Source organism: Bos mutus, chromosome 6 (genome assembly GCF_027580195.1).
Source record: "Bos mutus isolate GX-2022 chromosome 6, NWIPB_WYAK_1.1, whole genome shotgun sequence".
In the NCBI taxonomy this organism is placed as follows: domain Eukaryota; kingdom Metazoa; phylum Chordata; class Mammalia; order Artiodactyla; family Bovidae; genus Bos; species Bos mutus.
Window position 1 is genome coordinate 66,033,648 of NC_091622.1, and position 1,094,448 is coordinate 67,128,095.

Below are 1,094,448 nucleotides of genomic sequence, written 5' to 3' on the forward strand. Positions count from 1 at the left end.
GTCACTCAGTCATGTCCAACTCTTTGCAACCCCATGGACTGTAGCCCACCAGGCTCCTCGGTCCATGGAATTCTCCAGGCAAGAACACTGGAGTGGGTAGCCATTCCTTTCTCCAGAAGATCTTCCTGACCCAGAGATCAAACTTGAATCTCCTGCATTTCAGGCAGACTGTTTATCATCGACATGTATTGCAAGCTTAAACATTTGTTAAAGAGAGTAGACTTTTTGTTTATGTTTTTTAACCACAATTTTTTTAAAAAAAAAGAAAAAAATGCAAAGTGGTATGGCCACTTTGAAATAGTTTGACAGTATCCTACAATATTAAATACGGTTGTGCAAAATGGTTGAGCAATCACATTCCTGGGTATTAGTTTGAAAACTTATGTCCACATAAACACCTACCTGTGCATGGTTACAACGGCTATATTCATAACTGCCCCCCAAATGAAAAGAACCAATTTCCTTCAATAGGTGAGTATAAATGGTGGTATATCTATACAATGAAGTATTATCAAAGGGAAAACAGAAATGAATTATTGAGGCAAAAAGACCTAGAAGAAAACCATACTTACTGCTAAGTGAAAGAAGCCAGTCTGAAGACTATACACTATATGATTCCAATTACATGACATTCTGAAAAAGGCAAAACTATAAAGACATTAAGAAAAATCACCAGTTGTCTGGGGAGCAGAGGAAGGTGGAGAGGGATGAATTGATAAAAGCATTTTTAGGGTGTTGAACTATTCTGTAGAGTCAGAAGATGTGTTAGTTCACAACCTCAAGGGCAATCTGAAACCAGCCCCCCAACTCCCATCCACATAGGGCAAGGAGAGAACTAAGAAAGAGATGAACCACTCCAGAGTGGCAGGTGGTGGCTTTAACAAACAAGGCAATGTACGAGACTTGTCTTGGGCAACTAGATCTCTGCAACCCGCCCAAATCTTAAAAGTTAACACAGAAGCTTTAACTGAGTTTAGTTAGTTTAGTTTAGTCTCAATAGCTCATTATTATCTCAGGCAGGATCCTTGGGGCACCTTCTGGGAGTAGAAAAAGCAAGCAGAATGCATATTCCAAGGGCAGGGGTGGGGATAAGGAGCCTCTTGTTTCCTGGGTCCAGCTCTCAGGTCAACAGATGGTCACATCCTCTTGATGACCTCCCTCAACAACATGACATCAGGCATTCGTCACAACTCAGAACCATTCAACACAAAGAATAAACCTTAATATATGCAAATTTAAATTTAGAAGTTGGAGGATCCCAGTAAAGAAGATAGATTATGTTCAAAAAAAATCTAACAGCATTACAAATGTATACAACCACCTCAGGAAGGCAGTGGGAAGAAAAGGTCTTGACCTCAGTGACTTGGAAATGAGTGAAGTTCGGTTTCTAATACAATTCTTCAGTGAACTGAACCAGTGCTTTTGAAAGAAATGGTTGATTCTGGGACTCAGCAGGTCACTGACAAGATGAATGTGGAGCATCTTGTATTGCCAGAAAGTTAAGGAGATAATATAAAACAAATAAATAAAATCCACCTCCACTGACAGGAGTACGTCAAAGGGACAAAGGAACCAAGTGGAGAGCTCCACATGGCCGATGCTGGAACAATTTCAGTAATAAAATAAGTGATAATCGGATTATAACCCAAAGTGTAAAATAAATATCCATGAGTCCATACTATATAAGTATATAGTGGTATGGCCACTTTGAAATAGTTTCAGTATCCTACAAATTAAATACGGTTGGCAAAATGGTTGAGCAATCACATTCCTGGGTATTAGTTTGAAAACTTATGTCCACATAAACACCTACCTGTGCATGGTTACAACGGCTATATTCATAACTGCCCCCCAAATGAAAAGAACCAATTTCCTTCAATAGGTGAGTATAAATGGTGGTATATCTATACAATGAAGTATTATCAAAGGGAAAACAGAAATGAATTATTGAGGCAAAAAGACCTAGAAGAAAACCATACTTACTGCTAAGTGAAAGAAGCCAGTCTGAAGACTATACACTATATGATTCCAATTACATGACATTCTGAAAAAGGCAAAACTATAAAGACATTAAGAAAAATCACCAGTTGTCTGGGGAGCAGAGGAAGGTGGAGAGGGATGAATTGATAAAAGCATTTTTAGGGTGTTGAACTATTCTGTAGAGTCAGAAGATGTGTTGTTCACAACCTCAAGGGCAATCTGAAACCAGCCCCCAACTCCCATCCACATAGGGCAAGGAGAGAACTAAGAAAGAGATGAACCACTCCCAGAGTGGCAGGTGGTTTAACAAACAAGGCAATGTACGAGACTTGTCTTGGGCAACTAGATCTCTGCAACCCGCCCCAAATCTTAAAAGTTAACACAGAAGCTTTAACTGAGTTTAGTTAGTTTAGTTTAGTCTCAATAGCTCATTATTATCTCAGGCAGGATCCTTGGGGCACCTTCTGGGAGTAGAAAAAGCAAGCAGAATGCATATTCCAAGGGCAGGGGTGGGGATAAGGAGCCTCTTGTTTCCTGGGTCCAGCTCTCAGGTCAACAGATGGTCACATCCTCTTGATGACCTCCCTCAACAACATGACATCAGGCATTCGTCACAACTCAGAACCATTCAACACAAAGAATAAACCTTAATATATGCAAATTTAAATTTAGAAGTTGGAGGATCCCAGTAAAGAAGATAGATTATGTTCAAAAAAAATCTAACAGCATTACAAATGTATACAACCACCTCAGGAAGGCAGTGGGAAGAAAAGGTCTTGACCTCAGTGACTTGAAATGAGTGAAGTTCGGTTTCTAATACCATTCTTCAGTGAACTGAACCAGTGCTTTTGAAAGAAATGGTTGATTCTGGGACTCAGCAGGTCACTGACAAGATGAATGGAGCATCTTGTATTGCCAGAAAGTTAAGGAGATAATATAAAACAAATAAATAAAATCCACCTCCACTGACAGGAGTACGTCAAAGGGACAAAGGAACCAAGTGGAGAGCTCCACATGGCGATGCTCCTTGCAGTCAAGGACTCTCAGAGTCTTCTCCAACACCACAGTTCAAAAGCATCAATTCTTTGGCACTCAGCCTTCTTCACAGTCAACTCTCACATCCATACATGACCACAGGAAAAAACCATAGCCTTGACTAGGCGGACCTTTGTTGCTCCCCCAAAACCCATACCTGCAGTGTAAATAGGAGAAAAAAATTAAACTCCAATAGAGAAGCATCCTGCAAAGTATCTCAGCCATAGTCCTCAAACTGTTGAGGTCATCAAAAACAAGGAAAGTATGGGCAGTTATCAAAACAAGAGATGCCTAAGGAGACATGACAATCATGAAATGGAATTCTGGAACAGAAACAGGATATTAGGTAAAAACTTAGGAAATCTGAATAAACCATGGAATTTAGTAAATAATAATGTATTGATATTAGTTCATCAACTATAACAGAAGGCAAAAGTTGCTCAGTCATGTCCGACTTTTTGTGACCCCGTGGACTATACAGTCCATGGAATTCCCCAGGCCAGAATACTGGAGTGGGTCGCCTTTCCCTTTTCCAGGGGATCTTTCCAACACAGGGATCGAACCCAGGTCTCCCGCAATGCAGGCGGATTCTTTACCAGCTGAGTCACAAGGGAAGCCCAAGAATACAGGAGTGGGTAGCTTATCCCTTCTCCAGAGGATCTTCCTGACCCAAGAATTGAATTGGGATCTCTTGCACTGCAGGCAGATTCCCTAAGCTACGGGGGAGCCCAACTATATCAAATGTACCACACTAATATAAAATGTTAATAATAGTGGTGTTAATAACTGGATGTGGTGTATATGAGATCTCTTTGTAATATATGCTTGATTTTTATATATATCCAAAACTATCCTAAAAAAATAAACTATTAGAGAACAAGATGGAAGAGGAGCAGGTAGACGTGGAGTACATCTCTCTCCACGGATACATCAGAAATACACCTTCAGACACAGAAGTGCATGCAGAACTCCAGCTGACAGTAGACAGGAATTCTTGACCAGAGGAAAAGAATATATAGACCCACACAAAACTTGGTAGGACCAAAGAACTAGGGGGAAAAACAGGAGTGTTACTAGGACTAGACCTGCCCTCAGTGGGTGGCAGAACTGAAGCAGGGGTCCGATCCCCACATCAGGGCAACTGTCTGAGTCAGAGGAGAAACATTTAAGGCTGAGAGTGAAACAGCTGATCTGTGGCAGCCTAAATGGAATGAGAATCAGACAGTCCTAGCCGCAGCCATATGTACCCAGGGATGCAGGGCCGCTAGAAGGCGCAGGGGCTGGGAGCTGGAGCTGAGATTGAGGAGCAATCCCAAGGCAAGGGCTACTGTTGACAGACGGAGGGGATGTGAAGGAGGAGATTGTGGTGGGAAATGCCTGTGGAGGAAACCAGACAGCCAAGGAAGCAAGGCAATACTGCTGAGTCACAAGTAGAGGATAGAGCCATCACCATAGCCTCTCTGTCCCCACATGCCAGCACTGGCAGCTGAATAATAGAGGCTGGTCCCTCAGGAGTCTGACACCCAACTATAGACTAGGACCCCACCCAGTTTAGTTCAGTTTAGTCCTTCAGTCATGTCCAACACTTTACGACCCCATGGACTGCAGCACAGAGGATTCCCTGTCCATCACCAACTCCCAGAGCTTGCTCAAACTCACATCCATCTACTCGGTGATACCATCCAACCATCTCATCCTCTGTCCTTCCTATCTACTCCTGCCTGAAGTCTTTCCCAGCATTAGGGTCTTTTCCAATGAGTCAGTTCTTCACATCAGGTGACCAAAGGATTGGAGTTTCAGCTATAGCGTCAGTCCTTCCAATGAACATTCAAGTCTGATTTCCTTTAGGATTGACTGGTTGGATCTCCTTGCAGTCCAAGGGACTGTCAAGAGTCTTCTCCAAAACCACAGTTCAAAAGCATCAATTCTTTGATGTTCTTTATGGTCCAACTCTACATCCATACATGACTACTGGAAAAACCACAGCTTTGACTAGACGAAACTTTGTTGGAAAAGTAATGTCTCTGCTTTTTAATATGCTGTCTAGGTTGGTCATAACTTTTCTTCCAAGGAACAAGTGTCTTTTAATTTCATGCCTGCAGTCACTATATGCAGTGATTTTGGAACCCAAGAAAATAAAGTCTCTCTCTGTTTTCCCTGTTTCCCCATCTATTTGCCATGAAGTGATGGGACCAGATGCCATGATCTTACTTTTCTGAATGTTGAGCTTTAAGCCAACTTTTCACTCTCCTCTTTCACTTTCATCAAGAGGCTCTTTAGTTCTTCTTCACTTTCTGCCATATGGGTGGTGTTATTTGCATATCTGAGGTTATAGATATTTCTCCCGGCAATCTTGATCCAGCTTATGCTTCTCCCAGCTGGCATTTCACATGGTGTGCTCTGCATATAAGTTAAATAAGCAGGGTAACAATACACAGCCTTGACGTACTCCTTTCCGATTTGGAACCAGTCCATTGTTCCTGTCCAGTTCTAACTGTTGCTTCTTGACCTGCACACAAACTTTTCAGGAGGCAGGTCAGGTGGTCTGCTATTCCCATCTCTTTCAGAGTTCTTCACAGTTTATTGTGATCCACACAGTCAAAGGCTTTGGCATAATCAATAAAGCAGATGTTTTTCTGGAACTCTCTCGCTTTTTCGATGATCCAGCAGATGTTGGCAATTTGATCTCTGGTTCCTCTGCCTTTTCTAAAACCAGCTTGAACATCTGGAAGTTCACAGTTCACGTATTGCTGAAGCCTGGCTTGGAGAATTTTGAGCATTACTTGACTAGCATGTGAGATGAGTGCAATTGTGTGGTAGTTTGAGCATTCTTTGGCATTGCCTTTCTTTGAGATTGGAATGAAAACTGACCTTTTCCAGTCCTGTGGCCACTGCTGAGTTTTCCACATTTGCTGGCATACTGAGTGCAGCACTTTCACAGCATCATCTTTTAGGATTTGAAATAGCTCAACTGGAATTCCATCACCTCCACTAGCTTTGTTCATAGTGATGCTTCCTAAGGCCCACTTGACTTCACATTCCAGGATGTCTGGCTCTAGATGAGTGATTACACCATCATGGTTATCTGGATCATGAAGATTTTTTTTTTTTTATAGCTCTTCTGTGTACTCTTGCCACCTCTTCTTAATATCTTCTGCTTCTGTTAGGTCCATACCATTTCTATCCTTTATTGTGCCCATCTTTGCATGTAATATTCCCTTGGTATCTCTAATTATCTTGACAAGATCTCTAGACTTTCCCATTCTATTGTTTACATCTATTTCTTTGCATTGATCACTGAGGATGTCTTTCTTATCACTTCTTATTCTTTATAACTCTGCATTCAAATGGGTATCTTTCCTTTTCTCCTTTGCCTTTTGATTCTCTTTTCTCAGCTACTTGTAAGGTCCCTTCAGACAACCTTGTTGCCTTTTTGCATTTCTTTTTCTTGGGGATGGTCTTGATCCATGCCTCCTATATGATGTCATGAACCTCTGTCCATAGTTCTTCAGGCAGTCTTGTCTATCAGATCTAATCCCTTGAATCTATTTCTCATTTCCATTGTATAACTGTAAGGGATTTGATTTAGATCATACCTGAATGGTCTAGTGATTTTCCCTACTTTCTTCAACTTAAATCTGAATTTCATACCCTTTTAGAGCACTATTATTTCCTGCTGCTGAGCAGCCAACTCCCTTGAGGACCCAGTGCTGCTAGATCCTGTGACCCAAGTAGCTGCACCACCTCTGCACCTGGCCCTCACTAGGGCAGACCCAAGTCCTCCAGGGAAGTCTCTGGAGAAAACCCCATTGGACGACCCACATGCAGAGGTGGAAATAAAACCACAACTGAAACCCAGGTGCAGTGTGGCTAAGGAAGAAGACCCAAAACTTTCCCACCAGCTGTACAAGCTACAGATTAAATCCACATGATCAACTAGGCAGACTGTGTGTTTACAGAATATATAAAAGAACACTGAGAGCTCACACAAAAGAAAATGCACTTGTTCTGATAGCTGTGCGCATTGGAGGCAAGAACACACAGGAGTACGACTAGCTTAGAATCTGAGCTGCCCCTCAGCAGGTGCAGAGACCAGCAGTGCTGGAGGGTATCCTAGGGAGGCGAGGTGGACTGTGACTTCCAGCCAGATAAAGGATCCTAATAGCAGTGACTCAAGAAAAACATTTACTATTCTTTTGACTTGTTCTATAGTTTCTTTTGGATTTTTTTTTTCCTTTTCCCACCACCCCCTCTGTTGTATTTGTCAATTTTATTGGCACTATGAAATTTAATTGAGTTCTTGAGGTTTTTTTTTTTTTTTCTTTCAATTGCATGTTTTATTGTTATAAACCTCTGCCTCTACATTGGGCTTTTGTAGTTTTGTGGAGTTTCCTTTTTTTTTTCTAATTTTTTTAAACCTATTATTTTTTTACATTTATTCCTTTGTTTGCTTTTCCTATTGTTCTTTTCCTCTTACAGTTAATCTTTTATGTGTATAAATCTTTATCTAATTCGATTTAACTTTGCATATCTATTCTCTCTTTCCTTTCTGTTCAACATATTTGTTAGTTTTGCTTTCACTGCTTTATTCCCCACTCAGCACCTTGCTTTAGTTTTGTTTTCCAGTTTGTGCTTTAGTTAGTTTTGTTCTTAACTGGTATATGTAAATTGGGGTTTCCTTTGTTTACTGGGTCAATCTACTGTACTTTATTTTTGTTGGATCGTTTTGATTTTGCTTATGGATGTATATGTGTATATTCCATTATTTTAATTATTATTTGCCTGATTTTCTGGGTTCATCTTTGATTTCTCATTTTGGGTATTTGTTTTAATCTCACTTAATGCCATAACAAACCATTTGTGAAATCTTCGTACCTGACCAGAGATCAAGCCCTGACCCTTTGGAGTGGGAGCACTGACTCCAAGACCCTAGACTACCAGAGAACTAACCATAGGGAGTATCAAATAGTGAGAACTCATACAAAGGAAACCACTTGAATACAAGACCCTGCATAACCCAACCACAAGTAGCAACCTGTACAGGACGCCTCACCAAAGAACAAAACAAAAATACAAGCCCAATCATCAGCAGACAGGATTACCACCTCACTCAGCCTGGCTCATCAGAAGAAAAACAAAACAAAACAAAAACTCAGCACAAATCTCACCCTATACAAAGCTTACACAAACCACTGCACCAACCTTCAGTTCAGTTCAGTCATTCAGTCCTGTCTGACTCTCTGCAACCCCATGAATCGCAGCACACCAGACCTCCCTGTCCATCACCAACTCCCGGAGTATACCCAAACTCATGTCCATTGAGTTGGTGATGCCATCCAACCATCTCATCCTCTGTCATCCCCTTCTCCTCCTGGCCTCCATCATTTCCAGCATGAGGGTCTTTTCAAATGAGTCAGCTCTTCGCCTCAGGTGGCCAAAGTTTTGGAGTTTCAGCTTCAACATCATTCCTTCCAATGAACACCCAGGACTGATCTCCTTTAGGATGGACTGGTTGGATCTCCTTGCAGTCCAAGACACTCTCAAGAGTCTTCTCCAACACCACAGTTCAAAAGGATCAATTCTTCAGGGCTCAGCTTTCTTTATAGTCCAACTCTCACATCCATACATGACTACTGGAAAAACCATAGCCTTAACTAGACAGACAATTGTTGACAAAGTAATGTCTCTGCTTTTGAATATGCTATCTAGGTTGGTCTTAACTTTCCTTCCAAGGAGTAAGCGTCTTTTAATTTCATGGCTGCAATCACCATGTGCAGTGATTTTGGAGCCAAGAAAATAAAGTCACTCACTGTTTCCACTGTTTCCCCACCTATTTGCCATTATGTGATGGTACCAGATGCCATGATCTTAGTTCTCTGAATGTTGAGCTTTAAGCCAACTTCTTCACTCTGCTCTTTCACTTTAATCAAGAGGCTCTTTAGTTCTTCTTCACTTTCTGCCATAAGGGTGGTGTCATCTGCATATCTGAGGTTATTGATATTTCTCCCGGAAATCTTGATTCCAGCTTGTGCTTCTTCCAACCCATCGTTTCTCATGATGTACTCTGCAAATAAGTTAAATAAGCAGGGTGACAACATACAGCCTTGACATACTCCTTTTCCTATTTGTAACCAGTCTGTTGTTCCATGTCCAGTTCTAACTGTTGTTTACTGACCTGCATACAGGTTTCCCAAGAGGCAGATCAGGTGCTCTGGTAATCCCATCTCTTGAAGAATTTTCCACAGTTTATTGTGATCCACACAGTCAAAGGCTTTGGCATAGTCAATAAAGCATAAATAGATGTTTTTCTGGAACTCTCTTGCTTTTTCGATGATCCAGCAGATGTGGCAATTTGATCTCTGGTTCCTCTGCCTTTTCTAAAACCAGCTTGAACATCTAGAAGTTCACAGTTCTCGTACTGCCGAAGCCTGGCTTGGAGAATTTTGAGCATTACTTTGCTAGCACGTGAGCGTGCAATTGTGTTTGAGCATTCTTTGGCATTGCCCTTCTTTAGGATTGGAATGAAAACTGACCCTTTCCAGTCCTGTGGCCACTGGCATACTGAGTGTGGCACTTTCACAGCATCATCTTTTAGGATATGAAATAGCTGAACTGCAATTCCATCACCTCCACTAGCTTTGTTCATAGTGATGCTTCCTAAGGCCCACTTGACTTCACATTCCAGGATGTCTGGCTCTAGGTGAGTGATCACACCATCGTGATTATCTGGGTCGTGAAGATCTTTTTTGTACAGTTCTTCTGTGTACTCTTGCCATCTCTTCTTAATATCTTCTGCTTCTGTTAGGTCCATACCATTTCTATCCTTTATTGAGCCCATCTTTGCATGAAATGTTCCCTTGGTATCTCTAATTTTATTGAAGAGATCTCTAGTCTTTCCCATTCTATTATTTTCCTCTATTTCTTTGCACTTACCGTTGAGGAAGGCTTTCTTATCTCTCCTTGCTATTCTTTGGAACTCTGCATTCAAATGGGTATGCTAAGTCACTTCAGTCGTGTCCAACTCTGTGCGACCCCATAGACGGCAGCCCACCAGGCTCCCTGGTCCCTGGGATTCTCCAGGCAAGAACACTGGAGTGGGTTGCCATTTCCTCCAATGAAAGTGAAAAGTGAAAGTGAAGTCGCTCAGTCATGTCCGACCTTCAGCAACCCCATGGACTGCAGCCTGCCAGGCTCCTCCGTCCATGGGCTTTTCCAGGAAAGAGTACTGGTGCCATTGCCTTCTCTGTCAAATGGGTATATCTTTCCTTTTCTCCTTTGCTTTTTGCTTCTCTTTTCACAGCTATTTGTAAGCCCTCCCCAGACAGCCATTTTGCTTTTTTGCATTTCTTTTTCTTGGGGATGGTTTTGTCCCTGTCTCCTGCACAATGTCATGAACGTCCATTCACAGTTCATCAGGCACTCTATCAGATCTAGTCCCTTAAATCTATTTCTCACCTCCACTGAATAATCGTAAGGGATTTGATTTAGGTCATACTTGAATGGTCTAGGCACAAACCTCAGGAGGGCAGAAACCAAAAGTAAGAAACATTTCAACCCTGAAGCCTGGGAAAAGGAGAGCTCAAACACAGTAACTTTAAATATATATATATATTGAAAAGACAGAGAAATACTGCACAAATGAAGGAACAAACTAGAAGCACAGAAGTCCAAATAAATGAAGAGGAAATAGGCAAACTACCTGAAAAAGAATTCAGAATAATGAGAGTAAACATGACCGAAAACCCTGAAAACAGAATGGAGAAAACACAAGAATCAATTAACAAAGACCTAGAAGAACTGAGGAATAAACATACAGAGAGACTAACAACACAATTACTGAAATTAAAAATACTCTAGAAGGAATCTAAAGCAGAATATCTGAAGAAGAACAAATCATTGGGTTGGAAGATAAAATGGTGGAAATAATTTCTGAACAGTAGAATAAAGTAAAAAGAGTGAAAATAACTGAGGATAGTCTCAGAGATCTCTGGGACAATATCAAATGCAACAACATTCAAATTACAGTGGTCACAGAAGAAGAAGAGAAAAAGAAGGTATGAGAAATTTTTTGAAGAAATTATAGTTGAAAATTTCCCCAACATGGAAAAGAAAATAGTCAATCAGGTCCAAGAGGCACAAAGAGTCCTACACAGGATAAACCCAAGGAGAAACACACCAAGACACATACTAATCAAACTAACAAAGACTAAACACAAATAAAGAATATTAAAAGCTACAAGGGAGAAGCAACAAGTAACATACAAGGGAAACCCCATGCACTTAACAGCTGATCTTTCAGCAGAAACCCTGCAGGCCAAAAGGAAATGGCAGGATATACTTAAAGTACTGAAAGGGAAAAATCTGCAACCAAGATTACTCTACCTGTCAAGTATCTCATTCAAAATTGAGGGAAAAATCCAAAGCTTTTCAGACAAGCAAAAGTTAAGAGAATCCAATACCACCAAACCAGCTTTACAACAAATCTTAAAGTGACTTATATAGTCAAGAAATACAAGAGAAGAAAAAGATCTACACAATCAAAACCTCAAACAATTAAGAAAAACGGCAATAGAAACATATATATCAATAATTACTTTAAATGTAAATGGATTAAATGCTCCAACCAAAAGACACAGATTGGCTGAACAGGTACAAAAACAAGACCCATATATATGCTGTGTACAAGAAACCCACTTCAGACCTAGAGACACATATAGACTGAAAGTGAGAGGATGGAAAAATATATTCCATGCAAATGGAAAGCAAAAGAAAGCTGGAGTAGCAATCCTCATATCAGACAAAACAGACCTTAAAATAAGATTACAAGAAATAAGGAAGGACACTACATAATGATCAAGGGATCAATCCAAGAGGAAGACATAACAATAGTAAATATCTATGCACCCAACATAGGAGCAGCTCAATACATAAGACAAACACTAACAGACATAAAGGGAGAAATTGACAGTACACAATAGTACTAGGAGACTTTAACATCCCACTCACACAATGGACAGATCATCAAAACAAAATTGATAAGGAAACACAAGTCTTAAATGATACATTAGATGAGATGGATCTCATTGATATCTTCAGGACATTCCATCCAAATGCAGAAGAATCCACCTTTTTCTCAAGTGCACATGGAACATTCTCCAGGACAGACCACATCTTGGGTCACAAATCAAACCTCAGTAAATTTAAGAAAATTGAAATCGTATCAGCCATCTTTTCCTACCACAACGCTATGAGACTAGGTATCAATTACAAAAAAAAAAAAAAAAACTAAAAAACATGAATACATGGAAATTAAACAATACGTTTCTAAATAACCAACAGGTTACTGAAGAAATCAAAAAGGAAATTAAAAAATTTCTAGAAACAAATGACAATGAAAATATGACAACTCAAAAACTATGGGATGCAGCAAAAGCAGTTCTAAGAGGGAAGTTTATAGCAATACAATCCTACCTCAAGAAACAAGAAAAACATTGAATATACAACCTAACTTTACACCTAAAACAACTGGAAAAAGAACAACAACAACAACAAAAAAACCAAAATTAGTAGAAGGAAAGAAATCATAAAGATCTAAGCAGAAATAAATGAAAAAGAAATGAAATAATAGTAAAGATTAATAAAACTAAAAGCTGGTTCTTTGAGAAGATAAAATTGACAAACCTTTAGCCAGACTCATCAAGGGAAAGAGAGAAGAATCAAATCAACAAAATTAGAAATGAAAAAGGAGAGGTTACAACAGACAATGCAGAAATACAAAGGATTATAAGAGACTATTATGAAGAACTATACGGCAATAAAATGGATAACCTGGAAGAAATGAACAGATTCTTAGAAAAGTTCAACCTTCTAAGACTGAACCAGGAAGAAACAAAAATTATGAACAACCCAATTACAAGCACTGAAATTTAAGCTGGGATCAAAAATCTCCCAAAAAACAAAAGCCCAGGACCAGATGGCTTCACAGAATTCTATCAAACATTTAGAGAAGAGCTAATGCCTATCCTTCTAAAACTCTTTCAAAAAATTGCAGAGGAAGGAACACTTCCAAACTCATTTCTACGAGGGCACCATCACCCTGATACCAAAACCAAAGACAACACAGAAAAAGAAAACTACAGGCCAGTATCACTGATGAACACACATGCAAAAATCCTCAACAGAATTTTAGCAAACAGAATTCAGCAACACATCAAAAAGTTCATACACCATGATCAAGTTGGGTTTATTCCAGGGATGCAAGGATTCTTTCATATATGTAAATCAATCAATGTGATACACCATATTAACAAAGTGAAAGATAAAAACCATATGATTATCTCAATAGATGCAGAAAAAGCCTTTGACAAAATTCAGCACCCATTTATGATTAAAACTCTTCAATAAATGGGCATAGAAGGAACCTATCTCAACATAGTAAAAGTCATACACGATAAGCTTACGGCAAACATTATTCTCAGTGGTGAAAAACTGAAAGTATTCTGCCTAAGATCAGGAACAAGACAATGGTGTCCACTTTCACCACTATTATTCAACATAGTTCTGGAAGTCCTAGCAACAGCAATCAGAGAAGAAAAAGAAACAAAAGGAATCCAGATGGGAAAAGAAGAATTAAAGCTCTCACTTCTGCAGATGACATGATATGGTACATAGAAAACCCTAAAGATAGTGTCAGAAAATTACTAGAGCTAATCAGTGAATTCAGCAAAGTTTCAGGATACAAAATCAACACACAGAAATCACTTGCATTTCTATATACTAACAATGAAGAATCAGAAAGAGAAATTAAGGAATCAATCCCATTCACCATTGCAAAAAAAAAGAATTACGTATCTAGGAATAAACTTACCTAAGGAGACAAAAGAACTGTACACAGAAAATTAGACACTGATGAAAGAAATCAAAATGACATAAACAGATGGAGAGATATTCCATGTTCCTGGGTACAAAGAATCAATATTGTGAAAATAACTACACTACCAAATGCAATCTATAGATTCAATGTGATCCCTACCAAATGACCAATGGCATTTTTCACAGAACTAGAAAAAAAATTTTTCACAATTTATATGGAAACACAAAAGACCCCAAAGAGCCAAAGCAGTTTTGAGAAAGAAGAATGGAGCTGGAGGAATCAACCTTCCTGAGTTCAGATACTACAAAGCAACAATCATCAAGACAGTATGGTACTGGCACAAAATCAGAATATAGATGAATGGAACAAGATAGAAAGCCCAGAAATAAACCCATGCACCTATGGGTGCCTTATTTTTGACAAAAGAGGCAAGAATATTCAATGGGGAAAAGACAGCCTCTTGGGAAAACTGGACAGCTGCATGTAAAACAATGTAATTATAACACCTCCTAACACCACACACAAAGATCAACTCAAAATGGATTAAAGACCTAAATGTAAGACCAGAAACTATAAAACTCTTAGAGAAAAACACAGGCAGAACACTCGATGACATAAATCAAAGCAAGATCCTCTATGACCCACCTCCTAGAGTAATGCAAATAAAAACAAAAGTAAACAAGTGGAACCTGATTAAACTTAAAAGCTTTTGCACAGCAAAGGAAACTATAAGCAAGGTGAAGAGACAGCCTTCAGAATGGGAGAAAACAGCAGCAAATGAAACAACTGACAAAGGATTAATTTCCAAAATATACAAACAGCTCATACAACTCAATACCAGGAAAACTAACAACCCAATCAAAAAGTGGGAAAAGACCTAAACAGACATTTCTCCAAAGACATACAGATGGCTAACAAACACGTGAAAAGATGCTCAACATCACTCATTATTAAGAGAAAAGCAAATCAAAAGTACAATGAGCTATGACCTCACACTGGTCAGAATGGCCATCATCAAAAAGTCTACAAACAATGAATGCTGGAGAGCGTGTGAAGAGGGAACGCTCTTGCACTGCTGGTGAGAATGTAAATTGATACAGCCACTATGGAAGACAGTATGGGGATTCCTTAAAAAACTAGGAATAAAACCACCATATGACCCAGCAATCCCACTTCTAGGCATATACCCTGAGGAAACCAAAGCTGAAAAAGATACATGTCCCATTTTTCATTGCAGCACTATTTACAATAGCTAGAACATGGAAGCAACCTAGACGTCCATTGACAGATGAATGGATAAAGGTTTGGTACATATACAGCATGCAATTATTATTTAGCCATAAAAAGGTACGCATTTGAGTCAGTTCTAATGAGGTGGATGAACCTAGAACCTATTATACAGAGTGAAGTTAATCAGAAAGAGAAGAATAAATATTGTATATTAATGCATATATACAGAATCTAGAAAGATGGTACTGAAGAATTTATTTGCAGGGCAGCAATGGAAAAACAGACATAGAGAACAGACTTATGGACACAGGGAGAGGGGAGGAGAGGGTGAGATGTATGGAAAGAGTAACATGGAAACTTACATCACCATATGTAAAATAGATAGCCAACCAGAATTTGCTGTATGACTCAGGAAACTCAAACAGGGGCTCTGTATCAACCTAGAGGGGTGGGATGGGGAGGGAGATGGGAGGTTGAAGAAGGAGGGGATATATGTATACCTAAGACTGATTCATGTTGAGGTTTGACAGAAAACAACAAAACTCTGTAGAGCAATTATCCTTCAATTAAAATATAAATAAACTATTAAAAATGAAAAAAAAAGATAAACCACAAATTAGAAGAGAATACTTAAATATTTTCAAGGCATATATGTGATAAAATTTATATTCAGGCTATGTAAAAAATTTCCCCAAATTCAAAAATAAGAAAACAACCAAATTTTAAAATGGCAACAGATCTGAACAGAGACTTCACCAAAGATGCACAGATGACAAAAAAGCACATGGAAAAGACATTCAACATCATTAGCCATTAGGGAAAAGAATATTATTAAAACCACAATGAGATACCACAACACACCTATTCAGTTCAGTCAGTTCAGTTCAGTCGCTCAGTCGTGTCCAACTCTTTGCGCACGCCAGGCCTCCCTGTCCATCACCAACTCCTGGAGTTCACGCAAACTCACGTCCATCGAGTCGGTGATGCCATCCAGCCATCTCATCCTCTGTCGTCCCCTTCTCCTCCTGCCCCCAATCCCTTCCAGCATCAGAGTCTTTTCCAATGAGTCAACTCTTCACATCAGGTGGCCAAAGTACTGGAGTTTCAGCTTTAGCATCACTCCTTCCAAAGAACACCAAGGACTGATCTTCTTGCAGTCCAAGGGACTCTCACGAGTCTTCTCCAACACCACAGTTCAAAGGCATCAATTCTTCAGTGCTCAGCTTTCTTCACAGTCCAACTCTTACATCCATACTTGACCACTGGAAAAACCATAGCCTTGACTAGACGGACCTTTGTTGGCAAAGTAATGTCTCTGCTTTTGAATATGCTGTCTAGGTTGGTCATAACTTTCCTTCCAAGGAGTAAGCGTCTTTTAATTTCATGACTGCAATCACCACTTGCAGTGATTTTGGAGCCCCAAAAAATAAAGTCTGACACTGTTTCCACTGTTTCCCCAGCTATTTCCCATGAAGTGATGGGACCAGAAGTTGTGTTTTGTTTTGTTTTTTAACACACCTATTAGAACAGTTGAAATTAAAAAGACTGACCACACCAAGTGTTAGCAAGAAGGTGGAGGTGGAACTCTCATAGACTGTGGCATGCAATGTAAAATGGTAAAAATTAGTTTGGAATAGTTTGGAAGTTTCCTGAAAAGATAAACATACACTTACCACATGATCCAGCTATTTCACACCTAAGTATTTACTTCCAAAAGAAAGCATATGTCCATACAAAGACACATACAAGAATATTTACAGCATTCTGTGTATTTTAATAGCCAAAAATTGTAAACAATGAAAATATCCACTAACAGGTGAACAGATAAACAAATGATGGTGGAATTCTACAACAGAACAGTTCTCAAAAATAAAATGGAAATCAACTGATAAATGTTGCAATATGGATGAACTCAAAATCAAAATCAAAGAAGCGAGATTACACACAAAAAAGAACATGCTCTATGATTCTATTTAAATTCTGGAAAATGTGAACTAATCTATAGTGGCAGGAAGTAGATTAGTGGTTGTCTAGGAGTAAAGTGGGCAAGAAGCAAGGATTACAACAAAATAGGATGACACTTTCAGGAATGATTGGTTGCTCACCATCTTGATTGATGTGATGCTTTCCTGTGCTCATGTGCTCTGTCGTCTCTGACTCTTTGCAGCCCTGTGGACTGTAGCCCACCAGGTTCCTCTACCTGTCGTATTTCCCAGGCAAGAATACTGGAGTGGGTTGCCATTTCCTACTCCAGAAGCTTTCCTGGGTACGTATATGTCAAAACTGCTCAGACTGTCCACTTTAAATGTGTGTAGTTTATTTCAGTCATATTTCAATAAAGTATTTAAATATGCTGATATAGTAAAATGTAGTGAGAGGACTAAGAAGAGTAAGTTTTTTTTCCTTCTCAAAGGAAGGACTGTGTGGAGCGTTGAAATCCAGGACCTTAGATCAGTCAGTATTATTGGACGTGCTTGTCTGCAAGCTGTTACTGGTGGTGGTGGTGCTTTAGTCACTAAGTTGTATCTGACTTTTGTGACCCCATGGACTGTAGCCCACCAGGCTTCTCTGTCCGTGGGATTCTCCAGGCAAGAATACTGGAGTGGATTGCCATTTCCTTCTCCACTGTAACTTGTACATAACATCATAAGGAATTTGCTGCTGCTGCTAAGTCGCTTCAGTCATGTCCGACTCTGTGCGACCCCAGAGACGATAGCCCACCAGGCTCCCCCGTCCCTGGGATTCTCCAGACAAGAACACTGGAGTGGATTGCCATTTCCTTCTCCACTGTTACTGGTACACAGCATCATAAGGAATTTGCACAAGAAGGTAAATCAACTACTACCTCCCTAAGCACACTGGTTAGTTCAGCTGATTTTTTTTTTTTTTTTTATGGCCAAAATTTCTCAATGAAAAAGAAGTATACTGAAGAACATTCTGGCACAAACTCCACATCTAATCACCAAGCTGTAACAAACAGTTCACAGAGTGGCATTATCTAGACCACACTCACATTTATTAATCTCCCTAAATCTATATATTCATCTGTATGAGAATAATAGGGATTGCTCTGGACACCTCAAGTAACAGTCTGATGCTCTAATGAGTTATAAAGCTTGCAAAACAGCAGGTGCCAATGATGCATCATACTGCATTATGTAGGAATTAATTTGAAAATACAGCAAAACATAAAGATAATATATTTTTATGTGCTCAGAATGCTTGTTTCTAAAGGTCACTGAAATTAAAAATGGTTTGCTTTCCAATGAAGTTGTTAACATCCAGAACTTCATTAAGTTTACACCCAAATAAGAATTCACAATAAACAGGAACCTATATAGTCTTAGCAGATATTGGAGTAATAAAGTATATACTATACAGTGACACATATTCTTTTTATCAGAGCATAGTCTCCTGAACAGACACAGAAATGCAGAAGTAAGTAACAGTGTTGTTTTCACTTTTATCTATGCTCAAATATAATATTTTAGTTCCTAGAATTCAAAATTCAAAATTGTTCACCCAGATTCAGTTTTTTTTTTTCCTTCCAGTTCAAGTCTGGAGAGCTTCTCTATAAAATTTTACATTTTATAACTTATCCTTTGAAATATGAGAAAAGCATGGAATCTCCTGAGTTAGATGCAGCTTATACATTCTTTAAAAATTATTTTTAAAAAAATATCACAAGTGAACCACCAAATATATCCATAATAAACATCCTTGCTATTCACATAGTTCTTTAAGCAATATTCAAGTATATTTGTGCTTGTATGTTTACATTACTTTAGAGTCTATTTTTAGCTTACCATAAAACTCTATCTATAAAGCCTTTTCAAATATTTAACAAATGAAGCAAAACAGTCATTATGAAAATATAAACTGTGTTTACACCCTTTTCATCTTTCATGTTTTTATGCATTTCCTGTCAACCATATAATTTCCTTTTCTTTAGGGATGCTGATAAATTGTTGTCTTTGTAATCTCAACACTGCTGCTTTCTCAGCTGGCCATTCAGATTTTCTGAACACATGGTATTCTCTCTGTGCATCAGTTGTACCAGTGGAATCTGATAATGTTGGTATTCATCATTTCCAGTTATTTTAACTGCAGGACCACCTTCAAACACAAAATGGAGGAAGGGCAGCAATCAGATTATACCAGAATGATGCCAGTAGATGCTGAATGAGATGCTTTGAAATCTCTGAAGAAGGGCCTGGAGAATTGACAAGAATAACACAAAAAACACAGGCATGCAAGGATCCACGGTTCAGACTCATTCAACATTTACACCAGAACCTGCCACACACCCCTTCAGACATGCAGCCCCATCAAAAGGCAAGCCAGGCTACCAGTTTATTACTGGGCACGTGGACAAGTCATCAAGGCACTGTGATGCCCAAGTGACTGCAGAAGATGAAGTATACCGGGGTTTCAAAAAGATGGAGACAAGATGGGTCAGTGTCAAGAGAGGTGGAAAGAATAACTGACTTTAGTCCTTGAGACACAATCACTAGAGATGATGCTCAGCAAGAGGGAAAGGAACATACATAATGCAGATAAGTATTTTTTATATCTTCACAGCAGCGGTTTCTACTGTTTAAATATCATTGTTCTCATTAGTTAAACATCAGAATTGTTACTGTTATTTAGCCATTCCTTTGTAAACGCAAAGCTTTTGGTCCTTCATTAGTTTGTCTCAAACTGATATTTTCGTAACTATAAATGATATTCTGTCTCCTGAGCTTAAATTATCTACCATTTGTCCAGTTAAATAAAACAATCTTTTCTTCAAAATCATAACTATTTTTAATCATTAAATCTCTTTAGAACTAGCTAATTTCACAGCCCCAAAATTAAAAAAAAAAAATTTTATCATTAATGGGGACTAGAGCAAAACAAATTTAGCTTTTATTCCTTAAAATATAACTACTGGACAAATTATGTTCTATTAATGCAAATCAATAATAAATGTAATATCTAAAATGAGAATGCAGAACATATCAACAAAACATCTTTTGTGCTTGACATAAAGTATCAGGAACAAAACAAACTTTAAATGGAAATGATTAGCTTTTCTTATATAGCTCCAGTGGTATCAATCAAAACGTAAACATTTTGAAGCACACAACAAAATTAAAACACATACCTTATTAGCTGCTTCCAAGGAATTTATTAGCTTCTGCAGCTCTTCTTTACTCATTTCAACAGAATATGGCTTGACTTCACCATTTTCTTTTACATCCAGATAAAGGTTTAAAAGTGGCATTTGTAATGAAGCAATCTTGTCACTAGAAAGTGCAAGCTGTTTAAAATGAGAAAAACAGTAATTAATAAGTAGTTTTAAAAAGGAATATACTAAAAATGCATCAGAGCTTACGAACAACACATTAAAGAAAAAAAGAGTACTCTTGTTTGCTATGAAGTACAGGGAAATATGAAAGGAATAAAGGAAATTAAACTCATGCCAAAGCAGCACATATCTGAACAGAAAAAGAAAGGAGAGTGAATGAAAGCAAGAACATAGTTTAGGGACAACTAATTGGGATTTGTAGTAGGAGTAGATAGCTAGAGCAGTGCTATGGCTCAGAAGTACCAAAATGGGTCCAAGAAACAGAGAATTCTTAAAGAAGTGTAATGACACCAAGAGGACAAAAGTCCACATACAAAGATAAAACTAAAAACATGGTGCAGCTCAGAAATTAAGATGTGTAAATAATGAGCAGTTAACTCTCCATTAAACTAATGACAAATGTTATCAAGATACCACCTTCGATTAGAGTCAGTCAACAAAAATATGACACTTTTCCCTCTTACACTCTGTCTAAAATCAGTAGCTGAGAGGAAATGGAAGAACCAAATGTTTATGATACTGAAGCTTTTTGAAGCAAGCATCATAGTTTCACTGGCAGATGGCAAAGAGAAACTCAATTTTCCTGGAATTTGAGCCAGGAACCCATAATAACTGAATTTTGGAGTGCCAGCACTTGTAAAAATTGACTGGGGCAATGGTAAAGGACTCCTTCTGTGTGGTACATACACTGCTGCCGCTGCTGCTAAGCTGCTTCAGTCGTGTCCGAATCTGTGCGACCCCATAGACAGCAGCCCACCAGGCTCCCCCATCCCTGGGATTCTCCAGGCAAGAACACTGGAGTGGGTTACCATTTCCTTCTCCAATGCATGAAAGTGAAAAGTGAAAGTGAAGCCGCTCAGTCGTGTCCGACTCTTAGCGACCCCATGGACTCCATGCAGCCCACCAGGCTCTTCCGTCCATGGGATTTTCCAGGCAAGCGTACTGGAGTGGGGTGCCATTGCCTTCTCCGGGTACATACACTACAGGACCAAATAAACCTTCACACAACTCCTCCATTTTCTCTCTCCAAAATACAGGACTCACCATATCTGAGATTTGAAAGTATCAGCTTCAGGTTGCCCACCTCATTGTTAATTCTCTTCAGTATTTCCAATACGTGGTTTCTTAGCCTATGCTTGAGTACCAGCAATGAGGATAAGTGTGCTAACTCAAAAAGAGATTAGAATGATTTTCAGACACTCATGGAATGAGTGAGTGAAGTCGCTCAGTCATGTCTGACTCTTTTCGACCCCGTGGACTGTACCCCACCAGGCTCCTCCGTCCATGGGGATTCTCCAGGCAAGAATACTGGAGTGGGTTGCCATTTCCTTCTCCAGGGGATCTTCCCGACCCAGGGATTGAACCCAGATCTCCCGAATTGCAGGCATACACTTTAACCTCTGAGCCACCAGGGAAGCCCCAGGGGGTTAGATTATTATTTCTTAGGTTGAAATTATTGCATTGCATATACTTTAGCCTTGTCCTATCCCCCAAAGCCACAAAGCACATATCTATTCCTTCATCCACATGTCTTAAAACTTCATTTAATTAAATTTATTATAACTCTAATGTTGTTATACATGTTTTACAAGTCCACAGTGCAAGTTAACACAAAAGATGTAATTTTAATTATCTTTGATACATTTTTAAGAAAATGTATCTCAAAAACACATTTTAGATATCAGTTCAGTTCAGTCGCTCAGTAGTGTCCGACTCTTTGCAACCCCATGAATTGCAGCAAGCCAGGCCTCCCTGTCCATCACCAACTCCCAGAGTTCATTCAAACTCATGTCCATCGAGTCGGTGATGCCATCCAGCCATCTCATCCTCTCTTGTCCCCTTCTCCTCCTGCCCCCAATCCCTCCCAGCATCAGAGTCTTTTCCAACGAGTCAACTCTTCACATGAGGTGGCCAAAGTACTGGAGTTTCACCTTCAGCATCATTCCACCATCATTCCTTCCATTCTGAAGAAATCCCAGGGCTGATCTTCAGAATGGACTGGTTGGATCTCCTTGCAGTCCAAGGGACTCTCAAGAGTCTCCTCCAACACCACAGTTCAAAAGCATCAATTCTTCCGCGCTCAGCCTTCTTCACAGTCCAACTCTCACATCCGTACGTGACCACAGCCTTGACTAGACGGACCTTTGTTGGCAAAGTAATGTCTGCTTTTGAATATGCTATCTGCTGCTGCTGCTGCTAAGTCGCTTCAGTCGTGTCCAACTCTGTGTGACCCCATAGACGGCAGCCCAGCAGGCTCCCCCACCCCTGGGATTCTCCAGGCAAGAACACTGGAGTGGGTTGCCATTTCCTTCTCCAATGCATGAAAGTGAAAAGTCAAAGTGAAGTCGCTCAGTCATGTCCGACTCTAAGCGACCCCATGGACTGTGGCCCACCAGGGTCCTCCGTCCATGGGATTTTCCAGGCAAGAGTACTGGAGTGGGGTGCCATTGCCTTCTCCTTTGGTCATAACTTTCCTTCCAAGGAGTAAGTGTCTTTTTAATTTCATGGCTGCAATCACCATCTTCAGTGATTTTGGAAACCAAAAAAATAAAGTCTGCCACTGTTTCCACTGTTTCTCATCTATTTCCCATGAAGTGATGGGACCAGATGCCATGATCTTAGTTTTCTCAATGTTGAGCTTTAAGCCAACTTTTTCACTCTCCTCTTTCACTTTCATCAAGAGGCTTTTTAGTTCCTCTTCACTTTCTGCCATAAGGGTGGTGTCATCTGCACATCTGAGGTTATTGAGATTTCTCCTGGCAATCTTGATTCCAGCTTGTGCTTCTTCCAGCCCACCATTTCTCATGATGTACTCTGCATGTAAGTTAAATAAGCAGGGTGACAACATACAGCCTTGACGTACTCCTTTTCCTATTTGGAACCAGTCTGTTGTTCCGTGTCCAGGTCTAATTGTTGCTTCCTGACCTGCATATAGGTTTCTCAAGAGGCAGGTCAGGTGGTCTGGTATTCCCATCTCTTGAAAAATTTTACACAGTTTATTGTGATCCACACAGTCAAAGGCTTTGGCATAGTCAATAAAGCAGAAATAGATGTTTTTCTGGAACTCTCTTCCTTTTCCCATGATCCATATTAGATATATAATATTACAAAAAAATAACGTATTCAAAAAGTGAAACAGAAAGTATTCTCCTCCTGAAAACACTCCTGTCTGACTCTTTTTGACTCCATGGTCTGTAGCCCACCAGGCTCCTCTGCTCATGGGATTCTCCAGCAAGAATACTAGACTGGGTTGCTATTTCCTTCTCCAAATAAAAAATATAAATACTCACAAATAAATATATTCTCACCTTTATCTGCCAATCAAAATCCTGTAGTCGTGCAGAGGAAATATCAACTATTTCTTCCAACAGAGTCTTCTTGATTTCATCTTTCCTACTTTTTAAGCATTTCATGATAGCTTCTTGATGAGATGAATTCAACTGATTCAACTGTTGAGATATCTATGCAAATAAAAATAAATGGTTAGAAAATAAGTGAAAAGGCCTTTCTGTTTAAAATGTAAACAACACTTACATTGTCATTTCATATAATCTTTAAAATGGTAGTAAATGGGGAAAAAGTACTACTATGACTATAAAAAGAATAAGATGAGGATGCATAACTAGGAAACAAGAAGTTTTAACAAGGTTTTGTAAAACAGAAAGGAAAAGGGCTGACTGATGAACCAACATGGGAGTGAATACATTGGAAACCACTAAAGCTAATTTACCGATATTAACATATTAGACAAAATAGACTTTAAGGCAAGAAGACTTACAAGAAATAGAACAAGATAGTACTGGGGTTGTTCAACAGAAATACACAACAATCATAAATTTGTGTGCACCTAATAACGTGGCCTCAAAATATATAAAGCAGCAAAACTTGGCAGAAAAAGCAAAACGGGTAAATCAAGTTTCACAGAGACGCTGACCCACCTCTCAGTAATGGATGGGAAGAGAAAGCACTGTAAAGACACAGCACTGAGAAACACTTCTACTTAACCTAACTGCACACAGAGCACTACACCCTACAACCGAAAAATACATATCATCTTCTCATGTATATGGAACATTACCCAAAAGTGAACCATATGCTGAGCCATGTCACAAACCACAACAGATTTCAAAGAACTGGAATCATAGTAATTATATTTTTGAGTCATTGTGTAATTAAATAAGAACTGAACAAAACTTATTCAAATATTTTACAATTAAGCAGCATGGTAACACAGTACTAAGTGACGCAAGAAGTAAATCTTGCATAAACTCTTTCATAGGAAAAAGAAAAGAAAGTAAACAACAACAACTTCCTAATTCATTCCACAAGATGGGAATAAAACCTGGTATTTTGATAAAAACATTATAGGCAAAAAATTATGGGCCAAGATTACTCAACTATAGATGAAAAAAAATCCTAATGAAATACTGGCAAATCAAAACAAAATAAAAAAGAATAATATATCATGACCAAGTTGGATTTATTTTGGTAAGGTTACTTTAACATTCAAAAATCAGTGTAAGGCATCACATTAACAAAATAAAGGCACAGATATAAATTCAGGAAAAAAAGAATTTTATAAAATTCAATACCTACTAATTCTCAGCAAAGTACGAATCGGCGGAAGCTTCTTTAATCTAATCATTGATACCAATAAAATCATACAGCTAACATATTAAATTGTGAAATAATGAACACATACATTCTCCCTTAAGTCAGACAAGGCACTGGTTTTTTCCTTCTTTTCTAAAACTGTTCTGAAGACATTAGGCAGTGCAATAAGAGGGAAAAAAGAAATAAAAACTATTAAAATTGAAAAAGAAAATGATTACATACCAAAAAAATTCCCCCTCAAATTTATAAACCATTATATATAGTAGATAGGGGTTTCCATGGTGGCTCATATGATAAATAATTTGCCTGAAATACAGGAGACTTGGGTTTGATCCCTGGGTCAGGAAAATACTCTGGAGAAGGGAATGGTTACCCACTCCGGTATTTCTTGCCTAGAAAATTCCATGGACAGAGAAGCCTGGTGGGCTACAGTCCACGGTGTCGCAAAGAGTTGGACAAGACTGAGCAACTTACACTTCTATATAGTAAATAAATTTAAAAAGATTGTTGGACACAGAGTAAGTATACAAAAATCAACTTGGGTTTCCACATACTAGCAACATGCAATTGGAGAACAAAATTTAAGAACATCCAAAACATCAGTTACTTAGAAATAAATACAACAAAACATTTGTGAGACCTCTACACTGAGAACTACAAAATATGAGAGAGAAACTGAAGCTAATCTAAATAAATAAAGGTAATACCAAGTTCATAGATCAGAAGGCTCAATACTGTTGTCAATTCTCTCCAAAATAGTCTAGAGACTCAGTGCAACCCATGCTATGGACTTAATGTCACCTCAAAATTCATATTAAAACTCTGACCCTCAAGATGGGATCAGTTCCCTTGTAAGAAACATCAGAGAGTTTGCTCCCTCTCTCTCTGCACCTGCCCCTCGCCCCCCACAGCCATCAGAGGACACAGTGAGAAGGCAAAAATCTTCAGCAAGGAAAAAGCCCGCCCTCATCAGGGACCAGAATCAGCCAGTGCCTTAATTTTGTACTCCCTAAACTCTAGAACTGTGAGAAATTAATTCCTATTATTTAAGCTACCCATTTTAAGGTATTTTGTTGTGGCAGCCCAAGCTAATACTCTCCATCAAAATTTCAGCAGGTGTTTTGGTTAAAATTGACTGATTTTAAAATGTACCTGAAACTATGGAGGATATAGAAAAATCAAAGCTATCTTGAAGAAATATAAGGTTGAAGGTCTTCTACTATCAGATATCAAAATTTAATGTAATGCAGCTCTAATTCTACAGTAATTTAAGCCATTGTGATATGGGTAAATACAAGCAAACAGACTAATGGAGTAGAAAAAGAGTCCAGATACAGACCCAAACATTATGGTCACCTGCATTTCCAAGAAAGGCTGCACAGCAATTCTATGGGGGTAAGGATGGTCATTTCAACAAGTGGATATCATATGGAAAAATCTTAGCTTGATACTTACTCCATATACAAATAGTAATTCAAATATATCACTGACATAAATAAAAGCTAAAACAATCAAACTGCTACAAAAAAATATATGAAAATGTTTTCATGATTTTGGCACAAACATTCCTTAAACACAGTATTAACATCACTAACCATCAAAAGAAAATATTGACAAATTGGACTTGATTAAAATTCAGAACTTCTATTCACCAAAAGACACTATGAAGAGACTAAAAAGACAAGCAACATAATAGAAGATATTTAAAATACATATATCCAACGAAGAACTCATATTCAGAATATCATCCAAATCAAAATGATAAATATATATAACTTCATTTTTCCCCAAGTGGGAAACCTACACAAACATGCCCAAATTACTTTTGACAAAGGTACAAAGGAAGTTTAATGGAAAGATACCCCATGACCCTGCAGTTTTACTTTAAGACTGAAAAGCTGACCAATTTGTATATAACAAGACACATACAAAATGTTTGCAGCAGCAGTATTCATAATAATGAAAGAGGCAATGATCCAACTGGTCATCCGTAGGGAGACAGAAAATAAGTCTTACTAATGCCTCTCATCAAATACTACAAGGAGATGAAACACATAAACCAGATCAATACTTTTCAACATTGATAAATCTAAAACACAGTATTGCCGAAAAAATTATAAATGGATACATACATTACCACTCACAAGTTATACATTTAAACAGCTCAAATGATTGTATGTATTGCTTAAAGATGCAAACATTCATACATTAGAGAATATGAAACATGCATACAAATTCAATAGTGGTTTTTTCTATTGGGAGGGTGATATTTAGATGTATCTATAATGCCTTATTTCTAAAACACACACACACACACACAAACCTGAAATACATAAAGTAAAATGTTAACAGTTGTTTAATTGTGGTAATGAGAACATAGGTATCAGTTATATACCTTTTAATTTTCTTCCACATGATTTAAATGTTTCACAATTTAAAATAAGACAACCAATCAGGAACAAAAGTACAAAAACCCAAAACTTCCACAGATTTTTCCACTTACAATTATTAGGTGTTTTTTTTGGTGCTCAGCTTTCTTTATAGGCCAACTCTCACATCCATACATGACTACTAAAAAAACCATAGCTTTGGCAAAACCAATACAATATTGTACAGTAATTAACCTCCAATTAAAATAAATTATTAGGTTTTTATTGCTATTGCAAAGAGTCGGACACAACTGAGCGACTGAACTGAACTGATTTTATACACTTGGACCTCCTGGTGGCTCGGATGGTAAAGAATCTGCCTGCAATGCCGGAGAGACATGCGTTTAATCCCTGGGTCGGGGAGATCCCCTGGAGAAGGGAACGGCTACCTACTCCAGTATTCTTGCCTGGAGAATTCCATGGGCAGAGCAGCCTTGCGAATTAAAGGCCATGGGGTCGCAAAGAGTCAGATATGACTGAGTGACTAACACTGTCACTTTTCATTATACACTTACTGAGGATGTATTACACGGTACCCTAAACACCAAAATAATAATAATAAAAAAACCTGAACATGAATTATCAAGGTATCAAAATCTGGAGCAAAGTTACCTCTTCATCAGATAAATTTTTACCAACTACAGCTTTGAAAAAGGTGGTAATGTCTTCTAGAACATGCATCCATTCTGTTGAATCCCAAACACTGTGATAATCCTGGTAGAGAGGATAAGTTCGGCCACAAATGCCATCAATTATTTTGTGAAGAAGCTAGAGAGAAAAAACAAGAGAGAGTAATAAATGCAATTATAAATAAAATTATAAAACAGATTTATCTTCCTTGTAGCAAATAAATGTTATTGGCAGAAGTTCATGTTATCTGCAGAAAAGCTGAGGCTGAAAAGCAACTATCTTTAACATTATTTTGTTAACTAAAAGTCAGAGCTACACACACACACACACACACACACACAGACTTTCCATAATTTTGTCCACCTTAAAATAACTTTACAGATACGCTGTTGTTTCTAATGTTCCTAAAAGGAAGATGGTGAGTGCAGCAGTTTCTCCTTGGGATTCCTTAGACTTTATATTTATACCAATAACCAAAAAACAAGGTATGAGTCTTAGAGCAAAGTCTTTCAACTGTAAATCTACAAACCATCCACACTTCTTTCGGTCCACTCCAAAAAACCCCTCATTGACTTACTTTCTCTTTTTCACATTTCTTTCTCTCTGCCCTAGCTTAATGCCAGCAATGGAAATCCTAACACATATATAACTGAACATGTGATTAAGTCTGTGGCTTTTGGAACAAAACTGGCTAGTCTGAATCTTATTCCCACTATTTACTAGTTTTGCCAAGTTACTTACAGATTCTTTGCTGTTTCCTCATGTGTAAAACGATGATATCATCTACTCCCATAATGTTGTTTTAAGGACTGAAGAAGGATACATGCAAATCACTTGGCACACTCCTGACATTAAACATTGCTTCCCATTGTTATCCTCCTCCTTTTTACTAGTTGTAATTATCATCATCACTATTACTACTGGTACTAACATATATCATAACATCCACACCTCTAACATATATTACCTGAGTACTACTGTATCAGCACTACTCTAGGCAAGTGATCAATACGTTTTCTTTCTCAAAGAGATATTTGTGTGTTGTAAGAAGAGTACCTGAATCCAAATAACTTGGAAATGCATTTAAACAGCAAGGAGGCTTCCAACTCTTTTCTCCTGGATCATGTTCCAGTGCATTTTAAGCAAAAACTCCTTCTCTGTAACACCATACTTTTTGGAACAGAGATGACTAATTGGTGACCCTAATTCCAGATGATGGCTAATGCACTATGTGAACAAAATTTTATTTACCATAAATTAACGAAAAACATTTTCAATTTAAAATCATTCAAAATTCTCTACCTACACTTCACCTTATTCCAAACTGTCCCCAATGCTAAAGTAAAACCCAGAACTCAAATTGAAAACTAAGAGCACTATGTTTTTGGAACATAATCTTTTTAATTAATTCACAAATATGTAATGAGCACTTCATTCCAGTTATTAAACAAGTTAATGCAAATACAAAGAAAAAATAACTATAATAGCTAGCATTTATAGAGCCCTAATTATATACCAAACACTGTGCTGATCTTCACTACAACCCTGTGAAGTAAGTCTTGCTATTACGCCCATTTTAAAAATGAGGAAACTGAGGATAAATAAGATAAGGTCCTATCATATCAGAGCCTCAGGCCATTAGAGAAAACTAATATAATCAATAAGTATATGCAATTTAGGATGACAGGCGTTATAATTAAAGTTTACAGAGGGTACAAAGGAGCACAGAAGAGAAAAGTATGTCTTAAAATAATGAATAGTTAGCCAAACAGGAGCAGGGTATTTCTAGTCACAACAGCTGCACGTTGACAGGATAAAAGTGTAAAACCGCATGGCACAGTTTGGGAGATGGCAGCATACAAAGCTGGAGAGGTGGCAGAGACCAAACCATAAAGGAGCCTTGTATACAATGCAGAAGAGCCCAGACCGTTATCTGTGTTCAACAGGGAAGCAACCTCTTCATATATTTGCATTCAGTTCAGTTCAGTCGCTCAGTCGTGTCCAACTCTTTGCGACCCCATGAATCGCAGCATGACAGGCCTCCCTGTCCATCACCAACTCCCGGAGTTCACTCAGACTCACGTCCATCGAGTCGGTGATGCCATCCAGCCATCTCATCCTCTGTTGTCCCCTTTTCCTCCTGCCCCCGATCCCTTCCAGCATCAGTCTTTTCCAATGAGTCAACTCTTCGCATGAGGTGGCCAAAGTACTGGAGTTTCAGCTTTAGCATCATTCCTTCCAAAGAACACCCAGGGCTGATCTCCTTCAGAATGGACTGGTTGGATCTCCTTGCAGTCCAAGGGACTCTCAAGAGTCTTCTCCAACACCACAGTTCAAAAGCATCAATTCTTTGGCGCTCAGCTTTCTTCACAGTCCAACTCTCACATCCATACATGACGACTGGAAAAACCATAGCCTTGACTAAACGGACTTTGTTGGCAAAGTAATGTCTCTGCTTTTGAATATGCTATCTAGGTTGGTCATAACTTTTCTTCCAAGGAGTAAGCGTCTTTTAATTTCATGGCTGCAGTCACCATCTGCAGTGATTTTGGAGCCCAAAAAGATAAAGTCTGACACTGTTTCCCCATCTATTTCCCATATTTGCATTATGTTTCCATAAATCTGCCAGCAGGTCAGCAGATACAAGGAAAGAAAAGGGCAAGAGGGTGAGTCCAAAGGCCCCCCACTTCCATTTACTTACCAGCAAGAGATTAAAAGGGAGGTGATAAAATTGTTAGGGACACTCAAACTGGAGGCAGCAGAGAGGTAAAGGAGATCTGAAAAGGAGATACTCAGAATTTCAGGTTGAATGACAGGAAGTGGTGGTATCACAAACCAAATTTGAGGCTACAGCCCCAGGAGGAGAAAGTTAGGGAGAAAGACAAGAGCTAAGCCAAGTATATACTGAATTTGAGGTACCTGTGGGTGTATCTAAGCAGAAGCCTGATACTCAGAAGAGATTTTTCGATCCAGAGATTCAGGAGTCATCCACATACCTGGCAGTGAAGGTTATGGGCCTATCTAAGTAGTATGCAGGTAGGATGAAGACAGGAGCAGAAAGCTAATACAAGACTCAGAGTCAACAGATCTGAGCATCTGTTTCCACTTTGCCACTTACTAGTTTGACAACTTTGGGTACGTTACCCAAACCCTCTACATACATTTCAGTTTTCTCATTTGTACAGTCAGAGAAGAGTTAAGATCTTTTTTTTTATCCTGGCAAGATAAGTAAGTTTATTACTTTCTATCTCCTCCACACTATTCCCATTATAAACGGAACAAAGGAAAAAGAAAGGCAGAGATTTGGGGCTTATAAAAGCTGGATACCACATAGCCCTCTATCACATTAGCAGGCTAAGCCCTCGTCCCCAACCTTCATCCACTGTAAATGAAACAGATTTGGGATTTATTCAAAATTACGTATCATAGAAACTAAAAGCCAGCCCACCAGAGCCTGGGATCCAGATCTTGGTCACAATAATAAAGCTGAATTTAGTAAACATTAATTGACTCCTTCCTTTAGCAAATACTGATTAAGAACCCACCTGGGGCCAGACATAATTCTCAAGAACCAGGTATATAAACAAAGTATCTACCCTGAAGGAGTTCAGAATGAGAGAGACTAGTGGCAAGAGGACCAGTTAGGAAGTTGTGTTTAAGGAAGACTTGATTAGGCTGGAACTGCTGGGGAACAGAAAAAGATGGGAGTAAGCATCAGTTCAGTTCAGTTCAGCTGCGTCCGACTCTTTGCAACCCCATGAATCGCAGCATGCCAGGCCTCCCTGTCCATCACCAACTCCCAGAGTTCACTCAGACTCATGTCCATCGAGTCAGTGATGCTATCCAGCCATCTCATCCTCTGTCGTCCCCTTCTCCTTCTGCCTCCAATCCCTCCCAGCATCAGAGTCTTTTCCAATGAGTCAACTCTTCACATGAGGTGGCCAAAGTACTGGAGTTTCACCTTCAGCATCATTCCACCATCATTCCTTCCATTCTGAAGAAATCCCAGGGCTGATCTTCAGAATGGACTGGTTGGATCTCCTTGCAGTCCAAGGGACTCTCAAGACTCTTCTCCAACACCACAGTTCAAAAGCATCAATTCTTCCGCGCTCAGCCTTCTTCACAGTCCAACTCTCACATCCATACATGACCACAGGAAAAACCATAGCCTTGACTAGACGGACTTTGTTGGCAAAGTAATGTCTCTGCTTTTGAATATGCTATCTAGGTTGGTCATAACTTTCCTTCCAAGGAGTAAGTGTCTTTTAATTTCATGGCTGCAGTCACCATCTGCAGTGATTTTGGAGTAAGCATAGTAACATATTAATAATAATACAAAGCATGAGTCAGTTCTCTGAAGTCAGAGGGCAAAGGACCACAGCTCCCAGAGCTCAAGCTGAAACTCTATTTTGCATACATTGCCTTTTTTTTTTTTTAACAGGGCTGGCAAATTTCTTTTGAGTCTCATACTTGGGGCACCAAGGGTTTTTTAACTTGAAAGTTCAAGGGAGAAAAAACACTTCTCAGTTAGATTTTCCTCTTACAGTAACCACTGGGTTTTCTTCCGTTCACAGTTCACAGACAAAATTTCGTTGTATGTATTTACTGTCTCCACATTTCTCTCACCCTTCAAACTAAAAATCTGCTGCTGTCAAGAACAATTATAAACTGCCAGTACCTTTGGTATTAAGGCTAAACCCAGGAGTACAGTACACAGAGGCTCCTGACTGCTCCTCACTTGTTCAGCCACAGTCTCCCTGCTCTACTTCTCACTCTTAACTTTGGCCTCTAAAACTACAGCAGGTCCTAAAGCTCCCCGGGGGCTGCCTTTCTTCTAGTCTTCATAAGTGCTGTCCCTTGGCCTGAAACACTCTCTCCCCTCAGCCCATCTGGTTCCTACTCATCCTTCAGGAACTCAACGTAGAAACCTAGGCAGATGCTCTAGAAAATGTTCCCTTGCCCCTTCTAACCAGAGTTGCTACCCCTCCTACAAACTGATTACTAGATAACTCATTAATTCAGTTATCCATTTATTCAGTTTGGTTTCCTCATTAGTTGACAAGGTCCACCAGGGTATAGGCTGTCTCATTCACCATTTTACCTTATCCCATAGGGCATTAAGCACATAGTTCAGTGAAGAGTTGGCTTAACAAGTGAATAAGGCTGCTTTTTTCCAGATTCTCGTAAACTAGGTTCCTTCCTAGACTGGAGGGGGCAACGTATATGTCACGTCTTGAAGTACGGTCCACCTTGGACCATCCTACCTGTAAGTGTCCCAGTCTGGGGTAACACTTACCAGTTTTTTCTGCCACCCACAAAGAATTACGGCCTGCCTCTCTAGGTCGCCACGGTATTCCCAGCACCTAGCACCAGTGTTCCTGGTGCATGGGGAATGCTGAATGAATGAATGAAACATATACAAGAGGTTGTAAACCACCCCCTCCAGCTTTCAAGCTGGCGACTGCGCACTCCCCAGTCCAGGGTCACTTGGTCCCGGCCGCTCCCGGGAACGGATAAGTGGTCCCCGCTAGGGTGCGGGCGCGGCCCGGTGGGCGTCTGCGTGCAAAACCCCTGGAGGGGCCGCTGGAAGCCAAAGCCCCGAGCCTAAGCTCGTCCCAAGCCTAGGAATTCTCCACTCTCCAGAGAACACGGGGTGGGGCGAGGGAGCACCCAAAATCACACCAGGTCCTCTTCCCCTCCCCAGGAAGCCGGCGCGAGCCTCCCAAAGGCATTGGGATGAGGCCTACCCGTCACGCCAAGCCTTCCAGGAGCCTGGCCCGCGCAGCCGGCCCCTGCGCCCTCCTCACCTGCAAGCCTCGCTCTGCGGGAAGCTTCTGCAGCCGCCACAAGGGTGTCCCCTCTTCCGGCTCCATCCCTGCGAGAAGCTCGGAGCTGGGTCACATGACCAGTCTCGGCGTAAGAAGTGCTACGGCTCGTCCACGTGATCAGCCGGACGGGTGGGCTGGGCGGGCTCGTAAACGCTGGAGCCTTTGTGCGCGTGCGCAGAGGTGGAGGCTTCGCTTTCTCCGTAATCAAACAAAATCCTTTAAGCCTGCGGCAACATTGGTTAAACACACATTACAATGAAGATGCATTCTCAAATCTCTCAGAGCAATTTGGCAACTTTATTCAGAGTTATATTAAACTTTCTATGCACACTTAGAATGCAAAATAAGGGTAACTACATTTGGAAGGCAAATTGATTTGGAAAGTATCCTGATTTGGAAGGTCAATTTGCCTCCTACCGTGCGCGAGGTTCTTCATAGATTATCCTATGAAGTTACTATTTTCATCCTTATTTCCAAATAACAAGACCAGAGAAGTTACTAGGGTTGTCAGATTTAGCAAATAAAAATACCAAATTCCCAGTTAAACATGAAATTTCAGATAATATTTTCTTATAAGTGTGTCTTAAATATTGTATGCGACATACACTAAAAAAGTATTCTTTATCTAAAATTTAACCAGGCATCTTGTATTTTATCTGTCAACCCTAAAAGTCCCCCCAAAATCCGAGCTAAGACCTCAGCCTGAAGTAAATGAAATCAGATTCTAGAGCCAGACTCAAAGTTGGACTAAACCTAAAACCCAGAGCACCTGTGATTCCTCTCATTATAGCTTTTACTTACGCTGGAGAATTCGATAATAAATAAGGTAGCCTCTGCGAGCCAGAAGTTTCCAGGAGCACAGTAAATAAGAGACAGAAACAGGAATTACAATCTAAACAATAGCAAAAGTGGTGCAAGCTGCTAAAGCATACCACTGGAAAGTATTTTAATCTGTGGATTATACAGAAGAAGAACTACTCAATGACATCCTTCAAAGGTTAGCACAAAGGCTCTTTCTCTACTTTACGCCCACCTCTTGAATTTCACGGCTGTCTCTCTCTTTCAAAACTTAGCACTTTCTAGTTCTTAATATAGGTAGACATATATAACCTTCATTGTCCTAGCTGAAACATAATTATCTTAACACACTTTGTCTTTATGCACAGGTGCTCCCCAAGTAATAGCTGATAAGTCAGAAAGAATCTGGAAAATGGGCTCATATCCATCAATTAGTAAGTCTTCTGAGTGTGGGATCTGTTTCCTAAAAAAAAAAAAAACAAAAAGACTAAATTTTATATGTTGTAACAGAATAAAAATATTTATCAAGCATCTACTATATACCAAAAAAATTATATATTTCATATTATTAATCTTCCCTACAACTTTGTGTTGTAGATACTGTCCCAGTTTTAAAAATGAGGACCCAATATTGGTGACATAATATCAACCCTGTTCAAGGTCACAAAGGTGGTACTCATAACCTATTATGTATCCATGGACTGATAAGTCCTATGACCTTGAGTTATAATCCTAATGGCATAGAATAAAAAGCAATATTATAAATATAAAATATCAGTGAAACTTTGAAACAGCATTCCCACGTACTGCTGTTGAAAATATAGATTAGTAACATTTTTCTGGAGGGTTGTGATTGCATATATAAAGCCTTCAAAATGTACCTACTCTTGGACCCAAGAATTCCAGTTTTAGAAATATAAGACAGAAATGTTTCACTCTGAGGATATTGGTCTGTTAGTTACTATAGTAATAAATTATTGGTCTAATAAATTACAATGCAGCATAAAAATCCACAAAAAAATGATCATGTAGAAAAATCTTTGGTAAATTTGCTTGCTCTACACTACTGGGAAAAAAGTTTAGTTTCAAAACTACTTGTACTGTACAATGGTATGGTATGTACAGTATATGGTATGGCATGGATACTTGTAGTGTATAAATTCCTGGCATAGGAGTATACTAAATATTAGTTATGGTGATCTTTCATTTTGGGGATTATGGGTGACTTTCACTTTTAGTTTTTCTAAACTTTTAATCAAAAGTTTTATTTAAAGTGTTTTAATGGTAACTATGATAAATTATAATTCCATCTATTCCCTTTAATTTTGCCTTGAAAATTAGCCAAATCTTACCAGAACTTATCCTCTTCTTTCAGCATCTTGCTAAATACCACCAGTATACCTTGATAGTAATGTTTTCCGATCTCGTTGCCTAGAACAGTCTCAGTTGGCTCAGATTCTGCCTTCCAGATTTTCAAAGGCACTACATAACATGAATCATAGCTTTTCAGCCTGCCGCCATCCACTAACCATAAATCGAATATTCTAGCTTATGTTACAGTACCTCCGGGGTCTTCCCAGGTGGTGCCAGTGGTAAAGAACCCACCTGCCAGTGCAGGAGACAGTAAGAGACTCAGGCTCAATCCTTGGGTCGGGAAGATCCCCTGGAGGAGGGCATGGAAACCCACTCCAGTATTCTTGCCAGAAGAATCCCATGGACAGAGGAGCCTGGCACGCTACAGTCCATAGAGTCTCAAAGAGTGAGACACCACTGAAGCAACTTACACACATGTATAGTACTTCCCGCTCCTCATACCGATTTCTGCCTTTGTCAGAGTAGGTTAATTACTTTAACAAAACAACACCAAAATGTTAGTAGTTTATCATAATATTTACTTATTTCTTCCTAAATGTATGTCAGTTTAATACAGGTATAGGTGGTTAGGTGGCTCTTTTATTCTCTAAGACCTCAGTTCTGTCTATTCAATCAATGGGAAAAGAGCATATGAAAGATCACTGGAGTGGGTTGCCATTTCCTTCTCCAATGCATGAAAGTGAAAAGTGAAAGTGAGGTCTCTCAGTCGTGTCCGACTCCTAGCGACCCCATGGACTGCAGCCTGCCAGGCTCCTCCGTCCATGGGATTTTCCAGGCAAGAGTACTGGAGTGGGGTGCCAGTGCCTTCTCCAGAAAGATCATAAAGGAAATGTTTATGTGCCAGATTTAGAAATGGGAAGCATCATTTCTACCCATTTCTATTAGCCAGAACCCACCCAGTTTCATGGCAACAGTTAACTGTAAGAGAATCTGGAAAATATAGTTTAGCTGTGTGCCCAAAAAGAAACGGAGTTTGGCAAACAATTTCTCTCTACTACAATCATGCTTTTTAAAAGACAGCTGAGAATTTCTAATAGATATGTCAGCAGTGTTATCATTCTCCTTCACATTTTTATTTGGAACAATCATGCTTGATAGCTTCCTGTTAAAGTGGAATATAAAAGCAGGCTCCAACTGGCATCTTTACCTGCCTCACATTAGTATGGATTCAGGTTCATATTAAGAGGAGGATCTGAGAGGTTAATAATTCAATCGACTCCTTTTTGTGTTATTGCCACAATCAGGTTAGATTAAAATCTGTGATTCTAGAAGTTATATCTGAGAGAAATCAAGGAGGTGAAACTGACTAGTTGGCTATTAAGGTAAAGCTCTGGGTTATACTTATTTCAAGTCATTTCAAGAAAAGTCCCAGTCTTCAATTTTTTTTAAGGTCCCCAGACTGTATTTTGTCTTTTCACTCAGAAGATACTAACTTACTCTAACTGAACTCTCAAGAGACTGATAAACCAGAATGTTACACAATAGGAATTCCTTCTCCTCAGTGTATTCTTTCTTGAAAAGAAAATTTTTTTCTTTGGATCTTCTTTCCATTAAATGCCATACCCTTATCATTGCTTCTTATAGACTCTTAATGAAGATTTAGGAAATACTCTGTTCTGAGGATTACTCTGGGAATTTCTATTCCCCATCATTGTGGGTCAAATCTTACTGGTAAATTTCAAATCATAACTTTCTATTGTCCCTAAATTCTGAGCTCCCTACTTTCACCCATGAACTAACATTAGCTTCAGTAATTACAATTCCTGAAAAATGTTTGAGGAATCAAGAAAAGCAATTAACTCATTATCCAGAGTTGATGGCATCCTTATCCTTTAATAAGAGACATTGTAATTTTCCACATCTATTTCTCAGCTCATACCTGCTTTTCAAGTTATCCCATGCCTTAAAGTTGACTAATTTGTTCATCTTAATTAAACATGTTGCAGTATAGATGTGCTTAGTGATTTGCATTGCAATCTGTGTAAAATTATTCCTGTTCATAAATTGCTGAGAGCAAAGAGGCTTTATGTTTAAATAAGTTTAATTACTACCTTATAACTATACAGGAAATATTTAACTGTTATGTTGGTATTGGTTCTATTACACTGAAAGAAGTTATAGATAGCTAATTTGAAAGGTATTGGGTTTCATTTTGTCTCTATAAACTCAGATTTGACTGCCTAGAAAAAGTTTCTTATAAGTCAACTCAATAAACGTCTCATCTCATTCTAGTAAATGAGCTTAATAAATGGAAAGTGTATTTCTTTTTGACCTTTATGTAATGAAGAAATCCCTTTTTGTGTTAGTCGCTCAGTCTGACTCTCTATAACCCCATAGACTGTAGCCTCTATGCATGGAATTCTTCAAGCAAGAATACTGGAGTTGACTGTCATACCCTTCTCCAGGGTATCTTCCCCACCCAAGGATTGAACCTACCTTTTCTATGTCTCCTGCCTTGATAGGCAGGTTCTTTGCCACTAGCACCACCAAAGACATGCTTTTGTTTGTTAGTCACTTAGTTGTATCCAACTCTTTTCAACCCCAAGGACTGTAGCCTGCCAGGCTCCTGTGTCCATGGAATTCTCCAGACCAGAATATTGGAGTGAGTTGCCATTTCCTTCTCAAAGAAATGCTTTTAACACTTCCTTATAACATATTTATCAAAGAAATATTCTTGTAACTTAAGTCATCTGAGTTCTCCATTAAAGTGATCTTTGAAACAGACATTTCATTTGAAATAGGGCAATAAAGATTGTACATAACAGTTATTCCAGTGTAGCACTAAAGGATACAGTAGACTAAAAGCTTTGAAATCATTCTGTTAAAGTGAATTTTTTTTTTCTCACAATATTGTTTTTTTTTTTTTTTTTTTTTAATTTTATTTTATTTTTAAACTTTACATAATTGTATTAGTAGGGGAACACATGTATACCTGTGTTAGTAGGGAAACACATGTATACCTGTGGTGGATTCATTTTGATATTTGGCAAAACTAATACAATTAAAGTGAAATATTTGAGTGAACTGCAATTTTGGAACTTAGACGTAATACACTGTAATCCACACTTTGTCCTCGAGGGTTGGCAGTCTTAGAATGCCATGTCAAGTGCTCCATTAGTCTTTCTGATGAAGCTTCTATGCCTGCGAGAGCTCCCTCTTCTCAGTTGCCACCTCTTTTAATCACCGTGCTGAAAGCCTCCACATCTGTGAGCTGTTATGATTTTAGCCAGTGATTCTTAATCAAGATAGCTCGTTAGAGTCACCCTGGAGAATTTTTGAGTGATGCACTTTTTACTTTAAATGTGCTATACTTTTGTTTTTGAAATAGCTTTGTCACTCTCATACCATATATTTTGCCACAGTTCACTGGGGCTTTCCAAATTTACACAGGTCTGCAATCATCACCACAATTTAGTTTGAGAACACTACCATGGCCCCCAAAAATGTCCTTTGTGCCTGTTTGTAGATAATCACATGCACGTGTGCTCCGTCACTTCAGCCTGAGCTGGACTTTTTCGACCCCATCGACTGTAGCCCACCAGGCTCTTCTGTCCATGGAATTTTCCAGGCGAGAATACTGGAGTGGGTTGCCATTTCCTCCTCCATGGGATGCTCCTGACCCCTGGATCAAACCCACGTCACCTGTGTCTCCTGCATTGGCAGGCAGATTCTTTATCCCCAGTCATCTGGGAAGCCCAGATAATAGCGTGAGGGCTTTCAAAAAAATAATAGTCAAGCCTAACTCCTAGACCGACAACATCAGAATCTTTTTGTGGGTAAAACACCAACATTATTTTGTTGTTACAAAACACCCAAAATTATTTTAATGTAAATCAGTAAATTCACTGATTTGAACAAAACTTAGTAGAAGAGGTGAGGAACTGGCAAGTGTAATGCATGCATGCATGCTTAGTCACTTCAGTTGTGTTCGACTCTTTGCGACCCCATGGACTGTAGTCCGCCAGGCTCCTCTGTCCATGGGACTTCTCAGGCAAGAATGTTAGAATGGGTGGCCATTCTCGTCTCCATGGAATCTTCCTGACCCAGAGATCGAACCTGGATCTCTCGCATTGTGGGCAGATTCTTTACCATCTGAGCCACCAGGGAACCCAGAAATTGTAGACATGACCGCATACTAACCCAGAGATCTGGCCAACTTAGACCAATGTTGTCTCAACAAAAGCAGCAGCACAGTAGCAAAAACCTTTAGAACATCAAGGGACAGGTGTTTTTTTTTTTTTTTTTGATCACTCTAGTTTTGTTTTGTTTTGTTTCTATTGTTTAGTTTGCTTAGAATCTTCTCTCCATCCACCTGCAGCTCCCTCCATGCATATTTAAGTGCACAAGATGAAGTCAGACACATTCCCCAGAGAATTTTAATTGCTGCCTCATCTGTGTTTCCATAACTCTTTTAACAAACTTTGATTATCGTCTTTAGCAGCTGTTTGTATATAGTCTGCTTCTCCCATTGTTCCCAGAGCCCCTTGAAAAGCAGAGGCCATGACACATTCATTTCCATATTCCAGACAGTGTCTGGCATGAAGCAGACTCCCCATAAGTGTTGAATTCAGAAATAGAAGAGGAGATTAAAAAGAGAAAGTGCAAAAAGCTTAGGCAGTGATTCAAGGGAACCTTGACTGCAAATTGGAATCAACTTAGGAGCTTTGCAAACTCCCTACGACCAGATTGCACCCAGACAATTAAGTCAGAACCTCTAGGGAGGGAACTGCCTGTTCCCCCAGCAGTACTTTTTTCAGCTGCCCATGTGATTCTCCTGATGTGTAGCTGAAATTGAGAACATAGGTTAAAGACTTAAAGCAGCAGTCCCTAACCGTTTTGGTACCAGAGACAGGTTTCATGGAAGACAATTTTTCAACAGACCGGGGGTGGGTGGAGGGAGATGATTTGGGGATGATTCAAGCACAAAATATATTTATTGTACAATTTGTTTCTATTATTATTACATTAGATCCACCTCAGATCATCAGGCATTAGATCCCAGAGGTTGGGGACCCCTGCCTTAAAGGATGGCCCAAAATTGCCCCCTTGACCAAAATAGGCCGCCCCATTGCCCCAGATGCTTAAATTATTTGCTGCTAGTTTACCAGAAGAGAGCTCAGAAATATAGGTGGATTAATAGATATCTGTTTAAAATATATAAAAACCCCTAGCAAGCCCAAGAAATAACACTGGGATTCATATAAATTACTAAAGTCTGAGTGCTTCCCACCTGACATCTCAAGAACCATTATGAGACATATAGGAGTCAACTTGGGTAGAAAATTGAAAGTGTCAAAGCAAAAACTGCATGGAACAATGTTGAGCAGGCAAGGAAGACTTTATTTAGGGCTCTTACAATAGGAGAGGGAGAAACCAGAATTCAGCTCCACTGACACAAAGGGCAGGAGGATTTTTAAATGCTAGAGTGAGTCAGAACACACAGCATCTGTATTTGCTAAGGGGCTTTACCCAAAGGAAAAGTAAACTTTCTTGTATCTTTGCGAGGAGAGGCAGTTCTCGAAATTGGGCTCCTACCCTTTTACAGAGAAGGAGAGATAGTAATACTGTTTCTTTTAATGATTATATCCCAGAGAGATGGCTCACAAGCTCTTGAGAATGATATTCCTAAAATGTAAAACTGGCAAGAGACTTTTTCTTTTTTTTTAATTACTTCTCAAAGGGAAGAGAGAGTAACTACAATAACAAGTTTTCTGAATAAAATTCTCTCTGAAAGTGGAAGTCAGGGGCTTCGTCAGGAGGAAGCTTCTCTCAAGCTTAGCCAAGCTGGGAAATTTTAAGGCTGCTGCTGCTGCTGCTGTGGCATTGTGTCTAACTTCAGTTGTATCCGACTCTATGTGACCCCAGAGATGGCGGCCCACCAGGCTTCCCTGTCCCTGGGATTCTCCAGGCAAGAGTACTGGAGTGGGTTGCCATTGCCTTCTCCGAATTTTAAGGCAGTCTTGGTCAAAAGACTAATAGATCACTTTGAAACATGGAGAGTGAGAAGCCCAGAACGGCTGCCCAAGAAATGCCTCCGCACAGAGCTTGCAGCAGCTAAGTGTAGCAATGAGAGTGTTGGACAATCGGAAGAACCAAGGGAGGTTCCCTGGTGGCTCAGACAGTAAAGAATCCGCCCGCGTTGCAGGAGACCTGGGCTTGATCCCTGGATTGGGAAGATCCCCTGGAAGAGGACATGGCAACCCTCTCCAGAATTCTTGCTTGGAGTATCCCCATGAACAGAGGAACCTGGTGGGCTGCAGTTCATGGGGTCACAAAGAGTCAGACTTTGCACACAAAAGGGAAAGCCAGAAAAGGACTTAGGAGACTTTTGGAAACAAAATATTTTGCAGTTTTCCTCTCCCTAATCTGGTTGATATCCAGCAAATGCAAAAGGAAATGCTTCCTTCCTCACCTCCTCCTTCTTCTTGAAAGAACTCTCAAGTTTACATTCCACCCTGCCCTTCAGCTGTGCAGGAAAATACCCACAGCTGTAGTCACCAACTAACCTGAAAAGGTCATTCTAGCTGGTTAATTGGTTTACTTGGTGAGGTCCATTCAAATGTATCTGTCCCCATACTCATTCCAAGCTTGGTTTGATAAACCAGGAAGTCATAGGGAAGTCTGCTCTACACTTGTTCCAACAGTGTGAGCTGTTGGGGAGACTAATTTTGGTTTTATCTCAGAATCCTTGGAGTTTTGTTTTTATTTTTTGTAGGTTCTGATTTTTTCCCATCTTCTGTCTTCCTGATTCTCCTTCCTCATGGATGATTCATGATACTACTGATACATACTCTCTTCTGCCTGAGTATATCAGTTTGTAACCTTTAATCAGCTTAACTCAGCATTCCTCAAACCCAGTTGTATGTCTTCAGGTGTATAATCTTTTAAGCCAATTTACTATTCTTCTTATTTGCACTTAAAGATATTTTCTCATTTTAGTTCAAGCTAGATTTAGTTAGGGATTCCCTGGTGGCTCATTGGTATAGAATCTGTCTGCCAGTGCAGGAAACGTGGGTTTGATCCCTGGATCAGGAAGATCCCCTGGAAAAGGAAATGGCAAATCATTGCAGTATTTTTGTTTGGGAAATCCCATGGACAGAGGAGCCTGGCAGGCTACAATCTATGGGGTCACAAAAGTGTCAGACATGATTAGCAACTCAACAACAACAAACAACAAATGTAGTTAAGGAAAGCACTATTTTTGTTTTTCTTCCTGGGAAAAATAGATTATTCAGCATATTTTTAAAACTCAAGGAATTGCAGTAGGGGAGTTTTTGTTTTGTTTTAATGAACTAATTACCACGATATAAAGAGTATTTCATCAATAGAGGAATTATAAATTAAATAATGTATAGTCATATATGAGAATGCTGTATGTACTTTAAAAAATGAACTTATTTATTACATCAGTGAGAATAGATGTAGATTTTTAAAATATACTGTTCAGTTGGAAAAAAAAGGATGTGGAACTTGTTTACATAGCACATAACCATCATTTACAGTAAAGTACAAAAAAGTAGCAACATATATATATAAAAAAGGATCTGGAAGGTTACACAACACATACATGTAGCTTCTGGAAATTAGACTTCAAGTAATATTAAAAAGGACTTTAGTGATCACTATGAAAAGAACCGAGATTAGAAACACATAATCCAAAATGGTAATTGTAATTCATTCTGAAAGGTAGGATAGGTAAATTTGTTCTACCACCTTTGTATTTTTCTAGATCACTTAAATTTTACAAAAAGAAAACCAAAATGAAAACAGAGCTCATGTGATAGATCTAAGCCAGGAGCTCAGAAAAAGGGAAACTCACTATCAAGATGACCAGAGACATTCTGGTAATGGAATAAGCAGGATTTGGAAGATGGATTGAATATCCACAGGCAGAAATGGATGAACACAGCAATTTGGTTGCAAGGAATTATACGAACCAAAAAGGCAGATAATAAAATCGCATGTCAGTCTATATCCAAAAATTAGTAATTTTTAAACCAAAATTTGATACTAAAAATAAAGAAATTTCTATATAGAGTATTAGGAATATTTAGGTCCAAAGTGAAGCAGATAATTTTCTAAGCAAAAACTTCTGTTCGCATTGTGGCTAAATTATAGAGCAGAGCAAGAGGAAACAAGAACTCAGATAATTATAGTGTTAGAAGCCAAACTAACCTTGGAAGGCATCTAATTCAACTTACTTTTACAAAAGAGGAAATGGAGGCCTTCAGAAGTTCAAATCACCCAGTGGTCCAGCCCAATACAGACTCAAATAATAACACCAACATCAATTGAACACAGTTCAATAAGGCTAATCATGTCTTGACTGTCTTTGATGGTAAAGTAGTTATCCGCTTGACATGCTGGAATGTAGGGAGAATGATGAGGAGTAATTGTAGTGTATGCCATAGTAAGTCTTAAAAGTTTATGGATAAAACAAAGACACTTTTATAAATTCAATTTTGTTAAATTCACTTTAATCTATTTTAGGCAAAGAAAGATCATTTTAAAATTCAAAGAGATTTTAGCATAGATTAAATTATGTAAATTGAGAGAGAAAAAAAGGGTCATAATATAAGCCCTCTGTCTTAGCATCTATAAAAGCTCATTTAATGGAATTATGTACATTATACAACATTTTTAAGAATTCTTATAAAAACTCTATACCAATGACAGCAAATGGATTTTATGCAAACAGTAATAACCTATCACAGCTTTCTTGGTGGCACAGTGGTAAAGAATCCACCTGCAATGCAGGAGACGTGGGTTTGATACTCAGGTTTGATCCCTGGGTCGGGAAGATCCCCCTGGAGAAGGAAATGACAACCCACTCCAGTGTTCTTGCCTGGGAAATCCCATGGACGGAGGAGCCTGGCAGGCTACAGTCCACAGTGTTGCCAAGAGTCAGGCATGACTTAGCAACTAAATCACCAAATAACCTATTGAGGGACCATGTGAAAGATCACTCAGAACCTAGCAGGCCTGAAAGGCACACTGCACATCATTAGCGCCTTCTTTTAAGAAAAGAAGCATTTAAAAATCTGATACAGTAATAGGATTCATTACCAGGCTCCTCTAGTAATGAACTTCTCTAGGGTACTTGAAATAAAATTTGACATACGGAAATTCAATAAACACAATTTTTAAGAAACATTGTTTTGGTAAAGAAATAAATATTGAGAAGGCAATGGCAACCCACTCCGGTACTCTTGCCTGGAAAATCCCATGGATGGAGAAGCCTGGTAGGCTGCAGTACATGGGGTCGCTAAGAGTCGGGCACGACTGAGCAACTTCACTTTCACTTTTCACTTTCATGCATTGGAGAAGGAAATAGCAACCCACTCCAGTATTCTTGCCTGGAGAATCCCAGGGACAGAGGAGCCTAATGGACTGCCATCTATGGGGTCGCACAGAGTCGGACCCGACTGAAGTGACTTAGCAGCAGCAGCAGCAGTACTCACTGTGGGTTCAGTATGTGTCTCCTTGATGAAAGATGGTTCAAATTAGTCTAACATTAAACACTATACCTTGGGTGAACTTAAGCAGTAACTATTTTCAGAGGAGTCATCAATGCCAGCATGTGTCAACAGAAGCTGTCTCAGGCCCAGCAAGGGAGTGAGCCCCTTGACGGTCTAGCCAGCCTTCTTTCTGCCTCTCAGTTTTGCCCATTTCATCTACAAAGGCAATTGTTAGGGTATTTTTTAGATTCTTCCCTTCCCTTCCACTAATATTTCAGCAGATGCCCTGAACTTCCAATTGGTAGCTCATTAACAACCTTTTGAATCAATTAGAGATAAAGTAAGGGGTCAGATCCAGCATGTGAGAATAGAATAGGCCTGCCTATACCTTGCTCTTCTGTTTTAGTAGTGCTTGTTTACATATCTGATCCCCTTGCATTCCACAGGGCCCTTGATTTGCATATCTTTAAAGTCTATTTTCTTACTGTTGGTCCACAGGGGCTCTCACAACTGTCTTGGCCAACCTTAAGTAAGATCTTATGTTCCAAACTGTAATCTCACTGTCCAAGAGGAAGAAAGATACTGATTTTGTTTTACTTTTTAATGTATATTTACAGTTTAAAAGCAATAATAAAAGGAAGACCCATATACCCACCTGTTAGGGTAAATTTTATGTGTCAGCATGGCCAGGCCACAATACCCAGACTCTAGGTCAAACATTATTCTAGGTGTTTTTTTCAAGATTATTTTTTAGATTTGGTTAACTTTAAATCACCTTACTTTCAGTGAAGCAAACTAACCTCCATAATGTGGGTGAGCCTCATTCAATCCATTGAAAGCCTTAAAAGAAAAACATTGGTCTCCCGCAAAAGAGAGAATTCTGGAAGCAAACTGCCTTTGGACTCAAACCTCAACATCAACTCTTCCCTGGATCTCTGGCCTGCCAACCTACCTTGCAGATTTGGGATTTAACAGCCTCCACAATCACGTGAGCAACTCCTAAAAATCTTTCAATCTCTCTCTTTCCCTCATCATGTATTTATATCTATTGTATTGGCTCTGTTTCTCCCAAGAATCCTAACACAGCACCACTGAGTTTAAGAAACAATAAAACATGCTCAGTACCTTCGAATTCCACTGTGTGCCCTCCCCCTGCCCCAGTTTTATTGACTTTCTGTTGTAATTTTGCTTAGTAATGGAAAAAAAAATTTTAATATATTTAATTTTTGGCTGTGCCGGGTCTTCATTGCTGCATGGACTTGTCTCTAGTTATGGCAAGTGGGGGCTACTCTGTAGTTGTGGTTCAAGGGCTTCTCATTGTTGTGGCTTTTCTTGTTGCACAGTACGAGCTCTAGGGCATAGAGGGTTCAGCAGTTGCAGCGTGTGAGCTCCGTGGCTGTAGTTTGCAGGCTCTAGAACACAGGCTCAGTCGTTGTGGTGCACAGACTCAGTTGCTCCGTGGCATGTGGAATCTTCCTGCACCAGGGGCCCAGTCGGTGTCCCATGCGTTGAAAGGCAGATTCTTAACCACTGGCCCACCAGGGAAGCCCCAGTAATGGAGATTCTTGATCAGCAAAATCACTCAAGGAAGGAATCTGCTATTTTATCCAGTAGATGACAGGAATGTCACTAGATTCAGCATGGAAACTTGCACTATTTAACAATATTGTGTTAGTTTCAGGTACATAGCAAAGTGATTCAGTTACACATATACAAGTATGTATTCTTTTTCAAATTCTTTCCCATTTAGGTTATTACAGAGTGTTGGGCAGAGTTCCCAGTGCTATACAGTAGGACCTTGTTGGTTATGTATTTTAAATATAACAGTGTATACATATCAATCCAAACTCCCAATCTATCCCTCTCCCCAACTTCCTCCCCGCTCACCATAACCAAGTTAGTTCTCTAAGTCTGTTTCTGCTTTGTAAATAGGTTCATTTGTATCATTTTTCTTAACAGATTCTGCATATAAGCAATATCATATGATATTTGTCTTTCTGTCTGCCTTATTATAATAATCTCCAGGTCCATCCATGTTGCTGTAAATGGCATAATTTCATTCTTTTTAATAGCTAATACTCCATTTTATGTATGTACCACATATTCTTTATCCATTCATCTGTTGATGGACATTTAGGTTGCTTCCAGGTCTTGGCTATTGTAGACAGTTCTGCAATGAACATTGGAGTGCGTGTATCCTTTTGAACCATGTTTTTTTCCTTTTGATAATGTCACTTTTTAATCACCACTTAAGTTGTATATTATCTGTCAGACCAAAAATTCAGCAGCTAGGATTCTGCTTGTCAGCCTGCCCAGGTTGGGTTTCTTCCCAAGGGCTCAGGACCCTTTGAATGACCCCATTACTCAGAGCAGTATCATCCCTGCAGGATACACAACCTCGATTGTCAGCTGGAGCTCTGACAAGAAAGAAACAAGAAAGGTTGGACCATGCAAAGACTCTTGAATGCACCACTTCCTTTCCACACCACTTCCTTGTTTCAGGCCTCCGTTTCTTTTCTCTCATTCTGCAGTATCTCTCCTGCTCATCACTTTTAGATCAGCTTATTATAGCACAGGTGTGACCGCATCACTCACTCTTCTTGAAACCTTCACAGTAGAGTCCTAATTCTCTTTCTCTCCTTCTCTGCTGGTCACATAAAACTTAAAAAAAAAAAAACAAGCACGCGAATGTGCCATATATGCCATTGTCTTTGTGTTTTTCCTCTTGTTTGCTTTGTATTTTGTCAGAGGCGGCATTCCAACTCATGATATCCATTCAGATGACATCCCATATAAAATTTTTTCTAGTTACCTATCATTTGCACCCCCATAACACCTGAATCATACCTCCGTTATAAACACTTATTCTATAAGCACCGTGCAATCTGGTGTTAAAGTTCTGTAGTGGTATTTAAAGGGTGAGGGTAGAAGGTGACCCTTAATGAAAAACATCATGCTCTACTTGGAATTATCCAGCCCTTACAAGGGTTTATTTTGTTTTTTTCTAGGCCAATCAAGTGGGCCTGGAATTTTCTTTTCTAATGATTAGTCCCAAGAGGTTCCAGAGTCTCTTGCTAATCAGCTTCTAGTGTGCTGCGCCACTAGTTGCCAGAGCTGCCTTGACATGAGTGAACCCCAGCTGTGGGCATCTCAAAGCCTGATAGAGATATGGGAAGGAGAAACAAAGCAGCAGGGTAGAAAGAAGGGGACACAGCCTTGGAGGTACCAGGATGACTTTGCCATCAGGAAGAAGTTGTGGGCTGACAACTGGAAATGTACATATAAAGCTCAGTAGAGGGCAAAAGAAGTTTGGAAGTCCTCGGCCTAGAGACCAAAACTAAATTCATGAAAATGAATAGATCATCAAGATAGTCTTTAGAAATATCACTTTGCTTTTGTTGTTGTTTGGTTTCTAAGTCCTGTACGACTCTTTGTGACCCCCGCCCCCCCACCATGGACTGTAGCCCACCAGGCTCTTCTGTCCATGGGATTTCCCAGGCAAGAATACTGGAGTGGTTTGCCATTCCCTTCTCCAGGGGATCTTCCTGACCCAGGGATCAAACCCATGTCTCCTGCATTGGCAGGTGGATTCTTTACCACTGAGCCAATGGGGAAGTCCCAGAAATATCACTTATATCTAGGGTAAAAGAAGATGAGCCAAACAAGTCTAAATTTTTTTCTTTAAAGTGAGAAAGAACACCAGAAACTCCTTGTGGGGCGGGGGGAGTTCCTGTAATGTGGAATGGTTATCAGTGAGTTCTGACAATGGAGACTGTGAGAAAGACAGTGAATTGGACAATTGGAATTGTGACCTCTGATAAGTTTCAGGGGAGAAAAAAGAAACCAGACCACAAGGGCTTAAGAAGTTAGGAAGTCTTTAAGACACGTTACAGTGAACTTTGGTAAGGTAGTAAAGAGATTTAAAAAAGAGATAAAAATCATAGTTTGTTCTGAAGGAACAGCAGAATCAAGAGAAAGTTTTTTTTCTCTCTTTCAATAAACTTCCTGCCTTCTCTTCCTCTTTTTTTCTTTTTTCTCCTCTTCCTCCTTCCCCTCAGTGTAAAGAACCTATATATTCCACCTCTAAATTAAATATTTGTAGGCTGATGGGAATAATCCAGAGAAAAAGTAGTGATTGAAAGAGAGATAATAGTTGATAACATAAATCCCTGGCCAAGAGCTGGCAGCCAGAGATAACTGACTTCTTTCTCTAAATAAGGAAGGATGCCTTACACTGAAATCTAGGAATCAGCAAGATTCACACACCAAGGTGTCTTAGATCCATTTCAGTACATTGCATAATTGCATGTCGTGAATGAAGATGGTGAGACTGAGTTTAGGCTGGTGCCTGGCACTTGATGGTGCTCAGTAAATATTTGTTAGAAGAGGAGGGCTTGGCTCAGAATGTGATAAGGAATTGTTTAAAGACAAAAGCAGAGCCAAAAGAGTGTGGATTCTATTGAGTTAACTAAAGTTTTCAGAGGAGCCATTTGGCTTATTTTCATCATGTTCTCCTGCAACACAATCCAGATTCATACAGGGAAAAGCGGCTGGTAGTCTCCCCAGGGTTGAGGACTGACAAGGTAGATTTGTGTCAAAGAAAAGGGGTAGTGGAACCAGGAGCTGACTGTGATCCTGTAGGAAGTCCTTGAGATATGGAGCCAAAACTGTGAAACCATCATGGAGATGACCAACTTTGTCAGACCAAAGTCACCAATACCTGTAAAAATCTCCATGCTGATCACATGAAGATAAATGTAAGTCCTACTCTGTGGGAGAGGGCGAGGGTGGGATGATTTGGGAGAATGACATTGAAATATGTATAATATCATATGTGAAATGAGTTGCCAGTCCAGTTCGATGCATGATACAGGATGCTTGGGGCTGGTGCACTGGGATGACCCAGAGGGATGGTACGGGGAGGGAGGTGGAAGGGGGTTCAGGATGGGGAACACGTGTACACCCATGGTGGATTCATGTTGATGTATGGCAAAACCAATACAATATTGTGAAGTAATTAGTCTCCAATTAAAATAAATTTATATTTAAAAAAATAAATAAAATATTCTGATCAGGGATTTAAAAATATGCTGGAATTTTAAAATAAAAATCTACATTAAAAAAATGTAAGTCCTAAATATGACAGCCATTTAACCTACTGAATGTTTCCTCTATCTGAAACACTTCCTCTTATTTCTCCTTTCATTTGGCTGATTTCTTTGCATCCTGCAGATATCAGGTTAGGTATCATTTGCTCCAGGATGTCTTACCTGCCCATATCTAGCACATAAACTTTTCCCATTATAGCAGTTTTCATCATACATTACGATTGGCTGACAATTGCTCTTGTTTTTGATGAGGCTACAAACCAATGACATCAAAGACTTCTTTTACTCTTGGGTCCTTAGCACCTAGCCAGCCACACAGTAAGCTGTTGGTAAGTATTGAATAAGTATACAAAGCCCCTGCACACTTTTTGCTAGCTGGAAAAGATAGTCAGTGATAGGCTCCCAGAGAGGAAGATATTTTAAACCAGGGGTAATGAAAAAAGACTTATGAGGTTTAGACATCCTCCTGGATTGTGGCTCAGTCTCTGGCAGTGTAAAAGAAGACCTCTTCCAGGGTAATAGACTCCAACATAGAATTGTATAAAAGAAGACCACTTCCAGAAGGTCTCCAACATGGAATTGAAGTCCATTTTTTCATTTTCAAAGTGCCCATCTCTCAGTGGTAAATATAAGAGCTTGAGTTTGAAGAACAGGGAATCCCTGTTAACTTCACAAAGCCTTGTCAAGAAAGGAAGGGGTATGGGTGAATTTGGTCATCTTTCTCTCCTGCTAAAAGTGGGATTACCTTGCTATATCTCATTTTTAAAAATTCTGGTATTGAGGTATATAAATATAAGTCAGTGTATCTGGCCCTCTGTTTCATTTCTGAGCATCTAACGTTAAAAAAATTTCAAGATGTCTGAAATCTACATTTGTCCCCACAATACTTGTGCTTTGAATGTGTCATTGAACTGCCTGATGAGTGTCTAGGCTGGGAAGCAAGTGAGGTTCTCAAAAGGTTAATAAAGGAGCAGGATCTATGAGTCTGTGGCTACAGAGGGTGATTTTCAGAGTTCCAGAACTTGGATCTTTCCACCTCCAATATTGACAGATGATGGAAACTAAGGTTGTGGGTGACAGTTCTGCAAACTTCACTTTGAACTTTGAAATCATTTTTAAATTTTGGTATATTTTACAAGATTCAGTAAAGATAATAGGTTTAGTTGCTAAGTCATGTCTGACTCTTGCAAACACATGGACTGCAGCCTGCTAGGCTCCTTTGTCCATGGGATTCTCCAGGCAAGAATACTGGAATGGATTGCCATTTCCTTCTCCAGGGGATCTTCCCAACCCAGGAATCGAACCCGAATCTCCTGCATTGCAGGCATATTCTTACTGACTAAGCTATGAGGGAAGTCTTAAAGATAATTAAAGACTGAAGTATTTCTTAACTTACTAAAGTATATAAATGAGAGATAGAAGGCAAAATAAAAATTTACAACTATATAATAGGCAATCCCAGCTGGTGACACTGCCTCATGTCTATCATCTTTTCTCTGGTTGCCTCCTCTCAGGCATAGACATTCCTCTTCAATTCCCCTGATTCTATTAAAATAAGCCAGTGAACATAACAGACTTTTTTTTTTTAAATAAAGGTTTGAGTACAGATTTTTGTCACTTTTCATGTGTTGCATACACAGAAAATAATACCTGTACAGCCTAATGAGATAAAATAATTTGATCTACATAGGGCTTGGTATAAAATTCCATTGCATTTTAAACTATAACAGAATCATAATAGATTTTAAAATTCCAAGTATTGGGGAAGATTTTAAAGATTTGACTTTATATAAAATTTTTATGAAACATTTAAAATTTTTATTGAGTATCTCTTGCTTGATTTGAACCTTTTTTTCCTTGTAGATATTTTTTAGTTGGGATATAATTCAGGTAATATAAAATTCACTTGTTTAATGTAAATATCCCTTTTAAGTATTTTTAGTAGACTCATACACTCACCATCACTATCTATTTTCAGAACATTTTTTTCACCCCAGTTAGAACCCTTGTAAGTCATTGGCAGTCACTGCCTATTCTCCTCACTTCCCAGGCCCTGGCAACTACTATTCTACTTTCTGCCTCTGTGGATTTACCTATTCTGGGCATTTCATAAAAACAGAATCATACAATATGTGGCCTGTTATGTCTGGTCTCTTTCTATGGGCATTTTTATAAAAGGTTTTCTGTTTGAAATGGTCACATATAATTTTGGGTAAATGTAAAATTTCTTCAAATTCTTGATAATTGCCATCAGTGAGAAACTATTTTTAAAACCATATCAGAATTTGTAAGAGTAGAAATTATATTTCAAGGCACTGATAGTTTTTCCTTTAATTAGTCTAACCATATGAAATTGCTATTTTAGGATGTCAAAACTGGTTGAATATTGGCAGTTGCATATGGATCAACCTTGTATTTCACTGGAAAATATTGAAATTCTTTGTGATAATGTGAATGGATTTTGCATCCAGTTCAGTTTTTCACGTCAAGCTCTAATTTGCAGAACATATGTCTTAAGGACCACGTGGGCCACAGCCTTGTCTAACTCAATGAAACTATGAGCCATGCTGTGTAGGCCACTCAAGACGGGGGGGTCATGGTGGAGAGTTCTGACAAAACGTGGTCCACTGGAGAAGGGAATGACAAATCACTTCAGTATTCTTGCCTTGAGAACTCCATGGATAGTATGAAAAGGCAAAAAGATAGGACACTGAAAGATGAACTCCCCAGGTCAGTAGGTGTCCAGTATGCTACTGGAGAACAGTGGAGAAATAACTCCAGAAAGAATGAAGAGACGGAGCCAAAGTGAAAACAATGCCCAGTTGTGGATGTGACTGGTGATGGAAGTAAGTCTGATGCTGTAAAGAGCGGTATTTCATAGGAACCTGGAATGTTAGGTCCATGAATCAAGGTAAATTAGAAGTGGTCAAACAGGAGATGGCAAGAGTAAACATCAACATTTTAGGAATCAGTGAACTAAAATGGATTGGAATGGATGAATGGAATTCAGATGACCATTATATCTACTACTGTGGGCAAGAATCCCTTAGAAGAAGTGGAGTAGCCCTCATAGTCAACAAAAGAGTCCAAAATGCAGTACTTGGATGCAATCTCAAAAACGACAGAATGATGTCTGTTCGTTTCCAAGGCAAACCATTCAATATCAGAGTAATCCAAGTCTATTCCCCAACCAGTAATGCTGAAGAAGCTGAAACTGAACGGTTCTATGAGATCTACAAGACCTTTTCGGGATAACACCCCAAAAAAGATGTCCTTTTCATCATAGGGGACTGTAATGAAAAAGTAGGAAGTCAAGAGATAACTGGAGTAACAGGCAAATTTGGCCTTGGAGTACGAAATGAAACAGGACAAAGGCTAACAGAGTTTTACCAAGAGAATGCATTGGTTAGCAAACATCCTCTTCCAACAGCACAAGAGAAGACTATACAGATGGATATCATGAGATGGTCAATACCAAAATCAGATTGATTATATTCTTTGCAGCCAAAGATGGAGAAGCTCTATACAGTCATCGAAAACAAGATCAGGAGGTGACTGTGGCTCCGATCATGAACTCCTTATTGCCAAACTCAGATTTACATTGAAGAAACTAGGGAAAACCACTAGACCATTCAGGTATGACCTAAATCAATTCCCTTACAATTATACAGTGGAAGTAACAAATAGATTCAAGGGATTGGATCTGATAGACAGAGTGCCTGAAGAACTATGGATGGAAGTTCTTGACATCGTACAGAAGGCAGTGATCAAGACCATCCCCAAAAAAAGAAATGCAAAAAGGCAACATGGTTGACACCACCCTTATGGCAGAAAGTGAAGAGGAACGAAAGTGTCTCTTGATGATAGTGAAAGAGGCGAGTGAAAAAGCTGGCTTAAAACTCAACATTCTGAAAATTAAGATCATGGCATCCAGTCCCATCACTTCATGGCAAATAGGGAAACAATGGCAACAGTGGCAGACATTATTTTCTTGGGCTCCAAAGTCACTGCAGATGGTGACTGCAAGCCGTGAAATTAAAAGATGCTTGCTCCTTGGAAGAAAAGCTATGACCAACCTAGACAGCATATTAAAAAGCAGAGACGTTACTTTGCCAACAAAGGTCTGTCTAGTCAAAGCTATGGCTTTTCCAGTAGTCATGTATGGATGTGAGAGTTGGACCATAAACAAAGCTGAGCACCGAAGAATTGATGCTTTTGAACTGTGGTGTTGAAAAAGACTCCTGAGAGTCCCTTGGACTGCAACGAGACAAACCAGTCAATCCTAGAGGAAATCAGTCCTGAATGTTCATTTGAAGGACAGATGCTAAAGCTGAAGCTCCAATACTTTGGCCACCTGATGAGAAGAGCTGACTCATTGAAAAAGACCCTGATGCTGGTAAAGATTGAAGGCAGGAGGAGAAGGGGGCGACAGAGGATGAGATGGTTGGATGGCATCACCAACTCAATGGACATGAGTTTGAGCAAGCTCTGGGAGTTGGTGATGGACAGGGAAGCCTGGAGTGCTGCAGTCCATGGGGTCGCAAAGAGTTAGACATGAATGGGGGACTGAACTGACTGACGTCTTAAGCAGCAATGGGCCTCCACATCTGAAAATGGAAGGAGGTATCAAAAGAAAGAACTGGGAACAGGCCTATGCTTCCGTACCCTCCTCACCAGCACCACCTTACATTCCCTGAGGCCAGCTGCCATGTTTTTAGAACCTTGAAAACAGGTTACCCTTTCATCAGCTCCATGGGTTCCTGTTCCATGATGAGTTCTAGACCCCATAGGTCCCACGGAGCTGCTCAGGGGCTGAGAGATTATCTCACAGTACAACCATAGCCTATTGTCTGGGGAGCTCTGATTTGTAAGGTATATAGCACCACAGCAAAGGAAACAGCTTAATAGTGGGTTTTAGATATCACTTTCTTAAGCTCCAACAGTTGTAGCTGCTCACAGAATTTATCATTGGCCTTCTTACACATCTGACTCAAGATTGTATGCCATTCCTTAGAGGCCAGATCCCATCTTCTTTCTCTCTGGGTAGAGTTATTGCTTATCCTCTTATCTTTCCAAAGCCCTCACACTCCTACCTGGTCTGGCCAGTGGGGGAAATACATCATATTTAGAGAAATGTACATGTACTTCTTTATCTCAATTACATCTAAATTCAGAATAAAGCTCTGGAGCCAACTTTTATATAAGTAAGGGACTGAGGGATTGTCTTTCTCCTGCATTGCAGGTGAATTCTTGACCACTGAGCCACCAGGAAAGCCCGAATTATCTTTCTTAAAGTAAAAGACTATCAATCCATGTGAGGAATTCTGCTACCATCCTATCAAGCACTTATCACATTACAAACAGGTTTCAGAAGAAGTTAATGGACATATCTAGAAGTCTGAGACCAGCTTGAATCGCTGCCATTATGGAGATTCCCTTGTTGATATTCTGTGTGATCATTGCATTTCAAGGGTTTTTATAAGATGAAAAGCCAATGTTCTTATGTGGAACAAAGTGATTCAGCTGATGAAAAGGGAAAGTGAGAGTCACTCAGTGGAGTCCAGCTCTTTGCGACCCCATGGACTGTAACCTGCCAGGCTCCTCTGTCCATGCGATTCTCCAGGCAAGAATACTGGAGTGAGTTGCCATTCCCTTCTCCAGGGACCTTCCCCACTCAGGGATCGATCCAGGGTCTCCTGCATTGCAGGAGGATTCTTTACCGTCTGAGCCACGAGGAAAGCCCAGGTAAAGGGAAGGAAATTTAATTCCTCTTTTAAACAAATGCACAAATATAAAATTAAGGCATAAGTTTACAATCAGTAATAATGATGTATATATTATTGTTGTTTCTTAAAAATATAAATTTCTACTCTCATCAAGGTGGTTATAGTCATAGCATGGTTTTTACCTCTCCCTGTCCCCCCAAATCAATTAATATGCACCTTCCTAATTCACCGAATGCTATGCTGAATAGTCCACAATAGAATATGGGTTCTCCAGCCTTTCACTTACTAGCTTTTCTGTCTTGGGGAAGTCAGTTTCTCTCTCTGTACCTCAGATTCTTATCTCTAAATAAACACTGAACTCATAGGGATAATATGAGGATCAAATGAGGTAGTAGATGTAAACTCTGGAGAACTGTGCCTAAAAGAATTGTTTTTACTAGTGCTCAGCAAATATTAAGGAAAGGAAAAAAGAGAGAAAAGAAATCTGGTGATGATGTTACCAAAATCAGGGCCCATCTATGAGGCATACGCCCTTATTGCTTGAGGCATTGAACTCTTTTTTTTTTTTTTTTGGCCAAAAGTTGGAAAGCCAATCCTGGGAAATACCCATCTGTCCTTGGGTCATTCTTTGTTAATAAGATAAGTAATACAGAGAAGAAGTGGTTGATGAATCCTGAAAAATCAGCTGTGTCACTTTAGGGAACACTGTTACATGTGAAATATTTGGAGGCAAACAAAAAAGAACACACAGTTTCATGTGTTACATGTTACAGTAGTGGTCTGAAAGGATGAATGTTTCTCTTTCACATCTATCTGGATAAGAGGCGTCATCAGTCATAGGAAGAATCACGATTACTGTTTTGTTTTAAAAAAAAATGTTTTCTGATAAAGTCTAAGCCAGTTCACTGCTGCCATGGTAATCTTTGAGTATGTTTAAGAGGGGAAAGTAGAAGTCAGAGAATTGATAACTATCATATATTACGTTCCTACTTTTTGCTTTACACAATGATAAGCACTGCAGCTATATGACTTGATACAATCTTACACTGAGGTAGGTATTATTGGAATCATTTCACCTGTGGAGCTTAGCGATGGTACCCAAGAATATCCATCTAAAATTAACAGAGCTAAGATTTAAAGCCAGGTAGGACCTAGGCACTTGACTACTATGCCATGTTTCCTACTGGCAGTTGGTTACAAAGTTGTTGATACTGACGTACTACTAATTACAAATAATTCTCCAGTTGGAAAAGATGAAATTTCCTTACATCCATACTATATATTTTGAATATTTTCTCCTAAAACTTCATGAGGAGATGGGCACATAAAATTTGAAAATATTTCTGAAATTAAAAGAAAATAAACATTTTAAGTTTAGCAATGGTATATGGATTAATACTTACATTTCGGTAGCCAATGGATTTAATCAAAGATTTTATGGAATTTTTAAACAAAATGGAAGCAACCCTATGAGAAATGTTAGATACTAGAGGAACATTTGGAAAAAAAACTGAAACTCGCATTAATAGTGGTTATTTGCAAATATATTCGTAAGTATTGATTTCTTCCAATTTTACTGAGACTCAATTGACATACAGCATTGTATAAGTTTATGGAGAAGGAAATGGCAATCCACTCCAGTATTCTTGCCTTGGAAATCCCACAAACAGAGGAGCCTGGTGGGCTACAGTCCATGGGGTCTCAGAAGAGTCGGGCACAGACATAGGGACTAAACAACAACTGCAACAACTGTATAAATTTAAGGTGTGCAGCATAATGATTTGACTTATACACATCATGAAATGAGTACCGCAATAAGTTTAGTGACCACCATCATCTCATATAGGTAGAAAAATAAAAGAAAAAATAGTTTTTTCTTCTGATGAGAACTCGTAGGATTAGCTTTTAACAACTTTCATATATATAACATGCAGCCATGCGGCCATGTTAGATGTATTAATCATGTTGTTCATTACATCCCTAGGACTTAGTCATCTTATAATTGAAGGTGGTACCTTTTGACCTCCTTAATCACCATACAAAGATATTACATTATTACTGACTATATTCCCTGTACTGTGCATTTCATCCCTGTGATTCATTCCATAACTAGAAGTTTGTAGCTCTTAAATTCCCTCAACCATTTCACTAAAGTATTAATTTTTAAAACTTAATTAAGTACATTTAAATCAAATGGGACACATGCTCCTTGCATTCAGTCAAATGTTACAGAAACAAAAAAAAAGCTGGTAATGTCTCCTCTTCTACGTCCCCTCATTCTTCATCCTTTTCCTCTGAGTAAACAATTTTGTGTATCTTAACATCATATTTTATGTTTATTTTAAGTTCCATTTATTATAATTTTATATTTAATATACATTTTATAAATATATATGAACAAATTGTATTACAAAGTGTTTTACATTATCCTGCTACTGCCTTTTTTAACTTAAATATAATGTAGATTTTCATCTAAGACAATTTAAATCTAAGCCAGTGATTCTCAACCTTTGCTGCAGATGAGAATCACATGGAGAGCTTTAAACAAATAAAAGAGATTGCTTGAAATCCATCCCCAGAGATTCAGATTTAATTGGCTTGGGTGGGGCCTTGGCATCAAGCTCCTCAGTTGACTCTGATGTGTAACTTGTGAGGACCCGATTTAAGCAATCCAAACTGGCTGCAAATAGCAGCTGCCCGCCTGAATTGTCCTGGTATGCATCCTCTCAAGAAAGCCCTCCACTGAGATTATTTCAGCATCAGTGCTGAGGGGAGATTACGGAAAGCCCATCTTAAACTTTGTCTCCCCAGGAAGTGTGGCTATCAGATGGGAAAATTGCTTCATCTTTTATATCACTTAGAGAGAGTCTAATGACTGCACAAAGGGTTACCAGGGCCAGGAATTTCAGAGACCATGAGATTGACACTCTGCTCTACTAGGCTAGGCTTATCCCAGAACTGACAAAACTTGCCTGCAAGAAAGAGTTTCCTGAATTGGCCATCGCAGGAAGCCACACCCAGAACTTGTTTCTCCTTGTCTGGGAGAGGCACCTACTCTGTAGGTGCAGGAACTTGTTTGGCCTCTCCAGCTTGACCTTGCAAGTCTCCTAGCTCCATGGTTCTGTCCTGATGGGCTCTTCACTATTAGCGAAACGTTCGTACTATCATTTAGTTTTCTTCACTCTTGCCACATATTTAAACATTTGAGAAAATGGAAGATAAATATACAAAAAAATAGTTGTGGAGAGATTTGCCCTTCTTTATCTTTGTAGGATAAAACAATTGGTAGCCAGTGATTCAGACCAAATAGGTCTGAATTATTAATAGTCACCGCTGGTTCTGCCTTCTTTGCATGCCCTTTCCCTTCCTCAAGGCACTTCGCGGGTAAGAAGTGTTGAGAGAGTAGACGGGTTGTTGGAATTTACTTGGAAGTAAAATATTTTTTTAAAGCTGTGAATTTTAAGCTAGCAGACCATGGCAGCACAGAGCCACATCATTCTGGGTGAAGAAGGGGATAGAAGGTCAAGGAGTGAGAAAAAAGACCAAATAATTTTTCTTTTTTTTCTCAATCTCTTTTCTAGTTAACATCAATATTAAGTATTTAGATTTGACCCTTTTACCCTCCAAAAATAATTCCCAAGAATTTCAAGTTTAGGTAAATGAATGAACTGTTAAAACAGAATTTCAGGGATACAAGAATGAACCTAACACCCAAGCAGGCAGATTCTGGGTTACTGGGAGACAGCTGCATCAAGCAGACAGGAAGCTCGCACCAACAGCAGGAGCTGGGAAACCCCTCGGCGGCCAGGCCCCTCCCCTTTCACCTGACGTCATGAGAGGTGGGGCGGAGAGCGATTGGCCTTCCGCGGAAGCTCGGGCCACTCTGCATCCCCGCGGAAAGGGGAGGCGGAGCAGCGGGGGCGGGCCGCCAGGAGCAGAAGGTTGCCAGCTCGGCTCGGGCTGGGCTCGGGTTTTGGCAGCTGACTTTGAGAGCCGTCTGAGAAGTGTTTTGTTGGTTTTTTTTTCCTTCAAAGTCAAATGGCTGGCGTAGAAGCATAACCCGCCTCCTCTCTTCGGATCTGTGCTTGGTTCTTCTCTTGCATCTTGGGACTTGTGACCGTCATGCTGTGATGTGTGCCCAGAGAGGAACTGGTAAGGGTGAACCAGCGAGCCTCTTTGACGGTTTCCCTGCCTTTTCACTACTCTTTCCCTCTGTTTCTTTACTCTCTCTGTCCTCTCCCTCCCACAGTAGTGGTGTTCAAATGGGATGAAGTACCTCAAAACTGGACTTCGTAGCTTTGTTAAACTTTAAAAAGAAGAATCTTACACCATTTTCAGTCACTTGATTACAGGAGAGGGATGACTATCTTTTCTGAATGCTGGGTTTTATGAAAAGATAAGTTATGCATACACACCCTTTGTCATCTCATTGTGAAATCAAACAGTTTAAAGCAATTTTGGCTCTGTTTCAAACATAATGAATAGAATAGGGATTGAAATTTTTACCCAGTAGATAAACCACGGATTGATTCCTTAGGAAGAAAAAGGTGTTTGTGTTGGAGCTTGCTCAGAAATAGTTTTTACAGGAGCCCTACCAAAAAGCCCTCAATTTTCCATGCAAACACTGATTTTACAGAGCTTCATTGTTGTTTGGGGCACCCTTTACATTGTACAACCTGTGATTATACTTTATACAGCAGAGAGACATCTAGTTGGTTAATGAAACCTTCCATTCTGGAAGGTCAGGCTCCCTGTGCCTTCAGAAATTATGTATTTAAACTACTCATAATCATAAGGGCACGTCTACTCGGGTATTTAGAGTGTTATCTAAATAAAACCAAAGATTTTTCTTGCTTCTTTTCTCAGAAGTTCTTTTCAAGGAGAAAAACAATTCTGTAGTCTGAGGGCAAGTCTCTGACTCTAATCAACCTTGAAAGATGACCCACAAGGATAGGGCACTCCTTATCCACCAATGTTACTATATCCAAAAAGTAACTCCAGAGTAGATAAATATTTTGAAATTTGGCTAGGTCACCGTTTCTGGGAAGAGTACCATCAGAAAGATATTTGGTGGCTTGTTTAGAGCCAATGTGTAGCACATGATCATTATAACGGTAAATTCACTCAGTGCCCAGGTGTAAGCACTCACTCCAGTTAACCCCACAAGGTAATCTCTCTCCTTCTGAACTCTTCTGTCCATGATACAGATACATATTACCTACATTGGGATAGTTTATCACAAAGAGATCATGCTATATAATTTGAAAAACAACTCTCCAACATTCAAAAACTTTTAGACAGTTTTAAAAAGTAACACTGTAACTGCTAAACATTTGTTAAGTTGTATGAAAAAGATGGAGAGTCTGAGCAGTCTAAAATAGAATGTCAATACTGTTTGACTTTTGCCTAATAACTGAATATTTGTTCAATACAATTGCTTAGTGACTAAATAGAATTTGAATGGGATATCTTTTATTTTGATGTCAATAAATGGAGGAAACGTTTAGAATTTTATTATAATTTGTAATAGAACAGAGATGATACATCTATTAGACAAGTGGACTTAGAATTAACTTGAAAAATTACGAGGTAAAAAATGTCCACATATTCAAGCCGTCTCTACAGACCTTATTGTCTGATCTAGTTGAAAATAGTCTTTTTAATGAGGCAAAACCAAAGAAAGTGCTACAAACAAGATCACTTGGGGATCCTCAAAACCCAAAGCATTAGCAGCTGTGCAGGTTTCATTTTCAGCTGAAAGAGGTTTGTTGTGAGTATATTCTCTTAAAACATCATTCCCTTCCTCACTACTGTGAAAGAATTTCAAGCTGAAATTGATAGAATGAATGATCTCCCTCATGTGCCTTTAGGAAAGCGAAGCTTAAAGACTGGGAGACCAATTTCCCATAAATGCCTGATTTACAGAGGGCTTCCCTGGTGGCTCAGAGGGTAAAGAATCTGCCTGCAATGCAGGAGACCTTGGTTTGATCCCTGGGTTGGGAAGATCCCCTGGAGGAGGACATGGCAGTCCATCCAGTATTCTTGCCTGGAGAATCCCCATGGACAGAGGAGCCCGGTGGGGTACAGTCCATGGGGTCACAGACACCATGGAGCGACTAAGCACACACACACACAGAAGTCCATAAATTGGAATTTTCTTAAATGTCAAGGAGTTAATCAGAAGTTTTGCCTTTTATCAGCATTGGAAAGATTTGCTTATGATTTCCAGAGTAAAAAATAAATGACCCAAGTCGGGTTGGTGTCCAAAAAATGAGTTACATTGAGTTTCTCTTATATGATTAGTCGTATCTGCTCAGGGAATTTTCAAAGCAGGTCTCCATTTCTTTTGACTTTTTAGCAGATACTCACTGAACTGTCTCCTTGTTACATGCCCTGCCCATAAACACAGCCTATTCCAAACCCTGCCGGCTTCCCCAGTGGCTCAGTGGTAAAGCCTGCGATGCAGGAGATGTGGGTTCAATCCCTAGGTGGGGTAAATCCCCTGGAGAAGGAAATGGCAACTGACTCCAGTATTCTTGCCTGGGAAATTCCATGGACAGAGGAGCCTGGTGGGCTACATTCCATGGGGTTCCAAAGAGTCGCACACGACTTAGCTTCTAAACAACATTCCAAATCCTCAGTGAACTCACTTCTGGCTTGCTATAGTTCAAGTGTCCCAAATTGTAATTCCTCTGTTATTCCTGAGTAAACTCATTTCTTTGAGCATGCCTCTCAATTTACCTCTTTACTAAAATGGACATTTCTACTGTAGATGGATTTATTTCATTTTAGAAACCATCTTAGTCATAGAAACAGTACTTTTCACAAAGCTAATATCACAGTTAGAGTAAAAATAATGGTGGTACTAGTTTTAAGAGTGTGTCCCTATGGACTGCAGCCCATCAGGTTCCTCTGTCCATGGAATTTCCCCCCTTAATTTATTTCGCTGCTGCTGCTACTGCTAAGTCATGTCAGTCGTGTCTGACTCTGTGCGACCCCATAGACGGCAGCCCACCAGCTCCCCCGTCCCTGGGATTCTCCAGGCAAGAACACTGGAGTGGGTTGCCATTTCCTCCTCCAGTGCATGAAAGTGAAAAGTCAAAGTGAAGTCACTCAGTCAAGTCCGACTCTTCATGACCCCATAGACTGTAGCCTACCAGGCTTCTCCATCCATGGGATTTCCCAGGCAGGAGTACTGGAGTGGGTTGCCATTGCCTTCTCCGAATTTATTTCGCTAAAATCTCCTTACTCCATTTAAGGCCATTCTGAAAGAGGAAGATGAGTACAACTACAGTTCTGTTAAAAAACAAACTTACAAAATTTCAACTCTTTATGTAGGATAAATAATTTTAAAAATCTTATTATCTTGGTTATATGGAAGGTGAAAATTAGCTTTAAATTATCCAAAAATGTGAAATCTTTCTTCAGTTTAGTGAGTGAAGTCGCTCAGTAGTGTCCGATTCTTTGCAATTCTATGACCATAGCCCGCTAGGTTCCTCTGTCCATGGAATTTTCCAGGCAAGAATACTGGAGTAGGTTGCCATTTCCTTCTCCAGAGGATCTTCCTGACCCAGGGATCGAACCCAGCTCTCCCGTATTGAGGACAGATACTTTACTGTCTGAACCACCAGGGAAGCATTCTTCAGTTTATAGTACTCGTAATTTCTTAGCACTGTGTTTAAAAATTCTCATTCCTCTTACAGACTATAATAATATATAGAAAGTTCTACTAAAAATCTTAACTGTCCTTTCTTCTTTGCTAAAGTATTCCATAGAGAGGTAATCTCAGATAGTTTAATGACACATTCCAGTAATCTGTGATGTCCTTCAGCCAACAAGTTAACCTTGCCATGTTAGAAAAATGCCTGTCTTTTAAAAAATTTTTATTGAAGACTAGTTGACTTACAATATCATTAGTTTCAAGTGTGCAATATAATGATTCAGTATTTTATACATTATGCATCAAGTTATTACAATATTATTGTTTTCTCTGTGCTATGCACTATATCCCTGTGACTTATTTATTTTATAAGGTAGTTTGCACCCCTTAATCCTCTTCACCTGTTTCATCCATTTCCCCTTCCCTTCCTGCAACCACTAATTTGTTCTCTATATTTGAGTCTGTCTCCGCTTTGTTATATTTGTTGCTTTATTAAATTTCATATATAACTAAAAACATACAGTATTTCATCTTTTTTCTGACTTATTTTACTAAGAAAATTAACCTCTTAGGTCTATCCTTGTCACAAATGGCAAGATTTCACTATTTTTTTTATGGCTGAGTAATCTTCCATTGTGCATATACCACATCTTTTGTATTCATTCGTTTATTGAGGAACACTTAGGTTACTTACACATCTTGGCCATTGTAAATAATACTTCAGTGAACATTGAGGTGCATGTATCTTTAGTGTTTCAATTTGGGGGGATAAATACCTAGAAGTGGAATTGCTAAGCATGTGGTAGTGGTTGTCGTTCAGTAATGTCTGACTCTCTGTGACCCCATGGACTGCAGCATGCCAACCTTCCCTGTCCTTCACTATCTCCCGGAGTTTGCTCAAACTCATGTCGATTGAGTTGGTGATGTCATCCAACCCATCTCATCCACTGTCACCTCCTTCTCCTCCTGCCCTCAATTTTTCCCAGCATCAGAGTCTTTTCCAATAGAGTCAGCCCCTCGCATCACCAAAGTGTTGGAACTTCATCATCAGTCCTTTGAATAAATATTCAGGATTGATTTCCTTTGACTGACTGGTTTGATCTCCTTGCAGTCTAAGGGACTGCTTGCAGTCTTCTCCAACACCACAATTCAAAAGCATGAATTCTTTTGTGCTCAGGCTTCTTTATGGTTCGTCTCTCATCCATACATGACTACTGGAAAAATCAGAGCTTTGACTAGATGGACCTCTGTTGGCAAAGTTATGTCTCTGCTTTTTAGTTCTGTTTTTGAGAGGACTCTGTATTGTTTTCCAGAGTGGTAATGTCAATTTACATTTCAATTAACAGTGCACAAGCATTCCCTTTTCTATACATTCTCACCAATACTTGATGTTTCTTTTTGATGATAGCCATTTTGATAGGTGTGAGGTAATAGCTCATTGTGGTTTTGATTTGCATTTCTCTTTTGAATAGTGATGCTGAGCATCTTTTCAAATGCTTAGTCATCTGTATGTCTTCTTTGAAAAATACCTATTTAGATTCTGTGCATTTTTTAGTCAGACTGGCTTTACTTTTTGATACTGAGTTGTATGAGTTTTTTTAAAAATATATTTTGGATATTAACCCCTTACAGACGTATCCTTTACAAATACCTTCTCCCATTCAGTAAGTTGTATTTTCATTTTGTTGATTGTTTCCTTTTTTGTGAAATAGCTTTTTCATTTGATGTGGTCCCACTTATTTTTGCTTTTTGTTGCCCTCTCCTAAGGAGACATATCCATAAAAAATATTTCTAGGACTGATATAAAAGTATACTGCCTATGTTTTTTTCTAGGAGTTTTTGGTATCAGGTCTTAGCTGAAGCCTTTCACTTTTCAAGTTTATTTTTGGTTAATTTTTCATCTTTTTACATGTGATTGTCCAGTTTTCCTAACACAACTTATTGAAGAGGCTGTCTTTTCCTAATTGTATATTTATGTCTCCTTTGTCATACATGTTAAGTCGCTTTAGTTGTGTCTGACTCTTCAGAACCATTGTAGCCCACTAGTTTCCTCTGTTCATGGGATTCTCCAGGTGAGAATACTGGAGTGGGTTGCCATTTCCTCATCTAGGGGATCTTCCTTACCCAGGGATCAGACCCATGTCTCTTACATCTCCTGCATTGCCCAGCAGGTTCTTTACCACTAATGCCGCCTGGAAAGCCCCCTTTGTCATGGAGTAATCAATTGACCAGATGTGGGTGGGCTTCTTTCTGGGTTCTCTATTCTGTTCCATTAATCCATGTGTCTGTTTTTGTGTGAGTACCATACTGTTTTTAATTACTGTAGCTTTGTAGTATAGTCTGAAGTCGAGGAGCATGATGCCTCCAGTTTTGTTCTTTTTCTCAAGATTGCTTTGGCTAGTCAGGATTTTTTGTAGTTCATACATATTTTGGGATTACTTGTTCTGTGAAAAAATGCTGTGGATGAGATTGCATTGGATATGTAGATTGTTTTGGATAGTACAGTCATTTTAACAATATTCTTGTGATCCATGAGCACAATATATCATTCCATTTATTGGGGTCAACTTCAGTTTCTTTTATAAAGGTCTTATATTTTTCAGAGTAAAGGTCTTTCATTTTCTTTGGATTTATTCCTAGCTATTTTATTCTTTTTGATGCAATTGTAAATGAAATTGATAGCTCATTTTTATTGTATAAAAATGCAACAGGTTTCTGTATATTAATTTTGAATCCTAAAATTTTACTAAATTTATTTATTCTAGGTTTTTTTTTTTTGGTGGAGTTGTTAGAATTTTCTGTATCTAATATCATGTCATCTTCTAGTGACAGTTTTAATACTTCTCTCCCAGTTGTATATCTTTTATTTTTCTTTTCTGATTATAGAACCTAGGACTTCCAGTACTATGTTGAATAAAAATGGGAGTGTTGTCTTATTCCTGATTCTAGAGGGAAAACTCATAGCTTTTCACTATTGAATAGGATTAGCTGTTGGTTTGTCATAAATGGACTTTTCTATGTTGAGGTATGTTCCCCTATACTCACTTTTTTGAGAATTTTTATCATAAATATATATTTTTAATAATATCCTATTCCTTTGAATATAATTTTTTTTATCTTGGTAAAGACTTATTACTAGATATCCATCTTAATTTCCCATCATTCTTTAATTTGTACTTGAAATGCAAACCATATTGAACTACAGTGTTATGTAACATGGGGTTACAGGGTTTTCCAGCTGCCTTACCTTTATTCATATTTTCTTTTCTAAGATTTACAAATCTCATATCTGATTCTAGACATTTCCCAAGACTCAAAGTTCTGTCTCTTGGGCAGCCTACCCTACATTTGTCTTCCAGTCTCATGTCATGTATTCTCATAAGATGTTCTAGTTCCAGAAAGGAATGTACTGCATGATTACTCTAGTGTTATTTATTTATTTATTTAATTTTTGTCAAATTGAGTGTTTTGACTGGTTCTGGGCATGTTTATTCATTCTCAAAGGACCAGCACTGTGCCTATAAGACAAGGTAAAGGGAATGAACACTCAAAGGTAAGCTCCTAGAAGACAGAGATTTTTGTCTGGTTTGTTCTCTGATTAATCTCTGTCACCTGTTATAATGCCGGCATAATAGTGGAAGCTCAGCAAACATTAGTTGGAAGAATGAAGTTGAGCACTTTCAGTGTGCTGGACAAGTACTGCTACACTGATTTCATAAACCTCCTTTTAAAACAGTGAGGCTGAGTAGTATTCCATGGTGTACAGTACACATAAAAAGGAACACATGTGAGTCAGTTATAATGAGGTAGATGGATCTAGAGCCCATTATGCAGAGTGAAGTAAGTCAGAAAGAGACAAGCAAATGTATATTAACATGTATCAGTGGAATCTAGAAAAATGGTACTGATGAACCTGTTTGCAGGGCAGCAGTGGAGACGCAGCCATGAAAAACAGACTTGTGGACACAGTAGGGGAAGAGGAGAGAGGGTCGAATTGAAGGAGTAACACTGAAACATGTACTTTACCATATGTAAAATAGACAGCCAGTGGTAATTTGCTGTATGATGTAGGGAGCTCAAACCTGGTGCTCTGTGATAACCTAGAGGGGTGGGTTGGGGTGGGAGGAGGAGGGAGGCTCAAGAGAGTGGGGACATATGTATACCTATGGCTGATTCATGTTGATATTTAGTGGAAACTAAGACGATGGTGTAAACCAATTGTCCTCCAGTTAAAAAGCAAAAAATTGTCATTTAAATGAAAAAAAAAAAAAGTATGAGGTCTGTGATTTTATTTCCATTTTACAGATGAGGGAACTGAGGCTCAGGCTAAGAGCTTGTGATACTGACTGAGAATCTGAGCATCAGTACCACTAGAACTTTTTAGAGCCTGTGTTCTTTCTACTATCTGCAAGTGCATCTGCTGTTTTGAAAAAAGCTGATTATAGTATCACTTTTAATTCAAATGTATGTGTTTTGGAGGGTGGAGAGCATCTAGTAATTATTGGAATTGACCACTTATCATGAATCCAATTTATAATTCCAGTGAACACCATCCGTTTCTTTTTAATACCATTTGTAGTTTCCATCTATTTCTTATTGCTGTGTATATACTGTATTTAATAACACTTAACTTGCAAACTTTGGGGACAATTTAAATGCAGTCATCCCTCCCTGCCCTTAGCGGCTCAGACTGTAAAGAATCTGCCTGCAATCCAGGAGACCCAGGTTTGATCTCTGAGTCGGGAAGATCCTCTGGAGAATGGAATGGCAACCCAATTCTCTTTTTTTTTTTTTTAATTTTATTTTATTTTTAAACTTTACAATATTGTATTGGTTTTGCCAAATATCAAAATGAGTCCACCACAGGTATACGTGTGTTCCCCATCCTGAACCCTCCTCCCTCCCCATACCATCCCTCTGGGTTGTCCCAGTGCACCAGCCCCAAGCATCCAGTATCATGCCTCGAACCTGGACTGGCAACCCAATTCTTATCTGGAGAATTCCATGGACGGAGGAGCCTGATGGGCTACAGTCCCTGGGATTGCAGCTGCTGTTGCTGCTGCTAAGTCGCTTCAGTTGTGTCTGACTCTGTGCGACCCCATAGACGGCAGCTCACCAGGCCCCGCCGTCCCTGGGATTCTCCAGGCAAGAACACTGGAGTGGGTTGCCATTTCCTTCTCCAATGCATGAAAATGGAAAGTGAAGGTGAAGTCACTCAGTCGTGTCCGACCCTCAGCGACCCCATGGACTGCAGCCCACCAGGCTCCTCCATCCATGGGATTTTCCAGGCAAGAGTACTGGAGTGGGGTGCCATTGCCTTCTCTGGGGATTGCAGAGTCAGACACAATTGAGCGACTAACACTTACTTACCTATCCCTGCCTATCTGTGCAGGGTTGGTTCCAGAACCCACTGTGGATATCAAAATCCACAGGTGTTCAGAACGCAGAGTTGACCCTTCATATCATCAGTTCCGTAATTCAGCGAGCCATGGTTGGTGTAGTACTGTATTTATTGAAAGCCATCAGCCTATAAGTGGACATATGCAGTTCAAACTCATGTTGTTCAAGGGTCAAGTGTATGTATGTTGAGACAGTTTAAGTAATTGACATATGTAATCTGTGCTTGTGTTACTTTGTCATGTGCTGAAGTTATTTTTATCCGTTGTGAAATTATCTATGAAATATTTACATCATATTTTAAGTGACTAAAATACTTCCAGAATTGAATCTTAAGAAAAGGTTTTAGAAATGAATTAAACCTCTCGTTCATTATACTGGAATATTCTTTTAATAATTCAACTAAAGTAATACCTGTCTTCATCATTTATCCAGTAATGCCACAAACTTAAAAATTATAGTCTTGGATGTGTTTATTTGGTTTATAATTTAATACCTCAGGTTCATGATCTGCAAGAGGCCTTTGGAAAACATTTGTTGTCTGTTTAGTTTTATGAGTATATACATTCTTTAAATGCCTAAATTCTTTCCATTTTAGCTGCAAATAACTCCACTTCCCAATTTACACTTTTTTCTTCTTATTATTCCATATTCTTTTAAGCGTTTTATTTTCTTTTGCTTTTTACAAATTTCCATGATGACTAATCCAGAAAATAATTGCCCTACTTTTTGTGTATAAAAAAGTAGTTTCACTAATTATTTAAATAATATATGCATCATTGGGGAGTAAATGAATAGTTGCATAAAAATGATACTTAATAGTAATGAGGAGGATATATACTTTAAATGAAAAATAAGTCTCTCTAAAACAGTCACAGATATAGAAAACAAACAAACTTATGGTTACCAAAGGGAAGGAGGTGGGGGGAGGGATAAATTCTGTAAATTATGGAATTAGCAGATACACACCACTCTGTATAAAATAGATACGGATTCACTGTATAGGGCAGGGAATGGTGTTCAGTATCGTGTAATAACCTATAATAGAAAAGGATTTTTAAAAAGGAACTATATATATGACTTAGTCACTTTGCTATACATCTGAAACTAACACAATATTATAAATCAACTATATTCAATAAAAAATAACTTTTTTAAAAGGTACAAGAAATAAATCTCTTCAGAGCAAATTTGGGTTGCCTAGGCTCATGGTTTTAAGTCTGGTCCCCAGAGTGAGAGCATCAGCATCACTCGAATTTATTAGAAGTGCCAGTTCATAGGCCCCACTGCAGACTGACTGAATCAAATTGGGGCGAGAGTGTGTGTGTACCAGGTGGAATCTGCTTTCACAAGCTTTCCAGTGATTCAGATCTCTGGCAGTTTGAGGACACAGGCTTAGGCTTAGAATCTTAAGATTTCTTTATTTTGTTATTTTACTTAATTTCAAAATTGTTATTTGATGTACAGTTGATTTACAATATTCATTTCATGTATCCAACATAGTGGTTCAATATTTTTATCGAGTACACTCCATTTAAAGTTGTTATAAAACGTTGGCTATATTCCCTGTGCTGTACAGTCTGCCCTTGTAGCTTTTTATTTTTTCCTTGTAGCTTTTTTATACATAGTAGTTTCTGTCTCTTAATCTCCTACCCCTGTCTTGTCCTTTTTCCTTCCCTCTCCCTATTGGTAACAACTAACTTGTTCTCTATATCTGTGAGTGTTTTTCTGTTGTTGTTTTTTTTTTTCCAACTATAATGTTTTTTTTTTTTTTAATTTTATTTTATTTTCAAACTCCACACAATTGTATTAGTTCTGCCAAACATCAAAATGAATCCATCACAGGTATACATGTGCTCCCCATCCTGAACCCTCCTCCCTCCTCCCTCCCCATACCATCCCTCTGGGTCATCCCAGTGCACTAGCTCCAAGCATCCAGTATCGTGCATTGAACCTGGACTGGCATCTCGTTTCATACATGATATTTTACATGTTTCAATGCCATTCTCCCAAATCTTCCCACCCCCTCCCTCTCCCACAGAGTCCATAAGACTGTTCCATACATCAGCGTCACTTTTGCTGTCTCGCACACAGGGTTATTGTTATCATCTTTCTAAATTCCATGTATATGCGTTAGTATACTGTATTGGTGTTTTTCCTTCTGGCTTACTTCACTCTGTATAATAGGCTCCAGTTTCATCCACCTCATTAGAACTGATTCAAATGTATTCTTTTTAATGGCTGAGTAATACTCCATTGTGTATATGTACCACAGCTTTCTTATCCATTCATCTGCTGATGGACATCTAGGTTGCTTCCATGTCCTGGCTATTATAAACAGTGCTGCGATGAACATTGGGGTACACGTGTCTCTTTCCCTTCTGGTTTCTCAGTGTATGCCCAGCAGTGGGATTGCTGGATCATAAGGCAGTTCTATTTCCAGTTTTTTAAGGAATCTCCACACTGTTCTCCATAGTGGCTGTACTAGTTTGCATTCCCACCAACAGTGTAAGAGGGTTCCCTTTCCTCCACACCCTCTCCAACATTTATTATTTGTGGATTCCATGTATCAGTGATAACATACAGGATTTTCCCTGCCTGACCTAATAGCATAATAACCTGTAGGTCCACTCATGTTGTGGCAAATGACAGAATTTCACTATTTTTTATGGCTAAGTAATATTCCATTGTGAGTGTGTGTATGCATGTGTACCACATCTTTATCAGTTTATCTGTTGATGGACACTTAAGTTGGTTCTATATTTTAGCTATTATAAATTCTGCAATGAACATAGATCTTTTTGAATTAGGATTTTCATTTTCTTCAAATATATAGTCAGGAGTGGAATGGGTGGATCATATGCTAGTTTTTTGAGGAACCTCCTATACTGTTCTCCACTGGGCTGCTGCACAAATTTACATTCCCACTGAGAGTGTACCAGGATTCCCTTTTCTCCACATCCTCATCAACATTTGTTACTTGTAAACTTTTTGGCGATAGCCATTCTGACAGGTGTAAGGTGATACCTCATTTTAATTTATATTTCTCTGATTAGTGGTGATGAGTGTGTTTTCATGTGCTTGTTGACCATCTTTGTCTTCCTTGGATTTCAAAAATCAGGTGGAATTGACCAAGTAGAGTCACACCAAAGCACCCTACTCAATCATTCAACAATGATTTTTCCACACTTTTTTCATTGCTTGACTCTTATCCTCTTAAAAATCAAATTCTTTTTTGATGATTACTCATTCCCTGGATTCATAGTGTACCACAGTGAACCTGACTGGACATTAATTTATTTTAAAAAATACTCATTGAGTACTTGCTATGTGCTGGGCATTGTCCAGTTACCGGTTAAAGCAGTGTACCAGATGATCTCATAGAGGAAATAGACATGAAAATAATAATTATAGCTCATTCCTCTTTCTTTTGGATAATCTATTAAAGCTTATCTTTAGGATCACAATACAGTGTGTTTATTATGTTTTACACACACAAAAATACACACTTCATCACATAGAGCTGAAGGTTGCAGTCTTTGTATGAATGAATAAAGATAACACACTAGGAAATTTGTGTTCTTATGCCAGTTTAAAAAGATACTTTGTAGTTTTCAAAATGAGCACTTATCTGGGGTTTAGCTCTACTTACTTATCTATTGGTTAGTGTTTTAATGCTCTCAGTATTTGTTGTTCTGAAGCCTGGCCATAAACATGTCAAAGTTTGTCCCAAGGCAATTGATCTCTGAAGTATTTCAGGCAATGAGGTGAATCTCATGAACTTCTTGCAGGATCCCTCTCCTGAACTGTGTGGTCTTTGAAGACAAGAACCACAGAGTTTACACATAACTTTTAATCATTTTGGTTGTAATGCCTGGACAGTACTTTGCTGACATATGGTAGCCTTTCAGTAGCTATTTATTAAACAAATGTAAGGAAAAGCAATCTCTGAACAGTGAGAATAGTTTTCACTAAAATAAGTCTTCTGTTTCTGTAGGTCTTCTGCTTCCTGAAGACCACTGAGGTGGTTAATTCAGTTTATTTGTTCTAAAGTAGTTGGGAATATGAGTTCAAATTTCATAAAGGCAGATATTTGGTCAGTAAAGTGAGACACAAACCTATGAAAATAGTCATGAACATTCAAAACAAGGTCTTCAACTGCTGGTTGAAAACCTACAGATATGCCTCTGAAGACCCTGAAGGCATCACTATATAGAGTACTTTACAATAATTGGTGCTTTGAGCATTTTGGTGATGAATTCTCAGAAAGAAAAACTTATTCAAAATGTTGTATAAAATGTAGGAAAATTGAGAACACACAATCATTTCTATCATGAAGTTATTTTGGTATTTAAGGGATAAACTTTAAACCTCTTGAAAAAAAATAGGGTACTCAGAAGAACTTCCTTCCTGAGAGTTTTAGAACAATGAAATTCAAATACCTCAGCTATTTTTAAAAATAGGTTCTATTTCCCCTTTTATGTCTTTTTTGTTGCAGAGTCTTATTAGCAGCCATTTTAGGCTTACCTGCTAAAGATCTTCATTCAAAGTATAATAATTTTAGCATATATAATAAAAGCTATAATATCATGAGATAACTAAGCTTATATTACTTCTAGAGTTGGTATGTGTAAGATTGTTAGAGGTATTCTGGTTGTTACTGCATATAAGAGAGGTGTTATTTTAGTCATTCATTCCTATGTCTATTCCACAAATATGTGTTGGAAGTCTGCTCTGGGTCTGATACTGTTCTAAGCGTAGGTTACATCAGTGGACAAAGGAGATAGAAATTTCTACTCTGGAAGGGGAGACAAGAACTATAATACAAAAAAAAATTATAGATTGTTAGAAAATGACTTAAGTTTATGAAAAATAAGAAAGGGAAAAAGAATGAATTGCTGAGACAAGGCTGTGTTAGGAGTGGAATGAAGGAGGGGCAGAGGAATAGATTGGAGAGGACATTGGGAGGTAGGTGTGTGTGGCCTTGGTGGCTTTTATTATAATTAACGTGGTAGCCTTTCAGTTCAGTTCAGTCGCTCAGTCGTGTCTGAGTCTTTGCGACCCCATGAACCACAGCACGCCAGGCTTCCCTGTCCATCACCAACTCCCAGAGTTTACCCAAACTCATGTCCATTGAGTCGGTGATGCCATCCAACCATCTCATCCTCTGTCGTCCCCTTCTCCTCCTGTCCTCAGTCTTTCCCAGCATCAGGGTGTTTTCCAATGAGTCAGCTGTTCACATCAGGTGGCCAAAGTATTGGAGTTTCAGCTTCAACATCAGTCTTTCCAGTGAATATTCAGGAGTGATTTCCTTCAGGATGGACTGGTTGGATCTCCTTGCAGTCCAAGGGACTCTCAAGAGTCTTCTCCAACACCACAGTTCAAAAGCATCAGTTCTTCAGCGCTCAGCTTTCTTTGTAGTCCAACTCTCACATCCATACATGACCACTGGAAAAACCGTAGCCTTGACTAGATGGACCTTTGTTGGCAGAGTAATGTCTCTGCTTTTTAATATGCTATCTAGGTTGGTCATAACTTTGCTTCCAAGGAATAAGAGTCCCCTTTAGAGAATTTTAAATTGTGGAAGGAATTTGAGGTTCCAAATGAAGTGTTAACAGGGCAAGTTAGAGTGTTGGACTCAGATGATAGTGGTGGAGTGATGCCAAGTGGTGAGAATCCAGAAATACTTGGAAGGTGATGGTGGTGGTGCTCAGTCATGTCCAACTCTTTGCGGCCCCATGGACTATAGCCTGCCAGATTTCTCTGTCCATGGAATTTCCCAGACAAGAATACTGGAATGGGTTGCCATTTCCTACTCCAGGGGATCTTCCCAACCTAGGGATTGAACCCACGTTTCTTGCATCTCCTCCATTGGCGGACAGATTCTTTACCACTGAGCCATCCTGGAAGCCCCATATTTGGAAGGTAGAGTCAACAAAATCTACTGACTATGTGGGTTGTGAGACACAGGACCCTGGATGATCCAGAGGCCTTTGGGCTCAGGGTCCTAGAAGGATGGAGCTGCATTCAACTGACAAAACTAATCTGTGGAATAAGCAGGTTTTGGTGGGGATGGTATCAGGAGTTCCATTTTGCACATGTTACCATTTGACGATGAGCCCAAATGGAGATGCGCTGACTAGTTGGCAATCAGAAGTACATATCTGGAAATTAGGAAGAGATCCAGTCTGTGCTGGAGGGTAGTTATGTGGTGGGGAATCTGTAGAAGTTCTCTTCTGAGGGCTTTGACTTTCCCAGTAAAATAGAAATATGGTCTTCAGCAGAGAGGGAGTTGTTGGAAATTAGAGAAGAAAGTCTGAAACAGTTGTCTGTAAAAGTGGGAAAGTGAAGAGACTAGAAATGCTGTATGATTGCAGTTGGCATGTCTGGTCAACTAGTAGTTCACGGTCAAGAATTTAAAGTAACACTAAGCCTGCTTATTTGCCACCATATCTTTACACAAGTTCTTACTTATTTTTAGTCCCCTGGCATGTTTATGAGAATATTGCTGCTATCACAAAGGCAAAACATAAAAAAATAAGGTGACACTCTTCAGGGACCTTGTGTATTTCTCTTAGCCACTTTCAACTTTTCAGTATTGGAACAGTATGTAGAGATTCAGATCAAACTGATTTGAGTTGGCCAGGAAGTTCATTTGGGTTTTCTGTAAGCTGTAACTAGAGTAAGGGTTTGGCCAAGAAGAAGTGAAAGAGGAGCTGAGAGGCTGAGAGAATATACAAAGAATGAGAGCAGTGTTGACCACAACATTCAGACTAAGTAGGGAAGTGTAGCCACGCAAGAATGAAAGGCAGTGAGAAGGTGGCGGGGGGTGGGGGGGAGCAGCTGCTTGGAGGTCCCTGTGGGGTCAGAGAATATGGAAGGCAGAATAAAAATGAATCATTTATTTTAAACACATGTTATGTGTATATAATGAATTGTATTTCAGATATATGGGAAAAACTTTCTATTGAAGGCATCTAATAACATTTTTTAAACTTAAATGCAAATATCTGAAACCTTTAACTTCAGTTTTTCAAATGAAGTATGCCTTCAGCATTTTTTCCTTCTAAGTGACTTTTCCTTATCCTAGTCCTGTTCTTCCCACCCTCACATTCTTTGGAGGTGCTCTGTGCCTCTGCCAACCTGTTGCTCAAGTGCTTTTGCCCTGTGTCAGAGCCTCCTAATAACCACAGAAGCTTATTTGCATTAGACTTGGGTGAGTTTCTCACTCTGAGCCTCAGTTTCCTCATTTAAGTGGGGATAATAATTTGTACTTTATTGTAAGAACTAATGTTAATGTGTATTTATCCCTTGCACAGAACTTGGCATGTCTTTAAAAATGGTAGATATTGTTATCATCTTAGGCTTATTGAATGAATCATATGTTATTAGAGCTGAATAACTGAATCTCAAAAGCATGCTGTTCTGTCATTTCAATAACATGTTATTTTAGAAGCATCTAGGATTATCAGTGGCAAAACATTGTGTTAACGATTGCTATCATTAACCTTTTAAAAATTATTTTTAATTGGAGGATAATTGGTTTACAGTACGGTGTTGGTTTCTGCCATACAGCAACATGTATTAGCCATAGGTATACATATGTCCCCTCCCTCTTGAGCCTCCCTCCTGCCTCCCACCCCAACCCACCCCTCTAGGTTGTCACACAGCACTGGGTTTGAGCTTCCTGCATCATACAGCAAATTTCCACTAGCTCTCTGTTTTACATATGATAATATATATGTTTCAAAGCTACTATCTCAAATTGTCCCACTCTCTCCTTGCCCCACTGTGTCCACAAGTCTCTTCTCTATCTGTCTCCACTGCTGCCCTGCAAATGGTTCATGTAGTACCATTTTTCTAGATTCCATATATATGTGTGTTAATATATGATATTTGTTTTTCTCTTTCTGACTTGCTTCACTCTGTGTAATAGGCTCTAGATTCATCCACCTCATTTGAACTGACTCAAATATGTTCCTTTTTATGGATGAGTAATATTCCATTGTATATATGTACCACAGCTTCTTTAGCCATTCCTGTGTTGTTGGGCATCTAGGTTGCTTCCATGTCTTGGCTATTGTAAATAGGTTTGTGATGAACATTGGGGTACAGTTATGATTTCCTCAGGGAATATGCCCAGTGGTGGGATTACTGTGTCGTATGGTAGTTTTATTTCTGGTTTGTTAAGGAATATCCATGCTGTTCTCCATAGTGGCAGTATCAATTTACCTTCCCACCAATAGCACAAGAGGGTTTCCTTTTCTCCACACTCTCCAGCATTTATTGTTTGTAGATTTTTTGATGATGGTCATTCTGACCAGTGTGAGGTGATGCCTCACTGTAGTTTTGATTTGCATTTCTCTAATAATGAGCAATGTTGAGCATCTTTTCATGTGTTTATTAGCATCTTTATGTCTTCTTCGCTTCCCTGATGGCTCAGTTGGTAAAGAATCCGCCTGCAATGCAGGAGTCCCGGTTCGATTCCTGGATTGGGAAGATCTGCTGGAGAAGGGAAAGGCTACCCACTCCAGAATTCTGACCTAGGGAATTCCATGGACTGTATAGTACATGGGGGGTTGCAAAGAGTTGGACACAGCTGAGCAACTTTCACTTCACTTCATGTCTGCTTTGGAGAAATGTCTGTTTAGATATTCTGCCCATCTTTTGTTTGGGTTGTTTATCTGGTATTGAGCTGCATGAGCTGCTTATATATTTTGGAGATTTATCCTTTGTCAGTTGTTTCATTTGCTGTTGTTTGCTCCCATTATGAGGGTTGTCTTTTCACCTTGTTTATAGCTTCCTTTGCTGTGCAAAAGCATTTAATTAGGTCCCATTTGTTTGTTTTTATTTCCAGTACTCTAGAAAGTGGGTCATAGAAGATCTTGCTGTGGTTTATGTCCAAGAGTGTTGTGCTTATGTTTTCCTCTAAGAATTTCATAGTTTCTGGTCTTACATTTAGGTCTTTAATCCATTTTGAGTTGATCCCTCTGTATGGTGTTAGGAAGTATTCCAGTTTCATTCTTTTACATGTAGCTGTCCAGTTTTCCCAGCACAGTTTATTGAAGAGACTGTCTTTGCCCCATTTTATATTCTTGGCTTCTTTGTCAGAGATAAGGTGCCCATTGGTGCTTGGATTTTTCTCTGGGCTTTCTGTCTTGTTCCATTGGTCTATATTTCTGTTTTTGTGCCAGTATCATGTCTTGATGACTATAACTTTGTAGTATAGTTTGAAGTTGGGGTGGTTGATTCCTCCAGCTCCATCCTTCTTTCTCAAGATTGCTTTGGCTATTTGGGGTCTTTTGTGTTCCCATACAAATTGTGAAAAATTTTTTGTTGTTGTTGTTCTAGTTCTGTGAAAAATAGCATCGATGCTTTCATAGGGATTGCGTTGAAAGTATAGATTGCTTTGGATAATGTAGTTGTTTTCACAATATTGATTCTTTCAACCCAAGAACATGGTATATCTCTCCATCTGTTTATTTCATCTCTTTCTTTCATCCGTGTTCTATAGTTTTCTGCATATAAGTCTTTTGTCTCTTTAGGTATGTTTATTCCTAGGTATTTTATTCTTTTTGTTGCAGTGGTGAATGGATTATTTCCTTAATTTCTCTTTCTGATATTTTTGTTGTTAGTGTATAGGAATGTAGGGGATTTCTTTATATTAATTTTTATATCTTGTGACTTTAATAGATTCATTGATTAGCTCTAGTAATTTTCTGGTGGCATCTTTAGGGTTTTCTATGTATAGTATTACTTCTTCTTTTCCAACCTGGATTCCTTTTATTTTTCTTCTCTGATTGCTGTGCCTCCAAAACTATGTTGAATAATAGTGGCAGGAGTGGGCCCCCTTATCTTGTCCTTATTAACCTTTTAATGTATGTTTATTTTTTTTCAGCTTTAAGAATAAACTGAGAGTGGGAACTCACTATGAATATAGGTGAGTTTTTTTTTTAGTTCCCAATAACAAAGGTACATGCATATACTTGCATCACTTACCTGTAGGTTTGCTAGCTTAATTCAGTTTTGAGTCAAAGCATCAGACAGAGGTGACTCATTTAGGTGTGTGATCCCTTCAAAAAAAAGTTGAGGTATATTAGAGATGGTAGATATTTAAGTGTCTATATATTGACATATATGTTTCAGTGTCTATATATTGGGAGATATATATATATATGTGTGTGTGTGTGTGTGTGTATACGGTTTATTCTCACACAGGAGAATTGAAGAAACTCTTTATATTTAATATGTTTGGAACACTAAGAATGGATACATTTTTCTATATAAAACAATGCATCTGTTTACCCCAGTTATATTTTATACTGCTGTCTTCTTTATGGGGCTTCCCTCATAGCTCAATTGGTAAAGAATCCACCTGCAATGCAGGAGACCCCAGTTCAGTTCCTGGGTCAGGAAGCTCTCCTGGAGAAGGGATAGGCTACCCAAATAAACATGTTGTATTTGAAAATTCTAATTTGACTCATCAACAATGATATAAGCCTGTCACCTTTTGCTCTACTTGGTCCCCTCCCTTAATCTGGGCTAGAGGCTGCTTCTCTGATGTAAATAGAACAGTATTTTCTGTTTCTGTCTCCCCACTATCAACCATTGAGTCTATTTTTCAGGCCATGGTTCTTGAATGAATTGGGACTGAGTGAGCTTGATTTAAGCATTCTTTTCTAGAAAGGGGTATGTGCTTAAGTAAAATGGACTTTTTCCTGTTTAGCATCCTAAAAATGATAGAACTGTCACAAAGATTTTTTAGTGGTCAAAGTGAAAGAGACTTAGTTTCTTATATTCTCATGTAGCACTTCCTTTCATGATACTAACCACCAGGTATCAAAAGTAATAGTTCAGTGCTTTTGGTGATGTATTACCCTTGCCTGGCCTTAATATGGAGCAAGCATCTTATCTGCAGTGATTTTGGAGCCCCCCGAAATAAAGTCTGTCACTGTTTCCATTATTTCCCCATCTATTTGCCACGAAGTGATGGGACTGGATGCCGATCTTAGTTTTTTGAATGTTGGGTTTTAAGCCAGCTTTTTCACTGTCCTCTTTCACTTTCATCAAGAGGCTCTTTAGTTCCTCTTCACTTTCTTGACTTCACACTCCAGGATGTCTGACTCTAGGTGAGTGATCAGACCATTGTGGTTATCTGAGTCATTAAGATCTTTGTCTTTTGGGGCTCCACTGCAGCCATGAAATTATAAGACGCTTGCTCCTTGGAAGAAAAGCTATGACCAACCTAGACAGCATATTAAAAAGCAGAGACATTGCTCTGCCAGCAAAGGTCTGTCTAGTCAAAGCTATGGTTTTTCCAGTAGTTACGTATGGATGTGAGAGTTGGACCATAAACAAGGCTGAGTGCTGAAGAACTGTGGTGTTGGAGAAGACTCTTGAGAGTCCCTTAGATTGCAAGGAGATCAAACCAGTCCATCCAAAAGGAAATCAGTCCTGAATATTCATGTGAAGGACTGATGCTGAAGCTCAAACTCCAATCCTTTGGCCATGTGATACAAAGAACTGACTCACTAGAAAAGACCCTGATGCTGGGAAAGATTGAGGCAGGAGAAGAAGGGGATGACAGAAGATGAGATGGTTGGATGGCATCATCAATGCAATGGACATGAGTTTGAGCAAGCTCTGGGAGTTGATGATGGATAGGGAAGCCTGGCGTACTGCAGTCCATGGAGTTGCAGAGTAGGACACCACTGAGTGATTGAATTGAGCTCTGTGTATTCTTGCCACCTCTTCTTAATACCTTTTCCTTCTATTAGGTCCATACCATTTCTGCCCTTTATTGTGCCCATCTTTGCATGAAATGATCCCTTGGTATCTAATCTTCTTGAAGAGATCTCTAGTCTTTCTTATTTTATTGTTTTCCTCCTTTTCTTTCCATTGATCATTTAAGAAGGCCTTCTTCTCTCTTCTTGCTGTACATTGGAACTCTGCATTCAGATGGATGTATCTTTCCTCTTCTCCTTTGCCTTTTGCTTTTCTCAGCTATTTGTCAGGCCTCCTCTGACAACCATTTTCCCTTTTTTCCATTTCTTCTCTTTGGGGATGGTTTTGATAACCACCTCCAGTGCAGTGTTACGGACTTCTGTCCATAGTTCTTCAGGCACTCTATCAGATCTAATCCCTTGAATCTATTTGTCACTTCCACTGTATAATTGTAAAGGATTTGATTTAGGTCATACCTGAATGGTCTAGTGGTTTTCCCTACTTTCTTCAATTTAAGCCTGAATTTTTCAATAAGGAGTTCAATGTCTGAGCCACAGTCAGCTCCCAGTCTTGTTTTTGCCGACTGTATAGAGTTTCTCCGTCTTTGGCTGCAAGGAATATAATCAATCTGATTTCAGTATTGATCATCTGGTGATGTCCATGTGTAGAGCCTTCTCTCGTGTTGTTGGAAGAGGGTATTTACTGTAACCAGTGAGTTCTCTTGGCAAAACTCTATTAGCCTTTGCCCTGCTTCATTTTGTACTCCAAGGCGAAACCTTCCTGTTACTCCAGGTTATCTCTTGACTTCCTAGTTTGCATTCCAGTCCCCTATAATGAAAAGGACATCTTTTTTGGGTGTTAGTTCTGAAAGGTCTTGTAGATCTTCATAAAACAGTTCAACTTCAGCTTCTTTGGCACTTGTGGTTGGGGCATAAACTTGGATTACTGTGAATAGAATAGTGTTAGAATAGCAGAGAATGGTGTTTCTCAAAGTGGGTCCCAGGACTAGCATACCAGCACTACCTGGAAACTTGTTAAACATGTAGATTCTAGATCCCCACCTGAGATTTGCTGTATGAGACTCGGGTGTGTCTCAGGACTTTCTGATGAATCCTGGTGTTTGACGTCCACAAAGGGCACCTTGAAATGACTATGCACAAACGTGTTTTTCTTTTTAGGACGAGTGAGCTCGTGTATATATTTCAAGTTGTTTGTTGGCTGGTGATGGGATGATCTCAGAAATTTAAAAATACCTACTGGACTCAAGGGAGTTCATTATCCTATATTTTACCTTTGGTAATCTGCCCTGCTGCAAGCTTCATTAAGCATTCATTAAGGGAAACGGGGTTTTTGAGAACTGACTGCTTTCAAGTATGTTTATGTACAAGAGGGAACATAGTATGATATTGTAGATATGCTCTTATTGAATGACTGTGGCTTTTATATCGTCTAGAAAAATATACCCTGGTTAGAAATAATTTAGCTTAAAATGATTATATTTGATTATTTTTAATTTTATATATAAGTAGGATTGTGTAGTTGGAAAGGCATGGCTTTGGAATAAAAAATTGTATGCCTTGAGTTCTGGAAACCTTCCTTGACTTCTTGTTTCTTCTTCTGAAAAAATGGAAAGAAAACTCCACACCACGTTGTGAAGTTTAAATGACATGCAAAATGTATTTCATAAGCAGTAATAATCATTGCAGAATTGCTTGTACTTATTCTATTCTTGGTTTATGTTTATTTCTGAACTTAATTGATTTTAGGCTTAAAATTGATAGCTTGTAATTTTCAGAACTTCGTTTATTTTTTAGCCTCTGTGAGTAAAGAATATTGGCTCATGTAGCATCATGCAGGCCTAATGTTAAGCACAGCTGCTTTGTTGTTCAGTCACTCAATCGTGTCTGACTCTCTTTAACCCCATGGGCTGCAGCACTGCAGGCTTCCCTGTCCTTCACCATCTCCTGGAGTTTGCTCAAACTCATGTCCATTGAGTTGATGATGCCATCCAACCATCTCTTCCTCTGTCGTCCCCTTCTCCTCTTGCCTTCAGGCTTTCCCAGCATCAGGGTCTTTTCCAGTGAGTCGGCTTTTCGCATTAAGTGACCAGAAGTGTTGTAGCTTCAGCTTCTGTATCAGTCCTTCTAATGAATATTCAGAGTTGATTTCCTTTAGGATAGACTGGTTTGATCTCCTTGCTGTCCAAGGGACTCTCAAGAGTCTTCTCCAGCACCACAGTTCGAAGGCATCAGTTCTTTGGCACTCAACCTTCTTTTATGGTCCAACTCTCATATCTATACAAAGGCAGCTTTAGACTGTTTCATAGCTATTATTTACAACTTCTTCCTTCAAAAAGTTGATGGGAACAATAAAGGACAGAAATGATAAGGATCTAAAAGAAGCAGAAGATATTAAAAAGACGTGGCAGGAATACACGGAAGACTATACAAAAAAGATTTTAATGACTCGGATAACCACAATGGTGTGATCACTCACCTAGAGCCAGACATCTTGGAGTGTGACGTCAAGTGGGCCTTAGGAAGCATCACTAAAACAAAGCTAGTGGAGGTTATGGAATTCCAGTTGAGCTATTTCAAATCCTAAAAGATGATGCTGTGAGAGTGCTGCACTCAATATGCCAGCAAATTTGGAAAACTCAGCAGTTGGCCACAGGGCTGGAAAAGGTCAGTTTTCAATCCTAAAGAAGGGCAATGCCAAAGAATGCTCAAACTACTGCACACTTGTAGTCATTTCACATGCTAGCAAGGTCATGCTCAGAATCGTCCAAGCTGTGCTTCAGCAGTGCATGAACCGAGAACTTCCAATTGTATGAGCTGATTTAGAAAAGGCAGAGGAACCAGAGATCAAATTGCCTACATCTGCTGGATGATAGAAAAGCAAGAGAATTCCAGAAAAACTACTTCTGCTTCATTGACTATGCTTAAGCCTTTGACATGTGGATCACAGCAAACTGGAAAATTCTTCAAGAGATGGGAATACCAGACCACCTTACCTGATTCCTGAGAAATCTCTATGCAGGTCAAGATGCAACAGTTAGAAATGGACACGGAACAATGGACTGGTTCTAAATTGGGAAAGGAGTACGTCAAGGCTGTCTACTGTCACCTTGCTTATTTATCTTATATGCAGAGTACATTATGCGAAATACCGGGGTGGATGAAGCATAAACTGGAATCCAGATTGCTGGCAGAAATATCAATAACCTCAGATATGCAGATGACACCATCCTTATACAGAATGCAAAAAGAACTAAAGAGCCTCTTGATGAAGGTGAAAGAGGGGAGTGAAAAAGCTGGCTTAAAACTCAACATGTAAAAAACTAAGATAATGGCATCTGGTCCCATCGCTTCATGGCAAACAGGTGGGGAAACAATGGTAACAGTGCCAAACTTTATTTTCTTGGGCTCCAAAATCACTGTGGACACTGACTACAGCCATGAAATTAAAAGCCGCTTGCTCCTTGGGAGAAAAGCTATGAGAAACCTAGGCAGTGTATTAAAAAGCAGAAACATTACTTTGCCAACAAAGGTTCATCTAGTGAAAGCTATGGTTTTTCCAGTAGTCATGCATGGATGTGAGAATTGAACCATAAAGAAGGCTAAGCACCAAAGAATTGATGCTTTTGAACTGTGGTGTTGGAGAAGACTCTTGACAGTTTTTTGGACTGCAAGATCAAACCTGTCAGTCCTAAAGGAAATCAACCCTGAATATTCGTTGGAAGGGCTAATGCTGAAGTTCCAATCCTTTGGTGACCTGATGCGAAGAGTCAACTCATTCTAAAAGACCCTGATGCTGGGGGAGATTGAAAGCAGGAGGAGATGGGGATGACAGAGGATAAGATGGTTGGATGAATCACCAACTCAATGAACATGACTTTGAGCAAGCTCTGAGAATTGGAGAAGGACAGCGAAGCCTGGTGTGCTGTGGTCTATGGGGTCACAAAGAGTTGGACACGACCGAGTGACTGAACAACATCACATTTTTACTATAACAAAAGGAAAGTTAACAATTTCTGTTTTCTTTTTATTCCCTCCTCGAGATAACCAATATTAATAGATTTGTGTGAATTTTTCTGTACTTTTATTCATGTCCTTGCAGATGTGTATGATCATGCACGCATTCAGGCAGTTTGTGTTAAGGCTGGTCAATGGAAGGTTCAGTGATGCTGTAAGAAATAAAACCTAGACCTATGAATCTGTGCTGCAGGAGGACCAGTCCTTGGTTACTAATCAGTAGACTCTTTTGTGTCAATGTGACCGTCTTGCAGCCTAAGAAATTGAAAAGGCTTAATTCCAGGTTGACGTTTGATGGGCTCCTCATTCTCCACAATTGACAAAGCTCCTAAATAGTCATAACTTCATGAGAAACTAGGCAGGTGATAGGAGCTACAGCCACTCAGGTGTATCCTACATCTTTGCAGATCTGTTTACTGATTAGGGCGGTAAACCAGAGTGAAATTTGAACTGTGTCCAAGTTCTTCTCACTATTCTTTGAATCCAGGTCTTTCATATTAGTCTGTTCTTCATTCATTTTTTACAAATTTTGGATTATTACATTTACCTCTGTCATTTGTTTTATTCCTTTTCTGCTTTAGTACCTAATAGTTATCAGTCCAGGTCAATGGTTAGAGAAATGTTATTTTTAATACATGTATAATATCCCAGAATGTGGATGTTATAATTTAGTTAGCTGTTCTCCAGTTGACTTTCATGATATTTACAGGTTGTTAGTGCCAAAAAAACCCAACTACAGTATACATTCTTGTACATATAGGTAAGACTCCCCAAAGTGGACTTGCTCTGTTAGTTGCTGGTACTGTTGTTTAGTCATTCAGTCTGACTCTTTATGACCACGTGGACTGCCCCATGGACTGTAGCTTGTTGGGCTCCTCTGTCTATGGAATTTTCTGGGCAAGATGACTGGGGTGGGTTCCATTTCCTCCTCCAGGGGATCTTCCCTCCCCAAGAATTGAACCTGCATCTCAGAGTCTCCTGCATTACAGTGGATTCTTTTACCACTGAGCCACTGGGGAAAGCCCATTGTTCTATCAGTATTCATGTGTATTTAAAATTTTAAGAGATACTGTCAATTTGGGGGGCATGAGAGAGGGTAAAAGAGGAGGAAGATAGTAGCAGTTTTCACTCCCATTGTCTGGGGGTTTGTTTATACCTATCCTCACCAGCACAGGCTATAATTATTTTAATATTTATCAGTCATATGGATAAAAACAGTATCTCATTATACCTTCAGTTTGCAACCTTCTGGTGACTAGTGAGGCTTGAGAGTCTCTTCATATTTATTGGCCCTTTGGATGTCCTCTTTTGAGAATTGCTTATTCATATTCCTTACCCAATTTTATTGGCCTTTTTATTTTTGTCTTATAAATTTGTATGACTCATTTGGTTACTAGGAATATTAAGAGCTTGCCATCATTAAGCGGAGAAGGCAGTGGCACCCCACTCCAGTACTCTTGCCTGGAAAATCCCATGGACAGAGGAGCCTGGTAGGCTGTAGTCCATGGGGTCGCTAAGAGTCAGACACGACTGAGCGACTTCACTTTGACTTTTTACTTTCATGCATTGGAGAAGGAAATGGCAATCCACTCCAGTGTTCTTGCCTGGAGAATCCCAGGGACGGGGGAGCCTGGTGGGCTGCCATCTATGGGGTTGCACAGAGTCAGACATGACTGAAGCGATTTAGCAGCAGCAGCAGCCATCATTATGAGCTGCACTTGTCTCTTGATTTTATTTATGATTTTTGCTATGTAAGATAGATGATAGGTAAGTGAATAGTTAAATCATTTGTCTTTACTAACTTCTCTCTTGCTTTGGAAAGTTTTTCTCAGCTAACAGTAATAAAATATCTTTCTAAATTTTCTTTTGGTAAATTTATTGTAATTTTTGTATTTAAGTTTTTAATCTAGAGATTTGTTTTTAACTTAAAAGTTATTAAATTAAAAATTTATTAATATTTTAATAAAAGATGTATTTTTAATGTATAGAGTAGGAATTTAGCTTTCTGTTTTCAAGATGAATGTCAGTTTATTCCAGAGTTGTTAAATTACCATTTTCCAACTTGAAATTCCACTTTTCCATATGTTATTTTCCTGTTTATAAAAGCAACTAGTTTTGGACCTCTGCATTAATTTCTATAGATTACCACAGTTTAGTGCTTAAAACAACCCCAGCTTATTAATGTATAATTCCATAGATCAGAAGTCCAGGAACAGTGAGGCTGGGTTTGTTGCTCAGGTTCTCAAAGTCTGAGGTTAGGACAGGGAAGGATCCACTTACAGCCTCATTGAAATTGCTGGCAGAATCAGTTCCTGTGGTTATAGGACCTAGGTCTCTGTTTTCTTGCTGGCTGTCAGTTCAGGATGCTGTCAGCCCTTTGAGACCACCAGCAGCTGTTCTTTTGAACTGTATTTCATTTGCTAAATTTTATTGTTTCCCCATCAATATTCATGAGCGAAAGTGGTTTATAATTTTTTTGTGGCAGTTATACATGTTTTAGTACATACAGATATTTGTATGATGGTGATAAATAATTATTACAATAAAACATTTTTTTTTCCAACCATATAGTTGCCTTGCTGTGGAGTAGTGTTGCAAGTTGGGTATATGTAGCATTTGTTTTGTATTCATCTCATGCCAAATCCTCTCTCCTAGTATCAACATGTATTAGGAATCTTGATCTTTAGGATCTATGGTCATATTAATTAACTTTTAAATCCCAGATAAAATGCTAATGTGTGAGTTAAAGCAAGGTGTACAGAGTCAGGTGGCCTTTGACACCATATTTCTGGGTAATATTAGGCTTCAAGTGGCCATGCTGAGCCCAGGAACATGCAGTCCTTTTCATATAGTTAATCTTTTTTAAAAAATTATATTTGTTTTTAATTGGATGATAATTGCTTTACAATATTGTTTGTTTCTGCCATATATCAACATCAATCAGCCGTAGGTTTATGTATGTCCCCTCCCTCTTGAACCTACCTCCCACCCCATCCCACCTCCATATAGTTTAACTTTGAGTGCTATTTTTCCATCACTAACCATCAGCAAATTTGTTGTAATCCATTTTACAACAAACTACTACTAATTTTCATATAGTAGTAGTTTGCTCTTAAACTAAAAATGAAATTAGAAATGTAGATTTTAATAAAACCTATGTAAACTATAGTTTTTTTTTTTTCTTTTTTAATGAAATAATCTATCTTTTAAGGACAGAAGGTCATTCAGGAGTGATGTATCAGAATCTAAAACGTTCTTTCTTATTCCAAGTGATGATGAATGACCTTTAGGCACCTAGTTCTTGGTATGTTTAAAAAATTGTGTTAATTTTCAAGGGTTAGTGGCAGAGGATGAGGTCAAATAAAGCATGGAGCCTTTTGGTTTACTAGTGGAAAACCATGACAAATCAGCTCTTCATGGAGTGGGAAAAGTCTTTGAATTATGAATGCTGTTCTTGAAAAATTCTGAAAATGCTTCACATGCAGTTGCTTGTTAGAGCTCTGTCTGTCAGAGTGCTCTCTTTATCCTTTGGGGATAGTTGAGAGCGTGTTGCTCTGCTCAGCTACTTGGTTGCCTGGCAGACTCTCCAGCTCAGTGAAAGAACTAAGTTGCTAAAGCTGTGTGACCAGGTGGTTGAGTGTGAGTTACATGCGCTTTAAGAAATGAAACATCAATGAGTAATTTGGTATCGTCGTTACTATCAATACTATATATAACATTGTCAACACTTGTGAAAAAATACTATGGTTGAGAGAACATTTCCCGGATTATCACTACAGTTGTTAATTTTACTTAACACTTGCATGCTTCCCACACTGCCCTAAGAGCTTTACATATATTAACTCACTGAATCCTCACAACAAGTCTTAAACTGAGGTTAGGTGGCAAGTGGAGGTGCCAGGAATTGATGTTGGTGTCTGGCTCTTGAGTCTATGCTCTTGATCACGATTATACACGTATTGATCTTACAAATCTAGGACAGAATGATTTCCTAAAAAAGTCCTTCAGACTTGGAGAAGCAGACTCCTTCTACTAATAAAGACAGAATGGTGCAGTCAAAGCTGAGAGTGAATTACTTCTGTTGCCTTAAACTTTCATCTTTTCCTTTTGTGGAAGGCAGGCCAGGCTGAGCCATGAAAGAGGAAACAGTGTGTTTTTGTTTCTGTTTCCCTTCTATTACTTTTCTGTAAACTTCAGTGATCAGCCATTTGTTGATCATCTCACTTTGAGCAAGCATTAGTTAGACTCTGTGGAGTCTGGAAAGGACTTAGCTATGTTCCCTGACTCTGAAAAATGAAGCTACCTGCAGCCCACTGTAGAGACTGCAGTGCCTGAGTCATGCTCAAGTTTGTAATGAGAGCAGAGAAGGAATCAATGTACCGTATCTCCTGTGTGGATCCTTCTCCATCTCTCCCTCTCAAAGGTAAAGCCAAAAGTCTAGAGGGTGAAGAGAGGCTCATGTGGTGAGTTGGTATATGATTGATCAGCCTGCCACAAAGAGAGGGCAGATTTGCAGAGGTGCAGGGTGTAGGTTATACTTGGCAACCTCCTTGATAAGTCACCTGGGTACTTATTAAATTCCACATTTGTGGGCCCCATTCGATAGCCTCTGAATCAGAATCTCCAGGGGAGGGGCCTAGGGAATGCTGATTAACAGGGCCCCCAGGGAATTCTTGTTGGGGGAGCTTGGAAAACACCGCAGGAGTGGAATACAGTTTGTTTACAAACATTGAATTGTAGAGTTAATGGTTGAGGATGAGATCAGATGATATAAAGGTCATTTTATGTCTTGCCCGTCTTTTGTGATTGGATCTCTATTTGTATCCGACTGAATGTTGCTTACTTTGCAAGTATCATTAGATATATTGAACAGAGCATTTACTTAGACTTGGACAACCTTAATGTGCAAGCAATATGTTGAAAGTTTGGACTTCAGCCCAATTTACAGGGTTTGCAACCTTGACTTATGTTGAGAAACAGCCAAGGAGAAGAGTGGGGAAAAGAATGAATGTTGTTAATCTACTGTGTGCCCCATGACACTTCATGGTGCCGCCTTGTGTTCCTTAGCCAGGTGAGGCTAATAGGTTAATTATGTGGGCCACATAGCTGTTAGTGACGCAACTGACATTCAAACCTGGGCCTATAGAGGAGAAATTTGATTTGTCAAAAAGTGATGATCAGAGTGTTCATTCACTCAATTAAAATTGATGAACCAGAAAAAGCAGGGTTAGGATGAGGAGCTATGGTAAAAAACTTCGATGTTTGCTACCATGTGAAAATATATGCCCAGTGTTCTGTACTTTTTTCATTTTAAAAGAAGTCAGTTGTCAGCATTTTATGTGAATTTCTCTATTTTAAAATTTTAGTCCTATATTCAAAAAGTGTAAAACAATGTGTTTGCCAACACCGTGATACAGAATACATCATTAGGTAGAAATTTGCTTAAGGGCTTCTGGCTTGTGACTTCTAGATTAAATAATCTATCTAAAGTCTAAACTTTAAAATGTCAAGATTCGTGCTGTGATTTACTGATTTGCTGTCCCTTCATATCTTAAAGGAAAAATTTCGTGAACATTTATGTGAAAGTAATAATGAAGCCTTTTCTAAATATTTGTATGCTTTTAACTTTGCTGAGGTAATGGAGAAAGATGAAAAAGCTACTTCTGGCTTCTTGCACTGGGGAAGGTATTGCCCTCTCCTGGGCCTTTAGTCCAACTACTGTGTTTTGGTTGCCTTCTACCATCAGGAGCTAAAAGTGGATCTGTCTATTCGTATGCTTTGAACCCATGCGGAGCCGTGTGCAACTGGTGTCTTTCCAAAGCGTATAGAGCAGCATATTGCTGCTGCTGCTGCTGCTAAGTCGCTTCCGTCGTGTCCGCTTCTGTGCGACCCCATAGACAGCAGCCCACCAGGCTCCCCTGTCCCTGGGATTCTCCAGGCAAGAACACTTGAGATCAGTATATTAGTGGACCTTGAAACCAATTTGGTGCCAGCTTGACCAGTATTAAAATGAGAGAGATTGAGAAAGAGAGCAAAGTAGGATAGAAGATGCTTGCATGGCAAGTAGGAAGGGCAAGAATTGCTTTGTGGTACTATTGTTTCAGCTGTATACGTGTGTGTGTTGCATAAGAGAATGTATTTCCCACTGTTAGATTTTGAAAGCACTGACCTAGAGTGACTAAGTAGATTCCTTGGTCATTCTCCTGGGATCTAAGATGGTATAAATTCTAAACTGGAAATTTGAAAGGATTTTCACCACATGTTAATTACATCCACACTTGTGACTCCATGGACTGTAGCCCACCAGGCTCCTCTGTCCTTGGGATTCTCCAGGCAAGAACACTGGAGATCAGTCCTTTAATCCAGTCATTACTTTTCAGGCAAAGAGTGGCCATGACGAAGGGAAGGAGGGTCATTACAAGATGGTAAGTCACATAGCCTTAGAGAGTAGGACAGAGACTCCATGACTAAGAGAGGATGCTAAGGAGGACACTGAGTCAGTCCCAGTTCTGTGTTTACAGAAATTCCTAGAGGATGAAAAGGAGAAAGGGGGAAGACAGTATGAGTAAAAAGAACACCTAATGCAAGTTTAAGGGCACTGGAGAGGCTCAGACGAAGGTGGACCTGGGGATACTTTGACAATGAAACATTTTCCATTGGTAGAATTGCCTCTTTGGAACTGAGTGAATGGGGAAAGGTGACCTGAAGTTAACACTCTCCACGTGTTGTATTTGCTTCATCATTTCTAAGTTTACATTCTCAAGAAACTCTATTGTGAAATTTAATAATCTAAGTAGAATCTAGATTGTTGTATGAGATTGAGGGGCCCTAGCAGGATGCACACTCCTGTGTCTTAAGAGTTTAATTGTAAATGCAAACTCTTAAGGTTTTCAGAAGTAATATAAAGTTGTATTAGTTTCAGCCTGCTAAAAATTAAGTTTTGTCATAATGGCCCCCTGATGGGATGAAATACATGAAAAGTGTTTAGTGCTTATATTAAATATTTTACATTATCTACTGATTCATCGATAAAGCACTATCTTACATCCTTATTCTGGGAAGATTTCTGGATATCTTATGAACTACTTTAAGCTCTCTTAGCTCTCATTACTCGGAGAAGGCAATGGCACCCCATCCGGTACTCTTGCCTGGAAAATCCCATGGATGGAGGAGCCTGGTGGGCTGCAGTCCATGGGGTCGCTAAGAGTCGGACATGACTGATCATCTTCACTTTCACTTTTCACTTTCATGCATTGGAGAAGGAAATGGCAACCCACTCCAGTGTTCTTGCCTGGAGAATCCCAGGGACGGGGGAGCCTGGTGGGCTGCCATCTACGGGGTCGCACAGAGTCGGACACGACGGAAGCGACTTAGCAGCAGCAGCAGCTCTCATTATTACATATAGGTTAAGAAGCTAATTTATATACAGTTGACTCTGGAACAGTGCAGGTTGGAACTGCAGGGATCCACTTAAACTAGGATATTTTTCAGTAGTAAATGTTTACAATATTACCAAATCCTGGTTGGTTGAGTCTGTGGATGCCTGGAAACTGGAAATGCAAGGCCACGTACAACTTATATGTGGATTTTCTACAATGAGGAGGGTGGGCACCCAAGCCCCCATGTTGTTGATGCATCGCCTGTACTGAAGTGAAAAATAGGCTTTTCAAATTACTTGAGAGATAGATTGTTAAAACATGATATTAAAAGAGGACTAGTTTGACCAGTCAGTGTACTTTGTTTTAGCTCTCTATGGACAGATATTTGAGAGAGCAAACTCCAAAGGACAGCAAACCGATGGGATGGAACTTTTTTTGTCTTGTTTCTATTCCTAGTATACAGCTGATGAAACTGACTTTTTTGGCCATTTTCTCTCACTGATAGTAGACGCTGTGTATTATGGGTCCAATATCCAGGCACAAATACACACATTTGGAGGCTATTGTGTTCTTCCCATTAAAGGGGATTTTCTGCCTCTTACTTGTTTTTATTGTTTTAAGTTTTAAAGATCTGATAAATTTTTGTGAGATTATTTGTAATTCAACTTACTTTCTATAAGTACAGTGATGGTGAGGCTGTGTAACTGTAATCTCTTGGATTGCTTAAGGACCAATATAGAGTAAATAAGTGTGTTAGCTGAATGGATTATTAAAAATATCGATTCACTAGAATTACTAGAATAGGACCAAATCTTCCACTGCTGCTACGTATTGATTTATGATTTCAGATCCATGAAAGCTGGATATAATTTTAATATCCTTAGGGGGATAATTTCTATATCTGATTAGTTATAATACTTTAGAGAAAATAATAGACATGTTATAAACTTAAAATGAAGCTTAGAAAGGAAGAAAGCTTAAAGAATTTACCCAAACTATTTTATTACCTTGAAGACTCTTTTGCACTTGGGATTGCATTTATATATTTACATACATATTGCCTCACCTAAACCCTGAGATTCTGGAGATGAGGCTCCAGGTCTCTATATTTCTAACCTCATGTACTTTCCACCACATAACCTAGTTTTTCTGCAGATGCAGTCATGGACCACCTGAATCTGATTCATCAGGGGAGTTTTATTACCAATACAGATTGGTACCCACAGATTTGTGGGTATCTGTGACATACCCACAGATTTACTAAAAATCTCCAGAAGTGAACTCCACCCTAAAATGATCAAGTAAATGCAATGACATTGATAATGCAGGAATAGACATCAAGGCTTCCAGACCTTGCCCTCCACTCTCCTCGCCTACTCAGTGAACTTTTACTGGCCATCTACTAAGTACCAGCTACTCTGGATGTGAAGTTAAATGAAGCACATTAATAGTTAAAAACAGACTGACTTGGAAAGATTTGATTTGAATCAACCTTATCTACATGCTAACCACGTAAATTTCAGCAAGTCACTTAACTTCCCTAAACCTATTTCCTCTTTTGTCAAGTAAAATAATGACTGTCATAAGATTAAGGTAAATACTAAATAAGATCAGTTTAGTTCAGTCACTCAGTCGTGTCTGACTCTTTGCAACCCCATGGACTGCAGCACGCTAGGCTTTCCTGTCTATTACCAGCTCCTGGAGCTTGCTCAAATTCATGTTGCTGATGCCATCCAACCATCTCATCCTGTGTCATCCCCTTCTCCTCCTGCCTTCAATCTTTCCCAGCATCAGGGTCTTTTCCAGTGACCCTGACGAGTCCAGTGAGTCAGTTCTTCACATCAGGTGGCCAAAGTATTGAAGTTTCAGGTTCAGCATGAGTCCTTCCAGTGGACATTCAGGACTGATTTCCTTTAGGATTGACTGGTTGGATCTCCTTAAATACTTTTGCAAAGTGCTTGGAATAGAGTGTGCTCTTAATGAACATTAGATTTTTTTTTTCTTAAATTAATGAGCTCATGTTCTAGGAAGGGCTGAATTTCCTGGAAAATACACACTCGAAAATAGAGAAAATAAGGGAAGGGATGTAAGAGATTTTGTTTTCTATCAAACCACCCCAAAACGTGGTGGTATAACTTTTATTGACTCACAGTGTGGTGGGTTGACGGTGGGAGTTGAGTTCAGTTGGGACAGCTTGTCTCTGCTCTAGATTGTATCATCTGGGTACACTCAGGTGTTGTCAGTCTGCTGGCACTCAGTGGCCTCACTCCTATGTTGATAGGAGCAATAGTTGCTAAGTGGGTCATGAGTACTCATCATGAGTACTACCAGCCTGGGCTAGATACGTGGTAGTGGCCGCAGGGTTCCCAAGAGCAGTGGGAAAGGAGTTGTTAAGGGAGTCCCATGAGCAGGCACTTTGCAAGCCTCTGCTTGTGTCAGGTTTACTAGTGATTCATTAGTCAAAGCAAACCACGAGACCAACCCTAGATTCAGCAGGTAGAGAAAGACTTCACCACTTCATGGGTAAAGGGATGTGACTACAGGGATGGAAAGCATTTGTGGCTATTTTTGTAATCGTCACAGGCTTTACTGATTGCTTCATGCTAGGTGATTTATGTTATTCCCTTAATCCTCCCAACAGTCTCCTGACATGTGTGACAATCTCATTTCAAGGATGAGAAAATTGATTAGATAAATTGAGACTTGTACACATGAAGCACAAACTTCTTGCCTCAACTTGTGGAGTGGCCTTTTGGGTGCTATCTCTTGTTGGTTAGGTGATCAGCCCACAAGGCAGAAGGTGTATGCTCTATTTCGTTAAGATTTGGTTAAAATGGAGTTTTAGTGACTTGTTTTACTCTCATATTGCTACCTTCTAGACTAAATAAGACTTCTCAGGTGGCTCAGAAGTAAAGCATCCACCTACAATGTAGGAGACGTGGGTTTGATCCCTGGGTTGGAAAGATCCCTTGGAGGAGGAAATGGCAACCCTCTCCAGTAAACTGTTGAGTCATTTGTTTAGTATAGAAAAAATTTAATCTTACTAACATTACTGTTCTTTAAGACTTTCCAGAAGTTTATGAGAATTGTTTTAATGGACTTTTCTTTGTTTTGCCAGATCACCTATGCAACCTGGATCTCACCGCATTTTGGACATGACCGAGCCTCTTCAATGGGCCAGGTATCACTGGCAGCGGCTGATTGGCCGTACGAACACAGACGATGACGAGAGACCATACAGCTATTCCTCTCTGCTTGCCTGCGGGGGCAAGTCCTCCCAGACCCCCAGACTGGCAGGAAAGCATCGGGTTGTTGTTCCCCACCTCCAGCTCTTCAAGGAGGAGTATGAAAAGTTCTCTGGAACCTACGTGAATAACAGAATACGGACAACAAAGTACACGCTGTTGAATTTTGTGCCAAGAAATTTGTTTGAACAATTTCACAGGTAATTTTATTTTTGCGGGGAAAAAACTTAAAATGTTCTTTGTCATTATGATTGATATATAAGATTTTTCATTTTCATAATGTCTGTTACCTAAGCCTAACACTTGCGACATTATCTTTGACAATTCTGGTAGGGTCCATTGTGGAATGATGAGTCCTTACATTCATATAACACTTTAGGACTAATAAAATGCTTTCTTGTGACAAGAAAAGATATTGTTATCTTCATATTACAGATAAGGAAACTAAGTTTGGCCCTGTAGTTTAACCAGTGTCCTGCCAGAGGTGAATGAGGGGCTATGACCTTCAGTCTATTCACTCTTGCTTTTGTGTTCTGTCCATTAAAAGAATGTTAATGCTGTGTTTAAATTTGACTTATAGCCTTTTCTTCTTTTTTAAAAAATATTTATTTATTTACTTCTTTGGCTGCTCTGGGTCTTAGTTACAGTACATGGGACCTTAAATCTTCATTGTGGCATAAGGAATCTTTAGTTGCAGCATTTGGGATCTTGTTCCCTGACCAGGGATTGAACCCGAGCACCTTGCATTGGGAGCAGGGAGTCTTAGCCACTAGCTCCTAGCTTTTTATTCCTCATAAAAGAAGGAAATGGAGCTCTGAATTAAATACAAATGTAACCTGTAAGATTAGGTAAAGCAGATATAATTCAGTGTAATATGTATTTGCTGAAGCCCTTTCATCAGGTTAAGTATTGAAGGAAATGCAAGGTTACATGAAGCTTCTTTCCTTATGGAGCCTTATGTTTAGCAAGGGCAGCAAGATGTGCATACAGTGAAAAGACACGGTGGATGTGATGAGTGCTGTAACGTGCTGCCAACTAGGATGGAAGCCTCAAAAAGAGAAATACTACTGTTAGCCAGAGCAGTAGAAAGAAAGTGGTATGTGAAGTTAATTATGAAGGTTGAGATTTTCAAGGCAGAGATGTCTGTAAAGCACATTTCAGATGGAGGAAGGAATACAAAGAAAAGCAGAATGGCAGTGGCATAGAAGATTTGCTGGAGGCCTGGGAAGTAGTCCTCTGTGACTGATACTGTTAGAGGCTAATTGAAAGCAGGACAGAACATTTAGGAAGATGCTACATATATCTTGGCAAGCTGTAATAGAGACCTGAACTTAGAACAAAGTGGGGATGAGAAAGAGGATAGTCTATTACAGATACTATGGATAGATGTAAGGAATTAAGTGAAAGGAGTGAAAAGATGATGTGAGCAAACTGAGTTATGATGACCAGGATTATTAACAGAAAAAAGACAGACAGGAATAAAAACAAGCTTGGCTCAAAGGTTATGTTTATGTTGTTTTTGTAAATGTTGAGTTTGAGATGCTAATGTGAGTATAGAGATTCTCAGCATTTGTTATTTTTTCCAGTATTATTCATTTCATATATATTCATCCTCATTTTTTAATCTCTGTATATTCCATGTAGTTATGAAACAGTGGATATGGTTAAAGAACAGACGTGAATTTGTCAAATTAATGGTTTTAACTACTATGGATGTTTCTATCTTGTATGGGGTTTGCAGTTGTGCCCATGATAGAATTAGAACCTGGAACCTGAATAGAGTTCAGGGCCCGGCCCTATAGATAGAGATGCAGTTAACCTGGTGTGCTGCAGTCCATGGGGTCGCCAAGAGTCGGACATGACTGAGCGACTGAACGGAACTGTATATGCAAATCATTGAAGCCACAGAAGAAGCAAAAAGGGTTGCAAGTAGCCAAAAATTTCAGCATAAGAGGAATTGGAGGTGAGAAATGAGGAATATGTGTAGATTATTTTGAGAAGTTTGGCTGTGGGAAGAAAATGTGATAAAAATTCAAGGGACCGTGCAAAACTGAGATTTAGTTTCTTTCTTTTAAGGAAAGAGACTGCTTGCATTTGCCTTAGAGTCCAGTGGGAAATATTTGATTATATAAAAGGGACGTAGTTCCTTAAAAAATAGTTCTCAGTAATGTGAAAGCAGAAATGGAAGTGTTGATCTCCGGGGAAAATAAACCCTCAGGGTTTTCTAATTATTTTGAACCTTGTTTGAACCTAATGATTGGACAATCAAGTTAACTTCGGAAAGTTTGAGTTAATTTTTTGTTTTTGCAATGCATTAACTTTGAATTTCCTCTTAAGGTTTTTGAACTTTTTAAAAGAAAGTAGTACCTCCTATTGTGCTTTATTATGTTACACAACTCACAATGGTCACACTGCAATATTGACTATAATATATTTAATAAATGATACCTCACATTTATTAGAGTACGTCCACCAGATGTCTGCAGGGATAATACATCGTTAATTCAGATTTGTTAGATATCACTAGTTCTGTTGTGTAGCATCCAAAATCAACTGATAGGAACTTGTGGAAAAAGGCCACCAGGTCTTTTGCCTCGTTTGTTCCAGGCTTCGCTTGCTTTGTTAACACCTCCTTGTGTGTGTTTGGGTTTCAGAGTCGCCAATTTATATTTCCTGTTTCTAGTTGTTCTGAACTGGGTGCCTTTGGTAGAAGCCTTCCAAAAGGAAATTACTATGCTGCCTCTGGTGGTTGTCCTTACAATTATTGCAATTAAAGATGGCTTGGAAGATTACCGAAAATACAAAATTGACAAACAGATCAACAACCTAGTAACTAAAGTTTATAGTAGGTAAGTGTAACAGGAGCTATGCTGGGGAATATACATGCATCATTTAGAAACATGCAGAATGTTACTCTCCACTCCTTAGATGTGACTAGGACACTTTTGGGGGTGGGATGGTGTTTTGAACTAATATTTATTAAAATCCTAGAGTGCATTTACATCAGGATCATAGGAAAACAATAAACACATTAAACCATTGTCAACCAGATGTTGATAAAGTAAAAGCTTCTATAATTTAGGTGTAAGTAGAGCTGAAAGAATTAAACTTCAAACCATAAGAAGGAAAGCAAGCAGATAGCTTTTAACCCTAGATATTTACAATTTGGGATTAAGAGGATGGGATATGAAATGTATGAATGAATATGAAAAACAAGATGGGATATGAGAGAAGGTGAGTTTCTTGTGGAGGAAAGGAATTGTGAGATACAGAGAAGTGCATTCTTTTTTGTAAACAAGCAAGAAGCCTATAAAACACTTCCTGTTGCAGCAGCAACTGAGGGCATTCGTAATAGGAGGACTTATAAGGAGCATACTTGCTCTGTTGGAGACTTCTATTTCAAGTATTTATGAAATAGCCTGTGTAGCCAAGAGTGAAGTCCATTAAGGTGAATGTTTAACTGTGCTGTGTATTAATGACTACATTTACAAATTTCAATGCTAGTGTCCAGAGACAACTATTTATAATGCTGTGATGTGTTCCTTGAAGTCATACATATTTTGTGTGGTAGGAAAATGTAGGACAGTTTACAAAATTGGGATTGTACTACATATATTGTTTTTATTCTATTATTTTAGCCTAATTTACATCATGAATATTTCCCATGTCTTTATCCATCAAGAAAGCACTTTTAATAGCTACATTGTAATAAGACTCTAAGATAATTTAAACATTTCCCATATTTATATAAATTAAAAATATATCAGTGAGTATTCTTACACAGAAGTATTGAAGATCTATGATTATCTCCCCATTATAATTAGGAATGGAATTAATATATCGAAGAGGAGAATATATTTTTTAATTTATTAAAGTATCAGTTTAGTTCAGTCGCTGAATCGTGTCTGACTCTTTGCGACCCCATAAATCACAGCATGCCGGGCCTCCCTGTCCATCACCACCTCCCGGAGTTCACCCAGACTCACGTCCATTGAGTTGGTGATGCTATCCAGCCATCTCATCCTCTGTCATCCACTTTTCCCTGCCCCCAATCCCTCCCAGCATCAGTCTTTTCCAATGAGTCAACTCTTCGCATGAGGTGGCCAAAGTACTGGAGCTTCAGCTTTAGCGTCATTCCTTCCAAAGAACACCCAGGGCTGATCTTCAGAATGGACTGGTTGGATCTCCCTGCAGTCCAAGGGACTCTCAAGAGTCTTCTCCAACACCACAGTTCAAAAGCATCAATTCTTCGGCGCTCAGCCTTCTTCACAGTCCAACTCTCACATTCATACATGACCACAGGAAAAACCATAGCCTTGACTAGATGGACCTTTGTTGGCAAAGGAATGTCTCTGCTTTTGAATATGCTATCTAGGTTGGTCATAACTTTTCTTCCAAGGAGTAAGCGTCTTAATTTCATGGCTGCAGTCAGCATCTGCAGTGATTTTGGAGCCCCAAAAAATAAAGTCTGACACTGTTTCCACTGTTTCCCCATCTATTTCCCATAAAGTGATGGGACCAGATGCCATGATCTTCATTTTCTGAATGTTGAGCTTTAAGCCAACTTTTTCACTCTCCTCTTCCACTTTCATCAAGAGACTTTTTAGTTCCTCTTCACTTTCTGTCATAAGGGTGGTGTCATCTACATATCTGAGGTGACTGATATTTCTCCCGACAATCTTGATTCCAGCTTATGCTTCCTCCAGCCCAGTGTTTCTCATGATGTACTCTGCATATAAATTAAATAAGCAGGGTGACAATATACAGCCTTGACGTACTCCTTTTCCTATTTGGAACCAGTCTGTTGTTCCATGTCCAGTTCTAACTGTTGCTTCCTCACCTGCATATAGGTGTCTCAAGAGGCAGGTCAGGTGGTCTGGTATTCCCATCTCTTTCAGAATTTTCCACAGTTTATTGTGATCCACACAGTCAAAGGCTTTGGCATAGTCAATATGTATAGTCTATGTATATGTATATTGACTATGTATATACATAGTCAATATTCAGTTATACGTGTATAGACATTGTTTTTCATATTCTTTTCCTTTGTGGTTTATTATAGTGCTTCCCTTGTAGTTCAGTTGGTAAGTGATTTATTATAGAATATCAAATATAGTTCCCTGTGCTATCCAGTGGGACCTTGTTATTTATCCATTCTATAAATAATAGTTTGTATCAGCTAATCTCAAACTCTGAATCCTTCTTTCTCCCACCTTCCTCCCCTTTGGCAACCACAAGTTTGTTCTCTGTATCTGTGAGTCTGTTTCTATTTCACAGATAAATTCATTTGTGTTATATTTTAGATTCCATATATAAGTGATATATCTTTTTCTTTCTTACTTCACTTAGTATGATCTCTACCTACATCCATGTTGCTGTAAATGGCATTACATGGTATTTCACTCTTTTTTGTGACTGAGTAGTATTCCATTGTGTGTATATGTGTGTGTGAATATACATATTTTACCTTCTTTATCCATTCATTTGTCAGTAGACGCTTAGGTTGCTTCCATGTCTTGGCTGTTGTAAAGAGTGTTGCTATGAACATTGGGATGCATTGTATCTTTTCAGATTACTATTTTCTGTGGATATATGCCTAAGAGTGGGATTGCTGGATCATATGGTAGCTCTATTTTTAGTTTTTTAAGGAACCTCCATTCTGGTTGCATTAATTTACATTCCCACCAACAGTGTAGGTGGGTTCCCTTTTCAAGGAGCAATATTTTTAAGTCCTTATTCAGGTGGCTTTTGTGAATGCCAATTACAAAGTTTATAAGGTTAATTCTCTGAAGTTCTTTTTCATGAGAAATGTATCTACTTCTTAAAAAGTTATCATTAAGGGTAGATTTATGAAATTCTCATTGTGTTTACTGCTTTACAAATAAGGTTTTGGTGTCACTTTTTTTCATTTCAGAGTTTGGAAGGTTTATGGAGTATTCTGACGATAATGAGTAGGTTAATTTGGCCTGAGGGTAGTGGCCCAGTAAAAGGGCTGTAATTAGAAATAAGGGGATCCCCTGGTGACTCGGTGGTAAAGAATTCACCTGCCAATGCAGGAGATGTGGGTTCAATCCTTGGGTCAGGAAGATGCCCCAGAGAAGGAAATGGCAACCCATTCCAGTATTCTTGCCTGGGAAAACCTATGGACAGAGAAGCCTGGCAGACCACAGTTCTTGGGTTGCAAAGAGTCAGACACGACTTAGCGACTAAACAACAATAATAAGAAATAAAAGGGGAGTTTGAGGCCTGCTGTGGCGGGATGTCATGCCCAGGCTACTGCTTACACACTGAATAAAAGCTCTCCAGAGAAATACAATCAATAGGAATAAGATTTATTACAAGGAATTGGCTCATGGGATTATGGAGGCTATGAAGTCCCTTTGCGACTCTTTGTGACCCCACGGATTGTAGCCTGCCAGAGAATTGTCTGTCATGTAGTTTGAAGGCCAGAGAGTGATGGTGTAGATTCCAGTCCATGTCTGTAGGCCTGAGAACCAGGAACGTCCAGGGAAGATCAGTGTACCGGATCAGTCAGGCAGAGAGTGAACAAATTGGATGATGCCCACCTATACTGGGAAGGGCCATCTGCTTTACTCAGTTCACCAATTCAAATGTTCATCTCTTCCAGAAACACCCCCAGAGACACTTAGAAATAATATTTAACCAGGTACTTGGGCATCCTTTCAACCAGTGAAGTTGACTCATAAAATTAACCATCACAGATATTTTCCTTGAGTTGTACAGAATCCATGTTTTGAGCCAAGAAACAACATAGTAAAAGTTGTGCTTTAAGGAATACTGGTCAATTCAGATCATAAGAATGGCTTCTTTATGAATCTGCCTCTGCTAATTAATCCGGGGCACAAAAGGAGTATGTGCTAAGTGCAGGAAGGGATTCATAGAATAGATACTGTATAGAAGGGCCCAGTGGAATTTGGTAAACTTCTGTGATTTTTTTTTTCCAGATTTGTAGGGTAAAAATATCATTGATAGAAATAGGGAGTGTTATGGCAGAAAGTGAAGAGGAACTAAAAAGCCTCTTGATGAAAGTGGAAGAGGAGAGTGAAAAAGTTGGCTTAAAACTCAACATTCAGAAAATGAAGATCATGGCATCTGGTCTCATCATTTCATGGGAAATAGATGGGGAAACAGTGTCAGACTTTATTTTTTTGGGCTCCAAAATCACTGCAGATGGTGACTGCAGCCATGAAATTAAAAGACACTTACTCCTTGGAAGAAAAGTTATGACCAACCTAGATAGCATATTCAAAAGCAGAGACATTCCTTTGCCAACAAAGGTCCGTCTAGTCAAGGCTATGGTTTTTCCATTGGTCATGTATGGCTGTGAGAGTTAGACTGTGAAGAAAGCTGAGCACCGAAGAATTGATGCTTTTGAACTGTGGTGTTGGAGAAGACTCTTGAGAGTCCCTTGGACTACAAGGAGATCCAACCAGTCCATTCTGAAGGAGATCAGCCCTGGGATTTCTTTGGAAGGAATGATGCTGAAGCTGAAACTCCAGTACTTTGGCCGCCTCATGCGAAGAGCTGACTCATTGGAAAAGACTCTGATGCGGGGAGGGAGTGAGGGCAGGAGGAGAAGGGGGCGACGGAGGATGAGATGGCTGGATGGCATCACTGAATCAATGGATGTGAGTCTGAGTGAACTCAGGGAGTTGGTGATGGACAGGGAGGCCTGGTGTGCTGCAATTCATGGGGTCGCAAAGAGTTGGACACAACTGAGCAACTGAACTGAATTGAAGTTCATCTAAGGTAGAATGAACTAGAAATGATAGCAAGACAGGCATCCCAGGGGAATGTCCAGTGGGCAAATAGGAACAATTTCTAGAGGGAAGGAAAGGCTGCAGAGAGAAATTTCAAAGTCATCAGCCCATTTAGAGGTGATTCTGAAGTTAGGAGTTTGACTTAAATTCTCAAGGGAGAACATGTGACAAGGTAAAAGACTGAGCTTTGAGTTCAAAGGCACCTATTTCAGCCTTTGGAGAAACTTCACAGGCTCTGTTTGACAAGTGCTACTCTTCTGAGATCCCAAAGCATGTGGCATATTTCTTGGGTTGACTTCAGTGCTCTGATACAGAGCCAACTTTCATAAGACAGTAATTCCTAATCTGCAAACTTATAAAATAACCTGTTATATTTTAGTTTGCAAGTCAGAATAAAAGATATCTCGGTTTAAATGTATAGTTTTATAATAAACAGAAGTATATTCTGAACAAATTTAAGGCTCACTTGACTGAGAGTTCAACCAGATGACATAATTTTTTTTGTTTTGGGAGAAAAATAACTCAAAGCCTTGTCCTGATAATAGAGCTGTCTTTCATTTTATATGAGCAAATGATTAGGGAAGGCTTCTCTGAAGAAGTGATACTTAAGCTGATATATGTAGAAATCTGAATTTTTTTGTTATTAGAATTCTTCAGTGGCTTTCCCAAAATTTGTTTTAAAGACTTATTGAAGCAAAGTAACTTTTTTTCCTCTCTTGTGAGATGCTGTGTATGCTCTGTGTGTGTGTGTGTGTGTGTGTGTGTATGTATGTATGTGTGTGTATTAGTTGCTCAGTCGTGTCTGACTCTTTGTGACCCCATGGACTGTGTAGCCTGCCAGGCTCCTCCGTCCATGGAATTCTCCAGGCAAGAATACTGGAGTGGGTTGCCATTCCCTTCTGCAGGGGGTCTTCCCAACCCAGGGATTGAATCCCGGTCTCTCTCATTGCAGGCAAATTCTTTTCCATCTGAGCCACCAGGGAAATCCCAAAGATGCTGTGAACTGTACTTAAATAAGAAAATATTCTGTTTTTTCTTATATAGTCTAAGGGGAACCAGAAAAAAAAATGATGTGTTGTATAGAAAAATAAAAAAAAATAATAAAAGGCCATGGTTTTAAAATTCATAGATCACTTTACTGAAACAGTGCTATGAATCATTCAGTGATGTTTAAATGCTTTCATATGCCAGGGACAGAGAGATGAAATGTTGATACAATCCCTGCCTTCAAAATATAGCTATAGGAAGTAGAATTTTACAGTGATTATCTGATGAAAAAAATCCATATTTTGACCAATTTTACAATTACTCAGTGTCAAATTTAGCAAATGGAAAGAATATTTCTTATATATTTCTAAATACAAATTCTTGTACATAAATTCTAATTTTTAGTGTGAGTTTAGAGTTGATGCTGTATATTTGCTTTTTAGGGTTGCTCTAAAAGTTCTGGTTCTCATACTTAGTAGCTGTGTAGTCTTGGGAAAAATTATGTAAACTAGCTAAATTCCAGTTTCTTTCATTATGAATAAAATAGTATCAAACAGTAAGCATAGCGCCTACCCCTTTCTAAGTGCTGAGTAGTGTGCTCAGTCACTCGGTTGTGTCCGACTCTTTGTGACTTCCTGGACTGTAGCCCCCCAGACCCCTCGGTCCATGGGGATTTTCCAGGCAAGAATACTAGAGTGGGTTGCCATTTCCTCCTCTAGGGGATCTTCCCAAATAGGGATCAAACTCACGTCTCTCTCATCTCCTGCATTGGCAGGCAGATTCTTTACCACTGCACTACTTGGGAACCCCTTTATTACAATTTCCTAATGGGAGACATGGTATAATTTTTTTCTCAGGTGTCCTTTGGATCTGTTTTAGATGATTTGCATATAAACTTGAAGATGAGAGGCAATATTCTTTTCAGTTGTTTTAAAGTCTAGTCCGAGATAATCACTTTATGATTGCATTTCATAATGGAATCTGCTAATTCTTTTTTATTTATTAACTGTTATTCTATGTAATTTGCCTATTTTTTGGTGCTATAGAAGAAATAATGCTTACATCCCAATGCCTACCCCTCACTGTTCTTGGAACAAATTATAAGAATATAGAGAAATAAAGATTGTCTATTTATTGTTATTCATTTAAGTTAATGTACTAACTTAAATTCCTGTGAAATACAAAGAAATTACTTTAAAGTACTAATTATTTCTCAGTAAAAGTAAGTTGAAGATATGGGATCATTAAACTTTGCAAGCTTTTGCAAGAAGCATTAACATTTTTATGCAGATAATTTGGTTCTTATTTGTGAAAGACTGTGGTCTTTCACAAGGTGCTTAATTTTATTTGGGAAAGTATCATTGGGAAATAACAAATGCTGGAACAGAAAGTAAACATTTAAACCCTATTACACCTCAATTAAGTTAGAATGAACTATTAGCAAAAACCTCGCGTTCTTAAGATTGCTTTTAAAATGGCAGCCATTTGCTAAGGTTTTAAGATTTGCTTCAAGTATATTAGAAGCGTGCTGAAAATAAAACTATTAATCATCTGACAAATTTAGCTGCATACTGTGTTGCAGGCACTGAGAGATTTAGAGGTTTAAACAAAAAACAAAGTGCCTGCCATCCAAGAATTTACATTGTTTTCTGATCTTTAAAAATCACCGTGTTGGTGGTGTTTTGGTTTGTGTGCTTCAGTTCAGTCAGTTCAGTTCAGTCGCTCAGTCGTGTCCGACTCTTTGTGACCCTGTGAACTGCAGCACACCCGGTCTCCCTGTCCATCACCAACTCCCAGAGTTTACCCAAACTCAGGTCCATTGAGTCGGTGATGCCATCCAACCGTCTCATCCTCTGTCGTCCCCTTCTCCTCCTGCCTTGTCTTAGTTGTGTCTCACTCTTGCGACCCTTTGGACTGCAGCCCTCCAGGCTCCTCTGTCCATGAGATTTTTCTAGCAGGAAAACTGGAGTGGGTTGCCATTTCCCTCTCCAAGAGATGTTCCCAACCCAGGAATCGAATCGGCATCTCCCATGTCTCCTGCATTGCAGCCAGAGTCTTTACCCACTGAGCCATTTGGGATGTTGGGAGTTGAAAAATACTAGCTGATGTTAATATTTTAGCATTATCTCATAAAGCCATGGTATTTCATTATTCTTGAAACTAAATTTTAGTGGCCTTCTAAGGTATTAACCTTATTTATGTGTGACATTTTCTGAAGTAGTTCTTGAAATTCACTTTCTAATACATGGTTAATCTGTATTCTATTTGGTGGTCATTGGTAAGTTGTTATAACTGGGAGTAAAGTCCAGTATTTGAGAGGTGGAGCTTCTTGTTCTTGCCTTGTTTTAATCCCAGAAATACTAGAAACTGTGTGACCTTGAACTAGTTCCTTAACCTCCCTAAGCCAGTTTTTCTCATTTGTAAGAGGTGGGGAGTGGGGCATAGTGCATTCATAGTACCAACTACATAACATTGATTGAAAATTAAATGATTTATGAATTGATAAAGCCTCCAATAAATCTGTCTAGGTTGGTCATAACTTTCTTTCCAAAGAGTAAGTGTCTTTTAATTTCATGGCTTCAGTCACCATCTGCAGTGATTTTGGAACCCCCCAAAATAAAGTCGATCACCTAGACGGCATATTAAAAAGCAGAGACATTACTTTGTCAATAGAGGTCCGTCTAGTCAAGGCTATGGTTTTTCCAGTAGTCATGTATGGATGTGAGAGTTGGACTATAAAGAAAGCTGAGCACCAAAGAATTGATACTTTTGAATTATGGTGTTGGAAAAGACTCTTGAGAGTCCCTTGGACTGCAAGGATATCCAACCAGTCCATCCTAAAGGAGATAAGGCTTGGGTGTTCATTGGAAGGACTGATGTTGAAGCTGAAACACCAATACTTTGGCCACCTGATGCGAAGAGCTGACTGATTGGAAAAGACCCTGATGCTGGGAAGGATTGAGGGCAGGGAGAGAAGGGGACGACAGGATGAGATGGCTGGATGGCATCACCGACTCAGTGGACATGGGTTTGGGTAAACCCTGAGAATTGGTAATAGACAGGGAGGCCTGGTGTGCTGCTGTTCATGGGGTCACGAAGAGTCGGACATGACTGAGCAACTGAACTGAACCAATAAATCTGAGCTGCTCTGTGCCAGTGATATTCATTATATAAATTGTTTTTAGTGTTTTTTTCAGAGAAGTACTAATGAACGTCAAAAAGAAAAATTCATTCATAATCCCACTCTTTGTTTAGATTTGTTAAAGTAGGAAGTAGCAGTCCACATTTTCCACCTTTTCATCTCACTGCAGCCAACTCCCACCAGTGGAATTACTATTAATAATCGAATATATTCTTCCCAGATTTCCCCAGTGCTTATATATTGACATAAAAGCTGGGCAACTTTGAACAAAATGGGGCTAGAAAATGGGTAGCTTTCCTCAGCAATCAGTGCAAAGAAATAGAGGGAAACAATAGAATGGGAAAGTCTAGAGATCTCTTCAAGAAAATTAGAGATACCAAGGGAACATTTCATGCATAGATGGGCACAATAAAGGACAGAAACAGTATGGACCTCACAGAAGCAGAGGATATTAAGAGGTGGCAAGATTACACAGAAGAACTACACAAAAAAGATCTTCACGACCTAGGTAATCACGATGGTGTGATCACCAACCTAGAGCCAGACATCCTGGAATGCCAAGTCAAGTGGGCCTTAGGAAGCATCACTACAAACAAAGCTAGTGAGGTGATGGAATTCCAGTTGAGCTATTTCAAATCCTAAAAGATGACGCTGTGAAAGTGCTGCACTCAGTATGCCAGCAAATTTGGAAAACTCAGAAGTGGCCACAGGACTGGAAAAGGTCAGCTTTCATTCCAATCCCAAAGAAAGGCAATGCCAAAGAATGCTCAAACTACCATCTCACACACTAGTAAAGTAATGCTCAAAATTCTCCAAGCCAGGCTTCAATAGTACGTGAACCATGAACTTCCAGATGTTCAAGCTGGATTTAGAAAAGGCAGAGGAACCAGAGATCAAATTGCCAACATCCATTGGATCATTGAAAAAGCAAGAGAGATCCAGAAAAACATCTTGTTTCTGCTTTATTGACTGTGCCAAAACCTTAGACTGTGTGGATCACAATAAACTGTGGAAAATTCTAGAAGAGATGGGAATACTAGACCACCTGACTTGCCTCCTGTGAAACCTGTATGCAAGTCAAAAAGCAACAGTTAGAACTGGAAATGGAACAACAGACTGGTTCCAAACTGGGAAAGGAGTATGTCAAGGCTGTATATTGTTACCCTGCTTATTTAAGTCTTATGCAGAGTACATCATGAGAAATGCAGGGCTAGATGAAGCACAAACAAATCAATATTGCCAGGAGAAATATCAGTAACCTCAGATATGCAGATGGCACCACCCTTATGGCAGAAAAGCAAAGAAGAACTAAGAACCTCTTGATGAAAGTAAAATAGGAGAGTGAAAAAATTGGTTTAAAACTCAACATTCAGAAAACTAAGATCATGTCATCTGGTCCCATCATTTCATGACAAATAGATAGGGAAACAGTGGAAATCATGACAGACTTTATTGGGCTCCAAAATCACTGCAGATGGTGACTGCAGCCATGAAATTAAAAGACAGTCTTGGAAGAAAAGCTATGACCAACCTAGACAGCATATTAAAAAGCAGAGACTACTTTGCCAAAGGTCCGTCTTATCAAAGCTATGGTTTTCCCAGTAGACATGTATGGATGTGAAAGTTGGACTATAAAGAAAGCTGAGAGCCAAAGAATTGATGCTTTTGAGCTGAGGTGTTGGAGAAGACTCTTGAGAGTCCCTTGGACAGCAAGGAGATCGAACCAGCCCATCCTAAAGGAAGTCAGTCCTGAATATTCATTGGAAGACCTGATGCTAAAGCTGAAACTCCAATACTTGGCCACCTGATGCAAAGAACTGACTCATTGGAAAAGACCCTGATGCTGGGAAAGATTGAAGGCAGGAGGAGAACGGACGACAGAGGATGAGATGGGTGGAAGGTATCACTGACTCAATGGACATGAGTTTGAGTAAACTTCCAGGAGTTGGTGATGGATAGGGAGTCCTGGCATGTTGCAGTCCATGGGGTCGAAAAGAGTTGGACATGACTGAGCGAATGAACTGAGCTGATTGAGTTTACATGAAGGATGGATTATAAGTGCTATATCCTAAATGGTGAGAGTAATACTGAAGCAACAAATAACAAGTAGATGCAGGAAATTCTGGCTGTATATTTAGGCTGTGAGGGAAGAAGAAAGTTTCTGCTAGTTTTAGTTCTATGTCCAAGAAGGAAATACAACCTCATTTAGAGTCTACCACATTGATAGATTCTCAAAGCTAGTTAAGATTGGCAATGAACATTGTCGCTTAGCTTGCAGTTTTAAAACATCGTACACACCCATACCCTGTGGCATTATGCCTCTACTGTCACTCTTGACAGTTACACTGCCCCACTTTCTTCACATGACTCTAGATCATCCTGCAAGATGCACCTCCTCCAGAGGTCAGTGTCCCAGCTATTTGCTTCCAAAAGAGCCTGAGCATACCTATCTTATAAAATTGCTGTTTGTGGTTCTTTTTCACATTTTGACTATAGCTTTCTAGGGGAATGACTAGTAAGTAATTTACTTACTTAAATTAAAAAGTAATTTAATCACTTTTGTATTCTTAGCATCTAACATGGTAACTGGCATAAATTAAGATCAGTATGGCTCAGTGGTCAAGAATCTGCCTGCCAATGCAGGATACACAGGTTCAGTCCCTGGGTTGGGAAGATCCCCTGGAGGAGGAAATGGTAACGTACACCAGTATTCTTGCCTGGAAAATCCCATGGACAGAAGAGCCTGATGGGCTCCAGTCCATGAGGCCTCAGATAATCGGGTACCACTGAGTGATTAAGCACACACACAGCCAGCTATTAGGGACATTAGCCACTTTTTAAAATCTAGTATGAACTCCAAATCAGGAATAGTGAAGTTAATTCAGTTGTAAAATTAACCTCATTTGGATTTTGTTCCAATGTAGAGTGGAGAGTAAATAAACTTGTCCCTTAGAAGAATTCTATTTACTAGGTTTGAAAGAAAAATAAAATCCTTAACCTTAGCATTCAAGTCTGTCTTCTCTCCCTACTTTCACAAATTCTCACCAACTTTCCTTATACCTTTCTTCATAGAAAAAGTAGAAGTCATTAAGCATGAACCAGGTATCTCAGTTCCTTCTTATGTCATCTTCACCTGCTTTCTTCTGACTTTACATGAAGCAGTAACCCCCTTCCTTGTAATAGTAGTCCCTTCATCTGTGTTCTTAATTCCGTTCCTTGTTACTTCTCGATAGCTTCAACCAACACTGTCCATTCTCTCTCCTATCCCCTACCTTGCCTTCTCCATGGGCTTCTTCCTTGCATGCTGTGTGTGTGTGTCCAGTTCTTTTTTTTCTTGCCCGGTTCTTTCATCCTTACTGCCCTTTGCCTTCCCTTCCCTTGCAGTGGCTACTTTCACCCTTTATTCCTTTCAGACCTAAACTTGATGAAGTAGACTCCTCCTTCAACTTCTAATCATGCCTTAACCCACTGGAGGTCTCACTTTCTTCTTTACTCTCCATGTCAACAATTTCATATTCCCTACTTAATAGCAGACATCCTAATAACCATATACCACAGACACAATCCCTTTGTGGCTTTTGTTACTCTGATGACTCCCTTTTTAAAAAATTTTTATTTTTAATTGAAGGATAATTGCTTTACAGAGTTTTGTTGGTTTCTTCCAGACATCAACATGAATCAGCTATAGGTATACATATGTCCCCTCCCTCTTGAACCTTCCCCCCGACATCTTCCTCCCCATCCCACCTCTCTAGGTTGTTACGGAGTACCTGTTTGAGTTCCCTGAGTCATACAGCAAGTTCCCGTTGGCTATCTATTTCACATATGGTAATGTAAGTTTCCATGTTCCTCTCTCCATACCTCCCACCCTCTCCTTCCTCCCTCCCCCACCCACCATGTCCATAAGTCTGTTCTTTATATCTGTGTCTACACTGCTGTTCTGCAAATAATTTCATCAGTATCAGCTTTCTAGATTCTATATATATACATTAGTATACAACATTTATCTTTATTTTTCTGACTTCACTCTGTATAACAGGCTCTAGGTTCCTTCCATCTCATTAGAACTGACTCAAATTGTTCCTTTTTATGGCTGAGTAACATTCCATTGTTATATCCATTCATCTGTTGATGGACATCTAGCTTGCTACCATGTTCTAGCAGTTGTAAACAGTGTAAATATTTTGAAATTTCCTGCTTTCTTGATTTCTCCAACATTTCCTCTCGAATCTTACTTCACTTCCCTATCACCTTGAAGTTTCTTTCCCTAAGGAATCCCATATCCTTCAGTCCAGTTCAGTTCAGTCTCTCAGTTGTGTCTGACTCTTTGCGACCCCATGAATCGCATCACGCCAGGCCTCCCTGTCCATCACCAACTCCCAGAGTTCACTCAAACTCACGTCCATCGAGTCGGTGATGCCATCCAGCCATCTCACCCTCTGTCGTCCCCTTCTCCTCCTGCCCCCAGTTCCTCCCAGCACCAGAGTCTTTTCCAATGAGTCAGCTCTTCACATGAGGTGGCCAAAGTACTGGAGTTTCAGCTTTAGCATCATTCCTTCCAAAGAACACCCAGGTCTGATCTCCTTCAGAATGGACTGGTTGGATCTCCTTGCCTGGTGTCAATTGCTGTCTCTGTGGCTAGGAGTTGTAGGTACTATATTTCTACTTGTGAACTTCTGATCAAAACCCTCAAAATGCTGGACCTCTTCAATTTTATATCCTATGTAAAACTTTTCAAACTAGATTTATTATCTTCCCCATGATGCATCCAGTTACTTCTAAAACCTGGGACATGGTAAAAAAGACCATTCACCATGAAGGTTTGAAACCACAGCATCATCCTTGATAACTTTTTTGTGTATAATAAGTCAGAATACTTGTCTCTGTTACCCAGATATTGTCTTGATTTAATCTCATTTTATCCATCCTTTTTGCTACTGTCTTGATTGTAATCATCTTTATCCCTCCCCTGAATTATTTCAGTATCTTTCCATTGGTTTCTTGCCATTCCTATTTCTAACCAGCCTGCCACCCAACAGTCCATCCATTACTCTGCAGCAGGATTGAGCAAGTAGAAATAGGATCATACTCTTCTATGAACCTTTAGTGATTTTCCTTTTTTTTTTTTTTTTTTTTTAATGAAATGAAAATCCTTACTTCTAGGAATGGCAGTAGGACTGAACCTTCAAAATGTGATTCCTGCCTACCTTTTGGGTCTTCTGTTTCTTCCTTCCATGGAAGAGTAAACTGATATATTCAAACACTAAAGAAAAATTGTTAAAGCAAAGCATTGATTTATCTTTCGTGGTAAACTAACAAACTCTTTAGGTAATTAAGGAATTCTTTTAGTTGGATTCAACTTTGTACATAAGGTATTTTGGGAGACTATATCCTGAAAATATTCTTCTTAGGTAGCCCTTTGGATGAATTATTTCTTGAAATAACAATATAATTCTGTGTAGCAGAAGTATGTAAGTGTTGGCTTCATGTAGCATTTCTATTTAATATGATGCATTCATTTTTAATATATAGGTCATATAGCTTTTAGAATATAGCTATCTCCTAAGCTTCTTGACAACAAATTTGAGTATTTAGCTCCATAATAGAAAATAAATCTTTACTTTAAAATAAGTGCCTTTTTATGACAAATACTAGTTCTTTACAGATACATGGGAGACAATAAGGAAATGAGACAGATCTTTTTAAGACCTGTTGGAATCACTGGATGGGAAATGCTGCTTAACTAGTTACATGGTTTTCTATGATACAAATTTACTATTCTACTCTTAAGGAAAACGCTTTGTGGAATCCAATTCATGCCATTTTTTATGAAAAGCCATAAAAACTTTGGTAAAACTTTAGCACAAAGCAGGAGATTTAAGGTAAATCAACCTCAATTAATGTGCCTTTCTTTTAAAAAGAATTGAATATATAGAATGAAAACCTGCACTTTCAAAAAGGGTTAAAAATTCTCATTTTCCTTTCTAGGGATCAGCTATAGCCAACTCAGAACTGTTTTAACCAGTATTTCTATTAAATGATAATTAAGGGTGTTAATGGGGTTTCCGAGGTGGCTCAAGCAGTAAAGAATCCGCCTGCCAGTGCAGGAGATGCAGGAAACAGAGGTTCAATCCCTGCATCGGGAAGATCCCCTGGAAAAGGAAATGGCAACACACTCCAGTATGCTTGCCTGGGAAATGCTATGGACAGAGGAGTCTGGCAGGCTAAAGTCCATGGGGTCGCAAAGAGTTGGACTCAACTTAGTGACTGAATACATACACTGTGGGTGTTAATATGCTGGTATAATGATTTTTTAAATGTCTGGGTATTTATTTTCTTTTGAGTTTATTTTACTCATCCTATCTACCAGATGAGAAGCTCTCCAAGAGCAGATAATGTGTCTTGTGCACTTTTGGATCCTTGATACCTGACATGGAGAGCATGCAGGAATTGCTTCATTTATGAATAAACCCATCCAGTGTTAATTTTAATTTTATTCCAGAATTACTCAATTAACATAATGGTTCAAAATCTCACAGGAAAAAAAGAATTGAAAAACTTAGTAACTAAATTTTCAGATAAAGCAAGCTGTGGAATTTAAGTTTTACAAATTCTCTGGCTTCCCCTTTTAGCATTTAACAGATCACCCTAAATTTTTAAATCACTTTAAGTTATAAACTAAAATTAAAAAAAAAAAAACTATTATGTGAGTTTTGGGCTTGAGATTCTTTTTAAACTTTTTTTTTTTTTTTTTCAATTTTAGGAAAGAGAAAAAATATGTGGACAGATGCTGGAAAGATGTTACTGTTGGGGACTTTATTCACCTTTCCTGTAATGAGGTCATTCCTGCAGATATGGTTTTACTCTTTTCCACTGATCCAGATGGAATCTGTCACATTGAGACTTCTGGTCTTGATGGAGAGAGCAATTTAAAACAGAAGCAGGTGGTTCGGAGATATGCAGAGCAGGTAAAAAATGTGTTCTCCATTGGTGATATTAACATTTTCTTTTCAGAAGATGACTGAGCTCATTTTCACATGTACAGATAAAGAGATGTTTCAAATATATTTTTACCTTTACAAAATAGAAGTCTCGAGGGCTTAATGTAATTCCAGATATCAGTAGAAGTGTGCCATGTTTCATAGATAATAGGATATAATGACTTCGAAGTTCAGACATTTCATTCTGACAATCACATTTCTGGGAATTGAATTTACGAAACCTAACAGTTTTGGAAAATTCTTTTGTAATAGAAATGATCAACTTCTGTTTTTCTTAAGCTTCTATTTGTATGTTGTTTTATTGAAGCTGGAGATATCATTTGGTTATTGTTCCTAAAATCTGGTAATTACTTACGTATCAAGGCCTTTTAAGACTTTCATAACTTCTCATGCCACAGAGCTCTGACTCTTCATGTACTGTGGAGAGGGAAATAAGAACTTTGAATTTATATTAACACAAGTTTGAGTAACATTCAAACAGTTCTGTCATTTAATTACTGTGTGGTTTTGGGGAGGTCACTTAAACACTTTATGCCTCAGTTTATTAAAGTGGAAATGATGACACCTCCCTCATAGCCTGTTGTGTGACAAAATGAAGAAATATATATAAAAACATCATGCAAAGTGCCTATCAGTTTTTCTTTCCTTTCTCTGGAAGCACTTAAAATGAGGTATTTTATTTTATTTTTATTTTATTTTATTTTTAAACTTTACAATATTAGTTTTGCCAAATATCGAAATGAATCCGCCACAGGTATACAAAATGAGGTATTTTAAAATATAACTTTTTTTTTACTTGAACTACTATTAAGTCACGTTTCTTACAAACCAAAAATATTGTAACCTCATTATATCCTTTGGTAAATTTGATCTTGTCACATTAAGTCCATCTTTCTACCTATAGATTAATTTAGATCCTCTGATTGTTATGCCTCTCAACTTCCTGTCATTGTCACATTTGTAAGCATTTTCACACTTAAAACATTGGTAAAAATCCTCTACCACTTGGAAATTACATACCACTAAATACCTACTTTGAGGGGTGATACCAGTTGATTAATCAGCATACTTTACATTCAGTTAAGGGTAAGCTCTCCAGACTCTTATGGCCTCAATTATAATCCTGACTCTAAAAACCTTCTTGTTTTGAAACCTTTAGCAAATTATTGGTCCTCTTTGTGTGTATCTTTCCTCATCTGTTAATTAGGCCTAATTATAGTATCTAGTGAAGAAGAAAATAGTTAAGATGTTTAAAGGGCATAATATAGATTCTAACTCATTAGAAGAACTCAGTAAATATCAATTATTAGCAAGCCAAATCACACGATCATATGACTCATTTTTCAAATGTTTGCTGATACACATATCAATACTTTGAGATGTATCAGTAGCATTTATCTTATCCAAAAAACCATATAAAAAAAGGAAAGGATATAAGATTGATGTGGCTTGTTCTTAGTGAATCCATGCATTATACAAGCCATGCCTATTTTCTGTAAGACACTGTTTATTCACTTGTTGGTTTCATAAAGCATTTTAAAATTATTTTTTGACCTATTACAGAATTTTGTGAGATCTATCTAGATTTAATTTTTTAAATAAAATTTGCTGAGATTAAATGCATGCATGCTCAGAGTACTTATATACAGTATGCATGCATGCTAAGTCACTTCAGTTGTGTCTGACTCTTTGTGACCCTATGGACTGTAGCCTGCCAGATTCTTCTGTCCATGGGGTTCTCCATGCAAGAATACTGGAGTGGGTTGCCATGCCCTCCTCCAGGGGATCTTCCCGAACACAGAGATTGAACCTGTACCTCTTATGTTTCCTACATTAGCAGGTGGGTTCTTTACCACTAGTGCCACCTGGGAAGCCTATATTACATGCATATGTGTGTGTGTGTGTGTGTGTGTATAGATATACACTTAATCTCAGAAACTACCTATATGTGTAAAGAACAATAAGAAAAGTATTTTCAGCTTTTCAGTGTCTTTCGGATAAAAGAGTGTGTTTTGTAGAAGAAGCTCCCTCCTGCAGGGAGTCCTGCATGAATTTCGGTGTACAGTTCAGCCATTCTTATCACCTGAAGATATTTATTAATGCTCTAGGACCATTCTCATCTTATCTATTCATTCATAATTATGTGTGTACTTTCCTTCATTTGGGCAATTTTTGACATATATTTTGTGACATGAATACCTTTTATCTTAGTGAAAGGATAAACACTTAAATCTCAAGATTTAACCTTTAATTTTTGTGTGGTAATTTTTGAAATATATATATTTTTAGGACTCTGAAGTTGATCCTGAGAAATTCTCCAGTAGGATAGAATGTGAAAGTCCAAACAATGACCTCAACAGATTCCGAGGCTTCCTGTGAGTGATACAAGACTTTTCCTTTGTGGGTGTGAGTGGAATTGTATGTTGCAGTTATATTTAACTGAAAAAAAAAAACAAAACTTTTGTGTACTTATACCCAAGTTAAATCACTAAGGGCTGTAAGTTAAGCTACCTATAAATTTGGCTTATTTTAATTATTTGATAAATATTTACCTATGTATATTTTTAAAACAACAACAAAATCTTGTTCTTAAAATAACCCTAGAATCTCTTTCAGTGATACATGAATGATTTACATGAGCTCCATGTTAAGCCCAAGACATCTTAGTTATTTGGAAGAAAGTGTTTGGACAGACATAGCAGCTTAAGTGACATAACAGGATGGTGTCCTTCTGTCCTATTAGAGTAGGTGGGCAACTCAGTTGGTAAAAGTTAGCCAATGACTTTGAAACACATTTAAGAAAAACTATGGGAATCCACAACAGCATCCATCTGGAGGCTTCCTATGGCATCTGTATCCCTTTCCAATGGAAGCTAGAATTTAGGGTCTTAACCTGATTTCTGGCTTGCTTCTGCCATTTAAGTGCTTTATTTTTTGATCCAAGTTACCGACTGCGGACCCCGGCTGATCCAGGGTGTTCGAAGCAGGGACGGCGTCGGCAAGCATCAGGATACAATAGCTTCAATTAGGTATTAATTAGAGATGTAAAGAGTAATAGAATGAGGATAGCTCAGTAGGAAAATTCAGTGGAGAAAAGAGGCTGAGTAGCTTGGTTTACGCGGGAGACCAATAAAACTTCAAGACAAGAAGTTTGCACCACTTACGAAGGCCGCAGGCGTCCTTCCGTTCTCCCGAAGGAGAGGAGACACTGAGGCCTCCCCGGTCGGATCTTAGAAGCCCAGGCATAATTAGTAAGCATGGCAGGTTCCTCACTCCAGATGGAGACTCAGCCAGAGTGAGAGAGCGAGCGACATGGGGAGACCAGTATTTCGAGAAACTGATCCCAATTCTTTATTTTCCATGGTCTACTTTTATACACTGAGATGTTATGCAAAAGTCACAGGGGGTCAGCAGTCCTGACTTTTATCAAAGTCAGGTGCTTCATACAAATGTATACAGAGGTCTTAGGGGTGTTACATCATCTTCTGGCCAGGGGGCCTGCTGACAATTTATGACCCTCTCCTTGTGACAACAGTCAGTCAACCAGGACACTTATTTCTCCAGGGGTGATTATTCTTAAAACAGATGCCACTCAAATAAAGTTACATTCCTATAGGGTAAGGGTATAGTGGGTTTTAGTTAAGGAAAGAATTTACTTAGCCTAAGGTCTAATGTGATTAATATCTAAGGTTAATACTTATTTCTTCTATATATTCATTAATGTGTATAAGGGCAGGAGATGTGGAGACTTAGCAACAAACATTGGCTAAACAAATGAAAAACCCTTCACCAATACAATTTCTAATCAGCCCATTATACTTATACTAATAGTTTTCTAACTTTTCTAAGGAACCTGTTTTTAGAAGGCTTAAAGCATCTCGTGCCTCTCACGGTTGGGAGGCTGTGAGCAATCACATGTGGCCGGACAAGCCTGTCAGGCAGGCTAGAGAACCTTCAGAGTAGTTTGTAGGTTGAAACACTCCTATCACGCCCAGGAATTATTATTAACTGGAGCTCTAGGTTAACTCCTTCTCCGAAAGAGGTGGTGGGGGACAGCCCCCTGTAAAGTCAGAGGTGTAGGTGAGAGCACAAAGTAGTAAAGTAGGCAGGCTCTGGTTATGGGGGTAGATGCTCGAGGATTTCCAGGGGGACTCCTGAGGCTTGATCCCACCTTTGCGTATGTCGAGCCTCCTTCCTCATGACCTTTGCCACGGGCGAAGTACCTCACTCTGGCCCCCAACCACCGACTCTTTTTATCCTTCCTAATGTTTAAGAGAAGTCAGTTAGACCTACTTCATAGTGATGATCTTATAAGAAGATGGCAGAGAAAAAAAAAAGTTCCTAAATCATCTTTTGACACCAGAATCATCCTGATACCAAAAGAATACAGAAACATTTAAAGGAAGGTGTATAGCCCTCGTGATCATAGATGCAAAAAATTTACACAGATTAATAGCAAAGCAAACCCAACAATATATGAAGAGGAAAGTAATAATGACTCAGTAGGACTTACACCAAAAATGCAGTGTTGGTTAACATTAGAGGATCAAACAATGTAATTTATAATATTAGCAAACCGTAATTAACAAATGGAAAAGAAAAACCAGGTGAGAATCTCCTGGACATAGAAAAACTTTGACAAAATCTAACTTCCATTTTTGCAAACTGAAAATATAAGGAAATTTTCTCTTCTTATTGACGGGCATCTATAAACACCACACAGCTAGCATCATGCTTAGTGTGTTGTGTGCTGAGTTGCTCAGTCGTGCCCGACTGTTTCTGAAGCCATGGACTGTAACCTGCCAGGCTCCTCTATCCATGGGAATTCTCCAGGCAAGAATACTGGAGTGGTGAATAGTGAAGGACTAAACATCCTTCCCCTAAGATCAAGAACAAGACATGAATATTATCTCTTACCACTTTTATTCAAGGAGCTCCTAGCTAATGTAAAGAAAATGAAATAAAAGCAGTAAGTGATAAAGCAGTAAAACTGTCTTCTATTCATTGATGAGATGATAGTCTTTGTAGAAAACGTGATGAAATCTATTAAAAAGCAACTGGAATTAATAGTTTAGCAGTATTGTAGGAAATAAGATCAATATAAAAATATTAATGTATTTATGTACATACCAAAGAACATTCAGATATCAAAACTTTTTAAAAAATCAATTTACAATAGCATCAGAAAAAATACTTAAGAATAAACCAGACAAAAGATATGAAGGACCTACATATTGAAAACCACTGAACATGGTTGAGATAAACCAAAGATGTAACTAAATGGAGAGATATTTGTTGTTCATGCATTAAAACTCAGTGTTGTCAGTTTTTCTCCCAAAATTGATCTGTAGATTCAGTGTAATCCCAATTGAAATTCCAACAAAGTTTTTTATTTTTGAAAGTGAAAGCTGCTCAGTCATGTCTGATTCTTTGCTACCCCATGGACTATATACTCCATGGAATTCTCCTGGCCAGAATACTGGAGTTGTAGCCATTCCCTTTTCCAGGGGATCTTCCCAACCCAGGGATCGAACCTAGGTCTCCCACATTGCAGGTGGATTCTTTACCAGCTGAGACACATGGGAAGCCTAAGAATTCTGGAGTGGATAGCCTATCCCTCTCCAGGGGGTCTCCCTGACTCGGGAATCAAACCGGGGTCTCCTGCATTGCAGGCAATTCTTTACCAACTGAGCTATCCAAGAAGTCCACCCCCATCCTTTTTTAAATTTCATTTTTGGAAACTGGCAAGTTTATTCTAAAAATTTATATGGAGATAGAATCATCTAACTAAAACAACTTTGAAAAAGAAGAACAGACGTGGAGGGCTAAGAACACCAAATTTTGTTTTTGACATAATGATAGACCCAGTAGGTCAATGGAGTAGATTAGAGTCCAGAAATTGGTCCAGACATTTATGGGCAGCAGGATTTTTACAAAGATGAAAAAGCGGTTTAGTGGAGAAAGGTTAGTTGTTTCAACAAATGCTGCAACAATTACACATCCATATTAAAAAAAATAAACTTCAACACAGACCTCTCACCACCAAGATTAATCACCAAGATTAACTAAAAATGGATCCTGTACTTCAGTGTAAACCTGAAATTATAATACTCCTAGAAGAGAACATAGGGGAAATATTTGGTATCTTGTGTTAGTCAAAGATTTCTTAGATATAACTCCAAAAGTGCAGTTCATAAAAGGACAAAAATAATTAATAACTTTGTCAGTATTAGAAACTTATTCTTTTCAAATGACACTGCTAAATGAATGAAAACGTAAGTTTTCATTCAAACTGGAAGAAAATAGCTTGCAGTGTGTATATCTCATGTAGGACTTGTGTTCAGAATATATGTCTTTATTATTAAATAAAATCTTTATTATTTGCTTATTGTTCAATAAGCAAATGAACAGTACAGTTTTTAAATGATCGAAAATATTGGACACTTCACCAAAGACAATACATGAACTTTAGATATCTGCGTGAAAAGATGCAAGTTAAAGCCTTAGGAGTGTAACTCCTCAATTAAAAGGACTGATATACTAACTTTTCACAAGAATGTAGAGAAACTAGAATATGCATATACTGCTGGTGGGAATGGAAAAAGCACGATCACTTTAGAAAATAGTTTGGAAATTTCCTTAAAAAATTAAATACACACCTACTTTATGATCTGGTTATTCTACTCCTAAGTAGTTACTTAAGGGAAAACATTTGTCCGTATACTAACCTGGACACTAATGGTCGAGCTGCTTTATTTGTAAGAGCCCCAAATATTCCATCAACTGGTAAATGGATAAACAAGTGATAGAGCCATACAATGAATACGACTCTGCAGTGAAGAGGAATTCACTAGTGATATATGCAGCAACATGGATGCATCTCAAAATAATGTTGAGTGGAAGAAGCCAGACAAAAAAGAATATATACTATATGATTTGATTTATATAATTTCTCAAAAAAGAAAGCTAACTCATAGTGATAGCAAGCAGATAGTGGGTGCCTGGGAGAGGGAGGAGAGGAAGAAAAGATTACAGAAACACATAAGGAAACCTTAGGAAGCAATGGATTTGTTCATTTTTCTAATTGTAGTGATGTTTTCACAAAGGAAACATGTCAAAACATCAAATTTTGCACTTTAAATGTGTACAGTATATGTATTTACTGTATGATTCTTGTTATTCTTCAATCAAGTTGTTTAAAATTTTAGAGAATTGTCAAAATGGAAGTTTAGAACATAATGGTAGCATCTTTAAGTAGCATCTGATACAGATGGATGTTGGTGCAGGGACAGGAAGCTATGCAGTGGGAAAAGGGAAAGGATTTAGTCCAGATAAAGAGATAATGCCAGACTTAAACCATCAAAAATAAGATACCAGGCAGACAACTAAATACAACTAAATACAGAGAATTACTGACGTTCTCGGTTGAGGAACCAATACAGGTTATAACACAGGGGCCTGAGACCACAGTGCCTTTGTGGAGTCCTAAGTGGTTTAAGTATGTTTGGAGGGTCGGTGAGCTATATAGAAGATCATAGAGAGGCGAGATGATGAAGGGGAGTTAGCAGATTCTCCTGCCATCAGAAACATGCTTGTAAGTTTAAGAAGAATCATTTCTAGTATTATTTTCTCAACTGCTGACTATTTATACATTTCCTGTTGTAATTGGAAGATTTAGAGGTTGTCATTTTTTATGACCTGTACTTCAACACCTGAGGTCTGGGTCAAAAAATACCTTAGAGTCCAGTTTGTACAGCCCCTCACTGGGAACGCTGACTCCCCTGACAAGCTCAGACTAGATTCTGGCACAATTCTGGACAGAAAAGAACAGAACTTTAGTCTCTTTCTGTGTGGTCTGGAATATAGTACTCTGCACAGAATCTGAGTCAGAGCATGCATATTTAGTAGAGTCAGCCCAGGTGGATACAGTAATTTTTTGTGAAATAGTTTTTATCTGCTGAACTAGATCCTTACATTTTTCCTGCTGTGTGGCCTATTTTCTAAAATTAACAGAAATTGAGATGTTCAGGCTCACTCTCTATATTATTGATGGCTTCTATGATCATCTTACTCTCAGGAAGCACTGACTTTTCCCTATTTGTGCCCAAGTTGTATGCTGAATATCAGATTTCTATCATAATAACTATATTATTGTTATTATACTTAGACGTTTCTATATGAATCATCTCATGTTAAACCACAGAGGCCAAGACTATCTAAGTTTGTTTTTCTGTTCTCGGCATTCAGGTGGGTGTGCTGGGCATATGGTACATCTTGAATGGATGAAGGCTGTAATCAGACAGTCCATGTCTTGCACAGAATCTGAAGGTCCCATATCATACGTGCCAAATACACACTCATCGAGTGCAGGATGTTTAGAGTTTGGAGCCAGTACAATCAAAATAAAAGTTGGGCTTTAATGTAAAGGTGGTAAACTAGAGTGATGTAAGGGTGAAAAATGAGGATCCTCCAAAATTTTAATACACTAAGAAATTTTGTAACTGATGCTTTTGTATATTATATCTGTTCCTGTAAATGTTTTAGGAATAATAAATGCTATGTTGTTGTGGAGCCTAATCAAGCCTGGGATACATGCCTGAGAATGCTACATGGGAATGTAAATATTGGGATTAATTTCCTCATCTGTAAATCCAGGAAGTATTGATAGAATTAGGTTAAACCCAAGGACACTGCTGGTTCTGACTATGACCCCATGGGTCTCTCTTTGTGCATAAACCCATATATATGAAGGAATGTAAACACATACCTCTTAAAAGAAAATACTTTGCAAGTTAGAGGAGTAAAATGACAAAGCAGATTTGTCTATTTTCCTCATCATTTGAAGAGTAGGAAAGCTCTTCAAACTTCTCTTGAAGAGCTTTCTTTTTTCTTTTCCTTGCAAGATAGCATGGATAGCAGATATAATGACAATTTCCCTATATATAAAGTGTAATGAACACCATGGGCCCTCACCCAGTTTTAGCTATTTTATACTTTGCCAACTTTGTTTCAATTATCCTCCCACTTCCTTCTCTATATGCCCCTACATCACATCATTTCACTGTAAATACTTCAGTATGAATATACAACAGAAAAAAGCTTTATAGAAAAATAGTCATAGCATCACTATAACATTTAAGTAAATTAAGAACAATTTCTTGGTAGTATCTAATACCTAGTCTTTGTTTCAGTCAGTTCACTTGCTCAGTCGTGTCTGACTCTTTGTGACCCCATGAATTGCAGCACGCCAGGCAATGGCACCACGCTCTAATACTTTGCCTGGAAAATCCCATGGATGGAGGAGCCTGGTACATTGCAGTCCATGGGGTCGCTAAGAGTCGGACACAACTGAGCGACTTCACTTTCACTTTTCACTTTCATGCATTGGAGAAGGAAATGGCAACCCACTCCAGTGTTCTTGCCTGGAGAATCCCAGGGATGGGGGAGCCTGGTGGCTGCCATCCCTGGGGTCACACAGAGTCAGACACGACTGAAGTGACTTAGCAGCAGCAGGCCTCCCTGTCCATCACCAACTTCCAGAGTTCACTCAAACTCATGTGCATCGAGTCGGTGATGCCATCCAGCCATCTCATCCTCTGTCATCCCCTTCTCCTCCTGCCCCCAGTCCCTCCCAGCATCAGGGTCTTTTCCAGTGAGTCAACTCTTCGCATGAGGTGGCCAAAGTATTGGAGTTTCAGCTTTAGCATCAGTCCTTCCAATGAACACACAGGACTGATCTCCTTTAGGATGGACTGGTTGGATCTCTTTGCAGTCCAAGGGACTCTAGAGTCTTCTCCAATACCACAGTTCAAAAGCATCAATTCTTTGGCGCTCAGCTTTCTTCACAGTCCAACTCTCACATCCGTACATGGCCACTGGAAAAACCATAGCCTTGACTAGACCGACCTTTGTTGGCAAAGTAATATCTCTTTGTTTAAATTTCTCCAATTATCTCAAAATTTTTTTATAGTTAATATATTCTAACCAGGATCAAAACAAAGGTGTACATGTTGTATTTAGTTGATATGTCTCTAAATTTCCCCTCCCATTCCCTCTTCCACCACTTCTGCTCCCCTCCCCCCACCCCACCACATGACACTTGTTAAATAGACCAGATCGTTTTGCCTGCAGAGCTTACCCCTGCAGATTTCATAGATTTGGCCAACTTCATCCTTGGGTGATGGTTAACATGTTTTTCTGGCCTTGTTTCCTGAAAACTCTTCACAGACATTTAGAATCTGATGAAAGAAATACTGTCTAGAAAATGGCAGATGTATATGAATGTACATACATAGATGCACACAGGGAAATACTGTATACAGTTTCAAAGGCTTCACAGATCCCCTGATGCCACAGACCCCTGTGTGATTCATTCTCATAGAAGCTTGATTAGATTCCCAGGGGGTGAGCAGTTTCTGTCCCTAAACTTCTGGAGGCCTTGATGTCCTGTAGTTATGTTAAGATTGGTATTGTTAGCCTTACCCTTTCATTATAAAGTTCCCCACCAGCCTTCTACCTAATGATTTTAGTAGCCACTTACTATTATTGCCCAAGAATAATCCTTGATTTCACCAGGGCCGAGATAGTAAATTTCTAATTCCATTAAGAACTTTTCCCTCATCAGCTATTAAGTTACTCCCAAATACAGTTTCTACTACAGAAAATAGTTTTCTTATTTGGATTATCTTTTAGTTTTTGTAGTACTAATAGTTAGTAAACAATGAATGATAGAAAACAGTGTTAGAAACCAGTTGTGTCTTTTTTCCCAAAGTGGGAAATAATTAGATCAAGTACATCCAGATTTGAAACTTTTCCTGTGAACTGCTTAACTTTATACTCAATCAAGAAAACTCAAAATTCATAGTGTTTATTTTTCCATTCCCATTTTTGCTATTTAAAAATAAATCTATATGCTGTCTTTTTTATAGAGAACATTCCAACAAAGAACGCGTGGGTCTCAGTAAAGAGAATTTATTGCTTAGAGGATGCACCATTAGAAACACAGAGGCTGTCATGGGCATTGTGGTTTATGCAGGTTGGTTACCCTTCTGACTTTTGACCATCGTCTCCTCTGTGCTTTTCTGCAAGTTAACATTTTCCACTTATTCAAATGCAATCTCTAGCAGCAGAAAGGAAATTTTGTCTTGATAGTCTTAATCATTGGTCTCTGTTTTTCTAAATGGATCACAAATGGAAACTAAATTTAACAAAGTGTATTACATAACTACTTTTCATTAAATTGTCCGCCAGAGAGACTTTAAAATACGATATTTGCTACTTGGCTTTAATTTCCACATTTTCTGAATATTTTGTTACCCATGTAGGCCATGAAACCAAAGCAATGCTGAACAACAGCGGACCAAGATATAAGCGCAGCAAATTAGAAAGAAGAGCAAATACAGATGTCCTCTGGTGTGTCCTACTTTTGGTTGTAATGTGTTTAACTGGTGCATTGGGTAGGTAGAATTTGATTATTTGCTGACATCTTTCCCTCAAGATATTCATTTTAAAGTATTATATTTTCAAAATGATATTTATGAATTTAAGTTTGACTCCAGTAAGTGGGGGTGGTTATTGGCCAATAATTATTTTCTTCACATCTTCATCTCAAAAGCATTAATATTGATTACATGTGGTCACAGTAATAAAGGGACCTGGGAAGAGATGTAAAGAGAGAGAGAGGCAGGAGAACATGTAGTCTTTTGAATTTGAATTTGTTTCTCAAATAGCTGGTGTTCGACCAAAATAAATACTGTCATCTCTCTCTCTTTAGAAATAAAGTTTTATATTTGCATAACATATACATAGCATCCTTTTGATGTCTGTGCATTTTTTGAAAGGTCATGGAATCTGGTTGAGCAGATATGAAAACATACCCTTTTTTAATATCCCTGAGCCAGATGGACATAGCTTATCACCAGTGTTGGCAGGTTTCTATATGTTTTGGACCATGATCATTTTGTTACAGGTAATTTCTATTGAGCTCATCATACAATTTTAAAATCTTTCCTACTTATCTAGCTCTGTATGGCTTTTCATCCTTTCTTTTCTCCCTTTAACGTTTTTAAATTGTTTGGTTCTTCTTAGGTCTTGATTCCCATTTCTCTCTATGTTTCCATTGAAATTGTGAAGCTTGGACAGATATATTTTATTCAAAGTGATGTGGATTTCTACAATGAGAAAATGGGTTCTACTGTTCAGTGCCGAGCCCTGAACATCACTGAGGATCTTGGACAGATTCAGTACCTCTTTTCTGATAAAACAGGAACCCTCACTGAGAATAAGATGGTTTTTCGAAGATGTAGTGTGGCAGGCTTTGATTACTGCCATGAAGAAAATGGTGAGTGTTGAGTTTCTGTGAAAATCACCCTTGAGGTTTGTCTTTTTTGCATCCACTTAACAGTTCGGTAATTCTGGCACAGAAGTTCGATATTTAATCATTGTGTACTTAATTCGTCCAGGTGCTCATGGAGTTTCATTGTTGTCTCTTTAGAAGTTAGTAGGTCAAAAGTTAGTCGAGAGTTGGTGGGTTAAAGTCAAGGCTCTGCCTCCGTGATTTTTTTTTTTTTTTTTTTTTGACCATGGTTTCTCTGAAAGGAAAGGAAATTGCTAGCAATTGTAGAAGGTTTGGGGTTAGATATGGTGTCAGTGATACTGCATTATAGATATTTTTGAGAATCTCATGAAACTCTATGGACCATTTGTGTATTAGTCACTCAGTTGTGTCCAACTCTTTGTGACCCCATGGACTGTAGCCTGCCATGCTCCTCTGTCCATGGGATTCTCCAGGCAAGAATACTGGAGTGGGTTGCCATTCCCTTCTTCCTATGGACCATATCCCTTTAAAAAAAATTTTTTTTAATAATTCCAAAGAGACGACAGTCTTCCCTTACCCCATCACTCAGCCCATAAGTAACCGTTGGTCCCTGGCTAAGAATACCTATTTTAAGAAGAAATAAGATAAGTAGATAAGAGGAAGTAAATATATAAATTGCAAGTTTTCTTTTAAGAATTAAACTTCATTCATTTTATTATTTACAAAAGTAAATATACTCTTATAAAAATAATTCTGAGAAGTGTCCAAAACAGATTAACCTAGAGGTGAACCACTGTTAATAATTTGAATATATAACCATCCATTTCTTTATGTATGTTCTTATATATGTGAAAATAAATGTTTGCACATTTCTTTTGTAAGTTAAGTAATAATATTATTTTGGAATTTGCTTTTTTTATTCCTCAATATCTCATGGGCTTTTTTCTAAGTCAGTTCATGAGTTAACATGAAATTTATAGTATCGCATTGTACGTGATCAAGCTTAGTTTGCTATTATAGCTGTGTGTGTGTGTGTGTGTGTAAGTCTATGCAGTTGTGTCTGACTCTTTGTGATCCCATGGACTGTAGCCCTCCAGGCTCCTCTGTCCATGGGATTCTCCAGGCAAGAGTACTCATGTGGGTTGCCATGCCCTCCTCCAGGGGATCTTCCCAACCCAAGGACTGAACCTGTGTCTTTTATGTCTCCTGCATTGGCAGGCAGGTGCACTCAGTTGGTAATTATCCACCTGCAATACAGAAAAAGGGTTCGATCCCTGGATTGGGAAGATCCCCTGGAGAAAGGAAAGGCTACCCACTCCAATATTCTGGCCTGGAGAATTCCATGGACTGAATTATATCGTCCATGGGGTCACAAAGAGCTAGACGCAACTGAGCGACTTTCACTTTCTTTACCACTAGTGCCATCTGGGAAGCCCGTTATAATAGTACTTGCAATTAACATCACTTATTCATTCAGCAAATATTTTGTGAGCTTCTAACATGTGACATGAGTTTCTGATGTAGCTTACAGTATAAGGCAAGAAGATAGACAAGATATAATGTTCAAAATAAAATTCATCATGCAATATCCATTTCTGTACACATATCTAAAGTTGGTTTTGCTAGATCCAGAAGTATGCACATATAGAATTTTTATAGATCCCACAAAATTTATATCTAAAGCATTGTGCTAATTTACATTCTCATAACCCAGAAGAATAATATCTATTTTTCATACCCAACCATAATGGGATGAAGCTATTCTTTTTAATTTGTGAGTTTTGTAGATGCAGTTAGCGTTTCATTGTCTTAATTTTTCTATGATTAGCAATGAGATACTAACTTTTTATGTTTTTAGCCATTTGAATTTCCTTGACAAAATCTATTTTACACGTCTTCCTATTTTACAAATGAGTTTTTCTTATTCTTAGTGATCTGTAGGAGGATTTTATCTATTAAGGCAGGGTTGGTGTTCAGCTTGTATGTCCCTGTCTAGGTTGTCTCTGGCCAGTGTCCATTTTCATTTGTGCACTTGTATTGAACCTTTGTTCAATAATTTGAATTATTTGGAAAACAATAATTTGAATACCAATGCTGACATAATTCTTTTCTTCTACATGTGGCAAATACTTCTCTGGTTTGTTATTTATCACTGTATTAGTTTTCTATTGCCACATAACAAGTTACCACAAATTTGATGGCTTCAAATAACATATACTGTCTTATAGCTTCTGTGGGTCAGGAATATGGGTCCAGGTAGCTATGTCCTCCCTGAGTCTCTCACCAGGCTGAAATCTAGGGGTTGGCTGGGGCTGTGATCTTACCTGAGGTTCAGGGTCCTCTTCTTAGTTCCCCAGTTTTGGAATTGTCCAAGTCTTGAGGTTGTAGGACTGTGGCCCTTGCTTTCTTGCTGGCTGTCAACTTGGGTCTGTTCTGAGTTCATGGAGATAGCCCATCATTCCTTGCCCTTTGACCTCTCCACAGCATGGCAGTCGCTTCTTCAAGGCAACCAGCAGAACCTCTAGTTTTGAATCTCTCTGACCTCAGGGATGTTCTGACACCTCTTTGTACCTGATGAGGTCATATCACTCTGACTGGACCACTAGTAACATTTTAGTGCTTTTCTTTTGAGTATTTTTTCCTGTAAACATTAATATATGTTTTTTAAACAAAGTGACATCACAGTGTGCTTTGACTTTTATAACCATTTGTCTCGAGACTTCATCATGATTGCCTTTCCATTCTCTTCTTATTTTTCTAATGGTTATGCTGTATCGCAGTGTAATAATTGCCACAATTTATGTAACGGATCAACCATCAGTTTAGCTTATCAACAGTCATTTGCTGTAGTAAACAGTACTGCAGTGAACATCACTGGAGTTAAACCCCTATGTCCATTTGTGAGATTAGTCTTTTCCAAAATTATCTGACTATAAATTCCTATTTTGGGGAAGTATCTTATAGCAGTCATGTTTCACAAAATATATGGTTGGAAACACTGTATTAGTTTTTGTATTTGTGGGATTTTAATTTTGTAGCATCTAGGAGAGCTGACCTCTTGCCCTGTCCCTCAATATATATAGTGCTGCCCAATGAGTACTTTTCTTCTGTAGCCCCTTGTGCAGGGAAGATGCTAAGTGACTGAGAATCAAATGCTACCAGGACTGAACTGTAATTGGTAAGATACCTGTCTGTGAACCAAGGAGTGTTACACCACCTCTGGGAGGTGTTGACATTGCCTGTCCACACGTTTCTACCATATATACATTCATAGCTCTTAATCTCTTGTCTGTGAAAGTGAAAGTCGTTCAGTTGTGTCTGACTCTTTGTGACCCCATGGACTATACAGTCCATGGAATTCTCCAGGCCAGAATACTAGAGTGGGTAGCCATTCCCTTCTCCAGAGGATCTTCCCAACCCAGGGATTGAACCCAGGTCTCCCACATTGCAGGCAGATTCTTTCCCAGCTGAGCCACAAGGGAAGCCCAAGAATACTGGAGTGGGTAGCCTATCCCTTCTCCAGGGGATCTTCCCAACCCAGGAATCAAACTGGGGTCTCCTGCATTGCAGATGGATTCTTTACCAACTGAGCTATCAGGGAAGTGCTCAAGAGACAAGTCTCGGCTTAAAAACAAGCATATGCATACAAGCACACACCATCCTCCCTCTCTCTCTCTCTCTCTCTCTCTCAGTGCTAAAGGGGATAATGATACAGGCTAGTTTTCCTCAGAACTTAACCCTGAGGCCTTATATTCACTGAAATGAAAATCAGTTAAGCCTTCAGGATTTTCTGTCAAAAGAATTGCCTATGAGATATTCCCATTGAAAATGTTACTGCTGCGAAGTAACCCCTTACTCTTATTAAGTAAGAGCAAGTACTCTTAGTTCTTGCAGTTGAACTGAATACATTTGATGACACCATTTCTTGTTTTAAAACCTTTCAACTTATAAATTTGGTTCATGGACTAAGCATCAGCAACACCCAGGTATATCTTAGAAATGCAGAGTCTTGGGCCCCTCTTTAAAGTTTCAATTAAAATCTTCATTTAACAATACATCAGGTGACTTATATGGATATTAAAATTTTTTAAACTCCCTTAAAAGATTACTGAAAAAGAATGTTAATAATAAACATTTTATTTTAGAATGGTTTTAGACTTACAGAAAAGTTATAAAGATACTGTGCATTCCAGTATGCTCCTCCTGACCACTTTCCCTTGTCTTAACATTTTACATTAGTCTTAAGATACATTAGTCACAAATAATGAACCTATATTGATACTTCATTGATAACTAAAATCCAGACTTTATTGGGACTTCCTTTTTACCAAGGGTCTTTTTGGTCTCAGACCCTGTCCAGGATACCACGTAACACTTAAGTCATCATTTAGGTGGCTCTAGGTTTTGAGTTTCTTGGCCTTTCCTTTTTTGGGTGACTGCTCAGATGGTAAAGAATCTGCCTGCAGTGCAGGAGACCTGGGTTCAAACCCTGGGTCAGGAAGATCCCCTGGAAAAAGGAATAACTACCCACTCCAGTACTCTTGCCTTAGAGAATTTCATGGACAGAGGAGCCTGGCGGGTTACAGTCCAGGGGGTCGCAAAGAGTCGGACACGACTAAGTGACTAACGCTTTCACTTTACTTTTCACTTCAAGAGTTCTGAGGGGCACTCTTTAGGGATTTTGTAGGGTGGCCCTCAATTTGGGTATGTCCGCACAGTGCCTTTATGATGAAGCTTGTAAATCTGATGGATGTAGTGGCAGCCTTTAGTGGTTTCTAAAAACAAGGATTTTGGAATCAAGCCTCCTAAACCTGACTCCCATCTTCACTGCCAGCAAGCTGTGTGACTCTGGGCAAGTGATATAATTTCTCTGGGCTATGATAAAAACCGATTGGTGATATTAATAGTATCTACTTTATGGGGATGATTAAGAGGATAAGAGAAAGTAAATTATGAAAAAGCAGTTGGAGACTTCCCTGGTGGTCCAGTAACTAAGACTCTGCACTCCCAATGCCGGGGACCCAGCTTCAATCCCTGGTCAAGGGAGCTAGATCCCACATGCTGAAACTGAAAGATCCCATGTGCTGCAACTAAGACCTCAGTTCAGTCGCTAAGTCGTGTCCGACTCTTCGAGACCACATGAATCGCAGCACGCCAGGCCTCCCTGTCCATCACCAACTCCCAGAGTTCACTCAGACTCATGTCCATCGAGTCAGTGATGCCATCCAGCCATCTCATCCTCTCTTGTCCCCTTCTCCTCCTGCCCCCAATCCCTCCCAGTATCAGAGTCTTTTCCAATGAGTCAACTCTTCGCATGAGGTGGCCAAAGTACTGGAGTTTCGGCTTCAGCATCATTCCCTCCGAAGAAATCCCAGGGCTGAACTCCTTCAGAATGGACTGGTTGGATCTCCTTGCAGTCCAGGGGACTCTCAAGAGTCTTCTCCAACACCACAGTTCAAAAGCATCAATTCTTCGGCGCTCAGCCTTCTTCACAGTCCAACTCTCACATCCATACATGACCACAGGAAAAACCATAGCCTCGACTAGATGGACCTCTGTTAGCAAAGTAATGTCTCTGCTTTTGAATATGCTATCTAGGTTGGTCATAACTTTCCTTCCAAGGAGTAAGCGTCTTTTAATTTCATGGCTGCAGTCACCATCTGCAGTGATTTTGGAGCCTAAAAAAATAAAGTCTGACACTGTTTCCACTGTTTCCCCATCTATTTCCCATGAGGTGGTGGGACCAGATGCCATGATCTTCGTTTTCTGAATGTTGAGCTTTAAGCCAATTTTTTCACTCTCCACTTTCACTTTCATCAAGAGGCTTTTTAGTTCCTCTTCACTTTCTGCCATAAGGGTGGTGTCATCTGCATATCTGCTGCTGCTGCTGCATCGCTTCAGTCGTGTCCGACTCTGTGCGACCCCATAGACGGCAGCCTACCAGGCTTCCCGTCCCTGGGATTCTCCAGGCAAGAACACTGGAGTGGGTTGCCATTTCCTTCTCCAATGCATGAAAGTGAAAAGTGAAAGTGAAGTCGCTCAGTCGTGTCTGACTCTAGCGACCCCATGAACTGCAGCCTACCAGGCTCCTCCGTCCATGGGATTTTCTAGGCAAAAGTACTGGAGTGGGGTGCCATTGCCTTCTCCATGCATATCTGAGGTTATTGATATTTCTCCCGGCAATCTTGATTCCAGCTTGTGTTTCTTCCAGTCCAGCGTTTCTCATGATGTACTCTGCATATAAGTTAAATAAACAGGGTGATAATATACAGCCTTGACATACTCCTTTTCCTATTTGGAACCAGTCTGTTGTTCCATGTCCAGTTCGAACTGTTGCTTCCTGACCTGCATACAGATTTCTCAAGAGGCAGGTCAGGTGCTTTGGTATTCCCATCTCTTTCAGAATTTTCCACAGTTTATTGTGATACACACAGTCAAAGGCTTTGGCATAGTCAATAAAGCAGAAATAGATGTTTTTCTGGAACTCTCTTGTTTTTTTCATGATCCAGCGGATGTTGGCAATTTGATCTCTGATTCCTCTGCCTTTTCTAAAACCAGCTTGAACATCAGGAGATTCACGGTTCACATATTACTGAAGCCTGGCTTGGAGAATTTTGAGCATTACTTTACTAGCATGTGAGATGAGTGCACAGCCAAATAAGTAAATATATTTTTTAAAAGGCACGTAGAGCATAGCACAGAATAAATTCTTTATAAATACTAGTTGCTAGTATTGTTGTTGTACCTGGAGGAGGAAATGGCAACCCACTCCAGAATTCTTGCCTGGAAAATTCCATGGACAGAGGAGCCTGGCGGGATGTAGTCCATAGGGTCACAAAGAGCCACATATGACTGAGTGACCGAGCACATTGTTGTCGTGTCAAAGTAGGACATAGGCTTGTCTCTTGAGAAGCTCATGGTTCAATGTGGGAGGGACACCTGGAAACATAAAAATACCTTTTTAAGTGTCGTAGGTTTAAAGTCAGCGTTGCCTTTCTATATTGTTTTGATTTTTCAGCAGTCAGTTTTGGAGGTGGATTTGCACTGATCAAGGTTTGGGGCTTTGAAGATATTGGCCTAGAAATTCTTGGAATGCTGGAAATATGAGGAATTAGAATAAAAGGCTTTGTGTCAAGGCTATGTGGATGATACAGTTGAAAGAAACTCAGCTGAGTGTGTTGTTTACAAGCAGGTGAAAGTTGGAATGCTGGAAATGTTTGTGTAGTTAGTTCATAGCAAAATGTTCAGTGGAGGATATGGGGATGATATAGTTGAAAGAAGTTTATCTGAGTGTCCTGTGCTTTTCAACCTTGTGTTTGGCCCTTTGGAGAGCACGTTGAAAAGTGTGATAAATGTTTTGTTCCATAGGCTAATGCTCACTTCTTCCAGATATCGCATAAATGTAAATAATAGGTCGTGAAAGGTTACTGGATGTTTGAACAGGAGCATTGGAAGAGAAAAGAGATTAGGATTAAATAAGAGAGAAATAAAGTAGGTAATGTAGCATCTAACATAGTACCTACCTTGAGACGAAGGAAACATTACAGACTTTGTATATTTTCTCTTACCAGCTGGAAGGCAAGAATTCTCTTGCCACTTTGAGGTATTCATGGAACTTTTCAAGTCTACTTTAGGAGACATAATAAAAGTCTTGATGATCATTTGGATGGATTTTATTTATCAGTATAATAATAAACCTTTGCTTCTCATGCTCAATTAAAAAAAAAATTCAGAGTCTAAAAGTATGGCTCTTAGTAGCTTTGTTTTGTGAATCACATTGTAACTTTACTGGTCTATTTATTTCTCATCGCTTCCCACAAATGATTAAAGATTGAGTTACTCCATGTCTTTTCTTATTTCACTCTTACAGTTTTATCAGTCCCTATTGAGCAAGTTCATCCTAGAGGAACAGCTCAGCTATCTGGCTCTATACTAATTCCACAGTTTCTTGATGAATACTTTCCCTACTGATGACTATGAGAAATTCCTAAAGTATAACCTTCATGTTTATATATGTTGTATAGTATTTTAATTATTTAAAAATGGTATCACATTGTCAATATGTAAATTTTTTTAGCTACTCAAGCATTTATCAACCTAGCACTATTGACATTTTGGGCTGGATGACTTTGTCTTAATGGGGAGTTGTTTAAGATATTTAGAAGCATTCTTGGCCTTTGCCCATTGCATGGCATAGCACTCCCCCAAAGATGTAATAGCTAACTTGTGAACAGGCATTGCCAAATGTTTGCTAGGGGATAAATTTGACCCTCCTTCAGAATCACTGAGCTAACCTCTTGTATACAAGTAACTATGTGCGGTACTGTGCTGTGCCGTGCTAAGTCATTTAAGTCGTGTGTGACTCCTTGCAGCCCTATGGACTGTAGCCTGCCAGACTCCTCTGTCCATGTGATTCTCCAGGCAAGATTACTGGAGTGGGTTGCCACGACCTCCTCCAGGGGATCTTCCCAACTCAGGGATCAAAACCCACCTCTCTTTTGTCTCCTGCATTGGCAGGTGGGTTCTTTACCACTCGTGCCACCTGGGAGGCCCTATAGGTAACCGCTAAGGACATATAGCAGATACTTGTCTGACTTTGGAGTCATGATTGGAGTCATGAAGACTCAAATTCAGATCCCAGCTCTACCCACTCTGAACTGTTTACTGTCTTAGTCTCCTTAGCTGCAAAGTGGAACAGTGATAATTTCTAGCCAATAACATTCTTTTAAAGATAAAATATATAGAGATACAGCTGTATGTAATTGTTTATATAAAGGACCTAGCACAGCATGTACAATCACAGGCAGTGGTCCTGGCAAGGTGGCCAAGGGTCAGCAAAGAAAGCTAGGGGAAGTGTGAAAAAGGAAGGGAAAATAATAACAATAAAAAATTAAAAAAAATAAAGGACCTAGCAAGATGCTTGATGAAAAGGAAGTACTCAGTAAGTGCTAATGCTCTGTCCTACAGTGGATTTTCCCTTGACGCTAGGCAGGTTATTCATACGTCTATTCATACCCTTATTCATTATTCATATTAATATTTAAACTACAAAACATGGACTCAGTGAAATCAAGCAGGGAATATTGACCATTTTAATTTTTTGGCTGTATTTAATAACAGTATAGCATGAAGACTCACAGCACTGGCTGTGGAGTTTAATAAACTGGAGTTTAATCGAACTGTATCACTCTCATGAGATGGGGAAACTTACTTTAATTTTTATTTCTTTATTTATAAAATGAAGGTATTGATAATATCTACCTCAGAAGGTTGTTACAGGGATTAAATGAGACAAATGGCTGGCACATAGTAACATTTAGCAGTACGTCTAAGCTATAAAGTGGTACCAGTGAGTGGGATGAAGCAGAGGTCTTCAGTGAGGAACTGGGACTGAGGTAAGTAGAAAGGAGGAGAATGGCTGTCTTGAGCAAAGGCATGGGTAAGAATGGAGAACCTCAGGGTATTTGGGATGCAATAAATATATCTGTTTTTGAAGTTCAGAGGACATATAGGGAAATAGTCTGTATTTTTTTAGGCAGAGAATATAATAAACTTACAGAACTGCAGAATTGGAAAGGATCTTGAAGTCATTGAGTCCAAATCATTCATTTTTCCAGTAAGAAAACAGAGGCCTAGAAAGTGATTTGCTGGAAGCCACTTTTTGAAAGAGTTAGTCCTAGAACACAGAATCGCCATGTTGCCTCTTAGTCTCTCCTCGTCCTTAAAAAACATAGACAAAAGCTGTTAAAATAAATAGAATATGCAGATGCTCTTTATTTTATAAATCGACTTCCTGAAAGCCATACCTATTCAGTAGCTAGAATTGGCATGAATACTTCAGATAACTAGCAGTCCAAACAAGCATGTAGTTTTTGATTGTCTACTCTCTATTCCAGACACTGGACATAATGATAAACAAGACAGACAAGGCCCCTCCTCTCATAGAACTTCTGTTGGAGAAAATTATCACAAGTTAGTTAATTTTTAAATAAAAAATATTAAAAATTGTTTTGCAGAGAATTAAAATTGGGTGATTGGGCTTCCCCCGTAGCATGGATGGTAAAGAATCTGCCTGCAGTGCAGGAGACCTGGGTTTGATCCCTGGGTTGGGAAGGTCCCTGGAGTAAGAAATGCCACCACACTCCAGTATTTTTGCCTGAAGAATCCCATGGTCAAAGGAGCCTGGCGGGCTACAGTCTATAGGGTCTCAAAGAGTTGGACACGACTAACATTTACTTACACTTTATGATACAAAATGAAAAGTACTTTGAATGGGATGGTTGAGCAAGGCCTTTCTAGGGGGGATATCAGAGCCTAGATCTGAATGACTTGGTTTTTGAATTCAGGAGTAAAAGCCTTCCAGTCAGATGGAGTAGCTAGTATAGGGGCCCTCAGACAGAAATGAGCTTGACAGTTTTCAAAGTAAAGAAAGGCCAGTGAGGCTAGATTTAGTGTGGAAGAGGGGCCAGAAAAGTTAGGTCATCAGAGGCCAGATCATTTTGAGTTATGTATGCCAAGAAAAGGAATTCAGATTTTATTCCAAGTGAACTGAAAAGCCACTAGAAAGTTTTGTGTGGGCAGTAGTCTGATCTGCTCTATCTTTGAAAGATCACTCTAGCTACTGTTTCAGGAGTAGAGTACATACAGCAGGGAGGCCAGTCAGGAGGCTATTGTTCTGGTCCATTTGGGAGATGATGGTGAGTTGGATTAAGGTGTTGGAGATGAAGAGAAGTTTAGGTATTTGGGATATATTTTAGATGAATAATAGACAGCTGTCGGTGATGCTTTCAATACTAGGGATAAGGAAGAAAAGAGAAATCAAGGATAATCCTAGATTTTTGGTATAAATAGCTAGGTAGATATTTAGGTTTCATTTACAAAGATAAGAAAGACCAGAGAAAGAGTGATTTGATGGGAGCCTGGGGGAATAGAAAGAGCAGTCTACATTTACCATACCAAATTTAAGACGTCCATTATTTATTCAGCTAGTATTTTTTGAGTATCAACTCCTTCCCTGGATTTTAGGAATATCATATTAACAAAAGGCAAAATTATCTGCCCTTCTGGAGTTTATATTCTAATGGATTATTCAAAGAATTAAAAATAAGGTCAATGATGTATAGATGGTGGTAAGAACAGTGTGGTTAGATCTGAGAAGTCTTCACTGACAAAGGACCATGACTTCAAGGAGACTTGAAGCGGGTAAGGGAGTGAACCATGCAGATATGTGCCCAAAATGTGCACAGAGATAATAGTTTAAAGATGGGACCAGATGACGCCACAGAGGAAGAGTATGTAGGAGGTGAAGGAAGGAATTCTTGTGGCCTCTCTCATTGCTGCTACTTTTCTCAATGATACAAGTTCATTAACTCAGTGTATTGGAGGAGTTTGGAAGCCAAGTTTTAAAAAGGAGGGGATCATGTGAAATAGCTGTTTAAGAAAATGCTTGATATATTCGACCTGCAAGTGTTTCATCTCAGGGAATGACCCAGTGTGGTTTTCTTTCCCTCAGCCAAGAGGTTGGAATCCTATCAGGAAGCTGCCTCTGAAGATGAAGATTCCGCCGACACTCCCAGTGGCTCCCTCAGCAATATGGCGAAACCGAGGGCCCTCAGCTGCAGGACAGTTCACAGTCGGCCTTTAGGAAGTATCTCCTCGAATCATCTTACTGGGAGCTGTTTCGCCCTAGAAAGTAGAGAAGGAGCCAGTGAAGTGCCTCATTCCAGACAGGCTGCTTTCAGTAGCCCCATTGTAAGTGTGAATGCGTGACTTGAAACTTGTCTGTCTGTGCTGAATAATGAAAGAACATTCTCATAATTAAAATAGACCACACACTGTTGTCTTTTCTCCCTGAGAAGAGACTGTGTAAGTTCAGTCTGATTGCCACACATTCACAATATCTTAATTTTGGAGATCAGTGTCAAGAGATAGTATACCATTTCTGAAAAACATGTTTCTGGTCAAGGTCAGTCACTTCTGAGCCTGGAGAAAGCTGCCTTGCTTTAATGATCATGGCTCACTTTCAGAACCAGCACAACTTACTGGAGGTATCTCATACACTGGTAAGTGTGTCTAATTGATCGGGAAATCAGAGGCCTTTCAGTATCCTCCGAGGCCTTTTTATCTCTTTGTAATCCTCCCCGAAATCCCACCAAATATCTGTCCTCTTCTCCATTCCTAGTCCTCAGCAGATCATTTTCTAGTGTTTCTATACAGAGCTCAAGAGGGTGTGTGTTCTTAAGTCCTGAGAGGAAAATATGGAGGAAGAACCATGTGGAAGATGGAAAAGAGGAAAGATACTGGTGCGAAAGAATTAGAAATCAAAACTTTTGCGGCACTTAAAATCACTTTGATAAAATTTCAGCTGCCTTCTCTGCCCTCCACATTTCATTAACTTCTCCTTATCCTCATTCAAGATGAGGATTCCCTAGCCATGAGACTGGTAAGCAGTTGGTGATCTCTGAAATAGGTGACATAACAAGAAATAAACAGTTTTGGGAAGACTTTTGTTCTACAGTGAATTTATCTAGACTTTCATAGTAGAGATGCGATCTGAGTATACCCCAGGGATCTCATTTGTCCTGGAAAGGCCTTGAGGGGAGTCTGGCTCTTTTCAAAGTTCCAACAAATAGAGCAATTTAGAATCTAGGAAGATCATTTCACTGAAACTCATCCAATGCATTTCTTTGGCTCTAAGTATATAATGCCTGTTATATCCTATCATTACCATATGTCAAGCTATTCCAAACATCTGGACTTAATTTTTCTCCAGTCTCTGAGGAAAAAAAAAAAAAAAAGGTAAAGAATGCATACAACCTCTTTTCTGTACTCATTTTCAGGCTATATCAGAAGTAGATATCTGTTTTCTTCTGTTTTATCAATTTTGCCCATTACTCTGCTGATCTTTTACCTTTTCCAGCCGCCTGCAGTTAACCACATGTTGACTCATGTTTACTTGGAAGTCAAGGATACTAATGACCAGGTGGGCCTGTGCCATGGCCTCCCTCTCAGTTTCCCAGTCCAGCCTCACTCTCTTCGTGGAACAGAGGATTATTTCCTAATTTGGAGTCATTATGGTTTTTGTACCATTTCCCCTGTCTAAAATTCATTCTCCCCTCACCACCTACTTCTATCTACCAGATCTGATGAAATACTTTTTTAAATATCATTTCTTCTGAAGACTTCTCAGACTCTGTGTTTCTAAGTTCTGTTTACACAGTCCCTCCTGCCCTTCAGTCCGTTAGTCCTCATGGCATTGGCATTATTTCTGCCTCTGATGTGGACCTTGCTCCTTGAGAGCAAGGACTTCATCACCTTGAATCCTCAGCATCTAAGGTCAGAGTCTCCCATGTCTGCTCTCCGTGAAGTATTATTGGAAGCCGCTCAACAGGCTCAGTTTTCCTGTTCAATCTGTTTTGTTTTGACTTGCCTTGTACTCCAGTTCCATGCATTGTGCTGATTATACAGCTTCTCTGGGGTTGCTGCATTGTTTTGTGTTTTGAATACCAGACCCTTACATACAGGATGACGAGGTCTTCCTTGAGATCCGAGACCATCTCTCATGCTTGCTCTAGACAAGCCAATTCTATCCTTCTTGTAGACTAAAGATTATTTTGAGAAAACTGTAGATCCTTTAACCTGAAAGCTGACATCTGTGAGAATTGTACATATGATACTAAAAGTCTGTTCATGTATCCCAGGTCATAGAACACCAGTGTGAAAGCATAGTGAGGGCTGTGAGGTCTGGAAGTGAAAAGTTGTTAAGGTGGTGCCCTTCATGGGGGAGGCAAGGGGAGAGTCAGAGAGGGTCCAAGGTAGAGTGCTGGCAAAGGTGTGCCAGCTTCAGGAGTTAGAATGACATTGAGGACCTTGAGTCCTGGATTCACATGACCTACTTTAGAAATAGAAACCTTGACTTTGTGAGTCAGTGTTTTTATGCTTCTTTAATCCTCAAGAAGTTTTCATTCAGCAAGCATGCTATTCATTCTACCTGGAGTGCTATCCTCCTAGATCTTTATATGGCTGTTTCCTTTCTTTTCACTGAGGTCTCAGCTCAGATGTCACCTCCTCAGTAAATCTTGTTGTTCAGTTGCTAAGCCATGCCAGACTCTTTGTGACCCCATGAACTGCAGCTCGGCAGGCTTCCCTGTCCTTCACTATCTCCTGGAGTTTTCTCAGACTCATATCTATTGAGTCAGTGATGCTATCCAACCATCTCACCTCTGTCATCCCCTTCTCCTCTTGCCCTCAATCTTTCCCAGCATCAGGGTCTTTTCCAGTAGTTAGCTCTTTGCATCCAGTGGCCAGAGTATTAGAGCTTCAGCATCAGTCCTTCCAATGAATATTACAGGGTCGATTTCATTTAGGGTTGACTGGTTTGATCTCCTTGTTGTCCAAGGGACTCTCAAGAGTCTTCTTCAACACCACAGTTCAAAAGCATCAATTCTTCAACATGGTAGTAAGATTCAGTAAATCTCACTGACCACCCAATCCAAAGTATGTTCCATCTCCTGCACACTTGTCTGAATAGAACCATCTTGTCTTGTATAAATAGAACCATCTATTTATAGGTTAATTATCTCCCCCACCTAGGATGTCAGTTCCATGCACCCAGGATCCCATATATTCTGTGCACCCATCTTTCCTTGAGGTGTTGCTGATACCATAGATCAATAATAAATATTTACGGAGTAAATATTCCATAAATGGAGTAATATCCCATTAATGGAGTAATGGAAGACAGTGACATAATACTAGAGCCTGGGATGTAAAACGGATAAGACACATCCCCAGCTTTCCGCTTTGCTTTTGATAGAGGAGGCAGACATATAAGTAAATAGAAGTAATCCTGTATTGAAGATGCAGTAATGGTAGTTAATCCATAGTATTAAAAAGGCACAAAGAAGAGAGTCATCAACTCTATGGGGATGAGAAGGGATCAAGAAAAGCTTCACAAAAGAGGTAAAACTTATTTTATGATTAAACTAATGAGTAGAGGGTTCACAGTAGAAAAGGAAGGAAAAGCACTCAGGGCAGACAGTATATAGTGTGTGCAAAGGCTCAGAACCACACAACCAGGGAGAATGTAGTGGGGAGGATGAGCTGTGCATGTGTGGCTGTTGGCCTTTATCTTTTCTCTTAGGTCTTTGGTATTTAGGAATCTGAGGCAGAAGGCATTTGTATCTATATCTGTGCCACAGTTGTCCAGATGGAGTGCTGCGTCCCTAGGATTGGAGTGAGGGTGGAGCAGGAAATGAGATAAACACCTTGGGTGCAGGTGACAGAGGAGCAGAGCAGTGTTGGGCTTCCCAGGTGGCTCAGTGGGAAAGAATCGCCTGCCAAGCAGGCGACATGGGTTTGATCCCTGGGTCAGGAAGATCCCCTGGAGAAGGAAATGGCAACCCACTCCAGTATTCTTGCCTGGGAAATTCCATGAACAGAGGAGGCTGGTGGGCTACAGTCCATGTGGTTGCAAAAAGTTGGACACAACTCAGCAACTGAACAACAGGGCACAGTGTTAGACCTTGGTCAGTGTTATCTCCCACACGGAGTATCTTTGTTCATTCTTTAACTTTGGACATTTTTGAATTTGCATAAACAAAGTGGGTCCAAGTCATTCTCAGTTTGAAAACAGAGTTAACATTCAGTACATAGTAAGACTACACAAAAACTTTGGCAGACACTTTGAGAGAGCAAAGAGAAGTCTTGGCCAGTGTTTGTTTTAATTGGATTTGCACAGGGGGCAAATACAGAAAGAAATGAAGGAAGGAAAATAGGAGAGGGAGAATGGGGAGGGAGGGAGAGAGGGAGAAAGAAAGGTGAATGTGAAATCTGCAACCTGGTAAGAAGACATTATATGAATCGTGGCAGCAAATGTAAGGTTTCAAATAGCCAGATGCTAGGACTAAGACGTTGTACTCCCACCATGAAACAGATAAGGCTTACTTTAAATATGGGAAGCTGTCTACATCATGTTCTGTAGTCTCTAATTAAGAGTATACAATTTTTCACTGCATAAAATAATGTCTATTTGAGGTCAAGTGGGAGGGGGTTATGTCTTTGTTTTCTAAGAATAACATCTTTTTAATGTTATCCACCCCCTTCTTTATGGAATATAAAACCAGCAAATGTTTATTAGTAATGTACAGCAATAAAATTTTATAGCTTATCCACGTGCCAGGTACTGACACAGCTACTGAGTTAGGAATCCAAAAATCCATAAGATATGTTAAAAAAAAATCCATAAAAAAATAATGAAATAATGCCTTTTGCAGCAACATGGATAGAGATTATCATACTAAATGAAGTCAGACAAAAACAAATATCATATGATATTACTTATTGTTTAATCGCTCTGTTGTGTCCGAGTCTTTTGTGACCCCATGGAATGTAGCTCTCCAGGCTATTCTGTCCATAGGATTTCCCAGGCAAGAATACTGGAGTGGGTTGCCATTTCCTTCTCCCGGGGATCTTCCTAACCCAGGATCAAGCCTGAATCTCCCGCTTGGTAGGTGGATTCTTTACCACTGAGTCACCAGGGAAGCCCGATATCACTTACATGTGAAATCTAAAAAAATGATACAAATGAGTTTATTATGAAACAGAAATAGACTCAAAAATGTAGAAAACAAATTTATAGTTACTAAAGAAGAAAGGGGGAAGGGATAAATTAGGAGCATGGGTTTAAGAGATCAAGCTACAATACATGAAAAGGTCTTGGAAAAGACCCTGAAGCTGGGAAAGATTGAAGGCAGGAAGAGAAGGGGACAACAGAGGACGAGATGGTTGGATGGCATCACCGACTCAATGGACATGATTTTGAGCAAGTTCCGGGAGTTGGTGATGGACAGGGAAGCCTGGTGTGTTGCAGTCCATGGGGTCACAAAGAGTCGGACATGACTGAGCAACTGACCTGAATACATAAAATATATAAGCAACAAGGATTTACTGTATAGCTTGGGGAAGTATATTCAATACCAAATAATAACTTAGAATGGAAAAATTTTGAAAAAGAATAGATGTATATATAATTGAATCATTTTTTTGTATACCTGAAACATTGTAAATCAACTGTTCTTCAATTTTAAAACATATGCAAAAATCTATAAGATATAGGTTCCTTCCTTTAAAGGAACTTTCTCTGTGGGGAGAGAAGTACATATACATGGAATTATTTAAAGCTGGATGGTGTGGATTTGGTTCTTGGGTTAATTCAAGTTCAGAGAAGACAGGAGCTGTCCATCACAGAAAAAAAAAAAAAAGAGAGAAAAGTCAATTTTGAAATAGAAGGTAGCCATGAGGAAGATTTGGATCTTAGAAGAAAAAAAAAAAAAAAACCCTGTCAAACCATCTTACACATAACAATTGTGTGTGATAACTCTATACTTCTCCTGAGTTCAGGAACTAAACACCTTAGTCACTCAGGGTTAACTTGTTAGAGACACCAACTAAAGGGAAGAATATTTTGTTCTTGCAGCTTCATTTTGACATGGCTCATTCCTTAAATCTTCTGGGTTATTCTTTATATATATATGTTTATGCTTTTAGGGTCTTGTATGGTCCTGAGTTCCTCACGTCTATTGCGACAATTCTTTTTGTAAATACAGTTTCCAGTCAGAGTCCCAGCTTTGGTCAGCTCCATGTCTTCTTTTATTCTCATGGCCACAGCATCGGTTCTTAAATTCCCTGAATGACCCATTAGGTTGACTTATGTCAACAGTGTTTGTCACCAAGATGGACCTTACAAACCTGTCATTAGTCTTAGAGGAACTTCAGAATGAAGTAGAGTCCTGATGTTCTGAAGCCAGTTACTCATCCGTGTGGAGATCATCAGTACAATAAAATCACTGTTTGCTTCTAAGGTCTGTAACTCAATCCTTATCGTGTTCCAAAGAGCAAATGTCTGTTAGAGATAACATTACCAAAACTTGCATACTGGCTTCTTCTTGGAGATTCCCAGTACCTTTTAAACACTCTTAGAAGTGCTACAATAGAGAGACCTATTTAAACATTTCTTAAACTTATTTTAGTATGGGACTCTTTGGAGTTTTGCTTAATATGTATAAACATTTTGAGAAGGATGCCTTTGGAAATACTGCTCCAGCCTGTGGCATCTCTCACACTCACTAGATGCCAGTATCATCATAGCCTTCATCAATTCCATGCAGCAAGGTTCCCAAGCATCAGACCTTGCCACTCTCTTGTAACTAACTTTGGCAAGGGGATCCTCAAGGAAGGGATGGTTCTCCAAGTAACTGAGGACGCAGCACAGACTCTTGCTGGCTCAGTGTTACTCTGTGTGAGTCTTGAGAGGGAATGTGGCCAACTAGTTAATGAGCAGTCGTCAGATTACAGACATTTACAAGCTCTATCAAACACAACATGGTTCAAATTTTGCTGAGTAAACTGTCTCAGAACAATAGATGCTGCCTTTAGGTAGAAATTTAAGAATGTCTTTTGACAGCAGAAAACTGGGACCTTTGAAACCCACTGTGAACCAGGTAGAAGGCAATGGCACCCCACTCCAGTACTCTTGCCTGGAAAATCCCATGGACAGAGGAGCCTGGTAGGCTGCAGTCCCTGGGGTCGCTAAGAGTTGGACACGACTGAGCGACTTCACTTTCACTTTTCACTTTCATGCATTGGAGAAGGAAATGGCAACCCACTCCAGTGTTCTTGCCTGGAGAATCCCAGGGACGGTGGAGCCTGGTGGGCTGCCGTCTATGGGGTTGCACAGAGTCGGACACGACTGAAGCGACTTAGCAGTGAACCAGGTAAACTGCCTGAAAATGAGTGTGTCATTCCAGAAGAAAAAGGAACATAAAATTATTTCAGTTTCTGTTGTGCTGGTCTCGTCTCACTTGTTGTCTTATTTACTTTATACAGCCACCCTCTGAGGTAGGTATACTTGTTAAGATTATTCAGAAGAGGGAAATGAAGCTCAGAGGGTTAAATAAGTAAGTTGCCTGAGGCCCCTAGAGAGCATGTAGTGGATCTAGAGCCTGAGCCCAAACCCATATGATTTCCAGCCTGTGCTCTTTGCTTGTTGAGCCTGTGTTAAAACTTACCGGACTCCTAAGTGTAAAACGCAAGCCATGATCACTAAGTCTAACATCAAGCATCTCCTTATTTGAGTCTGTTCTCTCCATCGCCTCTCTCAGCTTTCCTGAAGTCAGTATGCTTTGCCAGCATCCTGGATTCCTCTAGAATACAGTGGCACTTTTTTGAAGACTTGATTCAGAGTTGATGATCCCTTTTTTGAATCATCTGAAAAATTTCTAAAGCAGTTGACTACATATTACAAAATTATAAAGAAATTTCTACAACAGTATTCTTTCCTTAAAGTTGGTACTTCTAAATAAGTGTGCAAAGTACTGTGTTAAACAGAATGAAGTATTTTCCCCCAATAATCAAACTTCTTAAAGCCAATTTGTAAAAGGAATTGTACAAAAGAGAAAGGCATAGGTCACAGTTGCCAGATATATTTGATAATCAGAAATCTCTTAGAGGGACCCTTGAATGTTCATCGCTGATTCTGTCTCTGGGTCGGGAAGATCCCCTGGAAGAGAGAATGACAACGCACTCCAGTCCAGAATCCCATGGACAGAAGAACCATGAACAAGGGGGTACAGTCCATAGGGTCGCAAAGAGTTGGACACATCTGAAGCAACTTAGCATAGCAAGCATGGATGTTCATGGCTTGTAAGGTATTAGTAGGGAAATACAGATACACTCTGTTAACTTGCTTATAGTAGTTTTTATTTTGCAGGGTTGGTTTTTAAACAATAGTAGTGACTTGAGCCATAAAATATTTTGTTAACATAGTATGAATAACATGCTCAGTTTTAAAAGAATTAATATTCATCAGTTGCTGTTGGATGAATCTATGCCCAAAGTAGAATCCTACAGTAAAATATAGCTCTGTACTGTATATTTCAAAATAAGGCAAGGCTCATTCAATTAGAATTTGGTGAAAGGCATTGTCTCTATCTCTTACTTTAATAGTCAAGGTAATCTCCTTTCATATCTGCATTCTAGATTTTGCATTTAATTTTTTGTCTTTTCCTTTTTTTCATTTCCCATGATACCATGTACATTAAATTTTATTTTTAAAGAATACTGTCTCATGTTTCATAGATTCTGGTTAGAAATCATCCTCCTTGTGTAGATTTAAAATTCATATTTTTAGATGCTTATTGTGACTACACTTTGTCTCATTGGATATTCAGGAAACAGATGTGGTACCAGACACCAGGCTTTTGGACAAGTTTAGTCAGATTACACCTCTGCTCTTCACCCCAACGGATGAGACTATCCCAGATCCACCACTGGAGACTCTGTACATCATCGACTTCTTTATTGCATTGGCAATTTGCAACACAGTAGTGGTTTCTGCTCCTAACCAGCCACGGCAAAAGGTAAGACTAATGCAAACAAGGGTCACCTTCCAGAAGAGAACTGTGGGTTTAAATATATTTGTTATGTGCTCTCACTGTGCATGCATGCTAAGTTGCTTCAGTCGTGTCCAAATCTTTGCAACTCCATGGACTGTAGCCTGCCAGGCTCCTCTGTCTATGGGGATTCTCCAGGCAAGAATACTGGAGTGGGTTGCCATGCCCTCCTCCAGGGGACCTTCCTTACCCAGGGATCGAACTGGAGTTTTTTTACGTCTAACCTGCATTGGCAGGTGGGTTCTTTACCACTTTTGCCACCTGGGAAGCCCCGTGGTCTTATATGGATTGTGATTAACAATAGTAACAGGTAACATTTATACATCACTTAACCTGTACTCTGAATTTATGATGTTCTAAGCGATTTGTTGGTATTAATAGGTTTAATACTCCCAACAGTTCCATGAGTTAGGTACTATTACTCTACTACTCATTTTACAGGTAAGCTTAAGTAACTTGCCCAGGGATACAGGACCAGTTTATTGGGGAAATAGGCTTGAACCCAGGGAGTATGGATCCATGCTACTACACTACTTTGCTTCCAGGAGGGTAGCTAATGAGAGCAGTTCTTGGCAAATGTGACTCTCTTCATTTTGCTTTACTTTGCCTAACAAATTGAAGCTTTCTGTGAAACTTCTGAACATATGCACTACATCAAGCAAAATATAAAGTATCAGATTCATTATCATGTTTAATGATAATATACCTTTTCATATGCCACTTGGGTAATGTAAACTCAATCGCTGGAAGATCCAATACATCTATAATATACCAAGGTTCTGCTGTTCCCACACAAGCTGAATCTTTAAAGTCTCTTTGTAGCTTAGAATTCATGGAAAATTCATTTTCAATTAAAAAGGAAAGCTTGCTTTAGAGATTGGTGATTCACCACTCGCTGTGCTGTCTTCCTTGAGTATAACTATTTCCCCTTTTGCACGCATCCACTTAAAATTCAATTTGCAGCTCAACCCAATTAAATTTTCATTTTCTATTAGATCATTTTCTCTTGGCAACTTCAGAGGTGGTCAGTTTTAACATAAAAATAACTTCTCATTAAGCTTTCATTTGATCAGAAACTATATTTTTATCAGATTTCAATTAGAAACTTGCTCTTTGAAGTTATCTAGTTAGAGGATAAATCACTGGTTATTCTGTTTTTTTCCCTCATACAACACCTTTTGATATACATCTATTTCCAATGCAGACATCTTTTGGTGTTTTCTGCTTAAGAAATATAGTTGTCTTATCCCCAAAGAATGTAATATTCCGTGGCCTGAAAGAAAATCTCTGTAGGCATATAAAAGCCTAAGCCTCATGATATTTTAAGGTGGTACCTTAAAATAGGTGAATAAAAGCAGTAAATAAAGAGCTCATTGAAATTCATATGTAATACAGAAACGTCATCTGTAGTTGAGTTCACTTTTCATTTTTGAGTTGCCAGTAAGTTTGCAAATTGACCAACATGAGTCCCTCAAACTATCATAAAATTAATAATTATTAGGAGAAAATTCTTTAATTCTTTGGACATTCTATTGTGAAAATTTTAGAATTCAGTTAATTGGTCTTTCCAATTAGTATTCTAAATTGAATCACTGATAAGAGTTCTAGAAGAAATCAGAATATGAACAAGAAAAAGTTCTATAAAAGTAGAAATTTGAATTCATATCATGATATTGATAGTCTTTCATAAACTACTTTATTGGCGTATTTTTCTTAAGTCAAATTAACAACCTTTTTTATAATCTGAAAAATGAAAGAAAAAACACATTTTGTTAGTCTTTTGATTTACTTTCTTCTAGTGTTTTAAATGTGTATTACTCATTTGTTTTTCTGCTGCTCATACTGTTTTTATAGCTTTTTCAGTATGGCCCTGTAATCTTTATAAACTTGATATTTAAATATTATATAACATTTTAAGATGTTTCTAATTTGTTATTGAATACTTATAATTTTTAAATTATTATTGCTAGGATGCATATAATAAAGATAATTTTTTTTATATTAGGTTATATTATCAGAAAAATTTGCTAAAAGTATGCCCACTGCTACCAATATTAGCACACTTCATATCTTTTGCTATGAGCTGTCAGATTTCTTCCTAAATGGTTGTAGAAATTCGCAGTGCTATCAACATTAGCACATCTTTTTCATAACGGCTGCTTTTATTTTTATTAATTTTTTTGCAGCATTGTGCAAAACATGAAACAGTTTGCTATGTAAGGGAGTAGTAACTTTTCATTGTCCTTTTTGTCCCCTAGTTTGACTTCATAGTTGTTATCAACTGCTTTTGACTGTTTTATTGAGACCTTCTCATGTTATCTTTCTTAGGTCGGACTCTCTTCTCTGCGTGGAATACCCATTAAATCTTTGGAAGAGATTAAAAACCTCTTCCAGAGACTGTCTGTCCGAAGGTCGAGTTCACCGTCTCTTGCCAGTGGGAAAGAGCCATCTGGAGTCCCAAACGCCTTTGTGAGCAGACTCTCTCTGTTTAATAGAATGAAACCAGCCTCACCTGTGGAGGAAGAGATCTCCCAGACGAGTGAGAGCCTCCAGGGCTCTGATGACTCAGCTTGTCCCACAGAAATTGAGAAACAAAACAGCGATGCAGGCATCGCAAATGGCAAGGTGGAAGCCCTCCCCGGACAGCCCTTGACCTCCAGCCTGTGTTATGAGGCTGAGAGCCCCGATGAAGCTGCCTTAGTGTATGCTGCCCGGGCTTACCAGTGCACTCTGCAGTCCCGGACCCCAGACCAGGTCGTGGTGGACTTTGCCGCTTTGGGACCATTAACATTTCAACTCCTACACATCCTGCCCTTTGACTCAGTAAGAAAAAGAATGTCCGTGGTGGTCCGGCACCCCCTTTCCAACCAAGTGGTGGTATATACAAAGGGTGCTGATTCTGCAATCATGGAGTTGCTCTCTGTGGCTTCCCCAGGTGGGTTCATGCAGGTCTGAGAAAGAAGTGATGGGAAGGGCTTGGTGATCACAGGGCTACTCTCAATGGTCTTGTAAAGGCAAACAAGCAGATCTGTGAGGATCCATCACACTTGATGAAGTAGGGAAAGTTGCCTAGGATTTGGTGAGAAAGCACCTAAGTTTTGGGGTTCCGTAGACCAGGGTTCAAATCTGTATTCTTTCTTTTGAAAGTAAGAATGTTGTGTAACTCATGGCAGAGGACACAAACATTTAAAACAACAGAAGTTACACTCAAGTATAGGGTTTCACATTTTTATATAATTCTTATGCAATATTAGGGTTCTCAAGTATAGTCTTTCACATTTTTACAAAAACAAATAACGTTTGTCCATAGTATAATCAGCAGATAATGGATCAAAGGGATATACTATATGCAATATATGCAGTGCCTCTGCTCAGAGCCTAGAAAATGGTAAGTGCTCGGTGGAAGACAGCCAGCATCAGTATAATCATTGTTACTGTCATTATCACTGTTGTGGGAATGCTATTTATATTAATTTGGGGGCCTTTTTCTCCCCAAGGAGAAAGGAACAAGGGAAAAATTTATTCTGAGGGGGTCCCTTTTATAAATGCACATTTAGGGTTCAAAACTGTGAGGCCTTTTGTTTGTTATGGATTAAGCTTCCATTATTTTTAAAAAATGTCTGTCGTTGGATAAGCTGGTAGGAGCACTTGTGTGTCGTCAATTATTTCAGATGGACCAGGTCTGGAAAAACAGCAGATGATGATAAGGGAGAAAACCCAGAAGCACTTGGATGACTACGCCAAACGAGGCCTGCGCACTCTGTGTATAGCGAAGAGGGTGAGGCTGCTTGGGGCACCCTCTGGCTTCCTTCTTTCCTGTGTTCGACCATCATTTAATGAAAACAAGCATGTATCAAACCCTGATCCAGATATCTGAGAAAGTTCCTGGGCCAGTGGCTTTCTTTTCATATAGCTTCTTTATTCCTTATATATTAGTTGGTCACTTTGTTCTCAAAGTATTTTGCCAGAAAAGTTTTCAATAGATTTGAGTATTTTCATTTGGAAACTGCAGTATGGCTGGGAATAAAAATTCCTGGATCCTACTCTCTGCTCTCAGTACCTTGTAAATGTCATTCCTCTGTCTTGCAGCATTTTTAATGAATGAGGCCAGAGACTGGCCTTTATTTTCACCGTAGAAGTTCTTGATATTTTTTCCTTGTTTGCTTGTACATCTTTATCTGTAAATCCAGATAAATTCCCTAAATATTATCTCAGTTTTGATTATTGTCTATGTAGAATAATCCTGAGACCTAGTTTTTCCTTTCTACATAAAAAATTATGTAATAAGAAAGTCGAGTTCCAGAAGTGATTTGAGGGGTGTTACTACCAAAACCATCCCTGGGAGCCTGGGAGAAACTGAGATACAGAGTCTTTTAAGAGTAAATTCGTTAAGTTTTTTTTGTGCCCCTTGGCCAGTGGGGCATGGCTTCTGTACTGACCAAGTCCAGCTGCTCAGCTGTAATGTGTGCTATGTGCTAAGTTGCTTTAGTTGTGTCTGACTCTTTGCAACCCTGTGGACCCACCAGGCTCCTCTGTCCATGGGCCTCTCCAGTCAGGAATACTGGAGTAGGTTCCCATTTCCTTCTCCAGGGCATCTTCCTGACCCAGGGGTTGAACCCGCATCTTCTTATGTATCCTGCATTGGCAGGTTCTTTACCACTAGTGCCACCTGGGAAGCCCACTCAGGTGTAATAAGCCTATGCAAAACCTTACACCTTGAGATCCCCCCCCTTATTAATAAGCCAAGACATGCCAAGTCCCATCCCTACAACTGTATCCCCAAATGCACACCTAGGTAATGTTTCTTCCTTCAGTGGAGATTCAGCTAGCTCATTGATGAGAGCCCTGGCAGGAGAAGATGGGGAAGTCTAGTTAAGGTAGGGAAGGAGAGTCTAGTAAGGCCTAAGGCAAGGGAAGAATGTACTTATGGGGAAGGGAAGGGAGTCTGCTATCAAGATATAGCTAAGACTTTGTTCCTTGTTTCTTGTCCTTCAGTGTTTTATCTGTCAGCCCACACAGGGGAAATACTGGAGGAGAACCAAGAAGGCTGCTCTTGCCAACTCTCTCTCTCCTCCATAACTACTTCCCACTCATTCTGTCATCCTCTCCCTCCCTGGCTCTGAGCCCTGCAGTTAATTTTTGCTGTGTTAGAAGCCAGAGTGTCAATTTTCTGTCCTTCATTGTGATCTCTAACTAGTAGAGAAGATGGAGAGAGTTGTGTAGATCAAAGTATCCATTCTTTAATGGCTGTCCGATAATACCTAAACGATAGAGCTCCTGAGAGAACTGCGGATTGAATTGGAGTCTTAACTGAATTGGAGACTGTAACTAGGTCCTGAGGCCAGTGCATGCATCTCTCATTTCTTTCCCAAATTCTAATTCTTGGGAACTGCCTTAGGGAAAGTAGCATATTTTATAGACTCCGAAGCACTTAATTTCAGCTGCAAGGATAATCAAAAGCCTGTCTCACACATGGTTGTAAGAGTGAAGAAATTAAGATCAAAACAGAGCTTCTGCCTTTTCAGTGGAATGATTCTGTCCTAATAAAGATATAGCCCAGCAAATGTCAGATTCTCCCAAATCAAATTACCTTGTGGGCAAGAACGAGTAGAGGAATTGGCTCACCCCATCAACTGCATGCTGCTTTATAAGAATTGAAAGTAGATTTCTTCTCTATAGCAAGCTGAAGACAAAGGAACATGTGGCATTGGTTCTTTCTCTAGGAATTCCACTTAATGTTTTGTTTGGAAGAGAGCTTTCTTGCTTTAATCATTTGGCTTCCTCTTTCTTTTAACCCCTATGAATAACTCACCCCATAAACCAACCATCAAAAGAAATCAAAGGTGGGACTTTCCCAGTGGTCCAGTGGTTAAGACTCCAAGCTTCCAATGCAGGGAGTGTGGGTTTGATCCCTGAGTGGGGGAACCAAGATCCCACGTGCCGCATGGTACGGCCGAACGAAACAGTGCTGCCCTATAGTTCTGTGACACCTGAAATTGAGTACCCAACGCCACTTTCTCAACTGCACCATTAGAATCCCCCTGGATTTCACTTTCCAAGTGGTTCCTTTCTCCTTTCTCTCTTCATAGTTCCTGGTTTAATTAAATGGATTAACCCACTTGCATCTTATGAGTAGAATTTCCCAGAGATACTGAGCTACAGGGTCCATCCATCCTCAGGGTTTTACTAGTCTGATCACAGAAAGGTTTGCTACTGCGTATGGTATTTGGACCTGGCCTGAGTGAACCCAGAAAGAGGTATACCTAAAATGAGTTCATGGTTTGATATTTTTCTAGGGTGGGTCTTGACAGGTTTATCACATAGCCTGCCTCATAGCTTTTTTCCCCCTCCATAGGTCATGAGTGACACTGAATATGCAGAGTGGCTGAGAAATCATTTTTTAGCTGAAACCAGCATTGACAACAGGGAAGAATTACTCCTTGAATCTGCCATGAGGTTGGAGAACAAACTAACTTTACTTGGTAGGTGGACTACGGTGTATTGTCTTAATGGAGAATTTTTTTAAATGCTTAATGTCTCTGTATTAGTTATTTATTCACCAGTGCCTTTTTTTCCCACTTTAATCCAATATATATTTGTGGTTCTATCCACCCTGTCCAGTTTGATTTCTACCCACCTTCCAATCTTTCCCAGTCCATTTTCAACCACAATAAACTTGACTTCATTTGTGGTAGGGTCAGGGTGATCATCCTTAAGATCATTTAACAATTCAACACTTAACATAGACTATAAAGCTGAATAAATACTCTTGTTCAAGAGAAGAAAGCTAGAGTTTCTTGCCAGGTATTGGATAAGGTTTTTTAATATATGTTGTCTTTTTGAATCCCACGCTACAGATCTGTTGTATGTAGAAGAAACTTGGGGCACAGAGCAGTTTAATGACTTGTTCAGAGTCACAGTCTAGTCACCGGCAGAGCTGGTGAGAAGCTCAGAGCTATCCATCCCTCACTCTAGGGCCCATATTCTTTATTCTGTGCCTGCAATTGGACTAAAAATTTTTTTCTCTCTCTTACTTTTTGGTTTCAGCTAAAAGTTGCACACCTGACACCTCTTGTTTCAGATTGAACTGCATCTTAAAATCACCTGGAGCAGTTTAAATAGTACCAGTGCCTACCCATGGAATCTGATTCAGTTGGCCTGATATGTGGCCGGGGTATTTGAATTTTTCAAAGTTTCCCAAGTAGTTCCCAAGAGGAAGTCAAGATTGAAAAACACTGTTTTAGAGTCTGGACCTCTAGATACTAATATAAATGCTAACACACCAAAATACCAGTCTCTAAGCTCCATTCCTCAGGTTCAGAGAAAAGCAATGACCTGACTTGGTCTCTAGCCAGTGGAGTAATGATCTTCCTCCCAAGTCATTTCTCCATGACAGTGTGAATGGTCTATAATAGATCCACTTTTCCTCATCTGCAGTCCCAAACTCAACATGCTCTGTGGGTTTAGCGCCAAAACTCATTTATTGGCAAGATCAGGCCTCATTTGATAAGACAGTTTAAAGTGTTTATTATCCTAATTAGTGTGATTGTAATTTATAAGTTTTGCTAAAGAAATATTAATATGCTTGATTACCAGATATTATAAGATATGACACATGTACCGTGTTACTTAAAAATCTGCAGAGCTTTTGAGTTCCAAAATATAGCTAGTCTCAGTTGTTTTAGAAAAGGAAATTATGGACTTATAGTATGAAAGAGCATTAAAAATAGATATTGTGTGTTACTGACCAGAACATTCTTTAAAAGCCTGTCTTTACCCTTGGGAATTATAGAATTATAAAATTGGGGATTAAGTTTATATAAGTAACTGAGTGAAATCCCCTCGAACCCCCTAGAAGAAAGCTAGCCAGAAGGAGAGCAAGTGAGTTTGATAAACTCATTGATTGCTAAGGCTTTCCTCCCCCAGTATTACTTTTTTGTATATGATTTTGGTCTGAGGGGTCAACATTTCATTTGGACCCCTTGAAGCTACTGGAGTGGTTTGCATAGTTCAGGACAGGATCAGCTAACAGATAGGGTTCCATCATAGTTTAGGCGGGCTTCAGCTGGCTTTTGTTTCTTACAAGCCCTATTGAACTCCGGTTATTTTCTAGGTGCTACTGGCATTGAAGATCGTCTGCAGGAGGGGGTCCCTGAGGCTATAGAAGCCCTTCACAAAGCTGGAATCAAGATCTGGATGCTGACAGGGGACAAACAGGAGACAGCTGTCAACATTGCTTATGCGTGCAAACTACTGGAGCCGAATGACAAGCTCTTCGTCCTCAATACTGAAAGTAAAGTATGTACCCTGAGATTAGCCCAGTCTCCTTTTTTTTTTCCCAAAGCCAGTGGAATACTTGTGATTTCATGACTGTTAGGAGAAAGAAAAACCAATAACCATTAGCTCCTTGATAATTAGTTCTTCTGTCCAGCAGTTGGACTTCCCTGGTGGCTCAGTCGGTAAAGAATCGGGGCTGCAATGCAGGAGACTACTTGTAATGCAGGAGACCTGGGTTCAATCCCTGGGTCAGAAAACTCCCCTGGAGAAGGAAATGGCAACCCACTCACAGTATGCTTGCCTGGAGAATTCCATGGACAGAGGAGTCTGGCAGGCTACAGTCCATTTGGTCAGAGGAGTCAGACACGACTTAGCGACTGTACTGCTACTACTATCCAGCAATGTAGCTTGTTTAGTTATTTTAAAGGCTTGGAAAATATAATGATTCAAAGGAAAAAATTCCCATTAAAAGAATTTACATTGTATTTGCTTCTCCCTTTACCCCCATATTGAATTATCACTGAATTGACCAGATTTAGCCCATGATGACAAAATATGTCAAGCTGTGAGGCAGGCACCTACCTCCCTTTCAAGCTGAGGGGAAGTGATTTCTGGTGTAATCTTGTATTTTCCTGGTAATTCTAAAATTAGGCTCAGAGGATAATCTTGCCCTCTAGTGGCAAATCTTATATAGTGCACCTGAAAATATCAAAAGTTGAAAGAACTTGAAGGGAAAAAAGTTTTTTCTTCTCCTTTTTTAGGGAGAAGGAATTTAAAAGGTTTGGATTCAGCCTATATTTTCCAATACCCTCTTCCCTCCAGCCCTGTCACTCATCTCTAACACAAATAATCTAATTAGTTAAACAGGCATTTTATTGAATATTCTTAATACAGTGATACTAAGAATTTGTGCGTATTGTATAATTTGCCTGGAAAACCTTCCTCCTTCCTTCCTAAGTTGTCAGACTCTATCAGTCACGTTCATTTTGGCATAGCAACCTGCCTCTCAGAAATTCTCTGAAACTTGTCACCCGGATCATGTCTTGGGTCTTGGTCACAGGCTACCATGTTTGATTAGCCATGTTTTTATGGTCAGTCGTCAGTCAGTACCCAACTAGATGGTACATTTTGAGGGAGGAGAATTTTCCTTAATACAGACTTAGTTTTCCTTGGCAGTGGACAGTGGCTCAGGAACCTATAAGCAAAACTAGCAGCCAGATCCCAGTATCAGCTAGGGAGTTAGCACCAGAAAATGCCTGGTGATTTTAGTCACTAAAATGGATGTGCCCTTAAGTCTAGTAAGACCTGGATTCAAATGCTTAGCCTGCCAGTGACCAGGTATGTGACCTTTGGGAGTTAACCACCTGAGTCATTTTCCTTACCTGTAATTTGAGAGTAATCCCTATTTTATAGCATTGTTGTGTGTATTAAATGGGGAAATATACATTATTTAATATGGCCCCTGGCAGATGTAAGGGCTCCCCTGGTGCTTCACTAGTAAAGAATCCGCCTGCCACTGTAGGAGACGTGAGTTTGATCCCTGGGTTGGGAAGACCCCCCAGAAAAGAAAGTGGCAACCTACTCCAGTATTCTTGCCTGGGAAATCACCTGGACAGATGGGTCTGGTGGGCTACAGTCCATAGGGTTGCAAAAGAAGCGGACATGACTTAGCAACTGAACAGCACACAACAGGTTAATAGATCTTGATTTTCAGTGACTGCAGAGTATGTTACCTTCCACATGTACCATTTTAGTTTAACCAAACTTCAGAGGGTTTTTAAAGATAATTTTTTACTATTACATTTTGAGCCTCTAATGAGCATATTTGATTCACTGGGGACGTTTGAGGTGTATGGGATCAGATTTGTACCCATGGTAAAGGTTGCCAGGTAGCTCCATTTTGAAGTTGACTCTCTTGTTAATTGTGTATCCATCCCTGTTGTTAAGTAAGGTTGTTAAGCCTTTGTTGTGTCCATGTGTGCCTACATATCCATACCTACTATAGTCTATTTTATTGTGGGTTGAGAAATACTTGATAAAACAGCATTTGAAATAAGAGAAAATGGCCTCTGAGTGAGGGACTCTTTCCTGAATAAACTGTTTTAGACCGAGTGTATAAACTTAAATGCAGTGCTCTAGGCTTTTGTTTGTCTCTGTCCTTTGTGTCATTTGACACTGTAGTTTCTGGTTATATTGTTCTTGTTTTGAGTAGAATTCATCAATGAATATTTATTGAGTGACTAACTTGGTCCTCTTTTAGGCGTTATGATGGTTTCAAAAATAAATTAAAAGTGCTATCTGTCTTCAGAGACCTTCCTAACAAGCCGGGGGTGAGGAGAGTGGAGGGGATTGTATGCAAACCAACTGTGTTGAGGCCGCTGAGAACAGGACCAGAATGTTAGCTCGGTGAGGGTGGGGACTTCCGGTTCATTGACTTGTCCCCAGCACCTAGAATTCTCAGTAAATAGTAAGTGAATGAGTGAATAAACGAGTTGAATCAAAAAGAAGAGAAAAATAATAATTACTGTTTTAAATTCTGAGTATTGTGCTTTACACTAGGAGCTTTGCGTGTATTATTTCACTTACTCCTCACAACAACTTTATAATGTAGACATTTGTATTTTTCAGATTAGAAAGTTGAGGGTGAGAGAGGTTATATAATTTGCCTAAAGCCAAGCACATAGAAAATGGAAGAATGAGACGAGAGCACACTTGAGATTTATAGTTTGAGAAGTAAACTGCACAAATATTTGTAAACTGCACAAATAAACAAATCTTACACCTATTTCTCAGTTGTGTAGTTGGAAGTGAGATGTTCCTCATCTATTTATCCCCTTCCCACATACACACAGAAGTCTCTGCAGAAGAGCTGTGAGGTCTTCAAAAGGAACCTGTTACTCCCTCCCTGGGGTTGCCTGGATGCGGCAGATGTTAAAGAATAGCAGTGATAAATTTAGCTGAAGGTGGCCAGCAAGGGAGCCCCGAGGCTAAATGTTTGTGCCTCTTGTTTCAAGAATGCCTGTGAGATGCTGATGGATACAATTTTGAAAGAACTTCAGAAGAACCCAGCTTCTCCAGAGCAAGCATCCTTGAGTGCGAGTTTACACCAGCCTCCTCCCACCCTGCAGGGCTCAGGGCTTCGGGCTGCACTCATTATCACAGGGAAGACCCTGGAGTTTGCCCTGCAGGAGAGTCTGCAGAAGCAGTTCCTGGAGCTGACTGCTCGCTGCCAAGCTGTGGTCTGCTGCCGAGCCACGCCCCTACAGAAGAGCGAGGTGGTAAAACTGGTTCGAAGCCACCTCCGGGTGATGACCCTGGCCATCGGTGAGTGGGAGTGGAACCCAGCCCCATGCTTCTCCCTTTCGTGTCACACCAAAAGCTGATTCTTCTGTTTGTCCTTTCTTCCGTACATCCCTTTGCCCTTCTCTGGGTCTGTCGTTCTCCTCCCTTCTTTCTCTCCATCCCCGACTGCCTCCCCGTTCCCCTCCATCACCTATTTGGCCCCCTGTTATGAATCAGGTGGTAGAGATGTGACATAGAAAACAACATAATAGGAGTCTGTGTTACATATCAGATCACCTGGGTTAGAAGGGTTATGTAGTTAAACGTAGACCTGATAAGTCCCTGAGTTCTACCTTCAAGAAAGTTAAACTCAGGAAAATTAACAATTCATTTATTTGTTCAACAACTGTTTACTGAGTGCCTTCTATGTACCAGGCATTTTCCTAGGCAGTGGAGAAAGACAAGTGTACTAAACCGACAAAGTACCTTTTCTTAAGGAGCTTACATCTAGGAGGAGGGCAATGCAGTAAAAAGTGAAACAAAACAAAAAGGTATAAAGATTTAAGATGTCAGATAGTGACAAGTGCTATTGAAAAAATTAAATCAAAGTCAAGGGATGAAGAGCATTGGGGGAGAGGGAAGGGGCTGCTATTTAAAATAGGTTTTTCAGAGATAGTCTTACTGATCAGGTGGCGTGAGCAGAGACTTGAAGGAGATGATAAAGCAGCCATAGGAGATCTGGGTTGGGGGGAGTTTCTGGCAGAGAAGACAGTGAAATGTCAGGATGTGCACCATGCTCAGCGTGTCAAACCCAAAGCGGGTTGAGCAAAAAGAAGGGTCTTCTGCAGGTTAGTGAAGGGCAGAAACATGGCAGGCAACCAGATCATGTAAAGTCTTGGAGGCCATTAGGAATTTTGGCTTTTATCTGTAGAGATAGGGAGCCACAGGAGGACTTTGGGCAGAGGAGGGACATGATCTGCCTTAAGTTGAGAAGGGTCACATTGGCTCCTGTGTTGGGAGTAACCACTGGATCACAAGGACATAAGGAAGACCAGTTGAGCAGCTGTTGTAATAATTCAGGGAGAAGAGAACTGTGGATCGAGCCCAGGTGGGAGCAGAGGAGGTGGTGGGATGTGATCAGATAATGGACATGGTTTGAAGAAAGAGCTGGTTAAATTTGCTGATGGCTTGGATGTGTTGAAGAATAGTAGGCGTCAAGGGGGAGGTCAAGGGTTTATCTCTAAGAGTATAAAGGATGGAGCATCCATTTACTGAGATGGAGTCAGGGAAAGCAGGAGTTGGGGCTTACACACATTAAGTTTGAGAAATCCATTAGCTGTCAGCAGTGATGTTAGGTAGGCAGCTGGAGATAAAGTCTGAGATTTTAGCAATGAGGAATTGGCTAGAGACATAAATTTGGGAATTGTAAGTCTAGTGATGATATTTAAAGCCTTGATATTAGATAAGCTCACCAAAAATGAATATAAGTGGACAAGAGAAACAGGGTGAGATTAAGTTCTGTGACATACCAAAATTCAGACATTAGCACAATGAGAACTCAGTCTTCCCTTATAGTCTCTGCTTCTACCTGGATTATTTTCAGTCTCAGGTAGCCTCTCCCCTCAGGATGCTGTTCTAGCCACTGAAAATTCCCACCTTTATATCTCATCCTATTAGCAACCTGAGAGAAATAATAGTACATGTTTTCAAGTTGCTGGAATAAAGTATCAGGGTTACGGTGGAATTCTGTTCAACTGTCCTATTGAAAGAACATATAAATGAGTGAATTGTTCAAGGCCCTGGATCCGTATGTTCCTGAGGCTACAGCCCTGGACATGTCAATTGTATCAATTAAGTTGAATCATGTACCCATCTCTGAACCAATCACTGAGGCCAGGGAACAGATGATGCTAATTTCCCAGGCTTGCTTCAGTTGCCCATCCCAAATCTGGAGATTTGGGTTCATCCTAACAAAACACATGGACTCAGTCCCCAGGAAAAGGTAGGATACTTCATTAGAAAACAAGTAAAGTTTGCTGGGCAGTTGGGAACAACCAATGTTCATTACCAGTGGGAATGTAATAACTCCTCTTAAGAAGCTTCCCCTGTGTTGAGATAAGGAAATCTATAGCAACCATAATAATACCACGCGACAGGTTTACTAGAGACACACTCAGTGGTACTTGAAACCTAAGGAAGGGGCATCATATCTAAAAGAAACATGACGACTTCCCTGGTGGTCCAGTGGCTAAGAGTCCACCTGCGAATGCAGGAGACACGAGTTCAATCCCTGGTTCAGGAAGATTCCATATGCTGTGGGGCAGCTAAGCCAGTGTGCTGCAGCCATTGAAGCCCATGCTCAGTAGAGCCTGTACTCCAGAAGAGAAGCCACTGCAAAGAGAAGCCCACGCATCGTAACTAGAGAGTAGCCCTTGCTCACTGCAACTAGAGAAAGCCCACACATAGCAACAAAGACCCAGCATAGCCATAAATAAGCAAATAAATAAGTATTATTTAAAAGGAATATGAGAAGGATTTCCCAGAGGAAGTGATATCTAAGCTGAGAGAGCAATTAAAATCTAGCAAGGTGGGGCGGGGGTGATGAGGGCAGTGTTATAGGAATAGAGAAACACGAGGTGCAGGGCTAGAAGAAGCAGAGTATATCTGGGAAATTGGAAGTAGAGTAAGTGACATAGACAAAGGGGAGGCTAGCCCAGGCAAAGGATTTTCAAGTAGTACTGATTTGGAATTCTTCTGATGGCAATGGGATACCACCTTGAATTCCTGCTTAGCCAGCTTCCAGGCAGCTTGGAGACATGGGATAAACCTTGAAGGATTAGTTTGTTGGCTTGAGAGGCTGCTACTGATTTGTAGTTTGCATCTTTTCTTTGCTCCTCATCTGTTTCTCTTCTCCTGTCTCACGAAGGTGACGGTGCCAACGATGTCAGCATGATTCAAGTGGCAGACATTGGCATTGGCATCTCTGGGCAAGAAGGCATGCAGGTGAGTAGATGTTGCACACCCGAATACCATAAACTTGACCTTCCCATCCAAAGGTAGCCTTCTCCACGGTCACATCTCTGTGGTAGAGTGAGGCTGTCTGCAGCTAGCTCAGAAGTGAGTGACAGGGCATTTATCCATTCATTCGCTCAGTGATTATTTACTGGGTGAGTATTATGGTATTTTCCTGGGTAATTTTAACTCACTTGTTCAGTTTTAAAAATATAACGTATCTAAATCATAAGAACATATGTGTTATCTCTGCAATAACTATGACTTGATGCTGAGAGCTACTGAGGATTTGAATAAAAGACCTGAAGATCCTAAATAGGGAGATGCGAAGAGAAGATAGGAGAGGATGAGGGAGGTGTGACTGCCAGTTTTCATGTGTATGCACTGGATAGTGTTGTAGGCACAAAATTCAGATAGAGGCTTGGACAAAAGACTGCTTGTCATGATTGGAGCAAGTACTGTCAAAAGAAAGTGGGCTGTGAGGCTGAGGGTTTCCTGAGAATTGTAAATTATGATGTCTTTACAAAAGATGAGAAATTCAAATACCTCCTTTGCCTGCCGCGTTGTTAATAGTCAAGTGAAGTCATAACTGTATGCTTTTATATTCTCTTCGTTGAGGAGAAGCAAATGCTCCCTCGGAGTTCTTTCTGAGGGGGCTGCTTTCTAGGGAAAGCACACTTGCCGAAACTACATCATGAATAGTAGACCAGAGAGAAGTCTTGTTTCATGGGGTCATGTTGGAAAGCTGAGTGGTAACTCCAGGCAACCCATTAACGCTCTGTATGCAGGCGTTTTTGCTTGTTTGGAGAGGGTTATTTTTTTTTTTTTTTTGGCGGGGGTGGGGATCTGCATGTAAGGCTTAACCTACATGTTTAAAAAAATTTTTTTATTTTTATTTTTACATGTATTCTCCTTTCATTTCCATCTTTTCTTTTTATTTTATTTTATTTTTAAACTTTACAAATTGTATTAGTTTTGCCAAATATCAAAATGAATCCGCCACAGGTATACCTGTGTTCCCCATCCTGAACCCGCCTCCCTCCTCCCTCCCCATACCATCCCTCTGGGTCGTCCCAGTGCACTAGCCCCAAGCATCCAGTATCGTGCATCGAACCTGGACTGGCAACTCGTTTCATACATGATATTATACATGTTTCAATGCCATTCTCCCAAATCTTCCCACCCTCTCCCTCTGCAACAGAGTCCATAAGACTGTTCTATACATCAGTGTCTCTTTTGCTGTCTCGTACACAGGGTTATTGTTACCATCTTTCTAAATTCCATATATATGCATTAGTATACTGTATTGGTGTTTTTCTTTCTGGCTTACTTCACTCTGTATAATAGGCTCCAGTTTGATCCACCTCATTAGAACTGTTTCAAATGTATTCTTTTTAATGGCTGAGTAATACTCCATTGTGTATATGTACCACAGCTTTCTTATCCATTCATCTGCTGATGCACATCTAGGTTGCTTCCATGTCCTGGCTATTGTAAACAGTGCTGCGATGAACATTGGGGTACACGTGTCTCTTTCCCTTCTGGTTTCCTCAGTGTGTATGCCCAGCAGTGGGATTGCTGGATCATAAGGCAGTTCTATTTCCAGTTTTTTAAGGAATCTCCACACTGTTCTCCATAGTGGCTGTACTAGTTTGCATTCCCACCAAGAGTGTAAGCAGGTTCCCTTTTCTCCACACCCTCTCCAGCATTTATTGCTTGTAGACTTTTGGATCGCAGCCATTCTGACTGGCATGAAATGGTACCTCATAGTGGTTTTGATTTGCATTTCTCTGATAATGAGTGATGTTGAGCATCTTTTCATGTGTTTGTTAGCCATCTGTATGTCTTCTTTGGAGAAATGTCTCTTTAGTTCTTTGGCCCATTTTTTGATTGGGTCATTTATTTTTCTGGAGTTGAGCTGTAGGAGTTGCTTATATATTTTTGAGATTAGTTGTTTGTCAGTTGCTTCATTTGCTATTATTTTCTCCCATTCTGAAGGCTGCCTTTTCACCTTGCTAATAGTTTCCTTTGTTGTGCAGAAGCTTTTAAGTTTAATTAGGTCCCATTTGTTTATTTCTGCTTTTATTTCCAATATTCTGGGAGGTGGGTCATAGAGGATCCTGCTGTGATGTATGTCGGACAGTGTTTTGCCTATGTTCTCCTCTAGGAGTTTTATAGTTTCTGGTCTTACGTTGAGATCTTTAATCCATTTTCAGTTTATTTTTGTATATGGTGTTAGAAAGTGTTCTAGTTTCATTCTTTTACAAGTGGTTGACCAGATTTCCCAGCACCACTTGTTAAAGAGATTGTCTTTAATCCATTGTATATTCTTGCCTCCTTTGTCAAAGATAAGGTGTCCATATGTGTGTGGATTTATCTCTGGGTTTTCTATTTTGTTCCATTGATCTATATTTCTGTCTTTGTGCCAGTACCATACTGTCTTGATAACTGTGGCTTTGTAGTAGAGACTGAAGTCAGGTAGGTTGATTCCTCCAGTTCCATTCTTCTTTCTCAAGATCGCTTTGGCTATTCGAGGTTTTTTGTATTTCCATACAAATTGTGAAATTATTTGTTCTAGCTCTGTGAAGAATACTGTTGGTAGCTTGATAGGGATTGCATTGAATCTATAAATTGCTTTGGGTAGTATACTCATTTTCACTATATTGATTCTTCCAATCCATGAACATGGTATATTTCTCCATCTATTAGTGTCCTCTTTGATTTCTTTCACCAGTGTTTTATAGTTTTCTATGTATAGGTCTTTAGTTTCTCTAGGTAGATATATTCCTAAGTATTTTATTCTTTCCGTTGCAATGGTGAATGGAATTGTTTCCTTAATTTCTCTTTCTGTTTTCTCATTATTAGTGTATAGGAATGCAAGGGATTTCTGTGTGTTGATTTTATATCCTGCAACCTTACTATAATCATTGATTAGTTCTAGTAATTTTATGGTGGAGTCTTTAGGGTTTTCTATGTAGAGGATCATGTCATCTGCAAATAGTGAGAGTTTTACTTCTTCTTTTCCAATTTGGATTCCTTTTATTTCTTTTTCTGCTCTGATTGCTTGGCCAAAACTTCCAAAACTATGTTGAATAGTAATGGTGAAAGTGGGCACCCTTGTCTTGTTCCTGACTTTAGAGGAAATGCTTTCAATTTTTCACCATTGAGGATAATGTTTGCTGTGGGTTTGTCATATATAGCTTTTATTATGTTGAGGTATGTTCCTTCTATTCCTGCTTTCTGGAGAGTTTTTATCATAAATGGATGTTGAATTTTGTCAAAGGCTTTCTCTGCATCTATTGAGATAATCATGGTTTTTATTTTCAATTTGTTAATGTGGTGTATAACATTGATTGATTTGCGGATATTGAAGAATCCTTGCATCCCTGGGATAAAGCCCACTTGGTCATGGTGTATGATCTTTTTAATGTGTTGTTGGATTCTGATTGCTAGAATTTTGTTAAGGATTTTTTCATCTGTGTTCATCAGTGATATTGGCCTGTAGTTTTCTTTTTTTGTGGGATCTTTGTCAGGTTTTGGTATTAGGGTGATGGTGGCCTCATAGAATGAGTTTGGAAGTTTACCTTCCTCTGCAATTTTCTGGAAGAGTTTGAGCAGGATAGGTGTTAGCTCTTCTCTAAATTTTTGGTAGAATTCAGCTATGAAGCCGTCTGGACCTGGGCTTTTGTTTGCTGGAAGATTTTTGATTACAGTTTCAATTTCCGTGCTTGTGATGGGTCTGTTAAGATTTTCTATTTCTTCCTGGTCCGGTTTTGGAAAGTTGTACTTTTCTAAGAATTTGTCCATTTCTTCCACGTTGTCCATTTTATTGGCATATAGTTGTTGATAGTAGTCTCTTATGATCCTTTGTATTTCTGTGTTGTCTGTTGTGATCTCTCCATTTTCATTTCTAATTTTATTGATTTGATTTTTCTCCCTTTGTTTCTTGATGAGTCTGGCTAATCGTTTGTCAATTTTATTTATCCTTTCAAAGAACCAGCTTTTGGCTTTGTTGATTTTTGCTATGGTCTCTTTTGTTTCTTTTGCATTTATTTCTGCCCTAATTTTTAAGATTTCTTTGCTTCTACTAATCCTGGGGTTCTTCATTTCTTCCTTTTCTAGTTGCTTTAGGTGTAGAGTTAGGTTATTTATTTGACTTTTTTCTTGTTTCTTGAGGTATGCCTATATTGCTATGAACTTTCCCCTTAGGACTGCTTTTACAGTGTCCCACAGGTTTTGGGCTGTTGTGTTTTCATTTTCATTCGTTTCTATGCAAATTTTGATTTCTTTTTTGATTTCTTCTGTGATTTGTTGGTTATTCAGCAGCGTGTTGTTCAGCCTCCATATGTTGGAATTTTTAATAGTTTTTCTCCTGTAACTGAGATCTAATCTTACTGCATTGTGGTCAGAAAAGATGCTTGGAATGATTTCTATTTTTTTGAATTTACCAAGGCTAGCTTTATGGCCCAGGATGTGATCTATCCTGGAGAAGGTTCCATGTGCACCTGAGAAAAAGGTGAAATTCATTGTTTTGGGATGAAATGTCCTATAGATATCAATTAGGTCTAACTGGTCTATTGTATCGTTTAAAGTTTGTGTTTCCTTGTTAATTTTCTGTTTAGTTGATCTATCCATAGGTGTGAGTGGGGTATTAAAGTCTCCCACTATTATTGTGTTATTGTTAATTTCTCCTTTCATACTTGTTAGCATTTGTCTTACATACTGTGGTGCTCCCGTGTTGGGTGCATATATATTTATAATTGTTATATCTTCTTCTTGGATTGATCCTTTGATCATTATGTAGTGACCATCTTTGTCTCTTTTCACAGCCTTTGTTTTAAAGTCTATTTTATCTGATATGAGTATTGCTACTCCTGCTTTCTTTTGGTCCCTATTTGCATGGAAAATCTTTTTCCAGCCCTTCACTTTCAGTCTGTATGTGTCCCCTGTTTTGAGGTGGGTCTCTTGTAGACAACATATGTAGGGGTCTTGTTTTTGTATCCATTCAGCCAGTCTTTGTCTTTTGGTTGGGGCATTCAACCCATTTACATTTAAGGTAATTACTGATAAGTATGATCCCATTGCCATTTACTTTATTGTTTTGGGTTTGAATTTATACACCATTTTTGTGTTTCCTGTCTAGAGAATATCCTTTAGTATTTGTTGGAGAGCTGGTTTGGTGGTGCAGAATTCTCTCAGCTTTTGCTTGTCTGAAAAGCTTTTGATTTCTCCTTCATACTTGAATGAAATCCTTGCTGGGTACAATAATCTGGGCTGTAGGTTATTTTCTTTCATCATTTTAAGTATGTCTTGCCATTCCCTCCTGGCTTGGAGAGTTTCTATTGAAAGATCAGCTGTTATCTTTATGGGAATCCCCTTGTGTGTTATTTGTTGTTTTTCCCTTGCTGCTTTTAATATTTGTTCTTTGTGTTTGATCTTTGTTAATTTGATTAATATGTGTTTTGGGGTGTTTCACCTTGGGTTTATCCTGTTTGGGACTCTCTGGGTTTCTTGGACTTGGGTGATTATTTCCTTCCCCATTTTAGGGAAGTTTTCCACTATTATCTCCTCAAGTATTTTCTCATGGTCTTTCTTTTGTCTTCTTCTTCTGGAACCCTATAATTGAATGTTGTAGCATTTAATATTGTCCTGGAGGTCTCTGAGATTGTCCTCATTTCTTTTAATTCGTTTTTCTTTATCCTCTCTGATTCATTTATTTCTACCATTCTATCTTCTAATTCACTAATCCTATCTTCTGCCTCTGTTATTCTACTATTTATTTGCCTCCAGAGTGTTTTTAATTTCATTTATTGCATTGTTCATTATATATTGACTCTTTTTTATTTCTTCTAGGTCCTTGTTAAACCTTTCTTGCATCTTCTCAATCCTTGTCTCCAGGCTATTTATCTGTGATTCCATTTTGATTTCAAGATTTTGGATCAATTTCACTATCATTATTCGGAATTCTTTATCAGGTAGATTCCCTATCTCTTCCTCTTTTGTTTGGTTTGGTGGGCATTTATCCTGTTCCTTTATCTGCGGGGTATTCCTCTGTCTCTTCATCTTGTTTAAATTGCTGGTTTTGGGGTGTCCTTTCTGTATTCTGGCAGTTTGTGGAGTTCTCTTTTTTGTGTGGTGTTTCCTCGCTGTGTGTGGGTTTGTACAGGTGGCTTGTCAAGGTTTCCTGGTTAGGGAAGCTTGTGTTGGTGTTCTGGTGGGTGGAGCTGTATTTCTTCTCTCTGGAGTGCAATGAAGTGTCCAGTAATGGGTTATGAGATGTCTATGGTTTTGGGGTGACTTTGGGCAGCCTGTATCTTGAAGCTCAGGGCTGTGTTCCTTTGTTGCTGGAGAATTTGCTTGGTATGTCTTGCCCTGGAACTTGTTGGCCCTTGTGTGGTACTTGGTTTCAGTGTCGGTATGGAGGTGTTTGATGAGCTCCTGTCAATTAATGTTCCTTGGAGTCAGGAGTTCCCTGGAGTCAGGGTTTGGATTTAAGCCTCCTGCTTCCAGTTATTGGTCTTATTTTTACAGTAGTTTCAAAACTTCTCCTTCTATACAGCACCATTGATAAAACATCTACGTTAAAGATGAAAAGTTTCTCTACTGTGAGGGTCACCCAGAGAGGTTCACAGCGTTACATGGAGAAGAGAAGAGGGAGGAGGGAGTTAGAGGTGACCCGAATGAGATGAGGTGGAGTCAATAGTGGAGAGAGTGGGCTAGCCAATAATCACTTCCTTATGTGCACTCCACAACTGGACCGCTCAGAGATGTTCACGGAGTTATACAGAGAAGAGAAGACGGAGGAAGGAGACAGAGGTGGCCAGAAGGATAAAAGGGGGGAATGAAAAGGAGGGAGACAGATCCAGCCAGTAATCATTTCCCTAAGTGTTCTCCACCATCTGGAAGACACAGAAATTCACAGGTTGGGTAGAGTAGAGAGGGGTTAGGGAGGAGACACAGGAGACCTGGTGGAGAAAAAGGAGAGTCCAAAGGGAGAGAGAGCAGTTAAGCCAGTAATCTCGTTCCCTAGTGAAAAATGGGTACTGAAGATTGGGTTCTTAAAGGTACAAAATTGGTAACAAATACATAAAAGCAAAAATTAAAAATCTAGAGTAGAGTTTGGAATTTTAAAAATACGATGTTAAAGAAAAGAAGAAGGAAAAGAAAGAAAAAACGAACAAACAAAAACAAACAAGGTTACAAAAATTATAAAGAAAATATAGGTAAAAATAGATAACTAATACCAAAAAGCAAAAGTTAAAAATCTAGAGTAGAGTTTGGAATTTCAGATATACAATGTTATATAAAAGAAGAAGAGAAAGAAACAGAGAAAAACAAAAGTCACAGAAATTAAAAAAACTATAGGTACAAAATTGATAACAAATACCAAAAAGGCTAAAATTAAAAATCTAGAGTAGAGTTTGGAATTTCAGAAATACAATGTTAAAGAAAAAGAAAAAAAAAAAAAAAACCAAGGTCAAAAAAATTATAAAAAATATATATATGAAGTTTGCTGAAGAAAAAAATAGGTTTTTTTTTTTTTTTTTGCAAAGTAATAGGTTATAAAAGTGAAAATTAAAGGAATAAAAGAGGACTTAAAATTTTTTTTAAAAATTAAAAAAGAAAGAATGATCGTAAAAATAGTAAAAATATATCGAGGACTTTCTCTGATTTTGTTGTGAGTATGTGGGTTCAGCTCATTTTTGGCTAGTTCCTTGGTCTGACTTTTATTTCTCAAGATCTATAGGCTCCTTCCTATGTAGTCGGTAGTAACCACAGGGTTTTAATCTATTGCCTGTAGCTTCCAAGGCGGTTCCCTCTGTTATAGCTTCTTCTGTTTGCTGGACTCCAGTGCCTGGTTTCCACCCTGACACAAAGGGGACGGTGGAGGACCCTTTTTTTTTTTTTTCTTTTTAGGCTCACTTGTTCAGTCGTGCTGTGGGGAGGGAGGGGGGGATGCTGCAAACAAGTAACACTGGCCTGTGGTCGCAGTGCCTCAGCCACACTGGGTCTGTCCCCGCTCACAGCGCATGTAGCCTCCCTGCCCACACTGCTTAGGCTCTAGGTTGTTCCTCCGGGAACCATCCGTGGCCAGCCCTGGGCTGCCTGCACCTCCCAGGTCCAAGCCGCTCAGGTTCAGGCACTCGGGTAGTCCTCAGAGGCGCAGACTCGGTTGGGCCTGCATTTTATGCCCTTCCCAGGTCAGAGCAGCTCAGGTGATGAGGTGTTTAGCGAGCACGATTGCTGCGACCTATCGCCTCCCCGTCGCTCAGTTATCTAGGTGTACAACTGGCGCACCTTTTCAGGGAGATGTTGACCGTCCAGACCCCCCAAGAAGTTTTAATTCGCAAAGAAGCCTGCTTACAGTTTTATAGATAATGTCTCTGTGGTGCTGCGATTGCCCCCTTCCGGCTCTGGCTGCGTGTCACCAGAGGGGGAAGGTCTGCAGCCAGCTATCTCTCTTCAGTCCTTTGTTCTCTGCGCGGGCCTGGTGGTGTCTTAGGTTAGGGCTGGCTTTTCGCGTGGCAGATATCCCACAGTCTGGTTTGCTAGCCCAGATTTTTTCGCTCAGATAGCGCTCAGGGTTTTCAGGCCAGGTCCTTACTCTAAGCGATGCAGCCCGCGCCGCGCCTCCCTGCCCAGCCCCCTTTTGCTAATGGCGTGTGCAGGCATCTGCGCTGCTCCGCTGGGGGAGTTACCGTAGGGCTCGCAATCTGCGAGTTTTAATTGTTTATTTATTTTTTCTCCCTGTTATGTTGCCCTCTGTGCTTCCAAAGCTCAGCTCAGATTCGGCAGTGAGAAGGTTTCCTGATGTTTGGAAACTTCTCTCTTTTTAAGACTCCCTTCCCAGGACTGAACTCCGTCCCTCCCTCTTTTGTCTCTTTTTTTGTCTTTTATATTTTTTCCTACCTCCTTTCGAAGACTTGGGTTGCTTTTCTGGGTGCCTGATGTCCTCTGCCGGCATTCACAAGTTGTTTTGTGGAATTTACTCGGCTTTTAAATGCTCTTTTGATGAATTTGTGGGGGAGAAAGTGTTCTCCGTCTTACTCCTCCACCATCTTGGCTCCTCCCTCCTAAAAATTTTTATTTAAGTATAGCTGATTTACAATGTTATGTTAGTTTCAATTTTACAGCAAAATGAATCAATTATACATATACCCAACTGTTTTTAGATTCTTTTTCCCAGATAGGCTATTACAGAGTATTTAGTAGAGTTTCCTGTGCTGGGCAATAAATCCTTATTAGTTATCTATTTTATATATAGTATATATATCAGTCCCTATCTCCCAGTTTATCCCGGTGCCCTTACACCCTGGTAACCATAAATTTGTTTTCTACATCTGTGACTTTGTTTTTGTTTTGCAAATAAGTTCATTTGTACTCTTTTTTTTTTTTTTTTTTTTTAGATTCCCACATATGTTTGATATTTGTCTCTGTGTGATTTACTACATTTAAACCACATTTTGACCAGTCTGAACCTGCTGGAGGTCAGGTTGCCATGCTATGTCTATTCTAACATGTTCTGCTCAGGGTGACATTCTCTCCATCGTCCCCACAGGCTGTGATGGCCAGCGACTTTGCTGTTTCTCAGTTTAGACATCTCAGCAAGCTCCTCCTTGTCCACGGGCACTGGTGTTATACCCGACTTTCCAACATGATTCTGTATTTTTTCTACAAGAACGTGGTATGTAGCTCCAGAGAATTCATCCTTTTCCCTGTGGCCCTTCCTCTCCTGCTGGTGTAAGGGGTGAAGAGGGAGGGCCCAACGTTAAGCTTACTTTGCTTATTGATGTTTGGGAAGCAGCCAGGATGACTCCTGCTGTCTTACTAGGAATAATCTGCTATGTTTCAGCAGCTGACAGCAAATTGCAAGGCTTGTCCATCTGCTAGCATTTTCTATTCCCTATGCATTTAAATTCAATTTAACCCTGTCTGATTCATTTAGAATCCAATTTTTGACCTGCTGTAAAATGACTGTGACAAGCAGAATTATGAAATGTTTAATGCTGTCTGTCAGTAGAGAATGAAAAGGTTTGCTTCTGTGTTACAGGCGATTACTAAAAAAAAAAATCTGTTGTCCCTAATGGATGTCCCATGTGGTATATTGAAGATGCAGATACAAATGAAATCCTAGAATAGTGCCTTAGCCTATAGAGCTGGCTAGTACCACTAGATAAAGAATTCTATGGCAAGCCTGTAAAAGGTGTTTGTACTTGGTAGGTGTAATTCTGAAAAGGGCAGAATTTGATTGGTAAGCGTCTTGGCTTTTAATCTTCAACTTATCGCTTAAATTTCAGTTTCCTCTTTTATAAACCTATGTTGACCTTAGGTTGCTTCACCTGAATCCCTTCTTAGTGGGGTGATTAGGTAAAATGTCATGATTTTCAACCAAATTTATTCTTGGTCTTTTAAGTCCATATGTAGCAAGTTAGTAGTAAACAAAAATTTACATCACTAATAAAATACCATCTTTAGGGAAAAGACGACTTTGGGTCATTTTTAGATCTGTGCATGTGTGTGTGTGTCTATCATCAGCAGGAACATTTTTTTTCTTCTAGCACAGTGAACTTTTCAAGAAGCTCTTGGTACTTTACTAGTTAGAATTAGCACACTTAGTCACCAGAGTACATGATGCAAAATGCTGGGCTGGATGAAGCACAAGTGGAATCCAGATAGCCAGCAGAAATATCAATAACCTCAGATATGCTGATGACACCACCCTTACACAGAAAGCAAAGAACTAAAGAGCCTCTTGATGAAAGTGAAAGAGGAGAGTGAGAAAGTTGGCTTAAAGCTCAACATTCAGAAAACTAGGATCATGACATCCAGTCCCATCACTTCATGGCAAATAGATGGGGAAACAGTGGACACAGTGACAGACTTTATTTTCTTAGGCTCCAAAATCACTGCAGATGGTGATTGGCTCCATGAAATTAAAAACACGCTTGTTCCTTGGAAGAAAAGCTATGACCAACCTAGACAGTATATTAAAAAGCAGAGACATTACTTTACCAACAAAGGTCCATCTAGTCAAAGCTATGGTTTTTCCAGTAGTCATGTATGGATGTGAGAGTTGGACTATAAAGAAAGCTGAGTGCCGAAGAATTGATGCTTTTGAACCGTGGTGTTGGAAAAGACTCTTGAGAGTCCCTTGGACTGCAAAGATATCAAACCAGTCAAACCTAAAGGAAATCAGTCCTGATATTCATTGGAAGGACTGATGCTAAAGCTGAAACTCCAATACTTTGGCCATCTGATGCAAAGGACTGACTTATTTGAAAAGACCCTGGTGCTGGGAAATATTGAAGGCAAGAGGAGAAGGGGACGATCGAAGATGAGATGGTTAGATAGCATCACCAACTCTATGGACATGAGTTTGAGCAAACTCCGGGAGCTGGTGATGGACAGGGAAGCCTGGAGTGCTGCATTCCCTGGGGTCGCAGAGTCAGACATGACTGAGTGACTGAACTGAGCTGAACATTCAGTCAAAGTTTTAATAAAAAACTTTACAAAAATATTTGAAATGCACAATGTCTCTGTCTGAGTGTTGACTGTAGGTTAGGCTGTGATTTTAATGTAAAATTCCAGGACTTAGTGGTCTGTGACTTTAAGAAAGGAGCCCCTCTCCTAGGTTTCATTTTCATATCTTTGCATTTTTCTACTTCTATTAATATTATAATGCCCTGATTCAGCAGTGAAAAATCCACCTGCAATGTAGACACAAGTTTGATCCCTGGGTCAGTAAGATCCCCTGAAAAAGGAAATGGAAAACCCATTCCAGTATTACCAGGATAATCCCAGAGGAGGAGCCTGATGGGTTACACTCCAGGGTTAACAAAGAGTCCGTTACGACTTGGCGACTAAACAAACAGCAGGAGTTATGATGCAGCCCACTCCACCACTCCCTCCTTTTAACTCCATATTTCTAGCTAATATTAGAAAGGGATGCCTCATGCTCTTGGAGAGAGAGAATGTTTATTTGTAGAAAGCACATCACCAGGGAGCAGGGACCCCACGGTCTTTCTGCTCTGTAAACCTTGATGGCTGTTCACACTGAAATCCTCTCTACTTGTTTTGCCTCTTTCTTGCCTAGCCAAACAGGGACTGGTTTGTAAACTATGGAGAATAGGGCCAGTATCAGAAGCCATTTGAGTAGCTTAGCTTTCTGAGACTGTGGTTCTTTCATCTTGAACAACTTTTGAGATAGTAATGAAGGCTATGGATTCAGTCCCCAGAATAGAACCCCAAACTGCACATACCCTAAACCACTGTGTTTTCAGGAGTGATTCATAATGTATATCCATGGACCATAGGCTAAGAAACTCTATTCTAAGGATTGTGGCCCCCATCCTAGTGTTCCAAGGTATCTGTGGTGCCAATAATAATATTTTAATCAATTAATGTTAATTAAAAGTCATGTTATTCTTGCCTTGAGAACCCCATGAACAGTATGAAAAGGCAAAAAGATAGGACACTGAGAGATGAACTCCCCAGGTCAGTACGTGCCCAGTATGCTACTGGAGATCAGTGGAGAAATAACTCCAGAAAGAATGAAGGGATGGAGCCAAAGCAGAAACAACACCCAGTTGTGGATGTGACTGATGATAGAAGCAAGGTCTGATGCTCTAAAGAGCAATATTGAATAGGAACTGGAATGTTTGGTACATGAATCAAGGCAAAGTGGAAGTGATCAAAGAGGAGATGGCAAGAGTGAACGTTAACATTCTAGGGATCAGCGAACTAAAATGGACTGGAATGGGTGAATTTAACTCAGATGACCATTATTTCTACTACTGTGGGCAGGAATCCCTTAGAAGAAATGGAGTAGCCGACAAAGGAGTCAACAAAGGAGGCCGAAATGGAGTACTTGGATGCAATCTCAAAAACGACAGACTGATCTCTGTTCGTTTCCAAGGCAAACCGTTCAATATCACGGTAATCCAAGTCTATGCCCCGACCAGTAATGCTGAAGAAGCTGAACTTGAATGGTTCTTTGAAGACCTACAAGAGATTTTAGAACTAACACCCAAAAAAGATGTCCTTTTCATTATAGGGGACTGGAATGCAAAAGGAGGGGGTCAAGAAACACCTGGAGTAACAGGCAGATTTGGCCTTGGAGTACAGAATGATGCAGGGCAAAGGCTAATAGACTTTTGCCAAGAGAACGCACTGGTCATAGCAAACACCCTCTTCCAACAATACAGGAAAAGACTCTACACATGGATATCACTAGATGGCCAACAGCGAAATCAGATTGATTATATTATTTGCAGCCAAAGATAGAGAAGCTCTATACAGTCAGCAAAAACAAGACCAGGAGCTGACTGTGACTCAGATCATGAACTCCTTATTGCCAAATTCAGACTTAAATTGAAGAAAGTGGGGAAAACCACCAGACCATTCAGGTATGACCTAAATCAAATCCCTTATGATTATACAGTGGAAGTGAGAAATAGATTTAAGGGACTAGATCTGATAGAGTGCCTGAGGTTCATGACATTGTACAGGAGACAGGGATCAACACCATCTCCAAGAAAAAGAAATGCAAAAAAGCAAACTGGCTGTCTGAGGAGGCCTTACAAATAGCTGTGAAAAGAAGAGAAGTGAAGTGAAGTCACTCAGTCGTGTCCGACTCTTTGCGAGCCCGTGGACTGTAGCCCACCAGGCTCCTCCATCCATGGGATTCTCCAGGCAAGAACACTGGAGTGGGTTGCCAAAGAGAAGCAAAAAGCAAAGGTTAAAAGGAAAGATATACCCATTTGAATAAAGAGTTCCAAAGAATAGCAAGGAGAGATAAGAAAGCCTTCCTCAGAAACCAATGCAAAGAAATAGAGGAAAACAATAAAATGGGAAAGACTAGAGATCTTTTCAAGAAAATGAGAGATACCAAGGGAACGTTTCATGCAAAGATGGGCTCAATAAAGGACAGAAATGGTAGGGACCTAACAGAAGCAGAAGATATTAAGAAGAGGTGGCAAGAATACACAGAAGAACCGTACAGAAAAGATCTTCATGACCCAGATAATCATGATGGTGTGATCACTCACCTAGAGCCAGACATCCTGGAACGTGAAGTCAAGTGGGCCTTAGGAAGCATCGCTATGAACAAAGCTAGTGAAGGTGATGAGCTATTCCAGTTGAGCTATTTCAGATCCTAAAAGATGATGCTGTGAAAGTGCTGCACTCAATATGCCAGCAAATTTGGAAACTCAGCAGTGGCCACAGGACTGGAAAAGGTCAGTTTTCATTCCAATCCCAAAGAAAGGCAATGCCAAAGAATGCTCAAACTACCGCACAGTTGTGCTCATCTCACACGGTAGCAAAATAATGCTCAGAATTCTCCAAGCCAGGCTTCAGGAGTACATGAACCATGAACTTCCAGATGTTCAAGCTGGTTTTAGAAAAGGCAGAGGAACCAGAGATCAAATTGCCAACATCTGCTGGATCATTGAAAAAGCAAAGAGAGTTCCAGAAAAACATCTTATTTCTGCTTTATTGACTATGCCAAAGCCTTTGGGTGTGTGGATCACAATAGACTGTGGAAACTTCTTAAAGAGATGAGACTACCAGACCACCTGATCTGCCTCTTGAGAAATCTGTATGCAGGTCAAGAAGCAACAGTTGGAACTGGACATGGAACAACAGACCGGTTCCAAATAGGAAAAGGAATGCAGTAAGGCTGTATGTTGTCACCCTGCTTATTTAACTATATGCAGAGTACATCATGAGAAACGCTGGGCTGGAAGAAACACAAGCTGGAATCAAGATTGCTGGGAGAAATATCAACAACCTCAGATATGCAGATGACACCAACCTTATGGCAGAAAGTGAAGAACTAAGAGCCTCTTGATGAAATTGAGAGAGGAAAGTGAAAAAGTTGGCTTAAAACTCAACATTCAGAAAACTAAGATCATGGCATCTGGTCCCATCACTTCATGGCAAATAGATGGGGAAACAGTGTCAGACTTTATTTTTTTGGGCTCCAAAATCACTGCAGATGGTGATTGTAGCCATGAAAATTAAAAGACGCTTACTCCTTGGAAGGAAAGTTATGACCAACCTAGACAGCATGTTAAAAAGCAGAGACATTACTTTGTCGCCAGAGGTCCGTCTAGTCAAAGCTATGGTTTTTCCAGTAGTCATGTATGGATGTGAGAGTTGGACTATATAGAAACCTGAGTGCTGAAAAATTGATGCTTTTGAACTGTAGTGTTGGAGAAGACTCTTGAGAGTCCCTCAGACTGCAAGGAGATCCAACCAGTCCATCCTAAAGGAGATCAGTCCTGGTGTTCATTGGAAGGACTGATGTTGAAGCTGAAACTCCAATACTTTGGCCACCTGATGTGAAGAGCTGACTCATTTGAAAAGACCCTGATGCTAGGAATGATTGAAGATGAGAGGAGAAGGGGATGACAGAGGATGAGATGGTTGGATGGCATCACCGACTCAATGGACATGAGTTTGGGTAAACTCCAGGAGTTCGTGATGGACAGGGAGGCCTGGCGTGCCATGGGGTCGCAAAGAGTCAGACACGAATGAGCAACTGAACTGAACTAAAAAGGCACTTTATAGTTCATGAGCAGTTTCTAACTGGATCTTGATATTAAGACCTGATGTGGTATAATTCTCTAAGTCTTTTCCAGGCATAGAAACCAAAATTTATAGAGGTTTTTAAAATGACCTAAAGTTTTTACAGTGGTCATGTATGGATGTGAGAGTTGGACTGTGAAGAAGGCTGAGCGCCAAAGAATTGATGCTTTTGAACTGTGGTTTTGGAGAAGACTCTTGAGAGTCCCTTGGACTGCAAGGAGATCCAACCAGTCCATTGTGAAGGAGATCAGCCCTGGGATTTCTTTGGAAGGAATGATGCTAAAGCTGAAACTCCAGTACTTTGGCCACCTCATGCGAAGAGTTGACTCACTGGAAAAGACCCTGATGCTGGGAGGGATTGAGGGCAGGAGGAGAAGGGGACGACAGAGGATGAGATGGCTGGATGGCATCACTGACTCGATGGACTTGAGTCTGGGTGAACTCCAGGAGTTGGTGATGGACAGGAAGGCCTGGCGTGCTGCAATTCATGGGGTCGCAAAGAGTCGGATACGACTGAGTGACTGAACTGAACTGAACTGAAAGTCATATAGTCGTATAGAAAGTGTCCCCTTGGACTTGAAACAAGACCCCCTAAATCTGAGTTGAATGACCTTTCCTGTGTCCTACATTGCTTCAGGGCAGAAAGCTTTTGCTATTGAAGACTTACTGCACATGAGACAAAATACTGAAACCATGTTGAATGTATGTGCCTGCCTCTGGGATGACCACCTGTCCTGGTTTGCCTGGGTCTGCCCTTGTTTAAGTCGTAAGAGTACTATGTCCTAAGAAACTCCTTTGCTTCAAGCAAACTGGGATGATTGCCCACCCACTGGCACCATCCCACTTCACCACGAAAAGAATAATTGAGAACCCAGAAAGCAATTGAATGAACATGTGTTGTGATGGCTGCCACCTACCAGCACGGGTCCAGCTTCTCTTCATCTGAAACTGGAATGTCTCTATTTGAATCCTGGCTCTGCCACTTATTTGCCGGCTAACTTTAGGCAAGTTCCTTAGCCTCTCCATGCCTCACTTTGCTCATCTGTAAAAATAGGAACAACAATAATTTCCAAGTTGTTACGAAAATTAAATGAATGAATTATAAAGCTCTTAGAACCATGCATGCCAGCACCACATAGTAAACAGTCTGTGTGTGTGTGTGTGTTTTAATAAAACATTTACCAAAAAAAAGCTGTAAGGTCAGCTGTGGTTCTCTATTCTGTCAGCAAAGAAGCTGTACTGAGAGGCTGAGATCACACCATTCAGAACAGCACTGCGTGGCATATGTGGTCATGGCTCTCATAGCAGACTCTAAGATGTGACTTTTTCTCTTTGTGTCCCTAGGCCTATGTGAACCTCCTTTTCTGGTACCAGTTCTTTTGTGGGTTTTCAGGAACATCCATGACTGACTACTGGGTCTTGATCTTCTTCAACCTCCTTTTCACATCTGCACCTCCCGTCATTTATGGAGTCCTGGAGAAAGACGTGTCTGCAGAGACTCTCATGCAGCTGCCCGAGCTCTACAGGAGTGGCCAGAGGTCAGAGGTGGGTGCTACAGCAAAAACGTGCACACCAATACACAGCCGTCGTCAAAGTCAGGCATCTTCCGGGGTGCTTGGCTCAAATACTCTGGTGTATTGAAACGTATCTGAATCATCTGTGTTTGTTTCCAAAGATCTCTACTAATACAACAGACATAAAGTTACTCATTTCTGAGAGAAAAGAAAACTTTGAAAGACCTCAGGTGCTTCTAAGAAGAAATCCAGTCTTCAGACCTTACAAATAACATTATCTAGTATTTCCTAAACCCCCGGCGCCTTCTCTTAGGCAAACTATAACATATTCACAGTCCCATTTATCTTCACAAAGCACTTTGAGAGAGAACCTGGTGGTGTTCCCATTCTAAGATGAAGAATCTGAACTTCAAAGGGGCTGATGAATTTTTCCAGAAATCTCATAGCTATGAAAAAAAAAAAAAAAAAATAGCAGAACTGGGATGGGAACCCTTCTTAGTCTGGTTCTGAAGCCAAAATTAAATTCTTCAGGTTTTACTGTCATGTGAAATATTGGCATGATCTTACTGCCTCCCTCTCCCTAAACCTGTGTCCACCTTCCACTTAATTAACTTCTCAGTCCTGTCCACCCACCTCCGATATATCCCTTATATCTGTCCCCTCTCCATCCTTCTCTCTGCCCTCATTACCTCTTACCCAAAATATTATAATCACCAATTGAGCTAGTTGTCTCAAAACTCTTTTCATTTGTCCAGTTCATCTTTTACAAAATTAATAACTATTTTTGAGATAGCCTTATGAACATTATGTAATGCCTCTTATATGCCAGGCATATATATATGCATACATACATTTATGTATGTAAGGTGCTTAGCATACATAAATGTAATTCTCAAAATGACTCTGCAGAATAGGTGCTATCGTTAGCCACTCTGTAGATGAGGAAAGTAAGGCACAGGGAGGTATCTTAAGTAATCCACCCATGTCACCAAGCTCATGGGTGGCGCAGATGAACCCCAGTTCCCAAGCCTCTGCTGCGTTGCTGAAAGAACATTGATGTTATCTTCACTCCCTGGGTGCTCCCAACCCCTTTGCTATTTAATGGCCAGAAATCCAAAGTGCTCTCACAAGTGCTCAGGATCACAGGGACTGAGGTGGACCAGCAACCTGTAGATACCTGTAAATGGACAAAGCTGAGGGCTTAGTCTGGTAAAATATTCTAGCCTTAAGAAGAAGTCTGTGTTAGTCAGGACTCTTCGGTTTCAGGTGACAGAAAACCAGCTCAAATTGGCTTAATGAAAAAGGGAAATATATTGGCCCCATAACTGCAAAATCGAGGACTAATGGTGACATCTATTATTCTTTTTTTAATTTAATTTTTATTTTGTACTGAAGTGTAGTTGATTTACAATGCTGTGTAAGACACCATTATTCTTAAATCAGATGTAAATGTGCTGGTTATGACTCCGTGGCTCAGCTGACGGTGAGAGTGTTAGTTGCTCAGTCACGTCCAACTCTTTGCAATGCCGTGGACTGTAGCTTGCCAGGGTCCTCTGTCCATTGGATTCTCAAGGCAAGAATACTGAAGGGGGTTGCCATTCTCTTCTCTAGGGGATCTTCCCTACCCAGGCATCGAATTCAGGTCTTGTGTGTTGGGATTTGAGTCCTATGCTTTTCCCTGTGTGTATCGTTGTGACTAGAAAGATCATTTTCTCACCAACCAGACCTGGGATATGGATCTTTCCTGAGGGCAGAGCTTAACCACGTGGACAGGATTGGGAAAGAGGATTTCCTGTCAAAGGGCTGGAGAAATGAAAATGAGACCCATGGTAAAAATTCATGCATTGGGTTTCACTGGACTCACTATTCTGAAGACACTGACCCAGAACAGCACATGTTACAAATGATGGGTGATGGTTAGCCTGAGTTTACATTCTGGCTCAGTGGTATGTGACCTTGGTAAGTTACTTAACTTGCCTGTACTCCAGTTTCTTTATTTATGGAGATTATGTGAAGATTAAGTAAGATAATATGTATAAAAGTTCAGCCATATTACACTCTCAATGTTGTTTTTACCCCACCCCTAGACTTAACCAGAAATTTGAGGAAATCCTAAATATAAAATGATGCTTTATTTTTGTCTATCCAACTTTCTTCTGGCTTGAACTGCCTTTCCAGACTGGAAAGTAAGTTAATATCCTTAGGCTCATGGGTATGGGCTTCCCTGATAGCTCAGTTGGTAGAGAGTCTGCCTGCAATGCAGGAGACCCTGGTTTGATTCCAGGGTCAGGAAAATCGGCTGGAGAAGGGATACGCTACCCTCTCCAGTATTCTTGGGCTTCCCTTGTGGCTCAGCTTGTAAAGACTCCGCCTGCAATTCGGGAGATGTGGGTTCAATCTCTGGTTTGGGAAGATCCCCTGGAGAAGGGAAAGGCTCATGGGGCAGTCAATGCAAGGAGAAGTCAGCTTCCAGGGAGGAGGAAATCCTTACACTTCTTCAGTTTCATCCAATTCATTTCGATCAAAGAACCAAATGGGGTATTCTAAAAAAGTCCAATCTGACTTAAGGTTCAAAGCCAGGGGTGCAGAAATGTGTGGCTGACAGTAATGAAGTTGTCCTGCACCCCAGGTCTAAGTAAAATTCCAAGTCCATTGAGGAAAGAAGGATAGAAGGGAGATCTTTAATGTTTTTATAGCTGGTGTTTCAGAAGCCCATTTGTACAGCCTGAAGATTGTAATTGGTCTTTACCCTGGAAGAGTTGAGGTCATTGTTTCCTGTTGTTGAGCCCTGCTATCAATTCTGTGCACACAGTGTTCTACTGAGCTGGCCAGTTTTGTAATACATGGTGATTGCAGGCAGTGTCCCAGCATGTGGCTATTGATAAAAGGTAATTGATTTCATTGATTTACCTTCCGGAAGAGCTGTCCTTTCTGTGAACTTGGCCTCCAAACAAATTCTGTTTTATGTTTGGGCCATTTCCTGTCTTCGGTGTCATGAAAGATAACTTTCCAGGGTTATAGCATCTCTCTCCTTGAAAGGAGATGGGTCTGGAAGGCCGCAGTGAGAGGTGTCCCTTCCAAACAGCTGTCATCTATTACCATCTTTCTTCACCCACACAGCCTTCTGGCTTTAACCTCATGTCCAGATTTTTGCCTCTCAGTTTCCAGGGATCTCATGAGTTACTCCTTTCAGCCTCTCATCTGTCTTATCTTTGACACTTCCCTACCCCGAAGTCCCCTAATTCACATGACTGTGAAGAAGGTGTACTTGTTACCTTTTGGCTCTAGGTATTTTGAGCAGCCTCCATTCCCCTAGAAGCATGGAGCTATATTTTAACTTACCCTGGAATTATTCTCTCTTGTCCAATGACATTTTGGTGGCCCTTTTGACTCCGCTGCATTCTCTTCCACCCATTTGATTGTGCTTAGTTTATGGACACTCGAAGAAAGGCAGGTAGAAGATTCCATCATTCCAATGAGAAATTGTAACAGAAGATACAGGGGAAAGTAGACTGGAAACCATCACTCTTCATCACTTTGATTTTTCCAGAGGACAAAGAAATTAAAAAACAAAAGAAAAAAAGATAGAGGCCTCAAACTTCTTTTGAGGGCTGGAAGAATGTATATGGAATTTCGAACACTTATAAAGTTTTAGAAGACAGCTACCCATTTTGAAGAAAATTTCAGCCTCTTTTTTCATTTTAAAGGAAATAAGACTATAAACATGTTAAGAAAAGGAAAAAGTAGCTCAAAGATATGATATATGTGTTGTCATTTTTGTCCGTGGCAGACATCACTAATAAACCATAGCCCTCCATCCTTCCTGTCAGGTCTGAATGGAGCCTCAGAATCCTTCTGTACACACAGTATTATTTGTTCAGAATTATCTTTTATTTGAAAACCTGTTTTCAATCATTTGGTATTTATACTTGATCTTTCTCTTTCTGCAGGCTTCTGGTAGGAAGCAGTTTAGCACATGAAAAGTTAGGTAAAAATAGTTTATTAATCCAAGAAATATTTGTTGGGTACTTGCTGTATACCAGGCACTGTTTTAATCACTTGAATAAAAGAATCTAGGTCCCACTTTATGAAGCTTGCATTCTGTTGAGAGAAACAGGAAATGATTAGGTAAACAAGATGATTTCCGATTGTGAGGAAAGATTTCTAAGGATCCCTGGTGTTAATAGTAAATGATAACTGAACATAACTTTTAGATTGGTCTGGGGTCTATGCCTCTATGAAGAGTGATATTTGAATTAGGGTATGAATAATGAGGACCTGGTGTGTAGGAGGTCTAGGAAGAATTTCTAGCAGAGATAACAGCACAGGGGAAGCCCTGAGGAAAGAAGGGATTTGGCATATTTGAGAAACAGATGAAGTCTGTGTGTTGGGAGAATGGTGAATGAAAATTAGACCAGGAGGGTGTGACCCTGGAGAGCAGGGATTTCAATGAGAAGACCACACAGGACCTCCTAGATCATGGGAAGGGACTAAGATTGATCCAATGTTAGAAGCAATACAAGTTGAGGAGTTCCTTCAGATTTTTTTTCACCTGTGAACTCATTTTATTCAATTGTCACCCCCTCATTCTTTCACTATTACTTACAGATCTGACCTTTGTCATGAATGAGAGACTGAAGGAGTAGAGTTTTCTCTCAGAGAAGCAAAAACAAGCCCTGGCTGGGGGTGTTCCTTGATTTTGCTTTGACCCTTATTAATCTTTCTCCCTCCCCAATGTCTTCTTTGTTTTCAGGCATACTTACCCCTCACCTTCTGGATCACTTTGTTGGACGCCTTTTATCAGAGCCTGGTCTGCTTCTTCGTGCCTTACTATGTGAGTCCTTGTTCACTCAAAGGATTTGTTGTTAATGAATAAATGGTGCCTCTTTGTTCTCTGTCACTGGTGTCAGCATTTAGAGTAGGTATACGAGGGTAGATTGCTCATGGAATTAAGTTATTAACTAAATATAATGCTTCTAAATATATAACTAAACTAAATATATAACTAAATATAATGCTAAATATAATGCTTCTCTCAAATATGGTAGGGTAGTGGGTTAAATTTGAAGAGAGGTACCTAGATGGTAGGTAACGGGTTAAATTTGAAGAGAAGCGCCTAGCTGCATCCTTTTGGTTCTCTTTTTAGCCCTGTACTGCTTGATAATTTTCATCAATGACTTGAATAAAGTTGAAAGCCTGGCGTATAATTAGATGAGTCAAAATCAGAGAGGCAAAGTCAGAATATGAAAGCTATTATTAGTCAGTGCTGGACTAATTCTACCAGGATGACATTCAGAGTATTAAATTTAAGTAGTATCCCCCAAACTAAAAATTTAATAAAAAAAAACAACAACACCCTGTTATTGCAGGTAAAAAATGGAAAAAATATGACTAAACAAAGAATTAATTTAAAAAATTTAGACCAATTCCAAGCAGCATGATATAGTTGCCCATTCACCCACCTCCCTCCCCAGAAGAAAACGCTAATTTGATCATGGATGGTTAACAAAAGTTCATTAACAAAAAGGGAAAAGGTAATAGTCTTTAACAATTTTCATTCTTTATTCAAATAAAACTACTTGAATTTACCCACCTAGAATATTCAAGGTATACTGTTTTTCAAGAGGAATATAAGTAAGGCAATCTAAAGTATATTTAGAAAAGAATGACTAGAATTGTAAAATATCAGAAACCTGTGTCATGTGAGGAGTACTTTAAGGACTTGAAGACATAAGCATATGAAAGGGGTGGATATTTACTTAACCATGATAAAAACTCAAGTTAGTCATAGTATCTGCTTCAAAGGTTTGCAGCTCTGTTAAGTGGAACATATTTGAAATTTCTCTGTACTTCAAAGAATCAGAAGCATAAGTAAAAGAATCAAGGAAGATGAATTAAGATTCAGAATAAAAAATAATTCCAACTGAAAAATCCAAAGATTAGCTGGCCTGTCTGGGATTCAGTCTCTTTTTCTAAAAATGTTCAAGTTTATTCTAAATGACCAATTATTAAGAACACTGAAGAAAGGGACTCAGTCCTCATTTGGGCCATGGAATAAAGTGATGATACACCAGAGTGTGCACAACTCTCCAAGATCACCAACTTTTATCCTCTCTTTGTAGACCTACCAGGGCTCAGACATTGACATCTTTACATTTGGAAACCCCCTGAACACAGCTGCTCTGTTCGTCATTCTCCTCCATCTGGTGATAGAAAGCAAGAGTTTGGTGAGTGGTTTTTCTGCCTCTGAAGTAGCCTGAAACTGTTCTTGGGGAAATGTCTTCATGCCTAGAAAACAAATGGTAAAGAGAAGAGTAATGACTCCAAGGAAGAAGCCACTCTCACAGCCACTCTTGTGGATTGTTGAGCCACCGGTGTTACGCTAAGGTTAATGTGCAGCCAGGGGCAGTGGGGAACACCTGCCTGGTCCGCTTGGTGGTGCTCATGGTGTGAATGGTTCATGGTGTGAGTCAGGCTGGAGAAATAATTACTAGCATTGGCCAGCATTCTTCAAGACCAAGCTGATGCCTTTCAACTAAAATGAAAACAGGTGTTGTGCCATAATCCTGGTATAGTGACTTTTGTAAGTAATGATTTTATGCTTTTCTCATAAACAAAAAAAATTTTTTTTCTCCCTCCAAAAGTTTTACCATCCATTTCATTTATACCTAGGTCTTTTTGAACTTAGTTGTCAACTAAATGATAAAGTTAAGTCTTTTCTTCAAAGTGATTGCAGGATAGCTATGAAACAAAGATAGTATGGAAACTGCCTCTGTAATTATTTATGCTGCTCATTCACTTCCATTGTTTCTGCTGTCGTCAAAGCCTCTGTCATTTCTTCCTGAATTATAGCTACGGCCTCCTTGATCTTCTCACCTTGACTCTTGACTCTGCTGGCCCTTCTCTACAAAGCAACCAAAATCATCCTTTTGAAATATAAATCACACCTTTTTGCTCTCCTTTGGGTAAAACCCTTCAGTGGCTTCCGATTTTACTTGGAATAAAATCTAAAAGCCCTAAGACAGCCTATTATGCTTCATGCAGCCATGCCTCCTCTTCTTTCTCCAATGTCATTTCCACTTATTTGTGGACTAGCACCACACTGTCCCTCTTTTTCTCAGGTACAGTGAGCTCATTAGCACATCAGGGTCTTAGCACTGACCATATCTTCTGATGGGAGCATCCCTTGCTTACTTTTGGATCCCTGTACTTTACCCAGATCAAAAGTTTTTGTTTCTTTAGCTTTTTTTGGTTTCAGCAAAAATGCTGCTTCTCTCAAGCAGCATTTCCTTTCCTAACCATCCATCTTCTCCTATTATCCTCTTACTTTATTCATAATCCTAATAATAATTTATAATTCTTCATTTAATTATGTGATTATACTATTCATGTTTGTCTTCTACATTAGACTGTAATCTTCTTGAGGGCAGAATTCATGTTTTGTTTACCATTGTATACCCGTATCTAGGACAAGGCTGGCACACAGTAGGTGCTCAAAAAATATTTGAATAAATAAATGAATAATTAAATAACCAATGTTTGAGGTGATTTAACATCTTACTGGTGATGCATTTTATATAGGAAATAGCTGGGTGAAATTACAGTTTTAAATGATATATGAGGTTATATCATGAGATTATAATTTTTTATAATCTCATGATGTAATAATTTTTTAGGTAGGGCTGAATATTTTTGGCATCACATGCTTTGCTTATAACCTTCTATAACCAAACTTTATAAGCCTAAAGTATTATAAAAAGTTAATATCTACAGATACCAGATGGGAAGAGTAAAGGGAATTCTAGAACTAAAATATTGGGGATTATTTTAGTATGTATTTAATTTCATTTTTAAACTCTTATGTAGATACTTTTGGCTACTACCTAAGGAAATGTCATAAGTTCTGATGTCAAAAGGTGTTGCAAAGATGCTAATATGCCAAGTGTCCGTTTGGGTTCAGTGGTTATGAGCAACAGCAATCTATTTTAGCTAACCTGAGCAAATAGAAAAGTTATTAAAAATATATTGAAGAATCATAGTAAAACAAACAAAAAGATGTCCTGAGGATTCAGAGTGACTCCAGAGATCCAGGGAACAGAAAGCAATGGATAAGCTTGTCAGGGTGGCACTGCAGTCTGAACTGGTCCCAGTCATTTTCTCTCTTGCCTCATTCGTTGTGCTCCAAATTCAGTCCCTGTTGACAGAATTCTATTTCCTTAACTCCAGTCACAGGCTTTGGCGAAAGAGGAAGGTTTTGTCAAGATTGCACATAATCCTGGGAGTCTTCACTAAGAGAAGGGGAGCAGAAGCGAGGTGCTAAGAACAATGAGTACTATATAAAGAATGTATCATTAAAGGATTGTTTCTCACACTGCAGGGTGGGATAGAGCTCATGGCCTCCAGAGGTCTACTGTCAGTAACAGTCATTCCGAGAATATGAGTTGGTTTCCATTACCTTTTACTCACCATCTTACTGTCACTTCTCCCCTCTCCCTGTTGGTTTTTACCCAGCATCCCTTGACTTTATCTGCATCCATTTGTTTAAACAAGTCAACTCCATCAAGTTACTTCTCACTTGCCAAAAGTACTTCTTAAAAGGAAAAAGAAAACCCTGGCAGTAGGGCTCAGTGAGAAGGAAAAACATTTGATAAAGAAAAAAAACCATTGTCTTTGGAGGCATAAAGATTTTTTTTTTTTTTTTCCCTTGTTGATCAAGGGTCAACTACAAAGTACAATGTGACTTACATGTACACTTTGAGTAGAATCTAAAAAAATCATGGGGTTATTAATGTCAGAAATAAAAATTCAGAGATACACAATGGCCTACTCACCTTCCAAATGAATATTATGCCACTTAGTTTGTATTTAGAGAAATCTCAGATTGTGTCTCTATGTGATACTGAGTCTCATTTGAATATCATTATTAAATGCACATGACAGGAAAGAAGCAGTTCAAATATTTTCCAATATATTCATTATTTTAATTATATTTCAGCCATGGCTGTGTGTGCTCAGTCATCTCCAACTCTTTGCAACCCCATGGACTGTAGCCTGCCAGACTCCCCAGTCCATGGAATCTTCCAGGCAAGAATACTGGAGTGGGTTGACATTTCCTTCTTCAACCATAGTCTTGTATATTTTTATACATCCCCTTAATAGTCACTTGTGCCTTGTTAATATTTGCTGTTATCAGAGGATTCTTTAATTCAGGTTCATAATTCTTCATATTTATATATATTTTAACAATAATCACTCCTAGCAATCATGTACACATACGAATACACAGTCTCACATCCCATAGCTATATATTCCTAAAATACAAACTTTTTAAACTTCAAAATAGAACAGAAGTCCTGATTAAAATTAGACATGATGTCTTTTTTTATCAATGAGAAATCAAATATTAATATGTTTTCATTTTTTTTTTTATCTTTTTTTTTTTCTTTCTCCCTGTATACGAGACAGCAAAAGAGACACTGATGTATAGAACAGGCTTATGGACTCTGTGGGAGAGGGAGAGGGTGGGAAGATTTGGGAGAATGGCATTGAAACATGTGAAATGTCATGTATGAAACGAGATGCCAGTCCAGGTTCAATGCACGATGCTGGATGCTTGGGGCTGGTGCACTGGGACGACCCAGAGGGATGGTATGGGGAGGGAGGAGGGTTAAAAAGAAAAAAACAAACAAACAAAAAAAAAAAGATCTTTTTTTTAACCGGAGAAGCCCTAGTTGCTTTACAGTGTTTTATTTTCTGCTGTACAACAAGGTGAATCCGCTATGAAAGTGAAAGTGTTAGTCACTCAGTCAAGTCCCACTCTTTGTGAACCCATGGACCATAGCCTGCCAGGCTTCTCTGTCCATGGAATTTTCCAGGCAAGAATACTGGGGTGGGTAGCCATTCCATTCTCCAGGGGATCTTCCCGACTCAGGGATCAAACCCGGATCTATATTTATACATATATCCCCTCCCTCTTGGAACTTCCACGCATCCCACCCCTCTGGGTCACCATGAGCACCGAGCTGAACTCCCCGTGCTATACAGCAGCTTCCCACTAGCCATCCGTTTACATATGGCACTGCTCGTATGTCAGTCCCAATCTCCCAATTAACCCCCCTCCCTGTGTCCACATGTCTACTCCCTATATCTGCGTTGGCATAAGGATCTTTTTTGTTTGTTTGTTTTTGGCATAAGGATCTTAATTGAGGATTCATCCAACATTTTCTGAGCATTTTGTGCATGTTTACAAAATATGAACTGTTTTGTGATTTTTGTGAAGATATCTATCCTGGGAAAATACTTTGCAAGGTGAAAAAGAAAACAGAAAATTGGATCTTGTTTGAGAATTTTAGGCCTAGAAAGTAAAGAAGATTAATAAAAGCATTCTTCCCCCAAAAGACTAATAAATACCACCATGGTGTACACAGTGATTTTAGGTGGGACTGTACACTGCACTAAATAACACTGACGACTAGATAATGTGAAAGTGACTCTCTTTCATACTTTAGATTATGTTAAACAAGTCTGTTTGGGGCTATCATGTTTTATCACAGTAACTCTTGCTAATTTCCTTTTGTAACAAACATAGATCAGACTCCAGACTCAAAGCTGTTATGATAGGAAATGCAGATATTACATTTAAGGTAGTGATCTGCTTTTCTTTCTAAATAAAGTTATTTAGTGAGCCTGTTTATAGCAAAATAATAAAAATAATAATGCAAGCTCTGTGTAGTTATGAAGGTGGATGGTTTATAATGTGATATACAAAGATGTGTATCTTGTTCATGTAGAGTTACTAAGGTTGCAGAGAACTTCAGAGCGATTATCCTCCAAGGAGTGGCTCAGTGACCCAAGCCATGTCTTGTAGCTGTACCACCTGAAATTATTCCCAAAAAGCACATCTTGGTCAAACATGGAAAGAAAGGAGACAGTATGGAAAATTGCACGTCTGCTCTTGCATGCTTCTAACTGGAAATTTTTGCACATCCCTTCCATTCATATTTCTTTGGTCCAAGCAAGACATAGCCATGCTTATTTCAAGGGAGTGGGGAAATGCAATTCTTTTGAGTGTTTATTAGAGGCAGAGAATGAAATATTGGTGATCAACAGTGATATCTACCACCTACTTAAATGGATAAAGTTTGAAGTTCACTGGATTAAGGTATTATCTCAAAGAAGAAACAGACCACTAAGTGACTATGTGGAAAAATAAGGAGAAAATCCTAATACCTCATGGAGCATGTGTGTATGTTAGTCACTTAGTTGTGGGACTCTGCGACCCCATGGACTGTAGTCCACCAGGCTCCTCTGTCCATGGGGTTTCCCAGGCAAGCATACTGGAATATATTGTCAGTCCCTTATCCAGGGGATCTTCCTGACGCAGGGATCGAACCTGGGTCTCCCACACTGCGGGCAGATTCTTTACCATCTGAGCCACCTGGAAAGCCCAAGCATGGACAATACAAAATGAGCTAGTCATCAGAGTTACTTTTTGGCATTTGATTTCATTTTATATAACTTAAACAGTGATATGAACTATTCATGAAGGATGCTCTTGTGCTTCGATATTTTGTGTTTTGTTCACTGATTTGTTATACCGTTTACCCACTGCTTAAATAAATGTTTCTTCAAAAGAGCAGATTTTGCCAGACTGTGAAACCATCAGAGTGTATTCATTTCCCTTGCTCTTCTTGTCTTGCAGACTTGGATCCACATGCTGGTCATCGCTGGGAGCATCGTGTGCTATTTTTGCTTTGCCTTGGCTTTTGGAGCCATGTGTGTGACTTGCAACCCACCGTCCAACCCCTACTGGATTATGCAGGAGCACATGGCAGATCCAGTGTTCTACTTGGTTTGTGTTCTCACAACCTGTGTTGCTCTACTGCCCAGGTATGGTATTTGTTTTATCATCAGGAGAGTAAGCAAAATCATAGGTTTAGAATTCTTCTAGCCACTACTAAGAATAGATGGTTAGACCGTCATGTTTAGTAGTAGAAAAGTCGGTCTGTGTGGTAGTTAAAATATTGGTTTTATCTCTTTTACCAGAGTACAAAAGTGGCTTAAGCAAATGAAAAGATTTATTTCTCTTTCAAGGAAATTTCTAGTCTGGTTGATAGTCCACAGGGATAGGGCAATTTTGCTTCCCAAAGTTATTGAAGGACTCAGATCCTTTGCTTTGTCTTTTGTTCTGCTGGCTCCCAAGGGCGTTGCCTTCATGTGCATGACTGAAGCTGGTCACCACCAGTACACTCTGGTCCTGGATCCCTGCCCTGCATCTCTGCCTTCAGGAGGGAGAAAGAGAAGATGGAGGGCGTGTAGCTTTCCAACTTTCCTCTTTTTATTCTTTTTCATAATGATATGACCCAGATGTAATATCCATCACTGCTCATATCTCATTACCTAGAATCTGCATATGCAGAACTCTGAGTGGCTAAAATCTGGTGGTTTCTGAAAAAGGGGGGAATGGGTACTGAGAGACATGTAGCAGTCTCAACTAAAACCTATAAACTTTGAAAGCTTACCTCCTTTTGGACTTCAGTTATCTTCCTCATTTAAGTTTAACTCAGTTTCTCATGTGGATGGAAATGGCTAAGATGTGTGCCTGGGTTTTTACTCTGTAGGTTCTTCAGACTCTTTAGAGCTTTTCCCCTTTGTAGTTTTATGTAGCTGTTTAGCTGAAAACACTATAGCAAAGAATTGTTCTCCCTTTATAAATATGATATAAACATCAAAATGATGATTTCATATTATTTGCTCACAGGGTTGACAAATTGGCTCACAAGCAACTCTGACCTGCTGCCTGTTTTTATAAATAACATTTTATTGGAACATAGACATACTTACTAATTTATGTACTGTCTATGGCTGCTTTTGCACTATAATAGCAGAGTTGAATAGTTCCAACACAGACTGTCTGGTTCCCCAAGCCTTACTGTCTGGCCTATTGGGTGAAAGTTTGCCAACCCCAATCTGTCACATCATCATAAGTAACAATGGGCACAGACCTTTTGTTGTGGATAGACATCCCTTCTAGAAATGCATAAGAAAAACCCATCTGAGTCATTCTGGGGTGGCTACAATTATATACTTAACTCGGTTTGCCAGGGATATTGTTGCTTCTGTAGTTCTCAATGTAATTACCAACTTTCAGATTAAAAACTGACAAGATGAACATGTAAAATTTATGAAGAAACACTTACTTTAAAATTGGAGCCTGAACATTTTTTTCAAGTGCATTAACAGTACAGTTTTACTTATTATTGTTGTAGTAACCTGAAAAAACAAACAAGCCCCTAACCCAGCAATCCCACTACTGGCTAATATACTCTGAGAAAACCATAATTGAAAAAGTCACATGTGCCCCAATATTCATAGCAGCACTATTTACAGTGGCTAGGACATGGAAGCAACCTAGATGTTCATCGATGGATGAATGGATAAAGAAGAAGTGGTATATATACACAATGAAATATTCAGCCATAAAAAGGAACGAAATAGTGCCATTTTCAGAGAGGCAAATTTGCAGAGGGGGAGATTTGACACAGACAGGAGAATGCACTTTGACCATGGTAACAGAAATACCTTGGTCACAAGGCAAGGAATGCCTGCAGCCACCAGAAGCTGGAAGAGGCAAGAAATGAATTATCTACAAGAGGGAGCATGGCCTTTCCGACACCTTGATTTTGTTGTTCAGTTCAGTCACTCAGTCATGTCCAACTCTTTGCAACCCCATGGACTGCGCATGCCAGGCTTCCTTGTCCATCACCAACTCCTGGAGCTTGCTCAAACTCATGTCCATCGAGTCAGTGATGCCATCCAACCATCTCATCCTCTGTCATCTGCTTCTCCTGCCTTCAATCTTGCCCAGCATCAGGGTCTTTTCCAGTGAGTCAGTTCTTCACATCAGATGGCCAAAGTATTGGAGTTTGAGCTTCAACATCAGTCCTTCCAGTGAATATTCAGGGCTGATTTCCTTTAGGATGGACTGGTTTCATCTCCTTGCAGTCCAAGGGACTCTCAAGAGTCTTCTTTAACACCACAGTTCAAAAGCATCAATTCTTCAGCACTCAGCTTTCTTTATAGTTCAGCTCTCACACCCATACATGACTATTGGAAAAACCATAGCTTTGAGTAGACGGACCTTTGTTAGCAAAGTAGTGTTTTTGCTTTTAAATATGATGTCTAGTTTGGTCATAGCTTTTCTTCCAAGGAGCGAGCGTCTTTTAATTTCATGGCTGCAGTCACCATCTGCAGTGATTTTGGAGCCCAAGAAAATAAAGTCTGTTACGGTTTCCATTGTTTCCCTGTCTATTTGCCATGAAGTGATGGGACTGGATGCCATGATCTTTGTTTTTTGAGTGTTGAGTTTTAAGCCAGCTTTTTCACTCTCCTCTACCACTTTCATCAAGAGGCTCTTTAGTTCCTCTTCTCTTTCTGCTGTAAGGGTGGCATCATCTGTGTATCTGAGGTTATTGATGTTTCTCCCAGAAATCTTGATTCCAGTTTGTGCTTCATACAGCCTGGCATTTCGCATGATGTACTCTGCTTGTAAGTTAAATAAATAGCATGACAATACATAGCCTTGACGTACTCCTTTCCCAATTTGGAACCAGTCCGTTGTTCCATGTCCAGTTCTAACTGTTGCTTTTTGACCTTCATACAGATTTCTTGTGAGGCAGGTAAGGTGGTCTGGTATTCCCATCTCTTGAAGAATTTTCCACAGTTTATCATGATCCACACTGTCAAAGGCTTTGCCATAGTCAATAAAGCAGAGGTAGATGTTTTTCTGGAACTCTTTTGCTGTTTTTGTAATACAGTGGATGTTGGCAATTTGATCTCTGATTCCTCTGCCTTTTCTAAATCCTGCTCAAACACCTGGAAGTTCATGGTTCACGAACTGTTTGAAGCCTGGCCTGAAGAATTTTGAGCATTACTTTGCTAGCATGTAGGATGAGTGCAATTGTACCTTGAACATTCTTTGGCATTGCCTTTCTTTGGGATTGAGATGAAAACACAGATTTCAGAATTCTTGGCCTGCTGAACTGTGAGAAAATAAAGTTCTGTTGTCCTAAGCCAGCACATTTATGGTGCAGCAGCTATAGAAAACAAATGCAGACTTGTATAGGAAGGTGGGTACTGCTGTAATAAATACCTAAAAATGTGAAATAGGCTTTGAAATTAGATAATGAGCAGATCCTGGAAAAATTGTGAGGTACGTAATAGACTGTTGAATTTTGAGGCATGTATGCACTGTCAATAGAACTATGGACCTTCAAGTATCTGCTGGTGAAAATTCAGAAGAAAGTAGAAAGCATGGTCAGAGAAAGTGATATCTTGGAAAATACATAAATGGTCATTAATGGAATGTTGCTAGAAATGTGGGGAGAAGGCAATGGCACCCCACTCCAGTACTGTTGCCCGGAAAATCCCATGGATGGAGGAGCCTGGTAGGCTGCAGTCCATGAGGTCGCTAAGAGTCAGACACGACTGAGCAACTTCACTTTCACTTTCCACTTTCATGCATTGGAGAAGGAAATGGCAATCCATTCCAGTGTTCTTGCCTGGAGAATCCCATGGACGGAGAAGCCTGTTAGGCTGTAGTCTATGGGGTCGCACAGAGTTGGACACGACTGAAGTGACTTAGCAGCAGCAGCAGCTAGAAATGTGAGTGTTAAAGGTACTGCTGGCAAAGTCTCAGAAGGAAATGAGAAACATTATTGGAAATTGGAGGAAAGGGAGTCTTGGCAATATAGTGGCAGAGAGCTTAGCTGAAGTGTGTTCTACTGTTATGTGGAAAGCAGAATTTGTAAGTGATGAACTTGGGTATTTAGCTGAGGAGTTTTCAGTGTTGAAGGTTTGGTCTAGTTTCTTCTTGTTGCTTATTTATAGAAACTTGGCAACTGAACAACAACCTGGAAAAATGTGAAGGAAAAGAGATTGAGGGAAGGTACTATTAAGTCCAGAGAAACTAGATTTAGAAAATCCTCAGCCCACCCAGATTTCAAAAGTTGCTAAAATTAGGCAATTTGCTATTGGGAGTATGCTCTCGAAAGAGAGGGCCAAGAGTGTGGCTGAACAGCCTTTGCTGGTGCTGAAGAGATTGGGTGTGTGACTCATGGATCCTCTCAGTCACCTCAGCAGTCACCAAGGAAGCAGGTGAGATACACAGGAAAGATCTGTGGCGGACCCTCTTATCTAATGGCATAAATGCCCATTAGATACATTGGAGACTCAACAAGGTTTTTGCAAATGTTCTTGTTATTTAGTTGCCAAGTCATCTCTGACTCTCTGTGACCCTATGAACTGTAGCCCACCAGGCTCCTCTGGCCATGGAATTTCCCAGGCAAGAATATTAGAGAGGATTGCCATTTCCTTCTCCAGAGGATCTTCCTGACCGAAGGATTGAGCCCATGTCTCCAGCACTGGCAGGCAGATTCTTTACTGCTGAACCACCAGGGAAGCCCCTAAATACTGTCAGCTTGGTCTGAAGGGGTGAAGTTTGTGGTAATTTGTTACAATAGCCATAGAAAACTAGAAGCTAGCATTTTAAAAAATACTGTGCCAACGCTCTGCCTGCTTCACATGTATTGTCTCATTTAACTTAACAGACTATTGACTAGGGGATTGTTGAAGAAACTAACACCTATGGCATTAGTACATCTCTGGTCATTAACATGAAAACATTAAGACTGTAATGTAGCTCTGTTGGTATCTCTACTTTTATTACAGATTTTATTTTTTATTGGACAATCAGGAACTCATTATTTTCTCAGTGTTTAATAAACATTAATTTCATGTTATCTCCATTTTATAGTTCACTTATCCTCCTCCTTTACCTCAAGAAGGGCCACCAGACCTTTTTACTTTTTCTAATCGGTGAGTATTTTTTGTGGTCCATAATGCATTCGAGGTGAATGTAATTCTGTGATGCTTTTTGTAACCTAGGTTTATATACAGAGTTCTTCAGGGATCCCTCTTTCCATCTCCAATTCTGAGGGCAAAACACTTGGACAGACTTCCTGCAGAGGAGAGGATTGAAGCTCTCAAGAAGTGGAGAGGGACTGGGCAGATGGATCAGTTGACATCTAAGTATGCTGATCACTCAGCTGTTGAGTCAGAGAGAATACCCATTTATGACCCGTCTGCTGTCTTTGCAGTGATGTCGGCAACTGCTTGTGCTGTTGAGAAAGGAAACTTACCTGTATGTGAAACTGCTTTAGACTCGGACTTCTCTGAAACTAAGGCCTCAGGGATGGCTGGACCCTCAAAGGATTAAAAAAAGCAGGATATCCTTCTTGGAGATGCCAGTATTCCATCAAGTTTGGGAAAGCAACTTTGAAGAGGCTCCTTTGCCAAAGCAGCATGACTTGATTTTTCCTTAAGGGACGGGAACATTTTACTGGAAATGTTTGGAAGAGCCTATGTGATGACCTTTACTGTTGGTTTGTGGATCCATGTGTAATGGACGTTAGAATTTGACCTGGACAGAGTTTAGAGAAGTGAAATATTTAATTCAGATTCAAATGCTTTCATGAAACTTTTTGGATTTTGTGAAAGCATTTTAGTTGTTCTATAAATGCACATATTTTCAAGGATTCATTTGGGACATATATTTATTTGACTCTGCTCAGTGTTCTCCTGAGGTGGAGTCTTCCTGAGAAAGGCGCAGCGGGGATACCAGGGGTCCATGGAGATGCATTCCTCTCTTGGCTTCTAGTCAAAAGAAGACTTTTTATGAGGTCTGCCTCTGTACACATGCTGTCAGTGAAGTGATAGAGGCCATAGGTAAGGGAAATGGAATCAGTTGAGTCCAGGCCACCTTGGCAATTTCCTGTATTCTAAAACTGACAGTAGCCAGATCAAAATGAGACAATCAAAGCAATCTTCAAGAGACCATTTGAGGGTTTATCGTCTTTACCCTATAACTTTCCTGGCATGCAAATACTTTCAAGCTCTTTTCAACCTCTAAAAATGAGGTATTATAAACTGACACTGATACAGGTGATTCTCAGGAGAATTCTATGAGGTTCTTAGATTTGCTTTTAATTACATTTAGGACATGAAAGTCTATACCAAGTCCATTGCTGTTGCAAATCATGTATGCTGGCTTTAATTGAAACAAGGAAACTAGTTTCTACCATAACTGCCAGGTATTATTATAAGATCATGTATTCTTGTCGAGTTCTTTTAAAATTCTGTATCCATTCATCTGAAAATTATCAGCCAACCCAGAACTTCCTTCATGAAATCTCCATGCTAATGTTCTGTGTCTGTATCAAGCTCTTCTTAATGACTATGCAGCTGTGTTCTCAGGGCTTAAGTTTCTACCTGTTGCCTACTGTTCTGGTCTGATATTTTTTGTAGCCTTCTAATATTATTGCAAATGGTCTTTTATACAGACTGATTTCTAGCATATCCAAAATCCCATATGGCTAATGGAGGTAGCTATCTGCTTTCTTATGATTTTTTTAAACTTTTTAATAAATAACATATATTAAAAGCTGTCATAACTCTGATACTCATCAAATCCAATAGTAATTGGTACCAGAACTGAGAAGGAAAATCCCAAAGCAATACCTTTAAAGAGTATTGTTTGACCTATCCTTATATGGTAAAGTCAGTGGTGTCATATCATCTGTTATCTTCATAGCAACTAGCATTTATTCCTTGAGATCATCATCTTCTGATAAATATTTAGAGAGATATTCACTTAAAAAAGATTAGAATCTAAGGAATGAGTCCAAAAGACTAAAAAAAGGTCAGTCTCTCTGATATAAATTATCTGTACACAACAGTTCATGTTATGGGTGTACAACTTCTTGCCTACAATTCAGCAATCCCAGGAACTCTGAAAATTAAAAAAGTTTTCATAAATTAAGCACAAATACAATGGGTTAAACAGATACAAGACTATTTATTTAATATAGTTATTCATATATTTTGCCACAAAAGTATTAATAATTTTATTACTGTGCTACTAAACATTTTAATATGCTTTTTAAATTTTTTAAAATTCTGGATTCTGAGACACATCTGGTCCTCAGGCAGAGATTTGGGGTCTTTATAAAGCCTTTAAAGATTCTCATTTCCAAGTGAATAACTCTTATGCAAAGTTTCCTAAGCTAATGTTCCAGCATTTTCGGTAAGTATTCAGCATATTTTACCAAATTTGAGGGAGCCCAATTTGCTCCTAGTAGCCAAGAAAAATTAACAGTATATATTTGTGATTTAATTTTTACCCCAAAAGATTTATAAAGGAATTGGATTAGATTCCCAAAATGTGTTCTAGAAGACAAAAATCCTTATCCTCTTACCAGGGCTAAGGTTTTCCTTGGACACTCAATGGGTGATTAGAGATTATCGCAGACTCTTTCAGACTAATCAAATAGTGGCATTTAAAAGAGCATGTTCCTGGGGGAGTGAGATAAAAGACAAGTAAATTTTGATTGGTGGGAAACTGACTGCCAACGTATAATCGTGGGAAACATTTTCTGGGGCTTGCTCCATGTTTTACATCCAATTCAAATTATACCATTTTATTTGTATTAAGGGTTATTTAAAATAACTACAGTATATACATTTCACTGAACATAAGTTGAGCATAGTTGTTCCATTATATGACAGAACTGATGTATGTTCTTAAGTTTTCATACAGTTGTGACCATAATTTCAGTTGCTGGATTTTACATTCTCGATAGGTTTATACAAACTACAGAACAAGAGATGAATCACATGGAAAGTGTCAAGACAGCTTTGCGAATGTCACCTATGCAAACACATAGAAGAGAGTACAAAACGACGTGTATAAAACTGCAGGTAGTCTCTGGGGGTGCTGGGGCAGCCCAGGCTGTGGGGGAAATCCTTTGTTGTTGTTTAGGTGCTTAGTCGTGGCCGACTCTTTGAGACCCCATGGACTGTAGCCTGCCAGCTTCCTCTGTCCATGGGATTTCCCAGGCAAGAATACTGGAGTGGGTTGCCATTTTGTTCTCCAGAGGATCTTCCCAACCCAGGGATTGAACCAGTGTCTCCTGCATTAGCAGGAAGATTCTTCACTGCTGAGCCACCAGGAAAGCCCATAAATTAAATTAGGTACATGTGAATATTTGTGTTTTGAAGGTTTTTAGTGGGGAAAAAAATACTTTAACCACCAATTACTTTATAAATTGATGTGCATCATGACATAGTACTTAAAAGCATATTTAATTTTTTAATTATCAATGGGAAGAAATGGCAACACCAGCTATTAAATATCTTTTAAGAAAAGTTACAAAATGTTTTTATTCATGCAAAAAGTTTACTGTGCTTTGAAATACATCTCTGTGACCTTATTGGTATGGCTGGACAGAGAAAAACTGAAAAATACTTAGGTGTGGGGTGCAATTTAATTTCCTTAAAAAATTGCATCTCTCCACTCTATAGCAAGTCCTCCTTTAGCAAAGTTTAACCTCAACTTCATTGTCACAAAGACAGAAATTTTTCCCACAAATAGTTTCCCAGTTGTCAAAATCTCAGTTGGCTAACTGATACAGAGTGAACAAACCCTAACTCTGGGAAGGGTCTATGGAGACTTTTCTATGCAATTACAGCCTGGATTTAAATTCCAAATGGGCAGTCTTTTCATATCAAGTGCTAATATTGATGTGAAAAGAACTTTGTGGTCAATGGGATTTGCTCTTTCAGCTACCTAAGTGGATGCTCTGTCTTTCATAAGTTCTCAGAATTATGCAAACTTTAGAAGAATAATAACTTAGGCATGTAAACTATCTTGGCTTTTCATAAATCAAAAGCAAGCCTCTGATGTTGTTATTGAAATTTGCCACTATGCTCTTATGCTGGAGAAATTTTCATTTTGCTGGCAAAGATTCATTAGCCTGGATCTCAATGTCCTTTTGCGACTGGACAAGAGGGAACTTTCTCTAACCCGTTACCCTGGTGCCTACACTCTTCTCTTTCCCAAGTTGACCATTTCACTTTACAGTTGAGGTTAGGCCTGCCTGGCAGAAGAACAAACTCTGTTTTGCTTTGGTTTTTAAAAGATTTTCATTCAACTTGAAGTAAGAGAAAAACAGAACTGGAAAAAAAAAAAAAAAACTGCCTGAAATTCGACTGAGACAAACATGACCATTTGCAGTGCACTGTGGAGCATCCCTGTCTATGAAAAGTGCTCCTGTACAGCTCTCTACAGGACGTCCTCCACCGTCGGAAAGGCCGTTTTCTTTGAATGTTGCTGGAAAAAGTCTCTGATCATCTTTGGAATTAGTTCAGGAGAAAGGTACGGATGTATATTTGTCTTTCAATCCATTTGACAAAGTATGTCACGTTGCTGTAAACTCCAGGCCCCAGGACTTTGGAAAAGCAGACGGAGCCCCATGAAGTTAAGCCAAACAATGTCCACTGTCCTCCCGGCTTCTCACAAACTAGAGGCCCACCACTGTCACCCTGTAATGAAGAGCGGTGGATGTTAGTCACTGGTATATCAGAGCCCTCGTGTGTCCACGCTATCCTGAGGGTAAAACAAAGCCCAACCCAGCTTAACCAATGTCCTGAAAAATTTCAACAAAGGTCTCATTGTTAATGTGTGAAGGGAACATGCTGTCCCCTACATAAACAGAACTTCCAAATGAACATTTTAAATCTTGATCTTTTAAAGAATAGAGGTGGCTTGGGAAAGGGCTATATTCTTTTTTTTCTGTGAAATTGGAGGACATTTTGTCATTTCTCACACTTAATCAAAATATATCAAACTTTTTTTTTAAATTTAAGTATATCAGGACTGAGTCCCTAACTGATCTAATTCTTTTAATTTTGATCCAGTTTATAAATGTAGAACATGTTCAAGGATAAAGTTTTCTCACAAAAAATAGTGCTAGAAAAATCTAAAAATAAGTCACTTCCAGGATTCTTGCTGTGTGAATGAATGTATTAAGTAAAACACACTCAGGGTAAGAAAAACTTAATACTTACTGTATTTAATAGAAAAGAATTAGCATGCTTAAATAGAAAATACCACATAATAATTACAGTAAAACTTATTATAATGCAGACATAGAGATTTCATTTGCATAGAGACGTTCATTCTTAATATTTAAGTCTAGGTATTATAGTTAAGTGAAAGTGAAATCGCTCAGTCGTGTCCGACTCTGCGACCCCCATGCACTGTAGCCTACCAGGCTCCTCTGTCCGTGGGATTTTCCAGGCAATAGTACTGGAGTGGATTGCCATTTCCTTCTCCAGGGGGTCTTCCCAACCCAGGGATCAAACCTGGGTCTCCCACATTGTAGACAGATGCTTTACCATCTGAGCCACCAAGGAAGGCTAAATATTTCTTTGAGCCACTTTTTTTTTTTGCGGGGGGAAGTTGGGGGCAGGTGGCGGCAAGAATACTGGAGTGGGTTGCCATTCCCTTCTCCAGGAGATCTCCCTGACCCAGGGATTGAACCCGGGTCTCCCGCATTGTAGGCTGATGCTTTACCATCTGAACCACCAGGGAAGTTATTACAGTTAAGTTTTATTCACTTTTCTTTGTCCACATATAATTAAAACACTATGGCTTTAAAAATGCTAATATTTTCTACATCTGAAAAGATGAGACTATGAGAGATGTGTTCTGCATGGCTTCAAAAGAGAAGGATAGATACTGTAGAAAATAAGTATGTGGACTCATGACAGATATTTACAAAATACTCCTTGCTTTGCAAGAATTTCAAACTTGGAAGTGTATCTATGGTCCTCCCACTTGGTAATGTTGAGAAATAGAAATCATGTTTATCGATGCTCTCCCAAACACCTTCCCTGTGTTAGTTTATTTAATTCTCATGAAATAACTACAGGTTAATAATTATTATTTACATGTTACTACTTATATAAATATAAATATTTAAATATATAATAATAATTGTTATAATTTATCCCTCCCTGCTTTGGTATCTATGTTTGTTTTCTATGTCTATAAATCTGTTTCTGTTGTATATATAGATTCATTATTTTTTCAGTTCAGTTGCTCAGTCATGTTCGACTCTTTGCAACCCCCATGGACTACAGCACGCCAGGCTTCCCTATCCATCACCAACTCCCAGAGCCTATTCAAACTCATGTCCCTAGAGTCAGTGATGCCATCCAACCATCTCATCCTCTGTTGTTTCCTTCTCCTCCTGCCTTCAGTCTTTCCCAGCATCCGGGTCTTTTCCAATGAGTCAGTTCTTCTCATCAGGCGCCACTAGTTTGCTTTTGCTTCTATTTCTTTTGCTTTGGGAGGCTGACCTAAAAAAGTATTGCTACAATTTATATCAAAGAATGTTTTGCCTATGTAATCTTCTAGGAGTTTTGTGGCATGTCTTATATTTAGGTCTTTAAACTCTTTTGAGTTAATTTTTGTATAATTATAATAATTATGTATAATTTTTGTTGTAATTTCATTGATTTACATGTAGCTGTCCAGCTTTCCCAACACCACTTATTGAAGAAATTGTCTTCTCTGCATTGTATTCTTGCCTCAGAGATTTACCATAAATGTGTGGGTTTATTTTTGGCCTGTATCCTGTTCCACTGATCCATATGTCTGTTACCATGCTATTTTGATTACTGTAGCTTTGTAGTATAATCTAGAATGAGTATGTCTCCAAGTTTTGTTGTTTTCTCAGAGTTGCTTTGTCAATTCTGGATCCTCTGTGATTCCACATAAATTTTAGAATTTTTTTTTTTTTTTTTTTACAGAACTAGAACAAATAAAAGTCACAAGTATTTTGATAGTTCAGTTCAGTCGCTCAGTCATGTCTGACTCTGCAACCCCCATGGACTGTAGCACACCAGGCCTCCCTGTCCATCACCAACTCCTGGAGTTTATTCAAACTAAGGTCCATTGAGTTGGTGATGCTATCCAGCCATCTCATCATCTGTCGTCCCCTTCTCCTCCCACCTTCAATCTTTCCCAGCATCAGGGAAAGAGTCAGTTCTTCACTGATCAGGATATTTTAACAGGGGTGGCATTAAATATGTAGATTGCTTTGGGTAGTATGACCATTTTTACAATACTAATTCTTTCAATCCTAGAGCATTGGATATCTTTCCATTTCTTTGAATCATCTTCAGTGTTCTTTACAATGTTTTAGTTTTCAGTACATAGGAGTTTTCACCTCCTTGGGTAAGTTTATTCTAAGGTATTTTTTAACATGATTTTAAAAATGATTTTTTTTTCAATTTTTTCTTTCTGATATTCCATTTAGTGTAAAGAAATGCAATAGCTTTCTGTATATGAATCTTGTATTCTGTTACCTGGCTGAATTCATTTATTAGTTCTAATAGTTTTTGTATGGAGACTTTAGGATTCTCTATATAGAGTATCATATCATCTGCAAATAATGACAGTTTTCTTCCCCTTCAAGGTTTTCAGTTTTTCACCATTGAGTATTATGCTGGCTGTAAGTTTGTCACAAATCACTTTTATTATGTTGAGATATAGTCCCTCTATACCCACTTTGTGGTGTGAACGTTAGCAAGTTGAACAATAAAAACCATATTATCATCTCAATAAATGTAGAAAAAGCTTTGGACAAAACTCCATACCCATTTTTTAAAAGTGGGCATAGAGGGAACATAACTCAGCATAATAAAGGCATATATGGGCTACCCTGGTTCAATTTCCTGGATCAGGAAGATCCCCCAGAGAGGGGATAGGCTACCCACTCCAGTATTCTTGGGCTTCCCTGGTGGCTCAGTTGGTAAAGAATCTACCTGCAGTGTGGGAGACCTGGATTCAATACCTGGGTTGGAAAGATTCCCCTGGAGGAGGACATGGCAACTCACTCCAGTATTCTTGCCTGGAGAATCCCCATGGACAGAGGAGGCTGGCAGGCTACAGTCTATGGGGTCACAAAGAATCAGACACAACTGAGCACAGCACAGCATGTGACAAACCCACAGCTAAACATCATACTCAATGGTGAAAAGCTGAAACCATTTCCTCTAAAATTAGGTACAAGACAAAGATGTCTTATCTTGCCACTTCTACTCAACATAGTTTTGAGAGTCCCAGCAATAGCAATCAGAGAAGAAAAAGAATAGTAATCCAAATTATGAAAAGTAAAATTGTCACTGTTTGCAGATGACATGATAACTACATGTAGAAAATCCTAAAGATGCTACAAGAAAACTATTAGAACTCATCAATGAATTTGGTACAGTTGCAGGATACAAAATTAATACACAGAAATATGTTGAATCTCTAGACACTAACAATGTAAGGTCAGAAAGAGAAATTAAGGAAACAATCCCATTTACTGTTTCATCAAAAAAATAAAATACCTTGGAATAAACATACCTAAGGAGACAAAAGACCTCTACTCATAAAACTATAAGATACTGATGTAACAAATTGAAGAAAACACAAATAAATGGAAAGATATACCTACCATGTTCATGGATTAGAAGAATCAGTATTGTCCAAATGACTATATTACCCAAGGTAATCTACAGATTCAATGCAATCCCTATCAAATTACTATGTCATTTTTTGCAGATCTAGAACAAAAAAAAATCTTATAACTTGTATGGAAACACAAAAGATCCCAAATAACCAAAGCAATCTTGAGAAAGAAAGAAAAGCTGAGAAATCAGGCTCTGTTACTTCAGAATATATTGTAAAGCTACAGTAATCAAAGCAGTATGGTACTGGCCCAAAGACAGTCTTATAGATCAATGCAACAGGATAGAAAGCCTAGAAATAAGTCCAAATAACTATGGTCAATTAATATGACAAAGAAAGCAAGAATATACAATGGAGAAAAGACAGTCTCTTCTTCAGTAAGTGGTGCTAGGAAAATTGGAGAGCTACATATAAAAGAATGAAATTAAAATACTCCTTAACACCATGCACAAAAATAAACTCAAAGACCTAAATGTAAGACTGGATATTACAAAACTCATAGAGGAAAACATAGACAGAACACTGTTTGATATAAACCACAGCAAGATCGTTTTCAATCCACCTCCTATAATAATGAAGATAAAAACAATAACCAAATGAGATTAATTAAATTTAAAATCTTTTGCACAGCAAAGGAAACCACCAAAACAAAAAGACAACTTATAAAAATGGGAGAAAATATTTGCAAAGGATGCAACTAACAAGGAATTAATCTCCAAAATATACAAACAGCTCATGAAGCTCAATATCAAAAAAATCAAACAACCCAATCAAAAATGGGCAGAAGAGAAACATTTCTCTAAAGAAGTTACAAATGACCAAAAAGAACATGAAAAGATATTCAACGTTGCTAATTATTAGAGAAATGCAAATCAAAACTACACTGTAGTATCAACTCAGACTAGTCAGAAGAGCCATTATCAAAGTCTACAAACAACAGATGCTGAGGAGGGTGTGGAGAAAAGGTAACCCTTCCTGTACTGTAGGTGGGAATGTAAATTGGTACAATCACTATGAAGAATAGTACAGAAGTTCCTTAAAAAACTAAAAGTTACCATGTGATCCAGCAACTCCTGGACATAGATCTGGGGAAAAAATTCAAAAAGATACATGCTGGACATACATCTGGGGAAAAAATGCAAAAAGATACATGCACCCCAGTATTCAATTGCAGCACTATATACAATAGCCAAAACATGGAAGCAACCTAACTGCCAATAGAATGATAGGTAAAGAAAATATACTACATATATATGATGAATTATTATTCAGCCATGAAAAAGAATGAAATAAAGCTATTTGCACCATCATGGATGGACCTGGAGATTATCACACTAATTGAATTATGTCAGAGAAAGACAAATATCACATCACTTATATTTGGAATCTAAAGAGATGATATAAATGAACTTATTTACAAAACAGAAATAGACCCACAGGCTTAGAAAACAAACATAGTTATCAAAGGGGAAAGGTGGGGAGGGGGACAAATTAGGAGTCTGGAATTAACATATACACACTACAATGTAGAAAACAGATCACTAACAACGACCTACTGTATAGCACAGGGAATTCTACTCAATGTTATGTAATAGCATACATGGGGAAAGAATCTGATAAAGAATGGCTATAACTGAACCACTTTCCTGTACACCTGAAACTAACACAATACAGTAACTCACCTATACCCCAATATAAAATAAAAATATATATGTACATATTACCATTTTAAACCTTATTCCAGTTGTTTTTATAGTTCTTTGAGTTCATTTCTTTTTGTTTTTCCTTTTGTGCTTTGATGATTTTCTTTTGAAGTATGCTTGAGTTCCTTCCTTTTAGGTTTTTGTGAAACTATTTTCTATGTGTTTAATTTGTGATTACTATGGCGTTCAAATATGTTGACCCATTACTATAGCTACTTGTTTTAAATTTATTATAGTCACTTTTACAAAAATTCTGATTGCTTTTTAATCTCTGTACTTGCATATTTAAGTGATCTTCAGTCCTTTTCAGTTTCAACATCAGTCCTACCAATGAACGAATACCCAAGACTGATCTCCTTTAGGATGGACTGGTTGGATCTCCTTGCAGTCTGAGGGACTCTGAAGAATCTTCTCCAGCACCACAGTTCAAAAGCATCAATTCTCCGGTGCTCAGCTTTCTTTATAGTCCAACTCTCACAGTCATACATGACCACTGGAAAAACCATAGCCTTGACTAGACGGACCTTTGTTGACAAAGTAATGTATCTGCTTTTTAATATGCTGTCTGGATTGGTCATAACTTTCCTTCCAAGGAGTAAGGGTCTTTTAATTTCATGGCTGCAGTCACCGTCTACAGTGATTTTGGAGCCCAGAAAAATAAAGTCAGCCACTGTTTTTTTTTTTTTTTTTTGTGGCAAAAACAAGTTTATTGAAGAAAGAGAAGTGGGCCAAGCCAAGAGAGGCACAGATACCAGAATGATGAGGTACAGGGGTTTTCAAGACAGGGCTTTTGCATATTCAACTTGGTGGGCATGGACTGACAGTTTTGATTGACAATTGGAAGTTACATAATTATAAGCTCCATTGCATATGTCTTCCCATAATTCATTCTGTTATAATAAGATGTGTGTATATATAGACTATTTATGAACCCTTAGTAGGCTTCCAGATGCCTAAGGTCATTTGAGGACACAGCAGCCTCTGTGGTTATTTTGCAACCTATCTGTGAGTTCTCCTGGGCCTCATCTGGGGTGAGGTTTAGAAATCAGCTTGGATCTTTTCAGCTGAAAGATTAGGTGTCGATTCTTTTCCATCTCTCATTGCTGATACCTAACTTTCTGTAATGTCTTTTTAAATGTTTATACTATTTCCCCATGAAGTGATGGGACCAGATGCCATGATCTTAGTTTTCTGAATGTTGAGCTTTAAGCCAACTTTTTCACTCTCCTCTTTCACTTTCATCAAGAGGCTCTTTAGTTCTTCTTCACTTTCTGCCATAAGGGTGGTGTCATCTGCATATCTGAGGTTATTGATACTTCTCCTGGCACTCTTCATTCCAGCTTGTGCTTCCTCCAGCCAGCGTTTCTCATGATGTACTCTGCATAGAAGTTAAATAAGCAGGGTGACAACATACAGCCTTGATGGACTCCTTTTCCTATTTGGAACCAGTCTGTTGTTCCCATGTCCAGTTCTAACTGTTGCTTCCTGACCTGCATACAGGTTTCTCAAGAGGCAGGTCAGGTGCTTCGGTATTCCCATCTCTTTCAGAATTTTCCACAGTTTATTGTGATCCACACAGTCAAAGGCTTTGGCATAGTCAATAAAGCAGAAATAGATGTTTTTCTGGAATTCTCTTGCTTTTTCCATGATCCAGCAGATGTTGGTAGTTTGATCTCTGGTTCCTCTGCCTTTTCTAAAACCAGCTTGAACATCTGGAAGTTCACAGTTCACATATTGCTGAAGCCTGGCTTGGAGAATTTTGAGCATTACTTTACTAGCATGTGAGATGAGTGCAATTGTGCAGTAGTTTGAGCATTCTTTGGCATTGCCTTTCTTTGGAATTGGAATGAAAACTGACCTTTTCCAGTCCTGTGGCCACTGCTGAGTTTTCCAAATTTGCTGGCATATTGAGTGTGGCACTTTCACAGCATCATCTTTTAGGATTTGAAATAGCTCAACTGGAATTCCATCACCTCCACTAGCTTTGTTCATAGTGATGCTTCCTAAAGCCCACTTGACTTCACATTCCAGGATGTCTGGCTCTAGGTGAGCCAGATCACACCATCATGATTATATGGGTTGTGAAGATCTTGTTTGTATAGTTCTTCTGTGTATTCTTGCCACCTCTTCTTAATATCTTCTGCTTCTGTTAGGTCCACACCATTTCTGTCCTTTATTGAGCCCATCTTTGCATGAAATGTTCCCTTGGTATCTCTAATTTTCTTGAAGAGATCTCTAGTCTTTCCCATTCTGTTGTTTTTCTCTATTTCTTTGCATTGATCGCTGAGGAAGGCTTTCTTATCTCTCCTTGCTATTCTTTGGAACTCTGCATTCAAATGGGTATAGCTTTCCTTTTCTCCTTTGCTTTTTGCTTCTCTTCTTTTCACACCTATTTGTAAGGCCTCCTCAGACAGCCATTTTGCTTTTTTGTATTTCATTTTCTTGGGGCTAAAACTCCAGTACTTTGGCCACCTGATGCAAAGAGCTGACTCATTTGAAAAGACCCTGATGCTGGGAAAGATTGAGGGCAAGAGGAGAAGGGGACAACAGAGGATGAGATGGTTGGATGGTATCATCGACTCAATGGACATGGGTTTAGATGGACTCCAGGAGTTGGTGATGGACAGGGATGCCTGGTGTGCTGCGGTTCATGGGGTCACAAAGAGTCGGACACAGCTGATCGACTGAACTGAACAATCCTTTTACATATTTGCTTCTCCTCTTGTGATTTTTTTTTTCCTTTCCAATAGATTGTTGCTTCTTTTCTACTTAGAGAAGACCCTTTAATATTTAAGGTTGGTTTAATATTGCTCAATTCTTTTAGTTTTTGCTTGTCTGAGAGATTCTTTATCTTTTTCTATTCTAAATGATAATCTTTCTAGGTAGAGTATCCTAGATTGAACATTTTCTCTTTCAGGTTTGAATATATCATGCCATTTCCTAGAAGTAGTGATCATCATATTCATAACTTACCAATGCCATAAACCTAACTAATGAGAAGCCCTGGTGGCTCAGTGGTAAAGAGTCTGCCTGCCAAGGCAGGAGACATGGGTTCAAACCCTAGGTCAGGAAGAGCCCCTGGAGGAGGAAATGGCAGCCCACTCCATATTCTTGCCTGGAAACATCCATGGACAGAGGAACCTGGTGGGCTACAGTCCATGAAGTCACAAAGAGTCAGACACAACTGAGCACACAAACCCAGCCAATAAGCATAGGCCTTTCAAGGGGCTGACTAAATTGTTCTGTCTGAAAGCCTGATTGATTTTTAAGCAAAATTTACTGGAAACATTTTGATTAGACATATTCCAGTCTTTTCATCTCCTCTTATATAAAAGAATTAAGATCCTGATTTATGCTGTGCTACACAACTTAGTGACTGAACCACCACTACCACCACTTATTTAGGCTAGTTATTAAAATGGGGTATGTTTACAGCAACCCTACGTTTCCAGATCAGAAACTTAGCCACATAATTATTTAGAATCAATTTTTTGGAGGATTCTGTGCTAATGTCTAAACAAGTAAGGAGCTATTTTTACCATAAAAGGGCCAAAAGTCCACTTGGATAATGAGAAAAACTTTACATGAAAGCAAAATCTAAGGGCTATAAATAAAGGAGTCTTCAAAAGAATGAGCGATTGCTTCCAGCTGGAGGGGAACATAGGATCCCCTTAAGAGTAGATTTTGAGCTAAGCTTAGTGAGATAGGTAGACATGTTAGCTGGAAAACAAGTGAAGCAGCAGCAATTCGAAATGAAAGAAGGATACAGAGATAAAGGCACAATTTGGTCCTCTTTTCCTTTTCATAATATTAGACTTCAGGCCAAAGTTTGGTTTCAATATTGAGTCCCATGGTTTCTAGACCTTAACAGAGGACCATGGCCTGCGATGTGTCCTGTTGAGGCAGTTGAGGAAGATAATGAGAGGTTCTGATGAATAGACTTGGTAAAAAAGTAGCCTTTTGTCTCTCTTCTTTTCTATCTGGGGTTTTGTTAGAGAGCGTCTGGTATGTGTCTAAGATGCCCACAGTGTGGAACTGCCACCACTAAAGAAGTTGACAGGACCCAGTTCTTATTAGACATTATTATATGAGCATGACCACACCCATGTCTATGTTGGGCCTTAATTTCTCTTTCAAGAATCAGCCTTCCATCCCCTCCCTTTAGCAGTTACCATTTCATTATACAGTTGAGGTTAGGCCTGCCTGGCAAAATAACAAACTCTGTTTTGCTTTGGTTTTTAAAAGACTTTCATTCAACTTGAAGTAAGAGAAAAATAGAATTAACAACAACAAAAAAGCTGCATAAAATTAGACTAAGACAAACTTGAACATTTGCAGTGCACTGTGGAGCATCCCTGTCTGAAAAGTGCTGTAGAGAGCTGTCCTGAGGCCCTAGTTCTTAGTGAACCTCCAGGTCATATTGGCAATACAGAGAAATGTGTTCACATTAATCCTTGCTTCTAGGATAGTTAGTGGCCAAGCACATTCATAACTTCATTCTACCACCTTAGTCCTGGGTGATATGAGGTAAATTACTTAACCTCTATGGTCCCTTGTTCCACAAGTGATGATTGTGAGAATTCAGTGAGTTATTAAAAAGTATTTAGAAGAGATACTGGAAACATAACAAATTATTTTCAAAAAAACTTTCCCAAAGAGCCACACATGAATAATAATGAGCCTATATGGACCCACTGAACCTATTGCAGAATTGAATCTCTTTGGTAAGCACTGAGCAACTTACCATGCATGAGTCAACCGTGCCAGACTCATAGCCAGCACAGATCATCCGGTTGGTGATGGTCTTCATGTCAAAGTAAGACTGACATTGTTCCAGAGAAATAACACGTACTTCTCCCTCTTGCAGCTTAAAAGGCACTGGATTTTTTTTTTTTTTTAAGAGAAAGAAATAAAACATGAGGGTAAAATGACTCAAAAATTAGGCTAGTCATACAGGAAATCATTACATTTTTATATCAAGAAAACCATATTCTTAGAATGTTATTTCAAAGACAAAGCTCATTTAGACTCAAACTTTTCCAATTAGAAGTGCTGATAGTCATTCCATTAGTCAAATGCCTCCATTTTGTTAATGAGAAAATGGAGGCACAGACTGGTTAAGTAACCTGGCTCATGGTTTCCCTTTCATTTTTTACAAATGGGTTTTCTAATTTATTTTTTGTGTTTTGGTTGCACTACGCAGCATGCAGGATGGATCCCCTGCCAGATATGGAACCCAGGCCTCTGCAGTGTAAGCACTGAATCTTAACCACTAGCCCCACCAGGGAACTGCCTCCCTCTCTTATTACATGTGGCAACATAAACAATTGGTATTACAATTAAAATAATCAAGCCAGAGCTCTGCCCCAGATGGAGGCTGTCTGCTGTGTGACAGCTAAGCATGTGAGTCCATTCTGCTAAAGTTCAGATCATCTGTTCAGAGTAACAGGGGAATGGTTGCCCCATCCTTGGTTTAAACAATGTTATCTCACCACGTGCTATAGTAGCCATCATTAGATCAGGACCTTTAATCCTAGAAGATGTGTCAGAAAGATGTCCAAAGGGAAAAGTGTCCCTTAGTGTCAGCAGAGAGAATGTGTGATTTCCAGCTTGTCTGAAAGTTCTTGCCTGGGAAATCCCATGGACGGGGGCCCTGGCAGGCTACAGTCTATAGAGTTACAAAGAGTCAAACACGACTTGGTGACTAAACAACAAAAGGTGGGTAACAGGACACCGACATGTATCATCATCCCTGAGAGCTACAGTACTACCCTGACATAGTTGGCATGGCCAGTGCTTACTATTAAAGAAAATATCGATTAAATTCTTATTCTAAACTTTTAACAGGTCAAGCAAAGTAAGAGTCCTTTACAGGCAGCTGAGAGACAGCAGTACAAAGTTCTAAATTTCTGTATGTTCTCAATGGTGAAAAAAAGAGTATTTCCTCTAAGATCAGAAACAAGACAAAAATGTCTACTTTCGCCACTATGAATAATCACCATAGTTTTTAAAGTCCTAGCCACGGCTATCAGAGAAGACAAAAGGAATCCTCATTGGAAAAGAAGAAAAAACTCTCACTGTTTGCAAAGTCACTCAGTCGTGTCCGACTTTTTGCGACCCCGTGGACTGTAGCCTACCAGACTCCTCTGTCCATGGGATTTTCCAGGCAAGAGTACTGGAGTGGGTTGCCATTTCTTTCTCCAGGGGATCTTCCCAACCCAGGGATCGAACCTTGGTCTCCTGCATTTCAGGCAGACGCTTTAACCTCTGAGCTACCAGGGAAGCCCTGATATTATACATAGAAAATCCTAAAGATCCTACCAGAAAACTACTAGAGCTTATCAATGAATTTGGTGAAGGTGCAGGATATAAAATTAATACACAAAAATCTCTTGCCTTCCTATACACAAACAACAAAAGATCAGAAACAGAAATCAGGGAAACGATCACATTTACCATCTCATCAAAAAGAATAAAATACCTAGGAATAAACCTACCTAAGGACACAAAAGACATGTACTCAGAAAACTATAAGACACTAATGAATGAAATCAAAGATAACACAAACAGATGGATTGGAAGAATCAATATTGTCAAAATGACTATCCTACCTAAAGCAATCTAGATTCAATACAATCCCTATCAAGGCAGGGATGACTGATCTTGCATGTCAGCTCCAACCATCTGTAGGGGCTCCCTGGAGAAATGAGGTATAGAGAAGGACTTCTGAGGTTTCCTTTGGGTTTGCAGGTTTAAGGGCATGATGAAGTATTGACTTCTGCAATTTGCATGGAAGGGGGAGTGACACATATGCTATTTGTGACTCTCTGTTATAAGTGAAAATGGGAAATGATTACCAAAGGTTAGGAAGTACCCTAGTGTTTTCCAGTTAAAAGCTGAAAGGTGAATGCTCCCAAGAATCTTGACTTACTTTTGTTGCCCATATGTCCCCAGCCTGTGATATAGCAATAAGTATCAGGTTCTAAGGACTGATCCGGGCTGGGTAAGCAGACGGGTCGGACATAGCTTGTTTCATTGATATCTTGGCTTAGCTCCACTATGCTGATGTCGTAGTCCACCACCGCTCGACTGTAGCGAGGATGCAGGATGATGGTTTTCACAAGGCGCATCTGCATGAACGTTGATGGGTGGTCTAGGTTATTGATGCCAAACACCACTTTCCAAACGGCAGCATTCTCTCTCCTAAAATGATGATTCAAGAGCTATTGGCACCTTAAACTCAGACTTATCTTTTAAAATTTATATATGATTTTTAAATATTTTTTTTAAATAATTGCTCTTTCCACTCCCATATCCCATGTATTCATATAAAAAGCATTTATATAACCCTTGAGCATTGGTAAATATCGTATTGTTCTGGAAACCAAAACTTGGGCTTCCTAAATGGGGCTGCTCTGGAAAATAACACTTGTTCACTTTGAAAGGGAGACAGAGTAGTTACTTGCTTCATTGAGTGGGGAAGATGATGAAAAGTCATGAAGAATAGACAAGAGAAAAAAAATAAAAGAGAATGAAAATCAGAGGTTAAGTGATCCCTCCAAGGAGGCAGTGCTTCAGAGAAATGTCAAGTTTTCAAGAAAGGTTTCTGAAAATTTCAAGCTAGCAACTTAAAAGGTCACCCACAACTTATAATGGGTAGTCTCAGACGTCACTGTTTTTGAACACTTGACAGCAATGGTCTAATTCCACTTTAAAACACTTTTCCACTTTAAAACACTTTCCCACTTGACTTCGAGGACTCCCCATGCTCCAGAATTTCCTCCTGTCTCTGGGACCTCTTCCTCTCTGTTGCATCCTCCTCCTCTGCTCTCAGTGTCTTCATTGAAGTGACCCAGAGCTCTGCCTTTAAGTCTTCTCATTCTTCACTCGCCCCTTTGAAGAGCTTATCTAGTCACATGACTTTAAATGCCACCCGAATGGCATTTGTAACTTTCAAATGTGTATCTCCAGCTCCATCCTCTCCTTTGAGCTATACAATTCATTCTACACTTATTTGCTATTTACAGCTACCCATTATGTAATATTGGATCATCTCTCTTACACCCAACACTGAATGCATCAGCAAGTCCTCACTGCTCCACTTTCAAATATATCCTGAATCTTGTTTCCCCTTCTGCCACCACTACAATCCTAATCTAAGCTACTCACCTCTCCCAAATAGTGGCCCTTCTTTTACTCTTAACCCCTATAACCCAGTCTCCTCACACAGAGTGACCTTTTAAAAAATAAAATTATATAAAATTTGTTTCCTGTTCATAATTCTTTTCAGATTCTTTTCCACTATAGGTCATTAAAAGATATTGAATTCAGTTTCATGTGCTATACAGTAGGTCCTTGTATAGTCAATACTTGAAAATAACTAAATAGAATATAGCCTTTAAAAATTATGAATTGCTATGTTGTACACCTGAAACTTATACTGTACATCAATTATACCTCAATAAAATTGATATTATTTGAATATATATAATACCCATATAGAGACAAATATAGCTTTATAGATATATAGATATTGTGCTGGGGATTTCAGTAATGAGCAAGAAAGACATGATCCCTGCCTATACAAACTTTAGGATTGAGTGAAGATAAACAGTAAAAGAAACAATTATAATAAAATGCAAAAAGTGCTATGGCATGAATATTACAGGATAATATTACAAAATTGTTTTTCATTAAATAAAACCATCCGTTGCATAACATGTCATTCTTTCTCCTTTTTCTTCCTTCCTTCCCTCGCTCCATCTCCCTGTTCCATTTTTTAGTTTAGAAGAGTAAGCATATGACCATCTGAGAAATTCAACACTCACTCGAGATTCTATTATTTAAGGCATCTGAAATAGAACAATTATTGATCTCAAATGTCTACCTGTTTGATAGCTTCTTACCTCAATTCAAAGCTACTAAATTTTGGTTACAAAAAATATTCATCTATCTGCTTAAATCACAGGTAGTATGACAAACAGTTGAACACTGCAAACTATTTGTAACAAAATGAAATTGAGTAAACTTTACAGACTTGATTGCTATATACAGGTTAATGTAATTCTAACTGTAAAATATGTGTCAGTAAAACTGCTAAATGTTATTATATTCAGTAGCCTCTTGTGACACAAGCTATTGTCATTATGGCATTAATACCCACCAAAAGCAAAAAAAAACCAAAAAACAAAACAGGAAATTCACATACTTCAATATTCAGTAAGGAAATTGTTCTGTTTTCTTTTTTGTTATAAGGGGAAAAATAAAGTCTCTTTAAATCTTTTTTCCAAGTCTGGAAAAAAACAAGGGAAACAATAACCTGTTGTTCAAAAAGGGTACATGAAGTGAGGGAGACGTGTCAGATCAGATCAGTCGCTCAGTCGTGTCCGACTCTTTGCGACCCCATGAATCGCAGCATGCCAGGCCTCCCTGTCCATCACCAACTCCCAGAGTTCACTGAGACGCACGTCCATCAAGTCAGTGATGCCATCCAGCCATCTCATCCTCTGTCGTCCCCTTCTCCTCTTGCCCCCAGTCCCTCCCAGCATCAGAGTCTTTTCCAATGAGTCAACTCTTCCCATGAGGTGGCCAAAGTACTGGAGTTTCAGCTTTAGCATCATTCCTTCCAAAGAAATCCCAGGGCTGATCTCCCTTCAGAATGGACTGGTTGGATCTCCTTGCAGTCCAAGGGACTCTCAAGAGTCTTCTCCAACACCACAGTTCAAAAGCATCAATTCTTCGGCGCTCAGCCTTCTTCACAGTCCAACTCTCACATCCATACATGACCACAGGAAAAACCATAGCCTTGACTAGACGAACCTTTGTTGGCAAAGTAATGTCTCTGCTTTTGAAAATGCCATCTAGGTTGGTCATAACTTTCCTTCCAAGGAGTAAGCGTGTTTTAATTTCATGGCTGCAGTCACCATCTGCAGTGATTTTGGAGCCCAGAAAAAAAATTCTGATACTGTTTCCATTGTTTCCCCATCTATTTCCCATGAAGTGATGGGACCAGATACCATGATCTTCGTTTTCTGAATGTTGAGCTTTAAGCCAACTTTTTCACTCTCCACTTTCACTTTCATCAAGAGGCTTTTGAGTTCCTCTTCACTTTCTGCCATAAGGGTGGTGTCATCTGCATATCTGAGGTCATTGATATTTCTCCTGGCAATCTTGATTCCAGCTTGTGTTTCTTCCAGTCCAGCGTTTCTCATGATGTACTCTGCATAGAAGTTAAATAAACAGGGTGACAATATATAGCCTTGACGTACTCCTTTTCCTGTTTGGAACCAGTCTGTTGTTCCATGTCCAGTTCTAACTGTTGCTTCCTGACCTGCATACAGATTTCCCAAGAGGCAAATCAGGTGGTCTGGTATTCCCATCTCTTTCAGAATTTTCCACAGTTGATTGTGATCCACACAGTCAAAGGCTTTGGCATAGTCAATAAAGCAGAAATAGATGTTTTTCTGGAACTCTCTTGCTTTTTCCATGATCCAGCGGATGTTGGCAATTTGATCTCTGGTTCCTCTGCCTTTTCTAAAACCAGCTTGAACATCAGGAAGTTCACGGTTCACATATTGCTGAAGCCTGGCTTGGAGAATTTTGAGCATTACTTTACTAGCATGTGAGATGAGTGCAATTGTGCAGTAGTTTGAGCATTCTTTGGCATTGCCTTTCTTTGGGATTAGAATGAAAACGGACCTTTTCCAGTCCTGTGGCCACTGCTGAGTTTTCCAAATTTGCTGGCATACTGAGTGCAGCACTTTCACAACATCGTCTTTCAGGATTTGGAATAGCTCAACTGGAATTCCATCACCTCCACTAGCTTTGTTCATAGTGATGCTTCCTAAGGCCCACTTGACTTCACATTGCAGGATGTCTGGCTCTAGGTCAGTGATCACACCATCATTATTATCTGGGTCGTGAAGCTCTTTTTTGTACAGTTCTTCTGTGTATTCTTGCCATCTCTTCTTAATCTGCTTCTGTTAGGTCCATACCATTTCTGTCCTTTATCGAGCCCATCTTTGCATGAATTGTTCCTTTGGTATCTCTGATTTTCTTGAAGAGATCTCTAGTCTTTCCCATTCTGTTGTTTTCCTCTATTTCTTTGCATTGATCACTGAAGAAGGCTTTCTTATCTCTTCTTGCTATTCTTTGGAACTCTGCATTCAGATGTTTATATCTTTCCTTTTGTCCTTTGCTTTTCGCTTCTCTTCTTTTCACAGCTATTTGTAAGGCCTCCCCAGACAGCCATTTTGCTTTTTTGCATTTCTTTTCCATGGGGATGGTCTTGATCCCTGTCTCCTGTACAATGTCACGAACCTCATTCCATAGTTCATCAGGCACACTATCTATCAGATCTAGGCCCTTAAATCTATTTCTCACTTCCACTGTATATTCATAAGGGATTTGATTTAGGTCATACCTGAATGGTCTAGTGGTTTTCCCTACTTTCTTCAATTTAAGTCTGAATTGAGGGAGATGTGTAGAAATGCTATATTAGTATATTAAGTGTGTGCTAGAAAGAATGAGTCACTCCCATCTGGGTAGAAGCAAAAGAGGAAAGAGGACACAGGGCTACATGAAGGCCCCACGAATCTAGTTTCAGTAAAAAGTACCCAGTGGAGAAACACAGGAACAAGCTATGTTCATGTGGTCCTTTTAGTAAAGAGTTAAATTGGGCTACAAAGATGAAAAACCAAGTCGAACAGCTGAAAATCTTCAGCATCAGGGGGATTTTTTTTCTCAGTGCTGTCAGACTTCAAAGCAACAGCAGGAAAAACTGGCCAATACTTAAAGAAGTTTGTACAAAGATCCTCATGCTCTGAGAGTGAGGAAGCAGGCAGACTGAAGCCAGGTGAAAAAATTCACAATAACAATAAAAAATGACTGAGGAAGATGTTAAGAGACATTTTTCTTCTTTAATTCTCGCTCTAGATGGCATTTCATTACCAGAAATTCACATTTAATTTGCTTCATGTTTATACTCCTGTATTAATGATGAATACACATTATAGATAATGTTGAGATAATATGATTTCAACTCCTAATTCTCCAGTGATCACTCTAGAGAGAATACACAACTACTTGTATACTTCAGATACATTATGATGTCCAGGGGAATTTATACAGAATTGAAGGCATGAGGTCTCTGGATACAATAACCAATTTCAGTTTGCAATTTTCCACACTCAACTCTAGCTTAAACATAAACTCACCACATTTGCACTTAATTCAGCTGGCCAGGTTTAGAGATTTTCTTCTATCTTTGCCTCTTCTTAAGAGCACAGAATTTCCCCTTTTTTTAATCCTGAGTTTACTTTGAATAACTTATACTATTTATCCTTTTTCAGAAAATAAAAATATATTTATAATTAATATTTGTGATAGAAATCACTCTGTTTTACAAGACTTACTCCATAAATAGCACAGTCAGATGGTGACTTGGAAGTATTAATGGTTTGAATAGCATCATTGCTGTTCTACAAATCTTAGGAGCCTCTTACTTTTAATATTGCACCTACCCTTGGTAATTTTTTTAAAGAATTCTCTGCAACACACACAGTGAATAGACTTTATAATAGAGTGGCCACAAAGCAAATGCATAAAGGGCTGAGTATAAGTCAATAATAGCGAGTGTCACATCACAAGACTTGCCATCTCCAGGGCCACCTGCCTCTCAGCTCCCACTCACGGCTGTTGCGTTGGAATGTCCAGTGAGACCTGACCTTCAAATTGTTTCAGAGAAGCCAGAGTTCTGGATTTTATGTAAAGCATACATAGTTTGAAGTGCTGACTGAAAGTTTTTAAATGCATCCAAGAAGCAAAAGAGATCAGATCTAGATTCTTCTTTAGTGTGAGATCTCTGTGGTTTCCAAGTATTTCTACATGTCAGTTAAATCATCTTCTCCCCAGTTATGTGGTGTAAATAGGAATGCTTATTCCATTCCAGAGTAGAGAAAGCAGTGACTCAGAGCAGATGAGGGACTCATCTAAAGTCACAGAGATACTAAGTGATGGTAACAGACCAGAAAGCCTTTAAACCTCTAACACAACCTTTATACTAAGCTTCTCTGAAACAAAGAGGAGGGTTCACAGGCATCAGCACAGGAATCAGGTGTCGGCCACAGAGGGGAAAGCATGCACGATGGGTGGAGGCTGGCTGATGAGTGATAGGATGGCAGACATCAGGAAGATACCTTCTCTTTCCTGAGTGTGTCCCCCAGATACGATGGAGATCTAGCCTTCAATGATGAACTTAAAGAAGTGAACAATTCTATCATCCCAGGGGCCAAAACAAGCAAGAGAAGGGGATAGTCAGATACACATCCTAGACCCTGAGAATCAGATTAAAGAATGTTTTGGGTAAAAGGACAATGTGTCCAGAGATTCGTGAAGCAAGTACAGCTAAACAGAGAGGGGAGAGTTTGAGTTCCAAATTCTGAATCAGCTAATAAAGTAAATGTGACAACATATGACTCTCAGAGCTTTGAAATTGGAAAGTTTATCACAGAACAGTGGCACAAAATTGTAGCAACTGTCAAAAAATCTTAGTCATAGAACCCCCTTCCACCGTTGCTGGGAATGTAAATTGGTACAGCCACTAAGTATGGAGGTACCTTAAAAAATGAAAACTAGAGCTACCGTATGATCCTGCAGTCCCACTCCTGGGAATATATCTGGAGAAAACCATAATTTGAAAAGATACATATACCCCAATGTTCATTGACACACTCTTTGTAATAGCCAATACACGGAAGCAACCTAAATGTCCAGTGACAGATGAATGGATAAAGAAATATGAATAATAGTCATAAAAAAGAATGAAATAAAATCATTTGCAGCAATATGGATGAACTGAGAGATTATCATACTAAATCAGACAGAGCTTCTGCACATCAAAGGAAACTATTAGCAAGGTGAAAAGACAGCCTTCAGAATGGGAGAAAATAATAGCAAATGAAGCAACTGACAAACAACTAATCTCAAAAATATATAAGCAACTCCTACAGCTCAACTCCAGAAAAATAAATGACCCAATCAAAAAATGGGCCAAAGAACTAAATAGACATTTCTCCAAAGAAGACATACAGATGGCTAACAAACACATGAAAAGATGCTCAACATCACTCATTATCAGAGAAATGCAAATCAAAACCACTATGAGGTACCATTTCACACCAGTCAGAATGGCTGCGATCCAAAAGTCTACAAATAATAAATGCTGGAGAGGGTGTGGAGAAAAGGGAACCCTCTTACACTGTTGGTGGGAATGCAAACTAGTACAGCCACTATGGAGAACAGTGTGGAGATTCCTTAAAAAACTGGAAATAGAAGTGCCTTATGATCCAGCAATCCCACTGCTTGGCATACACACTGAGGAAACCAGAAGGGAAAGAGACACGTGTACCCCAGTGTTCATCGCAGCACTGTTTATAATAGCCAGGACATGGAAGCAACCTAGATGTCCATCAGCAGATGAATGGATAAGAAAGCAGTGGTACATATACACAATGGAGTATTACTCAGCCATTAAAAAGAATACATTTGAATCAGTTCTAATGAGGTGGATGAAACTGGAGCTTATTATACAGAGTGAAGTAAGCCAGAAGGAAAAACATAAATACAGTATACTAACGCATATATATATGGAATTTAGAAAGATGGTAACAATAACCCGGTGTACGAGACAGCAAAAGAGACACTGATGTATAGAACAGTCTTATGGACTCTGTGGGAGAGGGAGAGGGTGGGAAGATTTGGGAGAATGACATTGAAACATGTAAAATATCGTGTAAGAAACGAGTTGCCAGTCCAGGTTCGATGCACGATACTGGATGCTTGGGGCTAGTGCACTGGGACGACCCAGAGGGATGGTATGGGGAGGGAGGAGGGAGGAGGGTTCAGGATGGGGAACACATGTATACCTGTGGCGGATTCATTTTGATATTTGGCAAAACTAATACAATTATGTAAAGTTTAAAAATAAAATAAAATTAAAATAAATAAATAAATCAGACAGAAAGACAGATATCATATGATACTGCTTATATGTAGAATCTAAAAATAAAGTATACAAATGAATGTATAAACAAAACAGAAATAGACTCACAGACACAGAAAACAAACTTATGGTTACCAAAGGGGGGAATAAGTTAGGAGTTTGGAATTAATATATACACACAACATGTAGAATAGATAACCAACAAGGACGTACTATTTAAGAAGAGAACTATACTCAGTATTTTGTAGTAATCTCTAAGGGAAAAGAATATGAAGAATATGTATATGTATAACTGAATCACTTTGCTGTACATCTGAAACAAACAAAACATTGTAAATTAACTTATTTCAATAAATTTTGTTTTTGGCCATGCTGTGTGGCTTGTGGGATGTTAGTTCCCTGACCAGTGATTGAATCTGGGCCCCTAGAGGTGGAAGAATGGAGTCCTAACCACTGGACCACCAGGGAATTCCTTCAGTTCAGTTCCATTCAGTCACTCAGTTGTGTCTGACTCCTTGGGACCCCATGGACTGCAGCACACCAGGCCTCCCTGTCCATCACCAACTCCCAGAGTTTACTCAAATTCATGTCCGTTGGGTCAGTGATGCCATCCAACCATCTCACCTTCTGTTGTCCCCTTCTCCTCCCGCCTTCAATCTTTCCCAGCATCAGGGTCCTTTCAAATGAGTCAGTTATTTGCAAAAGGTGGCCAAAGTATTGAGTTTCAGCTTCAGCATCAGTCCTTCCAATGAATATTCAGGGCTGATTTCCTTTAGGATGGACTGGTTGGATCTCCTTGCAGTCCAAGGGACTCTCAAGAGTCTTTTCCAACACCACAGTTTAAAAGCATCAATTCTTCTGTGCTCAGCTTTCTTTATAGTCCAACTCTCACATCCATACATGACCACTGGAAAAACCATAGCCTTGACTAGACAGACCTTTGTTGTGAGGGGGGGCTACCCCATGTCCAAGAGCAAAAGGAATTCCTTATACTTCAACAAATCAATCAATAGGGGGGAAAAAAAACAGGAAAAATTAAAATGGTTCTTAGCAAAATAATGTGTGGGAAGAACAAGAAAAGAGGATTTCTATCTGGGTAAATATTTAATATTAGTAGTAAACTATTTGAACTTTCCTTAAAGTTCAAAAAGATCATTAAAAAATTAATATTAAAAGTAAACTATTTGAACTATTTGAACTTTCCTTAAAGTCCAAAAAGCTAAACTATTTGAACTTTCCTTAACTTCTAATACCTTCATTCAAGGAGAATGATCTTCAGAGAACATCCCAGAAGATTCATCTTCCATGTGATAAAACTGTTAAGTGGTTAATACACTGAAGTGTGGAGTTGATGCCTGGTCTAAGACTATGGGAGGAGTCAGTAGTAGATAAGGTAACATTTCTAGTTCCACCATAGACTGGGTGGTTTAAACAACAAACAGTTACATCTCATAGTTGTTGAGGTTAGAAGACAAAGATTAGGACGCTAGCAGGGTCAAGGTCTGATGAAGACTCTCTTCCTTGCTTATAGATGGTGATCTTGATGTATCTTTACAAGGCACAGGGAGAGAGGGCCAACTTTCTTGCTCTTCTAAGGACACTTAGGCCATTCATGGGGTTTTACCTTCATGACCTAATCACCTCTCAGGGGCCACAACTCCTAATACCACCCTCTTGGGGGTTGGATATTAAACATGGGGACACAAATGTGCTGTCCATAACACACCTGGAGAACTAAAATGTTCAGTATCCTAAAGAAGGAGAAGCTGCAAAAAAAAGAGAGAGAGAGAGGTGGGTGGCGGGATAGGTCAGTAACACAAGAATTTTCACTGTTGTTTTAGAAGAAAAGTGAATAAAGTATTTCAAAAAGGATGTAGTCCTCAAATACTGGGGAGGGTTCCAGTAAGTTGGCAACTGAAAATTCACCATTGGATTTGACAAGATGGAAGTCACTGAGGACTTTGGTAAGTGCCATTTCAAGTGACCTTGATGAGAGCGCAACCGCAGGGACCTGAGGTGAGTATAGGAAGCGTAGGAGTGGAGACAGCGACTGCAGGAAACCCTGAGGAGTTTTACTGTGAATAATAGCTGAAATGTGGCAATAATTGAAGAAGGATGTGAAGTCAAGAGAAGGAGGTTTAAGTTGGAATACTGAGACATGTTTGCTGAAGCGAATGATCCAGCAAAAGGAAAGAAACTGATAAAAAAAACAGCAGTGATAATTTGAAAAACTGTCTTTGGAAAGATGAATGGAAATGTGGTTATCTTTAAATAGGAGCAAGGACACATCCTCCACCATTACTCAAGAGAAAGGAGGGAACATGGCCACTGGCATAGACACCTTGTTGGGATTAGGGATGCAGCAAGGCCAAAGATATAATGATGTCTGTTTTCTCATAAAGAGTGAGATGAGACCAGTGGAGGGTGAAGGACATTTGGGGAGAGAGGAGACGATGTCAAATAATTGAGAATGGAAAAGTGGCTTTACTGTGAACATATATTGATGGGTACCACGTTGTTAGATGCACATTTGAGATTCATGATCATACATTTGACACGAGCTTAGGTAGCAGTCAGGTGTGTGATATTCTCCAGCGATGGCCAGCTGTTTGGCTACAGGTGCAGAGTATGTGAATAGGTAGCTGCAAGACTAGAAGAAACAATAACTGCAAAGGTTGGAAGTGGGAGAACTCTTTAATGAGTTTCTGCAAGCCCCAGAAATGATAGGGATTGGCCCAAAGTTTAGGCCACCTGCTTGCCTAGATCCTAGACCCAGACATCTGCCACTGGAGTGGGTAGAATGCAGAGAATGCCTCTTTAGGGACAGACAAGTTGGGAGCATGGAGTCAGGTTGGGGTCACCACCATTGCTCACTCTCTGGTGATGCTGGAAAACGGCACCCCAGGAGACGTATGGATCCCAAATGGAGAATTCCTGTTTTAGTGGACATCAGTACTTGATGGGAATGGGTCAAATCTCTCAAGGTGACAGAATGGAAAGAACAGACTGTAAATGACTAGCATAGTTTATAAGTACCTAGAAGATAAAGAAGTGACCATGAGGACACCATGTGGGCTCAGTAATAAAAAGTCAGACCCAGCCATTCACTTCTTTTCCTGATTGTATTAAAACACTGTTAGATCAGTACAGGTGGGTGAGCACAAGGGTTTTGTTCTATGGGGAATGAGAAAGAGAGCTGTCCAGAAATAGGTGAAAACATTATTGAGTACTATTAAGAGTCCAGTGGGTGCTGAAAGTCAGACATGACACTAAACTGCATCGTTGGGTAAATGTTCTCAGTTCTAAAGAGCATAGGATTGAAAATGTGCTATTCACATTGACTCTTAGTTAGAGGTCCACCTGATGTGTATGGCAGAAAGATGTAGGGGTAAAGAAGCTGAAGGTCCTAATGGGAGGACTGAATGATACCAGGGTACTAGGTTAGCTGGGGAAAGAAAGAAAAAAGATGAGGAAGAGGCAGAGGACTGAGATAATAGGAGACATACAAATAAGCAAATGCAAGTCTTGGAGTAAAGAATTGGTGTGGTAGAAATCAAGATTTGGGTTACCAGGCAGGGTTAAGGGTTGTGATCATATAGTGAAAGGATAGTTTTTCATGCAGGTTTCCTGGAGAGGAATCAGACACTTCTGAAAATTATGAGTTGTGTGCCAGCCTAAGAAGTTCATCCTTTAGCCTTTTGGAGATGGAATAAGGGAGGAAAATTGCTTGTTAAATTACCCCTGAAACTCAATGTCTTTCTTCCTTAGAACTGTGGAAGTTAAATTGTTATTAGGGCATCTGGGACTTCATCTAATCAACTTAGTACCTCAAGTTTTTAATTTTCCTTTGGGATTTTTAAATACTTCTCCATGGAAGAGCAAGACAACCTTGCCTTTGTTCCCCCCATGAATATAATTAAAAGAGACAGGCTTGCAAAGACCTACTGATGGGTCACACTGGGCCCTGCCAAAGTATGGGATCAGGATATGAAGCAAATCCCATTAATTATAGCAATCAATGATTCCTCCAGAGAGTAAGGCTTACAATTAGAGGTTTTCAAAAACTTTCGAGGCCACTGGAGAGACTGTAAAATAGAATCAAATAGATCAGCACCCATTCAAGCAAAGACTTGCTTGATACTGGGCAATTTCTAACTTTGTATGGATAGGCCAGGCCCCACTCGACAGTTCTGTGAAATTCAGTTCCATAAAATTTCATCAGGGCCTTTGATAGAATATCCATGTCCTTAATTATAAACACATATTTCTTTTCTATTGCAAGGTTCCTCCTTAACTTCACAGATGTATCAGTGGATCTGACATAAAGAGGAAATTCGGATACCACATATGGGAATGACAAAAGTGGCATGTGAACTGAGTGAACTAGCGCATAAAGGGTGTTGTTCCTTTAAAGAGCTGTTGGATTTGTTTAGGTAATCACCTTTTGATGAATGCACTTGCTAGCACAATCTTCTGCTTATCAAGGAGTTATAAATCAGAACTGGAAAAGACATCTGGAAACATCTGGCCCCTTCCAAAGCAATAACATTCCAGTGTATTTCCTGACATACTACACAGACTCTTCCTATCATTTGGTGTCGCTCTTACACACTAAAAGTTCTCAAGAGGAGGTTCTGGTTGGACTTTTTACATTATATTTTCCCCAAAAGAGCAATCAAATAGCTAGACATACACGTTTCCCTTTTATACTCAATTCTTATGTTATATTCTAATTATTTGTTTAGATGTCTGTCTCCTCACTGGCTTAGAATTTCAAGAAATTAAAGATGTGTTCATTTCTTTAACCCCCACCTGAAGATGAATATATGTTCTGGGACTCTATCCTGTAGAAACAAGGGTACTAATAGGTGAGTAGCTTTGTATAAGAAGATGTATTAAGTGTTGTTAAAATGAGAGTAAACTGGAACTAACGTGAATGTCCATCAACTCAGGAATAATATTAATAGAAAAAGTTATTGTGAGTCTCTGTGATGGAGTGTCATTTAGCTTTGAAGAAGAATGAGCTTGCGCTGCATCCATTGACTTGAAGGGGATGTCCATGATGTACTGCCACATGAGAAAATCAATCAGCAAACAAAAGTACAGAGTACGATTTCAAATTGTAAAAATAAACGACACCCTGTGAAAAACAGGTGTTTATATCTGTGGAGGAACAATCGCTAGGGGTTACCTTGAGGATGATGAGAAAGTATAAGACAGAGTGTGTGGAAGGAGATAAAAATAGTCTAGCAAAATGCAAAAATATGCCATAATGCTAAGGGAAAAGTCAGAATGCATGTTTATAGTAATAATATATTAAAAATAAATATTTACCTTTATTGATGTCTTCATTGGTATCTGGCATAATTCTTAAGGCATTACAGAGACTATTTCAGCTGATGCCTCCACCAACACTGTGAGGTCAGGATTGTTATTTTCCTCATTTCACAGATGAGGAAACTGTAGCCCAGAGAAGTTTATAAATTGACCCATGGTCATACAGTAAATAGCAAAGCTGAGGAAATCCCCAGTGGCTCAGTGGTAAAGAATCTGCCTGCAATGCAGGAGACACAGGAGACAAGGGTTCAGTCCCTGGGTCAGGAAGATCCTCTGGAGAAGGATACGGCAACCCACTCCAGTATTCTTGCCAGGAAAATCCTATGGACAGAGCAGCCTAATGGACTACAGTCCAGCCATAGAGTCACAAAGAGTGGGGCACGAATGAGTGATTGAGCATAGCACTGAGCACAGAGGAAAAATAATAATAGACAAATAGGCAAAAAAATGAAACTGCATTTTTTCCCTACAAATTAGCCTGGTTAAATGACAATAACCAATTTAATGAAGTGATAGAATTGTGAGTTTTTTAAAAAATATTTGTTATTATTTATTATTGCCATGCTGTGCTTAGTCACTCAGTCATGTCCGACTCTTTGCAACCTCATGGACTGCCAGGCTTTTCTGTCCATGGGGATTCTCCAGGCAAGAATACTTTTAAATAAAGTAAAATTATTAAAAATAAAGGGAAGAAATGGGAAGGACGGTGGTTTTTAAAACAAGTCCTCAAATACTTTGCCATTCCTCTCTGAGAGAAGAGCTCCATGTTTGGGCCCTTTGAATGTGGGTGGGGCTGTGACAGCTCTCATCAACCCCATAGCAGAAGGGGGTTGTGTGTCTTTGGTGGCTGGATCAAAAACGGTGACACAGCTTCCTCCTGGCTTCCTGTTTTGGGACTCTTGCTCTGGGGAATGCTAGCCACCAAGCTGTGAGTCCTACTTGGAGAGAAACAAAGGCCCCTGCCAACAGGTACAATCTACTCCCGGATTTCAGATGGCTCCAGCCCCAGAACCTTAGAACCTTCCAGCAGAAGCCCCTGACATTGCCAAGCAGAGACAAACCACGAGCTATGTCCTGTCTGGATGTCTAACTTCCAGAATCCTCCATGGGCATAAAACATGGTTGGATTTCATCGTTGTTACTACTGTTGTTATTGCTTGGTTAGGGCTTTTTTTGCTCAGAAATTATATAATAACAATCTAAACCAACAAGGACCTTCTTCAGGGATGTTTGTCAATCTGGCATAGATTTCCCCTTGGTCTTATTTTTCTGCTCCCCTTAGGTATATTTTGATGATTAATTTTATGTGCCAACTGGCTGGACCATGGTGCCCCAACATTTGGCAGACCACCCTCCCTAATGTGGGTGGGCCTTACCAGATCAGTTGGAGACCTTCATAGAACAAAGACTGATTCCCTCCCAAAGCAAGACAGAGTCGCTAGCCAGCACACTGCCTTTGGACTTTTACTGCAGCTCTTACCCGAGCCTCCAGCATGTCTGCCATCCCTTCACACTGTACATTCACCAAATCTCCAGTAACATTTGCCGATTCCCTGAAAACTCTTTCTCTCACTGGTCTGTTTCTCTGGGCAACCCTGACTAATACACATATTTTTTCTTTTACTCTGCTTCCCAAACTCCTCACCAATTCCTCTAGCCTCCTAATGTCACTATGCTGCTGCTGCTGCTGCTAAGTTGCTTCAGTCGTGTCCGACTCTGTGCGACCCCATGGACTGCAGCCTACCAGGCTTATCCGTCCATGGGATTCTCCAGGCAAGAACACTGGAGTGGGCTGCCATTGCCTTCTCCAATGCATGAAAGTGGAAAGTGAAAGTGAAGTCACTCAGTCGTGTCTGACTCTTAGCTACCCCATGGACTGCAGCCTACCAGGCTCCTCCATCCATGGGATTTTCCAGGCAACAGTACTGGAGTGGGGTGCCATTGCCTTCTCCCAATGTCACTATAGCATCCAAGTAAATCCCCACTGTTTAATTTCATATGCATTTGATGTCTTTAAGAGGGCTAGAAAAGAGACTAATGCTGGCTGAAGAGTCAGTCTTCTTTACTTCCTCCTGCCCCTCCCTCTTCAGGACATAAATCATGATTAATACACATCTATTGCCAATAAATGAGCATGATAACACCAAAGGCAGAAAAATCTAAGCAGACAAAGGCCAGGGAAGGAGATCAACTGTGACTTCTGCATTGAATTACGGAATGACATATGCCATTAAGAATGCCCAAATGACAAAAGATCAGATCCAGGCAAAGCAAAAGAAAAGGTGCAGCTTACCCCTCGAAGCAGTGGGCGACCGTCAGAACCCATTTCTTGGCAATGAGGACACAACCACAAATGTGCCCACTGGGTTCACTCTGCAGGGAACACTGCCAGGGCCACCTTCCTGGGCGACTCGTCCGACCCCCTAGAATCCTCTTGTTCATTCGGGCAGCAGGGCGGCGCCCACAGTCTGCCAAGGAGCAGGACAGAGGACAGACAGATGTGACTCATCGCTAAACCCAACTGGATGCCTGCATCTTGGCTGTCATGTACACGAGATCATTTTTCCCCCAAGCCAATCCAGTTAGGTTCATATACCATTGTTATACCACAAATTCTCTCACCTTGTTTAGTACACAGAAGAGAAATCTTACTTCTGCTGTAACAGGACTGCCTAGATTTGGAAACAAAAAAATGGCATAATATTAAGTTACGTATTTATTGTTTACTTCAAACACTTTACCAGTGGAAAGGAAAACACACGTTGTACTTAAGACAGGAACTCTCAAGGCAGGGCTGTGGTCAGCTATCACTTTGGGGTGGGGGTATAGGAAGGATGTACTTTTTTAGTGTATTTAACATCATGATAATTTCACATTTGTGGGAAGAGAAACTACAGTTAGCCAGGTTTCTCCTATCACCTTAGCTGTTTGCACCACCCAGAATATAAACTCAATGATTTTCAAAGTAGGGAGAGGAAAAGGAAAGGAACTAGACTGCTTCTCAGAATGTGTGATGAGGAGGGAGAATGTCAGATTTTTATGCTTATGGAGAGGGCATGTATGTCCAAAAGAAACTGAGAAATGGTTTGAGAGAAATAATGTATTACTTCAAAAAGGTAGAGAACAGACAAAGGAACTGAATATTTAGACTAGAAGAGAATCTTGTAGAGACTTTATTACCTTTTAAAAAACTGTAGTTGATTTACAATATTGTGTTAGTTTCAAGTATACAGCACTGTAATTCAGTTATTTTTCTGATTATATTCCATTATAGCTTATGATAAGATGTTGAATATAATCCCTCATGCTATACAGTAGATCTTTGTTGCTTATCTGTTTTATGTACAGTAGTTTGTACCTATTAATCCCATATTCCTAATTTGTCTCTCCCTGCTTCCCTTTCACCTTTGGTAACCATACATTTGTTTTCTATGTTGCTGAGAACTTTCAGTGTTAAACTACGTATCTATGATTAGCTGACAGGAAGAAGGGGGATTAAATCCATGCCATGTTACTCTAGGTGGCAGGATCAGAATCAATAGGTGGAACTTATAGAAACAGTGCATTCAGGAAAGCAAAGCTTTTTAAAAATCAGAGTTAAATTTTGAAGGAAAACACATGGCCATGTTTAAGCATCTATCAATGTGGCTGCACAGGAGAATTCAGTTCAGGGTGTGATAAGTTTATATCACAAGGTTCTCTGCTAAGCATTTATTCTACAATGCAAATTTAAAGGAAAAAAAACAACACTTTGAGGCTATCAAATATACTAGGATGTGCGTAGAATCCTTGATCTGTCAGGAAAAACAAAAACCCTAAGTATTAATTTCCACATTCCTTTTTGAAGACCTGCTATATTTTCTTTTGTTGCTAAATTTGCATGTGGATCTATGTGTACAATAAATTATATAATACAGAAAAAGCACATATACGTTTTACCTTCCCATAACCTGAAGTCCTATCTCCTCCTCACTCTCGTCTCATTATCCTTAGTTTCTTTGTAGCACTTCCAAATATGTGAAATTCATTGTTTGTTATTGCTTATACTCTCTCTTCTCACCTCTAAAGTGTATGTTTCCTGAGACCAGGGTTTTTGTCCCCCTTATCACTTCTACATCCCCTCAGAGCTCAACAATAAACCTGGCATAGAAAAGATAGCAATGATTAGCTGTTATCTATTAGATCTTAAAATCATAGCTTTTAGGAATAGGGAAAGATCGAAGACTATCTATCTGTCTTAACTCTTTTATTTTAAAAGGAAATTGAGGTTGTGTGGGATCACACATCTAGGTAGTAAGGCAGGACTAGAATTAAATCACTGACTCCTCATTTCAAGTGACTTTATCTATCTATCCATCTACCTATCTATCTATCTACCGACCTAGAAGGGCTTTCCTGGAAGTTCCAGTTTGGGAGAACAAACCACTCTGTTGGAAGATTCAGGTCATTGTTTTGGAGAAGGTGCTTCAGTTGACAGAAGCAGAAATTTTCAGAAATTTGGTCACAGTTTTGTCTATAGGGAAAATGTCAAGACATCTAAAGAAAAATGACCCACCTTTTAATTTTCTTCTTTGAAATTCTTAAGAGGTGGTTTCCCTAGCACTAATTAAAAGCTTTGGAGTCACAAAAACTTGGTTTGAGTTCAGAGAATAGCACTTACCATTTGTGGGCTGTGAATCTGAGCAAGTTTTATGTAAATATTCTATAGCTATGCCCCTATAATGTCATAATCACTAGATGTGTTGCAGGGGGAAAGACAGGCGGAGAGGCCCCGCGGACAGACCGAGAAGAGCGGACGCGCTCACCGGAAACGCCCGTCCCTCATCCGGCACCGCTTAGGCTCGGCCCAGGAGAGCACGACCACACCACATCCATCAGTTGCACTTTCATGCTCCTATAATGTCATAATCACTAAATGTGTTAATTCCCTCAATGTATCTTTCTCCTGCACCCCTGCTCATAGATGAGGGAGCAACGCTTTTTAACATTCCACGATTTTTTTTTAGGGGAATTTTTTCAGAAGTGAATTTTCAAGGTTACTTGATTACAATTTCTTTGTGTGTGTGTTTTTTTCTCAGACTTTCCGAGTTTTATCAGCTGTCATTACTTCAATTTCTTCTGTTAACTAGTTCCATGTAGCATCTGTAGGAAGTGTAGACATTAAGAACTTATTTCAAACAGGATGTGAAAAAACACTCTAAGATTAGAACCCGAGCTCCTCATCCTACACTATGATAGTTTCTGTAATCGTAATTTAAAAACGCAGTTAGCCAAAAGAAAAAGATGTAAGTCTACAAAGAAGGAAAAAAGCCAAATGATGTTGAAATACAAATGTCCTTAGGTAGTCTATGGAAGTTCCTCTTTGATGTGACACATTTAGAATACCTTAGATTTGAAACAGAAGCAGGGCCTTGATGATAGACCTTTGCTCCATAATCCACTCTACACAGCTCTAGTAATGGGTTGTCTTACCCTTTTACCAGTAGTTCGTGCAAAGTTGTTGCATTAAGGCTCTCCCAGTTGGAGTGTAATGTAAGCCACTGTTGGTCTTGCTCCTGTTCCTCTATCAATTTGGTCATAGATGGTTCCCTAATAGAAAGACAAATACCAGATAAATATTCTAGTGCAATGATCTTTGACCAAGCAATATCATTATTGAGCACTTACTTCTGCCTGCCAAAGTAGAAGATGTGGGCTCGATCTCTGGGTCAGGAAGATCCCCTGTAGAAGGAAATGGCAACCCACTCCAGTATTCTTGCCTGGAGAATTCCAGGGACAGAGGAGCCTGGGGGGCTATGTCCATGAGGTCATAAAGGAGTCAGATAAGACTTAGCAACTAAACAACAACAATAACAACTCTTACAAAAAAGAAGCATTAAATTAATAGTCAATATTTCAAGAGGGGGATTAGTATTCAAAAAAGTTTGCTATGGAATGTGATCAGCAAGAGAAGTTACTAAAAGTATCCTGAAGCAATAAAGATCCACAATGTTATAGCTATTTTAGTCACTCTCTGCGGAAATGTATTTGTACATCTGAGGTGTTGGAATTCTAACATATGCCATGTAAAAGCCAATACCTGAAAAACAAGAGCAAGTTTTGGAAGGAATCAAAAGTAAATAAAATTTAATTGCCTGGAGTATTTTTCATCTTTTCTTATCTAGTATAATCTTACAATAAAGCAATATCTTACAATAAGTAATAAGTAGAGAAAATCAATGGCTATTTAGTGTCTGTTTAGACAGTATAAAATTGTAAGTGGGATTTTTTCAACATACTGCAAAATATTTATGCAGTAAAAATTAGGAAGGACTCTAGGAAGCAGAGATAGTGGTGAGCATCATTTTGCTGTTTACCTATATTCTCACTCAGCTTCCACCACTACTCTGCTTTGAATGCCTCATTCAGGTATCACATAAATACAATTGGCCTGTAGCCAAGCTTTAAAATTTTAAGTTTCCAAACTGTTTGGGTTTTTATGTAAAATATCCTATACTTCAAGAAATAGTTGGTTCACTTAGGCAATCCATATTTGAAGAAAATCTTTTGGATCTTTTTCACCTGATGCTATCATGGGTCGATGAGGTGGTGGAATTCATTTTAGACAGGAGGAAGGAGGGTTCCTTCTGAATCTGGAAGAAAGTAGGAGAGAAGGAAATAGGTACTTGGATTTGGAGATGGGGAGAGAATTCAAGAGAGTTCATGAGAGAATGCAAATCAGATAATCAGATGAGTTCAGTTCAGTTCAGTCCCCCAGTTGTATCCAACTCTTGTGACCCCATGGACTGCAGCATGCCAGGCTTCTCTGTCCATCACCAACTCCAGGAGTTTATCCAAACTCATGTCCATTGAGTCAGTGATGCCATCCAACCATGCTTATCCCCTTCTCCTCCCACCTTCAATCTTTCCCAGCATCAAGGTCTTTTCAAATGAGTCAGTTTTTTGCATCAGTTGGGCAAAGTATTGGAGTTTCAGCTTCAGCATCAGTCCTTCCAATGAATATTCAGGACTGATTTCCTTTAGGATGGACTGATTAGATCTCCTTGCAGTCCAAGGGACTGTCAAGAGTCTTCTCCAACAACACAGTTCAAAAGCATCAATACTTTGGTGCTCAGCTTTCTTTTATAGTCCATCTCTCACATCCATACATGACTACTGGGAAAACCATAGCTTTGACTAGACAGATCTTTGTTGACAAAGTAATGTCTCTGCTTTTTAATATGCTGCTAGGTTGGTCATAACTTTTCTTTCAAGGAGTAAGCATCTTTTAATTTCATGGCTGCAGTCACCGTCTGCAGTGCTTTTGGAGCCCAAGAAAATAAAGGCTGTCACTGTTTCCCCATCTATTTTCCATGAAGTGATGGGACCAGATGCCATGATCTTAGTTTTCTGAATGTTGAGTTTTAAGCCAACTTTACACTCTCCTCTTTCACTTTCATCAAGAGGTTCTTTAGTTCTTCCTTACTTTCCGCAATAAGGATGTTGTCATCTGCATATCTGAGGTTACTGATATTCCTCCTGGTAATCTTGATTCCAGCTTCTGCTTCATCCAGTTCAGCATTTTGCATGATGTACTCTGCATATAAGTTAAATAAGAACGATGACAATATACATCCTTGATATACTCCTTTCCCAATTTGGAACGAGTCAGTTGTTTCATGTCCAGTTCTAACTCTTGCTTCTTGATCTACAAACAGATTTCACATGAGGCAATTCACGCGGTCTGGTATTCCCAACTCTTTAAGTATTTTCCACAGTGTATTGTGATCCACAAAGTCTAATGCTTTGGCACAGTCAATAAAGCAGAAGTAGATGTTTTTCTGGAACTCTCTTGCTTTTTCAATGACCCAATGGATGTTGGCAATTTGATCTCTGGTTCCTCTGCCTTTATTAAATCCAGCTTGAACATCTGGAAGTTCACAGTTCATGTACTGTTGAAGCCTGACTTGAAGAACTTTGAGCATTCCTTTACTAATGTGTGAGATGAGTGCAATTGTGCAGTAGTTTGAGCATTCTTTGGCATTGCCTTTCTTTGGGATTGGAATGAAAACTGACCTTTTCCAGTCCTGTGGCCATTGCTGTGTTTTCCAAATTTGCCAACATATTGAGTGCAGCACTTTCACAGCATCATCTTTTAGGATTTGAAATAGCTCAACTGGAATTCCATCACCTCCACTAGCTTTGTTTTTAGTGATGCTTCCTAAGGCCCACTTGACTTCACATTCCAGGATGGCTGGCTCTAGGTGAGTGATCGTACCATCATGGTTATCTGTATCATGAAGATCTTTTTTGCATAGTTCTTCTGTGTATTTTTGCCACCTCTTCTTAATATCTTCTGCTTCTGTTAGGTCCATACCATTTCTGTTCTTTATTGTGCCCATCTCTGCATGAAATGTTCCCTTGGTATCTCTGATTTTCTTGAAGAGATCTCTAGTATTTCCCATTCTACTGTTTTCCTCTATTTCTTAGCACTAATCACTGAGGAAGGCTTTCTTATTTCTCCTTGCTATTCTTTGGAATTCTGCATTCAAATGGACATAGATTTCCTTTTCTCCTTTGACTTTTGCTTGTCTTTCTTTTCATAGCTATTTGTAAGGACTCCTCAGACAACCATTTTGCCTTTTTGCATTTCTTTTTCTTGGGGATGGTCTTGATCACGGCTTCCTGTACAATGTCATGAACCTCCATCCACAGTTCTTCAGGCACTCTGTCTATCAGATCTAATCCCTTGAATCTATTTGTCACTTCTACTGTATAATCGTAAGGAAATTTATTTAGGTCATACCTGAATGGTCTAGTGGTTTTCCCTACTTTCTTCAATTTAAGTCTGAATTTGGCAATAAGGAGTTCATGATCTGAGCCACAGTCAGCTCCCAGTCTTGTTTTTGCTGACTGTATAGAGCTTCTCCATCTTTGGCTGCAAAGAACACAATCAATCTGATTTCGCTGTTGGCCATCTGGTGATACCCATGTGTAGAGTCTTCTCTTGTGTTGTTGGAAGAGGGTGTTTGCTATGACCAGTGCATTTTCTTGGCAAAAGTCTATTAGCCTTTGCCCTGCTTCACTCTGTACTCCAAGACCAAATTTGTCTGTTACTCCAGGTATTTCTTGACTTACTACTTTTGCATTCTGGTCCCCTATAATGAAAAGGACATCTTTTTCTGGGGTTAATTCTAGAAGGTCTTGTAGGTCTTCATCAGCTCAGTTCAGTTCAGTCACTCAGTCATGTCCGACTCTTTGCAGCCCTATGAATCACAGCACCCCAGGTCTCCCTGTCCATCACCAACTCCCAGAGTTTACTCAAACTCATGTCCATCAAGTCAGTGATGCCATATAGCCATCTCATCCTCTGTCGTCCCCTTCTCCTCCTGCCCCCAATCCCTCCCAACATCAGGGTCTTTTCCAATGAGTCAACTCTTCACATGAGGTGGCCAAAGTACTGGAGTTTCAGCTTCAGCATCAGTCCTTCCAATCAACACCCAGGACTGGTCTCCTTTAGGATGGACTGGTTGGATCTCCTTGCAGTCCAAGGGACTCTCAAGAGTCTTCTTCAACACCACAGTTCAAAAGCATCAATTCTTCGGTGCTCAGCTCTCTTCACAGTCTGACTCTCACATCCATACATGACCACAGGAAAAACCATAGCCTTGACTAGATGGACCTTTGTTGGCAAAATAGTGTCTCTGCTTTTTTTTTTTTTTTTTTTCATATTGGATTTATTTATTTTGGAGGGACTGGTTATTTCAAAAAAACATTTATCAATTTTCAGTATCAAAACAGTTACACTATTGGTTTTTTTTCTCCCAATTGGTCCCCAAAGAGACCACACCAAAGGAGAGAACATTTTAAGCCAATTAAGCTGCAGGATGCACCCCTAACAGACCTCACTGAAACCTCATCAAAAAAGGGGGATTGGGTAGGGAAAGAAACTTTAAAAGATCAGCACACTGCTAGCCCACAGACTGTAGAGAGCTCTCACAGGCAGAGGGGTGACCAGTTTGCCTCAACCCCAAAGAAGCAAAGTTCCAAAATATAAAAATTTACAAGTTTTGTACATACGCTTTTCAAGATTTCTCCAGCACTAACCAATACAAAGCACAGTGAGATGGCACTTTTAGAGACAGCAGCTTCAGACCCAGAAAAGGGTGATGAGATGAGTTTCATATGGCTAAATCAGTGGCAAAACATAATTTTCTTTCCTTTCTTTCAAGGAGGCAGGAGAGCAAATAAGTGGTCACTTCAATATAAGGGGCACATGATCCATTCTGTGAGCAGTTGGGAACAGGGTAGAGCTGGGACAAGGATTTGGTCTCAGAGGTTTTACCATCTTAATTGTTTGGTCACTTCTGATGAAAAAAAAAAAAAAAGTTGTCCAAAGATACCGTAAAGCTGAAAACCTGAACAGCACTTTTTTTTTTTTTTTTTTTTTAACTCCTTCTGGAATCATCTTTCTGCTTTGGCAGGTACTTTTTTACAGGGCAATGAGGTTTCCCCAAATGGAGCCTTTCTCTGGGCTGCTAGGCTCTCAGTAAGGCAGGCCCAAACCTTTTCCCTTTCTCTCTGGAGAAGGCAATATGCATTAAGCTGAAATGTTACCTTCCAAAAGTGAGAAAGGGATTAGACTGCTGCTTCAGTTCTACGAAATTATCTGGAATGTTTTTTTACAAATGGTTGTAACATCAAGAACATAAAAGGTAATTACAAAATGTGTACATCACAACATGCTTTTAAAGACACTTTGCATTGTGCTCACATTCCCTTAAACGTTGTTCCCAAAGGTGCTCAGCCTCTAGCCCAACTGGAATCTCTGGGAGAGGCAGAGACTGTTTTGAAAAGGACACAGGAGTAGGGGGGTGGGAGAGGTGGCGAAAGGAGAAAGCAGCCTTCCAGTTAAAGATCAGCCCTCCGTTTAAAGGTCAGCTTCGGGCAGGCTGGCCCCAGTGGAGTCGGAGTTGGGGTGAGAGGGAGGAGCAGCGGCAGGGCGGGGCTGGGGTGCTCTACATTTTATTCAGGTCAAGCAGAGTCTGGTTCAGCATCCTTTGTGTACAGAGGTCCTCCTCTTTGGTGCATTTCAGTTTATCTTCCAAATCAATTGTCTTTTCCAGCTTGGCTACTGATCTCTCAGCAAACTCAGCACGAGTCTCTGCCTCCTTGAGTTTATCGGTAAGAATCTTTATCTCTTCCTCATATTTGTCTTCCTTTTGAGAGTACTTTTCTTCAGCAGCACTCAGACACTTCAGGTGCTGGTCCATCAGTCTGATTTGCTCACCCGTCTTTCGGCAACGGGACTCTGCCAGCTCCGCTCGCTCCTCTGTGCGCTCCAAGTCTCCCTCAATAATCACCAACTTGCGAGCCACCTCTTCATACTTCCTGTGTGCCTCTTCTGCAATGTGCTTAGCTTCTTTGAGTTGGATTTCCTGAAGTTCCATTTTTTCTTCATCTTTTAAGGCTTGGTTTTCAATAACCTTCATAACTCTCTCGCTCTCATCAGCAGCTTTCTCAGCTTCCTCCAGCTTTTGCAGCTCAGTGGCCAGGCGCTCTTGAGCTCGGTTCAGCTCCTCTTCAACCAGCTGGATCCTACGGTTTAAGGAGACCACTTCAGCCTCAGCCTGTTCTCGGGCCCATCTTTCTCCCTCCACTTTCTGCTGGAGGCACTTGGCCCTCTCCTCTGCATCATCGGCCTGCTGCTGCAGAACCTGGATCTTGCACTTCATTGCCTCGGTGACGGCGATTGCGGCCATGACAGTGGTCCCGGCCATGGTCCCCACCCAGCTCCTGCTTGCCTTCGGGTTCCTGCCTCCTCCGCTCGGCGTTGCAGCCGCTTGGTTCCTGCAGGGTTGAACTTGTGGCCCACACTAGGCGAAGAGCATGAGCAGTCGAGGCTGACAGTAGGAAGCTTGGGATCTCTGCTTTTTAATATGCTATCTAAGTTGGTCATAACTATCCTTCCAAGGAGTAAGCGTCTTTTAATTTCATGGCTGCAATCACCATCTGCAGTGATTTTGGAGCCCCCCAAAATAAAGTCTGACACTGTTTTCACTGTTTCCCCATCTATATCCCATGAAGTGATGGGACCAGATGCCATGATCTCAGTTTTCTGAATGTTGAGCTTTAAGCCAACTTTTTCACTCTCCTCTTTCACTTTCATCAAGAGGCTTTTTAGTTCCTCTTCACTTTCTGCCATAAGGGTTGTGTCATCTGCATATCTGAGGTTATTGATATTTCTCCTGGCAATCTTGATTCCAACTTGTGCTTCTGCCAGCCCAGCGTTTCTCATGATGTACTCTGCATATAAGTTAAATAAGCAGGGTGACAATATACAGCCTTGACGTACTCCTTTTCCTATTTGGAACCAGTCTGTTGTTCCATGTTCTGTTCTAACCTGCTTCCTGACTTGCATATAGATTTCTCAAGAGGCAGGTCAGGTGGTCTGGTATTCCCATCTCTTTCAGAATTTTCCACAGTTCAAGTTCAGCTGCTTCAGCATTACTTGTCAGGGCATAGACTTGGATTACTGTGATATCGAACGGTTTGCCTTGGAATCGAACAGAGATCATTCTGTCATTTTTGAGATTGCATTCAAATACTGCATTTTTGACTTTTCTGTTGACTATGATGGCTACTCCATTTCTTCTATGGGATTCTTGCCTACCATAGTAGATATAATGAGTTAAATTCACCCTTTCCAATCCATTTTAGTTTGCTGATTCCTAAAATGTTGACGTTCACTCTTGCCATCTCCTGTTTGACCACTTCCAATTTGCCTTGATTCATGGACCTAACATTCCTGGTTCCTAGGCAATATTGCTCTTTATAGCATCAGAGAGGTTAAAACGTCTGCCACCAATGTGGGAGACCCCTGGGTCGGGAAGATCCCCTGGAGATGGAAATGATAACCCACTCCAGTATTCTTGCCTGGAGAATCCCACGGACAGAGAAGCCTGGTAGGCTACAGTCCATGAGGTTGCAAAGAGTCAGACATGACTGAGTGACTTCACTTCACTTTACTTCCATCACCAGTCACATCCACAACTGGGTGTTGTTTTTGCTTTGGCTCCATCCCTTCCTTCTTTCTGGAGTTATTTCTCCACTGATCTCCAGTAGCATACTGGGCACCTACCGACCTGGGGAGTTCATCTTTCTGTGTCCTATCTTTTTGCCTTTCCATACTGTTCATGTTTGGGTGTCTCCTGAGGAGGTACAGGTCAGCAGTGGACTGCTGCAGGAGCAGGGGCTCTGGGTGCAGTAGACATGGGCATAGCATAAGACCTCTTGGAGGAGGTCTCCACTGACCCCACCAAAGAGCCACCAGAACTTACACAGGACCAGGGAAACAGACTCTTGGAGGGCACAAACAGAATCTTGTGTGCACCAGGACCCAGGAGAAAGAAGCAGTGACCCCACAAGAGACTGACCCAGAATTGCCCATGAGCGTCCAAGAGTCTCTCACGGAGGTGTGAGTCAGTGGTGGCCTGCTGCAGGGTTGAGGGCACTGAGTGTAGCAGTGCCTGCATGGGACATTTTGAAGGAGGTTGCCATTATCTTCATTACCTCTATCATAGTTTGGCCTCAGGTCAAATAACAGGGAGGGAACACAGCCCCACCCTTCAACAGAAAATTGGATTAAAGATTTACTGAGCCCATCAGAACAAGACCCAGTTTTCCCCCTGTCAGTCTCTCCCATCAGGAAGCTTCCATAAGCCTCGTATCCTTCTCCATCAGAGGGCAAACGGACTGAAAACCACAATCACAGAAAACTAACCAATCTGATCACATGGAGCACAGTCTTGTCTAACTCAATGAAACTATGAGCCATGCCATGTAGGGCCACCCAAGTCAGACAGGTCATGGTGGAGAGTTCTGACAAAATGTGGTCCACTGGAAAACGGAATGTCAAACCACTTCAATATTCTTGCCTTGAGAACCCCATGAACAGTATGATAATCAGATAGTCTCTACTTTTCATTTCAAGAAGGAGGGGAGATCCTCAGATGAAAGGTGTGGGGGAGGGGCAGTGGCAGGGGTGTGCAATGGTAAGGAAAGTGACATGTATATGAAGTTGCTCCCTGGTGGAGGTATTTGGGAAAACATATCAAACATAAAAGTATGGTGAGCAGCGGTGAGGATTCAAATGAACCTGGAAACCTTGAAGTGGTAGTAGCACTAAGTCTGTGAGCTTAGCGACTTGCTCTTTTGATAATGGAATGTCTTTTTTTTTTTGCAAAAATAGGGAGAGAGCACAGGAAGGGAAGGAAAGTTAGATTCGGTGGCATTGAAAGAAAAGTTACCATTTCACCTGGTTACCATTATTTAAAAATGACTGTAATCACAAAATAGAAAAAAAAAAAAACCTCATCAAATGCAGTTATTTTTAATAAAACCCTCTAACGACTTGAGGATAGAATAAGAGCCAAAAAACTAAAAACAAAACAGAGTTCTTCATAACAGATGAACTCTAATCATTTGATTTTTTTTAAATGGCATAACCCCCTCCCATACTTTAAGAAGCATTGCACAAGCTTTAATTGATTTAGGATCTTGAATGAACTGTTATATAATCTAATATGCCACAAAACTGACTGGAAAATGGGAATTTTTTTCCTTCATCAAAATGAGGCTGTGGCTTTCCAGTAATCCCAGAAGTGCTGTTTTTTGGAAGTGTACAGTGGGATGGAAGTAGAGAAATCAGAAGTCATGCATCCACTCAAGGTTTCAAGGTTTCTCTTAATACCTGCATCCTGGGAATTTCTGTCTGCAATAGAACAATCTGTGGCCTCTTAAATCCATGTATTTTATTGGCAAAAAGCCAAAGGAAGATCGGCTTCAGATCTGTTATTTAATGAAAACAGTCCTTAGGCAGATATTCACAGGGCAACAGGGACTCACATGAGGATGGTTTGGCGTAAGCATAGGATTCACACTGAGGCTGGTTGGGAAAATCACTGCAAAGGAACCAAGGTCCCTTCAGTTGCCTTGAGGGATGTTTTTATTCGATTAGCCTCCAAGAAAGGCAATTTAGCCTGAACCTCTCAGTTACGTCAAGTGGAAATCCTAAGAAATTCATCAAGAAGAAGGGAGTATCATTACGAAAATTAGTTTCCCATGAAACTCTTAAACACTAGCATGCTTCTCAGCACTAGAAATGTCATCTTATCACCCATTAAAAAAAAAAATCGGTGAATCCATATGGCTCAACTTCTGCCATCATACAGAATCTGAGCATCTGTGTGGTTTCAACATTATTTCTTTAAATAATTTAAAAAATCATAAAAGTAACACTTACACATGGAAAAAATCCAAACATCATACAATGAAAAAATATTCTTCCCATCCCAGATGTATAAAATCACCACTGTAAATAGCATTTGAGTATCCTTGCCAAGCACTGTCTATAATGCTTGTATCCCTCTTTTTTTAGTCTATATACATTTCTGGGAGATAGTGACAGACAGGGAAGCCTGGTGCGCTGCAGTTCATGGGGTCACAGAGGGTCAGACATGACTTAGTGACTGAACAGTATTGTTTTGTATGGTGTTGACGCTTTCATTTAAGGACCTATCTTGGAAGTCTTTGCATAGTAATAGATAGACAATATTAATAATGATGATATTAATAACTATTACTTATTTTCTATAGGCAACACACTATAAGATTAACTTGTTTTATATTATTTAATCCTCTCAACAACTTTGTGAGTTATGTATATGTACATGTGAAAGTCTCTCAGTAGTGTCTGACTCTTTGCAATCCCATGGACTGTAGCCTGCCAGGCTTCTCTTTCCATGGGATTCTCCAGGCAAGAATGCCGGAGCAGGTTGCCATTTCCTCCTCCAGGGGATCTCCTGACCCAGGAATTGAACCCAGGTCTCCCACATTGCAGGTGGATTATTTACCGTCTGAGCCACCAGGGAAGTATACTTTATTGTTATTCACCATTTTGGAGATGAAAAAATTGAGGCAAAGAGAGAATACAAAATTTTCCACAGGTCACACAGCTCTGATATTGCATCCCTTGGTCTGACATCAGAGTACCTCTTCTAACACTGTGAGCACCATGCAGCCCTCTGCTTTATTCAGAGCACACACCACGTTCTCTCCATAGCTGCATAGTGTTCTGTTACATGCACGTACATTTACTTCACCAATCCTCTATTGTGACCATTTCCAATTTGGAGTTATAATGAAAAAGCAGCAGTTAACACCTTAACCACTCACCTTTGCCCACATGCACAAATGTGACTTGAGAATAAATTCCTAGAAATAAAACTATTGAATCAAAATGTAAATTTTTTAGGAATAGTATGAATTTCCCCTTCAGAGAATAATGCCAGTTTACAAACTTAACAAGACGAGGTGTGCTTATACATCTTAATTTTTATAACTACGCATATAATGTAAGCCATGCTATGAAAATACATCTGGAACTTAACTACTCAAATTTTGTTTATGCATTGGTAATTAGTTTGATGTATAATTTTCATTTTATATCAAGAGAAAAAGATATCCTTTTGAGTAGAGACCAAAAGAGCAAAACAACACCTTTCAAGTGATGAAACATCAGAGTCACTATATCTTAAGGTGTCTATGCAGGGAATGAAGTCTCATGCTTCTAGAGCAACCATGAAATCATATGCAGAGATGAAAATTCAAGCCACAATCTATTCCAATGCCCTCTTTTAACTGTGTGAGAAAACTAAGACCTAGGTATAGACCTTTCCCAAACACTTGTGGGGCCCAGAGCAACAGTATAGATAGAGGCCTATATACTATATCATTCTCAAAAATTCTCCAAGCGAGGCTTCAACAGTATGTGAATCAAGAAATTCCAGATGTTCAAGCTGGATTTAGAAAAGGCAGAGAAACCAGAGATTAAATTGCTAACATCCACTGGATCATAGAAAAAGCAAGACAGTTTCAGAAAAACATCTGCTGCTGCTGCTAAGTCGCTTCAGTCGTGTCTGACTCTGTGCCACCCCATAGATGGCAGCCCACCAGACTTCCCCACCCCTGGGATTCTCCAGGCAAGAACACTGGAGTGGGTTGCCATTTCCTTCTCCAATGCATGAAGGTGAAAAGAGAAAGTGAAGTCACTCAGTTGTGCCCGACTCTTAGCGACCCCATGGACTGCAGCCTACCAGGCTCCTCTGTCCATGGATTTTCCAGGCAAGAATACTGGAGTGGGGTGCCATTGCCTTCTCTGAGAAGAATACTTCTGCTTTACTGACTATGCCAAAGCCTTTGACTGTGTGGATCACAATACACTGTAGAAAATTCTTAAAGAGATGAGAATACCAGATCACCTTACCTGCCTCCTGAGAAATCTGTATGCAGGTCAAAAAGCAACAGTTAGAACCAGACATGGAACAATGGACTGGTTCCAAATTGGGAAAGGAGTATGTCAAGGCTGTATATTGTCACCCTGTTTATTTAACTTATGTACAGAGTACATCATGCGAAATGCCGGGCTGGATGAAGCACAAGCTGGAATCAAGATTGCTGGGAGAAATATCAGTAACCTCAGTTATGCAGATGACACCATCCTTATGGCAGAAAGTGAAGAGGAACCAAAAAGCCTCTTGATGAAAGTGAAAGAGGAGAGTGAAAAAGTTGGCATAAAACTCAACATTCAGAAAACTAAGATCATGGCATCTGGTCCCATCGCTTCATGGCAAATAGATGGGGAAACAATGGAAACCATGACAGACTTTATTTTCTTGGGCTCCAAAATCACTGTAGATGGTGACTGCAACCATGAAATTAAAATACATTTGCTCCCTGGAAGAAAAGCTGTGACCAACCTAGACAGCATATTAAAAAGCAGAGACATTAGTTTGCCAACAAAGGTCCATCTAGTCAAAGCTATGGTTTTTCCAGTAGTCATGAATGGATGTGAGAGTTGAACCATAAAGAAAGCTGAGCACCAAAGAATTGATGCTTTTGAACTGTGTTGTTGGAGAAGACTCTTGACAGTCCCTTGGACTGCAAGGAAATCCAACAGTCAATTCTAAAATAAATCAGTCCTGAATATTCATTGGAAGGACTGAAGCTGAAGCTGAAGCTACAATACTTTGGCCATCTGATGCGAAGAACTGACTTATTTGAAAAGACCCTGATGCTGGGGAAGATTGAAGGTGGGAGGAGAAGGGGATGACAGGATGAGATGGTTAGATGGCATCACCGACCTGATGGACATGAATTTGAGCAAGCTCTGGGAGTTGGTGATGGACAGGGAAGCCTGGTGTGTTGTAGTCCATAGGGTTGTAAAGAGTCAGACATGACTGAGTGACTGAACTGAACTGATACTATATCATATTAGATAATATATTAGATATTATAATTTTAGTTAAGAAGCTGTTAAAGAAAATTATTCTATCTTCCCATTTTGATCAAGATAACTTTCAAGTCAAATATAGAAAGAAAGCTTGGACTCCTTAAATCAGTGGTTTTCAAACCTGAGCATTCATTCGAATCACTGGAGGACCAGTGACAACAAAGGTTGTTGACCCCATACCTAGACTTCTAGGTTTGATAAGTCTGAGATGAGGCTCCTAAATTGCCCTAAGATGACCCCAGGTGATACAGATGCTGTGGCCTGAGACCACACTTTGAATACAGTGCATCAGACTCCAGGTGGGCACACCTCTTGATGGACAGACTCTATGCCCCATGAGGTGAGGCATAGCTGAGGAGAAAGACCACAGTGGTCCCTCTAAACCAGGCTTTCTCACCCTTGGCACTACTGACATTTGATGCCAGGTAATTATTTGCTATATGGGGCTGTCCTGAGCACTGTAGGGTGTTTAGCATCACCCCTGGTTTCTACCCACAAGATGCCAATATCTCCATACCACTCCTGGACTGCCAATCAAAAGGTCTACTGACAATTCCAAATGTCCCCTTGGGGCAACCGCTGGTTGAGAAACACTGCTCTAAGTCCTGGGCTCCAGCACAAGGCCCCTCTGCTCTGGATCTAAAGGCAGCACTGCACACAAATGCAAGAGATTTTCACTCCAATTTGCTTCTTGAAATGTGTGGCCATAAGACACAAATAAAAATTGTATAACATAAACCCACCCCACTTCTACTGAAATGAGAAGATACAACATACCTAGGATTCCAAATCATCCTGATATTCTGAAAGGAATTCTGTAAGGCTTAGGTGAATAATCAGATCTCTAGATTATTTTTGTCCTGTTTTTATCTGTCCTATTTTTTTTTTAATCTGTTTAATCTGTCCTATTTTTATCACATTCTCAGGTTACTTGGTATTTAGTAATAAGGCATATCTTCCTTGTGTTACAATTATGTTAGGACCGATTACCTAAAAAATGAAGCTCAGCACAAACCCCTTAAAGTCGAGGGCTTCTTTATTTCTGACAGCAACACAGTAGCGCAGGACTTACCTAGACTTACCTTCCATTGCAGTGGAAGGACGAGGACTGCTCTATAGTATCTGTTGCTTGGGGAAAGCATGAGTCTTCGACCTTGGGAACTGATGGTTAGTCTTGAAATATAAATGCCTTGTGTGGTGGATATATTATTTGCAATTCTAAATATCCTCTTCAGAACTTGGAAAATTTCTATTAACTATTTTATATCTGATTTCAAAAATCTTTTCTTATACCCTGTCATGTTATTATCTCTGTTTGGTTCCTATAGATAACATGTTAGTAGTAAAAGATAGTAAAATTATTTTGCCAGGTAGAAGGATGGTTTAGAAATACTGATGGAAAGGCATCATGAGTTTCAAACACATGCCAGTGAACATGACTATAGAATCATTTGTCTGGTTAGATAGCTGAGCTTATGCTTTATACAACAAAGACTGCCATCAACAGAAATGTTTCAAAGAAAACCATAAAGTCTGAATTATTTTCCCAGTAAATTAAGTAGTTAAAAATATTTTTATTGTATATAATCTTTACTGAAAAAATATATTTTCATTCATTTGTCTACCTCAGAGGTAGAGTATAATAATTGTATTAGGCCATGATTTATAGGTAGAAGTGACAAAAACCATCTATAAACAAGAAGAAGAAGTAATAGATTATAAAATTAAATTATAACAGGTTCATATTTCATAAAATAAATCAATGGAACTAAATAATTCATTTCTAATATAAAGTTATAAAACTGTACCTATTAAATATGCATTATCATTTAATATAAATTAAAAAATAAAACTAACACATAAAGCACTATTTAAAATAAACACCGGTAAAAGTATAAAAATAAACCAGTCATAAAATTTTAAAGTCATTTATTTGATCATCTATAAGAATTCAAACTTATAAAACAAACTCAGTAATTGGTGTCAGACTGTAAGTATATTTTTGAGCATAAGTACATACCTCTTTCAGAATCTATAGTAGACCAAGTATTTCCTTCTAGCTATTTTATCTCAAAAAAAAAAAATCCCATTTCTTTTTTGATACGTTGGAGGAAAACTTTGGGGACAGTTATATTTTTTCTTTTTTAAGAGACAGAGACTCAGTATTTTCTTGACAGCAACTTATTTAGTTGTTTAGAAAGTGTTTCCTGTTTGTCTTTGCCTTCTATCAGTTCATGAGTGTAGAGATTACCAGGTTTAATTGTAATATGCCATTTTTTATTCCACTGGTTCAGAAAGTCTGGGAGCCAAGGTAGAATTTATTTTTCTAATAGGATCCTTGCTATGTCAATTGCTCTTTTCTCTCTTATCTCGAGATCATAGGTATATAGAAAGTGTGTGCATGCTGTTCAGTTGCTGAGTTGTGTCTGACTCTTTTTCAACCCATGGACTGTAGCCCACCAGGCTCCTTTGTCCATGGGCTCATCCTGCAAGAATACTGGAGTGGGTTGCCATTTCCTCCTGCAGGGGATCTTCCCTATTCAGGGATCAAAACTGTGTCTCTTGCACTGGCAGGTGGATCCTTTCCCACTGAGCCACCTGGGAAGCCCACAGAAAGTGTACCTTTACTCAATTCAAAATGTTAAGACAGACTATGATACTGGGTGTGCTACAGTATAAAATAACGCAAATTTCAGGGCTTAAAAAAATTCACTTATTACATCAACAAAAAAAAAGAGCATTTTAGAACCCAAAATAGTGACAGAATAGCTCAATATCAAAATGTGGAAATGCAGTCAGCCACTAAAGCGATGGGGAGGACCTTTAGGATAGCTGGTGCCTGAGGACCAAGTACCTTCAGGACCCTCCATTTCTCATATCCACTTCCATCAGTGAGAAGGAGGGAGAAGGGATGGGAGGGTGGTTTTAGTGACCTCCAAGTGACTTTTCCACAAGCTAGGGGACAGGCTGTCTGCAGCTCTAAACTCAAATCCATTCATCTTTGTGACCAAAAAGGAGTCTTTTTGCCAATGTCTACTTAAATCTTATTGAAGGACTTTATCACAAAACCAATCACTGTTGCCCAAGAGTGAGGTTCTTTGATTCGTCCAGCTTGAGTGAGGTATCACCTACCCTTCTACCAATCACTGAAGTCAAGAAAAGTGGATCATGTCTAAAGATGGCAGCTCCCTTTTGGATCCCAAGGATCAAATGGGAACTAAAGTAAGTCCCCAAAATTAAGGGATGCAGGTCCCCAAGGAAGGGAGGAATGCAGAGAAGCAGCACAACAAAAGTCTGCTCCAAGTGACTTCACTTGAAATTTTTAGTTCAAAAGATTATTATGCCTCAGAGTCAAGATCTACATGTTAGTTTGTTAGCTTTTGGAAGATGTAGGAAGGGTACACAATTGGGTAGAAATTAGACTTGTGTTCATGAATGAAATAATGGGTTAATACTCAGTATTAAGTAAACTTGCTTTACTCAGTGCTGAAGGAATATCACCCTAACAGAATTTAAACAAATGACATAGTCAGATGGACAAGGATTAAAACTGATAATTAATAAGGCTAATATGTTAGAATGGAAATCGAGGCAGCACATTGGTGTTATATCAGATAGAATGGCCCTCTCAAGGAGCTATTTTACATACTTTAGTGAGAGGAACAAATTACAAATATGTGAAAAAAATAGTTTCTGATACTGGTAGATGCTGTGAAGAAGACAGTGGAAGCAAATAGAGAGTACCTTGGTAACTGTGAAAGCTGCTCCAATGAGGGTTGTCAAGACCTTTGTAAGCAGTTGATATTCAAGCTGAGACATGATTGATGAGATGGATGTGATCCTGTTAAGGTCTAGAGACCAGCTTTCTGAACAAAGTAACAGTGAAGCCGAGGCGTCTGGGATGGGAATAAGTTTATAGCACTGGAATATCAGTAATAAGGTCAATGCATCTAAAGTTTAGCAGACAAATGCAAAGTGCTAGAAGATAGGTCAGAGAGGGAGGCAGCTTCCAGATTATGCCTTGTAAGCCAAAGTAAGAAGTTGGATTTTGATTCCAAACTGTACAAATTAAAAGAAAAGACCAGTGGGTTTGGCATTTAGATAATATTGCTATAAACTCTGTCTTGGGAGTAAAAAGCAAGCCAGATTGCAGTAGGTTTCAAAGACAACATGGAAAAGTCAAGTCATCTCCGGGAATCTCTGGTACAGTTCCAAAAGGCACAGGCTGCCATATAAGGACTTTTAACAGAGATAACACAGGTCTTTCTGGTCAATTTCTGATGGATTCTCAAGATGTAAATCATGTTCTTATCTACCTAGGACCCATTCATATTCATGCCCAACAGCAATATGTAATGATGACTAGAGAATCTGATGCCCCAAAGACTTCAAAGAAATTGCTTATTCCCCATTCCAAGACCTTCTTGCTCACAAGTAGCCCTGTATTTTTGGTGGAAAGGTGTGTTTTGACAGTACTTAATTCTGGAGAACTCATGGAAACCATCTTTGGCTTTACAAATCCTGATGTGAGTCCATTTTTAATGATGAACATTTTTTATCACAAAATGGAAAGTAACAGAGTAAATAAAAATGTGATTAACCCAGGATCTTACATAGTTTATAGTTAATAATGGCAAATTTCCCTACACCACTGAGAAGTTTCCATTTCATTTCATAAATTATTCATTAGCCCAAAGGAGACAGTTTGAGATTCAGTTTGCTAACCAATAATCTGAATTCTTGGCATAGCTTGCTAATAGTGATCATGTGGACATGCTCTTAGGACAACTGGTAGGCTCACCTTGCTCTCGCTTATTAAAGCTTCATACCTAGTGGTCTCATTTGTTGTTGTTCAGTCACTCAGTTGTATCTGACTCTTTGCAACCCAATGGACTGCAGCATGCCAGCCTTCCCTGTCCTTCAGTATCTTTCAGAGTTTGCTCAGATGCATGTCCATTGAGTTGATGATGCCATCCAACCATCTCATCCTCTGTCACCCACTTTTCCTCCTCTCCTCAATCTTTCCCAGCATCAGAGTCTTTTTCAATGAGTCAGTTCTTTGAGTCAGGTGCCCAAAGTACTGGAGCTTCAACTTCAGCACCAGTTCTTCCAATGAATATTCAGGGTTGATTTGTTTTAGGATTGACTGGTTTGATCTCCTTGCTGTCCAAGGGATTCTCAAGAATTTCTCCAGTCTCAAAGTTTGAAAGCATCAATTCTTCAGCACCCAGTTTTCTTCATGGTCCATCTCTCACATCGTACATGATTAATGGAGAAACAATAACTTTGACTATATGGACCTTTGTTTGCAACGTGATGTTTCTGCTTTTTAATATGTTGTCTAGGTGGGTCATAGCTTTTCTTCCAAGGAACAAGTGTCTTTTAATTTCATGGCTGTAGTCACCATCTGCAGCAATTTTGGAGCCCAAGAAAATAAAGTCTGTCACTATTTCCATCATTTGCCCATGTATTTGCCATGAAGTGATGGGACCGGATGCCATGATTTTCCTTTTTTAATGGTGAATGTTAAGCCAGCTTTTTCACTTTCCTCTTTCACCTTCATCAAGAGGTTCTTTAGTTCCTCTTCGCTTTCTGCTGGAAGGGTGATGTCATCTGCATATTTGAGGTTACTGATTTTTCTCCTGGCAATCTTGACTCCAGCTTGTGCTTCAACCAGCCTGGCATTTCACAAGATGTATACTGCATATTAAATATGCAGGATGACAATATAAAGCCTTGATGTACTCCTTTCCTAATTTTGAACCAGTCCGTTGTTCCATGTCCAGTTCTAACTGTTGCTTCTTGACCAGAATACAGGTTTCTCAGGAGGCAAGTAAGGTGGTCTGGTATTCCCATCTCCTTAAGAATTTTCCACAGTTTGTTGTGATCCACACAAAGGCTTTAGCATAGTCAATGAACCAGAGGTAAATGTTTTTCTGGAATTCCTTTGCTTTTTCTATGGTCCAACAGATGTTGGCAATTTGATCTCTGGTTCTTCTGACTTTTATAAATCCAGCTTGTATCCCTGGAAGTTCTTGGTTCATATACTACTAAAGCCTAGCTTGAAGGACTTTGCGCATTACCTTGCTAGCATGTGAAATCAGCACAATTGTGCAGCTGCTTGAACATTGCTTGGCATTGTCTTTCTTTGGTATTGGAATGAAAACTGACCTTTTCCATTCCTAAGGGCATTGCTGAGTTTTCCAAATTTGCTGGCAAATTGAGTGTAGCACTTTAACAGCATCATCTCATGGAAGATTCTTCTCATGGAAGAACTTAAAAAATATTTCCTCTTCCTTTAGGATGCAGCAACTTTTCTGGCAAATTATTCTTCTTGCTCGCCCCAGTAGAGCATATTTCAGAGAATTTTACATTTACACGTTGGACTTTATGATTTTCTTCTCAGCCAGACAGTCATATAACCAGCAGCTTCTTGGGAATGTGTTAAGAATTTTTTCCCTGTGCCCAAACCACATATCTGCCAGAGAAGTTACGAAGCTACATGTAAAAGAAAACAGCGTTTTGTGGATTTGCTTCACCTGATTTCTACTTAGAATAAACCAAGCATGTACTTATTACTATGTGACTTTCCAAAATGTGAGAAACATTTGGATCATGGTCCTGCATGATGAATTTGCACCACCATTACCACCTCCTCACTGCTATTTACTTAAAAATCCTACAATGATAAGATCACTAGGTGACCTTTTTATTTTTTTTTTTAAAGCCAAATAAGTTTGGACTATTTTCCTCAACTGGTAGGGCTGCTATAAACTAGCTCATCTCTCTTTCTTGAAATTCATATCCTTATACATGCTCTTTCATGATAAGATCACTAGGTAATTAAGACTTGCCACATAACTCCCATACAAGGCAATACTAAATGAGGTTTATGTTTGAGAAGCTGGGTGACCACATCAATCATGGCATGTTTACTGAAGAACTGGGTGCCTCATCAGATCTACTCCTCACATCAAAGAGGTCTTTTGCCCTTAGTTGGACTTACATCCTAGCTCTGTATTTTTCTGCAACCTAGCAAGTTCCTTGACTTTTCTTATCATCAGTTTCTTCATTATGTAAAGTAGAAATAACAATACTACTTGTCTTATAATAATGTAGATAAATTGAGATAATACGTATCAAGTACTCAGAACAGCCTGGCATATAAGTAAGGTTGGTCATTATTATTCTGTGTAAACTATTCTGGGAAATAAATGAAGAATCAAAAAATGTGAATGATATATATCATTGTAGAATTAAGAGAGCTATCATGTTGTATTGATTTTTAAGTAACCACAGGAAATTTAGGGACAAAAGAAGTCAAGGGGATGAGAAAGGCTTCATAGAAGTCATGAGGCTTGAGCAAGGCCCTGAAGAATTTGAATAGGAAATGTAAAAACAATCATCTGTGGACCCAGAGGCAGCAGCAGGAAGGAATGTGCCTGTAAAGCACAGATAAAAGACCAGTCTGGAAAGAGAAGAAGAATGTAAAAGGATATGAATTTGAAGAAAAAGAGATGATCTAGCTTATAGCAGGCCTACCAGATGAGGAAAACAATCTAAATTTATTTGGTTTTAAAAAAAATGGAAAGAAAGAGGACTTTTGACCAAAAATAATTTATTTCTGTCTCTCAAGAGTCCCTTGGACTGCAGGATCAAGCCAGTCAACCCTAAAGGAAATCAGTCCTGAATATTCATTGGAAGGACTGATGCTGAAGCTTAAACTCCAATACTTTGGCCACCTGATGTGACGAACTGACTCATTTGAAAAGTCTCTGATGCTGGAAAAGATTGAAGGCAGGAGAAGGGAACAAAGGATGAGATGGTTGGATGGCATCACCAATGTGATGGACATAAGCTTGAGCAAACTCCGGAAGACAGTGAAGGACAGGGAAGCCTGGCAGGCTGTAGTCCATGGGGTTGCAAAGAGTCAGATATGACTGAGCAACTGAACTGAACTGAAGGCCCATTTCCTCAATCATAGATGGCCATCTTGTTGTGTCATCACATGATGGAAGGCTGGAGGGAACTCTCTGAGATCTCTTATATAAGGGCACTAATTCCGTTCTTGAAGGCTCCACCCTCATGTACTAATCACCTTCCAAAGCCCCACCTTTTATCACCATCACATTGGGGTTAGGATTTCACTTGGGAATTTAGAGTGGACATAAACATTCAGTCTATAGCAATTGGACATGATTGTACTATAGCAGGTAGGCCTTTAATAGAATTCAGTCATGGAACAGTGAGAGCTTTCAGGGAAATAGAGGCACCAAAGATCTCCTAATGCTATTTCCCTCACCACGCACTGCCCATGTTTCTTTGCTTCTCCTTTTGGCAAAATTGCTCAAAAAAGTTCTATACTTACTGTCTTTTGTTTCTCTTTTCTTATCATACTATCTCTCAGGCTTTTGCTCCCTTGCTCTATTGAAACTGCTCATGTCAATGACATGCATGTTGCTGACTAATAGTCATTTTCCGTCCTTATTTTACTTCTCAACAGCATTTGATAGAACTGACCATCACTTCTTCCTTTATAGACTTTCCTCACTCAGTTTTCAGGATACAACATACTCCCACCCCACTGGTAATTCTTTCTCATCTCCTTTAGCTTGCTACTTCTCTTCTCTGATCCTCTTAATGTGAGGGCTCAGCTCTTGGTCTTCTTATCTTCTCTCTATACATTCACTCTCTTGGCCACCCAGATCAAAAAATGAACAATATCATTTTTGAATACACTGAATACTCACAATCAAAGATATGAAAAAGTGTTGGTGAGGAGATGGAGAAATTTGAACTCTTCTGCATTGTTGGTGGAGTATAAGATGGTGTGGCCCCTTTGGAAAACAGTTCTGTAGTTATTCAAAAGTTACACAGAGTGTTACCACTTGACCCAATAATTCTAGTCTTAAGATATATACCCAAGGGAATTGAAAACATATGTTCACACAAAAACTTATACATAACTGTTCATGGTAACATCATTCATAAGAGCCAAAAAGTGGAAACAACCGAAATGGCCACCAATTGATGAATGGATAATCAAAAGGTGGTTCTATCTACTCAATAGACTACTATTCAGCCATAAACAGGATTGACAAACTGATACAACATACAACATGGATGAATCTTAAGAGATTATGCTATGCTGAAGAAGCTAGACAAAAAAAGCATATATTGCATGATTCTATATGTGAAATGTATACAATAGGCAAGTCCATAGATACAGGAAGTAAATCAGTATTTTTCAGGGGCTGAGGAGAAGAAATGGGGACTGACTGCTATTGAAAATGGGGCTTCTATTTTGACGAAAATACTCTGTAATTGGTGATGACGGTTACAATAACCTTGTGAAGATACTAAAAACAACTGAATTGTACACTTAAACTGTGAATTTTATGGTATCTAAATTATATCTTAATTTAAAAAAAACTACAAGGCTTTGAGCTTCCTTTTCATAGTTTACAGGTACAGGCCCAGCATCCTGGGCTAGATTTATTACTACAGGTGACTGGATCTGTCTTTGAGGTTCATGGAAGTCAATCAATAAGGAAACCATCCTGGATTAAACAGTTCATACATGACAAATGAATTCTGAAGTTAGAAACTTTGTCCTGGGAATACACATTAGGAAAAATTATGATGTGAATCTTATATCAGGGGCTATTAGGTAATACAATAGATGCTGTCTTTGCAGTTTTGCCTAAGACACAGAAACATTCTTTGGAAGGATGTTTCTTCTACTGACCAACTCTAAAGGATTAGGGCATAAAATCAAATTGCAACTAACTCTATAAAGGAATTTTTGCCAAAATAGTATAGCCTATTTCCAGATGATCTAACTTTTATAAAGATAAGCTGATGAGGCCAAGAGACACAAAGAATCACATTTCTTTAGACCAACTTCCCCAAATACCAGATGTCTCAACTGAACATTTGGCAAGCATTAGGAGGCAGTCTAAATTCTGATTTGTATTGCTGATTAAATAAATGTCCATATGTTTTTGATACTGGATACGCAGGTAGCAAAGTCAATATACTGTCATGAGAATTTAGGGGCTTGATTTATACCCTTATCCAATCAAAGAGCCATCATACTTCCAGCTGGGGTGAACTCCAGAGATACCTACAGATGGAGGTAAAATGTCTTTCAGCTTCAGAAGAGAACTCTGAGTCCTCTCATTTGGACAAGCATTTAGTTGAGAGTCTAGCATTTCTGCTGTCAGACATGGGAAGCATAATTTTGGTCTGAGAAAACTCTAAGTGCAGGTGTTTTTAATCAACTGCTTCTATCATGAAAGCATTTCAATAGAATCCCTGCAAAACGTGTCACTTGGTGTAGATCTGCATTTTTAACAAACTAGCTCCAAAATATACCCCCTCAAGTAGATGAATGATCTCTTTGGATTTAAGGTATGTTTGTTTTGGATACTATACTACAGTGCTTTTCTCTATAAATGTTTACTGAATGAGTGAACGATTTAATGAATCTATATTATATTATCAAGGTAATATTAGAGTTGAATATTTTTCTTATACAATTTTAATAGGAATGCCACGCTATAAGTGAAGCTTTCTCAGATGACAAAAAGATTTTCCTTTTAAAAACTGATTATTTACTGATATGTCTTCCCCATTATGTTATAAGCTCTTTGATGATGTTATTGACCTTTGCATCCTCCACACAATGCCTACTCCTGTGCAAGGTCCATAAGCAGATGCTCAAAAAACAATAGGAGAAAGATATGGAATAGAACTAGTTGGGATTATTTTTTACACTTCAAGATTTGGATGCACACTCTGTTCAGCAGTACCAAGGCAGGTCCATAGAGTGACTACTCCACCCCAGAAGCTAAAGGAGGACAGCTCTTTCCTCTCTCCTCTCTCTGACAGCTGGAGTATAGGTCAGTGACTAGTCATGGCCAACGAGACCTTAGTAGTAGGGACTTTGGATCTGGAGGGAATGACTCAAAGATGCAGGATTACTTAAGTGTTAATTTGAAATACCAGTGGCAGAACTGTGAGTTTGCAGCACAGCAACTGGTCTCCAAGCATAGTGGTAACCACAGCTTCCTAAGTATCCTAGTCCCATGGTAAGAATTTGGCCTTGTCCTGCCAATGATCTTTATTCCTGCCCCAGCCTGACTTTCTAGATATCTGTCAATTCATGAGCCACCCATGTACACTGAAGAGTAAATTCAAAGGCAATCCAAAAGTATATTAAAAAAGAAACCTAATATTACCTTTTGTACTCACTTCCTTGGAAGATGAATCACTTCTTACCCATTAACTCAGGCATATAACAATTATGGTTTTTCAACCATACTGTGCTCTCTCAAATTTTCCTATCCCTCCTATGAAATACAGTTATCTTTTAAAAAATCCAAACGTCTATCTAGATTTTAAATATCCAAGATATTGCAAAGATTTTCCCACTATGTTAAAGAAATGAAACAATGGAGTAAAGAGATTTTTTAAAACTCCTATATACACACAATAGCCAAAACCAGAAACCACTAAAATGAATACTTCATCAATGGATCAATAGATTTAAAATAAGGGGCTTCACTGGTGGCTCAGTGGTAAAGAATCTGCCTGCCAATGCAAGAGACACTGGTTCTATCCCTGGTCCAGGATGATCCCACATGCTGTGGAGCAAATAAGCCCATGCATCACAACTACTGAGCCTGTGCTCTAGACCTAGGAGCTGCAGACGCTGAGCCCGCATGCTGCAACCACTGAAGTCCACATGCCCTAGAGCCCATACTCTGCACCAAGAGAAACCACTGCAATGAGAAGCCTGCACACAGCAACTAGAGTAGCCCCCACTTGCCACAGATAGAGAAAGTCCATGCAGCAACAAAGACGCAGCACAACCAACAATAAAACTAGATAAAGCAATTTTTTAAATATGGTGTATCCACACAATGGAATATTATTCAGCCATAAACAGAAATAAAACACTGATACATGGATGCATGAAAACATTATGCTTAGTGAAAGAAGTCAGATAATGATGATGTTTCCACAACATTATGAATACACTAAATGCCACTGAATTGTACACTTTAAAATGGTTAAAATTGTGAGTTTTATGACATGTGTTTTTTCCACAATAAGAAATTTAAATTTAGTATCCCCCAAATTAGGAGAAATATAAAGCAGAATATTTTAAAAATGATTCCTTCTGTTTACAACAGAACAGAGTGGCTTATCAAGAGAATTTTCTGGTTATAAAATCTTTGTAGTTCCAACTTTCCCTTCGAACTCTCAGTGGAGTTGTGTCATTATGTAATCAGGTTTCCATATTAAGAAATTACCCTGTGTCTGGCGAGAGGAAAGTAACGCTCTTCCAAAAGGCATTTAATTTATCTCTGATCACAATCACAACTCCTTTCATTTAGACACAATGAGGAAGTTGTGAAAATGAAGTACCGTTTAATGGATCTTGACAAATATAATTTTTCCACTCTGGCAAAGTTTAAAGCTCTCTTATTACAACAGTTACTCAATTTTCCAAAGATGTAGGACTTCACATGGGAAGAATAGGCTGAAGATGCTAGTATTTACATAATTCTTCAAACTGGGATAACAAGAATGTGCTGCAGGTTGCTACCCCATAATTAGATGGCTCATTATTGTAAAATATTTCAAGTTTGCTCAGTGGAATACTGGGAAATGACATTAACTCAGTCTTTTACTCTAGAATTTTATAACTTTTTATTTCTATCATTTCTATATTTCCCCCAAACCTCACATTCATCATCAGTAAAAGAAAAAAATATGTGTGTTTATATGTTTAATTGTATAAACACACACACTTACACATATATTCTAAGACCTTTCAATTATTGTTTTCCAATCCCAACAGAACTAGAAAAGAAAGCCTTACACACCAAGAATCCCACTTTCAAAGTATTGATTTCAGTGTGTGTGTATCAAAGCCAGAGTGATTGTCTTTTCATTCTAACAAGCAAAAATGGTGAACTCCTGATTTACATTTTCTGCAATACATAGGGTAAATTGAAATACCAGCAACTTCATGTTCTATTTCTCAACTTATTGAAAAATGTGTGTTGCTTAAAAATGCATTTTCAATACTCTCTTGGGGCAACATTGCAAGATTTCTCCATCAGATTCCTCGGAAGAAACCATCTTAATGCTTTTATAAATAACAAAAGAATTTCATTTCAGAAGTCCTTAAAATACAATCACTTCATTTACTTTTAGAGGCTTTATTAAAGTAGGTTTTCAACCCACACTCTTCAGAGCAGGTGCCTGTAATTAAAAACAGCCCTCTCACCTGATCCATTTCCTATGCTTTTTGGGTGTGAGAGCACTAACTCACCCGGAATTCATAAGGAAGACATTATTGCCAAGTCCCATGAAGCCCTCTGAGAAATTCATCAGGGCTACAAACTACTGACCTTACCCTAAACCCATCTGCTTGCAGGCCAGCTGACTCAGGGTCTCCTGCCAGCCATCCGCACACACGTGGTGTTCCATGGCAGATCTGCGAGCCATCAGGAATGAGGAGTTCACGTTTGCAGAGAGGGTCACTGAGTGGGGAAAAAAAGGAGGGGCACTCTAATTTAAAACATCTCTTCTCATGAAACCACATGATAACATGGCTTTATTTTACTTGCAGACATTTATTTTTATTTCTTTTAGCTAAAAACTATTTGGTGAATTTTTCCACTCTGCAAACCATAGTGATCACCACGTGGCAGAGGACTAGAAAATGAGTTAGATGTGTTGTCTGTCCTCCAAGAACTAGAGACTCAGGGAAATGGACAGGCAATTCTCAACTTTTTATTATGAGTTAGAAGATGGCCAGAGGCAGTCCCATTCCCATGAGTTTATCCAATGATTTGCATAAGAAGGAGCTAGTTGTAACATCATTCAAATTGTTTCCTTTCAAGAAGGTCTTTGAGAATGTAAATGTGTGAGTGATGTTAATTTGGGATTAATGTGGCATATGGGCTAATTCTTCTTTTATAAAAGAGAATCCTCTGTACTTCATACACCACAGATCATTTATGGAAACATTGCACAATTAATGACAATACATTTCATAATTATGATTTGGCCAGACGATGCCAAAATAAGGACCAAGGGAATGGAAAGAGGGATAAGTGTAGGACGACAGAAAGAACCAAACTCAAGATTATAAACTGCAACAGTGGAACACCAGTGGGAGATGCCTTTAAGTCCTGTGCATGGAAGGTAGTAGATAGACAGAAATCTCATCTGGATTTGGAGCAAGAATATAGGGCAGACAGAAAGGCCACGCTAATATCTTATTCCAGGTAGTGTCAGTGATATAAGAATGACCAACTATTGATAAATGTTAAAGTTGGGGGATGATAGAGTTTAAAATTATATTCATATGGAAAGTTATATGATCATAAAAATTTGAACCCAAATATTTTCATATGTAAGACACACAATAGAGAAGTAACCTGGGGGGATGTGTTCTGTGAGTTGGAAACGGCATTACAAATCACGGCTGACTGCTTTTACAGTAGTAAAGTAGTATAGATGAACTTGGTTAGTAAGATCCATAAAACCAGTTAGGATTCATTTAACTTAAATGGCTGCCAGGCGTCAGAGCAGATGGCAGAAACAAGCAGCTCACCACAGTCCCACTCATCGGAACTGTCTACGCAGTCGGCTTCACCGTCACACCACCGGTCACGTGACACACACTCGTGGTTTGCACATTCTAGCTCATCAGCTTGGCAAAATGCTGGTAGGGGAACAAGAAGGGAGGAGACAAACATTTTAGGAATGGATGGGATTTTCACTAACAGGCATCTCACGGTTTGCCAACAGGTGCATCAAAGGAGGAAAAGATGTGGTGGCCGAGGCCTTCCAGTAAGAGTCAATACAGAGGAGCAAAGCTGGTACGATCTCATTTCTGAGATGTCCACCCACACAAACAGCAAGCATTTAAACAGCTCTACTATCTCCAGTGACTAAGCTCTCTAGTTCTAACCACAGGATTGAAAAAGTGGCACCCAGAGCAGCAGAAATCCCAAAGATGACAGCACAGAACTAAATTCTGAAGTGGCTTGAGCTGAGCACTGGGCATGAGCAGACTGGAGTCACTCTAGGATGAAACCCAGCTCTGTCCACATATATGGTTAGTTTTATCTTTTTTAATCTCTAGTATTAAGTGACTCTCAGAGTCACACACTAATCTTCTCTTGGGTTTTTAAAAACTATAGCCAAACTCCTTAATTGCCTATCTAACATCTATTACTTTTCTTTCTCCTTTCTTAAGGGAATCCGATTTTTATTCAGGCCTCCACACCAGCCCCTGTCCAGGGAAAGAATCCTAAGTCGTTTAAATAAGACATGGCATTTTTCTCACTACAATTGTATTTTCCTGAGTACAGTTATTAGCCCAGGAGCAAACATGGCATCTCAAATCAGCGTTTCGGCTTGTGGTTTTGTAGGTTGTACTTTACAAGGTGGTTCCTGACCAAACCCTGCCATCCAAGGCTTCGTGTCCTAACCTGGAAGAGAAGTGGCCCGGAAGAGACACCTTCTTTTCTTATTGGTTCTCCCTAAGGATGCTTCTAGACCAATATCATCATGCATATGTTTTACACATTTGATTGTATTTGGCATATATTTTTCCAAGTGAAGTTTTAGTCAAAAAGTCTGAAAATACAAAAAGCTTTTGACATGTATTTCCAAATTTCTCACTTATCCAAAATGAGGGGTAATTAATGTTTAAAATAAAATGTCAAAAAAATAAAAATAAAATAAAATGTCACATTGACAAATGCCCAATAAGTACTTACAGCAGTTTTTTTCATCCATGTTATCAGGGCAGTCTGGAAACCCATCACAGATGACTGTGTGCTTCAGACATTGTTTACTGGATGGACATTCCCAAAGATCTCTCTCCTTACACCCTGGAGACAAAAGGAAAGGTAATTTGCAATAGATGTGAAGGTGAAATAACTATGGCTTTGATCAAACAAAGTAAAAAAAGAATGACAATATAAAGGGAGGATTTCTTTCTTCTTAACAAGTTTTGACTCCTGTATACCATGGAAAATGTAATTTTGAAAGTATAAATGCTTGGTAATCTCCATATTGCATTATACATAGTACATCTCTTCCAGGAGAAGATCAAAAGTGACATATGGCAAACAGGAAAAAAATGAAAAAGCAACTGTACAGTAACGTTCATCTTTTGCTGTTCCTTTTGCTTTCTGAGCCAATTTGCCAACACATACAACTCATCTCTAAAACGATGAGCTACACTTTTAAGCAAATATGCCCAAACCTAGTGATCTAAATGTATATTATCTTAAAATGTAATTTCAATCAACAAATGGTAATGCCATCTGTGTTTTAGCCAAAGAGGCAACTCCTATGCCAAATATCTACAAAACTAGTTTATGAGCCAGGTATGAAAGCCATTACCCTCAGTAATGTAGCCAGAAATCTAAGATTAGAAACTATCTATTGTATGAGAAATAAACACAAAGACTATAAGCTTGAATGGTAATTTGTCTATAAAATAACAAGCTCTTGCAATGAACTTAATAAATGTCATTTGATTCACAGATAGTGAATTTATATGTTCGCTAAAACATGCCAAATGTCTAATTGTTCTTGCCACTCAGGTTGGACCCATGACTGTCACCATGTTGTGAGGGTGTGGAGGAAGAGACCACATATATTCATCTTCGAGCATCTTGACTCCCCTGCCTAGAATGGCAGCTAGCCCTCAGTAGACGCCCAACACATATGAATTTTAAATGGAACTTTATTTCATGTAAGAAACAAAAAATCTCTTGTTCCTAGAAAAAGGTAGTTTAGTTTACAGTGAATGAAACACCAAGCAGTGAAAATAAGGAGTGTCTTTAAAGACACTATTTCTCATCAGCTGCTACTGCTGCTGCTGCTAAGTCACTTCAGTCGTGTCCGACTCTGTGCGACCCCATAGACAGCAGCCCATCAGGCTCCCCCGTCCCTGGGATTCTCCAGGCAAGAACACTGGAGTGGGCTGCCATTTCCTTCTCCAATGCATGAAAGTGAAAAGTGAAAGTGAAGCCGCTCAGTTGTGTCCGACCCTCAGCGACCCCATGGACTGCAGCCCACCAGGCTCCTCCGTCCATGGGATTTTCCAGGCAAGAGTACTGGAGTGGGGTGCCATTGCCTTCTCCGATTTCTCATCAGACCTGGTACAAATCATTCAGAGAAATGGCATGGATGATTGACTCAAGTTTCTTGGAGTCCCTCATAGGAAAATAATCTGCTTTAAAAAAGAATTTTCATTGAAAAATTATCAAAATAAATTCACAGAAGAGAGATTTTTACTACGGGAAAAGTTAGGTTTAAAGTGTTTCAGATGCTTAGCAGGTAAAGAATCCACCTGCAATGCAGGAGATGTGGGTTGATCCCTAGGTCACGAAGATCCTCTGGAGGAAGAAATGACAACCAACACTAGTATTCTTGCCTGGGAAATCCCATGGACAGAGGAGCCTGCCAGGACGCAGAGTCAGACACAGCTGAGCAACCAACCATGCATGGTCGCACCATTCAGGGCCTCCCTGGTGGTCCAGTGGTTAGGACTCTGCACTTACACTGCAAGGAGCATGGGTTTTATCTCTGCTCAGGGAACTAAGATCCCACATGCCACACGGTATGGCTGAAAAAAGGTGGGGGGGCGGTTAATGAAAAGTACAATAAAATATTTTTAAAATAAAGTGCTTCATCATTCAAACATATAGGACCCTGGGAGAGTATCTGACCACAGAATTGTATAGGAAATAAATAGTGAGAATCCTTCACTAACTATCCGGAATTGTCTTAGGCCCAGGGACATCTATTCTAAGAACTCATGGGGATATTATTTGGAGTTTTCAGCTAACCGAGAATATAGACGTCATCTGGAATGTTCTGACAATGAGACTGTCATCACAAACGACACCACTTGCTAGCAGATGATGAGAGAAAACAGCATGAGTCTTTCTGACTATTCACAAGAGTACAGAGAAGAACCTGAACACGTGGAATGAGCTGAGAAAAGACCACACAAGTCAACCCACTGGTCTAGAAGATCTGCATCCTCACTGAGGGTAGTAATAGGAACTAACACTGATTATCCACCCTAAATCCACATTCTAGATAATAGTTTTAGTTCTTAACACCACAATGTCAGAATTACAATCATCATTTCCTAAGTGAGGAAACTGAGAGTTAGAGAAAATAAATTGCTCCAAACGCAGCCTTATGGAGAAATCTCCAGTTGGGAAGAAGGTCCAAGTCCTCAGTTGTAGCCGTCTGTTCGTTGAGAATACATAGCACGTGCCAGGGGTAAGAGCAAAGGAAACAGAGCTTAGAGGCAGACACCTGGATTTAAACCCCAGCTTCAATCTCATTAGCTGTGTGACCTTGGATAAGTTTCTTAATGTCTCTGAACCTCTGTTTCCATATCTCTAAAATAGGAATAATAACACCTGCTACAAAGGGTTGCTATAAGGGAGAAATGAGTACTCTCTGGTCAGTAATTTCCCTTCTGTATATTCTCTTTTCTAATAAAAGTTTGTGCGGCCTAATGCCCTCTTCTGTGGAGTTATGATGAGCATAAATGAATTAGGATGAAAAAAGGTCAGGACATGAGTCCCATGGAAGACAATACTGTGATTTTGTGAAGAAACCATTCTCTCTTTAAAGTGACATTTTTGGTGTAATTATGCTTTAAAAGGAAGAGGGTATAACTCCATTAAAAATGAAAAACAGATACGGATAGGATGGGATGTCTAATGCAGCTGTAGGTTATAAAATCAAATAATTGTTGATGTCAGGATAACAGCCACCCCTGCGCAGAGTCCATGGCCATGACCACTCACAGTGCCCACTGTGTGTTGCTAAAGTGGCAGTTAATCCCAGTTTTCCTGGGACTTTGCAGGTTTGAGCATCAATCTACCCCACTTCCAAGGAACCGCTCGCAGTACCAGACAAACCAGAATGGTTCATCACCTAAGTGTGCTAAGCATTCTGCTGGGTTCTTATTCATTCTCATTTTCACAAAAATTCTGTGAAGCTGGCTTCCCTGTCTTGGGCAGATCCCACTTGAACTGGGGAACCTTGTCTCTTCATCAAAAAAGTTGTCATTCACAGACATAGGGAACTGACTTATGGACACAGTAGGACAGGGTAAGGAAGGAGAGGGTGAGATGTATGGAGAGAGCAACATAGAAACATATATTACCATATGTAAAGTAGATAGCCCATGGGATCTACTTTATGACTCAGGGAACTCAAACAGGGGCTCTGTATCAACCTAGAGGTGTGGGATGGCAAGGAAGGTAGGAGAGATGTTCAAGAGGGAGGGGACGTATGTATACCTATGGTCGATTCATGTTGATGGTTGGCAGAAACCAACACAATGCTGTAAAGCAATTATCCTTCAATTAAAAATAAATAAAATTTTAGAAAGTTGTCATTATAGGTGAAGAGAGCAAACCACCTTAAAACAGATGCTTCTTGTACTTTACGAAGCTCTCAGTTATGCAAATATAAGGTAATTAGGTCTGTTCATCAGGGCTGCTAACTTGATCAGTATATCAGATAAAAAGTATTGCCACAAGAAAAGAAAAAAGTATTGCCACGGAGGAGCTGCTCATGAGAGCAAGGAAGAAAGGCCCTTCTGCATCCTGGCGCTAGTAGAGGCTGGACTGGGCTGGATGTAGCCATCTTCAGCCAGCAGCTGTCCCAGTGGCTATGGATGTGACCTCAGGGCGGAACACGGCAGCTGAACAGTGAGGTTCAGGCCTGGCAGGTATGACGGCCCCTCCAGAGCCTGGGACCCCTGACTATGGAGCCCAAATCTCAAACAAAAGCCATAGTACCTGTGGTAACAGCCGGGTCAAAAGGACGTGCCTCCCACTCCTCCCCCAGACTCCAGGCCTAAGCATCAGGGGCAACCAACACCAGCACAAATCATAGAGCTCTCGTCTCTGACCAGAAAACCCCAGTGGACTTCCCAATTCCTGAGTCACCTCCCCCTTTTAGGGGTGGCATCTTCATGCCATCCTCTCCACATGTGCTGGCCCAGCACCCTGGGAAGAGGCAGCCTGAAGAAACTGACAGGGCTTTATATCGTAGCATTGCGGTCATCCTCCATGTGTCATCCTGGAGATGGAGACATTCACCATCCAAACAGGCACTTCCTCCAGGACAAGGTGCCACCCTGATATCCTGTTCACTGTGTAAATCAGGGACTTCACCCAGCCTGCTCTCTTCTGCCATGTATAAGACCTGCTCGGTCAGAGACCAAGCTAGACGAGACTTCTTCCCTCAAGGGAGATCCCTGAGGTGACCTGGGGGTGGGGGGACATGCCTCCTGGATTTCCTAGCACTATGCCAGGTGGGCTCTTGGTTTTTGCCTTCTGAGGACTGAATAAGGCTTGCTATAAGCATTCCAAGCTGTGAGGGATAAAGGAAGGTTTCTCTAAATGTTACAGGTGAGAAGGCTGAGGCCCAGAGAAGTTACGTAACTGGTCAAAAGTCACACAGCCTCCAAGTGCTAAATCAGGATTTAAATCCAAGTCTAGGTCTACATGGGCTTCTCAGATGGCACTAGTGGTAAAGAGCCTGCCTGCCAAAGCAGGAGACATAAGAGACATAGGTTCAATCCCTGGGTTGCGAAGACCCCCTAGAGAAGGAAATGGCAACCCATTCCAGTATTCTTGTCAGGAGAATCCCATGAACAGAGGAGCCTGGCGGCCACAGTGCATAGAGTCACAAAGAAGTGGACACAACTGAAGGAACTTAGCACTCTAGGTCTACATGGACTTCCCTAGTGGCTCAGCAATGAAGAATCCCCTGCAATGCAGGAGACCTGGGTTCGATCCCTGGGTCAGGTCAGGAAGATCCCAGGAGAAGGAAATGGCAACCCACTCCAGTATTCTTGCCTGAAAAATTCCATGGACAAAGGAGTCTAGTGGGCTACAGTCCATGACGTCACAAGAGAGTCAGGCGTGACTGAGGGACTAAATACACACTAGGTGTACATAGAGCATGCAGTGCCATTCCAGGCTGCCTGTCCCAGATACCAAAGGAGACATCGAAGAGCTAACAAGCAGAAAACTCCCTAAAGGGAAGGAGAATATCTATTCCTTAATATGCAATAATTAATTTAATCAGAGATCAGGCCTAAGTCTCATCCTGAAAGTACATTTGCAGACACGCAACATGAGATGAACACAATGACCCTCAATCTGCCTTCTAGTCACAGAGCAGGAAGTTAGTCTCTTCTACCACAAAGGAACAAAGAGACACAGAGGCATGGAGACTGGCTCTCTGCAGTGTTAAAAAACATAACAGTTAAGTTCTTCTTTGGACTCCTTAAAAGTATTTATGTATTTCTTACAACAGAAAAAAAAAAAAAAGTCTTTTGGAAAACCTTTAAAGTCAAGCTGTAAACCCCACCAATATCAGAGCCAAAGGCTTTAAACACAGCTATGGGGGTGTTGGGGCTTCCCTCAGGCTCAGACCGTAAAGAATCAACCTGCAGTGGGGGAGACCCAGGTTTGATCCCTAGGTTGGGAAGATCCCCTGGAGAAGGGAATAGCAATCCACTCCAGTATTCTTGCCTAGAGAATTCCATGGACAGAGGAGCCTGGCGGGCTATGGTTCATGGGGTCACAAAGAGATTAAATTCTATTTCTTTAAGGGGGTTTTGACTCCAAGAAGAAGTTCAGGTTAGAATAAAATGTTTTATTACATTTTATCACCCAAGAGGAGATCAAAGATAGATAATGAAATGGTTTTTAATCATTTGAAGATAAACAGAAGGTCCCTCAAGACACTCACATTTGTATTGTTGTCCATCTTTCCCTGTATGCTGAATGCCTTTTATGTAGAGTAGTGATCGATTAGTAATTGTGAAGCTGTATTCATGTAACAAAGGGTTTTATTTCTCCAGTAGATGTGGAAAAATTGTTCGAACTCTATTCTCATTTAACTGCCCCATTGAGAGGACCTGCTGCTCACATCACAGCCCAGGAACCACCTTACTCCTGCCGGCAGCTTACCTCCTTGTGGACACAGACCTAAAAAAGCTAACCTCAGTCTCACAAGCTCAAGTTCAAATCTATAATGTAAAGGCAAAGCTCAGAAGTATAATCTTGCTGTTACTTTCTTTAGCTTGCCATTCCTTTATGCCCCTCTTATTCATTTCTCCACCCAGATTATATCTCCATAGCTTAGATATCAATGCTTAAGAAAGGTTAGAATGAAAATAAGCCTCTTTAATCCACTTGCTAGACATACAGCCAACTTCATCTACATAGTAAAGGTTCAACTAATGACAAATTATTACTTTAAGACAAGAAACAGCACTGACTCTGCAAACCAATCCTACCCTTTAGGCTTCCCTCCCATGAAGCAATTCTGGAATGATGTGTTCATATTTACATAATGCTTCCAAACACTTGCTGAAAACATTTCTAATAATGCCAATATTTCCAATATAAATGTTGTTTACATTAACAATTACACAAGCAGTGCAACTTCAACAAAAATTTACAAGAGCAGGAGCTACTTCAGAATTTAGCATTACCCATTGCTAAATGCTTAATGTGTATATTTGACAAGTATTTACAAACGGCGTGCTCTGACCACCATGTTTTCCTGCTGCATAAGTGTCAAAGAAACAGCGTAAATTTCCAACCCATCAATTCTTTTACAACTAAGTTAAAGAAGTATTGCTCTGAGGGGAAAACCTAGTTATGTTGTTAGAAGTTCTGGAGGAGCTACAGATATGTGAAAGTGAATAGTTAATTGTCACATTATTCAGTAAAGCCCAAGCATGTAAGTGCCCTCCACACCACAATGGGCAGAGTAAATCAGAAAGACCTGAAGCATGGCGTGAAATGCTGCTTTGCTGGAGCTGGCGTTTGTATTACCAGACGGCATGCCTGCCCACGCCCATGGAAACAAAGGGACAAACTGAGCAAGGAGGCAAAATCGGGAGTGGATGGTTTCCCAGGAGTTCTCTCTGCGCTGGGCCTTCCTCTGCTTCCTCATTTGACTTTAAGTGCTGTGTTCTCCCAAAGCATGGGGCATGCCCACTCAAACCCCTGCATATGTTCCGAAGGGGATTGTACATAAAATATTTATTATAAGTCATTTTGAAAAATATGATGAGAAATTAATTTCTCATGAACTAATACTGTTGGGGGCAATTAATACCCTCAATATATTAATTTACTACCGACTTTTAACTTTCCTCAACTAGAACTCTCAATAACATCATCAGTATTTTGAGTGTTTTATAGAGATTAGGTAATTTATTCGATAGTTCTGGTGAGCCTGTAATTGTGAGATTAGAGTATGCACAGAAACTTATAGCTTACCTAGAAATCTGACATTTTAGGATCATTTGTAATGAACAGAGCTTTAAATTTCTTCTTCACCAAATATACTCTAGACCTTAGACCATTTAATCTTCCGAAGTCTTTTTTTGAGACTAAGCATTTGCATTTCTCAAATAATCAGTCCCCTATTGCAAATTTCGATCTAGCCACCCAATGGAATATCATGTAACCTCTTTGAACAATCTAAGATAATTTAGTTTAAGCTGCACCTCAAAATACCATAGCCCATAGTTAGTGAAAAGAAAATCCAATAGATTCTTAATGAGTTATTTATATAGGGGATTGTCAATGAGTATTGACTTATTTATTTATATAAAGACCACAAACAAAGCAAGCAACAGCAGCTTCACAAAAAACTGTATGTTCCTCCCTAACAAAATTACCCCTGGTCATTGGACCATCATTCTGACAGCTCTGATTTTCTAGAAAATGCACTTATCCATATTTATCATAGCTGATAGGATTTCAGTTGATTGCTTGTGACATTTTGTCTAGACCAGAAGGGCAATGTCTACTATGGAAAACTCATTTTGGGGAGCAAGGCAATATTTCATCCTTCAAAGGCCAAAAGAATAAAATGATTTCAAAAGATGCATTGCCTCATGTGTTTTCAATAGCAAAAAATGTCAGGTTTTTTAAAGCAGAACAACCTAAAGAGTCATAACCAAACTATTCTTTGGCTAGCCCTTCAATCATTTTGCTTTACTCCAGCATATTACTTAGTGAAGAGCATTGTCTGTTTTCAATTCCCTGATACATTTTGAGGTTCCAAGTACAAAGGTAGCAGGGAAGTAAAATGGGAATTAGCTCCACTTAAATTGCCGTTGGCATTTCCTGCCTTTGCCATGGTGATTTTGGAACTCTAAGGCAGAAATGCCAGGAAGAGTTTTATCCTCTGTGGGCAGAGACAAAAATCATAGAGGGCATGAAATTTAATCCCAATTAAACTTAAACTTTGGAGCCTGCAGTCTGTCTTTGTGTATCTAGATGCCTGTTTAACAGTATGGGAATTATAAGTAAGGACAGCATTATCCTGATCTTATAACAGATGACAACTGCTTTAGAATCTCTCAATAAAAATAATCTCTTACATTTGTGAAGAGCTTCTCATTTTACTGAGGGTTTGCAGTATGTCATCAAGGTTATATACAGAAGTGTAATTTAGGGAAAATCAATGGAATTAACAGGAAAAACACTTATAACTCATGTCTTGCTGTTTGATAATTTAAGAAGTAAATGTCTTAACGTTCAGTCCTGCTGCTGCTACTGCTAAGTCCCTTCAGTCATGTCCGACTGTGTGTGACCCCATAGACGGCAGCCCACCAGGCTCCCCTGTCCTTGGGATTCTCCAGGCAAGAACACTGGAGTGGGTTGCCATTTCCTTCTCCAATGCATGAAAGTGAAAAGTGAAAGTAAAGTCGCTCAGTCGTGTCCGACTCTTAGCGACCCCATGGACTGCAGCCTACCAGGTTCCTCCACCCATGGGATTTTCCAGGCAAGAGTACTGGAGTGGGGTGCCATTGCCTACTTAAAACTGTCAGTAAACAACGGACATATCTTAACACAACCCCTTATCCTAGTGTATGTTTGAGAAAAGTGCCATCTCACATACATACCACAGTTTTCTTCATCACTATCATCATCACAGTCAGCCTGGCCATCACATCTTCTGGAAGCCAGAACACACCGTCCTGAGCGGCACTTGAAGTGACTAGGTGAGCATTCTGTAAAAAGCAATGGGCCATATTACTGCCAACAAACAAAACCCAGACTCATCAGCTATGTTATTCATTTACGTGTCGGATGATGTGGAGAAGATATCACTGAAGATAAGGATGGTCCTTCACCAGGCTGAAATCACCAGAGTTTGCTTGGTTCTCTTCTGTCTGCCCTCAGCATCTTTTTCCTTTATCCTTGGCATCATCTCTCCAGATTAGCTGTTTTGTGTCTTTATGCTTTCCAACAATTACCTCTCTTTCTGAACGGACAATTGCTGGAGCCTGAAATATCCTAGGAAGCCAATGCTTCTAACTGCCCTCCTTTCATTTGTCAAATTGTTTCCCATTCTAATCTTTCCACCTGGTGAGCAGGCATTTCTCTACCTGATCATCTCACATGGCCAAGGTATTTGAATGCTTTGCACTTGAAGCTGAGCGCCGAAGAATTAATGCTTTTGGATTGTGGTATTGGAGAACACTCTTGAGAGTCCCTTGGGCTGCAAGGAAATCAAACCAGTCAATCCTAAAGGAAGTCAGTCCTGAATATTCATTGGAAGGACTGATGCTGAAGCTGAAATGCCAACACTTTGGCCACCTGATGTGAAGAACTGACTCATTGGAAAAGACCCTGATGCTCGGAAAGACTGAAGGCAGGAGGAGAAGGGGATGACAGAGGATGAGATGGTTGGATGGCATCAGTGACTCGATGGACATGAGTTTGAGCAAGCTCCGGGAGTTGGTGATGGACAGAGAAGCCTGATGTGCTGCAGTCCATGGGGTCACAAAGAGTCGGACATGACTGAGCAACTGAACTGAACTGAACTGAAGGAGTCATGGCTTTATCTTCACTGTTACCTTCAATATCCTCTAGTATAAAAGCAGCTTCCATATATAATGGACTCTGTGAGTTGTGTTTACAATAAACACGGAGATTATTATAAAGTCATCTCTGCAATTTATCTTTAAAATGAATACAGTGTCTAACAGATGAGTATTAAATTCTTCAATGTAATCAAGTTTATAGATTCACCACCTACATAGCCTTTCTATTGGCAATCAAATAAAAACAACAACAAAGAAACTTCTAAAGGTAGCTGATTTATTCATTCATGTTAGATACTGCAGTGTAATTGATTTAAAAATTAACAAAAATTAACCTTCGACTTCATCATCAGGCATTAGGCAGGTTTGATTGTCTGCATTTTCCTCTGGAAATTGATTGCAATCTGTGTCTTCTGGCCACTGTAGACCCACAATCCCAAGAACAGACTCACAGCGTTCTTTGGAATACTCACAGAGAGCTCTAAAAGAGCAAAAAAGACAACATTACAGGCAGAAATAGCTACACCAAATGTTAGGCATCTACACAGGACTCTTAATTCTGTACAGCGTGGGTCAGTGTATGTATGTGGTGTGTGTATGCAGTGTGTGTACGTATCAATGTATATATGGATGCACGTACACATAATAGGTATGTGGGAAACCAAAATAAGGGATATCATGACAAGGGAGATAGATTCCTGAAACACAGTTTCACCAAAAAAAACCTCTACTGCAGGAATGGAAATAGCGTTGTTCCCAGAACATGGATTCCCTTCTCCAGTTTACCTTTCTTGCTTTCTCTTTTGTCTTTCAGGCAGACACATTCTCCAACATTTTTGTTTCAAGCAAGTCCCCAACATCACTTTGGGCACTCTCTCACCAAAGGGCATTGAATCTACACAACACCCGCAGCCCCTTCTGGTGCCCTGTGACGGGGCCATTTCAAGTTTTAACCTGGCTTCCCTAAAGGCAATACTTCAGCTTACACTAATATGGTTGAAAAACTTGGTGCTTCTCCCAAACCCATCTATGTTGAGCTCAAGTTGGTAAAAAATTAAATGTGTTGGCTTTTGTTAAAGAAAAGATATACTAAGCATTGCTCTAGGTGTTTCAATGTGTGTTACTTCATTTGTACCCAGAATATTTTAAATCGAGGCATCAGCATGTCTCAAAGAAGATGTTTTTTACTTCAGATGGGAAAAAAAAAATGTAGTTTTGCCTCAATATATAACCAATAAATTAGTTTTTTAAAATGTTAAGTAGACATAACCAAAGTAAGTTCCTAGGCAAATTTCTCATTTCCTTTTAAAGACATTCTCATTTCTCAAAAGTTTCCAACTTTAAACTAAGTTAATATCAACAAGATAAGGAATGGCTTAGCAATTGAACAGAGAAGTTTCTGAAAAGTCTCCATCTTGATTTAACTGTCTAGATTTAAGACAGAGCATAACTTAATGCTGGTTTAGCCTAGGAATCTGGGGCAAAGACAAAGCCATGGCATTCCCATATGAGGCAAAAATGAGAAGCTCAACAGTGTTTAACAACTATCTGTTGGATTGAATAGTTTTGTTGCAGATTAATAAAAGGTGTATATAACTCAATTGCTGCTGCTATTCTAAATTAACCAAAATATACCTATTTCAGATAGAAGTCAGGTACTGCCTGACTCTACCACTTTTTTTTCCCCTATAAAATAGAATAAAATAAATGGCACTACAACTCCATGGCACACCTGCTCATATCATAATCTGTGTGGTGTTCAACCACAGAGACAACAGTCCCAAAAGATTACTTTGAGGATGACAATTAAAGTATTTAGCACATTATAAGGGCTCAATAACATTAGATTTTTTCCAATTCATAACTTAAAAACTGAATTTTAAGATCAATAAACAAACCTGGCAAAAGCAACTATGTGCAACCCCATGAGATATCAGTATATTACTCTCTTTACACAAAAATATTTTCTTACAAATATCATAAGGTCAAATTCTCTTTGATAGCTACTAAAAATGAAAGACTGCAGCCTAGCAGGCTCCTCCATCCATGGGATTTTCCAGGCAAGAGTACTGGAGTGGGTGCCATTGCCTTCACCAAAAATGAAAGATGTATATATGCTAAGAAACAAAACTAAAATACCTAGAATCAGTTCACCAAATTGTTCACTGTATAGTATTTCAGGACCCATCTCATCTTAGGCATTTAAATATGAAACCTAAATCTTAAAATTATCAGTTATATGTGGATATAAATTTGTTCCAGAGAACACTATGTTAGGGAAATGTTTATACACATATGAAAAGAAAATCAAATACAAGAATTTGTTAAGTACTATTAAAAGTAAGTATTCACTTCATCAACCTTGCTTAGCAAAAATGGAATAAGATTTACAAATAACTTGTTAACATAAAACTGGTAGATGTTTTATTAGTAATATTTTAAAAGGCATTTAACAGAAATTTTCAGTATATTTACACAAGCCTACATTGTATTATTCTATTTGTACTTTTTGTTCAGTTTCCCAAGTCATTTTGAAATTTTATTGTTTTCTGTCCTGACTCTATAGATGACCCTTCCTTGTCATCCATTTGATATTCAGTATTTAATTTGTTTTCTCATCTGTTCACTGTTTTGATATTACTGCTTTTTCTTTAAGTTCTGAATGACTTTTGATCCAAACATATGGTTTTCACAGTTACCACTCACATTTAGGCAGGCACATCTGTGTATTCACTCCGTGATGGAAAGCAGCCTGAGAGCAGCCCCACCTCTGTGACAGCCACTTTGCATGCGCACATTCTCTGACTATAACCCAGAACACACGGCAGGGAAGAAGGCCAAACCACCACAAAGCAGGGAGCTGTGCTCCTTCCTAACATCAGAGCAGTGTTTAGTCTGGGCTCACAATCGACTAGCAAAGCTTCACTTTTTTGTACATTCGTCTGATCTTAATCTCACAATAACTCAACCCAACCATCATCACAATCGTGATCTTACAAGTAAAGGAACTGGCATTGGAAGAGCTCAAGGAAACGGTCTCAGGCTACAAGTAGCTAGAGAAAGAGCCAGGACTTGAATCAGAAGGTGGACTGCAGTGTCGTAGTCTTAACCACAGGACATCACTCATATCCTAAGTCCAAGCCATCCTCTTGAAATGCTGTCCTGAATTTCACCCAAGCAGGTAGAAAAACTCTGTGTTCATCCCCTGTCTATCCTGAGAGGTTGGTGTGATGTCTCCTAACTTTTGACACAGTTAAAAAGCAGCATTTTAAATATATCAACACTGCTAGATCAAGAGGCAGACAGATCCCTCCTTCTGCTGTCTCACATTTAAAAAACCACTTCTTGATCCACCATAATGAAACATGTGATTTTATTTAGTTAAAGTCCATGAACTATTATCAAAGGCAGTTCATACCCCTCATTTGGTTCTTCAGTAATGACTTCTCACTTAGATACTCATTTTAGAATTCTACTTCTTTACCATTTTAATATGTCATTTGTTAAACACAGAGCTTCTTAGCAAAGTAGGTACTTTGTCTAAACTCAGACTAAATCTCCATTTCCTTGGTTCTCCCTGAGGGACAATGAGGATGCCTGGGGGAGATGCCACTGTGTTACCTGCAAGGCGGGATACGCTGCTGTGTATCCTCGTCACACTTTGGTACCAAGATGGTGCAAGCAAAGAACATGAGGTATTTGTAACAGTTGGTTTGAACAAGTGCAGGGAAAAGAGAAGACTCCCAGCTGATGGATGCTTCCTTTTGAGTCCTGTGGCCAAGGTAATTCGGAAAATTTGTATGGTTGTAGGGCAAATTCAAGCAGAGTTCCAACGTAATTGGTTCACACTGACCTAACAATAACAACAACAAAAAGCCACATATACAGATACATATTATATATTTTTATTTATAAAATTTCATTTTGTTTATATTTATAATATAAATATAAATAATGTAAAATATATAATATATTATATTAAAATAATATAAATAATGTAAAAACAACTTTCTTCCACATGTAAAACAACTTACAAAATTAAAGTCTATTTTAGAATCTTTCTTAAAAGTATTTAAGACTAGAACGTAAGCAGTACATGAGGTTGCCATCAAAAGATAGTGTGGTTCATGAGGTGTCTTGACAAGCCAAGATTCATTTCTATATATGCATCTGCCAGCACACTGCCCTGAATGAATATTTCAGAAAGTCTTCCTCATTTTCCCCTTGGTTTCACTTATCTGAAAGTGACTCCTTTTCCTGCTTCCTTTACTTTAATTTGTCATCTTCTGATTTATCCATTACTTCTAAACTAATGCATTCCCCATCACCCTGCGAGCCACTTTTAAAAATTAATGAATTTAGCTGAGGAGGCAAGTAGATGACTTTTTCCTATGTGTTTTGTGGTTAATAAACATATGAAAGTGAAAAGTGAAAGTCACTCATTCGTGTCCGACTCTTCGCAACCCCATGGACTGTAACATGCCAGGCTCCTCTGTTCACGGAGTTCTCCTGGCAAGAATACTGGAGTGAGTAGCCATTTAGCCATTCCATTATCTAAGGACTCTTCCCAATCCAGGGATTAAACCTACGTTTCCTGCATTTCAGGCAGATTCTTTACTGTCTGAGCTACTAGAGATTCACTGATCAACGTGTAAAGCTACACAATTCCAGGGCAAGAGGAGGCTGAGGTCCATTAGATAGCCATTGCCAGAGAGATGGTCCCTAACCCTTAGCTTGGCATCCAAGGCTATTTCACACTCCAAACCACAGCCTAACTTTCTAGCCTCATCACCCATCCTATCTCATCAGCAATATTTGCTTGATGACACCAGACATTTTAAGAATTGCATGACTTCATGATTCCTGTTAGTTTTTATCTCTTTCTTTCCTTCACACACTTGTAATCACCCTTCAAATGCAATCATGTTTCTACCTGTCAGCACTTGCTTCCTGGAATAATCCTTTCCCATCCTCCTCACCAAGCTAATTTCTCCTTGGTCTGCAGCACGCAGCACAAACATCTCTACCAGGAAGCCTTCCTGGCCAACCACTCTCCCTCTTCCACTCCCAGAAGGAGCACCAGAGTATCTCCAGGACATACCTGCCATGCCCACATGGCCCTCTGCTCTATTCACTTACTTACTTGTCTTCCCCACACAATTCTGAGACTTCTGTGAAATGAGACTTTCTTTTTTTAAAAATTGAAGTATAGCTCATTTACAATGTTGTGTTAGCTTCTGGTGTATAGCAAAGTGATTCAGTTTTACATACATAATTAAAATGAATTCTTTTTCAGATTCTTTTCCATTATAGTTTATTATAAGATATTAAATATAGTTCCCTGGAGACCTTATTTCTTGATCTCATAGTCTGCACCAAGCATAGTGTGAGAATTAAGGGAGGAAAGGAGGAAGAAAAGTGTCAGAAACCATCCTGAAAGTGAAGTCACTCAGTCATGTCCAACTCTTTGTGACCCCGTGGACTGTAGCCTATCAGGCTCCCCCGTCCATGGGATTTTCCAGGCAAGAGTGCTGGAGTGGATTGCCATTTCCTTCTCCAGGGGATCTTCCCGACCCAGGAATCAAACCCGGGTCTCCCGCATTGCAGGCAGACACTCTACCATCTGAGCCACCAGGGAAACCATCCTAGGCATTTTAAAATGTAAAAATAATTCAAAATATAGTCCAAGCCATTGAAGCAGTCTAAGTCTCCAGGGATATAACATGAACAGGTTAGGCCAGCAGGACTGGACAAAATGCTTGAACCCAGAGGGACAAAGTGGACAGAAGCAGCTTGGGAAGACTTCCCAGGACAAAAGGAGTTTGGACAGATTTGGGGGAAAGCAGCAGCAAGGCTTTCTGTCCTTTGTCTGCTGTAGACATGCCTCATTCCCAGAGGAAAGAGGTGATCAACAGAGTGTCTTTGTAGAATCAGGCCGGGTCCACCAAAGCCTTCATGCCTTAAGGGTAATTATTCAAGTTAAATTTAATTATTTAACTAAGAAGGGAAACAGATTAGCGATTAGGACTGCAGTGAAATAGTAAAACAGCTCTGGGATGATTTCTCGATTTAAAGAATCTGAGGGCTTTTCAGAGACTATGCTATAGGAATCTTGACACTGATCAGATTAAAAAGCTCATGACCACATATATAAGACTCAGTTTACTGGGGAAGAAGTAACTCTCTAAAGCTGGTGTAATCCTGAGGATGCCTACAGTGTAGAGAGAAGGAGATGGAAGAGGGATGGGGTTTGTCCAACTTCTGAAAGAGGAGTAACATGAAATGTTTGATTTCAGATTACACACAAAAAATGCATGTTCGTTATAAAGACAATAAAAAGATGCATATAGGAAAAGTTCTCCATTCCCCACCTCCCTTTCTCTTAACTTTCCTCAAAACTAAAGACAGTTTTAATCCTTTCAGGCCTTGCACTTGCTCATGTTTATACACGTAAGAATTTACACGCATAGGCAGAGATATGTCTATGCTTTCGCCAAAGGATAACTGTACTATCGCTAATACCTTTCAACTTGTTTTTGTTGCTTGATAACCTATAATGACCAAGCAGCAGAAACAGCTCAACCTCTATGTTTTTCCTAATTTCTTCAATATACTTAAAATTTTACCCCCCAAAATGGGATCATTTACACATATTTTGATGCAGTCTTTTTTCCCCTGTAGACACCTTTTCTTTCTCTTTTCCTCAACCACCCTATCAAGTTTTGACTTTCTTATCTGTTCATTTCATTGAGATTAACTAATAAACATATCGCGTGGACAACTTTTCTCTCTTTTGATATGTAGGGGCTGTATCACTTTTGATTTGGGATAAGATACGAGCTTTAAATATTTCAGTGTCAAGGGAAATGAAAGGATTAAGTTATGATCATATACTACTCTGAGATCTTTATTGAATGCGTTGAGGTTGATTGAATCCTGTGTTTTGTTCCTTCATAATGGCATTCTTCAAGGAGTGCTAAGCTAGATAAACTCTCAAGATATCTGGCAACCTCCAATTCTGGGATTTATGGTACCAAACTTTTTTTTATCTTAAGCATTAGACTCACATATGAGCCTGATTTACAACAGCCACTAGAGGGCGATCATGTCACAAACATGTGAGGACGTTTAGCAACCACGGGGCTGTTTCCAGTGTTTTCAGTGCTCAACAGGGCATCCTGAACATAGACGAGGTTTAAAAAGATATCTGTTGAAAGAAAGGTCGTGATGGAGTCCCAATGATAGCCCACCTTTCAAACTTAAACAAGATTTGTTAAATTCAACCCACAGACAGCATTGTTAATTAAACAATGTTACATCTTGGTGGCAATAGTGGTAAAGAACCGGCCTGCCAAGGCAGGAGACATAAGAGACGTGGAGTTCATCCCTGGGTCAGGAAGATCCCCGAAGGGGGAAATGGCTACCGACTCCAGTATTCTTGCCTAGAGAATCCCACGGAGAGAAGAACCTGGCGGGCTACAATCCATAGGGTCGCAAGGAGTCGGACACGACTGAAGCGACTTAGCACACACCCAATACCTTAAGTCATTGGGAATCATGTATTAGGTTATGGTCATTTACATGAGAAAATGTCACGTCCAACATCCATTGGCATATATATGATCCTCAGATTCACCTTTGCATCAAACTTTGTGGCTCAGACAGTAAAGTATCCATCTACCATGCAGGAGACCCAGGTTCGATCCCTGGGCTGAGAAGATCCCCCGGAGAAGGAACTGACTACGCACTCCAGTATTCTTGCCTGGAGAATCCCACGGACAGAGAAACCTGGTGGGCTACAGTCCATGGACTCCTAAAGAGTTGGACATGACTGAGTGACTAACACTTTCACTTTTCATTTTAAATCTCTATTATTTTCAATAATTTGAAGAGCTATTATAAGGTGAACACCCTTGTAACCACCACTCAGGTCAAGAAATTGAACTTTACCAGACAATCACAGGTGCCCTTCCATATACCCTGTCATATGTCAACCTTCTCCTTCTCCCACAAAGTAACTACTGAGTTTCAGAGTCATTACTTCCTTGTTCTTCTTTATAGCTTTATTACCTAAGTGTGTACCACAACCTACATACTACAGTTTGACTACCCATTTTTGAAAACCTATTTAAGTCTCTTATAATAGCTATGTTCCCCCGCTATTTCTTTATTTTTCCTTATTATTTAAGTATTGAAAAATCTGGAGACTTGACCTTGGAGTGCGCCAGTCTGGATTTTGCTAATGGAACACTCTAGGCAGGTAAACATGTACCCCTGTACTCCTTGTTACCTGAACACTGGCACCTGAAGCCAGGAGGCTAGTTAGGTTTCACCAGGACTTGGACAAGGTTCTGGGTGCTGTGATGTTCTTTCATCAAATGATACATCCACCGACTTCTCTTTGTGATGTCTACAGCTGCATGTCCATGCTCAATGTCTTATCCTATTAATTCTCCTGTTTACCATATGGTAATATTCTAATTCAATCAATTACTTTTTATTTACTCCTTGAAAATGCTTTTAGAAAGAGATCATTCTTCTCAATTGACTCTCTGATCACACTTCTATACTCTCTGTTCCTCCAACTAGAGACTGCAAAGAGAGGCCAGAAAATTGACATGCCCCTGAGAAATTATTTGAATAACCAAGCTGTTACTTCTTCCTGGATTTAACTTTTCAGTGGGAGGATCATACTGCCATCTTCCCACTCATATATACGATTTTGGTTTTCTTTTTATGTTCTTAAAACACACTCAGCACAGTTTCCCTAGCATCTCACGGTCTCATCAGTTTCCTCTTTCATCACAGATGTTCTTGCCAGGTCCTTTCCATATATATTCAGCAAACGTTTGAACATCCCCTCTTCTGAATGTCCAGCACTGGACTAGTCACTTGTCCCCATTCCTTCTGTGTTATTAAAAATGAGTGTTGGAGGCTAACGTACATGGGCAAACATGTAGAACCAAAGACTGCTGGAACACTATGGGAAACTCAGGAGAGGCCCTGAGGCATGATAGTCATTTCTGGCTTCGCATGGCCACAGCGGTCATGGGTGCAGGGAGGCAGAGAGAGACACATGTCCAGGAGCTGCTCCCTCCACCAGGCTTCCCAGCTGTCTGGATCGCACGTTGCAAGGTGCAAGTGATGGGTTAGTCCCTACACCCCAGACTGAGGGGATATTACATCCCTGTTCCTACTCCCTAAGGCAAGGAGCTATCTGCTTTTGCCTCCCAGCAGAGTGCAGACGTATTACAGATTCTGGGCTTGAGTGGATAAGGTGACACTAGCCTATCACTGAACATTATTATCTAAAATATATTGCTTAGGCTTTTATTTTTTAAATTGTAGCCACTTCTGGGAATCTGAGATAAACCAGGAAACTTATCCATTGAAAAATACAAAAACCATGAAGACATTTTTCACACCCTCTTTCAAGATGTCACTAATTTCTGCAGCTTCATCAGGCCACAAAGCAGTCATTCTCAACTTGCACTGCACACTGGGGTCACCTGGGAGGTTTTAAAAATACTGATGCCTGGGCCCCACCCAGTATATCCTCAGGGACAATCAGGAAGTTACATAATTTTTTAATGGGACAACAAGAACCACTGCCTTTAAGAACTAGCCTCCCAGCAACTCCAGTGAGAGAGGCTGACTCCACCAGACAAAACATCCACATTTTCCAAACCCATATTCTCCACTGGCAGGAAGCCAAGGAATGACAGTGTTGCTCACTTATGCCCCAGAATCTAAATAACAACAGTGTCTTATTGGTAGCAACAAAGATTTTTAAGTGATTAATCACATTTTCAAGTGATGAAGAGTTTTCTGAAGGGAGATGTTGCTTGTCCATGTTTTTATAGAGAACCAAGTAGACACACACCATTCTGAAGCTCTTTGAAAAATAAGGAGTAGCATCTTTACTCTCAACTGGAGGTTAGGCTTATACACTGTTTTTAATCACACACAAGGAATGGGGATGAGTGACTAGCCCAGTGCCTGATACTCAGAAGAGGAGGTGTTCAAGTGTCTGCTGAATATACATGGAGAGAGCCTGGCAAAAACATTTGTGATGAAAGAGGAAGCTGCTGAGACAGTGAGATGCTAGGGAAATTGTGAGCGTATTTGAAGAACATAAAAAGGAAACCAAAACCATATATATGACTGGGAAGGTGGTAAATGATCCCCCTACTGAAAAGTAATCTCCAGGAAGGCTGAAATCATGTCTCCTTTCTTTTCCATCAAAGTGCACAGTCCCTGGAACATCACAGGCTAAGTACTGGTTGAATATATATATGAGCCAAGTTATCTAGTGCTCTTCCTACAAATTCTTTTGACAGATGAAAAGATATTTAAATTTTTAATCTTAAAATATTTCAAGTATAGAGAAAACAGGAAAACATACAGCTAGTGAGTCCCCACCTAAATGTGATATGGGCTAACATTGCTCTCTCAAGCTTTTTAACCTAACAGTGCCATGCTATGTCAGATAACCCTCAAAACTTTAGTAAAATACACATGTCTGAGACAACACTGTCACTCTCCAAAATTCTGTAACCCAAGTTCAAAGTGAAGTAAAAAAAAGAAGATTCTGAAAGAGTTCCAAGGAAGAGTCCGAGATAAGCAAAGTCTAACCATATACACACATACACATATATTTAATGGAGTTTAGAGTGAATAAAATGGTAATATGTCTTAGTAGTCAGACTGGTAACTATCTGCACTGCTCTCTCCCTGTGGGAAGTGGAGGACTGGGAATTGTGCTTTCAGCCAAACAGTTCTTAAGTGCTCATGAAAATAAAAAATCTTGTCAGATGGGTTATTAAGTGGCTGTCTCCCTCACTCTCCTATCCAGCCCACTGTTTTCACCCCTAAAGGTCCTCTGAGGGGTATGGGCTTTCCCCACCCATAAGCTCTATGCTGACCCAGAAAAGTCACGAGTAGAATTAGGATCCAAAAACTTGAACAAATCCAGGGACCTGAACCCTTCAGCTTTTCAACCTCCCAGCCTCCAGGACCTTCACTGCCAGGATCAGTGCTAAGAGGCCACACCTTCTTGTCAACTGAAAGCTTGACAGACCTCTTCTGAATCTTAAGCCCAAGCTGACAGGGAGGCCAAAAATTAGTTCTAAAGAGTGTAAGAAGGGAGTAGACTATGAAGGCAGAGTCCAGAAGTAAGATACCATTACTAGAAATCAGGGTCTTTGGGGACTTTCTGATTCATTTTAAATTCCTCGGGAGAGTCTTTCTGCTCACCCTGCCCATTCCATCTTCCCCTAATTATCCCTCCTCATAAGCCAGTTTGGACAAAGCCACCTGTCTACACCATTTGGAGCCTTTCCCTTGTCACCAACACAAATGAACACAAGAGCCACAAGATTGTTCTAGGTCAGCAAAGTTCCTGGAAGGGTGAGAATACACTTTATTATAAGAACAGACCGCCAAAGTTTTATGTGGTTGTTTAGATGAATTTTATGTCTGCTTCTCAGATAAAGTTTCCACTTTTGAAGCTGGGCTTTAAAAAGGAAGAACGATAGCATCTGCCTATAGATGGAGCCAGGAAAATAATATATAGGAGCTGATGCTGAGTGGAAAGTCATGCCAATGATATTAAACAACATGGATTTATAGCCCATTCACAGTGACACATTTGTTTATGATTTCAGTTAATTAAGACCACTTTGCTTCTTTTCTGCTACCACATGTAACCTTTTTTTTTAAAAAAAGAAAAAATGTATGCATATACATATTTTGGAGGGATTCCAGACTTCAGCATTTTAACATCAATGAGAGAGGAAAATGTTGAATGCATATCCTGACAGAGTGATTGCATTTGTCAGAGGCTGTACTTACTACAATTATTCACACTGTTGCTGGGGTCACAAAGAGAGTTACCACCACATGAATCAAGGCAGGAACTGTAGAGGCATCTTTGGTCTCCTTCTTGACACAGAGTCTGACCTACAGAAGAGAGAAAGGCGCATTCACTTTCATCAGCATCCGTAAGTAAACTCCAAGTGCTAGTTTCTGAAGGATCCAGAGCCGAGGAAGGACACAACTCTAATTTCCTTCCAGCATCTCCAAAAATATTGAACACAAGCTGAGTAGGTACTTTCTGGATTAATTTTCCTGCAGCTAAATACAACACTGTTATTTCAGAAGGAAATTAAGAAGGAATTAAGAAATTCAGAAATTTCTTAATTAAGAAATTAAGAAATTCAGAAGGAATTAAGAAACTAAGGGGCAACCCAACCTTTAAAAATAGGTTGTTATAGTTTTTCATGAAAAAGATAGCATCTTGTATTTACACGGGTGCATATAGCTGATGACAAAAGAAAACTCAAGTAATTTGAGGGAAGCGCCAATATTTTAAAGTCTCATTTGATCCCAGCTCTAGTTTTCCCTCTAAGGAAAATGCTCTCCTTAATAATAAATAGGGCATCAACATTACTATAATAAGGGTACTTTATCATGGCAGGATTGTAAGCAGCTGTTATCCATATTTTTGGTGTGTCTCTGGAAAGTAGCACTGCCCAGCTGCAATGACCTGAGAATTAGGTTTCTTGTTTCCAAATGAATGACAACAGTAATGTCAGCCTAATGGCTTTTCCTTAAGGTATATGGAGAGAAAACTGCTTTTCCCATTGATTTCCTGGTCATTTGTAGATAAATGGAAAAGGTAATAAATTACTGCCCATTCTCTTTCTATCTTGCCCCCCTTATAGTCAATTATTTTTAAACACATCATCTGGACTCTACAATATCTTGCAAGGCATTTTAAAATATAAATAACAGTATAGGTATACATACAATCATTCTTACCTATAATTATGACAATATTTATTATACTGGACTTCCTTATCTAGCATTCTAAGTTATATCTACAATCTTACCTATAATTCTAAATATAATATTTAATATACTGGACTCTCTCTCCCTTCTAGTACCATTAATGAACAACACTATATATCATAGCCTTGCAAAAAAGAGATATTGCTCCCTTTTTTTCAATATTTAGCAGATAAAAGGGTTTTTTTGCAAGGTAAGTCAGGCTAAGTCCCATGAATATTAGTCTCTTAAAAAATTTTTATTCAGACAGCATGCATTCATTATTTGAGCCAATATTAAGTGCTTGCTATGTGACAACTTAGTTTGCCAGCAAGGCATTGAGCATTAAAAAATAAAAAAAGTCTGATAGTTTCAACTCTAATTAGGGATATTCTTCATGAGCGAAATCTTATAATGCCATGTGATCATTGCTCCCTGAAGGTACATGTAAAAAGCAGTAAAAGCAAATTAGGGCAGTTAAAAGAAAGCTTCTCATAGGAGTTTTTAGGCAGATGGGATAAGCTGGGGTAAGAGGGAAGGATGGGTTTTCCAAGCCAATAGCAGGATGTACAAAGGGCTGGAGTCACTCCCTTTAGTTAAGGGAGACTAAGCAGGAAGGCTGAGAGTGAGGCTGAGGATTGTAAAGGCCTCTATCTTGAATAGGGCTCCAAGCCCTGGGAGAAGCGATCCCAGCCCTCCTCCCAGCCTAGTCGAGCATAAACAATCAGTGATTACTGCTGACAGCGGCTCTGCAGTGTTGTAACTCGCTGCCCTTCACTCTCAGCTCTCTAAAGGCAATGGCGTTCTCCCACTCCTCTGTGCTACCTTGCTCTTTCCACCTTGGGGCCTTTGGACAAGCAGTTCCCTGTGTCTGAAAGGCTTTCTCCATTCCCACTCTCCTTTGCTAATTCCATTCATTCTTCAGATAGTAGCTCCAACACCTCCTCCTCAGGGCAGCTTCCCAGAAGCCCTTTACCAGGACACGCATCCATAACACGAATCCTAGTACCTTGAATTTCCCTCCTGGCCCGCATCCCTCCCTGGTTACCAGACCTACTGTTGCACACCTATCTCCCCCAGAAGCCTGCCAGCCCCATGAGCTGTTCTGCTTGCCACTGAATTCCCAGCACCACAATATACTTTTAGTATGCTGAATTTAGAAGAGTGAATAATCTAAATTCACTACAATTCTACTTTCCTTTTTTTTATATTTACATTTTATCATGTGACTTTTCTTAAATCTCACAGATATAAAGAAATACTGGCAAATCCTGCCACTGCATAGTAAAGAATACAAAATTATTTCAAACAGCATTGAATTATGTAGAGAGAAAGAACTATCTGATCAAAAGGGAGCTTCTTGGCTGATATGGAATAACTCAAGGCCAGAAAAGGATTTCCTTCTGAATTTTCAAAACTGGTAAAACAAAGCTATCCTTATCTAGTTTTTTATGGAATAAATCTGTGATTAAAAGTCTCTCTCTTTTGGTCTCCAATGCATTCTCATTAAAACTATTCTAATATCAATATACATTATGGCAAATCTAATTTAGTTACAGGTGACCAATCTCATTAGCTGATGTGGGATACACACAGCCTACAACAGGCTTTCAGGTACCAGCCACAGAAAATAGCTTACATTTACATTTATGGAGTACTCAACACACGTCATCTCTATGAAGTAGTTATCATTATTCTGAGATTACAGACACAGAAACAGAGAAGTAACAGGTTAAATTACTGGCCTAAAGTCAACCAGGGAGTAAGTGGGAGCTGGGATCCAAACCCAGGCAGCTGAGTGGCAATCTCCACATTTCTAACAACAAGGCTATGTACTAAGACGCAAGTAAGACAAACGTAGTGGTTTTTGGAGAAGGCAATGGCACCCCACTCCAGTACTCTTGCCTGGAAAATCCCATGGACGGAGGAGCCTGGTAGGCTGCAGTCCATGGGGTTGCTAGGAGTCTGACACGACTGAGCGACTTCACTTTCACTTTTCACTTTCATGCATTGGAGAAGGAAATGGCAACCCACTCCAGTGTTCTTGCCTGGAGAATCCCAGGGACAGGGGAGCCTGGTGGGCTGCCGTCTATGGGGTCACATAGAGTCGGACATGACTGAAGTGACTTAGCAGCAGCAGTGGTTTTTAAGTCAAAAGATACTACTAGCCCTGTACTGAGAGATACTTCTACACAAACTGAGGCTTAAGATAATCAAGGTAGAGCTTTCTTTTCCAACAGAAAACCAATTTATTTGGCTTACTTTTTCTTTGGGGGCTTCACAGATAATAACAGACTGCTTTTAAAGTGTGTTCAAGCATATTGTTTGGCAATGGGAGGCATTAAATGGCTTCTCTGCACATGGTTAGTTTTGGAAGCCATTGCATTCAATTTCAGAAGCCATTTCCTTCTAACTGGAATCTAATTGAATTGAATAGTATGTGCTACACTTTTCTCTCTATTGTAGTGTTTCCCCATAAAACAGCTAACTGAATCTACCTGTGCTGTTTAAGTGTTTAACCACTAATTTTCACCCTTAGGAATGTTTTCAGTGTAAGTTGCATGAGACTTGTATTTACCACAAAAAAAGGTTTCTGGCTGACCGGAACTGTGGGGACCAGTGCATTAGGCAATCTGAAATTATTTGTGTGGGAATCCTTTAAGCACTAGGTAACTTCCAACGTTTTGTTTTGCTCCCAAGGAAAGACTATTTCTGGGGTTGGAGCACACACTTACCATCACTGCAACTCTCCTCATCACTTCCATCCTTACAGTCCTCGTCTCCATCACACTGGAAAGTGCTGGGGATGCACTGTCCATTTCTGCATTCCACCAGACCCTGGCTGTGACACGCTAGGGAACACCAAAATAACATGCATTTTAATTATCTGTATTTCTTTCAGTGTCCGGATCATATCCATGATTCCTGTTTATCTGGCATCACCAAGAAATGAAGTGTTCTAAACATCTGAACATTCTGCCCAAATGAATGAATGTGTCATTAAGTTTTTTCATCCCAAGTGTTCTTGGAATGCAAGGTTGTCTATCTGGAATATCTCTTACCCTATTAAGTAGAACTTACTTAAAACTAACCTTTTCTAGATCACTGCATAAGTGAAACTAGTATTAACAATGATAGTAGTTATACTGGGCTTCCCAGGTGGCTCAGTGGTAAAGAATCTGCCTGCAATGCAGGAGACGCGGGTTCAATCCCTGGGTCAGGAAGATCCCCTGGAGAAGGAAATGACAATCCACTCCAGTATTCTTGCCTGGGAAATCCCATGGACAGAGGAACCTGGCGGGCTACAGTGCATGGAGTCACAAAAGAATCGGATGTTACTTAGTGACCAAACAACAAGCAGTTTAACTAATGATATAAAAACTACAATTTCTTAAATGTTTACTTTATGGCAATAGCTGTGCTAGGAGTATTACATATCTAATCTCAAACCCTCATAAGAAATTTGTAAAGTGTGTATTATCAACCTAGTTTAGAATAAAGAAACTGAAGCTTAGAGACTTTAGCGTGTGTGTTATACTCTCAAGGCTGTTGACAAGTAGGGCCAGAATATGGAAGGAAGATTTTTTAACCCTAAGCCCCAGGATTTCACTCTGCCCTAACCTGACCCAATGCACCAATGAAATGCATAATACCTACCCCACAATAAACACTTTATTTCAAAACTTGCTTATGACATCTGCTATTTAAAAGGATGATCTAGTGACCATTAACCTTTCAGGAACCGGTTGTCTTAATTCTATCCCTATTGTCTTTTAAAGCATCAGAAACCCCTGTATCATGTGACCTCAGCCTTCACAGAGTTGCTGTCTACATACACGTGAGCACCATGTTCTTGCTTTTCCAAGATCCATCAAAATACAGTCCACTCTGTTCCACAATGTCCACTCAGCTAGGACTCAGATGATATTCCAGTTCAAATATAATTCAGGAAAGAGGAAAGCCGGGCATAGTGTTTGCTAATTATTTTAAATGAGTTTTCTTGTCAACATAAAACCCATGCAACTTACATTTCTATTTATGCCTTAAATTACAAGCAAATTAAACAGCTAATCTCATATGTAGCCACTGTTTCTACTTTTATTAGACAGTAAAAGATGGAATAAAAAGTTTAATTAGCTCAAATATGCATAAAATGCACCTTATTAACTCTTTCAGGTCAATATTACTCTTCTTTAGTTCAGTTCAGTCGCTCAGTCGTGTCCGACTCTTTGCGACCCCATGAATCGCAGCACACCAGGCCTCCCTGTCCATCACCAACTCCCGGAGTTCACTGAGACTCACGTCCATCGAGTCAGTGATGCCATCCAGCCATCTCATCCTCTGTCGTCCCCTTCTCCTCCTGCCCCCAATCCCTCCAGCATCAGAGTCTTTTCCAATGAGTCAACTCTTCCCATGAGGTGGCCAAAGTACTGGAGTTTCAGCTTTAGCATCATTCCTTCCAAAGAAATCCCAGGGCTGAACTCCTTCAGAATGGACTGGTTGGATCTCCTTGCAGTCCAAGGGACTCTCAAGAGTCTTCTCCAACACCACAGATCAAAAGCATCAATTCTTCGGCGCTCAGCCTTCTTCACAGTCCAACTCTCACATCCATACATGACTACAGGAAAAATCATAACCTTGACTAGATGGACCTTTGTTGGCAAGGTAATGTCTCTGCTTTTGAGTATGCTATCTAGGTTGGACATAACTTTCCTTCCAAGGAGTAAGCGTCTTTTAATTTCATGGCTGCAGTCACCATCTGCAGTGATTTTGGAGCCCCCAAAAATAAAGTCTGATACTGTTTCCACTGTTTCCCCATCTATTCATTTTATTATTCCCTATCAAGTATAATATACTTTCTAGGAAAAAAATGTGGCAAGCCATACGCTATTTTACTAGGTAGTGTAACAGCTACCTGAAGACTCTTTAAAAAAAAAAAAAAAACAATTGAAGCATAGTTGATTTATAATATCTTGTTAGTTTCAGGTATATAGCACAGTGATTCAATTATACATATATACTTCCATGTATATGTACCTATTCCTATTGGTTACTACAAAATATTAAGTATAGTTCACTGTGCTACACAGTAGACCTTGTTGGTTACTTATTTTATATACAGCAGTGTGTCTATGTTAATCCCAAAGTCCTAATTTATTTTTCCTTTTCTTTCCCCTTTGGTAACATAACTTTGTTTCCTGTGTCTGTGAGTCTGCGTCTGTTTGGCAAATAAGTTCATTTGTGTAATTTTTTTAGATTCCACATACAAGTGATGTCATATCTACTTGTCTACCTCTGTCTAGCTTACTTCACTTAGGACGATAATCTATAGGTCCATCCATGTTGCTGCAAATGGCATTATTTCATCATGTTTTATGGCTGAGTGATATTCCACAGTATACACAGACCACATCTTCTTTATCCATTCATCTGTCAAGGAACATTTAGGTTGCTTCCATGTCTTGGTTACTGTAAATAGTACTGCTATGAATATATGGGTGCATGTACCCTTTTGAATTTTGGGTTTCTCCAAATATACTCACCAGAAATAAGACTCAGAAATAAGGCTCTGAAGTAATAATACCATCACACACTCTGTGTAACTCCATCAGCCCTGAAGGCTCTCTTCTCTCTGTCAGTTCTCCCTATGCTCTCTCACAAATGGTGCCTGTGGGCACGTGTGGAGGCTCTTGCTTAACTGCTAATATACTGTTTGCAGACAGAAAGTTCCCAGTCTCTGGGAAGAATATCTGCTTTGACAAAGTCACAAAAGAAGATTTGTGAGTAATGTGAGAGAAAACAGCCACCTGCTTGGCCAGAGTGGCCAAGTCAGGCTCTGAGTTTTGGAAAGAGAAATTCGGACATCAGGTATACTACCCTGTTATTGTCATCATACCATTCAATTATCATCTGTATAGGCCAGGACCAAAGTGTAAAAACCTGTTTAGATAGTGAGCCTTGAGTGTATTTGACTAAACAGACAGAAGTGGGAAAATGAACAAGATGAAAACCTTCAGGGCACTCACAGCAATTGACTTCATCGGATTTATCCACGCAGTCATGGTCCCCATCACACACCCATTCAATGGCAATGCAGCGCCCGTCTCCGCAGCGATGTTCCTCTATGGGGTTGCAATCTGGAGGAAGCAAGCACTCAGGAGGATGGAGAGAACCAACATGACGAACACTTGGAATGTATGGCCCATAGTGCCAGTACAAGTTAGAAAGTTCTTCTGTCACTAAATAATACACTACCAAAAATTTGAGAGCTAATCACAAAGTCAAAATGGTAAACAAGCAAGAAGAATTCAGCCGGTTTTATTAAAAATTCAGGAGAGGACATTCAGAATTAAACACAGTTCTTTAAAATGTGGTGGCTCAGTGGTAAATCCATCTGCTAATGCAGGAGACATGGGTTCGATCCTTGCGTTGGGAAGATTCCCTGGAGAAGGAAACTGCAACCCACTCCAGTATTCTTGTCTGGGAAATCCCATGGACAGAGGAGCCTGGTGGGCTACAGTTCACAGGGTCACAAAAGAATCGAACATGACTTAGCAACTAAACAACAACAACTTTAAAAGGTTCATTCCTCTTTTTAAATGAGATATAATTGACATAAAATGCTGTGTAAATGTATGCTAAATGAGATAAGTTAGAGAAAAATACGGTATATCACATGTGGAAAAAAGCTGAATTTGTACAACATAGACAAGTGGCTAGCAGGGGCTGGTGTGGGCTGTATTGGAAAGATGCTGTTTACAGGTACAAACATGCAACTAGTATGTGGATTCCTTCTTTAAAAGATAAGATGAGTTTTGAACGTAAAACAAACCCTTGATGTCTCCACTGCAGAAGTCGCCCTGTAGTGCATGGCAATCAAATACAGGAGAGGTCTTTGGTTATATATAACAAGAGGATCAAGCACTGCAAGCAGAGTTTTGCTCAAGAGCTCAAATCTAACCATGAGCCACTGACTCCAACCAGAGAAGAAACACTTTCAAAGAGACAAAAACATATTAACTCCCATTTCCATTCCACTTCTTTAACGTTTCTTTAGTATGACTTTACCCAAGAAATATTACATTTACATATAAGACATGACAGACTAGTAATTGGAAAAGCCTCCTCTTCCTGAAAATTAAGAAACCATTTTGTAATTTAACTCTCTAACCACACTAACAATGAACTACAAGGTTTTGATTATACATTCCTATAATTTTAAATGAAAACCTTTAGGGAAATAATGTTACTTACCACAGTTTTGTTCATCACTCAGATCTCCACAGTCATCATATCCATCACACACCAGGCTATAATTAAGGCACTTGCCTGTGTGACAGTGAAACAGATTCTCGCTGCAATCTGAAAAAAAAGAAAAAACAGAAGCCACTGATGGGTCACCAGAGCAGAATAGGATGTTACCGTAGTAGCTGGTATAACAGAATCGTATCATGGGGGGGTGGGGGGGATCATAATGGTGACCTGGTCCATATCTGCTGTTTCCCAGGGGAGGAGACTGTGGTGCAGAGGGAGCCACTGACGTGCTCAAGGTCATATAACAAGTAACTGTAGAACCATGATGAGGACCCACTGGCTCCCAAGCCAATGCTCTTATCACTTCCTGAAAACGCCCACATTCCACGCTATGTCACTTGAAAGCTTCCTCATAGCCAAATATGAGAAAAGACATTCTCAAACCACCATAGTTTCTAGTGAAGTTCACTTTCATACAGAATGAATACTTCATAGACAGTGAGTAGTTATTTCTTTAAAAAGTTTACTTTAAAATGTAAGCCTAGTTTTGTCAATGGTAAACATAGACATAACAAAGAGAAAAACTCATTTACATTACAGAGTCGTTACTCACATTACTCACACAACTTTACCACTTAAGTCAACTGACTGTTTCATAGCATGACCCTCAGATAAGCAGTACTGTCCTAGATTATGATGCCAAAATAAGAAAAAGTGATGTAATCCTTGAAGAAAATAGGTAAAAACACTAGACCATTCAGGTGACCTAAATCAAATTCCTTATGACTATACAGTAGAAGTGAAAAATAGATTTAAGGGACTAGATCTGATAGACAGAGTGCCTGATGAACTATGGACGGAGGTTCATGACATTGTACAGGAGACAGGGAAGCCAGACCATCCCCAAGAAAATGAAATGCAAAAAAGCAAAATGGCTGTCTGAGGAAGCCTTACAAATAGCTGTGAAAAGAATAGAAGTGAAAGCAAAGAGGAAAAGGAAAGATACACCCATTTGAATGCAGAGTTCCAAACAATAGCAAGGAGAGATAAGAAAGCCTTCCTCAGTGATCAGTGCAAAGAAATAAAGGAAAACCATAGAATGGAAAAGACTAGAGATCTCTTTAAGAAAGCAAAGACAGGCTCAATAAAGGACTAGAATGGTATGGACCTAACAGAAGCAGAAGATATTAAGAAGAGATGGCAAGAATACACAGAAGAACTGTATAAAAAAGATCTTCATGACTCAGATATCGTGATGCTGTGATCACTCACCTACAGCCAGACATCCTGGAATGTGAAGTCAAGTGGGCCTTAGGAAGAAGCATCACTACAACAAAGCTAATGGAGGTGATGGAATTCCAGTTGAGCTATTTCAAATCCTAAAAGATGATGCTGTGAAAGTGCCACACTCAAAATGCCAGCAAATTTGGAAAACTCAGCAGTGGCCACAGGACTGGAAAAGGTCACTTTTCACTCCAATCCCAAAGACAGGCAATGCCAAAGAATGCTCAAACTACCGCACAATGGCACTCATCTCACATGCTAGTAAAGTAATGCTCAAAATTCTCCAAGCCAGACTTCAGTAATATGTGAATCGTGAACTTCCAGATGTTCAAGCTGGTTTTAGAAAAAACAGAGGAACCAAAGATCAAATTGCCAACATCCGATGGATCATTAAAAAGGCAAGACAGTTCCAGAAAAACATCTTATTTCTGCTTTATTGACTATGCCAAAGCCTTTTTGTGGATCACAATCAACTGTGGAAAATTCTGAAAGACATGGCAATACCAGACCACCTGACCTGCCTCTTGAGAAATCTGTATGCAAGTCAGGAAGCAACAGTTAGAACTGGACATGGAACAACAGACTGGTTCCAAATAGGAAAAAGAGTATATCAAGGCTGTATATTGTCACCCTGTTTATTTAACTTATATGCAGAGTACATCATGAGAAACACTGGGCTGGAGGAAGCACAAGCTGGAATCAAGATTGCCGGGAGGAATATCAATAAACTCAGATATGCAAATGACACCACCCTTATGGCAGAAAGTGAAGAGGAACTAAAGAGCCTCTTGATGAAAGTGAGAGGAGAGTGAAAATGTTGGCTTAAAACTCAACATTCAGAAAACTAAGATCATGGCATCCAGTCCCATCACTTCATGGCAAATAGATGGGGAAACAGTGGCTGACTTTATTTTTTGGGGCATCAAAATCACTGCAGACAGTGACTGCAGCCATGAAATTAAAAGACACTTACTCCTTGGAAGGAAAGTTATGACCAACCTACACAGCATATTAAAAAGCAGAGACATTATTTTGTCAACAAAGGTCTATCTAGTCAAGGCTATGGTTTTCCAGTGGTCATGTGTGGATGTTGAACTGTAAAGAAAGCTTAACATGGAAGAATTGATGCTTCTGAACTGTGGTATTGGAGAAGACTCTTGAGAGTCCCTTGGACTGCAAGGAGATCCAACCAGTCTATCCTAAAGGAGATCAGTCCTGGGTGTTCATTGGAGGGACTGATGTTGAAGCTGAAACTCCAATACTTTGGCCACTGATGCGAAGAGCTGACTCATTTGAAAACACCCTGATGCTGGGAAAGATTGAGGGAAGGAAGAGAAGGGAACGACAGAGGATAAGATGGATGTATGGCATCACCAACTCAACGGACATGAGTTTGGGTAAACTCTAGGAGTTGGTGATGGACAGGGAGGCCTGGAGTGCTGTGGTCCATGGGGTCGCAAAGAGTCGTACATGACTGAGTGACTGAACTGCACTGAACTGAACCTCAAGAAGCTTACAGTTTGATGTTGGAATAAACATCATGGAAGGAAATTTTAATAAGAAGATAGATCTTGTTCTTGAGTAAACCAGAACTCCTATCCTAGTTCTTCCATCTATTGGCTATGACGTTGAGTGCATTAGTTAAAATTTGCATCTGTAAACTTAATTATGAACTTATGATAAGAACAACTACTTAATAGAGTTCAGTTCAGTTCAGTCGCTCAGTCGTGTTCAACTGTTTGCGACCCCATGAATCGCAGCACGCCAGGCCTCCCTGTCCATCACCAACTCCCAGAGTTCAACCAGACTCATGTCCATCGAGTCAGTGATGCCATCCAGCCATCTCATCCTCTGTCATCCCCTTCTCCTCCTGCCCCAATCCCTCCCAGCATCAGTCTTTTCCAATGAGTCAACTCTTCACATGAGGTGGCCAAAGTACTGGAGTTTCAGCTTTAGCATCATTCCTTCCAAAGAAATCCCAGGGCTGATCTCCTTCAGAATGGACTGGTTGGATCTCCTTGCAGTCCAAGGGACTCTCAAGAGTCTTCTCCAACATCACACTTCAAAAGCATCAATTCTTCGGCTCTCAGCCTTCTTCACAGTCCAACTCTCACATCCATACATGACCAATGGAAAAACCTTGAATAGCCTTGACTAGATGGACCTCTGTTAGCAAAGGAATGTCTCTGCTTTTGAATATGCTATCTAGGTTGGACATAACTTTCCTTCCAAGGAGTAAGCGTCTTTTAATTTCATGGCTGCAGTCACCTCTGCAGTGATTTTGGAGCCCAGAAAAATAAAGTCTGACACTGTTTCCACCATTGCCCCATCTATTTCCCATGAAGTGATGGGACCAGATGCCATGATCTTCATTTTCTGAATGTTGAGCTTTAAGCCAACATTTTCACTCTCCTCTTTCACTTTCATCAAGAGGCTTTTTAGTTCCTCTTCACTTTCTGCCATAAGGGTGGTGTCATTTGCATATCTGAGGTTATTGATATTTCTTCTGGCAATCTTGATTCCAGCTTGTGTTTCTTCCAGTCCAGCGTTTCTCATGATGTACTCTGCATAGAAGTTAAATAAACAGGGTGACAATATACAGCCTTGATGGACTCCTTTTCCTGTTTGGAACCAGTCTGTTGTTCCATGTCCAGTTCGAACTGTTGCTTCCTGACCTGCCTACAGATTTCTCAAGAGGCAGGTCAGGTGGTCTGGTATTCCCATCTCTTTCAGAATTTTCCACAGTTTATTGTGATCCACACAGTCAAAGGCTTTGGCATAGTCAATAAAGCAGAAATAGATGCTTTTCTGGAACTCTCTTGCTTTTTCCATGATCCAGCGGATGTTGGCAATTTGATCTCTGGTCCTCTGCCTTTTCTAAAACCAGCTTGAACATCAGGAAGTTCACGGTTCACATATTGCTGAAGCCTGGCTTGGAGAATTTTGAGCATTACTTTACTAGCATGTGAGATGAGTGCCATTGTGCGGTAGTTTGAGCATTCTTTGGCATTGCCTTTCTTTGGGATTGGAATGAAAACGGACCTTTTCCAGTCCTGTGGCCACTGCTGAGTTTTCCAAATTTGCTGGCATATTGAGTGCAGCGCTTTCACAGCATCATCTTTCAGGATTTGAAATAGCTCAACCTGAATTCCACCACCTCCACTAGCTTTGTTCATAGTGATGCTTTCTAAGGCCCACTTGACTTCACATTCCAGGATGTCTGGCTCTAGGTCAGTGATCATACCATCGTGATTATCTGGCTCATGAAGATCTTTTTTGTACAGTTCTGTGTATTCTTGCCACCTCTTCTTAATATCTTCTGTTTCTGTTCGGTCCACACCATTTCTGTCTTTTCTCGAGCCCATCTTTGCATGAAATGTTCCCTTGATATCTCTAATTTTCTTGAAGAGATCTCTAGTCTTTCCCATTATGTTGTTTTCCTCTATTTCTTTGCGTTGATTGCTGAAGAAGGCTTTCTTATCTCTTCTTGCTATTCTTTGGAACTCTGCATTCAGATGCTTATATCTTTCCTTTTGTCCTTTGCTTTTCGCTTCTCTTCTTTTCACAGCTATTTGTAAGGCCTTCCCAGAAAGCCATTTTGCTTTTTTGCATTTTTTTTCCATGGGGATGGACTTGATCCCTGTCTCCTGTAGAATGTCATGAACCTCATTCCATAGTTCATCAGGCACTCTATCAGATCTAGGCCAAGAGAAGACTCTATACATGGACATCACCAGATGGTCAACACTGAATCAGATTGATTATATTCTTTGCAGCCAAAGATGGAGAAGCTCTATACAGTCAGCAAAAACAAGACCAGGAGCTGACTGTGGCTCAGATCATGAACTCTTTATTGCCAAATTCAGACTTAAATTGAAGAAAGTAGGGAAAACCACGAGACCATTCAGATATGACCTAATAGAGTTAGGGGAAGACATAAATAATAATGTCTGTAAGATGCCAAGGTAATTCAATGGGAAAAGAATACCCTTCAACAAATGATGTGGAGACAACTGGATTGCAAGTATGCAAAGTTAAACTCTGATGTTTATCTCAAACCATATCAAAAAATCTCAAAATGGATTATAGATTTCAATGTAAGAGCTAAAATTATGAAGCTTCTAGAAAAAAAATAAGAAAAAAGTCTTTCTGATGGGGGGTGGCAAAGAATTCTTGGATATGATAATAAAAGCACATACCTAAAAAATAATAAATGATATTCATTAAAATTAAAAAGATCTTCCCAGTTACTAAAGAATATGCCTATAATGCAGGAAACCCGAGTTTGATTCCTGGGTTGGGAAGATCCCCTGGAGAAGGGAATGGCTACCCACTCCAGTATTCTTGCCTGGAGAATCCCATGGACAGATTCTTGTGGGCTGTTACAGTCCATGGGGTCACAGAGTCAGAAATGACTGAGTGACTAAACACTTTCACTTTTAAAATTAAAAACATTCATGCTTCCAAAGATGCTATTTTAAAGATGAGAAGACAAGTCACATGCTGAAAAAAAATATTTTCAAAGCATGTATCTGATAAAGGACTTATATCCAGAATATACATAGATGTCTTATACTCAATAATAAGACAAACCACCCAATTACAAAGAAACAAAAGAACTTGAATAGAAAGTCTTCATGAAGGATATACAAATGGCTGATAAGCACATGAAAAGGTGCTCAATGTAATTAATCATTAAGGAAATGCAAATAAAACCACAATAAGATACAATTATATATCCCCTAAAATAGCTGTAATAGATAAGACAGACAATATCAAGTATTATCAAGGATTCTGAGAAATCGAAACCCTCATATATAGTTGGTGGGGGTATAAAATAATAATGGCACATTGGACAGCAGTTTGACAGCTTCTTATAAGCTTAACTATGACTTCATGAGATTCATGAATTCCACTCTTAGAAATATCTACCCAAGAGAAGTGAAACATATACTCACACAATGACTGGCATGTGAATGTTTATCACAGTATTATTCATAATAGCCAAAGCCTAGAAAAAATCCAAATGCTCAACAACTGGTAAATGTACAAGCGAAATGTAGTGTATCCATACAATGGGATACTGGTCAGCAATTTAAAGTATCAAACTACTGATGCATGTGACAGCATCGATGAAGCTCAGACTTTTGCTAAGTGAAAGAAACCAAATACAAAAACTACATATTGTGTGACCCATTTATAAAGTTTCTGGAAAAAGCAAACTTACAGAGACAGATGTGGCTGTGGCTGGAGATGTGGGAGTGAGGACTGAATGCAGATAAATAGGAGGGAAATGTGGGGAAAGATGGGAAAGGTCTAGAAGTGGATCGTGGTGAGGGTTTCACAGTCCTATAAATTTACTAAATAACTTTACAGTATATAAGTTATACCTCAATAAGGTAAAAATGTTTACATGTAAAGGCTGTAGTTAGTAGCAACTAGACTTCTTAAATGTATTGGATTGGTCAAAAAGTTCATTCAGGTTTTTTTGTAAGATGTCATGGGAAAATCCAAATGAACTTTTGACCAACCCAATATTATCTTTTCCCTTGGAGTGAATTAAGTTCAAAAACAGATTCTTAAGGCTGGAGAGGGATCATGGAAGATGTGCAGAATTTTAGTAGAGTGGATGGAATGAAAATTTCAGCATGTTTCAAGTAGAAGGAAAGAACAAAGCAAGAACAAGCAACAAGAACAAAGCAAGAAAAGCAAGAAGCAAAAAAAAAAAAAGAAAGAAAGAAAAGCAAGAAGCAAAAACAAAGGAAAGAAGTGAGAAAAAAAGCCACATATGAGGATTAGTCTGCTTGACTGATAACGATCAAGAATCTAATGGTAAACATTCCCGCCTCCTGAATTCCAGCTAATTGTTTCTCCTGAAGCAAAAGTCTGCCTCTGATACAATCGGTGATGGGTACTTCTTTACCATGGGGCTTCCCAGGTGGCATTAATGGTAAAGAACCCGCCTGCCAATGCAGGAGATATGAGATGTGGGTTCGATCCCTGGGTTAGGAAGATACCCTGGAGGAGGGCATGGCAACCCACTCCAGCATTATTGACTAGACAGAGGAGCGTGTGGGCTACAGTCCTTAGGGTTGCAAAGAGTCAGACATGACTGAAGCGACTTTGCACACATGCACCTCTTTAAACATCCCAAATTCTGTAACAATTCATTATTAAAAATCTTGGGCACTGACTAGTGAAACAGTGAGTCACATCAAAATATTATACTTGTTATTTACATGAATCATCAACTTCTATTTCAAACAGCACTCTTCTAAGAAGTCACTTAAATACTTTCAGAATCACACCATTTTAGGAATGGAATGTGCCTTAGAGATCATCTGTTCAGTACCATCATTAATTGGGTGTACACACGTGCACACACATAAACAGATACAGAAACTTGTAAGTCCTTTTTTTTTTTTCATTTCCCCTGGGCCAAATAATTTTCAAATGAGGACAATCATCATAAGGGAAAACATAAGGACTAAAAAGAGGTGCCAGTCTTCACCTTGACCGTACTATTTCCCCCCATGCAGCCTAGGGTGCTAACTCCCCATCCTGCACCCTATTGCCAGCTGAGCTGACCACACACATACCGGCTGAGTCAAGAAAGGTTGACTGAGGTTCTCCTGCCCGCTGAGCTAAGTTGGGGAACTTGTGCATCAAGATATATACATTTCCTCGGGAAATGTTAAAGATCTTTTTTTTGTTTTATTTTCATCTCTTATGAGAAGTTTCGAATCAGCATTACGGGGGGATCTTCACCTTGACCATCAGTGCAGAAGTACTTACATCACCAGAGGGAGGAGGCAGTGTGAAGGGGTGATAGATTTTAAAATATGAATTAATATTTTTTAAGCAGTACACTTCACTTTTTTGGATGGTAGGACTGGAGAATCAAATACTTCTTTCAGAATCTGATTAACCTGAGAACACTTAAAATATTCCCAAGGTCCATTCTGGGATCCCTGGTAATTCATACAAAAAAAAACCTCGTCGGATGTATTTTGTAAATTAATGCCGTCATTGATTAACTTATTTCATAAATGGAGATGATTCAAACATTTTTTATAATTCCTCATTATTCATACAGGTACAGGCTCAACTTTCCACTGCTATGACTTTCTTGGTTAGAAGCCATTCTCTGACGTTAGATACAAAATTAGCTGCATTTGGAAAACAACTTGTTACCTCCCTAAGGTCTGTGTGATTAGTAAACACAGAAAACCTTAACCAGAGGCAGTGCACACCCAGAAATACATAGCAAATAGCAAAGATCACAGTGCTTCCTTTTATTGGAATAAATGTTTGTTTCACCTGAAAAGAGATGCTATAAGGGCAATTTGGGGCCAACAGATCAAAACTTACAGAAGCTGCTTGCTGTGCTTTTCTTGCTCAATACAAGCATAATTTTGCATAACCTAAGGTGGGTATTTTTCTAGATACAGATCTTTTTTTTTTTTCTGAATGAGAGTTTTGATACAAAAATGCTGCTTCTAAAGTTCTTGCATGGTAATATTTATTTCAGTCTGGCATCTTACACTATTAACTTTTATCCCTCAAAAATGTCATTAAATGAAAAGAGACAGCTAAGGAACAGAAAATCTTTTTTCAAGAGCTTCATTCAATTTGCTCAGTCTCTTGAGTCTATAAACATAATCATGTTGCCTCAACTCAGGATTCAAGTAGGGATGCTCAATTTCCACCCAGAAACAGCCTTTTTTTGAGATGACCAAGAGGTTAACCAGTTTGCCCACAGTTTTCCAGCTTGTTACAGTGACCTGGGCTTCTTGATGTCCTGAGGGTTTTCAGCTATTGACTTCTAGCTCCAAAATGGGATTTCTCAACTGCAGTACTGTGGACACGTGGGGCTGGGTGACTCTGTTGTGGGGAGCTATCCTGTGCGCTGCATGTTTAGCAACAATCCCAGCCACTGCCCACTAAATGCCAGTAGCATCCCCTTAAACGTCCCCGGTGGTTACAATCAAATAGGTCTCTATATACTACAAAACATCTAGAAGGGAATATTGTCTCCAACAGAGAGCCACTGTTCTGGAATATCCAAGCATCACCTTATTCCAAGGCCAGTTTTAATCCTGTCTTTCCCGTTGGCTCTCTCATGCCAATCTGGCAACCAGTGATCTGTGCTCTTCTCTCTCACAAGATCTTTCTGTTTACACCATCTTTTGCTTTGCCCTACCTATTATATTGGGCTTCCCAGGCAGCACTAGTGGTAAAGAACTGGCCTACCAATGCAGGAGACATAAGAGACATGGGTTCAATCCCACAATTGGGAAGATCTCCTAGAGAAGGGCATGGCAACCCACGCCAGTATTCTTGCCTAGAGAATCCCATGGACAGAGGAGCCTGGCGGACTACAGTCCATAGAGTCACAAAGAGTCAGACACAACTGAAGTGACTTAGCGTGCACATCTATTATATTGTTCTAAAATACGATATTTAATTATCTCTGTGTTTATGTTATGATCTCTATGCCATTTCCCTGATTAGACTAAAAGGCTCATGAAGCAAAAAAATCATGTCTTAACAGTCTTTATATTTACTAGGTATCTAGAATGTTGCACTCATCTCACACACTAGTAAAGTAATGCTCAAAATTCTCCAAGCCAGGCTTCAGCAATACGTGAACCATGAACTTCCTGATGTTCAAGCTGGTTTTAGAAAAGGCAGAGCAACCAGAGATCAAATTGCCAACATCTGCTGGATCATGGAAAAAGCAAGAGAGTTCCAGAAAAGCATCTATTTCTGCTTTATTGACTATGCCAAAGCCTTTGACTGTGTGGATCACAATAAACTGTGGAAAATTCTGAAAGAGATGGGAATACCAGACCACCTGATCTGCCTCTTGAGAAATCTGTAGGCAGGTCAGGAAGCAACAGTTAGAACTGGACATGGACCAACAGACTGGTTCCAAATAGGAAAAGGAGTATGTCAAGGCTGTATATTGTCACCCTGCTTATTTAACTTCTATGCAGAGTACATCATGAGAAACGCTGGACTGGAAGAAACACAAGCTGGAATCAAGGTTGCTGAGAGAAATATCAATAACCTCAGATATGCAGATGACACCACCCTTATGGCAGAAAGTGAAGAGGAACTAAAAAGCCGCTTGATGAAAGTGAAAGTGGAGAGTGAAAAAGTTGGCTTAAAGCTCAACATTCAGAAAATGAAGATCATGGCATCCGGTCCCATCACTTCATGGAAAATAGATGGGGAAACCAGTGGAAACAGTGTCAGACTTGATTTTTCTGGGCTCCAAAATCACTGCAGATGGTGACTGCAGCCATGAAATTAAAAGATGCTTACTCCTTGGAAGGAAAGTTATGACCAACCTAGATGGCATTTTCAAAAGCAGAGACGTTACTTTGCCAACAAAGGTCCATCTAGTCAAGGCTATGGTTTTTCTTGTGGTCATGTATGGATGTGAGAGTGGGACTGTGAAGAAGGCTTAGCACCGAAGAATTAATGCTTTTGAACTGTGGTGTTGGAGAAGACTCTTGAGAGTCCCTTGGACTGCAAGGAGATCCAACCAGTCCATTCTGAAGGAGATCAGCCCTGGGATTTCTTTGGAAGGAATGATGCTAAAGCTGAAACTCCAGTACTTTGGCCACCTCATGCGAAGAGTTGACTCATTGTTAAAGACTCTGGTGCTGGGAGGGATTGGGGGCAGGAGGAGAAGGGGACGACAGAGGATGAGATGGCTGGATGGCATCACTGACTCAATGGACATGAGTCTGAGTGAACTCCGGGAGTTGGTGATGGACAGGGAGGCCTGGTGTGCTGCGATTCATGGGGTTGCAAAGAGTCGGACACAACTGAGCGACTGATCTGATCTGATCTAGAACATGCTTCACACACAGCAGGAATTCAAAACTATTCAATAATTTTATTGATTCCATATCATCAGATGGCCTCAAAACAGGAGTGAATTTTCCAGACATCTGAAACTTCTTCCATTAGGGTAGAATGAAATATTTTTATTTTTATTAATTTGGTAGAAATTTTTCTAGTATTTATTTGCTCCCCTGTCCTAATAAATATAGTAGCTACAGTCATTTTTGATGATTCAGAAACATTATTTGGAATATCAGTTTTTATTCTGTGCTACTTGGGTGGCCTCCTTTCCAAGATAGCTTCATGTGGTGCTGTTTTTAAAATCATTGTGCATATTGTAGTATTTCTGTCTCCTCCACAATGTATCACCTGACCTTTGGTGGGGCAGGAGTGGGAGGGATGTTGGAAGGATGGCATGGAGAATAAGATAACAACCACAGTCACAACCATAAATCCTAATGCCTTTTGAGAATTAATGCATGCCAGGCACTGGTCTCTGTACTTGACATCTAGTGATTCATTATTCTGCTCAACAATTCTAGAGATAGTTAGTATAATAGTATTATTTATTGTCTCCACTTTACTGATGAGGACACTGAGACCCCAGAGAGACTGAGTACCTTGCCATATTTACAGAGGCAGGAAATGATAAAGAAGAAATAGGAGGAGCTTCCCTGGTGGCTCAGTGGTAAAGAATTTGCCTGCCAATGCAGGAGACACGGGTTCAATCCCTAGTCCTCCTTGGAGCAACCGTGTCACAACAATTGAGCCTGTGCTCTGGAGCCTGGGAACTGCAACTACTCAGCCCACATGCCTCAGCTACTGAAACTTGCATGCCCTAGAACCCATGCTCCACAATAAGAGAAGCCACTGCAGTGAGAAGCCTGCAGCTAGACAGCAGTCCCCGCTTGCCACAGTTAGAGAAAAGCCCAACAGCAAGGAAGACCCAGCACAGCCAAAAAGAAAGAAAGGAGGAAAGAAAGAAATAGGAACCCAGGCAGTCTGACTCAAGACCTCGTATTATTATCTGTGTATAACTAATTATGCTAACTAGTATATTTAGTTAACTCAGTATAATTAGTGTACCACAGTACACAAAAATAAATGGGGTAACAAGCAATGTTATCCCAAATTCAGAGTGAATGACTCCTGAAATTATTTGACATTGGTTTACATGGCATAAAGTATGAGGACTTTGTGGCAGTTCTTTTCCCTGTGACAACCCACTTTCTGAGGCTTTTTCATTTGCTAAGCACCTGCTACATATCGGATGCTGTTCTAGAGCTGGTTATAGAATCATAAGATGATAGAATATTAGCAACAAAAGAGACACCAGACACCCTCTAGTGCAGTGGTTTCAAACCTGACTGCACACTAGAGTCACTGGCAGAGTTTCACAAAGGGACTGCTGTCTGGGCGCCGCCTCCAGACTGGGAGAGCTAGAATTTCTGCAAGTGCGGCTTCCTGGAGATGCTACTGTGCTGCCGGTCTTGATGACAAGGAAAACCAGGGGGTGAGATGTAGCCTATTTCAAGTCACAGAACTAAAAATTTTAAAATCACGTCCTAATTTTCAAAAATTTTTTCTCTATATGACAAAAATCCTTCTCAGCAGTTGGATACCTGTCCATTTTACCAATACTTAAGTAAGAGACAGGGCTTCCCTGGTGTCTCAGACAGTAAAGAGTCCACCTACAATGCAGGAGACCTGAGTTTGATCCCTGGGTCAGGAACATCCCCTGGAGAAGGGAATGGCAACCCACTCCAGTGTTCTTGACTGAAGAATTCCATGGACAGAGGAGCCTGGTGGGCTACAGTCCACAGGGTCGCAAAGAGTTGGACATGACTGAGCAACTAACACACACAAGGAAGAGATCAACAAACACAACAAAATGAGTTGTGAGGAGGTCAGTAAGCAGTCCCAGATACCTGGTGAGCCACTGTAATAGACAATTATCTCCCTCAACGTAACAGAGCACCCAAACTAAACATTTTCCTGTCATATGAATGATCTGAGAACAATCATTCACCAAATTTGCACTTTCTGGACATTGGCAAGTCAAAAGCAGCATTAAGAGAAATTAATTTAATTTGGACCCACTCGGGAGTGGGTTCAAATCTGGCACTTTGAACCACTGGCAAATTATTTCATTGCCATGAGCTTCACCTCTGTACCTGAACAAAAAGGAGTAATACTTCCTTTGCTGAAAATTAAACCACATCATGTAGGTAAATGCTTCCCCAGCACACTTGATTTGAGAACTCACTCAAACAGCAAACCCCTTCCCTTCCTTCCTAGGAAGGCAGTCCTCCTCCTGTACCTGTCAGAACCCTCAGAACATGGTAAATCCTTGAGCTCCAACTGGGAATGTCCAGCAAAAACCTCCTTCTCCCCTTGGGAGTATCTGTGGGCTGCATTCCAGCTCTGATCCATGCCCTAAGTCAGACATGACACTATACCTTCACTTCAGCACGGTGACAACAGGAGGGTGGCCCCTTCCATAAACACACACGCTGCAATACCACAGGCCCTGGCGTGCTAAGTTGCAGAGGCTGATGTCCTCGTAAGGTCAGCAACAATTGCATGCAAAGCTTTCAATGTCTAACTAAGTATTTTCATGAACAAGTATTCTGAAGGGATGTATTTCCTCAACGAACAAAGCCAAATGGTTTTTGAAGTATGTTCATGAGGAAGGAAAGCCTGTATCTTCCTTAATAAACTCTTCCACTCCTGGGACATTGCTGACTACCTTACAGAATAATAATAATACCTTCTTGTTCAGTGACTGACTGGGAAAATGTACTCTTTCAACAAATGCAGCAGAAAGCTCCTCTTACTGTTTAGAGTGTAATGTTCCATGCAATGGGAGACGAAGCCAGTGTTGGTCTACCTCAGAGGTAGAGGCACCTGTAGAGTTTGAATATGACACAACAAGGGCCATAATTAGGGGATAAACAAGATATTCCACTGTAACTCCCATTACTGTATATAATTCTATTGAACCACTTAAAATCACTACTGTAGGTGCTTTGTATAATATTTGCTCCCAAATCCATAGCAATATTCAGTTCAGTTCAGTCGCTCAGTCGTGTCCGACTCTTTGCAACCCCATGAATCGCAGCACACCAGGCCTCCCTGTCCATCACCAACTCCTGGAGTTCACTCAGACTCACGTCCATCAAGTCAGTGATGCCATCCAGCCATCTCATCCTCTGTCATCCCCTTCTCCTCCTGCCCCCAATCCCTCCCAGCATCAGAGTCTTTTCCAATGAGTCATCTCTTCGCATGAGGTGGCCAAAGTATTGGAGTTTCAGTTTTAGCATCATTCCTTCCAAAGAAATCCCAGGGCTGATCTCCTTCAGAATGGACTGGTTGGATCTCCTTGCAGTCCAAGGGACTCTCAAGAGTCTTCTCCAACACCACAATTCAAAAGCATCAATTCTTTGGCGCTCAGCCTTCTTCACAGTCCCACTCTCACATCCATACATGACCACAAGAAAAACCATAGCCTTGACTAGACAGACCTTTGTTGGCAAAATAATGTCTCTGCTTTTGAATATGCTACCTAGGTTGGACATAACATTCCTTCCAAGGAGTAAGCGTCTTTTAATTTCATGGCTGCAGTCATGAAATCTGCAGTGATTTTGGAGCCCAAAAACATAAAGTCTGACACTGTTTCCACTGTTTCCCCATCTATTTTCCATGAAGTGATGGGACCAGATGCCACGATCTTCATTTTCTGAATGTTGAGCTTTAAGCCAACTTTTTCACTCTCCTCTTTCACTTTCGTCAAGCGGCTTTTTAGTTTCTCTTCACTTTCTGCCATAAGGGTGGTGTCATCTGCATATCTGAGGTTATTGATATTTCTCTCAGCAATCTTGATTCCAGCTTGTGTTTCTTCCAGTCCAGCGTTTCTCATGATGTACTCTGCACAGAAGTTAAATAAGCAGGGTGACAATATACAGCCTTGACAGACTCCTTTTCCTGTTTGGAACCAGTCTGTTGTTCCATGTCCAGTTCTAACTGTTGCTTCCTGACCTGCCTACAGATTTCCCAACAGGCATGTCAGGTGGTCTGGTATTCCCATCTCTTTCAGAATTTCCCACAGTTTATTGTGATCCACACAGTCAAAGGCTTTGGCATAGTCAATAAAGCAGAAATAGATGCTTTTCTGGAACTCTCTTGCTTTTTCCATGATCCAGCAGATGTTGGCAATTTGATCTCTGGTCCTCTGCCTTTTCTAAAACATCTGAAAGTTCACAGTTCACACATTGCAGAAGCCTGGCTTGGAGAATTTTGAGCATTACTTTACTAGCATGTGAGATGAGTGCAATTGTGTGGTAGTCTGAGCATTCTTTGGCATTGCCTTTCTTTGGGATTGGAATGAAAACGGACCTTTTCCAGTCCTGTGGCCACTGCTGAGTTTTCCAAATTTGCTGGCATATTGAGTGCAGCGCTTTCACAGCATCATCTTTCAGGATTTGAAATAGCTCAACCTGAATTCCACCACCTCCACTAGCTTTGTTCGTAGTGATGCTTTCTAAGGCCCACTTGACTTCACATTCCAGGATGTCTAGCTCTAGGTCAGTGATCACACCATCATGATTATCTGGCTCGTGAAGATCTTTTTTGTACAGTTCTTCTGTGTATTCTTGCCACCTCTTCTTAATATCTTCTGCTTCTGTTAGGTCCATACCATTTCTGTCCTTTATCAAGCCCATCTTTGCATGAAATGTTCCCTTGGTATCTCTAATTTTCTTGAAAAGATCTCTAGTCTTTCCCATTCTGTTGTTTTCCTCTATTTCTTTGCATTGATTGCTGAAGAAGGCTTTCTTATCTCTTCTTGCTATTCTTTGGAACTCTGCATTCAGATGCTTATATATTTCCTTTTCTCCTTTGCTTTTCGCTTCTCTTCTTTTCACAGCTATTTGTAAGGCCTCCCCAGACAGCCATTTTACTTTTTTGCATTTCTTTTCCATGGGGATGGTCTTGATCCCTGTCTCCTGTACAATGTCACAAACCTCAGTCCATAGTTCATCAGGCACTCTATCTATCAGATCTAGGCCCTTAAATCTATTTCTCACTTCCACTGTATAATCATAAGGGATTTGATTTAGGTCATATCTGAATGGTCTAGTGGTTTTCCCTACTTTCTTCAATTTCAGTCTGAATTTGGTAATAAGGAGTTCATGATCTGAGCCACAGTCAGCTCCCGGTCTTGTTTTTGTTGACTGTATAGAGCTTCTCCACCTTTAGCTGCAAAGAATATAATCAATCTGATTACAGTGTTGACCATCTGGTGATGTCCATGTATAGAGTCTTCTCTTGTGTTGGAAGAGGGTGTTTGCTATGACCAGTGCATTTTCTTGGCAAAACTCTATTAGTCTTTGCCCTGCTTCATTCCATATTCCAAGGCCAAATTTGCCTGTTACTCCAGGTGTTTCTTGACTTCCTACTTTTTCATTCCAGTCCCCTATAATGAAAAGGACATCTTTTTTGGGTGTTAGTTCTAAAAGGTCTTGTAGGTCTTCATAGAACTGTTCAAGTTCAGTTTCTTCAGCATTACTGGTTGGGGCACAGACTTGGATTACTGTGATATTGAATGGTTTGCCTTGGAAACGAACAAAGATCATTCTGTCGTTTTTGAGATTGCATCCAAGTACTGCATTTCGGACTCTTTTGTTGACCATGATGGCTACTCCATTTCTTCTGAGGGATTCCTGACTGCAGTAGTAGATATAATGGTCATCTCAGCTGAATTCACCCATTCAAGTCCATTTTAGTTCGCTGATTCCTAGAATGTCGACATTCACTCTTGCCATCTCTTGTTTGACCACTTCCAATTTGCCTTGATTCATGGACCTGACATTCCAGGTTCCTATGCAATATTGCTCTTTACAGCATCAGACCTTGCTTCTACCACCAGTCACATCCACAGCTGGGTATTCTTTTTGCTTTGGCTCCATCCCTTCATTCTTTCTGGAGTTGTTTCTCCACTGATCTCCAGTAGAATATTGGGCACCTACTGACCTGGGGAGTTCCTCTTTCAGTATCCTATCATTTTGCCCTTTCATACTGTTTATGGAGTTCTCAAGGCAAGAATTCTGAAGTGGTTTGCCGTTCCCTTCTCCAGTGGATCACATTCTGTCAGATCTCTCATCTAGCAATATTACTTAATGTAAATATGTGCTCAGACACTCAGTGGTATCCGATTCTTTGCAACCCTGTGGACTGTAGCCTGCCAGGCTCCTCTGTCCATGGGATTCTCCCAGCAAGAATACTAGAGTGGGTGGCCATGCCTTCCTCCAGGGGATCATCCCAACCAGGGAGTGAATCCATGTCTCTTAAGTCTCCTGTACAGGCAGGTGGGTTCTTTACCACTAGTGTTACCTGGGAAGCCCAGTGTAAATATACGTCCCATAAAAAATGTTTTTTATGTACAATCATGTACCATAGGTTTTTCTGAAGAGAGAATTCCAAATTATAAAAACAAATATCTTAGTGAAAACATTTCTAACAAAATATGAGCAACATAACTGAAATTCTATAGGATGTTAGATATTAGATAAAATAAATAAATGCATGAATAAATGTGAGGTCTGCTACTGCTAAGTCACTTCAGTCGTGTCCGACTCTGTGTGACCCCATACACGGCAGCCTACCAGGCTCCCCCGTCCCTGGGATTCTCCAGGCAAGAACACTGGAGTGGGTTGCCATTTCCTTCTCCAATGCATGAAAGTGAAAAGTGAAAGGGAAGTCGCTCAGTCGTGTCTGACACTTTGTGACCCCATGGACTGCAGCCTACCAGGCTCCTCTGTCCATGGGATTCTCCAGGCAAGAGTACTGGAGTGGGGTGCCATTGCCTTCTCCAATGTGAGGTCATATGTAAACAAAGAATTTTGAGGAAATACCAAGTTAAGATAAAATTAATGTTTTAAAAAAAAACCTGGGATTTATCAGAAACTTTAGTGAGCAAATATGTACTCTAAGTCTCTAGGAAGTAGATCAGGGCTTCCCAGGTTGCTCAGTGGTAACTCCCCTGCCAGTGTAGGAGTTGCAGGAGACATGGGTTCAATCCCTGGGTCAGGAAGATCCCCTGAAGGGGAAAACAGCAACCCACTCTTGCCTGGAAAATCCCATGGACAGAGGAATCTAGTGGGTTACAGTCCATGGGGTCACAAAGAGTTGGACATGACTGAAGCAACTGAGATCTGACAGACATCATTTCTCATGCTTTTTTCCAGGCATTTTTCAAGACTCAGGTACTATAAAATACCAGTTTGGGAAATACTGACCCTAACTAAATATTACCACAACATACTGCCTTTCAAAAGTTATGGCAAATAAATGTCCTAGAAGCCTTCATGTGGAAGAAGAGTTGGCCTGCCTGGTAAACACACCAGAGGAATCTTTCAGTTGAGGTGAGCAATTGAGAGGAGCTCTTATAAAGCTTTGGCAACTCCTTCAGGAAGGAAAACACAGCTTTTCCTATAGTAACAATTGCTGGTCATATAACCATTAAAAAGCAATTCAAACACCATTGCATATGGGCTTGTTTTGGAGGCAGATCCTGCAATGTATTCTTGAGGCTAATTTTTCCATTTTATCTGTTGCATAATTGCAAACCAATTTGAGATCTGAATATATATTTGATGTGGACTGAAAGGCTGTGTCCTCCCAAAATTTATAGATTTGAAACTGTGTACAAGCCCTGTGCCCTTGTCTTTGTCTGACTCAAGAGTTAATGACTGGGAAATGTGAAGATGTAGAAACAAAGAAGGCAATGGCACCCCACTCCAGCACTCTTGCCTGGAAAATCCCATGGATGGAGGAGCCTGGTGGGCTGCAGTCCATGGGGTCACGAAGAGTTGGACACGACTGAGCGACTTCACTTTCACTTTTCACTTTCATGCATTGGAGAAGGAAATGGCAACCCACTCCAGTGTTCTTGCCTGGAGAACCCCAGGGATGGGGGAGCCTGGTGGGCTGCCGTGTATGGGGTCGCACGGAGTCGGACACGACTGAAGTGACTTAGCAGCAGCAGCAGAAACAAAGAACAGCTATTGGGCTGGGGAACTGGTAACAATTTAGACTACAATTCTGTCACAGAACAGAATTACCAAACTCCCAGTTCCCTGGAAGGTACAGATAAATGCCTGACACACACTCATAAGTTGCTTTTACAGGAAGAAGACCCCCTCCAGATGAAAACTGCTGACCACAAGAACACAGACCTTAGACTGGTTGAAACCAGAAGGTTGATAAGGCTTGAAACTTACCTGATGCCAACCAATCCAAGACCTATCCATGAGCTGATCATGTCCTAAGCACTATAAAACTCCTCACTACCCGCTCCAGGGTGGGTCACACAGTTCAGGGCATTAGTGCACTGAGGCCCCCTTTGCCTGGCAAAGCAATTAAAGCTACTCTTTTCTATTTCACCCAAAAGTCTGTTCTGTGTTTCTATTCTGTACCAGTGAACAGAGGCTGAGTTTCAGCAACATGTTGAAGCTTTAATCCCCAACATGAGGGATAGGGCCTGTGAAGTAGTGATAAAGATCAGTGGGTGGGACCCTAATTCAACTGAGCTGATACCCTTATAAGAAGGGGAAGAGACACATGAGAGCTCTCTCCTCCCTCCTCTCCCCTTCTCCCCTTCTCTTGCATTCCCCCCAAAGAGGTTATTTGACTACACAGGCATATGGCAGTTACCTGCAAACCAGGAACAGAACTCTCATCAGAAACTGAACCCTGTCGGACCTTGATCTTGGACTTTTCAGCCTCCAGAACTGTGAGAAAATACATTTCTGTTGTTTAAGTCTCAGCCTGTGGTATTTTGTAAGGCAGCTCAAGCAAACACATACAATATTGGACAAACCACCGTTTTTGGTCAAAACAACTAACTAAATCAATGATAAGAAAGTGGAGGATGTTTAAAGGCTGAATCTACCGATCCATAGATGCAGAACAGTTGGTTCGTGCCTTAATTCTCTCCAGGCTGAGAGGAAGCATAAACAAACAAGACATTTTGAGTGTTCTGTGTCACGAATGTTAAAAATCATGAGGGTAAAAAATGTTCCTATTAAAAATATCCTTCTTTTTTTTAAAAAAAAGTTGACCTTTATACTCTTAGAACTTTAAAAACAAAAACCCTCACCCAAAGAAAATAAATGAAAAGCCTTTTTCCAATTTTAAGATACTTGAAGGAAAAACACTTCGAGCCCGACCTGTTCCAAAGCACATCTAGCTGTCAAGTTCCTAATGGAATCAGGCTTTTGAAGGTGTGCAAACATGCAGCTGTCATGTGGGGCGGGGGAAGATAAACACTTTGCTCGCCAAAGAAAGGCAAACTAACAGCAGTCCACCCAAGCACCGGGTGGTTGTCAGGACTAGACAACGGAATGCTCTGGTTTCCAGGCCCCTGAATAGAAGCCATAACCCTGCAGACAACCCCCACACCGCCTGTCACATACTGCAATGAGCCTCGTCACTCCAGTCATCACAGTCGTTGTAGCCGTTACACTGCAGTTTCCTGGGGACGCAGATGCCACTGGTGCACAGAAAGCTCTCGCCCCCTCTGCAGAGCACTAAAAAAAAAGGAGAGAGGCAGAAAAGCAATGTCAAAATAAATAAGAGGGTTTGTTTTTTTTTTTTAATTAGGAGAAATAAAGAACAGAAAGAAAACCTTCTCTTGATGTTCAACAGATGTGTTTCCCAACTCCCTCGGTTTCATTGTCACCAATTCCTCTCTGGCTTTCCAGAACATTAATTGTAAAATTACCTGAGAAGAATACAAAGTGTTTGCCTGAGAAAAGTGAAAGGAAATTCGCCAGTGGGCTTTCATAGCACAAGGGAGCAGCCTCGTCTATTGCACAACTTATGTGCGAAAAGATACTGAATGGGAGTATTTTTTTTAATAACCGAAAATTATTTCAAAGTGAAATTTATTGAACAAACATTTAAAATCCTTCTACAACAATGTCATGCAGAGAAAGTTAGTTACAAATAGTTGATATGTGCTTGAACACAGGCATAGAGACCCTATGCCTTGTACTGAAATGTATTTATTAACTTGGCTTAATAAAAATGCCAGTTAAAAATGTCAGAGCCTATTTTGGCATAAGGAATGTGAAACAACATTAGCTAATAATATTTTCTTTCTTTTCTTTTCCTTAACACGGTTGCACTTTGGTATTCTTTGCTTTAAATATTATGTTCTTTTTCTTCTCAAAATTCAACAAATATTCAATTATTTCAAAATTACATTAGACACAAAATGTGGGAGAAGAAGCTAGAAAGATTTTTCTAAGGGAGACCATTACTTAAAGGACAAATTAATTCAACAAAATGGGTGTTAAAATACACTTCAATATTTAGCAATTTGTATCAAATGCCTTTTAATTGTGTATAACCTTTGGCCCAGCAATCTTATTTCTTGGCCTTCACACAAAGTAAATCATCATGAATAAGTCCAAGTTTTTATATTTAAGGGTATTAATACCATCATGGTTTATAAGACGAAAACTGAAATAACAGCTATGCAATAATAGAAGATTGGTTACATAAATCTTAGTACTACATATAAGGGATACCATTATAGCCACTGAAAATTATATTGCGAAAAATAAAGTCCTGGACCAAAGTTCAGGATAATTTAATTGTAAAAACACCATCTGGTTCTAAAAAAGCATAATACAATTTGGCCTAGAAAGAAGTATTAACATATCTAAGTTTACTCTGATTATCTCTGGTATTAAAATTGAAAGCAATTTTTATTTTCTTCATTGTATTTTATTCTGTATTTTATAAGTGTTCTTATAATGATCATGTCTTATGTTTATAATCAGAGAAAAACTCAACTTATTTTCATGAGATCCGAATTCAGAGTAATGGTAAAATAAATATAAGCCTCCAAAATATTTCTCTCTCCCTTCCACAAAAGTTAGCAGAATCAGCCTATGGTCACCTGCCTGGCCACTGTCACCATTCCCTGAACTGTGTATTCCTTGATGAGATGAATCTTGTTGTCTAACTAAAGGGAAATAGGAAATAGGGAACATTTAACTCACAAACTGAAATACAGAAAACTTCAGACAGAACATTCCAGGCAGTAAGGTCCATGACGCTTACATGTTCCACATTCCCCAGCAGAGTGGTTGGCACTCAGGAGGTTCTTAATTAAAGGGAAAAAGTCACTTCCATCTCAGTGGAGCACAATATATTGCCACAAGGCAAAGGAAAAATGCAATTAATGGATTATCTTGCAATGCTATCAAAGAATCAGAGTTTCAATTTGTTGAACATTAAGTGAAAGTGCAAATGTCTTAGTCACTCAGTTATACATGACACTTTGCAGCCCCATGGGTATAGCCTGCCAGGCTCCTCCACCCATGGAATTCTCTAAGCAAGAATGCTGGAGTGGGTTGCCATTTCCTTCTCAGAGAATCTTCCTGACCCAAGGATCAAATCTGGGTCTCCTCCATTGCAGGCAGGTTCTTTACTATCTGAGTCACCAGGGAAGCCCTGTTGAACATTAACTACCAGTCAATTTGGTATGTTTCTTATGATGGTAATTCATGTGTAACCTTCAAAATATCAACAATGAAAATCTGGATTTCCATTATATCCCATGATTTCTGAATCAATACAAATGGCATCTATGGATTTCAACTGCCAAGACATGCAACAAGCTTAAGCTTTATAGGGTCTTAGAGGAGGAGAAGGGGATGACAGAGGATGAGATGGTTGGATGGCATCACCGACTTAACGGACATAAGTTTGGGTGGACTCCGGGAGTTGGTGATGGACAAGAAGGCCTGGCATGCCTTCTTGGGAAAGTTCATGGGGTCGCAAAGAATCAAACATGACTGAGCGACTGAACTGAACTGAACTGAGAGGACTCAGCCCAAAATTGCACTCCTCTAGCTACAGACAGAAACTCCTCAAGACTATACAGGAAACCAGATATAAAATGAAAAACCAAAACAGTAAAGATATTACTGGCCAGTCTATACAATAGCCTCTCTTTAGGGTTAAGAGAAAGTTTTCAAGAAGTGTGCATCCTATTGTGAGATTGTTTCTGTACCACACTAGAAAGTGCAGAAATTCCATCTGTCTGCATTTCAGCAGCTGCAACCCCTCAGAAGAATGACTGCATTCCCTACATTGTGGTTTGATGATTCCTTGGGAAATGTGGCTCAAAGTTCAACATTAAATAGCTCCTAACATCTAGGCTTCATCTCTAAGACCCCCATATATTTTACTCCAATAAAGCCATTCTTGTGTAAGGTTCTATAAAATCTGGATCAAATTTAAAACATGGAATTGCTGACATGTTTTGATTACTGATATCCCGTGTCTTTGTTGATTCAGCAGAAACTGACTTCTTTTGTGTGGTTTCTCAGTTGGAGAAGTGGCTGTCCCTGATTTTAAGACACTGAAAATTGTTTCTTTATTCTTATTCTCCCTTTGCAAGTCCTTTGGATGTTCGTTCACAGCTTCATTAATCAATATTCTCTGTACAGTTAGGATAGCTTTGTACTTTCTCCTTCTGTTTGATGTCTTCTTAACCTGTATTCAGAATCTTAACTTTCGTGTAAAACTGTTTGCATTTGTGTAAAACAGTTCAACTAGCAAAACATTTCAGACATATCTCATTTAGAAGTTCTAAAGAGCTCAATAACTACACAAGTAAGAATTCTATCACAACTTCCTCAGGGTAAGTGGTAGTTTACAAAAGAGAAACTAGAGCATTGTGTGCTTAAGACTGCAATTGCCCAAAGCCATGGAGCTAAGAATACATGAAAACACCCCAGAGTTGTGAGGTGCGGGCTCTAGATCCAATCCTTCACACCATAGCCACTCTCTGCACAGTTGACAGGCATTCAGTTCAAGGACACCAGGTTCAGGTAAAAACTCAAACTTGCCTTTTTCTTTCTAAACAAAAGATAAATAATCTGTCCTTCAGGTAAACTAGACCAGATGAGATGACATTCTTTGTGAGCTCTCAATTTTTTAGAAAACACCCTGAGAGAGCTCTTAGCATGTTTTTGGAGAGATTTTCAACCATAAATGTCACTGTCTTGTAACAATCATCTTCCAATAGCCTTTAGACTGAGTCCTTAAGATGACAAAGGGATATTCCCAGAGGTGAAGTCATGCTATCCAATCTTGACATCATTTTCATTAACATCATCTATAATTCTGTGTATAAATTGGACTTTAGATCAATGGCAGTTTCATTCATTGATTGAGAAAATATTAACTAGCTCCTATATGCTAAGCATTACTCTAGCAGTAATGCCAGATACAGCAGTAAAGAAAACAAAACGACTTCACCTTCATGTAGCATATATTCTACTGAACATCACCTAATAAAGAAATTTTACTAACTAAAGATGCTTCATCACCAAAATTACTTCCATTTATACATATGACAATTAATATTAATACACTAATAGCAGTATACAAAGATATATTGCTTAAGATAGTTTACATATCTTAATGAAGAGGACTATTATGAATCACTTGGACTTCAGAATCTCATGGATTCTGAAGAGTATATACCCCTGAGGATGATCCGCTTTTTTCAGTCTTTTTGCTTCTGATAACAAACTGCTGAAATAACACCTATAGCCTGAAACAAACTTCAGATTTTCTGCAATTGTTTCCAGGCCTCTCAGGTCTCTCTGTCTGTAATACAGCATGTATATCAGCAAATCCTCTCATTACTTTGCTTGTTAACTTTTAGAGTCTTTTCTCAGAAAGTACTCACTGGTGTCTGCCTGCAAAGTATCCTCATTCACCATGCCTTTGAGTCCTTGCTTAAAGCCTAAAGCTCAAATTCAACTCTACCTCTGAAGAGTAAAGCAACCTGGCACACATCGCCTGAGCCTCTACTGACCGAGTTTGTCAGCCCTTCATTCCACATGCTGCTCAAAATCAAGTTACTATAAACCACCATTGCTCTTACCTTTTACAAAGCTACTCGACCATATGAAAAAGAATGAGGTGAGACAAGAATACTTCTTGGAGAGAGAACTGTATTTCCCTACAATAGGTTGATAAAAGGAGTGCAGTGAAAGGTAAGAGGTGAGCGTTGTAGTTGTTTAGTCGCTAAGTTGTATCCCACTCTTTGCGACCTCATGGACTGTAGCCCGCCAGGTTCCTCTGTCCATAGGATTTCCCAGCCAAGAATACTGGGGTGGGTTGCCATTTCCTTCTCCAGGGCATCTTTCCAACCAAGGGACAGAAGCCCAAGAGGTGAGAAAGGAGAGAGGAAATCCAAGTGGGTGCTCAATAATTAACTTTGTCTTTACTCTGCCCTCTAAGTCATGTGAACTGGAAGGCCCTTCCTTTTGTTGGAAGCCACAGTCCATTGGGTCTCAAAGAGTCAGATATGACTGAGAGATTCACACTTCCACTTTCAAGAAATCTAGAGTAGGTATGGATGGATTACAGAAAGCTCTGTATGAAAAGAATGAAATCCGCATAGAGAGAGAGGAGCCAGTGAAGTCGGGCAATGTCTTGGAGGAGAGAAAGAGAGATTAAAAACTTGGTTGAATCTCCCCGAGGCACAATGTAGAGAAGACCTTTTGGAAAACAGAAATATCTAAAGGGACATTTCAAGTTGTCAGTGGGAGGTGTAATCACTTCCCCTATCTGCCATATGGAATTGACAAGGATTATGTTGCTTTCTAAGTTTTTTCCACTCATTTATTTAACCAATTTGTCATTCCTCTAGGAGCATGAATACAGAAAGATCCCTTGCTTTGTAAAGACTATATTCTATGGAGAATATAATATCAATGAACATAATAAATAAGAAAATTATTATATATTAGGTTAGAATATGATAAGGGCCATAAAGCAAAAGAGTACAACAGAGAGATAGCAGATGTGGGTGTGGGGTAGGATAGGCCTCCAAGTTAATTAGGGTGCCAGGGCAGGCCTCATTGAAAGCTGACATCTGAATAGCACCTTCAAAGATGGAGGGAGTTAATGAAATCTCAGGGGAAGATTTCAGGGCAGAAGCAAAGACCGTCAGGCCAGAACACAGCTGGCAGGTATGGGGAACACCAAGGAGACCAAGTGGCTAAGGCAGAGACAGTAAAGGGGTGAAGAAGCAAGGGATGAGGCAGAGAAGACGGGAAGGCCCAAACACAAGCCTCTGCAAAGATTTTGTAGTTTAGATAAAAAGAGTCATTACACAGTGACTTGATGAGTGAAGAGTGGCATGATCTGACTTATGTTTTCAAGGATCTCTGCTTGTTGTGCTGAAAATATTCCAGAGAAGCCACAGAAGCAGTAGGGATAATAGGTAGGAGCCTACTGGATTTAATCCAAAAAGAGATGATAGGGGCTCAGAGGGGATAATGGTGGAGAGGCCAAGACATCTTTAGATGCTGGACATACTTTGAAAGTAGAACCAGCAGGGTTTTCTGGCCCATTAGATGAGAGTTGTGAGGGAAAGACAAGAGCCAATGGTGTCTTTAAGTTTCCATCCAGCCAAACAACAGGAGCTGTCATCTGCTGAGATGGGGAAGACAACTGAAGGAGCAAGACTACAGGGGAAAAAGATCAGAAGTTACAATTTGGACATGTTGAGTCTGACATGTCAAGTAGACACCCAAGTGGAAATGCTGAGGAGAAAACTGGATACATAAGTTCAAAGTCCTGGAAAGAGGACAGGACTACAACTATAAAAGTATGAGTCATCAGCAAATCAATTTAAAGCCAGTAATGCCTGGCTGAGATCATGAGGGGAATGGTTCGTGGAGAGAGAGAAAAGTGAGACTCAGCGAGATGGGGCAGAGAAGATGAATGAGGGCTGAACTACTCCATGAGTAACGGGTACAGGGAAGAGGAGAAGCCAGCAAAGAGGCTGAGAAGGCAGTAGGAGGAAACCCAGCACGTGATGTGTTATCCTGGAAGCCAAGTGAAGGAGAAGATATCAAAGAGGACGAAGTGATCTGCTGTGCCAGAAGGGACCTGCTGATGGGTCAGGTAAGACGAAACTGAGAAATGGGGACACAGGTAAGAGCAGTTTCAATGGAGCAGTGAGAACAAAAGTCTGATGGCATACGTTCGAGAGAGAATGAGAGGAGAGGAAGTAACTCAGAATGAAAGGACATGTTTGCTCCAGAAGAGAATAATCCAATGGGACAGTAAACTACAAGGGAAGTGGGGCAAAAAACAAATGTGCTTTTTAAAATGGGAGTATTATTGCTTTACAGTGTTGTTTTGGTTTTTGCTGTATAACAATGTGAAACAACCAAAGTATACATACATCCTTTCCCTATTGAGCCTCCCTCCCACCCCACCCTCATCCCTCCAGGTCATCACAGAGCACTGAGCTGAGCTCCCATTCTACACAGCAGTTCCCACTAGATAGCTATTTTACACATGCTAGTGTGTATATGTCAATGCTACTCTCTCAATTCTTCCCACCCTCTTCTTCCTCTGATATGTCCACAGTCCATTCTCTATGTCTGCATCTCCATTCCTGCCCTGAAAACAGGTTCATCAATATCATTAGAAATGTGGTTTTTTTGTTAAACATTTTGTTAAACATTTTTTTTAATTAATTTTATTTTATTTTTAAACTTTACATAATTGTATTAGTTTTGCCAAATATCAAAATGAATCCACCACAGGTATACATGTGTTCCCCATCCTGAACCCTCCTCCCTCCTCCCTCCCCATACCATCCCTCTGGGTTGTCCCAGTGCACCAGCCCCAAGCATCCAGTATCGTGCATTGAACCTGGACTGGCATCTCGTTTCATACATGATATTTTACATGTTTCAATGCCATTCTCCCAAATCTTCCCACCCTCTCCCTCTCCCACAGAGTCCATAAGACTGTTCTATACATCAGTGTCTCTTTTGCTGTCTTGTATACAGGGTTATCGTTACCATCTTTCTAAATTCCATATATATGCTTTAGTATACTGTATTGGTGTTTTTCCTTCTGGCTTACTTCACTCTGAATAATAGGCTCCAGTTTCATCCACCTCATTAGAACTGATTCAAATGTATTCTTTTTAATGGCTGAGTAATACTCCATTGTGTATATGTACCACTGCTTTCTTATCCATTCATCTGCTGATGGACATCTAGGTTGCTTCCATGTCCTGGCTATTATAAACAGTGCTGCGATGAACATTGGGGTACACGTGTCTCTTTCCCTTCTGGTTTCCTCAGTGTGTATGCCCAGCAGTGGGATTGCTGGATCATAAGGCAGTTCTATTTCCAGTTTTTTAAGGAATCTCCACACTGTTCTCCATAGTGGCTGTACTAGTTTGCATTCCCACCAACAGTGTAAGAGGGTTCCCTTTTCCACACCCTCTCCAGCATTTATTATTTGTAGACTTTTGGATCGCAGCCATTCTGACTGGTGTGAAATGGTACCTCATAGTGGTTTTGATTTGCATTTCTCTGATAGTGAGTGATGTTGAGCATCTTTTCATGTGTTTGTTAGCCATCTGTATGTCTTCTTTGGAGAAATGTCTATTTAGATCTTTGGCCCATTTTTTGATTGGGTCATTTATTTTTCTGGACTTGAGCTGTAGGAGTTGCTTGTATATTTTTGAGATTAGTTGTTTGTCAGTTGCTTCATTTGCTATTATTTTCTCCCATTCTGAAGGCTGCCTTTTCACCTTGCTAATAGTTTCCTTTGTTGTGCAGAAGCTTTTAAGTTTAATTAGGTCCCATTTGTTTATTTTTGCTTTTATTTCCAATATTCTGGGATGTGGGTCATAGAGGATCCTGCTGTGATGTATGTCAGAGAGTGTTTTGCCTATGTTCTCCTCTAGGAGTTTTATAGCTTCTGGTCTTACATTGAGATCTTTAATCCATTTTGAGTTTATTTGTGTATATGGTGTTAGAAAGTGTTCTAGTTTCATTCTTTTACAAGTGGTTGACCAGATTTCCCAGCACCACTTGTTAAAGAGATTGTCTTTAATCCATTGTATATTCTTGCCTCCTTTGTCAAAGATAAGGTGTCCATATGTGCGTGGATTTATCTCTGGGCTTTCTATTTTGTTCCATTGATCTATATTTCTGTCTTTGTGCCAGTACCATACTGTCTTGATAACTGTGGCTTTGTAGTAGAGCCTGAAGTCAGGTAGGTTGATTCCTCCAGTTCCATTCTTCTTTCTCAAGATCGCTTTGGCTATTCGAGGTTTTTTGTATTTCCATACAAATTGTGAAATTATTTGTTCTAGCTCTGTGAAGAATACTGTTGGTAGCTTGATAGGGATTGCATTGAATCTATAAATTGCTTTGGGTAGTATACTCATTTTCACTATATTGATTCTTCCAATCCATGAACATGGTATATTTCTCCATCTATTAGTGTCCTCTTTGATTTCTTTCACCAGTGTTTTATAGTTTTCTATATATAGGTCTTTAGTTTCTTTAGGTAGATATATTCCCAAGTATTTTATTCTTTTCGTTGCAATGGTGAATGGAATTGTTTCCTTAATTTCTCTTTCTGTTTTCTCATTGTTAGTGTATAGGAATGCAAGGGGTTTCTGTGTGTTGATTTTATATCCTGCAACTTTACTATAATCATTGATTAGTTCTAGTAATTTTCTGGTGGAGTCTTTAGGGTTTTCTATGTAGAGGATCATGTCATCTGCAAATAGTGAGAGTTTTACTTCTTCTTTTCCAATTTGATTCCTTTTATTTTTTTTCTGCTCTGATTGCTGTGGCCAAAACTTCCAAAACTATGTTGAATAGTAATGGTGAAAGTGGGCACCCTTGTCTTGTTCCTGACTTTAGAGGAAATGCTTTCAATTTTTCACCATTGAGGATAATGTTTGCTGTGGGTTTGTCATATATAGCTTTTATTATGTTGAGGTATGTTCCTTCTATTCCTGCTTTCTGGAGAGTTTTTATCATAAATGGGTGTTGAATTTTGTCAAAGGCTTTCTCTGCATCTATTGAGATAATCATATGGTTTTATTTTTCAATTTGTTAATGTGGTGTATTACATTGATTGATTTGCAGATATTGAAGAATCCTTGCATCCCTGGGATAAAGCCCACTTGGTCATGGTGTATGATCTTTTTAATGTGTTGTTGGATTCTGATTGCTAGAATTTTGTTAAGGATTTTTGCATCTATGTTCATCAGTGATATTGGCCTATAGTTTTCTTTTTTTGTGGGATCTTTGTCAGGTTTTGGTATTAGGGTGATGGTGGCCTCATAGAATGAGTTTGGAAGTTTACCTTCCTCTGCAATTTTCTGGAAGAGTTTGAGCAGGATAGGTGTTAGCTCTTCTCTAAATTTTTGGTAGAATTCAGCTGTGAAGCCATCTGGACCTGGGCTTTTGTTTGCTGGAAGATTTTTTATTACAGTTTCAATTTTCGTGCTTGTGATGGGTCTGTTAAGGTTTTCTATTTCTTCCTGGTCGAGTTTTGGAAAGTTGTACTTTTCTAAGAATTTGTCCATTTCTTCCTCGTTGTCCATTTTATTGGCATATAATTGTTGATAATAGTCTCTTATGATCCTTTGTATTTCTGTGTTGTCTGTTGTGATCTCTCCATTTTTGTTCCTAATTTTATTGATTTGATTTTTCTCCCTTTGTTTCTTGATGAGTCTGGCTAATGGTTTGTCAATTTTATTTATCCTTTCAAAGAACCAGCTTTTGGCTTTGTTGATTTTTGCTATGGTCTCTTTTGTTTCTTTTGCATTTATTTCTGCTCTAATTTTTAAGATTTCTTTCCTTCTACTAACCCTGGGTTCTTCATTTCTTCCTTTTCTAGTTGCTTTAGGTGTAGAGTTAGGTTATTTATTTGGCTTTTTCTTGTTTCTTGAGGTGTGCCTGTATTGCTATGAACTTTCCCCTTAGGACTGCTTTTACCGTGTCCCACAGGTTTTGGGTTGTTGTGTTTTCATTTTCATTCGTTTCTATGCAAATTTTGATTTCTTTTTGATTTCTTCTGTGATTTGTTGGTTATTCAGCAGCGTGTTGTTCAGCCTCCATATGTTGGAATTTTTAATAGTTTTTCTCCTGTAATTGAGATCTAATCTTACTGCATTGTGGTCAGAAAAGATGCTTGAATGATTTCTATTTTTTTGAATTTACCAAGGCTAGCTTTATGGCCCAGGATGTGATCTATCCTGGAGAAGGTTCCATGTGCGCTTGAGAAAAAGGTGAAATTCATTGTTTTGGGATGAAATGTCCTATAGATATCAATTAGGTCTAACTGGTCTATTGTATCGTTTAAAGTTTGTGTTTCCTTGTTAATTTTCTGTTTAGTTGATCTATCCATAGGTGTGAGTGGGGTATTAAAGTCTCCCACTATTATTGTGTTATTGTTAATTTGTCCTTTCATACTTGTTAGCATTTGTCTTACATACTGCGGTGCTCCCATGTTGGGTGCATATATATTTATAATTGTTATATCTTCTTCTTGGATTGATCCTTTGATCATTATGTAGTGACCTTCTTTGTCTCTTTTCACAGCCTTTGTTTTAAAGTCTATTTTATCTGATATGAGTATTGCTACTCCTGCTTTCTTTTGGTCCCTATTTGCATGGAAAATCTTTTTCCAGCCCTTCACTTTCAGTCTGTATGTGTCCCCTGTTTTGAGGTGGGTCTCTGGTAGACAACATATGTAGGGGTCTTGTTTTTGTATCCATTCAGCCAGTCTTTGTCTTTTGGTTGGGGCATTCAACCCATTTACATTTAAGGTAATTACTGATAAGTATGATCCCGTTGCCATTTACTTTATTGTTTGGGGTTCATATTTATACACCATTTTTGTGTTTCCTGTCTAGAGAATATCCTTTAGTATTTGTTGGAGAGCTGGTTTGGTGGTGCAGAATTCTCTCAGCTTTTGCTTGTCTGAAAAGCTTTTGATTTCTCCTTCATACTTGAATGATATCCTTGCTGGGTACAATAATCTGGGCTGTAGGTTATTTTCTTTCATCATTTTAAGTATGTCTTGCCATTCCCTCCTGGCTTGAAGAGTTCCTATTGAAAGATCAGCTGTTATCCTTATGGGAATTCCCTTGTGTGTTATTTGTTGTTTTTCCCTTGCTGCTTTTAATATTTGTTCTTTGTGTTTGATCTTTGTTAATTTGATTAATATGTGTCTTGGGGTGTTTCGTCTTGGGTTTATCCTGTTTGGGATTCTCTGGGTTTCTTGGACTTGGGTGATTATTTCCTTCCCCATTTTGGGGAAGTTTTCAACTATTATCTCCTCAAGTATTTTCTCATGGTCTTTCTTTTTGTCTTCTTCTTCTGGAACCCTATGATTGAATGTTGTAGCATTTAAATTGTCCTGGAGGTCTCTGAGATTGTCCTCATTTCTTTTAATTCGTTTTTCTTTTATCCTCTCTGATTCATTTATTTCTACCATTCTATCTTCTAATTCACTAATCCTATCTTCTGCCTCTGTTATTCTACTATTTGTTGCCTCCAGAGTGTTTTTAATTTCATTCATTGCATTATTCATTATATATTGACTCTTTTTTATTTCTTCTAGGTCCTTGTTAAACCTTTCTTGCATCTTCTCGATCCTTGTCTCTAAACTATTTATCTGTGATTCCATTTTAATTTCAAGATTTTGGATCAATTTCACTATCATTACTCGGAATTCTTTATCAGGTAGATTCCCTATCTCTTCCTCTTTTGTTTGGTTTGGTGGGCATTTATCCTGTTCCTTTATCTGCTGGGTATTCCTCTGTCTCTTCATCTTGTTTAAATTGCTGAGTTTGGGGTGTCCTTTCTGTATTCTGGCAGTTTGTGGAGTTCTCTTTATTGTGGCTTTTCCTCGCTGTGTGTGGGTTTGTACAGGTGGCTTGTCAAGGTTTCCTGGTTAGGGAGGCTTGTGTCGGTGTTCTGATGGGTGGAGCTGTATTTCTTCTCTTTGTTCAGTCGCGCTCCTTTCAAAGAGTTGAATTGCTTTTCTGGGTGCCTGATGTCCTCTGCCGGCATTCAGAAGTTGTTTTGTGGAATTTACTCGACGTTTAAATGCTCTTTTGATGAATTTGTGGGGAGAAAGTGTTCTCCCCGTCCTACTCCTCCGCCATCTTGGCTCCTCCCCAGAAATGTGGTTTTTAATGCTTTTGTGTGAGTACAGTCTTTGCAGGGAGCATGGAGTGGTATTAAGTTCTGCCTCCAGGTTGCCACAGGTCAAAAAAACTATTACCGCTCTTGAAGATACAGGAGCTCAGGGATGGAGGATCATTAACATCAGGAATATATTTATAATATAAATTGAAGCCTGTATTATAGCTGCCTGTCCCTTTAACCCCATCACTGCAATGTGACTTCCTCAGAAGTATCTATCTTCCAAGGTTTGTAATCCTTCTCATTCTCTCCTTCCTCTTCTTCATCTATTAGACACCCATTAAATGTGAGGTACATGTGCTAGTCAGTTCTAATAGCCCCATCAGGACTCAAATGAATTCCTATTACTTCATGACTCATATAATTGATATTAGCAGAAGATATGTATTTGTTTGCTTATACTCTCTCCTTTCTAGAATGTAAGCTCCTTGAGAGAAGGAGCTTCATCAGTTTTTCTCACTGTTGTGTACTGAGTCTAGAGTGGAATTAAATATTTGTTAAATGAGTAAATGAAGACTGAGAATTTAAGGTACCCAGCAGGACTACATGATTGCTCCTATTTATTGGTTCTACCTGGATAAGCAATAGGTATCCTACAATTTTGTCCTTTTAACTGCTAGAGGAATAAACTGCTGGTGAAATAGGAGAGTTGTGCTGTGTTCTAGCAGGACACTCACTCAAACCCACGGACAAGTCTGGCTTCTGAGCAGCATCTGTTCCTATGTTAGAACAATGAGTATCGAAGGCCCTTCTACCTAAAATAATCTTCCCCACTGACCTGTGATAGTGTGTCTAACATTCTCCCAACACCTCCACCCACAGTACCCATTCCTTGGGCTAACATGGTGGCTTTTAGATGAACTCCAGGGTACCAAGGAAAGGGAATTTGGGGCCACACCATGGATGAAGGGGGTGTCTGAGTCACCCTCCTCCACTTCAACCACAGAGTTCTACCAGAGAGTTCAACTCTCTGATTGAAGTGGAGGAGGTTTATGTATTTGAGTCTATGTATAATTTCCTTTGAAATGGGTTTCTGCTGCCAAAAACAAATTTGAAAACCCCTTCACCCTTAAGATTTTAAGTGTTCAGTTCATGTCTAAGAGAGCTTACATTTTACTTCATTTTCTTGGCAATGAATACTCAGCCCTGAATTTAATTATAGACTGGTTTTTCATTTTACTTAAACTTGAAAGAAGGGGATACAAGATAAGTAACCTTCAGAGTGGGGCGGGTGTGGGAGGCGGGGAGTTCAGGAAAGGTCTAAAACAGGAGAAATACATGTGAGAGTTGAGACCTAGGGCCACAGTGAGCTCAGAGCAGCCCTTCCTGAAGGAGCAGTGGGTGCGGGTCTAACTCCCTCACACTACGGGGCAAGAAATGCCGTGTCACTATTTTTCTAAATCAAATTAATACATACTCCCCCACTCAAAAAAGTGCAAAGAAATAGTACTCAGGCATGCTTCAGGGGGCCTCTCCCACCTTAGGTGGTACAAGGATTAAAATTAGAGGAAGGGGCTTAGCTTTAATTCCTTAGAGAATAGCTGAGGGGTTCATGATGCTAAGCCCTCATGGTAGACAGGGTGCTCTGCCATGTCACTGCCTCACCACAGTCGTGCCAGGGCCCTGGTCCCTGATGTCAGCTTTCCTGGCTGCCCCACCGAGCTGTTCCTCTCTGAGCCCTGTCCTTCCCCCCAGCAAGTGCTCACCAGTCCCTGCTACATAAGGGACAGGCCAAAGCCCAGGCCCCTTCCAAATCTTGGGAGATGTCTCTACCCCTTCACACACTTCCACCATGCTGCCTTGCCCTGGGTGATCACACAGTCTCTGCTCAATCGTTCTCTCCTCAAGGCTGCTCTTCCTTTTCTGAGAATGCACAGATGATAACACACACATCTATTACACAGATTTTTTCATTCATTGCAGAGGAAGCAAATGTTTCCATTAGTACCTTTCAACATCTTTGTTCCAAGGTAGTATATCTTAGGTGGTCAGTAATGCCTGTTGTATAAATGCACTGAGAGAGTTCTTAACTTAGATATTCTAAAAATAGAAGTGCCACGTGGTTTCCTCCTTTAGGATCTGATCAAACACCTTGCAGCAAAGACAAGGTAAAACCAATCCCCTCACTACAGTCCAACTCAGCGCCTATTATATAACTTGTTTTTATTAGTGAGAAACCATCTCTGCCAAACCAATGTTCAAAGCAAGTTCAAAACAACTCCCCCAATTAAATGTCCTTAAGACTGAGTTACTCCTTGACTCATTTTTTTTTCCCCCCTCTGAAATAAAGCTATGCTTTGACTGAGTGGAAACTTTGCCAGCTGGCCTTCACCTTAAATTTCTGAAAATAGAGTTAAGTGTACTTATTGCCTGTCCAACAGCATGAAAGATCTATCATTCTGGAAAAAAAAATAACAGTCATTGTAAAATTATCTAAAAATCATTAGCAGGACACAAAAATAGATTTGTAACTGGAAGCACTCTGATAGCAGAAGGGATAGAAATAGAGTTTAGAAAGCAGCTCATGTCATCACCCAACACAAGTAAAATCAAGTAAAATCACAGTATAAAATAAAGTTAGACAAAACTGTGGCCAGTGGATTTTAAATCTAATTAGACAGGGGAGAAAGTAAAGAAAGAGCAGAGTAAAAAGCAGGAAGTCAAGCTTTATGGTCAGAGACTGGCAGAAATAGACTGCCAAGCAGAAGTCTGAAGAAACTCTTTGAAAAGGAATCTCTATTCATTCAACAGTTGAGAAAGAGAAGAGAAAGGAAATTTTCTGAAATGAGAGAAACAACTTTCAAATAGATATTGTCTAATTAAGGGAATATACAAGTTTACTACCTCAAGTTTTAGGGTCTAAAAGTCTTAAATAGGGCTCTAAGAGCCAATTTTGTAAAAAAAAAAAAAAAAAAAACCCCACTGGAAAATAAGATATATGACAGAAATCTGCTATTTATTATTTCATGCAAATAAATGCAGAAACATAGCTTCCAAAGAACATAAAAAATTTGGAAACTCAATGTTTATAGTTGACCCTCCTGTCAGGAATTATTATCAGGCAGGCAGAGATTTCTAAATTCAGAGATAATTACTCCAACATTTAGGGGAGTTATACTTTATAAACTTGCTTTGGGAAATAAAACCTACATCTTATACACAAGTAATTCTCAGTGGCACTTCAAAGTATTCTTGAGGTTTTCTCCAAACATATGGCTGTCTCAAATCACATTTTGCCATTATTCATTATGATTCATAAAACTGAAAATGACGGTACACTATACACACTACCTTTGACAAATTTCAAACAAAGGTAGGATGTCTTCTATAAAAGAGTTAATGCGTGCATATAAACCTAAGAGAAATAAAGGAGATTATATATGACTTGGAAAGAAAATAATAGTCTTGTGTATGCACATGGTAGTATCTAAAATGTTATACATATTAACATTTTTCAGATCTTTATTAAATGTGTAAAACTCAGTCACAATATCTATGGAAAGACATAGAAGAAAGAAAAACATAGAAAAATAATCAGATTGAAGAGCCATCGCAGGGTATTTTTCTTAACTGTTGGGCTATACAAACTGAACTGATATCATTTTATAAGTTCACAGGTGCAAATGCCATTTTTAACTCAAACCAAATTTCTTTTTAATCCCAGTTTCTTTTACCTTTGTCCATTTTATGTACTAACAATGTAGAAGTTTGAATAGATTATCTATGACTTTGCAGTACTGTGGGACTTGAGACCCAGAAATAGAATCAACATATACATGTTTAGAAATTCCCGAGGAACAAACTTTGAAAAAATATCTTTCAAGAACACATTACAGGAATAAATTAGGAGATTGCTATTAATATATGCACACTACTATAAATAAAACTGATAATCAACAAGGACCTACAGCACAGGAACTATATTCAAAATTTTGTAATAAACTATAAAGGGGAAGAACCTGAAAAACTATATATATATAGAGAGAGAGAGAGAGAGAGAGAGAGAGCGAGAGAGCGAGAGAGCGAGCGAGCTTCCTTGTAGCTCAAATGGTAAAGAATCTGCCTGTGATCCAGGGGACCTAGGCTTGATCCCTGGGTCAGGAAGATCCTCTGGAGAAGGGAATGGCAACCCACTCCAGTATTCTTGCCTAGAGAATCCCATGGACAGAGGAGCCTGGCAGGCTACAGTCTGTGGGGTTGCAAAGAGTCACACATGACTAAGTGGTTTACACTACTATAAAATATATATAAAATATATATATATATATATATATATATGAGAATCACTTTGTTGTACACCTGAAACTAATACAACATTGTAATTCAACTATGCTATGTTATGCTATGCTAAGTCACTTCAGTCGTGTCCGACTCTGTGCGACCCCATAGACGGCAGCCCACCAGGCTCCCCCGTCCCTGGGATTCTCCAGGCAAGAACACTGGAGTAGGTTGCCATTTCCTTCTCCAATGCATGAAAGTGAAAAGTTAAAGGGAATTCGCTCAGTCGTGTCCGACTCTTAGCAACCCCATGGCCTACAGCCTACCAGGCTCCTCCATCCATGGGATTTTCCAGGCAAGAGTACTGGAGTGGGGTGCTATTGCCTTCTCCGCCATTATTGTTAATTATTGTTAATTACTGTAACAGAGTATTCCAAACATTATCATTATCTTCAAGATACTGTAGGATCTATCAATTTGGCAGATCAGATCGCTAGTAGCTGGATGCAAGATTCTGAACCCCTGGGTTGAAGCTCTGCCTAAAACCCTCTCTACTCTCCATCCTCATAACTGATCTTGGCAAACTATTCACTTGCCCCCACGCAGGAGACCATGGGAACAGCAAATATTCCATCGTTTGGGTCAAAGCAGAGTTGGTAAAACCTAGATCCTTCTAGCTACCTGACCCTTCAAGTTTAAACCACCCCTGATAATCAGGTCACTTCATTTCTAAATGCTATTATGATTAAAAGAAAATTGTGAGAAAATTAATTCATAAATACTCATCCTAATATCTTGACATAGATTGGGTCTACAGACAAGAAATGCAATTACTCATAACAGTGACCTTATGGTACCAAAATAAAAGTCATTTTGTAGAAAAGGTACAAACTTGAATTTAAATTAGGCTACCTGTGCTGCTTTGACCAAGTTATTTAAGTTTTGGGGGCTTTGGTTTCCTTATCTGAATTCTACCTGTTTTGGAACTGTCTTTGAGTATACACGAATCAGTAACAGATGTAAAATGCCAAGCACCAAATCATGTAAAGTCCACTGCGTTCCGTTTACTAAGGCTGGGAATTGTGTAATTCGCTTCCCAAAGACAGCCATCACAAAGTGTTGAAAAATGCCTTGTGCTTAAAGAGTTAACCTGCAAATAACTAGAGCATGTTACTCGCCAATCTTGCAGATATAATACTGCCCACTTAGACCTGGAAGTGAAGGCAATGTCATTCATTGCAACAACCAAGATAACCGAGAAAGAGCATTGTCTGAAGAGATCAACACCCATAGGAACCAATATAACAACATTAGAATTACTAACTTTTCTTTGGCTCATAGACCAAAAAAAGGAAGTCAATTGCTCCAGGAAAGTTGACTTTCACTGTTAAATCGTTTGTGTCTTCTTAAATGATTTACATGCTGGTGGAACACAGAAGTCCCTGAACTCTCTCTCCCGTGCTTCCTCCACTTTCTTCTCTGCATGCCCTTCACAGCACAGCTTCGTAAAATCTCTCCTAGTATCCCTAGTTACCAGTATTATATATAACAAAGCCACACAGACTAAACCTGACATGGAAAAATCAACCTTGCCTAAAACTAAATATAAGCACAATTTAATTAACTTGCATTCCACAGTCATAGCTGCCAACTTACTGAGACTAGAAGACTTGGGTACACAGTACCCAAGAGCTCAGAGGGAGGGGGAAAACATGAAAGTTTTCTCCAAAATCTTCATATGTTCCTTTGTAAACAGTAAACAGGAATAATGTCTCCTGTACACAAGATACAGTGATCCAGTCAATGGTGGAGAGTGGGGAGTAGTGGAATGAGCCAAGGCAGAAGAGAAGAGAGTTTGAGAGAGGCTGGAATTTCAGGAGAGACAAACAGAACTAGAAATGAATGACAATCTGACAACAAGGTCAGACCTAAGTCAATTAAAGAAAGGTCTACTTTACCCCTAAAAGGAGGAAAGATGTTGCTGCAGATAATGGAAAGTCAAAAACTACGTGCCTGTCACTTTAAACTCTCAATACTGCAAACCGAGTAGTGATGTAGTCTCCTCTAAAAATACTCCACTGACCAACCTCCTGTGCTTAGGTTAATACTGGGGAATGTTGCAACACAAGTACCATCCAGTGGTGCATGGGTTAGGGGGTACTGAGCTCTCCTGGGGTGCCGTCCCTGGGGAAATGTCCATTTTCTCCCACCTGTCAAAAGGATATGGAGCGTGCAGTTGCCAAGCGGAAGCACAAGATGGCGGCCGTACTCAGTATACAGACGCTGTTGGCGCCAGAGGGGAGAACTCAGCCTGGGACCTTCACCACCTGACAGGCTGTGGAAATTCATAGGGAATTCCAGTTGGGAGGCTCCTCTTTTCTAAAAGGCATCCTTTGCTCGTGTCTATAACTGGGTAAATTTGAAATCACGGTATCGCACTTCTGCCAATTCTTACTACAGAGGAATAAAAAGTTCTTCCTAATTGTATCTTTGGCACATTTTACTATTGGTTTTCTTCCTTATTGATTTATTGAGACTCCATCTGCTTCAATTATTTTTCCCTAGACCATCACTTACTGGTCTTTTAAATTCACAGTCTTTTCAGCTGTAGAAACGTTTTACATGTATGTGAAGTCAACTATATCAGCCTTTATGGCTTATGTCTTCATAAACTGGGTCATAGGACAGAAACTCTAGGAGGGCAGAGATTCAGTCTGTTTGGTTTCCTGCGGTAGCCATAGGCCATAAAGAGCAATGGACACAGAGTGTGGCTAAATAAACTTCGCACTCAGCCCAGAACCTATCTAGAGTAGAAGGAAAATACCATGGCCAAAATTAAGACTGGTCAAGGCAGGCCAAAAATAGGCCACAGAGATACAGAAATCAAGTCAGGCTTCCTAATAGTCAAAACTGATTTTGCCATGGCCTATATGGCCATAGGTGAAAGGCTACAGACTGACTGACTAATTTTTGCTAGGGTATCATTCCTGATTATCATTTCATATGATACTACTTCTCATATTGCTGAAATGGTCAAAATATTATATACACAACCTGATCTGTATTTAGTGGAGCAGAATAAAAGAACTCTGAGGTGCTTTCCAAATTTAAGCTTCAGTAAAACGGCAAAGGGAAGAAGTTGGATAGTTACTTTCAGCCAGTCACTTTCTTAACACTGACCACCAGAGGGAGACCACATCCTGAAGCAAAGCAAAGCACAGAGCCCATGCTACTACTATGACAAGTGTCTGGATGTGTGACAGGGATGGAAAACAATTGTATTTTGCGCATCTGTACTAATTATGTTCAATAAGATAATGGGACTTCCCTAGCAGGCCAGCGGTTAAGACTCTGCACTTCCAACGTAGGGGGAATGGGTTCTATCCCTGGTTGGGGAAATAAGATCCCACATGCCATGCAGCCAAAAAAAAAAAAGTTAAAATTAAAAATAAAATCACATTAAAAATCATTTTTACTTCAAATACAGACACAAAAATAAGAATTCTCACAGACCAATGCATTATATGGAGCAAAGTACTTGGTGCAATTATGTCAGAATTGACTTCTTCCATTCTCATAGCAACCAATAATTTCAGAAATCCAGTTATTAGCTTTATTTCAAATGGATTTATGTACATTTTTAGAATTGTCACTTGTACCTAATGTGATTTTTGTGGAATGGAAATGATTTTTCAGCAGGTGATCTCATTACCAGATAATCTCATTTACAAATGCCTTTAGAAGGTCTCACCATGGCACCCACATTGAAATAAAAGGCTTCCCCACTGCAGAAAAGTTATTCTGACATGTCAGTCATAAGCTACAAACTTTTCTGCTCTAAGAACTGTGAAGAAAACTGCCAACTTTTCTCTGCAACTATCCCCCTTAGAAAATGGCCATTCCAGGGCCATTTACAAGTAGACAGAAAAGGAGGCCAAATACTCTGTAAAATTTGGCTTGATTCAAAGGGCCCTTGGGAGATCTCACTGCCTAAAATATTTCCCAGCTGGATTTTATTCATTTAACTTATGCCAATACTCGACCATTAAAAGGCAGTTCCGGGGGACTCCTCATTTACTCAATCAACTTAGAATTCTGGGGTCTGTCAGCAAAAAGCACAGTGAGGGGCATGGCAGAAAGCATAAGGCCTTATGGACACTACAAGAGACAGGTCATTATCAATGATCAATACCTCCAGAGAGAGCACTTTGTAAATACTTATATATATATATTTTAAGATATTTAAACATTACTATAAAAAATTAGAAAAATTAGTATAAAAATTAGAGGAAAATCTAGACTGGGCCCCAGCAAGGACATACCTGGGTACAAAGGCCCCAGAGGAATGAGGGTCAACACGAGAGCAGTAGGGACCACAGAAGCCGGGGCAGTGAACTCCACGGGAATCAGAGAGGTGAGAGATCCTCTCTTGCTAAAAATCCCACCCAGGATTAGATACCCACGACTATAAACTAATACTGATCAAACACATTCTCTTTACCAGGCAACGTCTGAAAAGCTTTGCCTTAATTTATACCTAAGAACTTCATGGCAAATACATGGGAAAGCAATGGAAACAGTGACAGACTTTATTTTCTTGGGCTCCAAAATCTCTGTGAATGGTGACTGCAGCCATGAAATTAAAAGACACTTGCTCCTTGGATGAGAAGCTATGAAAAACAAAAAAGCAGAGACACTTCTTTGCCAACAAAGGTCCGTCTAGTCAAGGCTATGGTTTTTCCAGTAGTCACGTATGGATGTGAGAGTTGAACCATAAAGAAGGCTGAGTGCCAAAGAATTGATGCTTTTGAACTGTGGTATTGGAGAAGACTTGAGAGTCCCTTGGACTACAAGATCAAACCAGTCAATCTTAATGGAAATCAATCCTGAATATTCATTGGAAGGACTGATGCTGAAGCTGAAGCTCCAATCCTTTGGCCACGTGATGCGAAGAGCCGACTCACTAGAAAAGACCCAGATTCTGGGAAAGATTGAAGGCAGGAGGAGAAGGGGACAACAGAGGATGAGATGGTTGGATGGCTACACCAACTCAATGGATGTGAGTTTGAGCAAGCTCTGGCACATGGTGAAGGCCAGATAGGGAAGCCTGGCATGCTGCAGTCCATGGGCTCACAAAGAGTTGGACACGACTGAGGGACTGAACAACAACATACCTAAGAACACAGCCATGAGGTGATAATCTCATCAGAGGATGAGACCAAGACTTAGAAAAGTCGATCACTTTTTCCCATTACATACCTAATAAGTAGCAGAAGTGAAGTGAAGTGAAGTCGCTCAGTCACTACTTACTAAAACCCAAGCAATTTAATTCCAAAGCCCATGCATTTAATATAAACACTCAAGGGCTCTGGATTAGTTTTCAATTCTGTTGTAAAGAATTATCCCAACTGGGTGGCTTAAAACAGAAGTTTATTGTCTCACAGGTTTTGCAGGTCAGAATTCTGACATGGTTCTCACTGGGCTAAAATAAAGATGCTGGCAAGTGTGTCTTCCCTTCTGGAGGCTCTGGGGGAGAATCTGTTTCCTTGCCTTTTCCGGTTTCTAGTGGCTGGGCCCCCCTTCCCTGGCTTTTGGTCTCCTTCCTTCACTTTGAAAGCCAGCAACAGAGCATCTCTCTAATCTTGCATGGATGTTCACATCTTTCTCTGACCCTCCTCTTCTGCTTCCCTCATTCACTGTTAAGGACTCTTGTGATTACAGTGGGCCACTCAGATAGTCCAGGAGAATCTCCCTGTTTTAAGGTCAGATGAGAAGCACCCCTATTTCCATCTTCAACTGTGATTCCTCACTGCCATGCAAATTCATGTATTCACAGGTTCCAGGGCCAGAAGAGGGATATCTTTGGCGGCGGGAGCATTATTCTGCCTACCACAGATGCTGTGATATTTTACTATTTTTTTTCTCTGCCTCTTACATATAAAGATCCACCTGCAGATGACTGGCTCAGGGAGGTGTGCCTTCTCTCCCACCTCCTCTTCCCATTCCCTGTGTCAGAGATGCCATGACTTGGTATCTCTCTCTAGTCACTAGTCGTGGTTCCAGGATAATTCAGTCAGTTCTACTGCAGGAGGAGACCACGGTGACAGGCATCTTGTGCCATGCAAGTTCACTAGGGGAAAATTGCTGTTCAATTCAACTCCTCTAATAAAAGTGTTCAAGAGACTCAGGAATGATACTCTAAAGGTAAATGAATCTGATATCAGGCTTCGGTGCAACCAAGAGCCATGTGGGCTTTTGGAGCTATCAGCCACATGTGCTTCTGACTCTCCCAGGAGGCAAGAAAGCCGAGCAAACAACCAGAAGAGGACAGAGTCCTGACCAGAAGCTTGGCCTTGTCCTCCCTGTCTTTCTCATTCATCATCAGTAACCAAAGTCCCTTTTAAAAACTCATAAGAGCTACATGTGTGAGGGCAGAGATGCCACGGGACTTCACACTCTTCTGTAGCAGGCATAGAAAAGGCAGCCAAGAGGTAGCCGCAGAAAGCTGAGCAGACAGACTAGTTCCCCTGCTGGGATCAGCTACACACACGAAAGTGAAGACGTGGGGTGGGAGGGTGGGGGAAGGACATTAAAAATACCAAAACATAAGCATATTTTCCATTATTTTATCAGTTAAAATAATAAGAGCAGCATACTACTCAAAGCAATCTACAGATTCAATGCAAAGTTAAAACTGCTCAGTCGTATCTGACTCTTTGTGACCCCATGGACTGTAGCCTGCCAGGACCCTCTGTCCGTGGAATTCTCCAAGCAATTCTACTGGAGTGGATAGCCATTCCCTTCTCCAGGGGATCTTCCCAACCCAGGGATCAAACCCAGGTCTCCCCCATTGCAGGTGAATTTTTTACCATCTGAACCACCAGGGAAGCCCAAGAATACTGGAGTTGGTAGCCTATCCCTTCTCCAGGGGATTTTTCCAACCCAGGTAATTTGACAGGGTTTGCATTGAATCTGTCCAAGCTGATCACATTGGGGTCATGTCAGGGTCAGCTTGGACAGATTCAATGCAAACCGTATCAAATTACCAATGGTTTTTTATCACAGAATTAGAACAAAAAAACTTTTACAATTTGTATCGAAATACAAAAGACCCTGAACAGCCAAAGCAATCTTGAGAAATAAAAATGAAGCTGGAGGAATCAGGCTCCCTGACTTCAGACTATACAGTCATCAAGACACTACGGTCCTGGTACAAAATAGATATATAGGTCAATGGAATAGGGTGGAAAGCCCAGAGATAAACCTATGCACCTTTGGTCATGTAATCTATGACAAAGGAGGCAAGAATATACAATGGAGAAAAGACAGTCTCGTCACAATGGTGCTGGGAAAACTGAACAGCTATATGGACAGGGAAGCCTGGCATGCTGCGATTCATGGGGTCGCAAAGAGTCGGACACGACTAAGCGACTGATCTGATCTGATCTGATATGTAAAAGAATGACAGAACACTCCCTAACATCATACACAAAAATAAACTCAAAATGGATTAAAGACATAAATGTAAGGACGGACACCATAAAACACTTAGAGGAAAACATCGGCAGAACACTCCTTGACATAAATTTCAGCAAGATCTTTTCTGACCCACCTCCTAGAGAAATTAAAATAAAAACAAAAATAAATAAATGGGACCTAATTAAATTCAAAACGTTTGCAGAGCAAAGGATAGCATAAAGAAAACAAAGAGACAACCCTCAGAATGGGAGAAAATATTTGCAAACAAAGCAACTGACAAGGGATTAATCTCCAAAATATACAAACAGCTCAAGCAGTTCAATATCAAAACAAACAATTCAATGGAAAAAAGGGCAGAAGACCCAAATAAACAGTTTTCCAAAAAAGACATACAGACAGCCAACAAACACATGAAAAGATGGTCAACATCACTAACTATTAGAGAAGTGGCAATCAAAACTGTAATGAGGTATCACCTCACTCCTGTCAGAATGGCCATCATCAGAAAGTCTACAAACAATAAATGCTGGAGTGGGTGTGGAGAAAAGGGAACCCTCCTACACTGTTGGTGGGAATATAAATTGGTATAGCCACTATGGAGAACAGTATGGAGGTTCCTTAAAAAATGAAAAATAGAGCTACCGTGTGACCCAGCAACACATTCCTGGGCATAATACCCAGAAAAAACCGTAATTCAAAAAGATACATGTACCCCAGTGCCCCAGTGTTTACTGCAGCACTATTTACAACAGACAAGACATGGAGGCAACCTAAATATCCATCAACAGAAGAATGGATAAATAAGATGTGGTACATGTACACAATGCACTACTACTCAGCCATAGAAAGCAACAAAATAGTGCCATTTGCATAGATGTGGATGGATCTAGAGACTGTTAGGCAGAATGAAGTAAGTCAGAAAGAAAAAACAAATTTTGTATAATATCACTTATATATGGAATCTAAAAAATGGTACAGATGAACTTACTAGCAAAGCAGAAATAGAGACACAGACATAGAGAATAAACTTCTGGATACCAAGCGGGGAAGAGAGGATGGTGGGATGAATTAGGAGATTGGGATTGACATACGTGTGTGTGTGTGTGTTAGTCACTCAGTCATGTTCGACTCTCTGCGACCCCATGGACTGTAACCTGCCAGGTTCCTCTGTTCGTGGAATTCTCCAGGCAAGGATACTAAAGTGGGTGACATATATACACTATGTATAAAATAGATAACGAATGAGAACCTACTGTATAGCACAGGGAACCCTACTCAGTGCTTTGTGGTGACCTAAATGGGAAGGAAATCTAAAAAAGAAGGGATATATATACATATATAGCTGATTCACTTTGCTGAATAGCAGAAACTAACAATACTATGAAGCAATTGTTCTCCAGTAAAAATTAATTTAAAAAATACTAGCAGTCATTGTGGTATGTGATAAACAATAACTTATAAGTTAAACAAAAAATATTTTGTATCATAATTTAAGAAATAACAATACAAGATTAACATGATTTTTCTGACTCATTATTCTGCAAACTCATGAACTCATCAAAATGTATATTTTTAGCAACATTATTTTCAATCTATACAGTGGAAGCTGGTATAAATAGCTTGACAGAAAGGCAAGATTGCAAACAATGTTTGTTAATATTTAATTTTGACAAGGATCTTTTTTCTGATGCAACTTTCCTTGTTCCTTTATGGCTATTTTATACCCTGTGACAACACTGGGGTGTATTTCTGATTAGTTATTTTAAAATACAAATTTTAGCACATCTAGAGCTGATGATTCTCATGGAGCAATTAATGAAAAGGTTGAATTCTTTATATGAATTAGTTCCAGGTAAGTCTGAATTTAATTTTAAATGTAAATTTATACAATGGTATTTTAATGTTTATTCTGTTATTTCCTATAAATTGTGGCGATCATAAAAGAAATAAAAAGTGACTTCAAAATCTGCATACAATTCAAAATATCTGTTTATACATTCTATAGCTATATCATCGATTTTAAGGAAACTTTCATTTTGTATCTTCCTCATTAACAAGTGGTGGACACAAAAATAGTGCACCCCATTAATAAGGGATGCACGTAAAGTAGTGTTCTATTCCCAAGGACAATGGTTAACTGTAATTTCTATTCCCAAGGCCATGGATGTTTGTTTTTGCAATGTTTCAACTTTGAAAACCAAGGATTTTTAAATCTTTGAAGAATTCTAATAACTCCTTGATAAACGCTTTATTGTAATGCTCATGTGTGTGCTTTTATTGTGAATAATTTACTAATAAAGTCTGCTGTTCGAGCACTAGTAGCTTCTGTCTCGAAATTCGGGTAGAGAGTTAATATCTGTGCAGACGCCATTGAGACAGGCTCCAGGGACCATCCACCAAGCTGGTCTCCCAGAGGATCCCATGGGGAGGCCCTCTTCTTCCCCGGGGCCAAGCCCACCACTGCCACTCTCAGAACCCACTTTTGTTGTTGCTTCTGTGTTGCGACACCATCATGGCCACCAATCTGGGTCAAGGTCCCAACCCAGTCACTTTGGGGCCCTATGGGTTCCCAGAGAGTCCTCAAGCACATGCTTTGGGCCAACAAGCCAATTGTTCAGCACCCACACCTCCCAACCATCATGCATTTGAATGTGCACACACTACCACCTAGCATATCCCTGCCTTACACACTCCATGCATGCTCGTTGTCCCATCGAATCTCACAAACACAGTATAAAGATAAAGCTGTTAATTTCAAGACAGTGGCAGCAGAGCATTAAACCAAGTGTGGAAGTCTTCTAAGCACAGGGCCCTGCGCCACTGCATGGGTCACCAGCCCATCAAGCCAGCCCTGCCCCAGCCTTTCAAAGCAAAGAGAAAGGCAAGAAGGGTGAGATGGGGTGAAAACCAGTGACAAGTTCTTTCAAGATGTTACAAAAGCAGGGGTTCCAGCATCCCAGGAGGTCACCATATACATCCTCCACCCACATCTCTTCTACCACACCCACCAAAGTCTATCCTGTTGGAGTCACTGTCTAGACATGGGAACCACGGCAAAACATGGCAGAGACTGCTGGCTGTCCATCATCCTGTGCTCTCCATGTCTTCCGTAACAATGGAGTTTAAGGTGAACCCAAGATTGCCGAACTGAGGACTACATTTTCCAGCCCCATATTACTAAGTGGTCCACAATAGAAAATAAGCAGATTCTTCTACTTTGCCTGCTTTAAAAGGGACTTGCTGCCATTTATTTCCTCTTTGCTCTCCTACAAGCTGAAGCACAGATACAGGGTTCAACCAGCTTCTATCACTTAGACAAGGACCGTGGGCTAAGGACTGGTGAAATAAATATATAAAATAGATAACCAACAAGGACCCACTGTATAGCACAAGGAACTATACTCAATATTTTGTCATATATATATATCTGAATCACTTTGCTGTAGACCTGATTTAAAACACAACATTTGAAATCAACTATACCTCAATAAAAATAAATTTTAATTTAAATTAAAATTTAAAAAGACAAAACCAAGAAGTGAGTATAAGAGAGAAACAAAAAAGCTACCAAATTCACTCCTCTCAACCCCACAAGAGCCTGGCAGTAGAAATAAGTTCACCTTCTTACAAGATTAACTTTACAATCAACAATACACAATGGATCAGTGCAAGACGGTTTTTTAAAACTCAAGAAGAAAATGGGCTTCGACTTTGAAAAAAAATTAAAAAGCAAAAGGAAAACAATAAACCTTCTTGAAAGCTATTGGGAATAAAAAGAGATAATGGAAAACCTTGAGACTTAATTACGTGTGGAGAAAATCTGGTAATAGACGAAACTGCAAAGGCAGACTTTTAATTAATTACTTATCTCTAGAGTCCTGTTTTCAGAGAGTGAACAATGAATAAGACAATAAAAAAGACCAGAAAAAGGAGGCAAAATAGTGAATATCTGCAGAAAGATTTCTTAAGTCTGGACATTTGTTCAGCATTTTTAAGGAAGAAAATATTTCACATAGAGAAAAATTCAAATAGCTAAAGTGTTTCTCTTCAAGATTCCTAACATCTTTCATAATTTTATTAAAGCTCAGTAAAATAGAACATTGTTCTCCACCTTATTAAATGGAGAGTGCTAAGTTATAACATTTCTTTGCTGCCCCAGGGTCTTTACAATGAGCAACACTTCTCAGTGCCAGGCGGAGAGTTACTGGGGGGAAATCAGGTCCTATGCTAAGCTGCCTAAAACTGCTGCCTGCTTTAGGCTCTTGCCGTAGTTGTGTCCGACTCTTTGCAACCCCATGGCCTGTAGCCTACCAGGCTCCTCTGTCCATGGGATTTTCCAGGCAACAGTCCTGGAGTGGATTGCCATTTCCTTCTCCAGGGGGTCTTCCCAACCCAGGGATCGAACTCGGGTCTCCCGCATTGTAGACAAATGCTTTACCGTCTGAGCCACCAGGGAACTATGTATCAGTTCAGGGGTCAGCATCTCTACTGATGTAGAGATACATGCACCAGTAGTTCTATCCACCTTCATTTACAATTTTTTGCCATTAATTACGGATCTGGGAAACCAAAAGAAAAAAAGCCAGTTTTTAGATTTGTTTCCAAAGTAAAAGTGAACATGTTATGAAAGACCTTGGGAAATATTTTTAATGGTAAAGTGAACATCTGTTTGGTTGTTCACCTTTTATGCATTTTTACTTTTTAATTATTGATTGTGTTCTGAATAATTTGGGTGGTAACCTCTGGATAAGTGAGCAGCTGATTTATATAGAAATGACTGAACTAAAATAGAGATAGCACAGGAAAAGAGATCATTTTGCTACAGTGGAAAGAGCATGGAGCTTTACCAAAACTGGATTCAAGTCCCAGCTCTGCCTCTGATAAGCAGTGTGAACGTTCATAGCCAGTATAGACAGGTATTCTGAAGACTAAAACCAAACAAGGTGAAGTGCCTACCCCTATATTTGGCACATGTAGAGCTCATACAGGTGAGCTACATTATTTTAAAATCATGGAACACGTATGGAAATTTTTATGTACATCTAACATGCTCAAGAGGGATTATGAAAAACCCAAAATTCAATCCATAAGAAAAAAAAATCAATTTTAACTTATTTTAGGTAAAATAGAGCTAATTAGGTTTTTGGAATTTTAAAACTGGAAGAGACTCGCAATCCTACAGTCCTGCCTCTCCCTCTCCATCCTAAAGATGAGGAAATTTGACTTGGCCAAAGTCACAGAGCTAATTAGAAAGAAGAGGTATAATTGGAACCCAGATTTTCTAGTGTCTAATCCAAGGCTCTCAAGCAAATACGAATTAATCTAGAACGGAAGTTGGCAAATTTTTTCTCTAAAGGGCCACAGAGTAAATTTTTTAGGCTTTGCAATGAATACAATCTCTATTTCAATTGTTTATGCCATCGTGGAGCAAAAGTAGTCATAGATAATATGTAAATGAAAGGGCATGGATGTGTTTCAATAAAACTTTATTTACAAAACAGGCTGCAGGTTGTATCTGGTTCAGTGGTTGTAATTTGCTGTTCTTAATCTAGAACAAACTGACAGACTCTTTAGATAAAGGAAAATGATGGGTGTGAATTCAAATCAACAAATCTATTCATACAGTAAAAAACTGGATGACAATAAAAGAACTCAGAAAGTTGATTTTAAGAGGAACTAAAAAGCCTCTTGATGAAAGTGAAAGAGGAGAGTGAAAAAGTTGGCTTAAAGCTCAACATTCAGAAAACAAAGATCATGGCATCTGGTCCCAACACTTCATGGGAAATAGATGGGGAAACAGTGGAAACAGTGTCAGACTTTATTTTTGGGGGGCTCCAAAATCACTGCAGATGGTGGTTGCAGCCATGAAATTAAAAGACACTTACTCCTTGGGGCTTCCCTGGTGGCTCAGAGGTTAAAGCGTCTGCCTGGAATGCGGGAGACATGGGTTCAATCCCTGGGTCGGGAAGATCCCCTGGAGAAGGAAATGGCAACTCACTCCAGTACTCTGGCCTGGAGAATCCCATGGAAGGAGGAGCCTGGTAGGCTACAGTCTATGGGGTCGCAAAGAGTCGGACACGACTGAGCGACTTTACTTTCACTTTCACTTTCGCTTTACTCCTTGGAAGGAAAGTATGACCAACCTAGACAGCATATTCAAAAGCAGAGACATTACTTTGCCAACAAAGGTCTGTCTAGTCAAGGCTATGGTTTTTCCAGTGGTCATGTATGGATGTGAGAGTTGGACTGTGAAGAAAGCTGAGCGCCAAAGAATTGATGCTTTTGAACTGTGGTGTTGGAGAAGACTCTTGAGAGTCCCTTGGACTGCAAAGAGATCCAACAAGTCCATTCTAGAGGAGATCAATCCTGGGTGTTCTTTGGAAGGAATGATGCTAAAACTGAAACTCCAATACTTTGGCCACCTCGTGCGAAGAGTTGACTTATTGGAAAAGACTCTGATGCTGGGAGGGATTGGGGGCAGGAGGAAAAGGGGACGACAGAGGATGAGATGGCTGGGTGGCATCACTGACTCGATGGACGTGAGTTTGAGTGAACTCCAGGAGTTGGTGATGGACAGGGAGGCCTGGCGTGCTATGATTCATGGGGTCACAAAGAGTCGGACATGACTGAGAGACTGAACTGAACTAACATATATATATATGCATATATATGTTGCTATTGTGACTAATATTTTTAAATGATGTTTGATAAGAATCAATCCTGGCCTTAAGACCATTATAATTCTTGAGTAGTTATTGGGATAATGCAAGAAAGAAACTAAGAAAATAGGAGGCCTTTCAAAGAGTGGGGATTTTAAATGATCTTGTCTAAATAAGATCCATGAAGACAGCAAAATAGTAAATGTTAAATGATATAATTTATTTCAGTTAGAATATCTAAAACATAAAACACTAGGGAAAAAAGCAAAGTTCTCTAACCTGCAGAAATTAATACTGAAAACACATCACTATCTCACCAAGGGAACATCTTTAATATCAGAATCAAGATTATGATCATGCAAATAGGAATCATTTACTAGAAACAAGAATCAAAGAGTACGATCATGGACATAGGAATAATCTACTAGAAACAAGAACACACCTAAAGTATATCTGGCCTTGTGTCAGGACCACCTGGTGATACTGGTTTGATAACATAATCTTCATAATATTCTTTAGACACATAAAGGAGATCTCATGGAAGAAGGTGCCCAAATGCCTTTTCTGCTCCATTAAGAGCTAGTGCAAAAAAAAAAAAAAAGCTGCAATAAAAGGCAGGGGCCAATTTCCTATTGCTAAAAAGTATGACAGATTGGAATAGGTTTGCCAAGGAATATTGTTCAAACTTCCTCAAGGGAGCCTTTGAGAGTAGTTTAAACTCTGCATCTGTTTGGCATAACGTATCCTCCCTGAAGTGAAAGGAAAGAAGTAGAAGACTTTTTCAACATCTGAATTTTAAGGAAGCTATTCAAATTGTCATTTGACATACTCAATTGAACTAAATGTAGTACTCTGTTTTCCCTACTGTTTATGTTGCTGCCTAGTAGTAAATTGGTTGTATAGAAAGCACATCTACCCTTGGAGGCACCAAAGAATAACCCAATGATATACGATGAAAATGAGGTTCATTACAGCGTGCCAACTTGCTCCCAACATCTGTTCAGTTTATACAATGACTCATTTGGAGTATTCAGGGCTTAGTGCAAACAACTGTGATTTTCCAATATTTGATTTGTCCTTGGGCTTTCCACACACCTAGACTTTGGTTTCACTGCATGATTTTGGAAGAAGAAAGGCATATGAAGTTGCATCAATAAACAAGAGAACTGACTTGCAAATATGAAAGTTTTTTCTTTTATCCAATGTGTTTTAATTATTTGCCTTTGTAAAATCAACTCTTTAAACAATGACACATAGAGTTGTATAAGCGACTCTATAAAATAACAAACATGATTGTATATGTACACAACTTCTGCAACTCAACAGTTCTGAGTCAATAGGGCTATATTAGTCAAAAAGCATTTAAACACCTTTGTTTTCTATCAGAAACACAATTAGAGTCATTGCCTGGGTATTTTAGTCCAGTGTCATTTCCTTTTTGATCCAACTCAATGTTAAATCACAGAGAACAGTATTTTTCACATATATATGTGTATATATATGAATGTATATATAGTTCTTTTACTATTTATAATTATTATTATCATAAATGATAATTAATGATTTATAAATTGCAATCAGTTATAACTTATAGCTAAATACACGTATGAGAAAAGTTTCAGTTTTCCAACCTAGATAATAGGCATTTATTTCTGTGCATCAGCTTAAAAAAAGATGGCTTCAATTATCACACAAGAATGCTAATGCTTTACAAATATTACTAAAAAGTAAATGAAAATAAGCCCACTTTTAAATGTTAACTGAAAGGATAATGTGTTGGAAAAAACAGAGAATATATTCTTTTAAATGTTAACTGAAAGGATAATGTGTTGGAAAAAACAGAGAATATATTCTCTACAATACAAAGTAGAGAAATCCCTATTAGCTCTGATGTTACAAACAAAATTCCTATAGAAATAATATTACAAACATCACAACTAAAGCAAATTTTCAAAAAAAATTAAATTGGCCAAGTCCAAAAAGATGCTTGCCTTTGAAGAAGAAGACAAGTTGCGATTAGTTTCCTTAAGGGAAAAGTAATGTTTTTGTGTTGAAACTCAGAAATCTCAGAACCATGGATTTTTCTCATTTATTTTCTATTGTAATGTCCTTCAGGGTTTTTCACAGCAACAACAATGGCTCTAATAGACAACTCAAGCATGCAAAACCGGTACATATTCAATTTACCGGTTGGTAAAAAATGTTTTTTCTCACCCACAGCTTTGACCAGGTCACCCTACCCCGCCAATGGCCTCACTATTGTTCTCCTTATCAAGTACAGACTCCCAATTCTCCACTTCAAAGGCCCCCTCCAGTTTTCCCAGCTTTCATTTCCTCTCTAACCAGTCTGTATTCTTCCAGCAGAGAAATCCTTCGTTCAGCCCTTCCTTTCACTGGTCCCCATCCTTCATCCATACTATGTCTCACGCCTCCAAGCAGGCTCAGATCACTTTCCACAACCTACTTCTTTCCTTCAAATGAAATCTAAGTTAAACGTGTGAGGTTAAATGGCCAACTGCTTTTATTTCCTTGGTTTTATTTTGTAATCTAATGGTATTTGCCCTGTACAAAAAATATTGGGATCAGGAGCCCAGTGACAAATTTCTCCAGTATTTTAGTCATTCAGGTTCAATCTATGAGACCTATATGAGGCATGACACAGAATAAAAGATAAAGCATTGGCATGACATTTAAATATAGGGGTAAAGAGACACCCCTATTACATTTTGTGACTGCTGATTATAGGAGTTACAGTTGATATTGTTTAGGGAATCATGCCAGGACCGGAAGAAACTGGGAAGGCTAAGTACCAGATATGAGAGGAACAAAAATACAGACAGCCCTGTACACAACATAAGAGTGATAAACTGGCAATGAACTTTGGAGGGGGAACAGAGACAGCACAGGGGAGGGAGAACAAGGCTGCAAATGAGCACAATATCCCAAGTAGAACAAGGGTAGAGTTCAGCCAGCCAGGCAGAATGGCCTTTGGGCATCTGCTGCTGCTGCTGCTAAGTCACTTCAGTCGTGTCCGACTCTGTGCGACCCCATAGACGGCAGCCCACCAGGTTTCCCCGTCCCTGGGATTCTCCAGGCAAGAACACTGGAGTGGGTTGCCATTTCCTTCTCCAATGCATGAAAGTGAAAAGTGAAAGGGAAGTCGCTCAGTCTTGTCTGACTCCTAGTGACCCCATGGACTGCAGCTCCTCTGTCCATGGGATTTTCCAGGCAAGAATACTGGAGTGGGTCGCCATTGCCTTCTCCGTTGGGCATCTGACTCAGGCATCTGACTTGGCACCAAATGCTAAGATGGACACACAACATTAGTGACACAAATCACTATCTCACTAGACTTAGCTTCTCAAAGTCCATTCCCCTTTCTGTAATATACATTGCTATCAGTTTGTTTATTTTGTTGCTCATAATACTAATCTTAATGAGACTCCCAGCTGCAATGTAAAAGCCTGGAATAATTCCATGCCCTTAAGTTACTTTCTTCATTGCTAAAAGCACCTTCATTCATTCTTTCATTCAAAAACATACTCAGTATCATGGTTGTTTTGTCAAGAAATATCCTGAAATGATGAGCCTCAGTGTCCTTATCTTACAGATAAGGATAACAGTATACATCCACTATATTACTTAGAAAATTAAGTGAAAAAAAAAAAAGGAACTTAAATGAGACTTAGTAACTGGCACCCAGCATGCATGCATTAAGTTAGTTATTATTATTTTTGGTGGTGCTATTGTTATTACTATATCTATTGTTTTTAATAGATGACAGTTGTCACTGTAACCTAACTTGAGCTGTAAACCAATAAAATCTAATTTTTAAGCCAAACATGTTTATTTACACACATTTTCTATTTTTCTATAGAATATAATGCACCATGTTTTTTATACAATTTCCCAGAGTCCCATTGTGACTTCACTCCAATTTTCCTGAGGCCAGTAGGGCACCAACCTGTTTCATAATCAACTGGGGAAAAAATAAGAGCAAGGAAAGAAAACGACTAAAGCAGAAGATTTAACATTCCTTAGCCTGTGTTATAGTTAAAAGATGAGTCAGGTCATTTCTCACAACTCATTTGAATCTCAGAGGAAGACAGATGACATCAAAACTGTTTTTGCAATTTGCCCTTTAAATGTCCTGAAGTCTGTCCCCTTTCTGCGTCCTTCCTCTGTGCTTCACATTCACCCTCCATAAGCTCATACACCTTCTTTGATTTCGGCCCAACACATGCACCCAAGCTCTTGTTCCCCCAGCTCAAACCTCTCTCCTGGTACCCTCCACGCAACGACCTAACCAGGAAATTCACAAGTCCAAATGGTTCTTTCTCCCGAACTGTTCTGTTCCCTGTAGCCTCTATTTTGACAAATGGTACAACCACTGAGGCAAGAGACAGATGGGCCCCAGGCTCAGCAGCTGGAGTTTGTGCCTGTGGACAAATAATCCAGGATGAAGAGGAGGAGGCGCTGAGCCCTGCCCAGATAAAAGACAAAGACCACATATTTCTCATTCTCAAGGTCAAGAAGACCTTCCCAACTATACATGCACAGAAAGGCTCCTTGGAGATCAAAAGAGAAGTGATGTCAACCTACCCGTAAGCCTCTTCACTAGACTCCATCTTGGCTAAGCGATGTGTGCAGACAAATGGGGGGGCCTTGAGATACACCAAATATGAACTCAGAACCGGGTAAAGCAAGATGACTGATCGAAGAAAACTCAAAAGAAATAGTGATTCAAACTACCACAAGAGTGGAACTTTCTCTCCGAACCAGCCTGTGTGTGCCTATTCATATGTACCCTTTTTCCTCCTAATAAACACTTTACTTGTTTCATTACTTTCCATTTCTTTGTGGAAAATCATTTTCTGCAAAGCAGTACGGGACAGGGCCTTGTCACTGGCCACTGGTCTAGCGGTTAGGATTCAGCACTCTCACTGCCGCAGCCTGAATTCAATCTCTGGCTGGGAACTAAGACCACCACTACCTTCTACCTGTTTCCAACCAAACATTTACTTATTATCATTCCTTCTGCCTTTTCCTCTCCCCAGTGGATCACAAATCTCCAGTGTATGAGTCCTTCAGCACAAGGACTTTGCCGTGTTTACTCCTGAATCCCCAGTGCCAGAAACAATCCCAACACACAGTAGGCATGCCAAGCCCCTTTGCTGCACACATGAATGGCACATAGGTGATGCTCCATAACTGCTGAAAGAAGGCGTGAGTGCATTTCTTTTAAGCTGAGTTCCCAGAAAACAGAAGGAACATAAAAATAATTCCCCTTTACCTAAATTTTTCTAGTAATTTGCTCTTCTAAATGGGCTATTACATCATATGAAACAGTTGGTTTTCTATCAGAACAAGATAAATATGTTTTGTTACAACATTCAAATGTTAATCCCCTGGCTGTTGAGTTTTGCAATTAAGCAAGAAACTTTCCAGGCTTCAGATTGTATCCACAAAAATCTGTAAAAATCCTCTATTCAAAAGTTACTCTTAGCAGAGGGTCTTCTGAAATCCAAATTGAGAAAATTGGAAACAGCTTAGCCACTCCGAAGAATAGTATTTCATAAAATCCTACGGTGTAAAAAGCCAGGTCCTGTGGGGCCACTGGCTGGGTACATGAAGTAATTTCAGAAAACATTAACTCTTTAAGACCTTCCATATGCTACTGAGTGGACAGAGTAACTGCCAAAGACTCTAAAGATTTTTGAGTGATGAACTTTACACCTCATCCAGAACATTCTGTTTTTCACATTTGAGTTGATTTTAGTGGACCAGGGTCCGAGATACAGCTGTTGCTTTCTTGCTAGAAAGTATGTTGTCTTGCATCTTACTTCATATTGCTCCAGTCAAATCAACTTGGAAGGCTTTGCTTCATAAAAATAGCAAAAATGTGCTACAGATAACAGAAATAAATAAAAGGTCAGTGCATTCATATCTGCCTCTGTATTTGACTGGCAGAATAAAAGATTTCATGAAACAAAAATATTTTGAAGCTCTTTGATTTTGATCATTTCTATTCTATACGGGGCAGATCTGAGCATTGTATGTTTTCTTCAATTAGAAGACTACCAGCAGGCACTTACTTTCAGTGCAGAGTCTTAGCCTGAATTAAGCCACACATTTCTGACATCTTGTTGAAGGAGCCTGAGGGCAAAACTCTAAACTTCTCCTTAGAGTTCAGGAGAACTGCTATTAGGTCAATAGCAGCAGTTATAAGCTGAACAGCCAATTTTGTCCTGTGTTGAGATTTATTCAAAAGGCCAACCATGAGAAATAAAAAGAAAAGTAGAGACATTCCCATAAAGAATACAAGAGACAGCAAAAGAGACACTGATGTATAGAACAGTCTTATGGACTCTGTGGGAGAGGAAGAGGGTGGGAAGATTTGGGAGAATGGCATTGAAACATGTAAAATATCATGTAAGAAATGAATGCCAGTCCAGGTTCGATGCACGATACTGGATGCTTGGGGCTAGTGCACTGGGACGACCCAGAGGGATGGTATGGGGAGGGAGGAGGGAGGAGGGTTCAGGATGGGGAACACATGTATACCTGTGGCGGATTCATTTTGATATTTGGCAAAACTAATACAATTATGTAAAGTTTAAAAATAAAATAAAATTAAAAAAACAAAAGAATACAAGAGAGAGAAGCTGATGGGGTATGTACAGGTAACCATTGCATATCTAATCACAAATTATTCAGTTCAGTTCAGTTCAGTCGCTCAGTCGTGTCTGACTCTTTGCGACCCCATGAATCGCAGCACGCCAGGCCTCCCTGTCCATCACCAACTCCCGGAGTTCACTCAAACTCATGTCCATCGAGTCAGTGATGCCGTCCAGCCATCTCATCCTCTGTCGTCCCCTTCTCCTCCTGCCCCCAATCCCTCCCAGCATCAGGGTCTTTTCTAATGAGTCAACTCTTCGTATGAGGTGGCCAAAGTACTGGAGTTTCAGCTTCAGCATCAGTCCTTCCAATGAACACCCAGGACTGATCTCCTTTAGGATGGACTCGTTGGATCTCCTTGCAGTCCAAGGCACTCTCAAGAGTCTTCTCCAACACTATAGTTCAAACACATCAATTCTTCGGTGCTCAGCTTTCTTCACAGTCCAACTCTCACATCCATACATGACCACTGGAAAAACCATAACCTTGACTAGACGGACCTTTGTTGGCAAAGTAATGTCTCTGCTTTTGAATATGCTATCTAGGTTGGTCATAACTTTCCTTCCAAGGAGGAAGCGTGTTTTAATTTCATGGCTGCAGTCACCATCTGCAGTGATTTTGGAGCCCCCCAAAATAAAGTCTGACACTGTTTCCACTGTTTCCCCATCTATTTCCCATGAAGTGATGGGACCAGATGCCATGATCTTCGTTTTCTGAATGTTGAGCTTTAAGCCAACTTTTTCACTCTCCTCTTTCACTTTCATCAAGAGGCTCTTTAATTCCTCTTCACTTTCTGCCATAAGGGTGGTGTCATCTACATATCTGAGGTTACTGATATTAGGTTAAGGTATTTGCTTAATATATGCAATTGTGTGTTTTATATAGACACACGTACATATACACAGAAATGTCCCTATACAACATATACTTTCTGCATAAAATAAACCCTTTCCTTGTTTTGTGGGCCTAATGTGATAGGTCTAATCTTTATTCTAAGTACCTGCAAGGAGTGATTTTTAAATAAGTAGTCTTCACACACAGCACTTTGCGCTCATTCTGAATGCTATCAAGTTAGATGCACGTAGAAATCCTCTTTTCTTCTCTTAAAATGAGTGCACTATGTTATATAACAGGGTCATTCTAAGTCTTTGAACTCTTAACAGGCCCAGATCAAAACAGGTTCAAATATCAGCTCTGTCAAGTCCTGCCTCTATAATTTTGAGCAAGTTATTTAACCTCTCTAAGCATCAGCTCTCTCACCTACAAAATGAGCAGTGTCTCAGCCAGTTCATGTGGCCATAACAATCTGCAAACTGGGTTGCTTAAACAAAAAATATTTATTTTTCACAATTCGGGAAGCTTAAGATCAGGGTGCCAGCAGGGTTAGATTCCTGGTGAGGGCCCACCTGATTTATGTTCTCACATGGCCTTCCTTGGTGTGTGCTCAGGAAGAGAGCAAGTTCTGGGCTCTTTTCTTAAAAAGGACACTTTTGCTTCTCTTCAGGGTTTGCCACATTTCTCTAAGCACTAATAAATATTGGTCTTTTTATAAAAAAAAAAAAAAAAAAAAAAAAGGTTACATCCCATCATGGGATCCACCCTGACAATCTCATCTAAACCCAATTACTTCCTCAAAGTCTCCACCTCCTAATACCACTCCACAGGGAATTAGTTTCAACATTTGAATTTGAGAAGGGGGACACAAACATTCAGGCTGTAACAGGAAGAATAACCATAACCCTCACAGTGCTGCTGTGAGAAAATGTCTTTAAAACACTTAGCACACAAGATGGCGGAGGAGTAGGATGGGGAGAACACTTTCTCCCCCACAAATTCATCAAAAGAGCATTTAAATGTCGAATAAAATCCACAAAACAACTACTGAATGCTGGCAGAGGACATCAGGCACCCAGAAAAGCAACCCAAGTCTTCGAAAGGAGGTAGGAAAAAATATAAAAGACAAAAAAAGAGACAAAAGAGAGAGGGACGGAGCTCCGTCCCGGGGAGGGAGTCTTAAAAAGAGAGAAGTTTCCAAACACCAGGAAACCTTCTCACTGCCGAATCTGTGCCGAGCTTTGGAAGCACAGAGGGCAACATAACAGGGAGAAAAAATAAATAAACAATTAAAACTCGCAGATTGCGAGCCCTACAGTAACTACCCCAGCGGAGAAGCAGTGCAGACGCCTGCACACACCATTAGCAAGCGGGGGCTGGGCAGGGAGGCGCGGGCTGCATCGCTCAGAGTAAGAATCTGGCCTGAATACCCTGAGCACTATCTGAGCAAAATAATTTGGGCTAGCAAACCAGACTGTGGGATATCTACCACGCGAAAAGCCAGCCCTAACCTAAGACACCGCCAGGCCCGTGCAGGGAACAAAGGACTGAACAGAGATAGCCGGCTGCAGACCTTCCCCCTCCGGTGACAGGCAGCCAGAGCCGGAAGGCGGCAATCGCAGCCCCAGAGAGACATTATCTATAAAACTGTAAACAGGCTTCTTTGCTAACTAAAACTTCTTGGGGGTCTGGACGGTCAACATTTGCCTGAGAAGGTGTGCCAGTTTTACACCCAGATAACCGAGTGGCGGGGAGGCGATAAGTCGCAGCATTGGCGCTCGCCAAACACCTTATCACCTGAGCTGCTCGGTTCTGGGAAGAGCACAAAACGCAGGCCCAACTGAGTCTGCGCCTCTGAGGACTACCCGAGTGCCTGAACCTGAGCGGCTTGGACCTGGGAGGTGCATGCAGCCCAGGGCCGGCCTCGGATTGTTCCCGGCGGAACAACCTAGAGCCCGAGCAGTGTGGGCAGGGAGGCTACACGCGCCGTGAGCGGGGGCAGACCCAGTGTGGCTGAGGCACTGCGAGCGCACGCTAGTGTTATTTGTTTGCAGCATCCCTCCCTCCCTCCCCACAGCGCGACTGAACAAGTGAGCCTAAAAAAAAAAAAAAAAAGTGTCCTCCACCGTGCCCTTTGTGTCAGGGCGGTAACCAGACATTGAAGAGACCAGCAAACAAAAGAAGTTATAACAGAGGGAAACGCCTTGGAAGCTACAGGCAATAGATTAAAACCCCGTGGTTACTACGGACTACATAGGAAGGGGCCTATAGATCTTGAGAAATATAAGTCAGACCAAGGAACTAGCCAAAAATGAACTGAACCCACAATACTCACAACAAAACCAGAAAAAGTCCTAGATATATTTTTACTATTTTTACGATCATTCTTTCTTTTTTTTTTTTAATTTTTAGAAGAAAAAAAATTTTTAAGTCCTCTATTGTTCCTTTAATTTTCACTTTTATAACCTATTGCTTTGCAAAAAAAAAAGACCGTATTTTTTTTCTTCTTCAGCAAACTTCATATATATATTTTTTATAATTTTTTGACTTTTTTTTTTCCCCTTCTTTTCTTCTTTTCTTTAACATTGTATTTTTGAAATTCCAAACTCTACTCTAGTTTTTTAATTTTAGCTTTTTGGTATATGTTATCAATTTTGTACCTATAGTTTTTTTATAATTTCTGTGACTTTTTTTTTTTTCCTGTTTCTTTCTCTTCTTCTTTTATATAACATTGTATATCTGAAATCCCAAACTCTACTCTAGATTTTTAATTTATGCTTTTTGGTATTTGATATTAATTTTGTACCTGTATTTTCTTTTTATAATTTTGCAACATTGTTTGTTTTTGTTGGTTTGTTTGTTTTTTCTCTCTTTATGTCTCTTCTTCCTTTTTTTTTAACATTGTATTTTTGAAATTCCAAACTCTACTCTAGATTTTTAATTTTTGCTTTTTTGGTATTAGTTATCAATTTTGTACCTGTATTTTCTTTATAATTTTCATGACCTTGTTTGTTTTTTTTTTGTTCGCTTTTTCTCTCTTTCTTTTCCTTCTTCTTTTCTTTAACATCGTATTTTTGAAATTCCAAACTCTACTCTAGATTTTTAATTTTTGCTTTTATGTATTTGTTACCAATTTTGTACCTTTAAGAACCCAATTCTCAGGACCCATTTCTCACTAGGGAACGAGATTACTGGCTTGACTGCTCTCCCTCCCTTTGGACTCTCCTTTTTCTCCACCTAGTCGCCTGTGTCTCCTCCCTAACCCCTCTCTACTCTACCCAACTCTGTGAGTTTCTGTGTGTTCCAGACGGTGGAGAACACTTAGGGAACTGATTACTGGCTGGATCTGTCTCCCTCCTTTTCATTCCCCCCTTTTATCCTTCTGGCCACCTCTGTCTCCTTCCTCCATCTTCTCTTCTCTGTATAACTCCGTGAACATCTCTGAGTGGTCCAGTTGTGGAGTGCACATAAGGAAGTGACTACTGGCTACCCCACTCTCTCCACTATTGATTCCACCTCATCTCATTTGGGTCACCTCTAACTCCCTCCTCCCTCTTCTCTTCTCCATGTAACGCTGTGAACCTCTCTGGGTGACCCTCACGGTAGAGAAACTTTTAATCTTTAACGTAGATGTTTTATCAATGGTGCTGTATAGAAGGAGAAGTTTTGAAACTACTGTAAAAATAAGACCAATAACTGGAAGCAGGAGGCTTAAGTCCAAACCCTGACTCCAGGGAACTCCTGACTCCAAGGAACATTCATTGACAGGAGCTCATCAAACGCCTCCATACCGACACTGAAACCAAGCACCACACAAGGGCCAACAAGTTCCAGGGCAAGACATACCAAGCAAATTCTCCAGCAATAAAGGAACACAGCCCTGAGCTTCAAGATACAAGCTGCCCAAAGTCACCCCAAAACCATAGACATCTCATAACTCATTACTGGACACTTCATTGCACTCCAGAGAGAAGAAATACAGCTCCACCCACCAGAACACCAACACAAGCTTCCCTAACCAGGAAACCTTGACAAGCCACCTGTACAAACCCACACACAGCAAGGAAAAGCCACAATAAAGAGAACTCCACAAACTGCCAGAATACAGAAAGGACACCCCAAACTCAGCAATTTAAACAAGATGAAGAGACAGAGGAATACCCAGCAGATAAAGGAACAGGATAAATGCCCACCAAACCAAACAAAAGAGGAAGAGATAGGGAATCTACCTGATAAAGAATTCCGAATAATGATAGTGAAATTGATCCAAAATCTTGAAATTAAAATGGAATCACAGATAAATAGCCTGGAGACAAGGATTGAGAAGATGCAAGAAAGGTTTAACAAGGACCTAGAAGAAATAAAAAGAGTCAATATATAATGAATAATGCAATGAATGAAATTAAAAACACTCTGGAGGCAACAAATAGTAGAATAACAGAGGCAGAAGATAGGATTAGTGAATTAGAAGATAGAATGGCAGAAATAAATGAATCAGAGAGGATAAAAAAAAAAATGAATTAAAAGAAATGAGGACAATCTCAGAGACCTCCAGGACAATATTAAATGCTACAACATTGAATCATAGGGGTTCCAGAAGAAGAAGACAAAAAAGAAAGACCATGAGAAAATACTTGAGGAGATGATAGTGGAAAACTTCCCTAAAATGGGGAAGGAAATAATCACCCAAGTTCAAGAAACCCAGAGAGTCCCAAACAGGATAAACTCAAGGCAAAACACCCCAAGACACATATTAATCAAATTAACAAAGATCAAACACAAAGAACAAATATTAAAAGCAGCAAGGGAAAAACAACAAATAACACACAAGGGAATTCCCATAAGGATAACAGCTGATCTTTCAATAGAAACTCTCCAAGCCAGGAGGGAATGGCAAGACATACTTAAAATGATGAAAGAAAATAACCTACAGCCCAGATTATTGTACCCAGCAAGGATATCATTCAAGTATGAAGGAGAAATCAAAAGCATTTCAGACAAGCAAAAGCTGAGAGAATTCTGCACCACCAAACCAGCTCTCCAACAAATACTAAAGGATATTCTCTAGACAGGAAACACAAAAATGGTGTATAAATTCGAACCCAAACCAATAGAGTAAATGGCAACGGGATCATACTTATCAGTAATTACCTTAAAACATAAATGGGTTGAATGCCCCAACCAAAAGACAAAGACTGGCTGAATGGATACAAAAACAAGACCCCCTACATATGTTGTCTACAAGAGACCCACCTCAAAACAGGGGACACATACAGACTGAAAGTGAAGGGCTGGAAAAAGATTTTCCATGCAAATAGGGACCAAAAGAAAGCAGGAGTAGCAATACTCATATCAGATAAAATAGACTTTAAAACAAAGGCTGTGAAAAGAGACAAAGACGGTCACTACATAATGATCAAAGGATCAATCCAAGAAGAAGATATAACAATTATAAATATATATGCACCCAACACAGGAGCACCGCGATACGTAAGACAAATGCTAACAAGTATGAAAGGAGAAATTAACAATAACACAATAATAGTGGGAGACTTTAATACCCCACTCACACCTATGGATAGATCAACTAAACAGAAAATTAACAAGGAAACACAAACTTTAAATGATACAATAGACCAGTTAGACCTAATTGATATCTATAGGACATTTCATCCCAAAACAATGAATTTCACCTTTTTCTCAAGCGCACATGGAACCTTCTCCAGGATAGATCACATCCTGGGCCATAAATCTAGCCTTGGTAAATTCAAAAAAACAGAAATCATTCCAAGCATCTTTTCTGACCACCATGCAGTAAGATTAGATCTCAATTACAGGAGGAAAACTATTAAAAATTCCAACATATGGAGGCTGAACAACACGCTGCTGAATAACCAACAAATCACAGAAGAAATCAAAACCAAAAGCTGGTTCTTTGAAAGGATAAATAAAATTGACAAACCATTAGCCAGACTCATCAAGAAACAAAGGGAAAAAAATCAAATCAATAAAATTAGAAATGAAAATGGAGAGATCACAACAGACAACACAGAAATACAAAGGATCATAAGAGACTACTATCAACAATTATATGCCAATAAAATGGACAATGTGGAAGAAATGGACAAATTCTTAGAAAAGTACAACTTTCCAAAACTCGAGCAGGAAGAAATAGAAAATCTTAACAGACCCATCACAAGCATGGAAATTGAAACTGTAATCAAAAATCTTCCAGCAAACAAAAGCCCAGGTCCAGACGGCTTCACAGCTGAATTCTACCAAAAATTTAGAGAAGAGCTAACACCTATCCTGCTCAAACTCTTCCAGAAAATTGCAGAGGAAGGTAAACTTCCAAACTCATTCTATGAGGCCACCATCACCCTAGTACCAAAACCTGACAAAGATGCCACAAAAAAAGAAAACTACAGGCCAATATCACTGATAAACATAGATGCAAAAATCCTTAACAAAATTCTAGCAATCAGAATCCAACAACACATTAAAAAGATCATACACCATGACCAAGTGGGCTTTATCCCAGGGATGCAAGGATTCTTCAATATCTGCAAATCAATCAATGTAATACACCACATTAACAAATTGAAAAATAAAAACCATATGATTATCTCAATAGATGCGAGAAAGCATTTGACAAAATTCAACACCCATTTATGATAAAAACTCTCCAGAAAGCAGGAATAGAAGGAACATACCTCAACATAATAAAAGCTATATATGACAAACCCACAGCAAACATTATCCTCAATGGTGAAAAATTGAAAGCATTTCCTCTAAAGTCAGGAACAAGACAAGGGTGCCCACTTTCACCATTACTATTCAACATAGTTTTGGAAGTTTTGGCCAAGCAATCAGAGAGAAAAAGAAATAAAAGGAATCCAAATTGGAAAAGAAGAAGTAAAACTCTCACTATTTGCAGATGACATGATCCTCTACATAGAAAACCGTAAAGACTCCACCAGAAAATTATTAGAACTAATCAATGACTATAGTAAAGTTGCAGGATATAAAATCAACACACAGAAACCCCTTGCATTCCTATACACTAATAATGAGAAAACAGAAAGAGAAATTAAGGAAACAATTTCATTCACCATTGCAACGAAAAGAATAAAATACTTGGGAATATATCTACCTAAAGAAACTAAAGACCTATATATAGAAAACTATAAAACACTGGTGAAAGAAATCAAAGAGGACACTAATAGATGGAGAAATATACCATGTTCATGGATTGGAAGAATCAATATAGTGAAAATGAGTATACTACCCAAAGCAATTTATAGATTCAATGCAATCCCTATCAAGCTACCAACAGTATTCTTCACAGAGCTAGAACAAATAATTTCACAATTTGTATGGAAATACAAAAAACCTCGAATAGCCAAAGCGATCCTGAGAAAGAAGAATGGAACTGGAGGAATCAACCTGCCTGACTTCAGGCTCTACTACAAAGCCACAGTTATCAAGACAGTATGGTACTGGCACAAAGACAGAAATATAGATCAATGGAACAAAATAGAAAGCCCAGAGATAAATCCACACACATATGGACACCTTATCTTTGACAAAGGAGGCAAGAATATACAATGGATTAAAGACAATCTCTTTAACAAGTGGTGCTGGGAAATCTGGTCAACCACTTGTAAAAGAATGAAACTAGAACACTTTCTAACACCATACACAAAAATAAACTCAAAATGGATTAAAGATCTCAACCTAAGACCAGAAACTATAAAACTCCTAGAGGAGAACATAGGCAAAACACTCTCTGACATACATCACAGCAGGATCCTCTATGACCCACATCCCAGAATATTGGAAATAAAAGCAAAAATAAACAAATGGGACCTAATTAACCTTAAAAGCTTCTGCACATCAAAGGAAACTATTAGCAAGGTGAAAAGGCAGCCTTCAGAATGGGAGAAAATAATAGCAAATGAAGCAACTGACAAACAACTAATTTCAAAAATATACAAGCAACTCCTACAGCTCAACTCCAGAAAAATAAATGACCCAATCAAAAAATGGGCCAAAGAACTAAATAGACATTTCTCCAAAGAAGACATACAGATGGCTAACAAACACATGAAAAGATGCTCAACATCACTCACTATCAGAGAAATGCAAATCAAAACCACTATGAGGTACCATTTCACACCACTCAGAATGGCTGCGATCCAAAAGTCTACAAATAATAAATGCTGAGAGGGTGTGGAAAAGGGAACCCTCTTACACTGTTGGTGGGAATGCAAACTAGTACAGCCACTATGGAGAACAGTGTGGAGATTCCTTAAAAACTGGAAATAGAACTGCCTCATGATCCAGCAATCCCACTGCTGGGCACACACCGAGGAAACCAGAAGGAAAGAGACACGTGTACCCCAATGTTCATCGCAGCACTGTTTATAATAGCCAGGACATGGAAGCAACCTAGATGTCCATCAGCAGATGAATGGATAAGAAAGCAGTGGTACATATACACAATGGAGTATTACTCAGCCATTAAAAAGAATACATTTGAATCAGTTCTAATGAGGCGGATGAAACTGGAGCCTATTATACAGAGTGAAGTAAGCCAGAAGGAAAAACACCAATACAGTATACTAACCCATATATATGGAATTTAGAAAGATGGTAACAATAACCCTGTGTACGAGACAGCAAAAGAGACACTGATGTATAGAACAGTCTTATGAACTCTGTGGGAGAGGGAGAGGGTGGGAAGATTTGGGAGAATGGCATTGAAACATGTAAAATATCATGTATGAAACGAGATGCCAGTCCAGGTTCGATGCACGATACTGGATGCTTAGGGCTAGTGCACTGGGACGACCCAGAGAGATGGTATGGGGAGGGAGGAAGGAGGAGGGTTCAGGATGGGGAACACATGTATACCTGTGGTGGATTCATTTTGATATTTGGCAAAACTAATACAATTAAGTAAAGTTAAAAAATAAAATTAAATTAAAAAAAAACACTTAGCACAGCATTTCATATATAATAAATACTCAGCAAGTGTTATATATCATTATTGTTACAGCTATTCCCATTAAATATTATTATTAAGACTCTCTTATTTCGATTGGAAAGTCTGACCACTATATCTTTGTGGATTTTTTTTTCTTGTTTAATTTCATAACTGCCTTTAACCATATTCAGTCAAGAGAAGCTTAACTTAAAAGTAATTGATCATCCCTTCTACAAATCTCTATCAAAATGCCATTTCTATAGATTAGCCCCACCAGCCTCTAACTATTCCACCTTCACAATTACTCAGCACTTTTCTGTGCTTGATACGTGCATGTGTGCTAACTTACTTCAGTTGTGTCTGACTTTTCGCGACCCTATGGACCATAGCCCGCCAGGCTCCTCTGTCCATGGGATTCTCCAGGCAAGAATACTGGAGTGGGTTGCATGCCCTCCTTCAGGGGATCTTCCCGACCCCAGGAATGGAACCCTGTGTCTCTTACATCTCCTGCATTGACAGCTGGGTTCTTTACCACTAGTGCCACCTGGGGAGCCCTGTGTGCTTGACACTTATCACATATCACTAATGTTATCACTTCCACATATACTAATATCGTCACTTGTACATGCACATCCTTTTCTGTCACTTGTGACTCATATCTACACTAAATGTGTCTGTTTCCAACTTCAGATTATCACTGAAGAAGTAGAAACAGGAGAGTAGCCAGGCCTTTATCATTCTACAACAGCCATCTTCTAAGTGCGGCAGGTCCTTCCCTAGGGGTAAGCAAAGACTTTCCATGGGCACATACAGGCAGATTTTTAGGGAATCAATTTCCATGTCCTTAATTTCCCTCTCTACTACAGTTGCCTTTACTTGAGGCCACATGCAAGAATGAAATCATCAGTTTTTCTTTTCTCACCTCCCCTTTTGGAATGTCCTGTGAATGACTTGAAACAAATAAAAACACATCTCTTATCCATTCCAAGCCTGCGGTCGTATATAATCCTACAGTGTGAAACCTCTGGAGTTCCGAACAGTAGACAATACAAACTACCTTCCCTTTAGCTGTCTTGCATCCTCACCCCTCAAACGTCAGAGAATACACTGTCCTAAGGAAAACCTCTTGATGGGCAAAGCTAAAAGAGCACAGAGAAGAAGCACTGAAGGCAAGAGTGCTTATTTCCTTCAGACAGCAAATGTGTGTCAAAGCCTTGAGTTTTGTCTGTCTGTCTACTTAAATACGTATCTTAATATTAGAGATAGAGAGTGAGAGTCTAAGCTTCTAGCTCCAGTTAAGATGGAAGAAGAATATTCCACCTCATTACCCCTCTGATTATAACTGAATATTGTCAATAAAACACGTAAAGCAAGTTATCTTTGGTATCTGAAAAGGAAGGAATAACAGGCAGATTGAAAAGGGAACTTAACTTAAAATAGACTAATATTAAGTCATTACATTGTACACTTGAAACTAATATAATGCTATATGTCAAATATACTTCAATTAAAAAAAAAAAGACTAATAACGAAGTGTGTTTTCTAGTGTTTTTCTTTTTCCACCCATATTTTGCAACACAGAATCAGGGTAGTAAAATTATGGAACTATGTAGCAGGCATGGTCAAGAGAAACTCTCTCCCTGGTCAGAGAAATGGGAGGGAGGGTCCCTGCCAAACAGAAGGGGAAATCCCCAAGGTGTCTTTTCTCTTGACCCTACTTTGGAGGGAGGTCCCAGTAATAAAGCAGCATGTCTGCAACAGGGGAGGCAGCGACAGCCTAGGCTGTGTATTTGCCCCAGAGGTGGACATGACACTGAATGGATGATGAAACTACAGCTTTTTAAACAAAAAAACAGGAGGAAGGGTCCCTGGGAGTTAGGGAGTTTCCAGGAGGCCACCGAGGAGGAAGCTGTGTATGAAGTCCTGAGCATATTCCCCAGAATGAATCCATAAACATGGTTTGAAAAATAATACCAAAAGCTTTGAGAAGTAAACTGCAATGTCGGCATGGCCCAGCTACCAGACTGGTCCACAGGAGGCATACATGCAGGAAGGATCCAAGAGGCACAACAAAGTCTTTAAAAACTAAACTGACATTGGAACCAAAGCCCACAGAAGGTATAATGGAACTTATGACCTGAACCCCAGTGGGTCAGGTGACTATGAAACAACAAAACACAAATGGAAACCAACATCCTCCAGAGAATTTTAGCAAGGCCTAGAATCTCATAATGTACTCAAAATGCCGACTTGTTACTCCAAAATCGGTTGACAAACTAAAAAGCAGATCATTCTCAGTAACCCCAGTGAAAACATACACACCAACTCATCTCACATGCTAGCAAAGTAATGCTCAAAGTTCTCCAAGCCAGGCTTCAGCAATATGTGAACTGTGAACTTCCTGATGTTCAAGCTGGTTTTAGAAAAGGCAGAGGAACCAGAGATCAAATTGCCAACATCCGCTGGATCATGGAAAAAGCAAGACAGTTCCAGAAAAACATCTATTTCTGCTTTCTTGACTGTGTGGATCACAATAAACTGTGGAAAATTCTGAAAGAGATGGGAATACCAGACCACCTGATCTGCCTCTTGAGAAATCTGTGTGCAGGTCAGGAAGCAACAGTTAGAACTGGACATGGAACAACAGACTGGTTCCTAATAGGAAAGGGAGTTCGTCAAGGCTGTATATTGTCACCCTGCTTATTTAACTTCTATGCAGAGTACATCATGAGAAACGCTGGACTGGAAGAAACACAAGCTGGAATCAAGATTGCAGGGAGAAATATCAATAACCTCAGATATGCAGATGACACCACCCTTATGACAGAAAGTGAAGAGGAACTAAAAAGCCTCTTGATGAAAGTGAAAGTGGAGAGTGAAAAAGTTGGCTTAAAGCTTAACATTCAGAAAATGAAGATCCTGGCATCCGGTCCCATCACTTCATGGAAAATAGATGGGGAAACCAGTGGAAACAGTGTCAGACTTTATTTTTGGGGGCTCCAAAATCACTGCAGATGGTGACTGCAGCCATGAAATTAAAAGATGCTTACTCCTTGGAAGGAAAGTTATGACCAACCTAGATAGCATATTGAAAAGCAGAGACATTACTTTGCCAACAAAGGTCTGTCTAGTCAAGGTTATGGTTTTTCCTGTGGTCATGTATGGATGTGAGAGTTGGACTGTGAAGGAGACTGAGCGCTGAAGAATTGATGCTTTTGAACTGTGGTGTTGGAGAAGACTCTTGAGAGTCCCTTGGACTGCAAGGAGATCCAACCAGTCCATTCTGAAGGAGATCAGCCCTGGGATTTCTTTGGAAGGAATGATGCTAAAGCTGAAACTCCAGTACTTTGGCCACCTCATGCGAAGAGTTGACTCATTGGAAAAGACTCTGATGCTGGGAGGGATTGGGGGCAGGAGGAGAAAGGGATGAGAGGATGAGATGGCTGGGTGGCATCACCGACTCGATGGACATGAGTCTGAGTGAACTCCGGGAGTTGGTGATGGACAGGGAGGCCTGGCATGCTGTGAATCATGGGGTCACAAAGAGTCGGACACGACTGAGCGACTGAACTGAACTGAACTGAACCCTCAGATGACGTAGATGTTGGAATTATTTGATGAAGCCTTTAAATTAGCTATTATACACATGCTCCATGAAGTAATGGTCAACAGGTTTGAAATGAGTGGAAGGACAGAAGTTCTCAGTAGAGAAATAACAACTTCAAGAAAGAATCAAGTAGAAATTTTCGAACTAAAAAATATGGTAACTAAGTTCCTTTCTTTTTAAGAGCCACAGAATGGCAGAACTGAGATGACAATGGAAAGAGCCAATGAACTTGAACATAGATTAAAAGATTATCCAACCTGCATGAGAGAGAAGAATGACTGGAAAAAAAAAAAATGAACATAAGTTTAGGGACCAGTTGGGTACTATAAAAAGATCTAACATTGATGTCATTAAAATTCAAGAAGGAAATGAGAAACATTTATTCAGAAAATTGAAAAATAAATGACTATAACTTCCTAAATTTAGTGAAAGATATAAATTTAGACTTTAGAATCACAGCTGCTGCTGCTGCTGTTGCTAAGTCACTTCAGTCGTGTCCAAAGCCCCCTAATATTGGGTTGGCCAAAAAGTTCGTTCGGAATGAATGAGCTTTTCCGTCAACCTGATAGAATAAATTCAAGGAAAATCATCTTTAGGCACAAAATAATCAACCAAGTGGGGTTTATCCTCAGAAGCAATGCTATTCAACATCCAAAAAATTTTTTAAATGTAATCATCTGATTACCAAACTAAAGAAAAATCAAATGATCAAAATAACAGACTCAGAAAAGAGCATTTGATAAAATTCAGTATCTTTCATAATAAAAACGATCAGGAACCAAGAATAGAGTTTAAGGGTTAAATGATTATGTCAGCCCTTCCATTCATACTCCACCTTTCTCAAAGTTGGCTGGGACATATAACAGAAGTGACTATCATATCATATACACAATTCATGTCCACATTCAAAAGTAGGGAAATTATACAGGTACAGTGAGCATACTCCAGGGGAATGGAGATTATCTTATAATTCTGTTTACCATAACAAACAATGAAAAATAGACCAATATCATAAAAACAATACTTTTTACAACAGCTCTAAAAGAATCCAAAGAAATATGTGCAAAATCTATATAACGAAAATGTTGATATCAGAGTCAAGGAAGACCTAATAAATGGTAAGATAAACCAAGGTTATGGTTTAAAAGATTCAATATGATTAAGATATCAAATTGACATCTTTCTAAACTGATTAATAGCTTTAACACAATTCCAATCAAATCACTGCAGGATTTTTTGACAAGCTGATTCTAAAATTTATACAGAAAGGCAAGACACTAGAACTTAAAAATAAATTTTGAATAAGAACACAGTTGAAAAATTCACACCACCAAGATATTAACACTTATGATAAAGCTATAATAATTAAGATAGCATGGTTTTGGATAGATACAGAATGGAACAGAGTAGAATCAAGAAACAGACCCACATGAATATGGTAAATTAACATAACAAAGGTACAAAAGCACTTTAATGAGGAAAGGATAGTCTTTTCAACAAGTGATCCTAGAAAAATTGGATATCAATTTGCAAAAAGAAAATACCACTTGACCTGTACTTCACACTTCATGCAAAATTTAACTCACCATATTTCAAAATAAAACAAAAAGTATAAAAGTCTCAGGAGAAATTATAAGAGAAAATCTTCATGCACATATGTAAGGCAAAGAGTTCTTTGATACAAAAGCATGTAACATACAAAAAAAGATTGATAAATTAGACTTCATTGAAATAAAAATGTCTGCTCAGTGAAAGACAATGTGAAGAGAATGAAAAGACAGGTGTAGGCTGGGAGAAAATATTTCCAAATCACATAATCAATAAAAGATTTGCCACCGAGAATATACAAAGAACTCTCAAAACTCAACAATAAGAAATACAACCCAAGGGGGAAAAAAATGAGCAAAGGAAATGAATGGGCACTTCACCAAAGAAGATGTACCAATGGGAAATCAGCATGTTAAAGATGCTCATTCACTAGTCAACAAATAAATGCAAATTAAAACCACAATGAGATACCTTTCCATACCTGTTAGAATAGCTAACACAAAAGCAATACAAATCAACCGGACAATACCAAGCACCGGTGAGATTATGGAACAACTGGAATTCACATACATTATTGGCGAGAAAGCAAAACAAAACAGCCAGTCTAGAAAACAGTTTGGCAATTCCTATAGAATAAAGCGCTTACCAATCTAGGTGTTTATCCTGGAGGAATTTGCTTAAAAAAATTTAAGTAAATGGCTGGCAATAATACTCATAATCACTAAAAGTTGGAAATAAAAAATATCCTTTAGGCCGTAGCTGGGAATCTTGCAGAAGAGGCAGCTAAGAGGACATGCCAAATCAGGGGCACTGAGTCATGGGGGCCACGCAGGATGAGGTTTGGGAAAACTTGCTTGAGCTTGGGGTACAGGCATGCATTAAAAATAAATGTCCTACAACAAGTAAGTCATCATACATAGAAATCAAATACTAATAGTAAAAATAATACTAATAGTGGATACAAGTAACAACATGAATTAATCTTAAAGGTATCACTGTAAGTGAAAGAAGTTTAGTCTCAAAAGATACTGTAATTCTATTTACATGACATCCTGGAAAGGTATGACAAAGTCTGAAGAGCAGATCAATGGGGTTGGAATGTGGGTTTGATCACAAAGAATAACATGAGTACACATTTTGGTAATAGAACTATTGTGCATCCTGATGTGTTAATGGTTATAAGAATCTATGCATGTGTTAAAATTCACAGAATTGTACACGAGAAAAAACTGAATTTTATTGTGTAAATTAAGAAGTTAAGTAAGATACTTTACACAGGGACACATACTAACACACTAATATAAACTAAAAATCAGCTTATTTCTGTCAGAAAGTCACTCTAATTTGGCCAATTAGTTTGACAGTGAAGTTTGGTTTTACCAATTAGGTAAATTCTATGTCAATTGAATAAACCAAATAAACAGCTTCAAAGTTTTGATGTATATATTTAATGCATGTGATAGCATATAAAGCTTTTCATCAAAATTTTTGTATTATCAAAGATAAATTGAAATTAACAATATTTCAGTTTCCCAATTCTTTATCAGTATATGGATTTAAACAAAGTGATCTAACTGAAAGATGTTAGATAAATAAAATAAATAGATGTTTGATAAATCCTGGTAAAATTATCAGAAATTGAGACCATGAAGACTCTAATGACAGGATAATAAATTCATGGGCAAGTAAGGTGCTTTCCAATTTTTACTTTCAAAAATAGGAGAAGAATCAAACCAAGACTCTAATAATTTTAATGGTAGATTATTACTATGTGACTTTTGATATTAACCTGGAAAGTTGCTCAAATAATTGAGGACCATTATTATGGTAAACTCCTTTTATTTCCATGTACTTAATTATATGAATCGGAGAAGGCGATGGCACCCCACTCCAGTACTCTTGCCTGGAAAATCCCATGGACGCAGGAGCCTGTTAGGTTGCAGTCCATGGGGTCGCTAAGAGTCGGACATGACTGAGCAACTTCACTTTCATTTTTCACTTTCATGCATTGGAGAAGGAAATGGCGACCCATTCCAATGTTCTTGCCTGGAGAATCCCAGGGACGGGGGAGCCTGGTGGGCTGCCATCTATGGGGTCGCACAGAGTCAGACATGACTGAAGCAACTTAGCAGCAGCAGGAGCAATTATATGAATAAGTCTTCAAGTCATTACAATCCAGAAGACAAAAAAAGTACAAATGGAATTGATGCCAAACCCTGTTCCATTCTACACAAACCAGTTTTAAAAGAAATCATCCCATCTAACACAATGAGAGATGAATTTCCAACAAAAGTCACATTTAAGCTTAGTAATTATTTATACATAGTAGACTTAAGTCACAATTACTACAGAAAGTTAATCAAAATGCTAACACTCAGTCTCATAAATGAGAGAAGTTTTTTGTAAGTAATAATTTCCATTCTCATATGTGGCTTTTTTCTAGGGTGATAAAAATAATTATAAGCATTAAAAAGAATACACCAGAATGAAATTCTGTGAGCAAAGGGAAATAGAAGTGTGAAAAGAGAAGCTATGTAATATCTGTCCAATATTAAAAGAAGAGCTTGCAAATTTTGAATGGCTGTGAGTGCCAAGTCACTATGGTATTTAAATTCCACTGAACACATTTAAAAGAGTAATATAACAGTTTCATTTTTAAAATGTCGATTATTATAATATCCTTTAGATTGTATTCTGTCAACTGCTTACATTCATGATTTAAAGTTTTTAAATATTAACTTAAAATCGTGAAAGGGATATATAATTTTTCAAAATCCTTTTAGGGTCCCACAAGCAAAAATATTTGGAAGACCATACCTCTGAATACTATGTTACATTCACAGCCTCCTCAATATGGATTTAGCTCATTTTGTTTAAATGTGCACAGAGGTTTAGACACCAAATAAACATATGGATTGAGTGGATGAAATGGAGATGGCAATTGCTTCCCAACTGCTGAGCTCAATGGAATTGAAGTTATGAAGATCGTGATGCTATTTGGCATAATGAAGTCGCAATTTCAGGAGAGATTCAGACTTTGATGAGATGATTCTGAATCACGCGTTAGTTTCAGTGGGTGGCCCAGAGTGTAGAGTTCAAACTCTAGGAAGTCTGAATTATCAGGAAATTGCCACGTTCCTGGAGCTCAATTTCAAGGATAACTGACTGAGTGTAAGGAGTTATGTCCATCAAAAGGACTGAGGTAGTATCCAGTCTTGGGAATTTTTAGACAGAAATATGAAACAGAACTAAGCTAATATTTTTATTGTGTGGAAAAAAAAAAAACCAACCAGCAATTTTATTCAGCTACCTGGTTCTATAAAGATGTATCTGCTGTGATTAAATTGATCAACATAGAGATATAAAGCTGGAGATAGAATTAAAATAGATCAGGCTTTGAATTGTTCACATGTGAATTACCAGCATTCTTGTTAGAGTGGTCAGACCAAATATTGACCAAAATAAAATAGGCTTAGCGCTATGAATTTATAATTACATATATCAAAAAAATCAAACTTTTGCTTTGTTGATAAACATTTCTGTATTTTATTATCATCTGTAAGACCACAAATGTGGATTTCTGATAGCAAGAGGCAATACTGAACAAAAAGTGGATGCCCTTGGTCTCCAGCCACTGAACAAAATAATATTCTGTAAGATGCACAGAGATCAACCCATGATATTGGGTTTCTGAGTTACCAACTTCCAAGCCATGCTATTAACTCGAAAATAGAAGAAGAATGAATGAAAGCAGGTGAGGAAAGGACATCTCTCTATTTCTGTTTTAGGAACCACTGTGCCATCTCAAGCAAAGCAATATCTGGCAGAGAATAGACACCTAATCTCAAATGATCTATAAATAAGAATTACTGAACCCAAAGAGAAGAGCTAGTACTTAGGCTCAACAAGAAATCTGTTTTATTTGGCACTGCTTCTTTAGCTGGCATGGGAAGGAGGGAAGTCAAAACAAGACTGGCTTTCACAGAAAACAGAGGAAATCCACAAGCTGAGCATTCCTCATGGTTCATAGATGGAAAGAGATTGTTAGGGACTTCAAATGATTTTTAAAACCTTCAAGTTTCAATTCACAGCCAAACGAAATTCAAGTACTGGACAAGTTGATTGTGTAGTTTATTAAGAGTTCTTCCAAGTCTTTATCTCTATCACTGCCCTAATAACCACAACAGTAACAATAGCTGTTATTCCTATGGCTTCTCTTCCTTCCCTTATCTGTGATCACCCTCCCTAACATGTTCTATGTTACAGCCCTACAGACAGATGCTTTAAAGAACTGAGAAGATATCTCTAGGAGAAGAGCATTGCAGGCAGAGGAGTTGGAACCTTAAGAGCAAAAAGGCAAGTATTCAGAGAAAAATCAGAGAGATGATATGGGCCAGATAATGAAGGGCAGGATGTTTGTGTTGTACAACTCTAGCAGGCACTGTTTACCTTGAATTCTGTGTGACTGGTGCCCCCCTGGAGTCATGAGAGGCAATGATACTGATGGAGTGCCCTGAAGGTTGTAGGGATAGTGGCTTTTATAATTGAGGGAGATGGGAAAACTTGGACAGGAGAGATGTAAATGTTTAAATGATCCCTTTTGCTTCCGTATGGAGAACAACCTGCTGGGGCAAGCAAGGATGCTAATAAGGAGGTGGAAGGATAATCCAAGCAGGAACTGAAATGACCAGAGCCAGGGGTTGTCATGAAGATAGTGAACACTGGTTGGATTATGTGTACATTTTGAGAGTAGAGACAGTAAGATTTCTGAAAGATCAGATATGGTATGGAAGAGAAAGAGAAAAGTCAAGGATGGTACAAGGCTTTTGGCTGAAACAACTAGAAGAATGAAGTTGTTACTAACATGAGGAGGGTTTGAAGGAGAGCAGGGGTGGGGTCAATACTAGATCAGGGTAGTATGTAGGACCTACTATGCTTAACACATTTTGCAGACACTCAAGTAGAAATAACTAGAAAGCTGAAAGCAGTGTGTGTGTGTGTGGTGTGAGTATATAGCACAAGCATACATATACATGCAAGCCCAGAGTTTAGAGGATGTGCGGGTTTGAGATCCATGCTGGTAGATGTCAGTGTCTGGTGGTATTTCAAGCCATGAGCCTGAATTAGATCATCAAAAAGAGGAGTGGTCCAAGAAATGAGCCCTGGGGCACTCTAGTGTTTAGAGGTGAGAGAAATGAGGAGAAAATATCAAAGGAGGCTGAAAATAGGTGGCCAGAGTAGAAAGAAATTCTGTTGGTGGCTCAGACATAAAGAATCTGCCTACACTGTAGGAGACTTGCAGGAAACACAAGTTTGAACTCTGGGTCGGGAAGATCCCTGGCAGGAGGAAATGGCAATCTACTCCAATATTCTTGCCTGGAAAATCCTATGGACAGAGGATCCTGGTGGCCTACGGTCCATGAGGGTCACAAGGAGTCAGATGCAACTGAATACGCACACAGTCCAAAAGTAGAAAGAAAACCTCCCTGGAAGCCTAGAGGGTTTATCTTGGATGAAGAGAGTGATTAAAGGTGGCAAAAGTTGGAGGAGGTCAAGTCAGGGGAAGACTGAGAACTTCCCATAGAATTCAGCAACATGGATGACAATTCCTGAAGATCTAGGGGAAAGTAGCTTTGCTTGAGAGGTTGGAGCAAGGACTTCGGAATACAGGTTGGAGGCCTGAGGGAGTGGAATAAGATTAGGGATGAAGTACAGATTTAAGAGTCATTAGTACTTATGTGGCTATGAGCAACTATGAGGTTTCCTAGACAAAATGAACAGACTATTGAGAAAAGAGGGTTGAGACCAGAGTTCTGTGGAATATCAATATTTCAGGAGCCAGGAGAGGAGGAGAGAGACTGATGTGTGGCCAGAGTATGGGAAGCAGACCAAAACAGAGCAGTGTTCTAGAAACAAAGGCAAAGAGAGTGCCACAGATGAAGGAGAAATAACCAGAGACAAAGGCCTTCCTCTGTGGGGTGCAGCCAGGTTTCGGACTTCCTCCTCCACAATCCCATGTCTCTGCTCTTACAGGACATAGTACTTATAGGCTGTAGTAGATCCTTATCAGCTTCAAAGGCTAAAGGAAGGAAGGGTATCCCTCAGTTCCTCATCCCTCTAGTGGGGTAATTTGGAGCCATATTGTACAAATCATACACTACTTCCCAGATTTTACCATGACATTAAGCCCCAGTTGACCACAATGGTAGCTGAATTCATAATTTACCTTTACTGGCCACCTTCCATCCCTTGAACCACCTTCCCACTCCTCCACTGGTCCACACTTCTCCCAAACATACGATTTGTGCTCAGATCCTTGTCTTAGGCTCTGCCTTTGTACTCATCTGTCTAGCTCTCCATGGGCTTATGAGCACTTTAAAAAGTCTGCATGCCAGCATTTCCCTGGTCCAGTGGCTAAGATTACATGCTCCCAGTGCAGGGGGCCTGGGTGGGATCTCTGGTCAGGGAACTAGATCTCACATGCTGCAACTAAAGAGATCCCATGAGGGGCAACTAAGACCTGATGCAGCCAAATAAATAAGCTTTTTTAAAAATTCTGCATTCTGTCTTTCCTTCCCAGTTCCTCACTGACTACATGGTCCATAGAACATGTAGCTTCTAAATGTCTGTTATACTGAAGCGTTTACATTTTCATAGTGCGTTATGGATTCCCAAAATGTTTTCAAATACAGTATTTTATTTAGTCCATAAAACCATTCTACCACCCAGGTATTATTCCTACTGTAAAATAAAATTGAGGAAAGAGAAATAAAAAGGGTTTATGAAACTTGCTTCAAGACCACCCAGTTATTAAATAAAACAACTAGGGCTTGAAAACAAGTCTTCAGATTTAGGTTTGGGGCCCTTAAAAGAAGCAACTATATATCAAAGAAAGAAAATGCTTTTACAACTTAAGCTGTCAATAATTTAAAATTATAAATGTTACAAAATTTGAGGTTCTAGGCAAATCTCATTATATTTGACTATTCATTGTAATGAAAAGTGTGTGGCTAATTTTGGTAACTCTACTCATCTGCCTCTGGCAAAATATTGACACTACATTAAAGTAATTTTCCCAAGTGAATTCACAACACAAAATGAGAAAGGGGTATTATGTTTTACTAAGATCTTGAGACAACAATGTACTGGGGCTAACATACTGAAGTGGTTTATCTCAACAACCAAAGCTAAGAAAGCAAATAAGATATTCGGAAAAGGAAGAGGAAAATGAAAGAATAAATAGCTGAAGTTCTTTCATGGCACCAGAGATCTATTTCTAAACTACTTTCCATACACAATTTCAGACAAGGTAGAGTAAAGGACTAGTCAGAAAGCTCAGAATGATTGATGGACCTTGACCTTTAGCCCTCTGAGTTCTCACAAGTCAACTATGGAAACACACACTAATGTTTATTTTAAAAACCTCTGAGAATAGTTTCCACAGCATTATCACGTTAGCACATTATTTACTTTACGGGACCAGGCATTGGTATAAGATAGAAAGGGTAAGACAACTGAGTATCCTTCCATATGAGAACAAAATATCTTCAGAGTTATGACTGATTGAAAAGATGCTATGACAAGATGAGTTAAATTTACAGAGCTGTGCATTGGGAAAAGCAGCTGTTACAGGTTGTGAGTTTTGGCTCAGCTCAGTCTAAAAAGGCATTTGAAAGCTCTTGTGAGAAGGAGGCTGTAACAGAGGGGAGCATTAAAAGATTAATAATCAAATCCCAGGACGGTCCCGGGATGAAAACAGAACTGGGGGGCTGATTTAAAATAATCTTGGGATAATCTTCCTGAACCTCAGTTTCCTAATTTATAAAATGAAGATGATAATACCTCAGAGATTTACTCTGGAAGCAAAGTGAGCTAACAGCTGTGAAAGCACTTTGGAAAGGAGAATGGGGTTCACAAGGTAAAAGCGAGGCTGCTGTTTTCTTGGGCAAATGACTTGACGAGTTGGAAGGAGAAAACTAAGATGGGAGTCAACTTTTAATCATCATTTGTTTCATGGGCTAAATAGACACCTGACACCCAATACAGGTCCGCAGTGCTGAATGCCTACCCAGGACACCCCCTTGCTTCCTCTGTGTCAAGTGAGACCCTTCATTTTTCAAACATTCAGAACTCCTTTATATCATTGACTCCACTTCTATTCCATTGACATTTAACTTGTGTTCTTCTACAGTTTCTGTCTGTCAGCATGTTATATGGAGTTACTAATGTTCTTTTTACATTGTTTCTCACATTCTTATATATAGATCTACCAAATTAGGCTTAACACTCCTTAAAGTATTAAATATTACTCCTTAAAGGTCAGGAGTATGAGAAGTATTATTATTATTACTAGAAAGTGAGTGAAGTCACTCAGTCGTGTCCGACTCTTTGCGACCCCATGGACTGGAGCCAGCAGGCTCCTCCATCCATGGGATTTTCCAGGCAAGAGTGCTGGAGTGGATTGCCATTTCCTTCTCCAGGGGATCTTCCCAACCCAGGAATCGAACCTGGGTCTCCTGCATTGCAGGCAGCCGCTTTACCGTCTGAGCCACCAGGGAAGCCAAGTACCTTGCAAAACATCACGCCTAACCTAGAGTCTCTCAAAAGGAGCACTACTGGCATTTGGGACCAAACAGTTTGTGTGGGTAGCTGCCCTACACCCTGCAGGATGTTTTACAGTATAGTGGGTCTCTACCTGCAAAATGCCAGTAGCAACTCTTTCTGTCCCCAGAGTTGTGACAACCAAGTTATCTCTAGACATTGCCAATGTTCCCAGGTGGAGGGGTCGCAAAATTATCTCTGGTTGAGAACCATCACTCTAGGTGGATATAAACCAACATTATCGTTACTGTAATTCCTTTTATTTTTTCATATTACCTGCAATAATGCTCAGAACTGAATACTCAATGAATATTTACTAAATAAGTGAAAAAATGAGAAAAAGACTTTCATGAGTTATATTCATAACTGGTCTTACAACATAAACCCTTATACGATTAAGGCAATATTATATAATTGATACTTTTCTACCTGGCATACAATATTCTTAGTATATGAACATTTTTAAGTAACTATGTGTGTGTGCGCTAGAAATTATATTCTCATGCATGCATAAATATCACAGCTAACAGTGGTTTTTTCCTAGCACATGCCCTATGAATATACCTGTGATGGCTAGCATACCGCTTATCTATCAAGCATGAGATGGAAAAATTATTTTAAATTCCTGGAAAATACTGCATCAAACACCGATTATCAGACTCATTTTCAGAGAATTAACTCTACATGGAAAAAAAGAGTATAAAGAATTCTAAAAAGGTTGACAAATAGAGGGTCTCAGATGAGTGTACTTAGGACATTTCTATTCTCTTAAAATGTAAGTTTTTTTTAAATATATCTTCCCAGATCTTTTCCAAAACCATCAATCTTTTCCAAGATGGAAAGATTTGTACTATCTTCTGATATTTGAGGAACACATGTGAAGTGGCATTTCACCTAGAGCTATTAAAGAATATTGGTATTACTTTGATTTTAAAAACTGATACTTTAGGACCATCATGTTATGGAACACTGATGATTTTTTATTTTCACCTCAGTGGATTCTTAAATCCTATATCAACAGGCTACTTTTTCCAAATGATGAGTAATAAAGTGTTCTTATTAAAATGGGAGAAATGTAGCTGAAAAAGAATTAAAAGGGCTTCTTTTTCATGTACACTCACTCATCATTCTGGTAGTTTATTGCTATATACAACCTTTTGGAGGGAATCCTAATTTAGTAGTAGACCTCTACTGTACATTGTGTTAAAAAGAAATAAACAAACCCTTACTTTAGGCTTGGATGAGTAACTTGTGACAGGTTAATGTCCCTCCCATCAAGTAAAACTGGAAAAGCCAGATGAAACACAAGAAACATCCATTTAAAGGCCTCTGATAGCTGGTGAGACTATTAAGAGGTGAGTGGCTAAGATCCAGAGAGAAGACAACTGTAGAACAAACAGTCTACATTCTATGTATGGATGCTTTTACCCCTTGGAACTTGCCAATTCTTGGCACAGTACTAGAAACTGAGAATCTGGACAGAGGGCCACTGCAAAGAGGCAGAGAAGCCAGTAGAACTTTTTGGTAATCCCACAGAGGTAGACAGACAAAAATTCGAGTTTTGGTGCTACCAGAGGAGTGGGAAATAAAGGCGCCGAGGATGTAGCAGGGAAGGAGACACAGAGAAGGGCAGGCCTATTGTGTGGAAGGATTTCCCCTCAAGGCTTCTGCTGTAAAGAACAAGCCAAAGAGTTAGGTAGAAAACCTCTGCAAAGCCAAGTGGAAATCTAGCAATCTTTCTGCTCTACCAAAAAAAAATAAAAATTACAACTTGGGACTGCCAAGGAGGAGCAGAATGCAAGAAACACCTTGGTTTCTCAGCAAGGCTCACCAGAGAAACGCACTCTCAGAATGGAAACAAACGAGAGGGAGGTGGAGTCTTACCGACACTGTCTTATAAACAGAGAGCAAAATCAGTGCAGTTCTTACTGGATCAATGTGGTCTGTTCCCACTCTACACTCCTGCCCTTCAGGAGAGGATCTGCTTCCCCCACTGTCAGCCAACAGAGAACGGCCCTAAACAAGGGCACATCCTTCCCAAGAAGGATCACATCCAGTGGTGGCTTCAGGTGGGGGTATAAAGACCTGGCTGACTTGTCCCAACACGGAACAAGTCTCTGAGACCATATGAGCCCCAGAACTCCCCGAGGATTTAGCTAAAGCTTCAGTGGGCCTGGATCACATTTCAGCTTCTGCCTCCACCTAATCCTGCCTTCTCTCTCCTCCTTTACATAAGTGCTGATACCTAATAAACACCCTGTACAACAAATTCCATCTCAGTGACTGCTTCTGAAAGACCCAGCTTGTGACAGTTGCAGGAGTGGTCCCAGAAAGCAGGCAGTCTGATGGGGTTATTGATCTGGATCACTCACTGCTGGCATAAGTGTGAAGTTGCCATTATTGATGGTAGGTGGAGACAGACATTCCCTGGCATCAGGGGGTGGTCCAATTGCTAAAATCATTATCAGAAGTGAACTGGAATACTCTACCTAAAGAAAGGAATGCACTCAATGGGGTGACACACCAAGTATTTGGCAAGTAACTATAAGGACAGTGGATTGGATGACTTAGTGCTAAGCACCAATATTCTAGAAAAAGAACTCAAAACTGCAGGCAACTGTAACTCATGTTGTGGAAGCCAAAGGGCCCTCCTAGTAATTTAGAAAGAGGCTTTCACAGCCTCTGAGAATCTGGAAAACTGAGGATTGGAAAAGATTAATAATACTAACCCATTAAAATTAAGACTTTCTATTCCATAATAGACACTAACAGAAGAAAGGAAAGGTAAGCCAGCCAGTGGGAGATCTTTACAATGCATACAATGCAAATTAGGAACAGACAGACAGACTACCCAATCAAAAAATGGGCAAAATACTCGGACAGACACTTCACAAAAAAGGATATTTAAATAACCAAAACAGCTTGAAAATTCAGCCCCAATCATTAGGAAAATGTAACTTAAAACCACAAAGAAATACCACAACATTACCATCAGAATCGCTCAAATGAAAATGATTGGCAATACCAAGTTTTGGGGAGAATTTGGAGCAAGTGCAACTTTCATAGCTAGGAGGAATATAATGTCCATAACCACTTTAAAAAACTGTTTTGCTGAACAAATACATAGCCATGTTCCATCAAAGACATGTACAAGAATAGTCCTAGCATCACCATTCACAGTAGCTGGAAACACCTCATATGTCTGTCAACAGCAGAGTAGAAAAATATATTGTGGTATAAAACATATTATTGTTTAGTCACTGTCATGTCTGACTGTTTGCAACCCCATGGACTAGCCCACCAGGCTCCTGTGTCCATGAAATTTCCTAGGCAAGCATACAGTAGTGGTTTGCCATTTCCTTCTCTCAGGGATCTTCCCAACTCAGGGATGAACTTGCATCTCCTGCACTGGCAGGCATGGGCAGGTGAATTTTTTACCACTGAGCCACCAGGGAAGCCCATAAAATATATTAGAATACCATAAAAAATGAGAATGAATGAACTACAAGAAGATGAAAGTACAGTGAATCTCTAAAACATAATGTTGAGCAAATGGAGTTAGACAAAAAAGGCATGCATACTGTACGATTGATACCACTGATATCAAGTTCAGAAGTTGGCAAAATTACCTGAGGTGATGGAAGTCCGTATAGAGGTCTCTTTGGGGAGGGTCAGATCACTGGTAGGAAGGTTGGGTTTCTGGGTTGCTGTTACTATTCTATTTCTTGATCTGGGTGCTGGTTACATGAGTCTGGTCACTTTATTAAAATTTATTGTACTAAATGCGTTATTTGTGTATTTCCTAGCATGAATTTCAATAAAAACTTTAAAAAATGCAACAAAATGCAGACACCTACATTGCTTTTCGTTTTCCTGCTGTGGTGAGAAGCAAATCCTGCTGACATTGCTGTTTTCACTTTGGTTTCTAAACTGTGAACATTTGAGGAAATCGGGCCAGGAGGCATTCACCATTCCCAGGACTGACTCACAGCCCTCTTTTGCAGACTCACAGAAGGATCTACAAGGCAGGAGTCCATGACTAGAAGAAAAGAGAAAGGTGGAAATTAATGTTTTTACAGACTGTTTCTCAAAATAATAATTAAACTAAAGAAAAGTTAGCCACCCATGCTACAATAATACCTTAATTTATATTTACTATAATCAACAATTTGAATTGTCAACAACAACCTTCAACCCTGTAACAAGCATTTTAGCCACCTCACTGTCATGATTCTAGAGGGAATAAACTAGTTCCATAACAGATCATCTAACTCTCTCTTGTAGAAGGATTTATCCAAAATGATTTTTTTTTTGAGATTTCTTGTGTTAAGTAAACCTGTCAACCAAAAAAAAAAAAACCACTCTACTTACTGCCATAAGGAAAAAATTAACATGAAAATGAATGTCCCCAAAATGAAAAGGCAGAGTAGATCACAAAATAGGTTAATCTCATTTCTTTATCAAACCTCTGAGAAATTCAAATTATCTCTGAGAGGCAGACAGAGAGAAAGCTGTTCCTTAACCTACACTGTCTCCTTAGAAAAGAAAATATTACACAAACAAATGGCAACTCTGAAACCTTGTACAGTAATTTATCTTCTCATTTCTATGCTATCTTCTGCAAAATAGCAAAACACAAACAATTGTCCACTAGCAGTAAGGTAATGATGCTTTGGAGTTTGTCTTTATTCATCTGACATGCAATCAAACACTGCTGGATCCGAGTTCCTGTGTCTGGGGATGGGGACGCTACAATGTCAAGGTCATGGACTTGTTCTCCTGCAGATCCAGGCAGCTTTTTCTACTTTGCAGCTATGGGTTGCACCTCTCACCCTAGCTGGTCATCTGGCAAAGGCATCTCAAATGATTTTTATGAAAACAAGGAAAGAAAATATATATGTCAGTCAAAGCAAAGCACACACTTCAAAAATGCAGGGTCAATAAGAAATTTCAGAATCATATAGTATCAGATTTGTAAGAAATCTTAATCAACACCTCATTCAAATCCTTCATTTGAGGGAAGTCTAGGGAGATTCTGAGACATACAGCTTTGTAACAGATGAAGTGGGAAGAGAATCCAGATTTTTAACATTCAACTCATGCCCTATCTACCATCCCGTATCATTTATTCTCACATAAGGACCTAATAATTTGGCTTTAAGAACTCCTTGATCCAACAAATACACTTATAATTCCCCACTCATTCATCTATAGATCACTGGAACATAAAGGGATGTGCCAGCCACTGAGTTAAAACAGAAAGGATCAAGTCTATGAAAGGATCTTGAGAGTGAGACCTTGTTATACATAAAAATGTGGGAAAAGAGTACTCAACAATTACATTTAGATACAAACATTTTTGTCCTTCTCAGAAACTTGTCTTAAAATTAAGTAAATTTTAGAATCCTAATATTCACATAACTATATTAACATGTATCCAAATTTGTTAGTGAAGATGTAAGAAGAAGTTTTGCATTTGAAAGAATTAGCTTTAGACATAAAATATGAATTAGTCCAAGCAAGTATCTCAGTGGAAAGGAGACACCTGATTGCCATTCAGGAAATAAATTAGATATTCATAGAACTGAAAATTCTGCTTAAATAACATTTTTGAGAAGATTTTCTTTCCTAGATCTTATTCCAGAGACCTTACATATTTTCTCAAATAAAACCGAGAAACGTGGTTGAGGAGTGTGGGGAACACAGAATTCCCATGCAATTGCTTCTACTTTGCTAGGCTCTAAGTGCTATATACACATTAACTCATTTCTCACTACAGTACTACACCAGCAATACCATTACTGTCATCTCTACTCTACAAATAAAGAAACTGAAGCACAGAAAATATATGAGATTCTTCCAAGATCACTGAGTTAGTGAGTGTCCCAGCCAGCATTCAAACCCAAGCCAACCGATTCAAGGACTATTAACTACTCTATTACACATGAGTCCTTACTTTAGGAATGTATGTCCCAAAAGCATAACTCAAGGTTAATTCAAAACCTGGTATGCACTTTCCCAGTGAACCAACCATATACACAGTGGTTGGGTTCTCCCATCACTCTACAAACTTCTACTTAATCTCCAATCAATCAGTATTTGCCAAAGGGGCTAAGAAACACTAGGACAGGGTGAAGGCTTTTCTCTTTCTTTCCCAGGTGTAAGAGCCCACAATAGAGCTACACAGCAAGCTTGGTTTGGTTTCAGCATTCTTCCTTTGCTTCCTAGTCCCTGACCTGTGTTTCAATGTCCTGACACCATCCTGCCCACCCCACTCCAGCACCCCACCTGGAAAGCCCCCTCCACCAGACCATCATTGTTTTAGTCACTTGGTCATGTCCAACTCTTTGTGACCCCAAGGACTGTAGCCCACCAGGCTTCTCTGTCCATGGGATCCTACAGGCAAGAAAACTGGAGTGGGTTGCCATTTTCTCCTCCAGGGGATCTTCCCAACTCAGGAATGAAAGTTGTGTCTTCTGCTTGACAGGCAGATTCTTTACCATTAGCACCACCTGGGAAGGTATCAGTTCAGTTCAGTTCAGTTCAGTCACTCAGACTCTTTGCGACCCCATGAATGGCAGCACGCCAGGCCTCCCTGTCCATCACCAACTCCCGGAGTTCACTCAGACTCACGTCCATTGAGTCAGTGATGCCATCCAGCCATCTCATCCTCTGTTGTCCCCTTCTCCTCCTGCCCCCAATCCCTCCCAGCATCAGAATCTTTTCCAATGAGTCAACTCTTCGCATCAGGTGGCCAAAGTACTGGAGTTTCAGCTTTAGCATCATTCCTTCCAAAGAAATCCCAGGGCTGATCTCCTTCAGAATGGACTGGTTGGATCTCCTTGCAGTCCAAGGGACTCTCAAGAGTCTTCTCCAACACCATACTTGCTGCTAAACATTTTTCCCCTTCCTACCATCAAAGCTACATTCCCCAAGTGAGCTGATTGAAATGAGACTTTCAAAGAAGAAAAGAGATGAAAATAACACAGAGTAGTACATAATAATAGATGGACACTTCACCCTCCAGAGGTTTTTGGCATCATTAGAAGATTGCTTGCTGGACCAAAGGAATCTCTGATGGAATTCCAGGTGCCACTTACAGAGGGAAAAGTCATCCCACATTGTCATGGGGGGAAGATCACTGTGAGGCTGAGTAGCACTTGGGGCCCAACTCTCCCAGGTGTTTCTTGGACCTTTCCTCAGTTCTGAGCCCACATATTCTTTGATCACTCCACATCTTCATTCAGAACCTTCTATGGTAAAGGCGATGAAGGTTCACACAGGGGTCCAGCAGACCATTTTCACTCTAAAGCTGAGTCTATAACTCAGAAGCTCACTTCTTGTCATTGACCCTCATCTGAGTTATTTTCTGCAGGAAATCACAAGCTACCCCTCTGAACTTTTCATGTTGCCCACGCCTCACTATCTGATCTTTGGCCAACAGTTCATTCATACAAGACTCAGTTTCATCATTTGAAAAGTGAGGGATTTGGAAGAGCTGATTTTTCATAGTCCTTTTACCACTGACATTCTGTGAATCAAAATTCACTCTTTATAACACAATACTTCTCAGAGGAGTGGTGATAATCCCACCAGCTTTGCTAAATTTCAAAAGGTAACAGATATTTTTTTTTTTCTCGAGACTTGATCTGGGAATATATAGAGACATTAAAATACCATTAGGCCTTCCATTCTAAAAATAGGGCCTAAGAAAAATGTCTAGAGTGTTTCCAAATAGCTCTCTTAAGAGGTGTAACCAACCAAGACCCATAGGCTTTAAATTGCCAGATGAGGACATGTGAAATAGTGATGGGGTATTAATAACTAGCAGCCCTTTCAAACACTGAGCAAAATGAGGAGCCATTTGTTCTTGCTTTGCATGAAATTCAAGTGCCTACAAGGGGTTGAAGCATTTTGCTTTTCATCACATGGAACAGTGTGTTGAGACAGACCACACTATTTTGGAATATAAGTGCTGATATCCAAGCAACAAGCAGACTGACATCTGAAAACAGTGCTCAGAACAGGGAAGGAGTCAGATTTGGCTATCAGGACACTATTTTAGAAAAGGTGATTATTTTAAATGGACATTTGAAGGGTATTTCATGTTGTGCAAAATCCCCTTAAAACATTTCAACTAAGGCTTAAGCAGAAAATTCTTACCTCTGTAATTTTGTTGAAACAAATACATACAAATATAAATACTTCTACTATATATTAATAATGAAGTTTTTAGGGGATTTCCATTAGGAATACTACTCAAATTATCTCTCTGTTAATACAAAAAATTATAGACTTTACCTATACAATTTTAAGCAAATTTATCTACTAAATTTCCTGTATTTACAATTTTTATATATATATATATATATATATATATATATATATATATATATAGTACCTTTGACCAACATCTCCCCATTTCCCCACCCACAAATTTACAGATTTTTACAAAAATAGCTCTGATAAAGACATAAAGTTAAAATTATTGAATAAGCTATAGCCACATTGTAGGCTTATATAATAGCTAAAGGATTTTTAGGTTTTATAAATCACTTTTTTCTAACTTTTAGGTTTTTTTTGAAATATGGCTCATGTACAATATTATATAGGTTACAGGTGTACAATATAGAGATTCAAAACTTTTAAAGGTTATATTTGATTTATGGGCTTCCCTGGTGACTCAGATGGTAAAGAATCTGCCTGCAATGCAGGAGACTTGGGTTCAGTCCTTGTGTTGGGAAGACCCCCCGGAGGAGGGCACTCCAGTATTCTTCCCTGGAGAATCCCCATGGACAGAGGAGCCTGGCGGGCTACAGTCCATGGGGTCCCAAAGAGTCGGACATGACTGAGCAACTAAGCACATGGTGCTTGATTTACAGCTATAAAATATTTGCTATATTCCCCATGTTGTACAACATATTCCTGTAGCTAATTTTATCTAATATTTAACTTTTTACTTTAAACTACTTTTAGAGACTTACAGAAAAGTTTTAAAAATAACACAGAAAGTTTCCATATGGCCTTTATCCAGGCTCCCCCAAAGCAAACACCTTACACAACTACAGTACTATTATCTGAACCAAGAAATTAACACCATACAATATCTTTACCTCAAGTAAAGACCCAATTCAAATATCACCAAGATCTTCATTTAGGATCCCACACTGCATTTCATTGTCACTTTTTACTTCTGACAAATAAACTAACTTTTGAGTGTATCAGAAAAGCTCAGGATTTAAAACTCTTTTCCCATGGTGGAGGAGCAGTTCTTGTGAAAGGCTGAGTTTAAGATGGCCCCCAGTGACCTCTACCTCATACTGTTTATGCTCTGTATAATCCCTCCCCTTGAATGTGAGCTGGCTAGTGACCTACTTACAATCAGTAGGAGGTAATGGGATGTCACTTGCGTCATTAGGGTACATAGGACTGTGACTTCTATCTTGCTAGCAGACTCTCTTCCTCACTAGTTCTGTTGAAGCAAGTTGCCATATCCGATGGGCTTACTGGCAAGGACCTGAGGTTGTCCTCTGGCCAATAGCCAGCCAGGAACTGGGACCCTCCACCCTTAAGGAATTGAAATTCTTCCAACAATCACAGGAGCCTGGAAGTGGATCCTTTCCTAGGCAAGCCGTCAGACAAGACCCCAGCCCTGGCCAATACCATGACTTGTACCCATATGACACATCCTGAGACAAAGGACCTAAGGTACTCTCAGGTTCCAAATTACAGAATCTGTTAGATAATAGATGTGTGCTGTTTTAAGCTGCAAAGTCTATGGTAATCTGCTATGCAGCAATAGGTAACTAAAATATTTCTCTTTGATATATCACTTGGTAAGAGACATGCTATTGAGTTAGATGTACTATTCACTGATGAGATTTATACAACCTTTTTTTTTTTAATTCCTAAATTTGTCTCTGGTAATGACCAACCTAGACAGTATATTAAAAAGCAGAGACACTACTTTGCCAACAAAGGTCCATCCAGTCATCTAGCTATGGTTTTTCCAGTGGTCATGTATGGATGTGAGAGTTGGACTATAAAGAAGCTGAGTGCTGAAGAGTTGATGCTTTTGAACTGTGGTGTTGGAGAAGACTCTTGAGAGTCCCTTGGACTGCAAGGAGATCCAACCAGTCCATCCTAAAGGAGATCAGTCCTGGGTGTTCATTGGAAGGACTGATGTTGAAGCTGAAATCAATACTTCGGCCACCTGATGCGAAGAGCTGACTCATTTGAAAAGACCCTGATGCTGGGAAAGATTGAGGGCAGGAGGAGAAGGGGACGACAGAGGATGAGATGGTTGGATGGCATCACTGACTCAATGGACATGGGTTTGGGTGGACTCTGGGAGTTGATGATGGACAGGGGGGCCTGGCACGCTGCGGTTCATGGGGTTGCAAAGAGTCGGACACAACTGAGCAACTGAACTGAACTGAAGCCAGAACAAGTTGTTCAGTAAATAGCACTCACAAGGTCATAGTCATAGGGAGCTCCCAGAGCTGCAGACCTTAGTTATGAAGAGAATGTTAAGGACTGATGATCTTGCAAGAAAAGCTACTATTTCCTCCTTTTAATTATGAGAAAACTGAAACCTAAAAAGATCTCATAGCCAGTACTATAATGCCAGCCCAGTGCTCCAGAATCTCACCCAGGTGACCTCATCTCATAAACACGAGTCCACAGATAACACAGGGGTATAAACTCACAAATCACACAGGAGCATGAATTCATCAGCACTGCCAGAAAACACAAATAACAACAGATGGCTCTTTTCTCTCTCTGACGGACCAATGGCACCAGCTTCCTCCGTCTAGATCTCTGGTGGCCTCAAGTGACCTCATGAGATGTATGGCTTAGGTGGGGCATAATGGGAGCAGGAAAGAGGTTCCCTTGCTTCCCAGCTTCACTAGGCATGGGCATGGAAAACCATGCTGGTGAACGTTTATGGGTATCACTGTCTCACACCAGAAGAGAGCTCATGGGAGAAGTCAAGGTATTTTTTGGTCGCATTAGTCTGAAATTCTTAAAAATCCAGGACTGTGTCTTATTTTTCATTTGCAATAATCATAGTTCCAGCATGAAATAAACAGCTTGCTCAGGTAGGGTCACTGCAGAGCATTTAACGAAAGGCCCGTTTACCAAGATGCTGGAAAGGTTTCAAAAAACCAACTAGGGGTAGTGCAACCTGTGGGGACAGGTTGCTGCTGGCATCCCAGATTCAAGGGAAAAGGTAAAGTAGCAGTTACTGGAACTCGGAGAGAGCTGTGTGCAGAAGGCGGCCTGATAGGAGCCACAGCCCTTCACAGTGAGGCAGGCAATTCCAAACTGTGTAACCAGGTAAAGAAGAAATGAGGGGATCAGCACTGCCTCTCTGAGCCACCAGAAGCTAGAAAGCAGACCTACTGTTAAAACTAACCTGTGGGGAAGAGTGGGCTGGAGGAGGGTGGGAAGTTAATAAAGAGAAATACAGGAGAAAGAGCCAGCACGCGGCTGCATGCCTCACACCAAGGGGAGCTCAACAAATACCTCTCAGGGGACAAAATTAGTGCTGTGCGAGGAGACTGTTCAACTATTATTAGCTTGAAATCTAGTAGGAATCTTTACACCACAGAAATCAGCAAATGCTACAAATAATAGTTTTGTTTTTCAGGGAGCCAATTTACCAGCATAGCACTGGATGATAGTACAAATCACATCATCTCCTCCAGAAAGAAAGCTGCTTTTATCTCCACTGAAAGGAAAATTATGGTCATGCACTTGTTGAACCAGATGAAGACATTATGTCAACAACACCCTGCTATCTCCCACCACCACCATAGCCACAAGTCTTCCTTTGAGATAAATGACTTTCTTGGTGGTAATACTGTCTACCCAAGTCCCCAAGCCTACAAACCTTTGCTTCACCCTCACCATTCATATGCAATTGATTACTAAGTATCACTAATTTTACTTCCCCAACCTCCCTCACATCCATTTATTCTCTTATTTTTTGTTCTCATAAAATTAAGCTAGTTGTAGTTCCCCTAATACAAAATAGATTTAGGCTGCTCTCTTTTTCCACCTTGTCCACATGGCAAACTTCTGTTTATCCTCCAAAATATAATTCAGCTATTACTTCCTCCCTTGGAGCAGCCTTCCCTAATACTGCCTAATGGAAAGAGACCCTCTGTGTTGTCCCCATAACACACACCTTTTTAAACTGATTGCATTGGACATTAATGTAATTGTTTTCATGTCTGGTCCCTTATTAGGCTGAGTCCCTTGAAGGCAAAACTGTGTTTTATTCATCAAAGTATCCTCAGCATCTAACAATGTACCTAGTACATTGTAGGTGCCAATAAATGCTTGCTAAAGGAATATATTAATAACTTTCCTAACATCCTTGTTGAAAAAACTGTCAGAAGCTGAAAGGGAGCTCCCAAGCTCTACACGTGCCTGGCAAGACCCTCCAACTCTCCCTTATATCTACACCCCAACACTTGCATCCTTGCCAACAGTATCTGCTTTCAGGATTGTTTCCATCATGCCCTCTTTCTCATTTGGGGCACTTATCACAGGACTCAGGATATCTGGCTCTCCTCACTTCCTGGATTCCCATATCTTCATGGATCCTGGGTTTCCACATCCTTTTCTCAGTGAGATTTTCCTGAATGACACTTTACTTAAAATCTAACCCCTTGCCATCATACCGACACTCTCCAAAGCTCTCCACTTCTTTTTTTATTTTTTCTATTGCATTTAATCAATAGTATATCTGTACCTGACATAGTATTATTTTTAAAAAAATTTTAATATATTTATTTGCTCATTGCTGATCTTCCTCCAATATAACATATGGCTCATGAAGTCAAGGATCTTGTATATTTTGTTTGCTGCCAAATACACTATACAGTAAGCACTCCAAAAATATTTGTTTGCGAAGTAAAAGAATCACATGCAGAGAATAATTTGGTGGCCTCTTGGAACAAAGCTGTCAGTAGCAAAGTTGGGAGCAGAATCACCACTACCTAACTCCCAACTTAATGGTTTGTACAAAAGCTCGCTCTCTCCTTGCTCGCATGTTTCCTCCTCCCCTACTGCCCCCAAATTCTATGTGGTTGGATCCTGAAATAATTCCCATGTAAGGGCAAATGGCAGTAAAACTTCTATGGATGAAAAGAAAGTGAAGTCACTCAGTTGTGTCCAACACTTTGTGACCCCATGGACTGTAGCCCATGTAGCTTACCTGTCCATGGGATTTTCCAGGCAAGAACACTGGAGTGGGTTGCCATTTCCTTCTCCAGGGGATAAGTGCCTTGCTTATATATCAATAGTAAAATGTCACTTTTAAAATAGAGAACTTCAGGAAATGCCGACAGATAAACACAGCTCGAATTAAGACAAGTGTGAATAATGTAAAACCATACAAACACCCCTAAAAGAGAGTATAAAATTCCATAACCTTCTACACAACACGATCCTGATTCTCATTAATACTTGACATACTTACCAGAGCCCATGGGATAGAGAATTAACAAGTTACAAAAGAAATTTTCAATCATTCAATTATTTTTTGCAGCTGTTTTGATTTTTTTGCACATCACGAGGTGATGCCTGATATAGAGATTTTTGAATGCAGTGAATCACTATCACTAAATCTAAATTCTAGTCACATCCATATAATTCCCTTGAGTTATTGAGGACAAAAGTAAACAAACTACTCCACTGAGTCTGATGAAATATGTGTGCTTGAGACTTTGTCAGTAATTTGACAAGGCATTTTCAGGGAGATTTGAGCTCCTGTGTCCTCATTCAACAGCTTTGTGTCTTTGTAAAGCAAAAATAATACGAGTTATCTGACTATTATCCATACTTTGAGCCATTCTGGCACATAAAATGGAACCTTACTTATCATTTGATGTTTTATGTGTAATGGCATTAAGCAATTGCCATGTTGCCTGATGTTGAGAAGTGACCTGTGATACAACTGACCACCTAAACAGCCAGGTAGACAGCACAGCTGCAGCTGAAAAGACTGCTGTTTCCTAGTTAGCAGATAAAATCAGGGAAATAAGTGGCAGATGACTTTCTGAATTTTTACTTGGTATTAGCAACAAAACCTCTTTTTTCTTTGACTACTGACCCATAAAAATTCTTTAAAAATATAATCATGAAAAAACTTTATTTCTGTCATGTTTCCATTTATTCTCAAATGTGACACAATTCAAATTCTTGGGACATAGACAAAAATCTCTAATAATCAAATTAGCAGTAAAAAAAAAAGTAAGTTTATGCAGACTACCTGATTTATGAATTCTTCAAAAATTGTTTCAACCATACTTTTCGATTGGCTTTTAAGATTATTTCAGGGTCACATTTCCATAGGCGAGTGGCACATGCTTTCTTACAAAATCATGTCTTTAAGACTACAGTAAGCCTTCTAAAATTACATTATACAAACAAATCTGTTGCTTTTTTTACTAAAAGATTAGCAGTAGAAATCAAACTCAACAATGTTGTAGTAATTTAATGTCATGCAGTAGTAGCAATTTTGAATATAAATTGGATGGTGGAGAAGAGGTTTTGTAATTCCAGTATAGCAAATATTTTTGAAAACTCATTCCTATATCAACTTTGGTGCCTGTCTTGACTATTCACCTAGAGGCTATCTTGGTGATTTGGCTGTCTTTAGTAAATGGATAGAGTTAAAACAGGACAACTTTATCTGTGTATTTGAAATGACAGGAAACTTTTACTGTAACTTTAAATAATGGGGCTAGAGTATCGACTCATTATTCTAGGGAACTCTGCTACTTCTAAAAAGGAAGCCTAGGGCACTGATAAAAAGTGAGTCAACTGTGTCTTCCAAAAACAGAAATCTTAAATACCTCTTGTTTCTGTCAACACTTTTTTTTCTCCTCTAGAGTGGCTGAAACAAAATATGCCTAGAACTTTTATTTAGCTACCAGGATTTTAGCAAAACCAAAAGCTTAAAAGATGAACACAAGGTGAGTAGAAGATAGCAACACAGAATTCCAATCGTGATTTTAGAAGCAAAACACAGAATTCAGGGTGAAAAGCAGGCAGATCGTAACACAATATTGACTGGGAGCTTTTTGCAGAAACTAATTTCTATGGCCGGTGACTTGTTATGTAAGTGAATATTGAAACATCTCTGGTGATCACATTCAGGTAACAAAAGATATATTAATATATCTTCTGTCAATAAATTAAATACCTAGAGTCAAAAGTTCTACTTTCTACCATAAACCTTTCAGCTCTGAGCAAGAGCCAAGCCAATCAAGACACAGAGGTGTTTCCAGCAGATAATTTAAAATTTCCCCAAGGTGATACACTGAAAGTATTTCTTTGACATTTATTTAGGGGCGAACCTGACAGTTACAGCAGAGAGAAAGAGGCCTTTGCCTAGCAGGGTTCCAGCATACAAGCCCCACTGGGCAAAAGAGAAGTCCTGCAGGTAACTCAGCTCATCCTTTCTAAAGACATTTGCAGCTACTGGATCCATCGAATGTCAACACAACCCCCACAAGGCCCCCCAACTGAATTGTCTATTACTCTCAAAGCAAATATAAAAGTGCCCCTGAAAAAAATCATGGTAAATTTAATTTTTTTCATCTTTTTTCATAGGTTTTTAGAGTTCCTTGAATTAGAACCATGAGCCACTGTTGAACCCATCCACAAGAAACTAATTAACCATAAGATGCTAGAGTCCTTGTCACAGTGACTCCACTAAGTCCTCATCAGTTGGTAGAGTTTTGCCAAGAAAATGCACTGGTCATAGCAAACACCCTCTTCCAACAACACAAGAGAAGACTCTACACATGGACATCAACAGATGGTCAACACCGAAATCAGATTGATTATATTCGTTGCAGCCAAAGATGGAGAAGCTCTAAACAGTCAGCAAAAACAAGACCAGGAGCTGACTGTGGCTCAGATCATGAACTCCTTATTACCAAATTCAGACTTAAATTGAAGAAAGTAGGGAAAACCACTAGACCATTCAGCTATGACCTAAATCAAATCCCTTATGATTATACAGTGGAAGTGAGAAATAGATTTAAGGGTCTAGATCTGATAGATAGAGTGCCTGATGAACTATGGACTGAGGTTCGTGACATTGTACAGGAGACAGGGAGCAAGAACGTCCCCATGGAAAAGAAATGCAAAAAAGCAAAATGGCTGTCTGGGGAGGCCTTACAAATAGGTGTGAAAAGAAGAGAAGCGAAAAGCAAAGGACAAAAGGAAAGATATGAGCATCTGAATGCAGAGTTCCAAAGAATAGCAAGGAGAGATAAGAAAGCCTTCTTCAGCGATCAATGCAAAGAAATAGAGGAAAACAACAGAATGGGAAAGACTAGAGATCTCGTCAAGAAAATTAGAGATACCAAGGGAACATTTCATGCAAAGATGGGCACAATAAAGGACAGAAATGGTATGGACCTAACAGAAGCAGAATATTAAGAAGAGGTGGCAAGAATACACAGAAGAACTGTACAAAAAAGATCTTCACGACCTAGATAATCACGATGGTGTGATCACTGACCTAGAGCCAGACATCCTGGAATGTGAAGTCAAGTGGGCCTTAGAAAGCATCACTACAAACAAAGCTAGTGGAGGTGATGGAATTCCAGTTGAGCTATTTCAAATCCTGAAAGATGATGGTGTGAAAGTGCTGCACTCAATATGCCAGCAAATTTGGAAAACTCAGCAGTGGCCACAGGACTGGAAAAGGTCAGTTTTCATTTCAATCCCAATGAAAGGCAATGCCAAAGAATGCTCAAACTACCACACAATTGCACTCATCTCACACGCTAGTAAAGTAATGCTCAAAATTTTCCAAGTCAGGCTTCAGCACTACGTGAACTGTGAACTTCCTGATGCTCAAGCTGGTTTTAGAAAAGGCAGAGGAACCAGAGATCAAATTGCCAACATCCGCTGGATCATGGAAAAAGCAAGAGAGTTACAGAAAAACATCTGTTTCTGCTTTATTGACTATGCCAAAGCCTTTGACTGTGTGGATCACAATAAACTGTGGGAAATTCTGAAAGAGATGGGAATACCAGACCACCTGACCTGCCTCTTGAGAAATCTGTATGCAGGTCAGGAAGCAACAGTTAGAACTGGACATGGAACAACAGACTGGTTCCAGATAGGAAAAGGAGTACGTCAAGGCTCTATATTGTCACCCTGCTTATTTAACTTATATGCAGAGTACATCATGAGAAACGCTGGGCTGGAAGAAGCACAAGCTGGAATAAAGATTGCCGGGAGAAATATCAATAACCTCAGATATGTAGATGACACCACCCTTATGGCAGAAAGTGAAGAGGAACTAAAAAGCCTCTTGATGAAAGTGAAAGTGGAGAGTGAAAAAGTTGGCTTAAAGCTCAACATTCAGAAAACTAAGATCATGGCATCCGGTCCCATCACTTCATGGGAAATAGATGGGGAAACAGTGGAAACAGTGGCTGACTTTATTTTTTTGGGCTCCAAAATCACTACAGATGGTGACTGCAGCCATAAAATTAAAAGATGCTTACTCCTTGGAAGGAAAGTTATGATCAACCTAGATAGCATATTCAAAAGCAGAGACATTACTTTGCCAACAAAGGTCCGTCTAGTCAAGGCTATGGTTTTTCCTGTGGTCATATATGGATATGAGTTGGACTGTGAAGAAGGCTGAGTGCCAAAGAATTGATGCTTTTGAACTGTGGTGTTGGAGAAGACTCTTGAGAGTCCCTTGGACTGCAAGGAGATCCAACCAGTCCATTCTGAAGGAGATCAGCCCTGGGATTTCTTTGGAAGGACTGATGCTAAAGCTGAAACTCCAGTACTTTGGCCACCTCATGCGAAGAGTTGACTCACTGGAAAAGACTCTGATGCTGGGAGGGATTGGGGGCAGGAGGAGACGGGGACGGCAGAGGATGAGATGGCTGGATGGCATCACTGACTCGATGGACGTGACTCTGAGTAAACTCCAGGAGTTGGTGATGGACAGGGAGGCCTGGCATGCTGTGATTCATGGGGTCACAAAGAGTCGGATACAACTGAGCGACTGAACTGAACTGAACTGAACTGAATAACAACTCACCATTTCTTGAGACAACATTTCCATATATATACAACTTTAGTAGGGCTTCCCTGCTGGCTCAGATGGCAAAAATCTGCCTGCAATGTGGGAGACCTGGGTTCAGTCCCTGAGTTGGGAAAAGCCCTTGGAGAAGGGAATGGCTACACACTCTGGTATTCTTATCTGGAGAATTCCATGGACAGAGGAGACTGGAAGGCTACAGTCGATAAGGTTGCAAAAAGAGTTGGACATGACTGAGCGACTAACACAATGACAGGACAACTTTAGTACTCATGAAGTTCTTAGCTAAGTTAGACTTTACTCCTTTATGACTTTCAGTTTTGGTTTTCTCTTTGCCCTGTGGAAGTATAGAGAAAAACTGCTCTTCTGGTCATGACCCAGGAGCATTTGAGGGTGGCTGTGGTGCACACTCAGGGCCCTCACACCACCAGGTGCCCCAACTATTCTTCACATAAACAGATTCTGAATCACTCAGTTCAGTTCAGTTCAGTCGCTCAGTTGTGTCCGACTCTTTGCGACCCCATGAATCGCAGCATGCCAGGCTTCCCTGTCTATCATCAACTCCCACAGTTCACTCAGACTCACGTCCATCAAGTCAGTGATGCCATCCAGCCATCTCATCCTCTGTCGTCTCCTTCTCCTCCTGCCCCCAATCCCTCCCAGCATCAGAGTCTTTTCTAATGAGTTAACTCTTCGCATGAGGTGGCCAAAGTACTGGAGTTTCAGCTTCAGCATCATTCCCTCAAAGAAATCCCAGGGCTGATCTCCTTCAGAATGGACTGGTTGGATCTTCTTGCAGTCCAAGGGACTCCCAAGAATCTTCTCCAACACCATAGTTCAAAAGCACTATTCTGGTAATTTTTCTCTAGACATACTTATCATTGTTTTGTTTCTGCTCCATAAAAGAACCTTAAGTCTAAGATTTTCAACTACAGTTGACCTAAAGTCTTTTTTAACTGATGCATATGAGTCAATATTAAAAGGAAAGCACTGAACCACCAAGCCAACCCTCAGGTATATCTAGTGTTTCCTGATCTATTAGATCCGGGATTCTGAGAGCAATGAAGAACAGCAAGTTAATGTATTTTAGCTAATTGTTCTGCCAAGTGAAGCTCACTCAGAAGGAAACTAAATCATTTTTGGAATACCATCAGTTCCATTCAGTTGAGTTCAGTCGCTCAGTTGTGTCCGACTCTTTGCGACCCCATGAATGGCAGCACGCCAGGCCTCCCTGTCCATCACCAAGTCCCGGAGTCCACTCACACTCAAGTCCATGAAGTCAGTGATGCCATCCAGCCATCTTAAAACTGTAATTATTTAACATATATAGAATGATTTAGGCATGAATTTTCAGGAACATATCAATTATAAAAAGCAATCCCCAGCTACTGTCAAAGTACTTTGAACTCCCGTTGACCTAGACATTTAGGAGAGCTCACGAATTGAAGAGTTTATTTATTGATACATTCATTCCAGCAAATATTTATTGAGTGCCTACTATAAGCTAGGCACTGCTCTGGACATTGGCTATACTACAATGCAGAAAGTCATAAGTTCTCTGCCACTGTGGAGCTTATAAAGTTAGACAGAGGATATACAGACAAGTGAAAAGGGACATAGCCAGGCTGCAGTGAAAGACAATAGAATCACCAAGGGTGACCAGAGATTTCTCTGTGGAGACGTCTTCTGAGCAGAGGACATAGTTCAAGGAGATAGATCCAACCTGATGAAGGGAGAAGTACATGCAAAGGAAGTTGGGAAAAGGTTGTCATTTTTGAGAAAGGTCAGTGTAGCCGTGGTAGGGTTGATGACACCAGAGAAGCAAGAAAGTCTTCAAAAGCCACAGCAGGAAGTTGAGCTTGTAATCTAAGTCTAAGGGAAAACCTTTGAAAGGGTAGAGACATCACCTAATTTGTGTTTTTATTTTTTCCCCTTTCAGTCTTATTTAGACACAACTGACATACAGCACTGTATAAGTTTAGGATATACAGCTAACGATTACCACAATAGACTTAGCAAGCGTCTATCATTTCATATAGATACAAAATTAAATAAATAGGAAAAAATTCCTTGTGATGAGAACGCTTAGGATTTACTTTCTTAACAACTTTCATATAACATACAATAGTGCTAATTGTGTTTTTAAATCGTCACTTTGGCAGCTAAGAGGAAAATGAATTAGAAGACGAAAAGAATGAGAAAAATATGCAAATTTTGTATCTGTGAAGGAGGTGAAGAAGTTTATACCCTCCCAGAAACTCACATACCATCTTTGACTACCACATCAATAATAACATTATTTATAGTTAAAAATAATAATTTACTTATTATTTAATAATAATACTATTTATGGAGAACTTACTGTGTGCTAGAGTATACAGAGCATGTATGAGCACTGCGTATAAATCATTCTTTTTGATACACACAAACAAACCCTTGTTGTTCAGTCACCCAGTCGTGTCCGACTCCTTGTGACCCCATGGACTGCAGCACCCCAGGCCTCTCTGTCCCTCACCATCTCCCAAAGTTTGCCCAAGTTCATGTCCATTGCATCAGTGATGCCATACAGTCATCTCATCCTCTGATGCTCTCGTCGCCTTCTGCCGTCAACCTTTCCCAGCATCAGGGACAGAGGAGTTTGGAGTGCTATACAGTCCGTGGGGTTGCAAAGAGTCAGACACAACTAGAGCGACTTAGCCTCTTGGGTAGGAACCATGAACATCTTCACCGTATCATTTGAATATGGTATACGAGCTGCCAAAATAAACAGTAAATAAGAATTATTTCCTTTCTACAGATGTAAAAATATCTGCTAAGAACCGAGAGGCAAATCAACACTCCAGAGGAAAAAATCAATAGCAAACATCCCATTTTTTAATGTTAATAATTTATTTCATGAGTAACGTCCCTCTGCAAAGTACTAGAAGGTGTAAGTGGGGTAATGAAGATTAGCAGGATCTCCTGGGTGTCTTCTAAAAACAAAGCCAAGGCTGCACCTTTCAGGCCATTAACCCTGCTTCAGCTTTGTAAAGTCATAGGCCTATTATTTCAACTCTTTAGGAAAGGGTGATGGTTATATATCAAAAGCATGTGGCTGCAATGGCTGCTTCCTCTTCCAAACACAGAGACTTAAAGTGTGTCAAAAGTCATCCAGAAACAGCTGTCATTCTCCTGGCCTAGGAACTGCTCATTTCTCTCTACCAACTTTCTGATATTTTTAAGCTATTCCTTCTAAGCCACATAATATTAGGGCTACCTAAATCATTTATCAGCCAAATCTCTATACCTTGAGATATATTTTATTGAATCAATATAACTGTGGATTATCCTGTGTTATAAGATATCCTTTAATTATCCTGTATTATAGTCCCTGATACACACATTTATTCTTTAGTAAATGAAACTATTAATGAAACTGTTCAATTAAACTGTTAAGTTTAATTGTTATATAGTAAGTTCATTGCTATATAATACAGTTGAGTATAGTTGAGATCTTAAAGGGACAGGTTAAAAAATATACTACTTACATATCACAGTAGATCTTTTTAAACTTAATTCTAAATATTATTAAGTATCTCTTTTCTCTAGGATAGCATAAAAGCAATTTTCTATTCTTTGAATCCCTGGAGAAGGGAATGGCTACCCACTCTGGTATTCTTGCCTGGAGAATCCTATGGACAGAAAAGCCTCACAGAGTCCACGGGGCTGCAAAGAGTCAGACATGACTGAGTGACTGAGCACACGTTATTTGAATAGTAGAGAAAATCAGTAAAATAAATGATTCAAAAAATAGTAAAATATAAGAAAAATATTTGATATATAATAGTATAAGAATTATTTTGTATGTTTTACCTTTCTGAACTGATTTTTGTTTATTACATTTAGCTTGCAGATCTCATGCACACTGGTCTGAAAGTACAATTAGAAAAGTAAATATAATACAATAATAAGTGTTATAAAAAGTAGGATAAGTCCCCAAAAGATACCTGAAAATTGACTATAAATTATTATCCATAATAACAGAGAAAATAGAAAACTCTCATATGAGAGTATTTCTCAGGATGAACTAGGTCAGGAGAAAAACAAATTTTACCTAAAAGTGCCCTGCAGACTCTGAGCTGCTTAACTAGAATATTACAACTGATTTAGATGAGAGTAGAGATTGAATTATCATAAAAAGATGATCAAAATGAGCTTAAGAGTCTCCTGGAGGCTGAATGTACTCTCTTTCTTTATTTACATACTCATGAGTCCATAGAGAAATTAAAGCAAAGAGATATAAGTGAAATTGTTGAAATTATGGAGAAACAGAATCCAACTCCAGCAGCCTTGAGTATTCTACCTAATTTTCTTTCCATTCATACGATATCTTACATTTTTTCTGCAATCCTTCAATATCGAGCATATAGTAGAAATACTCTGTGTTCTCAGTGTCATCATACTGCCTCTTCTTTTTGATCCACTGAGAGCTATTGCTGACTTCTACAGAGCTCTTCATAAAAGCCTCACACTGTCATTTAATCCTCACGTGAACTTTGTAAAGCACGATGATTATCTACATTTTACAGACAAGTAGGCTCAGACACACAACTTATAGCCTGTGTGTCGAATAAGTTCAGTTCAGTTCAGTTCAGTCACGCAGTCGTGTCCGACTCTTTGCGACCCCATGAATCACAGCACGCCAGGCCTCCCTGTCCATCATCAACTCCCAGAGTTCACCCAAACTCATGTCCATCAAGTCAGTGATGCCATCCAGCCATCTCATCCTCTGTCGTCCCCTTCTCCTCCTGCCCCCAATCCCTCCCAGCATCAGAGTCTTTTCCAATGAGTCAACTCTTCACATGAGGTGGCCAAAGTATTGGAGTTTCAGCTTTAGCATCAGTCCTTCCAAAGAACACCCAGGACTGATCTCCTTCAGAATGGACTGGTTGGATCTCCTTGCAGTCCAAGGGACTCTCAAGAGTCTTCTCCAACACCACAGTTCAAAATCATCAATTCTTTGGCGCTCAGCTTTCTTCACAGTCCAACTCTCACATCCATACATGACCACTGGAAAAACCATAGCCATGGTGGCCCCCAAAAGACATGGCCAGGTCTTAACCTTGGCAATCTATGAATATGGCCTTATTTGGGAAAAAAGGGCCTTTGTGGATGTAAAAACCTGGCGATGATGAGATTATCTTGGCTTATCTGCATGCGTAAGCCCTAAGTCCAGTGACAAGTGTCTTCAAAAGGCAAACACAGATACACAGAGAAGGCGGCAATGCGAAGATGGAGGCAGAGACTGGAGTGACATGGCCACAAGTCAAGAATGCTTGAAACCACTGGAAACCAGCAAAGAAAGGAAATGCATTCTCTGCCTGGAACCCCCAGAGGGAGCACAGCCCAAACAGATTTTGGACTTCTAGCTTCTAGAACTGTGAGAGAATAAATTTCTGTTTAAGCCACCCAGCCTGTAGTAATTTGTTACAGTCACCCTAGGAAATTAAAGTAACCACCACCACATCATAATTCCACTGTTCTAGGAACATAACTTTCATGCATTGGAGAAGGAAATGGCAACCCAGTCCAGTGTTCTTGCCTGGAGAATCCCAGGGACGGGGGAGGCTGGTGGGCTGCCGTCTCTGGGGTTGCACAGAGTCGGACACGATTGAAGCGACTTAGCAGCAGCAGGAACATAACAGATAGTTCTCTGCCACTATTCCACAGTTTGACTCATAAGAAAGACCTAACAGAGTTTCTCTATTATGCAAACATTCTCTGCAAATGAGTCTGTCAAGGAAACATTTTTCCGAAAACTGTGTCTGTTAACAGTGCTTGCATACTTACTTCTACAATTTAGAATCTATTGTTTCTTCTCTACTTGGTTTTTATTTTATGGTAATGTAGGCTTTTTCCAGTTAAAATAATAAATACCTTTGTTATACTCAAAACATTCTTTATACATTAAATTGGTACAAATAACATAAAGTCTATTTGAATTTAAAAATACAATTCATTCTCTCATTACTACCCTGACAAGTTACTAACATTTTAATTCAGAAAATAATTGATGTTATATAAGATTATTTACTTAACAATGCTTTGAAATTTAAAAAGCTGTATACTATTTCAAATATTCCATAACATATTGATTTACTTTTATAGAAAATTATTTAATATAATTGGAGAAGGCAATGGCACCCTATTCCAGTACTCTTGCCTGGAAAATCCCATGGACAGAGGAGCCTGGTAGGCTGCAGTCCATTGAAATTACACTATTTCAATATAATATTGAAATTACATTATTTCAAAAATGGGGAACATAGTCAAAGGTATAAACTTCTAGTTATAAAATAAATAAGTCATGGGGATGTAATGTAAGCAAGGAGACTATGGTTAATAATACCACATTGCATGTCTGAAAGTTGTTAAGAGAAAAGATCTTAAAAGTTCTCATCAGAAAAAAAAAAAGCTATTAACTATGTGTAGTGGTGGATGTTAACTAGACTTACTGCTGTGATCACTTTAGAACATACACGTATATTGCTTCTGGTGGTACACCCAGAACTAATGTTACATGTCCATATATTTCCATTAAAAAAAAAATGAGCTTACAAAACGTCTAACTCACATGTTCTCCTGCAGGGCCCTCAAAAGAAAATTATTTCTAGTCCTATTTGATATCATGCTGGACAGCCTCTGTCGCTCTGCTCCTATCCTTTGTCCTCCTCCTCAAACTGCTGTGGGTTCAAGTGTTGACCATAAGAATCACCAGTGTCTTACCCAGACCTGATTTAAATGAGATTTGGAACTTCTGAGCTGATGATATTGGGATGAGATTTTGGATCTCATCTATTGTGCTCACATCAATTACTTGCCCTTGCCCAGTGGTTGTGGGCAAGTTCAATTGGTGTGAGGCCCCAGAAGACAAGAAGGCAGGAGGAGAGTGAGGTCAGGGCATTCATGCCCACTTCTGTCTCCCTGCAAGAACAACTGGCTGGCAGTGTCCATGCTCCTTGGTCTTAAGTGACAGCATTTGACTTACTGGGAGACCCCTTGCCCACAGCCCTCTCCAGGTCTGTCTGCTCTTTGACCCTCCCTTGTTCTCTTAATCTTGCCCACACCTCCAAAATTCCTCTCTTTGCCATCACGCTTTGAGTGTGCTGTCTTCTGCTGGAAGACCAAAACACTTTCTGACTACTACGACTGATGGCCTCCATCCACCAGCCTGAATAATTTCTTGCCATAAATAAAATTATCCCAGATTTTCCAAAAATGTCTACTTCAAAAGAATTACCACTGGCTATGACTGGTGTGGGATTTTTTTTTCCCTCCTTTAACAACAATCAAAACAAAAGGTGGTAGCTTGAGATGACTCTCAGACACTCCTGCTGCCACTGACTCTTATCACTAAATGCTTTTGGTTCCAAAATACCTGTCAGCACCATCCCTGATGCACTTGGGAAAGGCCAGGCTGCAGCCAAAAAGCATGATATGTTGATAGCAACCGAGGCGATGGAGGTACGTGAAGAATTTGAGGAACTTCTCCATTTCCATGCTTTTGACAATGGAGAGGGGAGATGTCAGCGTGGTGTAGTAGGGCAATATCTGACACTGGCTGTGGGTGATGTTCATGCAGGCACCTGGGAAGGTGAGAAAATTACATTTAGGAGAAGACACATAAGAATTATATATTTATAAACTCATTTGATATGATAGACTAATGTGTTCATACCATAAAATAAATCTGCAAGTCAGAATAATTATGGATGTACAATAAGACACAAACATACATAGCAGCACTATTTATAATTGTCAAGATATGAAAGCTACCTAAGTGTCCATCAATATGAATGGATAAAGATGTAATGTGTGTGTGTATATATGTATACATATGTGTGTGTGTATGTATATATATAATTGAAATCTACTAAATCATCAAAAAGAAAAATTTGAAATTTTGCCATTTGTAACAACATGGATGGATTTGGAGGGTACTGTGCAACCTAGGTAGCATATTCAAAAGCAGAGACATTACTTTGCCAACAAAGGTCCATCTAGTCAAGGCTATGGTTTTTCCTGTGGTCATGTATGGATGTGAGAGTTGGACTGTGAAGAAGGCTGAGTGCTGAAGAATTGATGTTTTTGAACTGTGGTGTTGGAGAAGACTCTTGAGAGTTCCCTGGACTGCAAGGAGATCCAACCAGTCCATTCTGAAGGAGATCAGCCCTGGGATTTCTTTGGAAGGAATGATGCTAAAGCTGAAACTCCAATACTTTGGCCACCTCATGCGAAGAGTTGACTCATTGGAAAAGACTCTGATGCTGGGAGGGATTGGGGGCAGGAGGAGAAGGGGACGACAGAGGATGAGATGGCTGGATGGCATCACTGACTTGATGGACATGAGTCTGAGTGAACTCCGGGAGTTGGTGATGGACAGGGAGGCCTGGCATGCTGCGATTCATGGGGTCGCAAAGAGTCAGACACGACTGAGCGACTGAACTAAACTGAACTGAACTGTGGTAAGTGAAATAAGTCAGAGAAAAACAAATGCTATATGATATTATGACATGTGGAATCTAAAAAAATACAACAAACTAGTGAATATAACCAAAAAGAAGCAGACTTACAGACACAGAGAACAAACTAATGGTTACCAGTAGGAATGGAGTGGAATACAGGGGTAAGGGAGTGGAAGGTACAACCTACTAGGTGTAAGATAGGCTACAGAATATACTGTATACACAGGGAATATAGCCAATAGTTTGCAGTAACTACAAATGGAGTGTACTCTTTAAATATTGTGTAACAAATTTTTCAGAAAAGAAAGCGAAAAGAAGTATGTTTGTGATCACAAAATCAAGCTGCTAATATTCACAGAGGGATAACATCTGTGTACTGGGAAAATGTGTGGAGAAAACACTCTCACCTAGCCAGAGGGCAATCACTATTCTAGATCACAGCTGGGCTGGGCAATATGTATCAAAAAAATATGTATTTAAAAAATGCATATCCTTTGACACTGTAGTATTTCTAAAAATTTATCATAAAAAAAAATCACAGTTGTGCACATGGATTTATCTACAGGGATCTTCATCTCTGTACAGTTTATACTTTTTAAAAGATAGCAATCACCTAAACATTCAACAAAGGAAACTGGTTTAAAATATTATGGAACAAACAACAGAATACTCAGTTACATGAAAGATGCTTTAGAAGACTATTAATCACATAGAATGATGTCTATAATAAATAAAAGTTACTAATCACAAACTAATTGTTATACCATGATCCTGTTTCTTAAAATAGATGATTATCAAGAGTTTCCAGTCCTGCCCATGTCAACAGTTCAGGGTCAGCTCAGAGACTCTGACCTTATTTTCCTCCAAATTGTGATCCTGAGAAGGATCACTTTCATGGCTTTTTCTTCTCCTTCAGGCTATAAATTTGCACGATTGGCCAAAAAATGGAGGCACATTTTTTTGGACTTCATCAAACTCATAATGCAAAATGGGAAATAAATGAATCAGAAAGGAAGAAAAACCCAAACTAAAATATGTAGACAGAACACAAATAGGCATAAACATGCATTCAGCTTCACATGAGTGCCGAGGTGGGAATTCTGGGCAAGTTTCACAAATATGACACTGAAGTCTTTCAGGAGGGAAGTTAAAACGCATTGGTGTGGGAGAGCATTACAAGCCAAAAGGAGGTACAGACAGTGGACTTCAAAATGACACAATTCTATGTATTGTGCTACAAGCAGAAAAGCTTGCTTACAAGAGGTAAGAGTAAATTTATGCCCATCCAAAATATGAAACAATTCATGAAAAATTCAGTATCAAGAAAACCGATTACAAATAAAGTTTGTGTCAGGCACCAAAATAAGTGCTCAGATCTCCTCGTTCAGAATGATCTCATTTCTACAACCCAGGAAAGTGATATCATTTCTGTATTATACACAAAGCCAATTTTGGAAAATCTAAGATATCTGTTGAGGAGAACACAGCTATTATGTGGAAATTCTAGATCTTCAAATTTATGTTTTCTGAATAACTTCCATTTGGAGCTACCTTAAGCTAACACAAAGAGGGTTATAATGTTAAAAACAGTTTTTAAAGAAGGTAATTCCTAATGGCCTATGAAAGAAAGAGGCCAAAAAGCATATAATGATATACCACAAGATCTATATTTATATTCATAGATAATATCACATGTTATCCTTCATTTTACATTATTTTCTTTAGGAGTCATCAGCTTTAGGGTTTATACACTTGATGATAAACCATATTGGATGAGATCATCAAAAGGCTCATTTATGCCACCAAGGCAAAGAAAACACAGAATACTGAGTGATCATTTTAAAAATACAAGATAATGAGGAAAATCATACTTTGGTTGGCTCTATTATGTTCATGACAGTGTGAGCTGTACAAAAGAAAAAAAAAAAGATTTTCTAGTAGCAATGATAGATAATAGCCTGAAACCTTAACATATGTCTCAAAATAATTGGTATGGACAAAAATAATCATGTTTTATACTTATATAATGGTTTTATAAAGTTTTCCAAAGCAATCCTATTAGGATTATAATCTCTCATTATAAATGAAGGAACTAAGGCCCTCATAGATATGTAGGTAGATGGAAATGTGATAGATGGATGGACAGGATAGATAGACAAATAGGTAGCTAGGGAGATAGACATAAAGTGATTTGCAGGACACTCAGTAAGTAACTAAAGAGCCTCTTGAGGGTAAAAGAGAGTGAAAAAGGTGGCTTAAAACTCAACATTCAAAAAATGAGTATCATGGCATCCAGTCCCATCACTTCATGGCAAATAGAAGGGGAAAAAGTGGAAGCAGTGACAGATCTTCTTTTCTTGGGCTCCAAAATTACTGTGGATGGTGACTGAAGCCATGAAATCAAAAGGCGCTTGCTTCTTGGAAAGAAAGCTATGACAAACCTAGACAGCATATTAAAAAGCAAAGATATCACTTTGCCAACAAATGTCTGTCTAGTCAAAGCTATGGTTTTTCCAGTAGTCATGTATGGATGTGAGAGTTGGATCATAAAGAAAGCTGAGTGCCAAAGAATTGATACTTTTGAACTGTGGTGTTGGATAAGACTCCAGAGAGTCCCTTGGACTGCAAGGAGATCAAACCAGTTAATCCTAAAGGAAATCAATCCTGAATACTCATTGGAAGAACTGATCCCGAAGCTGAAGCTCCTTACTTTGGTCACCTGATACAGAGTCAACTCATTGGGAAAGACTCTGATGCTGGGAAAGATTGAGGACAGGAGGAGAAGTGGGTAACAGAGGATGAGATGGTTGGGTGGCATCACTGACTCAATGTATGTGAATTTGAGCAAACTCCGGGAGATATTGGAGGATAGGGAAGCCTGGCATGCTGTAGGTCCATGGGGTCACTAAGAGTCTGACACACCTTAGTAACTGAACAACAACACTCAGTAACAGAGGTGGGACAGATACACAGGTGCTCCATCTCTCAGGCCAGCATTCATCCCTCTATACCACAACTGTCAGTAACACAGCAAATGCCAAAGGAATTCAAAAGAGCAAGAACTCAATGTAGTGTGAATGACTAGGGAAGACTTAACGAAGAACAACTTGATTTGCTGATCAAAAGATATCTGACAAACGATAAAAACAGGGTACGTACTAACGGTAGGGAAAAAATTACTACAAACACAGAATCATAATTGCACGTGACACAATGACTAAAAACTTGAATCTGGGCAGAAAAGCACTCAACTGAGAATTTGCTAATAGCCAAAAAATATAAAAGGGAATTACTTTTTAAGACTCTTGATTTCAAGCCTTTTATATTCAAAAAATTGTATAAATTTCCTATCACCCCTTCTGCCTCAGTGTTCATGTCAAATGTTCTTTTTTCCCCAGAATGTTCTTGCCTTTGAAACATGTAATTCTAGTCTTGAATTTGTGCACATTCTCATGAGGGGCAAATGATTTTGCATAAGCCAGCTACATAATAGGCACCATGCAGAGCCATTTCTCTGAGGGAAAAGGAAGGGCACTTTTGGAAATGGATTCATTTATTGTTGCTGCTTTTCTAACTTGATTTTCATAAGGTAGAGAAAAGAGGGGAATGTTTGTTTTTCTTCCCTGGGCATTTACTACTGACTCCAATAGAAATTAGAAGGCAAGGTTGTTGCTGTGTAAGAATAGATAAAATGATACAATAGATATAATTAACCATAGTGTTCCTATAAACATTATTATTCAATTAAATGTGTCTTTTAAATAATAGTTACTTTAAGTTGGGGAACTTGAGGAGGAAAACTTAGAAACAGATTTTAAGAGCAAAATTACTTCTTGATGCAATGTATTTCTGGTCAACCAGAAATATTTATTGTAATTAGTTCCTAAATTCTAAAACAGCATTGCCAATAAGGCATGATTTAATAACAAGTCACCAAAGTATCTGCTGATTAAAACACAGGTCCCAATTTCAGGGAAAAATTAAATATGAAAAATAAAATGCTGCTTGTATTGAAGAAGATATTGATTTTTTTTGTTTTCTTAATCTGACTCAATAGTTTCTAGATAAAACTGGGGCTTTCTCAACTCATATCACATTGCTAAAACTTCTAGATACTGGAATGAGGGAAGAGAGATGGGTCTGTTTTAAGAGTTTTCCTTATGCTCATTTGGGAATTAGGATAAATTCTGTATTGTCTACTTTTGGGATTAGGTAATGTGGAGCTAGAAATTCTTACTTATATGATTATTTTTAATGCAAAATTAACTTCAGAAAATTCTTGCACAGAATTTAACAATGGGTTCTTTTTAAAAATCCCTGAAGACCAAATAAAGATCATTTTTAAATAAAAGCAAAATAGTATCTAAACCATGATTATCACATAATAGTGCTATTTGACAGGAAAAATCTTCTTAAATTAAAAATAATAAAATGTCAACTTTCTAAAGTACTTTGCTATCTTTTCTGGACAAAAGATAACCTTTTGTAGACATGAGCTAACAAGAAACCGCAGTAACCTTTCTGACTTCCTATGTATGATTTCACATTTAATTGAAGGGCTACTTATAAGGATTCCATTGTATCAGAAGGGAATATTTTATCAGAGTTTGGGTTGGTTTGCCCTAACTTACTGACTTATTTTAACTCATGAATTTTCTTCACAAGACTTCCTTGTGGATGCTTCAACATTTGTTTGTCTGACTTTCAGATCTTGAGAATTTGACAAGACTGTAAAGGCAAGTTCTCTATACACAGCCCGCTATAGTGATTTGGGAAGAAAGTCATGGCAGCACTGGCCCTCTTCACATGTTTTCCTTTATCATTCCTTTCATGCAGTCTGTCATTAATTTTGTTGCTGTTTTCCCAGACGATAACTCTTATTCCTACCTCTGTAGTTTAAATTCTAGCTTTCTATGGTTGCATATGCCACTTTTATCTGCATATTTTTATCTCCACTATTTACTGAAAAACTGTAGCATTGTTCTCTGCCCTTTCATGTACTTTACCCTCCTTGCAAGTAACTCTGTTTCACAGCTGAGGAAACAAGGTTTGAGTAATTTCCCCATAAGATTCACATCACTAAACCTAAACATCCATCAACAGAAGAATGGATAAAGATGTAGCAATGTATACAGTGGAATATTACTCAGCTATAAAAAGAATGGAGCTTCCCTGGTGGCTCAGATGGTAAAGAATCTGCCTGCAGTGCAGGAGACCCAGGTTTGATCCCTGGGTCAAGAAGATCCCCTGGAGAAGGGAATGGCTACCCACTCTTATATTCTTGTCTGGAGAATCTGATGGTCAGAGGAGCCTGGCGGGATACAGTCCATGGAGTTGCAAAGAGTCTGACATGAATGAGCAACTAACTAAATAAAAAAGAATAATGCCATCTGCTGCAATATGGATGGACCTAAAGATTATCATACTAAGCGAAGTACATCAAACAGAGAAAGATAAATATTATATGATGTCACTTATATGCAGGATCTAAAGAAATGATACAAATATTTACAAAACAGAAATAGACTCACATAGAAAAAACTTACAGTCACCAAAGGGGAAAGCAGGGGGAGGAACAAATTAGGATTGGGGGATTAACATATACACACTACTATATATAAAATAAATAAATAAGAAGGACCACCTATATGGCACAGGGAACTACATTCAATATCTTATAATAACCTATAATGGGAGAGAATCTGAAAAAAATATATATATACATACACACATATAACTGAATCACTTGCTATATATCTGAACCTAATACAACACTGTAAATAAACTATTCTTCAATAAACAAGTTTAAGTTTAAAAAAATTAAAGATTCACACAGCTAATAAATGACAAAGCTAAAATTCAACTCAAATCATCCTAACCAAGTCCAAGTCTCTTTCCATCAACAGCTGTGCCCATAATCCAAACATTAAAATTGATATTTCCTCCCCGGAATTTCTACCACATTGGTTGGGGCCCCATGAGTTCCATGGAGGCTGGTGGGCTCTTTTTCACTACCCATTCAACAAATATTTATTGACTCCTTATCTGTGTCAGGAGAAGGCAATGGCACCCCACTCCAGTACTCTTGCCTGGAAAATCCCATGGACTGAGGAGCCTGGTGGGCTGCAGTCCATGGGGTTGCTAAGAGTCGGACACGACTGAGCAACTTCACTTTCACTTTTCACTTCCATGCATTGGAGAAGGAAATGGCAACCTACTCCAGTATTCTTGCCTAGAGAATCCCAGGGACGGGGGAGCCTGGTGGGCTGCCGTCTATGGGGTCGCACAGAGTCGTACACGACTGAAGTGACTTAGTAGTAGTAGTAGTATCTGTGTCAGGCACTGCTTGAGGAGCAGAGCAAATGTGCATGTGTGTGTGCTTAGTCACTCAGTCGTGTCTGACTCTGACACCATGGGCTGTAGCCTGCCAAGCGCTTCTGTCTATGGGACTCTCCAGGCAAAAATACTGCAGTGGGTAGCCATTCCCTTCTCCAGGGGATCTTCCCAACCCAGGGATTGGACCCAAGTCTCCTTCACTGCAGGCAGATTCTTTATCATCTGAACCACTAGGGTAGCTTACAGAGCAAATGACATGATGCGAAACAAAATCCCTGCCCTTATGGAGCTTTTAGTCTAGTCAGGGGAGACAGACAACAGACACTTTACTGTCTGGCATTGATACACACAGTCATAGTACTAATACTCAGCAAGAACCAAAGCAGTAGATCTGCCTTAATGGAGAGACTAATACTACAATAAATCCTTACTTATTAGGATGGGACAAAGGAAAGTTAGTTTTGAAAGTGAACTCCTTTCTTAAGAAATATACCAGAATCAAATATTCAGGCAGCACAAATATGTTTTCTCAAATTCAAATGTCAGTCTTTTGATTTTCAATAATTTATATTCAGGCTCATTGAAGACAAGCTTGCCTGTCTTCATTGTTCTTATTATAATATTTAAGTTATCATTTCATATTTATAAGAGATTTGTAGCCATCAGATAAAAGTATCAAAGGAAAGCAGTTCCCTTCTCTCCACTAGATTAATCATAGCAGCTCAGTTTTTCTGTGGGGTAAGAAGCCACAGAAAAGGCTTGCTTCGGAGAACCATCCTTCTGGGGGGGTTCCAGCAAAGTTCCCATAAGCACACCATTGAATTACTCCTGGGCCTCTCTATAACATTATCTTAATTTGTTGTCCTTACAACAATTGGACTAACTGATAAGATATTGTTTATTTGTGTTTGTTCTCAGCATCCTTCCACATCTATGGAGAGACTTCGTCTTGTGACTAGAAATCACTGGATACCAAACAGTATACACGCAGTTCAGTTCAGTCCCTTAGTCGTGTCCGACTCTTTAAGACCACATGAACTGTAGCACGCCAGGCCTTCCTATCCATCACCAACCTCCAGATTCCACCCAAACCCATGTCCATTGTGTCAGTGATGCCATCCATCCATCTCATCCTCTGTTGTCCCCTTCTCCTCCTGCCCTCAATCTTTCCCAGCATCAGGGTCTTTTCAAATGAGTCAGCACTTTGCATCAGGTGGCCAAAGTATTGGAGTTTCAGCTTCAGCATCAGTCCTTCCAATGAACACCCAGGACTGGTCTCCTTTAGGATGGACTGGTTGGATCTCCTTGCAGTCCAAGGGACTCTCAAGAGTCTTCTCCAACACCACAGCAAAAGCATCAATTTTTCGGCACTCAGCTTTCTTTATAGTCCAACTCTCACATCCATCCATGACTACTGGAAAAACCATAGCCTTGACTAGACAGACCTTTGTTGACAAAGTAATGTCTCTGCTTTTTAATACACTGTCTAGGTTGGTCATAACTTTCCTTCCAAGAAGTAAGCATCTTTTAATTTCATGGCTGCAATCACCATCTACAGTGATTTTGGAGCACCCCAAAATGAAGTCAGCTACTGTTTCCACTGTTTCCCCATCTATTTGCCATAAAGTGATGGGACCGGATACCATGATCTTAGTTTTCTGAACGTTGAGCTTTAAGCCAACTTTTTCACTCTCCTCTTTCACTTTCATCAAGATGTTCTTTAGTTCTTCTTCACCTTCTGCCATAAGGGTGGTGTCATCTGCATACACCCAGTAGATATTCACTAACCGAATGAGACTAAATGGAACAATGTCTTCACTACAAGGTTTCTTACTGAACAAGATGGAAACATCTTGATGGAACATGTCTTGTTCAGACATGAGAAAGCAAATTTATATAAGACTCTAGGGCACTAATGATGATGGCTAATCTTTCTACAGATGTTTTTAACAATCTGTTCCCTAGATTTATCACGGCACAGGGAACCATCCCATTCAGTTCCCTCCACCAGGTTGATTCATACCTTGGGCTCCACTAGTGCAGCAGCTAAAAGTAAAAGAGTAAGAATTACCCTTCTATCCTGTAAAAGGCAAATGTCCCATTATCCTTAAGCATACTGAATTGTATTAAGAGCAGAGATCTTACCATAGTAGAGAGAAAAAAAATGAAGGTGTGCTTCTTACAAGCAGAAAAGGCTGGAGAAAGATCAACAGATGAGCAGCTATACACCAGAGCTACAAACAACTCTGAGAAAAGTGAGGGTAAAAATGATGACTGTAGCCGACAAGACTAGGTGCACACTCGGTAAGCTCTCAGAGTTAAGTGAAAGTCAGCTACTCCAAGACGGAGAAGCAGAAGCCAGAATCTACCTTGAGCCTCAGTCCCACCCACAAGGGCAGGGGTGGGGTGACCTTGGGGAAACTACCTAACATCTTTAAAGCCTCAGTACCACCCACAAGGCTGGGGGTGCTGGTAACCTTGGGGAAATTACTTAACATCTTTAAAATGTCCTAATCTTTAAAGCAGAAATAATAATGTGAATCAGAGGGTTGTGAGGATCAAATCTGTCAACAGAGATAAAGAGCTTAAGACAGAGCCTTCATGCTGCTGAGGTTAAACTGATATTTCAACAGCACTGGTACCTTTAGCAAGAAGAAATATAACCATTCAAACAGAGGCTAGGATGAGGTAACTTCACTCTGCAGTAAAAGCCTAAGCAAACTATAAGTAAGTATTCAAGTTCTCCTTTAACAAAAAATATATATATTAGTGTACATGTCAATTCCAACCTCCTTAACTATCTCTTCCCCCAATTCTACCCCCCCACCTCCCTGCAACCATAAGTTCATTCTCTAAGTCTGTGAGTCTATTTCTGTTGTGTAAATACATTCATTTGTTTATCATTTCTTTTTAGATTCCGTATATGAGGGACGTCATATTTCTGCTTTTCTGTCTGGCTGACTTCACTCAGCATGACAATCTCTGGGTCCATCCGTGTTGCTGCAAATGGCATTATTTCATCCTTTTTAATGATGTGTTCCCTGGTACGTCAGATGGTAAACAAATCTGCCTGCAATGCAAAAGACCCAGGTTTGATCCCTGAGTCAGGAAGATACCCTGAGGAAGGGAATGGCAACCCACTCCAGTATTCTTGCCTGGAGAATTCCATGGAGAGAGGAGCCTGGCAGGCTACAATACAAGGGGTCATAAAGAGTCGGAATGACTGAGTAACACTTCACTTTCACACTCTGCTATATTTAAAATGGATAAAACCAACAAGTTCCTACGGTATAGAATAGGCAACTCTGCTTAATGTTATGTGGCAGCCTGGATGGGAGCTTAAGGAGGAGTTTGGGGGAGAATGGATACATGTATCAGTAAGGCTGAGAAATCTGTATGCAGACCAAGAAGCAACAGTTAGAACTGGACATGGAACAACAGACTGGTTCCAAATCAGGAAAGGAGTACGTCAAGGCTATATATTGGCACCCTGCTTATTTAACTTCTCTGCAGAGTACATCACGCAAAATGCTGGGCTGGATGAAGCACAAGCTGGAATCAAGATTGCCAGGAGAAATATCAATAACCTCAGATACGTAGATGACATCACCCTTATGGCAGAAAGTGAAGGGGAGCTAAAGAGCCTCTTGATGAAAGTCAAAGAGGAGAATGAAAAAGTTGGCTTAAAACTCAACATTCAAAAAACTAAGATCATGGAATCTGGTCCCACCACTTCATGGCAAAAAGATAGGGAAACAATGGAAACAGTGACAGACTTTATGTTTTGGGGCTCCAAGATCACTGCAGATGGTGACTGAAGCCATGAAATTAAGACACTTGCTCTTTTGAAGAAAAGCTATGACCAACCTAGACAGCATATTAAAAAGCAGCGACATTACTTGGCTGGTAAATGTCCATCTAGTCAAAGCTATGGTTTTTCCAGTAGTCATGTATGGATGTGAGAGTTGGACTATAAAGAAAGCTGAGTGCCGAGGAATTGATGCTTTTGAACTGTGGTGTTGGAGAAGACTCTTGAGAGTCCCTTGGACTGCAAGGAGATCCAACCAGTCCATTCTAAAGGAGACCAGTCCTGGGTGTTCATTGGAAGGACTGATACTAAAGCTGAAACTCCAATACTTTGGCCACCTCATGAGAAGAGTTGACTCACTGGAAAAGACTCTGATGCTGGGAGGGATTGGGGGCAGGAGGAGAATGGGACGACAGAGGATGAGATGGCTGGATGGCATCACTGACTCTATGCACATGAGTTTGAGTAAACTCTGGGAGTTGGTGATGGACAGGGAGGCCTGGCCTGCTGCGATTCATGGGGTCACAAAGAGTTGGACACAACTGAGCGACTGAACTGAACTGATACAATATATACAATAAACTATAAGTGTTTGCTATTATGATCTCATTTGTGACTCACAAAATTGGTTTTGCTTACCTGCAAAATAAAACAATGCTAAGTGTTATATAAAAAATACTCCTTGCTTAAAAACCTTAGTTATTCATTAAGAAAACATTTATTAAGTCTCTGTTAAGCTTGGGGCTGTGAATTTAAAAATAAGAACTTGAAATTAGACCACATTTTATTTATTTAGCCAAACTTTTCTTCAATACATATGAAAATTATTTGTTTTCTAATACCAAGAATAGTACATATAGATTCTATAATAACGAGAGTATAAGAAATTATTTAGTGACACATCATGTTCACTGAGGTCAGGGTTTAGTGTAAACTCATTGCCTCACTTGTGGTTAGTTTTAAACTTTGTTGTTCACAAAGGCAATGAGATCTCAGTGAATCCCCCAGCCTTGTTTAGTTTTACTGGGTATCTTATTTCAGGTTTAGTGGCAGTCATAACTTAAGTAACAGAAGAATAAATGACAGGGCAGACCTGCATACTAAAGTTTGGATTATACCAGCTAGGTATTGTGATTCTTAATAGATTTATGAAATGTTTGCTCAGATAACCATTTTTAATCTGTAATTCTCTAAACTGAAAATCTGTAAAAAGTCAACCTCAAGTTGAGCTGATATTTACCCTTCTTGTTCTATGAATTTACAAAGGAAGATTTTACAGAGAATAAGACGGTAAGGCAGCTTGTCCTACATGCTCAAAAGGAAATATTTAAAATAAAATTTCTAGTACTATTATTGGAATGCATATAACATACTATTTCTTATTAATAACTATACCTTTTATCTTATTATAAGGAAGTGCAATATTAGAAAGTAAAGTAAAACATAGGCAACCACTCAACAAAAAAGACGAAGGGAGGAGTGGAACGTTTCTTGTCAGTTACAGCCTCAGCATCAGCTCCCCATCTCTAACTGAATAGCAGCCATGCAGTCTGGGAGGCCTTTCCCTTCCCACCAGCTCCAGGTGTGCGTCCAGTGACAATCAGCTGGCCAGTGACAATCAGCTCATGGTACTGCCTGGCACTGTGTTTACTTCAAAGGCAGATATGATAATGAAGTTGGTCTCATCACAGTAAAAACCCAAAAGCAGAACAGGCTGCATAATTTGGGCACACCCAGGATAAAATGAAAATGTGGGGGCCCTTGGTCAAAAATTATTTTTGTATTATTTCATTTATATCATTCATAATATTGATATTTTTATTATTGCTAATAAATTCAACAAGGCAACAGCAGAACAATTAAACAGAGTATAAAGTCCTTTTATGCTCAGGGCTCTATGCAACGACACGGGTTAGCATGCTGAGGAAGCTGGTCAACGATCAGAGGAGGAGTCCAGCCTCCAAGACCCTCAATAGATCTCCATGTAGGGATATTTGAGCACCAGTCTCAGGATCTCTCTGTAACTTCTGGTAAGAACTAAAGATCATCAATTTAAGAGTGTTGAGGCCTCAAATTCAGTCTGAGGACTTCTGTCTTTGTATATGACTTTAAGGTGTCAGAGGCAGAGAAGATTAAACACACAAGCATCCCTGGGTTTGTATACATATTCAAACATTGCACAAAAGCAGTGCCTCTTCCTGAGAAACCAGGTGTCTGCTCATTGCATTTCAATTCCAGCTTGCACAGCAACACATTTCTCCAGGGAAACTGGTCATACTCAGGACTGGTGAGGAGCTCATGCCCTGCCCTTATAAGTAGCTCCTTCTTTCCCAAGGATAGCTAGGATGGAAATCATGATAGAATGTCAGTGTTCCAACTGCTGTGTGGGGAAGTTTGCTGCCTTATACCTGCTTCTAACCTGGAAAAGGAAATGGCCACCTTCTCCAGTATTCTTACCTGGAAAATTCCATGGACAGAGGAGAGCCTGGCGAGCTATAGTCCATGGAGTCACAAAGAGTCAGACACGATTGAGCACACACACATACCCACACACATCTGCTTCTAAATTGTAATGTACACAGCAAGGCCAATCCATTACAAAACAGTCATTTTGCTTCCTTGATACACAGTTTCTCAAGAAAATATTAATGACTATATTATATCTCTACTATGGATAAATTAGGGGAATTTTTCAGATTAAAGTTGAAGACATTTGTTGGACATTAAAGTCTTCTTTATCAATAATATACAAGCAAGAAACTGTGGACTAGTTTTTTCCTAAGTGTTACCAACTATAGTAGATAACAAGAATACGTTTGTCAATGACAAAAAATATGACTGTGTGATAAATCTGGCCTTGAAAAATGTAAATTCTGAAACCTCTCCACCCCTGACTTTTTCACATTTGGATGGCTATGAAAATAACTAGAATAGAAGGTTCTGGGATAATTAAGCCAAAAAAGATAAACACAGGAAGTTTAAACACAGGAATGAATGTAGAGTTAGAATAGCCAAGAACCCAAATCAAAATGATAAAGCTGCCCCAGCTTCAAATGGGGCAGATATAATGTGAACCTAAAGAGGTAGAGATCTGAAGGATGCTGTGGAAGGCAAGAAATACCCAACACAAGAAGGGAATGTTGAATCAATTTTGTTTCTAATAACTGGAAAATTGTTGAATATGAATTTTAATAATGAGGAAATATTTAATGTAGTTTAACACACTGCTTTATAAAAACTATGGTTTCTCCAGGTGATTTCCTAAAACTATGAAGTAGAATATTTTAATTACCAACTGGTTAATATCAAAATTTTCTGTGCAAACAATACAGAGAAGAGCCTAACTTTCAACAATGGAGGCAAGTTTAAACACTACTACAAATCGTGCGAGAAAAAATGCTTTACAAAAGATCCTGAGAAAACTAATAAAATGTTGATAAAGTAAAAGAGGGCATATGTGCATTCATGTACTAGTCTCTCTACTTTTGTATGTGATTAAAAATCTCTGTATAAAATTATTTTTTGAAGAAAAGATTCTTAAATATTGCTGACTAAGTAATCTGAAAGCCCACCCATTATAAACCTTTAGAAATATTTGATAAAATAAAATAAACAGTTTTATGTAAACAGCTGAATGCTCCATATAGAAAAGGACATCTCAAGATTGCAGAAATTCAAGGGTAAACCAAAACCAAGAGCAGTGAGTAGGACATCACAGGAATGAAGAGCATATGGGTGAACATTTCATGAGCAGATACTGTAATGATCCTGTCTTGAAGGAAGTCATCAATCTCAACAAACAGCTGAGGCTTTGAGTCCATCAGTTCAGTTCAGTTCAGTCACTTAGTCATGTCCGACTCTTTGAGACCTCATGAATCGCAGCACGCCAGGCCTCCCTGTCCATCATCAACTCCCGGAGTTCACTCAGACTCAACGTCCATCGAGTCAGTGATGCCATCCAGCCATCTCATCCTCTGCCGTCCCCTTCTCCTCTTGCCCCCAATCCCTCCCAGCATCAGAGTCTTTTCCAATGAGTCAACTCTTCGCATGAGGTGGCCAAAGTACTGGAGTTTCAGCTTTAGCATCATTCCTTCCAAAGAAATCCCAGGGCTGATCTCCTTCAGAATGGACTGGTTGGATCTCCTTGCAGTCCAAGGGACTCTCAAGAGTCTTCTCCAACACCACAGTTCAAAAGCATCAATTCTTCGGTGCTCAGCTTTCTTCACAGTCCAACTCTCACATCCATACATAACCACAGGAAAAACCATAGCCTTGACTAGACGGACCTTTGTTGGCAAAGTAATATCTCTGCTTTTGAATATGATATCTAGGTTGTTCATAACTTTCCTTCCAAGAAGTAAGCGTCTTTTAATTTCATGGCTGCAGTCACCATCTGCAGTGATTTTGGAGCCCAGAAAAATAAAGTCTGACACTGTTTCCACTGGTTCCCCATCTATTTCCCATGAAGTGATGGGACCGGATGCCATGATCTTTGTTTTCTGAATGTTGAGCTTTAAGCCAACTTTTCACTCTCCTCTTTCACTTTCATCAAGAGGCTCTTTAGTTCCTCTTCACTTTCTGCCATAAGGGTGGTGTCATCTGCATATCTGAGGTTATTGATATTTCTCCCGGCAATCTTGATTCCAGCTTGTGTTTCTTCCAGTCCAGCGTTTCTCATGATGTACTCTGCATAGAAGTTAAATAAGCAGGGTGACAATATACAGCCTTGACGTACTCCTTTTCCTATTTGGAACCAGTCTGTTGTTCCATGTCCAGTTCTAACTGTTGCTTCCTCACCTGCATACAGATTTCTTAAGAGGCAGGTCAGGTGGTCTGGTATTCCCATCTCTTTCAGAATTTTCCACAGTTTATTGTGATCCACACAGTCAAAGGCTTTGGCATAGTCAATAAAGCAGAAATAGATGTTCTTCTGGAACTCTCTTGCTTTTTCCTTGATCCAGCAGATGTTGAGTCCATAGGAAGTACTAATAGGAATCGAGACCCCCACAAAAAGCAAGAACTCCCAGGTAGCGCTAGTGGTAAAGAACCCACCTGCCAATGCAGGAGATGTGGTAATGTAATGTAAGAGACGCGGGTTTGATCCTTTGGTTGGGCAGATCCCCTGGAGAAGGGCAGGGCAACCCATTGCAATAATCCTGCCTGGAGATTCCCATGGACAGAGGAGCCTGGTAGGCTACAGTTCATGGGGTTGCAAAGAGTCAGACATGGCTGAAGTGACTTAGCACACATGCATAACAGATCACACTAACCACAAAATTTAGGGCTTCCCTGGTAGCTCAGCTGGTAAAGAATCTGACTGCAAAGCTGGAGACCCCAGTTTGATTCCTGAGTAGCGAAGATTCGCTGGAGAAGGGATAGGCTACCCACTCCAGTATTCTTGGGCTTCCCTGGTGGTTCAGCTAATAGAGAATCCACCTCCAATGCAGGAGACCTGGGTTCCATCCCTGGGTTTGGAAGATCTCCTGGAGAAGGGAAAGGCTACCCACTCCAGTAATCTGGCCTGGAGAATTCCATGGTCTAGTCCAAAGGGTTACAAACAGTCGGACATAACTGAGCAACTTTCACTTTCAACTAGCTCAGCTATATGATCAGGGAGAATCTCTGACTGCCTAGAATCTGGTTTGAAACAAAAACCTTTCTTTGGGCTCTTCTTAATACAACTCTGGAGCTCCCATGGATTTGAATTTACCACTACATGTGTGATCCAAGAATCCCCCAAGCCAAAAATTAGCATAAAAATTGGCTCTGAGACAGTGACATCTTGGAATGACTAGCCAAACCGAACATAAAATTGTCCTAAGTGACATGCCCTGAATCCAAAAAGTTTATAATCCAAAGTCATAAAATAAACAGAAAACAATTCACTTGAGGAAAGAATAATAAGTCATTAGTGACAACCAGCAACAATAACTAAAGTGGAGAACTTCAGACAATTGAACAATCTGACAGAGGCTATTAAGAAAGAATAAATAAAACAACTAAAGACCAAAATGTAATAATTGAAACCATTTGAAAAGAATGACACACTATAAATAAAGATCTGGAAGACTGAAAAAGAAACCAAGTAGAATCTCTAGAAATAAAAAGTATGTATGAATATTATAACTGAATTAGCAATAATCACATCTCAGATAAACATCCTTGGCTATGAAACTGTCACTGTGCAAAGGTGGATATTATGATTTAAAACTCAGTGAACTCAATTCATATGGAAACACAAATGACCCCAAATAGCCAAAGCAGTCTTGAGAAAGAAAAATGGAACCGGAGGAATCAATCTTCCTGACTTCAGATCATACTACACAGCTACAGTCATCAAGAACAGAACTATAGACCAATGGAAAAAAGATAGAAAGCCCAGAAATAAACCGATGAACCTATGGGTACCTTATTTTTGACAAAGGAGGCAAGAATACACAATGGGGAAAAGACAGCCTCTTCAATAAGTGGTGCTAGGAAAACTGGACAGCTACATGTAAAAGAATGAAATTAGAACATTTCCTAACACCATACACAAAGTTAAACTCAAAATGCATTAAAGACCTAAATGTAAGACCAGAAACTATAAAACTCTTACAGGAAAACACAGGCAGAACACTCAATGACATAAATCAAAGCAATCCTTTATGACCCACTTCCAAGAGTAATGGAAATAAAAATAAATGTAAACAAGTGGGACCTGAGTAAACTTAAAAGCTTTTGCACAGCAAAGGAAACTATAAACAAGGTAAAAAGACAACCCTCAGAATGGGAGAAAATAATAGAAAATGAAACAACTGACAAAGGATTAATTTCCAAAATATGCCTCTTGAGAAACCTGTATGCAGGTCAGTAAGCAACAGTTAGAACTAGACATGGAACAACAGACTGGTTCCAAATAGGAAAAGGAGTACGTCAAGGCTGTATTTTGTCACCCTGCTTATTTAACTTCTATGCAGAGTACATCATGAGAAACGCTGGACTGGAAGAAACACAAGCTGGAATCAAGATTGCCCGGAGAAATATCAATAACCTCAGATATGCAGATGACACCACCCTTATGGCAGAAAGTGAAGAGGAACTAAAGAGCCTCTTGATGAAAGTGAAAGAGGAGAGTGAAAAGTTGGCTTAAAGCTCAACATTCAGAAAACAAAGATCATGGCATCCGTCCCATCACTTCATGGGAAATAGATGGGGAACCAGTGGAAACAGTGTCAGACTTTATTTTTCTGGGCTCCAAAATCACTGCAGATGGTGACTGCAGCCATGAAATTAAAAGATGTTTACTTCTTGGAAGGAAAGTTATGACCAACCTAGATAGCATATTCAAAAGCAGAGACATTACTTTGCCAACAAAGGTTCGTCTAGTCAAGGCCATGGTTTTTCCAGTAGTCACGTATGCATGTGACAGTTGGACTGTAAAGAAAGCTGAGTGCGGAAGAATTGATGCTTTTGAACTGTGGTGTTAGAGAAGACTCTTGAGAGTCCCCTGGACTGCAAGGAGATCCAACCAGTCCATCCTAAAGGAGACCAGTCCTGGGTGTTCATTGGAAGGACTGATGCTGAAGCTGAAACTCCAATACTTTGGCCACCTGACACAAAGTGCTGACTCATTTGAAAAGACCCTGATGCTGGGAAAGATTGAGGGCAGGAGGAGAAGGGGAATACAGAAAATGAGATGGCTGGATGGCATCACCGATTCAATGGATGTGACTTTGGGTAAACTCTGGGAGTTGGTGATGGACAGGGAGGCCTGGCATGCTGCAGTTCCTGGGAGTGCAAAGAGTAGGACATGACTGAGTGACTGAACTGAACTGACAAGCAGCACATACAACTCAATACCAGAAAAACAAATAACCCAGTCAAAAAGTGGGGAAAAGACCTCAAAAGACAGTTCTCCAAAGAAGACACACAGATGGCTAACACACACATGAAAAGATGCTCAATATTGATCATTATTAAAGAAATGCAAATCGAAACTACAATGAGACATCACCTCACACTGGTGAGAATGGCCATTATCCAAAAGTCTGCAAACAATAAATGCTGGAGAGGATGTGGAGAAAAAGGAATGCTCTTGCACTGTTGGTGGGAATGTAAATTGATATAGCCACAATGGAAGATGGTATGGAGATGCCTTTAAAAACTAGGAATAAAACTACCATATGACCCAGCAATCCCAGTCCTAGGCATATACCCTGAGGAAACCAAAATTGAAAAAGACACATGTACCCCAGTGTTCACTGCAGAACTCTTTACAACAGCTAGAACATGGAAGCAACCTAGATGTCCATCGAAAGAAGTTGTGGAACATATACACAATGGAATATTACTCAGCCATAAAAAGGAATGCATTTGAGTCAATTCTAATGAGGTGGATGAATCTGCTGCTGCTGCTAAGTCGCTTCAGTCACGTCCGACTCTGTGCGACCCCATAGATGGCAGCCCATCAAGCTTCCCCGTCCCGAGTGAAGTAATTCAGAAAGAGAAAGATAAATATCATATATTAATGCATATATATGGAATCTAGAAAGATGGTACCAAAGAATTTATTTGCAAGGTAGCAATGGAGAAACAGACATAGAGACCAGACTCACAGACATGGGGAGAGAGTGGGGAGGGTGAGATGTATGGAGATAGTAACATGGAAACTTACATTACCATGTGTAAAATAGATAGCCAACGGGAATTTGCTGTATGTCTCAGGAAACTTAGACAGGGATTCTGTATCACCCTAGAGGGGTGTGATGGGGAGGTATATGGAAGGGATATTCAAGAGGGAGGGGACATATGTATACCTATGGCTGATTCATGTTGAGAATGAATTTCATTCTCTCATTCATTCATGAAATGAATGAATTCAACAATTCATTTCACAATGAAATTCTGTAAAGCAATTATCCTTCAATTAAAAAAACCTTTTTTTAACTCAGTTAACAGATTAAAACAGAATACCGCTGAATTAGATACCACTGAAGAAAGAACTTGAGAATTGAAAATAAATCTGAGAAAATACAGAAGAATTCATTCAGCACAAAGATTTATAGAGGATGAATGAGAATGTCCTACATAAGAATAATTAGAGTTCCAGAAAGAGAGAAAAGAAAAATCAGGAGTGAGGATACAGTCACAGGATTAATAGCTGAGAATGCTCGCAAACTGAAGACCTGAATCCTCAGATTCAAGAAGCATACCTTGTAAACAAGACAAACAAAAAGAAATATACAATAATAAACCCTGGAGAGAGCATGAAGAAAAGGGAACCCCTGTGTACTGTTGGTGGGAATGTAAATTGGTGAAGTCATATATAGAACAGCATGGAGGTTCCTTAAAAAAGTATTGATAAAGATGAGTTTCTATATGTTTCAGCAAACCCACTTCTGGGCATATACCCAGAGAAAACTCTAATTCAAAAAGATAAATGCACCCCAGTGCTCATAGTACAGCTATTTACAATAACCAAGATATGGAAACAACCTAAGTGTCCATCGACAGTTGAACAATAAAAGAAGATGTGGTATATATACAATGGAATATTATGCAGCCATTAAAAAGAATGAAATAATGCCATTTGTAGCAATATAGATAGACCTAGAGCTTATCATATTAAGTGAAGTAAGTCAGACAAAGAAATCCAAATTTTAATAATATATGATATCACTTACACATGGAATCTTAAAAAATTATATAAATGAACTTATGTATAAAAATAGAAAAAGACTCACAGACACAAAAAAATAAATGTATGATTACCAAAAGGGATAGTTGGGATAGAGGAAAGAGGGATAAATTAGGAGTTTGGGATTAACGTATACACATTGCTATCTATAAAACAGATAAACAACAAGGATTTACTGTAGAGCACAGGGAACTATTTAATATCTAATAGGTTATTAGATAACCTATAAGCAGAAGCTCCTGTATTTTGGTCATCTGATGCCAGCAGATGACTAATTTCAAAAGTCCCTGATGCTGGGAAAGATTGAGAGCAGAAGGAGAAGAGGGCGTCAGGATGAGACAGCTGGACAGCATCACTGATGCAATGAACGTGAACTTGGGCAAACTCCAGGAGATGGTGAGGGAGAGAGAGGTCTGTCCATGGTGTCACAAACAGTCAAACATGACTGTGTGATTGAACAACAACAACAATACCTTACAATGGAAAAGAATATATATATATATTATAGAGAGAAGGGAAGCAGACAGAAAGACAGAGACAGAACTGAATCACTTTACTGTACACCGGAAACTAACACAACATTATAAATTAACTATGCTGCTGCTGCTAAGTCGCTTCAGTCGTGTCCGACTCTGTGTAACCCCATAGATGGCAGCCCACCAGGCTCCCCCGTCCCTGGGATTCTCCAGGCAAGAACACTGGAGTGGGTTGCCATTTCCTTCTCCAGCGCATCAAAGTGAAAAAATAAAGTGAAGTCGCTCAGTTGTGTCCGACTCCTGGCGACTCCATGGACTGCAGCCCACCAGGCCCCTCCTTCCATGGGATTTTCCAGGCAAGAGTACTGGAGTCGGTCGCCATTGCCTTCTCCGAAATTAACTATACTTCAATTTAAAAAAAGAAATCTACAATATATTCACTTTAGTGAAACCAGAACATGCAAAAAAAAAAAAAAATACATGTTTTTTAAGATTCCAAAGACAAAATGCAAGTTGCCTACAAAGAGATAAAAATTAAATTTGCATTAAAGCTTCTGATGGCATCACAAGAGTACAGAAAAATGTAAAACGAATTTTTTTAAGTTGATGGGTGAAAAAAAAGTTGATCTAGAATTCTGTAACTAAACCATAATATTGAGGGTTAAATAAGGTAATTTTAGACAAAAACTAGAAAGATTCCACTGAAAGAACTTCCAAGGAGTATATTTAATTAAGGAGAGACCCAGAAAGAAGTAGCAGAAAGAAAAGTACCCAGAAAGAAGTTATTACTAGCAGGATGTAAGAAGTTATGGTGATTATTATATTATGTATATTTGAAATCTCTTATAATATTGAAAAAAAGTATAAGAGCCTTCTTTGTTTAAAGATTTCTTTAAATTGTCTCAAAATTTTGGAAGTTGAGTACCACTGGCTACAGTATTTGTTCCTATAGAAACCAGAAACCTAGGGCTTACTGCCTTATTTGCTCAACAATAGAGAAAAATAAAAGTGTCCTCCAAATTTTGAAATTTGAAAAAAAAAAAAAAGAAAGAAACCCTATACTTTGGATGCACAAAGGAACTAAGAGAGAAAATGATATAACTTAAATCATATTATTGAATTATCTGACTTCAGAATTTTAAGCTATATTTGTTTCTTATATTTCCATATCCTATGTAAATCAATTAAGATTTTATATTAAATAACATATGCAAAACTATCTATGCAATTTAGCTATGAAATGAGGTAAGCAGAAGTGGAAATGTATTTTTAAAGACTTATGGTGATATCACTATTTAGTCAGTACATACTATTGTTTAGAGTCTTTAGTAGATATTTATTTTATTATAAGGCCATAAGTGCTTGCGAAAGGTGAAAGATATGGGAAATACAGAGCAGTGCAAAGAAGAATATAAAAAGTTAACAATAGGGACTCCTTGGTGGGCCAGTGGCTAAGACTCTGTGCTCCCAATGCAGCGGGCCTAGCCTTGATCCCTGGTCAGAGAACTGGATCCCACATGCCCCAACTAGGACCTTGTGTAGCCAAATTTAAAAAGTTGTTTTCTTAAAAAGAAGTTACCTATAGTACTACAACTCAGAAATAACCACAGCAAAAATTTAGATATATATAATCACTGAAGTCAAATAAGCTAAATACATCTGCCAGCTTCCTTACTATCTTTACAGATGATATTTAAACTCTCTCAACATTCATTTCTTTACTGTAACATGGGGGTATGAATAGTATCTACTTAAGGGTTTTCATATAGGGTATATACTGCAATACTTATTAAAATTTGACTTATTTTACTAGTCTTTTTCTTTCAAAATATATATCATATATATTTAACATGAATATATTTAACATTACAATTCATTGTACATATTCAATATGCATACTATTTAACAGCCTGCTTATTTACTAATAGGTCTTGACATTTCTACATATCAGTATGTATACTTCTACAACATTATTTTTAATGATTGCACATTTATCCAACATAGGATGGATTAAGAGGAAGAAGGGGAAGAAGAACAAAAGATTGATTAAAAATCCAAAGGAAAGAAAACATAATACAAAAACAAAACACACAGACCTTTAAAAACTGCTATGTACTATAAGAAAGCAATAAGAAAATGAGTTTATCAAAACAGGAACATAAAGACACAAGAAAAAAAGGCTGGAATAAAAGAAAATGAGTCTGTAATACTAAAAAAATTAATTTAATGTTAAGAATATTTAGAAATAGTATGTAAAATTTAAAGAAACTAATGATAATCATTATGAGCATAATTAAGAAGATAAACATAAGGAAGACAACAATGCAACAAAAAAAATGTTCTGAATTCAAGAACCCAAAAGTGGAAGAGAATAGACTTGAAAGATGTTATATTTTTTTTCCTGAAATGAAGGAGTAAGTTAGTTTGCATATGAAAAGGGAAACTGTATCTCATTATGACATCAGAATCATGAATATCAAAATATAAACTAAGTAAGTTTAATAGTTAAAAAAATGTCAAAATGACTTTTCATTTTAAGACTGAATGTTGAACATAAAATGTAAAAATTAAAAAAAAAACACGTAACATTTGGTTAATAAATACTAATTTTTGGAAAAAAAAACAATTCTTCAATAACTAGCCATCAGATGTGTTCATTGTTCATGGGCTACCACTTCTTAAAGACTTCTTGTGGTAAACTGAGATAAACTAGTATATATTTTTAAAAGAGAAAAAAAAATACTGAATTTATACTGACATTACTGACTCAAAATTAAGGTTCAGATCAGATCAGTCGCTCAGTCGTGTCCGACTCTTTGCAACCCCATGAATCCCAGCACGCCAGGCCTCCCTGTCTATCACCAACTCCCGGAGTTCACTCAGACTCAAGTCCATTGAGTCAGTGATGCCATCCAGCCATCTCATCCTCTGCCGTCCCCTTCTCCTCTTGCCCCCAATCCCTCCCAGCATCAGAGTCTTTTCCAATGAGTCAACTCTTTGCATGAGGTGGCTAAAGTACTGGGGTTTCAGCTTTAGCATCATTCCTTCCAAAGAAATCCCAGGGCTGATCTCCTTCAGAATGGACTGGTTGGATCTCCTTGCAGTCCAAGGGACTCTCAAGAGTCTTCTCCAACACCACAGTTCAAAAGCATCAATTCTTCAGCACTCAGCCTTCTTCACAGTCCAACTCTCACATCCATAAATGACCACAGGAAAAACCATAGCCTTGACTAGATGGACCTTTGTTGGCAAAGTAATGTCTCTGCTTTTGAATATGCTATCTAGGTTGGTCATAACTTTCCTTCCAAAGAGTAAGCATCTTTTAATTTCATGGCTGCAGTCACCATCTGCAGTAATTTTGGAGCCCAGAAAAATAGTCTTAAAGACAATCTCTTTAACAAGTGGTGCTGGGAAAACTGGTCTACCACTTGTAAAAGAATGAAACTAGAACACTTTCTAACACCATACACAAAAATAAACTCAAAATGGATTAAAGATCTAAACGTAAGACCAGAAACTATAAAACCCCTAGAGGAGAACATAGGCAAAACACTCTCTGACATACATCACAGCAGGATCCTCTATGACCCACCTCCCAGAATATTGGACATAAAAGCAAAAATAAACAAATGGGACCTAATTAAATTTAAAAGCTTCTGCACATCAAAGGAAACTATTAGCAAGGTGAAAAGGCAGCCTTCAGAATGGGAGAAAACAATAGCAAATGAAGCAACTGACAAACAACTAATCTCAAAAATATACAAGCAACTCCTACAGCTCAACTCCAGAAAAATAAATGACCCAATCAAAAAACGGGCCAAAGAACTAAATAGACATTTCTCCAAAGACATACAGATGGCTAACAAACACATGAAAAGATGCTCAACATCACTCATTATCAGAGAAATGCAAATCAAAACCACTATGAGGTACCATTTCACACCAGTCAGAATGGCTGCAATCCAAAAGTCTACAAGCAATAAATGCTGGAGAGGTGTGGAGAAAAGGGAACCCTCTTACACTGTTGGTGGGAATGCAAACTAGTACAGCCACTATGGAGAACAGTGTGGAGATTCCTTAAAAAACTGGAAATAGAACTGCCTTATGATCCAGCAATCCCACTGCTGAGCATACACACTGGGGAAACCAGAAGGGAAAGAGACACGTGTACCCCAATGTTCATCGCAGCACTGTTTATAATAGCCAGGACATGAAAGCAACCTAGATGTCCATCAGCAGATGAATGGATAAGAAAGCAGTGGTACATATACACAATGGAGTATTACTCAGCCATTAAAAAGAATACATTAGAATCAGTTCTAATGAGGTGGATGAAACTGGAGCCTATTATAAAGAGTGAAGTAAGACAGAAAGAAAAACACCAATACAGCATACTAACACATATATATGGAATTTAGAAAGATGGTAACAATAACCCTGTGTACGAGACAGCAAAAGAGACACTGATGTATAGAACAGTCTTATGGACTCTGTTGGAGAGGGAGGGGGTGGGAAGATTTGAGAGAATGGCATTGAAACATGTATAATATCATGTATGAAACGAATTGCCAGCCCAGGTTTGATGCACGATACTGGATGCTTGGGGCTGGTGCACTGGGACGACCCAGAGGGATGGTATGGGGAGGGAGGAGGGTTCAGGATGGGGAACACAGGTATACCTGTGGCGGATTCATTTTGATATTTGGCAAAACCAATACAATATTGTAAAGTTTAAAAATAAAATTTAAAAATAAAAATGAATAAAATTTTAAAAAAAGAAAAATAAAATTTGACACTGTTTCCATTGTTTCCCCATCTATTTCCCATGAAGTGATGGGACCGGATGCCATGATCTTCGTTTTCTGAATGTTGAGGTTTAAGCCAACTTTTTCACTCTCCACTTTTACTTTCATCAAGAGGCTTTTTAGTTCCTCTTCACTTTCTGCCATAAGGGTGGTGTCATCTGCATTTAGGTTACAGGTTTTTAATTTGTTTTTATATTTATACCTCTTTTATGTTGAAAATGCTGGTTCCTAAAATCATGAATATAAATACTTATTTGTTTTCTCCTAAAATGTGCAAACAGTTCCAAAATAAAAACCCCAATATAATAATAAGACTACCTAATGGAATCTTGAAATGGATTAAAGATGTAAATGTAAGACCTGAAACCATGAAACATCTCAGAAAAAAACATGAAAAAAGCTCCTTGACATTGGTCTTGGCAATGATTTTTTTGATAAGATGCCAAAATACAGGCAACAACAGCTAAAAAAACAAATGGAACTACATCAAACTAAAAAGTTTGAAAAGATAATGGATGGAATAGGAGAACATATTTGCAAATCATATATCTGGCAAAGGGATTAATAATCAAAATACATAAGGAGCTCATCCAACTCAACCCCCAAAAATCTTTAATAACCCAATTTCAAAATAGGCAGAGGACCTGAATAAACATTTTTCCAGGGAAGACATACAAATGATCACAAGTATATCAGGGGCCAGGGCCTCAATATATGAAATATTGGAGGAATTTTGTTGTTCAGTCACTAAGTCATGTCCAACTCTTTGAGACTCCATGAACTGCAGCACACTAGGCTTCTCTGTCCTTCACTATCTCCTGGAGTTTGCCCAAATTCATGCCCATTGAGTCGGTGATACCATTCAACCATCTCATCCTCTGTCACCCTCTTCTACTGCCCTCAATCTTTCCAAGCATTAGGATCTTTTCCAATAAGTTGGCTCTTCGCATTAGCTGGCCAAAGCATTAGAGCTTCAGCATCAGTCCTTCCAATGCATATTCAGGATTGATTTCCTTTAGGATTGACTGGTTTGATCTCCTTGCAGTCCAAGGGACTCTCAAGAGTCTTCTCCAACACAACTCAAAAGCATTAATTCTTCAGTGGTCAGCCTTCTTTATGGTCCAACTCTCACATCTGTACATGACTACTAGAAAAGCCATAGCTTTGACTATACAGACATTTGTTATCAAAGTGATGTCTCTGCTTTTTTAATACACTATTTAGGTTTGTCGTACACTCAATTGATAATATTCTAACCCTGGCTCCCCAAAACTCATTGTCCTTCCCACAAGTAAATGTATTCACTTCACCCCAATAGCTCAAAAGTCTTAAGTCATTTCAGCATCAAAATCTAAAGTCTTACTCAAACAGAGACTTATGACTTACTCAGACATGAAGACTTAACTCAGACTATTGACACAGCAGGGGCAGAAGAGGATGGGATGAATTGATAGAGTAGCATTGAAATATATACATTACCATCTGTAAAATAATGACTACTGGGAAGTTGCTGTATAACACAGGAAACTCAACCTGGTGCTCTGTGATAACCTAGAGGGGTGGGTTGGGGTGGGAGGTGACAGGGAGATTCAATACGGAGGGAACATATATACCTATGGCTGATTCATGTTGATGTATGGTAGAAACCAAGACAACATCATAAAGCCATTATCCTCCAATTAAAATAATTTTTTTTATAAAAAGGAAATCATAAGGAAGAGAAAACACATACACATAGAAATCTAAAGTCTCATCTAAATGTCATCTAAATCATCTAAATATGGGTGAGACTCAAGATATAATTGATCCTCAGGCAAAATTCCTCTTCAGCTATCAATGTGTGAAACTAGACAAATTATGTGATTCTAAAACAAAATTGGGGGAGAGGCACAGGGGGGACAGGCATGGGGGGGCTTTCCCATTCCAAAAAGGAGGAATAATAGATAAGGAAGGGGTGACAGGTCCCTACTGAATACTGATGGTGTCCCCACATCTCACTACCTCACCTGTCTCATTGCCTCTTATGGTCAGCCACAATATGACCACTTGGCAAGCCCCAAACTCTAGAACAAGCAAAGACTTTTGATTTTAGGTCTTCTTTTCCCTCCCATAACCAACCCTCCCCTATTAACATTTTCCATTTTTGTTGACTTTCAAGGACACATAATATGGTAACATGGTCTGTGGCTTAATAACCATAAGACTGATCATCATCACTCTTCTGAAACGTATATCCTAGAGGCCTTTGTCTAGTGCGTATCTATGAACGTATAACCACAGAAGAAACTAACCCTCTGCCTTTAATAAACAATGGAAAAATTGGAAAGCAATTTCAAGGAGAGAATTATAGAATTCCAGATCTCCCATTTTCTGAGATGATGAAATTCTCATTTTGGAGAAGGAAATGGCAACCCACTCCAGTATTCTTGCCTGGAGAATCCTGTGGACAGGGGAGCCTGGTGAGCTTCCGTCCATGGCGTCGCACAGAGTCGGACACGACTGAAGCGACTTAGCATGCAAAATTCTCATTAGTACCTGTAAAAGCATAGTGGGCCATCCATAAAACTGATAACAAAAGACTCTATTCAATGTATCTAAAAATTATATTATGTTTTTGAATCTAAGAATGAAACAGTATAATCTGATTAAAAATGGAAAATCCATGACAGAGCTTCAAAATAAAACTTTTATAACTGTAAATAAAACTTTTATAACTGTAAATAAAATTTGATGATGTTTCGAAGAAAGATTTATTACAGAAAAAAGTGGTATGAATTAGCAATCTTGTCTTTTAAAGAATTAACAGTTGAAATGAATTAAGTCTTCTTTATTCTCTTAACCTCCCTTATAAATTTCTCAGGTTATAAATAAAATGTTCATGTCTCAAGGCAGTTACTAGACACTTGGCTACTTGAGGACAGGATTTCTATCTGATCCACCATTGTACTCTACAGAACCAAACCTCAGAGCTTGGCACCCAAAAATAGCTGTTTAAGAGCCAATGGTGATTCCTAGTATTAACATAGCCTCTCAGAAATTGAGATGTCTCACAAAGCTTGTAAGATACTGGTGTCTTACAAGACTTGGTACGCTGGTGTCAGAATGAGATTACACCAATTAAAATAATCACAAACAAGTACTGTAACTTTTATCAGTTAAACACCTCCTGCAAGTATTAATGATGCACAGCAGCAAAAAATAAAATACATTAACACTAAGAGACAAGGAATGGTTTGCATCACATGTAAATTGATGCAAAGCTTTTGGCTTGGAAAAGTCATTACCATATTCATTTCAACTACAAGTAAGTGAAAAGGCATAGTCTCCAAAGGCACAAGTAACAGCAAACAGATTCCTGCTGATGGGTTTCTTGCTCTCAACACACAGCTGTACAAAGACTAGAAACCTGAGATAGCAAATTGAGCGATTCAGGCAAAAGAATACATACAGTGCCAATTTGCTTTCAGAATCATGGAGTAAATTAAATTACACACTTTTGAAATAAAACTTTTACATGCGAATTCGGCTTTTAAAAGATCATTTTTGTCCTTGGATTTGATCAGGACTGTTTTGGTAATGCTGTTATCAGTATGCTACTTTTTTTTTCTCTACATGGATCAAATGTATGGGGTTGTTGTTCCTGAAGAGGAACCAAAAGCCTTTTTGAAGTGGCAATTTAACTCTAACTCTCGTTTGCTGTAATAAAGTATTATATGCACATTACCTTTGCGGGCAGATGTCACTGCGGAGGACTGCAGGATTCATTTTGGAGAAGGGGTCTGGAAGTCTTGCCCAGAAATCTTTGCAATGGGAGGAATGGGATTGTAGCCAAAGGAGAGTGAACCAAGGACTGGAGCCGAAGGAGAATGAACCAGGCACTGTTCCATCATCCCTTTCAAAACCCTAGTTCTGCAAAGACTGAGTTTGCTCTCTCTGGGAGGAACCCAATACATCCCAGGGACAGAGTCCTCTACAGATGGAATGAGGAAAAAGGAAGGAGAGTGGGGAGGGAAAAAAAAGGAGTCCATCCCTATATTCAAATTTCCTTTCTCCCTCTCCTAAAAATTTAGGAGGTCTTTATTAGAACACTACCACGCCAACCAGAGAAGCAGGCAAAAATTATTTAAAATGCTTAGTTGTTCTTGCTTGGATGTTGATAGTAGCCAGAACCCATGTCTGAATCTCATAACTGTTCTTTAAGCCTAAAGAATATAATTTAGTATATGGAGAGAGCAACCAGCTATACTTGAGGCTTGGAGTCTAACATTGGTGGCCAGCAGAGCACATAAGGGATGGGGTCCAGGGTCATGACTACAGTAAATTTTGAAAGTAGCAAATTCCTAATGAAGTAGCTTAGGCAGATCTCAGACTCTCTCATAAAAAAAAAAAAAAAAAAAAAACACTAATTTCCTCTAAAGCATATGTTCTTAATTATAATCCAAAGACATCAATGGTTTCACGCATAAAATTTTTGCTGTCAATCCCCCTCCGAGGCATATATCTGGAAAAGATGAAAGCTCTAATACAAAAATATATGTGCACCCCAATGTTCAAAGCAGCATTATTTACAACAGCCAAGACATGGAAGCAATCTAAGTGTACATCAACAGATGAATGGATAAAGAAGATGTGATATATATATATATATATATATACACACACACACATACATACACACACACATATATACAGTGGAATATTATTCAGACATAAAAAGAATGAAGTAATGTTATTTGAAGCAACATGAATGGACCTAGAGATTATCATACTAAGTAAAGTAAGTCAGACAAAAAATAATATTATATATCACTTATATGTAGAATCTAATAATATTACAAATGAGCTTATTTACAAAACAGAAACAGATCCACAGACATAGAAAAGAAGCATATGGTTACCAAAGGGGTAGGGGGATAAACTGGGAGTATAGGATTAACAGGTGCACACTCCCATATATAAAATAAAGAAGGATTTACTGAATAACACAGGCAACTATATTCTATAACATAATGAATTATAATAGAAAAGATCAAAAATAATATATACATATTTACATACATATATATATACACAACTGAATCACTTCGCTGTACACCTTCAGATCAGATCAGTCGCTGAGTCGTGTCCGACTCTTTGCGACCCCATGAATCGCAGCACATCAGGCCTCCCTGTCCATCACCAACTCCCGGAGTTAACTCAAACTCACGTCCATCGAGTCGGTGATGCCATCCAGCCATCTCATCCTCTGTCATCCCCTTCTCATCTCATCCTCTGTCATCCCCTTCTCCCCCTCCCAGCATCAGAGTCTTTTCCAATGAGTCAACTCTTCACATGAGGTGGCCAAAGTACTGGAATTTCAGCTTTAGCATCATTCCTTCCAAAGAAATCCCAGGGCTGATCTCCTTCAGAATGGACTGGTTGGATCTCCTTGCTGTCCAAGGGACTCTCAAGAGTCTTCTCCAACACCACAGTTCAAAAGCATCAATTCTTCGGCACTCAGCCTTCTTCACAGTCCAACTCTCACATCCGTACATGACCACAGGAAAAACCATAGCCTTGACTAGATGAACCTTTGTTGGCAAAGTAATGTCTCAAACAATATTAAAAAACAACTATATTTCATTAGAAGAAAATTGCTGTCTATGAAGAAATTGGACAGGAGAAAAATATTATCTCTATTCCCAATAAGCTTCAAATGAAATTTAGCTTACTTAAATTATCAATGTAGACAACAATCAGAAAAACAAATTAGACATCATAACTGTTTTCATATCAACATAGACTTATTACAGACATTTCAAAGTATTATGTATGTTCATCCATGTTATAAAATTACAGTTATTGACCTAGGCTAGATATCATTATTTAATGTGTTAAAAAATAAACACATGTATTACTATATCATGAATTTATATTTATATTTTGATAACTAGATATTCATAAAATTGCTTTTCTTTCTGATTCTGTGTGATACGCTTTAAGCATCAAAGAATTATCTGAGAAAGCAACTATAAGCTTGACCAGATTGTCAAAGGAGTCCCTGGCACAAAAATGTTAAGAAGCTCTGCTGTAGAGTATCACTGCTTTTCCAGAGAATATGTCACAAATAGCAAGAATTCAGGTACCCTAGAGCAGTATCTCACAAGCTGAAGAATTGTACAGGCTTTTTCACAGAGAGAAAGTTATGCAGGTATACATAAAAATTAAATATAAACCCCTTTATACCTATAGATCTAACATGAAATAAAGTCAATATATATAAATTAAATAGAAATGAAACTACAAAACTAGTAAGATTTAAGTTAATTACATTAATAAATTAATGTTAACAGTGCTCTGATAAAGGAGAAGGCAGTGGCACCCCACTCCAGTACTCTTGCCTGGAAAATCCCATGGATGGAGGAGCCTGGTAGGCTGCGGTCCACGGGGTCGAGAAGAGTAAGACACGACTGAGCGAATTCACTTTCACTTTTCACTTTCATGCACTGGAGAAGGAAATGGCAACCCACTCCAGTGTTCTTGCCTGAAGAATCCCAGGGACAGGGGACTCTGGTGGACTGCTGTCTTATGGGGTCGCACAGTCAGACACGACTGAAGTGACTTAGCAGCAGCAGCAACAGCTCTGATAAAATACTATGAATATGGCGCTAACTCCTAAAGCACAAGTTTTCCTGTATTTAGGAAGCTTATGCTACCATGTATCCCCACTGAGTTAGTCAGTTTTCCTCTATTTTAACTGCCACAAAGGCATCCTTTGTACAACACGCCAGTATATACTTTAGTTCCACAATTGAGAAGACTCTCAAATTGCCTCTGTTCTTTTCTTAATGGCTGGACAAATGTCTAAGAAATAAAGCTTAGCAGCAACTTTATCATAAATAGAAGCTCAAATATAGGCATCAAAATTTCATATCAGTACTTGTTATAAGACAGTTATCCAGGTTATCAAGAATAGGTGTACATTAACTACTTATCATTGAAATAGAAGGCTACATTTAAGAAATTCTTTTTTTTTTTTTAATTCTTCTCTAATTTTATTTTATTTTTAAACTTTACATAATTGTATTAGTTTTGCCAAATATCAAAATGAATCCGCCACAGGTATACATGTGTTCCCCATCCCGAACCCTCCTCCTCCTTCCCTCCCCATACCATCCCTCTGGGCCGTCCCAGTGCACCAGCCCCAAGCATCCAGCATCATGCATCGAACCTGGACTGGCAACTCGTTTCCTACATGATATTTTACATGTTTCATTGCCATTCTCCCAAATCTTCCCACCCTCTCCCTCTCCCACAGAGTCCATAAGACTGTTCTATACATCAGTGTCTCTTTTGCTGTCTCGCATAACGGGTTATTGTTACCATCTTTCTAAATTCCATATATATGCCTTAGTATACTGTATTTATGTTTTTCCTTCTGGCTTACTTCACTCTGTATAATAGGCTCCAGTTTAATCCACCTCATTAGAACTGATTCAAATGTATTCTTTTTAATGGCTGAGTAATACTCCATTGTGTATATGTACCACTGCTTTCTTATCCATTCATCTGCTGATGGACATCTAGGTTGCTTCCATGTCTTGGCTATTATAAACAGTGCTGCGATGAACATTGGGGTACACGTGTCTCTTTCCCTTCTGGTTTCCTCAGTGTGTATGCCCAGCAGTGGGGTTGCTGGATTATAAGGCAGTTCTATTTCCAGTTTTTTAAGGAATCTCCACACTGTTCTCCATAGTGGCTGTACTAGTTTGCATTCCCACCAACAGTGTAAAAGGGTTCCCTTTTCTCCACACCCTCTCCAGCATTTATTATTTGTAGATTTTTGGATCGCAGCCATTCTGACTGGTGTGAAATGGTACCTCATAGTGGTTTTGATTTGCATTTCTCTGATAATGAGTGATGTTGAGCATCTTTTCATGTGTTTGTTAGCCATCTGTATGTCTTTTTGGAGAAATGTCTATTTAGTTCTTTGGCCCATTTTTTGATTGGGTCGTTTATTTTTCTGGAGTTGAGCTGTAGGAGTTGCTTGTATATTTTTGAGATTAGTTGTTTTGTCGGTTGCTTCATTTGCTATTATTTTCTCCCATTCTGAAGGCTGTCTTTTCACCTTGCTAATAGTTTCCTTTGATGTGCAGAAGCTTTTAAGGTTAATTAGGTCCCATTTGTTTATTTTTGCTTTTATTTCCAATATTCTGGGAGGTGGGTCATAGAGGATCCTGCTGTGATGTATGTCGGAGAGTGTTTTGCCTATGTTCTCCTCTAGGAGTTTTATAGTTTCTGGTCTTACGTTTAGATCTTTAATCCATTTTGAGTTTATTTTTGTGTATGGTGTTAGAAAGTGGTCCAGTTTCATTCTTTTACAAGTGGTTGACCAGATTTCCCAGCACCACTTGTTAAAGAGATTGTCTTTAATCCATTGTATATTCTTGCCTCCTTTGTCGAAGATAAGGTGTCCATATGTGCGTGGATTTATCTCTGGGCTTTCTATTTTATTCCATTGATCAATATTTCTGTCTTTGTGCCAGTACCATACTGTCTTGATAACTGTGGCTTTGTAGTAGAGCCTGAAGTCAGGTAGGTTGATTCCTCCAGTTCCATTCTTCTTTCTCAAGATCGCATTGGCTATTCGAGGTTTTTTGTATTTCCATACAAATTGTGAAATTATTTGTTCTAGCTCTGTGAAGAATACTGTTGGTAGCTTGATAGGGATTGCGTTGAATCTATAAATTGCTTGGGTAATATACTCATTTTCACTATATTGATTCTTCCAATCCATGAACATGGTATATTTCTCCATCTATTAGTGTCCTCTTTGATTTCTTTCACCAGTGTTTTATAGTTTTCTATATATAGGTCTTTAGTTTCTTTAGGTAGATATATTCCTAAGTATTTTATTCTTTCTGTTGCAATGGTGAATGGAATTGTTTCCTTAATTTCTCTTTCTGTTTTCTCATTATTAGTGTATAGGAATGCAAGGGATTTCTGTGTGTTGATTTTATATCCTGCAACTTTACTGTAGTCATTGATTATTTCTAGTAATTTTCTGGTGGATTCTTTAGGGTTTTCTATGTAGAGGATCATGTCATCTGCAAATAGTGAGAGTTTTACTTCTTCTTTTCCAATTTGATTCCTTTTATTTCTTTTTCTGCTCTGATTGCTGTGGCCAAAACTTCCAAAACTATGTTGAATAGTAATGGTGAAAGTGGGCACCCTTGTCTTGTTCCTGACTTTAGAGGAAATGCTTTCAATTTTTCACCATTGAGGATAATGTTTGCTGTGGGTTTGTCATATATAGCTTTTATTATGTTGAGGTATGTTCCTTCTATTCCTGCTTTCTGGAGAGTTTTTATCATAAATGGGTGTTGAATTTTGTCAAAGGCTTTCTCTGCATCTATTGAGATAATCATATGGTTTTTATTTTTCAATTTGTTAATGTGGTGTATTACATTGATTGATTTGCGGATATTGAAGAATCCTTGCATCCCTGGGATAAAGCCCACTTGATCATGGTGTATGATCTTTTTAATGTGTTGTTGGATTCTGATTGCTAGAATTTTGTTAAGGATTTTTGCATCTATGTTCATCAGTGATATTGGCCTATAGTTTTTTTTTTTGTGGGATCTTTGTCAGGTTTTGGTATTAGGGTGATGGTGGCCTCATAGAATGAGTTTGGAAGTTTACCTTCCTCTGCAATTTTCTGGAAGAGTTTGAGCAGGATAGGTGTCAGCTCTTCTCTAAATTTTTGGTAGAATTCAGCTGTGAAGCCGTCTGGACCGGGCTTTTGTTTGCTGGAAGATTTTTGATTACAGTTTCAATTTCCATGCTTGTGATGGGTCTGTTAAGATTTTCTATTTCTTCCTGGTCCAGTTTTGGAAAGTTGTACTTTTCTAAGAATTTGTCCATTTCTTCCACGTTGTCCATTTTATTGGCATATAATTGTTGATAGTAGTCTCTTATGATCCTTTGTATTTCTGTGTTGTCTGTTGTGATCTCTCCATTTTTTCGTTTCTAATTTTGTTGATTTGATTTTTCTCCCTTTGTTTCTTGATGAGTCTGGCTAATGGTTTGTCAATTTTATTTATCCTTTCAAAGAACCAGCTTTTGGTTTTGTTGATTTTTGCTATGGTCTCTTTTGTTTCTTTTGCATTTATTTCTGCTCTAATTTTTAAGATTTCTTTCCTTCTACTAACCCTGGGGTTCTTCATTTCTTCCTTTTCTAGTTGCTTTAGGTGTAGAGTTAGGTTATTTATTTGACTTTTTTCTTGTTTCTTGAGGTGTGCCTGTATTGCTATGAACTTTCCCCTTAGGACTGCTTTTACCGTGTCCCACAGGTTTTGGGTTGTTGTGTTTTCATTTTCATTCGTTTCTATGCAAATTTTGATTTCTTTTTGATTTCTTCTGTGATTTGTTGGTTATTCAGCAGCGTGTTGTTCAGCCTCCATATGTTGGAATTTTTAATAGTTTTTCTCCTGTAATTGAGATCTAATCTTACTGCATTGTGGTCAGAAAAAATGCTTGGAATGATTTTCTATTTTTTTGAATTTACCAAGGCTAGCTTTATGGCCCAGCATGTGATCTATCCTGGAGAAGGTTCCATGTGCGCTTGAGAAAAAGGTGAAATTCATTGTTTTGGGATGAAATGACCTATAGATATCAATTAGGTCTAACTGGTCTATTGTATCGTTTAAAGTTTGTGTTTCCTTGTTAATTTTCTGTTTAGTTGATCTATCCATAGGTGTAAGTGGGGTATTAAAGTCTCCCACTATTATTGTGTTATTGTTAATTTCTCCTTTCATACTTGTTAGCATTTGTCTTACGTACTGTGGTGCTCCCGTGTTGGGTGCATATATATTTATAATTGTTATATCTTCTTCTTGGATTGATCCTTTGATCATTATGTAGTGACCTTCTTTGTCTCTTTTCACAGCCTTTGTTTTAAAGTCTATTTTATCTGATATGAGTATTGCTACTCCTGCTTTCTTTTGGTCCCTATTTGCATGGAAAATCTTTTTCCAGCCCTTCACTTTCAGTCTGTATGTGTCCCCTGTTTTGAGGTGGGTCTCTTGTAGACAACATATGTAGGGGTCTTGTTTTTGTATCCATTCAGCCAGTCTTTGTCTTTTGGTTGGGGCATTCAACCCATTTACATTTAAGGTAATTACTGATAAGTATGTTCCCGTTGCCATTTACTTTATTGTTTTGGGTTCGAGTTTATACACCGTTTTTGTGTTTCCTGTCTAGAGAATATCCTTTAGTATTTGTTGGAGAGCTGGTTTGGTGGTGCAGAATTCTCTCAGCTTTTGCTTGTCTGAAAAGCTTTTGATTTCTCCTTCATACTTGAATGAGATCCTTGCTGGGTACAATAATCTGGGCTGTAGGTTATTTTCTTTCATCATTTTAAGTATGTCTTGCCATTCCCTCCTGGCTTGAAGAGTTTCTATTGAAAGATCAGCTGTTATCCTTATGGGAATTTCCTTGTGTGTTATTTGTTGTTTTTCCCTTGCTGCTTTTAATATTTGTTCTTTGTGTTTGATCTTTGTTAATTTGATTAATATGTGTCTTGGGGTGTTTCTCCTTGGGTTTATCCTGTTTGCTACTCTCTGGGTTTCTTGGACTTGGGTGATTATTTCCTTCCCATTTTAGGAAGTTTTCCACTATTATCTCCTCAAGTATTTTCTCATGGTCTTTCTTTTTGTCTTCTTCTTCTGGAACCCCTATGATTGAATGTTGTAGCGTTTAATATTGTCCTGGAGGTCTCTGAGATTGTCCTCATTTCTTTTAATTCGTTTTTCTTTTATCCTCTCTGATTCATTTATTTCTACCATTCTATCTTCTAATTCACTAATCCTGTCTTCTGCCTCTGTTATTCTACTATTTGTTGCCTCCAGAGTGTTTTTAATTTCACTTATTGCATTATTCATTATATATTGACTCTTTTTATTTCTTCTAGGTCCTTGTTAAACCTTTCTTGCATCTTCTCAATCCTTGTCTCCAGGCTATTTATCTGTGATTCCATTTTAGTTTCAAGATTTTGGATCAATTTCACTATCATTATTCGGAATTCTTTATCAGGTAGATTCCCTATCTCTTCCTCTTTTGTTTGGTTTGGTGGGCATTTATCCTGTTCCTTTATCTGCTGAGTATTCCTCTGTCTCTTCATCTTGTTTAAATTGCTGAGTTTGGGGTGTCCTTTCTGTATTCTGGCAGTTTGTGGAGTTCTCTTTATTGTGCGTTTCCTCACTGTGTGTGGGTTTGTACAGGTGGCTTGTCAAGGTTTCCTGGTTAGGGAAGCTTGTGTCGGTGTTCTGTGGGTGGAGCTGTATTTCTTCTCTCTGGAGTGCAATGAAATGTCCAGTAATGAGTTATGAGATGTCTATAGTTTTGGGGTGACTTTGGGCAGCCTGTATCTTGAAAGCTCAGGGCTGTGTTCCTTTGTTGCTGGAGAATTTGCTTGGTATGTCTTGCCCTGGAACTTATTGGCCCTTGTGTGGTGCTTGGTTTCAGTGTCGGTATGGAGGCATTTGATGAGCTCCTGTCAATGAATGTTCCTTGGAGTCAGGAGTTCCCTGGAGTCAGGGTTTGGACTTAAGTCTCCTGCTTCCGATTATCGGTCTTATTTTTACAGTAGTTTCAAAACTTCTCCTTCTATACAACACCATTGATAAAACATCTACATTAAAGATGATAAGTTTCTCTACAGTGAGGGTCACTCAGAGAGGTTCACAGGGTTACATGGAGAAGAGAAGAGGGAGGAGGGTGTTAGAGGTGACCCAGATGAGATGAAGTGAATCAATAGTGGAGAGAGTGGGCTAGCCAGTTGTCACTTCCTTATGTGCACTCCACAACTGGACCACTCAGAGATGTTCACGGGGTTATACAGAGAAGAGAAGAAGGAGGAAGGTAACAGAGGTGGCCAGAAGGATAAAAGGGGGGAATGAAAAGGAGGGAGACAGATCCAGCCAGTAATCAGTTCCCTAAGTGTTCTCCACCGTCTGGAACACACAGAAATTCACAGAGTTGGGTAGAGTAGAGAGGGGTTAGGGAGGAGACACAGGCGACCTGGTGGAGAAAAAGGAGGGTCCAAAGGGAGAGAGAGCAGTCAAGCCAGTAATCTCACTCCCTAGTGAAAAATGGGTCCTGAAGATTGGGTCCTTAAAGGTACAAAATTGGTAACAAATACATAAAAGCAAAAATTAAAAATCTAGAGTAGAGTTTGGAATTAAGAAATTCTTATAGAGAATTCTTTGATCCCCCAGAAAACATGTGAGGTTCCTCAGGCTCCAGATAGAGAAATACTGTCCAAGAAACAACAGAAGAATGATAAGCCATTGACACATCCACATTTACATATAAGCACAGATTCTCCCTCCAAACTGCACAATAACCTACAGTCAGTGATCTACAGAGGTGGGTACATGACTCTAAGGACAGCAAAAATGACCCCCAAAGAATATAAAGAAGACATCCAGGATTCCACTCTGGCAGGATTAGAAAATGCCAGGGGAAAAGAAGGAACTTTACGTGATTTCGGATGTCTAAATTAGACCCGTTTAACTTATATGCAGAGTACATCATGAGAAATGCTGGGCTGGAAGAAACACAAGCTGGAATCAAGATTGCCGGGAGAAATATCAATAACCTCAGATATGCAGATGACACCACCCTTATGGCAGAAAGTGAAGAGGAACTAAAAAGCCTCTTGATGAAAGTGAAAGAGGAGAGTGAAAAAGTTGGCTTAAAGCTCAACATTCAGAAAACGAAGATCATGGCATCTGGTCCCACCACTTCATGGGAATAGATGAGGAAACAGTGGAAACAGTGTCAGACTTTATTTTGGGGGGCTCCAAAATCACTGCAGATGGTGACTGCAGCCATGAAATTAAAAGACGCTTACTTCTTGGAAGGAAAGTTATGACCAACCTAGATAGCATATTCAAAAGCAGAGACATTACTTTGCCAACAAAGGTTCATCTAGTCAAGGCTATGGTTTTTCCTGTGGTCATGTACGGATGTGAGAGTTGGACTGTGAAGAAGGCTGAGCGCCGAAGAATTGATGCTTTTGAACTGTGGTGTTGGAGAAGACTCTTGAGAGTCCCTTGGACTGCAAGGAGATCCAACCAGTCCATTCTGAAGGAGATCAGCCCTGGGATTTCTTTGGAAGGAATGATGCTAAAGCTGAAATTCCAGTACTTTGGCCACCTCATGTGAAGAGTTGACTCATTGGAAAAGACTCTGATGCTGGGAGGGGGAGAAGGGGATGACAGAGGATGAGATAAGAAGGGGATGACAGAGGATGAGATGGCTGGATGGCATCACTGACTCGATGGACATGAGTCTGGGTGAACTCCGGGAGTTGGTGATGGACAGGGAGGACTGGCGTGCTGGGATTCATGGGGTCGCAAAGAGTCGAACACAACTGAGCGACTGAACTGAACTGAACTGAACTCCCCATATTACCCGTTTGGATAGCTTCCTAATGCAGAGTCATCCAAGTATAATTTCAGATCTTGCTCTGATTCTCTTAGCTTCATATTCTTGCAGAACTCACTTTCAAGCTAATACTGTGTTAAAAACAGAAAACTAGGAAGAAAGAATAAGCTTAAGGTTTTTGATTGGTGTATAAACTTTCTACACTCAACAAATTCAGAGTGCGTGTTTAGGGCATTTTGGTACAGAGTTATCAGTGTTAATAAATCACTGTTGTTTCACTGTCATGATCCAAGTCATTTTATCTTCAGAAGAGAGACTATATAGTTCATTGAGGAGAAAAATATGTATATAAGGTGAATGTCATTGTTAGGAGAATGGTTGAAATAAATTATGGTGTAATGCCAGTAGAGAATGTCATTTGATCATTGTAATAATGAATTAGAGCTAAATCACTGTCTTGGAGATACTTACATCAAGTATTCTTTTTTGAAAATTCATTTTATTTGGCTGTGCTGGGTCTTTGTTGCTGCACTGGGGCTAGTTGTGGTGCACAGACTTCTCACTGTGGCAGCTTCTCTTATTGTGAAGAATGGGCTCTAGAGCATGGGCTCAGCAGTTGCGGTGCACAGGCTGAGCGCCACTGTGGCATGTGGAATCTTTCCAGACTAGGGATCAAACCTGTGTCCCCTGCATTGGCAGAGAGATTCTTAACCCCTGGAGCACTAGGGAAGTCCTACATGAAGTATTCTTGAGTGAGAAAAACATTATATATAAAATTGTATGTAATAAATGTGAGCTCATTTTTTGAAAAACAAAAATGAGTTAGACTTAAAAAATATTCACAACCTAAAAGTTGGAAGTTATGTTTTACTTGGCAGGAATTTTTAGGACTTCAAGCCTAGGAGGTAGCATCTCAAGTAACTCTAATAGAACTGCTCTGATGAGGTGCGGAGGTGAAGAAGCATGAAAGTGTTAGCTGCTCAGTCCCATGTCTGACTCAGCATTATATAGGAGTTTTCCAACAAAGAGCAGGTAGTCTGAATGTCAAAAGATTATTGTTAATTAAAGAAAACCAGATGTCTAGTTAAGGAATTTAGTGCTTTTCTATGTATGAGAAAATGCAAGAGTCTGGGCTTACTGAAATCATTCCTTTCCCATGCACCTCACCTATATGGGGCCGTTGCCCTGTGTTTTCACATCCTGTGTTTCCTCAGGGCTCACTGTACGGAGTGGCTACAGTCTCATAGTTGCTAGGCAGCCGGTATTCGTTCCTTCCTGAGTTCCTTCAGGGTTTAGCAACTCACCATGGGTGGTGGCTGCACCCACTGTGACAGTGACATCCTTCATTTACTGATATGGCACGAAATATTCCATTTCTCAAGACAGAAACACTCCAGGGTATATGTTATTCTGTATACACATTTGAGTATATATGTTTATATGATTGTATGAGCACAGAGAAAATCACGAAATCATATACACTAGGGTAACATGGGTTAACTGTGGGCAGAAATAGGGTAATATGATGCAAAAGGAAGAAGAAGTGAAGTGATTTATTCAAAAAAGGGGGAGAAGAAGATCTTCCATTTAAAAATAATATATAATGTGATCATACTTATTCATCATAAAAAGAAGAAAAATCAACTGTCAATGTTGGAGGACATGCAAAAGAAGCAACAGAGTAGATAAGGAAGATAAAAGCAGGGTTAGGAAACAGTTCCAGGACGGCACAGTAAGATCCTCCAAAAATCTGTTTCTCCATAAAAGCAATAAAAACACTGGGTAAAAATGTCAAAAATCATATTTTTCAGAACTTTGGAATTTAACTAAAGGTCTGCATTAATTAGAGGAACATTTGTTTCCAGAAAAATGGTGGAATCACAGTGAGAACTAAGAACTTTGTAGCTTTCCAACTTGCCCTATTCACATCACCCTCTCCTCAGGTCCACAGAAGCCTTGAAAACCAATGGCTTCACAACCCTGGTAACTGTGAAAACCAGCAAACTAGAAGGAAATGGAGGGGGAAGAATGAAGCTTCCCAAAAAGCTGTCTCCAGAGAACTGTCACCATTCAACTTGTCTAGAAGCTCCCTGAAAAGGATTCATGCTCAGCATTTGTCTTTACTTGATTTAACTCAGAGCTTTCTCTTCACAAACATTTCTATCCTCAGGGTACTAGTTGAAAACAATCTATGGTAACTGTTTAACATCATAGTTACCTTCGGCAAGGATACAGATTGACCAAAACACTTCAAAGGAAAAACTAGGGAATGAGATGTTTGAAGGGGCCTTTGAAAAGCTCCAACATATTCCCTGGGAAACTAGAAGGCCAGCGCTGTGCCCAAATTCAGGAAAAATATGAGAAACCAGTCACAAAAGCCACATATTTATTTCATGATGCCCTTTATATGAAATATTCAGAACAGGCATATCTATAGAGACAGAAAGTAGATTAATTTCAGATACAGGCTGAAGGAGAAGAGAAATGGGCAATAATGGATACAGCATCTCTTTTTGCAGTGATGAAAATATTCTAAAATTAGGTGGTGGTGATAGTTGCACAATTCTGTGAATACATTTTTAAAATATGCAATTATTAGGAATTCCCTGGCAGTCTAGTGATTAGGACTCAGTACTTTCACTGCCATGGCCCAGATTCAATACCTCATTGGAAAACCAAGATCTCACAAGCCAATTGACATGGCAAAAAAAAAAAAAAAAACAACCTGATTTATATATATTAGAGGTCAAATTTTATGGTATGTGAATTATACCTCAAAAAAGATTTTTTCTAAGTGAATGAGAAGTATGATGATTTTTCACCTGATATAGAAGATTTAGGAGCAGTTAAGAGTGGGCTTCCCTGGTGGTGCTAGCACTAAAGAACCTGCCTGCGGGAGACATAAGAGATACAGGTTCGATCTCTGGGTTGGGAAGATCCCCTGGAGGAGGAAACGGCAACCCACTCCAGTATCTTTGCTTGGAGAATTGCATGGACAGAGGAGCCTAGCGGGGCTACAGTCCATGGGATTGCAAAGAGTCAGACACAACTGAAGTGACTTAGTGCACACACAACAAAAAGCACACTAAGAGAACAAAATGTGTTTTCAGCACATTAGCCCACTCTTGTCACTAATTCCTAATTAGAGCTTGTAGGTTATTTTATTTTGTGCCGTATTACTGTTAACCCAAATGCTCTTGGTTGGTAAAAGAGTTTTCCCTTTCCTTAAAACTCAATATATCCTTGCTTAAATATTTATAATATATATAAGAAGAAAAGATGAAAATAAAAATCCACATATAGAACATAATCTAGAAAAATCCCTTGCTGAAATATAGCATGAAAGATAACTGTGGGCCTTTTACCTTTCTATATTACAACTGATTTTCAAAATGCAACTGATGAAACTCCAAATGTAACAGATGTCACACAAAGCCTATTTCACATTTACAAAGCCCAACTCTGCCGCATAGTGTAACATAGGAGGTATTCTGGTTAAATTTTACAAACTGCAGTATTCTATGCTTTGGTATAATATTAAGGACCCCCAAAAGAAAATGTCTTTAGGAAGGGCTATTTCCTGGTACTTTTTCAGGAGTTCTCCCCTTGTTTTTTCTACCCAGGATATTGGATAGGACAGAATGTCTAGCCACTGTATTTTTGGACTGAAGTAGACTCAAATAGCTTTTACATATGCCAGAAATTTAAAAGGACTTTTAATTAGAGAATAATTTTTTAAAGGAATAAAAGGAAATTCTCTGCTATGTGTTAATAGAGATGCTGCTGCTGCTGCTAAGTCGCTTCAGTCGTGTCCGACTCTGTGCGACCCCAGAGACGGCAGCCCACCAGGCTCCCCCGTCCCTGGGATTCTCCAGGCAAGAACACTGGAGTGGCTTGCCATTTCCTTCTCCAATGCATGAAAGTGAAAAGTTAAAGGGAAGTCGCTCAGTCATGTCCGACTCTGTGCGACCCCATGGACTGCAGCCCACCAAGCTCCTCCATCCATGGGATTTTCCAGGCAAGAGTGCTGGAGTGGGGTGCCATTGCCTTCTCCGGTTAATAGAGATACACAGCATTAAATGATACTTTAAGTAAAATTGACTAAACAGATACCAAATACAGAAGTGTGATTAGGCATTACCAATAAAAGTAATCAGGTATTAAATTTTTGAAGTGACTGTAGTTTATCTATTTATTCATTCAAAAGATATTTTATTGAGCATGGGCAATAAAGCAGTAAACAAAGCAGATTACTTTCTCTACTCTCCTAGACCTTAAAATTTGCTCAGAAATGCTCCTGCTATTGCAAAGAAAGCAGTGAAATTAAATAAGGAAGCATGATATTCCTGAAAGAACACCGGTCCTGGAGCCCCAAGATCTGAATCCCAATTCCATGGTTACTGACTTGTAAACAAGTGACACTGGATACATCAACTTGATTTCCCTAAGCCTCAGTTTCATACCTTGAAAAACGGTGTATATATCTGTCCTGTATACCTTATTAATTATAAGGGCCACAGAGAGATAAACAAGGTCCTACTGTATAGCACAGGGAACTATGTTCAATACCCTTATGGTAAACCATAATAGAAAAGAATATGGAAAAGTATGTATATATATGTATAACTGAATTACTTTGCTGTACAGCAGAAATTAACACATTGTAAATCAATTATACTTCAATAAAATGTTTTAAAAAAAGAACCACAGAGAAAATATTCAAACATGTCCCCAAAACTGTCCAAAGCTTGATACTCACAGGCTAGTGATATTATTGAAATGCATGATAAACTATCAAATCCCTTACAGTAAATAATTTTAGTTAATATAGATAGTCTATTGAGAGTCTTTATTATCAGACAGTACAGCTCAAGGCTAACAGTCAAATACATTAAGAACACAGAATGACACATATTCAAAGGTTTTGACCTTTCTCCAATTAAGCATTTTAATTTCACCTGGATTTCCTTTACAAGTCAAATTATGTTCATATTCTCAAGCAATGTTCCAGCCATAGGAAGAGAAAATGAGTCAAACAGACTCCCATCAAACTTCCAAACTGAGCGACAAGGATAAGACCATATGTTTCTTTACTCTTCAGGATATGTTTGTCACCTCAATTTGAATCTTAACAATGATGGAACTTTCAAAATACCAATTACTATCATTGTAACCACATTAACTGGACTGAATTTTTGCTTAAATTACTTCTGTCCTTCTGTTGAAAAACACAGTACTAAGAATAATGAGGTGTTTAAGACATGACCAAAATATTAAAAATTTCAAAATTAAACTCATAAGAAAAATACAATTTACCTGGCATAATTTGGGTTTGCAGTATTACTGTCAGGTAATGAATATGAATCTGTAGGAATCACTGCTGAATACAAAGCATAGGAAACAGTTAACATCTATTGGTGCCCCGTAGAATGCAAACATTCTGACTCTTTGGGGTTAGAGAAACAGAATAATCCTGCTTTTCTTCAGATGCTGGCAAACTTATACTGTGATAGCTTAACAGTCAGCTTAATCCTTCCCTTCCTGGCTCAGAATGAAAGTAAATACTCTTTCCTAGACCCAAGATGTGATTCTCCCCTGGAGGTTTTGATGAAAGAGGTAGCAACAAACAGGAACGTGATCAGGGATGAACGGGTTTTGTCAATCACACAACACTGTTTTAGGAGGCAGAAAGTAAAAATCAAGACCATTGCAGAGAAACCTTTTACCAGTGACTGAGCTCTGATTATGATGTATGAGTACTGACCGGGTCATTTCCATACTGATCCACTCCCACTAGCATTCTAGAAGGTTAGGAACTTTCCTGAAAGAACTAGAGAGGGACAGAGTTACATTCCAGAGCATATCACCTGCCACCATCTCAGACCCAACTCCACACTTTCTGTCTTCCCTCTCTCCCTCCCAGCTCTTTTTCTGGAATAACTGACAAATACCTCCGTCTGTCCTCAAATAGAAGTTTTGCACATGCCATTTTCCTCAAGGTATGATTATTCGTCAGTCAATAAGTAAAATAAATGTCACAGCTGAGAAAACAGGGAAACAAGAAAGAACATATAGACACCTGGAAAACGAATGAGGGGATAAGCCTCAAATTCCTCGGCATTCAATTACAGAACCGTGTGCCTGGTATTCTCACTATAAGCATCTCTGTCGCAGACATTTTCACATGTAACTGACTGACTGTATGCCAGTTTTGCAATGAAAGATAAATGAATGGTTGACAATTCGGGGCCTGACAACATGCTTTCAACGAAGTGAAATGTGTTAGCATTTCTTTCAGCTAGAGATGATATTGATAGCTTTAGTGAGCTGAGAGATGACAATGATTTGCTTCAAGATGGTTTCTTATTTTGAAACACACTACACTGGAGGAGAGGAGGCTGAGGACCTCAGTGGCGCAGAGTTGAACCCACATTTTCCATAGAACTTCAGAAAGTCTATCAACAAACATGTGACACTATGCCAAGAACATACAACACTGTAGAAGACTTTCACAATGCAATACAGGACTCAGTTACAAATATACATCCTAGGATTTGGAGACTGATGCCTCTCTTAACGAAGGGACAAATTTTAGCAAAAAAGGAAAAGCCCAATGCCAAGTGAAGAGAAATGATCATGCCAAAAAAAAAATAAGTATATAAAAATACTATAAACAGAAGACTTTGAAGACCAGGTACAACTCACAAAATCAGTTATTTGTGCTGTGTCACCATGAATCTACACATATTTCAAACGTATTCAAAATTTTTTTATTTAGCCATGAAATTTTTAAAATTATGTTAATTTGTTTTATTAAATCTTTTTAAATGTCCTTTATTTTTCATTGTTTTATCTTTTATGACAAAATTAACTTGTAACTAATTAATTAGGAGGCAGAAATGTTTGTAGCAAAGATGTCTAAGGCAAAGGTGCTGACAGTGAAAATACCTAGAACCATAGAATTGGGCTACCTGCTACAAGGTACCAATAACAAAATAAGTAACTTAATTTACTTATTAACTTAACCATCTCAAAATAAGTAACCTAAAACTTTAAAGCAGAGGCACAAGCATTCAGAGGTGAGAAAATCAACACCATTATACTAATGCAAGCAGCATAGATTTTTATGCTTCAAAAGCATTGAATGGCACTGGTACATTTTTATTTCTTACTTCTGTCCCCTTATCTGGATGGCTGAACTGATGGTATTTCATGTTTAGAAAGAGGACACTCAGCTATGCTTGCCAGATAAGGGAACAGAGCTTTTGCTGTGTGACTAGTAAGGGATTGTGAATTAAGAGCATCAGTCGCCATGCTTCAAAAATCTACCTGTGGATTCCACAGATGTTAAAGGGCCCAGGCATTCAACATCTTCAGACTTACTTGTGTTCCTGTGATTCTGGTCTGCTGAGAGAGAAGCATCCATAGTCCAGGCTGGAATGTGTTGGGTGGGATGGGCAGCAGATGTCACAGTGCTCTCGTCGTTGTAAGTTGTATTAAGAATAACATCAGACACGTGGACTTTACTATCAGTGACCAAAGGTTCACTCCCATTTGATTTAAAATAGGCCTTTTTTAATGTTCCTGAAAGATCAAAAAAAGATATTTTAAGACATTATTAGAGGTATTTATTAAAAAAAAAAACATATTAGGAAAACTCTAGAGCTGCCCTCTTGGGCAAGCAAAGAGAAAGATGATGGCCAGCAAATCCACCCACATCATTGGGACAAGCATAATCTCTTCTACCATAAATCACATAACCCTGTGAGGAGACTATCGCTTCTCAAGAGCTAAAGGTTTAGAAACTAGAGTCTCCACCCAGGTTTCCTAGTGCCCACCTCACCTGAGACTCGCCACAAATAAAACATGGGGAATCTTAGTGTTTCCTTCCTGCTATCACGGTGTTTAAATTTCACACATCATTTTATGCTACTCTGTACCCAGGACACAGCTCTCCATCTCTACCTGCCACAGAGGACAAGAGCGCCAGCATACCTCCAGCCTTCTATTTCTCCACGTTTGACACTAGCTTTCCATGAACTACACTCAGTAGATAGTGAAAATAAGAGGGCTCACCATTTACCAAGACTTACTGAAATCCAAAAAATAACTGCAATTCCAACAAAACTAAAAGAAACTAACTCATCTTTGTCTTTGACCAGAAACTACAAAACATGATGATAAGAAACAGGCATTAAAATAAGATTATCAACTGGTCACTTTCTCAAGGTATTTACTCATGAACAAAACAAAGAGCCCAACCTAAGATTGTTGGGAATCCTTTAGCATTGGCTTTAGGCAGAGAATCTGAAAACTTTGAAAGAGATCATGTATTTTTAACGTAGTCAAAATAGACAACAGAGTGTTTCCAGAATACAGCTCTCTGATTGAGTATACCACTAAAATAAATGAATATGATATTGATCCATTATACAAACACCCAAGGGAGTTTTTTTTTTTTTTTTTCCCTAAAAGCATTTACAGTGAATGCTCTAACTGGCTCTCACTTTTCTAAACAGCTCATGGACCATTAAAAATAAAAGAAATATAAATAAAATGTTTAATATCAGTCTATGGAAAAAATTTCTCTACATGTGCTTGACACTTGGAAAACATTAACTACAAATCAAAATAGAAAAGCAGCTGTTTTCTAGCTAACTAAGGTCAACAGTTTCATCTGCCAAAGGACTCTAAATAAAACAGTGGAGTATAAAAGCTAAAGCATGACCATGTGGTGCAGGTAACGCTCCCCAAACTGTCTGTGATTACGAGTAAATATTAAATGCAGTAGGTGAAAGAGAAGACTTCATTTAATTGATTCTGATTTTCAAAGTGATTTAGAATTTATCATAAAAATGTATACAATAGACTTGATCACTATAAAATACGTATTACATTCATGCAAAAAATTACTAATTAGATACAATTTTATTTTTAATTTACTAATTTGCTCTGTTCTTTGCTAATTTTGGCATAAAGAGATGTTCTTGCACATGACATGTCATTTCCACTAATGTGGCTGTGATGAATATATAAGGTCTGTAAAGTCAATTTACTTATCGCACTAACCCTATGATCAGTATCCATCTTCGTTAACATACTTTGAACACATGCCAGTTCCTCAGTCATATCCTTGTGTGATGCACTTAAATCGGGTTCCTTATCATGCAAAATACTTCAACAGTTGTTCTTACCATTTTGTTTGTAATGACTGGCCTTATTAATCATCTTTAAGTTTTTCACCTAGCCACAGTATTGACAGTGTTAATAACATGTTTACTCTAAAATATTCTGTAAACACTGACTTGGAGAAGACAATGGCACCCCACTCCAGTACTCTTGCCTGGAAAATCCCATGGACGGAGGAGCCTGGAAGGCTGCAGTCCATGGGGTCGCTAAGAGTCAGACACGACTAAGCGACTTCACTTTCACTTTTCACTTTCATGCATTGGAGAAGGAAATGGCAACCCACTCCAGTGTTCTTGCCTGGAGAATCCCAGGGACGGGGGAGCCTGGTGGGCTGCCGTCTATGGGGTCGCACAGAGTCGGACACGACTGAAGTGACTTAGCAGCAGCAGCAGCAGCAAACACTGACTTTTTCAGGAAACACGACTTGAATAACAACTTTCTAAAGAAAAAAAAAAGGCAGATTCCTGGCTCTTAAACTCTCCACATCAAAGCAAGTTGACAGAAAAAAAAGATAACACATGACATATGATAGTTGCTGCAGCTAATGTCCTTAAACTATATTTTTTGAGAGAAAGACAACAGACAGAGACAACAAACTTAAAGGACCTGTTTTTAAAAGCCTGAACTCACTAGACAATATTTTCAAGCATCTCTGGAAACTGACTCTCAACTCACAGTTGGCCCTCTATTATGCATTTTTTTTCAAAGCACAAAAAATAGAATTCATAAAACTAAACACTCTCAAGCTACACCATGATGAGCTATAAAAATGCTATGAGTTATTAGCCCAGAGTAGAGTGTTCATTCTTCGAGTGTTGCCACATCCTTCTCCACATTCCTATTTTTATAGTGCTGTGGTTAAAAGTATGGGTTCTAAAGCCTGACCACCTGAGTTTAAATCCCATCGCTAGTACACACCAGCCCCGAAACTCTGGGCAAAGTCTCAACTGACGCAAAATAAGGAAAGTAAAAGCATCTCCCCTCAGTGGGCTGTATTTGTCAATACACACATAAACACTTGGAACAGTTCCTGGCACACAGTAAGTTCTCAGTAACTGTTAGTCATTACTGCACAGTAATAGTAATAGAAGTAAAATAGTCTTCTTTAGGGCTTTAAACGAAAGTTGCTCAGTCGAGTCCAGCTCTTTGCGACTCCATGGACTATACAGTCCATGCAATTCTCTAGGCCAGGATACTGGAGTGGGTAAGCCTTGCCTTTAGGGGATCTTCCCAACCTAGGGATCAAACCCAGGTCTCTTACATGGCAGGCAGATTCTTTACCAACTGAGCCACAAGGGAATCCCAAGCCTACTGGAGTGGCTAGCCTATCCCTTCTCCAGCAGATCTTCCCAACCCAGGAATCGAATCAGAGACTCCTGCATTGCAGGCGGATTCCTTACCAACTGACAAATTAGGGAAGCCCCCTTAGGGCTACAAGGTACTTATAAATAAATGCCAATTTCCTTTTACTCTAAATGTATCCCAGCATAATAAAATGACTAAGGAAATTTTCAAAAGTTAATCACTTAACCCTATTTTAGAATAAAATAACTGTGGCCCTTTCATGCTAAGTTATTAATAGAAGGCCACACTGTATCAAGGTTGTATGTTCCAAAAGTGTTTCAGCTATAACACAGTTCTATTTAACAATGTTTAGGAGCATTCAGATGCTCAGTCATGTCCGAATCTTTGCAACCCCCATGGACTATAGCCTGCCATACTCCTCTGTCCATGGCAAGAATAGAGGAGTGGATTGCCATTTCCTCCTCCAGGGGATCTTTAGGACTCAGGGATCAAACCTGCATTTCCTGCACTGACAGTGGATTCTTTACCACTAAGCCACCTGGGAAGCACAATGTTTAAGAAATGGTCTGCAATTCCAATAATAAAAACCAAGTGTTACTGATCACTTATCAATACATCTAGCAGACTGAGCACTGGCAGCCAAAATGATACTCCCCCAGAGATGTCCACATCCCAAGTCTCAGAGCCTGGGCATAGGTTACTTCACACTCCTTACATGGCAAAAGGGGTTGCAAATGTAAGTTATGGAGTCTGAGATGGAGAAATCATCCTAGACTATCTAGGTGAACCCAAGGTACTCACTGGGTCCTTATAAACAGAAGAAGGTAAGAAAGTGCATGTCAGAGCTATAACAATGTGATAAAGACTCAATGAGCCATTGCTCATTTTGAAGATGGCAAGGGGGCCACAAACCAAGGAATGTAGGAAGACGCTAGAAGCTGGAAAAGGCAGAAAACAGACTGGTCCCCAGAGTCACCTACCAACACCTTAATTTTAATCCCATGAGGCCTATTTTATACTTCTGACCTCTATAACTCTAAGCTACTACATTTGTGTTATTTTAAGCTTCATTACAACATTAATATTACAGCAGCAATACAAAACTAATACAGGCACTAGACTAAGTATCTTTACTAGTTAGACTTCCAACAATCCTATGATACAGATGCTATAATTAACCCTTCTTGATGAAGTTTCAGAGAGAAGAAAACTGAAGCTTACATTAACTTAGCCCAAGAATTGAGTTGGGATAAGATATATACCCATACTCAGAGAGTCACACATGCTTTTCACTTTGGACAAGGTATACAAGTTAAAAAACTCAACCATCATAAGCATGTAAGAAATTTATCTTCCTATGAGTTTGAAATAAACTCCTTATCCTTATATCTCTTATTGTTCAGTCACCCAGTCATGTCCAACTCTTTGTGACCCCATGGACTGCAGCATGCCAGGCTTCCCTGTCTATCATCTCCCCGAGTTTTCTCAAACTCATCTCCATTGTGTTGGTGATGCCATCCAACCGTCTCATCCTCTGCTGTCCCTTTCTCCTCCTGCCTTCAATCTTTCCCAGCATCAGGGTCTTTTCCAAAGAGTCAGCTCTTCATATCAAGTGGTCAAAGTATTAGAGCTTCAGCTTTAACATTTCTAGTCATGTGGTAATACCTTTATGGCTCAGCAGTAAAGAATCTGCCTGCCAATGCAGGAGATGCAGGCTTGATCCCTGGATTGGGAAGATCCCCTGGAGGAGGAGACAACCCACTCTAGTATTCTTGCCTGGGAAATCCTATAGACAGAGGAGCCTGGTGGGCTACAGTCCACGGGGTCTCTAGGAGTCAGACAGGACCTAAGGACTGAGTACAAGCATGCATCTTCTATGTTCTAGGAGCGATGTATTTACTCTCTGCTGAGAGCAAGTCACAAAATTGAGTTCGAGGTTTTCATCAAGATGTTTACAGATTAGCTGAGAGAGACATGTATGTATGTAAAAATACAGACCATGAAACAAATGCTTTGAGAATGATATGCATATGACAATCTGTTGACAAAAATTAGAGAAGAAGCTGAGATTCCATTAGAGAAGAAGCTGAGATTCCATTAGAGAAAATTAGGAAAGATTTCTTAGGGGATAATGATCCTCCATGTGAATCTTAAAAGATAATTAGGGATTTTCTAGGTTTGAGCCAAGCATTTATGGGGAAACAATTTCCTGCATTAAGGAATAGAGAACTTTTTAGATAGAGCAAGGGGATATGCAAAAGCTGAGCAGCAAGTAACTAAACACGGCTAGCACACAGGGAGCTGACAAGAGCAAAGGAAGTGGAGCCAGACTGTGAAGGGTATTCCTGTTAAAGCTTTGGAGTTATCTTGTCATGATAGAGAACTTCTGAAGGGTCTTAAATGGGGTAGAATGTTAAAATGACCACTCAGACAACAGTGATGCTTGAAAGGGGCTAAGTCTAGCAGACAGTTAGAAGGCTACTGCAATAGTCCAAGGGAAAAAAGATGGACTGAGCCAAGGCAAAAGCAGTGAGAGCAAGGGGAACATTTGAGAGAGAACTTTCAGAGGCAAAATTATAAGAACTTAACAAAAAGTATCAGAGGTCCCTTAAATGTTTCCAGTTTGAGTTATGGGTAAAGATATTTACCGAGGTGGGATGATTGTCATTTGAGTTATTCATCAAATATTTCCAACTCTCTCCCATTCTACTAGGACACATGCTGGTTTACATTCTCTGCCCTCATTCTCTGTCTCTTGACATCTTTGATGCTGATCAAAGTGTACAGACTTCCAGTTATAAGATGAGTATATTCTGGGGGTTTAATGTACTGCATTGTGATTTAGTTAATGATGCCACATTACATACTTTTAAAAAAGAACCTCTAGGGCTCTTTTTCTTTCTCTCTGACACAATAACCACAAGGTTCAAGATGATGGCTAGTCCATCAATTTAGTCCCTGAGTGACCTAAATGAGCACAGCCCCCCTGCCATCTTGTAAAGTATGTGCTGCAAATGAGAAACTTACTTTCAGTGTTGTTAAACCACTAATATATTATGATTATTTTTGTTACACAGCATAGCATAGCCTGCCCTGACTGATACAATAGATAATAAAGAATGAAAAATAGACATTGTAGAAGTTTCCTTTTGTTATTGTAATTATTATGAATACATTGAGTGTAAAATGCGATGAAACACACAAGGGGAAAGAAATCTAAATCCAAAGCAATCTAAACATTTCTTCCAGAAGGTCTTACCAGACTTCCCCACAAGTGTGCATCTTCTTTGTGTTCCCTGATCACACTGCCTATATCACTAACACACTCAAGTGAAATTGGCTGTTTCTTGTCTGCCTCTTCCAAGTTAAGAAGGTATAGTATTCATGACTGCATTTCAAGCACACAGTAGAATGCTTGGCACCAGTGTAGGCCTCAATAAACACTTGCTGAATGCATGAATGATGAAAGAAGTCATGGGAGAGCACAATACTGTCTAGAGAAGTATGGGTGCTAAGTGAGAAGAGAGCTAAGGTAGACACTCCCAAATTTACTGGCTAGGTACAGAAAGGTGGTGCTAGTGGTAAAGAACCCTTCTGCCAATGCAGGAGACATAAGAGATGAGGGTTCGATCCCTAGGTTGGGAATAACCCAGTATTCTTGCCTGGAGCATCCTACTGACAGAGGAGCCTGGTGGGCTACAGGTTGCAAAGATTTGGACATGACTGAAGCGACTTAGCACATAGAGAAAGACGAGCTTAAGGACACAGAGAAAGACCAGACAGAAATAGAACGAAAATTAGAAATGATAATATCCAGGCAAAGCAGAAGAGCATTTCAAGAAGAAAGGAGTAGTCAAAGCTGAGCATGCTCATTGTGACCAAATATAAACAAACACAGAGGGAAAGCAGAGGCTCTCCAAAATCTTGTTCAAACACACACAGGTTCCAAATGCTGCTCTTCAATGAAAGGACATTGGGGCCCTGGGGCAGAACAGACATAGTAGTATGAAAAGAAGAGAAAGAAGAAAAGATCAGATTACAGTGGATTAAGGACTGGATGAAGCACAGAAATGACCTGGGAAGCTTGTTTGAAAGTAGATTTGGCAGGTCTGGAGAGGGGCCCAGGATTCCAGATTTTGCATTTCATACAAACTCCCAAGTGATGCTGATGCTGCTGGTCCACTGACTACACTTTGAATACAAGACTTTAGACGGCCTTTTCCAAAACATCACACATTATGCATAACCTCAGACCCGAGGAATTAAAGAAAAAATATTCTCAAGTTTGAGAACTGCATAGAAAAATCTTAAGGTTCTGGTGGAAAAAAAACTAAGGATCTGAGAGGTTTGCCCTTTTAAAATGATATTCAAAACCCAACATTGTACGTTACGAAGTTCAGATTCTCATCATTCCAAATTCTTATAAAAGCCACAGCTGCTAAGAAATTTGGTAAGAGAAAAGCTATATTTAAATCCAATGATCTCTAGCTCATCTAGAAGTTTTGAAGAGGAAAGTCACTTGAATTCAAGAAAAACAGACTACTTATATTTCCTATACTTCCATGATAATTTCTTTCTTCTTCACTGAGTGACAAAAATTAAAAAATTAATAGGCCCCACATAGGTTTTTTGTAGTTTTGAGAAAACTAGGATGGTAACCTTAGGCTATTCTTCATAAGCGTAAGGCTGGAACAGTTTGTTTTAGATGTGGATGAATGGATAAAACTTTGAAACCAAGTCTTCAGCTATTAGCAAGAAAAAGTTAAGAGCATTTTAAAGAGATTTTTTTTTGGACTTTAATTTTAGTGAAATAAATTGAGATGAATAAATTTTGCAAAAATCAGTGTAGATCATATTCTAAAGCACCACATTTGCAGGACTCTTGCAATAACTGTATTTCTTCTCCCTGTCACATACTCTACCCACTTCAACCCTTTCTCCAGACAAGTGTTAAAGGGACTTTTTAACAGCCCCAACCAGATCAATTATTCCACTCCCCTACTCCAATATCCCCATGGTTGAGGTCATGGGTAAAGCGCTCCCCCATCAACGAAGGCTTCTCAGGCTGGGTTCATACCCTGTCTCAAAGAAACTGTCTCTTCCCACATAGGAGCTACCTCTGTGATAATTAATCAATTATGTGATCATTTTCTATGTGCCCCTCCCTCACTGAACTGGGAGCCCCATGGAGGAAGCTTGATTTAGGGCTGTGCCCAAGACCCATAGGTTATCACTTTGCATTTAGCAAAAGTGAACGTTGCTCAGTCGTGTCCAACTCTTTGCAACCCCATGGACTATTCAGTCCATGGAATTCTCCAGGCCAGAATATTGGAGTGGGCACCCTTCTCCAGAAGATCTCCCCAAACCAGGGATCGAACCCAGGTCACCCACACAGCAGGAGGATTTTTTACTGGCTGAGTCACCAGGGAAGCCTGCTTTGCACTTAACAGTCACTCAATAAATGCCTGTTCAAGGAATGAATGGTATCAGATTATACCTACAATTTTATGCTTGTTCAATGTCACTCAACATGTCAATATAATTTTACTTAAAGTGTTGCATACGTAATATGTTGCTATATGATTTATAAATAATTTGTTAGGCATTGGTTCAAGCTCTGATAAAGCATCTCATGGCACAGGCTGACTCCTGCGGTCATGTGATGGCAGCACAGCCCACTGCCAGTTCAAGCTCTTATACGAGGAATGAAAGTAGCTCTCAGGCATAAGCAGAAGAGTCAAGTGAAACTTGGCATCATATCACAAATCCAACAGTCTACCAACTTTATTTCTTCCTAGTTACTTTATTGGCAATTAAACTATACTATGGCAATGGCTTGCTTATAGGGTTATGGGGTTATGGAATATGAGATTACTAAAATGATGGCCATAATACACAGACTTCAGTTCTTATAGAGTTAAAATGAGATAAGAACAATTTTGGCCAATTTTTGAGTGTTGTTCAGTCACACAGTCATGTCTGACTCTTTGCCACCCCACGGACTGCAGCACACCAGGCTTCCCTGCCCATCACCATCTCCCAGAGCTTGCTCAAACTCATGTCCATTGAGTCAGTAATGCCATCCAACTATCTCATTCTCTGTCGTCCCCTTCTCCTCCTGCTGTCAATTTTTCCCAGCATCAGGGTCTTTTCTAATCCATTGACTCTTTGCATCAGGTGACCAAAGTATTGGAGTTTCAGCTTCAGAATCAGTCCTTCCAATGAATATTCAGGATAGATTTCCTTTAGGATGGACTGGTTGGATCTCCTTGCAGTCCAAGGGACTCTCAAGAGTCTTCTCCAACACCACAGTTCAAAAGCATCATTCTTTGGCACTCATCCTTCTTTTTGGTCCAACTCTCACATCTATACATGACTACTGGAAAAACCATAGCTTTGATTAAACAGAACTTTGTTGGCAAAGTAACGTCTCAGCTTTTTAATACGCTGTCTAGGTTTGTTCATAGCTTTTCTTCCAAGGAGCAAGCATCTTTTAATTTCATGGCTGTAGTCACCATCTGCAGTGATTTTGGAGCCCAAGAAAATAAACTCAGCCACTGTTTCCATTGTTTACCTATCTACTGGCCATGAAGTGATGGGACCGGATGCCATGATCTTAGTTGTCTGAATGTTGAGCTTTAAGCCAACTTTTTCACTCTCCTCTTTCACTTTTATCAAGAGGCTTTTTAGTTCCTCTTCACTTTCTGCCATAAGTGTGGTGTCATTTGCATATCTGAGGTTATTGATATTTCTCCCAGCAATCTTGATTCCAGTTTGTGCTTCATCCAGCCCAGTGTTTCTCGTGATGTACTCTGCATATAAGTTAAATAAGCAGGGTGACAATATACAGCCTTGACGTACTCCTTTTCCTATTTGGAACCACTCTGTTGTTCCACATCCAGTTCTAACTGTTGCATCCTGACCTGCATACAGGTTTCTCAAGAGGCAGGTCAGGTGGTTTTGTATTCCCATCTCTTTCAGAATTTTCCACAGTTCATTGTGATCCACACAATCAAAGGCTTTGGCATAGTCAATAAAGCAGAAATAGATGTATTTTGGAACTGTCTTTCTTTTTCGATGATCCAGCGGATGTTGGCCATTTGATTTCTGGTTCCTCTGCCTTTTCTAAAACCAGCTTGAACATCTGGAAGTTCACAGTTTACGTATTGTTGAAGCCTGGCTTGGAGAATTTTGAGCATTACTTTACTATCGTATGAGATGAGTGCAATTGTGTGGTAGTTTGAGCATTCTTTGGCATTGCCTTTCTTTGGGATTGGAATGAAAACTGACCTTTTCCAGTCCAAACTAGAATAAATTAAACTGAACAAAACCTTTGTAGCTCCAACTTCAGTTTAAGGGTTGAGGAGAGAAACAATTTGCTATTGCTCTTTTCCATAGCCTGCTGCAGAAATAATTATTCAGAAAGTCTAACTCTCTTATCTTCAGAAATCTCTTTGCCATCTTGACTTTATGCATGCCAGAAGCCCAAACAGACAAAATTAGAGAGGCACAATGCATCTGTGTTTGTAAGCACAAGGCTTTTACTATCTTTTCCTAGTCAATAATCCTCTCACTATCATCTCTTCACCTTTTGAAGCCAAAGCTCCTGCTATTTGTACACGGCATTCCAGCATCTCTTAGAGACCCAGAAATAACTGCAAAACTTTGAAAGAGCACAAATTATAAACTCAAATCAAACAGAACATTCTTAAAAGCAAGCAGAATCTAGTGAGGTTTTTTTAAACAGAGATATAAGATGATTTTATCGCTCACTACAACAGTAAATATCTCAGTTATAAAACAGGAAATGTTTATCTGGGCAGAGATTACTTAATGTATCTACATGAAATCATCTGGTTCAGAACATATGAAAAGAATGCTTTTGAAGACAGTGCCAGAAAACACCCACTTTCTAAAAGTTACCTACATAACAGCCAAAATAGTACTAAGAAATGGTTTCAAATTGGTTAGTTTCCTAATTTCATACTGCTACTGCTGCTGCTGCTGCTGCTGCTGCTAAGTGGCTTCAGTCATGTCCAACTCTGTGCGACCCCACAGACGCCAGCCCACCAGGCTCCCCCATCCATGGGATTCTCCAGGCAAGAACAATGGAGTGGGTTGCCATTTCCTTCTCCAATGCATGAAAGTGAAAAGTGAAAGTGAAGTCGCTCAGTTGTGCCCAACTCTTAGCGACCCCATGGACTGGAGCCTACCAGGCTCCTCCATCCATGGGATTTTCCAGGCAAGAGTACTGGAGTGGGGTGCCATTGCCTTCTCTGGTTATGACAATGAGAGCATTCCAAATGACAGATGTATGACCAAGGGAGCCTCTACCAGACAGATTCTCCCAGAGGTAACAACTACAAACTCTGGACAAAATATAAAAAAGCAACTACTGGAAGGCACAGGAAAGGAAACAAAAGCAGGCCAAGGCTGGAGGGGAGGGAGTCCTGGCAGAAGAGAGGGGCACAGGTCAGTTTCAGGGTTTGTCCTGCCTCTAGCCCAGAGCAGACCACAGCGGGCACAATGTGGGGCAGGGCGACTGAAACTCCAACAGAAACCTGCGGTTTTCCTGCCCTCTTCTTACTTGTCACCCTGTGACCTCTGACCATCTCTGCCCTAGGCTTCTATGAAACCCAGCATCTCTGGGATCCTTTCCTTCTTGTCCAACAACTTGGGTATCTCTTGATCCTTCCTCTTTTCTCATCTCCCCTGAACACCAGCATCCCCCAAGGCTTTGTCCTCAGCTTTGAATCAGAGCACTTTCTCCTCAGTTCATCTACCCCTGCTACTTCCACTGAGACTCCCACCTTCACAGATACAGGCAGGCTAGGCTCCCTTCTCAGCTTCCCTTCCTGATGGTTCCAGCTTCCAACCAGTAACAGCAGGATGAGAGTTAAATTCTAAAGTGTACAGAAGCCAAAAAAATCACACAGACTCACAATTTTCCTTGAAATTTTCTTAGGAAGGAAGAAATTCTTACAGTCCATTTCTTGGCCCAGCCTGCACTGTTGAATTTGCTCATGATAAACGCATTTAAACTATGGTTCTACTGTATTTAGTTGTCCATAAAAATCTCCAACTTAACATGTCCTAACTGAACCTCCAGCCTGACCTCCATCTACCTGCATCTCACTCCTCTGCTTTTTCTTGCCATGTTAACAGATGGCACCAAAGCCAACCTGGTTGCCCAAGCTAGAAATCCGAGAGTCAACCTTGACTCCTCTTTCTCCTTCATGCCAAAATCCTAAGCAGTTTGATTTCCATTGATTTTCATGCACCAAATGCTTTAATTCAAGCTCTTGCTATCTTTTACTCAGATGATAGCCAGTCACCAAATTGATCTCCCTGCCTTCCTTTCTTTCTACCATCAGTTCCCTATAATGTATCCAGGTCTTTTGTCTTTTATAAATGCAAAAGCAATCAGATTTCTCCCTGCCCAGAAAGATCCTCCAGTAGTAAACCATCCAGAGCAGCAGAAACCACTCTTACAAATCATACTAATGTTAATTTTAACTTCATTTTTTCTTTAATAATGGCATCACTCACCAACAAAGGAGAGCAGGATCACCAGCAAGACAATGAGAGCACAGATACATGGAATCAGGACCAGCAAGAGGAAACGAAGAATATTCACAGTGGTCAGCTTCCGAGAGCAGCCACCACCCATGTTATCATCATCAGCTCCCAAGACCTAAAGTAGAAGATGAAAATGAAACATGGTTTTAATATTGCAAAGCAATTCAATATACTGCATGACATTTTAGAGGACAGCTGTCCATTTAGAGCAGTAGCATGCCTAAATTTTCCTCTGTGTACTACATAGCATGAAATGAGTTTAGTCACCAAATCCCTCTAATAAATAAACAAATAACTGTACAAACCATATTCAGGACAGAGCAAACCATCTATTTCTGAAATGTTTTTCAGGAGTATATGGACTTACAACCATATTCCATCTTAAATTTGTTTAAACTTATCTGCTAATTTGGTATTATTCCACAGAAGAACTCACCTTGACCTAGAGCTCTAAGCAAACTGCCTAATGCAGTGATTAAATACTGGTGAGTAGTGTGGACAAGGCATCATCCAGATTTCATTCTTGTTTGTCTCCTTAGTCCTAACCCAAATGTGAATGAGTCTGGATAAAATCAAGCTTTTAACCATTAATAATTTAGCAAGATTGAATATTACTTACTATGTATTAAGTGGCAGGCTCAGTAATGAAAGACAGCCTGTTCTGCTGGCCACTGACAATCTCTCTGCTGTCCACACCACCCCTTCAGCCCATCCATGTGAGAGAGAATGATGAGGTACAACAGTGATGATTCAGGTTGGAATTCTTATCTTCAAACTTTAAATTTTCCTAGCTCAATCTCTTGTCAGAAACAATGTCTGGAAATTCATGTATGTTACATCCACTGTTCCCACAGCCAAAGCTGTTTTCAAGGATGCAGCCTTGAGTGAGCAATGCGCTGCTGAGACCATCCAGATGGTACACATGACTGAATTCCATTATATGATTCTGGCAGGTGTGGGGATCTAATGACCTTGTAGTCACCCAAGACAAACCTTGCAAGTAAGTTACCTTGGTTATTGAAGCTGCCACCTAGTAATCTGGAATGATCTACCTCTTTCTTCAGTCTCTCCTTGTCCTCCGTATATGGGGGCCAGTTTCAGATTTCACTCGACGTGAATTAACAGAATGACACAATATAATATCTTTATAACACACTGATTATAACAGTGATGGGTGGTATCCTTTGAGGCTTGGACATAACATTTACCTGCAAAAAAAACCAGTGTGGAACTACAGCTCAGAGACCATAGTAGAACTGACTTTTTTGCTTCATTTACTCAAGAAGTGGTTATTGATACATCTACTAATTATAATAAGCACAGTGATGAATTTAACAATAGTCTAAGACCAACTGTTCCTCCAAAGTTCACAGTCTTGTAGGAGAGGTAAGATATGGACATAAATAACTACATTTTGAGATAGCAAATGATCAGCACTGTGAGGCTTACAGGAATTGAAAAGACAGGAAAACAATTTCTTGCTAGAAGATCACTTAAGACATTGTAGAGAACTAGCACTTGAACTAGCCATGATTCTCAGAAAAGTATCACTGAAAAGTCCTGTTATAATTTAAAAGAGTGATAAAATACACCCAGAGAGGTAAGGAGTTATGAATTTTCTTTGGCTTCCACAACAATGGAAAAGATTTCTTTGTTAAGGAGGTCACAAGAGCGGTGTAGGAGTGATCTTCTTGGGTGGCAAATGCACAGTGGCCTCAGTGCTATCTGAAATCCTATGGCCAAATACATCCCATTTAGTATTCATAAGTGAAGAATCAGCAGGGAAAGTGCCAGTGGCTCGTTTTATTATCTTATATAAGTTTATCAACAAGTGCCTGATCTCCAGAAACCATATTCATGATTAGTGCAAATGCTTTCTCCAGTGACTAGGAAATTGATTCCTTTTATGGAGGGGAGAAGAGGAAGAAATACTTAGAAGAAATTTAGAACTAAGAAATACTCAGAGGAAACCTCAGCCCTTTCCTCAGGTGTTTAACTTTTCTCTAGCATTCATAGCCACTTAAGACTATTACTGTAAATGCTGCATTAGTCAGAGGCCCTTTGAAAAGTGAAAGTGTTAGTCACTCAGTCTTTTTTTTCTTTTTTTTTTTTTTTTTTTTTTTTTAAATTTTATTTTATTTTTAAACTTTACAAATTGTATCAGTTTTGCCAAATATCAAAATGAATCCGCCACAGGTATATATGTGTTCCCCATCCTGAACCCTCCTTCCTCCTCCCTCCCCATACCATCCCCCTGGGTCGTCCCAGTGCACTAGCCCCAAGCATCCAGTATCTTGCATCGAACCTGGACTGGCAACTCATTTCATACATGAGATTATACATGTTTCAATGCCATTCTCCCAAATCTTCCCACCCTCTCCCTCTGCAACAGAGTCCATAAGACTGTTCTATACATCTGACTCTTTGTGATCTCTTGGACTGTAGCTCACCAGGCTCCTCTGTCCATGGGATTTTCCAGGCAAAAATACTGGAGTGGGTTGCCATTTTCTTCTCTAGGGGATCTTCCCAGCCCAAGGATCAAGCCCAGATCTCCTGCACTGCAGGCAGATTCTTTACCATCTGAGCCACTGGGGAAGCCCTTGAGGTTCCTCTGAATATAATGCAACTTTCAGACTTTACTGTTGGGAGAATGAGGCCGGATGAGCTAAACCACTAAGACAATTCCTAAGTTTTATTTAGGTGGACTCAACAACCCTCTCTGCAGAAGGTACCCTCTTCAAGAATCTACCCTGCACATACTTGAAACTGTAAGCCAAGCATTCCAACAGTGCAAGTAGGGAGCAGTGCAACCGGTTGACCTGCACACATATTTCAAATATGTAGCTCTTATGGTTTACTAATCTTGTTGGTAAAGATTCATTTCTTATGTCTTAAAGACTACATTTATTTTAAAAGGTATCATGCTGGCTTACACATGCTGAATATAATCTACCTAACTAGAATATCTCGAGTCTCTGGTTCCATTGGGATATCTTCTCATTCATCTCTTTTACACTTTTAATACTATTACGCTTGCCTCCTGGCATACTGATTAAACTATTTTCACAACAGCCATTCTGTCTCTTTTTTAAAGCATATAGTTTGCTTATAATGTGTAAGTTTCATATGTATAGCACAGTGACTCAGTTAATTGTGTGTATATACACACATACATATTCTTTTTCAGATTCTTTTCCCTTATCATTATTACTGAATATTGAGTATAGATCCTTGTATTATCTATAAAATAGATAACCAACAAGGACCTAGCTGTTGGTTATCTATTTCATATAAAGTAGTTTGGCTATGTTAATCCCAAACTCCTAATTTATCCCTACCCACCCCCTTCCCCTTTGGTAACCATAAGCTTGTTTTCTATGTCTGTGAGTTCATTTCTGTTTTGTAAATAAGTTCATTTGTATTTTTTTAGCTTCCACTTAGGAGCAATATCATATGATATTTGTCTTTGGCTTAATTATCATACTTGGTATGATAATTTCTAGGTCCATATGTTTGCTGCATGTGGCATTATTTCATTCTTTATATCTGAGTAATATTCCATTGTGTGTGCATGTTGAGAGATAGATATCACATCTTTATCCCTTCATCACAATAGCCATTCTCTGACACTTGCAGGACTTTGTCCATTGAATCTCTCTTCTGCCACTCTATCAACTCTCTCCTTTCTTCATTTCCCCTACATACCTTCTTTAAAATCTTTGGATTGTTATTTCAATGATACTCTTGCTAATGCCCTGAACCACTTTGCCCCCACTGGATTTTCTTCTCTCTAATCTTATAAAGGTCAACATGAGATGAATTCAACAATCTTCTCTATATATCTACACCTGGACAACTGAATGTGTGGCTGTAAAAAGTTACTCAACGGGACTAACTGATTGCTAGTTTAAAGTCTTCTCTATTCTCCTCAAACTATCTTTCTCTACTCTTCTGCCTTCTGCCCTCACTTTCAGAAAAGGATCCATCCCAATTCCCACCGAATGGAGAAAATAAAAACCATCAAATGGGAATTGCCTCAACACTGCCTGTTTTTACCATAAAGTTTTATTAGCAGACAGCTCTGTTCATGCATGTGTACACTGTTACAGCCGCTTTCCTGCTACAGCAACAGCACTGAATGGTTGCAACAAACCCATGTGGCCCACAAGGCCAAAAATATTTAGTATCAGGCCCTTTATAGGCAAAGTTTGCCAACTCCTGATACAGAGTATCACTGTATCCCTGCATCCATGGCCATTTTAATTATTATAAATCTTAATATGTTAGCCAAATCAAATTATAAATTCTTTTAAGAAAATCACATTATCTCTTACTAGGGCCCTTAGTAAAACCTGATACAATTGTACTGGTGGCAAACTGGCAATAAAAAAAGAAATTGCATAATTATTGCTGTAATACATGGTTATTTCATAAAAACGTTCAAAGATAATCTTCAAAAAAAAATTATCCAGACTTTTAATGCATTAAACTTGAAGAAGAAAGGAAAGCACTAAGTTTCAGGGACGTTCAAACTTAAATAGGACTGCAACATGCATTATAAACTCTAAGGACCAACAGATATTCAGAAGATTATAAAGGAGAAAGTACAAATTTATTCCTGCTTCTGCAAAAACAGACAAAAATAATAGCATACAATGTACTTAATGTGCTTAGTCACTCAGTCATGTCCGACTCTTTGCTACCCTTTGGACTGTAACCCGCCAGGCTCCTCTGCCCATGGGATTTTCCAGGCAAGAATACTGGAGTGGTTTACCATTTCCTTCTCCAGGGGATCTTCCTGACCCAGGATCGAACCCACATCTCCTGTGTCTCCTGCATTGCAGGTGGATTCTTTTCCCACCGAGGCACTGGAGAAGCCTCAAATAATAGCATAAATAATACTAACTCAGTTGTATCTCTCTATATGTAAGCAAATATTGCCCTTTCTCATTAGTGTATGCCCAGCATTTAGAACAGTCAGGAATAGATTAATACCTGTTGAATAAATAGCTGAACTCAACCACCTAAACAAAAATTCTCTGTACATAACTATGTAAATAATCCCTTTTTAAAAAATGATATATGCCTCATAAGGCCTATTCTTAAATCATCCAAAAACACTTTAGGGAAGAGAATATATTTGATAAAATAATAAAAAATATTTCCTTTCAGGGAAAATATACTGAAATTTATAACATCAGTTTTTACTAGGACTATTTATTAGTACTTCTCCATACTCAAATTTCCTATCATGAACTTTGAAGTCAGTTAGAAAATGTTGTTTTAAAGTAAATCGTCATGGATTTTATTATCAGTCAGTTCAGTTCAGTCGCTTAGTCGTGTCCGACTCTTTGCGACCCCATGAATAGCAGCACGCCAGGCCTCCCTGTCCATCACCAACTCCCAGAGTGCACTCACTCTCACGTCCATCGAGTCAGTGATGCCATCCAGCCATCTCATCCTCTGTCGTCCCCTTCTCCTCCTGCCCCCAATCCCTCCCAGCATCAGAGTCTTTTCCAATGAGTCAACTCTTCGCATGAGGTGGCCAAAGTATTGGAGTTTCAGCTTTAGCATCATTCCTTCCAAAGAAATCCCAGGGCTGATCTCCTTCAGAATGGACTGGTTGGATCTCCTTGCAGTCCAAGGGACTCTCAAGAGTCTTCTCCAACACCACAGTTCAAAAGCATCAATTCTTCAGTGCTCAGCCTTCTTCACAGTCCAACTCTCACATCCATACATGACTACTGGAAAAACCATAGCCTTGACTAGATGGACCTCTGTTAGCAAAGTAATGTCTCTGCTTTTGAACATGCTATCTAGGTTGGTCATAACTTTCCTTCCAAGGAGTAAGCGTCTTTTCGTTTCATGGCTGCAGTCATCATCTGCAGTGATTTTGGAGCCCAGAAAAATCAAGTCTGACACTGTTTCCACTGGTTCCCCATCTATTTCCCATGAAGTGATGGGACTGGATGCCATGATCTTCATTTTCTGAATGTTGAGCTTTAAGCCAACTTTTTCACTCTCCTCTTTCACTTTCATCAAGAGGCTTTTTAGTTCCTCTTCACTTTCTGCCATAAGTGTGGTGTCATCTGCATATCTGAGGTTATTGATATTTCTCCCGGCAATCTTGATTCCAGCTTGTGTTTCTTCCAGTCCAGCGTTTCTCATGATGTACTCTGCATATAAGTTAAATAAGCAGGGTGACAATATAGAGCCTTGACGTACTCCTTTTCCTATTTGGAACCACTCTGTTGTTCCATGTCCAGTTCTAACTGTTGCTTCCTGACCTGCATACAGATTTCTCAAGAGGCAGGTCAGGTGCTTTGGTATTCCCATCTCTTTCAGAATTTTCCACAGTTTATTGTGATCCACACAGTCAAAGGCTTTGGCATAGTCAATAAAGCAGAAATAGATGTTTTTCTGGAACACTCTTACTTTTTCCATGATCCAGCGGATGTTGGCAATTTAATCTCTGGTTCCTCTGCCTTTTCTAAAACCAGCTTGAACATCATGAAGTTCACCGTTCATGTATTGCTGAAGCCTGGCTTGGAGAATTTTGAGCATTACTTTACTAGCATGTAAATATTTTTCAACACTACCTATGTTAAGGACATTAAAAGAAGTAGCCTTGTAACTCTGTTAACCCCATACATCAGTGATCCCCAGACATTCTATGTTCATGGTACCATCAGTGTCTAGATACTATTTTCAGTGGACCTAGGCCAAAAGAAGTGCCTAATGGTTCCATTTGTTAAGTAGCTTCATCCAACAATTTTGTAAGTACTTATATCCTAAAAATTTGGTAAACATTTGAAAAACTACTACACATAAGTTAAAATTTTTAAATATTTTCATGCCATTCTTAACCACGATTACTTCCCATCTTGGGATGTATGCATCTGTTGAGCACTGCTCAACACTTTAACCTCAGAATCAGATTGAAAAACACCCCCACACATTGCCTGTTCCGAGTCGATTCTTGCCTGGTACAACTTTCTACACAGCAACCACCAAGCACCCAGATTTACGAAGATAGAATGACCTCAAAAGGAATAAAGCACAATCCCACATTGAAAGTGTGAACTATGTCAAGCTAGTATTTCATTTGGTAACCAAAAAATGTCAAGTATCACCAGTTTTCCCTCAAAAATTGAAAACTACCAGCAGCCTCTGTGAATCACTGCAGTGTCACGGGGTACTTTATCACATAGTTTCAAAATCATGGTTCAAGACTATTTCTCCCACATAAATCTACATAAATCCCAATCCTTAAAGAAGTAACTCAAACTCCATCTCATTCAGGAAGCCTTCCTTGACTACCCAGACAGAAGCAATCTCTCTCTGCCTCATCTGAGTTTCTGGTAGAGAAAGAGACTGACTCCCAGCATCTATTCTTTCCTTTGATCTTAGAAACAGAACCCTACATTTAGAATAAAGACACCATTTCCCAGTCTCTTCTAGAGTTGTGTGAGGCCATGTGGTCAAGCTCTGGACCATGGGATGAATTTTGAAATGGTCAATGTGACTTCCAGGAAGTATTTTCCAAGACAGGGGTATTGTCTTTCCTCTTTCCTGTTGGCTGGAATAAGACGAGCTACCCACTCCAGTATTCTTGGGCTTCCCTAGTGGTTCAGATAGTAAAGAATCCACAAGCAATGTGGGAGACCTGGGTTTTATCCCTGGGTTGTGAAGGTCCCCTGGAGGAGGGCATGGCAACCCACTCCAGTATTCTTGCCTGGAGAATCCCCATGAACAGAGGAGTCTGGCGGGCTACAGTCCATGGGGTCACAAAGAGTCAGACACGACTGAGCAACTAAGCACAGCACTTATGTCATCAATCGGGATAAGTCAAGAAGAAAAATTTACAACTTAGTGATTTGTAAATGAAAATTGCAAATCTGTAATTTACTAAGTAAAGTGTGACAGCCAAAATGTTTTCAAATAGGGATTAGTAGACAGCAAACCATACAAAATAAGGTTGGTCCTACCTTCTTTCCCCACATCCTCACCTTTCCCCTTCAAAATGCCACACTGACCCAAATGATCTTTTCAAAACGCTCATGTGGATGCGTCACCTGCCTACATAAAACCCTCCAGAGACCTGAAAGACAAAAACCAGTTTTCCTAACATGTTCTGGAAGACAGTGCTTCTCAGACTTCAATGGGCACATGAATCACATGCAGAGAGTCTGATCCAGTAGCTTTGGGGGTGGTGGGGCGGGGCTTGAGATTCTGCATTTCTTACCAGCTCCCAGATGATGCTGATGAGGGTGGTGTGAGGACCACACTTTGAGTATCAGGATATGGAGACTCTCTAGGTGTGCCCCGCCTACACCAGGTTAATTACAGCAGTTCATTACTTTACACCACTCAAGCCCATCCCCTTCTCTCCATACCAGCCACCTGGGTCCTCTCAGTTCCCCATTATCACTCTTTGCCTGGACTGGCCTCCCTCCATCCCCAACCTTTGGTAGTCACACAGCAGTCACCCTTACACATCAACTCATGACCCACGCTGGTTCTGGTCTTTCTGTCCTATATCCCAGTTATCATTTACATTTATTTGTTTGAATATTAGATTATGTTGATTATTCCTGGTAGACTGTAGACTCTATGAGGTCAGGGACCAAGTTGGGTTTTGCTTCTCATTGTAGCCCCAGTATTTTTAAAGGGCCTGGCTTATAGCACATACTTCATAAAAATATCAAAAATAATGGATAAACTCTTCTACTACACCTGCCCATTGTCAGAAGAGTCTTAAAAATACAAGGAATTGAATGCTGCTGCTCCATGTGTGAATAACTATTACAGTAATTATAATAGTAATAGTATAGGCAGAAACCCATTGACCTTTTTCTGTGAGCCAGGCATTCCTCTAAATGTGTCAGATACAGAAATACTCAGGACAGCTCTACTGAGTGGGTGCTATCACCATACCCATTTACAGAAGAGGAATGTGAGGGTCTTTGTAAGTAATTAAAATAATTCATGCTAATCAACAAAAACTGCAGAATCTAAACGGATTCCCTTTGCTGAAATTCTGAAGGTGGCTAGAGATCCATGGTTTTTAATTTGGCTTGAATTCTAGATCACAGCTTTTGGAGCTTCCTGGAACACATCATCTACCCTCCAGATCTGTCTACAAAGACAGACTGAGGTTTTCCCCACTGAGCCACGCAGAGCTGACCTCAGGTGACCCCAAACCTATGCAGGACCAGATCTCATAATGGAGCCATTGCAGGGTAAGCAAGACTTCTTCCTGAGTCTCCATGCTTCTGCCCCTCCTTGCAAGTCAGACACAGCCTAATGGAGGATGACCACTCACGGCAGTTGGACAATGAGAGCTACGTCTTAGAAACAGCCTCTCTGTGGTATTATTTCTAGAGCTCACATTTCAAAATTATTTTTAAAACTAATCTAATTATCTAATAAAGTCTTAATTATGTGGAATCTTTACAGAAGTTTACTATTCTCCACCTTTTGTAGACATGGAAAATAAGAAAATAAGCAAATTATAAAGAATTTATAAAATACTGCCAGAGAATGAAATGGAATTCCAGAAAATGTGAAATCTTCTACAACTTCCACAGCTTCAAATGTTTTGCCCTGAGAATGACATGTAAGTACTGGCCTTGATCATCAGTTCCCAAAGATGCTGGATGCTTTAAGACAGTGCAAGAAAAATCATTTTCAATAGCAAAGATTGAAACAGAAAAGAGGTTCAAGTTTATATTTAATAACATCAACAACAATTAACAACAACAACAAAAATTCCAAAGTTTGGCTAAACATATGCAATTTCAGCCTACAAGAGCTCTAGAATTTATAATATTCACCAAATGATACCATCCACAAAGAGATTAACATCAGCTTACTACTTTTAAGGTACAGCATCAAATATAAGAGATATGCTAATATTTTTATTTCAAATAGGACATGTTTAAATTACAAAGATCAGACAAACTTGAAGTTGTATATAAACTGTTTCTCATCAACAGAATATTTAAAAATGTGAAGGGTAATTCTACCTTTATAATGTGATGCTATATTATGGATTTTATGAAATAAATGATTATATTCTTAAATCCAATTGTGAAATTATGTATACTTGGTTAGTACAGGATGATTAAGTAACAGTCTGAACTTCAGGTGCACAAATATTACTGCACAAAGTTTATCCTAATCCATACATCAATCTGGATTTAGTAAAATTCTATTCATAGCTGTCAACTTTATGATATGGTCAAGTCAAAATAAGAAAATATTCTTAAACCAAAATGAATGTGCACATTTAATGGATGGGGTTGTATGTAAAATCATGGTAGAATTCTGTGACCATCTGTCCTACACAAAAAATTTGCTTACAATGTTAAAAACAATTAAGAACAATACATCCAAAGGCCATACCATGTACTTGGTTTGAGGCTCACTGAGCACCCTGATTCTTTAGACAGGAAGGTGGTGGACTGCACAGGCCTTCATACTTGCTGTTACCAGAGAACAGCCTGCCATGAGCACAAGGTCACTCCAGCTGGTGTAGCCTGCACCAGGCAGGGAGCTCCCTCTAAACTCTGTGGAGATGTTACACTGTCATATCATGGTCCTCATGGTCATGGTCCTGAGAAAAGGCAGACACTAAGACTCCCCCAGCTGCCAGCCAGCCTGGAACAGTATCCTGCACACAATCACCAGTCCCAAATGTGATGTAAATTGTTGTTTCAGTGTTAGAGATGGAGTATCTCCAAACTACCTCCACTCTCTGTACACGGAGTAAAAATGAGCCAATGTTATCCACTTATTTTAGAAAGGAAAATCTGCCCCTGCTAGATGCTTTCCTCTGTCCTCAATAAACTGAAACCACTCCTTACATGAATCAAGAGTAGATTGGCTGAATATAAGATCAATCATCTAGCTATTTCTCAAACCAGGCATCTCTCAATCCTCACTTCCACTGTCAAGAAGCAAAAGGTCTCCCAAATCACCCATCAGTGAAGCACACCAAACCCAAATGTCTTTTGTTGTGATGTTTGTTTTTAATGCCCCAAGAGGCCTGAAGAACAAGCATCTGGTTTCTGGTTTTTAGTAAGTCTTTTCATCCCATTTTCTGGCATTTAATTGAAGTATATAAAGTTCAAATAACTCATGCACTCTTTCAAAATGGAATTACTCAATTCACACCAGAACACATGGTTCTGCAAGCCAATCTTGCCCACATTTTCTCCTTTGAAAATTAACAGCATCAACTGGTCCTCCCTCGAGTTTCCTAGTCACACATCCCAGAATAGTTGTTCAATATGGAGACTAAATATCAACACGATATTTTTCCTGTCAAGAAGACCTGGTGATAATAATCCCATATCCAGACAGCATATCAATTCAGTGTTTGTTTGGAGGGCAGTGCTATTTAGCTCAAGTCTGAAACATGAGAGAAAAGACTGGAATGCTTCAGAAGCAATTTCTATGATACTGTCTCCACCACTGAAAATCTAGGTGAGCTTATAAAGTCATCGCCCTGTCCCAACCATATATTCATATCTGTAAATAAAGGATAAAAAATAAATGCCTTGCTCCAACCACAAATATTCCAACAATAAAATGAAATTGACAAAGCAAAAGAAAAGTAAGGAAATAGTGATAATAACATTTCTTTCAACTTTAGAAAGCTGTAGGAGTCTTGATTTTTCTTGAACACACAGCATGAAATTTGTTCAAATCAGTCTCCCTGGAGGAAAGTTATAACCTTTGTTGAAGTGAGGCGATGTCTTCAAAGGCAACATGAGAACTTTGAAGGTAAACCCCATTTTCTTTAGAGTCCAGTGGGAGTGTCACATGCCTGTGATAGTTTCTGAAGATGATCTTGGAAAGAAACAGCAGGCAACCCCCCACCTAGATGAGGCAGATAAATGAGACCCCATGTCCTCTTTTGAGATGGCTTTGCCCCCAATCTCAAATATGTCAATGATATCATTTTATAGCAGATACAAATCTTGAAGTAATAAAAGGCTCCTGTTAAGACAGATACAATATCAGAACTCTTTCTGCATATATTGCAGAGTCTTAAAGGTCCCTCCTTTTTTTCAGTATGTATTTTTTGAAACAATGAAGACTACAGAGTGGGGGGGAAAAGGAGAGTTGTGCTTTCCATCCTTCAGGAAATTAAATATTTGACATTTACTAATTAAAATATTCTGAATTTCACATCCTGATTACAAGTTATTTCATTTCTAAGGAAGCTGTGGCATAATTCAGAGGAACCTCAGATTTCCAAATGAAGCCAAACCTATCTTTTGTGTAGCATGAAGGAAGCTATTGAATTTGTGCCCATTGTAGACACCGAATTGACTCGCTGATCTAATAATGATGGAAATCTTGTGACTTTCAAAAATTGAAACTGATTGGCAGAGTGGAGAACTACAAACCTAACTTTCTACAGCTGAAAACAATCAGGGAATGCATATAAGACAAAATAGATTTATACTCTACAACAATTCATTTCAGGCATTTCAATGCAAAGTAAAACATAAACAGATGTTGAAGACAACCTACTGAACCTACCTGCTGAATTTTGTAGTAAAGAAAAAAAAAAAAGTACAAGTAAGGTTCTTATGCATTAGATGGAGCAGCAATTTCTTTCTGAATACCTGGAGCAAAAGGGTGGATTTCAAACTCAACATTCATCATATATGTTGCTGTATTTCATGAAGATCTAATTGGACAATATAGAGATGGTATGCACGGAGGTTTCCATTACCAAAAAAAAAAAGCCTGTTTCATGTTAGACATCTCATGAATTTGGTTTAGTCCATTCATGCTTATTGAGCACCTATTTTGTGCACAGCCAAGCTGTAAGTATAGAAGACAAGAAAGACGGTCCTCACCCTCTGGGAGCTGACAGCCTACTTCCACCATATACAGCATCATGGGTAACTTCAAGACTGTATGACAGGACAGTCACACGGTTTGCAGAAAGGACTACAAGTTAACCATGGGGCAGAGGGAACCAGGACACGCTTAGTCCACGTTGTTATAAGCTGCATTCAGGTCCATGGAAAGAAATTAACAAGAAGTGGAACCAATTCTTCAGATACACAGAGCTTGTTTACAAGTGTTGCAGTCCTCCATTAGTTCAGTTCAGTCGCCCAGTCCTGTCCAACTTTGAGACCCCATGAACTGCAGCATGCCAGGCTTCCCTGTCCATCACCAACTCCTGGAGCTTACTCAAATTCATGTCCATTGAGTCAGTGATGCCATCCAACCATCTCATCCTCTATCAGACCCTTCTCCTCCCACATTCCATCTTTCCCAGCATCAGGGTCTTTTCAAATGAGTCAGTTATTTGCACCAGGTGGCCAAAGTACTGGAGTTTCAGCTTTAGCATCAGTCCTTCCAATGAATATTCAGGACTGATTTCCTTTAGGATGGACTGGTTAGATCTCCTTGCAGTCCAAGGGACTCTCAAAGTCTTCTCCAACACTACAGTTCAAAAGCATCAATTCTTTAGCGCTCAGCTTTCTTTATAGTCGAACTCTCACGTCCATATATGACTACTGGAAAAACCATAACTTTGACTAGACAGACCTTTGTTGGCAAAGTAATGTCTCTGCTTTTTAACATGTTGTCTAGGTTGGTCATAACTTTTCTTCCAACGAGCAAGCGTCTTTTAATTTCATAGCTGCAGTCACCATCTGCAGTGATTTTGGAGCCCAGAAAAATAGTCTCTCACTGTTCCCATTGTTTCCCCATCTACTTGCCATGAAGTGATGGGACCAGATGCCATGATCTTAGGTTTCTGAATGTTGAACTTTAAGCCAACTTTTTACTCTCCTCTTTCAATTTCATCAAGAGGCTCTTTAGTTCTTCTTTGCTTTCTGCCATAAGGGTGGTGTCATCTATATATCTGAGGTTATTGATATTTCTCCTGGCAATCTTGATTCCAGCTTTTACTTCATCCAGCCCAGTGTTTCTCATGATGTACTCTGTATACAAGTTAAATAAACAGATTGACAATATATAGCTTTGATGTACTCCTTTCCTGATCTGGAACCAGTCTGTTGTTCCATAGCCAGTTCTAACTGTTGCTTCTTGACCTGCATACATATTTCTCAGGAGGCAGGTCAGGTGGTCTGGTATTCCCGTCTCTTTAAGAATTTTCCAGTTTGTTGTGATCCACACAGTCAAAGGCTTTGGCATAGTCAATAAAGCAGGAGTAGATGTTTTTCTGGAACTCACTTGCCTTTTCAATGATCCTAACAGATGTTGGCAATTTGATTTCTGGTTCCTCTGCCTTTTCTAAATCCAGCTTGAACATCTGGAAGTTCATGGTTCACATACTGTTGAAGCCTAGCTTGGAGAATTTTGAGCATTACTTTGCTAGTGTGTGAGATTAGTGCAATTGTGCAGTAGTTTGAGCATTCTTTGGCATTGCCTTTCTTTGGAATTGGAATGAAAACTGATCTTTTCCAGTCCTGTGGCCACTGCTGTGTTTTCCAAATTTGCTGGCATATTGAGTGCGGCACTTTCACAGCATTATCTTTTAGGATCTAAAATAGGTTAACTGGAATTCCATCACCTCCACTAGCTTTATTTGTAGTGATGCTTCGTAAGGCCCACTTACTTCACATTCCAGGATGTCTGGCTCTAGGTGAGTGATCACACTGTTGTGATTATCTGGGTCATGAAGATCTTTTTTGTATAGTTCTGTGTATTCTTGACACCTCTTCTTAATATCTTCTACTTCTGTTAGCTCCATTTTTGTCCTTTATTGAGCCCATCTTTGCATGAAATGTTCCCTTGGTATCTCTAATTTTCTTGAAGAGATCTCTAGTCTTTCACATTCTATTGTCCTCCATCTCATGGTTCTAATTCACTCTAAATGTGTTCATTAACCTCTGACACTGGTTCTAGATTTTAGAGACCTAATTCATCGATTTCATCAGAGAATGGCAGTTGGTTTTGCTACAAAACAAACAAAAGAGAATGCAAGCCTTTATCTTCATGTAGTCCATCTTCTTGACGTGAAGTAAGAACACAATTCAACAAAACTTTTGCAAATACAAAGCTAAAACAGCAATTCAAAAGGCCTGTGCAATTGAATGTCCTGACTCTACAGAAGCAGTTTAACTCAGGAAGTCAATGTGGAATGGTTTGAAAAACACACTTCAGTCTTATCTTCAGACCAATGAATTGATGAAGTGAAGGAAGAGATTTCCTTAAGAGAAAGACTGAGGTTTGAGCAGATAGGCGGAGCAGATAGGAAGGAGAAAATGTGACTCTAAAGATCTAAACATATCAATATAGAAAGACAAAGAGTTATAACCAGTCTAATACCCTTAGACTGTTAGAAAGAGGAGATGTTCTTAGCAGTTACTAGATGATAATATATGGCTGGAACCTGAAGAAATCAAACAGAGGAAGAAGGGCAGGCTCTCAAAGAATAAATGAATTGACTGCCCCCAAGGAGGCAAGAACCTGAGAAATTACTGAAAGCCTCTTAAAGCTTCCCTCGTAGTTTAGATGATAAAGGATCTGCCTGCAATGCAGGAGACCTGGGTTCGATCCCTGGGTTAGGAAGACCCCGTGGAGAGGGAACAGCAACTCACCCCAGTATTCTTGCCTGGAGAATTCCACAGACAGAGGAGCTTGGTGGGCAATAGTCCATGGGGTTGGAAAGAGTTGGACACGACTGAGCGACTAACACTTTCACACTTTCTTAAAGCTGCAGATAGTTCATTACAAGAATAATTAGGGGGCTTTCCCAGTGGCTCAATGGTAAAGAATCTGCCTGCCAATGTAGGAGATTTGATCCTTAATCAGTGAAGATCCTACATGTTCCAGAGTAACTAAGCCCACACGCCACAACTATTGAGCCTTTGCTCTAGAGCTCAGGAGCCACAACTACTGAGCCCATGTGCCACAACTATTGAAGTCCACATGCCCTAGAGCCCATGCTCCACAACAAGAGAAAACACTGCAATGAGAAGCCTGTGTGCTGCAACTAGAGAGCAGCCCCTCACCCCTACCCTGCTCTTTGCATCTAGAGAAAAGCCCCGTGCCCCAGTCATGATCTAGCACAGCCAAAAATAAAATTATTTTTTAATAAAGAATAATTAGGGAACCAAGCCTTCAAGACTGGACAGCTAAGTCAAGCAGCTATTGAAAATCTAGATATACTGGATGGGGTAAGATTTAGAAAATCCAGATAACATATATCCTTCTAAAAGTCTTTAGCATCAAGTTTCAGTCTGACAGAATTATTATAGGTGAGTACATAAATATTGTGTATATACTTACTGAATGTTATAGAAAATTGATAGAAATAAGAGAAAACACAGCGAAGATGAAACACTTTAAAAGGGAGCTGGGCAGTCCATAACAGACTGAGTCCAAGCCTAGTTTAGAAGAGGACCATCGAAGAACACCTCTTGGATAGAAATTAATGAACTGGGGAGGTTTATTTGAAATGGAAGGTTTTGGCAGACCCTGAATTCACTGAGCATATTTCTGGCTATGGGAGTCCTTGTAGGGGAAAGTTTAGAAGAGTAAGAAAGGGAGAAAGTGTTGGCCAGGAAGCAAAAAGCAAGCCCAGCAAGGAGTACAGACCTACATGAAATACAAATGAAGAATAACCAAACTCAAACAGGTTGAAGGCTTTCAAACTTAGTGAGGTCTCCCTAGAAGAGGAGGGAACAAACAGAGACAAAAACAGTCTAGGAAAGAAAATATCTTTCTAATTAGTAACATAGACTCTAATATGAGGAAATGACCATTCCTAGCAAGCAATACCGGAGAAGGCAATGGCACCCCACTCCAGTACTCTTGCCTGGAAAATCCCATAGATGGAGGAGCCTGGTGGGCGCAATCCATGGGGTCACTAAGAGTCAGACATGACTGAGCAACTTCACTTTCACTTTTCACTTTCACACATTGGAGAAGGAAATGGCAACCCACTCCAGTGTTCTTGCCTGGAGAATCCCAGGGATGGGGGAGCCTGGTGGGCTGCCATCTCAGGGGTCGCACAGAGTCAGACATAACTGAAGCAACTTAGCAGCAGCAGCAAGCAATACAATGATAAGGGAGGGATAAGGAGGGAATCAGAGTCCTTAAAAAATGTGAAAGATGATGGGAGAGGAGAAATGATCCCATCAACCTTACCCCGATGAAGGGTTTCACATGGTCCTGATACAGAAGCAAAGACCAGAGGCACAACACATGTTATCTGTGGACACTGAATACCCACAACTGAGTGTGTTCTTTTTTGTAAGATCCCACCAGCCTCTAGTTCATCATTCTGGCTGGCTTTCCTGCCCTTAGCATCTGTGAAACACCAAGGAAACCCAACACAGTCATGTCCTCTTTGGTTTAGCCAGTTCTAGGTTTTCCACTTTGGAGAAGGAAATGGCAACCCACTCCAGTGTTCTTGCCTGGAGAGTCCCAGGGACGGGGGAGCCTGGTGGGCTGCCGTCTACGGGGTCACACGGAGTCAGACACGACTGAAGCAACTTAGCAGCAGCAGCAGAGAAGGCAATGGCACTTCAATCCAGTACTCTTGCCCGGAAAATCCCATGGACAGAGAAGGCTGGTAGGCTGCAGTCCATGGGGTCGCTAGGAGTCGGACACGACTGAGCGACTTCACTTTCACTTTTCACTTTCATGCATTGGAGAGGGAAATGGCAACCCACTCCAAGGTTCTTGCCAGGAGAATACCAGGGATGGGAGAGCCTGGTGGGCTGCCATCTATGGGGTCACACAGAGTCAGACAGGACTGAAGAGACTTAGCAGCTTAGCAGCAAGTTTTCCGCAACTTATAAGCAACGGAGTCCTATCAAATATAGAATACCTCCCAAAAATTTTAGACACAGTCCAGGAGATTCCAACTGCCATGACCACCTCAAGGCTAGAAAAGTAGTCTCTCTCAGGATGTTTTCTGAGTCTACAAAGTACAAAAGTGGAACCAAGAGTGTGGACTCCCAGAAGTGTAACTTCCCTCCCAAATCTAACCACCAATGGTTCCTTCAACTATTGTTTAGGCCAAAATTAGGCCAATTTAAATATATAGCTGCATTCACAAGAAAGAATGAAATCCTTTAGGGCAAGAAAAGACAAGGAAACTGAAATCCAGGGCATGAAGTGTGAAAATTGAGGCTGAGAGTTCTGGCAATTAGGAGTGCAGGGAGAAATGGGTTCTGGACCTCAAAATAGGCCCAGTTCACTTGGGTCTTCGGTTTGGATGCTAAGGAAGGAACCTGAGAAAAGGTCTAGGCTGAGAGTTGGAGCTGAGAGCCTTGACTCAAGCCAGGATGCCCAGAGGAAACGTTTCTAGAACACATTCTAGAAACGTTTCCTCTTGGTTAGCCCAAGAAAAGGACCAAAAGAAATATACCTGTAAAAGGGAAACAAGTTAAAAGCTCTTATGAAAATATAAAAAAATTCCTAGCCTGTCTCATGAGCAGGGCTTGGCATCAAATTTATATGATAGTCAAGGTGTACAATTCTGAAGCTATGAAACTAATATAAAAATATATTAGACTGGAGATTCTACTAGGTGCCTGTCAGAAGAAAACTAAAACCACTCTGATATCCATGTAACCCTTCCCCATCCTGAAAAATTAGCTCATTAAAAAAAAAAAAAAAATGACTAGCTCATGAGAAAGTGATCTTCCAAATTGTGTTAAGATGTGAAGGTAGAGAAATGGGCAAGCAAATAGCTCCTGTCCTCATGGAACACACACTCAACCAGAGAAGAAACAGTAAATAGCTATACAAATAGTCACCTAATTCCAATTGTGATAAGTGCTATATAGACAAAACACTAGGTACAGAATTTGTGGTAATACAAAAAAAAAAAAAAAATCCCCAAACTTGCCTTTTTTGTTAAAATGTAATATGTTCTTTGTAAATGACATGACTAATAAGGGAGTTAATATTTAAAATATATAAACAGCTCAACATCAAAATAACAAGCAACCCAATTTAAAAATGGGCAGAAAGACCTGAATAGACATTTTTTCCAAAGAGGACATGCCAATGGCCAACAGGTACATGAAATGATGTGCCACATTGTTAATCATCAGGGAACTGCAAATCAAAACCTCAATGAAAAGAAAAAAAACCCACAATGCAATATCACCTCACTCCTGTCAGAACGGTTATCATCAAAAATAACAAATGTTGGCAAGGATGAGGAGAAAAAGAGACCCTCGTACACTGTTGGTAAAATATAAATTGTTGCAGCCACTGTGGAGAATAGCATGAAAGTTTCTCAAAAAACTAAAAAAAAACTACCATGCTGCTGCTGCTAAGTCGCTTCAGTCGTGTTCGACTCTGTGTGACCCCAGAGACGGCCATCAGTTCAGTTCAGTCACTCAGTTGTGTCCGACTCTTTGCGACCCCATGAATCGCAGCACGCCAGACCTCCCTGTACATCACCAACTCCAGGAGTTCGCTCAAACTCACGTCCATCGAGTCGGTGATGCCATCCAGCCATCTCATCCTCTGTCATCCCCTTCTCCCCCTCCCAGCATCGGTCTTTTCCAATGAGTCAACTCTTCGAATGAGGTGGCCAAAGTACTGGAGTTTCAGCTTTAGCATCATTCCTTCTAAAGAACACCCAGGACTGATCTCCTTTAGAATGGACTGGTTGGATCTCCTTGCAGTCCAAGAGACTCTCAAGAGTCTTCTCCAACACCACAGTTCAAAAGCATCAATTCTTTAGCACTCAGCTCTCTTCACAGTCCAACTCTCACATCCATACATGACTACTGGAAAAACCATAGCCTTGACTAGACGGACCTTTGTTGGCAAAGTAATGTCTCTGCTTTTCAATATGCTATCTAGGAGACGGCCATATGACCCAGCAATTTCAATTCTGGGTATATATCTGACAGAAACAAAAACACTAATACTAAAAGATACAAGCATCCCAATGTTCATAGAAGCAGTGTGTATAAACGCCAAGATACAGAAGTAACCTAAGCATCCAGCAACAGATGAATGGATACAGTGGTATATGTATATGGGAATATTACTCACCCATAAAAAAGAATGAAATAATGTCATTTGCAGCAAGATGGATGGACTTGGAGGGTATAATGCTAAGCGAAATAAGTCAGAGAGAAAAACAAATACTGTATGTATTCACTTATATGTAGAATCTAAAAAATACAACAAACTAGTGAATATTGACACTAATGAAGCCAACTTACGGCAAACAAACTAGTGGTTACCATGGGGACAGGGAAGGGAGGAGGGGAAGTGCAGGGGTGGGGAATTAAGAGGTACAAACTATTATGTATAACACAAGCTACAAGGATATTTAAAAGTGGAGTATAACCTTTAAAATTGTGAATCTATATACTGTATAGATTCTATATACAGGTGTACTATATAATATTGTACATCAATTATACCTCAGAAAAAACAAGACCGAAAAACATGTTCAACTTAACTACAAGAGGGAGCAGTCTAATAATGAAAATATTTCAACGACAAGTAATATTAATGAATGCTTACATACAGACATTCAAAACTGAATTACTAGAATTATGATTTCATTTACAGTCATTTACCTTCTCAGATTCTTTCCACATGTTTCCCAATGTGTTTTTTTTAATAGATTTACTTATTTTTAATTAAATGACAATTGCTTCACAATATTGTGCTGGACTCTTCTATGCATCAACAGGACTCAGTCACTCAGGACATAGGTTTACATATGTCCCCACCCTCTTGAAACTCCATCCCATCTCCCATCTCTTCCCTCATCTTTTGGTTGTTACAGAGCCCTGGTTTGGGGTCCTGGAGTCATACAGCAAATTCCCATTGGTTATCTATTTCTCATATGGTAGTGTATATGCTTCCATGTTACTCTCCATTCGTCCCATTCACTTCTCTCTCCCCTCCAATGCTTTTAATATGTTAATACATACATTATAAACTGTGCTAAATGTTTAATATTGATCATGAGAGTCCTAAGAAAAGGGAACCCTCTTACACTGCTGGTGGGAATGTAAACTAGTACAGCCACTATGGAGAACAGTGTGGAGATTCCTTAAAAAACTGGAAATAGAACTGCCATATGACCCAGCAATCCCACTGCTGGGCATACACACTGAGGAAACCAGAATTGAAAGAGACATGTGTACCCCAATGTTCATCACAGCACTGTTTATAATAGCCAGGACATGGAAGCAACCTAGATGTCCATCAGCAGATGAATGGATAAGAAAGCTGTGGTACATATACACAATGGAATATTACTCAGCCATTAAAAAGAATACATTAGAATCAGTTCTAATGAGGTGGATGAAACTGGAGCTGATTATACACAGTGAAGTAAGCCAGAAAGAAAAAAAATGATAACCCTGTATGCGAGACAGCAAAAGAGACACAGATGTATAGAACAGTCTTTTGGACTCTGTGGGAGAGGGAGGGGGGGAATGATTTGGGAGAATGGCATTGAAACATGTATAATATCATACAAGAAACGAATCACCAGTCTAGGTTCGATGCAGGATACAGGAAGCTTGGGGCTGGTGCACTGGGATGACCCAGAGGGATGGTATGGGGAGGGAGGTGGGAGGGGGTTCAGGATGGGGAACACATGTACACCCATGGTGGATTCATGTTGATGTATGGCAAAACCAATACAATATTGTAAAGTAATTAGCCTCTAATTAAAATAAATAAATTTAATTAAAAAAATAATTACTTAACATTTCCTAAAATTATAAGTTGTTATTTTAAAAAGGCTTTTGAGAGTACAGATTTCATTGGTATATGCATACTTTTAAATTTTGTTTTGATATCTTTCCACAGTTAGTATTCCCAAGTAAAAAAGCATTTTAAAAATCAAAATGCAGTATTTCACAAAGAATAACACCTTTCAAGTCTCTGGACTTTCTTTTCAATGCTAAAGTCATCTGTACTTTGAAACAAAAGAAAACACATAATTGACAATTTTTTTTTAATGTACAATATTGTGGATATGGGCTTCTCAGGTGTCATAGTGGTAAAGAACCTGCCTGCCAATGCAGGAGACATAAGAGATATGCGTTCAATCCCTGGATCAGGAATATCCCCTGGAGGAGGTCATGGCACCCCACTCCAGTAATCTTGCTGGGAGAATCCCATGGTCAGAGGAGCCTGGTGGGCTACAGTCCATGGGGTCATAAAGAGTTGGACACAAATGATGTGACTTAGCACACACTGTGGATATATCTAATTTGCCCATGATGAAGCAAACCTCTGGATCCCAATTAAGGCAGTCTAATCTAATGAAGCTGCTGCTAAGTCGCTTCAGTCGTGTCCGACTCTGTGCGACCCCATACACGGCAGCCCACTAGGTTCCCCCGTCCCTGGGATTCTCCAGGCAAGAACACTGGAGTAGGTTGCCATTTCCTTCTCCAATGCATGAAAGTGAAAAGTGAAAATGAAGTCGCTCAGTCGTGTCCGACTCTTAGCGACCCCATTGATTGCAGCCTACCAGGCTCCTCCATCCATGGGATTTTCCAGGCAAGAGTACTGGAGTGGGGTGCCATTGCCTTCTCTAATCTAATGAAGAGATGTCTTTAAATGTTTGTGTATGCTCAGCCACCTCAGACTCTTTCTGGCCCATGGACTGTAGCCTACCAGGCTTCTTTGTCCATGGAATTTTCCAGGCAAGAATACTGGAGCAGGTTGCCATTTCCTATTTCAGGGGATCCTCCTGACTGAGGGATCGAACCAGGGTCACCTGCATTGCAAGCAGATTATTTACCTTTAAATGTTTAATAATCACCTAATCTTGATACATTTATTTTTTTAATGGAAAGGATAAAAAACAATATATCATCAAGATTAGATGATTATTAAACATTTAAACAATATATCAAGATTGATTATACATGTTAAACAATATATCAAGATTGCCAGGAGAAATAACAATAATCTCAGATACACAGGTAATACCACCCTCATGGCAGAAAGCAAAGAATTAAAGAGCCTCTTAATGAAAGGGAAAAAAGCGCCATGTCCTGACTGCCATTGGCCGCACATGGTGGGGTGTTGCTCCAGAATATTGCTTCAGAAAAAGATCAAGCTCTGAGCCTTTGGAGTGGGAGCAATGACTCCAAGACCCTAGACTACCAGAGAACTAACCCTAGGGAATATCAAATAGTGAGAACTCACAGAAAGGAAACCACTTGAATACAAGAGCCAGTATCACCCAACCACCAGTAGCACCCTGTGCAGGATGCCTCATCTAAATAACAAACAAAACAAAAATACAAACCCAATCATCAGCAGACAGGATTACCACCTCACTCAGCCTTGCCCATCAGAGGTAAAACAAACAAACAAAAACTAAGCACAAATCTCACCCTATAGGAAGCTCACACAAACCACTGGACCAACTTTAGGAGGGCAGAAACCAAAAGGAAGAAAGAATTCAACCTTCTTCAAGGAAAGAATTCAACTTTCCTTGAAGCCGGGGAAAAGGAGACCTCAAACACAATAAGTTAAAAAAATTAATGAAAAGGCACAGAAATACTGCACAAATGAAGGAACAAACTAGAAACACAGAAGTCCAAATAAATGAAGAGGAAATATGCAAACTACCTGAAAAAGAATTCAGAATAATGATAGTAAAGATGATCAAAAACCTTGAAAACAAAATGGAGAAAATGCAAGAATCAATTAACAAAGACCTAGAAGAATTATAGAATAAACATACAGAGACAAACAACATAATTACTGAAATTAAAAATAGAAGGTATCAATAGCAGAATATCTGAAGCAGGAGAACGAATCAGTGAGCTGGATGATAAAATGCTGGAAATAACTTCTGAAGAGCAGAATAAAGTAAAAAGAATGAAAAGAATTGAGGACAGTCTCAGAGATGTCCAGGACCATATTAAATGCACCAACATTCAAATTATAGGGGTCCCAGAAGAATAAGTGAAAAAGAAAGGGTATGAGAAAATTTTTGAAGAGATTATAGTTGAAAACTTGCCCAGCATGGAAAAGAAAATAGTCAATCAAGTCCAAGAGGCACAGAGAGTCCCACACAGGACAAACCCAAGGAGAAACATGCCAAGACACATACTAATCAAAGTAACAAAGACTAAACACAAAGAAAGAATATTAAAAGCAGCAAGGGAGAAGCAACAAGTAACATACAAGGGAAAATCCCATACACTTAACAGCTGATCTTTCAGCAGAAACTCTGCAGGCCAGAAGGGAATGGCAGGATATATTTAAAGTACTGAGAAGGAAAAATCTACAACCAAGATTACTATACCCAGCAAGAATCTCATTCAGAATTGATGGAGAAATAAAGCTTTTCAGACAAACAAAAGTTAAGAGAATTCAGTATCACCAAACCAGCTTCATAACAAATGTTAAATGGACTTATATAGTCAAGAAATACAAGAGAAGAAAAAAGATCTACAAAATCAACCCTAAACAATTAATAAAATGGCAACAGGAACATATATATCAATAATTACTTTAAATGTAAATGGATTAAATGCTCCAACCAAAAAATACAGACTTGCTGAATGGATACAAAAACAAGACACATATATATGCTGTCTATAAGAAATCCACTTTAAACCTAAAGACACATACAGACTGAAAGTGAGAGGATGGAAAAATTTATTCCATGCAAATGGGAAGCAAAAGAAAGCTGGAGTAGCAATCCTCATATCAGACAAAATAGACCTTAAAGATAGTTACAAGAGATAAGGAAGGACACTACATAATGATCAAGGGATCAATCCAAGAGGAAGACATAACGATTGTAAATATCTATGCACCTAACATAGGAGCAGCTCAGTACATAAGACAAACACTAACAGACATAAAAGGAGAAATTGACAGTAACACAGTAATAGTAGGAGACTTTAACACCCCACCCACACCAATGGACAGATCATCAAAACAGAAAATTAATAAGGAAACACAAGTCCTAAATACATTAGATGAGATGGATCTCATTGATATCTTCAGGACATTCCATCCAAATGCAGAAGAATCCACCTTCTTTTCAAGTGCACATGGAACATTCTCCAGGATAGACCACATCTTGGGTCACAAATCAAACCTCAATAAATTTAAGAAAACTGAAATTGTATCAAGCATCTTCTCTGACCACAATGCTGAGACTAGATATCATTTACAAGGAAAAAAATGTAGGAAACACAAACACATGGAGATTAAATCACACATTTCTAAATAACCAATAGGGTACTGAAGACATCAAAAGGGATATGAGAAAATTTCTAGAAACAAATGACAAAGGAAACATGACAACTTAAAACCTATGGGATGCAGCAAAAGCAGTTCTAAGAAGGAAGTTTATAGCAATACAATCCTACCTCAAGAAGCAAGAAAAAGATCAAATAGACAACCTAAAATAACTGGAAAAAGGAGGGAAAATAAAACAACCCAAAATTAGTAGAAGGAAAGAAATCATAAAGGTCCAAGCAGAAATAAATGAAAAAGAAATGAAACAAACAATAGCAAAGATTAATAAAACTAAAAGCTGGTTCTTTGAGAAGATAAAGAAAATTGACAAACCTTTAGCCAGACTCATCAAGGGAAAGAGAGAAGAATCAAATCAACAAAATTAAAAACGAAAAAGGAGAGGTTACAACAGACAATTCAGAAATACAAAGGATTATAAGAGACTATTATGAACAACTATATGGCAATAAAATAGATAACCTGGAAGAAATGGACAGATTCTCAGAAAAGTTCAATCTTCCAAGACTAAACCAGGAAGAAACAGAAATTATGAACAAGCAAACTACAAGAACTGAAATTGAAGCTGGGGTCAAAAATCTCTCAAAAAACAAAAGCCTAGGACTAGATGGTTTCACAGGAGAATTTTATCAAACACTTAGAGAAGAGCTAATGCTTACCCTTCCAAAACTCTTTCCAAAAACTGCAGAGGAAGGACTCAATGACATAAATCAAAGCAAGATCCTCTATGACCCACCTTCTAGAGTAACAGAAATAAAAACAAAAGTAAACAAATGGAACCTGATTAAACTTAAAAGCTTTTGCACAGCAAAGGAAACTATAAGCAAGGTGAAAAGACAACCCTCAGAATGGGAGAAAATAATAGCAAATGAAACAACTGACAAAGGATTAATTTCCAAAATACACAAACAGCTCATACAACTCAAGAAAAACAAACAACCCAATCAAAAAGTGGGGAAAAGATCTCAGCAGGCATTTCTCCAAAGAAGACAGATGGCTAACAAACACCTGAAAAGATGCTCAACATCACTCATTATTAGAGAAATGCAAATCAAAACTACAATGAGATGTCACCTCACACTGGTCAGAATGGCCATCATCAAAAAGTCTACAAACAATAAATGCTGGAGAGGGTGTGCAGAAAAGGGAATGCTCTTGTACTGTTGGTGAGAATGTAAATTGATACAGCCACTATGGAAGACGGTATGGAGACTCCTTAGAACACTAGGAATAAAACAACCATATGACCCAGCAATCCCACTCCTAGGCATATACCCTGAGGAAACCAAAATTGAAAGAGACACATATATCCCATTGTTCACTGCAGCACTATTTACAATAGCTAAATGTCCATCAACAGATGAATGGATAAAGAAGTTGTGGTACATATACACAATGGACTATTACTCAGCCATAAAAAGGAATGCATTTGAGTCAGTTCTAACGAGGTGGATGAACCTAGAACCTATAATACAGAGTGAAGTGAGTCAGAAAGAGAAAGATAAATACTGTATTCTAATGCATATATATGGAATCTAGAAAAATGGTACTGAAGAATTTATTTACAGGGCAACAGTACAGAAAGAGACATAGAGAATAGACTTATGGACCAACCTAGACAGCATATTAAATAGCAGAGACATTACTTTGCTAACAAAGGTCTGTATAGTCAAAACTATGGTTTTTCCTGTAGTCATGTATGGATGTGAAGTGAAGTGCAAGTCGCTCAGTCATATCTGACTCTTTGCGATCCCATGGACTATTCAATCCATGGAATTCTCCAGGATACTTCGGGATACTGGAGTGGGTAGCCTTTCCCTTCTCCAGGGGATCTTCCCAACCCAGGGATCAAACCCAGGTCTCCCACATTGCGAGCAGATTCTTTACCAGCTGAGCCACAAGGGAAGCCCTTGTGTCTCTTTCAATTTTGGTTGCCTCAGGGTATATGCCTAGGAGCTAGGAGTGGGATTGCTGGTTCATATGGTGGTTTTATTCCTGGTTTTTAAAAGAATCTCCATATCGTCTTCCATAATGGTTGTATCAATTTACATTCCCACCAACAGGGCAATGGATGTGAGAGCTGAACTATAAAGAAGGCTGAGATGGTTGAGTTCAGTTATTTATTCAACAGGTATTAATCCATTCCATTCCTGACTGTGTTCTAGATGCTGGGCATACACTAAAGAGAAAGGGCAATATTTGCTTACATATAGAGAGATACAACTGAGTTAGTATTATTTATGCTATGATTTGAGGCTTCTCCAATGGCTCAGTGAGAAAAGAATCCACCTGCAATGCAGGAGACACAGGAGATGCGGGTTCAATCCTGGGTCAGGAAGATTCCCCTGGAGAAGGCTGAAAGACGAAGAATTGATGCTTTTGAACTGTGGTGTTGGAGAAGACTCTTGAGAGTCCCTTGGACTGCAAGGAGATCAAACAGTCAATCCTAAAGGAAATCAGTCCTGAATATCCATTGGAAGGACTGATGCTGAAACTGAAGCTCCAATACTTTGACCACCTGATGCAAAGAACTGACTCATTGGAAAAGACCCTGATGCTGGGAAAGATTGAAGGCAGGTGGAGAAGGGGACGACAGAGGATGAGATGGTTGAATGGCATCACTGACTTGATGGACATGAATTTGAACAAGCTCCGGGAGTTGGTGATGGACAGGAAAGCCTGGCATACTGCAGTCCATTGGACATGACTGAGCAACTGAACTGATCCAAAAAACTGCAGTGAAGGATGATAATTGTGAGTAAAATGATTATAAAATAATCCTGTTTCAATTGTAAAAGATAAAAAATATTCTACTTTTGGAAATATAAGAGCAAACTGTATGTTAAACATATACTAATTGTTTACAGATTTCAAAAACAAAGAAAGGTTGCCAAAAGGTTAGTGATTACAAATAAACTTTGTTAGTGTAGATACAAACATAAAATTCTTGAAATCATCAAAATTTCTTTTCCTTTTATAAAACTTTGAAACAACTACATATTTATAGAAAAGTTGGAAATATGATAAATACAAAGAGTTTGTTTTTTGAACCATTTGACACTAAGTTGCTAACTGGATGCCCCAACTCTCTAGGATCGGTTTCTCCTATGAACAAGGACATCTCCTACATAGCCAGAGGAAATTCCATGGACACATCGTGCTGTGCTTCGTCGCTCAGTCCTGTCCGATTGTTTGTAACCGTTTGTGATCCTGTGGACTGTAGCCCTCCAGGCTTCTCTGTCCATGTGGATTCTCTGGGCAAGAATACTAGAGTGGGTTGCCATGCCCTCCTCCAGGGGATCTTCCCAATCCAGAGATCGAACCCAGGTCTCCTGCATTGTGGGCGGACTCCTTACTGTCTGAACCACCAGGGAACCCCAAGAATACTGGAGTGGTAGCCTGTCCCTTCTCCAGGGGATCTTCCCAACCCAGGAATTGAACCAGGGTCTCCTGCATTGCAGATGGATTCTTTACCAGCTGAGCTACCAGGGGAGCCCATGGACACATTGCCACCATCTAATTCTCAGAACCCTTTCCAATCTTGCCAATGCCCAATACTACCCCTTAAACGAAAATGATCTAACTTAGAATCAGGTATTGCATCTAACTCTCATGGTTCTTTGGTTTCCTTCTGTCTTCCTTCCATTTCCTTGACTTTGACACTTTGAAAATTACAGGTCAGTTATTTTATAGAATATTCCTTAGTTGTGGTTTAAGGCTAAATTATGATACCTTTAGCAGAAATATCACAAAAGTAATAGTACATTCTTCTCATTGCCTCCTATTGATTTGTCCCTTTGCTGATGATAATTCCATTAATCACATGATAAAGATGATGACTGCCCTGTCCCCCTGTAATACTATTCTCCTCTACTATCCATGTAATCAGTAAATATCCCAGCTTATTCTTTTGTGGACATATGCATGGGCCATGTCTTCATTTATGGACAAATGAATACATACACATCTTCATTTTCTATCTTATTTAACACTTTGTCACCTGTACTATCATTATTTATTCTGATGCTCAAATCTCACTCTGTTTAGCCAGTGGGAGCCAATTCAAGCTAGCTTCTGTGTTTTGAACATGCCTACATCATTCTTTGAGCACTTTCTTGCTTTCTGGAATAAGATGTTTTGGACTCATCTTGTACTTTCCTTGTCTCACCCTTGGAATTAGCCATCTCTCTGAGGAGCCTGGTTTCTTTTGGTAGAAAATGTTATTTGAAACCAAGATCTGGGGGCCCCGTGTTTCTCACAGGGCATGTGCAATGCTCTTCGCCTGTGGCTATTCCCAGTCTCTTCTCAGCTGACAGAGTTGAAGGGAAAATGTATTTATACAGTGTGTACCCTCATGTGTGCATGTGCGTGCACACATATAGACATTGACATCTACACTTATTTCCAGATCTCTACCTTTGTATGTTGAAACATATACGTTTATATCCATATTTCCAATTCCAATCCCATCAGGGTTATAAGTCTAGCTTTCTGCCTTTCCCTATTTTTAACCTTTTTTTCCCCAACAATAAGAAACCTGGCTTGTTCTGAGCTTATTCTATCAGTCACCCAGACTGTAAAGAATGCCCCAACTTCATCACCTGCAGGGGTGCCATGCTCACCCTGCAGGGAACGCTGACATTCCTCCCTGGCTACTCCGTGTCTACGCCTTCCTCATCCTGCTCAACTCTGACCGCTCCCCACCCCAGGCCCCCCTCCCTCACACCCTCTTCACCTTACCTGGACTCAAACATCCCACTGGCCACCCCTCCACGGTGATGCTGTCCTCAACCGACGGGTTCTAAGCCACTGTGCTGCCCCTCAGGGCACCTTGCTCCACCCACCGACCAGATTCCAGACTCAGCTACTCAGCACAGAACCAGGAAAAGGAAAATCCACAGAATGGTCTGAGGCCTACAGAAAGCAACCCATGTTATTTTTTCACTCTTTTCTCACTTATAACACCCAGAGAAGAGGAATAAAATGCCAGATCTGGCTCTTGCAGACTTCTCAGCTACTTTTCAGTCAGTCTTTGTGAGGATGTGTGTTTTGTGTGTGTGTGTAATGTTTTCTGCTACAGCAGCCAGACCATGACAAAAGCTCTGCGCTCATTACTTCCCATCAGAGTTGACCTATTTCCCCACCTCACAAGAAGCATCTAGAAAAGGCAAATTTGGATAATTTGTTGTATTTCTTTTTGTCTTGGGGAAACAAGGCCTATTAAGGAGTAAAAGGCTAAGTAGGATAATTTGTTATATTTTCCCTTTGCCTTGGAGAAATGTGAGTGGAGAAGCAAACATTTAAAAAGAAAAGCCTACTTTGGCAAATTAAAAGTTTCTAAAAATGTAATTAAAAAATTAAAATAGTTATTGTTAATTTCCAATAAAAGTGATGAAAGTGAATCGCTGTCGTGTCGGACTCTTAGGGATCCCATGGACTGTAGCTCTCCAGGCTCCTCTGTCCATGGAATTCTGTAGGCAAGAATACTGGAGTGGGTTGCCATTTCCTCTCCTTCTTCTTACTTCCCATAGGGAAAGTAATTTTTTCTGGAAAGAAGATATTTCTCATCTGTTAAGAAAACTTTAAGGAAGGAAGGAGGGGAGAGGTGCCAGTTTTTTGGAGTTTCTGACCCAAAATGATTAAAGAATATTGTTGCTGCTGCTACTGCTGCTAAGTCGCTTCAGTCATGTCCGACTCTGTGCGACCCCATAGACAGCAGCCCATGAGGCTCCCCCGTCCCTGGGATTCTCCAGGCAAGAACACTGGAGTGGGTTGCCATTTCCTTCTCCAATGCATGAAAGTGAAAAGTGAAAGTGAAGTCACTGAGTCTTGTCCGACTCTTAGTGACCCCATGGACTGCGGCCCAGCAGGCTCCTCCACCCATGGGATTTTCCAGGCAAGAGTACTGGAGTGGGGTGCCATTGCCTTCTCCGAAAGAGTATTGCTAGGAGTATCTATTTCTTATCCAGAGAGCATTTTTGTTCCTGTTACTGACATTCAGCTAACAGAGGTAAAGTTAAAACAATACAAGTAAAACTTGGTGCACAATGTTCATTGCAGCACTATTCATCTGCAACTGCCAAGACAGAGAAGCAACCTAAATGCCCATTAAAAGATGAATGGATACATCTTTGTGAAAGAAGAAACAAAAACTCCTAAAAATAAAAAAACAGATTTGGAAACCTCAGGTGAATCCATCAAAGACAGGAATATGCAACTGGGTTCCCAGTGCAAACATATACTGATTTCAACTTTGATTCAATTATTGTAATTTATCTTTCCAATACTAAGTCCTCCTCTTTAAATCAGCACATTAGAATTGAAAGTTCATTGAGTTTTGGCCAAAATTTTGTTAATCAACTTTGTATCATAGCCATTGTTGCAAGGTTCCTGTCCAAATCAGCTTTTATTAGGGTGCTTTCTGGTGCAGTGAGTTGGCCTTAAATAAGGCCACATCAGGAAAAAAAAAGAATGGATAAATATGTGATATATATATAACAATGGAATATTACTCAGCCATAAAAAGGAATGAAATAAAGACATTTGCAGCAACATTGATAGACCTAGAGACTATCATACTAACTGAAACAGTAAGTCAGAAAGCTATCATAGGCTATCACTCCTATATGAAGTCTAAAATATGATACAAATAAACTTATTTATGAAACAGAAATAGATCCACAGACATAGAAAACAAAATTATTGCCAAAGGAGAAAACGGAAGGATAAATGAGGAGTTTGGGAGTAACAAACTACTATACATAAAGCAGATAACCAACAAGGACCTACCATAACGACACAAGGAACTATACTCAATACTTTGTAATAACCTATAAGGGAAAATAATCTGAAAAAAAATAGAGATACACGTATGTATAGCTAAATCACTTTGCTGTATACCTGAAACTAATACAACATACTAAATGAACCATATTTTAATTAAAAAAAAACCCATGACTCAGACAGTAAAGAATCTGCCTGCAATTCAGAAGACCTGGGTTTGATCCCTAGGTTGGGAAGATCTCCTGGAGGAGGGCATGGCAACCCACTCCAACGTTCTTGCCTGGAGAATCCCCAGAGACATAGGAGACTGGCAGGCCACAGTCCATAGGGTCGCAAAGAGTCAGACACGACTGAGCGACTAAGCACACACAAAAAACAAAACAAACAAAATGAGCAAAAATGTTGGTTCCATGGGGAAAGAGTCAATAGGCAAGCTGGGGTTGTCCCCAGGGACCCAGACCTCAGACCTGGGCACATACTAATCTGCTCCTTCCAAGGGACCACTCCATTTTTAACCAAGGACACCTTCAGAAATGTTCATCTTCATTTTAATTTCAGGAAGGTCAGGGAGCTCAATTGTTATTCAGAAAAAGGCAGAATAAAAATCAGGATAGGCCAGGTTTAGAATGATAGTTACCAAGTCTAGAATTTACATTTAAAAAAACCAAAAACACAAAGACCAGAGGAGAAAGGGAGCTGGTCTCTCGAGTTTGGCAGAACTTTCTACAGAATGAAACTGAACAAACACAGCCGCTCCTGGCTTAATCCTCCCATGTCCACCCTCGGGGCCTGGAATTGGCCACCCCAAGTAGGCAGCTGGGGTGAGAGCTTTCAGGGGCCTCCCCAGAGCTTTTTTTAACCTGGCATTTTCTGCTTATGGACTTTCCACTAGGGCAACCCTAGGTCCGGGGATTCACTTCGGCTGGGAAACCTGAGACGTCAGCTGGTTTGTGGCAAAGGAGGTATTTTTAGCTGAGACTTGGGGATTTCAGGATTGATACCTACTTTAGACCTCAGGGTGGGAGGCAGAAGACAGAGCCAAGGAAGAGCAGTGGGTGACTCTGCAGTTTCGTGGCCACGACTGCAGAGCTTACCTTGGAAGAGGAGGTTGTGTGCGTCCTGATTGGGGAGGGCAGGCCGGCCTGGGAGGTCTCAGCAATGATGCTGCACCTTCCCAAGGAGGTGAGGCCTAGAAGTCTTACCTTCATGCTAATATTCAGAGAGACTCTCCCAATACCTACCTGCCCACCCATCTTCCTCCCTGCCTGCTGCATTGGCATCACATGAAACCTATTAGAAATGCACATTTGGGGCCCCATCAACTAAGTTAGAAATTCTGGCAGCAGGATCCAGCAGTGTTGCATCCGGCCCTGCAGGTGATTCTCATGCACACTAAACCTTACTGATCTAATCACACCCTCACAAACATTCCTGGATAAAGGTACAAGAGCAAATTTTGACCCCTATCAAACCTACACAACAGTACATCTTTTTTAATTGACATTATTTTTAGCATATTTGTAGATTACAGCATTGAACAGATCAGTAAAGACAGCCAGTAATTCTTTCTAAACCATTTTTTTTTCTCCAGCATGTGCTGTCCTAAGTCACTTCAGTTGTGTCTGACTCTTTGTGAACCTAGGGACCATAACCTGCCAGGCTCTACTGTCCGTGGGATTCTCCAGGCAAGCATACTGGAGTGGGTAGCCATGCCCTCCTCCAGGGGATCTTCCCAACCCAGGGATCAAACCCACATCTCTTACGTTTCGTGCATTGCCAGTTGGGTTCTTTACCACTAGCGCCACCCCTTACCCTAATGTGAAAAGACTTTTTCCCTTGTGCTTTCTTCCAGGGCAGTGACAAGACACCAGGTGAGTTTCGTTATCAAAGGTTGCAAATTGAGTCAGAGTAAGACATAGCCCCCAGTGCTTGGGGAGGAGAGCTGTCCCATGCAGCAGCCCTAGAAAGGGGCAGGGGAAGCTGGGGGAAGCCAACTGAAATTATCTAAGATGCTGTAGCCAGGGGAACACCCCCTCAAAAGAGCCTGGGAAATAATATTTGAGCATTCCTAATGAAGTAGCTTCCTATGGCTGCTGTAACAAATTACCACCATAATTACAACAACACAAATTTATTTCCCTCACATTTATGAAGCTCAGAAGTCTGAAATTGGTTCCACGGGCTAAGTCAAGGTGTCAAGGTATCATCAGAGTCGCTTCCTTCTGATCGCTTTGAGGAGAGGATATATTATTTCCTTGCCTTTTCCAGCTGTTAGTGGCCGGCTGCCTGTATTCCTTGGCTGGTAGCCCTTTCTGCATCTTCAGAGCACGTCTCTCCAGGCTCTACATCCATTGCCTTCTCCTCTGACTGACCCTCTTGCCTCCCTCCTATAAAGACACCATGGTCTCATCAGTTCCTTCCAGATATCCAGGACAATCTTCCCATCTTAAAATCTTAGCTAGTCACAGTTGCAAAACCCCTTTGGCCTTAAAAATGGTATTCACAGGTCATGGGGATCAGGTCGTGGCTATACTTGGGGGTCCATTATGCAACTTACTACACTCCACATGGCCCTGTACTGTCTAATAAGGTAGAGACATTGGCCACATGTGGGTATTGAGCACTGGAAAATGCAACTCATCTGGATTGCTGTGCACTGTAAGAATATTGAAATTTGAAGACAGTCTGAAAATAATAAGGTAATATATTGCATTCATAACTTTTATATCGAATTCCATATTAGAATTGGGCTTCCCATGTGGCTCAGTGGTAAAAAATCTGCCCTCCAACACAGAAAACACAAGAGATGCAGGTTCGATCTCTGGGTTGGGAAGATCCCCTGGAGGAGGAAATGGCAACCCACTCCAGTATTCTTGCCTGGAGAATCCCATGGACAGAGGAGCCTGGCGGACTGTAGTCCATGGGGTCACAAGGAGTCAGCCACAACTGAGCACACAGGCACTGTACACATGTTTGAATTACAAAATCTTGGACAGAGTGAGTTAAATAAGACATATTATTAAAATTAATCTGGACCAGCCCATCCTCTGCCAGAGGCAAGGAGGCAGGCAGGTGACAGCCAGAGCTGGAAGGCAAGGGGCAAACTCTGCCCCAGAGATGGCATGTACTAACAAACTGCGAGCAGGCTCCCAGTTGCTAACCAAGTCTTCCTGGGATCCTGGACGGTTGACATCTGCCAGGAGGGTCGCAGCCAGAGATCAGCTCCACAGAGGAGACACACGACACACCTGAGAAGGCACTCCCACTGCAGCACCCAGGAAACCAAGCAGCTGGGATGGGGGAGGTGATAAGATGTACCCCTCTACCCAGGGAGAGTGCTCTTGCCAAGCACCTGGTCGCCTGAGCTGCTCTGACCTGGGAAGGGCACAAAGTACAGGCCCAACCGAGTCTGTGCCTTTGTGGAGTACCCCAGAACCTGAACCTGAGTGGCTTAGACCTGGGAAATGCATGCAACCCAGAGCCCGCTTTAGACTGTAGAGCAACCTGGAACCTGAGCAGTGTAGACCGGGAAAGCACAGGCGCCGTGAGCTGGGGCAAACCCAGTGTGGTCCATACACTGCGAGCACTCCCTACACATGCCAGTGATATTTGTTTGCAGTGTTCCTCTCTCCCCGCAGCACAGTTGAACAAGTGAGCCTAAATAAATGACCATCTTTGCACCCTTGTGTCAGAGTGGAAATTAGACACTGAAGAGACTTGCAAACAGAGGAAGCCAAAATAAACAGAGGGAACTGCTTTGGAAATGACAGGTGCAACAGATTAAAACCCTGTAGTTAGCATTGACCACATTGGAAGGGGCCTATAGACCTTGAGAAAAAATATAAGCTGGAACAAGGAACCATCTGAAACTGAAATGATCACACACTGCCCTCAACAGCTCCAGAGAAATTCCTGCTAAGTCACTTCAGTCATGTCTGACTCTGTGCTACCCCATAGATGGCAGCCCATCAGGCTCCACCATCCCTGGGATTCTCCAGGCAAGAACACTGGAGCAGGTTGCCATTTCCTTCTCCAATTCATGAAAGTAAAAAGTGAAAGTGAAGTCACTCAGTCATGTCTGACTCTTAGCGACCCCATGGACTGCAGCCTACCAGGCTCCTCCGTCCATGGGATTTTCCAGGCAAGAGTACTGGAGTGGGGTGCCATTGCCTTCTCCGAGAGAAATTCCTAGATATATTTTAATACTATCATTTTTTAATTAAAAAAATTTTATTTTTAAGTTCTTTATTACTCCTTTCATTTTCACTTTTAAAACCTACTATTACCTTGCAAAAAAAAAAAGACCCTATTTTTAAAGCAAATTTCATATATATATTGTTTTAATTTTTGCGATTTTCTCTGGTTTTTTTAATATTGTATTTTTGAGAGTCTAACCTCTACTCTTGATTTTTAATCTTTGCTTTTTGGTATTTGTTATCAATTTTGTACCTTTAAGAATGCAATGGGAGAAGGCAATGGCACCCTACTCCAGTACTCTTGCCTGGAAAATCCCACGGATGGAGGAGCCTGGTAGGCTGCAGTCCATGGGGTCACTAAGAGTTGGACACGACTGAGCGACTTCACTTTCACGCATTGGAGAAGGAAATGGCAACCCACTCCAGTGTTCTTGCTTGGAGAATCCCAGAGATGGGGGAGCCTGGTGGGCTGCCGCCTATGGGGTAACACAGAGTCGGACAAGACTGAAGCAACTTAGCAGCAGCAAGAATGCAATCTTCAGTACCCGTTTTTACTTAGAAGTGTGATTACTGGCTTGAGTGCACTCCAGAGAGGAGATCCAGCTCTACCCACCAGAACACTGATGCAAGCTTCCCTAATCAGGAAACCTTGACAAGCCACTTGTCCAAACCCATCCACAGGGAGGAACCTCCACAATAAAGACTTTTTCTCTCCCAGGTGACCTCTATCTCCTCCCTCCCCCTTCTCTTCTCTACTTAACCCTGTGAATCTCTTTGGGTGTTCCAGGCTGTGGAGAACACTTAGAGAACTGATTACTGGCTAGATTGGTCTCTCTTCCTTTTGACTCCCCGTTCTCCTCTCCTGGTCACCTCTATCTCCTTCCTCCCTCTTCTCTTCTCTATTTAACTCAGTGAACCTCTCTGAGTACACCAGACTATGGAGAGAAAATAGGGAATTGGTTACTAGATGGATTGTTCTTTTCCCTTTTGATCCCCGCCTTCTCCTCCTGGTCACCTCTATCTCCCTCCTCCCTCTTCTCTTCTCCATGTAACTCTGTGAACCTCTCTGGGTGTCCCTCACTGTGGAGAACCTTTTCACCATTAATCTAGATGTTTTATCATCAGTCAGTGATGTATGGATGGAGAAGTCGTGAGGCTACTGTAAGAATAAGACTGAAAGCCAGAGGCAGGAGGCTTAAATCCTAAACTTGAGAACACCAGAAAACTCATGACTCCAGGGAACATTAATTGACAAGAGCTCATCCAAAAGCCTCCATACCTACACCGAAACCAAGCTCTACCCAAGAGCCAACATGTTTCAAAGCAAGACATACCAAGCTACTTCTCCAACAATGCAGGAACATAACCCTGAGCTTTTAAAATATAGGTGGCCAAAAGTCACACCAAATCCACAGACACCTCAAAACTCACTACTGGACACTTCATTGCACTCCAGAGAGAAGAGATCCAGCTCCACCGACCAGAACACTGATGCAAGCTTCCCTAATCAGGAAACCTTGACAAGCCACTTGTCCAACCCCACCCACAGGGAGGAACCTCCCCAATAAAAAGGAACCACAAACTTCCAGCATACAGAAAGTCCACCCCAAACACAGTGATCTAAACAAAATGAAAAGGCAGAGAAATATTCAGCAGGTAAAGGAACATGATAAATGCCCACCAAACCAAACAAAAGAGGAGGAGATAGGGAGTCTACCTGAAAAAGAATTCAGATTAATGATAGTAAAAAAGATCCAAAATTTTGAAAACAGAATAGAGCTACAGATAAATAGTCTGGAGACAAGGTTTGAGAAGATGGAAGAAATGTTTAACAAGGACCTAGAAGAAATAAAAAAGAGTCAATCAATAATGAATAATGCAATAACTGAGATCAAAAACACTCTGGAGGGAACCAACAGTAGAATAACAGGGGCAGAAGATAGGATAAGTGAGGTGGAAGATAGAATGGTGGAAATAAATGAAGCAGAGAGGAAAAAAGAAAAAAGAATTAAAAGAAATGAGGACAGCCTCAGAGACCTCTGGGACAATGTCAAACGCCCCAACATTTGAAACATAGGAGTCCCAGAAGAAGAAGACAAAAAGAAAGGCCATGAGAAAGTACTTGAGGAGATAATAGTTGGAAACTTCCCTAAAATGGGGAGGGAAATAGCCACCCAAGTCCAAGAAACCCAGAGAGTCCCAAACAGGATAAACCCAAGGTGAAACACCCCAAGACACATATTAATCAAATTAATGAAGATCCAACACAAAGAACAAATATTAAAAGCAGCAAGGGAAAAACAACAAATAACACACAAGGAGATTCCCCTAAGGATAACAGCTGAACTCTCAATAGAAACTCTTCAGGCCAGAAGGGAATGTCAGGACATATTTAAAGGGATGAAAGAGAAAAACCTACAACCCAGATTACTGTACCCAGAAAGGATCTCATTCAAATACGAAGGAGAAATCAAAAGCTTTACAGACAAGCAAAATCTGAGAGAATTCAGCACCACCAAACCAGCTCTTCAACAAATGCTAAAGGATCTTCTCTAGGTGGGAAACACAGAAAAGGTTTATAAACTTGAACCCAAAACAACAAAGTAAACGGCAACAGGATCATACTTATTGATAATTACCTTAAATGTAAATGGGTTGAATGCCCCAACCAAAGACTAAGACTGGCTTAATGGATACAAAAACAAGACCCCTATATATGCTGTCTACAAGAGACCCACCTCAAAACAAGGGGCACAAAAAGACTTGAAAGTGAAGGTCTGGAAAAAGATATTTCATGCAAATGGAGACCAAAAGAAAGCAGTAGCAATACTCACATCAGATAAAGTACACTTTGAAATAAAGGCCATGAAAAGAGACAAAGAAGGACACTATATAATGATCAAAGGATCAATCCAAGAAGGAGATATAACAATTATAAATATATATGCACCCAAAATAGGAGCACTGCAATATGTAAGGCAAATGCTAACAAGTATGAAAGGGGAAATTAACAGGAACATGATAATAGTGGGAGACTTTAATACCCCACTCACACCTATGGATAGATCAACTAAACAGAAAATTAACAAGGAAACACAAACTTTAAATGATACAATGGACCAGTTAGACCTAATTGACATCTATAGGACATTTCACCCCAAAACAATGAATTTCACCTTTTCCTCAAGTGCACAGAGAACCTTCTCCAGGATAGATCACATCCTGGGCCATAAATCTAGCCTTGGTAAATTCAAAAAAATTGAAATCATTCCAAGCATCTTTTCTGATCACAATGCAGTAACATTCGATGTCAACTACAGGCAAAAAACTATTAAAAATACAAACATATGGAGGCTAAACAACACACTTCTGAATAACCAACAAATCATAGAAGAAATCAAAAAAGAAATCAAAATATGCATAGAAACGAATGAAAATGAAAACACAACAACCCAAAACCTATGGGATTCAGTAAAAGCAGTGCTAAGGGGAAAGTTCATAGCAATACAAGCCAACCTCAAGAAACAGGAGAAAAATCAAATAAATAACCTAACTCTACACCTAAAGGAACTAGGAAAAGAAGAAATGAAGAACTCCAGGGTTAGTAGAAGGAAAGAAATCATAAAAATTAGGGCAGAAATAAATGCAAAAGAAACAGAGGAGACCATAGCAAAAATCAACAAAGCTAAAAGTTGGTTCTTTGAGAAGATAAATAAAATGGACAAACCATTAGCCAGACTCATCAAGAAAAAAAGGAAGAAGAATCAAATCAACAAAATTAGAAATGAAAATGGAGAAATCACCACAGACAGAAATACAAAGGATCATAAGAGAGTACTATCATCAACTATATGCCAATAAAATGGACAACTTGGAAGAAATGGACAAATTCTTAGAAAAGTACAGCTTTCCAAAACTGAACCAGGAAGAAATAGAAAATCTTAACAGACCCATCACAAGCACAGAAATCGAACCTGTAATCAGAAATCTTCCAACAAACAAAAGCCCACAACCAGATGGCTTCACAGCTGAATTCTACCAAAAATTTAGAGAAGAGCTAACACCTACACTACTCAAACTCTTCCAGAAAATTGCAGAGGAAGGTAAACTTTCAAACTCATTCTATGAGGCCACAATCACCCTAATACCAAAACCAGACAAAGATGCCACAAAAAAAGAAAGCTACAGGCCAATATCACTGATGAACACAGATGCAAAAATTCTTAACAAAATTCTAGCAAACAGAATCCAATAACATTAAAAAGATCATACATCATGACCAAGTGAGCTTTATCCCAGGGATGCAAGGATTCTTCAATATTCGCAAATCAGCAATGTGATACACCACATTAACAAACTGAAAGATAAAAACCATATGATTATTTCAATAGATGCAGAGAAAGCCTTTGACAAAATTCAACATCCATTTATGATAAAAAAAAAAAAAACTTCCAGAAAGCAGGCATAGAAGGAACATACCTCAACATAATAAAAACCATATATGATAAACCCACAGCAAACATTATCCTCAATGGTGGAAAATTGAAAGCATTTCCTCTAAAGTCAGGAACAAGACAAGGACATCCACTGTCACCACTACTATTCAACATAGTTTTAGAAGTTTTAGCCACAGCAATTAGAGCAGAAAAAGAAAAGGAATCCAGATTAGAAAAGAAGAAGTAAAACTCTCACTGTTTGCAGATGACATGATCCTCTACACAGAAAGCCGTAAAGACTCCACCAGAAAATTACTGGAGCTAATTAACGAATAGTAAAGTTGCAGGATATAAAATTAACACACAGAAATCCCTTGTTTTCCTATACACTGACAATGAGAAAACAGAAAGAGAAACTAAGGAAACAATTCCATTCACCATTGCAACGAAAAGAATAAAATACTTAGGAATAAATCTACCTAAAGAAACAAAAGACCTATATATAGAAAACTATAGAACACCAATGAAAGAAATCAAAGATGACACAAATATATGGAGAAATATACCATGTTCATGGATCAGAAGAATCAATATAGTGAAAATGAGTATACTACCCAAAGCAATCTATAGATCCAATGCAATCCCTATCAAGCTACCAACGGCATTTTTCAGAGAAGTAGAACAAATAATTTCACAATTTGTATGGAAATACAAAAAACCTCGAAGAGCCAAAGCAATCTTGAGAAAGATGAATGGAACTGGAGGAATCAACCTGCCTGGCTGGCTATACTACAAAGCTACAGTCATCAAGACAGTATGGTACTGGCACAAAGACAGAAATATAGATCAATGGAACAAAATAGTCCAGAGATAAATCCACGCACCTATGGACACCTTATGGAGAAGGCAATGGCACCCCACTCCAGTACTCTTGCCTGGAAAATCCCATGGGCGGAGGAGCCTGGTAGGCTGTAGTCCATGGGGTCACTAAAAGTCAGACACGACTGAGCAACTTCACTTTCACTTTTTACTTTCCTGCATTGGAGAAGGAAATGGCAACCCACTCCAGTGTTCTTGCCTGGGGAATCCCAGGGACAGGGGAGCCTGGTGGGCTGCTGTCTATGGGGTCGCACAGAGTCGGACATGACTGAAGCGACTTAGCAGCAGCAGCAGCATGGACACCTTATCTTTGACAAAGGAAGCAAGAATATACAATGGAGAAAAGACAATCTCTTTAACTAGTGGTGCTGGGAAAACTGGTCAACCACTTGTAAAAGAATGAAACTAGAACACTTTCTAACACCATACACAAAAATAAACTCAAAATGGATTAAAGATCTAAACGTAAGACCAGAAACTATAAAACTCCTAGAGGAAAACATAGGCAAAACACTCTTACAGAGGAAGGTAAACGTCCAAACTCATTCTATGAGGCCACCATCACCCTAATACCAAAACCTGACAAAGATGCCACAAAAAAAGAAAACTACAGGCCAATATCACTGACGAACATAGATGCAAAAATCCTTAACAAAATTCTAGCAATCAGAATCCAACAACACATTAAAAAGATCATACACCATGACCAAGTGGGCTTTATTCCAGGGATGCAAGGATTCTTCAATATCTGCAAATCAATCAATGTAATACACCACATTAACAAATTGAAAAATAAAAACCATATGATTATCTCAATAGATGCAGAGAAAGCCTTTGACAAAATTCAACACCCATTTATGATAAAAACTCTCCAGAAAGCAGGAATAGAAGGAACATACCTCAACATAATAAAAGCTATATATGACAAACTCACAGCAAACATTATCCTCAATGGTGAAAAATTGAAAGCATTTCCTCTAAAGTCAGGAACAAGACAAGGGTGCCCACTTTCACCATTACTATTCAACATAGTTTTGGAAGTTTTGGCCACAGCAATCAGAGCAGAAAAAGAAATAAAAGGAATCCAAATTGGAAAAGAAGTAAAACTCTCATTATTTGCAGATGACATGATCCTCTACATAGAAAACCCTAGAGACTCCACCAGAAAATTACTAGAAATAATCAATGACTATAGTAAAGTTGCAGGATATAAAATCAACACACAGAAATCCCTTGCATTCCTATACACTAATAATGAGAAAACAGAAAGAGAAATTAAGGAAACAATTCCATTCACCATTGCAATGGAAAGAATAAAATACTTAGGAATATATCTACCTAAAGAAACTAAAGACCTATATATAGAAAACTATAAAACACTGGTGAAAGAAATCAAAGAGGACACTAACAGATGGAGAAATATACCATGTTCATGGATTGGAAGAATCAATATAGTGAAAATGAGTACACCGCCCAAAGCAATTTATAGATTCAATGCAATCCCTATCAAGCTACCAACAGTATTCTTCACAGAGCTAGAACAAATAATTTCACAATTTGTATGGAAATACAAAAAACCTCGAATAGCCAAAGTGATCTTGAGAAAGAAAAATGGAACTGGAGGAATCAACCTACCTGACTTCAGGCTCTATTACAAAGCCACAGTTATCAAGACAGTATGGTACTGGCACAAAGACAGAAATATAGATCAATGGAACAAAATAGAAAACCCAGAGATAAATCCACGCACATATGGACACCTTATCTTTGACAAAGGAGGCAAGAATATACAATGGATTAAAGACAATCTCTTTAACAAGTGGTGCTGGGAAATCTGGTCAACCACTTGTAAAAGAATGAAACTAGAACACTTTCTAACACCATACACAAAAATAAACTCAAAATGGATTAAAGATCTAAATGTAAGACCAGAAACTATAAAACTCCTAGAGGAGAACATAGGCAAAACACTCTCTGACATACATCACAGCAGGATCCTCTATGACCCACCTCCCAGAATATTGGAAATAAAAGCAAAAATAAACAAATGGGACCTAATTAACCTTAAAAGCTTCTGCACATCAAAGGAAACTATTAGCAAGGTGAAAAGGCAGCCTTCAGAATGGGAGAAAATAATAGCAAATGAAGCAACTGACAAACAACTAATCTCAAAAATATACAAGCAACTCCTACAGCTCAACTCCAGAAAAATAAATGACCCAATCAAAAAATGGGCCAAAGAACTAAATAGACATTTCTCCAAAGAAGACATGCAGATGGCTAACAAACACATGAAAAGATGCTCAACATCACTCATTATCAGAGAAATGCAAATCAGAACCACTATGAGGTACCATTTCACACCAGTCAGAATGGCTGCGATCCAAAAGTCTACAAATAATAAATGCTGGAGAGGGTATGGAGAAAAGGGAACCCTCTTACACTGTTGGTGGGAATGCAAACTAGTACAGCCACTATGGAGAACAGTGTGGAGATTCCTTAAAAACTGAAATAGAACTGCCTTATGATCCAGCAATCCCACTGCTGGGCATACACACTGAGGAAACCAGAAGGGAAAGAGACACGTGTACCCCAGTGTTCATCGCAGTACTGTTTATAATAGCCAGGACATGGAAGCAACCTAGATGTCCATCAGCAGATGAATGGATAAGAAAGCAGTGGTACATATACACAATGGAGTATTACTCAGCCATTAAAAAGAATACATTTGAATCAGTTCTAATGAGGTGGATGAAACTGGAGCCTATTATACAGAGTGAAGTAAGCCAGAAGGAAAAACATCAATACAGTATACTAACGCATATATATGGAATTTAGAAAGATGGTAACAATAACCCGGTGTACGAGACAGCAAAAGAGACACTGATGTATAGAACAGTCTTATGGACTCTGTGGGAGAGGGAGAGGGTGGGAAAATTTGGGAGAATGACATTGAAACACGTAAAATATCATGTAAGATATATACATATATATATGTAGCAACTTGTGTTCTTACAAAGCACTTTCATAAAGCATTATTTCACTGAGCCATCAATCAGAATCCTGAGAGAGGAATATTGTTCCCATTCTTCCAAGAAAGAAATCGAGCCTAATGGGAATTTACCTGTTACAGTGGCCCCCAGCTAATAAGTGATGGGAAAGTACCTGAGCCAGGTCTGTGTGCCACAGCATCCAGGGCTGCCCTGAGCTTATCTTGGCTCAGGTTTAATGATTTAATCAAGCTTACTCTACTTCCTGAGTTCTTTTATATCTAATTCTTTCCAAATTTCAGAGATCTCAGAATTCTCTTCACCTGGAAATTTTGTTCCCTTGCCACTCTGAACCTATTTTTATTATTTTTTATTTTTTTAACTGTGAACACAGAGGAGTGTGTATCCTACCTACCCAGGTGAGAAAGGATTTTATCCTGTGTTAAACTCCTGCTCAGCTAGAGGCATACTTGGAATCAAAGACACTACCAAAAGTCAAACTACAGACCAATATCTTTGATGTTATAGATGCAAAAACTCTCAACAAAATGTTAACAAACTGAATCCAGCAACACATTAAAAAACAAATCATACATCACAATCAAGTTAGATTCATCCCAGGGTCAAAAAGATAGTTCAACATACACAAATCAATATGATACAGCACATCAACAAATGAAAAGACAAAAACCACATGATCAACTCAACATGCAGAAAAAGCATTTGATAAAATTCAACATCCAATCATGATGCCACTCTTGCCAAAGTAGGCGTAGAGGGAACACACCTCAACATAACAAAAGCTGTTTCTGATAAACCGGCAGCCAACAATAGAGGCATGCCTGGCTCCCAGCTTGATGTGGACCACCTGTTGCGAGGCCCTCAACACCAATGACTGTCTCTCTACATCTTTTCTACCATGCACAAGCTGCAAGCCTGGGTGAAACACAGATCTGACTTAGAACCAAAGAAGATATCCCCAGACAAACCTGGCTTCTGGTGAGCAAATTTCCTTTGCTCAGTCTTCCTTGGAGTTGAACAGGCCATCCTGCACTTTGGCAGAGGTCGCTGTGAAAAGAAATGGCAAAGACCCACAAAGAGAGAAGCAGATACCAGCATCGGTTCAGATGCCCTTCACCCAGCAGCACTTCTCAATTGAAAGGGAGGAGAGAAAGAAAAAGGATAAGGGTACAATGAGCTCCTCGTTTTTTCTGCAACATGAAAATCTAGTTTTTAGATCTAGAAAGGCCCTTGGAGAGTGTCTAGTCCTCATTTTACACATGAGGAAACCAGGATCAAAAAGTTAATTGACTTTTGTAAAGTCTCACAGCAACTCAGTATCAGATAAAGACTAGAGCTCCCATTTCTGATTGTGTCAAATTAAACAAAATTGCTTTAAAGGATCCACAGAGAAACATTAAGTGCAATCATACAGTTTTGACCCAAACTGCCTACATTTTGTGGATGAGAGCAGGATGAGACTGAGAGTGAAGGTAAGTGGTTTCTCCTGCTGCTGTTGCCTCAGTTCTCAGATCTACATATTCGACCCCAGTCGGCAACATAGGCTCCTCTGTCCCTGGGATTCTCCAGGCAAGAATACTGGAGTGGGTTGCCATTTACTTCTCCAGAAATAGGTACACAACCCTGAAAATCATGTAGTATCGAAATAATCCTTGAAAATCCTTAAGAAAGTGCCACGTTGGAGACCAATATAACGTCTGTCAATCAATCCCACATGGTTAGTTTTTCCAGAGATGGATCAAGCTCAACAGTTGAGTACCAGATTAATTAATTGGCCTGAGGTTAGAAGAAAAAAAAAAGGCATTGATCTTTAAACACAGGATCACTTGTAGGCCCGCAAGCTGGATACATATAAAAGGCACTGGAGTTCTGAAATTAATAGCAGATTCCCTTCTCTTCATTTGTGCTCTCACTCCAGGGCACTGAGCAGAACAACAGGCAAAGTGACTCATACAACATCAATAGTTCTCTCTTCCCTGCGCTCCTGATAATAGTGTTTACCATGTAATTAGAAACGAATTTGCTTCACACACACATGAATCTCTGTTTGTTCATTGGTGCATCCCAAGTGCCGAGTACTGTGCCTGGCACATAAATGTTTGTTGAATAAATGGATGAATCTGCTCCTCTTTCTGTCCAGGTGATGCAACTGAATTCTTACAAGGTTATCTTGTTCTAGCATGTGGCTCTTAAGTTCTCAGAGAGTTATATTGCCCTGGCCAGAAAAATTCACATTGAACTGTTCATAGAGATTGTTCAGTACTCATGGGGTTCATGGACACATGATTAAAATTTTCTGGTGCTATCAACCTTTAAGATGCAGCTGTGACACTTTAGCAGAATGACCTTCATGGTTCTGGAGAGCCTAGCATCGTTTACTTTCATAGCTGCATAAGAACTTTTCTTTAAAGCTCTCTCAAGCGCTAGAAACAAAAGGTATTCTCTAAATCCTGTCAGCCCAAAAGTTCAAAGGAGAGCCAAGCTAAGCTCAAACTAGTGGCACCAAAACAACCTTTACAACCCATAGCTATATTTTCTGCCCTACTCTTAAACCAGAGTAGGCCCTTTTTCACAGACGTCCTCTTGAGCTGCTTGTAAGTTTCAGTACTGATACTGAATGGCCAGATGGATGATGCCCAGGAGCACCCTGGATCCCCAGCTAGCCCCGACCAGCTCTGATACTGCACTTGTCACTACCAGCTCTGATGGTTTGAACATGGAGAAATGTACAGCAGGAGAATATTCAAACAGCTGCTGAAAGGTGAGCTAAGGGAGGTCACTGCCAGCAGACTCAGAGGAAAACATAATTTATAGGCATCCTTGAGCAGAGCTCAGAGCTGAGCAAACACGGCTACAGAGTCCTCAGCAATGTGGCCACCAGATACACCAGTGCTCTGGGACAACAGCAGCTCTTTCTGAGCAAAGAGAAAGAAGTAGAGACAGGAGGCTGGGCTGGGGACAGTGACAGGCTTAGGAAAGGGCAGCTGACTCAGCGAGCCAGCCCATGTACTCTACACCCATGTGGAAAGCACACATACTCTCCCAACCTGCATGGTGGTTGCCTATAAGAATAATGAATATTATGGACTATGCACTAAAGCAGATTTAGCAAAGTCCTAGGAACAGAATAAACTTAAGGCAGGGAAAGGATTACCTGTCTGCATATCTGCACTGGCTTGAATAATGTCCCTCAAAAATTCATGTCTACCAGAACTGATGCTTCTGAATTGTGGTGCTAGAAAAGACTCTTGGGAGTCCCTTGGACAGCAAGGAGATCAAACTAGTCAGTCCTAAAGGAAATCAATCCTGAATATTCATTGGAAGGACTGATGCTGAAGCTGAAGCTCCAATATTCTGGCCACCTGATGTGACGAGCCGACTCATTGAAAAAGACCCCGATGCTGGGAAAGATTGAGGGCAGGAGGAGAAGGGGGCCACAGAGGATGAGATGGTTGGATGGCATCAACAACTCAATGGATATGAGTTAGGGCAAACTCTGGGAGATGGTGAAGGACAGGGAAGGCTGGCGTGCTGCAGTCCATGGGGTGGCAAAGAGTCAGACACGACTAAGTGACTAAAAAACAACAAAATGAAGGGTTATTGGGACATAACCCCACTGTAAGTGAAAATAGATCAATATTGTTATTCTTATGGAAAATCATACAACACATAAGGGTACATATGGGTACATATGGAGAGGGAAATGGCAACCCACTCTAGTGTTCTTGCTTGGAGAACCCTATGGACGGAGGAGCCTGGAGTGCCTCAGTCCATGGGGTTGTAAAGAGTCAGACATGACTTAGCAACTGAACAATGGGTACTTAAGAGTGAGAAGCTGCTGCTGCTGCTAAGTCGCTTCAGTCGTGTCCGACTCTGTGCGACCCCATAGACAGCAGCCCACCAGGCTCCTCTGTCCCTGGGATTCTCCAGGCAAGAATACTGGAGTGGGCTGCCATTTCCTTCTCCAATGCATGAAAATGAAAAGTGAAAGTGAAGTCACTCAGTTGTGCCCGACTCTTAGCGACCCCATGGACTGGAGCCTACCAGGCTCCTCCATCCATGGGATTTTCCAGGCAAGAGTACTGGAGTGGGGTGCCATTGCCTTCTCCAGAGTGAGAAGAGCCTCCCTCTATTATATCAGAATTTCTGCTCTAAAACCAGGAAAACCATCAGCCATAAATCTCACTGTGAAAGGAAAAGGATGCTACATTAGCAAAAATCATCAGCGATGGGAGACTTTCTAAGGATTTTGTAACTAATACACACTCTTGACTGATTTATAATAAAAATACTATGTATCATTTATTCTATAATTATATAAATTATGCCAATTATAAACAGCCATCTACCGTTCAACAAATGCTCTGGCTGTGACACAATAGAAGGGATTCAGCTATACAAAACAAAAGGAAAAGCAAAGGGAAGTGATGGACAGAAAAACCTTTATCATCTAAGAGTCTCATTAAATTATCACTCAAGCAAAGAGCTCTAGAACTAAGAAAATACTCCTCAGTGAATTAGATGTTCTGTCTACACTACCTAATACAGTAACCACTGGTCACATATGATTACTGAGCACTTGAAATGTGGCCAGTGAGACTGGAAAACTAAATTTTTAATTTAATTTTGGTTCATTTAAATGACCATAATAATTAAATAATCACATGTGGCCAGCAGCTACTCTATTGGAGGGCACTGCTCTAGAATCACAGAAGGCTGGCTGTGGAGACAAATCTGAGAGCCTCAGAAATCTGAGATGTGACCAGCCCCACAAGTAAAAACAGGGGAGGAAGCCTTCACAGAAGATACAGCTGTATGTAGAGTATTTCTAGGACATATTTGGGCTTCCTTGGTGGCTCAGATGGTAGAGTCTGCCTGCAATGCAGGAGACCCAGGTTTGATCCCTGGGTCAGGAAGATCCCCTGAAGGAGGAAAAAGTAGCCTACTCCAGTGGTCTTACTTGGGAAATCCCATGGACAAAGAAGCCTGGTGGGTTGGCTACAGGACATATTTATTTCCTTAATCTTCACATGCTCTTATAGTCAGTGATCATCCCCATTGGTTGGATGAGGAAATCAGGGTTCAGCAAGATTCTCTGACTTGCCCAGGGCCTTACAGCTTTTACAGGCTAGGGCCAGAGATCTGAATATGGCTTTGACACCAAAATCCATACTCTAGTCATCAAGGCACTCCATTTACAGCACCTTTCACTCTTGTGATGTCTTCCATTTCCATCCTCTCTGAAGGGTCTGAAACACAAAAGTGGGTATGCATGGATGAGTGCATATATGTGTGTCTGAGTAGATTTTGCAGAATAGGTACAGGTCTGAGAATTACTTGAGTGTTTAGTGTGGATCTAGTATTCCATACAACAAATCAGTATCCTCTAAGCAACCAGCCCCATTTTCCACTTAATCAGGAAGAACAGGAGGCAAGAATGAGTACCTGCTGACTAACTTATTAAGGCCAAATTGGCAGATTAAATAAACCTTCTTCCTGGGACACATTTAGCACTATTACTATCATCCAGCTTTCCTGGTCCTCAGGGAGCCCCCATTTCCCTGGCCATAGTGACACTTAGAAACCCCAAGACTACAGGTCTTCACATCAGGGGAGGCTGGAGGTAAGGGAATGAGGAAAACGGAGAGACAGGATACCTAAGAAATGGTATGTAGGTTTGAAAATAACTCGTTTCAAATCAAGAGTGACAATGTTAAATCTGGGCTGCTCAGCTTCTCCCCCAATCTATTTGTCTCCAGCAGTGGAAAAGGGCAAGTGCGGGTCATTAGATACTGCAAGTGTGGAAGTCAGGTGAAGCCATGGTGGGAAAGATGGCCCTCCCAAGACAAAACCACAGGTCGATGTGGATGGCTGCTGTGCTAATAATAAGATTTCTGCAGTATTATGAAGAATGTTTCTAATGGAACTAATTGTGCCTCCCTTTAAAAAGTTTCATTATGCCTGGAAATAACACTTGATGAGATTAATAAAACAATTCTTATTTGTCTAACCTCCTGGAAGTTTAACTGAGCCTTTCATCCTTGTCCTGTGCTCTGATCCTGCAAGGAACCCTCTGGGAAGAGCCCCTTCCCCCTAAATAAAGCTTTACAGCATTTTGAGGTTGTGAGACTTATGTAATTCCACACCCAAATAACTCTGAAAATAGTTTATCCCGTGCAACCCTTGGTGTGTTCTGGGAAGAATTCTATGGAAAACCAGCTTAGCCCAGTAATCACATTTGTCTACCCAGACAGCTAGTCTAACCTCTCAAGCTCCAGGAACCTGGCTGTGGGGAATGATTTCTAGCCTAAGTTTACACAACAAAACTATTAACACCAAATAATACAACCTAGCAGGTGATTGTTGTGTTGTGACAAAAACTGATTTTATACCTTTTTTAAAAGCCATTGTTTCCTCTCATTTTCTCTGGGCTATTCCCAAAAGTGGGGCTTCCCTCATAGCTCAGTCGGTAAATCATCTGACTGCAATGCAGGAGACCTGAGTTTGATTCCTGGGTAGGGAAGATCCCCTTCAGAAGGAAATGGCAACCTACTCCAGTATTCTTGCCTGGAGAATTCCATGGACAGTGGAGCCTGGCGGGCTACAGTCCATGAGGTTACATGGGGTCGCAAGAGTCAGACACGACTTAGTGACTAAACCACCACCATTCATTCCCAAAAGTAATGTGTTGTGACGTCTTTAATTTCTAACACCTTCAGCTAAAATATATGTGTCTTTGGGAAATGACCACCACTAAGTCCTGACTTCACTCCCTTTCTGGTGGCAGTCGGCATTCCTTTGCAGAGTTTTGCTTCCAAGGGTAAATTACTTTACCAAGGAGGGGTCAGGGGAGACTACAAACTACAAACGCACACAGAGAAGTCGTCTGGTCTTATTCAAGAGTGAGTTTGTCTTTGTGGTACATTGTTCTCAGAATTTTCCCGCGGGAGGAAAGCTCCACTTTGAATTGACAGGATAGCTTCCCTGGGAATGTCCCGCCGGGCGGCTTCCCTTATGAGCTCCTAGCTCTGAGCGCGCAGAACTGTCCTGGGAATACCGAGTAGTGCGAAAAAGCGCCTACATCGCCATCCATCGGCCGGGAGAGGGTGGCATCCGGAATGCAGAGCTCGCCGCAAGAGCTGGGGACGAGTCCTGGCAGGATCCGACCCAATAACACCTAACCCGCGCAGCCCTCCATCCCCGCCCAGAGAACAGTCTCTGGTACCCGGCTCTGCGCTGCCGGGACCCCGCAGCAGCAAATGGACTCCGGGACCCTCCTGACATCGAACAAGAACAGCGCGAGAGATCCAGTTCCTGGGGAATCAGGCCAGTGAGGACCTTCCGTGTTCCTCTTCCCTACCTTTCTTCTCCCAAATCAGGGGCAACGCTGTCCCTTCCCAGGACAGGATCAGAGCCCGCCGAACCCAAAGTAGCTGGAACCTGCGTCCCCCGGCGGCCCCGCGCTCCTTGCGCCCAGGGCCGGTACACGCCGCCAAGTTTGCGCACAGGGGATGCAGGAGTTGCCAGCACCCTGCAAGTCAGACCAGTCCTAGGATGCCCACGCTCAGATGGTCCCGTGATCACCGGCACCACTGGTGGCAGGGGAACTGAGGGTGAATCCGGGAGCTCGGAGGGACGGAGACTCAGGCGCGCGCAGTTGAGAGAGGAGGCTTACGTCTGGGACTTGCGATGCTGCGCGCTCCTTCCAGATGCACAGAAAAGAAGCCTTGGACCCCCAAGGGGTTGTTTCCAACGGCTCCTTCAGCAGCCTCCTCAGGAGCCCGGACGCCACCGAGTCCACTTGATGCGTGGAGGACTCCGTGTTGAAGAGGGGCAGTTGGGGGGGGGGGGGTGTGTACCTGGGACATGACGACGCCCCTGGCAAGGAGAGCGTGGTCTCTGGACCGACCTGGCTCGAGGGCTAAAGGAAACCCTATCCATGACCCTGCGCCCAAGGACTGGTTATAGCGTGGGGCTGGGACAGCTGAAGCTCACCGACGGTGGGGGAAGGTGGCACCCAAGGGGAGGAGGGGGCGGGACAGGAAGGATAGACCCTGAATCCATCCGGACTGAGAGGTCATCCGACCTATCTGGCGGCAGGATCTTACCCGCTCCGGGGCCAGGGCTGGGCGGTAGCGCTCTTCCGGAGCCAGGGCAGGGGACTGTTTCGTGGAGAGCATGTCTCGCTTTTTCCTCCGTCCACTCTTGGTCTGTTTTCTCTCCTCTGCGTGCCCCTGGGAGAGGCACTACGGATTCCTTGCTCCTCGCTCAGGAAGAGACAAGTTGCCCTTCAAGGGACAGGGGCCCCACATTTTGTCTGCTCGTCAGATCCTACCCGCGGACCACTCCCTCCCTTCCCTCGTGTCCCTAGGCCCCACCCATAAAAAACCCTTGATGACAGATCCTCCGCAACCCCACCTCTTCTAGGCTGTTATTCAAATAAGTTATTCTTCAGGGGCTGGGGGGGAAGCCAAGTGGACTGCTTGGTCCCCTACCCAAACCCTCCCCCACACTTAGGACCCGCGACGGCAGCATGGAGAGGGCGAGACCTGAGTGTTTGGGCTGGGGGAGACAGAGTAACTGAGAGTAAAGGAATTGCTTCTCATCCCTCCCAGATCTCATCACAACTAGACCAGTCTCTTGGCCCCAGCGTAGCCAAGTAAAAATCAAAATAACGGCAGCCACTGGCAATTAAGGGCCAAGTTTGTTATCTCAACAAAAACGTATGTTTTCTAGGGTAAGCATTGTTTGCTTTAGGCAAATAGAATCGAGATTCTATGTTTAGGGAAGAAACTGCTTTTGCAAGACTGCCTGAGACTTTGCTAAGGCTGCAGGGACCCAGGAGTAAAGCAGAGTCAGCTTCCAAACGCCTGGTGGCAATTTCATGCCCAGGGCTTCCACAAGCTGAACCCTAGAGGCCAACAACTCTGTGCGTTTCGGCCACTTCTCGTCAGGCAGCTTCCAGGAGAGCACCGCAGGTATTTACAATGATAAACACTATCACCTGAAGCCCAAGAGAGTTGTCATAGGCTTGGCAGAAAAGCACTACATTGAGTTTTGCTGAGAAATATTTTTTTGTATCCAACCTCAGTCAAGATCTAATGAAAATTTCACAAATCACTCATGAGGTTATTGAATAAATTCATCTCTGGTATTCTGGAGGCAGCTATGAATAGTCAATAAAAATAAGTACCATGCACCTGTTCCCCCAATATTACAACTGGAGAGGAGGATAACTTGTAAAACTGGGGGTGAGGGAATCAGTATTTTGCTTCTGAAGTGAAATGAGAAAGTAGAAAATGTAATAAGTGCATCATACAATAGTTGAAATCGGGAGAGAATCAAAGTAACCAGACTAATTTTAAGTTTACACAGTTTTAAGTTTAGCAAATACGGAGCTGGAATTCTGCAGAGGCAGGGTAAATTCAGGACTACGTTCTAAAATATTGTCTCATCACACATCATCATTACCATAGGAACACCAGCCTGAAATCAAGAGCCTGAACAATTGTCCATTAGCAACCCCCTTAGTCTTTCATTTCAGTCAACTCCATCTATAAAATGAGGGTTGGATTCAATCCTCAATGTTTCTACTGGCATTCTGAAGCCAAGGATGGACTGTTTATTCATCGTTCATTCCTCTTTTCGCTTCCACTTTCTGCCCTCTGGTGGAGGTGCTACAGAAACTGACATTCAAGTAGCTACATTAGGGAATCTGAACTAGCCACTACTATACAGGACCATCCTTCAGAGAACTAAAGCTGACTGCACTGATAGTGTAAAACAGCATTTTCTAAGCTTCCTTTTAGCAAGAAAACCCAACAAATTCTAGGTACCAGTGGCAACAGAGTAAATATCTGAGGTAGTCTGCATGAAGGTAAACAGCTATTTTTATATGCTTTGTAACAAACTTCTTTGATGTAAGGAATCATAGCAAATGTTAGAAACCTCATAACATAGGTTATATTATGAACCAACTTGAATTTGCAGCAAGCTCACAATAATATTCAATGACCTATGAATTATTCCTTTTTAAAAAATTTGCCACATTTGCTTTTCAACTTAGAGTGAAAACCATCACCTAGTTTCTTGTAATACTTTTCATTGTACATAAAGAAGTATTTACAGCCTTTTGAAATTTTTATTGTCTAATATTTCAAACATATATCTATTTGGATGGCTTAAAAGAAAAAATCTTAATGGGATTTGTGGGCAAATTAACTTAAAAGTAGAGTATACCTCTGGAAAGGGTGACTTTACAGATCAAACGTGGGTCACATTGCATATTACAGACTAATTTCAGTGCTTAGTACTACAAATGAAGGCCATTTGAGAACAGGAAAGAGACATTTCAGAGAAGCAGCCAGTACTCCAGGATGAAAACAGGAAAGCAGCAGCTAAAATAAATATGTTATCCCAAGACTTACCAATTTATCTATTCATTCAACTAACACTCTAAGATTTGTTAGCTGCCAGATGAACAAAATCGAGTTCCTGCCCTTAGAGAACTTTCTGAAATAATAAATACATTAAACAAACACACAAATGTAAATAAACTATGGAAAAATACTTGCAAGTAAGAATGTATTTTAGGGAGTTTAAGCTGAGATCTAAAGATACAAAGCCTTTAAAATAAAAAATATATGAAGAACACAGCAAGAAATAGGCAAACTGGACATTTACCTACTGCAGGGAGAGTTTACTTAAGAGGCAAAAACAACATACCCGTATCTGGAGTAATATATTCCAGCATTCTGAAATGAATGTTCTGTATATGATAAAAATAGCCCATGGAGATACTGTTTGCTGTATATACTATTTCTGGGGTATTAATCCTTTATTCTATAAAGTAGTCCCTGGGAAGAAGGTAGTAAGAACTGGCCCATAAAACGTTTCAAGGGACTTTTATTTCTAACACCCTCACATACCTAGTGTTAGTCTTCCCCACCTCTAGGGCTGCCATTTGACTGCCCACATCCTGTCTAGTTTTCCTAAGAATGCGCGTTTATTCTCACTCAGTTGTGTCTCTGCAACCCAATGGACTGTCGTCTTCCAGGCTCCTCTGTCCATGGCATTTTCCAGGCAAGAATACTGGAGTTGACATTTCCTTCTCCAAGGGATCTTCCTGACCCAGGGATCGAACCTGAATTCCTGCACTGCAGGCGGATTCTTTACTGCTGAGCCCCTGGGGAAACCCCTTCCTGAGGATACCCCCTCAATGATAATGACCACATGAGCAAAAACTGAGATGTCCCAGTTTACAATTCATTTTTCTGATTTGTGAATCAATCTGTAAGAGAACTCACGACATTAAGTCACATTTATCTATCATCATAGTTAAGAATTTCTAAGCACTGTATGCCAGACACTTCACAAAGTAACGTGTATTTTTTCAGTTTTGAATTCTTGAAGCAAACCTATTTCCTCTGTTGTAAAATAAGAACAGCCCCACTGCCTAAGTTGTCATGGGGGTTAAACAAACATAAGAAGTGCTTTAAACAGTTGTAGACATAGCTAATGGGAACCTGCTGTATAGCACAGGGAATTCAGCTTGGTGCTCTGTGATGACCTAGATAGGTAGGATGGAGCAGGACAGGGGGAGAGAGGTCTAAGAGGAGGATATATGTATACATATAGCTGATTCATTTCACTGTACAGCAGAAACTAATGCAACATTGTAAAGCAATGATACTCCAATAAAAAAAAACAACACACATTTAAAATAGTTGTAGACACATAATCATCTACTATTTCTCCTTGTTTCTGTTTTACAGATGAGGAGTAAATGAAGTCTAAGAGAAGTTAAGTAATTGCCCAAGACCTCACAACTAGAAAAGGACAGAACCAGAACTGGAGTACAAGCAATCTGGAACTACACCGACCTCTTAACCCCTACCTCCTGCAGTACATTAAGACAGTGATGAAAAATGCCCCCAAAGTTTACAGCCCAGAATTACACTGTGAATCCACTCATTCATCCATCAAATGTTTACTGAGCACTGCAGTGAGTTAAATAGTGTCCCCCCCCCCACCCCCCGCAAAATTAATGTCCACCTGGAACTAAATATATAACTTTCCTTATTTGGAAGTAGGGTCTTTGCGGGTGTAATTGGGTAAAATGAGATTATACTGGAGTAGCATGGGCCCTAACTACAGAGTGTTCTAAGGAGTCAGAAAAGGACACACATAGACAAGAAGGCCATGCGGAAACGGGGGTGACACACTGATGTATCCACGAACCAAGAAACGCCAAGGACTGTTGCCCTAAACTGGAAGCTAAGAGAGAGGTGTGCAAGGCTTTCTTTCTCTGAGTCTCCAGAAGGAGCCAACCCTGCTGACATTTTGATTTTGTACATCTGACCTCCTAAACTGTGAGAGAATAAATTTCTGTTGCTTCAAGCCACTCTGTTTGTGATAATTTGTCATGGCAGCCCTAGAGAACTAAAACCAGCATCTGCTATGTGGCTAGGCACGGTTTCCCATTCTACAGTTACTGCAGTAAGCAAAACTGCACCCCTGGCCTTGTGGAGCTTTCCTGCTAGTGAAGGAGACAGATAATAAACAAATAGAGAATTCAAAGATAGGTAATGTGCAGCGTTATGAGGAAAAAACATTGTGTGAGGATACACAACAGCCAGATGAAGTTAGTTAGGGATGTCTAGGAAATTTCTCCCTACAAATGTTTTAACTCAGATGAGTCTAGACTGTGGAATTTCAGGCTATATTGGATAATTCCTCATAGTACCACTGAAATACATGTCTTTGCGTTAATTGGAAAGAAAACTTAGCAAGAACAGCAGCTTGGCAAGCAACAGACCTAAACTTGCTCAACAGACCAAGATTCTGAAACACAAGAAAAGGATGGACACCCTTAAGAGAAAGCAGAGCGGTTTCTGGCTTCTCTCAACCCTCCCAAATTCACATCTCTTCTCAGAGGTAGTCACCAGTATTCTGCCCTTTCCTCCTCCTACCTCCCAGGAAGACCCTAAGGTCCAAGGCTTCGTGAGGTCTAAAGCACTGTCACTCAAAAGAGAGGCACCTTCCACAGACCAAAGAGACGCAGCAACTTTTACATCAACTCTAGCTCCAGAGCTCAGGCTTCTGTTTCACTTCCTAGCACGCAGGTATGGGCAATCCTAACAGCTGGAGCCGTCCTTGGGTCATCAGAAATAACATGAAGAGTCAAAAATTCCTACAGGATATCTTTAAACACTAACACGGACGCTTACCTCTGTTTACAAAGTTTAACATTCATAGCCATGAAGTTCAAGCATCAGACTTCTTGGCAAAAAGCAAATATTTTCCATGTTTTGCTTCAATAAAGTTCATTTGGCAATTTAGCAAAGATTTTACCAACTTATTTGTGATTGAAAGTGAAATTGAAGTTGCTCAGTCGTATTTGACTCTTTGCGACCTCATTGACTGTGGCCTGCCAAGCTCGTTCCTCTGTCCATGGGATTCTCCAGGCCAAGAGTACAGGAGTGTGTTGCCATTTCCTTCTCCAGGGGACCTTCCCCACCCAGGGATCGAACCTGGGTCTCCCACATTGCAGGCAGACTTTACAGTCTGAGCCACCAGGGAAGCCCTTATTTGAGATTTTCTGAATTTAACTTAGATTTGAGGAGTGAAATTAACTGAAATACAAACATTAGGTGTTGCTCAATCCCTAAAACTGTTTAAACTGAAAAACTAAAAGATTTCAACATAAATATGCCTCAAATTTCAAAAAGTAAACTAATAAACTTTTATAAGGACCCAAGTAAATAGGAAAATAAGACCATCACATTCACATTTTTATTTGTGTCATTCTGAGTGGCTATTTGGTAACTTTTCCATTCCTTCTCTAATTAGCTCAGACTGAAGTAAAAAGGTCAACATGTACCACTCTAATAACTTCAAAACAAATTAGCGTTAAGCATTTGGACAAAATTTAATTTTGACCTTAAAGAATTTATTTCCTCCCCTTTGACTCACTGCACAGCAGTTTCTGCAGTGTCCTCAGGTCACTCCTCCAGGGCAACAGGGAACCGTGGGAACTGCAGGCCTGCATCACTGAATCCCAACATAACAGCCCTTCCAGCCTCAGCTGCCTCTCACCTACCTTGCTCCCTGCTTTCACCCTCGTCTGCATAGTCTTTTCTCCACACAGAAGACAGTTATCTTAAAAGAACAGTAACAAATTATTCAGTTCAGTTCAGTCACTCAGTCACATCTGAATCTTTGCAACCCCATGGACTGCAGCACGCCAGGCCTCCCTGTCTATCATCAACTCCCTGAGTTTACTCAAACTCATGTTTGAGTCGGTGATGCCATCCAACCATCTCATCCTCTATCGGCCCCTTCTCCTCACGCCTTCAATCTGTCCCAGCATCAGGGTCTTTTCAAATGAGTCAGCTCTTTGCATGAGGTGGCCAAAGTACTGGAATTTCAGCTTCAACATCAGTCTTTCCAAAGAACACTCAGGACTCATCTCCTTTAGGATGGACTAGTTGGATCTCTCTGCAATCCAAGGGACTCCCAAGAGTCTTCTCCAGCACCACAGTTCAAAAGCATCAATTCCTTGGCGCTCAGCTTTCTTTATAGTCCAACTCTCACATCCATACATGACTTACTGGAAAAACCATAGCTTTGACTAGATGGACCTTTGTTGGCAAAGTAATGTCTCTGCTTTTTAATATGCTGTCTAGGTTGGTCATAACTTTCCTTCCAAAGAGTAAGCATCTTTTAATTTCATGGCTGCAATCGCCATCTGCAGTGATTTTGGAGCCCAGAAAAATAAAGTCAGCCACTGTTTCCCCATCTATTTGCCATGAAGTGATGGGACCAGATGCCATCTTCATTTTCTGAATGTTGAGCTTTAAGCCAACTTTTTCACTCTCCTGTTTCACTTTCATCAAGAGGCTCTTTAGTTCCTCTTCACTTTCTGCCATAAGGGTGGTGTCATCTGCATATCTGAAGTTATTGCTATTTCTCCCAGTAATCTTGATTCCAGCTTGTGCTTCATCCAGCCCAGTGTTTCTCATGATGTACTCTGCACAGCCTTGACATACTCCTTTTCCTATTTGGAACCAGTCTGTTGTTCCATGTCCAGTTCTAACTGTTGCTTCCTGACCTGCATACAGATTTCTCAAAAGACAGGTCAGGTGCTCTGGTATTCCCATCTCTTTCAGAATTTTCCACAGTTTACTGTGATCCACACAGTCAAAGGCTTTGGCATAGTCAATAAAGCAGAAATAGATGTTTTTCTGGAACTCTCTTGCTTTTTCCATGATCCAGCGGCTGTTGGCAATTTGATGTCTGGTTCCTCTGCCTTTTCTAAAACCAGCTTGAATATATGGAAGTTCACGGTTCACATATTGTTGAAGCCTCACTTGGAGAATTTTAAGCATTACTTTACTAGTGTGTGAGGTGAGTGTAACTGTGTGGTAGTTTGAGCATTCTTTGGCACTGACTTTCTTTGGGATTGGAATGAAAACTGACCTTTTCCAGTGCTGTGGCCACTGCTGAGTTTTCCAAATTTGCTGGCATATTGAGTGCAGCACTTTCACAGCATCATCTTTTAGGATTTGAAATAGCTCAGCTGGAATTCCATCACCTCCACTAGCTTTGTTCGTAGCGATGCTTCCTAAGGCCCACTGGACTTCGCATTCCAGGATGTCTGGCTCTAGGGGAGTGATCACACCATCATGATTATCTGGATCGTGAAGATCTTTTTTGTACAGTTCTGGGTATTCTTGCCACCTCTTCTTAATATCTTCTGCTTCTGTTAGGCCCATACCATTTCTGTCCTTTATCAAGCCCATCTTTGCATGAAATGTTCCCTTGGTATCTCTAATTTTCTTGACGAGATCTCTAGTCTTTCCCATTCTATTGTTTTCCTCTATTTCTTTGCATTGATCACTGAGGAAGGCTTTCTTATCTCTCCTTGCTATTCTTTGGAACTCTGCATTCAGATGCTTGTATCTTTCCTTTTCTCCTTTGCTTTTCGCTTCCCTTCTTTTCACAGCTATTTGTAAGGCCTCCCCAGACAGCCATTTTGCTTTTTTGCATTTCTTTTCCACAGGGATGGTCTTGATCCCTGCCTGCTGTACAATGTCATGAACCTCTGTCCATAGTTCATCAGGCACTCTGTCTATCAGATCTAGTCCCTTAAATCTATTCCTCACTTCTACTGTATAATCATAAGGAATTTGATTTAGGTTATACCTGAATGGTCTAGTGGTTTTCCCTACTTTCTTCAATTTAAGTCTGAATTAACAAATAATTATTCCCCACTTAAAACCTCCAATGGCTGCCCACTGCAACTAGAAATAAACTCCAATTCCATACCACGGTCTATCAACCCTGCTAGGAACTGGCCCTGGATCCTCTTTCCCTGTCACTCACTAAGCTCCAGACACACTGGCTCTTCCACCTATTCCTCAGCCAGGCCAAGCATCTCCCAACTTAAAGACTTTCTTCTTGCTGCTTTCTCTCACTCACAGACTCTTCCCTCAGAACATCAACTGAAGGTCATTCAGGTCACAACTCAAATGTCCCCACCTCAGAGGGGCTTTTTCAATTTAAGTAGTTAGTGCCTTTACACGCTCCCCGCGCTCCCCCAACCCCATCACTTTCTGTAACATTTCTCTCATTTTTTTAACACCACTTACCATACATGAAATCACGTTCATTTTATTGTGTATCTATTTCCTGCCTGCTTTCTTCTACTCTTTAGCAGGTCCCTGAAAGGACCACCATTATTTCCAGTACCTAAAAAGTACCCATCACACAGTAAAAGCATCTGTTGATTGAATAAATGAATGCACAGCTGTGTGACTCTGGGCTAATTAAGCTCTGAGCTACTAGCCAATCAAATAAAAAACAGCAAACTGTGTTATTCACTGTCTTCTTCTGCTCACTAAATTCTTCTGCAAAACTTGGAAAGAAAACTTAGCAAGAACAGAAACCCAGCAAACAGACGTAAACTAATCTTCAGGTCTGTTTATTAGGCCAAGATCTTGAAATACATGAAAAGAGCTTCCAATGTGGACACCTAATCATTTAATTAATATTCATTTTAGATTAGAGTAAGGTAATGACTTGAGTGTAAGAGCTCTGAATTAGAGCTTCTAAGACACCAACCCAGTAACTCTAACATTGGGAAAGATAAAAAAGAAATCTAAAATTAAAACAAAAATACAATAAAGAAAGGAATGACTGCCTTCCCACTTTAGACACCAGCTAATACTTGACTCAGGAACGCAACATTAAACAAACTGAGTTAAAGGAAGCAAGATTTTAAAATCCTTCTTAGTACTTCTACCACTTTTTAGTACCTGTCGATTACTATGTTTTGTAACAAGCAAGAGTTTTATATATTGATAAAATTATAGGCTCCTGAATGCTTTAAATAGTAAATATTCTACATTAAAAATTTCGTATGAAAAATTTTAATGAAAACATTAATCGTACAAAAATTAAATATCAAAACCATTTAAAATGACTTATAATTCAAAGAGATTCAGCTTATTGATACTTCTCTATTAGCTTGTTTTCATAAGAATTGATTATTTCCAGCTGAAAAAAAAAAATCTACCAATAGGACTGTGGTAAGAAGAAATGAGAATAACATACATAAAGCTTATAAGCCTGTGCTCAGCATATTTTGCTCATAAATACTAGTTTTTCTTTTATTATTACTTTGAGAAAAACACATAAAAGTTTTACAGAACATGCCAACTTCAGATAGAAGCTTCTTACATGAGAAATAACCACATGTAAGGAATCTAGCCTAGCATTTTTTTAAAACAATTACATTTTCTTCTGAGGAATATACTACATAAAATTGTAATAACTGATAAAAATTCCTCATTAATAAACCAACTTCTAGAGTCTAATTATATAGCTTCATGTTATAATTTAAGAGGCCCTTTAGAGAATATATATTTTTTAAAAAGTACAAAGTTACATGATCAGGAAAAGTACCTTTTAATAAGTAACCACAACATTGTGAAATATTCCTCTAATTACACATATGGCTCAGTTTCATCTTAATTTTGCCAAAAAAGAAAAAGATGGCTTGAAACAGTAAATGAAATAGGTATGTTAATACAAGGAAGCACAACAAACAACTGACATGTTGCCTTGCCACTATCCACATCTTATGAAATATTTTACAATTTCAGTCATGCTTTTACTATTAAATACTGTTATAGTGCCACTTTTAGGATGTTACTTAAGGTAAAGCTTAACATTCTATCCTTCTAACAAGAGTTCAAAGAGAATACAGAGATGAATGTGAATATATATTGTGTTCTACAGCATCTGCTTTCTAATATTCCAAATTTAACAACTTATCTAAATCTAATCTGAGGTATATTAACAAGTCAAACATTTTTTAATCCACAGCATTGGCTATGTACCATGCAAACACTACTACCACAATTGCACACAGTGGAAAGAGGTAATATTTATATTTCTGCCATAGGGTTAGCTCAACTGCCACTTCATCTCTCTTTCTGTTCTTCTTCCGACGACCCTTCAGTCTGTTTTCAAAAGCTTCCAGTTCAGCCTAAATCAAAACAGTATCATTTTTATTAAATTCAATACACACACTGACTTGAATTTTTCCACTCAGACAAAAATAAATTGGGGAAATGTTTTAATAGTAATGGTATATAATTAATATACAGATTTGATTTTTTTAAAATACTATCTTTCCACTACTGACCTTATTCAACAAATTCAGAGTTGAGGTAAGAAGAACTGGAACTAGAGAGTGGTGAAAGAGACTATTTCAGACTGATGGCCTGCTTTTGATACTAAATACAGAAACATCTGATTTAAAATATAGACATTAGTTTTATATAGCACCATTAATCTGTAGTTAATGGGGCTCTATAATACAGAGCTTCCAGCTAGTGCAAACAGACAACCCATTAGGATAAAGATACCTCTAATTCTAGTTTTACACAATGCTGGTAACAAATATTAACGACTTGTATGGAAGACATTCAAGTGAGTGAATAGAAAAAGCTGCTAGAAATTGATTCCTCTCAATCAAATACATTTAAAAACAGAGTAAAAATTCTTCAGGGGAAAAATGTTTCATACTTTAAACCAAAATGACTCCTTTAGAAAGTAAAATTACATAAAATTCCTTCTAAAAAATAACTTTAAAAAAAGGATACCTAGATGACACTCATTATAAAGTGCAGATTTTTAGTCTATTGTAAAGAACTTACTTATTAAGCTTTAATGCATGACAATATAATATTATACACTGCACTGTTATTAACTAAAGCCTGGTACTTATTAACATATATGTAATATTCATGAAAATCTATATATGTTCATTTAAAAGAAGGAAATAGAAACTTCAGTTAACATATTCATAACTTTTCTCATAAACTGCATCTGAAGACCTAACATATATTCAATACTTAATTTAACACAAAGTGACATTCTTCAATGAACCAAAATATCAAAATATTCTCAAGCAGTTGTGATATACAGCAAAAGGTCAAAATATATTAAAAGCAGTCAAACTTGAGAAGCACTGACACAGTAAAATAACTGATGCATAAATGATGACTCGCAGTTTTCAAAAGTGGTTTAAATTATGTTCTATACACTGTTTAAAAGGCAGTAAATAGAGACTATATTTAAGATTTCTCTCCATAATGGCTTATAAAAAGGAGAAGAAGGGACACTCCGGACTATTAATAATAATCTCCAGGATTCCAGTCAACCCATGTTTTATTGCATTAGCTCTGATAATTTATTTTTTGATATTAGGCAAATCAACTTTACAGAACATAAAACACGAGAGGTTATTTTATCCCACCTTGCTACATGAGTTATTTTTAATGCCCTCTCTCAAGACATGGAAATTTCAGTTTCTTCATTCATAATGGTGGTAGTTTACATACAATGTATACTACTTGCTAAGCACTGAAGTATCTCAAAATGCAAACTGACAAAAAATTGTATGTCACTATTAGAAAGTTAAGCCACTCTTTGGAATATATGATCAATAAATATAGTATTTGAGCAAACAGGAGGTACAAGAATATACTTGTTATCTAGGTAACACATTTTATCTTGAATGCAGATAAAAATTTAAGAATTCTTGAAGGCATTCAAGAGTCTAATGGGGAAATAAGAAGGTGTATTATTAAAACAAATGCATTGGTTAGTAAACAGCACTTGTCTGTCACAGACAACCTACAACTCAGTAACATGAGTGAAGACGTGCACTCCAGGGGATGCCTTAAAACGGATGCTGCCATGTCCTGACCCCCCGTCACTCAAACCAAAAGAGGCATTATCTCTGGAGAATGGATGAAATCAACAAGGAAGTAATTGGGAATACACAAAATACACAGAATATCTGGGCACATACAAGGTCCCATGCTTCCTTCAGAGGTTCAGGATACCTGGACTGAAACAAACAGATAATTTTTGTTTTACAAGGAACTATAGTTTCAGTCCAGAATTGAGCTGACCTAGTTTCTATGTTATGTTTATATGTTTCCACGTATCTTGTATTTGCATAAAAACTAACAATTATGCAAAAAGACCTAAGTTTGGGTGTTTTCTGTTACCTGTTGTCTTCGTTTTTCCTCTTCAAGGGCAGCTTTGGCTTCTGCTTCTTTTAACTGTTTATAGACATTTAAAACTAAATTAACATTGCAATCACCAAGTTTTATACAGAATTTTAACATCTTTCCTTCCAGGCTCCACTAACCTATAACAACTTCTGAGAGCTTCATACTGAAAATTATTTAAAGAACCATAAATGTTATACACTGAGAAGTGTTACTAGGGTACTATCTAACAGGGTGTGAGCAGAAGTAGAGTGTTATATCTTATTCAGCTGAACAACTATAAGATACTAGATCATAATACACAGAGTTACATCACTGTAAACTGAAACACTTTTAAAACTGGACTTTTACTCTTAAGTTACCACATTAAGATTATGATCAATTATTAAATATTACTGTTTGCCTAGGGATGAAATTGACCATTTTCCTAAAACGCCCTCTCTGGAGGGGAATCCTTCGTTTCAAACAAAACCAAAAGTTTATGCACTGATTGGGTTAATGGAGGGAAATAGTGACACTTAAAGTAACCCAAACAGCAAAGAATCCTAAAATTTTATTTTTGTATTACTTTAACATAATTTTCAGGAAGCTTAAACTAACATTAAGATGAGTAACTATGTTCCAGAGTACATCCACTCACTGGTACAGAGTATGGGAAAATCTAGTACATCCCAGACAATAAAGATTATATCTAGCACACACCAGCACATCTGAGAGTTTTAAAAAGGCCTACACACTAGGCTTTTATCACAAAAACAAAAAAGGATGAGATCTCAAGTTCTTCATAATAAGCATCTAAATTTAATGTACAAAATAAATAAGGAAAGGTCACTAACACATTAAAAATGACATTTAACGTGACATTACCTCAGATGCTTTCTGCTTCATTTCTTTGCATGTTGTGTCACATTCTATGGAAATCTGATTTTCACGTACTTTGTTGCACTGCACTTCCTACAAATAAGATTTTTAAGATTTTTACTTCAAAAGATGTCCCTCAAAGTTGTAGTAACTGCATGCCATAAAAAAGCAAAATTTATCTAGCAGCTTAAGATTATGCCTATTATTTCATTTTTATTCTTCATTTCTCTTTATCGCTTCCTATTACTCTTCTGAAGCCTCCAGGGAGGTGTTAGAGTAGTGCCATCCAACACAGCTAGCCGAGGCAATGGAAATGTTCTATACTCACAGGGGTAGCGATTCCCACAGGTGGTGCCTGAGTACTCAAAGTGTACTGAAATCAAGGAACTGAATGTCATGTCACATATTATTTAATGTTGATTCATTAAAATTCTAATTTAAATAGCCATAAGTGGCTAGTGGCTATCACCACAGTGTAGCTCTAGAGAGTCTTTTGGAGAACTACAAGTTTTTCTCTCAACCATTTATCTTTTTAAAAAAATCTGAGGTGAAAATCATTCTAAACTTTCTGTACCTCACTGACTCCTTAATGAAATAATAAAAAATACAGTTTTATTGATGAGGTGACATCAAGACTATAATCAATTTGTGCACTAGTCAAGTAATGGTTAAAATTCTCCAAGCCAGGCTTCAGCAGTACGTGAACAGTGAACTTCCAGATATTCAAGCTGGTTTTAGAAAAGGCAGAGGAACCAGAGATCAAATTGTCAACATCCACTGGATCATGGAAAAAGCAAGAGAGTTCCAGAAAAACATCTATTTCTGCTTTATTGATTATGCCAAAGCCTTTGACTGTGCGAATCACAGTAAACTGGAAAATTCTGAAAGAGATGGGAATACCAGACCACCTGACCTGCCTCTTGAGAACCTGTATGCAGGTCAGGAAGCAACAGTTAGAACTGGACATGGAACAACAGACTGGTTCCAAATAGGAAAAGGAGTACGTCAAGGCTGTATACTGTCACCCTGCTTATTTAACTTATATGCAGAGTACATCATGAGAAACGCTGAGCTGGAGGAAGCACAAGCTGGAATCAAGATTGCCGGGAGAAATATCAATAACCTCAGATATGCAGATGACACCACCCTTATGGCAGAAAAGTGAAGAAGAACTAAAGAGCCTCTTGATGAAAGTGAAACAGGAGAGTGAAAAAGTTGGCTTAAAGCTCAACATTCAGAAAACGAAGATCATGGCATCTGGGCCCATCACTTCATGGCAAATAGATGGGGAAACAGTGGGTGACTTCATTTTTCTGGGCTCCAAAATCACTGCAGATGGTGATTGCAGCCATGAAATTAAAAGACGCTTACTCCTTGGAAGGAAAGTTATGACCAACCTAGACAGCATATTCAAAAGCAGAGACATTACTTTGTCAACAAAGGTCCATCTAGTCAAGGCTATGGTTTTTCCAGTAAGTCATGTATGGATGTGAGAGTTGGACTATAAAGAAAGCTGAGCACCGAAGAATTGATGCTTTTGAACTGTGGGTTGGAGAAGACTCTTGAGAGTCCCTTGAACTCCAAGAGATCCAACCAGTCCATCATAAAGGAGAGCAGTCCTGGGTGTTCATTGGAAGAACTAATGTTGAAGCTGAAACTCCAATATTTTGGCCATCTGATGTGAAGAGCTGACTCACTGTGATGTGAAGACCCTGATGTTGCGAAAGATTGAGGACAGGAGGAGAAGGGGACGATAGAGGTTTAGATGGTTGGATGGCATCACTGACTCAATGGTCATTAGTTTGGGTAAACTCCGGGAGTTGGTGATGGACTGGGAGGCCTGGCATGCTGTGGTTTATGGGGTCGCAAAGAATCAGACACGACTGAGCGACTGAACTGAACTGTAATAAAATAAGTGGTCTTTATTTTAAATAGTCTAAACTCTGCTTCTGTAGATCTTCTGTCTGCCTTTTATTCATTCCATATTTCTTGCTGCCAGATGTCATTTTTGCTGTAAGGGTACCTATTGGTACCAAGTTGCTCCTTTCTCACCACACCCTCACCACACTAGTTTTTTAGTTCAAATCTACCAGGGTAAGGAAATGAGATCATCAAATCCTGAGCAAAGGACATACACTTCAATGAAAGGACTTTATAGCAGAGAATTCTGGCTGAGGTTGGTGATAAACAGAGTCTTGTCGTCCAACAATAGTCCAAAGGAAAAATAACATGGACAAACATTAGAGACAAAAATAAATGCTGCATGTTAGTGGCTATTAAGTCTATCAGTCTGGAAGAAAGATCACCATATCTTTTCTCATTCAAAAGGTACTTATAGAGTACCTATTACATGCCAAGCACTGCATTAGGAACAGGGGATACAATAAGGAAAAAATTAATATGGTAAATGCTAAACTGATAATAATAATCATAGCAGCTGCTATTTATTAAACATAGAGTAGTCATGGTGCTAAATGCTATATAAGCATTATCTCTTTTATTCCTTTCAGTAAGTCTATGTAAACAAGGTTACACACATCCCTATAATCACAAAGCTCTTGGTCATGAACCTAGTACAAAGTATAAAGGAAGTCAAGAGGAAGGAGCACCTAAGTCCTTTCAGAAGGAAAGAAAACCTTCCCAAACCAAGAAATGCTTGCATTTATGCTAGTAAGCATAAACAGGATTCTACAAATGGGACAGTAAAGGGAAAAAAATATATATTCTATACAGAAGGAACATAAATAGTATCACATATTAAAGCGGAATATAGCTAATGTGTCAGTGCACTTAAGAAACAAATCACAGAAAGGACTAACAGGGGATATGACTAAACAAGCAGGCAAAGATAGAGTCCCCTCCTATGTCATAATTCTGTATTTGTATACCTTATAAAATGCTTATTTTTAAGAAACAGTGAAGAACTTGGATTGGAAATATTATGACTAGAGGCATGGAAATCCGTTATGAAGCTGTTTTCAAAGTCTAAGAATAAGCTGTTGCCAGTTCTAAGGGGTGGCAAATTGTACTTGGATAGTAAGATGAGGTTTGAGGGAAAACCTGAGAAACATTTCAGATTAAAAGTGATTTGACTGAGTATTGATTTTCATATAGAGGTGATCCATTTAAAAACCAAAAACTTAGGGATCCAACTCCAGAAAAACTTAGGCCTATAAATTTAAATTCAGAAATTAACCTTCCCAGGAAATGATAGTTGGAGCTGTAAAAGCAGAAGAAATGCAAAGGTCCTCAATAAAAGCAAAAGATTTTCAATAAATATTTGCTGAATAGATGAGTAAATGAGTAAACTGAAAGAATAGCTTTAGCGAACAACCATAATAATGTGAAGAAAACAAGGAGTTACAACTATAACTGAGAAAGGGAAAATCAGAAGTAAAGAAATCTTCGTAAGAGTCCAGAGTGTAAACAGGGAAGTCAAGGAAAAGGACAACTGACCTGAGTCCTTTCTAAGTTTTGCCAAACGGTGTGTAGTTTGCTATCACTGAGCTTTCCAACCATTAGCTTTTGCCCTTTCACTCCTCCATTACCATAACTTTATCTTTTTTTTTTTTTCATTTCAACCATAACTTTATCTTAAAATTAACTCTCTCCAAGTTTGAATGTTACTTTATAATTTTATAAGGCTGAGTACGTGAGGTCTTTTTAAGGTAACATTTTCACAACAGAATACTGATTATAAAAAACTTTAGTAAGTAAGAGCAACAAAGGTTCATTCCAGACCATTTCTTAAATCATGAAACTCACTTCATTACTCACACTGTCACTTATGTGGAGACCTCAAATCTAGAACATGGATTCTGTCCAAAAAACAGCACTGAACTCAGTTCCAATATAAAATAATCCTCTTTAACTATTAAATTGCAGAAAACTAAGCTGCCAAACAATGCTGATTTTTAAATTAAGCATTTACAGAAATAGATAGGCCAATAATGAAAAAACTCTAAGAAATAAGAGCTTAAAATTAAAAGGCAAAAAATTAAAGTCAAAGAACTACCAAAACACACTCTCCCCACCAAAAAAAAGAAAACCAACAAAAATGTACATAGAAAAGAATTTTTAAGAACTTAAAATATTTACCTTTTTTATTCTTTTACAAGGACATCTAAGTTTCACCTTTTGGTTGCAATTAAAGGGACATTCACCAGGATGACACATTTCTTTGCATCTATGACCACAAGGAAGCTAAAATAAAACCAAAATAAAACAATTACATATTTATAGTCATACTCTACTTCCCCTTCCCCCCAACAACTATTTTAAGAAAAAGTCCATTACAATAGGGTCGATAAATCTTGGACAACTGGCCAAGTTTTTCATTTTTTTCTTTTAGATATAAATAATCTTAATTCCCAGAAATGTTCAATGTTCTCCCTGGTTCCACTCCAAGAGTACACCTTACATCTTGGTAAGTTAGAGCCCTGTGACTAAGCTCTGGCCAATGGAATGGAATCAAGTGCACCTCCATGCCTTAAAGCTTTTAAGAACACAGGTCCATGCTCTTCCCTTCCCAGTATGCTAGAAATGAGGATATCTAGAGCAACGATATTTTCATGCAAAAATGGGCTCGATAAAGGACAGAAATGATATGGACCTAACAAACAGAAGCAGAAGATATTAAGAAGAGGTGGCAAGAATACACAGAACTGTACAAAAAAGATCTTCAAGACCAAAATAATCAAGATGGTGTGATCACTCACTTAGAGCCAGAAATCCTGGAATGTGAAGTCAAGTGGGCCTTAGAAAGCATCACTACGAACAAAGCTAGTGGAGGTGATGGAATTCCAGGTAAGCTATTTCAAATCCTGGAAGATGATGCTATGAAAGTGCTGCACTCAATATGCCAGCAAATTTGGAAAACTCAGCAGTGGCCACAGGACTGGAAAAGGTCAGTTTTCATTCCAATCCCAAAGAAAGGCAATGCCAAAGAATGCTCAAACTACCGCACAATTGCACCCATCTCACATGCTACTAAGGTAATGCTCAAAATCCTCCAAGCCAGGCTTCAGCAATACATGAACTGTGAACTTCCAGATGTTCAAGCTGGTTTTAGAAAAGGCAGAGGAACCAGAGATCAAATTGCCAACATCCACTGTATCATGGAAAAAGCAAGAGAGTTCCAGAAAAACATCTATTTCTGCTTTATTGACTATGCCAAAGCCTTTGACTGTGTGGATCACAATAAACTTGTGGAAAGTTCTGAAAGAGATGGGAATACCAGACCATCTGACCTGCCTCTTGAGAAACCTGTATGCAGGTCAGGAAACAACAGTTAGAACTGGACATGGAACAACAGACTGGTTCCAAATAGGAAAAGGAGTACGTCAAGGCTGTATATTGTCACCCTGCTTATTTAACTTATATGCAGAGTACATCATGAGAAACGCTGGGCTGGAAGAAGCACAAGCTGGAATCAAGATTGCCGGGAGAAATATCAATAACCTCAGATATGCAGATGACACCACCCTTATGGCAGAAAATGAAGAGGAACTAAAAAGCCTCTTGATGAAAGTGAAAGAGGAGAGTGAAAAAGTTGGCTTAAAGCTCAACATTCAGAAAACGAAGATCGTGGCATCTGGTCCCATCCCTTCACGGGAAATAGATGGGGAAACAGTGGAAACAGTGTCAGACTTTATTTTTCTGGGCTCCAAAATCACTGCAGATGGTGATTGCAGCCATGAAATTAAAAGACGCTTACTCCTTGGAAGGAAAGTTATGACCAACCTAGACAGCATACTCAAAAGCAGAGACATTACTTTGCCAACAAAGGTCCGTCTAGTCAAGGCTACAGTTTTTCCAATAGTCATGTATAGATGTGAAAGTTGGACTGTGAAGAAGGCTGAGCGCTGAAGAATTGATGCTTTTGAACTGTGGTGTTGGAGAAGACTCTTGAGAGTCCCTTGGACTGCAAGGACATCCAACCAGTCCATTCTAAAGGAGAGCAGCCCTGGGTGTTCATTCGAAGGACTGATGCTAAAGCTGAAACTCCAATACTTTGGCCACCTCATGCAAAGAGTTGACTCATTGCAAAAGACCCTGATGCTGGGAGGGACTGGGGGCAGGAGGAGAAGGGGATGACGGAGGATGAGATGGCAGGATGGCATCACCGACTCGATAGACATGAGTTTGGGTGAACTCCGGGAGTTGGTGATGGACAGGTAGGCCTGGCATGCTGCAATTCATGGGGCTGCAAAGAGTCGGACATGACTGAGTGACTGAACTGAACTGAGGGCAACGAGGATCCCATGAGTCAAAGAGAACAGAGCTGCCCTGCTAACTTGGGTCCCGTGGAGCACAGTGACACATCTATATTCCCTTTCATTGTTATGTGAGAAAGAAAATTTCCTTGTCCTTAAGCTACTGTATTGTAATACAAATGCTTAGCCTTTTACTCTAAAAGGCTTGCCACTCTGAATTAAAACATATGAAATAGGTAGCCAAACTAATTCAGTAATTGCTGTGATGTCTATGTGCTCCTTGACTTTATATACTATTTTCTTATCTTAATCAAGCTTTCAAATCAAAGGGTTCTCTTCTTTTTTCTATTCAAATCTTATACAAACTTGAAAATACAGCTTAAATCATCATTAATCATGGCATGAGTTTGCTTACATTTGAAAAATAATAATCTATTTCTAAACTGTTGTGACAATGCCTGTATTATTTTCAACTTAAAAAACATTTTTAAAACCACTTCATATTTTTCTGTCTCTCCAACCAGAATATAAAAGACATCCACTGGCTAAGGGTTAAATTTCAAAATCATACTGCCTACAACTGAATCCCAGATGCCCTGTTGACTAACTATGGGACCTTGGGTAAGTCACCTGACTTTTCTGTGCTTCACATCTAAAAATGGGAAGAGTAATAAAACTTTATAAAGCTGCTGTGAGGATTACATGGGCTTAATATATTTAGCTATCATAATAAAGGTTGTTATTACAAATTAGTTAAGAGCAGTGGTTTTATATTTCTTTTTGTCTCTCATATTCATTAACAAAGATATTTACAGATAGTGGACACCTCAATAAATATCTAAATTCTCTGAATTCTAGTCTTTATGATGCACCAGACTGATCTTTCAAATTCCTGGCTCTACCACCCATTTTAAGAAATTCAGAATCCTTTTCCATTGTCTTTAGTCTCTCTAGAGTATGCAACCAGCTTTCAAATTTTTAAATTTTTAGCTGAGACATTCATACCGTCAGGCGAGTGTATGCTCCTCGGTTCTGTCTCGTCACAACAAAGATTTGGAGTGACGGACATTAAAGCCCTCGGTGAGTCACAGCTCCCGGGTCTTGGGCAGACCGTGTTATAGCTCTCAGGTCTTGAACAGACCATGATATAGCTCTTAGACAAATCAGTGTTACAGCTCTGTGTTACAGCTCTATTTTACTTAGAAAATAGCAGGAAAATCCATTCTCGAGGCATGAGGACATGTCGACCCACAGATGTGAAGAGAAGAGTGTCCCAGCGCGCAGGGGAGAGAGAGAGAGAGAGAGAGACCCCTTTCCCTTTGGCTCCTCTTTTTATATATCTTTTCTTCCCCCCTGGGCCTGCCCTATGTAAACTGGGCTAGCCAGGAGTGCTGCTTGTTCTACCTGAGGTCCTCACTCCAGTCCTTGGACCTTCCATTGTTCTATTTTCATGGGCTTTTCCCTTCCTTGTCTTTTAGCCACCGCCATTCTGGACTCCTGTTTCCTATTCTAACTACCTAACAATACCAAAACTAAATTTGGATCATTCACACTGCATTTTCACTAATCCTAGCAGAGTGCAATGCTACCTACTAGAATGAGTTCCATCCACACTAGGCATTCCTGGGCCACTTCAGTCTTGTTTTTCTCTACACCTAATACTAGGCCCTCAACACAACTTAACAAGCACAATATTTATTCACTATCAAACACCTGTCTCAGAGTATTTGTTTCAGGGACTTCCTCACTTCTCTCTCACCTCATTCCTGCCAGTGCCTCTAGCCTGTCTTCATAAACAAGACAAACACTTGGCATTAGCTCACCACCTATCCTTTTTTCCCTTCAAAAGATGTCTTTACAGCATCTTGTTCTTTCCTTAATCTTGGATGTAATTACATCAGTCATCTTCTCTGAAAGTAATTAAGCACTCTACTTTAAATCAGTGATTCTGAAGTGGAAAGTGAATAGGGAAACATATCAGAATCAGTAAGGGAAGATGTTTTTGAAATTATATAGACTCATGGCTACAGTGTGGTCTCTTACTGATCATTATTCTGTCTCTTCAGTGTGCTGGAGAGAAAGGGAACTTTGGTAGACTTCTAAGATGCTATATTTTTTGACCTAGGTAGTGTTATACGATGTTCAGTTTTTAACCATTTTTTATACTGTACATGTGCATTCTATGCACTGTTGAGTGTGTAATCATTTCATTATTTAAAAAATCAAATCACGTAACCGTTTCCCTGTTAGATGTGCAGGCATGTATTATCTCAAAAGCCAGATTATATTCTCAAAGGGCAAAAAAGTAGTCCCAAAGAAAATTACTTAGAATGTAAAATATATACAATGACTGTATCTTCATTACAGATTTCACAGCAAAAAAAAGACATCTTTTAAAAACATCCAACCCTGGTATTCATTTAAAGATGAGATATCCTACACCCTTCCCATTTAAAGTGAGATGGTTTTCCTCTACTCTACTCAGCCCTTAATATCATTTGCTAGCACTTTGGTAAGTCAAAATAAATGGCTTACCAACAAGCAATATTGTCTAGTTCAAAATGTTTCATTTTAATCCCAGTAATTTTAAAAGCTCCTTAAAAATAATTAAAGAAACTTTGCATACCAATATTATTTGTGGATAAATACCCACATCATCATCACCATGGCTGGAACATCCATAGCATTTACCGTATATTAAGATCTTTACCTGTTACGGATTCATTTAATATTCAGCACTCTGAAATGAATATTGCTACTGCCTCCATTTTACACATGAACAATCTGATATACAGAGACATTCAATAATGTGTCTAAGTAAAAAACAGAAAAGCTTGCATGGGAATGATAAACCCAAATTCAGAAATGATTTTTAAAAGCAGAATTGTATATGTGACCCACAGTTTAAATAAAGGTTCAGTTCTTCACGCTATCTTTATGTATTTCCTTTAAGTTTAATTCAAACTTAACTGAACAATCCAATAGACACATGGAGTGTATATCAGAGAAGCAATGTAACTAGAACACATTTATGCCATCCCCACAGTTCACTCTTACACTCACACTCATTAGACATTTACCAGCTACCTAGTAAGTACAACCAGGGACTGGATACAAAGACAAATATGACATAGTCGCTGCCCATAGGAAATCTATAGTATGGTAAAGGGAAGAGAAAACAAACAGAAATTTATCAATGCATCAGAATTTGTCATAATCCTGTATCTTCAGTCTGAGTCTAAGATTTCTGTCTTTCTGTTTAAGATTTCAGAAAGACAGTTCTTGGTTGATACCATCATAGTCTACTGGTTCAAACTGTACCAGACCAATATTATCGGCCTTATGTAAGAGCTTATTAGAAATGCAAATTTCTGAACCTCCACTCCAGGCCCACAAAATCAGGAACTCTGGCGTGGGGCCCATTAACCTGTTTTAACAAGCGCTTATAATGATTCTGATGCACATCAGAGTTTGAAAACCACTGCTGTAGCCTTATCAGAACATAAACTAGATTGAATTCTATTAGACATAATAATGTTCACCTGTCTACTCTGAGACTGTTCTAAACCTTAATAACCATATGGACTGTTCCCAACCTAAGGATATATTTTTCAAGAAAGTCCAAGGAGACACTAGCAATACCATGGTCTCCAGAATGTCCTAGAATTAAAAAATGATGAGCATGGAGGAAAAATTTCTAAATAAATAGTGCATATTCAGCTCGAGTCCCACCCTAATGTCATAACAGGATCACAAACAAATCATAACCAAGGCAATGCTAAATTGCAAATTAGTGATCCCTGAATTAAATGTTTATTTCTGACAGCAATCTCATCCCAAATTACTGTTGTCAGATTAAAAATAAAACATTCTCAACTACTTATTACCTGAAACTTGAATCTGAACAGAAGAAAATTTATTTTAACAAGGGGAAACTTAGAATTTGAAGAATTCAGAAAATTAAATTTGAAATATCCCATGCCTCATGTTTCACTTATATAACAAAGACAGGATTATTAAAATAAGCATGTATTGCTTGAAATTTCTCCCTTTTATAATCTCACATGACTTTTAAAATTCCCAGGTCCAATTTCCAATAGTTCTTAAATAAAAACCCACAAATGTGTCCAAAGTTTTAGTTAAAAGGAAATGCTGTTAATAAAAAGGCATATCATGCATTGATTTGCTTTTTCTTTAATCAAAGAGACAGACTGACTATGGTTAAGACTTTGCTGTCATCTCTTCCTGATTCTAAATAGGATAAGAAACACTTAGGTAAATATATAAAGACAGAGAATTAAAGAAAAAAGGTGCTACTAGTACAGTTATAAGTAAAAAGAATTCCTTTATAAATCAAATAACTGTCACTTCCCTACTCCAACGATCAAAAAAGGACTGTCTTAACTTTTAAGTTGGTCAGAGATAGACTGCTTTGGTTTCTCAAAATTACTGCCAGTGATACTCAAAATTATTCCCAGTGAGTTTTTACCTTTTCACTCTGAACAATTTTTCTGAACTATTTTTGATAGTTTTAGCTTGAAAACAATGCATGTACCAGCATCATAATCTCTAAAAGCAAAACTTCATACATGAATGCTTTATACGAATTCAAATAATGAGCTTTAAGGTTTATACACACACACACATGCGATCTGTTTTTTCTACTGTAGATTTACTGTCCAACTGCCCATGAGCCACACAGTTCCTAATCTACTTATATTTCAAGATGGGAAAACATTAGGTCATAACAAAAATCTTCAAAGGGTCATTCCTTCTCCTACTATCCCAAAATTTTACAAAGAGATGTGCACCGACCCTAACTACAAGTTTCTACACATATCAATCACATTTTGCTTTCTGGGCCCACATATCTAGTGGGTCCAGAAAAGACCTAAAATAGGACGAACAAACAACAAAAGAGAAACAATGCCCAAGAAATACAATGTAAAAAAGTTGTATTAAATCTTACCTCTTTAGGACACTGATTTTTGCAACAACTCAAGAGATTCTTTTCATTTACATCAGCTGTGGTTATTTTTCTAAAAAGATGAGAGGAAGTTTTAATGACAGTCAAAGCAAAGTCCGTTTTATAGTATGGTTTTTCTAAAAACAGCTCACAATTTCAAACAGCAATGCAATAAGCTTATCAGAAAAACTTTTTTCAGTTGATTCTGGATTAAGCTATTTATTAATGTTAGAAAATGATTTAAAATCATTCATTTAATTCACTTAAAATCAGTTAGTTCACTTAAAATCAGTCTGTGCTTTTATATCTGATGCAGGGGGTAACTCTGAAGACATAAACATCAATGAATAAAACTACTTTCTAACAAAGAGCTGAACAGTAGATAGATGAGTCAGTAACCAATGACAATCTAAAAATCCCCATAATACATATCCCACTTTTCTCTTCCCTATTACCTTTCTTCTCTTTTCCTTTATTCTTTCTTTTCCAATTCCCTTCACTAGACATAATTGCTAAAATACACTGTAAGTTTAGCCTCACTAATGTTAAAACTATTATCTTAAGTATATATATCAAATTAGCTAAAACCTGTACCCTAGATAACACAGGCAATTTTCTTGACAAAGTTTCATGTAACAATAACATAGTTTTTATACTGGCTCTACAACTAAAGTTTTCACACTGGCTCTATATTTTCATTCTTACAGGTAAAGTGCTCCCCTCTGAACTTAAAGAGGTAATATTATTTTGTTCCTGTTTCTCTATAATTAGAAACAAGTTTTTCAAGGCCTGTATCTTTTATAACTAATTTCTACAGAAGAAACTGCATGAAGCAGAAAATGACTAAAAGGAAAAGATGACTTATGAAATGGAAAGTAAATGAAATTATCAGAAAAAATACTGAGACTGAAGAATTCTGTATAAAAACATGGATTCAAGAAAAGGAAAAAAGAACTCAATAGCTGTGGTAATGGAAACCACTTCCAATCCATCTACCTCCAAACATTTCTACCCAAAATCATTCAGCTCATTAATAACAATCACCGAAATTCCATGATGTCAGCAAAACTAGAAGATAGAAATTTCTACAAATTGCAAATGACCTGTAAGTAGACAAATAAACACCAACTCCTAGCAGAGCTATTTCTCAAGCTCCCATAGCAAATCTTTACAGACAGCTTGGTAGAGTTCTGGAAAAAATGAGAGATGTACCAAGAAGAAAAAGTCCACCACAAATGTAAAAATACTGAAAAAGTCTTGGTAAATCAAAGCAAGAGAAGACACTTTTAAAAAGTAGGCAAGAATCAAGGAGCCAGTGTCAGAAAGGCAATGCTTTGTGGAAGAAGGTAAAAAGAGAAGGTGTCCTTTGGAGACCATATGACAAAGGAAAAAGAAGCAAGAGGGGTAAATTTAGGACACTGCAAGACCAAAGAAAACAAATTCTTGGGACATTCCTGGCAGTCCAATGATTAAGATTCCATGCTTCCACTGCAAGGGGCATGGGTTTGATCCCTGGCTGAGGAACTAAGATTCACAGAGGGCACAGTCCCAAAAAAGGAAAAAAGAAAACAGCCTCTTTTCATTCAGTAACACTCATTAATAAAGCAAAATTTTCCTCCTAACTCTTCTTACAAAATTTCTAAAACTAAAAATTGTAATTTTTTAATTTCAACAAAATATTTTTAGTATTTGAAAAGAATAAAATCTGACTTCCCCATTTAAGTGGGAGAAGGAAATGGCAACCCACTCCGGTATTCCTGCCTGGACAATCCTGTGGACAGAGGAGCCTGGAGGGCTGCTGTCCATGGGGTCACACAGAGTCGGACATGACTGAAGCAATTTAGCATACATGCATGCATTGGAGAAGGAAATGGAAACCCACTCCAGTATTTTTGCCTGGAGAATCCCAGGGACAAAGGAGCCTGGTGGGCTACCGTCTCTGGGGTCACAAAGAGTTGGACACGACTAAAGCGACTTAGCAGCAGCAGAGTATAAGTAACAAAAATATTTTTAAGAAACTATCAGCATTTACTCTGGCCACCTGATGTGAAGATGACTCACTGGAAAACACCTTGATGCTGGGAAAGATTGAAGGCAGGAGGAGAAGGGGAAGACAGAGGATGAGATGGCTGGATGGCATCACTGACTCGATGGACGTGAGTCTGAGCAAGCTCCAGGAGTTGGTGATGGACAGGTAAGCCTGGTGTGCTGCAGTCCATGGGGTCACAAAGAGTAGGAGACAACTGAGCAACTAAACTGATTACCATTTTTCTGTATGGTAATGTATGGTCCAAAAAGTCAGAAATAAACTCATATTCCCAAATTTAATCTGAGTAAAATATAAAAATCTCACTTTACAGACTTAAGTGAAATGGTTAATTATGTCAGAGCATCATTAAACAGAAAAAAAATGAAAAAAATTTTTTCCTCCACATAATCCACAAGCAAAAACTTGCATGTTTAAGTAAGGAAAATATAGAAGTCATATCCTAGTATGATAATAGCCATAACAGTAACGTCTGCAATAAACAAAAGCCTACCTTTTAAATCTACGATTTAAAAATTGTGCCTAAGTAACTATACGCAAGTCAACTTTGAACCAACAAAACCCTAGCTGACACTGGTATTTGAACAATTTGCTATAGGAGTGCTTCTGCTGTTTTTCTAAAAGCAAGTTTTTTCCTAACAAAATCTTACATGAAATACCCAAATGGAAAAAAGAGAATTTCCCTGATTAAGATCAAGGTAAAGTATCTGGAAGGTGAAACAGCCTACATTTCTTCCTTCCAGATCTCTACCGGAAAATCAAGGCCTCCAGCCTCTAAGGACCACACTGAAAAAATATTCCTTAAAGTACTGTATTAAAGGTTCTGAATTATAAAAAAGATAACAGTTAAAATGGCTGGTAAAACAAGAGTATTTCTTCAGTCTACTTACCTACATTCCACATAAAGACTTGTGATCTTGCAGTGACATTTTATTCTAAGCATCTGAACACATGGAGGGCACTCTCCAGGGTGACATGGCAGGACACACGGATGAGGACAACCTGATGGCCGTGATTTAGAGCACCCTTCTTCACAGTGAAGGCATTCTGGGCCAGCCTGGTAAGTACCAGGAAATACATCACTGAAATACAGAAATCTAACATTTCTATACAGCTAAACCTATAAAATGTATATATCTACATCTGCAGCTCTCAGAAATTCAGTTAATAAAATGGTGCTATGCTTTCACTCTTCTAAAAATATTCAAATGAATAACAGCAAGATTATCAATAGGACCATTACTCACAAAGATTTTTGTCTGCCAACCTCATTTGATCAAACTGCTTCACCTTTAAAATGGACTAGATTACACGAAGCTTTCCTACTAAAATGTAAATTACTTCCTAGTCAGTGGTGGGGGGTGGGGGGGAAACAGTAAAAGCTTACCAATTTCCACTCAAGAAGTATGACCATCATCTAACTAAAGAAATCAACGCACTGTTAACACACAAATAAAAATCACCAAAGCATTCAATGTTCTAGGAATGTTAATTGCATCTGGCCAAGGAGAAACACATACAGAAGGGAGAGAAAATGACTAGCAGTCTAATTTATTTTTTAATGCACTTCAGTAAGACAAGATTAAATTACATTTACAAATAAATGGACCTTAATGTAGCTCAACAAAGTACCTCTTTTGTAATCATGGCTGAACTTGGAAATGATAATAAAAATGTTTAACCCTCATAACTTAGTATCCATGTCAGTTCAGTTCAGTTCAGTAGCTCAGTCATGTCCGACTCTTTGCAACCCCATGAATCACAGCACGCCAGGCCTCCCTGTCCATCACCATCTCCCAGAGTTCACTCAAACTCACATCCATCGAGTCGGTGATGCCACCCAGCCATCTCATCCTCTGTCGTCCCCTTCTCCTTCTGCCTCCAATCCCTCCCAGCATCAGAGTCTTTTCCAGTAAGTCAACTCTTCGCATGAGGTGGCCAAAGTACTGGAGTTTCAGCTTTGGCATCAGTCCTTCCAAAGAACACCCAGAACTGATCTCCTCCAGAACGGACTGGTTGGATCTCCTTGCAGTCCAAGGGACTCTCAAGAGTCTTCTCCAACACCACAGTTCAAAAGCATCAATTCTTCGGCGCTCAGCTTTCTTCACAGTCCAAATCTTGCATCCATACATGACCACTGGAAAAACCACAGCCTTGACTAGATGGACCTTTGTTGGCAAAGTAATGTCTCTGCTTTTGAATATGCTGTCTAGGTTGGTCATAACTTTCCTTCCAAGGAGTAAGCGTCTTTTAATTTCATGGCTGCAATCACCATCTGCAGTGATTTTGGAGCCCAGAAAAATAAAGTCAGCCACTGATTCCACTGTTTCCCCATCTATTTGCCATGAAGTGATGGGACCAGATGCCATGATCTTCGTTTTCTGAATGCTGAGCTTTAAGCCAACTTTTTCACTCTCCTCTTTCACTTTCATCAAGAGGCTTTTTAGTTCCTCTTCACTTTCTGCCATAAGGGTGGTGTCATCTGCATATCTGAGGTTATTAATATTTCTCCCGGCAATCTTGATTCCAGCTTGTGCTTCTTCCAGCCCAGCGTTTCTCATGATGTACTCTGCATATAAGTTAAATAAGCAGGGTGACAATATACAGCCTTGATGTACTCCTTTTCCTATTTGCACAGTATCCATGTCAATTGCTCTCCTTTATTCATGTGAAATGCTAGGCTGGATGAAGCACAAGCTGGATCAAGATTGCCAGGAGAAATATCAATAACCTCAGATATGCAGATGACACGACCCTTATGGCAGAAAGTGAAGAGGAACTAAAGAGCCTCTTAATGAAAGAGAATGAAAAAGTTGGCTTAAAATTCAACATTCAAAAAGCTAAGATGATGCCATCCAATCCCATCACTTAATGGCAAACAGATGGGGAAACAATGGAATCAGTGACAAACTATTTTCTTGGGCTCCAAAACTACCATAAATGGTGACTGCACCCATGATTTTAAAAGACGTTTGCTCCTTACATGAAAAGCTATGATAAACCTGGATAGCATATTAAAAAGCCAGAGACATTACTTTGCCAACAAAGGTCTATATAGTCAAAGCTATGGTTTTTCCAATAGTCACGTATGGATGTGAGAGTTGGACTATAAAGAAGGCTGAGCGTAGAAGAATTGGTGTTTTTGAACTGTGGTGTTGGAGAAGACTCTTGAGAGTCCCTTGGACAACAAGGAGATCAAATCAGTCCATCCTAAAGGAAATCTATCCTGAATATTCATTGGAAGTACTGGTGCTGAAGCTAAAACTCCAATACTTCGGCCACCTGACACAAAGAGCCGACTCATTGGAAAAGACCCTGATGCTGGGGAAGACTGAAGGCAGGGGAAGAAAGGGACAGAGGACGAGATGGTTGGATGGCATCACTGACTCAATGGACGTGAGTTTGAGCAAGCTCCAGGAGTTAGTGATGGACTGGGAAGCCTGGCGTGCTGTGGTCCATGGGGTCGCAAAGAGTCGGACACGACTGAATAACAACCAACACAAACTCAGTTCTTTAGTAGATACATATTAGTTAAATTATTAAATTACTAGACCAGAGAGGTCTAATAATTTATTGAGCATCTCTATGTCTTTTTTAATTGACATAAAATTCTAATCTATTTTTGACATGCAGGATTACAAAGAAAAAGTGTTTCAATTATCAAACATTCCTCTATAATTTCTTTTTTAAAAAAATACATATTAACTTATTCCATTAATACTTATTCAGCATTATGTGCCAGGTATTGTCTCATATACTGGGAATATGCAAGATTGGAGAGGGTTCCTGGCCCAAGAAATTTATATTTAAGTAGGGGACTATAAAGAACTTGTAACAGAATATTTTCATATATACTGAGAAAAGATAAAGCAGAACCTATAGGAGACTCAATTGAAATGTTACAGTAAAGAATTTTAAAAGTTTCTGAATTATTTAATTTTCAATACATAAATTAGAATGATTACAAAGTTATCTTCCAAAATAATTTTCATTCACGCACACTGCAGTAGCCTTCCCTGAATGTGAGACAGGGATGAACTTGTAGCTACATCGAGAAGAATTGCACATAACTTATAACTCGTATTTTGCCAGAGCAATTCACTGCCTAGGAAGCCATGTCAAGTAATCCAAGGTAACTGTAATTCCCCACTTCCTTAAATGAATTTTTTCTGACTCAGTTGATATTCTGGCCATACATCATACATCAGCTATTCTCTAAAGAGATTCTGAATCATTATATTAGTTTGATTTTATAAGTCCAGGATCTTCCTCATTTTATCATGACAATATTTTTACTAAGGATCAAGGTATAGCTCGATGAAAAAATTATAAACAATACAAGTTACATATATATTTACACACGAAAAAGAATATACTACAGACATTTATGTTGCCATGTATTATAATTACCAAATCAAAGATCAAAACATCTAACAATGCAAGAGAAATTTTCAATAACACAATTCATATAATAATTTAAACATGTTAATGTAACATTACTTAGTAATGAAGCTTAAAAATGTTTGACTTATTCCTTATTAAGCACACTACTAAATTAGGATTCTCTACAAAATGGACACCTAAGAAAAAACACTATTTAAAAAAAAAATTTTATATTATTTGAAATTTGATTAGCTACATTTGTTTTTCTATGTAAAATGGCAATTTTTAGACTTTTTTTTAAGGTTGATATCACATATGCTTGTAAAATGCTAATTTTAGTAAACCTCACACAATTTACACATATCCCATATTTGTGATGTTATTTACTGCCAACAGAGAATTTCTTAAAATCGTGAACATCGCCTACTACCAATTTTAGAGTTAAAAAACAGCTGAGAGCAAATGCTCCAGACAAAACTTTGAGATATAAACGGATAGCAGTAGAGGTGATACTGCCGCTATTGTCTAAAAAGGACAATTTCTGTACTTTTATCATAAAATCAAATCCTATGTATTAACACAGGTACAGCATGTAAAGAGTACCAAAGGAAAAGTCGTATTATTTTGAGCTAGCACAAAGATACAGAGACATATACGCCAAGTGTTAAAGCTGGTTGTCTTAGGAAAAGCAAGGAAGGAGAAGGGATGAGGGCAAGAAAAGAGAGAAGAAATTATAGCAAAATATTTATGGCATAATTATTAAAAGAAAGTGTTTTAAGCATATCATAACCATGTATACATTCAATCCAAGGACATTACCTTTTTTTTGTCAGTGCAGGAATCTGTTTCAGTTACTTTGTGACACTCTTTCATACATGTATGATTCTGACAGGTTAAGGTTCGTCCGCAAGCTCTTTTACAAGAATAAGGTCCTACAGCATGACATGGTAGAGGGCTCACCTTAAAATTTAAGAAAAAAAGGAAAATTAGCAATATACACCAGAGAAGGCAATGGCAACCCACTCCAGTACTCTTGCCTGGAAAATCCCATGGAAGGAGGAACCTGATAGGCTGCAGTCCATGCGGTCGCTAAGAGTAAGACACGACTGAACATCTTCACTTTCACTTTTTACTTTCATACAATTGGAGAAGGAAATGGCAACCCACTCCAGTGTTCTTGCCTGGAGAATCCCAGGGACGGGGGAGCCTGGTGGGCTGCTGTCTATGGGGTTGCACAGAGTCAGACACGACTGAAGCAACTTAGCAGCAGCAGCAACGTACACACATACACAGCCTACTGGAAGCATGTTTCCAAAATGATTGTTATTCATTTGAGAACAAGTTCTATCTGATATATTTCATTAATAATTACTATCAAAATCAAAGTAATCTATCAAAAAAAAATCCAAGGAATGAATGCCAAAAAGCAAAATATCCTATTCCTAAAAGGGAAACTCAACAATATAATGCTTCTGTAGTGAATGCATATTCATAGGCTAATTCTCAAATAAAAGCACTGTATATTTTTGAATACTTAGTAGACAAACTCGTATACTCTTTAGAGCACTAAAAAGACAATACATTGACTTTGTTATTTCTAATACCCATCATATAGAAGAGGAATATATTAATAGATTGTAAGCTTTAGTTAAAGCTTGTGCCTGTAACTCACCTCATGTTTTCCAAGACATTCCCTATAAGAAAAAAAATGAAAACATTATACATTCTTCAAAAAGAATATTTTTAAAGCAAAGATGCTAACTCTACTGGTTTTTAAATTAACAAAAAATAAACACATATGGAAATAATAAGTGATTACAGAAAGATTCCAGGATACAAAGTTAATATACAAAAGCCAACTGCTGAACTGGAATTTGAAATTAAAAACACACCACCATTTACATCAGGGCTTCCCTGATAGCTCAGTTGGTAAAGAATCCACCTGCAATGCAGGAGACCCCAGTTCGATTCCTGGGTCAGGAAGATCCACTGGAGAAGGGATAGGCTACCCACTCCAGTATTCTTGGGCTTCCCTTATGGCTCAGCTAGTAAAGAATCCGCCTGCAACACGGGAGACCTGGGTTCAATCCCTGGATTGGGAGATCCCCTGGAGCAGGGAAAGGGTACCCACTCCAGTATTCTGGCCTAGAGAATTCCATGGACTGTATAGTCCATGGGGTCACAAAGAGTAGGACACGACTGAGCAACTTTCACTTTCACCATTTATACTATCACACAGAAAAATGAAATACTTAAGATATAAATCTAACAAAATAAATAATAAGATCTATATGAAGAAAACTATAAAACACTGATTAAAGAAATAAAAGTAGACCTAAATATATGAAGAGATATTTCATGTTCATCTTTAGAAAGGTGCAATGCTGTTAAATGTCACTTCTTCCCAACTTCATCTAGATTCAACACAATTACAATCAAAATCCCAGCAAGTTATTTTGTGGATATCAACAAACTGATTCTACGATCTTTATGGAAAAACAAAAAAACCCAGGATAGCCAACACAGTACTGAAGAACAGAGGCAAAGAGCTGACACTACCCAACATCAAGCCTTATTATAAGGCTACAGTGATTAAGATAGTATGGTATTAGTGAAAGAACAGACAAACACATCAATGGAACAAACAGAGAGCCCAGAAACAGACTCACACAAAGATAGTCGATTGATCTTTGACAAAGGAGAAAGGCAATTAAACGATGAAAGGACAGACTTTTCAGCATATGGCTGGTGCTGGAACAAAGGAACATCTACATGGAAAAAAATACAAACAGACTTTACAACTTTCTGAAGTTACGTCAAAATGGATCAAAGACCTAAATGTGAAACGCAAAACTATAAAACACAGGAGAAGATCTAGGTGACCTTGAGTTTGGTGATGACTTTTTAAATACAACACCAAAAGCACAATCCAGGAAAGAAAAATGGCTAAGTTGGACTTCATTAAACCCAAAACATCTGCTCTGCCATAATCACTTAAATAAGAACACTTAAATGAAAAGATAAGCCACAGACTGGGAGAAAATATTTGGAAAAACACAGCTGGTAAAGGACTTTTATGCAGAATATAAAAGAACTCTTAAAATTCAATAATAATAAGTCAAACAACTCAATTAAATCAATGGGCAAGATCTGAACAGAGGACACTTTATATATATACAAATGGCAACTGAGCATATGAAAAGATGTTCAACATCATTTACCATTAAAGAACTGCCAATTAAAACAGCAATAAGATGTTGCTATTACTACACACCCATTAGGACAGCTAAAATTCAAAACACTGACAATAATATTTGCTGGTAAGGATGCAGGGCAAAGGGAACTCTCACTCACTGCTGGAGAGAATGCAAAATGGCGCTCTCATATAGGTAAACATAGGTCTACCATATGATCCAGAATCAGCACTCCTAAACATTTACCCAAATGAGTTGAAAGCATATGACCACAAAAAACTTACACATGAACGTTTACAGCAGCTTTCTTCATAACTGCTACAACTTCGACAACCAAAATGTCCTTCAATAGGTGAATGAATAAACAAACTGTGGTACAATGGAATATTGCTTAGCAATAAAAAGAAATGAGCCATCAAACCATAAATAGACATACAGGAAATTAAATGTAAATTATTAAGTGCAACATGCTAAAAAGGCTATATACTGTAGGATTCCAACTACAGGACAATTTGAAAAAGGAAGAATTCCAGAGACAGTAAAAGAAAGAAAAAGATGAACAGTTTCCAGGGGCTTGAGGGACAGGCAGGTGAGGGATGAACAAGTGTAGCACAGGATGTTTTTAGGGCAGTGAAACTATTCTGATGCAGGCAGGACATTATGCACATACAACTGAAAAAGTATATCCTAATGTAAACTATAAACTTTAGTTAATAACAATGTATCAGTATCAGTTCCTCAGCTGTAAAAAATTCTGCTCTAAGAAAGAAATTATATTACCTGGATAGTTCATGTGACAAATAATAAATTTCAACATATACCTCATAATAATAATTATGTTACACATGCCACTGAAAAAGCATTATGTCAGAGTTAGAAAGACCTTTATATATATGTTTTTGGTTTTTAAACTGAGATAAAATTCACATGCCATAAAGTTTACACTTTTAAAGAATTCCACACTAATGTATTAATAACAGGGGAAACTGTGTGTGAATGGCAGGAAAACAAGACCTCTTTGTACTTTCTGTGAAATTCTCCTGCAAACCTAAAAAGTCATCTTTTAAAAAAAGTCTATTTAAAAAAACAAAACAAATATTTTATATCCCTTTCGAGAGACTAGTTTAGAAATTGTCATGTGATCCAACTCTGGCCAATGAAAAGTGAAAAGAATTTTATTATGGGAAAAATTTCCTCAGTCTTAAAAGAAAAGGATGGCTGAAGGCACAAATATCTTCCATTTCTCCCTTTGGAAACTTCACTAACTGGATGGGAAGTTTATCAGAAAGGAAAATAGCCAGAGAGCAAAGACTATATAAAGGGTACAAAGTAAGGACAAAATTTGGGCCCTCAATGAGGTATCTGAATTAATCAGATTAACCAACTAGGAAGCAGTTCTAACACCAGTCTAACTGTGCAAGAAATAAATGTTACCATGTTGCTTTTAATTTAGAGTTTCTGTTACTTGAAGCTAAAGGCACCCTAAATGATACAGCACATATTATATATATTATACATACATATTCAGAATTCTTATACCACACGGCCAAATTATTATCAAATGTAATGTTATTTTTAACAAGAGGACAAGAAAACAAAAACACTGTACAATAATAAGAAATTATATTGCCTTGATAATTCATGTGACAAGTAATATTTTTAATATATACTTTACAATAATTTTGTTATGCATGTTACTAAAAAATCATATCAGTGTTAGAAGGATCTTTATACATGTTCTTCTCCTTTTTAAAACTGAGATAAAATTCACATACCATAGAATGTAGACTTTTAAAGAGTACAATTCAGAGGTGTTTAGTGTACTCACATGGTTGTGTAACTAAAATCACCATGACTTAATCCTAGAATATTTTTATGACCCAAAGAGAAGCCGTGAAACAATCAGAATCATTCTCCATGGTCTCCTATCCCCAGACTCTGCAACCACTAACCTACTTTCTGTCTCTATGGATTTGCCTACTATGGACATTTCATATAAATGTATTATGTGGCCTTCAGTGTCTAGCTTCTTTCATTTATTTTTTTTTTTTTTTTAAACTTTACAATATTGTATTGGTTTTGCCAAATATCGAAATGAATCCACCACAGGTATACATGTGTTCCCCATCCTGAAACCTCCTCCCTCCCCATACCATCCCTCTGGGTCGTCCCAGTGCACCAGCCCCAAGCATCCAGTATCGTGCATCGAACCTGGACTGGTGACTCATTCCACATATGATATTTTACGTATTTCAATGCCATTCTCCCAAATCATCCCACCCTCTCCCTCTCCCACAGAGTCCAAAAGACTGTTCTATATATCAGTGTCTATTTTGCTGTCTCGTACACCGGGTTATTGTTACCATCTTTCTAAATTCCATATATATGTGTTAGTATACTCTATTGGTGTTTTTCTTTCTGGCTTACTTCACCCTGTATAATAGGCTCCAGTTTCATCCACCTTATTAGAACTGATTCAAATGTATTCTTTTTAATGACTGAGTAATACTCCATTGTGTATATGTACCACTGCTTTCTTATCCATTCATCTGATGATGGACATCTAGGTTGCTTCCATGTCCTGGCTATTATAAACAGTACTGCGATGAACATTGGGGTACACGTGTTTCTTTCATTTCTGGTTTCCTCAGTGTGTACGCCCAGCAGTGGGATTGCTGGATCATAAGGCAGTTCTATTTCCAGTTTTTTAAGGAATCTCCACACTGTTCTCCATAGTGGCTGTACTAGTTTGCATTCCCACCAACAGTGTAAGAGGGTTCCCTTTTCTCCACACCCTCTCCAGCATTTACTGCTTGTAGACTTTTGGATCACAGCCATTCTGACTGGCGTGAAATGGTACCTTATAGTGGTTTTGATTTTCATTTCTCTGATAATGAGTGATGTTGAGCATCTTTTCAAGTGTTTGTTAGCCTTCTGTATGTCTTCTTTGGAGAAATGTCTATTTAGTTCTTTGGCCCATTTTTTGATTGTGTCATTTATTTTTCTGGAATTGAGCTGTTGGAGTTGCTTGTATATTTTTGAGATTAGTTGTTTGTCAGTTGCTTCATTTGCTATTATTTTCTCCCATTCTGAAGGCTGTCTTTTCACCTTGCTTATAGTTTCCTTTGTTGTGCAAAAGCTTTTAAGTTTAATTAGGTCCCATTTGTTTATTTTTGCTTTTATTTCCAATATTCTGGGAAGTGGGTCATAGAGGACGCTGCTGTGATGTATGTCGGAGAGGGTTTTGGCTATGTTCTCCTCTAGGAGTTTTATAGTTTCTGGTCTTATGTTTAGATCTTTAATCCATTTTGAGTTTATTTTTGTGTATGGTGTTAGAAAGTGTTCTAGTTTCATTCTTTTACAAGTGGTTGACCAGTTTTCCCAGCACCACTTGTTAAAGAGAGTCTTTAATCCATTGTATATTCTTGTCTCCTTTGTCAAAGATAAGGTGTCCATATGTGTGTGGATTTATCTCTGGGCTTTCTATTTTGTTCCATTGATCTATATTTCTGTCTTTGTGCCAGTACCATACTGTCTTGATGACTGTGGCTTTGTAATAGAGCCTGAAGTCAGGTAGGTTGATTCCTCCAGTTCCATTCTTCTTTCTCAAGATCGCTTTGGCTATTTGAGGTTTTTTGTATTTCCATACAAATTGTGAAATTATTTGTTCTAGCTCTGTGAAGAATACTGTTGGTAGCTTGATAGGGATTGCATTGAATCTATAAATTGCTTTGGATAGTATACTCATTTTCACTATACTGATTCTTCTGATCCATGAACATGGTACATTTTCCATCTATTAGTGTCCTCTTTGATTTCTTTCACCAGTGTTTTATAGTTGTCTATATATAGGTCTTTAGTTTCTTTAGGTAGATATATTCCTAAGTATTTTATTCTTTTTGTTGCAATGGTGAATGGAATTGTTTCCTTAATTTCTCTTTCTGTTTTCTCATTATTAGTGTATAGGAATGCAAGGGGTTTGTGTGTGTTGATATTATATCCTGCAACTTTACTATGGTCATTGATTAGTTCTAGTAATTTTCTGGTGGAGTCTTTAGGGTTTTCTAAAGGATCAGAGGATCATGTCATCTGCAAACAGTGAGAGTTTACTTCTTCTTTTCCAATTTGGATTCCTTTTATTTCTTTTTCTGCTCTGATTGCTGTGGCCAAAACTTCCAAAACTATGTTGAATAATAATGGTGAAAGTGGGCACCCTTGTCTTGTTCCTGACTTTAGGGGAAATGCTTTCAATTTTTCACCATTGAGGATAATGTTTGCTGTGGGTTTGTCATATATAGCTTTTATTATGTTGAGGTATGTTCCTTCTATTCCTGCTTTCTGGAGAGTTTTTATCATAAATGGGTGTTGAATTTTGTCAAAGGCTTTCTCTGCATCTATTGAGATAATCATATGGTTTTTATTTTTCAATTTGTTAATGTGGTGTATTACACTGATTGATTTGCAGATATTGAAGAATCCTTGCATCCCTGGGATAAAGCCCACTTGGTCATGGTGTATGATCTTTTTAATGTGTTGTTGGATTCTGATTGCTAGAATTTTGTTAAGGATTTTTGCATCTATGTTCATCAGTGATATTTGCCTGTAGTTTTCTTTTTTTGTGGGATCTTTGTCAGGTTTTGGTATTAGGGTGATGGTGGCCTCATAGAATGAGTTTGGAAGTTTACTTTCCTCTGCAATTTTCTGGAAGAGTTTGAGTAGGATAGGTGTTAGCTCTTTTCTAAATTTTTGGTAGAATTCAGCTGTGAAGCCATCTGGACCTGGGCTTTTGTTTGCTGGAAGATTTTTGATTACAGTTTCAATTTCCGTGCCTGTGATGGGTCTGTTAAGATTTTCTATTTCTTCCTCGTTCAGTTTTGGAAAGTTGTACTTTTCTAAGAATTTGTCCATTTCTTCCACGTTGTCCATTTTATTGGCATATAATTGTTGATAGTAGTTTCTTATGATCCTTTGTATTTCTGTGTTGTCTGTTGTGATCTCTCCAGTTCCACTTCTAATTTTATTGATTTGATTTTTCTCCCTTTGTTTCTTGATGAGTCTGGCTAATGGTCTGTCAATTTTATTTATCCTTTCAAAGAACCAGCTTTTGGCTTTGTTGATTTTTGCTATGGTCTCTTCTGTTTCTTTTGCATTTATTTCTGCCCTAATTTTTAAGATTTCTTTCCTTCTACTAACCCTGGGGTTCTTCATTTCTTCCTTTTCTGGGTGGTTTAGGTGTAGAGTTAGGTTACTTATTTGACTTTTTTTTTTGTTTCTTGAGGTATGCCTGTATTGCTATGAACTTTCCCCTTAGGACTGCTTTTACAGCGTCCCACAGGTTTTGGGTTGTTGTGTTTTCATTTTCATTCGTTTCTATGCAAATTTTGATTTCTTTTTTGATTTCTTCTGTGATTTGTTGGTTATTCAGCAGCGTGTTGTTCAGCCTCCATATGTTGGAATTTTTAATAGTTTTTCTCCTGTAATTGAGATCTAATCTTACTGCATTGTGGTCAAAAAAGATGCTTGGAATGATCTCAATTGTTTTGAATTTACCAAGGCTAGATTTATGGCCCAGGATGTGATCTATCCTGGAGAAGGTTCCATGTGCACTTGAGAAAAAGGTGAAATTCATTGTTTTGGGATGAAATGTCCTATAGATATCAATTATGTCTAACTGGTCTATTGTATCGTTTAAAGTTTGTGTTTCCTTGTTAATTTTCTGTTTAGTTGATCTATCCATAGGTGTGAGTGGGGTATTAAAGTCTCCCACTATTATTGTGTTATTGTTAATTTCTCCTTTCACACTTGTTAGCATTTTTCTTACATATTGCGGTGCTCCCGTGTTGGGTGCATATATATTTATAATTGTTATATCTTCTTCTTGGATTGATCCTTTGATCATTATGTAGTGACCGTCTTTGTCTCTTTTCACAGCCTTTGTTTTAAAGTCTATTTTATCTGATATGAGTATTGCTACTCCTGCTTTCTTTTGGTCCCTATTTGCATGGAAAATCTTTTTCCAGCTCTTCACTTTCAGTCTGTATGTGTCCCCTGTTTTGAGGTGGGTCTCTTGTAGACAGCATATGTAGGGGTCTTGTTTTTGTATCCATTCAGCCAGTCTTTGTCTTTTGGTTGGGGCATTCAACCCATTTACGTTTAAGGTAATTATTGATAAATGATCCCATTGTCATTTACTTTATTGTTTTGGGTTCAAATTTATACATCCTTTTTGTGCTTCCTGTCTAGAGAATATCCTTTAGTATTTGTTGGAGAGCTGGTTTGGTGGTGCTGAATTCTCTCAGCTTTTGCTTGTCTGTAAAGCTTTTGATTTCTCCTTCATATTTGAATGAGATCCTTGCTGGGTACAGTAATCTGGGCTGTAGGTTATTTTCTTTCATCACTTTAAGTACGTCTTGCCATTCCCTCCTTGAAGAGTTTCTACTGAAAGATCAGCTGTTATCCTTATGGGAATTCCTTTGTGGCTTCTTTCATTTAGAATGAAAATTTTTCAAGGTTCAGCCATGTAACATGGAAATATATCAAAAAATCATGCATTTTTATGGCTGAATCATATTCCATTGTTTGTTGTGGTCCACACAGTCAAAGGCTTTGGCATAGTCAATAAAGTAGGTAATTTTCCAACACTCTCTTGCTTTTTGGATGATCCAATGCATGTTGGCAATTTGATCTCTGGTTCTCTGCCTTTTCTAAAACCAACTTAAACATCTGAAAGTTCATGGTTCACGTACTGTTGGAAGCCTGGCTTGGAGAATTTTGAGCATTACTTTACTAGCGTGTGAGATGAGTGCAATTGTGCAGTAGTTTGAGCATTCTTTGGAACTGGAATGAAAACTGACCTTTTCCAGTCCTGTGGCCACTGCTGAGTTTTCTAAATTTGCTGGCATTTTGAGTCCAGCACTTTCACAGCATCACCTTTTAGGATTTGAAATGGATCAACTGGAATTCCATCACCTCCACTAGCTTTGTTCATAGTGATGCTTCCTCAGGCCCACTGGACTTCGCATTCCAGGATGTCTGGCTCTAGATGAGTGATCACAACATCATGATTATCTGGGTCTTTAAGATCTTTTTTGTGCAGTTCTGTGTATTCTTGCCACCTCTTCTTAATATCTTCTGCTTCTGTTAGGTCCATATCATTTCTGTCCTTTATTGACCCCATCTTTGCATGAAATGTTCCTTGGTATCCCTAATTTTCTTGAAGAGATCTCTAGTCTTTCCCATTCTATTGTTTTCCTCTATTTCTTTGCACTGATCACTGAGGAAGGCTTTCTTACCTCTCCTTGCTATTCTTTGGAACTATGCATTCAAATGGGTATATCTTTCCTTTTCTCCTATGCCTTTCGCTTCTCTTCTATTCACAGCTATCTGTAAGGCCTCCTCAGACAACCATTTCGCCTTTTTGCATTTCTTTTTCTTGGGGATGGTCTTGATCACAGCCTCCTGTACAATGTCACGAACCTCTGTCCATAGTCCATCAGGCACTCTATCAGATCTAATCCCTTGAATCTATTTGTCACTTCCACTGTATAACAGTAAGGGATTTGATTTAGGTCAAACCTGAATGGTCTAGTGGTTTTCCCCCTACTTTCTTCAATTTAAGTCTGAATTTGGCAATAAGGAGTTCATGGTCTGTGCCATAGTCAGCTCCCGGTCTTGCTTTTGCTGACTGTATAGAACTTCTCCATCTTTGGCTACAAAAAATATAATCAATCTGATTTTGGTATTGACCATCTGGTGATGTCCATGTGTAGAGTCTTCTCTTGTGTTGTTGGAAGAGGATGTTTGCTATGACCAGTGCATTCTCTTGGCAAAACTATTAGCCTTTCACCTGTTTCATTCTGTACTCCAAGGCCAAATTTGCCTGTTACTCCAGGTGTTTCTTCACTCCCTACTTTTGCATTCCAATCCCCTATAATGAAAAGGACATCTGTTTTGGCTGTTAGTTCTAGGTCTTGTAGGTCTTCATAGAACTGTTCAACTTCAGCTTCTTCAGCATTACTGGTCAGGGCGTAGATTTGGATTACTGTGATACTGAATTGTTTGCCTTGTAAACAAACAGAAATCATTCTGTCATTTTTGAGATTGCATCCAAGTACTGCATTTCAGACTCTTGTTGACTATGATGGCTATTCCATTTCTTCTAAGGGATTCTTGTCCATAGTAGTAGATATAATGGTTATGTTAGTTAAATTCACCCATTCCAGTCCATTTTAGTTCACTGATTCCTAGAATGTCAACGTTCACTCTTGCCATCTCCTGTTTGAACACTTCCAATGTGCCTTGATTCATGGACCTAACATTCCAGGTTCCTATGCAATATTGCTCTTTACAGCATCAGACTTTACTTCCATGACCAGTTACATCCACAACTGGGTATTATTTTTGCTTTGGCTCCGTCTCTTCATTCTTTCTGGAGTTATTTCTCTACTGATCTCCAGTAGCATATTGGGCACCTACCAACCTGGGGAGTTCATCTTTCAGTGTCCTATCTTTTTGCCTTTTCATACTGTTCATGGGGTTCTCAAGGCAAGAATACTGAAGTGGTTTGCCATTCCCTTTTCCAGTGGACCACGGTTTGTCAGAACTCTTCACCAAGACCCATCCATCTTGGGTGGCCTTACATGGCATGGCTTATAAGTTTCATTGAGTCAGACAAGGCTGTGGTCCATGTGATCAGACTGGTTAGTTTTCTGTGATTGTGGTTTTCAGTCTGTCTGCCCTCTGATGGAGAAGGGTAAGAGGCTTATGGAAGCTTCCTGATGGGGGAGACTGACTGAGGGGGAAATTGGGTCTAGTTCTGATGGGCAGGGCCCTATTCAGTAAATCTTTAATCCAATTTTCTGTTGATGGGTGGGGCTGTGTTTCCTCCCTGTTATTTACCTGGGGCCAGCCTATGGTGGAAGTAATGAAGATAATGGCGACCTCCTTCAAAAGGTCCCATGCATACTGCTACACTGAGTGCCCCTAGCCCTGCAGCAGGCCACTGCTGACCCACACCTCCGCCAGAGACTCCTAGACATTCACGAGCAAGTCTACTTCTGCTTTATTGACTATGCCAAAGCCTTTGACTGTGTGGATCAAAACAACTGCAAAACATTCTTAAAGAGATGGGAATACCAGACCACCTGACCTACCTCTTGAGAAATTGTATGCAGGTCAGGAAGCAACAGTTAGAACTGGACATGGAACAACAGACTGGTTCCAAATAGGAAAATGAGTACATCAAGGCTGTACATTGGCACCCTGCTTATTTAACTTATATGCAGAGTACATCATGAGAAACGCTGGGCCGGAAGAAGCACAAGCTGGAAACAAAATTGCCAGGAGAAATATCAATAACAGCAGATACGCAAATGACACCACTCTTATGGCAGAAAGTGAAGAAGAACTAAAGAGCCTCTTAATGAAAGTGAAAGAGGAGAGTGAAAAAGTTGGCTTAAAACTCAACATTCAGAAAACAAAGATCATGGCATCTGGTCCCATCACTTCACAGCAAATAGATGGGGAAACAATGGATACAGTAACAGGCTTTATTTTGGGGGGCTCCAAAATCATTGCAGATGGTGATTGCAGCCGTGAAATTAAAAGACGCTTGCTCCTTGGAAGAAAAGCTATGACCAACCTAGATAACATATTCAAAAGCAGAGAATTACTTTGCCAACAAAGGTCTGTCTAGTCAAAGCTATGGTTTTTCCAGTAGTCATGTATGAATGTGAGAGTTGGACTATAAAGAAAGCTGAGCACCAAAGAATTGATGCTTTTGAACTGTGGTGTTGGAGAAGACTCTTGAGAGTGCCTTGGACTGCAAGGAGATCCAACCAGTCCATCCTAAAGGAAATCAGTCCTGAATATTCATTGGAAGAACTGATGCTGAAGCTGAAACTCCAATACTTTGGCCACCTGATGCGAAGAACTGACTCATCTGAAAAGAGCCTGATGCTGGGAAAGACTCAAGGCAGGAGAAGAGCATGACAGAGGATGAGATGGTTGGAAGGCATCACCGACTCAATGGACACGAGTTTGAGTAAATTCCAGGAGTTGACGATGGACAGGGAGGCCCGGCATGCTGCAGTCCATGGGGTCACAAAGATTCGGACACATCTGAGCAACTGAACTGAACTGATATTCCATTGTATGGCTAAACCACATTTTGCTTATCCATTCATCAGTTGACAGACAATTGAGTTGTCTTCACTTTTTGGGCTATTAGTAATAATGCTGCTATGGACATTCATGTTCAAGTTTTTGTGAACATATATTTTCAATTTTCCTGGGTATAGATCTAAAGCAAAATTGCTGGGTCATATGGTAACTTTCTGAGAAACTACCAAAATGTTTCCAAAATAGCTACACCATTTTACAATCCCAATAGCAATGTATAATGGCTCCAATTTCTCCACATCTTCACCAACACATCATATGTCTATTTTATTTTAGCCTTCCTAGTGGGTATAAAATACTATCTCTTGGTGGTTTTGATGTATATTTTCCTAACTGGTGACATGGAGCATCTTTTCACATGTGTTTATTATCTATTTGTAGATCTTCTTTGAAGAAATACCTGTTCTAAGTCTTTGACTATTTTGAAATTGGATTATTAGTCTTTTTGTCTCTCAGTCTAAGAATTCTTTACATACTCTAGATAATATACTCTTATAAGATACATATTTACATTTTCTCCCATTCCGTGAGCTATCTTTTCAATTTTTTCATAGTGTCCTTAACGTACACTTTCTTGATAATGTCCTCTGACTTACTTTTTATGAACTCCAATTTATTTTCTCTTGTTGTTTATGTTTTAGGTGTCATATCTAATAAAACAATCCCTAACCCAAGGACACAAAGATTTTATTCTATGTTTTCTTCTCAGAGTTTAGTAGTTTTAGTCCTTAATTGTAGGCCTCTGATCCATTTTGAGTTACTATTTACATATGCTGTGACGTAAGAATCTGAGCTAATTTTCCATGTGAATATTCAGTTGTCCCCAAACCATTTGTTACAAAAAGCATTCTTTCCCCTATTTAATTATTCTGTCGCCCTTGCCAAAAATCAACTGACCATAAATGCATGCACTTACTTCTGGGCTGTCAGCTCTATGCACTTGACCTTTATGTATATCTGGATGTCAGTACTACAGTTTTTGGTCCTCTTTAAATTCTAACAATGTTTTATAGTTCTCAGTGTGGAAATCTTGGATTTCTTCTATCCAAATTTATTTAACAATTTGTTAAATAAACAAAATGTTTATTCTTCTTAATGTTATTGGAAATGGAACTGTTTCCTTAGTTCAATTTTCAGACTGTTCATTGTTAGTGGATAGAAATAAAATTGACTTTTGTATATTCATGCTTCTTATAACCTCATTAAACTCATTTAATATCTCTAATAACTTGTGGAAAGATTCCTTAGGATCATCCATACACATGATCATGTTATCTGAAAATCCAAACAGTTTTACTTCATTTTCTAGTCTAATTGCTCTAGCTAGTATGTTTAGTATAGTATTGAACAGAAGTAGCAGAACAAACATCCTAGTCTTGTTCCTGATATTCAGGGTGAAACCTTTAAATCTTTTACCATTAAGTGTGATGTTAACTATGGGTTTTTCATAGACATCCTTCATTAGGTTGAGGAAGCTCCCTCTTACTCCACGACTGTTGAGTGTTTTTATCAAGAAAATGTGTCAGATTTTGTCAAATGTTTTTCTGCATCTATCAACTGCCTTTTACTCTACTGATGAAGTACTAAGTTGATTGATTTTAATCAATTATTGATGAATGAATGACTGAGGTTGATTCAAATTCATATTTCTGGAATACACACATTTGGCCATGGTATGTAATTCTTTGTGCACATTGCTGGATTTAGTTTGCTAATATCTAGCTAAGAATTTTTGTATCTATATTAAAAAGGGGATATTGGTCTGTATTTTTCCTGTCTTTTTCTAATTTATTATCAGGGAAATTCTAGCCTCACTGAATGCATCAGGAAGTGTCCCTCCTTAGTAAAACACTGGTGTTAACTCTTTAAAAACTAGTTATATTCAGATCTCCTACTTCTTTTTGGGTCAGTTTCAGTACAGTTATGTGTTTCTAAGAATCTGTCCATTTTCCACACAAACAGTAACCAAAAGAAGAGTAGGAGTGGCTATACTGACCCATTAAAACTCTAATTGGGGAAAATGACTCAAAAAAAGTTATCTAGAGGAAGATTTTAAGCAGTATGCAAAATATATTTGGAAAAGAATGAAACAGAAAGACAGACTACTTTACAAGCTACCAGGGAAGAGATACCAGGTTACCAGAGCCACCAGGGAAGCCCACTTTACAGGCTAGGCCTGACATAATGATGAACTACAAAAAGAAAAAGGGGAGAAGTTTCTTAAGATATGCTTTGGACTATGTCAAAAGGTCTTAAAGACTCTGCTCCCAATGCAGAGAGCCCAAGTTTCCAAGTCAGGGAACTAGATCCCACATACCCCAACTAAGAGTTCACATGCTGCAACTAAATATCTCACATGCCACAACCAAAATAAATTAAAAAAAAAAAAAAAAAAAGCTAAAATTCTAATACTTACATAGGAATAGGAACTTGACATGGAGGACAAGGCAATGCAGTCTGAATAAATGCTGGTTCAGAAGGCTGTTCCCAAGGGCCTGTAGGCTGGTGCTACAAGTAAAATACACACCAATTTTAAGTCAGAAGAGCTAAACTGTATGGCCAGTTTAAGTATCTAAGAAAACAGTTCCAAAAATCCTCTGCTCAAGCAGGTTGAAATTTTTTCAAGTCATCAACAAATTGTGCTTATTGAAATATTTTACTACATCCTTAAATTCCATTACATTGTTTCCTTCTAACACATTTATATTAAAAATTGAGGCAGACTGCAGTTTTTAAATAACAGAACAAAGGCAGTATAGCATCCTCCACTTCTTATAAGCCCAAACAAAACAAAACAGAATCACAAAATCTAAATTCCACCAGTAGAATTTAACCTCCATTGTTTGGTTCACTACTATCTCCCCAGCACCTAGAAAAATGCTTAACATGTAGTAAGAATTCAGTAAATATTTGCTGAATGTGTGAAGGAATCTTTGAAGAAATTAGGAGATATTTATAACCCTACACCACAATATATGGAGGACTCACAAACTCATCTGCAAGATTATAAAATGACTATCATGCTGTTCTTACAAACATTTGTTTATTGGTTTCTTTTCTATACTGTAAGCTTCTAAAGACAGAAGGTCAAGTCTTAAACCTTATGTGAAAGTCACTCAGTCGTGTCCGACTCTTTGCGACCCCATGGACTCAGGCCAGAATACTGGAGAGGGTAGCCTTTCCCTTCGCCAGGGGATCTTCCCAACCCAGGGTTCAAACCCAGGTCTCCTGCATTGCAGGCAGATTCTTTATCACCTGAGCCACCAAGGAAGCCCAAGAATACTGGAATGGGTAGCCTATCTCTTCTCCAGCAGATCTTCATGACCTAGGACTCAAACCAGGGTCTCCTGCATTGCAGGTAGATTCTTTACCAGCTGAGCTACCAGAGAAGCCCTATACCTTATGACCCAGCTCCTATCACAGTGTTTAATATCCAGTAAGTAATTAATCATCGCTTGTTGTATGACTAAGTAAAATTAAGAAAACCTAACCCAGAGAAATGCATTATCTCTTAGTAATATTTGTTCTCTTACCCTGCCAGTTTGCTTTATTAATGCTTGATCATGACACGGAGCAGGACATAAGTGACCGCATTTCTCCAAAACCTTTTGGCAAGGTTGATGACATGGAGGACAAGAGCCAAAGTGACAGCGATGTTTTTCTTGACTTGTATGATGGCAAGTTGGTGGCCGACTAAATTATAAAATACAATTTTTTTAATTACTTTGATCACTGAACAATTGTATCTAAAGTACAATTATTTATTCATATATATATATATTCTGATTCCACACAGAATGATCATACTGTGAATATTAATATTTTAGAACATTAAAGCAAAACTGAAAATATTAACAAAATTAAAAATCAATATGAATTTAAATCTCTAAGGTATCAGATGTAAGTCTATGCAGAGCTTTGTACTAACCTGCACTGCTCTTTGCACTTGGGGGGTCTTGTGGTACGTTCTCGGCCACAGGGTACTGTCACCTTTGTATTACCACAATTGCACTTCACATCTACAGTTTCTGGGCAAGGGTAACAACTACCTAGAAAAAAAATGTCTGAAACTTAAAGAGAAAGTTCCTTAACTATCCAAATTCCCATCAACAGCAGAATCAATAAGTTTAGTATATTCACAGAATGGGATTCTACTATGAGAATAAAACCAGTATGAACGAACCTCACACGTAACACTGAGCAAAAGAAATTCAACACCAAGAGTATGATTCCATTTACATAAAATGAACAGGAAAAACTAAATCTACTCTGTTTAAAATCAGGATGATGATTACAAAGGACACAAAAATAGTTTTGGAAATGCTGGTAATGTTCTGTTTAGTAATGTGAGTTCTGATTATATGGGTAGGTTCCATTTACAAAAAGTCATCAAACTGTACACTTGCTATCTGTATACTTTTCTGTACCTACACTGGTACTTCAACAAAAAGTTTTAGAATTTCACTTAAAATTTGCTAAAAGTTCTAAGTAACAAATAACACATTATTAAAATTATATAAGCAAAATGGAGCTAAGTCTGTGGAAAATCTGTTAGCAATAATCTTTTTGGCTTAATTTCATACATACATTTATTCAAGTACATTATTTTAAGATAAATTCCCCAAAATGAGTGACTTCTTTCATCAGATTATTAACAAGTACAGTCAATTTTCCATTAGTCATGCTCTGAGAAAAGACTAAATTGTAAAATCTCATTTTAGGCTATAATTCCAAATAATTCTCTTCTAAACATTTCAAAAGCAAACATCTTTAGAGTTTTAGTTTTTCACCTTCTTTTGTTATGGGTTGGTAGAAACATGCAAAACCAACTGAAAAGAAATCTTTTAAACTGGGCTAAAAAGTTCCCCCCAAGGCTTTGACATTCTCTTAAGGGCTTTCTTTCTACTCTGTTTTCCCAGTAGGGCACCCCATTAAAAATGAAATAATAAAAAAGGAATAAAGAGTCTTCAACTAGGAAGTATCTCAAGACACTGCTGCCTAGGTGTCAGACCAAGCAAAATAATGAACAGCAGTTAACCTAATAAAAAACAGATTAAAGATGACAAACAGCCTGGTTAAAGATTCTATAAGTTCAAAACAAACAAAAGTTAAAAATATTTAATAAGTTAAATAATGACCACAGAAAACGAAAACAAAAATCATCATAGGGAAAAAACACACATGTATCATACAAATTACCAAACTTAGACTTCAGAGTTTTCGTAAGTATAATCCAATGAAGTATTATCCTGATGGTAATGCAAACCAAGTCATCCTGACTCACCTGAACAAACTTTATTTTGTTCCTTCCAAAAGAATGACTAGATGTCACATTTTTTAAAAGTTAATAGCAATATTTATGTCTGTTCTTACTCAGCACATTGTATCAATTTCCACACTTAACAATGATCATTTTCATTCATCTTCAGCAATTCAGAGAGGAACTTATCAAACAATATCTTTTCACCATCCTAAACTACCGTATTAGTTTTCTTTTTTTTTAATTAAATCTTGAGAATAAGGGATAATTTCCCTAAACAGTCTTCCTAATGAACCCATTACAAATACTTGTACAACATGACAAATAAACTAAAATAACTTCAGTTACAGTATTTTTTAAATGAAAAAGGAGCATTGAGTTACAGTGATCAGTGGGTCAAAAGCCCAATAATTCTGGAATCATAACCATGGATGGTCTTAAACTTAAAAGAACTATAAATTGAACTTTCATATATTCACAATGCAAACATGCAGACAGCATGCTCTTCCTATGAGTTACCGTATAACTTAAGATTATGAAGGTGTCTAGAATAATGAAAAATGACATAAAATAATGATTTTACATATCTTATGCAATTGTGGTAAGAGCTGGACAATGGTATTTTCATACACTTTCCATTAAGATAAATTTTGTTAGGGGCTAGTAAACTTTTTTTAAAATAAACATTCTGCCAAACAATAATAATAATAATTGAACCCAGATCTGATCAAACCACTAGTCCCACTAATAGTTTATAGGAAATACAGAGGAAAATGCCAAAAATTCAATAATACCACAGAGATGCATTCTGAAAAATCCAGACTCTATAAAACTGCATAAAGCAATCTAGTTTCTTAAGTGACAAATGAAAAAGATGGAAAATCATAGAAAAAGAGGGAAATTACAGATTAACAGACTTTAGAGACATAAACCAACTACAATGTCAATCTTAGTAACATTTCTGAGTCATACAAACTGAAGTAAAAAAATAAAGGTATTTATGAAACAAGATATGTGAACACCACATATTTGCTGATATTCAGAAACAGATTACCTATTTTCAGGTTAAGAATCCATCTTTTAGAGATGCACATTGAAGTATTTATGGGATCTACTTCAAAGGAGTACAAGATGGGGATATGCTTTCAACATTTCTCCACTAAGTATGATGCTTGCTTTATGCTTTTTGCAGATACTGTATAAATCAGGTTAAGGATGCTCTCCTCTATTCCTGGTTAAGTTTTCATCATATACAGATTTCGAATTTTATTAATGGTTTCTCAGACATTTACTAAAATGATCTCATTTCTCCTATAGTCTGTTAATGTGGTAGAAACATATTACATTTACTAATCTTAAACCAACCATATATTATTGCATGGATATCTTAATACCATCTAGCTGGATTTGAGTGGTTAAAACTAATTTCACAAACATGTTCATGAGTTAGATTGACCTGTAATTTTCTCTTACTTTCTCTGTAAGATAAATAACGAGCTGGGGCACAATCCTTTTTTATATATACTATCAAATAATTTACAAAGAGATTAAACTTATATATACCTTAAATGTTTATTTGTTAAAAATCAAGTGTAAATATCAATGAGACCTTTTTTTTCTTGGTGAGAAAATTCTCAACTACTGATCTAATTTCTTTGATGGTCATACAACCAGTCAAGTTTTCAACTTAAAGTGAAGGTCACGTTTTAACAGTGGCTTCTAAAACCCTAGACATATTCTCCTTTCCTCAGCAGTCCTTTATCCCACCATTTTTCTGACCTCATCTCCTTGGACAATCACTTCAGTCCTCTCAAACGTTTCCGTCTTAAGGCATCTGCAATCCCACCGCCCCATCCCCATTTCCACAGCGTCTGATCCCTACGTCTCTCAGGGTCCCCCTCACACATCATCCTACTTGACCATACTATGTAAAGCAGTATATATCATCCACTAACATGATTTTAATTTCACTCTAATTCTCTTATTATACTTGTCACTATCTGATATTCTGTACTAATTTATTTATTTTTATTCTAATTAAGGGAGAATTACAAAATAAGTTCCATAAAAGCAGGTACTCTGTCAAATTGTTCACTCATGTAATCCCAGTGCCTGGTACTTAGAAGACACTCAAAAATACTTATTGAAGTTTTGGGTTCACATCCTGACTCTGTAACTAGTTCTATAACCTTGGGCCAATAGTCTTTGCCTTCTTCCTCCTTACACAAAACACTAATGTCATTCACCTTCCAAGATTCCTGAAAGAACGAAGACATTAAGAGAAATATCTAGCATCCACCTAATCCCAAAGGAAAACAACAAAAAACAGTACAGTAGTTTGTCCAAGGTCATATAGCTACTAAGTCCAGACTTGACTCAGACCTCTTAATTTAAGTCCATGCTCTTCCCACTACCATATACTATCTTTCAGGAGATTTCACTTCATACTAACATACTCCAAATGAGTAAAGTTAACTCAGTCTTCAACGTCTAATAACTTAGGGACTCCTGAGACCCTTTCAGGTGGTGTGCAAGATCTCATATACATAGATTAGAATTTTCCAGAAGCTATGTGACAAGGGATATCACAACAGATCGAATGCAGAAGCAGATACATGAATCCAGTTATCTTCTACTAAGCTGGACATTAAAGAAATCTGCAAAAATACAAAATACCATTCTTCCCACTAATTTTTTTTTTCCAGAAAATATTTATTTTTCACACAAAAAAAGTTACTGTAATAAGATGTAATGGATTATTACTATGTTTAAATAAAATAATAAATGTTATTATATTTTAATTTTAAATAGAATAAATATCAATAGATAAAACCCATATTAACAAAAGGTCTTTGGGTCCAAAAAGAGTTTAAAGGGGCCTTGAGATTAAAAATTTTGAGACCCACTGGAAAGAATATATCCATTCATTTACTAAACTTAATTTCATATAAATGTCTAAAATTCACAATAGTACTGAAAAACCTATTAGCTTAAGAACTATATGGGGAAGGTTGGGTAGAAGAAAGGAAACAATATGGTATTACAGAAAGAACTAAAGTTTATATTTAGAAGGCCTGTGTTCAAATCTTGGTTATGGTGCTTTGCTAGAAAATTCCCTAAGGAAATCACTGAATCCTCTTCAGCTTAAATGTCCTCGACCATAAAATAAGGATACTAGCGACTACTCTAACGTCTCAAGATTGTTAAGAGTAAGATAATAAATGTGAAAGCTCTCTATCAACTATAAAGCACTATGTAAATATAAACATAAAATTACAGCTGTTATTAAATTTTACCTCTATGGCAGACAGATGGACACTTATGGTTTCTACATCCTAAAGTCCGTCCACAGTTTTGATCACAAGGTGGACAGTTTCCAGGGCAACACTGAAGGGAAAGCAATATATAAAGAACAGATAATTTGAAAATCATACATAATATGAATGTCATTACTAGTTATTCACAGAACTTAGGGAAATCAAAAGATTGTTCTTTTCACTATAAGAATAAGAATATTCAAGAGTATTAACATTCTTGTGTAGAATACATTATACTAAGAACTTGTAAGTTTAAATAGACAATGACCTAATTTAGTGAAATCAAGCTAAATTTACGTGCCCTTTGGTTAACTATTCTATAATCTAAAATAGTTCCATAAGAGATTCTCTTCTACTTATATATGCAGAGACTGACAACATTAACCATAGGAATGCATGTAGTCAAACTCTATAATCAATTTAGGCAAACAATCTGCCTATTTTTAAGATTTAATTATAATAAAGCCAGTGCATTATATAAATTAGGTGGGGAACTATTTTCAAACCAAAGAATCAGAGTCTAACTAAAGGAAAGAAGCAGAGACAGGCTAACTGATTTCAGCACTCTCTCGTTTGTTACTTCTTAATTTTCAATCTGTGAGAAATACAGCTGTCTAAGACTTGTCCCAATTTTCATTCATGAACACAAAGCAACTACTTAAAAGTTCTATCTGCCATTCTAACTCCTTGACTTCTCATATATCCAAACCTTGGAAACAAAATACAGACTACAATTGTCTTAAAGAAATATGGGTTTGTAACCTACTTAAGAAAAAGTTTCAGGATAAAAAAATAGCTCAAAACAAAATATACATTACTGAAAAGCAATTAAAAGTTAAAATAGTTCACTCAATTCAATAAGTATTTACCAAAAAATACTATGTGCCTATCACTTTCCCAGTGCCAGTGGGGGAAAAGAAGATTATTGCGATAAGCCTTTTAGGTGTTTGTTTCTCACCACTGATGAGCAATAATGACCAGATTTACTCTCCTGCTTTAAACAACTAGAAAATCAGACAAAATATATCCAACAACAGTTTTCAGATTTTGGACAATTAGGCAACACTGGACAGAAACCCTATGAAAAGATAAACAAAAAAGGTGAGTCCTATGATAGCACAAGTTTAGACCTGGAAGTTTCCACACTGCAGCACAAGGAGAAAAATCACAAGCAAAGTCCAGTGGTCTCACCAAGTTAAGGAGACAAAATTCAAGGTTCAGAGGCCAGTATGGTTAGAATTTGTGGAGAAATGGTAGCACAAAATATAAAGTTCATAGTATCTGGAAACCAATCAAAAGTCACCCAGGAGGAAAGAATAACCCAAAAGGAAAGCAAAATTCGATCAACAGAAATAGACCCAAGAATGACAGATGACAGAATTAGTAGGTAAGTACATTAAAATAAGCCTGTGAAGTATAGCCCATCCACCTATACTGATGACAACAGAAGAAAGCATGAGCATGAAAAGGACAGACATGGAAGTGATGAAAAAGACCCAACTCCAAGACTCAGATGAAAAAATACTGTCTGAGAGGAGAAAATACATGATGGGATTAAAAATGGGATTATACAATGCAAAAGAAAACTTGTTGAACTTGAAGATAAAGCAATATAAGCTAACATAAAATATGAACATTAAAAAGACTAAATAATAAATGGAGCATGAGTGAAGCATTAGAACTATAGGCCCTCAAGTAGTTTGACATATACATCACTGGAGTGTCATAAAGCAAAGAGTAGGAGAAATATTTGAAGAAATAAGGATCGAAAATGTCCTAAGTATGATGAAAACTATAAAGAAATACAAGAAACTCAACAAAAGCCGAGCAAAAGAAACATGAAGAAGGCAATACAAAGGAAATCACTAATAAATTCCTGAAGACTAATGATAAAGAGAAAAATCTTTTTAAACAAAGAAAAAAGATACATACAGAAGAACAAAGATAACAAAAATAGTTTAAAGTATGGGGGGAAAACTGTCAAATAAAAATCATACAGTAAAAATATTTTTCACAAACAAAAGCTAAAGAGAGTTTACAAAAATTGAAAGACTCCATGACCAGCACTCAAGAGGTGTTAAAGGAAGTTCTTCAGATAAAAGAAAATGAAACCAGATAGAAACCTGAATCTTTATAAAAGGATGAAAAATGGCAAAAGTCATGAGTTTGATGATAAATATAAAAGATTACCTATTTTTTTCAAATTCTTTGACTAAAGCAAAACAACATATTTAAGATTATTTTAAAAAATAGTATAAAATGTGTCGGAATTAAATAAAGGAGGTAAAGTAGAATCATTGAAAAGCAACACTCAATCAAATAGAAGACACAAAAGAAGGAAAAGCAACAAAGAGCAGATGGGCAAACAGAAAATAAATAGCCAATGATAGATTTAAATTCAACCATTTTATTAAAGATCGTAAGAAATGTAAATGATCTACACTCAAATTAAAACTAAAGATTGAATAAAATAAAAAATCTAAGTGCTCTGCATAGATGTTCACTTTAAATATAAAGATATGAATAAGTTAAAAGGATGGAAAAGATATACTGTATTAACACTATGAAAAACAAAGTTGAAATCACTGTATTTAATAAATTTAAGAACAAGGTATCTTACCGGAGATAGAGGGATAATTTATAATAATAAAAGAGGCTTGAAAAAACTGCAAATCTACAGACTCAAAAAAATACTCCTTATACTGAACCAAGTTTCTACAGATAAGATCTGAACAGCAGAAGTTAAGCCTCTACAAAACCAAATGACACTGCTAACACTGCTATGACGTTTTAGTCAGGGAACAGAAATAGCCAGATAATCAAGACAAAAGAATTATGCACAGGACAAAAGGACACCACTGTTATTTAAAAACATTGATAGAATTTCCACTAATACAAACAATATATTTATTAATATTTCACATAGGAAGCAAAGAATATGTCTAAATACCTGAAGAACAAGTCAAGATGGCACTTATCATAGGCCCCAAAAGGAAAAACTCAAAAGAATTTTAAAATCAGTTTTCCAAGCTTATTACCTTTCTCCTACACTGATGCTTCTGACAGTCCCGCATCTTAACACACTTAGTTTCACAAAGATAAGGTTTATGGCACGGCATTCGTTTTGTATGCTTCCCACAGCGACAATGCTTTTCCACTTCCTGGAAGAATCAAATGCTATTGACTTTTGTTGATATGATTTTTTCACATTGCTATCTCTATAATTACTAAAAAATGAAAGAGAAAAGTTTTAAGAGCCTTTTGTATTAAAGACTTAAAAAAAAAAGGCTGAATTTTCTAAGACACTTGTTTCAAAAAGACTTTACAGAATTTCTATTATTAAATTTAGTAAAAACTTGATATTAAATAGTAAAACAATTAAAATCTCTTATATCTAATTACACCATAACATCTATACATCTAGTTTCAATAAAACAAGAAAACTGGATTATCTGGTAGCATGTCAAAACCAAAATGACATCTAGGCATTTTTTTCCATCATCACTAAGCCTAATTCATTGTTGCTTTGAATGTCTACTGAGAACAAACAAGTCCACACTAGTCTAAAAATGACAACATTCAAACTTTTACCAAGGAATACAAAATAAATGGTAACTTCAGATTTAACTGCTGGCATACTCTCCTGTTTCATCATAATAAATGTTAGATCATGACAGCAGATGTTTAAGAGAACAATTATAAAACAACCCCATTTGACATATTATGACAGCTGTTAAAAAAGTAATCATTACAGGAGATGACTAACTTGTCTACATGTTTCACAAGGGCCTCGGTGACAACGCTGTGAACATCTATGGATTCCACATTCAAGTACTTTGTCACAACTGTCTCCACAAGTTGGTACATCTTCTGTACAAGGCAAGGAAAATTCTAGAAGCAGATAAAAAAAAAAATCAGTATTAGTAACAACATATATTATTATAAAACACTAATAATGTGCCATGTACTTCTGGTTCCCTAAATGACAGGCCTTTCTGACATGAGTTTTTGCATCTACATAATTAATGGAAAAAGTTCACTTTAATGAAAATAACCCCTAATATTTGTAAAGTTTATGCTTTAAAAAAAAAAATTATTTCAGTGCATCGGATCTTAAGCTGCGGCACGTGGGATCTTCGTTGTGGCGCACAGGCTCTCTAGTTGTGGCACTCAGGCTTAGCCGCTCTGTGGCATGTGGGATCCTAGTTCCCAAACAGGGATCCAACCCAGGTCCCCTGCATTGCAAGGAGGATTCTTAACTACTGGACTGCCAGGAAGTCCCAAAGTTTATGCGTTTTAAAAAGAATTCGACACATGACATGTTACCATACTCAAGAAGCACATTTTTATGAGCTAACTACTTCAGAAATAACTTTTCTAAAGAAATGAGTAAGTCCCTGGAAACTACTAGGAAGAATTCTACAATATACAGAATAAAAAAAAAAAAGAAAATTGCTCTAAACAAGCTCATAGGATGAAAAAAAAAAAAAAATCTAGATTTTCAAACTATGAAATTGGCCTTTAACATAAATATTTTATAACTAATGCTGGCAATAATCTCACAAATATGTGTGCTGGTATTGGTGCTTAATCAAGAAAGTGAACGTCAACTGAAACTCTTCTATGCCTTCATCTCAAAGCAGTCAAAACTAAATTCACCTCTAACACAGAATAATGGCAAGAGTTTATAACTATTAGGTTTCCTTCATGTGCTGGCCACTACACTAAATAATTTATGTGCATTTTATCACTTAATTCTCACAATTATCTTATGAAGAAGGTACTACTATTGTCCCCATTTAACTTGAGAAAAGTATATTCAAGAAAGTGGGATTTCAACCCAGATACGCTTAGTCTTTTTTTTTTTTTTTTTAATTTTAGCAGAGATTTATTCAAGCAAGGAAAGAAAGAAATGGGATCAGAGGAAGGAACTAAATCAGGAATACATCTTGTAATACTTATATTCATCACAGTCTTAACTCACCCAGATTTATATATGTTGGCACGCTATTCAGAATGGTGACCCTTATATAATCAAAGATCATATTATTATCACTCCAGTTTTTTGTTTGTTTTATCAGCATGCAGCACAGGATATTGACATTTACTTCCCTCAATCACTTCTCTTCACTGGTCAGGGGTTGAAAGAATAGGGGAGTTGGAAGAGCATTCAGATGGAAGCCGAAGATACACCTTGAATGTGCTTTGATGGGTTGAAAAGAGGTTGGTCTGAGCTTGACAAGACACCCGTTTCAGAGGCTCAGGAAGTTTGGGGCCAAAATCTGAGTTCTTAATCCACCTGTTACCCAGGTGTGTAGAAATCTAATACTGAATTTATATTATTATTGAAATGACATTGTAAGTTTCCAGAGAAGACTAATTGGGAAAATATAATAATTAGCATAACAAGTAATCATAATCTGATTAAAGATTTTTTAGAAAGCCTTACTTGACTTCTGACATGGACAGAACCTTTTCCCAGATCGAGGACAATCTCCACAAGCACCTACATGGCAAACTTGCTCACACGTATGATTACCACATGGTAGTGTTTTCCCACATACCTAGAACAACATGCAATAAATGCTAAAGACTTAAAAGTTAACAAGACTTTGTATACGACATAATAATTTCTCAATCACAAATAAGCAACTTCTTTATATTCCTCATATTATTATGCTTTCTCTCTCACATAGGTATCATGAATGTGCATAAACACAAACACACATTTCTTTTGTGCCAGAGTATATTTTTAAAATACAACAAAGGCAAAAAGAACATACAGTTTCATGTGGTCATCCACCAAGATTTCCAATGGTACTAAAGCCATGCCAATTCTAAGACAAGCTACAAAATCAACCCTACTTCCTCAAGTGGATTAACTCAAGAAGAGGGAAAAGAGGAGAAAAAGCTAGCAAGAAAGAGTACATATGTACTAAATCTGAAATTCAACAAGTCGCTGTTAATTTGAAAAATAAATTTCTCCTGGTAATTAAAATGATACTAAGTTGAAAAGTTTCCTAAAACATGAATAAAATTCATCTGAATTGCTGTTCTTCCTCTCTTTTTATCCAACTAAATCTAACTAGCATTTCTAATTGTATATGCTTTGGTAGACTTTAACACCCACTCCTCAAAATGCATATACACTTACTTGATCACAGTGCCACAGTGGACTTGCACAGCTTCTTTCAGCTACTCGTTTGCCACAGACACACTTTTGTCTACTAACTCTTGGACAAGGTGGGCAACTTCCTAAAATCAAAACGATAAATAAGCACGGAACATCATAAAAGCAATGGCGGCTGCTTTGACTTCTGCTTAAGGCTGGAACATCTAACACTTATGACCTTTTACCTGCATGACAAGGATTTTCACATTTATGTTGTCCACAAAGCAATTTCCGTCCACATGGCAGCTGACAGGACCATTCCTTAGCACTGCACCGGCGAGGGATAGGTTTTGCTTTCTTACAATAACAAGTAGTTGTGACCATCTTGGGACAAGGGGGGCAAGGACCTAGAATCCAATGAAAGGAAAAAAAATCAGAAGCCAAAAATTAAAAATTTCAGTTCCTACACCTATCAGTAATTCCTAACACTTTCCTGATACTTTAAAAGGCAATCCCTTCAAATATTTTCTTATGTACACTTAAGTTCTGGATTCAACTTTCACAATGATTTTTTTGCTTCAATGTAAGAAGAAATAACTACCCACAAACAACAAGAAATATAATATATAACTCACCCGGATGGCAGAGGAGTAAACACTTATGGCCACAAGAAGGTTTAAAATCTCTCTCACATACTTGGCCACATGAATGAGGCACAAGCCACGGATCTAAAGGTGGATCTTCCACTTTTCCACAATAGCAATAGTACCTGCTAGGTGTGTCAGATCGTTTGTATTCAAACCTACATTTGGGACTACAAAGAATGAAATTCCTGAAGTTAATTTCATTTATAAAAGTGATATGAGATGGGATATAAATATACTTAACAATGGAGTATATACAATCAGTTAATGTACCCTCTGCTCCATCTCTATATTAGTAAGAAACATGATTTTACTAAAATCAACTTCAACCATCTAGAACAGCTCTGTCCAATAATTTCCTGAGACAATGGAAGTGTTCTACACCTGTCATGTCCAACACAATAGCCATTAGCCACATATGGCTAGTGAGCACTTGAAATGTGGCTAATACATACAACTGAGGAAGAAACAATTTTTTATTTCATAATTTTTAAGAGTATAAACAACTGCATGCGGCTACTTGCTACTGTATTAAACAACACATATCTAAAATACAGCTATACAAGAAAGCAACATTAGCTTTCTACTAACCACCTGAACTTTATTCTTGAGTTATTCATTCCAATTTTATAAGGCTCACTATTTTAAAAGTTTGGTTGGGTGGTCTACAAATAAGCAAACTATATTAGGAATAGCAAGCAGAAGAGAGAAATCAGGTTACAGGTAGGTAATATAGCAGCAAGAAACATGGCAAAATCTAGAAAGGGAAAAATATTTGAAAATAAAAAATATTCATATTTAACATCTAATACAAAAATATATATATTTCAAATATGCCTAAGTCAAAGAAAAGTTCAAATACTGCTTCACATTCTCTACTAAAACAAATTTTTACCCAGCAAGACTAAAATAAAGCAGTTTTGGTCCTAGAAGCCAAACTAAAATAATAAATGTAGAAAATTTAATGAGACTGGATAACCTGAAGCTTTGATAGATTTTGAGGCTAAAACTAGGAAGCCAATGATCAAAATGTTAGATGTCAGTCTTGTACAATGTGACACTAAAATATACAAACAGGAGCTCCTGAGAGAAGCTGCAGAATTTCAATGGATTCTAGTCAGAAAGAAATTAAAAGTTCTTTAAAAAGATAACTAAGGCGTTGCTTTGTGGTGGGGTGGGGGGGGGGTGGTGGGGGTAAGAATCTAAATGATTTAGTAGTTACCAAAGGAACTATTAGTTAATACAAGTTGGGGCAATGGAGGGAGCCATTAGTAGGTTTCATCTCTTCACAAACCAAATGACTACTTGAAGGCCAAGCATGGACAATGAAATTGCCAATAGAACAACTTAGAAGCTACAATTTTCATTTATTTTACTACTAAACACTCCAACTAAATTAGAGAAAGTTACCAAGGCCAGGGATAATCTCTCTTTCCAAAATCATCATCCGTCAGAGAAGATACCAGAAACTGGCTGTCTTTAGCCCACTTCTGGATACAGGGCATGTGAAATATACAGAAACATCCTGAACAACTCCAAACCTAAGACAAAGGTATCAGAGATTAACAAACACAAAATGATTTTTCTTTGATAATTCCACAATACTTTAAAATAAGTATCATTTTCAAGAACTAATTACAGAAAAAAACCTTCCTCTAGCATAATAGAAGAAATGTTCTTTTAAAAAATTAATTTACATGTAGAACACTGTAAAGAAAAATAATATTAACCATCCAGATTCATTCAGCTAGAAACTACTGCTAACATTCTGAAAAAAATCTCTAATATTTTTGTATATATTTCATACTTTTTAAAAAATGAGGTCATACTGCAGTTACTGATAAGTAACTATAGCCTTTTTTTTAACATAGTATAAGCACTTACCCTTATCAAATATGTTCATACAACATGATACTTATAGCTGTATAGCAGGTATCACGTTGATTTATATACCATAATTTAACAAATTTTGGGTCGTTGTACATTTAGGTTTTTCTAATTGTAAATAACACCACAAAAGGAATCCTTAAACACAATATGTACTTATAATCTCTGTTGCCCCATTGTTATTAAAAATCTATTAGTCTCACAATTAATGCTAAATTCTAAAACTTGGGTGAACAAAGAAACTTGAAAATATATATATAAATATCATAAGCCAGCTGAAGCACTGAAAAAAAGCCAACTTCTTCCCCCAAAAAAGCAGTGCCTAAAAAAAGAACTGGGATATAGAAGTAAAAGGTCAAGAGAGGGAAAAGGAAATGCGAATAAACTGCATATTACTCAGCTGATTACTACTAAGGGCCAAAGTTCAGTCCTGTTAGGAATGTTCTGAAGAACCACATAAAACATGCCTAGGACAACTCCAGCCCCAACCACTAGCAAAGAGGAAGCTAGAGCACTCATCCCTTAACTCCTTATGGTGGAATGTTGCCCCAGTGGGGAATAACTCTGCCCTACTTCGGTACTATACCCACTTCCTGCTGAGTTAGTTCCCAAAGAGAAAGCAGTGAGGTTGGGGAAAAAACCCACAGACAGCAAGTGTTTAATGCAGAGACTATTCCTCCACTGCAGCTGAATTCACAGTAAGCCAACCAGAAGCACCAAAGGCACCTGCAGCTGCTATGCCATCCTATCTGATATAGCTTAAATTTCTGGTTCATTCTGCATGACCCATCCATTTCACATCTGACCTGACTGCCCTTCTCTAGGCAATGGTGCTACAACAGCAGAGGATTAGCTTGAGGTCTAAATGGTGAGTCTATCACATTCAGTCATCACGTCCCCTTAATTGCTTTATTAATGCTCTTTAAATTTACATATATATTAACTTCACCATTAGGCCATAGAATCTCTAAGTACATAAGTTATCTCTGAATCCATCTCTCCCCATTAACCTAGCCACTTTCCAGAAGCACCTTCAAGACAAGAGAAGCTCACTAATAAACCATAAATGTCACTGCTAGGTTTTACTTCCTTGAAGGCAGGGAACATAATGATATTTTTTAAAACCTGGTGAAAGTAATGAAATGTAAGTTATTTAACATTTCAGTACTTGTGAGTCTCTATGAAGTACTAATGCTAAAAATGCTTTATCAACATGACATATGCATTGACACTGAAAATATTTGCTTCAGTTTTATTAATAGTGCTGAAAATATTCATTGCTCATTTAGAGGTATTTTTCTTTTAATCACAGATTCCCCAAAACTGAATATCAATTTATAAATAGAATTCTCAAATGAAACATTTTTTAGCAGAAACAGTAATAAATGATTACAAAGTATACATGCAAAATAAGATATTTGACGGCAATAACATTATTTTAGATATGGACAAAAACTTACTGCTTGGTTTCTCTTCACTGAAGCAATACAAATTAAGCATGTCATAGCCCCGGCTTGAAAAGCTTCATTTACGTACTGTTTCGTTCGCTCTAATTCTCGTACATCTCCATCTTGAAATTTAAAAATTGAAAACTTAAGGTTAAGCAACATCTGAAAATAACACAAAGTCACCAACAGCACCACATTACGTGAGAACTGTCTAGTATTATCAATTGTTCAAACTACAGCTAAAAAAAGGAGAAGCTAAAGGAAAAAAGCAATCAGTGAACTGCAAAGAGGTCACAAAGTCCATGCATTCTATTTTGACCTTCTCTCAGAGTTCACCTGCTGTTACAGTCCTTAACAAATCCGGTGGGGGCAGAGCCTCAGGCAAAGGCAGCAAGATGCCAAGTAATAAGAGAAAGCATACCTAAAGCGAGGTGAAAGGAACTGAAAAGCAAAAGCTCAGGAGAGCCACTGAGCCTAAATATAAGCATATGTCTATCAATGTGTAAGTGCATAAGAGTCTGTGTATATGAGTCTGTTTGTCTGACAAAGCATGTTCTTAGTAAAAATCTGTCGAATGAAAAGATCAATACAGTACAATAACCTTGTTTCATTAAATTATGCTATTTCTGCTTAAAAAGGAAGCATGACTTAGAAAAAAAATTACTACACCGTATTTTCTTTAAGCAATCATTAAGCATTTACTTGGTAGACACTGCACTATTTGTATTTCAGTAAGATTAAATAAGATGTTTTTAATTTCATTTTACAGATGAGAAAACTGAAGCACATAACATTTAAGTAACTTCGGTATGGCTCCAAAGTGAGCCCTCTTGACCACTATGCTATGCTGCAGCAAGGGTTTAATACAGGAAGGTCCAAGAAATAACAGCACAATGAAAGGCAGAAAAGCAACCCTGAAGCTCACATGACACCAAAAGGACAATAATCTGAGTCACTTTAGTATAAGAAAAATAAACCTACAGGCCTTTAGTATAATAAAGATTATTCAATAGAGGTTAACCAAGTCTCCAGGAAAAGTACACTACTGGCATAAACTATCGTTAAGTACAGAACATGGCAATAAAATTGTACAAGCCAAAATTTATGTCATCAAAAAGAAAAATAAGAAGGACACTTGGATAATTCTTTACTTTCTAAGACCATCTAAGTAAACACAAAAGTCACAAAATCTTGTTCTACCATACTATAAACACAAGTATAATTTAGGTTATTCAACAAAATATATATAAAATCACTCCCAAAACTATAAAATACTATAAACTTACTAAGACAATTGTTTTGAACAAACATCAAAGTTTGACGAGAATCCTTAAAGACAGACTTAATAACCATATTCTATGTATTTATTTTGCTCTTTGACATGGCTGGCTCTAACAAATGTAGAGCATTTTAAAATTTCATCTAATTTAACAGCTACCATGTAACATAGAAGATAAAAACAAGATGAATAGACTTTAATAAAGTCTAATCTTATATTTATAAAATTTATGTAAGACTTCTTTGAAAATTGTGTTAAAACTTGGCTGCAGCAATAAAGTATAGTGCCCAAGGTGGACAGGATGGCATTTGAAGTCATGCATTTTAACAAGATCACTCTGGCAACTGAAGAAAAATGACTGTGAGGAGGCCAAGACTGGAAACATGAAGTACCAGAGAGGAGGTAGTTACAGCAGATGAAGCAAAAAAGACATTTAGTAAGTCAATGTGTCCATCTCAGCTTTCTCATCTTTAAAATAGTAGTAATAATAATATCTACCCCACAGAGCTATTATGTGGATTTAAATAACTATTATTTAATAGCTATTAAACCTATTAAACAGCTGTAGGGGCCTGAATTAAGGTGATGACAGTATGGGGAAAGGTGGGGTGAATTTAAGAAATTTAGGAAGTAAAACTCAGCAGGACTTGGTGACAATGAGATTGTGTTGCTTTGAAAAGTCAACGTTCATGCCAAGATTCAGAAGGAAAGATTGCTGTGCCTGAAGAGCTGTCTGACATAGGCTGAGGGGAGGAGTGGGAGCAAATAAAATATACTCATGTCATGTATATGCCAACCCTGCTCCCAGATTTCTGCCTTAGGTGGGTGACTGGGAAAACTGTGGCACTACTAATTAATATAAAGAAAATAAGACAATAAATAAGTTATCTTTCAACATATGTTTATGTTTCCATAGGCCAGCAAGACAGCAATACCCAACAGGAAGCTGCCATTAAAGTCTGAAACTTGACATGGAAGTATAAGGGCTGTGAGTTCTGGTGTTCAATTCACTAACGTGAGATGGGAACCATCTCATAACTCTGGGATTTACTGTACTAGTCAAGTTTCCTGACTTTGGTAGAGGCAAAGTACAGAACACAATGGAATGGATATCAAAATACTTATGGATTTGACACAATACAGCGTAAGAAAATCGCCTTAACACTTTGAGATGAAAGCCGGGTTAAAATTAACAATACTCATAAATGATAAAAGTTTTCTAAACACTAGACAGAAATACTTGGTTATATCACTGGATTTCCTATTTAAAAATAACACCTGTACCTAGAATGGTTTAAGTGAGGTCTTCTTGAAGGAAGCCTGAAGTTACTTTCTATGAAATCCTTTAAAAGCAAGAAACCTCAAGGTTCCTCTTTGCCAACTTTTACCTGGCTGAGTCAGACTTCTCAGTCAAGCTTCCTAATCTTAATTCTTTGCCAGACAGGGTAAATTCCTTGGAAACCATTTTGATGATATGTACCCAGGCTCATGATGCTATCAATATACTCAGCAACTACTATGGATAATACCTTCAAGAATGCTTCCAGCAATGACTGTAAGCATAAAATGTGGAATATGTAAGAGCACTTCACAGAAAATAATCTATTTCTACACTTAGTACCAAATCTTCACAGCAACATCACTTTGCCCCTTGCTCTCATAAACGAATGTGGTTAAGTAACCCAGATATATACAACATACAATGTGACTGTACACACTGAACCTGAGGAGACTAAGATTTTTTTTAAAGCATAAACATCAGAAGTTGTAAGATATAAAATAAAGGAATAAAGTTAAGAAATGAAACTGACTCCAAGATACATTTAACATAATGAAAAAGAGAAAAATGAAGAATCAATTTAAAGGAGTATTCAAAGTCTTCAAGTGCAATCAAACCATCATCAGGAACAACTGGACCCAACTCATCTCTCAGGGAAGATCCCCCATCCCCACCACCCAGGCATACTAATGAGATGCCAATGAAACACCAAAGAGAATTTCTAAGGCTATAAAAGACATTGCCATCCTATTACTGTGATAAAACATATAACTCAAATAGTAAACGGAGAAGGCAATGGCACCCCACTCCAGTACTCTTGCCTGGAAAATCCCATGGACAGAGGAGCTTGGAAGGCTGCAGTCCATGGGGTCGCTGAGGGTCGGACACGACTGAGCGACTTCACTTTCACTTTTACGTATTGGAGAAGGAAATGGCAACCCACTCCAGTGTTCTTGCCTGGAAAATCCCAGGGATGGGGGAGCCTGGTGGGCTGCCGTCTATGGGGTTGCAGAGTCGGACACGACTAAAGCGACTTAGCAGTGGTGGCAGCAAATAATAAAAGGTGTAAAAATTCAACTCCATAGCATAAGAATGTTCATTCTTAAGATACAAAAAGTATCCCACACAGAGTAAAGGTGTTAGAAAAAGTCAGGAATATATTTTTCATTTGATGTAAAAATATCAAAATTTAAAAGCTCATACAGTACCTGTCTGAGTAGTATAAGTTATAAATGTATTAGCAACTATTTTTCCTCTTTTTCCTTCAAAATCTTCATCCCCTTCTTCTTCAGATGAAGAGCTAAAGTGTTCTTCAACAATTTTTTTGGCTGCAGCCTGATTAGCCTTCTTGATTTCCTCAAATTTCTTTTGAGACATTAGCTCTGCTTAATAGAAAAAAAAATGTTTTTCATTTCTGCAAAACAATCTCGCAAAAAGAAAGACATGATATACCAACACATTATTAAAATACAGATTTAAAAGTCACCTTTGGTGCATTCTATTTTACTGTCATCTATGAAAAAAAGTATTTTCAAATTTCTTATCATATAGGTAAACAGAATACCACAATATAAACTTTCACTTTTGTTAAATATTCTGCTAAATGCAACAAACTGTTCTAGAGTGACTAACAAATCAATTTTTTAATTTACAAAGGCATGTTAAAGTATCAAAAAACTGGTGATCAACCTCAAGACAAGGACATTAACAAAATTAAAGTGAGATGTTTAAAAATAAATGGTAGGAAAGTCCAAGAGGGAAGGGATACACATAGCCGATTCACTTTGTTGTACAGCAAAAACTAACACAACAATGCAAAGAAATTATACTCCAATAATAAAAAAAAGTTTTAAATGAATGAATGGTACACAGTGATTCTTAAGAGGTGGGAAACATACCCACTGGGAGCACATCAAAATCAGCAAAGCCACGTGCTTTTTCAAATCATCTTCTTCCATACTACAAACCCAACATGGCTTGGCCCACCAAAGACTTAGCACAAGCAATATTCACTGTATACTCACTATGTTTACAATTCCTGCTTAGAAAGCGCAAGAACTTTTTTGTCTTTATTAGCATGTGGTCACAAAACACATTTACTGAACATTAATCCCACACAAAAAGTGACTGACGGTAAAGAATCAGACAGACTGTAAAGAATCAGACCGTAAAGTGCCAGACAGTAAAGAATCTGCCTGCAATGCGGGAGACCTGGGTTCGATCCCTGGGCCACAAGAAGATCCCCTGGAAGAGGGCATGGTAACCCATTCCAGTATTCTTCCCTGGAGACTCCCCATAGCCAGAGGAGCCTATCGAGCTACAGTCCACGGGATCGCAAACAGTGATACACGACTGAGTGAGTAAGCACAGGAATCCAACACAAAATACTGCTAACATGGAAAATGTGCTTCTCACAACTTCATTCCAAGAAGAAACGTTAAGTAAGTTTTGAATTAGTTCCGTTATTCTGCTTAGCACTGTCTGTACTTCTGACTTTGTTACTGTCTTAAATAATGCAAAAAAGAATTAGACTACTTCATAGCACATTCCCAATGAGACTTCAAACTCCTCAAGAGCAGGACTATCAGAATTCTCTACAAGCATTATTAATAAACCCTTCTAGACAGCAACCACAGTTCAAGAAAGGAGCCACAAACATACTGAATTGATCTTAATTCATGAGTGCCTTAATTCATCAGTGCACTAAGAAATGCACTTTATGCTTGAAACTGATGAGTCACTACTCATAAAAACTTTCCTATTTTAGGTGGTGTACTTGTATTTAATGATGTTTTATCTTTATTTTCCTCATGAAATCCTCTCCTTTTCTTATTGCAGCTGGTTTGGCTGGGAACTCCTGGATATTTCAAGTAAAACTGGAGGAAAATGTACAGAGCTTACATAGGAATCTTTGAGTACTAGTAGAAAACTAATTGATATAAGATATATGACTCAAAATTTTTTTAAAGGTTGAAGCAGATATAATAAAAACATTCATAACCTGATCAATAGACCCAGATCAGATCATCTCAAAGACAGCTGACAAAGCAACCTTCCCATATATTATTTTTTACAGTCAAATCTCAATTATCCAGTTGAAGGATGCTTGCTTTTCTCTAACCACAAAATCCAAGGAAGTTCACCAAAACTGTTCACAAGTCTCCCTCTTGCATACCTCACTACCACCAATATCATACTCAGTAACTCATCACTATTCTAAACTCAGAATTTTCTATCACCTAACTTTAAAATTAGCTGGAGGAGGTATAACATTCAGAAGCTCAATTTGCTCCTCCACCCAAAAAAATATATTTTGAAAAATACAACAATAAAATGATTTCCGGGATTATTCTCTGACCCCCTGCACTCTTTCACTGCTGTGGACAACTGAAAGCTGCATGTGTGCACGCCACCAAAACACTGCTTTGTTGTTCAGTCACTAAGCTCTTTGCAACCCCATGAACTGCAGCAAGCCCGGGTCCCCTGTCCTTCACTATCTCTTGTGAGTTAGCTCCAACTCCTGTCCGTTGCCTTGGGTGAAGGATACTGACAAGCTGAAGGAGGCCACACCAGATATATCCAGGAAAGGACATGAAATTTGTGACCCCAGTAGAAAACAGTACCACAAACTTAAGTGCATATAGGGCATAGATAATTAAGGTCACTAAACTAGGCAATCAAACAAAGATGGAAAATGACAAACAGCCCCAGAAGTAGGAGACACAATGCGAAGGGGAAAGCCTAAATCCAATCTAAAAGGGACTTCTGTAACTCGGCCCAACCGACTGTTGCCACGCATTAAAGTACCAAAGCCACAGTGTTTGAGAAGAAAAGTTGCTAACCGGGTTTTTATGAAATTTTAAAAAGAAAAACCAAAAAACTGCCGGCAATCAATTCAGATTTAACGCATTGTGTTAACCAAACTATACGCTAAATCAGACCGCTGGGCTACGATTTGCAACCTTGGGAATTCAATAGACAAGAGAGAAGAGAAGACTACGGGACGGAGAAATAATAAAGATTAATATCAATTAAACTGATGATGAATAAGGTGTGATGGGAATTGGCCTAGAATGAACAGTTGCCTGAAAGCTTTGAGAAGTGAGGCCAATTATAAACTCCTGAAGAAGGAAAGTAGTGAATGCGGAGGCAGCTCAGACTAGGCAGTGCCTTAGGAGGTGGGTATTCAGGTGAGCCCGAGAACAGGAGCCATTCTCACCACCGGCCACGGAAGTCTGAGGCGCTTCAGACCCCGCGGGGCAGCGCCGCGCTGAGCTACCTGCAGCCGCAGGGGTGGCCGCTCCTCCGGGGCTGAGGCCAGGAACAGCAGCGCCCACCGACCCCTTCTCTCGCCCTCCTCCGGCGCCGCGGAGATGGACTCCATTTCCCGAGGAGGGGGCCGCAGTGCCTCGTCCTCGGGCTCGGCCTCGACCACCGGCTACCTGGCGCCAGGAAGCTTCCATCCCTGCAGAGGAAAAAAAAAAAAAAAGAGTGGAAGGAGCGTGAGGGCTGTGGTGCCGAAGAGTCTGGGGAAAAGGACAGTGAGGGAAACCGAGATGAGGGTGAAATGAGGAGGGTCTCCGCCGGACCGGGGCCGGATTTGAAAAGGTCGCGGCCCTGTCTCTCCCAGAGGGCGAACCCCCGCTACGCCCAGGCTTTGGAGATGGCTAGGAGAGGGAGAGAGCTAGGCAGAGAAATGGACTGCAGAGCAAGGCGCATACAGCCACGGAGAAAGAGTCGAGAGAGAAGGAAGGAGCCTCCTGGACCTCGGAGTAGCGCGGTGATGGGAGAACAACCGACTAACCCGGCGTATCCCGCCGGGAAGCAACTGCAGTAGCAAACCCCAAGGAAAGCTACGTCTCCTTATCGACGGCGCCCGCCTCAAGCGACTACAATTCCCAGAAGTCCAGGCTCACAAATCGCAGAACGCGTGGCATCACCGGCCGCTTCCTCATCCGGGACCTTTTCTGTGTGTTGGCCAGCCCTCGGAACGCATGCGCCAACTGAACCGGGCCTTCGGAAACCGGGCCTACAGTTCCCGAAATGCTCTGGGGTTCGGGCTTCCCTTGTGGCTCAGCTGGTAAAGAATCCGCCCGCAATGCTGGAGACCTGGGTTCGATCCCTGGGTTGGGAAGATCCCCTGGAGAAGGGAAAGGCTACCCACTCCAGTATTGTGACCTAGAGAATTCTTTGGATTGTATGGTCCATGGGGTCGCAAAGAGTCGGACACGACTGAGCGACTTTCACTTTCACTTCGGGCGGGCAGGGCGCAGAGAGAGCGAACTAGATGGGGAAGTGGGCGGGCCCTGAGGTGTTCAGGACACCGAAGGTTGCTGTTTTTTTCTCGAAACTTCCCTGAACCTAGCTGGAGTCTGTACCAGTGGTCGTAATTGACTGCCCACTGTCTTTGGTGCCAGGGAACTTTTCTCGCAGACAGGAAAAAGCATTTACGAGAAAAATACTTTGAGGTCGGGGAAGAGGGAGGGAAAGCCGAGGGAGTGCTGCGGTAAAGTGGCTGGAGTGGAGAAAACGCTCTTCTGAATTACTAAAGGGATGTAGAAGATAAATCTAACGGCATTAGTATCAAAGTCCTTTATAGTTTATAATGTACTGTTTCTGAAGCAGGCCGATTTTTACTTTCACAACAAAAGGAAAAGTAGTTAAGAGCCAGGTCTGGTCCTGATTCTTCTGGCTTTGCTGTTTTCAATAATAGATAAAGAGAAGAGTGGAAGAAATTTTAAAAATTCAGGCGTCTGTCTGGGATTGAGAAATATATTAATTGCTGTTTGGGACTACACGGCCCTTTACAACTCTTCAGCTTAATGAATACCTAATATTAATATAGCATTTATTAAGTTCCAGGCACTATGCAAAGTGTTTTACATATATATGTATTTTAACAGTGTGATACTCAATAATGCTATTTTTATCCCCATTTTACACTGTGGGATAGAGAAGTTAAGTTCCTTGCCCTTGACATAGCCTGGTGTTGTTTTCTCTTCCATTTTGTAAATTAGAAAATAAAGACACAGAAAACTTTATTATTAAATATCCTAGCAGAGCCAGGACTGCAGCTGAGCTGTGTGACTCCTGTACTATACTCTTAAAAACATCCTACTACTTAATTACTGTGAAAAAGTAATGTTTACATAGAAATTCCACTTAGGTTTAGAGGCCCTAATCAGGCAAAAGGCTCAGTTGTTCAGAGTTTTTCCCTTGCCATTTTACAATGATAATTGATAATCATAATAACTACTGCGGAGTCAAAAAGAATGTTATATGCTATGTGAATGAGCAAGCATTTATTATATTATTCTCAAAAAGCTTAGTGGAGAGCTGATGGATTTATAATGTGGAAGTATAGGTAAACTTAGAGCACATTTCAAAATACCATTTTCTGCTATTTTCACTTTGAAATATCAGATAACATTTGAAGGAAACAAGTTCTATTTATCAAAGGGGAACATGAGAAATACATGAAGATGATAAATATTATATAGTTAAGATTATAAAAGTGATAAATATAATTGTATAGTTCTAATTAATCTTAATTATTAAAAATACTACCCTCAAGAAAAGCTAAAAACAAAAGATGCACCAAGTACTGGCAACAATATGGAGCAATTGGAACTTTCATGCATTTTGGTAGGAGTGGAAATTGGTTCAAACCTTTTAGAAAAATGTTTGGCATGTTCCAAGGCCCACGTAATTCCACTTCTGAATATATACCTGAAAGACCTGAGTGCACAGCTTCACAAAAACTCATTTTATAGCAGCTTTCCTCATAATAGTCAAAAACTAGGAACAAACCACATGTCTATCAACAGGATAGAAAAATTGTGGTATATTCATATAATAGAATGCTATGCCAAAAGAAATACTGATATGTGAAGCAAGATGAGTGAATCTCAAAGATACCATGTTGAACAAAAGAGGCCAGACACAACAGATGACTCTCTTGTGAATCCAATTTCATGAAGTTCCTGAACAAGTAACAGAGGCCAGATTAGTGCATACTCCTGGTAGGGGTGGGAGAATTTTAATTGGGAGGAGGAATAAGGTATCCTCCTGAGTGGTGGGAAAATTCTATCTTAATCTGGGTGGTAGTTTTACTTGTGTGTACATGTGTTAAAACTCAAAATATTATACATGTATGATTTGTGCAACTTACTATATGTATGACACACCTCAATTTTTTAAAGAATCCTAAAATATAGAAAAATTTGGATATCTGAATACCCCTATTGTCCAGTCATTTAAAAAATTATTTGTCCATTACTGACATGTCTTCCTGATATGGATTCATTTTGCCAGTGTTTCAATATAGCTCCCTAAATACATTGATCTTTGACAAATACATCTAGACTCAGGTAAACACTTTGCCTGTTATCAATACATTGCCCCTCAGCTCCTATTCACCCTTCAGTATATGCTCTGTGACAGGACACAACTTGAAGCATCTCACCAGAGATGTTAAGTTTTCTCGGCAGAGGGCACTGGAGAAGCATTGGAGGAAGCAACACGCTCTCCTGTTATTTCCTGCTGCTGTATAGTAGGTCAACCACCTTGCAGCATTTGCCTGGCCTGGAGATAAACTTCCAAAGCAGCCCTCTCAACATGGAAACCTACCTTAAGGTCTTCTGCTCACCACTGATCCCCCTGAGTCACCATTCCCTTTGCAGCTGACACCCTCCTCATACCTGCCACAGCACCCCTGAGCCTTGGCTCCCATCCCCTCTGCAAACTCACCCCTCTGGTTTCTGATCACTGCACTCCGCAGGAGACTGCAGAACAGCTGTGGCCTGAACAAACCAGCAAGCTTCTCTGCTATCTAGTGGGCTGAACTACACCTTCACCAGTAAGACTGAATCAACCTTGGGGAGGGAAACTCTTCCAAGTTTGTCCTTCCTTGGGTATTCTCCCTCAGTCCTAGAACACCATACATAGTTTCCTTCTAGTCCTTCTTTTATAAGAGCTTAATAATTCTTTATATAAAACTTGACCCACAAAGGTCCATCTAGTCCAGGCTATGGTTTTTCCAGTGGTCATGTATGGATGTGAGAGCTGGACTGTGAAAAAAGCTGAGTGCTGAAGAATTGATGCTCTTGAACTGTGGTGTTGAAGAAGACTCTGGAGAGTCCCTTGGACTGCAAGGAGATCCAACCAGTCCATTCTAAAGGAGATCAGTCCTGGGTATTCATTGGAAAGAATGAGGCTAAAGCTGAAACTCCAGTACTTTGGCCACCTCATGCGAAGAGTTGACTCATTGGAAAAGACTGATGCTGGGAGAGATTGGGGGCAGGAGGAGAAGGGGACGACAGAGGATGAGATGGCTGGATGGCATCACCGACTCGATGGACGTGAGTCTGAGTGAACTCCGGGAGTTGGTGATGGACAGGGAGGCCTGGTGTGCTGCAATTCATGGGGTCGCAAAGAGTCAGACACGACTGAGCAACTGAACTGAACTGAACTGAACTGAGTGGTTTCTATTGTTGATTGGACCAAGACCAATACAAGCACTGAATACATTTTACTTGACATATTGGATATCATCCAATCACATTGACAGCAAAAATAAATATAGTTAACAAGGAAATAAAGAGGGAAAGTGTTAAGAAGAAAATAAAGGGTACAACATAAAGTGCAAAATACACCAGTTGAAATAAGTGGGACAGAAGTGCTATCCGTGGGACAAAACAAAATTAGAAAATTGAATAATCAGGCTGATTTCTCTAGGCAGGTTAAACACAAATAACTTTCAAGGATAGATTCTTATTTTGCTTTAATTATTAATACTGAGAGAACTGAGTGATAAAAATAGTATTGTATAATGTTAATTTCATTAAAATAACATAATTTTTAAACTGGGTCATCAGTTTCTTTTTCCAGTAAAACCTTCAAAAACAAAAGTTAACCAAACATTTATTCATATTTCATGTAAACTATTTCTAATATTCGGCTAAATAACCCATCCATCAATCAATAATTGAGTCTGGGGCTTCCCTGGTGGCTCAGTGGTAAAGAATCTGTCAGTCAACACAGAAGACACAGGTTCGATCCCTGGTACAGGAAGATGCCAAGTGCTCCAGAGCAACTAAGCCCAGGTGCCTCAACTATTGTGTCTGCGCACTAGAGCCCAGGGAACCAAAACTACTGAGCCCACATGCCACAATCACTGAAGCTCACGTGTCCTAGAGCCTGTACTCCACAGCAAGAGAATCTACGGCCATGAGTAGCCCGTGCACAGCAACTAGAGTAGCCCCTGCTCAGCACAACTAGAGAAAAGCCCACACAGTAACCAAGAACCAGCAGAGCCAAAAATAAATGAAATAATTTTTTTTATAAACTGACTCTGGCAGTTATCCAATATTGTCAGGCATTACATATTTGCACTCAGAGATGGGAAGGGTTCATTGTAAATAAAGAACCAGAATAGGAATGAGAAGGTTCACTGAGATGCTGAGAACTGAGAAAACTATTAAAGGCAGACTAAGATGTGGATGTAAGTGGTCAGTCAGTTCAGTCGCTGAGTTGTGTCCGACACTTTGCAACCCCATGGACTGCAGCACACTAGGCTTGCTGTCCATCACCAACTCCCGGAGCTCACTCAAACTCATGTTCATCGAGTCAGTGATGCCATCCAACCATCTCATCTTCTGTCATCCCCTTCTCCTCCTGCCTTCAATCTTTCCCAGCATCAGGGTCTTTTCCAAGGAGTTAGTTCTTCATATCAGGTGGCCAAAGTATTGGAATTTCAGCTTCAGCATCAATCCTTCCAATGAATATTCAGGACTCATTTCCTTTAGGATGGACTGCTTTGATATCTTCCTGCAGTCCAAGGGACTCTCAAGAGTCTTCTCCAACACCACAGTTCAAAAGCATCAATTCTTCGGCGCTCAGCTTTATTCACAGTCCAACTCTCACATCCGTACATGGCTACTGGAAAAACCATATCTTTGACTAGACAGACCTTTGTCAACAAAGTAATGTCTCTGCTTTTTAATATGCTGTCTAGGTTTGGCATAGCTTTTCTTCCAAGGAGCAAGGGTCTTTTAATTTCATGGCTGCAATCACCATCTGCAGTGATTTTGGAGCCCCAAAAAACAAAGTCAGCCACTGTTTCCACTGTTTCCCCATTTATTTGCCATGAAGTGATGGAACCGGATGCCATGATCTTACTTTTCTGAATGTTGAGCTTTAAACTAACTTTTTCACTCTCCTGTTTCACTTTCATCAAGAGGCTCTTTAGTTCTCCTTCACTTTCTGCCATAAGGGTGGTGTCATCTGCATATCTGAGGTTATTGATATTTCTCCTGATAATCTTGATTCCAGCTTGTGCTTCATCCAGTCTGGCATTTGGCATAATGTACTCTTCATATAAGTTAAATAAGCAGGGTGACAATATACAGCCTTGACGTACTCCTTTCCCAATTTGGAACCAGTCTGTTGTTCCATGTCCGGTTCTAACTGTTGCTCCTTGACCTGCATGCAGATTTCTTAGGAGGCAGGTAAGGTGATCTGGTATTCCCATCTCTTTCAGAATTTTCCACAGTTTGTTGTGATCTACACAGTCAAAGACTTTGGCATAGTCAATAAAGCAGAAGTAGATATTTTTCTGGAATTCTCTTGCTTTTTGGTGATCCAACAGATGTTGGCGGTTTCATCTCTAGTTCCTCTGCCTTTTCTAAATCCAGTTTGAACCCCTGGAAGTTCGTGGTTCACATACTGTTGAAGCCTGGCTTGGAGAATTTTTGAGCTTTACTTTACTAGTGTGTGAGATGAGTAAAATTATGTGGTAGTATGAGCATTCTTTAGCATTGCCCTTCTTTGGAATTGGAATGAAAACTGACCTTTTCCAGTCCTGTGGCCATTGCTGAGTTTTCCAACTTTGCTGGAATATTGGCTGCCGCACTTTCACAGCATCATCTTTTAGGATTTGAAATAGATAAACTGGAATTCCATCACCTCCACTAGCTTTGTTCATTGTGATGCTTCCTAAGGCCCACTTGACTTCACATTCCAGGATGTCTGGCTCTAGGTGAGTGATCATAGCATCGTGGTTATCTAGGTCATGAAGATCTTTTTCTATAGTTCTTCTGTGTATTCTTGCCACCTCTTCTTAATATCTTCTGCTTCTGTTAGGTCCATATCATTTCTGCCCATCTTTGCGTGAAATACTCCCTTAGTATCTCTAATTTTCTTGAAGAGATCTCTAGTCTTTCCCATTCTATTGTTTTCCTTTATTTCTTTGCACTGATCACTGAGGAAGGCTTTCTTATCTCTCCTTGCTACTCTTTGGAACTCTACATTCAGATGGGTATATCTTTCCTTTGCCTTTAGCTTCTCTTCTTTTCTCAGCTATTTGTAAGGCCTCCTCAGACAACCATTTTTCCTTTTTTGCATTTCTTTTTCTTGGGGATGGTCTTGATCCATCTCCTGTACAATGTCATGAATCTCCATCCATAGTTCTTCAGGCACTCTGTCTATCAGATCTAATCCCTTGAATCTCTTGGTCACTTCCACTGTATAATTGCAAGGAATTTGACTTAGGTCATACCTGAATAGTCTAGTGGTTTTCCCTAGTTTCTTCAATTTAAAAATTTTGCAATAAGGAATTCTTGATTTGAGCCACAGTCAGCTCCTGGTCTTGTTTTAGTTGACTGTATCGAGCTTCTCCATCTTTGGCTGCAAAGAATATAATCAATCTGATTTCGGTATTGACCATCTGGTGATGTCCATGTGTAGAGTCTTCTCTCATGTTGTAAGTAAGAGGCACTATATTTGGTAGGGATGGAATGAGCCAAGGTTTAGAAGTGAAAACAAACAAAGCACATGTTTGAACCAGACAGAAGAAAATTCTACTGAATCCCCAGGCAAAAGTGATTAATGGGGTTGAACACTGTGAAACAGAAGTAGAAAATTTTGGTTTCAATGTTGACACTAAGTAGCCACTGTGAGGTTCAAGAGAAGGGAGATGACATTATAAAAGGGAGATTTTTCAGGAAAATGAATGTAGAAATAATAGGAAAATTTGAGCTAGGAAGAGCCTTGTAAAAGAATCGCTGCTGTTGCTGCTTCTAAGTCGCTTCAGTCATGTCTGACTCTGTGCAACCCCATAGACAGCAGCCCACGAGGTTCCCCCGTCCCTGGGATTCTCCAGGCAAGAACACTGGAGTGGGTTGCCATTTCCTTCTCCAATGCATGAAAGTGAAAAGTGAAAGTGAAGTCGCTCAGTCGTGTCTGACTCTTAGCGACCCCATGGACTACAGCCCACCAGGCTCCTCCATCCATGGGATTCTCCAGGCAAGAGTACTGGAGTGGGGTGCCATTGCCTTCTCCATAGAATTAAATTGTACTTGTAGGATTCAGTTTACAAATTCAGATGTGCAAATAATCACACTACAGTAATCATAATCTTTCAGTTACCTTAATTTGAACTCTTGAGTTATATCTCCCAGGATTGGTTGGAAAAATGCATTTATTAATTCACTCAACAGACCCCTATTATGCCTAGACATTTTCTATATACTGGAAATAGAGCAGCACATGAAATAAAGTACCTGTCCTCATGGAACTTACATTTGAATGGGGAAAGCAGATAGCAAACAAGTAAAATATAAATTAAGATATAATATGAAGCAGTGATCTGTGTGGGGAGATGCGGTGAAGAGGTTTTCAATTTAGACTGAGCAAAGAAGGTACTCTACCATGGTGACGTTTGAGCAGAGATCTGAACGAAGGTGCAACACCCACTGGATACTGGGGAAAGAATTTTCCAGGGAGAGAAAAAGAAAACAAGGACCCAGAAAAGGGGGCATACTTGGTATGTTTAAGGACCAACAAGGAGGCCAATATAACTAAAAGAGTTTGAGCAGGCAGAAGAGCAGTAGGACACCAAATCAGAGAGATGATCGGGGCCATTTCACGTAGGGCTATGGTGAGGACTTTGGATTTAACTGTAAGCAAGCTGAGGCAAGGAAGCAACATGATCTGATTTTGTTTTTGTAAGATCACAATGGCAGCTCTACCTCGAAGTGGGCTATTGGGGAAAGGGGAGCAAGAGTTGCAATAGACACCTTTAACATGCTGTGTATAGTCCAGGTGAAGATGGTGGCTTGGATATGAGGACTTACAGTGAGATGCAGGATATGTTTTGAAGGTTGAGCTGACAAAGTTCACTGACAAATTATGATAGCGGGTGTGAAATTAAGAGGAACTGAGCCAATGGAATGCCCTCTTATGAGAGAAAGAATATTAGGAAAGGAATATATTTGGGGGGAAAAATCATGAGTTCTGCTTAAAACACGTCAAGTCTCCACTAAAAGCTGGCTCTCCCATTTCTCTTTACGTCCAGCAACACTTTTGATACCAGATGTGTGGATTTTTCCCCACAAAATAATTCTTCAGTTCTCAGTGGGTACCAACTGGATGTCCTACATTTAATTCAGCTCTGACACTAATTGCCTGGAGAGTTCAGATCTCACTGGTTAAGGGCTCAATCCCACAAGACTGGCCCCCTCACTTCAGATGCCAGTCACTGGTCTCATGGCTGTCACTTTTACTCCTGATCACGCAGCTGGAGACCCACCCTCCCCTACCTCTGGACCGTTCATTCACATGTGGCAACTCTATCACCCTTTTAGTCAGTCTCTAGGGCCCATCCACATCTAATAGAATACATTCTGTTCACTAAACAGAAATGCATACAGTATTCTAAGTTCAGACGCCCCATGATTTTCTACAAAGGCAAGAGCATGTTTCTTCTTAAAACTTCCCAATTAAATCCAGTCTTTTTTGATCTTTTTGTAATCTCCACTGAGAACATTACTAGCTGCAAAGTCCTTATATAAGCCTTCACTGCCTTTGATTACTTAGAGCCAATTATTTTAAAATTATAATGTTCATTATCTTATCCCAAATGTACTCACTCCAGTAGAACTTACCCCTACTGAAGCCCATCTGCTGGTTTTAAGATGATGTTTAATTAAACATCTTAAATGGCTCAGATGGTAAAGCATCTCTCTGCAGTGCAGGAGACCTGGGTTCGATCCCTGGGTTGGGAAGATCCCCTGGAGAAGGAAATGGCAACCCACTCTAGTACTCTTCCCTGGAGAATCCCATGGACAGAGGAGCCTAGTAGACTACAGTCCATGGGGTCGTGAAGAGTCAGACAGGACTGAGTGATATCACTCTCACTTTCAAATGTGACCAGTCCCATCAGAGTCAATACCTAGGGAATCTATTTATCCTCACCATTTATTGTATGATATCTGTTCTAAGTCTACTATAAAATTCAAAAAATAATTATGGTAATCATTGTTACAATAACTTTTAAAAAGTTTAAATAAGTGATATCTACTGATTTCCTTTTGTTCACAAATTTATTTACAGCTCAAATAGATTATTCAGTTATGGCTTCCAGTTTGAGAGGCTCAAATAATTTGAAGAAAGTGATTATAACTGGGCTCAGGAAGCAAAGGCTCAATCTGCATTGCTTGTATCACAGTATACTACATTTGATGGCAAATAGGTATTTGAAATATGGTTAATCTATATTATGTATTTGTATTTGTGTGTGTGTGTGTGATTTATTTTTGGTTACTCTCTTTGAGCTTCAAAAAAGCTTTCTGGTTTGGCATGTGGGCCAGCAGAGCAGGGAAGCCTGGTGTGCTGCAGTCCATGGGGTTGCAAAGAGTTAGACATGACTTAGTGATTGAACAACAACAACCAGTGAAGAAGGCCACCTCTCAAGGTAAAAGAAATAAGACTAGGTCAGTAGCATTAAATAAAGAGATCTATATTAAAGAGTTTAGCACTAAAATTTATTTTTAAAAGACCTATCCATTATTTCAGTTCATTAATAAAACAACTCTCATTTTTCTACCACTGAGGAGTCCTGTCTCTCTTTAATCAATGAATTTCAAATGCCCAATTCTTTTAGACAGAAAAATAAAAGGAGTACAATCAAGGTAAATTTCATGTTACTTTACTGTAATATGCTTCTTTGGTGATTTTATATATTTTATGCTTTTTTAGGCACTTTGAAATTATATCAGAAATGGAGCAATGGAAAAAGCCATAAATGTAGATCTATTAATTATCCTTATTTTTAGCAAACTAAGGAACTAGGGAGAGAGGTCTATTACACTAAAATCTGAGTGGAAACAAATTACATTCCTATCCTGGAGTCCCCCTGGTAATGGTAGACAGATGGTCATCCTTCAACACTCTTTCTGCCACAATGAGGCCATTGGAGGATATCAGGGAGCACTATGGACTTGGGTGCCACCAGGATACCTGTGCTCCTCAGCATCATGAATCTTTGTGACAAACCCAGGAAATAGGCTCCCTGCTCTCTGAAGACCTAACTCAAGTAGCTTCTTGGACCAAGTCCAACTGGCCGAAGCTCAGCCTAGATGAAACAAAAAGGAACCTAACTGAAAAGAGGAGAACTGGCAATTTGACAAGAAATCAAATATCAACTCTTTTTAAGGGCCAGCATTGTCAGGCTGATGAGTAATTTTGTGGTAAATTGCTATTTTCAGAATCCCAAAGGAATACATGGGTGAAAAATGCATTCTTTCACCTTGAACTCATCAGGAAACCAAGAGCCAGACGTGGAATGTAATTCTAGAAGGTATTGTCTCCAAGTGATTTAATATGCACTCTGACTAACTTCAAGTGGAAACACAGGTAATTGGCATGTAACCACCAAGTAGAGCCTCATAAAGCACTCAAGTTCATCTGTGTAGAAAGCAATCAAGTACAATCTCATGGTGAAGTAAACACTGAGCCAAGGGTTAAAAGTCCAGGCTTTGCCACTAAACTAGCTGTGTGAATGTATACTTAACTCATCTTTTTTTCTTCTTGTGAAATAATTCAAATATACCAAAAATTATAGAGAATATATGTCCGTATTTGTATGTAGGTTTGTCAAATCTTAATATTTGGACTTATTTCCTTCATATTGTTTTAAAATATATAAAACATATAAATGAAGTCCTCTGAATTTTCCAGTTTCTCTTCCATCCCATCCTCTCCATTCAACACAGAAGTAACCACTCTCCTGATTTCTGCTCATTCCCCTGCCTGTTATTAAACTGTTATATCATAGGTACACATCAGTAAGTGCTACCTAGTACTTTGCTGTATGTTTGTAAGTTTTGTATAGATAACAATTATATGTACATACAAGAGTGCACAAATGAAAATGTTAAGAACAAACACAATGGAGCCTCAGGGCTTGGATTCAAATAATGGTTGTGTAACTTTCTTCTTGTGGGCATCAGGCAAAATAAGCAAACTCTCTGTGGCTCCATTTCCTCATCTGTTAAACAGGAGACATAAGAGAACCTAACTTCTAGGTTGTCCTGAGAATTAAATGAATTGACATCTGGAAAATACTTGGGACAGAGCCTGGCACAAACTCAGCACTACATAAATGTTCAGTTCAGTTCAGTCGCTCAGTCATGTCCAATTCTTTGCGACCCCATGGACTGCAGCACACCAGGCCTCCCTGTCCATCACCAACTCCCGGAGCCTACCCAAACTCATGTTCATTGAGTCGGTGATGCCATATAACCATCTCATCCTCTGTCGTCCCCTTCTCTGACTGCCCTCAATCTTTCCCAGCATCAGGGTTTTTTCAAATGAGTCAGTTCTTCACATCAGGTGGCCAAAGTACTGGAATTTCAGCTTTAACATCAGTCCTTCCAATGAACACCCAGGACTGATCTCCTTTAGGATGGACTGGTTGGATCTCCTTGCAGTCCAAGGGACTCTCAAGAGTCTTCTCCAACACCACAGTTCAAAAGCATCAATTCTTCGGTTCTCAGCTTTCTTTAGAGTCCAACTCTCACATCCATACATGACTACTGGAAAAACCATAGCCTTGACTAGATGGACCTTTGTTGGCAAAGTAATGTCTCTGCTTTTGAATATGCTGTCTGGCCTGGTCATAACTTTCCTTCCAAGGAGTAAGCGTCTTTTAATTTCAGGGCTGCAGTCACCATCTGCAATGATTTTGGAGCCCCCCAAAATAAAGTCAGCCACTGTTTCCACTGTTTCCCCATCTATTTCCCATGAAGTGATGGGACCAGATGCCACGATCTTCATTTTCTGAATGTTGAGTTTTAAGCCAACTTTTTCACTCTCCTGTTTCACTTTCATCAAGAGGCTCTTTAGTTCTTCTTCACTTTCTGCCATAAGGGTGGTATCATCTGCATATCTGAGGTTACTGCTGTTTCTCCCGGCAATCTTGATTCCAACTTGTGTTTCAACCAGCCCAGCGCTTCTCATGATGTACTCTGTAAATAAGCAGGGTGACAATATACAGCCTTGACGGACTCCTTTTCCTATTTGGAACCAGTCTGTTGTTCCATGTCCAGTTCTAACTGTTGCTTCCTCACCTGCATACAGGTTTCTCAAGAGGCAGGTCAGGTGGTCTGGTATTCCCATCTCTTTCAGAATTTTCCACAGTTTATTGTGATCCACACAGTCAAAGGCTTTGGCATAGTCAATAAAGCAGAAACAGATGTTTTTCTGTAACTCTCTTGCTTTTTCCATGATCCAGCGGATGTTGGCAATTTGATCTCTGGTTCTTCTGCCTTTTCTAAAACCAGCTTGAACATCTGGAAGTTCACAGTTCATGTATTGCTGAAGCCTGGCTTGGAGAATTTTGAGCATTACTTTAGTAGCATGTGAGATGAGTGCAGTTGTTGGTATTCAAACATTTTATAGAATGCATTATATGAATATATTCTAATTTATATGTCATCTCCTTTCCATGATCATTTAAGTTGCTTACATTTTTTTACTATTACACCCTTCAACATGTCTCACTGTTGAAGAATGTGGCCAATATTTGTAGTGATTATAAACACCTAAGAATGAACTTTCTGGGTTTTAGGTTAACCCAACTTGCAGCTCTAGCAGATATCAGCATATTGCTTTCCAACATATGGCAAAAATTTCCAGTCTCATTCAAAGTTCCCATTACTACATACTCATCAGTTTTACTGTCGTCTGATCATCATTTCTGTATTTTCAAAATGAGGAGGGATAAATAAGATGATCCGTAGAGTGTGCATTTTCTATATTCTCTGATTCCCTTTCCTTGAATTTCCCACTTTCTCTCTTCACCTTGAGATAAACTAGTCCAGCAAATAGCAAACTGTTTCTTCTGAGTCTATAAGCCTATTTTTTTTGTATTTTATATTCTGAATAGTCTATAAACTAGGACATCCAATAATAAAATTTCAATAGTCATAAGGAAGAATATAACTTAAACTGACAATGTCCAAGCCAGGCATACATACATCCAACACTATTAAAACATATCTGTGGTTTTCAAATATTTTAAAGCAGTGGACTTTTTAAAAAATAAAAGTACAAAATGAAGCTCAATATAAATGCTGCTTGCTCCTTTTCTCCCCTTTTTGCTTACCTTTAAAATGCATCTTACACATTGGTAAAAGCTTCTTGCAATGAAATTATATTAGTGCCTAGATGAACTTCCTGAAAATAAGAAATATTAAAATGCTTCCATTCATGTTGTTATTTTACCCATTACATTTGTATTTTATACTTTATTTGATCATGCTTTCATTTTAGACTAATATATAGTCTATACTAAAATCTTCTGGAAATATTCATGTCAGAGAAAGACTGCCTATTGTTACCAAAGAGCTCTGATTTTACTACCTACAATTTCTATGAGAAAAAAAAAGCTTCAGGCTCTGAAGTTTATAATTATAGGCCAATATTGCCTCCTAATAGTAAGAAGCTTAATCACATCATATTTCAAGTTAGAAAAGTTGATTTTTAAAAATTCTGCAAAATCTTGAAGTAATCTCTTCCTATATCATAATAGATTTGGGAGGAAGGCAGAATACTTACCAGACACATTGGCAAGCCTGGGTCATATTCTCTCTGATCTGCCGTCTACAAGTCCCAGAATTCTCCCTCTCGTTTCCTCTCAGATGCCATTACTAAAGATCTTCCAACTTCAGCCAGCCTTCACTTGTCCTTACATCAAGCCTGTTGTAGTCTTAACATGTTAAGATCCTAGTCCCAGACAGCCACTGGAGTGCGGGATCAGGCTGGAATGTGGATGGTCTCTGGATTGATAAAAGAGAGCTCCTGCTTTGACATCCACATGTACCCAAGTCAGCACACTTACCATCAGTCTCACCAAAGCCACATGTTCCCTGTCTTTTTTTTTTTTTTTTTTTTTTAATTTTCTCATGAAGCCAGCAGAGAAGGCAATGGCAACCCACTCCAGTACTCTTGCCTGGAAAATCCCATGGAAGGAGGAGCCTGGTAGGCTGCAGTCCATGGGGTCGTTAACGACTGAGCATCTTCACTTTCACTTTTCACTTTCATACATTGGAGAAGGAAATGGCAACCTACTCTAGTGTTCTTGCCTGGAGAATCCCAGGGACAGGGGAGCCTCAGGGGCTGCAGTCTATGGGGTTGCACAGAGTCGGACACGACTGAAGCAACTTAGCAGCAGCAGAAGCATGAAGCCAGAGCTCAGTTGTGAAGTTCTGCTTCACACTCCAGGTGTCTAAAACTGGAGTCTTCACCACCTGGAAGAGTCATGAAAAAGGATTTGGCTAAACCCTCCTTAGCCCAAGGCTTTGCACCAAGAACCTGCTACCTATCTGATGTAAGCTCAGAGCTTGGGGTCAGAGGTCATCAAATCAGAACCCTTGGATACGTCTCTAGCCCAGATCAGATTCAATGTGCCCCCCACTGGATGCTGTGGTTGGGGCTGCTTCTCCTTTGGGAGACAGCCCTGAGCCAGGTGTGCAACCCTCACTTATTCCCAGCAAATCTGCTGCTATGAGGAGCCTTCAAGCCTGTTTACAGTGTTTTAGAGGTTTTTATAACAGACAAGAAGGAACATAAAGAAAAGAATAAAACACAGATGAAGGAAAAGGAATAATAAGAAAGAAAAGAGAGGAAAAGGAGCACTTGTCTCAAGAAAAAGCCGTATTTTTTTATTACTTATGATTCACCCACTCCAGGACTAACCACTTCCTCTGCAGTGAAGTATTTGCCTGTTGATATTAAAGATATAGGTAGGATGTTGAAGGGAAGGCTTCAAAGGCTTCAAGGCAAAAACAACATTTAGTTCAACAAATATCCTATTGGTAGAGTAGGATAACTTCTACCATGGGCATACACTGATTGAGGTCCATAGAGATATCTGAAATGTCAAATTAACAAGTCATATTATTGTCATATTAAGCCATATTATGTCATATTAAGTCATGTTAAGTCATATTATTATAGGCATGGATAAAAATCTGAAGTCAGTCCAAGTGATCTGTGGTAAGAATTTACTGAGCCACATCTGAGTTTAGCAGTAGAGTTATATAACTGATTGTCAGTGTCTTCTGTGAGCAGACACTTCCGTTTCTTTTCTAGACCCATCCTCCTATTAACTCCTTCCTGGCTCTCTTCTCACGCTTTAATGTATGAATTACCTAGGGGTTTGCTAAAATTTGGATTCTGATACAGCAGGTCTGGAGTAGGGCCTGAGATTCTGAATTGCTAAGAAGCTCCCATGATGCCCATGCTGGACTATAGTACTTCCAGCTCTCATTTTCTAACAATTTCCTTTGTTCATCACCCAGCAAAATATTAGCTTTATCTCCTTTTCTTATTGCTGGTCAGTCAGAGAATAGGAGATAGTAGCCAACTTCTATCAAGCTTTAATAATCATGAATTTTAAAATTTATGTAATTATATATATATATAATTATATAATTAAAGATTCTTCTAATATTTTATGATTTTCAATTTCCCAGGTGGTTCAGTGGTAAAAATCCTGCTTGCAATGCAGGAGACGTGGGTTTGACCCCTAGGTCGGGAAGATCCCCTGGAGAAGGAAATGGCAACCCATTCCAGTATTCTTGCCTAGGAAATCCCATGGACACAGGGCCTAGTGGGCTATAGCCCATGGGGTTGCAAAAGAGTCAGACAAGACTGAGCAACAAAAACAACAAGGCTTACTCGATGGCTCAAGTAGTAAAGCATCCATTTGCAATGCAGGAGATTCCGGTTCAATCCCTGGATCCAGAAGTTTCCCTGGAGGAGGAAATGGCAACCCATTCCAGTATTCTTGCCTGCAAAATTCCATGGACAGAGGATCCTGGCGGGCTATAGTACACGGGGTCACAAAGAGCCAGACACAACTAAGCACAGCATAGTCATATGTGTGTGTGTGTGTGTGTACAGAAAAGGAAATGGCAACACACTCCAGTATTCTTGCCTAGAGAATCCCACAGATACAGGAGTCTGGCAAACTTCAGCCCATGCAGCTGCAAAGAGTCAGACATGACTGAGCATGCACACACCATGTGTGTATGTATGTGTATGTGCATATGTACATATATATACACACATGCACATATATACATACACACGTATATAAATATGATTTGTCATGCTTATATCAGTAAGAAGTTTCTTTCAACCATTCTTCCCAAGCTCTAGCATAAATGATTAAGGTCTTTAAAATGACCTGGAAGCTCTAAAATGTCCTAAACTCTCGACCAAATTATCAAATAAATAATATTCGCTATAGCTTTAGGATTTATATCACTTTATTGCATTCTAATTCTTTTTAAATAGTATCCTGAACATGAGGTACATGATAATTTTCAGTTGCCCCTGAGCAATATAAATTGTCTGAAAGTGAGAGATGCTTGTTTACTTTTATAAATAGTGTTACATAAAAGGACCATATGTGAAAAAATTAGAAGATAAGAGATGCTGACAAGTTAATTGGTTCTTTGCAGGTCATCCATTGTGAAAAATTCTAAGTGTGATGATTCTTTAGCTATAGTACCTCACAAGCAAATGTATGGCTTTGTGCCCTGTACCAAAGCACATTTTCCCTATGGAAAAATTCCCAGCTGAGTCATCCTTGTCTCCCGGCTTACAGGTACTTTCATCACATCACCAAAAGGATCCTGAGGAATGTCCTTATGAAAAACCAGCTTTTCAGTCCTGTGTAGAGTCTGTGGGCCCACTTTCAGTTCCAGATCCTTCGATAGCTGAAAATTCTGTGTCAATAAGTGGTTTCAGGAATTTCTCAACCTTGGTTAGCCTCTGCTTCAGTTTCTGCTGCATTGACTCATACTCAGCCAGGATCCGAGCAAACCTTGTTTGCAGGAGGTCTACTGAGCTCTCCATTCGGGTGACCTTCTCTTCAAGATCTTTAGGATCACTTCCAGCATTTGCAATGTTTATGTCCAATAGACCATCTTTCATCAAGATTTGCTTCCCTTTCTCTTCTAGCATACCTTTGGCATCTGGGTACTCAGTTAGAGCTTCCATGAGGTCATCTTTTGAGAGACAGAATAGATCTGAGTAGCCAATGCTTTTAATATTGGCTGTTCTTCGATTGCCAGCTTTGCTACCTTTAATATTAAGGATACTGATTTCACCAAAGTAGCTGCCATCACTCAATACTACAAACTGAGTGATCCCGTCATCAGCCACCACGGCAAGTTTGCCTTCCTTGATGATGTACATCTCTCGGCCAATATCCCCTTTCTTGCAAATGTAATCTCCAGGACTGTAGACTTGGGGTTGTAATTTCAAGACCAACTCCACCAACAGACCAGCTTCACAGTCTGCAAAAATGCGCACCTTTTTTAATGTGTCTAAATGAACATTGATGGCGATCTCTGCTCTTAGTTTATCAGGTAGATACTTCAAGACTTCTCTCTCATCCACTGTTTTTTTGTTGGTCCACAGATAGTCAAACCATTTAATAACTCGCTTTTCCATATCTTTGCTTACATTTCGAAAATGCATGTATTGCTTGATCGCATCAATTCTTGCTTGAAATTCTGCCCTGGCCGCATTCATGTTGGAAATCATAGAACCTATGTTACCGACAATGGTGGCAAAAATTAACACTCCAATGAGGAAATCAGCCACCACAAAGAAATACTCAGAATCCCTCACAGGAGGTGGTGTTTCGCCAATAGTGGTCAAAGTCAGTGTAGACCAGTAAAGACTGTACACATATTTTCTAGCCAAACGGCCAAAATCAGGATCATTAACATCAGGATAGACCCATGTGTCATTTCCAAACCCAATAGCTTTGGAAATAGAGAAGTACACACACGCATTCCAGTGGATGATGATGATGATGTACATGACAAGGTTAGAGATCCTGAAGATGTTTGGGTAGTTTGTCCGTGTTTCTGTTCTCTGGAAGAACTCAAACATTCGAGAGATCCTTAACAATCTGTTTAATCTAATTTCTGGATAATTCCAGCCAAACTTAATATACAGCAGATCAGTTGGGATCACTGATAGAACATCCAGTTTAAATTGAAAGGTTGATTTATACTTGTCTATGAGTTTACGCTCTTCCTTCACCAGTAGTCCTTGTTCTAGGTAACCTAAAATAGAAAAAAAAAAAAAATGTTTTTCCTTTTTATGCCATTGTGAATTTTTCTAAAGTAACTTTCAACCAACTTTGCTGAGTTCAAAACAAGAGCTCATTTCAATAAATACACTTTCAGCAATGTAATGAGATCAACATACGGCTGTGGAAAATGTTCTTTGGCAGAAATAAAAAATCTAGCTTTATAAGTACAAAAGTGAGAGATTATATGCAATGTATATATATGAGGTATATATGCAAATTTCTCTAGGCTCAGTGTCTTGTCCAGGTTAAGCTATTCTTTTTATAAACAGTGTTCATACAAAGTTTTCTGCATGCTCTAGCACTGTGTTTAATTCCTCATGCCACTCTTTTGTCAGAATCCCAGCCTCACCCTTGAAGCTTGGGTACCTCCTTGCTGTTTGACTGTCCTGCATAGTCTTACCTTACCCTTTCAATGTGAAGCATATCTCCTTAGAGGCTTCATTTTCATATCTCTTTCTTGACCTTCCCCAGGCTAAATTAGACATCTGGGATCTTCCTTTCACTTAAGCTGCTACCACGGGCCCTGTGTATTAAACCCAGAATTTCAATGCTCTGATATATTTCACTAGGGAAAATTTTTATTTCTCTTCCTATTTTGGTTACCAGACCTGTGCATAGAACAGAACTGAAATATTATTTCAATGCACTGATACTAGAGAATGTCACTATTTTACATAATGATTCTTAAAAGCCATTCTCTGCATACATAGGTTACCTTTGCATGTAGAGAGTAGTATAGAAACAATAAGCTTATACCTATTTAACAAGAATACTTCAGTAAGAAGCTATCAGATCCTGCCCAGATTATTGGTCAATAATGCCTCCCTATGAACCATAAAGTTGAATTAAAGATGTATGTCCTGTTTCTTATAATATTTCTAGGACAGCTCTGCTAAGTACAATGACCTTTTCCCCCATGTCTCTTCAAGGTACCTCTGTTAAGTAGCAATTACCCTTTCCTCACAGAGCTGCAGAATATTTCTGTTCTCTCTGTTCCTCTTGCCTGGTATGAACCCAGTGAACAGGCTAATGGAGGAAAGCCATCAATCCATATCCAGAAGGTTGCTAGTAATGTCCTTCTGAATCAGTTGGAGTAGCCTAAGCCTGTGGGTTGGGCTTCCCTGGTGGCTCAGATGGTAAAGAACCTTCTGCAATGTGGAAGACTCAGGTTCAATCCTTGAGTCAAAAAGATCCCCTGGAGAAGGCAATGAGAACCCACTCCAATATTCTTGCCTGGAGGAGTCCATGGACAGAGGAACTCGGCAGGCTACAGTCCATGGGGTCGCAAAGAGTCAGACACAACTGAGCAACTAACACACACCAGCCTGTGGTTGAGTATATGGTACTCTTGCTTTCAATGGTGCCTTTTCTTCTCAAAAAACTCTTTGTTTTCTTTAAGAATACTTGAATTAATAAATTTCAAATTAAACAGAGACAAAAGCACAAAATTGCAAAATATCCAAAACTAAACATATTTACCTGTCCTTGTTCGTACAAACATGTCAAGAAGATAGACTACATCTGATAAGTAATCAAAAGCAAGCCAGTATTCTAGGTAATCAGACTGAAGTTCATCAAAACATGCTCTGTAAAAGAAAAACTTGTATAAATAAAATGAAAGGGGACCAATTTAAATAAATTTAAATAAAAGTCCTCTTTGTATAATTTTTATCATGATGAGAAATATAATACACTAAGGTGAGGAGGGGTCCTTAGAATCCATTTACTCAACCATGGTTTTCCCAAATTTATTCCCAAATCTGAGGGTTAGATTTAGTTTTTTCACATTTCTGAATTTCAACATTCTTTCCATTATACCAGTCAGCTTTGTGAAAATATCAAATGAAAATAAATGGCTCAAGCTAATGTCAAAATACTGATAATTTTTGGTGATACACATTGATAACCAGGTTCATACTGACTGTTTACACCCAAAGTGCCTCAGGAAATCACACTTGGCCCTAGGTGACTGAGATGTTCACTGTCTAAAAGACAAGGAACCATAGATACTACTTGGGAAACCCATCTTGCTCTATAAAACCTAGATCTTTGATCTTTTTCCAGTCTTGGCAATTTTCTTTTTCTTGCAGGCCAAAGAAAATAAAAAGTTTCTCCCCAAACTCTAATTAAATGATTGAGCAATTAAAAAGTTTAAAAGTATGCCCATATCCCCCATCCCAGTTCTGAATTTCCAGGGATATTGGAAACCAAATAACTCTTGATCTTAGGAAAACACAGAGAATGATGTAACATCTAGAAAACTGGTGGTGGAGAAAGGTGTGTCCTAAAGACTTCTAAGCCAAACTGTTAAGTCAGTGAAATTGGAAACTAAAAGTGGGTTGAGATCCATAAAAATATATAGACACCTTGCAATAATCATGGTCCAGTTATACATAACAGGTAAGGTGATGCAGAACAGCCAGTTGTAATACGTATTTCCTGAGGGATCAATAACCACGACTTCCTTCTTCTCTCTACCAGCAATTAGAAATAAAGGGAAGGTTACCAAGAAACAAGATTTTTATTTCACATATCAAATATGGTTACACCCATCACCCACAATTAATGATATAAAAACAAGCTGGAGAAGCTCACTCCACAGTGGGAAGACTAGTTTGACATAGTGCATTAATCATAAGAAACTGGTTAGTGAGGGGTGGATAGTTAAATTATTAGTCTCACATTAAACCATACTTTAGACTTTATCCAAGCCCTTATTTAACTGTGATGCTGCGGACACTTCTATCACTCCAGCTACTGAGAAAGAACAACGGCATAGATCATGCCAGACTCTGGATATTCCACAGATCCCTTTGGAGGGTTACGGGTGGTGGGAGAATGATGGTTTTGCCACTCCCCTTACCAGGTAATATAACAATCAGGGACCACATTGTGAGGGGGAACTCATGGCTTCTTTCTCATCTGTATGGAGAGAAGAATATAACACAATCTAATAAAACGTACTCGTCCTTAAGTGTGAATGAAGAATTGAGAAGAAGTAGAGGACAAGAGAAAGAAGAAAGGAAGAAACTATACCATCAAATGACATTTTTAAAAACTTTCTGGTATCAAGTCTATTATTTTTAAGGATTTTTCCCTATATACAACATCAACAAAGTGCTAACAGGCACAAATAATTAAACCATTGTCTGATAAAGAGTTTTCTTTGAGTAAGTTAAACGAACAAGTTTTTCTTTAATTATAAAGTAAAAAGATAGCTCAGAAAACATCACTCAGTCTTATTCTTATGAAATTTTAACTCTTAAGCATGGCTTTTGTAATGAGACTACTTTACTTTAGATTATTTGCCATATAGTATAGATGACTCAAAAACATTAATGAAATTATTAAATTTTTACTTCAAATAAAAAAATGATGGTAAGAGCCTAGAAATGCAATTTTCTTTGGATCCTAAATATGTCCCAATAATAAGTTTATCTTCATCAGTGCTTGAGGAAGGAAATTAACTATGACACTGAAAGTTCTTGATGAGAAAATTGAGATTAAGACTACCATTGCTAATTTTAAGGAAATTGGAAAAAAAATTAATTCACATTTGACAACAATTTATTTAGCCTTTACACAGGGCCTCTTTCCTGTGAATTTCTGGGAAATTATCTCTGCATTCAAAACCTATCACAAATTTACTTCTAATCTCAATGCCATTAAAAATACTTACTCCTCTTTCTTATCTTTGCCTTTCTCCTCTTTCTTTTTCTTGTCTTTGTCCTTTTCTTTCTTCTTTTTCTTTTCTGGGTCCTTTTTATTTTCATTTTTATCATCTGGCTTGCTGAAAAAGTGAGCAATATAGTTGGTAAAATACAAAAATATTATGGGCAGAAAAATTTGGGGTCATTCAAGGCAAAGTCTCACTTACCTCTTCTTTTCTTTTTTCTTTTTCTTCTTTTCCTTTGGTTCTCTATAGGAAAAAACAGCATCTGCGTCACATAAACAAATCACATTCCGACTTCCATTCTTATTCACTTTTCTCTTCATTGGGCAAGAATTCTGAGCTTTGTGTTCAAGGACACACCCCCATGTTCAGAGACCAGAAATCTGATCTCTTAATGGAGTGTTCAACCAAAAATAGACACATACCCAGATAAGAAGCAAATAAAAATTCCCAGGAATTAGTGCATGTAGAAATTTGGAGAAAATGGAGGTGGATAAAGGCATAAACCCAGGGAGGGAAATTTACAAAATAACAGATGTAAGAGTGCACTTTCAAAGTCTCAATACATATCCAAAAAATGATTACTTAAACTTTCAGCTTCTTGATGTCACTTAGATTTATGCTTGAATAAGAACTTTGAGAATTTCCAGAAAATGTCATGACATTTCTCTAGAGGGGTAATCCTGGCTGAAGCAATGTTTTATGAGCAGTCAAAAAGTTCTGTGGTAACAGAATTAGAATTCCAGTTCTTAGAATCATTCACTGGATTTGAGATCATCTTCTATGTACTGTTTCTTCTTGAGTGGAGAGTATGTGATTAGAGGCCTCTTTCTGCAGTTGGCTTTCTCTGTCAGCAGAAGAATGGATTCTGGAGTCAGACAGAGCAAAAGTAATCGTAGGCTGTCACTGTTGGCTCAGATGTCTTGGGAAAATATAATATTCAGAGTTGAATGAACAAGCATCTCATTACTACTGGGATAGTCAGAGAATGCTGTTAAAGAGAAGTAGGAATAAACTAGGCATCCAGGTATGGGTAAGAGTTGTAGAGGCTGAGAAGAAGAGGAAGAATGCTAAAGGGAGGGAAACTTTCAGGTGCAAATATACAAATGAACTTCATCTGGGTAGGAACGGCCCAGCAGAAGTAGAAAACTGCTACCAAGGAGAAACAGGAGATAAAACTGACAAGGAGCCGGGACTTGGCACCTAACAGGAACAGAATATAAAGTCAGATAAGAAGGAATTTACAGCTATAGGAGTACATTCCTATGATACAGGATTTCACATCCTCACACAGACCCTGGGAGATGGTGCTAGCACCTTCTTGGATGGCATTTAAAAATTTAGAAAAGGTCAAAAATATACAAGCAACTCCTACAGCTCAATTCCAGAAAAATAAATGACCAAATCAAAAAATGGGCCAAAGAACTAAATAGACATTTCTCCAAAGAAGACATATAGATGGCTAACAAACACATGAAAAGATGCTCAACATCACTCATTATCAGAGAAATGCAAATCAAAACCACTATGAGGTACCATTTCACGCCAGTCAGAATGGCTGTGATCCAAAAGTCTACAAGCAATAAATGCTGGAGAGGGTGTGGAGAAAAGGGAACCCTCTTACACTGTTGGTGGGAATGCAAACTAGTATAGCCACTATGGAGAACAGTGTGGAGATTCCTTGAAAAACTGGAAATAGAACTGCCTTATGATCCAGCAATCCCACTGCTGGGCGTACACATTGAGGAAACCAGAATTGAAAGAGACACGTGTACCCCAATGTTCATCGCAGCACTGTTTATAATAGCCAGGACATGGAAGCAACCTAGATGTCCATCAGCAGATAAATGGATAAGAAAGCTGTGGTACATATACACAATGGAGTATTACTCAGCCATTAAAAAGAATACATTTGAATCAGTTCTAATGAGGTGGATGAAACTGGAGCTGATTATACAGAGTGAAGTAAGCCAGAAAGAAAAACACCAATACAGTATACTAAGGCATATATATGGAATTTAGAAAGATGGTAACAATAACCCTGTATACGAGACAGCAAAAGAGACACTGATGTATAGAACAGTCTTTTGGACTCTGTGGGAGAGGGAGAGGGTGGGATGATTTGGGAGAATGGCATTGAAATATGTATAATATCATATATGGAACGAGTCGCCAGTCCAGGTTCGATACACGATACCAGATGCTTGGGGCTGGTGCACTGGGACGACCCAGAGGGATGGTATGGGGAGGGAGGAGGGAGGAGGGTTCAGGATGGGGAACACATGTATACCTGTGGCAGATTCATTTCGATATTTGGCAAAACCAATACAATATTGTAAAGTTTAAAAATAAAATAAAATTAAAAAAAAGTTTAGAAAAGGTGATGGCTCACACCAAGTGACATAAAAATTACAAAATGTCATGGCAGATGGTGGAAGAAGGTATCAGAAAGATTTAGAGAAGCAGCATGCTAAAATGAATATACTAAGTAAGCAAACTAGCCCAGCAACTGATTGTGTTCCCTAAGAGGGCTGAGAGGATACAAAAATGATAGGGACTGTGCTGGTGAGAGGGGCACCAGCATCACTGAGCAGCTCAGTGGTATTGTCCTCTGTTTACTTTAGCGAGCAGTGAGAGACACTGACCTGGGTATAGAACCAGATTCCCTGAGAGCAATAGGGATGGCAGGATCTAGAATCATGGAGATCAGCGGCAGTGCTTACCCATCAGAAAAGAAGTGGGCCTGATTGTTGTAATTAGCAGTTAAGTGCACATAGTAGCTGGAGAAGGCAACAGCACCCCACTCCGGTACTCTTGCCTGAAAAATCCCATGGACGGAGGACCCTGGTGGGCTGCAGTCTATGGGGTCGCGAAGAGTCGGACACGACTGAGTGACTTCACTTTCACTTTTCACTTCCATGCATTGGAGAAGGAAATGGCAACCCACTCCAGTGTTCTTGCCTGGAGAATCCCAGGGATGCCAGAGCCTGGTGGGCTGCCATCTATGGGGTGGCACAGAGTCGGACACGACTGAAGCAGCAGCAGCGGCAGCACACAGTAGCCAGGGCCTTAACCCACAGAAAGCTATAGAAGGGATTAATAGTCTACTGCGTTCCTAGATAGGTGGGCATCCCATTGACTTGTTAGGGTACTGTTTAACATTTACAATAAAAAAAAAAAAAACCAGGAATGGATGATCAGCAGGTTGAGGGCAAGTTACACCAATAAAAAGTCACAACCCCTTGAACAGTTTCTAAACCTGAGTAAGCTTTCAAAAATGAAACCCCTGACTGGAGGAAAAGCCAAGCTCCCATGAAGAAAGACTACAACAGCAATGACAAGTATATTCAGTAATGATTTCCCCAGTCTTTCGCTTAAAGACAATCAATGGTCATTTACTTAGGTAACTGTACCCTAGTGGGGCTTCCCCGATGGCTCAGCAGTCAAGAATCCACCTGCAGTGCAGGAGTCATAGGAGACACAGGTTGGATCCCTGGGTCAGGAAGATCCCCTGGTGGAAAGCATGGTAACCCACTCCAGTATTCTTGCCTGGAGAATCACCATAGACAGAGGAGCCTGGTGGGCTACAGTGTTGCAGAGTCGGATACGACTGAAGTGACTTAGCAGGCAGACACGCACCCTGGGGGATAAAAAGAATGCCTAGATACGTTAAAGACCACTTGGCAGAGGACCCAAGTTTTGTTATTGAGACCCAGGAACTAAAGCATTATCATGCCCCCTTCCATTAAAATGGGGGACATATGTGGTTTGGTAGTAATTTGTGGGGCCTCCATTGGGTCTGAAGATGCGCCCTTGTGGTCATTTCTCCAGTTCAGTTCAGTTCAGTTCAGTCACTCAGTCAAGTCCAGCTCTTTGCAATCCCATGGACTGCAGCATGCCAGACTTCCCTGTCCATCACCAACTCCCAGAGCTTGCTCAGACTCATGTCCATCGAGTCAGTGATGCCATCCAACCATTTTATCCTCTGTGGTCCCCTTCTCCTCCTTTGAAATCCATTGATTCTCTTTACGGGAAAGACTGGGGAAATTATTATTGAATATACTTGTCATAGTAGGTGTCATGTGTTTATACTTTCTCCAGTAGAGGATGAGATGGTTGGATGGCATCATTGACTCAATGGACATGAGTTTGGGCAAACTCTGGGAGATGGTGAACGGCAGGAAAGCCTGGCATGCTGCAGTCTATGGGGTCAGAAAGAGTCAGACATGACTGAGCAACTGAACAACAACAACAACGTCTGCACAAGTTTATTGGCTTGTGGAATATGAGCTAACGTAGTGAGGAGGACCAAGTGGAAGCCATAAAGCTGTTTCCTACCTTCTGGCAAAAAACAAACAATATTGCATCCTGGACAGGAAAGGAAATCAATCCTTAAAGACCTAATGCATGCAGGGGTGGTGTTTCCCCATCACATCCTCATTTAATCCAATGTCTGACCCCTACTACAACCAAATGGATCCTGCTGGACAGCAGCAGACTACTGCAAAATCAACCAAATAGTAGCTCCCATTGCAGCCACTCTGGTGAATGTGAAAAACAATGCACTCACCCAATCTATACCAGATCCTAAGATTCTGGGTCAGTGTTATATTCGGGGAGAATGCGTTATATTTAATCACTCTCAGGGAAGAAGGTCATAAACAGTCCATATCCGCAAGGGATGGACAACAGTATGTCATCTGCAGTATTTTCCAGGGCTATGTTAACTCTCCCACCTACTATCATGACATAATCTCGAGGGACCTGGGCCATCTGAACATTCCTCAGATTATCACATTGGTCCACGATATCTGTATCAATGACATCAAGTTAACTGGGACCTTAAGGAGGATTATCTAACCATAGGATAGACAATGACCGCTGACCATGAGCTGGATCTTGTCAGAACTAATAAGTCCTAAAGTTGTATTGCAGTCTATCATATGATAAAGTGGTATATATGGGATTGAGCAGGTGGCTCAGCACCTTCTCCCCGTATCATCTACCACTGCTGTCTCAAAGCTACTCCTCCTGCCCTATCATGGCCATATATTGGCTTTGTATGAGCAGCTGAAAGAGCATGATCTATGATGAGTCAGTTTGACACTTTGGATTAAGCCAAAATGAGCTGTTGTCTACAGAAAAGCACTATGGAGAGGTGGCCTTAAAAGACAGTGAGGTTAATCTTACCAATGGGACAGTGTCAAACACTGCATAGTCATCCACTTTGTGGGAAAAAAAGAAATGGCTCAAATTAAGAATGTACAAGGATTCATGGACAGTCACAATGCATTGGCTGGTTGGTCAGGGACCTGATGAAAAGATACTTAAAGATCAGCAAAAATAATTCTGGAGAACAGGCAGACTAAATGGACTTCAGGAGCATGGGCACAAAGTTTTAAAATCTCTGTATCCCATGTTAATGCCCATCAAATATCAGGTGCCATGGAAAAGGAAAATAAAAACAAGCAAGGAGAAAAAAACCTGCCTGCTGATTAAGCTACCCTCTGTCACTGGCATTTTCAATGATGCTGACACACATGGACATGAATGGAGCAACCATGGTGATAGAGATGGAGATGATGTATGGGCCCAGCACAGAGGTCCCATTCACCCAGGTGATTTAACTGCTGCTAATACTGTCTAACCTTCCAGTTACAAAGACTAATCCTATGACTCTAAAACAGCACCATTACTTGAAGAAAGTGGTCACTTGGTGGCAAGTTAATTACACCATGGAAAGGGTATCAAATAATTCTGACTTGAATCAATGTATATTATGGATGCTGTGCTTCTCTCTCTACCCAGTCCTACTGCCTTAACTCCCTTCTAGGTGTCATTTCTGAAAGCACTCCCAATAAACCTCCACATACAAGCCTCCATCCCAGAGACTGTCTCCTGGGAAACTTGACCTAAGACATATTGACTCAGAATGAGAACGATTAATAACGTTTCATTTATTTGGTCAGCCACCCTAACCCTAACCACATGGAAGTGCAATTGCACATATGCTCTAGACAAGGGTTTCCTACATGTATTCAAATAAACACATACTACTTTTAACATGGCTAGGTCAATTTTTCAGAAGGAAATAACCAAATGACAAAACAAAAGAATATCTTTGCAATTGCATTAGATCAGATCAGATCAGATCAGTCACTCAGTCGTGTCCGACTCTTTGCGACCCCATGAATCGCAGCACCCCAGGCCTCCCTGTCCATCACCAACTCCCGGAGTTCACTCAAACTCACGTCCATCGAGTCAGTGATGCCATCCAGCCATCTCATCCTCTGTCGTCCCCTTCTCCTCCTGCCCCCAATCCCTCCCAGCATCAGAGTCTTTTCCAATGAGTCAACGCTTCACATGAGGTGGCCAAAGTACTGGAGTTTCAGCTTTAGCATCATTCCTTCCAAAGAAATCCCAGGGCTGATCTCCTTCAGAATGGACTGGTTGGATCTCCTTGCAGTCCAAGGGACTCTCAAGAGTCTTCTCCAACACCACAGTTCAAAAGCATCAATTCTTCAGCGCTCAGCCTCCTTCACAGTCCAACTCTCACATCCATACATGACCACAGGAAAAACCATAGTCTTGACTAGATGGATCTTTGTTGGCAAAGTAATGTCTCTGCTTTTGAATATGCTATCTAGGTTGGTCATAACTTTCCTTCCAAGGAGGAAGCATCTTTTAATTTCATGGCTGCAGTCACCATCTGTAGTAATTTTGGAGCCCAGAAAAATAAAGTCTGACACTGTTTCCACTGTTTCCCCATCTATTTCCCATGAAGTGATGGGACCGGATGCCACGATCTTCATTTTCTGAATGTTGAGCTTTAAGCCAACTTGTTCACTCTCCACTTTCACTTTCATCAAGAGGCTTTCTAGTTCCTCTTCACTTTCTGCCATAAGGGTGGTGTCATCTGCATATCTGAGGTTATTGATATTTCTCCCGGCAATCTTGATTCCAGTTTGTGTTTCTTCCAGTCCAGCATTTCTCATGATGTACTCTGCATATAAGTTAAATAAACAGGGTGACAATATACAACCTTGACAAACTCCTTTTCCTATTTGGAACCAGTCTGTTGTTCCATGTCCAGTTCTAACTGTTGCTTCCTGACCTGCATACAAATTTCTCAAGAGGCAGATCAGGTGGTCTGGTATTCCCATCTCTTGAAGAATTTTCCACAGTTTATTGTGATCCACACAGTCAAAGGCTTTGGCATAGTCAATAAAGCAGAAACAGATGTTTTTCTGGAACTCTCTTGCTTTTTCCATGATCCAGCGGATGTTGGCAATTTGATCTCTGGTTCCTCTGCCTTTTCTAAAACCAGCTTGAACATCAGGAAGTTCACGGTTCACATATTGCTGAAGCCTGGCTTGGAGAATTTTGAGCATTACTTTACTAGCGTGTGAGATGAGTGCAATTGTGCAGTAGTTTGAGCATTCTTTGGCATTGCCTTTCTTTGGGATTGGAATTGCATTAGATAGAGTTTGCCAAATAAGTATTTGGAGTCTAACACATTCAGACGTCTTTATGCCTTTTTACTGGTTTTCTTTAAAAACAAAAATTTGGCTTTCTATTGCCGATATACTTACTGCTCCTTATTGCTGCTGTTGTTAACATTAAAAAGTGCAATGGCTCCAGGCAGGTATTGCTCCCTGGGAAATGAAAAAGTACAGTAAAGTCTTAGTAGTTACCATATATACAATGTCCATGGCAAGCAAACAGTCTTAAAGAACAAATGCTTTCCAGTTTCTACCCATTACTAACCAGTGCCTAGGCAATTTTTGAAAATAGAGAGCTTCCATGAAGTGTGAGTTGCTGAATGTTAGTGCCGTGAATCAAAGCGATCGGTAAATGTCTATTCATCAGTGCTTACAATGGATCACATTAGCATTCTTACAACCTGAGTAAGCCAAGTTGGATGCTACTAACTCTCAGCAAGAAATCTAAGTCTTAGACTGTCATGGAAGACAAGAGAAATGAAAACAATAGGAAAGGTGAAGGTGGTCAGTGGGGAAAGAAAGAGGAGAGGGGGAAAAGAGAGGGATAAAGCCAAAGAAAACGTGAATAATCGTGATAGAATGGGAACCCCTCATCCACACCAATACTACACTTCTTTTACACTCTCAGAGTCAACAGTTTGAGGTGGATTTGTTAGCTTTTCTCTTCTCGATACTCACCCTAGTGCTTGCCTTCCCTGAAAGTAGGGTTGAAGGGGACAGAGCATTTTAGAGAATGACAGCTAATCCCTCTCACATACAATTGCTTGGAAGAAGTATCAGAGAAGAGGAGGAAATCAGAGAGGACTCAGGCATGAGATTTCCTAAGGGATAGACACAGGTCTCAGGGAAACTGACTGGAAAGTGTGTTTATGACTTGGAGCCCCGTAAACATGAATCATCATCAAGCAATGGCAGTTTCCCAAGAGAAGAAAAAAGTAAGGAACAGAATGTACTTCAGAGTAGCTGGGCAGCAGGAAGGTTTGCCAAGCTTATCAAGGTTACCAAGCCCACCAAGTGGAAGAATAGTGCCTTTCTTTCATCTAAATAATAGTTTAAAAACAAGTGTGGAGGGACCGATCTCATTGCTCACCTCTGTGATGGTTGTCCGCTTCCGTGTGTATTACTTCTAAAGGAATCCCTTGCGTGGGGGTTCTCAGTCTCTGATTCTTCAAACATAGAGGCACTGTCGTCATCATCACCAGAAAAGGAGCTACGGTCCAAAAGGTGGCAAAGATGAATTGGATCAACGTTTTGAACCATTATAGGGGAACAACACTTCTCACTGGGGGATCTCTTCTCCTTCTCTCTCAAACAAACACATACAACAATGTGTAATAAGACTGAAATGCAAACTGTGCAGAAGTAGCAATTTACTCTCAAGAAGAACAGAATTAGAGTATATGCACAATCCAGCACAATGCGTGTAATTAAGAAATTACTCTCTAGGACGCTCATATTTGTATTGTTTGATGAATTGATGACGATAATGTTAGTATTTGTCAGAAAGTATGATATCTATGTGTGCATGTATGCTCAGTCGCTCAGTTGTGTCTGACTCTTTGCTATGCCATGGACTGTAGCCCACCAGGCTCCTCTGTCCATGGGGATTTTCCAGGCAAGATACTGGAGTGGGCAGCCTATCCCTTCTCCAGGGGATCTTCCCGACCCAGGAACCTACCAGGGTCTCCTGAATTGCAGGCGGATTCTTTACCAGCTAAGCTACCAGGGAAGCCCCCTTAATATCTGTGTGTTTAGTCGCTCAGTCGTGTCCAAATCTTTGGGACCCCATGGATTGTAGTGTGCCAGGCTCCTCTGTCCATGAGGATTCTCCAGGCAAGAACAGTGGAACGGATTGCCATGCCCTCCTCCAGGGGATCTTCCCAACCCAGGATCGAACCCAGGTCTCCCACATTGCAGGCGGATTCTTTACACTCTGAGCCACCAGGGTAGCCCTTGATACCTATACTTCAGGTCAAATAATACAGGTTTTTTAATTAACTTGTAATAACATTTCAATTCACCAAAAATAAATTCAACTTATTTATACATGTTTGCTTCATTTATAGGGTGACCACTTTAAATCATACTCTTAAAACACATTAGCATTTCACACTATTCTTTTTCCCCACATTTCTCCATGGCACTGTTGTCCCTTTAGATGTGAAATGTTTCATGAGGAAAGGTCCTGCCAGTGACAAAGGAAATATTTGGCAAAGGTGCTTCTAAAGAATGCCCACAATAATATCTATGTTCATTTGTTAGACAAGTGACGCTACAGCTGAAACTCCAGTACTTTGGCCACCTCGTGCAAAGAGTTGACTCACTGGAAAAGACTCTGATGCTGGGAGGGTTTGGGGGCAGGAGGAGAAGGGGACGACAGAGGATGAGATGGCTGGATGGCATCACTGATTCAATGGACGTGAGTCTGAGTGAACTTCGGGAGTTGGTAATAGACAGGGAGGCCTGGCGTGCTGCGATTCATGGGGTCGCAAAGAGTCGGACACGACTGAGTGACTGAACTGAACTGAAGCTGTCACAAAGTAGAAGCAAATTCACTAAATTAAATAAATTATGAAGTTCAAGGTTTGAAATTAAAACTTAAACTGCAGTTAAGCCCATTCAAATTTAAGAATGGTGGCTGGTATTAAAAATACATAGAAGAAAGTGTGCATTTACCTGCATGCTCCATTTTCCATCCTTGTTATTTCCTTTTCAACATCTGGTCCAACCACATTGGGAATATTTACAAAAGAGCGCCATGTATTGATAATCACTTTCTTCATGGTTAGTTTAATATCTGGGAGGAAAAAGTTTTGTTAGCAGGAAGACTTTTTATATACTTACAGATATAATCCGAAGTTTCACTCTATCATTCTTCTGAGGCTGTATTAACAATCTTATTTCTAGTTATAGGTAGAAATTATTTTTAATATAGTAATGGTCTAATACTTAAATTACCACTAGATAGGTTTTTGTGTATTTTTTTAAAATTCAAGAATGTACCAGAAGTGTAGAACTTTTTAAAATTTGGATTTGCCCTAACTTTAAAATATTTAGACAATGTAAGTGTAGAACAAAACTATAGGGACTTCACATACACATCCAACAATGAAGTATGAATAAGAAGCTGTAAAATAAAATACCAAAATGGATGTAATCAGATGTGAATTTCTACAGGCATTCAGAAAAAAACAGTGAGTCTCAAGTGGGATTCAAACTTTGGAGTGAATAAAGATGAGACTGATCCACATTTTAGCAAGTTTACTGTGTTATTCTGGTATACATACCACTCAGCTTCCATACAACCAGTTAAGGCATCAGCAAAACACCAAGAACAAAGCAACCCAACCTTGTGGTGGCTGGAGCCCAGCTTTATACAAAGTGAATGGCCAGCAGGCAAATCAGCTTTTGCCTTCTTTCCTGATGTTCTGCCAGCACCCAGAGGTGCATGCATGCTCAGCTGCTTCAGTCACGACCGACTCTTTTTGACCTTATGGACTGTAGCCTGCCAGGCTCTTCTGTCCATGGGATTCTCTAGGCAAGAATACTGGAGAGGGTTGCCATGTCCTCCTCCAGGGAATCTTTCCAACTCAAGGATCAAACCAGCTCCTTTTATGTCTCATACATTGGTAGGTGGGTTCTTTAACCACTAGCTCCATGATGACACCCCTGCAATCGTGACTGATCCAAGTTCCTTACTGGGTCTCCAGGGTGCTGCAGTGACATGGCTGGAAACAAGTTCCTGCTGGGCCCGGACAGTGTGCCTGTGTGCCCATGGACATGAAGTCCCATGTTGAAGCTCTGCTGTCCCAAGGGCCCAGCTGTGTCCAGGATCCTCCCCTTACCCTTGCTGCTTGGTATTCACAGAGCTACCCTGTCAGGATTTCATCCCTAAGGATGTTTCCTTTAAAGTTGCATAGAGTCAACATCTGATACCCAGAAAAATGAGCCTAGATGGGCAGTAGGTATCCATACCAGCTCCTCCCCCAGACCAAGACTCCCCACTAATAAAGTGCTGCTGCTGCTTCTAAGTCACTTCAGTCGTGTCCGACTCTGTACGACCCCATAGACGGCAGCCCACCAGGCTCCCCCGTCCCTGGGATTCTCCAGGCAAGAACACTGGAGTGGGTTGCCATTTCCTTCTCCAATGCATGAAAGTGAAAGTGAAGTCGCTCAGTCATGTCTGACCCTCAGCAACCTCATGGACTGCAGCCTTCCAGGCTCCTCCATCCATGGGATTTTCCAGGCAAGAGGACTGGAGTGGAGTGAAACAGGCCACTGGCCTTAGGTAATTAAGATGCATAGCAAAGGAATCATTTCAGTAAGCCCAGACTCTTGACACTTCCCATACATAGAAAAGCACTAAAATCATTAACTTAGGAAGTCTGATTTTTGTGATTCAGTTCAGTTCAGTTGCTCAGTCGTGTCCGACTCTTTGCGACCCCATGAATCGCAGCACGCCAGGCCTCCCTGTCCATCACCAACTCCCAGAGTTCACTCAGACTCATGTCCATCGAGTCAGTGATGCCATCCAGCCATCTCATCCTCTGTCGTCCCCTTCTCCTCCTGCCCCCAATCCCTCCCAGCATCAGAGTCTTTTCCAACGAGTCAACTCTTCGCATAAGGTGGCCAAAGTACTGGAGTTTCAGCTTTAGCATCATTCCTTCCAAATTTTTGTGATTAGCAGTAATCTTCTGATGTTCGACAACAAGATTTTCTTTCCTTTTTTTTTTTTTTTTCCAGCAAAAACTCGTATATATATCCTCGTTCCCTCCCTACCTCTTTGGATCAGTCCCTCATAGCCATCTGCAAGGTTGCCTCTCAGACTATAGCTCTCAGTAATGTCCCCAAATAAAATACAATTCTCAGCTTTTAAGCTCTATGTTTCTTCCAGTCAACAAAATAAAAACACAGTATCTATTCATGGGCTCTAAGAACATCAGTTCTTGTACTGAATACCACTTGCTGCGGTCCTGCTGATGAAGACCCAAAGAAGGCCAACGTGAGAGGATGACTGGGATGCGAGACAACTTCAACAGATCCCAAACCTCCATCTATGCTCCATGGCTGGTCATCCTGCCATCCCTCTCCTCTCACAACACCACCCCCCACTTCCCTGCACTCCCAGGTTTTTATTATATAGATTGGGAATTTTTCCTTTGTTATTTTTCTACCACTGATCTCTGGGTTTTATTGGGAAACTTGCCTTTGTTATGAATAAAATAGAAAAGCAAAAATTTAAAAAAAGACACCATTTCATGTGAGAAACTGTATAAAATACCCTTCATTCTTTAAAATGTTACATCTTCTAGTGAAGATGGCAATAAATAATGTTCTTTATTTCACCCTACTATTCATACAACTAATGAAAATAACTAGTGATCAGTAGTCAAAAAATAGTAAACAGGATTTTTGTGATGCTTGTTAATAAAAGTGTGCATATTTATTTAAATATGAAGCAATTTTTAAAGAAACAGCCACTGAGAACTATCTCATCGACTCCTTTTCAATATTAACATGGATATTCTGGTTATATTTATAGCATGCTGGCTTCCTATTGTCGTCAATTTCCACTCTTTCTGAGAGATCCTGTACCTTAGGATTAACAAAAGGAGAATATATGATTATTTCATTCATCTCAACATAGGAAAAACTATGTGTGAGTAAAAAAGATTAAATAAGGACAAATAATATTATCCAATATGTCAGAATGAACCAAACCAGGACTTTGCTTGCACCTGAAGAACAAAGAATCACTTCCCTTCTCCCATAATTTCTTGTTGGCCTAAGTGTTGTATATAGGAAAAAACCTTTTTTATATCACACAATCACTTTTTAATACATCTTCACTCTAGGAAAAAATAAAAATATATAAATAGAAAAATAAAATACACAAAATTCCACTCTAGACCTTATAATTATTTATCAACACATTTTCTCCACTGTTTCTATGGTTTCCTTTTTCACATTTAAATTTTAACCTATCAAATTTATTTTGGTGTAAGGTGTGAGGTAGGGATTTAACTTTACATTTTCTAAATGGCTAGTCAATAGTCTAGCACTAAATCAATAATCAATAGTCCATCTTTCCCCTACTAGCTTGAAATGTCATTGTTCAAAATTTGTTTTGTCAACCATAAAGATTTTGGTGGAGTTTGCATTAAAATTATAGAAAAATTTATAAAATTATTTTTCTTTATGTTTTTGAAAAAGTTTCTAAGTACACATTCTATATTTTTATTAATTTCTAGATATTTTGCATTTTTGTCTCTATCAAGATAGTCAAGACATTTTCCCCTTGCTTTTCCCTTTTTCCCATTGTTTTTGCTGTATCATTAAAAATATTTATTTACTTATTTTAAACCAGCAAACCTAACTGACCTTTATAGTTAAAGTTAAATAATTAAAAATATTTCTAATAGTTTTTATGCTAAACAATTTCTGCCTCCAGTAATGAAATCATAGAACTTACACAAATTATTCTTTGTCTTTTTCATGAGGTATTTAGCTTTTTTATGTCTAGTTACCTTGACTAAAAATTCCAGAACATACAAGTAACAGTCTTGATATTCTGATATTAAAACTATTTTAAGAGACACCTAGTATGGTTCCTGGCTTTATGAGAATGTTTTATAGGTTCACTCTTAAGCATATTACTGACTGTTAGCTTAAGAGAAATGTTTGATACACGATAGCAAAATCTCCATTTATTCATATTTTATTAATTTTTAATAATTAGAAATTGGAATGAATGTTGATTTTTATTAAGGCTCCCTTGCTTTTATAGAAAAAAATCATATTTTTCCTGTCAATTTTCCCTATTAATATACTGAACTATATTAATAAATTATTTGAATAGTTATGGAATAAAATCTCCTTGACTATGGTAAGTTATTCTTTTCATATGTATTGAATTTTAGCTGCTAATATTTAATTTTGAAATTTTACATTAAAGATTTTTACATATTAAAGGCAAAATTTGTAGTTTGAGAAAGGGTTTTTAATGTTAGCAACAGTTGATTTTTTCCATATGCTTTTCAACTTTTTTGGTATCATAGGATAATTAGTAAGACATCTGAACAAAAAACAAAAAATTCTTTTAGAGAATTCATTCCTTTGTTGGTTTTCAAACATGAATCTTTGCATCAAAATGAAACAACTGTTTTTACAAAGTTTCCACTTTCATTTTTAAATGAATAACAAAATTTTCTCACTTAAGCAAGGCAATAAAAAAACTTCACGAAGAAACCAACACAACATTGTAGAACAATTATCCTTCAATTAAAATAAAAAACGAAAACGAAAACTTCACTTAGATAAAGCAAAGTAAATGATTGAGAAACCTGATGAACAATTCAGGCAAAATTAACTTGGAATATAAATTGTGAATGACCAGGAAGCAGTCTGACTTGGGTTCAAAATCTACTTCTACCATTTATTAGTTGAATGAACTCAAGTGAGATTTTTAACCTTATTCAGCCTTGGTTTTACATCTGCAAAATCAGAATAGTATCTTTTTTATATCAAATATCAGAAAGATATGCTGTGTACTCACACACATGAACATAATTAACTATGAAGCAGTGGTTCTCTAAATTTAGGATGAATGATACCTGTAAACTTTGTGTAAAATACAGATTCCCCGGTCCTGCTCTCAGAGTATGAATGTCATGGGGCACAGGAATCTACAATTCTATCAAGCACCTTAAGTAATTCTATTTCAAGCCATTCCTAAATTACATTTAAAGAAACATCACTCTATGTTATTTACCCTACTGCTGCTGCTGCTGCTAAGTTGCTTCAGTCGTGTCCGACTCTGTGCAACCCCATAGATGGCAGCCTACCAGGCTCCCCCGTCCCTGGGATTCTCCAGTCAAGAACACTGGAGTGGGTTGCCATTTCCTTCTCCAGTGCATGAAAGGGAAAAGTGAAAGTGAAGTCGCTTAGTCGTGTCCGACTCTTAGCGACCCCATGGACTGCAGCCCACCAGGCTCCTCCATCCATGGGATTTTCCAGGCAAGAGTACTGGAGTGGGGTGCCATTGCCTTCTCTGATTTACCCTACACTAACCCAATAATATTTGAATTTCTGAATACAGCGGTGGGAGAGATAAAATAATGGTCAAGAAAGACTTCAAGGCTGATGTTATTACCTCCCTGACAGTTCAGATCTGCAAATCTGAAACATTTAGGATCAATTCTCAAAGACAAAACTCACAAACAACTAATATAAGAAAAAGTCAACTTCATAACTTAAATGAAAAATATAAATTTAAATTTGAAAAACAATGAAACTCTCTATATTAACAGAAAAAAGTAAGAAAACAATCTGATCATTTCAACAGATACAGAAAAATCATTTGACAAAATTTAATAACTATTCACAATAAAAACTTTTAGCAAACCAGGAATAAAAGGACATTTCTTCAACCTGATTTAAAAAAAAGTACAAAAAACCCTATAACTGGCATCATACCTAATGATGAAAACACTGAAGATATTCTCCCTAAAGCCAAGAATAAGGCAAAGATATTCTAGTGATATCCAAATTGTACTGGAGGTCCTAGCTCTTGCAGTAAGACAGAAAAAGAGAAGAAGAAGGAGAAGAAAGGGGGAAAAAAAGCAAGGTTCTATATTGGAAAGGTTTTATATTAGATAAAAATGAAACTATATTTTCAGAAATGATAGATGATAGATATCCTTATTTTCAGACATGAAATTGTAGTATCTGTAAACAACACTAAAGAATCTATAGAAAAATATTAAAACAAATAAGTGAACTTAGCGAGGTCACAGGACAAAAAGTCAATGTAAAAAAATTAATTTTATTTCTGTATATTAGCAATGAATAACAGGAAAATGAAACATACATTCCAGGAAATGAATGTAAATGTTCAATTCAAAACATAAATACTATGTACAAACTTCTCTGTCAGCTGCTTTGAGAAAGAAGCCCAGATATGACTACAACCCTGAAGAGCTCACAACTAATAATGATAAAAAAGATAAGAGCACCACACTGAACAAAATGTTTCAGACTCATAAAATAAACTGCTGCTGCTGCTAAGTCGCTTCAGTCGTGTCCGACTCTGTGGGACCCCATAGACGGCACCCCACCAAGGCTCCGCCGTCCCTGGGATTCTCCAGGCAAGACTCTTTCAATTTCTAAGGTTATTTTCTCTTTGTTTCAAAGTTAGTGGCCATTTTAATAGTGTTATACCATGAGAAAAAAACTGATAGCTGGAAATGGGGAAATTTGAGCACAGAGACACTGACAGAAGGAAGACTGTGGAGATACACAAAAAAAATACCATGGGAAGATATATCCACATGTTTGGATGGCGTTACTGATTCAATGGACCTGAGTTTGAGCAAACTCCAGGAGATGGTAAAGGACAGGGGTATGCTGATGAACATGATTTAAAAAAAAAAATACAAAAACCCTATTACTGACATCATACCTAATGATAAAAACACTGAAGATATTCCTCCTAAAGCCAAGAACAAGGCAAAGATACTCTAGCGGTATCCAAATTGTACTGGAGGTCCTAGCTCTTACAGTAAGACAGAAAATGAGAAGAAGGAGAAGAAAGGGACCTTCTTTGGGTCCCATGGGGTCACAAAGAGTCAGACACCACTGAGCGACTGAACAACAGCAATCCACGAGCCAAGGAATAGCTGCAGTAACAGAAGCTAGAAGAGAGGTATGGAACAGACTCTTCCCTTGTGCCTTCAGGGGGAGCATGGCCCAACTAATACGTTGATGTGGCACTTCTGGCTTCTAGAACTGAGACAATGATCTCTGTATTTTTAAGCCACTGTGTTTAGGTAAGTTGATTATAGCAGTCCTAGGAAACTAGTACATGGTGAAAGGGGATTCAGGGAGTAGTCAGGCCAGGGGTGCAGTGGGAGCCGAGAGAGGATGTACTAAATCCTCTGCAGGGAGCCTGAGATAAAACTTCCTAAAAAGACAAGGCTAATCCTTGTACAAAGAGCAGGCACCCACCAAGCCTATTACAACATGGAACAAGATTGTAGGTAGGAGCAGCAAGTACAGAAAAGCAAGCATGTGAGACAGCAGAATGCCTTCAGGGAGGCACAGCAGATCAAATCATGCAGAATACAGTTGTGTGAGTAAATGACAAGAAAAAAAGGGAAGAGGGAGGCAGGGGTTAATTCATTACCTGCACTGAATGCTGTGTTAACAAGGATGAGGAGTCACTGGAGGATGCTAATGGGGCCATGGTCAGCTTTCCAACTGGGTGAGGCGACAGGAAAAAACTGGGGTAGAAATCTATGGAAGGATTACAGTTATCACTGGGTCCCAGCACCAGTGCGCAGGGTGCTATGATGTCTCACCACACCTAGTCGTTCAGGAAGAAAAGAGCCCAAAAGGTATCTGCAATGATCTGAGACTGGTGTCAGCAACTGAGATAAGGAGACTGTGAGAGATAAAACATCACAGAGCTTCAGCTGAAGGAGGGAGAGGGATGATAGGAATGGAGGATTTGTTAGGAAATTAAAGGTTAAAGGGACAAATGTCTCAGTAAGGCTGAACAACAGGTTTAGAGAGTAAGAGCAGGAAGCAGAGGGGCCTGCGGTCAGGAAATAAGAAGTTGCACTGAAATTTACAACTGTGGAGGTGAAGCAGCTATGAGTTAAAGTTTCAGGTGACCACAGTGGAAAGGTGGAAGAAAAGGGAAGGAAAGACCTTGTGAAGCTAGGAACTCAGATGTCTCGAATGCATATTTCATAGGTGTGGAAGTTGCCTGGAATGACAGGGAGACACAACAGGAGAGGGACATCTGAACGGTAAGTGCCAAATTATTTGATGAAACTGGAGCAGCAACAGGGGGTCAGAAGATGCTCAAGATATGTTCCAATGGGAAAAGAGTAGAAAAAGAAAAGGGTGTCGTGAAGGATTTAGAATAGGCAGTTGAAAGGTAAGAAAATGTCAGCCTCTTTCTAAGAGGATCAGGAGCATCTAGCCTGTGCATCATCAGAATCTGACCAAATTCTAATCATTTTTTTAGACATGAAATGAAGCATTTCTGACTGCATTGGGGAGAACGTCTCTGTGAAATACTCATGACTCCTTGCCATCGGGTGTGACAAAGGTAGGCAGGACAAGAACAGGCAAGTGAGAAAGAACTATATGTTGTCCATTCTCTGCATCAGTCTACCTCTCCCAGCCTCTGTGTGTACTTGGGGACCACAGAGACAAAAAGACAAAGGTGAGAAGGATTTATTAAACACCTGCTACAGGTCAGGCGTTACACCAGTTTAGCTTATTTAATCCACATAAGAATCTGAGGCACAGCTTTATCTTCTCCATTTCACAGGGGAGGATATGAAGCTCAGAGAGGTTAAAGTTTTGTTCACGTGACTTTTATTGCAGTGCCGGTATGCACACACAAGCTGTAAAGCTCAAGCTCTTTCTGGCACAGCTCAGGAAAGGCATGATATGGGAATTTAGTCACCAATGGCCCCAAGTGACACCTGTCTGTCCCTGCTTTATGCCTATCAGTGTTGTCTTCTCCAGGGAAGTGTACCTTTTGGATTCAGTCAGTTATTTACAAGGCAGTGAGATAGACTCAAAACACATGTCTTAAAACACTGACTTCAGCAAAATGGCAGCCTTGGGGGTTCTAACTTCCAAAGACGTCCTTTAGCAGCCAAGCTACCACCAAAAAATATACTTCAAAAAACAAAACAAAAACAAAAAACAGTTAATTTGGTAAATAAATATAACTTTAAACTAAGTTCCTAGCCACCACCTCTTATCAGACAGCATCAACCCCATAGACAGCAGCCCACCAGGTTCCGCCATCCCTGGGATTCTCCAGGCAAGAACACTGGAGTGGGTTGCCATTTCCTTCTCCAATGCATGAAAGTGAAAAGTGAAAGTTAAGTCACTCAGTCGTGTCCGACTCTTAGCGACCCCATGGACTACAGCCTACAAGGCTCCTCCGTCCATGGGATTTTCCAGGCAAGAGTACTGGAGTAGGGTGCCATTGCCTTCTCCGCCCTAAACCCTTACTGTGTAGAAATTCTAAATCCACTTAGGAAAAATACCAGACAGGATATTCTATAATTTCACTAGATTGAACTCTTTAAGAGAAGGGCTTGCTTTTGTTTTGTGTTTCATTCATATATATCCTTAGCATTAAGAATAGCACTTCAAACTCTGCAAGTACCCAATGATGTTTGTGGAAAGAATGAATGAGCAAATGAATCAATGCAGGTCAGAGGAAGCAGGGGTGAAAGCAATGAAGAAATAAATCCAAATCTCCTTGTTTGCTCCTGTTCCAACCTCTTTACTAAAGTCTCATTCCCCACCTCCTCTGTTTATCACTTTCTCCCAACTCTGGTGTAGCGCATCAGGACTGTAAGGACAACTGAATCTGAAGATCCTGTAGCCACTAGCAACGTGGCATGGATGTGGATCTCCTTTTTTCATCAATGAGTAATAGGCTTCCCAGGTGCCAGTGATAGTAAAGAACACGCCTGCCAATATAGGAGACATAAGAGACTCGGCTTCCATCCCTGGGTCTGAAAGATCCCCTGGAGGAGGGCATGGCAACCCACTCCGGTATTCTTCCCTGGAGAATCCCATGGACAGAGGAGCCTGGGCTACAGTCCATAGAGTCACGAAGAGTCAGACATGACTGAAGTGACTTAGCATGCACGCGAGAAGCTCTAGACCTCCAAAACACCAGTGCTCTGTCTGCTCCAGTAATTTTTTCCACTGTGTCTTTCCATTTATACTAGTAATGTCACATATTACGTAGAAATCTGTAGCATGCACAGTCCTGCATTCAACATCCTGTACTGTTGAGAAACAAAGGGACTCATACTTTCACCCATCTTCTTGCATAAAATTCTACCTTCACTTCTATGCAGATATCTCCAAATTTCACATAAATAGCCCTGACCATCTTTCTTGGCTTCAAACTGCATTTAATTCATTAATTCATTTCAAATATTTTGAATACCTCCTATTAGCCCATCTCTTCTCATTTGTTTTCTGCAGCAGCCACTTCAGAGCCCTGCGTCCAATGTGTTCAAAAGTGGACTTTCACTTCTTTCCCTGTCAAACCAGCTCTTCTTCCTGACTTGCCTATTTCTGGTCATAGAATCACTGTTCTTTCATGCACTTAATTCTCTGAGAACTTGGAGTTCATTGTCTTTGACTCTTTCCTTCCCCACCAAGTCACCCTATCAAGTCTTATATATCCTATTTTACAACCCCCACTTTTTCATTCTAATTATCACTAGGGGTTTGTCAGGTGCTTGTTGCCACTTACCTTTGACTAAGTCTTTTAGCTGATTTATTTATCCCCAGCCTCACCCTCCCCCCAGTTCATTCTTCAAAGTACTCCCAAATTAATCTTCTTAAGGAGCATATACATAGCATATTCTTGTTCTAGAATCTTCAAGACTTCACCATTGTCTACTGAATTATTACCCTTTCTTCTGCAACAAAGTCCCAATTTCCCTCCCTCCCTCTCAATTTCTTTCTCCCTTTTTATTACTTCAAAAAAGACAGGATGAAATACTATATAGTTATTAAAAAGAACAAAATACTTCTGGATGAACAGGTATTGTAAGTTCTTAAAGATATAGTATATTACCATATGTCAGAAAAGATATATATATACACATACATATATATATATATTCATGTGTGTATATGCATGTGTGTGGAGAAAGAGAAAAGAAGATGCAACAAGAAAGTGGTAACAGTTATTACCTGCCTCTGAAAAAATAAAACCATGGATGAAAATGAGCAATAAGCATAGAAAGGGGACTATTGCATTTTCTGAATATTGTACAATGTACATTAATAAATTTGAGGATATGCATAGTGACCCTCATTTCAAAATGCAAAACAATGTAAAATTATGTTACCCATAGTTCCACCACCAGGAATTAACAAAGTTAACTTTTATCTTTTGTCAAACTTGCCTCCCACATTTGATGACATTTGAAAATAAAATTTTATACCTGGGTGGGAAGGAGTTTCAAGAGGGAGTCACATATACTTATGCTTATATGTTATATACTTATAACTTTTATGTTATACATATAACAATGCTTCACATTGTTGTATGGCAGAAACCAACACAACATTGTAAAGCAATTATCTTCCAATTAAAAATAAAATTAAACTTTATATCCAAACTTTAGGTCCTTTTACCAAGCTGTCACTACGAAGTTCCAACCTTGTCTTCCCTCTACCCTCTACCCAGAAGCAACCACCATGGGTGTGTATCTTTCCAGCTCATTCCATCGTTTTCAGTTCAGTTCAGTTCAGTCACTCAGTCGTGTCCAACTCTTTGCGACCCCATGAATAGCAGCACGCCAGGCCTCCCTGTCCATCACCAACTCCTGGAGTTCACTCAAACTCATGTCCATCGAGTCGGTGATGCCATCCAGCCATCTCATCCTCTGTCGTCCCCTTCTCCTCCTGCCCCCAATCCCTCCCAGCATCAGAGTCTTTTCCAATGAGTCAACTCTTCGCATGAGGTGGCCAAAGTACTGGAGTTTCAGCTTTGGCATCAGTCCTTCCAATGAACACCCAGGACTGATCTCCTTCAGAATGGACTGGTTGGATCTCCTTGCAGTCCAAGGGACTCCCAAGAGTCTTCTCCAACACCACAGTTCAAAAGCATCAATTCTTCATTTTACATAGATATATAAGCATCCATAACCAAAGCATAGTTTGAGACACTTTAAGTGTATAATTCTGACTTCCTATTTCATTTTATAATATTGTTTGTTAATACTGTAACCTGTATAGATTATATTTTGTTCCTTTTTTCTGTTTGTACCTCTTCTTTATATTAATGAAAAATTGGTTCTTTCCAGTTTTTTGCTATTATGAACAATGCTACTATAAAAATCCTTTGCATGTTTCCTTAGACGCCTGTGCAAAAGTAGTTCTTATGTCTATGTCCAGAAGTGGAATGGCTGGTTCTACTTTCAGCTTACGAGATCAGCCAAATTGCTTCTCAAGGTTGTGTATCATTTTACATTCTGTGACTCCTATACAGATATATCATTTCCTCCACAACAGACCAACCTTCATATTGTCAGATTTTAGGGTGTTTTTTCTGAATCTGATGAGACAAATTTGTTTGCACTATGGTTTTTGATTTGCCTTTACTGAAGAAGTTGGACAAACTCTCATGAGTCTATTAACCATTTGGATTTATTAGAAGTTTATATTCTTAGTAACATTTTTTCAGTTGGGTTCTTTCATTCATTCAAAACATATTTAATGCCTGCTAGTTGTTAGGCATTATTATTACCCTCCAAGTGAATATGTACCCCTGGTCCTCTGTTAACTTCACTTTAAATTTACCTTTCTGAACTAAGCATAATAGTATAAAGCATAAAAATCCAAAATTAGTGCTCTACTAATGACATTCATTAAAAAGTAGAGACATTACTTTGCCTACAAAGCTCTGTCTAGTCAAAGCTATGGTTTTTCCAGTAGTCATGTGCGGATGTGAGAGTTGGACTGCGAAGAAAGATGAGCGCTGAAGAATTGATGCTTTTGAACTGTGGTGTTGGAGAAGACTCTTGAGAGTCCCTTGGACTACAAGGAGATCCAACCAGTCCATCCTAAAGGAAATCAGTCCTGAATATTCGTTGGAAGGACTGATGCTGAAGTTGAAACTCCAATACTTTGGCCGCCTGATGCAAAGAACTGACTCCTTGGAAAAGACCCTGATGCTGGGAAAGATTGAAGACAGGAAGAGAAGGGGATGACAGAGGATGAGATGGATGGCATCATAGGCTCGATGGACATGAGTCTGAGCAAGGTCCAGGAATTGGTGATGGACAAGGAAGACTGGCATGCTGCATTCCGTGGGGTCACAAAGAGTCGGACATAACTGAGTGACTGAAATGAACTGAACTGAATGCCATTCATGAGGCTTCCCTGGTAGCTCAGCTGTAAAGAATTCACCTGCAATACAGAAGATCCTGATTTGATTCCTAGACCGGGAAGATCCCCTAGAGAAGGGATAGGCTACCCACTCCAGTATTCATGGGCTTCCCTGGTGGCTCAGATGGTAAAGAATCCACCTGCAGTGCAAGAGACCTGGGTTTGATCCCTGGGTTGGGAAGATCCCCTAGAGGAGGGCATGGCAACCCACTCCAGTATTCTTGCCTGGAGAATCCCCATGGACAGGGCTGGTGGGCTACAGTCCAGAGGATCTCAAAGAGTCAGACACAACTGAGCAACTAAGCACAGCACAGCACAGCAATGCTATTCATGTACTCTACTAACATGTGAATCCCTTAAATTATTTACCAAGAAATATTTGTTTATCAGTGTTTGGCCTACTAAGCAATCTAAATCCTTTAATCTCATTTAATTATCATCACAACTATGTTTTGACCGTATTATGCCACCCAAGCAGTGAACTACTTCTGGATAAAATTGAAAACTGAACTGAGCAATCCAGTTTCTAAGTTTGGCAGAGCATGCAGACTTTAAAGCATCATCTTTAAACAAAGACAGTTGCATATTATGCAGCTCAGAGCACCCACACTGTAATTATTTGTTGTTCATTCGCTCAGTCGTGTCTGACTCTTTGAGATTTCATGAACTGCAGCATGTCAGACTTCCCTGTCCTTCACCATCTCCTGGAGTTTGTTCAAACTCATGTCCATTGAGTGGGTAATTCTATCCAACCATCTCATCTTTTGTCACCTCCTTCTCCTCCTGCCTTCAATCTTTCCCAGCATCAGGGTCTTTTCCAATGAGTAAGCTCCTCGCATCAGGTAAACAAAGTAGGTTACCTTTCAGTTCAGTTCAGTCTCTCAGTCATGTCTGACTCTTTGTGACCCCATGGACACCAGGCACACCAGGCCTCCCTGTCCATCACCAACTCCCGATTTAGCATTAGCCAAAGACCATTCAACTTGTATGAGGATTCCTATATGTTGGTGCTTTCTGGAGTAGAATTCTTTGTGAATGTCCCAAAAAAAACTGAGAAAAATGATGTATTTGGTATTCATCTATTATTTGTATGTATGAAGACAAAGAAGGCAGAGCACTGAGGAACTAATACCTTCAAACTGTGGTGCTGGACAAGCCTCCTGAGAGTCCCTTGGATAGCAAAGAGCTCAAAGCCGTCAATCTTAAAAGAAATCAACCGTGAATATTTGTTTGAAGAGCTGATGCTGAAGCTCCAATATTTTGGTCATCTGATGCAAACAGCCGACTCACTGGAAAAGTCCCTGATGCTGGGAAAGATTGAGGGCAAAAGGAAAAGAGGGCATCAGGGTCAGATGGCTGGATGGCGTTTCTGAAGCAATGGACATGAACCTGGGCAAACTTTGGGAGATGGTGAGGGACAGGGAGGCCTGGCACGCTGCAGTCCATGGGGTCATAAAGAGTTGGACACGACTGGGAGACTGAACAACAACAACAACATTATTTGTTATATTGACACTAAGTAAATAGGTACCTTTTTAAAGAGAAATGCTTTCTCCTCCATTAGTGCAAAGATATTCTAAAGAATGTACTCTAATCTGCCAATGCAACCAGTAAAACTCAAGCCTCAAAAAAAAGTACAGAACAACATGCAGTAAACTATAAACAATAGTTACCTCTGGAGACTAGATCTTTGCATTATTTGAACTTTATACAATATGCACGTATTAACTTTATAATAAAAGGATAAATTTCAGTATCTTTTCTCAAAAGAATATTACTAAACAACTTGTAGAAATGTTCATGATATAGTGTTAAACAGAAAAAGCAGATAGCTAAACACTATTTATGTTACACTATTTATGTTATCATCCTGTCTGATTAGAAATGTTGCATATGTGCATGGAAAGGATAAATACTTTAATATTAAACATTTTAAGTTTTTAGTGGTAGGATCATCAGTATATGGATTTTTCTTTGTATTCTGTAATTTTGCCTAATTTATTTTCTTAATGAGAATAAAAAGGCAGTATTTATAAATTTTGTTTAGTAGCAAAAATAATTTATGTCAGCAGTTTTGCTTTAAAATAATGTTTTCCAGCCCTTGCCCAATCTCAGTATCCTACTGCAGAGCCTAGGTTCTTTCTTAATATTTAACAATGCTCCCAGAGTTGTGTAACCATCCAGAACAGGCTTTGCCAGCTCCGCAATAGAGAAGCAGCCAGTGCCTGAAAACAACCATCTACTGCTTGGCAAAGCTTAGGTTCTAGCCCCAGCTCTACACCAAATTGCCAGTGAGAACTTGGCAGAGATCTTTCTGAGTTTCGTTTCCCCTTCCATAGAGTGGAGATGCTAAAACCTGTCCTGACTTCTATAGTGATTCTCTATGGGGAGTTAATGAAAAATACACACAAAGTAATATTGAAGGCTGTGAAGATTTACACAAATTCAAGTTGACGATCAGAGAAGGCAATGGCAACCCACACCAGTACTCTTGCCTGGAGAATCCCATGGACGGAGGGGCCTGGTGGGCTGCAGTTCATGGGGTCACGAAGAGTCAGACACAACTGAGCGACTTCACTTTCACTTTTCACTTTCATGCATTGGAAAAGGAAATGGCAACCCACTCCAGTGTTCTTGCCTGGAGAATCCCAGGGATGGGGGAGCCTGATGGGCTGCCATCTATGGGGTCACACAGGGTCGGACACAACTGAAGCGACTTAGTAGCAGCCAAGTTGATAATGTAATTATATAACTACCAAGCTCAGAAAGAGACAACCATCAACTTTCTAAGGGAGACAAAGAGAGCTAACATGCTTAAAGTAATCTTTCTTTAAGCCTTCCCTCCTTGAACTGTCACTTTGAGAACTCAATTTTGTCAGAGCAACTATTTAATAATTATCTTTAGAGGGTCATAAGCTAACTGTAATTGCCATGAAGACCAAAACAGAGCTGAACAAAACTGTCGCTATGTGTGCCCGTAGCAAACAAACACAAGGAACGATTGTTAAAACGACTGTTATCAACTTACAGAGAAAATACAACACTTCCTCAGGAAGCAACAATTTCACTAAGGAGGTCGTTATTATCCTAGTCATTATCATCACCTTTACAATTCACAGAAAATTCGCAAAGGGGCCATAATAAAGTAAAATCTCAATTAATCAAAAGGCAGTTAATAAACCATCGAATAACCAAATATATTCTCCAGACTCATTTTTTTAGCCAAACATTTTACAATAAAACAGTGATATAAATGCCAGAAAAATAAAGGTCCTAAGAGCAAAACTACTACTTTTTGAATGAAGCTACTCCATTCCCAATGACCAGAACTAGGAATATTTTTTAAATAAACTTAAAGTATGGATTATAACAATAAAGTCATATATATTAAAACCCTAGAGCACCACAAGACCCTACATCATCAAAGAAAATTTTCTCTAGAATCGATGTGTTATACTGATCAAGGGTAAGAATGAAGACTTTCTGCAATGGTTGGAAGCCTTAATGCGTTATCCTCCCCCTTTTACCCACTCAATCAGAAAGTATTCTGAATTCTAAAAATTGACCATAAAAATTAATAAATTATGATTACCTGCAGGTTTCCTTGACCTTTATGTTAGGGTACCTCACTCAAATATTTGTTTCTCAGGAAATGCAATCTGATGAGAATGGAATTTCTCAGAAAATGGATGCTGATGAGAAGCCTTTGGGGAAAGTCTGAATTAGAGTTTCATCTTCCATAAAATCTGTTGTGATTTCACCATCTATTACATGTATTGACTATATTTTAAACCATTATGTTAGCCATAAGCATTTATTTCCTTGTACATACATCTACGTTTGCATATGATTATTCCACTTTACCAATTCTTCTCTAAGCTTCTTAAAAGCAGAGAACTTTCTCTGCTCTTTACATCCTTGGGACAAAGCAAATACAAAATTTGATGGAAACAATAATGAGTAAACATACAAAGAGGCAAATAAGTATTTCTAACCCAGCACTTGAGGTCCCCTGGATTCTAATTACACAGGAATTTTGTCAGTCACAATGTCTATTTGAAATTTAGGATAATTTTTTCCCTGCTTTTCTTACAAATCTATGTCTTATACCCAACAGAACACATTAAAACTACTGATATTTTTACTTTAAACAATGTGAAGATAGCATAATCTAATCTTTACTTAATATTTTTGTTTCTCAACCCTTGTTGAGCATGTGCTATATGCCATATAGCTTGCTGCAGTGTGAAGGCAAGGAAGAAAAGAGGAAGGATGGAAGGCAGGCTTCCAGCCCTAAAGAAGTTAATAAGAGAGCCCTGTAAGTAACAAAAATCCAACATGACAATTTTGTGTGTATAAAGGCCAACTCTGTGGAGTCAGGAGATTCATGAAAGCTCTCCAAAGCAGGGAATATGTGACTGGGTTTTGAAGGATGAGTAGGAGTTTACTAAGGTAGTGGTGGAAATGAGTACTCCTGGCAGAAGAAACACCATCTGAAGAAGGTAAGGAATGAAGAAAAGAGCAAATATTTCTAATGACTAGAATTAGGATGCCTGGGTGCTTGTGGCTTCCCCTCAGCACTCATGTAATGTGGAACACTTTTCGTGAGTGCCCTGACCCATTATTGTATTATGATCCAGTTATCAGTGTCTGTCCCAACAGACTTGAGATCAGGTACCAGTGAGCTCTGATTTTTATGTTTCCAGCAACTTACATAATGCCTGGCTCATAAAACCTTCCAAAAAAGTTTTGCTTTACTTTTGATATTTAGTTTATTGCACAAACACTACTCTCAAAACCTAAACATCTATACTCTATCATCATTGTGATGATCACATTTAAATACTATTTTTTAACAGCACAATGTGTACATTTCTTAATCCCAATTTCCTTTAGAACAATTTTATCAATTCCCAAGAATGTGCTTTGAAAAGAGATTTCATTCGATTTATGGATTTATTTTGAGAGAATCAACACACCTAATACATTAAAATTTTTAATTACCTGACAAGGGACATCTCTTCATTTATTGATAGCTTTTAAAGTCTACTATATATGTTTTAAGTCTTTATAATTTTCATTAAACAAGCTATGCATATTTCTAGTTAAATATATTCTATGTATTTAAATTTGTATTTGTAAATAAGATTTTTTTAACATATTGTCTCACCAGTTACTACTGATTTATAGGAGAGGTGTCTATATATGTATTTTGTAGCCTATCATCTTACTGAACTTTAGCTTTAATAGTTTTAAATTGATCCATTTACATTTTCTAGGTAGACGATACCTTAAGTAATGATAATTTTATCTCTTCAAAATGTGTATCTTGTTTATTTTTCTCATTTCATTCTACTCATCTCATGAGTAGAAGTTATAGAACGCTGCTAAATAATAGATACTATATCCTGCTTCTGTTTCAGTCCCTAGAATTTCTCCTATTTCTCTCACTGGTTCCAGATAAATTTTCTTTATTGTGTTAAGGAAGTTTTCTTATATAAGTAATTTCCTCTTCTTTCAAGAATATACATTAAACTTCACCAGTTACCTTTCATCAGCTAAAGCTAAGTTTATTTGTAACTGGGAACATTTGTAACATTTGAGAACTATTACATGTAATTATAAGTACTTGCTTCACACTCTAGAGTATCTATATTACCATAATTCAAAATCTTGGCATAATGGTTGTCTGCTGATGGGAAGGTACACGCTATTTTTCCTTTGAGGGAATGTAGGAAAGTGCCAGCTGTTTGATTACTGCCATAGCCAAAACTTAAAATATGACAGTCTAAATTCCCATGCACTCTTATGTCAGGTGATGGGCTCTAGCACTATGTGGATTTATCCCGCTGAACTACTGATGGGGACACAGTAGGAAACAAAGCAAAGTTTCTATCTAAGACAATCACTGGCACATAATAGGTACCAAGTAAGTCTTTATTGAATAATACATAAAAATATCTAGGGTACAGTAGCTTTTTTGGAGGTAGTTTTGGACCCCTTTTTAAAATCATGTCCATAAGTTTTAGTCAATTTAAGTTTTACTTTTCAATTTAAATTTAGGCATTTGTTTATGTAGAAAATAATCTATTTTATCCAGACTTTTAAGTTTTTAGCACTATTAATTTCATAGCTTAAAAAATTACCTCCATGAAAAAGAGAAAGATCTATAATAGTGTCTTGCTATTATCGTCAAAGAGTTATTTGATATTTCTCCCCCTTCCCACCCCTTTTTTTTTTTTTTTTTTTTTTTCATTTCTAAGGGTAGGGTCCTTAATTTATTTATTTATTTGTTTATTTATTTTTTTACTAGCCCGCCCCGGTCCGCGGGCCGCCTAGTCGCGCTCGGGTCCCGCCCTGCGGGCTGCGCAGCCTGATGACGTCAGGGCAGCCGGCTTCCCTCCTTAATTTAAACTTATTAATTTTTAACTTTATTTGACTGTGACCAGAGAATGTATACTTTTTTGCCTAATTGAGATTATTTTTGTGATCAATATGTACCAATATTCTAAGAGTAGGGGAAAGAGGGTGTATTTTCTATGCAGCGGTCCCCAACCTTTTGGGCACCAGGGACCAATTTCGTGGAAGACAATTTTCCCAAGGACCAGGGTCGAGGGGGATGGTTTGGTAATGATTCAAGGGCGTTACATTTACTGTACACTTTATTTCTATTGTTACTACATCTGCTTCACCCCAGGTCATCAAGCATTAGATCCTAGAGGCTGGGGACCCCTGCACTATGGGATATAAAGTATAATCAATAATTATTAGGTCTTTTATTTACAGTTAACACCATGATGCTTAACCACCACCATTCTCTTTTATCCGCCTGCTTCATTTAACAAAACTGTAAGTAACATTTATAGAAAGGACAGTAAGTGAAAGAATGAATATAGTGGAACAAATTGACTGAGGGATATATAAACAGAAAAGGTCAAGGAGTGAAAAGCTAGTTATAAGATATGTCTTTAACAGTAGGAACATTTTAAAAGCTCAGTTTAATAAAGTCTAACTTTCTGATACAGAATGAAAGCACAAATATTTAAAATCCTGTAATCTTGGCATTATGTATGTATGTATGTATGCATACATTATGTATGTATGTATATATATACATAATATATATATTATGTATGGACGGATGGATGGATGGATGGATGTGAGAGTTGGACTGTGAAGAAAGCTGAGTGCCGAAGAATTGACGCTTTTAAACTGTGATGTTGGAGAAGACTCTTGAGAGTCGCTTGGACTGCAAGGAGATCCAACCAGTCCATTCTGAAGGAGATCAGCCCTGGGATTTCTTTGGAAGGAATGATGCTAAAGCGGAAACTCCAGTACTTTGGCCACCTCATGCAAAGAGTTGACTCATTGGAAAAGACTCTGATGCTGGGAGGGATTGGGGGCAGGAGGAGAAGGGGACAACAGAGGATGAGATGGCTGGATGGCATCACTGACTCGATGGACGTGAGTCTGAGCGAACTCCGGGAGTTGGTGATGGACAGGGAGGCCTGGGGTGCTGCAATTCATGGGGTCGCAAAGAGTCGGACACGACTGAGTGACTGAACTGAACTGAATCTTGGCACAATAAACATGATAAAGAGTAGTTTTAAGTTTATAAAAATAAAGTGAAAAAAGTGAAAGTGTCAGTCACTCAGTGGTTCCTGACTCTTGGTGACCCTGTGGACTTCTCCAGGCTTCTCTGTCCATGGAATTCTCCAGGCAAGAATACCCACAAGAGTGGGTAGCCATTCCCTTCTACAGGGCATCTTCCTGACTCAGGGATCAAACCCAAGTCTCCTGCCTTGCAAGCAGATTCTTTAGATTCTTTACCTTCTGAGCCACCAGGGAGGCCAGGAAAATAAAACTATCAAATAATTGATAAGTTTTTTAAAGTCTAATTAAATTATACATGCCTATCATGGAGAAATAAAAGAAAGCAAGATAATTTAAATTCTGGCTCCATCACATAATAGTAATATGTTACCTTGAGAGAGTTATTAAACCTCTTTAGACCACTTATCTCTAAAAGGAAGTGTGCAGGTTGCTACAATAATGTTTGTAAAGTAACTAACATTTAAAAAGTTCTTAAATGTCTCCAATGAGTTGGAGCTCATATTTTCAGGGAGTTTTATTAAGATTTACATGAATTTGACAGTGTTCCATCTTCAAATATCTTAAAAAGAAAGAAAACCTAGTATATGATACTTCCTTTGAGGAAAGACACATCTGAACAAAGGTATTGTTTTGACTTCTAAAAATGAACTTGAAGGTAAACAACAAGGACCTACTGTATAGCACAGGGATCTCTACTCAATATCTTTTAATAACCCAAACGGAACAGAATCTGAAAAAAAATATATATATATGTATCATATGTATATACATACATTCATATGTTTTATGTATATATATATAACTGAATCATTTTGTTGTACACTAGAAACTAAGACAATATTGTAAATCAACTATACTTATATTTGTAAAAAATAAACTTTAAATTTGCAAAAAGGCAGTATTTACTATGCTATGATATTCAGATTAGCAGGACCATATTGCCAGACTTTATTTAGTGTTATTTTTAACTAAAACTGTATCTTTAACTAAACTGTGTTTAGTAGAATACTCATTTATCTGTCAAAAATACAGAGAAATCAATAAAAATAAAACCATCAGTTGTTGCTAGAAAGCATATACCATGGAAAACAAAGCAAATGCTGATGCATTAATAAATCAAAACAGAGGTATAAACATATGTGAAAATATAATTTTAATTACCACTGAGTTCTTACCTTTGGTTGCTTAAGCACTGTATCTGTGTCTTCCAGAAACAGAAGTCAGTGGTGTATCCAAAGCAAACAGGGATATAGTGTAAATCCGGACATTGTCAAAATCCAGGTCCTAATTTTTAAAAGAAATAAATATGCTGATCTTTTTCCTTTCTTTAAACATGTACAAACAGCTAGTTTTCTTAATCATTCCCAAGGAAAGAAACAGTTCTGTGGCATTGACAAAGGAGGATTTTCATGAGCCAGTATTGGATTTGCGGATTTATATACAGATGAAAATAACAGCAAAGCACCATTATCCTTTGCTAGAGCCCAAGCTTATTAATATGTGACAGATTTAGGAACAAAAGGGGTTTTCTTATACTATACCTCTTAACAAATTTGCAATTAAGCTTAACCAAAGGTAATATCGGCTAATGAATTTTATTAAAGTTCTGTTTTCAATTTATCCAGCATTACAATCTGGATAGAATTATAGGCTTTTACAAATTATGACTAAAATTTTAAATATAGTGCCATCATAATAAAACTATTAAAATAAAAATAAGGTGTACTTATTTATTCATTGACCCATTTAATGTGTGTTTTGTGGAAGAGCTGCATGTCTCATATCTAGTCAGAAATAAAATTGGATGAGTCTGAGCATCCCTGAATGAGGCATACTTTAGGTGTGGCAATAAGATATGCCAGTTAGTGTCCAAATATTATTCTAATGACCAAACAGTAAATTTTCCTCAGAGTTTTTAATCCAATATTTGATAGTTTACATACTCACTAAGGGCTTCCCTGGTGGCTCAGCTAGTAAAGAATCTGTCTGCAAATGCAGGAGACCGTGGTTCAATTGCTGGTTTAGGAAGAACTCCTGGAGAAGGGAATGGCTATCCACTCCAGTATTCTGGCCTGGAGAATTCCATGGACTCTATAGTCCATGGGATCACAAAGAGTTGGACATGACCGAGCAGCTTTCACTTCACTTCACATACTCACAAAATTTTTTTCTGATTTATTACTGTAGACTTCCTTAATAGCTTAGTTAGAGATCTCTTCTTGGAAGTAAGGATTTTTCAGAAAATTATACTTGTCTAATAATAAAGAACCTTTTGTTCTTAAATTCAATGTTCACTTTACTTCCGTCTCTCTTACAGGAACTATGGCTCCCTTTAGGTTGGGGTGGTGTCTGTGACACCACACTAAGTTTACACACAGAGGTTTTGGAGTCACAGGCCTGGTTTGAACCTCAGCTCCAAGTTCACCAGCTCTGAGACTAGAGCATGGTAGTGAACCCTCTGGGCCTCAGTTTCAGTTTCCATGGAATGGACATGATAATACCTTGAAGATCTGAGGATTAAAACGAGATATAGTAATATGAAGAGTTTATTACACTTTCTAAAACATGGTAAACACTTGATAAGTGACTATTAAACATTTTTAAAGATAAATAGCAGAGTTAAACTTTATTTTACAATAATTGGTCTACTATCAGAAATGTGTATGCTTTCTTTTAAAAGTTGAAAATATATTTTCTTGAAAATTCCCTGACTGTCCAGTGGTTAGGACTCCACACTTCCAGTGCCAGGAGCCCAGATTCTATCCCTGGTCAGGGCACTAAGATCCTATACGTCACATGGCATGGCCAAAAAGAAGTTAAAAAAAAAAAAACATTTGCTGCTCAGTAAATATCTTATTTAGAGTAATCTTTTTCTAATCTTACCTCATACACCAAGTGAAAGTCATGCCCAGCGCTTTGTGACTGACCCCACGGACTGTACAGTTTATGTAATTCTCCATGCCAGAATACTGGAGTGGATAGTCTTTCCCTTCTCCAGAGGATCTTCCCAACCCAAGGATCGAACCCAGGTCTTCCACACTGCAGGCAGATTCTTTACCAGCTGAGCCACAAGAGAAGCCCAAAAACACTGGAATGGGTAACCTATCCCTACTCCAGTGGATCTTCCCAACCCAAGAATCAAACTGGGGTCTCCTGTATTGCAGGAAAATTCTTTACCAATGAGCTATGAGGGAAGCCCAAAGATATAACTAAAACAAATATACCTAAAAATAAAACAAGATGACAAGATTAGGAACTCCTTCCCTCATAGTGCCATTCATTTTCCCCTGGATTGCTTGTTAGTTGAAATACTCTTAGAATGATTCAATGAATTAAATAAGAAAGTTGAAGCAATAACTCTGATACCTTTCTTCCTCCTGCCAACTCAACCCCTGGTTGACACAAAACTTCACAGAACTTGCCATTATAAAATAGCTATTCCCCAATGAATCACACACACACACACCCCATAAGAAGCTCTCGTTTATTTTATCTTCCCTTACTAGCTTACACTGCCTTTGTGCACCTTTCCTACTCCAAAACTATAATTAAAGATGAAGTGAATATTTTTGATTCTTGGGATGACACTTACTAGTTGTGCAGTCTTGAGAAAATGACTTAATCTTTCTGAGCCTCAATTTCCTTATCTGTAAAATGGAAATATAATACCTCCCTCAGTACATTTTTGTGAGAAAAATGGAGCAAGATTACAGCATATGATACACTCATGGTGTATATAAGAGGACACTTAATAATGCACTCTCTCTCCTTTCGCTTTCCTCTAAACTGGAGCTTTGCAGCACATTGCTTAGGCCTTACCTGTATTCAACATGTTGCAGTTGGACTTTTGATAGCAGGTACATGTGGCTATTAAATAACTAATAGGTAAAGATACAGAGCTATTTTTTATACCTTGTTTCTAAACAATTTATTACATAATTCTAGCAGAGTGTGACCAAATAAAATAATTCTCTTTAGTTTTTTAAAATGAAAATCGGTATTTTCTGTGTGTACAGTACTTAACAATGTGAAATAATAGTCCTTCACAAAGGCGTAGAATTCATTCAACATGTAATTCCCGAGCACCACACTATGCTGGGTGCTATTCTAAGGTCTGGGAGCACACCCACAAGCCCTTTCCTTAGAGATTATCCACGAGAAGGAGACAGGCAAAGCAAGAGGTGCTTACGAAAGAGTGTGAAAGAGAGCTAAGGAAGCACACCAAAGAAGCCCTAAGATTGGGAGAGGAAAAGAGTTGGTCAAGAAAACTTGTGGGGGAAAATTATCTCTGCTGAAATTGAAGGTAAGTAGGAATGTTGTTTTTGTATATACAACACACATACCAGGATACTTTTCTGATTTACCCAAATTTAAAAGGGTAAAAGCATGTTTCATCTTATTTCATTTTGTTTTCGCCTCCAAAGTACAATTAACTTGACCCAGTCTACCAATGGGTTTCTTTTCCTGGGACCTGCAGTAACCTTGACTGATGGAAAGAACATAGCCAGACTGGATTATCTGTTTAGTAGGCTACTTTTAGTCTGGTTCCCAGCCTTGCTTTGTCAGCTCCCTCTAAATCTTTATAATCCTATTTAAACTGCCTCTAACTGTAGATGCTCATTTGTGTGACATTGATTCTTTTGCATTTTCATTTCAAAAAAATTGTGTGATGTAAAGGATTCTGGCACTTGGCCCTAAATTATTAAATATTTGATAGTGTGTCTTCCAGCACACCAAGACCTGCAGTGAGAATGGTCTGAGATGTCTTCTCAGCACTTATAACCATAATAATTAAATCTGGTGTAAAGTAAAAGTCACTAAGTAGTGTCTGACTCTTTGTGACCCCATGGACTATACACTCCATGGAATTCTCCTGGCAAGAATACTGGAGTGGGTAGCTTTTCCCTTCTCTAGGGGATCTTCCCAACCCAGGAATCAAACCCAGGTTTCCTGCATTGCAGGCAGATTCTTCACCAGCTGAGCTACATTGTTTAATGTCTGTCTCTCCTATAAAAACTGTAAACTCCACAAGGGACTGTGTCTGTGTTATTCACGACTGTATCTTTAGTGTTTAGCTCAATACCATGCATAATCATTCATTTAACAGATATTCAGTGCCAGGCTCCTTTCTAAGCACTAAGAAGTTTAATAGTAAACAAAACTAAGTTCCCACCCTCATAGAGGGTACATTCTAATGGGATAGGATGGCACAAGACAATAAACTAAGCAGTAAACACAGAAGTCAGACAGTGATTAATAATATGATAAAATAAGGCAGTGGGGAGAAGATGATTTGGAGATAAGGCAGGACAGTTTCAGATGGGATATTCAAGGAAGACCTCACCTAGCTGAGACCTCAATATAGGCACAGAGCTAGTCAAGCCTAGTTCCGGGGGGACAGATCCTGCCTGGCAAGAAAACATGTGCAAAGCTCAAAAACAGGACTGCCTTAGAGTATTTAAAGAACATCAAAGAGGTCAGATGGCTAAGTTAGAGGAAGCAAAGACAGGAGGGGAAGGAGTTAAGGTCTTAGAGGACAGATCATGTGAAGAACAGTTAGGAGGCTATGACAGCAATTCAGTGAGAGATGGCAGTGGTTCAGACCAGGATGGCAGATGTGGAGATGATGAAAAGGGGATGTATTTTTAAGACAGAGACAATAAGATTTGCTGACTGACTACATGGAGGCAGGGGTGGGGGGCGGTGTGAGTGAAAGAATGAAATCAAGGTGGACTTTAGATTTTTTGATCTATGAAACCAAATAATAGGTTGTAATTTAATGAGATAGGAAGGCATCATGAAGAACAGGATGGGGATAGAGGGAGATTGGGGGTTCTGTTTGGAAAATAAGGAGTTAGTGCATATCAGTGCATCAGTAATATTCATTGAAATAGATGAATGAAAAACTTACGTATTTTCCTGTACCAAATTTACTTTATTATTCAGGATTCCAGAAAGAGAAAGTAGAGGCTGTACAGTTTTGAGAGTAGCAATACTGATAAACAGTAGAACTGCCTTCCACTGCCCTTTGAACACAAAAGTTCTTAAATCCCATTAGCATAGTTTGGGGGTCCAGGACCCCATGATACTATAACATGATGTGGTATATACATGAAAATATGTTCTTTTCTGAAATGATCCATGATTTTCATCAATTTACCACTCCCAAATAGCTAGTATGTATCCACATTAATATAACATACATTTATTAAATATCTTTTCACTCTTCTTCATTCAGTAAACTCAGAGTTCAAAATACATAAAATGTGCAAGATTGACAAAATGCTAGTGTCCTTATTCAGTTAAGAAAAAAATGGGGAGTGTTACATGCCAGGCACTGGGATAGGGAGTGTGCATATCACTCCCTATGAGAAGCAATCTGGCTTAATAGTCAGGAATATCAGCTTTGGATGTCAGATACACTTTGGTTCAAAATCCAGTTCTTCTACTTGCTAACTGTGTTACCGAGGCAAGTTATAAAACTTCTCTATTTCATATATCATATAATAGGGAATCTGAAAAAGTGACACAAATGAATTTATATACATACTACTATATATATAATAGCTAAGCAGTAAAGACCTACTGTATAGCAGGAGAACTACAATACAATAACCTATAATGGAAAATAATCTGAAAAAGAATATATGTATAACTGAATCATTCTGCTATACACTTCAGTCAGTTCAGTTCAGTCACTCAGTCGTGTCTGACTCTGCAACCCCATTTAATGTAGCATGCCACGCTTCCCTGTCCATCACCAACTCTCGGAGCCTACTCAAACTCATGTCCATTAAGTCCGTGATGCCATTCAACCATCTCATCCTCTGTCATCCCCTTCTCCTCCTGCCATCAATCTTTCCCAGAATAAGAGTCTTTTCAAATGAATCAATTCTTTGCATCAGGTGGCCAAAATATTGGAATTTCAGCTTCAGCATCAGTCCTTCCAATGCATATTCAAGACTGATTTCCTTTAGGATGGACTGACTGGATCTCCTTGCATTCCAAGGGACTCTCAAGAGTCTTCTCCAACACCGCAGTTCAAAAGCATCAATTCTTCAGCGTTCAGCTTTCTTTACAGTCCAACTCTCACATCCATACATGACTACTGGAAAAACCATAGCTTTGACGAGACGGACCTTTGTTGGCAAAGTAATGTCTCTGCTTTTGAATATGCTGTCTAGGTTGGTCATAACTTTCCTTCCAAGGAGCAAGCGTCTTTTAATTTCATGGCTGCAGTCACCATCTGCAGTGATTTTGGAGCCCAGAAAAAAAAAGTCTGACACTGTTTCCACTGTTTCCCCATCAATTTACCATGAAGTGATGGGACGAGATGCCATGATCTTAGTTTTTTGAATGTTGAGTTTTAAGCCAGCTTTTTCACTCTCCTCTTTCAAGAGGCTCTAGTTCTTCATTTTCTGCCCTAAGTGTGGTGTCATCTGACACACACAGTAAATTAACTATACTTCAATTTTTTTAAATATTTTTAAGTCTTCTCTATTTCTTAGTTAAAAGATATATCTAACATAGTAAGTAACCTTTCTTCCACAATGAGGTGTTCAATATATGGCTATGTGTGCAGGCTCAGTCACTCAGTCCTGTCCAACTCTTTGTGATCCCACGGACTGTAGCCTGCCAGGCTCCTCTGTCCATGGGATTTTCCAGACAAGAACACTGGAATGGGTTGTCATTTCCTACTCCAGAGAATCTTCCCAACCTAGGGATCAAATCTGAATCTCCTGAGTCTCCTACACTGGCAGGTGGATGCTTTACCACTGAGTCACCTGGGAAGCCCTCAATACGTGGTGAGATTCCTGCTAATGAGCAAACTGACTCCTTAATTATAATTTAGGTTTTCAGGTAGATCTGTTTATAGGGAGAGCACACACTAATTACAGATCATAAGCATCCAACCTGTAAAACCAGACCTACTGAATGAATATAATAGGATTTTAGAGCCTACAGAATCACAGCCCTACCCATAAGAAGTGTACGTACCTAAGTTACCATTGTGCTATTGTAACTGAAATTACACAACTCTTCATAAACCATCATGCAATTTAAAGGAAAACATTTATTATTACTGAATTTAACTGATCTTAAAAAACTGATCAAATTTTGATTAATTTTCATATATCTAAAAGAAGCTGAGTAGTAAAATTTTAGCATCTGATGTTAACAGTTGCTTAGAATACCAAACAGACTTTGGAGTCAAACTAATGTAGAGTTGCACACTGGCTCTGCCAATTAGCAAGTGTTTGTTTTTATCAGTATAGTTGATAGTTGAAGGGATCCTTTTTATCAATTAGTGGTATGGCAACCCACTCCAGTGTTCTTGCCTGGAGAATCCCATGGACAGAGGAGCCTGGTGGGCTGCCGTCTATGGGGTCGCACAGAGTCGGACACGACTGAAGCAACTTAGCAGCAGCAGCAGCTGCAGAGATATTCTACACAAAACTCTTCCCACAGGTATAGCATACATTAGAACCTCAATTATGACAACTATTAAGATATTATTTACTAAAAGGTCCTGGAGTTCACTATTAATTAATAATTACTGTTAGAGTATCAAATTTATGGTTATGTGTGGGGTGTGTGTGTGCATGGAGGACCATTTCCTACTCGAGGGGATCTTCCCCACCCAGGGATAAAAGCTGTGTCTCTTGCATCTCCTGCATTGGTAGGCAGATTCTTTACCACTAGCACCACCTGGGAAGCCCACAAAATTTCTAGTTAAACAACATAATCAAATATAGAAGGGCTCCAAAGGATTCAGAGTAGGGAAGGAACCTATCACGGAGGAGAGAGGGTTGTGTATTACTGACAGCAGTGCCAAGAGAAATAACACTTGAGTCATCACAGATTATCAATTTCTATGTGGAGAAACTTTGTACTGTTTGCTTGTCAATACAAGTCATAAAATGATGCTTAGATTCAGAAATAAATCATGAATTTTAAATATCATGTTCAGGGACTTTCCTGGTAGTCCAGGGAACCAGGTTCAGTCCTTGGTCAGGGAACTAAGATCCCACATGCCTGGGAACAGTTAAGCCCGTGCACCACAACTGCTGAACCCAAATGCCTTAGCTACAGAAGCCTGTGTGCCTGGAGCCCATGCTCTGCAATAAGAGAAGCCACCACAATGAGTAGCCCCCACCCTCCACAACTAGAAAAAGACCCCCGCAGCAATGAAGATCCAGTGCAGCCAAAGATAAATAAGTAAATAATAAAAAATTTTATTTAAAAAAGCAGAAAAATGTGATCTATAATCAGGAGGAAAACCACTCAATAGTTGCAGATCTAGATTTATATATCATCTCAAAGATACATTTTTCATTAAAAAAAAAAATCCAATTAGCAAATGGGTTAAGAGCACAGACTCTGAGGCCTTAGTTAGCATCCCAGCTCCACCACTTACTAGCTATATGTTCACAGGCAAGTTTTTGAATCTCTATGTGCCTCCCTTTTGTTATCTGTAAAGTGAGGATTAAGAATAGTTTCTATCTATTATGATAATTTAAAAAGCAAATATTCATAAAGGTCTCAGAATATTTGTCCATATAAATGCTACATATGTGTCAGTTAACTAAGTAATAAATAAATAGTACTTTAGATCCCTGTTGACTCTCATCACCAATCTTTGATAAGGTAAAATTTTCAACTCTAAGGTATAAACAAAACATTTAAATAGAAATCTAAGCTTTACAGTAATCCAAGTTTGGCATAAATCTCCCTTCCTTCCAACTTTCACCTCCCCATGCTATTCCTTCTCCACCAAGCCAATCACATGTGAAAGTGTGTACTTTGTATTGTTTTGTTTCCTGATCTTAGCATCTTAACTCCTCATCCTCCTCCTGTTTCAGCCTAAGAATAAGAAAAGCAAGATCGAGCCTCTGCTATGCAACTCCTAGGTAACAAATAGCGCTGCTCATGATTACCTACAGCAAAGGTAAGATAGGCAGACAAGAGTATTTCCTTCCCTGCCGAAGCCCCATAGCACAGAGGCACCCCATTCCTGTGGTGAGAGTTTTACCAGGAATTATACCCATATCTGCATAATGGTGCATAATGCTGCATAATGACCTGCTACCAAGCCTTCCAATGTATAGCTGGTTAAATTACTTAATCTCATTCTTTTCCTCTGATCTCTCCTCTGTAAACTAGGGGTTAACAGACTATGTTGTGGGATATAACGAGATAATACACATAAAGTGCCTACATATGCATGGTGAAGTAAGACTATCATAAACGTTCGGTTCAGTTCAATTCAATCGCTCAGTCGTGTCCAACTCTTTGCGACCCCAGGAATCGCAGCAGGCCAGGCCTCCCTGTCCATCACCAGTCCCGGAGTTCACTCAGACTCACGTCCATCGAGTCAGTGATGCCATCCAGCCATCTCATCCTCTGTCGTCCCCTTCTCCTCCTGCCCCCAATCCCTCCCAGCATCAGAGTCTTTTCCAATGAGTCAACTCTTCGCATGAAGTGGCCAAAGTATTGGAGTTTCAGCTTTAGCCTCAGTCTTTCCAATGAACACCCAGGACTGATCTCCTTTAGGATGGACTGGTTGGATCTCCTTGCCGTCCAAGGGACTCTCAAGAGTCTTCTCCAACACCACAGTTCAAAAGCATCAATTCTTCGGCGCTCAGCTTTCTTTAGAGTCCAGCTCTCACATCCATACATGACCACTGGAAAAACCATAGCCTTGACTAGAAGGACCTTTTTTGGCAAAGTAATGTCTCTGCTTTTTAATATGCTATCTAGGTTGGTCATAACGTTCCTTCCAAGGAGTAAGCGTCTTTTAATTTCATGGCTGCAATCACCATATGCAGTGATTTTGGAGCCCCAAAAAATAAAATCATAAACGTTAGTTATTACTATTTTGTAGGAATTAGTCGTTTCAGTTTGAGCATTGCCTTTCTTTTAGGGTTTAGGGCAATAACTATATGACTTAGGAAAGGGAGAGACGGAAGGTGGCAGTTTGAGCCTAGGGATTTAGGGAAAAGCTGATAATAATACAAAACAACAAACTCTCTTCTCAAGCCGCCAGAATAAACTTTACTTGGTAATCAGAGCAGAATCCAGGGGCCACAACTTCCCTGCAAAGCCGCGAACACCCAAAGCAGGGCCCTCAGAATCCCCCGGCAGAAGGCATTTCGACCAGGGAAGAGCCTGAAGTGGGCCTCAGCACAGACTTTTACATCACAAAATTTCCAGGGAGTTGACCTGGCTGGCGACTTCCACGCTCCGAGAGACGCTTTACCCCGCGAAGTGTGCCTGTGCTTCTGTTCTGCTTGGGTCCAGCAGCGGTCCCCAGGGGGCGTCCTCGCACCAACCCTCGATACCTGCGCGGGCGGACTGCAGCCTCCGCCCGCTCTGTGGGAATCAGCACCCAACCCCGCGGCTCGGGGGCGTGGCTCTAGCGGAGGCCCCACCCCGCCGCCCCCATTGGCTGAGGCTGCCTGGGGCCGGGGTCTGCGCGCCACAGTCCGAGACCCTTCAGCTCCGCCCCAACGCGGTTACATGGGGAGCAGGAGAAGACCGGTTGCTTGAGGAGCGAGCTTCTGCGCCTGGGAAGCCCCGTCGCGGGTCATGGGGGGACAGGTGAGGCTGCCGCCCGGAGAGCCCTGCCGAGAAGGTGAGTGTCTGCTCCGGGCAGGAGGACTTGGCGTCCGGATGGCGATGAGACCCGGCGGGCGGTCGCGGGTACTTGTGGAGTCCAGAAAGGGAAACGCCGACTCTTAACGTACTCATTCATGCATTTATTCATTCTCTCAGCTGTCTACAGATATTTATTGGTGCCAACAATATGCCAGACTCTATGGGAATGCCTGAGTCGAACAAGATATACGTGGCTTCCCACTCCCACTCTAGAAGACAGGTCCATGTAAATTATGAAGAGCTGAGTGTCTTGACGGGGTGTTCAGGGTGTTGTGGGAAGACTCCCAAGTTTCATCCGAGAAAGACGCTTCCACTGACTCGGACTCACTTCCAGAGTCCGTGGTCGACGTCATCCCGTGGGCAGAGGGCGCGGCCGTGGACCCGGGGTGGGGGGGTCCAGTCTTGCGCCCCGCACTGGCTTGGCGAAGCTCAAGAACGGTAGAGGGTCAGGCGCCCTGAACACCCTCGGGGGAGGACGCTGAACAAGGCTGGGCTGCCCACCTCCCTCCTCTTTCTTTGAGAGGTGAAAACGCCTCCAACCTCTGTAGCCTCGCGTCTGAGTCGCTGCAGTCACTTGGCTGCTTAAGGCGAGACCGGAACTGGGCGCGATCATTTGTAGGTTTCTCACTGCTCTGTGGCCTAGGTTTTTGCCTCCACCCTCTTCGGCTAAAGTCTTAGGGCGCCGCCCCTTGCTCTTTGCTCATGGGCTTTCTACAACTTCAGTACCGAAGGCTCATGTAACTCGGGATGAAACTAAGGACCTGGGGACCAGGCAGGCGGGGAGGGGGCGCGGGCGGACAGTTTGTATCAGGTGAAATCACAGTTTTCAGTTTGTACAGAGTCCAGAGGAAAGCTGATTTCTGGTTTACCCAGTAAGGATGTAAAGAGGGAGGGGGCAATGAGAGGCGTGGCAAGAACTCTACCTTCCCAAAACTGCAGGCAAATCCCCCGAGTTTCTCTTCCCTTGGCTCTCCCAGCTTATTCCTTGATGTGGAGAGGTATTGTTTGTTTTGTTTTTAAGGTAGAACGCAGTGAACTAGTCAGAACGGTGCCAGGAAGAGAAAGAACGAACACAGAGTAAAATGCCTGAACAATTCACAAACTATTAGAAAGTTGTAGTTTTGAAAGTGGTTATGAGGCAGTAGGATCTAGAATTATTTCCTAGATAGTCAATCTTTGTCTAAAGAATTCCTAAACCAGTAAGTCAAACTGTTACTAACATGTCCACTGTTACTAACACATCCACCCAAGGAGGATGTGTGAATTAACCTGCTTGTTTGAACTTAGGGATGATTTTCCTGCTTTGCTTGTATATTTAGTTCCAACAAGAAATGTTCAAGCTTCATGTTTAATCATTGTTTTTTAGTCATTAAGTTCTGTAAGACTCTTTGTGACTCCACGGACTGTAGCCACCAGGCTCCTCTGTCCGTGAAATTCTCCAAGCAAGAATACTGGAGTGGATTGCCATTTCCTTCTCTAGAGGATCTTCCCAATCTAGGGATGGAACTCAAGTCTCCTGCTTTGGCAAGTGGATTCTTTACCAATGAACCACCAAGGAAGCCCTCCATGTTTAATACCAAGGGTTAACTGTAGTAATTAATTGTGTGGGACTCTGGTGGCATCACGAACTCAATGGACATAAGTTTGAGCAACCTCGGGGAGATGGTGAAGGACAAGGAACCTTGGCGTGATGCAGTCCATGGGGTTGCAAAGAGTTGGACACACGACTGAGCACGCGACTGAGACTGAACAACAACTGGGGGAAAAGACTTGAGAGAAACCAGAATTATCAGTGAAACTTCCCTGGTGACTCAGTGGTGAAGAATCTGCCTGCAATGTAGGAAATGCAGATGACTCCAATTCGATCCCTGGATCAGGAAGATCGCCTGGAGGAGGGAATGGCAACCCACTCCAGTCTTTTTGCCTGGAGAATCCCACGGACAGAGGATCCTGGTGGGCTGCAGTCCATGGAGTTGCAAAGAATCCGACATGACTGAAGCAGCTGAGAACACAGGCAGTCTTCTCAGCTATGACACCCTCCTTAAGTCTTTCTTCGTCTGTAAATTGAGAATAATTCCTACAGTTTAGTTTGAGGAGTAGATGCAGGTGGGATTTTATATGAAGCAAACACTTCAGAGTCTGACCTGACATGGAGTAAAGGATCCATTTTTCATTTGTTCACTTATTCAAATGACATTGACCTAGGTTCTATTAATAGAACAGAGAGATTTGCAAGACAGTCTGGGCCTAGAGGCCCAAATAATTGAATAAGTCTTCATAATTAGGAATGAAACCAAGTACAAAATTATTTGAGACTTTTTATTTTTGTGGGTACCCATCCGCATTCTCTGGCCTCTTGGATGCAATGGTATATGTTAATGATTCTGAGATTTTACTTTTTTTTTTTTTTAACTTTACAATATTGTATTGGTTTTGCCATATATCAAAATGAATCTGCCACAGGTAGACATGTGTTCCCCATCCTGAACCCTCCTCCCTTCTCCGTCTCCGTACCATCCCTCTGGGTCGTCCCGGTGCACCAGGCCCAAGCATCCAGTATCCTGCATCAAGCCTGGTCTGGCGACTCGTTTCATATATATTATACATGTTTCAATGCCATTCTCCCAAATCATCCCACCCTCTCCCTCTCCCACAGAGTCCAAAAGACTATTCTATACATCACTGTCTCTTTTGCTGTCTCGTATACAGGGTTATGAAATGTTCCTTTGGTATCTCTGATTTTCTTGAAGAGATCTCTAGTCTTTCGCATTCTGTTGTTTTCCTCTATTTCTTTGCATTGATCGCTGAAGAACTCTTTCTTATCTCTTCTTGCTATTCTTTGGAACTCTGCATTCAGATGCTTATATCTTTCCTTTTCTCCTTTGCTTTTCGCTTCTCTTGTTTTCACAGCTATTTGTAAGGCCTCCCCAGACAGCCATCTTGCTTTTTTGCATCTCTTTTCAATGGGGATGGTCTTGATCCCTGTCTCCTGTACAATGTCAGGAACCTCAGTCCATAGTTCATCAGGCACTCTATCAGATCTAGGCCCTAAATCTATTTCTCACTTCCACTGTATAATCATAAGGGATTTGATTTAGGTCATACCTGAATGGTCTAGTGGTTTTCCCTACTTTCTTCAATTTAAGTCTGAATTTGGCAATGAGGAGTTCATGATATGAGCCACAGTCAGCTCCTGGTCTTGTTTTTGCTGACTGTATGGAGCTTCTCCATCTTCGGCTGCAAAGAATATAATCAATCTGATTTCGGTGTTGACCATCTGGTGATGTCCATGTATAGAGTCTTCTCTTGTGTTGTTGGAGGAGGGTGTTTGTTATGACCAGTGCATTTTCTTGGCAAAACTCTATTAGTCTTTGCCCTGCTTCATTCCGTATTCCAAGGCCAAATTTGCCTGTTACTCCAGGTGTTTCTTGACTTCCTACTTTTGCATTCCAGTCCCCTATAATGAAAAGGACATCTTTTTTGGGTGTTATTTCTAAAAGGTCTTATAGGTCTTCATAGAACCATTCAATTTCAGCTTCTTCAGCGTTACTGGTTGAGGCATAGACTTGGATTACTGTGATACTGAATGGTTTGCTTTGGAAATGAACAGAGATCATTCTGTCGTTTTTGAGATTACATCCAAGTACTGCATTTCATACTCTTTTGTTGACCATGATGGCTACTCCATTTCTTCTAAGGGATTCCTGCCCGCAGTAGTAGATATAATGGTCATCTGAATTAAATTCACCCATTCCAGTCCATTTCAGTTCGCTGATTCCTAAAATGTCGACGTTCACTCTTGCCATCTCTTGTTTGACCACTTCCAATTTGCCTTGATTCAGGGATCTGACATTCCAGGTTCCTATGCAATATTGCTGTTTACAGCATCGGACCTTGCTTCTATCACCAGTCACATCCACAGCTGGGTATTCTTTTTGCTTTGGCTCCATCCCTTCATTCTTTCTGGAGTTATTTCTCCACTGATCTCCAGTAGCATATTGGGCACCTACTGACCTGGGGAGTTTCTCTTTCAGTATCCTATCATTTTGACTTTTCATACTGTTCATGGGGTTCTTAAGGCAAGAATACTGAAGTGGTTTGCCATTCCCTTCTCCAGTGGACCACATTCTGTCAGATCTCTCCACCATGACCTGCCCATCTTGGGTTGCCCCATGGGCATGGCTTAGTTTCATTGAGTTAGACAAGGCTGTGGTCCTAGTGTGATTAGATTGACTAGTTTTCTGTGAGTATGGTTTCAGTGTGTCTGCCCTCTGATGCCCTCTTGCAACACCTACTGTCTTACTTGCAAGAATACACAGAAGAACTGTACAAAAAAGATCTTCATGACCCAGATAATCACGATGGTGTGATCACTGACCTAGAGCCAGACATCCTCAAATGTGAAGTCAAGTGGGCCTTAGAAAGCATCACTACGAACAAAGCTAGTGGAGGTGATAGAATTCCAGTTGAGCTATTCCAAATCCTGAAAGATGATGCTGTGAAAATGGGGCACTCAATATGCCAGCGAATTTGGAAAACTCAGCAGTGGTCACAGGACTGGAAAAGATCAGTTTTCATTCCAATCCCAAAGAAAGGCAATGCCAAAGAATGCTCAAACTACCGCACAATTGCACTCATCTCACACGTTAGTAAAGTAATGCTCAAAATTCTCCAAGCCAGGCTTCAGCAATATGTGAACCATGAACTTCCTGATGTTCAAGCTGGTTTTAGAAAAGGCAGAGGAACCAGAGATCAAATTGCCAACATCCGCTGGATCATGGAAAAAGCAAGAGAGTTCCAGAAAAACATCTATTTCTGCTTTATTGACTATGCCAAAGCCTTTGACTGTGTGGATCACAATAAACTGTGGAAAATTCTGAAAGAGATGGGAATACCAGACCACCTAATCTGCCTCTTGAGAAATCTGTATGCAGGTCAGGAAGCAACAGTTAGAACTGGACATGGAAGAACAGACTGGTTCCAAATAGGAAAAGGAGTACGTCAAGGCTGTATATTGTCACCCTGCTTATTTAACTTATATGCAGAGTACATCATGAGAAATGCTGGACTGGAAGAAACACAAACTGGAATCAAGATTGCCGGGAGAAATATCAATAACATCAGATATGCAGATGACACCACCCTTATGGCAGAAAGTGAAGAGGAACTCAAAAGCCTCTTGATGAAAGTGAAAGTGGAGAGTGAAAAAGTTGGCTTAAAGCTCAACATTCAGAAAACAAAGATCATGGCATCTAGTCCCATCACTTTATGGGAAATAGATGGAGAAACAGTGGAAACAGTGTCAGACTTTATTTTTCTGGGCTCCAAAATCACTGCAGATGGTGACTGCAGCCATGAAATTAAAAGACACTTACTCCTTGGAAGGAAAGTTATGACCAACCTAGATAGCATATTCAAAAGCAGAGACATTACTTTGCCAACAAAGGTTCGTCTAGTCAAGGCTATGGTTTTTCCTGTGGTCATGTATGGATGTGAGAGTTGGACTGTGAAGAAGGCTGAGCGCCAAAGAATTGATGCTTTTAAACTGTGGTTTTGGAGAAGACTCTTGAGAGTCCCTTGGACTGCAAGGAGATCCAACCAGTCCATTCTGAAGGAGATCAGCCCTGGGATTTCTTTGGAAGGAATGATGCTAAAGCTGAAACTCCAGTACTTTGGCCACCTCATGCGAAGAGTTGACTCATTGGAAAAGACTCTGATGCTGGGAGGGATTGGGAGCAAGAGGAAAAGGGGATGACAGAGGATGAGATGGCTGGATGGCATCACTGACTCGATGGACGTGAGTTTGAGTGAACTCCGGGAGTTGGTGATGGACAGGGAGGCCTGGCGTGCTGCGATTCATGGGGTGGCAAAGAGTCAGACACGACTCTGATCTGAGCAACTGATCTGATCTGATACAGGGTTATTGTTACCATCTTTCTAAATTCCATATATATGCCTTAGTATACTGTATTGGTGTTTTTCTTTCTGGCTTACTTCACTCTGTATACTAGGCTCCAGTTTCATCCACCTCATTAGAACTGATTCTAACGTATTCTTGTTAATGGCTGAGTAATACTCCATTGTGTATATGTACCACAGCTTTCTTATCCATTCATCTTATGATGGACATCTAGGTTGCTTCCATGTCCTGGCTATTATAAACAGTGCTGCAATGAACATTGGGGTACACATGTCTCTTTCAATTCTGGTTTCCTCAGTGTGTATCCCAGCAGTGGGATTGCTGGATCATAAGGCAATTCTATTCCCAGTTTAAGGAATCTCCACACTGTTCTCCATAGTGGCTGTACTAGTTTGCATTCCCACCAACAGTGTAAGAGGGTTCCCTTTTTTCCACACCCTCTCCAGCATTTATTGCTTGTAGACTTTTGGATCACAGCCATTCTGACTGGCGTGAAATGGTACCTCATAGTGGTTTTGATTTGCATTTCTCTGATAATGAGTGATGTTGAGCATCTTTTCATGTGTTTGTTAGCCATCTGTATGTTTTCTTTGGAGAAATGTCTATTTAGTTCTTTGGCACATTTTTTGATTTGGTCATTTATTTTTCTGGAATTGAGCTGTAGGAGTTGCTTGTATATTTTTGAGATTAGTTGTTTGTCAGTTGCTCCATTTGCTATTATTTTCTTCCATTCTAAAGGCTGTCTTTTCAACTTGCTTATAGTTTCCTTTGTTGTGCAGAAGCTTTTAAGTTTAATTAGGTCCCATTTGTTTATTTTTGTTTTTATTTCCAGTATTCTGGGAGGTGGGTCATAGAGGATCCTTCTGTGATGTATGTCGGAGAGTGTTTTGCCTATGTTCTCCTCTAGGAGTTTTATAGTTTCTGGTCTTACGTTTAGATCTTTAATCCATTTTGAGTTTATTTTTGTGTATGGTGTTAGAAAGTGTTCTAGTTTCATTCTTTTACAAGTGGTTGACCAGTTTTCCCAGCACCACTTGTTAAAGAGATTGTCTTTAATCCATTGTATATTCTTGCCTCCTTTGTCAAAGATAAGGTGTCCATATATGTGTGGATTTATCTCTGGGCTTTCTATTTTGTTCCATTGATCTATATTTCTGTCTTTGTGCCAGTACCATACTGTGAGATTTTACTCTTAAAAAAACCATATCATAAACGTTTCTCAAAATTCCACCAAATGAATATAATTTTATTAGCAGGGCAAGCTGTATTTTCTATATAAAATATAGCTTCTTTTATATTACACTAAAATAGACATTCTCCAGATTTCTACAAGAAAGTTAAAAGCATAAGTTTTTTTTTCCAAGTTTAAGTGCTCTAAGTGCTGAAATTTAAGTGCTCTAAGCTAGTAAAAATTCTTCACTTAAGGTTGTTCAGAAAACAATATGTTTGAATTGCAGCAGTTTATGTAGGAAATCTGATGGTCAACAGTCCTCATAGAGTATTTGGCTTCCAAACATACTGATAGTGGGATGATCTTGTTTAGAGATACAAATTTTTAACTTAAAAAAAATCAATAGTATCTGCTCAGTTTTATTTGGATTAATTGAAATAATGGGCTTCTTACCCAGTCCTGTCACAGTTTATTTCCAAACTTCCAGTTTATAGCAAAATTATTTCTCATTCTGCTCCAAATTTTCTCTCCATTTCTCCCAAAATTTTTTCTCATTCCTATTCTACTCTCCTTATTCTTGTCTTTTTGTTAGTTTTCTCAATAAAATTGTCAGTTTCCGTGAGAACAAGACCTGTTTCAGTTTCAAGACCTGTTTACCTGCCTTGTTGATCACTGTCTCCCACATTCCTAGAGCAGGCCGGGCACACAGAAAGTATAATAAGAATTTAAGTGCTGATGAATGGTTGCCCAACATGGTGCTTTGTATGGTAGTTTGGGCTCCCCAGGTGGTGCTAGTGGTAAAGAACCTGCCTGCCAATGCAGGAGACACAGGAGATGCGGGTTCAATCCCTGAGTCTGGGAGATCCCTTGGAGAAGGAAATGGCAACCCACTCTAGTATTCTTGACTGAAGAATTCCATGGACAGAGGAGCTTGGCTGGCTACAGTCCTTAGGGTCACAAAGAGTTGGACACAACTGAAGTGACTTAGTACACGCATGGTAGTTTGTTGAGTAAATGAAATAGATCTGTGGATATACAGTGTTGTTACAAAGCCATAATTAAGCTGTAAGAGGACATTTGTTTGGTTGGCAGTGTTTAATTATACAGTGGAAAGTGAGAAATTAGGTTGGAAAGGCAGAGAAGGCTTTCCAAGGAGGTGAGAGTTCAGTGAAGACAAGGAGCTAGCCACACCAGCCACTACTAGGAGTAACAAGTGAAGGCTACTTAATTAAAAGCTTCTAAGATGAGAAGAAATTAAGCCTATTAAAGAAAGAAGGGAGAAAATTAGGAAATGAGGTTACAGAGATACATGGAGATAGGATTCTATAGGCCATTTTAGACTGTGGTGGGGATTTGGAAAGGGAAGCCATTGTAGAATTTTGGAAGGAGAATTTTGGAAGGACACAAAAGGATGGACTTAACTAAAGGCTTATTTCACCTGAGCTTATGTCTTACTACTCTTTGACCTCATCTCATACCATCTCTCTTCTCTCATCAGCCAACCTGGCTAGTAAAGTTCCTTTTACCCTCCTCAAGTAAATTCCCACATCTGGGTGTTTGCATTTACTTTTAGCAGAGAGGTTTTTCTATTCAATGCTCTCTTAAAAAATACTCCTTTATGCTGCTTTTACTCCTTTCCATGGCAGTCAACATATTCTGTAGTTTTTAGTTCACTTGTTTATTTTCCCCCATTTAGAATGACTGTAGTAGAGCAGGAATTTTACTTTACTCACAGTTGTAACCCCAGCTTCTAGAAAATGCCTGACAGATGGTAGATGCTCAATAAAAACATATTGAATCAGAGAATGAAAAGTGTTGTTTCAGAGAATGAGTGAGAGAGAGTAATGCAACGTAATGTCAGAGGTGAGCAAGCTTCAGAACATGTAAACCTCTTTAAAAATTAAAAATTCAAATTTTGTTACAACTGCCATGAAAAATCATGGGGAATTAAGCAGGGGAGTGATGTAATCTGATTCACACTGGTTGATATTTGGAGAATAAATTGTAATAGACAGAAGAGATTTCATTCATTCTTTCCTTCGCTAATATAAACAGGCAAGTGTATCAGTCAGCTAGGGGCTTCCCTGGTGGCTCAGCAGTAAAGAATCTGGCTGCAAGGCAGGAGATGTGGGTTTGATCCCTGAATCGGGAAGGTCCCCTGGAGAAGGAAATGGTAACCCACTCCAGTATTCTTGCCTGGGAAATCCCATGGACAGAGGAGCCTGGCTGGGGTTGTAAGAGTCAGGCACAACTTAGCGATTAAACCACCAAACCACCACTATCAGTCAGCTATCGCTGTATTACACACAACCCAAATTCTAGGATGCTCAGGCTTCAGTTGTTGCAGCTCCCAGGCTCTAGAGTACAAGATCAATAGTTGTGGTGCACAGGCTTAGTTGCTCCAAGGTATGTGGGATCTTCCAGGAACAGGAAGATCCACCTGTGTCTCCTACATTGGCAGGCAGATTCTTTACCCCTGAGCCACCAAGGGACCCCCAAATTATTCTTTATAGACAAATAAGACTTGAAAAAGCTGTTCAAAGCATTTCATCTTTGTATAAACAACAATAAATTTTAACTGACTTTATTTGTACTTTTTGTTCTTATGTTTCTGAAAGAGAATAGTAGTCTGGGAATTGGATTATTTGGCCCTGATTTTGGCTGTTACGTGGCTTTGCCAAGTCACTTAATATCTTGGCATCAGTTTCTTTAAGATATCTTCCAGATACAAGTGCCTATGAATTTAAAGCTGGTCCATCAGCAATATTTATGAACTACCAGAATTATAAGTAAATTACTCTGGGAACCAAGATAGCTTATTATCAAACCCAAAAGTATTGAAGGGATCTTTAGACTCATTGAGTCAAACTCCCTCATTTTAGAGATGAAGAAACTGAAGTCAAGAGTGATGATTCAATTTTCCCAAGATTATAGACAATTAGTAATGGAGTTTAAGATGGGAAAAGGCATATAATCCTATAGAAAATTTGACTTTGTTGTTAAATTTTTAAGTGTGTGTAAGAAGATATTCACACCTGTACCTAGAAGATACATCTTAAGTTGAATCATATGAAACTGCTATTTTTGGGGGGTAAAAAATTGTCAAATATCATCAACTTCATTTGGTTTAACATAATTGAGAACATTAGCAGCACTGTTTGTAAAAACAAAAACACAGCAAATTACCCAAATGTCCACAAACTATAAAATATAAAAATTACTGGTGAGATAGTCATAAAGGGGAATTCTATAGAACAGTAGGGAAAAAAGCAAACCTTACAGTCAGAGCATCAAGAATGATAAATCTCAAAAGCAAGCAAATCACCAAAGAATGCATACTATATGATTACATTCTTAGAGAATACAAAAAGAAGAAAATGAAACAATTTATTATTTAAAGATAATCTTATAGGGCAAATTTCTTTCTTTCTTTTTTTTTTTTTTTGGCCATTCCCCATGGCATGTAGGATCTTAGTTCCCTGAGCAGGGATTGAACCCATGTCCCCTGCAGTGGAAGCTCCAAGTCTTAACCAGTGGATTAGCAGGGAAGTCCCGAGAAATCATTTTTTTTTGAAGCAAGGACTATTAAACAGAAAATCAGATTAATTGTTACCTCTGAGAGATAATGTTTTATTTCTTAAATTAGGTGGTTGATACTTTGGTGTATATTATTTTTTTCTTTATAACTGACACATATTTCCTAAATTAAATTATTCAATATTTAAAACAATATAACATTAAAGAAATGACACATGCTCTTTGCTGACAGGAGTATAAATTGGTATAGACACTTGAAAGGGCTATTGGCAGTGTCTATTAAAATGAAAAAGAAGGAATGTAATAGATTTTCTGTGTTAGAGAAAGTTTGGATTAAACTCCTGGAGAATTACTTTGCTTACTATAATCTTAAGAAGCTACCTGAATTTTGAGATCTCTAATTGCTCTGAAATCCTCCAGTGTCCCTGCCCACATATTCTGCTTCCTCCATCCCTCCCCTCCTGCCCTACAGCACTCCATACCCACCTACCCACCAGTCACTCCCTCATTCGTTCATATCACATGCCCTCCCTCTTTCATATGCTCCCCAAACATAAAACAATTTAAGTTCTAAGGTCAGTAACTAGACAAGATTTTATTATTTTTCCTGCCATAAAACATGCAACATTAATGTTCATTTACAATGAGAACTTACAAAAGGCAACAAAGATTATTTGCACTCCCTTATCATCCTCTGCCCCACGCCCCCTAAAATGTTGGAAGCATTTTGCTGTGTAAACAGTTCAGAGAGAGTATTGTTTCACTGGAATGAGGTCCACCCACACTGTTTCCAGAGATAAAGTTTTGGAATGGTTAACTACATAGTAAATGATACTGATGCAGCCATGGAATTTTCTGTCCAGTTCAATCAGATGTTTTCACAAAAATTCATATAATCAAAATTCTTACTACTAAAAATTACTTTTGTAGTAATTGGGGGTTAGATGAGATGAACAGTGTCCAGGACTAGATTGCCTACGGCTAGCTTATGTGAAAATTTGCAGCAATTCTTACTAAAACAACCAGCCTAAAAAATTCCTCAGTTACGGTAAACTATCCCTGAAGTAATATAATTCTCCTTGGAATATTTAGAAGTTTTGTCTCAGAATTTATCCTGTATCTCTGAATCAAAGTTGGTTCATTTTCAAATTACAGAGATAAATGAAATAATAACCATGAAAAAATTGAATTCAATTATTTTACCTTTTGCTAGACTTGAGCTTAATAGTTGTTTCTCACCTGTATGTGTGGTAAAATTCACATAACTCAATACTGCTTTTAGGGCTTCCCAGGTGGTGCTAGTGGTAATGAACCTGCCTGCCAGTGCATGAGACAAAAGATGTGCAAGTTTGATCTGTGGGTTGGGAAGCCACTGTAGGAGGACATGGCAACTCATTCCATTATTCTTGCCTGGAGAATCCCATGGACAGAGGGGCCTGGTGGGTTACAGTCCCTACAGTTGCAAAGAGTTGGACATGACTGAAGCAACTTAGCACACACACACACGCACGCATACTGCTTTGCCCCAGAGACACAGATCCCACTATTAAAGTTTTGTTTCTAAGACAACATTTAGTCAAACTATCTTTTGTTGTTTTCTTGCTTTCTTAAGATTTTTGAGATGTAAAGCTGACTTTATTTCACTGAATCCTAAAATTTGTTTTTGCCCATTTTTGTTCAGGGTAAGTAACACTAGGAAAATAAGCCTTTCAAATGGAAAAAAAAAAAATTGAGAAGATAGAAAACCTAGTCACAGGGTCACTGTGTTGGTAGCTTTTCAAATGGAGAATAGATTATAAAAATCTCTTAAACAGTATAAAATGTTGTCATTCTGTGTTTTAGTATTTAGCTCCCCCCCCCCCCAAGAAAAGGCAGTTACAATAATGGGTCTGGTTCAGTGGATTTACATGCTTATTTGAATCCTCTTCAAGGGGGAAAAAAAAGGCCAACTGATATTTAATTCATTTTTCTATTAGAGTCTATTTTATTAAGGAGGAAGTGAATTAGACTTGAAAAATTATTATCTCTGGGAAAGTGGTCTAGTAAACTAGACCCACTTTTAAACACATTTTCTGAAATGCACATCAAGTGGGTTAGCTCAGTTTCCTGTAACGTGGTGATTTCTAGTCTGGTGGGGTTGCTGTGCTCTTTCCTACTTTCGGGCATTATACACACACTGATGCTTTCTGATGAAACACAGATGATGAAACATACTGATGGAGAGAAGTGGATGTGCCGGGGAGGGGGCTGTAATGAACTGCTGAGCCCAAGCCAGTGCACACAGCTCCCTGATGCTCCAGCAGAGAACCAAGTATTGGTAGACTTTCCATTCAATAAGCGGAATCCAGACTTTGATGTGAAGTTTGTCATGCTTAGATGATGACAGCTAAAGCACTTTGCAAACACTGTGAAGAACTTGTGTGTGTGAGCCCAGCAGAACGTGTCTGCCAGCCCGTGGATCAGGTGCTGGAGACTGCCCATCAGGCAGTAAAAAAGTATATTAGTGGAGAAAGAAAGTTTCTATTTCTTGGAGAAAGAAAGAAAATGTTAATGCATCTCCCTTTCGTCGGTTGACATCTCCCTCTTTCCCTTTTTCCAGGCTATGTGCTGTCCCTGAGCTGTCCGAATACCTCCCAGGCTTGGTGTGAGATCACACGTGTGTCACAGCTGCTGGCTTCTCCTGTCCTCTACAGGGACCTGAATTCCAGCATAACCAACCTGAGTGTTTCTACAAATACAGAGAACAAATACAACCTTTATATAGGCCTGGTACTGGCAATAAGTTCCAGTATTTTTATTGGCTCCAGTTTCATCTTGAAAAAAAAGGGCCTTTTGCAACTGGCCAAAAAGGGTGTCACTAGAGCTGGTAAGAGACAAATGCAACTAACAAATTCAAGTTTCTAATTGCAGAGATAATCGTATTGTAAGACCGTGGTGCTATGAGAATTTCAGAGAATTTCCCTGTCTCTGTCTTAGCCCCTATCTCTGTTCTCAGCAGTTTCCAGGATTGAACCAGTTATGTCTCCTTTAGGTTGAGACTAAAACTCAAAAGATTTAGCATGTGGAATGAGTTATTCTTTCATAACCTTGTTGTCGTTCAGTTGCTAAGTCATGTCTGACTCTTTGCGACCCTATGGACTGCAGCATGCCAGGCTTCCCTGTCCTTCACTGTCTCCAGGAGTTTGCTCAAACTCACATCCATTGAGTCAGTGATGCCATTCAACTATCTCATCCTCTGTCACCTCCTTCTCCTCCTTAGTCTGAGATTTCAGGATTTAAAGTCAGATCAGGCTAAACACATTAGGGGGTTTTGTTTGCACTCAGAGTAAAATCCAAACATCCTTGCACAATCTCTGACCTCACCTCCTGTCTAAAGTGTCCCATGCTACCTCTCCAGCTTCATCTTCTGCTACCCTCCCTGCCACCTGCTTTTCTCTGGTTCTTAGAATTTACCAAGTTCTTTCCCACCTCAAGAGACAGGGGTTCAATCCCTGAGTCGGGAAGATCCCCTGGAGTAGGAAATGGCAACCCACCCCAGTATTCTTGCCTGGAGAATCCCATGGACAGAGGAGTCTGGTGGGCTACAGTCCATGGGGACAGCAAAGAATCAGAAATGACTGAGCGCAGCATGGCTGGGACAGCTTCCCACCTCAAGGTCTTTTCCTTTGCCTGCAACTCTCTTCTTCCTGCCTGTCACTTGGTGACTCATACTTCAGACTTCAACTAAAATATAACCACTCCAGAATGGCCTTCTTGACCATCCTCTTTGGGAAGGTCTCACTCACCTCCACCCCTGCTATTATTGCACTAAGGGTTTCCTTCAGTGTCCCTGGAATAATTTGTCATTGTACATTTATTGTTTATTTACTTGTTGTCAACAGTCTTGTTTATTGATAGTAGATTCACAAAAGCAGGAACCTTCCCTAGCATAGAGGTTGGCACCCAATAAGTATTGTCAAGTCAATAAATAGATAGCAGTAGAATTAGGTACTATTTGCAGTGACATTTCAGAAGCTATTAGCTCTGCTTGACTGTCCTTTATTAGCCATGAATTTTCTATTCATTCTTATCAAGAAAAATGTCTTTAAAAAGCTAAATATTGTTCTAAGATCCATGGAGGATAATAAATGGTTATGAATTACACAAACAAGTTTATAGAAGAGTACTATTGAGGGGACACTGATTAAAATAGTTTAGCATTTAAAAAGATAGACAAAATAAAAGATAATTGAAAAGTCGAATAAGTCCATGCAGCAGTTTATTACACAATTTTTAAAGTGGCATTTCAGTCCACTAGAGAAAGGATGAATTATTCAATCGGAAGTATAGAGACAACTGTCAAAAACTAGAGCAGAAAAATGTAAGAGTCCTACTTTATTCCATTTTTCACAATAGATTTCACATACTTTAATTTAAATTTAAAATAAAGTAATTTTTTAAATCCTAAAAGAAAGTCTTCCTAAGCATAAAGATAAAGGAGGAAACAATTCTATATGAAGAAAGAGATTATCTGGATTGACCAAAAAAAAAAAAAATCCTACTTGAAAACACCTGTAACTGAAACTGAAAAGGAAATGACATGTAGGGGAGAAAATTTCAAAATATATGACAAAGGGTATTAGGATCCACAGTATGTAAAGAGTGACTACAGCTGATAATCCCAGGAAAAGGAAATGGCAACCCACTCCAGAATTCCTGCCTGGAGAATCCCAAGGACAGAGGACCCTGGCAGGCTACAGTCCATGGGGTCTCAAAAAAGTCTGACATGACTTAGGTGTGACTAAACAACAACAATAGTTGATAAGAAAATGATTAGTACCTAACAGAAAAAGACAAAGCACATAAACAAGGAACTCACAGAATAAGAATTGTAAGTGGCCAATAAACATACTTAAGTAAATGTTAATTCACTAGTACCCAAAGAGATATCAACTATATAACAATTGGCTCCAGGGTTGTTGCCTACTATTTTAATAAGATTTGGTTTTTCTTTAAAAAATAATGCCCTATGCTGCTAAGGGAACTTGAGAAATAAATAGCTTTCTTAAACATTGCTGGAAGCAATATAAATAGGTACAAACTTTCCTGAGAGAAATTTGGGAAAGTTTAAAATGTTACCATCTTAAAATCGAATAATTCTACTTCTGGGAATTTATCTTAAGAAGTGAATGAAACTACAGTAATAAAAACAGCATCATATTGGCACAAAAACAGACATATAGATCAATGGAACAGAGATAACCCACACATCTACAGTCAATTATCCTATTATAAAGCAAGCAAGAATATATAATGGAGAAAAGAGTTTCTTCAACATGTGGTGTTGGGATAACTGGACAGCTACATGTAAATCAAGGAAATTAGAACATCCCTCATACCATATACAAAAATAAACTCAAAAAAGGTTTAAAGACCAAAATATAAGATGTGACACCATAAAACTCCTAGAGGAGAACATAGGCAAAACATTCTTGGACATAAATGGTAGCAATATTTTTATATGTCTCCCAAGGCAAAAGAAATAAAAGCAAAAATAAACAAATAGGACCTAATCAAACTTAAAGCTTTTGCATAGCAAGGGAAACCATCAACGAACAAAAAAGACAACCTATGTAATGGGAGAAAGTATTCGAAAATAGTGTAACCAACAAGGAGTTAATATCCAAAATATACAAATAGCTCATACAACTCAATATCAAAACAAACAACCCAATCAAAAAAATGGCAGAACACTTAAATAGACATTTTTCCAAAGAAGACATTCATATAACCTATAGACACATGAAAAGACGTTCAGTGTCACTAATTATCAGGGAAATGCAAATCAAAACTATAGTGAGGTATTATCTCACCCTGGTCAGAATGGCCATCATTAAAAAGTCCACAGACAAATGACTAGAGAGGGTGTGGAGAAAAGGGAACCCTCCTATACTGCTGGTGGGAAGGCAAATTGGTACAGCCACTCTGGAAAACGACTGGAGGTTTCTTAGAACACTAAAATTAGAATTACCATATGATCCAGCAGTCCCATTCCTGGGCATGTATTCAAAAAGACAAAAACTCTAATTTGAAAAGACATATACACCCCAGTGTTCAAAGCAGCACTATTTACAAAAGCCAAAACATGTAAAAAACCCAAGTGCCCATCAACAGATGATTGGCTTAAGAAGATGGGATATATAAATATAATGGAATATTACCCAATCATAAAAATGAATTAAATCTTGCCATTTACACCAACACAGATGCACCTAGAGAATATAATACTAAGTCAAACAGAGAAAGACAAATATATATTACTTATATGTGGAATCTACAAAATAATGCAAATGAGAACCAGACTCATAGACATAGAAAACAAATTTATGGTTACCAAAGGGAAGGGGATAAATTAGAATAAATTAGAAGTATGATATTAAGAGATACAAACTACTGTACCTAAAATAGATGAGCAACAAATATTTACTGTATAGCATATAGAACTACATTCAATATCTTATAATAACCTATAATGGAAATTAATCTGAAATATATATATATATAAAAAACTGAATCACTTTGCTGTATACCTGGAACTAACACAAAATTATAAATCAAGTATATTTCAATTTCTAAAAAAGAATTAAACACATCCAATATAAGCATTATGGCCTATAAAGTAAAAAGAGTTTAAAAAAAAAAGAGTAAATAAGAATTCAACCTAGATTTACATATCTGGATGTTTATAATATTTAAGGCTTTTATATAATGATAAGAAAAAAACTAAAAACAATATATATATATTGTTTCCAGTTTTATATATATATACACTCTATGGTTATATATATATATATATATATATATATACACACACACACACACACACTCTATGTTTGAGTGTCTGTATGATCTCATACAGGTTAATAATAATACACCAGACTTTGGAATGCTCAATTATTAATTAAGGGCTGACAAAGTATTTCTGATACTAAGTTTTTTAAAAATAGCATATGAAATCATATTTTAATATTCCAATTTAGTTATTTGCAAATTTTGTAAGGAGAAAATCATAAATGGTTAATTCATGTGGTTAAGGTCAAAAATTACAAGAGTGGGAAGATAATTCTCTGAGTATCTTAGGAAAGGTTTTGTCGTTTTCAGTAGACTAGACACAAATAGATTCAAGGGATTAGATCTGATAGACGGAGTGCTTGAAGAACTATGGACAGAGGTTCATAACATTGTACAGGAAGTGGTGATCAAAACCAACCCCAAGAAAAAGAAATGCGAAAAAGATAAAATGGCTGTCTGAGGAGGCCTTACAAATAGCTGAGAAAAGAAGAGAATTGAAAGGCAAAGGAGAAAAAGAAAGATACATCCATCTGAATGCAGTTCCAAAGAATAGCAAAGAGAGATAAGAAAACCTTCCTAAGTGAACAGTGCAAAGAAATAGAGGAAAACAATAGAATGGAAAGACTAAAGATCTCTTCAAGAAAATTAGAGATACCAAGGAAACATTTCATGCAAAGATGGGCACAATAAAGGACAGAAACGATATGGACCTAACAGAAGCAGAAGATATTAAGAAGAGGTGGCAAGAATACACAGAAGAATTATACAAAAAAGATCTTAATGACCCAGATAACGAGGATGATGTGATCACTCACCTAGAGCCACACATCCTGGAATGTGAAGTCAAGTGGGTCTAAGGAAGCATCATTACAACCAAAGCTAGTGGAGGTGATGGAATTCCAACTGAGCTATTTCAAATCCTAAAAGATGATGCTGTGAAAGTGCTGTATTCAGTATCCCAGCAAATATGGAAAACTCAGCAGTGGCCACAGGACTGGAAAAGGTCAGTTTTCATTCCAATTCCAAAGAAGGGCAATGCCAAAGAATGCTCAAACTACCGCACAATTGCACTAATTTCACGTGCTAGCAAAGTAATGCTCAAAATTCTCCAAACCAGGCCTACAGTACTTGAACAGAGAACTTCCACATGTTCAAACTGGATTTAGAAAAGGCAGAGGAACCAGAGATCAAATTGCCAACATCCGTTGGATCATAGAAAAAGCAAAAGAATTCCAGAAAAACATCTACTTCTGCTTCATTGACTATGCTAAAGCCTTTGACTATGTGGATCACAACAAACTACGGAAAATTCTTAAAAAAGATGGGAATACCAGACCACCTTACCTGCCTCCTGAGAAACCTGTGTGCAGGTCAAGAAGCAACAGTTAAAACTGGACATGAAACAACAGACTGGTTCCCAATTGGGAAAGAAGTACTTCAAGTGTGTATATTGTCACCCTGCTAATTTAACTTCTATGCAGAGTACATCATGCAAAATGCCAGGCTGGGTGAAGCACAAGCTGGAATCAAGATTGCCAGGAAATATCAATAACCTCAGATATGCAGATGACATCACCTTTATGGCAGAAAGCGAAGAGGAACTAAAGAGCCTCTTGATGAAAGTGAAAGAGGAGAGTGAAAGAGCTGGCTTGAAATTCAACATTCAAAAAATGAAGATCATGGCATCTGGTCCCATCACTTCATGGCAAATAGATGGGGAAACAATGGAAACAGTGACAGACTTTATTTTCTTGATTTTCTCCAAAATCACTGCAGATGGTGACTGCAGCCATGAAATTAAAAGATGCTTGCTCCTTGGAAGAAAAGCTGTGACAAACCTAGACAGCATATTAAAAAGCCTAGACATTACTTTGCTGACAAAGGTCCATATAGTTAAAGCTATGGTTCTTCCAGTAGTCACGTATGGATTTGAAAGTTGGACCATAAAGAAGGCTGAACACCGAAGAATTAATGCTTTTGAGATTTGGTGTTGTTGAAAACTCTTGAGAGTCCCTTGGACTGCAAGGAGATCAAACCCGTCCATCCTAAAGGAAATCAGTCCTGAATATTCATTAGAAGGACTGATGCTGAAGCCCCAATACTTTGGCCACCTAATGCAAAGAACTGACTCATTGCGGAAAAAAAGACCCTGATGCTGGGAAAGATTGAAGGTAGGAGAAGGGAATGACAGAGGATGACATGGTTGGATGGCATCACTGACTCAATGGACATGAGTTTGTGCAAGCTCCCAGAGTTGGTGATGGACAGGGAAGCCTGGCATGCTGCAGTCCATGGGGTCACAAAGTGTCAGACACAACTGAGCGACTGAATGACAGCTGACACAAATTCAGTTTCATGGTGCCAAAAGGTAGAGAATAAGTAGAGTCCAGCTGGCTAATGCTGGTTATTCTCTCATTGACTATCCAAAATTTCAAAAGCTCTTATGTCAACCATCTTTCCTTTAATGTCTTCATTAGGTACTAATCTAATTTAATATTTACGGGGTTCTGTCTTTAACTGTGGCCAAAATAAAGCATTTAGGGCTTATAATACTCTATCTACACCTCTGAATGGCATAAATAGTTTACCTTCCATATCAGTAAACAAAGGATACTGCTGACATCAAGACAGTAGTGACTGCCCCCACCAGCAGTCAGTGCAGCCTGAGGGGATTTGAGATGGAGAGCACTCGATATTGGCCCTAAACAGTTAAGGTGCATACCAAAGGAATGATTCCAGTGAGCCAGACTCCTACATCTTCCCATACAAATAGAAGTGCTAAATTCATTGTTTAAAATTAACAGTAATCTTTTGATGTTCCAACTACCTGTTTGTTTTTTTAATTTTTTTTGCAAAACTCCTATATATCCTGGCTCCTCCCTTTTCTATTCAGAGCAGGCCCTCAGAATTATCTGAGAGGCTGCCTCCCAGACTTAAGCCCTCAGCAAATCCACCAAATAAAACATAATTTTCAGTTTTTAGGTTTGCATTTTTTTTTTGAGTTGAAAATAATAAACCTCATGACTAATTTTCCTGCAAATGAAGAAAACATTTTCTGTAGAAATCAAAGGCAATGTAAAGGAGATCTCTAGAAATGACTGAGTAAGTAAGCTAAAAGATCAGATATACTGAGTAGGCCTTAAGTCTTGCTTTTTCTAACCATATTCCGGTACCTTTTATAGAAGTTAATTCCCCAAACCCTCTTCTTCCACTTTAGAACTTAATTTCTATTTTCATCATTTTCCTAGGACAAGGTGGACATTCTTACCTCAAGGAATGGCTCTGGTGGGCAGGATTACTCTCAAGTGAGTCCATAATGCCAAGAATGGTGTTTGCTTGCAAAATGATGAATAAATTACATGCAGTTGTTCAAACTGATCAGTTTATCCAACTGGTAAGGCTGGCATATCAGTCTGGAAGTTTTTGTGTGGGCATAATGTCTCATATATAAAGTAAGTCCTATGAATTTAGAATTAATTTTTATTCTGTCTTCCTCCCACCCTCATGTTCTCAATACTGTCTTGGATAGCCAAGAAAAAACTTACCATCTGAAATCTTAAGTTTTATCACTAACTTCTCCTTCTTTTGTATTTTATTCCCCATAATAATTGATGAAAATGCTTCCCTCCTGTATTTCCCTGGCTCCTAATTCTATATGTGACTATTCTAGCTGCATAGAGTGGGTAAATTTCCTAGCAAGGACCAAAACGTGGATAAATGAAAGTCCCCTCAGGTTGCTTGGTTCTGAACAAACAGAGAGGAGATGAAGATTGTCAGCATCTCCCTCCTCCTAGACTTGCCCGGAGGATTAAATGAGACTCTGTATGAAGTGAAACCACTTTCGTTAATGTGATGTCCAGAGAGAAGGCGGTGTTATCTCTCAAGCACTTTTGCAGATTTATATCTCCCTGCTAATTCCTCTGAACTTTCTCAAATTCCAAGCCTTAAACTTCCAGAGAAAGGACCTCATAAATTGTAGTTTCACATACTTGCCAGCCATCTCCCTCTGCAGCCAGAAGCCTTAAAACTTCCATCGGTTTTCCTGTACCACGTAAAACATTTCAGTATTTTTGAGATTCTCTTAAAGAATTGGATAACTTTTTCTTTAAACAAATGGTGGTATCTAAAAGGCTTGTTACGTCAAAACTTGGTTTCGCCTCTTGGTGGGTGTCAAAAGACACAACCAAACCAAAGATAAGAAGAAGAAAGGATTTGTTACTTGGAGCAGGTAAGGAGAATTCTGGAGATCTTTCCCAAAGTGCTGTCTCCCCAAACAGCAAATTGGGAAAGTTTCAAGCTCAAAGTATGTGCATATTCATAGAGGGCTTGAGCAGAGAAGAATCGAACATAGAAATGGGATGAAGGTTGATAAAATCCAGGCTAAGGCTTCTGTCTAGTTTATAGAGGTCATGAGGGTTGGGCAAGTTCAACATCATTCCTTAGGTTCAAATGGACTTAGTGGTGGAGGGGATTTAAATTCTGCAAAATAGCTCAAGAAAGTACTTTAGGCTAGCCTTTCCACTGAACCAGAATTGGGAGTCTTTACAACCAATTTATCATCTTTGCTGTTGTGACTTTTCTTGCCTGATAACAGTTTGTCCTTTTGTTCCTTTAAGATCATTAATTATTGAGCCCTGTTCAACGGCAAGCACTGTGGCCAGGCTTAGAGCACACAATAGCTTAGGCCTAAAATGGCTTCTCTTACATCAAAAAGCTGTATCTCATTCTTTTCCTTTGGGAAACCCATACCCTATCTGCTTACAAGATGGTGAATAAAAATAATTTCAATTTATATAGCGTTTTTTCAATTTTTAAGGTGTTTTCACATTTGTTTTCATACTTCATTTGAGTAACTGTTGTCAGGGACCATACTGGGAAGATTCCAAATAAATACTTGGATGATTCTCTCCCTTTACTCTCTCTTTTTCTCGTATCTTCCCACCCTCTGCCTATGCGATAGAAAGTAGAAGAAGAATATTATATGGCTACATTTGTAATTGTATTCTCACCATGCACATGGTTTCAACAAGTATTAAAGACAGAAAAGCATTGTCTTCAACATTAGAGATTTTTACCTAGAGACAAACACACATTACTTCATGAAGTCAGTATTTTCCTGGAAAGCTATCGTGATAAAAATATAAATAATGAGGTATTCAAGAAAGCTTATGTTGATGAAAAATTAACTAGTCAATCTAAAAAAGAAATGGAAAATTTTTATTCAAGTCAAATTAAGAATTATAACCTGAGAACAGACTCTCAGCAAACTATTCTGTACGTTAGAGATCAAATCACAGTTGTATAAGTTTTTCAAGACAGGAGGCTGTACACTAAATGCTGTATAATGAACACTTTACACAATCCAGAGGTGCACATACAAAGAAGGTCGTGGTCCCTTCAAGATTGAGGAGGAAGGATATCCGCTAAGGAGTCTGGCTAATGCACAAGACACACTAAAGGGGAGAGGGGAGGCCCAAATGGGGAAAAAAATTGTGTACATTTTTCTCATCTTGCCATAAAATGTGAATTTTATTTCATTGCTTATGATTCCAAGAAAACTACCATTGTTGCTGTTATGCACAGTCTCCTAATGTTCCATTCTGTATGTTTCTATTTGTTTTAAGATGTTTTGAAGCTGATTACTCTTGCAGATCTGGCTGGGGATGGGGTAGGGGCTGGGAGTGGAGTGGATAGCAGCCAGGGGGAAAAAGAAAAAGTGTACTGGTGTCTTTTATCTGTTCCAGAAGCTCTCTCAACAAGAAGTATGTGCTTGGCATAGCTGCAGTGTGAAATACTACATTCTGTGGGCAAGCATTCAGTTGTGACCCAGGAGAATAATCTGCCCTCAATACAAGAACCCAACTCTTAGAGGGATTTTCCATTGCTCTCGAAGTTAATTGCATCCCCCTATCTCATGGAAGTCTGGAGTTGCTCAGATAAGAAAAGGCCTCCAGGAGCACATTGTTAGGACTTGAGCTACTAAGATACTGTTACTTGCTTGTAGATCCCCTGCAATCCAGGGCTGCCTGACTACACAGGCCTGTGGGTATCTCTGCCTATCCCCTGGCTGGACTATCCCCTGGCTGGACCTCTAGAAAGCATTCTAATTTTACAAGTTGCTTTATTATTAATTTGCCCACAGTAGGTATTCTTGAGCAAACAATAATTCTCTGCTCACTTCAAAGCCTACCTCTGCCAGATTTCAGCAGAGTGACCAACTATGTTTCTGGTACTAAAGTAACTGAAATCTTTATTGAAGGTCTTTTAAAATAGATATTTCCCTGTCACCACTTTTTGCATTAGTGAGTTTGCATCATCAGGTAATTAAGGTGCATCTGCAACCTTTGAATACCAAACTTTCCCCACCTTCCCTAAAAGAAGTTAAATTATTCCTTTTCATTAGTTGTGAGTGTCTTCAGAATAAAAGACTACTGTTTTGCCTGTGTCCGTTGTTGAATACATGTGCCTATCCTTCATATTAACGCTGCTGCTTGCTTTCCAGTGGGAGCAGGAGAGGCTGTGAATTTTGCAGCTTATGCTTTCGCTCCTGCCACTCTGGTCACCTCACTGGGCGCTCTGAGTGTTCTTGTCAGGTACGTGAGCAGTAAGGAACTTGGCTTCTGCAGAGATTTTAATACCATGATTCACATAACCCACAAGAAATAGATTACTAAGCGTATCTCAAAGAAAATTTTGAAAATCACAAAAATAATTTAAGAAGATTCCACAATAAATAGCAGTAGAAATAAGAAACAGAGTGTCTTCCTGCTAAACTTAAGGTAATTGTGTGTTTTCTTTGTGATGATTCAGTGAAGCCAAGCAGTTTTCCCCTCTCACCTGAACAAATTGCCACAACCCTCTTTATGCTTTCTGTTGCCATAGTGGTTAATGACCATAGTTATCAGAGGACTTTAAAAAGCATGATATTTGGTTTAAATTTCAGCTCTTACTAAAACTCTTGCATTGATGCTGAATTACTTCTGTTTGGAGACATCTTAGTTTCTTTTAGTCCTGCAAGCAGGAGTCATTTTCCTGTCAATAGAAAGTGGATCTAATATATCTGAGTTGATCGTTATTATGATCCCAAATGAATGTGTTCCATGAACCCATGAACTGTTTTATTTTGTAACTAAGCAACTATTGTGTTTTTGCCTTTTCCTTTTATCTCCATTATCAACCTCTAGAAGAAGGTTTATGACTAGGCCTACCCACTGGTGGGAGTGCCAGGGCATAAGGAGAAGGGACCACAGCCGACCTAGTGGTTGAACAGCAGGATGGCATAATCTGTGTCCATCCTGGTGCCAATCTAGAACTCCCTGAGGCCATAGCAACCAAAGTAGTGGGAAAGTATCAGGGCAATAGCAGTTGGTAAGGAAATATTTTAGTATTTTGACAACCCATTTGGTTGTACTTGTGTGTACCAGCTAAATACTGGCCCTGAAGAGCAGAGTTAATTCTTCTTTAGGCTTATATCTTTCTTTGAAGCTTTCATGAGCATGCATGTTCTAAATGTATCATGCCAGTAAGATGTAAAAATATCTTCTACTTTGACTTTACAGAAAAAGATGGGGAAATTGAAAACAAATTGAGTGGGACCTCTTAGAAGGCCATGGGAAATTTTCAGGTGTACAGAATGCCTATTATAATATTTTAGATAGAAAAGCAATTTAAGCAGATTTGATTAATCATCTTTTCTGAGTTTTAAAGCTAATCAGAGTACAGATGTAGAAAATAAAGTTACCAGAAGGTGAAGGGAGAAGAAGGGATAAATTGGAAGACTGGAATTGACATATATATATATACTATATATAAAACAGACAACTAATAACCTACTGTATAGCACAGGTAACTCTACTCAATACTCTGTAATGGTCTATATGGGAAAAGAATCTAAAAAAGAGTGGATATATGCATATGTATAGCTGATTCACTTTGCTGTATTCCTGAAACTAACAGAACATTGTAAATCAACTATACTCCCATGAAATTTTTTTAAAATAGCAAACTACCAATGATTTTTAAAATGTTAATCTTAAAGTTTGACAAATGGTAGAAATTTTTCTAAATACAAATATAGTAATATATAACAAACTTCACACACATACATAAAGCAAGCAAGCTAATTGGGGTTTTCAGTGTCATGTAGCATATTCCAAGCAGTTGACTGAGATACAGACTGGTGCACACCATGGCGTGACAACTGAGCTGCTGTGGAATCCAAAGGTAATTGAATAAGAGTGATTTTTTTCCTTCTTCCCACAGTGCAATATTGTCTTCCTACTTTTTAAATGAGCAATTGAACATTCATGGGAAAATAGGCTGCATATTAAGTATATTGGGATCAACTGTGATGGTTATCCATGCCCCACAAGAAGAGAAAGTTGCTACTCTGCATGAAATGGAAATGAAATTGAGAGACCCAGGTCTGTAATTCAACTGAAAGAGACACTCAAATTCTGCTCCACTTTCTGTCATCACATGAGTTTGTAATAATATTGTAATATGCTTCCTGCAAGCCTGTCTGTGGCTTGAGATATAGTACAAGCCTTCTGAGTAGTACAAGCCTTCTGAAAAGGTGCCACAACTAATTTCTGTGTCCGTGCTTCGCTTCCTCAGAATGAAGGGAAGAGATGGGAATTGGAGAGGGGAAAGGCTTATATTCCAACCCAAACTTTGACATCTTCCTCATTCTGAAAATAAAGTCAATCGGGCAATACCTGCTGTACCTTATAGTGTTGTCTGTGAGGTTCAAATATGTCTGTGAAAGTCCATTATGAGATATCAAAAGCCATGCAGTAACATGTTGTTGCTGTTCCTGTTTTTAATTTAATCACGGTTCTCTTTCTAAAACACTTATGCTCCTAAACTCATGACTAACAAGATTTCACAAAGACCTGACCCTATTGGCATTTTCTAAAGTCTAATTCTTTTCTCCTTCTAACAGGATTTATCTGCTTTGCTGTGATCATAACTGTGATCTCCTTGGTACTAATTTTGATTGTGGCGCCCAAGAAAGGACAGACCAATATATTGGTCTACATATCAATCTGTTCACTGATTGGAGCATTTTCAGTTTCCTCTGTCAAGGGCCTGGGAATTGCCATTAAGGAACTACTGGAATGGAAGCCCGTTTATAAGCATCCCCTGGTCTTTGTTTTGTTGGCTGTACTTGTGCTTTCGGTGGCAACACAGATCAACTATCTCAACAAGGCACTGGACACCTTTAATACATCTCTTGTGACTCCCATTTATTACGTGTTGTTCACATCCATGGTAGTGACTTGCTCCGCCATCTTATTCCAAGAATGGTATGGCATGAATGCTGGAGATGTCATCGGGACTTTGAGTGGATTCTTCACCATCATCAATGGCATCTTCCTTCTACATGCTTTTAAAAACATTGACATTACCTGGAGTGACCTGACATCCACTACTCAGAAAGAAGTCCTCTCTGCGAATGGCAGTGAAGACAAATATGTCTTACTAGAGAACACAGACTGTTCAGTGCCAGGATTCGATGATGACATTACCTTGTATAGCAGGACTGGTCAAAATCCCTAGAAACGTGGACTTTAACCACCAGGAGACACTTGGAGAGGAGAAGGAATACCTGATTCTTGAAAGAAATATTAGGAAAGCTGGCATTTTTAAAGTTCTAACTAATAATGTACACATGAGGCCAAATAAGCCATCAAGTTTGAAAAATCAAAATTTTGGTCCAGAAGACTTTTGCTGTTTTTCATTTCTGCAAACTTGAAACACTCCCTAAGCATGAAAGAAGTCAAAGAATTAGATAACTCTCAGAATAATCTCTTTCTTTTGGTCACAGTGTGTGTGACCTGCCAGGTGGCTCGTCATTTCTTTGGCTGCTATTCTTAGTTTCTCAGTAATTCACAGGTAAACTCAACTGTGTACTGATAAGCAGAATATCAGTCTTCACTCTAATGAGTCATAGTTTCAAATTATTAAGACTGAGAAGCGAGATCACTGATGCTTCCCCTCGCTCTACAACTTCCTTCTTTCTAAACTAAATAGCTAAAAGGAAGAGTGTTAAAGAACACACACATGTTGGAAATCTGCTCGGTGGTATGCTAGACTGTGCAAGACACATGTGCCCATGAAGGGCTTATAAGTTGTAATTTATTGGTATATCATAGAGGTTTATTAACAATTAAAATGGGAGAATGGAAGAGAGAAATACTTAATACCTTAGGTAAATGAAACTATTTTTCCTTTTCACAAAAACAAATGCACATGATTATGTTCATGGGTTAATTCAGACCTGAACAACACAGGACACAACTGAGTTTCTGAAGAAGCACAAGTGATTTTGGCTTTGGAGTTCTTTCTATTCATTTTGTTCTTTACTTTTATTATTATTATCCCAAGTGTCATTTTTCTTTTTGATGTAGAGACTTTCAAAGAGTAATTGCTGCATTGTTTTAGCATTATATTGTACACTTCAATTTTTCTCAAAGGTTTAATCCCCAAAGGGTGGGTTTTCCACAAACTAGAAACAAATAGAAAAATCTTTATGAAAGACCTGAATGAGTTATCATAATTGTCCTCTTGAAATCTGGCACTTTCACCTTAAGGAAATTATAATTGGTTACTAACCTTTTAAAAAATATACATATCCTACCACAATAAGTGGTAGATTGTCTTTTTCTGTTGAATTTCATCCTGGCCATGCTTTCCATCCATTTTATTGTAATTATCTGGGGAGAATAGGAAGGTGGGTTAACTTCTTAGAAAACAAAATACTAAGACCTCGGGGTAAAATACTAAGACCTTAGTACAGGGAAATATATTTTCATGTTAAAGCATGCATAAAATTTTCCTATCTCACTCCAAGTGCATGGGAGAAGTAACAATTTTGGTGATCTTTACTGTTTATGGGTAGATTACTCATCACTCATTGATTTAATGGAAAAGAAACTAGCTATATTATTTCTAGACCAAAGTTATTTCTCTCAAAAAAATCCTAAGCCCAAAATTATGACATGAAAAAAAAAAAAAAACCCTTCAGTTTGACTGGATTTTTCTTCTCTAATGTCAAATGTTAATTTGTTTGTAATCTAGCTCAAGTCTATCCTGGGTAATAGTAGTAGATTCTTTCCTTCAGAATTCCATTAAAGTGACTTGAGCATTTCCACAGTTTCGTTGAACTATGACTGACATCCACAGTGATGACCTGAGATGATTGCAAAATTCTAAAGTGCTGGTATAGTCTCTTTGGCATAGGGCTTCCCAGATGGCGCAATGGCACCCCACTCCAGTACTCTTGCCTGGAAAATCCCATGGACGGAGGGCCTGGTGGGCTGTAGTCCATGGGGTCGCTAAAAGTCCGACACGACTGAGTGACTTCACTTCACTTTCCCAGATGGCGCTAGTGGTAAAGAACCAGCCTGCTAATGCAGGAGACATGAGAAACACGGGTTCAATCCCTGGATTAGGAAGATCTCCTGGAGAAGGGCATGACAACCCACTCCAGTGTCCTTGCCTGGAGAATCCTATGGACAGAAGGGACTGGCAGTCTACAGTCCATGGGGTTGCAAAGAGCTGGACACAACTGAAGTGACTTAGCACACAGGCAGTGTTGAGTGCAATTCAGTGCCTTCCAAATTTTTGAAAATTGATAATCCATGGAAGATTCATGGGTTGATACCTCAGGTCAAATATATGTTTACTCTGTTGATTGCTGTTTCATCTAAATTGTATATCAGATACATAAGTTATGAATATAAGCTTGTGTTCATAGAAAACATGGTTTCTAAAAAGGTAGGTGTTAAAAGTTGTAGAAACTCATTTAAAGTTTTTCTTTTTTTATGTTGAAAACTGTTGCTTTCTCCAGGACACCTTCTTAGTGAGCAAATTCATAGCGTCCAACCTGACTCCAAGGTAGTCCTCCGTTTAACTGAATCTTGGTTTCAGGTATTTCCTCAAGGGCACCTGTTACAAAGCTTTGCCCTTGGTATATTGTGCCCAGCTTGAAGGTTCCTGGAATACAAGAAACCATGTGTACCCTGGGATGGATAATGAACTGGTGTTGACACATATGCCCAGGAGAAAGTCTCAGAAAAATCTAATAAGTTGAAATATATTGAGAAACAATGAAACATTTGAAAAACTCTAAAAATCTCTGGCGGGCATATGCATTGAAAAACCAAAATTTTGCAAATCCAAAACCCAGAATACTTTTTCCCAAATAGGAAGATGTTGTCTAAGAAGGAATACAATGCTGGATCCCTATATTCAGACTAACTGTGTTAGTCTAACTGGTACTTTCAAATGTATATATTTTAATATACATACACTTTATCTCAGATACCTTAAGATTTATTATGTGAAAAGCCTTTTGTAATTCTGTAAACATAATAGTTTCATTTTATTTTCTAACTTACAATTTTATTCCTAGATCAATGGTTAATTAATTTTTAGTTCAGATTTCCAAATGTTCATAAAGCCTCTAGATTTGGCAGCATGCAATTAACATTTTTAAGAGTATGAAATCAAATATGTGTGTATGGAAAGCACTCACATTTATCCCTGACATTGAGGCATTCAATACAATTCAGTTCTCTTGGAAACATTTTAATTCTCATAGTCTTAATATTGGACTGATAAGGACCATTAGTCATCAGTTTTCATAAATTCTTTTTTGTTCTCAGTTTGTCACTTTAGTTCATTTTTAATAATTCAAGTGAAAATGAATTCTATTAGTGTATTATCAACAATACAAAATGTCAGACAAAAATATTTTTCTTAATAAAACCAAACTAAATACACTTTTCACATCCCAATAAAGCTTTGTAGAAAATAACTTATATCAATATATATTAAATATTTTCAAATTTAAAAAATTATGATTATGAAATTTTCTATTTTTCTAATGTTTATAAATACTGTGCATTTTAGAAAGTTTACAACTTTTGATGTTTCTCTATATCTTTCATTTGTAATAAAATAATGTGGCTTACTTATCCTTGTTGAAGTTCTGTTTTGAGTTTCTTGAAGTTAAGTTTATGCCATGGCAAAATTAAAAAGAAAAGTTCGAGGTTTAAAATGCTTTGTGCTTAATGCTTTGTCATTTTCCTTGAAATTAAAGTCTATGTTTTAGAGAAAGGCTCTGCACAAAACCATCTCCTGTATAACTAACTGATCTGGCACCTGAACAAAAAGTAGAAGAAACTGTCTTATCTTTTGATAATTTTGTTGAACAGTCAGTGTAATGGTATCACCTCTCAGTTCAGAAATTTAAAAGAAAAACAAGAAAGAGAAAAAAATATATAACAATATTTGGTAGCACTGCATTACATTAAAATTTATATTCTCAAACCCTCTTTCTGGCCCCAGGGGAACTTGACCACATGCCTTTATCAACTTTATCAGTATTGACCATATCACCATGACTTTATCAACTTTCCTTATTTTAATTTGATTTCATGTTTAAGAACAGCTCTCTCAGTTGTTTCTAAGGAAATGAATTGTCTAGGGTACAAAAGCCTCTTTCTTACCTGTGTCTTTTTAAATGAACAGAAATAATTTGCAGTTCCCTAAATCACATTGCTACTTAGGGCCAGAATGAGGACCAAAACCCAAGCTCCCCAAACTACCCACTCCACAGTATGCAGGCACATATAAGGAGGGCTTGGTGGAACACATCTCCCCAGAGTTAGAATGAACTACAACTGCCCCCAGCAAGCCGTGTTAGCGTAGACCAAACATGACAGTACCCTGGCTGCAGTGTACAGGAAGCCTCTAAGAGGTAAGCTTAGGTTACAAAGAGTCTTAAATTTTATCTACAACAATGAACAATATATGTTTCCCAACTAGAATTTGTTTGCCAAAAAACAAGCAGAAAAAGCTTTTTGAGAGGGCTGACCACCTGAGACACCTTTTCCCACTTCAGTTACAAATCATGAAAAATCTTTCTTCTTGAAGGAAAACTGAGTCTCCATTAACGCCTTTAATATGGGAGAAAACCTCTGAGTTCTAAAGCACTTTTGTTTCATATGGAGAACTCCCCCTGTGGCTGGGAATGGAGCCGGCAGGAACCTGTAGGCCAAGCGTCACTAACCTCAAGCTTGTCCAGTGGTCAGGAGGCAAGTCTTCACACCAGTTTTCTGCACTGGGGTGCTCTTAAGACCATGTAGGCCTGAGCAACCACTTGACGGGGCAAGGGGCGGGGTCGGGGAGAGAGGTGTGCGGTGCAGAGGGGATGACAGATGGAGGTAAAAGCCATGAGTACCATATTCTCAGAATTCCCTCCCACACCCTGCTTTCTGTGATCCAGCCAGAAATTTCTGACCACCAGCGTGAAACTCAATCTGTTCCCACAGCTTGTGGCATTATTTATAACAGCCAAGATGTGGAAGCAACCTAAGTATCCATCAACAGATGAATAGATAAAGAAGATGTGGTATGTATACACAATGGAATAGTACTCAGCCATAAAAAACAGTGAAATAATGCCATTTGCAGCAATATGCCATTTCCCTGATAGCTCGAAGATCCCCTGGGGAAGGGATAGACTACCCACTCCAATATTCTTGGGCTTCCCTTGTGTGGCTCAGCTGGTAAAGAATCCACCCACAATGCAGGAGACCTGGGTTCGATCCCTGGATTGGGAAGATCCCCTGGAGAAAGGGAAAGGCTACCCACTCCAGTATTCTGACCTGGAGAATTCCACGGACTACAGTCTGTGGGGTCACAAAGAGTCAGACACAACTGAGCAACTTTCACACTTTCAGAGATTATGATATTAATAGGTCAGAGAAAGATAGACATCATATGCTAATATCTTACTTGTGGCATCTTAAAAAAAATGATACAAATGAACTTATTTACAAAAGAGAAACAGACTCACAGACTTAGATAACGAATTTATGGTTACCAAAAGGGAAGTTGGGGAAGGTAGGGGAGGGATAAATCAGGAGATTGGGATTAAAACGTACACAAAATACTGTATATAAAATATATAATAACCAACAAGGACCTACTGTATAGCACATCAAACTCTGCTCAATGTTATGTGGCAGCTGGATGGGAGGGGAGTTGGGGGGAGTATGAATACATGTATATGTATGGCTGGTTATTGGTTTTTATTTTTTTTGCTATTCACCTGAAAATATTACAATGTTATTAATCAGCTATACCCCAATACAAAATAAAAAGTTTAAAAAAAGAATACATATATAAAACTGAATCACTTTGCTGTATACCTGAAACTAATACAACATTGTAAATCAACTGTATTCCAATACTTTTTAAAAAGAAAACTAGGTACAATAGTATTATACTTAAAAAAGCTTGTGGATTGCATTGTAAATGTCTTCTATAGACTCACCAACCATGGAAACCAAATACAGGGCCTGACTCTTTAGCATCTATGAATCAAGTCTCTAGATCTTCCCTGGAATGGATCTGGGTGAAGTATATGGCTCCTCCTTGAGTTAATTGTGCACAACAAACATTCAGAAAATAAACTCAAACACATCCCAATGAAATAAATTGTTTCACAGACCAAGAAGGGACAAACTAGCTCTCCGACTCAGAAAGTCTCCTTGTTTTTCAATTAGTTTTTGCCTTTGTTTTCACTATAAACATTTCATCATTTCACTAGAAGAGTTTAAATAAAGTACATTTGAATAAAAGAGTTCACACTTCTCCCAATCCAGGGAATGGTAAGTCTAGGTTATAATGGACAAGCCTTGCAGGAAACAGAAATTTAATTATTATGGATAGAATGTGGTTTTATTTACCCTTGTTATCTTACTTGAACTTAATTCCTTCTGAGTAATCTTGCATGCACAGGAAAAAGGGCAAGGCTCTTTGAGAGTCTGGGATCACAGGATCGCAGCGTGTAAACTTAAGGAAGGCAGTGATTCAATCTTTTCAACAAGTACTGAGACAGACTTTCTGCAAAGGTAGGCTGCTGGATTGAGTTCACATGGGCAAGAAGGAGGGTCAACATTGGAGACACCACAGTATGGTTTCACTGTGAGAACCAAACTGGTTTAGGTCAGGTGGACTTAAGGAATTCAATGCAATTCAGGTTACAGGCAGCATTTCCACTTCTTATGGGGAGGTGCCTGCTGATAGGAGATTACCCTGCTGCTCGAGGAAAAATAAAAGGCATGGAAGAACTGGTCAAACAAGATCAAGTGTTATATTATTTGTTTTGCTTCATGGTGTGGCATAGCTGGGGCTGGAAGAAGCATGTCCCCACCAACGACCTGAGCACGTGATCTTACCTTCATAACATTGGGATAATTTACAGTCTAGCCAAGTGAAGATTAAACCCTTCTGACAAACTCATCTGTGTGTCCAGTGTCTCTGAAAGACCATGACTTCAGAATCATCAATGAGACATAAAGGCTGAGCTCTAAAACCTGTAGCTGAACAGAAACACGTCCAGTTGGGTTTCCAAGCAGACAAGAAAACAAGGCTTAATTTCAGGGTCAGAAACTCACTTGACTTTCACTTCCCCCAATCAACCAGCTGATTCCACAAAACAACAAAGCCCTTCCTAAAATACATGAATTTCTGGCTCTTTTCCTGAGATTTCATGAATTCTGTATGCAGAGTGCCCCCCACCCCTCCTCCATGAGATATAAACAGTAACTCCTCAGGACTTGTCCAGTGGTTAAAACTTCACCTTCCAATGCAGGGGATGTGAGTTCAATCCCTGGTCCGGGAGCTAAGATCCCACATGCCTTTTGCCCAAAAATCCCAAAACGCAAACAATATTGTAACAAATTCAATTAAGATTTTAAAAGTGGTCCACATTTAAAAAAAAAAAAATCTTAAAAATAATTTTAAAATGAGTACATCCTCTCTAGGTTCTCAGCATCTTTAACATCTTCCCAAGAGACCTGGGAGCACTGCCATCCAGAGAGGAGAAACTGTAAACTTCCTGCCTCTGGATTTCTGGCTCTTTGTAAAAAAAAAAAAAAAAAAAAAAGTCATTGTATTCCTTTTGCCCTCCTTGGCTTTGATTTCCTGGCCATGCTGGTGGCTAAAGGAAAGCTAACTAAAGCATCTGATGTCTTAGTAAGGGGCCCCCCTGTTGAACAGCTGTTAGTCATCAGGCATCACTGAGATATTTTTCTCCCTTTTTTCCATCTTTTAAAAAATCTTCACAATAAGTCTTGACCCAGAGAAAACATACATAAAGTATTTTATCTCATGCAATGATTTTTGACCCTGACTGCACATTACTTTCGCCTGAGAAGGCTGTTTTACCTTCCCAAGACCAGGCCCCACCCCAAACCAATCAAAGAGAACACGTGAGGGTCGGGGTACAGTCATGCTATTTTGTTAGAGGTTCCCCCAGTGATTTTAATATGCAGCCCGGCTTGAGAACCACAGATCTAATCTAAGACCCCACCTATCCAAGTCACAGCCCCATGGCAAAGCTGTTTTTTAAAAAGTGCTGAAATATAGCATGTATATTCTGTGGCTATGGTTGTTTTCAATTTCTTAGATTTCAATGATCTTTGAAGTGAACTACATAATTGGGACCTAAGAAACACATAGTAAGATAGCTGCCAATAGAAGAATCAGTAGACATGTATCATTTAGGAATAGGTTTGGCTTCTGGTAATTAAATGACTAATATTGGCTTAAAGAAATAGGGATTCATTTGTTTCATAGAATAAGAAGCATAGAAGCAGGCAATGCAGAGCTGCCACAATGGAGAGATTCATGCCCTTTGTATCTCTCTGCTCCATAGACAAGGCTGTCAGATTTAATAACAACAAACACCACCCAGCTGAATTTGAACTTCAGACACACAATACCTCAAATAGTATAAGAATATCCTTACAATCTTTGGAACACACTGTTATAAAGAGTTTAACTGATGACAGTTTTCAAGCCTCATCACTGCCTTCTTCCCTTCTGCCCACGCCCAAGCAAGCTGATAGGAACCGCTGCTCCTTCTGTAGCAGCTGAAGTTCAAACTACACCAGCCCAGCCCCTTCCTCTCTGCCCCACCCCTCCTCGCCACAAAACCCCAAGGAAACTGCCCCTCCCTGCTCTCTCAAGTCAACTTTTGGGTCTGCTGGGGAGCGTGTTCACTGATGTCCGCAGAAACCCTCACTCTGTGAGTCATAAACCTTTCACACTCTCTCGATGCGTGTATGACAGCGGCAGTCTCAACATCTGAACCAAGTTTGGGATAGGGGTTCATCCATTTCTGAGGGTGACCACAACAGAAGAGACTACAACACACTGAAAAACTGTTTGTTGGGAACCCCCTGGGGGTCCAGTGGTTGAGTCCACACTTTCAGTGTCCATCCCTGGTCTGGGAACTAAGATCCCTGCAAGCCATGCACAACGTGGCCAAAAAAAGAAAAAAAAGTCAATTATCCAAAATTCAAATTTAACTGGTCCTTCTGTGTTTCATCTGAGAACCCCATCCACGGTCACTATACCTACTATACCTCCAGATCTCAAGGCCATGCTCCAAGCAGGAAGAAGCGTAAGTTTTCCTTCTTGTTTCTTCCTTTGGGAAGGGAAGCTATCCTTGGGTGCTTCTGGCTGCATCTCATTAGAACTTTCTCACGTGGGTAAGCTTGCCATGGGGCTTTAAGAACGTATCTGCCAATGCAGAAGATGTGGCTTCGATCCTTGGGTTGGGAAGATCCCCTGGAGAAGGAAATGTCAACCCACTCCAGCATTCTTGCCTGGAGAATTCCACGGACAGAGAAGCCTGGTGGGCTACAGTCCATGGAGTCATAAAAGAGTCACATGTGACTTAGCAACTAAACCAACAAGCTTGCCACAAGACAGCCTTAAAAATTGAATTTTTCAACCTTTCATAACAGGAATAATAAAGGATCTTACCTGACTTTTGGAAGATAAAACCCCAAAAACTACCAGGACATATGTAATAGGCATAATAACTTTGAAATACGTCACTCACTCACAAGGCCATTTCCCTCTCTCTGAATCCAGTTAGTCTGTGGGGGTGGGAAGGCAAATGTCCTTTGGGAAGAAGGATATGGTCTAAAGACCTACACTATTGACATCAGCTGGGAGCTTTTTAGTAACTAAGACTCTGAGGCCCCACCTCAGACCTATTGAATCAGAACCTGCATTTTGACAAAGGCCGTAGGTGATTGTGCATACATTAGCGTTTGAGAGTAACTGACCTGGAAGAACAAGGGTTGTCACATTTGACTCCTATTGGAATAAGCCAAAGAACTTAAAAAGTCCTGTGCTAGTGATTCTGATTTCATTGCTGTAGGATGTTGCCTGAGCATGAAACCTCCCCAGATGGTTCTAATAATCAGTGAACACTGAGAACCACTGGGCTAACAACTGCGGTTCTCAACCCTGCATGAGAATCACTTGGGGCACTTTGTTGTAAAACTACCAATGCCTGGGTCCCCTCAAAGCAGTTAAATAAGATATTTTTGGTGAGCTCTTGGATCATTCTAATGTGTGAGAACCAGGGCAAGGAAGTGAAAATCTCATATTCTTTGGGAGAGTGATGTTAGATGGGTTGATGATACCACCGAGGCAGGGGAGGCCAGGTGGACACTGCCAAGGGCAGTGGGGGGCTTTTACTGTGATTCATATTTCAGACTCCTGGAGGGGTTCCCTCACAAACAGTCCCTGCCCAAGTCTGGCAAGCAGTCATAGTAAGATAAACTCTGCTGCACAACAAGGTCAGGCAGGGTGGTAAGGGGGAGGGGTGGGAGTGCACAGTTGCAGGGTTTCAACTTTCTGAGCTGTTCTACCCTGAGTGATATGAACAAGACCCAGAAGTTCCCACACACACTCAAGATGAGACTCAGGAACTCAATGAACTGACAGCAGAAGCACTGTCATGGTGCCCATTGTTCAAGAGCCAAGGTGACTGGCAGCCTCTGCTACAACACGCCCAGGCCGAGGGACAAATGGAACTCAGAGCAGAGCCTAAGAGGGGCCCACAGTGCCACCAAGAGCTGGGATGAGGTTTTGGCAGCCAGGAAAGGCTTCTGTATCCTGAGCTAGTCAAGAGAGGCCAACCTACTGGCCTTTGCAGCCACCAACATGGTCTGCAAAGGCCAGTAGGACAAGCAGCAACCAGGCTGATAAGCAGTGTTGCTGAGACCAGAGGTGCCAGGGGACACTGCTCCAATCCAAGCAGCCCTCCTATTCACGTCAGCACCTCACGGTCACCTCGCCAGGGCTGATAGTCATGGTCTCCATCAGCAGGGCTGGACTGATTACCGGCGGTCAGCATCCATTCTGATTGGTGTCTGCCTGTGAGAAATCAGTTGGTAAATATTTTGAATATCACCCCCTGGATAAAGTCACCCCTCTCTCTTCTCTGCCCAGATGCTACCTTGTCAGAAACAGAAGGAAAGGCAAAATCTGAGAGACAACCCACTTCACCCACAGAGAATATTCTCATTTTTGCCCTGGACTAAAGTCACAAGATTAAGCTAAAATTTCCCAGCACTCCTAAGCAGGTAGGGGCACCTGAGGAAAACAGGATAATTTCAGATAAAATAAAATAGCTGCAGGCTGCTTGTACATCTGGTAGGAGTGTGAAGAAACTTCTATCCTTGTGTAGACACAGGATAATCTACTTCCTCTATTAAATATTGATGTGTCTATATGAATTTATATTTCTCTATAGATTTATTCAGGAATATTTTTTTTCTGTTAATCTGAAGTCAATCCCTAATAAAACATAATTTTCTCTATGTAAACAGGGAAAAGGAGATATAGAAAATTTCTGGGTAAGTCAAATTGTTCTGGAAAAAGTAAGAATTCTACCAAAAAGAAGAGTGGATGAACACCTGAGATTATACACTACAACCAGAAGGAAAAATGGCCCACTATTGTGTGGCAAAGCAATGGATTGGCCAAGAATCCCAAGAGGAGAGCTGTTTACCAGACTGGATCCCCACCTCTGGAAGATGAAGCCTCTGGATAATTCCAGCACTTGTATTTCATTGGGTTATTCCATGAGTATTTAGCTTAACTCTGTGTCGGGCCCTATTTAAGGACCTGGGGATATAGCAATGAACAAAACAGACAAAAATGCCTGACCTCACACATGTTACAGTTTCAGGGATAATGAGACAGACAATAGACCAAATAAATAAGTAGAAATATGTGATTTTTTTGTATAGTGTTAAGAGCTATAGATAAAAAATTATATGGAAAAAGGAGACGGGGAATGTCCATGGTGGGGTTATTGTTTTAAATAGGATGATTCAAGAAAGCGTAACAGAGAGGGTGACTTTTTAGCAACAGTCTTGAGATGAGGAGGCAAGCCATGTTGCTATCAAGGAGAAGCACTCCTGGCAAAAGGCAGGCAGATGCAAAAGCCCTGAGGTGAGGAGGTGCCTGGAATGTTCGAGGGACAGTGTGTGTTAACAGGGGAGGAGCAGGAGATGAGTCAATAAGTGGATGCGCACAAGTGCCAGAAGGAAACCACTCTGCTTCAGTCCAAGCCGATTCACCTGCATTTTCAGCTTTCCCAGACAGCTTATCACACAGGAAGTCACCAAACCCACCACTACCGGCACTAAAAGAAGGCACCTATAAAGGACTTTCAGCTTTTTCTTAAGATCCTCATTTACTGCGATAGCTTTCTCGTTAGTTGTGAGAAAAATTACCCCAGATTACTTCAAAACATTAAAGTGCTGGAGAAAAACAAACCTGGCCAACTGGCACTTAATACTGACAAAGTCCGCCAATTTATCAATCATGCTTTAAGGAAATAGGGATCATAGCTGAACAGCTCCAAGTAATTACTAGTGAGGATGCTGGACCAAGTGTTAAATGGCCAAGAAAGCAAGAGAGTCACTGGGAAGAGAAGAATGGTGGATGTTTTCTGCTTATCTTTCCTGCATCTATTACTCCTCCGCTGCCCTCCCCAGAGCTCTCAGTTTCTATTTCCAAGTGCGAGTGTGCTCAGTTGTGTCCAGCTCTTTTTGTGACCCTATGGGTTGTAGCCTGCCAAGTTCCTCTGTCCAGGGGATTCTCCAGGCAAGAATACTGGAGTGGGTTGCCATGACCCCGCCTCCAGGGGATCTTCCCGACCCAGAGATCAAACTCATGTCTCTTATGTTTCCTGCATTGGCAGGCGGGTTCTTTACCACTAGGTGCCACCTAGAAAGCCCCTCCCATTGTTAAACTTCATGGTAATGACTCCCGCTTTCTGCAGCACCCTTTCCCCTATGCAGCTTCCCCTTTCTGAAGCACTGAGGATGACGAAGATCAATTTCCAGTCATTCCTGCAAATGGTACGTGAAATATTAAGGTTTAATGGTGATTACTGGTTGTTTCATTTTGAATCTAAAACCCTGGACTTCAGAAATAATGGAACTTTGATGTAACATTTGAATATCTTGCTTTTGCCACCTTTTATTCTTATGGAAAAAGCAAGTCATCTTCTAGAAGGTGCCAGAGGTACTCTCTATGATAAAATGAGGCTTCCTCAATTATTCAATTTCACAGGTACCAAGGGTGAAATCTCAGAACTGAGATGCAGGTTCTGAATTGCCCTGGACAATGGATCTCACTAGAAACAGAAACTTCACCAGGTCCTGTTCAAAGGACTTTCTCCTGTAACAGTGTTCAATACTGGAGCACAGGAAACTGCTGAAATAATTAAATCTGTGCAAAAATAGTTTATTAAATAACATAAGGAAGATTATGAAGGACAGTTCCAGAATGCCCACTCATGTGGCTTGTAAAGGTGCATTTTTCATAAAGATCTGTACAGCTCAAAAGCACAACATCCTGCAGGGGAGGCTCCTTTATTCCAGGATTTGGCAGAATTTATTTTCATCTTCTACACATGAACCACCAAAGTAAAAACGAAAGTCACTCCTCTTCAGTAAAGCAGTGTCCTCAGTTAAGGATAAGGTTTTCATGTAACCTTAGGGCTCTCAGGGCGCTTCTCGTGAAGAGCAGCCACTATAAAGACGACTATGGAGCAATTTTTTCATTCTTCATGCATGAGACATAAAGAATATTATAGAATAGTCCAAGTTTAGAAGTCACTCTCAAACATATACGTAGAAAAGTTATTGTCAGAATACTCTCAAGCTTTAACAAATTGGAAAAGCCTGTAATCTTTGCACTGTTTCTTAGAGTCAGTGGCTCTAAAGGGTGATATTCACCATCAGTGACTTCACCCAGGGTTTCCTTTCATGACAGTCCTGCAGGATGATCCTCTGGGTTGGCAGTCCCTTTAGGTCACCAGGTTTCTGCAATCTCTGTAAGAACCTGTAGCAGCTCAGCAAACGTCGGGCGGCCTTTAGGTTTCTGGAAAAGGGAATTGGAGGCAGTCAACTTAGCTTAAGACTCACACGGAGACCAGCTTTGGACCCGGATCCAGGCTAGCTCACCACGAACAGAAGAGACAGATATCTTGGCTGATACACAGGGCATGAATGGCAGTTGAGCGAGGCAGGGGTGTGAAAATATAAGGGAAGAGATCGCTTCAAAAATAAAATGGCTAGAGCTGCGAACACTAGCCGCACGTGGCTATTTAGATTAACTGAAATTAGATACATCTTAAAATTCAGTTCTCAGTCACCCTAACCACTTTTCAATTCTTTGATAGCCAGGTATGGCCTGACCTATTGGACAATGCAGATAGCGTATTTCCATCACCACAGAGCGTTCCACAGCTGTGCCCCAGAGATCTGTTTGCATGACTTGATGTGCATGGAATAAAGGAAGAGCTGGGAGAGAGGGGCCTCTGGAGTCCCAAGTCCCCAAGCTCAGCCCCAGTTAGTCACTATACCTGACCCCTGTAGAAAGACAGATTTTAGTCAGAAAGCAAAAGGCATATTTCCATGAGGGCCTTTTCAGGTCTTAAAGCACTGATTGTGCTGTCTTAAGGCTCAGTCAATAAACTCCCAGCCATGAAGATTAGAGCCTTTTCTCTATTTCACAGTGGGATGTGGTTTGACTTTGACTCCATGAGGAAGCTCCATGGCATCTTTGAAATCCATGGGAAATAGAAATATTCATGGTAGTAGAGGTCCCTGGCAACAGGGTTAGTAGGGAGACACCACCCCTAGTGGCTTGTAAACCGATGGCATCAATAAAAGTACAGAGTAGGAGACAACCTAAATATGCGTCAATGCAGGAATGGATAAAGAAGATGAGGTACGTATATACAATGGAATACTACTCAGCCATAAAAAGAGAAAGTAATACCATGTGCAGCAACATGGACGGACCTAAAGATTATCATACTGAGTGAAGTCAGTCAGAAAGAGAAAGACAAATACCATATGATATTACTTATATGTGGATAAACTATGAAACAAATGAACTTATCTACAAAAAAGAAGCAGACACACAGACATAGAGAACAGATTTATAGTTGCCAAGGGGGAAGGTGTGTGGAGGAGGGATGGATTGGGAGTTTGGGATTAGAAGGTGCAAACTATTATATACAGAATGGATAAACAACAAGGTCCTACTGTATACACAGGGAACGATAGTCAATGTCCTGTGATAAACCATAACAGGGAAGAAGAAGAATGTACGTATATGTATAACTGAATCACTTTGCTGTACAACAGCAATTAATGCACAACATTGTAAGTCAACTATACTTTAATAAACTAAATTTTTTAAATAGAGAAAATCTAACAATTAAAGGACGGAATAGAAGAATATGTGAGCACATGTGAGGGTCTTCCTTGAGACTTCAAGAATAAATAGTGGAGCTTGTTGCTGGTGCTGAGGTTGTGCCAGTAGTAGAGCCAATGAAACAAGTGTGCTGCTGCTGCTAAGTCGCTTCAGTCGTGTCCGACTCTGTGTGACCCCAGAGACGGCAGCCCACCAGGCTCCCCCGTCCCTGAGATTCTCCAGGCAAGAACACTGGAGTGGGTTGCCATTTCCTTCTCCAATGCATGAAAGTGAAAAGGGAAAGTGAAGTTGCTCAGTCATGTCCGAGTCTTAGCGACCCCATGGACTGCAGCCTACCAGGCTCCTCCGCCCATGGGATTTTCCAGGCAAGAGTACTGGAGTGGGGTGCCATTGCCTTCTCCGGAAACAAGTATAACCATGCTAATATAATCATGTTTGAGTCTAGAGATGCTTGTCTAAGCACCTTGTTTACTTGGTCCTCTGGTCAGCATCTTATTTACTCCTTTCTCTGTCTCCTCTCCACAGATATGTAAAATCTCAATAAGTATTATATTGTATGTGTATATGTACAAGTATATTGCTTTAAACATGTACATTCCTGAGCTATTTACATGATTATTGCAAAGATGCTCTTCAGACATCTGTTTGTTACTAATAGCTTACTTAATATTTTTTTTATGTCTTTCAAGATTCCTTGCATAGCAGTTAATCATATGTAAAGTATTTTCATACACTGGGGATCTTTATAAAATTAATACTTCTCTGGAATGGAAACAACCACGTTACTTTTGAAATACTGAATTTTTTTAGTGTTTGTGAATTGGAAGTCGAGTGACTTCTTTTTTGGCCAGGAGGAAATCCTCATCCAGCTGTAGTTATTCTGGGCTGAAACTGTCAACTGGAAAGAGAGAAGAACTGTCACAGTCACAGAGGAGTCTGATGATGGGGAGGGGTGTGTTGAGTTGTGCCCAGAAAAGACAGAGGTGGGATGTAAACTCTTCTGGCTTTGTTTTTAAGGTTGGCATTTCAAGTAAAAGAGAAACTGGCCTCCTGAGAGAGAGTTTTCTGAGTACAAGTTCCTGGCTCACTTCCTGCCTTCATTCCTATTCTTGTTTAATCTCTCTATCAGTCTCAAATGCCACAGGAGAGATGAAACCCATTACTCTTAGCCTTGGAAAAGCAAGATGAATTATAGTAGAGTGAAGTAAATAAGAACACCATCCTTCTCTTTCAACGTGAAAATTGAACAAGTTTCCACCCAGAAGTTCTTAAAAGGAGTAAAACCTCTCATCACGGAGGCTTTAATAACATCAAGAGTTTCTGTAGGAACCAATTCTGGAAAGATAAGAATTAGAAAAGCTACTGAATTCCTCAGTTGAAAGACCACTATTAAAATGGGTTGATGATTTTTGTTGTGGAATTACTTCCAGCTCTCAGGGATCATTACCAAGAAATAGAAACCGTTTCCTGCCATGACAGAGTCCTGGGGTAACATGGGTGATAATCTGCTCTTAGATGCAGGAACTGCCAACCTTTGTAGGAAAGTAAGGGCACTCACCTCATGCCAGCAGCTATACATGACTTCATATATGGACATTGGTGCCAGGTAAGGTCGGTACAGCCTGAAGCCTTTAGAAATAGCTTCCACGACTTGCAAATTTGACCTATTTTCAAAAGGCATTTTTCCTTCTGAGAAAACTTCCCACATCAAAACTCCTGAAAATAAAACACATTAAAATAAGAGGTTAGAGACAGGTGGTTACTTGGAACTGAAAGAGCTGTTTCCAATCACAAGGCATTATTTCCCTCCTGCAGCCATGGAGTTACGATCATCCAGAATGACTGCAGTTCTGTCCAGGAAGCAGATACTGTGCATTGTAGGTTTTGAACTGAATATATTCCAAGGGAAAACAATTTATTCCCTTTTCTGTTGGTCCTGACTGCCTCCTTATTGGAAGAAAATGCTGGCAGCATCTTTATTCAAAGTACTATTCATGTCTCCACACCCTGACATCAATGAAACTTTCTACCATTCCATAGAAAATGACAATATTGTGTAATCCCCTACTGCCTGCTAAGGCTAGGAAAACTCCTGTCCAGGAGGAGTGCATTTCCCTCTTTCCACTGAAAGACTGCTGAGTAGAGTCCCAGAAAAGCTGGCAGGGGTTCTGTTTATATAAGCAGGTGTTCAAAACTCATTGATGATTGATGAAGCTCCTTCAAGTCTCTCACTTTGAGTTCATTTAATTATTCACTTATTCTACAAATATGTATTATGTATTGATCAGATTCCACCCTTATGTTAGAGCCACAGAATTAAGATTGAAACCTGTCCAAGTTCTTAAGAATTTAAAAAGCTCACTGTTCAGTGATGAAGAAAGACAGGTGGTCAGGTAAAACTCAAGGGTTTCTAATTGTTCTACAACCACCATTGATGAGATCCTTATGTTGCTATCATTGGTCTCACAACTCAACTGCTCTCCAGCAGAGCTTAAAATGTCACCAGCCAAGACTATCACATGTCAGTGGAGAGCTAATGAGATCAATACAAGCTAAACCTTATTGTGGGCAATAACATTCACACCCTTTGATGGTACAGATGTCTCTCAAAACCTAAGAAGGCACCCAGGAAGGCCCAGGTAAAAGAGAATAGATAGATTATTTATATATTTACTGCCATTTTCTGGAAGTCAACTCAAAGAACAAATTCTATCAGACATGGGTCCACAGTATCTCTTTTTCAATGAAGAACATTACCCAATATAAATAGCAATTGATAGACCCCAAGGAAGCCTATGTCTAATTTCACAAAATATGGGAATAATAATGTAAATGAGATGGCATCACTGATAGTCAAGCAATGAAGGTTCTTAATTACACTCAAGAATAAATGACACTGTAAGATCAGTTTTCCTTGCAAGTCTCTGTGGTGTGGGAAGTTTGGCTGAATTTGTTTTCTAAATCAGTAGACTCTGTAATGGTTTTACAGCAAGTGCTCGGTGGGAAAGAGAAAGATCCCAAAGGCAAATTTGGTAAGAAGGTTACCAGTTGCCAAAGACAATCTGATGTGTTAGAACACCCGAGACAGAAACACAGTTATAAGAAGACTTTTAGCTAGATAATATCAAGAAATCAACGTTAAAAGAGCAATCTCTATTTTATTCAATAAAGCTCCAACAAATGAACATCAAATTCACTCACCGAATGACCAGACGTCAGATTTGCTGCTGTATCTGTTGAAATGAAAAACTTCAGGAGGGGACCACTTGACTGGGAACTTGGCTCCAGAAGAACTGACATATTCATCATCCAAAACGTACCTGGGGCCATCAGAGTTCAGAGCACATTGTGTTAATCACCCCTAAGTTCTGTGTACTTCTAATCCTTTTAGTTAACTCTGATTTCTAAAATACAAAGTATTTTGCCACAGAAAGGCTAAGGATACCTTCTCTCCTTGCTATCAAGGTGGGAAAGTAACCTTTATACAGTTTCCTCCTTAAACCAAACCTCCATTGTGTTTATATTTGAATCCCAGAAAACCATAGCAATTCTTCAGTCTAAAACAGGCCTGTGGTTTAATAATGCCAGGCATGAAGGAATCTTGCAGACAGAAATTCAGGATGAGTCAGCAACCACCTGTGTCAAGAGTCAGACCAGGACAAAACAGGAAGATGGTGGCTGCAGGGAAGCCAGTGTCCGTGGATAGCAACAGGGACCAGTCAGGCCATCTCTAGTATGTGGCCCCATGAGACAGAAGGAGTTTGGATTTTGACCCTGAAGAGAGCCAGGGAGAAACCCTGAAATCACTAGGATTAAATTTCTAGCAACCTGAAGAGAGGCAGACTCAAAATATAAATTGCCCTGAGTTGTTGAAAATAAGGTTTTCCAACCTTGTTTTCACACCCTTGCTGTCTGTAAGCTACTACAGTTGATAAGAGAAATGCAGGAAAAGGATAGCAAAATCAGAGCTGAGTAAACAAATTCTTTTTGTTTTTTTTCTATTTCAGAAATATATAAGGAAAACTTTTCTCTTAACCTTCTACATATGATAAGTAGACTAAGAAATTCTTTTTATTCTTAAGGGATGACATACTTTTATTAATAATGACCTGACAGATCAGAAGACTAACCCACAGTCTCAGTTTCCCTTATAGCTCAATTGGTGCATGTGCTAAAACTCAAAGTGGGTCAGCAGGATATCCAACCACATCAACACTTCCCTCAGGGAAGAAAGAGCAATGCCAGTAACACCTTCAGCTTGTCTGTAGACGAACATAAGAGTCCCTACTATGAGCAAAGAAAGAAAGAAAGTATATCATGTACCTTGTCATTCCAAAGTCCGAAATTTTTACTATACATGTAGAACTGACCAAACAATTCCTTGCTGCCTATAAAAAGAAGAAAAGAATTCAGGTTTGAATACAAAGTTTTTTCTTTACAGAGTTTGTACTCTTTTCCTTATTTCGTTTGTGGCTCAGCACTACATCTGAGTGAACAGCCATGTTACTTCATGGTGATAACTGTCGATGCTACATAGGATTTAATGTATCTGCCCTTGTGAAATGGATTTTAGTGTTTTTTTTTTAAGAAATGATAAAAAAGAAAAATTTTAACTAACTTTTTTCCTTTTTAAAATGTGTAATCTTTCTCAAGAAGTATCCTTGACAAGTATCAGGAGAAACTCAACCTAAGAGGTAAAAAACTATGGATCTTGATATAAAAAACAGTGTGTATTTAAAACTTTACCTTTATAAGTAAAAAGAGGAAAGTCCAATATGCATGAAAAATAAAAGATCATTATATATCTTTGGGATATTCATTATATAAAATTATTTATAGAAATTAAGAAATTGTATTTAAAATTTACATTTCATTGAATGTAACATCATGGGGTCGCAAAGAGTCGGACACAACTGAGCAACTGAACTGAACTGAACTGTTTACAATTGATATTTTCTTATTTATTAAACCACAGTGAACTAAATATAGTAGTATATAATGCAGAAACTATTTGATGCCAAGACAATCTATTTTCAGTCAGCTTAGTCAGAAAAACCATTGACTTGATTTTTTAGCCTCATGTAGGTCAAAGGTTTGACAGAATTTTTCTCTTTTGAGCTAATTTGTGGTTCAGTTAGTTCAAAAACAAAAGAAAAAACTTGAAATGGAGAGCCAGTCTGGAGCCAGTCTGGAAGATGTTGTCAAGTGCCAGCAATGATCTCAAAGTCAAACCACAAGGCAAGCCCTCGACAGAGAACACACGCATTGTTAGCTAATATATCTTGAGTGGCATGTAGGTGGAGAAGACAGGACACAAAAGAAAGTGATCGAGGAAGGAACCAAGACTAGGCAGGTCTGCAAGAAGACAGCTGGAGCAAATGGAATTACCTCAACCATCACCTGACTGAATTTTGAATTCTAATCTTTATGGGGAGGACAAACCACAGAGACTAGGAAGGTGAGTTAGGTGGAACTGATACCATATCCATCCAACAAAATGTGCGCTCAACGGCAACTCAGTCTGGCTCAACGGCCAGACACTGGGGAATGTGTCATGAAGCGTGTAAAACAATGGTGGAGCTTTTGCTTTAAGTGCTTACACATATTAATCCACGTAATCCTCCCAGTAAGCCCATAGGAAGGAGGTGCTATAATTAACACCACTTGACTAGTTAACTAACTTAAGGTCACATGTCTAGTAAGAAACAAAGGTGAGATTTCAACTAGCTGAGGCAGGGTATGCCATCTTGACTACATAACAAACTTATCAGGGAAATTTTCCAAAACAGTTGATCACTAGATTTTAGCCCCAAAGATTCTAATTTCATTGGTTGGTGGTATGGGCTCGGTACTGTGATGTTTTAAAGCTCCCAGATGATTCTAATGCCCAGCTAAGTTTGAGAGCCATTGCTCAGCAACTTGCACTCTAATGACACTGAACTGCAGCTCAGAAGTCTACGCCTTGATGTCAAGGAGTCTGGAGTCTAATATTTGCATAAACAATGTAAACAATTATTAAAGGAGGTAGTAAATAATAAATGCCAATGAGAGCTTTAAATCATGTGTAGGACAAGCAATGGTGTGCTGGGGCTAATGAAATTATGACCCCTTTCTTTCCCCAAAATAGTCCAGCCTGAATGACAGTCCATTGGGGTCGCTAAGGGTTGGACATGACTGAGCGACTTCACTTTCACTTTTCACTTTCATGCATTGGAGAAGGAAATGGCAACCCACTCCAGTGTTCTTGCCTGGAGAATCCCAGGGACGGAGGAGCCTGGTGGGCTGCCGTCTGTGGGGTCGCACAGAGTCGGACACAACTGAAGCAACTTAGCAGCAGCAGCAGCAGTCATGGCTGATGAAAGTTCAGGATTACCTGTAAGTGTCAGTAACAGGGACTTCTCATAAATTCTCAAATTTTCATTGGATTTAATTTAGGAACTTAGAAACGAGACATGAAAGGACACAGAAGGAATAGTACGAATATCATGAATAAATACGGAGCAGACAGAAAATGTTTTTCAAGGGGAGGTAGCAAGGCAGGGAAGCAGAGCTATTTGCTTCTGAGGTAAAACAAGCTTTGATCTTGTTTGTTGGAGGGTTGTTCTGAGCGATACAGAACAGAATGGTTTAACATTTCGAGTCCCTCTCAATAATGCCAGTGGTGCTTTTATGATGCTGTAAGAACCAAACCACCTCCACCTGGAGGCAGTTTCGCCCCCTGGGTGAGACCCACTGGGGCTGGGGCTTCAGCATGGTCCTCCAGCACCTGGCAGAGAGCTTGTCATATACAGGCACTTAATATGTATTAGATTATTAGTTGAAATAAAGATAGCAGTAAGAGAAGGACAAAGAAAGGGGGAGAGAGGAAAGGAAAGTAGTTGATTTGTTGGTGAATAATTAGTTCAAGACATATGTAGAGTAACATCTTACTTGGTTACAGCATCAGTAGGCAATAGAAAATTAAGCTACATTTCCCAACAAATTACACAAATAGAAAAATGTTTTAAAATTAAGCCAAAGGATGCATTATTCAAAGTGTTGAAAGTCCTAACTTATCATGTCCTTCTGAATATATGTTTAATACACAAAATAGTCAGCAAATTTGCACTGTACTTACTAAATCCCTATGGATAAAGCAGTTTCTCTCCAGATACTCCATTCCTTCACAGATATCTTGGCACACACTCAGTAGTATCTCCTTGCTGAGCTTTCCTTTTCTCTCTCTCAGATAGTTAAGCAGGCAGCCATGTTCCATAAACTCTGTCACAATGTAAAGGGGCTTCTGCTGTATACACACTCCATAAAGCTGAACCAGCTTCGAATGAGATAACTTCCTGTGGAAGAAAACATAGACCCATGAGCAAATTTGTGTTTTCAAGTGTTTGAACTCAACTGGTGATATTTACCATTTCCACATGATGTTCATCATCAAGCTATGATTGAAACTAACCCAACCACAGAGCAAGTAGGACAGTTTCTTTTCCACTTTATGTGCTAAAAGAGTGGGGTCAAGAGGTCATGCGGTACTACTTCCTAAGTTGTGATACATACAGGATAGTCCATGCCCCATATTCTGTTTTTCTTTTTTCCATTTTGTAAGCCTTTGTTTCCTCTTTACTGCTACCCCTTGCCCAGTTCCTGGTCCTTGAGTTTCAACCTCCCCAATCACAGCTGTCTAGACAAAAAATTCAGGACAGACAGAGGGAAGAAAGAGCAATTGATGTGAATTTTTATAAATTGAGAAATTTTAGAAAATTGAATTATAACTAATAAATGCATTTAAAGGAAATTTTTAGATTAAGTTGAAGACTGAAAAACATTTACTGACATGAAACTCTTCTATGTATTTAGTAATCACACACATACACACAGACACACCCATATCATACTTTTATGTCTCTTAAAAGGGTGATGGCTGTGACACCTCATAGAAATGAGCTTTGAACTGTTGGATAACTTAAAGAAAATTTCACTTTAGAGAATTAAAACATTCGTGCTCAGCTGCTTGAACTTTTCTCTCCTCTCTTTTTCTCTTTTCACACACACATACCGTGTTCTTGAATATTACCTACTAAAATACACTAAAATAAAGTTTTTAAGAAATGATACATATGAGGGGCTTCCCTGGTGGCTCAGTGGTAAAGAATCCACCTGCAAATGCAAGAGACACAGGTTTGATCCCTGATCTGGGAAGATCCCACATGCCATGGAGCAACTAAGCCTGTGCGCCACAGCTATTGTGCCTTTGTCTGGGAGCCACAACTACTGAAGCCTACATGCCCTAGAGCCTGTGCTCCGCACAGGAGATGCCACTGCAATGAAAAGCATGCACACCACAGCTAGAGAGCAGCCCAGGCTCACCGTTACTAGAGAAAAGCCCGTGCAGCAACAATGACCCGCATAGCCAAAAATAAAATACATTTAAAAAAATCTTGTTTAAAGAAATGAAATGATACAAATGAACTTATTTACAAAACAGAAACAGATTCACAGACTTAGAGAATGAACTTTTGGTTACCAGCTGGGAAAGATGCGGAGAAGGGATAGTTAGGGAGTTTAGATCCACACGTACACACTGCTATATCTAAAATGGATAACCAACAAGGACCTACTGTATAGCACAGATAACTCTCCTCAATGTTATGTGGCAACCTGGATTGGAGGGGAGTTTGAGGGAGAATGGATACATGTAAATATATGACTAAGTCCCTTTGCTGGTCACCTGAAACTACCACAACATTATTAATCGGCTATGGTCTAATATAAAATAAAAAGTTTAAAAAAAGAAAAAAACTTTTTAGTCATCTATTTCTCAAAAGTTTATTGTTTCTTTTGTACTGTAATATTTAGTCCCTAAAGCCCTTTTATGCCAACTTGAATATGGAATAGAATATTCAAATTAATGTTTGTAATTTTAGGAGGTGTATAATAAACTAACATTTTGTTAGTCAAAAGTACCTTGAAATGTTACTTCTTTCCATTCATAAAGATAACACAAGATCAATGCATCAGGGAGATTAATTATATTAAAACAACATGTATGAGTGATTGATACATTCCCATATAATGAGCAAACAGAAACACTCCAGTTAGTAGGGGAGAAAGCTATTCAAGCAGCTCTACATGATTTTAATTTGTAGATATATGTATTATATGGTGGCACTAGTGGTAAAGAATCTGCCTGCCAGTGCAGGAGACACAAGAGACGGGTTCCATCTCTGGGAAGATTCCCTGGAGTAGGAAATGGCAACACACTGCAGTTATTCTTGCCTGGGAAATTCCATGGATAGAGGAGCCTGGCAGACTACATTCTATGGGATCACAGGAGTCGGACACAACTGAGCAACTGAGCACACACATGTACATATTATATGTGTAGATTTTGTCTGATTTACCTTTCTAATTCATGAAGTGTATTTTCACTTAGGGGATGCAGCTTACATGCGTGCAAAATAATGGCAGGAAGGTAATTCTTGAAATGTAAAACTAATTTTCCACGAGAAAGCTGCCAAATTGATACTCACATGTAAGCATTTGAGAATTAGAACATTACACTGTATTTGCTCAGTAAGATCACTAGCAAAAGTTTATCAGAAAAAAAGAAATAACATTTATCAGAAATAAGGCAAGAACAAATAAATAAACCTTCACTTGTATAGTTCAGTCTAACAAATAGAACAAATATTTTTCAAGGGCACAGAAAGATGCAAACAGAAAAAGAACATTGTTTGCTATAACTTAGGACGCATTAATACACATTCCTTTCTCATCTTAGAAAAATGCATATGATTCATTGTAGAACAAACATGTCATATTTATGTAAATTTGTTACTTAAATATTTTCAAACTCTGTAGTCTTCTTTTCTTCTAATTGTTCTTTTTTCCCATGTGATCAGATCAAGTTTCAGAGTTTTTAATGTCATCTGTGGTGACCAGGCTGACCTCTCTCCTGAACTCTAGACTCATTATGCACTTGACCCTTGGTCATACTTGGCTACCCAATAGGTCTCTCAAATTCAACATGTCCAAAGCAGAATTACTCATTTTTCCTCTAAAACTATTCCTCAGCCAGTCTCTCCCATTTCAGTAAATGGTGCCATTCTCTGCCTAACAGTGCACCCAAGACCTTGGTTTTCACTTTTTGGTCCCGCAGTCTCCTTAAGTGATTTGTTACATCTAATTTATCAGCAAGTCCTGATAATTTTATCTCAAAAATGTATCCTGAAACTTTTCTCGTCTCTCCATCTCTGCTATCACCCCTTTCACCATCATCTTCCACCTGCTTTATCGAAAGGGTTCCTAAAAATGTATAATGAGATTTGAAATAAAAGTGAAATATTTTTCCCAAAGTTTAAATTGCTCAAATTATATTTAAACATCTCAGAAGACGGATTTAAATTCTAATTCCTTCTTTCTGATAGAGATTCTAGGTGAGATTTTACAGGTGAGGAAATTGAAGCTTAGAAAAATGAAATAACTCAAGCCACATAGAAGTCAAATAATTTGCCCAGGTCCCACAACTAGCTTGGGCAGAGTTGTGACACAAATCCACTTGTGACTGACTCCAAAATCCATGTATTTTCCATGACACCCGGATGTTGTGCCTACTTGTCTGGGTTTTGTGTATACTTACATCATCACTTTAGCCTCTTCAATGAAATCCTCTTCAGACATGAAGCCTTCGTTGATGGCCTTGATAGCTACCTGGACATGTGCTCGCCATTGGCCTAAATAGACCACCCCAAACTGACCACTTCCAATCTGCTTCACAAAAGCCAACTCAGATGGATCTATCTCCCACTTTTCTGGAAAAGTAAAATATCCATGTTACAAGTAAGGAAAAATGTTAAATTTTAGAGCTAGAAAAGATCTAGGAATTATCTCGACCTATTTTATTTTTCAGAGAGGTCGAAAACATTTATAAATGAGTAGTAAGGACCTGTTACCATTTTTAATACTATCATTGTGGCTTAAAAGTGTAATTCCAGAATTCAAGTTTAAATGCAATAAGTTCTAAAGGAATTTTATATGTTGAGTCGTGCCATATAAACACATTATTTTAAATAAATAAAAGCAAACAAAGATACAAATCTCACTTACTTGGAGAGAAATTATGGCTTATCAAAACAGGCTTTTTCCTTCCCGAGAGATCCAGAAGGAAACACAGTTCTGTGTCTTTCTAAACTAAACCTGCCAAAACCAGATGTGGTCCTAAATATGTACATCCCCACACTGTTTTTGTTCTGATAAGTAAACTTATGAGGTAGATAAAACCTGGGCTCCCCCCACCCCCATCCCAGTTTCTTTTACTGTTCCTCTGCCACTCCCACTCCAAAGGGCTTTTTTGCCCTTTCTCTTTTGCAAAAAGCCTAATCAATTCATCTAATAAATATTTTCAATATTAAGATTCTAACCTATATCTAAGTGTACATTTGAAATGAGAATTACATTACTGAATATGTCTCATCCTATAGAAGCAAATCAGTGGTGGGGTGGGGGGGACTATTTTTAAAATAATGCTTTGGAGAACTCAGAATCAAATCTTAACTTTTTAGTATCCCCTTTTATATAGCAATGCCACCATCTGCTGGAACTTTAAGATAATGCATTTAAAAGAATTGAAGGGAATTCCCTGGCTCTCCAGTGGTTAGGACTTTATGCTTTCACTGTTCAGTGCCCAGGTTCAATTTCTGGTCAGGGAACTAAGATCTCACAAGCTGTGAAGCACATTCTCCTCTACTCCCCCCAAAAAAGAATTATAAGGACTAATGGACCCTTGTATCTGGCTTTGCAAGGTACTCTCCTTTCCAATAGTAGGTGTGTTTTTAAAGTAACATAGGAGAATATAGTCATGACCTTGGGATTGGCATAGATTTATTCAACAGAATATAACCATAGAAGAAAATATTAATAAATTATACTTCATAAAATCTTATTTATCAAATATAGCCCATTAAGAAAATGAAAAAGTAAGCCACAGACTGGGGAAAGATATTTCTTAAAATACATAACCAACCTAAGACTTCCTTTTCAAAATAAGAATAAATCAATTAGGAAAAGGCATATAATCCTATGGTTAAGTGTTAAATAAAAACTTCAATAGAGTTTTCTCTCACAAAAGAGAATACCCAAAATGGCAACTGAACCTATGAAAAGTTGATCAGGGAAATTGCATATTTAAACCAAAATGAGATATGCACACATACACTGCTAAGTCTCGTCAGTCGTGTCTGACTCTGTGTGACCCCATAGACGGCAACCCACCAGGCTCCCCCGTCCCTGGGATTCTCCAGGCAAGAACACTGGAGTGGGTTGCCATTTCCTTCTCCAATTCAGGAAAGTGAAAAGTGAAAGTGAAGTCGCTGAGTCTTGTCTGACTCTTAGCGACCCCATGGACTGCAGCCTACCAGGCTCCTCCGTCCATGGGATTTTCCAGGCAAGAGTACTGGAGTGAGGTATGAACAAAAACCAAGCCAGAACAAACAAAACCACAAGAATACGAAACACTGGCAAGGACAAAGATGTGGAACAGCTGAAACTCACATATGTCATTGATTGAAATATAATTTGGGATAAGCTCTTTGGAAAACTGACTAAATCTGAGTGTGTGCATACTCTATGACCCAGCAAATCTACTTCTAAGTATACATCCAACATTGTCTGGCCATAAATGTGATTAAACTTTATCAAAAGACATACAAGAATGTTCACAATAATATTATTTAGAAAAGCCAAAAACTGGTTCAACCCAAATGGCTATATAAAGAAAAATGGGCAAGCCCATTGCAGTATAGTCACAAAACAGCAGTGCAGCGCCACACAGATGAACCAACCACAGTCGACACCACGAGTGAATCCACTCATGGACCCGTTGGAGAAAGAAGCCAGACATGGATGCACGGTGTTGAATTTTGTTTATATAAAGTAATCAAAATTAGACAAAATTAATCAGACTCTAGATCTATGAACTATATACTGTTAAGAATATTTAAATATTGAAAAGTTTATTTTTTTAATGAATGAGGACCATATTTAACTTAGATAAATTGCTAATGATAGAATTTTTAAACATGTAGTATTTATGGGGTAGCAATGGCACCCCACTCCAGTACTCTTGCCTGGAAAATCCCATGGATGGAGGAGCCTGCTAGGCTACAGTCCATGGGGCCGCTGAGAGTTGGACACGACTGAGCGACTTCACTTTCACTTTTCACTTGCATGCATTGCGGAAGGAAATGGCAACCCACTCCAATGTTCTTGCCTGGAGAATCCCAGGGACGAGGGAGCTTGGTGGGCTGCCGTCTATGGGGTCACACAGAGTCGACAACGACTGAAGTGACTTAGCAGCAGAGAAATGATCTAAGCACACATAACACTCTGGAATCACTTTTCCATCCCAATTCAGAGACTGAGTCCTGGGTACCTGCTACACAATAATTGTGTTTTGTTGTTTTTTTTTTAAGCATATTCTTAGTCCCCATAGTGAGATAAATTTAAGGAAATAAAATATCACCAAATTAGAAAGAAAGATTCTTTGGCTCTTATTTATTCTTATAGATTCATAACTACCACATTCACTAGAAAATAGTTCAAACTTCACCCAAGTTCTATTTGAAAAGGTGAAAAGGACAGATTAAGCAGTTTATTTTAGTAGATCCCATTGGGAAGAAGTCATTTACCAGTCACCCACATAACCAGAGAGCAACAACCCAATCATTCAGATAAAAAGAATTGGAATTTATCAAACAGGTTCCAAATAATGTGTAATGAAATTTGAAGGAAAAGTGAAATATTTCCCCCCAAAGTTTAAATGCCCTTATGAGATGCATTTAAATCTCAGAAAGGAAATTTAAACGTTGAGGAGAAAACATTTTTCAAGACAGACATCTCAAAAGAGCTGAGAATTTAAAGAACATAGAGAAAACTTGGGGTAGACTCTTTACTGGTTTGATTTTTACTTGAGCACACATGCATACTTTACCATAACTAAAACCAGCTGTGGCCGGCAAACAACTGCCCATCAGACCAACTGGGTAACGGAGACGGGACATGAGTCCTGGGGAGAAAGAGAAACCAGCATTTCAATTCTAGTTCCTGGTACAAGAGAAAAAGCCAAATATACCAGAAGATGGAACCATTCCCTAAACAGATCAGCCAGAGAAAGTATTCTACAGCTAGTCTGTTTGGTTATTTTTCCTATTTGAAAAAGACTTTTCATAATATAGTATATGCTCATTGAACACAAGTTAAAGAAGCCAAGAAAATACAAAAATGAAAAGGTCCCTTACAAAATCTTAGTATCCAGAGATACTTTGTTATCATTTTTGTGACCATCTTTGCAAAAATCTCTATATTTGAACATATATACACATCTGTATGTTTCATGGAAATGGAAATGTTTTGCTATAAGCTTCTTACACTCAACATATAATCGATGTACATCAATGACTATAAATCGACCTTAAAATTATTTCCAAGATTTCACTATAGAAAAATATGCTGTATGCTGGAGGGAGTGAGATGAGGGTAAGAGCATGGCAAGCAAAAGGATGAGATTGAGATAGCTCATGTTTGGTGACTTTGATGTTCTTTTAATTTTTTAAAACAGAATATAGTTGATCCACAATATTATATAAGTCACAGCTGCACAATATTATATAAGTCACAGCTGTACAATAAGGTGTTTCACAATTTTCCAAGGTTATACTGCATTTATAGTCATAAAATATTGGCTGTAACTCTCTATGTTGTACAATATATCCTTGTAGCTTATTTTATACATAGCTTATACCTCTTAGACTTCAATTTTCTTAGTGAAGTAGAGAGGCAATTTGCTGATGGGCAGTGGGTAATACTGGAAAGAGGGTTTTGAGGAGAATGGTAGAAATTTGAACAGAAGAAAGCACATGCCTACTAGTGACTCTGAAGACCTAGTTGGAGTTAGAGCCCTCATTGAGTTGGGACTCCATAACACATAATCCAAATAAAAAACACAAGAGGAATTGCTTTAACACCCTAACACTTCCCTCTGAATTCAAAGTTTTTGTTTGCAAATATTTTTATTTTGTGAATTACTACCAACAGTTTCAACAAAGGTCCGTCTAGTCAAGGCTATGGTTTTTCCTGTGGTCATGTATGGATGTGAGAGTTGGACTGTGAAGAAAGCTGAGCGCCGAAGAATTGATGCTTTTGAACTGTGGTGTTGGAGAAGACTCTTGAGAGTCCCTTGGACTGCAAAGAGATCCAACCAGTCCATTCTGAAGGAGATCAGCCCTGGGATTTCTTTGGAAGGAATGATGCTAAAGCGGAAACTCCAGTACTTTGGCCACCTCATGCGAAGAGTTGACTCATTGGAAAAGACTCTGATGCTGGGAGGGATTGGGGGCAGGAGGAGAAGGGGACGACAGAGGATGAGATGGCTGGATGGCATCACTGACTCGATGGACGTGAGTCTGAGTGAACTCCGGGAGTTGGTGATGGACAGGGAGGCCTGGCGTGCTGCGATTCATGGGGTCGCAAAGAGTCAGACACAACTGAGCGACTGAACTGAACTGAAATGAACCAATAGTTTAGTGACAGTGTATCTCTCTGATAGAAACAAAAAAAGTCTGTCACTCTCTTTGCACTGTCCTTACTTCTGGTAAGGAAATGGATTGTTATGAGCTAAAATGACCAGAAGTCAAAAAGTAGATGGGCTAGTCATGGGTTTCAAGCCTCTTCTAAAATGGTCTCTCCAAAAATCTAATTTACTTCTTTCTGGAAAAGACAGCAGGCATTAAACACAGACTGTGGAACCAGTGGGTTGAATGACTCCAGTGGTTTCATAGATTTCTGTGGTTTCAAATCTTGGCTCAAATACCTATTAATGGTGTGACCTTGAGCACAACTTACGCCTGAGTTTCCTCACCTGTGAGATGGAGATGTCAACAGTATCAACCTCATCGGATTTCTCTGAGGATTAAATAAATAAATAGACATAAATAGGGTCTGCCCCAAAGTAAGTCTTCAATAAATACTAGTTGTTTCTGGATCCTGTGCCTTTCCTCTTATCATTTTTCTTCCTCTTTGTCTTATCTCTTTTCTACTTTCTTTTCTCTCTAACAACAGCCATAGTTATTAGTTTTCAACTCCTATCTTTCATCTTATTATTGTTTGATCTAACTTTAATTTTAAAAATTATCTGTATGGTATTTCACACACTGTAAGAATAATTTATATATGTATATTGTAATTTAAAAATCCCTAGGGCAATCTACAAAGCAGAAAATAAAATTTTCCTTACCCTCAGTCTCCTTCCGCAGAGGTAAACATTAACAGTTTATAGTCTGTTATCATCTTATTAGTTTAAAAATTATTATCTAAACTTTAACAGAATTTTCCTAGGCACACATGTCTGTGTGAATGTGTATTACTCTACAAAAGTGAGGCTATAAATATACTGTTTTGCACTTTTTTTTTTCCTTTATGAAACAATTTTTCACTAACATCTTTTTAGGTTAGCACATCCTGATCTGCCTCAGTACTTTTTTTAACCTCACCACCACAAACACTCAGTTTCTTAAATTTCTTCTTTGAAGGAAGAGGAAAGAAGAGTGTGAAGAAGAAAACTCAGACCTGATCTGATTCTAAGGGTTTCCATCTCTGGCCACAGATACGTCCTCACTGGCCTCACTCAAACACGTTGCCACTTCCTCTCTAACCAAATGCCCAGTGACCACCAGGAATATCCAGGTGGACTCAGCCCATGAGTGCATAAAATTTCCATGGATTTATTCCTGATATAAAAAACCAGTGTAATGGAAAATTGACTGCTTTCCAAAAGGGAATCTTTTTGTCAACACAACTTTTCATGAGAAAAATCTTAAAAAGTACTGCGCATCAAGAAATCAAAACAGTATGAAAGTTGCACTGGGTTCCCAATTCTATAATGTTGAGGTAAAGAGATTCCCCTTGGACTCAGAGTAGTCCAGGATAGACTGAATGAGGGCTGAAGGTCAGAGCTGCGATTGTAATTGTGATGGAACTTTCTGGAATCTTACATCTTTCCACAGATGATAGGTTTGCAAAAGTAGCCATTATTGCAAATAACAGCAAGAGGAGGGGGTTAAATATGACTCTGATATGGTATACTTAAGTCAGATTATAACTGTGAAAGACTATGCCTGCTCTCCAAACAGGAAATACAGAGAATGAGACATTTAAGGGTAATTTTCTACTGTAACTGTCTAGAGAGCAAATTTATAGGGGCAAAGGAAAAAAAGCATGATTCTTTAAGACATTTGAAATTTTATTACATTTAGCGCCATGTAAATTTCAAGAACAAACGTGTAGTGACTAAATGGCCTTTTGAATCTTTGTCATGTATCTTTCTTCTAAACTGGCAGAAATGTGGAAAATCAACCTACCTCTTGCCCCTCTGACTAGAAAAACAAAAAAACATTTCCACCTCTCCTGAGGAGGAGAACTTCTCAGAAGACAGGTTGTATTTCAAGCTCTTAAACATTTCTACGGGGACATTTGCTCCTGTTAAATGTCTGACCAAAGACACATAACCTGCCTGGGGCCTGGCTCCCCAAGTTTCCCAGCCTGAATTTTCCAACTTACCAGCTGCATTGTGCTGGTGATACCAGATCAACTCGGGGATTGATTGAAACAGGTGTCTTTCAGCCACATACCACTGTCCTGAGTCATTCCTTTTAATTTGATAATGCTTGATGGTAGCCTCCATATCTCTACAACCAATAAAATGTGAGTTCGTAAACAAGCAAAAGATCACTTTGGAACCAAGTCAATCATTAAGCAACAGGACTCGACTTTAAAACCTTGTATCCTCACTACACACTGAAAAGTAGATAGGATTACAATAAACAGGTGGCTCACCATTGCTAGGAAAGTTCCACAGCTATGGTATTAGGGTCTTAGATTCAAATATAACTTCAGCCAAAGATGTCTAGGTAACGTCTAGTGTTCAAAAACGTACAGCTCGTAATGGACACTTATAAGTATCTACTGAATCAGGTATCAGTCCAATGAGTAAACAAATGCACTGTGAGAGATGTGAGACAAAGAAAAGAGGAAAACCAGCATAGGGTGTCTTGATGAGCAGGTTTGTTATGGGCAAGTGGGACTTAAACCCTTTAGGAAGCCATGAGAGAAATGTGGAACACACCTCGGAGTTGTCCCACTAAAGTGCAAAGAAGCTGAGGAATTTATCCCTTATTTCACATGGATGGAGGGTCACTCCTACAATGTTCTTAGTCACTTCTAGCCCACCACGAGAACCCGTAGGCAAAGAACATTCTCAGGAAGAAAGAAACAGGAAGCTTTCTGCAGACAAGAGAGCTCTCTGTAGGTAAACCCTGGGGTTAAACAAGGGATATGAGGAAAGCATCAGCAGTGTGTGCTACAACTAATCAAATCTCCTTACCTGATACTTGAGAAAAGGAGACGAGAGAGTGTAAGTAACTTATATTTAATATCACACACAGAGCTTCTTAGGGGATAAAATTGGAACCAATTAGTTGTCCCAACATCCAGGCCAGCAATTTTCTATGTTAGGCTCTCACTTCCATTCTCTATGCGATGGTGTCTCCTTAACAATGACTATCCCAGTGACTGTTATTTCTAAAGTGACCAAAATCACAATTGCTTACCTCTTATCTCTTATAAACACAGAAATGGTGTAGGATCCCAAATGTCTTGAATCTCTGACAATAAATGCACCTTCTTTAGACTGCAAAACAATTCATTCATTGTACATGTTTATTCCTTATTTGGAAGAAAGACAAATATCTCCATAATGAAAACTAAAGCTATACTGACTTACTATAGAAGGATGATACTGTTTTTATAAGTACACACAATCTTATCTTTTAAATTCTTACAGATTTAGATGTCATACCTATAAAATAAAATAAAATTGGGATAAGAATCTGCAATGTGCGAGCATTTTAAAACTTCGCTCATGATTTTTTCTAATACTTCATTTGACAACCTTGTACCCCACCATTTAGTTATTTTTATATACTGATTAAGTAATAGATAAAAGAGCTGATGAATAAGAAGAACTCTGAGACAGATGGACAGGATTTTTCTTTACAGGAAAAGAAACAATATGGCAAGTGGGGGTGAGGGAGGCAGGGAGAAATACATCTGGGAAGCTGAGGAATGGGGAAAAAAGACCAGTTCATGATGCAGATGGAAAGAGAATAGACTTGGAGAAGTCTTGAGGGAAGAGCAAGGAGAACCATTTTGTTTGCTCTAAGGATACAGGCTTCCCAGGTGGCACTACTGGTAAAGAACCCGCCTGCCGATGCAGGAGACACAAGAGATGCAGATTCGATCCCTGGGTCAGGAAGATCCTCTGGAGAAGGGCGTGGCAACCCACGCCAATATTCTTGCCTGGAGAACCCTATGGACAAAGGAGCCTGGTGGGCTACAGTCCATGGGGTTGCAGAGTTGTATACAAGTGAAATGACTTAGCATGCATGCATGCAGGGACATAGGAGACACAGAGGGAGACATGGCAAGAGGGGAGAATATTGTAGTAAGTTTGATGTTTTCATTATCAATTGGATCCCCAATGACATTCTTTGGGCTTCCCTGGTGGCTCAGATGGTAAAGAATCTGCCTGCAATGTGAGAGACCTGGGTTTGATCCCTGGGTCAGGAAGATTCCCTGGAGAAGGGAATGGCAACCCATTCCAGTATTCTTGCCTGGAAAATCCCAAGGACAGAGGAGTCTGGCAGGCTATGGTTCATGGGGTCGCAAAGAGTCAGGCAGGACTTAGCAACTAACACTTTTGACATTCTTTGAAACTGCTTTTAAATAAACTTGAAGCTTGGACTGCTTGGTTTGGTTTGTTTGATATTATTTTCTAAATAAATCTTTACCTCTATTAAGTTTGCTTACATTCATGCAGAGGAAAATATCTCAGATCTTGTCAAACTCATGAACATTTACGTTTATGAAGTACTGGTGAGAACTGCACAACCCTAACAGCATGATGTGACCCCTCAAGAGGAACATAATACATTGTCTCCTCCTTCCAGATGCTTACCAAGAGACAAGGCTTTTTAACCAGTGGTACAGTAAAGAGCCCAGAAATAAACCCATGCTTATATGGTCAAATAATCTGTGACAAAAAAAGGGCAAGAATACACAATGGGAGAAAGACAGCCTTTTCAATAAACTGCAATGGGAAAACTGGACAGCCATGTGCAAAGGAATCAAACTGGCCTACTTTCTCCCACAATGTACCAAAATAAACTCAAAGTGGATTAAAGACTTAAATGTAAGACCTGAAACCATCAAAGTCCTAGGAAAGAACATGGGCAGTATGCTCTCTGACGTTGGTCTTATCTACATGTTTTTTGGATTTGTCTTCTCAAAAGGAAGACAAGGAAAAATGGAAACAAAGCAAAGGAAACAAGCAAAAATGAACAAGACAACATTAAACTAAAAAGCTTCTACATAGTGAAAGAAATGATCAACAAAATGAAAAGGCAGCTTACTGAATGGGAATAGATATTTACAAAAGATATATCTGATCAGGGGTTAGTACCTAAAATATACAAAGAACTCATACAACTCAACATTAAAAAACAAACAATTCTGTTTAAAAATGGGCTGAGGACCTGAAAAGACATTTTTCCAAAGAAGGCATATAGATGGCAAACAGACCTGTGAAAAGATGCTCAACACCACTAATTATCAGGGAAATGCAAATCAAAACCACCTTGAGATATCACCTCACACCTGTTAGAAAGGCTGTCATCAAAGAGACAAGTGTTGCCAAGGATGTGGAGAAAAGAGAACCCTTGTGTACTCTGTGGGATTACAAATTGGTACAGCCACTATGGAAAATAGCATGAAGATTCCTCAAATAGAACTACCACATGGTCCAGCAATTCTACTTCTGGGTATTCACCCAAAGAAAACAAAAACATTAATTTGAAAAGATATATGTTCATAGCAGCATTATTTACAATAGTCAAGATATGGAAGCAACCTAAGTATTCATGGATAGATGAATGGCTAAAGAAGATGTGGTATATATATATACAATGGAATATTACTTAGCCATAAAAAATAATGAAATCTTGCCATTTGTGACAATATGGACAGACCTAGAGGGTATTATGCTAAGTGAAATAAACCAGACAACAAGAAGGACATATACCATATGATCTCACCTATATGTGTAATCTAAAAAGCAAAGCAAACAAAACAAAAACAGACTCATAGATACAGAGAACAAATGGGTGGTTGCCCAATGGGAGGCGGTGGTAGGGAGCATGAACTAGGTGAAGGGGATTGAATTACAAACCTCCTGTTAGAAAATAAATAAGCCACAGGGATGTAATATACAACATAAGAATGTGGTCAATAATATTGTAGTAATTTTGTATGGGGACTGCTGCTGCTGCTGCTAAGTCGCTTCAGTCGTGTCCAACTCTGTGCAACCTCAGAGACGGCAGCCCACGAGGCTACGCCATCCCTGGGATTCTCCAGGCAAGAACACTGGAGTCAGTTGCCATTTCCTTCTCCAACGCATGAGGTGAAAAGTGAAAGGGAAGTCATTCAGTCGGGTCCGACTCTTCACGTCCCCATGGACTGCAGCCTACCAGGCTCCTCCGTCCATGGGATTTTCCAGGCAAGAGTACTGGAGTGGGTTGATATTGCCTTCTCCGGTATGGGGACAGATGGTGACTAGATTTACAGTGATCATTTCATAATGCATGCAAATATCAAATCACTATGTAGTACACCTGAAACTAATACAATATTGTAAGTCAACCGTGTTTCAATAAAAAAGGAGATTCAAGTACAAATGAAAAAATCTAGAATACGGACACACTACTTATTAGGACCTCTGCTATATAGTTCACGCAATACTCAGAAATAAATTCACAGTCTTATTATATCAATAAATGAGAAGAATACAAAATAAACATATCCAACTCAAGTAGGTTAAGAATTATAAAATAAACTCAGGTAAAGCAGAAGAAAAGAATAAAGGCAAAATCAGAAAATAACAAATTACAAAAACAAAAGTATAATATAGATAGTAATTACATTCAAAGTCTGGCTGTCTAGGGGAAAACCATAAAATAGGTAACCTACTAGTTAACCTACTAGTTAACCTAATTAATAAATAGTGGAGGAAATCTATTAAAAATGTCACAAGGATTCAGAAAAAAATTAAAGGATCTTCTTGGCTCTATGTAATATATTTGAAAACTTGAATAAAATGGATAATTAGCTAGAAAAACATAAAATTTGTTAAAATTGATTCCAGAAAAGCTAGAAATCTAATGGACCTAATAAATTGAAAAGCAGATAAGGTTTTATAAGGGCTTCAACATTAAAAAGCACTACATTGCACTGTGATGTTACTAAATCTTTAAAAAAAGGTAGATAGATCAATTAAATAATTCCAGAGCTTATGAAAAGAAAAAATCTTCCAGATCATACAAAGTAGGCTCAATATCCATACCATAACATAGCAAAGATTGTGCACAAAAGGGAAAACTACCAACCAGTCTTCACTCGTATCAAAGCAAAAACCCTAACTGCTGCTGCTGCTGCCGCTGCATCGCTTCAGTCGTGCCCGACTCTGTGCGACCCCATAGACTTCAGAAGCCCACCAAGCTCCCCTGTCCCTGGGATTCTCCAGGCAAGAACACTGGAGTGGGTTGCCATTTCCTTCTCCAATTCAGGAAAGTGAAAAGTGAAAGTGAAGTCGCTCAGTCGTGTCCGAGTCTTAGCGACCCCATGGACTACAGCCTACCAGGCTCCTCCATCCATGGGATTTTCCAGGCAAGAGTACTGGAGTGGGGTGCCATCGCCTTCTCCGAAAAACCCTAACTAAATACTAACAAACCGAATCCAGCAGCACAACAAAAGAATAATACACCATAACCAAGAGGGATTACATATAAGAATGTAAAAGTAATGTAACATTAAGAATTGTATTAATATGATTCAACATGTAATAGATCTGAGAAGAAAAATCGCACGAAAATTTCCATAGATGTTGAAGAAGCACTTAATTTCAATTTCTATTATCAAGGTTTTTTTATTCTTTATAAAATGGGAATATATGTATATTAACACAATAGCCCTTATTTACTTTGGTCCCAAGTCAAGCATCGTGCTTTATGTGGAAATCATTCTAACTAAAATTAGGAAAAAAGAAATGGCCACTGTCAGCAGCGGTATTTAAAACTGTTCTGAGAAACTAGCCAGTGCCATTAAATGAGGCAGAAATTAGAACCCTGAATTAAAATTGTAAAAGAGGGTTGAAATAATCTGTTTGCTACTGCTAAGATTACATACCTAAACCTAAGAGCATCAACTGAAAAACTACTACAAAAAAATATTTGAGCCACACTCGCCTTCTGTGATGGCCCATACTCTCTCTGTGGAGTGTGTCTCTCTCTAAATAAATCCACTTCTTATCTATAAAAAAAAAAAAAATTTTGAATTCATCAAAGTCATCAGTTACAAAATTAATTCATAGAAATCAAGAGATTTCAAAAGTAAAAATAAAAAGATATGCCCATTTATAATAGAAACAAAAAGATAAATTATTTTAATATAATTTTAAAAATACATGTGCAAAAGTTAAATGAAGAAAACCTTTAAATTCTCCTGAAAAATACAAAAGCATTTGCTTTTTCTAATTAGGTTTTTCATCCATCTAATATCAATTTTTGCTTGAGGCTTGGGTCTAATTTTGATTTTTTTCTATGTGAATAACTAATATATACGTCCTGGAACAAACTGGTCCCCAAACCACACTGATTTGTAATGCACAAATAATTTTCCCTAAATTAATCTTTAAATTTAATGCAAACAACAGGAAGGTTTCTTAAACAAGGCAAAGTAATTCTGAAGTTCATACAGACAAAACATATATTTTCAGAAAGTTTCTTAAAAAGGGAGACTAGCCAGAGAAACCTTCATTGTTTAAAACAGTAAAATGTACTTTGCTGTACAGCAGAAACTAACACAACATTGTAAAGCAACTATCCTCTAATAAAACTTTTAAAAATAAGTAAGTTTAAAAAATTGACAACTGTATCAATATCTCCAATGTTAAGATAACTGGGTGCCACCTAGTGCTTGATTATTGCAGCTTCTAACCTTACATATTCAAAATTGCTACTATTAATAAAGCCCAGGTTTTAAAAACTGCAGTTTGGAAACAACTTTTTTGTTGATATGTTTATAGTGGCAGAATAAAATCATGAAAAGAATGCATATGATATCAAAATTAGTATGAAAATAGCCACATGCCCCTTAACTATGAAAAACAGACCAATCATTTTTTTACTGCAAATGCAGATTTCTGCCTCCCTTAAATTTCACCAAAATCTCAAGGGAACATCTATGTAACTGGAATGTACAAAAACTCACGGTATGGTCAACAGGCTAGTCAAAACGAGAGCTTAATTATAATCCATGATGAGTGTACAGCAAATGGTTTCTTCAAAACTTCCATTTACTTACTCAAAGTGGTCAAAGTGAAGAAGGGAGTTATGTATTTTTTTCTCTTTCTTAAAAGGGTAGATGTGGTCTTTGCCAGACTATTTTATGAAACTTTAACTAACCTTCAAATAACATCTATCTGATATAAACAATTTCAGAGACTAGAAAAAGAGATTAAAAACCCCACATTCCAACTCATTTTATGATGCTAGGATAACATTTATACCAAAACCAGACAAAGAGAACAGAAAATTAGAAGCCGGGCTCACTTTGAACTTAACAGGAAAAATGCTAAATTGAGGATAGCCAAACTAGCAATATATATTTTAAATGACTCATAACCAAATGAAATTTAAGCCAGGCATAATTTTAAAAATAAAAATTGGAAAATATGTAAATTACACAAATATTTTAAGATATATAGGAAAAATATGTGTGTATTTAAAACATCATACATACATTCTTCAGACAGATTAAAGACCTAAATGTGAAAGCACATCTTTAAAACATTTAATGAAAAATATAAAATTCCTTTATTACCTCGGAAAAGAGAGGAATCTCTTAAATAAAAACAAAAAGCAGATATCATAAAGGAAAATATTGAGGGATTTGACATTAACATTTAAAAATTTTTGTATACAATAGTCTAAAGTTTACAGAAAGCCAGAAATCCAAAAAATATCATTGTAACACATAATGCCGAAAGATTGGTATTAGGAATATATTTCTTAAGTACAATACATATTGATCAGTATAAAAAAAACCAAACACATTATAGAAAAATGAGCAAAGGATATTAACAGGCATGTAACAGCAGAAGTAGGACAACTGGTCAAAGACAAATGGAAAGTTACTTCAATTGAACTGTTTACCAAAGAAATGTACATTTTAAAATACAGAATTTTTCACTCAATGAATTGGGGGAAAAATGTGAAACTACCCACTGTTAGTAAGAATATGAGTGAGTGTTAATCACTCAGTCGTATCTGACTCTTTGCAACCCCATGGATTGTAGCCTGCCAGGCTCCTCTGCCCATGAGATTTTCCAGGCAAGAATACTGGAATAAGTTGCCATGCCTTCCTCCAGGGGATCTTCCCAACCCAGGGATCGAATCTCAGATCCCTTACCATCTGAGCCATGAGAAAAGCCCATGTAGGAAATCAGCTTTTTCACTCCCTGTAAGAGTATAAATTGGTCTAAGTACTGAATCCTGATTTGAATACACAGTATCTAGTAATGTTAAATCTGCACATATCCTCTGACCAGATGATTCCATTTTGGAGTGTAATTCAAAGAACCCCTTGCCCTTGTATAAAAGATGACATGCACAAGGATGTTCTTTGCAGCACTGTTTGTAAGAGCAAAAAAATTAGAAATGATTAGAATGTTTATCTATAGTAAAATTGATACATTTTTATATAATCATAATGAAATAGTACACAATACTTGAAGGTATGTGTTGATCCTATATGCCTATGAATTAAAAGGAAAATACAATGTTTGGTTAAAAAATCAACATATATGTGCTCTCCTTGACATCAAATATTAAAACACATAAAATAGCACTATAGGTTGTTTATACACATACATGTGATAAAAGTATAAACCCATGGACAAAATGGGAACATGCTCCTCTATTGTGGTTGCCTCTGAGAAGTGAGGACCAAAAAGATAAGGGAGAGGGTGGGCCTCAACAGTTTCTGTAATGTCTTATTTTATTAAAGAATGTTATGATCAGTGCTACTATTTGTGATATCTGGGTTGTGGGTATGGAGGTTTTGCTACAAAATGCCCCATTCTACTCTTGGTAGGGAGGTCAGATTCTCACCCTGTTCTGGCTTCCTCTCAGATGCAGAACCTCATGTAGAACCCGCCCAGCCCAGTGATTCGGGCCATATTGCCTGTGACAAGCTTGCTTTCTGTGGACCGAATTGTCCACTTCCTTTCTTCAGTTCTGTCTGCTTATCACTACATCTTCCTTGTCCGTTCTGAACCAATATATAATGTCACCATGCCAGGCAGATATCACATTTGCTGTCATGTTCCCTTTCCTTGTAGCCAATGAGACCGGGCCAGACCTCCAACCTCCATCCCCACCAGCCCCTGAGAGGTCTGTGTTCCTCGTACTCAGCCTATCCCCCAAATACTAACTGCATCTTCCCTGTGTCATAGGTCATTACTGGCACTGAGTTTTGAGTTACAGAACTGATTTTTTTCTCACTCATATTACTAGATTTCCTCAACATCCAACATCAGGTCATAATGACATGCATACTTCTCAGCTACTTTCTAGTTTTGACTATGCATTTACCCACAGCTGATACTTACCGTCAGTTGGAAATTTAAACTACACTCAGTTTTGTTTTGTTTTGACCTAAATGAGCAGTTTTGATCTAAGTTTGATATTTTGGCTGCTCCACTCTTCCTTTTGTTCCCAAAGAATGAAAGTGCAGCTGCATGTATTTTTCTGTATCTGTGCTTTTTACGAGTCTAAGCTAAGCTCAGGAGGACAGAGAATCTATTGGACTGACATTGATGCAAATGTATACAGGCAATTCAAAGAGACCCTTCTGGCAGAATGCACTTTGGAGTGAATGAAGCAGTTTTGGTATGTTAGAGATGAAATCATTTCAGGAGAAAGATATGTGAAATTGTGGTGAAAATCAATGGAAAACATGATTTGATATAAATTAATCTATTTTAATACAAAATGTAGTAGCAGTGAAGTTGTAATAATATTTTAGAACTAAAAAAAAAATCAGGAAGTAATAAAACATTTTTAGCTGAGTATTTATAATTCACCTCTCTCAGAAATTTTGAAACTATCCACAAAATGACTCATGAATAAATTACCTCTTGTCTCAAAAGACGTTCTGCCTGATTTCTAGTAATATTCCTATGGTACCACCTGTAAAAGCAATAAAAATAATTTTTAAGTGTTATATATCATTTATTTCCAGAAAAATACCTGTTCCATTTCCTTTATTTTAAAAAACACACTCCAGAACTAATTTTATAAATGGACTGATTAATTCACATAAACAATCATGTACTATAATAATATATCAATTGATTTTTTAACACAGTTATATTAATTGCAAGCCAGTATCTCATTTTTCTACCATATTTCAATTCAACTTTCTGAAACACACTTGGTTTAACACACTTAATTTTGAATGGTTTAACTTCCTGAAAATTTCCATGAAATGTGTGTGGTTAAAAAGCCATCATCTTCGATAAACACTTTCCTGAGCTTTGGTTAAACCCAACTAAAACATACACATTTCTTTCCCCTCAGGAATATCTTATTTGCATGCTTTTACATGTGCTGTTACCTTTCCAAACTTAAAACTCATACTGACTCATCTGATTCTCCTAAATATGTTGTTGTTGCTGTTTAGTTGCTAAGTCATGTCCAACTCTTTTGCAACCCCATAGCTCACCAGACTACTCCGTCCTTGGGATTTCCCAGGCAAGAATACTGGAGTGGGTTGACATTTCCTTCTCCCAGGGATCTTCCCCAGTCAGGGGTTGACTCACATCTCCTGCATTGGCAGGTGAATTCTTTACCACAGAGCCACCTGGGAAGCTCCAAAGTATGTCACCTTGTAGTAAACTCAGTAATTTACTAGAGTAAATGGAACAACCAGTATACTAATCACCCCACCCACACCCTCCTGGGCCTCATATTCTCCTCATTCTGCCCTCACTCACTAAACTTCCATCACATTGGATTTCTTTCCTGGCTGAAATTCACCAAGCCCTTTTCTGCCTCCAGCCTTCCTGTTGTCTCTGCATGAAACACGTCATTAAATGACCTTAAAATATCAGACGTTCACACAGTAATCATAATTAATGAACACTGTAATTTAAACATATGGTTTTGGGACCTCCCTGGAAGTTCAGTGGTTAAAACTTCATCTTCCAATACAAGGGGTGTGTGGGTTTGATCCTTGATCTGGGAGCTAAGATCTCACATACCTCAGGGACAAAAGACCAAAAACAAAACAGAAGCAATATTGTAACAAATTCAGTAAAGATTTCTTTTTAAATGGTCCACATAAAAAATCTTTAATAAAAATTTTATTAAAAAAAAAATAAACAAATGGTTTGATGTGACAGCACCTAAGCAGTAAGCAAATGTTGTACAGGAAAGAGAGAGGAAGTGACAATAGAACAATGGAGAGGAAAAGAAAAATGGAAACACTTTCATTTCAAAACAAGATTTTAAAAAGAGGTTAATCTAATATTACCAGAAATACTATTTTTGTGGACAGCGGAAGAAAGGGTGTGTGTATAACCAGGCATTAAGTCAAGTGAGGGAGTCCAGTGGTGGCTGAATAAGACTCATACCTGCCTGGGACAATGGAACCTATCTCCTCATGTGGACTTCCCCTAACCTTCTATAGTAGAGGTTAGGGGAAGTCTTTCTACTTTCTATAGTAGAAAGCTGCCACTAACTAGCATGGCCAGGTTTTTAAAATATTAATGCGCTTCAATTGAAAATGGTCTTTTAAAAAGATGAACCACAGAGAACAGGAGATGATTACAGATGATTCTAGTCAAAGTCATATAACTACCTATTGCTAATGGGAACAAGAGTAACTGTGAATTTAAACTGTGCCTATCATTCAATACTTGTTAATGAATATTCTTATTGTGGGAGGGAATTTCAAGATGAGTCTGAGACCTCTTGTTGTAGAAAGAAGAAATTCTTTCAAAATAAATGAGGCAGAGTTAAATTCAAGGGGACCAGTTTAAACAGGCCCCCATACTGGCTAAGTTATGAAATATGGGTCTAAAAAGAGACTAATGATTATAGCTCACTGAAAGAGACTGAAGTTGTGAAAAGAGAAGACTGCATAATGACACTCAAAAAGGGAGGAATTAACATAAACTGATTTTTTTCTAAATAATGTTTCTTTACCTGCTGTCATGTTGGTATTAATTTTGTTGCTTTGTATTTATTTATTATAGTGATAAATAAAATATATTGTGATTAAATATAAATTAAAAATCCATCCGTGTGGAAGTCATTCTCAGAATGACTTCAAAAAAGTAACAAAAGAACCAGATAGAAGTATATGATGAATTTAAGATCAATTAAAATAAGGCAGAATTCCATCTGCATTATGATAATGATAAGTAAAAGGCAGAAAAAGGATAAATGTAATTTAGAGGAGGTTGAGGCATGGTATTTCAGAATTTCAACTATTTAAGTCAGATGATAAAAGGTAGAAGAGTTTTTTGTTTTGTTTTATTTCAAATAGGTAAGGCTGCAACTTCTTTACTGAGACAATACTGATTATAAAACTAACATTGAATGATGTCAGTAGAACCCCCAATACACAGGATTGGGGTGGGGATTCTATTAATACATTTTTTAAAATCTACTACATCTAACTGTGGTTGACTACAACCATCACATATGGAACTTATATGTAAGCCTCCCATGCGCCAGTCTTAGATGTCTAATCAATAAAGAACAGTATTGTGGCTTTGAGTTTTAGACCTGGAAACCCTATTAGATCTGAGAAGGTTAATTTGCTTCACTTGGTGACTTTCTGACCCTGAGAAGATTTAAGCATTTAGTGTAGAGAAAATGAGGTAAGTCACATTCATAGCTCAGGATAATCAATGTCTGCTACTTAAAGTATCAAAAATTTTAAGAGAATCTGGCATATCAGATTTTTTGTCTTTGCTTGAAGATTTATAACTAATCTTCAACTTGTTTACCAGCTGAGCCACAAGGGAAGCCTCTGATAGCTCAGTTGATAAAGAATCCCTCTGCAATGCAGGAGACACCAGTTCAATTCCTGGGTGGGAAAGATCTGCTGGAAAAGGGATAGGCTACCCACTCCAGTATTCTTGGGCTTCCCTGAGACCTGGGTTTGATCCCTGGGATGGGAAGATCCTCCAGAGTAAGGGAAAGGCTACCCACTCCAGTATTCTGGCCTAGAGAATTCCGTGGACTGTAAAGAGTTGGACACAACTGAGTGACTTTCACTTCACACTTCAACTTGATATTTGAAGTTTGAGAATAACTAATTTTTAAAATGATATTCACATGGTTAAAATAACTCAATTCACATTATGTTTAATTAAACATTTATGTTTAATTTATTACATTTCCAGGATCATGTAAGGACGTACAAGGGACTATTACAATTGCAAATTTGACGGGTCAGGCATGTCCTTTATAAAGAAAACTGAATTTATTCAGTTTATTAATGCAAGTTAAATGTTTCAGGAAACTTAATTAACTGAGTTTGTAAGTAGGATGGATTGTTTAAGGATATTTTTATGTCGAGTATACATTTAGGTAATTGTTCTTGTTTTTTAGATTTATAAATAGTATATCAAGATTTTAAAGTTCAATTTGAAGGCTTACTGAAAACAAAGTTTTTTCATTGTAATGTTGATAATTTGGATATTAATTTCAAACCAAAGTAGCCATAAACATTTCTCTGTATAAAGGTTCCCCAGAGATGTCAGAAGCCCACGTGGACAGCATTCCTTCTTCCATCAGCCCCCTATCTCCTTCCTTTCTCCTTTAGGCCTCAAGTCACATCCTCAGAAAGGTCTTCCTCACTCAACATGCTCATTTAAATTATATTCCCTCCCCTCTTGTTTCCTTCCCATGCCCCATACTACTCCTTCATAACACCACAATTTAAAATGATGTATTTGTGAATTCAGGGTTGCTTAATGTCTATTTCCTTGTGAAGCTGTAAGTTCCATGAAAACCAGGACTCCTTCTGTGTATTCCATATTGTGTTTCCACTGCTTACAACAGCTAACATCTAACATTATCCTAAGTACATAATGATAAAGATCAAACAAATTAAGTGGAGGACTGAAGTAACTCTGAATGTAGTGTACCAGTTATACTAGGCAAGGTGGACAAAGCTGTCAATGTCTTTCTTGTTTCACAGTTCAAGGAAATAGTCATAACTTCTAGAATGTATTGAAGAGCTACTATGTACCGAATGAGACAGGCATTATTGTCCCCAGGGTTCAGATCATTCAGAGATTTAACGGCATTAGGTAACTTTGCTCAGAGCTGAACCATTAGTCAAGAGGGATGCCAGGATTTGAACCCAGATTTCTCTGATTTCTAAGCCCGTACTACTGCACTTCAATGTGGGACAGTAGTTTCTGTACAGTCAGTAGAATGGTGCTTGGTGCATAGTAAGTGGTTGATCAATTTTAGTGATTTATATTGATGATCTATATTTTAATAACCTTCTTGAAACCATAATAAAATTTAAAATTGGTCTTTTCATAATTAAAGTCATTATAAAAGAAGGCTTACAGAAACATAAATCCAGGCTAAGGAAATGAGATGATCAGAGTGGTTTAATTTGTGATCCAGTATCTGCAGTATAAACAAGTTGTTAAAGCCAGACGCTAAGCCTGGTCTAAACAGGGGAAGCAACAAGCACATCAATTCATAACAGAAGGAAGAAAAGTAGCCCTGCTGATTACTGAGCATCCACTTGCTAACCACCAGGCACTGTGTTAGGTACCTTCACACAGGTCTCCTTTAATTTCCAGGAAAATCCAAACTGAAGTTAGAATATGGTGATAAAACCATCTTATTTTTCTGGTTTTTCTTAGCAGGAGATTTTCAAACAAAATTTTCCCTGACCTGGCCTTCAAAGAGTTCAAAGAGACCTGTTTGTGCTGAGCAGCTTCAGCTGGGGCTAGTGGTGAGTTCCTCTCCCCCACCACACCCCCCTGCCTACTCCCACCCCCAACTCCATGCATGGGGCATGCCTGAGCAACTGTAGAGAGTTGTGGGGCTATTTGCTAAGGAAGGCGGGGTCAGCCACCTGGGGGCTTTGAGTGGAGAAGGAATTTCAGGGTAGAGCTAAATGACACAGATCAAGAGAGGGGTTATGACAAGCTAAGCAAAGGAGAGGAAGAGAGAAGAGACACTGTGATGGAGCTGAGGACAGAGACTTGAGGAGAATGGAAACAGACAGCAGAAAGGTCTGGTAAGGTTATGGGTGTTTTCAGTGACGGATGTGCTGAGTCTGGAGTTTCCCAGGTGGCACTAGTGGTAAAGAACCTGCCTGCCAACGCAAGAGATATAATAGACGCAGGTTCTATCCCTGGGTTGGGAAGATCCCCTGGAGGAGGGCATGGCAACGCACTACAGTATTCTTGCCTAGAGAATCCCATGGACAGAGGAGCTTGGTGGGCTAAAGTTCATGGGGTCACACAGACTCAGACATGACTGAAGCGACTTGGCAGGCAGGCAGGCATGCTGAGTCTGGCCTACAAATGGGCTTCAATAAGCAGCAAGGCAGTCCAAGGCTGAGTTCTCTTTTAATTTGCCTGGTTCTCAGGCAGGTACCTGTTCTAATGCCTCAACTCACATCACCTAATACAACCTACTAGAACATATGCTAATTGCAAAACCAGTATCTAAGCCAGGGGAGGGCACTCAAGTGCTCAAACTGCAAACCTAAATTTATAAAAGACTAGGAAACCAACCCAGAATACTCTTTGGAAGGAGTGATGCCGAAGCTGAAACTCCAATACTTTGGCCACCTGATGCAAACAGCTGATTCATTGGAAAAGACCGTGATGCTGGGAAAGATTGAAGGCAGGAGGAGAAGGAGGCAACAGAGGCAACAGAGGATGGATTACCAATTCATGGACATGAACTTGGGCAAAGTCCAGGAGATGGTGAGGGACAGGGAAGCCTGCCAAGCTGCAATCCCAGGGCTCCCAAAGAGTCAGACATGACTTGGTAACTGTACAACAAGGACCACTCCTAGCCCTGTCACTCTCTATCTATACATTAATATCTCAACCTTATTTTCTGATCTGCAGATTGAGGGGTTAAATAGTGCTTGCTTATGTTTTATCTTCTAAATCCATTAATATATTGTAAAAAGAATGCATTTCTAAGCAAAACTCTAGTGAACATATCAAAAGTTCTTCTGAACTATAGCATTAGCCTATTTCTCATCTTCAGTGATTTCTAAACACTTCAAAACATGAGTCAAACTATAGTAATATGTCTGTATATTAAGTCTAACTTAATTAATGAACAACTGATGTCACTTTTTATTTTTATTTTTTATTTTTGGTCAAGCTGCACAGCATAGAACATCTTAGTTCCCCAACCAAGGATGGAACCCATGCCTCCTGCAGTAGAAGTGTAGAGTCTTAACCACTGGACCACCAGGGAAGTCCCCATTTTTAAAATAATAACTTTTCCACTTAGGACATGCAGTAAAACAAGTGCAAGATGAGTGTTTGGTTTCTTGTAGTCACTGTTAAAATTTTCTTTAATTGGCCATACAAAACAAAAAAAAAGTAATTTTAAGAAAAAGAAGTTTCTGAATCAGCCATTATTAAGATCAAAAATCTAAGCTAAAGCTTCCAAATGTGTTACTTTCTTTTCCCTTTTCAGACCCAAAACAGTATGTATACTAATAAGTTACCCAAATGTACCTGATTTTTATAGATTAACCATGGGACATATTTTGGAGGACACTTACTCATATATTTCTAAATTAGTTGGTTTGTTTTCGGTCACATAGTTGCTTGGAATTAAGCCTTCATTCCTACAAACACAAAGCAAAAATCAAAATTTTGACACATCTGTGGTATTATTGTGGCGAAGATCCCTTTAAAAAACCTCAGGGATGCAGAGGAAAATCAAATTCATTTGACTAATTAAATTGTCGAGAGAAGAAAAAACTTTTTTTCATTTCAACATTCAACTAAAATCTTTGCACAACAAATACTAAGTTTCTGATGTTTAACATTAGTAGTTTAAGATGTTTTCTGACACAGATATCTTTGCAAATAGGAAAAGGGCCACTTAACATGATCACTGGGACATCATAGTGACTAGATTAAAAACATACCAACTACAAAGATATTGACGTAATTCTTTTTCATTGCTGCAGAGCATCCCACAGAATAGATATCCTAGTTTAGCCATGCCTCCATTACAACAAAGCTGTACAGAAATACTTGAATATGCCTTCTTGTGCACAAGTAAGAGTATTTCTCTAAGACAGATACAAAGTGGGGGAATTGCCGGGTTGCTGATTAAGCGGTTCTTTTCAGTAGATACAGCAAATTGCTGTCGAAGGGCAACAATTTTCACACTTATCAGCAGGGGAGGAGTTTTTCTTTTCCTATAACTTCACCAACAAAATCTGAAATTTAAAATCATGAAAGATCTCCAAGACATATTATTGAGGAATACAAGCAAGTTGCAGAGCAATGCATAAAGTCTAGTCAGATTTAAGTAAATTAAATCTTCAGACAATACCATATTTTTAATACATCCAAGAAAGTGCATTGAAAGCAATCTGGACAGGAAGATCATTGAAATGAATCACTAAATGGATAATGGTGCTTACTTTTGGGAAAGAGTCTGGGTTTGGAGGTGTGGCAAAGCAGAATTTGGGCACTATTTATCATGTTTGAATATTATTTTTTTTAAACCTATATTCACTTATTAACTTTGAAGTTAAAAATTGGTGCTATTTAAGTCTGAGTCATGACAACACACCACCTGCAAGGGTAGTTAATTATACAGCCCTGAACCTACTAACTCATATGATCACTGGGACATCATTCCTCTCTACCCGCTGAAAAGCCTCCAGCATATGTTGAGTCTTAATGAAGAACTGGTAAAAGAGCCAAATCATTAAGAAAACATAAAGAAAGAGATTTGTATGTACTTAGATACTTATAACCTTATACCTTAGATACTTATACCTTAGATACCTATAACGCTTAGATACTTATAACCTCAAAATCTTGACAAGGATCAGAAATCAAGGCCAGAATTCTCTCCCTGAAAGTAGACATACTCCTCAGAATTCTTTTCTACCCAGGACTCCAGTCTAGAATTAACAATCTATCGCAACCAGTACAAAGAACCGATACAAAGGCCCTTTGTATCCCAGGGCCATTTTTTCTAATTTCATTCAGAAACTACTGCAATGTTTACTTCCAAAACTAGTCATTGTAGAAATATGAAAATGAGTAAGACACTGTTTCTGTTTCTATCTTAGAGCTTAATGGAAAAAAAAAATTCAAATTGCGAAAAAAAAAAAAGCATAAATTAGAAGAAGAACTTGTATGGTAGAAACTAGTATTATGCTTATTTACAAATAAAATTCATTAAAAACAGAACTATCATATGATCCAGCAATTCCACCTCTGGGTATTTATCTGAAGAAAATGAAAACACTAACTTAAAAAGATACCTGCACCCCCATGTTCACTGTAACACTATTTATAACAGCCAAGATATGAAATATTATTCACCCATAAAAAAAAATTTTGTCATTTGCAACAACATAGACGGACCTTGACAGCATTATACTAAGTGAAATAAAGAAAAACCATGTGGTCTCACTTACATGTGAAATCTTTAAAAAAAAAAATGAAAAATTGAAACAAAACAAGCTCAAAGGACAAAGAATACACTGGTGGCTGCCAGAGGCAAGGGTGGTTGCAGGGCGATAAAATGGGCGAAGAGGATCAAAAGGTATAAACTTCCAGTGACACAATAAATGAGGCTTGGGGATATGATGTATAGAATGGTGTCGAGTTAATAGTACTGTATTGCATGTTTTAATTCTACAGTGATAACAGAACAGACTTCTGTAAGATTTCAATACATTTAGACCATGAAATTTTTGCACCCAGTCTTATGTCCCTGAATATGTTCCAGTGTCTCCTAGTTTATTGTCTTATCAATTCAGTTCAGTTCAGTAGCTCAGTCGTGTCGGACTCTTTGCAACCCCATGGACTGCAGCACGCCAGGCTTCCCTGTCCATCACCAACTCCCGGAGCTTGCTAAAACTCATGTCCATCAAGTCAGGGATGCCATCCAACCATCTCATCCTCTGTCGTCCCCTTCTCCTCCCACCTTCAATCTCTTCCAGCATCAGGGTCTTTTCCAATGAGTCAGTTCTTCGAATCAGGTGGCTAAAGTATTGGAGTTTCAGCTTCAGCATTAGTCCTTCCAATGAATATTCAGGACTGATTTCCTTTAGGATTGACTGGTTGGATCTCCTTGCAGTCCAAGGGACTCTCAAGAGTCTTCTCCAACACCACAGTTCAAAAGCATCAATTCTTCAGCACTCAGCTTTCTTTAGAGTCCAACTCTCACATATCCATACAGGACTACTGAAAAAACCATAGCTTTGACTAGGCGGATCTTTGTTGGGAAAGTAATGTCTCTGCTTTTTAATATGCTGTCTAGATTGGTCATAGCTTTTCTTCCAAGGAGCAAGTGTCTTTTAATTTCATGGCAGAAGTCACCATCTGCAGTGATTTTGGAGCCCAAAAATATAGTCTCTCACTGTTTCCATTGTTTCCCCATCTACTGGCCATGAAGTGATGGGACCGGATGCCATGATCTTAGTTTTCTGAATGTTGAGTTTTAAGCCAACTTTTTCACTCTCCTCTTTCATTTTCATCAAGAGCCTTTTTAGTTCTTTTTATTGTCCATAGGAACTTGAATAGAGTTTGTATCCTACTGTTGTGTGAAAGTTGTATAAATTTATATTATGTTGAATTGATTCATAGTGCTTTTCAGGTCTACTATATCCTTCTACTTCTCTGTATATTCATTCTATTACTTTTTAAGAGTTTGATATTGAAACTCTAACTAAACATCTTAATTTACCTACTTTTAAAAAATTATAATATATATAATAGAACTATATGTAACTTTGTTCTATATTTTCCAAGTCTCCTGTAAATGTGTTACCTTAGTTTCATAATTTAAAAAAGTTAAAAAGCATTAAAAGTGAAAAATAGTACCATATTGCATGTCTGATTGCTAAGACAGTAAATCATAAAAGTTCCCATCACAAGGGAAAAAAAATTGTAACTATGTATGCTGCCGAATGTTAACTAGACTTGTAGTGATTATTTCACAATAAATACGAAGAGCAAATCATTATGTTGTACACCTGCAGCTAATATAATGTTCTATGTCAATTTTAGAGACTTCCCTGGTGGCTATATCTGAGAAGAAAGAAAGAAAGGGAAAAGGGAGGAAGGAAGGGAAGGAGGGAGGGAGAAAGGAAGGAGGGAAAGGAAACAGAGAGGGTAAGTAATTTGCCCCAAAACACACAGCAGTGTGTGGCTACATCAGGCTATAAAGCCACATGTACCTAGTTTGGAGAGTCTGCCTGAAATCACAGCATTATAATGCCCATTCATACAGACGGAGAGGTGTGGGAACAGCTTCTGTTTCATTTACAAGGGAGAGTTATAAACCTTGAGAAAATAAACAGAGTCTGTTTCTCTAATAAACTAAATGGAGTCTATTTCACACTTCGGAAGTCTGTAGGGACTAAAAGAGGAAAGATTTGGTAAAGACAAACCACCAGTCTTACCCCAAGCGGTCTCTTGCCTTCCACCAGTGAGGATCATACTTCTCCAAGATAAGGTATTCCTCTGCTCTCTTTAAAGCTAGATCATAGGGCTCTCTGGGCAGGAAATCGTACAGTGCCTTAACATGGATCTTCTCTTCAGAAACCTCAGAGGGTGGGAGGGGAGGCAGTGGCTTGCGTTTTGATGGTTGCCCATGGCCCCTGTTGGACTGTAAAAAATTAAGGAATGAGTCGTGGTACTATTGTTTAAGTGATCTGAGCTAAAAAAGAATAAGGGTAGAGAGCATCTGCCTGCCGCCTTGTTTCTCCCAGCTAGCTGCAGTAAAGCAGAAGCCTGGGTGGTATAAACATAGGAAATGACTAACTACAAAACAATTTTCAGATCCAGCAACACACTCATCATTTTGTAAATTCTCAAGATCACAAATTCTCTTGCCAGCATGGCACTGAATATTTTCATGTCATAATTCTTAAAATGTTATTTTCTCCGTAATAATTTCACTTTAAGGATTTTTCTCCTTTAGAAAAAGAGAGAGAGAGGAAAAAAAAAGCTTTTCCCTTTAATATGCTGTAAGCTTGTGTTTGGGCTTATCAACTTCCCAAGAAAATTTATTTTCTAACACTGAACTGAAAATTAATCCTGGCCTCAAAATGGTGATAGCCAGAAGGCATTTTTTCCCCAATTTCAAATTCTGCCAAAATATTACAGAATAGGCCATTTTAACTGGTCTTATTTTCTTTCCCTTTCTTCTAGGCTGTTGATTCACTAAAAGTTTATTGAAAACTTATTATGTGCCAAGCATGACATTAGGTTCTGGGCAGGGTAGCAAACGGTACCTCAAGAAGCACAGACCCTAAAAATGCCACCTTCCTCTACCCCTTCTCCCCCTTCAAAATGATACTCACTTGCTTCTTACTTGGCAAGTCACTGAACCACGGTCTGCGACGCTGTGTGTATTTTTCTGAAAGTTCTTCATCTTTGCTAAGGCTTATTTGTGTCCTCACTTGCCTGTCATTGAAAAATAATCACGTTACAAAGGATTATTTTACTCTTAGCTATAAATCCACTAGACTATAAACAAGCTAGTAGTGAAGTCTTCTTCCTATTTTTTATTTAGAAGACTTCCTAACTCCATTTCCTTGGGCAAGGTACTCTGGGACCTCTCAGAACTTTATTTTACTTTTTTTAATCTAGGACTAGAGACACTAAGAGCATATAGAGTTGCTATGAATAATAAAATTGAGAAAATACATGTCACACGGGCAACACAGAGTCTGGTGACTATTAAGGGCATACAGTTAAATCACGATAATGAAGACCTTTCTGTGTCAGGCAGTGTTTCACATTTCACATGCATCGCCTCATTTGAAAGCATCTATTGTTAAAAAGTAGACATGGTGTAGCGATTAAGAACATGAGTTTGGATCCCAGATCTACCATTTTTATAGTGTGGCCTTGGGCAACGTAACCTCCCTAGGCCTGCGTTTCTTCATCTGTATAATGGGGATTGTAAAAACAAACAAATAAAAAGGGTGGTTTTGAGAGTTACTAAGAGCTAAAAAAAGTAAACTGTTTAATACAGTCTGACATACAGGACTCCCATTAAATGCTGGCTGTTACTATTATCATGGCACCCTGGATTTTTATCTTTATCCATCATTTACTGGGCACCAGAGTATAAAACACATTGGTAGTTTCAGGGAGAACCTCAAATAAGACAGGATTCTTGCCCTTAAAAGGTAAAAATTACAGAATGAGACACAGACACATAAATAGCACACATGAAACAAAAATCAAATAGAGAACCAGGCCGCATGCTCTGGGAACACAATGGAAGGAGCAATTAAGTCCAAGAGGATCGAGAAAGGACCATGGACCTGGCACATGACCTATCGCTAGCTTTAAATGAATGGCCATTCAGTAGGGAAAAAATGGGAGGAGTTTCCCAGGCAGATGAACAGCAGATTCAAAGAAACATGGAGATTCCACCCAAGAAGTTGCCCTCGGACTTACCGCTTCTGCACGGAACAGCAACAGCAGCAGCAGAAAATCGACTGGATGGTGTTATCTGAAAAGCAGATCATTTTCAACTGTTAGAAAGCCATGAATCCATGATATTGGAAAGAGGAGGCTGCTGGCACTATTCCAGAGGAGGAAATCTCTGAGGGCATGGGTAATAGAAAGTTTCCTACACATGCAAACCTTTACCCTGCCCTTCTTCACTAGTAGAAGATGAAAGATTGTCACTAACACGAAAATAAGTTACTGGTACCCTGGCCACTGTGGTTTCCCTTCTCAGGCTCTTATCTCTGGGTCTGGTTTCATGCATTTCCTCAGTCAGTGGATGAAAAATGACCAGTGTATTCACTTTACATTGATAAGGGCTGATGTCGGCTGACAAATGTACCAAAGAATATGATTCTGAAAACAATGTTCCCTAGGGAATCTGCTAGCAGGGATTTTAAATTAGGTCCATTACATTTCTTCAAATATATTTTAAAATATATTTATATAAAGTAATATAAATATACTAAATATATTTATAATATTATGTAATATATTATGTAATAATATAACTTAGCATGTTTATTCTATTTTTATATTTTGTGTATAAAAATACACTTACCTTTTTGGATCTCAAACTTTCTATGGATTAGGTTCAAACAAATGAATATTTAAAGAAAGCACTAACTACTTAGTGCTTTATTAAATCTGGGTCATTCTTACACTTCTTTTGTCAAGCTTAATCTTTATTTGTTAGATTATTTGCCTATTTTCAAACCATAAATAAATTCTGAATATATCAAAAGCTGTTTTATGTGCACAGAACCTACATTTCACAGCAACTCTTTCTCATACTGGCCCCTGAAAATGAAATATTATTAAGAAAGCAGAGTACATTAGACATGAGCATTAGCATTAGTCTAACCTCATTTGAGGTTAGAAAGGGCTGCATATGAATTCTAGCTGGAGGTGGGTGGGGTGCTGACTATATCAGGAATAAGTCCCTTTACTTCTCTAAGTCATTGTTTTCCTATCTGTAAAAACAAGAAAATCATACCTATCCCCTTTGAGAAGCCTTCAGGGGCAGAGATTAATCTCTGCCTTTGTGGGTTTGGGCAAGCTAGTTAAGTGTTTCGTGCTTAGGTTTCCTCATCTGTAAAATGGGAATAATAGGATACTTAGCATGTAAGGCTACTGTGAGGATTAATTGAATGAGTTCCTATACAACACCTAGAACAATGCCAGGTATGTTTAAGAGGGCAATCAAGATCTATTATCATTACAGTTTTGTTGAAAAGGTTAAACTAGATGTTTTCTCTAAAGTTTCTCTCCTGGAACACACGAGAGGGACGGATCCAAGCAGAAGCCACCCAGTACAATCTACCCCTCAGCATCCACTCTATGCCCTCAGAACACAGGATGCAACAAAGCCCTATCAGCTAACATATTATCACCAGCTGATGTCAATTTGATTATACTCCCACCTGAAACTTGGTACATTAACCATCATTAGGATTCTTACATCAGATAAAGAAATGAGGTGAAAACAAGAGTAACAGAGGACATGGTTGCTACAATTTCCACCTTTACAGCTATCCTGCGTCATAAGTTGATCACAGGTGCCCTCTATCACCTTCCATTCCTTGTGCCCTCTTGCCTTTGCTAACACTTTGGTGGAAGGAGCTTTCCTCTGCTGGAATTGCCCAAATGTTCATTCCTGTAGGATCTGGTCCTTAGGTGTTCTTAATGGGGTTGTTACAATTTTCTACTGACCAGGACTATTTTGAATACTAAGAAATGAAGCTAGTGGCTAGTGTTGCCTCCTGAGGTGGCCCACACTCTGTGGAGTGTGTTTCTCTCTAAATAAATCCACCTCTTACCTATCACTTTGTCTCTCACTGAATTCTTTCTGTGATGAGACAACAAGACTGAGCTTCATTAGGTCCTGAAACCCCCACCAGATGGAAGAAGTTAACTTCATGCTGCCCACAAGCACGTAGTCCCCAGACCTGTTGGAACCAGAAGTTGATGATGCTGACTCACCACTAGCCAATCAGAAGAATGCCCATGAGCTGATCATGCCCTGCTCCTTGAACCATTCCTATAAAATTCCTCATTACCGCCTCCAGGGGAGAAACACTGTGACCTACCCACCCATCCCCCTCCTTGCCTGAAAAGCAATAAAGTTATTCTTTTCTACTTCATCCCCAAAAGGAAAGAAATGAAGCTAGTATGTCCCCTCAGTTTCCAAGTCCTCTTTGTCCTCATTGTAAAGAATGAACCCAGTTTCTTCCTGGAAATTGGGATACTCATCTCTGATACATTGAATCCTTTCTGTGCCCATCAACTCACTGATACCAAGAATCCCACAATGGTCAGAGGGCAATCTTAGCTCCCAATATTCCCTAAGAAAAGGATTCTTCTCTGGGGCACTGGTATCTCCAAGCTCACCAAACACAAAAGTCACAGGGAAAGAAAATAACAATATTCCAGTGGGCTATTAGTTGGTAAGAGGGGCCACTCCAATCTCTTCTTCCTCAGTTGCCAGACTCATGTATCCTAGCTTTATGAAGACATCACCACATTTGCTGCTGGTTTAAGACATTTACTGTATTCTATAGAACATCTTTCCAACTTTGCAAGATGTTGTCTCCCAGATGTCATAGGAATTGATGCTTTAGCAGGCCATTTAGCAACCAGAAGCCAGAGAGCTTGGAAGCATGTTGAACTAAGCCCTACAGATAACTTTTCCAGGAGAAGAAGGAATACCAAGAAGCCAAGCTCACTAAGCCACCATGGAGGCTGGTTCTACATTTAACTCCTACTGGTCATCCTTCCAGGATAGAACAGGGTGAATAAGAATAAAGACACCCAGGACAGTAATCAATTATATATTGTTTCCTTTTCCTTTCACTGAAATTGACCTTCAAAACCAGATTCAGGTATTACTAACACGCCTTTCTCCGATTTGGACCTGCCATTATTCTGTCTTTGGGCTATAGACACCTTGGGAGTCCAGTGGCAAACACCTCATTTCCATCAGGCAAAGATTCACCTTTACCCCTATGATTTAATAGCTTTCTTCCTTAGCCAAGAAACCATCTGTTCTCCATCCCAAAGTTGATTTCTGGAGACTCAAATAGAGTCCCCCCCCCCAACAAATTTGCACTACACCGTGTATTATTAGGCTTTTGGGTCTCAACTGCTTCTGTCAGTTTTTAAAATCTTACTGTTTTTCCCCACCCTTCTGTTACTGCTGCTGCTAAGTCACTTCAGTCGTGTCTGACTCTGTGCAACCCCATAGATGGCAGCCCGCCAGGCTCCCCCGTCCCTGGGATTCTCCAGGCAAGACTTCTGTTACTAAAAAGGTCTAAGTCTCCATTATCTGAATTATACCAAGAGCCTCCTAACTTCCTACTGCTCTACCCTTAACTCCCCCTATGGTTTCTTTTCCGCAGTCGGAGTAATTAATTTAAAACCTAGGTCAGATCATGCTACTCCTTGTCTCAAAACCCACAACGGCTCTCCGTTTCACAGAGTGTTTTAGCCAATTTTCTCACAATAGTCTCGAAACCTTCTGTGGTCTGGCCTCCTGGTGCCTTCTCATCCCTCTCCCCAGTGCACTCATACTCATTTACCCCCCACACTGGCCACACTGGCCCCACAGTGCTTCCGGGCCAGGCCTGCTCTCGGAAAAGGCTCTTCACCTCTGTTCTGCCTGGACCATTCTTCCCTCAGGTGTCAGTCTTCCCTCTCTCCACTCCTCAAGTCTGCTCCAATCTCACCATCTCAGTGAAGAGTACCCTGACCCATGACTATTGACCTGCTAACTTCAGGATTCCTGACTTTGCTCTATTCTTTTTTTAAATAGCATTTCTCACATTCTAACATGATAAGCAATTTATCATTTTTCCCCTTTCTGTCTCCTCAACTAGAATGCAAACAGGGATCATTGTCTACTTTGTTCACAGTTAGATCCCAAGAGGCTGGAATAGTTTTTGACACCTAATCATTACTCAACAATTATTTGTTGAGCAAAATCAATATATGAATGAAAGAGTTTGAAGGAGCATCAAATGATAACTTTTTCAAAGCACCCACCTGCTTTGCTTCAATCCCAACAGGAAAATGAAAACTGAATGTGTGGGGGACAGAATAAGCAGGTGCAACTAAATAAGCAGCAGAACAAGTAGTGAACTGTAAGAGTGGGGATGTAAGATTATGAAAGTCCTTGAAATAAGAGAAGATAGGACCTTGACTGTATTTGTAGAACAGAGTCACTAACTACTGAAGACAGAGAACAATTCAGTCACAATAAAGCAGAATAAACTCTGTACGCAGCCTAGAAACCTTTGTAAGATGGTCTGGCAAGGTAAGCGATGATCTTCATGGTCACAGGTTCTAATATAAGCTAGAACATTGAATATCATTGAAGCTAAGTATTTATAATGGTTACGTTACTCCTTGAATAACTGCTGGCATGCTATATTTATTCTCTATAGTTTTCTGTACGCTTCAATACAGAATATATAAAACTAAAATTTGTGAATTAAAAAAAAAGCAAAGACCCAGAAAATCAGGTAGGTCTGTGACTAGTTAGATACCTATTCTAGGATTGGAAACTTTTTGAATGTATATGATTTTTAGTGATAGATACAAAGATTTTTTATTTCTCTAATTCAGCCAACTGTCTCACCTTTTACCCAATCAGAATTATCATCTTCCTTGCAAGCCCTAATAAGAAAACTAGCCAATCATTTCCCCTTTCCAGTTTTCCTATGTCTGTGTATGAGTCCATCAAAATCATGGATTCTGTCCAAGCCCCATCTTTATATCCAACTTCCATGATTCAGTTCAAATTATTCCGCTTTTTACTTCTTCTCTGCCCTGCTACCAGCCTAGTCCAAGCCCTCATAAGCCCACACCTATAATTCTGCATTAATTCACTTAATTCTCACAATGACCCCATGAAGGAAGTCCCATTTATCAGATGAAGACTCTGAATCACAGAGATGTTGAGAGTCAAGGGCTTATAAGCGGAAAGCCAGGACTAGAACCCAGGCAGGCTCACTCCAGAGTCTGCTCTGAACCTGTTTCAGTGACTGAATAAACTGGTCAAATTCCCCACTGGTCAAATTCCTCCCCTCAGTACATCCTATATACTCATTTCCCTAAAGTCTATCTTAGCCAGCTGCTCTACATCCTCAGCATCTAAAATGACTCTCCGGTGACTATAGTTAATAATACTGTATTGCATTTCTGAAAGTTGCGAAGAGATGAGATCTTAAAATTTCTCATAATTCCACTGTAACCAGGTATGCTGACCGACGTTAACTAGACTTATTGCGGCGCTCACTTTGCAGCGTATACATGTACCAAATCACTGGGCTTCCAAGGTGGCGCTAGTGGCAAAGAACCACCTGCCAATGCAGGAAGCATAAGAAATGCGGGTTCAATCACTGGCTCGGGAAGATCCCCGGAGGAGGGCATGATAACCCGCTTCAGTATTCTTGCCTGGAGAATCCCAAGGACAGAGGAGCCTGGCAGGCTACAGTCCACAGAGAGTCAGCCACGACTGCAGCAGCAGCTTAGCCCTGCACAGTGCAGCACCAAAGCACTATGCTGTACAGCTACACCTGATATATTGTAGGTCAGTTAATCCTCAAGAAAAAATTAAATTGATAAAATGGATTCTCAACAACATATGGCAACAAGATTGTATCTTTCCTTATTTTCAGGGCCTTTCAAAATCTGATCACCCATCCTGACTCTTACTGTTCACCAGTTCCTATCACACCAACTTCTTCTATTTGCTGTTCTCACAGACATCTTGCCTATTTCTGCCTCCAGCCTGAAAAAGGCTTCCTTTGTACTTTACTCCCATCTAATCTTCCTTCAGGCTCCCAAAGCGCTGTGACCTGTCTTGCCCTGTGGCTCTTAATTAGGTACCATCTTCCATGGTCATTTATATTTCTTTGTGTAGCCTTCATCGCTCACTGGGCTTCTCAATCGCACCACTGTTGATACTTTAGACGCTTTAGATGGATGAATTCTTTGTTGTGGGGAGCTGTCCCGTATATTGCAGGATGTTTAGCAGCATCTCTGGCCACTATGCACCAGGTGCCAGCGGCAACAGCCCCATCACCCCTCTAATACCCACCTCCCCCTCACTGGTGTGAACACCGCAATGTTTAGCGGCATTGTCAGATGTCCCCTGAGGGCAAAATCACCCTTTGTTAAGAACCACTGATTGAGCTAGATTGTAACCATTGAGCTAGATTCATGGTCTGTGTTGCATGCTTTTTTGTCTTGTCCATAACATCAGAGGCTTGTTTAGAACAAGAACCTGATAGATAACTGTTAAATAACACCTTCCTGATCTCTACACCATCATATTACATTTAGGCTCTATTTCTCAGTAACTCACTCTACCACATGGTATCTCACAGCTTGATGCTGGCCGCAGAGAAAGCTAGGTTGACCACGTCCTTTTCACTAAGTGGGACAGCAAGGCTGAAGAAGACAGCTTCCGGAGCTTATAGTAGGTCATGAGTCTAACTAACATTTTGTTCCAGATATAATAAAAGAAGAAGAAGGAGAGGTGGGGGGAGAAAAAGAAACAGCAGTTTATCCGAAATCAAACATCAATCCATGAGATGCTAAACGAAATGGTGAAACTGGTGTTCAAATTTTTTTTTCTCTGTTAGGACAGATATGGAGTTGAGCGATCATTAGGGTCAGAGTAACCTGAAGTCACATCATGTCTCAATTTTCTTGTAGCAATAATATGATGTGGGGCAACTACTCAGGAAACTCACCTGGAAACCTACCTTCTAAGAGAGGCAGTTCCCCACTCCTACCAACAAAGCCTTTACCATATGCAGACACTACAGTAAGATCTTATTATCATATACTAATTCACACCCTATGGGAGTGACGCTACTGGTAAAGAATCCCCCTGCCAATGCAGGAGATGCAAGGAGCTCGGGTTTGATCCCTGGATCAGAAAGATCTCCTGAAGTAGGAAATGGCACCCCACTCCAGTATTCTTGCCTGCGAAATCTCATGGACAGAGGAGTGAAATCTCATGGACAGTCCATAGCATCACAGAAAGTCAGACATGACTGAGTGACTGAGCACACACACATATACACACAACTCACTCCCTACACTATTTCAATGTGTAATAGTAAGATCTTACTGTAATAATAACGTAATACTGTTATTATTAATGTTATTATTACCTAGAGCCAGATATCCTGGAATGTGAAGCCAAGTGGGCCTTAGGAAGCATCACTACAAACAAAGCTAGTGGAGGTGATGGAATTCCAGTTGAGCTATTTCAAATCCTAAAAGATGATGGTGTGAAGTGCTGCACTCAATATGCCAGCAAATTTGGAAAACTCAGCAGTGGCCACAGGACTGGAAAAGGTCAGGTTTCATTCCAATCTCAAAGAAAGGCAATGCCAAAGAATGCTCAAATTGCCGCACAATTGCACTCATCTCACACGCTAGTAAAGTAATGCTCAAAATTCTCCAAGCCAGGCTTCAGCAATACATGAACCATAAACTTCCAGATATTCAGATTGGTTTTAGAAAAGGCAGAGGAACCAGAGAGCAAATTGCCAACATCCACTGGATCATGGAAAAAGCAAGAGAGTTCCAGAAAAACTTTGCTTTATTGACTACGCAAAAGCCTTTGACTATGTGGATCACAATAAACTGTGGAAAGTTCTGAAAGAGATGGGAATACCAGACCACCTGACCTGCCTCTTGAAAAACCTGTATGCAGGTCAGGAAGCAACAGTTAGAACTGGACATGGAACAACAGACTGGTTCTAAATAGGAAAAGGAGTACGTCAAGGCTGTATATTGTCACCCTGCTTATTTAACTTATATGCAGAGTACATCATAAGAAACACTGGGCTGGAAGAAGCACAAGCTGGAATCAAGATTTCCAGGAGAAATATCAATAACCTCAGATACGCAGATGACACCACCCTTATTGCAGAAAGTGAAGAGGAACTAAAGAGCCTCTTGATGAAAGTGAAAGAGGAGAGTGAAAAAGTTGGCTTAAACCTCAATATTCAGAAAATGAAGATCATGGCATCCAGTCCCATCACTTCATGGCAAATAGATGGGGAAACAGTGGAAACAGTGAGAGACTTTATTTTGGGGGGCTCCAAAATCACTGCAGATGGTGACTGCAGCCATGAAATTAAGATGCTTGCTCCTTGGAAGGAAAGTTATGACCAACCTAGACAGCATATTAAAAAGCAGAGACATTACTTGGCCAACAAAGGTCTGTCTAGTCAAGGCTATGGTTTTTCCAGTAGTCATGTATGATGTGAGAGTTGGACTATAAAGAAAGCTAAGCGCTGAAGAATTGATGCTTTTGAACTGTGGGTTGGAGAAGACTCTTGAGAGTCCCTTGGACTGCAAGGAGATTCAACCAGTCCATCCTAAAGGAGATCAGTCCTGGGTGTTCATTGGAAGATCTGATGTTGAAGCTGAAACTCCAATACTTTGGCCACCTGATGCAAAGAACTGACTCATTGGAAAAGACCCTGATGCTAGGAAAGATTGAGGGCAGGAGGAGAAGGGGACGACAGAGGATGAGATGGTTGGATGGCATCACCGACTCAATGGACATGAGTTTGTGTGAACTCTGGGAGTTGGTGTTGGACAGGGAGGCCTGGCATGCTGCAGCTCATGGGGTTGCAAAGAGTCGGACACGACTGAGTGACTGAACTGAACTGAATGTTATTATCCCCATTGAACAGAAGAAACTGAATAACAGAGAGGTTCAGTAATTTGTCCAAAGCCACATACCTAAAAAGCAACCAAGCACAAATTTAAGGCCACAGAGCTTGGTTGAGTCCATGAGCATAATGATGAGCCTCCTCTTGTGGATGAGAAGATTGGGTAAGTTAGCAAAGGGGAATGCCTAGAACAGAGCAGTTAGCCATTTAATTTCGCACCTTTCCCATCACTCAGCTTCCTAGAACTCATTCATGTACTGTGTATTTGCAGGGTGGATTGAAGGTAAACAGATAGAAGCGGACTGCGGTTCTCCCTCTGAAGACAGAATGGGAAGAAGGCCAAGTAGGTTAGAGCTGACCTTCAGTATTCTCTACCCTATTTGCCCCACTCAGGACTCTAATGGTCCCTCCTCCAACTATCAACAGCTCTCCAGAAGGTGTAAATGATATGAGAGTAAATTGATGTAACAGTAAACATTCACTGCAGGGCTTCTTTTAAAGGCATTTTCACGTTTGTAGGCATGACACTCATCTTTATCAAAGTGATCAGAGACAGAGAGAGAGAGAGATTGATTTAAGGAATTGGCTCACACAGTTATGAGGGCTGGTGAGTCCAAAATCTGATGAGGCAGACTGGAGACTCAGGGAAGAACTGCAGTTTGAGTCCAGAGGCAGGCTGATGGCCCACTTTTTCCTTGCTTAGTGGAGATCAGTCTTTGCTCTATTAAGGCCTTCAACCGATTAGATGAGGCTCACCCACATTGTGTAAGGTGGTGCTATCTAACTATCTCATCCTCTGCCACACCCTTCTTCTTTTGCTTTCAATCTTTCCCAGCATCGGGGTCTTTTCCTTAAATTAAATATATAGACCTTTCAAAGGGAAATTGCTGGTATTTGTCAGCAGACATAATATCTGGGGACTAGGAAAAGGCCTTGCCCTCTTCACTGAATTTATAATACATGACTACACAGTAGCAGAGTGGATAATAAATCCAGCAACAATCTCTCAGTTATCTTTACTCTCTTCTGCAGCCTAAAATTTAGGAGGAAGATTATTCAGAAATACTCATTTGATTTGCAAAGCAGAAGTAGAGACATAGAGAACAAACATGGATAACAAGGAGTGGGGAGGGAGGTGGGATGGACTGGGATATTGGGATTGCTACATACACTGCTACGTACAGAATAGATAACTAACAAGAACCTACTGTATAGGGAACTCTCCTAAATACTCTGTGGTGACATAAGTAGGAAGGAAATCCAATATCCATATATGGGATATATGTGTATATATATAACTGATTCACTTTTCTGTACAGCAGAAACTAACACAACTTTGTAAGACAACTATACTCCAATAAAAAAAATTATTTGTCCTCATTCAATAGCAAAGACAACTGCCTTGAAATAAAGGTCCGACTCTGCCATGACTTTAGTCACAATAAGGTTTTGTTCTATCACCGCTGAAGGCCAAGGACAGCTGAGAGCAGGGAGGCCCACTTCTGCCTTGTTTATGGTTCCAGTTCTGCACAAAACAGTTACTAGCAACTAGTTGCTGCCCAGGGAATTATCAATGAGTGAGTGAAAAACAAACTGTAAAAGCCAAACAGCTTCCTGATGATCCTTGTTTGGCATGACTCTCAAGACACTTGGCATGTCTGCTTACAGACTGAAGTGTTGATTCATGCCAAAGTAAATGACAATGATTATTGGATTCATGGTCATCTTCTATTTACAGCATCACAGGTCGTCCAGGTGAATGAATAAACGAAGTCACTGCCAGATGCCCACAGTGATTACAGAAGCTATTCTTTGAATTTTTTCTCATTAACCTGCAAAGAGAAAGCCTTTTTGCGCCTTTGTAAAATTTCCGATTTAGGCAGAAATTCATGCATACCTGGCCTTTGCCAGAGACTGTCTAAAACGCCCCAGAGACAGACAATGACTATTTGCCTGCTGGAAGGTTATACTCAGGGTTGAGGATTATCACTGGAAGTAATCAGAGCTTCCTCTCCCAGGCTTACATCTGCGCTGTTCTTTTCATCTGCTGCTTATTCCCCAGCAAATGTCTTTAATTATCTATCGTGTACCAGCAAATCAGGAAAAGGGCATCACATCCCGGCGTAATCTCTGTGACCTTTAGGAACTGGCACGTCTCTCATGGATAAGGGAGTTGGGCTTCTCATTTTATTTGATATTCTCGTTCTTTCCTGTGAAGGCTTGCTCCCCCTTCTCCCATCCGCGCAGGTCTCCTTTCCACCTCTGGCCTTGCGCACATGGCTGAGGCAGGGCTCGGTTTGGGGACGGGTTTCCACCAGGGGGCGCTAGAAGGGAGCAAATGGAAGAAGCACCACTGTTCACATCTCCCGAAGGCTCTCAATCCCACAGATAAGCCCAAGTACAGGAGCTGTTGGGCCATTGCTGTCTGGGAACAAAGCTGGCGCGTTTCTAATGTTTTCAGGTTTGTATGTGTATAACTTCACGTTCATCTCCGGGCGTTTCCGATGGCAGAGTTTCGTTTTGAATCAGTGCGCCAAGTGAAATTCACTCCTCCTGAGTTTGCTTATAACAACTGGCTGGTTGCTTATAACAACTTTGCTAGTAATAGATGGCTGGTGACTTTTATTTGAAAACGTAAATAACTGGCTCGTTTCAAGAGCTGCCTCGAGCCAAAGACTAGGCTAGTGGCCCAGCCCACACGATCCAGGTTGTGGTTTTAGGACCAGGAATTCTAGGGCAGCTGCACTCACAGCTGAAGAATTCCAGGAATGGCAAAGTCTGGAAAACTTTGGCTTTGGAAAAATGGCTCTGGGCTATTGGAGCTGATCCTCCTAAGTCCACTATAAGAACCACCTTTTTTTCCCCCCAGAAATTCACAGAAAGGGCACACCTCTTCATGACTGCAGTAAACTTCCACCACTAGATCTATTTCTGGGACTTTCCAGTAGGTCAGACAGTAAGAATCTGCCTACAATGCAGGAGACCTGGGTTTGATCCCTGGGTCGGGAAGATCCTCTGGAGAAGGAAATGGCAACCCACTCCAGTATTCTTGGCTGGAGAATTCCTTGGACAGAGGAGTCTGGCGGGCTACAGTCTGTGGGTTTGCAAAGAGTCAGACACAACTGAGGGACTAACACTCCACTCCAGATCTATTAAGGGACTTTTAAAGACAGGTACATTTTAGTGAACTTAACCCCACGCCATCTGGGAGGTGTGACACATAGCTAGCTTTTTTCTAGCTTGGATTTCTACCTCTGAACAGGCACCGAAAAAAGGCTTTGTGTTCACCAAACTAAGAATCCACACCAATGAGGGAAAGACAGAAAAGAAAATAGAAAGAGAGGGGAAGGGGAAGAGAGGGAGGAAACAAGAGGGAGAGAAACACATTGAGTTTTTCACAGAAATATTTACTCAATGTAAAACATTATCCTTGAGACAAACTTATGGTCACCAAAGGGGAAAGGTGAGGGCGTGATAAATTAGGAGTTTGGATACACATATACATACTACTATATATAAAATAGATAATCAACAGGAACCTACTGTATATATATAGCACAGAGAACTTTTACTCAATATTCTGTAATAATCTATATGGGAAGAGAATCTGAAAAAAAAGTTGATCTATATGTATAACTGAATCATTTTGCTGTATACCTGAAACTAACACAACATTGTAAATCAACTATACTCCAATATAAAATAAAAATTAAATTTAAAAACATTTCAAAGATATCCTCAATTCTGAGTTTATGCTCTATGTATTTGAAACCTTACATTTCCCTTGTTATGTGTGTGCGCCTCCTCTGATGTTAAAAGGACACTCCTTTCACAGAATTAAGAAACAGTGTGTTTCCATTCTTCTAAAAATAGCAATCATCAGAGATGTTAGTGTCTTTTAAATGTATTGACAAAATAAGTCAGCGACTCTGTATTAGATCCCAAACTGGTTTTTGGACATTATCCTGTCTGTTAAAGCTTCAAGTTATTCCACTAAGGGATTCGCTGGTTCCTAATAGAAAACAGGCAGCTAGCTCGTGGGACGGTATGTGATACTCTGGGTGAAGGACAAGCACAGTGCTGGCCTGGCGGGGCCTGAGAGGCTGCTGTGTGAGGAAAAGGGCGAGGGGACTCTGGAAGCTCGGGGAAGCTCTGCACTGGGGCACTGGGCACGAGGGGAAATGGTGTCCTGGGAGCAAAGATGCTAAAGGAAAAGACGGAGTCTCCCTGAAGACTGACAGCCCATCCGTTCACAGCTTCAGCCAGCAAAGCCCCGGATACCAAACATTCCAGCTCCAGAAGCCCTTGTTTGCTCCAGGAAAGAACTTTATTTCTTCTCAGTTCTGAGCTAGCATGAGAAGGGCTTTGCAAGCATCCTGCACACAACTCCTCCATCCCCAGGTCTCAGAGTGGTGTTTCCTAGGAGGTTATGGTCTATGAGCTCCAAGTGCACGAACAGCTCACAGACATCACATGCAGACATCTGGCCAGCTTGGTGGCCACCAGACCTGCTGGCAGCCAGCACTGGGCCACGCTCTCCAAGGGCAGGGAGGAGACAGATGCTGGTCAGTGGGCTTCACTGCACAGCAGGGCATCTGCTGGTCACACACAAAAAAGTGTGGAAACCTCACAAACCCAGTGCCAGTCAGTGGCTGCTGTGGGCATTATTGCTTTTATGCAGCTGTGAGGGGATAAAAATGAAATTATTTAGAAACAAAAGGAAAGACATGCATTCTAGTGTCCATATTAACACTGAGCCTATTTTTCAGAAAGAGGACCAACTCCAGCCTGAGGCAACTGGCCAAGTCTTCTTTGGGTCCATGGCTGTCCTAGGTTTTGCCACTGGTTTAGCTAGTCATTGTTGGATGCCAAACCTCGAGGCAGAAACCATCTCACAGTTTCTGTGGGTCGGGAGTCCAGGCACAGCTTTGCTGGGTGCTTCTGAATCAAGTTGAAAAGTTCACGAAGCTCGTGACATTGTGGTAAAGGGGAGTTGGGTTAAGTTGGAGAATCTTCTTTCAAGTTCACTCACACGGCTGTTGCTGGCTTTGGTGGCATGGCTCATGGGGATGGGGATTCTCATAGGGTGTCCAAGAGTGCTCACAGCATGGCAGTGGGTTTTCCAAAAGACAGGGAGTCTGAGAGCACTAAGACAGAAGCTACAGTCTGCTGCGAGCTCATCTCCCAGGAACACTCTATCCAGCCCAGCTACCATACTCCATTCATACTAGAGAAGAGGGATCATGCAAGGGTGTGGACAGCAAGAGGAGGCATCACTGGGCCACCTTAGAGATGCCCATGCAGCCACCCTCCTTATCTTCATATTAATTGGAAAAGAAATAACAGAGAATATTAATTTAAAGGGGTTTGTGTGGGACTCAAATACAACGAGGAATGTTGTTTTTCAAGTTTTGTTTGTTCAGTTGTTGTTTTTCAGCTCAGTCATGTCTGACTCTTTGTGACCCCATGGACTGCAGCACGCCAGGCTTCTCTGTCCTTCACCATCTCCTGGAATTTGCTCAAACTCATGTCCATTGACTCGATGCTGCTATCTAACCAACTCATTCTCCCCTGTCGCCCCCTTCTCCTCCTGCCTTCAATCTTTCCCAGCATCAGGGTCTTTTCCAGTGAGTCAGCTCTTTCCATCAGGTGGCCCAAGGAGGAACAAGAAGGAATAAGAGGGGCTTTGAAATCAGAGGCCCAGGAAAGGTAGAGTGACCGCGGGGTCCTTACCTCGCACCCCACCCCCGCCCCAGATCAAATTATGAGTCCAGAAAACTGCCTTTTAACAGTATCCCAGGCACACTTTGGACACACTAAGACTTAAGAAGCACTCAAAGATTACTTTCCTTCTACTCTATAAACTGGAAAGAAACGAGAAATAAGGTGATGATGAAGTGGAAGGGAGGGCGGTGGTCAGCTACATGAGCCCCCAGCATTTCTCCCTGGTCCCTGCGCCCTAAATAATTCCCCTGGGCTGGGTCTGTCCTCAGACCAGCCGTTAGTTGTCGTTTCACAAACCGACCCTCACTGGAGCAGGGCCCTGGCACCTCCCTCAGGCTCTGCCCACCAGTCTGTATGATCAACACTCACCTCCCACCTTCTCCTGTCCCACAGCAGCCTAGGAGGCCAGACTTCTATGACAACCCTTAAAACAACCAGTGTGTTTCGCAAATGACTCTGGTCCAGCAAATACTTAGAAATATGGTTTCAGCTGGTATTAACACATCTTGGGGCACCCCTCAGTTTTCGCTCATCAGCAGTAAACACTCATTTGTTTCACCCAGGAGAAAACAGAGCCACATCTAAGTGCAATTTGTTGGAATAAATAAATCGGTGATTCTCACCATGCAATCAAATTATCAGAAGCTGGAAAGGACAGTGATAGTTCATCAAACCCATGCCCTTCCAGACCAGACAGAATGATCCTCAAAATATCCCCACAAATAGGCAACCTCTTATTCAATCCTTTGGGCAATCTAATCGTTGTCTCAACCCTCACTGTTTATTTTATATATAACTGAATCCTTCCTGTTATTTACAACCTTTTCTCTAGTTCTGATCTCAGGAGACATGAAGAACAGATGCCCACATGGCTTTTAATAAAAGATTTTTATTAAGTCACTGCTCATCTTTGTCCTGTCGCCGGGGGAGGTGAGGACACAGGCTGTTGCTTCTTAGCTCTTAATGCTTCACTCTGCTTTGCCTGTAAGTCTGATAACAGGCATCCATCTTTATGTGTGGATCCAGACAGTAAGTTATAGTTCAGGTAAGTACAAGTGGGATAGCCTGGATTATTATTTTTTTTTACAAATCTTATCAACGAGTCCTATGAGGTGATTTAGTTTAAACCCATGACATTTTAAAAACTGCAAACAACTTTTCCTAATGCAACTTAAAAAATCAGAAATGCAAAAACTGTTGTCAGCTGGCCTTGACGGCTTTATTCTCATGTGACTGAGTGTAGTTTTCATAGTCATTCAGTATTCAAATCAGTGTCTTTCTTCCCAATTTTTTAATTTCTTGCATAACAAGACTCTCTGAGTCTTCAAAGTAAATTAATATGCATTTCCAAAACTTGTACATGGGACTGAATAGTCCTCCAAAGCAATTCCAAAATTAAGTTCATGAAGAACCTGTCGTTTTAATTTCTTGTTTCTCTAATATACTGTGTTGGGTGGTAGGCAAAAAGAGGGTCCCTGTTGTACAGATGGGGACCTCACATGAGGAAGTTGCCAAAGGTGACCCCCTAAGGTTGCAGCAAATCCTGAACTAGAATTGGGATCCTAGACTTCTGCCCTCAGTTCTCTACACAATATTCTAACACAAATACTTTTCAAACTGATCACATTTCTACACACAGCAATTTTGGGGTTTTTTGTGTGTTCTTAAGGCTGAACATTTTCTAAAATGACATCATCACCATGCTTATTCAAATAACAAAGAAAACCCTGTCACAACATCTGGGGAAACTATCTTCCAAACATCATAATTTCTGGCTTTCAAGAGTGAGAATCAAGCCCAGAACAAGCCCTGAAGATAAAGGCCCGAGCCATCTTACTTACAGGTGGAAAGAATCATGCTGCCTTATGTGGGGAGCATACAAACAGCCTTCTGGTCTCCAGAGATGCTCCTGTCACAAAAACACATCTTTTAACTGAAATCATAGCTCACTGAAGACGTTTCTCACGGGCAAAGTTAACCCCACCTATTTTCCTGTTCTAAAAACCTCAGCGAAGTGTGTGAATGACAACCTGATGGCCTATATAAGAGAAAGCTGAATAATCTCCATCCGGATCTGAGGGTAGCTGCTGTTCGCTCCTCCTTCCCGACTGTGTGGGTGACCCCACCAAACACCATTTCAAGAAGTCACAAGGTTTGGGCAAAAGGGACCTTAAAAAGAGCATGAATGCAAACTGCTATCTCTGAACTGAGGAGGAAACGGAGGCACAGATGGGATAAGGGGCACAGTTCATGGTAGAAACAGAACTAGATTGTCAGTTTTAAAGTACCGTGTCTAGAATGTTCTGTCCTCCGGCTCAGTACTAACACTTTTTGGCACCATCAGAAGAAAATTTATTCCGTGGGGAGAAGGGAAAACCAACCCATCCCCAGGTAACTGGGGTGTGGTAACATTATCAATGATAAAAATGCACTTGGGAGTTTCACTTTATCCCATTGAAAAATAAACAAAAAGTAAGTAAACTAAAGGGAACAAGTGCGCTGAAGACACAGCAAATTCACATGGCCCTTCCTATTTCCTGCTTTATAGATTAAGATCTCTTTACACATTCTGGGTGGATTCTTCTATTTTTAATTCTTTTGCTGCAGCTATATATATATAAAGCTATATATATATAGCTTTAAAAAAACATTCCAGTGAATGATTTAAAGATTTTTTAAGATGTTCCCAAATGTAGCCAAAGCTTGCTTTCCCATCAAAAGTATTCATCAACTGTTAGGGCAAGGGCTATAGCTTCTCCTTTTTCATCAAAGCCCCCTAGCACTTTCAGTGCAGCTCCTCAAGGTCAAAAGGGAAACACGGGATGTGGCTGGGAGGCGCAGGAGTCAAGGCGAGGAAGGAAGGAAGGAGGAAAGCGTGAAGATGACCGTAAGGTAGGCTGCACCTTGTGCACAGCCAACTCCCTGAAGGAGCTACAGTTAACAGATGCATATGTTGTTGCGATGAGGGTACAGTTAGACAGGAAGATGAGGAGGAAGGCAAGAAACAGACTGTGACAAGACTCAGGACAAATGTTTTATTTTTTCCCATTAGACAAGGAACAGGGAAGGATAGAAGACAGCTGAACTGAACAGACTGGAAAGATGATTCTCCAGGGTCATATTAAGGTGCTGCTCAGAGAAGCCAGCCACAGCTTGTGTTCCTTAAAAGGTCTTGTTTTCCCATATGTACAGCATGTATAATAATCTTTTTTAACCATTTAAGCACTTTTTCAATTAAATGGTTCTAGCACCACTGTGTGGAGAAGGCAATGGCACCCCACTCCAGTACTCTTGCCTGGAAAATCTCATGGGTGGAGGAGCCTGGTAGGCTACAGTCCATGGGGTCGCTAAGAGTCCGTCACGACTGAGCGACTTCACTTTCACTTTTCACTTTCATGCATTGGAGAAGGAAAGGGCAACCCACTCCAGTGTTCTTGCCTGGAGAATCCCAGGGACGGAGGAGCCTGGTGGGCTGCCGTCTCTGGGGTCACACAGAGTCGGACACGACTGAAGCGACTTAGCAGCAGCAGCAGCACCACTGCAAGACCTGGGTTTGATCCCTGGGTTGAGAAGATCCCCTGGAGGAGGGCATGGCAACCCACTCTGGTATTCTTGCCTGGAGAATCCCTATGAACAGAGGAGCCTGGTGGGCTACAGTCCATGGGGTCACAGAGTCAGACACGACTGAGTGACAGCACACACAGCACACAGTACCACTGCTGCAGTATTCAAGTCAGTGCAGTCAACAAAAGAGGGTAGATGGGTCACTCACCTTGACTTTGCCTGCTCTTGCCTCTAGATCCTCAGAGTAAACAGGGAAATGAGACGTCACATGTAGAGGACATGCTGTCTGGGTCCCAGCAAGCTGGCATGTGCCCTACAAGCTGGCATGTGATAGAAGCAGCCCCACCCTTGTTCGTGAGACTTGCAAGATGGTAAAGGAAGTGGGTCTTGAGTGTGTAGTTTAAAAAAAAAAATTAAATATGGAGGCCTCAGCTCATTCTTAGAAGCAAGAGCCATAATAAATCCTTTGAAACCCAAGTCTTGCAGTACACAGGTTTCTTTGGGCCCCGCATAAATAAGACATTTTAGTGCTTCAAACATATGAACCACAGAGGTGCCTTTTTAATGTCCCTAGGTCAACAGGGAGTCCTAGAGGAAACAGGTAGCTAGGGAACAGTATTTGCACTATTCTGAGGCCATGGGCTCATCTTCTGGCCTGTTACTTGCTTAGGGAACCAGTGGGGTATACTCCTGAACACAGCATTGCCCTCCTGTGAGCTGTTTCCTTGGCAACACTGTGGTTTAGCCTCTGCAGCTATTCCTGGGGAGGGTTCTATAGGATGTTGCTGGCCAAGACAACTCATTGCTGGGCATTAAGTAGCTTCTTCACATAACAACTGCTGTGTGAATGCTACATAAGGAGTGTTCACACAGTGCAGCACAGAACAGGGTCAAGACCAGGGCCCCTGGAGCAGATGAATTCCTGAAGCAAGCCCCTGTGTCCTCCTGGGCTTTCTATGCCTTCAAAACGAACAATCCTGTGTGCAGCAATACATGGCCTTTGCTTTTATGATAGAGACTGTGTTTCTTTTCCCTGGGCTTATGAGGAAATGAGGTTCTAATTCAGATTGTAACCTCAATCACAGAGTCTACTATAAAGCAATAATAGACAATTTCTCTGACACAGGAACTCAAGTCCAAGCAGGCCTCCTGAAAACCAGCTGCGAGACAGCTTAGTATACCATGCTCTCCATTATTCCTGGCTGTTTCCTGGATTCTGCCAGAACTTGGCTTGCTCCTGCATCTTGCAGGCAGTGGGGACAGCCATTGTGTTGAACATCACTGATCCTTCTGCTCCAGAGTACACCTCCACTCACAGCATTTATGTCCAGGGACAGAGTCTTAGGACACAGAGACTAACTGAATGGCCAAGTTCAATTCTCCATACAACTCCAATTAGCTGTGGATATCATAGACAGGACCTTTCAACTCTTTGTGATCCCAAGGACAACAGCCCGCCAAGGCCCTCTGTCCATGGAATTTTCCAGGCAAGAATACTGGAGTGGGTTGCCATCGCCTTCTCCAGGGGATCTTCCCAACCCAGGGATCAAACCCAGGATCTTGCATTGCAGGCAGATTCTTTACCATCTGAGCCATCAGGGAAACCCAGTTCAATTTTCCATCCAACTTCAATTAGCTGTGGATACTGTGGACAGGACCACTTAGCCCAACACAAACCCTGCTGGGGGCTTAAACTGGACAGGCACCCCAAACATGGCTACTCAAGTAAGGAGCGGGCACAAGCAATAGAAAGGTCCCGACATTCCTCTTCAGTAGGGAATGTTTTATCCTTGGGGGAAAAGGAATTAAGACAATCCATGTCCTAATAAGGCTGGCTCATGTATTACAGAATTAAATGTTTCAATTAAATGACAACTCATGAAATCAGCTATATCCCAATAAAAATTAAATAAAAAAGACAACTCACGTTTCTTATAAATATATAACTTTATATATTATATATATTTATAATATGTACAGCATACAAATATGTTTTAATGAAATACTAATGGCAATCTTGAAAACAGATGTTTCAAAACCTAAGATGGGTACCGATCCATCCAGAACCCACATTCTAGACAAAACCCTGGCCCAGAGTTTTGTAAAAATCATAGGGCAGATGGGTAGCTGGACTGCAGCTCTGACGCCCTTCCTCCTCCCCATTACCCTGGCCTTCCACTGATGCCAGCGGACATGACGCCACGTACACCCGAGAAACGGACTGAGTCCGGGGGCCTGGGTGCAGTGCCTGGCCCACAGTGGGCACTCTGGCACTTGTGAAATGAATGAAAGTGGGTGCTTTTAACCACTTTGTCTAAGCCAGCATTTCCATTAATCCAGAAGATTCAGTCACAGAGCTATGGCTGGTCATGAAGCAAATGCATCAGATGTTTCCACTTTATAAGTACAACAATCTTCCCGTCCAAGTGCTAAATAAATTAAGAGCCTGCCACGAAGTGCCATTTCATCCTTGTGCTTTGGAATCTGGAAGCCGTCGGTCACAGCACCACTCATCTTCCAAAAGTTTCTCCACATTCGACTAGTTCATCTATCGTGCGCAGCAAATCTTCGAAGGAAGGCCTTCCCTCTGGTTTCTATAATTCAAAAAGCAAAGAGAAGCTGTGGGTTCCAGAACCCATCCCCAAAATGAGTTTTCACTGTTCAAACTCAAATGGCACAGCACACCAGAGCACACATATATCCCATCAGGTCTCACTGATCCTGCGCGTGCTGCTGCTACACTCATCTTTCTGCCCCACAGCTTTTGCATCCAACTCAAAAACCTAGTAGAGATCCCAGCTACCTGTAAAATCAAGTCCTGCTAACCTGCAGTGCCCTCTACGACCTGTTCCACCCCCATGGCCTTGCTACCCAGTTTTATTTCCCACAAAAACCCTCATATGGGCTCTATGCTGAAGCAGAACAATCTCCACCCTTGTGGACACAAAGTCCAGTACCACCACCCTATCTTTGCTCACACTATCCCCTCCTGGCCAGTGCTACTTCTTGGGCAGTAGGCCTCTTCCCATCCCAATCAATGCTCTTAGGAGGCAAATTATAGCAAGTGACTGAGGGCATGGGCTTTGGAGTTGGACAGGACTCTGTTTCTCTACAGTGAAGTGGCCTTGGGCAGGCATTAACATGGTATCCCCATCCACACCATGGTCAATGTATCCATACTTCAAAGGGTTACTTTGAGGACTAATCAAAAGCACTTAGCACAGTGCCTATCACGTAATAATTGTGAGCTAATATCACTGTTATCTTTCAAAAGTCACTTTCGTGTCTAATCTCTTTCTGTCATTGTTGCTGTTTAATTGTCAGTCAGGTCCGACTCTTGTGACCCCATGGACTGTAGCCCGCCAGGCTTCTCTCCATGGGATTCTCCACGCAAGAATACTAGAGTGGGTTTTCATTTCCTTCTCCAAGGGATCTTCCCGACCCAGGGATCAAACCCACGTCTCCTGCATTAGCAGGCAGATTCTTCATCACTGAGCCACCAGGGAAGCCAATCTCTTCTATGAGGTGACATTTCAACACAAGGAAAAGGAAAACTTTCAAAGACCATGAGTAAAGTAGACCTGAGGAATTTGAGGCTTGGAGAAAGAAACTCTCTCTGGTGAAAGAGTAAATATTTCAATAACACAAGAGGGCCACTGAAAGAAGAGCTACTTCTCCAGGTGTGTTCCCAGAGTCTCCAACTCAGGCAACCATGGAAGGATGCCCACTTGGGAGGGAAGGGGCAGCCTGAATTTACTATCTTATTATTAGCATTTCCACATCTTCACATCTTCTTCCTGTTATTCAGATTGAGTTGAGAAGAGCAGCTTCCTACTTAAGAGTCTGAAATCATGTAAAGTATGCACTCATTCACTAGGCTATAATGACCACACATTAAATTAAAATCTACCAAGCCCAGATCCCTGAATGCTTTAGAGTCTGAGGAAGAAAGCACCCCAAAAATGTTATACCTCCTGCCAACATCTCAGCATCACCTCGTATACATATCTGGAGGCCAACTTTGGCTGGTGGAGTCGGTGGCCGCGAGTAACCATGGTTACCACTTCATAGTTGGTGTTTTTCTCAAAGGGCATTCTGCCTTCAGTGAATATTTCCCACATTAAGACACCTGGAAGATGAGAAGGATTGCCAAAAAATGCACCCACTTCCTCTTCAGGGCAGTGTGGAGGGGAAATGGAGCGTGAGTCTTACCAAATGACCACACATCTGATTTGCTGCTAAAGCGGCTGTAATTAAACACCTCAGGTGGACACCACTTCACAGGAAATTTAGCACCAGAAGAACTCGTGTACTGATCATCCAGGACATACCTAGAGTACGACACTGAGTTATGATCTCTATTTTGTACAGGTTCTTTAATCCACCCCCCTACCTGCCTCCCTCCACCACAGCCCCCGCCCACCACCACCTCCCCCCCACCCACCCCAGAATCAAAACACAGTTGATTGAAGTCCAACAAGCATCCGGTTGAAGCTGCTTGCCTCTGCAGCCACGCCTCTGCGATTGTTGTCTTCCTCTGAGTGCTTGAGATGGAAACACTACCTTCTATCTGTACTTTCACTTTTCTGTTTTTCTTTTTTATAAGGCAGTGGAGGCAGCACACAATAAAAGCTTGCAAACTGTTTTTTTAAATAAGCAATTTTGTCCTTTAAACCAAGTTTTGCCCAAAGGTTCCATTTGTAAAACATCTAAAGCAGAGCTGCTCTAAGGAAGTAGTGCAAAGAGCTTGGAACATGTGCTTTTGCCCCCATGATTCCACAGAGCACAACTTAAAACTATAGCAAATAAAAAGAGCAGAATGATGTATGTACACTGTGGTGTATATACCATGACATCCCTCCTCCATACACACACACTCAAAACAATACCATGTAGGACACACACAAGCTGGTAACACCAGTTACCCCTGGGGAGGATCCTTAATTGGGATGGTAAACCTGGGTTCTTCAGCCCTTTCTATAATGTGTTCAGTATGTATTTACAAGAGGAAGGTAGGGACATATAAAGTTAATTTATACAAACTCCATGGGAAAATATTCAAATACTTGCACTAACTTCCTTTGCTGTATAGACAAAGCTGGTGAAAATGCCACCGTGGGTGCCTGTCAGTCAAGAGAGTTTGAATTGAGTGTAGAATGAGTGTTTTAGAAGCAGGGATCCCCAGCCTCTGAGGTCCAATGCCTGACGATCTGAGCTGGAATTGATGTAATGATACTAGAAATGAAGTGCACAATAAATGTAACATGCTCGAATCATCCTGAAACCAGCCCCACCCCCGGGTCCACGGGAAAACTGCCTTCCACGAAACTAGCCCCTGGTGCCAAAAAGGCTGGGGACCACTGTGTTAGAGGGACTGATGCAAAAGCACAGGTTTTTCTGAAAGCCTGACGTATATGAAATTCAAGCATGAAATGGGAGGTCTGCCTGGCAGATACAGAATGTCTTCACAGAATGAAAACAAAGAACACTGGGTCATTACTTCCTGAGAGTCGGCAGTTCTGGTCCCATTTCTGACAGTAAAGGCTTTCAAACCTCCCTCGGCTTGAGTTTCCTTAGGAGAGAGACCTGCCTGTATGACCTGGCCTTGCCTGCTTTATAACCATTCCTCTTGCCGACCATGGGCCAACCACCCTGACCCTCTTCTGACTCCTGAGCAGGCCAAACTCATCCCTAATTTCAAGCTTTTGGACTCGCTGTTTCTTACCTCCTGGATTATTTTACGGTCAGATTTTTCACCTAATTGACTGCTGCCTACCTTTTGAGTCTCTTTCCAAATGTCCTGGCCTCAAAGAGCCTTCCAGGGCAATAGACCTAAAGGAGTAACTATCACCCCTGCCCCACATATCACTCAGCATCCCCCACCGCATGAGCCCCAGCTTATCACTATCACAGGGGTTGGCAAATGTTTTCTGTAAAAGGCCAGATGATGAATATTTCGGGTTTGCAGGCCTCTGTCGAGTGAAAGCAGTCAGACGAGTCTATGTCCTAATAATATCATATTTATGGACACTGATACTGGACTTTCAGATCATTTTCACATGTCATAACATTTTTTTAAGTTTTCTTCCGACCATTAAAAAATGTGAACCCCGTGGGTGGCTCAGGTTGTACAAACAGAGGTGTCAGGTCAGATGTGGCCCGGAGGTTGGTGTTTGCGAACCCCTGTGCTGGGACCTCACTCTGTTCTTTTCCCCTTAGTGCTTCTCAGGTCTTATACTTCTCTCTCCTCCTGAATTAAAGCTGCACGTGGGCAGGGACTCGAATGTCTTAGCCTCTGCTGGCTTCAATCTCTAATGTTGTGCCTAGCGCAGCACAAGCACCTAATATTTTTATAGATGGATGTACAGATGCCTGGAGAATCCCATAGACAGAGGAGCTTGGCAGGCTCCAGTCCACAGGGTCGCAAAGAGTCGGACATGACTGAAGCGACTTAGCACTCACACACGTACGGATGAATGAATGAAAAGAAGGAAGGAGGGAAAGACAGGACAAATGAAATGCTTTTTAAAGGTCTTTTATAACACACTACTAAAATTACAAAAATTAGGAGAATAAAAACACTACAGATTGGTTATTCTAAAAACTGTACCCCAAACACATTTCTATCAAAACAAAAGATTCTAGAAATTTAATCCTCACGAGGGAGAAAAGAAAGCAGTATATTTAACAGGCTATACTACCACCTAGTGGAGAGAATGGTTAACAATGATTAACACAATGTATGGTTTAGTGGTGATTTAGTGGCTAAGTTGTGTCCGACTCTTGCGACCCCGTGGACTGTAGCCCGCCAGGCTCCTCTGTCTATGGGATTTTCCAGGCAAGGATACTGGAGTGGATTGCCATTTCCTTCTCCGGGGGATGTTCCTGACCCAGGAAATGAACCCAGGTCTCCTGCATTGCAGGCAGATTCTTTACCGACTGAGCTATGAGGGAAGCCCTCATATACAGTACTATTATCTTTAATACATTTATCTTTATCTCAGGACAGCTAACAGGATTTCCTTTTTGCTTTATCAGTACAGATTATTTCCATGCTTATCAATTTTATGAACTAATGTGACTATCAACTAAAGCCACATAATGAAGCATTGCTGCTGCTGCTGCTGCTGCTAAGTCACTTCAGTCGTGTCCAACTCTGTGTGACCCCATAGACGGCAGCCCACAAGGGCCCCCGTCCCTGGGATTCTCCAGGCAAGAACACTGGAGTGGGTTGCCATTTTCTTCTACAATGCAGGAAAGTAAAAAGTGAAAGTGAAGTTGCTCAGCTGTGTCCGACTGTTAGCGACCCCATGGACTGCAGCCCACCAGGCTTCTCCATCCATGGGATTTTCCAGGCAAGAGTGCTGGAGTGGGGTGCCATTGCCTTCTCCGAATGAAGCACTAAGTAATCATAATTTCTCAACAGTTTACCTGAGAAAAAGTCAAAGCTAACAATAAAAAGACAAATTCAGCAAATAAATTTTTCAAGATATAGATTATCTAATTTATTTTCTAACCTTATATCAAAAACACTAAGAAGCAGAAAAATCGATCTGTACAAAAATGATGGGTACTTCTAATGTTTTGCTAATGGAGAAAAAGATATTTCAAAACAGTTCTTAAATAGGCTTTAGAGGAAGAAGTTGACACAAATTGCAAAGAAAAAGTCAAGTACTTTAAAGGGAAAGGCCACAGCCTTAATTTAACCCCAAATTTAGAGAAAATGGTCACATATACTCAGTCTTACCTAGCCATTCCAAAATCAGACACTTTCACAATTCCTGCCTCATTTACTAGACAATTTCTGGCAGCCTGGAAAACAACATTAAAATGGTATATTAGTGTAAAAGTTCAATAAAAATAGAAAAATATAAGTTCTGTGTATATTAAATTTACTATAAGCCAGTCAACATTTGCAGAGGTGTCTTATATGAAATTTTTTTTACCCCTATGGAAATGTCTTCAACATATATGTGAAAGAATGGATAGAAAGACAGGTCAAAAGTCTCATGTGCAAACAAGGCACTATTACATAATCTTTGCCAACTGTCGCAGCTAACGACTAATAGAAGGGTCAACCAGCTTTTTGCTATTCTTATTAAATTACCTGATTTTCTTATTGATAGTAACAACATCTCTTAAGGTCCTTAATTCAGGTTCTTACTAGGTGAGCTATATAACACACAACCACCACAGTGATGGGTGAAAATCTTTTACCCAGTGGTTTTGCTCAATGATTGGTCTTCCCTACCCCAGTCAAAAGAACAGCCCTGCATAATATAGTTTGCTTTATCACTTATGACAAATACAATTCTAGATTATTTAGATTTTCTTGCCCATGCTTTAAGGTTACAAGGTTCAAGAAAATAGTTTGGAATAACACATAGTATCTCTCAGAAGGAGGACATGATGACAATCATTTAAAATGCTAAAGCCATAGGGTAAGAATGTATTTTTCTTCCTGTTGCTTCAGAATTTTGTTCTCTGTGCATGGAAAATTCCACTTAAATGAGGTTATTTCCTGTTGAATGTGTTTTAAGTGTTTCTTTTAAAGTATTACTTAATGCCCATTCTCTGGGTTATCTCCATCTTCCTGTAAAGATATCCTATAGTGCCTTTACATGATGGTCACCAGGATTCCTCACCCAGGAGACAGAACCATCAGAATCTTCCTTAAGGGATGATAAAAACATACCCTACTGATGTCAGTATCACAGGCACAAAGATATCAAAATTGCCTTCACCAAGATGTGATATGTATAAAGAGGTGTAATCTGTCATACCCATGTAGACTACAGATTTCCATCAGTTTTACAAGTGTAAGAAAGAGGAAGGTGCTAAGTTCACAAGTTTCAATATGACAAAGAGATGTTCTTTATCATCACTGCACATAATAATAACAATAACTAATGCTACACATATCACATCTTCCTTTTAAATTTTTTAATTTCTTTATTTCCTGGCTGCACTGGGCCTTCGTTGCTGAGCATGGGTTTTCTCTAGTTGCAGCAAGTCGGGGCTACGCTCTAGTTGGTGGTGCACAGGTTCTTACTGCAGTGGCTTCTCCTGCTGCGGGACTCTGAGACTCGAGGGCTCTTGGGCTCAACAGTTGCAACTCGCAAGCTCCAGAGCGTGGGCTCAGTAGTTGCAGCACTCAAGCTTAGTTACTCTGCAACATGTGGGATCTTCCAGGACCAAGGATCAAACCAGTGTCCACTGTATTGCAAGACAGATTCTTAACCAATGGACTACCAGGGAAGCCCCCCCACCCCACCACCTTTTCACATCTTCAAGTTTGAAAAGTCCTTTGCCCCTATCATAAAATGTAGTCTTTAAAAGTTTTGTTCAGTGATTGGGAATCCGCCTGCCAATGCAGGGGGCGTGGGTTCAATCCCTGGTCCGAGAAGATCCCACATGCCATAAAGCAACTGAGCCCATGTGCCACAACTGCCGAGTCTGTGCTCTTAGGCCCCTGCACAGCAACTACTAAAGCCCACGTGCCCTAGAGCCCACGCTCTCCAACAACAGAAACCACTGAATGAGAAGCCCATGCAGTGGACTAGAACAGACCCTACTCAGCACAGTTACAGAAAGCCATGTGCAGCAATGAAGACCCAGTATAGCCAAAATAAATAAATAAATTTTTAAGTTTTGTGAAAGAAAAGCCCAGGGCTAGATGATTTCACTAGTGAAATCTATCAAACATTTAAAGAAGAATTAACACCAAATTTGAGTTCTCAAGTTCTTCCAAAAATTTTTAAAAGGTACACTTCCAATCTCATTTAATAAGGTTGACATTACCCTAACACCAAAGCAGGATAAGGACACTAGAAAACAAAATTATAGGCCAATATCCCTGGTGAACACAGATGTAAAGATCTTCAACAAAATATTAGCAAACAGAATTCAATAGCACATTTAAAATGATCGCATGCTATAATCCAGTGGTATTTAATCCTGAGATACAAGGATAGTTCAACGTATGCAAATCAAAAAATGCGAGGAACCACACTAACAGAAGGAAGGATAAAAATGATTATCTCAATAGACACAGAAAAAGCATTTGACAAAACTGAATATCCCTTGATTTCACGATTAAAAACTCTCAACAAATTAGAAGTAATGTACTTCATAGAAGTAATATACTTCAACAGAATAAAAACATATATTACAAGCTCACAGATAACAACATACTCGATGGGGAAAAGCTAAAAGCATTTTCTCCAAGATTCAGAACAAGACAAGGATGCCCACTCTTGTCACTTCTTTTCAATACAGTACTTGGGAGTCGTAGCCAGAACAAGAGGAGAAAAGAAAATAAAAGGCATCCAAACTAGAACAGAAAAGTAAGACTGTTGCTGTTTGCAGATGACATGATCTTATACATAGAAAACTATAAAGACTCCACTAAAAAACTGTTAAAAAAATAAAAGAATTCAGTAAAGTTGTCGGATACAAAATAAACAGAAAAATCAGTTTTGTTTTATACACTAACAATGAACTGAGAGAAATTAAGAAACCAAGTGAATTTCAATAGTACAAAAAACATTAACATATGTAGGAATAAATTTAAGAGAAATTAATAAACCAAGTGAATTTCAATAGTACAAAAAACATTAACATATGTAAGAATAAATTTAAGAGAAATTAATAAACCAAGTGAATTTCAATAGTACAAAGAACATGAACATATGTAGGAATAAATTTAACCAAGGAGGTGAAAGACTTGTACATTGGCAACTGTAAGACTGATGAAAGAAACTGAGAAGACACAATTAAGTGGCAAGGTGGCCCGTGTTCACAGAGTGGAAGAATTAATAACTGTCAAAATGTCCATACTACCTAAAATTATCTACAGATGAAATGCAACCCTATCAACATTCTACTGCATTTTTCATAGAAGTATAAAAAATCATCCTAAAATTCATATGGAACTACAAAAGATCTTGAATAGCCAGAAGAATCTTGAAAAATAATAAAGCTGGAGGCATCACACTTCCTGATTTTGAACCAGATTACAGAAATACAGTAATCAAAACAGTATGGTGAAGGCACAAAAAGAGAAACATAGACCAACAGAACAGAAACAGAGAAACTGGAACTAAACCCACACATGTACGGTTACATAATCTTTAACACGGGCACCGAGACACACAATAGGGAAAGGATAATCTCTTCCACAAATGGGGCTGGGAAATTCAAATATCCATATGCAAAATAATGAACTTGGACCCTAACCTTACACCATACACAAAATTAACTTTTGGATATGACACCAAAGCATGGCAACAAAAGCACAGATAAACTAACTAGGCTACACCAAACTGAAAAGCTTTTTCACAGCAAAGGAAACAAGCAGCAAAATGAAAAGGCAAACTACAGAATAGGAAAAAATGTTTGTAAACCATTCATCTGATACAGCATTAATATCTAAGATAAATAAGGAACTCATTCAACTCAATAGCAAAAAAAAAAGCAAATATTCAATTGAAAAATGGGCAGAGGACAGAATACTTATTTCATCAAAAAAGACACACAAGGGAATTCCCTGGTGGTCCACTGGTTAGGACTCTGCACTTGCACTGCAGGGAGCATGGATTCAATCCCTGGTCAGGGAACTAATATCCTGCATGCCACATGGCACAGCAAACAAAAAAAAAGACACACAAATGGTCAACATATATACGAAAAGGGGCTCAACACCACAAACCATCAGGGGAATGCAAATCAAAATTACAATGAGATATCACTTCATACCTATTAGAATTACTACAACAAAAACACAAGATGACAACACTAGCAAGAAATATAAAAGGTAGACAAAGAGGAATCCTTGTATGCTGTTGGTGGAAATGCAAATTGGTACAGCCACTATGGAAAGCAGTATGGAGGTTCCTCAAGAAATTAAAAATGGACTACCATATGAACCAGCAATCCCACTTATGAGTACATATCCAAAGGAAACAAAATTAGTATCTTAAAGAAACATCTGCACTCCCATATACATAGCAACACTATTCACAATAGTCAAGATATGGTAACAACGTAAGTGTCCATCAATGGGTGAATGAATAAAGACAATGTGGTGTGTGTGTGTATATATGTGTGTGTGTATGTATATACACATCCATTCTGCATGCATGTGTAGTGTATGTGTGTGTATACACCTGTGTGTACATATACATGCATACATATATATATATATACACACACACACACACACGTATATAACTACACACACACAGGCATGCAGAATGGAACATTATTCAACCATAAAAAAGAAGGAAATCCCATCGGTTGCAACAACACGGATGAATCTGGAATAAACTATGTCAGGTGAAATAGGTCAGTCAAAGAAAGACAAACACTGTATGGTATCACTTATACATGGAATTTAAGCGGGGGAAAAAGAACAGAACTCTTATAAAGAGAGAGTATACTGGTGACTGCCAGGGGTGCAGTATAGGGGAAATGAAGAGCTGTTGGCCGAAGGGTTCAAACTTTCAGTTATAAGTTCTGAGTATCTAAGACATAGCATGATTACTACAGTTAATAATAGAGGGTTGTACACTTTAACAGGAACTAACAGTTCTACCAACATACTGAAAATAGACACACTGGGCAATAACAGGCAGAGAAGAAAAAGAGAAAGAAAAAAGAATGGAGGGGAAAGGGAGACAGAATAAGACAGAGGAAAATCTAGAAGTGTCTCTATCATAATCATTTAGAACCAGTACAAGATTACTGATATTTTCTGGAGTTATTAACATGGCCCTCCATCTCTTCCCAATGAAGAAAATGAACCAAAGGATTTCTGTTACATAATAGTTTCTTCTTCTAGTCTAGAAAAGACCTTAGTATTAAGTCAAAAGATGAGTCAACCCTTAACTTACCCATTTTTCACCATATGCAAATTATCTCATTTCTCTGATGCTAATTTTCTTATATAAGACAATGGTGGTCAGAAAATCTGTTATCACTGGCTACCTCATGAGATTCTTGTGAAGATCAAATATCAGTGCATGGTTATTAACTTGGAAATACGACCTCTGTAACTATATATACTACATGTATTAGATTTAACAAGATCTTTCTGTTAAAACTATCGGGCAAGTTAAATTTACCACATTTAAAAATAATGGCGAAATACTGTTGAGAACAAAACTTGGGTATGAATAAATCATTGCTTGTCTGCTGACAAAGCTATGGTTTTTCCAGTAGACTAGTCAAAGCTATGGTTTTTCCAGTAGTCATGTATGGATGTGAGAGTTGGACTATAAAGAAAGCTGAACGCCAAAGAAATGATGCTTTTGAATTGTGGTGTTGGAGAAGACTCTGGAGAGTCCCTTGGACTGCAAGGAGATCCGACCAGTCAATCCTAAAGGAAATCAGTCCTGAATATTCATTGGAAGGACTGATGCTGAAGCTGAAACTCTGATACTTTGGCCACCTGATTCAAAGAACTGATTCATTGGAAAAGACCCTGATGCTGGGAAAGATTGAAGGTGGGAGGAGAAGGGGATGAGATGGTTGGATGGCATCACCGACTCAATGGACATGAGTCTGAGCAAGCTCCAGGAATTGATGATGGACAGGGAAGTCTGGCATGCTACAGTCCATGGAGTCGCAAAGGGTCAGACATGACTGAGCGACTGAACTGAACTGAACTGCTGACCCAGATTACAAAGGAATTTGGCCAGGGACAGGAAAGCAGGTGGTATGATTACCAGGTCTCTGTGGATGAAGCTGTTTCTCTCCAGGTACTCCATCCCTTCACACACATCTTGACACATGCTCAGCAGCATATCTCTACTGAAATGGCCTTGTCTCTGGCGGAGGAAATTCAGAAGGCATCCCCTCTCCATGAACTCGGTAACAATGTAAATGGGTTTCTGCTGTGTGCATACACCATAAAGTTGTACTAACTTCGGGTGTGTCAGTTTCCTGGGAGGGAAGTTAAGCATACAGAGAGTTACTGCGGAGAAAGAAACCACCAGGGGTGTTAGCTGGCAAGGGGCCACTTCTGAATACAGAAAGGGGAACCAGAAAAAAACACAGAAACGTACATCATCACTTTAGCTTCTTCTATGAAGTCTTCCTCACACATGGCACCTTCCCGAATAGCTTTGATGGCTACTTTGTACTGAGCTCGCCACTTGCCAAGCCTTACCACTCCGAACAGTCCACTCCCCAACTCCCTCATAAAGGTCAGCTCTGAAGGGTTAATCTCCCATTTTTCTGTGAGACAGAAGGAGAAAGTGGTTAAAATTTAAGCAGGAGAACACAGTAAAAATCAGTGAGAAACAAACTATAACTGAAGTCAATCTAAAAATTATACAATTAATACTAGTACTGGTAAAACAGCGAGCAGACTTGCAACCTGCAGGTAAACCCCAGAAGGTGGCTTTCTACTCTAGGAGGATGGACCCATTCTCAGCTGTCGCAATAAAAGCAAAGTGAACTGAAGAAGGAAAGAAGATGCTGCATCATCAGCTAATAATGGAGCATGAAAGAACGGTACCTCTTTTTTTTAAACAAATACCTCCTCCTTTACCATTCCTCTCCTTCAGTTTTTTTTTTTCAAGTCCATCAAGTTGGAAAGAGTTTCGCCAGTAGCACAATCAAGTTGGATCTCTTCTCTACTAACCTCCATCTTTACATTCCTGTGAGTAGCCAACCGAGCCCACTGAGACCCAGGAAGACTTTGATATAATTTAGAAGCAACATGGTAATGCTTCATTTTCACAAACAGGCGGGTTGTTTTTTTTTTTTTTTTTGCCAAATAATCAATAATGATGAAAACAGAAAACCTAGGGTTACTACAGCTCTTAAGTATAATCATCTAACATTTCAGACTATAAACTTCTATAAAAACAGTTCCGTATGTGGAATTCTACACATCTAAACTGGCCTTGTGATAATGGGTTCTTTACAAGAAAAATGACCCACACAACTGCGAAAGGAGTTACCGTAGCTGAACCCCGCAGTGGTTGGTGCATTCTTCCCCTTTGTGCTGACTGGGTACCGCAGCCTTGTGACAAGTCCTAGAAATCAAAGAGAAGTACTGCAATTGAATTCACTCTGAATCATTCTGCATAGTAAAACACTAAACTAGAAATTCACCCACAGAAGTCATTCCTTTATTCACTTACTGCTCGTCTTCTGTATGTACATACAGCCCTGTGCTATATCCCGGCAAAAAGTAAAGGAAGGAGGGAAGGAAGATGATCCTACGTTGTCAAAAGCAAGTCTGTGTGGCTGATGCATAGTGAGGCCAAACAAATCAAAATGTCAGGGTTTGGAGCAGATAAAGGTTTATTGCAGGGCCGAGCAAGGAGAATTGGGTGGCTTGTGCTCAAAAGACTCAAACTCCCCAAAAGCCTTTCAACAAGGGTTTTAAAGACAATGTTATGGGAGGGGATCATCTAATGAGTGATTAGTTCATGGACCTTCTACTGATTGGTGGTAGGTAACAGCGTGATGTTTCAGGAATCTCAGTCATCAGCCTTCTAGTTCCAACCAGTCTGGGGTCTACCTGCTTGGGGTCAGCAGGCAGTCACCCTCCTCCACCTGGATGGGGGTCTTAGTTTCTGCAGAGCAACTCAAAGGTATGCATCCAATTGTTATCTATATCCTTTCAGGAGGAACTAGGAGTCCAGTAACTCTAATCATGAACTGCTTGAGCCTCTCCTTGGGAATTCAGGGGAGGCTTTTTTTTTTTTTTTTAAAAACAAACAAGAAATGGCAAACACACAGGGGTTTTTGTACCCAGGAAGGCCCCACAGGGTTCTACTTGGTTTCACTACTGAGTTGACAATTTCATATTTTTTAAATATACATATGTTTTTATTCATTCAACATTATTTTTTAAAATGCAGTGTTTATCAGGCACCATGCTAACATACTGTCTTTGCAAACATTTTAAAGGATGTTTAGTTTCCAAAAATTATTATGAATTATTGTATCATGTTCTTTCCCAGTATGAGATTTGAATTATAAAATGGAACTACAGTAGTCTACTAAAAATTAAAGTGATTCACCTGCCATAACTCTGTATTTGTAATCTCAGCATAAAAACTGGGCTCTATAGGGAGGGAGATGGGAAGGAGGTTCAAGAGGGAGGGGACATATGTATACCTATGGTTGATTCATGCTGATGTTTGGCAGAAACCAACAAAATTCTGTAAAGCAATTATCCTTCAATTAAAAAATAAATTTAAAAAATAAAGCATTTCGTAGAGAAAAAACAAAACAAAAAGTTGGACTCTACAACATTAACAACTGGGAATACCAGCTACTGGAAATCAGAGATGTACATTAAATCCTTTAACTTAAGTTGCTTAAGTACTAAAAAAGAAATCCCAGGTATTTCACCTATAGGTACCTTGTAGCACAATGTATTTTCTCTAATATACGATATCTCATAGTAATTTAATATTATTATGTACTTCTGTGTCTCCCCCACCAGATGTTGAGATTAATAACATCTAGTTCACCATAGTCTCCCTACAGCCTGACATAGTTTACTGGTATGCACTAGGCATTTAATACATGTTTCTGAAATGAATTAACTGAGATAATGATGAAGAATAAAATTCACACAAGAACAAAAAGAAAGAAGGGAATGTGAACACTGAAAAAGCATAGAATAAAAGATAAGAAAAAATTCTTTGGGGGATAAATTGATATGAAATTAGTTCATCAATATTAAACACAGAGTTGCTATATCATCTAGCAAATCCATTCTTAGGTAAGTACCCAAGAAAAATGCAACATGTTCCCAGGCAAAAACTTGTACACATATGTTCATAGCAGCATAACTGAAAACAGCCAAAAGGTGCAAACAACCCAAATGTCCATCAACTAATGAATGACACAAAATGGATAAACAACTACACAATAGATGATTATTCATCAATGAAAAAGAATAGAGTACTTATAGAGGCTCTGACATACTATACTCAAAGAAGCACAATAGACCACATATAGTCACAATACACCACATATTGTATGATTCCATTTACATGAAAATCCAAAACAGGCCAATCTGTAAAGAGAGAACATAGACTAGTGGTTGCCTAGGGCTGGACTGGTGAAGGGGATTAGGTGATGACTATTAACCACTTCAGTATTCTTGCCTTGGGAACCTCATGAACAGTATGAAAAGGCAAAATGATAGGATACTGAAAGAGGAACTCCCCAGGTCAGTAGGGGCCCAATATGCTACTGGAGATCAGTGGAGAAATAACTCCAGAAAGAATGAAGGGATGGAGCCAAAGCAAAAACAATACCCAGTTGTGGATGTGACTGGTGATAGAAGCAAGGTCCAATGCTGTAAAGAGCAATACTGCATAGGAACCTGGAATGTCAGGTCCATGAATCAAGGCAAAGTGGAAGTGGTCAAAATGAGATGACAAGAGTGAACATCGACATTCTAGGAATCAGCGAACTGAAATGGACTGGAATGGGTGAATTTAACTAAGATAACCATTATATCTACTACTGTGGGCAGGAATCCCTTAGAAGAAACGGAGTAGCCATCATGGTCAACAAGAGAGTCTGAAATGCAGTACTTGGATGCAATCTCAAAAATGACAGAATGATCTCTGTTCGTTTCCAAGGCAAACCACTCAATATCACAGTAATCCAAGTCTATGCCCCAACCAGTAATGCTGAAGAAGTTGAAGTTGAACGGTTCTATGAAGACCTACAAGACCTTTTAGAACTAACACCCAAAAAAGATGTCCTTTTCATTATAGGGGCCTGGAATGCAAAAGTAGGAAGTCAAGAAACACCTGGAGTAACAGGCAAATTTGGCCTTGGAATACGGAATGAAGCAGGGCAAAGACTAATAGAGTTTTGCCAAGAAAATGCACTGGTCATAGCAAACACCCTCTTTCAACAACACAAGAGAAGACTCTACACATGGACATCACCAGATGGTCAACACTGAAATCAGACTGATTATATTCTTTGCAGCCAAAGATGGAGAAGCTCTATACAGTCAACAAAAACAAGACCAGGAGCTGACTGCGGCTCAGATCATGAACTCTTTATTGCCAAATTCAGACTGAAATTGAAGAAAGTAGGGAAAACCACTAGACCATTCAGGTATGACCTAAATCAAATCCCTTATGATTATACAGTGGAAGAGAGAAATAGATTTAAGGGACTAGATCTGATAGAGCGCCTGATGAACTATGGACAGAGGTTCGTGACATTGTACAGGAGACAGGGATCAAGACCATCCCCATGGAAAAGAAATGCAAAAAAGCAAAATGGCTGTCTGGGGAGGGCTTACAAATAGCTCTGAAAAGAAGAGAAGCAAAAAGCAAAGGAGAAAAGGAAAGATATAAGCATCTGAATGCAGAGTTCCAAAGAATAGCAAGAAGAGATAAGAAAGCCTTCCTCAGCGACCAATGCAAAGAAATAGAGGAAAACAACAGAATGGGAAAAACTAGAGATCTCTTCAAGAAAATTAGAGATACCAAGGGAACATTTCATGCAAACATGGGCTCAATAAAGGACAGAAATGGTATGGACCTAACAGAAGCAGAAGATATTAAGAAGAAGTGGCAGGAATACACAGAAGAACTGTACAAAAAAGATCTTCACGACCCAGATAATCACGATGGTGTGATCACTGACCTAGAGCCAGACATCCTGGAATGTGAAGTCAAGTGGGCCTTAGAAAGTATCACTATGAACAATGCTAGTGGAGGTGATGGAATTCCAGTTGAGCTATTTCAAATCCTGAAAGATGATGCTGTGAAAGTGCTGCACTCAATATGCCAGCAAATTTGGAAAACTCAGCAGTGGCCACAGGACTGGAAAAGGTCAGTTTTCATTCCAATCCCAAAGAAAGGCAATGCCAAAGAATGCTCAAACTACTGCACAATTGCACTCATCTCACATGCTAGTAAAGTAATGCTCAAAATTCTCCAAGCCAGGCTTCAGCAATATGTGAACTGTGAACTTCCAGACATTCAGGCTGGTTTTAGAAAAGGCAGAAGAAACAGAGATCAAATTGCCAACATCCGCTGGATCATGGAAAAAGCAAGAGAGTTCCAGAAAAACATCTATTTCTGCTTTATTGACTATGCCAAAGCCTTTGATTGTGTGGATCACAATAAACTCTGGAAAATTCTGAAAGAGATGGGAATACCAGACCACCTGATCTGCCTCTTGAGAAACCTGTATGTAGGTCAGGAAGCAACAGTTAGAACTGGACATGGAACTACAGACTGGTTCCAAATAGGAAAAAGAGTACATCAGGGCTGTATATTGTCACCCTGCTTGTTTAAGTTATATGCAGAGTACATCATGAGAAATGCTGGGCTGGAAGAAGCACAAGCTGGAATCAAGATTGCCGGGAGAAATACCAATCACCTCAGATATGCAGATGACACCACCCTCATGGCAGAAAGTGAAGAACTAAAAAGCCTCTTGATGGAAGTGAAAGTAGAGAGTGAAAAAGTTGGCTTAAAGCTCAACATTCAGAAAACGAAGATCATGGCATCTGGTCCCATCCCTTCATAGGAAATAGTTGGGGAAACAGTGGAAACAGTGTCAGACTTTATTTTTCTGGGCTCCAAAATCACTGCAGATGGTGATTGCAGCCGTGAAATTAAAAGACGCTTACTCCTTGGAAGGAAAGTTGTGACCAACCTAGATAGCATATTCAAAAGCAGAGACATTACTTTGCCAACAAAGGTCCATCTAGTCAAGGCTATGGTTTTTCCACTGGTCACGTATGGATGTGAGAGTTGGACTGTGAAAAAGGCTGAGAGTCGAAGAATTGATGCTTTTGAACTGTGGTGTTGGAGAAGACTCTTGAGAGTCCCTTGGACTGCAAGGAGATCCAACCAGTCCATTGTAAAGGAGATCAGTCCTGGGTGTTCTTTGGAAGGAATAATGCTAAAGCTGAAACCCCAGTACTTTGGCCACCTCATGCGAAGAGTTGACTCATTGGAAAAGACTCTGATGCTGGGAGGGATTGGGGGCAAGAGGAGAAGGGGACGACAGCGGATGAGATGGCTGGATGGCATCACTGACTTGATGGACGTGAGTCTGAGTGAACTCTGGGAGTTGGTGATGGACAGGGAGCCTGGCATGCTGTGATTCATGGGGTTGCAAAGCGTCGGACACAACGGAGCGACTGAACTGAACTGAACTGATTAATGGGTTCAAGATTTCTTGTGGGGGATAGTAAAAATGACCTTAGATTATGGTGACAGTTGACACAACTCTGTAAATTACTAATTTATGAACATATCACACAGATGAACTTTAGGATGTGTAAATTATATTTCAATAACGGTTTCTATCATTATCTGAGAAAAGTAAAGAGAGTCACAAATATCAACATTCTTGGCAAAAGCCTTCAATAAAGTATCTATAAATTGGGTTGGATGCTTGGCTCTCTACTCAGTTATACCTTTGAAGTCAAAAGCTAGAAACCTCTCTGTTTCATCCTGTGGAGCCTCAATGGGCAAAACTGTGGTCTCTGGTTTTATTTTTGGTGTTTGGTTTATTCCCATTCAGTGGCAAGTGTAGCAGAGATTCAGAAAGATGGGAAACTTGTCTGGGACACTATTACTCTAGTTTCTAGAAGCCTCTAACATAGACCTAAACCCAAGCTGCTCATCTGGTAGCTTCTGTGACAACTCTGACACAGACATATGTTGAATTTTAGTCTGGTACTGTTAAAGGAAAAAAAAAAATATTCAACGACACTGTCACAGATGGTTCGGCAGGCTTCAATCAGCACCACTGTGACAGGTATAGGGACCACAGCAATGGGATTTTAGAATAGGGGAGAGAGATGGACTCAACTCCAAATACAGCATGGGTAAGTGAAAGCTTACAGCCAAGGAGAAGGGTGGGGTTCAGTGGGTGGAAAATTACTAAAAGAAACACCAGTGGAGGGAGGAGTGGGGATGGTTCTAGCTAAGCCCATCTATCAGGAATCTTGCAGCAAGATTATTCTCACTGAAGATAAGCCAGGGTGCCGGACTATCACGCAGGGGATGACTGGAGATGAGGAACTCAATCAGATACTGAGGGTGCTTAGATATGTATCAGATCTCAAGGTTAAGAGGTTCTGGTTAAACTGACATAGCAGTGTTATTGCTAAAATTGGATTTTATAAGAAAATATACTGATGGACCTAGGAGATGGTTCCAGACCCTGACTAAAGTTTGGTCAAGCAAAGAGTGTTTGTCAGCACCAAGGGTATAAACCACAGAAATGTGAACCTTTGCCACCTACAACAAAAATAACTTGCATTTAAAGGTCAAGACTGCACTTCTTTAGTCATTATTTCTGATTTTTCTTTGTATATATCATTTCCTTAATATGCAACCAATGACATTCTACAACTAACTGCAATATAAAATTGCTCCAGGAAGAACGCATCACAATGTCTAATTATTCTAAGCATATTTGAAATAGGTTTTAACAGCTTACTTACCTGCTGCATTGTGCTTATGATATTCAATAATCTCAGGAATTGAACCAAAAGCATGTTTTTCTGCCAGATAATACTTCTTTGGAGATGTCATTGTTTCCTTTATATGGTAATGCCTGAAACCTGAGGAACCTTCGCTATAACAAAAATCCAAATGTGTTAGAACTAAGTTGGAATAACATAACTTCACTTGTAAGATATTTTCTACCAGGGTCCCTACATATAGCCCCATCTAGTCTCCAACACAAATTTTATTTTTCCCCATGTTCTTCTTAATTTCACCTTTCAAATTAGCAGATGGGATTTAAAGTGGTCACTGATAACATCATTGATCTCTTGCATGAGAATGTAAAAAAGAATTTCTACCAACTCTTTACTAATAGTTTAAAGTCTTAAAATAGCAATTAGCTGGCTACTGCTTTTTGTCCCTATTATTGATGTTACAAATGTTCAGAGGACCTCTAAAAGTGAATAAACTGAACTTATAAAACATGTACAACTTCTGTTTTAGATATCTTTCTGTAACACAGATCTTCTTGAGTCATCTGCTAAAAGTCCTTTTCAGAGAACTCTTGCTGGTGTTAAGATAAAGCTCAGACTTCACATTTCCTTCTCAGGTTCCTCTCTCCTCCCTTGCCCCACCCCTCCCATTCTACAATCTAGTTACAATACACTTTCCTCAGCTTGCCAAGTGCTCCTTCACTTCTGGGTCCAGCAATTTCCTGTGTCAGAAACACTTGTTCCCCTCCCTCCAACCTCCACCTGCCTCATCCATCAGGTCTCAGATTGGATGTCAGTAGGTAGTATTAATGACTAACTCAGATGTGTCTGGGCTATGTACCCCACTACCCTGCCACACAGGCACTCTGCCCAGCACTCACTCATATATACCAGCACTGCCTGTTTGCTTCTCTGAAAGAAATCCCCACCAAGCAACTGGAAGCAACTCAGTGTGGTAGCCTTACCACTAGCACAGTACAAAGTAATTATCTGTGGAATGTTGCTAAGATTTCTATGTGTGTGTGTGCTCAGTCCCTCAGTGGTGTCTGACTCTTTGTGACCCCATAGACTGTAGCCAGTCAGGTTCCTCTGTCCATGAAATTTTCCAGGTAAGAATACTGGAGTGAGTTGTCATTTCCTACTCCAGGGGATCTTCCAGACTCAGAGATCAAACCTGAGTCTCTTGCATTGGCAGTTGTATTCTTTACTGTACCAGCTGGGAAGCCCCAAGGTTTCTATAGCCATTCTCAACAAATACATATATAGAAAATGATGAGGACAATTACTAGATATGAATACAAAAATGTTATAGAATTTAGGGCTTCCCTGGTGGCTCAGACAGTAAAGAATCCACCTGCAGTGCGGGAGAACTTGGTTCGATCCCTGGGTCAGAAAGATCCCCTGGAGGAGGGCATGGCAACCCACCCCAGTGTTCTTGCCTGGAGAATCCCCATGGACAGAGGAACCTGGTAAGCTACAGTCCATGGGGACAGAGTTGGACATGACTGAGCGACTAAGCACAGCACAGCACAGCACATAGACTTTAGAAATCAAGTTCAGATTTTAAAATTCTGAATTGCAGCTTATTTTTCAGGAATCCATGCAAGCTATGTAAGAACTGCATTCAAAAATTCTGAATTAAAAGACAGAGAGATTACTTACCCTCCAAACTTTGTATAAAGGGAAACTGTGTACATGCCTGGTTGACTGGAATCTCTTACCATAAAACCACCTTCTTTATCCTAAAATCCAAGTTAAGAAAAATTTTATTTCAATCCAATATCAATGCCATACAGAAGATCCAAGAACCCAGTCTTATGATTTTATGATTATTATCCTCTGCCTAGAAAATCTGGTTGGAGAAGCACAACTTAGCAACAGGTAAGTCATCCACGTGATGTTTCACTTCACATTACTGGACCGTGAGATTAGTTAAAGAAAGTGAAAGTGAAAGTGAAGTCGCTCAGTCGTGTCCGACTCTTTGCAACCCGTGGACTGTTGCGACCCATGGACTGGTTAAAGAAAGCACACTCATAATTCCCCATAGCTGTAACTCTTCACACACACGCTGCTGCTGCTGCTAAGTTGCTTCAGTCATGTCCAACTCTGTGCGACCCCATAGACGGCAGCCCACCAGGCTCCCCTGTCCCTGGGATTCTCCAGGCAAGAACACTGGAGTGGGTTGCCATTTCCTTCTCCAATGCATGGAACACACACTAGTAGGAGACATTTCAACAAGATAATCTCTCAGGGCCCTTCCAGAACTGACAGACAAGTTTTGCAATTCCTTTACTTCCTGGACATATGGGGAAACAGTTACTGAAAACGGCATTTCTTAACAACTGGGTTTCATTTCATACATTTTTTGTATTTTCTAGAAGTCGTGAATCCTAACTCTATATCATCTTTGTCCACATAGCATTTTTCCTATAAACATCTCAGTGCTCTTTATAGAAACACTTTAAAAAGTCCTTAATTCCCCTAGAAATCTATGTTAAATATCACTCTTTACAAAAGGAGAGACGGAAGCACAAGCAACTTAAGCAGAGAAAACCAAAAGGCAGAAACACAGTGAATGGTCAAGAGATAAATCCTCATCAAGTTCTAAGCCTAAGAGCAAGAAACAGAAGCCAGGAACCTCAAACACCTCTCCACCAATAGCACCACAGTCAGTCTCCAACACTGAATCTGCTTGGAAAGTGTGCCTAGCAGATGAAAATAAAAACAGTCTTTCCTTATTCCTAGGAAAGACAATGGAATGAAATAAAGCCCCCAAAATAAATCTGATAAGAACAATTAGGGACAATGATCATAATAATTTATTGGTCAGTAAACTTTGTTTCCCGATTTATGTTTCCCATGAGTTAACATTATTTGCTTACACAAAATTTCCTGGAAATGATTTTACTCTATAAAGCAGAACTATTCCTTTATCTTTGCTGGAAGATTTTCTAGTAAAACACATTTTGTTTGTCTGTGTGCTTATTTTCTTTTGTTTTTGGCTGCACTGTGTGGCATGTGAGATCTCAGTTTCCCAACCAGGGATCAAACAGGTGCCCAGTGCAGTGGAGAAGAGAGTCTTAACCACTGGACCACCAAGGAAGTCCCTGCTGCTGCTGCTAAGTCGCTTCAGTCGTACTCGACTCTGTGCGACCCCATAGACGGCAGCCCACCAGGCTTCCCCGTCCCTGGGATTCTCCAGGCAAGAACATTGGAGTGGGTGGCCATTTCCTTCTCCGAGGCATGAAAGTGAAAAGTGAAAGTGAAGTCGCTAGAGTCGCTCAGGCCAACTCTAGCGACTCCACGGACTGCAGCCCACCAGGCTCCTCCGCCCGTGGGATTTTCCAGGCAAAAGTACTGGAGTGGGGTGCCACTGCACATACTTATTGAAAACTTACTCTGCTTTGATATATTATATGTGGATCTACTCAGTCCTCAAAATAGTCTTTTGAGGTAGGTACTGCTATTATCCCCTTACCTGTTTACAGGTGAGGAAATGAAGCACAGAAAGGTTGGAAATTTACCCCAGGTCAAATGGCTAATAAAGAGCAGAGCCAGGATTTAGACCTCAAGCCTTCTAGGTACCCACTGCCCTACAGCGGCCTTTCACTGTGGAGCCACCCACAGAATGGGAGGAGAGGTGACATGTCATATGAATCAAGCATGAGTTGAGTTCAGTTCAGTCACTCACGTGTGTCTGACTCTGCAACTGCATGGACGGCAGCACGCCAGAATTCCCTGTCTGTCACCAACTCCTGGAGCTTGCTCAAACTCATGTCAATAGATAGAGTCAGCAATGCCATCCAACCATCTCATGCTCTGTCGTCCCCTTCTCCTCCCGCCTTCAATCTTTCCCAGCATCAGGGTCTTTTCCAATGAGTCAGTTCTTTGCATCAGGTGGCCAAAGTATTGGAGTTTCAGCTTCAGCATCAGTCCTTCCAATGAATATTCAGGACTGATTTCCTTTAGGATCTACTGGTTTGATCTCCTTGCAAACCAAGGAACTCAAGAGTCTTCTCCAACACCACAGTTCAAAAGCATCAATTCTTCGGCACTCAGCTTTCTTTAGAGTCCAACTCTCACATCCATATATGACTAATGCAAAAACCACAGCTTTGACTAGATGGATCTTTGTCAGTAAAGTAATGTCTCTGCTTTTTAATATGCTGTCTAGGTTGGTCATAGCTTTTCTTACAAGGAGCAGATCAGATCGGATCAGATCAGTCGCTCAGTCATGTCCGACTCTTTGTGACCCCATGAATCCCAGCACGCCAGGCCTCCCTGTCCATCACCAACTCCCGGAGTTCACCCAGACTCACGTCCATCGAGTCAGTGATGCCATCCAGCCATCTCATCCTCTGTCGTCCCCTTCTCCTCCTACCCCCAATCCCTCCCAGCATCAGAGTCTTTTCCAATGAGTCAACTCTTCACATGAGGTGGCCAAAGTACTGGAGTTTCAGCTTTACCATCAGTCCTTCCAAAGAAATCCCAGGGCTGATCTCCTTCAGAATGGACTGGTTGGATCTCCTTGAAGTCCAAGGGACTCTCAAGAGTCTTCTCCAACACCACAGTTCAAAAGCATCAATTCTTTGGCGCTCAGCCTTCTTCACAGTCCAACTCTCACATCCATACATGACCACAGGAAAAACCATAGCCTTGACTAGATGAACCTTTGTTGGCAAAGTAATGTCTCTGCTTTTGAACATGCTATCTAGGTTGGTCATAACTTTCCTTCCAAGGAGTAAGCATCTTTTACAAGGAGCAAGCGTCTTTTAATTTCATGGCTGCAGTCACCATCTGCAGTGATTTGGAACCCAAGAAAATAAAGTCTGTCACTGTTTCCATTGTTTCTCCATCTATTTACCATGAAGTGATGGGACTAGATGCCATGATCTTAGTTTTCTGAATGTTGAGCTTTAAGCCAACTTTTTCACTCTCCTCTTTCACTTTCATCTAGAGGCTCTTTAGTTCCTCTTTGCTATCTGCCATAAGGGTGGCATCATCTGTATATCTGAGATTATTGATATTTCTCCCAGTAATCTTGATTTCAGCTTGTCCTTCAACCAGCCCAGCATTTCACATGATGTACTCTGCATATAAGTTAAATAAGCAAGGTGACAATATACAGCTTTGACATACTCCTTTCCCAATTTGGAACCAGTCTGTTGTTCCATGTCTGGTTCTAACTGTTGCTTTTTGACCTGCATACAGATTTCTCAGGAGGCAGGTAAGGTGGTCTGGTATTCCCATCTCTTAAAGAATGTTCAAGTTTTTTGTGATCCACACTGTCAAAGGCTTTGGCGTAGTCAATAAAGCAGAAGTAGGTGTTTTTCTGGAACTCTCTACTTTTTCGATGATCCAGTGGATGTTGGCAATTTGATCTCTGAATCAAGCATAATCACCTGCTATTGCTCTCTTCCAGTATGGGCTTTCCAGGTGGCAATGGTGGCAAAGAACCTGCCTGCCAATGCAGGAGATGTAAAAGACATGGGTTCAGTCCCTGGGTCCGGAGGATCCCCTGGAGGAGGAAATGGCAACCCACTACAGTTTTCTTGCCTGGAGAATCCCATGGACAGAGGAGCCTGGCAGGCTACAGTTCATAGGGTCACAAAGAGTCTGACACAACTGAAGCAACTTAGCATGCATGAATGTACTGATCTCTTAACATAAACTATAAGAAATAAGCACCCAACCAAACCTCAACTAGGGATAATAAGCAGGAGACAAAATGAGAAAGCACAGGTTTAACAGAACTATTACTAAATAGAATAACTAGGTCATAAATGCAGAGAACTGTAGAGGTCATCTTCTAATACAACATTTTGGCCTTACAGATGCCAAAAATAGACTAGAAAAGTCACAGCTAGACTTGGATGGGTCTCCTTATTCAGTCCACTTAGCTTCCTCTAGACTAGATTTCATCTTGCCACTGTAATTATTTCTAAAGTGCAAGAATTTTGGCACATTTCTAAAGGCAACTAAATACTGTGTTAACACTTCATTTATAAAAGATAGCATGTAATATTGATGTTAAACTGTTTTAAAACAACTTGAAGCAAAAAAAAAAAATACATATAAGTACTAACATTAAGGTAGCAAATGATAAATCAGTAAGAAACAGTAAAGAAAACGTTGGCCATGTATAGCTATTATCCATTGTTATAAATCTGTTCGGAGAAGGCAATGGCACCCCACTCCAGTACTCTTGCCTGGAAAATCCCATAGACAGAGGAGCCTGGTAGGCTGCAGTCCATGGGGTCACTAAGAGTCGGACACGACTGAGCAACTTCACTTTACTTTTCACTTTCATGCATTGGAGAAGGAAATGGCAACCCACTCCAGTGTTCTTGCCTGGAGAATCCCAGGGACGGGGGAGCCTGGTAGACTACCATCTATGGGGTCACACAGCGTCGGACACGACTGAAGTGACTTAGCATAGCATAGTATAGCATAAATCTGTTGACAGGAGTTTGAGCAAACTCCTGGAGATGGTGAAGGACAGGGAAGCCTGGCCTGCTGCAGTCCATGGGGTCACAAAGAGTCAGACACGACTGGGCGACTGAAGAACAGGGACTTTCTTTCCCCCTTGAAAAACATACACTGGAGTTCTGATCCCTGGTGCTTCAGAACGTGACCTTCTGTGGAGATGTATGGAGGCAATCAAGTGGAAATGAGGTCATGGGGCAGGGAGCCCTAATCCTATGTGGCTGGAGTCCTTATAAAAGGGAAATCTGGACACAGAGCCAGATATGCATAGAGGGAAGAACCACAGGGAGAAAGGGAGAGAGGCCTCATTCAGATCCCTCCCTCACAGCCCCCGAAGGAGCCCAGCCTGCTGACATCTGGATTTCAGGTTTCTGACCTTCAGATCCGTGAAACAACAAACTTCTGCTTGTGCTACTTTGGTACAGCACTCAGTTTGTGGTACTTTGTTTACAGTAGCCCCAGGAAACAAATATGGCAGCCTTCGCTTTTAAATTTTTTTTTTTTTTAATTTGTACGTACATCATGGTATTTTTTTAGGCTTTGGTCACAGAGGTAGGTGGAATTTCTAATCGGGAATTAATTTCAATTGATTCTGTGCTGGAACCAAACCCACAAAACAAGTACAAACACTTACCTCACTTCTAAGGAGTTGCTCTGCTTTGCTCCTATTCATATTTCTGCAATACCATCTGAACAGAAAAAGATATGTTTAAGACCTCAGGTACTTTAATTGTTCTTTTTTCTTTTTAGAATTAGCAAGGCAATACTGCTCCCCAATGACAAACAATAAATAAGAACAAGATATCATGCATGATCTCTATAAAATAGAAAACCACTAGTAACATTTGGATGTACATACTTGCAGACTTTTTCTACCCATATTTTTATAAAGACCCATATGTATGCTAACATTCTCATTTTCATTATTAAAGCTGATCAAAGTATACTTGCTGTATCAGAACCTGGATTTTTTCACTTAACAGTGTATCACACACATCTTTGCAAAACAATATAGTTCACAGTCTGGATGTGCCATAATTTATTTAAGCTCTTTTTTATTAGTTAACATAAAAATCATTCCTATTTTTCACTATTATAATAACAGCAAGAATGAATTTTACCCCACAGACTCAAATATGCAGGAAATATCACTACATTATTGTCTTTAATTCAAATTAAATCTAATCCTAAGCCTCCATCCCACCAACAGGCAGTAGATTTCATCTCAGCTTATCAGGAAGACTCCCCTAGTGAACTTCACAAAGGTCCCAAGTGTTGAAAGAAACAGAGCAAAACAGAAGAGGCCTCCTGGGTCTTCCCGACGTACTGCTTCTAGCACAGTCCTAACCCCTGGGAGCCTCCTCAGGTGTGCTGTAGGAACTCCGCCAGGGCCAAGCAGTGGCGCCTGCCCTCCCCACTCTGTGCTAAGCCCCTGCATATCAGCGCCCCTTTTACCCCTTGGGAAATTTTTCCTAAGGAAAGATGGATACTGCCATCTCCCACTTCATGCTCAGAAGTACACCCCTTCCCTTGCTTTCCACAGCTCAATCTCTCCATGGGATTATAATCAAGTTGGCCGAAGAAGATGAACTCAAATTGTCAGGTTTATTTATATTTCTGGCCGTGTGACATGTGGAATCCTAATTCCTGACCAGGAATCCATGCCCACCACCCCACTCCCACCACCCCGCCCCGTGTAGGAAGCATGTTAACCGCTGAACCACTAGACAAGTCCCTCAAACTGTCAGCTTTACACTTGGGTTTTTGCTCTCTGCTGTTTTGTTTTAGATGGCCTTTCATGGGCAGAACCCTCCACCAGTCATATTTCCTGAGGGTTCCAATATTACAAAACTTAGCTTGGCCCCTCTAAACACGTGAATTTTTTGTCACTGTTTCAGGCTTTTATAAGAGGATGAGCACCTATTTTTGGCCCAGCAAACACTGTGAGACAAGCAAATACAAAGGCCTTCCCTGACTGAGGAAGAGAAAAACACAAAGAAAAAAAATACAAGATCTTTTCTCATCAAGATTCTTTTAAGCAGTTGTAGCAGCCAAACACAAATTATAATCTCAGTACAAGCCAGTAACTTATTTTATTTGGAACCTGAAATGATTAACCAGGCCTCAGAATTGTGGGTATTAAGATCTCACTTCTGTGGGTCCCACTTTATGAACTGGGACCACATTCAACAAAGCTATAGTTCTGATCAATTTCTGAAAGTAATTGAGAAATGAAATAAAGGAGGAGGGGACTTTCCTGGCTGTCCAGTGGTTAAGACTTCACCTCTCAATGCAGGAGGTGTGGGTTTGATCCCTGATTGGGGAGCTAAGATCCTAAGTGCCTTGCAACCAAAAAAAAAAGAAACATATAGCAGAAACAACATTGTTAACGAATTTACTAAAGACTTTTAAAATGGTTCACATTAAAAAAAAAAAAAAGGAGAACAGATTGGATTCTGTCCCTAAAGCTTTCTCATTGATAGAGGAAATATTTATCTTCTTAAAAACAGTCATAAGAAATAATTAAGAACAGTAACTGGATCTCTCATTATGCATTATAAACCAGCAGGATCTGAAAGACTGAAAAATATTCTCTTAACTAATCACAGAAAATCCAAGCCCATATTCTCACAGCAAGAGTAAACAATGGAGGATTAGTCTCACATTCACATGCAAGTAGTCAGTAAAACTAGACTGTGGCTTTCAAGAGGAATTAGATATAAGAAACTCGGGGGAAAAAAAGAGGTCCTTTCCTCACTTAGTATATTCAAGCTCCTGCTGCTGCTGCTGCTAAGTCACTTCAGTTGTGTTCAACTCTGTGCGACCCCATAGACGGCAGCCCACCAGGCTCCCCTGTCCCTGGGATTCTCCAGGCAAGAACACTGGAGTGGGTTGCCATTTCCTTCTCCAATGCATGAAAGTGAAAAGTGAAAGTGAAGTCGCTCAGTCGTGTCTGACTCTTAGCGACCCCATGGACTGCAGCCTACCAGGCTCCTCCATCCATGGGATTTTCCAGGCAAGAGTACTGGAGTGGGGTGCCACTGCCTTCTCGGATTCAGGCTTCTAGGAAGGGATAAAGAAAATAAGGAAAGAAAAGGAATTCACAGCACAAATCCTGTTCTAAGCAGTCATTTTTAAGGCATTTGCAGGTTCCCCAGAAAGGATGCTTTCTTTCCCTAGAATAGAAACTCAGACACTAAAGTGGAAGGAAAACAGGAAGGAGTGATGAGCAAATCAAAAGAGGAATCAACCTGTGGCTCTTGGTGAGTATTTCGTAACGGTTCTTTGTGGCCTCTTTGTCTCTTCTATGATACCTATCATAGAAGGTATGGGCACGGAGGTACCGGGCACGGAGGGACAGACAAGAGGGAAAGGATGCTGAACGCATCGTATGGGAAAGAACGATGCAGAGGGTGGGAATGTGAGGAAGCACACACGGTGAGGAGAGTTACAGCTCTAGGACGCCAGCACACGCATCGCTCACAAGCCTGGTACACAAATACCTAGGGAGATCAGTTAGTTCCCCTTGATGAAGGTACAATATATCTCTAGAAACAACGTCAGGATTTGTAAGTAACTTGTCATTCCCTTCTTAGATATCAAAACCCTAATGGGAATGAGGGTTTCAGACTGGCTAGTCACTTCAAACACTTAAATGGATAGGACTTCATGGTGGTGTCTGAATTGAGGGGAAAAGCTGATTTAGGGATACTGAGTCCTTTCTGGAAAGGAAAGATCCTAGCCAAGCTTCTTGGGGAGGGTAGGCTGGGTAAATTATAAAAAGGAGGCAACAGGTATAAAATAACAAAAAAAGAATTGAAAACAACCAATCAATGAGCTATAAATCTTAGCCGGTTCTCAATTTGGTCCTTGCCTCCTGGATCACCCATGCAAAGTCTTGTTCTGGACTTTTCCCGTCTAAGGGCCCTTGCATTCCTGTCACCTTCTTCCTTTAATGTGTTTCCATCAAGAATATATTCCTGACCACCATAATGAGTCCAGTTTCTTTCCTGCAACACTTCTGCTGGTTCTGTCCTCCCCCAACTGGGACCTGATGTAGAGGTGAGAACCAGGGTACTGATACTCCGGGAGCTGTAGGCTGGCAGTCCTGAGTCCAGCCCAGGGGACAACCATTGCCTAGGGCTCCTCCTCCTGCCCCCAAACAAACAGCAGAGGGGCTCTTGATTCAGTTCAGTTCAGTTCAGTTCAGTTTACTCACTCAGTTGTGTCCGACTCTTCGTGACCCCATGGACCACAGCACACCAGGCCTCCCTGTTCATCACCAACTCCCAGAGTTTATTCAACTCATGTCCATTGAGTTGGTGATGCCATCCAACCATCTGTCATCCCCTTCTCCTCCTGCCTTCAATCTTTCCCAGCATCAGGATCTTTTCCAATGAGTCAGTTCTTCACACCAGGTGGCCAAAGCATTGGAATTTCAGCATCAACATCAGTCCTTCCAATGAACACTCAGGACTGATCTCCTCCAGAACGGACTGGTTGGATCTCCTTGCAGTCCAAGGGACTCTCAAGAGTCTTCTCCAACACCACAGTTCAAAAGCATCAATTCTTCGGTGCTCAGCTTTCTTTAGAGTCCAACTCTCACATCCATACATGACTAATGCAAAAACCATAGCCTTGACTAGATAGACATTTTTTTGGCAAAGTAATGTCTCTGCTTTTCAATATGCTGTCTAGGTTGGTTATAACTTTCCTTCCAAGGAACAAGCATCTTTTAATTTCATGGCTGCAGTCACCATCTGCTTAATTTTTGAGCCCCCCAAAATAAAATCTCTCACTGTTTCCACTGTTTCCCCATCTATTTCCCATGAAGTGATGGGACCAGATGCCATAAATCTTCGTTTTCTGAATGTTGAGCTTTAAGCCAACTTTTTCACTCTCCTCTTTCACTGTCATCAAGAGCCTCTTTAGTTCTTCTTCACTTTCTGCCATAAGGGTGGTGTCATGTGCATATCTGAGGTTATTGATTGATATTTCTCCCGGCAATCTTGATTCCAGTTTGTGCTTCATCCAGCCCAGCATTTTTCAGTGGTAGGAGCTAACAGAGGGCATCAGAGGGCAGACAGACTAAAACCACAATCACAGAAACTAGCCAATCTAGTCACATGGACCACAGCCTTGTCTAACTCAGTGATATTAAGCCATGCTGCATAGGGCCACCCAAGACGGATGGGTCTTGGTGGAGAGTTCTGACAAAATGTGGTCCACTGGAGAAGGGAATGGAAAACCATTTCAGTATTCTTGCCTTGAGAACCCCATGAACAGTATGAAAAGGCAAAAAGACAGGACACTGAAAGATGAACTCCCCCCCAATATGCTACTGGAGATCAGTGGAGAAATAACTCCACAAAGAATGAAGAGACAGAGCCAAAGCAAAAACAATACCCAGTTGTGGATGAGACTGGTGATAGAAGCAAGGTCTGATGCTGTAAAGAGCAATATTGCATAGGAACCTGGAATGTTAGGTCCATGAATCAAGGCAAATTGGAAGTGGTCAAACAGGAGATGACAAGAGTGAACACTGACATTTTAGGAATCAGTGAACTACAATGGACTGGAATGGGTGAATTTAACTCAGATGACCATTATAACTACTACTGTGGGCAAAAATCCCTTAGAAGAAATGGTGTAGCCATCACAGTCAACGAAAGAGTCTGAAATGCAGTACTTGGTTGCAATCTCAAAAATGACAGAATGATGTCTGTTTGTTTCCAAGGTAAACCATTCAATATCACACTAATCCAAGTCTATGCCCCGACCAGTAACGCTGAAGAAGCTGAAGTTGAATAGTTCTATGAAGACCTGTAAGACCTTCTGGAACTAACACCCAAAAAAGATGTCCTTTTCATCATAGGGGACTGGAATGCAAAAGTAGGAAGTCAAGAAACACCTGGAGTAACAGGCAAATTTGGCCTTGCAGTACAGAATGAAGCAGGGTAAAGGCTAATAGAGTTTTGCCAAGAGAATGCACTGGTCATAGCAAACACCCTCTTCCAACAACACAAGACTCTACATGTGGACATCACCAGATGGCCAACACCAAAATCAGATTGATTATATTCTTTGCAGCCAAAGATGAAGAAGCTCTATACAGTCAGCAAAAACAAGACCAGGAGCTGACTGTGACTCAGATCATGAACTCCTTATTGCTCTTGGTTCAGCACCTGGCAAAAAGTTTTTTAACCCTGGAGATATTTGAGATGTATTACAAGATGGGCTTTAGCAAAATCCAACACCAACCGTGGCATGGAAAGATAGCAGGAGTCAGCACTGAGAACAGGTTTTTCATCTCTCATGCAGCCAGAACTGGCACCCTGTCACGTGGTATCCCCAACCTTGGGCAGAAGCCAGCTGAGGGGGCTCCCACAGCAAGTCCCCTTAGTCATGCAGAGGTGGAGTCAGGCACCCAAAAAATGCATGGCAATGCACCATAAACTTTCTAAAGCCCTTATGTGTAATCCCGTGAGTCATAGGGGGTAGCTCTTACATTCAGATAAGGATTATCTAGTTTCCAAGCACTTCCTTCCTCAATTATCAGTCACTTCTTTACCAGATCCCTTTAAAATCAAGTCCAAGTTTCTACCTTTAGCATCTTCCCCAAATTCTAAATATATGCTCTATTTTCCTAAAACTTATTTCAGAGCAAAAACACTATTTTAGTTACATGTTTTTTATACCCTCACCTACTTCTAAAACACCTTTGAAGGGGTCACACCACTGGGAACTACGACTTTTGAATCTGTTAATCCTTTTCTAGACTTTTAAGGTACACTCATATTACAGGAAGTGACATGGACAGAGGAAACAGCTTTGTGTTGGAGGTGGTGGTGATGGTGTTGTTTTTAAAGAAGTGAATGAAGCATCAAAATACCACCTCAGAATGACCACAAACAGTGTTTGGTATATTTGAGCCTCTCACTAAAACCTGGCCACACACTGCTAGTGGGCGTATGAACAGCAGCCCACTTGCTTTCTCTGAAAAGTAATTTGACAGCATGCTTTAGAAGTCTTAAGAAGTTCAAAACTAGCCTTTAGCCCAGTACATAGGTTTTTAAAGATCTAGTTTAAAACAATAAGCAGAAAGAGGTATCCCAGTATTTTTACATAGCAAAGATGCCAAAACATTCATGTCACACAAATAAGAAAATGATTTTATAAATTACTGCACATCCGTGTGGCTATATGCCTGGTTGTACTCCTTAAGATCTCACACAGTGCAGGATACATACTAAGGTCTCAGTAAATATTTGAAGAATGAAACATAGTACAATTATGAAAATGTTTTTGAAGAACATTCAACGGTATGAGGAAATATATTGTTAAGTGAATTAAACAGGATATAAAACAGTATATACAGCATGATTCTATTTTTTTAAAACAGTGAAAAGATTGAAAGAAAATATACAAATGTTGACAGAGTTCAGATCTAGGTGATTTATAATTTTTTCCTTATTAACATTTTTCATATTTTCAAACAATTTTAAAACAATAATCACTTATTATAGTTAGAAAAAATAAACAATCAAATGCTTTTTTAAAGGCAACTCTAGGAAACTGTATTTTCATTTCTTGAATGAACAATGAGCTGTATTTCAAAGCCAGTTAAGCTGTGATTTGTTTAAAATCAATTTAATTATATTCATTTCTGTAACTCGATTCACACATAGTATGTTCAGGTGAAGTGTATAATAGAAACTAATTATACACTAATTACAGCATCATTTACCACCTTATACAACTGAGTTAAGAATAAGTTGGTATCACCTTATAAAGACAGTGAAAGATAACCATTAGTCTCCCAGATCCCTTACATAATTAGGAAAAGAAAAACAATGTCTGGTTCTCCACATTCACAAAATATCTTTTACTTACTCATATTGATCTAAGTTGTTTGATTTCTTTCCTGTCACATAATTACTTGGGATATATCCTTCACTCCTAGAAATAAGAAAAACACTTTAGATAAACTGAAAATATTTTACTGACAGTATTAAGAGGAAAATTACTGCCCTTCTGGAATAATTAAAGTATAATATTGCCTAAAGCTTATAAGAAAGATTGGCTGACCCTCAATAAGTCAATGTATCTACAGTATTTGATGCTTTACAAAGGATTTCCTCATTGGATCCTTACAAAAATTCTGAGGTAGGCAGACATTCTTGTACCCACTTTTCAGTGGGGAAACCAAAGCTTAGGAAGATTGAGACTTCTTCAAGGGCTCAGAACTAGCCAGCAACAGGGTCAGAATGTGAATTCTGAACTTGTGACTCGGTTCAGGGCCCTTCCTAACGTTCTATGGTGCTTCTCTTGAATTCACCCTTTCTGGGGATGTTTTAAAGAAACCACTACTTCAGGAAAGTGGCAGTGTGGGATGAGAACAACTGCCACTGCAACACCGCGACAGTCTGTGCAGTGCACGCTTTCAGAGAGTAATCCCTAACATCTGCATCAGCATCATCTGGTCACTCGGTAAACGACAAATTCCTGGGTCCCACCCAAGAGACATGAACTGAGGAGGCCTGTGTGGGGCCAGGGGACCTTGCATTTTTACCCTAGATGACTCCTGTGCACATTAAAATTTAAGGAGCAGTCATAGTAGGTAGAATCTTGGCTGGAACCAAGAATTTCAGCAGAAAAAGAGACATAGGTATAAAATTTCTACGTTGAGTAAAAATACTATAATTCTGAATTTGAACTGCTGGTTTAGTTCAGTTGCTCAGTCTTTGCGACCCCATGAATCGCAGCACGCCAGGCCTCTGGTAACAACTCATAATATATGCACACATAAGAGTGTATATATGTGGCTCTGTGCACTGAGAAAGGCCTAGAAGCAAGGACAATCCAGCAGCAATAGAATCTTAGTACCCCACCTGTTGTCTTTAAATATTATTTCGTATGAAAAGGAGCCAGAACTCTATGGGGAAATGGCAAATTGCAGGTTTGACCAGGAAGAACACAAGAATGAAACTGAGCTCTTTTATTTTCTTCAGAAAGCAAGGAAGCTGAGAAAGAAAGGCTAAAAGGACCCCTAACAAAAATAGTTACCATTGACGCATGATGGGACAATCCAAGCAAAAAGAATAATGACAGCAATAGAAAAAAACCAAATATGAAACTATCCATGCTTCTCCTTCTGTTTGGTCGCTCAGTCATGTCTGACTCTCTGCAACCGCAAGGAGCCCACCAGGCTCCTCTTTCCATGGGATTTCCCAGGCAAGAATACTTGGAAATGGATTGCCATTTCCTTCTCCAGGGGATCTTCCTGACCCAGGGAGTGAACCCACGTCTCCTGCATTGATTGGCAGGTGGGTTCTTTACCTCTGAGCCACCTGGGAATCCCAGAAGTATCCATAATAACATTTTTAAAAGTATTGGTTACCATTGTTATCAGCAGAGGAAGCTTGGTCGTCAGAATTAGAAAAATCTCCATTTTGCTATCCTGAAGGAAATAATAGATCTAAGCAATAATCATCAATGGATGCTAAAATCATTAAGTGAAACATTGACGAAGAATTTTATGATGGAGGAATAAAGTTGACAAACATACCTCCAGTGTGTTTACCTGCGTAACCCTGGCATCGTAAGAAGTGGAACCACCAGATATAGGGGACATAGATACATATTCAACAACACCATGTGGAAGCAAATTGCTTAGTCTAGATTGTGGCTCACTATAGAGAAAAAGATCTGGTTTTATCAATAAATCAAAAATGGGGGGAAAAAGGACAGGGATTGTGGTAGAATAAAAGAGAGACAGACATGAGACGTGTCAGCAAAATGCATTGTGTGGACCTTGTTTTAATCTTGAGTAAATTGTAAAAATACAGATTAGAGCTAATCAAGGAAAACCAGAATTACAGAGTTGGTACTATCCTTAAACCTGGGCCAGAAGGGCCCCTGTTCTGACCTCACACTTTCGAGGGAATGCTAAAGTCCATCATTCCTCAGCTGGACCATCATCTGAAACTATGGCCTCAGAATTCGCTGCCCATTGCCAAGCCCTACAGGGGCCTTTCCAAGGGGTTTCATTCTCTGGAAACCAAATGATGCTGCTCGCATGCACTCCTCCAGCCCAGGTCCAGGCAGTAACCAAGCTGGGAGGTGGCTTTTGCCAACCAAATGGACAGAATTTGGATGTGTAGCTGGGAGACGCACATGGTGCATGCGAGACGGAACCAGGGACAGAAGGGAAGGGAGAAGGGCGAGACCCTGAGACGGCCAGCCCTCCGGGCGCTGTCACATTCTGGCACGGAACTCCAAGCCAGACCTTGCTTTCCTTGTCATTTTGGAGGTATGTTTGTCAAGTTGGGGGATAAATTATACCTTATTCACTAGTTTGTCAGCCTGACTTATAAATATTTAAATATTTGATATCTGGGCTTTTATTTTATTTTTTCTAGTCCTGAAAATGCTGGGAGAAAGCCTACAGAGGAATTTTTTAAATTATTATTCTATTATAATATTGGGGTTCCCTGGTGGCTCAGATGGTAAAGAAACTGCCTGCAATCAGGAGACCCAGGTACATCTCTGGGTGGGGAAGATCCCTTGGAGAAGACAATGGCTACCCACTCCAGTATTCTTGCCTGGAGAATTCTATGGACAGAAGAGCCTGGTGTGCTATAGCCCATGGGGTCACAAAAAGTCAGACACGACTGAGCAACTAACACACGCACACATGCTAATGACACAGCAGTTGTTTAAAAACATCTTTAGCAATTAGACTTGGGGGTGAAATTTCATGATGATTTGAATCTACTTTTAAATACTCAAAAAAAAAAAAAAAAGAACAGTTGGGAAGATTTTTTTTTTGTTTTAATGGGAAGATTTTAAAATTATGACCGACCAATTTCTGAAGTCAAGTGACAAGAGGCTCCGTTAAACTATTACATATCTTTTGGATATGTCTATAATTTTAAAAAAAAATCTTGTTTGGCAAAAAAAAAGCAGTGATGACCTTCCTGTAAACACAGATGAACAGGTTTCCATAAAGGTACTAATGCACAGCACTCAGGAGATGTACCACTGCCAAGAAGTGAGCAGCAGGCATGGGCCCTGCCCAATCCAGAGGCTTCCACTGCTTCTCCAGCAGTGACCCTGGAACTGCGGGTGGGGCAGGAGGTAAGAAAGTGGATTTGCATGAAAGGAATGCTCTAATCAGGACAAAAAGTCCTCCTCTTCTTATTCACAGGAACTCAGAATAAAAACAGGGTTATACTACAGAGGTAAGCACAGGATATAGAGCTTTCCTAATGAAGCTTAAGATACACCATCCCCCACCCCCGCCATATCATATTTACCCATTATTTACCAATAATAAGGTTGAAAGGATTATTCTCTTTAAATCCTATTTAGTATAAATAATGTTTGTTTTTAAACTTCTTGAATGTATGTATTTTAGACATAGGCACATACACACATACATATAGACAGACACACACTCACATTCTCTCTTTCTACAACCAATCTAAGATTACTTATTTATTTTGAGGGGGAGGGGGACAGAAAGAGACCTAAAATGTAATTTCCCCCAAGATCAAAACAATCCAGTTCAAACATACAATGGATGAGAAATAGACCAGTGTAATGGATTCTAATTTCTGCAAAGAAGTGGTTGATCTATCTACATTTATTGAGTCCCTAAGAAGACACTGTGCTACTAAAAGGTAATAATGTATATTTTCATTTACGGCTGCTGAACTGGTCTCACTACATAGCAGTTACAGATTATCATCTTCTCGCTCAGTATTTAACTCCCAGCCACCCACTGTGTATCATCCACAGGGAGGGAATACCTACCCGTATTTATCTCTTGCTTTCCACCAATGAACGTCATTCTTTTCCAATATGATATACTCCTGGCCTCTCTCTAGCCTGAGATCATGTGCTTCTGTCGCTTGGAAATCATACATGGCTACAACTATTTCTTCACCATTTTCTTCTTCAGGCGGAATTGGTGGAGGAGGCCTTCGCTAAGAAATGGAAATGTGAAAGTTTAGTCTTCTATGTGAAACTGGGTGTGAAGTAAACACTAAGCACTGCATACCGCCACAGAATAAACTCTACCTAAAGTAATCTGGTGACTCTCCGCCCATGAGTTTGAGGATGTTGATGCTACTGGGCCTCTCATGGGTTTCAGAATACAGGACAAGAGCAAAAACTGTCTTTAAATATCAGAAGGATTCTTCTTGGGGTCAGGATTAACTTACCAGGGAGAGGCAAGGGTAGAATGTGAGTAGAAATCACGACTAAAAGCAGATCCACCATTTAATGGCCTACAATGGGAAAAAGACCTACTTTCGTCAGGTCTCCCACTTGAAGGAATCTACTTCTTCATGCCTACTATGTGCAAGGTACACTCTAAGTACATAGCTGGCATATTTTTTCTCATTTATTCTTTTTTTTTTTTTTTTAATTTTAAATTGAAATATATAGTTGGGCTTCCCTGGTAGCTCAGCTGGTAAAGAATTTGCCTGCAATGCAGAAGACCTCTGTACAACTCTTGGGTCAGGAAGTTCCCCTGGAGAAGGGATAGGCTATCCGCCCCAGTATTCTTGCCTGGTGAATCCCCATGGACAGAGAAGCCTGGTGGGCTACAGTCCATGGGGTTGCAAAGAGCTGGACATGACTAAGGGACTAAGCACAGCATAGCACATAGTTAACTTACAATGCTGCATTCGTTTCTGGTATACAGCGAAGTGATTCAGTATATACTCTTTTTCATACTGTTTTCATTATGGTTTATTATAGGATACTGAATACAGCTCCCTATGCTATAGAGTAGGACCTTGCTGTTTATCTACTTTATATATAATAGTTCCTATCTGCTAATCTCAAAAGCCTAATTTACCCCCATACCCTGCCTTTCCCCTTGGGCAACCCTAAATTTCCTTCCTCTGTGAGTCTGTTTCTGTTTTGCAAATAAGTTCATTTGCATCCTCATTTATTCTTAGTACTAATTCCATAAGAGTATATAATTTCCATTTTATAACTAAGGAAACAATGGCTTAAAGTCACCCACATCAGATTCGTGCTGGATCGGGTCCCTCCCAAGTCCAAAGTATATGTTTTGTACCATACTTCACTATTCATAGGTATATCATTAAATCAATAGAGTCATCCCTTTGTCATAATACTGTGGTCTCAGGACTGAAATATTCCTCTAAAGTCCCCCATTGCTTGAATAATATTCAAAGCCAAAATATAGGCAGAATGCCAGATGATAATAGGGCCCCCAGTGATAATTTCTGATACATTTAAATAAATATTATTTGACACCAAAAAAAAATCAAGTTAAGCCATAATCTATCCATTTCTGATAGAAATGTAGGAGGCAATATCACAGGACTGAACAAAAACACACTTGGTAAACACACGCTTAAAAAAGTTAGGGGCTTCCCTGGTGGCTCAGACAGTAAAGAATCTACCTGCAATGTGGGAGACCTGGGTTCGATTCCTGGGTCAGAAAGATCCCCTGGGGAAGGGCATAGCTACTGACTCCAGTGTTCTTGCCTGGAAAATCCCACGGATAGTGGAGCCTAGCAAGCTACAGTCCATGGGTCGCAAAAAGTTACACATGAATGAGCAACTGTCTCTTTCATCACTTCCAAAAGTTAAAGACCACCTTACTTTCTTTATTTCTGGCGCTGGTGTTGGAGGTAGTGCTTTTCTTATACCTAAAAATACAACAATAAGATAGGTTAAAATGCCATCTAACAGTGATCGACAGTTTTAAGGAAAACTAAACATAACAAGACGGAGAAGGCAATGGCACCCCACTCCAGTACTCTTGCCTGGAAAATCTCATGGACAGAGAAGCCTGGTGGGCTGCAGTCCATGGGGTCGCACAGGGTCAGACACGACTGAAGCAACTTAGTAGCAGCAGCAGCAAACATAACAAGAAGTCCACTCTGACTCTCTCACTCTGGTGCATGTTGCTTGCAATACTATTTTAGAACAGATTTCTTGAACAGACTGTAAGTGCCATAGGGATTGAGGCCATGTGTTATTCATTGTAAGCAAATGGGATTACAACAGAACCAAAAATTTTCTGCTCAGCAAAGGAAACCCATCAACAAAATGAAAAGGCAACCAACAGAAGGGGAGAAAATATTTGCAACCCACATATCTGAGAAGGGGTTAGTATCCAAAATATACAAGGAACTCATACAACTCAATAGTTAAATAATAACTCAATTAAAAGTGGACAAAGGACCTAAACAGACTTTCACTTAAAGAAGACATACAAACAGCCAAGAGGTACTTTAAAAGGTGCTCAGCATAACTAATCATTAGGAAAATGCAAATTAAAAGCAGGAATAAGATACCAACTCATACGTACTGGGACAGCAATTATAAAACCCACATGTGACAGTGGGTACCCTTGTCTTGTTCTTGACTTTAGGGGAAATGCTTTCAATTTTTCACCATTGAGGATAATGTTTGCTGTGGGTCTGTCATATATAGCTTTTTATTATGTTGAGGTATGTGCCTTCTATTCCTGCTTTCTGGAGAGTTTTTATCATAAATGGATGTTGAATTTTGTCAAAGGCTTTCTTTGCATCTATTGAGATAATCATATGGCTTTTATTTTTCAATTTGTTAATGTGGTGTATTACATTTATTGATTTGCAGATATTGAAGAATCCTTGCATCCCTGGGATAAAGCCCAGTTGGTCATGATGTATGATCTTTTTAATGTGTTGTTGGATTTTGATTGCTAGAATTTTGTGAAGGATTTTTGCATCTGTGTTCATCAGTGATATTGGCCTGTAGTTTTCTTTTTTTGTGGCATCTTTGTCAGGTTTTGGTACTAGGGTGATGGTGGCCTCATAGAATGAGTTTGGAAGTTTACCTTCCTCTGCAATTTTCTGGAAGAGTTTGAGTAGGATAGGTGTTAGCTCTTCTTTAAATTTTTCGTAGAATTCAGCTGTGAAGCCGTCTGGACCTGGGCTTTTGTTTGCTGGAAGATTTCTGATTACAGTTTCAATTTCCATGCTTGTGATGGGTCTGTTAAGAGTTTCTATTTCTTCCTCGTTCAGTTTTGGAAAGTTGTACTTTTCTAAGAATTTGTCCATTTCTTCCACGTTATCCATTTTATTGCCATATAATTGCTGATAGTAGTCTCTTATGATCCTTTGTATTTCTGTGTTGTCTGTTGTGATCTCTCCATTTTCACTTCTAATTTTATTGATTTGATTTTTCTCCTTTGTTTCTTGATGAGTCTGGCTAATGGTTTGTCAATTTTATTTATCCCCTCAGAGAACCAGCTTTTGGCTTTGTTGATTTTTGCTATGGTCTCTTTTGTTTCTTTTGCATTTATTTCTGCCCTGATTTTTAAGATTTCTTTCCTTCTACTAACCCTGGGGTTCTTCATTTCTTCCTTTTCTAGTTGCTTTAGGTATAGAGTTAGATTATTTATTTGACTTTTTTCTTGTTTCTTGAGGTACGCCTGCATTGCTATGAACCTTCCCCTTAGGACTGCTTTTACAGTGTCCCACAGGTTTTGGGTTGTTGTGTTTTCATTTCCATTCGTTTCTATGCATATTTTTATTTCTGATTTCTTCTGTGATTGGTTGGTTATTCAGCAGTGTGTTGATGAGCCTCCATATGTTGGAATTTTTAATAGCTTTTCTCCTGTAATTGAGATCTAATCTTACTGCATTGTGTTCAGAAAAGATGCTTGGAATGATTTCAATTTTTTTGAATTTACCAAGGCTAGCTTTATGGCCCAGGATGTGATCTATCCTAGAGAAGGTTCTGTGTGTGCTTGAGAAAAAGGTGAAATTCATTGTTTTGGGATGAAATGTCCTATAGATATCAATTAGGTCTAACTGGTCTATTGTATAATTTAAAGTTTGTGTTTCCTTGTTAATATTCTTTTTAGTTTATCTATCCATAGGTGTGAGTGGGGTATTAAAGTCTCCCACTATTATTGTGTTATTGTTAATTTCCCCTTTCATACTTGTTAGCATTTGTCTTACATATTGCAGTCCTCCTATATTGGGTGCATATATAATTATAATTGTTATATCTTCTTCTTTGATTGATCCATTTCCCCTAAAGTCAGGAACAAGACAAGGGTGTCCACTTTCACCATTACTATTCAACATAGTTTTGGAAGTTTTGGCCACAGCAATCAGAGCAGAAAAAGAAATAAAAGGAATCCAAATTGGAAAAGAAGATGTAAAACTCTCACTGTTTGCAGATGACATGATCCTCTACATAGAAGACCCTAAAGACTCCACCAGAAAATTACTAGAGCTAATCAATGAATATAGTAAAGTTGCAGGATATAAAATCAACACACAGAAATCCCTTGCATTCCTATACACTAACACTGAGAAAATAGAAAGGGAAATTAAGGAAACAATTCCATTCACCATTGCAACGAAAAGAATAAAATACTTAGGAATATATCTACCTAAAGAAACTAAAGACCTAAATATAGAAAACTAGAAAACACTGGTGAAAGAAATCAAAGAGGACACTAATAGATGGAGAAATATACCATGTTCATGGATCAGAAGAATCAATATAGTGAAAATGAGTATACTACCCAAAGCAATCTATAGATTCAATGCCATTCCTATCAAGCTACCAATGGTATTTTTCACAGAGCTAGAACAAATAATTTCACAATTTGTATGGAAATACAAAAAACCTCGAATAGCCAAAGCTATCTTGAGAAAGAAGAATGGAACTGGAGGAATCAACCTGCCTGACTTCAGGCTCTAATACAAAGCCACATTCATCAAGACAATATGGTACTGGCACAAAGACAGAAATATAGATCAATGGAACAAAACAGAAAGCCCAGAGATAAATCCACACACATATGGACACCTTATCTTTGACAAAGGAGGAAAGAATATACAATGGAGAAAAGACAATCTTTTTAACAAGTGGTTTGGGAAAACTGGTCAACCACTTGTAAAAGAATGAAATTAGAACACTCTCTAACACCATACACAAAAATAAACTCAAAATGGATTAAAGATCTAAACATAGGACCAGAAACTGTAAAATTCCTAGAGGAGAACATAGGCAAAACACTCTCCGACATAAATCACAGCAGGGTCCTCTAGGATCCACCTCCCAGAATATTGGAAATAAAAGCAAAAATAAACAGAAATAAACAGTTCAGTTGCTCAGTCGTGTCTGACTCTGCGACCCCATGAATTGCAGCACACCAGGCCACCCTGTCCATCACCAACTTCCGGAGCTCACCCAAACCCACGTCCATCAAGTCGGTGATGCCATCCAGCCATCTCATCCTCTGTTGTCCCCTTTTCCTCCTGCCCCCAATCCCTCCCAGCATCAGAGTCTTTTCCAATGAGTCAACTCTTCACATGAGGTGGCCAAAGTACTGGAGTTTCAGCTTTACCATCAGTCCTTCCAAAGAACACTCAGGACTGATCTCCTTCAGAATGGACAGGTTGGATCTCCTTGCAGTCCATGGACTCTTAAGAGTCTTCTCCAACACCACAGTTCAAAAGCATCAATTCTTCGGCGTTCAGCTTTCTTCACAGTCCAACTCTCACATCCATACATGACTACTGGAAAAACCATAGCCTTGACTAGAAGGACCTTTGTTGGCAAAGTAATGTCTCTGCTTTTTAATATGCTACCTAGTTTGGTCATGGAGAAGGCAATGGCCACCCACTCCAGTACTCTTGCCTGGAAAATCCCACAGACGGAGGAGCCTGGTAGGCTGCAGTCCATGGGGTCGCAAAGAGTAGGACATGACTGAGAAACTTCACTTTTCACTTTTCACTTTCATGCATTGGAGAAGGAAATGGCAACTCACTCCAGTGTTCTTGCCTGGACAATCCCAGGGATGATGGAGCCTGGTGGGCTGCCGTCTATGGGGTCGCACAGAGTCAGACACAACTGAAGCGACTTAGCAGCAGCAGCATGTTGGTCATAACTTTCCTTCCAAGGATTAAGTGCCTTTTAATTTCATGGCTGCAATCACCATCTGCAGTGATTTTGGAGCCCCCAAAAATAAAGTCTGATACTGTTTGGAACATAATTATAATTAAAAGTTTCTGCACAACAAAGGAAACTATAAGCAAGGTGAATAGACAGCCTTCAGAATGGGAGAAAATAATAGCAAATGAAGCAACTGACAAAGAATTAATCTCAAAAATATGCAAGCAACTCCTGCAGCTCAATTCCAGAAAAATAAACGACCCAATCAAAAAATGGGCCAAAGACCTAAATAGACATTTCTCCAAAGAAGACATACAGATGGCTAACAAACACATGAAAAGATGCTCAACATCACTCATTATCAGAGAAATGCAAATCAAAACCACAATGAGGTACCATTTCATACCAGTCAGAATGGCTGCCATCCAAAAGTCTACAAGCAAGGAGGAGCTAAGATGGTGGAGGAATAGGACGGGGAGAACACTTTCTCCCCGACAAATTCATCAAAAGAACATTTAAATGCCGAGTAAATTCCACAAAACAACTTCTGAATGCCGGCAGAGGACATCAGGCACCCAGAAAAGCAACCCACCGTCTTTGAAAGGAGGTATGAAAAAATATAAAAGACAAAAAAAGAGACAAAAGAGGGAGGGACAGAGCTCCGTCCCAGGAAGGGAGTCTTAAAAAGAGAGAAGTTTCCAAACACCAGGAAACATTCTCACTGCCGAGTCTGTGCCGAGCCTTGGAAGCACAGAGGGCAACATAACAGGGAGGAAAAATAAACAATTAACACCCACAGATTACGAGCCCTACGGTAAGTCCCCCAGCGGAGAAGCAGCGCAGACGCCTGCATCCACCATTAGCAAGCGGGGGCTGGGCAGGGAGGTGCGGTGCGGGCTGTATCGCTTAGAGTAAGGATCTGCCCTGAATACCCCGAGCGCTACCTGAGCGAAATAATTTGGGCTAGCAAACCAGACAGTGGGATATCTACCACACAAAAAGTCAGCCCTAACCTAAGACACCGCCAGGCCCACACACGTAACAAAGGACTGTACAGAGATAGCCGGCTGCAGACCGTCCCCCTCCAGTGACAGGCAGCCAGAGCCGGAAGGGGGCAATCGCAGCCCCAGAGAGACATTATCTACAAAACTGTAAGCAGGCTTCTTTGCTAACTAAAACTTCTTGGGGTTCTGGACAGTCAACATCCGCCTGAGAAGGTGTGCCGGTTGTACACCCAGATAACCGAGTGGTGGGGAGGCGATAAGTCACAGCAACCACGCTCGCCAAACACCTCATCGCTGAAAGACAAGTATATGTCTTGTCTTTCTTGTCTGAGCTGTTCGGACCTGGGAAGGGCACAAAACGCAGGCCCAGCTGAGTCTGTGCCTCTGAGGACTACCCGAGTACCTGAACCTAAGCAGCTTAGACCTGGGAGGTGCAAGCAGTCCAGGGCTGGCCATGGATGGTTCCTGGCGGAGCAACCTAGAGCCTGAGCAGTGTGGGCAGGGAGGCTACACGTGCTGTGAGCGGGGGCAGGCCCAGTGTGGCTGAGGCACTGCGAGCACACGCCAGTCTTATTTATTTGCAGCGTCCCTCCCTCCCCACAGCACGACTGAACAAGTGAGCTTTAAAAAAAAAAAAAAAAGGTGTCCACAACCGCCCCCTTTGTATCAGGGCAGAAACCAGACACTGAAGAGACCAGCAAACAGAAGAAGCTATAACTGAGGGAACTGCCTTGGAAGCGACAGGCAATAGATTAAAACCCCGTGGTTAGTACCGACTACATAGGAAGGGGCCTATAGATCTTGAGAAATATAAGCCGGAGCAATGAACTAGCCGAAAATGAACTGAACCCACAATACCCACAATATCAGAGAAAGTCCTATATATATTTTTACTATTTATACGATCATTCTTTCTTTTTTTTAATTTTTTTAAAAATTTCAAGTCCTCTATTACTCCTTTAATTTTCACTTTTATAACCTACCATTACTTGGCAAAAAAAAAAAAAAAGACCCTTTTTTTTTAAAAAGCAAACTTCATATATATATTTTTTATAACTTTTGTGACCTTGGTCTTTTTTTTCCTTCTTTTCTTTAACATTGTATTTTTGAAATTCCAAACTCTGCTCTACATTTTTAATTTTAGCTTTTTGGTATTTGTTATCAATTTTGTACCTATATTTTTTTTTATAACTTTTTGTGACTTTTTTTTTTTCTCTTTCTTTCTCTTCATCTTTTCTTTAACATTGTATTCTGAAATTCCAAACTCTCTACTCTAGATTTTTAATTTATGCTTTTTGGTATTTGTTATCAATTTTGTACCTATATCTTCTTTATAATTTTTGTGACTTTGTTTTTGGTTTTTTTTCTCTTTCTTTTTCTTCTTCCTTTCTTTAACATTGTATTTTTGAAATTCCAAACTCTATATTTTTTTTTGATTATATTGCTTTTGTTTAATAAATTCCCTCTTAGTCTCCATACTCTGTTTAGAACAACACATCAGGGACAAACTTTTTTTTTTTTTGTAATTCTTTTCTTTTTTTTCTAAATTTTTAAAAGAAAATCCATCCTGAACGCTCCTCCCTCCTCCCTCCCCATACCATCCCTCTGGGTCGTCCCAGTGCACCATTCCCAAGCATCCAGCATCGTGCACTGAACCTAGACTGGCATCTCGTTTCATACATGACATTTCACATGTTTCAATGCCATTCTCCCAAATCTTGCCACCCTCTCCCTCTCCCACAGAGTCCATAAGCCTGTTCTATACATCAGTGTCTCTTTTGCTGTCTCGTATACAGGGTTATCGTTACCATCTTTCTAAATTCCATATATATGCGTTAGTATACTGTATTGGTGTTTGTCCTTCTGGCTTACTTCACTCTGTATAATAGGCTCCAGTTTCATCCACCTCGTTAGAACTGATTCAAATGTATTCTTTTTAATGGCTGAGTAATACTCCATCGTGTATATGTACCACTGCTTTCTTATCCATTCATCTGCTGATGGACATCTAGGTTGCTTCCATGTCCTGGCTATTATAAACAGTGCTGCGATGAACATTGGGGTACACGTGTCTCTTTCCCTTCTGGTTTCCTCAGTGTGTATGCCCAGCAGTGGGATTGCTGGATCATAAGGCAGTTCGATTTCCAGTTTTTTAAGGCATCTCCACACTGTTCTCCATAGTGGCTGTACTAGTTTGCATTCCCACCAACAGTGTAAGAGGGTTCCCTTTTCTCCACACCCTCTCCAGCATTTATTATTTGTAGACTTTTGGACTGCAGCCATTCTGACTGGTGTGAAATGGTATCTCATAGTGGTTTTGATTTGCATTTCTCTGATAATGAGTGATGTTGAGCATCTTTTCATGTGTTTGTTAGCCATCTGTATGTCTTCTTTGGAGAAATGTCTATTTAGATCTTTGGCCCATTTTTTGATTGGGTCATTTATTTTTCTGGAGTTGAGCTGGAGGAGTTGCTTGTATATTTTTGAGATTAGTTGTTTGTCGGTTGCTTCATTTGCTATTATTTTCTCCCATTCTGAAGGCTGTCTTTTCACCTTGCTAATAGTTTCCTTTGATGTGCAGAAGCTTTTAAGTTTAATTAGGTCCCATTTGTTTATTTTTGCTTTTATTTCCAATATTCTGGGAGGTGGGTCATAGAGGATCCTGCTGTGATGTATGTCAGAGAGTGTTTTGCCTATGTTCTCCTCTAGGAGTTTTATAGTTTCTGGTCTTACGTTTAGATCTTTAATCCATTTTGAGTTTATTTTTGTGTATGGTGTTAGAAAGTGTTCTAGTTTCATTCTTTTACAAGTGGTTGACCAGTTTTCCCAGCACCACTTGTTAAAGAGATTGTCTTTACTCCATTGTATATTCTTGCCTCCTTTGTCAAAGATAAGGTGTCCAAACTCTAGATTTTTTAACTTTTGCTTTTTGGTATTTGTTATCAATTTTGTACCTATATTTTCTTTATAATTTTTGTGACTTTGTTTTCTTTTTTTTTCTTTTTCTTTTTCTCTCTTTCTTTTCCTTCGTATTTTCTTTAACATTGTATTTTTGAAATTCCAAACTCTACTCTAGATTTTTAAATTTTGCTTTTAGGTATTTGTTACCAATTTTGTACCTTTAAGAACCCAATCTTCAGTACCCATTTTTTACTACGGAGTGAGATTACTGGCTTGACTGCTCTCTCCCCCTTCGGACTCTCCTTTCTTTCCACCAGGTCGCCTGTGTCTCCTCCCTAACCCTTCTCTATTCTACCCAACTCTGAATTTCTGTGTGTTCCAAACGGTGGAGAACACTTAGGGAACTGATTACTGGCTGGATCTGTCTCTCTCCTTTTCATTCCCTGCTTTTATCCTCCTGGCCACCTCTGTCTCCTTCCTCCCTCTTCTCTTCTCTGTATAACTCCGTGAACATCTCTGAGCAGTCCAGTTGTGGAGTGCACATAAGGAAATGATCACTGGTTAGCCTGCTGTCTCCTCTCTTGATTCTACCTCATCTCATTCGGGTCACCTCTAACTCCCTCCTCCCTCTTCTCTTCTCCATGTAATGCTGTGAACCTCTCTGGGTGACCCTCACGGTGGAGAAACTTTTCATCTTTAACCTAGTTATTTTATCAATGGTGCTGTATAGAAGGAGAAGTTTTGAGACTACTGTAAAAATAAGACCGATAACTGGAAGCAGGAGGCTTAAGTCCAAACCCTGACTCCAGGGTACATTAACTGACAGGAGCTCATCAAGTGCCTCCATACCTACATTGAAACCAAGCACCACACAAGGGCCAACAAGTTCCAGGCCAAGACATACCAAGCAAATTCTCCAGCAACACAGGAACACAGCCCTGAGCTCCAATATACAGGCTGCCCAAAGTCACCCCAAAACCATAGACATCTAATAACTCATTACTGGACACTTCATTGCACTCCAGAGAGAAGAAATCCAGCTCCACCCACCAGAACACCGACACAAGCTTCCCTAACCAGGAAACCTTGACAAGCCACTTGTACAAACCCACACACAGTGAGGAACGCCACAATAAAGAGAACTCCACAAACTGCCAGAATACAGAAAGGACACCCCAAACTCAGCAATTTAAACAAGATGAAGAGACAGAGGAATACCCAGCAGGTAAAGGAACAGGATAAATGCCCACCAAACCAAATAAAAGAGGAAGAGATAGGGAATCTACCTGATAAAGAATTCCGAATAATGATAGTGAAATTGATCCAAAATCTTGAAATCAAAATGGAATCACAGATAAATAGCCTGGAGACAAGGATTGAGAAGATGCAAGAAAGGTTTAACAAGGACCTAGAAGAAATAAAAAAGAGTCAATATATAATGAATAATGCAATAAATGAGATCAAAAACACTCTGGAGGCAAAAAATAGAATAACAGAGGCAGAAGATAGGATTAGTGAATTAGAAGAGAAAATGGTAGAAATAAATGAATCAGAGAGGAAAAAAGAAAACGAATTAAAAGAAATGAGGACAATCTCAGAGACCTCCAGGACAATATTAAACGCTACAACATTCAAATCATAGGAGTCCCAGAAGAAGAAGACAAAAAGAAAGACCATGAAAAAATACTTGAGGAGATAATAGTTGAAAACTTCCCTAAAATGGGGAAGGAAATAATCACTCAAGTCTAAGAAACCCAGAGAGTCCCAAACAGGATAAACCCAAGGTGAAACATGCCAAGGCACATATTAATCAAATTAACAAAGATCAAATACAAAGAACAAATATTAAAAGCAGCAAGGGAAAAACAACAAATAACACACAAGGGAATTCCCATAAGGATAACAGCTGATCTTTCAATAGAAACTCTTCAAGCCAGGAGGGAATGGCAAGACATACTTAAAGTGATGAAAGAAAATAACCTACAGCCCAGATTATTGTACCCAGCAAGGATCTCATTCAAATATGAAGGAGAAATCAAAAGCTTCTCAGACAAGCAAAAGCTGAAAGAATTCAGCACCACCAAACCACCTCTCCAACAAATACTAAAGGATATTCTCTAGACAGGAAACACAAAAAGGGTATATAAATTCGAACCCAGAACAATAAAGTAAATGGCAACGGGATCATAGTTATCAGTAATTACCTTAAACGTAAATGGGTTGAAGGCCCCAACAAAAAGACAAAGACTGGCTGAATGGATACAAAAACAAGACCCCTACATATGTTGTCTACAAGAGACCCACCTCAAAACAGGGGACACATACAGACTGAAAGTGAAGGGCTGGAAAAAGATTTTCCATGCAAATAGGGACCAAAAGAAAGCAGAAGTAGCAATACTCATATCAGATAAAATAGACTTTAAAACAAAGGCTGTGAAAAGAGACAATGAAGGTCACTACATAATGATCAAAAGATTAATCCAAGAAGAAATAACAATTATAAATATATATGCACCCAACATAGGAGCACCGCAATATGTAAGACAAATACTAACAAGTATGAAAGGAGAAATTAACAATTACACAATAATAGTGGGAGACTTTAATACCCCACTCACACCTATGGATAGATCAACTAAACAGAAAATTAACAAGGAAACACAAATTTTAAACGATACAATAGACCAGTTAGACCTAATTGATACCTATAGGACATTTCATCCCAAAACAATGAATTTCACCTTTTTCTCAAGCACACACGGAACCTTCTCTAGGATAGATCACATCCTGGGCCATAAAGCTAGCCTTGGTAAATTCAGAAAAATTGAAACCATTCCAAGCATCTTTTCTGAACACAATGCAGTAAGATTAGATCTCAATTACAGGAGAAAAACGATTAAAAATTCCAACATATGGAGGCTCATCAACACACTGCTGAATAACCAACAAATCACAGAAGAAATCAAAAAAGAAATCAAAATTTGCATAGAAACGAATGAAAATGAAAACACAACAACCCAAAACCTGTGGGACACTGTAAAAGCAGTCTGAAGGGGAAGGTTCATAGCAATGCAGGCGTACCTCAAGAAACAAGAAAAAAGTCAAATAAATAATCTAACTCTACACCTAAAGCAACTAGAAAAGGAAGAAATGAAGAACCCCAGGGTTAGTAGAAGGAAAGAAATCTTAAAAATCAGGGCAGAAATAAATGCAAAAGAAACAAAAGAGACCATAGCAAAAATCAACAAAGCCAAAAGCTGGTTCTCTGAGGGGATAAATAAAATTGACAAACCATTAGCCAGACTCATCAAGAAACAAACGGAGAAAAATCACATCAATAAAATTATAAGTGAAAATGGAGAGATCACAACAGACAACACAGAAATACAAAGGATCATAAGAGACTACTATCAGCAATTATATGGCAATAAAATGGACAACGTGGAAGAAATGGACAAATTCTTAGAAAAGTACAACTTTCCAAAACTGGACCAGGAAGAAATAGAAACTCTTAACAGACCCATCACAAGCATGGAAATTGAAACTGTAATCAGAAATCTTCCAGCAAACAAAAGCCCAGGTCCAGATGGCTTCACAGCTGAATTCCATCAAAAATTTAGAGAAGAGCTAACACCTATCCTACTCAAACTCTTCCAGAAAATTGCAGAGGAAGGTAAACTTCCAAACTCATTCTATGAGGCCACCATCACCCTAGTACCAAAACCTGACAAAGATGCCACAAAAAAAGAAAACTACAGGCCAATATCATTGACGAACATAGACGCAAAAATCCTTAACAAAATTCTAGCAATCAGAATCCAACAACACATTAAAAAGATCATACATCATGACCAATTGGGCTTTATCCCAGGGATGCAAGGATTCTTCAATATCTGCAAATCAATAAATGTAATACACCACATTAACAAATTGAAAAATAAAAACCATATGATTATCTCAATAGATGCAGAGAAAGCCTTTGACAAAATTCAACATCCATTTATGATAAAAACTCTCCAGAAAGCAGGAATAGAAGGAACATACCTCAACATAATAAAAGCTATATATGACAGACCCACAGGAAACATTATCCTCAATGGTGAAAAATTGAAAGCATTTCCTCTAAAGTCAGGAACAAGACAAGGGTGCCCACTTTCACCATTACTATTCAACATAGTTTTGGAAGTTTTGGCCACAGCAATCAGAGCAGAAAAAGAAATAAAAGGAATCCAAATTGGAAAAGAAGAAGTAAAACTCTCACTGTTTGCAGATGACATGATCCTCTACATAGAAAACCCTAAAGACTCCACCAGAAAATTACTAGAGCTAATCAATGAATATAGTAAAGTTGCAGGATATAAAATCAACACACAGAAATCCCTTGCATTCCTATACACTAACACTGAGAAAATAGAAAGAGAAATTAAGGAAACAATTCCATTCACCATTGCAACGAAAAAGAATAAAATACTTAGGAATATATCTACCTAAAGAAACTTAAGACCTAAATATAGAAAACTATAAAACACTGGTAAAAGAAATCAAAGAGGACACTAATAGATGGAGAAATATACCATGTTCATGGATTGGAAGAATCAATACAGTGAAAATGAGTATACTACCCAAAGCAATTTATAGATTCAATGCAATCCCTATCAAGCTACCAATGGTATTCTTCACAGAGCTAGAACAAATAATTTCACAATTTGTATGGAAATACAAAAAACCTACAATAGCCAAAGCAATCTTGAGAAGGAAGAATGGAACTGGAGGAATCAACCTGCCTGACTTCAGGCTCTACTACAAAGCCACAGTCATCAAGACAGTATGGTACTGGCACAAAGACAGAAATATAGATCAATGGAACAAAATAGAAAGCACAGAGATAAATCCACACACATATGGACACCTTATCTTTGACAAAGGAAGCAAGAATATACAATGGATTAAAGACAATCTCTTTAACAAGTAGTGCTGGGAAAACTGGTCAAGCACTTGTAAAAGAATGAAACTAGAGCACTTTCTAACACCATACACAAAAATAAACTCAAAATGGATTAAAGATCTAAACATAAGACCAGAAACTATAAAACTCCTAGAGGAGAACATAGGCAAAACACTCTCTAACATACATCACAGCAGGATCCTCTATGATCCACCTCCCAGAATATTGGAAATAAAAGCAAAAATAAACAAATGGGACCTAATTAAACTTAAAAGCTTCTGTGCAACAAAGCAAACTACAAGCAAGGTGAAAAGACAGCCTTCACAATGGGAGAAAATAATAGCAAATGAAGCAACTGACAAACAACTAATCTCAAAAATATACAAGCAAATCCTACAGCTCAATTCCAGAAAAATAAATGACCCAATCAAAAAATGCACCAAAGAACTAAATAGACATTTCTCCAAAGACATACAGATGGCTAACAAACACATGAAAAGATGCTCAACATCACTCATTATCAGAGAAATGCAAATCAAAATCACTATGAGGTACCATTTCACATGAGTCAGAATGGCTGTGATCCAAAAGTCTACAAGCAATAAATGCTGGAGAGGGTGTGGAGAAAAGGGAACCCTCTTACACTGTTGGTGGGAATGCAAACTAGTACAGCCACTATGGAGAACAGTGTGGAGATTCCTTAACAAACTGGAAGTAGAACTGCCATACAACCCAGCAATCCCACTGCTGGGCATACACACCAAGGAAACCAGAACTGAAAGAGACACATGTACCCCAGTGTTTACTGCAGCACTGTTTATAATAGCCAGGACATGGAAGCAACCTAGATGTGCATCAGCAGATGAATGGATAAGAAAGCTGTGATACATATACACAATGGAATATTACTCAGCCATTAAGAAGAATATATTTGAATCAGTTCTAATGAGGTGGATGAAACTGGAGCCTATTATACAGAGTGAAGTAAGCCCGAAAGAAAAACACCAATACAGTATACTAACACATATATATGGAATTTAGAAAGATGGTAACGATAACCCTGTATGCAAGACAGCAAAAAAGACACAGATGTATAGAACAGTCTTTTGGACTCTGTGGGAGAGGGAGAGGGTGGGATGATTTGGGAGAATGGGATTGAAACATGTATAACATCATATGTGAAACGAATCACCAGTCCAGGTTCGATGAATGATACAGGATGCTCAGGGCTGGGGCACTGGGACGACCCAGAGGGATGGTATGAGGAGGGAGGTGGGAGGGGTTTCAGGATGGGGAACACGTGTACACCCTTGGCAGATTCATGTTGATGTATGGCAAAACCAATACAATACTATAAAGTGATTAGCCTCCAATTAAAATAAATAAATTTATATTAAAAATAAAAAAACAAAAACAAATAAAAAACAACTAAGGAAAAAAAATACCCACATGTGATAACAAATGCTTCTAAGGATGTAGAGAAAAGGGAACTCTTGTGCACTGTTAGTGGGAATGTAAATGATGTAGCCACTGTGGAAAATAACATAGAAGTTCCTCAAAAAACTTAAAAATAGAACTACCAGATGATCCAGCAATCCCACTTCTGGGTATATACACGAACGAAAGGAAATCAATACCTCGAGGAGACAATCTGTACTCCCATGGTCACAGCAGCATATTTTACAATAGCCAGGAACAGAAACTACCTGAGCATTCACCAACAGGACTGAATACAGAAAATGCAATGGGTGTGTACATATGTACATATATACATGATGGAATATTCAGCCTTAGAAAAAGAAGGAAATCCTTTAATTTGTGACAACATGGATGAAGCTGGGGAGCATAATGCTAAGTGAAATAAGCCAGACTTAGGACAAATAGCACATGCTGTAACTTATATGGGGAATCTTAAAAAAAAAAAAAATTCATAGAGAGTAGAATAATGGTTGCCAGGGGATGCAGGGTGGGGAAAATAGAGATGTTGGTAAAAGAATACAAGTTTACAGTTATTCAATGAATAAGGTATGTTAATTATTACTCAATTTATATACATATATATTATATATAAAACTGGAGAAGGAAATGGCAACCTACTCCATATTGCCTTGAGAATCCAATGGACAGAGGAGCCTGGCAGGCTACAGTCTATGGGGGTAGCAAGAGTCGGAAACAACTGAGCAACTAAGCATGCACACACACATATATCTAGAACTAACACCCCCCAAAAGATGTCCTTTTCATCATAGGGGACTGGAATGCAAAAGTAGGAAGTCAAGAAACACCTGGAGTAACAGGCAAATTTGGCCTTGGAATACGGAATGAAGCAGGGCAAAGGCTAATAGAGTTTTGCCAAGAGAACGCACTAGTCATAGCAAACACCCTCTTCCAACAACACAAGAGAAGGCTCTACACATGGACATCACCAGATGGTCAATACTGAAATCAGATTGATTATATTCTTTGCAGCCAAAGATGGAGAAGCTCTATACAGTCAGCAAAAACAAGACCAGGAACTGACTGTGGCACAGATCATGAACTCCTTATTGCAAAATTCAGACTTAAATTGAAGAAAGCTGGGAAAACCACTAGACCATTCAGGTATGACCTAAATCAAATCTCTTATGATTATACAGTGGAAGTGACAAATAGACTCAAAGGATTAGACCTGATAGGCAGAGTGCCTGAAGAACTATGGATGGAGTTTCACGAGATTGTACAGTAGGCAGTGATCAAGACCATCCCCAAGAAAAAGAAATGCAAAAAGGCAAAATGATTGTCTGAGGAAGCCTTACAAATAGCTGAGAAAAGAAGAGAGGTGAAAGGCAAAGGAGAAAAGGAAAGATACACCCATCTGAATGCAGGGTTCCAATGAATAGCAAGCAGAGATAAGAAAGTTTTCCTCAGTGATAAATGCAAAAAAATAGAAGAAAACAATAGAATGGGAAAGACTAGAGATCTCTCAAGAAAACTGAGATAGCAAGGGAACATTTCATGCAAAGATGGCCACAATAAAGGACGGAAATGGTACGGACCTAACAGAAGCAGAAGATATTAAGAAGACATGGCAAAAACACACAGAAGAACTATACAAAATAGATCGCCATGACCCAGATAACCATGATGGTGTCATCACTCACCTAGAGCCAGACATCCTGGAGTGCAAAGTCAAGTCAGCCTCAGGAAGCATCACTATGAACAAAGCTCTTGGGGGTGATAGAATTCCAGTTGAGCTGTTTCAAATCCTAAAATATGATGCTGTTAAAGTGTTGTACTCAATATGCCAGCAAATTTGGAAAACTCAGCAGTGGCCACAGGACTGCAAAAGGTCAGTTTTCATTCCAATTTCAAAGAAAGGCAATGCCAAAGAATGTTCAAACTACTGCACAATTGCAGTCATCTCATACACTAGCAAAGTGATGTTCAAAATTCTCCAAGCTGGATTTAGAAAAGGCAGAGGAACCAGAGATCAAATTGCCAATATCCTTTGGATCACAGAAAAAGCAAGAGAGTTCCAGAAAAACATCTGTATTGTTGACTATGCCAAAGCCTTTGACTGTGTGGATCACAACAAACTGTGGAAAATTCTGAAATAGATAGGAATACCAGAACACCTGACCTGCCTCCCAAGAAATCTGTATGCAGGTCAAGAAGCAACAGTTAGAACTGGACATGGAACAACAGACTGGTTCCAAATTGGGGAAGAAGTACGTCAAGGCTGTATATTGTCACCCTGCTTATTTAACTTAAATGGAGAGTATATCATGTGAAATGCTGGGCTAGATGAAGGACAAACTGGAATCAAGACTGCAGGGAGAAATATCAATAACCTCAGATATGCAGATGACTCTACCCTTTTGCCAAAAAGCAAAGAGGAACTAAAGAGCTTCTTGATGAAAGTGAAAGAGGAGAGTGAAAAAGCTGGCTTACAACTCAACATTCAAAAAACTAAGATCATGGCATCTGGTCCAATCACTTCATGGCAAATAGATGGGGAAACAGGGGCAACAGTGACAGATTTTATGTTTTTTGGCTCCAAAGTCACTGCAGATGGTGACTGCAGCCATGAAATTAAAAGGCACTTGCTCCTTGGAAGAAAAGCTATGACCAACCTAGACAGCATATTAAAAAGCAGAGACATTAGTTTGCCAACAAAGGTCCATCTAGTCAAAGCTATGGTTTTTTCATTAGTCATGTATGGATGTGCGAGTTGGACCATAAAGAAAGCTGAGCACCAAAGAATTGATGCTTTTGAACTGTGGTGTTAGAGAAGACTCCTGAGAGTCTCTTGGACTGCAAGGAGATCAAACCAGTCAATCCTAAAGGAAATCAGTCCTGAATATTCATTGGAAGGACCTATGCTGAAGCTAAAGCTCCAATACTTTGGCCACCTGATGTGAAGAACTGACTCACTGGAAAAGATCCTGATGCTGGGAAAGATTGAAGGCAGGAGGAGAAGGGGATAACAGATTAGGGGTTGGTTGAATGGCATCACCAACTGGATGGACATGAGTTTGAGCAAGCTCCAGGAGTTGGTGATAGACAGGGATGCCTGGCATTCTGCAGTCCACGAAGTCGCAAAGAGTCCGACACAACTCAGCAACTGAACTGAACTGTGTGTGTATATATATACACATAATATAAAACAGGAAAAAAGACAAAGTCTAAGGATCTTGTGTATAACATGGCAACTATAGCTGATAGCTTTGTAATGTAAATTGAAGTTTTCTAAGAAAATAGAGCTTAAGTGTTTTCATACATACACACACACAAAGGTAAACATAAGAGGTTTTAATCAGCTCAATGAGAAAAACCTTTTCCAATGGAAAAGCATATCCAATCACCTCACTGTAAATTTTAAAGATGTTGCAATTTTGTTAATTATACCTCAGTAAAGCTGGGAGGAAAGGAGAGAAAAAGTGCTGACAGTCCTTCCTTAGGTTCACACTTACCCTTACAAAATAGACCTACCCTGAAAGTTTGAAGGCCATATTTAACCAGCAGCAAAATCAAAAACATGTCACTTTCTCCCTTTACGAATAATATGTACATCCTGAGCACAACATAGTTATAGAATAAAATGAATACTTACTACTTTCAAAAAGATTATATTTTTCACATCCAGGTGCTAGTTTTTCAGTTTGTCTGCAACACTGATAACTTCCATCTGCCCAAAATTTAGGATGATATTTAATCATAATATTATTGTTGTTCTTTATTTCTGTAATTCAAAGATACATTAAACAATCAGTGAAATAAAGCAGAGATGACAGAATGTTTCCTTGAATAACACTGTTGATCACTCTTTCTCAAATTCATTGTTACAGTTTAGACACTAAGTCGTGTCTGACTCTTTTGTGACCCCATGGACTGTTTATTATGAGGAAATCCTCATAACATAAAATCAAACATTCAGAAGATGCATACAGTTCTCTTTTGCCTCCTTTTTTTGGCGAGGCACCCTTGTGCTAACAAGGTGAAACAATCTCTGCTACATTGTGATGGATAAACACAAAAGTCAGCCCATCACCATTTTGTTCTTCAGAGGAAGCAATGAGGATTATGCAGGACAAATTACAAATGAACATTCTTCACGTGCAAGTCAATTCCTCCATATCACATGTTGACTACACAATTTCTTAGAAAATACTAAATCCTGCTATCGTAAAAGCCCAGTGGTTAGTCACCTCCAAATGTATTATATATTAAATGAAAGCTTGTTTTTCTTAAAAAACTATGTATAAGCCACTAGAAGGAAGCAGATTATAAAAAAAGGAAGTTATCGTCAATGTGTGTCACTTACAGGAAAAGAATGACCTTGGAGAATCACTTACTGTAGATTAAAAGATTATAAATATAAGATAGTTCTGTCCTAGTGATAAGAATGTTATATTCTGAAATTATGTACGGATTCATATTTCATGATATGAGCTTACCTTCTTTTAACTTCTTTACCCACCGGTCCCTGCTTTGTGCACTAGGTGCAAAAATGTAAAGTGTGTTAGCATCATGCACAACCTGAAATAAAACAGAAGATGGAGCAGGTGAGAACAGCACTCCTGCCCAGCACAGAGCCCTGGTACCATAGGGACCAATAAAAGACTCGGAAACTCTTTAAGCAAAAGTCAATTGCTTTCAGTTCAAAGAACCTAGATTACCTTCTTACAAAAGCAAATATATTTCTTCAGGTCTACATCAGGTGGGATTTTGCAAAGGATTGTGCTTTTACAGGACGAAAAAAAATGTACAGAGGCCAGGATGCTTTGCCAATCTTATTATTTCTTGCAACGTAAGGAACTAAAGTTCCTTAAGTAAACTTGGTACAACAGGGATTATTCCAATCAAGTATTTTTCTGAATAATATTTAGATGAATGGACTACTCTTTCAGCATCACTCCTACACCTTCCTTTTGCCACTACAAATAACTGCAGTAGGTAGCTTAATTAAGCACGGACTACTCCAACTCTAAACTTCATGCTTTACAGACATCAACTCAATCAATCCTACCATCAAGGCATTAGTATTCCCATTCTGCAGAAGAGGAGACTAAGGCCTATCCAAGACATCAATTCTAAATAGCTCCCGGAGGCACCACTCACACAGAATACACTGCAAATGGTACCCTTTAATTTACCTGCTCATCAGCATGTATCTGGTCATCCAGAAAGCCAGGATCCTGACTCTAAGTTCCAAACTTTTAACCACAGTACCTCTTTTACAGTTACCTCCAGATGAGCAATTAGACAGTCTTATTCCTAATATTTTTAATAGCAATAATAAAATTAAGAATGGGAAGCTAACCCAAGAATTTTGGTCTTCACTTTACCCTTGGTGGTCAGTCACAAGGCAGAAACACCCTGATTGACCGAAAAGAAATATCTGGCTAGAAACCTCTCTTTACTATGTCAACAGCCACTAGATTGAACACAGATAGCTCTTTTATCAATAGATGGTTCTTCCTGACCATATTTAGTAGATAATCCTCAGAAATAAAAATCATATTTTTATGGCAAGACAAGAGAAATGTAAACAAAAATTTCTTCTCTGCTCTTCAGCCTCCTCTCTCCCCCGCTGTACATTGTGTAATTCTGTGATGCAAAATCAAACCTCCCCATGGGCAGAAATACCTGCTCAACCCTAAAGAGCACATCATCTTCCCAGCAGGAACAATATAGAGCCTTAAAAGATAGCATTCCTTCTTGATCTTGTAAGGGGTCACATGACCCACTACAATGCTGCTCAGTTCTGGATTCTGTAAAACTGTCAATAATATGTCACATGATGTCCAGCCCTCTGACTCAAAAACTGACGTATCATTAACTGTGTCCTGACTTGTAGAGGGTGGAACAGTTCTCAGAGCTTTTTGAGATGCTCCTCCCAGGTTATAATCCTCAACTCTGGCTCGAATTAAGTTTTCCATTTTTTTTCAAATTCTTTTCCCATGTAGATTGTTACATACATTGAGCAGAGTTCCCTATGCTATCAGTAGGTCCCTGTTGGTTAGCCATTTAAAATACAGCAGTATGGGGACCTCCCTGGCCATACAGTGGTTAGGACTTCACCCATGCTCTCACTGCCAAGGGCCCAGGTTCAGTCCCTGGTCAGGGAAATAAGATCTCACAAGCTGCACGGCAAAGCCAAAAAAAAAAAAAATACATACACACACACACATACACATAGCAGTGTGTACATGCAAATCCCCCAAAAGAATAGATACATGTGTGTGTGTATATGTATATATAACTGAATCATTCTGCTGTACACCTGAAACTAACATGACATTGTTAATCAATTATACTTCAATATAAAATAAAAAGTTTTTAAAAATCCCCACTTCTTTCCTAGATCGACTGATTAGTTTTTTGTCAACAATCCCTCCTCATTCATTTGAATCAAATAAATGTGGTCTAATAACAATGGGAACACCATAGAACAGTTCAGTTCAGTCACCCAGTAGTGTCCAACTCTGCAACGCCATGGATCGCAGGACACCAGGCTTCCCTGTCCATTGCCAACTCCTGGAGTTTACTCAAATGCATGTCCATTGAGTCGGTGATGCCATCCAACCATCTCATCCTCTGTTGTCCCCTTCTCCTCCTGTCTTCAATCTTTCCCAGCATCAGGGTCTTTTCCAAGGAGTCAGTTCTTTGCATCAGGTGGACAAAGGATTAGAGTTTCAGCTTCAGCATCAGTCCTTGCAGTGAATATTCAGGACTGAGTTCCTTTAGGATGGACTGGTTGGATCTCCTTTCATAGAACAAATATTGCTATATTCTACTCGGTGATTAATTCATACAACTAGCACTTTGCTGGGACTACATGAGATACAGACACGAATCTAAGAAATACCTTATGACAAGACAGAAAATGAGATGTACTAAAGAGGTAAAGATAAAGCACTAAGAGAAAGGGCTGTATGCTGGGGGTGTATGCTGCCTCATTTGGCCCATGATTTTCATACCTGTGTCAACCTTGAAAAGATATAATGTGAGAGCTGCAAGTTTTATTTAGGGCAAAATGAGGACTGCAGCCCAGGAATCAGCACGTCAGATAGCTCTGAGAAGCTGCTCCAAAGAAGCAAGGGGGATGGTCAATATACATGTGATTTTTGCTGAAGGGAGGGTACATGCAATGAAGCACATATTTTGCCAGAAGGTTTCTGCTAGGCTCGTTAAGCAGTCATCATTATGAAGGATTTTAGTGCTTTTCCAGATATGAGGAGATACAAGAATTGTGCTCATAAAATCAGCTCCTGAAAATATCTAACTATCAGAAGACCTGTCTTGCCAGTTTTTCCTAAAACACAGAGTACTTCATTTCCGCCCTATACCCTGAACTTCTTTCAGGGGTTACTGAAGGTCAGCAACTGCAGCAGCATCTTGTAGAGGTAAATGGCAAGTGCCCATGACAAGTGCCAATTTGCAGCTGACACCTCTGATATTGTGATTTATAACAACAAATACATATTTGGTCTCTGTTCTGGTTCCTGGCACAGAGCTCCTAGAAACCCCTTGGAATTTCCTGGGCTGAGAAAAGGGGTATCTTTTATTATGCTAATGAGGTGACAATCCAGGAGAAGGTTGGGGAGGGTGCTGGTTGCCAGTGAAGCCAACCCTGTGATTACAGTATTGGAACTTTCAGTCCCACTTCTCAGAGGTGGAGAGCTCCGAGAAGGGCAGTGGAGCTGTGACTGAGTTCAATCATCAATGGCCAATGATGTAATCAATCGTGCCTAAGAAATGGAGCCCCTAAAAAAACCCAAAAAGGAGAGGGGTCTGAGAGCCATCTAGTTGGTAAACATGAGGAGATGTCCACAGACAAATTAATGAATAAAAACAATTATTTTATACACACACGTATATATACACATACACATATATATAAACATACATATACACAGTGGAATATTATGCAGCTTTAAAAAAGAAAACCTGGTCACTTGCCTCAACATGGATGAACCTCGAGGGCATTACGATAAGTAAACTAAACCAGACACAGAAAGATACACATTGCATGATCACAGATGTGGAATCTTAAACACCCTCATAGAAACAGCAAGAGTGGCTGACAGGGGCAGGCAGGAGGAGCGCTGGGAGATGTTGGTCAAAGGGTACAAAGATGAAGTTATGCAAGATCAATGAGTCTGGAGATCTAACGTACAGCATGGGGATAGCAGTTAACAACACTACATGCTTGACTGCTAAGAAGGTAGATAAGTGCCTCACCACTGAAGGAAAAAAAAAGGGAGAGGAGAAGGAAAGAAAATGGTAACTACGTGAAATGATGGATATGTTAACTGGCTTGATTGTAGCAATCATCTCACAATGTTGAAATATATCAAAACATCAAATCTATACCTTACATATATATGATTCTTATGGGTCAGTTATATTAATACTTCAACAAAGCTGCAAGAAATCAATCAACAAAGCAAGGACAGGAAACTTTAATGTGAAATAGTAAACATGACTAAAAGCCCAGAAATTCACTGTCAGAAAAATACGCCAGCTCACCTGAAATGGATATTTATTTTGACAGGGAATGACACCATCATCGTTCTTCACTATTTCCACACACTTGATTTTTGACACATCAATAAATCCCTTTCTGTACTTTTTCTGTTAAAAAAAAAAGAGAACCATTTCAATCATAAGTTAAAGGAAAAATGTTATTAATAGCAATATTTGTTTTAAAAATCACTGATTCAAAACATTACAATTTCCTTCATAATTATATAAATCATGCCTCCCTGTATGGCTAAAATTATTCAAAGTACTAACATATGAGGATTATAATCAAAATAATTAAGCCCTTTAATTTTCAAAGCTGAAATTGCTCTGTCCTTGCCCTCTCCAGAAAGGTCTAGAACTGAGAAAGAGACTCCCTTTGATTGCTGTCTTCCTCACGGACACACACCTTAACTTCTGGATGACAGCCAACTCTCATAACCCAAAAAAGAAAGCATCAGAGACAAACCAAGCAAAAGTCCATGCACTCGATCACAGATGCAAACTCCAGCCAGTGACATCTTCCACTCCAGCACACAGAACTCAGGAGGATGTGAGGAGGATGCATGCTCGTGCAAAGCCTCCATTCAGAATCTATGTTTGAATTTTCTTTTCTTTTTTTTCCTTCCCTATTGCCCTCCCTCCCTGCTCACTGCAAATCTCCCTACAGCAAGTAACTAATGACACACCAGGACTTCTCCCTCTAAAACATCAACATCCATGAACATAATGATCTCACATGTGAGAATTTATCCCAGGGGAAAAAATCCAGAAGAATACAAAGTAGTATGTGCAAAGACAAGTTGGCATAGTGTATTCCTTAAAAATGATTTCAAGCACAATGTAGAAATAAAAAATGTTTACTGAATAATATTAACTGATACATCCCATATAAAAGCTGCACAAAGACTAAGATTACTTTAGAAGAGAATGTACAGAGTCATATGACAAAGAACAGAAGAAGAGAAATGAAGATGAAGAACACTGTAGTATCTGGGGTGACCCAGGCATGCCCTGGCCCTGGTCATTCAAAACTGCTTCATCTAATACTTTGAAACTCCCCGCTGGCCACAGCCTTTGGAGTCCCTACCCTGCTCCTTATAAGCAGCTCTGTGTTTCACTACCACCACCCTTAGACCAGACCACCCTACCAGACTATCAGCTCCCATTTGTTATCTGGCCGTCATTTTACCAGGGCATCCATCCTCCTTGTCTCCCTCCCTCCACCCCCATCTCTCTCTCCCTCTCCCCAACCCACCCCACACAGGAATCCCCATCCCCCAATGACATTTCCGTCAGTCCCCAGTTCTACCCACGCCTTCTGCTCCTGCATGCCTGGCAGCAGCAGGTCACAAAACAATCCTACCTGTCCTCTCATACTTAGCCAGGTCTTCACAGGTCTTGTCTGTCTCCAGTGGACAGAAGCTGGTGGCCTCCGTGGAGACCACCAGTCTCATAAATGCTACAGAGCTACAAACCCCACCCATTCCCCTCGTCCCAGTGGACCATCCCGGTCACTACCTCATGGAGAAGAGAGAAGCCATCCCACAAGCACACCCCTGACTTCTTACTTTTGCAGGCCTAAAACACCCTAAGATTCACCCTTCTTTTTCTTCTCTTTCATCCTGTCTCTATGAGAAGGTTAAAAGGACACAACAGCTAAGGACACAGTAGTTGGCACTTAACAGACCTCATTTCTTTCTATGCTCACCGAATTCTCACTTTACAGATGAGGAAACTGCACCTCACACAGGTTAAACACATCACCCAAGGATTGCAAACAACTCCTAAAGCTCTCTCAACCTTGGATGCCCCAGCTGCAAACAGGTGACAAAATTAATGGAGCCAAGTCCTCGATGGGGCAACATGGATTCTGAGCATGGACTGAGCTTCCGCCCCAAGAGCCAGAGGAAAGTTCTTTACAGCCATACTCTTCTGAGGCCTTTGCTTCTCCTGCCTACAGACCAGCGGTCCCCCACCTTTTTGGCACCAGGGACCAATTTCATGGAAGACAATTTTTCCAGGGACCATGGCGTGGGGGGATTTTTCAAGCGCGTTACATTCCCTGTGCACTTTATTTCTAACCTAATGTTGCCGCCAGCAATTAGACAGCAATTAGCGATCTGACGGCAGGTACCGGTCCCAAGCCTGGAGGTTGGGGACCTCTGCTATAGCCACCTTCAGGCCTCTGCCATCCACACCAAGGACCTTCTTCTGGCCTTCCCTTCCTAAAAGAGAGGTATTACACCTTCAGCCTTCATTTCCTTCCCACCCACGCCTCCTTAACCACGTGCAATCTGCCTGCCTCCCTTCTCACCGCAGCTGCTAAAGTTGTTCTCAAAAACACCGCTCATGACCAAACCCAATGGCCTTCACTCAGCTATCTTCCGCTCAAGCCTTTATGAGGCATTAAGGGGGTGCTGCTGCTCTCTCCTGCAGAGGCTCTGACTTTAGGTCACTCTGGTTTTCTGTCTCTTCCACTCAGTTTCTCACAGAACAATACCTGCTCTGTGCCAGCCACTGTGTTAAGGAACACACTAAGTCCAGAGATAGAAAGTGCATTTCCTGAACATACAATCCAAATATTGTGCCATTTCTGTGAGTTAACAGTTAATAAACACATCTTACAGAAGAAGGAAACAAAAGTTAAGTAACTTGCCCAAGTTTACCTGTGGGAGAGACATACATGGTAACACAGCAATACATAGTAAGTACTGGATATAAAAAAGATGCTAAGAGAACACTGGGGAACCAAGGCTTATATGATTAATTTCAGAAAAGAAATTCTGATAATATGGTAGGAAGGGAATGAAAATCACAGCACATGGGATGAAAAACATATTCCAGAATGACCTCAGCTGCCTCATCTATAAAATGGGAATAATAATAGTACCCACTTCATAGAGATTATTAGATAGTTATGAGATTGAAATGAGTCAGCATTTGCAAAATGCTTTAAAGAGTGATCTGTAATATGCTATCCGTGAGTGTTTGCTATATAAAATAAATAAACAGGAAAAAAACTGTGGCTGAAGCCCAGGGTACATGAGGCAGGTGAGCAGGGCCAGCTTGTAAAAAACCTGGTGCACCGTGCCAAGGGGGCTAGTTAGACAAGGCCACCTACCCCATTCCTGGGCTTATGCCAGTTAGTGGGCAGAAGAGACTGCGATCCTATTAATAAGTCACAGAAACCTTGGAAAATATTTCACTGTAGAAACCTTAGAAAATATTAATAGCACAAAGAAAATCAAATGACCTTTAATCTCCCAACCCTGGAGAAAATCCCTGTTGATACATCATAGAGTTTTTTCAGACACTGCTCTGGGGTCATTTATCACCTGCCAGCTCTCTTAGCTCTGGAGCAGCAGACCATCATCAGTTTCTAAGACGCCCATCTCCACTCACCACCTGCCCCCGGGACTAAAAGCGGCTGACAGATGCCAGTTAATCTATATAGGAAAATTGGGGGTGGGCTGGTTTATGGCCCCCTAAATACACATCCTATGATATATAATCTATTGTACTATACTAACATTTGGGTTTATTAATTCAAATACTTCACTATGAAATTTACAGATAAAGGTTCACACTTAAGTTGGTCATTCATTACTTTACCTATCCTGCTGGCAAACACTGATCAGACACCAAGCACAGCGCTGTGTGCTGCAGTCTCAACATTACGGAAGAGGGTTGAGAGTCCCCTCAAGAGGAGCTCACAATAATACGGTAGGTGGAAGGGGAAGAGGAGAATGACTCACAATCAAATAAAGATGAAGTCATGTGTCATGCTATGCTATGGAATGAGCCGGGAAAAGCCAGGGAAGTTTCAGGGAGGAACTGATATTTTCATTTGGTTTTTAAAAGATAGTACGAGTTTTCTTTTAGAGAAAGTGGAGAAGAGAACTCAGGCGAAAAAAAAAAACAACAAAGCACCGATTCAGGGAACAGAAATTCATTGGGGCTGAAGTTCAAAGTGGTTCAGGGGAAGTCTAGGAAAGGACACAAAAATGATTATTTGAGACCAAATAAGGAATAGGTAACTAATGGTCATTTTGTCCATTGTTTAAATAGGGAAACTAGAGAGACAGATGAAATGTGACGTGTGTAAAACAACACACCAACAGAACAGTAGAACTGGGAATTAGATGAAAGAGAATCTGCCCCTAGGAAAGTCTTACAACATACACTGTTTTCCTTTAATTTCTAGAATTAAAATATTTTTTAAAATATCAATAACAACTCTAAATTAAACTAAATTTTTATGATTATATACAAATATCCAGAGCTGGCCCCAGGTTTATGTGCAAAACACCCTCAGGTCCTCCTTTCTACACCCCTCTCCTAAGACTTACTATGCGCAATGAGTTTCCTTCCGATATTGTTCGTGGTTCCTCCCTTTCCCCCTGTATCACAACTTTTATTCCTAATGTGGCTATTCTCAGCTGCCTGCCACAGAAGAAAGTACTGGATGAATCACCCGTGCACTGCAGGGACCTCAGGTCCGGGGCATGAACTTGGAGGCAGGCAGATCCTGAGTCCAGCCACATTCTGCCTTCTCTGGGTTCCTCTGTAGGTATAGGATAATTTCACTAAGGATAAGGGATAATTTCACTGCTCATTTCACTAAGCTCTAAGCAGGAAAAAAGATAAGGCACAAAGGTGCTCGGTACAGTGGCTGGTACAGGGAAGTCACTCTCTAAATGGCAGCATCTACTCTTAATTCATCTTCACAACAACCCTGGGAAGTTGTTAGGAAACTGAGTAGCTGAGAGGTAATGAGTGGCTGAGCTAGAACTGAAACCACATCTTTCAAACTCACAGAAGCTCTTACCTGACTCCTGGTCTCTCAAGCCTGAGTATTTGTGAACACTTATTTTAAGAAAATAAAATTATCTTATGTCAAAACGTAACAATTACTCTGAGCCAGGCACTATGTGCACCTTTAATGGTAACTCAGTGAATCCTCACAGCATTATGAGAGCTGCCACCCCACTTTACCAATGAAGAAATCAAGGCTGACAGCGTATAATTAACTGGGCAGAAGTCACACAACAAACCAGGGCCTTAACTCTAATTCCAACCCTGAATTCTCAAGTGCCAGGTACTCTTTAGTAACTTGATATCACTTAACTGAGCACAAACTAACTCAGTGGAAATTTCTCGTGTTTATAACTCTTAATAGGTATAAGATCAAAGCAAGTTCACCAATTAAATGCAAACAAAACTGGACAGTAAGTAAGATTCAAACCAACAGCTTACTTGAATGTGAGGGCTGGGCTATTTGCTGGAATTGAATCTCTCTCCCCAAACCATGGAATTAAAACTCCATGGACAGAGAAGCCTGGTGGGCTACAGTCCATGGGGTCGCAGAGTCAGACACAACTGAGTGACTGAACACACACACAGCACACCTCAAAAGCACACCTCAAACCAGTTAGTTGCACACACACTGCCACGCTTTGGTTAGGACTCCATCTGGTCCAGTTAAGTTGTTTAGTGTTCAGTCAGCTTCTGTTTTCTCCAAAGGACACAACAATTAAAACAGACCGTAAGTACAAACCCAAAGATGGCTGTTGACATGGCATGTTTAATGACAAAGGACCTTCCAGAGAATACAGACAAAAGATATGTTTTATATAATAATAGTGAAGTTCTTAAATCTCACAGTCCTCAGCAGATGGGCAGCATCAAAGCTTACTAGTGACATTCACTATATTCTATCATGACCATTTCTTCACTCAGTCACATTAATTAAAGATTGATTTTAATCTTTAATCTTTAAGATTGATTTTTGGTATCTCTGTACCACCAGGCACAGAGATACCAAAGAACCATGACAGAGATTTTAAAAGCACAGAATTTCTTGCCCTTATGGAATTTACAACTAGCCATTTGCTAAGGTAGGGAAAGGAATAATCAAGCTGACACTGAAAGTTCAGAGGGGTCAATACTAAGAGGCCATAGAGTTTTCAATCAGCTCTTGAAAAGGAAAGAAATAAAATGATATATTCTACCAAAAATCTCAAATGAGTAAAAAGGCCTATTTCATACATGAAAGTTGTTTTCCCTTTCCACTCAGAACAGAGCTGAAAGAATGGGCCTCAAGAGCAACAGGACACATAAATCATAAGAAACAAGGAAAACCTCAGGATGGTTATGACCGTGTGCGTGTGGATACTGGGAATAATTCTGATGTAGGCCTTTCTGGTATCAGGAGAAGTAGAATAAATAAAATATAAAGTCATTTCCAACTTGGTAATTCTATGGTGAAATGTCCCCACTTTACTAAGTACTAAATTTCAGTGAAAAACTAGAAGAAAACTAAAACAAAAACTTGGCATCTTAATATTTTTGTCCTCCCTTTTAATCAGCTCATAATAATAACTGACATAAGGGCCTTACAATTTACAAAGTGACTTTAATCAAACAAACAAACAAAAAGAGTACTTTTACATTAAGAAGCCTGTAGTTACATACACAAGCAAGGCTCACTTATGAAGATTATGGTTTCTAACATAACATCCAGAACAAAAACAGGATAACTTATAAGGAATTTGAAGACAAAAAAAAATCATTTCCAAAATCACATAATAATCTTCAAATAATATTGTGCTGATAGAGATGTTTCTATACTTCTGGTACCCTTTTCCTAATACCCTTTTGCAACCCAAAGGCACTTTTTAAAACTTATACCAGTTATGTTTTAGCATATTTGAAAGCAAAACCTACTAACACAAATATTTGCAAGTAAGTCTAAAAGTAATTTACTTAAATTCTTCAAGTTAGTAAAAACTGGAGTGAGTTATGTAGAAATCAACATATATAGATCTCTTACTTTATAAAGTTCATGTGACAGACATCCAAATTCAATGAACTCCAGGATTAATCAATTCAATCCAAAGACTATGAGCCCCAGGGAGCAGAGACGATGCTAGTGATCTCAATGTTTTCCCCTTCTTCCTGGGTGCCCAGCTAGACTGTATTTTCCTATCTCCATGCATTTGGGTAAGACCATGTGCCCAATCTCTGGCCAAAGGAGTGCAAGTGAAAGTAATATCAATGAGTGTTTATTGTATTATACATAAATTTTTCAGTTTTTAGAACTATTAATTGCCACATGCAAACACTAAGATCACAAACAAAAGACTAACAAAGCTCTCTTACTCCCAAACATCTGCTAAAATGTTCTCCCCAGCAGTTTTATTTGTATTAGCTGAAAACTGGAAACAATTTGAATGACCATCAACAGGTGACTGGACAAACAATGAAATAGTTTACAGCAATAAAAAGAAATGCAACATTGATACAATAGAATGGATGTATTTCAAAATAATATGCCAGGTGAAAGAAGCTAGCTTTTTAAAGAGTAAATGCTATACGAGTTTATTTCAAAATGCCCATATATTCAAACTAATCTATAGTGCCAAAAATCAGATAAGTGATTACCTAGGGACAGTGAGATAGAAAGGGGGTATGAATTACAAAAAGAGCATGAGGAAAATTTGAGGGGTAATGGATATGTTCATTATTGTATTGTAGTAATGGCTTCACAGGTATATACATACGTCAAGACTCCTCAAATAATACATGTAGTTTGAAAGTGAAAGTCACTCAGTCACGTCCAACTCTTTGCGATTCCATGGACTATACGGTCCGTGGAATTCTCCAGGCCAGAATACTGGAGTGGATAGCCATTCCTTTCTCCAGGGGATCTTTCTCAACCCAGGCATTGAACCCAGGTCTCCCCCATTGCAGGCAGATTCTTTACCAGCTGAGCCACCCAAGAACACTGGAGCAGGTAACCTATCATGCAGTTTACTATATATCAATTATAACATACAGTTTACTATATATCAATTATAATCTCAACAAAGCTGAAAAAAAAAAAAAATATGGCCCCTGCATTCAGAGACCTTGAAATCTGGGAACATTTAGAAACTAAGAAATTCCTTGCTAATAATTTACTGTTCTAAATCATAGACTTCAAATGTTCATGCAGCTCAATAACAAACAACCCTGGGACTTCCCTTGAAAGTCCAGCACTTCAGACTTTACCTTCCAGTGCAGAGGATGTGGGATGGACCCCCAGTCGGGGAGCTAATATCCCACATGCCTTGAGGTAAAAAAACCAAAACAATGGAAGCTATATTAACAAATTCAATAAAGACTTTAAACATGGTTCACAGAAAAACAAACCCTTAAAAAAAAACACCCAATCAAAAAATGGGTGGAATATCTAAATAGACATTCCTCCAAGGAAGACATACGGATAGCCAAAAAAGTACATGAAAAGATGCTCAATGCAAATCAAAACTACAATGAGATATCACCTCACATGGTCATAAAATAATCTACAAATAATAAATGCTAGAGAGGGTGTAGAGAAAAGGGAACCCTCCTACACTGTTGGTGGGCATGTATATTGGCACAGCCACTATGGAGAACAGTTTGGAGGTTCTTTTAAAAACTAAACACAGAGTTACCACAGGAGCCAGTAATCCCTCTCTTGGCATCCACTCAAAGGAAACCATAATTTGAAAAGATGCATGCATCCCAACGTTAATTGCAGCATAATTTACAGTGGCTCAGAAGGTCAAGAATTCACCTGCAATGCAGGAGACCCAGGTTCAATCCCTGAGTCAGGAAGATCCCCTGGAGAAGAGAATGGCTTCCCACTCCAACATTCTTGCCTGGACAATTCCATGGACAGAGGAGCCTGGCAAGCTACAGTCCATCGGGTCACAAAGAATCAGACACGACTGAGCAACTAATACTTTCACTTTTTTTTTTCACTTTCACAGGACATGAAAGCAGTCTAAATGCTCATCGACAGAGGAATGCATAAAGAAGATATGGTACATATATGCAATAGAATATTGCATGCCCAGTCATTCAGTTGTGTCCAACTCTTCAAGATCCCATGGACTGTAGCCTGCAGGCTCCTATGTCATAAGATTTTGCAGGCAAGAATACTAGAGTGAGTTGCCATTTCCTCCTCCAGAGGCTTTTCCTGACCCAGGGATCAAACCCACATCTACTGCATTGCCTGCACTGGCAGGCAGATTCTTTACTGCTTGGGCTTCCACGGTGGCTCAGACAGTAAAGATTCTGCCTGTAATCTGGGAGACCCAGATTCAATCCCTAGGTAGGGAAGATCCCCTGAAGAACGGAATGACAAGCTACTCCAGTATTCTTGCCTGGAAAATTCCATGGACAGAGGAGTCTGGAGAGGCTAGTTAATGGGGTTGCAAAGAGTCAAACACGACTGAGCAACTAACACTTAAGCCACTTATTCTTAGTCTTCTTTACCACTTGAGCCACCTAGGAAGCCCTACAATGAATATTATCAGATCAGATTAGTTGCTCAGTCGTGTCCGACTGTTTGCAACCCCATGAATTGCAGCACGCCAGGCCTCCCTGTCCATCACCAACTCCGAGAGTTCACCCAGACTTACGTCCATCGAGTCAGTGATGCCATCCAGCCGTCTCATCCTCTGTCGTCCCCTTCTCCTCCTGCCCCCAATCCCTCCCAGCATCAGAGTCTTTTCCAATGAGTCAACTCTTCACATGAGGTGGCCAAAGTACTGGAGTTTCAGCTTTACCATCAGTCCTTCCAAAGAAATCCCAGGGCTGATCTCCTTCAGAATGGACTGGTTGGATCTCCTTGCAGTCCAAGGGACTCCCAAGAGTCTTCTCCAACACCACAGTTCAAAAGCATCAATTCTTCGACGCTCAGCTTTCTTCACAGTCCAACTCTCACATCCATACATGACCACAGGAAAAACCATAGCCTTGACTAGACGAACCTTTGTTGGGCAAGTAATGTCTCTTCTTTTGAATATGCTATCTAGGTTGGTCATAACTTTCCTTCCAAGGAGTAAGTGTCTGTTAATTTCATGGCTGCAGTCACCATCTGTAGTGAATTTGGAGCCCCCCAAAATAAAGTCCCTGACACTGTTTCCACTGTTTCCCCATCTATTTCCCATGAAGTGATGGGACCAGATGCCATGATCTTCGTTTTCTGAATATTGAGCTTTAAGTCAACTTTTTAACTCTCCACTTTCACTTTCATCAAGAGGCTTTTTAGTTCCTCTTCTCTTTCTGCCATAAGGGTGGTGTCATCTGCATATCTGAGGTTACTGATATTTCTCCTGGCAATCTTGATTCCAGTTTGTGTTTCTTCCAGCCCAGCGTTTCTCATGATGTACTCTGCATGTAAGTTAAATAAACAGGGTGACAGGATACAGCCTTGACGTACTCCTTTTCCTATTTGGAACCAGTCTGTTGTTTCATGTCCAGTTCTAACTGTTGCTTCCTGATCTGCATACAAATTTCTCAAGAGGCAGATCAGGTGGTCTGGTATTCCCATCTCTTTCAAAATTTTCCACAGTTTATTGTGATCCACACAGTCAAAGGCTTTGGCATAGTCAATAAAGCAGAAATAGATGTTTTTCTGGAACTCTCTTGCTTTTTCCATGATCCAGCGGATGTTGGCAATTTGATCTCTGGTTCCTCTGCCTTTTCTAAAACAGCTTGAACATCAGGAAGTTCACGGTTCATGTATTGCTGAAGCCTGGCTTAGAGAATTTTGAGCATTACTTTACTAGCATGTGAGATCAGTGCAATTGTGCAGTAGTTTGAGCATTCTTTGGCATTGCCTTTCTTTGGGATTGGAATGAAAACTGACCTTTTCCAGTCCTGTGGCCACTGCTGAGTTTTCCAAATTTGGTGGCATATTGAGTGCAGCACTTTCACAGCATCATCTTTTAGGATTTGGAATAGCTCAACTGGAATTCCATCACCTCCACTAGCTTTGTTCGTAGTGATGCTTTCTAAGGCCCACTTCACATTCCAGGATGTCTGGCTCTAGGTCAGTGATCACACCATCGTGATTATCTGGGTCTTGAAGATCTTTTTTGTACAGTTCTTCTGTGTACTCTTGCCATCTCTTCTTAATATCTTCTGCTTCTGTTAGGTCCATACCATTTCTGTCCTTTATCGAGCCCATCTTTGCATGAAATGTTCCTTTGGTATCTCTGATTTTCTTGAAGAGATCTCTAGTCTTTCCTGTTCTGTTGTTTTCCTCTATTTCTTTGCATTGATCACTGAAGAAGGCTTTCTTATCTCTTCTTGCTATTCTTTGGAACTCTGCATTCAGATGTTTATATCTTTCCCTTTCTCCTTTGCTTTTCACTTCTCTTCTTTTCACAGCTATTTGTAAGGCCTCCCCAGACAGCCATTTTGCTTTTTTGCATTTCTTTTCCATAGGGATGGTCTTGATCCCTATCTCCTGTACAATGTCACAAACCTCATTCCATAGTTCATCAGGCACTCTATCTTTGCCTTGGAAACAAACAGAGAACAATGAATATTACTCTGCTATAAAAAAAGAACAAAATAATGCCATTTGCAGAAACATAAATGAACTCAGAGATTGTCATACTGAGTGAAGTTAAGTCAGACAGAGAAGGACAAATATGGTATACTGTTTACACATAGAATTGAAAAAAAATGGTACAAATGAACTTATTTATAGAACAGAAAAAGAGTTACAGATATAGAAAACAATCTTATGGTTACCAAGAGGTAAAGGCAGGAGGGATAAATTGGAGATTGCGACTGACATGTATGCCCTACTATATATACAATGGATAACTAATAAGGACCTAATGTATAGCACAGGGAACTCTACTCAATACTCTATAATGACCTATATAAAAAAGTTTTAGATAAATCAAAGACTTAGAAAACTTAACAACAAAGAAAAAAATTGTTATAAAAATGAAGTAGGCAATTAATAGGCTCTCAATTAAATGAAGGCTCTGCCTTAGTATTTGTTTTGATTTAGAAACAACTCATCCACCCACCTGATTCATCCAGTGCTAAATTTTTTCTGGTTAAGAAATAAAATTAATTTAATACCTTCCCCTAATGCTGTTTCCCAGCCCTAAGCTCCTCTTTCTCCCTTTCTCACCCACTTCTTCGAGACAGGCAGGATAAAGGTCACCAACTGGGAAAGACACACCCACCTTCTCCGCAGCACCTGACATGTGGCAGGTGCCTGATGACTTGTGCATGAATGAATGAATGAATGCTTCCCAGGTGGCACAGTAGTAAAGAACCCACCTGCCACTGCAGGAGATACAAGAGACTTGGGTTCGATCCCTGGGTCAGGGAGATCCCCTGGAGAAGGAAATGACAACCCACTCCAGTATTCTTGCCTGGAGAATTCTATGGAAGGAGGAGCCTGGCAGGCTACAGTCCACAGGGTCACAGAATGAACATGGACATGAATGAATGAAAACATGAATGAACAGAAGCGGATTCAGCTAAGCAGGGAGGAGGCCTTCCTTGGATCTGATTTCACAATATCCTGTCACAGCCATCACTTTTTTTTTCTAATTAGAGGATAAGTGCTTTACAATGTTGTGTTAATTTCTGCGACAATAATGTGAATAAGCTAAATGTATACAGATATCACCTCCCTCTTGAATCTCCCTCCCACACTCACACCATCCCACCCCTCTAGGTCATCACAGAGCACCAAGCTGAGGTCCCTGTGCTATACAGCAGCTTCCCACTAGCTATCTGTTTGACTATGCTATTTTAGAGCAGGGTTTCAGCTAGTGGGTTGGGAAGATCCCCTGGAGAAGGGAAAGGCTACCCACTCCAGTATTCTGGCCTAGAGAATTCCATGGGCTGTATAGTCCATGGTGTCGCAAAGAGTTAGACATGACTGAGCAACTTTCACTTTCATTTCAGCTAGCTTTATTTCTGCCATTGCTGTCTCAGACATACACCACCCCAGATGGGCACAGGCACACCACAAATTTCCAGGACCTAAAAGGCCCTTTTTCTGCCCTCCTGTTCAGTCAAAGCACATTGCTGAACGTGTGACTACAAATGAACACAATAACTGTCACATTACAGTTCTCAGAAATACAGCTCTGTCAAGGGACCCCTCCTCAACCACAGAGAAGGTAATCACTGGATAAGCCACTGCAAATCTTTTTTGTTTGTATGTTTAAGTAGTAAAAGAGAAGGAAGGGGATAAAAGAAAGAAAATCCTTTAACCTAGGTTTCAGTTTTCAAGTTTCTACAATTAACAGTGACAAGCAGAACCTTGCTTCTGTCCTAGGGGTTCCGTGCACACCCGCACGTATATGACTGCATGTATGTTTGCTCACACGTGTTCTGAGGCTCTCCAGTAAACACTTCATGTGTTCAGGTTTTTTTTTTTAATGACATTTTATATCTTTTTGAAAGTATAAATAACTAGAATCACAACAACATGATTTCTAATCAAGAGGAACTTAGGAGAGAGAAGCTTTATGAGTTTCTGGTGGGTGAAAATTACAGACAGCAAATGGGGCAAAATTGAAAATGCAGTTTCCGGGATAAGTGGTGGGTGGCAGGGCAATGAGTAATGGCAACACACACAGCAAACTCTGTGGCTTTTGCATGTGGCATGAACCTACTTCTGCAGCACAATTAGGGGTATGATTTCCACCCCTACTCCCAGTATCCCCATCATGGCCAAATGGATTGATGAAGTGATCGTTCAGAGAAAGGATAGCCCCAGGGGTGGGAAACCCCTGTGGTAACTGCCCCCAGCCTCATCCTGGAGGCTGACCTATGACATGCAGGCAGGACTGGGTTTCTGAGCAAGGGGAATATGTTAGGAGGCTCACAACCTCTTGGGAACTTTATCTCCACACTGCCCACGCCAAACCTCCAGGTCCTCCACTAAAAAAAAAAAAAAAAAACCTTCTCTCTGCTTATCTGATGTGAGTGGACCACAAAAGTGTTTGCAGAGAAGTATGATTTGGAGATAAGATTTTTTTTAAATAAACCTAGCTGTGCTAGGATCCTGTAAAACAGTGCATGAACTTGGTCTTTAAATAAGTTTCTACTGAACCATATATGACATTTTTCTAGTTTGCTCCAGTGTTAACAGGACCATCCTGTAGTCTGTTCACTAAAATACCTTTAAAATATTCAACTACATATAATGTAGCTTCCCTAGATAGCTTGCTGACCCCAAGAAAGCAATATCCTTGCTTTTTTCCAGTAAAGATAATCAGTCATGCTAGGGAAAGTTCCTTCCTTTTGCTTCTCGGGGGCCTAAGAGATAGGGGTGAAGGGAAGGCGAGTGAGGAGGTGGACGTGGGGAGAAGGAATCATGTGGGACAACACCAGCAAGAGAGAGAAACTGTGTGTCTTATATCGAGATCTCTCGTAAGAAAAGATGAACTGTCTGTCAATTCTCCCCACAGTAAGATATTCAAAGAGAAATACCCAAAATTGCCTAGTTCCACGGATTTGTGGAGGCCTAATGGGTGATGCACAGGGAGGCCTGGCGTGCTGCAATTCATGGGGTTGCAAAGAGTCGGACACGACTGAGCGACTGAACTGAACTGAACTGAATGGGTGCTAACCACTGCTTTTACTATGGTTTCTATAGGAATATTCACTTTGTATTACAATTAATTTACAGAAAATGTTGGTAGCACAGTTTCTTAATTGTGAACATTCTACAGATAAAACGATTTTCGAAACAATTTCTTCCACTAACTGGGCCTGCTTCATGCCATCAAGGAAGTTGTGTTGATATGTTTTGAGATGTGTGATAGTATTAAGGTTCTAACTAAGACGCAGACTTTGTTAAAAAAAAAAAAATACGATACAAATGAACTTACATACAAAACAAACAGACTCACAGACAGAAAGCAAACTTACGGTTACCAAAGGGGAAAGGCATGGGGAGAGAGAAACTAGAAATTTGGAACTAACATATACACACTACTATATATAAAATAATCAACAAGGACCTACTGTACAGCACAGGGAACTATGCTCAATATTTGTAATAAGGGGAAAGAATCTGAAAAAGAATATATATATATGTGTGTGTCTAGCTTTGCTGTATTCCTGAAACTAACACAACACTGCAAACCAAATGTACTTTCATAAAAACACAACAGCAAAAAGATGGGTCCTCTGTGTCTTTTGGGGATGAATACTGAAGCATCTGTAGAAGAAACTATGTGATTTCTATGAGATACTGAGAGTGGGAAGGATGTGCCACAAGATAACTGAAGTGGGCATGGGGAGTATGACTTGGGGTTATTTAGCCAGGTGCTGGATACATACGAGTCAGTGCACTGTTCTGTCCACACTTGAGTATGTTTGAAAAGTCTAAAAAAATATTTCTTCCCATCACATTTTTAAAAATCCTGATTAAAGCAGTTGTTGAATATACTTACAAAAATTCTTTGTGAAAATACAGAAAGTCTGCATTATAAACAGGTAAAAAAGTAGAGATGAACAAATTGCTTAAGTGCTGCTAATAAAGATTTAGCTATCCTTGTTGGTACTGTGAACAATGGATTCAAGAGAGGAACGAACACAATTCCTGATGTTCACACAGTGCTCTTAGAGGTCTCATTTACTCAACTCTTTGCATCCATCAATCTCTAAGTGCTTCAAGTCTAATTATAAAACTACTGATCTTACTGAAAAAATGAGTTACTTAGCATCTGCACTGTATAATTAGGTACATGGGGGCACTGACATTAAACCAATTGGCCAAGAGCAAATGAAGACAGAGTTCTAGACTGCGCTACTCTACTCTTTATTGGTTATCACAGCTGGGGGCCATCCTTAAACTGTTCATCCTCTCTTACTCTGCTATTGCTAATACAATTAACTCTCAAATAATCTAATAAAAATTAATCCATGTTGCAGAATATATGGCCATTCCAAGAGATGCTCTCCAATGCCAAATACATGACCCCCACAGCCCAAGAGCCAGGCTATACTCACTGTGGGCCCACCAGCACCTGGGAGGGGGCATTATCTGTTTGATTTTCTCTTCTAAAGGGATATAAGGGTAACCCTTTAGCTCCCTTCCGAGCACAGAGGGACCATTTCACACCACCTAAACAACAACAGGCTTTGTGAGACTTTCAAAGAACTTGTAGGAGTTTCTATAGCAAATGACTTCAAACCTCCATATTACCAAGCACAGGCTTTTAAGTGGATTCAGAAAGAGAGGTGGCTTTTCTCATCAATTCACAAAGGTAATATTAGGTCATAAGAAACTGCCCTTTTAGAAGTGAAAAATGATCAAATAATGGTAATTGCAGGTGGTTCCATTTAATACATTTTGTACCGTTAGAACGTTTTGGTCCTACTCACATACCTCACACTCTGAAACAAAAGCAGCCTGTACTTTTTCTGAAAGTACTTTTTCTAACTTCTACATATCATAATATGTAGTTAACTGTGAGACTCTCATGGAGTACTCCACGTCCATAATAGATGGGTAAGGGATGGGCGCCTGCCTCGTGTGGTCGCCACCAGCACAGTGGGAACTCAATGGATATGTGGTATGGGCAACCCAGGAAAACAATGGAATTGAAATGAGACTTAACTTAATCAAATTAAAACATCCGACAGTTAACCTAGAATCAGCACAATTATTTTAAATCACACACACTATTTCAATTGCCAAATCGAAGAGTTATTTCACTGTTGCTTGTTTCATGGATATCACGGTTGTGAACAATGTAATTCGTATACTTCTCGTTTCGAGTTATGAAAGAAAGTATGAATAGGTCACAATGAATAGTTTATGTCCCCAAATCAAAAATCCTTACATTCCATACACAGGATATTAACTATCTGGAATTAACCCAGGTCTAATATCCTCAGACCTTTCAAGTATCTCACCTGCACCTCCTCACCCCTCCAGCTCTCACAGTCAACATTTATGTAGCATCTGCTCCTGTTTCCAGGAATTTCCAGCTGATTGGGAAGAGATGATTACTCATGAGGCAGTGTGGAAGGTTCTTTCCTGAACAAAATGTACTGGGACACAAAGGAAGAAGAGGTTGATTCTTCCAAGAGAAGAGTCAGAGAAGGCTGCATGGAGAAGGTGCCTCTTTGAGCTGCACCTTGAGTCCTAAAGAAGAGTTTTCCAAGCAAAGAAAAAGAGTATTACTGACAACTAGAATATCATAGGCTAAGGAGCAAAGCAGATTTAGGGATGTCAGTGTACCTGCATGTTCAGATAACTGAGGAGGACAAGTGGAAGGGGCAGGAGAGGAGAGTGGGAGGGTGAGAAGGGACCAGATTATGGAAGGCTCTGATATAGGGGTTGCACTTAACCTTAAAGGAAATGAGGAACCATGGCATTGAATGATTATATTTTGGCATGCAAGGGCCCAGGCTGCTAAAAACAATACACTGGGATCTCTCTGGTGTCCAGTGATTAAGACTCTGAGATCCCAATGTAGGAGGCCCAGGCTCGATCCCTGGTCAAGGAAGTGGATCCCACAGGCCACAACTAAAGATTCTGCATGCCACAAAGAAGACTGAAGATTCTGTGTGCTGTCACTAAGACCAGGTGCAGCCAAATAAATAAATAATAATTGAAAATAATAATAAAAGGAAAAATCATTTTTACTTTTTATTATATATCTTACACCTCATTAGACTAAGAACCAGCAGGACTCTAACAAGAGCTTACTGCTTAAGAGGCAAGACTCTGGACTCTGATTCAAACGCCTGGGTTTGAATCTCAGCTCTGTCACTTACTTGCTCTGTCTCCTTGGACAAGTGACTCGACCTTTCTGAGCTTCAGTGCCTTTAGCTATACCATAGCTATAACAGCACCAGAACCTCCTAAGCCTGCTATAAGAGTTGAAGAGTCAATTCATGTTAAGCTCTCAAAACAAAGCTGACAAATAGCCAATGTTTGATCAATTTAGCTATTAATGTTATTTTAAAACAACTTTAGTCCTTAGGGAAAATAAAGGAAAAGTTTCTAGTTCTACTAAAAGAAAGACTCTCACACCTACCTTCTAGATGCCAGGAAAGGTCTTCTGAGAACTGATATCAAATTTGATTGTATCTTAGAAAATAAAATGGCATGAATGAGATTCTTCCCTGGGTCAGGACAAATATCAGTTCCCTAACATTACAGAAGGATAGAATAGAAATGACCAGTATCTACCAACATCCACTCTTTTCATCTGGAAAAAGAGATTAACCTCTAATTCACAAGTCTGATAATTCTGTTTTTTAAAAAGGACTATTGATGCTTCACGTGACTGTACTATTTTTGCCCTGTGAGGCTATTTTAGCTCTGTCTTACAGTATGAAACCAATACTGAATCTGCAAACTACTATATTAGCACTTCCTTTTTACGTTAGAAACAGTTGATCTCTGGTAGCTCACAGCCTTTACACAGCACAGAAGAGAGCATCTTTGGCCCAAAACTGCTCTTTCTTCAAAGTATACTATTGACAGTAGTTACTACAAAGGCACACTTGAACCAGTTTCCTAGGCTTTCTTGAGGAAAAGTTCCTTTTTCTGCTGAACATAAAGATGAATAGAAGCCTGATCCTTATGTATGAATCAGACAGCTTCAGCTGGATTCCTGCCTCTGCAACCCTGGGTGAGGCACTCAATCTCCTTATCCTTCAGTTTCCCCATCTGTAAAATGGAAATGATAGGTGCATCTACCTTATAAAGTTCAGAGGATTAAAGTTAATGCTTGAAAAGCACAGAAGACCATGACATATGGTACACACTACGGAAGTATTTGGTAAGTTACGTTCAACAAGGACCTACTGTACAGCATGTGGAACTCTGCTCAATGTTATGTGGCAGCTTGGATGAGAGGGAGTTTGGGGGAGAATGGATACATGCATACATATGGCTGAGTCCCTTTGCCATCCACCTGAAACTATCACAACATTGTTAATCAGCAATCCTCCAACATAAAATTAAAAGTTATTTTTTTTTAAAAGCCTCCAAAAAAGCCCCAAAGCCCTCTGTTCCTAAGCCCAGAAGGCAATTTGATTTTCACTGTGCAAAAAGGATGTGCATTCAAGATGACCAGGAAATGATTAAAAAGGATAATGTTTTCTATCATCTCTGTTTATTTAAGTAGCTATATCTTCCTTTTTAATAGTGAGGTGTATCTTCCTTCTTAATAGTGTTTTTTTAAGACTAAACAGAAGAGTTCAAAATATTTTGGCTACATGTAAATGTCCTTGCAGGCTATGTATTTTCTCCATTTACACAAAAGGAAACAGACTTAGAGAATTTTATCAGCTGACCAATGTCATAGCTAGTGAATGACAGATCCAGGATTCAGAGCAAACTGTCTGGATTTAAAGCCCCATTGCACATCCCCTTAGGAAGCTACCTCCTTCTCAAATAAAGAGAATTAAACAGATTAGATATGATTATTTCAAAATTAGTTCTCTAGTCCCAACTTCTTACTGTGCCTGATTCAGTATCTCTGACTACCTAGCAAGCCACTTCTCTTTACAGTTTTTATTTACATCTCTTTATCATCATCCAGAATAAATTCATAACATCCATCCTTGAACCTCAATCACATTCAGTCATTCAACAACCATTTATTACCTACCACAGGTCAAGAACTGGGCTAAGAAATGCCTTCATCTGCCTTGCAAAAGATTAGTTAAGAGAGAGACTGCAAAAACAATTGCACTAAAAATTTATTAAGCAGAGATAGGTGGTAAAAAATAGTAAAAGCTCAAGTTGATTTTATAAGTGGAAAACTAATCTAACCTGGAAGAACAGTGAAGTTATACTGAGCAAGTGATATTTAAGCTGAAACCGGAAGAAGTTAGCCAGTCAAGGGAAGGGAGGGATGGATTCTAGACAGAGGACATAGCTAAAGCACATGCTCTAAGGTGGAAAGGAGTCAGGTGCCTAAAAGGAACACAAAGACTGGTGACCTGGAAGGTCAGAAGTGAGGAAGAGAAAGAAGTGCAGATAATGCAGGCAGATGGGCAAGCTGCTGGCCCAAAGGCCGGTTGAGGACTTTTGAGATTTAAATTGGAGATAATGATTAGTTTCTGAAAGATTTTAAGCAGAGGAGGAAGACTGTGTTTTTAAAAGATCACTGTGGCCAAGATGTACACAGACTGCAGAGGGCAAGAGCAGGAAAAGGAGCTATTAGGACGCAGCAGAAATCCCTACTTGTCTAGTCATAATATCCATTTCTCAGCAATAACGGAACCCTAACTCTTAGTTGGGTATACTGATATTAAAAATAGAAGACTACTTTCCGGCTCCCTTTGCAGCTAACTTGACCATGCAGCTAATTTATAGTCAATGAGATACAGGTGGAAGTCTTACACAGAACATAAGGAAAGGCTGTTAAAGGAAATCAACTCGGGTGAGAGAAGTACCTTCTTTTCTTTCTTCCTTCTTACAACCTGCAATTCAGAAAAAATGGCTGGAGCACCAGCAACCATCGTGGGCCAAAGTAAAAGATATAAGCTAGGACGATAAAAGAAAAAGACAGGATTCAAAATCCCTAGGTTGGATCTACTGTACCAGTTCAGGGCAGCTTGCTTCCAGTCTTTGTCTTTTTCCACACTGAAAGAAAAAAAAAATTTCTAGTACATTTAAGCTGCTATTAGTTAGAGGTTTTGTGTGATACATAGCCTAACTCAATCCTATATGATACAGAGGCCACTATATTTACCCAAGAACAGGCAGGGGTGGTTTGGATCATGGTGGTGGTAGAGATAAGAAAAAGTGGCAGAATTGAGGTTATATTTAGAAGATAGGATCAACAAAATCTGTTGAGAGTCCAGACATGACAGAGGGTGAAGGGTAAGGTCAGACTGACTTTCAGGTTCCTGGCACAAGCAGTTGGAGAGACCATGGTACAATTACTGAGGCAGAGATGGTGGGCACAACCTGAGTTTCTTTTCAGACAGTTTGAATTTAAGGTGGCGATGAAAATTCTTAGATCTCAGTATAGACATCAGGCTGGGAACCACAGTAGAGACATTATTCGCAAATAGATGCCAACCCAAAGCCACAGAAATGAATGATGTCCCCTCAGGCAAGTGTGGAGTGAGAAAAGAGACCTTAAAGAGCAACCTTAAGGAACACTGACTCTCGAAGGAGACAAGAACAAGCAGCCAGAAAGGAAGCAGGAAAACCTTGGAGTTCACAAAAGGAGAAAAACGCCATTACTCACTGTATGAACAAGAAGGGTTAGGGGTCAGGGAGTCTGGGATGGACAAGTACACACAGCTATATCTAAAATGGACAACCAACAAGGACCTACCATATAGCACAGGACCTCTGCTCAAGTTACGTAATAACCTAAACGGGAAAAGAATCTGAAAAAGAATAGGTACATGGATCAATATACGTAAATAAATTAATACATAAGAGCTGCTGCTGCTGCTGCTGCTGCTGCTAAGTCGCTTCAGTCGTGTCCGACTCTGCCGACCCCATAGACGGCAGCCCACCAGGCTTCCCTGTCCCTGGGATTCTCCAGGCAAGAACACTGGAGTGGGTTGCCATTTCCTTCTCCAATGCACGAAAGTGAAAAGTGAAAGTGAAGTCGCTCAGTCGTGTCCGACTCTAGCGACGCCATGGACTGCAGCCTACCAGGCTCCTCCATCCATGGGATTTTCCAGGCAGGAGTACTGGAGTGGGGTGCCATTGCCTTCTCTGACATAAGAGCTAGGGGGTCATTAAAGAGGCAGGGAGATCACATCCAAATGGCACTGTACGAACAAGGAAGCAGGATCTAAAAGACGGAGTTGGGCCAGGAGGAGGAGAAGAGGAGGAGCAAGGAACAGGAAAAGCAGAATGGTGGGAGGAAGCTGTGAGCCTGCAGAGAGACTTTGGAGGGGCCTACATTCTGAGGCTGGAGGGGCAGATCACGCCCTCCCCACCCCCACCTCAAGAATCAAAAGCCCAGTTAGTGGTCCCTCTGCTCACATAGTCAGAGAATGGTCTCAGGTGGACCCCAGGCTGCCCAGTCCCAAAGCCCATAACTTGTTTCAAGGTAAGCAGGCTTCACTCACCACACTGGAACTCCTTTCAAACAATTTTCTTAAAATTTTCACTGTCAGTTAAATAGAGTTCTAAAGGAGTGTGGGGTAGAGGGTCAGGGTGTTTATTTACTCAAATCAGTATGAGCAGTCAAAACGAATGATTTTTTTATACCAAGAGTTAACTAAAAGATACTGACTTTTCTTTTAAAGTCAAAGTCGCTCAGGATACTGGAGTGGGTAGCCTACCCCTTCTCCAGCGGATCTTCCCCAACCAGGAATCGAACCAGGGTCTCCTGCATTGCAGGTGGATTCTTTACCAACTGAGCTAGGCTCACTACATGGTGGATTGTGTTTTAAATTCACTTAGTGCCCATTTTAAAGGCATTCTCTCAGACTTCCCTGCTGGTCCAGTGGCTAGGACTCCATGTTCCTAATGCAGGGGGCCTGGGTTACCCCTGGTCAGGAAACTAGATCCCACATGTCACAAGTAAGAGTTCACATGCCTCAACTAAAGACCCCACATGCTGAAACTGAGACCCAGTGCAACCAAATAACTAAGAAATAAATATTAAAGGCATTTTCTCAACTGATTCCCACAACAACCCTATGAAGTAGTAACTATTATTGTCCCCAATTCACAGATGAGAAGACTGTGGCACAGAGCAGTTAAGTTCACTCACCCAGCTTCATATGAGCCAGTGAGGGACAGAGTTTGGGACTGAACACTGGCCATCTGACATCTGAATCAGTGCTTCCTCTTTTAGTTAGAAAATTTGCTTTTAACTCCAAAAAAGAATATTTCCAGCCATAATGTTAAATTAATTAGTGGAAAAAATAATTATGTAAAGTCATAGGCAGAAAAACAACTACTTCACCTGAAAGCTGAGGGAAATGGTCAAAGAAAGGTAAGTTGTTTGCTTTAACTGATCTGTCTGGTGACTCAGAATGAGAGGAACTGGGTTTTAGTCAGCTCGTAGCAGCCGGGTCTGCTCTCTCCCAGTACTGTTCATCTAGAGCAGAGACCCCCGAATGTGCTGGTAACAACTGGACACAGTGCAGACAACTCACTCTGTCAGTGCCCATAAGAACAAAAAGAAGGTGTGACCCCAACAGATGACCATGACAGAGGAAGTCAGGTGGAAGAAACTGTTTCAATTTTAGTTAAAGTTCACAGAAGTAAAAGTGAGTCTGAGGCAAGGTGTCTGGGGTACTGGAACAAAAGAACCATTGTTTCCACTGGAGATACAAATGTAGATCTCAGTGATTCAAACGAAGGCCTTACAAGAAAGAATAGTCGCTGAGAAGTCAGAGTAGGGGTGTGAAGCTACACAGAGATATCTGGGAGAAGCAGTCATAATTAGTCATAATTAATCATGATCTGGAGGTTCTGGCTGAACCCAGAGAACCTTTCGAGCACAGAAGCCTTACAGAGGGCACAGATACACAGGGGCTGAGCATCAGTGAGGATTTGCATAACTCAGGGCACCATTATTAGAAACCCAGCTCATATCAAGTCTGATGCAGGCACCAGAAGCGGAAAAGGGATGAAATGATAAGCAGATATGGTCTCTGCCCTTTCTCAACCTTCTTCCCTATTTTTGCTTTGGGGTTAGTGTGCAGAAAACAGTTAATACAGCAGACTGGAGACTGTTATTCTTAGAAAGGCCTACTGGCCTTTCTGCAATTGGCCTGGGCTGGCATTTAGGAACTTGGAAAGGTCCCGTCATTCCCAGCACAGATAAGAATGGCTCACTGAGATCCAGTGCTTGAGACCACGCTTCCACTTGCAGGAGGCATGGGTCTGATCCCTGGTCAAGGAACTAACAGCCCACATGCCACAGAGTCAGAAAATAAAAGAAAATAAAACATGGCTCACTGAGTCTAAACTGTCTGTACAAACAACCTGGTTTACACTGAACACCTGTTTTCCTCCTGGAATTTGGAGTTTTGGCTCATGCTAGGCAGAGGGTGCCAATATAACCAACCAGTGCCCTAATGCATCTTTAATGAGCTTCCTGTCAGGTAATATTTCACACGTTGTCAACTCACCACTAGAGGTTTAGCACACTCTGTGTGACACCACAGAAAAGGGATTCTTGCAAGCTCGAGCCTGGTTTCCTCTGGGCTTCACCTCATGTGCCTTTTCCCTTTGCTGATTTTACTCTGTATCCTTTTGCTATAATAAATGAGAGTCATGGGTACAGTAACATGCTGCATTGAATGAGTCCCCTCAGCAATTAATCAAGCCTGAGGGCGGTCTTGGAGATCTCACCATCTCTCCAAAACAGTTAGTAAACTGGAATCCTAATCTAAATTCCAAGGATGACACTGAGCTGTGAATCACTGAATTGGTTAATAGTTCCCTAAGCCTTGGATTTCTCTGAAAATAAGATAGTAAAATCTGCCTCAGGAGACTGTTGGGAAGATTAAGTACATGGTAGACACTCAATGAACATTATACATTTTTCTCTTTAGGCTAACATGAGGATGGCACCCCTTCCGATGTGCAGGGCCCAGCCTGCACTCACCAGGCAGCCCGAATGAGGTTCACATCACCCGTTCCTCTCCCCACTGATATGCTGGAAGGAGTCAGCTCATGCCAGCTCATGAGAGCGTACTGTGCACACCATCTCCCTGCTCCACGTTCAGTGGCTCGTTGATGGCTGGAAATATGCCATAGTAGGAGTGTTTAAACCACAGAAACTGGCAAACACTAAAAATATGGGCTTCCCCCTGACCTCTAGTTGCGAAGCATTTACTAGGACACCACTGTTCCCTTCATTTAAAAATTGAGTAAAGATAAAGTTCCTGCCAGACAAGCTTTACTGTCTAACCAAAGAGAGCAAGCATATATGCATTTTAAAAAGCAACAGGCTACATGAAAAGATGCTCAGCATTTTCAGACAAAAGAGAAATACAAATCAAAACCACAATGAGATGCCACTTCAACTAGGAGGACTTCAAACAATAAAGGAGATTTTAACAAGTGTCTTAAGAAGGATGTGGAGAAACTGGAACCTTCATTCTCTCCCAGGTGGGAATCTAAAATGTCACAGCCCCTTTGGAAAACAGTCTAGCAGTCCCTCAAAATGTTAAATATAGTTACCCAATGACCCAGCGTGAGAAATGAAAATATACCTCCACACAAAAACATGGACATGGATATTCACAGCAGCTCCATTCAAAAAGCCACAAGGACCTACAATGGATTAGTCTCCAAAATTTACAGACAGCTTATGATGCTTAACGGCATCAAAACAAACAGCCCGCTCAAAAAAATGGGCAAAATACCCGATAAGCCATTTCTCCAAAGAGGACATACAGATGGCCAAAAGGCACATCAAAGATCTTCAACATCACTAGTTATCGGAGAAATACAAACGAAAACTACAATAAGGTATCAGCTTACATCGTCAAAATGGCTACCATCAGAGAAATTCACAAACAACAAACACTGGAGAGGGTGTGGACAGATGGGAACCCTCCTACACTATTGGTGGGGATGTGAACTGCTAAAGCCACTATGCAGAATTCCTTAAAAAACTAAAAACAGAGCTGCCATGGGACCCAGAAATCCCTCTTCTGGGCATATATCCAGAGGAAAACATGATATGAAAGGATACCTGCCCCCCCAGTGTTCACTGCAGCACTGCTTACAACAGCTAAGACATGTTGTTCAGTCACTCAGTCGTGTCTGACTCTTTACGACCCCACGGACTGCAGTCTTCCCTGTGCTTCATTAACTCCCAGAGCTTGCTCAAATTCATGTCCATTGAGTTGGTGATGCCATCCCACCATCTCATCTTTGTCATCCCCTTTTCCGCCTGCCTTCAACCTTTCCCAGCATCAGGGGCTTCTTCACATCAGGTGGCCAAAGTATTGGAGCTTCAGCTTCAGCATCAGTCCTTCCAATGAATATTGAGGACTGACTTCCTTTAGGACAGACTGGTTTGGTCTGCTTGATGTCCACGGGACTCTCAAGAGTCTTCTCCAGCACCACATTTCGAAGTGGTGCTTTGACACTCAGCCTTTCTTTATGGTCCAGCTCTCACATCCATACATGACCACTGGAAAAATCATAGCTTTGACTAGACAGACCTTTGTTGGCAAAGTAATGTCTCTGCTTTTTAATATGCTGTCTAGGTTGGTCATAGCTTTTCTTCCAAGGAACAAGCGTCTTTTAATTTTATGGCTGCAGTCATCATCTGCAGTGGTTTTGGAGCCCAAGAAAATAAAATCAAATAGGTCAAACAGGAGATGGCAAGAGTGAACACTGACATTTTAGGAATCAATGAACGAAAATGGACAGGAATGGGCGAATTTTATACAGATGAACATTATATCTACTACTGTGGGCAAGAAGCCAAGACTTGGAAGCAACCTAAACATCCATTGACAGAGGAACGGATAAAGAAGATATAGTACGTATATACAGTGGAATATTACTCAGCCACTAAAAAGAATGAAATAATGCTATTTGCAACATGGCTGGACCTAGAGAGTGGCATATTGAGTGAAGTCAAACAAAGAAGGAAAAATATTGTATGACATCCCTTATATGTGGAATCTAAAAAGAAATGATACAAATGAATTTACTTACAAAACAGAAAGAGACTCACAGACTTAGAAAATGAACTTATGGTTGCTGGTGGTGGGGCGTCGGGGGGAGGGATAGTTAGGGAGTTTGGGAAGGTCATGAACTCACTGCTATTTGCTATTCAAAATAGATAACCAACAAAGGACCTATTGTATGGCACATGGAACTCTACGCAAAGTTTTGTGCCATCCCAGATGAGAGGGGGCTTTGAGGGAGAATGAATACATGTATATGTATGGCTGAGTCCCTTCACTGTTCACCTGAAATTACCATAACATTGTTAATCGGCTATACCCCAATACAAAATAAAAAGGTTAAAATTTGAAAAAAAGAACAAAAGAGCCACAAAGTGGAAACAACTCAAATACCCATCAACAGAGAAGTGAATAAGCCAAACGTGGCATATCCTTATGATATAATATTATTTAGTTATAAAAAGGAATGAGATCTGGGTGTATAGACAAAAAAATAAAAACACTAACATGAAAAGGTACAGGCACCATAATGTTCACAACAGCATTGCTTATAACAGCCAAGACATGAAAACAACCTGTGTCCATCAACAGGTGAATGGACAAAGAAGATGTGATCTATATATACAACGGAAGACTATGCAGCCATAAAAAATTTTGCCATGTGTAACTAACATGGACAGATGAAGACGGCCCTATACTAAGTGAAATGAGTCAGATGGAAAAAAATAAATACTGTAAGGGATTACAGTATTAAGGGAATGGGGACTAACTATTTAATGAGGCCAAGGGTGGGTGGGTTGTTTGTTTTTGTTTTAAGGACCCACTGCTCTCCTTTGTTGCCTTTCCCTGTATCAGTCTTTAGGATTCTATAATGTTTAGTCTACTCTTTTACACTGGAAGTTCTTCCCTTTGAAAATTTTAATGACCCTTCTTGATCATTTCCAGCTAGTTTCCAGTTTTTTTACTTTGAGGAATGACCAAAACTACATGCAGTTTTTCAGAAGTTAATTATGTACTAAATAATTCTGCACCATCTGGATTTACCTGACCTAATACAGCTTTTCAGATGACTGATAATGACAATTAATTTAGAATCATAATAATATGTGTGCTCACTCAGTCAGGTCAGACTCTGTACAGCAGGTCAGACTCTGTACAGCCCCATGAACTGTAGCCCTCCAGGCTCATCTGTCCATGGGATTCTCCAGGCAAAAATACTGGAGTGAGTTGCCATTTCCTCCTCCAGGGGATCTTTCCGACCCAGGGATCAAACCCACATCTCCTGTGTCTCCTGAATTGGTAGGCAGAGTTTTCACCACTGAGCCACCTGGGAAGCCCGTATCATAATAATAATGATAGCTAATTTTTTAAAGATGCAAAATAGTTTCACTACCATTTTTTTAAGTAGATATTCACCAATGTATAAAATAGGTTAAGGCAGATGCTACTCCTCCTGCCCCACCTGCACCTTTTTATGCATAAAAGTACTGGAGTTCAGAGTGATTAAGTGACTGCTTGGATCCACAAACCAAATAAACACTAGACCTTGGGTTTACTGATTCCCATTTTTATATTTGATAGTCTTAAAAACTATCAAAAGTTAGAGGTAGATGTTTCTGGTGGTCCAGTCATTAACAATCTACCTGCCAAAGCAAGGGACACAGGTTCAATCCCTGGTCTGGGAAGATTCCACATGCCAAGTCTGTACACCACACCTACTGAAGCCCTCATGCCCTAGAGCCCCTGCTCTGCAACAAAAGAAGCCACTGCGGTGAGAAGCCTGAAAACCACATCTAACAAAAGCCCGAGTACAGCGAAGAAGACTTAGTGAAGCCAAAAAAAAAAAAAAAAACAGAGGTGAAGTGCAAGACATTATGTGTAGTTCAGGTCAGTTCAGTCGCTCAGTTGTGTCCAACTCTTTGCTACCCCATGAACTGCAGCACACCAGGCGCCCCTGTCTATCACCAACTCCCAGAGTTCACCCAAACTCATGTGCATTGAGTCGGTGATGCCGTCCAACTATCTCATCCTCTGTTGTCCCCTTCTCCTCCTGCCTTCAATCTTTCCCAGCATCAGAGTCTTTTCCAATGAGTCAGCTCTGTGCATCAGGTGGCCAAAGTATTGGAGTTTCAGCTTCAGCATCGGTCCTTCCTATGAACACCCAGGACTGATCTCCTTTAAGATGGACTGGTTGGATCTCCTTGCAGTCCAAGGGACTCTCAAGAGTCTTCTCCAACACCACAGGTCAAAAGCATCAATTCTTCGGTGCTCAGCTTTCTTTATAGTCCAACTCTCACATCCATACATGCACTGGAAAAACCATAGCCTTGACTAGACAGACCTTTGTTGGCAAAGTAATGTCTCTGCTTTTCAATATGCTGTCTAGGTTGGTCATAACTTTACTTTCAAAGCATATGGACACCTTATCTTTGACAAAGGAAGCAAGAATATACAATGGATTAAAGACAATCTCTTTAACAAGTGGTGCTTGGAAAACTGGTCAACCACTTGTAAAAGAATGAAACTAGAGCACTTTCTAACACCATAAACAAAAATAAACTCAAAATGGATTAAAGATCTAAATGTAAGACCAGAAACTATAAAACTCCTAGAGGAGAACATAGGCGAAACACTCTCTGACATACATCACAACTAAATAGACATTTCTCCAAGAAGACATACAGATGGCTAACAAACACATGAAAAGATGCTCAGCATCACTCATTATCAGAGAAATGCAAATCAAAACCACTATGAGGTACCATTTCCACCAGTCAGAATGGCTGCGATCCAAAGTCTACAAGCAATAAATGCTGGAGAGGGTGTGGAGAAAAGGGAACCCTCTTACACTGTTGGTGGGAATGCAAACTAGTACAGCCACTATGGAGAACAGTGTGGAGATTCCTTAAAAAACTGGAAATAGAACTGCCTTATGATCCAGCAATCCCACTGCTGGGCATACACACTGAGAAACCAGAAGGGAAAGAGACACGTGTACCCCAATGTTCATGCAGCACTGTTTATAATAGCCAGGACATGGAAGCAACCTAGATGTCCATCAGCAGATGAATGGATAAAGCTGTGGTACATATACACAATGGAGTATTACTCAGCCATTAAAAGAATACATTTGAATCAGTTCTAATGAGGTGGATGAAACTGGAGCCTATTATACAGAGTGAAGTAAGCCAGAAAGAAAAACATCAATACAGTATACTAACACATATATATGGAATTTAGAAAGATGGTAACAATAACCCTGTATCTGAGACAGCAAAGAGACACTGATGTATAGAACAGTCTTTTGGACTCTGTGGGAGAGGGAGAGGGTGGGAAGATTTGGGAGAATGGCATTGAAACATGTATAATATCATATATGAAAGCAGTCGCCAGTCCATCCTGAACCTCCTCCCTCCTCCTCCCTCCCCCTCCATCCCTCTGGGTCGCCCCAGTGCACCAGCCCCAAGCATCCAGTATCGCATCGAACCTGGACTGGCGACTGTTCCATATATGATATTATACATGTTTCAATGCCATTCTCCCAAATCTTCCCACCCTCTCCTCTCCCACAGAGTCCAAAAGACTGTTCTATACATCAGTGTCTCTTTTGCTGTCTCGTATACCGGGTTATTGTTACCATCTTTCTAAATTCCATATATATGTGTTCGTACACTGTATTGATGTTTTCCCTTCTGGCTTACTTCACTCTGTATAATAGGTTCCAGTTTCATCCACCTCATTAGAACTGATTCAAATGTATTCTTCTTAATGGCAGAGTAATACTCCATTGTGTATATGTACCACAGCTTTCTTATCCATTCATCTGCTGATGGACATCTAGGTTGCTTCCATGTCCTGGCTATTATAAACAGTGCTATGATGAACATTGGGGTACACGTGTGTCTCTTTCCTTCTGGTTTCCTCAGTGTGTATGCCCAGCAGTGGGATTGCTGGATCATAAGGCAGTTCTATTTCCAGTTTTTTAAGGAATCTCCACACTGTTCTCCATAGTGGCTGTACTAGTTTGCATTCCCACCAACAGTGTAAGAGGGTTCCCTTTTCTCCACACCCTCTCCAGCATTTATTGCTTGTAGACTTTAGGATCGCAGCCATTCTGACTGGCGTGAAATGGTACCTCATAGTGGTTTTGATTTGCACTTTGCTCATAATGAGTGATGCTGAGCATCTTTTCATGTGTTTGTTAGCCATCTGTATGTCTTCTTTGGAGAAATGTCTATTTGAGTAAGTGTCTTTTAATTTCATGGCTTCAATCACCATTTGCAGTGATTTTGGAGCCCCAAAAAATAAAGTCAGCCATTGTTTCCACTGTTTCCCCATCTATTTGCCATGAAGTGATGGGACCAAAAGCCACTTAGTTTTCTGCATGTCACTCTCCTCTTTCACTGTCATCAAGAGACTCTTTAGTTCTTCTTCACTTTCTGCCATAAGGGTGGTGTCATCTGCATATTTGAAGCTATTGATATTTCTCCTGGCAATCTTGATTCCAGCTTGTGCTTCATCCAGCCCAGTGTTTCTCATGATGTACTCTGCATATAAGTTAAATAAGAAGGGTGACAGTATACAGCCTTGACATATTCTTTTCCCGATTTGGAACCAGTGTGTTGTTCTGTGTACAGTTCTAAGTGTTACTTCTTGACCTGCATATGGATTTCTCAAGAGGCAGGTCAGGTGGTCTGGCATTCCCATCTCTTTCAGAATTTTCCACAGTTTACTGTGATTCACACAGTCAAAGGCTTTGGCATAGTCAATAAAGCAGAAATAATTAAATTTATAGACTAGAAACTATTAGCCAAGAATGTAACTAAATTTCCTTCTAAATAAAAACAAAAAACATTTCTAGTGGTGTGCCAGTATCCTCACAGTGGAAATGAAAGTTACAAGTTGACATACTAAGTCAGCTTCATTTAGGTTTCTTTTGTATACTGTTTGAGATTCTTAATTTAAAAAAAATTTTAATCACAATTTAGGGACGAATTTAGGAACCAGAATGTATGGGAAGCAGGCAGCTCACTTTCATTTTCAAAAAATGCCTTAATGGATTTACTTTTTTAAGGAAAATAAGAGAAACTATGTATTCTAAGTTTTATTGTCATTTCTTTTTTCCCCTGATCAATTTATGTTTTCATTTTTTAAATATTTAAATACCTTTGTACCTATTTTTCAAACCCTGCACCCCCTACTTCTGGCAACCACCAATCTGTTATCTCTATCTATAAACTTGGCTTTTTTTTTTTTTAGGTTCTACATACTTAAAAAATCACTCTGTAATCCCAGAGAAAGGCAATGCCAAGGAATGCTCAAACTACTGCAGAATTGCACTCATCTCACATGCTAGTAAAGTAATGCTCAATATTCTCCAAGCCAGGCTTTGGCAGTGTGTGAACCATGAACTTCTAGATGTTCAAGCTGGTTTTAGAAAAGGCAGAGGAATTAGAGATCAAATTGCCAAAAATCTATTGGATCATCAAAAAAGCAAGCAAATTCCAGAAAAACATCTACTTCTGCTTTATTGACTATGCCAAAGCCTTTGACTGTGTGGATCACAATAAACTGTGGAAAATTCTGAAAGAGATGGGAATGCCAGACCATCTGACCTGCCTCTTGAGAAATCCATATGCAGGTCAAGAAGTAACACTTAGAACTGGACACAGAACAACACACTGGTTCCAAATCGGGAAAAGAATATGTCAAGGCTGTATACTGTCACCCTTCTTATTTAACTTATATGCAGAGTACATCATGAGAGACACTGGGCTGGATGAAGCACAAGCTGGAATCAAGATTGCCAGGAGAAATATCAATAGCTTCAAATATGCAGATGACACCACTCTTATGGCAGAAAGTGAAGAAGAACTAAAGAGTCTCTTGATGACAGTGAAAGAGGAGAGTGACATGCAGAAAACTAAGTGGCTTTTGGTCCCATCACTTCATGGCAAATAGATGGGGAAACAGTGATAGATTTTATTTTGGGGGGGCTCCAAAATCAATGCAGATGGTGACTGCAGCCATGAAATTAAAAGATGCTTACTCCTTGGAAGGAAAGTTATGACCAACCTAGATAGCATATTCAAAAGCAGAGACATTACTTTATCAACAAAGGTCCATCTAGTCAAAGCTAAGGTTATTCCAGTAGTCATGTATGGATTTGAGAGTTGGACTGTGAAGAAAGCTGAGCACCAAAGAATGGATGCTTTTGAACTGTGGTAGTGGAGAAGATGCTTGAGAGTCCCTTGGACTGCAAGGAGATCCAACCAGTCCCTCTTAAAGGAGATCAGTCCTGGGTGTTCATTGGAAGGACTGATGTTGAAGCTGAAACTCCAATATTTTGGCCACCTGATGCACAGAGCTGACTCATTGGAAAAGACCCTGATGCTGGGAAAGATTGAAGGTGGTTGGAGAAGGGGATGACAGAGGATGAGACAATTGGATGGCATCACCGACTCAATGGACATGAGTTTGGGTAAACTCTGGGAGTTGGTGATGGACAGGTAGGCCTGGCGTGCTGCAGTCCATGGGGTTGCAAAGAGTCGGACGCAACTAAGCAACTGAACTGAACTGATCTGTGGTGTTGGAGAAGACTCTTGAGAGTCTCTTGGACTGCAAGGAGATCCAACCAGTCAATCCTAAAGGAAATCAGTCCTTAATATTCATTGGAAGGATCGATGCTGAAGCTGAAACTTCAATACTTTGGCCACCTGATGTGAAGAAATAACTCATTGGAAAAGACCCTGATGCTGGGAAAGATTGAACGCAGGAGGAGAAAGGGACAACAGAGGATGAGATAGTTGGATGGCATCACCAACTTGACAGACATGAGTCTGAGTAAACTCTGGGAGTTGGTGATGGACAGGGAGGCCTGGAGTGCTGCAGTCCATGGGGTCGCAAAGAGTCGGACATGACTGAGAGACTGAACTGAACTGATGTCTTCTTTAACTGATTTTTACTTAGCAATGCCCTTGAGGTCTATCTCAAGTATTCAAGTGTTAGTTGCTCAGTCGTGTCCAACTCTTTGCAACCCCACAGACTGTAGCCTGCCAGGCTCCTCTGTCTTTGGGATTTCTTAGGTAAGAATATTGGAGTAAGTAGCCATTCCCTTTCTCCAGAGGATCTTCCCAACCCAGGAATCAAACCCAGGTCTCCTGCATTGCAGGAAGATTCTTTACTGTCTGAGCCACCAGGGAAGCCCCGAGGTCTATCTACATTGTTGCAAATGGCACGCTTTCATTTCTTTTTTTATGATTGAGTAATATTCCCCTATGTGCATGTATGTCTCTGTATATCACAATTTATCCATTCATTCATTTATAGATATTTAGATTGCTCCTGTATTCTGGCTACTGTAAATAATACTACAATGAATACTGAGGAGTGTATATCATTTTGAACTAGTGTTTTCCATTTCTTTAGATATATATCCAAATGTGGAACTACTGGATCATATGGTAGCTCTATTTTTAATTTTTTGAGAAACCTCCATAATCGTCTTCTGTAGTGGCTGCACCAATTTACAGTCCCACCAACAGTGCACAAATGTTTCCTTTTCCCCACACCCTCACAAATGTTTGTTATTTCTTGTCTTCTTTAATAGCTATTCAGACAAGTGTGAAGTGATATCTCATTGTAGTTCTGATTTGCATTTCTCTGATGATTAGTGATGTTGAACTCCTTTCCATATATCTGTTGGCCATCTGTTATGTCTTCTTTGGAAAAAATGTCAATTCAGACCTTCAGCCCACATTTTTTTTTTTTTTTTGGCCACTGACTTGTATGAGTTATTTCTACATTTTAGATATTAACTTCTTATCAGATATGTGATTTGTAAATATTTTCTTCCATTTGGTATGTTGCCTTTTCATTTTGTTGATGCTTTCCTTTTCTATGCAGAATCTTTTTGGTTTGATGAAGACCTATTTGTTTATTTTTGCTTTGTTGCCTTTTCTTTTGGTGTCAGATTTAAAAAATCATCAAGACCTATGTCAATGAGTTTACCACCTAAGGATTTTTACATCTGAATTTATCAGGGATATTGATCTGCAATTTTCTTTTCTAGCAGCATCCTTCTCTGGTTTTGATACTGGGGTAATTCTGGGGTAGTTCAGTATAGCTGAAGTCCTGAAAGAAGTAAACTTCAAACCAAGAATACTTAATTGACAGAGTTATTCAGAATTAAAGGAGAGACCAAGAGTTTTCCAGACAAACAATGCTAAAGGAGTCACCATCACTAAACCAGATGTGTAAGGGCTTCTTTAAACTGAAACATTCATATGTTGCATGAATGAGCAACAAGAAAATACTCGGAAGGATAAATCTCATGGGAAATGTAAGTATAAAGGTAGTGGTGAATGGAAACCAAAGGAAAACTTGGGTTTTACCAAGTTTTGGGTAAAACTTGACAGCTTTACCCATGTCATACAAATAGACTTTGAAACAGACTATAATAAAAGGTGAAGAATATGTAATTATCATTACCTAATTATAAAGACGTCAACCCAACAAGACGATACACCATTCATAAGTAATTATGTACCCGACATCAGTTCAGTTCAGTTCAGTTGCTCAGTCATGTACAACTCTTTTCGACCCCATGAATCTCAGCATGCCAGGCCTCCCTGTCCATCACCAACTCCCGGAGTTCACTCAGACTCATGTCCATCGAGTCAGTGATGCCATCCAGCCAGCTCATCCTCTGTCGTCCCCTTCTCCTCCTGCCCCCAATCCCTCCCAGCATCAGAGTCTTTTCCAATGAGTCAACTCTTCGCATCAGGTGGCCAAAGTACTGGAGTTTAAGCCTTAGCATCACTCCTTCCAAAGAAAACCCAGGACTGATCTCCTTTACAATGGACTGGTTGCATCTCCTTGCAGTCCAAGGGACTCTCAGGAGTCTTCTACAACACCACAGTTCAAAAGCATCAATTCTTTGGCGCTCAGCTTTCTTCACAGTCCAACTCTCACATCCACACATGACCAGTGGAAAAACCATAGCCTTGACTAGACGGACCTTTGTTGGCAAAGTAATGTCTCTGCTTTTGAATATACTATCTAGGTTGGTCATAACTTTTCTCCCAAGGAGTAAGCGTCTTTTAATTTCATGGCTGCAGTCACCAACTGCAGTGATTTTGGAGCCCAAAAAAATAAAGTCTAACACTGTTTCCACTGTTTCCCCATCTATTTCCCATGAAGTGATGGGACCAGATGCCATGATCTTCGTTTTCTGAATGTTGAGCTTTAAGCCAACTTTTTCACTCTCCTCTTTCACTTTCATCAAGAGGCTTTTGAGTTCCTCTTCACTTTCTGCCATAAGGGTGGTGTCATCTGCATATCTGAGGTTACTGATATTTCTCCCGGCAATCTTGATTCCAGCTTGTGCTTCTTCCAGCCCAGCGTTTCTCATGATGTACTCTGCATAGAAGTTAAATAAGCAGGGTGACAATATACAGCCTTGACGTACTCCTTTTCCTATTGTTTTCCTGAACAACATTCTGTTGTTCCATGTCCAGTTCTAACTGTTGCTTCCTGACCTGCATATAGGTTTCACAAGAGGCAGATCAGGTGGTCTGGTATTCCCATCTCTTCCAGAATTTTCCACAGTTTATTGTGATCCACACAGTCAAAGGCTTTGGCATAGTCAATAAAGCAGAAATAGATGTTTTTCTGGAACTCTCTTGCTTTTTCCATGATCCAGTGGATGTTGGCAATTTGATCTCTGGTTCCTCTGCCTTTTCTGAAACCAGCTTGAACATCTGGAAGTTCACGGTTCACGTATTGCTGAAGCCTGGCTTGGAGAATTTTGAGCATTACTTTACTAGCATGTGAGATGAGTGCAATTGTGTGGTAGTTTGAGCATTCTTTGGCATTGCCTTTCTTTGGGATTGGAATGAAAACTGACCTTTTCCAGTCTTGTGGCCACTGCTGAGTTTTCCAAATTTGGTGGCATATTGAGTGCAGCACTTTCAGAGCATCATCTTTCAGGGTTTGAAATTGCTCCACTGGAATTCCATCACCTCCACTAGCTTTGTTCATAGTGATGCTTTCTAAGGCCCACTTGACTCCACATTCCAGGATGTCTGGCTCTAAGTGAGTGATCACACCGTCATGATTATCTTGGTCTTAAAGATCTTTTTTGTTCAGTTCTTCTGTGTATTCTTGCCACCTCTTCTTAATATCTTCTGCTTCTGTTAGGTCCATACCATTTCTGTCCTTTATCAAGCCGATTTTTGCATAGGAGGACTTAAATATATAAATATTAACCAACCCAAAGGGAAAAACCACAATGCAATAACAGCAGGGGACTTTAACACCCCATTTACATCAATGGATAGATCATTCAGACAGAAGATCAATAAGAAGCCATCTGCCTTAAATGATACTTTATATAAGATGTACTTAACAGATATACACAGAACATTTCATCCAAAAAGCAACATAATACATGTTCTTCTTCAGTGCACATGCAACATTCTCAGTTTCTGTTTGGAGAGACGAAAAAAGTTCTAGAATTAAATAGTGGTGGTTGTTGCACAACATTATTAATATACTTAATGCCACTGAATTGTACACTTTAAAATAGTTACAATGGTAACTTTTATGTTATGTGTTTTTACCACAATAAGAAAAAAGATGCCATGAAGAGAAGACAAGTCACAAAGCACAAACAAGTATTTGCAAAGCACATACAGATAGTGGGTTTGATTCAGAATATGTATTTTATGTATTCTAAAAGTACATTTTAAAAGGCAGAAAACTTAATAGAAAAAAAAAAAGGAGGAAAAAAATCGAAAGGGGCACTTCAACAGAGAGTAAACACCGACAGTAAATGAAAATAGGTAGACTTGCTCACCCTTTTTAGTAACCAAGGAAATATACGTTGGAAAAAAAAAAAATGTTATCACCACTCCACACTCACCAGAATCTGGCTACCCACAGAGGCAGAGGTGAAGCTGAACAGGGAAGGAAAGTCCAAGTCTGAGCAGGTAGGGGAGGTGGGGACACTGCCGATACATGTTTAATAACTATTTTAAGACTTGAGAATCATATTTAGCCACGAAAAGGACTCTATGACCACACAATCCAACTTCTTCATTTTAGGGTTGAAACTGAGGTACTGCATGGATAACTCACCTCCTCAAGATCACACTGGCTGCTACTGCTGCTGCTAAGTCACTTCAGTCGTGTCTGACTCTGTGTGACCCCATAGACGGCAGCCCACCAGGCTCCCCCGTCCCTGGGATTCTCCAGGCAAGAACACTGGAGTGGGCTGCCATTTCCTTCTCCAATACATGAAAGTGAAAAGTGAGAGTGAAGTTGCTCAGTCATGTCTGACTCTTCTCGACCCCATGGAATGCAGCCTCACATCAGCTAGCAGAGCCAAAACAACCTCACACCTTCTAACCACCAACCCATGTTGCACTGAGCCCCAGTATTCTGATGTGCATGAATGTCAGGGCCAAACTATGTCACTCCCCACTCGTAACCCTCCAATATCTTGGTGCTCGGGGCTGGTGCACTGGGATGACCCAGAGGGATGGGATGGGGAGGGAGGTGGGAGCGGAATTCAGGATGGGGAACACATGTACACCCATGGAGGACTCAAATCAATATATGGCAAAACCAATACAGTATTGTAAAGTAAAATAAATAAATTAATTAATTTTTTAAAAAAGAAGAAGAACAAAATTCAGTCTTTTCCATGGTTGACAACAATCCATGTACAAACTTGCCCAGGTCACCAGCCACCTCCCCCACCCCCACCAACCCCCCCACCCTGCCAACTCCACTTCAGTCCCTCAGCCTCTCTGCTGTTTCTGGAGCAAAGAAGTACCCCATGTCTCCCTTGGGGCCTTACTTCCTGGATTCACCTGCTGGAACACCCTCCCCTAGGCTTCCATGTAGCTTTCAAGTATTCCTGCTTAGGATTTTAAATACTTTTATTTTTCTTAATATATTTTTAAAAATTATTTTCTTCTCATAATTGGATTAAATTTAGTAGAAAATAACCCTTTTATAGCAAGGTTGGTAATATAAAATTGTGCCCCAATGTAAGTACTTAGAAATAATATAGTATACTGGTTGGTTACAAAACAGATATATAAAAATCAAGAGCTTGATTACATATCAACAGTATCTAACTATAACACATCCTAAAAATTCACCTGTTCATAAGAGTAACTACAACCATAAAATACTCAGGAATATATTTAGTATGAGACTTTTTAAAAACAATGCTAAAACTTTAATTAAAGAAAAATAAATTGACAAATTTAAATAGATAAACTAGCTTGATCTTGAAAGAAAAATTTAAGAGCATAAACTATAAATGTGCTTCCTTTACAGTGGAGATGTCTGGGGGTATTTCACTCGCAGATTTGTAGTTATTATCAGATACTAGAACAAATAGTGTCTCACAAGTTCTGCAAAAGCAGATCCAAGTCTTGAGAGGCTTGAGGCTTACACACCTTGGGGAGAAGATTCTTATTTTCAGTGCAAAATTATAAATGCGAAAGTGCTAGGGCCCTTCTAGGGGCTTTACAAATCCAATTCTATGGAATTGAAAGGTTCTAATGCTTACTTTTCTTTACCTTCCCAGTCGATCTACCTCTAGTGTTATGAAATATAAAACTGAACAACACAACATTCATCAAACCAGCATTCATTCTATCATGTGCCAGTGGACAAAAGAGACACAGGGTAAACGCAATGAGAGCACCACCAACAGATGCTCAGAGGTGCCAAAAATGAGAACTAGCCCTATCCCAAGGTATGCATGGTTTCCCAGGTAGCAGAGTGGTAAAGAATCTGCCTGCCAATGCAGGAGATACAAGAGATGCAGGTTCAACCCCTGGGTCAGGAAGGTCCCCTGGAGGAGGAAATGACAACCCACTCCAGTATTCTCGCCTGGAGAATTCCATAGACAGAGTAGCCTGGCAGCTACAGTCCTGCCAGGGGGGTCACAAAAAGTCAGACATGACTGAGCACACACACACACACACACACACACGCACGCACACACACACGGTATGCATCTCCCCTAGTGATCAGACTCTACAAATGCAACTAGACTACAAGGAGCAAAGATCAATGAAATCACCTGTGATTAGTGACTTATTAGGAAAATGAAATGGTTACACTTATTGCAAAAAAAAAAGTCTGTATCTGGGAAAAGCCAGATGCAAGACAAAAACTCTGAAATACATTATACTAAAAAGACAGAAGTGGGTAGACAATGCAATTTACTTATAACAACAACAATCACTGACACTTGGAATGGCACCTACTATATGCCAACTGTCCTAACTACTTCATATGCAGGGGAATCCATTTACTCCTGACAAAAACCTTTAAGGAAGTACTATTATTTGCCCCAGTTTAATGATGAGGAAAATGAGACACAGAGAGATTAAGTAATTTGACTGAGGTCACACAGTTAATAAGTAACAAATTGAGAATTTGAACCCACACGATCTGGCTCCAGAGTCCATGATCTACTCTCTAACTCACAGAAAAGCAATTAATTCAAAGATGGACCTCAGACCACAACAGAAGTTCCCTACAGTGAAGAAGGAATAGAAAACCGCCGATAAGCGTGTTCTAGAACCTCTAGAAATATACTCTCTCATCCAGTAGATATTGGTCTTGTTTCCTACATATATTTTAGTCATAATACCTATCTTAGAAAGTGATTAAGTGTGATATCTGAAAGTAAAAGAATCACTTTGTTTAAAAACAAATTTTAAATTCCATATTTGACCTTTAGCTTCAAGCTGCTAAATTTTCCAAGAAAATTCAAGTCTCTACCCTTTTTTTGATGTTGTACAATAATCAGTGCTTCCTTGATGGCTCAGACGGTAAAGAATCTGCTTGCAATTCAGGATTGAACCTGGGTTCAATCCCTGGGTTGGGAAGATGCCCTGAAGAAGGGAATGGCTACCCGCTCAAGTATTCTTGCCTGGAAAATTCCATGGACAGAGGGGCCTGGCAGGCTACAGTCCATGGAGTCACAAAGAGCTGGAGACGAGTGAGCAACTAACACTTAGCCAGGACTGAGTTAGCCTAAAAATCAGCTTACTTAACTATTTAGAAAAAATATTTAACTACTTATCTACTACTTTAAAAAGCACTTAACGTCTTACTGCAATAGATTTTATGGGTTCTCTTCAGCTGTGATAATGTTCTCTACTTGTTGGGATAGAATATGAATATGAATAAATTCATCTTTAGTTGAGTTACCTGTGAGTTTTCTTTGTGAAGAAACATTTGACCATTCATACTTTTGAAATGAGGGCTTCCTGGGTAGCTCAGCTGGTAAAGAATCCGCCTACAATGCAGGAGACCCAGTTCAATTCCTGGGTCAGGAAGTTCCCCTGGAGAAGGGATAGGCTACCCACTCCAGTATTCTTAGGCTTGCCTGGTGGCTCAGATGGTAAAGAATCTGCCTGCAATGTGGGAGACCTGGGTTCGATCCCTGGGTTGGGAAGATCCCCTGGAGAAGGTTATGGCAACCCACTCCAGTATTCTTGACTGGAGAATCCCTATAGACAGAGGAGCCTGGTGGGCTACAGTCCATGGGGTCACAAACAGTCAGACACGACTGAGCAACTAAGCACAGCACAAGCACTTTGAAATGAACTATTTAAAGTTAAATAAAATGAATTATTTAACCAAACCCATTTTAAAGTTCTGAAGAGTTACAACTTCAGTTTAGCCCTTTCCATTTCTTTCATCTAAGCATTCACAGGAATGTGCTCTTTCTGTGGGTCCCTTTTCTGTACAACTATAATTCACTGAAATGCATAGGGTTCCCAGCATCTCACAGGGGTACAATGAGGAAAAAAGCAAACACAATTCAACATCTGCTAAAAGAACACCCTTTCAAGATCTTATATATAAAGCTACAGAAGGAAAGGAGGAAGGAAATGTATGTTTAGAGGCGGTCAGTGAAAACACTATTTAAGGAAGTCCCCCTTCATGGGAAGGAACATAATGTGGTTTAACAGCATGCTAGCCAGAAAGATAAGGCATCTTGGTTCACCTAGTCAAATGGGATCTCACTTCAGAGAAGGTACAGGACTTAGTTGTTCCTCCTTCAGTGTCTTCACTTGTGAAGTAAACGGTGGAGAAATGGTTATCTACACATATACTTTATGGAGATGCTATGGAGAACAGAATATTGCAAGTGTGTATGTAAAACCCCTCTACGTTTGTGAAATCTAGGCTACGTAAAGTCTAAGAACAGAGGGAAACCCAAGGGCGAGGGAAGTTCAGAGTTTCAGGTAATCCAGAAAAGTATGGGCGAGTGCAAATAACTGTGGCATACAAGGACAAGAACTCCAGGTGGCAAGAAGTCCCCTTTGAAACAGACTGGATGCAGGATAGGAAAGTCTACCATTATGAACCCAGAAAGGCAGAACTATAACTTAATCAGATTGTAAGCTTAACAAAACCAGGATCATCCATTTTTTGGTTTCCCCATCCCTATCTTATTGTGTGTGTGTGTGTGTGTGTGTGTGTGTGGTCAGTCATTTCTGACTCTTTGCAACTCATGGACTATAGCCTGCCAGGTTCCTCTGCCCATGGAATTCTCCAGGCAAGAATACTGAAATGGGCTGGCATTTCCTTCTCCAGAGTATCTTCCCGACTCAGGGATCAAACCCGGGTCTCCTGCACTACAGGCAGATTCTTCACCATCTGAGCTACTGGGAAGTCCGTGCTTCCTCTACTCATTTAATTTGGCCTCTTTTCTAATTGTCCTTCAGGACAAGTGATATCATATCTATCCTCATCAACAAACACTTAATAGAAACTACTAATTACAGAACTAGCTTCTAAGATTTCTAAGGATCCCCAGACCAGCAGCTCATGATGCAGAGAACAAAACTCATCTTACAAAAACCATGATGTCAAATACAGTTCTTTAAAAAAAAAAAAAACTGCAACAAGTGACATACACTTCTGGTTAAAACAAGTTTCTTTTAAGACAGGCAGGTGGGAAAGGGGGGTACAGAGAAACACTGTTTCCACTATACTGCCATTTCCCAGACATTCTGGGAATTGGTCTTTTCATAATTGCCTTCAGTGCCTACAGCACAGTTTTCTGAATATATTCAGTGCTAAAATAACTATACAAAACTTTGATGTAAATTTTATTTTTTGATAACACTAAAAATTGCTGAAAGCTATGAATAAATTAGGTAATACCATTTCTGAACAGAAATGCTAATTTTTTCTTACAGGTTTTGTCTTTCTCATCATGATACAAATAATTAATGAATAAATCACAACTATTATAGCCAGATCCAGAAGTGTTTTTGAGACCTAGAATTCTTTTATTATTTCTACTTTTAGGTAGCATGAGGACCAAACCTTTGATTAAACTCCCACTTCATTTACTAGAAATTACTCATACTGTAATGTTCTCCATAAAATGCTTTATATGACTAGTAATTGTTTAACACAGAAAAATAAAAAGTTAAAATTGAGGAGGGGGCGAGAGAAAGGGAAACAGGAACAAGTGATTTCTAATCATCCCAGGGTACCAGGCTAAAATAATTTATTTCATGGAAAGGTGATCTTCAGCTCCTAATGATGACCATGAGAATGTGAGCAAGGGAATAACTTATAATGATTTTAAATCTGATTTCATGCATGTGGACTCTCATATACAGTCACTGAGTATTCATGATATAGTTGGCATTTTACAACAAAGAACAGTATTTCCTGTATACCGTTCTCTTCCTTGCACCATGAACATTTACAATTTGTATGTCTTGACCTACTAAACACAATGCATGATCAGGGATTAGATGCTGGACTTGGGAGGGGAGGTTTTGAAACAGCTATGAAAACATCAGTGGAATGATGAATGAAATTTGACCATGGCTGCTGCTGCTGCTGCTGCGTTGAGTCAGTCGTGTCCGACTCTGTGCAACACGGCAGCCCACCAGGCTCCTCTGTCCCTGGGATTCTCCAGGCAAGAGTACTGGAGTGGGTTGCCATTGCCTTCTACTATTTGACCATGGACTCTGGACCAAATAATAGTATTGTATCAGTGTTACATGTCTTGACTTTGACCATTGTACTGTTGTTCTAAAAGAGAATATCCTCATTTTTAGGCAATATACAACAACCCATTTAGTGGCAAAAAGGGATTATCTACATGGGCCTTTGCTGTGATCCAGTTAAGACTCTACACTTCCACTGCAGAGGGCACAGGTTCTATTCCTGATGCGGCCACAAAAAAAAAAGAAGAAGGGGACTGTCTACAACGTATTCTCCAGTGGTTCAGAAAACATGCATAGGAAGAGAAAGAGACCAAGTAACAGACCAACAGAATGACAGAGCAAATGGGGCAACCAGAGGCAATTTGTGAATCTAAGTAAAGTTTATCTGAGAATTCCTTGTACTAGTCCTGCAACTCTTCTATCAGTTTGAAACTATAGCAAAATAAAAGGTTATAAAAATACTTTAGGAGAGTGGATAGAACAAATGGTGTTATCCCCCTCTTCAGTCTTAAATACGTTTCTGCTTCCTAGAGGAAAAAAAAGAAAGTGAATACTGTTCGATGGAAATAGATAAATTGGCAAATAAAGAGGGTAAATCAGACCCCTAGGACTTCAGATCTACATCTTGGCTGTTTTAAGTGATGAAGAAGGTCAGATCCAGGAGAGTAGAATAAGAACACAAATACGAATCAAGAGTGGGAGAAGAAGAGACAGAGAGGAAATTAAGACACAAGACAGGAAACTGATACAACCTTATTTCAGAAACATGGAAACTCAACTACCAGTGAGAAAATGAGTTTTCATGGGATCACAGAGTTGAGACTTTTCAGAGCCAGAAAAATCCCCTAGTACACTAGCCACTTTACTGTTTATGGAGTATTTAGAGCTGTCTCACTTTTTATAAGCTGGAGAATTGTCTGGAAACCTCTAAAGCCTGATGCCAATGCTCCCAATTGTCCTGAAGTAAAAGAAACTATATCTTCTACTCCATACTCACCCCCCAGAATCCTAGAAAGTGCTAGAAGATACAAATCTTCAGGTAGCAATAAGAAGGATCCTATAAACTTATACTTTCCCCTAGGAGTCCACCTAGTCAAGGCATACAACTAAGGGAGAAATAACCAATAATCTCAGAAGCTTACAAGCTCTTATGCCTGCATCACTAGAGTCTCCAGGTTCCCAGGGTCAGTCAAGCAAACAACAATATGACCCAGAAGACACAGAAATACGGGAGATGGCCCAGGATATTCAAGAGACTCATGCCATCATCTTGTAACTTCCTCCAGCATCAAGACAGTTAAACTGGCTAAAAGGTTAAATTTTCAATCATCTCATCACATAGAATGTTTGATTTAAGTACAAAGTAATAAAATGAGAAGGGAGGCATTACAGAAAGAGCACTGAACTTACAGTTAGAATACCAAGGCTCTAATCCTGACTCTTATTCTTACTAGCATCATGATAACCTTTTTGGTTGTCCATGATATTTTTTGGGCTCCAAAGTCACTGCAGATGGTGATTGCAGCCATGAAATTAAAAGACGCTTACTCCTTGGGAGAAAAGTTATGACCAACCTAGACAGCATATTCAAAAGCAGAGACATTACTTTGCCAACAAAGGTCCATCTAGTCAAGGCTATGGTTTTTCCAGTGGTCATGTATGGATGTGAGAGTTGGACTGTGAAGAAAGCTGAGTGCCGAAGAACTGATGCTTTTGAACTGTGGTGTTGGAAAAGACTCTTGAGAGTCCTCTTGGACTGCAAGGAGATCCAACCAGTCCATTCTGAAGGAGATCAGCCCTGGGATTTCTTTGGAAGGAATGATGCTAAAGCTGAAACTCCAGTACTTTGGCCACCTCATGCGAAGAGTTGACTCATTGGAAAAGACTCTGATGCTGGGAGGGATTGGGGGCAGGAGGAGAAGGGGACGACAGAGGATGAAATGGCTGGATGGCATCACTGACTCGATGGACATGAGTCTGAGTGAGCTCCGGGAGTTGGTGATGGACAGGGAGGCCTGGCGTGCTGCGATTCATGGGGTCGCGAAGAGTCGGACACGACTGAGCAACTGAACTGAACTGAACTGCTGTCTGCATAGGATAAACCTGCATAGGAAGCCCTGCCTTCTTTGAAGGGTTGAGGTCTCCCCAAATCTCCTTTGAACCAACCAGCCATCCTACTGGGTACTGAGGACTCAACTCTCCACTCAACTCCCGAAAATTCGAAAATAGGAAAGCTTTGAACCCTGCCCTCAAAGAGCTTGAAGTCCAATGGGGGAACAGACACATAAACAAAGTCAAGCAACCAAGATGTCTCAATAAAAATATGGGACAGGGCACAGAGGGCTGATGGGGGCTGGTGAGTCCACCACTGGTGTGAGGATTACAGAAAAGGCTTCAGAGAAGGTAAGGACTGAACTCAGTCAGAAAAGATGAGCAAGTGTTGACTAGGCCTCTCACCATATTTTTGATGGATAAAATGTAGATAGATAGACTGATCCTGGCAGGCATGTGGAAGAATATATCACTCCAAGCTGATTGAACAATACTAATAAAGGTACAGTGTGAAAGAGTACAGGTAGAAGACACAGCTGGAGATGGAGGAAAGACAGAGGGAAGACAAGGAAAAATGGCATCAAGTACCTTGTATTCCAATCTAAGGAGTTTTAACTTGATCCTAGAGTAGATGCAAAGCTATAGGTTTTAAGTATCCTTCTGAAGTCTGTATAGTTGAAAGATGAAGATTCAAAAGTAGAATCAACTAGGGCAGTGATCCACCAAAAGAATGAAAGTGGGAGCTGGAATAAGACTCTGATGAAAGAAAGGAGAATTCATGAGACTTGGTAACAGACTGGATGTGTGTTGGGTTGAGCAGTCATGGCAAAGGAGTTAAGGGTGTAAAGAGACAATATATATGAAAGTAATTTCTAAACTACAAAAACAATTGAAAAACATTGTTTTATAAAGTCTAGGTAAATAGTGACAGAATCAGACAGAAACCTTAGTTTTGTCTGATGTTAATTTTCTTCTACCACAAACAAACGGTTTTAAAAAATCATAACTGAAAGTAAGAAAAATTTCCTCAAAACTTTTAAAATAAAAGTTTATCTGTACTATAAAGAGATTTAATAGATTTTTTTCCTTAATTTTCCCTGGAGTATCAAGGTTGTTTCAAAGATAGGCTTTGAATAAATAGTCCTGTAATTCATCGGTATTTGATTGACCTAGTGTAAGTTTTTATACATACAAGTCTCATGTTGCTCATTTTTTGAAATGGGAGTCCTAATAAGATGTAATACACTATTCTTTTGAGGAATAAAGAAAATAATGCATGTACTTAGCACAGTAGAACAGTACCTGGCCATATCTGGTACTCAATAATTTGTGCCATAACTACTACAAATGTGTCGGGAAAGAGCTAACCTAACAGGCCTGTGAGGCTGAAAAAGGTCTGCTTACAAGGCTGGTCCTTGGCTGGCATCTGGGAACTTGGACTTTGGGAGGGGGAGAGCTCTAACATTCCCAGTGCTGATAAGAATAGCTCACTGGGTCTAAATTGTACAATCTGGTTTACACTGAACACCTGCTTTCTTTCTGGAGTCTGGAGTTTTGGTACATGCTTTGACAGAGGGTGTCTATGTGACCAGCCCAGTGAAAACCTTCAGCACTGAGTCTCCACTGAGATTCCCAGTGAGAAAACATTTCACAACTGTCACAACGGGAGCTGAAGGAATTATACACCCGCTTTGTGACTCTACCGAGAGAGAACTCCTGCAAGCTTGTGCTTGGTTTCTCCAGACCTGCCCCATGCACCTTTTGCCTTGCTCATTTTGCTTTGTCTCCCTTTCACTGAAATAAATCATAGCAGTGACCTCAACTCTATACTGAGTCCCATGCAATCTACTGAATCCCTGAACCTAGGGATGGCCTTAGAGATCCCCAGCACAACTAGTCTCCCTGTTCCTCAACCTCATAAACTACTGGCCAGTTTTCAAACCAGAGGAGTATTACAGACAACAAACCAACCAGATTGATAATTTCAAAGTCGAATTATAAAACTTCCTGATTTCTCAAGTAACAATAGTTGCAGATTTATATACAACTTGAAATTTCTGTATTCAAACATCTCATCATATAGAAATCTCACCATTCTTTGTTTTCTATTATTTAATAGGTCATTTTTCTGATTAAACTCCAGTCCTATTCTTCCCTAGATTCCATCTCAAAACCAAGTGGAGGCTCCAGCAGAATATGAGGTGGTCTGATCTATGTGATTAGTTCCCTAATCAGAAAGCAAGATCACAGTGTCCTCTGTGCTGTGTTATTACAAGAAGAGCAAACAATATAAATTGTCAGTAAGATCATTTATCAGTTCACTAGAAGATGCAGAAATATGAGCTAGTTGAGAACGAATAAGAAGGACAAACCAAAAAATGAACCACAGCAGAAACTAAAACACAAGTTTTCCAACATCACATTTGGAAGAAACAGCTTGACTGAATTTCCCAATGAATTTCCCAGAATTCCTGGGCATACTTCGAAAAGTACAATAAACTGTACTTAGGGTACAAGAAAATTTTCAGTAAAGTCCTGCTGCCATCATATCAAAGGAGCTGGGAAGTAGAAAACCTGGAGAAGACTGATGTCTGACTCACACTGTGATTAACTGAGACTTTTAATAAAGGATAAGAGTCACTTAATAGCTATAAAGAAACCACGTAGCTACTAGATCAATCAGTAGCCTACCCACTGTTTCTCTTCTAAAACAGAATATGAACAACTAAAATAAATATATCTGGGGCTATCCACTTAAAAGAGTTTTATATTTGTAACAAAATAATATTTTTAAAATACCTGTTGATTTCCATGGGTTACCCACATTACAGCCCTTCTTAGATCACAGCTTCTAAGGTAAGGGAGATGGTAACAAGAACACTGATCCACGGAAAACAGAAAACTGGGCACATTAACCCAAACAGGGAAGAAACACTACAATGACATGCTACTGGGCTTACCTAGAAGCCAGGTTCAGAGCTGTCATGAAGGAATTAAGCCCAGTATATCAGAACCTTTACTTTATGAAGAATTCAGATTCTTATCTTAAAATTCCAAACTTTTTAATATAGGTAAACATTTGTTTTTAATTGTGGGAGGAAAGCAAATCTGTAATCATATTTTCAACTGAAGGTCATAAGTGTCCCAATGAACATCAGTTCCTGAGAAAAGAATCCAGGAGGGATAAAAATGCCCAGCTCCTGGGATAAGTAAGGGCTCAGGCAGAACTAGCTAATGCGACTAGGCTCCCTGGGCCAGTCATCAGTAGCCAGAAAGGAGATGAATTCTTTTTTTTTCCCATTAAAGTATAGTTGATTTATAATATCATGTAAGTTTCATGTATACAGCATAGTGGTTCAGGTTTTTTGCAGATTATATTCCATTATAAATTATAAAATATCGAGTATAATCCCCTGTGTGTCGGTGTGTGCGCTCAGTTGTGTCCGATTCTTTGTGACCCCGTGGACTAGCCCATCAGGCTCCTCTGTCCATGGGATTTTCCAGGCAAGGTAATTCCCTGTGCTATACAGTAAATCGATGATAAGTGTCAGAGGCTGGGCTTTTTTTTACATGTTGTGACAACTTCCTCATTCTGTCCTTTCTGGTTCTCATGGTGGCTGAAGCTGCTTCCAGGAAAGACAGCAGGTCAGGTTGTCAAACAAGAGGGTTTCCACTCTTCTCTTTATTCTCCCTAAGCTAAAGCAATGAGGGCCTTTTTAACTTTGTATCATCTTTGTATTATCATTTATCATCTTCAAAGTGACTTAACAATTACAAAGAATTTCAACTGTAACAGTCCATATCTCTAAACACGTAAAGTAGGTTTCCAAGGCTTTCTTGGTTAGTAAAGGACCACACTTTCCCATGTTTACTTTTTTTTTTTTAACACTGTGAAACATTTATTTTTGTTTGCAGAATTAAGCATGATTTTAAAACCAGTACAGAAAAATATTAAGTTATGCTGGGCAAGAGGTGAGCAAGTTGTTTCAGTATTTGTTTTCTATAATTCAGTTAAGGAGCACAAAAGACAGCATCATTAACCCATGTTTACTGTAATATTTCTATTCTTTTCTTATTATACTATTCAAACTATAACAGATCATTATCATACAGCAAAAATGTATTAATGTTTCCCTTAAATTTTATTTTAGATTTTAAAATAATTCATATTTCTAGTCTTACCTGAAACTCTTTGGAATCCTGAATTTTTCAGATTTAATAAATGTATTATACCTCATATACCACACATAACACTCACAGCAAGAACTAGGACAGCCCCACTCAATTAAACACATGATTATTACCAAATATACCCATATCCACTAAGATAAAAACTAAAAATAGCTTCATCTAAGGTCAGGTTTTACAACTGAGTTTTTGAAGTTTGGGTCTTCAGCATTATGGGGATTTAGGAAGGTGGATAAAAGACTGAATTATATGAACCTGCAGAATTCCACAGGTCACAATGACAAGCCACAACAGAAATTAACAGAATTGAGGGCCACCAGTGAAAAGCAATGTCATTCTGTCTGTACTGGGGGAACCAAAACACAGAGAAATCAGTGGGAGAAATTAGTGGAAGTAAAACAAAAACAAAAAGAAGCAAATCCATTTCTGAAGATGGTACTCCAGAAAAAAAGTAGAGTAAAATAAAACAAAACATCAAGATCACCAACAATCTACTAGTAAACAACTAGACCACGGCATGTGGTAAACAAGGGTGACCCAGTCTCTCCAGCCATCCCCTGGGACTCGAGAAAATGTCTAAAAGGGAGAACATGGCTGGACCTGCAGTACTGGATGATGAGTCCCCAACACGGCAGGAAGAAAAAGGTGGGTCAGAGGCTACTCTACACTCACACACCTCATCGAGTGGTAGAACCAGAGGACAAACCAACTTAAGAGCCAGGAGCTGGATGACAACATGAACCCCATGCCAGCTGCTCACCAACCAGGTTCTCAGTGAGCCACTGTCCCCTGCTCCCATCAAAGGAACTTTGTACTAGCTGCTTAGCACCAAAAAAGTTGAACAGTTTTGCTGCCAGTCAACTTCATCAAATCACTAACCAGTTTTAAGTGACTTCCACCGAGTAGTGAAGAAATATTCATATAGAGTGATGGACATAGACACAGTTTGTATGTGCTAATAAAGAAGACTTTGATACATAATATGAGTTTATGCGAAAAGGTCATTTACAAAACATACCTAATGAATTCCACAAGGATCTAAAACTGATGTAGGAATTTATTTCCTCTAACAGATTAATTCAGTAGGCCAACATAAAATGTATACCCACGTATACTAAACCCATAATTAACAGACGTGTGAAAATGTCCATCCATATTCTAAACTTTTTCTTTCAAATCATTAGCTTAACTTCATTAGCTAACAAATCATTAGCTTAACTTCATTAACCTAAAGCTTATTGCATAAGATTTGGAGGGTGTGAGGAATGTCAGTGTCAAAAGGCAGTATCAACATAGAAAGCAGCAAAGTAAATTTTGATTGTCTCCTACCTCTGGGCGACCCTCGTAGTAGGTCAACATGGACTTTGTGAGCACAAAAAGTCTCTCTTTGTAGTTTAAGGGCGACGTCTTCTTTTTCTGCTGTGACCTCTTAATAAGAATCTCTTCCAGAATAGTGTTAAAATTCATCTCGGTCTTCTGATCACTCTTTCTCCTGCCATTGAAGATCCCAGTGTTCTAAAGTAAGAAAATTAACAGTTGAAATAAAATGCAACATGTTAATTATCCAAGGACGCCAGTCATTCCAAATTACAAAAACAGATTTTACTCTGACAGCTGGAGCTGAGGAATGTTACTCTATGCACCCGGACAGAAAGTGCCTGGACAGGGCATGAAAGCTCAACCTCCTCTTCTTCCCTGCTGCTGCTGCTGCTAAGTCACTTCAGTCGTGTCTGACTCTGTGTGACCCCATAGACGGCAGCCCACCAGGCTCCCCCGTCCCTGGGATTCTCCAGGCAAGAACACTGGAGTGGGTTGCCATTTCCTTCTCCAATGCATGAAAGTGAAAAGTGAAAGTGAAGTTGCTCAGCTGTGTCCCACTCTTCACGACCCCATGGACTGCAGCCTACTAGGCTCCTCCATCCATGGGATTTTCCAGGCAAGAGCACTGGAGTGGGTTGCCATTGCCTTCTCCCTAGCCCCATCCTTTTCCTCCAAGTCCCAGGATTTGATAAGAAAACCTAATCCAAACCGCCATGATGATCCACTCCTTTGTCCCTCCCTGCCAATCCCTTGGTTTGCTGGCACACTCTACTGCTATTTGATTGCAGAGAAACAAATATCTCAGAGGGAAAAGTACATTTCATCACCTGCATGGCTAGTTTAGGCTGGTATTTAAATTGCCTCAGGATCTTGGTACACAAATAGACAAGCACATAGGCATGGCAGACTTGAACAAAATGAATTACCACAGTGGTGTATGGCATCAATTTCCAGTTGTAACAAGGATGTAATCTTAATAAGCAACCTCACCACCAGAACTACAAGGATGCTCTCTGATACCTACACTACCATTCCCCACTTCTCTTCCCTGTGGCTCCTGTCTCAATCACAAGAGAAAACGATTCCCACCCAGTTACAGCTTATGCTACTCAGCTACCCTACCCTACATGGCTGCCCCTCAAGGCAGAGCTCCTCTGTATGAGGTCCTCAGTCCTGTATTTGGAGCCCCCACATCTAGACTATCCATGCCCAGGCTAATAAGCCTTCCAAAATCCAACAAAATTTCACTTTCTGAAAACCAAAGACACTCAGTAAAGGGCTGGACATTTTTATCTGAGACGAGTTGAAAGGACAACAGCCCTTTCTTCCCTTCCTTCCACCACACCCTGACAAGAAGTTACTGTGTATAAAATCATAGAGGCAGGGACTTCCCAGGTGGTCCAGTGGCTAAGACTCTGGGCTCACAATACTGGGAGCCTGGGTTCGATCCCTGGCCAAGGAACTAGATTCCACATGCAGCAACTAAAGATCCTGTATGCCACAACTAAGACCTGACACAATTAAATAAATTAATAAAATATTTTTTTAAAAATCAGAGAGGCAACAGGAGTCACGTGAAGAAAATAAGTGGTTATCAGAGAGCACAACTGGGAACTTGCCACTGAGTTTGGCAGTGAGAAATTTACAAACTTTTTGGCCAACCCAATACCAACCTCAGCCAACATGATACCACCCAAGCTGACACCCTGGCAACTTCCTTGCAACTCCCTACTACTGATCTTTCATTATCCAATCAGGCCCTCTGTTTTCTGTAAAGTTACTTTACAACAGCTTAACCTCTGAACATCAGTTTCTTTCATTCATAAAACATGGAGCTAAATATCACAAGGTTACTGTGAGGTTTAATGAGATGTGAGAGAGAACTTACTTATTATGAAACACTGTACAAATGTTTATTATTGTTATTTTTTAATTCCAGTGTTCTTTTTTTAGCTTGAAGAATTATCATCTGGGCCATGAAAATAGCTTTCCAACTGGTCTTCCTTTCACCCCAGCTCCTGCCTCCTTTTATTCAAACTACATGCCCTTTATTTTCATTGGCTCAGCCTTCAAAGACACCACTGTCATCATGCCATTATTCCCACTGGCTCAGCCTCCAAAGACATCACTGTCATCACACCACATTCATTCACTGGAAATCCTCCATGCCTCCCCAAAGTCCTCCTCATCACCTGCAGGATAAAGTAAAAATTCTTTAGCCAAAACACTAGACATGGTCCACAATTTAGCTGCAACCTAACATCCAACCTTTACTTTTACTGCTCTCCAAACACTCCACCGGAGAAGGCAACGGCACCCCTCTCCAGTACCCTTGCCTGGAAAATCCCATGGATGGAGGAGCCTGGTGCACTGCAGTCCATGGGGTCACTAAGAGTCAGACACAACTGAGCGACTTCACTTTCACTTTTCACTTTCATGCATTGGAGAAGGAAATGGCAACCCACTCCAATGTTCTTGCCTGGAGAATCCCAGGGACGGGGGAGCCTGATGGGCTGCTGTCTATGGGGTCACACAGAGTCTGACACAACTGAAGCGACTTAGCAGCAGCAGCAGCCAACACTCCACATCCCAGTCAAAATAGTCAGCATTCATTCCCTGGCCTAGAGAACCCCCTCTCTCCACCTATGAAAACTACTAGCTCAAAACTCACCTCCCTGATGAAGCCTTTCCTGATGGTCTCAATTAATTAAAACCTACCTGGTTCCTGGGCCCATGATCTCTGTATCACCCATCACAGAGCTCATTGTTGCCTTGCATGGTTTAGAGAATCGGTGTTGCTCTAAATTGATATTCTAACTCTCACCTAGATTTTAAGCTCCTGGAGGAATAATTATCAACTTTAAGTGCACATCAGAATCACACAGGGAAGTTTTTTTCAGAATTCAGACATCCTGAACCCACACCCAGGTACTCTGAATTGGTCTGGGGTGGGGTCCAGGGCATCATGATTTAATGTGCAGGTAGATTTGAGAGCCACTATCTTAAATGAAGAGAAACTGGGCTCTGACACAAACTCTTTATACCACTCTTAGTGCCTCTCAATAAGAGGTGGATAACAGGTCTATTTGACCCATTATCCTAAGCTGAGAAGTCAGAGAAAAAAGCTCTTGCTCCTTTGCATCTAAGTTGGTCCTCCTTAGTTTAAACTATAAATTTGGTACTGACCCAGCAAGCCCACTACACAGCAAATACCCTGAGAAAACAATAATCAAAAAAGACACTTGTACCCCAATGTGCATAGCAGCACTATTTAAAATAGCCAGAACATGGAAGCAACCTACATGCTTATCAACAGATGAATGGATAAAGAAGATGTGGCACATATATACAATGTGATATTAGACATAAAAAAGAACAAATCTGAGTCAGGTCTAGTGAGGTGAATGAACCTAGAACCTGTTATACAGAGTGAAGTAGGTGAGAAAGAGAAAAATAAATATAGTATATTAATGCATAAATATGGAATCTCAAAAATGGTATTGACAAGCCTATTTGCAGGGGAGGAATGGAGACACAGATGTAGAAAATCGACTTGTAGACACAGCAGGGGGGGGAGAGAGTGCGCCAAATGGAAAAAGTAGCATCAACATACATACGCTATCAGATGTAAGATGGGTAGCTGCTGAGAGGTTCCTAAGTAGCACAAGAAGCCCAGTCTAGTGCTCTGTGAGGACCTGGGGGGATGCTATGGAGGGAGAGGATGGAGGTTACGGAGGGAGCGGATGTATGTATAATTACGGCTGACTTGCACTGTTGTATGGCAGAAACCAACACAACATTGTAAAAATTGTAAACTACATACTTAAATAAATGAAAAAAATAGTTCATTGTTGTTGTAATAATCTGTTGGTCAATGGGAAATCCTGGCCAAAGAATACTATGAAACTTCATATAAACAAAGGAAAGTTCTCCTCACGTAGATTTTCAGTTAAAGATGGAGGGCTGAATGTACACATTAGCCCAGGCTCCGTCCTAAAATCCTAGTGTTAAGAGAAGACATTGCATGCATAACACAAGGTCAGGATACAGCCAAAATAAAGTACACAGAACCAAAAGAGAGAAACACGGGGAAAAACAGATATGAAAAGCGCAGTAGAAGAGTCAGAATATAAAACTGAGGAAATATCCCCAAAATATGAAACAAAAAAACAAAAAATAAAAATAAAAACTGGAGAGGAAATATAATTTTCTGGATCCATCCAGAAAATTTAGCATTTGAAAAATAGGAGTTCCAAGATGAGAAAGCAGTGAGAAACCAACCAAAGAAGAAATTTAGGAAAATTTCCCCAAATTAAAGATTACTTCTCAATTTAAACAGAACCAAATCAGCAGAGCTCATAAAATTTCAAAATCACAGGGACAAGCAGAAGATTCAGCAAGCTTAAAAATAGGTTTCACAGAAAGGATCAAAATTCATAATAGCAATCATCAAGGACAATAACAGAAGCTAGAAAATAATGGAGAATTTTTTTGAAGAAAATTTATTTCTAACCTGAGTCTATAGCTGTTCCCTGGTGGCTCAGAGGATAAAGCATCTGCCTGCCATGCAGGAGACCCAGGTTCGATCCCTGGGTTGGGAAGATCCCCTGCAGAAGGAAATGGCAACCGACTCCAGTATTCTTGCCTGGGAAATCCCATGGACAGAGGAGCCTGGCGGGCTACAGTCTACAGAGTCGCAAAGAGTTGGACACAACTGAGCGAGTTCACTTCACTAAGAGTCTATCCTCAACCAAACTATCAATACAATGACAAGAGAATAAAAACATTTTTCAAATATTCAAGGTTTTAAAATTTTTACCTCCCATTCACCCTCTTCAAATAGCTACCTGAGGACAATACTCCATTAAAATAAAAAAACTATATCACAAAATACACGGAACCCAGGAAACAAGGGTTTCAAAACAAAAGAGGTAAAAACAGTCTCCCAGACAATGGTGAAGGGAAATCTGAAGCTGACATTGGGCAGCAGACCGAAAATCACCAGGCCAAATTAGACCAAGGGCAGGTCAGGAAGCAACAGTTAGAACTGGACATGGAACAACAGACTGGTTCCAAATAGGAAAAGGAGTACGTCAAGGCTGTATATTGTCACCCTGCTTATTTAACTTATATGCAGAGTACATCATAAGAAACACTGGGCTGGAAGAAGCACAAGCTGGAATCAAGATTGCCGGGAGAAATATCAATAACCTCAGATATGCAGATGACACCACCCTTATGACAGAAGATGAAGAAGAACTAAAGAGCCTCTTTATGAAAGTGAAAGAGGAGACTGAAAAAGTTGGCTTAAAGCTCAACATTCAGAAAACGAAAATCATGGCATCTGGTCCCATCACTTCATGGGAAATAGATGGGGAAACAGTGGAAACAGTGTCAGACTTTATTTTTTGGGGCTCCAAAATCACTGCAGATGGTGATTGCAGCCATGAAATTAAAAGACACTTACTCCTTGGAAGGAAAGTTATGACCAACCTAGATAGCATATTCAAAAGCAGAGACATTACTTTGCCAACAAAGGTCCATCTAGTCAAGGCCATCGTTTTTTCCAGTGGTCATGTATGGACGTGAGAGTTGGACTGTGAAGAAAGCTGAGCACCGAAGAATTGATGCTTTTGAACTGTGGTGTTGGAGAAGACTCTTGAGAGTCCCTTGGACTACAAGGAGATCCAACCAGTCCATCCTAAAGGAGATCAGTCCTGGGTGTTCTTTGGAAGGACTGATGCTAAAGCTGAAACTACTTTGGCCACCTCATGCAAAGAGTTGACTCATTGGAAAAGACTCTGATGCTGGGAGGGATTGGGGGCAGGAGGAGAAAGGGACAACAGAGGATGAGATGGCTGGATGGCATCACTGACTCGATGGACGTGAGTCTGAGTGAACCACGGGAGTTGGTGATGGACAGGGAGGCCTGGCGTGCTGCAATTCATGGGGTAGCAAAGAGTCGGACATGACTGAGCGACTGAACTGAACTGAACTGAACTGAAACAGTTCTTGGAAGGAATTATTCCAGGAAATGAACCTGAAGGTATTGTTAGAAGATCTATAATAAATTAGTTAAAATGTAGCAAACCTAAAAATAATAAATCAATTTATGGAAAGTAAGAAATTATACAGAAAAGGAAAAATAATCACAGTTTGCTACAGAGTTTAGCCATATATAACATCTAGAACATCATAATAAAATAGACTATAAGTAGTAATCTTATCTTTAAGATCAAATTAGTCAATCTGAAAGGAAATCAAGCCCGAACACTCTTTGGAAGGACTGATGCTGAAGATGAAGCTCCAATACTTTGGCCACCTGATGTGAACAGCTGACTCATTAGAAAACACCCTGATGCTGGGAAAGATTGAAGGCAGAAGGAGAAAAGGAAGACAAAGGATGAGATGGTTGGATGACATCACTGATTCAATGAACATGAACTTGGGCAAACTCTGGGAGATGATGAGGGACAGGGAAGCCATGGGGTCGCAAAGAGTCAGACACAACTGAGCGACTGAACAACAATAATCTTACTACTAGCATAAAAATATTGGGATAAGGGAATGCAGGAAATATGCTTCTTTGTGGATCTCAAGGTATGTTGTGAAAGAGAACTATGTCCTCCATAGTACTAGGAGGAAGTCAGTGCATCATACCTAAAATTGAAAAAGCAAGAAGTGGCAGCGTAAGTACATCACTTAGAGATTTACGTTACTAACATGTTGTTTTAAAAATAAAAGTGGTTGCTTCTGGGATCAAAAAATTATTAGAAGATGGCAGTGGAAAGAGTATTAATATGTTCTCTACTCTCCTTCCCTAAAATTCTATGCAAGCAATAAAATACTCAAATCGGAGAGGAAGATAATTCCTACCTCCAGTGAACAAAAAGATGGCTATGAGCTGCAAACTATGAAACACATATCTGCCAAATACTGTGAAAAGTACATGAAAAGAGGAGAGGAGGCTGAGTAGATTTCCCTTATAGTTATGTGTATACCTGAATCATTTTGCTATACACCTGAAATTAACCTCATTGTCCTGAAAGGTCAATCTAATGACCTTTTGATAAGATCAATGAAAGCCGGAGGAATAAGCAGACTATAAGAGAATCAGGGAGTATCCCTGTAGAGTTACTATTTACACAGAAAAATAATAAAAAATATAATCAAGCTTCCACTATTTTGCTACGTGTTGGCATAGCAAACACATAGCACTAAGCACTAAGCACTAAACACTAAGCACTTCAGATGTAACAACTCATTTAATTCAACAACCTACTGAAGGTAACATTCCCTAGTCATATGGTAAGAATAAGAGCCAGATTTTAATTCAGGCATTCTCACCACACAGCCTGCACTATTAACCGCTACACACACAACCTCTCCAGTGGAAAGGAAAAGAGAACTAAAGGGAAAAGTATATGATGCGTCATTATCGGCCTTCTATTTAGGCAGATGGCTAAAGGCAATTCGACACAACCTCCAAATTTCAACAGATAAAACTGACTCCCAAGGCATCATTAAGAAGGACACCAATCTCTCAATACCAAAAACTAAAGAGAACAAATGAATTTATAATCAAACAGAAACAGACCCACACATTCTACCAGAGGAACAGGGAATGGCAGGAGAAGTATGAGCTCTGGCTGGAACCAGCCAAATCCGGGTACCAGGTCAAGTTAGGCTTCTTCAGCTTTGTGAATTTGGGAAAGTCCCTCAACTTTTATGAAACTGAGTTCTCCCTTGGGATAGGGGACTGATGATAAGAAATGTAAATGTAACGTGCATGTCAAAGTCATTTGATCACTGCAAGTTTCAATAACAGATCTAAGAGATTTTTTTTAAAAAGAAAAGAAAGAGACCATAGAACACAAACTCATGGTTACCAAAGGGGAAAGGGGTAGGGGAGGGATAAATTAGGAGTTTGGGATTAACATACATACACTACTATAAATAAATAGATAACTACCAAGGACCTACTGTATAGCATAGGGAACTATACTCAATATTTTATAATAACTTGGGAAAAGAATCTGAAAAATACATATATATATGTATACCTGGATCATTTTGCTATACACCTGAAACTAACACAACATCGTAAATCAACAGGACTTCAATAAGAATACATACATACATACATACATAATTAATTTTTAAAACCTGGAGACAATCACTCTGAATGAAAGAATCCGTTTGATGCTCCAAAGTAAAAAACGAAGATGAAACAAAATTTCAGAGTCCTCCAGCTGATTCTCCCATTTTCCACACCAAAAAGGACTGAGCCATTCAGACAAAAGAATCACAAATGAACCAACTCTGGGTTACAAGTATCTTTTTAAAATAAAACGAAGAGCTATAACTTAAGACCCTTTTCTCTGTGTCTCCTTAACAGTGAACACAAGAACATTCTTTCCTTTACTCTGACTGCTAATTGTTAAAAGCTTGAAAAATAACGCATTAGTCTTTGAACATCAATATTCTTTTTTTATTAAAGTATTAGTTGATTTACAATACTGTGTTAGTTTAAGGTGTACAGCAAAGTAATTCAGTTATGTTTTTCAGATTATTTTCCATTGTAAGTTTTTACAAGATATGAATATAGTTCCCTGTGCTATACAGTATATCCTTGTTGCTTATCTGAATACCAATATTCTGAAGTAGACACTGTTCACTGTTTCACCAATGAGAAACCCAAACCACCATGAAGTTGTATTCTCTGTCTAGTGTTACAAATCTAAATACCAGACTAATGGTTCTTGGTTTCATGGTCTACCAATTTTAGCCAAAAGATCTAAGAACTCTTTTATCATAAAAATTCTGCTGAAGAAAAATATGTTTTTTTTAATGGCTACTAAGGTTACCCAGCCTACTTTATACATCCTTTCACAATATTTTTAATCACGGGTACAGAGGTGATTGTGAATTACCAAACATGAGGATGGTAAGGAATATAGTAAAGAAGAAACAAACAGCCTACTTGTCAGGGTAGAGAAAGGATGAACTCCTTACAGAAAGAAGCAGAGTGATCAAAGGTTGTTAAAATTCTCATCTTACTATGTTAAGCCATATGAAAAGGTCAATGTTTGGCAATATTTTACCTATACAAATCAACAATATTATCTAACTCAATCTAATACTTGTCAATGCTCTAAGAGTAGTAATGGAGTTAAAGCTCTCAATTTCAGAATTTTACATCAGAACACAGTGGCTATTACACATTACATCATAGGTTTACCACAAAGTTTCAGCCTGTTTGTAATGTTAAGAAATCTAGCATGAATAAACATCAGACTGACAATTATCTGAGAAATCAAATGTTGTATGTCTGCCAACAGTTTCTGTGGGTTATATTTCAATTCAAAAGTATCTAAAATGGGTAGGTACTATATAGTAACAAACCTTATTCTGCTCTCTTCTACAATGTAAACCCCAGCTTAAGCCCCAATTTTCTTTTGTAAAAAGGGAACCGAACAGCAGAAACACAAGCAAAAAGGAGGGAAATGCTCGGCTGACTTTAATAAGAATAAAGGGTACATTCTAGGCTCCCCATTTAACATCATGAATTGGTGCTATTCCAGGATCAGGCACTTTTTTAGCTCTCAGATGAGAGTAAAAGTTTAGCCTGCAAGTCTTCCTTACCTACTAAACAAGGCACCCAGGGATAAACTGTATTTTCTTAAAGTCTTGACTGTGTCTCCTTTCAGCTAGTTGCTCAGTAACAGGCCACAAAGTTTTGAGTAGTTTGTTGATCTACTGAAACTAGGTCTAGATTAGACTCAAAAGGTCAAAAGGCAAAAGTTACAGAAGTCAGCTGACTTATCTCTCCTGGGTAGGTAGTGCCTGTCCAGCCACATGGTGGGTGACCAAGATGTTGGACTGGGGGCGGACTGTGCAGTACTACACTACAGAGAGTGGTTTCTTACTGTCCATATAATACACGTAAATGCAATAATTTAACATATACTCTTTAAGACAACAGGTTTGGGGTTCACAACGAAGGACCCCCTGTGGTATTTGGCTATGATTGTGGCTGAGGGTCTCCTGGCTAATAAAAATGAAGAGAAAAAAAAAAAAGAGATAAAAAGAACAGTGGATGGAGAAAAAAGTTCTGACAAAAGAAACCATGAGCAATACTATTACAAGGAAATTGGTTTCACCTCTTGGCAGGTATCGAGCCAAAAGACAGACTCAAAGAGAAGAGCAGAAGGAAGGATTTATTACTTGCAGCAAGTAAGGAGGACAACAAGGACACTTCCCAGAGCATTATCTCCCCAAACAGCAAGATTGGGGCTGGAGCAAAGAGAAGTCAGCATAGAACTGGGGAAAGGTTGACAGAGTCCAGCACAAGTTGATGGAAGTTGGGAGGGTCAGCAAAGGTCACCATCATCATTCCTTAGGTTCCAACGGATCTGGAAATTGTGCCCTCGAGAGGGGTTTGCATTCCGCAAAACAGCTCAAGAATGTGCTTCAGGCTAATCCTGACCTTTGAAATGGTACAACTGATATATTATGGTTAAGTTACCTCTCTGGCCTGATTATATCTGTTCAGTTTTACCTTCTTTTGCTCCTATAAAATCATTAACCATTGAGACCTATTCTTCTGCAAGAGCAAGCACTGTGGCCAGGCTAGATCACAAAATGACTTAGGCCTAGGAGGCTGGGTTCTCTTCCTCTGAGGAGCCCCACCCTATCTGCTTGCAATACCTCAACGCATCATCACATATACTTACACTACAGGAGATTCAGAGTTAAGTATTCTAGAGAGAATCAAAAGTTGTCTTAACATAGAAACTACTCATTGATCAACTGACCACATAGGCTCCAAATATTCCTTCCACATTACTAGGTTCTGCTTCTTTGTGGGTCTGTTTCACTCACTGAATGAGGGAATGCAACAGTCAACAACATCAAATGTTCAAAAGATGAGGGTTTTCAAAAAGTCAATAATGAAAATAATGTTAAAGAATTGCTCCCATCACACTCAATGCCACTGGCAAATAAGGATCTTGCAGTTAGCTGGTAAAAATAAAAAAAAACTTGCAACATTGTTAAGTAACTATACCCCAATAAAGATTAACTAATTAAATGCACTGAAAAAAAAACAATAAAATAACACAAGTATCAAAAATGACTTACACTTTAGAAAGGGAAATATAAATATCATATCAGTTCAGTTCAGCTCAATCGCTCAGTCGTGTCCGACTCTTCGCGACCCCATGAATCACAGCACGCCAGGCCTCCCTGTCCATCACCAACTCCTGGAATTCACTCAGACTCATGTCCATCGAGTCAGTGATGCCATCCAGCCATCTCATCCTCTGTCGTCCCCTTCTCCTCCTGCCCCCAATCCCTCCCAGTATCAGAGTCTTTTCCAATGAGTCAACTCTGCATTAGGTGGCCAAAGTACTGCAGTTTCAGCTTCAGCATCATCCTTCCAAAGAAATCCCAGGGCTGATCTGCTTTAGGATGGACTGGTTGGATCTCCTTGCAGTCCAAGGAACTCTCAAGAGTCTTCTCCAACACCACAGTTCAAAAGCATCAATTCTTGGGCGCTCAGCTTTCTTCACAGTCCAACTCTCACGTCCATACATGACCACTGGAAAAAACCATAGCCTTGACTAGACAGACCTTTGTTGGCAGAGTAATGTCTCTGCTTTTGAATATGCTATCTAGTTTGGTCATAACTTTCCTTCCAAGGAGTAAGCGTCTTTTAATTTCACGGCTGAAGTCACCATCTGTAGTGATTTTGGAGCCCAGAAAAATAAAGTCTGACACTGTTTCCACTGTTTCCCCATCTATTTCCTATGAAGTGATGGGACCGGATGCCATGATTTTCGTTTTCTGAATGTTGAGCTTCAAGCCAACTTTTTCACTCTCCACTTTCACTTTCATCAAGAGGCTCTTCACTTTCTACCATAAGGGTAGTGTCATCTGCATATGTGAGGTTATTGATATTTCTCCCAGCAATCTTGATTCCAGCTTGTGTTTCTTCCAGTCCAGCATTTCTCATGATGTACTCTGCATAGAAGTTAAATAAGCAGGGTGACAATATACAGCCTTGACGAACTCCTTTTCCTATTTGGAACCAGTCTGTTGTTCCATGTCCAGTTCTAACTGTTGCTTCCTGACCTGCATACAGATTTCTCAAGAGGCAGATCAGGTGGTCTGGTATTCCCATCTCTTTCAGAATTTTCCACAGTTTATTGTGATCCACACAGTCAAAGGCTTTGGCATAGTCAATAAAGCAGAAATAGATGTTTTTCTGGAACTCTCTTGCTTTTTCCATGATCCAGCAGATGTTGGCAATTTGATCTCTGGTTTCTCTGCCTTTTCTAAAACAGCTTGAACATCAGGAAGTTCACGGTTCACATATTGCTGAAGCCTGGCTTGGAGAATTTTGAGCATTACTTTACTAGCATGTGAGATGAGTGCAATTGTGCGGTAGTTTGAGCATTCTTTGGCATTGCCTTTCTTTGGGATTGGAATGAAAACTGACCTTTTCCAGTCCTGTGGCCACTGCTGAGTTTTCCAAATTTGCTGGCATATTGAGTACCCCATTTTCACAGCATCATCTTTCAGGATTTGAAATAGCTCAACTGGAATTCCATCACCTCCACTAGCTTTGTTCATAGTGATGCTTTCTAAGGCTCACTTGACTTCACATTCCAGGATGTCTGGCTCTAGGTCAGTGATCACACCATCGTGATTATCTGGGTCGTGAAGATCTTTTTTGTACAGTTCTTCTGTGTATTCTTGCCACCTCTTCTTAATATCTTCTGCTTCTGTTAGGCCCATACCATTTCTGTCCTTTATCAAGCCCATCTTTGCATGAAATGTTCCCTTGGTATCTCTGATTTTCTTGAAGAGATCTCTAGTCTTTCCCATTCTGTCGTTTTCCTCTATTTCTTTGCATTGATCGCTGAGGAAGCTTTCTTATCTCTTCTTGCTATTCTTTGGAACTCTGCATTCAGATGCTTATATCTTTCCTTTTCTCCTTTGCTTTTCGCTTCTCTTCTTTTCACAGCTATTTGTAAGGCCTCCCCAGACAGCCATTTTGCTTTTTTGCATTTCTTTTCCATGGGGATGGTCTTGATCCCTGTCTCCTGTACAATGTCACAAACCTCATTCCATAGTTCATCAGGCACTCTATCTATCAGATCTAGGACCTTAAATCTATTTCTCACTTCCACTGTATAATCATAAGGGATTTGATTTAGGTCATACCTGAATGGTCTAGTGGTTTTCCCTACTTTCTTCAATTTCAGTCTGAATTTGGCAATAAGGAATTCATAATCTGAGCCACAGTCAGCTCCTGGTCTTGTTTTTGTTGACTGTATAGAGCTTCTCCATCTTTGGCTGCAAAGAATATAATCAATCTGATTTCGGTGTTGACCATCTGGTGATGTCCATGTGTAGAGTCTTCTCTTGTGTTGTTGGAAGAGGGTGTTTGCTATGACCAGTGCATTTTCTTGGCAAAACTCTATTAGCCTTTGCCCTGCTTCATTCCGTATTCCAAGGCCAAATTTGCCTGTTACTCCAGGTGTTTCTTGACTTCCTACTTTTGCATTCCAGTCCCCTATAATGAAAAGGACATCTTTTTTGGTGTTAGTTCTAAAAGTCTTGTAGGTCTTCATAGAATCGTTCAACTTCAGCTTCTTCAGCATTACTGGTTGGGGCATAGAGAGATCATTCTGTCATTTTTGAGGTTGCATCCAAGTACTGCATTTCAGACTGTTTTGTTGACCATGATGGCCACTCCATTTCTTCTGAGGGATTCCTGCCCGCAGTAGTAGATATAATGGTCATCTGAGTTAAATTCACCCATTCCAGTCCATTTCAGTTCACTGATTCCTAGAATGTCTACATTCACTTTTGCCATCTCGTTTGACCATTTCCAATTTGCCTTGATTCATGGACCTGACATTCCAGGTTCCTACGCAATATTGCTCTTTACAGCATCGGACCTTGCTTCTATCACCAGTCACATCCACAGCTGGGTATTCTTTTTGCTTTGGCTCCATCCCTTCATTCTTTCTGGAGTTATTTCTCCACTGATCTCCAGTAGCATATTGGGCCCCTTCTGACCTGGGGAGTTCCTCTTTCAGTACCCTATCATTTTGCCTTTTCATACTGTTCATGGGGTTCTCAAGGCAAGAATACTGAAGTGATATATAAATATCATATACTGAGACATATATATGGAATCTGAAGAAATGGTACTGATGAATTTATTTTCAGGGCAGCAGTGGAGAAACAGACATAGAGAACAGACCTATGGGCAGTGGGAGGAGAGGAGGGAGAAGGGGAGATGTATGGAAAGAGTAACATGTAATTCACAAGACCATATGTAAAATAGACAGCCAATGAGAATCTACTCTATGACTGAACTCAAACAGGGGCTCGGGGACAAGTGGAAGGGTGGGATGGAGAGGGAGATGGGAGGGAGGCCCAGGAGAGAGGGGATATGGGTATACCTAAGGCTGATTCTTGTTGATGTACAACAGAAAATCACAAAATTCTGTAAAGCAATTATCGTTCAATTTAAAAAAAAATTTTTTTAATGAGTTACACTTAAAATACTAAAATACACTGCATCAGACTGCTTTTTGCTCCCTTCCCCACTTGTAACCCCATGCCCTACTCATCCTTCCCTTCTTTCCGGATGTATGGGCTAGAGATAATATTTCCCAGCCTTGGCAGCAAGCTGTGGCCATCTAACTGAAAGCCAAAGGGATGTGTGCAGACATGATATGTTGACCAGCTTCAACTTAAAGACAGGTCACTCTCCCCAGATTTAGAGCACTGTCCACCTTCTCAACAGTTGGAAAGTAGACACGGCAGACACAACTTTATGCGTTCAACACATGACCGTAGGGAGTAGAGGGGAAGAAGAAGGAACCTAGTCCTTGAGTAACTTCATGGATCAGAGCTGCTCAATCAGCCTAGACTTGTGCTACCCTTCTTTGTGAGGGATTAACACACTTCTGTCAGATCTTAGAAATGCCATATGATGGTTTCTTTGTTATCATGACTTAACCTTTAATCTACCTCGGGATACACCCTTGCAAAACCTGAAAAAGCTTGCTAATGCTTTCCCAAAAAAGGGCCTTCTTTAGATCTGTGCTGACAGATGCAAATGTAAAGGGAAGGAAGTCAAAAATCTTTATCATGCATTTTCATCAGAAAAATAATTTCAAGAAAACTAATAGTTGATTCCCTCTTTGTTCAAAAGTTACAAATTATAATCTAAACGGTACCATATATGAGATAAAAAGACATATATTCACTTTATTTTTCATGATAAAGTCTGAATCATAGTGGGTTTTTTGTTTGTTTACTACTTACTATGAAATGTAAGTGGATTCACTTTAAGTGACGATACTCTGGCACTAGTTCTCCTCACATGAGGGAATTTCTGATACACAAAAAATATTTCTCTTTCTGCTTCTTGCAAATTCATAAGGAAACAATAACCAGTGAAAACAAGGCATGAATAACAAATTTCTCAAGTAGGTCAAGTGATTTTCAGCAACTTTTACTAGGAGAAAACATGAAAGTAATTTGGAAATTATATATAAAATAATTTATACCAAAATATGTTCCTTGACTACATTAATCTAGATTGTTTTTAATTTGAAACATTCATCAATGCCAACATATTATTTTCCTATTGTTTTCAAAATAGGAATAAAGAACTCAAGTCATTATTGCATTCAGTTGTTTTTACAGGAAAGTAAGCTTAACAAAAAATTGCAAGAACAAAAACACTGAGAATGAGAAGGAGTCAAAAGCCTTTTTAACAGTCTTAAGAGATATCTCTTAAATGTGTGAGACAACTCTTAACAACTTGACCACTAACTATATATTGGTGATATATAGTTTGTGGTAAGATTTATTTTATGATAACAAAATAGTACTAGGTCGTTTTGGAATTTTTTTGGTGAGATGATGCTACTGTGATTCTATTTTTAAGAGTTATCTTTTAGAGACACATACTGAAATTTTGCAGACAAAACACTGTATGTGATTTGCTTCATAATCTGGTAAAGGGGATATGGGGGTGTAGACAAAATAAAACTGTTCATGAGCTGATAACTGTAGAAGCTGAGTGAGGCACACAGGAGTTCATTACAGTTTATTTTTGTCTGCATTTGAAATTTGTCATAATAAAAACTTTTTGAAATTTATTTAAAGGAACAGCATGGTTTTCCATGTCCCTGTCATCCAACCCTTTGCAACTGGTAAGAAAGAGTACATAAAAAGATGAAAAAAGGAAGAGAAGGGGGTGGGGGGAAAGACAGTCAAATAAAAGTGGAAAAAGGTGGGCGGGCTCTCATTCGAGGATATTATTACCACGCTATCCAGCTCATCACAGAAGCTCTTCCAATGATCCCAATGATTCATTGAGTCAGAAAAGCCTCATGATAATGTAATGTGATACCATTTCTTCCCCGACAAACAGGAGTATGTGGTTTCCAGGGCCAAAAATAAAACCACAGTCTACGTAACATTTGTCCTTGTTATAACTCCTCTTCTTCTATTTCCTGTCCTTTCCCCTGTTCAAACTTCATGAAAGCAGAAGTTAGCTTTTCAAGCCTAAAGCACAATAAAAAGAAAATTCTATACACATTAACAAAGCACCAAAGCACAGTGGACAGTCAGATAAAGTGAGTATATCTGAATCGTAGCCTTTTTAAAAAGAATCATTAGAAAGTTTACCAAAGGTGAGCATCACAATTGAAACTACAGAGCACCCTAAGATAAGGAGGCAAATTTGACCAGAGAATTATTTACCCTTAATTCTAAGGCTTGTGGAGCTCAGTTAAAGATGAATTTCCCAAAGTGAAATGCCAGCTGTTATATACCTGATCTCTAAAAAGGATAAAATTAAACATCTAAGAATACCAATTCCATAGAAAACATTTTTTTCATTTTTTTATTGAAGGAGAAACATTCTTACACATCACTTGCAACAATTAAAAACTGTAAACTACATTCAAAAAGTATCATGAATATAAGCCATGATCTAATTACTGAGGAAAATGTCCACTGACTTTTGCTTATGGGATTATAATTAGTACACAAGAGTACTGGAGTGGGTTGCCATTTCCTTCTCCAATTATATTAGTTTCGGGTATACACCAGTGATTCAATATTTTTATACACTATGACATGATCGCCATAAAAGTCTAGTTATTATCTGTCAGCACACAAACTTATTACAGTATTACTGACTGTATTCCTTATGCTGTATGTTACTTTCCCATGTCTTATTTGTTTTATAGTTGGAAGACTGAACCTCCATCCCTTCACTCATCCTTCCACCCGCCTCCCCTCTGGCAACCACCAGTTTGTTTCCTGTATCTGAGTCTGTTTCCATTTTGCTTTTCTTTGTTCATTTGTTTTGTTTTTTAGATTCCAAATAAAAGTAAAGTCATAGTATGTGTTTTTCTCTGTCTGATTTATTTCACTTAGACCTGGAAGGTAACCAGGTCCATCCATGTTGCTGCAAATGGCAAGATTTCATTCTTTTTTATACCCAAGTAGTATGGCACCCCACTCCAGTACTCTTGCCTGGAAAATCCCATGGGCGGAGGAGCCTGGTAGGCTGCAGTCCATGGGGTCGCTAAGAGTCGAGCACGACTGGGCGACTTCACTCTCACTTTTCACTTTCATGCATTGGAGAAGGAAATGGCAACCCACTCCAGTGTTCTTGCCTGGAGAGTCCCAAGGACGGGGGAACCTGGTGGGTTGCTGTCTATGGGGTCGCACAGAGTCGGACACGACTGAAGCGACTTAGCAGCAGCAGCAGCAGCAGTATTCCACTGTGTATATATACCACATTTTCTTTATCCATTCATCTATCAATGAACACTAGCTATTCATAAATAATGCTTCAATGAAGACTTACAGGTATATGTCTTTTTGAGTTAGTGTTTTTGTTTTCTTCAGATAAAGACCCAGAAGTGGAACTGTTGGATCATTTGGTAGCTCTATTTTTTAACTCTTTAAGGAAACTCCATACAGTTTTCTATAGTAGATGCACTGATTTACATTCCCACCAACACAGCACAGGGGTTCCCTTTCCTCAACATTTGTTGTTTCTTCTTTTTGCTAAGAGCCGATCTAACAGGTGTGAGATGATACCTCATAGTGGTTTTGATTTGCATGTCCCTGGTGGTGAGTGACAATGGAGCAACTTTTCCTATGCCTTGTTTATCTTCTTTGGGGAAATGTCTATTCAGGTCCTCTGCCCGTATTTTAATTGGGGCTTTTGTTTGTTTTTTGATACTGAGTTGTAGGAGTTCTTTGGATATCAACCCCTTATCAAATATATAATTTATAAATATCTTCTCCCATTCAGTGGGTTCTCTTTTTGTTTTGTTGACTTCATCAAAGGCCTAGTTTGATGTAGTCCCATTTGTTTATTTTTGCTTTTGTGGCCCTAGCAGCATATTAAAAAAATATTACTAAGATCGATATAAAAAAAGATTACTGCCCATGTGTTCTAGGAGTTTTGTGGTTCCAGCTCTTATATTCAAGTCTTTAATCCACTTTGAGTTTATTTTTTAGTATGGTATAAGAAAAGCAATGTACATAAATCTGCTGCATTCCTGTATACTAATAACAAACTATCAGAAAGAGAAATAAAGCAAACAATGCCCTTTACAACTGGAATAAATTTAACTGATGAGATGAGAGACCTATACTCTGAAAACTCCGAAGACACTGAGAAAAGAAACTGAAAACAAGACAAATAAATGGAAAGATATACCATGCTCATAGATTGGAAGAATCAATATCATTTAGATGTGCTACCCAAAGCAACCTACAGAGATTCAATGTAATCCATATCAAAATACCAATGTCATTTTTCATAGAACTACAACAAATAATCCTGAATTTGTTTGCAATCACATGCATGCTAAGTCACTTCAGTACAATTCTTTGCGACCCCGTGCTCCTCTGTCCACCAGGCTCCTCTGCCCATGGGATTCCCTAGGCAAGAATACTGGAGTAAATTGCCATTTCTTCCTCATAGGATCTTCCCAACTGAGGGATCAAACTCGAGTCTCTTACATCTCCTGCACTGGCAAGCAGGTTCTTTGCCACTAGCACCAGCTGGAAAGTTTGGAACCACAAATGACCGCAAATAGACAAAACAATTTTAAGAGAGAACAAAGCTGGGGTATAACACTCCCTGATTTCAAACTATACTACAAACTTACAGTGCTGTAATCAAAACTGTATGGCACTGACACAAAAAGACACACAGATCAGTGGAACACAACAGAGAGCCCCCTAATAAACCTACACTCACACAGTCAAGCTACAGCAAAAGAGGCAAGCATATACAATGGAAGAAAAGACAGTCTCTTCAGTACGTGGTGTAGGGGAGATTCCCCGAGGCTCAGTGGTAAAGAATCCACCTGCCAATGTAGGAGACAAGAGTTCAATCTCTGATCTGAGAAGATCCCTCATGGCATGTGGAGCAACTAAGCCCATGCACCACAGCTATTGAGCCTGTGCTCTAGAGCCCAGGAGCTGTAACTACTGAGCCCACGTGCCACAACTACTAAAGTCGGGCACCCTAAAGCCTGTGCTCAGCAATAGGAGGAGTCACCATAATGAGAAGCCCACACACTGTAATGAGAGAGTAGTCTCCATTCCCCACAACTAGAGAAAAGCCCATGGAGTAACAAAGAGCCAGCACAGCCAAAAATAAATACATGAAATAATTTTTCCAAAAAGAAAAGAATACAAATAAATAAATGGTGTTGGGAAAACTGGATAGCTATACACAAAAGAATGGAACTGGACCTTTCTCATACACACTCTCCCTAATGAAGTAAATTGATAATGTACTTCCCTGTTTTATGGCTCTACCCATCACTGCCATTGTCTGAACCACTTATGACATGTAATACAGCTGTTTTTAAAATCAGATGCAAATTGACTTACACTCCTCCCATGGAATTTGAGTGGGATTTTGATTCCTTCAACTAATAGAGTACAGTGGAAGGGATACTGGGTAATCTGTGAGGCTAGGCCAGAAAAGGCCAAGTAGCTTCTGTCTTGTTTTTTCAGACTTCTCATACTTGGGACAGTCTTACTTGGAACCTAGCTACCATAATGAGAGAAGCTCCTGCCAAATAGAGAAGTCACATACAGGGTGTTCCAGTGGAGAATTTCTGCTGAGCCCAGGCTTCAAATCATCCCAGCCCAGACGCCTGAGACAGATGAGTGAAAAAACCCTCAGATGATTCCAGCTCTGAGCTGTCCAAGTTGCTCCCAGATACCAAGTTTTACAAGCATCAGATATTGTGGAGTAGACATTCCCACTGTGCCCTAGTCCAATATTTAGCCTACAGAATCCATGAGTGTAATAAAGTGGTTGTGATTGTGTGCTGTTAAGTTTAAGGTGGTTGGTTACACAGCAATACATAACCAGGACATATAATTAATGTACTTTATCATTCCTGATCATCTCATTCTCATTTCATTCATTTCTAATCCCTGTCAACCCTCTTCCTTCCCTTAAATGTTTCCTCTTCTTCACTCATCCATCTTTTCACCATGTTCAGTTGATGACATAATCTGTCCACAATAATAATTCCAGACATTCATATATGATCATTCATTCTGGCATTTATTGCGAAGCCGTGATGTATGAGAACTATGCAGGAGGCACTGAGGAGGTTACAAAGGTTAGCAAGACAAGAACTCTGCTCTAGGCAGGCATAGGGAAAAGCAATTTTAAAACAAAGAGCTACAATGCAGTCTGTTGAGGGCCATACAAGTGACATGGACAAAGCTGTTTTGGAACACCAATAGACCTTAAAAATCACTAACATGTAATCACTAAAGAAGAACAACTACCCCTCTTCAAAATATGGTAGACCACATCAATGAGGATATTACAGAATTACAATCAAATTAACTGTAATTTAATGAAATTACAGAATTAAAAATATCTTTCCATGGGGGAGAAAGATTTATTCAATACACATACTACAAATATTTGGAAAGAAACAAGGCCATTCTAGGTCTTAAAGAATTGAGAAATGGTTTCATGGAACTTACAGAATTCTGACAGATAGCTAGATGTACACCAACACATGAATAAAAGTATTAATAGATGTTAATATTCTGGTCTGTATAATCACTTGCACATATTAACAGATATGAAAATGTTCTTATCAAGTTGCTTGATTTTTATCTGAATCATAAACAAGAAAGAAAAGTTTAAAATGGCATGTGTTCACTCTCATTTTCAGAAGTTATGTACTGGCTCTCCATCATGAGATTTACTTTTGCCATGTTTTGTTGTGAAGAAAAGAACTTAAAGAGAAAAGCAGAAGTCTTGGTTACAGAAGAATGACTCTTTTAACTACATATATCCTTTACTTTACAGACCAAATGCATTCCAAGTATATGACTGAAATTAAAATAAAATTTAACTAGAGTAACATGTCTGTCTGAATTCAATTACAGAATTAAAAACACATTTCCATGGGGGGCAAGATTTATTCAATACACATACTACAAATCTTTGGAAAGAAAAAGGCCATTCTGAGTGTTAAAGAATTGAGAAATGGTTTCATGGAACTTCCAGAATTTGTCAACAGCTTGAATTGAAATTTAGTAGTTACAGAACTTTCACTTCATCATCATCCTACTATTTTCAACTACTTTCTCCAAAATAAAAGTTTCCCCCACATAAGCATTCCCTAACCATACAAAGATTCTGAAGCTAGATACTTCTCATTTTGGGGAGACAGCCAAGCATTAAATCTTAACATCATGTTTAGCCAACAGACGGTTGCATATTTCAGTGCAACTGAAAATTTCATTTGAAAAATTATATTCTATTAAAGAAACTGATGCCCAATTTTTTTCCCAGTGCTGTGTGAAATTGTAAAAATCAACTTGACATAAACAAGCAATACTGGGACTTCCCTGGTGGTCCAGTGGTTAAGAATCTGTCTTCCAATGCAGGGGATGTAGGTTCTATCCCTGGTCAGGGAACTAAGATCCCATATGCTACGGGACAACAAAGCCCTCGTTCCACAGCCCCTGATCCCCTGCGTTATTGAGCCCACATGCACAACATGAGAAGCGCATGCACCATGGCGAGCAGCCCTTGCACTGTGACTAGAGAGAGCCCGGGTACTGCAATAAGAGCCCGTGTATCACAATGAGGCCCATACACCACAGCCAAAATTTAAAAAAAAAAAGGCAATTCTGATATTTAGGCAGCCACAACAGAATAAGTTAGTTGATATCTATGTATGTATGTATATATATGTTGGAGAAGGAAATGGCAGCCCACTCCAGTATTCTTACCTGGGAAATCCCGTGGACAGAGGAGCCTGGTAGGCTACAGTCCATGGGGTCATAGAGTCAGACACGATTGAGCCCACGTGCACATACATACCCTATACAGATATATAAATCTCCATTCCATTCCACAGCAATTCTCAGAAGCATATTACCAAGTATTTCTCCCACCCTGAATAATACTCTGTCTTAACAGCAAATCAAGCAAAACAAAGTATAACATTTGGCAGGATCCAGCAACCAGTACTTCTGCCTGAAATACAACAGGTATTCAATAAGTACTTGATAGCTTAACAATTTCACTCTGTTTAAGCCTTGGTGGTATTTACCTCAGAAGCCAAACCACAAAAGTAACAGAAGTATCTACTTCAGATCCTTCACCATTTTTAGTTTCTCTTATTGTCACTGGACAGACTTGCAGGAAAAATCTTTTTCAAAAGTACATCTATCTGTATTGCAAATCATCAGGGTCTTTGTCTTTTAATCATAAATCACCAAAAAACTAACAGGATCTTTCTGTCCTCTGAGATGTTCCGGAGGATTAAGTCTGACCTAAGCAAGAGGTTCTTTTTCCTGACAGGGTTAGCAGCTCAAAGCTCCAAGTCTCACCCATCTCTGAGGCTGGGAAATGACGGTGTTTCCTCCCAGCTCTCCTGCTCTGTCTCATCAATGTGGCGGGTCTTTGTCTGCCACTATTCTGAATCCCTTGTTACAATATAAAAGTGAGCCTCACGGTGTAGAAGAATCTTCTCTGCCCTCAGTTGACAATGCAACTGAAAGCAAAACTCACAAACTCTAATGTCCTATGACGTTATCTCTAAGATTAATGCCTTGAAGCTGAGGAACTCTAATGTTGTCAGCCCTAAAATTCTATGTAGCTCAACATTTTGGAAACCCACTTGTTCCCTATATTACCACTGTACTCAGTTCAGTTCAGTTCAGTTCAGTCACTCAGTCATGTCCGACTCTTTGCGACCCCATGAATCGCAGCATGCCAGGCCTCCCTGTCCATCACCAACTCCCGGAGTTCACTTAGACTCATGTCCATCGAGTCAGTGATGCCATCCAGCCATCTCATCCTCTGTTGTCCCCTTTTCCTCCTGCCCCCAATCCCTCCCAGCATCAGAGTCTTTTCCAATGAGTCAACTCTTCGCATGAGGTGGCCAAAGTATTGGAGTTTCAGTTTTAGCATTGGTCCTACCAAAGAACACCCAGGACTGATATCCTTCAGGATGGACTGGTTGGATCTCCTTGCAGTCCAAGAGACTCTCAAGAGTCTTCTCCAACACCACAGTTCAAAAGCGTCAATTCTTCGGTGCTCAGCTTTCTTCATAGTCCAACTCTCACATCCATACATGACCACTGGAAAAACCATGGCCTTGACTAGACGGACCTTTGTTGGCAAAGTAATGTCTCTGCTTTTCAATATGCTATGTAGGTTGGTCATAACTTTCCTTCCAAGGAGTAAGCGTCTTTTAATTTCATGGCTGCAATCACCATCTGCAGTGATTTTAGAGCCCAAAACAATATAGTCTGACACTGTTTCCACGGTTTCCCCATCTATTTCCCATAAAGTGATGGGACCAGATACCACAATCTTCATTTTCTGAATGTTGAGCTTTAAGCCAACTTTTTCACTCTCCTCTTTCACTTTCATCAAGAGGCTTTTGAGTTCCTCTTCACTTTCTGCCATAAAGGTGGTGTCATCTGCATATCTGAGGTTATTGATATTTCTCCCAGCAATCTTGATTCCAGCTTGTGTTTCTTCCAGTCCAGCATTTCTCATGATGTACTCTGCATAGAAGTTAAATAAGCAGGGTGACAACATACAGCCTTGACGAACTCCTTTTCCTATTTGGAACCAGTCTGTTGTTCCATGTCCAGTTCTAACTGTTGCTTCCTGACCTGCATATAGGTTTCTCAAGAGGCAAGTCAGTTAGTCTGGTATTCCCATCTCTCCCAGAATTTTCCACAGTTTATTGTGATCCACACAGTCAAAGGCTTTGGCATAGTCAATAAAGCAGAAATAGATGTTTTTCTGGAACTCTCTTGCTTTTTCCATGATCCAGCAGATGTTGGCAATTTGATCTCTGGTTCTTCTGCCTTTTCTAAAACCAGCTTGAACATCAGGAAGTTCACGGTTCCCATATTGCTGAAGCCTGGCTTGGAGAATTTTGAGCATTACTTTACTAGTGTGTGAGATGAGTGCAATTATGCAGTAGTTTGAGCATTCTTTGGCTTTGCCTTTCTTTGGGATTGGAATGAAAACTGACCTTTTCCAGTCCTGTGGCCACTGCTGTTTTCCAAATTTGCTGGCATATTGAGTGCAGCACTTTCACAGCATCATCTTTCAGGATTTGAAAGAACTCCACTGGAATTCCATCACCTCCACTAGCTTTGTTTGTAGTGATGCTTTCTAAGGCTCACTTGACTTCACATTCCAGGATGTCTGGCTCTAGGTCAGTGACCATACCATCATGATTATCTGGCTCGTGAAGATCTTTTTTGTACAGTTCTTCTGTGTATTCTTGCCATCTCTTCTTAATATCTTCTGTTTCTGTTAGGTCCATACCATTTCTGTCCTTTATCGAGCCCATCTTTGCATGAAATGTTCCCTTGGTATCTCTAATTTTCTTGAAGAGATCTCTAGTCTTTACCATTCTGTTGTTTTCCTCTATTTCTTTGCATGATCGCTGAGGAAGGCTTTCTTATCTCTCCTTGCTATTCTTTGGAACTCTGCCACTGTTTAATACCACCGTATAAACACAGGAAATTCAACCATCTAGAAGGCAAGCCTATATCTTTTGACATATTAACTCTAAAAATTTTAATATGTCCCCTGACAGAGCTGTAGAAGATATAACCAATGGTTCTTTATACATTATCCTAACGATTTCTTTCCCTATGTCACCCTCCGTCATCTTATGTCACCAATTACTTACATTAGAACTCCTGGTTTAAGCAGAATGATTTAGTAGAAAGAACCTAACTTTTTTTCTATTGTAGTATGATTGATTTATAGACTGTGTTAGTTTCAGGTGTACAGGAAAGTGATTCTGTTATACATATACATATATGTAGTCTTTTTTCATATTCTTTTCCATTATAGGTTATAAGATATTGCATACAGTTCCCTGTACTATATAGTATGGCCTTGTTTTTATCTATTTTATATATAGTATTGATAGTTTGTATCTGCTAATTTCAAACTCCTAATTTATCCCTCCCCCACCTCCTTTCCCCTTTGGTAATCATAAATTTGTCTTCTACATCTGTAAGCCTGTTTCTGTTTTGTAAATAAGATCATTTGTGTCATATTTTAGATTCCACATATAAGTGATATCATATATTTGTCTTTGTCTGACTTACTTCACTTAGTTTGATAATCTCTAGGTCCATCCACGTTGCTGCAAATGGCATTATTTCATTCTTTTTACAGCTGAGTAATATTCAATTGTATATACATCCCACCTCTTCTTTATCCATTCATGTGTCAATGGGCATATATGTTACTTTCACATCTTGGCTATTGTAACTAGTGCTGCTATGAACATTGGGATGCACATATACTTTGTCCTAGAGTTTTCTCCAGATAAATGCCCAGTAGTGGGATTGCTGGATCATATGGTGACTTTATTTTTAGTTTTTTAAGAAACTTCCATACTAGTTTCCATGTGGGCTGCATCAATTTACCCTCCCACCAACAGTGTAGGTTTCCCTTTTCTTCACATCCTCCCTAGGACATTCTGACTACTGTGAGATAAGTAGTTTTGATTTGCATTTCCCAGATAATTAGTGATATTAAGCCTCTTCTCATGTGCCTTGGGCCACCTGTATGTCTTCTCCGGAGAAATGTCTATTTACGTCTTCTGTCCATTTTTTGACTGGGTTGTTTGGTTTTTTTGTTATTGAATTGCCTTGGCTGTTCGTATATTTTGGAAATTAAGCCCTTATCATTCGCATTGTTTGTAAATATTTTCTCCCAGTCCATAAGCTGTCTTTTCATTTTGTTTATGGTTTCTTTCGCTGCACAAAAGGTTATACATTTGATTAGGTCCCATTTATTTATTTTTGCTTCTATTTCTATTGTCTTGGGAGACTGACCTAAGAAGACATTGCTACACTTTACGTCAAAGAATATTTTGCCTACAAGAGCCTGAACTTTTAAGTCTCACTGACCTGGCTCTAAATCTTAGCTTTGCCATTTATTAGTTGTATAACTTCATACAAGTTACTTAACTCTTTTGACACTATTCCCTTACCTTCATAATAAGGATAATGGTACCAACCTTAATGGAGTAACATGAGGTATAAATCAGAAAAATCCACATAAAGTTTCTTATACATAGCCAACAGTCAGTTCATTTTGCCATACCTTTGTTTTGAACTGATACATGTCTTCATATTCAACAACTGTTAACTGAGTATCTGCTAAGTGCCAGATACGCTATCAGGTTCTGGGAATAAAGCAGAAGACATAGCCGATAAGGTATCCACAACGTAGGAGAAAGGACATATATAACAGAAAGTAAAAATGTCATTAACCATGTGGTAAGTGCTATATCACAGATGGATACAAGGTTCAGCTCTGCCCAAAGGTAGAAGGTAGAAAGATAATCAGAGAAGATGATGTCTGAGCTGGGGTAAGGGCTGAGTTAGTTGTCACCCATGGAAGATGGTTGAACAAGGGCTCAGCCCCACTAAATGCAAGGTGAGTTTGAAGAAAAACAGTAAAAACAACTTCCATTAATTTAAACATATTCTATTTCAATAATCCTTTCTCTCTTCCATTTCTACCCAAATACACACACATATTCCCAAAGGAGAGAATGGTATTTCCACTATCAAAAAGAAATCAAAATCCAAACTGATTCTTTTTCAGCCTTGTATTCATTTGTTCATTAATTTTTCAACCAAATAGTTTGTTTAAAATCCACTTTACATCTAATGCTGTGAGAGGATTACAACAGTGCAATGGAAAACACAGGCCCCACCTTCTTCGAGCTTATACTCCAGCAGAGTTTCTGTCTAAAGCTTTAAAGAGCCCTCTCCTCCAATATCCTTCTCAAGTGCCATACAGAGGACTGTGATGTTTACAGCTTATTCATATTCAAGTTATTTGTTTACAGAAAATGAGAGCTGGGTGCTCCAATAATTAGAATCATCGGGTCCAAACCTCTCTACCAATAATTCAGAGTACACAAAAGCTAAGTTGACAAATACTACTTCCCTCTCTTTGTTCATTAATACTATTATTAGTATCTTAATTTTTAAAACTAACAACTCACTATAGCTATTTTTAAGAACTCTAGATTAAAATTATGTTTTTAAAAATGGCATTCAAATGTAAAGTTTCATACACACAAACTCACAGGTCATTAAATGAGTTAATACATATAAAGCACTCAGAAGAGTACATGGCACTTAAGTGTCATGTAAGTGTTTGCTCTTAGTCTTACCATTTTAATTTTTCATAGTGTTACTATTATCCCTAAGAAGTTAAAATGCACAAGAGTCCCATAGCCAGTGCAAGTACCACTTTATAAATAAATAAAGCAAAGAGAATGTAACCAATTTAATAATAATAATACCTTTGAGACTAGAAATCTTGTGTCCTTACTCCCAGACTTTTGTAGTAAAAGTCTGACTACATTAGATAGCTGACAAACTACATTAAAAAATTTATTTTCATTGATTTATAATTTATCCCTTGTGTACATTCAGAGAAAAATTGAGACACCTTACAGTAAAAATACATAAACAATAGCCACACTATTCACAATAGCCAAGACGTGGAAAAAGCCTGAATGTCCATCAACAGATGAATGGATAAAGAAGATGTGGTACATTACTCAGAATGAAATAATGCCATTTGCAGCAACATGGAGTAACATCGATGGGCCTAGAGATTACCATACTAAGTAAAGTAAGTCAGAAAGAGAAAGACAAATGCCATATGGTGGCACTTATATGTGGAATCTAAAACATGACACGAGTAAACTTACCTGTGAAACAGAAACAGACTCACAAACCTAGAGAACAGACTTGTGATTGCCAAGTGGGAGCAGTGTGGGGGGAGGGATGGATTGGGAGTTTGGGGTTAGCAGATGCAAACTATTATATATAGAATGGATAAACAACAAAGTCCTACTGTATAGGACAGGGAACTGTATTCAATATCCTAGAATAAGCCATAATGGAAAAAGGATATGAAAAACTATATATATGCATGTATAACTGAATCACTCTGAATGGCACTCATTATCAAATGGCTCTACAGATTCAACATAATCTGCATCAAAATTCCAATTGCCTTTTTTGTTTTTTCTTTTTTTGCAAAAATGGACAAGCTGATACTAAAACTCACACAGTAATGCCAAATAGCCATTTAATCTTGAAAAACAAAAGGCTGGTGGTCTCACATTCCCAATTTCAAAGGGAATGGCAACCCACTCCAGTACTCTTGCCTGGAGAAATCCATGACCAGAGGAAACTGGTGGGCTACAGTCCGTGCGGTCGCAGAGTCAGATAAAACTGAGCAACTAACACTTTCACTTTCACTACAATATTACAGGAATCCAAACAGTGTAATATTATATAAAGATAGATGTACAGATCAACAGTGTAGAACTGGGAGTCCAGAAAGAAACCCCACACATCTATGGTTAACTCATTTTTGATGAGCATGCCAACACTATTCCACAAGGAAAGAGCAGTCTTTCCAACAAATGGTTCTGAGACAACTGGATATAAGTGAATTGGGATCCCTACTTCACACCACAAACAAAAATGATTTCTAAATGGATCAAAGACAATGTAAAAACTAAAATTACAAAAACTCTCAGAAGGAAACATAGCAGTAAGTTTTCATGATTTTAGTTCACACAATGGCTTTTTAAACACAACTTCAAGAAGAGCACAAGTGACGAAAGAGAGAAACTGGACTTCAACTCAAAAACTTCTGTATGTCTAGGGACACTACAAAGGAAGTGAAAAGACAACCCACATATGAGAGAAAGAATTCACAAATGACATACCCAATAAGAGTCTGAAGTGAAGTGAAAGTCACTCAGTCGTGTCTGACTCTGTGACCCATGGACTATACAGTCCATGGAATTCTCCAGGCCAAATACTGGAGTGGGTAACCATTCCCTTCTCCAAGGGATCTTCCCAAACCAGGGATTGAACCCAGGTCTTCTGCATAGAAGGTAGATTCTTTACCAGCTGAGGCACCAATAAGAGTCTAGTATCCAGAAAATATAACACTTACAACTGAATAATTTTTTTTTAATTAACAGGTAAAGGACTTAAGTAGACATTTTCCCAAAGATGTCAAAAGGCTAATAAACACTTGAAAAAATGTTCAACATCACTAGCTTTTCAGTTCAGTCCAGTCACTCAGTCATGTCTGATTCTTTGAGACCCCTGGACTACAGCACGCCAGGCCTCCCTGTCCATTATCAACTCCCAGAGTGTACTCAAACTCATGTCCATTGAGTTGGTGATGCCATCCAACCATCTCACCCTCTGTTGTCCCCTTTTCTTCCCACCTTCAATCTTTCCCAGCATCAGGGTCTTTTCAAATGAGCCAGTTCTTTATATCAGGTGGCCAAAGTATTGGAGTTTCAGCTTCAACATCAGTTCTTCTAATGAACACTCAGGACTGATTTCCTTTAGTATGGACTGGTTGGATCTCCTTGCAGTCCAAGGGACTCCCAAAAGTCGTATCCAACACCACAGTTCAAAAGCATCAATTCTTCAGCGCTCAGCTTTCTTTACAGTCCAACTCTCACATCCATACATGACTATTGGAAAAACCATAGCTTTGACTAGGCAGACCTTTCTTGGCAAAGTAATGTCTCTGCTTTTTAATATGCTGTCTAGGTTGGTCATAACTTTTCTTCCAAGGAGCAGGTGTCTTTTAATTTCATAGCTGCAGTCAGCATCTGCAGTGATTTTGGAGCCCAAGAAAATAAAGTCTGACACTGTTTTCACTGTTTCCCTATCTATCTGCCGTGAAGTGATGGGACTGAATACCATGATCTTAGTTTTCTGAATGTTGAGTTTTAAGCCAACTTTTTCACTCTCCTCTTTCACTTTCATCAAGAGGCTCTTTAGTTCTTCACTTTCTGGAGTAAGGTTGGTGTCATCTGCATATGTGAGGTTATTGATATTTCTCCCAGAAATCTTGATTCCAGTTTGTGTTTCATACAGCCCAATGTTTCTCATGATGCATTCTGCATTAAGTTAAATAAGCAGGGTGACAATATACTGCCTTGACATACTCCTTTCCCTATTTGGAACCAGTCTGTTGTTCCATGTCCAGTTCTAACTGTTGCTTCCTGACCTGCATACAGATTTCTCAAGAGGCAGGTCAGGTGGTCTAGTATTCCCATCTCTTTCAGAATTTTCCACAGTTTATTGTGACCCACACAGTCAAAGGCTTTGGCTTAGTCAATAAAGCAGATGTTTTTCTGGAACTGTCTTTCTTTTAGGAATACATAAATCAAAAGCACAAGGAGTTCCTACTATACACATACTAGGCTAGTTATAATCCCAAAAAAAGGAAAATAAGGATTGACAAGAATATGGAGAAATGGGAACCCTCATCCATTGTTAGTAGGAATGTAAAGTGATACAGCCACTGTGAAAACCAGTTTGGTAGTTCCTCAAAAGTTAAACATAGAGTTAAGCTATGACCCAGCACTTCCACTCTTAAGTACATACCCAAGAGAATTGAAAACATATATTCACAAAGAGGCTTATAAACTACTGCGCATAGAGGTATTAGTCATAATAGCCAAAAAGTGGAAACAACCCAAATGTCCATACACTGATGTATGGAGATATATATAAACCCATACAACTGAATGTTACTCCACCAGAAAAAAACAATGAGGTACTGATTCATAGTGCAACACAAATGAGCTTTGAAAATATTATACTAAGTAAAAGAAGCCAAGCACAAAAGGCCACATTATATTGATTCCATTTATGTGAAATGACCAGAACACTGTTTATGTGAAATGTCCAGAACAGGCAAACCCATAGAGAAAGAAAGTAGACTATCATTTGGCTGCAATGAAGAGAGAATGGGGTAGGGTGGGTGTGTACAGTTTTTTTTTAAGTGATAAGAATCTTCTGGAGTTAGATGGTGGTGGTGGTTATACAACATTGTATATATATTAAAAACCACAGGATTGTACTCTTCAAATTGGTTCAAATGGTGGTTACCTGAATTTATTCTCAATTAAAAAAATTTAAGAAAAATATAAATGTACAACATGTAAATAACATACAGATGAGAATCAAAAGTAGAAGGAGAAATCACAAACCAGAAGGAAGGAATAAAACAGAGTGAAACCAAGCAAAACTTATATGGAAGTTGGTTCTCACATCAGTTCATACAACAGAAACTCATTATAATCAAAATTAGCCTTGAATGTTCCATAGAAGACACAGCCACACTGTGTCCAGATGAGCCCAACACAGCATCAGCAGAAACGTCCACCAGCACTGGAAGCTGTGTCCATTAGCTTCTGATGAGAAAAACCACCAGCAAAATACACCCCATTCCATAATTATGAACTTAAAAACAATTAAAATGTATTCTTCCTCCTGATTCTGTCAGGGGAACAATTCTGCTCAATGTCCAGAATGGCCTCACTCACATTTTGAGCACTTGCAGGCTATCAGCCAGGGCACCTCAAGAGAAATGGGTGGCAGAACTAAGATCCCATAAGTCACAAAGCATGGCCAAAAAAAAGAAAGAAGAGTCGAGTACAGAATTAGATAAATAGATATGATCCTTGAGCCATATCTGATAAACGCGCTTAAGTTCATTTTCAATAAAAATTAAATGAAATTCAGACTTACTCTCCAACATGTGAAAGAAATGTAAATATTACATTAATAACATAATAATCAACATATTTGCTGTAAAAATTTTTGAAGGCTAAGTATTTTCAGATACACCCTCCTGAATGATCTAAGATAACAGAAAACACCAACAATTCCAAAGATCTACAGCTTCACACTAGAAGCATTTACATTTTGAGATTCTGACTTCATCTGATTTACGTCTTGCTTCTTGACTTCCTAATATTTCTGCTAACTTTGAACTAACAGACTGCTATATATAAGAATTACTAAGGCCCTGCTGCTGCTGCTGCTGCTGCTGCTGCTGCTAAGTCACTTCAGTCGCGTCCAACTCTGTGAGACCCCATAGACGGCAGCCCACCAGGTTCTGCCGTCCCTGGGATTCTCCAGGCAAGAACACTGGAGTGGGTTGCCATTGCCTTCTCCATTGTGTGAAAGTGAAAAGTGAAAGTGAAGTCGCTCAGTCGGTCTGACTCGTAGCGACCCCATGGACTGCAGCCTACCAGGCTCCTCCATCCATGGGATTTTCTAGGCAAGGGTACTGGAGTGGCTTGCCATTGTCTTCTCCGACTAAGGCCCTAGCAGATGTCTTTTTCAGTATTATTTCCACCAAATCAGAAAGCAATAAAAAACAGAGTGGTGACTGATGTGGTTCTCAGTTCACAATATGAACTGCACAAGTAAGCACTAATATTTTAAATCAGTAAAATAGGAAAACAGATTCACAGCAACTGAACAAAAATCTTCGAAGACTGGGAAGATACTCTAAGACAGAGTACTACTTTTTTCAACACCACCATCCTCACCCCACCACACACAGAGCACAGATTCCAGGAAGGCTGGTGAAAATAGTTGCTTAAATATCACCAAATGTACACATGAACTTCTACAAAATACATTTTAAATTACCATTCATTTAATATATTTGCTTTATATTATAGTTCCAAGTTGAAGTTCAGTTCAGTTGCTCAGTCATGTCCAACTCTGCAACCCCATGAACCGCAGCATGCCAGGCCTCCCTGTCCATCACCAACTCTTGGAGTTTGCCCAAACTCATGTCCATTGAGTTGGTGATGCCATCCAGCCATCTCATCTTCTGTCATCCCCTTCTCCTCCCAACCTCAATCTTTCCCAGCATCGGGGTCTTTTCAAATGAGTCAGCTCTTCACATCAAGTGGCCAAAGTATTGGAGTTTCAGCTTCAACATCAGTCCTTCCAATGAATACCCAGGACTGATCTCCTTTAGGATGGACTGGTTGGATCTCCTTGCAGTCCAAGGGACTCTTAAGAGTCTTCTCCAACACCATGGTTCAAAAGGTAAAGTTGAAGTTACCTTATCTTAAAAAGTATAAAAGGCAATTTTTATCTCCCAGCTGGAATTACAGAATGCATATCTGGTCTGCAATCTACTGAACTGATCAAAACATCAAGTCATACTGTTATAAGAATCTGGACACTGTCATTCACATTCCCTCCCTAGCTTTGCTCAAGAAGTGCCAAACTTGCTACCCATATCAAAATCTAAGAAACTGAATTTATCAGTTTTTCTATCATTATAGGAAACGTGGAAGGCTTCCCTGGCAGTCCAGTAGTTAAGACTCCATGTTTCCACCGCAGGGGGAGAGGTTCAATCCCTGGTTGGCAAACTAAGATCCCACATGTCAGGCAACACAGCCGAAAAATAAAAATAAGTAAAAAAAGAAAAAAGAAACACTGAGCACCACCTACAGAAATAGAATACTTCCAAAGAAGTCTCTGCATCTCTCCTCTACGATGGTAGCTGAATGAGCCTAATACAGACGCATTCCCTCTGCCCAGTGTTACAGCAGAACTCATATTCTTCCTTACCCTGGCTGAAACGATTCACTTCAATGGTAAATGTTTCATTCCAAAATTAGAAATAAAACAGAGTACCCAAATACCCCCAAAGAAGGTAACACACTAATTATTCTAAATTCTCAATCCCGTCCTCTCCTGCCATCTCCAACATTTGTGGCCTGTAGCTTTCCCTTCTTTGGTGTACCCGATGTCTCTCTACTGGATCATCCCCTTTGGTACAGAAGCATCACATACATTCCCAAAAATAAACCTCTGCCTTGACCCACAGTCACCTCCAACTACCGTATCACCTGAGTCCCTTTACAGCAAAAGCTCTTGAAAGACAGGATTAGGGTTGCTATCCCTGCTCCTCAACTCATGTGCTGGCCTCAAACTGCTCCAGGCGCGTTTCTGTCTCATCAGGCCACTAAGATTTCATGTGTCAAAATCACCAAGAACAGCCTTGTTGCCAGAACCCGTGATCACTTCCCAGTTCTAGTCTCTCTCCCCTGCTGCCCTAACAGTGTTAACACAGCTGACCATTCTCTCCTTGAAATGCTTCGCTTCTGTTGGTTCTCTGTGACACCAAAGTCTCCTTGCTTTTTTTCCAATCTTAGAGGCTGAACCTTCTCAGTCTCCTTTGCTGACCTCTGTTTTCCTCCTTTACTTCTGAACACTGGTGTGCACCAGCACTCTACCCTGGGCTTGTTTTGCTTCTTCATCTATGAATCCTCCTCGGAGGCAGCCTCATCCAGTTCCACAGCTTGACATACCGCCTGTGTGGTAATAACCCTGACATCTCCATCTTTAGCCCTGTTGCCAAGAACCTCAGATTTATATATCCAACTGCAATCCTGATATCTTTATTTAAATATTTAGCAAGTATCTCAAATGTAACATGGCTACAATGGAGTGCTATATAGTCCCCGAAAATTTGCTCTTTATCTAGTCTTTGATGTCTGAATAAATGGCCTCACCATCTCCCCAGCTGCTCAGCCAAAAATCTAAGAGCTATCATTGATTCATTCCTCTCTTTCATACCTCAACTCTAATCCATCAGCATGTTCTTTTGACTGTGGAAGTGGAAGTGTTAGTCACTCAGTCGTGTCCAACTCTTTGCAACCCCATGGACTGCAGCATGCCAAGCTCTTCTGTTCATGGAATTCTCTAGGCAAGAATCCTGGAGTGGTAGCCATTCCCTTCTCCCGGGGATCTTCCCAAAACAGGCATCGAACCCACATCTCCTGCATTGCAGGTGGACTCTTTCCCACTGAGCCACCAGGCTCCAAAATATTCCAATATCCTATGAATATTCAAGACTCCACTTCATACTTTTCCCTTTAGTGCAACAGACTGATTGCACTAATGGCTCTTATTGTAATGCCTCCCTGAATCTTTTCATACCTCTCTGTATACCTGCTCTTTGGCAATGCCCCTCATACTAGCTGTCGATGTACTCAAATAACCTGCCTTGACCAATGTGACAGTAGCAAATGGAACACCAGCTAAGGCTTAAAAATCTGCCTGCCCATTTCTACTTCCTTTCTTGCTTCTTTATTATGACCATGAGACTAGGACTGGGCCAGCCTGAGAATAAGAATAGAGTCATGTAACAACACCACACAGAGGACAGCAGAGTTGTCCCAGCCATCTGAGTTGAGGCCATCCTAGACAATCAGCAACCAGCTGGCCCTCCCAAACATATCAGGGAAAGCAGGCAATATGGCAGAGTTGCCTACCTGACCCACAGCTGATCACAGACATGCGCAAGCTCAGTCAGGATCAGCTGAGCCTGGCCCAGAAGAGCCGCATTACCCAACCATTCCACTGACTGAGCAAAAATAATCCTTTTTTCTGTATGTCACTAAGTTTATGGGGATATCTGTCACACAGCATTACTGTGGCAATAACTGATATAGACACCATCATCCCTTGTCAGGACTATTGCAATATCCTCCTGTTAGGTCTCACTACTTCCTTCCTCATCTTCTTACAATCCTTTTTCTATTCATCAATCAACACAAACTTTTTTTTGGTTGCATTGGGTCTTCGTTGCTGCACACAATCTTTCCCTAGTTGCAGAGAGTGGGGGGCGACTCTTTGTTGTGGTGTTCGGACTTCTCATTCCCGTGGCTTCTCTTGTTGCAGAGCACGGGCTCTAGGCACACGGGCTTCAGCAGTTGCAGTGCACAGGCTCAGTAGTTGTGCCTCGTGGGCCCTAGAGCACAGGCTCAGAAGTTGGACACACAGGATTAGCTGCTCCAAGGCACATGGAATCTTCCCAGACCAGGGATTAAACCCATGTCCCCTGCTTCAGCAGGTGGATTCTTATCCACTGTGCCACCAGGGAAGTCTCAATCAACACAAACTTTTAAAAACATAAACCAGCTTATGTCCTCAGTTCTGCTTAAACCCTCTAATGGATTCCCTGAACTCAGACTAAAAATCTCTTAATTTAGGACACCACCTACTTGTCCAACCTCATCCAGTACCACTCTCTCCTTGGCCCACTATGTGTCAACCCACAAAAGCCTTCTTCCTGTCCTTTACACATAGCAAATCCATGGCATGTTGGGGGGAGGCGGTCTTTGCAAATCATGTTACCTCTATCTAGAAAATCATTCCACCTGCTCTCTCTTGCTCACTCTTAACCAATAACTTCTTGTAACTCAAATTCAACCTATATGCCACTTTCACCAAAAGACCTTTCCTTGACTGTTGTTGTTTAGTCGCTAAGTCATGTCTGACTCTTTGCGACCCCATGGACTGTGGCTCCTCTGTCCATGAAATTCTCCAGACGAGAATACTGGAGTGGCTTGCCATGTCCTCCTCCAGGGGATCTTCCTGACCCAGGGATGGAACTTGTGTCTTCTGCATTGGCAGGCAGATTCTTTACCGCTGAACCACCACGGAAACCCTCCTTCCCTTGACTACACAATCTAAAATAATCAGTCACCCTGATTAAATTAAAATACGGATTTTAATTCTCTGCATCATACTTATTACTACGCAGGATTTCTGTTATTTGTTTTTAATCGTGCGACCTCCACACTGACTCTAACTTCCTCATAAGCAGGAACCTAGTCTGTGTGTTCACCACTGGATCCTCAGCTTCTAAAACAGTTCCTTCACACAGTAAGCACCCATTAAATACTTGATGAATGTTACCTGACATGGAATAAATAAAAGATCAGATCCTTTCTGAAATCAAGTTTTTTTCACACAGAGAATGGGCTGGGCAAGCTGAAATGGCAAGGGAGAAAAGACAGACTGATTCTGAGAAGGAATTTTAGAAGCAGAGAAAAAAACTCACCTAATAGAAGATGAAGTTAAGCATGTGGACTCTGAAAACAGCCTAGAATGGAAGCCTGGCTTTGTTGCTTCCTAGCTATGTAAACATGGATATATCACTTACTTTTCTGAGCTTGCCTCCTCATCTATAAAATGGGGTAATAATTACTACTTCACAGAGTTATTGTAAAAATTAAATATGTGTAAAGTGCTTAGCACAGGACATGGATCATAGTAATTACTCAACATTAGTGATGATGATGGTGGTGGTGCTGGTGATATCTAAATCAGCCCTGATATTGATTAAACTGGCATAATCCATAGTATCTCATCTCACTCAACCTGTTGAGTCTATCTAATTTTTTTTCAATATTTAGGCATTCCATATTGTCCCTTCTCACCAAGAATGGAATGTGCATAGGACCTAGAGCCTGAAGAGCTGGGTTCTGGCTCTACCACTAACTAGCTGGGTCACCCTGAGCAAGTCACCAACTTCCCAGAACTGAAAGTTAGCCTGTCATCAGCTCTGTCCATCCCCGAGGCAGAAGGGGCAGGAAACAGTATGCAAAAGTAGAGATACCGGTGTAACATTAGAGACACAGAGGCAGAGTGATGGGACAGGAGGCAAGCACGCTGCTCAGGGGCTTCCCTGGTGGGCCAGTGGCCACGACTCCAAGCCCCAAACCCTGGTTAGGGAACTAGATCCCACCCCCTTCAGCTAACAGCATTCAAATGCTGCACCTAAAGATTCCGCAAGTCCCACATGCCACAAGGAGGACTGCGGATTCTGAGTGCCACAACCAAGGCCTGACACAACCCAATAAATAAATATGTATTGTTTTAAAAATCACTCCTCTACTCCAGAGCACAAACAAGAATGTCTGCACACCTTAACTCAAAGCTTCCCAAACTGTTTCAGAACACTACGAACTTGTCAGATAATACCAGGCCACACTCTCACAAGGGCAGGCACGTGGGCTGATTTTATTCTTACTGACCAGTGGCCAGCACAGTGGCCAGATCATACTATTACAGTGTGTGTTGATCACATCCTTGCTGAAATGGACAAATTTATTAGGGAAATCAGGGTTAATCAATGTCTAAATGGTTCCCTGTGTGCACTTCACAGAACCTCTTAAGACATGAATAGGCTCTGTGAATCATATAGAATACTTTCCAATCTTATTTGATCACAGAACTCATTCCATTTCCCTTGAACCTGATTAACATCTCCCAGAGTTGTAGTATTCTACAGAACAGTTTGAGAAACACCTTAACACAATTTTTTTTTTTCGGCCATGCCGTGTGGCTTGCAGGATTTTAGTTCCCTGACCAAGGACTGAACCCAGGTCCCAGCAGTGAAAGTATGGAGTCCTAACCACTAGATTGCCAAGGAATTCCCAAGCTTACATAATTTAAGTTGTTTTTACCATCATGATATAAACATCTTACTCTTAATACATAAGATAATTAAAAGGCCAATTGTACTTTGATTCACATCTAGTACATGGTTGTTTCACACCAAATCCTGTACCTCTAAATCACCCATCACCAAGCAGACCTCGATCTCTCCCATCTCCTAAGAAGCAGATGTCCTGCTGGTTTCTCTGCCTGCTCCCAGCACCCTCACAACCAGTTTGCTCCACAGATTCTCCCACCTTTTCTTCTACCACCCACCCTCTCTACATCCTTAGTCTTACTATGAACTTCCTTCAACTGCTTTAATTACAACTCTTCTCCTTTTATAATCAACCTAACAGGTTTTTATCTTATAATCTGTACTATCAACCTATGCCTGAAAACTTCAAAGTACTTCTCCCTTTAATAATAAAGGCTGGTCCGTCGCTTGCTTTCTCCACACTGGATCCTCTTTTGGGTTATTCCTTAATCTTAACTACATATCATCATGTCAAATTCTACCTGGGTTCCCTCTTCCCATCCTACCATCTGTTTCCAAGAGCTCAAGGACATAGATGTCTTCCTTTCCCTATGCCTTTGTTTGAGTTCTCTCTGCCTAGAAGAGCACCTGTTGAAATCCGGCCCATTTGTTAAGGTCCTGATCACAGGTAATCTCTTTTAAGGAGTGTCCCTGATATACCACTCTGGTCACAATTAGCTACTCCCTTTAAGTACCTCAAGGCAACTGGACAACTTATCACAGATATATAAAGCTAGTTGTACAGATGAATGCAGAGACGGCAGAGTTGGGAGAGAAAACCATGAACCAGGTGAGTCTAACAAGCAGCATGACCATGAGGTCAGTGACAAAAGGAGAAATCAGAAGGGTATTTGCATGAATGGCTTGAATGCTAAAGGAGAAAAGCTTTTACATGTCCTGGAAGGAACAAGGGGAAGCCAGGAGAAGGCTACAGAAGAGCCAGCTGCAGAGAAGGGAGTGTTCTCACTCTGTGTGGCTGGGCTGTGGGAATGCTGATTCACAATGGAACAATGCCCTCAGAGGGCCACCGGAAAGATGTGGGCAGGAAGCCAGTAGAAGGCTGGAAGCTCAGAATCACAGGGGAGTTGAGAATACATAAGAAGGCAGCTAATCAGAAAGGCTGGGAGCCAAGGAAGCTAGGGATAAGAGGCAACGCTCTGGCCTAAACTGGCTGAGATCCCAGAGTGTCAGGGGCCAGATGAGTTAAGCATTCAACAATCTTTGATCAACACTCAAACGTAGGTTGATGAGTAATTGTTCTAATGTCTACAAAGATCCGATTTCCCTAATGTTCCACTCATGGCACAACTGACATCTCCGTGTGTGGGCTGTGCCACAGGGGTAGTGGATTGGGGGGAGTACCAGGGAGGGGCTGGGTGTGGAATCTCCCTTCATGGGGGCAGGGCTCACAGACTGAAAAGGGAAGAAACAAGCTGAATATGTACAGGGTCTACAGGGATCAAAGACCTCCAAGCATAGAGCAGACCACAGTAGGCACCCAGGCCCAAGAAGTAGTGAATTCATCTAGCTGTCAGACAGAGAATGGCAACAGGAAATGCACGACAAAAATATCTTCTAGTCTGTCTATTAGTTAGCATTTTCAATTCCAAACAACTAGATTTGGACACACAACAACAGCAAAAAGGAATGTATTAGCTCACATAACCAAGAAGTCCTGGATGCTTCAGGCACATCTGAATGCTGGGGTTCAAATGCTGCAATCTGTGCTCTCACCACCACTTGGTACTTCTCTCTGCGTGTCAGCCTCATTCATTCCCTCCTCCTTCAAACAGCTGCCTCCATATAGTAGAAAGATGGCCACCAGAAGTTCTAGGTTACATTACTTCAGCAGCCTAAAAATCCCAGAGGGGAAAAAAATGCCTCCTCTCTTAAACTGAACCAGAAAAAGAGCCTGAGTGAGTGAGTCTAGGCCATGTGCTCACCTCTGACCAATCACCTGGCCAGGTAAGGAGGAACTTCTCAGATTGGCCAAAGCTGAGTCACATGACCATCCTTGGCATTGGTGTCAACCCCACCCAAACTACATGGACTGTGAATAGAAAGTTCCCCAAAGGAAGGAAGTCTGGGCAAAGACAGTGTAGTGACTTGTCAGTCAGGCCCCAGATACCAAAAGAGAAGCCCAGTTTTGTCACTTAAACCATTAGAAGGACTTTGAAGTCAGAACTGGTTTTAAATTTCAGTTTTGACACTGACTAGCTGTGTATGTATATATGTTCAGCCGCTCAGCCGTGTCTGATTCTTTGGGGCCCCATGACTGTATCCCACCAGGCTCCTCTGTCCATGAGATTTTTCAGGCAAGAATAGTGGAGAGGGTTGCCATTTCCTCCTCCAGAGGCTCTTCGACCCAGGGATTGAATCTACATCTCCTGTGTCTTCTGCATTGCAGGTGAATTATTTACCACTAAGCCACCTGTGTGACCTCAAGTAAATTACTTAATTTCTCAGTGCCTCAGTTTCCTGCTTATAAAACAGTACCTACCTTCTAGAGATGTTTGGAAAGATTAAATGAAATAACGCACATAAACTGCTAAGCATAATGCTTGATGAACACGGATCAATAAATAGCAGCTATTATCAGTAATAATAAAAATCATGACAATTATTATTCAGAACAAGGGCGCCACATGAAGGATTAGTTGTGACTTGGTGAGAGAGAGAGCCAGGTCAGCAAACTTGGATAAATCAGCCTCAGGTCAAGATTCATTAAGGGCAACTCAGGCTACAATACAGGGGCCCTGAATGAACTCTGAGATGATAATTCAAATCAGTGAATGTGTTCAGAACCTATATACTATGTGCCAGCCACTGAGGATAGAGTGATGAGTGAGTGAGATACATGGCTCCAAGGTAAACCACCATGAAAAATGACTATGGCTTTGTAACATGATTTTGGGGAGAGGAGAGGGTGACTGAAGCTGCTGCCTTACTTTTAGCCGTAGGCTGTGAACACTGGAAGAGTCCTGAGCATACAGGAGAAAAATGTCAGGCCCCACTGCCGGAATGCTAGGAAGGTATACAAGCACTGCAACCACTGCCCCTCCCCAAAAAACGCCTTTGCATGAATTAGGAAATTATGTCTCTTCATTTAGACACTTCACTTCCATCCTCACAGTAAACACATCTACCAAATTGTCCACCTGAATGACATCCCAGAGTTTTGCCGTGAATAACTTGCACAACAGTACCTGGTAGCCCTGGGTATAGGCAGGGAAGATGACATGGGGGCTTGAAGGGATCAAGGAATAGGAGGGATAGAGAATCTGGAGTCTCCAGGCTTTTGGAGACAGAGAGTAACTTTTGCTATGGGGCTGCTCCATTTAATATGGTAGACACTCACCACAAACAGCAATTAAGCATTTGATATGTGGCTATTACAACTGAGGACTAATTTTTAAATTTCATTTTAATTAATTTTAATGTAAAATGTAAAACTGAAGTGGTGTAAAATATGTTTCCTAACTTTGTTTGATAGGATTACATTTTACTTTATCCACTGTACTGCATAAGATATTCTATTGAATTGCACTGCATTGTATTATACTGTATTGCTCACAGTAAGTTCCTGAGTTATTTCTAGTATCACATTAATAACTTTTATATGATTATATGGTAAAATATTTTTTATGTACTGAGTTACCCAAAATATACTATTAAAATTAATTTCACTTGTTGTGTTTTGCTTTTTTTTAATGTGGCAACTAGAAACTTCTAAATTACATGTCTGGCACACAGAATATTTCTTTTTTAAAAATATGTATTTATTTATTTGGCTGCATGGGTCTTAGTTGAGCATGCAGGATCTTTAGTTGTGGCATGTGGGATCTAGTTCCCTGACCAGGGATCAAACCCAGGCCCCTTGCATTGGGAGCATGGAGTCCTAGCCACTGGACCACCAGGGAAGTCCCTCACAAAATATTTTTACTCATCAGTGCTGCTGTGAAGACATCTTAGGACCTATAGTGCGAAGGGGCTTGGAATGATACCCAGGGGAACTGGTTGCTTTTAGTTTTGTTTGAAGCAGATCTCTATGTTTTCTTCCAGGTTGTCCAACTCTGTTGACCAGGAAGGAAAATAACAGAGGGAGCGGGCAAGCAGGTAGCTCAGTATGTGTAGCTCAGGAGAGCTTGCAGAGTACACTGGAGTCAGACTGTATTGTTCTGAACTCTGGCTCTACCACGTAACCAAATTTCCCGAGTCTCCTTCAGGCTCTTCATCTATAAAAATGCCCAAAATTATCTTGTGTACTTTATAGGGATTGTTGGGAGGGTTAAATGAGATAATCCAATGTAAAGAACTGAGCATGGAGTCTGGCACATCTTACATGCTCAGTTAACTACAAGGGGGCCACTGGAGCATTATTTGGAAATAAAGAAGGTGCAAATGAAAGCTCTTCCTGTACAACAGAGCTTGGGTTGCCATGGCTTAAGAAGGTACACCATGTCCACGTGTCTCCTCAGCATTTACCTTTCTAGACAAAAGAACTGCACAGAATTATTTACTCAATCCTCTATGCTGCTGATTAATATATTGCTTTTTTCTAAGTCCATTATGTTTTTAAGGTACATTGATGAAACAATCTTACATGCTTAAGGATCACGAAAACTGGTAAGGTAGCATTTCTGAATTATGTGTAACAACAGCTAAGATGTAGCTAGCTTTTTTGTTCCAAATCCTACAGTGAATCAATGTCTTCAGTTAAGAATTGACAGTAATACCTGAATCTCATTCTCGAGTAAACGAGAACATCCATTTGTATGTACAGACGGATTCATTTTACCTAAATGCTTTCTTTACTACTTCCCTGACATTTTGCATGAACTTGAGACCAGCAATTTGGCTTCTTATGTCCCAAAAGGTTCAGGTTGACTGTAAACTTGGGAGTTTACACTGTGTTCTCCCTCTTCTACATGTTTTACTTTAGAAATAGTAATAAATAAACTAACTTTCTCACATTTGTAATCTCAGACATGTCCATCTATGCTTAACCTCTGTTCTGTCTTCCAGTCCCCTCCCTATTCCTGACTTTTAAAAATATTTCTCCCAGCCTCCCTCTGACTAAATTTATTTAATGGCCTTTGTGTGGAGTCTTTTCACAGTTTATCCCTAGCTTCCATAACTATGCAATGTTCCTCAAGAACTCTAGAGAATTTGTCAAACATGATTCCTCCTCACAAAGGAGTAGCCTATCCCAGCAAAAGGTTATATCTGCTTAAAAACTGTAAAATCCACTTTCCCAACACATAAACTTCTGCAGAATTTGTTTTAGATTCCACTCGTCCCACAAGTTCAGTTCAGTTCTCGCTCAGTCGTGTCTGACTCCTTGCGACCCCATGAACTGCAGCACGCCAGGTCTCCCTGTCAATCACCAACTCCTGGAGTTTACTCAGATTCATGTCCATTGAGTCGTGATGCCATCGAACCATCTCATCCTCTGTCGTCCCCTTCTCCTCCCACCTTCAGTCTTTCCCAGCATCAGTGTCTTTTCAAATGAGTCAGTTCTTCCACAAAGACCAAGAAAAATTCCACAGACACCACATTAAGTTTATCGTCTGATTCTCAACAAGGCATTATCCTCTATGAGGCTCACTTTTATCATCTGTAAAATGGGCATAATATACATGTGTTAGGTTGCTTCGGTCATCTCTGACCCTTTGCGACCTATGGACTGTAGCCTGCCAGGCTCCTCTGTCCATGGGATTCTATAGGCACAAATACTGGAGTAGGTTGCCATCCCCTCCCGCAGGGGAATCTTTCCAACCCAGGGATTGAACCCACGTCTCTTACATCTTCTGCCTTAGCAGGTAGGTTCTTTATCACTAGTGCCACCTGGGAAACCCATAATTTAGATGTCCTTTGCTAAATAGAGCAGGCCATCTCATTACTCATGAATGTATATAAAACACTCTGGGAAAAGCTCAAAGTCTTTTACAAGCATTAGGCCATGAATCTTTCTGAAGTGGACTGTTAATTAGGTGTCATTATGCTTTGTTTAATAGATGGAAAACCTGAGGCTTGGGAACACAATACCACATAATGGCTATCTTAGAAATCTAGCCTAGGCTTTACACAGCAGACTGAGAGATTGCGGGGAGTTGGGGTAGGGATCTGAATAGGAATTCACTCTGCTCCAGTTCTTTATCAAGAAACTGCATTACTACAAAATTCTCTCCTGTTACTGGTTGCCCTGCCCCTCCTACTTCCTCATGCAGTCCAGTAATGGGGAAATGGGTGGGAAAGTCGGAATTCCCTACTGAACATATAATGCCTTCCCCACTTCCGTGAACCCTAGAACAGATACTAAAGACAAATTTAGTTTCACAGATCTCATTACAACTCCTCCACATTTTGTTACTGATCCCTGGAAACTTTTCCTATCAGACATCCAACAAAATAAAGAGGCTGTAGACATTTATCAACAAGAATACAGTCTCCGCAAATAAACCTGTCAGGCTACTCCAGCTTTACTATCTGACCTACAACTGGGTACATGGTGTGGCCTCAAGAACTCCGGATAAACCTTATGTCTTCACCCAAAAGAGATACCGTGGATCCAAAAGGTCAAAAAAGAGGTAATGGAAATTTTATATAGCCAGTGAGCTTTTACAAACTATTATTATGTACCTGCTGACAATGATTAATGGAAACTAGAAATCCTTTAATCCCAGAGTGGTATTTTGAAAAATATTTCCTGAGAAAACAATTCCCAAACGGGAAAAAGATAAAGCAACACTATTTACTTAAAGACAAACAAAAAATATGTCCAACAATTGGGGAGTGGTTCGAAAATATCATTGCATATTAACAAGACAGACTGTCAAAAGGCTATTAAAAATGATAATTATTCCTATAAGAAGATGCCTATTTTGAAAACTGTTACCCAAAGAATAGCATGTCTAAGTATAATCTCATAAAGTATGTGTGTGTGTGTATATATACATATATACACACACACATATGTGTGTGTGTTTATGTATCTATATATGTGTTATACATGTAAAGATTATCGAATTTAGAGTTACATAAATGGTTGCACACAATGCTCCTTTGGTTAGTTATTTTCTAGAAAGTTGTTAAAGATTTGTAGAAAGTCAAATGATGATAAAGATGATGGAGAGGGGAGTTTACCAAGATTCTCTCTGGAACAGTTTGGGGGTTATTTTAAATCTCTTTTTTGCAAGCTTCAGTATTGTTCACAATTTTTTAACAATGAATATATAAAGTTCTATAAAATGACTTCTTTTTAATGATGGCAGGGAGAGTCCAGAAAGCACACTGAGAGCTGAGGAATGCTAGTGGCAGGCAGAGTTCCATCCTTGGTCTGGGGGAGGAAAGCGGGATGTGTCACCAGCTGAGCCTCAAAAACCTTCAGCTATGATTCCAGAATCTATGAACAAGAATTCTTTAATGCACTGCTTCTGTAACTGGCTTAAATTTGTGACAAATAAGCTGAATATCATTTTAAAAAAGTAAAAAGCATTCATACCTAAAACTTACATATCTAACAGCATTCAAAACTCAGTTAAATTGTTTTCTTTTTCTCTGCATGCTTAAAGGATCAAGCATTTTTATTACTCAAGGCAGGAAAATAAAATAGAAAGCCAACTGCCTTCTATGAAACAAAAACAATCCCAATGGTAAAAACTAACTCTGCTGCTGCTGCTGCTAAGCCGCTTCAGTCGTGTCCGACCCTGTGCGACCCCAGAGACAGCAGCCCACGAGGCTCCCCAGTCCCTGGGATTCTCCAGGCAAGAACACTGGAGTGGGTTGCCATTTCCTTCTCCAATGTATGAAAGTGAAAAGTGAAAGTGAAGTCACCCAGTCGTGTCTGACTCTTAGTGACCCCATGGACTGCGGCCCACCAGGCTCCTCCATCCACGGGATTTTCCAGGCAGGAGTGCTGGAGTGGGGTGCCATTGCCTTCTCCAAAACTAACTCTACTGCGTGCTTAAATTATTTGCAGAATAATAAACACTGAAATCACTACTATGTAGGAAAAAAAAAACACAATTTAACTTTGGGGTTCAGTTCAGTTCAGTCTCTCAGTCGTGTCCAACTCTTTGCGACCCCATGAATCGCAGCAAACCAGGCCTCCCTGTCCATCACCAATCCCAGAGTTCATCCAAACTTATGTCCATCAAATCGGTGATGCCATCCAGCCATCTCATCCCCTGTCATCCCCTTCTCCTCCTGCCCCCAATCCCTCCCAGCATCAGAGTCTTTTCCAATGAGTCAACTCTTCGCATGAGGTGGCCAAAGTATTGGAGTTTCAGCTTTAGCATCAGTCCTTCCAAAGAACACCCAGGACTGATCTCCTTTAGAATGGACTGGTCGGATCTCCTTGCAGTCCAAGGGACTCCCAAGAGTCTCCTCCAGCACCACAGTTCAAAAGCATCAATTCTTTGGCACTCAGCTTTCTTCACGGTCCAACTCTCACATCCATACATGACTACAAGAAAAACCATAGCCTTGACTAGATGGACCTTTGTTGGCAAAGTAATGTCTCTGCTTTTCAATATGCTATCTAGGTTGGTCATAACTTTCCTTCCAAGGAGGAAGTGTCTTTTAATTTCATGGCTGCAATCACCATCTACAGTGATTTTGGAGCCCCCAAAAATAAAGTCTGACACTGTTTCCACTGTTTCCCCATCTATTTCCTATGAAGGGATGGGACCAGATGCCATGATCTTGGTTTTCTGAATGTTGAGCTTTACGCCAACTTTTTCACTCTCCACTTTCACTTTCATCAAGAGGCTTTTTAGTTCTTCTTCACTTTCTGCCATAAGGGTGGTGTCATCTGCATATCTGATGTTTTTCCCGGCAATCTTGATTCCAGCTTGTGTTTCTTCCAGCCCAGCGTTTCTCATGATGTACTCTGCATAGAAGTTAAATAAGCAGGGTGACAATATACAGCCTTGACATACTCCTTTTCCTATTTGGAACCAGTCTGTTGTTCCATGTCCAGTTCTAACTGTTGCTTCCTGACCTGTATACAAATTTCTCAAGAGGCAGGTCAGGTGGTCTGGTATTCCCATCTCTTTCAGAATTTTCCACAGTTTATTGTGATCCACACAGTCAAAGGCTTTGGCATAGTCAATAAAGCAGAAATGTCATGTGGAAATCTCACAAGTTGTGGCTGAAACTTAATATTGGGGGATACTTGAGGACATGACAGTTTCCAAAGAAATAGCTAACAGAAGAACACTATTAGAACTCTATTCAGAATAAAGAGAAGAGACATTACAAGTTTTCCCTATTAAATCAGGCTAGAATTTTACAAAACCGTAAGGTAAAGGAAGTAAGATACTTGACAGAGTTCTACTTTATAAGCCTTTCATGTAGTATATGACGATGTAAAGTTTTTCATTTTGATACTCTGTAGCTAAGCATTTCCAAAGCTCTCAACCTAAAAAAATAAATAGCCTATAGTTACCAAAGGAAAAATATATGAAATATTGCTGAAATCCAGAGAAATCTTCCTCTTTTAGAAATGTAAAACCTAGAGGATTTGAAACCTAATTTGCACACACTTCCCTTCCTCTTCCAAAGCTACTCCCCTTAGCTATAAAAATCAAGACAATCACGACACTATGCTAAGAAATATATGGGTGAAAAACAACTAATAATAAGTAAAATTAATGTTGTCCTCTCAATGTTTTCAATCAGGATTATTTCTAAATAATATACTTGGGAATACTTAAATTGAATACTGTACGGCTTCAGTCTATTCAGCCAAAGAGAAGTGAAAGTACTATCAAGAATTTAGTGAATATACACTACTGTTTGTTAATCAGCTATACTCTGATACAAAATAAAAAGTTTGAAAAAATAAAAATATAATAGATTAAAAAAGAATTTAGTGAATATAGACTATTGGATACAACTTGGATAATTATAACAATATATATATGTGTGTGTGTATATATATATATAACTATCAAGTGTTGACAATTATCTGGAAAATTCATGTGATACAATGATCTAGTATTCATTAGACATGCACTCTTAACCTGGGAGAGTTCGCATTTCAGCTAAGAAGACAAAAAGAAGAACTTATATGAATTACTCAGCACATTAAAGAAAAGGTATGCTGCTTCGAAAAAGATGTTGCAATGTCTTCAAAGGTTCTGTTTAGAAAAAGGAAAGGACCTCTGTGGAAATACAGAGGGAAGAATGAAAACTGAAGGTATTCCCCTTGGCCAAGCTTTTGTTCACAATGGTACCTAGTGAGTTCCAACTGAGTGTTTCCTAACCATCCTATCCTTTGCTGTCATCCTTCAGAATGACTGCTGTATCTGCTCCACTGTAGCAACTGGCAGCACTGGTTTTTCTGGATTCCCAATGCATAGCCACCATCATGAGAGCATAGAGCTTTGCCTTTTCTACACAGATAAGGTGGTGTGTGATCAACACTCTTCCTACTTCAGTGGAAGCTAACTCTTGCGTCACTCCTCTATGCGTAACCAGAAAATCATGTTGGTATTGTCAAGCTACTGAGATAGAAAGCTGTAAGATCACACTGCATTAAGGGAGCCTGAAGAATGTCTCAGCTGGTTAAACAGGGTTGGGAAAGTTGTGATCATCTGTGAGGAGCAGGGTAAGTCCGTCATCCCTGCTCATCCAAGCCAGAAACAGGAACTTGGTGCCCATTTCAAGAAAAGGCGTGAGCTCTGAAACGGGAAGAGAGGATGTTGCTGCTGGTCAGGCAACTATGTGATAAATGCCTCCAGAAGGACATATGATAATTTCCACTGGAGATCACATGATCACCAATGACACCAGGCCCATCTTTCAGCTTAAAACATTAGACTTATAGAGGCTGAGTTTCATTGAAAAGTGTAACACTAACAGGACAAGGGGACATAATGAGTCCTCCTAGACAAAGCCAATTTGAGAAGCAGGAACCAGGACTCTATGAACAGTAAGCTATACTCTACTCAAGCTAGGGCTGGAGAGGGGTTTTGCTTCCTATGACTCCTGGAATCAACTGGTAGCAGATCCTTAGTGTGGTATAAGAAGGAATGAGGGGCCTAAACTGGGCTGGGTGAGAAAACACACGCAGGCTGGTTAGAAAATGTTTACTGGGACTTCCCTGGTGGTCCAGTGGTTAGGACTCCGTGCTTTCAGTGCAGGGGGCCCAGGTATGATCCCTGGCCAGGGAACTAGGATCCCACATGCCATATGGTGCACCCAAAAAGTAAAAAAGATAAATTAAAAATAAAAGAAAATGCTTAGTCTGGGTAAAGGTAGGAAAAATGCCAGCACACTGCTGTGGCTAAACCACACTAGTCCCTTTGCAGGGATGATTAAGAAAGCTACACTTCAGGCACTAAGAGCAGAGTAAACAAACCTTCTGCTTTCTCTCCCGCCTGAGAGTCCAATAAAATGAAAATTGAGGGACAAACCCACAAGGATGGAGAGAATGTGAAAAGAGACAACAGTAAAAATACTTTGGTGGGGTGAAGGGAAGCCAAGATCCACCCTGATTTATACCATGGAATCTCAAAATGCTAAATTGTTGTTGTTCAGTCTCTCGGTGTCCGACTCTTTGCAACCCCATGGACTGCAGCATGGCAAGCTTCCCTGTCCTTTATTATCTCCCAGAGTTTGCTCAAACTCATGTCCACTGAGTCGGTGATCCCATCTAACCATCCCATCCTCTGTCGTCCCCTTCTCCTCCTGCCCTCAATCTTTCCCAGCATCAGGGTCTTTTCCAATAAGTTGACTCTTCGGATCAGGTGGCCAAAGTATTGGAGCTTCAGCATCAGTCCTTCCAGTGAATATTCAGAGTTGATTTCCTTTAGGATTGGCTGGTTTGATCTCCTTGCAATCTAAATAAGTCAAGACGATGGCATCCTCTGTAGGGGGAGGGGTGATTGAAAATGAAAATTGAAAGCCTCCTAAGGAAGCAATTAGGTCTCCCAGGTCTCAGCCAGTCTGAGCAGTTAAATGATTGCCCCTTCTCCACCCCAGCAAAAAAACACCTGGAGTTTCTCCCCTGCCTCTTCCCCCAGAGGAGTTACAGGAATATGTAACTACCCGCAAAGAGGGCAGAAAACAGAAGGTCTCTGTATTGGAGTATGTCAGCCACAGCTCAGGTGTTTTAATACCATGGAGGGGTTACATGAACATGCAGATGCTGAGACAATCAGCCTCTTCTCCACCTAGCTCCCAGATCCCTGACAGCCAAGCTCTTCCCATCAGGCAGGAAAAAGACTGCAAGAGCTCTTTCTGAGCACCCTCACCAGCCCAGGAGGCACTAACATCAGAGTCTCCCCAAATCACCCCATACTGAATTTCCCAGTCAACAAACCCACTATATCTTTAGCTTTTTAATTCCCCATTTAGATATGAGTAGACAATGTAGGATATCAGAAATGCAAGGAAAGTCTCTAACACAAAAGGTAAAGACCTAAACAGACAGACAATAGCAACCTGGGGAAACAGTCTGTGGAGGAAGGAAAAAGCTTTAAAAAACAAAACTCCTCAGAAAGATAAGACACTGAAACCATGAAACAAAATCAAGAAAGAAAGAAATACAAAAGCCACACACAAATACATATGTATATATATTCAGGGAACAAAAAGGTTTTAATTTTAAATATTTAAAATATGACTGATTACACTCATGAAAAACTCAGTGGAAGGAGTTCATGATAATATTGAGAAAATCTCACCCAAAATAGAAACAAGAAATAAAAAGACAGATAAGAGTGAAGAAAAGGTAAGAAAATATCTAGTATCCAGCCCAAAATATCTAGTATCTCAACAATAATTTTCTGAAAGTGACATCATAGAGAAAAAGTAATGACCAATAAGATAACTCAAGAAAAGTTCCCAAATTGAAAGACACAGATTTCTGGACTGGAAGAACCCAGAACAGTGGATGAAAACAGACCCATATCATAGCACACATGAAAATTTCAGGCTATGGAGGCCAAGAGAAAATTCTATCAACTTCCAGAAAGGAATTCTATAAACTTACTTCTACAAACAGCAGGTGTGTAGAAAGGTTACAGACAAAATTAAGAAATCAGAACAATTTTACAATTGTTAATTGTTAAGATTCCTTAACAATTAAGGACTCTGAATTTCTCAACAGCAACACCACAATCCAGGAGGGGATGATGAGACAATGCCTTCAAATCTTCCATCCTATAAATCTGCAGCCAGATAAACTATCAATTTACAGTGGTAAACATATTTTCAGCACTTGCTATTAAATGAATAGACAAAACACAAATCAATAAACTTAACAGAAAAAAATACACATCCTATGCAGCCTTCACCAGGAAACTTATTGAGGATGGACTACACCAAAACAAAGGAGTCTGCAAAGATGAGAAAGGCATGTGCCACGGGTAACAGGAGAACTGATACAGGAGAGGAATGATGAGGATTCCCAGGATGATGACAAACGGAGGTCCTCAGGGTGACATCTGTGCCCATATGTAGAAGGCAGCCAGTCCAGACTAGAGCAAGCCAGGAGGCTCAGGAACACCTTCTTCGAGGAAAATGCAATTGACTGAATACCTGATGCATCCAAGGGAAGAATTTGAAAACTATTCAAAAGTTTTGGGTAAAATTAATGATGAGTACATAAAAAGCTAAGTCAGTGAACAAACAAAGCAATTACTGACTCTGAAGAAAAGAAGTTGTACTTGGCTTGGCTATGAATATTGATCTAATTACTATTTAACTATAGCAAGGATAGGAAAATAAGGAAGCTGTGGTTAGATGGGGGGGTCAGAGGGAAAAAGAGAACCAAGTCATCATCTTCCACAGCGGGAAGTGAACAGATAAACCTTCAGACTGAAAAGTGCAACTACAAGTATCGCCTACAAGGAATAAATACCAAAAGAACCAGCTCAGGGAATCACAAGTGTTTATTTCTGGAGAGGGAAACATGTAACTTGGATTAAAAGTTTAAAACTAAAACTAAAAAGAAAGAGAAGAATATAACAAAACAAAAAACATAGAGGCTTCTGTGCCCTTTTATTATTTGCTTTTGCTCTGTTTCCCTAATAACAATTTGTTTGGGAAATTCCAGCCTTGTTTCACCTAAACAAAAGAAAATATCATTTTCTACATCTAGACCATGCAGCTGTGGTCATCTGAGCTCTGAACAGTCAGACTTAGTGGGAAAGTTAATAGTTATAATCCAATTCAAGAAGGACTGGCTGAGCCAGAGCAGAGATGCAAAGGCAAGCCTGGGTGGAGGCATGCTTGTAGGTGAAAACTGCTATGCCTCTCTCCTCTGGGGTTCTTTTCAACATAGCTAGTCTCATGGCATAATCTCCTGGGACAGGATAATTTTAGAACTGCCAGGGACCATGGACCAATTGCACTCCTTTCTAGCAGACTCCAGTTACTCCAGCTAAGGCAGCTCACCTTCACAGTGATCAGGTGCTCCACTTTGCCTGAGTCGACCGGATAAAAGAACACAGTAAGGGCTCTGAAACAGGCAGCCCCGTCATCAACAGCATCTATGCACCAAGCTGAGAGTCAACAGCCCTGTCAACTACGTGGACTATCCCTGCCCTGAACAAGAAAATGATTCTCTCCAGGGGTGGAATCCCAGGGAGCAGTGGAGTGGGGTGGAAGCCAAGGAGCTGGAAGAGCTGGGGTGGGGAAGGGAGGCACCAACCAGGTCAACCTGGAGGAACCTGTAGGTAGAGATATGCCTGGAGCGCAAGGCTCAGGCTGCCAGCGCTCTATACACACAAAGGAAGGTCTCTACCAGCAATTCTTCCCCAAGCAAAAAGTGGCCAGACACAGCCACAATGCCACCAGCCATCCTGTCCAGGGTCAGCTTAGGAAGCAAAGATCGCCTTTTTCTTGAGATTCACTATGATTTGATAAAACATAGATTCTGCCCTTGAGTGACTAGCTGCTGACAAAATATGATGACTATTTTGATACACAATAAGCAAGGAACAGGTTGACAGTGCTAGAACATATATTAATATTCTTTTTTTTTTTTTTTTTCTGTTTGGGAAGATGTGAAAATTCTAGTTCAAGAACCTGTGTGTGGCAAACTAGAGGTTTGCCAATCAAACAACACTGATTCCCATGTGTTTGCAACGCTTGCCCTACACAGTTCTACAAACCAAAATGTACACACCCTCTGAGAAGAATCAAGATCATTAACATAAATGCAGTAAGCATTTAGAACTGACAAAAGAATATACTGATCAGATTAACTGGAGTATTGGGAAAGTATGGCTTTTCCCTAAACTATGAAAATGTACCTAAACCAAAAAAAAAAAAATTCAAATACTTAAGGAGGCTGTTATACACATTTTCTATTCTCCATATAAATCATGACACTCCATGTGATTCTCAAAAACTAAGCTACCAGTATCACAAACCAACCTGTTAAATCCTAAACTTACTTGGGAAACCTACGGGTTTGTTGGAGTGTTTCCTTCTTTCTAGCTCTTTAGGGAAGAATTATCTAGAAAAAAAAGTGAATTCTCAGAATTTCCTAAGAGGAAAAAAATGGGCATTCACTGGAAAAACACAGGGTATATGCTCAGAACACTTAACTATTTTGGATAAGCTTCAAACCCACTTAGCCACCAGTCATCCTGTTGCTCTAACTTAACACTGAGACCTACCCTTCTAATCAAGTCTTCAGTTTCCAAAGAATGGCAACAGATGAGACTGTTTCCGAATCTGATATACAGCAACTTGTTCTTCCATGGAGGAAAAAAAAAAACAAAATCAAACCAAAAGGAAACTTAGGATCCGAAGGAAAGCGCACACCCCCGAGTCAAGGCCCTAGTTTCCCCAACACATGTATTCACCGACTCCCTGCTATCGAGATTCAAACACAGTTTCCCAGATTTAAAATTGTGAGGCTGGTGGGGAGAGGCACTCAGACACATGCAACCGTGGAAAGTCTGTCGATTCTGCCAACTCTCGCATCAAGACTTCGCTGCTGCCCAAGAAGAGAGGAGGAGTGAAGTCCGCGGCGAGGCTGGAAGTGAACCCAACGCTGAATTTGCTGCAGGGCGGCCTCGGTCCCAAGACTCTAAAGGAGAAGGGGCGGGCGCTCCTCGGGAGAAGCCAGCGCCGGAGCCCAGGGGACGGAGAAGCTGCGGCCGCCGGAAGGCGCGGCTACGCCGGGACGCGCACCTGTCCCTCCGTAGCCCGCAGAGGACGGGGGTCCTCACCTGGGGCGGCGAGCTCCGGCTCACGGCCGCGCGGGGTAGAGAAAATCCTTCCTGGTTCCATGAGAGTCAGCCTCTGGGCTGGTGGAACCCTCCTCTCGCCGCACACATCCCCACCCACCCTTCCCCGCCCCGAGTGGCGCAGGCCCGAGGCCGCCCCGCCGGCCCGCAGCGCCCTTACCTGGCTGGAGTACACCGCTTCGCGGAGCCCGGGACACTGAAGTCCGCCGGAGCCGCGGAGTCCTGTGCCTGGAGCCCCACCCCCTCCTCCGCTCTCCCCGCCCCGGCCGGCCCGGCGACCGCCCGGCCCGAGAGGGCTCCGCCTCCAGCTCCGGGAGGCCGGCGGCGACCTGTTCCCACTGCTCTGCTGCGGTTCTGAGACTGAAGGTGGGAGTGGGTCGCTTACGCGTTCCGACTCCCGGGACCCAGCGGGAGTTTCGGGGAAGTCGCGGGAACGTCCCTGGTGTTTCCTGGACGCAGGAACCTCCTCCTTCCTGCCCCCCACCAACCGCCCCGCGAGGACGCAGACACCCCTGGCCCGGGAGAACCCCGAGTGTGCCACCTGTGGGTGACCGGGGACTCGATCGGAACTAGGGACCACACCTCCCCTTCCGCTAAATGGTGGCGAGCCAGGTGGTAACGCAGTGAGGTGGAGCGAAGCAGCCAGTTTTACCAAAAGAATAAGTATTTTTCTGTCCAACTTGAAGCAGCAGAGCGCATCTGATACACTTACAGGTCACGTGGTGTGTGTATGTGTGTGTGTTCTCGCTCAGCGGCTCAGCCCTTTCTGACTCTGCGACCCCATGGAATTATAACAGGTCACGTGGTGTGTGTGTGTGTGTGTTCTCACTCAGTGGCTCAGCCCTTTCTGACTCTGCGACCCCATGGAACTATCATAACCTTAATAATCGACGTTACTCCAGCATAAAAAAAAAAAAAAAAAAGTCCACCATTTTATGTAGGGTGAAAGGCACAGAGAATTTAAAGAACCTACCTAATGTCAACCAACAACAAACTGAAAGGCTGGAATTCAAATCCCTGTAGTCTGCCTCCTGATTTTGAACGCTAAACCACAGCTCTCCTGGCTCACCAAATCTGAGTGTCCACCATGTCTCATGAGGAGAAGGAAATGGCAACCCACTCCAGTATTCTTGCCTGGAGAATCCCATGGACCCAGGAGCCTGGCGGGCTATAGTCCGTGGGGTTACAAAGAGTCGGACACGACTGAGCAACTAAGCACAGCCCAGCACATGTCTCATGAGCTGTTAAGAGGCCAGAGAAATACAAGGACTCTGCCCTCCAGAAGCTTTTAGTATAATGGGGCGAAAGGGACAGTCAGTCATCAATAAGCAAGTGAAAAATGAAGCCATGCACGTGCAAGAAGCGTCCTGGCTAAAATACAGTAGGGTGATGGAATTGAGAGTGTCGGGAGGGGAAGACCACAGATCCAGTTGTCTCCAAGGCTTCTCGAAGGAGGTGACAATGGAGCTGGGAGCTGAATGATCGGCCAGGTAGTCAGCCTGAAGATGAAGCAATGGGAAAGTCACATTCATTAATCCTCATTCTACCTTGTGCTTGTTGGAGACCTAAAAGCATGCCTTCCTATATATTCTCTCTCTTTTCCTCATACAGTAACCCTGAGAAGTCTGACAAGATTCTATTTTACAGAAAAAAAAATCTAATGATTAATGATTTGCCTAAGAGGGAGGGGCGATGGGAAGAGGGCACAGATTTGAACCAAGGCTTTCTGATTCCAAAACCTCTTTCACTCAGGTGAGGGCCTTGAGTATGATGTCTCAGAATGAATCTAGTAAAATTTCTCTTTGGTGATCTTGCCTCTTCGCAGCCCCAGTCTCTTCTGCTGCCTGTTGACTGGTTAAAGAATTTCCCCCAGGGCAGGTGCTCTTTGAGGGAGCGCAGGTCAGGAACCTTCTGAAAGTATGGAAAATGTATGTGTGTGTGCAAATTATAATTATGTAATTATGGTAATAATGTTGGCTTTCTCCCAAGAAAAATGCTCACATATATATGTATAAGGGAGAGAACTTAGAATTCTCATCAGATTGATCCAAAAAAGGTAAAAGTCACTGTCTTGAGTTTAACAGATACTTGTGGTGATTAAAAGAACTAATTTTCAGCTCACTTTCCCTGGAGGGAGGCAGGTCTGGTGACTCCTGTTTTTGACTTGGTGAGACTCTTAAAGTTTATGAAGGTTGATGGAAAGGGAAGCAAATCCCGATCCTCACATAACACCTTCATAAATGGCCTCCCTTCTTAGAAGAGAAGTTCTGTGTTGTCACTCTCTGTTCTCAAGAAAACCATAGACTGATCTGTAAACAAAACATCTAGGTAAATCTAACTCTTTATTGGTGACAATTAGTTTCCATAACATTATACCATTTCCAGAAGAAAGCATTGTTTATATTACCAGTCAAGGAGCATAAGTAGGTGATTAACACATGTATATCATCTCCAAAGCCAGTAGAGAGTACTGGCATTGGTTTTCAGCAGTGTTTTTAGAGACAGTGTCAGAAGGAGAGCTTCAGCTACATTAATGAAAAGGTGTAAAACTGAACTCAGGATGTGGTAGACCTAAAAAATTTAACCTGTACTATTTCTTATGTGAAATGGGCAGTAGCTTTAATAGAAAACAGCATACATATTATGTATGGCTGAATCCCTTTGCTGCTCACCTGAAACTATCACAACATTGGTTGTTAATCTGCTATACCCCAATACAAAATAAAAAAAAAAATTAAAGAAATATCTAGCTGCAGTTTATGTCAGTGTTCTGCCTATGTTTTCCTCTAACAGTGTTATAGCATCCAGCCTTAGATTTAGGTTTTTAATCCATTTTGAGTTTCTCTTTGTATATGGTGTTAGGGAGTGTTCTAATTTCATTCTTTTATTAATATATGTAACTCTGAAATGGCATATATGGAAAAAGAATCTACAAGAGAGTGGATATATATATATATATAGCTGATTCATTTTTGCTGTGTATCTGAAACTAACACAACATTGTAAATCAACTATACTCCAATAAAAGAATTTTTAAAGAAAAGAAAATAGTATACAAGGTTAGGCTTATGTAACTCAAACTTTTAGGTTGGGCCTCTTCCAAAGAAGGAATCTGGTGATGGACCTGAAAAGATTTCTTCCTCTTCCTCCAAGGAAAAGATTCAAACATTCTTACTGCCCTGTTTATTTTAATAAAGTTGAAATATAGACGGGGGGAAAAGGCGATCTATGACTTCTTTGAGAGAGGGACTCCCTTCTTACCATATATCCACATGGCTTCATAAAATTCATATGTTTAGGTGAGAAATATCAGGTTGACGTAATCTTAGTTCCTTAAGAAAAGAAAATGCCTCTTTTTAACTTTCAGATAGATTCCACATGATGCCTGAGAAGACATGCAGAATCAACAAGGAAAGTTTGTAAATAAAGTGGTGTTTAGCATTTGGAGCTTCACTCTTTTTTGTACCTCTCTGGCTTCCTTTTGTAACATTCTTCCTAACCATTGTCCACGCCCGTCCAAGGTGAATAGTAAATGTTTGTGGAATAAATGAATGATAACAACAATGATGCTAATAATGTAGACCTTATCAGTCTTGTATAGAGTCTGTTCCTACATGAACATCACTTCATTGTGGTGATATGATATGTCTGCCTCTCTTTCCATCATGTACTGAAAGTACATGTAAAAAGTATAATGGTTGCTTCTTTGGAACTAAATACATGGGAGGAAAGAGTTCTATGTTGGACACAAAATCAAAAATTATACTCCTGGGGATAGCTGGGAAATAAATCATTTGAAAGAAGGAAAAAGCATCATGTACAAAGCATGTGCATAAGATCGTCAGTTCAGTTCAGCCGCTCAGTCGTGTCAACTCTGCGACCTTATGAACTGCAGCATGCAAGGCCTCCCTGCAATCACCATCTGCAGTGATTTTGGAACCCAAAAAAATAAAGTCAGCCATTGTTTCCACGGTTTCCCCATCTATTTGCCATGAAGTGATGGGACTGGATGCCATGATCTTAGTTTTCTGAATGTTGATCTTTAAGCCAACTTTTTCACTCTCCTCTTTCACTTTCATCAAGAGGCTCTTTAGTTCTTCTTCACTTTCTGCCATAAGGGTGGTGTCATCTGCATATCTGAGGTTATTGATATTTTTCCCAGCAATCTTGATTCCAGCTTGTGCTTCTTCCAGCCCAGCATTTCTCATGATGTACTCTGCATAGAAGTTAAATAAGCAGGGTGACAATATGCAGCCTTGACGTACTCCTTTTCCTATTTGGAACCAGTCTGTTATTCTATGTCCAGTTCTAACTGTTGCTTCCTGACCTGCATACAGGTTTCTCAAGAGGCAGGTCAGGTGGTCTGGTATTCCCATCTCTTTCAGAATTTTCCACACTTTATTGATCATCACTCATAATAATAAAGAATATTATTCATCACTCAGAATAAAAAATTTATAAGATCATAACTCATAATAATAAAATAAATGCCCAGTAACAGGGAAATTTTTAAGCAAAATATATCAATAGTATGGCATGTCAGGCTATCATTAAAAACAGTATGTTAATTAAATAAGTGTGAAGGAAACCTTATTAAAGTTAAATTTAAAAGTATAACACCATCCTTTACATATCCTGTGTGTGTGTGTGTGAGCATGCACATGTGCGTGTGCACACATGCTAACATGCTCAGTCATCTCTGACTCTTTGCAACCCCATGGACTGTAGTCTGCCAGGCTCCTCTGTCCATGGAATTTCCCAGGCAAAAATATTGAGTTGGTTTTCCATTCTCTACTCCATACATATCCTATGATTGCAACTAAACAAAAATTATGTGGGAAGAAAATTGTTGGGTTGATAATAAGAATTATGAACAGTTATTGAGGAGGGGGTTCTTGGGTGCCAGACTGTTTAAATGCATTAGATCAATTCACCTAATTCTCACAACAACTGTGTGAGGTACAATAGTTTTAACAAAAAGCTGTGTGCAGTTCTTCTTTTCATTTTACAAATGAGAGGACTAATGCAGAGGCCCTAAGTATAATTTCGGAGAAGGCAATGGCACCCCACTCCAGTACTCTTGCCTGGAAAATCCCATGGATGGAGGAGCCTGATAGGCTGCAGTCCATGGGGTCACTAAGAGTCGGACACGACCAAGCGACTTCACTTTCACTTTTCACTTTCATGCATTGGAGAAGGAAATGGCAGCCCACTCCAGTGTTCTTGCCTTGAGAATCCCAGGGCCAGGGGAGCCTAGTGGGCTTCATTCGTGGCACGACTGAAGTGACTTAGCAGCAGCAGCAGCAAGTATAATTTGCCTGAAGTCACACAGCCAAGATATGAATATAAAGCTTTATGACTCTAGAGTTTAAAACTTTAACCATTCAAAGCTGCCAGGGAAAATATGTTTGAATCATGGATCATGGTGTTTTTTTTTTTAATTCCTTCTATAAAGTTTTAATGTTGATTTAACAGTAAGTAAAAACATATTAAATTACAGAGTTAGAAAAAAAGGCCCCAAAGTAAAACCAGATTATGCTCAGAAGAAAACATATAAAAAGGTAAGAAGAGGAACATATTGAGTGAAACCATGTGGGTTTGGCCAATTTTTGTTTTGGATTAGGATCTAAATAGTGTTTCAAATGAGTCATACTATATCAACAAATTTATAGTTATGAGGATTGAGATGATATGAGCTATGTCACATAGAATGTTATACTCAGTATTTTTAGTAGGATTCTAAGTATATTCTGGCCTGATGGCTTTTACTTACTGTTTCTTCTACCTAGAATGATCTAGCCCCACAACTTTTTGAAGCCGCTTCCTTTTCAATGGCTGTTGATGTTTAGTGTTTAAGTCATATCCGACTGTTTTGCAATCCCACGGACTGTGGCCCACCAGGTTCCTCTGTCTGTGGGATTTTCCAGACAAGAATACTGGAGTTGTCATTTCCTTCTCCAGGGGATCTTCCTGACCCAGGAATCGAATTTGCGTCTCCTGCATTGCAAGCAGATTCTTTACCACTGAGCTTTCAATGGTGGCAGTTATGAAAATGTGACCATCAATGCATTAGCAGAAAGCTAACACTGGTGAACAATCCCAAGGAAACTCCCTGTTATGGTGGTACTTACATTCTGGTAGAAAGATCAGTCATCTAAAAGTGGATTGAGTAAAGTATAAAACCCTTTCATTGTTATTTTTATTTATTTACTTTTGGCTGCACTGGATCTTTGGTGCTCTTACACAGGTTTTCTCTAATTGCGGCAAGTGGGAGCTACTCTTTATCGTCGTGCATGGGCTTCTCATTGCAGTGGCTTTTCTTGTTGTGGAGCACAGGCTCTAGGCAAATGGGCTTCAGCAGTTGTGTGGGCTCAGTAGTTGTGCCACACAGGCTTAGTTGTTCCACGGCATGTGGAATCTTCCTGGACCAGGGATTGAACCCATTTCCCTTGTATTGACAGGCAGATTTTTATCTACTCTGCCACCAGGGAAGCCTTTAAACCCTTTTAAAGGAGATTTTCAACAGAAGTCACTGCTGCTGCTAAGTCACTTCAGTCGTGTCCGACTCTGTGCGACCCCATAGATGGCAGCCCACCAGGCTCCCCTGTCCCTGGGATTCTCCAGGCAAGAACACTGGAGTGGGTTGCCATTTCCTTCTCCAATGCATGAAAGTGAGAAGTGAAAGTGAAGTCGTTCAGTCGTGTCCGACTCTTAGCGACCCCATGGACTGCAGCCTACCAGGCTCTTCCGTCCATGGGATTTTCCAGGCAAGAGTGCTGGAGTGGGGTGCCACTATTTTAAGGCCAATTACAAATGGGGGAAAGTGCATGCTTGCTAAGTCGCTTCAGTCATGTCCAACTCTTTGCAACTCTATGGACTGTAGCCCACCAAGCTCCTCTGTCCATTCGGGTTCTCCAGGAGAGAATACTTAAGTGGGTTGCCACGCCCTCCTCCAGGGAAATCTTCCCAATCCAGGGATCAAACTCGAGTCTTAGGTCTCCTGCATTGGCAGGCTGATTCTTTACCACTAGCGCCACCTGGAGAGTAAAGATACGCAAAAGAAGTTAAAGTTTCTCTGTTTCCCTCAAACTGGTAAAATGATGACACCAGGAGGAGTTATGTGTATGTAATGTATCAATAAAACCTAGAGCAACCACTTAAAAAGCTATAGAAAAACATATACACAAAAACACTGTATTTAAACTGAAATAGAATTCTTAAAATAGTCCTCAAGTGTTCTTAAAGCATATACTGAGATAATCATATCCTGGGCCATAGGACAAACTACAGCAAATTTTAAATAATTGAACTCATACAGCATGTGTTCTCAGGTCACAATGAAAGCAAACCAGAAATCAATAACAAAGATTTCCAGGAAAACTCCCGAACACGTGGAAAATAACAACTTACCTGTAAATAATCCATGAATCAAAGTATGTATTAAGGAAACACACAAAAAATATTCTGAATGGAATGAAAACAAAAATACAACATATCAATATTTGTGCATACAGCTAAACAGTGTCAAGAGAAATTTTTATAGCAGTGCTACTGCTGAGTCACTTCAGTCGTGTCCGACTCTGTGCGACCCCATGGACGGCAGCCCACCAGGCTCCCCTGTCCCTGGGATTCTCCAGACAAGAACACTGGAGCGGGTTGCCATTTCCTTCTCCAATGCATGAAAGTGAAAAGTGAAAGTGAAGTCGCTCAGCCGTGTCCGACTCTTAGCGACCCCATGGACTGCAGCCTACCAGGCTCCTCTGTCCATGGGATTTTCCAGGCAAGAGTACTGGAGTGGGGTGCCATTGCCTTCTCTGTTTATAGCAGTAAATGCCTACATTAGAAAAGAAGAAAAGTCCCAAATCAAAATTTAAGCTCCCACTGTCAAGAACCTAGAAAAGGAAGAAAAGCTATATAAATTTAAATAGAAGAAATACTAAAAAGCAGAAATCAGTGTCATTCAAAACTGAGCAACTAAATAACAATACAGTATTACTTTGTGCCTGCAAAATGAAACAATCATGAAGAAGAAAAAAAATATTAAACCTACACTGATTTAGGGCTTCCCTGGTGGCTCAGGGGTAAAGAATCTGCCTGCCAAAACAGGAGACATGAATTTGATCCCTGATCTGGGAAGATCCTACGTGCCGAAGAGCAACTAAGGCTGTGCTCTGGAGTCCGGGAGCCACAGCTACTGAGCCCATGTGCCACAACTACTGAAGCCTGCGTGACCTAGAGCCTATATTCCACAAGAAAAAGTACCACAGTGAGACGCCTGTGCACCATAAGGAGAGAGTAGCCCCTGCTTCTACAACTAGAGAAAAACCCTCGAAGCAATGAAGACCCAGCACAGCCAAAAATAAATAAATTTAAATTTTAAAAAACTTAATTGATTTAAACCTAACAAAGACGGGTGATTGAAAGTAATATGAAGTCTGAATTAGATTATATGGTTACAGAGCATCACTGACTCAATGGATATGAATTTGAGCAAACTTGGGGAGATAGTGAAGGACAGGGAACCCTGGCATGGTGTAGTTCATGGGATTGTAAAGAGTCGAACGTGACTTAGCAACTGGACAGCAACAGCAAAGTCTGAATGGTAGAATACGTTTTGAATAACTATAATAAAGCAAATGCAAATCGCTACTGCTAAGATCACAGCATATTTATTGATTTTTTTTAAAAAATGAAATCTTCCGATGGTCCAGTTCTGCTCATACTGTTAATTACTTAGTTTATCCCTCTTTCAGACATCCTTTCCCTGCCTCACCCCACCATAGTAGCTGTCAGTGTCCCTCATATTCCTTAGATACACAAGGTCTTCCTTGGGCAACTTGCGCCTGACAGCTTTCTCTTATACAGAATAGTCCAGAAATGCCAGAAGAGTTAGCATCGCCAGGGAACTGCCACCAACCAATGACAGGTGAGGACTGGAGGATAAATATCCCAGTTTCCTTGCCTTTGGATAGGACAGCTCTGAGGCATATTCTAGTGAATGGAGGGCCAGTTGCCCTCAGTGATAATCTGCTCACTAATACACACTTTATTCACTTCTTTCTTTTCTTTGATTGCCTCCCAAATAAATCATTTGCATTGAAATCCTTGTCTTAGTTCTGATGAGCACACACTTTAGCCTAAGACACCCATCCCAGGAAAGAAAGACCCAGCATATTGTCTTAAAAAAACATAGCCTCCAGGACTTCCCTGGCAGTCCAATGGTTGAGACTGTGTACTTCCGATGCAGGGGACACAACTTTGATCCCTGGTTGGGGAACTAAGATCCCACATGCTGTGCAGCATGGCCAAAAAATTAAAATACTTTCCTCACCCAGGAGGAAAGTAAAGATTGGCTTTGTTTCTAGCCCATTGAAAAGGATTAACCTGGTTCATTTTAGATAGTGAGGGAAGATCTAGTTTTGACTTGAGAAGGAAAAAGGTGACCATCCAAGCATCTGAAATCCCAACTCCGTATTCTTTCCCCTCCAGAAAATAGTGGAGCAAACTCCAAGAAATAGTGAAGGAGGGAAACCTAGCGTACTGCAGTTCATGGGGTCTCAAAGAGTCAGGCATGACTTAGCAACAGAACAACAACAACATTCTTTCCCCCTCACCTCCTAATTCATCCAAGTCTGAATTTCCAGTAACTTTACACTACTGCATTTGTTCTCTACCCTGGTCAACAAGTTAGCTCCGCCAAGGGTAACCATTATGGAGTGAATTGTGTCACCCTATCCCCACCCGACCTCTGCCAAATTCATAGATTTAAGCCCTAATCTCCAATGTGAACGTACTGTATTTGGAGTTAGGGCCTTTCAGGGGGTAATGTAGTTCAAAGAGGTCATAAGGGTGGACCTTATATGGACTAATGTCCCTGTAAGAAGGGGAAGGGACACCAGGAAAAGAGATGCAGAGAGATAAGGCCGGGTGAGGACACAGCTAGCAGGTGGTCATGAGCAAGCCAAGGAGCGGGACCTCAGGAGAATTCAGACCTGCCAGCCCCCCACATTTTGAGAAAATAAATTTCTATTGTTTAAGCTGCCCAGTCTGGGAAAGTTATGGCAGTCCAGGCAAACTAACACAGCAACCCTAGACAAATGGGAGACAATATCTGATGTATATATGAATTTTTCCAACTCCAGTACAGACAATTTTGAACAGACAATTCTGGAAGTCACTTAGCATACTGCACTGAAGGTTTTAGCCAAATCAAAGCCCTGTTGCCCAAAGCATCGACCTCCAGAACATGCCTTCACATGGCTTTTCCAGTTTCTCTGCTTCATTCTCCCCACTGTCTTACTCCTGTTTCCTATGGTCACTCTAAGTGTTGTTGCTGTTGATGTTTAGTTGCAAAGTTGCGTCTGACTTTTTTGCAGCCCTATGAACTATACCCCACCATGCTCCTCTGTCCATGGGATTTCCCAGGGAATAATACTGGAGTGGGTTGCCATTTCCTTCTCCAGGGGATCTTCCCAACCCAGGGATCAAACCTGCATCTCCTGTATTGGCAGGTGAATTCTTTACCACTGAGCCACCAGGGAAGCCCTATCACTCCAAGTATACTGCCTAAGTAAGAGCACTTATCACAGCTCTGCTTTGGGAAAACCCAAGCCAAGACAGGGCCTGCCCCTAGACTCAAAGTACAATCTGGTTCTAGGAATGGCAGCTGTGGGCCTCATTCATGCACTGCACTCAGGGTGGACATTGGTAGCTCCTCCAAGTAAACTTAGGAAACTAAGCAAGGGTCTACTTCATCCACCACAGTCTTGTCCACCAAAGTACCAAAGACCAGCTTCTACAGAAGAAGCAATAGATGTGAAGTCAACATCCATTCAAGGACTAAGTATGGGCCTCTTCCCAAAGCTCCTGGAACAATGTGGGCCTGTGATTCTTGTATGATTCCATGGAGGGGAGTAAAATGGATTGAATAATAACTGAGATTTTATTTTCTGCCTAGTGAAAAGGAAGAAGTGCAAGTGTTAGCTGCTCAGTTTTGTCTGACTCTTTGCGACCCCAGGGACTGTAGCCCACCAGGTCCATGGGATTCTCCAGGCAAGAATACTGGAATGAGTTGCCACACCCTCCTCCAGGGAATCTTCCTGACTGGGGAATCAAACCTGGGTCTCCTGCATTGCAGGCAGATTCTTTACTGTCTGAGCCACCAGGGAAGCCTGTAGTGAACAGATGAGGGCTCAACACCGATGACATTTGGTTTAAGGACTATGATATGTTTTATATCCTGGTGGTATGGACTCATTAATAGCTGCAGCTGGTTGCATTAGAAACTGAGATCAAGGTATGTTTCACATCATCTCCCAGCAGTCCCCACCCAGAGGTGCTCAGCCAATTTAATTCCAAATTAAGGAGATTGGATACTACATGTTTTTATAAAATGGAAGAAATATTTTTGCCTTTTCTCTTCTCTTTTCCCTGAGGAATAATTTAAATACAAAAGAAATTAAAAGGTTATAAAGAACCTTTTCCTGTGCTTGTTTTTCTAACATTGCATGTTATTTCATAACATTGATAACACAATATGATGATCAAAAACAAGCTAGACTTCTTTAGTTCAACTTAATTCTTGGCTTCTAAACAATAGTGGGAACAAAGCCCGTTAGAAAATGTGGCCTGCCAGACACATTTTTGTTAGGCAGTCTGCTAGAAATGATGGCAACCCTCTTGGTCTTTTTCAAAAGGTAAAAATTAACATCTTTTCTTTTTAAAGAATTTCTTCCCCTCTTTGTTAACTTTAAGTTTCTCCATCTTGAAGTTTTCACATCTACACTAGAAATTGTCCTCTATGATGTATCTTCTTAATTGTCTGCAAGATTTCATGAAACTAGCACCCACTGTAGGTACTGCTACAGGTGCCTTGCACCTACCTGGGAGACTATCATCAAATTGCCAAGTAAATGAATCAATATATAAATTTCTTTTCGTAGAGGAAGATGGTTAACAAGCTCAAGTCTATTTGCAAAATCGCCTTCATCCTCAGGCTGTTTTTCTGCTCTTTATAATATCCTGCATTGTTAACTTTAACAGCAAAAAAAAAAAGAATTGCTTTAATAGAACTCCTATATCCTAAACAGAAAGTTCTTGAACATCCTTCCATTATAATGCAAATACAAATCTATTCCTCAGGGGCTGATAGAAACATTCAAAAGGACAGCTAAGCATCTCCCCCTGACTTCTGAATTCCAAACTCTTCGATTAAGAGTGTCAACTACAAATTGGCACTTACCATGGGCACATGCCATCTACCTCTATAAGAATTAAGTCATGTGCAGCTGCAAATGCTGACCTTCAATACCCTCTGCAAGGAGTTCAGGGTGGAGAGCAGAAATGAGGCACTCTGTGCTCATTGCAAAGGAGGGAGGTCTTCAGATAATTATATATTTCCAGGAGTCAATTTTATGAGCCCAATTCTTGTATTTCCCCATATCTAGAAAAGCACTAAAATCCTTCATGGTGATGACTCTTCCTCGTGACTAGCAAAGGCTTCATGAGACAAGTAGAAACCTTCTGGAAAAATATGTGCTTGATTGCATGTATTTTCTTTTCACCAAAAACCACATATATATTGACCTTTTTATCCCTGCCTCTTTGGAGCAGTTTCTCAGAGCTATCTGAGGTGCTATCTCCTGGCCTACAGTCCTCATTTTGCCCCAGTTAAAACTTAACTCGCAACTCACATATTGTACATTTTTTTTTAAGTCAACAAGTGTCAGCAGCAACATAGACAGCATGAGTGCTGTGAGTAGATACAGAAGAAGTCCTGTGGGACAGAGAAGTTGGCTTCTCTCCTTCCCTTGAATGCATAGCCATCTCCTGATGCAATGGAGAAAATGAGCCCTGTATTTACTATGAAACAGAAAAACTAAGGATTCACAGTAAAACCCAGAAAGTCATACTCTAAAATATATATATGAATGGTTTTAGTCAAAGAACTTTAAGTAAACAGTCATGTTGAATATATAAAACAAACTTTAGTTGTGTGTTTACATATCTAAAGACCTACCTGTATTAATATATTCTTCTCACTCGTTTCCACGCCCCCCTCCCTGACTTAAATAAAACAACCTAATAAGGAAATTTCAGGAAACTGAAAATACAAATATCTGTTATTTCCTCCCTTGACCTCATCCGCCTTCATCCCAGACTCAGCTGGGCTTCCAACACAGCTTCCAACACAGCCGCCTGCTGTTGACCATTAGATAAATCCTCCTCCTCTCCGGAGGCAGGGCCTCCTCTAATGGTCCCTGGTGTAATTCCCAGCATGCTGTGCAAGCAGAGTGCTGGGACGGACAGGAGCTCTTCCCAGTGGTATCTGTCTAGAGCAGCATCATCTAGCCGAAATCCAATGAGCACCACAAACCCAGGCCACCCATGTTATCAAAAATGAAACAAGTAAAAAGAAACAGGTAAAATTAAGGTTAATTGCATGTCTTACTTAACCCAGTTTACTAGAATATAGGCTTTTCCACATGTGGTGCATACAAAAAATTATTAGTGAGACATTTTACTTTATTTTTTCCCTCTATGCTTTCAACGTTGGGTGTGTATTTTACAGCGTATTTCTATTTGGATTAGTCAGGTGCAAGTATTCAAGAGCTGTTTGTGTCTGGTGTGCCCAGATTGGACAACATGGGTCCAGAGCATACTGTGCGCATACATTCACAGAAGGGCAGGCAGGGAAAATGGCACTGCCTTCAATACTCTAGCTGTCACACTTTGGGAAACACTGCCATTGAAGTTTCCGCAGCCTGAGTTAATGATATTAAGGGTTCCCTAGCCATCTTATGGGCTTCTCTGGTAGCTCAGCTGGTAAAGAATCCGCCTGCAATGCGGGAGACCCTGGTTTGATTCCTGGGTCAGGAAAATCCCCTGGAGGAGGGCATGCAACCCACTCCAGTATTCTTGCCTGAGAATGCCTATGGACAGAGGAGCCTGGCAGGCTACAGTCCATTGGGTCACAAAGAGTCGGACACAACTAAGCAATTAAGCACAGCACAGTCATCTTATACTGAACAAGATTCCCTGGTTAATCCTAAAACTGCCCACAATCTCCTCAGAGATAAGGAGGGACCTCCAGACTAGGGGTTGATTACCCTGTCTTAAAACTGGAACAGACCCATCAAAATTCACTTCCGTGTGATTTGTGACGCCTTTGGCCATTGCTGAAGCTATGCAAAATTCTGTACCAGCAGCTGAAGGATACCTTGTTAGTTAGTGGATTTTACTTTTCCCCTTTTCTCCAGAAAATTTTTGTGATTTTTATAACTGAGGCTTACAAAGCTCTTGATTTCCAATGAGCTGTCTCTAGTGCGTCTGCTGTACTCCAATACTATTTTATCTCAGGCCGTGTGCATAGTCAACATGGAGTGTGAAAACGACTGCATGAAGCATAGAGCCATTTAAAGAAAGTATCCTCACTATGTGTAAAAATACCCTACCTTCTGTCATCTTGAAGGAGTGTTTAGACTAGTCACATGGCTCTGCTCTCTGAATCCACTAGACTAGGGAAGCACTCAATTCTGTTTCCACTGACAATACAAGTCTGGCCTAAATATGCCAGTTCCTTTTTTTTAATGTTTCTTAAATAATATTCAAATATAAAAAACTAGATTTTACTTTTTTTGGCATTTGTGAGCCAATGAATCATAAAGTCATAGAATTATTTACCTTTAGGGAATTCCCTGGCAGTCCAGTGGTTAGGGCTCTGTGCTGAAGGCCTGAGTTCAATTCCTGGGTGGGGAAATAAGATCCTGCAAGCTGCACAGGATAGCCAGAAAACAAACAAACAAACAACAAAAAAATACCTTTATAAAGGATGAAAGGGTTAATTAGAGGTGCTCCAGGCAAACCTCTCATACTGTAGACAAGGATAATTTTTCAAATAAATGTCTAAAAGATTTGATCTGGATTTTAATCCAAAGACTTTCAAAAATCAAGATATTTCAAATCACTTATGTTCTTATGAAATGATCAGGACTTTTAAAATCATAAAATTGAATTTATTTAATTACCATCTATTGGAAGTATCCCATATGCTAAGAAGTCTGGTAGATAAAGACAAATTATTTTATCTTGCTTGTATTTACTCCAATATATTATGATACACTATGACAGAGGTTTATATAACTTGCAATGCTTTCCATAAACAACTAATAGTTTAGCTAACATATTATTATTCATAATATATGAGGATACTTTTCCTTTGTGGTTAACCACAATGATAACATTGGCTAAATGACAAACTGAAATGTTTGCCAGAGACATAAGAAATATTATAGCAATATAGCGAATTATATTTATGACAGAAGGAAGACTTCCTGACCAAGAAGGTTATTAAAACACTAGAATGGCTTACCACAAGAGAATAGGGTCATTATCTATAAATGTAGGATATTTCTTCATTATTCAAGGTCTGTTCAAGGAAATGTACCTGCAAACAATGAAAGACATTTCTCTTTTAGTTTTGGTACATTCATTTTTTTCCAACTTATAAAAGTAATCACAAGCGTTTTGGAAAACAAAAAATAAAATCTCAACCTATAATCCCTCCGCTCTAAATGTAACCTAGATAGTGTTCTTCATCCCTGTCTTATTTTCTATGTAGACATTTTCATTTTATATAGCTTTAACCAAGGCATAGTTACATTTTTCCTATTTTTTCACTTAACATTTCCTCATGTAAGACATAATATTCATGAGCTGTTTGACGGGATGACTCTGTGAGGTTTTGGTCCATGTATTTTGTTTCCTGAATCTTTGACCATCTCTCCCCTCTGGGCTGCAAGACAGGAGGCTGCCATCTGGGTAGGGTCAGGACAGAGATCAGCATTTAGTGTGAGGAAAAAAAAAATACACTGAATTCTAGCTTTCTAAATTCAAAAGGAATGTCCAAATGTAAGGTCATTTAAAACATTATTTTGAAAGCAAATGCAGCAGAGAACCAGTTCCTTCCCCATCACCAAAATCCAAAATAGAAATATTCCTCAAACCTGGGAAGGGTGGGGAAGAAAAAAGAAGGGCTTCCCAAGTGGCATTAGTGGTAAAAAAAAAAAAAAAACCTGCCTGCCAATGCAGGAGACAGACTCTGGTTTGATCCCTGGATTGAGAACGTTCCCTGCAGGAGGGAATGGCAATCCACTCCAATATTCTTGCCTGGAGAATCCCATGAACAGAAGAGCCTGGTGAACTATAGTTGATAGGGTCGCAAAGAGTCAAATATGACTACCTAAAGTGACTTAGCACGCACTCAACTCCCCACATCCCAGCTCCTGTATGTTCTGGGTGAAGGAACAAAAAGCAGTGGAGCTGCTCTCAGGGAGGAGCGTAGTGGAGAACGGAAGGAACCTTGAGGGTCCTTCCTGGGACTTGCCAAGATGTGGTGGAGTTGAGGAAATGCTGGGAGGGGGTGGTGAGACCCTGCCAGATCTAAGATTCCCACAATGATTACTTAAATATTGCCAGGTGAAGGGCTCCAGTGAGTATCAGTGGTATCACTTGGAGCCAGCAGAAACCCCAGGTAGAAGGGGCAGCAGATGGATGCATTCCCCCTCGTACACGTTCTAAAAAGAGATGTACTTGAGCCCGGACATAGTGGGTACAACGTGAACGCTATCCTCTAGTTGAGAGACCTGCCCCTCTGTTTCTCTCTCTTTAGGCAAGGTGAGCATGAGAGTGTTGTGGGGATAAACGAACTGCTTGGGCAGCCTGAATTTTAATGCCAGCAGTTGTGAGCAGTGCTGAGAAAGTGGCTCCCAGCATCTGGAGACCTAGTGGGAAGATGCAGCCCCTCTACTGCAGAAAGAGGGGAACCCCAGTCCCAGAAATTCCTACTCCAGGAGTCCAAGGTCATTCACCAGTCCTGTAGTATTTATCTCCACAAATATAAAAAATTGAATACTCTTTTTTTTGGCCATGATGTGCAGCATGCCAGATCTTAATTTTCCAACCAAGGATCGAACCCACACCCCCTGCATCAGAAGCCTGGAGTCTCAACCCCTGGTATCATGGAAATCTAAACTCTTGCTATGAAGAATGTTGGTAGTGGTTTAGTCGCTCAATCAAGTCCAACTCTTGCGAGCCCAAGGACTGTAGCCAGCCAGGCTCCTACATCCATTATCCTGGGATTATCCTGGCAAGAATACTGGAGTGTCTGGCCATTTCCTTCTCCAGCTATGTAGAATATGAAATGGTGAATGTGAGATTGTTTGTAGAAAAAAAAAACCTAAAAATGTTTAAATGGTACATGTAGGCACTCAAAATTTGTTGAATGAATGATGCAAGGACAATAGAGTATAATAATTCCATTTGTGATCAGATTGTTACTGTTAAGTCACTTAAGTTGTGTCCAACTCTGTGCGACCCCATAGAGGGCAGCCCACCAGGCTCCCCCGTCCCTGGGATTCTCCAGGCAAGAACACTGGAGTGGGTTGCCATTTCCTTCTCCAATGCATGAAAGTGAAAAGTCAAAGTGAAGTCACTCAGTCGTGTCTGACTCCTAGCAACCCCATGGACTGCAGCCCACCAGGCTCCTCTGTCCATGGGATTTTTCAGGCAAGAGTAGTGGAGTAATATTTATAATCTAGTTGGTGGGAAAGTGCTGCTCCATGAAATAATCGTATGTAGTATACTTAGTCTCTATTTTGAGTCAATCATTGTTCAATTATCCATAATTTATCTAAATTTAAACAATTTTTTACTATAGCTTCAACCTATACTATTTCATGGATAATTTCTAAATGTTTCTGGAGAAGCAAATGGCAACCCACTTCAGTATTCTTGCCTGGAGAAGTCCATGGACAGAGAACCCTAGTGGGCTACAGTCCATGGAGTCGCAGAGTCAGAAACAACTTAGTGACTAACACATTCACTTTCACGTCTAAATATTTCTATTATAACATACAGTTCTGCTCAAAACCTACCTTTCTGTGACTCTCACTCATTCTCCAATAATATAGTAGTTTATTTAAAAAAAAAAAAAAGTAGGGACTTCCCTGATGGTCCAGTGGTTAAGACTCCTCACTCCCAGTGCAGGAGGCCAGGGTTCAATCCCTGGTCAGACAACCAGAGCCCTCATGCCACAACTAAGACTTGGTACAACCAAATAAATGATTAAATATTTTAAAAAGCTTTTAAAAAAAGTATTTTCCTGAATATATTTTGAAGGAATTCACAGATAAGTTTTTACATTTACTTTTCATCTTCATTTAATGCTAGAAATGGCTCTCAGATTAATATTTACCTATTAATAGTATATGATAAGATTTCTAATGCATAGCACTGTACAAAATGGATGTTAATGGGTCAATATTCTATTGGATATTGATAAACACTATCAAGCTTTTTATGTATTATTTATAGAGTATGGCCAACAAAGTTGAAATGTTACCTATAAGAAAGTAAAAAAAAATATTAAAAGGCTTTTAAGTGTGTAAGTTATTTAAGTTTTATCAAGATAAATTTTGTAGTAAATATCAAAAGCCCAAAAAATTTTTATACCATTTGCTCTGGAGTGACTGTTTGTCAAAGAACTATTCATAGACATGTGTAAAAAGTTATTAATGATTTTCATTAATGTTAAAACTCATAACATAAAAATTTAGAAATGATTAGGTACATTTCTATGTGTATATATATATAATGACACAACTCTGAAGGCATGTATACGTAAAAGGATCTTTTAGATAAAATGATATTTTAGCTGAATATTTACTGATTAAGTAAAATGTTATATCAAGAAAGAAACAGTGAAAAATATATTTACAAAGCAGATGGACTTTATTATCTCATCTTTGGTTAAAATGTACATAGATATGCATAGAAAAAATAAATTATATTCCAAAATATTAATAATTATTACTTCTAGGTGGTATGCTTACAGATTTTTATGTTCTTTTTTTCTCTTATAATTTTGTAATTATTATCCATTGTTTCTGTGATTAAGCATTCAAAGATATTGTTATCATTGTTACTTATTTTTATTCATTAATTTCTTTTTTGGCCACACCACAAGGCTTGTGGGATCTTAGTTCCCAGATTAGGGATCAAACCTGGGGCCCACTCAGTGAGAGTCCTAACCACCGGACTGCCAGGGAATTACCAGGTTTGTTTTTTTTTTTAAACTCACATTGTTAACAATTTTACTGAACTTAATAATTTTCAATAAGAAATGAAAATTCAATAGCTTTAAAAAACAGTCTTTAATAGGGGTTAGAGAAATTATCTTAAAAATGAAGAAAGACTCATATCACATATAAACATAAAAGAGAGCATTAAAAGGAATTGATCACTTGAACCAATTTTCTCTCTGCCCACCTTTCTGGAAGATGAGCCTCTATAGAGAATCAGTTGGGGTGTAATTTTTAGTATTAGTAATGACTAATACAGAAGAACTGTACAAAAAAGATCTTCACCACCAAGATAATGACGATGGTGTGATCACTCACCTAGAGCCAGACATCCTGGAATGTGAAGTCAAGTGGGTCTTAGAAACATCACTACGAACAAAGCTAGTGCAGGTGATGGAATTCCAGTTGAGCTCTTTCAAATCCTAAAAGATGATGGTGTGAAAGTGCTGCACTCAATATGCCAGCAAATTTGGAAAACTCAGCAGTGGCCAAAGGACTGGAAAAGGTCAGTTTTCATTCCAATCCCAAAGAAAGGCAATGCCAAAGAATGCTCAAACTACCACACAGTTGTACTCATCTCACACGCTAGTAAAGAAATGCTCAAAATTCTCCAAGCCAGGCTTCAGCAATACGTGAACCGTTAACTTCCAGATGTTCAAGCTGGTTTCACAAAAGGCAGAGGAACCAGAAACCAATTTGCCAACATCCACTGGATCATGGAAAAAGCAAGAGAGTTCCAGAAAAACATCTATTTCTGCTTTATTGACTATGCCAAAGCCTTTGACTGTGTGGATCACAATAAACTGTGGAAAATTCTGAAAGAGATGGGAATACCAGAGCACCTGACCTGCCTCTTGAGAAACCTATATGCAGGTCAGGAAGCAACAGTTAGAACTGGACATGGAACAACAGACTGGTTCCAAATAGGAAAAGGAGTACGTCAAGGCTGCATATTGTCACCCTGCTTATTTAACTTCTATGCAGAGTACATCATGAGAAATGCTGGACTGGAAGATACACAAGCTGGAATCAAGATTGCCGGGAGAAATATCAATAACCTCAGATATGCAGATGATACCACCTTTATGGCAGAAAGTGAAGAGGAACTAAAAAGCCTCTTGATGAAAGTGAAAGAGGAGAGTGAAAAAGTTGGCTTAAAGCTCAACATTCAGAAAACCAAGATCATGGCATCCGGTCCCATCACTTCATGGGAAATAGATGGGGAAACAGTGGAAACAGTGTCAGACTTTATTTTTGGGGGCTCCAAAATCACTGTAGATGGTGATTTCAGCCATGAAATTAAAAGACGCTTACTCCTTGGAAGGAAAGTTATGACCAACCTAGATAGCATATTGAAAAGCAGAGACATTACTTTGCCAACAAAGGTCTGTCTAGTAAGGCTATGGTTTTTCCAGTGGTCACATATGGATGTGAGAGTTGGACTGTGAAGAAAACTGAGCGCCGAAGAATTGATGCTTTTGAACTGTGGTGTTGGAGAAGACTCTTGAGAGTCCCTTGGACTGCAAGGAGCTCCAACCAGTCCATTCTGAAGGAGATCAGCCCTAGGATTTCTTTGGAAGGAATGATGGTAAAGCTGAAACTCCAGTACTTTGGCCACCTCATGCGAAGAGTTGACTCATTGGAAAAGACTCTGATGCTGGGAGGGATTGGGGGCAGGAGGAAAAGGGGACACCAGAGAATGAGATGGCTGGATGGCATCACTGACTCAATGGACGTGAGTCTGAGTGAACTCTGGGATTGGTGATGGACAGGGAGGCCTGGCGTGCTGCGATTCATGGGGTCGCAAAGAGTCGGACACGACTGAGCGACTGAACTGAACTGAACTGAATGACTAATACATTGGTATTTAATTTTGCTTTAAAAAGATTTCATAATAAGGAAAATTGACCAAGGATTTTAAAGTTTGCGTTGATTCAGTTAGGTAGTCTTAGGGGAAAGTAACTTTTCTAGTTCTCACAGTCATTAAAAAAGAGCATATATACTGCCTTTTTCTTCCTCGTGGAAGCAAAGTAGCCATTATATTAGCTTTTTACACATCCTGCTATCCAAATGTTCAGCAAGGTAGAGTTGGGTGTGAGGTATTTCATATGGATATGAAAAATAGCTACTCATCCAATCCTTGCAGGAAAGAAATTTCTTAACAAATGGCAGAGAATTAAACATCAGGTATTACAAAACCCCAGCTGTCATCCACAGAACCAGCAAGATGTTATGGAAATATCCTGGCAACTCCTATCCACTAATGTGACTCAAGACAATATTTCTTGGGAGAACATGTATATGTATGACTGAGTCCCTTTGCTGTTCACCTGAAACTATCACAACATTGCTAATTGGCTATACCCGAATACAACATAAAAGGTTTAAAAAAAAAAAAAAACTTAATAATTTTTCTTCTTTTTGAAGAGTAGCATATACCAGATTATCAATACTCCCCATTAGGAATAATAGCCCTGGTGGCTCAGGCAGTAAAGAATCCGACTGCAATGTAGGAGACCCAGGTTCGATCCCCGGGTAGGGTAGATCCCTTGGAGAAGAGCAGGGCTACCCACTCCAGTATTCTTGCCTGGAGAATTCCTTGGACAGAGGAGCCTGGTGGGCTACAGTTTATGTGATCTCAAAGAACTGGACATGACTGAGGGACTAACACACACAGATAGTAATAGTTGTTAAGAAACAAAAGCTCATCTACCTGGTTTAACCCCTGCCCTTCCCCAAACAAAACTAAAACGACTTGGTAAGAATCTCCTTCATTTACCCCAGGAAAAGTATTTGCTCGAAGTGCAGCTTCTTATGGCCAGTTTTAAGATTCCCAACTATATCCAAATTCTAAGAATTTGTCTCAATTTCTTCTGCTTCCATAGGCATTAGAAGGGACATGGAACCAGGGAACGTTTAGCACAGGGAACTAGATTTCATCCAGGTATGCACTAGATCTAAGTAATGCTGGTCTTCTGGTCTTCATGACCCAAAACAAATGAAACTATCTTGTTACTAAGTTTAGCCACATTAAATTTAAAACATGTATCCAAAGCACTATACACAAAGTTTACCAAGTTACAGGTGGCAGGATATGCAAGGCATAGAACAAAGAATTAATATTCATAATAAATAAGAACCCTTTCAAATGAACAAGAAAATTATAAATAACCCAATAAAAACTGGTGAAAGATATACCCAGGTATATCGCAGAGAAAGAAAATACAATAGCAAAAACATGAAAAGAAAAGTTTGCATACTACTAATTAAGAAATTCAAATGCAAACAATAAGGGGATAATAATTCACATACTTCCAATTGGAAACAAATTAGAAAGCCTGATGAATCAAAGTACAAGAGAAGATGTGAGTTGTTGATATGAGTATCAGTTGGTGCAACCATTTAGAAAACAATTTGGCAATACATAGTAAAACTGAAAATATGGTTACACCATGACTCAAATTTTTTTTACTACAGGGAAACTTGCCCACATATACCAAGAAAAACATATAAGAATATTTATTACATCACCCTTTGAGGCAGCAATAAATAAATTAAAATAAAATAAAAACACTAATTCATCATCAGCTGGGAAATAAATAATAGTGAATAGATGATTATTCATACAATAAATTTCCATACAGTAGTTAAAATGAATAAGTCAGATGTACATGTATCAAGGTAGATAAGTTTCAAAAATATTAGACTAAGTAAAAATGAAAGTTGATGCATTCAGTATGATACAACTTATAATCAATAATCTAATTGTGTAATGCATAAAACAGTGTTATATAGATATATTTATAAGGTGGTGGTGGTTTAGTGGCTAAGTCGTGTCTGACTCTTACAACCCCGTGGCCTGCCAGGTTCCTCTGTCCGTGGGATTCTCCAGGTGAGAATACTGGAGTGAGATGCCATTTCCTTCTCCAGAGGATCTTCCCAACCCAGGAATCGAATCCGGAGCTCCTGCATTGCAGGCAGATTCTTCACCTACTGAGCTATGAGGGAAGCCCATTAATATATTGGACTCAAAGATTAACTGTTTTGTACAATTCAAAGCATGAATTCATGCATGGCAAAGACACATTGATGATAGGAAATGGCTAACCCTAAGGAGGGAAAGGAAAAAGATGAAAGTTTGGCTTTAAGTGTATCCATACTTTATTTATGTAGAGAAAAAAACATTCTGAAGCAAAGATGATAAGATATAAACATCATTTACATTCAGATAGTGGGTAATGGATGTCTGTAATTTTTTTCTGTATGTTTGAAGTATTTAATAATTACAGTAATTTTTAATTTCATGTAAGTTATTATTAAGGAAAACACTTTTTGTATTTGGAGAGATACAAAAGCAAAGCATATAGATCTTGTAAGATTCAAGCTTATTAATAGAGTTAATTTCATCCCTGTGATAAGTTTATGATACGATAGTCTGCTCCAGTTAACCCCATCAAGACATCTTTTTTCAAGCTTATGTTGGGTGGGCATCCTTTTTATTTACCCCCAAAGATATGTGTGACAATTAAAATTTAAAAGGTTTCCCAAAATTTCTTTAACCTTATATGTATAGGTCAAAACAAACATGATGACTAAGAGCTAAACTGCCAGATGGTATATTTGAAAGTTGCTAAGGGGGTAGATTCTAAAAGTTCTCATCACTAGGGTGAAAACGTTTCTTTTTCTTTGGTTCCTTTGGAGATTTTTGTACCTATGTGAGATGATGGATGTTAACCAACTTATTATAGTAATTATTTCACAATATATATGAGTCAAGCCATTATGCTGTACACCTTAAATGTATACAGTGCTGCATGTCAGTTATATCTCAATAAAACTAGAAAGGAAGAAAAGGTTTAGGCTGTAAGAGACTTGCTCATTCATACTTCTAAATAGTTTTTGTTATTTGTGCAAACTGACTTTGTCATTAAACAGCTTCTTTGGGTTGCTGTTTTAAGCTATTTTATTTTCTCTGGCACTGTATATATTTCATGAACATGCAAACAAATGTATTATTACAATTATAGTATATTAAGAAAATCCAAACTTGGGAATTCCCTGGTGGTCCAATGGTTGGAACTCTGTGCTTTCACTGCTGAGGGCACAAGTGCCATTCCTGGTTCAGGAACTAAGAGCCCACAAGCCACTGTTAATATTCTGCAAGCTGCACAGCACAGCCAAAAGGGAAAAAATCCAAATTAAACAATATCCTTATGCCACCATTTGGTAACTATCACATAGTTATTGGCTTAGTCAAGAATCGTTGATGGATGCTAAAATTAGTAGATGAAAGTTTAATGAGAAATATGATATAGTCTCAAAATATCTCCCCACAAATTGCTTTTTATTTATAAAGTAAAAAAATAGTGACTTTACAGTGGAGAATAACTAAGATACGTATCATGGCTACTGGGACACATTAGTGTCATGTAAACTGGTGCATGACTGACCCAAGGCACTGAGAATACAGCATCACTTCTGTGTGAATCCTGTTCCAAATTCATAACTTGAGTCTAAGTATGAGGGACCATCAGACAAACTCAAACTGAGGGACATTCTACACAGTAACAGACCTGATGCTCCAAAAGCATCGAAGCCATGAAAGAAAGTCTGAGGGGTTATTCCAGGTGAAAGAAGACTAAAGCAAACATGGAAACTAAATGCAATGTGTGATATTGAAGTGGCTTGGGTGCTGGACCAAAAAATTATTTTTCTTGTGCTATGAATGACATCATGGATAATTGGTGATTTTGATTAATTTGCTCCAACTTTTTGCTTTTATTAAGAAGTCTCTGAATGCAAATTTAGTGTAAAATACTTCTAAGTAAGTGTCTATACCTTTTAATGAGACTAAAACTGTAAAAGCGTTGCAGTTTCATCCTGCTACTCCATAAGGAGCCAAGTCAAAAAGATAATTTCCATACTCTGTTCTCAAGAATTACAAACCATTACGTCATAGTAAGACTGATAGAAAAATTCTAATATATATAGGCCTTGCCTTCAGATTTCATATTGTAAATTTGGGAACTATTGGCAGAAATCCATTAGCAGATCTATTTGACTGTAAAGCTGAAAAAGTGAGAAAGATGATTGATAAGGCTGTTAGAACCAAGTGACTTTGGATTTCACTGCTCACATCAGCTTCCAGAATTGTACTAAAACACAGCAGCAGTCACTCGAGTACCTGGGCTTTGATGTAATCCATCAGAGTTTAATTTAGTGAAATTGTTATGAAGATGAGTGTTATGCCTTCCAGTTTGTGGAGAGCATTCTTCATAATTTTGATGTAGTCACTGCAGTATTTTTAGCTTTAGTTAAATGTGAGCTCATTTTTTATGAACCATGTAACTTGAAGTTAATTACCTGGCTTCTTTGAGCTCAAGAGTTTTACTTTGTTAAAAGATAAAATCAGACTTTCTTACCTCTGAAATTCTTTCTCATTCTAGCTGAAAATTGTTCTAGTTCTTTGATTAATAGTTAGATTATCAATAAAAGTGGTATATTCTAAGACTGAAATAGAAAACCTATCTTCTTTAAAAATACTTATGTTAACTTGTTTTATAAAATATCCTAGATGCATAAAATGTATAATTTAGAACAGAACAGACTTCTATAGTGCTAAAATGTAGAACATTACAGCTTTCCTCTATCACATTGGCAAAAATCCTTAAGTTTAACAAAAGATCTTATTGGCAGATCTGCAGGAAAGCGTGCATTATCATACATTGCTGGTGGAATGCAGGGGTATCAGGAGAATTTGGCAATATCTAGCAAAATTACATATGCATTAACCTTGGACACTATAATCACCTTTCGATAAAATGTATCTCAAAGATATACAAACAGAAATATGAAATGATGTGTGCACAAGCTTATTCACTGTAGTGTTATTTGTAATACCAAAAGATTAGAAACCGTTAAATGTTCAGCATTTATGAAACAATAGTATGTCCATATGATGGGTTCTATGCTGCTGTAGTAAAAGATGCTCTATAAAATGCTTTGGAATCTGTACAGTATGCTACCTTTTGTGTAAGCAAGGGGACTATAAATATAAGTACATATGATTTTTTAAGTAAAAATAGAAGGGCAAACCAAAGTCAATAAAAAATGGTTACCTATAGTGGAAGGAAAAACCCAGAAGAAAGGGATGGCAAATAAGTTTATGAAAAGATGCTTGGGGGTCTCCCTGGTGATCCAGTGGTTAGGAATCCACCTTGTGGTGTGGAGGACACCAGTTTGATCCCTAGCCCAGGAGTATCCCACATGCCACAAGGCAAATAAGCCCATGTGCCACAGCTATTGAGCTCATGCACCCTAGAATCCGTGCTCTGCAAAAACAGAAGCCACTGCAATGAGGAGCCTGATCACAGCAACTAGAGAAAGCCCATGTGTGATAATGAAAATCCAGTGCAGCCAAAAATAAAACTAAAAAAAAAAAGACTCTCAACATGGTAGATCACTAGGGAATTGCAAATTAAAACAATGAAATACCAATACACACATATCACAACGGCTAAAATCCAAACACTGACAATCCCAAATGCTGGGGAGTATGTGGTGCCACGGGAGCTTGTTCATTTCCAGTGGGAATGCAAAATGGAACAGCCAATTCTGGAAAACAGTTTGGCCGTTTTTTACAAAACTAAGCTTACTCTTAGCATATGACCCAGCAATGATATCCTTTAGTATTTACCTAAGTGAAAGTCGCTCAGTCGTATCCGACTGTTTGCGACCCCATGGACTACACAGTTCATGGAATTCTCCAGGCCAGAATACTGGAGTAGGTAGCTTTTCCCTTCTCCAGGGATCTTCCCAACCCAGGGATCAAACCAAGGTCTCCCTCATTGCAGGCGGATTCTTCACTAGCTGAGCCACAAGGGAAGCCCAAGAATACTGGAGTGGGTAGCATATCCCTTTTCTAGGAGATCTTCCCAACCCAGGAATCGAACCAGGGTCCCCTGCATTGCAGGTGGATTGCTTACCAACTTAACTATCAGGAAAGCAGTATTTACCTAAACATCCACAGAAAAACCTGCACACAAATGTTTATAGCAGCTTTACTCATAATTGCCAAAACTTGGATGCAACCATGGTATCCCTTAGTAGGTGAATTTATAAATAAATAGTGGTACAACCAAACAATGGAATATTATTCAGCAATAAAAATAAATGTGCTATCGAGTCACAAAAAGACAAAGGGGTAAAAAAAGATATGGGGAATACTTAAGTGCATATTGTTAAGTGAAAGAAGCAAATATGAGATGACTACGTACTGTATGATTCCAATTATATGACATTCTGGAAAAGGCAAAACTATGGAGACAGGAAAAAGATTATTGGTTGCCAGAAGTTCTGGGAGAGGAAGGGATTAGAGAAGTGAAGCATGGGAGATTATCAATGTTTGGTAAGATCATTAGGTGAAATATTGATGAGGGGTCTTATTATTATATGATTGATGAATCAGATTGGCCACATTTGAACTTACTGATTGACAACCAGTTGTTATTTAGTCATTAAGTTGTGTCAGATGACCCCCATGGACTATAGCCCGCCAGGCTCCTCTGTCCATGGGATTTCCCAGGCAAGAATACTGGAGTGGGTTGCCATTTCCTTTTCCAGGAGATCTTCCCAATCCAGGGATAGAACCTGCATCTTCTTCATTGGCAGGCAGATTCTTGAGCCACCAGAGAAGCCCCTATGTGCATTTATTAAATTTATTAAACCTGAAAAGCTCAGTATGCCAAAAGGGTTTTAGATAAGACTAGAAATATGAATTATTTTAAAATCTAAAATACATAAATAAATAAAATAAATTTTAAGAGAAACATTGATAAGTTTTTGCTGTATGATAATGATTTGTTATAATCTGAGTAATATAATAAGAAAAGAACAGAAATACAACAGTAAAAATGGGAAAGTGTGGTCCTTTACTAACCAAAAAAGCCTCAGAAACCTACCTTACCTGCTTAAAAATATGAACAGAAACAATTGAAACACACTGCAATTGTTAAACCACTTTGAAGATAATAGATGATAATGCAAAGATGATACAAAGTTAAAAGTGCCCTCATTGCTTTAGCTTGTATAGCTTATAATCAGTATCATGTGCCTTTTGTTGTGATACAATAGGAAGTATATAGAATTGTGTTAGTAGTATCTTTGCCTAAACTAGAACACTTCCTAACTCCATACACAAAAATAAACTCAAAATGGATGAAAGACTTAAATGTAAGGCCAAAAACTAAAAAGCTCTTAGAGGAAAATACAGGCAGTACACTCTTTGACAAACGTCACAGCAAGATACTCTTTTACCCACCTCCTAGAGTAATGGACGGAGAAGGCAATGGCATCCCACTCCAGTGCTCTCACCTGGAGGATCCCAGGGACGGGGGAGCCTGGTGGGCTGCCATCTATGCGGTCGCACAGAGTCGGACACGACTGGAGTGACTTAGCAGCAGCAGAGTAACGGAAATAAAAGCAAAAATAAACAAGTGGGACTTACAGTACAGTAGTAGTGCTCAGTCTTGTCAGACTTTTTGTGACTCCATGGACTGTGGCCTGCCAATCTCCTTTGTCCGTGGGGTTTCCCAGGCAAGAACCCTGGACTGGGTTGCCATTTCCTCCTCCAGAGGATCTTTCTGACCCAGGGATAGAACCCACATCTCTTGGGTCTCCTGCATTGGCAGAAAGATTCTTAACCACTAGTGTCACCTGAGAAGCCCTTAAAAGCTTTTGCACAGCAAAGAAAACAATAAACAAGATTAAAAGACAGCCTCAGAATGGGGGAAAATAATTGCCACCAAAACAACTGACAGGATTAATTTCCAGAATATATAAGCAGCTCACACAGCTCAATATCAGGAAAACAAACAGCCCAATCAAAAAATGGGCAGAAGACCTAAACAGACATTTCTCCAAAGACATACAGATGACAAATGAGCACATGAAAAGATGCTCAACATCACTCATTAGAGAAATGCAAATCAAAACTACAGTGAGGTATCACCTCACACCAATCAGAATAGCCATCATCAAAAAATCTACAAACAATAATGATGGAAAGGTGTGAAGAAAAGTGAACCCTCTTGCACTATTAGTGGGAATACAAATTTATACAGCCACTACAGAGAACAATATGGAGATTCCTTAAAAAACTAGGGATAGAACTACAGTGTGACCCAACAATCCCGCTACTGGGCGTATACCTTGAGAAAACCATAATTGAAAGAGACACACGTACCCAATGTTCATTACAGCATATTTACAATAGTTAGAACATGGAAGCAACCTAGATGTCCACTGACAGATGAATGGAAAAAGAAAGTTGTGGTACATACATACAGTGGAATATTACTCAGCCATATAAAAGAACACATTTGGGTCAGTCCTAATGAGGTGAATGAACCTAGAACCTGTTATACAGAGTGAAGTAAGTCAGAAAGAGAAAAGCAAATATTGTATATTAAGGGATATATATGGAATCTAGAAAGATGGTACTGGTGAATTTATTTGCAGGGCAGCAATGGAGATGCAGACATAGAGAACAGATTTGTGGACATGCCGGGGATGGAGAGGGTGGGACGAATTGAGAGAATAGCATGGAAACATATACATTACCATATGTAAAATAGATAGCCAGGGGAAATGGCTGGGACTCAGGGTGCTCAAATCAAGTGCTCTGTGACAATCTAGAGGGGATGAGATGGGGTGGGTGAGGAAGGGAGGTTCAACAGTGAGAGAATATATGTATACCAACTGAGCGACTTCACTTTCACTTTTCACTTTCACGCATTGGAGAAGGAAATGGCAACCCACTCCAGTGTTCTTGCCTGGAGAATCCCAGGGATGCGGGAGCCTGGTGGGCTGCTGTCTCTGGGGTCGCACAGAGTCGGACACGACTGAAGCGACTTAGCAGCAGCAGCAGCATAACAAATATCAACACAAAATTGCAAAGCAATTATTCTCCAATTAAAAAAATAAACAAACAAACCTGAATCTAAACCAAGCCTCTAAATATAACCTCAAGTTTATGGGAAAGTTTATGGGCTTCCCTTGTGGCTTAGTTGGTAAAGAATATGCCTGCAATGCAGGAGACCTGGGTTCAATCCCTGGGTTGGGAAGATCCCCTGGAGAAGGGAAAGGCCACCCACTCCAGTATTCTGGCCTAGAGAATTCCATGGACTGTATAGTCCTTGGGGTCGCAATGAGTCAGACATGACTGAGCAACTTTCACTTTCACTTATGGGAAAGACCATTCCATATTTACCAAATGATAAAACTGGACAAGGGTGACCTTAGCAAGCCTGCTGAAGATCGGGAAGATGTGAAACTTTGGAAACTCTCACACTCCGCTGGTAGACATGCAAATTGACCTGTACAATTTGAATTTGACAATTCTTAAACTGTGGGGAAAGTCATCTTCTTGCCACTAGATGGTGCTTATTGGCTTTTAAGGAGTTTATTGTATTGTGTTCTATTATTTTGTTACATTCTCTCATTACTCTCCCCTGATCTTCGGAGGAAGGGACTAGCCTCTAGCACTAGAGAAGTTGTGATCCAGACCCAAGCAGCCATATCTGCTTTCGTCCTGTCTCGCCATGTTGGTACTAAGGACATATCTCTGAGGCTTGCTGTTTCCCCAAGCCATTTATTTTATTCATTTCTTTAGTAATATCTTTCTCTTAACACTGTATCAAAGATATTTTTTCTGAAGAATGTTTTTTGATATTCAGTAGCTCCATTCTCTAGTTTTAACTTTTGTTTTAGTTTGAGACCAGAGTTACAGAAAACGGTACAAAGAAATTCTATACACCCTTTACCCAAGACCCAGATTCCCTACTTACTAACATTTTCACCATTCTCCTTTTTTCTCTTTCTCTCCCTCCCTCCCCTTCTCATTATCTCACCCGTACAAATACATGAGACAGCAATGATGTATAATTTTTTAAACCATTTCAAAGTAAGTTGGCAGACATGATGCCCCATTGGCCTTGTAAAGAAGGGCACTGTTTACAAAACCACAGCATCCCTATCAACATCAGGACCGTTTCTCAAACTCTCTTTGTCTTTTATAATTTTGGTATTTTTGAGGCCCAGGCTCATAATCTTCAGTTTGGGTTTGTTGTGTCCTCATGATTGGATACAAGTTATAATTTGAGGGGCAGGAATATACAGATGTTCTCAGTGCATCATATCAGTAGGCAATGATGTCACTGGTAATACTGTGTGTGTGTGCTCAGTTGCTCAGCCGTGTCCAACTCTTTGCGATCCCATAGACTATATAGCCCCCCAGGCTCCTTTGTCCATGGGATTCTCCAGCAAGAATATTGGAGTGGGTTATCATTTCCTCTTCCAGGATCTTTCCCACCCAGAGATCGAACCTGCATCTCCTGTGCCTTCCGCATTGGGAGGCAGATTCTTTACCACTGAGCCACCTGAGTAGCTGGCATCCTACCATAAAGTAACTGGGCTTCCCTGATGGCACAGGCCCTGGAGCCTGTGCTCTGCAACAGGAGATGCCACTGCAAAGAGAAGCTGCACACACCACGACTAGAGGGTGGCCCCAGCTCACCCCAACTGGAGAAAAGCTCTAGCAGCAGTGAAGACCGAGCACAGCCAAGAATAAGTAAATAAATAAAAATTATTAAAAGAAAAAAGAGAGCGTTCCTTTCTCATTGTTATACTACACCTTGAAGGATAGGCTAAGACGTGAGAATTGAATGATTAAAAAGGGAGATAAGTGGAAAAGAGAGATCAGGTAGTCACTTGAAGAAGTATGCTCATTTTAAACTTCTTCTTACACTAGTATGTGAGGTGATGTTTAGCCATTTTTATTTTCCTGGGAACTTTTAGCCTTTTCCAATGTACACATCTAGGGAAACAGAAAATTCTAAGTTCTAAGATATTTTGGTGATGTTGGACATTCAGCTTTGTCACTTAGTAGGAAGGTGAAGGAAATTGAATTGTGCAGAATGAGTACTTTTGAGCACCCTCCCTGTCTCTTTTTCTCTCACCCTTCACATCTAATCAATCAACAAACGCAGCCATTCTGCCTTCTCTCTGCCGGTCACCACCTCTTCACCCCTATTAGCTTCTCCAGTTCAGGCTGTCATCCTTCACTTGAATAAATACAAGAGCTTCCGAACAGACCTCTTTCAAATCATCCTTTGCATAGAGTAATCTGCCTAAAAAGTACAAATGTAGTCATCTCATATTCTTGTTTAAAAACCCACAAGGATCCTCATTGCCTACAGAATAAGGATCAAGTTCTTCATCCTGAAGACAAGGGTCTGGTGACCTCTTTCCCACTTGTCATCCAGTACTCTTAATTCTTCCTGTCCTGAGCCTTATACTTCAGTAATGGCACGCTACTTGTAGCTACTGCCCAAACACCGTTTTGTTTCTTGCCTCTAATGTTCTCATTCTTACTACCTGGCATATCTCCCCCCCGCCCCCGATAATGGCCTTAATTCCTTTTAAAAAATAATCAATTGCCCTTTCTTTGGGTCTGTCCTACAGATAATAGGTTTGGTCGTATGATTTGTTTGGATGAGGAATATGTGAGCAGAATTTATGTTTATCACTTCCAAGCTTAAGCTTTAAGAGTCAGAATATGGCTTGCTATGCTCTTCCTCCCACCCCACCCCCACCCCCACTGAAGCTATGAGATTAGTAATGTTTCCAGGTAGAGGCTGCTTCACCAGCCTGGGTCCTTCAATGAGGACAGTGTGTACAGTCTGCAATGGTTGTGAATGAGAAGTAAACCTTTGTTGCTGTGAACCACTGAGATTCCGGAGTTATTTTTTACTGCAGCATGAAGAATCATGTCCTGGCTGATACACTGGCCATCTCCTACTCAGTCTTTCACATGGGGGACTACTTCCACTGAGGTTCTGCAGTAGATGTGTGACTGCCCAATTCTTAATACAAATGAACTTCCTGTTTGGAGAAGCTGCCATTGCATGCATTTGGGCAAGAGGCTGCTTCTCCCTCCCTGGGAAAGCTAAAAAGAACTACCCTAGTACTCTCAGATTCCTCCCAGCTAGGGAATAGGCATACGCCCTAAGGTCAGACAGTTGGAAACTCTCTATTTAGGATTTTGAGTCTTTTTTTTTTAATATAAATATATTTATTTTAATTAGAGGCTAATTACTTTACAATATTGTATTGGTTTTGCCATACATCAACATGAATCCGCCACAGGTGTACACGTGTTCCCCATCCTGAACCCCACTCCCATCTCCCTCCCCGTACCATCCCTCTGGGTCATCCCAGTGCACCAGCCCCGAGCATCCTGTATCCTGCATCGAATGTGGACTGGCGATCCGTTTCACATGTGATAATATACATGTTTCAATGCCATTCTCCCAAACCATCCCACCCTCGCCCTCTCCCACAGAGTCCAAAAGACTGTTCTATGCATCTGTGTCTCTTTTGCTGTCTTGCATATGGATTTTGAGTCTTGATACAAAGAAGCAAGAACAGTAGACTATAGCATTATTTCTGTTGCTGGTGTAAGCAGCCAGTGCTCAACAGAGCACCAGCAGTGAGAGCAGAGTCAGGCGTGTAACAGTGAGCGTCTAGTAGTGACAAGAGAGGCAGGCTGTTCCCGTGTGTGAGCTGGCTGTCTTCCAGGCTGTTCCCTCATTCTTGCTCATTTTCTTAGCCTGCTTTTCTTGTTTTCCTAAAATTCTTTGATTCTTTGATGTGCCCCATATCCTTCCAATCAATCTATTTTCTTCTTAAGTTACCCAGAATTGTTTCTGTTGTCAGCAATCAAGAAACTTATTCCTACTAATTCCCAGGACTCGAAGTGACCTGGTCTTCACATGGAGTTACATTTTATTTTTGCTTTTTATTTTTTATTAATTTTTCTTTTCTTCCTTCCTTCTTTTATTTTTGTCACATTTTAAAGCCCAATCCTAGCATCCAAAAAGATCTTTAAAAAAGAGTTCCAATCTCTACCTAATTTCTCTGAGGATCATTAAAATGTGACCCGTATTTACTGACACTTATTCATGCTCTTTCCTGACTTTACCTCCACCCTAAGAAGATTTCTCGTGCAGCACTCCTCTAGAGCATCCTTCCCATTTTTCCACACCTGACTGCCCAACTCTGGAAACTCTGTTTCTGTTACCCCCCTTTCCTCCCAGCTCTTTGTTATCTAGATCAGCCTACCTCATTCAGTTAGGTCCTTGTGCATTTCATTTTACCCCCGAGATCTTGGTTCTCTCTACTCATTTTTTTCAATTCTCCATTATCAATTGTGCAAAAGGTCTGGGAATCAAGCTGGCCAAGACAGAACTCTCCTTAAAGTAAAGGTGGTGAAATGGCAACCCACAAGCCATTGCCAGCCCTCCAGCTTAGTTTAAGTTGTAGAATGTTTCTGTTGTCTTTACTGAGTCAGGTTCCAACATTTAACAGTTGGGAGAATTTCACCTAAAAATCTGTATTTCCAGATCACCTGAGAAATCAAAAGACCTGGCAATATTGGGATCCCATTTTCCAATGGTAAGAATCAACAGGAGCTTGGTAGTAGCCACTTCCTTTTATGGGGCATCATTCCAGTTCTCTGTGATCCCGTCCCACTTTTCCTCAGTAAAGTTGCCTTTCTGGCTACTGTGGGCATTTGAATTTGCAGCCTCTGCTCTATAAGGCACACCAGGAAGGACAGGAAGCATCTGTGAGATGAAAGAGTATATCTTCTATGGGGATGGGGCATCAGGTGAAAAAAAGTATCCAAGAGGGGAGCACTTACATGTCGTCAATCCTGTCCTGCCACCTAGGACAAGGGAGAGACTGATGAAAGATGAACACAGAAGAAAGTGAGGCAGCTTCAGAAAGCATGGTAGGTTGAGGGGCAAGACACATAAATGGAGTTGCCTAGTTGATCTAAAGAATAAAAGTGCAATGAATGTTTACCATCTTCCATGAGCTCATGTTCGGGAGGCTCCCTCTCTCTCCTTCCACCCTCCACCCCCACTAATCCTGTGCTCTTCTCTATACCTGAAAGGCATCATCCATGATGTCCCTCCAAGCTGCAGAGGAAGCAGAATATTGCTCATAATTTAGAAGCAAACTACACTTGACTCCATTTTAAATGTATGAGAGAGAAAGCTTTTGAAAAGAATCTTAAGGTAAAATATTTCAAAGAACATTTACCTTCCAAAGTTTGCTTATATTCCTTTTCTGTAAGAAATTTTCAGGCTTCCCTGGTGGTTCAGTGGTAAAGAATCCACCTGCTAATGCAGGGGACACGGGTTCAATACCTGGTCCAGGAAGATCCCTCATGCTGCCGGGCAACTAAGCTCGTATACCAAAACTACTGAACCTGTGCTCTGGAGCCTGGGAGCTGCAACTACTGAAGCTTGAACGCTCCAGAGCCTGCGCTCTGCAACAAGAGAAGCCATTGCAATGATAAGCTCGTGCACTTCAGCTAGAGAGTAGCCACAAGTAGACAAAAGTACACCCAGCATAGCCAAAGAAAGAAATTTTCTTATGCAGTATTAACGTTAGATGCATGTAAATTATCAAACAACTGAACTAAAATTTCTTACACTAAACTTTTTGTTTTCTTACAACTTTACAGGTTCTTCACTGAAAAGGTTACTTGGGGTCTATATCTCTATTTATATATGAAAGAGAGTTTCAACTCTTTAATGCTCCATGATTGTGAGTATAAAAAATAGCAAGTTTCAGGCTGGTAGAGAAGAAGGGGATCAATGAAACACTGAACTATGAAGGCACTGCGCTTCAAAATAATTCACTCCTCTGTAAAGAATTCAGGGGTTTTAATATTTGTAGTAATATATCAGGTTCATGCTTTTCAGGAAAGATCCAAGAGTTGAATATAGCTTAGGAAGTAAGGAAAAGGAGATGAGAGAATTGATAAATGGCAAATTTGGGTTACTATACTCTTCTTTATAAATTCCACTTCTTGTCACTTTTTTGGGCATGTTATTCCAGTTTCTTGTAGTGCTTGGTTATTTTTTATATTGTAACCAGGGACAGAAGAATGTTTTTCAAGCTGATTTCTTGCAAGTGAAATGACATCATCATTATGGAGAATAACTGGAAATATCTAGTTAGTTTGAAGATGCACATACCATATGACCCAGAAATTCTTTCTGTAGATATATACGCTATAGGAACTCTTGCATGCGTGCACAGGAAGACCTGTTCAAGAATGTACTTGCAATATTGTTGGTAATCATCTCTATTAATAGTAGAATGAGTAACTGAATTGTGGCCTAGTCACTGAACAAAATACCATGTTGTAATGAAAAGGAAGGAACTATGGCTTCATGCATCATTATGGGGGAATCTTGCAAATATAATGTTGAAGGGAAAAGCAGGCTGCAAAAGAAACACAGTATAACAATGTAATATTTGAAATAGTGTGGCATAGTCATGCAGATACTCTGGAGTCAGACTCTTGAGTTCAAACCCAGCTCTACTATTTACTACCTGTGTGACTTTGGCAAGTAACTTAACCTCTGTTGGCCTCAGTTTCCTTATCTGTGAAGTGGGGATAGTATTTGTTCAACTTAAGGCAGCTATTATGAGAAGAAAAATAAGTTAGTACTAAAGTACTAAGAATACATAGTACCATTATTTTTCATACAGTGTATATTCAGTCTAAAATCACACAGAAAATACTATGTATTTTATAAGAATGTCTACATGTAAAAGTACATAGACATGAATGAGAATGAAAATACAAATTAATGAGAGCAGTTATCTCCTAGACAGAGAAATATTTCTTGAACTGTGGTAGGTACATGATTTTTTTATTATCCTAATGCCTTTGTGTGTGACTGAACTATCTTATGATAACTTTAAATCAAATGAATAAAGTTTACTTTTAAAACTATAAATACAGTATAACCAAATTTCCAAAAGAACTGGAAAATAGAGGAAAATACACAACAAATTACACACTTAATTCACAATTTAAAAAAATTATGTATGATTCTTTCAACATGTGACTAGGGTTGGTGAATAAGAATGCTATTTCTGCAGCATTATTGATAATAGCCAAAATCAACCCAAATGACAATTAGCAAGCAAATGGGTAAACAAAATGTTGTACATCCACACAATGGAAGGAAATTCAGCAATAAAAAAGTAATGAAATGTTGCTATATGCTACAACTTGGATGAAATTCAAAAACATTATGCTCAGTAAGAGGAGCCAGACACAAAAGACCACATATTGCATGATTCCATTTATATGAAATGTCTAGGAAAGGCCAAAAAAATGCCAAAAATAGATTAGTGGTTGCCTGGAGCCATGGTGGAGGAAACAAGGAATGCCTGCAAATAAGCACAGAAGATTTTTAGGGAGTGATGGAAGTAGTCCACAATGAATGGTGATGATGGCTGCATAGCTATGTTTATTACTTTGAGTGTTATTAAAATTCATTAAATTACACACCCAAGTGGGTGAATGTTATGGTATGTAACTTATATGTCCAAAAAAACCACGTGGTTTTAAAAAATAGTCTTTAAAGAAACACTTAGGCTTGGGAGAGAAGGAGGCGGTGTTATTTTAGTTTATAGACGTGAACATGGATGGATATAAACTGAGAAGGGGCCCAGAACTGTATCCCCATTAAACTGTGTCAGTAAAAACCCTTCAGGTAGGTTGATGGGGAGGTTGAAAGCAAAGGCACCTTTCTGTCAGGGTATCTGGGAGGAGGCCGCCTTGTAGGAAGGCCCTCATCAACTTGGAACCACCAGAGAAGGAAAAAAATAGTCATGGTGGCACCATTAGGCAGAGAAATCTGAACATGGTGCTTCCAGTTCTTAATGTTCTGTGGGTGGTTTGCAGGAGATTCAGAAGTTCCTGCATATCCCAATTTGGGGAGAAAGTGAAAGTGTTAGTCGTTCAGCCCTGTTTGACTCTTTGTGGCCCCATGGACTGTAGCCCACCAGGCTCTTCTGTCCATGGGATTCTCCAGGCAAGAATACTGGAGTGGGTTGCCATTTCCTCCTCCAGGGGATCTTCTTAACCGAGGGTTGAACCCAGGTCTTCTGCATTGCAAGCAGTTTCCTTACCATCTGAGACACCAAGGATGAGCACTAAGTCCTGGGAAAGAAAGTAAACTGGGACCAAATACTATGTATATGTTGATGATCCTCAAATTTATATCTAACTCTAGGCTTTAACCTCCAATGGCCAACTTGATATCTTCCCTGGGGTATTGCATAAAAATGTACAACTAAACATAGCCCCAAATGGCAGTCTTGATTTGACCAGCCCCAGACCTCCCCCACCCACCACTCTCCCAGGTTGCCACCCCCACCCACATCCACTGTCCCAGTCACACAGGACCCACTGCTACCGCTGGTTTTTGGCCACCATCATTTCTTTCCTGAATAAAGCAACAACCTCATAACGGGTCTCTCTGCTTCCAATTTTGCTTTCCTCCAACCCATCCTCCATACAACAGCAAAATTTGTTTTCTTTAATGTAAATTGGGTCCTGTCACTTAAGTTCTTAAAACTCTCCAATGGCTTCCCATTGTACACAGAGTAAATCCCTGAATAATCTGACCTAAGTCCCCACCTGGCATTCTTCCCGCTACTCATTACATTTATTCACAATTGTTCTTCTCTCGATTTTCACATTTCCTAAGCTTTTTCCATCTCAAAGCTTTAGCACTTACTGTTCCTTCAATTTATACTGATCTTTGGCCTTCTCATCCTTCACATTTCAGTTTAAATATGCCTCTCCCAAAGTCACCTTCTCCAATCGCTCTTTGTAAAGTAGCCTCCCTTTTTATTCCCTTCCTTCACCTCCTTTTTGTTTTCTTCACAACACTTCTCACAGTTTGCAACTAATATGTGTTGCTTTACTTATACTTAAGGCTGCTTCTCGTATGGATAATTGAACCTCTATGAACCACATGCTACTTACTATTGTAGCCCCAGCATCCAGCATAATACCTGGATCGGCTCAACAAAGATTTGTTGAATGAAAGCATTTAGAAAACCACTCGAATATTCCCCCCTATTGTTCTATTTTCAAAAAGAAATAGATTTTCTTGATGGTATTGAAACTGAACAGGACCCTGTGGTCCTTCCCTTCCATATCCTCTGCCGGCCTTTTGTCTATGCAAAAACTTTAGCCAAAGAATAAGTCTAAACAGGGAAGCAAGAAAATATAGAAGCAAAGGAAAATAGGACAAAACAATAATAGTTAAGTCAATAAGCAAAGTCAAGGACCTTTAGCTCTTTCTCAAGGGCTATAGATAATATTCTGAGCCATATACTGTGAGCTGTCCTGTGGATACTAAAACCCCCACCAGGTAGAAGAAGTTAACTAAATGATGACCAGACTGTAGTCATGATACAGTTCCAAGAACTGGCCTCCTGGAAATGGGAACAAAATGGACTGTGGACCAGAAGAGTAACTGTACTTAAAACAACCAACATGATGCTGATCAGACCACCGATGACCAATTTCAAGATGACTGTCAGAGCTGTCTGTACTGTTTCTACATGTGGCTGCCTCCTTCGTCTATAAAAGCTCTTGCCTCTGATTGTAGGGAGTTGGCCTCTAGACAGGACACCATCTCTCCCCCTTCCTCCCTCTCCTCCAATTTCTGGCATCTAAAGTAAAGCAAGCTTTCCTTTCTACCAATCTTGCCACTTTATCAGCTTTTGAGTGGTGAGCAGTCTGATCCCACTTTTGGCTACAGTATCAGGACTATTTTGATTACAAATAATGGGAGCCCATTTAAATGCAAATAAAAAGGAAATTCATTATGGAGACACAGATTCTCTCAGGAACCTGAAGGGCAAAGGTAAGGGGGGGGGCATGTTAGGAAAGATCTCAATGCAAGAACTGAGGTATTGCAAGGAACCCAGGAATTTTACCCTATTTACAAGCTAAGAAGTTTGCCTGCCACAGTTTCATTCTGGCAGAAAACAAAAATGTTCCTGAGCTGCAGACAAAGAACAATATATCATTCATACTTATAGCAGTAGCCAGAGTATCAGCATTTGCACTGGTTTTGAGCTCCAGTGCTCACTGGGCAACATGAAGAGAGCCAGGTGGTGCTTACATACCCAGTGGATTGTAGGTGAGAAACCCCAAGTTTAGAGAACCCAAATCTTTTTTATTTTACTTATTTATTTTTGGCTGCCCTGGGTTTTCATTGCTGGGTATAGTCTTTCGCTAGTTGAAGTGAGTGGGAGCTGCTCTCTACTTGAGGTGTGAAGGGCTTCTTACTGTAATGGCTTCTCTTGTTGTAAAGCTCAGGCTCTTGGCCAAGCAAGCTTCAGTAGTTTGGTGCATGGGCTTAGTTGCCCCGTAGCATGTGGAACCTCCCAAACCAGGGATCAAACCCATGTCCCCCTGGGTTGGCAGGTGGATTCTTAACCACTGGACCACCAGAGAAGCCCAAGGGAACCCAAATCTTTTATAATAAGCAGGATGTATGCCTGACCTTGGCCCTGAGAGGAAACATTATTCTTACAGTTTGTTGTTTAATTACTAAGTCATGTCCAACTCTTTGCGATCCCATGGCCTGCAGCATGCCAGGCTCCTCTGTCCTCCCTGTCTCCCAGAGTTTGCTCAGATTGATGTCCATTGAGTTGGTGAAGCTATCTAGCCATCTCTTTCTCTGCTGCCCCTTTCTCCTTTTGCCTTAAATCTTTCCCAGCATCAGGGTCTTTTTCAGTGAGTCGGCTCTTTGCATCAGGTGGCAAAGAATTGGAGCTTCAGCTTCAGCATCAGTCCTTTCAATGACTATTCAGGGTTGGTTTCCTTTAGGATTGACTGGTTTGATCTCCTTGCAGTCCAAGGGACTCTCAAGAGTCTTCTCCAGCACCACAGTTGAAAAGCATCAATTCTTCAGCACTCAGCCCTCTTTATGGTCCAACTGGTAGCAGCCCTTCACACCTCAAGTAGAGAGCAGCTCCCACTCACTTCAACTAGTGAAAGACTACACCCAGTAATGAAGACCCAGGGCAGCCAAAAATAAAGACCAAGATCCATATGGTCTTTATGGTAGTAGTACATGACTACTGCAGGAACTACAGCTTTGACTATACAGACCTTTGTCAGCAAAATGATGTCTCTGTTTTTTAATACGCAATTTGTGTTGTATTTGATGGTTAAAAAAAAACCCTGCCCTTTTCTACAGAGAAGTATTATCTGTAGTTTCCGAGACTGTTTGTTGTGTAAACATCCTTGAAAAGATAATCCAGAACAAGAGTGGCAATGGCTCGGTCACTAGATATGCAGAAATGCAAGAGATCTGGGAGAAATGTCTCTCTCCAGATAGGTGAGAAGGAAGAGGATGAGCTAAGCAGAAGAAACAGCAGTCAGTAACCTATTTACACCTCTGAAGTAAATATGTAAATATTTAGACCTCTGAAGTAAATAAGTACATATGATAGTTTTTAGAATGGTTATGGGAATAGGTTTAGCATTTTTACAAGTGAATGCAGGGAATATTTACTAGTTTGTATCTTACAGAACCTTACCATTAGAACTTGATTTAAAAAAAGAAAAAAAAAAGGTATCTCACCTCAAAAGGTATAGAAATATTTTGAAAACAATATTAATGTTTTTTCACAACAATGGTATGGAGGAGACCAATTTAAATTCCTGGCAATGATGCACTTGAAATAATTCTTTAAAAACAATTTCCCTTTTTTAATTTTCTTTTTCTGTTTTTTAAAGAGTAGATTGTGGCAAAGGGTCAAGTGGGGTATTGTTGTATGTTTTTCCTGCTGAACTACTCTGATTCTGTATGAATAAAAACAAAACTTGGAACATTTAATGCTATCTTTGAAAGAAATTCGAGGCAGTACTAAGAGATTTAAACACCCTCACTTAATTCCTCATAACCATTTCAGGTTTTTAAAATCAGTTTGTGCATGAATTTAAATTTTGGTTACTCAGAATTCTGTGGATAAAAAAAAAGCCATATAGTCTTAGGAAATAAACCAGTAGTCAAAGCTTACTGCTACCAGAGTAAACTTATTCTATAATTTCTTTCCAATCAGGGATTATAGAATGGTAGTTTGTAAATAAATCAATGATTTATATACTGTTTATTCAGTTATACTTATTGATACATTTGTATTAAATGATGAAACCATAAAATATTAGGCTTTAATCAGCTTAATTCACTTTATAGAAAACCCAGCATAGCAATTAAGTGCTTAAATACTAGCTATATTAAAAAATGGTCCACAAATCAATTACAGAACCAGGATTTTCAATCTCAATGAAATGTGAGTATTTAGAAGCACTGTTCCCTCTAATTTAGTGTTAGTAATGAAGCCATATGACTCACACTGGAACTTGAACCCATGGTCTTCTAATTGAGATCGTACCTGGTCACAGGACTTAATGAAGCTTAGGTTCTTCATGTTTCATTGCAGAAAGTCTTTAGTGAGAGACAAATAGGTAAGAAGTGGATTTATTTAGAGAGAAACACATTACACAGAGGGGCCTCCCTGGTTGCTCAGACAGTAAAGAATCTGCCTGCAATGCAGGAGACCCAGGTTCAATGCCTTGGTCAGGAAGATACCCTGGAGAAAGGAATGGCAACCCATTCCAGTACGCTTGCCTGGAGAACTCCATGGACGGAGGAGCCTGGGGGGCTACTGTCCACGGGGTCTTAAGGAATCAGACACAACTGAGCAACTAACACACACACACACACACACACACACTACACAGAATATGGGCTATCTCAGAAGGCAAGAGTGGCACTCAGAAGTGCAAGAAGGTAAGAGGGTAAGGCATTGTCAGTTTTTATGAAAAAAGAATGTGTAGTCACTCAGTGGTGTCCAACTCTTTGTGACCCCATGGACTATAGCCCGCCAGGCTCTTCTGTCCATGGGATTCTTTAGGCAAGAATACTGGAGTGGGTTGCCATTCCCTTCTCCAGGGCATCTTGTCAGTTTTTATAGGGGTAAGTAATTTCATGGTCTGATGAGTGGGAGGAGTATTCCAGCTATTTTAGTGATGACGTGTGTCCGTGCTAAGTCGCTTCAGTCGTGTCCGACTCTTTGCAACATTATGGACTGTAGCCCACCAGGTTCCTCTGTCCATGGGATACTCCAGGCAAGAATACTGAAGTGTGCTGCCAGTTCCTTTTCCAGGGGATCTTCCCAACCCAGGGATCTAACCTGTGTCTCTTATTATGTCTCCTGCCCAGACAGGCAGATTCTTTACCACTAAAGCCAGCTGGGAAGCCAGATTTTAGGGAAAGGATGGGGATTTTCAGGAAGCGAAAGGCCACTTTCTAAGGCCACTGCTCACTTTTGGCCTTAGAAAGGTCATGGTGCCTGTGGGTGCGTCATTTAGTTTGCTGATGTATTATAATGAGTGAATGATGAGGCTCAAGATCTAGTGGAAGTCGACTCTTCTGACTCTGCCATCATCTTGGACCTATTTGGTTCTAATCAGTTTATGTTGTGTCCTCGGTCTACGTCATTCTTTAAGGGTCGAGCCCTGCCCCCTTCCCTCCTGTTTCAGTACTCTGTTGTTGTCTATATCTGAAATTCGGGCTTTCCAGGTGGCACTAGTGGTAAAGAACCTGCGTGCTAATACAGGAGATATCAGAGACTTGGGTATTTAAGAAGATATTTTGCTTTTCCCCTTGAGTGTCCCATTTCTAACCCAAGAGAGACTAGAACTTATTTCAGCCATATTTAGCACTTAGAGTTCAGTTCAGTTCAGCTCAGTCGCTCAATTGTGTCCAACTCTTTTTGACCCCATGAACTGCAGCATGCCAGGCTTCCCTGTCCATCACCAACTCCCGGAGCTTGCTCACACTCATGTCCATCGAATCAGTGATGCCATCCAACCATCTCATCCTCTGTAGTCCCTTTCTCCTCCTGCCTTCAATCTTTCCCAGCATCAGGGTCTTTTTCAATGAGTCAGCTCTTCACATCAGGTGGCCAAAGTATTGAAGTTTGAAGTATTGAAGGACTTCACCTTCAGTCCTTCCAATGAATATTCAGGACTGATTTCCTTTAGGACTGACTGGTTGGATCTCCTTGCTGTCCAAGGGACTCTCAAGAGTCTTCTCCAGCACCACAGTTCAAAAGCATCAATTCTTTGGTGCTCAGTTTTCTTTATAGTCCAACTCTCACATCCATACATGACTACTGGAAAAACTATAGCTTTGACTAGATGGACCTTTGTTAACAAAGTAACGTCTCTGCTTTTTAATATGCTGTCTAGTTTGGTCATAGCTTTTCTTCCAAGAAGCAAGCGTCTTTAAATTTCATGGCTGCAATCACCATCTGCAGTGATTTTGGAGCCCCCCAAAATAAAGTTTCTCACTGTTTCTATTGTTTCCCCATCGATTTGCCATGAAGTGATGGGACCGGATGCCATGATCTTAGTTTTCTGAACGTTGAGTTTTAAGCCAACTTTTTCACTCTCCTCTTTCACTTTCATCAAGAGGCTCTTCAGTTCTTCTTTGCTTTCTGTCATAAGGGTGGTGTCATCTGTGTATCTGAGGTTATTGATATTTCTCCCAGCAATCTTGATTCTAACTTGTGCTTCATCCAGCCTGGCATTTCACATGATGTACTCTGCATATAAGTTAAATAAGCAGGGTGACAGTATACAACCTTGATGTACTCCTTTCCAAATTTGGAACCAGTCGTTGTTCCATGTCCAGTTCTAACTGTTGCTTCTTGACCTGCATACAGATTTCTCAGGAGGAAGGTCAGGTGTCTGGTATTCCCATATCTTGAAGAATTTTCCACAGTTTATTGTGATCCACACAATCAAAGTTTTGGCATAGTCAATAAAGCAGGAGTAGATGTTTTTCTGGAATTCTCTTGCTTTTTTGGTGATCCAATGGATGTTGGCAATTTGATCTCTGGTTCCTCTGCCTTTTCTAAATCCAGCGTGAACATCAGGAAGTTCACGGTTCACGTATTGCTGAAGCCTGGGTTGGACAATTTTGAGCATACTTTAATAGTGTGTGAGATGAGTGCAACTGTGCAGTAGTTTGAATATTCTTTGGCATTGCCTTTCTTTGGGATTGGAATGAAAACTGACCTTTTCCAGTCTTGTGGCCACTGTTGAGTTTTCCAAATTTGCTGGCATATTGAGTGCAGCGCTTTCACAGCATCATCTTTTAGGATTTAAAATAGCTCAACTGGAATTCCATCACCTCCACTAGCTTCGTTTGTAATGATGCTTCCTAAAGCCCACTTGACCTCACATTCCAGGATGTCTGGCTCTAGGTGAATGATCATACCATCAGGGTTATCTGGGTCATGAAGATATTTTTTGTATAGTTCTTCTGTGTATTCTGGCCACCTCTTCTTAATATCTTTTGCTTCTGTTAGATCCATACCATTTCTGTCCTTTATTGTGCCCATCTTTGCATGAAATGTTCCCTTGGTATCTCTTATTTTCTTGCAGAGATCTCTAGTCTTTCCCATTCTATTGTTTTCGTCTATTTTTTTGCTTTCCTCTATTTATTTAGAGTTAATCTGTAATAATAAATTTAAATAGAATAAATTACACATTGTTTTGCATAAAATTATTCTCAAACTACAGAAATATTTCAATCAACAAAGATTCATTAGAAATGAATAAATGCATTTCTGCATGCAGGGCACTAAGCTTATTTAATGAGAAGAATGAGGAAAGTGAAAGTAACATCAGCAGCACAATTCATATTCTTTAATATGCTTATTCAGAATATAAAATGCCCTTAATCTTCCATCATTACTGTAGAATTTAGCTACTACTTAGATAAGTGAGCTTTAGTACAGTGCTATTTAAAGCTTAGAACTATTTGTAACAGGTGCGTGATAAGTACAGAGATTGAGACTAAGCATTTTGAAACTTTTATAGCTATTCGTATAACTTTCTAAGTAAATAAAAAAATGAAAATTTTCTCTAACAACAAATGTAGGTTTTAATTTTATCTATCTTCTTACATTTAATTTTTCTAGGAATTCACTTTTACAAAAGTCTAATTCTCCTACAGACTGGAAATGAGAAAAATGGTCTTTACCATGGACAGCTTTCGAAGCTCTATTTTAGTACGCTGCCGTCCATGGGGTCACACAGAGTCGGACACGACTGAAGTGACTTAGCAGCAGCAGCAGTAGTGTTAGTCGCTCAGTCGTGTCCGACTCTTTGCGACCCCACAGACTGTAGCCCGCCAGGCTCCTCTGTCCATGGGATTCTCCAGGCATGAATACTGGAGTGGGTAACCATTCCCTTCTCCAGAGGATTTTCCTGACCCAGGGATCAAACCTAGGTCCCCTGCATTGCAGGCAGAATCTTTAGCATTTGAGCTACAGGGAAGCTCCATGTACCTTTTTTAGTATAAAGCACTGTAAAGTCATCTATTATTACTATTACTCTTAGGTGGTTCCTGAGCACCCTAGCAGTCTAATTGGATTATAGATTGTTTACTAAATATGCCAGATTACTGATTGTTATGTATATGTTGAATAATCAAAATATTTGAGGTACCTGTTGAAGCTGATGTACTAACCATTGCTTTTCTGTCCATAATATTTTGGACATTTTATAGGATTCTGATCACTTCTGCCCACACTTGCTTCAGCTTATTCTCTCACAATGGGCTAATCTTAGCCTAGTAATAAGGTGAGTCTAATATTGTGTCACCCAAGAATCTGGAATTGAGACACTGAGAGACTGAGTGATTAGGTCACAGTAGGCACACAAGCTGAAATGTCAACAGTTGTTACAACACCAAACAAAAAGTCACGTGTAAGCTGATGTTAAGATGGGAACTCAGAAGCCATGAGTAAGCAGAAGTTTTGAGAGAGAACAAGAGGGATGGGGCCACTGCTGAATATGCAAGAAGCAGAGACCAGGAAACTGGTTAAAATGCAAATCAGGTCATGTCACTCTTCTGCCCAAAACCCTCCCTTTTCTTCTCATTTTAGTTGGAGTAAAAGCCTAAGTCCTTACAAGTACCTCATAGGCCCTATAGAAGCTTTCCCCTTTCCCTCTGATCTCCATCTACCAAGACCCTCCCCACCACTCACTCCAGTTCAGCAACAGAGAACTTCTTCCTTGAAGCCAGGCACATTATTGCCTCAGAGCCTTTAACTTGCAATTCTGTGGGCATGCTCTTCCCAAGTAACCTGGCCGTTATGCTTTCTTACCTGCTTCAGACCTTTGCTCAAATGTCATCTTCTCTGCAAGACTCTGCCTAGCCACTCTATTTAAAATTACAATCCTACCCCTGCCCATGCTCCTTATTCTCCCCCCTGATTTTTCTCCATAGCACCATCATCATATGGCAAACTCTACATTTTATTCATGTACTTATCATCTGTCACCCATCACTAAAATGTAAGCTCCATAAAGTCAAGTCTTTTCCTTTTGATTTTTTACTATATGCCTAATGCCTAGAACAATTCCTGGTTCCTAATATGTGCTCAATAAACATGTTGGATAAATAAATGAGCAACTTAAAGGAGATGGAGGACGTTGCCTTGGTTTCTTTTGAAACGTGACTGATAGTTCTTACGATTATATATAGTACCACTTTTTTTGTTGTTGCACTGGGTTTTTGCTGGTGCACACGGGCTTTCTCTAGTTTTGGTGAGGGAGAAATAATCTTCATTGAGGTTCATGAGCTTCCCATTGCAGTCTCTTCTCTTGCTGCAGAACACAGGCTCTAGGCATATGGGCTTCAGTAGTTGCAGCTCGAGGGCTCTAGAGTGCGGGCTCAGTAGTTGTGGCGTACAGAGTTAGCTGCCTTGAGGCGTATGAGATCCTCCCGGAAAAGGGATGGAACCTGTGTCTCCTGCATTGGCAAGCAGATTCTTATTCACTGTGCCACGAGGGAAGTCCTTGCCTTGGTTTCTTACTTTGTAGTTCTGTCCCTCAACTGGCTTTACCTATCATCAGATATTATAGTATGACTTTTTAATAGCTCCACTTTTTTACTTTTGTGAAAAATGTATTTATTCATTTGGGCTCTGCTTGGTCTTCATTCGGAGAAGGCAATGGCACCCCACTCCAGTACTCTTGCCTGGAAAATCCCATGGATAGAGGAGCCTGGTAGGCTGCAGTCCATGGGGTCGCTAAGAGTCGGACATGACTGAGTGACTTTACTTTCACTTTTCACTTTCATGCATTGGAGAAGCAAATGGCAACCCACTCCAGTGTTCTTGCCTGGAGAATCCCAGGGACGGGGAGCCTGGTGGGTTGCCGTCTATGGGGTCGCACAGAGTCGGACACGACTGAAGCGACTTAGCAGCAGCAGCAGGGTCTTCATTGCTGCCCGGACTTTTCTCTAGTTGTCGGCAGCAGAAGCTACTCTCTGGTTGTGGTGCACAGGCTTTGCATTGCCGTGGCTTTTCTTTTTGTGGAGCACAGGCACTGGGGCCTGGGGGTTTCAGTGGTTGTGGTGTATGGGCTCAGGAGTTGTGGTTCCCAGGCTCTAGAGCACAGGATCAACAGTTGTCATGCACGGGCTTAGCTGCTCTGTGGCATGTGGGATCTTTCCAGACTAGGGACTGAACTTATGTCTTCTGCCTTGGCAGGCAGAATCTTTATCATGGAACCACGAGGGAAGCACCCCCTGCTCACCTTTTTTACTTTCAATTTCTGTTTCTTAAGCATGTCAATATTTACATGGTTCCAAAGTCAAAACTATGTTACAAAATAAACTCAAGATAAATTCTATTTTGTTGATGAAAAATTAATCAGTCAATCTAAAGAAGAAATGGAAAATTTATTCAAGCCAAATTGAGGATTATAACCTGGGATGAGCTCTTCAGAAAGCTCTGAGAACTGTTCCACCTATTACAAGTCAAAGCATAGTTATGTAAATTTTTTGAGATAAGAGGGCTGTATATTAAATGATATATTATTGACAGTTTATGCAATCCAGATCTGTAAGTACACAGTGGTGGGTCATTGAGACCCCTTTAGAAGATTAAGAAGGAATGTTATCTTTAAAGGAGTTGTCTTTGTCCAGACAGAATGTTGCTCTTTATGGTTGAGCAGGTATTTCTGCTGATGGGGAGATTTGGTCAATGCACAATTCAGATACACAATGTACAGTGGGGGAGAGAGGAGGCCAAAGGGCAGAGAAATTTTTTTTCATGTTTAAATTTTTATCTTGCCAAAATTCATAAAATATGAATGTTATATCATAATTTCTATTTCCTTCACTCTATTTCCTCCTTTCTCATTGTGTACATGAGTGTAAAGTCACTTCTGCTGCTGCTGCTAAGTCGCTTCAGTCATGTCCGACTCTGTGCGACCCCACAGACGGCAGCCCACCAGGCTCCCCCGTCCCTGGGATTCTCCAGGCAAGAATACTGGAGTGGGTTGCCATTTCCTTCTCCAATGCATAAAAGTGAAAAGTGAAAGTGAAGTCGCTCAGTTGTGTCTGACTCTTAGCGACCCCATGGACTGCAGCCTACCAGGGTCCTCCATCCATGGGATTTTCCAGGCAAGAGTACTGGAGTGGGGTGCCATTGCCTTCTCCAAAAGTCACTTTAGTCATGTCCAACTCTGTGCGACCTTATGGGCTATATATAGTTCGCCAGGCTCCTCTGTCCATGAGATTTTTCCAAGCAAGAATACTGGAGTGGGTTGCCACTTTCTCCTCCAGAGGATCTTCCTGATTCAGGAATTGAACCCAAGCCTCTTATGTTCCTGCCGTGGCATGTGTGTTCTTTACCACTAAGTGACTAAGTGTTAGTGGCTCAGTTGTGTCTGACTCTTTGTGACCTTATGGACTATACCCCGCCAGGCTCCTCTGTCCATGGAATTCTCCAGGCAAGATTACTGGAGGGTGTTGCCATTCCCTTCTCCAGGGGATCTTCCTGACCCAGGAATTGAAGCCAGGTCTCCCTCATTGCAGGCAGCTTCTTTCCTGTCTAAGCCGCCAGGGAAGCCCTCTTTACCACTAGCATCACTCTTTCTCATTGGGTCACTGTTTGTTTGTTTGTTTGTTTGTTTTATCATTTTTGTGTTAGTCTTCCATTGTTTCTTTCTGAAAATATAAGCGCATATGTACATACTTTATATCTGTCCCTCCTGTTGACACTAAGCACCATTCTAAACCAATTATCTTGGAGACAAGTTATCTTTCTCCTTCTTTTTACTGCACAGTCCTCATGATGTCTCAACCAGTCTCATACTGACAATACTGGAGTTGCTTTCAGTCTCTTGTTATTACCAATAATGGCATAAAAATAGTAAATTGCCCTGTGCGTATTTCTGTTTAATATTTTTTCCCAGTTTACTTTTGGAATAGATTCTTAAAAGTGAGATGAGTGGATAACCCCCTTTTTAAACAGAGATGGTTCAGGTGGTTTTCTGCTCATTACAACCAACAAGTCAAGATTAAAATAGCTACCTATCCCTGAAGGCCTATCTGAAATCATACTTCTTCTGGGAAAACTCAAGCTACTTCTATTCCCTGAATACTTTCTCTCTTTCTCTCAAAAAAAAAAAAAAAAAAAAATCAGATGAAAAACAAACACACAAAAAAAGCCCTTGTATTCTCTCTTGTCCATATGGCTCACATGGCACTTTTCACAAGGTTCTTTGTATGCATAGTTATCTGTGTACATTTCATCCCCTTAATTGGACAGTAAGCTGCTGCAGAGTAAGGGGCACAGTCCTTATATGGCCTTTATCTTCTCTGGCCCTTAACAGTGTACTTTGAACTAGTAACAAAGACCGAATGAATATATAGAGTGTAACCCAGCATACTACGGTGCCCATATAAAACTGTCCATTTAGAGTTAAGCCTTACTGAGACTTCTCTGGCTGTCCAATGGCTAAGACTTGGGGGTTCCACTGCAGAGGGCACAGTTTCCATTCCTGTCTGGGGAACTAAGATCCCGTATGCCACACTGCTCAGCCAGAAAAAAGAAGAAAAAAAAAAAAGCGATAGATTTATGCCTTACACACCCACCACAATAAATCTCATGTCAACTGAAAGCTGAATGTAAACATTCTAGGAAACTATAAGAAAAAAGATCTGATGTTTAGCATTTGTTTGGAGGTCAGGGAAAGGACTGTCTAAACTTTGGGCATTAAGCTGCTGCTAAGTCACTTCAGTCGTGTCCGACTCTTTGCGACCCCATAGACGGCAGCCCACCAGGCTCCGCCGTCCCTGGGATTCTCCAGGCAAGAACACTGGAGTGGGTTGCCATTTCCTTCTCCAATGCATGAAAGTGAAAAGTGAAAGTGAAGTCGCTCAGTCGTGTCCGACTCCCAGCGACCCCATGGACTGCAGCCCACCAGGCTCCTCCATCCATGGGATTTTCTAGGCAAAAGTACTGGAGTGGGGTGCCGTTGCCTTTTCCGAAGCTAGATTTACCTAATTAAAAAAAAAAAAAAAAGAGCCTGGAGCCCTCTAGCACATCATTTTGTATCCTCTCACATAGCTCCAGCTCATATTCTCTGCTCATGGTACTAATCCTGGCTGGTTCACTGCTGGGCTGACCCTACAAGGGATGACTGAATGTTGTTGCTCAAATATAAAACTCCAGAGCCAAGCCCATTGCTACAATCACTTGGAAGCTCTGGCAACTACATTATTGTGCTCAGGGAGCACATCAGCCTCTGTGTGGAGGTGGTGGCCTTTATTAGCCTTTTGACTAAGTGTAGGAGGAGTTGTTTTTTCTGCCTGAATTCAGGCTATGCCTATTCTTGGAGGGGGCCTTGTGCAACATTATGATGTAGCTCTAAAGGTATCTGAGGTGGAGATGTAGAAAACCGTCTCTTTTATCCTGCCTGGTGGACAGGTTGGAGAAATTCACTTTCCACGCAGCCTGTAATTCTATTTATGAGAGCAATACACATTGCCCTGCTAGCCCATAGTACACATACCCTCTCTCTGCCAGGATCATGACAGTCAGTACCATGATTTGTCCTGATGCCCACGCACAGCAGAACTTTGGGGGTTTTCTCAAGAGTTGTTTACAAAGATATCATATCATAATTTGGCTCCAATATTCAAAGGAGGAAAAGGGGACGACAGAGGATGAGATGGTTGGATGGCATCACGGACTCGATGGACATGAGTTTGAGCAAACTCTGGGAGATGGTGAAGGACAGGGTATCCTGGCGTGCTGCAGTCCATGGGATCACAGAGTCGGACATGACTGAACAACTGAAAGGCAAACAACATTCAAAACATTAAGTACCAGAGGGTACTTAAGCAGAACTGTAAACTGACAGCTATGTGTCACGGAAGGTTGCCTAAATACCTGGCCACACTTCCTGATCAACTGAAAGGGGGTTGAAAAACTAGGCAATAGCAAAGTGGAAGCCATCTGGGAGAATGGTGATGACTGAAAGAGGAAGCAAGTCTTCCCATAAGCTGGGGTAGACAACCATGCCGACAGACAGAGCCGCTCTGTCTGAACTGGGCGTCGTCTCTTCACATGCAGGTGCCCTATCTGAAGTCAACCATACCCACTGATAACAGGGGAACCACCTGTGCCCGGTTTCTCATCTCCCTGCCAACACCCTACCCTCATTTCTCTAGACAAGGGTACAGATGTGAGATAGGGCTATCTGGTTTCAGGGAACTTGGGGGAGATGGAATCTGTTTACAGATCGGCACAATGGTGGACTCTTGTGCAGCAGGGACTCTGTAGAGCGGGCCCTGGTCCAGCATATCTGGTTACCAATGTGTCCCAAGGCTAGAAACACACAACCCAGCCAGGCAACAGCATCACTGGCCCTTTAAATGCAAGTCTTCCTCCCACACAACCTGCTACTAAGCCTGCAAACACTTAATTTTAGTGGAGACTCACCCTCTCATCAACTCACCCTCTCATCCAGAGAAGGCAATGGCACCCCACTCTAGTACTCTTGCCTGGAGAATCCCATGGACGGAGGTGCCTGGTAGGCTGCAGTCCATGGGGTCGATAAGAGTCGGACACGACTGAGCGACTTCACTTTCACTTTTCACTTTCATGCATTGGAGAAGGAAATGGCAACCCACTCCAGTGTTCTTGCCTGGAGAATCCCAGGGACGGGGGAGCCTGGTGGGCTGCCGTCTGTGGGGTCGCACAGAGTCGGACACGACTGAAGCGACACAGCAGCAGCAGCAGCATCCTCTCATCTACTGTTGAGGCCACGCCTCCTGCTCTCATGTGTTTCCTTTGCTTTATACTTTGTCTTTTGATAACTGTTTTGTCTCCCTTATTTCAGGACCTGTTCAAATTTTCCTTCTCTCATGTATAGGCCTAGGACTCTTGCCATTAAATTCTGACCTTTAAATCTTCATGCTTTGTTGATTGTGGTGGTAAGTACTACTGCTCTGGGTAAAAGACTCCCTCAGTCAACTTCTTCCCCATAAAACTCCTATAGAACTGAACTAGTCTAACAGCCTTTCTTTCAGGTAAGAAGCTCAGATGCCGAAGCTTCATCTAAGTAAAGTGCTGACTGGGGGGCAGGAGGGACATGGTCCTCGGGACCCTTCCTCCTGCTTCTCAAGTATCTGGAGTACTATCAAAATGTGAAAGTGAAAGTCGCTCAGTCATGTCCAACTGTTTTTGACCCCAAGGACTATACAGTCCATGGAATTCTCTAGGACAGCATACTGGAGTGGGTAGGCTTTCCCTTCTCCAGGAGATCTTCCCAACCCAGGGACTGAGCCCAGGTCTCCCTCATTGCAGGCAGATCCTTTACCAACTAAGCCACAAGGGAAGCCCAATACTATCAGAGTAAATGGCCTACTAGGAAGTGTTTTGAACAAGAGATGGAGGAATTACTTCCCTCTCTTAAGGAACAGATTGTTTCCATGTGTCGAGTCCCAGGGTCTTTGAGACTGCAAAACTGGCAAACGTGCTCTTGGAGCAAGAGGATCAAGTTGTTGGGTATCATGAAAGCAATAACCCTTGTTCCCAGTCCCCACTCCAGATGGTAGCTGACTGAGGTGTCAAAATTCTTGGAAGGAAAATAATGGAGAACTCATCTTGGTCATGAACTATGGGAGATTATGAGTGCAGATTCTAAAGTCAGACCACCTGGGTTCAAAACCAGCTCTCCTACTTCCGGGAAGTTATTTAACATTTTTGTCTTGGTTTCCTCATTTGCAAAACAGAGATGATGATACTAATAGCTGCTGCCTCAAAGGACAATTGTGAGTTTTAAATGAATTATTATGTATCATAGAAGTGGTCGATAATTGTTAGCTACTATTTTTTGTTGTTCTGTTTTCGGGGAGTTTTTTGGGCCACATCTTGTGGCATATGGAACTTCTCTGACCAGAGACTGAACTAACAACCCCAGGAATGGAAGCATGGAGTCTTAACCACTGGTCTGCCAGGAAAGCCCCTTGTTAGTCACTATTATTGGGCTAATTCAGAAAGACCTAGATATTTACAGAATTACACTTCCAGGGTACATATAACTTTGTTTATATAAGGGTGATGATGAATAAGAAAGGAAATTTCTAGATGTGCTTCAGTAAATTGAATAGTTGATTATGTCTGTCAGTCTGTGTAATATTCCATGAGTATTCCAAAGACTTAAGAATAGAATTCTTTCACCTTCTTAGAAGAGTAACTGTATAAATGTCTAGACAGCTTAATTTATTTAAGCCTAATCCAGCCCTTTATTCATAGTCTACTATCTCTCTAGCATCTCTAAGTCAGTCCTCAGAATATAAATCCTAGACAGATAACTGGGACTTGTATCAACTTGGAGATTTGGATGATTCTTAATAAGGTTTCTCCTATCCTTGAATGGTAGGTTCCCTAGAACATCATTGATATTCAGAAGTGATTCACAGGCTTCTTTTCCAGCTTCACTGTTCTGCTGATATACTACTTTAAAAAAGGAAGAAATAATAAATTTTATTTAAAATCTTATCTTCCTTTTTGCTGCCACAAAAAGGGTGGGATATTAGGTGTTGTTTCATTTGGGGCTCAGACAATAGCCTCCTAAGACTATAAGAGCCTGTTCACCTCTGCCCTGATCATGGGCCTTCCCATTTTTACATCAATATAATACATGCCCCCAACAGTGAGATAGGGGGCCACTCTTGACCAGAGGACCTTCTTAAGGAAGTGATGCCTGACATCATGGCCACTTTTGAGGCATCCCATAACTGTAAGGCCTAATCAATGTTGACTGGAAAAATTTTAGGTCCAAATCCTGGGCTCCTCTTCTTTTTGTTCCCAAGATTTCAATTCAGAATCTCTTATATGCATAGCCCTTTAAAGTTCCTGAGATTCCTTCTTAAAGTAGTATGTGCCAAGACAGTAAAGAAAAGGCCCCAAGATAGACCAGAAGGAGGTAGATCTCGGGGGAAAATGCTGGTGAGGATTAGGTGCGAGAGAACATCTAGGAAATGACTAGCCCAGTATGTGCCTGTGATGACAAAATGGATGTGCTAAATAGACAAGGTTTCTTCAAAGAATCTGAGCATTTTTAAAACAAATGCAAATATTTCTGTAAGTGCCCAGTGATTTCTAAACTCCTTTTGGGCATATGCTCATACATACACATACACATATTGGTTTAGGATTTTAGGACTGCTGAATATCTTTAAACCATTGAGTAATAGTTTTTCCTTAAATACTTTTGGTGGTTTGTAATATTTTCCACTTTGTTAGGAGTTTCGCCAAGAACTAACATGCAAGTAGAAACAAGTTATGGAAGGGGCCACACCTGCTTAGAAAAGAAGCAACTCCTTCATTCAGGAACAAAGCAAGCTTATCATAAAAGACAACACCTGAAGAGCTAGTTGGGCTAACTGTGATGCATACTACAGACACCTCCCAGCTTTACGCTTCATACATACATGAGGTCACTTTTAGAGTGACTTTGAAAATATGCTCTGACAATTCAGAATCACCAGAGAAGACAGTATTGCAGTTAACCTGAAAGAGAAAGATAGTTTTAGGATGGAATGTAATATTCTTGTCCTCATATTTCTCAGTGAAAACCTAAGATTTTCTCTCCTCAGCAATTTGTAAGGGCTGTTGGCATTCAGGACGTGTTGAAGATGACACATGTGTATGACATGTTGCTCTTTTGGAAGAGGAAATATAATTAAGAAAATCAACCATTCAGTGTTATTAGGACTCTCCAGCTTAACGATCTGAGACATAACAAATACATTTATCTGAAATCCACTTGACCTAAGTCCATCCATTCATTCAACATTTATTAACATCTACCATATAGTAGGCACTGTTCTTGGCACCAGGCATCAGTGAATCGTGTTTTCACACAGTTCACATTCTGCTGGGGAGAAACAGGCAATAAACTAGAGGAAGAAATAGATGATGTATCAGAGGAAAAATTAAAAGGTTAAGTGGATAGGGAACGGTAAGGATGCTATTTTGTGAGGGTCATAATAATGAAGATAGTGAACTTAGGTGGTTATATTTGAGCTGAGACCTGAATGAAGGGAGATTAGTAATGTGACAGTGTGGAAGAAGAATTGACCCTGGATAGAGGGAATAGCAAGTGCAAAGTCCCTAAAGTAGAGATCTGCATGGCATGTTTGAAAACATCAGAAAGGCCAGTGTGGCCGGACTAGAGTGATAGAAGGGAAGAATAGGGTACTCAATGAGATACCTGAAGAAGTTGCCAAGTATCCAATCTTACAGGACAAGGAAAGGACCTGAGATTTCTAAGTATATTAAGAATCAAGTAGAGGATCCCCAGCAAAGAAGTGACCTGGTCTGACTTAAACAAAGGATCATCTGGTTACTATGTGCATCACAGACTGTAAGCAACAATGTGAAACAACCCATTAAGAGAGAACCACAAGAAAAGATGGCAGCTTGAACTAGAGTTGTACTAGTGGTGGTGAGAGGAAGTATTCAAACATATTTTGAATATAAGGCCAGAGATTGTCAAGTAGGTGGTGCTATTGGTAAAGAGCCCATCTGCCAATGAGAGATGTGGGTTTGATCCCTGAATCAGGAAGATTCCCTGGAGAAGAAAATGGCAACCCACTCCAGTATTCTTGCCTGGAGAACCCCAGGGACAGAGGAGCCTGGTGGGCTATGGTCCAGAGGGATGCAAAGAGTTAGAATGATTGAAGCAACTTAGCACACATGTACCATATTTATGGTATAGCTAGAATCTGCCATCCAGTCTTCTGATGACCCATTCATTCCTTCACATTACACCAACTTCTCCTTGCCCCATGAACTTCATAGTGTTATATGAACTATTCTTTGCAAGGAATATATTTGGAATGCTCTTGTTACAGAACCTGGCTGGTTGAGATTTATTTTGCAAACCATTGCAAGTGAAACTGCCCTATGTAAAGCAACCATGATGTTTAACCTTCTGGTGACTAATTCAGATGTGCCAGGGATAGCAATGATATTTAGATGTGCATTATACAGGTAATATATACTGCTTCACAGTTACTGTGATGCAAAGACGTTCTTTGACGAGGTGTGCATAGCTAGGAAAATATTCTACTTGTTTATAGTTAGCAAATGTTGAAAATACTTAACGCTTTTTTTTTTTTTTGCTATGAATAAACATCTATCTGGTCCTTGACCTGTCAGAATTTACATCCCACATAACTTTCAACAAGCCAAATATTGAATGTCCACTGTGTCAGGCACTTTACTAGACCTGGAAAACTAAAATGAATGGTCCCTTTTCATCAGGTACAAAGACAAAAAGAATTGAAAGTGACTTAGAAAAAGAAGCAAATTTTTCAAAAGTGCAAATACCTGTTGAAAATTATTGATCAGGTAATGCTGATCAATTTACACGAGTTTGAGCAAGCTTTAGGAGATGCTGAAGACAGTGAGGCCTGCCATGCTGCAGTCCACGGGGTCACAGAGAGTCAGACATGACTTAGCAACTGAACAACAGCAATGCTGCAGTAAACAGAACAACTAGATCTTCTTGGAATTGTCAGGAAAAAGTTTCCTAAATGCGTGAGCAGAAGTTTTAAGAAAAGAATCAGACTAGGCAGGTAGAATATTCAGCATAAGGAAAATGCAGCGCAGGAGGACTAAAGGGTGGAAGCAAGTATGACAGGGCATGAGTCCACACCCAGGTGTAGCAGGACTGGGTCATTATTAGCAAAGGGTGGAGGACGCAATTAGAGGAAAGCTGCAAACACAAACCAGTAATTCACAACTGAGGTCTCAAGGGCACTGAATGTGATCAAAACAGAGTATGTGTGTGTGTCTCAATTCATTTCCGACTCTTTGCGACCCCATAGACTGTAGCCCACCATGCTCCTCTGTCCACGGGATTCCCGAGCAAGAATACCGGAGTGGGTTGTCATTTCCTTCTCCAGGGGATCTCCAGGGATCGAACCCAGGCCGCTTGTGTCTCCTGCATTGGCTGCTGCTGCTGCTGCTAAGTCGCTTCAGTCGTGTCCGACTCTGTGCGACCCCACAGACGGCAGCCCACCAGGCTTCCCCGTCCCTGGGATTCTCCAGGCAAGAACACTGGAGTGGGTTGCCATTTCCTTCTCCAATGCATGAAAGTGAAAAGTGAAAGTGAAGTCGCTCAGTCGTGTCCGACTCTAGCGACCTTATGGACTGCAGCCCACCAGGCTCCTCCGTCCACGGGATTTTCCAGGCAAAAGTACTGGAGTGGGGTGCCATTGCCTTCTCCGAGGCAAGCAGATTCTTTACCACTGCGCCACTTGGGACAAATTACAAACGGGTGCCACTGAAGACAAATTTTTAGTCATATTTCTCTCAGCGTTTATCAGTATTTGTCAACATGTTTATTAAGTACTTTCAATACACAACCTTTTAAAGGCAAGACACAATATGGAAAAGTTTTTCAGAAGAAAACAATACAAAGAAGAAATTATGGATCGACTAACAGACAAAGTTGAGAAAGGAGCAGTTTTCTATCCCTGCTTCCATGAGTGTGCTGAAAACAGCAATGAAGTCGGGAAAATTGTTCTAGATAATGCCTTTATCTAATGCATAGTGTCTCTCCGTAGTAAGTACTCAACAATTTATGGTTATTCTTTTCTAGACATCTCTTAACCATTTGAGATTTGGCTTTCTCATTTTCAGAAGAAGAAACGGGTCACAGATGGTCTGCGGCTCCTGCCAGACCCGACGATCCCCTATTTCAAGAAGGCATCGACTAAATATTTGCTGAACACACGAAGTAAACTCTTTCCATGGGGCCAGGCTCAGCGCCCACCAGAGAACCCGCTTAGGAGAACAGGATCGGACGCCGGACACATAGGCGAGTGTTCAACCAACGCCAATTGGTGGGGCTAAGAGTGTCGACTTGCAATCTTAGTCCCACCCGCCACCTGGTCCACACTCCTCTAGTGCCCCGCCTGCGCCCGGAATCGCTCGTCTCATCCAGCAGAGCAGTGACCCACCTCCGCCAACGCTCCGACCACGCCCCTTCCGGCTTAAGACCCGCCCCCACGCGGCCCCGCCCCACCAGCCTCGCCCATGGCCACGCCCCTCCGGGAGATCTGAGCTGGGTTCCTAGCGCCGGTCGGCGGCCGGTCCACCCACGACGCTCTGAGGTCACCCACTGGGCCGGGCTGAGGGGGGCGGAGGGACGGAGGGAAGATGGCTGCCGAGGCCGGATATTGGCGCCGCCTCCCCCAATCCTGGAGCCGGCGCAGATGAGGCGGCTCGGCTGGGTCCGGCGACGCTTGGGAACCGGAGCAGGAGGGACACAGGCGGTGGGGCCTGGCCCTGCTATATGCCGGCGCCTCGGCTAGAGTGAGCGGCGGCGGCGGCGCCTCTTTCCTCCGGCTCTTTGCCTGTCGCTGTGAGTCCGAACGGGTGGCGGGCGGCAGAGGCAGCGGGGCCGGGATGGAGGACGTTAACTCCGACGTGAACGCGGACCAGGAGGTGCGGAAGCTGCAGGAGCTGGTGAAGATGCTGGAGAAGCAGAACGAGCAGCTGAGGAGCCGCTCCGGGGCCGTGCAGGGCGCCGGCTCCTTCGGGCCCGGCAGCCCGGTTCGGGCCGGAGCGTCCACTCCCTCCTCCGGCACGGCGTCTCCTCGGGGCTTCCCTTTGGGCCTCAGCGCCAAATCGGGCAGCGGGGCCGGGTCGGGCCCGAGGCGGACGAGTAGCGAGGAGCTGCGGGACGCCACCTCCTTGCTGGCGGCGGGCGAGGGCGGCTTGCTGGACGAGGTGGAGCCGCTGCGGCCCGAGGAACTGGAGCGCCTGTCAGGCTGGGAGGAGGAGGAGGAGAGCTGGTGAGCGCGGGGCTCCGGGCCGGGGCTGGGCGGGGACGGGGGTCCCCCGGTAAGACACCTCGCTTTGTGTAGCGGGGTCCGCTCTCTGACTCGTGGCTTTCTTGCTTTGGCAGCGGTAAGGTCAGCGAGAGTTGGGGGTTCGAGGCTTGCGAGAGGAACAGGGTTTGTAGCTAGTTCTCCTCTGGGTTGGGGGACCCTCTGGTCTTTGGGCCTCGTTGGGATCTGGGGACTGGCACAGCCTAGGAAGGGCTGCTCGCCGTGGGAGGAGTCGGAGGTGGGAAACTGCTCTGTAGGAAGGGATCTTGCTTTGTGTGAAATCCTGGCTTTAGGATGCTGGCCTGGGTATTTTGGGTGTCGGGGAGGGGTTCTGCTTGATGAGGTGTCACCGATGCGGGGAGCAGACCAGGGTAATCGAAGTCCGCGCAGTGGTCAGCGTTTTGGACCAGTGGGAGTTGGGTACATTTCTGGCGGCGATGGGGAGACCGTGTGAATCAGCACTCCCTCTTGGGTAGTGGGGTGAAGCTTGCTTTGTGTGAAGAGGGCAGAGGATGGTGCCGCTTTGTGTAAGAGTCAACGGTGGAACAAGAGCCCTGACTCTCATTTTTTAAACAAAAATTAAGTTTGGCGTTTTCCTGAGCTGTGAAGTGACAGTTTTCCATCTTTTATTTCCATGTCATGCTAGAGGCAGAGAAAAAGAGCCCTGTTTAAAAATGTGAACCGAACTGCATTGTCACAAGCTACTTGATAAAATTGTGACCCACGGCATAATATCACTTCCATATATAGAGAGGACATGAGAGGCAGTTTGCTTCGTGTTTTATGGCAATTGCATAAAAATATCTATGGGAAATTCTTAATTTGTCTTTTTTTTTTAAGTTTTCATCTTTTAGCTAAAGTATCTCTCTGTTCTTTGTTGAAATTGAAACTTCTAACTTAGTGAAATTGAAATCCTTCATAGACTCTGGTTTTGCAGGGCTGCAACTTTACTGAATGTCCTGATATAGTTGAGAGCTTTGACTGGATTCAGGCCCTGGCTCTGCTACTCACAGCTGTACGACCTTGGGCAAGTTACTCTGAGCCTCACTTTCTTCCTCTTATTTGATGAAGAAAATAATAGTTCTTTATTCTATAGCGTTGTGAAGATCATGTGAGATCTTTTAGCAAGGGTCTGGTATATAAGCTCTTTGAGACACTAGCTGCTATTACTGTTAAGCCAAGTTGTTAATATCAAGAGATATTTAGTGAGTGCTTCCAGGATCTTGTGGGAGATTCTTAAATTTGATCCCTGTTCATTAAGGCAGTTACAGTCTTGTTGGGATAGGGTTGCGAAGAGTCAGACCCGACTTGGCGACTGAACAACAAAATAAGAAATAGGTTGGGAAATACATAGTGAATTGCTTAAAAGATTGATAGGGACCGAAAGTACGGAGAGTGCTGAGAAATTGGGAAGAAAATAATAGTCTAAGGTAGTTGGGAAAAGTTTGAGGAGAGGTGGAGCCTGAGGACTGAGGGGCATTTTATGCTGTGACAACTGCTAGAGCAGAGTCAGAGATATTTGTAACTCTCGATTAGAAAGGTTTGAAATACAGAGATACTCTTGAATATATGATGTCAAGCCTTTATTTTACTGCCAAGTGATACCAAATATAATTAGAACTGACTGTGGTAGTGACAGTTTTCATATTAGTGTGAAGTCATGTCCTCACAAAGGAATCCTAGGTATGTATACACTTTAAAAGAAGTGAGAATCATCTAAATACCATCACATGCCTCTTCCAACTGATGATGATAATGATGCTCTTAATAATAACGAGGATTAGCTGCACTCATCCCCCATTTTAGATTATATATTCTTAGAACACATTAACTCCACTTGGAGAGGCTGATTAAGTCTTTTGCTGCTTTGGTTAAGTAAAGCAAGTCTTTTAAAATAGTATGCCAGAAGTTTCTTTTGGCCAGTTGGTTCCTGGTTACATGTCTTTATATTATAGATGTCCTACTCTTTTTCTGAAAAGACTTGTGTGAATTAAAAGTTTGAAAATCATGTTTAAAATGTTTTTGGAGTATGTGTATGAAGTATTAAGTTACAAAGGGTGGTGGGTGTTAGTAGCAGTAAGAGGAAGATTTTTAAATCAGTTTTTCTTAGCAAACTAAAAATCTACTTTCTGTAACATACACATTTCTTTCTTTTTCATTTAGGGAAATGTTTTTTTCCCAAATGTATACCACAAAATGCCACTCCTGAAGGTGTTAGTAGATATTGTATGAAAAAATAATTGTTGGTCTGAGATCAGATATATCTGGGGAAAAGGTTCAACAACAACAAAAAAGTTTTCTTTTATGCTGAACTTTTTTGATATGCTAGTATGTGTTGAATATAGTAGATCTCTAAGTGGTGTGGTTTGTCTCCTAAACTCATTTGAGCTCCCAAGGAATTAGTTTCTGTAGAACACACTTAGTAACCAGTATTGTACTTAGTGGAGACAGAACTGGCAAACCACTCAGGTATTCTTGACTGGAGAATCCCATGGACAGAGGAGCCTGGTGGGCTGCAGTCCATGGAGTTGCAAAGAGTTGGGCATGACTGAGTCACACACACACACACACACTGTACTTTTAGCAGTGACTTTCACTTATTTTTTTTTAGACTTATCTTCATGATAAGTACATTTTATACCATAGTTTAGTACACACATGTATGTGAATAATTGAAACAGTTTCACAAAACTATACTTAGTATGTATATTAAAGTGCTAAGATTTTCTGTTTCTTTAGGGTAAAAATGCTGGTTACAATTCACTAAGCTGATTTGGTGACCCGTTAATGGTAATTATTAGTTTGAAAAATGCTCTTATAGAACAACTCAGAAAAATCTAGAGAAGGAAACGTACATTATTGTGTATCCCAGTGTGTCACGCGATGCCAGGCAACGTATGAACAATTTTACACTTAATTGCATTTAAGTTTTTATCCATTTATGAGGTAGGTATCATTTTCCAGGTAAGGCAACTTAATCACTCTCTAAGCATCAAATAGCAGACAGTAAATGATGGAGTCAGGATTTGAATCCAGGTCTTTATGACATCATAGCTTATATTGTTCCCACTTTATTTTGCTTTCTCCAAGTATAATTCCTTTTCCACCTGAATAGCCCCTTACAGTATTTGAATACTACCATCATAACCCTACTGACTCCTCCCTACCACACACTGAGCACTCTATAATCTCCAGAGTAAAACAACCTCAGTTTGTTTCCTTCTTGTTATTTAGCTCCTAAGTCATGTCCGACTCTTGCAATCCCATGGACTATAGCCCACCAGTCTTCTCTGTCCATGGGATTCTCTAGGCAAAAATACTGGAGTGGGTTGCCATTTCCTTCTGCAGGGGATCTTTCTGACCCAGAGAGCAAAGCTGCTTCTCCTGCCTAGCAGGTGGATTCTTTACTACTGAGCCACCTAGGAAGCCCTTTAATCATTCATAACTTAATGTAATTCTCTGATCTTTCAGCCATGGTCATTTTTAATAAATTGTAGTTGTTCCTTGTCATTAAATGTGTTATCCAGAACTGAACTTGGAATTTTAGATGATATTTGACCAGCGTGTGGTGGATATATTTTACATGAGCTAAATGCTGTTATTTGGAACCAAGTATTTCATTAACAGTTTTGACTTCTGTTACTTATGCCTAATATGAGCCAGTAGTTTCAGTTACACTCTGTATTTTTATACATAGGTTGTTAAACCAAGTCTTCCTAACTCTGGCTTTCTGTAATGATTTTTTTAGCTTAGGTATTAAGTTTTTGTATTTTGTTAGTCTTGATTTAGGCTTTTTTTTTTTTTTTTAAGTCCTCGGATAGAGGACGTATCAGATATTAAACTGATAAGAACAGATACTACACTTGATCTTAGCCAAAAGGCCGAGAAGCGATCGATTTAGGCATTTAATATTACCTATTTCTTGCAATTTTTTTGGGTCATTTTCATGGCTTCCCTGGTGGCTCAGACGGTAAAGTGTCTGCCTGCAATGTGGGAGATCCGGGTTCCATCCCTGGATGGGGAGGATTCCCTGGAGAAGGAAATGGCAACCCACTCCAGTACCCTTGCCTGGAAAATCCCATGGACAGAGGAGCCTAGTATGCTACAGTCCATGGGGTCTCAAAGAGTCGGACAGGACTGAGCGACTTCACTCACTCACTCACTGATATTTCATAGGAATACTTAATGGGTCTTCATTCAGGTTGTTGATGAAAATATTAAAATTATAGAATAAAGAGCTCTGAAGATGCAGCTCGACTAGACTTCCTCCAGATTAACATCATTAGTCAACATACATTGTGGTTATTCAATAACTGTTAGTACTACTTCTTCTTATCAAGCCTATATGCCGTTTTGCCTGTATGGATATTATGAAAGATTTTCCCAAATGTCTTGCTGTAATTAAGCTATATGGTGCCTACAGAGTTCTTACCTACAGTTAAGTAAACTTATCAGAATAGAAATTGCAGTTATTTGGTTTCACTTGTTCATGATGAATCTTCTGGCTTTTACCTTTTCTAACTTTACATTTTGTTTAACATAATTTTGAATTTTGCAAGGAATCAATCTGTCTGGAATTTCTAGACATTGCTTCCTTTTCGCTTTAGAAATTCTAGTATTTCCTCTTATTCAGGCTTTTGACCCTTCCATAATATTTTGGATCAACAGCAGTAATTTGGTGATACAATTTCAGTTATTTTCCATTATTTAGAAGAGTAGAGCTAACCTTGTTTCAAGCTGCCTTTCAGCTTACTATCACCTTGACTCAATTTGGACTTCAGTTTCCCTCAATGTAGCCTCCCAACAATTCCAAGTTTGTAGTTCAGTACTGTCAGCTGCATACACATTGCTTCTGTGCAGCAGATCCCCAGAACCTCCCATCCTGCATGACTAAAACTTTACACTCACAGAGCAGCAACTCCTTACCCGTACTCCCAACCCCTGGCAGGTACTGTTCTATGTACTTTATTTCTGTGAGTTTAGCTACAGTAGATGCCTATAAGTGGAATCACGAAGAATTTGTCCCTTTGTGACAAGCTTATTTCACTTAGCATAATTTTCTTAAGGTTTATCCATGTTGTAGCATATGATAGGGCTTCCTTCTGTTTTTAAGGCTGAATAATAGTCCATTCTATGTATATAACACACCTTCTTTATCCATTCATCTTTTGGTGGATGCTTGCATTGCTTCCATTTCTTGGCTGTTGTGAAAAATGCTGCTATGAATGTGGGCCTACAAATAATCTGTGCAAGTCCTTGCTTTCACTTCTTGTGGATTCATAACCAGAAGTGGAATTTTTTGATCAAATGGTAAATCTAAGTTTAATTTTTTGAGGAGCCACTGTATTGTTTTCCACAGCAGCTAAGCCATTCTGCATTCCAACCAGCATTACACAAAGGTTCCAGTTTTTCCACATTCTTACCAATACTTACTCCGATTCATTCTGAGTTTTTAAATTTTTAAATTATTTTTGGCTGTGCTGGGTCTTCATTGCTGCATGTGGGCTTTCTTGAGTTGTGGTGTGTGGGCTGCTCATTGAGGTGATCTCTCTTGTTGCAGACCACGAGCTCTATGGTGTGTAGGCTTCGGTAGTTGCAACCCTTAGGCTCAGTAGTTGCTATTCAACTTAGTTGCCCAACAGCATGTGGGATCTTTGTGGACCAGGGACTGAACCAATGTCCTCTACATTGCAAGGTGAATTCTTAACCGCTGGACCACTAGGGGAGCCTTCATTCTGTTTTTATATGGTTTTTATATGGTGTGAGCTAGGGGTCCGACAATTCATTTTGCATGTGGACATCCAGTTGTCTCTGTACCATTTGTTGAGAAGACTTTTCTGTTCCCATTAAATTGTCACCACATCTTTGTCAAAATTCAGTTGCTTATAAATGTATGGGCTTATTTCTGGACTCTCCATTCTATTCTGTTAATCTATCTTTGACTATCTTTATTCCAGTACTACACAGCCATAATTACTATAGATTTGAAATTGGAAAGTGTGAGTCCTCTGATTTTGTTTATTTCAAGATTGTTTTGGCTCTTCAGAGACTGTTGTATTTCCATATGATTTTTAGGATCAACTTGTAAATCTCAGAAAAAAAAAACCCTGGAATTTTGATAGGGATTATGTTAAATCTGTAGGTAAATTTGGGATTTTAACTATTGAGGTCTTAACAATATTGATTTTTAATTTTTTTCAACTTTAAAAATTTTCAGTGTAGAAGAGTTATATTCCTTTTGTTAATTTTATTTTAGTCATTTTATTTTTTGATGTCACTGTAAATGGAATTGTTTTTCTTAATTTCATTTTGAACTCTTCATTACTGCTGTATAGAAATACAGTTGATTTCTGTGTATTGATGTCATTGTCTCTTGCAGTCTTACTGAGCTTGTTTATTAGCTGTGATAGTTTTTTGGTGTGAATCCATAGGATATTTTATATATAAAATTATGTCATCTGCTGATAGATAATTTTACTTCTTTTTTCCCAGGCTGGATGCCTTTTATTTCATCTTCCTGCCTAAATGCCCTGAAACTAGAACACCCAGTATCATGTTGGGTACAAGCAGTGAAAGAAGACATCCATCAGTGTGATTTTCATTGTTCTTTTATTTTTAATAATTGCTAACAATTATTTATTGCATTAACACATGATGGATACTATACTAAGCACTTTATATGCAGTAATTCATCTTTTTAATAACCCAGTATGGTCATTCTATTATTAATCCCCATTTTAAAGGTGAGGCAATTAAAGCTTAGATTAAATAACTTGCTTATAGTCACTCAAATATATGGACAAACTAGGATTGGAACACAGATACTCTGACTATATTTAAACATTTTCAACCGTTGTGTGTGTGCATGCTTAGTCATGTCCAACTCTTTGCGTCCCCATGGACTGTAGTCTGCCAGGCTCCTCTGTCCATGAAATTTTCTAGGCAAGAATACTGGAGTGGTTTTCCATTTCCTCCTCCAGGGGATCTTCCTGACCCAGGGATCGAATCCACAGCTCTTGTGTTTCCTGCTTGGCAGGCTGATTCTTTACCACTGTGCCCCTGGGAAGCCTTTACCTAATTCTTGTTATTCTTAATAGATTTGTACTGTTATTCACCTTTAGCTCTATATTCCACCTAATTCGTTTGATCATTTATCTTTTAACAACCTGAGCCCTAGGTACATTTTTTATTTATCTGATGACCTCATTTGGTACTCATTATTCTTGTGCCGAAGTGGCCTTTAGAGCCCCAGGAGTCAGACTGTAGTCCCACCCTTGTCAACTGCATGACCTTGTCAACCACTTACTCTCTGTGCTTGAGACTGTTCATTGTTTGTAGAGTTAATTATTATACCAGCCATATAGAATTAAATATCTGTAAAGCATTTACAAGTTCTTGGTACAAACTAAAAATATAAGTGTTAGCTTTGTCATCATCATCACCATTTTATTTTAATTCAACTCTGGCCTGTCTTTGCAGTGAACTTGAAAAATTTAAACATGTACAAAAGTAGAATGAACAATGAAACAAACCTTTCAGTTCAGTTCAGTTCAGTCGCTCAGTCGTGTCCCACTCTTTGTGACCTCATGAACTGCAGCATGCCAGGCCTCCCTGCCCATCACCAACTCCCGGAGTTCACTCAGACTCTCACATCCATCAAGTCAGTGATGGCATCCAGCCATCTCATCCTCTGTCGACCCCTTCTCCTGCCCCTGATCCCTCCCAGCATCAGAGTCTTTTCCAATGAGTCAACTGTTCGCATGAGGTGGCCAAAGTACTGGAGTTTCAGCTTTAGCATCATTCCTTCCAAAGAACACCCAGGGCTGATCTCCTTTAGAATGGACTGGTTGGATCTCCTTGGCATATTGAAAAGCAAAGGCGTCGTATCATTTAATTACTAAATATTATAGTAGAAGATATGGACTCTTTTTAAACCTAACTACAATACCAGTTTCCTGTCTTTAATATCATCAAATGTGCTCTGAATGTTTTTAGACCATCACTATTACATCTTTTCTTTGTATGGAATTTGTATTAGGTAAATAACATCATTCATATTTTTCTTTGGCCTATTGGCCTATAGTCAGCTCCTGTAATATCATCATTAGTTTTATAATTAGTTAACATTTTTAATTAAATTTAGTTTTAGTGTCTCTCTGCTTTCATTTCTTAGTTGTTCCTTTGCAGGTGGAATCTTCCTGGACCAGGGATTGAACCCGTGTCCTGTGCATTGGCAAGTGGATTCTTATCCACTGTGCCACCAGCGAGGTCCCCTTAAAAGTTTTTGAGATTGGAAATCTAAATTGTTCCTCATATCCTGTTAAATTTGCTTTACTTTAAATCAGTTTTAAGTTTATGAAGGCACTTTCACTCAGACTGCTCGTCAATAAATTTTATTGATAAACTTTCCCCAGCTCAGCGATCGATAGGTATGTAGTTTTTACTTTATTTTTTTTCTCATAGCCCTTCACTTTTGAGAATGGACTTTATTACCTGACCATTTTGTTTTATGTATGCTTTTTGTAGGAAACTGTCGGTAGAATTTGTAATTTAATATGATGAGCCCAGGTTTATAAAGCAATTTAATTTGTATACTTGCCACCACTTATGATTTGGCAATGGCTCACTGATTAAAATCTTAAAGTTTTATCTTCTGGATTCTTCTGTACCAAGGAGATGTTATTTTAAAGTAACATGGTTTGTGTGTGTTTTAATTGAATCAGAAGTTATACATCAGATGACCATTTTATTCCCTTAACTCTGGTTTCCCAGTGATTCTAACATGACTTTATATTTTCTTTTTTCTTCAATGAACAAATTCTTAGAGCCTGTATGTGTGAGCAGCCCAATGTTAGAACAGTTCGGGACATAGTAATGCGTTTTCTTGCTTTCTTAAAAAATTGAATTTGACCAAGAAAGGCCACGTGATTGGTAAAATACATTATAGTCATTATTGTTTGAGCATGTTCTTTATACCAAGGCATTTTATGCATGTTAAATCATTTAATCTGTTTTGAATTGTAATTGTATTTATTATCCCCATTTTTTTTTTTCAATTAGGGTAAAATATACAAAACAAAAACTTCACCATTTTAGTCACTTCTAAGTGTATAGTTCAGTGGCATATTAAACATTTATGTTGTTGTGAGGTCATCTCCACTATCCTTCTCTAGAACTTTATCTTTACAAATTGAAATTCTGTATAAACAGTAACTCCCCATTCCCCTATTCACCCTGCCTCCAGCCCCTCACCACCACCACCACTCTACAGTCTGTCTATGAGTTTGACTACTCTAGGTACCACATGGAAGTGGAATCATGTAGAATTTCTCTTTTAGTGTCTGGTTTATTTCATTTATTGTTGTGTCTTCAAAGTTTATCTTGATCGTATTGATAAGAAGGTGTCATGTTATCTTGTCATCTTACAAGTAAGGAAATTAAACTTGATGTCACACAGCTAATATAGTTCATTGAAATTTTTACCAAGCCTTAAAACCGTGCCTGGTAAATAACATTTTATCTTGATTTGTTTAACCTGTAGATAGATTGATTTTTTAAGGTTTATTCTGTATAACTCTGGAGATCATCACTAGGACAGTAGGTATACACTGTTGTTGCTCAGTCGTGTCCGACTCTCTGCGAACCCATGGATTGTGGCACGCCAGGCTTCCCTGTCCTTCACCATCTTCCAGAGTTTGCTCAAACTCATGTCTATTGAGTCGGTGATGCCATCCAACTCTCTCATCCCCTGTCATCCCCTTTTCCTCCTGCCTTCAGTCTTTCCCAGCATCAGGGTCTTTTTCAATGAGTTGACTCTTTACACTGGGTGGCCAAGGTATATATTAGAGGTAAGCAAATATTTAATTAATAGAAGGAAAATGTTCTAGTAGAGCTGTTTCTAGACAGTATGAACTGCCTTTAAAAAGTGTTGTGAGTAACTTTTAGCAGTAAGAGTTAATTGTCCTGTGGCAAGGGATGTTAGAAAGAGGTAAAAGTTGAATTTGATTACTTCTAAGTCTTCTTTTAAATTCTGTTTCCGTGATTAAAATATTGTAGTCTTTTGGGAACATAAGATACCTTCAAGACAAAGTGCTAAGCTTAAATGTGGGAGAGATCTTTAAGCATCATGGAGTTTTTATAAATCTGTGGCACATTTCTTTGAATATCCTTAGTAATGGCAAATTCTTTTCCTGTTGAGGGTAGGTTTGAGTTTTGAAAACTGTCTAAAGTCATTATTATGCCTAGTGAATAAAAATGGGTTAGGAAGATATTTGAAGCTCTCAGCAGTGTAAGTCCAGTTCACCTTTTTCCTAGATTTACTTGCTGTTAGGAAATTTCATGAACATTCAGGCCTATTACCTTTTAATGTTTGTTCTGTATAGAGTATCTTCTTTTTCTCTCTGAAATTCTAAATTTCCCACTTGGTTTACTTCCTCTTCAATGTTACCTACTACTGTTTATGTTTCTTTTTAGAGCACGTGTAACATCACAACCTCCTCTTTGGTCTGTCTTGTCTAGATTGTGAGTATTTTAAGCAGAGGGAACAGTATCATATTCATCTTTGTGTATCCAAAACAGGCTTTCAGAATCTTGTGAGTTCAGCTATATTAAATTGAATCAATCTGATTGTCAATGATAAATTGAAACTAGGTGAAGCTGGAAATAATGAGACCAAATTTTTTGCATGACTTGCATGACCCCAATACCAGTTAACAGTAAGGAATTGCACATGTAGTCTGCATAATGGCAATATTGAAACTGTACTCTCCCATGAATTAATTAAAATACTGTCAAGATACAGTGTCTTATATCAAAAATCAGTTTCAAAATTATCTCTTTGGTAGGATAAAAGATATACTTTGTTTTATACTTCTTTGTATATTTTATGATTTCTCAGTTTTCTGTTACGAACACAAGTTGCTTTTATAATTAAAAAATCCTAGTGATAAATCCTACTAATTGAAGTCAGTTTCATTAGTCTGTGGTCACATAGAGTAGGGATCATAATACAACGTGATGGATATTTAGGTCACTTCCATGTCTCGGCTGTTGTGAATTGTGCTGCGGTGAACATTGGGGTGCGTGTGTCTTTTCAAATTATGGTTTCTCTGAATATATGCCCATAGTATACCCATAGTGGGATTGCTGAATCATGTGGCAGTTCTGTATGCAGTTTTTTTAAGGAACCTCCATACTGTTTTCCATAATGTTGTACCAATTTACATTCCCACCCACAGTGTAGGAAGGTTCCCTTTTCTCCACACCCTCCCCAGCATTTATTGTTGGTAGATCTTTTGATGATGACCATTCTGACTGGTGTGAGGTGATACCTCATAGTAGTTTTGATTCACATACCTCTAATAATTAGTGATATTGAGCATCTTTTTGTGTGCTTTTTGACCATCTGTATGTCTTCTTTGGAGAAGTGTCTGTTTAATCTTCTGCTCTTCCCGCCGCCCCCAACTCATTTTTTTGATTGAGTTGTTTGGTTTTTGTTTGTTTGTTTGTTTTATTGAGGTACATAAGTTGTTTGTATCTTTAGAGGTTAATCCCTTCTTGGTTACTTCATTTGCAGATATTTTCTCCTTTTCTGTGGGTTGTCTTTTTGTTTATGATCTTCTTTGCTGTGCAAAAGCTTTTAAGTTTAATTAGCTCCCATTCGTTTATTTTTATTTTCATTAGGAGGTGGATCAAAAAGATACTACTGTGGTCAGTAGTCTGTTTTTGTTGGGGGGAGGGATCCAAACAGCTTAATTTTCCAAGGATACCAGATAAAGAATTCTAAAGCTTGGAGTTCACATTGTGAGCCTTCTGGGTCACTGATGTTGCTTGTTCTCCTCAGTCTCATTTTTGGGACTACTTTGCATGCAGATTCCTGTGCCAGACTTCCTGAAGTACCTGGCTGGTGCTGATGCCCAGATAGCCCCAAAAGACTCCTTTTCTCCCAGATCCCTGCCTTCTTGCCTTCTGTTGGGAGCATATCTATATATCAGTAAATTCTTTTAATTTTGACATGATTAAAAAAATACTTTGGATAGTAAATAGCATTAAATAATGTATTAATGTAAATGCATTGAGTTATATTAATAATAATGTACTCTTCTTCATAATGGTCTTCCCAGATGGCTCAGTGGTAAATAATCCTGCCAATGCAGGAGACGTGGATTCGATCCCTGGGTTGGGAAGATCCCCTAGAGAAGAAAATGGCAACCCACTCCAGTATTCTTGCCTGGAAAATCCCATGGATAGAGGAGCCTTGTGTGCTACGTCCATGGGGGTCACAAAAGAGTCAAGTACCATTTAGCAATTAAACAATAAAATAGCAACAAATTCATTATAATAATGACTTGTGCTAGCCAAGGCACTCTGCATGTTGACTCCTGTTATAATAGTTTAGTAATAAAAGTGAACTTGTAAAAACATTTAGGTTTTAAGTCTTTCAGTAATACAAGTTCTTATTTTGCATGTTCTGTTTACTCAAAAATCACATCCTCTGTGATCTTTCATTTGGGAATCTAATGGAGGATGTGGACACCTTTAGGAACAAACTAGATTATTTAAGAGGAAGACACAAAATGCAAAATATACAGTTTGCTTTAATCTTGGAAAAGATTCAAATTCTGGAGTAAAATTGCAATTTCTTGACAATATTAAAGAACTATAGGGAGGAAAATAAAAAGTGATTATATCTTCTTGAAATCTGAAAAATAATAGATAAGCAAGATAATGCAGTACCGTGAAGTTTATGGAAATACTTAGAAATAGAGAAATAGTGTTTAGTTAAAATTTGGAGGTTTAGAATTCATGAGGATGAATCAAACCATATCCCACTTCTAACAATTTACTAGAAGGAGATTCCTCCCACGCACAACCCTCCACTATTCCATTCAGGAACTTCTGCTCATCTGTCTGTGAGAGAGTCAGAAAGCACCCAACCGTGTGTGGCTGTTAAGGGTTGTTTTGTTTGAAAAGTATGAAGAAGAAGCAAGGAGTGAGCCAGGTTAAGTCCACAAATAACCTGTGAGTCTGATAAACATGAGGAATGGAATTTAATAGATGCTATCAAGTTAGTGAGGAGGTTTTAAGCATATGCATTTCGTGCCTAATTAGTGCTGTATTTTATAATTATAGAGATTATATTGTATGTCTTTATTAATAACTAGTAGATATAGAAGGAGTAAATTAATAGTTTTAGGATGTGACTATCTTTTGAGTGAACCTGCTAATTTCCCCCCTAGGAGGAAGATAATGGGTTTTTCATTGACTTGTCATAGTGAAACTCTTGTTTACCATTGGTTATTTTTCACTCAGGCTGATCTGGAGAGGATTGAAAAAACAAAATCCTCCCAAAAAAGATAAATCCTAGAAACCTGAATCTGGAGGTTTGGAACTTGATGAGTAGGTGCTGTAGGTTTCGATGGTAGTACTGCCTATGACTGAGAGAGCTAACAAGTACTGTGTTGGGTACAATCATTCAGTTTTGTCTTAATTTATCTTTGGATTCCTGTTTAGCACCATGCCTGGCCAGTGGTAGCTACCATATAAACGTTTGTTTAAATGACTGACTGTGGCTTTACACTAAGCCTTCAAGTGCTTGGAGTTTAACTTGGAAACATTATGAGAACAGAATTTGATTCTCTATAAAACCAGCAGTGAGAGTTCTTAAAAGAAAAATTTATATGGACTTGAATGTGAGGAAGTGAAAAGTGAAAATCACTCAGTTCTGTCCAACTCTTTGTGACCCCATGAACTATATAGTCCAGGGAATTCTCCATGCCAGAATACTGGAGTGGGATCTTCCCAACCCAGGGATCGATGCCAAGTCTCCCGCATTGCAGGCAGATTCTTTACCAGCTTCCAACAATGGGTACAGATAGATCAATGGGTATTTCTTTCTGAATCAAAAAGTACAGGGAAAAGAATGAGTGCCTCATCTGAGTAGGATGAAGCAAAGCCTGTGAAGTTTGTTAGGGAACAAGTAAGAAAGTTGGCTTAAAACTCAACATTCAGAAAACTAAGATCATGGCATCCAGTCCCGTCACTTCATGGCAGATAGATGGGGAAACAATGGAAACAGAGAGAGACTATTTTTGGGGGCTCCAAAAAGCACTGCAGATGGTGACTGCAGCTATGAAATTAAAAGATGCTTGCTTCTTGGAAGAAAAGCTGTGACCAACCTAGACAACATATTAAAAAGCAGAGACATTACTTTACCAACAAAGCTCTGTCTAGTCAAAGGTATGGTTTTTCCAGTAGTCATGTATGGATGTGAGAGTTGGACTATAAAGAAAGTTGAGTGCCGAAGAATTGATGCTTTTGAACTGTGATGTTGGAGAAGACTCTTGAGAGTCCCTTGGACTGCAAGGAGATCCAACCAGTCAATCCTGAAGGACATCAGTCCTGAATATTCATTGGAAGGACTGATGCTGAAGCTGAAACTCCAATACTTTGGCCACCTGATACGAAGAACCGACTCATTGGAAAAGACCCTGATGCTGGGAAAGATTGAGGGCAGGAGGAGAAGGGGATGAGGATGAGATAGTTGGATGGCATCACTGACACGATGGACATGAGTTTGAGTAGGCTCCAGGAGTTGGTGATGGACAGGGAAGCCTGGCATGCTGCAGTCCATGGGATCACAAAGAGTCAGACACGACTGAGAGACTGAACTGAACTGAAGAAAGTTGAATCATTGGATTGGAGACCATACTGTGGATGATCTCTGAAATCTAGGAGGAGGTTTTTGAGTGTTGGAATATCCTTAACAAAATGGTATTTTGAAAAGAATAATGTGGCAGTGGTATGTGGGTGGGAACAGGAGATGTAGGTATCTTTGTGTGCTAGAAAACCAAGTCTGATCTTTACCCACCTCTTGGGTCCAGAAACACATAGCAAAACTGGAATCCAAATCAAAGTACTGAGCCGTGATGATGGTCTTTCCATTTCATCCCAACCACTTACAATTGATTGCAAAAAAAAACAGTCATACCAAGCTAAATGATTCAAGATCAGATTTGTTTCATTCCTCTTATAAAATGTTGGTGTGCTTAGTTGCTCAGTCGTGTTCGACTCTTTGCAACCCCGTGGACTGTAGCCTGCCAGACTCCTCTGTCCATGGGGATTCTCCAAGCATGAATACTGAAGTGGGTTGCCATGCCCCCCTCCCGAGGATCTTCCCAACCCAGGGATCAAATTCAGGTCTCTTGCATTGCAGGCAGATTCTTTACTGTCTGAACCACCAGGGAAGCCCTATAAAAGTAATATCAAAATGATATTTTTAAGCAGTGTAGATATTTTATATCTACATAGCTTATAAGAAAGTTAATTTACATTGCTTAAAAATAGCATTTTGATCTTACTGTCTTATATGAGAGAATTGATACTTTGGGACACATACTTCTTTGTTGTGAGGGCTGTCCTGTGTATTCTATGATGTCTAGCAACACCCCTAGCCAGGCAGAAATGTCATATGTTGCCAGATGTTTCCTGGTGGCAAAATCACCCCAAGTATTACACTAAAGCATACTTACATTGTCTACTTAATCAGAAATATTTAGTGCTGTATTGCAGGAAGAAGTATCTGATTTAGTAACTTTGCTTCATACACATTTCTAAGTAATAAAATAGTAATATTCTGAACATTAGGAAAAACTACTGTGTGCCAGGCAGTTATCTTTGGGAATAAGAGTGGGCCATAATAGATGACACGAATATTTCTGGCCCTGAGATGCTTGGAGTTGTATATGACAGAGAGTTAAATATATATAACTTTTATGTATATATACAACTGCAGGCTTGAACAGTAGAGGACTAGATTGGGTTTTCTCTCCAGGACATTGTTAAATACTTTCCCCCAAACCCCCTAAAATGTATTTTATGCATTCTAACCATCTCGGTATACAGTACACTTTAATGATAAGGAACCCTCACATACTCATTCCTATCTTTCTGTATCTATCTTTTCAAAAGAAAAAGAAAAGAGAATGTCTGGACTGGCCTTAATACTAACTTTAGTTCTAAAAGCAGAGTATAATGTATTACTTACTCTTACTGCTCTGTCATGTAACATAAAGATATTAGCACTGTAATTACCTAATGTTTTAGGCTAGCGTATTGTTGTGGTTAAATTCTTATATTTGAATATATGTTTATCTTAATATATGTATTTTGATTTCTTCTATTCCTATTTGATTCGTGTTTTCACAAAGTGGACAAAATATTCTAATTTTACAATAATTCAAAAATCTAATTTTAGAACCTGTAGGAATACTGCAAATAGGAGATTCTCTGAGAAGACAGTTTGGTGTTTATTGTGTTGATAAATCTTTGTTACCAGTGTTTAGTAAATTCTAACTTGCTGCTTTCACATCTTTTCTCAGATATTTTTGCAGAAACCTTTCCAACACTAAGAAAAATATATATTAATTTTAAAAACCTAAGCTTGGTTGACAAACCATTAAAAGTCAGTATACATTATTATTGGGCTTCCCTGGTGGCTTAGATGGTAAAGAAGCTGCCTGCAATGCAGGAGACATAGGTTCAATCCCTGGGTTGGGAAGATCCCCTGGAGAAGGGAATGGCAACCCACTCCAGTATTCTTGCCTGGAGAATCCCATGGACAGAGGAGCCTGGTGGGCTACAGTCCATGGCGTTGCAAAGAGTTGGACATGACTGAGCAACTGACACACACACACATACATTATTATTATTTAGGACTTGAAGAACATATCGTTTGCTAAAAGTTAACTTCTTAGCTGTAAGAACCATGGTTTCTTAAACAGCTGAAGTCTTGTTTAAGGCATTTCACAGATAAAATTAGCTGTTGACAAGCAAAATACTCTTAAGAGAATCAATATGAACCACACACACATTTCATGAAATATATAGATGTGATACATGCTTTTGCTATAATTTGCAGCATCTCATATAGTTTGAGACTTCAGTCTTCCTGATGTTTTTTCTCAAAAAGAAACAACTCATTTTCTGATTGCTACACTCCCAGTTGATCTCATTGTTACTATTGTTTTCCAGCAGTACATGATTATGCCTCAACACTAGATGTTTGCCTTTTTAAAGAATTTCCAGCCTCAGTTTTGTGGCATCCCAAGGAATATCAAAATTGTTTTTATTTTCTTAAAATTAAAAAACCCACACCATACCAAAATGAGAATCAAGAGACTCATGAAATGAAAATGGAAGCATAGCATGTCACTGTCCAGAAGTTTGAGATTTACTACTTTAAAACTTTTCTTCAGTCTCTTCTACTTGCTCTGCCATTTTTTGATTCAGCATGTTGTGTTTTGCTGACATACTAGCAATTTATATCTGTATTCTACCCTGCAGCTGATGTCATTTGGGGGCTTGTAAACTGTTCTAAGACTTCATTAATGAATTTGCCTTGCAAATAATTACCACTGTTATTTACTAAAATTTAAAAAGACTTACATTGCATGTAAACTGAAGATACTTTTCTTCAATTGCATAATTACAAATAAACTAAAGATACTTTCTTCAGTTGCATTGTGATTTTTTTCCTTGTAATAGTAGGATCAATTACAGCTTTATATTTTGTGGTTCATAGGGCTTAGAAGAAAGCAGGGAACAGCAGAAGGCCATTAGGATGATTATTATATTGACGTCTTTACAAGTATCTTTTGCATTTTTTAAAGTAATGGTATTAGTTGGAAAAATATGATAGTTAAGAGCAATTGTTCTCAAGCAATCGTGATTTTGCCACTTAACAGCTATGTCACCTTGGGCAAGTCATTTATCTCACTATGCTTCAGTGACCTCATTTATAAAACAGGGATTATAATAGTACCTGTCTCATACGAGCTGTGCTTTCGGGGTGGCTTGGTGGTAAAGAATTCACCTGCCATTGCAGGATATGTGAATTCAGTCCCTGGGTTGGGAAGATCCCCTGAAGAAGGAAATGGCAACCCACTTCAGTATTCTTGCCTGGGAAATCCCTTGGACAGAGGAGCCTAGCAGGCTACAGTCCATGTGGTTGCAAAAGAGTCAGACATGACTAAGCAACACAATCCTAATAGTTTATTAAATTATATTTAGATGTGGTAGGACAAAAAATCTTGGGCTTCTCACATGGTGCAGTGGTAAAGAATATACCTGCCAATGCAGGAGACACAAGAGATGCAGGTTCGATCCCTGGGTCAGGATGGCCTCCTGGAATAGGAAATGGTAGCCTGCTCCAGTATGTCTTGCCTGGGAAATTCCATGGACAAAGTAGCCTGGCGGGCTACAGTCCATGGGGTCGAAAAGAGTTGGACATGACTGAGCAACTAACACTTTATTCAGGATCAAATACTTAACAGTCTGGAAATGTCATTACTATTGCAGGGAATATATATTGAGCTTTGTGAAGACAGAGGCTCCAATCTTTTGCTTGGAGTATGCCTTACTGAGTAAATAGAGAGGATGATTTTGAGGTATTCAAATCTGATTTTCCTTAGCTTGTAAAAGTTTTCATACCAATCTGCAGAAGTTTTTCAATAATAATTTTAATATAGCTTTTATTTTTACTTTAAGTTAAATCTTAACTTTGTTAGCCTACTCTCAGCTGACTGCAACATGAAAAGTGATTATTGTGGTTATCTTAAATTCAGCAAAGTATCTCCAGTCTCTCCCCTCATCTTTTAATTATGTGTCTGCTATGTGTATGTATAGAAAAGTCAGGAGAAACCTACTGCAAATTATAAATATTAATAACTTCAGAGGACAGAATTGGTAGGGGGGAGATTATTATCACTTCTTTGTTGTTGTTCAGTCATTAAGTCATGTTTGACTGTTTGAGACTCCATGGATTGTAGCAGCACAACAGGCTTCCCTGTCCTTCACCATCTCCCAGAGTTTGCTCAAACTCATGTCCAATGATTCAGTGAAGCCATCCAACCATTTCATCCTCTGTCGTCCCCTTCTCCTCCTGCCTTCACTGTTTCCCAGCATCAGGGTCTTTCCAGTGAGTCGGCTCTTAGCATCAGGTGGCCAAAGTGTTGGAGCTTCAGCATCAGTCCTTCCAATGACTTTTACTTTCATGGCTGCAGTTACTGTCTGCAGTGATTTTGGAGCCCCCCAAAGTAAATAGTCTCTCACTGTTTCCATTGTTTCCCCATCTATTTGCTATGAAGTGATGGGACTGAATGCCATGATCTTAGTTTTCTGAATGTTGAAAAATATTTTAAGTTTTTGAAAAAAAACTTAAGTTTTAAATTTAAGCCAACTTTTTAAGTTTTAAGCCAGTTTTTTCACTCTCCTCTTTCACTTTCATCAAGAGGTTTCTCTTTACTTTCTGCCATAAGGGTGGTATCATCTGCATATCTGAGGTTATTGATATTTCTCCTGGCAGTCTTGATTCCAGCTTGTGCTTTATCCTGCCCAGCATTTCTCATGATGCATATAAGTTAAATAAGCAGAGTAACAATATACAGCCTTGACATACTCCTTTTCCTATTTGGAACCAGTCTGTTGTTCCATGTCCAGTTCTAGCTGTTGCTTCTTGACCTGCATACAGATTTCTCAGGAGGCAGATAAGGAGGTCTGGTATTCCCATATCTTGAAGAATTTTCCACAGTTTGTTGTGATCCACACAGTCAAAGGCTTTGGCATAGTCAGTAAAGCAGAAGTAGCTGTTTTTCTGGAACTCTTGCTTTTTTTTGGTGATCCAGTGGATGTTGGTAATTTGATCTCTGGTTCCTCTGCCTTTTCTAAATCCATCTGAAACATCTGGAAGTTCATGGTTCACGTACTGCTGAAACCTGGCTTAGAGAATTTTGAGCATTACTTTGCTAGCATGTGAGATGAGTATAACTGTGTGGTAGTTTGAGCATTCTTTGGTATTGCCTTTCTTTGGGATTGGAATGAAAACTGACCTTTTCCAGTCCTGTGGCCACTGCTGAGTTTTCCAGATTTGTTGGCATATTGAGTGCAGCACTTTCATAGCATCATCTTTTAGGATTTGAAATAGCTCAACTGTAATTCCATCACCTCCACTCTTTTTGTTCATAGTGATGCTTCCAAGCCACTTGACTTTGCATTCCAGGGTGTCTGGCTCTAGGTGAGTGATCACAGCATCATGGTTATCTGGGTCATGAAGATATTTTTTGTATACTGTCCACAATATATATTTCTAAATATATTACTAAAATTCTTACTTTTCCAAAATAGTTATATTCTTAGTTTTTTAAAAATAATCACAAGTCATATTATACAGGCATGTGTGATGTATGGGTCAAAATATGATTTGTAATGATTAGTTTCTTAATATTCATATTGTTAGTATTCATATTCTTACATCTTTATTAGTTCTTTTAGCAATATACATAAATTACATTTAATGGTGTTTAATTCCTTTGTATTGATTACTTTAAGGGAAAATGCAGTATCTTGAAAGGCCAATTATTTCTAACAGATTTTTTAATACCTTTACTAAGATAGAATTTGGAATGGCACCCCACTCCAGTACTCTTGCCTGGCAAATTCCATGGACAGAGGAGCCTGGTAGGCTGCAGTCCATGGGGTCGCTAGGAGTCGGACACGACTAAGTGACTTCACTTTCACTTTTCACTTTCATGCATTGGAGAAGGAAATGGCAACCCACTCCAGTGTTCTTGCTTGGAGAATCCCAGGGACGGGGAAGCCTGGTGGGCTGCCGTCTCTGGGGTCGCACAGAGTCAGACAGGACTGAAGTGACTTAGCAGCGGCAGCAGCACCTGTTTGTAGTATTGAGTTATTTCCAGCATGTTTACAGAATAGTACAACCATGGCCATAATCTTGGTTTAGAATATTTTCAGTATTCCCAAAAGAATTCTTATCCCCATTAGCAGTCACTACCCATTTCTCTTTCCCCAGCCTCTCTCCTATCCCTAGGCAACCTCTAATCTACTTTCCATCTCATAGATTTGCCTATTCTAGACATTCCATATGAATGGTATCATCTGGTATGTGGTCTTTTGTGGCTGACTTCTTTAACTTAGTTTAGTATTTCTGAGGTTTATCCATGTTTAATGTTTTTATTGCTGCTAACAGTTTTTTACAGGTCTCTCTTCAACTTATAAATACCAACTCAGAAACTTCAGACAGGACAAAAATGAATAAAGTAAGTTTCTTTTAATTCAGAGAAGGTTAGAGGTGGAATTTTCTTTTTGGTGAGCCATGTCTAAGTAGATCCAAAGATGCTTTGTTAAAACACCTTTCTTCACTATATAGTACATAGAGGGGCACCTAATATAGTCTTATGAAAGATACTTAAGAAGGTTCCCTTGAACAAGTCATATTTAAGATGAGATTCAGTAGAAAGTAGTAATGGGCTGGCTGAAGTTGGACAAGGAGAAGGTAAGGTAAGCCCAAAGTGGAATTGAGCAAGGGGAACAGCATATACAGATGACCTAGAAGCAAAAGTATTGGGCTTTCAAGACTAGAAATTAGTACCATATGGCTTTTATTTAGATTGGAGTGATGGAGGAGGGTGAGAAATGTAGCTTAAAAAAAAAGGTACTACAATGGTTAGATCATTGCTGTGTCTCAAGGGTCATGGGAGCTGTGTTTTGGAAAAGACTGTAAGGCAAAAGGAAACTGGCATAGTGACTTCCCTGGTGGTCGAGTGGTTAGGAATCCGCCTGCCAGTGCAGGGGACACGGGTTTGATACCTGGTCCAGGAGGATCCCAGATGCTGCAGAGCAACTGAGCCCATGAGCCACAACTATTGAAGTCCATGCTCCTAGAACCCGTGCTCCAAAGTAAGAGAAACCACCTCAAAGAGAAGTCCTTGCACCACAACAAAGAGAAACTCCCACTCACTGCAGCTAGAGAATGTGCATGCACAGCAAAAAAGACCCAGTGCAGCCTATAAATACATATTAAAAAACTGGTATCGAAGTTTTAGTAGAGTAATGTTAATAGTCAGATTCATATTTTAGAAAACAGTTCACCTGCAGTATATGGAATGAATTGGAAGGGAGCAAGATTAGAGATTTTGAAATTAAAAAAAGGACTTTTCTTTTTCAGAATCCTTTTGGCCATTCTGTATCTTTACATTTTCATGTAACTTTTAGAATCAGGCTGTCCATTTCTATAAAAATGTCTGATGATATATTTTAGGGATTGTATTAATTCTGTTGATCAATTTGGAAGAATTGACATGTTAATATTGAGTCTTCAGATCTGTGAACATGGGCATCTCTCCCATTTATTTAAGGCTTCTTTAATTTCTCTCAGCAATGTTTTAATTGTTTTGAGTGTACAACTCTCGCAGTTCATTTGTTAAATTTATTCCTAAGTATTCTTTTTGATGCTATTGTGAATGGAATTATTTATTTCATGTTTGAATTCTTCATCGATACATAGAAGTACAATTTTTTTGTGGAGGGAGAGCTGTTGATTTTATATCCTGTTGCTAAATCTAGTTGATTTTGTTTGCTTTCAGTAGATTCTACAAAGGATTTTTTATGTACAGGATCACATTGTCTGTGAATAAAGACAGTTTTACTTTTTCTTTGCCATATGGATGCCTTGAATTTCTTTTTCTTGCCATATTGCACTGGCTAGATACTCCAATACCACACTGGATAGAGATGATAATACCGTACATCCTTAACTGTGTTCCTAGTCTTCAGAGAAGCATTCAGTCTTTCACTGTTAGATCTGTCTTCTGAAAGATTTTGTACAGGATTGGCATTATTTTTCCTTAGTATCGATAAAATTATTAAGTGAAGGCATCGGGCCTGGACTTCTCTTTGGAGGGAGATTCCTCATTACTAATTCAATTTCTTTTTATAATCTCTTCAGAGTCTCAATTTTTTCTTGGGTCCCAGTTGATAACTTGTATCTTTCTAGAAATTTATCTGTCATACCTCCTTTGTTGCCATAAAGTTGTTCGTGATATTCCTTACAAGTCTTTTAGTATTGGTAGCAGTGCTCACCCTTTCTTTCAGACTTTGGTTTGTAGCAGTGCTCACTCTTTCTTTTTTTTTTTTTGTTTAATTTAATTTTATTTTTAAACTTTACAATATTGTATTGGTTTTGCCAAATATCAAAATGAATCCGCCACAGGTATACATGTGTTCCCCATCCTGAACCCTCCTCCCTCCTCCCTCCCAATACCATCCCTCTGGGTCGTCCCAGGGTACCAGCCTCACTCTTTCTTTCAGACTTTGGTAATTCACATGAAGGAAGCCATACACACAAAACATTGAATGATTTCATTTATATGAAATGTCTAGAAAAGGACATGGAGCTGAAAGCACATTAGTTAATGCCTAGGGCTTGAGGTAGAAACAGAAAAGGGGTTTCTTTTTAGGGTAATATAAATTAATTCTAAAGTTACATGGTGATGGTTGGAATAATTAAATACTAAATTTATCAAATTATACAATGGATTTTATGGTACAGAGATTACACGGGTTGATTTTATGGTATGTAAATTATATCTTGAAAAAGTTGTACTTTTTTTGAAAGTTGTAAGGTACTTTTAGCATCTTAAAAATACAGAAACTACTATAAACTAAATGAATAAAGCATCAATAATTCAGAATCTATTAAAACATCATGATCTCCCCTATGCCACACAAATGGTAGCTTTCCTGTTTTTGTTAGTGGCGCTGTAATACTTTCAGTCACAAAAAGCTAAAAACTGTAGAACAATTTTGGATTCCTCTATCTTTTTTATTTCCTACCCTCATCATTAATCTGTCACCAAGTCCTGCTGATCCTACATGTATAAACTACTTCTCTCCCTACAGATCCTATATTTAATCCCCTTATTGGCAATAAAGAATGCTCTTGCTTTCTGTTAACAGATAAAAGGTAATGTAGCAAACTGTCTATTCCTCAAGTGATGAAAAGAGGGAAAATGATTCAATAACCCTATGTGTGCAAACTATCTTCTGCTACTCTGTTCTCTTATCTCAGTGTCCCATCACTAAAATGATCCCTAAAAATAAAACACTTTGGCCCATATGATATTGGCACCAAATTATTTTTCAGTCAGGGAACCTTTGGTTGACATTTCACAGTACTTTTAAACCTGCCAGAGGACACATAAGCTGTATTGTATGTAGCATGTAACTGAATGTCTCTTTAGCAAAACCAAGTGTTTCCCTAACCCTAAATTTTAAAGAAAACCCCAAACAAAAGTGCTTGCAGTAATTGTATGTATTATCTCCTTTGCTCATCTCTTACAAACACATAGACTTCTTTAAAATAACTGCCTACTGAAAACATTTTTTTCACTCTGATGCTTTTGAATTTCTTACATAATGATACATAGTTTAATCAAGAGGGACGGCGTTCTGATGGACACAGCCAATTTATTGATGGCTAATATAATTTACAGTAGGTTGAGATTATCAAGTTTTCACTTGTCAATAAAACTTGAAAAGTATTACTTCATTACCCTGTTTCTGTTAAAATTAAGTCATAGAGGCCCAGTGAGACCGCTGAACTTTCACCTCTATCTAGCATCAACAAGACAAGGAAGCAGGGGGAAATGGGGCCCTTTGTCTCCCGCTCCCCATCCTCCATGTGTCAGTAGGATCCAAGAAAGGAGCTGATTTTACATCCCATCCATTGGAAATACAATAATTTTGTTTATATCATAGATTTCGCCTAAAGTGTCTTAATTTGGAAACCACTCTGGTTAGAGTACAGTTAACTTCACATTTTTCCTGTAGAGTCACATTTGAGATGAACATCAGTTGATACCATCTGAACTCATTCGAGGAAAAACAAATCAAGTAGGCTTCCCTTGTAGCTCAGTCGGTAAAGAATCTGCCTGCAGTGCAAGAGACCTGGGTTCAATCCCTGGGTCGGGAAGATCCCCTGGAAAAGGAAATGGCGACCCACTCCAGTATCCTTGTCTGGAAAATCTCATGGACAGAGGAGCCTGATGGGCCGTAGTCCATGGGGTCCCAAAGAGTTGGGCACGACTGAGCGACTAACACTTACTTAGGAAATTAAAGTACACCTGTCTCCTGTCTTCTCACCTTTTTGTTTTTATATACCTTCTCCAGGAACTTATAAAATTTATGTCTTCTTTCTGCTTTACTGAAACTGAAGTAATTTAGTAAATTGGATCATATTGTTATTAAGGATTTTTTAAATTATTGCTTTTTTCTAACATACCATCATTTGAAAAGACGGCTACAGAGGGGCTATTGCTTAAGTAAAAGGAATGAATTGCTAATGATAAATTTTCATGTGGTTTGTGGTAGGAAGGGAACTGGGAATTGGAAAGCAAGGTATTTATCTGACTTCCAGACAAAGACCTAATGATATGGTTATGTTAGGGAGTTAAGAACTACTGAAAACAGAATAAACTATTGTAGAAACATGTTTCCTCATAGTTTTTGAATGAGAGTAAAAGAAAAATAAGACACACTTTAGGACAGGACAGTTGGCCTCCTTTGAGTTCACTTAATAGTTGAGATTTGGATTTGTATTGATAGTTATAATATTTTCTTCCTGTGTAGAAAGTAGATGTGGGTGATTTAAAAATACTCCATCAGTTTTTACTTCTCATCCCCCAATTTAAATCTGTTCAAAAGACCCCTTATTTTGTAACCTTGTGTTTAGTAACTAACATTAGTCTTTTTTGTTTTTTGTTTTCTCCTAGGCTATATTCATCACCAAAGAAAAAACTTACACCAATGCAGAAATCGGTTAGTCCTTTAGTTTGGTGCAGGCAAGTTTTGGATTACCCAAGTCCTGATGTTGAATGTGCTAAAAAGTCTCTTATCCACAAACTTGATCAAACTATGTCAGGTATGTCTGTAATTTTTCTTGTAAATTCACCCCTTTGCTTTCTTTAATCAAAAAAACAGATAAATGTTGAATGATATATTTTTAGGAAGGCAGGTCCTTGTTTGGTGGTGTTTTTCAGATCACATCGTGCATGCTGTTATGAGGTTTTGCCATATGCACATAACCCTGTTCTGTTATTTACTTAATAAGTTCTTTTTTTTTTTTTAATCTCTATTTAGCTTCATGCTAAAAAATATTTGTGAAATAATGGATTTTATGACAAGCTTTTTTTCTAATGTAAACTAAAACAAACGGTTATTTTAAAAAATGTTTTGTCTGGTATCATCTGAAATCATCTCACCAGCCTCAGGGAAATTCTGATGTGATAGAAGTAATCAGATGGAGAACCTTAGAGACCTCCTTCTCACTCTGTCACTTAGTTGCTTGTGACCCTGTGAATTACTTAACTCTGTTGAGCTCAGTTTTCTTATAAGGATGATGAAATCTTATAAGTGTTACTTAAGGGTTAAATGATAATCTTTATGAAAGAGCCTTGCATGTTTTTCTGGTTCATGGTAGTGATTAGTAAATGTATTCATGCCTATCGTCTTTTTGTTTGCTTTGTTTTTTTATTTGGCATTTTAGGTTTAAATTGCTTTTATGCCCTGTTTAATAGCATTCACAAAGCTAATCAAATATATGTGTCACTATTTATGGCATTTAATGTAGCATACTGGTGTGTTGGAAATATAGGAAAAATATTATTGATTCTTTCTTGGAATTACTGTCATTGTCTTAAGAATATCAGTTTCCAGGAATTCCCTGGATGTCCAGCGGTCAATACTCAGTGCTTTCGCTGCTGGTGCCTGGGTTCAGTTCCTGTTCCGGAAACTGAGATCCCGCAATTCGCATGGCATGGCCAAAAAAACAAAAACAGAAGACCAAAAAAAGTAATAGTTTCCCGGAAAACTCATGTAGTAAAAGATTGATGCATGATTACAAATTTGGAATAGGTTTTTGTTTTTTACTTTGTGTTTACTTGGCAGCTGTGTCCTTAAGATTACCTTTTTTGGCTTTTTTGTTGAAGTACATGCTCTTTTTTTTCAGGGTTTAAGCTCCCAGTGGTCAGGGGAGGCATGGGGAATGTACACAGTTAAACTGGCATAAAGTGTAGTTTGCCTGTAAGGAGCAGTGGTTATTTTAAGAAAATAATGTATGGGATAGACATAGTGGAGAAAACCAAAGCTGTTACACTTCAGAAGTAGCAATTGGAGTGAGTAGTGTTTTGCTTTATTATGACAAAGTTATTAAAGATAGTAGGAGCCTGTAAGAGAAGCTGTTACTCTTGAACCGAAACTAGGTGTAATCAAGTACTGGATCTGCTCAACAATGCTTAGATCTTATAGCTGTGTGCACAGAGCAGTAGCTATAACTGTATATATTTAAAGGGAAAGTAATTTGGCTGTTTAAAGTTTGAAGATTATAGTCCTAAACCTCTCTTTTCTCAGGTTGGAGGGAAGATACTTTTTTAAATGTATTTTTTGATAAGGCACATCTTCCTAGAAATTTAGCTATTGTATTCCAGCACAACAGTTTCTGCTCCTTCACACTTGGCTTCTCTTCAGTGAACTACCATGTGTTTCTAAGACATTCTTTTCTTGTTTATTTATTTATTTTTTAATGATAATGCATTATCTTTTTTACCCTGTCTTAAACACTCCCTACAGTTTTCTTTTCAGTCTTTAAGGTTCTCCCTTCTCTGTTCTCTGCCCATCTTCTTTTTTTTTGGTTGTAAGACTTATTTAACATAAAATTCCCCACTTTAACTCTTTTTAAGTGTACAATTTAGTGGCATTAAGTACATTCACATTGCCGTCGCCTCTTTCTCCAGAACATTTTGTCATCCCAGACTATATTAGAGCGGAGAAGGCCAAAAGTGAACATAGGATGGTTTTGAGGAGGGTTGATGATGATAGCTGAGCAGTGTGCGTTGGGAGAAAGGGTCATACCAAGATGAAAAGGTGTGAAAGGAAAAAGGAATAAGCCAAATATGTGGAACTGGGGGAGAAGAAAGTATCGGCATTGATTTCTGTGTTTCCAGCTAGTGTGATAGGGTGAATGTTTTTACCGTTCTGAGATAAGGACCGCAGACATAAAATTTGTTTTAGCTCAGAAAGAATAAGTTTGGATTTGGACATGAATTGGTTTTGAGAATGAAAATGAGAAAAGAATGAGTTGCTTTGGGGGTGCATTTGCCATATCTTCAGGGGAGACATTAAGTGGGCAGTGTATATGAGACTGAAGCCCATGAAAACTTAGGCTTAGAGATATAAGTAAAGGGGATTTGGGTAATATAGATACTAACTAATGTTGTGAGTATGATTAAAATTTTTCAAGAAAAAGAAAGTTAAAATCTGAGTTGAGAACTTGCAGTGCTGGTATTTAAATAAATAACCATATAGAGAATATGCTTCAAAGGAAATCAGAGTAAAGAGGAAGGAACGAACACCCCTATTTCTGCTCAGGTTGATATATTGAGATCAAGCTATGTACTACATACTCAATATGTTTAATGATGTCTTGTCTCATGGTGAAATATGTGTAAAACTATACTACCGACCAGCTTACTGTACTATCCAACTTAACAGAAAACATGTTTGCCTTCTCTCAAAACCAGTGCTCTGCCTATAAGCAAACCAGAAACTTCAGAACCATCTTATTTTTTTTTGCCCTTTAGTAATCCTTTGTAGTTTTTAATATTTATCCCTTTCTTCCCTTTTTTGGTCACCTTTATTAACCAGTTCAGTTATTTAACATTAGGATTTCTACCATTTATTTTTCCTGTGCTGATTAGACCACAGTACTCTTGCTCAGAAGTCCCTAATGGTGTTATCATTGCTACTGGACACATTTCAAACTCCTAAGAATGGCGTTCCATGCCTCCTGTGACCTGGCCCCAGCTGGTTTTTCTTGTTTTGTTCCTTACCATGAACTTTACCTTTCTAGATTACTCACTGTTATTCCCTAAACACAGTATGCATTTTCATGACACAGCTTTAGTTTGTTATAAACACAGATGAAACCATACACTTTGCTCAGTTCTGGTGCCCTATCAAATTACTACTCATCCATTTAAGCTCCACTGCCTCTTCTTCCAAAAAGCCTTACCTATTTTCTGTCGGTTGTAATGAATTACTCCTATCTCCTCATTTCCATTAGCGTCTTTGCACTTTTTTGATGCTACTGATTTCATTTTGCCTTGAAATCATTGTTTTTTCTCCCTGCAGTACTTGGCGATAGGCCTGTTGAGAAAAAGTACAATGTCACATCTGTGTATGTATTCTACATCATACTTCGGTAATGGTCATAAACATGAGTAAATGGTAGATTTTAGAATAGAGTGGAGGAAAGGAAAAAATACTTTTATATATGTATTTATTTGGCTGGCTGCGTTGGGTCTCAGTTGCAGCACACAGGATCCTTCTTGAATCATGAGGACTCTTTGGTTGCGGCACACAGATTCTCCAGTTGTGGTGTGCGGGCTCAGTAGTTCCGGCATGTGGGCTTAGTTGTTCTGCAGCATGTGAAATCTTCCCAGACCAGGGATCAAACCTGTGTACCCTGCATTGCGAGGTGGCTTCTTACCACTGGACCATAAAGGAAAGTGCCCCCCAAAATATTTTAAGTATTAATTTTTCTTACATATAATTTCACTTGAGATCTTTTGTACTACTTTTATAATTTTGTACACATAGCACAGATGTTTTACCTTTTTCTAGCAGAAGTATTCTCCTTGGCTGAGAAAATGGGAGTGGTGGGAACTTTTTTTCTTTTTAAAAAAGAATTCTTGCATGTTTGACTTTAATATGGGCTAAATAGTCAGTGGACTTCCCTGGTGGCTCAGACGGTAAAGCTAAAGCGTCTGCCTACAATGTGGGAGGCCTGGGTTCAGTCTTTGGGTCGGGAAGATCCCCTGGAGAAGGAAATGGCAACCTACTCCAATATTCTTGCCTGGAAAATCCCATGGACGGAGGAGCCTAGTAGGCTACAGTCCATGGGGTCGCAAAGAGTCAGACACAACTGAGTGACTTCACTTTCACTAAATAGTCAATATTGTTTTATTTCTTCTAAAATCCAAACTTAGGAAAGGCTATGTTTAAAACTCATTATTTCATAGTTTTTTGTTGTTATTAGCAGTATGTATTCAAAAAATGAGAAAACACAAATTGCTTTATATTCATTTTATTTTTAAAGGCTATTCAACAGTGGGAATAAACTTCCCAGCAAGACAGAAGTAACTTAATTTAGTAGTTAATAGTTTATTGAGGAGATATTCTTCCTGTGGTATTATTGGGTTAGCCAAAAAGTTTGTATGGGTTTTTCTGTAACATCTTACAATATTTTTGTTTGATGTGGCTCTCTTTTTATTTGCGTAACCGAATTTAAGATAGTGGAGATATTTTGTTGGGATTATTAATGTGATATTACCCCCGCCCACCCCGTAGAAATGTTTCCGTATTTAAATTGAGATAATGAATTACTGAATTGCCTAACAGGAAATTTTTTGAAATGTTACTAGCCTTTTGTTCAATTTGATTGTTTCTCTTGTCATTAATGCAGCTCTCAAGAGGCAGAATTTGTATAATAATCCTTTCAACTCCGTCAGTTATACAAGTCCTTACAGTCCAAATGCCAGTAGCCCGTACAGTAGTGGTTTCAATTCTCCATCCTCAACCCCAGTTCGACCTCCTATTGTCAAACAGCTGATACTTCCTGGAAATTCAGGTAAGGAGAAATGAATTGAAGTAATCAAGAAATAGTTTTTAACTTATTGCCCTGCCTCAGAAAATAATTTATTCATCAGTAGCTCAAGTTTTTTTATTTATGAAACCTCCAACTGATTAGAGAGGATATTGTCAAGGAGCTACTTAGCACCAGGTGGTGCTGTACTAGGCACCAGGGATACAGATGAGCCAGGATACATCCAGTTTTCTTTAGCACATATGTAAAATTTTTTTAATGTGGCTTGATTAAATAGGGTCATAAGTTTGATTCTCTTAACAAATGCTTGCTTGGGTTGTAAAAGCTACAGTTAAATAGGAGTTTTAATGAGCTTTGATATTGTACTTTAATAATAGTATTAGACCATATATGAATGTGCCAAGGAGGTGTTTAGAGCCATCAAGGGTATAGGAAAAGGATAGATTGCTATAATTGAGGAAAGAATGTTCTGCGTGGTTCTATGACTGCGACTGTTACTGTATAGCTTACTGTTCTCTAGATTTCACCCATTCAGTTACTCTTATTACTGCTGTTGTTATGATTAATTATTATAGCTCCCTTAAAAAGTATTAATCACCTCAAACTTTTGACCTCTGTACTTGCCAGTTTCATCACTTACTGATCCCGCTCTTTGCTCTTTACATAGGTTGTTAGTTGTTACTTATATCACCCATGACTGTTGTACTAAAACGTTTGATCTACCATATTTGATTAATATTTTTAAAAAATATTAAAAATTTTTATGCAGGTACTATTTGAGACTGACCTTGTAGTACATTTCCTATTATGTACACTATACTCTTTTTGATGAAATAAATATTAACTATGTTTTGTTTTCTTCTTGTTCTTTTTATGTGCCATTCATGTTAGAGCTGACTCTTACGGTGAAAAATTCAGAAAACAAGAATTTCAAATACATCTGTATTAGAAATATTAGTAACAGTGTTGGAATTTTTCAGTTCTTCATTGGAAGTTGATCAGATGAAAAAGCATTTCCTTAGAAGGTATTAGGTTGGTGCAAAAGTAACTGTGGTTTTACGTTGTTGAACTTTGCCGTTTGGTATTGGAATAGATTCTAAATAAATGTGGTTATGTTGTACATCATTTTAATGCACATTTCTCACTTTATTTTTTTTGGCTAATTACTTATTACTTGCTGTATTTTATATTTATTTTAGACTATGGAAATGATGATTGACAAAAAGCAAATTCAAGCAGTTTTCTTATTCAAGTTCAAAAGGGGTTGTAAGGCAGCAGAAACAACTTGTAACATCAGCAACGCATTTGGCCCAGGAATTGCTAACGAACATACAGGGCAGTGGTGATTCGAGAAATTTTGCAAAGGAGATGAGAGCCTTGAAGATGAGGGGCGGAGTGGCCAGCCATTGTAAGTTGACAGTGACCAATTGAGAGGGTCACTGAAGCTGATCTTCTTTACAACTATATGCTGCTGCTGCTGCTGCTAAGTCTCTTCAGTTGTGTCCGATTCTGTGCGACTCCATAGACGGCAGCCCACCACGCTCCGCCATCCCTGGGATTCTCCAGGCAAGAACACGGGAGTGGGTTGCCATTTCCTTCTCCAATGCATGACAGTGAAAAGTGAAAGTGAAGTCACTCAGTCGTGTCCGACTCTTAGTGACCCCATGGACTGCAGCCTACCAGGTTCCTCTGTCCATGGGATTTTCCAGGCAAGAGTACTGGAGTGGGGTGCCATTGCCTTCTCTGTACAACTACATGAGAAGTTGCCAAAGAACTCAATGTTGACCATTCTATGGTCATTTGACCTTCAAAGCAAATTGAAAGGTGAAAAAGCATGATAAGTGGGTGCCTCATGAGCTGACCACAAATCAAAAAAAATCATCCTTTTGAAGTGTTGTCTTCTCTTATTCTACATAACAACAATGAACCATTTCTTGATCGGACTGTGACGTGCGACGAAAAGTAGATTTTATATGACAGCCAGCAGCAACCAGCTTGTATTTGGACTTTCATAGCTCTTCGCAAAGCCAGACTGGCACCAGAAAAGGTCATGGTCACTGTTTGTTGGTCTGCTGCTCGTCTGATCCACTACAGCTTTTTGAATCCTGGCGAAACCATTACACCTGAGAAGTATGCTCAGCAAATCGATGAGATGCACTGAAAACTGCAACGCCTACAGCCAGTGGTCAACAGAATGGGTCCAGTTCTTCTCCATGACAACACCCAACCACATGTCGTACAAGCAACACTTCAAAAATTGAATGAACTGGGCTACAAAGTTTTACCTCATCCACTGTATTCACCTGACCTCACTAACCGACTACCACTTCTTCAAGCATCTCAACAGCTTTTTGCAGGGGAAATGCTTCCACAACCAGCAGGAGGCAGAAAATGCTTTCTAAGAGTTCATCAAACCCCAAAGCACAGATTTTTATGCTACAGGGATAAACAAACTTATTTCTTCTTGGCAAAACTGTGTTGATTGTAATTGTTCCTATTTTGATTAATAAAGATGTGTTTGAGCCTAGTTATAATGATTTAAAATTCACGGTCCAAAACTGCAATTACTTTTTCACCAACCTAATAAGACTCTTTTGGATATGTATAGCCTTTATTCCTTTGAGCTGTCTTCTATCCTCCTTTGGTTTATAGTGATAAAATGTGTTTTTTAATCCAGTCATTTCCTTCATCCTGTCTTTGTGCTTCACTACTAAACATCAGAGAACTCCTTGGATCCCCATTACTAGTTTGGCAAAGGAATTTTGTAAACATGGCATAATGTAGGAGAAACGAGCTTAGTGTTCTTTCTTTGGTTTGGTTCTAAATCTCTAAGGAATCCTGATTTTCCTCAAATTATAGTTTTCTTGTTTAGGAAAAGTAGGTGGTTTTATTCAAGGGAAAAGATGATGGTGTTTGCTAATGACTGAATGGGAGGAGAAAACACGACATAATTCATCTATTTATAGAGCAGTTTCATTGGCTACCTGGTAAAAGTTGAAATCCTCTAGCATGTATTATTTGAACATTAACTACTTTGCCAGTACTGTTTTGAAAACTTAATTTTTCATAAGAATATGGATAAATTATAACTATAAGAAAATGAGTTTTGTATTTGTCATTGTATTTGAAGGAGTCTCTATAGCTGTCTTTATTCTTAATCAGGTCAGTTTTTAATTTTAACATCTGGGAATTTTATAAACAGAAAAGACAGAATCAGTGAACTGAATCAACCCAAAGATACAATATCAAGTTAATTGCAACAGATGTTTATTCAATTTTTGTTCACCAAAGTTTGAATCATTTTATTTTTAAGGTAATTTGAAAAGTTCATCAGACAGAAATCCTCCACTCAGTCCTCAGTCCTCTATAGACAGTGAATTAAGTGCTTCAGAATTAGATGAAGATTCAATTGGATCCAATTATAAGCTAAATGATGTAACTGATGTGCAAATTCTAGCTCGGATGCAGGAAGAAAGTAAGTATTTTAATGGATAAAGTTTAGGTCTTTCATTATGGTATAATTTTGTTGCCCTTATTAAATGTCTTACAGTGTTGTGGAATAGTAGTATAATAAGAATAGAAATGTTGAAATTTCAGAGCTTTTTCAGCATGTGGACTGGTTTGTTCATTGACTTGTTTTTAGAGTCTATTGTATACTGAGCAGTTTGCTGTGTGAGTACTGAAGAAAAGCAGGCTGTGCTCTACTGTGACTGGAAATCAAACCCTGCATGTTACTCTGTACTGTAATTCACTAGTATGAGTGAGTGAAGTCGTTCAGTCGTGTCCGACTTGTTGCGACCCCGTGGACTGTAGCCCACCAGGCTCCTCTGTCCATGGGATTCTCCAGGCAAGAGTACTGGAGTGGGTTGCCACTTCCTTCTCCGATTCACTGGTGTAGTATACTCTGTTGCTGTTTCCTTAGTGTAGGTTAGCATTTCTCAGCTGTTCTTTCATTATTCAGATCAGATCAGATCAGATCAGTTGCTCAGTCGTGTCCGACTCTTTGCGACCCCATGAATCGCAGCACGCCAGGCCTCCCTGTCTAACACCAACTCCCGGAGTTCACTGAGACTCAAGTCCATCGAGTCAGTAATGCCATCCAGCCATCTCATCCTCTGTTGTCCCCTTCTCCTCCTGCCCCCAATCCCTCCCAGCATCAGAGTCTTTTCCAATGAGTCAACTCTTCGCATGAGGTGGCCAAAGTACTGGAGTTTCAGCTTTACCATCATTCCTTCCAAAGAAATCCCAGGGCTGATCTCCTTCAGAATGGACTGGTTGGATCTCCTTGCAGTCCAAGGGACTCTCAAGAGTCTTCTCCAACACCACAGTTCAAAAGCATCAATTCTTCGCTGCTCAGCCTTCTTCACAGTCCAACTCTCACATCCATACATGACCACAGGAAAAACCATAGCCTTGACTAGACAGACTTTTGTTGGCAAAGTAATGTCTCTGCTTTTGAATATGCTATCTAGGTTGGTCATAACTTTCCTTCCAAAGAGTAAGCGTCTTTTAATTTCATGGCTGCAGTCACCATCTGTAGTGATTTTGGAGCCCAGAAAAATAAAGTCTGACACTGTTTCCACTGTTTCCCCATCTATTTCCCATGAAGTGATGGGACCAGATGCCATGATCTTCGTCTTCTGAATGTTGAGCTTTAAGCCAACTTTTTCACTCTCCACTTTCACCTTGATCAAGAGGCTTTTGAGTTCCTCTTCACTTTCTGCCATAAGGGTGGTGTCATCTGCATATCTGAGGTTATTGATATTTCTCCCGGCAATCTTGATTCCAGCTTGTGTATCTTCCAGTCCAGCGTTTCTCATGATGTACTCTGCATATAAGTTAAATAAGCAGGGTAACAATGTACAGCCTTGACGTACTCCTTTTCCTATTTGGAACCCCTAAGGAGCCTATTTAGATTTTTCTTTTCCTTTTTACCCACCTCCACTCCCAATAAATTTTAATACCACTGATATAGTCTACATCTCTTTGTGTGTACTCTAAGAACTACAAACTATTATGTCTAAGATTTTTTTCACACCCACAAAATCAGTTTTTTTCTCCTTGGAGGCAAGTATATCATCTTCCTTAGAATGTATGGTGTATTCTGATTAAAAAGAGAGAGAGAGACCTTTATGGGAAACTTGAAATTGTGACATTTAATTAAATGAAGCATGTGATATTGCTTTGCACAGTGGTCCTTGCAACTTTTTGGGTAACAGGTACCTTTGAGAATCTGGTAGAAGTGTCCCCAAAATATACATGTGCACAAATTTTTTACTATTTCAAGGGTTTATCAGTGACTTGACTCTGATCTGAATATAAGATGATGATGATAATATTATTCTTGCCTGTACATTTTATTGTATGGGCTTAACTGAAGGAAGCAATCTCTCTAAAGTGATCTCTTTAAGCTTTACAATGATAAGATCCTTAAAGCACAGGTTTCAGAGTCTTGACAGTTGGCTGAGGTAATGGAGCAGTGCTGTAATTTGGTTCAGAAATTTTGTTTGTCCTTTGTTTTATGTAAGTTTTATCAAGCTGTAACATTAAGAAACTGCAAAATGTTGGTTTCTTACTCTGCTGATTCTTATCCCATTTTTACACATCTTCCCTTAGAAAGATAGAAAGGTTTGGTGCTTATCTGTCTTTAGCCCTAGAAACCAATAACATGTTACCCTTTTCTTCTGTAACTTTGTAGACATAACTCCTCACTCCAAGTATGGTATTGCCAGCTAATGAGGGGTTATTGTCACAGATGTGAAAAAAGAATAAAGAATACTGCCTAACTGTTACTTAGACTAAACTTATTTGTTTCTTCTTTGAATCCTGACTTTTTAGACTGCAATATTTTGTTAGTAATTCAATCACATATTTGATACAGTTTTCATATTGTATGTTGGTAACACATAATAGAAATTTTAGCCTTTCTTTAAAAATCCTTTCTAAGCTGTTCACATGCATAAATATTTCTTTTTTTGGTGAATTAAAAAAAGAGATACTGAAAATGTGAGTGATACCTCTTTGAAAACACCATCATTTTCTTTTTAAGAATGATTTTCCTTTTTGCAACATTGTTTCTCCAGTTTTTTTGCTAACAAAATTGTAAAGTAACAGATGTGGGCTTTTGCTTGGTTCAGCTCTCATTTTTAAGATGAGAGAAGCACAATGCCCATAGTGGTTGTGATCTCCCTAAGACCCACTTGTTAGTGGAGAACTTGCATCAGGATTGGGATTTTTTTTTTTTTTTTTTTTTTTACTAGTTTGCATTCCCACCAACAGTGTGAGAGGGTTCCCTTTTCTCCACACCCTCTCCAGCATTTATTATTTGTAGACTTTTGGATCGCAGCCATTCTGACTGGTGTGAAATGGTATCTCATAGTGGTTTTGATTTGCATTTCTCTGATAATGAGTGATGTTGAGCATCTTTTCATGTGTTTGTTAGCCATCTGTATGTCTTCTTTGGAGAAATGTCTATTTAGATCTTTCTTTTCTAAAACAATACTCTTTTCATGGGTCTGTTGTCTTTTGCTAGGTGACGCCAAGTAATTTATCAGTTACTACAATGGTCTCCAAACCTGACCAAAGGGCTAGATGGGCCCTAGGAAAGCATAGTGTTATAGGTACCCTGATATGATTCTCTTTCACTTCTTTGGGGAACCATGTTGATAACACTTTCTGTGTATGACTATATAACTTAAAAAGTTTGAATACTACTCAAGAACACACAGATCTTCTGGACGAAACTGCCAGTAGTTAGCAGGATTTCCTCAAAATATTATCTGAATTCGACACTCTTTTTCAATTGTAATTTTTTTCTCATTGAATATGTGTCACATTTGTTTTTATTCTAGAAGTTTTTATAGTATTTGAAGGGCTCCTTAGGTTGCTTGGGTGTTTCTGGAAATAACAAGATAAAAAGGGACTCCTTTGAAAATTCTTGATGGTTTAGAATATAAGCTTATTTTATTGAAGTCTGTTAGCTTATGAAGCAATTGAAATTACATTTGTACCCAAGTATTGAATTCCTAAGAGTGGATTAGAAGTTTCCTTCATCATCTTCTGGAGTAAGATTAATCCAAAGTTTAGTATCCAGGATGTTTGTTTACTCACTGATGTATTTTTTACACTGATTGGACAGGTAATTGTTTTCCTTCAATATTCCTTTAATGTTAATCTCAAATTTGGACTCCGTCTTTTGAAATAGAAGTATTTTTAAATTTATAGTTTTCTTTTTAATATAGATTTTGGATTCAAGAAGAAATGTTGAAATTGGGTAAAAGTTTATGAATTTCATGTAATTTAAAAATAGCTTTTTAGATGTACTATATGCATCCTTATGTGTGGGGAAGTCTAAGATGAATCAAGTGAAAGGGAGTTTTCCTTTACATGTTATATGCTATTTGTGTTTCTCAATGATAATTTTGTGCTTTTAAACCTTAAAAATGCTTAAATGTCTAATACTAAAGAAATAACACATTCACTATTGTCAGGTCTCCGGCAAGAATATGCAGCCACAGCGTCTCGGCGCAGTTCTGGTTCATCTTGCAATTCTACAAGACGGGGTACTTTTAGTGATCAGGAACTTGATGCACAAAGTTTAGATGATGAAGATGACAATATGCATCATGCAGTATACCCTGCTGTTAACAGGTTTTCACCATCACCACGCAATTCACCTCGACCATCACCTAAGCAGTCACCCCGAAATTCACCTCGTTCTCGATCTCCTGCTCGGGGAATAGAATATAGTAGAGTGTCCCCACAGCCTATGATTAGCCGCTTACAGCAACCTCGCCTTTCACTTCAAGGCCATCCAACAGATTTACAGACAACCAATGTTAAAAATGAAGGTAACTCTAAGAATGGAAAAAAATTGTCCTTCATATTTTGGTATATAGTAACACGGTTTTTACCAAGGTTTTGTATTTTAGATAAGTACATCAAGAATTTTTACTTAGGTTAGTTTTGCTTTGCCATACTCATGAAGTGTTTAGATTTTGAGTTAAGTAATTTATGGTTCTTTTTTAAAGGTTCTACCCATTTATAGAAACTGTATTGAGTTATTTTTTATAAGATGTTTTTTTTTCCTGTTACTTCTTCTAAAGTCTTCAGAACACTTAAAGAATTATTTTGAATATTAATATTAATATTTTAATTTTCTCCATCCTAAAAAATGTTTTGACTTGTTTTTTTTTTAATTAAAATTCTGTTGTCATAGAAAAACTAAGACGCAGTCTTCCAAACCTGTCCCGAACATCTAATACGCAAGTTGACTCAGTGAAAAGCAGCAGAAGTGACTCAAATTTTCAAGTGCCAAATGGAGGTATACCTCGCATGCAACCTCAGGCTTCAGCCAGTAAGTATCTTTTATGTATCAGTTATTTAAAGAAAAATGAAAATTACAGACTTTAATTTTGTGCTGAATAGCTATACTATAGTAAAATGTAGTGTTCATTAGTTCTGTAAGATAATCATAGCTGTATTTAAAATTTGTCCCTATTAAATATCCAGTTGTATCAATACTTAAATCTGTATGAAACTGTAGTCTCTCGAATTTTGAAATAAGCAAGTTCTGTTTAATTTATAAATATATATATTCTTTAAAAACCTTCTGTTCTGCAATACTGAACATTAAAAGTGACAGAATCTAGGGGGGTGGGAGGGAAATAGTCCTGAAATAGACCATTTAAAACCCAAGGAACTTTCTTACTAGAGTATCAATAAAAGCAATAATCGTCCTATGAGTATACAAATAAAGGCTTGCTAAATTCTTAATAAATACTTTACCAAAGGTAGAATTTTATTTTTTTAAAAAAAGGTTAAAAGTAACTTGATGGAAAGAAAAGCTGAAACTGTTGACTTAAGGAGACATATGCAACATAAACAAGGATTAGAGAATCACACAGAAGGAACGCCTAAGACAAAGTGGCCAGACTGAGCCAAGAAGTGATGTGGGAGTAGATGGGCACTCTGTACTTTACAGAGTGATTTTAAAAGAATTGAATACTTTCCAAGAAGTATTGCTTATTAACTAAGGCAGATAAGAGCATGTACTAAACCCAGTTTAAACAACTATCAGAGTTATTTCTGCAATCTTAGAAATGCTCAGTTAATGCATGCCTTCTATCCCACAGTTCACATCAGTTTTGTAGTCTGATTTATTCAGTTCCTTTGTAACATATTTACTGTTTGTGGTTAAAGTGGTCACTGTGATGTGTTCCTTCATTTCCTCAAAGCTGTAATGAAGAAGTGATACAAACATAAAGTTATTGACTGTCCATTTTATAACTTGTGTATTAAGGAACAACTTTGACAGTGTTCAATTCTTTTGTAAGTCTCCTTGCATTCTTCCTTGGCTCTGTTGTGTTTAGCTGACTTGGTGTACTTTATATTAAGCTGCTGTTATTTGGTGGCTCAAAAATTCACAGTCTAGAAAAAAATTTTGGTTCAATTTGAACCAAAACGACTTTTGTGATGATAAGTTTTCCTTATTTACCAATTGTAAATGATATTATTTATATTATAAAACTCACATTGTGCTATACCTTATATTCATAATTCTGTTTAATCCTCTGAACAAGTCTATAAAGTAGGTTCAGTTACTAATACATTTTTACAAACTAGGAACCGGAAGCTTTGAAAGGCTATGTAGCTTTAATTTTTTCCCTATAGGTGAATTATTTTCTCTTTCCCCTCAGAAGTTGATAATTAAAAATAGATAAAGAAACATAGTGAGATTCTAATCACTAATTTACTTTTAAGTGGAATGAATATATGTATGCAGTTTCATAGTAGTATATTTCAGTATTTGAATAATGTATAGGCAGAAGAAATAGTAAGGTACCATCCTTTTTTAAAAATTGCATATACTTGTTTATTTTTATATTTGTAGTTATGAAACTTGTTTATGATGGAAATGTCAGAAACATTTATTGTAGTATAGAGTCACATTGTTCACAGGATGTATTTGAAAAGTAGTAAATCCAGAATATTAGCAGGTTTAAAATTTAATAAAGTTTATTTGATAAAAATATTTAAAACTTGGACTTCCCTGGCAGTCCAGTGGTTAGGACCTGGTGCTTTCACTGCCATGGCTCTGGGTTCAGTCCCTGGTCAGGGAACTAAGATCCCACAAGCCACATGGTGCTGCCAAAAAAAGAAAAAAAGTTAAAACTTTGTGTTTAAAGTCAATACATTATGAAGCAAAATGTTACCTATTTTTCTGAAAATTTTACATATATCTTTGATACATAATATATGTATGTTTTAATTAGTGTGTGTGTTAGATGTACTGTTACATATCAAAATTAAGACTAATATGGTAATTATGTAAAAATATTACAATGGCACGTTTTATACATGAATAGCATTTTAAATATTTTATACAAACCAGTTCATATATTTGCTGCATTTTGTTTTCTTTTAAGTATTTTTCCAGCTCTTAAGTGGTAAAGCTTTGGTTCTTACTTGCTGATCTGCATGAACCTAACTTTGCAAGATTGCTGTTATTTCCACCTAAGGGACCACTTCTTTTGCCTTGTTACTATGCAATCACTATTTTTATATGCTTATTTGCTATGGCTGCATTATTGTGGATGCTGGCATTCAAATATGAATATTATGAAAGTTCTAATATACTTCATTTTGATAGCTATTACCAATTCTTGACTTTTATATTTGGAAAATGTGAGTAACTTAAAAAGTTTAAGAAAACCAGAGCATTGCAAAGGTCATGAATACATGTAATTTTTTCAGTTTCTCCAGTTAAAGGAAGGAATGTTTGTCAGGGACAGTTTTTCAAAAGACTAGTGTAGTGCTTGTTTTCTAAGACCACTAGAGAACAGGTTTAGTTTTCAGAAAAATACAGGAATTACTGGTTCAGAAATAAGAGAAGGGAGAAAAACCCAAGACAATCTGCTGGTTTTAAAAAAGTAGTATATATTTACTTTTATATGTATTATCTCATTTGAACCTCACAACATCCCATTTTTTATTTTTATAGAGAGGGAGCAGAGATCCATATAAATTATATGTGCAATGCCAAGTAACTAGAAAACTGGCAAAACCAAGCCAGATTAACTCAGCTCCTCTGTGTGTCTCCCGATTTCCTCCCAGTTACTGTTTGGATTACATCATGCTGACCCTAACTGCAAATAAGGAGGCATTGGAAAATATTCTTGGATGACTATTGGAGCATGATTTGAGGTTGAACTATAAATACTTTATGAATTACCACAAAAGAATAAACTAAGTCTGTGTAACATTTATCATTTGCTTGCTTTCATGTAACTAAGTGGAAGAACATATTTGCACAAGATACTCCTAGAGGAGAGATGTATAGGATCAGTATTGTACTGTGGACCTCACACTGAGAAGGGAGTGTTCAGGGCAGTTACCAGCTTATGCATAGCCAGACTGCACTTAGGCCCATGGGGAAGGAATTCTCATCCAAATTTCACTTGTGACCAAAACACTAGAATTTTACACAATTATGAAACATGAAGTTGAAGTAAAATAAGTCATGATAAATCTGTGTAGTGGGCTAATATAAGAATGAGTGAAATACTTGTAGAATTTTTGTTTAAGGATAAGTAATATAGTTACGTTGAGTCAGTTATCACAAAGACATTGATACTAAGTATAGTTCTTCTGACCTTTACTTCTGAAAATGTTGATTGAATACATCTGGAATGGGGACCCAGAATCTCTATTTTTTTAGAAGTGTCTCAGCTGACTCTGGGGCATAGTTAAGTTTAAGAACCACTGAATTGGATCTCAGCTGTGGAGGATCTTGAATATTTAATTGAAGTCTCCAGATTTTATCCAGAGATTGTTATTAATTATTACTTAATTATTCAGTAAATAATTAAGATGTTTATAGGGTACATGTTATTTTCCAAGCATTGGGAATATAAATGTGAAAGAGAGAGCTTGTGCCCTTCAAAAGCAGGAAGTGATGGGGAAACAGAGGTATTACACTCATCAGTATAAAGAGGTTTTCTGAGAAGATACTGAAAAATATCTCAGTCAGCTCTGGAGGAGGTGTCACATGAGGGAAGAAAGTACAGGTTTTCCCAACAGTGGGACCAGTAATGAAATCTTAAGAACGACACCCTGATTATAGTGGTTTTGTTTGACTAAAGTGTGGGTCACAGGATGGTTAGTCAGTTCAGTGACAAGAATGAGAGATGTAGGTAGGGGATAGATTGTGGGAATTTTAAAATACCGTATTTGGAATTCCCTGGCACTCCAGTGGTTAAGCCTCTGTACTTTCATTGCTGAGGGCACAGGTTCTAGTTAGGAAACTAAGATCCCACAAGCTGTGTGGTGCAGCCAAAAAATAAGTAGGTAAATAAAATATATTAAGGAGTTTAGATTTCATCTTAACAAGCTATCATAGCTTTTAATCAGGGTTCCTTCTTAAGAAATTGAATCTGATAGCGATGTGAAGAGTGGATTAAAGTTCTAGAAGGATTTGGAGACTTCAGTTTAGTATACGTTATCATTTAAAAAGTGATTTTGGGAACTCCTTGGCAGTCCAGTGGTTGGGACTTCGTGCTTCCACTGCAGCAGGCATAAGTTGGATCCCTAGAGGGGAACTAGGATCCCACAAGCCACATGGTCAAAATAAAGAAATACAAGTGATTTTGCCATTGGAAAATGGATCAAATTAAGATTGATAATTCAGATTAAAATTTAGTTTTTGTTCTTATTTGTGTAACATTATGTTTCTTTGTGGTATCATGAAAATCATTCATTTTATTCTATCTGTATCAGGCAAATTTAGAGTATACTGCCTGAACCTATTTGCAGTTTGATTCTTGGCATTACCATTGGACAGTCATCACTTGTCTGTAGATGCTGTTCTTGTGACATCACCCATGAAACTTGAGGGATAAATAAAGTCCATTGGAGTCATTATAGCTGTGAATTTAAATAAGATCTTTACAGAACAATTGGTTATAGATGATATTTTATATTTAAACCCTTGTTTAAGAAATCTAGTGGTTAATAGATATTGTGGATTGCCAGCGTTACGTGCAGTTGGTTACCCTTTGCCCTCATTTGCGCCACTACAAACACTGTGGCCTACTTCTGTTCTTCATGTATATCCGGCACACTCCTACCTCAGGTCCTTACTACTGCTTTTCCTTCCGTCTACAGTGCATTCCCCCAGTATCCGTATGGCTCACTTCCGTGCTTCCTTCAGATCTTTGGGAAAATGTCATCTCAGGGGAAATATTTCTTAATCACCCTATTTATAGTTGCAGCTTATGTCTCCTACTTCTTGTCCCCCTTTCCTACTTAATTTTCTCCTTAGCAGCTGTCACCATCTGGCAGACCATGCATTTTATTCTTTGTTTATTGTCTGTTTCCCCTTCCCTAAACTCTTAGTTCCATGGAAGTAGGAACTTGTCTATCTAGCCAGCTATGTATTCATTATTTCTAAAACAGTACCTGGAATAAAGTACACAATTATTAGAAAGTAGGAATGAATGGGTGAGTGAATGAATGAAAATGAATGGTAGAAAGCATGTATGAATAAATACATAAATGAATATTTAATGATGATAGTGCCTGATATTTCTGTGGGATAGATATGAGGTAATGCATTATAAAATTGATTCTTTTTTTTAAGTTTGGAGAATTTTTTGCTAGTCCGCCTGGCAATATGTTTAACTTAAACTGGCATACAACATTTAGTTGCAGTAGTGTGTTGTAGTAAGTGTTGGTAGAAATTGAAATCAAATGGGTTTGTTACTTTTTAAAAATGTTTCCTATTAGTGAAAATTCTATCACCATTGATTGGATTAAGCAATAAAGAAAAATTCTCCTTAATTCTTTTTGGTGATGTATCAAGTAATACATTTATCCACAAATGACTGTTTGAATGCTGGCCAGGTTTATGGTTTGAGATCTCTTTTTTGGGGCAGGTGGAAGTGGTGCTTATAAATCCTAGAGGTGTATGAAGTCTTATTTTCACATCATAGAATGATGTTTTAGAACAGCTTACATAGGTGACTGCACTGGTGGCTGTGGGACTCACCCATTCATTGGAGCCATAGTGAGCTTTAGCTCTGGATGTCTCTGAACTGCTGCTTAGTTGCCAGTTTTGAGAGTTTTACTGCAGTTAATAGATGAGGAGTTGTGAAGAAAGCTTAGAACTCCTCCTTGAACACTTAAAAAACAGATGCTCTGACTCCTCCAAATCCCTCAACTCCAACACATACGCACACACATCCCTACCCCTCACCATCCCATATGCATATGTACATAGTCCGGATAACCAGGTCTAAAATGCAGCTAGTTAAATTCTACACCAAGATGGTGTTGAGCATATTTAAAGCAACTAGATTGTTGACTCCCTTGAGGACCTGCCTGGTTCTGAGTTTTCTTCTCCTTTTTGAGTATGAGGATTACTATTTCACGTTAGGACAGTTCATCTAACAATAACTGCTTTGCCAAAGTCTGCTTTTTTGCACTGAACAAGTACTACATTTATTTATTTTTTTCTGTACTGTGTGCTTGTGTTCATCACTTTTACTTATTAGCTTTGTATTCTTTGCATCCTGTAGCATGTTTGCTGGTGGTTTGTTTTCTCTGGTATTTTGATCAGTTTACATGTTATAGATTTTCTCATCTATAAGAAACAATTTCTTAAAGTATGCACTTTGCACTAAGATTTCCATTCCCTTTCTTTTCTAACTTAATGCACTAAGCATCACTTTGATTCCTCTGATTTTAGGTTTCTGATGTATTCTCACCTATCTGTTTCTTGATAAATTTTCAAGTTTGTTTTAAAATATTCAAGTTTACAGAAGCTATAGCCTTTATCTTGTCCTTCCAGGCAAATATTACAGTTCCTTATTTTTCAACAGCTTCGCAAAGGCTGAAAAATTTGCCTCGTACTTCCCTCAAAGCCAAACAGTTGCTTCAAACTTCATCTACAAAAAGAGGTAACTACAGCCTCTTACTAAGTTTTAAATTTCAGCAAATGATCAAGTTAGTTAAATCTTTCACCTTTTGGCATACTGAGTCAGTGATGTGTATAGGGCACGTTTTAGTCTTTTTTTTTTTTTTAATAATAAAATAATGTGGATTCATTCTCTGTTACTTGGATAAATCCAGAAGAAACTAATTTTCTACAGAGGTATGTATGGAGTTTCAATTCTGAAAGGAATAAATGATATTTATTTTTGATAGCTTTTCATATTAGAGAATTTATCATTTTTCTTACCTAAAACTGAGGGTCACTGTTTTAATTTTGTTAGATAAACTAATAAATGCTTTAAAATGTATGAAATGCCAGACATTCTGTATGCAGTATTTTTTCTTCTGACTTTGGTGTTTGGATTTACTTACCTGTAGGATGAAATGGGCCTGTTTTCATATTAGAGATTGATTGAGGTTAGAGCAGAGTTATGGTTAACTGATGATGTTTGGAATATTTATGGAATGGTAGTTTTTATAAGAACTGAGTATTGAAGAAATATCTGAAGGTTGGACATCAAAGCTATCATATTGGTTCCAGGAGGCTGAATGTATGGACAGCTAGGAAAAAGTAGAATTGGGAGAAACACTGTGGGATTGGATAGACCAACAGTAATAAGAATGAATAGGACTTCCCTGGTGGGAAGTGGTTAATAGTCCGTAATTCGGCTTCTCAGGGCAGGGTTTGATTCCTGGTCCCCCTGGTCAAGGAAGTTCCAAATGCCGAGCAGCCAAGAGAGAAAAACAATGAACAGAAACCTCAGAGAATATGGGACAGAATAAATACAGGCAGTGAAGAAAAATATTTCCCCTGTCTGCATAGATTTCCTGACAGCTTCAGAACTCAACAACTAACAAAGATATAAGGATAAAACACTAACAGAATGTTACATGGAAAGAGGAGGTTTGAGGTTTGATTTGTTGAAAAAACAATTTAGTTAATATGGTGACAGAAGTACTGAAATAGGTATCAAAACTTCAGCAAGTTCATTAAAAGCAAATGATTTAACAGTGATTTGGTGGATAAGTATAATTTAAGGAAATACTTTTAGATATTAGAATCCCAAGAAAATAGTCAAATAGAAAACAAGAATGTAGGAAAGTTCGTGTTTTGGATGTCAGAAGTTGATCTTAGGGCCTCCAGTAGGGGTGTTTTCTGGTACCTTCTGTCAGAAATAATGATAGACACAATAGATTATGCTCTTTTATTGAAGAAGAAGGTGCCTTACTAAAGATCACTGTAGAAAATGTTCTTAAATTTTTTGAGGGCCCTAGGCCTCTTTTTTGAGATTTCCAAATACTTTTGAATATTTTTAGGTATGGGAGGAAGGTGAAAACAGATGATCATAAAAGGATTCTAGTATCTACAAAAGGGCAGGAGAGGATATTACATTTATATATATATATATAGTATTTTTGTTATGTTCTACAAGCTGCTTCATTTGGGGGGCCTTAGGTTTATATAATTTAAAATTTTTACTTAATTCTGTGTTGCTCTTTATTAGATTGAAAGTGAAAGTGACAGTCGGCTCAGTCGTGTCCAACTCTTTGTGACTCTGAACTATATAGTTCATGGAATTCTCCAGGCCAGAATAATGGAGTGGGTAGCCTTTCCCAACCCAGGGATCGAACCTGGGTCTCCCACATTGCAGGCAGATTCTTTACCAGCTGAGCCACAAGGGAAGCCATTATTAGATTGAGAAGATTGTAATTTCTGGCTGACTTTTTGGAGGAAGGGTGATCTCCATTACCCTATGGGTAATCTCCATAGGGCCTATGGAGATTACATTGTTTTTGTGATTCTGAGCTACCAACCTACCTACGCTCTGTGATAACAGGAAAGCTGAGTCTCATAATTCCTGGTACCTCTAGCTGTCTAGTTGACATGGTAAAGGGAGAGTAGTTTGTGCATGTGCATGTTTGATATTTTGTTCTTTTAATTTCATTTTGTTTAATTTCCTTATTATCTTAATCCAGACTCCCATATTTTCTGGTTGGTGTTGTGACTTGGTGATCATTTACACTATTAAGTTCTAAACCAATTGAGAAATGGTTATGACAGGATTTCAAATACTAATTTAATTACTGGTAAAGCTGAATTGGAGAATATCTCTTGACTGGAAGGCCAAAATGGATTTTCTGATTTCCCCTCCTGTCTTGACTTTGTGAGAGAAAGGGGTCTGCTTTGGACTGTGGGATTCTCTGATCTTGTAGGGATGTAAAGCAGACAGGACATATGTTCACAGGTAACTTTGCATATTAAACCTGCCCAGTAGAGAAACATGGACTAGATAGTAAATTGCCACATAAATCAAATGTTCCTTATCCTGGGGATGAACCTCTAATGTTTTCTAGAAAGCTGATTTACTTACTTTAAGGGTTCACAGAATTGTGGGAAGAGGAAGAAGTTTTCCTTAAACTCTTGGAAAAATGGTCGCTGATTTTAATTGCATTTAGTAGTGGCTGGAGTTTGAAGATGGGAAGAGAAGTAAAACTGTGTGGCATGGCACAAAAGAAACACACCATAAACATTTGTTGATGAATACGATCATGCCACTAACTCAAGAAGGCTGGACACATCCCTGTTTGCATTTTCTTCTTGCAAAGCTTTTGGCTTTCTTCATCCCATTTTTCCCTTTGAGAAGAGGGAAGAAACCCATTGTGTGTTTTTAAGACTTCATAGAAATGACTGCTTAAACTGCTTTGATAAAGATATGTTTTATCTACCTCCAGTTGTTAGAAAATCAGTGAAGTAGAGAGAAACAGGGTGGGGGGGACCTAACCAAGTTAGAGGAAGAAAATGACTAATTAGAAAAGTGAATGCAGAGATCAGGGCAAATTTAAATGTTTTTTTTTTTTTAATTGTTTTTATTTTAAAAACAAATTTAAATGTTTTATATTTTTATTTAGAAGGAAAGAAGCAACTAAGGAGTTTGTGATGGTAGCTGTCTAATACTGCTTTAATGTTCTAATTCACTGTATTTTGAGATATTTAACATGAGATAAGCAATAGTTAATCAGAGTCCTTAATGATAAGAACCCAGGAATTTTGTAATTACTCTGGATCCAAAATTTAAAATTTCTTGTGTTCTCTTTTCTGTCAGTTAACATGTACTGAATCTGAAGCAAACAGGATACATGCATTGTATCCTTTTCTCTTTTTTTCTCTGTTCTAGCCCCTCTTTACTTTTTCTTCTATTAACAGTTGTGATCAAAGCCAGCCTCTGCCATAAACAGCTTTTTGAAGCAGTTAAAATGATAGGCGTTGCTCTCGCTCCCATGACTGTTATATACAGTGGGAGAATGGGAAAGAAGAGCACAGAGAACTGTTCTTGGGGCTCCCTTCAAACACACACATTTCTGTTAGACCATGTCATGCTGTTTTGGAATGATGATTGAATGGATTGTATTTACATTTAGACTTGCTAAGGCTTTCGTGATTTTCTAAGATTCTCTTTTCTTCTCTGGTTAAGTCTTAAGTACATCGATTAATTTCCTTTGCTGATAAAATCCTATTTCAAAATTCCCTCCTCTCTGAAACTTGTACCTTGCTTTTCCTGATTAAATAGGACTGCATTTTAGAATGTTAAAAATCTAATATTCTGTGGTCTTAAAAAGATCACTTGATTCCAGTTTACCCTCATTATATTTTTATTCCTCCCTAGCCCGCAAATTTATAGATAAGGCAAAATGCTGCTGCCATTAGAGAAGGAAACATTTTTTACATTAGTGAAGCTACAGCTTAGTGCACCTCTTCATAAACTCTCTAGTTTTCCCTCAATTTATTCATTAACCTTATTAAAGTATTTCTCTCCATATCTTGAGATTGTGTTAATAGAACATTTTGACTTCTCCTTTCATAAAGGAGTCCTTTCATTCATCTAAGAACTTAAAGATTAATAAAGTTAAAGTTTAAAGATTAATAAAATTAAAAAGATTTCTGATTTATAAATCTGTATTTTAATCCTTGTTATTTTAAAATACAACACCAATTCAGAAAACCATATAATACATAGAGAACTTAATGAATTCCTATAAGGCAACAACCTTGTGACTACCATTTGTATCAGGAGACTAGAACTTACTCCCTTAGATGCTCTACATCCATCTGCTTCCAAACACAATCCTCTCTTGACCCCTTTTCACCAAAGTAGCCATTCTCCCAAATTTTTATAATTTTTATTTTAGAACTTCCAGAAGTTCCTTACTTCTCTGTATTTGTCATCCAAGTAATCAAACTATAGTTTTGCCTCTTTACTATGTCTTTTTAAGTGTCCCTTAATTTATAGCTTTCCTCCAACTCTTTACTACCCCTTATTGTTTGAAGAAACCACCAAATCACTTGTCCTATAGATGTTCACACAAATTGGATTTTCTGTGATGTCTTTTATCAGGTTCCTCTGTATTTCCTATAAATTGGTAGTTATCTTCATGCTTAATTAGATTCAGTAATGTTATTTTTGGCAAGACTATTTCATTGGTGGTGGCACTTCTTCAGCCAAAGGTGCATACAGTGGGGTTGCCTGTTTCATGTGATATTAACAGGCATTGATGCATAATGCCTATATCTTTACTTTATTAGGAATTGCAGAATTGGGTTTTTCAATTCTAACATTCCTTTATTTAAAATAAAAAAACTAGTATGTAGAGAAACTTTTTCTTATTCTTTGGTAAATCAGCACTAAAGTTTTATTTCAGTGCTTGTTTTTTCCCTTTATTTACCAGTTTGCAAAATAAAAAATTAGCAACCTAGAATTCTCCAAAGATTAACCAGTATTTTTCTTTAATATGTATCATTATAAATGTATAGATTTAAACAAACATTTTTTTATTGTGTTTCAATCTATTCTGGGCATTTTCCCAACTTTGGTAGAAGCATCATCAAGTTGGTGTTCAGGTCTTTTTGACACAACCCTGGTAGTCTTTGATAAAGTCTTAATAAACTGATATGACAAGATTGGCTCATCTTTTACATTTCCTGCCACAGACCTGGATTTAGGTTTTCTTCAGAAAACCTGTTTTGGTAGGAAATGGAATCTCAAAACCAAAATCTTAGTTATTAGTTATGCTTTTTGCTATCTTATTGGTCATTATTTCTAGGTCTTTTCAGTTACTAGAACTGTATATGTGTAAGTTTGTGTATTTTTTAAGATTGAGAGCCTTAATGAGTTCATGCTAATACTTCCCTTTCAAATTTAGGGCTTTAGCCTCTTTTAACTTATTATCTATCTTTCTTTTATCCTGCTCTGAGAAGCCTATTTCTTGGAAACACATAGAAATAGAGTATCATGTAACAATTTTTCTCCCATGTTTTACACAGAATCTTCTGGGGATAAATAACATTAGTGTAATACACCATACAGTATGGTTACTAAAAACAGTTTATAAAACGTTTCCCATATATTAACTATTCCATATTCTCCTTTATACCTCATTTAGAGATAGCTCTACATTTAAATAATATCTGATGCTTACTACCAGTCTGTTGATATTGTCTCACCAGTCCATTTTTTTATTTAAAGCTTATCCTCTAGTAGATTCCTTCAGAAGGAGTTATGGGAACAATATCCATTCTCTCATTTTTTGTATGTTGGTGACAGCTTGTTTGCTATTTTTATATTTGAAAGTCAGCTAGATATGAAATCTTTGGCTTATATTTTCTTTCCTTGAGTATCCTAAATATATGACTCTTATTTTTTGTCAGGAATAAGAGTTGTTTCTGTTACAATCATTTGATATTTTTATCTAGATGTCCAAAGGTTTTTTTTTCTCTTTAAAGTCCAATAATTTATGAGAATGCATCTCTTTGTTGGTTCTTCTGAGTTGATTTCCCCAGACTTGTGTTATTTCAATTTAAAGTTGCAGAGATTTAAAAATTTTAGACAAGTTCTTTGAAATTATAGTTTTCATTATTGCATCCTTTTGCATTGCTCTTCTCTTTTTGTGGGAATCCTTGCACACATATTAGGTGTTCTTTGCCTTCTATATTTGTTGCCTTCTCTTGAATCCTTTTCATCTTTCTTAATTTCTTCTTGTTCTATAAAAGTTTATTTTCATTATTTATTTCTCTTAAAGCACTCTGTTGTGTATGGTGACTCTTGTTCCTTGCATCTTAGACTTCACTTTGAAATGATTTATTTTACGTCTAAATCTTTTCTGTGTTCCACCATCTCACTTTTGAGTGTTTTTCATTATTTATTATTTATGTTCTTTTGTATCTTGTAATTTTCATCTTTGTGTGTGTGTGCACATCAGTTCAGAGAAGGCAATGGCAACCCACTCCAGTACTCTTGCCTGGAAAATCCCATGGATGGAGGACCCTGGTAGGCTGCAGTCCATGGGGTCGTGAAGAGTCAGACACGACTGAGCGACTTCACTTTCACTTTCCACTTTCATGCATTGGAAAAGAAAATGGCAACCCACTCCAGTGTTCTTGCCTGGAGAAGCCCAGGGATGGCGGAGCCTGGTGGGCTGCCGTCTGTGGGGTCACACAGAGTTGGACACGACTGAAACGATGCAGCAGCAGCAGCAGTGCATCAGTTCAGTTCAGTTGCTCAGTCATGTCCGACTCTTTGTGACCCCTTGAACTGCAATATGCCAGGCTTCCCTGTCCATTGCAGACTCTTGGTGCTTGCTCAAACTCATGTCCATCCAGTCAGTGATGCCATCCAACCATCTCACACTCTGCCATCCCCTTCTCTTCCTGCCTTCAATCTTTCCCAGCATCAGGGTCTTTTCTTTCTTTTTTTTAAAATTTATTTATTTATTTTTTACATTACAATATTGTAGTGGTTTTGCCATACATTGACATGAATCCACCATGGGTGTACATGTGTTCCCCATCCTGGAACCCCTCCTCCCACCTCCCTCCCCATCCCATCCCTCTGGGTCATCCTAGTGCACCAGCCCCGAGCACCCTGTATCATGCATGGAACCTGGACTGGCGATTCGTTTCACATGTGTAAATTTACATGTTTCAGTGCCATTCTCCCATATCATCCCACCCTCGCCCTCTCCCACAGAGTCCAAAAGACTATTCTATACATCTGTGTCTCTTTTGCTGTCTCGCATACAGGGTTATCATTACCATCTTTCTAAATTCCATATACATGTGTTAGTGTACTGTATTGGTGTTTTTCTTTCTGGCTTACTTCACTCTGTATAATCGGCTCCAGTTTCATCCACCTCATTAGGACTGATTCAAGTATATTCTTTTTAATGGCTGAGTAATACTCCATTGTGTATATGTACCACTGCTTTCTTACCCATTCATCTGCTGATGGACATCTAGGTTGCTTCCGTGTCCTGGCTATTATAAACAGTGCTGTGATGAACATTGGGGTACACGTGTCTCTTTCAATTCTGGTTTCCTCGGTGTGTATGCCCAGCAGTGGGATTTCTGGGTCATATGGCAGTTCTATTTCCAGTTTTTTTAAGGAATCTCCACACTGTTCTCCACAGTGGCTGTACTAGTTTGCATTCCCACCAACAGTGTAAGAGGGTTCCCTTTTCTCCACACCCTCTCCAGCATTTATTTCTTGTAGACTTTTGGATCGCAGCCATTCTGACTGGCGTGAAATGGAACCTCATTGTGGTTTTGATTTGCATTTCTCTGATAATGAGTGATGTTGAGCATCTTTTCATATGTTTGTTAGCCATCTGTATGTCTTCTTTGGAGAAATGTCTATTTAGTTCTTTGGCCCACTTTTTGATTGGGTCTTTTATTTTTCTGGAATTGAGCTGCAGGAGTTGCTTGTATATTTTTGAGATTAATTCTTTGTCCGTGAGTCAGTTCTTCACATTAGGTGGCCAAAGGATTGGAGTTTCAGCTTCAGCATCAGTCCTTCTAATGAATATTCAGGACTAATTTCCTTTAGGAAGGACTGATTTGATCTCCTTGCAGTCCAGGGGATTATCAAGAGTCTTCTCCAACACCACACTTAAAAAGCATCAGTTCTTCGGTGTTCGGCTTTCTTTATAATCCAACTCTCACATCCATACATGACTACCCGAAAAACCATAGCTTTGACTAGATGGACCTTTGTTGTGTATGCATGGTAGACATATTTGGCAAGATTTCACCATTAGTAGAAGTATTATTCTATTATTTATTTTCTTACTTTCTTTTTTTCATATAATAGCTTTATATGAAATTTGGCCTCATTCTTTCTGTTGTTTATTGTTCTGTGAAATTGGTTTTCTAAACACTTAGAAAGGGAGTTTTAAGTTTCTAATTTATGGCTGTAGTGCTCCCTCTTCTGTTGTTTTAGGGAACTGTTCGAAAATAGGGCTATTTATTTTCTGAGGTTTCTTGCTTTTATTCTCCTCCCTTATTTTAAAATTCATTCTTTTAAAGTGTACGCAAAAAAAGGGTGATACAGTTAACCCGTGAACAACATGGGTTTGAACTGTGTGGGTTCACTTATACATGGATTTTTTCACTATGCACGTGTGCTACACTACTACACGGTCTGTAGTGGCTGAATCCACAGGCGCAGAACCATGCATACAGAGGGCCAACTGCAAAGTTATGTGTGGATTTTCCACTGTGAAAATGGTCAGCACCTCTAACTCCTTGAATTACTCAAAGATCAGTTCATAAGTTGAGCAACTGTTAACCACTGTCTGATTTTAGAAATTTTCGTCACCCCATAAGAAATACAGGCACTGTTAGCAGTCAGTCCCCATTCCCCACTCCTTCCAGGCACTGGCAACCACTAATCTGTCTCTGGATTTGCCTGTGCTATACATTTCATATCAATAGATTCATACAATATGTGATCTTTGCAGCTGGCTTATTTCACTTACCATAACATTTCCAAAGTTCTTCGTATTTAGCATGTATTAGTACTTTGTTCCTTTTTTATTGCCAAATAATATCCCATTGTATGGACACAAACCAATTTTGTCTATCCATTCATCAGTTGGTGGACATTTGAGTTGTTTCCCATTTTGTATCTATTGTGAATAATGCTGATGCTGCAGATGTTTGTTGGTAGCTTATTTATTATCTATCAGTGTTTTTGTATATATGGAAGAAAAGCTAGTGAAGTCGATTCTCACAGGTTTCTTCTGCCTTTATGTTTAATAAATATTCTCTTTATATGCTTAGAAAAATAATGGCAAGTACTGTATACTAATGAAAGAAGAAATCAAAGACTTTTTTATGATTACTTGTTAGCCATTAAAAATTTAATATGCCTTGGTGTCATATCTTATCAAACTTGCATAGGATAGTAGCCCCACAAATAAACTTTCTGAGTCTAGCTGAAATTTAAAATGTTAAAAATGGTATTTTAACTTTTAGTCCCAGAGGTGTTTCTCCTTTGGTATTACCAGTCTGGGAATCAGGAGACCTGGATTCAAGGCCTCATTTTCCTATTTATTTGGTCAGTTGATTTCTGTGATTATGGCAATTTTCGTTCACTATAGAGTGGAAGGGTTGTACTAGATGGTTACTACCATCTCGTTTAACAAGGATTCTTTAACTTTGTAATGAGAGAATCATATTTACTTCATCTCTGTGGCCTTTAATAACCAGAAATTATTTTTAAAGCCCTTACTGTGTCAGTAACCTGTTGCCCATCATTTATGGTGCATAGATCATTGAGGGGCTGGAATGAGTAGTGTAATTAGGATAACTGACAAGGAAGTATTTTTGTCCTTATTCTTTATTAATTAACTGAATGGCGTATATGTTTTAATAAGTATTTTGTTCCCCATTAGTCTTGGTGGCCAATGTTTGGCATTATGTGTGTTTTTATTGCAAACTATATATTTATTGGACATTTACATATTTTTAAAAAATTATACAATTAATGTAATTTGTAGTTTGGTTGACACATGACTGAAAACAACCACTTGATATGTCTAGTTTTTATATTGCAAGATAGTGTTTAATGTTGTGATAGATTATTTGTAAAAAATTCAGTGAATATCAAGATGAATACAGTATACAGTTTAATCAGTTTCTGTTTTTTAGAGTGAAGTGCCTGCTGAATTATTTAAGCCTTAAATAGAAAATAAACAGATTTTATTAAATGCTTATTAAAAGACAAAAATGAGTATTTGAAAAACAAGAATCCTCATATCACCCACCATTCCATTTTAGAGATGACTCTGACACCACAGTTAACATTCTTAGTCATGTCAGTTTTATAAATAGAATTCTAATTCTTGCTTGGGGCAGATAACATTCCCTCATTTTGTGCCTTGGTTCAAGTATAATTCTTGATATCCAAAATGAGTAAAGAGAAATTATATCCTGCTGTCATAATTAATTTGGGTGATAGAGCCTAACTTACTTAATGCCTATATTTTAGTCAGTTTATCAGAACAGCCCAGGAGACTGTCCTGAGTGGCATTGTTGAATATCTTTCCAGAAAACTGAGCTGCAGCAGGCTGAGAGGCACCACATTCCCTGGGTATGGGAGGCATGGATATGATTTGTCTTATAAATCCTGTAATATTTTACATTTTATCAACAGTTTGCTTATACATTACTCATTTGATCTTCACAGCTAACCTATGGTATCTGCTGAAACTTGTTTTGTTAGATTTGCATCTATGTATGTATTTTTCTCTATTTTGGGATGCAGTGCAAATGGTATTGCATTTAAAATTTATATTTCCATACACTTACTGCTGGCATATAGAAATATAATTGGTTTTTGTATGTTTATCTTACATTTTGTGACTTTCCTGAGCTTAGAATTTCTGGAAGATTTTATTTTTTGTCTGTTTTTTAGATTCCTTGGGATTTTCTGTGTAAAAAGAGTTTTTTTTTCCCCCCTAACTTGTTGTTGTTGTTCAGTTGCCCAGTTGTGTCTGACTCTTTGTGATCCTATGGACTGCAGTATTTCAGGCCTCCCTGTCCCTCACTATCTCCTGGAGTTTGCCCAAGTTCGTGTCCACAGCGTCGGTGATGCCATCCAGCCATCTCATCCTCTGACACTTTCTTCTCCCTCTGCCCTCAGTCTTTCCCAGAAATCTATTAGGTTGGTGCAAGAGTAATTACAGTTTTGTACTATGAATTTTAAATCATAACTAGGCTCAAACACATCTTTATTAATCAAAATAGGAACCATTACAATAGACACATTTTTGCCAATGAGAAATAGGTTTGCTTATTCCTAGAGCATAAAAATCTGTGCTTCGGGATTTGATGAACTCTTGGAAAGCATTTTCTGCCTCCTGTGGTTGTGGATCCATTTTCCCTGCAAAAAGTTGTCGAAGATGCTTAAAGAAATAGTAGTCGATTGATGAGAGGTCCGGAGAATATGGTGGATGAAGCAAAATTTAGTAGCCCAATTTGATCAACTTGTGAAGCATCAGTTGTGTAATGTGCAGTCAGGCGTTGTCGTGGAGAAGAATTGGGCCATTTCTGTTGACTGATGCCGGCTGCAAACGTTGCTTGTTTTTGTTACATCTCATTAATTTGCTGAGCATACTTCTCAGATGTAACAGTTTCGTTAGGATTCAAAAAGCTGTAGTGGATCAAACCACAGCAGACCACCAAACAGTGACCATAACCTTTGCATGAGAGTTTGGCTTTGAGAAGTTCTTTGGATCTTTTTCTCAGTCCAGCCATGAGCTGGTCCTCATCGGTTGTCATACAAAATCCTGGTTTCATCATACATCACAATAGGATTGCAAAATGGCTCATTGTGTAGAATAAAAGAAGACAATACTTCGAAATGACAATTTTCTGATTTGCAGTCAGTTCATGAGGCACCCACTAACTGAGCTTTTTCATCTTCCCAATTTGCTTCCTCTGCCAAACCACCACAGAATGGTCGACATTGAGACTTAGGCAACTTCTCATGTGGTTAGTTGTAAGAGGATTAGCTTCGATGATGTCTCTCAGTTGGCATCTTCCAATGGATGGCCACTATGCTCCTCCTCTGCAGTGCTCTCTTCTCCTTTGTAAAACTTCTAGAACCACCACTACACTGTATGTTCCCTAGCAGTTCCTGGGCCAAATGTGTTCTTGATGCTGTGAGTTGTCTCCGCTGCTTTATGACCCATTTTGAACTAAATAAGAAAATCACTTGAAGTTGCTTTTTGTCTAACATCATTTCCATAGTCTAAAATATAAAAAATAAGTAATAAGTCATTAGCAAAAAGCATAAAGCAAGAAATGTGAATTAAAATGATGTGTAACATAACCACCTTTATGAAGAATGTATTCCAGTATCAAATGGCAAGTTTCAACAATGTAAAAAACCTGTTATGTTTGTACCAACCTAAGGTCCATTGTTTTCTGTTCTTATTTATTGCACTCACTGGAACTTCTGGCACTGAGTTGCATAAGAGTGATGAGAGCATATATCCTTACCTTGTTCCTGATCTTAGAGGGGAAGCATTCAGTCTTTCCTCATTAAATATAATGTTCAGTTCAGTTCAGTCACTCAGTCATGTCTGACTCTCTGCAACCCCATGGACAGCAGTATGCCAACTCCTGGAGTTTACTCAAACTCATGTCCATCGCATTGGTGATGCCATCCAACCATCTCATCCTCTGTCATCCCCTTCTCCTCCAACCCTCAATCTTTCCCAGCATCAGGGTCTTTTCAAATGAGTCAGTTCTTCGCATCAAGTGGCCAAAGTATTGGGGTTTCAGCTTCAGCATCAGTCCTTGCAGTGAATATTCAGAACTGATTTCCTTTAGGGTTGACTGATTTGATCTCCTTACAGTCCAAGGGATTCTCAAGTCTTCTGCAACACCACAGTTTAAAAGCATCAATTCTTCGGTGCTCAGCTTTCTTTATAGTCCAACTCTCACATCCATACATGACTACTGGAAAAACCATGGCTTTGACTGGACGGACCTTTGTTGGCAAAGTAATGTGTCTGCTTTTTCATACGCTGTCTAGGTTGGTCATAACTTTTCTTCCAAGGAGCAAGTGTCTATTAATTTCATGGCTGCAGCCACCATCTGCAGTGAATTTGGAGCCCCAAAAAATAAAGTCTGACACTGTTTCCACTGTTTCCCCATCTATTTGCCGTGAAGTGATGGGACCAGATACCATGATCCTAGTTTTCTGAATGTTGAGCTTTAAGCCAACTTTTTCACTCTCCTCTTTCACTTTCATCAAGAGGCTCTTTAGTTCTTTGCTTTCTGCCATAAGGGTGGTGTTATCTGCATATCTGAGGTTATTATTATATATTGTTTATATTGTTATATCATGTAAGTATAATGTTAGCTGTAGATTTTTTTGTAGGTGCTCTTTATCAAGTTGAAGTTCCTGTTCCATCTTTTTCTGAAAATTTTGTCATGAATATGTGTTGAACTTTGTCAAATGCTTTTTTCCATCAAAAATAGGTGGGCTCATGTACTTTTTCTTCTTTAGCCTGTTATTGTGGAGGATTATGTTGATCGATTTTCAAATATTGAACTATCTTTGCATCCTGGAAAAAAACCCCACTTGATCATGGTGTATAATTTTTTTTTATATCACTGAGTTCTTTCTGTTTATATTTTGTTAAGAGTTTTATGTCCATATTCCTGAGAGGTATTGGTCTTCAAGTTTCTTTTTTGACACTGTCTTTTTCTGTTTTGATATTATGGCTGATATTTCATAAAATGAATTTTGATTTATTCTCTCCTCTTCTCTTTTCCGGTAGAGAGTATATGGAATTGATGTTAATTCCTCTTTAAACATTTGGTAGATTTTTTCAGTGAAGTTGTCTGTGCCTGGAGGTTTCTCTTTCAGAGGATTTCGAGTTATGAAATTCAGTTCAGTCAGTTCAGTTCAGTCACTCAGTCATGTCTGACTCTTTGCGACCCCATGGACTGCAGCATGCCAGGCCTTCCTGTCCATCACCAACTCCCGAAGCCTACTCAAACTCATGTCCATCGCGTCGGTGATGCCATCCAACCATCTCATCCTCTGTCGTCCTCTTCTCCTCCTGCCTTCAATCTTTCCCAGCAGCAGGATCTTTTCTAAGGAGTTGGTTCTTTGCATCAGGTGGCCAAAGTAATGGAGTTTTAGCTTCAGCATCAGTCCTTGCAGTGAATATTCAGGACTGATTTCCTTTAGAATTGGCTGATTTGATCTCTTTGCAGTCCAAGGGACTCTCAAAGTCTTCTCCAGCACCACAGTTCAAAAGCACCGATCTTCGGCACTCAGCTTTCTTTATAGTCCAACTCTCAAATCCATACATGACTACTGGAAAAACCATAGCTTTGACTAGACAATCCATTGTTGGTAATCAGTTTCCTTAATAATTATACGGCCATTCAGTTTATCTGTTACATACCAGATGAGTCACGGTAGTTTGTGCATTTTGAACAGTTGGTTCTTTTCATCTAAATTGTCAAATTAACATGTGTAGAATTGTTCTCAGTACTCCCTTATGGTCCTTTTAACGTCTCCAGGGTCTGTAGTGATATCCCGTTTCACTACTGATACTATGTATTTTCTCTCCTTTTTATTTTGTCAGGTTTGTCAGTTGTGAAAGAACTCTCTATTTCATTGATTTTTTTTTCTGTGCTCTTCTATTTTCAGTCTCATTAATTTTTGCTCTTTATTATTTTCTTCTGCTTGCTTTGAGTTTTTTTACTCTACTTTTTCTAGGTTTTTGAAGATAGGAACTTAGATTACTGATGTAAGACTTTCTAATTATGACCCACAAACTTTGATATTTTGTATTTTAATTTTTATTCAGTTCCATATATTATAAAATTTCTATTCAAGTGTATTGTTTGGTTTTCAAGTGATTTTTAAAATCTTTGTTACCTTTTAGTTATTGATTTCTAGTTTCATTGTATTATGATCAGAGAAAGTACTCTTTGTAATTTCAGTTTTTTAAAAACTTGTTGAAGTTTGCTTTATGGCCCAGGGTATAGTCTGTCTTGACTTGGTTTCTGTGGACACTTGGAAAGAATGTGTTTTCTCCTGTTGTTGAGTAGACTGTTCTGTTGATATAAATGTCAATTAGATCCTATGATTGGTGGTGGTGATGTTGAGTTTTTACATACACTTGCTTGTTTTCTGTCTAGTTCTGTTAGTTGAGAGGGAGATGTTGAAATCTCCCAACTGTTATGGGTTTGTCTATTTCTCCTTTCAGTTCAAAGTATTTCCTTCACATGTTTATAGCTGTCTTTAGTATGTACACATTTAGGATTGGCTTGTCTTGGTAATTTGACCCTGCTTTCATTATGTATTATCCTTCCTTGTCCTGTGTAATTTTCTTTTTAATTATCTGATATTGTAAACATCATGCTTTGCGTTTTGTATTGTTGGCATGATATATCTTTTCCCATCCCTTAACTTTCAACCTCCCTATATTTTTATATTTGAAGTGAGTTTTCTTATAGGCAGCATAAACTTAGGTTATATTTTAAATGCATTTCTACCAAATCTGGCTTAATAATTGATACAGATGGCCCATTTACATTTCGTGTAATTATTGATGTGCTTAAGTCTGCCATTTTATTTGTTGTTTTCTGTTTGCTTTCCCTATTTTTCATTTATCTGTTTTCTTTTTCTTGCATTCCTGTGGGTTACTTGAACATTCTTTAGAATTCCATTTTGACTTACAGTGTTTTTTCCCTTTTAGTTTTATTGAGATGTAATTGGCATACAACACTGTATATATATAAGATATACAACATAATGATTTGATTTCCATACATTATGAAATGATAGCCAATTAAGTTTAGTGAACATCCATCATCTCATGCAGCTACAAAACCAAAAAATCTTAAGATTCACTCTTCTAGCAACTTTCATATATAACATACAGCAGTTAATTAAGTTCTATCAATACACTATACCCTGGTATTTATTAGTCTTATAATTGGAAGTTTGTACCTTTGGACCAACTTTGTCTGATTTTCTCTCTCCACTATGGCAACCACAAATGACTTAAATGTAGTGTTTTTGAGTGCATATATTTGCATAGTTATTATAGTGACTGTATTACATTATATATGCATTACATCATATATACATATCAGTCTCTCATAGCTCAGTTGATAAAGAATCCACCTGTAATGCAGGAGACCCTGGTTTGATTCCTGGGTCGGGAAGATCCACTGGAGAAGGGATAGGCTACCCACTCCAGTATTCTTGGGCTTCCCTTGTGGCTCAACTGGTAAAGAATCTGCCTGCAATGCGGGAGACCTGGATTCGATCTCTGGGTTGGGAAGGTCCTGTGGAGAAGGGAAAGGCTACCCACTCCAGTATTCTGGCCTGGAGAATTGCATGGACTATATAGTCCATGGGGTCACAAAGAGTCGGACATGACTGAGCGACTTTCACTTCACTTCACTGTTGATGTTATCATTTTATCAGTTCAAGTATGTAAACCTTACCTTTTTTCATGTATCTTTACCCTCACCCTATTTATAATTGTCATAAATATTTACTTTAATATTTCCAATGACATTAGTATTACAAATTTTTCTTAAACCTGCAAATATAATTTTGAAAACTCAAGGAGAAGGAAAGTCTGTGTGTCTGCCTATATTTTTGTTTACCTTATTCTTTCTTCCTTTCTGGTATTCAAGGGTTCCATCTTTTTATCATCTTCTGCCTGTTTATAGAACTTGTTCGGCTGGGTTTTTTTGGCAGGGTCGTGGGGAGGAAATGGGTCTGCTGCCCACACATTGTCTTGGTTTTCTTGTCTTGAGAATGTCTTGATTTTCCCTTAATTTTTCTAGGATATTTTCTCTGGGCATAGGATTCTGCATTGACATTTCTTTTCTTTCAACTCTTGTAAAGTTTATGCCACTTTCCTTCTAATCTCTGTGGGTTATGATGGGAAGTCCACTGTTGTTAAAAATTCATCTTCCCCTATAGGTTATGTATTATCTCTCTCTCTGACTTCAAGGTTTTTATTGTGTTTCATGTTCAAAAGTTTAACTGTGATGTGTTTTGACATGGATTGCTTTGGATTTATCTAGTTTAGTGTTCTCTTAGTTTTTTGAATCTTCAGGTTTATGTCCTTTAGCAAATATGGTGAGTTTTAATATACGAAAGTCATTGTTTCCCACTATGCTTTTTGTCCTCTCTTTGTCCTTTCTTCCTAGTACTCCAGTGATATACAGATGTAAGCCTCTTGTAACCCTGCAGGTCCCTGAAAATTCTGTTCATTTCTTTCTTTCTTTTTTTCTGTTGAAGTATTAATAGTTAGTTTAGAGTGCTGTGTTAATTTCTGCTGTACAACAAAGTGATTCAGTTATACATATATATACATTTTAAAAAATTCTTTTTAATTATGGTTTTATCACATGATATTGAATGTAGTTCCTTGTGCTATGCAATAGGATCCTGTTGTTTATCCATTCTGTATGTAATGGTTTGCCTCTGCTAATCCGAAACTCCCAATCCATCCCTCCCCCCACTTCATTCCCCCTTGGCAACCACAAGTCTGTTCTCTGTGTCTGTTTCTGTTTCATAAATAGGTTTATTTGTGTCATATTTTATATTCCACATATAAGTGATATATGGTATCTGTCTTTTTTTTAACATATTTCACTTAGTCTCATAATCTCTAGGTTCATCCATGTTGCTGCAAATGGCATTATTTCATTCTTTTTTTTACAACTGAGTAATATTCTATTGTGTATATGTAACACATCTTGTTTATCCATTCATCTGTTGATTGATATTCAGGTTGTTTCCAGGTCTTTGCTATTGTGAATAATAGTTCTGCTGTGAACATAGGACTGTGTTTATCTTTTTGAATTGTGGTTTTGTCTGGATGTTTGCCTGGGAGTGGGATTGCTGGATCATATGGTAGATCTATTTTTAATTTTTTGAAGATCCTCTGTACTGTTTTCCATAGTGGCTGCATCAGTTTACATTCCCACCAACAGTGTAGGAGGGTTCCTTTTTTTCCACACCATCTCCAACATTTATTATTTTGTAGAGTTTTTTATCATGGCCTTTCTGATGGGTGTGAGGTGGTACCTCATCATAGATTTGATTTGAATTTTTCTAATGATTGAGTATCTTTTCATGTGCGCATTGGCCACCTGTATGTCTTCTTTGGAGAAATGTCTATGTAGGTCTTCTGCCCATTTTTCAATTGGTTGGTTGTTTTTTGCTGTTCAGTTATATGAGCTGTTTGTATATTTTGGAGATTAAGCCCTTGTTTGTCCCATCATTTGTAAATATGTTATACCATTCTTTAAGTTGTTTATTCATTTTGTTTATGGTTTCCTTTGTTATACAAAAGCTTGTAAGTTTGATTATGTCCTATTTGTTTATTTTCACTTTTATGTTTATTGCCTTGGGAGACTTTTTTTTAAGTCTGTTTTCTCTCCACAAGCCACAGGGTGCAGCCAAAAATAATAAGAATAGAATTCCTAAAGTTTTTTAAAAAGTTCTATCTAGCTCTTCAAAAAATCTTTTAATTCTCATCTCATATTTATATTTTTTTATATCCTTAAGCTTGTATATAATAGTATTTATAAACTATTACAGTAGTTCAGTAGCTCAGTCATCCCTGTGACTTCTTAATCTGTTTGTCCTGACTAATTTTTAGCCTAGTTTTGGTTATCACTTTACAGTTTCTTTATATGTCTACTAGTTTTTATTGGTTAGTAGACATTGTGAAGTTTTATGTTGTATGCTGGATTTTGTTATCTAATTTTAAATAGTGTGGACTTTGTTCTGGTAAACAGTTATTTATAGATTAGTGTGATCCTTAGAGCAAGGATCAGCAAACATTTTCTTAAAGAACCAGATAGTAAATATTTTAGGATCATGGGTGATATGGTCTCTATTGTAACTGTTTTACTTTGTAGCTGGAAAGCAGCCATAGACAATAAATATAAACATACAAATGTTGCCATATTCTAATAAAACTTTATTTACAAAAGCATTTTAGTTTCCCATGAGTGGTAACCTGCTGATCCCTGCTTTAGTGGCTTTTTGTTGAGTTTTGTTAGAGTGGATTTAGAGTTGTTTTATTCTAGAACTAGTTTATTCCTTTTAGAGTGTCCCCTGATTGCCCTGAATATTTGGCAAGGATTCTCTGCTCTAACTGGTTGAAACTTAAACGTGTCCTAGTCCTGTATAAGCTTTGGAAACTGTTCAGTTTACTACATGCCTTCTTTGCTCAGTCATATGGAGCTTTACTTGGTGAGTGCACAGCTCAGTATTCAGGCAGAGGTTCAAACAGACCTGAGTTATAGAGGTCTTCTGGAGCACCTCCCTCCTCTAAGGTACTTTGCCCCTCAGAGTCCAATTTTTGTCTCCTCAACTCAGCAAGATAATTTTGATATTCTCTGGATCCTCCTCCTCATTCTATAATCCAAAAAGTCCACCACCATCCCCTCCCCAAAAAAAGCCAGAGAGCTCATCACATTTATTTTCCTTCTCTCAGGAATTACAGTCCTGTACTGCCTGTTGTTCAATATTTGAAAATCGTTTTTATGTATCTTACCCAAATTATAGAGGTGCTTATAGCAGGAGGGTAAGCCCTGTCCTGTTTTTGTCAACATGGTCGGACGCTCCTATTGTGGTTTTAAAATAAGTATATTGATTTCATTCCAAACTAGATTTTCTGGGGATGGTACTTGGGCCCCTCTCCCCCTCCTTTTAATGTTCCTTGGGATTTTGATACACAGTCAAGCTTTCTCTCTATTCATATCTTAGGCAAAGTAATGCAGGTTCAGAGAGAATAGGGTGACTCTGATTTCTTTCTCCCTTTTCCTCTGAACTCTCCTCCCTTATCCCCATCTATCATTCACTCTGAACCCCCACCCCAGAGTTCTTTGTTAGGTAAAGCATATTAAGGTAATATTTTTTTATCTATATTGTATGTAGGCATTCATAGGTATTTGAAGAAACCTTCCAGAGGTGATTTATCCAAATAGAATAAGCAGGAAAGGACAAATGAATCCCGCAACATCTGAGCTTACAATGCTAAGGGACCACCACAATAATAAAATTTATTTTGAAGTCTTATTTTGACAAAAATTACTTCAATTGTACATTTAATTCTTTTGTATATCATTACTTGTTTTAATAATGTCTTTTAACTAACTACTTAGTAGAATTGACATTCCAGCAAAACATAGCGTCTCTATCCTATGACTTCATATAGTTCTTGATGTGCCCCTAGATTTTAACTTCCTTACTTGCTGAAGCACAACAGAAGCAGGTTCAGTTTCTAAGATTTAAGTTACACTGTGGATGAGAGAGGACTTACTTTCCAGGTACTTGATACATGTTTACATGATTGTTTCTTTGAGGGGAAAGTGTGTTTGAAATTCTAGTCAACCGTCTAGTAGCCAGCACTTTTTTCACCTCTACAATGTGGCTTAGGTTGGTTGCCGTGCTGAAACAGAATGCTGCAGTGTCTTTTCTGTTATTGTGGATTCCTAGCTCACCTAGTTAAAAATTAAAACACTGTTATCAAGGATAGTTACAGTCCTCTGAGTAAGGACTTGGTTACTTAAGAGCTGCTAGTGATCTTTATGTAAATGTATATATTACCCAAGAAATATTCTTTACTCCTTGCATTTCTATAGAGTGAATTTTCAGGAATACAGATGTACTGGTGCCCAGTCATAAAGCAGCAGTTTCACTCGCACTTGATTTCCACTGAAAACGTTGATTTTTCTTTGCCATTCTGCAGTACCTTCTCCAGGTAAATTCCGCTCCCCTGCAGCACCATCTCCTTTGGCTCTTCGGCAACCAGTAAAAGCATTTAGTAACCATGGCTCTGGTTCTCCTGGTAGCCAAGAAACAACACAACTCATGCAAACCACTTCCTCACCTGGGCCTCCCATGGTTCAGAACACAGTCCCAGCAAATCCTCCCAGCAATATCAACAGCACTACTCTAACCAGACCTGCAGGGACAACTGTGATGAGAAGTGGCTTGCCCAGACCCAGTGCCCCTTCTGCTGGGGGTATACCAGTGCCTCGCAGCAAACTTGCACAGCCTGTTCGCAGGTAAGTGGCAAATACTCTGTTTTGACCTTCTTGAGTATAGGAAAGTGGGTAGACAGGAATTACCTTCAGTTCTGATAGTGAAGATCAGGAGTCCTAGTGGGTTCCCACTAAAATCATTAAAATTTGAATAAAACATTACTTTCAAGAAATTCTCACTTGGGACATTGGGGTATTATATCACTTTGATTCAGATTAAATTTGCCCAGATGCCTGGTATGATTAAGCATCTTGGTGAATTCCTAGGAAAAATTGTTAGAACCACTCCATCCGGTTGTGGTATTTGTTCATTTTGAATAAATGAGATTCAGTAAAGATATTAAAAGCATAGTAGAACCTACAATGAGATTTAAGATACAACTTGTAGCTGTCAGGTCTGAGTGTGTAATCCAGGATGTTGGTTTTCAAATCTCACTACAGTTCAGAATGTTCTGTGGAGTTTATGTAAATATAGAGGCTGAGTTTTGCCCACAAAGTAGATCTGGTGTGAAGCCCCAGATCTGTAGGTATGCTGTTTTTTAAATTTGTTTGTTTAATCTTCAGATGATTCTGAGCCTACCCAGATTGGGAGTCACATATATGTAGTCATATCTGTACCTTTCAGATATGGTGGTAAGGACTGTGCTTACCACCATCATTAGGTGTTGAATGTATTAAACTTGAAATATTTATTTGCATGAAAGAAGTGCTTTTGTGCCTTAAGCATTGAAACTGAATTAACCATACTTCTTTTATTTCTAAGATAATATATTACATTTTTGAGTTCAGTAGAGTACAACAGTTTTTCAATCCCTGCGTCAGGATGATCCCTTGGAGGAAAAAATGGCAACCCACTCCAGTATTCTTGCCTGGAGAATCTCATGGACAGAGGAGCCTGGCAGGCTTCAGTCCATAGGGTCGCAGAGTCGGTCACGGCTAAAGCGACTTAGCATGCACATGCACACCTTACTTAATTTTTACTATAGCATTAGACATATAGGTACTGTTGTTATGCCTATTTTTCAGAGAATATTAAAATTTAATGAAGTTAAGTAATTTGCCTGAGACTTCAACTAGCAACATACAGTTCCAAGTATGTCTGACTTCAGAGTCCTTTTAAGCTCTGTCCCCTTTTGCCTCTCTCATGATGGTGACACTGTGCCACTGATAACACATTCATCAGTTTACCCCTCAAATAAGTAAGTAATAAGTTTGGTCATCCATTTGGTTGGAAAAGACAAGACAGTCTTTTCTCTTACTGCAGTGTCTATGTTAACAAAAAAGAGGTTAGTGCAGTTACCTGATGCCCAGTAAAACTTAAAGTTGTGGACATGCCTGATGTAGAATGGTCGTGCTAATAGCTGTTTAGAGCTTTGATCTCAGCAGTCCCCTGGAACATTGGATTGTGTTGCAACCTACAAAGTAATTGATATGCGTGGAAGATAGCATGGTAATGTTCCATAAAACCTTGCAAATCATTCTGTAAAATTGCTTTATTTCAGATCCTTGCCAGCTCCTAAAACCTATGGCAGCATGAAAGATGACAGTTGGAAAGATGGCTGTTACTGACCAGCAAAGACAAGAATGCAGAGGTCCACAGCTTCATGGATACCCCTTCACCAGGCTAAAAGACAACTTTTATATGCAGACTGTTCAGATAAGACTCTTGGGATTTATAAAATCCCAGCCCTCTCTGTCTTAATTAGCACAAATTGACAGAGATGATCAAACAGCACTTTAATGACATTTAACATCAGATGTGTTTGGTAATCATACAATCACTCTCCATGGAATCACTTTTAGTTTTATTTAATAGCAACTAAATTGATTTTTTAATATTTGACAGAGGCCAATATCTGGGCAAAAAACTAATGGATGCCAAAGAGAAATGCCCATCTGTAAATGAGAGCATACCTTTGTGCACAAGGTGAATTCTAGCTATCCAAAACTTCACATTCAACCTAAGTTACTGTATACATAGTATCAATAAATATTTGTGTTAATGAGAACTAATATTCTGACTAATTACAATGTTTCACTAGTACTCCAGGAAACTAGATTGAGATGGAAGGGGACAGGGTGGGAAGAAACCTGGGCTAGAGATTTAAAACACAGTACCTAAATTTGGGAGAATCCTATAAATTATTTTCACAGATTCATTAGAAAAATTGTCATTTTGTTTAATCTTAAGTTTTGGATGTAGCTCACGTATCACCACCACCAGACAGTGTTACACCGTGCATCCATCATGTTGCATTGACATATCAGACTTTTGTGTGTTTGTTTTGATTGCCAAAAGGGCTTAATATCAGTTGTACAATCTTTCTAAACTTTATAGCTCCTGGCTCAGGAAAGATAGCCTTTGCTATTGAAGCCAACTTCTTCACATGCTGTTATCTGTTACAGGACTAAGAGATCTTGTTTTCATTAGCAGGTTTCCATGATGGGAAAGAGCAAGTAGTATGTGTCTTTATTCTTGATATAAATAACACCACTTCAGTGCTTATAACCTGGAACAAAACCATACAATAAGGGGGAGGGGGTGTAATCTATGCACTTAACGTTCAAAAACTCTGGTAATGACAGTTGTATTGTTACTATTAATTGACCTAGCAGCCTATTATGTGGTGGGAAATTATAGCCTGCTGAATCCTATTTAAGTTTATCTGCTTTAAACTGAGCAACTGTTTCAAAACACCCTTTGAAAATACTGTCCCTTTTAGATTCTGTCTGACGTCAGTTTTGGGATTTGGGGGTACAAATGAAACCTACTACATGTGACTCTAACCTGTTAAACACTTGCTCTGTGATGGCCCTTATATATATCCTAGAAATAACTAATTTGGATTTTATTTGACTATTACTAGACTAAAGCTTCCATCTTCTGCAGACTTCTCATTTTTTTCATGGTGAGGTCTGTTTTAAAATATTTAATTTGTAGAGCTTTAAAATATTGGCAGTCAGGTCATTAAAGGATTTTAGATATTTGAACATACGTTCATCTTCTGTTAGTCAAAGACATTCTGTAAGTTGGCAAAAGAAATTGAGAGAGAAATGGGAAGCTTATATTCAGGATAGTACTGAGGTTTATAGGTTGAGAGAAGGATAAAACTTTTAAGATCAAGACCGCTGTTCTGCCATGATGGACATCATGGTAGTCTTTATTAGCTTGACCAGTAAGGAGTCATTCAGTTAGCACAGCTGCTGGAAGTTTAAACTGCCAGTGCTAGTGTATTTTGGTGTATAATGCAAGGAAGAAATTTTATTCTTGGATTTGAGGGTGATGGGGGTGGGTCAGGAAAGGATGGCGCCAGAATTCCACATATAATGATGAACTTAAAAATGTTGCTTTTCAGAAGAAGATAATGCATCTGTTTCGGGTAGAGGGGTATCTCTTGTAAAAATCTAAGTAAGTAAAAGAGCTAGCCATTGTCTCTTTTAAACCACGTATACACAAGAGGAAAAATAGGTCTCAGTTTTCAGTGCAACATTGCAAAAAAAAAAAATGCTGCAATCTAATAATTAAAAGGAATTTTAACTCTTACAAAACACCCATTACATTTTTAAGTTAGATTTTCAAAAGGAATATTCAGGTTATTTAACTTTTTTTTTAATGGCTGCATCAGAAAAAAAAATGTCTATTTTTCTTTAATTAAAATTTTCATCACTTGTTAAGAACATGATGGATCTGAGTTAGGTAAAGTATTATTTTACCTGCTGTTATACCACCACAGACTATTGGCTTTTAGTTTCCTAAAGAGAAAAATTGCCTTTTTACTAGAAAGCCTTTGTGTATTGCCAATTTTTCTGTTTGGGAAAAATATAAGGATTCGCTGTGGTTACTCTTACAGATGAAATGTGGATTTGATAAACTAGTGCCTATGATTTTAACTTATGTTTGATATATAGTAGTAAGGGTTTTATGAATGTTGATTATTTTTTTGTGCCAACAGCCCAGAATTGTCACTTATATGTGAGCAGAAGGCTATGAGCTCTGCTTCCAAAGTTATTTAATTTTTCAGTGTTTGAATGTTATTTTTTTGTAAGTGTGTTAATAAAAGTGTAAAGAATTGGAAAAATATAAATATTCTTAACTCAAGCATTTGCTGGATCATTTTTCTACAAAACTTGTTTGTATAATATAAAACACTCTGAAGGGTTGGCTTTTTTTGGTTTTCATACCCTGAAAATCACATTTTGTAATACTGGGGGCCATTCATAATTGTCAGATACTTTTTAAAATTATTATCTCAATACATCACTTTTATAAAAACGTTTTTCTGAAGGAAATAAGATACATATGTGTCCCCAGATGTTTGTATAACTCTAGAATGATCTAGACTATGTATATTTAACTTTTTATTGAATGTACAGGCGTCCATTTTTGACATTACGCATGGTCCTTTTAGATCACATGAAGTTTGATTTGCAAACATTTCTATAGCCGAACTTGTATGTGTGGTTGCCTCCTTAATAAACAACCTGACCATAATGTTTATTATTAAATTTATATTTGTTTTTTCAAGTGTTTTATTAATTTCTGGGTACAGTAAGATCTACCCTCCTTTTCGCCAGTTGCTTACAATTGGTAATAATAAATATCTCAGTTGATTTTTTTTTCTAAACGCAACCCAAGTCACATTGTCCTTTCGGACTTGATCTCTGTGAGGTTGGAATATATCATGCTGTATTCTTTCTGTCCTAATTACTTCGTATATGGATTTTGAAGGGTGAAATTTGTAGTTTACTCAAAACTGGTACATTCCTATAACTTTTTAACTTGCTGTGAATTGTTATCTAGTTAAAAAAAAGATAGCATACATAAACTAGCAAAAACACCATTATGTAAGAGGCTCCAGGAACTTCCCCTGGTGGTCCGGTGGTTAAGAATTCCCTTTGCAATGCAGAGGATAGGGGTTCGATCCCTGGTCGGAGAGCTGAGATCCCATATGCTGTGAAGCCCACGTGCCACAATGGAAGATCCCACAGGCCAGAACACTGACCCAGTGCAGTCAAATAAATGAATCCTTTTTTAAAAACAACCTTAAAAAAAGTGTCCAGAAGAGAAAATTAATACCTTTTCAAACCAAATATGCATATTTATTTAGTTGATCATGTACTGCTGATAAGTTGCTTCAGTCCTGTCCGACTCTGTGTGACCCCATAGACGGCAGCCCACCAGGCTCCGTCCGTCCCTGGGGTTCTCCAGGCAAGAACACTGGAGTGGGTTGCCATTTCCTTCTCCAGTGCATGAAAGTGAAAAGTGAAAGTGAAGTCGCTCAGTCATGTCTGACTTTTCGAGACCCCATGGACTGCAGCTTACCAGGCTCCTCCATCCATGGGATTTTCCAGGCAAGAGTACTGGAGTGGGTTGCCATTGCCTTCTCCAGTTGATCATGTGTATCTTTCTTTTATGGGTGAATGGGGAAAAAAATCAAGAATTGTATATTGTTTTATTAGTTCCCTGCATCCCTTTTGGAAGTTTTCACCATTCTCTGTATTAAAATTGGTCTCATTAATGAGTTGTAGAGACATGACACCTTCATGCTTGACTTTTCTCCCAAGTCAATCTAAAAGCTTTTAAGAATCTTTTTTTAAAGAATCATTTAAAATTGAATGTCATTATACTTGTAAATTCATGAATGAAAAGTTTACTTAAGCTTTTTATATACCCAGTGCAACAGAAAAATATATATGGTGGTTTTTGTGAATTATTTGCTATATCCAAGTTTAGCTTTGAGCCGCAAAAGCAAAATAAATGATAGTGAAACTAACTTGGAGGAAAAAAGTGTGTTCATATGAGCATGAAGCCAAAGTTAGCAACCACTAACATATTTTTAATGATCCTGAATAAGTCTGAGCAGACTAAATGGCCTTCTGTTTACTGGTAAAAAATGGAACAAATTTTCCTCATGGACCTAACTTAATACAACTCAGTTAAAAGTATTAACTGTATTCTAATTTCAAACCAGTTCTTTACACTGGGTAACTTCAGTGTTTTCTTTTTAGATAGAGGGGAAGAAAGCTTTATTTCTAATGATTTTGAAAATAATAGGCTCATTACTTTTTACTTAACTGAAAATATTAAGAAACATAAAAGGGAAAATGATCCCACATTTTACCTTTGGATCCTGCAATCCCTCCTCCCAGAAATAAAGATTTAAGTGCTGACCTTAACATGGTTATAAAATAACAGGTATCTCAAAAAAATAAAATAACAGGTATCTCCCACATTTCAAAGGTTCACTGTATGCCACTTCACTTTTTTGAAAGACCTATTTGTACCTCTTTTTACTAACCAAAAGAAGTTCAAAGAGGATTTTTGCTTTTACAAAAAAGGGTGAAAGCAAATATAGTGTTCAGTGTTTATTTTGCAGAGAACAGTGAGCCCAACACGTGAAGCCCCTGCACTGGGAGCTACTCAGCGTCTCAAGCCACCATAGCTTGGAACCATGTGAGCATCTGTGCTTTACTTGATTTGTGTCTCTGTTAGCAAGATGTGTCCTCAGATAATTGTTTCTTCACTTTATGCCATTTCAGCTCAGGAAAGTTTCATAGAAACGCTCTCACCTTCAGTAGTGGAGGAAACCCGTATTAAGTGGAAGGGTAAGAAGTCTTCTGTTTAAGATGAGGAAATACTTTTCACTTAAACAATACTGACATGAGTTTCCTCTTGAAACAGAGGTGTACATTAACTGCTTATTGAAAGCTTGACACATTTCTCGGTTCCTGATTATAGATATTCCTTGATTAAAAATAAATACACTGTATCTTTATAACATCAGCTGTCTTTTGTTATGAAAAATTATGTTTATTACAGAAAAATGGAGGAATAGAGTAAATTTATAAAGAAGAAAAAGCATTTACTCCATAGGTAATCAGCCACTTAAATTTAAGGATGTTGTTTTTTTCCTTCCCAGTGAAATTGGGATCATTTTCATGATTGACATTGTAACTTTTTCTTAACTCTGAGGTCACTGAGGACTGCCATCGTTCAGATGGATTCTGCTAGGGGAGAAAAAAGTTCCAGGAAAAATATACAAATATTCCAAAATTTTCCCACATCTGTATTTTCATATTCTTTATATAGTTTCTTTTCTTGACACTTGAGCCCCCTGCCCCCCACATACACACAGCCTACCAAGCCATGACTTGACAGTTTTGGTTGAATACAATTCCAGTTTCAAAACAAAACACCTCTGAAGAAATGGACACAGCCAAATGAAGAATCAAGATAGTCTAGATGAGAGTCTTCAAACTTCAGAATCATCTGACAAGCTGCTAAAATGCAGATTTCTGCACCCTACCCCAAGCATGCCTATTTAACAATAGAGCACTGGCCCCAAGAATAAAACGTCTAGGAATACTATTCCCCAGCACAGGTCAGGTGCCCATTACTGGGCTTGTTGACTATGGCAGGTGATTGGGGTTAAGTAAAACATGTATCTCTTGTGAGAAACCATATGGATAGAATGAGGGAAGACCATTTTCCCTAAAAGTGGTGCTGTCTCCAATAGGTAGGCCTTGTCTTTAGTAAACAAAACAATAGTTACACCCCCAAAATGTCTCATTGTGTACCATATAGAATGGTTGTTTCATGTCAGTGGTCATGTTTCCTCAACTACATTTGTGGTGAGAGGCCAGGTTCTGATAGTATTGGATCCCCTGGGTCATGTTCATGCAGCCCAGTATCATTCCTGACCTTGAATTCCACGAAACACCTCGTATCCTTATTATAAATTCCCCTTAATACACAGATTGATTTAAGCTAAGGTTCTGTCATCTGCCACCTGAAGGAAGAGTTAATGTGTTTTTTAAATTGGCACATAAAATATGTACAGAAAAGCGTACAAAACAAATGTTCAGCTGAGTGAATTACTAAGTTACTATATGTATAACCACCATGCAGGCAAGAGTTAGACTCTTAAGAGCACCCAAAAAGCTCTCCTAATGCCATCTGCCAATCACTACTTCCTTCCTCTTCAAAGATAACAGGTATCCTGACTTCCAACATTATTATTTAAGTTTTGCCTATTTTTGAACTTTATCTAAATGTAACCAGAGAAGCTGAAGCTCCAGTACTTTGGCCACCTGATGCCAAGAGCCGACTCATTGGAAAATACCCTGATGCTGGGTAAGATTGAGGGCAGTAGAAGAAGGGGGCAACAGAGGATGAGATGGTTGGATGGCATCACTGACTCAATGGACATGAGTTTGAACAAACTCTGAGAAATAGTGAAGGACAGGGAAGCCTGGTGTGCTGTAGTCCATGGAGTCACAAAGCCTTGGACACAATTTAGCGACTGAACAACAAACCATACTCTGTAATTTTTTCTGCCTGTCATTTTGATTAAAGGCTAAAAATAGTATTTCTCTGACTCAAGGACTAAACAGCAAAGCTAATGTGAAATTCACCCATGTTGATATTACTGTAGGTCATTGTAATTGTCATATGCCATTGTATATATCACAATTTGTCCATTCTAATGTTGAAGAGCAATTGGGTTGTTTCCAGTTTAAGTCTCTTAAAAATATTGCAGATTTGGACTTCAGAGATAATTAAGACAGAGCAAGCTCTCAAAAGGTTTTTCTCCTACTGACAACTAAAAATTTTGGACAAAATGCATAAGGTACCTACCTGTGGACACAGAAATACAAACAAAAGCAGGTGGTGTGAGAGGACAGTCAAACCTGGAGAAGAGACTCAGAGAAATTAGTGGTTTTTTCCTCTTTTATCTTGGCCCTGTCCTCAGAGAAGGCACCCAGCAGAGCTGTCATGATGGCTCCTCTGATAGGTTAAACCAGAGAAAATTCTGAGGGAAAACCTATGAAAGGAACCCTGCCCCCTACCTGCCCCCCCCCAAAAAAAAAGGGGAAAAATAAAAAGCTCTTGGAAGCTAGAGCTTGTTGGGGACTTTTATTTTTGCTTTTCTTTCATGGTTTGTCACTGTTAAGCACCCCATTAAGCCCTGGTAGCAAGCAGTTGAAATTGATGGAAACCCTATTTTTCTGATAGAGAAAATGGGAAAAGAACCTCTGCAGTCTAAAGAGTGAGAATAATATCCATTTTTCTCTACTTTTTGTCCTAAAGGTGAACTGAGTTGTGGCAACTGCACAGTGATAGTGATGGTGTTAAAATTCTGAGAGAACCTTTGTATCTGGTCAGAGGAAAAGCAAAGGCACCCTTTGGGGTAAGGAGGAAACTAGAAAGAGAGCCCAGAGAGAGGGGTCCTTTATTGTGTTTTAATCCGAACTAATCAGTGTAAGCTCTAAGCTTACCCCTGCAGTACACATACTCAGACCCAAAGTGGCACAGCAAAGCCTTTGAGAAGTGAACTAATTTAAACCGCTAATTATGACACAGCATAACTACTGAGCAGTGTGTGTGTGAGGTTGATCCCACATAGCATAACAAAGCCTTTGTAAACTGACACTGGAACCACAGGCTGCAGAAGATGGAACAGAAGTTGCATTCTGAACCTGTCTGGGTTGTTTGTTTAAACAAACAAAATCAACATTCTCCAGAACATTTTAACAGGACCTAGAGTCTAAATAATATTCAAAGTATTTAACATATAATCCAAAATTATTCAACATACAAAGAACCAGAGAAATGAGATCAATTCTCAAGAAGTTAAGACAGTAAATGTCAACACCAAGATGGTCCAGATGTTACAATTTTCAGATTTTAAGGCAGCCATTATAACTATAACATGAGATAAAGGAAAACACCCTTGAGATGAATGAAACTGTAGAATCTCTGAACAAGTACATTTTTTTTTTAAATGGAAATTTTAGAACTGAAAAACTGAAGATTTAAAAAGTTGGTAGATGGATCCAAGAGCTAACTAAAGATGACAGGAAAGTCAGTGATACTGAAGACAGATCAATAGAATTTATTAAACCTGGAGAACAGAGCAACAAAAGATTGGAAAAATAAGCAGAGCCTCAGGAACCAGAGGACCAGTATCAAAAGGCCCAACATTTGTTTCACTGGACTCACTCTCAAAAAGAAGTCTTTTGTAGGGACTTCCTTGATGGTCCAGTGATTTAAGAATCTACCTACCAATGCAGGGAACACGGGCTCAATCCCGTCTGGGAAGATCCCACGTGCCATGGAGCAGACAAGCCCATGTGTCACAACTGCTGAGCCTGCGCTCTAGAACCCACACTCCTTGATACTCCTGCTGCTCCCTTTGCCTCTTCTCTGTGGAGTCTTACAGTAAGCACCCTACATATGAATGAGTTCCATTCCAAGAGTGTATTCATAAGCTGGTTCTAGCACACCAGTGTTAGGATACCAGAAAGGAAGAGAAAGAGAGAGGTACAGAACAATTATTTGAAGTAATGAATGAAAGTTCCCAAATTTGATGAAAGACATACAGATTTCAAGAATCTCAGTTAACTGAACATATCTGGGTTGATAAGATAAAACCACACTAAGACACAATGAAGTGAATTAAACTTTATAACTCAAAAAGCAAAAACTCAGAAATAGACAGACGTAATTACAATGCTGACACCAGAGACAAAGGAGAAAAGTCCTGAAAGCAGCTAGATTGAAACACCTTATGTATGGTAGAACAACAATTTAAATGATCACAGATTTCTGTGAGTCCAGAAGATAGTGAATAAGATCTTTAAAGTGGTGAAAAAGAATAATCAACTCAAATTTCTACACACTGGACAGTAATCACAGCAAAATGACATTTTCAGGTGAGGGAAAACTAAGACTTTATATAAAATCTGCAGACTTGAAGAAAATGATGCCAGGGGGAAATTTAGAACTGCAAGAACAAAGGAAAAGCAGCATAAATGTTCATTCAGTTCAGTTCAGTCACTCAGTCGTGTCCGACTCTTTGCAACTCCATGAACCGCAGCACACCAGGCCTCCCTGTCCATCACCAACTCCCAGAGTCCACCCAAACCCATGTCCATTGAGTCGGTGATGCCATCCAACCATCATCCTCTGTCGTCCCCTTCTCCTCCTGCCCTCAGTCTTTCCCAGCATCAGGGTCTTTTCTAATGAGTCAGCTATTTACATCAGGTGGCCAAAGGATTGGTGTTTCAGCCTCAACATCAGTCCTTCCAATGAACACCCAGGACTGATCTCCTTTAGGATGGACTGGTTGGATCTCCTTGCAGTCCAAGGGACTCTCTAGTGTCTTCTCCAACACCACAGTTCAAAAGCATCAATTTTTTGACACTCAGCTTTCTTTATAGTCCAACTCACATCCACACATGACCACTGGAAAAACCATAGCCTTGACCAGACGGACCTTTGTTGGCAAAGTAACTTCTCTGCTTTTCAATATGCTGTCTAGGTTGGTCGTAACTTTCCTTCCAAGGAGTAAGCGTCTTTTAATTTCATGGCCGCAATCACCATCTGCACTGATTTTGGAGCCCAGAAAAAAAAAGTCTGACACTGTTTCCACTGTTTCCCCATCTATTTGCCCTGAAGTGATGGGACTGGATGCCATGATCTTAGTTTTCTGAATGTTGAGCTTAAAGCCAACTTTATGTGGGTAAAAACAAAAATTTTCTAAGTTCTTTAAAATTTGTATGACTGTTGTAAGCAAAAGCTGTAACTTTGTCAAAAGTTTTCAGTGTATTTATCATTAATACATACGACAACTGTAAGAATAAAGAGAACTGTAGAGCTGCAAGTTAGTATTTTGTCACTAACGCTAAATACTCTAACTCTATTAGACTAATAGACAAAATACTAACTCTAAATAGACTGTGAAAGTTTAGCTATGTATATTGTAATCCCTAGAGTGTGTATATTGTAATTAAGAGAGAGAGAAAATAGCTAAGTTATAATTTAGTTCAGATAGTCTAAAAGAAGGCAGGAAAGGTGGAATAAAGGAACAAAAACAGGACAAACAGAAAACAAATGTTAAAATGGAAGACTTAAATCTGACCATACCATTCTTCAGTTGGTTCAGTCGCTCAGTCATGTCCGACTCTTTGCCGACCCCATGAATCGCAGCACGCCAGGCCTCCCTGTCCATCACCAACCCCTGGAGTTCACTAAGACTCACGTCCATCGAGTCAGTGATGCCATCCAGCCATCTCATCCTCTGTCGTCCCCTTCTCCTCCTGCCCCAGTCCCTCCCAGCATCAGAGTCTTTTCCAATGAGTCAACTCTTTGCATGAGGTGGCCAAAGTACTGGAGTTTCAGCTTTAGCATCATTCCCTCCAAAGAAATCCCAGGGCTGATCTCCTTCAGAATGGACTGGTTGGATCTCCTTGCAGTCCAAGGGACTCTCAAGAGTCTTCTCCAACACCACAGTTCAAAAGCATCAATTCTTTGGCACTCAGCCTTCTTCACAGTCCAACTCTCACATCCATACATGACCACAGGAAAAACCATAGCCTTGACTAGACGAAACTTTGTTGGCAAAGTAATGTCTCTGCTTTTGAATATGCTATCTAGGTTGGTCATAACTTTTCTTCCAAGGAGTAAGCGTCTTTGAATTTCATGGCTGCAGTCACCATCTGCAGTGATTTTGGAGCCCAAAAAAATAAAGTCTGACACTGTTTACACTGAAATCAAATTGATTATATTCTTTGCAGCCAAAGATGTAGAAGCTCTATACAGTCAACAAAAACAAGACCAGGAGCTGACTGTGGCTCAGACCATGAACTCCTTATTGCCAAATTCAGACTTAAATTGAAAAAAGTAGGGAAAACCACTAGACCATTCAGGTATGACCTAAATCAAATCCCTTATGATTATAAAGTGGAAGTGAGAAATAGATTTAAGGGGCTAGATCTGATAGATAGAGTGCCTGATGAACTATGGACGGAGGTTTGTGACATTGTACAGGAGACAGGGATCAAGACCGTCCCCATGGAAAAGAAATGCAAAAAAGCAAAACGGCTGTCTGAGGAGGCCTTACAAATAGCTATGAAAAGAAGAGAAGCAAAAAGCAAAGGAGAAAAGGAAAGATATAAGCATCGAATGCAGAGTTCCAAAGAATAGCAAGGAGAGATAAGAAAGCCTTCAGCGATCAATGCAAAGAAATCGAGGAAAACAACAGAATGGGAAAGACTAGAGATCTCTTCAAGAAAATTAGAGATACCAAGGGAACATTTCATGCAAAGATGGGCTCGATAAAGGACAGAAATAGTATGGACCTAACAGAAGCAGAAGATATTAAGAAGAAGTGGCAAGAATACACAGAAGAACTGTACAAAAAAGATCTTCATGACCAAGATAATCATGATGGTGTGATCACTGACCTAGAGCCAGACATCCTGGAATGTGAAGTCAAGTGGGCCTTAGGAAACATCACTACAAACAAAGCTAGTAGAGGTGATGGAATTCCAGTTGAGCTATTTCAAATCCTGAAAGATGATGCTGTGAAAGTGCTGCACTCAATATGCCAGCAAATTTGGAAAACTCAGCAAGTGGCCACAGGACTGGAAAAGGTCAGTTTTCATTCCAATCCCAAAGAAAGGCAATGCCAAAGAATGCTCAAACTACTGCACAGTTGTACTCATCTCACATGCTAGTAAAGTAATGCTCAAAATTCTCCAAGCCAGGCTTCAGCAATATGTGAACTGTGAACTTCCAGATGTTCAAGCTGGTTTTAGAAAAGGCAGAGGAACCAGAGATCAAATTGCTAACATCCGCTGGATCATGGAAAAAGCAAGAGAGTTCCAGGAAAACATCTATTTCTGCTTTATTGACTATGGCAAAGCCTTTGACTGTGTGGATCACAATAAACTGTGGACAATTCTGAAAGAGATGGAAATACCAGACCACCTGACCTGCCTCTTGAGAAACCTATATGCAGTCAGGAAGCAACAGTTAGAGCTGGACACGGAACAACAGACTGGTTCCAAATAGGAAAATGAGTACGTCAAGGCTGTATATTGTCACCCTGCTTATTTAACTTCTATGCAAAGTACATCATGAGAAATGCTGGACTGGAAGAAACAAGCTGGAATCAAGATTGCCGGGAGAAATGTCAATCACCTCAGATATGCAGATGACACCACCCTTATGGCAGAAAGTGAAGAGGAACTAAAAAGCCTCTTGATGAAAGTGAAAGAGGAGAGTGGAAATGTTGGCTTAAAGCTCAACGTTCAGAAAATGAAGATCATGGCATCTGATCCTATCACGTCATGGGAAATAGATGGGGAAACAGTGGAAACCAATCTTACATTTATTTAAGCACACCAGATTAGATTGTCAGATTGCCTAAAAAGACCCAATAAATATATGCTGTTATAACCCCAGTGCAAGCACAGAGGTCCTCACATATAGATTAAGGAGACAAAAGAGGGAGAACCAGAGAGATGGCAATGGGAGGACTCAGCTCAACACTGCCAGAGGAATGCAGCCATGAACAAAGGATTGTGGACCATCTCTAGAAGCTAGAAAATCAAAGTAACATATTCTTCCTGGTTAAGATAAAAGCCTACCAAAGCCTTGATGTTAGCCCAGTGAAAGTTGTTTCAGACTTCTGGACCATAACTGTGAAATAATAAAGAAATTTATGTTGTCTTAAGCCACTAAGTTTGTAGTAATTTGTTATAGCAGCAACAGCAAACTGATAAAGAGATCTCAAATCAACTCTCTAAGCATTTACCTTAAGAAACTACAAAAAGAAGCCAAAGGAAAAAAATTTAAGAGCAGACTTCATTGAGACTGAAAAACAATTGAGGAAATCAGTGAAGTCAGAGGACTCTGCTATGAAGTTTCTTGTACATGTGCATGCATTTCTGTTTGATACACTTATGATTATAAGTGGAATTGCTAGATGAAGTGATGTGCGTATGTTCAGCATCAACAGGTGTTTTCCAAGCTGTTTTCCACGGTGTTGTGCCAGCTCCCATTCTTACCCGCAGTGTATGAATGTTCCCATTGCCCCACATCCTTGCTAGTGTTTGGTATTGACAGTCCTTTTTACTATATTTTTTGCCTTTTTCCCTTTAGTCAGAGTATATTGTGAAATCTTTGTGGGTTTAGTTTTCATTTCTTTGATAATTCATGATGGTTGTGTACTTTTTCAAATGCTTGTTAATCATTTGGGTATCCTCTTGAAATTTGTTCCAATAACTTGCCTGGTTTTTTTTTTTTTCTTTTTGAATATAATTGCTTTACAATGCTGTGTTAGTTTCTGCTGTACAATGAAGTGAATCAGCTATATATATACATATGCCCCCTCCCTCTGAGCCCTCCCTCCCACCCCCACATCCCCACCCCTCTGGGTCATCACAGAGCACTGAACTGAGCTCCCTGTGCTATACCAAAGGTTCCCACTAGCTAATGTATTTTGTACATGGCAGTGTATATATGTCAATTCTAATCTCCCTATTCATCCTACTCACCTTCCCCTTCTTACCTGTGTCCACATGTCTGGTTCATCTGTGCCATTTTTCTAGATTCCATATTATGCATTCACATACAGTATTTGTTTTTCTCTGATTTTCTATTGAGCTTTCTTTAACTGATTAGTAGGAGTTGTCTGAAGGTGAAAGAGGAGACTGAAGAAGTTGACTTAAAACTCAACATTCAAAAACGAAGATCATGGCATCTGGTCCCATCACTTCATGGGAAATAGATGGGGAAACAGTGGAAACAGCATCAGACTTTATTTTTGGGGGCTCCAAAATCACTGCAGATGGTGACTGCAGCCATGAAATTAAAAGACGCTTACTCCTTGGAAGGAAAGTTATGACCAACCTAGATAGCATATTCAAAAGCAGAGACATTACTTTGCCAACGAAGGTCTGTCTAGTCAAGGCTATGGTTTTTCCAGTGGTCATGTATGGATGTGAGAGTTGGACTGTGAAGAAAGCTGAGTGCTGAAAAATTGATGCTTTTGAACTGTGGTGTTGGAGAAGACTCTTGAGAGTCCCTTGGACTGCAAGGAGATCCAACCAGTCCATTCTGAAGGAGATCAGCCCTGGGATTTCTTTGGAGGGAATGATGCTAAAGCTGAAACTCCAGTACTTCGGCCACCTCATGCGAAGAGTTGACTCATTGGAAAAGACTCTGATGCCTGGAGGGATTGGGGGCAGGAGGAGGAGGGGATGACAGAGGATGAGATGGCTGGATGGCATCACTGACTCGATGGACGTGAGTCTGAGTGAACTGCAGGGGTTGGTGATCGACAGGGAGGACTGGCGTGCTGCGATTCATGGGGTCAGCAAAGAGTTGGACACGACTGAGCGACTGAACTGAACTGAACTGAGGAATTGTCTCTGGGCTTCCCTGGTGGCTCAACTGGTAAAGAATCTGCCTGCAATGTGGGAGACCTGGGTTCAATCCCTGGGTTGGAAAGATGTCCCTGGAGAAGGGAAAGTCTATCTAATCCACGTATCCTAGATAAGTAAAAATAGTTTTGAGGGAAGTTTTTCATGGTTCTTTTTAATGAATGAATAATACAACGTGATATCCCTTTCATTTCATGTATTGATATTTTGGGTTTCCTACATTCTCCCTCTCCCTATCCCTCTCCCACCTCTCCTCCCTTATCAGTTTTACCAAGCGTATCTCAATTTTTTAATTGCAGCTATTAATTTGATGTGCCCCAAGGCCCAATCCAGGGCTTCCCTAGTTGTTCAGCTGGTAAAGAATCCACCTGTAATGCAGGAGACCCTGCTTCGATTCCTAGGTCAGGAAGTTCCCCTGGAGAAGGGATAGGCTACCACTCCATAATCTTGGGCTTCTTTGGTGGCTCAGATGGTAAAGAATCTGCCTGCAATGTGGGAGACCTGTGTTCGATCCCTGAGTTGGGAAGATACCCTGGAGAAGGGAACAACTACCCACTCCAGTATTCTGCTGGAGAATTCCATGGACAGAGGAGCCTGGCGGGCTACTGTTCATGGGGTCACAAAGAGTCAGACACGACTGAGTGACTAAGCGCAGCACAGCAAGTCCCAATCCTTGGTCCACTTCTCTGTCTATACTCACTCAATGGTTCTTGGCTTAGAAATCATCTATTATGTGTCTAGATTCAGACCCATCTCCTGAACTCCAGATTTACGTACCCATCTGCTGATTTGGTATCCTCACTTGGAAATCCAGTAGAAATCTAGGGTGTACATGTGCAAAAACAAACTTCCGATCTTGCAAGCCTGCATCCATCTTGGCTGATGGCAACAAGATGAAAACTTCAGTCATTCTTGGTTTATAACACTGAGCAAAATTTACAGTGTAGGTTAAAATGTAGATATAGTGATTTCCAGGGTTTCCCAAGTGGCGCTAGTGGTAAAGAGCCTGCCTGCCAATGCAGGAGGCGTAAGAGATGTAGGTTCGATTCCTGGGTCAGGAAGATCCCCTGGAGGAGGGCATGGCAACCTACTCCACTATTCTTGCCTGGAGAATCACATGGACAGAGGAGCCTGGTGGGCGACAGTCCATAGGGTCGCATAGAGTTGGACATACTGCAGCAACTAAGCACACACAGCGATTTCCAAGAATGTATCTTATACCTGCACATGTGCTTACGTAGTTGTGAATACAGGACCTTTATTATAGTGTTAACTTGTGGCAAAGGCTGAACTTGAATGACAACCAGTAGGACACTGGTTAAATTATGATACATTATTCACTGAAATATCATGCAGCCAATTAGGAAGATTGTATATAAGAGCTCTGTATAATTATGTGGCATGATACCCAGCATACAGTGTTAGAAGCAAAAACGAAGTACTAAACAATGCCATTTGTGGCAAGAGAGGCTTCTGTGTGCTATTTCACTTGATTAGCAATGACTTTCTCTAGAGGAAAACAAAAGAAACTGGTGACTGACCTGTGGAGAGGGGAACTAGGGACTCTGTGTACAGTAGTAAAAACACTCATTTTACCAGAAATCTTTCTTGTACTTCTGAATTCTTCACCATGTACGTATGTACACCCAATGGTTTTTCAAAAAGTAAGAGAAATGTAGGTCTTCTAACTTCTCCAAACCTCGCCAAAAACTTACCTGACTTTTAGTTAAATGAATAGAATCTGGTTTGTGGGACATGCTCTTAGATATTTGGGCCACAAAAGGCACTTTCATAAATTTTACTTTAGTGTTGTTCTTTGGGCTTTATCCAGAGTTTTATGAAGAACAACCACAAGAGCTACTTCTCTCTGGTGTAAAATTATCAAGGGCATTGTTCATTCTGTGGTTCAACATCCCCTGCATAAGGGCCTGTTGTGAAAACTTTATTCTAGAATGCAGTACCTGGAAGATCACTGTGTCTCTTGAGGAACTGAGGGTGGCCCTTGTGATTACAAGACCTTTGTGCTTTGTCATATGCTTTGCATTTTTCTTCCTTTGCCAGAAAGTGTAGATTTCTTAGCTTGGTGCAAAAGTAATTGCGGTTTCAAATCTTGAATTTTGAAACATTATAACTAGGCTCAAATACACCTTTATTAATCAAAATAACCATTACAATCAACACATTTTTGCCAATGAGAAATATTTGCTTATTCCTATAGCATAAAAATGCATGCTTCAGGATTCAGTGAACTCTTGGGAAGCATTTTGTGCCTCCTTCTGGTTGTGGAAACAAAGTTGTTGAGATGCTTTAAGTGGTAGTCAGTTGGCAAGCAGTCAGGTGAATATGGTGGGTGAGGCAAAACTTTGTAGCCCATTCATTCCACTTTCGAAGCATTGGTTGTGTGATTTGTAGTCAGGTGTCGCGGAGAATTGGGCCCTTTCTGTTGACCAACGCCGGCTGCAAGTGTTGCAGTTCTCAGTGCATCTCATCAATTTGCTTCTTTGCTTTCTGAGCAAACTTCTCAGATGTAATGGTTTCACCAGGATTCAGAAGGCTGTCATGGATCAGACCAGCAACAATGACCATGATATTTTTTTGGTGCAAGTTTGGCTCTAGGAAGTGCTTTAGAGCTTCTTCTCAGTCCATCCACTGAGCTGGTCATCTCTGGTTGCTGTATAAAATCCACTTTTCATCATACATCACAATCCCATCGAGAAATGGTTCGCTGTTGTGTAGAATAAGAGAAGACAACACTTCAAAATGATGATTTTTTAAATTTGCAGTCAGTTCACAAGGCACCCACTTATCGAGCTTTTTCACCATTCCAATTTGCTTCAAATGCCCAACGACTGTAGAATGGTTGACATTGAGTTCTTTGGCAACTTCTTATGTAGTTAAGATCAGCTACAGTGACCAAGCTTTCAGTTGGTCACTGTCAACTTGTGATGGCTGGCCACTACACTCCTCATCGTCAAGGCTCTCCTCTCCTTTGCAAAACTCCTTGAACCACCACTGCATTGTATGTTCGTTAGCAGTTCCTGGGCCAAGTGCATTGTTGATGTTGAGAGTTGTCTCTGCTGCTTTACAACCCATCTTTTTAGAAAAAGAAAATCACTTGAATTTGCTTTTTGTCTAACATCATTTCCATAGTCTAAAGTAAATATAAAATACACAGCAGATAATAAGTCATTAGCAAAAAAAATAGAAATGCTCATTAAAATGATGTATAAACATAACCACATTTATTTAAGAATATATTCCAATATCAAATGGCAAATTTCAATAATGCAAAAACAAAAATTACATTTTCACCAACCTAATATATATGAATTTATTTCTTTATAGTCTGTGTTGGTCCAAAAAAAAAAAAAAGTGATTTACATAAATAGAAGAAGAAGAAGTTTTTACTGGACAAGAAAACATGAAGCTGAAGAAAATAGAAGAAACCTCATGTGGCATATTTTCTTTTTCCTTTTCAGAACACTGTATTGTGATTTTATTTTATAATACAACTATTCTCTTAGAGGTAAGGTGAGCATAATGAAATTTTTAACCTAGATACTAAAATTTTCCAAATATTTTCATTCTTCCGCAAGCCAGAAAGGCTTCTGTAGGTTTAACTTACTCTGCACAGCCCTAAGCTGTGCACTGAGAAAAAAATACTTCTGATAATATAATTTCATAATCAAGTTATACATATTGGTTTATAGTAAATAAAGGAGACCATGTCTACTAAAGAAGTGTAAGCAAAACCTGTAAAAGTCCCTTATCTTTGTCTTAATTCCTTTAAAATAACATGAAAAGGTTTTAATTAGAAAACTTGATTTTCTATGGTAGACATCCTTGTTTTATTTTTTAATTTAATTTTATTTTTAAACTTTACAATATTGTATTGGTTTTGCCAAATATCGAAATGAATCCACCACAGGTGTACATGTGTTCTCCATCCTGAACCCTCCTCCCTCCTCCCTCCCCATACCATCCCTCTGGGTTGTCCCAGTGCACCAGCCCCAAGCATCCAGTATCGTGCATTGAACCTGGACTGGCGACTCATTCCGTATATGATATTATACGTATTTCAATGCCATTCTCGCAAATCATCCCACCCTCTCCCTCTCCCACAGAGTCCAAAAGACTGTTCTATACATCAGTGTCTCTTTTGCTGTCTCGTATTCAGGGTTATTGTTACCATCTTTCTAAATTCCATATATATGCATTAGTATACTGTATTGGTGTTTTTCTTTCTGGCTTACTTCACTCTGTATAATAGGCTCCAGTTTCATCCACCTCATTAGGCCTTATGATCCAGCAATCCCACTGCTGGGCATACACACTGAGGAAACCAGAATTGAAAGAGACACATGTACCCCAATGTTCATCGCAGCACTGTTTATAATAGCCAGGACATGGAAGCAACCTAGATGTCCATCAGCAGATGAATGGATAAGAAAGCTGTGGTACATATACACAATGGAGTATTACTCAGCCATTAAAAAGAATACATTTGAATCAGTTCTAATGAGGTGGATGAAACATCCTTGTTTTAATATACACTCCAGAAAATTGCGGGGGAGAGGGAAAGCTTTCTTTGAGAATTGGTAACTTGGTCAGCAGCTAGTTAGAGTATTTATACTCAAACATCTTTTAGATAAAATGAATTACTTGTAGATTATTCTCTTGTAGATGCCACCAAACCAGGCAGACTCATAAATACCAAATAAGAATTCTTTTTAACACTTTCTCTTTTATTAATCTATTTTTATTTGTATTTAGCTACAGTTGACATGTAGCATTATATTCATTTCAGGTGTATAACATAATGATTTGATATTTGTATATATTGCAAAATGACCACCATAGTAAATCTAGTTCATCACTATACATAGTTACAAATTTTTCTTGTGAAGAAAACTTTAAAGTTCTATTCTCTTAGCAACTTTCAAATATACAATACAGAATTATTAGCTATAGCAACTTTCAAATATACAATACAGAATTATTAGCTATAGCAACTTTCAAATATACAATACAGAATTATTAGCTATAGTCCCCAAGTTGTACATTATATATCTACAACTTATTTATTTTATAACTGTGGGTTTCCACTCTTTAATCCCCTTCACCCCCTTCACCCACTTTCCACACTACCTCCCACTTCTCCTCCCCCCCTCTGGTAACCAGCAATCTGTTCTCTATATCCATGAACTCAGTTTGTTTGTTCATACTTTGGTTTGTTTTGTTTTAGATACCACATATTAGTGAGATCATACAATATTCGTCTTTCTCTGGCTGACTTATTTCACTTAATATAATGTCCTCAAGGCCCATCCATGCTACTGCACATGGTAGGATTTCCTTCTTTTTTATAGCTGAATAATACTCCATTGTGTATGTATATGTATATACATACTTTCTCTAGTCATTTATCCATTGATGGACACTTAGGTAGCTTCCAGAGCTTGGTTATTATAAATAATGCTGCAGTGAACATGAGTGAGTGAAAGTCGCTCAGTTGTATCTGACTCTTTGCGACCTCATAGACTGTATAGTCCATGGAATTCTCCAGGCCAGAATACTGGAGTGGGTAGCCTTTCCCTTCTCCAGGGGATCTTTCCAACCCAGGGATCAAACCCAGGTCTCCCACATTGTGGGTAGATTCTTTACCAGCTGACCCACGAGGGAAGCCCAAGAATACTGGAGTGGGTAGCCTTCTCCAGGGGATCTTCCCAACCCAGGAATTGAACTGGGGTCTCCTGCATTGCAGGCGGATTCTTCACCAACTGAGCTATGCAGTGAACATGGGGGTGCATAATCTTTTCAAGGTAATGTTTTGTTTCTTTCACATAAATACCCAGTAGTGGAATTGCTGGATCATACAGTAATTCTATTTTAAATTTTTCGAGGAAGCTCCATACTATTTTCCATAGTGGCTGCACCAGTTTATTAATACATTCCCATTAACAAGTACACAAGGGTTCCTTCCACATCCTCAGCAATACTTACTATTTCTAGTCTTTTTGATAATAGCCATTCTAACAGTTGGGAGGTGATATGTCATTGTGGATTTGATTTGCATTTTTCTATTGATTAGTGATTTTGAGCATCTTTTCATGTGCCTGTTGTCCATCTTTGGAAAAATGTCTATTCAGATCCTCTGTCTTTGAAAAAAATGTCTTTCAGATCCTCTGCTCACTTTTTAATAGAATTATTTGCATTTTTTGCCATTGAGTTTTATGAGTTCTTTATATATTTTGGATATTAACCCCTTATTATATATGATTTGCAAAAATTTTCTCCCATTTGGTAGGTTGACTTTTCATTTTGCTTTCTGATTTCCTTTGCTGTGAAGAAGCTTTTTAGTTTGATGTAGTCTCACTTGTGTATTTTTTCTTTTGTTGCCTTTGCTTTTGGTATCAAATCTAAAAATCACCAAGACTTAGGTCAAGGAGTTTGTGGCCTATGTTTTCTTATTATAAGAGTGTGACAGTTTCAGGTAATGTTCAAATCTTTGATCCATTTTGCATTAATTTTCATGTATGGTAAGATAGTGGTCCAGTTTCATTCTTGTGCATGTGACTATCCAGTTTTTCCAACACCATTTATTGAAGACACTGTAGTGTATGTTTTTGTGCTCCTTTCTTATAAATTGACCCTATATGTGTGGGGTTTTCTTCAAGGATTTCTATTCTATTCCATTGATCTATGTGCCTGTCTTTAATGCCAATACTATACTCTTTTGATTACTCTGATTTTGTAATACAATTTGAAATCAGGGAGTATGACACCTCCCATTTTTTTTCTTCTTTCTCAAGACTGCTGTGGCTACTCAGAGTCTTTTATGGTTCCATACCTATTTTAGGATTTTTCTATTTCTGTGGAAAATGCCTTTGGAATTTTGATAGGAATGTATTGAATCAGTAGATTGCTCTGGGTAGTGTGGACATTTTAACAATATTAAATCTTCCAACCCATGAGCACAGACTATCTTTCCATTTATTTGTATCTTCAATTTCTTTCATTAGTATCTGATGAAAATCTTTTTCTGATGCTTTCTTAAACAGAAGATGCTGATATGATGTGAATATTGCTTAATAATTTAAGCTCATCAGTAAAACCAATGACTATTCTGTGTTCAGTAGATGTTCTCCTATTGCCAGAAATACAGCATTGAAGCCATCTTTACAAAGGTGCTGTCTTTTTTCCTGTGCATGCAAATCAAATTATCATAATTATTAGAACTATGTAGAAGAATATTCAGTAAGTTCTAAGTTCTTAGCTATGTGTATTTTTACATGGGTTCCAGATTTCTATTTACTTGTCTTTGGGACAGTTATTCCACAGGCCTCCTTTGGCATTCTTCTTGATTTTTCACTATGTTCAAATGTTCAAATAGCTAGAAATCCAATATCCAGTAATTGGGAAGGGATGTAGGAGAGGAGGAAAGTGCTGCTGACTGGAGTGCTCATTAAGACTAGTCAAGTGGACAGATAGCACAGGAATTGAATGCCTCACCTTTTATACTCATTAATCCTGATTATATTATAATGAATATAAAGAGTGTAAACTCACAGAAAACTGCCCATTCAGTCTTTGATTACCTGTTCTGTAGGAAACATGACATCAGGCCCGGTAGGGGACACCTGCTCACCAACCCTGCACACATTTACATGAACCCCCTACCAGGTCCAAAACTCCATCCCTCTTCAAGGACATTTTGACGCTGAGGTTGTTGGCCATTTCTTTTTTTAGTAATTAACTGTGCCTTCTCTTTCTGTGGATAATATTTAAACTATGATTTTTAATATTTCAAAAAAAACAACTTTTTATGCAAGGAAATAGAGGGAAACAACAGAATGGGAAAGACTAGAGATCTCTTCAAGAAAATTAGAGGTACCAAGGGAACATTTCATGCAAAGATAGGCTCAATAAAGGACAGAAATGGTATGGACCTAACAGAAGCAGAAGATATTAAGAAGAGGTGGCAAGAATACACAGAAGAACTGTACAGAAAAGATCTTCACAACCCAGATAATCACAATGGTGTGATCACTGACCTAGAGCCAGACATCCTGGAATGTGAAGTCAAGTGGGCCTTAGAAAGCATCACTACGAACAAAGCTAGTGGAGGTGATGGAATTCCAGGTGAGCTATTTCAAATCCTGAAAGATGAGTGCTGCACTCAATATGCCAGCAAATTTGGAATTTGAACTGTGAACTTCCAGATGTCCAAGCTGGTTTTAGGAAAGGCAGAGGAACCAGAGATCAAATTGCCAACATCCGCTGGATCATCGAAAAAGCAAGAGAGTTCCAGAAAAACATCTATTTCTGCTTTATCGACTATGCCAAAGCCTTTGACTATGCGGATCACAATAAACTGTGGACAATTCTGAAAGAGACGGGAATACCAGACCACCTGACCTGCCTCTTGAGAAACCTATATGCAGGTCAGGAAGCAACAGTTAGAACTGGACATGAAACAGCAGACTGGTTCCAAACAGGAAAAGGAGTATGTTAAGGTTGTATATTGTCACCTTGCTTATTTAACATATATGCAGAGTACATCATGAGAAACGCTGGGCTGGAAGAAGCACAAGCTGGAATCAAGATTGCCGGGAGAAATATCAATAACCTCAGATATGCAGATGATACCACCTTTATGGCAGAAAGTGAAGAAGAACTAAAAAGCCTCTTGATGAAAGTGAAAGAGGAGAGTGAAAAAGTTGGCTTAAAGCTCAACATTCAGAAAACGAAGATCATGGCATCTGGTCCCATCACTTCATGGGAAATAGATGGGGAAACAGTGGAAACAGTGTCAGACTTTATTTTTTGGGGCTCCAAAATCACTGCAGATGGTGATTGCAGCCATGAAATTAAAAGACACTTACTCCTTGGAAGGAAAGTTATGACCAACCTAGATAGCATATTCAAAAGCAGAGACATTACTTTGCCAACAAAGGTCCATCTAGTCAAGGCTATGGTTTTTCCATTAGTCATGTATGGATGTGAGAGTTGGACTGTGAAGAAAGCTGAGTGCCAAAGAATTGATGCTTTTGAACTGTGGTGTTGGAGAAGACTCTTGAGAGTCCCTTGGACTGCAAGGAGATCTAATCAGTCTATCCTAAAGGAGATCAGTCCTGGGTGTTCATTGGAAGGACTGATGCTGAAGCTGAAACTCCAGTACTTTGGCCACCTCATGCGAAGAGTTAACTCATTGGAAACGACCCTGATGCTGGGAGGGACTGGGGGCAGGAGGAGAAGGGGATGACAGAGGATGAGATGGCTGGATGGCATCACCGACTCGATGGGCATGAGTTTGGGTAAACTCTGGGAGTTGGTGATGGACAGGGAGGCCTGGCGTGCTGTGATTCATGGGGTCCCAAAGAGTCGGACACGACTGAGCGACTGAACTGAACTGAACTGAAGGAAGGTTGGTTTTGTTTTTGTACAAAGTTGAGAAGATGCTATTTCCTATTCTAAACACTAGGGGGAGACCTTGTTTTCTCTTGAGGCACTGGAAACTGACTCCCAGTCGACTAGCTCTGAATTCAATTTATTTTCAACACAAGTGAATTAGTGTGAGATTTTTATATCTATAAAAATAAAATGAAGATACATGACAACTAAATGCAATGTAGTATGTCCTAAAAGAGAAAAAGAACATAAAGCAAAAAACTAAGGAAATCAGAATCACAGATGGACTTTAGTTATTCAGTTCAGTTCAGTCGCTCAGTTGTGTCCAACTCTTTGCAACCCCACGGACTACAGCACACCAGACCTCCCTGTCCATCACCAACTCCTGAAACCTACTCAAACTCATGTCCATCACATCAGTGATGCCATCCAACCATCTCATCCTCTGTCGTCCCCTTCTCCTCCTGCCCTCAATCTTTCCCAGCATCAGGGTCTTTTCCAATGAGTCAGTTCTTCGCATCAGGTGGCCAAAGGATTAGAGTTTCAGCTTTAGCATCAGTCCTTCCAGTGAATATTCAGGACTGATTTCCTTTAGGATGGACTGGTTGGATCTCCTTGCAGTCCAAGGGACTCTCAAGAGTCTTCTCCAACACCACAGTTCAAAAGCATCAATTCTTCAGCTCAGCTTTCTTTATAGTCCAACTCTCACATCCATACATGACCACTGGAAAAACTATAGCTTTGACTAGACAGACCTTTTTGGCAAAGTAATGTCTCTGCTTTTTCATATGCTGTCTAAGTTGGTCATAGCTTTTCTTCCAAAGAGCAAGAGTCTTTTAATTTCATGGCTGCTGTCACAATCTGCAGTGATTTTGGAGCCCCCCAAAATAAAGTCTGTCACTGTTTCCACTGTTTCCCCATCTATTTCCCATGAAGTGATGGGACTGGATCCCATGATCTTAGTTTTCTGAATGTTGAGTTTTAACCCAGGGTTTTCACTCTCCTCTTTTACTTTCATCAAGAGGCTCTTTAGTTCCTCTTCACTTTCTGCTATAAGGGTGGTGGTATCTGCATATCTGAGGTTATTGGTATTTCTCCCGGTAATCTTGATTCCAGCTTTTGCTTCTTCCAGCTCAGCATTTCTCATGATGTATTCTGCATGTAAGTTAAATAAGCAGGGTGACAATATACAGCCTTGACATACTCCTTTCCCTCTTTGGAACCAGTCTGTTGTTCCATGACCAGTTCTAACTCTTGCTTCCTGACCTGCATACAGATTTCTCAAATGGCAGGTCAGGTGGTTTAGTTATTAATAATGTATTAATATTGGTTCATTAACTGTGATAAATAGATCATACTAATATAAGATGTTAGCAAGAGGAGATAGTGAGCATCATGTATGTGGGAACATAGTATCTTTGTAGCGGTTCTGTAAGTCTATAAACTGTTCCAAAATAAGTTTATTCTAAAAAATACATTTTAGGGGACTTTGCTGGTTTTCCAGCGCAGGGGGTGAAGGTTTGATTACTGATCAGGGAGTTAAGATCCCATGTGCCTCGTGACCAAAGAACCAAAACACAAAACAGGAGCAGTACTCTAACAATTCATTAAAGACTTTGAAAATGGTCCACATTTAAAATTTTTTAAATAAATTTAAATATATACATATTTAAAAGTGAGACCAGAACCTAATTTCCCATCTTTTTCAGAACCATGGAAAATACTTTCAAAGCAGTATATTTTCTAGGCAAGTTGAATACTAGAAATAGGAACTTTGTTAATTGAGCTATAAATATGTGAGGATGTAATTAAATAGGATTAGAAACATTTAAAGAAACTTAACAAAAGTCTGCTCAGTTTTCTTGAGGAGCTATCAGAGAGTTCCTCTTTGATATGTGTTGCTACATGGCAACCAGGCTTCCATGGTGGCTCAGAAGTTAAAGCGTCTGCCTCCAATGTGGGAGACCCGCGTTCGATCCCTGGGTTGGGAAGATCCCCTGGAGAAGGAAATGGCTACCCACTCCAGTATTCTTGCCTGGAGAATCCCATGGACAGAGGAGCCTGGCGGGCTACAGTCCACAGGGTCGCAAAGAGTCGGACACGACTGAACAACTTCACTTCACTTCACTTCACATGGCAACCACCTAGGAAGAATTTCTGTCAATCCTAGTCAGACCTCTCTCATATGCTCTATTTTCTATTTCTCATAGGAAGTCTTACATTTCTATTTTCTCTCTCAAACCTGTGTCCCTGGATTGACTACTCCTTTCCCTCTCCCTGGCCTTCTCCGTATTCCCTCTTTAGGAACTATGTATTCCTCCCTTCAGATCGTGCAGCCCCCACTTCCTATCTAAAGCCTCGGATTCCTTCCGGGTGGAGGGATCCCACGGGCTTGGGGATCTATGGTGGTCAGCAGAGTGTGTATCATCATTCTTGTCCTTCTCCTTCACTTGGACATAAGGTAGAGTTGCATGTCCCTGTCTGTCCCTTGCTTCAGCCAATGGAACCTGAGCAGAAATGACACGTTATTTCTGGATAGAAGCTTTTTATAGCTCGTCTGTAACTCTCCATTTTTCCTTCCCCTACCAGAGAAAACACTGTCATTCCAGATGATAAGGAATACCTCTGCTTGCAGGCTTCAGTGGGGAGCCCCAGGCAACCCATGGGACATACATACAGCATGAGAAAGGAAAATATGTTTGTGTTTATAAGCCACTGAGATTTCAGGGTCGTTGAACAACATAACCCAGCTCGTCTTGACCATCCACCAGCTCTCCCAGCAAAGCATATTGTAACCTTCCCTGTTTTGTATATGAAAAAAACAGAAGACTAGAAGATTAATATCACTCAGCTACAAATTTAGACCCAGGAAGTATGGCTCTAGCATCTGTGCCCTTCATAACCATCCCACAGAAACTCTCAGGAGTCTACCTTCCGTTTCCTTGCCCTGAGCAGTCATCCTGCTGCTCCTGTCTGCCAGGTGGCTTCCTCTGCCTGCTGTATCGCTGTTGCCTGGAGACTAGCCTGGTTAGAACCCTTCCCTGGATCCGTGGCTTTTCTTTCTTAGTTTACTCCCTCATTTTGTGGAAGCTTTCTAAGAGGCTCATAGGCAAGGAAACATGGGAGGTTAACTTTTGGAGGGCTTGAATTTTAAAGAATAGTTTATTCTTCTCTCACTGTGATGGTTAATTTTATGTGTCGCCATGGTTGGGCCACAGTGTCCAGATATGTATCCAGTGGTTTTCTGGATGTTTCTCCGAGAATGTGTTTAGATGAGATTCAACAAACATAAACAGCACATTAAAAAGCAGAGATATTACTTTGCCAACAAAGATCCATATGGTCAAAGGTATGGTTTTTCCAGTAGTCTTTTATGGATGTGAGAGTTGAACCATAAAGAAGGCCGAGCACCGAAGAATTGATGGTTTTGAACTGTGGTGTTGGAGAAGACTCTTGAGAGTCCCTTGGGCTGCCAGGAGATTAAACCAGTCCATCCTAAAGGAAATCTATCCTGAGTATTCATTGGAAGGACTGATGCTGAAGTTAAAGCTCCAATACTTTGTCCACCTGATGTGAAGAGCCAGTTCATTAGAAAAGACCCTGATGCTGGGAAAGGTTGAAGGCAGGGGAAGAAGGGGATGACAGGACAAGATGGTTGGATGGCATCATTGACTTAATGGACAGGAGTTTGAGCAAGCTCCGGGAGATGGTGAAGGACAGGGAAGCCTGGCATGCTGCAGTCCATGGGGTCACAAAGAGTCAAACACCACTGAGCAACTGAACAACAACAACAACAACAAATATTTGTGTAGCTGGATGTTCTGTCAATCTCTGCTTCTTTGTAGTGATGCTATCAGCTAGGAATGCCTGACGCACTCATGTAGTCTGTATACTACTTCTGGGGACCCCCACTGACATTTCCCTGACTGGAGCCAGTGTGTGGCTATTCTGTCCCTCATGGTTCTTGCTATGATCAGAAGACACATTAAGCAAACACCATGAGGAAACTTTGAAGCACGATGTATTATTCACAGATCCTGGAGGTTACATGGCACACCCAGTGCCACTCACAGAGGTCAAAGGTAGACAGAGCGGGAGAGGGTACAGATCTGAGGTTCTGTCTCAATTGGGGTCTGAGAGTAAGGTGACTAGTAGATGTCTAGTCACCCTTGGTGGTCTGCTCGTGCTCAACAGAAGAAGGCTGGAAAGCTGACTGGAAGCTTGAGCGCAAGAGTGGGATTTGTCTTCCCTTTAGGGGGACCTGGCTGGGAGAGCCCAGGATCATTATCTTCTGACTCTAACTGCCAAGTTCTGGGAACCAAATGGAGGAAAGAAGGCTAGGGTAGTATAGTATGTTGTGTGCACACGTTCACCTATCATTTTTGCTCCTTGTATTTGTACCCTCCGCTGTGTCTGCTATCCCCCACTACAGACAGTCTTTTACCCTCTCCAGAGAGGAAACCTCTAGTTCCCAGGAGATTGTCTTGAGACCTAAACTGGGGAATAGACCTGCACATTAACTCCTCCTCTTCTTCCTCCAGTTTCTCCTCATCCTTACTCTTGCTCCTTTTCCTCTCTGGACAAAAAAAAAAAAAAAAAAAACACTTTACTCAGATATAATATGCATACAGAGAAATGCACTGATTTTCAGAGTGGACCTGCCTAACTGCTTCTCAAACAAGAGCAGATGTTTGAGATGGCCCATCTCTCACACCATCTTTAAGTATGTGGTACTGCCCATTCTTGAGCCTGGGGGGTTCTGGGGTGTGAATTGAGTTAGTAGTGCAATCAAACCCCAGTCTGAGTCAGGGGCCTGGTTCTGGCTACTAATTTTCTCAGAAGACATATCTTTCCCTTCTTTTTTTCTTTCCCAGTGCCAGGACTGAGACAAACAAGTTGTATTTCTTCATGCTTTGCCTTGGTTAAGGGCAGAGAGTTTTCTGTCCTACCTTTGTGAGGAGGGTGTGGCCATTCAGGTTCTTGACTTTTTGTGAGGGTCTGGCTGTCATCTCCCATCCCCAGTGTCTTATCCTCCAGAAGCCCCCATGCAACTTCACCCTAGGGTTTTGGGTTCCTAGTTCTTGTAAATGCTTTCAATAAAGCATGGACTTCAGCACTGGTTCACTATTCTATGGTCTTGATTCCAAGGACAGTTATTGTATTGAATTTAACAGTTTTGGTATTTTGTAACTAAAGGGGTTTTTAGGATATTTATTCCATAGTATTGCTGGGAGCAATTCATTTTGTTAAATCCTATTCACCTTTACAGGCTCAATTCAAAGGTCACCTCTTATATAAAAGCCTCCCACGTTTTCCTGGACAAGTAGACCTGCCTCTGAGCTTCTGTGGTCCCCTGTGGCACTCCCCCTCCAGGGCTGTAACTCACTTAACTCACTTGGAAGGCTGCTTTATCTGTGTGCTCACACCTCTCTCTCCACTGCCTGTTATGAGCTATTCAGGGAAAACACTTCCAGATGCACCTCTTATTAGTGTCTGCAGCTAGCTTAGAGCCTACCACCTGAAGGGTAATTAATACTCACCGAATTAAAAGAAAGGCAATTAATAATGTGCTGGTGCCATAGTTCAAATTCTGATGTGGCTCCTGTCACATTTGAAAGGAGGTATTAGACATCCACATATTTAATGCAAACCCATAAATGGCAACCCACTCCAGTATTCTTGCCGGTAGAATCCCATGGACAGAGGGGCCTGGTGGGCTACAGTCCATGGGGTCACAAAGAATTCGTCACAACTGAAGCAACTTCGCACGCACTTGGCGCACACACGTGCAAACGGGTGCCTCCATTCTGTCCCTGAAACATGCCACGTTCGTTCTCCTCTCAAGGTCTTTGCATTACTGTCCTCCTGCTGGGAACATTCTTCCTCTGGATGTTTACATGGTTTCCACCCTCCCCTTCTACGGATCGCAACTAGACTGTTACCTCCAGAGGAGACCAGGCTCCCCTAACCACCCCTGCCCATGTGCCCAGTCATAGTATCCTGTTTTTTCTTCCTAATAGTATTTATTACAACATATAATTCTATAATAAACTAAAATTAACTTTCTTATTTGTGTTTAAAAAATAAACACATAAATGCCATCTATGTAGTAGCATCCCCAGAACCTAGAACAGTGCCCCAAATAATTTGCTGACTATCTGCCTAGCCTGATATGTACAGGTGCAAGAGATTTTAAGACAATGAATAACTGGTCCTCACAGGTTCATTGAAAAGTTTATTTGATCAAAAATTGATCTTCTTTAGGACAGAAGTATCAAATAGATGACATCTTTTACAGTGCGTTGACCAAGGAAATACTTGTGGCCAAAATGATGTGGTCTTTTATATTTGCTTCAAATTATTCCTTATAATACAAAAATCCTTATAATTGCTGCTGGGTACATGAAGGCTCACTGAGCTAGGCTCTCTACTTGTATGTAAGTTCGAAATTTTTTGAAATAGTATGTAAAAGAAAAGGTAAAATGCATTTTGGGCTTCAATGGTGGCTCAGATGGTTAAAAAATCTGTCTGCAATGCAGAAGATCCAGGTTTGATCCTTGGGTCAGGAAGGTCCTCTGGAGAAGGAAATGGAAAACCACTGTAGTATTCTTGCCTGGAAAATTCCATGGACAGAGGAGCCTGGCAGGCTACAGTCCATGGGGTCGCAAAGAGTTGGACATAACTGAGTGACTAACACTTACACTTTCAAAATGCATTTGGCAAAAAAGGGGGGGAAATTATCTTCATTTGGATCACTTTTGAGATTTTTCTATGGCTGTTGTGGACAAGTAGTACTATCTGCCCCTTTCTAGGCCAAAATCATCTAAGTTATACTCTGTAATTTGGACCTCACTGGTCATTTAATCATGTGTTAGGGCAGATTTAACCTTGTTTCCTAAGTACAGCCCTGGCTTTTCTATAGCTCGTACCAGCTTTGCTCCATTTAGTCATACAGTTAGTTCAGATCCTTCAAGGTGGAATTTTGGTTCAGCCCATCCACTTCTAAAGGATGCACACCTGCTTATCCCTACACCTTTGCTGAAGTAGTTTGTGTGCTTGGTAGGAAGGAGGACGAGATTGTAGGCGAGGGAGAACACAATGCAGTGGGATCTAGAAATGGGGCGACACACAAGCGCCACGGGGTGAGAAGAGGGTCGGCCTGAGTGGTGGGACAAAGGTGAAAAAAGGCAAAGTGGAAAGCCTCAGAAATAGCTTGGACCAGCTTTGACATTCCGTCCAGTGTCCGCTTTGCCAAGAATTGGTCTGAAAAGATGCAGTTCCTCCCTTATCTTGGTGAGAGATCTTGGTGAAAATGGGGGAAGGAAGGAGGCTGGAGGTGGCTTTTTTTTTTTTTTTTTTTCCTGGAACAAGAGCTTCTTACTAGACAAGGAACACAGGAAAGCAAAGCACAGATTTCTCCTTCAGCTCTAGGAATGTTATAATCTCTGTGGCCCAGGGACCACACTGCCTTTTGCCCACCTGCTCCGGGAAGCCAGGTCATGGTACAAGCTCTAGATGCTAAATAAACGTTCTTTGGAAGTGGCCTGACCTAGTCTAGCCACACATGTGCACAGCTTCCAGCAGTGAGCCTTCAGCTCTGGTGTGCAAAGGGGTTTGTTAAAAATGCTGGCCAGCCCTCCCTCAGAGGTTCAGATTCATCAGATTTGATGCAGGGTCCATGTATCTACTTCCTCATCTAGCACCTCCGGTAACCTAATAAAGGAGATTTGTGGATCACTCTTTTATACAATTGGCTTTTAGAAAATAATGATAATAATTACCAGTTACTAAATGTCCACTGTGAGCTAGGTATTGTGCTAATCCCCTATGTGTATTATTTTTCTTAGTCCTCACAACAGTGCAGCAGCTAGTCCAGTACAGTTATTAGAGGAGGACATAGATTCAGAGGGCAGCTGAAATTTGTAACTGGTGAGCCCTGGACTGTAAATTCAATGGACTCTGATTTCAAAGCCTGTGCTCCTTCATCAAACTGTGAATCCTCTGTTGATTCCCTAATACCTTGCTACTCAAAGTGTGGTCCTTGGAGGAGCCTGGGAGTTGATTGGCAATGAAGGATCTTATGTCCCAGACCCTGGGAATTAAAATCTGTCTTTTAACAAGACCTCCAGGTGATGTCTATAAACATTAAAATGTGAGAAGCACGATTCTCATCTATTTTATTTATTCATTTTTACCCCATCTCATGGACTTCCCCTATGGCTCAGCTGGTAAAGAATCCCCTCACAATGCATGAGACCTGGGTTCAATCCCTAGATTGGGAAGATACTCTGGAAAAGGGAAAGGGTACCCACTCCAGTGTTCTGGCCTGGAGAATTCAATGGACTGTATAGCCATGGGGTCACAAAGAGTCAGACACAACTGAGTGACTTTCACTTTCACCCCATCTCATGGGGGCTTCCCAAGTGGTGCTGGTTGTAAAGAACCTGTCTGCCAATGCAGGAGACACAAGAGACTCAGGTTTGATCTATGGGTTAGAAGAGTACAGCAAACCACTCCAGTACTCTTGCCTGGAGAATCCCATGGACAGAAGAGCCTGGCGTGCTATGTATGGTTCATAGGTTGCACAGAGTAGCAGATGACTGAAACAACTTTGCATGCACACACGCCCCCAGTCTCATGCCAATATAAATTAGAGGCATAGTCTCCTGTTACATATCATGGAGATATCTTATATCTAGGGAATGCGATTCATATTGGTTTATTGATTCATATTGGTTTAATTCATCCATTCAACTAGATTTAACTGAACCTTTTTTTATTTTTTTGGCAGATTGGTTAAATTTCGTTCATTTTTCTCCCCTGGTTGCACCATGTGGCTTGTGGATCTTAGTCCCCCGACCAGGGATTGAACCAAGGTCCGGCTTAAAGCACCGTATCCTAACACCTGAGCCACTAGGGAGTTCCCTGAACCAGTTTTATTATTCTCACCCAAACTGTTACAACTATGTCCTATTTGTTTTCTCTGCCTCCAGTCTCTCCCACCTTCTATCCATTTTGCAAACAACTTTTTAAAAAAGCGGTGAAACATATTATAAAAACAAAATTTTGGTGGTAGATCTACCATAATTAAAGTGCAGCTACTTTTGTTGAAGTGTGTTTTGTACATGTGTGTGTGTGATGGGGATGGTCCAGGCTCTGTCTTCTTACCTACCCTCCCTTCCCAAGACACCTTCCCTGAACCCTCAAGTGTCCACAGAACACATATGACCATCCTTGCTCTAGCATTTCCCAGCCATGATCAATTATGAAGCACGTGGTCAATAATTTAGTAATAGTTAAAGTACCAAATTTGTGATAAATTTAGTTTAAAATCACCTGAAAGCATTTCAGTATGCTTTCCTGAAGATGAAAACCCCCATATCAGTTACATGCAGGAAAGTGGAATGATATCATTAAGGGTGTCATGGATTCAGGCTGGCCTTCAAATTACTACCAGAGTTTTATTAAAAAATATCACTCTCTTTGCTTAGAAGCTCAGTTCCTTACAGCCTACAGATTTAAGACTTTGGGGAAAGTGGATTCCTGACCTTCAGTGCCCACTTCTGGTCCCTCCTGGGTCCAGTAGTTCTTCCTGCCTTTGTACTTTTTGCTGCTCTTTGGTACTCTCGGTTGGGCCCTGTCTCATCTTTTTACTTTTGTCTGTGAGTTGCAGAAATCTCATCCAACTCACCTTTGTACTCTCAGGCCCTGGAAAACAATGGGATGACAAGTTATTTCTGCTTTTTTTTTTTAACTGATGCATAGATGGTTTATAATATATAAATTTCAGGTGTACAGCAAAAGGGATTCAAATATATATATATATATATTCTTTTCTCATTCTTTTCCATTATAGCTTATTATAAGATACCTGAGTGTAGCTCTCTGTACTATATGGTAGGTCCTTATTGTTCATCTATTTTATACATACTAGTGTGTTTCTATTAATCCCAAGCTCCTGATTTTTCCCTCCCTCCCCTCTTTTCCCCTTTGGTGGCCATAAGTTTGTTTTCTATGTCTATGAGTCTATTTCTGATTTGTAAATAAGTTCATTTGTATCATTTTTCTAGATTCCACATGTAAGTGATATTGGAATATATATATTCCTCATATAAGCGATCATATGATATTTGTCTTTGTCTACTTACTTCACTTAGTATGATCTCTAGATCCATCCATGTTGCTGCAAATGTCATTTTTTCATTCTTTTTATCACTGAATAATATTCCGTTGTATATATATCACATCTTCTTTATCCATTCAACTGTTGATGGACACTTAGATTGGTTCTATGTCTTGGCTAATGTAAATAGTGTCGCTATGAACATTGGAGTATTTCTTCCATTTTAAATGGAGCAAAGCTACCAAAGAAAGCTACCTTATATTTTCTTTCCTTTGTTCAAGGTAACCCCTAGACATATTCATTTGAGTAAAAATAAACTAGAACATGATCCTCAGGGCTCTAACTTACCATAAAGATTTTTCAAGTTCTAGTTTTTCCATATGAACAAGAATTATTTATGTTGATTCCCTAAAGAAGCGGCAGTACTTTATCACCCCAATCATTTTCCATTTGCGTGAGATACACATCAGAAATTTCCTCCTTTGTACTAAACCCAGCAGTGCACAGAGCCAAGCTTTTTAAACGGTAATTCATTAGTTTGGAAATAGGAAGTGACAAGAGGTAATTGATCTGTTTCAATTTGCTCTGGCAGGGGACAGCTTTTATTCCTTTGCCCCATGGCCCCTTTTGATTTGTGTGTGTATTTTCCTCAATTTCTTACCTTTTTTTTTTTTTCAATTCAATGGGGAGCAAATTTTAGATTATTTTAAATCACAAATGCAGACATCTCAGTCTCAACCTCTTCTTTCCTATTATAACTAAATATAGAAATTAGGCAATACCATGGTCTCCCTCCCCTGCCTGGCTCCATCTCTGCATTCTGCCCAACCTTCTTTATGCTCTGCTTCCCCTCCCCCACAGAGATTTTAATTTTGTTAAAACGTTTTTACTGCAGCTGTGACTCAAGCAGCTCAGCTAGCCGAAGAAACACAATGTCATTTAATATTCCAGTCCACAGCCCAGACAGTTTCACTTCAGGTCATTTGGAACAGAGCTGTGGCAACGGCTTTATGACAATGATTGGCAACACCCTGCTGCGGAAATCAGGCAGCCTGGAAACCCACCAGTGTGCTCTGCACACATTTCTGCTTTCACACCAGACTGCAAATCACAGCCAATTTAACTGAAGTGAGTGTGGTCACCAGATGACGATATTACACAAATGCCACTCTCTTGACTCGCCCTGTGTTGGATGGATAAGACACATCCATTCATTAAGCCATCGCCCATTCATTCAGCTATATTCAGAGTGGGTCTCTCTCAAGACAGGAACCACGACAAAGCAGTGCTCAGGACATAAAACTGCACTAGCTCAGCTCCCACTGTGACAGACCTGTGTCTACTGGAGAAGGTAGATGTCAAAAAAATATCACAGGTTGGGGAGGCCATAACGGTAACTTGGGGAACCAGAGAAGATGACACTCGACTCACAGGGAACCCAAAGGTGAGTTCCAGGGCCTCACAGAGGAAGTGAGATTTGAAGTGAATTTTGAAGGATGAACTGCCTATTACGAGATGAAGAAAAGGAGTAAGTGTATTTCTGGCTACAGAAACACATACTAAGAGCAAGAAACTGATGATGGCAGTGCCATTAACTGAGGTCAAGAATAGGGGTCGGGGGTGGAGAGGATGAATTATAGTTTATGCCATGTTTGCAGTATCTGTAGTGGATCTGGGACTAGAAGTAGAGATTGGAGAGTCATTCTCTGCAGTTCAGGGCTAAAGGCAAGTGAATGAATTAAGTCATCTAAGAATGTGTAGAGGGAGAAGGAGCCCCTGACTAAATCCTAGGAAGGGCAAGGATGTGACAAGTAACACACAAGAGAGTCTGAAGAAGAGTATAAACGGAAAATAGAAATGTGTGGTGGAGAGAAGGCACTGTTTTTATAGAAGCTGTCTTCCTCATTTTTACATCCCTAATACCTGACATTCACCCAGATATCTGATAAATAATGATTTTAGACATTATCCAATTCAATCTTATCCAAAAATGAGAATGGTAAAGCCAAAAGTTATATAATTAAGATACCCTGTCTTTTTTCATTTTTACTACGAAATATCTAGGTATGAAATTATTTCTGTTTACCATTCTCAGGACTCACTATGCTTCCTGAATCTGGAATCATTTTTTTCCAAGTCTGGAAAATCTTTAACTATTACATTTTGAAATATTACTTCTTTTGCCCTCATCTCCAGCCTCCATAAGTCCTTCTGGAATGCCCATTAGATGTAATGAGGTTTTCCAGGATTCTGTTATGGGCTTGTCTGTGTCTTTAAAAGGATGATGTTACCTTTTATGTAGCGTATCTGGGTGTTTTTTCATAAAAGAAAGATTTTCAGCTTGCAGAATCAATCATATTATCAGAAAGTAGAGGCAGGTGTGACAATTGCTATACATCTGACTGCTAATTTACATCTATTCCCAGTTCTCCGTCTTAGGCTTCAGAACCAAAGTTCATTTGCATATTGGACTCCAACTGGTCTAATATCCAAACATCCAGCATCCGATGTATTTATTTATTTACTTTATTTTGGGGCGAATCTTAGTTCCCCAACAAAGGATCAAACCTGTGTCCCCTGCAGTGGAAGCACGGAATCTTAACCACCAGACCTCCAGGGAAGTTCCTACCCAACGTATTTAAAACCTAGTCTCATACTTGCTACTTTGCCTATGATATGTAGCTCAGTTAATGTTATTACCATCCACCCAGTCTTCCAAATTAGAACCTAATTTTGCTTTTGACTCATCTCTCTCCGGCACCACAATTGTATCTTTTCTCAATTTCCATGCTTATTCTCCAGATAAGTTGCCATTAATTTCCATTGGCATTACCATAATAGCCTCCTAGCTTGACTCACTGTTCTTACGCCCGTTTCTGTCCATTTACCCTAAGTTTCTGGAATTGTCTTTCTGAGTCTTGAATCTGGATATGTCATTTCCCTGCATAGAAAACTTAGCTGACTTTCTGCTGTCCACAGAATAAAGTTCAAGATCTTTACATGACAATAAAAAATTAAAAACAAAACAAACAAAAAAACAGCCCTTCATAGCTGTCTCCGCTCCGGTTTGATTCCTGGCTCGGCAAGATACCCTGGAGAAGGGATAGGCTACCCACTCCAGTGTTCATCGGCTTCCCTGGTGGCTCAGATGGTAAAGAATCCACCTGCAACATGGGAGACCTGGGTTTGATCCCTGGGTTGGGAAGATACCCTGGCGAAGGGAACAGCTACCCACTCCAGTATTCTGGCCTAGAGAATTCCATGGACAGAGGGGCCTGACAGGCTATAGTCCATGGGGTCACAAAGAGTTGGACATGACTTTCCAACTTTCACTTCACATAGCCCCTACATAATTTACCTCTCCCACTCATCTTTCTGTATTTTTTTTCTTATCCTGGCCACTTGTGTACACTCCCTGTGCTTCTGTGGAAGTTATGTACCCATGATTTTGTTCAAGGTCTTCTTTGGAATGTCCTTGCCTTCCTTCACACAATCAAAGTCTAGACACTTGTTGGTTAACCAGGCTTGGACTCCACAGCCAGAATTCATCACCACCATCTATCTCTATTTGAACTTGAATATATACAATTCATTACAATATGCCATGTATTGTAATTGACTGTTTACTTGGAGCAGCAAAGTCCTGGAGAATATGAAACAGATCTCATATCTACCTACCTCTATCATCCTGTGTGTGTTTGTGTGTATGTGTGTTAGTCACTTAGTTGTGTCCGACTGTTTGCAACCCCATGGACTGTAGCCCACCAGACTCCTCTGTCCATGGAATTCTCCAGGCAAGAATACTGGAGTGGGTTCCATTTCCTTCTCCAGGAGACCTTCTTGACCTGGGGGTCAAACCCAGGTATCCAGCATTACAGGCAGATTCTCTACCATCTGAGCTACCAGGGAAGCCCTCTACTGTCTTGAAAATTCTCACACACACACACACACTATTAAAATATATGCCATACACACATATATACTTACATGTGTCATATATATAACAAAATATCAGATTTTCTGAAAAGTCATTTGTATTTGACCAGTTCGGAGAGAGTCAAAACAAGTATGATAAACATACTAGCACCAGTTCATAATCCCCCCATCTCCAGCCCCTGTAAGTCCTTGCAGCATGATTTTGAGAAGTGGTAAGGGGGATGCAGGGACCTTATCTACTCTCACCCAACCAATACTCTACACAAAGTAGGGCAATGGATCACAATGACAGATACCGGAAAGCAGCATCTATTAGTAATAATTCTCAGATCTATTGGATGGCAAGACTAATTCAATATTGACAGTGAGAAAAGAATACATGAAATATAAAATTGTTAACAGACCACAGTCTTGTCTTAGGATCAACACATATCATTACTCACCAAGGTTAAATTAGTAAGACGTTGTTTTTATGATTTGCTTCTTGTGTGATGGGCAGGATGCTTCAAATTATTCCAAGAGAGCTAGCTTTGAAGAAAGTTTCAAAATAATACTTCCCAAATTCAAAAATGTTAATGTTTTTCTACTTTGTATGGAGTGATGGGGGAAAAAAAAGTATTTTTAACTGAAATTCAAACTAATTAGTGGTGTCTAATTTTAATAAAACATTTTTTTAAATCTCATTTTTGCTATTTATTGTGTTTTCTGTTTAACAAGAGGTAATCTTTCAGTTGGAGGCCTTTAAAAATATCACTGGAGCTTTTCATGTTTAGATCAAATAATTCTCAGTTTAATATCCTGCTAGAGCTTTGTAGATACTGTTTATTTCTTTTCAGTTTATCAGATGACAAATGCCTCCTGATACAAGCCTTTATGCCATACAAAGACTGCTATGTGAACTCCCCAGGAAAGTCTTCTATGTATCAGAAGCCCATTGAAATATTAGGACTCCAGGAAAGCAAGACTTCTCATCTTTCTGTTTAGTTGATAGTGGTAAGAAAGTTAAAGAATAGGGGAGAATAGGTGAACAAGGATGGGACTGGTTAAAGAATGGCAGTTTAGCAAAGCAAAGAAAAAACAATCTTCTCATGTAAGGCAACCCCTATTGTTAAATCACTGAGGACTTGAGTGGAACTCTGATGGCCCTTCTGATACAGACTTTGAGATAACACACAAAGGAGGACCTGGATTAAATCAACTCTCAACTGATGCCTCCTGTAGGGACTAGGAAGTGCGCATTGGATCACGTGATGCAGGAGCAGATGAGATGGTATTTTTACAAAGATGATTGCTGGATGAGATCTGACATGTTATCAGAGCAAGCAAGATAGGCTGGGAAAAGTCATGCGAGGACACAAGGAATCAAAGCCTCAGACAAAGTAGCAGAAGGTTTGGAAGCAAAAGCTGCACAAACCAACAAAGGATCTTGAGATACCAAGATCCTTCCCACACAGGAAGTAGGTGAGTTATGCCACTCTGATGTATTCAGTAACAGCTAAGATCACCTCCCAGTATGGGAAGCTGGTAATACCTTGATGACAGATCACACTGGATTAACAACTGCTTATTTTGTGCAACAACTTAATGGAGCCCATTCTTCCCCTGGCTGCATGAGATTGGGCTGCAATCCAGGAATGTGAGTTACACCAAAACTAACCAAACAATAGCCAAATGCCACCTGTAAAATTACTAAACAACTAATTCCCAATTTTTTCACACTTTCACACTAGCTGAAAATGGTCTTATTATTCAAGGAATCCTTCACTTGCAACTTGAACTGGCTTGGCTGAAAGGGAAGATGGATCAGCTCGCATAACCAGGAAGGTGAGGAGTGTTGTTGGGAAGAACCAAAACAGGAACCTGCCTGCATTTTCTCTCTTCACCTCTCATCAGCTTTATTTAGGCTTTTATTTTTGGCTTTAGTCTCCCAAGCTGGGTGGTTTTACAAAATGGAGCTATGGTTAGTATCAGTTTCTGGGTTCACAACTTGCCAACTTCTTAACAAGAGGGCTTTGCCTTGTGATTCTCATTTTAAAAAACATCACAGGAAAAGGCCTTAATTGACCTTGTTGTTGTTTGGTCGATCAGTCGTGTCTGACTCTTTGCAGCCCCATGTACTGCAGCACACCAGGCTTCCCTGTCCTTGACTGTCTCCTGGACTCATGTCCATTGAGTCAGTGATTCCATCCAACCTTACTGTCCTCTGTTGTCCCCTTCTCCTCCTGCCTTCAATCTTTCCCAGCATCAGGGTCTTTTCTAATGGTGGATCAATTTCTACTTACTGAACCAGTCACCGAGGGTAAGAGGTTGTTTCCTGGGGTCACATCATATACACATTTTATTGTTTACAAAATCAACTCTTTGCCTGGGGTCACATCATATACACACTTTATTGTTTACAAAATCAACTCTTTGCCTGGGGTCACATCATATACACACTTTATTGTTTACAAAATCAACTCTTTGAGTTGGATGAGGGGAAAATAACAGAGAGATGATGGTTGTGTGTGGGTGATGCTGCCGGCCACTAAGTATAGTTGGTCCAAGCCCAGAGAAGACAATCTGCTGTACCTGAGGTCCCAGCGCTTGTCATGGCCTGATAACCTGGAACAAAGGTCCAGAGAGTCATTTCATATAACCTGACCCTGAAATGCAAGCTGGTCACTTCCTCTGGTGCTCAGAGGAAGAAACAGCCCTCTGTTCCAATACTGGGGTGATGTGTCACTGTGACCTTCATGAAAAAAAAATTATTATACTGTTCAGTTCAGTTCAGTCGCTCAGTCGTGTCCGACTCTTTGCAGCCCCATGAATCACAGCAGGCCAGGCCTCCCTGTCCATCACCAACTCCTGGAGTTCACCCAAACTCATGTCCATCGAGTCAGTGATGCCATCCAGCCATCTCATCCTTTGTCGTCCCGTTCTCCTCCTGCCCCCTATCCCTCCCAGCATCAGAGTCTTTTCCAGTGAGTCAACTCTTTGCATCAGGTGGCCAAAGTATTGGAGTTTCAGCTTTAGCATCATTCCTTCCAAAGAACACCCAGGACTTAGCTCCTTTAGAATGGACTGGTTGGATCTCCTTGCAGTCCAAGGGACTCTCATGAGTCTTCTCCAACACCACAGTTCAAAAGCATCAATTCTTCGGCACTCAGCTTTCTTCACAATCCAACTCTCACATCCATACATGACCACAGGAAAAACCATAGCCTTAACTAGATGGACCTTTGTTGGCAAAGTAATGTCTCTGCTTTTCAATATGCTGTCTAGGTTGGTCATAACTTTCCTTCCAAGGAGTAAGCGTCTTTTAATTTCATGGCTGCAGTCACCATCTGTAGTGATTTTGGAGCCCCCCAAAATAAAGTCTGACACTGTTTCCACTGTTTCCCCATCTATTTCCCATGAAGTGATGGGACCAGATGCCATGATCTTCGTTTTCTGAATGTTGAGCTTTAAGCCAACATTTTCACTCTCCTCTTTCACTTTGATCAAGAGGCTTTTTAGTTCCTCTTCACTTTCTGCCATAAGGGTGGTGTCATCTACATATCTGAGATTATTGATATCTAAAGGATTTTCAAGGACAATTCTGCCTGTAGTGAATTTCTCCTTACAAGCTGATAGTAAAACCTACCCCCTGCCTAGGATTTGTCCAAGCTATTAAGAAGGGTCTGGAGGTCCATTCCTAAACCAGTCCCTGACAACTCAGAGATGGGGTCCTTAGGAAGGCAGTGGCTTCCATTTGGACTTTATGACAACAGCTGTTGGACATGCAATACCCTCCCCCTCCCCACTTCCACACCCCTGCCCCCGCCCCGATCCTCCCACCCCAAAGGAGGGTCTATCTCCCAGGAGAAAAGGGGAGGAACTCTGGGGAGCAAAACAACTGGTTTTGCTCAGTGGAGTGACTGTTTGGCCATATGATTTGGGTGAACATAAATACCTTCCTCCATGGACATCTTGGACTCCACCTCTCTCCACTGGTCCTCCCTGGGGCTTCCTCCTTGGCTTTCTGTCCCCCTTGAGAGCCACTCTGCGTCCAATTAACACATCCTTCATTCCCAGATTACTTCCTGCTATAGTGTTCGTGTACATCAATGTCTTCCTTCCACTCTATGAGGCTGCACTTCATCTACAGAACATGTTTAATTAGAAACAGCAATAGCAGTGCTTCTCTCCACCTGGAACCAGGCCATGTTCCTCAGGAGACAAGGAGGGGCCTCGCTATCTCCTCTTCATCACTCCCCAGGCACCACCCCTGGCCCAAGCCTACTACCTCCCCTTTTCCCATCTAGAGTATTTCCTGCGATTTGGGGGTTGCTTCCTAGCCACATGGTGCTCCTGGCCCTCAGAAGCCACCACTTCATTTCAGTTTTCTCAGTTCAGCTCAGTTCCGTTTTCTAATCATCCTCTTTCTCCAGGTACTGATGCCTGATAAAATGTTTGGACATCTATATTAAAAACTTTATTGTTTACCTGATATTCAAATTTTACTGGGCATCCTATACTTTTATTTGCTATATCTGGCCACTCTATAGTAAGGCTTCCATAAATAGGACCTCCGCCTGCAGAGTCCAATAGGTCACCCATACATTCCTGAGCAGGTTTTGACATGTCTGCATGCACCAGGTGGAGAAGGCAATGGTAACCCACTCCAGTACTCTTGCCTGGAAAATCCCATGGCCAGAGGAGCCTGGTAGGCTGCAGTCCATGGGGTGGCTAAGAGTCGGACACGACTGAGCGACTTCACTTTCACTCTTCACTTTCATGCATTGGAGAAGGAAATGGCAACCCACTCACGTGTTCTTGCCTGGAGAATTCCAGGGATGGGGAAGCCTGGTGGGCTGCCATCTATAGGGTCGCACAGAGTCGGACACGACTGAAGCGACTTAGCAGCAGCAGCAGCAGCATGCACCAGGAGTGACAATCCAAGCCCCCCACCAACTCGAAATATTCAGGCTTTCATGCCAGTTATATAAATGTAACATGGGTATCCTCCCCTTTTCCAAAGGTCACTTCACACCACTTTACTTTTACAAAAGACCTACATATTAGTCCTTGTTTTCACTAACCAAAAGCAATCCAAAGAAGATTTTCACTTTCAGAAAAAAAGTGAAAATTGTGTTGGTTTTGCAATAACCATTACAGAAGCATCGAGTGCTCCAAGAAGTAAGAGTGGACCCAACAAATCCCTTCCTGGGAATGACACTCCTCGTCTCAGCACCAGGTGGCCAGAGCTGTGAACTCTGTCTGAGCATCTGTGCTTCATCTTGATTGATTTTGTACGTCTGTTGCAAGATGTGTCCTACGGTAATTGCTTCTTTGCTTTATGCCAGTTTGGTTTATCGGAACCTCTGCTTTGGGAGAGTGGTGAAACCTTTATGCAGACCAGTATGTTAAGTGTGGAACGCTTTTTGGACACAGAAGACAGTCCCTGGTTATATCTGTCATTAGCTAATTATTGAAGTATAATTAACACTGTTAGAAATTGACATTTATCCTGGAAAATAGGCTTGATTATACAAATCAGGCATAATCACCAGGCCATGTTGTTCTTAGATAAAAACCAGCTGAGAGGAATATTCCAACCAACTCTCCTGTTTGATGGATTCTATTAGAAGAAAATTTTCCTGCTTCCTTTCAACAAAAGTGGTTAAACGTTATTGTAATTCAAGTTGCTTCAAGGAATTTAGACAACTTCCCTGTTTTATTGATTAAAATGCAATATAGCTATATACTTAATCTACTTGTTTGACAATTTCAGTTTCTATGAGGGGGTGGTGGTTGAGAGTAGAGATAAAGCAAATATAAGAATACAAAAATCATCCATCATCCACTATATTTTGTATACATTGGTCCAGTCCTTTTGAATGCAAATATATAAATATTTTTAAAGAAATTGGGACCAAATTGTATCTACATTCTGTTGTATAATTAATTTGCTTCATTTCAGATTATTAAGCTTTTTAATAGTTGTATACTGTTCTATTACATGAATAAAGTGTAATATGCTCAATCAATTGCATATTGCTGAATATTCAGGTTATTTCTAAATTTCTTTTCTCTTGCTGCTGCTAAGTCGCTTCAGTCGTGTCTGACTCTGTGCGACCCCATAGACGGAAGCCCACCAGGCTCCCCCGTCCCTGGGATTCTCCAGGCAAGAACACTGGAGTGGCTTGCCATTTCCTTCTCCAATGCGTGAAAGTGAAAAGTGAAAGGGAAGTCGCTCAGTCGTGTCTGACTCTTAGCGACCCCATGGACTGCAGCCCACCAGGCTCCTCCGCCCATGGGATTTTCCAGGCAAGAGTACTGGAGTGGGGTGCCTTTTTTGGCTTCCTGAATAAACTGTCTGCAATTCAGATGATTTCTCTAAGTCAGCAGGGTGAGGCCTTCTAGTTTCCGCCTGCCCAATATCCATATTTCCTCTATCTGTTAAGAGCCCCCAGTATTCCTCTGGGGAATCCCTGACCCAGATCTGAGTTCATGTGTCTCATGTGGGGATGAGACTACCCCAAGTTCAAGGGAGAGCATTCCCCTTTGTGGCTACAATGTCTTTTTGAGGATGGGCACAGTTCCTGGGTCAAATTTACCCCAAGACTTTTATGAAAATCACTGGGATGTAAGCTTTCTCTTTCCGTGGGTGGTTCTGAGCTGGTGGATATTTCTGGAAAAAAAGCCCCCTAGAGAGAAAGTGAACGTTAAAATGAAGATGACATAGAGGAAAGTGGAGCTGAGAAATGGACAGAGACCGAGTCTTCGCTGTAACCTGGGATCCAGCCACATCAGGGGATTTTTCATTCTCATGAGTCACTAAACTCCCTTTTTGGCTCACAGCAATTTGAGTCAGGGTTTCTGGCACCTCATTTGAAATAATTCAAATTTTTAAAAAAATGTCAAGCAGGACTGTATTATCAGTGTTTTCCCCAGAAGTTGTATCATATACCCACTCACCATCAAAGGTGTGCTTCTATGGCGTTACCACAATTAAATGTTACTCTGATACTCTATTTGACTTTTTTTTTTTTTGAAGTTTCATATTATATGTTTATTTAACTATTAGTGGGGTAAAACTTTTCCTATTTAAAACTTTTCCTATTTAATAGAATATAATTTGTCTATTATAAATTGTATCTTTGGCCTATTTTTCTGTATCAACCTATGGCCTATAGATTGATTACATGATTTTCACTTTGATACTCATAGAATGTATTTTTCCTCCAGATTTTAAACTATAAAAATTTTTTTATTTTTCTGATTATAAAATATATGTATAATTTTGAAAAACACAGTAAAACACAAAGAAGAAAATAAAAATCCCTTTTAATACTACCTCTCAGATATACATTGGAGAAATTCCCTCTAAGTTTACATATATATAAAATATATTTACTAGAATATGCGTATGTTAATATGTGTTTATAGCTTTATCACTTATGATTATGTCAACACATAATTTCTCTTTTATCTTTAAATAGTCCTCAAAATGGGTCTTGGACTTACTGAGAAAAGTCATGAACTCACATTTCAAGGAAAAAAATGTACATATGTGAAAAAACTAACTTTATTTCAGGAGAGTCTCAGACTCATCTGTGGACTCCAGATTAGGAACTCTGGTTGTGAACACTATTCTTGGCATCTGCATAGTAGTCTCTTGTCTTAGCACATTCATATTTATTTATTTTTTTAAAATTTCTTTAATTGAGGCATAGCTGATTTACAATGTTTCAGGTATGCAACAAAGTCAGTTATATATGTCTATTTATCTTCTTTCTTGGATTCTGTTCCATTATAGGTTACTTCAAGATATTGAATACAGTTCCCCGTGCTGTACAGTAGGTCCTTGTTGTTTATCTATTTTATATATAGTAGTTTGTCATTGTTATTGTTGTTTAGCCGCTCAGTCGTGACTATTTTGCGACCCCATGGACTGTAACCCCTCCAGGCTCCCCTGTCCATGGGATTTTCCAGGCAAGAATACTGGAGTGGGTTGCCATTTCCTTTTTCAGGGCATCTTCCCAAACTAGGGATAGAACCCACATCTCCTGAATTCCAAGTGGATTTTTTTTTTTACTGCTGAGCCACCAGGGAAGCCCTGCCTGTTAATCTCAAATTCTTAATTTATCCCTCCTCTGCCTCTTTCCCTTTTGGTAACCATGGGTTTGTTTTCTATGTCTGTGACTGTATTTCTGCTTTGTAAATAAATTCATTTGTATCATTTTGTAATATTTCACATAGAAGTGATATAAAATATTTATTTGTTTCTATCTGACTTACTTCACTTAGTGTGATCATCTCTAGGTCCATCCATGTTGTTGCAAATAGCCTTATTTCATTCCTTTTTAATGGCTGAGTGATATTCCATTATATATATGCTATATGTATCACATCTGCTTTACCCATTCATTTTTCAGTGGACATTTAGGTTGCTTCTATGTCTTGGCTATTGAAAATAGTGCTGCAGTGAACACTGAGGTACATGTATATTTTCAAATTAGAACTTTACTCTTTCCAGATATATGCCCAGGAGTGGGATTGCTGGATCATATGGTAACTCTATTTTAGTTTTTAAAGGCAATTCCTATTGGCTCAGGCGGTAAGGAATCCTCCTGCAATGCAGGAGACCTGGGTTTGATCCCTGGGTTGGGAAAATCCTCTGGAGAAGGAAATGGCAACCCACTCCAGTATTCTTGCCTGGAAAAATCCCATGGACAGAGGAGCCTCGCGGGCTACAGTCCATGGGGTTGCAAAAAGTCAGAAACGACTGAGCAAATAACACGTTCACTTTCCTGTTTAACTACATCATATCCGGTTTAGGACTGACTTTGGGATCCAAAAGCTTGGGTTCAAAAAGCCTGACTCTACCCCTACTGGGAGGTAACTTGGCAAATTCTTTCTTTTGACTTGGCAAATTTCTGACCTCAGTAAGCCTGTTATAAAAATTGAATGAGATGATCCATGATTAAAAGCTCAGCAGATTGTCCTGTATGTAAGCACTCAATGTGGCTCTCATTTTTTAAAAAAATTCCCTGAGTGTTTCCTTAGGATAAACACCCACAAATAGAATTGCTAGATCAAAGTAGATGCACATTTCTAGGACCACTGTCATCTACACCAAGTTTTCTTCTAGAAAGGATACACCACCAGCAGGATGAGAGGGTCTGCAGTTGAGAGAATCCTTGGCACCATAATATAATATCATTTATGTCAATCTTTTCTAACAGTGAAAGAATAGCATCTAATTGCTTCAGGTTAATTTCTTTGGTCTTTTCTTTGTATGATCTTGTATATCTACTCATAGCATTTGCTTTTTTTTTTTTTTCCCTATTATATTGTTTGTTCTTGTTAATTTATAAAACCGTTTTATAAAATTAATACTAGCTCTTGGTTTTATAAAAGTTGCAAATATTTTTTCTTATTTTGTAATTTGCTTTTAATTTTTCAATGCTTTTTTGACTATAACAAAGTTTAAAATTTTTATGGCGTCCTAGCTATTGAGTTTCCCATTACGATTTCTTCTGTTACTTTTTTGCTTAGGAACATTTTCCCTATCCAAAGATGAGATAAATACTAGCTAATATTTTTCTCCAGAAATTTTGTCCCATTATTGTTATTAATATTAACTCTTTAATCCATGTGGAATTAATTTTGGTGTATGGTGTGCAAGAAGCCTCTAAATTTATTTTCCCCCAGCTGGCATTTTCCACCTATGGTGTCATCTTTCCCATCTATGTATTTTCTCCCTTTTGGGTGGGCCAGACTCTCTTTGGCAGCAGTAAGAGTAAAAGGTAGGGCAATAGAGGAAGTTCAGTGACCCGCAGCAGCCTGCCATTATCACCACACCTGGAGAGTGAGCTCTCTTTTCCTAATCCTAGGGTTTTTCCTAAATAGTGAAAAAGATCAGAAGGAAGAGGGGAGGCAAGAGCATATGCTTTCTTTACAACAACCACATGAGCAGGAGAGACGGCAGGTGTGCAGGCCCCAAGAAATCCTTGAGGCTGCAGGTTGAGCGTGATCCTCCTGCTGATTTACAACCCAAGCCCATCTCTTCTGCTTTTTACTCTTCACCCTCGGCAAAAA

At 39.5% G+C, this 1,094,448-nt stretch overlaps 9 protein-coding genes, 3 non-coding genes and 2 pseudogenes across 28 annotated transcripts; 5 read left to right on the top strand and 9 right to left on the bottom strand.

Moving 5' to 3' along the window:
* Positions 1–16,871: 16,871 nt before the first annotated feature.
* On the bottom strand, positions 16,872–34,099 carry COMMD8 (COMM domain containing 8). Its single transcript, XM_005892917.3, has 5 exons — positions 33,949–34,099; positions 28,124–28,279; positions 23,777–23,929; positions 20,265–20,420; positions 16,872–19,234 (listed from the first exon to the last, which is right to left on the bottom strand). The coding sequence occupies exons 1-5, from the start codon at positions 34,012–34,014 to the stop codon at positions 19,214–19,216; spliced, it is 552 nt and encodes a 183-aa protein (XP_005892979.2). The 5' UTR covers positions 34,015–34,099; the 3' UTR covers positions 16,872–19,213.
* Positions 34,100–60,341: 26,242 nt separating this feature from the next.
* ATP10D (ATPase phospholipid transporting 10D (putative)) lies at positions 60,342–197,696 on the top strand. 7 transcript variants are annotated; one of them, XM_070372352.1, is made up of 25 exons: positions 60,342–60,585; positions 79,389–79,430; positions 95,746–96,072; positions 98,527–98,721; positions 114,546–114,750; positions 117,073–117,158; positions 125,712–125,818; positions 126,108–126,239; positions 126,624–126,751; positions 126,871–127,123; positions 138,612–138,850; positions 147,328–147,516; positions 149,878–150,484; positions 151,221–151,327; positions 153,905–154,031; positions 155,663–155,847; positions 158,841–159,150; positions 162,035–162,111; positions 171,680–171,805; positions 179,056–179,256; positions 183,979–184,059; positions 185,348–185,452; positions 190,927–191,114; positions 196,039–196,100; positions 196,382–197,696. In XM_070372352.1, the coding sequence occupies exons 3-25, from the start codon at positions 95,753–95,755 to the stop codon at positions 196,498–196,500; spliced, it is 4,149 nt and encodes a 1,382-aa protein (XP_070228453.1). In that variant the 5' UTR covers positions 60,342–60,585; positions 79,389–79,430; positions 95,746–95,752; the 3' UTR covers positions 196,501–197,696. The 7 variants fall into 7 exon arrangements, with proteins under 7 accessions (XP_070228453.1, XP_070228455.1, XP_070228452.1 ...); XM_070372354.1 differs by lacking the exon at positions 196,039–196,100 and having other exon boundaries at positions 196,382–197,695; XM_070372351.1 differs by lacking the exon at positions 196,039–196,100 and having other exon boundaries at positions 60,343–60,585; positions 158,955–159,150; positions 196,170–197,694.
* Positions 181,447–181,519, top strand: TRNAC-GCA (transfer RNA cysteine (anticodon GCA)). The gene has a single exon. It is a non-coding gene; the product is annotated as a tRNA-Cys (tRNA).
* Positions 197,697–197,889: 193 nt separating the features above from the next.
* CORIN (corin, serine peptidase) lies at positions 197,890–512,789 on the bottom strand. Its single transcript, XM_070372356.1, has 22 exons — positions 511,751–512,789; positions 459,069–459,213; positions 446,409–446,609; positions 398,405–398,612; positions 376,748–376,929; positions 311,666–311,779; positions 291,051–291,158; positions 289,823–289,933; positions 286,532–286,648; positions 282,822–282,929; positions 274,590–274,821; positions 271,304–271,449; positions 270,045–270,152; positions 260,830–260,943; positions 259,656–259,766; positions 258,450–258,576; positions 232,159–232,275; positions 229,309–229,358; positions 228,980–229,154; positions 213,280–213,551; positions 211,093–211,226; positions 197,890–200,663 (listed from the first exon to the last, which is right to left on the bottom strand). The coding sequence occupies exons 1-22, from the start codon at positions 511,820–511,822 to the stop codon at positions 200,481–200,483; spliced, it is 3,135 nt and encodes a 1,044-aa protein (XP_070228457.1). The 5' UTR covers positions 511,823–512,789; the 3' UTR covers positions 197,890–200,480.
* On the bottom strand, positions 212,559–212,630 carry TRNAF-GAA (transfer RNA phenylalanine (anticodon GAA)). The gene has a single exon. It is a non-coding gene; the product is annotated as a tRNA-Phe (tRNA).
* Positions 237,650–238,445, bottom strand: LOC138988305 (tropomyosin alpha-3 chain pseudogene; annotated as a pseudogene).
* A 7,544-nt stretch (positions 512,790–520,333) lies between the features above and the next one.
* Positions 520,334–582,258, bottom strand: NFXL1 (nuclear transcription factor, X-box binding like 1). 5 transcript variants are annotated; one of them, XM_070372357.1, is made up of 23 exons: positions 582,109–582,258; positions 581,524–581,769; positions 578,513–578,686; positions 574,759–574,868; positions 572,822–572,952; positions 571,403–571,581; positions 571,013–571,174; positions 570,810–570,910; positions 570,105–570,219; positions 568,422–568,546; positions 567,694–567,816; positions 564,635–564,725; positions 560,007–560,127; positions 559,612–559,771; positions 558,495–558,586; positions 544,378–544,399; positions 543,525–543,665; positions 539,213–539,379; positions 536,279–536,348; positions 529,193–529,297; positions 525,101–525,187; positions 524,231–524,284; positions 520,334–522,195 (listed from the first exon to the last, which is right to left on the bottom strand). In XM_070372357.1, exons 2-23 carry the CDS (start codon positions 581,765–581,767, stop codon positions 522,022–522,024), a joined length of 2,748 nt encoding a protein of 915 aa, XP_070228458.1. In that variant the 5' UTR covers positions 581,768–581,769; positions 582,109–582,258; the 3' UTR covers positions 520,334–522,021. The 5 variants fall into 5 exon arrangements, with proteins under 5 accessions (XP_070228458.1, XP_070228459.1, XP_070228460.1 ...); XM_070372358.1 differs by having other exon boundaries at positions 582,071–582,186; XM_070372359.1 differs by having other exon boundaries at positions 582,026–582,137.
* A 17,045-nt stretch (positions 582,259–599,303) lies between these two features.
* CNGA1 (cyclic nucleotide gated channel subunit alpha 1) lies at positions 599,304–614,720 on the bottom strand. The gene is made up of 8 exons (XM_014481071.2): positions 614,614–614,720; positions 613,028–613,147; positions 612,028–612,090; positions 604,640–604,681; positions 604,442–604,552; positions 603,129–603,236; positions 602,242–602,348; positions 599,304–600,733 (listed from the first exon to the last, which is right to left on the bottom strand). Exons 1-8 carry the CDS (start codon positions 614,718–614,720, stop codon positions 599,319–599,321), a joined length of 2,073 nt encoding a protein of 690 aa, XP_014336557.2. The 3' UTR covers positions 599,304–599,318.
* Positions 614,721–646,958: 32,238 nt separating this feature from the next.
* NIPAL1 (NIPA like domain containing 1) lies at positions 646,959–678,566 on the top strand. Its single transcript, XM_005904586.2, has 6 exons — positions 646,959–647,140; positions 660,391–660,657; positions 667,871–667,927; positions 671,125–671,215; positions 672,885–673,045; positions 673,567–678,566. The coding sequence occupies exons 1-6, from the start codon at positions 647,095–647,097 to the stop codon at positions 674,181–674,183; spliced, it is 1,239 nt and encodes a 412-aa protein (XP_005904648.1). The 5' UTR covers positions 646,959–647,094; the 3' UTR covers positions 674,184–678,566.
* An 8,314-nt stretch (positions 678,567–686,880) lies between these two features.
* On the bottom strand, positions 686,881–747,725 carry TXK (TXK tyrosine kinase). 3 transcript variants are annotated; one of them, XM_070372362.1, is made up of 16 exons: positions 747,403–747,725; positions 745,472–745,539; positions 729,154–729,208; positions 728,046–728,148; positions 727,143–727,348; positions 723,264–723,329; positions 716,599–716,653; positions 707,903–707,982; positions 706,854–706,981; positions 703,231–703,305; positions 699,883–700,054; positions 696,367–696,583; positions 693,573–693,637; positions 692,451–692,569; positions 690,808–690,965; positions 686,881–687,905 (listed from the first exon to the last, which is right to left on the bottom strand). In XM_070372362.1, the coding sequence occupies exons 2-16, from the start codon at positions 745,485–745,487 to the stop codon at positions 687,837–687,839; spliced, it is 1,584 nt and encodes a 527-aa protein (XP_070228463.1). In that variant the 5' UTR covers positions 745,488–745,539; positions 747,403–747,725; the 3' UTR covers positions 686,881–687,836. The 3 variants fall into 3 exon arrangements, with proteins under 3 accessions (XP_070228463.1, XP_070228464.1, XP_005904647.1); XM_070372363.1 differs by lacking the exon at positions 747,403–747,725 and having other exon boundaries at positions 745,472–745,960; XM_005904585.2 differs by lacking the exons at positions 745,472–745,539; positions 747,403–747,725 and having other exon boundaries at positions 686,885–687,905; positions 729,154–729,402.
* A 1,426-nt stretch (positions 747,726–749,151) lies between these two features.
* On the bottom strand, positions 749,152–918,426 carry TEC (tec protein tyrosine kinase). Of its 4 annotated transcripts, none has more exons than XM_070372365.1 (19): positions 918,106–918,164; positions 889,681–889,762; positions 862,968–863,153; positions 811,966–812,070; positions 807,888–807,969; positions 807,044–807,172; positions 788,797–788,843; positions 786,967–787,139; positions 783,043–783,108; positions 775,784–775,838; positions 770,326–770,405; positions 768,667–768,800; positions 762,164–762,238; positions 761,261–761,432; positions 760,922–761,138; positions 754,942–755,006; positions 751,407–751,525; positions 751,190–751,323; positions 749,152–749,788 (listed from the first exon to the last, which is right to left on the bottom strand). In XM_070372365.1, the coding sequence occupies exons 2-19, from the start codon at positions 889,699–889,701 to the stop codon at positions 749,705–749,707; spliced, it is 1,944 nt and encodes a 647-aa protein (XP_070228466.1). In that variant the 5' UTR covers positions 889,702–889,762; positions 918,106–918,164; the 3' UTR covers positions 749,152–749,704. The 4 variants fall into 4 exon arrangements, with proteins under 4 accessions (XP_070228466.1, XP_070228465.1, XP_070228468.1 ...); XM_070372364.1 differs by having other exon boundaries at positions 751,166–751,323; positions 918,106–918,160; XM_070372367.1 differs by lacking the exon at positions 889,681–889,762 and adding an exon at positions 917,370–917,447 and having other exon boundaries at positions 751,166–751,323; positions 918,106–918,160.
* Positions 867,488–867,559, top strand: TRNAG-GCC (transfer RNA glycine (anticodon GCC)). The gene has a single exon. It is a non-coding gene; the product is annotated as a tRNA-Gly (tRNA).
* A 59,100-nt stretch (positions 918,427–977,526) lies between the features above and the next one.
* SLAIN2 (SLAIN motif family member 2) lies at positions 977,527–1,049,187 on the top strand. 2 transcript variants are annotated; one of them, XM_070372368.1, is made up of 9 exons: positions 977,530–978,243; positions 1,003,905–1,004,053; positions 1,008,653–1,008,817; positions 1,012,107–1,012,268; positions 1,016,284–1,016,643; positions 1,017,012–1,017,149; positions 1,023,673–1,023,750; positions 1,044,383–1,044,701; positions 1,046,180–1,049,187. In XM_070372368.1, the coding sequence occupies exons 1-9, from the start codon at positions 977,855–977,857 to the stop codon at positions 1,046,244–1,046,246; spliced, it is 1,827 nt and encodes a 608-aa protein (XP_070228469.1). In that variant the 5' UTR covers positions 977,530–977,854; the 3' UTR covers positions 1,046,247–1,049,187. The 2 variants fall into 2 exon arrangements, with proteins under 2 accessions (XP_070228470.1, XP_070228469.1); XM_070372369.1 differs by lacking the exon at positions 1,023,673–1,023,750 and having other exon boundaries at positions 977,527–978,243.
* On the bottom strand, positions 982,065–982,172 carry LOC138988342 (U2 spliceosomal RNA; annotated as a pseudogene).
* Positions 1,049,188–1,094,448: the final 45,261 nt, after the last annotated feature.

Bases quoted from the DNA above. Each gene is read 5' to 3' on its own strand.
- CNGA1 (XM_014481071.2), bottom strand. From the start codon at position 614,720: ATGAAGAAAGTGATTATCAATACATGGCGCTCTTTTGTAAATATTCCC. The intron at 604,553-604,639 runs GTAAGTGAGACT...TCACTTTTTCAG, and splicing joins AAGAAAAAAGAAAAGAAGAG to CAAGCCAGATGATAAAAATG. The intron at 600,734-602,241 runs GTAAATATGTTT...TTTCTATTTTAG, and splicing joins GTTTGTACGAACAAGGACAG to GTTACCTAGAACAAGGACTA.
- TEC (XM_070372364.1), bottom strand. From the start codon at position 889,701: ATGTATCAGTTCAAAACAAAG. The intron at 775,839-783,042 runs GTAAGTAAAAGA...TTTTCTGTTCAG, and splicing joins AACAACTTAGATCAATATGA to ATGGTATTGCAGAAATATGA. The intron at 755,007-760,921 runs GTAATCATACCA...GTTGTTTTCCAG, and splicing joins GCTTCATCCACAGAGACCTG to GCTGCCAGAAATTGTCTAGT.
- NFXL1 (XM_070372357.1), bottom strand. From the start codon at position 581,767: ATGGAAGCTTCCTGGCGCCAGGTAGCCGGTGGTCGAGGCCGAGCCCGA. The intron at 570,220-570,809 runs GTAAGTGTATAT...ATGTTGTTCTAG, and splicing joins CACTGTGGCACTGTGATCAA to GTATGTGGGAAAACACTACC. The intron at 543,666-544,377 runs GTGAGTTACAGG...TTAAATTTTAAG, and splicing joins AATGTCTTGGAAAACATGAG to GTGAGCCCTCTACCATGTCA.
- TXK (XM_070372362.1), bottom strand. The intron at 728,149-729,153 runs GTAAGTCCGAGG...TTTCAATGACAG, and splicing joins TGCTGTTCCGTGCAGAAGCG to GCAAGTGAGGACACAAATAA. The intron at 690,966-692,450 runs GTGAGTGAATTT...TTTTATTTTCAG, and splicing joins ATCTGACGTCTGGTCATTCG to GAGTTTTGATGTGGGAAGTT.
- SLAIN2 (XM_070372368.1), top strand. From the start codon at position 977,855: ATGGAGGACGTTAACTCCGACGTGAACGCGGACCAGGAGGTGCGGAAG. The intron at 1,004,054-1,008,652 runs GTATGTCTGTAA...TCATTAATGCAG, and splicing joins ACTTGATCAAACTATGTCAG to CTCTCAAGAGGCAGAATTTG. The intron at 1,008,818-1,012,106 runs GTAAGGAGAAAT...TTTATTTTTAAG, and splicing joins GATACTTCCTGGAAATTCAG to GTAATTTGAAAAGTTCATCA.
- NIPAL1 (XM_005904586.2), top strand. From the start codon at position 647,095: ATGGGGGGACAGGTGAGGCTGCCGCCCGGAGAGCCCTGCCGAGAAG. The intron at 667,928-671,124 runs GTGAGTCCATAA...CTTGCTTTCCAG, and splicing joins GTGGGCAGGATTACTCTCAA to TGGGAGCAGGAGAGGCTGTG. The intron at 671,216-672,884 runs GTACGTGAGCAG...TTCTTCCCACAG, and splicing joins GCTCTGAGTGTTCTTGTCAG to TGCAATATTGTCTTCCTACT.
- CORIN (XM_070372356.1), bottom strand. From the start codon at position 511,822: ATGCTCTCCACGAAACAGTCCCCTGCCCTGGCTCCGGAAGAGCGCTAC. The intron at 446,610-459,068 runs GTGAGTGATGCC...TTGATCTTTCAG, and splicing joins GATCCTGCTCTCCTTTGTTG to GAACATTAAAAAAGGCCTAT. The intron at 274,822-282,821 runs GTAAGTACAGCC...TGTTATTGTTAG, and splicing joins CAACAGTGTGAATAATTGTA to GTCAGTGTGAACCAATTACG.
- COMMD8 (XM_005892917.3), bottom strand. From the start codon at position 34,014: ATGGAGCCGGAAGAGGGGACACCCTTGTGGCGGCTGCAGAAGCTTCCC. The intron at 28,280-33,948 runs GTGAGGAGGGCG...TTTTCTCTCTAG, and splicing joins CCGCAGAGCGAGGCTTGCAG to CTTCTTCACAAAATAATTGA. The intron at 23,930-28,123 runs GTAACTTTGCTC...TTATTTGCATAG, and splicing joins AAAATTTATCTGATGAAGAG to ATATCTCAACAGTTGAATCA.
- ATP10D (XM_005892914.2), top strand. From the start codon at position 95,753: ATGCAACCTGGATCTCACCGCATTTTGGACATGACCGAGCCTCTTCAA. The intron at 96,073-98,526 runs GTAATTTTATTT...TTTGGGTTTCAG, and splicing joins TTGTTTGAACAATTTCACAG to AGTCGCCAATTTATATTTCC. The intron at 117,159-125,711 runs GTGAGTGATACA...TCTTTTTTATAG, and splicing joins AACAGATTCCGAGGCTTCCT to AGAACATTCCAACAAAGAAC.